The sequence below is a fragment of the Python bivittatus genome, unplaced genomic scaffold (assembly GCF_059951505.1).
Source record: "Python bivittatus isolate LINGU-HERP-01145 unplaced genomic scaffold, Pbiv_v1 ctg000480_np1212, whole genome shotgun sequence".
Taxonomy (NCBI): domain Eukaryota; kingdom Metazoa; phylum Chordata; class Lepidosauria; order Squamata; family Pythonidae; genus Python; species Python bivittatus.
Window position 1 is genome coordinate 82,476,676 of NW_028277075.1, and position 984,295 is coordinate 83,460,970.

The 984,295-nt window shown below is 38.6% G+C and overlaps 5 protein-coding genes and 2 long non-coding RNA genes across 22 annotated transcripts; 4 read left to right on the plus strand and 3 right to left on the minus strand.

Annotated features, from left to right (window-relative positions):
• Positions 1 to 34,471: 34,471 nt before the first annotated feature.
• HSPBAP1 (HSPB1 associated protein 1) lies at positions 34,472 to 96,827 on the minus strand. 6 transcript variants are annotated; one of them, XM_007437185.4, is made up of 9 exons: positions 96,116 to 96,815; positions 71,420 to 71,490; positions 68,692 to 68,871; positions 59,944 to 60,128; positions 52,826 to 52,962; positions 49,121 to 49,292; positions 42,927 to 43,010; positions 37,976 to 38,086; positions 34,596 to 35,369 (listed from the first exon to the last, which is right to left on the minus strand). In XM_007437185.4, exons 3-9 carry the CDS (start codon positions 68,822 to 68,824, stop codon positions 34,839 to 34,841), a joined length of 1,353 nt encoding a protein of 450 aa, XP_007437247.2. In that variant the 5' UTR covers positions 68,825 to 68,871; positions 71,420 to 71,490; positions 96,116 to 96,815; the 3' UTR covers positions 34,596 to 34,838. The 6 variants fall into 6 exon arrangements, with proteins under 6 accessions (XP_025028286.2, XP_007437245.2, XP_007437247.2 ...); XM_025172516.2 differs by having other exon boundaries at positions 96,112 to 96,148; XM_007437183.4 differs by lacking the exon at positions 71,420 to 71,490 and having other exon boundaries at positions 34,594 to 35,369; positions 96,116 to 96,818.
• Positions 96,828 to 96,963: 136 nt separating this feature from the next.
• On the plus strand, positions 96,964 to 189,798 carry SLC49A4 (solute carrier family 49 member 4). Its single transcript, XM_088146430.1, has 9 exons — positions 96,964 to 97,464; positions 121,304 to 121,397; positions 133,674 to 133,942; positions 137,173 to 137,302; positions 150,953 to 151,061; positions 156,211 to 156,278; positions 165,786 to 165,913; positions 183,669 to 183,851; positions 185,781 to 189,798. The coding sequence occupies exons 1-9, from the start codon at positions 97,071 to 97,073 to the stop codon at positions 185,894 to 185,896; spliced, it is 1,491 nt and encodes a 496-aa protein (XP_088002556.1). The 5' UTR covers positions 96,964 to 97,070; the 3' UTR covers positions 185,897 to 189,798.
• Positions 189,799 to 206,028: 16,230 nt separating this feature from the next.
• On the minus strand, positions 206,029 to 682,680 carry SEMA5B (semaphorin 5B). 10 transcript variants are annotated; one of them, XM_088146432.1, is made up of 25 exons: positions 681,944 to 682,169; positions 567,870 to 567,982; positions 563,606 to 563,649; positions 510,702 to 510,765; positions 394,956 to 395,158; positions 373,905 to 374,004; positions 358,454 to 358,499; positions 321,689 to 321,751; positions 316,582 to 316,680; positions 314,907 to 315,120; positions 308,086 to 308,371; positions 300,589 to 300,724; positions 298,637 to 298,844; positions 293,091 to 293,298; positions 257,975 to 258,092; positions 245,819 to 246,000; positions 240,880 to 241,023; positions 237,617 to 237,764; positions 233,425 to 233,650; positions 231,065 to 231,283; positions 229,898 to 230,068; positions 229,024 to 229,173; positions 227,874 to 227,918; positions 222,255 to 222,460; positions 206,029 to 210,806 (listed from the first exon to the last, which is right to left on the minus strand). In XM_088146432.1, the coding sequence occupies exons 5-25, from the start codon at positions 395,104 to 395,106 to the stop codon at positions 210,651 to 210,653; spliced, it is 3,276 nt and encodes a 1,091-aa protein (XP_088002558.1). In that variant the 5' UTR covers positions 395,107 to 395,158; positions 510,702 to 510,765; positions 563,606 to 563,649; positions 567,870 to 567,982; positions 681,944 to 682,169; the 3' UTR covers positions 206,029 to 210,650. The 10 variants fall into 10 exon arrangements, with proteins under 10 accessions (XP_088002558.1, XP_088002561.1, XP_088002566.1 ...); XM_088146435.1 differs by lacking the exons at positions 567,870 to 567,982; positions 681,944 to 682,169 and adding an exon at positions 682,543 to 682,678; XM_088146440.1 differs by lacking the exon at positions 567,870 to 567,982 and having other exon boundaries at positions 300,589 to 300,718.
• Positions 682,681 to 682,876: 196 nt separating this feature from the next.
• Positions 682,877 to 721,950, plus strand: LOC148215060 (uncharacterized). The gene is made up of 7 exons (XR_015797176.1): positions 682,877 to 683,016; positions 688,037 to 688,514; positions 705,231 to 705,313; positions 706,969 to 707,090; positions 711,517 to 711,630; positions 714,396 to 714,489; positions 715,079 to 721,950. It is a non-coding gene; the product is annotated as an uncharacterized LOC148215060 (long non-coding RNA).
• Positions 721,951 to 744,429: 22,479 nt separating this feature from the next.
• On the plus strand, positions 744,430 to 935,712 carry PDIA5 (protein disulfide isomerase family A member 5). The gene is made up of 17 exons (XM_088146442.1): positions 744,430 to 744,592; positions 783,370 to 783,496; positions 792,983 to 793,070; positions 820,504 to 820,587; positions 822,653 to 822,698; positions 832,803 to 832,895; positions 838,338 to 838,398; positions 844,577 to 844,644; positions 851,982 to 852,073; positions 852,172 to 852,243; positions 860,563 to 860,699; positions 890,439 to 890,509; positions 891,780 to 891,943; positions 897,189 to 897,319; positions 912,679 to 912,749; positions 928,425 to 928,559; positions 934,152 to 935,712. The coding sequence occupies exons 1-17, from the start codon at positions 744,521 to 744,523 to the stop codon at positions 934,230 to 934,232; spliced, it is 1,593 nt and encodes a 530-aa protein (XP_088002568.1). The 5' UTR covers positions 744,430 to 744,520; the 3' UTR covers positions 934,233 to 935,712.
• On the minus strand, positions 906,115 to 911,669 carry LOC148215061 (uncharacterized). The gene is made up of 3 exons (XR_015796910.1): positions 911,575 to 911,669; positions 909,289 to 909,460; positions 906,115 to 908,100 (listed from the first exon to the last, which is right to left on the minus strand). It is a non-coding gene; the product is annotated as an uncharacterized LOC148215061 (long non-coding RNA).
• Positions 935,713 to 961,988: 26,276 nt separating the features above from the next.
• Positions 961,989 to 981,172, plus strand: SEC22A (SEC22 homolog A, vesicle trafficking protein). 2 transcript variants are annotated; one of them, XM_025170942.2, is made up of 8 exons: positions 962,026 to 962,112; positions 962,722 to 962,820; positions 967,551 to 967,754; positions 969,719 to 969,882; positions 975,171 to 975,365; positions 977,453 to 977,571; positions 979,649 to 979,714; positions 980,477 to 981,172. In XM_025170942.2, exons 3-8 carry the CDS (start codon positions 967,573 to 967,575, stop codon positions 980,675 to 980,677), a joined length of 927 nt encoding a protein of 308 aa, XP_025026710.1. In that variant the 5' UTR covers positions 962,026 to 962,112; positions 962,722 to 962,820; positions 967,551 to 967,572; the 3' UTR covers positions 980,678 to 981,172. The 2 variants fall into 2 exon arrangements, with proteins under 2 accessions (XP_007419997.1, XP_025026710.1); XM_007419935.4 differs by lacking the exon at positions 962,722 to 962,820 and having other exon boundaries at positions 961,989 to 962,112.
• The last annotated feature ends 3,123 nt before the right edge of the window (positions 981,173 to 984,295 follow it).

The following is a 984,295-nucleotide window of genomic DNA, read 5'->3' on the forward strand; positions in this document are numbered from 1 at the left end:
CAGACACAAGTAACCCTTGTCCAAAGAATCAGGAGTAGGGTTTGCCATTGTCACTGTGACTTCCTTTTTAGTATTTTCAGTACTTTTCAATACTTGCTTTTCAGTACTTTACCCTCACAGTTAAAAACGATGACAATCAGATTTGCAAATGCAGTCACTACAACAGAAAAAGGCATACTGCATTGAAAGCCCTGGATGACCAAAAAGAAAAGTAGGACCTGGATTTCCCAAACATGATTTTGTACATAGCCAGGACCATTCAGATGCAGAATGTAATTCTGTACTGACTTCGTGATATTTGATCCCATCTCCACAGAGATGTTAATCTGTAGAACCATTAGCATTCTTGCACGGTTGCACGGGGTCAGCTTTGATGATCAATCAGCAATCTGATTTTCACCAAGGTAGGCTGCAATTAAGATCTATTACTCTCTATTACATACATTTATGTATATAGATTTAAAAATCACTGGTGCTGGATGCACTAAAGTAAATGTTTGGAAACTTAATTCAGGAACCATCTACTTGGATGTTAAAACAAAATAAATTTATTTGTCATCCTGAGAAGACTTTTCCTGAATGTCACTAAGATGCCAAGTGTGATTGTAAATTGAAGGCTTTAATGGGCTAGTCTGCACTTATGGAGCTCTGAGAATCGAGGCAAAATAAATTTATGGGAGACATAAATTACAATCATTCATGTCACTTGGGATGCCCTATTTCCTGGGATGGGACAGTAAAAAATGTAAAAGACAACTCTCGAAGATTAAGAACTGAATTCATTTTGTACTGCCACCTTTCTACAGCATGACAAATTCCCTCTGCTGCTTCCTCCATTTTTCCCAGTCCTATCATAGCAACTCCAGGACTCATCATTTTCAGCCTTATTTGATGCTGTCAAAAGCGAGCATGATTGTATCCAGGTAGCACCAGGAAGCCTGAAAAGTGTAAATTGTATGCTTCCCAATAGTAAAGGATCTTCATGTCTGGAGCTGGAACATTTGGGAAACCTTGCATTTCTCATGGTTCCAAAACTCATTCTGCTGTACTTCATAGACTGACAGTGATAACCAGACCTGGTCTGAACTCCACCGTGTCCCAGTCTTCCTCTTCCTTGTTCTCCTTCAATAAGGTGTAATTTCCCAATGGCCAAGGAATGGTGATAGGAGAGTTCTATACGACCCTAGTCCAGTTTTCAGAGGTGTTCAGAAACAGGACTGTTCTTCTGAGCCCCCCCTTTTAGTTCAGGAGTTGGCACCCATTATCAGTTATGATCTACATTTGCTACATCATCCTAATCTAATGTAAGTTTTTCTGTACATTCGGAATTCATTTGGAATTTGTTCAATAGGTACAAGAGTCTGATTTGCCCCCAAACTACCTTCATCTCAATGTTCTTTTATTTTGAAAAAGAAATTATATAAATCAAGAACTTGGCTGCCAAGTCTTATTTGCAGCATAAAGAAAATTTTTATGAGTAGGTAATAAAATGTTGGAAAGCCAGATCTGCAGTTGGATTGCTGACATCACAGGAATATCTTGCAAAAACATTCTCTCTCTTTTTTTTTGCTGTATATATCTATTGCAAATATAATGTGGCATTTCAAAACCACTATAAATCAATAGTTCCCTTTGCTCAATCAAAGATAGACTGAGAGTGATTGGATGGTCAGATTTAATGGCTATATTATTTCACTTGCTAGATTATGAGTGAGCATTTCTCAGTGACATTTTACTAGCATTCAAATGGGAATCGTGACAGTATACTGATCAGAGAAAACATCCATCTAAAACACTGAAGATTAAGGGAGCAAAAAGAACAAAAATGTCCACTGTGTAATGAAATGTGGTCCTAATCAATGACCTGGAAGAAAAGGAGCAAACACCATATATGGTGAGGAAGAACTCAAGAGAGAACAAAGCAGGAGTTAGCTGTGGAGTGCAACCTTCTATTGAAAAAAGCAGACTAAAAACAATAATTCAATAAATAAATAAATAAATAAATAAATAAATAAATAAATAAATAAATCCGTTCCTACATTTCAGCTATTGTAAATATGTCAGGCAGACAAGCAGCAAGCTGGATGGGCTCAATTATGGCAGCAATGAATGTACCTTGAAGAGACCTAAGCAGCCAGACTGATGATCCTGGACAGAATCTATCTGTGTGGTTGCTAAGATCAGACAATTGTTTACTGGCACTGAATCCATCCATCCATCCATCCATCCATCCATCCATCCATCCATCCATCCATCCAGTTCAGCTAATGTAGTTTAGCAAAAACTCTTGGACCATTTAAACAAAGAGACACTTGGGACTCAGATTTCAGAAGAAAAGGAATATGCATTTTTGGGATCTGGCGATTCTTGCAAGAATTCAAGCTGAGCATTTACAGACTGCCATCTATTGTATGACATATAGCCCTTCCTAAAATACATTCATATAACCTCTTCATTGCTTTTCTTCCTTTTGGGACTGATATCCTGCCTCTCTGCTCAAAAAGATGTCCAAAGTCTCTAACAACAATAAAAATAAATACAGAACCATAATTAAAGCATCATTGAAACTACCATTGAAACACTTCAATTGAAAGTTACAACAGCCCTCAACCAAGAGTGTTGATAGAGGAGGGTGCTCACATTATTGGCCATGTTTCCTCAGTGCTCTTGTACATACAGATGATACCTTTGTCAACTGCATATTGAACTGGCAGATGGTTGCACACAGAGATGCACTCTTTATTATACTCATGAAAAATGTAGCAATGATGGGTCAGATTCATCATTGCTACATTACATCATGGGAATTGTAATTCTCTGGGCTGAATTTCATAGCAGCCCCTCAGGCAGAAGGTTGTGTGGATAAGTTATTTGACCGGGAAATAGTAAAGCAAGCTGATTCTTGCTTGAGATCATTTGGGATTCCATTTGGTTTTTTTAAAGATCACATTTTGTTAGAAAAATATGTGATTGTGGAGTTTCATCCTATATCTGCAGCATGACTGGTGGAATTGTCCACTACATTTTAAGATGCACTGCTGCTTGGTGGAATTGGAGGGAAGATAAGGGCCAAGCCCTGGAATAGGAAAAAAAGAACATAAATATCATTATGGAGCTATAGTAGTCTATGATATAAGTAGTAATAGTGTAGGTAGGTATACACTATTCCATTTGTATAAGGGCTGTAAACAATAGTTTTGATTAGTGGCATCACAAAGTAAACAAACCCCATGTGGTGCTGATGTTACCAAGCAATGAACCCAACCAGAAATGACATGATTAGCCATCATCTTCTCAGGAAGCCTGAAGTTAATTACTAAGAACTCTAATCTCATCTGTACTGACTGTGGGTACCCCATGGTTTTTGGTAATCCTATTACATATTTTTTCAGGTTTTTAAATTCAGTCTCTTAAATCAACATAGTAAGCAAGTCCTGGTTTTGAGAGTTTTTGAAGCAAATAAATTCAGTTCCCAATTTCAGGTGAATCCTTTTCTTCTTTTCATCCCAGTACCATTTACCAGACTGAAATGGGACCTTGTTTGTTTAGCTTTTCAGCTGACTCCCAGGCAAACTTTAGAGCAGAATTTCTATAACATGTTGACGTTGCTTCACCTCAGTCTTGTAGTATGGTTGCCAAACAAATAATTTTATAATCAAACTGATGTTTCTCTACTGTAAAGCAGATTCAGATCATTGGTTAGATATGGGTAGCCAGAGAGGAAATAGTGGCAGTCCATGTGCAAACTCCTCTCCAAGGAGCAAGCTCTTTCATCATTTACAAGTCAAAGCCTGCAATAACATCAGCACACTGGATCTGTCTCAAACAGGTGTGCTGTGTTTTTCTTGAACTGGATGTACATAGGACCAATGTTCAACCTGATTGTTGGGGTAAATAAGGAACGCAGGTTGTATGATTTTTAATAGAATAGCCTTACCCATTCTAGTGCCCTCCAGATGGAGGAATCTAAAATGACTATGAATATATTGGCTTGGAATTCTGGGACATGTAGTCCCCAACATCTCTGGGAGGGACTTGGTTGGGGATACTTACATTATAATAGCTTAGAGAACTTGAGCAGCAAATCCTACCATTTTACAGTTCAGGACCCACCAATCTACACTTGCAAGCCATTTCTAGCAATTCACATATTCAAACAGTCTCTGTCCTATGCTTTCCCAGCACATTTGAGGTAAATGCCATTTAAAAGATGGTACTCAAACAGACTTGCTTTTCCAATCAACTCACATTGCTGCCATTCATGGGCAGGTGATAATCTAACCAGGATCTTAAGGAAAAAGACTTCCAAATGATTAACCTGCCCCTTTGCAATGCCTTATAATTAATTTGGAAACAAAGTTGACTTTTTCACAGAACAAATGAGTTTTTGCTACAGAATCCTTGCACCAATCACTGTTATAGATTTTAGTTTATTCTACAGAAATGCTAACAGATATTGATATTAGGCTCTGATGACCTGGAAGGATGTGCAAAGGGTTTGGCTCAAAGCATTTTTTTTCAACACTTTTTTCAACATTATTAATAAGCACATGTCTAAAGGAGAACTGAAAACTTATATACCTAGGAATTTTGGGGATATCTTTTGAGATTTTTAATTTAAAAAAAAATCTCTTGCATTTATTTGTTGCTCCGAAATAAATGTTAAAGGCTTAGTACTTATTTACATAGTGATATAATTTATTAATCTCCTTTCACCCCTTCTTTGAAATCTACAGTGTAAGTTATTTATAATTTAAACCAGTAAGGATGAGAATCAGATGAGATTTGATGCTTTTAAATTCCTCTCCTCCATCCAGATGATAAATTTACTTCTGCAAGACTAGACAGAATGAAAACAGCAGCATGATCCTAAGACATAATGATAGTTACTTAGATTATATTGAGGTCTTTAATGGTCTCCATGTCATCTCCTCCTCTTCCTTATTCAGTTTGACAGAGATTCTTCTTCCTCTTCCTATAAATATTTACTTTATAAATTGTCACTTATTACAAGTGGTAGCACCTAGCTTAGCTTGCCTGACCTTCAAAAAAGCTAAGCAGAGCTGGATTTGGATGGAAGACAACCAAGAACTCTCAGGATTCTGCTAAACTGGGAAATTGAAAAAATATCCCGAATAAAGCTACTATACTGTTGCAAAGAAAATTACATGTGACCACATAGTTAAGGAGTGAGCATAGTTTGAGGGAGACTTTAAAAAAAAAATATTATTGAGAAGAAGAAAGAAACACATAGAAAGCACTTTAACAAAAAAGTGAAAGAAATACAACAAAGAAAAAAAGTATGTTAATATGTCATTATAACAGTAAACAATTACAATGCTATATATATTTATCTAATGCAAATATTATTCAAGTACATATATATTTCTAATACATTTATATGACTACCATTTTTTTAATTTACCGTATTTTGTATAAATAAGTCCCATATTTCATTGAACTTGTCCATACAAAGTCTACGTCTATAGGCAATCCACTCATAAGGAGCAAGTGCAATCAGGTCTTCCATCCACTGAGTGAAGGGGCCATATATTTATCTTTCCAGTGCTGCAATATCAGTCTTTTGGCCATAGTAAGGGCACAGAGAATCCATTTGTGTTGTCCATTTGTCAAGTTTCATGTACTAGCTATATAGTTCAAAAGAATATTATCCTCTGAACATTTTAGCTTTTGCTGCACAATCATATTTATATAGTCCACTACTTTCTCCTGAAACTTGCTAAGTATAGGACATTGTAGAAAGATAGCTTGAGGGAGACTTGAGTTGACTTTCACTATAACAGGAGTTTAGTCTAGAGAATTTGTCTTTTAGATCCTAACTGCCCAGAAATATTTGAGGAAGAAAATGGTTCTAGTAACCCCTGTCACCCTGCTTGTTACCACAGAATATGTTACTGTTAATATTTCAAATAAGAAACTTCGGTTGAAAAAAAACACCCTCTAACAGATCTGTCATATAAGACATGCAAGCTTCTATGTACATACAAACTATATGGATGTTCCATGTCAGGAATGCCAAGCTTAAGGCCTCATAGTCTCATGCAGTCACCCTGAAGGCTGGAATACGTGCCCAAGAACTTCTCACAGAGTTGCTCCCATATTACATTAATTAACTTATATTTTAATTTAATCAAAACTATATAAACTTAATTTGAGTTTTCTTCTTCTTGTACCTACTTCCTTGACCTGGTTCTGCTTAGTTTTTGAAATGCAGTCTCTGGTGAGCTGTTAATGGCCAAATGCAGCCTTCAACTCTAAACATATTAAATATTCAAAAGTGTAGAGCATGAAGCACAGGAACAGAGCTTATACAGACGTAACTTGAAAATGTATAGCAATATTCATAAGGTAATATATGAAGGGATTTCATAAATCTCCAGACCTAGATGGACTATATCTTGGAATGTTGAGGGAATTTGATGATGGTCTCTCTGAATCTTTATATTCTAGAAATGTTGGCAAGCTGATGAAGTGTCAGAGGACTGGAAGAAAACAAGTGTTGACCTGTCGTGTTGACAATAGGGAAAAGGAGACTCCATGGAACTAGAGTGGATCACAAAGAGATCTATCAGTGATCTGCTTGAAAACAATTTAATTACTAAGTCACAGATGGATTTGTCAAGAACAAGTCTTGCCAGACTAAAAGTTCATTTTTGATTGGGCAACTTCCTTAATATGTTGGGGATGCTGCAGATAACTATGTGTTTTGATCTCAGCAAAGCATTTGACGAAGCACCTCATGACATTACGATTAGCAGGATCTGGAAGATAGTGCTGATGGGCTGACAGAATAATCCATTTGCTCCGCATTCCATTTTATTCCATTTGATTTATTATATTCATATTTTATTTTACTTTGCTAGTCAGTTTGAACTATCTTTACTGTTCCCTAAAGGTATTTAAGTAGTCATAACATCCTGAGCATCTTGGAATTTAATCCAACCCCTCAAGAAAAGAAGACCGAATGGGGAAAAGAAGAAAATAACAGAACAACTCCAAACTCTCAGACTTTACCTAAATCTTCAAAGCAGCCAAAAATCGACAATTATATGCCAGACAAGAAATGTGTAAGTAAAACTAACAATAAAAAAATTCTACCTATACCTCAAATAGATATGACACCGTGAATTGGGATTTGGAAACTGAACTAGAAAAACAGTAACTTTAAAATTCTCTCTTTATTAGGAATTAAGCCATCTGAAAAAAATCTGTCTTTATTAGCTTCCCCCTCTTAAATAGCTGTTGTTTCCCCAACAAATTTATCCCCTGTGCAAAATGAACAAGTCATACAACCTTCAAAGGAATTTACAATGGACATTATTGCCAGAGAGCGTTTACTGACTGCACAAACAATCATTTTTCTCCCTGAATATTTAACATCTATTCTGATTAGCAAAGAGTTTAACTGTCATGCATAATGGCATGGCAATTAGTGGATACGTAGCTGCCTTGAAAATTGTATTCAAAAATGTTTATTCACTGTTCCTTATCAGACTGGATGAGGAAACAAGTAGGATGCCATAAGATGAGGTCCTGGGCCCTGACAACATGGAATGGATGTTTATAAATTGGCAGATGATACAAACTGGGTAGAATAGCTAATAGCTTAGAAGGCAGAAGAAAAAAATGAAAATGGTCTCAATATGTTTGAGGAATAGTCTGAAAAGAATAAAATGAAGTTTAACAGAGACAAATGAAACTCAGAAATAGAACTCAAATGCAGATATATGGAATGGGGGTTTACCTGGCTAGGCAATAAAACTTCTAAAAAAAAGATCTTGGGAAAGCAGTTGAGAATGTAATGTGGCTGCAGAAATGCACAGAAATATAGCTTCCAAATGATGGGAAGTAATAGTTCCACTTTATTCTGCATTGGTCAGATCCCAATGCAAGCATTGTGTCCATTTCTGACACCAAACCTTAAGAATGATTTGGAGAAACTGATTTAGAGAAGGTCAAGGAAGATGGTCAGAAGCTAGAAACTAACTATTATGAACAGAGATTGAAGGAACCGGAATACTTAGTCTTGAGAAAAGAAAACTGAGGAAGAGTTTGATCAAATGGTTCAAACACATGAAGAAATATTACACAGAAGAAGATTAAGATCTAGAAGGCAGGATACAGGATAATGGATTCAAGTACAAGAAGGCAGATTTTGAATGATTTTTTAAAAAGCTTCCTAATAATAAAAAGAGTGTGACAATAGAACCAATTTCCCAGAGAGGTAGTGGGCTCTCCTTTATTGGATGTGTTCAAGCAGGGGCTAGATAGCCATCAGACTCCAGGGTGATCTTGCTGCATTGAGGACCCAGAGTACAGAAAATAACTTTTGTTGCTAGCACAAATGTCTTCTCTCTGCTGCAGAGAGACAGAGATGGTAGAGTGTTGTGCTGGAGGAAGAAGTACACATGAGATACAACAGGCAGGCAAAGAAGAGGGATGAAGAAATAATAGAAAGTAGCAGGGACTGCTGGGAGAAAAAGGAGGAGGAGTTTCTTTTTTGCCCATCTAGCACCCCCTGGAGCCTGGGGTGATGAACTTCAGCTTTGCAGGGAGTTTTCAATTTCCTGCTGCTTTCCTGAACCCAGTTGAGGAGAACAGGCAGTCTGCTTCTCAGAGAGAGAGGAGGAACTACAAGTAGGAGCCATTGGCTTCAACCATTAGTTTTATGGACAGGAATGTATCCTCATTGCTCATCATCACCTCCTGCTATCAATCTTCAGTCCACAAAAATGGATTCTCTTTAGTATTTAACTGTAGCATCATATGTTATTCCTTGGAGGACACAAATTCAAAATAGAATTAAAATGTGTACAGACTGTCCTTTACATCTATAGGATAAGCTATCTAAAAACCCCACATCAGATGGGGATTCCTTTATTTTATTCCTTTATTCATCAATTTACTTATTTATTAGTATTTGTAACCTGCCCCAAGACTCTGGGCTGTGCAGAATAAAGAAAGATATAAAGACATAAGAACAGAATTCAGAAAAATCACATCGTCAGCTTAAATGGCCATGCTCCAAACTAATTAGGGCTAAATGCCTGGTGCAACAATGTTTAATGGAATGCCAAAAAGTAGGGGCTAAATACACCTCCCAAGTGAGTTCCAAAGCACAAGAGCCACAACAGAAAATACCTGCCATTTGGGTCACTTCCCAAGTACCTCTTGTGGTGGTGGAGGGGGGAGGTGTTACCTTACATTAAAGTTTGGACTTCTTCAAACTTAATTTAAGAAGTGTTCATGGCAAAGAGCTGAAACAAGTTGGGCAGTCCTCTCACGCTGAGACACAATGCTTCTCCATTGGACAAATTGTATCTCTTTCCTATATTGTAGAGATTATTCCTGATGACATAATTGTTAAGTAGAAAAGAACCAACATCCTCAAGTCTAATGTTCTAGCCACATTGGATTCTACATGGACAAAGGAAAAGCTGGCTAGAAATCTGACATACCATACGGAGGCAGCAAAGCACCAGAAAGTATTCCATTGGTGGAAAGAGCATGAGATAAGACAAAGGTTAAGGGCCACCACAGATGATCAGCTTCAAGAGAGGACTGCACTATTTCTCTAGTATACTGGAATGCACACCTAAATCAGCCATATGGAACAAATGGCTTTAATGGTGCATTTTGTAACAACAACAGAACCTAGAGAAAATGTGACTGTCAGAGAGCACACTACAGGAGCGGGTATGACAAATGGGCTTCTTAAAAAGCTGAAAGAGGTCAGGACTATAATAATGGTGCCAATACAAAAAGAAAGCACAGATGAGAACAGATACAGTTCCAAGAATTAAATTCTTGGTTTTTTGCCCCATGCATTTCTCATTCATTGAATCTGGTGCTCAGTGATGCTCCTGCATCAGTTTCTAGCGAGGCTGATGAATTTTTTAATGTAAGTCAAAACACGGAAGTGTTTCTTTTTCTGCATTGACTCATCAGTGGCAAATGTTGAAGCATCCTATCTGACAATAAAACCATTGAATGCCACACAATGAAAAGATCAAGCAGAGGTGATAAAACCTATCCAATTGGGAAGATTGATGATGGCATGGTTGCTATTAGGGAGGCTAATGCTTTGACTAGAACTGTTCATTTTTGTAAATGTATACAGTGGTGCTTAAAAGTTTGTGAATCCTTCTGAATTTTCAATATTTCTGCATAAATATGACCTAAAACATGATCTGTTCTCCATACAAATCCTAAAACTAGATAAAGAGAACCCAGTTAAACAAATGAGTCAAAAACATTGTACATGTTCATTTATTTATTGAGGAAAATGATCCAAGGCTACATATTGATGAACTGAAAGCCCTTTTGGGATATATTCAACAAGGTCAAGTCCAAAAAAGCTGTTTTAGAATGCATGTCCACATATAGGATGACCATCCTGTTTCTAAATGCTTTTGTTGGTCTGGGCATACCGTTAACACTTTGTGGTAAAAGCATAACTTCTCCAAGTTGAAGTTGCACATCTCAAAAGAACATGAGCTGGCCTAAGACTGTGGACCTTTAGGAAGCAATTCAAATCTTTGCAACCAAGAAGGCATGGAAAGTACCACTTTGCTATTCCAAAAGATTAACATGCCAATCTTTACTAAGCAGACAAGAAAAATTATGTTTCTAAATTCTTCTCCATGCACTGACTTTGGTCGTGTGATCGGTGCTACTGTTTCAAACTTCTTTTATTTTATGAAGCATAATTATGAACAAGATTCTGTGAAGACCCAAATCCCCATGAATTCAGAAACATTTGAAGTGATTATGATGATAGACATAAGCTGGAAGGGTCACTTGTACATATGTCTTCCAGTATTCTATACCTCATCTCTTTTCTGCTCCAGGTGGCTATCTCCCCTTCCAGCTTACCTAATGCTCACAACATCCCTTGTATTTTCCCTTTCCTCTTGTCAAACAATACAGCTCTGTAATTTGATGGGCTGTGTCTATATTAGACAAAAGAACCATGTGAATTAACTGGGTGTTCAGCCATAGTGCTACTAAAATGATTGCAGCTATTCCAGTGTAGGTTCTTCAGGCCTACTGATCTTTAAATGATGGAGTGGACTTTTAAATAAACACGAATAACTCCAATGCCTAACATTATGCTGGAGAAAGGAAAACCAGGGTTTGGCACATAGAAGAGAAATTGAAGATGTAAAACTGAGCACACTGACAAATCTGTCAGGGGGTTACCTGGCCCAAGGGCACTTTTAATGATGATCAATTTCAACAGCTGTTGAAACAAATGTTGAATATATTGGCATTGTTTATGTTCATTTGTAGCAAGCAATTGCATTACAGTTGCTGATTTTCATTTAGGTTGCTTAATTCCTCTAATAATTATAGATAAAATTATTTATAAGATTGTGTTGAGGAATTCAGCTGACAACAATAGTTCTTTATTTGCTAAAGATCCAGGCAGATGGCAAAGAGATGCACAATGAAGAATACAGTGGGCTAGTTAAGCTTTCTTCAGCTTCCAGGCAAACAGATGTGTTGGGCTTGCATCTCCCAGAATCCTGCCTGGGAGTTGCAGTCCTAGCACTGCTGGAGAACCACACCCATGAGGAAAGCTATTCTATTTGAACCCTAAATTGCAGTCCATGAATGAGAACATAAAAAGGAAGGAAGCTGGCTTAAACTGAAGGCAGCATCTAGCTGACCTTGGCTAATCTCAGAAGTGTTAGGCCTGGTTAGCACATTGATGGGAGATGTCCAAGGAATTCCTGAGCTGGAGGTTAGGCTAGAAATTGGGGGAAAAAACATAGTGGAAAAAAGCAATGGCCAAGGACTTCTGCACTGTTGCCAAGAAAACTACATGTATGTGTCCATTCATAATTAAACTTGATTTAAAGAGACGTTACTATTTCAGTCGCCTTCTACTCCCATATTGGCCACTAAGGTGCCTCTGAGAAGTCCACAAGCAGGGCATGAGCACAATTGTAGCTTCATGTTTGTGAACGTATTCAGTGTCAGTATCAGCAGTATTCAGAATCATTTACCTCTGAAGTTGAGGGCTGCATAAAGTCATCATGATTAGTACCTATTGAAAAAGGTTCTTGGTCATTCTAGAACAGTTCACTTAAAGTAAGTGGGATAGATCCAGAACAAGTGCCTTTTGGATCAGTCAAAATGACTGTTATTCTTACAGTTGTGATTACAATTAACTTCCCATCTTCAGCCTGTTGGCATCCAGAGCAGGAAGTAGCTAAACTGTTTCTGAGATTTCCTAAACTGTGTAGCTTGACTAATTTCCTTGATTCATAATACTGCTAAAAAATCATTTTTTTAAAAAAGGTGTACTTTACATATATTACCTCCGTTGTTGTTGGAACATCCCTTGAAAAGAAGATCAGTAATGTTGTACTGGGCAATGGAATAGATGGAGGTAGACAGATAGATTACTATCTTCTGATTGCGTCAAGTTTTGAACTAGTGATTTTAGTTCAACACCTAGTTTCTAGAATTACAGTCCAGCAATGCCACCATAGCCAATTCCATGCTTTTTTTTTTTTGTAAAATATCAGTAAAATATTTGATGAAAATATTTATTCATTCCTTTGATATGATACCCAAACTTAACTTGTGTTGTTGCAGATAAGCTTTCTTGTTTTCATTTGCATGATTTATACAGGTCACATTTTTCTTTTTTTAATTTTCTTTTTCTTCTTACACTGTGAACTAGCAATCTTTGCAGCAAGCGTGGACAGACACATACTATATCCCCCGCCACCCCGGTGACAAGAATTCTTGTTGATTTGCTGCTTCCAACCAATGATTTTTCTTTCCAGCCGCTGATCTCCTGCTCATAGTGGCAGCTGGAAAACAATCACTTTAAACAGAGTTTCTGGGAAGAAAAGGAAAGCACGTACATGATGACATTATAAGTGGCCTAAACAGCATCACGTCATTTGCTGGGTAATAAATTCCATTTTCCTAGCAATATCATACATGGCCATAAGTATATAGTGGCTAACAAATTGTGACACGATAACCTGGGTATTGAATCAGTTTGGTGAAGTGCTTAAGGCATCAGGCTAGAAACCAGGAAACCGTGAATTCTAGTCTTGCCTTAGGCACAAAGCTAACTGGGTGACCTTGGGCCACTCACTCTCTCAGCCCTAGGAAGCAGGCAAGGGCAAACCACTTCCGAAACCTTGCCAAGAAAACTGCAGGGACTAGTCCAGGCAGTTGTCAGGAGTCAACACTGACTCAAAGACACAAAATTAAAGCAAGTGCCAATACAAATCCTCTGAATGTGTGTGTTGGCCTCTGCCCTTGCAAGAGAGATCAATGGCCATTTCTCTTTCAACAAAGGAACCTTGTCTTTACCTGCCTGTGTCTTCATTATTAGAGAAAGGAATATTTTCCACAACAGCATGCAACCCTGCTTAACATTGCTACTGCTTAAGCAAAAATGGGAGCTGCCAGGTCTTGAGAAAGCAGGTATCCTTAGTTTGAACTGTGCACACAAATCACTCCAATCAGTCCTAGGCAGGCAATCCATCAGATCCCAGCCACTCCTGATTTTCCCTGTAATTCCATGCTCACAGCTGTTTTTCTTCTGGCATCACCATTGGGAAGCAGCGGGTTTTAGGCAAAAAGCCTGTTTCTTTGCTTCAGAAGGATCAGTCTTCAGCAGGATCATGTGCAGATGTCAGGCTTTCACCCAGACCACTGCAATAAATTTCTCTTTGAATTCCAACTCCCCCCCCCCAAGATTTCACAGGAACCCCAAGATAAGGCAAGGATAGAACAGTAAGATTTATAATTCATACAATTAGCCTTAGTCATTACAGTGTTCACCTTGTACAAAGTCTAAGGACCTTGCTAGGGCAAATGGCCTCAAGTGCATCATGACATCATTACACTGGTGATGCAAATGACATATGTTTTTGTGTCATGATGTCATACTCATATTCAGGATAGGAATGAAAAGCATTAAAGCAATTTCAGAGTTGTTTGATCCGAGTACCCAGCTATATTGCCAGTTTTCAAGGCAGTGATCAGGTGCCTTAGCAATTGGTTTTTTTAGTTTTTTTAGATCCAGAGACAACGAACATACCTGCAGGTGAGGAAGTTTTAAGCTTTTTTGCTAACTCTAGCAAACAGATTTAAACAGGAATATAAAAATATAAGATAGCAGGTAGAATTAAACAGAAATACAAAAGCATAGTATAAAAGCATAACATACCAAGCAAGATGATAAAACTCTTCCCCTACTGTCGGGAGCTACCACAAGGTGACAGTGGAGAGACCCCAGGATGGCTTAGATAACACAGCTCCTGGTACCAAGGCCCGTGTCCACCCTCCAAGACTCGAGGGGCAATGCCAGGGTTTTTGTCAAAGTCCGGGACTGCAATCTCATGACTCTGTTTCGATGGCATCGGGGCTGTGGGGCCCAACCTTGACCAGATACTTCCCAGGGTCTGAGCATTATACAGATAAGCTAGTGCTTAACCTAAACAATCCTGAGGGTTTCCCTCCCCCACCCCGCCCACACTTCTAAGTAGAAGTGAAAAACAAGCCAGCTAAACATTATTATGACTCAGAGTGAACTTTCTTAACATGTGCAGGAGAAATCAAAACATGTCACCTAAACTCCTCGAAATAACAATGGTCTTCTACATTGTCCCTCCACCATCAGAGGCAATGACTGGATTTGTGAAATCTCTTGACCTACAGCTGACTTTCTCAGTTTCTGTTTTGCTAGATTCACATGCTGAAAACAGAAAGAAGTTTCCCAGCCCTGATGTCTTCGAATACAACATTCTGGACTACTGAGTGCCTGGCCAATCGCCATGTATTGGCAGTCCAGACAGGGAGAATAGCTGATAAATTTCAGGGGAGCTTCCATAATGCTAGAAGACTGCATTTGCAGCTCACAGATTGCATAACTCAAGAAACAAGGAGCCAAGAGGCCTTCGGAGATGAGAGCATTTTGAATGTTAATATTAATCCTCTCACTATCCCAAGCTTTTGCATTATTTTACTCCAAAAGCAGGTTAACTTTTAATTGCCTACCTCAATTCTCTGAAGAATTTTTGACCACCTTGCAGCAGGAAACTGGAAGAAAATAAAGAGCATGCAGAAATCCTGAGGATTTCACAAAGTGTTTTGCCTATGTGAAAAACACTGGACTATGCTTAAGGGCTGAAAATAGGGTTTTTTCCCCCCAGGGATGATTACAATCTCTCCTTAGAATATGTGCCTAGATGTTCTTCCTATTGTGAGAAGGCAGGGAGAAGTGAGGGCCTCAAACGAACCATGTTTGCTAGGGGAGAGCGCTGTGCACCATGGGGCAGCCTTGGGGGGACGGCAGGAGGGAGGATGGGCAGAAGGCACACTCGCACCAGAGTGGAGAGGGACGGCAGGAGGGAGGAAAGACTGCAGGCAAGAGGCACGTTCGCACCAGAGTGAAGAGAAACGGCAGGGGGCGGCTGTCGGGTCAAGTGGGGATTGGAATGTGTATTGCGCTGATTGGATTCGGAAAGTGGAATGTCTGCGGTTTTGCGGTTAATTAGCGGCGCTCCGGGGCGGTAAAAAGGTGAGATTGTGAGCCAAGCCCTCGTAGGAGGGGGAGGACAGATAGGGGGTATAAAAACCTGTCAGACCTTGCTTCGGGGTTCCTCCATTGCTGCGGGAGGGACCCACCTTTGCAAACGTGCCCAATAAAAACTTCTGTCTACTGGATAACCGAACCCGTGTCTGTCGTTTTCTGACAAAATTGGCGAGCCAGCCAGGAGTCCTCGACGTGGACCGGACTGTGGGGAACCGGTGAGTAATCGGCCGTAACACCCCGTTGAGGTGTCTCCCGTTTTCCCCGGAGTCGGGTCCAGGACGGGACTCCAATCGCCAGTCAGACAGAAGTAAAGAGGAAGTCGGCCGACGAGGGGACCTCCGGGAGGTCTGGTGAGTACAGCCTACCCATAATCTCGGGGAGATTAGCGTGGTTACGAGGCGTTGGACGCCGCAAGGGGACAGAAGAGTCCGGGACCTTCTGTAAGGTGGGAAACGTAGTCAGGAAGGATGGGTAAGGTGCAGAGTAAGAGTGTAAGGCCAGGGGCCAGTGGGAAAAACGCAGTAGGGGGAATCCCCACGGATTCTCCATTAGGACAATTGTTGCAACAATGGGAGACACCCTGGTTGTGTCCATTCACCAGGGGTCTGGAAAAACCGACCATGATAACTTTGTGCACTAAAGAATGGCCAAAATATCCACTAGTGGACCCCGAATTCCCCTACCATTGGGATACTCTTGGAATCCCCAGTAATTACTGGGTGACCCAACTAAAAAAAAAAAAACTACATTGTGGAGCATAAAATGTTAACACAGGAACCCTATGTGGAAGTCTGGTTCCATGTTCATTGGGAGGGGCCTCGACCCAAGTTAGCCAAAATTTTTGTCCAAAAAGAACAGGAAGATGAGGAGGACCTCTGGCTGACTGGACCTCAATGGGGGCCGCCACCTCCTCCTCCTCCTCCTCTTCCTACCGCTCCCCCTCCGGCGCCCCCACCCTATCCCGGGCTGCGGAAAGAGCTGGACCAGCTGAACCAAGACATTCAGAACTTGCCCTTTATTCTAAGGTCGGCCAGTGCCTTCCCCGTCCGGGAAGTCCCGAACGGAACGAACGCACAGGGGGTGACCGTCACCAGTTACGTAACGGTTCCCATCAAACCCAGTGAGTTGAGGGAATTAAAAAAAAAAAAAAGACCCTCCCTCGTATGCAAGAGAACGCCCATACCGCCGCCGAACAATTGGAACTTTTTCTCGGCCCGGTGGAATACTCCTGGGGGAACTGAATTACATTTTAGCCCACCTCTATACGCCAGAAGAGAGGGGCCAGATTTGGCGAGCTGCGCTCGGGGCTTGGGAGCAAAGGAATGCAAATGTCCCAAATGCCCCGGCCGCAGATACTAAATTCCCTCTGGCAGACCCAAATTGGGATCCCAATAATGCTGAACATCGGGAGAACATGAGAGGAGTTTCCCCCTGTACGACTAGGGGGTCATGGTTCCCCAACCGGGACCCACGGGGAACCCTTGGTAAACATCACGGTGGGTCCCACTGGCGAGGAACAGCAGTTCCTCGTGGACACCGGAGCCTCTCGAACATCGCTGTGCCAACCGATCCCAGGGATTGCGAAATCCCGGGGCACGTCGGTATCGGTGATGGGGGTGGGAGGCTCTCCGGTCAAGGCAGACGTACTGGAGGGAGTGAGACTGGAGTGGAATGGGAAGGAGGTAACTGCAGATGTGTTACTGATCCCACAGGCGAGAGTGAACTTGCTGGGAAGGGATCTAATGGGTAGTCTAGTAGTGGAGCTGTGGAATGTGGAACAGGCAGAAAGGATGTGTTTGTTGCGAGAGGCGGACGTGGAGGTTGTGAACCCTGAGGTATGGGCAGGGGAGGGGGGGGCGGGTCGGTTTCGCATCGCCCCAATTAGCATCCCCTTGAAACCAGGGGTGACGGGTTTGCGGCAAGCCCAATACCCGCTGTCCCGGGATGGGAGGCGTGGGCTGAAGCAACAACTGAGATGGACGGTGCTGCCCCAGAGGTACACCGAGAGCCCCTCTTGTTTGGACAGGCATTGGAAGAGAAACTCCAGGGGTTCCGGGCCCCTGGGGGTTCTCGGGTGCTGCAGTATGTGGATGATTTGTTGGTGTCTGGAGAGAAGGAAGTAAAGGTGAGAGAAGACTCAGTGGCTTTATTGAACTGGTTGGCTGAGGAAGGATTGAAGGTGTCAAAAGGGAAGGTCCAATTTGTGGAAAGGGAGGTCAAGTATTTAGAACATGTACTCCGGAAGGGCGAGAAGTTGATTGATCCTTCTCGGATACAGGGGATAATGCAGTTGAAGCCCCTCATACTAAAACGGAGGTGCGGCGGTTTCTGGGTCTAGTAGGATATTGCCGGCTATGGATAGATGAGTACATGAGCAAGGCTCAGTTTCTGTATGAGAAGTTGAAAGGATCATCTGACAGGGTAGAATGGACAGACGGGGACACAGAGAAGTGGGGAGAATTACGAAGGAGCCTGGTGACGGCCCCGGCTCTGGCTCTACCGAACTTGGCCCCCCCTTTCACCTATACGTTACAGCCCATGGGGGAACTGCCATTGGAGTGCTGACTCAGAGACGGGCTGGGAAATATCAACCAGTGGCCTTCCTGAGCAAAGCCCTAGAACCAGTGGTGAGGGGATGGCCGACTTGTGTGCAGGCAGTGGCTGCCGCTGCTGTGCTAGTGACAGAAGGGAAAAACTCACTTTTGGGAGCCCCGTGATTGTCCATTCAACCCATCAGATCTTAAGTGTGCTTAGTCAGCAGGCGGCTGCTTGGATGACAGAAGGAAGGATGTTGAAATATGAGACAGTTCTCCGGATAAGTCCTGATGTGGTGGTAGGAACAGACAGGAATTTGAACCCAGCGGAGTTTCTTGCGGGGGAGCGGAAAGAATGGGAGCCGGCGGAGCACGAGTGCTCCACCCTGTTGCAGCTGCAAACAAAGACCCGGGAGGACCTGCAGGAGGTCCCGCTGGAGGAGGGTGAGGTCTGGTTTGTGGATGGGTCTAGCCGAGTAGAGCAGGGACAAAGGAAGTCAGGATATGCGATAGTGACGGCGGAGGGAGAGACAATAGAGAAGGGGGCACTACCAGCGGACTGGTCGGCTCAGCTGTGTGAAGTGCACGCTTTGAAACGGGCACTAGAGTTGGGAAAGGGAGTGTCCCTCACCGTCTACACAGACTCGCGATACGCCTGGGGAGTAGTGCACACTTTTGGGAAAATTTGGCTGGAACGGGGTTTACTCACAGCTGCTGGAAAGGGAAGGTTGCAGGGAGGAAGCAGGTCATTGGGTTACAATTGAGGGGACCCCAGTAGTGAGCCGTGCTGACATGAGGGGGATGGTGGAGAAACTGCACGAAGGGTCTCACTGGGGGGTGCAGGCTTTGATAGACACTGTAAAGCCGTGGTACTGGAGCCTGGGGGTTCGATGGGAACTCCACACCCCTTGGCATCCTGACTCCAGTGGGAAAGTGGGAAGGGCCAACGGGGTGTTGAAGCAACATCTCACCAAACTGGGATTGGAAACAGGGCTACCTTGGACAAAGACACTTCCGGTTGCCCTGCTTCGAATGCGGACAGCCCCTCGCAAGGATGTGGGGGTCTCCCCATTCGAGCTGATGATGGGAAGACCTTTCCTGGCTCCAATGGGAGAGCCTATCCCCGAGCTAAAGGATGCCTTCCTGAGAAAGTATCTCTTGGTACTGTCACAATCTCTCTTGTCTCTAAGAAAACAGGGACTCCTCGTTCAACGGCCCCCCTTGCTGAAAGACCAACACCCCCACAAGCCAGAGGATTGGGTCCTGATAAAGACGTGGAAGGATGGGAAGCTGAAGCCGTCTTGGGAGGGACCATACCAAGTTCTCCTGACAACTGAATCAGCGGTTCGGACCTGACAGGGGGGTTGGACCCACTACCATCGGGTTAAGCGAGCTCCCGACCCCCGACCATGGACTGCCCAACCGGGAGACGGACTCAAAGTAAAACTTAAAAGGAACTGAACTAAGGCAGGGGAGGAGATGACCAACATAAAGGCGTAGAATTGGCACAGACAGCTTTGATCACTGGGGATGATCCCCGTGGGAGGGGGGGGATGTTCTATCATTTTGGGTCTTCTCCCATACCAAGACCCTGGACTAATCAAAGGCAAATGGCTCTAAATCTCTTGGGGATAACCAATGCAACTCAATGTGTATATTTCAACAATACCCAGAACCGTACCCCCATTGCCCTCAAAAGGTCCTGCTTTCACTTGTGGAGGGGTCTATAATATCCCTTACGCCTCAACCCCTCTATACCTACCTAAAGGTTTCTTTTTGTTATGTGGACATGAAGCTTACACCTATGTTCCAGCCTATAGTTCAGGGGGCCCTTGTGCCATAGGGCGCCTGACCTCTCTATATGCCCTGCCTCCAATGCAAGCGCACCCATCAAAAGAAAAAAGAAAAAGGGAGCTGCCATCTGATTGTGAGAGTGATGTGACACTCTTGTCCAAAACAGAAGCCATGGCTCTGGCCCTCTCCTTAGTAGGGGTTCCTGCACTAAGCGGAAGAACTTATCTGGACCTAAGGAAGGTGGCCTGCCTCCTGGCTAAAAGTGTCAACCTTACATCCTCTCTCATTGCAGCCCTCACTGAAGAAGTCACTGAGATCAGGAGGGTGGTCATTCAAAATCGGATAGCTATAGACTATCTCCTATTAAGGGCAGGACAAGGCTGTGAATCTTTTCAAGGTCTTTGTTGCTTTAACCTAACCAACAATGAGAATTATATTGAAGCAAAACTAGCCAAGTTGAAGACCTTAGCCTCTCGCATATCCGAGGATCCAGAGGGATGGAATTGGTCGTGGCTCACTAGTTGGTTACCTAACTTTGCTTGGTTAAAACAACTTTCTGTACTAGCCATTGGCTTCATTGCCTTACTGGTCCTAGTATGTTGCTTAATGCAATGCCTCCCTGCTTGTGGGAATTACCTGTCCCAGTGTGTGAAGCCCCGGGTCCGGGACGAGGGAGCAATCCTGTTAGCCAGGTTTGAGGCCCAACAGAGGCGTGAAAAGAAAAAGGGGGGATTGTGAGAAGGCAGGGAGAAGTGAGGGCCTCAAACGAACCTTGTTTGCTTGGGGCGTGCGCTGTGCCCCTTGGGGCTGCCTTGGGGGGCCGGCTGGTGGGAGGATGGGCAGAAGGCACACTCGCACCAGAGTGGAGAGGGACGGCAGGAGGGAGGAAAGACTGCAGGCAAGAGGCACGTTCGCACCAGAGTGAAGAGAAACGGCAGGGGGCGGCTGTCGGGTCAAGTGGGGATTGGAATGTGTATTGCGCTGATTGGATTCGGAAAGTGGAATGTCTGCGGTTTTGCGGTTAATTAGCGGCGCTCCGGGGCGGTAAAAAAGGTGAGATTGTGAGCCAAGCCCTCGTAGGAGGGGGAGGACAGATAGGGGGTATAAAAACCTGTCAGACCTTGCTTCAGGGTTCCTCCATTGCTGCGGGAGGGACCCACCTTTGCAAACGTGCCCAATAAAAACTTCTGTCTACTGGATAACCGAACCCGTGTCTGTCGTTTTCTGACACTATCTTTTCAACTCCATCCTCTTCTATGACTCCAGTGGCTTTAGCAGTTTTTAATGCTTCTTTTTTAACATAGTAAGGAGGAATAAACCTTATTCATTGCTTCGTTTTTCAGAGGAATATACTGTTTTAGGAATTATACAGCTGGCAAAGAGTTTTTATTTATCTTTAAACATGAGGGGGCTGATTTAAGAGATTACAAAGGACAAACTGGCCATTTTAACTGAAAAGTAATATATTTGCTTTGGAAAAAACGACTTGCTACTGTTTGTGGGAAGCATGGAATAATAGTTTATGTTGCCCTGAACTTTTTCAGAATTGGAACTGACCATAAATTTAACATTATAAATCAGAAATGTTTATTGTAAGTGTTGCTTTTTAATTGATTATTATCTAACTTCAATAACTCAAAATTTACATAGTATTTCAGATTTTATGTAAAAAACCAAAAGCAAATGATAAACTAGGAGAAAAAAAGATAAAGGGGTTTCAACTTATCCAAACTCAGTGAGTCCAGAATCACTTACTGCAAACATATCTCCTAACCGTTGTTCATAAAAATGGACACATCTGCAGTTGAACTATCAAATGTGTTAAGCTTATTTTGCTCAAGCATTCCTTAAACTTTAACAGTTCAGCCAGATACTGCTGGAATGGATTCTTTCTGATGTCCATGACCTAATTCAGCCAAACTGAATTGAGCCTGTTTGGCTTGAGATTGGCTGAAGCAATTTTGCCTCCCAGAAGCAATCAAAAGCAGAACAATTGCAAAGAGCCTATAGTGATGTACAATGCCTAAGATGGATGACTGTACTATGACTTTGGGGTTTTATGATTTGAATTGATGTAATTTTAATGTTTACTATGGAAGGGTTTTTTAATGGTTTATTACTGTAGACACCTGAGTGTTTTTTGGGTGTAGAGGGTAATAATAAATAAAATGTGATACGTTTGAGCACTTGAGCCAAGAAACCATGGTTTATTTTGGTAAAAAACTAATGTAAACCAACATTTGGTTTTTTATAATACTGGCTTTTTTTATAATACTGGCTTATTTTAATCATAGTTTTTTTTGTAAAGTCTGAAGGAATTCCAGCTTATTCCTATTTTCTGTTTGTATCCCATGCAAACTTGGTTTGTTCTTGCTGTTTTCTTCCCCAATATAACAATATATTTTTGCAGGGGTGGTGGTGGTTTTACTACTACTTTTCAGTTTGAAAAACAGTTTGGTATGGTGGTTAAGGCACCAGGCTAGAAACGAAGAGACTGGGAGTTCTAGTCCCACCTTAGGCATGAAGCCAGCTGGGTGACCTTGGCCAGTCCCCCTCTCTCAACCCTAGGAAGGAGGAGACAAGGGCAAACCACTTCTGAAAACTTGCCAAGGAAACTGCAGGGACTAGTCCAGGTGGTGACCAAGTCTCAACACTGATTTGAAGGGACACCCCCCTCCCCACTTTTTACCCGTTTTACTATTTTACTCTATTGTATGTTACCTACAGTTGGACAATTGAGGCAGCTTATAAACTGAACAAATAAAAATAAACGAACTTATTAATCAGGTGACATACAAGGCAAAAAGCTTGTTTCTTTGCTTCAGAAGGATCAGCCTTCAGCAAGTGAAGTTAAAAAAAAAAAAAGGGAACTGCTTCTCAGAATAAATTGTCCTCATCTGAGTTCTCCCTGAACTTTTCATAACTCCTCATTCTTCTTAGCAACAGTTCTTGTTTCATACTCAAGTTTTGCTTTAGGTAGAATTCTGATTTCCGTAATGTTGAAGATTTCTGAGAATTCCAGATATTATTAACACAGACCAGCTGACCGATAGCAAGACGTCTGAAGACTTGGGAAATTCCGTGCCAGTCCTTTCCTGTTTGGAGCAGTTGGAAAACCACCCTGGCAATGGTGGAAAAGGCAGAGGGCAAAAAAAGGGAAAAAATGGCTGAAAAGAAATTATTCTTTTGCTTGTCTGTGAGGCTGATTTGGACTTTCTCAGCAAGCCATGGTCAAACCCACATGCATATGAGCTGACCTAGCTGTTCATATTTTAGCAGTTGTTCATCAGGGAAACACTTCCATTTGTGACCTATTTTCCCACTCCTCCAAGACAGAGCTGATATATATACATATATGCATGCATACACACATATGTATGTATACACACATACATACATACATATACATATACATACACATACATACACACACATATACATACATACACACACATACATATACATACATACATACACACACATACATATACATACATACATACATACATATAAATACACATACACACATATAGCACTACTGAATGCTTTTCTTCTAACTTCAAAAAATTCCTTCTAAAAATGTATAGGGTAATACATTTCAGTATTATTATATATACAACACCTCCTACCCACATTTCTATGCGTGTTTCAAACAAAGAAACAAAAATCCAAGGTATGTTGTATTCTTTTGGAAGATTAATGATGACCAAGAATAAATTCAGGTTTTGGAGTATGGACGATGTTCTTCTCCTATTCCTTCTAAAGAGCTGCAGATGGCTCCGGGTATATTACATGAGCACATGCACACTCATAGGCATCTTGAGGGAGAGGAGGTGAGTGACAGCAGTGCAAACTCTGCCCCTTATATACTTCTGTGTAACATCATGATGCAGGTATGAAAGGGCAAAGCTTGCACTGTGATTTTTTCATCGCAGCTCATTCTGGGGTCAGGGTGGTTAGCAATGGGTGCCTCTATAAATGTTCTACATGTAGAAATAATGGATTCACTCTATTATTTTCTTCCAACCATTTTTGGCTTCTGTCTGCCCCACCTTAGTGCTCCATATTGGTAAAAATGGTAGACAGTAATTTACAACAGTTCAGTTCTACACTGAGTAGAAAAAAAGGGTATGTTAGTAACTGTATGTATAATATGCACAAGCTGGGTACGTGTTGGATTATGATTCAAAACATAAAGGGAACACCTGCTTCTATGGTTGAAAATAGCAAAAGAAAAACAGCCATGATCAATAATTATCAGGATCACAAGAGCTTAACTTCATGTTCCTATTTAGCCACGAAGCTGGCTAAGTCACCTCAGCCCAGCTGATCTCTTTCCGAGTCTCATGTATCTTACATGCTTACTCACTGTGAGGAAAACATGGCAGAAAAACCAAGTTTGGGCTCAAGCTTTGGATCAGTTGGATCAGTTGGGGAAGAACAACGCATATTCTCTGACAAAAAGCTGAGGTGAAAAAAGAGGCCATAAACACAGAGCCGACACATAAATAAGGGTGGAGCCTGCTAGAAGGTTTCGATGCAAGGAATTGATTTGTTAAAATCAATCATTTCACTATCTCTCAAGACCACAATGACATTCTGTCAAGTGATAAAACGCAGTGTGGAAAATTCATCAATGTTTCTATAAAGGTATAAACATTGATTCCGTGTCTTTTTGTTCTCGGTATAGATTTAAGCTACATATCTTTAAATTCCTTTAAGTGGAAAGGACCATTTACAAGGAGAACTGCAGCAGATGTCTTAGGAACCACGTTCATAGACAAACATATGTTACGCTTATCACAGAAAAAAATTTGAGCAACAGCACTTGATGTCAAATCCATCTAGCTTTTTCCATGGTTCCTTTGTTGCTTCCGCATTCAGCTTTGTTGTTGCTTTCATGGCTACATTATTTATCTAGCTGTGGAAATCAAGTTATTTTCTGGTTCACTAAACTAATGCTGGGAAACAGGCATATGTTTCCCTCTCTTGATAGCTGCTTGCTAGCACAAGGAGGTTTTTGTTTTTTTTTAAAATAGGTTTCTAAACATCTAGTGGTAACAAAATTGTTAACATCCCAAACTGTTGTAGAAATAAATAAGATTTTTAAAGTCCCTGAGTTGATGGTTTGTCAGGTTTATTTATTTTTGATTACATTGTTTGAAGAAGGCTATTTTAATCGGTGTGACTCATATTACAGATCCGTTCTATCTTAAGGTGAGTCTACAGGCAGTCCACACAGGTTTCTTGCTGCAGTGTGATGGTGCCAGGACAGTCCACTAAACATTCCCAGAAGACCTGTCTGCTTGCCACTGTGTCATTGTCTAGTTCAAAGGTACTCCACTCTGGAAGTAATGTTTTCCCCCTTATCCCAATCCAGCCACTGTGTGCGGGCAGCATAGAGCACATTGAAGCAAACGGGTGATGTAACGTGAAATGATTGCTTTGTGTCAGCAAACTGGTGGCTCCAACTGGTTCCGCTGGTTTCCTGGAAGACCGCCCCCTTCTGTACTTTTGGGTTGCTTTTCTTACAGCTACAGGAACTGTAGGGGAGGAAGGGGGTGGGGAGGACAAAACAACCTTTACTGTAGCCAAGATCCCTGCAGAAACCTTCAAAGTTCAGAGCAAGAGGAGGCGAGGTAAGCAGGACATTGTGATGGAAAAATAATAAAATAAAGCTGGACAGTCTCCCCCTCCTCCTTGCCTCTCTTTCTGCCCCCCCCCCCGCCTCTCCTGCAATCTCTTTTCTCCACTTCCTTCTGCCATTCTTTGCTCATGCAAAACAGGATCAGCTCCAGGCTATTGCATGACCCAAGAGTGACCATGTTCCACTGCCAGAATTAGTCCTCTTAACACTATCATGCTGAAACAATGGAAGGGCCATCACCTGTCTGCTTAAGGGTTTGCCTTGGTTCATATCTCACAATAGAAAAACCATTTATCCCCCATTTAACACCTATCCAAACCTATCCTCGAATCAGATCCCTCAGATTTCCCACCTCTCAACCTCAAAAGTGTCTAATTCTGTGCTTTTCCATTGCTCAGGGTCCCTCTTTCTTGAAAGCAGGCACCCAATGATCATTGCAATAAACACGGTTCTTCTCCTCAGCGTTGTGCTCCTGTCTGGCAAAAATTCCAGGACAACACAAATAAGATGGGCAAGGGAGAAACCAAGTACCAAGACAGAATCACCACATGAGGAAGTGGGAGGGGCAGGAGACAGACAATGTTGGAAAATATGGGGTTTCAACCAAGCCTGTCTCACACCAGCACAAAGGGAGGGGTGGCTTCACTATAGCCTAGCTTTGCTGCTTTGTGTGGGAGGGGCTTGAAGCCCGCCTTTTTTCCTGTTTCCTTCATTTTTCTCTCTCTTCTCCTCATGGCTCTCCATGAGGTAAGAATGAATCCTCTCTCTTCCTCATGGTTTTTGTACTAACATTTCACAGCCCCAACAGACAAGACAGGGTGGGAAGAACGATTGTTCAGAGCCCACTGGAGGAAAGAGTTAAGTGGGGGCCAACGTGGGGTTAGTAGCACTCAGTAGCAGCTAGTAACACCGAATCGAGCTATCCCACCTCCTGCCTCTCTTCTTCTTAGCAGGACTTCCATTTGCTCCCCAAAATCAAATGTATTTATTTGTTTGCTTGTTTATTTATGGGATTTATAGGCCACCCAAATCTGTTACAACTCTTGGGGGCTTACAGAATACAACAATAAAAAATAAGTGTTCAAACAAGGAATTACATCCTTAAAATGAGAAAGTCCAGGGGGGAAAAAACATTAAAGAAACCCACAACATCATAAAAGGTATCCCTCTATCCCACTCTGACGCAGAACCTGGGGTTAGATCCAGGGTTAATTAAATAGGGCCAAGGTGGGAGCCACATGAATTTGGGGGGGGGGAGGATGGGGTTCCAGAAAGGAAGTATCATGACAGAGAAGGCCCACTTCTTGGGTCCCTCCAGGTGACACTGTTTAATTGATGGGACCCAAAGTATGCTGACTGTGTCAGATCATGTAGGATGAACAGAAACCATAGGAGATAGGTGCTCCCTCAAATAATGTGTGAAGTCAGCTGCTTCAGTATAGGGCTTATATTGCTTGTGGCAACATTTGAACTTTATTAAGCATGCAGCCTTATTGTGCTCATATGTGCAGATATGCAAGAAAGGTCATAATACTTTCTGCCCCAATCCCGATTGCATTACTTTCAGAGCAGGCAGCAACTTTACCCAGCTCATTGCAAAGATATGGTAAAAGGAATGCTGTGAGTACAGTAATTTGATAAACTGTGCCTTATTGTTTTGTCTCAGAGACAGGAGGAAACCACATTACTGTTGCTTTGTGGCTAAAACCTATGCTTCACATTATATTCAGCCAAGGGAGTGATAAAACACATGGTATGCCCCAAAATACATATATGCACACAATGGGAGCATCTGATTTAGTTCATTTTTCTGTTAGGAATATGGAAGTATCAGTGCATATACTTGCTTATGGTTCATTCATTTCAGTAGTTATAGCCAAACCCAGATCTCAGATCAGTACAGAGAGATTTGAAATGAATGAAAATTCTCCTGTACATACATGCGCTCCTGATCTCTGAATTTCATATCTATATATGTAAGGACCATTATCTGAAGTTTTTATTTTAACCTAGGACATGATAGAGCAGGATGAGTTTTTATAATTCGTCTGTTAACGACTCACTCGCAGAGCTGTACCCATTGATTCCATAAATATAATTCAGCTTCTCTCATTAAGCAGCCACACCTGCCCATCTAAACATTTCTTCCAGTCAAGGAAGAAAGTAGAAATGCATCACTAAAGATGTCCCATCTTACAGACTACCTCAGTGCTCTAAATCACAAGCAGTGACTAACAGAGTCTCTCAAATATCTTTTATGTGTTGTATTGTATAAATATTATTATTAATAATAATAATCAGTTATTACCGAGTTTGAAAGCAAAACCTTCTGGGCTTGTGGAAATAGACTTCTGCTAGGGATTAAAAAAAAGTAAGCCAGGTTAATAATCATGTTACATGGAACATTTGCCTCACATTATTAGAGAAATTACATCTTCATTAATTTGTCTTGATTGCTTTGCATAGCTTGGGTTGTATTCTTAACTTTGGCATCTCAGATAGCAATGGAGTGCAGCTGATGAGCAAATCCTCAGCAGTCTGACTAATTAATTCCCCCAGGAACTGAGGAGAGGCCAGTGTGGCTACAGCCATCTTCCCTTTTTCTCCTTCTAGCATGCCCAGCTAGAGACATTCTGTCATCTGACAAGCTTGATTACCATCAGTATCTGATTTTTTGAAACCGGGAGGATAGATTCCTCCAGTAGCACTCAATGGGAAATCTGCATTGCCAGCATGTATGAATATTTCCAGATTCTCATATTTGATTTTCAGTGTCTGGATGCTCCCAGATGGATGCTTCCTCATGTTACTAATCAAGAGGCATCTGGCAGATGTTCTATACTTTCTACCTTAACTAAGGCAATCTGTCTCCTTTGTCTCGCTTTAAAAATTGTAAACCATGTGTACCACTAGGAAAACAGGGAGAGCTACAGATGGAAGTCTGTGATATTTGGCCCTTCTTTAAAACTCCATGAATGAGAGGACTGCATGATAAATACCTTGTCTTGCTAGGACTCTTTGGCTTCATTCATACACAACACTAAGGCATACTATGGACTGTTTGGTTTTTGTTTAGCGTGTTGTATGAACCCATCTAATTGTGACTTATTCAATAAACCACAGATAATCCATGGTTTAACACAACGTATGGACTTTGTCTTTAAAAGACTGTCCTTCCTCTGGAAATTCCAGCTGGTTGGAGTACATGAAACAGTACTGAAGTGTTTAGACTAGGTTATTTCATGAACAACTGGAACAGACATTTAAAAAGTAAATATAACTGTTACAGGCCACATATTATTAGTTTTGAGGAACGCTTCCATTTCTGGTTTTTTTATGTGTATCTTAGTAGATAGTAGGAGAGAATTTGAAATACAGTAGTACCTCGGGATACAAACTTAATCCGTTCCGTGACTCTGGGCGTATCCTGAGTTGGTTGTAACCCGACGCAAATTTCCCCATAGGGTTCAATGTAAATCCGGTTAATCTGTTCCGCCCTCCGAATTTGGTCGCACCCCGAAGCAAATTTTCCCATAAGGTTCAATGTAATTACCGTTAATCCATTCTGGCGTCCGTGGACCACGCGTCAGGGGCGGGAAAACGGCCGGGCGCCGCGCAGCAGGGCGGGAAAACGGCCACGGACGTGTCAGGGGCAGAAAAATTACCGTACCCCGAGGTGGAGTTCGGACATCGAGGTAAATTTTTGCGGCTGGAGCTGGTCGTAACCCGAAAAGTTCGTTAGTAGAGGCGTTTGTATCCCGAGGTACTACTGTATTACAGATAATGAGAAGGTTCCAAAGAAAAGATTGTACCTTCATGAACATAACCTGAAATATGAACAAAGTCTGAACCCAATTCCACAACTTAGCCCAATATAGAAAACTAAAATAAAAAATTTAACCTAACCCCCTGGCTACAAACATTTACTTAGTTCTACAGAAATAGAATGGTCCGTGAAATGAATGGTCTTATGCCTCAATTTCCTGGCTTCTCCCTCTTTTTGGAGATTCCCAGTGTTAACTGGAGTGGGAATGATGGAAGCCCTATTTTTACCCAGCCTTTCCCCATGAATTTCTCTTTGTCTGTGTATGTGCCACAGAGCCATCTCTCACCTGTGGGGATGTGGACTGGGAATCTTAGTCTGCAGTTTGGCATACAGGCTATATTACAACATGTTTATGCACTGTTTGCAGTCCTCCGAGGAGCTCCCAATGACATCCACAGTAACTGTCTCATTTTATTCATTGAACAACTTGTGATTTCAGGCTATGAAAGACTGGCTGTCCAGTGTCAAATAGCAGAGCAAAGATTTGAGCTCAGGACACTCTGGGCCAAATCTAGGTCTTTAACCATGAAACCATCCTGGCTGGCTGCTCATGTCTGCAGATCAAGCAGCTATTAAAGATATGGGAGCAAGGGCTGGTTAAAGAAAATAAACAAATTGGCAATCCAAAGCATGAGAAAGAAGCAGAAAAAGTTGGCAAGCCTGTGCATGAGAAGGAAAAGGAATTACATGAGTGGCGTTCTCTATTGAGACAAGTGATAGAAAAAATGGTAAGGGAAAAGGAAATTCCCTTGTCTTCAACCATGGCAAAGCAATTATGAGTTCAAGGAACTTGTGAGAATGTGGTGGAAAACTCCAATTTTAAGTCGAGTTAGGAATCAATTGCCTTTTGCCAAAAGCAAAGGCTGGTGACATGAAATGTAACTTAGGGCAAAGCATAATATAATTTCCACAGCAAATACCTTAAATCTAACTGATATAGATGGTTTTTCTCAGAGAACTGTTTGTGTTTGTATGTTGCAAGGTTGCAGTTAGATAAGCACCATTTTTCTACCCATAGCGATCTTTCCAGGTGGCTCAGGAAAGGCTTTTTCGTTAATTGGAATACATCCTATTGTTAGAGGCAAAATAAATTGCGTTCTTGGTACAAGAGAGAAGCATTTTTCAGTGTCAGGTGAAACTTGGAATATTTGAAGGGGTTGTCAAGAGTAAGAGGAACCAAAAGAACACTGTAGAGGGTTAGGGGAAAATGATTGCACAATTTTTGTAGAAATAACTCTATCTAGATTCAGGTATCCTCAGAGGGATGTGCAAACAGCTGTTTCAAGTGTTCTGAGCAAAAAGAAAACAAGCACGTTTTGAAAGTGTTAATGTTCTGCCTTCAGAACAAAATCTGGCCATTCTGAGCAGTATTGTTTTGAGTGTTCTGCCTGTTCCAAGTCCTGTGATTGGGCTGTTATTTTATGAGTAGTCATGCGTCTGCTGTTCTTGGTTTAAATTGGATGGAATCATGTGGGAGGGAAGTGCTGGGAGGAAGGCAGCAGTTGAGCACATGGCTAGAGTACTATTGCTTTGTATGCTTGATTTGTAACTCATTGTTCTTATGCTGTGCCCAGCGTTCTTATTGTATATTTAGATATAAAATATCTAAACAACACTATTCTTGGGGGTTTCTCTCCCTTTCCACTTACTATTCTAAATAAGCAATCAGCTTAAACCTTTGCCTTTGCTACTGCTAATAACCATTTCATTGCTTGCATTTGAAATGTTTCAGATAATCTTTTGTGGTTGAAAATTCATAACAATCCACAAAGAGATGTGAAGACATATCATTATCTATCAAATTGGAAGATAGTTTACTATTAAAGGACAACATTTTAGAATCCATTCAATTCCCAGACTGTACAAAATCCATTAAACCCAAAATATCGATCAAAATAGCCATTTTGAAGCTAAATAGTGTGCTAGTAGAATTTGTCAATCTACTTGAAACAAAAGGCAAACAATTTTCTAAGAGTTCGTGTGAACATGCTACCATGAGAAAATGGTTGAAGGAGATGCATCCACTTATCCTGGAGAAAAGATGATTAAGATGTGATAACACAGCCCCCTTCAGAAATATAGAAGGTGTCACAGATGTAAGAGAGCGAATTTGTGCTTTGCTGCTTCAGCACGTAGGGTTCACATGAATGAGTTCAGCTGCAAGTTCCGTTATTGTCCCTATGTGGAATTTGGTTGGAAAGGCATCATTTTTCCCTTTGCATTAGGCAGCAAAATTTTTGAATCAATCCTGCATTTGTTGGATGAGATGGAGAAAATGGACAAATGATTAAGCAGCACTTTAAACAGAATCTTAGCTTTCAAATCTAACTGGGATGGCTTCTTTAAAAAATGTCAAAAGGATGCTTTATGGAAGGGTATTGTCAAAATCCTCATCTGAAATAATTCCAAGTTTCACATTAGGAGCATAATGACTTATTTCAGAATTAGAGTACTGGGAAGAGGCTTTTTTTTTTTTAATGCAAGGTAAGGCATATTAGGATTATTATTGCTTTTATCACATACAGTAATTGCCATAACTGTGGTGCTTATGGTTGTGCAAGTTTGGAACTAATTTATAGTGAAAGAATGCAAAATCCTAATAAACTTTGGTTAGGCTGGAGAACTTGTGGTGTTCCAGATGTTGCTAAACAACAGCTCCCAGCATACCTCACCATTGGCTGTGCTGGCTGGAGCTGCTGAGAATCATAGCACAGATCATCTGGAAGGGGACAGGGTTTGGGGCATGGGTCAATCAATTGTGGATAAATCAAATAAATGCAATGAGCAGAATGCCATAGGACAATATAGTTGGAGCAAAAATTAAACTAGAGGAGTATTCAAGAATTAATAAAGAAGAAAAAGAAGAAGTGAGGCAGAAGCAGCAGCAATAGTTGCTACTGAGATTTGTGGAGAAAAATCCATAAGAAAATATTTTCTTCCCTTCCTCCAAGAAGAAGAAAAAATTATAATAGATGTATTGGAATATTCAATAAGTCTATAGAACATTTTGTGTGTTGGGTACTAATGAGAGCGTTTGCTATCCTCCAAGAGAAAAATCCAAATTTATAGCACAAACCTATTCAAGTTCATTCAGAAATAAGTTCTGCTATGTTCAGTGCAACTTATTACCAGGTACTACATAGGACTGTAGCCTTACATGGTAATTACTACTGAGTAATAAAAGACCCACATCGGGCATTGTAATGACTAAAGCCCAATTTAGCAGAAACAAAGGCATCATATAATTTCAAGCTAGGTTGTCTCACATAGGTTTCTTATCTCTTTTAAATTATTCCATACTGTTGAAATTCCTTTTCCTTCCATGACATACACGTTATTCCATACTGTTGGTATGGAAACCCTTTTCCTTCCATGACATACATGCAGTAATCTGACCATAAATATATCCCTAGTCATCCTAAACAGTCATTCAATAGTCTGATTGTCTATAATACCAAAAAACATTAATAGCCTATTTGATAGCTGAAAAAGTTGCTGACCCCTGGGTCAGCCTTAGAAGACAGCTTCACAGTCCATTGGTGAAAGTTGGCTTGTTAAGATTGTCAGAATTTGTTTTAAATTGTGACCTTAGTTCAAACGTAGCACCAAACCGCATCACTTGTTTAAAACGGGAACAAAACTTGGCTGAAATCTTTTTTAACTACATGAAGGGCATTCTTTCCTGGGATATGTTTTGAGGTGTTCCAATAATGCCAAGCCATGATAGATCGATTTGGAAGTCTAATTATATATTGGACTGTAATCAGGTGCTCTGAAGGGCTTTTATGAACCAAACTAAACAGGATCAGTGCCGAAGCCTAAAGCACTACAAAGAAAGGACTTCAGCCATTTTCAAACAGCCCTGCTTGGCAATGCTACTGAAAACACTATACAGTGAGTTAAGTACCCAAAGGAGAACAGCTCATAACAACTCTGTGGGCATTAATCTTCATATTTTAGGACAATCAATGTGGTTTGGGAACAAATCTTTGCTGGAGGCACAGGCAATAAAAATACGTCTTGATCTCTTCTGCCTATTGATTTTCACCTCCCTTCTCTGGCAACGCATGGGCGTCACAAATCAATGAGTTTAATCCACAGACTTGGGAAGAAGTTTCAGATTTTCAGTGCTCAAGGCAGTATCCAAAAGAGGAAAGCCTGGAGTATATAGAAGGTAAACCTAAGCTTGTGTTTACATCTTAAGCAGATGCTTTGTGCGTTTATTAACTGGAAGCTGTTTTACAAAGATGCCAGCCAAGCAGATACTAGTGGTGAAGCAAACGTTTTGAAAAGATAATACATTTTGTGTATATGTGCATACCTATTAAAGTACTGTTGATTTAGGGGGAGATTTTAGTGATTTTGTTGATATTATCCTTGCCTTTTTTGACTTTGCATTTTATTGGTTCTTGATTTTATGTTTTAAATTATTATTTTTATTATTAGCTGTTGGATTAAAAGGCAAGATAGAAATCTGTCAAGTATATGCTTGTGTGAAGCTGTACTCCATTGACAATAGTTTCAGCAGAAGGAAAACAACATAATCAGGAAATAGCACAATGGTATGCTGAAGTTAATTTTTGTAGGTATAGAAGATGTAGCATGCAGCATATTACCGCAGCCTTACACAAAGGGGTAAGTCCAAAATATCTGGATGGCACTGAATGGAGAAAGGTTGGAGTGCCCGTCTTTAATAAGAAAGGGCAACTTTGTTTAGGGAATTTAATTAACAAGCAGCATGCTTGGGAGATGTCTTCCATGGAAAACCATAATACCGTAATCAAGATCCTTGATCTAACAGCGCATCCTTGTTTGTGCTACTTCGTAACTAATGTTTGCCTATCCAAGTCCATTTCTTTTTTACTTAGGAAAGTAGTGGACAATATATATGGCAAAGATTAAATGCATTTATTATAGCACAGGTTTTGGGAGACTAGAGTCCACTTGCTATGTGGGAATTAGATGTCTGGAGGGAAAATATTTAGTCCCTGAAAAATAGATGCAACTGTCTCCTACATCCTTTGAGTTAATTCTATAAGAACATGAGCTATCGGTTGGAAGTTCTTTTTCAATATCACCTATTGGATTACTGGCTTTAGATAAACTAATCTCTCTCTTTGATTCAGGAGCCACATCTATAGTATAGGAACAATAATGCCAGTTAGCCTGACAGATCTATTCAAAAGTTCCTAAGACGATACAGTACTGCAAAAGCCTATGAGCATTTAGGATAAATGTTTATTATGATTACTGGTTCTTTATACAATACTGTATACTGCTACTGAATTGTCTGCCCCCTATTAACTTTGACAAGCTTAACCATTACACTATCTGGAAATCTACATTTGTACTTTTAAAATGTGTTTTGGTTCCTATTTGCTAGTTATCCAGAGTTCAGGACTTTCCAGAGTATATTTTGTCATGGCTTTTTTATTTCAATAGATTTTAAACATTCACTTTCTCCAATAAAAGACGAGCTATTAAACCCACAACTTGTGGGTTCAATGCACAATCTAGCAAGTCATTTGTAGAAATGAGAGTTTGTGGAGAGGTGGCCATGCATTCTAGATCCTCTCCAAGGGCTCCAGAATCACTGGTCATCACAGATGTCTTCCCAGCAGGGTATAAGTTTCCAAAATGTCTCTCACTTCCACTGAAAAGGTCTTCATAGTCATGTCCAGCTACTCCAGTTGGATACGTTTCCTGGGGTTGCGGTAAAACCTGAAAAAGGCTCTGTCCAAAGGGGATTGTTGTCAAGCTTTCTGTTTCAATTACTGTTATGTTAGAGTCACAGGGTTTAGATTTTACGCACTCAGATTCTATATTGATCTGTACTTTCCTCCTCTTGTGTGACTCTTGAAGAATTCCATCAGTACTGTGGACTTGGTGTTTAATTGTACTTTTCTGATGTTCTAAATAGGCGGACACTGCTTTGTTTAAATACTCAAGGTTGGTATCATGGGATGTTACCTCAACCTGGAAAAAAAGAAAACAGAATTCAAGCTAATATCTACATGACTGTTAGAATTTCTTGAAGCAGTTCCTCTTAAGAAGCTATTCTCATTACTTTTGTTTGTTCTTTATCTTTTGAGAGTTTAAATACATGCACACGCACATACAAACACACATGGATACATACATATATTCTATTTATTTATCTCTGCTTCTTTTTCAGCTTTAATATTTTTACTTTTACAGTCCTTGAATTTGAAAAGCTGTAGTAGTTTAACATCCATTCTATTTAATCTGTTTCTTTTGGGAAAAAAAGCATTCCTGTATTTTTTGTAAACTCCACAGTTAAGCAATGTCTCTATTGGGACTAATAAAAATATCAGAAAATAGTGTATCCGCTTTTGAGTTTTTCCAAACTCTTCATCAAGGTGGGGTGCAGAAAAAGTGAAGGATGGGAAAAATACGTTTTTTAAAATTAAAATCAATGGGCTAGTTGTTGAGACCACAAGGTCTGCCTTTTAAAGCAAGTCTCAAGCAGCTGGAAAAAATTCTGCTAGATGCTACAGATACCATTGAAGACACTGGAACAAAGAAGCAAAGGTTAACCCCTATTTCTGAAAACATACAGACTGGATGCTATCTAACTCTGTCTCTTGTCCTAAAAGGGGTACTCTATTTACTTTTAGAACTTTTCTACAGTGCCTCATTAAGATGACATTATAAAAATATTTTGGAAGTGCAGCTGAAGAACAGTGAGTGTAAATTCTTGTTCAAGAGTTCACACAGTATTACTTTCAGGGGAGGAAACAAGATGGCGACGAGGCTGCAGCTTTAACAACGAGCTCCCGCAAAAAGGTTTTCTACTTCTAAATCCACATATCCTTTAAAACTTTAAGATCTACTTACAATATAAGACGCTACAACCCTCCCTTCTGGAGTATTTTTGGATAACAGCTAAAGCTGCAACTAACTCCTTGCGTTATGGGGAAAAGGAAGAAGCGACAAAGAATACCCTCCGCAACGCAACCTTCAGCAAAGCCGCTGAAGCAACAGAAGGTAGATAAATTTATAACCAATAAACGTATCTCTTTGGCAAGTAATTCCTCCCTACTTCACTTATCGGACAGATATGATCCATTAGAGTGGGACTTACAAGTATTACTTTCATTTAAAATATTTTGTGCTACATCCCATGTCATGAGGTTGAATTCCTCCTGTCCACTCAAGTATATCTGGGGTCATGGGAGAGGAGAACCCAATCTGCCACTTGGGTTCAGCTGAATATACCCTTTATTTTTAAAATTCATATCTCACTTTTTTTATTATGAACTCAAAGTGGTTCACAAAATGAAGAGTTTAAAAAGAGAACCTTCATAGAGCCCCAAATTAAACAGCACAGAAAATAAAGGTATCAAAACATAAGAACCAGCATGCAAAAGCACTTGGAACAAACTGAAATGATGTAGTCGAAGACTCCCAGAATCCCCCATGCTTCAAGCAGGCACTTGAAGGAACTATACAACTCTGGAGCCTTTACTCAGGAAGTAAATTTAATAAGTAAGTTTAAAAGTAAAAGTAAATTAAAAAAGTATAAAGAAAACTCAGGAAGCATAAGTTAGTGCACATTATTTTCCCCTCAAAAAGCAATTTCTCCATGCTATGGTTGAGGCATAAACATAAACCCTTTTATTCAACTATTACATGCAGCTGTGGGAGCACTAAAGAACATGTGGAGGGCTTCCCAAAGGCATTTCCATTCCCATTAACTGAGATGGGATGATAGCAGCACCCAAGGAAATGCATACCCATGGCAAACCACTCCAGTGAAGGAAAAGAGAGAGCTAGCTAAATACCAGCCCCATGTTCATGTTTGATTTTGCATGCGGTTGCCTGTAAGAAGGGAATGGTGCGTAATTCAAGGCTCTCCCTGGCCAAGTGCTCCTTTCCCACAAAATGCTGTACTCTCCATAATAATATATGACATTATTAAGGTGCAACTACATTTAAAATAATTGCATCCCCAAACATACAAAATACATTTACTGTTGGAGGAGGAGAGGCTAATGGCTGAAATTGTTATCAGATAACTAATATTTTGATGTGAATTGCAGTGGTTCTTTATGTTATATTCAACTTTGGATGAAAAGTTAAATAATCTTATGCTTGTAACACTGACATCCTAAACGGCAATTAATATTGATAGAATTTGTGCTGTTCTCTTTTTTTTCAATACTTTAAGCTTTCTAAACAATAGATGGTTAATAATTTTAATAACCATATCATATAAACATTGTTGCATTGAAATCTGCACTGAAATAATACAATGTATCAAGTTTTATAACTACAAAAAACCTCAAAACATTTACTGTTCTCAGAGTGCTGAATCCTCTGATTGCATATAATATACAAAAAGAGATAACAGCAAAATCCATATCTTGGAATAGAATGTCATACTGAGTCTGCGTCAGTACTACATTTTAGGCTTAGTACCAAACCTAAGATCAAATGGAGCAGCCAGATATTCATACTTAGTCACACTGGAGATGCTAATCATTGCTGTGTACAACTGGGGCAGGGAGTAGTAGCCTTGCATTAAAATTTACAATAATATCTAAAATGAAGAGGAAAACCTCTGTGGGGTTGAGCCAAGAATCTGTGGCGCTGGGATCTTCTGCAGATTTGACTGCACATATCATCATTCGAGTTATTGCCTCTTCTACACGGGCTTCATGATCTGCATCCTATTAAAAAAGAAAAGACGGGATATTTCGAATATATGGAAAGGACAGTGGTTAGCAGGATAGGGAACATTTGGATATGCTGAGCCAATGTGTTTTGAAGCAGTGACTATTCCTTTGTATTTTGATCTAAATCACTGGTTCTCAACAGGGGCGGTACCGCCCCCCGGGGGGGTGGGAGGATGCTGAGGGGGGGTGAACTTGTTTTGGGCGGTAGGGGGGCGGTGGGCATGTTTTGGGCGGTAGAGGGGCGATGAGCATGTTTTGGCATTCGAACTTAATTTTAAAACTCCCCAAAAATCAATTATCCGGTTTACACCATTTGTACCAGCAATAAAATGAACTTACGCGACAGCTGCCCTCACACACTTCTAAGAATGGTGAGACGAATTTGTATTCTATGTAGGCTGACCTTGAAGAACTCGACACTACGATTCTTCTCTGATCCCAACCAGCACAGCGCATGCATCAGCTGTTTTCCCGCATGATTAATCGCAGCGCGTGCGTCAGCTGTCTTCCCGCGCGATTAATCGCAGTGCGTGCGTTGAGCGTCCTTTCAATATGAATGTTTGATTTGACCCGTGTTTCTTGAGTTGCTTTTCGTTCGCTTCATTTCTGTTTTTTCCCCTCAGTTTCGATTTACTTTCATTGTTTATTTGGCCAGTCGGCTAAGTAAGTGCGCTTATTAGTTCTTTATCTTTATTTTTTTGCATTAGTCATTTTAATTTTAATAAAAGGAATGCAATTACCTTCCAGGGCAAAAGTATCGAGTTAAATCGAACAAATTTGGTGTGTAAGTCTACTGAAAAAAATTACTTAAAATTTTTGCCTTTTATAATTCAGTAACTCCCCCCCCATACCCTAAATTACAGGATTTTCACAAAGGGTGGCGTTGAAAAATTTTCCGCTCCTTAGCGGGGCGGCAGCTTCAAAAAGGTTGAGAATCACTGATCTAAATGGTGGGGTGTGCGGGTGGGAAGGAGTCTATGATTCATTTTATAACAGTGCTATGAAGGATCTCTGATACTCTGAAGAATCAAAACTTATCTGGCAGTTCTAGAGGCTTCATGATGCTTCCTTGTATTAGACAAATCGCAGCACTCATGCTAAAGGGATCTGTCATTTCCAAAATAGGCAGAGAGGGTAATTAACATCCCTTATTATTTTATCTGGGATTTCAGAATTTCATAAAATGCCCATAAAAGCCACCCGATCAAACAATTATATAATTTTTCCTAATTGGCAGTCGTTCGATTGCATTAGTGTCTTGTTAATTGAGACTTATGAATCTTAATTTATACCACAGGGATATCCTCTAACATATAGAATCTTTCATTTAGGAGGATCAAAAAGGCACATCCCAAACTGTATGTCTCAATGATTTAAGCTCTTAAATACAAACACTCTCTCTCTCACACATACACACAAATTACTATGAGAACGCAAATGCCTTGCAAGCTATTACTAAATTATTTTAAATTCTAGGGAGCCTGCTGTCATCTGACAGTATCACCAGCCCACTAATGTATTATTGCAGTCTTAAACAGCAACAGAAGGGGGGAAAAGCCAATGTTGTCTTTAATGAAGGATACCAGCACACAGTATTTAAAGATGAAACAAGAATCCCGTAATTGATTCTTACATGCTACAAGCTGTCATGTCTTTCTTGGGTGCCTTTAGGCGGTGAAATACAAAGACTAATTTAGGATTTCATCAAGATGAGCTGCCTAGGAAAGCAAAGCCTGAATTGCTTTGGAGCTGGAGACAGTTCCAGGGGCAACAAGAAACAAAATCACTGCATAAAATGGTACTTCTGCCCCACAGTGCTGGAGATAGAATGAAGAAGTGGGGCTTTTTGGCTTGAATTTGCCTATGAAAACAGGGAGGTAGCAAAAATATAGCAAGATGCGACCTTTGCTCTTGACCAGCAACTTGCAGTTTCCCCACAGAAACTCTTCAGAAAATCCCCTTTTCTCTCTTCCTGTTTTCTCTGCCCTTCCTCCTATCATTTATATCTATCGTGGCACAAACTTAATAGACCATTTGCATTTCTGATGATGCCATGTCACATTTATATCAGATAAATCATATCTGACTGAAAGTATTCAAAGATATAATTTGCAGATTAACAGAGCTTTCTGGTTCAACTCCATCCAGACTTCAGCCTCCTGCATTTGAGGCTGAGGACTGTATCATGTGGTAGGATTGCCTGAAAGCATTCAAAGGAAGCACCTGTACTTTGTTTCCTACTAAAAGCGCATTGTGATCTGTACTGGCAACATGGCCTGTTCAGACCATATATCATATCATCCCTTTCACTCATGGATCATAGCTCAAGCTAAAGCAGTGCAAGAAAGTGCAAACCTCCCTTATATTAGTACCATATAGTGCACTACAGAGAGCCGGTTTGGTGTAGTGGTAAAGGCGCCAGGCTAGAAAGCGGGAGACTGGGAGTTCTAGCCCCGCCTGAGGCACGAAGCCAGCTGGGTGACCTTGGGCTTCTCCCTCTCTCTCAGCCCTAGGAAGCAGGCAAGGGCAAACCACTTCTGAAAAACCTTGCCAAGGAAACTGCAGGGACTTGACTAGGCAATCGCCAGAAGTCAACAGTGACTGGGAGGGAGGGAGGGAGGGAGGGAGGGAGAGAAGAGGGTGCACTATACTGCAATATTAGAGGTGTGATGCAATGAACTACCCTATTTTGCTAAGTCTCTTTCATTAATAAATTGGATAATTCTAGCTCTGGAGGGCTCAGAAGAAACTCTTGTAGAATTTAGAATTGCAATAAGTCTTATCAATTTTATTTCAAATGTTATTGTTGCTGCATAAATAGTTAGGGAAGCTCTTATTACTGTTTCATTTTTCTCATGACCCTAAGGTAAGTCATGCAGTCAGGAATATATAGAATTACTGTACAGAATCTTAAAATAAGCTCAGAGTAAATGGACATTCCACAAAAATTGGTACCATTCAGGGACAAGAGACTTCCTCTTGCAGGCTTTTAATATAGTTCCCCACAGACTCTTTATCACAACACAGTTTCATTAGACTAAAACATTCAGCCTCACCTTTTAGCATCTGAAATAATGCATATTTAGAGCAGCTTATCTTAACCATATGAAAACTGACACGCATTTCAGGGTACTGCAACCCTGGGAAGTTCATTCTGCCTGATGAAGTCCATGAATAATATTAATCACTTATCTTAGAATGCAAGGTTTGACGTGGTCTCAATGTGTCAGAAGCAAACTAAACCCTTCTCCTCTTATTGTAAAGCCTGAGTAGAATAATTAATTGTATCAGTAGGGCGGTTGAAACTGGCATGGCACACACTTATCATATCAATATGATAGCAGCTGGTTATTGCCATAAGCCAGAGTACTGCTTGAGTGAATAATGGAAATGTTCTTGATATTACTTTTTAACATCTATGTCATGCATTTTTTCCCCAAGATGGATAACCCTACATCTAGAAAGGAATGTTACCATCATCTCTTGTGATAATAGGATGTAGTCAGCTGTCATCACAAAGAGTAGCATTAGCATTCCTCAAGTTAAACAATCTCCATGCGCAACTTATATTGTTTGTGAGGTTTTTAATTTGGAAAGAGAGGTTATGTTGAGCAAAACTGGAATGTATGGAGCTTTCTTAAGTATATAGGCTCTATATACTTCCTATATTTCTTAAGTATATAGGCTCTATTGAGAGGAGGAAAACAGTATAGAAGGCATCCTGTATAATAGGGATGGGGGAGTTCTGGCCCTCCAGATATTGCTGTACCACACTTCCCAGCATCCCTGCCTACTGCTCATGCTGGCTGGAACTGCTAGGAGATGTCATCCAACACCACTGGAGAGCCCCCAGTGTCCCACCCTATTGTACCCAGTATTATCATGTCTGATTTCTTAATATACCAACTCAGCTCCAACCTATAATTAGGAGATCATATTAATCTGCTCTCTCAACTAAGTAAAAAAGCACCCTCTTTATCTAATAGCAGTATTTCAAGTTTCCTCCTCCTTATCCTCTGCAAATGATCTGTCTCCTGATCAAAGAATGTAAATTTATTGGCTCTATGCTAAAAAAGAACTGCTCTGAGATCTTTCAAAGATGCTGAAATACATTTGTATAGATTTTTAACCACACAAGAAACAGAGCCTAGAATGATTTCTAATGCCATCAAGCTTCAATAATACTTCCTTCCAGTATCCTCTCCACATATTTGCAATCGCATGGATGAAGAGAGTGGGTCTACGTCTGCTACAAATCATCTTTTCAGGTCTCATCGCTACCTACATAACTTTTTCTATGATTTAAAATATATGCAATCAAGATGTTGAATTATACAGCGTAATTTATGCGTATGGTATGTTATAGATTATAACTGGATGGGCCTCTTGTGGGACTTCCATCTATGATTCAGTGCTAGGGAAACAAAAAGGAATGGGAGGGGAATGGAAGAAAGGGTAATTCTAATAACTACTCTGCAATTATTGTACCTACATATGCATAATACTAATTAACAATAGGGTAGACAGATGTCATGGCCAAGAGTATAGCTCTATAGTAGCATACATGCTTTCCATACTGAAAGTTCTTCATTTAATCTCCAAGATCATTATGTGGAAAAATTCCAGCAAGAAATTGTGGGAAAGTTGTGGCTATTGAGAATTGGCAATAAAACATCCTTTCTATTATCAATCTTTGTTATAAACTAACCCAATATAATTTATGCTATTGGTGGATTGTTTGTGAATATACAGGTTATGATACTCCATATGGTTTGCAGCTGGCAGTTTTAACAGGTAAAACAATGATTTTAAGAAATGGAGAGAAAAAATGTACCAGTTCAATCCAAGAATTAACACTAACGGTGATGGGGTCAATGGATTCGACATAATGCCACCAGTGTCTAGGAACCAATAAGACCTGAAGCAAAAAGAAATGGGAATTGATAAGTTGTAACATTCTATTCTTACAAACATGTATGTTGCATGAGAGCATTACATTGTGAATATAAAGGGTTGAAAATAATACTTTTTAATACTAGTTTTGAATCTTTTATAACTGATCTCCACTTGCATTTGATACATCTAAGGAATGATGACTTTTATTATTAAAATATTCTGCAATACTTCTACCCCACTCTTTTATTCAAATGAATACTCAGGACCTTACAAAAAGTGAAAGAAATAAAATACGTCCTATTAAAATCACAGACTTTATTAAAAGCAGCAATCATGAAATCAAACAATGAGCTAAGTGAAACAGAGATTAAAGAAATGAAATTGTAGTACTATCTGTCAAATTACAAATTAACAGATCAGTAGGACTGGATAGTATAAGCTGAGAGTTCACAGACTATCACCACATACTGATTGCTGGCCTAATATAAGCATGCAGTTTGTTGTTAAAATGATCTTTTTCACAATTAAAAAGCCATAGGTTTTATAAAATAGACAGATCTAAGTTAGGCATAAGTAATTTGACATCAGGCTTGAATGGAAAGCTGGACCCATTTCTTCCATGCTGAGCAACTAAATGCCAATGGGAAGTCTGTAAACAGGGCATGAGGTCACTAAGCCCTCTTTTGTACTTTTCTTCTAGCAAACAGTGTTGTGGAATTTCTGGCCCTGGAAGCAATCTGGTAATCTTGAATTTGGGAGTCCTGAAAGTTTTGATGACATGCAAATTCAAGCAAGCAAGCAATCTATCAGCAACCTTACTGCTGAATAACATAGCAGGCAAGGAAAGGTGCTTGAAGGCCTCAGTGTTTCACTTTCTCTTACTTTTTTAAAAACAGCCTTATCTCAAGCCAAAACAAAAACCTTTCATTGTCTTGTTCAACCAATATTTACTATCGAGGGGAAACAGCCACTGATAAGAACATTTGGGATGAGAGGTTATCTCCAACAGGGTTTTTAAGTCTGAACTCTTGCACATATAAGCAAGAGTTAGAATTTTCTTTTAATTCACTGGGTTTAGAAAGGCAGAGGCAAAATTTAGCCGAGTAATCTTTCAAGAGCTTTTTTAATCCAGTCACTTCAAGCTGCAAAGAGCGCATGGATTCCAACACAATATTTTCTCCTCTATAAATACTTCTGAAGAAGACACATACAAGACATTCCTTTAGACATGAAAATCCACAAAGTTTTTGCAGAAGATGTTCATCAATGATATGCCTAATCCAACCAATGTAACTATTAAAAAAATACTTATAAATCTGGTGTATGATTTTCTGCACTATTCCACTGAACAGAGAATATCACGTTGGGGAAAGCTGATTTATCTAGAGTCCTTTTCAATGTGATTATCCCATGGTTTATCAAAAATCATGTCTAAACATTCATTTCCCCACACACCACCCCTAACATATAGGGTAATCACATGAGAATGACATAAATATACTATTGGCTTATGATAAGGATGCCATCAATTATTTAGAAACAGATGTTCATCTTTCAAGACATGTAAAAATCATTCCTGTAAATAAAAATTTTTAGAAGCAGTAGGAGAAACATTAGAAAAGACATCTGGGAACTTCAACAAAATGCTGCAGAGTGGGATGTCGTTGCTGAGGAATCCAACCACCAATTCCAATTCAATCTTCTAATGTCTTATTTTGTAAAATAAGATTTAGTTTGTACACTGCATACCTTGGGAAATAATCACATGAGATATATATCTTCCCAAAACATTTGCAAATCAGCTGGAACACTGGCTGAGTAAGAACCTACTCTACTGTTTGCAGAAGTAAATAAACAGTAAAATAATATATTTTTGGATCTAGCAAAGGCCTAGCAACAACTGTTCCTATACAGTTTCATGCTGAGCTGCTTAAGAATTGTGAAAACAAGTGAAATATCATAAATAAAAAGCCAAGAGATCATAAAATGTACATAGAAGTACACTGATATTAACATCAGAAGTTATATTGGGAAGGAATGCAAAGTTATCAAAGGTGACTTAGCAAACATCGCTGGAGGATTAAGATGCAAATTTGGTACCTAATAATCACCAGGGTGCCTAAATGTATTTAGATTCATTTAGATACTCAGATAAGAACTGGACTGAAACATCAGGAGAAATGCAGAGTCCACTGGCCTGCGAAATTCCAATCTATACTTCAATTTGCGGAACACAGATCAGATCAGTTCAAAATATTAGAAAAGCCACACTGTATCAGAACAATGGCCTATTTAATCCACCATCCTGTTTCGCACGATGGCCATAAGCTTAGGAAGCTGCTGTAGAGCAATGGAAAGAAGAATTGCCTCTGGATCCCCACCCCCAGAGTAACGGAATTGTCCTGGAGGAAACAAGGACCCAATCCATGATTGATTGGATTCACACAACATGCTAAACCATAAACCATGGTGTACAAACTCTTGGTACAAGTAACATGGAAAGTTAGATTCAAACCATCCACACTCTGGCTTAGGGAATTCTACATATCCATATTTCCTGAATTCGGCAAAGAAATCTGTACTTACATAGGTCCTTTTATTCCTTTTCTCCTCCTTGTATTTGTTTATTATATAGATCTACTGATCTATATTTTTGATCAGCTGATCTTGTTTATTATATAGATTTACTGATTTGGCATGAGAAAAGGGTTTGGGTGTGTGTGTGTGTGTGTGCACATACATGTATGTGTTTAAATCTTCAAAGAAGGCATGGTTCTTTCTAGATTATGATATTGCCACCTGAATGAGCTCCTTTTACCCTGACTATTGTGACTGAACCTGTAACAGTAGCAAATATGAAAGGAGAAGAACAGAATAATATGTTGAATATTATAATGTACTCCTGAAGCTAAAAAAAAAAAAAAGCCAATGCAGTGGCTGAGTAAGTTTTGTACAACTGCACACAACAAAACTGTAAGTCGGCTGTCTTCACCCTTCCCGGTGAGTCCTGAGTCCAGCTCCCACAATTTCCCATAAACTGGTTGCCCAAAGCCAGTGCCTCTTGTCATGTCTTTTCACTGAAGAAGTAGGTTGTTACACCATATTAAATCTGCCCACAGCTTTTCCATGTTTATTCAGAGGGAGGGTGTGATTTTTCTGAGGTGAAAAAGTCACCTCTGAGCTGCAAATGTAATCGCAGCATGAGAGAGATGGAGATTACAGTCCCCTTTAATGCCCTATCAAATCATTTCTCCATCCTGGATGACAGCTTTTGATCTACACTTTACATTTGTGCTCCACAAATGGAAAAAGAAGAGCTACGAATGTGTGAAACTGAGGCCACTCTACTGGTAGCTGTCTGTATCTCTCGCTGCTGCTTCTGGGGGCCTGTGGTTTTTCTCAATACTCTTTTTGGAGTCAGTCAGGTAGCTAGCCGAGGCTAATTTGCTACAACAAAAACAAAAAACCCTCAGAGGCTCACAAAGGAAACTTTCAAATTGCTCTCCTGTCATTTTGAGGAAGCAATTATAAACCCACAGGCTGAAATTATCATCTGCAGGTGCAAGAGTGAGACAGAAGGAACCCTGCCAGAACTTGGCTGTCAGTGGGAATCACACAGATACTTTAAAGATAGGGGGACATGTCAAACATTTAGGTGTGGGGCAGGATTTAGGAAGCCACCTTATAATTTTCCCCAAATTTAGCCTACATAACTGACTAGATGAATCCTCTAAAATGGATGAAATTATTTTCTGTTGGCTTCTGTTCATCCAAAAGTAAGACCAAGATTGCATTAAGAAATATATATGGAAGCCAAGATTCCTCCATACCATCAATATAAGAATAAGTAGTGAAATGAGACACAGTGGCCAGAAGATGGCATTAGGTACATTAAGTTTCTTTTAATATTCACACCCAGTGCCCAATTACACACAGCTGCTATGCTGAATACCAAAACACACCTTTATTTTAGTTTTCCAATTCTGCATTGTTGCAATATTTTAATCCATGGCATTACAGTTCTTGGCCAAACAAGAATAGAGAATAGTGTAAAATTACCACAAAGTAATGCTGACAGGAACCCTTCAAGTAACTGTATTTGCAGACATAATATTTTGTATTCTGTTTGAACAGTATCTATTAAAATAATGTCTTCCTTTACTGCCAAATGATTTATTTTCATCAAACTGGATCATCAGATCTCTTCCAACACTAAACAGACTAGGTTTTATCCTCTAGTATGACAGATCTACCTTAATAAGGCTTAGATACTTTAAAGATAATTCTTTGCCTTACTTTATCCAGAAGGTTAGGGAAATCTGACTCCTCCTCAGATTGTAATCCTTCAGAAGACAGAGAAAAAATGGTGGCCACATGCTTAAATATGCCACAACTCCTTAATCTTCCTGGGTCACGTAGATATAAGTATATTGAGGAAAAGATTAGGTCACAACTCCTTGTTACGTATGTTTCCATGATTGGTTAGGGGCTGAATTTATTCAATCATACATTTCTGAAGTGACATCCTTGAAGAACCTTAGCATAAAATTCTTTTGAAGGGATAGCTTGGTTTGAAACCATTGCTTTCTATGGTTGCAAGCAATAAAGATGTATCTCAGCTTCTGCTTTGTTTGGTAGAATTTTGGGAACACTGCTACAAGTCTTCTATTCTGAACAACATTTGACTTCTAATTAGTTTAAACTTAATTAAAAATTGTGATACTCCAGCTTCATTACCATTTGCAATCACTGAAATAGACAGTCTGCATCGAATTTCCAACCTTAATGCAAGGCAATATCCTACTGTCATTAAGAAAGAACAGAAACATAGAAAAAAACAACAAAATGAAATGTAAAGGACAAGAGAAAACTCAGAAGTCAATTCATTCAGGTTTTGGCATCTGTAAGGTATTTTATTGGGGTGTGCAAAACATTTCAAATCTGAACTGCTTCAAATTCTAAATACCCTGTTTTGAGTGTGAAGCAATAGTTGTGAGTCTGAGACAGGCCATTAGAAGCATTTTGGAAGTATTCTGAGTTCAGTACAGCTGTGTTTCAAAGACAAAACACTGTTTCAAGTTTAACATGCTAGAAGAATACTCAAAATAAGCCATTTTGCAATTGAAATAGCTGTTTCACACTCAAAGGATTTCAAGTTAAAAAATGGGGTGCTTCAAATTTGAAATGGTTTTAATGTGGAATGTTTTGCATATCATAGCCATTTTTCACGCCATACAGAATGCAACATAATGTAATGACAAGTGTTTGGAAGGACATCAGTGCAATTCCAGACATGACTACTCTGTAGTACATCCAAGAAAATACCAAAAGCAAATAGAGGTGGGTGAATATAGCAGGGATAAGAACCTTCTTTGGTCTGAGGGTCATACCGCCTCAAAGGACATGTTCCAGGGACTAAGTGACATCAGAGACTATAGGGCTACAGCCTAAATCTAAGAAAAAGTAGTTCATTATGTAATACAAGCTATACTTAGAACAAAGAAGTGAGTAATTAATTTGGAAGGCATCAAGCTGATGGTGCTAAGATCCTAGAATTCTGGCAAGTAGAAAAATCCTTCACAAGGCTGCTGTTCACTTATTGTAGCCATCTCCTCCAGTAAAGAATGATTAATCAACTTTCACATGACTTTGTTAAAAGTACTTTGAAAGCTTCCATTCGAATGCTAATGCACACTGTAAACACAAATGAGATAGCTGCTGGGCAAGTGTTTCCATTATGGAATTATCCATCATGATGAAAATGTAAAAGTTTTTGGCTGGTTCTGCATAATCATTTCTGAAGTCCAAACTGGGCGAGTTATTAGTCTCAAAACAGAGGTAGCTTCTTCTGTATCCTTAGAAACTTACTAAGCAGAAGATTCAAAGAGGCTCACATACCAAGAAACACACCCAAGATCTTTTATTTCTTTCAAAATGTGCAATTTTCACTTGAAAGACATGAAACTACATAAACCGGGAGGATTTTACTACCCCCCACCCCAACAAGCACTATATAGCAAACAAATAAGAAATTAAATCAGACGTCCCAGTTCACATTCATTCACATTCAGTTCATTACTTCTGTTTCATATTTAGTGAAATAGCAGACTAAAGTAAGGGTAGAAAAAATACCTGGCCAGGGTCAAGTGTAATCACATGGGCTCGGGCTTTTTTGAAGAGTGGATATTTCCCCAGATTTGGATTAAGCACGTTGACTTTGCTGAATACACTAGATTCTTCATAGGGAATTCTGGTAGGATAAAGTAGCCTGGAGTCTTCAGGTGGGTACAGATGCCACCTTTTCCTGGAAACAGAAAATGGAAACTTGCATCTTGAAGTTTTATATGGTACAAGTGCAAATAGACAAGACTGTGCCTAAAAGTTCACACATCATGTTAAGCCATGGATTGCATACCCGTGCTCTACTGACAAAAATCACGATAGGTTGTGTCCACACAGCATGCTACACCAAGCCAAACACACTATAGCTTAGTATGATGTGTAAACCCACTGCCTTTTTCGTTAAGATTTGAACCCAAATCCAGAAAGAAGCACATATAGCATAAATGCTGTAAATCCATTCTTTCTAGCTTGTCCTCCCCAGATGTGTTGGCTGGCCATAATACCCAGCTAGCATGACAAATGGTCATGGTGACTTAAATCCAACACTTCTGGGGGACCCTAGATTGGGGAAGTCTGCAGTAAGTAGTTAAGGAACACTCTAAAGAGATTGAAATGTTTCAGTTCAGATTATAAATTTGGACTAGATATGCTTGGATAATATTGCAAAGAAGAACAAACAGTACAACAAATTTCAGTCAGTTGTTGCTGAGGTTTACTTTTGATAAATCAGTTTTGTATAGAATAGAATACTACTCCTCAAACTGGTAGCGTTCTCTGTGTATTATTACTTATTCTGCAATTTATGCCACAGAAATAGTTGGGTCACTATGGAAGATTTCTTATTATTGTTGTATTTATATATCTGTCCTAGTTTGAATGACTTTATTTAACACTAGAATATTTTGTGTAATGTTTTGCATCTCTTGTAATTTGGGATGGGAGAAAAGATCTATCTATTTTTCCTGAGGGTTATGCTGCAGGAAGCAGCTACCATATCTCAGCTAAAAGAGACAAGGCACCCAAAATTGTAATTGTCAGATCAGGTCTTTCCTGTAAATGGCTAAGATACCTAGCCCTGTTCCTCAGATTGTTAAGAGTTTAATGGGATATTTGAAAAGCCCAGCTTTGTTTCTGTTCTGATGGACAAGCACATGCTGCTTCTCTTTGGGGAAGAAAATCTGTCTCCAAAATATTGCACTGTCAACTCAGCACTCTGGGGTAGCAGGATCCTAAAGGCTGCAGAGACCACATATATTTGCATTTACTGTGCTCAAGCCCTGGGACTCCTAGTTAAAAGCTTCAGGATGCAAAACTGTAAAAGGCTTCTGTCTGACAGACCTTGAAGATTATCCCTTATCAGAGCTAGGCTCAAGAGACAAACTGTCTAACCTTGTAAAAATGAACTTCCTACATTCCCATCTATGTTTAGCTGAAAGCAAGTCTCTCTACATCCAATGGGGCTTCAACCCAGGTAAACATACTCAAGTAAAACATCCAACCTGATTTCTGAGATCTTGGGATACTGGCTGCAATTCTGTCATCAAGCCGAAGTGCTATAGCAGAAGAGGATTACATGGGCAAGGAAGTTTGAGTGGTGTAGTCCTTCTCTGTGCTTTCCAGTATAAAAATACTTTTTTTTGGGGGGGGGGGGTGCCAGGGCATAGAATGGCTTAGATTTCTAAAAACAAGCCTCTGCACCCCTCCAGTTGCTTCCTATAATTGACTGTTCTCTCATGCAGCCTAGCTCAAAAATATTCACTTTTCTTTAACTCCAGGGCCAACTATCTGCGGATGACCTGGCACTGTTTCACACAAGCTTTGGATAACTACTACCCAAGAAGCAGAAACAATATATGTCCTAAATTAGAAGTATGAACGAGTGCAATCACATACTATATAAGCTGAGAAACCTACCCGTGGACTAGCTTGAGCCTAGCCCTGAGCCCGAGAGTGATGCTGTGCATTCACTGGAATAATCTGGAAAATGCCCACTGCTGCCTTTGACAAGGATGAAGCACTTCCAGAAGCTAAAGCTAAAGGGCTGTGAGAATCTGTCCTATATTTATATTCCTATATTCAATGTTGCCTTGGCTGTAAATATTTCCTGTCTATATTATACTTTGCAGTTAAAATTACTCTTTTGGTTTACTTTGCTCAATAAATCCTTTCAGCTTCCTCCTCATTGTGGATTCACCGCATTCAAACCCACGAACCTTCTGCCCACATTTTAATGTGGCAAAACACAAGCTTTCTAAATTGTTTGTGGGGAAGTCAGTTTATGCCGTAATGCTGTATTTTCAACTTGCAAGCCAAAGCAAAACAAGCACATAAAGGAGCTTTATAAATTATAACACAGAGAGCAAATTTATAAGAGAAGACACAAGGGAGGGATGTTCCCAAATATTTATTAAATCCAAAACATTTTGTGGAATGGGCAGTAAGATGGCAAACAACATCCAATGCATTAAGAGTAAAGTTGTGCACTCTGGATGAAATCTCAACTTTACAGATCATTGGCGGGGTCTCAATAAGCAATGATGAACTGGGAAAGAAATCTTAAGTTATAAGTAGAAATCTCAACTGAAAGTCTGTGAGCATCAATAAAGAAAAAGGCAATTTCCAAGCTATTTAAAATGTGATTTCTAATATTACTGTGGAATGCTGTGTTATAGTTTTGGTCACCTCATTAAAAAAAATTCAAACTGGAAAATGCACAGGAAAAGGGAAACCTGAATAACCAAAAATTAGAATATCTTCCCCACAAGAAAATAATAAAATGATGCAGGCTTCCATGTTCCTATTGGTCAAGTGGAAACCATCTGGATTCACCAACCCTTTATGTTGCCAATATTCACATCACTCCTCACAGTTCTTGATTGAAAGAGGGGGAAATATAGCGGCTTACATTTACTCCAGGTAGATACATTGGGGGTCACAGGCCACATTTAACTTCTGAATAAAGTGCTGACGGCAACAGTCCAAAAAAGTGGCACGATTAGGGCAAAAATGGAATGTAATTTAAAGAAAATACTTGAAATAGGATTGCTACCCGTGTGTTTAATATGCTTCTCTTTCTCAGTTTATAAATGACAAGTCAGCAGCAACTTTTGGAGGGGCTTCTGGGGAGTGCTGGAGTCTCAGGTTGTGTAACCCCTGAGACGAAAAGAAGCCAAGGAAAAAGGAATGATCACAACGAAAAAAGAAAGTTTGTTAGGTTGTGTCCCAATTTTAAATATTCAACTCTGCTTGTTACTGGCTGGTAGCCTATTTACACAGTCAGTGTTAACTTTTAATGCATGGAGCCCCTGTGAATGGAGCACTCATGCCAAGATTCGGTGTGACCTAGACAGGAGGGAAGAATAGAAAAACGCAGTAGCATTATTCCCATTCGTTAGTATATACTTAATGTGTAAGTTGTTCTTCAGAAAAGGAGCATCTCTATATATGTGTGAAAACAAGGGACTGTACACACAATAAGCATAACTACTTGTTCCAGAATTAGTAAGAATGTATATGAATATTAACTATCGAGATTTAATTAACACTGATACCAATTTTCTCATTTAAAAATATTTCTCTTTCTTAATGATGAGGCTAGGCCCTTTGCAACATTAAAAAGCCCTGAAAATTAGAACAGTTTAAAAGTAAAAACAAAAAAATCAGGGACCCCTCCAGCAGAGTGATAAATAGGGCAACCGTCTTATTTCTTCTTACCTGCCTTGCACTTGCAACACTAAGTTGCATCCGTAGGAGTCCAAATGACACGGTGTGTTTGCTCCTGTGGAGCCAATCCACAGAGTGCTCTCCCTTCCATTTCTTCCAGGAAATCCAAAGTCAGACCATCTAACGTCCTATTGCAAAAATAATACAGTAAAACCTTGATTTTACAGATTCCCATTTAGCAGACTTCAGATGCAATGGACAAAATTTTGACTTGGACATCACCCAATGCACATCCTAAGGCAATCCAGACAATTGACATAATTAACATCATTTGTGGTGCTTCTGTTGAAACATTATAATGCATGTTTGACTATTCTAATGTCATTGTTCTTGGGCATCTGTGGGGGGGGGTGTCAAAATGTGCAAGATGGTAGGTGTGCTGGCACAATCTAAGTCCTCATCCTTTTTGTACATATGTGATGTCAACATCCCTATAAAAGGAGTGGGATTTGGGTCATGATGTCACATATGCCATCCTGCTGTTTTTACCTCCTCCCTCTTCAGGTGCTGCTGACTGTGGTTCATTTGGAAAAGTTCTTAGAAGATGGACTAAGAACTCCCCAGGCAGATACCGTGTGACAGGAGCGGGTGCTTGCAGCCCACTGTAATTGGGTACCCTTGGAGGAAAGGTTCTGCCACTGGGTTTTTAAAATTCTCTCTTCTTCCACTTTGTAACATATCAGCATACATCTATTGATAAATATACAGCAAATCTGAGAAATATTATTCTACAATGCTGTTTGTTTGGGAGAATGAATAGTGGCATATGTCCAGAGTCTCCTGAAATTAATTTTGAAAAATGAAAGGAAACCAATAAGCAAAATGTCATTCCAATTTAATGAGTGTATCAACACCAATTTCTTTGATGATGAGAACAACATTAATGCCATTTATTCTAGTTAGCTCCCTGGTTGTGGTTTACTTTTAGCTGTATACAAATCAACAACATCTTCCTAACTTTCTCTTGATTTCTCTTTGGAGGGTTGTCAAGTATGATGGCTTGGACATGGCATAAGCATGAGGACAGGCCCAGAAATGCAAAGGAACCAGCAAACCAAAGCCACCTGATGACCCTGGAGAGAGAGAGGAGACAGATAACAGAAACCTGGCTGCTGCCTTTCCTTTGGTGTGAAGGGAGGCAGCGTATGGGCACAAGAAGCGCTACTGTTGATGGTACATGGTGTTCAGATCTGTAATTAGGACAGTTAGAGTCCCATTAGTAGAGAAGAATGTAGAAGTGCTGGGATAACTATAGTAAGGTCATCCTATAGTATTATCAGATGTTACATTCCAGCTGCAAAGGTCACAGTATGGTTTCCATTGCTCTCTTTATTATTCCTATGTTACATTTTGGTTAGTTTGGTGCTCTTTTACATTCTTTTGACTGGGAGCCCAGTGGTCACTGTACTTGTGCATGGCAATAAAAGTGACTTTGTTGCATCTATCTCCAAATGCTTTGGTTCCTTACTTAAGTGGGCAACACTTTCTTGAAAGAAATTATTTTCTATGCAATAATACAGAATATATCAGCTTTCTTCACCCTAGTGCCTTCCAAAAAGGTAGAACAAAAACACCCAGAATTCTCAAGTGACATGACTAAAGGCTAAATTCTGGGAATTGTGATCTAGCTTCTCAGGAGATAGAAGCTATGGAATACAAATGAGGTGAACAATGTCAAGATCCTGTATTTTTGTTTATGTATATATATATATATGTAGGTATTTTTACACCACCTGAGCTTCTGCTGAGCAGAGCTCCACTCACAGATACTCCCACCAGTGAAGGAGAGAAGCAACTTTTAATGTTACATCTTTCCCCTTCCAGTCTCATGTCCCATGAAATCTGTTTTGGAGGTCTGAAAAATCTTGAAATGCAGGAAGTTTAAGGTCATCTTGATTCTTCTTCTCCTATTAGTTATGCCACTGAGCAAAAGACCTCTTTCTGCTCCTGGACACCCAGTTAGAATCAAAGCCAATAAAAACAAATATAAAAAAGGCAACCATAAAATAATTACATATACTTTTGCAAATTGAACTGGAATAATTTGGAAGTGCTGTCAAATAACCTTCAACTTGGTTATTTACCTTGGGTAAATAATTATTGATGAATTTGAATTCAAAATATAATAGGATTGGGAGTAAGTTGGCTGTAAACCAGTGTCACTATAGGAGTCATTCAATTACAATGGAAAAAACTATAAATGTGAGCCAACCCTGTGGCTTTTGAAAGGGACCTGTTTGAAGTGTCATCCATCACCGTATTCCACATTTATTTAGGATGAGTTTGTATATATCTATTTGTTTTAGTGGATCTTGCCACATTTTTACTTCTCTCTTGCAGCTGCTATAATTAATCTATAGGGCAGGAGAGTCAAGGCCAAATTGCCTAAAACAAGAATTTACAATTTGTTTTAAAAGACTGCTGATGAACTGCCCATTTGTTGAAACAGAACAACTGGGTCACTTGTGTGTTACACATTTATATATAAAATATATTTAAAACATTTTTAAAAACAATTAATATTGTCCCCTTCTCCCCAGGACCATGCACACAAATATGTCCATACAGTTGTCTTAAATAAAATCAGACTGGACTGCTGGACCCATCCCAGTACTATCAACATCACCTGGTAGCTGGTCTCTGAGCATGTTTTTCCAAATCTACTGGCTGAACAGTTAAATTAGATGTACCCAATTGCCTTGGAGCCAACACATTTTTTCCCCTCTACTGAGTTCTTTTGTGCAGGACCCAATGATATACATCTACACTTTTGGGTCAGGATATTTCTATTGGATGCTGCCAATCAAGAAAGAAATGTGCATATAGTTCCCTCTACAACTTCTTGTTGTTTGGGGGAAAAGGGACGGCATATACAGTATATTTCCATCTTCTACTATGTTCATTTTATATGGTCTCCACAACGTCTGCCAATTGAACAATTAATTGTATTCATTTGATAGATTTATAGCCTGCCTTTCTTCAGGAGCTCAAGATAACATACATGGCACTCCCTTCTGTAATTTTCCACACAATAACAACTCTGTGAGGTAGGTTGACCTGACAGAGAGAAAGTGATTGACCCAAAGGCACTCAATGAATTTCATGGTTGAGGTGAACCTGAACCTGGGTGTCCCATCGTAGTCCTGCATCTTAACCACCAGATTACACTAGCTCTTTCAATACACCGCAACTCTCAGGAAGTGTGCAGCAGATATAACAATAGATAATACCGGGACTTTGATGTATTCTGCTTTTTGCAGAGTTGCCAGAGCATTTTGATCTGTTCAAGACCTCATTTACTTCTCCCCCTCCCCCTCCCCAAAAGAATGAATTGAAGGTGGAAGAAGGAAGACTGTTCTTTCATGAAATGGTGAGACTTTGCAGCAGGGTACACTTGTGGTCTTTGGTTTCCTGTCTGGAGAACAAAATGGCCTCTGAAAATAAGACTTGTTTCTTCAGAGAATGGTCCAGAATCCACAAATACTTTTCCCTCCACAGCTTGACCTTTTAATACTGCCTCAGGCTTCATTGTAAATTTGATGAAATCTAGAGAGCTTCTCCTATATGAAGCACTATATCAACATATGCATGGCATATGACATATAAAACCCCACTGTTCCTCCTAAATTCATTCTTTTAGCTTTCTTCCTCCAGCTTCAGGGATAAACATTTGCAACATTTAATGTATCCCAATTCTCTATAAGGCAGTTTTAACTTCTTGTAAGGGTTTTTCTATTTTTCTGAGACTCCATACTGGAGAATCATGCAGGTGAACGTTAAGCTGCCCACTAATGAGGTAACAGCAGGGTATTACTTGATCTACAAGAAAGAAATACAAAAGCCTAATGCAAACATTTGTCAGAAGTTTCAAGAAATCTCAAAGGAAAAATTGCTCTTCCAGCTTTCTACAGCCATAAAATTTTAAATCCAATACAACTATTTCAGTGATAAAGTTAAGGGTAATAACCATCTCCACACTTTAATCTCACACCTAACTGGTTTCTGCATTCTGTTGAAACTTAAGAAGAAGGAGAGAGAACATAATCAATATTAGATTAAAAAAGAGCCCCCTTAAAATGCTGCAGCCTCAATAAATATCTGACAGATTATGGGCAAAATAGTTTTTACCCAATGAACTGAAAAGGAATTGGTGAGTATTGAAATCCTGACACAATGAGCTGCATTCTCTTTTCTTTTCTTTTCTTACAATAAAAAAGATCCACAGCTGAAACAAATGCAGTTTGTAAGTATCCCAACCATAACAGATGGCACATTACTTCTGAATTACATTTATTTTGCTTGCTACTTACAACAAAGCTAATATACCCATATGTCACTTTAAGAGCTCTCATTTCTATTTAAGCTGTATATATTTATCTTGCCTTTGATTTATCGGTCAGAAGTCTGTAATGTAATATCAAGTTAACAACAAAAACAACAGCAAAAATTCTGGATGACATGAGATATTGTTTGCCCATTAAAATAATAGAATCATTACCTTAAGCCACACAACTGTAAATGATAAACAATGCAATCTAAGTTTCAAACAACTTCTAAATGGCTTAATTAATCATGATGAATAAAAAAAGGTAACTGGCCTTCTTGTACCCTTCAAGTCACCTTAGAAAAATACATAAATAAAAGCTGGATGAAAAGCAGCAGATCACCATGGAAATTTAGAAAATACAAATTATCAATGGAAGCAAGTTTCTTGGCTACTGAAACAACATTGATAATGCTCAGTATCAGATTTTTAAAAAGACATCTTCATGCTGTGACCAAATCAGATTACAATAGACAGTCAGGCATTTTTAAAGCATGTATTTGCTACATGTGAGAAAAGGGAAGGGGGGTGTCTCCATTGGTTTCACTCCTGTTGCCATTCTGTCTGTCTCACATTTGTGCCATTAATATCTAGCTACGTTATCTTCCATTGCCCTCTTTCTGGTTGCCTTTGAATTTCCCAAGCATCAGAGTCTTCTCCAGTGACTCTTGCCTTCTCATTATACATTCAAAATAAACTTCAGTTTCATTAGTGCTTCCAGTGAGAAGTCTAGGTTTACTTCATCTATTTTTTCTTGCAGATTAAGGCAGGGTTCCTCAACCTTAACAACTTTAAGATGAGTGGACTTCAACTCCCAGAATTCCCCAGCCAGCATGGCTGGCTGGGGATTTCTGGGAGTTGAAGTCCACCTATCTTAAAGTTGCTGAGGTTGAGGAACCTTGGTCTAAAGTATTCTCAACTATTTTCTCCAGCCACCCAACAAAGGCTCATAATTTTTCTTCATCCTTTTTGATGATTCAGCTTTCACAGTCATATGTTACAAGTGGAAAACCACAGCCTTGTTTGTTGCCAGTGTGATGTCTCTTCACTTTTAATATTTTGCCTAGATCTGTCATAGCCTTTCTCCCAAGCAGCAGAAGTTGTCTTTATTTCATGGCTATAGTCACCATTCCTGTGCATTTTTGAGCTTAGAAGACAATGTCTGTTACTATTTCAACTTCTTTTCTGCATATCTGCATTGGGTTGGTATTGCCTGTTGACAAAATTTGTCATTTTTAAAAAAATAATGAGCAGCATGGGGAGCTCATCTTCCAGAACCATGCTGACATGAAACTCTTTGTTATTGTCCATTTGGTTTCCTTGGTGGAATACTGAAGTGGATTGCCGTTTTCGTCTCCAGTAGATTGTATTTATACTGGTTCCTCTTCTATGACTGACTGCTTATTTTGGGTGACTTTTGGGTAGTGTACACTCCTGATAGTATATATCACTAGCATGCATAAGCTCCTTCATCACTAACGGATAATGAGATATCTGTCTCTGTCTGTTCCTCTGGTTGAGTATCCGTTGAGCATAGTCTGATTTTTCAGTTCTTTAAATGTATTTATTGAAAGCCTTTCCATCTCACCTTCCTATAAGCTATAATGCTTCTTACCACTTACTCAGGGATAGGTAACATGTAGTCCAGCAGCTACTCTTGGATTACAGTTCCCATTACAGCTCCCCACAGTTCTGTTGACTATGGCCCAAAAGAGATTGAGGGCCATGTGTTGTGTATTCTTTATTCACACAGTGTTTCATTGAACATATAGTGTTCAACATATATAATGTTTCATTTATAGGTATAATGTTTAATTGAATAGCTAAGGTGTTTCATATTAAATGGATCAGTAATCTTTATAATAGCCCAATAAGATAAGCCAGTGTTGTTACCCTATAGCTTGGATGAGGGAGAACAAAGTATGAAAACAAAGCTATACCATAAGTCTATTTAGCATATATTTGTGAGATTTAAACAATACAGTGCTTAACTCATAGCTAGTATGGAAGAGTAGGCTGAAATCTGATAAAGCTGGACATTCATTGAGTGACCTTGACTTAATTATTGCCTTTCAGCCTAATAATCCTCACAGGGCTGTTCTGATACTGCATACAATTTTGTAAGCAATATTGTAAGAAGAGGCCATTATAGCTAACTGAATTGGACTCAGAAGAAGGGAATAATTACTACTGATTAGGGAAGATAAGTGCTACAAGGAATGTGTGAAGGAAGTGAGTGTGTCTAGCCTGGAGAAGACTAGTCGGATGTGATAGTCCTCTTCAAGTGTACTTGAAGGGCTTTATACAGAAGGTGGCAGAAGGTAGACTAGATCTAATGAGATTGAGTTACAGAAGGATACCTTCTGGAATTCCAGAAAACTGGATACCAGGAGGAATTCTTGATGGTAAGAATAGTTTGACAATAAAATACATTATTTAGAATGATGGGAGCCTCTTCCTCAATGAAGACCTCCAGGCCAAGACTAGATAGCCATTTGCTGGGAAAGCTTTGTCCTCAGATTTCCATATTTGAGCAGAAGGTTGGACTGTGGCCTATATGGATCCTTCCAACCCTGTGATTCTATGAAAATAGAATGATAAAGCTCATATATACTGTGCTTGAGTCCTTGGAAAGAAAACTAGCAATGAAATTAAATATTAAAAAAACCTTCCACACCACACTAATTTTCAGTATACCAGAAAAATATTCTATAATAATCAGGATTTCCTGAATCACCCCATCATTTTGATGAGAAAAATGAAGGACAAAGGAAGATAAATGTACCTGAAAATGCTCTGGCTTGTCTTCAAATAGCCTAGCAATGTACTTATAGTCAGCATACATCCAGTATTTACACAAATCATAACTACTGAATGGTCCAGAAGGGCAAGGTTGTTGTCTTCCACTCCAGGCCAGAAAATCATCAAGCGTAGCCTCTGCGTACATACAGTCAGTTTCAAAGAGAGGAGCTGTAGCAATATCAGAAGAGACAACATTACATGCACATTAAACACAACACCAATAATAAAAGACAGATATGAAGCAAAGCACTTTAGGAGAGAAAGCAATAACTTCTCTCTCAGCTCAGGATGCTGGTTAAATGCAATATAAAATCAGAAATGAAATTACAGCAGTTTAGATGTCTCAGCTGAAAATGCAGCACATATGACAACGCTCATGCGTAACTCTTTACTGCTGGGAGCCTTTCTTGTACCTAAGTCCTTTGACGAGGATTTGCATTTGCCTGTACATTACATCTAGCTCTTTCTATAAGTGTTTACCCCCTTTTGGAGTTTCTGAATTTTTCATAACGTTGCCACTGAATCTCATCAGGGCTTCATGTGGATCCTGCTGATATATAAAGGGAAACTAGATGAACAAACAACACCAAAACCTGCTGCTTGTTTTATGTATTTCATAAACAGTCACTGAAAATGCGGAGTGCCAGTGTGGAAAGGGACCTGTCCTCTTAGATTTACTAACTGGTTACACCACCTGTAGCTGTGAGAATAGGAACCCAATCTTCCAGTAATTGCACATTTGTTTCCAGGTTCCAGACAAATTTGGGTTTAGATTTTTGTGCATGATCAATGAATGTGTCCCGGGCCACCATCATTTAAGTCTACTGCTCCTAATGTATAGGACTGGTGGCACTTCAGAAACACAGTGCTTTTTCAACTCTCTTGAAAACCTCTGGGCAAGATTCAAAGAAGTGCTTAGGCATGCCTAGTGAGGACCTTCTCCTTTTAACCCTAGATCCCATGACTTGTTCTCAGCTGCTTTTCTCTTCATTTGCCATACTGAGATGCTGATTTCCTAGTTGTGAGGATCTTTGGATATGGGCCTCTGTTAAAATCCCTTAAATGTCTCCTTCCCAGCCAAGTAGCTTAGGTTTTAGTCCATAGAAACACAAGGATGCTGCCTTCTACTAAGTCAGCCTCTGATCCATCTTGGCCAGTATTGTTGGCATGGATTAGCAGCAGCCTTCCAGGATTTCAGGCCAGAGTTTTTTGAGCCTTACTTGCATATCAGAGGGACTGAATTATGTTTTTATTTCTTGCATTTATATAATGCCTGAATTAGAGATCTTTTGCACTCAAACTGCCTGTTCTATTTTCCTGAGAAAGGAAAATGAAATAAAAAGCTGGAGGATCAGCAGGACCGTGATTTAACCTCATATGAATGAGATAATGCATCTATTTTATACAATGACATTTTTTAAACCAAGGGTCTAGAGTTCAGTTTGGATTACAAGCAGCAGGTTCCTCATTCCCCAGAAATATTTCTCTTTCCTCCTGCTGTAGTCATCAGCAAAAAAATATATTGTTCAGCTCACAAGTGGGGATATTTACTACGTCAGGATTTTAACAGGTGTTGAATCTGTATGTTGTCGAACCAGTCAGTATCCCAGCATTTGGGGACTTAACTACGTACTGTAAATAAATAGCTAGATATTCTTCTGCCTCTTCTCCTAGACAATGTTGAACAGCTATACATATATAGTCTGGGACTCAGCCTATGTTGTTCCAAATAAATATTTTAAATGCCTTTTCCTAGACTGTTTAGATGAAAATTCAGTGGGTTATTGCCACAACTAAACAAGCAATCATTCCCCCGATAAATGTATAAGTACCGCTACATTTTTTTTTTTACCATTTTATCCGATAAAAATAGATTTAATTGTTCATCTGGGAAAGAGCTTTACTCTCAGAAATATATTTTTAAAGAAAAGTAAGGCCAAACAGATGTAGATGATACTACAGTGTATTTAATTCTCTGAGAACCTGAGATGTTAACAACACCTTATTTGATAACTTATAGTATGTCTATTCCCCCAAGTCCTGCTGTGCTGGCTCATCATGGTGGTGATGGGGGTGTTCCTGGGAGGGATGAGCAAAGAATGCTGGAGCAAACCAAGAGTATGTAATCCCAGCAGGGTCACCCAAGGCATGAAGGTCTTCCCAGCTGCCCAGCTAAAGCAAGCAGGCACCTACAGTATACTGGGCAGCAGGTTATAGGAAGATGCCAGAGGCAGGTGATTACTTTAGTGACAATGGCAAAGGCATCATTTTATAGTGTGTGGGAGAAGGCAATGGTAAACCACTCCTGTATTTTTACCAAGAAAACCACATGGATAGAAAATATAAAATGATTGACGATATAGTGTCGGATGATGGGCCCCTCAGGTGGGATGGCACTCAACATGCTAATGAGGAAGAGCTGAGGGTCTTTTGAAGTACTAATGGTGTTTATGACATGGCTAGATTAAAGCCTTGGGACATCTAGTTGCTGATGTTGCCATATAGGAAAAGAAAATCCAAAGCTGCAAAGATAGAATTACAGTAGGAATGTGGAACATAAGAAGCATGAACACGGGAAAGCTCAACACAGTGAAAGATGAAATGATACAACTACAAATTGACATCTTAGGCATCAACGAATTGAGATGGACTGGGATCAGACACTTTCAGTCAGAAGATCACACCATTTATTACTCAGGACATGGAAAAATAAAGAAGAAATGGTGTTGCTTTTATAGTTAGGAAGAGTATAGAAAAAACAGTACTTAGCTACAATACAATCAATGATCAAATAATATTGATTAGACTTTGTAGACAAACCTTTAATATGGCAATCATTCAAGTTTATGCTCCAACTACCGATGCAGAAGAAAAGGAGGTTGATGACTTCTTTGATCAAGTTCAATTTGAAATTGAAAGAGCACGCGAGCAAAATATGCTGCTTGTGATTGGAGATTGGAATGTCAAAGTTGGAAGCATGAAAGAGGAAAATGTAGGTGGATTGTATGGCTTAGGAAACTGAAATGAAGCAGAAGACTGACTTATCAATTTCTGCCACTCCAATGATTTCTTCATAGCTAACACTTTCTTCAAACAACCAAAATGACACCTCTATTCATGGACATCACTAGATGGAGTATATAGAATCAAATTGACTATATTATTGCTAAAAGGAGGTGGAGGAGCTCAATTATAGCATCAAACACATGGCCAGGTACCAATAGAAGAGAATATATGTAGCTCAGGGTTGAAATGTCCTTGGAGTTCTTGGGGTTATCTGAGCTTGGTTGTTTTCTTTCAGCTGTTTTGTTACCCATCTAGGTAACATCTTCAGTGCTAGAAGGGAGTGGGGTTTGCTCTCTGTTTATATACAGTAACTTGTCCTGTCAGTGGTTGGTCGGAGTTGTTTTTTCCTTGGCAGTTCCCAGATCAGGCTGTTGTTTACTGCTTGTTTGTCTGAGTTGGTAGTTTCTTGATTAAGGTATTGACTGCATGGACACCAACTAGCAGTCAGAAGACATGATGAAAACTCCTTAATCTCACAACACATGGACAGATTTAACCATAATTTCAACTGGGAAACTGTCAGCATCTTAGACCGATCTAAATCCAAAAACTCAAGGGAATTCCTGAAAGCTTGGTATTCAGACAAGTCAGTCATCAACAGGCACACAGAGATAAACAACATTTACACACTATTCAAAAGAGACAATAAAAAGGAAACAAAAAGACCAGAACACCTCCTTGCCAGCAATCAACACCCAGATAAGCAGGGATTAACACCGAGATTAACACAGTTAATCAAGCAGTAAGCAATATCCTAATCAAGGAACTACCAACTCAGAGCATAGTGAAAAAATGGGACTAAAATTAAATATAAAGAAGACCAAACTAATGACAACAGGTAGAACAACTAGCCTTAGAATTGACAATGAAGATATTGAAGTGGTGGATAGCTTTTGCCTTTTAGGATCAACCATCAACAGTAAAGGAACAAGCAGTCCAGAAATATGCCACAGACTAGCACTTGACAGAGCAGCCATGAAGGCTTTGGAAAGGATATTGAAATGCCTTGATGTGTCTATACCTACAAAGATCAGAATCGTGCAAGCCATGGTATTCCCTATGACGCTCTATGGAAGCAAATGTTGGACTTTGAAGAAGCAGGATAGGAAGAGCGATGACTCCTTTGACTGTCGGTGTTGAAAAGATTCCTGAGAATACTATGGACAGCCAAGGAAACAAACCAATGGATCATCGAACAAATCAACTCAGAGTTCTCACTTGAGGCACAAATGACCAGGCTCAAGTTATCCTACTTCAGACACATTATGTGAACACCCAGCTCTCTGGAGAAGGTGCTACTTTTTACTGCTGGGAAAGGTGGAAGGAAAGAGAAGAAGAAGAAGATGACCAGCAGCAAGATGGATGGACTTAATTACAGTGGTGATGAGTGCACTATTGGGAGACTTGAAAGAACAGGTTAGGGATTGATTGTCATGGAGAAAATCTATCTATGTGGTCGCTAGGAGTCAAAAATAATTTGATGGCACATAATCAATCAATTAATAGTAAATCATTAAAAAAAACTAACTATAGATTTCTATGGGATGGTTTTCTGAGATCAGCCAAAATATTGTTGTAAAGATAACGGGATGAATCCTTTCCCATGAGAAAGAAAATCCTGACAATTCCACCAGGGCATGAACAGCATATTTGAGTCCACTAGCATCCATCTTTCTGTGAACAAAAATCTGTACAAAACTAGATGGGCTTTTGGTCTCCTCCGGGAAGATTTCCTTTCTGTTCTTATTTCCTTTGAAGCTTAAAGACAAAACATATTTTAAAAGCTGGCAAGACATTTTTCAACATTTCTGCATATAATAAAGGTGAGTATTAACATCTGTTTGCTATTTTTCAAAATCCCTTTTCTTACAATTACTCTCAACCTACTGGCATTCTTTCATCTCATATGATTACCTTTAATTCCTGCCATAGAAAATCAGTTAATAGAACCAAGGTGACAAGGATCTTTCTATACAAAATGTCATCAATGCCAAGGGCAGTTTCAATGATGGGGCACAAAACTCTTTCAAAAATATTAGTCGCCTATATTAGAGCTGGTGGATTGGATTCAGTATGTCTCTTCTTTGAACTATAAAGAATACTGAGGGCCACTGAAGATTCCTGATGGACAGAGAAGGTGAGCAATTTGAGTCAATTCCTCCTACTTCCTACAGCCCCCAATGCAATCAGCCATATTGCTCTGGAGTCTCCCCCAATTCTTGAGCTGATTTCAAGGAAATATAGTGAGTGACAGTGATTTAGAAAAATGGACAAGAATTGTTTCCCCCACTTCATAAAGTGGGAATGTATATAAGTACATAGAACTGTACTTATTGGAACAATAGTCTGAATCTTTAGTGCCTTATTAGAAAGGTCAAGGAACAGAGAAAGCAGGTGGCTTGATTGTTATTGTTGACTTCCCACCAATCTCAAAAAGCTAAGCAGGGTCAGACCTGATTAATACTTGGCAGGGAAACTACTAAGAAAATTAGGATTGTAGCCTAGCTTGGAAATTAAAAAAATATCTTGGAAGAAGGCAATGGCTAATCACTTCAATGCTGTTGGCAATATAATATAGGGATGTGTCTGTAAGACATCAAGCTTGACTTGAAGGAGACTCTACTGCTTTACTTTATTTTTATTGTATAGTAAAGCTTATAACAGAACTCTTCCTATATGCAATGGAATGTCTAACAGACCTTGGGAACACAGAGAATGAAACAGGACTGTTATAGGAGGGAGGAAGACCATTACAGAAAAATTTCCTTAATCCATGGGAATGGGAAAGCATGAGAAAAAGACCTAGTAACTCCACCTTAATTCTGCTAGGTATAAGTTGATCTGGAGACTTGCTTTGGCAGGCTTTCAAGATTTTGTTATGCTACCCTACTTGCAATAAAGAGCATCCCAGAAATCTGAGTACTTCGTATTTCCTGAGTGTGCCAATCTCTGCAGAATTGACAATATTGTAAGTGGAATGCAAATCTATTATTATACAAACAATTAAGACTCTAGATAAAATTGCCTAATTTTATGCACAGTGGATACCAAAGGGGTTGGATGAGCTAATCTTATTTTTGGCTTTGCACAATTATACACAGTTCTGCATTATCTGAAATGCAGAAATGTGAAGAGAGTTAGGAAGTATACTAGCAACTCAATATTTGTATAAACTGAACCTCTTCCTCACCCCCAAAATTCCCCATATAAGGAAAAAATGGATGCAGTATTTTTGTTTCCATGATACTGCATTGATCCTTGTGGCTAATCAGAGACTTCCATTTCTCATTAGATCTAGTCCTTCAACCAAAAAACATAATGCACAGTATTATACACTGGCCAAAACCATTGTTGCTGGGGAAACCAAATTGCAGGAGAATGCATGAATGGCAGAATAATTATTAACTCTTCATTTGACTCATCATGTACAGCTGCTTAAATATAGATGCCTTTCATTCTTACAAGCAAGGCAATGCTCAGAGTGTATTTATTTCTTATTGCTCTGACTGCATGGGAATTGCTGCTATGACATTCTCAACCATTTGTTCTGATTTCCTTCAGGCAAAAGAACAAAACCCCTAAATCATATTTATTTTAAAAGTATGCACTTACAATTTCCCCTGAACTTTGGGCTCCTTTCCAAATGCAAAATGTAATAGATATTTTTTTTAAAAAAAATGCAGTTAATCTGCAGTTTCTGGTAGAGTACAGAAATGAGACCAACCATGTGCTGCTTCTGATATGAGAGCAGATTATATGAGAAATAATAAACAAACAAACAAACAAAGCATTGTTTGCCTTATCCATCTGCTCCGAAACAGTGGCGGCAAAATCTGAGCCAAGCAAGATCCAAAGTTCACTCCAGTGCCTCTCAAAAAATATACACCAAAGACAGACAATTTGGTGCTGTCTAGATGTTTTGGGATTCATATCTTATCAGCTTAGCCAGCATAGCCAATGGTAAGGAACTGTATGTGTAGGTTCAAAACATTTCTAGTACACTTGATTGCCTGAATTTGGTATACAATCTGCACATCTGGGCTATCCTCAATTTCCTGCAAATTCCTGAAAGAACTATTAAATCTCTTACTTGTATATTTTATGTGTATAATTCTGGTTATTACTGATGTAGTCAAAAGATTGTATAGCTTGTTCTGTGACCCTCTGAACAGAGAGTTTGAGAGAATTTATCTCTGACTCAGCAAGAAATACAAAATTATTCATTCATTGTGAATTATCCATGATAAATAATTAAGTTATCAATTAAGTATGGTTGCCCAGTGATAATGGAATAAGTAAAATAAAAAGAAGTAATCCTGAAAACCTCCACTCGTTAAAAAAAAAATCTGAATGATAAAAAGCAATAGTTTAGTCATAACTTTCATGCTTTGCATCAGGTCATGCATTTGTCTAGGATAACTCTCTCAGTTACTTGTTCCTTTTAAATGTCAAAAGATGGGGAGTAGTCTACAAAAAGACCTTAATGTATTTTACCATAACATAATATCTTACCTCTGGAATTGAGTGTTCCATATCCTAATGCTGCCTTTCAACTAATGTTGCTACCAATTTTACTGTAGATAGACAACTACAAAGCTGAAAGTGTGGTATTTAGAAAAACAAGCAAATAAGAGAAGAATAAAACCATCTGCCATCTATGATATTTCAGAGCGAACCTACAGTATAAGTGATCACTTTTATTTTTCTTAGTAGAACATTTTGCTCAGCATCTTTCATCAAAGGCTTCTAGAGACCTTTACATTAATAAATTTCACATAAATACTGGAAAACAACATTTTCATTGGAATATGAGAATCAGTATTGGTGCTTAATCACAGCTCCTTGGATCCCAAACATTTCTGAAATTCAAGATAAAATTGCTTAAGCAAGATTGGCCGTTGTGTGTTCTCCCAATACCAATTGTACTTGTGTATCAACACACAGCTCAGAACAGTACACACAGTACAGAAGTTTCTGAGAATGTGAATATGATCCCTTCTTAATATATATTCTATTTACTATGGACAATAATTTACAACTAAAGCACTAATGGGAGTTTTCAACAACAAAAGTTATATTCTTTACTCAAAGGTACTTCCTTTCACTCCTTTATGTTCAATATATTTATACATAGTTATTTTACAGTATGTTCTACTGAATCCACAATATTTTGTAGTGTACTTTGTTCACTGTAAACAAATATGCTGTACAGTACTATCAATTGTAGTATAGTGTGAGCAGTATCAAACATTATGTCAGTGGGCTTCCATTCATGCAAGTAAACTTCCTCCCATCCCCTACTCCAGAATCTGATTGTTAGGATTCCTCCAGACATTTGGAGTAGATATGGAGGTGGAAGGCTCAAGGAGAATTTGTTATTTCAGGAATGCTGGCTGGTGGATGGATATCAGTGGATATTCAATTTAATTTAATTTAATTTAATTTAATTTAATTTAATTTAATTTAATTTAATTTAATTTAATTTAATTTAATTTTACACTTGGAGGGCACTTAGTTGCTAATCCTTCTCACAACGGACATGTTCTTTGTTATTTTAGAATGGATAATAGTACCATGAGCTATCTTGTAGCATTTTCCATGTATTTTAAGACAATATAACTGAAATACCTGTATGGGGAGAAATGAGAAAGAAGGTTGTACTTGCCTGTGTCCTTTCTTCCTATTCTAAAAAGTATTTTCTTTCCAGCCAATAGACCAGCCAGATGTGTAACATTCCAATGAAGTACCGGCCAATCGAAAGTCATGTTGTGGAAGACTGCTGGTTTTTGAAGAGTCATCACAATTCCTTTAGCTTCTTCTGGTGTAAACGGTTTGACCTGTTCACCTGCAAATGAAAAGAGATTCATATCAATGAGTTATCATATGAGAACAGTTGCAGCATCAAAATATAAATGACCAAAGACATCTTTTCCCTACCCCATGTACTTCAAATGTTTTGCTTCATCAAATTTTGATGCCATCCTAACGGGATCATTTTTAATGCTAAATAAGAATTCAACAATTATTTTCTAATGTGTAGCATGGCATCGTAATTTAGAATTAATCTAAAATTAATATCAAATCCCTAACTGACAAATGTTTAAAGGAAATGTAGTGGGGAAAAAACAGCTTTTTCCAAATGCTGATACACACACACGCACACACACACACACATAAATAAATAAATAAATGGCAATCTTCCCCAATCTGATTATGGTGGACAATAATTCCCCCTAACTATTGGGCATTCACTGGGGACTGTGGGATTTGTAGTCCGATATTCTTGGAGGCCAACTTGGAAAAAGCTGATATAAAGTGTTGCCATGAGATGGCTGAGTATGCTGATGCAATCAATTTTATGTAATTAAATATTTTCCGCAGTGCAAAGAAGTGTCAAGGCTTTTTAAAAAAAACACTTCAGTTTAAAAAAAAAAGACTAAACAAGAAGTGTGCCTCCCCAAGGACTATGCTAATCCTAGATTTCAGTTTATTCCTGAGATTTATATGCCTCATTGAAACTGTCATCCTGAAATGTTTGGGAGCCTTGAATAAACCCTGCACTTTTATAAAAATTGCCCTAAAGGGACATGTTAAATGAAGGATATTTTTTCACACAAATGTAACAGTCCTACAGAATAAAAGAAAGCAGGTTATATCTAGAAATTATAAAAAGCCTTCCCAATATTGAATCATTATCTCAACAGCTATATAATTAAAAGAGTTTTTGAAAAGATGAAGAAAATTTATTTGGTTCATTCAAAGTTACTTAAAATCACAGAACTCTCAGAAAGTTGGATCAAGGAATACAGTCTCCTCTCTTATCCTGCTTTCATAATGCTATAACCTGTAAACGATTCGCTGAAGATACTTCTATCCCACTTTTCAGTTTAAAAAAATTGAGTGGTTCTCAGATTTTGAAAATCAGTAGCAATAATAAGCAGCAAAACTTAGTGAACAGTAGAACAGTTTAAAATAACCAGAACACTGATGATTGCTTAAAAACAGTTATATGCTATGCAGATGGAACCATCTTTTGCTGATACTTCATTAAATGGCAATTCAAACAGGAAATCATTTATTTATGTACTTACTTACAATAAGCAAGATTCCCCTAGCAACTTAGAGAAGCAATTTAAAACCATAAAAAGAAGTAAAGCACAAAACAATAACTTTAAATAGAATAAAGCCATCTCCAACATAAAAACAAAGGCAGCAAGAACAATACTGGGATTGGGAAAAGATAACCATAAGTCTTATAAAAAGTTGGTACTGTGCCATCTATTATTTTATCAAAATTTTGTTAAGCACAATATTCCATAAAGTAGCTTCCTCTAAGCTGATTTCCTTCAGATGTGCTAGACATCATCTTTGTAATTTCCAGCCATGCTGTCTGGGAATTATGGTAATTGGTGCAACACAGTTTGGAAGGTCTGGCATAGTTTACTGGACAATCTATGTTAAGTTTTCATGAAATCACCTGTCCATTCAAATTAGATTTCAGTGCTTCTGCTGAAGAATTTCATAAACCCTCAGTATTCTTCTGAAGAAGTTTTTAAAAGTATTGAAACTATTGTCTTTACCAGAGCAAGGAGGAAATCATCAGAACCAGGGATCTACACTCTTAAACGAGCACATGATTAACCTGTGGAATTCATTGCCACAATATGTTGCAATGGTGATTCCACTGGACAACTTTAAAGGCGGATTAAATAAATTCATGGGACACCTGTCTGTCAAAGGCTATTGGTCTTAAAGACTCAATGCACCTCCTAACTGGGAGCAACATGCCTCCAAACACCATCTGTAAAAGAACAATGGTGGAACCATGTCTCTGTCACCTGCTAACAAGTACCTCAAAGACATCTGGTTGACCACGCTGAGAAACAAAATGCTGGATCATGACCTCATCCAGCAGAAATGTTCATACGCCGTATACTGCTGAAGGAATGCTACAAACTCTTCTGCGAACTAACAGTTGTGCCTTGTGCTTTGTGAATGATTGAGAGCCAGTTTGGTCTAGTAGTTAAAGTGCTGGGCTAGAAACCAGGAGACTGTGAGTTTTAGTCCTGGCTTAGGCATGAAAGCCGGCTGGGTGACTTTGGGCCAGTCCCTCCCTCTCAGCCCAACCCACCTCACAGGGTAGTTGTGGGGAAAGTAGGAGGGAGTATTAGGTATATTCCCTGCCTTTTTTAAAAAAAAGATGGGATAAAAAACTAATAATAACAATAACAACAACGATAACAACAACCCACAAGGATTTCTTGCATTGTCATCTTTTACTTTGGTTTTGCACATCAACTTTCATTTCTGTGATGGTTCGCAAGCAGCAAACTTGATGGTTTGATATTCATAAAACTGAAAAGGTATGAATGAGACTTAGCTCTTAACCTCACCCTCTGCTCCATGTCCAAAGCAGTGAGGGCTTCACAGGAGCTGTATTCTCTGCCACATGTTGTTTTTCATCCTTGCAAAAGGAGATTTGTCAGTTAGTAAGCAATAAGCTGAATGCATAGAAAGCAAGATTAAACAGAGGAACATGTCCAGTGGTGAGCAACAACTGCAGACGCAGCTACAACTCCTGTCAGGCTGGCTTTCTGAATAGATTAACTGGCTGCTATTGGGCATACCATTGTGGTGACCCTCAACCTGAGATTAAGAGAAAGATGTCTGTGTGTGTGTGCGCGTGCGCGAGCGTGTGTGTGTGTGTTTAAATATTTCATGATAATGAAAGAGAACAAGTTTCTAGGACATTTTTAAAAATGACAAAGTCTGGCATTTTGTTTCTGACATATTAGATTCTAAGTCCCATTTTACTTATTAGAATTCTAACATGCTTCCTGACACCCAATTATTTTATGGTAATAAAGCACAGAGGTAGCCTTCCATGATCCGGCAGCTGTTCTAGCACTCTCTCCCAGTGAAATACAATAATTCCTAGTTAAACTGTGCTTAATCGCTGCACAGCTGTCCTTTCGCTCATTTTGGTTTTGTAGACTTTTCTACAAAGGTTTGTCATGTGCAATACATCTGGACTGAAATTCTAGGTCTCTGGAAAGGGGTCCTAGGGACCATAAAACAGCATGGATCTTCTGCCACAGAAAGAGATGTCCATGAGCAGAAAGCCTCTTTCTTGCTGGCACAAAAAAAATCAACAATACTCTGCTTGCTGTTCACATCACTACTGGTAGAAAGGAGGCACACCAGAAACCAGGTCTTCTTTTTGGCAGATGCCAAGCCCTCCCCATTCCTCCAGTGCACTACCAGAATGGGAGATAAAAGTGGGAATGCTGATTGTCAAGCAGGAATAGATATTTCAATCAGAATGACACCAGATTTATTCTATAATGCAACCCCTAGTGCAATTATCCTCAAAGCTGTTATCAGCCACTATAAATGCAGCCCACTGCAGCAGATAATAACAAACCACGGTGCCTCTTCCTGCTCTAATACCCCTCCAGGAAGTGAAGATAGCCAGTCTTCTGATTTTGAGGTGGAAACAGAACCTAGTCAGTGTCTAGTGGACATGGAGAACCCATAACCACTCCTGGCAGCTGCCATAGTGGGTCCTTATAGAAGTCTGGGATGCCACATTACTCTGAATTGGATTCAATATTGGATTATTCTTTTTCCTTTTAAAACTTTGAGCATCCCCTCTCCTTTTTTTCTTCCCAAATTAACAATTAAACTGATAAATGCTAATTTTGTATTATTTTGAGAGGTTCGTGGGATACTGCCCAGGCAACAAGTCTTCTCATTGGTGGCCTCCAGTTTATGGTACACACTTTCCCTAGAAATGTGGCTTGCCCCTACTCTTACTCCACTACACGTATTACAAAAAGAACACAAAGTAGCACTGTTCCAGTGGACATTTGAGTTTTAGGTTAAGTGATTGGCACTTCTGGTATACTTGTTTTTTTAACTGTTGATTCCTATCATTTATATATGCCCTTAACCCCCCCGCCCCTTTTTAACTTTGTTCGCCAAAACAGGTCATAAATACAAGAATTGGTCACAAAGTTACTTTTTCATCACTGATGTAACTGTGAATGGTCACTAAATGAGGCAGTCACTAAAGGAGGACTACCTGTATTGTGAAAATAAAGAAATAATAAGCAAAATGCGCTATTTATTACATGGTATCCAGAAAGAATGATTGCAATCTAACTGTCAATGTCAACCTCTGCCTAAAAAGCAGAATTCTCCTGATTGCCCAGAACCAAAGTCATTGCAGCACTTCACCAACTGAATGGGATCCCAACTGATCTGGGATTAAGCTTTTCTTTTTGCCCTCTTCCCTTTAGATTTCTTTGAAGCTTAGCCTGGCAACCCGATACGGTACTGTAAGTACAAGCTAATTTCATCCTGTCAGCATGATCAGGGAAGCATTTTCAAGGGCAGGTCATTCAACTATGGTACATTACTCATCCTTTTCAGGGAGCTGCAAGCATAAGCAAAGCATTTCATGCACATTCATCAGATCAAGAGCTTTCATCTTTCTGAGCTACTGCTTTGTTAGTCCAGGAAAATCTTCAAAAGTACACTAGGCTGGCAGCTGGAATACTTTTCTTTCTGTCCAGATGCCATCCTACACCTGCCCTGCCAGAATGAATGAATCCAGCAGGATTTGGGATCTGCTGGATCTTTACCACCGATCTTGCTTTCTCCCCTTTGTATTGCTCCGTGGCCATATTGGTAAGTAAATTTAAACCTTTCTTAGCCAAATAATTTGTAAAACAAATGGATATAAAGATACTGAATCAGTTGCTTCCGTTAGCCACCCTACTTTCCCTTTATGAAGGAGCCAGGTGTAACAATCTGAAGTCAGTATGGACAGTTGCTAACGTGGATCATCCCATTATTAGAATGGGACTTAAACATATACAGCTGCAGTTATCTTTCAAGAAACAGTCTGGGAAGATGGGAAATTTTACAACATTGTTAGGTGATTAGAAGGAAAAAAAGCTTTGTCACCTGCAAACTTTCCCATCTGTTTTCACTTTGCTTTGATGATGTTAAATAATTTTAGTTAGAAATATTTGAACAGGACGTTTGTGGTACAGTGTACATCATAGTAAATGAGAAAATTAATTTATCTGTTCTTCTCCAAATGTTAGGCAGTTTATTGTCTCTTTGCTCTTAACATATTTCTTTGTTCTTAGTTATCTGCATTTATTTAGGCCAATTTATTATTTAATGACAAAATAATGGTTGGGGGGAGGGGGGACAGGTGGCCAAAGGGGGTATCAGATTGAGGAAAGAAGCAAGATTGTGTGGACACCCCTGAAATACAGATATAAGAAAAGAAACACTAAAATAAGTTAAATATATTTCATGTTTCTATTGTCTTCCATCCATGGAATTGAAATAAAATCAGACATAACCATTTTCTTGGTGTGTTATACATATTTTTAAGACAGAGGGCTATATTTGCTGGATCATATGAAGAAAAACAATGACTGTGAGCTTTTCCTCACCAACTGACAACTGCTAAGACAGTAGGAGAGGAAATCTGTGTTCCTTACAAAATAATCTGTCTAGAAAAAAAGGATTATATCTCAGCTCTAGAAAAGACAACATCTTGTTTGCACAATCAGGAAACAGGCCAATTGCCAAGGTAATTATTCTGGAGTTACTCTTAGCCATTTTACCTCCATCTTCAATAAGGGATGGAAAGGGAAACAGAGAAGAAAGAAAGATGGGATGGAAGAAAGAAATAAAGTTCAGGACTAGCCAGGGGAACATCACCTGGTGTTTTAAGAAAAAAACATACAAACAGGCATGGAGAAAACAAGGAAGCTGAGCATAACTGGGTCACTGGCTGAACAGGTTTTTTGTTGGCTTGTTTTGTTTCATTTGGAGAGCACCTTTGGTCCACACTGTTCTCTCCATGCCTCTTTTCTTTAGCCCTGCCTTCAAACAAACAATATTTCACTTCCATTTCTTATCTTTCATTCAGTTGTGTCATTTCTCTCTCTCTTCTTTTCTCTCTCTCTGTCAAAAGTGGTGGAAGTGATAGAGTTATGGAGTTTGCCATCTGCTTTTTTCTCAAGCTGCTGCCACACGACAACAAAAACGCTGAATGAGAGCAGCTACTTGAACTGGCTTGATTGGGATGACACTCAAGTTCTTCCACCAGTTCTGGCTGTGGTCGTTAAGCAAATCCTGTGCAGTTGTTAAGCTCAATGTCACGTGACCACCACCTGTGGCTTCCTGCTGGCTTCCCCATTGACTTTGCCTGTTGGAAGCCAGCTATGAAGGTCACAAGTGGCAATCACGTAATCGCAGGATGCTGAGATGCTGCAACAGGACGCAAGTTTGAGGACTGGTCATAAATCTCCTTTCTCAGCACGACTGTAACTTCGAATGGTCACTGAACGAGCAGTCGGTAAGCGAGGATCACCTGTATTAAGCTCTAGTTTAATTTTTTTTTAACAAAAAGAAATTAATTCAAAACAAAAAAAAATAAAGTAGCAGTGGCAATCACTTCTGGCTCCTACCAAGAAAAATGCATGGATTGACCCATGAAGTCACCAGGAATTGAGCTTGACTCAAAGGAGAGTTTAGTATAGATAATCCCCATTTAGAGACCACAACTGGGACTGGCAAGTCGGTCATCAAGTGAAGGCGTCGGTAAGTGATATCGCAACTATGCTTATGCTCTTACTTCAGCTTTCCCTTTGGTTTACAGATCTGCAAAGGTCGTAAATGCAAGGACTACTTGCAAAGTTACTTTTTCATCACTGTCATATGTAAATGAGGCAGTTGCTGAACGAGGGCTACTTGCAGTTACCTCATTTGCTAATAAGTCTCCTGTTTGGTCTGAATGCTCCTGATTGTGTTATTTCAACATACCCAGCTTCAGGAAAGAAAGAAGCGGGGGTGGGGGTGGGGATAGGAACACAGGCAGCAGTGTTCATAGGGATATCCAAAGTTTCAAGATGGTAGTCACAGCATTGTCAACAAAGCCCTGCCTCCTTTCTTTGGGTGGTAGTTTGATCACAATGCCATGACCACCATCTGGCCTTTTTTGAAACCCCCTGAGGAGGTGGCAGAAGAGAACTCTCCAGCAATTATTATAACATCACAGCATTTGGCTTGCTGTGACAACATTGCACACCCTGTATAAGTATACAGTTTTTTCAACTCTGAAGTTTCCCAGTAAGAAAACTGAATCCCACTGCTTTCTCCTGATCAGTGTTGAGGGCTTGATAAACAAGGTTCTCCATTCCAACCGCTGGGCACCCATCTCCACGAAGCAGATGTACCCAGACAATGGAATTCAATTTGGAACCCGGTTTGGCAGTTCAAAAAACAGGTTGGTTTAGCTTGACTTGATTGGAAGCCACCAAACCAGCTAGGGGCCTGAATCTGAATCTTCCATTTACTGTCACTGAAAATGAACAGGAAATAGACAGAGAGCCAGTTTGGTGCAGTGGTTAAGGTACTGGACTAAAAATTGGGATACTCTGAGTTCTAGTCCTCCCTTAGACGTAAAAGTCAGCTGGGTGACTTTGGGCTGGGTGACTTTCTCTCTCAGCCAACCTACCTCACAGGGTTATTGTTGTGGGAAAAACAGGAGGCAGGAGCATTACAAATGTTGCCTTAAGCTTCACAAAATAAAGGCAAGATATAAAACTAATACTAATAGTTTCATGCAGAAAGGTGCATAGAACTTTTTAAAAATTAAAGAGAGGTGTTGATAACATTTTTTAAAAAACTAATTAGAATTCAGTGAAATTTGCTGGCAAAGCTTGCTCACACAGAGAGGATAGAGCACAACGTTCTGATTTCATTTTATTGCAAAAACCAGTGTTTATATTTTGGAGTTCTTTAAAAGGTTATGCATATTTCTCTCATTGTTTTTAAATATCAGGCCCTAGCTGAGACTTTTTCCAGAAGTTTGGAAAAATGGGAGTTATTTGTTTTTCCTTTCTCCCCTACATAGACTGGGGGGCAATGCAGGATCTGCATATATCATAGCCATTTCTCTAGGCAAGCATCTTGCAAAATGTGTGGTTTGGTGCTGGAGTAGGGAGTTATGATGAATGAAAAATAGCAAAGGTGGTTTTGTTTTCCACATAATTGGCACCAACGGCACAAAATGAGATAGGATGGGGTGGATGATGGATTGGAACAAACAGTGGCAGGAGGACATGAACACTCAGTATTTTCTAAGCTTACACCTTCACAGTCCCACAGCTTTTCACAAGACTCCTTTAATATTCTTGCTCCTGGGTATGAAGACTAACAAAGAACAATGAGCTCCAGGCTAGTCCTATGATCTATCATTTTAACTTCCCTTCCCTGAAGAGCTATGATTGGAAAGCCTCACTAAAATAATTCATTGTGACTGGAAGGGAGAACCCCTCCTCCTCCCTCCTCCTTTCCCCACTCTATTAGGATCTTAGGGGAATACACATATTGTATAGAAACTCAAAGAGATGCCAAGTGTTACAAAGCCAGAACCTGCCACCTACGTAGCTCTAGCTATGTTGGTCTCTTTTGTAGGAAGAGCTGGTGTGCACTTAGGGTTTCCTCACGCAGACATTTAAGCTAAACTCATGAATGCTCTGCTGCAGGGAAGCCAAAATCAGTTGAGTGATGTTGGTAGGGGAAAGGGAATAGAAGTGCTTTGGTTCAGATGAGTGTCTCTTATGCTTTTCTCTCTCAGGACCCCTTTCTTACTTTTAATAATTATGGAAGACCCCAAAAGAGCTTTTGTTGGGGTCATCAATATTTACCACATCAAAAATTAAAATTGACGCATTTGCTGCTGCTACCGCTTCTCAAGATTGTTTGATGGGATTTTAATATTGTATTATTTTTCAACATAGGCTGGCAAATAATTTTGATTTTGCAGACCCTGAAAGGGTCTTGGGGGACCCCCAGGGGTCCTAGGATCACACTTTAAGAAACACTGATTTAGATAATGTCTAACAGAGTGACTGCCCCTGAGATTCTCTGAAGCAGTGTTTCTCAACCTTGGCAACTTGAAGATGCATAGACTTCAACTCCCAGAATTCCCCAGCCAGCATGTTGACTGGGGAATTCCGGGAGTTGAAGTTCATGCATCTTCAAGTTGCCAAGGTTGAGAAACACTGCTCTGAAGGATTTGTCTTGCTTTGACCTCTGCCAGATCTGGCCATCATATCAATTTGAGTCAAGAGTCACCCAAATCCAGAGCACATCCTTAATCTCTACAAGTAGGGAGACTTTTTAGCAGTTTCTGCAATCTTTGCTCAAGTCTTCAAGAAACTATTGTATCTGACATTTACCAAAAGGTTTCCAAAAATGTGGCTGATTGCACTGACAAAACTATTTCATTAACAGAGCAACCAATCTATCTTTTGAAAACTAGTTTTATATGTAGGTTTGCCTCTGATCAATTGATTTTAAAAAAAGGAACATCTTTACAGTGGCAAATTCAAATTGGTGGAATGCAAGTCTTCTAACTGTGATATCTCCTCTGTGGCCTATTTAATATTCATAAATAGCCCTTCCTCTCCTGCTGAGTTTTAAAAATTTAAGGGGAAAGGCAACATCATTTTTTTCTGTTAGTCCTCCCAACTTTTAGTGAAAGTACCAGTCTACCAGAGAAGAATAGTTGCAAGCATCAACTATGTCACTTGCACAGGGTGAATGTCCCTTGCTCCTGATGAGAAAACTGCTTGAACGCAGTCATTTAGATAAGCACAGAAACAGCAGGGGCTTCTCCTAGCTATTTCTACCCTTATCAAAGCTTCTGAAAAACCAAAGCAAGGCCACATTTCTTCCTCCAGCTCTCTGTGCTTAACAGGGGTCTGAGGGAAGAAACTTGGCAGAAGGACAGAAACAGCAGGCATGGTTTTATTCATTTTTATCCCTGTCCTTCTGCATAGTTTGTTGCAAATCATAAAAGCGTTTGCTTTTTCTCATGTTCTCCAGCAATCATAGAACACTTGGGATTTTCTTGTTTTTTTTTAACTAGTACATCTATTTCAAGGTTTCCGTGATAGTTTTCATCTGCGCCCTGCCCCAAGATAGAGGGAAACTGTGCCTTTCATTTTCAGCAATCAAAGGAGACTCAGGGGCTGCCCCTATCTACCTAACCTATCTAATCACCTTCAGATTCACTGGAAAATTGTCAAGGACTACTTTGGATGCAGGAAATATTTACTAGTGATGTCAATGCAATATAGAAATCATTTAACATGCAGCATTTAAAGAAAATGGTTTTCTTTGTTCATGAAATCTCACCTCCATGCATGAAACATCAGGGCTAATGAACCTGTGGAGCTCCAGATATTGTAGAACCACTGTCCCAGAAGTCTCAGTAAACATGGCTAATTGGGGTGCACTGGGGGTAGAGTTATAGTTAACCATTGTAGGCCTCTTTTATGGAATATATAACACACATATTCCTAAGTAGTTCTTAGGAAATCTGGCTGCTACTGATCTAAAATTAAGCAGATATGTCTGAAGAAATGTGGCTCTTGTACAAGGCTGCCTATGTCTGAAAAGCTTCCTTCTAACATCTGGAGCATCTCTGGTGAAAATTTAAGAGAAGAACTTCTTGATAGCTTTCCTCAGGCTCAGGAACTCCCCCTGGTCCAGTCTGATGTCCACCAACATGCAAAAGTGTTTTTGTTCAGCCAAACCCTTGACCTTAGAAGCAGTTTTGATTGACATTTAAATATTATTTTGCATTTTATTGCTGTTAGCTGTCTTGTACATCATTTGATGGAAAACAACAGCTTTAACAAACAAAATGCTGTATTGTATTTTTATTTGCATGCATATGCATTTTGTGGTCCTAATTATGAAATACTCCTCTTCAGAAGTTCTGCTTGGGACATCTTCCAGATACCCTGCTTACAATGGCTAAAATGGTTTTCTGGTCCCTAGCAAAGTCTTCATCTCTACAATGGCCAATAGTATAACTTTCTCCCACAATTACTCTCCTTGCTTTCCTGATTTGGATGCATTATTCATTTCATGGGTTCTTGGTACTTTCTGAGCTTAGTTATTTTCTTGAAGATATTTCATTCCCGCAATTTATGATGTCACTGAGCCTCATAATGAAACATCTGCAAGAAAACAGCCAAGCTCGAAGAGTACCAAGAACCCAACAGTTCAACCTTGAGCTACATATATTTTCTTCTACTGTACTGGATTCATTTCATGGATTTGTATCCTGATAAGCAGTCTATAATACCAACAAAGTGTCATTTGTACCATCATACAATAAAGGGCACACATGGAATAAGTCTATTTGGAGCAAGGATGACTTCTACATCTGCCCCCCTCTCTCCTAGATGATGCTGGGCTATCCCTGTGTTAAGGAGATTATTTCTTCAGTACTCCTACTGATGATATTCTGATTTCCCTGGAAGCTAGAGGGGTATAAGAAGAGAAATCAGAGTATCATCAAGGAGCACAGTGAAAAAAATGGGACTAGAATTAACTATAAAGAAGACCAAACTAATGAGAACAGATAGAACAATTCTAACAACCCTTAGAATTGAAAATGAAGGTATCAAAGTGGTGGATAGCTTTTGTCTTTTGGGATCAACCACTTAAATCTCCTATTTAACATCTACATGAGGCTGCTGGGTGAGCTCATCCGTTGCCATGGGGTGAGGTATCATCAGTATGCTGATGATACCCAATTATACATCTCTGCCCCTGGTGAATTAAGCAATGATTTAATCTTTAAAGCCCTTCATGGCATGGGGCTGGGTTATCTGAGGGATTGCCTCTCCCCAATTACATCTGCCCACCCCATCAGGTCTGGCAGAGATGGCATGCTGTGGGTCCTGTCTGCCAGGGAGTTACATTTGGTGGGTCTCAGGAGGTGGGCCTTCTCTGCTGTGGTCTGCCTTGTAGAATCTTCTCCCCCCAGAAGTGAGATTAGCTTCATCCCTGTCTACATTCCACAAGTCCCTCAAGACCTGGCTATGTTATCAGGAATGGGGGTCCCAGGGGACTGGGGAGATTTTGTGATGGCTCCCTTACTAATATCATCCCCTTCTTTTATAGTTATTTTTAATTGTGACTTTTTATGTATTTATTGTTTTTAATTATTGTACACCGCCCAGAGTCACTTTTATGTGAGATGGGAGGCTATATAAATACGATAAAAAAATAAATTGATTAATTAAAAAAAAACAAGGTCAAGAAATATGCTTCAGGCAAGCACCTGATAGAGCAGCCATGAAGCCCTTGGAAAAGATATTTAAATGCCATGATGTGTCTATACCCTACAAAGATCAGAATCATGCAAACCATGGTATGCGTGACACTCTATGGAAGCAAAAGTTGGACTTTGATGAAGAAAGATAGGAAGAGTATTGGTGCTTTTGAACTTTGGTGTTGGAGAAGATTTCTGAGAATACCATGGACAGCCACGAAAACAAACCAACGGATCATTGAACAAATCAATCGAGAGTTCTCACTCAAGGCACAAACGACAAGGCTCAAATCATCCTACTTCGGACACATTATGCAAAGACCTATCTGGAGTCTGGAGAAGGCTCTAATGCTGGGAAAGGTGGAAGGAAAGAGAAAAAGAGGACGACCAGCAGCAAGGTGGATGGACTCAGTTACAGTAACAATGGGGACACTGTTAGAAGAGATGAAGGACCAGATTAGGGACAGATCATCATGGAGAAAATCTGTGTATGTGATTGCTAAGAGCTGACAATGACTTGATGGCATGTTATCAATCAATCAATCAATCAATCAATCAGATCCAGATGTTTTGCTAGCAGTGGTTCTCAAATGAAGTTCAAATGGTTCTTCCTGGATGCTTCCTGTGCTCTTAAGATCTGATGCGGCCTATGATTCAGTAGATATTCCTTTACTTTCAGTGGCTGGATTCTTTTCATTTAGCATTTTCATACAATGCTAAGTTATAAAATGGTTCATCTGGCATTTTGGTTCATGATGTGTGAACTCAGCCATTGTAACTCATAAACCATGACTAAGCTTGTGGTGTAAACCTAGCCAACTGTGATATATTCATGACAATTCATGGCTTAGTGATATATTAGCCTAGCTCTTTCTTCCCTCATCCATATAACATACCCCTCAACATAAAGCAACAATTTAATCCAACTCACTATTTGACCTTAATGAATATTCAGCATACTACTCTAGTGAAAACTTTCTTCTATCTTCATTATTAGTATTATCCATGAACAATGTTAAATCAAGAGAGTAGGAAGAGGCACATCATTTTGATCTCCGTGTTTTCACCTTTTCATTGTCTTGTACTTTCTCTGGGAAATTAATTCTGATTCGGAAATGGGGTGGGGGGCATAAATCATCCTGAGTATACAGAAGAAAACTATTCATAATTCTCAATTAAGTGTTGAGAATTGTGCAGAACTTGGAAAAATAAAGATTTTGGCACAGCAGGATTTTTGTAGAAAAGTGGTCTCAAAGTTGTTAAGTAGTTAAATGTACTGTCAATTATTTTGAATAATTTAGCAAATTAGAAGGATTCATTTCATACCAGGAGTTGTCTTCTTCCAACATAGCCTGCTGATTAAATATAGGGTTTAACTGAGAGGTTTTAGAATTATTTTCCAAAGAAAGAATCGGTCTTCCTAAAATAACAACCTATTTTTAGAGTAAGTGATATCCAGCTGTTTTTCTAACAAGCATATAATAATTTATCAGGCTAACATCTTGAAGACTAGGGAATCAACTGTGAGATTAAAAAAAGAATCCATGCATTACTGTAAGTTGTAAAAAGAAAGAATGAAATCTTGCATACGTCTGCTTCGTTAAGCTCCACTGAACTCAAATGAAACATATTTCCTGCTTGTAGGATTACCAAGGGCTGTCAATGCTCCCTTTCCTAGAAATAGGTTGCATTTACCTCAATGAGATTACTTTTAGAAAGACATATAACAGAACTGCACTACAAAAGAATTACTGATAATATGGTTAGGTAAAAGGCAAGTCCAGTTCAGTTGGTTAAATAATATATTTACAGAAAGGATCATATAATATTAACAGCTCTTTCTAGATCTCACTCCTGCAAATTCTATTCAACTGAACTTTTCCCCTTTTCTCTTTTGCCACTCCTGACAAATATGTATAACTTACAATAACTTTGGTGACTATAACTAGCATTCATCCTTTGGTTTGCCAAACCAATCAAGATTTTAAAAAGCCTAACAAAAACTTTTTAAAAGTTTCTGGAAGATTCAGCATTATTTTTAGAAAAGTAAATACTATTTTACAGTTTACATCTAAACTAGGCAAACCCCAGTAGTTTTATAAATCAGGACTGCAACACACACACATACATACAATTTGAACTGTGTAATGTTCATAGACAAAAAATATATAACTACAAAGTATGTCATTAAAGACAGCAAAGAATAATTAAGATTAAGAACAATTTCAATAGAAAGGGCTAAACAAGGACCCTTAGAAGAATGAATGGATTGAAGAATAAAAATGGTGACATTATTTAGGATGAAAGGGAAATGTGGGATTACTAGAATGTTTCAGAGATTTGTATGCGGATGACAGTGGTTTGTGAAAAAGTAAAATTGAAATGGATACTATAAATGTTAGTATCCAGGAAAAGAATTTATGAAAAGAAAGTTGTAAATGCTGTGATAATGTTGAAAAATAGTAAGGCTACAAGTATAGACAGTGAAACTGGATAAACGTTAAAATACCAACATGGTTTGTTTATGGAATGGCTGTGGAACTTGTTTCTCTTATGTGTGAAAACTGTATCCCTTGCCTTACCACTGTGTAAGGGAAGAAAAATGTTATTTTTCCAAAGAGGAAAAAATAACTTATTAAATAGTGAACATAAAAATGACAAAATAATTAGTTTGTTAATCTCCTTAGAAAAGTGTTTTGGTTGAATTCTGACTGAAAGGGAATGAGAGGTGACAATGAACAAACTTTGGGAAGTACAATAAAACTTTGTCTGATTTTTGCTCTTTAGCAGGAGAAATGTAGAAATATGAGAAAGCCGACTGTGTGTCTCCTAATTCAGACCAAATATGCAGTAAAGTTAACAAGCTAGACTCATGGAACATTTTGTGTGAATGTGGAGGTTGACTGCTGAATATAATAAGAGCCACATACGATGGAAATAAAGCCTGCTTGAGAATAAATGGAGTGCTTAGTGAATGGTTCAACACTGAGTGAGGAAGGATGTCCCCTTGATCATTTAATATATTTATGGATAAATGTATAAAGAATTCTTATGGTGAGGTTAAAGATGTGTTGATTAGCAGTGTGAATGTCTATTTTTGCATGCAGGCAATGCTGTGTTGCTGCCTGAGAACCCAATTGTTCTCCAGTAAATGTTCAACTGTACGATGCAACAGGGTGTATGGATCGGAAAATTAATATAACAAAGACCAAGGTAGTTGTAACCGACAGGGAAAATGAAGTGAATGAATGATTGCACTTTGGAACTAAATAGCAAAATTTAGAGCAAGGAGATGAATTTGTATATCTTGGTAAAATGTTTATTGGTGTGTGAGAAAGGATGGACACATTTTAAGACTTGCAAATGTTGCTAGAAAGTTGGTTCCTAGTACATGGTCTGTTGCAAGAAATGAATAAATGTTGGAAGAAACAAAAATGGCTGTGTATAAGTGTGTGTTTCTGCCTGTTTTGTTATATGTGAGAGTTAGGTCTATGAGGAGTAACTTAACAGCTGAATGCAGTGGGGATGCGTTAATTAGGAAGTGCATAGAGATAGGGTAATGAATGAATGTGGACTGAACATGAAACTGAATGACCAGTATGAAAGAAATATACTAAGGTAGTTTGGTGATATAAGGAGAAAAAATGGGAATCAAGTTGCAAAAGAAATATATGAAAAAAGAGTGGATGGACTGAGAAGCTTTGTCCATCAACAACAACAGGTATATAGTTTTGCCAATATCTTTTCTCCAGTTAAGGAGAATCTTATTGCTTTCTGCTTGACATGTAAATTACATAACATCAGGAAAAAAAATGCAAGCTTTGCCTTTTTTAGCAGAAGGGAAGCATATAAGATCATATTTCCATTGATATCAGCATAAATATTTAGAACTTCCAATTCTTTCTACAATCTTTTCCATGTGAGATCCACAGTCTGCATTATTTAACAAATCTTTTGGTTATGGCAAAACTGATTAGATGTTCTAAAACATCTCATGCCAAATCTGTATAGGTTTATATACTGTATATATATATATGAAAACTGACAGATGGCAGAAATAAACCTAGAAAGAAATAACTGCACAATTTAATCTGTATGAAGTATCTATCTACTAGCAGTTATTTACTGCCAACAGCTATTTACACAAGAGGCACATGTGCACCTTAATTGTATGCTGATTTTGGCACACCTGGCTCTTAATAGAATTGAAGCATCATCATCATCATCATCATCATCATCATCATCATCATCATCATCATTATTATTATTATTATTTACATGAAGACTACTCCAAAGCAAAGCATAGTGACAGCAATTTGCACTTTTCTGCATCTAAGGATATATCCTATTGTACATTAAGTTGTAGGTTTTAAAAGCACTCTGTGATCACTTAGATTTGATTCATTATTTATTATTATTACATTTTTATCCTGCCTTTTTTAATATATATTTTTGGTCAACTCAAGGTGGCGAACATACCTGATACTCTTGCCTCCTATTTTCCCCACAACAACCACCCCTGTGAGGTAGGTTGGGCTGAGAGAGAGGGACTGTCCCAAAGTCACCCAGCCGGCTTTCATGCCTAAAAGAGGCCTAGAATTCATGGTCTCCTGGTTTCTAGGCCAGCACCTTCACTACTACATCAGACTGGCTCTCAAATGTTTGACTATTGTCAAACAGAAAACCAGCCACGTGGGGCTCAATCATCTAAATATGCAATATTCTGCACATTATGACTAAGTCACATTCAATTTAGCAGAACTTTCTTCTAAAGAAGTATGCTTAAAAGTAGAACTCATGTTGATAGGTCTAATGAAATAGCCATGTGGCAGTTCCCTGTTAATTTAAATTATACATACTTATCCATTTATTGTCTTCAGGAATGTGATTAATCTAATTTTTACCATGATTTTCAAATAGCAGGTGAAGCCTTTTAAGATGTACCTTGTTTATAATTGTCAAATCATTTCTCCCCCACCGACTTTATTTATATTTACAAAATTCATTACCCACTTTTCAATAATGGGTTACACAAGATAGAAACAATCATATAGAATTGAAAAAAAAAAAGAATTACAATGGATTAAACATTATTTGCATGGCAACAAATATATAACTGCTAAAAGATAGGGCATTCTCCTTAATGCTGAGTTCAGTTTCTTTTGTCTTCATAGGTATGTACACATAGCTTTTTCAGCAATAATTTGGGAGTGGATTGCAGTTGCATTCTTCTGTTGTTGTTTTTTTCAACGTCTCAGTCTAGTCTACAGCCCTGGTATTTCCTGATAGTCTCCTATCCAAATACAAACCAGACCTACCCCATCCCCCTTACTTTATTTTATTTATTTATCTACAGGGCTTATATGATGCTCCAGTCAAAACTGATTCTGAGTGGCTTATAGAACCTATTTACGTACAGGGGCTAAAACACAAATCACAATGCAATATAAAACACAGCACCAAAGATAAATAAAACTCCATTAAACTCCGGATTAAAGGAGGAAGCAGCCCACAACATTCTCCCCCATCCCCAAGTCCTGTTGAAAAGCCAAATTCTGATGGCCTTGCTGAAACACATCTGGAGTAAGGGCCATCTGGATCATGATGGGAATGCTATTCCAAACATGATGGACAGGAATTGAAAAGAACCACCTTCAAAGCTCCTAAAGATGGCAGTCTCTAAGTGAAGGGACCTGAAATGGGCCCCTTCCATCTGATAAGAAAAACCAGTTAAGAGAAGACAGTCCCCAAAATTTCCAGGTCATTTGCCATGAAGGGCCTTAAAAGAGACAGCCAACACCTGGAATTGCATCTGGAAGCCAACTGGTAACCAAAGCAGCTGTCAAAGTAAATGTCACATGAGCAGATTGTGAAGTGTCCCCTACTACATTTTAGACTAGCTGTGGCTTCTGAATGGTCTTCAAGACCAGCCCCATATAAAACACTTTCTAATAGTCTGAACATTAGGTGACTAAGGCATGAGTGACTGAGAGAAGTACCTCCTATTTCAGGATATGTTGTACATTTCACAGCAAATGGAGTTGTGAAAAGGCCCTCCTTGCCAATGCTCCCCCCTGCTTCTTGAGCAGGACCTGAGAGCCAGGAAGGACCCCCAGATCACAAATCAGTTTGGCACAGGAAAGCACAACTCCATCCAGTACTAAAAATGGAAATCTCGGGAATAGCATGGGTTAACTTTTTCTTCCCCATCCAAACCCTAACAGCTTCCAGGCACTGAGACACCACCTTGACTGCATTACCAGTTGGCCTGGAGTTTAGACGTAAAGCTGGGTATCCTCCGCATACTGAAGATATCTTATGTCAGCCCCATCAGGTAGACCAGACTAAGAAACAGACATTGTGTGCACCTAAGGCTACTTTTATTAGAACAGCTTTAGTAACAGAATCTTGCAAGTCTGAATGTGCTTCCTTTCCTCCTCCTTTTAATTCCATGAAGGTGCAGGAGGGGGGCGTACCTGAGACATTTTCACAAACTACTTTCTTGGCTTGGGCTCAAGTTTCATTTATCTGATCATTGTCTTGGTAATGGATCTTCTCTCTGTCCTTCAAGGTCATCCTCTTTATTCACTACATTTAATTCTGTATTGGCAGATGATCTGCCCAAGCAGTTTCATTAGATGTTGAAGAAGAGTGAAGAGAATGCTGAACCCTGGGGCACTCCATATTCAAGGGGCCTCGGACCTAACCTTTACCTCCTGACTATCACTGATTAGAACCCTTCAGGAAGGAGGAGTACCACTCTAGTAGGGTGGCTTCACTCCCAGACCATCTTTTGTGATCAATGAAGTTTGACTAGGTACTAGCACCTAGCTGGGCAGCAGAAGACACAAAGAACAGCAGCACAAATTCAAGAGGAAAAAAAAAGGTTTTGGTGCCAACTATGAACAGTGAAGGTTCTGAAAACGGTCTCTCTTTAATTGCTATATAGTGAATTCCTAACAGACACAGCACTCTCAAGAGGACATTCCAACTCAATCTTAATGACCAAGCTGATACATAAAGGAAAAAAAAATAATCAGGTATTCTATCCAACTCCAGCTCTGAAGGGCCAAAAGTTGGTTCGTTAAGATAATGGCAGTCACTGCAGCTTATTTAGAAGAGGTGTGACTAAAACTCCCATGTCTGTAACCTTCAACTGGGTGAAACAGTACATCATAGGGCAACAATTTTTGAACCTAGGTACCTCAAATGGGCTAACTTACAGAATGTGTCTAAAATCTGGGACCCATTACTCCTATGGGATTGAAATTTGGGAAATTTGTGGCAGCTTCAGTACTGCTGTGCAGCTGCACCATTGCAGCCAGCCCAGGTCACTTGATCATCATGGGTGTATCCCTGACTTCTCTCCCACCTCCTTCTGTCCCCTGTGCCCAACTGGCTGGCGGCAAGGCCAAATGGGCAAGTGATGATGGCTGCTTTAGAAACAAGGCAGAAATTTGAAATCTCTTAACGGGGTGGGTATTGAGGGAAGGAGAAGGGAGCTACTTGGATGCCTGCTGGCAAGGTAGGGCTGGCAGGGGGGCGCTGGTGGTAAACAAGTGAGCCCTTTTTCTCCCTCGAGGGTGGGGGCCCTTGGGGACATGCCAGAATGGGGAGCAGAAGTACAGTTTTCCTCAGGGTCCACAGCCCCCTTTGTGCCATCTCCCCCCAGCAGCCCCCCCAGTAGCAGACAGTTCCATGGGTCAGCCAAGGAGGAAGAGGAGGCTTCACCAGGGCTCTCCTGAGAGTTGTGAGGGGAGGGTAAATGGTGCAAGGCTATATTATATATGGAAAGGGAGGGAGGGAGGGAGGGAAGGAAGAGGAAGAGGAGAAGGAGAAGAGGGAGAGGGAGGGAGAGAGGGAGGAAGGAAGGAAGAAGATTTCTGATGCTCCCTGCCAGCTTCCCACAAGCAAAGTCAATGGGGAAGCCGGCAGCAAGTTGTAAGTCACTCACACTCCCGCTGTTTTTTTGCCCTTGGTCATTCTGTTTCTCTGTTTAGGTAAGGAAATATCTCTGAAACGATGACCCAATAGGTCATGGGTTGTCTAGTATCCATTACAGACTACCTTTTTAACAACCCTGCTATGGCATTCTGTATCAGTTGCAGCTTCTGGTCAAATTCAGAGGCAAATTCATATAAAGCATATTTACAATAACCCCAACGAGGTTATCAATTGTGTAGAGCAATATGTGTATCCTTATCTAAAGTTATTTGAGCCAGCCAGACCAGGACAAAAGTACTCCTTATCATAGAAAACACTTTGGCTTCCACTGAGAGCAATAGATTCAGGAAGATCTCCAAATGACATACAGTACTTGGTCCAGAGCAGGCAACCTCCCTAACTCCCAGAAAGAGTAAGTCTTATTCATAGTTTCAGCCTCACCTACTCCACCATTGCACCTAGATATTGATTCTGACCCTGCACAGCTTCTCTCGATTCTGAAAATCTGGTTATTATGAGCGTATTGACATCTAAGCTTCCCCACCCTACCTGCTATATATCGACTTTATATAGACTAGAATCCCTCACTATCCCACAGCTTAACTGCCATGGGGCTAAAGTATAATCAGCCAATGTTATTATTTTAAAATGCTACTGAACCTGTATTTTGCTCATATTTTTTGTTGTTGTTGTTCAGTCATTAAGTCGTGTCTGACTCTTCGTGACCCCATGAACCATATCGCGCCAGGCCTTCCTGTCCTGTGCTCATATTTTACCGCCCTATTTATAGGGAGGCCTAAAGATAGATTGCAAGGCAGGCTACAGAAACAGACCTACTTCCATGAACACAATGGAGTGAAAAATTGAAAGGGTTACAATGCTACCACCAAGCACAAGTGAAATTAGCATGTTTACAAATGCATTTGTCCTCTGAGTGAAATAAAGCTATCAACCGGCCGCAAGATAAAACTAATTTGGCTTTTATCAATTTATCAACAATGTGCCATTCTTTCACATTAATTAATTTTTATGGCATTATAGCCTACAAAATCCCATGGAATGCTACACTCTGCTAAATTAATTGGGGAGGAAAGGTCAGATCACTACAGACATATCCGAATACAGGCCGTGGCACTACAAAGCAAAGCAATTTAAAATGTTCTAATTACAATGCATTATTTCAGTTATGATTTTAATTACAGATAAATGAGAATAAAATTAAATATCTATCCTGAAATATAAATTCTATCTTAAGAGATTTAAATCCAGGCTTTATTTTAAAAGAAGTGGCTTCGTCAAATGACTAGTTAGGGATGGAGTAAATTAATATTATTTATATTCTTAACAATTCTGCATTCCTGTTTAGTAGGTATGAAAGATGCACTGCATTTATCAGTGTCCTTCCATTTATTTCCTGCCTTCATTCAGAAAATCCCTTGTATCCCCTATTTTTTCCTACAATAACACATATGAGTAGGCTGGGCAACATCATGCTGAGAGGGACTAAAGCATGATATGCCAAAGACCAGAGAACATCAAAGTATGTCTGATGGATAAAATACCAAGAGTCAGGACATGAACTTCCAGGAACAAAAACTGTCCAAGAACAACTAGAACCATCTCTAAATTGTCTTCTAAACTGCAACAACATTCCATGACAAGATTGATGAAAACCAGGTGGTCAGAGTCCAATACCTTTAGATTATAAAACAGGAGAGGAAAAGGAGCTCATTAAAAAATGTGTAAAGTGTGAAAAATTCTATGGCTTGCTAATTTATTTGCTGGTTTTTCTGCTTGCTTCTTCTCTCACTGTCTTTTTCACATTGGGAAACCTTTCTGGAATCAAGGAGCTACAAGACACCTTTTGATAATTATCTGATTACTGTACTAACTTCTCTGCTAACCTTAGTTGGGAAAATCATGTTCCACAATGTGTACCTCTGATTAGTTGTGCTAGAACTGAGAAATGTATTTAAGCAACCACGGTATGCAAGCTTTGATTCAACAAATCTAGCAATTGTTGTACAGATAGTCCCCGGGTTAAGAACGCCCTGGTTACAGATGACCCACAGTTAAGAACGGAGCCAACTGTAGCAAAATTTGAGTTAAATACACAATGGTTCGAGTTAATTGCACAATACTACTTGTACAGTATTACACAATAATACTATTCTAGCTTACGTACAAATTTGACTTAAGGACAGACCTTGGGAACAGAATTCGTTCTTAAACTGGGGACTACCTGTACTGTGTTCGGTTGCCTTCTATGGTGATTATACCCACCAGGGGCAAAGATCTTAAGAGGTGAAGAAATAAGTTCTCTGTTTTCCCCCTTTGAAGGGGGTTCCTTAAAAAAAGCTAAAAATACTAGTCCATCTCAAATTTTTAAAAGTAATTTCACAGCCAAATCCTATCCATGTTTACTTAAAAGCAAGCCTCATGGATGTCAATTACACTTATTCTTTAGCACAACTTTCCCCACCATGTTGCTTTGTAGATGCGTTGAGATTCTTCTTCCCTGGGACTAGGTCTTTAAATAATTGTCTCCAGTTAACCAGGGTGATCAGGTTGAAATTGTTTTGGGAAGTATAGTGGTAATACAGCACTGAAGTAACAATAAACATAAGATTCCCCCCTCCCCAATAAATGCTTGATGAGTGGCTATTTGTGAAGTAAGATAACTGAACAAAGTTACAGGCAGCCTAAATCTGCAGAGAAAATCTAGTAGACATTAATTAGCAAACAGATGATTTCCAGGGAAGATAGTGGACTGAAAATGGCTCCGCGAAAAGCTGAGCTGATGTTTGTTGCCACAAACAGGGAGCTGACAAGTAGTTTGGCTCCTTTGACCCTCTCTGGACAAAGAGAGGATACAAGATCACAAGCTGTTTTCTTTATGGTTACTCCTTGCGAGGACACTGCAAGACACTGGTTTCCAGAGGGTGGGAGAAATCAAGAGATGAGGGAATTTGCCATAATTGCTCTAGCCACAAATGGAGCCTTTCCAAAGAACGCTGTGTTCGCACTTCCCTTACTAACCACTTTCGGAAATTGCCTATTAACTGCTTCAAAGAAGTTTGACACCTTCAAAGTGACAAGACTGAGGACACCAGGTGAGTACCTTCAAACCTTCAAATAAGAAAATGAAGGTATATCTTTATAATCTTTAAGAATTTAAAATAAACAGCAAAAAGCAAGACAAGGTTTTGGCTAGAAAGTTTTAAACAGATTAAGGACTCAGGAAATGTTGGAATATTGGATTTTGAATAGTAAGACTTTGAAAGTAATCTTAAATGCATTTTGTGGGAAAGAAAAACTGTTTTTGATATTGGAGACATAATAAGACAAGTAACTTATTATGGCGTTCAGAGATATCTTTGAACTGTACAGGGATTTTAGGTTCAGCCCAAGAAACTCAGCGGGACAATTCTGGAACAGTTCGGTTACTTTATTAGCTTACACCTACTAGACAGAATCTTGCCAAACTAACACTAATCCCCAAAGACTGCAACTAAACACTCCGAATTCCTTAGGGTGGTGCCAGTCTCATCCTCTTGGCTTTCCCACGCTCAGCCTGCGGGCTGAGGGGATGCTTGAGATTCTTCTCACTCTCCCCATGACCTTGGACCTCCTCACTCAAGTCTTCCATCATAAGGGACTTTGAATTAATTATGTCAGCTATGCTGTGGGTTTTTTTGGGGAACAGCCTGTTCCCAGAAGAAGATCCTACACAGAAAAAGATATGCAAGTCTACCCAAGAACATGAATGAGAATTTGAATAAGAATTTGTCATCAGATATAAAGAAGAAATTGGATGAGGCTTTAAAAATTAAGAAGGAATAAAAATGACCATCTTGGAGAGCAGTTGGAACAATTTCTTTTTGCCGGACTTACAAGAGAGGCTGTATAAAATACTGAAGGAATTAGAAACAAGGTTCAACAACCATCTGAATGGATTAAAGAGCAAGATTGCTTTGTGCAAAAAGAAGGAACACAAAGTTGGCTTATTTCACCAGGGCTAAAATGGGACATTGCTATTTTGGGTGGTACTTTTTGGATTTGCTGATATCTGGACTGGAAAAATTAGGTGTATTGGATTTGCTTACATTTAACACGGTGTTTAAGCTTTTTCCCTTACAGTTACTTTATCCGTCCTACTTTGACAGCATTTAAACTGGCTCTGTATTTAACTGTCTTTTTAAGTTTTGTGAACTTGTTCTTTTTAAAAGAGAAATTATCCCTCTTTGTTATGTTAAATTTTAGCCTTTTGTTTGTATTAGGATACTGGGATTACTTTATATTTGCTAAATGGGGGGTTGTTTATAGTTAATGGTTGAGACATAGAATGGGATATATTGCTATTTGGGTGATTCTCTTTGGAACTGTTGGCATCTGGAATGGAAAAATGTTGTGTATTAGGTTTGCTTACAGTTAATATAGTGTTTAAGCTTTTTTCCCTACAATTACTCTAGAAGAAGGGGTATTGGTGAGCTTGCTTTTTAAAAGGAGAAATGGTCCCTCTGTCATGCTAAACTTTTTTTGTTTATATTAGGATATTGGGACCACTTTATGCCTTTTAAATGTGGTTTTAGTGCATAGCCAAGAATTGAGATGTGGAATGCGGAGTTTTATATATGTTAATTAATGTTATTATTTTAGGGCTCTGTTTGGACTTTTTGCTGACACCTGGATTGGAGAAGACATTACTGATTGGATTTGCCTAGGTTAGAGATGAGTTATGGGATTTGTATCTGTTAATTAAGAGGAGGTGAAGAGATTATGAAATTGTTTATACTTGTGGTGATGAAGGTGAGAAATTGCTTTCTTAGGGATTTTTTTTCTTCTTTGCATCTTTTTTTTCTTTTTTCTTTTGTATTATTTTTCACTGTTGTAACTAAATCTTTTAATAAAAATTATTATAAAAAATTAATTAGCAAAATGAGAAGTGAACAAACAAGAAAGAGACAATATGAGTAAAAATGAGTAAATAAATATTATTTCAGCATTGCCAGATCACTAGACTATCATTGGTATTTCACACACAAAATAAAAATAACCAAACGATTTTGAACGACTGAGTTAAAAATGGAATTAGCAACATAAAGGGTATATTCAAGTTTCCATTCTGCTTGACTGAAACCTCTGTTCAACACCACATCTCTTTTGAAGAGCAGAAAACATGAAAAATACAATAAAGTGCATATTGTGGAAGTGAAATGTACATGTTTATAAAACTGTGTTTCAAATATAAAAATAGCTTGACAGCTACACCAATTTTTAGGGAAAGGGGTACAAGAACGCAGAAGCAACTGATATCCAAAGCAAGACCTAACAGTTTCCTTTATTCTTAATCGATTGCTAGGTTGGCAATGGATGAATTACAGTAATGCAATTGATAAACATGAATTGACTGGAGAATGTGCATATGGCCAATCACTATCTTGGTTCAAGCCATCATCATCATTTAGTAAACTTCTATGCCACCTGATTCCCAGTGACCCTGGGTGGCTCACAACAATCAAAGAAAGAAATTACAATAAAACCAATAAAAGATGGCAAGTGCAACAGACCAGACGGAAGGAAGTGAGAGGTTTCACTCTCCCTCACCAAAGGCCTGGGTGAAGGTGAACCAAAGTGGGTTGGTTTAAATTGGTGGGTGAATCCAGCTATCTGCATGTTCAAACAAGGTACATATATGAATGCAACCTTATGTATGTTTACCTGATTTCATAGACAATATGGCCAATGAATAGCATCTGTAGGTGGACTTTGAATAATATTTTAGAATCCAAACAATACCTGGTGACATCGACTAACAGAAATGATGTTTAAGGGATTGTCCATTCTTCACCTGGAGCTACCACATATTAACTGACCAATGTGCACAATATCCTCATTGTGCAATATGACTTGAACATTATGTGTATTGAGCAGAATTGAAATCTGTTTTCTTGATATTCATTGTGCTTGCTGTATGTTACTACAGATTTTTATTTGTTCCAGCCAGCAGTTTTTAAGTTTTAAGATGTGGGAATTTTCTAGAGGTTTTATTGTCAGTTGTTTAAATTTGTCATATCCCCACTTTGAGACTGCTTTAGCAATAAAGAGCAGCTTGGATGGATGGATAAACAAATAAATCCAGGGTACCCGAAGGACCGTCTCATCCCTGTTACATCAACCCGTCCCACCCGGTCTTGCAGAGAGGGCATGCTGCGGACCCCGTCTGCAAGAGAATTTCATCTGATGGGGTCTAGGAGGCGAGCCTTCTCTGCAGCAGCCCCTGCCCTTTGGAACACCCTTCCCCCAGAGTGAGGTTGGCCCCCTCCCTCTTAGAATGCAGAAAAAAACTGAAGACCTGGTTTTGTTATTATGCATGGAGTGGGGATGGGAATAGCCAGTTTTGGGGATGGCTGGTTCACTAGTCCTACCTGACCAATATTATCTGGTCACAGGCTGCAACAATACCACCATCGCTTGGATTTTATCAAATTTATAAAATACAATTTAATAATTGTATTTTATGCTGTGCTATTTATGTTTTTATTGGTTTAACTGTTTGGTTGTGAACCGTCCAGAGTCCCTCCTCGTGGGGGAGTTGGGCGGTGATATAAATTTGATTTATATCAAATAAATAAATAAAATAAATAAATAAATGCTGAGCATATTGGCCGCAGCTGTGATCTACTTCCGCTTCAATGCAAAACGGTGCGTGGGTGAACGTAGCGCTTGTTGACAACTCCTTAAAGCAGCGAATCGTTCTGCATTTCCCTCACGTCAAATGCAACATCCGAAGAGGCGCAAAGAAGTGGCTGAAGTAGCGAGCCTGAGGTGGGAAAGGACAGGAAAAGCCGGTTCGATAAAACGGATATCATCACCTAATGACTCCTCCTTAGGTTTACGTCTCTCTGCGAAGTTCTACAAACAAGACACGCGTAGCGTAACGCGGCAGGGAAGGAAGGCAGGCAGGCGTACCTACCCGGCTGCAATGGCTCCAAAGCGGCCACCGCTTCGCTCTGCATCCCTAGTCCAAGAGGAGACCGCTCCTAGTTCCTCCTCCTCGGCTCACCCTTTTACCGTCACCAGCCCTTCCGCTACCCGCGATCATGTGAGGGATCATTTGAGCCGGATCATGTGGCTTTGGTTTCGAGTTCGCGTCCAGGTGGGGCGCGGGACCGGGCGCGCGGAGCTGGCTCTTCTCGTGGTCCGGCGGGGCTTGTTTCTCCAAAGGGCTGCGGTCCGTTGCCTCCGCCTCAGTTCGACCACAAAAACGCTCCAAGCAACTTTTTCTGTTTTTCCCTCGTTATGTCGCCGAAGAGTGTTCTCTTTTAAGGCTTCGCGGGTGTTTTACACCCGGGACGGGTCCTGGAACCAACCCAGGGTTAAGCGCGCATCACCTGGCAGGGCTGAAGTAAATGTTCTTCCTCCCAACATCGGGAGAAGGAACTGCCTAAAACACTACCTTTCCCCCAGTCCCAGCCAAGCTGGCAGTCCCGGCCCTTGTCACTGACATTTTGCTACAACTGGGCTAATATCCAGCTTTTTGTTTGCAATTAGCCGGTTTTCGGGGACTAGCTCCCACTTATCCGGAGAGAGGCTAAACTACTGTGCTCCGACTTGGTGGGACGACACCATCTCCTGTCCCTGGGCACTCTGACTAGGAAAAGGGGGAGCTGTAATCCCACACATCTGGAGGGCACCAAGCCGGGCCTCGCAGTCAGGCGGCCCCTTTTTCGCTCTTCCCGTTGCGGCTTCGGCGGCGAAGCGCCTTGGCGAGGCCCGCCTGCCTCGCGCATGCGGCTGGGAAGGTGCCTCCTAGCCCAGGCGGGCGGGGTTTGCTTACATCGCCGCCGCCGCTGCCGCCGCGACTGGGTTACGTTAGGACACCAGCCGGCCACCAGGCAGGTGGGACTGCCTTCGCCGCCTCCCCGGCGATGGGCTTAGCCTGGAGCAGCTCCGAGGAGCGGGAGCCCCTGGTGCCCCCAACGCCGCCCGCCGGGCCGCTGCCGTTTGCTCAGCATGGCCAGTCCTGTGCGGCGGCGGCGGCGGCGGCGGCGGAGTCGCGGGGCAGGGGGATGCCTCCGGCGGGGCCCCTGCCTCGCCTCCCGCCGGTGCCGGGCCGCGTGTACGGCCGGCGCTGGCTGGTGCTGCTGCTCTTCTCGCTGCTGGGCTTCGTGCAGGGCCTGGTGTGGAATACGTGGGGCCCCATTCAGAACTCGGCCCGCCAGGCCTTCGACTTCTCCAGCTTGGATATCGCCCTGCTTGTCTTCTGGGGGCCCATCGGCTTCGTGCCCTGCTTCGCCTTCATGTGGCTCATGGACAAGAAGGGTGAGGAAGGAGGGAAGGGCGAGGGCGGCTGTGCCGGGAGCCACCCTTTCCCACCGTCTCCGGAGTGGGGAAAGACTCCTTCGATGAAAGCAGACTAGCCCAATTCGGTGCCTTTCGGGTGTGTTGAGTGGCAGCGCCTGGCACCCTTAGCCAGCCTGGCTCCGGGCGGTGGGAGATACTGCCCGAAACGTCCGGAGGGTTGGGTTGTTCCCCCCACAGAGGGTGGGCCACCCAGTTATAAAGGTCTGGAGAAAAGGGAGCTTGGTAGTCTTAATTAACTGACTCCCACTCCTTGGGGTGGGTAGACATTCATGGATCTAAAACCTGTTACTCTTACCCAGGCATCCCTTCAGTTTCCCTTGTGATGTGTTACATCTGAAAAAGAATTTGTATGTGGATGAATATATTGTTTTAAATGTTCGTTAAATTTAAGTCTCTCTGTGTGGACTATACCCAAGGTGGCTTGCAGCATCCAAAAATACAAATTATATCACATAACAATAAAAACAGTACAATTAAGATCAGAGGTAAATTTATAATTAGTATCATCAAAATCAGTTCAGGTCACAGTAAAAGCTTGATGGAAGAGGCTGCTTTTGTCATCTTCCTAGGAGAGTAAAGGCCAGAGATACTACTTTGGTGAGGGCAGTTCATAGTCTGGAGAAGGCCCTCTCTGCTCAACCAGATAGCTGAGCTTTTGACAATGGGAAAATCTTTGAAAGGACCTTTCCAGCTGATCTGAGTCACATGGCAGGTTCATAGTAGAAGAGCTAGTTCTTCAGGTAGATAAACCATATGCTTTTTAGGGCTTTACATTATTCCTGATTACCATTCAGCAACCACTGCATATCTTTTGGGACAGGCATCAAATAATTCCTGATTTTCTTGCTGGAATTTTTTTGAGTAGGCACAAGGGGGCATGTTAGTGCTTCACCCACCCACCCACCCACCCACTGTGCTGTAAAGGAAAAGGACAAATAGGCTGAGACAAATATTACTCTTTACAGCTACCTCTGCCACTTGCTTATCCAAGGGGAGAACAGGGTAGCAATGGAGTTGGAAAGGGCAGCTGCCACTGTCTTTGCTGGCTGAACATTATAAAAGTTGTCATGTGAACATGATGCTATGGACCTGGTATCCTCTGCTGCCTTGCCCATAACGAACCCAAATCCTGTATGGATCTTAAGAAGACAGTGAGGGAAAGAAGGGAGTCATGCTATTATTGTCATTCACATGTTTGAGGAGCATGACCTCCGGTTATCTGTTTTCTTGGAGCCTGGGCTGAACCTAATTTGATTACCTGCTGAAAGGAGAAAGAAGGGAAGTGAATGGAAGTGGTCACTCTTGGTTATTGAGAATTAAAATGTTGGGCTGATCTTTCTGACCAAGCCAAGCTCTGAAGTCACTAGCCCCTTCCTCTTTCGGCAGCCTTCCCTTAACCTGGCAATTTTGGCAGTAGCCTGGTTGCCTTCCAGTTGCCAGGTGAGCATCACTGAAGGAAAGTAGGGAAGGAACCCGATTGGTTGCTGACCTCTATGGTCAAATATTATTGTAGTACTGATTATACAGAGGAATATTTATAAACTAAAATACTTTTCCATCCACAATAAGATTATTGGACAGAGACAATGAAAGAGGAAAGTAATAATGTACGCTCACCAGTGACAAATATTTTGCCTGCAGAGATGTTTAAAAATGCATTGTATATGGGCTTCTCTCTAACAATCAAAACTGAAATAAAATGAAACAAAACTATATTAAGAGCCTAGCTATTCAGATTATTGTTTTTTTTCTCTAATTGTGATATTTCAATGTTATATCAAAGTGAAATGTTAAAACTGGGTTCTATGAGCTATTTTCTTGTAGCTAAGTGGCACAAAAGGATCATACTTAAGAGATCCAGTGTGATATTTGTGAGGACCTAGTCCTGTGGTTACCTCTTGCTCTTTGCTGAATAAAATTTTTGTGTAGGTATTGTGATGCCCACACATTTTATAAGTGAGCAGTATTTGGGACTGATAGTTCCCTCTAAAATCAGATATGGAGAATGTGAAGGTAGCTATCTGTTGAAATGTCAAAATTGTATCTCCACCTGTGCTCAACCTCAGCATGGATATTTGTAGATACTGTAAGCTCAGATACCTGTAAATAAATCTCTGGTAACTTTTTAAAAAGAATCCAGACTTCATTAAGGATTGCACCTCAGAGCTTAGGAACATTTATATTGATTAGTCTTAATATTTACCTTAGCAGCACAATTTAATTAGGCAGGACAGACATTCACACCCAGATTTTTCTGTGACCCTTTTCCCTAGAAAATAACAGTAAAGCATTGAAAATTCTTTAGATTTTACCTAATTATTAGATGTATATCCCATCTTTCCTTCAGAAACTCAGAATGGAATAAATAGCACTCCCATCTCCCAGTTTTATCCCCACAGCAACACTCCTTTGAGATATAGTAGGCTAGCTAAAGTCTTCCAATGAGTTTCCTTGGCTGAGGGTGGACTTAAACCTGGTATTCACAGTCCTAGTTCAACACCTTAACCATTACAGCATGTTTTTTTTCCCCTACTCTCCCCTAATATATTTGGAATACATTTGTTTTCAAATGATTGATTTTGCTTTTAAATATGGAAGTAGATTCTAGGTTTAATATAGAAGCATATGCAGGATCAGCCAGGTTTACAAGAATTAGTGCATGTGAATGTTAAACATTTTGATAAATACAATAAACATTGCCTTTCTGGAACAATTTTAGCATTCTATTTCTCAATAGTAGTCAGATGTAAGCTGTCAAGTGTTTACAGGCAGGGTATGATGCAATAATGATATCCTGTTAGTTACCCAGTACTTGAGAGTGATATTGCTTATAGTCATAGAGACTTCATCTCTTTGTCAAGTCTGTCATGGATGTTGCCCATGTTTTTGGCTTCTTTTTTCTTTAAATAGCTTTGAAAGTTGAAAACTCAGTACCACATGTTGTAGTCATGAAATTCAATTTGATTTTTTTGTGTTTGATGAAAAGGTACTTCTTGACTGTTCTGAATCATTCTATCCTCAGCATTATTAAGTGGCCTAATCCCTCAATGTTATTAGAGTTTATTCTCCTAATGTTCCCCTTTACACAGTTCATACCATTAATGATCATGTAAGCCTTTCAGTAATCTTAATCTACTATTTTTGGTGATTAGAAAGAAGATTAACTGGCTTGGAAAAAGCCTGTATCTTTGTAGAATCAAATTGAATATATAAATTAATACCATTATACCTACAACATTCTTAGGGTATAGAATGCAATAAAAATGCATTATTGTATTTTTACATGTGAATTTTCTATTGAAAGGTTAACATAAACTGGAAATTAAGCTTCCACTCATAGCCTAGACATATGCTTATGTTGTTGTATGAGAGCAAGAAGAATTTAAGGTGGAAGGGATATTTTATTTATTTTACTGAGGTTATAAGAAACAAAGATGGTTGTATTGACTAAGGTACATGCTAATTACCATTTGGAAGATCAATAACTACTAAATTGAGCAGGTGAAGGCTTTCAATACTTTAACATCTATTTCCAGTCATCATCTTAGAAGCTTCACTCTTCAAATCTTTCTTTGTGAGCCCAAACAGCCTCTAATGCAATCATTAGATATTCAACCTGTAAGGGTAACAATTACATGCCCACATCAATTAAACTTTTTAAAGTCATAAGTACTAAGTGTTTTGCTGTATGATGCACAGTGTTGCCCTTACAAAGACCTCAGTGCATTAGAAGCTGTACAATCTAAATTTCTAAGATCCTGACTTTGAGTTCCCCACTCTATCACTAATGTAATTCTCTGGCTAGAACTTGGCTGTATTTCAGCTGAGGATCAATTATGACTCTGCCAGTTAAAGTATTGGTTAAACAGAACTGGGGGGGGGGGGCAAACATTAGCCCAAACCCCTTTGACAGACAGGTACCAGCCTTCTTGGAAGAAACAAGTAATGGAATACTTGGTTTGTTGTGGGCTCACCCCCCACTCTGTATCTATGCTAGACTTAGATGATCCTGGAGAGAGCTCAAGCAAAGGATTTTAGATCTTGATTTACAAAGAGATAGAACCAACACTTCTGATCTCTGCTATAATAAGCTCACACATTCTTCTTTTATAATTCCCCAATATCTGTATCATTTATTAGTCCCAGCTCACAGGAGGACTTTCAGATTGGCGCATCTAGATGTTGTCCCCTCAGTGATACAATTGGGTAGATACAATGGCATTCTTTACCAATAGCATTCATATAGTTGTTCAGACCTTGAAATTGAGAAGTAGCACACATACTTTTGAAATGCCCTGTCTACCACTTTTGGAGAACTGTATTAATCTCCCCTTTAATTACAGACTATTCAGATTGTTCTTACATGATAATTGTGCACTGCTAAATGACCAGGATCAGGAAGTCTCTGGAATTGTAGCCAGATTTTGTAGCATCGCTATGACAATTAGAAGTTTCTGGGCCTAGGTGTATCTAGTTCAGGCATGAATAGGCCTTTATTGGATAGCTGTGCAATATATTGTTAACCTCTGTGTGTTTGGTCTATGACTGTATATTTTAATAAACCTGTAAACTTGAGCTTCTAAGTCACTCCATTTGTAGTTGACTGAATGGTATATATCCCAATCTTCATAAAATTGGGTTAAAATATACAGTATATATTACAATATTTGTAATACAGGTAATCCCTGGGATAAGAACGCCCGGTTTATGGATGACCCATAGTTAAGAACGGAGCCTATTGTAAAAGAATTCGAGTTAAATATACAATGATTCACAATGATTCGAGTTAAATACACAGTGGTTTGAGTTCATTACACAATACTACTTTTACAGTAATTATACAATGTATACAATATATACAATTATATAATAATATTCTTCCGGCTTTCATATAAATTCGACTTAAGGGCAGACCTTAGGAACAGAACTTGTTCTTAAACTTGGAACTACCTGTATTGTAAAATCTTTCATTATCTGTGGTAGGCTTGGAATAAGGAGTATATTCACCTTAGCCCTCCTTGACCTTTTGGCAATATTGAATACTGTCAACCATGGTATCCTTCTGGACCAGTTCCAGGAGTTGGAAGTGGGAAGCAGTGGTTCTCTTCTTTTGGGTCAGTTTCAGTTGGTATTAGTGGAAGGGGAGTGGTCTAGCCCAAAGCCCCTGCTCTGTAGGGTACCTTGGTACTTTAATCTCTCCCAACTTTTGTTTAACATCTAGATGAAACTGCTCGGGGAGATCATCTGTCAGTATGAGGTGAAGTATCAACAGTATGTCCAGTTTTACATCTCTGCCCTGGGTCAACCAAGTGATGCTGTCAAGGTGCTGTCCCAGTGTCTGGAGGATGTGGGGGTCTAAATGGGGAGGAACAGGCTTTGACTCAATCCCAGCAAGACTGATTGGCTGTGATGTTTGAGCACCTCAGATTTTGGAACTGAACATTTTCCAATGTTGGTTCTGGGGTGTGGGAGGGAGGTTGCATTCCTCCCCCCCACCCCAGAACTGGTGCAGAATGTTATTTATTTATTTACATGATTTAAGTCCATCTAACTCTGGGCGATTTGCACTTTAAGAAGAAAGAACAATAAAAGAACAGACCTGCAGAACAGAAACCATACACTATACATAACAAGAAATCTTTTGGGCTCAACAACCACCTTATCCCAAGGCCTCAGAAAACAGCCAAGGACTTTCTGAATATCATCAGGGTAGGAGCCATATTTATCTCTGGGGGGATGCTGCTCCAAAGGGCAGGTGCTACAGCAGAGAAGGTATGCTTCCGAGGCCCAAATAGAAGACTGTTTTGATCAAGGGGAGCTGGAGTGCACCTATTCTGCAAGATCTTAGTGGTCATGCAGTAGCTATTGGAGATAGATTGTCCCTCAGATAACCAGGCTCTGGGGCTTAATAGATGGTACTTCCATCTTAAATTGTGCCCAGAAGCCTCTTGGAATCATAATTCATGCTTGAGGAACGGGCAGCTGTGGCCAGAAGGGCCTTTGCACAACTTCAGCTGGTGCACCAATTGTACCTGTTGCTGGACCAGAGGTTCTGCTCATGGTCACTCATGCCTTAGTTACCTCCTGGTTGGAATATTGCAATGTGGTCTGCATGGGACTTTCCCTTACTAGATCTTACTGGATGTGCAGAAACTATTGGGAGAAGGTAGTCCTGTAGATACTCAGCCCCTGAACCATGCAAGGTTCGCTTACAAGAGAGAAATGACAAGATGAGGACAGAGAACATTGGGAAATGATCAGAGAACATCAGAGCATGACAATAAAACTGCTGAAGGGTTCTTAATAAGATAAAATTTAATAAGATAAAATTAAGAACAGCATGATTCTGTTTTTTCAGAAAGTCTTTGGCAAAATGAAACTCTTGGGATTTAACTGAAGGCTGAAGGTGAAAGTTGATGTTAAAATACAATTGTTTGTTCCTTTTCTAACTTGTTAATATTTTTCTTCTTGCAAAACAAATTGGTTTAAAAGAAAAATAACCCAAAACAAAATCAAGGGCAAATAAATAATAAAGGTATATTAATTGGGAGCATACATGCCTATATCTTAGGCCTGTGCAAATGATTCAGTTGAATGAAGTGTCTCTCTGGACCCTTTTACAGAGCAGCCTTGGTTAGCATCTACTAACTGAGATGGCAGAAGTGGGAGGGTGTCAGAGTCACCGTCTGAACCTTCAGGTTGCTTCATAGCTTTGAAGAACGGATGCAGGTAGGGAAGTGAAACACCTCAAACTGTTCACACTAGCTTAGTTATATAAATCGACATGTGAGTTTGAGAAAAGATTCTTTAAAAGCACTGTTTCATGTAGAAAATGTATTGAGCTTCAACTCCCATAATTCCCCAGCCAGTTTTGCCTTTGGCACCCAAGACTAAATGTTCTTAGTTCAGTTGAAAGTGCAAGGACAGCAGTTAGGCTTTTGAATGTAACTTTTTAAACAAGAAATTCTTGCTTATTCCCATAGAAATAGTCATCCACATGTGTGCCTTTTCATTTATGTTTATATTATTTCAGTGGTTTATCTTTTCATGTCCCCAAGGCTCTGAATTAATTGCAGTATTTTAAAATTAAATGTTTACAAAGCAATTCCAAATATGCCTAATCAAAAGTAAGTCCACTGAGTTCAGTGGGAGTTGCTACCAGAAGTCTTGATAAGAAAGTGAAATAGCTGTACAGATTTGAAGATGGTCCAGGATGGATTTTATTAAATTATGTGGAAGTTGTTAATTTGCTTAATTTAGCAAATCTTGAAGACAGTAAATTGAGAGTGCCTTATGAAGTGATTAAAGCAGTTAAAAGATACAGTGGGGCAAAAAAGTATTTAGTCAGCCACCAATTGTGCAAGTTCTCCCACTTAAAAAGATGAGAGAGGCCTGTAATTTTCATCATAGGTATACCTCAACTATGAGAGACAAAATGGGGGAAAAAATCCAGAAAATCACATTGTCTGATTTTTAAAGAATGTATTTGCAAATCATGGTGGAAAATAAGTATTTGGTCAATATCAAAAGTTCATCTCAATACTTTGTTATATATCCTTTGTTGGCAATGACAGAGGTCAAACGTTTTCTGTAAGTCTTCACAAGGTTTTCACACCCTGTTGCTGGTATTTTGGCCCATTCCTCCATGCAGATCTCCTCTAGAGCAGGGATGTTTTGGGGCTGTCGCTGGGCAACACGGACTTTCAACTCCCTCCAAAGGTTTTCCATGGGGTTGAGATCTGGAGACTGGCTAGGCCACTCCAGGACCTTGAAATGCTTCTTACGAAGCCACTCCTTCGTTGCCCGGGTGGTGTGTTTGGGATCACTGTCATGCTGAAAGACCCAGCCACGTTTCATCTTCAATGCCCTTGCTGATGGAAGGAGGTGTTCACTCCAAATCTCACAATACATGGCCCCATTCATTCTTTCCTTTACATGGATCAGTCGTCCTGGTCCCTTTGCAGAAAAACAGCCCCAAAGCATGATGTTTCCACCCCCATGCTTCACAGTAGGTATGGTGTTCTTAGGATGCAACTCAGCATTCTCTCTCCTCCAAACACAACAAGTTGAGTTTAGACCAAAACGTTCTACTTTGGTTTCATCTGACCATATGACATTCTCCCAAGCCTCTTCTGGATCATCCAAATGCTCTCTAGCAAACATCAGACGGGCCCAGACATGTACTGGCTTAAACAGGGGGACACATCTGGCACTGCAGGATTTGAGTCCCTGGCAGCATAGTGTGTTACTGATGGGAGCTTTTGTTACTTTGGTCCCAGCTCTCTGCAGGTCATTCACTAGGTCCCCCATGTGGTTCTGGGATTTTTGCTCACCATTCTTGTGATCATTTTGACCCCATGGGGTGAGATCTTGCGTGGAGCCCCAGATCGAGGGAGATTATCAGTGGTCTTGTATGTCTTCCATTTTCTAATTATTGCTCCCACAGTTGATTTCTTCACACCAAGCTGCTTGCCTATTGCAGATTCAGTCTTCCCAGCCTGGTGCAGGTCTACAATTTTGTTTCTGGTGTCCTTCAACAGCTCTTTGGTCTTGGCCATAGTGGAGTTTGGACTGTGACTGTTTGAGGTTGTGGACAGGTGTCTTTTATACTGCTAACAAGGTCAAACAGGTGCCATTACTACAGGTAACAAGTGGAGGACAGAGGAGCCTCTTAAAGAAGTAGTTACAGGTCTGTGAGAGCCAGACATCTTGCTTGTTTGTAGGTGACCAAATACTTATTTTCCACCATGATTTGCAAATAAATTCTTTAAAAATCAGACAATGTGATTTTCTGGATTTTTTCCCCCATTTTGTCTCTCATAGTTGAGGTATACCTATGATGAAAATTACAGACCTCTCTCATCTTTTTAAGTGGGAGAACTTGCACAATTGGTGGCTGACTAAATACTTTTTTGCCCCACTGTAAATATCAGGGTCTCTTCAGTGCTGAAGCAGGTGTAATATCTTCATTTTGTAGTTTTACTGTATTAGAAAGGACTTTTCCTCCGAACGTGGAAAACTGGAAGGGCATTTTATATTTGGGCAATAAAGTCTTAGTGAAAGTGAGGACTCTAGAAAAATATGTGAAATCATTGTTGGAGTACCTTCATGGATTTCCCCCCTTTTTTTAAAGAATTCTTGTTATCAGTCAGAAATGATGTGGCAAATGATCTTCCCATTTTTCTACCTCATTTCATATATTCATTCTCTTTACATGGAGGGCAGTGAGGGGGTGGGACAAGGCTAGTGTGCTCATATCCCGCTCCCCATTGAATAGGAGTAAAGAGCTGTAGGATTTGAGGATTTCATAATGATTGAATAGGACTTGGGGTAGAAATGATTGAAGTAGCACTTACATCGGAATTCAGTTCAATTTAGTTCAAGTGTCTTTTCTTCTCAGGGGATTGATGATCATGAATCTCCATTGAGTCCACCTCTGCCATTCTTGCACATTCTTCATTATTGAGATGAGTCCACTTTGCATATTGCTACTCCAAATGTCTCTGTGTAGTTCTTTTTCCTTCCACTGTTTTTTTCTAACAGGATCCTTTGTACTGTATAGAGTTGCATCTGAGTATATGATTCAAATATCTCAGGGTTGTTTTTTGGTTGGGGTTTTTTTTTTGGTCTTGATGAGGTTTTTTTTTCCTTCCTTGTGCCATCTCTAGGATTTCAAGATTTGATCTTTTGTGACTAAGGGATTCTCAGTGTTTTTCCTTAAAAGCCACATTTCAAAGGCTTTCAGTCTGCTCTCAGCCTCTTTGGACATGGTTTATATTTTGCAGTTATAAAGGAGAGTTGATGAAAGGCAATCATTCCTTGGCTCTATGAGATTCCTTTTTATTATTTTATTCCAAGATTTGGATACAGGTTTGTTTGTTTTTTACTTTTTTCCTCTCTTGCATCATCGCTAAATAGTTTTTAAATAGTTTTATATTTAGTTTCCTTGAGGTCAGAGTATTCTTAACTAAAAAGGTTTTCCTATTTGCCTCTTTTTTGTCTTCTGTGATTGTGTAAAATAAATAAAATTCTTGTCTTGCTAAACAGGGGCATCACTGTCCATTGTTTTTTATTTGTGAGGGATCTTTGTTCTTTGATATTACCTTTACTCCCTCTTTTTTATATTGAAAAGCTAATGGTATTTGTTGTTTTTGTTTTCCTTATTAGAAGTTTCAGATCCTCTTTTTCTTCCAGGAACACAGTATCATCTTCATATCTTAAACTGTTTACAGTGGTACCTCGGGTCACGAACTTAATTTGTTCCACGACTCTGGTCGCGACCCGAATTGGTCACGACCCGAATCATATTTTCCCATAAGGTTCAATGTAAATATGGTTAATCCATTCTGACCCCTACGAATTTGGTCGCCAACCGATTTTGGTCGTGACCTGAATCAAATTTTCCCATAAGGTTCAATGTAAATACGGTTAATCCATTCTGAACCATATGTATTTTTTTTTTTAAATCACAAAAATATGACACAAAGTACAGTACAGTACAGTATGAAAAGAGAGAACACTAATCTTGCTTGAGGCGTGGAGGACAGGAAGGCGGGTGGGGAGGCGGTTATTGTTTGGAGGGAGAGTCTCCCTCCCTACAGGAAGCCATGACCACGTGTGTCAGCAGGGAAAATGGCCGCGTCACCCGATGCGGAGTTCGCGAACGGAAGCAAAATTTTGCAAACGGTGCTGTTCGTGACCCGAATTGGTCGTGAACAGAAGCGTTCGTGACCTGAGGTACCACTGTATTTTCATACCATCAATTGAGAGTCCCAGTGAAGTGCTTAGTTCATCAAACATTTCTTCAGTATATGTGCTTCTCCATAAAGGCCCCTATGTATGGAGCAGCCTTCCCCAAGAAGCTAGATTAGTTCCAACATTGTTGTACTTTTGGAAGCAAGTTAAAAAGGAGTTTTCCCAGAGGGCCTTTTTAATTAGTTAAGATAATGCCATAGGAAGGTTTATGTTGCTCTGATTAAGTTATTGGTTTTAATTTATACATATTGTAATTACTGAATACCTAGGATGTTTTATGACTAATTATTCTTGTATGCCACTGAGACCCCATTGTGACACTTTATACATACATACATACATACATACATACATACATACATAAAATGCACAATGCAGAGCTCTTCCATGCAAAGGAGGATCCTAATTGGCCCCAGAATTCCATTGGCATGAAGGATCTGTTTGGACGTATGCCAATGCATAGTTAGAGCTAGTATGATGCAGAATGTGTTATGGTATTTCCTGAACATAGAAGGTCACAGAATCACTGGGTCAGTCACTGTTTGTCAACTCAGACTAACACAGAGTTCTGAGAAAAAAATTATGGAGGAAGTACTATGTAAACCTTGAGTTTTTGAATGAAGGAGAGTGGATATAAATCTTATCAGCAATAATGAGTAGGACTTCTTAATTAAGCTCTTGAGCATGCAGTTTTCTCAATATAATCTGTAAAATGGAATACGTTCTCTAATGTTTCTGAGACCTAACAGGTTGCATATCAAAAACTCTTCTTCAGTATTCTTCCTGTCTATTCTGAATACATAGACAGAAAGGGTCCTTTAAATATATACTAGGAAGTTACGTATTTAAAAAAAAAAAAAAAGCAAAAGCAAAAAAAAAAAGGCAATTGAAGCTGTTCACCAAACTTTGGATATTCACTTCTCAAGATCCCTATGCCACAGTCCTACCTCATTCAGGAAGATTTCTTAATTATTGGAGGGTTTGGGGAAAGGTTGCGGCCATATAAGGCAGGAAAAAAATTGCTTTGCAACCCTGTCAGTGAGCACTTTGTTTCAACAGAAAGCAATGGTTTAAAATAAGATGATATTTTCAGCATTACCTCCTATTCTATTTGATTCTTTAAAATACATGCCCCCATGTCACACCATGAGCTAAAAACATCACTCAGAGAGTTAGGTAAGAGCAAACAAACAGCTTGTTTTTGTTACTTAAAATAACTGTTATGAGTAATACAGGGTGTGATCTGGAGTTTATAACTTGTAGTGTGTTGTTGTATGAGAATAATACGTATGTCTTAATTTTGTAAAAATAACAAGTAGGAAGGGTAAAAGATTTAAAGTGAGTCATGTCTTTGTTAGCTGGTATGACATATTTCAATATTTGCTCATGCATGGCCTTTGTAGGTAGAATTCCTTCAGTAATAACAGTACGGAATTGATTTTATTCAAGTTTTTCTCCCTCTCTCAAAACACTAGTACCAGGGGCCACCCAATGAATCTTTTTGGAAGGACATAAAAGAGACAAGGGAAGCACTAATTCACACAGGAAATAACTAATTTGCAGAATTCATTCCTACTTCAAGATGTGGTTACAGCCACTAACGTGGATGGTTTTAAAAGGCGATTGGGTTTTAAAATTCATGTAGGACATGTCTGTGAAGAGCTATTGATTTTGAAGACTCATTGTTGTCTTTCGATTGTGGGCTATGTGCATTCAATTACCAGTTGCAGTGCGCCAGAGGAGGGAGAGGGCTATGGTCCATCTGTGTTTGCAAGCACCTGGAACATTTGGTTGGCCTAAGAAACAGAATACTGGATTCATCCAGAAGGGCTGTTCTTATGTTCCAGTATAATTTTCCTTCAGTTGAAATGCTACATTGTTTTTTGTAATACTCAAAAGTGAAAATATTTCCCTTTCGAATAAAATACTCTTTTCTATTCTTTTCTGAAATATTCTGTAGAAAAATAGGGTTCTTCTGTTTTTAATACTATTCCAGTTAACTATAATGCTTTGTAATGTCTTAATGATGCTTAGAAGTTCAGGAGCACTCAGAGTTTTTCACTCTCCATCTGTGTTCTCTTTCACATGGACCCCTATCACATTTATTTGCAAAACCTGCTTTTAAAAATTGTTGCAAATTGTGATTTCAGATTAACTTTGATTATTACATGGATTTGCAGGCTGCTGTGTTGTATAAGAAGTACTAAAGTATTAGGCCCAAAGAGGTCCAAACTCAACATTTATGAACAATCCACCAAAACAATAAGAGGTGTTGTACCAACTTAAAGGCTAACAGATGTATGATAAGATTAACTTTTATGGTTTATGATATACTTTATCAGACACATGGAATATAGTCCTGAAAATGTGTATTAATATGTGACTATATGGACAAACACCCAGGGCTATTGAGAAGGGGAGAATGGCAAATGGAGAAATGAGAGACAGAATTATCTATAGATGGTAACGATAAAAAAAGTGGTTATGTGTAACACGGACATTCTTGTATTAATGAGCTTGTTAACTCACATAATGTGGTAACAAACCTTGGTCTTAAATCTGTAAGAAATCATCTTAAGTTCCCTAATGAATTCTAGTTTAGTTGTTTTATAATGAAATTGATCTGTGTAATTCCTTTTCTCAAGGATGGTCATCTTGTGTTCAAAGGCAGAGTATCTTGGGGAATTGATTTGCGTCCATTTTATTATATGTAGAATTTGGATTAACTGTGCAGTGAGCATGTGCTGACAGAGTATGTCATATTGCAGAATAACGTATATATTCCATGGCTATTGTGGGTGATATCGTATGTTATTGGCCTTATAATGTGATTTGTTTTTGCTGGTAAATAGTTTTAAGTTAAATGGCTATCTCTAAGCAGGTATAGAATTATCACCCATTGCCCATAAAGCAGCAGTACCATTTCCAGGATGGGCTGTAGATTGCAGATATGGTTGAGTGGTTTTATCCAGGAAGTGTTGCAATATGTATTATTTTTTCTTCTGGTATTTTGTACAGTAGGTTATTTAAGGAACCTAGAATCATTTGATTGGTTTTTAAACATCATGAGTGGACTTTGCAGAAATGTTGAATTTATATAATTTAGGTACTATGAAAAAATGATATCTATCTGGGATATAGATTATGAAGTTTGCCTTGGAAACCAACTAAAATGTTGCTGAATATTGGATCAGCCAATTTATGGTCGAGGTCATGATCTATGTCTCCAGTGAACACACCAGTTTCAAAGGTCAACAGGATGTGGTTGGAAGTTATTACTTAATTCTATTGATTCCAGGTCATAATATAGTTTTACTGTACAATATACTCACATTTATACCTGCTACAAACAAAAGAAACCCTGTGGTTTACGGTAGTTAAATGGAACAAAAAACAACTTCTATGGTGAAAACTAATAACAAACCAACTCCTCACCTTAATAATTCGTAACTACGTAACATTAGACAAGCTTAGGCACCCTATTATTCACAATATGCCCTCCAGAATAATTGAAAAGTTTCCAAAAGGCAAAAAGTGGGGCCAACCTGATTTCTAATGGAAGGCTGTTCCATAATGTAGATGCTGTCACCTAAAAGCTTCCACTCCGTATATGTTACAGAAGTGGGGGATCACCAGCAATTTCTTTTGGGACACACAAGTCAGGCAGGCAGATTCTAGATGGAGAAGATGGTCCTACAGGTACCTTATTGCCAAGCCATGCAGGGCTTTAATGATAACAACCAGCACAGAAACTAATAGGAAGCCATTGCAGGGACCAGAGCACAGCTGTAATGTACACATAGTAGCAAGTGCCAGCAAATAACTGGGCTGCTGCATCCTGGACTAATGGAAGCTTCTGAGTGGTCTTTAAAGGCAGTCCATATAAATTGCATTGCAGTAGACCAGAGCCATAGTAATGAAGTTGTGAGTTACTGTTGTAAAGTCCTCCCACTCCAGGTAGGGCTGCAATTAGCTACCAACTGAAGTTGGGCAAAGTTGCCCACCCCCACCTGTCCTCTGTCTGCTCACACAGCAATAGTCATTAGTCCAAGAGGATCCCCATGTTACAGGCCTGCTTCTTCAGGGTCAGTACCACCCACTGGAGCAGACAGAGTACTTCACTGAACAAACAGCAGCTCCATTTTGCTGAGATTCAGTGTCAGCCTGTTTCATCCCATCCAAACCCTAACAGCCTCGGTACACCGGGACAAGACATTTTGTTTTTGGTCTCGGGTGGTGATGTGCAACTGAGCAATGTAGAGTACTGATGACACTCCACTCCAAATTGACATATGACCTCTCCTATTGGTTTCATGTAGATGTTAAAAAATGGGAGAGAAGATTGAACTCCATAAGGGAATGGCTGTCTGGGCAATCTCTACCCTCACCCCCCACTGATTGGAACCACCCACTTAGGAAGGAGCAGAAACACTGCAGAATGGTGTCCTAAATCCCTAGCACATAAATGCAGTCCAGAAGGATACCATGATTACTTGCCCCTTTCACACATTCCCCAATTCCCACACAAACTGCTTAAGGATATCAACAGCTTATTAACACTACTTTCTCACCAGGTAAACAGGGAGCTCTCTAGTTCCTAATTACAGCTACTGAAAGAAAAATTTGTTCTTAATGAGATTGAATGGTTAGATTAGTGTGGGTTGATATAGGAGAGGAAGGGATTGAAGGAACAGAAGACAGCAACTCAGAACAATAAATGGAGCCAAGTTATCTGACCTAATTTACCAATTCACTTAGGTCAGAGAAGAAGTCAGTTTCACTGGTGTGGTTACCACATGGGCATCAAACCTTTATTCTCATTTCTTCTATGCCACATATTGTTTCTCTTCCCCATGGTGCTTGGGGAAGCAGCCAACACTCATATTTGAGCAGAATGCAATTGAGCTTTCTGCATGAAGCGTATCTTGTCCAACCTTACTCAGCTTGTTCTCAATCATTTTTTGGAAACTGATGTCCAGAGCTTATGTATTACTCTGGTTCATTCATCTTTATGGAGATTATGATTAATTTTCCACTCTAATTTTCATTCATACATACAGTTCCTCTTCATCTGGACAGTGACAAGACTACCTACATGGTGAAAATACCCACAAAAATTAAAACTCTTTAAATCCAATATACTTGGTGATGGTCTGTTACAGATTGCAAGATGAGGTAAAGTCACACTTATAGCACTAGATTCCCTGCCTAGAATGGCTAAGAATGGAAGAGTACACACCAAGTAGCAAGCAAACTAATGGACTATAAAATATTTTATCCTACGTGCAGGCCTAAGAAAAGCTGATGTCCAACCAGGCTTCTCACACATTGAGATGAGAGTTGGTTGGAAGATAGTAGAAACCAGGGTACATTGTTGGAGAGCACAAGAGGGAAGTTGAATTCTGAAAAGAAGATGATTTCTTACCAGGACTCTGCTTCCTGGCAAATATATCATGGATCTTTTTATTTTCTTGAAATCTTTGGAAATGTTTTTGCAAAGATTCCTACTTCCTAGGCTCTGACTGGTTCTAGTCTTTTTCCTTTTACTCTGATCAGGGTTGGATTTTTCAATGCAGTTGTCTGACATCCGGCCATCAGAATTGATTTGAAAGAGGTTTACTTGTTGACAGTGCTGCTTGCCAGGGCAATTGCCCCATAACAGTTCATGCCATTCCTTGGCTTTCAGTTATGATTTGTTCATATTCTCCAAATCTCTGGCATTATGTTTTCCCTTCCTTGAACAGCATTTATCAAAGTTTATGGTACAGAGAAAATAAGCAGAACATTTAGTGAAACCATGACTATGATCATATAGCATGCAATACCAGGAAAAAGAGGTTTTAGCATTAAAACTGTGAAAGGACTGATTATGTATCATCAAATCCAAGTCAGTTTCCAGCTGTCAGAATCCTCACAATCAATTAACCACCTTACTTGCCAGCTTGCTTGCTTGAGTTCTGCCATTAGGAGACGTGGGGGGGGGAGGATGCTGGAAGGATCTGGAAGGATGGGTGAATGAAATGACCATTAGAGGCAGATGGACTGTTATCAAAGACTGAGGAATGCTCAAGGTCATACCAACAAGCGAGTATGAGTAGACTGGGATGTTAGGGGGGTGCAAGGGGGAAAGAGAAAAAAGGTAAAAGCAACTTTTGGCCCACACGGGCTCAGTCTTAGCAATGCTTTGGAACTGTACACTTGTTCTCAATAAATGAACTTTCTTTTGAACCATTACTGGTTGCAAGGAGAGTTACTGAAGTTGTGAGTTGTGAGTGGCAGATAGTTACACTAGCGACTCACAGAGTGAAATAAGTATTGATAAACAAATATGTATGTCTGTTGTTCAGTTAAATATCTTAAGATCTCCGTACAGGTACCTTCCCAATCTGGAACTCAACACAATTAACCCTTTAAAAGGCTTAGAGAGGTATTTCATCACTTCTGAAACTCGGTGTGCCTCTATGAGATTTCTTTTTCTTTGACTTAGCCTGGAGAAGGGTGAGGGAATAGGAAAAAGACAGTGCTGCTTTCTGCTCCATTTGTATCATTTTGAGTTGTTAGAAATCCATAAACCATCCCCCCATGTGGGAAAAGAATGTGTGGGAGGGAGAAATAGGAAATTACCAATAGCAAACTGATAATAACATTTGTGGATATTTTCTCTTCTAATACAGTGGGGCAAAAAAGTATTTAGTCAGCCACCAATTGTGCAAGTTCTCCCACTTAAAAAGATGAGAGAGGCCTGTAATTTTCATCATAGGTATACCTCAACGATGAGAGACAAAATGAGGAAAAAAATCCAGAAAATCACATTGTCTGATTTTTAAAGAATTTATTTGCAAATCATGGTGGAAAATAAGTATTTGGTCACCTACGAACAAGCAAGATGTCTGGCTCTCACAGACCTGTAACTACTTCTTTAAGCGGCTCCTCTGTCCTCCACTTGTTACCTGTAGTAATGGCACCTGTTTGACCTTGTTATCCGTATAAAAGACACCTGTCCACAACCTCAAACAGTCACCCTCCAAACTCCACTATGGCCAAGACCAAAGAGCTGTTGAAGGACACCAGAAACAAAATTGTAGACCTGCACCAGGCTGGGAAGGCTGAATCTGCAATAGGCAAGCAGCTTGGTGTGAAGAAATCAACTGTGGGAGCAATAATTAGAAAATGGAAGACATACAAGACCACTGATAATCTCCCTCGATCTGGGGCTCCATGCAAGATCTCACCCCATGGGGTCAAAATGATCACAAGAATGGTGAGCAAAAATCCCAGAACCACACGGGGGGACCTAGTGAATGACCTGCAGAGAGCTGGGACCAAAGTAACAAAAGCTCCCATCAGTAACACACTACGCCGCCAGGGACTCAAATCCTGCAGTGCCAGATGTGTCCCCCTGCTTAAGCCAGTACATGTCCGGGCCCGTCTGATGTTTGCTAGAGAGCATTTGGATGATCCAGAAGAGGCTTGGGAGAATGTCATATGGTCAGATGAAACCAAAGTAGAACGTTTTGGTCTAAACTCAACTTGTCGTGTTTGGAGGAGAGAGAATGCTGAGTTGCATCCTAAGAACACCATACCTACTGTGAAGCACGGGGGTGGAAACATCATGCTTTGGGGCTGTTTTTCTGCAAAGGGACCAGGACGACTGATCCATGTAAAGGAAAGAATGAATGGGGCCATGTATCGTGAGATTTGGAGTGAACACCTCCTTCCATCAGCAAGGGCATTGAAGATGAAACGTGGCTGGGTCTTTCAGCATGACAGTGATCCCAAACACACCACCCGGGCAACGAAGGAGTGGCTTCGTAAGAAGCATTTCAAGGTCCTGGAGTGGCCTAGCCAGTCTCCAGATCTCAACCCCATGGAAAACCTTTGGAGGGAGTTGAAAGTCCGTGTTGCCCAGCGACAGCCCCAAAACATCCCTGCTCTAGAGGAGATCTGCATGGAGGAATGGGCCAAAATACCAGCAACAGGGTGTGAAAACCTTGTGAAGACTTACAGAAAACGTTTGACCTCTGTCATTGCCAACAAAGGATATATAACAAAGTATTGAGATGAACTTTTGATATTGACCAAATACTTATTTTCCACCATGATTTGCAAATACATTCTTTAAAAATCAGACAATGTGATTTTCTGGATTTTTTCCCCCATTTTGTCTCTCATAGTTGAGGTATACCTATGATGAAAATTACAGGCCTCTCTCATCTTTTTAAGTGGGAGAACTTGCACAATTGGTGGCTGACTAAATACTTTTTTGCCCCACTGTATATTTAGCGTGTGAAATCAATATTATATATCAGGAATACAGTCATCAAGTAAAAATGTCCATAGAATTAATTTTTAGTATTCCAGAGCATTACAATGTAACCAAGAAACACAACTCATGGTGAAGCTAAAGACACAAAAGCATTGATTTTCCAAGATGGAAGAGCACAAGGGGAAGGAGCAGATTAAGCCTCTACCCACTTCCATTTGATCCATATCTTTCATATAACTGAACATCGAAGTGCTGCATTTGGAGGTCTGTAGCAGTAAGAGATCAATCTGCCTTCTTTCCCTTATAGAAGGACGTAGGACTTTTGTAATAATGCTGGAAGTGTAGTTGATACTGCTGGAAGGAATGCTATTATGTTAAACATGCATGCAAATAGGAAACCACCTGCAGGGTCCAACACAGTCACATTTGACTACAAAAGTGGAAACTATATAGTGAATAGCTCACTGAAGGTATTAACTCAGTGGCAGCTATGAAAAAAGTCAAATTCCATGCTAGGGATCATTAAGAAAGGGATTGAAAGGAAAACTGCCAACTTTATATTGTACAGTAATACATTTATACAAATCTATAGAACATCAGCATTTAGAATACTTGTACAGTTCTGGTCACTGAATTTGAAAAATGATAGGTCTGGAATACCACAGAAGAAGGCAAGTAAAATGATCAAGGTATATAAAAATTTGCTGACAACTTTCTTCTTTAGTAAGTGGAGAAAAGCACAAAAGAATCAGCTGTCCTTTACTTGATACCGACCAATAAGAAAGACTTAATTGAAGAAGTGGAAGTAACAGGAAATTGAGTGTAAAAGATAAACTCAGAGCAATGATAAATAGGATCCCACAGCAGAAGAAGCTATTGAGAAAAGGAGATCAAGGTGGGTGGAAATTCCTAAATAAGAAATTCTTAAAGTACAAATCCAAACAATTGCAGTACATTTTTAAAAATTGAGGGTAGTAGAGAAAGCCAACCTTCTCACAGAAGATCATAGGACCTCTGAGTACTACTGGAGATATAGTTGGTACTGCTGGAACAAATACTGTTATTTTTTTTTTTTTTATCTGCGCTCAGTTGTTACCGAGTGACTGCTTGGACGAGTCCTTGCAGTTTTCAAGGCAATTGTTTCGGAAGTGGTTTGCCAGAGCCTCCTTCCTAGAGCAGAGCCCAGCTGGCATGCGCAGGAGGCGGGGTTTCCGTTGCTTCATGCCCTTTTCGGGCGCGCACGGTTTTTCGCGCATACCGGCAACTGCTCCCGACTCCTTTTTGCAAGGCGCCGCCAGCATTTTTCCTCCCACCGGAGTGAGAGTACCCATTTACCTACTCACGTGAGTTTTTGAACTGTTGGGTTGACAGGAACTGGGGAGGAAACAGGAGCTCACCCTGTTAACGCGAAGGCTGGACTCGAACCGCTGAAGCGTCGACCATTTCTGGCCAGCAACTTTCAGCGTCATTAAGCCGCTGCGCCACCGCGTCCCCTATACTGTTATTTTACCATACATGAAAATTGCCTGCAGGTCCAGTACAGCCACATTTGATTACAAAAATAGAAATTTCTGAAAAATGAGGGAACTAATTAAAAAAGACTGAAAGGAAAGGCAGCCAGCATAGTGGATGCCATTAGATAACAAAAGAGTAAAAATACTGAATCAAGAAAAATACTGAAATTGCAGGAAAACTGAATGACTCCCCCCCCCCCCCATCTTTCTTTACTACAGAAGAATAGGACAGATAACCTGAGCTGGGTTTGATTTTTGAGGGTGGGGGGTGAGTGAGAGAGATAAAACAGCTAAAGCAAATTGAGTTCACAATGCAGGATATTCTAGAGGATGGCAACAAATCACCAGGTCCTGATGCTATATGAAAGTGCCTATTTCCAAACAAAATAATGGCCCTCAAATCAGAATCAGTGCCAGAGGACCGGAAAGCAGACAACATGACACTAATTTTAGAAAGGGTTTTGGGGAGATCTACAAAAATCCCGGACTAGTTAGCTTAATGTCTGTTCCAGGCAAATTAGTAGACATGATAATCAAAGAAACAAGTCACTAAGCACATACAGGAACATGAGTGTCAGGAGGCATGTGTATGGAGGTGACTTGGTCATCACTATATACTTGTATTTTCTAAAAGCCTTTGACAGAGTTCCTAATCAAAAGCTCCTCTTTTAGATTATTTGTCCTTTTATAGATTGCTAACTGTTAAAAGAGAAAACAGAGTAGAAATAAACAGGGATTTTCCTCAGTGGAGGGAAGTATTGAGGACTGGTTGTCCTCAAGGATTTGTGTTGGGACCAGTACTTTTCAACTTGTATACATGATCTTGGCTTAGGGATAAGCAATGAGTTGGCCAGGTTTGTACACACTACCAATTTATTCCAGGTGGTAAGCCAAAAATGATTGCTAAGAGCTCTCAAAAGTTGATGAATAAAGTTGGTCAAGCAAATAATGATTGTGGTTAGCTGAAGTAAGTGTAAATAGATGCACATTAGGTTAACATCCCCAACATCTGGAATAGTGTGTATAGTTCTGGTTGCTACTTTTGAAAAAGTAGCTGGGGCTGGGAAAAGTGCAGATGAGGGCAAGAAAAATGATTCGAACACCTTCCCTGTGAGAAAATGCTAGAATTTTGAGGACCATTTAGCATAGAAAAAAGGAAAATAAGAGAGGACATATTTGAGTATAAAATCATACATAGTTTGGAGAAAATGAAGACAAATTCCCCTCCCTCCCTTTTCAAAACGCTAGGACTAGGGATCATCCAATAAAACTGATTGGGAGGAGATATAGAAGAGATAAAAGCAATACTTCTTCATATAGCACATAATTAACTAATAAAATTCATTGCCACAGGATGCGGTGATGATCACTGAGTTGAATGGGTTTCAAAGGGCATTTATCTAATCCACAAGAATATAGAAGGGTCTCTTAAGGGCTGTTATTGGACTCAATGATACCACCAAGTAGGGGGTGGCATTCCTTCAACTACCAGTAGCAAGGGAACAATGGCTGATGGTTGGAGAGAGGTATGCCTTCATGTTCTGCTTGCATGCTTTCCAGAGGCATCTGGTTCGTCATTGTGGGAAACCAAATGCTGGTTTAAAATGGATGTTGACATAATCCAGCAGGGCTCTCCTTATGTTCTTTTGGAGTGCAGTGTGGGTCTGCACTCAATGCCAGTAGTTCCACTATGTATCTTCTAGAGTTCCTGCTATATGCGTGCCTTTCCAGCATTATTTGGGCAGAACATAATTTTGTCATGGAATTCAGTAATACATGCTTGTGTCATGATCACCAATTTTCACTCCTTTAAAAGGAAAGTAGACAAAATACATAGAGGATGAGGCTCAATGTGGCTACTAACCATGTTGATAATATCTTATCTTCAGAACTGGAGACAATAAGTCTAACCACCAGTTGCTGGAGATAACACAGGTGTAGGATATTTCCCACATGCCCTCTTGCTTGGCAAAAGTGTGAAAGGTCTAGCACTATTTTGGCCTTAATTATGATGAAAGGCTCTCTTTTTGCTATCTTAGTCACAGGGAATTTATTAATAGTATTATATTTAACTAATTTGAACTTTCTGGTTCCCGAATTGAATCAAATTTGGGGATGCTGAAGTTTATTTTTATTTAATGCATTGAAAGCAGTTATTATGGACAGAAAGAAAATGAAGCGACAATGTTCAATCATATATTGATTCAAGAATCTGTTGAAATTAGAGAAAAAAATTGAGTTAAGGCTGTACATAGCAGATTTCAAGATCAGCAAAAATATATTTATTAAAATAAAATATCAGTCTTAAGGAAAGTGTTTACAGTATTGTATTGGATCATTTTTCAGTCTTATATATGCAGAAAAAACATTAAGTAATATAAAATTTTTAAAATGGTAGGTATAACATCTGGCAAATGGATTCAAACATAACAATCGTTGCTTTGTAGGACTGGAAAATAAGCAATTTAACTGAATAAATTATAATTGTTATTTTGGATTTAGAGTTAAAGCTTCGCTTTGAAAACAAGAAAGTACAAAAATTTAACTCTTTCAGGAAATGAAACAAATGTATTCATGTGTCCTCTTTGGAAATTAATTCTGAAAAATATTATAATTTAGGTTAGACAATTGAATATACCTCTCCTGATCTCTCCCTCAAAGTTAATTATGAGAGCTTAAATATACACTTGGATTTTGCTTTTCTCACTATGGCTTTCTATCTGGCCATAGCTATTAGTTATTTATATAGAAAACGCCTATGTAGTGCAGCTGCTTCCTTCAAAGTGAGGCAAAGTCCTTTTATAAAGGGCAGCTCTGAATTAGGACATTAGCTAATAGTTCAGATGCAGTAAAACATCTTTCAGTATATGCTACAGATTGTCCTCTCAAATTGCTTATAATTGAATTTTGAACTAACAAAGATAAATAGCCCAGTATTAACACTAGGTAGTATTCCTAACATCTATCTGCTTCTGGGTTGGACTTTTAACCTACAAACTTCTCTGTTTGCTGCAGATCTTCTCCTGAGGCTAAGGATTTTCTAAAGCAGATTTGGAGCAGGATGAAAACATTCCAGTTGTACAAGTGGAGATATGCTCCTGTGACTACATGACACCATGTAGTCCAGTGCTGAAATAATTGTTTGTGCTGTTTAATATAGATTTTGAATTAGGTACTAATCTAAGTACTTTACCAAAAGGAATGATATTTCCAAGGTTGCCATGTTTTGCTAAAACAGTGTCTACTTTTCTTTTCCCTACAGGCCTCAGGGAAACTGTGTTGCTAACATCCTTTCTCATGGTGGCAGGGGCTGGCCTGAGATGCATACCTGTATCCAACCAAGAAACAAGGAAATGGTAAGGGACTCAGTCATGCGTGTGTTCTTTGAAGAAAAATAATAATTCATCTTATCACTAGGAAACTACCAGAAAGAATACATGATAAAGATCCCAAATTGTTAAGTGGCAGAATGAAAGTTTTAAGTAGAGAAAAAGTTAATTAAAAGTGTTAATCATTGCATGTAGTCACACCAACAATTCTGTTACTATCTCTAATATATAAAAAGGTGAATCCAATGAAAGTGCATAAATTCATCCCTGTCAATCTAATCCAAATAAATATATAGAAAGAAAAATGTAAAAATACAATACATGTATATTTGCCAATTGTAATTGATACAGCAGTGATGTCCTCAGTATGGTGTATTGGCTTCATCTCTGAGAGTTCAGAAGTTCACATTGAAAAGAGCATCTCCTTAATGTATATTTGGTCTAGTCTGTTCATTAATGCTAGTATATTCTATCAGACATTGGAGTACCAAGCATATAGAAAATGAAAGTAAATGAAAAGCTTAACATTACCTTTTGGAAAACTCGAACTTTAATTTGGATGTTAATCCATGGCTACTGTTATATCGTGTTTTGATTACCTGTCTGAATTGAGCCAGGCTTGCTGAACCTTTCTTACATTACTTTGGGAGATGGTTAGACCTCTGAAGGAATGCATAAATGTTAGATGGAGTTATAAATATAATGGAATGGGAAAAATAGAACCTTGCAGGAATACATTGCAGTGGTTTTGCTAGGATAAAGGAAAAGTATGAATTAAGTCATTCTGAGTCAGGATGATGGTATACTAGATGCCATAAGCAAAACACAGATTCCTTCAGAAGCAGGGCTTACAAATTTGCATATTTCAGTCATTGGAGAAAAGGAGCTATTAATCATTGAACACGAATCTTGAGGTAGTCTTAGTAAGGGCTTAAAGAAAGAAGGGACTGATTCAGGAAAGGAGAGGTGTGTGTTCAGCATGTATTCCTAACTTGAATTATTATAGCTCAGATGCTTTGTAGTAAGCAATCTTGATCTTTTTATATTCTTACCTACTAAGTGGTAGTATAACCATATAATTTTTCTCTTTGTTGAAGAAAATAGTTCAAGTTATTGTCTTGGCTTTTTAAAGCACAGGATGTCTTCCTGGTTCTCCTTCCTTCTTTAAAGAAAACATCTGACACTGATATTTCAGGAGAGATGTAGACCAGTGAGGTCTCAAATTTATACTGACTCAGATCACTGCCATACTGAAAGAACCTGCTTTTATCAAGAGATAGTGTTCACACACACAAAAAGATAAGTGTTTTCTCCCCCAGAATATATAAAATGAAGGTATGTGTTTGTTTATGACATGACATTTGGTTCCCCACCACCTCTTTTTTCTTCTTTGAGACTTTTGTTTATGAGCCTATTTTATCAGTTAATTTTGTTTATTGTAAAATGTGTACACTCTGCTTCTCAGTTAAAAAAGCCTTAAGGCAGTTTATCAAATGATTAAAACATTTGAGAGAAATAATTAAATGAAGGAATATAAAAAGTCAAAAGTAGAAGATGACAGAAGAAAAATCAGAAGCTGCTAACTCTACAGGAAGAACCATCAACAACTCAGCAGCTGAAGTGCAGCTGGAGTACAGAAATAAGTCTTCAATTATGAACTTTTGAAGCTATCAGAAAAGACAAGATGAAGAGGGGGAAAGGAGTGGCAAAATCTGGGCAAGTCAGAAAAAACATGTGTAGTCTTAGCTTAGATATTTACAGAGAGCAGTTCCAAAGGAACTTAATAAAAGGGGCAGGCAAGAGTACAGTCCTTTAAGTTTCCCATCCCAAAATACTTTAAAATCAAAACCAACCTGTTCAATAATAATTGAAAGTTCATTCATGTCACATTAAAAAAAAATTTAGCATGATATCCTAGAGGTTCTAACAAAATGGTATTCACTGACCATAAGATTCAGTTTTAGCCCTTCAATTAGCAACTTATAAAACAGCCCAGTATAGCTTGGACCAATTTAGACCCTTACTATTGAGATATGTAAATGGAATTCAAGGCAAAGTTTGGAAACCAAAACATTTTTTTTGCCTTCATCAAAAGAGTTTTTGGTTTCCGAACTTTGCCTTGGATTCAGTTTATATATTTAAATAGTCAGTATTTTGTGAGATGGGCAACCATATGGATTTGATTAGTAAATAAATAAATAAATAATAAATATAGGTATATGAATAGATTTACAGAAAGTCCTCACTTAATTACCATTTGTCAACCTATTCGTCCTAACGTTTTTCAGAATGAACTTGATATTAAGTGGTTAAAAAACAAATGGCTTATTAGAAGAGATTTGTAGTATGTATGTATCTTATATTTTTCTGTTGCTTTGTCTTTTGGAAATCTACTTAATTTTAAAAATTGATATTTTGGAGTGAGTTTTGTGATTTTAATAACTTTAAAGAATAGTGCATATAGTCTGGTTCCCCATATGTAGCTACCTATGAGAACATAAAAAAATTGTCTGAAGGGTGAGATTTATCATTCCCTTCAATAAAATAAGTAGCTTTGTATAATACCATATCTTTATAACCTAGTGATTAATGTTAAGTTCGTCTGGCTATGAGTTTAATTCATTTGTTTTTTAAAGAGCTTGGATTTTTGAAGGTCCAGTGAACTTCAGAGAATTAGTCAGTTTATTCATTAAAAAGTAGTATTCAGGGCACTGGATTACTTTCCTTCATAAAAAATCAATAAAGCATTTGGTAGAAAAAACTGTAGATATGTCTCATTCCTGTACAGAATATAGGGGAGAAAACCACTGATTGGTGGCATGCACATGGACGCATACACATAGACACACTTTGAGTAATACATCACTGAAAAGAGCTGTTTTGTAATGGAATTTGTAAATGGAGCCATTATACAAAGATACTTCATGGATTAGCCAAAAATTAAGTTGACTGGTGCATCTTGTGAAGATTTTATGAACTGCTGACTCTTACAGGACAGCTATGTACTGTATCATTAATGCACAATTTACAATACACAACAGTAAAAACAATAAAGATGCAGGATATATAATCCAAAAGGAACTTGGAGAAAATCAACAATCAAACAACCAAAATGCCCTACGAGGGGTTTACCAACAATTCTAACTCATGACCTGGGAATAGAGCCAGATTTTAAGGGCTCATTTAAACAGGGCCAAGGTAGGGGTCATATGTATCTCAGGTGGGATAGTGTTCCAGCAACGCCATGACAGAGAAAGCCCCCTTGTTGGGTCCCACCAGGCAACATTGCTTAATTGATGAAAATGCCAACTCTGTCAGACGTTATGGGATGGGCAGGGACTACAGGAGATAGGTGTTCCCTCAAATAACCAGGCCCTATACCTGGAAGACTTAAAAGGTGGTAACTAGAAAAGGGGCAACCAACCCTGGGGGTGGCCAGCACCTTAAAGATACTCCCATATGTTAATATCTTTTCGATCACCAGAATCTTGGAAGATATTATTATTTATGTATGTATTTGGTTTTATTGTATTTTTATACTATTTTTATTCTATTTTAACTGATATTTATTTGTTGTTTTTACTGTAAACTGCCCAGAGTCACTTCCTCGTGAGATGGGCGGTGTATAAATTTGAAATACACATAATAAATAAATAAATAAATAAAACTGGCACCTTGAATTTTACTGGAAGCCTACCAATAATCAATACAGCTCTGTGACCTGCCCATAACTGCCCATTCCACAAAAGAGAAGTAGTTAAGAGGGGAGAAGAAAACAGAGAGGAGCTATAGATATTGAGACATAAATATCAGTGAAACAGAAGTCTGTGTGAGGAAGAAGCCATATTTGCCTATTACAAGCTTTAGGAACATTTGTTAGCTACAAAAAGTTGTGCCATTAGCATACTAGAGAGTATTGATTTTCAAATGTCTTCTGTTTGATCTTAACAAGGAGGAAAACGTCAGAATTAGACCTTTGAAAATCTATAAATATATGTGGCACAGAGTAAGAATAATGAAAAATAGATTATAGCATTGGTTAGCACATTGAACTAGCTGAGAGAGAGAGAGAGATGCTTCTTTAAAGATTTAATAATAATTTTAAGCATGGGTTAAATACACTGATTTTGCTATCAAGTGTAGCTGTAGCAACCAAACTAGCAGATTCCTACCTTAACCTTGTTACGTTGGTACAAATTGGCCAAGCTTATTGACTGTCATCCAGTATTAGGTGTTTGTCTGAAAGAGGAATGGAAAATTTTCAGGCACTGTTCAGCAGTGGCAATCAGCTAAAATATTCCTCCCTTTGTTTTCTTATAAATAAGCGATGTACTTTTTCTGGTTTTCTTGGCACAGCATTTCAGGAGGTCTCAAATTGTGCCAAGATGTCTGCAAAACTCTGAGGCAAAATCCATGGACCCCCAAATCATGTATTAAAATGGCTAAAATCTCACAATTTTTAAAAGTGCTCTCAGATTGTATGCATTTTGTAGCTACAATCTGAAGAAGTTGCTCCAGAATCTTCCTGTTAAGTAGTAGCTGAAATTGACAGAGGGAAGAAGTCTTTAGGTTACTGCTGCCGTTGCTAAGTTGAAGAACTTGAAATTCCATTATAAAACATCAGTGGAAGTCAAAATTAGTGGTGTGCAAAGGACAAACAATTTGAAATACTACTTTGAGTTTTCTGGAAGCATATCAATGCTGTATTGCCAGTTCTGGAAGTGTTCTGAGTTTGAAATAGCTCCAAAATGGTTGCGGGGGGGCGGGGGGGATCTCAGAAAGTTTTGCACTTCAAAATGTTTTGCACATCTGTAGACATAACGTTTCTCAGCATATACTTCCATCATTGGGGGAGAAGAGATCACAGTTTTTGGCTGGTTAGGAAAAAGAGCTAGAAGGGATTGGATATTTAGGAATTTGATATTTACCACAAAGACAGTAAAACCAGTCAACCCCCCTCAAATCATTACTTGTAATTTGGGGGGGGGTGATACTTGTCATCCGTTACATTAAAAGTAGCTGTCAAAAATGAAGGAATGAGCAAGGGGTGCAAATGGCTGCAGATACTAAGGGCAGTTCCACACGACAGCCTTCAGCTGCTTGTCTCCCATGTTGATACCCACTGGAAATGAGGCTGGATTAAGAAGTTGCTGTCTGGGTTTCAGGCTTTGGCAGTGATGCCAGCTCCTGTTGATGGATTTCCCGATGCATTACCCATCCCATCTATGCTTGGAAAGTAATGCCAATTGCTTTCCTTTCTGTGGGTGGTTCCTTGGGAGCCCCTGGTTTCCATTGGGATGAGCAAAGAACACCCCGTGTCATGGAGTTGTACCTTAGAGCTACTCTAGCCCAACCCTCTGTTCATTGCAGGCGTGGTTTGCTCCCAATGAGCATTTCAATGGTCCATCAGTGGACCAGTGGCATGGGCGTAGAACCATGCCACCATTTTACTGGTGCACTATTCTTGCTGTCATTTGAACTAACTGGAACAGGAAGTTGGCAAACCTTTGTTGATTTTGCCCTGGACCTTGTGGTTCTGCCCAAAGAGATGTTTTCTTCCTGCCCTTGGCTTTTCAGGCCCTATTAAGAGAGCTTCCACAAGCCAAACATGTTACTGTAGTCTAGTATAGGGAAGCTGGGAGGCAATCTGTGACGGGAGAGAAGAGAACATTGTTGTTTCTCCATTGTCTTTACAATTGTCAGGAAAAGGTTTGGGGTTTGCTTACTTCCTTGCTATACTTGCCTGCATAAGTGCACCCACACACATGCATGCACAGAGGATCCTTGCCTCTCACGATTTCTCTTTCTTGCAGCCGTTCCTTCCCCCTCTGTTGGCCACTCCCAGCCTCCTGCCCCTTCTCTGTTTTCAGGCTTTTAAGTAATCTTCATGGGAGTGACGTAAAAAGAGAAGAAAAAGGGGAAATCCATCCATGTCACTGGCTCATCAGTGGACTGGTTCAAAAGCAAAACAAAGGTTCCCTGTTTCGCTAGTCTAGCAGCCCAGGATGAAACGGCAGTGCAGGGAAGCAACCAGTGACTGGAGGGGAAGGGCTGTGCCTGGCATAGCACCCACTAGCCAACTGAAGTGGAGTATTGCCTGCAAGAAGTGAAGCCCAGCAGCCAGATGGCACAGTGCCATTTGTGCCTGGAGAGATTAGAAACACTACTTTTGATTGTGCAACAAAAGAAGATCGGCAGAGGTTGCCTTCACCCTTCGCAGTAGGCAAGAGGCAGGTTGAGAACTACAGCATGTATTCACGTCCTCAAGAACTGATAAGTGGGCTGTTCACGTACTGGGGCAAGTAGGATATGCAGATGAACCCTAGAGCTATGTGATACATTTAGATTTGATTCCAGAAATGTGCTTCAGAGCCCATAGGGCACAAATGTAGCGTCTGTCTTTAAAGCAGCAATACCTCCTCCCTGGATCCCTGCTGCAAAGAGGCAGTCATGCAATCCTGGGAAAATGCTGGAAGTGTATTAAAGAGTTCTGGACAGTTGCTGTGTTCATGCTCCTGCACGCTCTGAAGCACCATTTTGGAATCAAATGTGAAACACTGCACATCCCTAGCAGACATTACTACTGTAAAGTGGGGGTGTCTTTGAGGATTGGCCTGAATGTTAGCTACTGCAACAGAGAGGCTGTGTTGCTGGTGAATTTCATCCTGTTCGTAACACCTAAATGGGGCTTCTCTCTTTTTTCTTTCCTCATCTGTATAGTTACATTTTCCCCATCTCACGTCTGTCCTTTTTTTTTTTTTTTTTCCTTTTCCTTTTCTTCCCCTGTTTCCCTTAGAAGGAGGTAGGGATATCTGTATATATTTGTATGTTGTTATGTATGAGAGGGAATGCTTGGCATATGCATGTAGGGGTCAATTATGTTTGTATATCCCTATATACAAACATAATTGACCCCTATATGCATATGTGAATTAGTAGTTAATTCACGGGCGAGCCAGTCTGGCCTAGTGGTTAAGGCATTAGAATAGAAACTGGAAGACTGTGAGTGCTAGTCCTGCCTCAGGCATGAAGCCAGCTGGGCAACCTTGGGCCAGTCACTCTCTCTCAGCCCTAAGAAGCAGGCAATGGCAAACCACTTCTGAAATCTTGCCAAGAAAACTTCAGGGACTTGGCCAGGCAGGTGCCAGGAATCGACACTGACTTGAAGGCATAGACACACAAAAGAAGTTAATTCAATTAATAAATTTTCATTTTTTCTCCTGGCCCTGCCCTTTTTGGGAATATGTGCTTGGTCTATGCATGTATCAGTTTATAAACACACAAGGATACACAAATATCCCATGCACACATTTATTGGGTAGGAACAGGGAATCTCTAAGGTTGTTTTGAGCTGGAGTTGGCAAGGTGGGAAAATGGCATTATGCAGTATTTTTGTCAGGATCATCTGCCTACTCTTCCTTTTGGGGGAGTCCCTTAAATTCAGGGTTGTTTTTCTTTCAGGTAAATGCAGTAGATATTGGCAATTAAAGAAAGAGCTCCCTCTCTTCCAACATCTAGCAGTTTCTTGCCTAATTGTCTGGTGACCAGATAAGTGGCTATTTACCAAACGCTTCTTGATTGGCACAATTATATTTATTGTTGGTTCATATTAAAGAAAAATTGCCTAGTAAGTCATTTAAAAACTCTTTTGGGTATCATGCATGTTTATTATATGGACTTATTTGTGTTGTATTGGGGAGGAAAACCAAAATATTTGGGTGGCCTTTTTTTCTCTTATGTCAATGTTGCTTGCTAGCTCTGATTCCCTATGCCAGTGTCTTTTGAACTTAGATGCAACTTGGACCAAAGAAACATTTCTAGGAGGTTGACAGCTATGGTAGCTCTGCAGTAACACAGTATTATGATGCAGAAGTCTGAGAAAATTTGTCATTGTGCTGCCAGAGGTCTTGCTGTATCATTATGTTGTTCCCTTTTCACTGTCAGAACGTTGACAGAGATGGCATGGAATTGGCCTGGTATTGCAGAATTTGCTTTATTGCACATCTTTGGCTTTTGCTTGACAAGTTGTCAGTCAAACAGTTTCTAAATAACAAGATTTATTATGGCTCCCACCCAGATGGCCTTCCAGAGGGCGTTCCAGAGGGCGCCAGAAGACCTGGCTTTTCTCCCCAGCTAGGGTGGTTAGAGCCCCTTGCTGGTTGTGTGATATGTTTTGGTGTGGTTGACCAGATTTGCCATCTTTTTTAATATTTTCTATTTGATTGTGTGTTTGTTATTTTTGTTTTTGTATATATACCTGCTATTACAAGTTGTTAACATTCTAAGTATGACTATGCTTGTTTTATAAACCTATGTCTTTGTATTGGTCTATGACTGCAATAAAGAACTGAACTGAACTGTATTATATTGTGAACTGCCCAGAGTTCAACTGAGACAGGCAGTGCCTAAATCAAATAAATAACAACAGCAGCTGAATTTAATGTGGTGCCAAGCCAGCATTTTTAAATCATAGTTTGTTAATCATGCAATGAAAAACAATTCCACTGTGGATCCTCTGCAGGGCACATTTGGGAATTTTGTTCCCAAGTGATCCACAGTGAAACAGAGGGTGACAAGGAATAAACTCCAGCTAGGATTTGTCCTTCTCTAGGGGGAAAAAATGCAATGGACACTGATGGTAGTTTCATTTATTTTCTGAAACACGTAAGAAAGTTCAGTTCAAAGGCCTCTTCTGTATTCTTTCACTTCTGAAAAACTCAAAGAGCTTACAATAGTTTCTGGAATTACCACATGGCTACTGTGAGCAAGCAAGCTGTTTATGTGTGTACGTATGTGTGTGCCTGTGTATGTTACAGTTAAAACAAAGATGGCAATGATTTTTCAGCCACACTTTAGAAAGCAAATATAATCCTAGTCTACTTATCCTGGCCAATCTGGTATACCATTTTTATTAGATTTTTAAATAAAAAAGTGCTGACCCAGCCATTTTTCTTCTCCTTCTGCCTCAAAGACAAATAAATGGACGTTTCATCTTGCCTTTAAGAGGCCAGCAGTTAAAAATTCTGCATTGCTAACAGGTAAATATTAGCACAAACCATGTGTAATTATTACACAGCCTCTGTCCCACGCCACGTTACAAAATCAGTTTTGGACTTGATGAAATAAAGTGTTTATTTATGTAGCTCAAAGGATGTGGTGCATTCAGACATAGCTACACTTCAGATCCTGAGGCTAAGCTTGCTTTCCCATTTTAATAGATAAAAGTAAACTTAATGCAAAATGGATGCTAAATACAGGCCTTTGATATGGATGCCAAACTCACTAAAATAAAATAAACAGCTTCAGTCTCAAGGAAAAGGTTAAATAATTGATTATTTCATAACCCTGTTGAAATGCCTCGTATTTTCTTCCATGATTTTACCCTCAACCATATTATGAAAACTCTGGACTTGAATTCTCACTACTCACCACATTGCTTGAGATCTAAAATAATGAAAATTGGAAAAATCTTGTACAAACCTGAGAGCAGAGTGCAAGATACAGAAATTGATCAAAATATTACTCTTAGTTTAACCATATTTAAAAATGCTTTTCTCCTTTGCAGCTATAGAACAAAATTGTCTTTATCCTCATCTTTTGTACAAAAGGCATTTTACATTACCAGATTAAACTTAAATTGCAGCATGAGACAGTGAAGAAAAATGCAGTTGCTCTTTGATCCTTCCGGATAACAAAAACAAGGAAAAAAGGGGGAAACAACAGTAACAAATGCTTCTAATCTCAAACCACTCTTTAGAGTGCGAAATGATCTATATGAAGAAGTTCTGATAGTCTTTTCAGGCTGAAATCAGCTACAGTGATCATAAGGCACAGCTGGCAGAACATGTACAGGTCCTGATGGATTCATATTTCTGTCAGCTATATTAGCAGCGGCAAATTTGGCTCCCCCATTAGTAGGAGATTACTATGTATGTAAAACCATATTTGGAGTATCTTCTTTCATTCTGTCTCTAAGAAGATAAGGTAGTGATCTTTCCCCCAGGCAAAAAGCAGCTTAATTCAGAGTTCACAAATCAGTGAATTAATTCAAATATGTGGCAGAGAGATTTCATCTAGACAGTATTTCACAGTGTCTGTCCCACAAATATAAAACATTTGGAATGCATAAAAAGTAGTAAAAATAGGAAATGAAGATTTCTAATGGTAGGTGTAATCCAGAATCCTCTGTTTGTGGAAAGAACCTGGAAGAGGAATAGCTGTAAATTGTATCTCTTCTGTTCTGTGTTCAGCTTATCCATTCCCCAGCATTATTTCTTCCTCTGCTTGAGGCTACTGGGATAAATGTACTCCATCTTCAGCTGATAAATGAATAAAGGGCAAACAGATAAGAGTTGAATGAGATACTGCAGATTGAAGTATCAAGAGTACCTTGTTCTGTATACATTACTTAGAAAAAAAGTAACATCAGAAAACCAAGGTATAAAGTGCTGAAAAACAGGTAATTGTAAAGTTTAGTATCAATAAAGTGCCAGATAATAAAATGCAAATTTCATGCAACAGGATTGTCAAGAACTGACACAAAAAACTAACACTGGCATATAGTGACAGTAAGAACTTATTACCGTTACATCCTATCTCTCAAAGAAGTAAAACAGTGCAAATCAGTTCCCATTTAAAAATCACATAATGTTCTGCCTTTTTGCATATTTGATATAACTGCATGCAACAATAGTTTATGTATTTATTTATTGTCTCCTTTTAATACCACCTGACGTAGGGTCTCTTATGATGCAACTTCTAGGTATAGTTCAAACTAAAAAGTGAAGGCCAAGAGACTTTTCTCAATAGCGCTCAGCAGTCCCAGAGCAGTCCAAGATTTTACTGGAGAGTAACTGACAATCACATCATTCAAAACCCCCAGCTAGTTATTTGAACAATTTGATAGGAATTCATGTTTCTATGTACTTGGCCTGATCCTGCAATCAGAGTTGCTTAGTTTTCCCACATTTCACAATGACCGACTGAAATTGTAAGCCTTCTTGCATTGAACTCCTACTTTTTAGAATCAACTTCTGCTCAAACTACTTTGGAGTCTGATCACATGAGATTTTTTTTTAACTTGTTTCAGTAAATTTAGGAAGTTGGAAGAACCATTGTTTTAGCCTGCAGTATACAATACTGGTTTAAATTATAGTAGTGCTGGGGTTGCTTGTATATCTGTGTCTGTGTATGTATGCACAGCAAGAATACTTAGAGATGTGAAGAGAGCTGCATGTCAGAAGCAACAAAATCCCCACTTTAGAGACTCCAGTTGTTGTTTTTCCTGTCCCCTTAGTGTTCTGCTTCAGGCAACAGAATATCTTCAACCAGCCAAGAGAGAGGGTACACTTCTGCATTCAGGGCCCCCAACTTGATGATTATGAGACTAGGCAGTTACATAGCTTAGTCCATTTCATTGGTTTGGGGCTTCTCGGTCTGGAAAAGCAGCAAATTTCTTTAATGCTTTTGTTCTTTATTGATCTCTTCTGTTTTTTATTTTTGATAACGAGTGTGATGCATTCTTTTTTCCCCCTTGCTAAGGTTCCTTTTGTGTATGTTACAAAAATGTGATATATAACATTATTACTAATATTGCAATAATAGTGAAAACTGATGTTCTTCAATGTTCTGTGCTAGTATTTGCTGATAGTTATGTTTTCATCAAAGGCTTTGGAACTCAATATACATGCTTTTTCCTTTACATAATCCAATTCTCATCTGTTTAATGCATGGTGTAAGTGAAAATTAAAATTGAGACATGCATAAAACATGAATGAGCCTCACATATTCATGAGATGTAGATATTCTTATTCAAATATATTATATAGTACAAATCTTCTTTGTGTTGTCCCAGTGTGAATGGCAGTATTTAAGACTATTTCTTAGTAACAGGTTTCTCTGGTATATAATTACTGAATACTAGTCTGAACTTGGGGGCAAGTAATATGACTCATTTGACAGTAAATATTGAAAACTCTGTGTCCTCACATGAAGTCCTAACAAGATTAAGAATAAGAATAGGAATAAGAAGAAATGGGAGTGGCAGCTTTATTTTAATTGTTAGTACCTACAACATCAGCAAAATGATGTCATGTACTTCCTGAAAAGGTTGCTGACTTTAGTCCTTGTCTTCATGCCAATTTTTGGAAGCACTCTGAAGCTCATGTGTCAAATCTTCATAGTTTTAAAAGCCCAGCCTAAAGAGAGAAATTGAATTGTTTCCCCATAAATGTTGATAGCACTCTCAGGAGTTTGTATATGGCTATTCAATCTGTATGTGTCTCTCTTTTGCTTTCTCTCCAGGCTAATACATGGAGGACAGCTGTTAAATGGATTGGCAGGTCCAACTGTAACAAGTGCTTCTCCACTTCTTTCTACTACATGGTTTTCACCAGATGAACGTGCTACTGCCACAGCTATTGCATCATTGATTAGTTACCTTGGCGGAGCATGTGCATTTTTAGTAGGACCTTTAGTAGTTCCAGGGCCAAATAGCACATCAGCAGTTCCACTTGTGTTTGAAAGTAGTCCTGAGTACATAAAGGACCGAATTGAGGCTGTATTGTTTGCAGGTATCTAAGAAATAATTTTATACTTTACTGCATTATGTACATCTGTTATGAATTTGCTACTGCCCTCTAGTGATTGTTCATCTGGGGGAAAAAAACTATTGCTACAAGAATAGAGTTATTAGAATTATTTGCTCTTTATGTTAAAATGCGAAACCCTAGTTGTGTGTATTAGCTATACATTTTTTTTTCTTCTTGAATGTAACCAATCGTATCTATGCAATTCACTTGGCAAACATTTTTCCACTAGGATGCGGCTATGTTAAAATAGAACTGACCCTCCTATTCTTTTTTTAGTGTTTCACTGCCAGTTCTGTTTTTCAGACATCAATAAAATACAGACCTCATGTCTAATTCTGTGAGTGTCTTTATATTGTAAATCAATTTAAGGTTATTAATAAAATAATTTCAATTTGATGTAGATTTTGTCTCACATAATTCTATAGATCCGTAGTAGATAATTCCTTTAAAACAAAAGCTAATAGAATATGAAAGCATTTTAAAATTATGTACCTTAACATTACTCCATACTGGTTTAGCTAGACATATTGATTGCACAAAGCAAAATTCAGTAGACTGATTTGATCAAATTTGAAGTATCAGTTCAGAATAAATGCTGCTTATTTTAGAAGTGATCTCATACTCTAATAGAAGTATACACCTAACAAGTGATTTTGTTCAGTGTGCCAGCCAGCTGATCATATTCTTCTCTAGAATATCCCATTCTGTTTTCCTCTCACCCTTCCTTAGTCTTCCCCACCATTATATGCTGTACCATTGAACATCATCAGTTATCACTGAGGTTATTTGAGGGCCCATTTTTTATATTATAGAAGACTTCATATATTTTATAAAGTGCTGATACCTCTATCTAATCTCTCAATAGCCCTGTTTCAGCCACCATCCTTTGGCACTTACCAACTGAATTTGCTCTAAGTATAAATTATATTGTCTGATGCCACTATCAGTTAAGTTGCTCTGAAGGGCAGAACTATGCATAGTACAAATGCAGTATGGCTACAACTTATGGCATTGCTTTGCAAATTATTTGTTGCAATGAATACATTCTGTATGGGTTTACTTTTACAGTCTTAACAATTTAATTGAATTTAGCATATTTGCTACATTTTTATTCTTCCCTTAATAGTCATTAACATTATATTTGAAAACAAAAGAAATTAAGCCAAAGGCTGACACAGTGAGAAGCTAAATGTTTTTATAGGAAACTGATTGAGATAAATTTATCTACTGGTAGGCATCTTGAGATAATGGATCTGTTGTTTGCTTAGGCCTGTTTGCTGGTTATTTCTTCATAACATTCATACTGGAATACTATTTCTCCTGAATCTGGTTTCATATATTTATAGGTTATTTCCCACAATTTTGAGCAAAAAAGCCACAAATAGTACCCGGAAAGAAAGTAGGTCCCCGTAGAGAATATGAGGTCACAGCTATCAATGTACCATAACCTAGATTTGAACAAACATAAATTGTAACTAGAAATATGTGCAGAACAAGCCCATGATTTCATTCACAGGCTACACAATATAATCTAATTTAAAATATATCTTTATAAAATGAAATGTTAAATTTCTAAATACTGGGGTTTTTTTACGTATCACACAAAAAACTTAAATCTGAGATTTCAGTTGATAATAACTAGACAGACTAAGTCCACAATTTAAAATCTTGGACAATCACTCTCTTAGCCCTAGGAAGAAATCAGTGGCAAATCACTTCCAAAAATCTTGCCATGAAAACTGCAGGGACTAGTCTAGGCAGTTGCCACGAGTCAACGTTGACTCAAAGACACACCCACACCCACACACAAAAATCCTCTTATGTCACTTGGTTCCAGTAGCAAAGCCATATTCACAGGTATCTGAGATGGAATGCTGGTTAGAGATATACTTGTGGTCTCAGTTGTCCAAAATTTTCCTGCTTAAGGAAGGTTCAAAGCAGTAGAGATTGTCCATATTGTAGATATTCCACCTAGACATTCTTCAAGTATAAAGGTCCAGTTGCTGATTTGCATTGTAAATGCTTCTGATGGGTGTAAACACAGATGATGGCAAGTGCTGAGGTTTGGATCAGAGTTTTGGGCTTACGCATTTCTCTGAAGCATCCAGATGATTTGCATTTTTATATGTAGGAAATCAAATTATGTGCACACTGATGTATTCCAGTAGATTCATAATCTGTTTGAATTCTACATGGATTTTTCTTTTATTATTTACTCTTGTGTTTATCTTTCAAAAGTTCTTTCTCTGTATTTAATCCAATAAATTCTCAATTTAACAGACCTAATGATGAGGAAGGAGTGTTTGTTATGGCAGAATGTCTGTTAAATCAGAATGGGTTTTTATGCATTTTATAAATCCTGTGCATTCATAAAACAGGAATAGGATTTTAAGAATGCATATTTTACTTATGTATAACACATATAGCAGATTTTGTCTTTTGCACTTGAAGTATGCTAAATCAAGAATTTGTTCAATCAAAGATTTACTGTGCTGTTTTATTTCTGCTGGCTGGTATATCTTTCTCACCTCTTTCTTCCATTTGATATTAGGGTGTGATAGCCTCATTGCAGCTTACATTTCCTTATAATTAAAACCACGACTAGAATATATCTCAGTTGATTTCGTAACTGCATTGTTTTTTGAGGAAAAACTCAGGGAACTCTCTTCTTGTATTTCCTTTCGCCTGAAATGTTTTTTTCTCCATGTTCATTTCAGTCCCATAAAAAATGCCTGTTGCTTTTTTCAGTGATGCAATTAACTTATAATTAATTTTCTGCTATTTGAATTTGTGGCTTTTGTTTGCTATTAATCACTCTTATTAGTCACTTCCTCATGAGATGGGTGGTGATGAAATTTGAAATATAAATAAATAAATACATATATTGTCCCATTAAAGCTACAACTTATGTATTTGACTCCAATATATACCTTTGCTATTTTACTGCATTTCTGAGATGAATGCCAGTTACTGCTATTGTTTATTGAAAGGAGGAATAGGTGATGAGACTGATAGTGATAGTCAGGGAATGGGGACTGCGATCAGACAATATTTATATGCTCATTTCATGAATCTAGTAAGCCACTTTCCGGGTCATATTCTCTTTTGTTCCCATTGCACTTTAAAGCACATTGAGAACATTTTGGGATAATATACGTATATTTTATTATAATCCATTTCTTTCTCTGGTTTCTTTAATTGTGTCCTCATAGAATTTGGCATTGTGGCCCTGATATTCTCTGCAGCGCTAGCTTACTTCCCATCGCGTCCTCCATTTCCACCCAGTGTGGCTGCAGCTAGCCAGAGACTCAGCTACGGAAGAAGTTTTTGTAGGCTGCTAAGGTATGTATACAGTGGCTAAGTTAGTATAGGAAGTCAGCATAGTTTCTGCCTCTTTTTATTTATTTGTTTGTTTATAGCCTTTGTTTGTTCTAAAGCAGTTTATTGCATTTTGAAATTGTGGAATCTCATTTAACTAGTATGGTACAACAAAACATGTAATATGATATTTATTATGTTGAGTGTTAAGTTGAACTAGTTATAGACAAGTGTATCTTATAAGACGTTAAGGACAGAAAAAGGGAAATTCACGTCAATACCCAACTGTGCCTAAAAAATAAAATATGCACTATATTTACTATGTTTCCAAAAAGTAGGAAGTGGACCTGTCTATTGAGAGTGGCATGCATGGAATAATTTTCTGTAAACCAAATTCTTAGCAAGATTAATTTATTACCCAGTCCTCTTTCTGGTGGTAGTTTCCTCGTTGTTTGCATTCTTGCAGTAACAGTTCCCCAGTTCTGTTTTTTCCATCATCTCCTTGCATGTCTTGGGAGTTCAAAGATGACTTCTAAATAAATTCATTGCAGAGAACTTTTGTACTGCAGGTACAGAGACTGCAGGAATTGAATATTTTGGTTGATTAAGGAGCACCCTATTTGCCACTTGCTTTTTGGGGATCAAAAACAGAATGAGATAATTGATACAAATTGTGTCCTATCCAAGATGCTAAACAAGAAAGTGGCAATTCCATTTAGGACATTTGGCAATCCTACTCATACTGTCATCTAAGAGCCAGCTTTCTGTCTGCCACCAAGCTGTGTTGTAAAAATGTTACTGTCAAGTAAAGACTTGAATAACAACTAGATCTGCAGGTGGAATATAAAATATCTACTGGCACGGCTTCATCTGAGAACTATGAAAATAAAAAGGACTTTTGATTCATGACACTGAATCTGAGATTCCTATAAAGTTAAATAGTGAATTATAAAAATTTTAATGTACTATCCTTTTAATAATAATGAAATAACAGAGATTTAAATAGTAAACATGTTTCTGGTTTTTGAGGCTTTGCTAAAGCTGATTAATTATATGAAAAGCAGTCTAACTCATTGTTAACTACTTATAGTGGCACTCTAATCTACTTTATTTCCATTTCTTCATTCACCTTATCTTTCGGATTCCTTTCATTAATATTTTTCTCCCAAGCAGTTTTTTAGAAGTAATCCACTCATAGGAGAATTGCTTTTACCTGACCAGATAATGTATCATATGTACTCAGTGCAGTATAAAATAGTGCAGATTTCATAATCTTAAAGGCAGAGATATTTTACCTATTATCTTTAGGGGTAATTATTGTGTGAATATATTCATATGCAGTAATATTTGTTTGGTTACTTTCCGATCACTTAAAACTTAATGAAGGCTTAAGGCATTATTGGTCAGACCAGTAGGGTTACAAAGGAGCTCTTTTTTTAATTAATCATACCATGTAAACTAATTTTAGCCAGAAAACATAGATGTCTGGATAAACAGTATACCTGTTTCACATATAACAAGTGAAATTGCTTTGAATTCTGGCTTATTATTTGCAAACAGCACTTGTTGCTTCCATTGACTCTTTGTGGCACTGGGAGCAATTACAATAATCTAGGAACTCTGCAGGTTTGTTTTCTTTACAGTGATGTCTGAACTGAGATTCTCAACTAATAAATCAGAATGTGATGCCAAAGTTGTTTTTGGCTTCTTTTTCTTGGCTTGTTTGGAAGCATATAGCCAGGAACCCCAGTTTGGACATAATGATAAATAAATCTAGTATTTATTTTTAGCCACAGTTTTCCCACATAATTTCAATTTACATGTGAACCAGCCTTAGTTCCATTCCAGGGTGTTAGCAACAATTATTGCACCAGGAGATGCTATTACTGTGCTGAAGATTATGTGCATCTTTGTCTTGTACGCAACTTGCTCACTGTTCTGTTCTTCCTACTGGTCATTAAATTTCCTCCAGGTGATCAAGGTGATGTACATGATTCTATACTTTTTTCTTTCTTTTTAATCTTCACAGTAACTCTGTGAAGTAAGCTAGATTGGGTTTAGTGAGTGACCCAAAATAAGGTTCATACCTAATGGGGATTTAAACCTGGATCTTCCAATTTTAGTGCAGTATTCTAACCATTTCATAGCAGTTCATCGAATTTGAATCAGTATCAGCATTGATGGCGGCTTTGCATGATCAATCTGAGAAACAGTATTTTTATTGCTTTGTCAGCCCACAACTAGCTACTATAGGATATGCATACTATTCTTTTGATAAATCTCATAAAGTAATTTACACAAAAGTATTAAATTATTAAACATTAATAAAATATTTAATAAAACATTAAAAATAGGCTGAGGGAGAAAAATGCCAAAATTTCCCTGGGGCAAGATTAAAAAAAAATATTATGAGCCTTTTTTTTTTTAGTAAGTCAGTAGAAGGTCTTAAACTTGTTGATGTGCATTATAGCTATTATATAATGCACATCATGTATTATAGATTCATACTGTTTGTCTACACTAACTCTCTGCTCATTTCCTTGTTTCATAAACATTTTATTGAACATAGCGATGTACCATCAATGCACCAGGCATTGTACTTAATGCCACCTAGAATGGACAATAGATACAGATGGGTATAACCACCAAAGTGCAATGGGAATGTATTTTTATTAGTAGGAAGAACATTTACCCCAAGGTCCCAGTTATGCCTCAGAAAAATCTAGTTGTCATAGTGGTCTTAGTAGCTGTAGCCTGAAGACCTTGAAATGAAGCATGTTCAAAGGGCCCATCACCATTCACTAGCAATGTCCCAGAACAAGGCCCCTTGTTCTAGGCTCAGGTTGACATGAGTATCTCGCATTAATGTCAGTAAATCAAGAAAACCAAAAGAATCTGAATCTACTATAACATTTTCCCCTTGTTTTACGGGGGGGGAGGGGGGAGCCAGCCACTGGTTTGCTTCACCTTCTTTCATGTTGCAATCACAGCAAGAAAGTTAGGTGACAAGGAAGTAACCTACAGTATCTAGCCTAAAACTCCTATTGTTTAATGCCAGGTCAGATATTTATCTCTAATCCAGCAGTTAATTTTGGATGAAAACGTTGCTGCCAGATATTCCATTTTATTTCAGTGCATGCTTCTGCTAAGACCATGCAGGGATTCTGTTGGTGAACTGTCCATCCCACTGCTTAACAGTATCTTTTCCTGAGTTAGCTTGACCTGTCTTGGGGAAGGTATTCATCTGGCCTTGATTTCTCATCGTCAGGATTTCAAGATTCATGCTGAGGCTGCTCATATTGTAATTTATAATTTATCCCACACATAGAGCAGGGCATATCTAGATCTAATATTTTGTTTTGTTTGAATGGAATTGATGACCTGAGAGTGGAGGAACCTTGTGTAGCCCTGTTGTCATGGTTGCATTGCTCTCCGATCATCTCTAGGCTGGGTGTTAATATGAATCTCTGCAAGGCTGGTGAGTTTCCTAAAATGTCTGGTGTTCTAGTGGATTCAGATTCTTTTATTTTTCCTGATTTATTGGCTTCAATGGGAGATACTCATTTTAATAAGGATTTATGGATTTGAATAGTTTTCTAAATGTACTTGGTGATTTTCCTGTCTCCTTAGTCACTTACTCTCTTGAAGTCCTGACTAATTTGTGGAATACTGAAATGGCCTACATAATAATACAGTGGAACCTCGGTTTACGAACTTAATTCGCTCCGTGACTCTGGCCGCAACCCGAATTGGTCGCAACCCGAAGGAAATTTCCCCATAAAGTTCAATGTAATTACCGTTAATCTGTTCTGGCGTGGAGGACAGGGAGGCGGCTATTGCTTGGAGGGAGAGTCCCCCTCCCTACGACCACGTGTCAGGGGCGGAAAATGGCCGCGGACCACGTGTCAGGGTCGGAAAATGGCCATGGACCACGTGTCAGGGGCGGAAAAATGGCCGCGGACCACGTGTCAGGGGCGGAAAAATGGCCGCAGACCTTGTCATGGGAGGGAAAATGCCCGCATATATCCTGCTCGTACCCCGAGGCGGAGTTCGCAAACCGAGGTAAATTTTTGCGTCCGGAGCTGGTCGTAACCCAAAAAGTTCGTTAACAGAGGCGTTCGTAACCGGAGGTACCACTGTATTCTGAACCATTTTTAGTTCTTTAGTAATAACTAGAACTTTAAGAACTAAGAACTTTAGTAATAAGTTTTTTAGTAATAATACTCTGAACCATATTAAGTCAGGCTCCTGTTTAATGAGGAGCTGAGGGCAATGAAATTGAAGTAATATATTTAGGTCTCTGTGTTCCACATGTGTCCAGCCCCAAAACAAAGCTTGGAACACCGCTTCCAGAAAAGAAGGATCAGTTTCTTGAAAACAGCTTGACCACTTAGAGAATGGCCATATTGGGATAGCCCAAGGAAGGAACAGAATGATTTCAAACAGTCAGATCTGCATGTCCCTAATACAGTCACATGCAGGTGTGTGTTTTATTTATTTGTTTGTTTTGTTGATACCTATTTACTTTTCTGAGAGATTATCTCAGTGGTTCTCATTTGTCTTCTTGTTCCATTATTAGAATATATTATTAAATGAATATTGTGAAGTGTTAGTGATGATTTTTATTGTCTTAGAAAATTATTTTATAATAGGCATTATTTATATCACATGAAACATCTGGGAAATTTTTTTCAATGAGGTGCCACTAGAATGCTGACAAGCCTCAGCAATATTGTTGTCATCTAACTCCAGGAAGGGTCAGTAATGGGTAAATAAAGGTGAACAAACTGAGATTAAATACAGGTAAGATTGAGGTATAGTTGATTTGCAGAAAATTTGTTTCAGGGATTGAGATTCAACCTACTCTGAAAAGGCTTCCTCTGTTTGAAAGATCAAGTTCATAGGTTGAAAGTACTTTTTTTTTTTATTGTGCCTGTATAATTAGTGATAGTAAAGAGAGTATTTGCATAGTTTCAGTTAGTGCCAATTATAACTTTTTCCTGAGAATATCTGATTTGACCAGTTACCCACACTATTGTTGCATCTTGTTCAAACTACTACAATACAGTCTAAAGAAGAGCCTCAGGAAGCTTCATTTGATGAAATGAATTTGAATTATGTTGCTGACTTTAATACTGTGATCTTATCACTGCAAGATCTGTAGAGATTACCAGTCCTTTCCAGATTCAACTCAAAATGTTGGTTTTAATCTTTAACGTCTTTAACAATTTAGAGCCTGGATAACTTTTGTGCTTCTGTTTTGTTCTGACTCTATATGAACATCTGCAAGTTATATATTTAACGTAAGTATAATTAATTCTATGTGGGCTACTCCTGAAGATAGCCTGGAACCCCCAATACAGCTTCCTGATTGTTAAGAGGATGTCTAAATGATACAACATAATACCCACTGAGCATGCTGCCCAGGCTACCCTCTGAGCTGCTGGGCTCAATTTAAGAGATAAGCAATAGTCGGTAAAACAAACTGCTTAGGACTCAACATGAACTATTACCAATAATATCCAATATGTCCACAAAAATCAGATGAGGATATCCTGCTTGAGGTCTCAAAGGTGGTTTGGCTTACAATACGAGCAGTGTTTTCTCAGTGACAATGCACCAGTTGTAGGATTTTCTCTTGAGGGAAGTATGCTTAATTCACTTCATTAGAAAATATGAAGGTGTAGCCCTGGATATATCAAAAAATATTTCCACATTTATATATGAGAAAAATAATGAGTAATGAATGCTTTAAAACTCTTTCTCCTAGCTTTATTCATTCTTGGGTTTGAACCAGCTTAGAATCTGTATTCTTTTTTTATATTTTGGTTTAGATATCTATTTATGTACTTTTCCCTGACAAAAGAATTAAGGATCCTGAAAAGTGGATATTCTAGTGGTAACTAATATATTAATCCGTATAAACATGATTGCTGTGAGGGATTGTGTACAGCAGAGGGAACAGACAAGCTGAAAGCGCCTGATGACCCTGGAGGGAAGGAGATAAATAACAAAAACCAGGTTGTTGTCTTTTCCCTGGTGTCAATATATGGGCACAGTAAAAGGCATTGTTTATGTTAGAGAGTGCTAGGATCAGTAGAAAGGGCAAGCTTGGGGTCTCTTTAGAAAAGTAGAATTTAGAAGTGCCAGGTCAGTCTGTACTAAGGTCACCACATTGTTCTTATCTGCTGCATTCCAGCTGTAAAGGTCATGTTATAATTTACATTGCTTTTGTATTCCTTATGTATCATTTTGAAGGATATATAAACTGTAACCTTTTGGGCTTCAGGACTCTTGTGTTTCTTTGGCGAGGCAGTCAGTGAACACTGTAGCTGTGCATGCCAGTAAAATATACTTTATTGCATCTAGCTCCAAACTCTTTGGATCCTCATTTAGTAGGCAGTTTTCCTACAACATCCGTAAAATTCTTCAAAGGAACCCAAGGGTTATTTAGAAATCTTTCCAGGAAATATCTGAAGTAGGAACTATATAGTACCTTTAACTATAGGGAGGATCATTTACAGATCAATCATGAATCTTTTGTTCTTCCAAGTTCAACATTGTTTTATAAGTGGATTTAGTATATCAGATCTTCCTCTATGATGGGACAAGTTTTTTTTTACATTCATCATTCACAGAATATGTGGTTTGGAATTTAACGTAATTATTTCCTTTGCCAACAGGTAAACTACAAAACTACTGGTTAGGAAACATGAACTTGCCATAATACCAAAACTTCCCCAGGCATTCAGTGTTGATACCCACGGAATGATGTTATTATATCCACAATAAAGAGCAAAGTCCTAAACTCTGAACATAGTGCCAGTTTACTGGAAGTGCCATCAAGACATCTTATTTAGAAATTTTATATATATATATATATATATATATATATATACACACACACACACACACACACACACACACATATACATACACACACACATACATATACATACACACATACACACATACATACACACACATACACGCATGCGCACACGCACGCACACATTGTGTGTGTATATATGTATATATATATGTGCTAAAGCTATCTGTATACATATCTATATATACATGTATGTTAAAGCTATGTGTGAGTGTGTGTGTGTGTGTGTGTAAGTAAGCTAAAGCCTTATGTTGTCCTGCAGTTCTCAAATGAAAGCAGTTAAGCAATATTGTAACCTTTCTAAGCAGATAGCAGCTTTTTGCTTCTTTCATTTACACAAAAGCCGATTCTTTGGGGCTTTTCTGTCAGCTGATGTTTATTTGATGGAATGAGGTTGATGAAACAATTTTCCCAGCTTCCCTTTAGTGAACATTGAAGGTGAATTGTTATTAGAAGAAAAATTTACATCCCTCTATGTGATTTCTTGGATCTTGTTTGGCATTTCAGCATTTTACATTAGTTAGTATTTTTTTATAAGTATGAAATAGTACTGTCTTACATCAAACCTTCCTTTAAGGGTACACTATAAATATAACACTACCCTATTAAAAAGTTTGTGTGAAAATATCTGACTTAGATGAAACTATGATTCTTTCTTTCTCATGTATTTTGTAGGTCAGAGTCATTATTTATTTCAATAAGGTTAAAGAATTTTTAGTAAACGGCATTTTTACAGATAATTTGCTACCTAAGTCGCATCTAAATTATTGGTACCTAATTCACTGTATTTGTTTCTTGGAGCTGATTTTGTTGAATGTTTAAGAAACAGTCATATCTTGGTTGATGGAAATTACTTGCCAAAAACTGTATTTTCTCTATTTCTTCCATGGAATAAATCAATGTAAATAAATGATTGAACACTTTTATATATACTACTGTACCTATTATTGGTTGTTCTTAACAAGCTTACCTTCCAATGCAGTTGGAAGATATTTCTGTAAAGGCAGAGATAAGGCAGGCAAGGAATGGCTTTCATTACAAAAGTGATTCCCATAATTTTGTGCTTTATACTGAAGCTTGTTCCAGAAGATGTGTCACTCAAGAGCAACATTTGGAGATCTGCTCATCACTATACTGTATGTAATCATCTGGAAAAAATCCAGCTGTTTCACAAGACCATTGGCATCCATTTTTGCAGCTTGTACCAGCCACTCACGCTGCATTTGGTTGTTGACAAAGGGATGATCATAGAACTGTAGAGAGAAATGGCATGCAGAAATTGCATGACAAAGAAAATAGAAAATTATAATTGTAACAAACATTATTATCCATTGTTAATTTAGTGATTGGATAAAAGTAACACTGGTTTCTGCAGTTCACTCTCACATCAAGCTTCCTTAATTAATTTTAGACAGTAATTTAGCTCATATGTACAGAACGATATGAGAAAGCATCAGACCTAAGTAAATATACTGGCATTCTTACAGGTATCCTAGCTTTTCAGGATTTAGCAGAGCGGTGTCTAATTCATCTAGTGAGTAATGAACACTAGTCTCTGGAGGTTGTCCTAGTTTTGACTAAGGTATGTGGTATGAAGTATTTAGATATAATCTCTGTATGCCCCCCTCAGGTTCTGCTGTACTACCTCATCATGGTAGTGGGATGTACCTGGGAGGAATGAGCAAAGATGCTGGAGTGTACACCAAGAGTATGTAATCCCAGTGGTGGCACCCAGGGTGTGAAAGTCATCCCACTGTCCAGCTAAAGGAAGCAGGGACCTATATTGGGCAGCTGCAGTATAAGAATATACCAGTGGAGGATGATCAGTGTAATAATAGTGGCCAGTATATCATTTCATACTGTGTAGGAGAATGCAGTGGTAAACCACTCCTATATTTTACCAAGAAAACCACAAGGATAGACAATATAAAGTGATTGATGATATAGTGCCGGATGATAGGGCACTCTGGCTGGATGGCTCTTAATATGCTATTGATGAAGAGCTGAGAATCCTTTGGAGTATTAATGGTGTTTATAATGTGGCCAGGTTAAAGGCTTTGGGACAACTAATGTTGTCATGCAGGAAAAGAAAGTCTGAAGTTGCAACAACTGAATTACAATAGGAACATGGAATGTGAGAAGTATGAGCATGGGAAAGCTCAGCACAGTGAAAGATGAAATGAATCCACTAGACATTGACATATTAGACATCAGTGAATTGAAATGGTCTGGAAATGGACACTTTCAGTCAGAAGATCATATTGTTTACTACTCAGGACACACACACACACACAAAAATGAGTGGCATTTCTTTCATAAGGAGTATGTAACAAATACAGTAATTGGGTACAATGTAATCAATGGTCAAATAATTTTAGTTATACTTCATTATCCAAGTTTATGCTCCAACCACTGATGTAGAAGAAAAGAAGTTTGACAAGTTTTGTGATCAAGTTCAGTTTGAAATAGGCAGAACATGCAAGCAGTTGGTTAGAGACTGGAATGCGAGAGTGGGAAATATTAAGGAGAAAAACGTATTTGGACTGTTTGGCTTAGGAAACCAAAATGAGGCAGAAAAAGGACTTATCAATTTCTGCCAATCCAATTATCTTTTCATTGCTAACATAGTCTTCCAACAACCAAAACAACGTCTGTATACATGAATATTGCCAGATGGAATAGATAGAAATCAAATTTGCAATATTATTAGATAAGGAGGTAGAAGAGCTCAGTTGAAACAGTAAAGACGTGGCCAGGGGCTGACTGTGCAACAAACTGCTCATGTGCAAGATTCAAGTCAAGCTAAAGGTGAAGAAAAAAGCCAGCCAGTTCCCACAATATCATCTTGACCATATATACACAATTTTCAAGCAGAACATCAGGAATCGCTTTGAAGTCCTGAACCTCATTGATAGAGAACCAGAGGAACTATTGAATGAATTTAAAGAACTTGGTAAGGGTGAATATGAAAAGAACTGAGGCCAAGAAACAGAAGGAAACAAACTGGGTATCAGAACTAACAGTGGAAATTGCCAAGAAGAGAAGAGAAACTAAAGCCAAAGATCTCAGGAAAGAACTTAACAAAGACTTTCAGAGAGCTGTTAGAAGACACAAGAAGCAGTATTAACAACCACATCTGTCAAGGCATTGAAGATGAAAACAGACATGTAAAAACAAGGATAGTCTTCCAAAAAATCTCCAAACTCAGAAGCAGTTTCCAACCTTGAATTGGTATGCTAAAATGTGCCAATAGTCAGATAATAACTTATTCAAAGAAGATTAAAGAAGATGGAAAGAGTATACTGAGATTCTGTATAGTACAGAGGTTAACATCCAAGATATCTTAGAAGATATTCCCTACCTACAAGAACCTCTACTACTAGAAGATGAAGTTAGATTAGCACTCCAATTATTATCAAGTTGGAAGGCTACAGGAATTGATGGAATATCTACAGAAATATGGCAAACAGAAGAAGAAACAGTGAAGAACATAAGCAAGCTATGCTAGCAAATCTGAAGAGCAATATATGCCATATGGGTTTTAGTGGCCTGGCATGGCTGCAGTTATGCTGGTATAAGTCAGCAAATAGAGAAAGGGGAGAAGAAGCTCAGTTCTAGCCTTGCAGCTGTACTGTCATGAGGGCTGATGAGCTCACCTGGCTGCTAGCCAGGGCTGTTGTGTAGAGATGTAGATACAGCAGTCCCATTGGTCCAGCCTTGTATATAGGTGTTGGGGACTAGAGCCCTGGAGGGACACTCAGTTGCTGGGCAATATGCTGCCAGACTGACCCAAAATTGGAGAGAGACAGAAGGAGAGAAAAGACTGTGTAAAATGGTGTGGCTGGAGAGAAAAGTTGGAGAGTAAAGTTGTGTGAGTGTGAAGAACAGTTGTTGGTTCCTGGTGAAATGGGAGAAGAAGAGCATGGGTAGCTTCCCTGTAAGAAGAGAAGTCCCAGAGAGACAGCATGTATACCTAAGACCCAAGATGGGAAGGAAGGAATCAGCTGTTATGTTCAGCCACTTCACACAAGACCCAAGATGGGAAGGAGGGAGACGGCTGTCACTGGCAAAGCTCTGGTCTCTGGGGAAGGACTGAGCAAAAGACCCTAAGAGAGGTTCTTCTCCCAACAAAGGAGATGGCTGAGCAGATCTAAGAAAGAAAGGGGACAAGCGGTGCTGAGCACACTAGCCGTAAATCCAGCACATTTTTTTTTTCACTCTCCTGATAAGCCCAGAAATGGGGGACAGTGGAAGTGAAGCAGTTAGCAGGAGAGCTACAGCAGTCTCTGGGAGAGAGATTTAAGGGGAAACCTGACACCAGGTAAAAGTTGGGATCATGTTGTATATACCCGTTGTAAATAGTTTTCCTTGCATATAGTAAAAAAACATGAAATCCTCCACTGTCTTAGTTTCTCTGTGTCAATTGCCATCCTTGCAAATCAAAATGAACCTCCAGTTCTAAAAGAACCCACTTACACTGTGGGCAACAAATTAGAAGAGGTCAGTCTATATACATACAGGTCAGGAAGCCACAGTCCAGACAGAATATGGTGAAAAGGACTGTCTCTAGGTCAGCAAAGGAGCGAGACAAGGCTGTGTATTTTCTTCATATTTATTTAACCAATATGCTGAATATATATTGAGGAAATTGTATTGGAAGAAGTTGAGAATGGTTTTAAAATTAGAGGAAGAAACATCAATAATCTGCACTATGTTAATGACACAACTGTATTCTGATACATGAAAATGCAAATGATCTTCAAGCTCTAGTAATGAAAGTGAAAAAAGAAGACTAAGATTCAATATAAAGAAGACTAACCTAATGACAACAGGTACAGCAACCACCTCTAAAACTGAGAATAGTTATTGAAATGCTGGATAGCTTCTGCTTTTTAGAACTGACTATCAACAGTAAAGGAACCAGCTGTCAAGAAATAAACCATGGATTAGCACTTGGTAGAATAGCCACGAAAGCATTGGGAAAGATATTCAGATGCCATGGTGTGTCTATACGTACAGATCATGCAGAATCATGCAAGCATTGGTTTTCCTTGTGATACTCTATGGAAGCAAAAGTTGGACTTTGAAGAAGCAGGATAGAAAGAGCATTGACACTTTTGAATGTTGGTGTTGGAGAAGACTCATGAGGATACCATGGATAGCCAAGAAAATGAATCCAATGTTCTCACTTGAGGCATAAATACCCAGGCTTAAACTATCATACTTCGGACACATTATGTGAAGACAGTTCTCTTGAGTAGCTTATAGTGCTGGGAAAGATGGAAGAGAAAAAGAGGATGATTACCAGCAAAGTGGATAGACTCAATTACAACAGTGATGGCTGTACTGTTGGAAGACTCAAAGGGCTAGGTTGGAGAAGGTCTGTCTATGTAGTTGCTAAGAATTAACAATAACATGATGACTCGTCATCATCATCATTAATCTCTGTATGCACCAAATATAAAATATTTGAATCTGGGTGGAAGTACATATTATGTTTGTACTCCTGAAACATTGCACATTTTTCCTTCACTTCCTTGTAGCATGATGAATTCTGAGCTCAGTTTATATATATATATATCAAATGGATGAAATATTTGTGGCTTATGTGTGTCTAGTGTAAGGCTGATTTTTAAATTTTGCACCATATCCAAATACAGGGAACAACAAGGGGAGGGGTTATGTTGTACAACCATTAAAATTACATGTTGAGATCAGATTACTGGAGGGGAAGCATAGTTTATCTGTGTGCAGTCTCTTTAAATTTGTTCCCTCCATGTGGATGCCTTTTCCAGACATTTAATAAGTTGTGGCATATTGTATCCTTGCTCTGCCTGAAAGGCCACAGATTTACACACAAATAATTACTTTGGAACCCCAACTCGGATATTCAACCAGTTTGCCTTTTAGAGCAAGCACCCTCCTGACAGTGTGCCTTGCAAGCTATGAATCTACAGGAGGGTGAAGTAAAGAAGGAGAGCAAAATGCTACCTGATACCATCGCCCAACTATATCACAGTCCATATTTCATGGGTGATTGTAAGGAAGAGCCTCTCAGAGAGGGAATACAAATGGAACAGCAGGCAGGAGTTTATTCTTCATTTTCTGTTCCGGCTGACGTACAATTAAAGTACTGAGATGTGTGTGTCACATAAACAGTAAATGAAATTGAAAAATGTTGTTTGAATGCACAGCTTTTATCAGTTACTGGACTGGTTCTCACTGTTTCTACATGTGGTAGTACTCAGATATTTCAGTAAAAAGCTGATGTAAATTCTGTCGACCATAAAACAAAACAGAAGCTGAACTTAAAGTTTGAAGGAGAAACATATTTTACAGTTCATATCTCTGAAATGTGGTCAATCCTTCTCAAATATTATAACTGAAAAGAGCCTGACAATAGCAACATTAAGTAAAACAACAAAATATTGTATTAATTGGTTTTGCCTCAGCAGATATCCTTTAATTGTTCACAGTCATGTTCCTGAAGCGAGCCAAAGATCATTTAGACTAAATTGCCTGTTAGAATGCTGTACTATCCACTTGTAGCCTCCAGGAAAATCTACATATATCACTCAGTGTTGCCAGAAAGAGAACGTTATTTAAATATGAATACTGCATCGTAGCTCCAGATAAATAAAGCAAAGTTTCACCAACTAACTTTATGCTGCCTAATTTAGTGCCTGTTGTGTCCTTGAGGATTCATAGGAGGAGGAAAGTATTGCACTGAAATTTGATTTCTTACTGTTGGCAAACCTGTTTCTATTCTTTCTTTTACTTTCTAGTAACCCCCGGTTTCTGATGATTGCTCTGGCCTATGCAATACCAGTGGGTGTTTTCTCAGGATGGTCTGGTGTTCTCGATTGGATATTAACTCCAGTTCACATAAGCCAAGTATGTGTATATATGTATTTTGTTTTATTTATGGAATGCTGATGAAAGATTGGTTTTGTGATTTAGAACTAAAATAACAAGCAGAATGAATGGTATCCTGTAAAAGTTAAAAATGGTCTTGTAGAACTTGTTCAAGGTCTATCTGAGCTGCTTCATATCTGAATATTCAACTTTGGAAAAAGCCTGAACCTTATTTTGTTGGCCTCAAGAAGAGAGACAGTAATTTTAAATTTTATTGCTAGTTCACAAGTGTGAATTTGAAAAACCAGAGCTTAACAATAGAAGAGAATATACAGTATGTAGCTCAGGGTTCAACTGTGGAGTCCTTGGGGTTCCCTGAGCTTGGTTGTTTTCTTGCAAACGTTTCATTACCTGGCTAGGTAGCATCTTCAGTGCTAGAATGGAATGGGGTTTGCTTTCTGTTTATATACAGTGGCTTGCCCTGCCAGTGTTAGGTAGGGGGTTCTTCTCCTAGTAGTTCCTTGATTAGAGTATTGTTTACTGCTTGATTGTCTGGTATGATTGCTGGTGAGGAGGCATTCTGGTCTTTTGTTTCCTTTTATTGCCTCTTTTGAATAGTATGTAGATGTTGTTTAACTCTACGTGCCTGTTGATGGCTGACTTGTCTGAATAATAATAATAAATAATAATAATAATAATAATAATAATAATAATAATAATAATAATAATAGGATTTCTCCCCCGCCCATCTCCCCCACAATAGGGGACTCTGGGCGACTTACAGAAAACATTAAAACTATAAATATATCTAAAACACATAATACATCCAAAATTTAAAACAATACTAAAAAAAAGGAAGATCCAAGAAGATGGAAAATCAGGCTGTGGAGAGCTGGCCACTATGGGGCTAGCCATCCTCCTGCTTGAAGTATTCCCTCCCTGTCCCAGGCCAAGTGGCAGAACCAGGTCTTCAAGGCCCTTCGGAAGGCCAGGAGCGAGGGGGCCAATCGCACCTCCGGGGGCAGAATGTTCCAAAGAGTGGGGGCTACCGCAGAGAAGGCCCGCCTTCTGGACCCCGCTAGATGGAGTTCTTTTACTGAGGGGGTCAGAAGCATGCCCTCTCTGTTCGATTGGGTGGGATGGGGTGAAGACATAGGGGAGAGGCGGTCCCTTAGGTAACCTGGCCCCATGCCATGTAGGGCTTTAAAGGTAATAACCAACACTTTGAATTGGACCCAGAAGCAAACCGGTACCCAATGCAGCTCGCGGAGCAACGGTGTTACATGGGCCCTTCTTGGGGCTCCAAAAATAGCCCGCGCGGCCACATTCTGGACCAGCTGTAGCTTCCGGATACTCTTCAAGGGTAGCCCCACGTAGAGCGCATTGCAGTAGTCTATCTGGGAGATAACAAGGGCATGAGTGACTGTTCGAAGGGCATCCTGATCCAGGAAAGGGCATAACTGATGCACAACCCGAAGCTGTGCAAAGGCCCTCCCTGCCACGGCTGCCGCCTGCTCTTCAAGCAGGAGCCGTGAGTCTAGGAAGACCCCCAGATTACGCACTGGGTCTGTCTGGGATAGTGCCACCCCATCGAGCACCAAAGATGACAAAGTCCCGGATACAGAGGAGCCATTAACCCACAGCCACTCCGTCTTACCAGGGTTCAGCCGAAGCCTGTTGTTTCCAGTCCAGACCCTTACAGCCTCCAGACACCGAGAAAGGGCAGTCACGGCATCACTTACTTCACCTGGGATGGAGATGTATAATTGTGTATCATCAGCATATTGATAATACGTCATCCCATGATGGCAAATGATCTCACCCAGCAGTTTCATGTAGATGTTGGAAAGGACCAGAGAGAGAACCGAACCCTGCGGCACCCCACAAAGGAGGGGCCAAGGATGGGACCTCTCGCTCCCTATCAACACTGATTGGGATTGGCCCTGAAGAAAGGAGGTGAACCAGCACAAGACTGTGCTGCCCACCCCCAAGTCCTTGAGCCATCCCAATAGGATACTGTGGTCGACGGTATCGAAAGCCACTGAGAGATCAAGGAGAGCAAGGATGGTCGCACTTCCACCATCCCGCTCCCGCCAGAGATCATCCATAAGCGCGACCAATGCTGTTTCCGTCCCATAACCGGGCCTGAAACCTGACTGGAAAGGGTCCAGGTAATCTGTTTCCTCCAGAACCCTTTGGAGCTGTGAAGCCACCACTTTCTCAACCACCTTCCCCAAAAAGGGGAGGTGGGAGACTGGACGAAAATTGTCCAGTATGGTAGGATCCAGGGAGGGTTTCTTGAGGAGGGGGTGCACCAACGCCTCCTTGAATGCAGCCGGAAACACTCCCTCCTGCAAGGATGTAGTAACTATCGCCTGGATCCAACCACATGTCACCTCCCGAGCTGCTTTCACCAGCCAGGAGGGGCATGGGTCAAGATGGCAAGTGGTGGCCTTCACAGTCCCTAGGACCCTGTCCACTTCCTCAGGAGCAACAGGATCAAACTGTTCCCAGATAACTGGGCAAGAACGGTCCCCCGGTATCTCCCCAGACCCTGCCCTACGCTCGGAGTCCAACTTGGAATGAATCCGAGCGACTTTGTCCTGAAGATGCTCTGAAAATTCCTCCGCACAGCCCTGCAAATGAACCCCCACATCCCCCTTGCCAAGGAGGGACCTAGTGATCCTAAACAGGGCCGCCGGGTGGCATTCTGCGGACACGATAAGGGCAGAGCAGTATTGGCGCTTCGTCACCCTTATTGCCACAATGTAGGCCTTAACAGTGGCTCTAACCTGTGTTCGGTTGGATTCAGTCTTTGTTTTCCTCCAGCGGCGCTCTAGACGTCTCTTAACCCTCTTCAGCACCCTCAACTCCTCCGTAAACCACGGGGAGTGTCAGGGCTGATGTGGCAAGAGAGGTCACATAGGTGCGATCCTGTCCAAGGCCCCAGCCGCCTTCCTATTTCAAGCAGCAGCCAAGGCCTCCGCTGGACCGTACAGCAGGTCCACAGGAATATCCCCCAGCTCCCTCTGAAGCCCTGACGGGTCCATCAGGCGCCGGGGGCAGACCAGTCACATGGGTCCTGCCTCCCTGCGAATACCAAGCTTCCAGGAATTTCCTCGCATTTTTGGATTTAGTTTGGTGTAAGCTGCTGACAGTTTCCCAGTTGGAATTATGATTAAGTCTGTCCATGTGTTGTGAGATTAAGGAGTTTTCATTGTGTCTTCTGTCTGTTAGTTGATGTTCATGAGTGTGTTCTGCTAGCCTTCTGCCTGTCTGCCCTACATAGTAGTTATTACAGTCCTTACATTGTACATTGTAGATGACTCCTGTTTTTTCTTCTTGGGCTACTGTGAGGGAATTCCTGGAAGCTTGGTATTTAGACAAGACAGCCATCAACAGGCACATAGAGTTAAACAACATCTGCATACTATTCAAAAGAAGCAATAAAAAGGAAACAAAAGACCACAATGCCTCCTCACCAGCAATCATCACCAGATAAGTAGAGATTAACACCAAGATTATCACCAGACAATCAAGCAGTAAACATTATCCTAACCAAGGAACTACAAGGAGAAGAAGAAAAAAAAAAAAAACCCTCCCCCCAACACTGGCAGGGCAAGCCATTGTATATAAACAGAGAGCAAACCCCACTCTATTCTAGCACTGAAGATGTTACCTAGCTGGGTAACAAAACATTTGCAAGAAAACAACGAAGCTCAGAGAACCCCAAGGACTCCACAAACCAAAGCTTTTATATTAGCATGAAGGGGAAAAAAAGAATAATTAGAGTGCCATAATTTATTTCCTTAGAGGAATTCCATATAAGAAAGTTTAGCCCAAGACTTTTTTGCAAGCTATCCTCATACACAACCGAGCAGGCCTATTTGCTTCAAGTTTCTAGAGGGATACGGACAGGGAAAGATTATATATTTCTCCAAAGTTCCAGCTGGATGCTCTCCCACCCCCTTTCAATGACTAGGACCTCATTATTTTTCAAACTTTATCTAAGGCCTAGTTTAACTCTGTCATGATTGAGCATCTTTTTTTCATCCTGAATATTTGCTTCTGACCTTAGTAATCACTTGATCAGACTAGTGACAGTGTTCTAAAAGCTCCCAGAGAACTTCAGTGAGCTTAGTTTTAATAAAACCCATCCCTGCCCTGCCTAACCTCAGTTTCTCTGATATGTTTATAAGCAAAAGCAGCTCCATGTTTCTCTCCCATGTATCTCTCACTCATCCATAAAATTGTAATTGGGATGTCAGAAGAGGTTCTAATTGTAAGGTAACCTTTATTTAAAGACAACCCTGTCTATTCCAATACTATGCCTTCCCACCAAGGTATTTTACATGAGCAAATACTGAAAGTTTCTGAGGGCTGCCATGTCAACACTGGACCTTTTGAAATCAAGAACCTTCCAAAATACATATTAGAGGTAGAGCTTTGTAGAGGACTTTTAATCAAGAACAGGGTGAGGTCGAGGTGTCCATCTAACTGGAACTGATCTAGAAATCACCCTGAATTGCTCCAAACCATGCTGTGTTTGTGCTTTGCCTCAAGTTGGTGCCAGTAGTATTTTCACTATATTGAAAATGAGTAGATGGATATCATGGGATAAGAAAAAGAGGGAAAAAATTGGTATCTATTGAAATGAGTGTTGTTTTTAGAAAGTTAAAGGAGAAAAGTGGCGGAAAGATTAAAACAACTATCTACAGATCATATTTCTAATATTTAATAATGAAATTGATGCAGTAGATTCAGGGGCAACTGCAGGATCTCATGCTTTCATCAAATTGATGAAAACAGTGTCACACCCTTGCAATGTAAGCTCTGTCTCTTTCGTACATGCACACAATGTCACAATGCACATATGAAAGGGAAAGACTCTTCCTTCACCCTGTGGATGCCTCTGAATAGGCTAAAATCAAACTAAAGAGAATATTTCTCCATACACTAAGTGCGTTAACTTGCATTTGCTTTCTGAAGAGGGGAAGATGCCTGCTTCCTTGGATGGTTTAAAAAGAGATTAGACAAATTAATTGATAATAAGTCAGTCAATAGCTAAATAGAAACTGTTTTTTTTTCACAGCTGTACTCCAAAATAGTTACATACAAATAGCAAATATCAACCAATTACCTTCTGTATTGCTAAAAACAACATTGTATTTATCTTGGCTTTTTCCAGGTGGATGCAGGTTGGATTGGATTTTGGTCCATTGTAGGAGGCTGTGTTGTTGGCATAGCACTAGCAAGGTAGGCGTTCCTTTTTTCTCTTTTATTTTTCTTCACTGAAATTGTGTTTTAGTTATACTAAAATGATACCCCTTGAAATCATTTCCTCTCATCCATGACAATTGTAAAAAGAACAAATCATTTTCTATAGGTAAGAAATATGCTCATCTTCTATCTAGAGTAGTAATTTGTGTGGTTCATCATTTTTTAAAGTCCGTGAATGCTGAAAATTCCATTTGTTCAGTTGTCAAACTAAGCAGGGCGTATTATTGTGTTTGACAAGTACTCTCTGTCCACTCCATCCAGAGGTGGAGGAACACCTAGATAAAGTAATGAAGGAACCATTGGTATTTTACTCCAGTTTGCTTTCATCTCTTCCATTACAGTTGTGATTGTTTTTTCGGGAGAATTGGCTATTTTGGGGCTGGTTTGAATATTACAGTGAATTATTTAAAGATTTTGTAAGAGTCTTGCTAGTACTTCCATTAATGTAAGCAACTGGCTGTGGGTGAGTTGTGAACTTCTGAACATAAACTGCAAAGTGCTTAATACAAAAGATGTTTAGAAATAGAGGATGTTATAATGACTTGTGACAGCTATCATTTTGCTCCCAAATTATATTAGTCATATAAATTGATAAGCTTAATGAATTCCCATGCAAAAAGGAATTAATACACTTAACAGTCTAAATAATGTAACAATTATGATCAAATAGTGAAATCATGGCTAAATAAACCACATATCCACAAGATGTCTATGCCCACATGGAACCTTTTTCTGCATTTCACAAGAGTAAGCCAGCTAGAAATGTTCATTTAACCATACCTTCTCCTTCCTTCCAAATCAGATACTATCATTAATTTTTCCAAGCTGACTAGGATCATAGGCCAGCTTGAAACTATGATTTAAATTTAGCTTGAGAATCTTATTTTATTTGGAACCTTCTGACTGTAGTTCCTGATGTGGATATAATGGGAAGTAGTGACTAAATGTGGTTTTACTGGCTCTTTTCCTTACCCAAAGAGAGGAATGAAATGATAGGAAAGAGTTTATATATCTGAGTCAGTACCACTCATGTAAATGTATAGCTTAACTTAAGAGTGGCCAACTGCAGCCTGCTTTTTGCTACTTAGTGCCCTCTACGGACATAAGAGCTGGAAGCTGCCACCATAGTTTCCCATCACACTTTAAAACTTAGTGTAAGCCTGAAAATAGGTATATCGCAATGAAAAAATTAAAAAAAAAACCCCTCCCCAAAATCACATGATAAAAACAAGCCCTGCCTACTAGTCAATGTGCCCCTTCCCATTTTATGGCCCTCAGCTTCCCCTCTAACTTTAAGTCCATGGCCACAAAAGGATGTTAATCCCTAGCTTAGCAGTTCATTGTGTTAGAACTGAATGTGATGAAACCCACATTCAAATAACTGAGAGCTGTGAAACTTTCCACATCAACATTTTGCAGCGTAGTGTATTTGTTGTATATTTGATGTTACAAAGAACAAATTTTAAACTATAAATCTCTTTGTGGGTTTTTTGTATGTGTCTGTCTCCTTTTCTGAATGTGTCTGTCTTTTGAGATTATTTTCAGATGTCTACCCAGGAGCTATCCTTAGAAATCCACTGTGTGCCCCAAAAGGCCTACTGTTTAAGCATCAAAAATAAAATTAAAAAATAAAATAAAAATAGGTGGGAGCATTAGGTATATACGCTGCCTTGAGTTGACAAAAAAATAAAGGCAGGATAAATCAAATTAATTAATTAAGCATTTCATTTTCCTGTGCTTTTAATGACTAGCTGCTGCTTTACATTTTTCTTTCTTTCTTTCTGATTGTTGCTTCTTTATCCTTTTTCATCAAACTTTGGTCAGATTTTTTTTTCCAGATTGTTAAACTTTCAAAACAATGATTCATTATGTATTTTGTTTTTGCTTGTTTTAGTTTATGGTTTTAAGCCCCTTATACATTCTTTTGTATTGGAACATGAAATAGGAATGCTGTAAATAAATTAAGTGTAAACATGTGGTTCAAAAGAATTGATTCAAATTAATTGATTTGACTTGATTTATTGGACTTGATGGCTATGATAATGTTTACACTGAGATAATTTTAAAGTGCCTCATTATATCTCATGGATAACATAACATTTCTTAGGCTATGATTCTTGTTATACTGCATAATTACTAGTTCTGTAGTTGTCAAGGTTTTTTTCTATCTCTGTGTCAACAGAATTCCTTTAAGAACGACAATCTGAGAAACTTGTGCAGCCCTCAGTTTAATTTCATGTGACTCTCAACCTACGTAATTTTAAAAGTCTTCTGAAAGTTCACACCTGTTTCAAGAGCTATTTGTCCATTCCCTGGTCTCTTGCTGTTTGATAGAAAGTGAAGAGCTTGATGGAAGAGAAAGAACTTTAAGAGTGAAAATGAGAAGTTAAAGAAAACCAGTTAGGGAAATCATGCAGATCATGATTTCTAGAATCCTTTCCAGCCCTGTTATCAGCACTGGCCATAGGAAGCCTCTGTATTTTCTGCTGTGTAACAGAGTGAAAAGGGTTTTTTGTGTGTATGTGTATGAGAGAGAGATTCTGCTTTCCCTTGTGGAGCACTTCTGTGTGCTTCTGTATATCTGTGCCTTGAGACGCACAGGGTGAGTCCTTATGCTCCGCTTTGGGTCAGATGACGAGGAAGAGGAAGGGAGGGGAACATCGCTTGGAGCAGTCAGCAGTATTCTAGGATACTCCCAAACAGCTGTCCCATAGAGACGCCTGGGAGCAACTTTATTCTGGGTCTTTTTTCTCCACAGCCCCAAGCTGAATATGGGTGCTTTTCAAACTCAGTCTTTCTTTTGCTAGCTTTTCCCAGCCACACCATGTTGGATCCTGTTGTGTTGTGTTCTGAGAGTTATCTTGCTGATGGATGGACAGACGGAGTTCTGAACTCCTTTATATAATTCCTTTCAGGATTCCTTTGGGCTTGAATGAATAATAATGGCATTTTAGAAAAAGGGGCACTGCTTGCTTCAGTTGCAGCCTCTGTTGGCCTGAAGCCTTGAATAAATTAGCCATGAGGAAATGCACACTTCACCTGAAAAACAGTTGCTTTCAGCATGTTTTTAAGATCTGTTTAAATGCTTTTGCCTATATTAAAATTTAAAATATTAACTTGTTAATTCCTGATGCTATACAGCAATAATTCTGGTAAAGGATTTTTTAAAATTATTAAGGCCTGATATGTTTTATGTTGATTGGGAGTAGCTAGACTTAGTTTACAGATTAGTAATTAGTAATTTAGTAGTTTACTGAAATAATGTAAATACAGTACACTTAAGTAGAAAAACATAAACACCATATCAGATTTGGTGGTGAAGTATAAGGGTTTACCATAGCCCCACAGATGTGCAGAAAAGCTACACTGTTGCCTAATTTCAGATATCACAAGACAAATTCTGTTTTTTTCTTTAGGAGGGCCTTAGTACAGCAGCCCTCTGTTGTATGTACATATGTGTGCATTTAATATAAAAATTAAGTAGGGAAGGAGATGTAAGATTGCTAGGAATAGTTGTAACCACCCAGTTTCTTTCTTTGTTGAAATAAGGTGGTTCTGACAAAATGATAGCTAACTAGTTGAAGATTTCCATTTTAGAGGCTGTCTCACTCATTGGTCTGAACAGATTGTAATCAGTTTACATGAACAGTCAATGAGTTTGGTAACCAAAATATATACACTCAATCCTCGTTATCCACACATTCTGTTTCCGCAGATTTGTTTATATGCTTGTATAAAAGTGTAACCCATTTTTCTTCAAACGCCATCTCAACATGGCTATACCCGGCCATGTACAGTAGGGAGAAGTCTGAGAGCCTTATGGTACAGTGCTGACACAAGCTACACTAAGGGAAACCAGGTTCTTCTTGTTGTGGTATTTGTTGTATTAACAAGTTTCAAAGTCATTCCGATGATAAATCACGTGATCTCACTAGGAACAATGCTTCCATAACAACAGTTTCCATTTTTGTGGAGTTTTTCAAGAACGTAACCCTTGCGGATAACGAAGATTGAGAGTGTACTGAGTCTCAGCCCCTCGTACTTTTCCTCCTTCACACCCAATGACTATTGGAATTTTAAAGCTTCTGGTCATGGTTTTAACAACCTGCAGATATCTTTAACTGCAGGCTCAAGATAATGCTATACTTAAATTCTTAACTACAGAAAGTGTTGGGTTGTTCTTATATCAAAATGTGGCAAATATAGTTGGCTGCAGATTTCATATACTTTTTTTTTTAAAGATCAATTTTCTTGTTTTAGAAAATTACATCTTTCATTGTTAATGTTGCAGTGCCATACTTGAAAGTATAAACGTCTAAAACATTAGAGTTGCTTATTTAGAGTTGTTAAATGAGTTGTCTGGTGGTTAGAGAGCAGAGCTCTTTGATAAAACACTCTCAAGGAAATGGAAGTAAGGGCACAGAATTACAGCTATAAATATGTGGAGCCCCCTTATTGCTTTAAGTCAGCAATGTCTTGTATCACATTGATTTTTCTTCTACTCGGTTATGGGATCTTTTATACATAAGATAGTGCTTTCTCTTGCTTGTATATTATATTGTGCTTTTCAACTGAAGAATCTTGTAAAGGGTGGCCATTCTTTTTTTGCTTTATGATGACTCTACTACAGGTTTGTGAATGGAGTTTTATGTAAATCTTGACCTTCTGAGGGAAAATAATTACTTAAATATGTAGCTCAATTTTAGTCTCAGAGCATCCTTTTAATGTCTTTTGTATCTGCTAAAAATGGTTTCCAGTTCCATAGCAATGCATACATTTTTGTTGACTCCAGCACTTCAAACTCTTTGTGGTTTTAATAAAAAGCTAATAGCCTCTTGCCAAATCCCTCTTTCTGACTGAAAAATTACAAAACTTCAAGCATAGAATTTTGAGTGCAAAAAGAGTGGCGATTTATCTCTTTTGATGGATGACTCCCCTTCCTTAGGCCTATTCAGCAGTTTATCTATATAAAATTAAATCACTGTCTTTGCTGACTATAATCTGCTGAAAGTTGTAATTAGGAAAATTAGGTAATGATTCTTGTCAAGTCTGACAGGCTCATGGATTTCAGGGTTGGTCCTGTGACTTGCAGGCAGCTTAGTATATATTTTAATAACGCAAGTGTGGAAGCTACTTTTTGATTGTACCAGCTGCTAATTTAGTTAGTAGTTCAAGGGTTTCTACTTACGAATCTAGTGGGGATTTACTCCTTCCTCCTCTCTGACTCCAGTCCCAGTCCTTCCACCACCCACCGCCATAAAATTGCAATATAATTTCACTCAACTTGTGAGCATTATTTACTGGCTAAATGCAATCTATAAAGGACACTACATTTAAACCACTTTCCAGTTGGATGGTGCTGAAGCTATCATTTGGATGTCAAGCAATCGTTGCACCTAATAGAAATGTTTGTGGCTGTGGTACAAAATTATGCCTGTCAAAGGAAGGCACAGTTGGAAAATAAGCTCTCAAATTTCATTATTTTGTTACCAGTGGTATATGGTGCCTTCTTTCACATGAGATTTATGCCACTCTCCTAACTCCAGACCAGGAATTTGAGACAATTTATATGGCATGTTTATGACTGAAGAGTCTTAGATATTTTAGGTGACTGGTGGGCACTGTATCCTTTTGTTAACCTCTATAGAATGAAGCTAATTTGGGTTGGGGAGAGAAAAAAGAAACTTTGGACAGTGACACTCATTTTTTTAACGTAAATTGCACAGCATTGCAAATCAACCTGAATCTCTTTTTTTTCCCCCTCCATGGCATTTTTCTTGTCATATTTCATAATGGTCAGAGTTATTTTTCAAGTTTTGTCCTTCACAGCTCAACATTTCCTTCAGCATTAAACTACAGCAAAGTCAAAATGCAGCAACTTTGTCACATGGGGTAATTTCTATAGCAATAAGGAAAGAGGTTTACAGATTTCATTAAATTATGAACTAAAGGATGCATATAAAGTGATATTTTTAGATCATGAAATACTGATCCAAATTTAAGGAGTGACAGCATTATGTTCCTTGGTGTCCTGTGGTAGGAATTCAACTGCATTCTCAGTGGAAACTCAAGGTCAAAGGCTATATTGCAATTTGTTGGAGAGAAAAAGGGAGGGGAAAAAAGAACAGCAAAAGTGATAAAGTGTGTGAGTGGAGAATAAATTAGAACTAGACCAATTCTTCTGAATGTTAGATGCTAGACAGAAAAAATAGTAGAATGCTATTTCTTGAGGCATATTATTGGCCTCAGTTGGAATGCAGGGCTTGGTTTGAAATGGCAATTATTAGGGTCAATGTGGCCTAAAAATATTAAGGAAGTATTTCTATGTGTGTAATGTTAACAAGAAGAGAAGACATCGATTTCACACATACAAATAGGAATTCTTATGATGTGTACAATAATAGAAGAAGCCACAGAATAAAAAATGAAGGATCATATCAAAAATAATGTGAAAGACAGATGGGCAGGGATGGAACAATTGAGGACAAATGAATGTACAGTCTTGAACAGATTGTGATAATTTAAATGGGCTTTCTTCAACTTTGTGTGCTTAAGAAGCTGAGACTATAATTTCCAGAATTCTCAACCAGAATGGCCTATAGCCAGGCCACCAGCAAATTCTGGAAGTTGTATAATTTCAGCACAGCTGAAAAACACCAAGTTAGGGATGTGGATTTATAGCCACCTGGCCCCTGCATGTGCTACAGTTGTTGGTGCTAATGTAAATAGTTTACATATAGCTCTTATCTTTTCCCCCTTTATTTAAGGGAATGGAACAGATAGGAAAAAAATGCAGTTACAAGATACATTATATATATAAGGGCTTCTCATACATATATAGTTATATGTGTGTGTGTGTGTGATATTTTTACATAACTGTTTCAATAAAAGATAACTGTTTCACTGTTATTGTTCATCCATACTTTATTTCTATAAGGAACATAAGGTCTTCAACCCACTGGGTAATTAGGGCCATAAATTTGTCTTTCCATTATTGAAGAACTAATCTCTTGACAATATTAAGGGCATGGAGAATCCATTTCCATTGTCCAGTTGTCAGTTTCCATGAAATAGGTATATCGTTCAAAAGAATGTATGCATCCAAAAATATTAAACTTTATCTAATTACTTCTTCCTAGAACATAGTAGCTTTAGGACATTGCAAAACATGTTTTATTTTAGTTGCATCTCCAACAATGATGATTTACTCATTCTGTTTTCTGTTGTGTTTTCAAATACAACAAGGTCCAATAAGTTGAAATATTATTTTTTCTTGTACAAGCTAAAATGTAAGATCTAATGAGGTTCGGGGTATGGAGGCTAAAACATGTTCCTGATGTTTAAGCTAAATGAGGGTCTCCATATCTCCATCATGAGCTTCAGTTTCTTTCCAGAATATTCCAACTGAGAGGTACAAAGAGTCTTCATACAAAGAGTCTCATGTCAATATATTCTTTATTTGTTTCCAGATAGTTTATTTAATTTATATCCCACTTTTCATGGGACTTAAAGTGTACTTAAACTACAACAGCAGATAAGGATGAGAGAAACTCACTGGCTGAAGTCACCCAGTATATACTGCTTGGTCATATGACTCTGGGAGACTTACAATATGTAAAATTAAAATGTCCCTTAAAAAATCAATAAAAACAATTTATTATAATGCAAGCTGGTAAATTAATGCAAGCTAATAAATTTTCTTCTGTCATTCAGCTCCCAAATTCAAAGATCCTATGCCCTCCAAGTGGGCACAAAGTCAGAAGGCTTTCCCTTTCTGCTCAGGAAATGTTAGTTTTATGAGTCTAGCCACTTTCTGAAACTGTATGAACAAGGAACCTAATAAAATTTGGAACAAAGAAAGCCTGAGCCACACTTATGCTTTAAGGGTGTTGTGAACAAGGGTTCAGGTCTCTTTGGAAGACAAAATCTGAGCCAAATGAAGGCCGGTTTGGGCTACCTTTGAGCTAGAGAGGATTACTTGGCGCCATGGCTTGAACTAATATGTATATCTTTAAAGGGATCTGACCATCTTTGCTTAAGTACCCGTGCCCTGAACTTGCTTTAAAGAATCCATATTGGGCTTCTCTCTATTCAGCTGCAGTATAAAGTTGGAATGTGCTTTACGTTCATGGAACAATCTGATGAACAATAAATCACAGAGATATACTTGAGGAGAAATAATTAGAGAAGGCAGTGTATCTGCATTTTTTAGATAGATAAACATAATTAAAAAGAGGAATTAAAACCATTCAGTTTACTGTTTCAATATGATTATTGACTGCAAAGTCCAGAGGCAAAAAAGAAGTAAGACTCAAGAAATTAGTAATGCTTTCATCTAACCATTTATGAATATAATATCCGTTTTTGTAGGTAGGCCATAGCACATAAACAATAGCCAATAAGAGTGCTAAGGATAAGTAATAAATGAGATTCAGGGATGACATCAGAAACTTAGTGGCTAACTAGATCATGAGATGGCATGCCTCTTTCATTAAAAGATACACTTGTTTATAAAAATGCTAACGTTAAACAGGGGGCAGCTGTTTCTTCTTGATGTTACCAGATGTAATGCTGAATTCTTTTTAACCCTAGCTTTTAATCTCTCACTTAAGATGGAAAGGTCATTCTGGTTAAAAGAAATGGAGTTAGCAAAAGTTTGATTTTAACATGCTTTTTTTCTGATTTGCATTAATATTCATTATGCCTTGAGTAGTTTCTGATTCACCATTTATTATGACCTAACTGGTTTAGTAAATTTTGTTGCAATTGTTTGATTAATAATTTTATTCTGTTGTGATTCATTAAGCAATTCATTATAATGTGATTCATTCATTCTGATAATTTTATATTATGTTTCCACTGTTTTTCTCTGATGTATCACCAGTTTGCATGTTATTCCAATAAATTTTAAATTGGTTATCCTTTTTTGGTGCAATCCTAAAAGTCACTCTTCATCAGCTCATTAGAGCAATTCAGTATAAATGGCTGAAAGAACCCAGCTTTCTACAAAAGTGGATGAAATATGGAAATGGGTATGCCAGCTCATTTGAGATCAAACTTTATATCCAGCCCATTGAATTTAACAGAAATTCTGTGAGAAAGAAGTTTCAGCTCAAGGTGATGTTGAGCTAAGAAAGATAATATTAAGCCATTTATAATGCTTCAGTATTTGGGGGAGAGAGCCTTAATTTTCATTATTCAGCAAAATGTTTTAAGTTCTAAGATACTTTTTCTAAGGCAAGGATAAAATAAAAATAAAACAAAATCTAATTATAGATTTAGCTATATACAGTCTCAACTTAGAAACTCAAAATTATCACCTCTGTTGTAATACATCTTGGTGTCTATTGATGCCTTCCTAGAACAAAATACCACATCAGAAACCACTATTTTAATAATTGTATCCTAGCACTTTAGCTAATGTATAATTTTTTTTCCTTACAGATTGTGTGAATGATTTTAGAATTATGATTTATGTTTCAGGTTTGCTGATTTTATCAGAGGAATGCTGAAACTTATCCTACTTCTTTTACTGTCAGGAGCAACTCTGTCATCCTTTTGGTATACTTTGACATGTTTAAAAACTGTCATTCACCTTCCTTTAACTACAGGTATGTTAATCCCAGTTTCCACCTTAGGCAAATATTTGTTTCAGTGATGGCTTTCCAGTATGCAGAATGCTAGGAAAATGTGGTAATGTAGTTCACTATAAAACTAAATATAAATTAAACTCAGAATCATCATTCTGCCCCCAAGAGGAAATTGGGAAATTACTTTTTTCCTACTTTTTTTTCCTACATACTTTTCAAGATGTATTATAAAACTCTTACATTTCCAAAGCTGATTGCAGGATAACGAAGAAGACTGCTATCAGAAATGAACTTCAGAATTCAGCTGTACATGTGAAATCCAACTGTAGGAACTCCTTGAGTGGTGCCTTTCCTTTAAATTTCTTACACTAAATGAGCTTTGTAGCCTGTAATTTTACTTAGTGGTTTAAAGCAAGAAAGGGGGAATTTTTAAGTTCATTAAACGGAAGTGTCTTTGACAAGGCTTTTAAGACTGCTGTTAGTTAATTGCAAACATTGGTTAAAGAAAGTGATTAATGATAATCCTTAAACCCAGCTGGCTTGGAACTCCGGTAGATAATTATGTGCTATGTTGTGTTTTGTGATGGTATAGTATATGGTGCTTACGTAGAATCCGGAAACAGAAGCATGTGCTGAAATAACAAGCTGTTATGAGCTGTTTGTAATATGGTGAATGAATGAACCTTGCAATTTTCCTTTGCTTGTTCAATTACAAGAGCTTTATATCTAACACAAGCCTTATATCTAGAGTACAGTTTGTTTATAGTAATACTAAATTTTATATAAAACGTATATGCTTTGTTGATTTGGAGTTCAATTTACCAACATTTCTGAATTTTCTTTGCATTATGCGTTAATACCAAGTCTTCTTTCCTGCTTCTCTCCCAGTTAGATTTGTTGATTGTGCAACTTGCTTGAATTTGTTAAACTGGCCTCTTATCTATATCTCTGTTTGTACAGATAGTCTTTACTTAACGACAGTTATTGGGACCAGCAATCCCATTGCTAAGCAACGCGGTCATAAAGCGCAACATCACGTGACCATGCCCACTTGCGGCAGTTCTGGTTGCCATCATTAAGCAAAACCTATACGATTCTTAGGTGTGACATCATGCATCGCCATTTGCAACTTCCTGCCAGCTTCCCCATTGGGTTTGCTTGTTGGAAGCCAGCAGTGAAGGTCACAAATGGCGATCATGTGACCGCAGGTAGCTGCAACTGTTGTAATTGTGAGCCAATTGCCAAGTGCCTGAATCACGATCATGTGATTGCAGGGATGCTGCAACAGCTGCAACTACAAGGAACTGTCACAAGTCCCCTTGTTCAAATGCTGTTGTAACTTCAAACAGTCGCTGAATGAATGGTTGTTAAACGAGGACTACCTGTATCTGTTCTTCTGTAGGATTGTGCAGCGCTTCAGACTTGATTTCCAAAAGATGCTTTGGAGCTTGTGAGAGAGTGAATAGTGTCTTTTTAGAACACCAAAAGCATTGATGTTTTTTCCATAAACTGTGTGGTAGCTATGGAGGATCACTACACAGTCTCAAGAGAAAAGGTAGTTGCTTTAAGATGTTGCAGAGGTGCTACATTTTTGCTTCTACATGCCCCAAAAGCATTTTGGAGATTAATTCTGAAGCTTTGCTTCAAAGGGAAGAATTTTATAATGGTGTATGATAGTAAATTTTACACTATTTATTTACTCAGTAAGGTAATTACACTTTTTATATGTTAGTAAGAAAATTGGTGCTATGTTATATCAGTGCTTTTTTAACTTGTCTGTTGTTTTGGCTTACCTGTTGCTCTTTTCCACCAAAAATCATCATTTTCTCTGTACCAGAGTTCTGTGCTCTGGCCAGAAGGGGAATAGTATTTATGCAATGTCCTGCTTTCAAAACTAACCCCCCTTATTACAAATAACACTCCTAGAGATTCTTGTGTAATTATAAGACTCTGACATTTGTGTACATATTACTCTATAGCCGCAGAGTGGCTTCCCTTCCCTAGCTTTGTTGAACATCGTTTTAAATTAATAAAAAATATTTCAGTGATTATTCCCTGTCTCTGTAAATGAGCCTATCTTATTTAAATTAATTTTACATCTCCAAAATTGTCCTTGGTGCATAGTAATAAAGCACAAATGAGAGCAGCATAATAAGAGATTTTTGGGAGAGAGGAAACTTTATCTGACATACCAATATTATGCATTTCTACCAGTATATTCTGTGGTCATTTTTTCATGTTTTAAAGGCATCAGCACTGCAATTTAGTTCTTTATTGTTACGGCTAACATACCAAGCTTTGCAGAAGCTGCTTTGGGTTGGCATATATTTGCAACATTCAGAAATTGTCAGCTGTCCTAGGTAGACCAGACAGGAAACATGACCAGATGAGCTAACTGTAATTTATTGTAAGGCTACATTAACAGAATCTTGCAAGTCTGAAAGTACCGTTCTTCCTCTGTCTCCCTTACAGCCCAACAAACTGGAAAGGGTCTCTTCTGAGCCTCTTGCCTCGCCCACTGTCCAGCTGCGGGCTATGTTGTCTCTTATCTTACCATTTGCTAGGCAGTGCCTCTTGGCCCAGACTCCCAAGTTCTTCCCCACATACCATTACAGAAATAAAGCTTTCCCACTTGACTACACCACCATCAAATGAAACTGGATCTTCTCTGAATTGATGCAACAAAATAAATTGATTCTTCAAATTAGTTCTTAGTTACTAAAGCAAAAACAGACTGGCTTTGCCAGCTGAAAATTATCTTTCCCCCTCTGTGTCTGATGCAGAATCCAAAACAAAGCATGCAGCTTGATTTTTGCTTTTGTTAGCATCAAAACACTGTTTTAGAACATTGAGCACATGGGCAGTTAAATCCATTTTGCATACAAAAGATATGGTATCCACTACTGTTATATCCCTTGTTCCTTGTATGAAACTCATATACTGAAAAGCTTCCTACTTCTTCCTCCCAGTTCTTATTTCTTTCCTACTGAATAGTGAATGTTTTGACTATCATTCTGTTCCTCCATTTTAGAGTTCAGTACAGGTAGTCCTTGGGTTACTTCCATTCGTTCAGCAACCATTCAAAGTTATGATGGCACTGAATGATGGGGACTTACAACCTGTTCTCGGAGTCCCAGCCCTTGTAGCATCCCTGCAGTCACATGATTGCAATTTCCAACATTTCCTGCCAGCTTCCCATGAGCAAAGTCAATGGGGAAGCCGGCAGGAAGTCAGAAATTGAGGTCATATGAGGTCCTTGCTTAATGGCTGTGGAGTCCTTCCTTAACAACAGCAATGGGGACTGCTGGAACTGCTGTTGCTAAGCAACATGCTCCTGTGATGTTGCACTTTACTGCCACGTTGCATAGCAGTGGCAATTCCAGTCCCAATTGCCATCATAAGCTGAGGACCAGCTGTATAAGGTTTACATGTGTGTGATCAAAATGTTGATAAAATTCAGGCATATGGCTTTCATCTGCCAAAACAGATGGTTTTCCCCACAGACAATAAACATCTGTGTCTGTAAGAGTAAGTGTTTATGTCGTTATAGAAGACTTCAACTCTAAGTCCTTTAGTTCAATCATGGCTAGATTCCCATTGTCCCAGCAAAGGTTGTTCTTATTTCTTGAGCTATATACATACAGTGGGGCAAAAAAGTATTTAGTCAGCCACCAATTGTGCAAGTTCTCCCACTTAAAAAGATGAGAGAGGCCTGTAATTTTCATCATAGGTATACCTCAACTATGAGAGACAAAATGGGGGAAAAAATCCAGAAAATCACATTGTCTGATTTTTAAAGAATGTATTTGCAAATCATGGTGGAAAATAAGTATTTGGTCACCTACAAACAAGCAAGATGACTGGCTCTCACAGATCTGTAACTACTTCTTTAAGGGGCTCCTCTGCCCTCCACTCGTTACCTGTAGTAATGGCACCTGTTTGACCTTGTTATCCGTATAAAAGACACCTGTCCACAACCTCAAACAGTCACACTCCAAACTTCACTATGGCCAAGACCAAAGAGCTGTTGAAGGACACCAGAAACAAAATTGTAGACCTGCACCAGGCTGGGAAGGCTGAATCTGCAATAGGCAAGCAGCTTGGTGTGAAGAAATCAACTGTGGGAGCAATAATTAGAAAATGGAAGACATACAAGACCACTGATAATCTCCCTCGATCTGGGGCCCCATGCAAGATCTCACCCTGTGGGGTCAAAATGATCACAAGAACGGTGAGCAAAAATCCCAGAACCACACGGGGGGACCTAGTGAATGACCTGCAGAGAGCTGGGACCAAAGTAACAAAGGCTACCATCAGTAACACACTACGCTGCCAGGGACTCAAATCCTGCAGTGCCAGACGTGTCCCCCTGCTTAAGCCAGTACATGTCTGGGCCCGTCTGATGTTTGCTAGAGAACATTTGGATGATCCAGAAGAGGCTTGGGAAAATGTCATATGGTCAGATGAAACCAAAGTAGAACGTTTTGGTCTAAACTCAACTCGTCGTGTTTGGAGGAGAGAGAATGCTGAGTTGCATCCTAAGGACACCATACCTACTGTGAAGCATGGGGGTGGAAACATCATGCTTTGGGACCAGGACGACTGATCCATGTAAAGGAAAGAATGAATGGGGCCATGTATCGTGAGATTTGGAGTGAACACCTCCTTCCATCAGCAAGGGCATTGAAGATGAAACGTGGCTGGGTCTTTCAGCATGACAATGATCCCAAACACACCACCCGGGCAACGAAGGAGTGGCTTCGTAAGAAGCATTTCAAGGTCCTGGAGTGGCCTAGCCAGTCTCCAGATCTCAACCCCATGGAAAACCTTTGGAGGGAGTTGAAAGTCCGTGTTGCCCAGCGACAGCCCCAAAACATCCCTGCTCTAGAGGAGATCTGCATGGAGGAATGGGCCAAAATACCAGCAACAGTGTGCGAAAACCTTATGAAGACTTACAGAAAACGTTTGACCTCTGTCATTGCCAACAAAGGATATATAACAAAGTATTGAGATGAACTTTTGATATTGACCAAATACTTATTTTCCACCATGATTTGCAAATAAATTCTTTAAAAATCAGACAATGTGATTTTCTGGATTTTTTTCCCCATTTTGTCTCTCATAGTTGAGGTATACCTATGATGAAAATTACAGGCCTCTCTCATCTTTTTAAGTGGGAGAACTTGCACAATTGGTGGCTGACTAAATACTTTTTTGCCCCACTGTATGTACATTCATTGAATTGTTGACCATAAACCTGAAGGAAAACAGAGTAAGAAACCTTCCAAATTTGTTATAGCAAGTGGCATTTGTTTCTTAATTGTTCCTGGAGTTTTCTGTTAAAGTAATTTTGGTATATTGGAAGAATCCATTAGAGTTCATCTTATGAAAATCAGTGAAATTCCCCTTATTCGTTTTTTTACTTACTGAATACTGTTGTTATTTTTGGAGGAAATAGTTTTTTTTTAATGTACAGATATGCTCATCATGCTTATTTTATTTATGTATTTATCATATTTATCTAGCTGCCCATCTCACATAAAAGTTCGTCATGCTTTCTGGTGTTATAGAGGGAGGGAGAAATACTACGCAAAAGAAATTAAAGGGAGGAGATCAGAGAAAAGAAAAGGAAATCCAACTAAATCTTGTTTAAATCTACACCACTTGCTATACCTTTCCATATCATTCTGTCCTTGCAAACCCATACAGTACCACTTGTTTTTTAAGTGTCTTCCTCTCTTTTTGAGGATCTGATCAGTTCTTATAACTATGGGTTTCTTGGTCTTTCCCTTCCATTCAGCCATCCATTCTTCTTTTATATATTTGCTTTGCAATTTTAGCTTCATTATTTCTTTCTATTGGACCAAACTGCCCAAACTACTTCTTTCACATTGGCCACTCATTTTTGTTTGCAGTCCACATTCATTTATCACACATAGATTCAATCTCCACTTCTGTTACCACACACTTCTTCAGTAAACCACTTACCCTTCATTCAGCTTCCTTTTATGTTTCTCGTGACAAATTTAACTTTCACTTCCATATAACTAAGGGGGCAGAAAAACATTCTTATACTCAACAATATTTGCTTTTTTGACAAACTTTTATTCCTCACAATTCCTCTATTGATCACAGGTTATATACATTTTACCAGTAATTGAGCTCTTAAATTTTCTTCATTCATTTTCACATCCTTAGTAAACATTCTACCAAGATATACAAATTCATTTATGTACTCTATTTTTTTGCCAATTACATATAGCTTCCAATCATTCACGCTGTTTTTCTTGCCAAACACAACTTCCTTGATCTTCAGTATTTTATTTGCGATTCTCCTATTTTCCAAGGTGGTGTTAGGCATTAGGTTCTCCTTTAGTTAGTTTTGGCCATGGTTGTTTTTTGGCTATCAGCAGGTTGGCCTGTTAGGGGAGGACATCTGACAGTTTGGGGTGCAGTGTCATATGTATGCTGATGATACCCAATTATACATCACTATTCCTGGATGCTGTCAATGATCTATCCCAGTGCCTGGTGGCTGTAAGGGTCTGGATGAGAGAGAACAGACTAAAGTTTAATTTAAGCAAGATGGAGTTGCTGTTTATACATTAGGGTTCTCCACCGGCAACACTGTTATCTCTGGACAGGCAAGCACGAGATGTGAAAGAGCAGATTTGTGTTGGGGGACTGGGGGGCTTTTGACTCAAGGCTCCTACTTGAATAGCAGGTGGAAGCTGTGACTGGAGGGGCCTTTGTCCAGCTTCAGCTGTTGTGCCAGTTGCAGCCTTACCTGGTGCAGGAGGATCTGCCTACAGTAACTCACACCCTCATTACTGTGCAGATACGCTACCATAATGTGCTTTACGTGGGGCTGTCTTTCAGGAATATTCAAAAATTACAACTGGTCCAGAATCCAGTATCCTGTGTGTTAACTGGTACCCAAAGCTGGGAGCATCTAACACACATAGTGCAGACCCTGATGGGTGCTGAATCTGTTCTGGGTACAATTTAAAGTGTTGCTTTTAATCTATAAAGACCTTTTATTGCTTGGTACCTGCAGGACTGCCTTCTCCAACTCATATCAGCCTGACTTACTAGATCACAGAGGGAGAAACTCCTCACAATCTCACACTTTCAGGAAGTGAGAAGGCCAAAGCTAGTAGGTACTGATTCTCTGTGGCAGCGCTGGTGCTGTGAAATGGACTCCTTATGGCTAGTCTCCTCCTTCATGGCTTTCAGAAGGTTGTTAAGCTTTTCCAGAGAAAAGTGTTCCAGTGATTGTTAGCCTATTGCACCATGTTTTCCTTTTTCTATTTTTGTTATTTTTAACAACATGGTCATTAATTTGGTTGTTAATTTCTTGATGCAGTTTATTTTCATTGTTTTAACCATACCGTGGGTATTTTAACCTTTTGCATATTATATAAACTACTGAGAGCTGCAAGATTGAGGTGGGATGTAAATGAAATAAATAAAAGTTCAGATCCATACTGTTTCACAATACAGTTGAACATTCACTGCAAATTATTTGGGCCTTAAGCAACAACATAACATTGTCTGCATAGAAAAGTATATACATATTCATGTCCCAGCCGAAAGGTCTCTACCATCATCACAAGCATTCCTTATACATTTAACAGCTAAGGGAACATAACAGATCTTTGCTTTATCCCCTCCTCATTGTTGAACCATTTGCTAAGCATACCATTGATTCTTATGCTTTATTTCTTATACACCATTCTTATTACATTGAACACCCAACCTTCAGCTCCATATTGGTGCAAAAGTTCTGTAAGTCAAGCATATCCACTTTGTTCTGCACCTGCTCTAAATTAACAAACATGCTGTAAGCTTACTTTGGCACATTCATATATTTCTCAGTTGTCTCCTGAAGAGTAAATCTGGTCTGCATACCTCCTTCCCAGCACAGAACTGCAGCACTTCACAAATTTTACTCACTGTCACCTCTACGACCTTACAATCAAAAATCTGCCAAACGCTTTCCCAAGTACATTTCACACACTAACCCCCTATCTCCTCATCATTTCTGTATTTTTTTTTAAGGGGAACAGTAGTGGCATTCTTTCCATCATCAGGCATGAATACAGTCTTCACAGACATTAAACAAGTTGCAGAAACATTTCATAAGCAAATCAAATATATAATCACACCTTTATTTGAACATTTTTTCTAGTTACAGCATCAACACTTGCAGTTTTAGCATTTTTCAACATCCTTAACAGCTTTTATGACTTTTCATCATTTTTTCCTAGGGCACAAATGTTTATAGTATTCATTTAAATTCCACTCTTCAAACTGTCATTGTCATTTCCATAATATCTCTGAAGTACTCCTTCCAGCATTTCTTCATTTAGATTTCATCTCAAATCATTTCATCACTTTTATTCTTAATCTCACTCCGGAGGTTTCTTGTTTAGCCCTTCTTGCCCACTTCCAAAACAATTCTTTATTTTCATAAAAGTTGCTCTGAGTTCTTCCTGCCTCTTATAATCTTAACTGTTCTTTGTTTTCCTTGACTTCATTATTGTATGCTGACTGTACTATCTTTCTCTCAACCTCTTTCTAGCAATCACTCTGTTATATGCCTTTTTCTCATCTATTGTCTCTTTCACATCATTTCAGCCAGCATCTTCTTCATACTTTCTATTAGCATAATTCTACATACTTTTGTGGCCCTTTGCAAGATAAACTTTTCACCCTGTTCCATTCAGTTTCAACATCATCTTTCCTTTTGTCTTCTTTCCATTCATTCATTTGGGAAGTTTAATATGTCTTTTGATATGTTTTCAAACAGGATTCATATTTTCTTTGTCTGGTCATCTTCAGACAGGCCTATCAATGCTGATCTCTGCTGTGTCTTTTAGTAAGGGAAGAAAAGAACAGAATAAGTCACCAACTTTAGTTGCGCCTGGGCCACATGTAGCATTCCCTGCTAGCAATATGGACAATACCTGTCAGTTTCACAGATTTTGCTTAGTGTGCCCCAAGTGCAACCACATGGTCAGAGTTAGGGTTGTGCTTTATCCAAAGCTTATTTATGCTATTATGAGACACATTTGAATTATGGTTGATTTTTTTTTAACATAATTATGAAGTTTCAGGAGGTCATTTTTCTTTCAATTAAAGTATTGGGAGTTTGAAATCAGGCAGCACTCAATGACACTAGGACTCTGGGGTAGGAATGTGCAATTCTTTTTGAAGATACCAAAGCTGATGTAGCATTAAAATAAAAGCAAGAATCAAGAACAATTCATTTATGCGTACAGAAGTACATTGTGTATTTTTAGTCAACAAACTCTAATGAATGATGCTGCTATTTACAGAATGTGTGAAGTCAGGTCAAATCAGTAATAAGTAAGCTGGCTTTTAGCTGGTACTAAGGGCTGACTATCCAAAGTGATTAAGGATAAAGGCACCACTGAGATGAACTCTGTTACTGGTAACTGCATCCTTGCAGGTTTTTCAGGCAGCGTTCCAAGTGTTTTGCCATTTTCTTCATCTGCATTTTTTTTTAACTTTCTAGTCTATTGAACAGCCTCATAACTTGGTGTCCCTCCAAATATTAACCAGGGTCTACCGTACTTACCAAAAGTTAGCTAAGTGCTGCTACCTGCTGAGGCATCCCACAGTGTTTAAATAGAGCAAAATTGCCTATTGTAGATATAGTCCTACAATGTTGATCTCCCCTGTACTTTCTAATGTTCCTCTGAACATTCTCTTTCTAGCATAATATTTTACTTTCGCCATTCCACATATTGTGTGGAACTATTTCAAGTATTGTTATAAGCACAGCTATGCTAATTATACATGTTTCCCAGGGGCATGTTTCTCAGATTAATATACTGGTTTCTTCTAAGAAGCCAGGAGGAATTTTCTAAAAGAACATGTTGATGATGAAACTGAAAATCATGGCTCTAATCAAGTCTGCCACTTAGCCATGATCAGTCAAACTAAGAGCATTTCTAGGACTGCATTCCAGCTTTTAGAACTCCTGCTGTTCTTCCTATAATTGTGAAAATGTTTGCCTTATTTGATCCTGCTTCTGCTGCTGTTCTTCTCTCCTCCTCTTTTCCTTCTTCCAGGCTTCTCACAAAAGTATGGGAAGACATTTTGACCAAGACAATACATTAGATTTCTTTTCCACTGCTGCCATTCCACACCCATCTGAACCATCTATCTGACCTCTCTACTTCCACATACCTCTTTCTCCACTGCCATCCCACCCCTTCTGAGCCCCCACCCTGTCTTTCAGCTGCTGCATGCGCGCCTTTCAGAAGTGCCAGATTGGTGCACATCCCTAATCACAGTAGTGGGCTGAAGGTAGTCAGTTCAGAGAGATACTTCTTTGTTTACTCAGGTAATTCTAGCCAAGTGGAGCATCAGAATGACATAACAACTTTATGTAGTTAATCTTATATCGCATAGGGCAAATAAATCTCATTCAGAGTCAGGATAGTGCTCCCTGAATGATTCTGTGTTCTTTTAAAGCAATCACTGGGAGTTACTGAAAGGGGGAAGAAGGCTTTCTATGTTCATAAATATTGACACAAATCTTGCTTAGTTTCTGCTCATCCTTGTTGCATAAACTGGATTACATTCATACAAAGAAAGATGAGGGAGTGCAATAATAAGACTACTGAACAAAGGCAGAAGCTATGGATGCTTTACATTCCATTTATTTTAGTTGGATACATGTAAATAATTGCTGTCCTTATTTAGATATATTAGGGGGGAAAACTTCCTTGTATTCCAAGATATATTTACTGGTAGCTAGAAAAACTTTTGAATGGATTGTGCTCTGTTATGCATCCCTAATGTCTGTCATTTAAAATTTACATTGACTATAAAATCATCTTAGTTTTCTGAGTTCTGTTCAGAATTTTGAAGGATTATCCTGTTTCCCTTAAGCTCATTGATTCAGTTGTTATGGAGGCAGATCCCCTTCTTCAGTTCTGCCTCCATCTTCCTTCCCTCAGCCCATTAAAAAAGCAGTAATAAATTCTGTACCAGGTGGCAGTCAGCTGGCCATAGACAGAAGGCAAATACTCACAGCAATTTCAAGCAGCAGCCATACTTCAGGAGAGTAACTCGTGAATCATCTCTTGGCTATTACCGATACAGCAAAACTGAAATTATGCTGAGTTCTAAGGAGGCGAAATTTCATAACTTGGAATTTCCTGTTGGTCTGCCTCTCCAGAATAACTTTTCTTAAACCTCTTGAATGAGAAACAACAGCTTTCCCCAACTTGGCTTCCAAATTACTGACCAACACCCAGACTTCACCAGGCAGCATGGCCTTTGCTATGAATTTTGGGAGTTGAAGTTCACATTTCTGGAAGTTGCTGTGGTTGGGGAAGGCTGTGATACCCTGTCCTCACTCAGGCATGCCTGGCCTTTGTTGATGTGTGAGAAAGATGTATACGTTTAGATCTATTTGCATCCCCAAGATTAATACCATTACTTGAACTGCGCAAACTCACATTATCCCCCCAATAGGTCCTTATTTAAATAACTACATTTTTTCTGAGTCTTTAGCCCTGAGAGAAACTTCTTAGGAAACAGAAGGTTGTATAAGATAGCAACTGGTGTAGTTGCAGTGTGTGTTTAGAAGTTTAGGCTCTGCTTTTCAATAAACATTTTCAAAGCAGCCCAAAGCTCAGAAATATACAATATAGTAGCCTTCCCCACTATGGTACCATTGGTTGTGTTGCTTGGGGATGATGGCAGTTGCAGTCCAACATATTTAGGGGGTGCAAGGCTAAGCACTAGAAAATACAGCATAGAGGACAGGATTTTCCTCTCCTCTGGGCATTAATGAAATAAAGGTAAAGGTCAGCATTTGTAGTTTTCTTAAATCACATCTGTACCCATATGCCAGTATATTCAATTCTTTTTTACCTATAGATAACAGATACTTCAAGGAAAGTACTGCAATATATGTTGGAACTAATTTGCTGCTATCGTTGCTCTTAATAGAATGCTTCCATAAATTGATTACTGAAAAGTCTATTAGCTCCATTAATGATTTCACAGTTAAAAAACCTTAGACTTGGTGACAAAAGACAAAAAAGATAAACCCACAGTGCATAAAAAAGAGCCTGTTTTATCCAAGTCCATGCCATTTATTTTCCAGTTTTTTTTTTCTCATCACATCCTCTTTTAAAAAAAAAGTTTTCTGCCTGGAAAAAGAATCAAACACATGATAAGAAGGAAAGTTGTTGTGCCTTATCTCCTAAGCTTCTGCTTTCTGTTTTTCATAAACCATCATATATTAGTGAATGGGGATCTTTTTCAACGCTCCACTTCTGAAGATAGATATTAGACAATATTAGTTTATTTAAGATTTCATGAGGGTAAAGATATTGCCAGAATGCGTGTGTGTGTGTGGAGGGGGGGGGGGTTGTAATCACATGATTTTTTGTAACTACATAAAAGAATTAGAAATGGACTGGAGAGGGAGGATTGGACCAGACAATTGAACTCTTTTTTCCCTAACCCACCGAATTTAACAATGGCAAAATATTCTACTTGCACCCATCTTGACATGCCATTTAAGACTTGTTATTAATTAGGACTTGAAACTGAGGGGAAGGATGCTAGCCTTCAATTATAAAACTCTTCTGCCTTAACTGTCTAATTATTTTTAGGACAATACTAGACACCAAGTTTCTGCGATGAAAATGAGATGTTAAACATTTGTTTTCTGGCTTATATTTGCCATGATAGAAACATAATTGTAAATTGGCAGTTTAGCCTTCCCCCATCTCAAAACAGCACTTGATTTTAATCTTTCTCTTCTCTTAGCCTCTTGAGAGTCCACTGGAACCCATATATTGTCTTTGAAGGCCAGATTGTTTATTAGAAACCAAAGATTTTGTTTTTCCTCTTCGGCTCTTCTACAAAATGCATCATCCAGCAACTCAAGAAATTTTATTTTTAAAATAAAAATAAGAGAGTCAACTTAAAGAAGATGGCAGATGAATTAAACTTTGTGGTAGTTGTATTTGTTAATGGCCAAGTTCACTCCCAGGTCAAGCACTATATTCCATGCAATCCAGTGGTCACTTTACAAATGACAATATTTTGGGGAAGTGAGCTACTACAAGCATAACCTAATTTATGGTCTACTTGACTTGAGCACTTTCAAATAACATTCTGCATCCTTGAATGCCTTTTTTAGTTGTTTGGGATTGTATTAAAGAAAAATCTGAACACTCCCCCCTCCCGTCTCATCAAACCAGATACATAGTAATACCTTGCAGTATTTTTTTTTTGTTTGTTTTTTTTTAGATGCTAGGACCTATGAACTTGGTTAGTAATTAGGATTTTGTTTTCCAATAATGCCCAAGCTGGAACTAATTCTTATCTTTGGTATTAAAAGCATGAAAGATTAATAATTGGCTGTTTGTGGAATGGTAGGTTCTATTTGTTTTGGAGTTAAATACATATAGATGTTTACATTTAAGAAATAAGCTACACTTTTTATAATAACTAGACAACCCATGACCCCTTGGGTCATCGTTTCAGAGATATTTCCTTACCTAAACAGAGCAATAGAATAACCAAGGGCCAAAAAACAGTGGGAGTGTGTACCACTTGCTGCTGGCTTCCCCATTGACTTTGCTTGTGGGAAGCTGGCAGGGAGCATCAGAAATCTCCCTCCCTCCCTCGTATAATATAGGCTTGCGCCATTTGTCCTCCCCTTACCACTCTCAGGGAAGCCTTGGTGAAGCCGCCACCTCCTCCTCCTCCTCCTCCTCCTCCTCCTCCTCCTCCTCCTCCTCCTCCTCCTCCAGTGGAACTGCATGCCACTTTGGTGGGGGGAGGTGGAACAAAGGGAGACACAGACCATGAGGAAAACTGCACCTATTCCCCATTCTGGCACATTCCCAAGGGCCCCCTCCCTCAAGGGAGGAAGAAGACTCACCCATCAACCAGTGGCACCTCCCCAGCCAGCCCTACCTCACCAGCAGGGATCCATCCTTCCCTCAATGCCTACAGCTGTTAAGAGATTTCAAATTTCTGCCTCATTTTCAAAGCAGCCAATCGCCATTCACCCCTTGGGCCTTGCTGCCAGTTGATTGGGCGCAGGGGACAGAGGGATGTGGGAAAGAGGTTGGGATATGCCCATGAGGATCACGTGGCCTGGGCTGACCACAGCTGTGCAGCAGCTCAGGAGTGCTAAAGCAACCACAAAATTTCCCTAATTTCAATCCCATGGGAATAATGGGTCCCAGATTTTGGATGCATTCAGTAAATTAGCCCATTTGAGATAGCTTGGTTCAAAAATTGTTGCCCTATAATGCACCATTTCATCCAGTTGAAGATTACAGACACAAGAGTTTTAGTAGTATATAGATAGCTGCAGCTTAAGGACCTGCAATCCAGACATTCTGACCTAATTCTCTAAACAGTGAAACCTTTCTGTATACAAATGAGCCTGCACATTAGCTATGTGTAAAGTAGACACATGTTACTTTGGAGTAGGATAATATTATTGTTTTTACCACCCAATAAAATTAGTAGGCAGAGAAAGAGAATAACCATCCTTCTTAATAACATATAAAGCCCAGGACAGGAACTAAAACTTCTACTTTGGACTATCGAGAAATTTATTTTGCTCCATATATGGCCATGTTTGTTGTTTAGATGTTTGCTTCGTTTTGGATGATCTAGCTTTATCTCACCAGAGCCATTGCTGCAGTGGAAATGAGAAAAGCACTGAACTCATTGAGAGCTGTGCTCTGCTATTTATACATTATTCTGGTACAAGAAGAGCTTGTGGAAAAATATTAAATTGGGCTCTTTCAATTAAACACTACTAGAATGTTCATTCATGTGAAAACATGAGGCCTCTTGAGGTTTAGAGACATGACAATGAATTATGTTACAGAATTTGGAAATTATTTTTATAAGATGGTATTCATGTAGCTTTCTACTGTTCTGAACAAGGAGCTTAAGCTAGCCAATGCATATCAGAGACATATTTATTCAAGAGAGCAAAAACATCTGCAGGCCTGTCCGTGTAGCAACTCATTTATTGTTGTAATATGTTTGCAATAATTGAGTTCCAAAGGATGTCAGAATAACTCTGAGAATATGTACACATCTGTATGCATGGGTGAATTTATACAGCTGCATACAGATATTTTCAATTGGGTTTACTTGTTAGATAAAACTTTAGTAAGTTCTCTGCTTATTGAGTAAGCATATGCAAACAGTGGGATGACATCTGCCCATTATAAAGAAAAATAAAAATGATGTCCTAATCCTTATGCTCAATTATTGAAGATAGATTCAGAAACTCCAGGTATTTTCTACACAGCTGGATACATTTATTTGAACAAAGTAATGTGCCCTTTATCCTTGAGTTCCATAGAAAAATAATGAAGTGGTAGAAACTTCCACTGGCAATGCATTTTTCAGCTAAACTATATAGGAATTCCTTTCAGATAGCTATGATTGCATATCAGTGCACATTTTGGAACAATTGTAGGTTATACATATTCAATATACTTTAGATAACCCACATATATACATATGCGTCATGCTATTTCCTTTTGACATAAGCAGTATTATACAAAGGACAGGAACACTAATAGGTAGTGGGAAAACAAAATTAATGGTATGATGTAAGAAAACAGGAAAAGAAAATATAGATAAATCTGGTTTACACCATTCAGTATACTTCTCCATACCTTTCTATCCTTATGAAACATCTTTGCTTCCACCACATAGAACTGCTGACTTAGGTATTGCCTTTTGATCTTTAAGGTTCTGTTCTCTCTTTTTGACAATCTTGTAACTTACAAAAAGAAAGCCAAAATGGAGAAGCCATGTGTGAAAAACTAAGTACATCTTATGATTCAATAGCTTGTAGAACCACCTTTAGCAGCAATAATTTGAAGTAATCGTTTTCTGTATGACTTTTATCAGTTTCTCATATCATTGTGGAGGAATTTTGGCCCACTCTTCTTTACAACATTGCTTCAGTTCATTGAGGTTTGCGGGTTTATGCACAGCTCTCTTGAGGTCCCGCCACAGTATTTCAGTCAGGTTGAGGTCTGGACTTTGACTGGGCCATTGCAACACCTTGATTCTTTTCTTTTTCAGCCATTCTGTTGTAGATCTGCTGGTGTGCTTGGGATCATTGTCCTGTTGCATAACCCAATGTCGGCCAAGCTTTAACTGTTGGAGCCTCACATTTTATTCTAGAATGCTTTGGTATACAGAGGAGTTCATGGTCAACTCAATGACTGCAAGGTGCCCAGGTCCTGTGGCTGCAAAACAAGCCCAAATCATCACCCCTCCACCACCGTGCTTGATGGTTGGTATGAGATGTTTTTGCTAATATGCTGTGCTTGGTTTTCACCAAATGTGGCGCTGTGCATTATGGCCAAACATCTCCACTTTGGTCTCGTCTGTCCAAGGGATAGTGTTCCAGAAGTCTTGTGATTTGTTCAGATGCAACTTTGCAAACCTAAGCCATGCTGCCATGTTCTTTTTAGAGAGCAGAGGCTTTCTCCTGGCAACCTTCCAAACAAACCATATTTGTTCAGTCTTTTTCTAATTGCTCTGTCATGAACTTTAACATTTCACATGCTAACTGAAGCCTGTAGAGTCTGAGATGTAACTCTTGGATTTTTGCAATTTCTCTGAGCATTTCACAGTCTGACCTTGGGCTGCATTTGCTGGGACATCCACTCCTGGGAAGATTGGCAACTGTCTTGAATGTTTTCTACTTCTGAATAATCTTCCTCACTGTAGAATGATGGACTTTCAATTATTTGGAAATGGCCTTATAACCCTTCCCAGATTGATGGGCAGCAACAATTGCTTCTCTAAGATCATTGCTAATGTCTTTACTCTTTGGCATTTTGTTAACACACACCTCAATGCTCAAGAACAGCAGACTCCTAAAACTTCAGGTTTTATAGAGGTAGTCACACTTGCTGATGATCAATTGATCAAGGGCATTTGATTAGCAGCATCTGGCTGCTACTTAGCCTTTCATACCTATGGGAGCAGTAAGGGTGTACTTAGTTTTTCACACATGGCTTCTCCATTTTGGCTTTTTTTTTTTGTAAAATAAATGATGACATGGTGTAATACGTCATGTATTGTTGTTCATCTGAGGTTGTATTTACCTATTTTTGAGAACTGCTAAGGACCAGATGATTTTTATTATGTCCTGATACCTAAAACCATAGAACTCAAAGAGGGTGTACTTTCTTTTTCATATGACTGTATGATCAAATCACATATATTTATTGCTTTTGCACTGGTCACACACATTTGTTTTCAGTCTGCATTTGTTTAGCACCTATTTATTCTTGATTCTATACTTGTTTTTCCTGTGTCAATATGTCCCTTATGATAGAGAAAATTGTATGTTGGCTTGCAAGGTAATCTCAAAATTAGAGTTCCTTGACTTGCATAGAATAGTGCATACATGCTTGGTGTAAAACTAGGCTTAGATTGCATTTGTGGCATACTGGCTCAGATGTACCAAAACCTGGTTATTATTGTGTCACTGCTAACAGGAAATCTGCATATGTCGGTGGGTACAATTATGGTTGGTAAACTAGTCTTCTCTCTTCTTATCCTACTAAAACTCATTATGTGAAAGCCCCATTTGTGTGTCATATTTAAAGTTATAAAAATCTGATCAAAAAGATGCAAATCATTTTATTATTGTTATAAAACTGACTGCAGCAGTAGTGTTGCGCAGAATCACTGAATTTTGCTTTCATTGCAGCCACACTTTATACTTCCTGCATTTTGCTGGGTGTCTTCTTGAACAGCAGTGTCCCTATCTTCTTTGAACTTTTTGTGGAAACAGTCTACCCTGTTCCTGAAGGGATTACCTGCGGTGTGGTCACCTTCCTAAGCAACATGTTCATGGGAGTTCTTTTATTTTTTTTTAGTTTCTACCACAAAGGTAAGAAGTGTTTTGAATGCTTGCTCATATAAATTTACCAGTGTGATATAGTTCATCCAGAGTTTCATTCACCAAGAAGATAGACTGCGTACAACTCTTCTGTTAATGCTAATGATATTGAGACTAGGCCATCTAAGTGTTTGTCTAAGTGTGGGTCAAAGAACGACATCTTTGTAGAAGCATTCCTTTGAAATGGGAATAGCAGGGTATCTTTAAAATAAACATTGTGGAGATTATTTTATATGTATGTATTTTAACAAAGACCAGTGGAATATTATGGCCATGAATCACATTTGTAGCTGGCAAGCTAAACCTCTGATAAAACTAATCCAGTCTCATGCTTCAGGGTTTGATCTGATTCCCTATACTGCAAAGGGAAGAAACAGTGCAATCATTTCTTTCCTGCAAACTGTTTGTTTAATCAGTTTCCCAATATAGCAATAAGTGCTTCACAACTTGTGTTTTTGTTAGCTTCATGCATATATGCAAAACAGTTTGATAAAGAAAGGCCAAAGTATATTCATGTTTGTGTGTATTCTTCAACAAATTACGTCTGTTAAATTCCAGATATCCAAACTTCCCATTAGCAAGTTTTTAATAATAAGTTTTAAAAGGTTTTTATGAATCCTGTGAAGATTGGAGCTCTTAAGTCTCATTGGTTTTGTTGTTGGAATGAGAAAAAAGATGGCTCTCTTGCATTCAAATTATTTATTGGCTCAAATAAGAGCAGGAAAGTCGTTCATTCTTTTGTTAACTTTAAAGGAATAAAGAGTTTGGAAAATCTCATCATGAGCTTCCACTAGGCTGTCTTTACTGTGGCAATGATTATTTGGTGTATTTTAGAGATGTGTGTATCTTAATTGTATCTCGTGGTAATGAAAAAAAATTTGAACAATTTATTTGGATGTATGTTTGAGAGCATAGCAGATGCTTAGCAGATATAATTACCTTCAGCCACGATATTGCTGTGACTACCTGGTGGGATGGGCTGTTAGCGGCAGAGTTTTGTAGTGGTTTTGCTACTTCCTGTCAGAATGTGTCCAGGAGTATTCTCTCTTGTTGTCAGTGTTGTTTAAACCTCTGCATGAAACTGCTGGGAGAAACCATTGGTAGCTTTTCAGCAGCTCCCCAGTTCTCTGCCATTGCATCCCAGACTTAATGATCCTGGTGTAAAGTTTGGTTCTGAGTTTAGCTGTATTAATGTTTATGGCTATGCTTTCTGTTTCATATTTTGTTTTATTGCTATATATTCCTTGAGTGGACTTTTTTTTAATAAAAGCAATAATACAATTATTAGTCATGCATTAAGATATATAATTGTCTACGGTAGCAATGGTTTTGTTACATACCCCCTCTTTAATGTGGAGGTTTTAGAGAAAATATATTGTGTTTTATATTTAGCCTGTGGATACAGGATTAACCTAAGCCATTATAGTTGAAGGGTTTTTAGATTTAATGGTGTGTGGAGAGATTTAGAGAAATAGAGAACCAAGTGGGTATTTCTTCACTTTGCATTGTTGCATTGCCCTTAGCTCAATTATAGAATTTTTTTTTATTTATTATTTTAAATTTGGGACCTGATTTGCAATTTTGTTTTTCTTGAGACAGTTTTGTACGCTTAATTTTCTTTTATGTGTTTCAATTATGATAGCTAATAGAAAACTCTCCCAGTTCTGCTTTCAGAAGTCGCTAATGACATGATTTCTCACAGTACCCATTTTTGATGAGACCAGCTCCTTCTGGTGAAAGTATTCATTTTGAGATTTTTTATTTTTACCTGAAGAAAGCCTTGAGGCTAAAAGCATTCCCCCCCCTCCCCACTCCAAAAGTATTGTCAAGTCTAAACTGTGAGCCTGTTTTAAAATTACTGCTTTATTAAAGTGAGTACAGTGTTACACAAATAACTAAGACTACTTTTCCCCCCTCTAGAATTCTCTTGGTTTAACTGGTGCCTCCCAGGATCCTGCTTACTAAGCCTTCTGCTCATCTTATGCTTCAGGGAATCCTATGACAGACTTTATCTCGATGTGATTGTCTCTGTTTGAAAACATAAAACAAGGAAGTTGAAGAGGAGGATGGAAAATAGTACTGGGTTTGACCTGTTTCTTTGGAAACCATATAGACTAAAGATTACAGTACACATTCAAAAATTCACCTGGACTTTTTGATTGAATTTACAAACAAAAAGGTTTTTTTTAATTCCTATTATGGCATTTTATCATTTAGATTATTATGAGGAGTCTTGTACTTGAATGGAATTAGAATATTTTTTAAAAAATACATATTCAGAAGAATGCGTGCTAGGAAGAAACAAGTTTATGAACTGTGATATTTTATTTAATAAGCTGTCTAACTGCAAAAATTTGTGCCAACTAAAACTACTTATAACAAAAGTAAAATAGCAATATCATCTCATTTAGGAATTAATGATGGAATCTTTATGTCTAAAAGCTTCTTTCTTTCTCTCTTTTTCTTTTTTTACTGTCTGGTGTTTAATGAGAATTCTGATAATCCCAGATTTGTCTTGTTTTGTAATAACACGTTGTTCTTCATTGTGGCATATTCATAGTCGTGCTTCTGTGATGACAAAGATTTTCAACATAGTTGTCAGGACTGAACAAATTGTTGATCTCTCACTGTGAATCATCTTCTGTTTAAAATGGAATAGGCATAAAATTACACTAGGATTTAAAAATAATTATGGTTAAATACAAGATCTAAATCTAAATATACCATTCTTTTACTTCCCACTCCAAACACATAAACGCACACATGCAGACTTCCTACTAAAGGGCTCTTGGCAATTGGTGCTATAAATTATCTGAAATTATTTAAATATAATTGCCTTATAGCCTAATCCTGCTCCTACACAGACGTTAAGGTAAGTGGATGTAGGATTGCAGTCATAGTAGCGGAAATTGTTTCTGTTGTTAAGGAGTGATTATGTCTTGTAAATATGGGTTGTTACTGAACACTTTTACATGCTTTCCTGAGAAATTTCTTGGTTTGTGAGCTCTACACAAAGAAGGAAGGCCCTCTTCTCAAAGTCTTTGAAAGCCAATGAAACAAAGATGATGTTTTTTCTATTATAGATTAGGCTTCTCATCAGATTAGTTTACAACTTAAAGGCTCTGCTTTTGTTTTTTAATAACTGTTTAATTATGAGACTTATTGATGGTCTCAGTGGCCAAAAAAATTACAAAACAGATCAAAATGTCAGAATGTCCAGCTTCTGAAGTTTAGCATGAGCTGGAAAACTCAGTGCTTGCAGTACTGCTCGTGCACCCTGTATAAAGAGGGACAATTTTTGTCCGACTTTTTTTCAAATGCTGTTTCATCTTCTTTGATTGGTTTTTCAAAGTCTCCTGTACAACAAATCTGAAACAAGTCACACATTGCTGAAGGCAGCTTTTATCAGTGTGATTTGAGAGATTGTCTGCCTATATTTACTAAATGATGGCTAGTGAGGTTCTCTTTCAACAGAAATATCTCCTGTCACTGTGCTGTACTCCAGTTCCCCCCTCCCTTGTCTAGAATGTCATCGCCCATATGAATGTTTTTGGAAATGGAGTTTTCTCTGTAACCAGAGTATTCATGAGGGAGTAGAACCATTGTCTATTAATACTACAGTTTCTTTAGGAAATGAAAGTTGAACTACAGTATAGAATCAATGCAATTATTAAGGTTTGGGTGGTGGGGTATTGAAGCATAACACAACTGTTATGGCCAGTGGCTTTTTTGCTTCAGCAAAAACCTTGATTTAGATCTACTCCACCATTTTGAGGAGTTTCATTTATCCTCCTTATACATTTGGGGAGGGGCAAAATGTCAAGATGGAGGCCACGACTACAAATTGAGTTCCTGGCCTTTCGTATATTCATTGTGACACATAAAAAGGGAAGGGGCTTAAATTGAGCTGCTGCAACTGCCATCTTGAATTTTTAATCCCCCCACCCCTGGATGGCCATCATTTGATCATTATGATTCAGAAATAGCACTTTTTGGTTTGTCATTTTTCCTATAAGTAAGTGAACTATTTCTTTAGATTACTTTCAGGAACTTCAGTTGCGTTTTTGATGTTGTTTTATAGAATGAGGCTACAGTACTTGATGGGCTAGAAGGAAAGGGCTGTTGCATGCATTAATATTCCCTTGGCCTGGCTCTTGGTGACATGGGCTACCCATGGAAACTGTCAAGAGCCATATTAAAGCATGGGCTGTGCTGATTGGATGAACTGAATCTTGGCAGCTCATGAAAGATGAAAGGCATCTTCACAACAAAAAATAAGCCATTATTTATCTTCATTTAAATAATTTTGGCCTACTATTTAAGTAGGATGCTTAGTAGTTCTTAGTGTATATCCACCTGTTTGGGAAACAAGAAGAATAAAATCAGGCTGCCAACAATGAATAAATGTTACCACTTAAGGACCTTTCAGACAATTCCTGCTTCACTGTTGCGCAATAATAAGGGGCTGTCCAGAATTTGCCTGATAAAGCAATGCCAAGTATCCCCAGTTGGATCATGACTGGAGTAAAGTTGTATACATTGAATGTACGATAGAAGTAGCCCATGTTTTCTTCCACAAATAATCTTTCTGTCATTTGTTATGTCTTATTTTGCTTTGCTTTGTTCTGCTTCTGCTCAACTTGCTCCCTCGTATCAGATTAGAACTCCTGGATTAAATGTGTTAAATGTTCTCTCATCAGCATTCTTTGCCATTTCTGTCAGTGGGGCTTCAGGGAAAGACACTTTAGCACTACAGTAGGGGGTCTCTCTGCAGGAGGCCAGAGAAATTTAAACAGAAATATTTCACATTATTAAGCAGTAGCTGGCAGTTTGTGATAGCTTTATGCCTGTGTTCCACAGTTTTTGACTAGCTTCCCTGTAATGGTTACTGAATAACCGTAGCTGTCTATCCTGTCTAATTTCAGCTTCAGAATAGTATAGATGCTGAACATCTGCAAGCGGAGCAACTTTAAGCACAATTATAAATGATTCTGTAAAATTAGTTTTAAAAAACCTGCTTGTTAGACAAGTTAGCCCTGAAATTTCCAGGACTGGCCCATTATTAACTCTTACCCCAAACTTATAATGTGCATAGATCAATGACAATATGGAAAATTGAGTAAAATTACTCTAGCTTTTATGCATATGTACTGCCTGCATAAATGTCATGGTCCTGCATAATAGCTTTGTTATTAATAAGGCTGGAAACTTACTAACTCAGTATAATTTATTTGTAAATGAGCATAAGATTGTGCTGCAAGATAAGTAAGATTACATTTGCATTGGGTAGTGCCATGGTACATCAGTCTAGGACCAGGTTTGTCCATATATAATGATTCCATATATAACTAATTAAGGAACCTGTAGCCTTTCATGTATTGTTGAATTCCATCTGCATTAGTGATGATCAGGGTTAGTAGGAGTTCCACCCTTTATATTGAACTAGTATTAAAATAAATTAATAAAGGATAGGCAACTTTTTAAGATGAAGGGGTCTTGTCATTAAGATTATTTTGGTTTGTTGCAGAAGGCTCATCAAAGGGCAACTTGGATATTTAAAGGATGAGCTAATCATAGTGAAGAATTTGAAAAAAAAAAAACCTTATTGATTTCAGTTCACAACTCAACAGTGTGAACTGTTTCACACTGTTTCACAGTGCAGTCTGTTTGCTGAGAGGTAAATCCCATTGAGCTTTACTAATTCTTAATTTATTATTGCAGCCTTAATGAAATTAGTGGGATTTGAAAAATGCATAATTTTTATTGGAATCTGTGCAAGCTTGCAATGAGAATTCCATCATAGATACGTGTGATTCCTAACTCTTCTTCTTTCTGTAAAAAGGTATTAGGACCACAGAACATTTTATACTGACTTCCATGTAAGCTACCCTTATACAGAGAAATCCTGGACTTTAAAAAAAAAAAAAAAAAAGTAAAATAGTCACCAGAGGCAGGGGAAGGGATGCTAAATATTTTCCATTCTTTTATTTTCTCTGTTAAGTTGTGCTATTTTCCTCCATGACTTCTAAGAAGAAAAAATGAATAGTGAACAAAGAATTAAGCATTTTTAGTCTTTCTTTGTTTTTCGTATTTGGATTTCTTTTCTTTTCTTTTTTTAAGAAAAAGTTACATGGAAGACCGTGGTATCGTGCAGCCTGGCCTGGTTTATATAATACATTACTTAGAAAGTGTGTTAAAGCTTCTGTCTTTTTCATCTTGAACACTATTTAAAAATGAACTTAAGAATTAGACTTATGAAGCACAATAGAATGGATGTCCTGTGCATAAAAGTGCTGTGATGGACAGCAAGTGTGATAGTACCCTTGTTCTGGATTTTCTATTATTTGTTCCTGAAAAAGAATCTTCAATTTAGTGAAGGGAAGCCAACAGTCTGTCCTTAGGACTCAGCTTGGCATTATCTGATGATGTTTGTAAGTTATATTGTACAGCTTTTTGATGTATCGGAAACATCACTTTGTCTAGGATAAAGCGATAATCTTTTGTTGATCTGTTATATAGTGCAAATATCTTCTTCTCAACAAATTGGCCAGCCTCCTATCCAAAGAATGTATATTGTGAAGAGGCATAGTCTGCATACAGATCTCAACCACCTGGATTTGTTGGTGTGTCCTACTGAAATGGGAACCAGATAAGTATTAGGCAAAATTAAGTCATATCTTAACCAGTTGCTCAAAGTAGTCTGTAAAGAATCTGATAGTCGCAATTTTGATTTAGTCATTAGCCTGCTTGATAAGGACATGGAGAACTATTTTTAACTTCTAATTTGCTGGCATGGCAGAAATTGATTGTGTGTGATATGGTTGCATTTATAATGTACTTGTCATAGTTATTTTCCAACACTGGCGTGAAAATGTTTCATATACAGTAAATGGTAGAAGAATCACTCTATAAGTTATTAACTAGACATAGAATTTTTTTCTCATGCAGATCCAACTGAAAAAAATAGAAGCAGCCAAGTCCCCCCGATCTTGGCATAATACCATTCATTTCCGTATAACTTCTAAAGTGGAGTGTCCCAGAGGGCTGTATCTTGCCTCTGCCTTTGCAATAGAGACATCGCAATTGTAAACTTCTGTATGTGAGATTTCATTCTCTGCTGCATTTATTTGGTCCCATTCAAATAAGTAGAAAATTTGCTCTTGTCTTCAATTATACAAGAATATTGACTCTCTCAGCATAATTCTGTCTAGATTCCTTGACTGCATGCATAATCAGCCAGTAGACATTTATTTTCTGATTACTCTAATATTTAAGATATCGATTAGTTTGATATCAGAGTAAATAAAATGACTTAATTCCAAGCAAGTATATGTAGGATTGGGATGACAGAAGTCTCAGGAATATATTTTAACAGATTATATGTAGCTTTGATGTAAAGAGTGTTTTGACCTAAAGAAACCTGTTTTCTGTCAATGCCCAGTGATTTCCATCCTGCATTTTAAGTTGACAAAATAAATAAGCAGCAAAGTATTTTTACACACAAGATAAAAATTCTAGTCATGTGACTTCACTATATACAAACATACAAAGAAATAAATGTGAAAAATTAGGACTTAAAATATTTATGAATGCTAAAGATGGGGAGCTTTATATTAGAACAATCCTTTCATATGTGTGAGAGAATAAGCTTCTTCTAGGATGAATACTAAAGGGAGTCCTTGCTTACTGTCTGTTTGCAGTTATGACGGTGATGAAAAAGTAACTTTACAACCTTTGCAGGTCTGTAAAGCAAAGGAAAGCTGAAGTAAGATTGTAAGCACGGTCACAGTTTCATTTAGTGACCACTTCACTTAACAACCAAGCTGCTGGTCTCAATTGTGGTTGCTAAACGAGGACTGCCTGTACTACACATTTTAAAATATGCATTTTTTTTTTTCCTGTGGCAGTCATTTTCTGGTGTGCATTTATTCAGCTACCCAATAGCCTTAATAAGAGATGTATTGTACATAAGTCCCAATTCATATTTTCATATTATGAACAAATTATGCCCATTATTTCATCTATACAATGAATTTGATTTGTTGGCATGTTTTTAAAGCAGCGGTATCTGGTGTGTGGGGGGGTGAAATCTGTGAATGGTGGGTGCTGTGTCACAGACAAAGCCCTGCCCCTTTTGTACATGTGTCTGTCCATGGATACAGAAGGGAAGGGTATGGATCACGATGCTGTGTCCTCAGTCTTGCAGATTTTAGCTCACACACAGCGAGGCCCCTCTTTGAGCCTGTAAGTAATGTGCAGAGCCTGTGGTAAATGGAAAGGAAAGGAAGGTGGCACGATCCATAACCGGATTAGGAAAACGAGAAATCTGGCCCGCCACCAGCTGTCCAGAACAGAGTTGTGAAGGAAGCCATGTTGCCTGACCTGGAAACATGGTCAAATGTGTGATCTCTGCATAACAAATAAATAAAAAATAATCTGCTACAGCAGATGCCCAATTCAGCAATTTACCTAATTTGGTACACTTCCATTCTGCACAATCTATTCCATAACTTTGACCATTTTGCATGTTTTTTTAATCTACCCTCTACAAAGCAAGAGAAAGTATAAAGAGGTACCAAGGGCCTCCTTTCCAATTTTTGGAAATATTATTTTGCTATTCTTCTGACATTGAAAATATTGTACTTTTTGTCGTTTATATATTCTCCAGCATATCTTCATAAAGATAGAACTGTCTTTCATGTCAGTGCCGGATTTGGTAGCTTTGCGTTACAGAATACCTTTGGGAGTCTTAATTCTCCACACTTTTGGATATCCTTCTGACATCTTAAGTTTAATTTTTGTTCTCCATTGAATGTGTACTGCTTGCTTGATCTGAAATACCTACCCTCCATTAAAGAATAGAAAGGTTTTCATAAATAGTGTCATTTTTTTAAATAAATGCTTACAGCTCTGAGCTATGGTGGAATGTCAAAAACGTTACATCTTTTTCTTTTAACCAGATACCTGCAAAATGCTTTGATCTATACCTAGGTTAATTCTAATACATTTAAGGCTAATTTCAAAGCTTTATTCTTAATATTTAACACAGTCCTTTTTGCAATTACTGTTCACTTATTTCTGCCATTTTCTTTTCTTTTAATACTTTATATACAAGTGTATAAGTCCACTTGTTGGAATTCTGCATGTTCTTCTATGTGCAATATTTCTAACTCTGTTTCTGAGAAATGTTTTATATGTTATAATTGTGTTAATTACTTTACACAGTTTTTTTTTAACTAAGTCTGGTGGTGTGAATATGTAAAGTATAAAACGCCAATTCCTTTTTGCTTATAGGGTTTTGGGGGTGGGGGTGGGGGTAAATTAAGCCTGAAATTGTTAAAGGAAGTGGGAGGGAACTATTAAATTAGGATTTGTAATAATTTACTTTTTGTAATTTTGTAAAAAAATAAATAAATGATACTTTTATTTTAAGGTTCTACTTTTATAAGTAATATACTGACATGGGGCACAATCTGTCAGAAGCACATCCTGCTTTTATCTCATTGAAATTTGGGAAAGAACCCTACCTCCTTATTTTTCAAACTTTAGCAGGATAGATTTCTCATATGTTGTGCCTGTGATATCTATTATTTTATAAGGAGAAGTTACTTAAAACCACTGTCTAATATATTGTAAAATTCAAACTTCCTGTATCACTTTAGAGCTATCTTGATGCCAGAATCTTGTTGTTAAATGTTGTGTTTTAACATGTGTAATACTTGATATGCATTAAAAAGATGTTAATTATGGACTATGAATCATTTTTCCTGTCAAGTACAAGATAATATCCTAGTATGTGGAATATTGTAGCTGGTAGTTTTATTTGAGTTGGATATGCCTGGTTTTAGTCATCCAACAGTCTGATGACATTTTTTTCTAGAAACCTATGTGTAACAGATGTAAATTCAGAAACAGTCTAAAACAGGGAACATCCTCCAGGTCACCATGTAAACTGGCAACTGTCACAACAATTAAATATTTGGGGGGGGGGTTCTCCATGAATGAATTTCATAAATCACTTTTTTTACAAGTTGAGTTCCTCCATCATGGAAGTTTCCATATTGCTATTATTGTAAACTTAAACTTTCACTAATAATATATATAGCTAATTACAGCTGAAAGTATTTTTCAACAAGTGAGACTTCTTTAATTTATAAAAATGACAGTGATCAAGTAATGAACATGATGAAGACTTTGTCAAGCTGTAAATCTAATCACAAACTTGCACATGCACACAAATAAAAAATGAAAAACAACAAATTATCAAACACTCCCCCAAACTTGTATGATTCTGGGCAGCTCACAGCGATCAAATGATCCCACAACATACTTTTGGCAGCAGCTGAATCAAGACTTTTCCACACCAGTAAAAAGATATTTAAAAAGATCATGGGAGGAGCAGGGGGAAGGACTTGATCCCTTTTTTGTTCATTCATCAGACAATCTTTACTGAACTGTCTGGAAAGGATGATCTGGAAAAATTAGTTGCAAAAAGCTTTTCATGAGCGTTGCTGGTTGCAAACTGTGGCACATACTATAGTACTCAGAAATAACAATGGGATTAAGGTTTTGAACTGAATAAGAGCAGAAACCAACACAATAAACAGCTTAAATTTCAAGGCCGTGCTCTGTTTGCAGTAATAAACACCCCCACCCACCCGCCCCCCAATGAAAGCTGCCATAGTCTGGTCTTGTTCAGCATTGCAAGGAATGTTTAGAAAACAAATTATTTTTGCAATAAAGTCTTTGTAAGCAGATCACTTCATCCTGAGGGTCTTTGTTTTCTTTCAAAACGGTTGTCATTATATATTCCAAGCTGTTTATCAAAGTTTTGTTAAAATGTGTTGTTTCATGTGAATCAGTCATTAGGCATCTCAGCTTTTGGTTTAAAGCATGAAATCTGCGAGTCAAATCCTGGCATTTCTAATTCCAATTGTTCAGCAAGCTTTTTATCTACATAAATTCACTTTGAAATTTTGTGTATCCTTGGTGGCCTTAAGGGCAGGAGAAGTTATGTTTGTTTTTCTGTTGCTTTTTCTTTGGATCGTGAGATGGGACTTCTTTGCTGTCTCCATGTCAGGCCCATAATAAATCAGATAAGAGACACTGCTAGTCTTTTCCTATAATTTAGACAAGGAAACGTTTTCTGTCTAAAGCAATCAAAAGATGAAGAGATTTGAAGTCATGAATTCACATGTCACCACATCAAATTCTGGTGCCTATATACAGAGATTAGCATTCTTTCTCAGGGCTGGGCACATTTGTTTTCAAAATGGCTAAATATCTCATGTGTGATTTTTGTGACCTCATTCCTATGATCTTGTGTAAAACTCCTGTGAGATTTTACACTTCTTGCTTACGATCTTGTGAAAAATCTTACAAGCTTTGGCAACTTCACAAGAATTCTGCCGTTTTTGTATTTAATTTCTTTGGGCTTGCACAGACATCATCTGGGATTTTTTGGTAAGTATATTGGTGCTAGCAAGATTAGTTGTTACCTCCTGTGCTAAGAGGAGATGATTTGCTAATTCCCTGAATCCACTTTAGAGAGTGTCCAATCTTCTAGACCTGCCATGTATGTTGCAGGAGGGGGGCATGATCTGCAAGAATTTCACTGGACTTTGCTAAGACAAACACTAGAAATTCAACTGGCCCAATAGGTGTAATTGCAAAATTTGCTGATTTTCTGCTTCAGTGTAAAAGGAATCTCTCTCTCACACACACACAGAGTAGAGGAGTAGAGAACGTCATGAAATGATGCTGCTTTAAGGTACCTGCCCCTAGAATTCACAAACCAGATTGGAGGTGATAAATCAATAGAATGTTCCACTACATTATTTTAGGGAAGAGAAATGGCTACCAATGTGTGTGCTGACATTGCCATTTCCAACGTTTTCTTCTGATCTGTTCTAATCTGTAGGTCTCTCAAAAATCCATCAAAGGTCGGGCTTATACCATGATGTATGTAACCAGTCTTGTTCACTATTTAGGCAAGAAAGTATAATTGATACTTGGAATAGTAGAAAATTAGACATATGTGCATATATTAGAGGAAATGTTCTTGAATTTCAAGAGATATTGCCATATTGGCCCAAAGGTACCAATATTAAAATTAATAAAAAGGTCATACAATTCAATTTATTATAGCAACAATTACAGATTGAATGAAAGAGAACAGTTGCCCAGGATTTACCTGAAGGCAGGACTATTAGGGGACTCCTGTCCAGGAAATATTGTTGCAATAGAGGAAAAAGTCAGAGAATGGTCTCTCATTCAGCTTGTAAAAGCATTTGTCTGCATTGCATTAATTGTGATTTTAAGAGTTTTAAAACCCAGTTGTATTCTTATATTCTCTCTTGAATATATTTCAAACTACAAAATGCAATTCCAAAATTCCGTACAAGGGATCTGTCTATAGTGAGTCAGGTCTGACTTGAGACAAAGTTAGTTTCTGAGGTATTTTTCCTAGCCCTATTATTTGATTTTTATAAATGTCTTGGACTGGGGACTAAATTTAGAGGAGCCTGTTGCACTCTTAAAGATAAGCTGTTTTGATACTCATGTAGTACCTTCATCCTTGAGCATAATTCATGTTGTTCTATAGACAAAGTCCTTCAGAAGCGCAGAATGTTTTAAATGTGTGCTATGTAATATGTTTTTCAATGGAGTATAAAGAAGAGATTTGTGCTTCGGAAGGTTATAGTGAAATAAAATACAAATTAGTGCACTTCACATCATAGGCAAGATATCACTGGGTTCATGACTGGGTGCACAATAGTACATTAGTACATCTTGATTGAAAATCAAGTTCTTGGAAACCTGGCAGGAAAGGGTTAAGAAATCCAGTGAGAAAATCTTCAGTCTGTTTTTCCTGAGTTGATGCCTCTCAATTAACTTTGGAATGGGCTGCATTTTAAAAAAGAAATGCTTCTCAATACACTTGCAAATATGGAATCTCAAAATTATACCTTATAATGGACCATATTATGTATGCAAGTGTAGCTGACTTTAGGTTATTAGAAAGCCAATCTATTTTTTATTATATTATGGTGTAATTTTTAGTACAAGGCCATGATATAAATTACCAGTTGTGTTGGGACATAAACTAATGTGTCCCTGAGCTTTGTCATTTTCCATGGTCTTTAGTTTTATTAATAAATGAAAGTTACAAAATTTTGCCAGTAAGAATACGCAATCACCCCTCAGTGAAAATGGGCCTATTTTCTAGTAATACGAAGGAATGATGAAAAGTCAGAGCCAAGGGGACTCATCTTTCAGCCTGTAAATTTGGGTCATATGGTTTTGGTTTTTGGAAACAAAACTTTTTGGGGCATTAATGGCCAACATCCTTCAAAATCAAGTCCTTTTGAGTTTTGCAAGAGTGAAGATTGCCAAGTTGAGATGAATAAGCTGGAAAATCAGCCCTTCTAATTCACCAAAATTCAAGATGCCTGTCATAGCTCTAATATTCTATAGGTTAAGGTGGTGTATCCAATAAATAGTTTCTTAATTTACTGAGTTTTCAATTCAAACCTAACCAATGGTCTGATAATATTGAATGACATCATTTTTAGGTGGTTTCAAAACAGCTTAACGTTCATTTTATTATTTGTATTCATTTATTTAAATTTCTTAGGCTGCCCACTCCAGTAGACTCTGGATAGCTTAACAAATCCGAATAAGCAGCTAAAACAGTTAAAAACATAAAACAAAATGGACAGGCTGGACTAAAAACAGCCATAACAATAACAATAAAACATGGCAGGGCCCCAGAAGCACATTAAGCCCAGGCCGGGGAACTGAGCCAGGTCTTAGAGGCTTTCTGGAACCCCAGAAGAGCAGGCGCCATCCGTATCTCGGGGGGGATATTGTTCCAGAGGGCAGGGGCAGCAAGAGAGAAGGCACACTTCCTCGGTCCCAGCAGATGATAATGTTTAATTGAGGGGACCTGGAGTGCATCCACTCTGCCTCGGGCAGGCAGAAACAGTCGGAGATAGGTGGTCCCTCCAGTATCCAGGCTAGATGTCATGAAGGACTTTATAGGTGACACCTATAAAGCCCTTCATTTATTATTTAGATATAATATAGCTGGCACCTTGAATTACACCCAGAAGGCAACTGACAACCAATGCAGCTTGCAAAGCAGCAGTGACACATGGGTATAATGAAATGTGACTGTTACTGCTTGAGCTGCTGAATTTTGAACCAGCTTCCAGATGGTCTTCAAGGGCAGCCCAGTGGTCCGATTGTGAGGTGTGCAGGGTGTGAGTGACTGTCTAAAGGGCCTCCCAGCTGATGAAAGGGCACAACTGACCTCAAACGCTTCCTGTTGGATATTGAGAGACACCAACTGTAATGGTACAGTTGTTACAGGTGATAGAAATTCTGTGCACGATGTTAAATTCATTTCAGTTTTTATATTTCTGTTGTCAGTATTTAGAACTCAGGATTTAAGGAAGTGAGAAGATATCAAAATTTAACATCACAATAGATGGATGCTGAGATAATGAATAAGCCTTGATATTTTATTTACTTGCGCAACCAATTTATTTTATAGAAGTACATCTTGTCAGCAAGGGAACAGTGAAATAAATCTGTTGCTTTAGTTTAAATGTGGCAGTTAGGAATTGGAGGAATCCAGGTGTGTATGTTGAAACTGAGTAAATGCATTTCAAGGTATATAACTAAAAGTTATTGGCCCAGCATGCTAACTTATCTGTGAATGGAGATTCACAACGCCATAAATGGAAAAAAAAATCCATGTTTACAAGGCCTGGCATATTGGGCATGGTCTGGTCAGCAATGAAGATCATAAAGTTGCGTATGGAGGCTAAATTTTGGTGGAAGACTAGGCCAGAACCTAGACTTTCCCCCATCCTGTTCCCACTGCTACACTTTGGCAAGCTCTAATCTTGAATGATGAAGGCAGCAGCCCTGGGACTTGGTTTCCACTTAGATTCACTGAAGTAGATGATGAGCTCTTATAATGAGCTGCAGGACGATTTTTTTATGGGAGAGTTTCTCCTATTTTCTGGCTGGAAGAATCTATTTTCTGGGAACAAGTCTGTGGTTGTAGAACTCTGCTGTGAGAATCCATTACTCCCTGCAAATCCACTGTCTTTGCATCCTGGATATTACTGACTATTGTTTCTCTTTAATAAGCAGAGTCAGTTAAAAAGTCAGTCTAAAAAATGTGGTGGTTTTCAGTCAATTGTTAGATGAAAGGCATGCTTGGGCTGCTTGTGTCAAGAAACCTCCATTAGTACAATTAAACATTAGGATGCCTAGAAAAATGTGAATTACTTGGGAGGGGAGGGAAAGCTAAAATAATAGGCCAGTTAATTTATTAACTTGTTTAGGAGATTGCAGTTTCATAGTTATGATTACCAGACCATCCTATTTAAATAATGATTGAGATGATGTGTCTCTAGTTCACACTGAAATGTGAAATAGTTAATAGCTAGGTTTTAAAAGAATTATTTCAACTGATGATTAATTTGTTGGAAATGATTAAGCAATCATACAAATCTACCTCCGCTTACCTGGATATAATTCCGCTGAAAGGGTTTCTTCTGAGTAAGCATATAGGAATGCATTGAGGACTTTAAAAAATAGTATCTGTGAATCCATCAAGAGACTGCGATCGAAGAATGTACAGTGTGTGATAAGGAATAACCCTCTGGAAAGTGTACATAATAATTTTGCTTGGCAGCATATGAAATAAAAACATTTGGGGGGAATTTTATAGCTCTAAACAGAAGATAGTGTTTGGAAGAAAAAGGTATAAATGTGGTAACTTTTCTTTTTTTAAAGCAGATGAGAAAAATACATTAAACTGTATTCAAATTTAATGGTAATATAATAAATCAGTTGCAACTAGTACACAAGGTTGCTCAGCATCTACATTTATTCAGAATTACATTATAGCTATTGTGAATTCATCAGTCTTATTGGTATAGTTTTAATAATCACTGTTACCCAGTTCAGATTTCCGTCTCCCCCAGCTCTATCGTGTATCAGTTGGTCAACTGCATCCTTTGTCTTGCTATTTACTTTCCGTTTCTTTTGAAAAGAGGAATCTTGCCCAAGGCATCACTGATCTCGTGGTCTCTGTCCAGTCTGCTTGGAGAAAAATACATTATTTTCAGCTATGCCTGCAGGGCTGGAAAGAGACTGAAGCGTACTCTCGCCACAGTTATGTATTTACTGGCCTTGTGTTCTGGATAATTCATCATTTTTGTTTGCAAATCTAGAATTTGTCACTTGGGAGTCAAAAGGCATAATGTACATCTTAAAGAGCTCCCTCATGCACCTTTTTTTAATAGTGTTTCCTACTACAATATAGCCTGGGCAGGGTTTTTCAGCATTCAGGGTTGGAATCCAATAACAAAATTATAGAGGGCCATTCCAGCCATTAAGTCCATCCCTCTGTCAGCAAAGGAATCCAATTTAAAGTGTCCCTGACAGTAATGTCCAATCTTTGCTTATATACTATAGTCACTGAGAGCTCACCTCTTCTTTAGGCAATTGGTTCCATTCTGTGAATTGTTCTCAGCATTAGAAAGTTGCCCTCAGGGTCAAATGAAACTACAAGTCATTCTTTCATATCCTGCACTCTGGGATGGTAGAGGACCTTCTTCTGCATGTCAGCTCGCTACCTTTTTAAGAAGTGTTATCGCATCTCTCCTCTGTCACGCTTTTGGAGAAGACTTTCCAGTTCTTGGATGGTTTCCATTGCTCTTCTTTGACCCCCTTTCCAGTGCATTAGAATTCTTACAACGTGACCGGAGCTGGGCCCAGTATGCAGAGAGGGTCTCATATGACTTTCTATAGCCTAGAAACAATGTTTTTATTGCTGGATTTGCCTTATTTGGAGCTACATCATCTCACAGTCTGTGATACTGTGTACCATCAAAATAAGTTATCGTCGTACAACTAGGTATGCCCATGCATTTCATTCCTTATCATGTTTCTCAAACAATACCTTTCACAGTTAGCTCTTTTAAACATCACTGTTCTGTGCTCAACTTCCTAACTTACTAGGATAATTTTGCATTTCATTTCTGTCTGCTACTTGGTTAATATTCTGAGAATTATAGTATTTGGAAACTTTGTTTCCAAGTATCCGTTTTTAAATTTTATTTATCACATTTGTATAGCTGCCCATCTCACATAGTGATTCTGGGCGGTGTACATAATAAAACAAAATACAGACAGAATGGAGGCAAAGCATACAGAGTATATCCAGTTAACTATCATACAGCTATCTAACAGGTTCCGCTCTATCATGGGATCCCCAAGCTCGTTGGCCAAGCCATGTTTTGAGGGCCTTCTGGAAGGCCATCAGGGCTGGGGCCAGCCTCACCTTGGGTGAAAGGATGATCCACAGGATGGGAGCCATGGCAATTCTGTGGTAGCCCAAGGTGTGCCACTCTATTAGTCAAATGTACTGTCAGAGATCAAAGCATTCTGGCCTTACCCTTCCTTTGTACCCATTTACTCTTCTTTCATATATTTTTGTGTGGTTTAATCCTCCTTCATTCTGTGTGATCAAACCATTTCGGTGTACATTTTTTTTTACTGATCACTCATTTTTGTATTCATTCATTTTTTGTCCATAAGAAAGGCTGCATTGCCACTGTGAGCTAAATGGAATCCCTGACTTCCAGCTGCTCAACTCAGAAGCTGATCGCAAAAACTTCTGTTCTTGCAATCTACTCATGAGGAGCATCTGTATGGAGTACACATGAGTTACCTTACGCTCTCTCCTTGCTCTGGAAAGACTTCACCAGTCCGGATCCTGCATCCAGCTGCGATCTCCGCCGTAAATGCTGTCCCATTCAAACAAGGACGTCTAGCTCGTCATGAATCCTCACCAGAAATGTTTGTATTCATTCATGACCCATTCATTCTTCACCCCATCTTTTCTTGTTTTGTGTGTCAGCACACTGCCCATACCTCCTAGTTGGTAGATGTGGATTATAAGAAGTTGGCTTGCTGGTTGATTGGATCTCCTGGCTTTTGTTGTGCTTGTGGCATACTGGCCAAAATGTGCCAGTCCTTATAGTTCACAGGGAATGCTGCATGTGGCAGGGGTATGATGGAGGCAGGCAATCTTGTTGACTCCTTCTCTATCTTACTAAAAAGGATGACGTGAAAGTGTTCTGTTGTAAACAACTGTCAGTGTCTTTGGCTGCTGCCCAAATTGAAAGGGGTTCTTTTCTAAGCCCAATTTTCACAAAATTCAATTTAGCAAGGTTTATTGAGATGGATGAGATGGGGATTACAAGAATCCCAGCAACTGAACTACATTCAATTTAGAACTAATATATACCCATATGCATTAAGGGGGAGATTTTTTTTCTTGAATCTCTAGCAGTCCGGGAACCAATTCTTGCAAACCGAAATTTACTTCCGTATTAAGTAATAGAACCCATGGGATTTATTTATTTATTTATTTAATTTCTATAGCTGCCCATCTCAGCCAACTGACTCTGGGCAGCAAACAATTCTAAAACAACAAAAGCAGTTAAAAACAATACAAAAAATAATGCACAAAATCTACCAATATTTATGATATTCTGCCCTTTTTATTCACCAAAGCAACACTAAATTCAGCCTACATTTAAACTGCACCAGAACAGAATGACTGTAGGAGACATTATTAAAACTGGGTGGCTGCTACAGAACAAAGTCCTGTGTCCAGATGACCTTAGCCTCCAAAGATGTGGGCACATAGAGTAGGGCCTCTTCAACCCACCATGCGTGAGAAGTGGTGCAAAGATAATTCTTTAGGTATGTTGGATCAAAGTCGTTTAATACAAATGCATCTCGGACAAAAGAAAACAGATTCTGAGTACACCTCTGCTTAACTCAGATTCTAAAAAACTTGGTCTGCTTATAGCCAAAGAAATCAGGAGTTTGGTAGGTTGGCTGGATTTTCTGTTTGAAGTATTCTTGACATCATAAAATGAACTAGAGGGATATAGCCCCAGCTCAGCCTCCGAACTCAGTGTCTAAAGCAGTGGTTACGCCACCGTCACCTTAGACTAACGGGGCTGTTACAAATCCTGCAATGCTCCCACATCAGTCTGGTCGTACTTTTTTCAGTCTGCTTCACAAGACAGAATCTACTTTTGTCTGTATTTATGTAATTCAACAGACAGTCATTCCTATCTGCTTTGCTGTGGTTACAAAGTCAAACAGTAGTATCTTCGTTTTGAGTGATCGTATTTCTTCTTCTGAAAATGGATTGGATCACATTTCAGACACTGTATGCATCCATTTAAATACCGAGTGTGAAAGCTCACTGATTTCAATAGTGTTTTCATTTTTCTACGTGCAAAACATTTTTTATTTTGGTTACTCATGGAGTATTTTTCCTGGTCTCCCTGTAACCTTGAAACATATTCCCCATCAACTCTTCGTTGATACTTTCAAGAATCGTCCTTTAATAAATATTGTACATTTATCAATTTGTCTAGACAGAGAATCTCCACATTGTTTCCATATTGCTAGAACATATAGTAAATTCATTTAATAGTAGCAAAGGCAAAGATAATACTTTAGACTTGGTTGTAGATTTTAAAAATAAGTATACAATAGCTCAAATGAGAGCCACCATCCTCTTTTCTGCTCTTGTCCATAGTCAGCATATATGGGAGCTGGGCTATCATTGGGCTAAGCAGTGGCTAAAAGCTTTTTCTCAGATTTTCCAAGGCCGAACTATTGCAGCAAAAACTATTTCTGAGATAAAACCTCTTGCAATTGATGCAGATGGACTTTAGTCACGAGATATGTTTTTGCAAGTTTAACATACCTATCTTTTGGAAACTATTATTACTTAAAAAATACTAATCTATAAAAATAGTATTATCTTCCAGATCTACAGGACTCTTCTATGTGAATTCAAATGAGATAAGAAAGTGGAGCTACAATGGTTTAGATGCACAGAGCCTGCTGATTCCATTGGAATTAACAGGCAAGCTTGCAAGAATTGTCCTCCATATGTTCTATTCCAGGCAAACATACAGAGGATGTAAATCTTTAAATAGAAACGTTCTTGTTTTCTAATGAGGATCGACAATACTAAAGCATATCTTAGATGCATTCCTTTGTATTTCTGGCCCCAGACATTTGGTAGAAACCACAATTATGTCAAAAGGTTGTGTGCATCATGTTATCATCGTGCAAATAATGCAAGTAGGTAATTCATGTTATTTGCATGATGATATCGATGCACACAATGTCACTCCATCCTCCCCAGACACCTGTTTCTAGCCTAAATTTCCAAAACCAACTCACACTGCCATTTTTGGATGTTCAGGAGGGCTGAAATTCCATTCAGATATCACACCACACTATCATAGTTCAAAATGAAGGGCATTATTTTAATATATGATTTTATATTCTACATATATATATATCACGTAGTGTGTGGGCATGCATGTGACAGTGCACTCTATCTTACTTATAAAGGGTTAACTTGCTTTTTCCTTCCAAGAGAGCACAGCATTCCCCCACCCCATTTCCTTTAGAAGCAATTAGCCAGATGCCTGACTGAACAAGTAAGCTATAAATTAGATTTGTACTGGGTAGGCAGAGACACCAAATTCCAAAGAAGTTACAAAGAAAGCCAGAGAGAGATAAGGATGTAGGCATTTCCTTGGTAACAGGAGAAGAGAGTTGAGCTCACTTTCTCCTTCTGGAATCCACCTTTTTTTCCCCCTTAGACCATCCCTGCATTTCCTTATATGGACATGAGGGGATCTATGATCTGATTACATTTGTAAATGCCTATAAAATCTTTGTTGTTTGCTTTGCAAGGTGTGGTTCTCCTCAACACCTTGCCATGGTGTTGAATCATCCAGAATGTTTCTTGGCCAATAAAACTTCTGTTAGCTAAAAGCCTCATCTCAAGTTTTATTTGGTTCTTTGAACTTGGGTAAACAAATAAACAAAGGCTAGTGCCTAAAAATAATACAAGCCATTATTTCATAGAGTTTATGATACAAGTCATTATTTCCAAGGCATAGTAACTCAGCTCAAATTGCTAAACCTGAAACATCACTTTATAGCCCAGTGTGTTGTGTGAATTGTGTCACTGTGTCATTTAGTTTCACCTCACCCTGGGTTGCCGTAGATTAGCGTTTCTCAACCTCAGCAACTTTAAGATGCGTGGACTTCAACTCCCACAATTACCCAGCCAGAATTCTGGGCGTTGAAGTCCACACATCTTAAAGTTGCAGAGGTTGAGAAACACTGCTATAGATGAAGAGTTAACTAGACTGGGCCTGAATGAGTGAGTTTTTAAAACTGTTACTATTACTACCATCGTGACTGAAAGTTCCTCTTTCAGTGGAGAGAAGAAGATGAGTCTCCCCTTTGGTTTTATTTCCAATTGCAGAGGAGGAGTATATTAGCTGTCAGCATAGGAATAAATAGGTCTGTATTAAAGACAACCAGCTTTATTGTTGCATAAGCTTTTGTGACCGAGACCTCACTTTGCCAGCGGTATGCAGTATAACTAAAACTGCTACAACTGCCTTCCCCTACCACATTTGTCTCCTTGTTATTCACAGCGCTAGTGTGTGGACACCTTTTTTTTTCCCCTTGTGCCTTCAAGTCAGTCTTGACTCCTGGTGGCTGCCTGGACCAGTCCCTGCAGTTTTCTCAGGAATGTTTTTGGAAGTGGTTTGCCCTTGCCTGCTTTCTGGGGCTGAGAGAGAGGGACTGGCCCAAGGTCACCCAGCTGGCTTCATGCCTAAGGCAGGACTAGAACTCACCATCTCCCAGTTTCCAGCCTGGTGCCCGAACCACTACACCACACTGGCTCTCGCTGCACCAACATACCCCAGCCATTTTCAAATATAAATCAAACCACATAACAAGGAAACATCTCCTAACAGGCAGGATTCAATGGCTGCATCTGGGTAGTTCTGAACAGCAAACCTAAAGTGCCTCCAAAGAAACTACAGCGGTCACCCAACTAATGTCACGTTGTAATGACTTGACTCTTCTGTGTCATCTTTGCATGCAAAGTGAGAGTGCAAAGCTTCATAGCTGTCTGCAACAACAAAAACAAAATTGAAAATAAGCTTGAACGGTTTACTTTTTAGTTCTTGCTTCACATCTATTTACTGATAATTAAGACAATAGCAACAATGTACTAAGTCAATTTGGGCTGTTTATTCATAAAGTATGAGCAAATACAAACATTGTTTACTTTGCCATTCTGAACAGGAATGGATTTTTTGTGGGTTGGGGAAGATGAACATTTCTAGTTAAAAAGTCAACTTCTCAATTTCCATTAAACAATGAAAAAAATCATTGATCTGTGAAAAATCAAGTTCTTGTTAAAATCTGCTGCTCTCTTTGGGAAGGGTTTTCCTTTAACTCTATCAGGAAAGCCTAGTGCTGCCATTTTCTGTTTTTTCTTTTTTGTTTTATTCTAAATTTATTTTTAGACATTCAGCAGTAAATATATAACATTTCTGTTATAAATATATAACAATATATTTACCAGTGTTTGAATAAGAGGATTTCATGGCGTTTATAGTTTGCATGGGTAAGAAAATTTCACATTCAGTGTGAGTAATGATTACACAGATTAAACTCTGAATGATCTTTTTGTCACAATAGATTTCATAATGCTAGGAAATTACAGTCCTAAATTATGCTTTGAAAAGGACTCAAATCATTCCCGCTTCTTATATAGATCTTAATTTAATGCATCATTCTCTAAAAAAAATAATAAGGCAATAGGTATACATGTGTATCTCAGATGTGGGTGAGTCATGGAAATACATGTTCTCCCTTGGAATGACATGTCCTTCTCCGAGTTTTTTTTCAAATCACGTGAGAGTAGGCATCTTACTTAAGAACAATATGCTTCGAATGAACTCCCCGCAGTCAGTTCAGGATCTACCTCTGAAACATGCAGTCTCTAGACCAGTGGGCAGTTCAGAGTGGTGCAGCAACAGTTCAGCAAAGGAGACCGTACTTCCTTGAGTTAGAGAAGACACAGCACAAATGACCCACATTGCATTTTGGTTCCCTGGCAGAGACAGACAGCAGAGTAGTACATGGTTGGCATAAAACTGTGATGAAGCTTTGTTGCTTTATCAGTGTAAACATGCTCTGTATTCCTATCATGATGGAAGAAGACAACACTGAAGAAAACCACAGGAACACAGAGAGACTGTTGAAGGACAATCGTGTAATAGGCTGACCAGCTCTTCCTTCTCTGACCCACTGGACCCGTTGGCTCTAATTCAGAACCTGGAATGTTTTCCAAGATGTGCACTCACAGCCTCCTGTAAATATGGCTTCCTTGAAAGAATGGCAGCATCAGGAGCTGTTAATTCCATTTAAATGAATTAGCTCTTCTGGGAAGAAAGTTTCTATAGCTGCCTGTAAGGAATTGCTGAACCAGAGTGGGTAATAGCAAATTGCCAAATCTCTGAAACCTTACCTTACCTATTAAAAGCTAATGTAATAAGATAATGATCCATAATGAAACACATATAGCAATAATTTCTCACACCCGAAAGATCACAGAAGTTAATTATGAAAATACAAAGGTGTTAATAGACTGTCCTATCCAAATATGAAAATTCACTCCCTCTTCCAATCCTCTCTAAAGATAATGAAGGAAACAAACTATTAAGTAAAGATCAGAATTACTGAAAACTTTCAAATCTCACTTCTAAAAATCTGAAATGGCTGCGGTGCTCCCTTCAGCCTATCACTAGGACTCAGTACAACTCTTTGAAATAACTTCTAGTTATAACATGTTTTAATAACTAGTTTTCACAGCTGCTTGGTTAGATTTTGCAGATGTTACTTAAAGTCACAGAAATAGATGGCTGAAATAACAAGTGTAAGAAATGGGAAGGCATTGATTTATTTGGCTTATATTCTAGTGTTTTTTAATAGACTTTGTGAACATCTCCTTTATGCTTGACCATAAGAAAATTAAGATCCAATTCCCAGAAGCTTGCATTTAATTAAATTAAATTAAATAATTAATTTAATTTAATTTAATTTAATTTCCCTTCACATCGTTCCCTGGTGTTGCATAAACTTGATTAAGGACTTGCCTGAGATTCCAAAGCAGCTTCCTGGGCAGTACCGAAGAATGATCGGGGAGGCATGGGAAGGTTCTGGGTGATTTTTCTTCCCATGTGGCAAGAGATGCATCACATGTTGAAGTACACCTCAAAACCCGTGGAACTGTTGCCACATCAAAAGTTGTTAGTCAGAGGAACTGGAGCTTTGTTCCTTTCAGGGAGAACCTTGCTGGCAAAATGCTTGAAATGCCCTCTGTCCCGGTATTACAGTCAGCACCTAGGAAAGCAAGTATTTAGACAATCCCCCCACAATGGAATGGGCTGATCCCAAGAACACCAGCAGCCTGTGTCTAAAGCACAACGGAATCAGAGATAGGAGAGTATTAGTGTCAATAAGGAGCATTACTGTGGATTAGAAACAAGGGTGCTGCATGGTAATAACTCTGATTACCGTTCAGCCCCTGCTTCCCTCCATTTTCCTTTTTTCAGGAGCATATGCAACTGATTTAAGAACAGTTGTTCCTACTTTTGAAAGAGTACCATTCTTCACTTTTGGGTCCCTGGAAAGAAAGAATTGCAATAGAGTATCTAAAAATATCCCTGCCCTGAAACATGCCATGATTTCTGGTATCTGAAGAAAACATATGTCAGAAGAACGAAGGTCTACTCTTTAAAGTAGTTGAAAAATCCACTTGGATTACATCATGGCAAAAAGTAAAAATAAAGCAAAATAACAGGAAAAGGAATACTTAATTCCCTGCAAAATGAATTACACTTTGCAAAAAATGGAACTCTGAAACAATGCTTTACTCTGGTCTTGATCCAACAATTACTTACAGACCTCAAGGGTTAATTAGTTAATAGCAAGTGTCCCAATTATTACAGATCTGCACAAGCAGCAGCTTCTGCTGGTGAAATTTACAAAGTCTGCTCTCACAGGAATTTGACATACCTTCCTACAAGGGCCTAGTTTGGGTTAGAAGCCTGTAGCAGTTTGACTGCCCAATCTCTCCATCATGAGCAAATGGAGGGATCCATAGCAGACATCCTATCTAAATCACTAGAATCTGCCCCATGCACTCAGCCAGGGTTTTTCACAGTTTAGGCACTGATGCTTGTTTTATGACTTCTGATTCGGTAAGGTAGTATGAGATGCTGGTATCAGCACTGGACCATTTTCTCACTTAAAACAGCCTCCTGAGTCATTTTAGAGCCACTGACCAGTCTGTGTTTCTTGCTTGGATGAAGGGCCTGGACTGTGCCACCTCTCAGACAATTCTTCCAATAGCTATTATAAAGGTACTACCAGCAGCTGCCCGTAATGTGTTGAATACTAGTCAACCTGAATTGGAAACCAATGGCTTAAAGCATAGTCAACCCAGCAACAGCAGACAGATAAGAGTTCATGTAGGAACTGGCTTATATTCTTATCGCATGCTCTATATTGCGGCCATCTCCACTGCTTAGCACCAAGAGTTTATACATTAGATGATGAGAAAGTATCAGTAACAAAAGACTCATCTAGCCCAAGATGACGTGGCTTCTGCATCGGTCTAACTCAGCATACAAGATAACCTTTCAAGGCTGGACTGGATTGTTTCAGAATGCTACAGACCCCAGTTTACTTTAATTGGAGCAGAATTATTTTCTGTCTTGCTCCATCACTGGTGAACAATGGCAGCTACTGATGTACATTGTATTTCTTTCTTTTTTTAAAGTAGTACTGACTGGAAGACACTAAAGGACTTTGCCATAGGCTTTCTGGGTTAGGCTACACTATGGAGACATTCTTTAGAGACAAACTGAAATCAATACTCTTTTCTTTGTTCAAGTGAATAAAAAATTATAAAAAATAAAATCAGCATTAGCACAAAGCTTGGTAATTTCAACAAGGGCAGAGGGCCATCAGTCCAACAGTGTCTTAAGAACCTCCTGGAATCAAAGCTAGAAGTAGTTCTATCAGAATCTTCCATGGCTCTTGCTTCACTCTCTTCATGTTCTCCAGAAGAATAAATCATCTTTTGTGTATCCAAAGCCCATGCTTCATGTATCCAAACTTAAAGTCTTACTACATTGCTTAGAAATGTTTCAAAACATTTCTCTTGTGTGAAGTTATCTCATATTTGTTTTATAAATCTGACAGGACTTTTTCCATTAAAGGTTGCATATATTTCACCATGTCACAGAAAATGCTGATGATACTGATTGATCCTGAAGCTTAAAAGCCAAACTCTTGAATATGGTGTTCCACAAGTCTCTCTGATGGATGATGTTCCTAATACTATTAACCTGTAGGCATATGAAGAATAAGTCTCAGCGCTTTGCTAGAATTTCTCTTCCAATGTCCACAGAACTTCTGAAACTGTACTGGGTAGTCATATCATTCCACACAAATTTAGCACATTAGGGTTGGTTCCAGGATTATCTTGGTATCAGACACAAAGGAACAACTCACACTGTGATATCCATACCAGTATCTGCTATCTCTAGCTGAAGACTCCTCAAATATCCTAGACCAGATTACCCATTATCCATAAGCAGAAGGTCCACTTAAGGAGATGTGCTACTTGAAAGTAAGACCACCAATAAGAGAGAAAATAAAAGGCCCACTTATAATATTTACATCTATAGACTGGGCCAATATTTGGTCCATAAACTCAATTTTAAAAATAAAAATCATATAGGAAGTAATCCAGTTCTTGGGCAAATCTGTCCATCATCAGCTATTAGTAAAGGTCCTTCCAGGAGAGGCCTCAGGCCTGTAATCATATTTATTCAGTGTGCTGGGATAATAGGTTGTTGTGTACACATTTGTTTGTTGCAAAGGATAGAAGTTGGTCCTGTCATCTGGTATTAAATTGTTCTTGTTCAGTGTCTGTGAAAGAAGAACAAAATAATTTTAGATAATAGTCTCATCCTACCTTTCTCAGTGTTAGAATTCTTGTCTCTTCTGTTCTCTAGTACCACTTTCAGCTGTAAACTTGCTTCTAGCTAAGCTGTGTCTACAGTTATTCTGGGTTTCTCTGTACAAACTTTAAGTTGGTTGGGATACGATGCCTCTGCCTCTGGAGAAATTGAGCCCTGCCACTACTATAAAACCAAGACCCACAGATGTTTTCATATTTGGGGGCTGATTCTCTGCCATTACTTTGTAAACCGTTGAAGATGATAAATAGAGAAATTGGGGAATTCCAATCCAATACCTAAATCTGGCTCTGAATAAGTATCTGTTTCTCACCTGCCCCCTCCTTAAAACTTAATATACATTGCTACCCTCTTTCCCTCAGAAAAACACACGAGCAATTAATTTTTCATCCTGAACAGTACTTGATCATAAGAACAGCACAATCAAGGACAAAATTTAAATTCAAGATTCAAAAATACAATTTTTAAATTACTAAATACAAAACAAGTAGAAATGAAAAAGTTTAAATGATGTTGAATTACATTTACATAGAAACATTATGGGTGGGGTAAAGGGAGTTAGGATTAGTTGGAAATAGGCCAAACCTTATCTAAGCTATGGACCAGAGTACTCTCCCGAGTTTAGAGAGTTTTCCACAAAATTCTAGCGCAAAAGCCAAATTATAATCTTCTATTTACAATCCCACTGTGGCAGGAGCACACCTGTCCTCAAACCATCCAGTGGTGACTGCCAAATTCTTCAAGCTAGTATATTTTACTCCTTCCTGGTTGCTGGCATTTGTGCTTCACTCCACCTCTCTTCAGATAATACAGCAGAGATCCAGATCAGGGTGTAAGACCCATTTCAGTGTTGTAGAGGGATTGGAAAACTTTTTGGGTACTCAGGCATATTTAGAATTTGGAGGTCACCGGGTGGGCAATCTTACAAAATGGCTGCAAAACTAGGCATGGAAAGCTACAAAGCACTCATTTATCACAACCAGTTAACCTTTTCCTTTTTTCTCTGCTGCTTGCATCCCCCCTGCAACCCAAAGTGGCTACAAGCCCACACTTCATAGCAGACATCCTATCAATCAATAAAGTGGCTGAACCAGTGAAGGGCTGCTCTGCATGATAATATTCTGCATGAGCGCGACAAAGCCAAACACTCAAGCCTTTAAGTAGCAGCATCCACGGATCTTAAAAATGTGACAAGTCTACCTGGCTTGCTGCAGCTGCCATAAGGGTAATGACATCTCTGCAATATGTATCACCGCTCTGCCAGAGTAATTTTGCTGCATGCAAACCACACCTTCCTAGCATGGCTGACTGCTCAGTGAATTAAAGGGAGTCGGGGGAAGGCACTAATCACATCCACTAAGCTGTACTGCTAAATCCTTGCTTTCCCTCCCTAGCCGACATGATACAACCCCAAAGCCCATGGAAGGGATACTTAGCGTTGCAAGATGACAGCATAGAAAGAACGCAGCTTCCCTCCCCCAGGGATTTTTCCACCCTCTACCAAACCTTTTCCTTTTCAGATCAGCCTCTGCCCCTTGACAACATGTGCTTTGCCACTTCATCTGTCAATGCTTTCTAAATGGGGGAAAGCCTTTGCTCCAAATACAACTCATGAGTAACGAAACTGTAGGTTTCAGTCTGGGTTGCTTAGAGGGCAGTGCAAAGATAGTGCCAAATCCCAAATGGCTACAATTCGTCAGCTTTTGACTAGTGGCCCAACAGGGCACAGACTCCCTCTTGATGCCTGTGTAGGTCATCCAGGCAGAAGGGGAGCCTACCAAAGAGAGACCACTGCTTCTGTTACCCCACACACAGGCATAAAGAAAGGAGAAAGAAAAAAGCCAGTGAGAATGGGAAGAGCAAGCTAAAAGATAGGAGTGTCATCCTATACATTCTAAGAAATGGAAGGACAAAACAAATATCTACAAATATGTGCCAAGCTCATTCACATAGTTCTGGAAATGGAAAGCCTGCTTTGCTATCTCAACCATGCAAAATGAAAGGGAGAAAATGTTATTTTCAGGAGCAGCCAAAATGACTATCTGCAAGGAAACAAGACATTGTCAGGCAATGTTTGAAACATCGCATCCTCTCTCTACTTTCATTTCTCATTTCACAGCTGAAAGATGCACTGATTTTCTTCCTCCTAAGATTTCAACTTCCCCCCAAAGGTCTTCTTATTGGAAGAAATATACAAACAAAAAACAGAGGATGTTTTCCAGTCCATGGCACTTATGCTTGGCTACAGCAAAATCTCTCTCAAGAGTGAATGAAGTGCCAGGGTTCATACTGTGCTAACCTGATGAAAACAGGTCTCATCTTGTTAATGACGGGCAGGCTACCTTACAGAGATGTCAACATTCTTCCTATGCCTAAGGACTGCATTTCCATGAAAGTCATAAGCCTGGATTTCACAGACAACCCTTTTTCTGCCTTCATCTTGCTTGATTCAGAATCGCTGACATTTCCTTTGCTTAAATCTTCATCGATTGCATTCATTCATTACATAGCCCAGCTCTTTTTTTCTAAATATGTGGCTGGCACCAGGGGCATTCGTAAACCATGGAAATGACTAGTGTCTTCCTTGAGTTGCTTCTTAATTGAATTGTCTGGCTATCTGGCCAATCTCCTTAAAGTCCTAGAGAATGATTAATTTTTTCTTTACAAATTCTGTGCAATTCCAAGAATGTTCCATATATGGCCAGCACTAATGTGTGTGATTTTCTTTTTAACAGTGATGTATCCATTGCATGACCCCTTTTTTATATCCTCTATAAACTAGCAACCATGCCTAAATTATATGGTGTGTAAAAAATTACTTGCATTGAATATTTCAAATTTAGCTAATACACATTTAACTGCCTTGAGAGTACGTTAGAGTTGTGCTTCACACAGAAAGCCAACCTTTTCCTGCATCCTAGACTGTGGAAAGTCAACATTTTGGATGTGAGCAAACTGTACCCTCCCCTTAATTTTTTCCAGCAACTGATACTCAAACTGAGGTTGCCTCTGACACTAAATATAAGATCTAAGCACAGTGACTCAGGTTTAAGATTCATTCATTGTTCTGATCTCTTTTCAATCGTTTATTTCAGTTTAAGTTATGCTGCATAGCCATTTTATGTAGAGAAAACAGAGACAGGCAAAATGTTTCAAATCATAAATGCCCCTTCCTTGGCACAACATACCTATTTTGAGTGTGAAACATGCTGCTTCAAAACACTTCTAACATGATCAAAGTAGTCCATCTCTCCCATGAAATAGCTGCTTCGCACTCCAAATGGGGAGCTTTGAATTGACAGTGGGGTGTTTTGAAAGGAGATTACCTGCTTGAGTCTTCTTGGAAGCGTATGACTAACCCTTCTTAGATAGACATTATGGATTAGATGGATCCTAGGCTTGGGGAAGCACTGCTCATTCCTATTTTTATAGAAGTATCTTGTACTCTCAGTAGAAGTCACTCTAACTTACTACAGCCTACTTTAAGTGAGTAAATAAGTTTATCGTTGTAACCACAGGTCATAGCATAAGAACGCCATAAAATAAAATAAAATAAAATAAAATAAAATAAAATAGTGAAATTATAAAATAGAGTAGAAGCATTAGATGTAAAAAGGCTACAACAGAAGAAAGCCAAAGCTGCAACTAAGAGCTTAAGTATTTCTTTCTAAGTTTAAATGACAGAGGAGCAAAAGTAGTAGCTTGATTGCTGACAGCTGGGAACATATCTGCAAGAAGACAGTTCAATTTTTCAAGGTCAGAGCCCCTGAGTTCATCTGCCAGTAGTAATTTGGCCCTGACCTCATTGTAAATGGGGTAGTGGAGGACATAATGGATAACGTCCTCCACTTGACTAACGCCACAAGGACAGAAGCGTTGTTTGACAGGGAACTTACAAAATTTCCCTTTGAGACAGGTGGAGAGTATGGTCTACAGGCAAAAGGACGCTAAAGCCCTTCTCAGTGAAGCACTGGTTATGTTAACCAGGTACTGGGAGAGGCTTCCATATTTTTATAGTGATGATACCAAGATGAAAATTTGGATGACTGCATTACAGCGGCATCTTTATTTAGCATCCCTTTCAAAAAGCCAATCTCTAATATTTCCCCTATTCCAAGATCTAAGTTCTCCCAAAGGTGGTAGGGAATACATTTGTAGAATGAGCGACAAAAGTTTAGTCCATTGATTCCCAGCTGTGTAATGGAGAAAACAGTTTGGCAAGATGGGATTCTTGAAGGCTTTCTCGTTTCTTACAGTGCCCCAGCAATGCAAGATGTATTCTAACAGTGACGGAAGACAGCCCTACCTTCATCCTTAAACAGGCAGTGGGGGTACCCTGGGGGAGGCCCAGGATCTTCCTTGTGAAGTTGTTTTGGACTACTTCCAATTGGACGATGATCTTCTCATCCCACCCCCAAATCTCAGCCTCATACAGCATCTGGGCTATCACCTTGGTTTGGAATATTTTAAGTGCAGGGGCTACCATTTCCCCTCCTTTAGAATTTAAAAAAAAAAGTCAGAATAGCACCTACTGTATGCTGGGCAATTGTCAAGCCAGTAGATAAGTGTGCTTTCCATAAAAGGGACTTATGAAAGGTGATGCTCAGGTACTTAAAAGAGGGACATTGCTCTATTTGTTGGGCATTAATTGTCCATCTGTGTTTAATATTACTTTGCCAAAAACTACTGCTTTTATTATAATTTATCTTAAGTTTTTCCCCTTTCACAGTAAGCAGCTAGTCTGGCCAGTAATCTAAAGCCAGTCTCAGTTCAGGAAATAAGAGCCATGTCATCTGCATACATTAACACTTAAATTTTCGGTCCATGAGAGCAAGGGAAGAGTGAGGGGAGAGGAAACTTTGTGACTTCATGGCCACTACAATATCATGAATACAGAAGTTAAATAAGAAGGGAGCAAGTAAACAGCCCCATTTACTGTTACTCCTCTCTCCAATAAGATAAGGTCTGGCTATTTTGTTTGACCTGTTTTCCAATGTTTCAGACTGATGTTTTTTCTAAACCTGCACCTATGAAAGCTTTTAACTGTGGATGTCAGGGCTTAAGCCGGAGACATCTGCACACAAAGTATATAGTGTATCATGGAGCTATCAGGACACACCCTGCTGAAGCTACTAGGGTTTCACCATTTTGGACATTGTTAATGGAGACTCAGATTCTGGTAAGGGATTCACACAACCATTTGGTACTTTTTAATACTAAAATCAGTCAGCCATCATGGATTATTATAGTCATGATTAAAAGAGGGGTTATAACATAAATTATGTACATGGGCCTTTTAGAACTTGCTCTTTTAAGAGCAGCCTTGCTGGTTACGAATTGTGAAAGTTGTATATGTTCACAGTTCCTAGCCAGCTGTTGTACACACGAAGAGGGCATCAGGTGGGGAAGACCATTTAAAAGCAAAGGCTAGAAGTGCAGTGCTTTTTTTTTTTTTAATAGCTTGAGTTATTACAATCCAAACAACCTGGTTGAGCTGATGATGGCGTAAGGAATTCTATTATAATGCATGATGTAAACAACTTGTATTACAATATGCATTCATGCTGAACATAATACGATACTGTCAAAGTGCTGTAGAAATTGTAGCTAATTTAATGAACACAAATGGCCGAGGAGATGACTTGAAAAATGCTCTCCTTACCTTCCTAAAAGATCCAACAACAGAACCTAGGATATTATTAAAAAAAAAATGAGAAAGTGGTGGGGAGAAGGAAAGCTAGGGTGAGACTTTTTTAAAACCTTGCAATAGTAAATGCCCAGACCTCTTATCATCCTAGAAAACACTGATAGGCTACTGTCATCCACAGTAGTTCTATCTCTGCTGAATTAATATTCATGGAAACTTAATGCCCAGGCAGGTAACCCCTCCTTGAAATTAAATCTAATGTTGTGGTTAAAGCATAAACAATGCTATCAACTTCTTGATTGACTGGTGAACAGGAAAGATTAATGATTGAAAAATATGCAATAAAATTATCTTTGGAATCCTTGTATTCTTATATACTATGGCTCTAATATAAGTGCTTGCTGCTTTTCCTTTTTTCCATGTTCTACATGCACATGGACACATCCATGTGCAAACACAGAGTGTCAAAAGATGCCTTTGCTCCTTTAATGGTGGAACTAGTTTGTTTGAAGCTGAAAAGATCTATGTTTGTATACTGAGTTCAATATCTGATCCTCTGGATCAAAACACAGATCACATAAGACGTGTGCTGTTTGCAACCCTTCTATATATCCTCCCACAAAATGAAAAAGTTTAAAAATCTTTAACATGGTATGAAAAAATATATTTTCAGAATGTAATACACATTATATTGCAAGAGACAGTAAACAGAGAAGAAGGAATTTGCATTTTGAAAACACTGCTGAACAGGTTAAATGCTTTATTTTAGCAAATGGCCAGTTTATTTTTTTCTTTGTTTCATATCCACCTGTATTATCCTTCTTTAAATCTATATATGTATATGCCTGAATAATCACTGTCCTTTATGTCACTACTTTAGCACACTATGTATCAGCTCCATGTTCTCATTATTTCTTTATTCATATTCTGTCCTTCCTTAATTCTGGTTACTCTCCTTATGTCTTTTGTTCTTAAATTAAGGGTTACAGAAACAGCAGGAAAATGTAGGGTGGGAGAGCCTATAGCACTCGTTGTGGTTGTGACTTATTGGGATGACAGCTTTTTCTCCCCAACATTTAAAACAAAGGCTGTAGTCACAAATAATTCAGTCATACTTTTCTACCGTGTCCTTTAAATAATGCCCAAATTGACTATGTCTCCTAATAAACTGAATGTCCTCCACTTCATTAATTAGATCAGATGCCCTACTTTGCAGGATCTCAAATTCATTTGTGCCTTTGGAAAGCTCAAGGGACCTAAACTGGACATCTCAGATGTGGTGGAATTAATGCATTACCCATTCATATCACGGAGAAGGTTACTGTGAAAAATCCAGTTCCAAAGAAAGGTTTTCAGCACTGCTTATGACATTAAGATTACAATCACATTCCCATAAATAGTTCTGCTAATTTCAAAAGTATTTATTCACCTTACCCCTCCATTATTTAAGTAGAATAGGCCAGGAATTTGGGGCCCTCTAGATTTTGCTGAAGTACAACCCGCCCCCCCCCCCAAAAGAATTGCAGTTAGCAGTATCTGGAGGACCAGGTGATTCTTCACCTGTGCAGAGAAATAAACTGAAGAAACAGAATCTATTTCCTGTCTTTCTTTCATCTCACATTTCCTCCATTCACCAATTCTGAACAGATGCTTAACCTCCCCTTACAGATGTGATGCCCAGCATCTTCTGGCTACCATTTTCTGATCTACATTTCTATTAAACTTTCCTACTATATTCTTCCAATAAACCCTGGGGATTGCAGTTCTGTGGTTATTTCATCACTAATAACAGAGTTACTAAACAATAGTTCTTAAGATAGGAGAAGCTATGATAGGAGACAACCAATTCACATGTATATCGCCAGTGAGTTTCTAAGTATCGTCTTCAGTCTTTTGTGTGGAGCTTCATCTACTAGTGGCCCAGCATGACTCCTCTACAGTTTTCTCCTTTAAGGACCGGCTTCCTAACAATTCATTTGCTAAACTCAGCCTAACTCCACCCCTATTTCCTGTTGGAATCTCCCCTCCCCATCCCTATTAACCATGATCTTTTACTCTCAGCTTATTTTTCTATGGTAGGAGGCAAAATTCAGGGGATCATGTTTATTAATGATACTGATACTTCAGGGTAGCCTTGAGCACCAGCCTGGCATTAAATAAATGTTTAGTGGTGTCTAAGGACTCCTTCTGATTATGGAACACAAAGAAGCAAATGTTTTCAGGACAGTGGAGACATCTTAGTTAATGAAGCTGTACCTGAAACAAACAGGATGTGGCCTTTCTGTGTCAATCAACATGCATTTAATTAGATGAAAGAGATGGGAGAAAGCAGGAAGGGTGGGGGAGATTTTTGTTTGTCTGACATAATTTACATTCTCCAAATTCCTGCTGACTCATGCTTAACAAAAATGTTTTCTTATTAACTTGCAAACAACTTTTTGCCACTGTAACCTGAAAAAAACACTGTAGAATAATTTTTGGAGGAAGTTCAGTAAAGAGGAAAGGACAGTACGGTGCCCTTCTTCTGTAGTCATTTAACTGCAGCTGCACCCACAAATAGTAATGGAATTTGCTAATGTGCAAAGCTCATTGATATATTCATGATCCTGGAAACCTGAATGACAATCTTTGAGCCTTGCTTATTGAGATAGTCATGATCAGGAAAAATCCTACATTCAAGATAAGTTCAAGCAGGATAAACTTCCTTAGCACTGGCTTTTCTCCACCTATGACCCTTTGCAAATTCCTGCCTTCCTGTCTTGGATAATCTGACATATAGTCAAGGACTAAGAGAGAAAAGAAGGATGTGGAAGGGTTTTGTTCCTCTTAAGGCAGATTGAAAACACAGAGCTATTATCTCTCCCACAAATCACAGTATCTCACAGAAAGCTCACAGGCATACAAGGATTGCCCCAAAGACCAAATGACATTCAGCTCTGCTCATTCTCAGTGATGCATATGCATTACTTCTAGATACCTAATGCAGAATTACGGACTGCCGAACTATTCAAATTGCCTTATAAAATGAGCATGAACTAGCATTAGAATTTAGGGGATGGGGGTTCTGGCAGTTTTCACTTTGTTCTGGCTTTACCACTTTTGAGAATACAGCTCTTGTTCTAAAAAAAAGTTTTGTTTCCTCACCCTAAAAAAAAAAATCTATATAGATATAAAAGCAGGCTCAAATTATCTTACTTCAGATACATTATGTGAAGACCCAGCTCTCTGGAGAAGGCTCTAATGCTGGGAAAGTTGAAAGGAAAGAGAAGAAGAGGACGACCAGCAGCAACGTGAACAGACTCAGTTACGGTAACAACGAGTGTACTGTTGGAAGAGCTGAAGGACCAGGTTAGGGACAGATCACCATGGAGAAAATCTATCTATGTGGTCAGTAGGAGTCAGCAAGGACTTCATGGCACGTAATCAATCAATAAACATAAAAGTGACCTCTCCGAAGAAAGTAGCTTAGCTGTTTTCCTACATGCGGGGGGTTCGTGTGCTTATTGGTAGCAACAAAGAATTGAATGAAAGATGCTATTTATATATTCAAACTATTTTAACAATATTTTCTAATGAAAACTGCCCAAAGGTTCTTCCAATAAAAAAGTATAGTTAAGACACATTTTAAAAACCAACAAAAGAAAATCCAGAGGTGGTAGCAACAACTGGAAGAGGGGTGCATAGTCACAGTATCGCCCATATTATATATGATTTTCTGCATTAAGAAGGTAACCTATCAGGGAGAAAAGCTCCAGGTTATCTTAGAGCTTAGCCAATTGAGACAGAGTGTGTCTGACATGGAAAAGTGTCCAGTCCTGCAATTTCCATCTGCATTTGGAAGGTTCAGGGAGGATGCAGCAAATTATTTATCTAAATGTGCTGTTAAATTTAAGGATCCCAAGCTAGGTATACCATAAGACTTCAAATATTTAGCTCTGCTTCATCATCTGAGAAAGCAAAGTAAAGCAATACAGTATACTTCCTTCTATGGTCCATCAAGATCCCCATAAACCAAACAGTGTACTCATAGTTTCTAAGGTAGGTTTTAATCTTTTGCGGGGGCGGGGGGCAGTAGGGATATGTAATCTTCCTCTTGCAATGCCTTTTCCCTATAGGAACCAGTAAGGCATTCTATATGGAGGAAAAATATGCAATTCCTTAAGTCACAGAAAGGAACTGAAACACGGACGAAAGAGCTGATGCTCCACTTTCAGCCGGGATATAATGAGGCTCTGCTGGGGGATAGTTTTCCTGGGATCGCTTCGGTATAAAGATACTTAAATCTAGATTCAAAAATTATTATTGGTGCACCCAGCCTGCATACCAGCTGATCATGCATGCATCAATAAAATTATGTATCAGTAGAACTGACTGTTTCCTTCCAGTTTGTTTGCTGGCGGTGATAGACTTTCCAGGTGCAATCTGGCCCCTATAGGGCAGGGGAAGCCTGAATAAGGATTCGCAGGCTTCAAAACACAAGCAAACAGGACCGGTAGGTTGAAGGATTGCTACCATATGTCAAAATCTATTTTCTAGCTCTGAACATTATTTTAAAATGGTTTTCATGCAATGGTACCCACTTGAAAATCTGTGGAAATGCTTTGCTCTATCATCAGCACTCTTTGGAAGCATGATTTTCCAAGGAGGCCCTCAACTGGGATCCTGCTTTCTGTACCTGCTCCCTATTTACTTGTTTGTTTTTTAAATATAGGCCAAAGAATAGTAATCTTTGCCATCATCTCTGCAAGTTAATCAATTGTTTTTAAGGAGTATTTTCCCTTGTCTCCAAGTTACTTTGTTGATTACAGTTGCTGGATGCTTTATTATGTGTTAATTGCTACTGTGGTATCTGTTAGCTTGCCAGGATCATTTCTTGATGGGGAAACTCCAGCTAAAAACAAAAAAGAGGTTACCAAGACAATTCATGCAAAGTAGAGAATACTTTCTTGTGAATAAGCCTACCAAACAAACAACCCATTTGGTTACATCAATATAATGTTTCCCATACCCATCAAATGTATTATATGTGCACCTATGAACAAAATAAACTGTTTTCTGTCCTCTTCTGATATTGATTAAAATTTGGATGAAGAGAGGACAGAATTTACATGAAATGAAAAACACGTATAGATAAATAGGGAAAAGGAAGAAAGTATAGACCAGGTTTCAAACCTTAATATTCAGCTTTTGATAGGATGCTACACTTATCTTCCAAAAGTATGCATCTATTGCTCTTCCCTTCAGAAACATGTCTCAGTTAAATTATCAAGTCTATGTTTATAACCAGGGTAATGGGCAAAGCCAAGGCACCTTCTGTAGGAAAACAGCCCTTTTAAGCCACAACAGATCTCTCTGACCCAAAACAGGCCATGCCTGAAAAGGAGGCACAAATTGAACAACAGAATCAGAAGAATCATGTGGTAGGTTCTGGCTGGACAAAGCCATATCAGGTGATTTAGTGGTTAGGATAGTTCTGCCACACGATTTTACTGATCATAAAATTCAGCTCAAAGTGTACTGTAAAAAGAAAACAAGGAAATTGCATGAAAAGTTAGGAACCATTGAGCACAGTAGGAACACTGGGCCCTCAGTTGTGGAACTTCAACTCTCAATAGCTCTAACCAGCATAATCCATGGTAAAAACCCTGAAAATTGTAGTTTAGTAATGTCTGGAAGGCCATAGATTATCTATTTCTACTGCAAATGTATAGTATGCTCAACATAGATCAATTCATGGATACGGTCTTTTACCTTGAATTCCATAGGTGTGTATTTTTCGTTCTTGGGCGTTGTGTTGCCTTTGTAATGAAGATGATTGGGAGTAGTGGGATGGATAACAGTTGACTCCTGAGATTGCCTCTGGCACCGTTGACAGTAAACGTAGATCACAAAGGTTAAGAGGCTAGAGCCAAAGAAGCAGGAGATTCCTGTGGCAATAAGGTGGATGAGGCTAAAACCTGGGAGAGATGGTATAAGAGATGCTAAGATCAGTGACACAAAAATGACAAAACAGTGACACTTTTCTCAGCTATAAGGTGAACATTCTTACTCCAATTTGGAAACAAAATATTATAAGGTTTCATACACTGCTACCACGCTGGCACTGCTTCCGCAAAATGCTCGCCCACAACTAGCTCTCCCATCTGCACTACCATATTCACTGCTGCACTGGATGCCAGCTGGGTCCTGGGCACAATTCAAGGTGCTGGTTGCCACCTTTAAAGCGTTTTCTGGCATAAGGCCTAGTTATCCGAGGAACCACCTCTCTCTGACAGTTGCTGCCTTCCTGTAAGATTTGGCAGAGTAGATATGCTCCAGGTCCCCTTGGTTAAATAATGCCATCTACTGGGACCTAGGAAGCAGGCCTTCTCTGGAACAGTATCCCTCCTGAGATCCATATGGCTCCCACCCTCTTGATGTTCACAATGTCACTGAAAACCTGGCTGTTCTCCCAGGCCTTGGGATAGGTAGGTGGCCAAGCTTTTATTGTTTCCTGCTTTTAAACACTGTAAGCTACACAGAATGACACCGAGTTGGGTGGCCTCTAAATCTTATGTATGTATGCATGAGTGAATTGTCTATATGGCTCAATATATCCCTCCTACCCTTCCCCTAAAGTCAGTTTTATATGGAGAAGTGACCTGTATGACAAAAACATACTAAACAAAGCTTGTGCTTCTCAGTAGCTCCAGAGGATACCTCAGTTCTTTTTCTAGGGTTTTATCTGCAAATCCTTGGATAAGAAGTATGCCCTTGATGATAAAAAACACTCATACATTATAACCGTAAGAAAAGGGTATTGGGATGACTACGGAATGAATGAAGACCTAAGAATAATTTTCTGCTCCCTTGGTACAAGCAAAACGCAATTGGAGGACGCTGCATCCACTTTCCTCCCTTCCTATTAGTTTGCTCACCGTAATTCTGTGTTAATGGGATCATATCTTGCTTTCTTTAAAAGCCTTTCTTTCTCCTTTGATTGAAACTGAAACTAAACATTAAAGCTGACAGTTTGAAAAAAATGAGGCATACAAACAATACACATCAATGGGTTCTAAAGAATGTGCCTGTCATAGAAAGAACATTTCACTAATCGGATGGGAAAATAGCCTTCAGGGTTGCTTAAAATGCTCAGGAAGAACTAAAATAGACTAGATGATAAAGAGGGGCTGACTCCTGATATTTTAGTTGGAGGGCTACCCTAATGGCTTCTGGAGAATCATTTATTTATTTAATCAATTTGTATGGCTGCCCATCTTAACAAGTGTCTCCGGGTGGCAAACAGTATAAATCAGAATTCCTACTGATCTAGCAGGGTTAGGAACAACCCAAGGAGTAAGTAGTGCCATTTTCACCATGATGCCAAAGTCCCAAAATCTGAACCATGGCTTGTTCCTTGCCTATGCACTATATGGTTTTTGTGGATTTATGGATATTTGACCCTAGATCAGCCTTGGATTATCCTTGCCGCTTTGATCTACTAGAGAACCAATTTGGTGAGTGGTTAAGGCACCAGGCTAGAAACTGGGAGACCAGGAGTTCTGTGTCAGGCACAAAGCCAGCTGGGTGACCTTGGGCCAGTCTCTCTCTCTCAGTCCAAGGAAGCGGGCAAGGGCAAACCACTTCTGAAATCTTGCCAAGAAAACTGCAGGGACTTGGCCAGGCAGGCGCTAGGCATCAACGTTGACTTGAAGATACATATACACACACACTGCCTCTACTATAAGGGCCTGTCTCCTGACCTTGGCTCATTTGATTATTTTCTATTGCTTGGACCCTTCATACATTTAAATGTATGTTTTTAATTTCTAAATAATCAGGGAGGGCAAAAATCTCAGCTGGAAACTCACATTATCTGGCAAATACCCCAAACAGATTTCAAAGGGAAAATTGCTACATTTCCCAACACAAATCAGTAGGTAAACAGATTTCAAGTACTTTCAATGCAGTGAGTTACCTCTATACAGGAAATGCTACACAACTGTAGAAATGCAACTGGATAGTAGGTAACCAAAGCAAGTTGGAAAAAAAAAAAGAACGAAAAGAGGAGATCAAGAATTTTTAAGCAATGAGACCTTACAGCATTATGAAATTAAAAGAATGCCTGAAGACTGTTTTATCTTAGGACAGAATTTCCTACCCATTGTCTACGAGAACAAAATATGTTCATTTTATACCACTTGCTCAAAGTCTCCAGGGTATTATAATTGGTGAAGCACTAAGAATGATATAATATGCTTTTAGAAACTGTGCCCATTTTCCATTTCACACACACTACAAAGTATAATATTCAAGTGTGCTTCTGTCTCACTTTTCAAGGAAGTGGACAACATAGTCATTGGTTGAATCTGAAGATCCAGGGTTCCTGTAGGGAGTCCTTCTGGTTTACTGCTTTTGGTATGATGTTTTTCCCTGATCCTACTTGTGACAGGGAGCAATATGAATTTATAATTATTATATTTTTTTAAAAAATTGAGGGATATTAAGAGGTATTGACCACAGTCAATGAAGAATAGAACAAATAAAGCACCATGGTAAAAGTGGGCAGCAGAAATATCAGAAACAATGCATAATGATGAAAACAAGGGAAATAAAGGGACTTTGTGCTCATGACCATCTATGGGAGGAGAAATTAAGATAAGCTATTAGCTTCTATACAGCCACAGCCAAGGCACAACAGTAATGCAAAGATTGCTCTTTGATATCATTGCTAAGTGTTTTCAGGACCCAGACTGAAGGAACATGATGAACAGGCAAATGCTCTTCCGCAAGGCCCTGAAGACCTGGAGCCCATCAAATGGCTAGTGTAAATGTATTGTTGTCACCAGGAGTGGGGGGGGGGGTTGGAGTGGGTTTTGTATTGGGATTGTTATTCTTGTAAGCTGCCTGGAGTCACCGTGAGTGAGTTGGGCGGCTATAAAAATTGAATAAACAAACAAACAAACAAATAAATAAATAAAGGTGTCTAAGGGACTTGCTAGGAACAGTGACTGTGGTGGACAAGAGCTGGGATCTAAGGTGCTTTTTGATGTCCCCAAAATTGCTCCTGCCAATTATAGTCCTGATACATTTGGTACCCATCACAGTCAGTTTCATGAAAGTGAAAATAAAAATATACTTTTGTTAAATGGCAAGACTGTCCTTGGGTGATCAGTTGAATAAAACATGGGATTACAGAACACCAAGCATTCTGAGCAACAGAATACCCCCCGCCCCACACACACACACATTCAGTTCTCTCACAGCAGTTTCTTGCTCATGTGGGGAGCAAGCTAAATCAATTTTAAAATCTGCAGTAAAACTCCCAAAACGAAAGACACTTTTTCATGTGGAAATCTCTGCAGCATATGAAGTTCTTTTTTTTTTCTATGCTTCATTGTCAGATTCTACCCTACATTAGGGCTTCAGCAAAGGAGCACACAATATTATAAATATTTTCAAGGGCATCGTAACTACAAAAATACAATAGTTTTATGCCCCTGTACTTGTCATGGATATTACAATCTGGTGAGATAAATGAGAATTTCCAGCCCCAATTCCAGATCTACAATTTAAAGATTCTTCTGGGGAGAGAAATTGCTTATTAAACTGATCTGAAAGGGTTGGGCAAATAGATCTTATGACTCTAACAATGGGCAGAACTTTAAAAGGGCCAAATAAAGTTTGTTGTTTGTTGGTAAGCAGGATTTTTTTTTCTGCTACCAATTGTGAAATACCACATGCGTTAAAAAGCAACTTCCACCTAAAATAAAAGCAGAGGGGAAGGAGCCATCACTATTTGCAGCTGATTATGCTGGGAGACATAAAAAGCCAATTTTTCTTCTGCCCTTTTCAAAGTCTTTGGTCATAACTTACAAGGTAACTAACAGAGCAATGACTCTGCACAAGGAAAATGCCTTTCCCTGAACTTTGAAGATAAAAAGTAGTGACATGGCAACTTTTTAAGGCAACCCAGATCTTACATGGGCTGCCTTGTTCTGGTTCTACTGGGATCTATAGGAAGATTTCTAATGATGTATCTCACCTTGGTGAAGAAGGGCCCATCACTACAGGCAGCTGAAAAATTTACTGCATTCTGATTATCTCAGCTATCCTGACGCCCCCAGCTTCTTGCATCTTAGAAGCTAGTATTTTTACTGTTGTCAGCAACAGGTTTAATACTGTGCTAAGCAACGTAAGTAGATCAAAGGCAAATGTAAAAATAATATTTAAAACGTGAGGCACATTTAAAAATCCTATAGAAGGAACATCAGAAGTAAAAAAACTTAAATCTTGCAGGCCAGAGAAGACTCCCTGCCATTCCCATTCCTCAAGCATCATATATATTGACTCCAATTACTCCTCCTCTGCTTTGCCTGTTTACCAACATAAGGGGTGACCCAAGGCTTTCTCCCCCTTGGGGCTTTTGAAAAGGAACACAGGACTGCTCCCAGCTGGCCACGCTTCTAGTATCCCAGGAAGAGGAGCTGATGACATTGCATTGGTAATCCTTGGTGCCTGATTTCCCAGCAGACCATTTTTTTTATCTGCTAAACACCTTGTCATCAGCTGTATTTGGGCTTTCTCCAATGGAGGGTGGAAAAAATGTCTGAGGAAGCTTTCTTAAAATCAATTTATTTCTTCAGAAAACATGGGGATTTCTTAGAAGGAAGTACCAATGTGGGGAACCACAATTTTCAGGAAGTATTTGGCATGATCGCTAGTTAATGCTAGTTTTGGGGACACAGAGAAAAGTGAATGAAATTACAGGATCTAGGATAGATAACTAGAAAGAGAATGAGGGGTGTATGTGGGAAAGAGAGAGACGCATGGGAGGGCATATGAATGGTTGAATGTAACCATGTATTTGGACTTGCTTACTTTGGGCACTGGCTGTGCCCACTAATGGGATACACCACCATTTATAACTAAGGAAATGTGGATTTCTAATTAAAGCATGCCCTGTTTTATAGAAATAACAAGCATTACAGAATCAACCTAAAATTTGCCAGTCAGAAGAATATATATACATATTTTAATGCTGCTCCTAAAACTTGAAGTTTTACCTGAACTGGAGCAACAATTTGCTTATAATGACACCCAGTGACAACTCTACAATTAATAGAGTACTTAGGAAAACAAGGTATCTCGTTCTAGTTCAGTGAAAAAGGAGTTACATCAGAAAGGGCTCTGATTTCCCTGGTAATTAATTATTCTGAGAATCTCACTCCCGTATCAAAAACTTCCCCTCCCCAAATCTGACAAGACTCCAATGGAATTAGGGATATCAATGGGATGTGAATCATGCAGATTAATGGTTTGGTTGATGCATCCCAGAAAAGAGTAGTCACGTTAAGACAAAAGTAAGATCTATAGTTAGCTGTACGGTACCTCCACAGTTCGTGCTCTCATCAATGCTTGATGCTGGCAGGATTACTAAACAAAAAGAAAAGGGACGAGGAGAAATGTCATTTTTGTCATCTGAGACACTGTACAGGCAATTAAAATGATTTTGCTCACTATGTGGCAAGTAAATTTCTGCTGCAAACAAGAGGCTCTTTCAGAGATCTGGTGAAAAATACAGAATGAAATATAGCACGATGGGGGAAAAAACCCTCTTGAAAAGAACATGCTCCCTATCACTCTAGAAACATGGATCAGATTGAAAACTATTCAAATACAACAGTATTCTGTTGTGGAAAGAACTGTGGACAAATCATAGATACATATATATATATATATATATATATATATATATATATATATATATAAATAAAACTCAAAGAAATGAGTAGTGCAATTCAAGTTGCATTCACAAAACATCTGAATGCCACATAGTATGTTTCAGGTGCATAATATAACACACATATTGCCTCCCCACTCCAAGCTTAGAGCTCATATGACGTAATTTATTTCACATCTTTTTCTTGGAATTTGCTGCCACCAGATAAAGCAATGAAATAGTTCTGGAGAAAAGATACATCAGTATTTCAACAAACCATTTATTTTCATGTTACCTGTCATTTGCCTATCCTCTGTTAGTCACTGATCTGACTTATCCAAGTTCATCTTACCATAATACAAGCTTAATTTTGGTTTGCTGTGCAGAATATCTTGAATCTATGAATCACAGGATTCCCCCCCACTCCACTCATAGAATTTAGCTGTAATTCTATAGGAGACATGTAACTTCTTGAAGATAGTTTAATCAACTATAGCTAAAACTCATCATAACCACTTGCAAAATTATTATACTCATGCAAAATACAGATTATTCCTGCATTAGTCTATTTCTTTTGTACCTACCCTCTGTAATAATTTATTAATTTGTATATTATTCACTCTGCCAAATGGCTTCTTCCTGTGGATCCAAACTTATGATACACACACACACCACTCAGTAAACCTACCAGTAGTGTACACATCATCCTCTTGATATTAAAAGTAGCAACCACTTTTTTCATATGGGAAGTTCACCCTAACATCTCATCAACTGATCACATTCTTGCCTCTCTACTGAACCATGTGCAACTGTACCTACCAGGGATCTCATTGTACAGACATTCTTGGTACTGTGTGCTATTCCCAGCACACTGAACAGATCCTGGGCTGTGGATTTCACAGAAACGGCTACGATACTGGATGCTATCTTCATTACATAAACTCCATTCAGACCATTCAGACCAGCCTCCTTAAAATTATGTATGTCAGAAATAAGATAAATTAGGCAGGATGATCAGTGTCAAGCTAGGAAAAAGTATAAGAGATAAACACAGAACTAAAGGTTTGAACGCAGTTGTTCAGCTGAACATTTAGGTCAGGAGTTGTAGTTCAAAAACATATTGATGGTATAAGATCATCAATATATCTTTTCAGACGTATGCCTAACACATATTGTACAGAACGTCCACACTTAGCAAAGTAAGCTAAAAACCCTTACCCAACCTGCTCTCAGTTTCAGCAAGACCTCCTCCTTTAGTTTGTAACTTGGCATAAAATAATCCTGCTACAGTTGTGTTAGTAAACATTTGGGAATGAACAACATCTAAAATCATCCTTTTGGAACTAACTCTTTCAACATCACTTTCAGGGCCATCAACAGAATTACATTCATCCTGGAATACTGAATACTTTTTAAAAGTTTTAATTTCAATAAAAACTCTAAAGATGGCCTGACAGAACACTGTCAGCTATGTTCCGTCAATGGGCTTTTAAAGCATCAGATCTCATACAGCAGAATAGGTGACAATCAGCAGCTAAGAAGACAGCCTATGAGGCTGTGCTATGTTCCTCCAGCTGACTGAGATTCTGTAGTTCCAACCTAATTGAAGGATGTCAATAGGAAAGATTGAGAGCAGTAGTCTTGGGAAGCACTATACTATCAGGCCCACAGGAGCAAATTAAGTGCTTGCTACCTTCACATGGGTGTGTGTTGCACAGTGCTTCCTCTGTGTGTAGCCCAATGCAGATATCCTCCCCATTAGTTGGTGCCGGGTTGGTGCAGGTCCGGGTGCGCTGGTAGTGCCCACCTCCACATGTTGCTGAGCACTGAGACCATGGAGTCCAGCAGGACCATGAGCCCTTCACTGTAGAAGATGGAGAACACAACAAATAGGCCTCTCTTCACCTATGTGTTCAATCTACTTCAACCCAAATAACGGCATTATTGCAATAACAACAGACCAAAGGCTATGGTGAAATGACTTTTTATATAAACAGCACTATTCTTAAGATTTTAGCCTTACTTTTTATATTGTATGCAGCTGCCAATTAACACAAATTCGCTAGGTGAGATAAAGAAGAAATATAATATTAAGACAATATAAAACATTATAAATGATTGAAACTAAAACAATAATTAGAACACTGAAGATGTTCAGATGAAGAGACTGCAAGATATGCATTTAAAAATACTTGAGTGAATAAAAGTATTTTCATTGAAAGTACCAAACAAGATGCCATCATGCAAGGCTTTCTGGAAGATTTTTCAATGATACTACTACCAAAAATACTTTAATGCATATATGAGGAACCTGGGCACTGTAGATGTTGCTGCATTACAACTTTTAGCACTTATCATTAATCATGCTAGCTGGGATTGCTGAAAATGATAGTTCAGCAACAACTGAACACATTTCCCAACTCTGCCTAAGACATTACTTCTCTTATTTCACTGGATCAATGCATTCAGAGAAGATCCACAAAAGATCTTGACAGTTCAAGTAAGTAAATACATGAGAAAGCAGACTTTAAGAAAATCTGGCCCTAAGCAATTTAGAGTTTTAAGGGTTAAAATCAACATTTTAATGTGTGAGCCATTGCAATTGACAACGCACGGTGTTGTATGTGAAAATCTCAATCCCAGTGAAGAAAGGATTGATCTTAGTCTGGCCACCAGTGGCAATTTTAACATTGTTTTTAAGTGCAGGCAGTATACTGTTATAGTGGTCTAAATATTTTGGACCAGCCTGGCAAGCTAGGATGATACAGTGAAATAGCAGCAAGTCATTTTGTAGAGAACTGGTCCAATGCTTGGAATACCACTGGCCTTGGTTAAATGCTAAATCAGAAAAAGGGCTTACCTGGGCAAGGATGTGGGTTACAGTCCTGATATTCCATTGCAGACCCTATGCAAGGAAGACCACCGTTCTTGGGTTCTGGATTGGTGCACATTCGCTTCCTGGTTCTGAAGCCCAGTTCACAATCCCGGGTGCAGGATGACCATCCCCCCCAAAAGGACCAGCCACCATTGATAATCCGGATAGAGGTCTTGCCACTTTTCAGAAGGTCATCGACTAGAGCTTGTTGGGGAGAGAAATAAAAGGTGGGGAATTAAATACACAAGTAGGACAATCATATACATACAGAAAATTCAGGTAAACCTGACAGAATGAGCATGTAACCTCCTTCTGGTGACTGGACAAACTACAACGTTCTCTTGCACTTTAAACTTGCAGGAGTAGATGGGAATTGTTTGAGCCATTACACAATGAACCACATCTCTCCATTTCCAGCTGGCAGAGCATTGTGGATCATCTCTTGCTAAGGCACCCTAAAACCCAGCCATACAGAAAACAAAGTATACTCTCTCCACCTCTCTTCCCTGAAAACAGGGGAAGGTCTCCTATCCAGGCAGCATAAATTACTGGCCAGGTTTATAGTCTGATCTTACACAAATGTGCAGAATGAAGTCAGTGACAAGAGGGAAGATTGGTGTCTACAGTTTTTAGAAACTGGCCTACAAAGGCAGCCAGAAATTATGAGTTGCTAACCATTATAATAAATTCAAATAAATAAAATCATAGTAGTCTTATTAGATATTGATATATCAGTTACCCTAATTTTAAATCAGAGTTTCCATTTCCTCTTCCTGAAGTGTGTTGCTCGTATATCAAATTCTATTTGCTCTTAACTAAGATGTGTCCACCTTCCTTAGTATTACACTCACAAGGCAAGGAGAGTTTTATTTCTGATTTTCTGACAATGGATGGTGCTGAATAAGCACCAGGGAAAGGATCTCCATCTGCATTTTTCTGCTTTGATAGCACAAAATGATAATAAAAGAATTCTACTCTTCATATTAATGAAGACATCATAAGAAGATGGAATGATTACCTCTGGGGAAAGCTAGGCCAAAATCTAAGAGTGTTGCTGGGAAAGATACATGACTATCTCATCTACCATTTTGATCCCAAGATACTCAGTCAGCAGAAATGAAGGGAACAAACAGGAAGTAGAAGCAATTGTCCTTCATTCATATGTTGGACTCCCTTTTAAAGCCAACCATTGCTACATTTTGTGGCAGCATCATTACACATGTCTTAATTATGCAATATTTGAAGCAATTATCTTTATCCTTCAAACAGGTTTTAGTATTATGTAATTATCAACCTCTATCATACTTCTTCCGTTGTTGCTTCTTTCCTAAACTAAAAGCCACAAATCATTATCTTTCCTTGTAATGGAGTTGTCTTAGCCCCCCAGCTGTTTTGGATGCCTTTCTGGTTCTTTCAGCTCTGTAATATCTTTCTGAAATGCAGCAACTAAAACTGTGCAAAATGTACCATACCAAGTAGATAAGATATTGATAATCTTATTTTTACATCCCTCCCTTCTGAGTCCTAGCATGAAAATTGCCTTCTTCACAACCAAGTTGACTGCTTAATTGAGTTTTTCATCATGAGCCTGAAATGTCTTTCTTGGTCAGTTATTGACAACAAAGTCTACCTAGTTGAAAATGGCTAAATCAATAAATAGGAGATTCCAAGGATGCAGTTTACCAGCCCATCTGAACCAGAGAGAGAATGCTTCTCCAAAGTATATTAGGACAGTTAATAGAAGTTTTGCTGACTAAGTAACAAAGAAATCCAAATAAGATATAGAACTGTTTTTCATGGCTGATTCTCACAAAGTGAAACCTCACCCTTTTAAAAATACAAGTCTGCAAATTTGCACATTACAGCAAATATAGGCCACGCTCATCAAATAATGAGCAAAAAGAACGGAAGTTTGGTAAGCAGATAAACAAAAAGATTCAGTCTACTCATGTCATACGGTAGATGGTTCTGATAAATTTTTGCATAGAATCAGGGTGCCATGGTTTCTTCTGGGATACCCTGATGTAGCACTACCATGTACCCCTTCAGTGAGTGATTCCCCTTAGTAAAAGAAATTCTGATGCTTCTGGGGAATTTTGGGAGGGGCACCTTTATAAACCCAGAAATTAAGAGAATATAACAAAGCTGCCACTAAATCCCACGACTTCCATCCATTCGAGTCTCACAGAATCCATCATCTCCACCAGCTGGCTTCAAACTGCTCTGCTGCTAGCAGCACAGATTGGTGTTTATCCAACCCTGTGTTTCATCTACCCAAACCTCCACTATCTGAAACAAGAAGCTTAACGCAGCCCTCAAGCTGCCTGCCTTCGGGCAAGACATACAATCTGTGTCGCAAACTGCAGAGCCATCATTGGGGCAAAAACGACTCTCTGTCTTCTTTCTGCCAAACTGTAGGTCATGGGGGTCAGCCAGCTGAGCACGACAGGTGTAACGGAAGCGCTGCTCTTGGCGGGCCCCACTTTGAGTAATATTGGTAGGTGTCCAAGGTGTCCATGGTGTGCTTCTCCGCACTTCTGGGCAGGCCTCTGGGCTGCAGGTTTTGTATTCCTATAAAAAGCAAGAGAAGGGAAAAGGGAAAACCAAACCAGAATCCTTAACATTTGCTTGGGGAAATGCAACTTTACCACTACCCTGGGGTACTCTGCAATTTAAGGAGTCATAAAATAAACCTTGAATATTTGATTAAAAATACAGAAATCGTTGAGGCAGAAACAAAGCTCAGAAGGGATATAAAGCAGGTTCTCTTATTGCTCCCAGTGCTTTAATTAATAGAATATAATACTGAGGTGGCAGACCATGGTAGCTCACGCATATGCACACACATTTTATAGGCAAAGTTCTAGTTTTCACTAAGGTGGTAAAACATTGGGGGGTGTCACTTCAGAAACAGATTTTCATGATTGAATGCTATACTTTGTTAATGCTTTTTTAAAAAAATACTCTTCAGATGAAAATATTGATGCCACGATGGTTTCTAACCCAGCTTTCCATCTAAACACAGAGTCTTAGAGAGACACAGGAGAAGCATCCATGTTGTTTATTCCTGACAGTTGCTACCCACAGGATAAAAACAAATAAATTAGAAAATGCAGCAGGCTAATATTATTCCTCATCGAACACCTTCAAGAGGGTTCCTATGTTAGCTTCTTACAGCAAAAATAACTTTTATATCACCTTGAGGGCAGATGATATTTATTTTGACCCTCAATAAAACCAGAGTTTCAAATTAATTATAAGTAACACAGAAACACAGTTGAATCTCAGACTTGTTAAAAACTAGCAAAAGATTCCTCACTATTCTAGACATTGCTTGTGGATGTGAAACATCCTGGGGGGTACTCGAAAGAAGTGCTAAATTAACTTTCTGCTTGGGGAAGAAGTTCTTCTCAACTGTCTCCTACAAGAAAAAATCACTGAGAACTGAAACAGCCCCAATATCTTAGTCCCAGTACCTCATTTATATAGCTCCACCTAAAATTGTCACAGTCCAACCCATAACTGTCTTAGCCCCAAGGTCTCATTATCAACACAGCTCTACTGAAAGCGGCAGAGCATGGATGTAATGCTAGAGCACCTTTTCCAGCTTCACTAATTGCCATACTTAATAGGCCAAATATTAGCTCAAAAACACAACATGTTTTGGAATTACACAGAGATTCCCAAGTGAAGGAAGGAAGGGATTTATTACTATGAGTTTATTTATTTATTATTTTGATTTATAAAACTACCCCAACTCAAAGCTGACTCTGGGCCATGTGCTATTAAAACCAGTTTAATTCTTAATTGGGCAGGAGCTGTGAGTCCAGGAGGACCCCAAACTGTGCACCAGCTCTAAATGGGCACTAAATTTGCAAACCTCACTTTCTAATCACTTTTGGAAATTGCTTATTAACTACTTCTAAGCTATTAGAGATCTTTGAAATAGCAAGTTTGAATACACTAGGTAACTCTCCCGTCAATCCTGAACAAAAGAAAATTTTAATCATAAACTTAAGGATTTAAAGAATCTGAAATAAATAAAAAAAAGCTTTTGATCTTAGAAAGTTATAAATAGACTAAAGGTCCAGATAAAATTTGAATACTGAAACTTTTACAATAATATTTTGGAATTAATTATAAAATACAAACAGCTTCTCATGGGAAACAGATCCTATTTTGGTTTTTACAAGACATAACATAGATAAAGGAGTTCATGATTTCAAAAACTGGGCATTAGAGGGACTAAAGACTTTAGGTAGAGGAAAGATACATAGGCCTGCAAGATGGTGCAAAATGTTATGATAATAAAAGTGCTGAAGGAGACTTTTGAATAATGGAACCAGAAAACAGTAGCCATGATATCAACAATGTCATTAATGATGTCTGCTTCTATGGACAGACTATATCCAAAAGATGTTATTGAAGAAATGACAGATATAGAACAAATTTTAGATAGAGATGGTATTGAAAGTGGATTTACAACTGACACGCCAAGAGAATGACTTAGAAAAGGATGTTTCACTGGATCTACAAAAGTAACTGGGTGAGGTTTTGAAATTTAAAAGGGAAATACAAATGAGAAACCAAGAGAGTGACCTGGATAATTTTTTCCTATTGGATTTACAAAAGAGGCTTGTTAAAGCCTTGAAGAACTCTGCAATGGGACAAAGAAGAAATGAAGAGAAATCAAACCCAGGACAATATTTGAATGAACTAAAGATTAAGAATGTTAAAAGTAAAAGGAAGGAATATAAAGTTGGTTTATTTGGTCAAGGTTACAAGAAAATATGTTGTTATTTCTTGCTACCCTTTGTGGACTTTCTGCTAACATCAGGACTGAAAAGATGATGTTTTATGGATTTGTTTATAGTAAGAGATGGGATATGGGATGAAGAGATAAATGTTTGTAACTTTAGAGAGGGTGAAGAGTTACTAAACTTGTTTATACTTGTGATGAAGGATGGAAGCCACTTCTTTATATACTTCTCTTCTTTTTCTTTATTATATTCTTACTTTTCTCTCATTTTTTCCTTTTTGTCTTGCACTTTTTACTCCTCTTTATTCTCTTTTTTTCTTTAAGTTTAGTTTGTATAAGATTTTACTAATATAATCAAAATGTGGTGAAAATTCACCACCTTGAGTTATTTATAAAAATAATACAGGTGGGATAAAAAAGTCTAAATAAATAAATTTTTAAAAAATCTAATACGAACATACATACATACATACATAACAATCATATACCCATAGCCACTCAATCTTGTCAGGTTTAAGTCTGAGCCTTTTCCTCCCCATCCAGATCCAATAACCTCTAGACACTAAAACAGGGCCTTGATGGCATTACTTGGTCAACCAGGAATCACAGCTGATTATACTTAACCCCATATCACCAGATGACCTCATTCCATGTTTTCATATAGATATTAAACAGGAGAGGCAAGAGTGTCAAGTCCTGAAGCACCCTGAATACCAGAAGCTTCAGAATGGACCTCTCCCCACCTTACATAATACTGACTGGAAAAGGCCAAGGAGATAGGAGGAGAACCACTGCAACACCAACCCTCCCATTCCTAGATCCCCTAGCTGGTCTAGAAGGATACCACTATCAATGTTATCAAAAGCTGCTGAGAGATCAAGAAGAATCAGGACAGTTGCATCACTTCCATCCTGGCTCTGCAGAGGTCATCAACAAGTGTGATCAATGCTGTCTCTGTATTTTGCCCTGGCCTGAAACCCAGTCATGACGGGTCCAGATAATCTGTTTCCTCTAGGGCACTTGGAACTATAGTCTGACCAACTTCTCAACAACCTTACTGAGAAAGGGAAAGTTGGAGACTGGATGAAAATTGTCTAGAACCATTGAGGAGAGGGCATACCACTGTTTCCTTCAAGGCACCAGAACCACTCTGTGTCTCAAGGATCAATTTACTGCTGTGTGGACCCAATCACATACCATTTCCTAGGAGAGTCCCTTGTTCTTTAAGTCACCTTTCTAATTTGGGATGGCATCTTATCCTGGAAGATGTAGGCAGGCTTGAATTGTCTCTCCATGAGAAACAGCCATTTGAGCAAGTCAGCCCATCAATCTTCCATTATTTTCACTATAGCTAATAATAGAATATTCTGGACTACAATAACTATAACTATATCAGCAACAATCAATCTGAGTGACTGTTTGCAGGACAGTCAGGATAACAAGACATATCCAGGAAATTTTGCTTATCATCTCTACAGTGTGATAAGACATAAGACTTTGTTGTGATTAATTTTAAAATTCAAAATTAATTCAAGCTAATGTCAATTTTAGAAGATGAGAAAAGCTAAATGCTCTCCAAGAATGGAAATTGGTAGCCAGCAGTGTTTATTTTCTTTTTCTCCTGGGTCTTACAGGACTTGTCCTCTACCTTGAGATGGTTATTTTTTTCTTTTCCTCCTGTAAGTGGGTCTCAGATGAAGCTGTTACAGAAATCTTGAAGAAGTGAGGCAAATTAATCCAACAAAGCAACATCAAACCTTTTTAAATAGAAAACATACCACAGCACAGCCTGGACAAGAGTTTCCATTTTCACAGGACCTCTGCCTGGAGTGCATTCCTCCACCACAGTTTGCACTACATTTATTCCAAGGGCCCCACGAAGACCAGAAGATTGGTAATGGGCATGGACTGTTCTCATTGCAGAATCTGAATGCAAATAAAAATAGAAAGGAAGATGGAAGAAGAAACGGTCAGCGTTCTAGGTCTCCCCACGCACAAGGAAAAGTTGGAAATGATTCCTCAGATCTATTTATACCATCAAGAAGACACAATCTTTCCTGAAGCTTATGATAGTCTGAGTAGAAACACAATAGCATGAAAATGAAAAGCCATGGGATACATAGGTTAGCCGTTTTTAGGCTACTGGAATCAGTAAAACTTAAACTAAGTTTGGCTAACCTGTCTCATTGATTGCATTGGGACTTCCTGAATCAAAATGCAACCCTCTTTAGACAATGTCAAGTTTAAAACAGGTGAAGGACTGGGTATCTTTCAGTAGTAGGGGGATAAGTTAGGGCGTATCAGTTTGTACTGGATTAGACCACTTTGGGTTTTCTTTGATTCTACTTTAATATTAAAATTATTATTATTTAATTGTGAGTTGACACAACAATGATATCACATGCTAGGATCCAACGTTATTGGGTTGCCTTGACAGAAGTTTTCATATGTTTCCTTCAGGCTTTCCAGATATTAGAAATTAGATGTACATATACATAATAAAAAATGTAAAGCATATTTTACTACTATGCCATCTTTCTTCAGTTACTGCCTGGATATAGAATAGACTGTATTTCAGAAACAGGCAACTTTACAAATGTTTATTGCCAAAGCTGCAAATTAGCTTAATATTAAAGCCTTAAGAAATTTGTACAGAATGTAGAATGCCAGCTTTTTGGAATTAAATTGGCCTAAATAGCTGCAATGCTAGAGGAAAGCTATCTTTTAATATTGCTTAGAAAGCAATATATTGGGCATAACTGAGCTCAGTCAGTCATTACCTTTTGAACCTGCTATGAAAGAGCACTGTGCAGTCTCAGCAAACACATTTTTGTTCGGAGATAAATTCCACTTTGTTAACTAAGATTTATTTCCAAGGAAGTTTTTATTTTTTAATTCAGTATACCTGCCTCTACATGAACAGGGATTATTTTCAGAGGACCACAACTTTATCCTGCCTTCCTATGTATCCAAAAAATAACCTGGAACCACTTTTATATTTCCCCAATCTCTCAATTCTTTTGTTTCTTTTAGTTATACAAATAACACTTTTATACAAGCTATTAATTAAAAAAAAAACTATTGGCAAAGTTACTTTTCCCTCTAAAACCGAAAAAAAAGCATGGTATTCAACTGGGCCAGACAACAGTATCTATTTATTATTACCCCAATATTTTTGCTTGTTTCAAAATAATACGCTCTAGTTCCATTTAATCATTTAGTTCTTTGATAGAAACAGACCACTAAGTTCAGGGAAACTAGTGAAGCAAACAGGAAAAGCATTTTCAGTGGTCACAAGTTCACTCATAAACAAGTCCAGAATGATGGAGCAAACGGCATTTACATTCTCAATTCCTGAAGAGGCTTCTGCTGACTAACTTTAGGCCAAGAAAATAATGCATGGGTCTTATAAACGTATCTGTGCTTTCAGGAATTTCTCACAATTTTTTTAAAATCTTGGGACTACACCAATGTACTAAGGTAGCAAAAACCAAAATAACATGTCATGGTCTTAACCAAAATGCCAGTATGGGCTCTTGGCAGGTGTTCCACATTCTCCTTATTCTTTTAACTTGGACTAGACCACTCCCAGACCCAAGTCATATACAAACTTCTTTAACATCATCTTCACGATTCATCGTATCTATAAAAGAAATGGTTTGCCATCTGTATGATTACTCTCCACAATTGGTGACAGCCTGCATTTAAAAACAGCTTCATGAGCATGCAGTGCAAGCTCTGTGTAGCTTTCTTGAAAAGCAGCGGCTATTTTTATGGCAGCTCCCAGATGTTATCTTTTTGAGTAATTATTACCAGAGGCCTATAGACCATGGATATGCAACAAAATATTACATTATATTACTATACTATAATATCATTTTCTCGTAAGAATTCTCTTGGCCAGACTTTTGGTCAGCCGGGCCTACCTCCAATGAGCTATTCCATTCCTAGGCTCCATTCCTCCTTTCCAGATTTCCTTTTCCACCTGACATTCAACATCCTATAATGCAGTGTTTCTCAACCTTGGCGACTTTAAGATGCCTGGACTTCAACTCCCAGAATTCCCCAGCCAGCATGCTGCCTGAAGAATTCTGGGAGTTGAAGTCCAGGCATCTTAAAGTTGCCATGTTTGAGAAACACTGTTATAATGCCTGAGCGTGTTGAGTCCTTAATAGGCTGTTTTTTGGGAGGTGGGGATTCTGGAGGATTTGGGGAGGGGGTTAGCTTTTAGGAAGTACTCCAGTACCTCCCTGTGGTTTTCCTTTCCCAATGCCCCTACTTACAATATTTAGATGCCATTTAAATTTGCTGCACATTTCTTTTTGGACCTGCCACCTTAGTTTGTTACTGGAGAGAAAATATCCCTCTTCCTTCAGCATAAAGGAGCCTCAGGATAGCTACCGGGCCCTGTTCTAAGGTGTATTATGCCGCAGAGGAATCAGCTGTAGACTTTGCCCTCCAGAATCAGCAATGTCGACAACGTAACACTGATGCATATGTTTCCATTACGAGTCTGATTTTAATTGTCATTTGTGTCTTCTGAGTATGTGCTATAGTGACAACTTTAAAGTTTTGCATATGTCTAGCCCTCATTTCGACCCTGAGTTCTGCAAGACAGATTACAATCTAGAAACAAAATAATAAAGACATTAATTAAAAATACAATAAAAATGAACTTAAATCACATAAAACAAATTAAATGACCAAAGGCAATAACAACAGTAAAAGACAATCGTAAAACCATTCAGAAAAAGCTTGGAAAAACAACATAATTTTTATTAGTATTTAAAAAAGTAAAAATAAAAGAATGGGTGCGAAATAAGTTGTGAATGTTTCTGAGAAGAGGGTGCTGATAGAGTCCTATCTACAGGTGCCAGCGCCCCAGCCTCCTTGGTGGGGGCCACCACGAATGGGCAGGTTTAGAGTGGAAAAAGCAACTGTGAAGGGGGCTACGCCATGCGGTGTCCACCTCTTTTCAAAGAAAACACAGAGCTCTGGTTCAGAGTTTGACAGATGTTTAGGGATGGGGAACATCTCTCACCGCTCCTCTCTGCTTTGTCCGACACAGACCCTGCCTCCGTATCGCGGAGCAGGGTTGCTGCATGACCTCTGACGGACCTGAAAGCCAATCCCACAGGAAGTGCTGCAGGGGGCCCAGGACGACCATGGGGTCCAAGCTCCATTCCTGACAGAGGGGAGGGGAAAGGAGGAGAGATAAAACATGGCATCTGGGTTAATGTTTCTGTTCAGTCTTATGGTAAGTTCAACCCCACTGGCTATGCGGTACCAGCAGGTATGCAGAGCTGACTATGTTTATTAAAAACATATTAGTAGAATTAAATACCCCCCCACTAGGAAATTTAGAATTAGAAGGATAATTCAAAAATAGTAATTTCATTGTGAGCAGATTTATGCCTGTGTAAATTATAACACAAGTTTAGATTTTATAAACCCAATCCCTCACATATTCCCCATTATTCATAAATTTGCAATCATACTATAATTTCTTATGTTTATGAACTTTGTGACAAAATTTTATGGTATTACAGAAAAATAAGAGGGAGAACAAGGTTGAAAGGGGAAGATTAAAGTTAGCCAGGCCTTTGGAAGTTTGATTTCTAAACTATTATTTGTTTTATGTAACAAAGTTTCATAACCACTGAATCTATAATCATATAATACTGTATACCCATTTGAAAGACTCAAAATAGGTTATGAATTTTTTAAAAAGCTAATGATAAAAGCTAAAATCTAGAAATTGCTACATATAAATCAGAACATTGTTATTTCAGAATCTTAACACTCCCTATGGATGAACAGTGGACATTTGTTTACACATATTTTAATGGATATTTTAAAGTTTCAGGTAACATCTCTAGGATTAGCATTGGTTAAAACAGCAAACCACTGTTAAACATATATTGTAGGTTCTGTTGTCCTTTTTTTCCCTCTACCATTGCTTTTATTTATCTTATTGATGTTTCTATTAATGTTTCACTTTAGGTAATTTTTACATTTGGGGGTATGTTATGAATGGTAGGCTAAAAATTGAAAGTGTGATTTTTCAATAATGTTTTAAAAGAGCAATAGATCCCGCACAGTGTGTGTTAATATTAAGGCCCAGCCAACAAAGTGAAGAATCACTCCAATACCACCAATTGCCACCAATTTCTCTGAGAAAGATTCAGGTTGTAATTCCTGTTCTTCAAACAGACATGTACTTTTATTAATCCCAGCAGGAAATACATTTCAGGAACAAACTTCTATTCTACTGAAGAAGATACCACCTTACAAAATGGAACCAGATACAGTTCTTCTATCATCCCAACATTCCTGCTTTCTCTACCTTGGAAAATGATGTCAACATTTTTTAAAGTTTGCTCTCATGTCCTTATCTCAAGCTATGTTTTTTCTTGGGTTCCTGAATGTTTAGGTGGAAAACAGATGTAACTGAAGAGCCTGGCAACTAAAAGGTATCTGGTAGTTCATCTGTTGTAGCAGGAATATTAGAATTAAAACTTGACCTTCATCTACACTTTCCAAGTTTGTTTTCTCATTCTCTTGGTAGCATGACTTTAGATCAGCAGTATTTTATTTCTCTTTCACTGGAGGACAACTAATTTTTGAAAATTACTTTTTCCCCTTGTGAGTCCTGTTTTCTTAGCAAGTAGGAAAAACGGGGTATCAAAAATATTTAAATAAAATTAAATAAAATAAAAAATGGGTGAATGCCTACTGTGTCCAGAATGATATAGGAAAAACACAAACAACAAAGCCACCAGTATCCAAATCCAAATCATACACAGTACTTTTAAAACCATTAGCTAGTTGTGTGTCTTCATGTCAATATAATCATATGTAAATAATTCACCCATTTAGTCAAACATATGTTTAGACAAATGTTTGGGATAGCAGCCAGAATATGAAGTTTTTGTATGTTCATACTTTATTTTTGAAGATTCAGATCTTAAAAGACGAAGGCTTGATTTACATTCAATTCTCAATAAGGTTTTTATTAGCATGGTGACATTCCAATAGAAATCTTAGTTCTTGCTTGTTACTAAAAACTCTCCTTTAAACATTCTAATGAAAGAATTGCATGGCATATGAAGCCAGTTAAAATGGGAAACTGTAGACCTATGAAGAATGTAAGATGCTCATATGACTGTATTTCCTAACAGTCATTAAATGTTAACACTAAATGCATTTTTCATCTACTTCCTACAGACTAATCTTGTGGTATTCTACATTTAACCAATCAACATTGCTGGCAATAATTAAATTATTACACCAACTGCCTTATGTCTCTTGCAGAGAAAATGATGCTCCACATGGTGGAGTTGTAACAGCTGTATAAACCGTTGTTCAAAAAAACAGGGAGAATCTAGAAGATCTAATCAAATTTTATTTTTTAATCATATGTCATCCTGGAGCGAGAGAAGACAGATATTCATATCCCAGATGAGTCACAAACTCTGGGAGATTTTGAGAAATCTTTCAGCACCAGGTTCTGTTCTGAAAATCAGAATAATTATCCACCACACCGTTTTCATAAGCACAAAATGCGTCTTTGCATATTAAGAGTCTAAGTAACTAGTAAGTTCTATTGCCTCAGTTAATACTCTTATTTCAAATGCTAATACTCTCTAGCAAAGAGATGGAAAGCCATTCCTTCCCACCGAGACTCAGATCGAGTCTGCCTGTTACATCAGTCAAGCGAAAACTGGCTGAACAGATTCTGCAGAGGAACTAATCTAGGTTGAAATATGTAGAAACATTCTGCACAAGAACCATCTATATAGTGAAGGAATTTTCCATGTCTCTGCTAGCCAATTATGTCACAGATATGTATAGCAGCCTAAAGAAAGATGAATTAAACTCCTTCAAGCATGACAGTTTAGACTGCCAAAGCGCACAAGGCAACTTATGGAGTGTATTTGTCTTACTATAATGATACCAAATGTATTACCAGTAACTACCTGAAGGGTACACAGGCATTGGAAGAGATGTGTAGGTGCACACATGTGAATGTATGTGTGTATGTGTTTGTTTATACATATTTACACCCTCATCTCTAAAATGTACAATTTGATCAGCTGATAACATACACGTGACAGGGACTCATAATGCTAGGAGAATAGCTTGGGTGCACCCACTAGCCATTGGACAGTTTCAGGTAACATCACAGAGTTAAATCTGAGTCTCCACGATCCAGGCAAACAAAAAGGAGACGTATAAACTGCTGGTTCAGTGCTAAAACACCATATCAGTGACGTTAAGAAAAATCTGACTAATCTTCCTTTTTCATTAATAACTTCACACCATTCTTCAGTATAATAATACCCATATCCTTCATTAGCTTAAGGTAGTCCTAGATTTTAAAAAGTTTATGTTCCAAGCTTCAAATTTCATGTCTTTCATGTTTCTATTTTTTTAAAAAATAACTCATTAAGGTGTCTTTGTTTTAATAGACACATTAATGACACCTGTCACCTTGAGGCAGTGCTAGAACTCACATAGTTAATGGAGCTAATATCATGTTCTTCATCAAACATGTTGGAACTAGTTCAAGTCTTGAAGTGAGAAGGATGAGTGGGCAAAGACCCGGAGACTGCTATTTAAATATATGGAGCTTTTAAACATGATAGCTTAAGTGTGTTGTGATTCAAACAGTAAACTTTCAATTTAACAGACTTCAGTTTAGTAGAGTTTGGATTTAATGGACAAAGTCTGCGGAACAAGATAACTGTACTGGGGCATCGGTGATGGAGACTGAGGGAAGCACAGGAGGAATCGCAGGAAGATGGGGGTGGGCTAACTGGTGGGCTAATGTCATGCTCAGAGATGCTGAGGGGAAGAAGGAGAGAGGGGGAGACAAGCACCAGCCTTGTCCTACTTGTTCTAGTTGTGAGTAAATCAATATAAAGTAATTAATCAAATGCAATTGCAGGCTAAACTTGACATAACCACAATGCCTCTCAACAAAATATCTTGTAGTCCTTGTCAAGATCAAAATACCTCTTTGAGTTGGAATAATAATGGTTTAATTTGGGATGGGACTACTGCCCTAAGGGAGGCCATTAACCTTTTCCCCTGCCATTATTTTCCCTACAGAAAATGTCCCTGCCTCAGATGATGATGGTTCCAAATAGTATAGACAATAACTCTGCAGCTGAGCACAACTGGGAAGCCAGAGTTTGGTGCATGGGTCCCATTGCCAGCATCTCACATAGCAGAGCTTGAAAAACAGTCTTTCTAGAGTGCTAGAAAGCTACTGCCACTTAATGGTATGCTTTCATATAAGGCAGCTTCATTTATTTACACGAAACCGTTTGGAGGCATCAATGGCACAATGGCCAAGCTATCCAATGTTAACAAGTCAGGAGTAAAGTGTAAATCGCCCTCACTCTATGACTATCCTAAGTGGTCTGGAGCAGCCTTTAAAGCCATCTTTTTCCTTCCAAATTCTCCACCCACTAAGAACACTGCCTTTAAGTAAAGGTTGGTGATTCTGATCAGAGGAGTGATGGAGAACACAGTCAGGTGTGGCATTTATTCCCGAGTAAGTATTTCATCTTAACTGTGTGGACTTAGAAAACATTTTAGCTATTACAAAGACACTGGGATAAATTCACATGACATGGGAAAAATCCATTCGGTAACAAGATGCAATATTACATCAGGAAAACAGATATGGCTCTCTTTTCACCCTCAAAATTTCCATGAGAGGCAGATTTAGTTGAGAGGCAGTGTTTCAATGTAACACTGAAAAGGGTTCAGATTCCCAATATTCTACCAACTCTACTGCATTGCTATAATAAATATTTAATGGCCTTGCTTTTTTTCTGGTAGCCTGCCTTTCTCAGTTTTAAAGTCTATAGCATGTTGGACCAAGATGTAATGTAGTGGCAATTCATAATCTGATGAAAGGAACAGTTCCATCCTTCTGGTACACGCGAGACACAAACATTTTGAAGTACCTTGAGCAATTTGCAATCTCTATCCTGGCTCCTTCACAGTCACGTCCACCACACCGAGGCTGAGGGTTGTTACATGACCGTGATCTGCACATGCAGGAACCTGTACTATCTCCATCTGAGTGTTCACATGGTTGCCATGGAGACCAAGTCCCCAACTGCCCATGCACCATCAGATTTTTCACCTAATTAAAAGAAAGAAAAGTCAGCATGGTAAGTTTACATAGTGCACAAGCTGCTACAACAGCAAATGCTGTAAAGCCAGGGAGCCTTGAATCTTTCCTCTATCTCTTCAGACAATGCCATGCTTCGGTGGATTCTTGGCTCATGCAAACAATCAGACATAATCAGAAAACAAATCAAGAACATCCATTATTCTTCACACTGCACAATACAGTCAATGTATCTTATAAATACTGAAGATGGAACCAAAATGAATATCTAATATTGTAGCTTATGGTGGATTAAAGAACCTGTACGAATTTTGATGGCTAGTTCTGAACTCTCATGCCAGTTGAAGTTAAAAATACAGTGACAACGATCTTCATTTTTGACATATTTACAGCTTGGGCCCTGTATGTCTGCTATATCAAACTGACCATTACGTCTATTACTCCCAAAATGCACCCCTCTGGGATACTGATTTCATCCTTCTCCAGCACAAAGGAAGACAGGGAAATTCTCCATGGGTTCCTTTCTCTTCCTATCCATTTATCTTCTCACTATATACAACAGTGATTTCCCCAGAAAGGACAGATGGTGTTCTGGACAAACAGTTTGTTGCACTCCTAATCAAATTCCCTGGGTAACTTCCTGTCTTTTTCTTCTTTACAGACTTCTGGTGTAAGAAAAAAAGACGGGAATAGCAATAAAGAAAACACAGCTTACAAATGAAAACAAGAAGCTCTAGACTCCTCCCTGAAAAAACTGGTGATTGAGGCAGACTATTTGTACAAGAAAAGTCATGTCTGGAAGTCATAACTGTGGCAAAGAGATGCCTTTCAGCAAAAATAACAACTTTTATTGGAAACAAGAGGGATGTTGCCCTACACAGCTTCTACTGACTTTTGTCAAGGCCAGAGAGAAACTTTCCCCACCTCATGAAAGCATCAAACCACTGAATCTCTTTCTGAGGCATACAGTTACAAAACAAGGATTGCAAATCATAACTTGTTCTCCCCTACTTCCCCACAGCAAAGCCCTCCCCTGGCACTTCCTCTGAGCCTCCATCTTCCATCTCAAGACTACAAGACATTGCACAGAAATAATTTAGGTCTGTCGTTACGCTTGTCACACTGTAGTTAGAAGGACTTTAAACATCTGTTCCAAAGCTTTGTTTTTACCACACTGTAATTCAGCAGCTTGCAAACAATAAGCAAGGAGAATACTGCACAGTCTTCCCTTCTCTGCTCTAGATACTGCTCAGCTGGACTACTTGGCTTAGTTAGAAATATCACATATTCATGCAAGATAAAAAAAAATCTGTATAAGATTAACACCCATGAACACCAACTAGCAGTCAGAAGATATGATGAAAACTCCTTAATCTCACAACACATGGACTGACTTAACTATAGTTTCAACTGGGAAACTGTTAGCATCTTAGTCCAAGCTAAATCCAAAGTTGTGAGGGCATTCCTGGAAGCTTGGTATTCAGACAAGGCAGCCATCAACAGGCACATAGAGATAAACAACATCTTCACACTATTCAAAAGAGACAATAAAAAGGAAAACGAAAGACCAGAACATCTCCTCACCAGCAATCATCACCCAGATAAGCAGAGATTAACACCAAGATTATCACCAGACATACAATCAGCAGTAAACAATACCGTAATCAAGGCACTACCAGAGGGAAAAAACAAAACAAAACCCACACCCCCACCAACACTGGAAGGACATGCCACTGTATATAAACAGAAAGCAAACCCCATTCCATTCTAGCACTGAAGATGTTACCTAGCCAGGTAACTAAACGTTTGCAAGAAAACAACCAAGCTCAGAGAACTCCAAGGACTCCACAGACAAACACACATTCTTTTCAGCTTATACACCTCAAGGATGTGGACAATGTATGCTCAACTTTTGTCACTTCTAGCTAATTAAATTGGCCAGGCTGGGATTGGCCCTGTGGTGATAGGAGTCAATTAATATCTCTTTAAGTGAGGGATCTGTTATACAACCTTTATTGAAAAGTCTCCCTGAATTTAGAATATGTTCATAATTATAGGCATCATAGTCACTCATGCCTTAATCATCTCCCATTTGGATTACTGCAACACACTGTACATGGGGCTGCCCTTGAAGACCATCTGGAAGCTGCAACTGGTCCAGAATGCAGCAGCACAGTTTTGGGTGCCATGTGATTCACCCAAGCTACACCACCGCTTCATGAGCTGCATTGGCTCCCAGATGCTTTCTGGATTCAATTCAAGGTGCTGGTTATCACCTCTAAAGCCTTACATGGCACAGGGCCTGGTTATTTATGAGACCATCTCTCCCTGAGGGTATCTGCCTATCTTACTAGGTTAGATAGGCTGGGTGTGCTCCAGGTCCCCTCCCTTAAATGTTGTCACCTGATGGGACCTCAGAAGCTCGTCTTCTTAGTGGCCACCCTAGCTCTTTGGAATAGCCTCTGACCTGAAATCTGAGGGATCCCTACCCTTTAGTCTTCTGGAAGACCGTGAAGACCTGGATCCTCCCTCAAGCATTGGGCTAGGATGGAGGTTGAGCTGGAAAGCTGTTGGTCTGGCATCTGGGGGGAAGGGTGGTTTTGTTTTTATTGCTTGTTGTGTGCTGCCTAGAATCATTGTATGAGATGGGCAGCCATATAAGTTCTATACATAAATACATCTCTAATTTTCCATTATGGGGTAAGGTGATTGAAAAGGTGGTAGATACATCTGGGTTAAATTGACTGTATAAATGCATTTCAATCAGGGTTTCACCTAGGATATGGTACTGAGACTATACTGGTTGTGGATGACTCATGCTAGAAGTTAGATGCAGGGAGTGCAGCCTTGTTAGTTCTCCTGGATCTCTCAATGTTTTCAACACCACCAATCATATTACCCTTCTGAAGTGTCTGGTGAGCTTGGGCCTTGAGAATACTGTTTGACAGTCATTCTGGTCTTTCTTGTGGAATGCATCTAGAAGGTGATGCTGGAGCACTGATTTTAAACGGTTCATTGACCAATGGGGTTCCTCAGGGCTGAATCTTGTCCACTAAGCTGTTTAACACCTGCATGAAACTACTGGGAGGGGTAGTTTCGAGCTCTGGAATGGGATATCATCTGTATGCCAATGATATCCAGCTGTACTGTTTCCTCCCATCTAATTCCAAAGAATGTTGAATATTCCCTAAACTCAGTAATGTGCTGGATCTAAAACTGGTCCCAGACTGACTGACTGACTGACTGACTGACTGACTGACTGACTGACTGACTGACTGTCTGTCTGTCTGTCTGTCTATCTATCTATCTATCTATCTATCTATCTATCTATCTATCTATCTATCTATCTATCTATCTATTATCTAATTTGTATAATGCCCAACTCCCAACGGCTCTGGATGAATCACAAGTAAAAAAGATATATGTGCTGTTGGTAAGGAGAAAGCTGGACTTGGGGATTCAGGTAAAGCCTGTGGATGGGGTTAACTCCCCCCAAAACAGCAGATTTGCAGTTGGGAGTGTTCCCTAATTCCCAGCTGTTACTAAAATTGCACGTGATGACTGTTGGCTTGTGTGCCAATTCTGATCCTTTTTGAGTTTATCAGACTTAGCAACAATTAAGAATTACTTGCTTGCATTCCATCTTGGTGACTGCACCAAGCTTTATGTGAGGGCTGTTTTTGAAAGGTGTCTAGAAATTGTAATTGGTGCAAATGCAGTGGTTAAACTGCTGACCTGTAGAAGATTCATATGATGCTTGAACTGAAAGATCTGTACTGATTGGTTATTCCCAACAGACACAAGTTAAGGTACTGATTTGACTTCTACGGGCCTAAATGGCTTACAACATATGCATCCTTCTTGTCCCACTATGAACTAGCCTGGTTCCTTACACCAGGAGGAGCACTCCTGTGGAAAACTGCACTGTTGCCAAATGCTCATCTATCTGGGACACGGCACAGGGCCTTTTCCTGGATAGTCTGCAGGCTATGAAACATACCCCCTACGCCCTCACTCCCCTAGTATTTAGGAATCTGGCAAAAAACTCATATCTTTCATCACCAAGCTCTTAACTGTCAATTGAACTGAATTTTTATTTTAATGATTCTGGAATGAAATTTGTTTATTTTAATTGTACTGCTAAACAGTAAATTATGCTTTATAATTTGTATTTTAATTGTAAGCTGCCTTATGTGTTGGAAAATCATAAAGCCAAGCTATAAATCAATGCATCATAGATTTTGTATATAACCAGCTGGCTTACCAAATTACTAATTAACTTAATTGTTCTGAATTAGCCATTCTTAGAAGGTTAACACAAGAGTTGGAAAACAGTTTTATATATGTTGCTGAACTACAGTTCCCAGCAGCCCCTGCCAACATGGTCAAAGGTAGGAATAGTAGTTACAGCAGCATCTAAGGGACAAAGATTTCCTATGTCTGGTCCAACATTTATCCAGGTACTCGCAGACTCACCTCCACCCCTATAAAGGATTCTGTTCTAGAATGAAGTGGTTTTTGAATTCTCTCCATATGCAGTGAACCTGGATTGCATACTGCATCGGTGAGCAAAAAAGAATGTGCAATAGGGAAATTATAACCTGAATAAAGCTTATCCTTGGTATCTAAGCTATTTTGAATTTGTTTATGCTTTTAAGTAAGCCACAAGATGTAAAGACTCAAAGTTGAATCAAGAGGTTTTATTTTTAACACCTTTGTTTGTCTGCTTTTACAAATTCCAAACCAAGATTCAAACATTAAAAACCTGTTTTTAATGGCAGGTTTTACTTTCTGCTGGTCATGCTAGAAACAGAAGGTTGTGACTTCTGTGACCCAGCAGTGTCTTTCTTACGTAGTTGTTCAAAAATCGAAGTTATAACTGGGCTTACAGCTCTAATTAATAAAAAGGGAATGGGGCAGACTACAAAATCTGAGAAACAATGTATTGGCCCATAAGCTGGCATTGGGGAAGCAACCAAATTTTACTGAAATTAAACAGAGCAGCTTTCCAAATAAACTGACTGCAAATGTGGTTTTTTAAAAAAGAAAATTACACCTGGTTTATCATTCTAGATTTGCATCAATTCCTTCAGAATAAAGTGATTGTTTAGGGTTCTAATTTAGAAAATACACATTGAACTACTCAGAGAACAGCCTTTCTTTAGGGGTTCCTTTTAAGCTAATACAATGCCAACCACATTGACAAAAGAGAAAGAATGACACAGATTAAACAACATCTTTAACAAAATTAATCTTTGAAATCTTGATCCATGTAACAGAATAATCCCAGCAGGGTATATTTTATATGCTAAGTCAGGGCCAAATTTTGCCTGCTTTTCATGAGATAAATTCCTAATAGATTTCAGTTATTCACCTCTGGAAAAGATTGAAAGCAATCATGAAAAACCTGGCTTCTACCTCGATTTTTTTCTTTTAAATTATACTAAAGCAGCAGCACCACAGAAAAATGAATGGCTTTATACAGATGATGAATAACTAGACCAAGTTTATGAATTTGTATACCTTGGAAGAAGGTTCAGTAACAATGGGAAAATGTAGAGAGAAATTTTAAAACATGAACATAAAGTTAGAAAGGTAGTAGACAGAATATGGTTTCTTGCAAGGAATGAACGTTTGTTGAAAGAAGCATAAAAGGCTGTGTTTAAAAATGTGCTTCTGTCCACTTTGTCATATAGAACTGAGAAGTGGGGAAGTGAGTTAAGTAAATCAGGAGAAACATACAAAGATTTTGAATGCAGCAAAAACGGATTGCTTAAGAAGTGTGTACAACAAAACAAGAAAGTGTGATAGGCTCAGTAGTGAATGGATGCTGAATGACTAAGAACTGGATACAGAAGTGAATGATCAGTAAAAAAAGTAATACATTGAGGTGGTCTGGTTGTACTGAGAGAATGAATGAGAATCAAATACCCAAAACAAATACTGTATGTGAAAAAAGAGTGAACTTGCCAAGAGGAAGGAAGAAACCAAGAAAGTTGTGGTTGGATAGAGTTGATGAACTCCTCAAAAAGAAAAGGTGAGACGTTTAAAGAAGAGATGGAAGTGTATGAAGGGGTATATGAGTGGGGTAGAAACAAAGATAGCTTGGAATAATAGAAAAATAAGCAAAAATAGGGTGAAAGGGGCTGCTGTAAAGTAGTTTTAGCTATATTTCCCTTTCTTTTTCCATATGTCTTTAATTTTTTTATTTAAAAAAATTTAACTCCTTGTTTGAACTTTGCATGATGTTGCTTACCCTGAAAGGGAACAGCTTGATGGATAAGTAGGCATGTATCTTTATGCAGATGATTTGTAAAATTATGTGTTGCTTGACCTAGAAATACAACTCTCCAAGAAACGTAACCTCATTCCTTACTGTTACAACTTTGGACATTCAAAGCCTCACTATCACATTTTTCTGTATTGCCCTGTACTCCCAGGAACGTCCTTCCTATCCTTCTGGACATAGCAGTACAAGAACCGAGGATGTTACAATAATTTGCACAATTTCCTTCTCACACCCCCAGTAACATCTTGTATTATCTCTATTCTTCTCAAAGGGGTAGCAGCGTAAAATAAATGAGTTGAGCAATTCCTCCATTTGTAAAATCAAAGCAAAATACTTTCTTCTTTTTCTGACTCTGATGAAACTGATAGTCTTGACATAATTCACCTCCAGCTAAGATCAAGTCATATTAGAGCAAACCACCCCAAATTTTGCCCCATCTGTTCTTCAGTTTAACAATGACAGTAGATGAGAGGTGACCTTTTAACAAAGTAAGGTTCAAGTTATAGTCTTTAGGACAGAAAGAAGGGGAGAAATGCAGATTATCCGTTGAGTATAAGAAGTCTCACGATTAATTCAGACAACTCTTTAGCTTTGAGATCTGAATATCTTCAAAGGCATCTTTTCCCCCTACATTTTGGTCCTCAAAAAAGAACCTATTTTATATTCCACCTTCAGTTAAGACAGAGAGGGCAACCTTTTGGTGGACAGGGCCACATTTAACATTTATAAGGGAGGGCAAGAATCACACTTGAGTAGACATTTATGCAAATAGGAAGGACTAAGGCACACATGTTGGAAGATTAATTTTGTGTTTCCTTCTTGGCTTTGGAAAAAGTAAGTTTGAGCATTTTCTTTGTTTTAGGTTAAACAGCATTAAATTATTTCTCATTTTCTCTCCCTCCCTTCATGTGTAGGAATACTACATTTTGCCATTGTTGAGTTGCCTAATGATAAAGAGGGAATTTTATCATAGTGAATCAGTCTAGGTAAGGAAAAAAACTGCATATCTTCTCAATATCTTAATTTCTCAATATCTTAATCTTCTCAATCCGAAGGCAAGCTTTTCACAAAAGAAAATATATCCAGAACAACTTCAATTGCAATGTATCATTCTTGCAAAAATACTGGTTGCAATACCCACCCCACTCCTTTCAACCCATTTATACCAATTTTTAATACAGTGATAGTCTATGGGATTTTCTGGTATTACACAGACAAGGGATTAGCATAATTTATGATGCATGCTTGCCTAACACACATAGTCAAAAAATACACTACGTAGTAGATCACAAAAGAGCAATTTTTTTTTTTTGCATGCAACATGGTCTTACAATGAGAGAATGGTATCTAACGTGTAGTTTGATCCTAGAGAGAAGAAAACTAGTATAAGAAAACTGCCCTTTTCCTGTCACCTGAACTTACCAGGAAGGCCTTCAAATAACCAGAGAACATTGACCCAACCTTAGAAGTAAGTAAATAAGCAGCCAGCAGTTTCCTGATTATGGCAGACTTCTCTCCTCCATTTTTTTAGGGAACATCCAAGCCAATGCCCCCAAAATGTCTGAAGGCACATTTCAGTAATTCTCCTGGGGATGCAAATTAGGTTTGGCTATGTCAACTGTCCTTGAGGGAGACTGTAAGATGCTTTGGGCAAAGAGCAGGGATTTAACTGTAATAAATAAGCAACAAGCCCCTACTTGAAAGATTACCTACTGTTAGCTTAAAGATTGATTGATTAAATTTATCTCCATCCATCTCCCTCTGATGGGGGACTCTGGGCGGGTCACATAACCCATTAAAATAATAAATATATATACAATCACATAAAAGAAAAAAGAGAAAATCCAAGAGGCTGATGGTTTCCAGAGCTGCAGACAACAGCCTCTAAGGTGCTAGCCATCCCCATGCTTGATGTCTCCCCTCCCGACCCCAGACCCAGTGGCAAAGCTAGGTCTTCAATCCCTCCGGAAGGCCAGGAGTGAGGGGGCCAATCTCACCTCCAGGGGCAAGATATTCCAAAGGGTGGGGGCTTCAGCAGAGAAGGCCCACCTTCTGGACCCCAGTAGCCAGAGCTCTTTTACCGAGGGGGTCCAGAGCATGCCCTCTCTGAGTGATCAGGTGGGACAGGTTGAAGTCATGGGGAAGAGGCGGCCCCTCAGGTAACCTGGTCCCATGCCATGTAGGGCTTTAAAGGTGATAACCAACACCTTGAATTGGACCTGGAAGCAAAGTGGTACCCAATGCAGCTTGCGGAGCAACGGTGTTACGTGGGCCCTTCCAAAAATAGCCTGCGTGGCTGCATTCTGGACCAGCTGTAGCTTCCGGATACTCTTCAAGGGTAGCCCCGTGTAGAGTGCATTGCAGTAGCCTATATGGGAGATAACAAGGGCATGAGTGACCGTTCGAAGGGCATCCCGATCCAGGAAAGGGCGTAACTGATGCACAACCCAAAGTTGTGCAAAAGCCAGGAGATTATTTTATCTTTTATTATTATCAATAAATTAGGTTTACTGATGTTTTAAAGTCTGTACTGATGGGCATATGCTTCAGCTGGGAGTCTTTTGCCTTTCTTCACCAGCCAGTCTCTATCAGATCTGCTATGTATTCTGCATATAGCTCCAATCACATCTTAGCAAAAGGAGTAACTGTACAGCAAACTGGGGAATTAGATTACCATAGCATCTAGTTTTCCCTTTCTTCTGACCACAGTCTTCCTTACAGCAATGTTAAGTAATTTCCCACCTGCTGATGGTTAAAGAGATAGCCACATACAGCGCACATCAGTGCTGTTCAATTAAGTCTTAATGCACTTTGAAATAATCCATGACGACTGTCAGTTGATGTGTTAATGGCTGCTCAAGGTGCCTTTCCAATTGCTGCCCTGGGTATGGAATGCAGAGGAGAAGCGAGGGGAGTTACATTAAGAAAGCTCTAATTGGAACGAGCACTCCATCTTGGATTGCTGCATTCCTCCTTCCCATGATTACCGCTACACAGCTTTCCCTAACCTTTCCACTGGAAGAAAGGCTACAGCTTTCTCATTCATTCTCCACATTGTAAGTGAGAAGAGTAAAAGAGCACCTGCAACTTTATTTGGTACTCAAGGGGTGGCAATGCACTGATTCATTAGGACTTAGAACTGGGAACACCTCACAGTCATATTTCCAACTCATATCTTGTCTGTGTGGCATCAGAAGCACTGCCTTTATATTGTCCTAAGCATTCTGGTAAACAAATAGCTTCTGTACTCTACATCACTGCAGGCAGTTGTAGGTTAGGTTCACACTTTGCCTCAAGTGCAGCAGCCTCTTGCTGCTTTCGTTAGCATGATGAAAGCAGCATTAGGGCGCAAGCTCTGTCCTTTTAGGGTGTGTGCGCAATGTCATGATGCATGTAGAAAAGAGGTGAGGCCATGACGCTGTTTGCATTACAGGTAGTCCCTGGGTTAAGAACGCCCGGTTTAAGGATGGCCCATAGTTAAGAACAGAACCTACTGTAGCAAAATTTGAGTTAAATACACAATGATTCAAGTTAAATACACAATGGTTCAAGTTCATTACACAATACTACTAGTACAGTATTATACAGTAATACTGTTCCGGCTTACATACAGATTTGACTTAAAGATAGACTTTGGAAACGGATCTCATTCTTAAACTGGGGACTACCTGTACTTTGCCCACTACTGCTTAAGCCATAAAAGTGGCTTGGTTTTACAGTAGTTTCACGTATTGTCTGTGTCCAGCCAGTCACCATTCACTGTGGCAAAGCAGAATGACTTGAATCAGACCTTTTGAATATGCTTCTTAGGGATTCCTATCTCTAAGGATAGGATGCAGCTGTTATCGGTTGCGTCTTAAAACCCAAACATTACCCTTCCCATCCCTTGTGTCATTTCTGAAACCCAAATGATTCAGAACAGGCTATTTTCAGCTGTTTTCAGAGACCTTGGAAGACTGATAAGAAAGGAGGGGGCTTCCTACCAGGCTAGGGCAGACATCATGTTTCAAGGAAAGGATTAACACCTCACATACCTAGCAACAGACAGAGGCGGCATTAAGCTGAACAAGATAACAACACCTGGCAGTCAAGAAACACTATATCCGGGGAACAGCAGGAGAAAGCTATAAGCAGACAATCCTTTAAAACCAGAGTTCAAAAAAATGAAGCAGCAAGAAGGAATAACTAATGCTTTATATGGGGAGAAGGGGGGTGGGGAGGAGTGACCAAGGTTACTAAGGACAGGAAAAATCCCAGCACTGCAACTTTAAATCCAAGTTGGCAAGCTACACAAAATAACCCTCTGCAACTTAGCTATCAATCACTCCTGCGTAATGGAAAAGCAACAACAATAACAATAATCATTCATTACATCCATGTTATTAAGAATATGCTTAGGCAAGCCTACATGCCCTCCCCTTTACTGGGAGGGGCTGATTCAGGATGAAGAGATACATCTGCAGCCTAGAGCTTGGTCTGGCCATCCTAACCTTGAGAAAAGAGAAGGAAAGCTGGAATGGAGAACGAGAATGGATTCGTCAGCTTTTGTTAAAAAATGAGGAAGAAACTGACTTGTCCATACTAGTCAGTTCCTCTCAAAGATTGCATTTCCCTCTCAAATATGCATCCATCTTCTCCATGAGAGAAATTCAAGGGAGTGGCTGGCAAATTCCTGATCACAGTTGGAGGAATTATTGTTCACAGGCCCCATGCAAATATATCACTTTACTGCTACTCTGCCATTTCAGCACTTTGTCTGAAACCAATTATTAGTCCAAATGATTAAGCTATCTTACAAAATGTCTAATAAATTTACAAGCCTGGAACTACCCTTGTTTCTTCTCTAGGAGACAAGAAGGCCACAATAAATTACACCAGAGGCCCCTGGGCCAGAGGCAGGTCCTGAAAACCTCGGATGCAATCTCAAGCCCCCCCCCGCCCCGCCCCGCCAATTGCCAGAAGTTCAATTGCTAATGATAAAAAAGCTATTCAATGCACAGGAAGTAATTATATTAACAAATGAATTCATTTCTGTAACTTTAATCAAATTTAAACAGCTAGTTATTTTTTATGTTGAGGAAAAGGTTTTGCAAACCAGAGTGGTGAGGTTTGCCATCATGTTGTTGTTGTAAACTTTATTGTCATTTTACCTCATACAACGAAATTAAATGGTACCCCCAGTGCACCTTGTAAATATAAAAACCACAGAATAAAAAACACGCATCCTTCACATTCTATTCACCATTGCACAACCCCTGATGTTACATTAATATTGCACTATACAGTAGAGCTCAATATAGTTGCAGCTCTGAGATAGAAGCTATTCTTCAGCCTATTTGTCCTTGTTTTTATTATCCTGTGCCGTCTGCCAGATGGTAATAGTTCAAAAAAAGAATGTCCCAAATGGGAGGCATCCACTTAGGTTTTCCCACATCAGTCCCACATGCAGATGAATGGAAAATATTGGAGTACTAGCAGTCACCTAACCCAGAGTTCCTCAATCTTGGCAACGTGGAGATGGGTGGACTTCAACTTCTGGGAGTTGAAGTGAACCCGTCTTCACGTTGCCAAGGTTGAGGAACCCTGACCTAACCCCCAGGTCATGGATGCAGCAAAGTTGCAGCAAATTCATGAAGACTGGTCCAAAGCAAAATGGGTCATACATTCTTATATTCCTGATTTTAGGTTTTCACTTACAGGACACTCAGTAATATTTTGAGTCCAGAGGCTCATATTGGAGCTGTCCTCAATGGTTGTGCATCGCTTTTGCTTCTTATCCCAGCCACAATAGGGATCCCGTGCGCCCAGGCACTCCCTGGTGGGGAAAGAGAAAGAGATTGGTGTTCCTTCACTGACCGCAAGTCCTAAAACAAGTCATTAACATACACACCTTCTTATGCAACAGCTGTCAAGTACTGTATGCCAAACTGCAGCGGCAGAAACACATTTAGTTTATAACAAAGTCTCACCTGCAAGGAAGGTTTCAAGATGGCCAAATTAGCAAGATAATGAAAACTACTACTTCTCCCCAATAAAAACAAACACAAACCCCTATCCTAGTCACTCTCACCCAAAACCCAAGGATATCAAAGAGCTGCTTTGAAACTCTAATCGAAGAACACATTGTTGTAAGTAATGATACATGAATCCAATTTCCTATGAAATAAATATATTATAATAATAATATTTTGGGGAAACAACTTATAAGGGTTAGAGAAACAGAAGGAGCAGGAATAAACCAATTATTAAAGTTATCAGTGTTGGCTTTTTAAAAAATATGATAGTAGCATTTATAACATAAGGTTATGTAAGCAGTATGAAAAGAAGTAGAGTTAATCTCTTTTTTTCAATGAAAACAGTAGTGCTCCATAGTGTATTCATTCATTTATGTGACTTGTGAGGTCCATTTTAGCCATCTTTTTTGTTAAAGAAAATAACTGGTTAATACTTTCAAAATACAGTAAAGGTCACAGGTCAAATTAGATCTTATTTAGGTGAGCAATGCCAGCAACACTTTTAGTCTGGAATGTATCACTTCTGACTATGGTTAATGCATTGTAGAAATTTTTAAATTGAACCCACATGTTGCTAAAAATGGCTTTCCATCCACCTTAACTGCAGGAAATTCGAAGATCATATTTAGAACTACTTGTAAATATACCTTTGGCTAATATCAGTTTACGCTTTCTTTAATCATTTATATAAGTAACCGACAGCAGTCAAAGAGGATCATATTAGAACAGAAATGGGACTATGCAGTAAAGCCCCTGGCTTTTTTTATTAAGCGTTCTATTGCCTCTCTATTATTTAACAAGCAAATCTGGAAGGGATTTAACAAATATGCATCAGAGAAGGAAGAGACGCAGGTTTTTCCCCTCTATCTTTAGTTCTGTTGGTGGAAGGTAATCTTCCTCATCCTGTTCCTCCTCAAGTACTTGGGAATAACAGCCCAGGGAGGAAAAGCCCACCAAAAATAAACCACAAACTGAGATTTCTTTATTCTTAGGGACAACGAACTTCCACATTTCTGAACAGGCAGAAGTAATTTTCACACTTATAGCTCAGGTAACAATAAAATATAGACAATTAAAAAGTTCTGTTTCTATGTTTTTTTGTTTAATCTACAATAATTCAATCAGCAAGTTCAGTCCTAATCCAAAGACCCAGAAAGATTTTTCAGTTAGCTATCAATACTGTGGAATGGAGTGGGGGAAGAATAATCAAGATACCACTCAGGTGAAAAAAGAATAAATTATTTATTTATTTGTTGGATTTCTCCCCTGCCCATCTCCCCCACAATAGGGGACTCTGGGCGACTTACAAAAAACATTAAAAACTATAAATATATCTAAAACACAAATATATCCAGCATTAAAACAATACTAAAAAAGGAAAATCCAAGAAGATGGAAAATCAAGCTGCGGACAGCTGGCCACTATGGGGCTAGGCATCTCCCTGCTTAAAGTATTCCCTCCCTGCCCCAGGCCAAGTGGCAGAACCAGGTCTTCAAGGCCCTTCGGAAGGCCAGGAGTGAGGGGGCCAATCACACCTCCGGGGGCAGAATGTTCCAAAGAGCGGGGGCTACTGCAGAGAAGGCCCGCCTTCTGGACCCCACTAATCGGAGTTCTTTTACTGAGGGGGTCTGAAGCATGCCCTCTCTGTGCGATCGGGTGGGATGGGTTGAAGACATAGGGGAGAGGAGGTCCCTTAGGTAACCTGGCCCCACGCCATGTAGGACTTTAAAAGTAATAACCAACACCTTGGATTGGACCTGGAAGCAAACTGGTACCCAATGCAGCTCGTGGTGCTACATGGGCCCTTCTTGGGGCTCCAAAAATAGCCTGCGCGGCCACATTCTGGACCAGCTGTAGCTTCCGGATACTCTTCAAGGGTAGCCCCACGTAGAGCGCATTGCAGTAGTCTATCTGGGAGATAACAAGGGCATGAGTGACTGTTCGAAGGGCATCCTGATCCAGGAAAGGGTGTAACTGATGCACAACCCGAAGCTGTGCAAAGGCCCTCCTTGCCACGGCTGCCACCTGCTCTTCAAGCAGGAGCCGTGAGTCTAGGAGGGCCCCCAGATTACACACTGGGTCTGTCTGGTGTAGTGCCACCCCATCGAGCACCAAAGATGACAAAGTTCCGGATACAGAGGAGCCATTAACCCTCAGCCACTCCGTCTTACCAGGGTTCAGCTGAAGCCTGTTGTTCCCCATCCAGACTCTTACAGCCTCCAGGCACCGAGAAAGGGCAGTCACAGCATCATTTACTTCACCTGGGATGGAGATGTATAGTTGTGTATCATCAGAGTACTGATGATACCTCATCCCATGGTGGCGGATGATCTCACCCAGGGGTTTCATGTAGATGTTGAAAAGGAGCGGGGAGAGAAACGAACCCTGCGGCACCCCACAAAGGAGGGGCCAAGGATGGGACCTCTCGCTCCCTATCAACACCGACTGGGATCGGCCCTGAAGAAAGGAGGTGAACCAGCACAAGACTGTGCCGCCCACCCCCAACTCCCTGAGCTGTCCCAATAGTATACTGTGGTCGACGGTATCGAAAGTCGTTGAGAGGTCAAGGAGAGCAAGGATGGTCCCACTTCCACCATCCCACTCCCACCAGAGATCATCCATAAGTGCGCCCAATGCCGTTTCCGTTCCATAACTGGGCCTGAAACCTGCCTGGAAAGGGTCCAGATAATCCGTTTCCTCCAGAACACTTTGGAGCTGTGAAGCTCCCACTTTCTCAACCACCTTCCCCAAAAAGGGGAGGTGGGAGACTGGACGAAAGTTGTCCAGTATGGTAGGATCCAGGGAGGGTTTCTTGAGGAGGGGGTGCACCAACGCCTCCTTGAAGGCGACCAGAAACACTCCCTCCTGCAAGGATGTAGTAACCATCGCCTGGATCCAACCACGTTACTTCCCAAGCTGCTTTCACCAGCCAGGAGGGACATGGGTCAAGATGGCAAGTGGTGGCCTTCACAGTCCCTAGGACCCTGTCCACTTCCTCAGGAGCAACAGGATCAAACTGTTCCCAGATAACTGGGTAAGAATGGTCCTCTGGTATCTCCCCAGACCCTGCCCCACGCTCGGAGTCTAACTTGGAATGAATCCAAGCGACTTTGTCCTGCAGATGCTCTGAAAATTGCTCTGCACAGCCCTGCAAATGAACCCCCACATCCCCCTTGCCAAGGAGGGACCTAGTGATCCTAAACAGGGCCGCCGGGCGGCATTCTGCGGACGCGATAAGGGCGGAGAAGTATTGGCGCTTCACCGCTCTTATCGCCACAATGTAGGCCTTAACAGCGGCTCTAACCTGTGTTCAGTTGGATTCAGTCTTTGTTTTCCTCCAGCGGCGCTCTAGACATCTCTTGGCCCTCTTCAGCACCCTCAACTCCTCCGTAAACCACGGGGAGTGTCGGGGCTGATGGGAATTCTTCGAAGTCTAGACATTGGTATGATAAGTTAAGCATTCACATACACCCTCACGCACATTCAGGAATCTTTGACAACCCATGAGTTGGTACTCAGCTTAGAAATGACACAGCTTGTCTCTACAGCACCGTGCAACCTATTAGAATGCAGCACCACCAATGCATACCTATTACAAAATGGTGTACAGTATCTGAAAGCAAATATCAAATTCCTTTCAGTTGCTAGATTAAGGATTTTTTTAATGAGTCTCCAATTTATTCTTCGTATTCGAAAGGATCCCTGCCTTGTAATTTAGACACAATCTCTTGGCTGTTTTAAATGGACGACTGAGAGCAAAAAGAAGCAATACTCTACTCCGGTGTTTCTCAACCTTGGCAACTTTCAGATGTGTGGACTTCAATTCCCAGAATTCCCCAGCCAGCTTTGAGGAGGAACAGGATGAGGAAGATTACCTTCCACCAACAGAACTAAAGATAGAGGGGAAAAACCTGCGTCTCTTCCTTCTCTGATGCATATTTGTTAAATCCCTTCCAGATTTGCTTGTTAAATGATAGGGAGGCAATAGAACGCTTAATAAAAAAAAGCCAGGTTGTTTACTTGCTGGCTGGGGAATTCTGGGAGTTGAAGTCCATACATCTGAAAGTTGCCAAGGTTGAGAAATACTGCTCTGCTCTGTTGCCCTTGAACAGCTCTGCAGCAAAACAAAAACACAGCAATGGAAGAGGTAAGGAGAAAAGCCCATACCTACCAAGAATAAATAACAGGGTAAGAAAAGCTCTGGGCTTCTCAATACAAGGCCTCTGAAGGAGATGTGTGCAGTGGTTTTTTTTGGCTGTAGACTAATATGGCCCACTAGGTCAGCCCATGTTGTGCTAATCCACAGAACAGAGCAGGCCTCCATTTCTAGCCAAGGTAAATTGACAGCTGTTGTTTGGCACAGAATGAGGGGAAAAATAGTTGCCTGGAGCCGCTGACCAGACAGATTAGACAAAGGGAAGAAGCACAACCAAATGGCCTTGAAGCATGAAGCAACCTAGACGTTCCAGGACAGAATTACTTGGCTCCCGAAGATAAGAAGGGGAGGAAAAAAGCAGTGGAGAAATAAATGAATTCCACTCACAAACCTGAGTTTCCCTTCTGACCTTCTGGATTTTGCAATAAAACTTATTTCGGAATACTTCCATTTAACAAGAGCTGAGCAGGCTGAATATGGAATAGAAGACACACATCGAAGTCGCTTTATACAATCCATTAAACAGACATACACATTGAGCATCCAAGGGACTGCAATACATTTTTAAAAAATGAGTTGGTAGTAATTAGAATATAGGAAAGAGGATGGAACCCATCTCAGCAATTTCAAATCTCAAAGCAAAACCAAGGATTCCCAAGCATACCATTTCATACTCCTCATTTCTCCTTGGAAGTTGCAAGAGAGAGGAGATCAGAATAACTCTTTATACTTTTTTATGGGGTCAGCAGCTGTATCTTAAAAAACATAATTGTCTTAATGGGGAGAAGCAGACTAAATGGTGAAGCACAAATATACCACAAAAGTGTCTGAAAATCAAAATGCTTAGATTGTCAGTTTATAATTTATCCTTTAAAACCCATATTTTTTTAAAAAAATAGAAGGTACACTTAAGCAAACATCATAGAAGAGACATTCTGCATCCTTTTCACACAGAAAGAGCACACTGCCCATAATTAAATAATATTTCTTTGAAATGTGTTTTTAAGTGAATTGATCCCTTCATTGTGGGCAGTGTTGGAATCAGTGAAAATGTTATAAAACAATGAATCTAAACAACTCAGTCCTGCTCTCTAAGAACAGAAAAATCACAAGAATTACACCAAGACTTTATTTATTTAAAGTACTGCCGCCCATCTTAGAGCACAACTCTGGGTGGCTCACAACAACAACACACCCTCAAAAAAACCAATAAAAACCCATAAAACAAAAACCTCGGCACCTCAGCCATCCTCCTGGGATGCCCCCAATAACCAACCCCAAACACCCTCACTCTACTCCAGCGCCTGGGGGAAGACCCAGCTCTTCATGGCCTTCCAGAAGGCTAAATGAGTGGGGTTGTGCCGGACTGCCAGACGAAGAGTCTTCCACACAGTAGACGCTGTTATGGAAAAGCAGGCTTCCTAGGCCCCCTAGATGGCATCATTTAAGGGAAGGGATCTAAAGCATGCCCATTCTGTCAGCCCTCTCTGTTCTGGTCCTGTGCCATGTAGGGCTTTAAAGGTAATAACCAGCACCTTGAAGTGCATCTGAAAAGAAACTGGGAGTCAGCGCAAACCCCTCATCTAAAATTAAATCACAGCACAGCATCGGAAACAATGGTTTTTGGGACATCTCAATATTCTAGCAAACACTAAATTTATACAAGCTGTATACCAATTATCTTAATTTGGGGGTCATAAAAGATTTAGTTAAAGTTCCAGCCTTTCAGCTGAATGATACATTTTCTTTCCAAAGTGACCCTTAAAACTGGTCAGACTTCATGTTCCTTATTTGAAACTCCTCAGGAAGTAACATGGGTTGGGGTATTCTTTTGTTACACCAAAGCAATTTAGAAATGCATTTTTATACAGGAAATTACAAGATGTGTGCATGTGTGCAATAATTTCTAGTCGATCCCTAGAAGATTCTAAAGAATGAGATATCAGCTTCTCAGATGCAGTGACTACTCAGCTGCTGACATGAACCATGTAAGTCTACTATACTTTGGAAATCTGCCCTCAAACCTCCCTGGGTTTTTAAGACTGCAGAACTGAAAAAGACAAGACAGAAAGAGGATCATCCTTTGCCACACAGTCCTGAGAATAGATTCAAACAGTTGCCTTTCCTCAGATTGTGGGCATCAAACCAGAAATAACATTAATTACAAGAATGCAACTAATGAACATTTTGGTTGTTCTGTTATTGTTGCTTGGGCTCCTTTTTATATTTATATATTGTTGACGTTTAATGTTATATGGGTTGGGGTGTGTGTGATTTGTTTGTTTTTATGCTGGGTGCTGCCCAGAGTCACACTGTTTGAGTTGGGCAGCCTTGTAAATCTTATAAATAAATAAGGAATTTATACACACACACACGCACAGAGCTGCAAGAGGGATAAGCAGTAAGTAGAGGGGAAATGTTTATCACCCCCTTTAGACGCATACACTCTGGGATCCTGAATTATCACTCATCTGAAGAAGCTATAAACTACAGGAGGGAGGCCTGGGATTGGCAACTTGTGAACCATAACTCCCTCCAACTACAACTGCTGAAGAATTATAATATAGCTTCCCACTGTTTTGAGGAGAAAACAAATCAAAATGGTATTGAAAGCCTTAAAATAGGTTTAACCATTTAAAATTGTTTTAGAAGGAGGAGGGAAAGTCTCAATCCTCTTTGCCCCACTCATATGGGTAACTTACCTTGCTTCCTTGCTCCAATCCCTGCATCTCCTTAAAATGTACAGTATGGCCACCTGCACCTTTGATCACCCATTGCCCCAACAACTTCTCTTGTGATACTAAATAGCAGCTTCAGGGAGGCAATCTTCAAAGGATAATGTGCAGGAATGAAAAAGTTAGTCTCTCTCTTTCCAATCCCTAAAGTCTTAGTGCTTCTCGATCTCCTTGTAGGTAATTACATTTATTTATTTATTTAACAAATTTATATGGCTGTCCAACTCACACACGGTGACTCTGGGTGGCTTACAGAACTACTGAATTAAGTAATAATTAATTACATATTTAATAATTGATACTAATTATTCATTGTAATTGTAATTAATAATTACAGAATTACAGAAACCCTACGAAGTTACTGCATTCACACAACCTCTGATGTTGACACATGCCTTAATTATGACTTGCTCAGATGATTATAATGCACCGCAAAAGCCACCTTTTAAGATGTTCCAAAACTTCCATTGATTCCAAACAATACAAACAGATTTACAACATGAAACTCCCTTTCCTTTTTTTCTGGCACAGTTCAATGAGCTAGTTGTGGTACACAAAGATCTGTGTGATTTGTCACCAGATTATCTGGAAGATTCCTTTCTTCCACACATGCCTGTTTTGATGGAAGCCTTTTTCACAGCCTACCAACATTTGAAGCACACTTGGTATGAGCACGAAAGAAGAGCTTTGAAGGTGGGGCTCCTCAAACATTCTGGAAATCCTTGCCAACAAAGGCCCAGCTAGCTCAATCTCTGAAATAAGGAGCTCTGCTGGATCAGACCAATGGTTCATCTCATCTAGCCCCCCGGCATCACGAGAGATTCATGACAACCATCCATGAGCAGGCAGATGAACACATTTTATTTAGACACGATTTTGACCTTTTAAGCTGACCTGTCAATATGCTTTTTCCTTTTATTGATATTTTCTCCAGTGTGCTGTTGTTTTACTGTATATTTGTCACCATTAATATAATGTGATAAAAAATAAAGGAAGTGGTGAATGACTAGTTTTCAATATTCAAGCAATTTTTAACATGTAGAAAATATACATATATGCAGTTCCTCAGCTGGAGTCTGAAAACAGAATTTGACACTAAAATAGAATATCATAAAATATATTTTCCCCTTCTTAGTTTTTGTCCTCTGATCTACTGTACTTGCACATGCAGCCCCATGTACTGTATATCATAATCCCTGAAGATGTTGATCTTTTAGGACAGATTTTCTACAAAATGCAGCATAAATTGACACAGACTGCCCAAGAATATGCTATGAACATTAAAACAGGTTTAACAAGGAACTGGCCTACTCTAGCTTCTCTTCTCAAAAAAGAAGTCTTAGATGTAAAAATGAAGAACCAGGGCAAAATTCATAACCTGTATAAGCTTTTTGGTGGGATAGCTGAAAATATTTGAGAACTGTTTAGGTCACCAAGAGATACATTAAATTAGCCTTCCCCAACCTGACATCTCTAGACACATTGGGGACATTCTGGAAGTTACAGTACCAATTTATTTATTTAGAAAACGCCAGGATGTGGAAGCCTATGTTAGATATTAGAAAAGAAGTGCTTCTTAACTGGAAAAGAAACTTACTAAAGGAAAGCACCTTGGGATGTTAAGTTTGGAGTGAAATCATGGAGACTAAAATATTGAGCCTTAAGGCTTGTGTCTGTAACCAAATGATCCTATAGCATTCATTACTCACTGAACAAAAATTGCCTTTGGTGGTATAAGTAATCCTTAAGCTACAAGTTCATAAAATACAGCAGATATTCAGGGTGCCATCAGTGAAGCAACTGTTTCCTTTTCAAAATTCAACTTAGTTTGAGCTCATCCTACCTGAGATCATGCCCAATGTAGTAGCCTTCAGGCCAATAATCTCTCTGAATGAGGAATAAATACCCTTTGCTGGATCAGTAGAAATCTGCTGCTGAAGGCATCCAGTCAGGCTGGAGTTGGTTTTAGCTACCTAATAAGGGGAGGAGGCAGCATACAAACCAAGCAAGAGTACATATAATAATTGGATGTGAAATCTGGATGTGGAATAGGTTACTGCATGGAGTGGTTTCTGTCCCTTCACTGGAGGTTTTCAAACAGAGGCTGGATAGACATCTATCAGGGACGGTGTCAGGAATCTTAGAGTGTGCAGGGGGCTGGACCTGATAGGTTGGGAAGGTCCCTTCCAACTCCATTTTATGATTTACAGAGATGTATTGTGGCTGATTATGACCTAAAACTCAATTATGAAAAATGTCTGTTTCTTGACCTGGCCTACCTCCAAGGGCTGACAATAGCAGATCAGATAACCATTCCTTGACTGCATTGAAGACTGCTTCAACATCTTTGTGAAGGCAAAGAGCCACTCTGATTCTGAGCAAAAACCCAATGAATCCAGCATTTTGTTCCCATCCGGACTGGTCAGGTATCAATGGGAAGCCACAAGCAGGAGAGGAGCACGTGTTCTAACTCGGTCATAAATTTTGCTGGGGAACTTACACATATATAAAGCAAACCTCTTCCCCCTCCTTCTAACCAAGGTTAATGGAGAAGGAAAGGGAAAAAGAAAATACATGAGAGAGAGAGACTAAACAGAAGCTGCAGTTTGACAGACAAGGGACACTTTCACACAGGACTCTGCACTGGTTCAAAAGCAGCCCTGGAACCTCTTTATTCAAAAACTGAGCCAATTTCATTCTAATTCAGCTGCAGTGCAGCTGAACTACAGCTTTGTGGATGACCCACTAATCCATTCATAGCAATGACTGTCTCACCCTGGCTTTAGTAAATCTCCCAAGGGTAGAAGTGACAGTGATTTTCCAGCTCTCCTCGTATGGGCATGGATGGAGCTAGCATTCGGCTGCCACGGCTCTGTCTGAATGTCTATGATGAAAAGATACAAATGTTTGATTACATTTATGTGTTTTAATATTTTTAATTGTTTTTCTGGGAAGCTGCTGAAAGCTGCACTGCAATGTGGCAGTATACAAAAATGGTAAAATAAATAATTGTACTGTATTACCATCTGATTGGATGCAAATACCATTGAACTCATTAAGACCTATTTCACAGTAAATACCGGTAAAACAGTGCAGAAAAGGGGAAACTGATGTTAATTTTAGTAAGTTGCCTAGAGCTACCAATGGCAGTGGATGGCATATAATTTCTTAAAATAAAATGAGTGCATAACTTGTAACTAAACTTGCAGGGCCCGAGCATTGCATGTGTGCTCATTAACTCATGCCTCTCACCCACAGTGAGCCTTTTGCACTTCTTGTCACGGGCAGGCTTCAGCTACTGCAGAGGAGCGCAAAGGTGGCCCCGGCGAAGGTATGCAAGAGCCATTAAGAGAAAGTAAATGAAAAAATTCTTGGGCTGGCTTGGGGAACATTGAAAGCTTGGTTTCCCCTTTGAAAGACTTAAAAAATCAGGTGAGCTTGGAATATATTTGTAATTATGATTTTTTGCCTTTTTAAATGTTTTTATTTGTTCTGTTATTTTTTCCTTTTTTCTCTGTGTATGGTGAACTGTTTATATGTTTGTTTGGAAATGGATTGTTATTATTATTATTATTAATAATAATAAAATTGTTTATAACAGAGAAAGTAAATGACCACTCAGTCCTGGGAAAGGAAGGAATGTGAGGAGGAGACTCAAAATATCCCTGCCTTGATTCTCTTTGGTATAAGATGGGACAGAGAGAAATTCTGACAGGTTTTCGAGATTCTGTTATTGTACCCAACAATAACATAGCATTCTTGTGGTCCTTGTGGGATCTGTTTCTAATCTGGCCTATCCTGAAAGGGCTGACAGCTGCTTCACTGATTTATCAAAAATCTGATTGATTAAAATGGGGCACGTACATTTTTAAAAAGCATTAGGTACATCCCATCTATCAAGAATAATTTTTCCTCTTCTTAGATGAAACACAATATAAAATGTTTTGTCTTCTTTGGTGTGGTTTATAATAATCATGAACAAATTAATCTAAAATTAACTAACTGGCAGTACAGTTCTAAATAAAATCATATACAAGTATATTCCAGTGAGCTCAACAGGACTAAGAAGCATGTTTAGAATTGGAAAAGGAATCTCATCCGTTAGTCAATTAGGATGTTATTGATCAGGTGGCAAGCCTCATTGCCCTTCTTTTTTTGCATGTACCCACTGGATGTCACCGTTATCCAAATCATTCCAGAATGTCCAGGCCTCCCTTCCATAAATATTTGATTATTTAAATGCTGTCAGAAACTATTTAGTGAAAGGTATCATAGTAAATTTATAAGAAGTGTGAGATCTGGAGATCATAAAATTATAGAGCTGAAAGGGACTTGGGGATCATCTAGTCTGGCCTCCTATTCGAGAGAGAGAGAGAGAGAGAGAAAGAGAGGGAGGGAGAGAGAAGCACCAGCAGCCTTTCATAGCAAGCTTGGAGATACTGCAGATTTTAAGCTACAGTAGGTCCTCTTGTGCTTCCAATTAACTGTTAACCATGTTAATACTCATTGGGGATTCAAGAAAATTCTCTGAAAACATTTAGCAGATGGGATTTATTCTGACAGAATATTAACATCATCAGACATTCACTTCCATGTTCATTATTTTGCAATAAATGACTTATCTGATGCCTAATAGAATATATCCCAAACACAGTGTTTATAAACAATTGAATCGGTCTCTTTAATATAAGAGTGATTTTGCCTCCTGCTCCTTATTTTTAGCCACCAAAGCCATTTGCATGAAAATAGGACTTTGGCTCCTCGGGAGTTTTCTTGCCATCTGCTGCTGTGACTCTTCTTGCTGATTATCTTAGCTTCCAAAGTCGTGCAAGGGAACGGAAGCAGAAGGTACAGTTTGAGATTAATGCAGGAAAAAGAAGACAGGGCGCGAATGTCAACTTGGTGAAAGTTAATTTAACAAAGAATTCTTAAACATACGGCTATGCACAATTATATCCAAAATTATTTTCATTTTGAAAGCCATGAACAACTTTTAGCCCTTGTTAAAAATTACGGTCATATATTCAACCAACGTGTGAGTGGATCTGAGGCAACTGGACCCTCTCCTTTGCATATGCAGATATGGTGCTAGAATCAGCTCCATTTTCTATTCAACTAATGATTGAACATATTGATATAATTTCTGAAGAGAACACGTTGCTCTAAAGTTACTTAATCTGTGCAGTCCCCTCAGGCCAACAAGGCTATCTGAGTTACACAGGCTGTAGGTTGTTCATTTTTGGGGTGGAGTATGTCTTTGCCCTGGCAAATGCCTGGGCAAGTCCCTGCAGATTTTGAAGGCAAGATTTCGGAATTGGTTTGCCCTTGCCTTCTTTCTAGGACTGAGAAAAAGTGACTGGCCCAAGATCACCCAGCTGGCTTTGTGCCTAAGGTGGGACTAGAACTCAGAGTCTCCCAGTTTCTAGCCTGGTGCCTTCACCACTACACTAAACTGACTCTCCCAGGCTGCTCATATTATTAGAAAAATGTCCTGGAGGTGGGGGGGAAACACTGGCTTCCCACAGAATCTTAGCCCAGTCTATAGAAATGAGTTAGAATCATGGGAAATTCCCACACGATGACTGAGCATGATTGTTAACAAAATTCTTGGGCACTCTGAAGAACCCAAGATAATTCCAGACAAACTATTATGCCCCCTTCAAAGAACTGTATAAGGTTCCATTACATAATTTTGTCTTTGTAATTCTCACCTATTTTCCTACTATTTATCCTCCTCTCCTACCAGTGGCCCTGGGATTTGAGAGCAGAAAGATAACCCATTCTAGCCTCTTCCATTGGACTGAGAACCAAAAATCATGTGGAAGCTGAACCCTTTGCTTTGCCAGAGAACATTATGGCAAGGAAAGCAGACCATATTGGCCTCTGATACCAGCCAGAGAAGTGGCTGGAGGAAGCTCATTTTTCCCCTTGTTGCTACTTATCTACAAAAGCTCAATCATTCCCTCCTGAGAGATGCCCGGAAGGCCCTTATCCTTTAGCAAAAGCCATAAGACTGAGCAAGCAAGAAGTCCCAGAAGAGAAATCAGCCAGGCCCTCCTGGAATTACATATAAATGTCAACTCAATTCTTCTCTCTGGCCTTGAAGAATTGATTGCCCTCCACTGTCTTCTCCCTTCATTCTCCATCTGTGGCATGTCTTGTCTTTTTGGACTGTGAGTCTATATTTTTTAATTGCTGTGAGCTTTTTGGGAAGATAAAGGCTGAAAAGCAGCATAAAAATGCAGCAAATAAATAAAATAAATTGAAACATCCATTCAGGAATAAAAGAAAAAATAGGTGCACAGGGTCTTTGATAGGGAGTTGTAGAAAATATTCCTGTGGAAGGATTATAGTTATGTAAAAGAGATTTTAAATCCTCATTAGTACAGAGGAAAGCTTTGAAACAGGGAGTTCGTTTTTGGTGAAACCACAGAAATCTGAGTGTGTCTAGTCAAGGTTTAGGTGCCAAATTTCAGCTACATTCATCACATATTGTGTGTTTAACTATGTCATTTTAAATTTAAAAGAAAAGCTGCTGCAACAGGGGCTGCCTTTTATTTTTCATTAAAATTCCTTCTTGAAGATTAGTTGGGTCATCAATAAGCAACATCACTGGATAGAAGTAATAGCTGGGGCAATGTTATTTAAAAATCATCATCATCATCATCATCATCATCATCATCATCATCGGACCCAGACTGACTAAGGCCTCCTAGCTGCTCTTATTCACATTTATCATTATGCTTTAAATGTGTGATTAATCTAACATATTTGAAACTTAGCTAATAGAGGATAAAAAAATTAGTACAGTATTCTGTAACTACATTATTCCATGTAGTTATTTTTCCCTATATTGCGCTCCTGACTTAAAAACATGGCATTGTGGTGTGGTGTGGTGTTAAAGTGTTGGTCTAGGAGAAGGAAACTCCAAGTTCTAGTCCATAGGGAGCCATGGAAGTTCACTGGACAATTTTGGGCCCCTGCATGGCAGGGTTGTTGTTGTAGGGAAAATAGGAGGAAGTACTTAGGGAAGGAAGGAAGGAAGGAAGGAAGGAAGGAAGGAAGGAAGGAAGGAAGGAAGGAAGGAAGGAAGGAAGGAAGGAAGGAAGGAAGGAAGGAAGGAAATTGAATAACTTCATGAAATAAAACACTCATCCTCGTTCTTTCTCTACACCAGTAGAATTCCTACACAATCCTTAAGCTTTTGAAAATCTGAATCACGTATATACAAAATACACGCAGTGTGAATAAACTGAAGTTTTATAAGTACATAATTCAGATGTTTTCATTCATTTTTTATTCATTTTATTTGATGCAGAATTGTTACATACTGTAACACCGTATGTTACAATGGACTTTATACAAGTAAAAAAGAAAGAAGAAAATCTGGTTGCATCATTCATTTACAAAGCAGTATGGCTACTACCAAAGAAATGGCATTTTACAACTAACAGAGAACTGTTAGATTTCTGTCTAAGCAGCTGTGAGCAAGAGATTGTGCTTGGCAAAATGGTACTACTTACAAGATTAGTTTATTGTGTCATTAACATCAACCTGCAAGGGAGGATGAGCTAAACAACCAACCTTATTAGTTTTCAGCCAGCTAAATCCTAATTACTGACAGCCTCAATGACCGACATGTAGGACTGAGAGCTTCTGTCATGCCTCAAACCAGATGGTGCAAAGACAGCAGACAATAAATCCAAGGATGTTGAAATGTTATGAAAAATAAAAATTTAAAAATCTCAATCTCAATATCCTAAACAAAAACAAGCCAAACCAAAACATAAAGTGCAGAGATAAATCTAAACCATAGGGCAAACTGTTTTTAAAAAACCACATGCCTCATGCCCATAGAAAAGCCAAGTGAAGCAGAAATTAGAAACTTTATCCAGACACCAGTTGAGTGGAAAAAAGTTTACTTTCCAAAGTACACAATATGTTTCTGGCCGTTAACACCAAGAGTCAATTCTGCTAAATAGCAACTGATTCTATTTCAACAATGGGATTGGCATAATGAAGTCAATTCTGAATTCTGGGTAGATCAAATATTTTGGAATAGATTCAACCCTAATATATTAATTGTGTGGTTAATGGAGCCCTATATGGAATGCCCCCATACCTCAAATTGCAATTAGAACATGATGTAGGCTCCTGACATACTTCAGTTCCCCACTTAAGAGGAGTCTAGGGTAGTAGTAAGGGTTCCCCACTGCAAAGGTTACCCTTCTAACATGTGGTATATTACAAGGATGCGGTGAAGTGAGCATGGTCAGTGGGCTCATTACCCCTCTTCCCCTAAATTTTTATGCTCATCATGTGGATTTGTGGGGGGAGATCACAGAGTTTCTGGTAGTCCAACCTCCCATTCCTGTAGAATTAAAAACCAAGAGTTGAACATCTTGTGAAAATTGTATGCAAGTCAACCCACAGCACTGACAATGGTTGATTCATTGCAGCATTAGTACTCTAGTCAATATTTATACATCTGCTAGTAGATTGCTGCTCCCTTATTATAAGACATTGGAGTTCTAGGAACTGGACTGGTCACTTATACCATTAGCAACGGGTAGCTGTTTATGCATGCCAATTCTAGAAGAAAATAAACAATAAAATGGAAATTCAAGCGATTTTAAACAAACGTTTCTCTTTGCAACTGAAAATTTCCATCCTATGAAAACTTGTAAAATTATAAAATATTTGGTTACAGCAAATAAGGAACAGCTGTTTGCTTTTTTGCATAATGTAAGAATTACGGATGCATATGATAATTACACAGCATGTTTATAAAGAAATAAACACAAACTGCTACAAAGGCAACTTGACTAAGTAAGTCAAAATATATAATAGCAGAACTGTTATGTCTCTGGGAAAGGAGGCACTTACTCAAAATATATGTGTAATAACTTCCATCTCATTTTTGTAAATGAGGAAATGTAAGTTTACATATACTATAATGAATGGTATGGATCAATCTATTTGTATGGATATATCTTCAACAGAGCTTACCACTGGGCCAGGGAGATGAAGGAGGCCTTGAATTAAAGCACAGAAAACCATACCCTCCTTTAGAAAACTTAATGAAAGAAAAATGAAATAGTTGCAAGCTTGACGAAAGAAAGAAAGAAAGAAAGAAAGAAAGAAAGAAAGAAAGAAAGAAAGAAAGAAAGAAAGAAAGGAGAAAATCAAATTGAAATCTTTTAAGTCCCTAACGTTTTTGTCTATAAGAACTATATTGTTTTCTGTCAATTTAAGTATGCCTTTCATTGCCTCAAAAACTTGTCTAGTAACAGTCTAGTCTAGTAACAATCAAGCTAGCTGTTGTAGGTAAGAAAGTGTTAAACAGAGAAGAGAGTATGCAGAGCTATCCCAGTGTTGGCCATGCCTGAGTGCTGTGTGTTAATAGTGTGTTTAAGCATAGTATAACGTTCATAAGGAGTTCCATCTCTGTATGTGCATAAATGAGTAAGTGGATGCAGGGATAAAGGAGAATGGATAGTGAAGAGTGAATCACTGCAATCCGGAAAACAAAACAAAACAGCTTGGCAAATGGATAGAGACTTTGTTTTTTCTAGAATATTTTTATTCTAGAGTTACTTTTGAAGAGTGAAAAGTCTAGAGACAGGCCCTGAAACTTTTTGATAGATGCAATTAAAGCATCAGTTAATTGTACATAATTAATTTGATTTCCATTTCCTTTGAACCTCTCTGAATCTTTCAGGATTTCAGAATATGCTACCCAAGAGTTATATGATATTTATCAGTGTAATTATTCAGTTATATCCCCCATACTATGGGAATGAAATGTATTTTTGAATATGTGCGTGCGTGTGTGTGTGCGCGCCTTCAAGTCAGTCTTTGACTCCTGGCAACTGGCTGGACCAGTCCCTGCAGTTTTCTTGGCAAGATTTGCAGAGGCGGCTGCCCTTCCCTCCTTCCCAGGGCTGAGAGAGAATGACTAGACCAAGGTCACCCAGTTGGCTTCATGCCCAAGGCAGGACTGGAACTCACAGTTTCCCAGTTTCTAGCCAGGTGCCTTAACCACTAGACCAAATTGCCTGTCTTAAATTTATATGCACAAATGGAAAGAAAATAAATAAAAAAGCACTGACTGTTTATGAAAAGTATCGAGAGAATTATTGATGAGAGGTTCCTGACATCGGACAAACCATTATTTGGTAATGTCATGAGTAGATTTAGAGGGGAAATAGACACGGAAGAAAAGGAAAGAAACTAGATGAAAAAATAATGACTGCAAAAAGATAAAGTATGCATCCTATACAAAAAGCACTAGAACAGAGGTTAATATTCAACAGATTGAAGGGAAAGTGGTTGAATACTCATATACAATGCATCAAAGCCTATTTCAACCTCTGAAATTCTGCAGTTCTTCAGCTGCTGGAAAGTTGGTAACAACTACAAAAAACCAAGGTACCTGTAGGCCAGAATATTTCACTTCTTTAGCCATATCCATAGTTCTGACCTGTGCCTTCTATTGTGAGCAGCTCCTTCCGACAGCCTTCGCATTTTTGGTATCTTCATCACTGAGGGCAGCTTCTCAGATCATGCCCTCAGACAATGGACAGAGCAAATTATTCCAGTTCTTATCCCATGATGGACCTTTCCATCATTTCATTGTGACAACAGGTTCTTCACAGGGTTATTTATTTATTTATTAAAAAGAGGAACACAAGCACCCAAAGAGTATTTGCTTGGATATGAGGATGGATGGTTATGTTGAGGAAATTCTGATTAAATCTGGATTTACATCTATACCACTAAAGAGAGTTATTAAAAATATATGAATAAATGCAGCTTCATAAACACTATAAAAAAATTCCTGTTGCATTGCCAAGCACAAGCAACCCTTAATAAAACAGAGATGTTGTGAGCTTCCTTCAACCAGCTACATGGGCAGTCATCCAAATGGAAATTCAGGTGCCATAAAAGCACTAATGAAAGAAAACATAAATCAGTCTGAGTAGTGAAGTAAACTCCCACTCCTGACCATAACAACCTTAAAACTTAATGTAATATTGCTTATCAGCAAACATCTTTGACAGGGGAACAGGAATTCAGGGGTGAAGCTGTGACGTTTAAAAAAAAAGTGAGCTGTCCCAACCTGGTCTATTTAAATGGATAAAACTTTGTTCAAATGCAATTACCATCACAACTCAATTCTGATTTCCTCTGGTAAGCGAAAGAGAATTAAAAGAGATGAAAACAAAATCATTATAGGCATTATATTTCCAGAATATTTCAGGCTGTTGGAAATAATATCAGGGGTGTCAAAAATTCTTTTAATTTATAACTCATTTTTCTATATTCCTAAAATATAGACTTGACAGATGAGTCATAACTAATTTTAAATCAAGCCCACATCTATCCACTCACCCACTCATATTTCTCCCTCCCTTCACATTCCCTCCATTCATCCGTATTAATTTTTCCTATCCATCTCTCCTCCCTATACAAGCTCCTCAGCTTTTTTTTCCCTTTTCCAACAGCCATTCTTGCTTCAGATCCTTTTTTTCTTTCATTTTGTTTGCCAATGCCTTCCTTTTCAGCTGTACGGTTCATCTTCTATCTTCCTTTTCAGCCCTCCTCCTCTGAGCCTGTCTTTGCCAGGGGTCACCTCAGTTACCTGAAGTGAGCCTTGCACATGATTTCTCCCTGCTGAAAGGGAAGATCGGCAAAGCTACCGAGCACACTTGCAAGCAGAGCCAGTGCTGGGGAGGGGCTCACTTGAATGCATTCAAACACGAAAACAACCACACATGGTGGGAACATTCCTGCTGCTCTGGAAGGAATAGCAGAGCATCAGATTAGATGGAGTAGTAGGCCCTGGGGATACCACGGGACTTAAAAGAGGGGGTAACATTTTAAAAGATAAGTTATGGGCCCAGCGGAATGGTCTAAGAAGCCAGACTTGGTTGTGGGCCTCTGGCTCCTCCCTCTATTTTACGGGATACTTCTTTTCAGCAGACCAGAAAAAGAATATATCTACCAACTCTCAGAGGACTTGTGGGAAAACCTGACAGATGGAAAAGTAAATATATTTTGGATATATCTGGGATGTCTTGCAAAGTTCACTAGAGTGAGACACTACAGTAGCTCATTCAAGACGTTGAATTCCACAGAGGAAAATCATAAGAGAGAATATTTACAAAGCAATGTTGAGACCTAAATGGCCTAGTTAACAGAACATCTAAATTTTCCACATAATCATGTCCAGTTGAAATGTGCAACAAAGATTACTCAACATAAACCTTATGATGTCAAGTAGTTTGTAATTAGAGCAGAGCGAGGCAGGAGAGTTGTGCCCCGTTAAAAGTTCTAGAGGATGAATAAACCTATCAGAAGAGATAAAGACATTCTATTCCATCAAGCAACCATAGGAGCATCTCTAAGCTTGGTGATTTTTAATCTTGGTGATTAGTGCTCAGTTCTCTTTATTTTTTGTTGTTGAAAAAAAATCCACAGGATATACTGCCCCTCAGCTTGCTTACATAAGCACGTCTGCTCCCAATTGGATTATTTTCAGCACTGATGACAAGTCATAGACCACATATGCTAATCAAACATTTGTAAGCTAGACAAATATTGTAAGCAAGACAAATATTAAGAACATGTATACGAATGTTCTATTGAAATTTATAATTATACTGGGCTATTCTTTTTTAGTGCAGCATTTACAACAATCTTCATCAACCAGGTTTCCTTTCAATACTACAATTCACAAACTATCCAAGCAATTGTTTTAACTATGATCCACTAAATGAGCCACAATGGCCTGGTCCACACTTAACATTAAGCGCTAAACCCTGGTTTTGTGATGGAATGGTTTGATGAAGGCTGCGCTCGGGGAGATTTCCTTAGGCCCCAGCAGGAGCGTGGGAAGGTTAAGAAGATGAGACTGGCACCGCCCTAAGGAATTCACGGTATTTTGGCTGGCTGGCTTGGGAAGTGTAGGTTCAGTCTGGAGAGATTTCTGTCTGAGAGGCTGAAGCTAATAAATGCAACAGAACTGTATCTTTACTGTCTCGTGGAGTTCTTTGGGCTGAACCTGACAGGTTTATACACAAAATGGCCTGGTTCACACATTGTTATAAGCAAAAAACAAACCACATTGGTTGGTAGTCCTTCCATCCCTGAAGGAATGCTCTTCCTTTTCTTCAGGAGCGTAAGGAAGCATGCACAGCACTCCCTCCTCCGATTTCCCCCCCAACAACAAACCTGTGAAGTAGGTTAGGCTGAAAGACAAGGTGTGATTAAAAACATTAAGGAATATATATGGCTTTCACAAAATGGTTTCATAGGAACTGCAACTTCTTGTCCCTCTCCTTGGCCAACCTTGTCAAGTCAGGATAAGCTGTTCTATCTGACTGACATGCAGCCAATCAAGACAGTACCAAAGTAAGAAAGCCTGAGAAAGATTATGTCTGAGCCCCATTAAGCCTTTCATTGTGTCTTTGAGGGAGCTATTTCTCATGACTGCCAGCCCCACAAAAGTAATGGGGTCTATTTTTGATGGTTAACTAATTGGCCTCTTCCTTCCTATGTGCAATACAAGCGATAAACTAAAAACATAAGAAAACATACATTTGGGCATAGTCTTTGAAGATTATACCAATCAGCAGTATTAAACTTTCAACTTTGTATGTCTGGAAAAAGAGTACCCCATGATCAGGATTGGCAGATGAGTCTTGTTCAGTAAAGACTGGCTCATACTGCTTTTCTAAACATGATTATATGGACGCACAAATATCTTATAAAGGAAATTAACACTATGAAACTATTTCCAACATATTGGAGGATCACAATACTGAGAATATGCAATAGCAATTTTATCCAAGCAGATTATTCTTACTGATGATTGGAGTTATAAATAGAGATGTCCAAAAACTGGAATATTTTCCTGTGTAAATGAGTATGATTCCAGTTAGCACAGCCATCTCAATATCCATAATTTTCCACAAATATCTGGACTACATTATTTGATGTGAAGAAGGGAAGGAATCCCTCCTTCTCAATTTTTAGAACTATCACCTGAAAAACAAACTCCATATAATTTTGAAATTGGCAAGTTGTTTTATGTAGACAAACTAATGAGATTATACAAACTAATGGGATCAGAGCTAGCAATAGCTGACAAGGAAAGAGTTCTTGGAGTAACAGTAAACAGTTCAATGAAGATGTCAACCCAGTGTGCATCCACTGTAAAAAAGACCTAAGAGCATGTTAGGGATAATAAGAAACAATATTGAAAAAAGAGATACCAATATCATAATGTGCTTATATAAATCAATGGTATGATTGCATTTGGAATATTGTATGCAATTCTGGTCACCACACCACAAAGAGGATGTAGTGGAGCTGGAGAAGGTTCAGAGGAGAGCCACTAAGATGAGCAAGGGCCTATGGGGAAAGGTTGCAACATTTGGGGCTTTTTACTCTAGAAAAGAGGCAAATGAGAGGGGACATGACTGAAGTGTTCAAAAGTATGCATGGTGTATATAAAGCAGACAAAGAGAAGCTATTTTACCCTTCCCCAAATACTAGAACTAGAGATCCCCAAATGAAACTGAATTCTGAAAGAATCAGGACAAAAGGAATCTTTTTTTTTTTTTTTTTTACACAATGTGCAATTCCGCTTTGGAATTCACTACCATGAGATGTGGTGCTGCCTACCAGCTTGGCTGGCTTCAAAAAAGGATTGGACCAATTCATGGAATTCATAGGGATCAATGGCTATGAGCCTTGATAGGAGTGTGACTGTCTCTGAAGGCCATCTGCTGGAGACCAGCGGGCTTTCCTGGGCAGATGGTTGACCACTGTGAGAACAGACTGTTGGACTAGATGGGCCAGCGGTCTGATTCAGCAGAGCACTGCTTATATTCTCATGTAGAAATTTCTCCATGGAAAATTTTGATCCTGGAAAATTTTCTGGCCCACATGTCTGTTTATAAACCTGACTCCTATTCTAGTGACATTCTCCTCCGAAAGTGCAGCTTTAGGAGGCTGTGAAAGATATTCCACAGCCATAGCCCAGTAGCAAATGCCCTATGGTCAAATCAAGCCACATAAATACTCTGAAAGCAAAGCCAGAAGAGACACATCATTGTACACTACAGTGCAAGAAATGAAGCAGTACTGTTGGAGTAGTTCTGTGCAGAGGAAATAAGAGCAAACCATTTGAGGAGAAAATGTCAACAGTGCAGTGACGTTTGCCTATCCTGCTCTTGTTCACAGTATACCTCTGAGAGCTCCCAACATATCCTGGAGCCTAACATCTGCTGAGAACACTAGAGCGCCTAAGTTTAATCAACATTAAGATCAATTTGTCTCCTGGGTTTGATCGGCTTCCCTCTCCCCCCTCCCCGCCCTTTACCCTCTGTAGTCAGATTGAGAGGATTCCAAAAATCCTGAATAATCAAGACTTCTAATCAGCCTTGAGGGTGTAAGCCAGTCACTGCTATCCTGAAAGCAAGATGAAGCCCAAAAAAAATAAACAGGGTTATGGTATTCCTGCCTTAAGGGCACAAAGTCCTCTGCTGTACAAAAGCTTCCCCAAAGCCTTGATTTCTTAAAAAAAAAAAAAAGAATCATCAAAAGTTAATGTGCTGAGGATGGAGTTTCTGTAAAAAGCCAGTTCTCTCTCTCTTACACACACACACACACACACACACTCACACAATGAAGTAGGTGTGAAAAAGAGGGAGAGAATATCCTGCCTCCCTTCTGCAGCTATTTATTGGCATGTATTAAATGTAGGCTCAACAACAATAGGCTATAAATCACTACCCAGGAGAAATGCCAGGTGGAAAGCAACGGATGAAATTAAAACATCTTTCTTGATACAACCAAGTGATGAAACCAATACAAAGTTAGTTGGAAAATTTGTTGCCTTTATGCCTAAGCAACAGGGGTGGGGATAGGGGGAATCTTTCAAAGTCCAGAATTTGAATAAAATATCCTTACCAAGCAGGTTTTTTTCATTACCCCAACTACAAAATAGGGCAGGCCTACCTTTGTTTTCTTAAAGATTCTGCGCAAACGGCAAATTTTACTTCATTTTCGCAAAGTACATTTCCCATTATTCACAACCATACAATGAACTTATAAATGTTAACACTGCTGCTCTATTACCTCCCTGATCACAAAGAAGGGATCAAATTGATTTCAAGGAACTTTTAGGTCTGACCAGTTCAGCAAGAGAAATTAATATAACTCACAACCACACCACTACATCTGAAAAGGATTTCTAAACATGAGAACTGAGAAAGCTACATCATTCTGTCCCTACTTCACTGAATAGCTCCAAGCTTTCCTAATGGACCAAAATCAGAGCAGGGTTGTGCGAGCACTGAAAATTTAGTCTTAGCCGGTATCCATGAGCATCTTATGCTGGGCACTGTCAATACGATACCACTCCTTTAGAACTGATGAGTGAAACAAGGGATAGGAATAATGCTCAAAGTAGACTCCTTTGAGAAGCTTGACTCCTGGTGACTTCATGGGGATATCCATATACTTTTCTTAGCAACTGTACCAAAGAGGTTTTCTACTGCTTTCTTTTGGATTTTTTTTTTCATCTTCCCAGTCTAGCCTACAGCCCTTCCTGGTGGTCTCCTGTGTACCTGTCCAATGGTCCTTGGACTAGCTATACATGGCAAGCCTCTTGTAAGACTACATATGTTGGCTTGTATCTTTCATTCTCTTCTAGACATGCTCTTTTTGCCTTGTTATATTTTTCTGTGCTGTTTTTAGCTGCCCAGGGTAGCTATAGTGTCGGGTAGCCATGTATAATTTTGATAAAGAAATAAATCCCAGTATTTCTGTTTGGAATATTATACCTTTCCTATTTTAAGATTATAGGAGTCATAGACACTCTTTCCATTCCACTACCAGAGAAAATGGATGATTTCAAAAATGGCATGGTGAAACCAGGATGTATGTATGCATTTGTGAGAGATACAACAGGAGTGTGCTCAGCTCCAAAGATTCACACAAGATTTCATATAATCATAAAGTTGGAAGGGGCCTTTCAGACCAAAAACTCCAACCTCCTATTCAGTCCAAGAATCCAAACTCAAGCACATTAGACAAATGGTTGTCTGGTCTTCACTTTAATACTTCTAATGGTTCCACAAATATTGTTTTTTAAAAAAAACATTCAGTTGGAATCTACATTCCTGGAGCTTCAATCCATTATTTCATGTCCTGTAGTCTGGAATGAGAGAGAACTATGTAACATCCTCTCAGGTATTTTCAAGTCTATTTTCAGAATGGTATATGGTGTCTCCTTAAGCTCTCAGGAGAGATACAGATGTTACATGGCGTCATGTCCTTACATACAAAGTTGCACATCACTTCCACTTGGGGCAGAGAATTTCTCTGTTTTTACGCATTGCATATCCTGTGTTCAATTTTTATTTAGATTGTGTAAAAAAGTTCTGCATTTCCCCTTAATTGACTTTTCTCAAGGCTAAATGTACCCAGCTTCTTCAATCCTTCTTCATACCCAGCTCCTTTAATTCTTCTTCATAAGCCTTCGTTTCTGGTCCCTTGATCACCCTAACTGCCCTTCTCTGAGCCTGTTCCAACTTCTCTGAATCCTCCATAAAAGTGTGGCACTCAAAACTGAACATAATAGTCAGAACGGGTTCTGACTGAACCAGAATACAGTGGAATAACTACTTCTCATGGTTTGGCATAGATACCTCTGTTGATGCAGTCTAAAATTGCATTTGCTTTTTTTTTTTTTGCAACCACATCAGACTGCTGGTTCAACATTCCATCCCAACCTGCTGCACTATTGCAGTCCCTCACATATCTCTCTTCAATTTAATGCAGACCATTGATGGTCATTATTTGAGTATGATTTTCAGACTAGATCTATCTAATTGTCATGCCATCTAACTCACATTTAATTTGTTTCCTAATCTGCTCATCATACTTTACTATCTCAAATTCTTTCCTGAAGGCAAGATATATTATATCTACTGTGTTCCCACAATCTATTAAGAAAGATACCTCATTAAAAAATGAACTTAGTTCAGGAAAACTGGTTTCTAACAAATCCATGCTGGCCCCTCATAATCATTGCATGGTTTTCAAGGTACTTAGAAACTGATATTTTTATATTCTGCTCTATACTCTTTCTAGATATCAGTGTCAAACTGACTGATTTGTTATTTGCTGGATCTTTCCTTTTATTTTTTATGAAGACAGGGACATTTGTTTTCCTCCAGCCCTCTGGCACTTTAGCAGTTCTTCTGATATCTTACAATTAATTCATAAGGGTTTCCCAGATCATCAGTTTGTTCCTTCAGTAGCTTAGGCTACAATTAATCTGATCCTAAAAATTTAAACTCATTCAAAGTAAAGAGACATTCCCTGATCATATTTCTATCAATCTCAAGTTTCAATCATGTTCCCTCATCAGAATGTGGATGAACACACTGGAATACATACTTCTTGGTTGGAGACTACTAAACTAAAATAGGTACTGAGTAGTTCCACCTTTTCTTTGTTACCTACTTGTATTATGCTGTCTTCATTAAGCAGCTGGTAAACTGATTTATTTCCTTTCCCTTTGAAGATATTTACATATGCCATTTTTGGTAAACTTAGTATCCTTTGGTAAACTCAGCATATTCTGAGCATTCACTTTTCTGATACCAGCTCTACAGTATTGAGTTTCCTTTCTTTTGTGACTTGGTCCTTCCTTCCTTCCTTCCTTCCTTCCTTCCTTCCTTCCTTCCTTCCTTCCTTCCTTCCTTCCTTCCTTCCTTCCTTCCTTCCTTCCATCCATCCATCCATCCATCTTAATTAAGCTTTTTATATAACCATGTTTGTCTCTTCTGCTATATTTTTTAAAACCCTCATTGGAATTGCTTGTTTTTATATCTCCTCCTTTAATAACTCCCACCCATCTTGAGATCCTTTTCCCATTAGCTTGACCTGCAATGGGATCTTACTTATAATTGCTGTGCGTTTATTTAAAACCCACTTTTTTGAAGTTTAAGATCCATATTTGATTACTTGAGCCTGACTTCTGGTGACTTCATGGACACATCCATGTAGTTTTCTTGGTAGTTTCTTTTCATTTTAAAATGATTATTGATGGTTTTTATATGTTTGTATATTGATCTTATTTTAATTGGACTGTTGTTTTTACCTGTTGTGAGCTGCTCAGTGTCGCTTAGGTAAGATGGGCAGCATACAAATCAAATAAATAATAATAGCGATAGGAAACTTGTTTTCCACTGCATTCTTCTGGGATACTTTTCAATTTCCACAGCCTCAGATTTCCTGATGGTCTCCCATTTTAGTAGTAACCAGATCCGACTCTGCTTAGCTTTTTGAGACCAGCCAAGGCTGGCTAGTTGCTTTAAACTGCTTGAAAAAACATCTAACATTTCCATCTCTAGAAGCCTGGTGAAAATTCAAAGCCTGTCAGCTTTTTTCACAAGGGCTTGAAAGCAAGGTCACCAAAGGTATACAAATCAATTGTCCATGGGGCTCCTGAGCTGTAGGAGCAAACCCAAGAATGAAAATTGGAAACTAACAAATAATAAAGAATCATTTTCCTTTCCATCTCTGAGCTGACAATATAAACATGTCACTTTTCCAAGTGTCACCTTTCCCTGAAATGAGTGATTGGTTTCAAAAAAGTATTTTTTGTGTTTTTAAAAACATTAGACATCCAAACTGGCCTGGCTATTTTGACCTGAAAAACTCTATCCCATGGAAATGCTGGCAGGGAAACATTCAGGCAGCTCAGAGAATGTTCACTATGATGTCATATTATGGATAGTTTAAACAGCAAGACTGAAAGGCAGCTACTGTGTTGGGCAGCTAAAAGATTCTGATGGAGTCCCAGTTAGTGCTGGTAGCTATTCCTTTCTGTCTCACCCAGAACAGCCGTCTACTAAATGCTATTTCACACCAATACAATCCATATTGTTAAATGTTCATCTAGGAGAGGATGTTTTACAGTGGGGCAAAAAAGTATTTAGTCAGCCACCAATTGTGCAAGTTCTCCCACTTAAAAAGATGAGAGAGGCCTGTAATTTTCATCATAGGTATACCTCAACTATGAGAGACAAAATGGGGAAAAAAATCCAGAAAATCACATTGTCTGATTTTTAAAGAATTTATTTGCAAATCATGGTGGAAAATAAGTATTTGGTCAATATCAAAAGTTCATCTCAATACTTTGTTATATATCCTTTGTTGGCAATGACGGAGGTCAAACGTTTTCTGTAAGTCTTCACAAGGTTTTCACACCCTGTTGCTGGTATTTTGGCCCATTCCTCCATGCAGATCTCCTCTAGAGCAGTGATGTTTTGGGGCTGTCGCTGGGCAACACGGACTTTCAACTCCCTCCAAAGCTTTTCCATGGGGTTGAGATCTGGAGACTGGCTAGACCACTCCAGGACCTTGAAATGCTTCTTACGAAGCCACTCCTTCGTTGCCCGGGCAGTGTGCTTGGGATCATTGTCATGCTGAAAGACCCAGCCACGTTTCATCTTCAATGCCCTTGCTGATGGAAGGAGGTGTTCACTCAAAATCTCACGATACATGGCCCCATTCATTCTTTCCTTTACATGGATCAGTAGTCCTGGTCCCTTTGCAGAAAAACAGCCCCAAAGCATGATGTTTCCACCCCCATGCTTCACAGTAGGTATGGTGTTCTTTGGATGCAACTCAGCATTCTCTCTCCTCCAAACATGACGAGTTGAGTTTAGACCAAAACATTCTACTTTGGTTTCATCTGACCATATGACATTCTCCCAATCCTCTTCTGGATCATCCAAATGCTCTCTAGCAAGCTTCAGATGGGCCCGGACATGTACTGGCTTAAGCAGGGGGACACATCTGGTGCTGCAGGATTTGAGTCTCTGGCAGCATAATGTGTTACTGATGGTAGCCTTTGTTACTTTGGTCCCAGCTCTCTGCAGGTCATTCACTAGGTCCCCCCGTGTGGTTCTGAGATTTTTGCTCACCGTTCTTGTGATCATTTTGACCCCACAGGGTGAGATCTTGCGTGGAGCCCCAGATCAAGGGAGATTATCAGTGGTCTTGTATGTCTTCCATTTTCTAATTATTGCTCCCACAGTTGATGTCTTCACACCAAGCTGCTTGCCTATTGCAGATTCAGTCTTCCCAGCCTGGTGCAGGTCTACAATTTTGTTTCTGGTGTCCTTCAACAGCTCTTTGGTCTTGGCCATAGTGGAGTTTAGAGTGTGACTGTTTGAGGTTGTGGACAGGTGTCTTTTATACTGATAACAAGGTCAAACAGGTGCCATTACTACAGGTAATGAGTGGAGGACAGAGGAGCCTCTTAAAGAAGTAGTTACAGGTCTGTGAGAGCCAGACATCTTGCTTGTTTGTAGGTGACCAAATACTTATTTTCCACCATGATTTGCAAATAAATTCTTTAAAAATCAGACAATGTGATTTTCTGGATTTTTTTTCTCATTTTGTCTCTCATAGTTGAGATATACCTATGATGAAAATTACGGGCCTCTCTCATCTTTTTAAGTGGGAGAACTTGCACAATTGGTGGCTGACTAAATACTTTTTTGCCCCACTGTATGTGTTCAGATAAAAATGTCATCTGCATAAGCAATACGTTTATTGCAGTGCATATTACATCACATACACACTACAGTCATGTGTGAATTGCTGTGATTCTAACATTGAAAAGCATGAAGGATGGACACAGCAGATTATTTTGACTATTTGGAAGGAAAAGAATTAAGTTCCTGTCTCTGCACAGAAAGAATAATTTATTTTCTTGTACAAATTGTGCATGCCGCCTACCAAAACCAGGATGGGTTTGCCAGGATGAGTAACAGCATTACTTGTCTTCTACTTAATATTCCAGTCTTCTGATTCTACACTGACCTAATGTAACAATTCAGCAGGGGGCATCGGGGGGGGGATTAAATGGATAAAAATCAAAGATGCAGAATAACAATTCATTCAAACTGATCTCACCCCACAGACAAAAATAAAAATAAAACCCTGTGATTTGTTCGGGTTCAATTTGTACATATGTAATATTCTATAACTGTACAGCATATAGCTATGTATGTGTACAACTACATATTATATAGCATATATACTGTACAGTAATGTGTTCTCTCAATATATATTATGAGGTATGTGAGTAACTATATGTAATACATGGATGTTTTGATATCCTTTTAAATTTTATCCTTGCAAAGGAAGATGCACTGTATTAAGCCCAGGATAAGGACCACCTTGTTGCAATTCCAGAAGCCAGAACTGGATCAGTGTCCAGTTCAATTTGTACATATGTAATATTGAGAACTGCACTCAGGGAAGAATCCCACTTGATCAGTTTGTGGTGGAATGATGGTGGTGTTTCTGGAGAGATGAGCCAAGAATGCCAGGGGTGTATGCCAAGAATATATAATCCCAGCAGGATTACCCAAGGCGTGAAGGTAATCCCAGCTCCCAGCTAAAGCAAGCAGGCACCTATATTGGGTAGCAGCATTATAGGAAGATGCTGGAAGTAGATGCAAAGACATCGTTTCATATTGTGCAGGAGAAAGCTATGAACAACCATCCTGTATTTTACCAAGAAAACAATGTCAATAGAAAATATAAAATGATGGATGATATAGTGCCAGATAACGGGCTCCTCAGGTGAGGTGGCCCTCAACATGCTGCTAAAGAAGAGCTGAGGGTCTTGTGGATGTTTGTGACATGGCTAGATTAAAGCTTTTGGAATGTCTAGTTGCTGATGTTGCCATGCAGGGAAAGAAAATCTGAAGCTGCAAAGACCTAATTTAGTGGGAAAATGGAGATGTGGTGCTGGCTTCAAAAAAGGGTTGGACCACTTTACGAAGATCAGTGGCTATTAGCCTTGATAGCAGTGTGACTGCCTTTGAAGTCCATTTGCTGGGAGACTGATGGCTTTCCTTGTGCAGTTGGTTGATCATTGTGAAGACAGAGTGCTGGACTAGATAGACCAGAGGTCTGAGCCAGCAATGCACTGTTTATGTTCTTACGTTCTTAAGAAGCATGAACATGGGAAAGCTTAACACAGTGAAAGGTTAAATAAATAAATCAACTACACATTGACATTTTAGTCATCAATGAATTGGAATGGAATGGAACTGGAGACTTTGAGTCAGAAGATCATGCACCATTCAAGACATGAAACATAACGAAGGAACAATGTTGCTTTCCTTGTCAGGAATAATACTGGAAAGAGTCAATGTTTAACTTATGCACAGCTGCTGGGAAAAATTAAATTGGATAAGAAAAGTTATGATTTTACCTGTGAGAAAATTAACTTTGAATATGCTTTATGTACTAACGATGAACATGTTATTGCCAAGATGTAATAACTTTTGTTGGAGATGAATATGGAAAATGAATATGTTAAGGATTGTATGCTTAAGTGGACAAAAAACTTTGGATATAATATAATATTGGATCAATGGGAAAATGTGTGGAACAAAGGTTTGAAGTTTATTTCAATTACAACTTAAAAGAACATTTTTATAAAATGATGTACTGTTGGCATTTGAAACCGGATAAATTATCTAAGATGTACGAAGGAATTTCAAATATATGTTGGAAATGTAACCAGTGTGAAGGTACTTTTTATCATCTCTGGTGGACTTGTGAGAAAGCTAAGAAATATTGGGATATGAAATGTATTTTGATTCAAAAAATTTTAAAAATGGATGTACAAATGAAATCAAAGATTTTCCTTTTAGGTATGATGGATAAACAGATGGAAAGAAAACATGGGAATTTATTTCTCTGTATGGTAACAGTAGCAAGACTTTTATATGTGCAAAACTGGAAATATTTACAAATACCTACAGCTGAAGAATGGATAGTGAAACTAATGGAATTGGCGGAGATGGCGAAATTGACTACTTTGATTAAACAAAAGACATTGTCTAGCTTTGTTTCTATTTGGAAACCACTCTTGGACTTTTTACTTGAGACTCAAAAAAAATAAATTTTGATTTTGGGATTTGATGATAGTACAAATCAATTCAGAGTTCTCATTTGAGGCACAAATGGTCAGGCTCCAATTATCATATTTTGGACTTTATGCAAAGGCCTAGCTCTCTGGAGAAGTCTATAATGGGACTTCTGGAACAAGAAATGGCAGACTGAGGATGGCTGCATGAAAAGAGGAGCTGACGACTGTGGCGAAGAACGAAGAGTCGGTGAGTAGCAAGATAGCGGTCTCCAGTGGGTTTAGAACTTTGGGAGACAAGGGAATAGCTATCTTGCTCAAACCGCGATTGCCGCCTTTGAAAAGACACTGGGTTTGCATACTTCCTTTTCTAATCACTTTTGGAAATTGCTTGTTAACTGCTTTTTTGCTATTATAAACCTTTGTATTGACAAGTTTGACAGTACTGGTGAGTTTCCCTTCAATCCTTAGCGAAAGGAAGTTTTAACTACAAGTTTAAGAACTTTTTTTTTTTTGAATAAACAGCAAAAGGGTAATTAAAACTTTGATTTTAGAAAGTTTCAAACAGTCTGAGGGTCCAGATAAATTTGAAATAAGATTTTGGAATTAATTATGAAGAATCCTTCCCATGGGAAAATGCTTTTGTTTTTATTTTTTTAACTAATAAGATAAGATTTTAAAGATTAGACACCAGAGGGAACTAAAGATTACAATAAAAAAAAAAAGAACTTGACTTACAATCACATTTGGAGCAAAATATTCTAACATTGGACATACTGAAGGATATTTTTGAAAAATGGACTCAGAAGTTAATATTAATAGTGTCAACAAAGACAGTTGCCTCTATGGGGAGACTGTGTCTAAAAGAAGTTATGGAAGAGGAACAACTTTTACCTGACAAGATCGAGACTGAGTTGAAAGTGGATGTACAAATGACAGGCTACAAAAATGACATGGAAAAAGATGTTACACTGGACATAGAAAAGAAACTGTCCGATGTTTTAATAATGAAAAGGGATGTACAAACAATAAACCAAGAGAGTGTCCTGGATAATTTTCCTATATTGGATTTACAAAAGAGGCTTGTTAAAGTTTTGAAGAATCTCATGAGAAGGGATAAAGAAAAACATTAAAGAAATCAAATTCTGCAACGTTATTTGAATGGACTAAAGATTAAAACTGTTAGAAGTAAAAGGAAGGAATATAAAGTTGGTTTATTTGATCAAGGTTAACATAGTTATGTTGCTATTTCTGGTAACCCTTAATGGGCATTTCCTGACACCAGGACTGAATGGATTTGTTTATAGATGGATTTATTTATAGATAAGATAAGGAATTTGGGAAGAAGAGATCATTTGTTGTAATTTAAGAGGAGGTAAAAAGTTACTAAAATTGTTTATACTTGTGATAAGGGCTGGAAGTCACTTCTTTATATATTTCTTTTTTTTAGTATATTCTTACTTTTCTTTCTTCTCTATTTTTCTTTCTATTTTTTCCCTTTTTTTCTTTTTTGGACCTCCTTCTCTTTCCATTCTTCCACCTTCATTTTAGTTTCTATTAGTTTTTACTATTGTAATTACAATTTTAATAAAATTATTATATATATATATATAAAAGAGAAAAGTCTATGATGCTGGGAAAAGTGGAAGAAAAAAGAAAAAGAAGATGACCAGCAGCAAGGCCAGTGGGCTCAATTACAGCAGTGATGAGTGCAGCACTGAAAGGCATGAAGGACCAGATTGGGGACAGATCATCCAGGAGGATATCTATTTATGTGGTCACTAAGAGTCAATATGAATTTGATGGGACATTATTATCATCATTAATTTTCAATCAGCAGAAAAATTGGCAGAGTCAAACAGAGTCCTCCACCACAGATCCAACGAGTTTGGACTCTGAGCCTGAAAAAAAAATTATGTATGCCCCAAGTGGTGAATCAAAAGGCAGAGAGATGCAGGAGAATCAGACTTCAGGGCAGAGCTCTATAGAAATAATGGTCTACAAAGAAGTTGGCTCCTATTCCTGAGAAACTCTACACTTTGACCTTAGTTAACCAATGGTAGCTGGGCTTGGTTAGATCCTTGGTAATTTCATCTACAAAAGGCCAGTCCAGAGCTAATACAACATTTATTACTGGTGTGGATCCAGAGCCTTGGACTTGAAGTGAATCTTCCTAATAGCCTAATCTTTGTTATTGCCCTGATCCCATTTATAGTTGAATGCTTATAACTAGCCCTAGGCTTTGTTCTCCCTGCTTAAAAAATGTCCTGATAATTTTAACATGAGTGAAACTACTGTTATTCAGAATTTTATTTTTGGACTGTTGTGAACTACAATTATGAAAATGTAATATTGGGGCTTGATGCCAATTCAGCTCCACATCTCATTTGCTTTGGTTCCCTTTGGACTAGTTGGAAACCCTAGGTTGCCCATTATATCTAAAACCAGCAAGGCTTACATAATTCACTGTGTATTTGTGAATTGCAAATTCTCACTGGAACATACATAAAGCTCAGAGGTGAATAAACTTTGAACCAACCCACAGCAAGCCCTGCCACCAAGCTACATCCTAATTACTAATAGTTTCCTAACTTTTTTTCTTTGTGCCTTTGAGTCAGTCCAAGTCCCTGCAATTTTCCTGGCAATATTTTTGCAAGTGGTTTGCCATTTCTTTCTTCCTAGGGCTGAGAGAGTGTGATTGACTCAAAGTCACCCAGACGTCTTTTGTGCTTAAGACGGGACTAGAACTCAGGTCTCTCTGCTTCTAGTCCTGTGCCTTAACCACTAGACCAAACTAGACCAATGTATTTACAAACAATGAAATAACACTAGGGAAGAGATAGGTCATTTCATATTTTATAGGAAGAAAAAGACATCTGAAATATTAACTCCTCAGTGTGGATAAAGCTCTTTTTAGAAAGATGCAAGTTCAGATATTGTGCTACATTTGAACATCATAATCATAGCTGACTGGGATGTGGTTGAACCAAAGTGAGCTAGGAGCTAAAATGCTGTCCTCAAGACTTCTTCCTTAGATTTTTTAGATTTAGATTTTTTTTATCCTGCCTTTATTATTTTTATAAATAACTCAAGGCAGGGAACATGCCTAATACTCCTTCCTCCTCCTATTTTCCCCACAACAACCACCCTGTGAGGTGAGTTGGGCTGAGAGGGAGGGATTGGTCCAAAGTCACCGAGCCGGCTTTCATGCCTAAGGCGGGACTAGAACTCACAGGCTCCTGGATTCTAGCCTGGTGCCTTCGCCATGAGACCAAACTGGCTTCTCCAACAGAGAAGGCACTGAGGAGGAGTTTGTAAGTTTGTAAGTTTCTGATTTGCCTTTTGCTTCTCTAGAGTTTTGTCTTTCATCCAAAGCAACAAACTGTGGATAATGTTAGCTATGATTCATTTGAAACAAGAGAAATATTCTGGATAACTTTCATAGCTCCAGGGAAGAAGGAGAGAGGTAGCCCATGACTCCACCCACTGCTGCAGCTTCTTCATATTTCACTAAATATGGCAAGTCCGGTGATATCCATACTGGACCCATTGGTCATGTAACTGGGGCTGCAGAGTAACAACTGTGAGGACATCATCACCAAACTTTCTGGTCAGATCTATCTGCAAAATACTGGAGAGGATAATAAAATTGGTGGTGATTCAACAATGCACAAGAAAAAGAAGGAGTAACCATATACCTCTGTACATTGCATTGATTTCCAATTGGGACTAATGAGGATGCACTAAAAACAGAGGTGCTTCCAAATGATTCTCTTTGCTTCCGTCTACCTGGACTGCCCCACGTCTTATGCTTCTCTTTCAGTGATGACGAAAGGTATTCTAAAATGAATCAGCAGCAACATGTTTCCCTAGTGCTTTTTTTCGAGGACAGTGTGAAATATATCCGACCCATAAATTTTCTTACCCTTCTGCTCTGTACATCGAGCATCTCTCCAGAGGAATCTTTAGCACTCCGTTATTCAAACCAACAAACAACGATCTGCCACTGTGCAATATTTGGAGACTTTGGATTGGCTCCTTTCGGCTGGCGGGAAGAATCTGCATTTCCTCTAAATAACAACTCCTCAGGCTCTTATTAGTAGTAGAAAGTGCCTTCAGAATGGTGCCATGTTCTAGCAAAATAAGAAACAAAAGGCAAGTAAATCAAGGTGTTACTTTAGTTTATCATTCAGTGCAGAGAGATTTAGTTATATACCATTTACATACCTGCTTTTCAACCTGATTCATTCTAATTTCTTGCCCCTCTTTTTAAATGTACAAATAAAAATACATGTTAAAAACGTGATTTTATTTTTTTGAAAATAAAATACCATAACTGAATTGGCTACCAAATTATATCCTTTACAAGCATAATATGGCCCAAGCGCATACCTTCTGTACCTATGTGAAGTATTTTCAACAAATCAGAGTATCAAAAAAGTTGTAGCTCCCTGAAGAGGATGAGGATAAGACCAGCAACTTCCGGACATATCTATATTTATCAGCATTTCCTTACTGCAAGCTAGCATAAATGCATCCTACAGAATTCACACAAAGTTGTATTTGTATGTTCTTGATTATTATATGAGTCTGAAACCCAAATATACTGACACTGGAAATACAACTACAAATTCAAAAGGAATACTGTACATGACTTCCATCTGAAAATTGGGACAGACTAAACACAACTGCTTTTTTACATGACCCAGTGGTCAACCATATGTTATGACTGGTGGAAAGCCTATATATAGGCTTAAATTATAGCAGACATCTGTGCAGACTCTTAATGTGGCTATGACATTAGTCTTGAACGGACAATTAGGACTCAGCAGATTTGAGCATTACATATTAAATAAAATTTGTAATATGTTACAGCTACTCTTCTATGCACATTTACTGAACTCAACTCAGTAGACTCAGACCAACAACATCTGGTGTAGAAGAGTTTCTTTGCCAATGCTAAAAGTCTCAGTCAAAACAGAGATAGGGCTTTGCAATGTTTCTGATTTGATCTAGAGAAGGTACGTCAGAGCTCAGGGAAGCATGAACATAGCACCTGTCTGCAGCACCTCAAACCAGCCAACCTTTTCCTGGGAAAGCACAGCACTATGGATGGAGCAGCCATGTTGATGCTGTATAAGTGGCATTTCAGAAACCCTCTGACTAAGTTCCTCATCAAATGAGTAAACCTGGTGGTCATGGGATAAGAGGATTTATCCTATTGTATTGGGGCTCAGAGATTGGAAGAGGGTTGGTCCTTTGAGGGGAAAATGAGGTTAAACTATGGATCACGCTCAAAGATATTTATGGAAACTTATTTCTCTGCATCTTTGCCCTGTTGCCTAGATCTAATTAGAAGTTAAATTGGAATGGAACAAGCCACATTCTAAACAGCAAATTGCTAGGCACAACTTCCCTAGAAGAAACAGAGTGGATAGATGCAATTAAATTAAGAGACACAACTTGAAAGACAGGGAGATTTGTTTATCTTTATGTGGCATGTTCTCTCAAGAACTTCCACCATCGAGAATCTTATGCATTGCCAGAAGGAAGGAACAACTGGTGAGTGCACAAAGTACCATTTCTGTCTGTCTGTCTATCTCTGGAAAAGTATCCTTGCAGAAATCAGGCTGGCCCCCTCCCTGATTGCATTCGCAAAGATGCTGAAGACAGAACTGTTCCAGAGAGCATTCTAATTAGATTGGGCCATTCCTGTTTATTTATTTTTAGTTGTTTTACTCATGAGTTGTTTTGCTTTATTTTGAGTTGTTCTTTTAATAATTACTGAGTTTTGATTTTATATTGATGTTACAATTACCATAGATATTTTAAATTGTTTTTCTATATCATGTTAATTGAGAGTTGTTTTGATTGTGGTGGGATACAAATATGATAGATAGATAGACAGACAGACAGACATTTTGTATTGTCAACTTGACTCTTTCTCATGCTGAATATTATAGTGAGTAAACCAATGAAAAAGAGCACTGTGTTTGGGATTCCACGGTTTAAAAAAAAAGCTCCAGAGCAGGCTACCTGTAGTTTCATGTGTTTAGAAAATGTTCTTTTATCAGAAGGACATAGGATGGCTTTCAATTAAGTTTTTTCAACCTAGGCAGCCTCAGATGTGTGGATTTCAATTCTCAGAAGATAGTTGAAAATTCTGATAGTCTACACTAATATTGCTCAACAATTTAGAAACTTGTTTAACTCAAGGCTGGGATAAAACTGCTGTAAGTTTTTTTTTTTTCATTTGATCTAAGTCTTAATGGATGGAATAAGAACATACAAATGCAATTTCAATGTGATAATTGTTTTAATTTGTATTTTATGTGTAGGTTTTATTGGACATTTTAGTTTAAAATGCTATTGCGGGTAGTCTCTGTAGTGGCAATGTGGAAGACTACTGTTATTTTGAGGTGACATATTTTGATTTCTCCTGCACATGTTAAAAAAGTTCATTCTGAGTCACAATGTTTAACAGGCTCGTTTTTCACTTTTACTTAGAAGGGAGGCAGTGGGGAGAAGAGAAAACTTTCAGAATTGTTTAGATTAAGCACTAGCTTATCTATACAGTTCCCAGGCTCTTAATTCACGTGATGAGCAGATGCAATATCTAGTCAAGGTCAGGTCTTCTCAGTACCAGGGAAACAGTCATGAGATTGCAGTCCCGGACTTTGACAAAAACCCTGGCATTGCCCCTTGAGTCTTGGAGGGTGGACACGGGCCTTGGTACCAGGAGCTGTGTTATCTAAGCCATCCTGGGGTCTCTCCACTGTCACCTTGTGGTAGCTCCCGACGGTAAGGGAAGAGTTTTATCATCTTGCTTGGTATGTTATGCTTTTATACTATTTTTTTAAATATTCCTGTTTAAATCTGTTTGCTAGAGTTAACAATAAAGCTTAAAATCTCCTCACCTGCTACTGTTCATTGTCTCTGGATCTGAAAGAACTAAAAAAAACTACTTGTCTTGCACCTGGCCAGTGCTTTGACAATTGGCAATACAGTCTCCAGTTTAAGAATGAGTTCCATTCCCAAGGTCTGTCTTTAAGTCGAATTTGTATATACGCTGGAACAGTATTATTGTTTAATACTGTATAAGTAGAATTGTGTAATGAACTTGAATCATTGTGTACTTAACTTGAATGTTGCTACAATAAGGTCTGTTCTTAACTATGGGTCGTCCTTAAACCGGGCTTTCTTAACCCAGGGACTACCCGAACCTACTCTAAATCTTAACTTTGAATAGCACAGATACTGAAATGTACTAAGGCGTAGTGGGAAAAGGAATGAGGTAACATTCTTCCAGTTAGATCAATTCTTAACCTGTCTAATGAGGGAACAAAATAACATTTTAATTTTGGAGTTATTGTAGTTAGGTTTTACCATTGATCTCTGCAGCTTCAGAGGCTTCACTTGTTCAAAGAATTCCCCTTTTTTGTATATTTTTTTTGTGACTGGAAATACATCAAAGCTAATCACATTCAAAGTAGGCGATGGTAAAAGGTAGATAAGTTATTACTTTGTGTGGTGGATGAGAACTCAAGAAAGTGATTCTGTAGTCATGGAGTAAATTATAGTAGCACTTAGAGGGCCCATATATTTTAACATAAAATCAACTGTCTCTTAATATATCATCATTTTTTAAAATGGAGCCACAACATACATTCTAATTAGCCAAAATGTTTATCTTAAATTCCATCACAAAAGTAAATCATATTTATAATACTTCAGGGACTTCTCCAGATTTTTCTACCTAAAAAAAAAGCCAAAACTGAAGATCAACCTAGTACTTAAAGCTTGGTAACAAGCTACACGTGACTAAGGCACTTTTACTGAATACATCAGAAGTAGGTGAACTACAGCATCTGCAAACCATCCAGCAACCTAAATTAGCAAATATTAAGGACACTGAAGTATTTCTACTAAATACTACATTACAATAACTTTAAATTCAGAGAACTTGAAAATGGCTGTGTGGTTTTCAAGTATTAATTTAGGTATATGTATGCAGATGATTATGTAAACGTTTATCTATAGGATAGGCATGTTTTAGTCAAAGCAGACTCAGAAGATATGCCTGCACTTTTGGATCATGGCAGAATGCATGCTTTGCAGGGTCCAAGATCCCAAGTTCGGTTTCTGGTGAAACAAAGAGGCAGTGATGGAAAAGATCTTTACCTAATACACTGGAGGGCTGTTGCCAGATAGAATAGATAAGTTAAATCAAGCAGGATTATGTTAAAGTTAGGCAATTTAGTGCTCCATACATGTTTTGAATTAAAATTCCCAAAGCCTCAGCCAGCATGACTAACGAATTAAGATTCTATGAACTGTTGAATACTGAAAAATCACCAAAACATTATCTTGGTTCTTATATTCCTAATAGCACAAATGTGCTTCCTACAATCTACTTGCTATCTATGCTTTTACCTAAAATGCTATCTAAATGCAAAGAAATTTAATTTTCGTTACCTGAGAGCCCAAGTGTATGTACAAGAAAGCTGACAACACAGAGATATTTAGACCGCCCGTATGTCCACCCATGTACCTTGCTATTTATTTGCTATTTCTTTTTGAACTGAATCCTTATTCAGGAAACATTTGCCATTCATAAAAATCCCATTTGGGAAAATGTTAGCTGATTCTGTTTTGCTTATAGTAAGTCTCTTCTTCATCAGCCTTTGGTAGATGGTGCACTCACTTTTGGGGAGGTGTATTTCTTACAAAACAGATGCTAGAAATGAAAGAATGGGACAAGCTATGCTGCAGGAATGCAACAATGATTTTGGTGGAAATGAATCACAGATTCATAGAATTGGGGGGAACCTCGGATGTCATCTAGTTCAATCTGTGCTCAGTGCAGGATGTGCTATAACTTTTGGACTGAAAGCCATCCAGCCTCTGTCTGAAGACCTCCAGTGAAGGGGAGGTCTTCATACCACTTCATGAGGCAACTGAATACAACTTTCAGTCAAGTGTGTAACCGCTTGCTACTACTAGCTATTATTAATCCATCAGGCATGTTCCTGCCATATACTCAGTTTCACTCTCATATTTTAACTCCTTAACTACCACCACCACAACCACCACCAGTGAAATGAGCTGGAAGAAACAATAATAACTTAAAAATAAGATCCCTAGAATCCAGGATAACCATTTTACTTAGTTTGTTTGTTTGTTTGTTTGTTTATTTATTAGACTTGTCCCCGCCCATCTCCCCACAATGGGGGACTCTGGGCGGCTTACAACAAATTAAAATCAGAAGTACATGATTAAAAGTTATATGTTGTATTCAGGTTTGTTTCTTAAAATAATCTCTTATTCTTGCTTGGCTTATGCCCTACTAATAAGGAAAGGCCAATTTTCATATCGTTTTCATTCTGAAAACCTTCAGTGTAGAATTCAGATCACCATCTGAAGAAATGGAAGATAAGAAAAGAAAAGCCCCCTGGTGTAAAGAGCACTCACCTGTCCCAATGTACATCACATGATAAAGAGTATCCTTGCCCTGAACAATGTCAACCACCAGTTTAGAAAAACGGATGTTGTCCTGAGTAACGTATGGATCCACAGAGACTGGTTGTACCACATCATTCATTAGGAACAAGCGCTGAGCATCCTGCAGGATCCTTTCTGTCAGATTTTCATTGGGGCTATCGTCATTCAATATTCCACACTGAAGAACAAGAAGAAAGCAAGAGGTATTTAGTCTTGTATTATTTAATTCGACTGCTGTATTTTAAAGTTTATCTAAAATATTCTTGAATTAATTGCCCTGTTATTCATTTGCAAGTGCCTTTGGTTTAGACAGGCTATCTCAGTGTTATCCCTAGTCTCCTTGGCCTAGATATCTCATCTCTGAAGAAGACATCTTTTTGGTTGGGGATGTCTTTAATTGCTGGATTGTATTTAAGTTCTTAAGCCTTAATTCCATTGGTTGTGTGTACCAAAAAAAAGTGTTGGTGCATTTTTCAACTGCTCAAATTTCCATATAAAATGTCCTGCTCAAAAGGAAGTGAGGAATTAATTTTCCCCCCAATAATTTTCTTCCAGCCATTACATTAGCCTTGCCATCTCCTGAAGGCCCTTCGTTGACCTTCTGTTCCTTCTGCACTTGAAATGGTATCTAATCTTTTTTTCAATCTTCCTGTTGCCCACCACTAGTACATTCCTTTTTATAAAATCCTCATCTTGGCTTTGTAATCCTCTCATACTGTTTTTGCAGTGCAGGTTTTATACTTTTAAAAGGACTACAGATTGTCCAAAATATCCCTCACTGCTACATATCTGAAAGATATGTAATATAAAGAACAGGGATGGGATCAACAAGCCAATATCTGCATCACTCCCTCCGAAGGCAGGCAGCAACAACCAGGGATAGAGCAGCAGGTGCAGAGTTCACAACAGGTCAGTTGTGGGTCTTCTGCAGAAACACAGCCTTGGCAAATAACTGTCAATGAGGACTTAACCTGTTATATGCAGTGTGACCTGATATATGCAATATGGGGGTACAAGTGGGCAGAGTGGGTACGCTCCAGGTCTCTTCAATTAAATGTTGTCACCTCACAGGGCTGAATAAGCCCTCTGGAACAGCACCTCCTGGAGATATGCATGGTTCCCACTCTTCAAGTCTCTTAAGACCTGGCTTTGTTCCCAGCCTGGGGTTAGGGTGTTTGTGGAACAAAATTGTTGTGGCACTTTTTTTTCCTGGATGTTATTTATGTGTTTTTGTCCAGGTGGTCATGTTCCTTTTCAATTATGTAGTCTTTTAAATACGGTAAGTCGCTCAAAGTTTTTTGGGAGTCGGGCAGCCTCAAAATCCAATAAATTGAATTGTATTGTACTGAATTTAATTGAACTGTAAACATAATCTTGGGGTGAAGAATGTGAATACAGGAAAATAATCTATATCTTTCCATACTGGCAAAGTGTTTAGGATACTACAGTAGGATCTGGGACTGCAAAACTGAAGTCTACACTCAACTATCAAAGCTCACTGGATTACTTTTGGCCAGCCACTACCTTTCAGTCTAATCTATTTCAAAGTATTATTGTTATGGAAATGAAAACAGAACTGGGAATCCTATTTATGTCACCTCAAACTCCTAAAGGAAAAGGGAGATATCAACCTAATAGATAAATGAACACATAAGTGAATATTACCTCCCACAATCCTTTCTCTTAGCTATATTAAGCTAAGAAGTGACACAAATAGTATCACTCTATTACCCTTTTATATACACAGATCAAGGTTTCTATTCCTACCCACTAATTCACACATGCCAGCTACCTATATGAACTTAAATTTCTCATGTCTAAACTTGATATACTAGTCAACACACAACACTGCTTAATTCCAACTGTTCCACTGCAGAGGAAACAGAACAGCTTCTGAGTGAGTTGAGATTGTACTAAAATACCTGAAAGTTTGGAATAGGGTTGATTGTTGGCAGCCATGCAGATCTTGGATTTTCCTGGTATCGGAAAGGTCCATTAAAGGCTTGCGTAATAGCACTGAGATTGAAGGCACACACTGCTGAAGCAGCAATACTGTTTCTAGACACAAGGACAGAGGCGAAGAGAAAGAAAGAAAATCAATTTAATCTTTGGAACATTGACACTTTCATCATAACAGACATCAAATCTCAGGAAAATAAATGGCACATATATTGCCAAGAAGCAGCACCCAAGGCTACAGGCCTCAGAAGGGAAGAAAAGAATCTACATGGATGAGATGACAATTAGGAGATGTTGAAAAGCCCCTCCTGAGCACCTCATGTGATTTAAGACTGGGAAAAGCAATTTTGACATGGAAAGTCACACACAGTTTAATTCACAAGGAACATTAATACTGATAACCCATCAATCCTGATTGGTGGTAAGTGGGCTTAATTTTTAAACCTCTAGTTTATTTTTCAAGGTGAGATTTAATTTTAAGCTCCACAGGTTCCATTGCAAGACATTAATTCACCCTCTGACAAAGTCCAACCACGTCTATTAAAGGAGCCGTTCTATTTGCATAAGAGGCTCAAGACATGCCAGGAATAAGGAAATCAGAACTTGTCTAATCTTTTGCCTAATAGTTATCTAATAGGGCTTCAGGATATGTAACTTCTGTGAAGAAACAGCTGAACACACTCCAAAATCCTAGGATATGATCTGATGAAACAGCACTCTGAAGCAAACCAAATCTGAGCAACAGTTGGATACCAAGGATCCTAAAAACATTGTTTTGATTTTTCCCAGCTTGTCCCATTATTCACTAAAAGTTTCTGTATTTTTGTGTACATTCCAAAAGCTTCTGGTATAGATTTCTGAATATCCGAATGACTTACAAAACAAAATCTCTACAGAGCCTCACTTCTTCCTCTTAAGACCAGCAGCCCTGTTAGCCTTACTAGGTAGACCAGACAGGAAACACAACCAAGTAAGCTAATTCTACTTTATTGTAAAGCTACATTAATAAAATCTTGCAAGTCTGAAAGTACAATTCTCCAGCCATCTCCTTTACAGCTCAAGAAACTAGGGAGAGTCCTTTTTGGGCCTTTTGCCCCACCCAGTATCCAGCTGCAGGCTATGCTGTCTCTCACCTGACTGTTCCCTTGGCAGCATCTCTTTGCCGTGTCTCCCAAGATCTTTCCCACATACCATTACAAGCCCTTTAGAGAGATGATGCTTTTTACAATATATTTGTATCTCTAGGAGTATACATTCAGTTTCCCTAAATGTAGATCAGTTACCAGTGAAAGCAAGAACTGCAATCACTTAATTGCGGTCTTTGTTTAATGCACATGACAATCATTATCAGATTAATAGTTCAGGTGAAAAGGAAACTACTCAGCCATTAAAACATATTATACAAGTGCATTTTCGAGGTATAGAAATAGAATGGAACTAACAGCAGTAATACAAAAGTAGATGAGGAAACCAAGCAAAATATTTGAAACAAGTCTTCAGCAGTGCTGGGTCTAGTTTACTTCTCTATATAATCTTCTCTTCCTTCTCTCTCTTCAACCTATCCAAGATAGGCTATGGTTATTCAAATGTAATATACAAAAAACTGAAGCTGAGATTTTATAATTTGGAGAGTGTCCATTTAAGACAAAGTACTTCTAGAGCCGAACTGAGGATTCAAAACATTTCAGTGTTATTTTAAGTGGTGGGGAGAAAGAGGACAAGCTTCAAAGAGGAATCAGGGAGTTCAAAATAGTTTTAAAAAGTGTCTAAAAACACAGAAGTCCCTTTCAAAACAGCATGAAAGACACTGTCATCATGCTGTGTAAATATCTGAATGATTGTTTTTCATATTGTGTCACTACTAGAAATAATTTGGACTTCTATGAAAAGAATGAATTTTTACTAAACTGGTAATGTCTTAACCATATGTATTCCAAGTTGTGAGATTTTATGCAGGAAACAAGTATTTAGGCAAAGTATTTAAAAAGGACCCCCTGATCCTGCCAAAAGGAAGGAGAAAGAGATCCTACTACATGGAGAAACAATTTAAACATCCATTTCTATTATTCTTACTCCATGATAAGAAGCATGAATGCTGTATGTGCGATACTTGTATTGAATTACTATCCTAGCAATTTCCACTATGTGCTGCAGAACCTTCTTATGAGTCTAACATTCTTCTCAAAGGGGTTAGACCACACTTCTGTGAAAATTCCACCAGGATCATCAAAATCATCTTAAGAACTTTCTTGAGCTGAACCTGAGCAGAAGATTCTTTCTTCCTCTTGCCAGAGCAAAAACAGTCCTTAAAAGAGTAAGCGTGCCTGTTTGCTTTCTCCTCCAGCCATCCTCCCATTCTACTGAGCAATGCAGCAGTTGGCTCTGAATTTGTCAAAGCACCACATGATGAACCTTTCCTCGCAGCTGCCTAAGTGTTACTGACATGTTGCATGTTCACAGAAGGCAGTTCTTTAGACAATGCTAATGACAAATGACAACCTAATGCCTTCAGGCAAAAGAGGAGAAGCAAAATAATAGTCTAAACAAAACTGTGCATGGATAGAGGGTGGAGTGGGGTTCCTAAAGCAAGCCATTGAATGTTTCACAGCAAATTTCATAGCAGAAGTTCATCTTTGGATTATTCAATAGTTTTATGCCTTTGGATCTGGCATATTGGGCCAAATAAAAACCCTGTCAGCACGCGCAGCAGTTGTGCACTGAAAAATGTGGAACCGAAGCTTGCAAGGGTGCCTACTCTTAAAATAACTGTCTCAGAAACAGATATTCAGCTGATTCAAGCATTCTAAAATTTCAAGTGAAAAAGACATGCAGATGTATAAATGTAGTGTTATAGTATGCAAAGCATTCCAAAACATTTTACTGTGTAGCTCCATATTATGATGATTAAAACATTTGTTTTTTTCAATACTAAACGTTTATCATTCCAATAAGGTTTCCAAGGTCAAATAAATGCTTATATCAGCTGTCTTATGGAACTATAGGAAGTGAAAGTACTTGGAGTGAGAAAGAATCTGTTTTCAGGATTCTCGACATTGTTATGAAACTACACTTCTTGAGCAAATCACCTGAAATGTGATGTCTCCATATAATTTAGTTTTCCAGACCACAAGGAACCTATTTTCTCAGATATACTAATAAGAATATGAAGAGCAAGGCTGGCAGTAGCTGCTATATCAACCTATGATAGCTAAACTTTTATCCTCTAAAATCAACTTCGGCAGCACGTTGCCTCCAAAAACCGCACAGCCTTTAGAGCAGGGTTTCTCAACCTCAGCAACTTTACAATGTATGAACTTCAACTCCCAGAATTCCCTGCCAGCATGCAGGGGGAATTAAATACATAAAGAGTTGTCATACAAGCTTTATCTAATTTTATTTAATATTCCAATTCAAATATGAAGGAAATCAACAGTGGTTTTTATCCTAGCCCTACTACTACTATTTGAGGAGAACAGTTTTGGAGATACTTTTTGGAAATCAGCATGCCTTTCGAAAGCGAAATGCCAAGTAAAGTTGCATTCCCTGACCCTATGTAATGGCTCTAAATCATTACCCCTTCAGTAGAAGAATTCTCCTAGCATTCTCTTCATTGAGATGAAATTGTCAATTGGCCAATGTAAATACAAAGCTACATAGGCAATACCATTGCACCAAATTAATTTATTTTGCAATACATTTTGCAATAATGTATTGTAAAGAAAAGCTCTGAGAATGAAGTCAGAAGTGAGAAAGCTCTAAACGTATAGAAAGAAGTTCAAAAAGAAAAATTTCTGATATACTTCTCTTAGGTTTTGTCCACTGTGTAATCACATTTATACCATATAAAATTTTTATTTTATACAAATAAAATACCATATAGATCTCTGAAGAACTGGCACACTAAATGAGAGTGACAGGTTGTTGGGAAAGCAACGGACACGCCGAAACCACAGTATGTCCCTCCTCAACATTTATGGGTATATTTGATCACTGCTTCATTTAAAAGGCAGACTGACAATGTATTTTCAGGCCCACCAATGGTTTAGAGGCTGATGAGAAAACACATCATATCCAGAAGCTTTTAAATAGGTTTCAGTGACCATTCTGGAAACTTTAATAACAACCGTTTAAATATTTCATAAGCTGGTTCCCTATATACCTATTTTTTCCTGCTGACTTAGCTCTAGATTATGCAACAGTGAACAATAAATCAGAATATAACACGTTTTTCCACAATGAAGTGCACCAAACTGGCTGATGCCTGTTTTGTTTTTGGATTTTTGGGAAATTGCTACTGACCTCATTAAGTGAGAGCTTCAAGATTTGGAAGTATAGATCTATTTTCCTCATCCTTGAAAAGCAAGTATGTTTTAAGATACAAATAAGGCACCTTTAATGTATCAATCATACTACTGGAGTGAACGTAAGGCTTATTTATATGCAGAAAGCATACAGCACGACACAAGTCCTGATAGAAGTTAAAAGAATAATTACCATTATTTGTCTAGATGGCTGACAAATTGGAACCTTTTTCCCTTCTTTGAATATTTGAAAGAACATTTGTCACAGCACAAAGTCCTTATTTGATCTAACTTCAGCTATTATCAATAATAATTTGAAGGTGCTCTATAATGCTTTCTTCTTCCCAGGTTAAAGAAAAAAATAAGTAATTGCATATATGCTCCTTTTTTCCTACTAGCAAGAGTGTAGTCTAAACAATTAAGGGCGAGAGGGAGAAAAATACATTAGCTTCTACGTATACACTGAACAATGAAAGAAACACACTGTTCCCTGATTCATTAGAGATATTAACCCCAGATAGTTACAAAATTAGAACCCTCTCCAGCTAATCATACCTCAATTTAATACATCAAGATATGAACAAGCTTTGTGTTTTTCCATATTAGCCAGAGCTTTTTTTGGGGAGTAATTCACAGATAAATCAGACTATAATTTCCAATTTCATTCATTCTAGAAAACCATAGTTCATGACTTTGGAACTAGCCGTAACAAGGGCCTTGTGTCAAACCTTGACTTTATTTATTAGCTTTTCTGAAACCAACAAGTTTCCCAGTTTCCCATTTGAACAAAGCAGGAAAATGTTAACTGAAGACTTCCTGCCTTGTCCACTCATTCCAGCAAACAGCATAGTGGATATGCCAGAAAACATAAGAATCATTCATATCTCAGCTTTATATATGTATGTTCTCATTAGGCATTTTACCAACTTCCTCCTCTGAATTTATTTTTAAATTACCTGCTGCAATTGCAGCCAACCCATTCACTCCAAAACCCCTGATTATTTTCTCCACAGCAAGTCTTTAAAGCAGCTGAAGGAGTGAGAAAAATTGCAGATTTTTTGGCATACTTTGGTCTGTTTTTTCAGTCAGTCAGTTCTATAAAAGTGCAGTTAAAACATGTGCATGCATGGAGACCTTTTCCATGAGCACGACAATGTAGAAACCACGAAAGAACATGGGAGCTGCAAACTTGCATAAGTGTATTTCTTATACACAATTACCTACGTGAGCAGGTGTATCCGCATAAGCAAGCCTTGGCACAGGAAGGCCAACTCTATGGTGACAATCTTTAATAGTGTCAGAGATTATTAAAAAGGTACAAAAAACAGGCAACTAAAGAAAAAGGTTACAAAGCCTGCTTTATGAAAAATGGTGTCCCCTGCACATAATTACATTTCTAAGAAGTCATATTCTCCAAAAGAAACGAATTCAGATGATTACAGTAGGAAGACATCCATCAATTGATGTCTAGACAGCATTATTCTGCTAACCATATGATAATTCTTCTATTTTTATGCAAAAGAAAGATGACCATAAATCTAAGCAACTTCTCTCAAGGTAAAGTAGAATGAATGAATTTATGAATGAACTAGAGAACCTGTGACCTGCTGGGTCATTGTTTCAGATATATTTCTTTACCTAAACAGAGAAACAGAATGACCAAGGGCAAAAAAGCAGTGGGAGTGGGAGGGACTTGCGACTTGCTGCTGGCTTCCCCATCGACTTTGCTTGTGGGAAGCTGGCAGGGAGCATCAGAAATATTCCTTCCTTCCTTCCTTCCTTCCTTCCTTCCTTCCTTCCTTCCTTCCTTCCTTCCTTCCTTCCTTCCTTCCTTCCTTCCTTCCTTCCTCCCTCCCTCCCTCCCTCATATAATATTGGCTTGCGCCATTTGCCCTCCCCTCACAACCCTCAGGAGAGCCCCAGGAAAGCCTCCTCCTCCTCCTTGACTGACCCATGGAACTGCCTGCCACTTTGCTGGGGGGAGGTGGAACAAAGGGAGCCACAGACCAGGAGGAAAGCTGCACCCCCACTCCCCATTCTGGTATTCCTCCTTGAAGGAGGAAGAAGGCTCGTTCACTGAGCACTGGTGCCCCCCATCCAGCCCTACCTCGCCAGCAGGCATCCAAGTCACTCCCTCATCCTTCCCTCAATGCCCACAGCCATTAAGAGATTTCAAATTTCTGCCTCATTTCCAAAGCAGCCAATCACCACTCTCCCATTGGGCCTTGCTGCCAGCCAATTGGGCACAGGGGACAGAAGGAGGTGGGAAAGAAGTCAGGGACACACCCATAATGATCACGTGACCTGGGCTGACCACAGCAGTGCAGCATGATGAAGCAGCCACAAATTTCCAAAATTTCAATCCCACAGGAGTAATGGGCCTTGGATTTTGGACACATTCTGTAAGTTAGCCCAATTGAGGTATCTTGTTTCAAAAATTGTTGCCCTATGATGCACTGTTTTGTCTAGTTGAAGGTTGCAGACACAAGAGTTTTAGTAGTATATGGATGGATGGATGGATGGATGGATGGATGGATGGATGGATGGATGAATCAACCCAGATCAACATATGTATAATGCCCAGCTTTCCCGTGTTGTGGCTGAGGATTGTCCACTCCAGCTAAACCAATTCTGGATATTTGTCTTCTCCCTATAAATATGAGCATCTGGCATATCTGTAGGGCTAGGACAAAAACCAACCAACTACTCTCAAGTCATTTTTCTTTCTTCTTCTAATATATTCAGCATGAAAGGAGAAGATGTGGTTGCACCAGAAAGGGAAAGAAAGGGACAAGACAGGGCAGAAGACGACTGGATGGCAATGAGGTAAGGGGGAGAGGCAACTAAACACAGAAACCTTGTTTAGATATTACAGAAAGGACTACATTCACCAAGCAAGGAGCCCCTCTTAAGCAGCAGCTTATCTTCAAGCTAATCTGCAGAGGCACCTATACATTTCAGCAAAGGATATTTGCAGTTATTTGCACAGCAAATGTAAGACAATCACTCCCTCCTACCCCTGTATCTCTCACACACAGGCAATTTGCAGGTAATTGTTTAGAAAAAAAATCCTTGACTTTCTAAAATAAATATAGTGTTACAGAAAAACAAAGTATTAGAAAGAACTGAATGGGAAGACAAAAGAAATACCAAACTCACACGTTGGTTGTGAATACTCCATAGATCAAATCTTGTTCAGGAAGATAAAATGTGCTTTGCAGTTCATTGTAGTAAAAAGGGATCTCTCCAGAGCGGGAACAGTTCAGCCGAGCTTTCATGAAAGTCGTCCACGTATCTTCCAACAAAAATCTCCCCCCAATGTCATTTTTACAAACTCTGGCCACACGAGAATAGACTGTTTTTCCACAGTCATGCTCTACAGCGTTCTCACGGAAAAAGAAGTAAGTGAACAAACCAATGTCATAGGCAGCAATGAAGTTGGGCTCTGGAGAAAAATTAAACCATAAAACACAGTGAGAAATACATTAAAAAGTTGGGCTTTACATATGGAGTATGGACAGAGGCTCACAAGAGACATGAAGGAGGAAAACAAACCTTTTCCCAAACATCTAAGAAACACAGCAGGTTATGGTCTGATTCTTAAAAGCACATTATTATTTGACTCCTCAGCATCAAGGGATGACTTACATGTTATAAATAAGCCATCAGTATCAAACCATAACGGCACAACATACACAATCTCACTGTTATTTTTGCTACAGTATTTGTTTTTTTCCCCAGTGGAGTTGACTTGTGCATTCATTTTTAAACCATCATGTTGAAAATGCATGAGTGATATGGTAGATGGATGAAATTATGCCTTTTAAAATTGCGCTTGCCAAAAATTATTTATGCATCACCTAAGGAAATGAATGAAAAATAATGAAAATATTTATGCATAACCAAATGATTCTGCTTGCTTCAGAAATTTCTTTTTTATTTACAAGATTTAATTCATTAATTGATTATTCAAGTGTTAACCCTAGTTAAAACTCTTGATATACCTTGTCTTTCATAAGTAATGGGATGTTTATTTATTTATTTTTTCTTTTCTTTTTTCATGGGCAAGTAATACTCAGTAGTGTGATTTCTCACCTACAATCTAAATGACTGTACATCCTCATCTGACCTGTGGGAAGATCAGTCTAACTTTAATGAGCTGTTATAATGGGAAAGTACATAAATACTTTCAAGCAACCAAAGGGGAAAGAAAGCTGAAGGAACATTAACTTCTACGGGCTAAAATGAACAAGATGCACATCCAAATATGGTCACAGTATCCCAAACAATAAGCTAACTGTGATTCAACTACTGGGAAGAGCATTGTCCTTTTCTTACGGTTTTTGCCATTTCCTCCACTTTATCTCATATAGGTCACTCTCAAGCTCAAAACCTTGGAACTGCTTTTGCAACACAATACATTTGCTCTTCTATTCCTAGCTCTGAAAAAAAAAATCCTGAATTTTCCATTTGGCTAGAACTGGATTTGAGCCAGTTTGGTATAGTGGTTAAGGTACTAGGCTAGAAAGTAAGAGACCCTGAGTTCTAGCTCCACCTTAGGCACAAAGCCAGCTGGGTGACCTTGGGCCAATCACTCTCTCTCAGCGCTAGGAAGGAGGCAAGAGCAAACCACTTCTGAAAACATTGCCAAGAAAACTGCAGGGACTGTCCAGGCAGTTGCCAGGAGTCAAAAACTGACTCAAAGGTGTGTGCGCGCGCACACACACACACACACACACACACAGAACTGGGTTTATCTGAACACGCTCCAGGTTTGTCATTTGGCAATACTGACTACGGACTCAATTTCAATTGAAGTGAACAGATGTCAACTTTTATTCATTCCCACAAGAATGAACTGCCAGCCCAATTCTTTTCTCACAACAAAGGAACAGAACTTGAGGCCTAGTATCAGCCCTTTGAGGTAGACCAGGTCAAGAAACAGACTCCAGAAGTTTGACTGGAACTCTACTGTACTTTATTAATGTAGGCTGTACTAACAGCATCTCCAGAGCCTGACTGTGTTTTCTCCTCCTTTCCTCTTGTACCCCTGGAAGTTAAGGTGGAGCCAAGTTGAGTTTCTTTTGTATGCATTCCTTGTTTTCTGGGCGTAAAGGATGTTTTTGTTTCTGTAACCATTTTGGCATATTTCCTCCAAGGTCACCTCTGTGGCTCCTCTACACCTAGTCATGTAACCAGCCCACACTTATGAAGTGATAATTTAAGAGACACCTTTGTGAAATTAATCCTGAGTTATACTTCTTGTCTGGGACTAACTCATCCAGTGCCTGTTTCTTCCTGCACCATCATTCTCTTATGTGCCGGGTGAGCTTCCTGAGTACATCTGCTGGAGACTCCAGTCCCAACCACACAGACAGCCACTCAGGGCCAAAAGAAAGGCCAAAGGGTACAGAGACAGCAAACCCAAGGAGCATTACTTGCTTGCCTGTTGGGCTTGTAGTGAATGATGACAGACAGAAATTTCCTGGAGGTACGAAGAGCTACGTTACACTGTTCGCAGCGGCATCTGCCAGAGTGGAAGGAGACTTTCACCCAGAGAAAGCTTCCCACAGTGCAAGCCTCAGAGGAAGGGCCATCAGACTGAGTGTTTCAATTTTGCTTTTCAGTCAGCTAATTGATTAAATGAATAGCATTCAGCTAAACAGCCCTGTTAATCACAACGAGCAAGCGTTTTAAGACCCTTTGCAAGATTCCTTCAGCTAACACATACGTGAGACATACCTCCTCCCCAAATGTGAATATACGCTGATGGCACTGCAGCAAAGTGCATCGTCACCCCAGTGCTATTTTACTATTTTGCTTGCGTTCAACCACCTCCAATAAGCCCCCAACATCTGGCTTTCACCATTCAATCTATCTGCATTTACTCTCTCCCCCAATATCCCAGGGATCTGTACAATGGTCCAGTTTTCCCTAGCTGCCGAAAAAGCGGTCTCAAAGGTGCTTTGACTACCAAATAATTTGGGCAGCAGAAACCAATACACTGCTGATAGCCACAGATCTGTAGTCTTTTGGGGGACCCCACATATAGAGGGGGTTGAAAAAGTAATTGTTTAATATTGGAAGTGATCAGATGGCTTGATACTTTTCCTTCAAGACAGCAAAAATGGACTGTTAAAATATAATCTCCATACCCTGGGCCAAAAAGCAATTGGAAAAGATGGAGGAAAATGACATTGAGTGAAGTGGTGTGAAAGGAAAGCAGAAGGGGAGGGCTCAGTTTTTAACATCTCGGTCTTAAAAAGGCCCCAGCCCGGGGGGATTTTGTTAATTGAGTGAACGAGTGAGCCAAAGAATAGACCAAGCTCAGTTCTTCCATTTCCCACTGGAATGGTTTCTAAACATTCTGGAAATGTTCTTTATAAAAATACTCAGTTAACTCAGATGAAGTTGCCCGCGTCAGAGTTGCCACTCTGAAACCACCATTACGAATTGTCTCCCATGGTACAGCACAATCTTTAAGATTCAGTATGGAGACCGTGCTTTCACAAGGAAGACATGATGGCAATCTTAACAACCACCTACACCTATGGAACAGCCATCCCCTAGAGACTTTATTAAAGTCTAACTCTGAGAGGTCCTATAAAACTTTTTTGCCTGAGTCAATTTTTAATGGAATAGTTAAGTAAGAATGGGATAAAAATTCTGAATTTGTATCTGTGAGTTGGCTGGTGTATGCATATAACAAGTGCCACAGCAATGGAAACTAGGTACCCACTTACAATTTTAGCAAGAATGACCTTTGCTCAGATTTCTCATCTGTATTTGAAGTACAATATTCCCCAATGCAAAGAGAAACATATTATAACTTTATTAAACAAAGAGCACATAAAAGTTAACCAATCATGCATGCACATTAACAATGCTTGAAAAATGTTGCATATTTACATCACGTAAAAATAAAGGAACTCCTTTGATATTATATAAACTTCATATTAAACACAAAAAGCTCTGCTGAAAGTCTTCATGAAAAGAGGGCTAAAATTTAAACAAGGTGAGTCAGTATGGAACCTTTAGAGCAGTCTTGTCCAAACTTGGCCACTTTAAGATGAGTGGACTTCCACTCCCAGAATTCCCCAGCCAGCCATGCTGGCTGGGGAATTCTGGGAGTGGAAGTCCACTCATCTTAAAGTGGCCAAATATGGACAAGACTGCTTTAGAGTATAAACATTATTTTAGATTAAAGATACATGACAAAAGCTTATGCCATGCAGAGGAGCCAACTGTGGCGCTATGAGGAATAGCCATCCTTATTTCTAAAGGGGTGGAGAGAGGGGGTGACATGTACTAGCCTTGCCATATAACCACTTCAGGGAGTTGCTTCCACTAAAATCTGGAACCTACCAGATCAAATAGACAGGGCATGCTCCAGGTCCCTTGTATTAAACAATGCCATCTTCGTGGATCCCAGAGTTGTGCCTTCTCAGTGGCAGGACATGCCCTGTGGAACAGCATCACCCCAGGAGATTCAGATGGCCCCAACCCCATTACCTTTCGCAGGGCATTGAAAACTTTGCTGTTTCTCCAGGCATTTCCATCAGGTGGGTAGATGTGCTCTGTTGTTATTGATATGCTTTTGTTGAATGGGGTTTTGGCTTATCCTTGGGAGCCAGAGGGGATATATGAGGCAGTTTTCTGTGTTTAAATCTTTGTAAGCCCTCCAAGTCACTTGTTTGAGATGGGTGGTTATATAAATGATTAAAAATAAAATAAAATGTTTCAGGTTTTTTTTCCCCTAGTGAATCATTACCAATGAGAAACAGTTCAACAAAATTTTTGGAATGCCATGTTCCCATTAAATCTATTTTGTTAAATCACCAAGAATTAACTGTGAAAATAATTCAGACACTACAGCACAGCTCAACACCACATTATATTCATCAAGGTCTCAACAGAAGAGAATATATGTAGCTCAGGGTTGAACTGTGGAGTCCTTGGGGTTCTCTGAGCTTGGTTGTTTTCTTGCAAATGTTTTGTTACCCAGCTAAGTAACATCTTCAGTGCTAGAATGGAATGAGGTTTGCTCTCTGTTTATATACAGTAGTCTGCCCTGCCAATGTTGGTGTGGGTGTGGGTTTTGTTTTGTTTTATTTTTCCCCCCTCTGGTAGTTCCTTGATTAGTGTATTATTTACTGCTTGATTGTACGTCTGGTGATCATCTTGGTGTTAAACTCCATAATCTCACAACACATGGACAGACTTAACTGTAGTGTCAACTGGGAAACTGTCAGCATCTTAGACCAAGCTAAATCCAAAAACGTGAGGGAATTCTTGGAAGCTTGGTATTCAGACAAGGCAGCCATCAACAGGCACATAGAGATAAACAACATCTACACTATTCAAAAGATACAATAGAAAGGAAAACCAAAGACCAGAACATCTCCTCACCAGTAATCATCACCCAGATAAGCAGAGGTTAAGTTTTTCAGGGAATAATAATTAATAATTAATTCTAGTGTAGTTTCATTGTTTACTTTTCCCAGCACATATGAAATGGTGCAGTATAAGAAATAATTCAATTGTTGTTGTTAACTGTCAGATTTACTATAGCAAAATGCCAGAAAACTAAAGTACATCTTTCTTTCGATCAATGATATTCAAAAACATGAGAAACAACACTGGCTCAAATATTAATACAATAGCAAAGACATTTGAAAAATCCTTCAATCAAGCATTCTTTCATTTACTTGTAGTCTCCATTTTAGCTATAACAACAAAATAATTCCAAATAGATTATCTGCATCTACGCAGAGGCTTTTTTGGATAATAATATTTTGGACACATTATGGGAAAACCTAGCTCTCTTGAGTAGTCAATAATGCTGAGAAAGGTGGAGGGAAGGAGAAGAGGATGACTACTAACAAGGTGGATGGACTTGGTTACAGCAGCAATGGGTGAAGGGCCAGATTGGGAACAGATTATTCTGGAGAAGGTCTACGTATGTAAGCAATAACTAAGAGTTTTGGGGAAACAATAGTTATACTGCAGACATTCACATAAAGACCCCACATCTGAGAAAGTATTGGAAAAATGAAAGTACTAAGCTGTCCAGCAGAGGAGCTTCATTTGTGAGATTTACTGTAGCAAAATTATAGCAAACCTAGTGCTTTGTGGCTTCAGTATATAAGCCATAAAGATGCACTGAACCTCCCCAACCCTTGGGTGTAACCCCAGAGAATTTCAAATATTACTGTATAACCAAATTGTAATGTTTAATGTGAAGAAGGTAAACATTCTTAAATATATGACTGGAGATTAATTATAGTAAATAAATAAGTAAAATAAAAGGAGATCTGTTTTCATGCTTCACTAGTCTGACCCACTGTTATTTGGCATGTGGCCTCAGCATATTTCTCAAAGGCTAAATGTGGTCCCCAGAGAAGAGAAAATGGTGCACCTCTGCTTGAATAGCTCTACAACCAGGGAATCCTGGATTCCTACAAGTCACAGTACTCCAATAGGTTGGAAGTGGCCAGGGTGAAAACGTTTGCCTTCTGAAGTAGTTCGTCTCTGTATAATAGAAGGGGAAACTGGGGGTGGGGGAAAACATTTGCTGAATGTTGTGACATTCTGGTATGAGAAACATGGATTTCATGGGCCATCAAGCTTTTAAAGATACATGATTTGTTTTAAGAGATAGTGGCATATAAGCAATACAGTAGAGATGTTTATGCAGTTGCAGGAAATAATAGCATAAATGGAATATCTGGCAGAATCTGCCCTATGCGTCTTCCAAAAAAGAAAAGATAAAGGCTTGCGCTCTATCGGTCTCTTTTCCGCACTTTTATCGGTCCTATTTCTGTTTCATTTTACCAGCTCTAGTGCTTTGAAGTTCAATCTGGGAGCAAGCTCCTTCCTACTGTATTCAGCCTGGATTTTTATGAGATAAGAGAAATAATACAGTTTCCTAAGACTGCCCAGCTGGTCTAAATACTCTTAACTTCACCAAGAGTTCTTACCGTTAAGCCATTTAGAGTTGTACTGTGCTGTTCTAAGAGGTGGGATGTTTCCAAGGCTGCGGTAAATGGCTGGATCCCGTCCAGAAAAATCAATGACAGTTGCAGCATACAGTTCTCCCTGGGATGTGATCACAGCTGTCGAGTTGTGCCGGGGGTCGTAAGGGCAGCGAGCTACCCCATTTATTTTTTCAATTATTTTGCTAAGATTTCCTACCTGCGTTTTAAAAAAGGAGCGGGAAGATAAAACAATGAGAACAATAACAGAAAACACAGCTGGCCAAGCAAAACCTGTGTAAAACCTGTGTAAAATCTCACATTACTGTAACTCTGGAAAATGCTATATGCAATCAGGGCAAGAACTATGATAAAAGGGTTTGTAATGATCTGCCATGGGGTGGCACACCACATATATGCTCTTGTACACAGTTAATTATATTTTTATTTTTAAAACATGCACAACTAGGACCTAAGTCCTAAGGAGCAGGGCAGGGAAAATGGCCCTCCAGATGTTACTGAACAACTTCCAGCATCATTCATTATTAGACAACCTGGCTGAAGTAACAGAAAGTTGTAGTTCAGTAGTATCTGGGAAGTCCAAGGTTCCCCATCTCTTCTGCATGAGGATTTCTAAAACAAGGTATTGTTGTCCTAACAAACATCTGTTCCATTGCTATCTATGGATCCCAACTGATGAACTTTCCATGCCAGCCATTGGATCTGTCTCACTTCCAGCATCCTGTCTTCAACTTCTCAAAATTGCTTAGTGCAGTCTTTTCATCTAACTTCTCACCTAAAAGACTACTGTTCACCCATTTCAGATCCTCTTTCACATGATTTAAGCTGAAGCTTGTATTTAATGTGGAAGATTTTAGCTACCCCCCTGAAAATCCATTAAAGCAGGGAAAGGATGAGTGTCCTCAGGCACGCTCTGAAGAAAGTCCTAGTCCTGGAGATGCACCCAATGATTCCAAGTATGCAAGACTGCTTATGGGGACACTGGGACACACAGGAGCCTCTGCTGAAGATAGTAGGAATAAGCCAGTTCACATGGCAAAAAGTGGCCCTTTAGCTAAGACAGTCCAAAACTGAAGGGCTTTAGTGACTATTGCAAAGTTCTGAATTTAACCCAGAAACAACTGGAAGCAAGTTCCAGCAATGGAATCACATGTTCCCTTTATGAAGTCCCACATTTTGAAGTTAGTTTTTTAATTTACTTTAAATGGTTGGCTGGCATATTTTGGACCAAGAGTAGTTTCCAGGCATTTTCCAGAGCACCTCACATACAGCTCAATACAACAGTACAGGCATGATAAACTAATGAATGCAGATATAATTTTTAGTAGCAGGTAGAACTGGCACACCTGCCTATATTGCAAAAAAGGTACACCACAGAATGCTGACACTTGGATACTCCAACTACCAACCTGCACTGTTAACAACTTTTTAATGTTAATAATTGTAACTAGCCATCTTTGTATTCTAATGTATGCTGCCCTTTCTTGTTACTACTTTTTTCTTCCTTCTCTCTTACAGTTACACCTATCAGAATTCAATTAGTACAATGCTAATGTTTGTATCTCATCCCTAGAGTGATTTATAAGAAACAGGGCATCCTCTGATCATACTTCCACTCTAATTCTTTGGCTTCTCCTGAAAAAGGAAGGGCACAATTTACCTGTCTGCTGGAACATACTGGTGAGAAAGCATTTGTGCCACAAGTGAAAACCTTCTTGCCATAAACAATAAGAACACGAACATAGTTCTGGCATTCTTCCTAAAGCAAAGACAAGAAAAGACACTTTACAGAAAGATGGCCAATCTAAGTGTAATGTAAGCTGACACTTGTTGGAGTTTAGCTCCAGATGAAGGTTGAGAAAAATCTGCTGATCTGGGAACAGAACATTCTGAAGAACTAATTAGTACTTAGTAGTTTCTAGAGGTGGTCTGGCTCTGAAAAAAGCTTGTTTTATTCAGAATATCATGTCCAGAACATCTCAAACTGTTTTTGGTTTGGAGGACTTAATTCCAGCAACCACTTCCATGCTGTTGGGTAGCATGCTCTGGAGAAAAATGGAATGCTCCAGAGTTGTCTGGAATGTTCTGTTGCTGCATTCAAGAATTCCGCATATCCCCCATTTCAGACTCTGCTGTAAGTACCATGCTACAGAAACACAGATGAGCATGCCTCTAAGATTATAGCAATTGTCTATCACTTGCTAAGTGTGACTGGAGAAATATAACCATAAATTATAGAGCATAACTTTTAGAAACACTTGTGCCATAGTATCTTTAATTTTAAACACCAAAAATGATACTAAGCGTGTAAGTGATCAAGGTACACTTTATTCAAGGAGGATACATCCAAAATTATGTAATGGACTTCCCCAAATGGAGAAAAGTTCTTTGGAAAAGATCAAGGATATCATTGATTTTTTTAGCGTTTGGGTGTCTGCCTTTCATAAAAAATTTACTTTAAGCCTAGTAATCTCAAAAAAGTTTACTTTAAACCTAGTAATCCCAAAAGTATTTAGAACACACAGCAAGTGTAAAAGAACTACAGATATTAAATACTGTTCAAATCTTCCTTTATTTAGAAGATTTTTTAAAAAGACACATAATATAGCAGGATAAATTCAATTTGGTAGATTCAAATTGCCCTCTTTATCAAGAGTTGCAATTTACCAGTTGAAGGAAAAGTTATCAAGAATAAAAATACACAATAAACATTGAATTAGAGCTGAGAAAAATCAGATTGCTACGTACGTAAAGGTAAGATTAAATATAAAATAAATCTTTGTTGTAGCATTTGTTAAAATTCAGTATTGAGCAAGCCCTGATAATTCATTTTCATAAAACTAAGAATCCACTTGTAATATATTCTGTAAAACAGAACTGGGTTATTGGCAAACTGAGACAACATATGATCCAATCACCAGGAAAAAAGAAATCACCATATTTCATTCAGTATCAGTCTCTTTGCTCAATAGTCCATTTTAGAGGAATTTAATAAATCTCCAAAATATATGAATTGTGAACAGTGATGCAACACTCTGGTGATACTGCATAATCAGAAACACTCTGATTACTATGTACAGAGACTTCCTATCCATAAATAATAGCAGCTTTTGTATGCATTTTATTCTCTTCCATTTTAGAGAAATTAGTTGGTTGATTAAAAGTATACTTTACTGTTTTTCCCTCTAGGCTATTCTATAAAGAAATGTCAACAACTTTGACTGCAGCCATTTTTTATGGGTCAGAGGTTTGGTTTTGTTTAAATACCTATAGCTTGAAATAGCTGTGTTCTATGCACTTCTGTTTAAACAGCTTCTGGGGAAAGGAGTAAGTTTCAGATATATTCAGGAAACATAACTTGCTCAAATTATCGTGTGCTCAATTTCGTTCTCATTCGCTGGAGACTGTAAATGGTCACCAAACAGAGGCTGTAGCTGAATAACCAGCTATTCCAGAAGGTCAAAAACACTGTTTCCAGTTTCCCACTATAGAAGTGTGCATGATGCCAAACATTTCCTGAAAAAAATTATTTGGGTGTTTTGTTAATACACAACCACTCCAAAACACCCTGCAGGCAAAGAAAGATTCTTCCATAATTACAGACATCACAACTTCCTTTCATTTATGAAATGGAAATCATGTCACTGAAACATTATCCATAATAAGTGCTACAAGTGTGGCCTACAAACAAAGTGCCAGATGTCCTTGTTGTTTGGGGATGTATGTTATAAAGGAAGCTAAGATATTCATTTGAACAGATAGCAGAATGTGAACTGCCAGAGTTGGCCTGGGGAGTACACAGAATGAGTGTGTCAAGATCACAGCGTTCCTTGGAGAGGTTCGCATGGTTTACCTTTCATTTCCATTATGTCTTGATCAGACATACAGGGATCAGATCTGAAATTGCTCTCAGCCTGGAAGCAAAACTTCAACACATTATCTTTCAGAAATAGATAAGCTGTGGTTTATTCTACATAGGACTATCAATTGAAGTCATGACAAACAAAAGTATATATGCTTGGAGCTGAGTTTTGTGATCTCATCCGTTTAATTCTCCTCCAATCACACTGCGAGTGGAATAACTCATCAGAATCAGGAAAGTTTCAGTTTGGTCTTCTCCCTGATGTATTGATATGCTACCTGCAAACTGTCTTTTACATAGTAGGAAAATAAAAATGCAACTCTCTTTTAGTAATCAGAAGTAACCCATTTTACAATCCCAGTGTTCTGCATGTTATGTTTGTCCTGATTAAATAGCAACGAGTAATGTATAAATGATAGTTTATTAATGTATAAATGATAATGAAGCTCAAGCTCAGATACTTTGGTCACCTAATGCGAAGAGAGGAGTCTTTGGAAAAGACCCTGATGCTGGGAAAGATTGAAGGCAAAAGGAGAAGAGGACGGCAGAGGATGAGATGGTTAAATAGCATCACTGAAGCAATGAGCATGAAACTGAGCAAACTCAGGGAGACAGTGAAGGACAGGAAGGCCTGGCGCAATATGGTTCATGGGGTCACGAAGAGTCAGACACGACAACGACTGAACAACAACTGTCTGATGGCTCGCCAGGGTTTTAGAAAGAAGGATTAAGAAGCAGTTACTGGGAATTTTGTTTTTCACTTTGTTCCCTCCAAAGCAGAGTAAAATAAGCTGCTCCTCCCATCTTCCTCCAGTCTAGAGACAGCCAGTTAGGGAAAGCGGTCTTTTAAGAATGAGCCACCTCATAGCTCTCTAGCACCCTAAACCAAGTAATTCCTAGAAGCAGAATAAGGTCACTGAGCTGGGGCTTGGATTGGGTTTCCACTTCCAGTATTTTCTAGTCTGCATAAGGGTGCCTAAATAAGGATCCTATCTTTGGGCCCAATCCTATTATCTTCTCTGTTCTATAGGTTCCTTGATAGCATTCAAGAGCACAACAGAATATAGATGCCAAATGGATAGCAGCGCATCAGTTGAGGAAGAAATTAAACTTAGCGTCATTACCCTCACACAGGCTGTAGAGAAGTGCCACCTTATTAACTCAGCTACTGGTACCACATTCTTAGACGAGGTGTTTTAAGTTCTCACAGCTTACCCAAGCAAACTTCTTATTCTCATAGGACATATCATTGCTGCAAGTGTATATAAGGGTGAAAAACTGAAAGCAGAGATTATGTTTCTTGAGAAAAGAGATAGTTGTGCTTCCCATGCTGGAGTTGCAGAGTTTGGATGATGGCACTTTCAGTGGGATCTTGGGGCTGGCCTGTTGTTACAGATCAGATACCATTAAGGGTTTTCTACTAGCATCTCAAAAAACAGCAGCAGCAGCAGCATACATGTCAAAACAGGCAAGATGGCAGTTGCAACATTATGAATGATGCCGTGTTCCTTTGTATGTGCATGCAGTGCCAAGCCACATACAAAAGAGGTTGGGCTTGGGTTGCAATGCCATGATCACCATCTTGTCTGTTTTGATCTCCATACTACATACATCACTGAGCACAGTCTCCAGAGCTAGTTAGACTCTATCTGGGAATCTAAGAACAGAGGAAACAGACTACATTCCACTGTCTTTTCAAAGAAAATTCATTCAGGAATAGAGAGACAATTTTAATACATTTGCTGCTGTCTGTCCTAATTTTCTTTGAGTACCTTGCAGGCTGGAAAATACTGTTACTAACACATTCTCAGATATTTTTATTTATTTCTTCAGGCAAACAATTTTATTAATCAGTTTTGTGCAGCTTGCAGGAGATACCGGAAGGATTTACCACTAATTTTCTTCTTCTAGTTTCTTTTTCATGTCTGCGAGACTCTTTATTACTAAAGCTTACAAGCAGCTTTTAGGGAAGACAGAGAATATGGGCTGTATTCCACCTTGAAAAAATAAGGACAGAAACGTAATCATTTGGAAAACTAAGAGGATAAGAACTGACTTGTTAGGGCAGAGGGATTTTGTTGTTGTTGTTCTTGCTGTTGTTCAAATTCTGCCTTGAAAGAGTTCAGTCCTTTACACAGAGTTTTTTTGGGATGGTAAAGTGGTTTCTAACTGTAGGATTTGGGGTGGATTTGCTGAACATTTTCCCATGCACGTTAACCTACAGTATAAACCAGGCATCTGACCTTTTACCTCTGAAAGATCCAAGAGTCTTGGATATGGAAGCATTTGTAGCATGGCCAGCAGAGGAACCTGCAGAGGATCTGTTCAAGTGCCAAGTAGGAGGAGAGGCTATGCCATGCAACTTCAAATGGCTTATCTCAAGGAAACAAAGGCATAGGTCACAGATTTCATTCAAACCAAGGAACTGTATTCTGTGAACCTGTAACTTTTCTGAATCAGAAGTGGAACACTAAAGAAGGAGTTAGCTGGATGAAAGCTGTGGTGATTTAAATCAAAAAGCATGTTGCCCTGAAATTATGGTAAAACAAAATCTACTCTTAATCAAGACCCAGAAATATGAGCTAAATACTGCAAGCAAATCTCACTAGCACCCATCTGTCCCTCAGTAATCCATTGCTCCTAGTCCGTTCTTTGATTTGCAAAAAATTGGAGAAGCAGGTTAACTTTAATTCCCATGAAAAAGAGGCCTAAAAACTACAATACAGAATTTGAAAATGTATCACTAGAAAGCAACACATATTTTACCTTTTCGTTATAGCATCATCCTTTTAAGCATTTCACATTGCATGTTTTCAGGTGAAAATTCCCCAGAAACAATTACATAAAATCATAAAGGTTAACGACGGGGTCTTCGTACGTATGGAGAAGTAGACAGGAGACTTACCTCAGTTTTTCCTTTACTTTGACAAGACCTCCTGGTATCTTCATCTGAACCCCATTCTGTTGCCTAGGGAACCAAAACAGCACCATGAACTTTGGGGGCAATCCTTCTTTGGAATCACAGGGTAACATTTAAAAGGGAGCCATGCAGGACAGTTTGCAGCAGACACTGTGATAGATCTCTTGCTTTTTTATATTCTCTTGTGAAGTACAAAGGAAAGATGAGAGACCAACTCTCTAGGACCAAGGTAGCAAATGTAGGAACACAGGAGAAATAGTTATTAGATTTTCATATAAATACAATACCATACAGGTAGTCCTCGGTTAATGATGGTAATTGGGACCAAAATGTCTGTCACTAAGTGATGAAGTCATAAAACATGATGTCACACGATTGCATCGCTTAGTCATAGCAACATCGGCAATCCCTGTTGCTGTCGTTAAGTGAGTCATTAAGCAAGGACCTCCTTGCAACTTCCTGCTAGCTTCCAACAACCAAAGTAAGTGGGGAAGCCAGTAGGAAGTTGCAAATCCCAGGTGGGTCACAAGCAGGCCAACAGGTGGGTAAGCGGCTGCTGCCAGGTGGGGGATGTGTACGGGGGTGCACGAGAGGCTGGTGCAGCATAGCGGGGCTTGGGGTGGCAGCTGACAGGTGGGGGAGGACGTGCAAGATGCCGGTGCAGTGTGGTGCAAGCACGGCAGAGCTTGGAGTGGCTGCTGCAGGGTGCAGGTGGGTGAGTAGTTTTAATCACAGAACTGATGCAGGAGGATCTGATTGACATTCTCCAGGTCAGTTCTTCCTAAACAGAGAGTATCTGTAGATTAATCTTGGTCTATCATTGTAATGTCATTGTGGCAAATAACTGTTGGTGATGTGTGTGTGTCTGTGTGTGTTTAGGGCAAATAATTTGGGAAGAAAGAATTAGAGCTCTCTCATTCAATCCCAACCTAACAAGTGGTCCCAATGATTGCCATTTGCTCTTATTTTAAAAAATGAGAATCCTGGTGATAACTCTCTTCCACATCACATCTATTTCAACTCTCAACCAAGTTCAGTGTTGACTCATATTCAGTTAGTACTACCTAACCATCAGTAAGACTAAGAACAAGGGAGTTGTTTTTGGGAAGAGGTGGACTAGGTATAACTGGAGCCTGGATAGGAAACATATAGATCAGATTAAGTCCTATTTATACCTAGGACTTGTTTTTACAGAAACAGGTTCCTGGCTCCCACACTTTAAGAGGCGTTCTTTAAGGGCTACAGCCAGTGCCAAGCTATAAGGCAGTTCACCAATCACAGCTACTCAGGTTCTCTAATCCCAATCATAAAGGTATATAACAGCAAAATAATCCCAATGATTACATAGAGCGCAGAACTATGGGGATATACAATATAAAAGTACTCTTATTGGAACAGATACAGTCCACTTTCTTGAAATGCATCTTGGGGGTGGACAAATCTACTCCAACTCCAGCAATAAGAGCAGAGCAGGGTATACCCCCTATACAAAGTCATTTAGTAATTAAAGTATTCAACTATTGGCTGAAGATCTTATCTATGGACCCAGATAGACTACCCAAGCTCTGTTTTGAAGAGCGGTTGTATAATATGCCTTCTCACACTTGGGTTGTCCAATTCTCAAATGCCATATCACAATATGGATTCTCCATCCAATTCCCAGTCCAATCAGATCTGAAGGCCAAGAAAAGTTTCGAACAAAGGGTCATAGAAGTGGCTGCCCAAGAGGATATTGCATCCCTTAAACATGTTAAGTCCCTGAAGTGGCTGGCTCAGCACAAATCAGCCTCCCAGATAGAAAAGTATTTAACAGCTTATATGCCCCAACATCTCAGAAGAGCTTTTTCAAGAGCTTGTTTTGAACAACTAGACTCCATAGTAAGATATGGGAGATTCCATGGAGTTCCATTTAAGGAAAGACTGTGTATCTGTGGTACACCAGCTATTGAAGACTTTGCACATATCCTCTTTGATTGCAAACTATAATCAACAGAAAGGACTGTTTATTTAGATTGCTACTTAAAAACTAAAAAATACTGGGGTACTCAGGATAAATTGTCCTACTTTTTGCAGGGGATGAACCTGCATATCACTAGTAAGACTGCACTATTCATATCAAAGGCGATTTTGAAGAGGACAGACTATTTAAATCAGACTGGGGTTAACTGCAGGGGTGATGACTTATTATGATTTGTTCTATTTTTTAAATATTATTTACTTGTATATTTGTATTGGTTTTATACTTTTGATATGGTCAGATGACTAAATCAATAAAGTTTCTGTTCTGTTCTGCTTCTGGCATATTCAGTTAACAAAAATAACTGCAGCTGAATTTTATGAAGTTATGCATCAATTAATTTCAATAATTTTAGATTAAAAAACCCTAACAACTGACTGATGTATACACATTACCCAATGCAGATTATATAATGTAGACAGAACATGGTAAAACAAACCCAGTTGTTAGAATCACTATATTCTTCAGCCATTTTGGGAAGTCCTCTACTCATCTTCTGAATGCTGCAGCTTACAGCAACCATTAGATTTTTCTCCTCAGTACACTCACTTTGGTTCCAATTTTACAGGATTGATGTAAAAAGAAAACAACAACAACAAAAAACTCATGGCTGCATTCATTTCAAATTTTCCAAATATCTCAGGAGCTCATCCCATTTTGACCTAAAACCACCACATAAAGTATTCCAAGCTAACAGGAAGTGACAGATCAAAGCCACTCAATTAAATTTAAATTATTGTCAAGGGATGCTATCTTCTTGAGACTTGTGATGGTGACTTGTTGGGCTAAAGCAACTTCTTGACCCATCCAACACAATACTAGCTGTTTATATCGCAGAAGTGACTATTAGTTCAACAAAGCTGTTTAGAAATTATGGAGCTGGTATGTAGGAAAAAAATTAGCCGAGTAATCATAATTTGTTTCATAGTTATAATGTAAAATATAATATAAAATAAAATATAAGCACATAAAAATCTCAAAGGAAGGCCAAAAAAATTAAAAGGAAAAAAAGTGCTGATTGAAAACAGATATTCTAAAATTGTGTGTGTGTGTGCGCGCGTGCTTATGTGTGTATATTTCCCCCACCCCACCAAAAGCCAACTGGGCACCTTTGGGCCAGTCACCTTCTTAGCCCTAGGAAGAAGGCAATGGCAAACCATTTCCAAAAATGTGACCAAGAAAACTGCATGGATTGTCCAGGCAGTTGCCAGGACTCAAGGTTTACTTGCAAGACACAAACACATATACACATTTATTGCACATTATGAACTTTCTTTACACATCTGTCTCTCCATTTATTATTTGCCACATAGAGCGGTACATTGAAAACTGCTCTAATGATCACCAAGCAGCAATACTTATTATTGGAGGAGACTTAAATGCCCAGCTAGGCATAGATGATTGAACTATGAACTATGAATTATATGTCACCCTCTAGGGAAGATGGGCGGCATATAAACTTAATAAACAAACAAACAAACTCTCTACCAGTACTTTAAATATCATTGTCAGCCAGAAGAATTCCAGGACCACATCTCCCAAGAGATCCAAAAGATAAAATCTGCAACTTTGAGGAATTCTGAATAAGGCAGATGATCAACCATCTGGATTCACCTCTATCTGATCTGGAGGTAGAACCACAAATGAACAGCAATCACCACCAGTACAGGTAGTCCTTGGTTAATGACCATTTGTCCAGCAACCATTCAAAGTTCCAACAGCGCTGAACGAGGAGACTTATGGCCAGTACTTGAAGTTGCGGCCAGCGCAGCGTCCCGCAGTCACATGATCACCATCTGTAACCTTGACTGCCAGCTTCCGACAAGCAAAGTCAATGGGGAGGCCAACAGGAGGTCACAAATGGTGATCATGTGACATTGCATCTAACAATCATATGGGATTTGCCTAATGATCACAACTAGAACTGCCAGAACTGCCATCGTAAGTCAGCATGGTTACATGACATCACGCTTTACAACTGCATTGCTTAGTGACAAAGTTCCCAGTCCCAATTACCGTCATTAACCAAGGACTACCTGTAATATTAAGAGTGTCACTTGTTAATGAGATGGAACGAACATGTGAAAATTTGTCTGAGTCTTATAAAATCAGAACTCTATCATCCATGTCAGAGGAACTGAAATAAGTACAAGAACATCAGCTGCATCGCTCTCCTCTACATTCACCATAGGGATTCAGATGCAATTAATGGAGCTTCATAATGACTGTGTAGAGCTTTATGAGCAACACATTAATGAATGAAATCATTATATAGACCTGGCGAGAGGAACTTCCCCAGTCATTCTGATCCTAGTAAAAGGTACCAACAGTGAGCATGAACATCTCAAGAGGAAGTTCAGAACAGCATACCAAGTGTTTAGATTAAATCATTCTGTGGAACATCTTCAACTGTTAATTAATTATAAAAAACAATGTAAATCCCTCCTGAGAGACAAGTAGATCAAAGCCACAAAGAAGGAGTGGGAATTGCTGATTCAGTCAATTACTGAAAGAAACTCCCTCCTCTTCTGGTGAATCACTGCTCAGATTTTAGGGAAATCTCCAACAAATCCCGTTTATCAAGTCCCAGGACAAGTTTGGAAGAACTGTGTGCTGAATCAGCTCAGGAGATCACCCACAATGAGCTTGTTCCTGACACTCTAAACAGATGGCCACCAATTTCTTCTGAAGGGGCCAAATTGATTAAAACCTGAAAGCACACAAAGGCTCCAGCCACCAAGTCTCTCCTACCTGAACTGCTTCAAACCAACTGTGTACTGTGGGCACTCTTTCTTGCATATTTTTACTTTTTACCTTTTTACTGACACTGACAAGATAGGACATATGCCCAAGGACTGGGGGATGGTCATAGTAATCCCAATATACAAGAAAGGGAACAGAGAAGACCCAACTAACTACAGACCCATCAGTCTACTGAGTGTAGTAAGTAACCTAAATCTTTCCTCTGTGTGACATTTCTTGACTTTAAAGCCACATTCAATTCCATTTCATGAATAATCCTGTGGGAAAGGCTTAAAAATACAAATATTGACGAATGTCTACTTTTCTTAATAGGAAAACTGCATTGGGACACCATTCTTTAAGTGAGGTGTGGCCCACATGGGCCACTCTCTAGACCCATATGAATAAACAAAGGAGGACAGGAGGACTGTATATTTGCTTCAGCCCAGTTCAATTTTTATATTAGTTCTATGCCTGACTTACATGCCCTTAAGATGTGCAGATGTGGAATCCCTCTCCTCCTCTTTGCAGATGATACAGCAGCTATCTCACACATTCCCAATGGACTAAAAAGGGCTATGGAATCTATAATCCAATACAAGAAAGTGAATAAACTGACTATAAATTACCAAAAATCAAAAGTATTGGTAATCCCAAGAAAACCAAAGCAATGCAGATGGATGAATAAATAGAAGTAAAATTAAATACAGGTAGACCTCACTTAATGACTGCCCTGTTTAGTGACTGTTCAGAGCCACGACACTGCTGAAAATGTAACTTTACGACCAGTCCTCGCATTTATGACTATTGGAGCTTCACAACTAGTGGACATTTATGACTGTTGCAGTGTCCTCTGGTCACGTGATTGCCATTTGCGTGTTTCACAACTGGCTTCCAACAAGCAGAGTCAATGGAGAAGCTGGCAGCAAAACCTCAAGTCGCGGTCACACGATGTCTCGCTTAATGACCCACAGTTACTCACTTAATGACCAAATGGGAAGTGATGTCATAAGTCTATCACAGCCACATGATGTTTTGCTTCGTGACCATGGTGCTTAGCAATGGAGTTTCCAGGCCCAATTGTGGTTGCTAAGTGAGGACTACCTGTATGTGTGTACTTTTAAATATTGGGGTGTGGTCTTTCATGCACAGGGGACTTGGAAAGCCCTCTAAAACAACATTACCCAAATAGCTTCAAAATCCTCAGTGGCTATCAAGAGATTCTTTTATACCAAAGGGAGGGAACTAATGCAAGGCTAAAGCCCATACTGAAATTTTATACAGAGCTCAATTAGGATTTTATATGAAAGAAAACATATTTGAGCCCATACAAACAAAACTGATAATGTCCACAAGGAGCGTCCCCAACACAGAGGGGAATGCCTAATAGAAATAAGGGCACGGAGGCCAGTCGTGAGACACTGGATGAAGATTACATTCTTCCCCAGTGGCCTGGTACCGTTAATTCTGACAGATGACCACCCCTCACCATGGTTATCAGCAGTAATTAGAGGCTGGGGCTGTCTTGCCATAGATTTGCTACTACTCTCCAGTTCTGACCAGGCCAAAAAGGCAGCCCTCCAAAGGCTGCATGATATTGAATGCCATCCTGAGGTCCAGACCTTCTCCCAAAGAGCTCGATAGCTGACAATCCACAACTACTTATGTACACTGATCATAAGGTTTAGGAAGGAGTTCAGGGCCAGGCACAATTGGCTATCATCGGCATTCTTACAAGGCAGATTTACCAAAATTCCACTGATAGAATGCACCTGCTCATGTGAGTCTGGGGAAATAGAAACTGTCCAAGATGTACTATTTCACTGTGATTTCTACAAAGGTCTGTGCAAGAATTAAGTATTTTCCTTGCTGCAATGCCTCCCAGGAATGACAGAAGCATATTATGTCAATTTTCTTCCCTCAGAGTCCAACCACGCTATCACCAACACAGTAACCAAATTTTGCATGGCTGCAGTGAAAACATGCAAATACAAAAGTGATAAAAGCTTTCCCTCAAGACACATTTTATTAACTTTATTTTTCTTGTTTTATTCTTTTTTTGGTATTGCTGATCTTTGTATTGTAACAAATTTGAATTTGATTCTGTTTATCATTCATCTCATTCTAGGACATCTAACTTACTCGTGAAGCTCTCCCTGGCACAAGGATTTGCAGCTCCATCATTATCACACTGACACACATACAGTGGGGCAAAAAAGTATTTAGTCAGCCACCAATTGTGCAAGTTCTCCCACTTAAAAAGATGAGAGAAGCCTGTAATTTTCATCATAGGTATACCTCAACTATGAGAGACAAAATGGGGAAAAAAATCCAGAAAATCACATTGTCTGATTTTTAAAGAATGTATTTGCAAATCATGGTGGAAAATAAGTATTTGGTCAATATCAAAAGTTCATCCCAATACTTTGTTATATATCCTTTGTTGGCAATGACAGAGGTCAAACGTTTTCTGTAAGTCTTCATAAGGTTTTCGCACACGGTTGCTGGTATTTTGGCCCATTCCTCCATGCAGATCTCCTCTAGAGCAGGGATGTTTTGGGGCTGTTGCTGGGCAACACGGACTTTCAACTCCCTCCAAAGGTTTTCCATGGGGTTGAGATCTGGAGACTGGCTAGGCCACTCCAGGACCTTGAAATGCTTCTTACGAAGCCACTCCTTCGTTGCCCGGGTGGTGTGTTTGGGATCATTGTCATGCTGAAAGACCCAGCCACGTTTCATCTTCAATGCCCTTGCTGATGGAAGGAGGTGTTCACTCAAAATCTCACAATACATGGCCCCATTCATTCTTTCCTTTACACGGATCAGTCGTCCTGGTCCCTTTGCAGAAAAACAGCCCCAAAGCATGATGTTTCCACCCCCATGCTTCACAGTAGGTATGGTGTTCTTTGGATGCAACTCAGCATTCTCTCTCCTCCAAACACGACGAGTTGAGTTTAGACCAAAACGTTCTACTTTGGTTTCATCTGACCATATGACATTCTCCCAATCCTCTTCTGGATCATCCAAATGCTCTCTAGCAAACTTCAGATGGGCCCGGACATGTACTGGCTTAAGCAGGGGGACACGTCTGGCACTGCAGGATTTGAGTCCCTGGTGGCGTAGTGTGTTACTGATGGTAGCCTTTGTTACTTTGGTCCCAGCTCTCTGCAGGTCATTCACTAGGTCCCCCCATGTGGTTCTGGGATTTTTGCTCACTGTTCTTGTGATCATTTTGACCCCACAGGGTGAGATCTTGCATGGAGCCCCAGATCGAGGGAGATTATCAGTGGTCTTGTATGTCTTCCATTTTCTAATTATTGCTCCCACAGTTGATTTCTTCACACCAAGCTGCTTGCCTATTGCAGATTCAGTCTTCCCAGCCTAGTGCAGGTCTACAATTTTGTTTCTGGTGTCCTTCAACAGCTCTTTAGTCTTGGCCATAGTGAAGTTTGGAGTGTGACTGTTTGAGGTTGTGGACAGGTGTCTTTTATACTGATAACAAGGTCAAACAGGTGCCATTACTACAGGTAACGAGTGGAGGACAGAGGAGCCCCTTAAAGAAGTAGTTACAGGTCTGTGAGAGCCAGACATCTTGCTTGTTTGTAGGTGACCAAATACTTATTTTCCACCATGATTTGCAAATAAATTCTTTAAAAATCAGACAATGTGATTTTCTGGATTTTTTCCCCCATTTTGTCTCTCATAGTTGAGGTGTACCTATGCTGAAAATTACAGGCCTCTCTCATCTTTTTAAGTGGGAGAACTTGCACAATTGGTGGCTGACTAAATACTTTTTTGCCCCACTGTACACCCCTTAATGATATATTCTGGGAAGCACACATTGTCTATAAAACTGTGCAAAAGTTCCATGAAGAAAAACAAAACATTTCCAAAGTAGATGGATCTTTGGAATTTTTACACTTGTATTCTAAGTATGAGCATCCAGAAAATTTGAATGCATGCATCTCATAATTAACCAAATGCTTATAGCAGCAATAATAAAAATATGGCAGTAATTGTTAGCAATCACAGGCTTCCTTAAGCCTGTGCAATGTAATATGCATTGTACTGCCCACCTAAACACAAGAAAATAAGAAACATGATGGGTCTCCTCAAGACAGTCATTTCATAATTTTGCTGTCTACTAACAAAATTCTTACCTCTTACATTTGTCCACATGTGTTCTAATGATGTTAAGATTCAGGGGCAGGGTTTTCAATCTTAGAGCATCAGTAGATATACAAGGTGGGCATCCCAGCCCTAGATCACTAGAAACCTAAAGCCTTTAAACCTTTAAATTAAAGGCTAATACAAGCATTTAATTACTAATAAAGGTCATGTCTACTGCACAAACTGTGCCTAGATCCCATTTTTTCCCTAGAAAAGGGAAGATTTGATGAACCACCCAAGATTGGTTAAAAAGTATTGATACCTGATTATCTGAGGAATATTGCAGGATCCAAGAGCACCTCCTAACCCAGCATGAGGGAATGTAACTCCACTAAGAACAAGTTCTATACCAGTACTCCAATCAGCAGAATACCCAAGGCAACTTAAAGTCCTCCTTGTTTTGATAATGCTCTTTAGATTGCCCGATCCTTGCTACTTCATTTTGAACATGAATGCACCTGCCTTGCCTTGATTTACTCCAGAGAGTTAGCTTCTTGTTCAGTGAGAGTTGGGTGGATGCTCAGAAAACTTGACCATAATGATCCTCTCCAACTGGGCACTAGACAATATCGAAGCACTGACTTTTTCAAAAAGATTTTATGACTGAAATATCCTGCAGAGAGAAGTCCACTGACACTATATTCTAGAAATAAATTTTCCCCAAATTTAAATAGGGTAACGGCCATCTCCTGTCATACTGAAGAGATCAAAATTCCAATTTATTTCTCATTCACGGGCACAGAAGGAAAAGAAGGGGAAATATTAGAGGTCCCTAAGAGTCATGTCCATTGCCAGAAAACTGTGATACTCTAACTTTGGATCAATTTTTGACAAGCTAAAAGGAAAAAACAAAACTGATACTAACAACTTCTAGACATGAGATGGTTTCTCTTCCCATTCAAGAAACACCCAGGAGCTACACTTTCCATTACTAACCTATTTTAGTTTGACAGGATTTGACAGAGCAAAATGAAACAAGGAAAAAAAAAATACTTTGAACAATCAATACAACTCAGAAGACAAATACTTTTGCCCCTCTGGGAAGTGCACCAATGAAAGTGGGAGGACTTCTATAGGGGGAAAAATAATTTTCCACATCCCTCAATTCATGTCAGGGAACAGTATTCCCACAACTGTGTCTGAGCAACACTGCCGTTCAGTTCCTCTAGCCTAACAAATAACCCAGTGTGAATCTGATGATAATAGAAACCCCTGACAACAGGGAAAATTATGGGAACATGTTGCTGGTGACTGCTCCGTTACTCAGTTCAACTTTAATTACAGTCAAGGGGACAATTACGTCAAAAAGAAGGGCAAGCTATGTTTTAGTACGCCTCAGAACATGCCTGGAGTATGTTGTAAGGGAAACAGCCAAAGACTAAGGAACTCTGGGACTCAATAAGAATATTAATGCTCTTGGGAAAAAAGGCCCAATGAGCACTGACCATAACAATGACCTAGCAAACACGGGCACAATTGCCCAAATCTTTTTCTATGCACAACACTGACATACTGTCAGCTCTTATCTAGATTTTTCTCACGGAAGTATAAGCTTCCTGCATTTACCTTATTTCCTTGGCTGCCTTGTTTCTTCTCTCCATTTTAGCATCTTTAAGTTCCTCCAAAAGGCTATTTTAAAACTAGTATATATCTTTTATAGATTTCACAATATATACTGAAGCTCAACAACCCATTATGTAATAAAACTTTTGATACTCTCGTTTTCACATATTCAATGAACTGAAAGATCCTGTTACACCCCTGAGAATTTCAGCCTGAAGTATATATGTTTTCAGTTGCTATGTCTACGGAAATATTTTTTAAAAGTGACATTGATCCTATTACCACTATAACCACTGAATGTCTGCTTATTTAATACCAACAAGATATCTTGCTTATTTAATGGTAACACTGTGATACTTGAACAAGATACTCAACATTCACCTCACTGCATTCCAAGTAGGACGAGAGGGCCCAACTGAAGAAAAGGCCTTGAGGAATGAGAATCTGTGCTTTCCAAGAACACAGAAAAATAAAATGGGACTGCAGAGATAATCATGGGTCAGAACAATTTAAATACTAAAAGGCAAGAAAATTCAGAATGGTGCAATTCTTGCCCAGATGTGTCAGCCTTAACCGTATTGAAACAAGAGACAAAACCCCCCAATCAAGCCATGTACAATTTAATGTGCTTGTACTTGAAATATATACACCCCATTAATATTTATATTAATAGATCTTTTCAAGGTGATTCATGATATATTTAAAATAAAAGAGACTATTAGGATCTTCAGTTCTTCACTTCCTCACCACAATTTACAGATGCTTTTTTTTCTTTGCAGCTTCTTGTAACAGACATAAGCAGCACTAGGGGTGGGAGAGGGTAAGATAATTACAAGTTATGTCAGATGATTCAGTGTATATATTTTAGCTAAAATCATATAATTAATATCTTATGTAGGAAATTAAATTGCAAAACCATGATTCATGCTTTAAAACCAGAGATTATATAGTAATTTGTGAAACTTTGGACTCTATCAATGTAAAGGTCAGCTGCCAGAATCTTGATCAGTTTTAGATTTCTCCATCTTTGACAGAGAACTGAAATGGCTTGATCTCAACCTTTGTCACATATCTTCAAGGTTCTCCTTCCACCAAAATGCCAGTAATACTTTGGGTTATTTTGTCTTACATAGTGTTGTCAACAAGCTGTCATTCAACATGGCTTTTATAAGAATGTAATAGTAAAGACAGAAGCCTTGATTGAAATGTCACAGACACCAAACAGGCTACCAAAACACTCCTCTAGGCTAGAATTAAATCCTGTTTGCTAAAAGTTATGTTGAAAATGTAAGGAAAAATGTCACTGTTCATGGATAGCTTTTTGTTTGCTTCATTAATAGTTTGTTTCACATAGGGAGTGCAAGGATTGAAGGATAAAACTTAATTAAAAGGAATAGTGAAGACATAAGGAAATGAGGTGGCATTATCTGTGAATGAGGTAAACAGTGTGTAGAAATCTAGGAATTTTGAGCACAAGGGCGTCCAGTCTAGAGCATATGGGTAAGAAGAGGTAAGGAGAGGTTTTTAATTAATATTTGTTGTTTTTATTGTAAACCACCCAGAGTCACTTCCTTGTGAGATGGGTGGTGTCCAAATTTGAAATATAAATATGTACATACTTACATACATACAGGGAAGTGATATTACTGTGAGGGCATGCTATAGGCCCCAAGCTAAGCAGAAGTTCTTGATGATCCTTCCAGGACCAGACTACTAAAGTTTCAGGGAGAAGAGACATACTAATCATTGGAGATTTCAGTTACTTGGACATCCCGTAGAAAACCAACTCAAGCTAAAATTGAGATGTCCCAAAAATTCCACAGCGGCCTTGCTGTTTTATTTTCCAGAAGGTGAATAAGAGACAAGGGAATGAGCCAACCAATTAATGAGGAAAGAACTCATTCAAGAGTTTAAAATAATAGTAACCTGGGGGGAAGTGACAATGTCATCTTTTAAGATATTACAGAAGGAGCATAGTCTCCTGAATGCTAAATTTCAGAAGAGCTACTTTCGGTAAACTTAGAGAAGTACTACGTAGGAACCCACGGACAAGAATCCCATGGATAAATAAATAAATAAATAAATCCTCAGGTCAAAGAAAGTACAGGAGGGCTAGAAACTTCTCAAGAAACAATTACTGGAAATTCAATTGCACACAATTCCAATGAGAAGAAAAAAATGGAGGGACAGCTTAGGAAACCATTCTCAATGCATACAGAGTTTTCAACAGAGCTAACAGTTAACAGAGACATGTGCAGGAAATGAAAAGTTGGGTTTAATCATCAAAGAAGAATATCAGCAAGTAGCTAAAAGCAGAAATGCTAAAGCACAAAAGAAACTTAGGCTCAAAAGGAAAGCTAAAAGCAACAAAGAGGACTTCTTTGGATTTATCAATAGTAAGAGGAAGAAAAAAAGGAAGAGACTCACTTTTTGGAAAAGATAGCAGTGTGGTAATAGGTGGTAGATAATGGGTGGTAATAGGTAAGGGTAGAAATCTTCATGTGCTACTTCGTTTCATTCTTCTCCTCAAAGGGAAAACTGACCTAAACAGAATATCTGACATAAAGAGCATGGCAACCCAAGGCAAGTAAGGGTTTAACTATGCGACACCAGGATGCCATGAGAAAGCTTAAGCCTCCAAAACTAGATATTTGAGAGAGTTTGTGGAGGTCACCTGAGAACCCCTTTCTTTGAGAAATCACGGAGAATGGAAGTACTGCCAAAGGAAAGGAGAGGGATGTAAAGGAATGTAGAGATAACCCTAATGAAGGAAGAAACCTGTTATGAGAGGAAAAATAACTTCTCAGTCTTGGGAAAGTGGAAAACATGAGAAAGAAACTCAGAGTAAGATGGGGCTGAGTGAAACTTTGACAGGCTCTCAAGATTGTTATTATACCCAACAACAATAAAGTAGCATTCCTGGAATCTTTGCAGTATCTGTTTTGTGCCCTGGACTATCCAAAGCAGGGTAACATACTTGAGTTACTAATCCTCGTCTGTTGGTTTGGGTTTTTAAATCCTGGATTTATAAGACCCTAAAAACCTTTCAGGAACCAAATTAAAATTCAGACAGAGCTGATTACTAGAAATGGGTAGAGCACAACTTTTTAAATTAGAAAAGTATTTATACCCTTATTAAAAGTACAAAACTGCTTTCTATTTTGGTCCTCTCAAATCCAAACATTCACAATTAAGTTTTTTGTGTTTCTTTTGTTTTGTACAAGTCAGAATAAGCAACAAAACCCATCTGCTGATCCCAACTTGGTCTGATTTTGATCATCATTAAGAGTCCCTTAATTTTCAAAAAAGGAGAGAGGGAGGACACACACACAGTTTATGCCAGAACAACTTACAGTTCTGAGCTAAAAGCCTAGTTTCAGTTCCTGATTTTTTTTAATTACAAGGTTACCCATTCTTGCTGTTAAATATGTATTTCCACACAAGCTGTTAGTAGGCTTTAATAAAGTTTGGAAGAAGATTCTTCTCTCTTCTCTTAAGAATCTGAATGGGTGGATAAATGTATTGATGCTTCTGCCTAATCCTGCGTGTTTTCTGTAAGATGCTCAGCCAAATGGGAGGAATAAAACATATTGTATGAATTTCAGAACACTCCTACAGCGGGCTTCTTAGGTCATGTATTCTTCTTTTCAGTCAATCCACAGTAAATGCATACAAAAAGCTTAAGCTTAACAGGGCATGTTAATTCTATGCTTGTCTGAGTTAGGAAATTCAGAATACTGGTTGCCAGCATCATCAGCTTGTAATGAGTTATGTATGTGTGAGGGAGGACAGGAGGTGGAGTAATATGACAGCAACTGAACACTGGAGACTGGCAAAGTATCTGCTCTTCTTTATGGCTTCCTTTCCAACAAATTGCGCTATAAACATAAATGGGGGGGGGGAGAGAGAAATCTCATCTCTATCACTGAGCTACAACAAAGCATAGTCTCCAATATTTGATTCATAACATAAATAATCATCTTCCATTAGATTAGTCCTTTCAAAGGTATTTTTTCCCCACTTCTAATTCATTTTAGAGGTTGAGCTGACTATTTCTTACACATCTCTTACAACAAGCCTCTGCTATGTGGACTGAATTTCTGGAAATCCACATAGATAGGATCCACATGAATACAGTTCCACCAGTTGGCAGGTTTCCATGATATTAATCATATTAATTCAAAATATTCAGAGACAAAATCCCTGTTGCTCTAAATTGGTTCCCCCAAAAAGGGCATAGATAAGAGAGCTGGGGGCTGCCAAAATCCCTAGTAACCAGAGGTCAGCAAGAGATTTGAGAATTTACAGCAGAACTCTGAAACCTTTGTCTGACACAAAGCAGACCTGTGCCTCGTGAAGGATTGTTTATTATTATGTATAATTTTTATATGTAAAACACAATATTTTCAAGGTTTTCTAAAACATTTCTAAAGACCTTTACTCAACAGGGTAACTAAAAAGAACAGGAATAATGAAAATTAAATTACTCAGGATTTAATTGCTGCAATCTTCTGTTATATAGAACAGAAAACTTTATCTTCACCCGTGGGTATGGTAGATCTTGCTGCAGACACTAGAAGATGACTCTTGGAAAACTGTGGTCTATAATATTTTGTCCAAAATCACATGGAAACTAAAATTGAATTAAAATTCCTATCTGTATGTGTGGAGGAAATGAAGATTTTGCACATCCCTACAGAGATACAGCCATCAAAGTTTTGGAACTAATTTTGCCTTATTGGCTATGCTTTCTGAACCTACAATACATGAGTATCATGCATATGTAAAATATATTATCTTCTCTGGTGCTATTGACTCTACTAAATCTAGGATTCAGTACATAGAAGGGACATGTAACATTATCTAACTGTAAGAAAAACTTTCAAATTCAAGTTTTAATTTTTACTTAATGTAAATTAAAAGTATGTGTCCTCAAAGATCCAGGCTTTCAATAGCACAACTGAAATTGCCTTCTGAAACACCCTTAATAGGTGCAAGTTTAGATTTCATTTCAGGTACAATGTCCAATTCTGAATATTTTAAAGATGACTCAAACAAACTGAAATAAGTGCACAGAAGAGGCAAAAGGGATAGACAAGAACCAAATGCTACGAAGAAAGAGAGATATGTTTAGCTTTGAAAAGAAAAGACCAGGGCAGGACAAGTAGTAATGGTCTTCTGGTACAGAATGGTCAATTATTCTTCAAAGTTGAAGAAAACTTCCAAACAGAGCAGTTCAACAAAGCTTCTCCATCTTTTGCCACAGTTTGAGAACTTAGGGCAAAAGTTCTCAAACTGTGAGTTGTAACCTTCCAGGAAGGTCAAATGCAACTGTGGGGAGGGAAGCCCAATTCTTGTCTAAAGCTGATAAGGTTTGTGCAGACAAAACTCACTCTTGGTTTGCTTTGGCAAGGTCCACGAGTGCTTGTGCAAGCCAAGCAATAAGGCCCAGAGTGAGTCTGAAGAGAGAGCTAACTGGGTCTAGCCATATAACAAGCCTATCTGAGAATAGTTGTCCATAGGCTGGCGACTTCTGATGTGATATGTAGTACTATATCTGAAATCTTTGGAGTATCTGTAGAGATGTTATGTGTTGGCGAAAAACAGTATTTTTAATATGTCATTTTAAATGTTTAGCCTTTCAAAATGGAAAAGTTTTTTGGGGGGGCGGAAGAGAAAAGCTCAGGTACTGCAGATAAAACTAAGTCTAGAAAGTAGGATGAATCGTACATACTATTGTTTAGGCAGTATTTATTTCTTGCTCAATCCTAACCATAATAAACATTTTAGTTGTGTTCATGAAGGCAATCATAGAAATCCATTTATCATTTTAGGAGGTTACAATATTGCAAAGATTGAGAAGCCTGATTTAGGTAATAGCTGGAGTATCCTGCACCAAGAAAGAAGTTGGACTCCATGATCTAAATAGTCCCTTTCAATTCTGCATTACAAACCTGTGAAGCAAATAAATTAAAATTGACATAATACATCTGAAATGAAACAAAATGTTCTTCTAATATCTATCATCTAATATCTCTTACACCTTACAGCTCTTCAAAAATAATTTAGAAAATCAAAGCTGTCTGATAATCAAAACAGCTATGCTCGAGGAAAGAAAAACCTAATGCAAGTTCTCAATACATTAAAAAATTGAATACTTATTATACTGGACAAATAATAAATCACTGCTACATTCAGTGACTTCCTTGAGGGGTAGCAAAGAAATTGTTCAAAAATTAGTTTTTGATCGTAACTGAAGAGGTGTGAATTACAATTCAGTTTACAACTTCCTTCTAAACAACCCAAGGTATAGATCTCCTGGAATATTAACATGCATGAAAGTCATTATGGATTGTTGGGCCAGTTCAGCCTCCCTTATTCTAGATTCATGATTTCATGCACTGTTCATGTAATTTTCATTGGTACAGAATTACACAGTCACCTTCTTCAGATTATGCAGAAAATTACTATGTTTTAGCTTTCCTGGCAATATCTGTCAGTTCTTAAGAGCAGAGATTTTCTATCCTATAATGCAAGTAGAACTCACTAAAGGGGATGCAATTATGGTGATCATTACATGATTTGAAAATCAAATTAAACCTTTTCTTCCTTTCAATAACATAAGATCTTAATTAAATGATATGTCTATAGCAAAACTGTTGTAGTTAAAAACAGTGTGCTCAAAACATGTTGTTTTGTTAAGTCCAAAAATATCTCAAGAAATCCAGCAAAAGTAAAAGAGCAAAAATAAAACAAAATAGCACTCAGCTATTCAGTAATTTAAAAATATGGTGTGGTTTAGTTTTAAAACTGATGTGTAAATCAGAACAGTTGCATTTTTCTAAAACCACTGTTGATGAATCAGAAATGAAACATTTATGTACCCAGGCCAGGTTGCCAATTCAACATACCTTGCTCCAGGTGTCACAATTATATATAGTTAGTCAAAAAGTTAAAGGAATAAAGCAAGAGCTACATTTCCATGTGATAAGAAACAATGAGTAAAATCTGGGTCAGTTAAGAGTGATTATATGGCTTTTAGATGATTGTTGCTGAAATCCCAAACAGACGATCTCTTGCTGTTCTAAGTAAGTCTGTTTAGAAGCTGCTCTGCAAAGTAAACAGGATGGCTGATGCTAAAGCTATCCAGGAGCACCTGCTCCACATTTCTCTTCGCTCTACCGCAGATCCCAGTAGCTCTGGAATGGGGGAACCTGTGGTCTTCCAGGTGTGGCTGTTGAACTACAACCAATGATCACAAATGCTGGGAGCTACATATCAGCAACATTATGAGGGCCCTTGTTCCCCACATGAAATAACTACATTGCACTGCAGGCTCAGCAATGAGAAGATACATGTAAGTCTGTTCCACTTAACCTGCTGCTTTCAACTAATCTTTAAAAAAAAGCTATAATTTTGCTTGTCATGGAATCATGTACTGTATTGCATGGATATGACTGAATTCTGTCCAACTGTTTTTTAAAATCAGAAATCTGTTTAGAAATTTAGTTCTGCAATCTTACTTTTTACTCTGTTGTGACTGTGTATGAGTATATCCTAAACTAGAATTTTGATTTTTTTTTCCTGGGCATAAAAATGAACATACTTAATGCCTGTAGCATTTAAAATAGAAACTGGTTTGGTGCCAGTGAAAGTTCGGCTTGGAGTTGAGATTCTTGGAGGACATTTCTGATTGATTATGTGAAGTGTGAAGATGCTTATAGAAGTGACAGGAAGGGCTTTCTGGAAAATATAATGTTCTCTGTTACAATTTGGAGTTCTATGATTTCATAAGAGGGCAGTGTAATTACTTGATATCATTATTAGTCCCAAAATACAGAAACGCATTTCTACTAAACTTGCTTTAACATCAACCCCAAGCTCTTTTGAACAGAAAACTTAATGGTATTCCCCTGCAAACCTGGTTAACTGACAGAAATGAAAGAAGCAAACAATTACTTTTTTCACTGTTCCCTTGAGATTGGCATAAGATCTTCAGAATGGCACCAAGTCTTCCTCGTCATGGATGCAAGCATTTTACGTAACTCAATCATGTGCAAAATTCATATTTCACACGTATGATGCTGCTACATAGAGTAAGTATCCCTTCACAATTGTTGAGAATCCTGGCTGTTTTATCCTTGCTTAAGTGCTTAATATATAATCCATTCTTCAAGATGTATTTCTGATCCCCTTCCCCTATATTGCTGAATGAAATCAAATATTAATAAGCTTCATACTAGTATTTTTTAATCTTGATTAGAAAATTACTTTTTTGAAAATAAAATTGAAAATAATGTAAATGCTGTACTAAAATTCCAGTCAGCATGACATTTTGTGTTCATACCCACAATTCATTTGTGGCATAGCTGATCCTATTGTTTTATCCTGCTCATGTTTTTAAACTTCTGACTTCCATTTACAAGCCCACATTTAGAAGTAGCTTAATTTCTGGGTTCCCAAGTAGTGGAATAGGTAAAGAAACAAAGGGCATTAGGTGATCCAACACTGCAAGTTGATGTGGTTTCTCAGGGGCAAAAATAATTTCTGGAACAAACCAAATCCCCTGAATCTATAAAAAAAAGAAAAAGAATACTTGTGGAGTATTTTCTCATATAACTTAAAAGGTTAAGGAATTTGACATTCAAAACTTTCTGCTGCTTTGAAAGGACTGATTAGGACATGCCACCCTTCCTTGGTTGTGCTTCTGGGAATCAAATTTACTGCAATCATGGCCTGATGCATCTCCATATGACACATACAGTAGCAGTACATTCTTACTGAAAGAACATCTGAGACTTTATACAAGTTTAGTCTGCACCCTGTTAAATATAGGTTAGGGTGAGTGAAATAGCCAATTTATAATCCCCTTCTCTTTCAAAACATGGACAAATACCAAACTTCATAGAATTGGTGTTGGAAGGATGATCATCTAGTCCAACCTCTTCTCAGCTCATGTTCAAGATCCGCGAGAAAACTCACAAGCTTTCTGTAGGCATTAGAGTCAACATTTGAGGTAGGCCAGGTCAGGAAACAGACAGAGCAAGTATTTAAAAAATGTTCCTTTACTGTGCTAGGCAGGGCCAGCTTTAAGTGAAGGCCAAGTAGGCACTGGCCTAGGACACCAAAGCTTAGGGGGCGCCAATGCTGCCCTTCCTTCCAAAAACAAAAGCTATTCTAAATATAAAAATCCTCACATTGGCAGGAGGTGGCACTATCAGTAAATGTGGCCTAGCAGTGCAGACTTCATTTATTTGGGCTCCAAGATCACCGCAGACGGAGACTGCAGCCATGAAATTAAAAGACGCTTGCTCCTTGGGAGGAAAGCTATGGCAAACCTAGATAGCATATTAAAAAGCAGAGACGTCACCTTGCCGACAAAGATCCGCATAGTCAAAGCTATGGTTTTTCCAGTAGTAATGTATGGCTGTGAGAGCTGGACCATAAAGAAGGCTGAGCGCCGAAGAATTGATGCCTTTGAACTGTGGTGCTGGAGAAGACTCTTGAGAGTCCCCTGGACTGCTAGGAGGTCAAACCAGTCAATCTTAAAGGAAATCAACCCTGATTGCTCATTGGAAGGATCAATAAACCAGACAATCTTAAAGGAAATCAACCCTGATTGCTCATTGGAAGGATCGATAATGAAGCTCAAGCTCAGATACTTTGGTCACCTAATGCGAAGAGAGATCTCTTTGGAGAAGACCCTGATGCTGGGAGATTGAAGGCAAAAGGAGAAGAGGACGGCAGAGGATGAGATGGTTAGATAGCATCACTGAAGCAATGAGCATGAAACTGAGCAAACTCAGGGAGGCAGTGAAGGACAGGAAGCCTGGCGCGATATGGTTCATGGGGTCATGAAGAGTCGGACACGACTTAACGACTGAACAACAAGAGTATCCCTCTACCCACCCACCCCCACCCCCCCAATACCAAACAGAATCAAGGCAGGGTAATTTTGGTTTCCCATGCCTTCTCCTTTCCCAAGACTGAGTTGACATTTACTTTCTCTTAACAGTTCTTACAGAGAGGGATTTTCAGGTCCTGAAATGCTGCTTGCTCTTGAGACTTGCATCCTACCCTTAGAATTTGGGAAAGTGATTTCATGCAAATTTAGGGATGAACATTCTGGAGAAACTGGCAAAGCCCACAAAACTTTGGGCATCCTTCACATTTCTAAACATCTGCCATGAGAGAATGAATTGTTTGTATTCTGTCTATACAGTTCCAGTAACCCAAATAATCCAACTGTGGGAGATTAAACACACATTTTTGTAACTTGGCAAAAAGGTTGTGTTTGTGAAGTCAGTCTGAGACATTCTGAAGTCGGTCTCATGCAAAAATGGGTTTTCTGAAAAAAATAGTATGTCATCAAAGTACACCACTACATGGTCCAAAATATCAAAAAACATTTCATTTGTGAATCTGGAGAACACTGCACCACAACTGACCAATCCAAGCAGCATTACTGTATATTCAAATTTGCCACACCTGGTATCAAATGCTGTATTCATGGCCTTCTTTCATTCTGATCAAATGAGCACCTCCCTAGTACAATTTAGTGAAAATGTATGACTGCTGAAGATGAGGAGCCTGCCAAATGTGTCCTCAGTTTTTGTGCAATTAGCCTGCCTCTTGCCGGAAGTCCTTTATGCAGCAAGCACAGTCCAGAGTTGAAGAATCCAAACCTTCTTGGTGGCACCATCTACATAACCAGTTGTTCACTTCCAGGATTCTGTTCTTTGTTCTTATTTTGCAGCCCACAATGGGAAGGACTGACAAAAACGCTATGTTCAGCCCCAGTTCCTTCTATTTTCTAACCCATAGCCTCTGGAGATCTGTTTAAGGTCTTTTTTTTTGGTAGTGTTGTTCATCCATATGTGATTCAGTAAGAATGAATAGTTATCAGTGGATTGAAACTTCACTTTTCTCTTCTAATTATACATACTGATAGCCATTGCATTCCCATTAGGACGGTTACCTATCTCGGTTTATGTTCTTCTTGTCAACCAAATACATTGCGTTGCAATCCTCAGATGGAGTAGCAGCAAAGCAAAGGATTCTCCACAACTCCCAGTGCAGTGAGTTTAGGAGGGGGCAGCCTGTTCTCACATTTCTTCCCATCTATAGTTGTTTCCCCCCAGCTACTTAAACCAAACAGCAGAATTAACTATGTAACACCAGGTTGACAGAAATAGGGGCTCAATGTTGTACAACGTGCTCCATTTCAATTTCAAAGAAGAAATGGGCTAACATCAACTGCACTATGTGGAACTTGACTAATTCTGAAAATAACATCTTTCTAGTTTCCAGTTTTTAGAGAATGCTTTTATCCCTTTCCAAGATCCATTTTGTACTTTCCAAGATTCAAGGGCATCTTTCCTTCTGCCAACACCTGAAATCTTTCCAAGCATCCCTTAACTTTTATTCTAAACTGGAATAACTTTTATTCTAAATTCTTCCTGGAAAGATTTGTTCACAGTGCTTACTTTCTCTATCTGCATACCTTGCCTCGCATCACAACCTTCCTCTTCACTGCCAGACTCCAGCACCTGATTCTGTAGCCATCTGTGCCTCGTTCCCAATAAAGAATTTATTTACTTCTTATCCTGATAAGAAACTCTAATGTCAAGGCTGTTTCATAAGTCTTTGCCAAATATTTTGGTCTTCTCTCCCTCAGTGGTCTTATGTCATGTTACAATTTCTCTTATAATCTGCTTCATTCCCACTTTCATCTTTCTCTCTCACTTGCAAGTATATATTATTAAAATGATAATGAAGGACAAAGGCCAGAAAATCAAATACAAATTTAGATGTTAGGATGAGAGAAATTCAAATATAAGAGCAAAATCTAATTTAATATGGTTTTAGCCTGGTCTACTTTGTTGGTCAACTCTATTAGTTTCATATTATATTGTTCTTTTTTTTAATCCAATCTAGATCTCCTCAGACATGATGTACCACTTCTTCCATAATCCCCAGCCAGCATGGCCAACATCAGGTGGTGTCTGCGGATGAAACAAGCTAATATGGAGGTCATTTGACTGGAGAAGACTGATTTACATGCTCACAGAAACATATCTGTAAAAATGTATATTAAAAAGGCCCTAAACCAAAAACTATACTGTAGCTGCAGCGCCTAGGAATCCACAACAAATATAGTCCCTTGCCAACAGTTGGACAAACGTGACAGAGTTCAAATAAAGAGGAAAATGATTTGGATCAGTGTGTATATGTGTGAATAGGAATAAGCCTATTGCCAAAATATTTAAGATGCAAGGATAAAGCAGCTTTTGACGATTGGGCATCATGTTGGAAAAGGTAGGCCTTGATGCCAAGCAAAAAAGCAAATTAAAACTGATACATTTATTGTTTCATTTCAATTAACGCAAACTGTATTAGAGTCTGAAATATATAACTGGGTGCCAAATATGTAACAGCCTACCAGATCAGGCTGAAAAGTCATTTAGGAGGGCACCTTGGTTTTCACCACAGCCAATCAGAATTCAGCTAGGCTACAGATACTGAATAATTGATACTGAAACACAAAATACTCACTCATTAAACAATAATGTTTTATTCAGGAACCAGAAAAATATTAATTATGTGCAAAACATCATGGTTTGTTTCCAGAACATTTCATTTGCTACCTAGAATGGACAGATCTGAACATTCCAGAGACGGTCCAGCTATTTCCGAAAATGAATGCCAGAACAGGAAGTAGGTCACATTATTTTGGATGTGATCAACCCCACCTCCCCAAAAACTTCTAGAAATTGATAAACCCACACTGGAACACCTAGATTGGCCTGTTTTAGGACTGGACCATTCTGCTTTGCACATTCTGAATAATGCTCCTATCATCTGCAATAATTACAGTACAGTAATACCTTGGTTCGTGAACGCTTCTGTTCACGAACAATTCGGTTCGTGAACAGCAGCGTTCGCAAATTTTTGCTTCCATTTGCGAACTCCGCATGGAGTGACGAACACGACCAGCGGCCATCTTCCCTGCTCTGACACGTGGTTGTGGCTTCCTCTAGGTGAGATCTCAGTCGCAGACCGACACTTGCTGTGAAGCTTTTTGGAGTCGCCTCAAGCAAGGTTAGTGTTCTCTCTCTTCGTACTGTACTGTACTGTACTTTGTTTCATATTTTTGTGGTTAAAAAAAAATACATATGGTTCAGAATGGATTAACCGTATTTACATTGAACCTTATGGGGAAATTTGATTCGGTTCGCGACCAATTCAGTTCGCGACCAGAATCGTGGAACGAATTACGTTCCTGAACCGAGGTACCACTGTACATAGAACTTTCACATAGAGAAGCAGAGTACTTAGGAGGTTCAAATTCTGGGCAGAACTTGTTGCTATTATTCACTGCGTACTTCCCAGGGACATTTTGTTACACATAACTGGAAACAAATATATATGGGTAGGGGATAGTTTCCTATACTATAGCTTATTAATCAACAGAAGTAGTGCCAAACTTATTTGTTGATTTGTTGACTTGAAAATCATGGATTCAAACAAATATATTTTATAAAAATAATTTGATTAGTGTTTATTATAGCTGCCCACTCCAAAAAACATTAATAGAAAGCTATTAATGGTTTTACAGAAAAAGAGGATAAGCCAGAGAAGTATTCATCCCTCTGAAGCAAATCCATGCCTCTTTATTTACACAGATAAGGTGTCCTAACTGGTACATCTATGAAACACTGCAATTCCTTTCATGGAGCAAATTCCTATTAGAATAACACAATTTTAACAAATTTCAAAAAAGTTTCTAGTTCTTCTAGCCGGCCTCCATTTCTTTACTGTTCTGCTAGCACTTCATTCAAGCAGGTGTCTCCTAAAATATGTACCTCTGACACATAAACCATAGTTATATTCAGTCATAGTTATATTCATATGAATGACGTTTCTTCTCTGAGCCACTGCAACCACAGCTGGATACTGGGAGATCCACATTTTCCTCATCCTTCATACACTGCAAATACAGTGGGGCAAAAAAGTATTTAGTCAGCCACCAATTGTGCAAGTTCTCCCACTTAAAAAGATGAGAGAGGCCTGTAATTTTCAGCATAGGTATACCTCAACTATGGGAGACAAAATGGGAAAAAAAATCCAGAAAATCACATTGTCTGATTTTTAAAGAATTTATTTGCAAATCATGGTGGAAAATAAGTATTTGGTCACCTACAAACAAGCAAGATGTCTGGCTCTCACAGACCTGTAACTACTTCTTTAAGAGGCTCCTCTGTCCTCCACTCGTTACCTGTAGTAATGGCACCTGTTTGACCTTGTTATCAGTATAAAAGACACCTGTCCACAACCTCAAACAGTCACACTCCAAACTCCACTATGGCCAAGACCAAAGAGCTGTCGAAGGACACCAGAAACAAAATTGTAGACCTGCACCAGGCTGGGAAGACTGAATCTGCAATAGGCAAGTAGCTTAGTGTGAAGAAATCTACTGTGGGAGCAATAATTAGAAAATGGAAGACATACAAGACCACTGATAATCTCCCTCGATCTGGGGCTCCACGCAAGATCTCACCCCGCGGGGTCAAAATGATCACAAGAACGGTGAGCAAAAATCCCAGAACCACATGGGGGGACCTAGTGAATGACCTGCAGAGAGCTGGGACCAAAGTAACAAAGGCTACCATCAGTAACACACTATGCTGCCAGGGACTCAAATCCTGCAGTGCCAGGCGTGTCCCCCTGCTTAAGCCAGTACATGTCCGGGCCCGTCTGAAGTTTGCTAGAGAGCATTTGGATGATCCAGAAGAGGATTGGGAGAATGTCATATGGTCAGATGAAACCAAAGTAGAACGTTTTGGTCTAAACTCAACTCGTCGTGTTTGGAGGAGAGAGAATGCTGAGATGCATCCAAAGAACACCATACCTACTGTGAAGCATGGGGGTGGAAACATCATGCTTTGGGGCTGTTTTTCTGCAAAGGGACCAGGACGACTGATCCGTGTAAAGGAAAGAATGAATGGGGCCATGTATCGTGAGATTTGGAGTGAACACCTCCTTCCATCAGCAAGGGCATTGAAGATGAAACGTGGCTGGGTCTTTCAGCATGACAATGATCCCAAACACACCACCCGGGCAACGAAGGAGTGGCTTCGTAAGAAGCATTTCAAGGTCCTGGAGTGGCCTAGCCAGTCTCCAGATCTCAACCCCATGGAAAACCTTTGGAGGGAGTTGAAAGTCCGTGTTGCCCAGCAACAGCCCCAAAACATCCCTGCTCTAGAGGAGATCTGCATGGAGGAATGGGCCAAAATACCAGCAACAGTGTGTGAAAACCTTGTGAAGACTTACAGAAAACGTTTGACCTCTGTCATTGCCAACAAAGGATATATAACAAAGTATTGGGATGAACTTTTGATATTGACCAAATACTTATTTTCCACCATGATTTGCAAATAAATTCTTTAAAAATCAGACAATGTGATTTTCTGGATTTTTCCCCCCATTTTGTCTCTCATAGTTGAGGTATACCTATGATGAAAATTACAGGCCTCTCTCATCTTTTTAAGTGGGAGAACTTGCACAATTGGTGGCTGACTAAATACTTTTTTGCCCCACTGTATTTTCTCCATTGTGTAGTTCTTTGGATTTATAAAGTTCCTCTGAATCCAATGGAATATATGCCAATTTTTGTGTTTTTGAATCACTACATTTTCAAAAAGGAAAGCACGTACTGCAGCAAAAATTCCTTTACCAACTCAGCGCAAATAAACTCCAACCTGGCAGAGTGAGCTCCCAGCTGAGAAGCCCTCCATAATCTAGTGCCTTCCATACATGTTGAACTACACGGGCCAGAATCATCAACTGACACACTCAGTGGTACAGAAGGCAACTGATGGGGAAGGCTGATCTAAGGAGATGCTCCGGTTTATAACTCTACTCAGCCATGAAGTTCATATGAAAATCTTGGACCAGTTCCTACATTTCTCATCTTAAATTGCCTCACAGAGTACTGTGAGAACATAAAGCACACTACCCATTAATCTCTCGGAAAAAGAGTTGGATTTAAAATATTATAAATCAACTGTATCCACAATGTCAATATATTCTACATGGAACCTGTACTACCCTTCCAAGGGACAGGAAACCTACATCAAATCATTGCAACAGACTACCTTTTTATTCAACACGTTTAAGTCTCATCACTTGTTTCTTTGTATTTGCTTGTTTAGTTTATCCACTCTTACAGCCAGCTATTTAGAAAAGGAAGGATGCTTCTGTATTCAGTCCATCAGAACCCAAGGCAATGACTGAAGTAGCCCAGTCATATAGAGAAATGGCCCATCAGACCTTGAAGTCATTATATCCAGGATTTTACTTTCTTTATATTGGCTTGCTGATACCCCCTCCCCAAAAGATCTCAAATAATATCTGTCCTTTTCATTTTTGCCTTTCAAAATGTGTAGAGAAGCCAAGAACTAAGCTCTTCCCACCTGCCAAAAGAACTCTAATGTTCCCACTGACTTTCCATTTGGAAAAAGGTGGCATGTTCATGTTTTCCCAAATCACGGCTTGCTCACAGACCCAATGAAAAGAGGAGAGAAACAGAGACCTATTATGCTTAGGATCAATCCAAATTGCCTTGAGCCATAATCCGTTTTAGCTATAGTTTGTTGAATAACCACAAGAGTGGATTCAGGCAACCAGTTAAGGCAAAACCAAATTAATTATGTCTCGGAGAAATAGGTGAACCCAGCATTAATTTTCAGCATGAATTATACCTTGCTGTTTCTTTTTATGAAAAAATGAAAATATTGAATCTCTCTGTCTTTCTCTCCATCTCTCTCTCTTTCTCTCTCTCTCTTACAGACTTCAGACTGTAAAATATCATTTAAATACTATGAGCAACGATAGGAAAGCTGAGGTAGAAGAACCTGAGTTTCAAAAACACAGAGGCCCTTAAAGTAATCTTGAAGTGATTTCCCTCTTGGCATTTTAATCAAACCTTCAGACCAAGATTTGTGACAGAGGCTTCCCTAGTGAACAATATCCACCTACAGATTGACAGGAAGAGCATGACCCTGCTTGTTGTAATGGGGACATGATTTGCCATCCTTTTCTCTACCTTCTAGGTGGGTAGCAGAGTGTGAATGCATTGTAGGATCCAGGCTATATGAGTGACTTGAAGACTATATGGTATTAGGTGGAAATGTCTATTCCTCTGTGGCCAGTATGGCTAGCCAAGTTATGAAGAGAAATGGGATTGGGAGTATGTCACATTTATTTGGTCTTCTGTATTAAAAATCTTCTTGCCTGCCAAATTCCTTACATCTTCACTGACTCCTAATTAAAGAATAAGCACGGTGAAGACTCACAAATAACACTGGATAATAACAATGTCAACTTTGCACTGTCCCATGTAGAAAGAAAGAGGGCAAACAGCTCCATCTGGGTGCAAATTACCTAAGGGATACAAATTTGGCATTAGAAAGGGCAAATTTCAGAATCTCTAAGAGGAACATTTCTCATATCTCCTAATAAGGAATTTCAAGCACAATAACAGCATGAATCTGTGGAACTAAAGTGCCCTGGGAAGTCTGAATCTATTAATTAAGGGGATGAACAAGGAGATGGTTTTCTCTTCCACTGGTAACAGTCTCAGTAATGCTAAGATGACTGTTTTATAACAAATACTATCTCTTATAGATATACTTGAACATTATCTACTTCTCCCTCCTCTCTTCATGTATTTATAAGGATAAATACCCAGCACCACGAGAAATCATGCACTACAGTCCACAAAAGCTTATGCCACATGACATTTGTTAGTTATTAAGTTTATATGTAATTTTTTTTCAACTTAGAAAGTACAACCTAACATGCCTTACTTTAATATATCACCAGTGAAAACACAACACTAATTGTTAAAATTAATTATATAATATTCAGCAGTCACTTGATCATTTGATCGGCAGAGAACCTCCATGCATTTTTGAGTCCATGCTTGCAAAGTGAGGAAGTAACTTGAAAATAATTATTAGATGAGAGAGATTAATGGTATTTACTGTCAACAAAGTTGGGACCTTGTATTTTTTTTCCCAACTTCCAGAGATTGGAGACACTTTGAATCAAAAGGTTTGAGGGAGATTTTGTGTCTAGATCTATAAAAATGGATTCAGTGCTAGTAACAAATGGACTGAGCCTCCCATTTCTCTCTCCATTCTAACTTGGCTACAAAGTTAGCTAAACCAACAGTCCACGGTGAAAGTACACCTGTAAATATATGCAGGTCCTCTTCCTCTTTTTTTTTTTAATTATTATTTTTAACTTGCGGGAACTGAACCCTTTGAGAGACTAGAAGGGCTCAAGAGATAAACATTTGAAAACCACTGGTTTACTACATGCTATGACAACAATCCTAAAAGTCCCCTTGTAGTAAGCCCCAGTGATTTCAAGGAGGCTTCTGCATCATGTACTATGAAAAGCCTTTATGCTAAGGTACACTGAATCAGCCAGTTTGTGTGCATAAACAGCTTCACTTATAAAAGTCACACAAATTATACTATGCAGCACTGCGGTAATATTACACAAGTTAGTGCAACTAATAAACAGAAGATCTGGATGTTAAAAAAGCAAGTTTATTATTATATCTCTGTTAGATGATTTGGGGGTAAGCCCTTTACCCGATCAATTGCCAAACAACAAAACACACATTATTTAGAATACATGACTGGAACTTTAATCTGTCCTTGTTTTATTTAGTTTCTGTTTTTCTATTGAAAAGTTTCATCTTCTTGTATATGACGGGAATGAAAAGTTTTGTAATCAGAACAGTGTGGAGGATATTTTACAAAAGCAGTTATTATTCTGCATTCTATGGCAAAGTTTGTTATTTATGTAAAACTTGTTTCATTTTATTATTTTTTTCAGTGCAACTAAAATAAGAATTTTGCCAAGTTAGAGTCAATTTTGAGAAAACATTAATGAATATGGGTGTGTGTACACACAAACACACAGAGTAGACATTGAGCTGTAAGATTCTGAAAAACTAAGGATTTGTTTAGCTTTTGTTTTGAAATGTTTGTTTTTGCAAAAAGGCAAGGTTAGATTGCTATAATTTCACAGTGTATTTCCAACATAGACACATATAACCCGTAGCCTTAAAGGTCATGCTAAAATGTAATGTAGCAAAGATGGAATGCTGATTCTTTGAAACTATACTGAGGGGTTTTAGCTCAATTCTGGCTTACATTTCTAGGTTACTATTTAGCACAGAATTTACTATTACTGAACGCTCACAACAAACCTCTTCCTAAGGCGTAAGGCCAACTTTACCAAATCCGTCTGTATACTAGAGAAGCACTAAAGGCCAAGTCTCATGTTAGCTTAATTTAACAAATGAATAATGCCTTTAAAACCACAACTGGGGTAGAAAGTAAATGATCCAGAATGGTATCATTTTAGATTCTCAGGTTTAGCTGAATGAGTTTTCTTGATACATGCAGCTTTCTCCCATCTAATAAGTTGTAGAACCTTGTATAGCTAGCATTTGACATTGGATGGATACCTCTTAGCACAATTAAAAAACACTGAGCACAAATCTCCAGGGAACAAAATAGGCTTTGGGTGAATAAGGACAGTCTATGACATTTTCAGTGTTACATAAATGAAATTAACAGTAGACATAACTATTTCAAGTCAGCAAATGGTGAGGCCCTAGACAGAAGAAAATGTCTAATAATGATAAGTAATGGATTTATGTGGCCACGCTGCTGGCATTTCAGATGTGCATTTGTTATAGAAGCAAGTTCAGGTCCCACAAGAATAAGATAAATGAGGCTTACTGACGCCACAAAGCTCTGAGGATCCAAAACCATGTATCTCATAATTGCTTTTTAGCACTGATTCAAACAAATCCTTTTGACAAAGTAGAGCTAATCCTTTTGCTCACCACATAAAAATAGTCTGCAAAATGCAGAAGGAATGAGACCAAGCCCTTTAAATGATTTAGCCCCTTAGCATCAGGAAAAAAGAACAAGAGAAAGTTGTGGTGTCTAGCTAGGCCTATGAAGTTCATCATCACTCTCATTTGTAATTCACAAGTAAGTACTGTATGCATTTGGCTGATTTCAAATGCGAAACAGGGCGAGTCCGGTAGGAAATCCCAGGGAAGTCAAAGAAACATCCTGGAAGAACGAAAAGACAAACAACTTCTGTATCCCTGCCAAGAAAACTAGGTAGACATGTCCATGAGCCCCCAAGAGTCAAAGGAGGTTTTATATACTTTTCACTCATGAGGAAACAGAATAAATCACGTTTTCTGACTTTTGTCATTTCTGCCTGATTCTCAAGCTAAGCCCAGAGGACCATTTGGAGTCTCCTTCCCCTGCCAAATATACTATGGAGTGGGTGGGGCAATGGCCATGGACAGCAGAGGGTACCAAAAATGGTTCAGAAAGCAGCGCAACTCAAAATCATGTATGTTTTGTCAGAAGGACCAGAGAAAATGATATCATCATTCATGAAGGACATCCACTAAGTATGTGATCTTCAGCATTAACCAGTTAAAATATGCCTCATGCTGATAATACAAGAGCGCATATATTTATTTGCCTAGTTAGTTAAATGTATATGAAAACATGGGGTAATTCTGATACAATCCTTTTAGCTATAATGGAATTGTGATTTCGTGTCAAGATTTGCTCCTACAAAATTCAAGGTACAATGAGAAAATACAATGAAGCAGAGAAGAAACTAAAATAAATAATTGCTGAAGGGGAAAAACAGAAATATGTACTCTAGATAAGGAATTATGCATCATCATTCACCGTGACATATAAAGCAGGGAGGCTATGTCTAAGGTAATTGCTTATGTTCTGAATATCACTCTTTTCTAGATAAATATCACAAGATAGGGCTATTTTTTTTTTCTTAAAACAGCTTGTGACCTGTCTCCACACAAATATGTAGAAGAAGTCAAATTAGTTGTGCCATTAATCACTCTTTGGCTTTTGATAACAAAAGCTTTGAAACACACATACTGTTTTCTACTGACTGATCTTCCTCCTCACCACCACCACCACCCTCCCCGCCAGCAGCTGAGTTCCACTCTCTTTCCCTAGGCAATATGACATTTTGCTTGTCCACCTGATATTAGGGCTGTCAGCTTTGCTGGGGGAACTGTAAAATGCACCCTGAAGATTACAAGAAAAGCAGCTGGAGACAAGAATTCTGGGTGACATTCAGTGTCGTTTTCTGATCATATTTTAACAAATACACACACTGAATTAAACCAAACCAGATTTAAAATCAAACCAAACCAAACAGTAACAACAGTGAATGCTCCTAAACCAGGATAGGCCGCCCTATTATTTGGAAGGAGAAGTCAGTGGCCACAGTTGGCAAAGAAGTGATGCAAACGTGGTGGGACACATCATGATCAAGGAGGGAGACCAGACATTTTTTTTAAGACGATGGGGACTGCAGGTTTTTTTCCCCCCCTTCATAAAGCCTATTTTTAGTCTGTATTACAGCTTTCATATGCCCCTAACTCAGAATGATATGAAATCAACATTCAGGAGGAATTCTGTGGGCTACAGAAAAGAAAACTGGGTTCCACCAGCCGCCTACCATGAATATATCTGCTTTTGGAGCCTTACTGAATACCCCGTTCTGTTGTCAAGAGTAACTTTTATTGCAAGGTTTCCATACTAAGAAACTTTGCCTTAGTATACTTAGATCAGCCTTGCAAAGTTAAGATGGTACTCCTGCGTGGGGCTGGGCAGTGCTTCAGATTCAATCCCCAAAGGGTCTCCAAAAGTGCATTTTATTGTGGCAATTGTTGTCTATTGAGTTTTGGTCCATGCATATAGGTATCTTTGTTTTTAATTGTTTTTAATCATTATTAAGTTTATTGTATTTATTGCTAGGCACGCAGAGTCGCACATTGATTGGGCACCTATATAAATTGATCAAATGAAAGAATGAATAAGGGAACATGCACAGGCTGAATGTAGTATTTGTCTGCAGCGCTTTCAAGCAGCTCATTTTTTCCACAATCATGTGGCTGGTGTAACCAGAGCACATTTACAAGAGACTGAACCTTTCTGAAATCAATCAGACTTACTATTTCTCAGCCTAATTTCAAAATCCTTTTGCAAGGGACCTTGGCAGGAGTGATGGGTCCTTCCCTCAGCATGTATGGGGATGAGAGAGAGAAAAAAAGAGAAGAGGATGTCAGAAAGAAAAAAAGAAAGGTGTCAGAGAGAGAGAGAACAGATTGCACCCATTGCATGCTTCGGCCCCTCCCGTCAACAGATGACCATCAAGAACCAAGAGGATGCGGGCTGATGTGCAGAAGGAAAGAGCACCACTGTGCACCAGACAACATTTCTTTGTAAGCATCACTCTGGACTACCAACTGAGCTCTCACCAGCCCAGTTTTATACACATTAAAAATGCACTTTACTCAGTCAGTTTCAACTAAATTTTATCATTTAAAATGTGCTTTGAGGATGTTGTTTTTAAAGCAGTTTTTCCACTAATCTTTTAATTGTGGAGCCTACTGTAAAAAGCTCTTTTTGTATGAATGCAAAGGATTAGGTTTAACCCTTTTAAAAGCATAACACACTGAACAAGGTGTGTAGGATATGTTCACTATTCCCATTAGACAGGGTTTTGAGGGATGTATCCCATCAATATGGAAGAAAAGGGGAGAATCCCAAAGTCAGAGATTAGCCCTACTGAGCACAACATTAAGATTAATTTCGCTGGATGTCTTATGGAGGAAGAAATGCAAATATGTTTTGTAGTGACACTTCATGGGAAAAAAAGTTAACACCCACATCACAAAATGTAACTGCAGCACTGTAATACCGTCCACAGCAGCCAACATCCTGACTGCTGTCTAGAAGAAAAAAGGAACATTCTGTGGCAAATAACACTACTTCTTTGTTCAAAGGTATGAGGTTCCCCCCCCACCCCTTGTGACAGGGAGGATAAATAAATACAGCAAGTATGATGAATGGCTATCATATGCTAAATAGCAGAAAACGTTAGTTTTCTGATTAAGGGAGAAAAAACAGAATTTCTCAGGCCTAGCTTTAACACCATTTCTGATAGATAGCAGCTATATTTCAAAATACTCACTTTGACAGCTGTGTACTTTAGACTGCTTTATTTCTCTTTAAGTTTTTTTTTTTCCAGAAGAGGGAGAAAACAAACAAAACCTCGACTTACAGCGGTGGAAGTGCACTGAAAGCAAGGCCTTTTCAAACACCCAAGAAAAACTAGGATATTCCAGCAGAAAAAATAGAAGTCTCAATCAAACTGTAATTTAAATCCTATTTATATTAAATGCAATTAGATTTAATGAGAACCTTTAATAAAACAAGGTTCTTTATTTTTTAAGAGTGAAGTCCATCTGCTTTCTTTTAATACCCTTTTCTAGTTCTAGACAAAATATTATTTCATGCAGTGTTATAAGACTTCAATGACGTACCTGGGGCCCAAATCAACCTCAACACATACAATGATCAGCGGCATCAGGGTGGAGGAGATGGTTTAAATTAAAAAAAAAAAAAAAGATTCTAGCCACAACTGCATGATTAAAGCTCCAACCCTTTCACATGTGCAATTTGTGGTTGTGGTTACCATCTTGATTTTTTCTTTTTTTATTACCCCTGGAAACACCCTATCAGGGTTCAGATTGATGGGCATGATATTCCTTCAACAACTGGATATCCACAGATCTCTTCCCTGAAGAGTTAGAAAATGGATGCTGAATCACAGATGCTCTTGTTATGCTGAATGTATGTTTTTTTTTTTTTTCAAAGCAGAGGTAGAAGAACATAAGATTTTTCTGGCCAAGAGCCCCCTTTGACCTCGGCATACCATGCTGGAGGCTGTATGCAGCACGAAAACATAAGCAGCACAGAACAAAAACGGATTTGATTTAATATATTAAATTAAGTACAGTGTGTTGTAGTGTTGAAAGGTTAGAATGAAAACTGGGAAGGCTCAGACTGAAGCCCACCTTCAGCCATGGAAGCTCCTTGGATGACTTTGGCCCTATTATTATCTCTAATAATTGAAACGGGTCCTGTGGTACCTCCTGGTGGTCAATGTAAATGAAAACTGCACAGGATATACACTGTATAATTATAGAGAAATTCTCCTCCCCTCCAAGAGGGGTGTGTGGAAGTCATGAAAACCCCCATACATGGGGGTATAACAATGTAACACCTGTCTCTCTTTTTTCTGAGAGCTTAAAGCAGCGGTTCTTCAACTGGGAGTAATTTAGGCATATCCTGGGGTAATGCAATTTGTTATTGCTTGTTTGTGAGTCAAGAATCCATTCTGGGACAATCATTGCCAAGACCCTTGTATAAAACAACAGAATCGGGGGGGGGGGGTAATGACATTATTCAAGACCGAGAAAAGGAGAATTGGGTCAAACAGTTTAAGCATCGCTGGCTTAAAGGAAGATGGACTATTTATACTATTTTGATAGTGCTATCCCACAAAGTAGTTATGGGGAAAATAAACTGAGGAAGGAAATAAGATGTATACTGCTCAGAGATTCTGGAGACAAGTCAGGATAAAAATGTAATGAATAAAAATAAATAAAATACAGTTACTAAGATTGTTCCTCATATATTTAAAACCCTTCCATTCTCTCTTATTAGAAACTGGAAGCTTCACAGAAAATGTTGGAGGACCACATGCAAAGCCTTGAGGCCTCAATTATGCTACGAGAAATCCCAAATCTCCAGGACTCAAGTTTATAGTTAGAAAACAGCAACTGCTATTTTTCTTTGAATGAGCTATGAGAAAGACATGCTAGTAATATATCAAACTTTCATGAAACGCGCATGCAAATATCTCTACTGTTGATAATTGTAATGAAGAGAAATTTAAGAACTATGTCAATGACTAGCTAAAGGTAAATATAATTTTTCCTGTATTAAGAATTGTCACACCTGAATTACTTGATGAATGACTTTATATAAACTAAATTTTCAGATGAGCAATAGATCTTTAATTCCTTTGAAGTGAGCAGCTAAAGAAACTCTAGTACATTTATGTATGTGAACACACAGCACATTATTCCTCTTTCTCAACACACTCACTAAGTGTGACAGCAAATTCTTAACTAACGTTGCTGGAATCAGTGTCTTTAAGAAATCAGTTTAAGTAAGCAAAAAACAAGGCTAAAAATGTCAATTTCTACATCACCATTGCATTGTTCTGGTACCCGTAGAGTAGCTTTGCCTTCAACTGTATCCTGCTACAATGTTCTGCTGACCATCAGAGACCATCTCTCATTCTGTTCCAATCTAGGCTCCTTTTCCTCTTTATTAGAGCAAGATAGTGCAACCAAACCTGATACTGATTTTTGGCAACAGCTATCCAACAAGTTCACTTGGATATGAGCTGTGGCTATATGCTTGAAGCACATCACCTCAACAATTCATTCAGTAGAAGTATTTCACATGCACAGCTCTAACTTACACACAGTTTCATGGCTTTAACAATGTAAAAGATGACCCAGCAATATTCATATAACTGAAGTTGTTATATCTATAATTTTAACAAACTCAGAACAAGCTCTACTAAAGTTTCAGAGCACTAATTCTTGCTACATTTTGTTAGGACCCTGCTGGCAGAACAAGAATGACACATACTGCAAACAGCAGTTCCTTCTGAAAGGTTTACCAAGTTGAGAACTAAGGAACTTAGCAAAACTCACTCCTTAGCATTTTGTGTTCATAGTAGGGCCAACAAAAGCTCAGAGCAATGATGGACGAGAATAGAGAAGGCCTCCTTTGGAAGCTGCTGATGTTGCATTAAGGAAAGCTAAGGATTTACAGTATTTACATTGTTTTAGTTAAGCTTGCACTAGCTATCCATCACAAAACTGTGCATGCTTTTAACACAATGCCCTTTCTTGTCATCTGTCCATCCCTCCTTGAGTCAACAGACCAAAGCTAAAGTGTTGAGCTAGAAAAGAGCAAGAGCATTTTCCTTACCCCAGCTCTACCTTCTCGGTGAGTAAAATACACATAGCTGTAAATGAGGAGTATCTAACATTTAAAATGCATTACAAAACAAATCAACAAGGCTAATTTTTCCAGAACAGGGGTCATATGAGTTTACCAATTCACATTCATAATAGCCATTAGTATATTCCTGTTTATTGATTTATATAAAAGCATTCTATGTAGCTTTTTAATTCTGTAATTGGAACAAGTAGATGACAGAAAGGCTGAACATACCTGAATAAGAGAAACGTTGTGTAGACTAAGTCTGAAGAGGTAGTTCCTGTGTGAGCAAGCAGATGAAATCAGAGAAGGTTTAGTTATATTAAAAAAATTATCTGAGTAAACAAACAGAAACATTGTACTACCATAAAGCATGAACAGCAATTTTCTATAGGCACTGAACCAAACGTGAAGGATCAAACAATTCCAAACTAACAAATTTCTTGGTTTTTAAATGAACTCTGTAACACAAACAAAACTCTGAAAGCCTCTATCCTATTGCTGTACAAAGTAAAATCCTGTCAGTAAACTAAAGGTTATCACTATGTACAGAGAATGAGTTTTGCTCCCTCCAAATACAGCAAACCTGGAAGCTCTGATTCCTTAAGAAACACCCCAATTCCATACTTCAGTAAGGAACTGTGAACCCAAGAAACACTGTAGATCTAACTCAGGGTTCCCCAAAGTGGTCAATAACAACCCCCAAGGGCCAATGGGACTATTCATTATTATTATTAATAGTAGTAATAGTAATATTTATTAATTTTTTTCATATAATATTGTTCGGGGGTCTGAAACTTCATGAAGGGGGTCAATGAGTTGAAGAGTTTGAGGATCCCTGATCTAACCAGTCTACTATGAAACACAAAATATAGTATCTCCGTATCACATCATAAAGACAGTACTCAACTATCAGAAAAATTAGGCGGGCGAGAAACAGAAGACACGCAGTATCCTTTATGTCAAGTACACACAGATGGTCAACATATGAAGTCCGCTCTATTCACTAATAAAGTGAATACTAATGACTTGTCATATAGAGACAGCTGCTACAGGATGTGATTTAAAATGGCTCCAAATATTAAACATCTTCCATCCAGGCAAACCACACTATATGTGTGATGTGGAGGATCATGTTTTTTGTTTTTGTTCTTCTTTTTTTTAAACTAGAACAGACAAGGATGGGAAAAAGGGACATCTAATTTGAATCAGGACTGCAATGCTGGAGAAGAGAGTTAACCTTTTCAACACCATCCGTTACTTCACCACCCAGAGGGTGCTCTTAATCCCAGGGCTGCATTTTCTCCCTTCATACTGTGGGAAGGAAATCTTCCTCCCACCATCCAGTCTTCCTCCCTCCTCCCCACCATGCAGCCTTCCTGCTGTAATCAAAGCAAAAGATGAGAAACTACAATTAGAATGGGCCCAATACATAGATTAAAATGCAGCGAGAGACACCAATTTCATAACATTCCTTCCTGGCTGAAGTTTAACCAGAGGTCTCTTTGATCAAATGAGAAAAGATCCTTTCCCCGAAGAGATTACCATTTCAATCAACAAATGCTAAACAAGCGGAAAACTGCAACTCAGCGGGGCGCCTAACTACAGAGGAACGCCTAACTTCCTGGAACGCCGGCTCAGTGCATTTTCTTGGAATTCCTGAAGGGCGCGCTTTTGAGGAACAATAGCAAGCTTTCCTTATATAAAGGGCTTATGGGGAGGACTCACTGTGACCGCCCCAACAGCTGGCTTTGAACGTTTGCTCTCAGAAATAAACTTTGCCTCTGATTCAAGCAACTGCCTGCACATTTTATTCCCGGCTCGGAAACAAACCTGGTAAGATTTCTTTCCAACAATACCAAGTATCAGCTTTTGGAGACAGCATTTAAAGGAAAGCCATAGCACAGGAGGACAGGGTTAAAATGTCTCTACTGCAGATCTGAACCCAATCATTATTGTTACTAAGCCCAAGATGATAGGAAATCCTATCACAAACTGCTTGTTCTACACATTGCTTAATTCTGAGATAATTAACATTTTCTCTGTCTCAGTCTTCCTGATCTTCTTTTCCCGTTTTGTCTTGCAGTGAGCCAAGAAAGCTCTACTTAAGCAAGTGCTGGATACTGATTTACAAAAGAGCATGGCTTTGATTTATGAATCCAACTTTCCCCCTTTGGATTTCAAGTTCTGAACACATTACTTGCATTTAAATTGTATCTGGGCATGCAGTCAACCCGTCCTGCAAACCTCTCTCCAATTGCTGCATCACATAATTAATACACCTCTTTTGCGCACTGCATATTTAAAATATCACATTTGTCTGCTTTCATCAGTTTGAAGGTCTAAAGGACTTGGCTTCTTCTGAATGTACCATACAGAGCCAGTCTAGGTTAACGATTGAAGTGTTGATCCCGGATTTAAATCCATACTCACTGATGAAGCCTATTGGCTGACTTCAGCCACTGACCTACTGAAGTGGAATTTTCAGAAAGCATTTTAAAAATGCTAAAACTGCGTTGGTTTGGGCTGGCTCATTCAATTTTGTTATGTTTGCGTTCTGCGAACGGACATGTGTCCTGCTGATACTGTTTACAGTATAATTTCTGGACAAAACCTGATTTTTTTTCTATTGAGTTTTTTCCTTCTGTGCTGTTAGAGCTTCAGAAAGTAAAAAGACTGAGCTAAGGGAATGTGCATGTATGACTGCTCTCTTTTTTTTTTCTTCCTTTTTTTAGTTTGAATATAAATTGAGGATTTATTTTCTAACTTAGTTTGGGGTAGCAGTGCTTTCTTGTTTCATTTGCTTTTTGAAGTAATCTATTTATTCCTGTGAGGGTCGATCAACAGCTGATCTCAGCCCTTTTTTCCTGTTGTAACACAATGAAACCGGAATGTATCAAGTGGAACCATTTTATTCCAAGCTCAAAACAACTCTTTGTTTTCTCAGAGTTAAACCACGGCTTACCATGCTGTATGAACGTAACGAGCGAGTAGTTGGTTACCTTTAGTTGCTTTTAAAAAAAGAATCATTTCGGCATATTTTATACAACAAAAACTGAATGACTGCTCTGTCTGAGATTAGCCAAGGCCCCAAGTTACATATGTGAACCACGTAGTTACATGTGTGCACTCATGCAAATGTGTATAGGCGTATACTCTGATTAACCACTGTGGTATCAGTGTCCTTTCAGCATTTCTAAGGCATTTGGTTAAATGGGTGGACATTTTTGCCATTACTATCTAAGTTATATTTTCATTATTATTCAGCATATAATCTCCTCTTTTTATGTGAAATATAGGAGTCTATTTTGGTTAACTTACTATACCTTTAGCTTTGAGCTTTAATTCCAATTCATCCATGCATTTTTCATGCACCCATGTCTTGCTAGTGCAAAAATACTTCCCTGCATAATGTATCAAACAAATAATATACCTTCCTTGGGAAATGTGACCATTTATAAGCCTCAGGTCCCAGTTCACTCTAAGAAGGGCAACAAGGGGTTTAGCAGTTTTGCCTTGCTCTTCTCTTGTTAAGAATGCTATTTAAATGCATTGGTTTCAGATAACTCATAAGAAGAATTTGGCACTAGCAACAGCCAGCCTCCTAGAAACATCGTATATTTTGACTGAATAAACAATTTTAATATTTAAGCTAATTCTTCCATTGCTATGGGATGGAAATAGGCAGCAGAACTAATAAAAAAAATCAATATGGAATAGCATATTAACTATAGGAAATAAATGCAGCCAGCTTCTCTGAAAGAAACTGAGATCGCATTGGCATCAACATAGTATGTATCTTCAGATCTAGACACTGTAGTGATCCTTCACTCAATTTGTATTGTAGGGAAATGTGTGTTCATGTTTTCATGGGACTGATGCAAAACCTATGCAAAAAACACACACGCCATGCCATCCAACACTATCTCAAAATCCAGACACAAGTTAAAGGAAACCATGTGTAATGCTTCTTAGTGTATGCAGAAACTATCTATATTTATAGGGTTACTGCTGGAATTCTACCTTTTTAAAATTGGAAATGAAAACTGTATCAACCTATGATAACTTATCCAGAATGTCATTTTGTGTATTAATTGTAGGGTTGCCATTACATTTCATAACTGACTCATTTGGGACCTTTCATACATATGGGAAACCTGCAATATTTTATTTATTTTAAAATACAGTTATTTATATGTTCCTTCATCAGATTATTCTTAGTGGCTCAGATCTGTAAAACGTTCAATAAAACCATAAACTGATACATAAGATCATAGCAGCCAGAAGAATCAATCCCCAAACGATTGGCCTCCAACAGCTTTGCATCCTCCCTACTGTAGGCTGTATGGAAAAGCCTAGCTGTGAAACCTCAGGTATACACTCACAGAACAGATACTACCCAACTGCATATCTGACAAAGCTGTAATTCTGAATGTATTATCAACTGTATTATAATCATAAGACTTGTGTCAACATTAATACAATGAAGTTATGCTCCCGAACACAAAAATCCCTGCTGTAGTTTATTGATTCTGAGAGGAGGCAGTAGTCTGATTCACATCAAGCTAAAACTTTCAGGGAATTAAATCAGATTATCCTACTCTGATATATCCAGTTCTAACATCTGCTCTATAGACTCACTGTACTTCCTTCAAAATTCTGTTTCTATCAAGCAATCCATCTCACCCTACCAAATGCTATACTCAATTTTCTGCCAGTGCCCAAACACTTTTAAACTGTGTTTTGGCATCCATATAGCTCACCAGAGCTGGATAAAGCAGAAAATATACCATATTTTATTCCTCAAAAAGAACGTATCTTAAAAATTTTAAGCAAATATTCCTGAATATTCTGGGGTCTCTGGAAGAAGTCAAGGAGAACTATGAATATGACTGGTCCATTCTTATGGGTGGGAATTGTAGGTAAATAGTTGAATCAAAATTAACTTTGACACCAAGTAACAAACCTGCAAACGCTTCCAGATGATGATTACTCATTCTTCCAGAAGCTCAATTTATCATGAGGCTTCTCCGAATTAAAGAACAGTGCAAATCTCATAGACGAATATAACTCCTTTTTCATTCAGTTTTGGCTATCTCATAAAAGACTAAGTGCTTGCTGTGCCTAACACCATAAAGAAGCAGGACCTGAGATATTAACATCTATGCATGGTTTTAAAAGAAGCTGGGAAGAATTCCTCCTCTTAATTTATTTGCTCTAAATAGGTCCACCTAAAAGCTGATTCTGAAATTTGGCCTACAGAGGTCTTTGGGAGGGAGGTGTCCGGGGGGGGGGGGCAAATGATGACAGCAGTGTCATGCAAGCCTTTTGTATGTCTGTCATGCATGTACAGGAAGGCCTGGCGCAATATGGTTCATGGGGTCACAAAGAGTCGGACACGACTTAACGACTGAACAACAACATGCATGTACATGTAAAAGGGGCAGGGCCTGAATCACGATGGTGTGATGGGGCTTTCATCATTTTGACACTACCATACCTACCTACTTTGCCATGTTAATGCAAAAACAAAAATAACGAAGAAAAGTATGGCAATATTAAAAATTGATATTTATCCTGGTTTACAGTGGAAGCATAGAATTTTGTACAAACTATTCATTACACCGTAAAGAATTCAAAACCAATCTGCACCTTGTCTTTCTTGCAAGGCTGCCCTATTCCCACAATATATGCTCATCTGCAATGAGGGAGTTGTTTTAAGGCAATCTCCTTGCTAATAAAAAAAAAAAAAGAGCTCTGCCATCCTTTCAGGCTGAGCCAGTTACAAGAGCATTTGATCTGGAAAGAAACATCTTATCAATCGGCAACTGGAAAGAAAGCCAATTAATTTACCTTTGATCTTTTCCCACAATACCTGTTTTTTTTCCCCCTCTAGGAAAATTAATGCCTTCTCCCAAACTTCAGCATAATGCACACTGTCAGCCCCAAGCAGGGCACACAGCGGTTTTCTAAGAGAGGTCCTAGTCCCTGAAGAAGGAAATACATAATTTGGAGTGCTCTTGTATCTCAGGTTCCTCAAAACGAAACAGTGAGCACTTTGTATGGGTTCCAACAAATGCTTTAATTATGTCTACTTCTAAAAGAAAACAGATCTCACATTAAGGATGTAAAATGATGTCACTAGATTCTATTCCATGCAAATGTTGGCATTTCACTCTGAAAGCAACCCATGCAAAGAGTGGCTAAAAGTGATGTATCTGGCTACTGCTGTTGTGCCTATAAGAAATTTGGAAACCCACTAGGGGTAAAGGTATATGTTTGTAATTTGCTTCAATTGTCTTCACTTTTCTCTTTGCTTTTAAAATACTTCATGGCAGCCCCAGGCTCTTCACAGTAATGCCTACAGAAGAGAATATCTGTAGCTCAGTGTTGAACTGTAGAGCCCTTGCTGCTCTCTGAGCTTGGTTGTTTGCTCGCAGACATTTCATTACCTGACTAGGTAACATCAGTGCTAGTGAGTGTGGGGTTTGCTCTCTGTATATATACAATAGCTTGCACTGTCAGTGTTGGTGGGGGTGTGGTTTTCTCCTTGATAGTTCCTTGGTTAGAATGTTGTTTGCTGCTTGATTGTTTGTCTGGTGTTAATCTCTGCTTATCTGGGTGATGACTGCTGGCGAGGAGGTGTTCTGGTCTTTCGTTTTCCTTTTTATTGTCTCTCTTGAATAGTGTGCAGATGTTGCTTATCTCTATGTGCCTGTTGATGGCTACCTTGTCCCATACCAAACTTCCAGGAATTCCTTGCGTTTTTGGATTTAGCTTGATCTTAGTTGCTGACAGGTTCCCAGTTGAAACTATGGTTAAGTCTGTCCATGTGTTGTGAGATTAAGGAGCTTTCATCGTGTCTTCTGACTGCTAGTTGTGTTCATGGATGCGCTCCACTAGCCTTCTGCCTGCCTGTCCTACATAGTGGTTGTTACAGTAATGCCTGTTCCACCCAGCACTTCCTGGAAGCCATGCCTGAAGAACAAGTTTGTATTGTGGAGCTCCATACTGTGACAAGAACAAAAAGCCTTATCTTTCTTGCAGCAGTGTGGGGCTCTCCCAACAGAAGTTTCTCTTTTGGGCAGCGTTTCCTGAAATGCCAATATGGAGACATTGCTGTGAAGTGCCCAGCATTGCTATAGTGTAATGCATTTTAAAAGGAAGAAAATGATGAAAAACCCTGTCTGGTCATTCCTTTAATCAACTAATTGAAAAAACACCCTACTGCAGCTATCTAGAAAATCTACTTTGATTTTTAGAGAGCCACATATTTTTAGCACACACCCTAGTAAATAACTACAGATTATGGCTGGTGTGGGTCTTCCGGGCTGTGTGGCCGTGTTCTGGAAGTTTTGTTTCCTAACGTTTCACCAGCATCTGTGACCGGCATCTTCAGAGAGCACAGACAGGAGAACTGCTCCTGTCTGTGCTCCTGCTCTCTGAAGATGCTTGTCACAGATGCTGGCGAAACGTTAGGAAACAAAACTTCCAGAACACGGCCACACAGCCTGGAAGACCCACACCAGCCATCGTATGCTGGCCGTGGAAGCCTTTGACAATACAACTACAGATTATCTTTGCAAAATGGGGCCATATTTATACACATTTCAAAAATTTCAGCTTATGGAGAATTGAGGAATGAATCTGATCTTCAGAGTAGCTCAGAAGGATCATTCCTAACTGTGCAACATGGGCTGTTTGGTGCTGAGTGTATTTAGGAACATTGTGGGATGATGAGCCATATTTGTTAATTTAGACATTTCTAAACTATCTCAAAAGCAGATGTAACTCATTGCATGGGCCACCAATTCGTTTCCAACAACATTTGAAGACCTATAAAAATTTAGTTCTATATGATATGCATTGCTTATTCATTAAAGTTGGCCTTTAGCTAACATCAGCTTCATCGGATAAAACTTTGGGGTGATCCTTCTCATAAGCTGTTGAGCCCTCAAATGGCTTACCTCCTTAAATATGGGAATTAACCATTTTGTTGACTTTTAAGAAGGCCTTCCAAACATAGTTCCACTCAAGATTTTAAATATAGGATAATTGCTTTTAATTTATTTCTACGTCTTGTAAACTGCTTTTGAGATAGCTTAGAGCTTTCTAAACAAACAAACAAACAAACAAACAAAGAAGATACCGTCATCCCACAATGTTCCTAAATACATTCGGCATCAAACAGTACTTAGATTGCATCCTTCTGGAAAATTTCAAACAAATCTCTGTACAATACTGTTTGTGTCATGGTATCACACACAACAAATTTCATATGGTTTGTTATAGACCCCGCTGCTAGCATTATAAATAAAATGCACTCTGTAACCACTTATTTTCCTCTTTAACATAATTATTGTTGTAATTTCACATTGATAAACTGGTGGGAAATATTGAGAGGGTTCCAAATGAAAGATGATACCTTGACCCTTTGTTATATCCTTGGAATAAGGCAGAAGGATTATATAATGAATAAAAGCCTTAACTGGAAGTATCAGTGTACAGTGAAGAACTGCTGCTACTAAGCTACTGTCTGGTTTATTTATTTTAATGCTCTTTTTTAACCCTTATGGATTTTTTGTTGTAATAAAGATTAATTATTTGATTGATTGATAATCTACTTCTGCTCCAGTAAGCACTCAAGATTATATATAAAATTTAAATCAATTAAAATGGAAAACAACCTTAAAGTAACCTTCTGACACTATCTTTAAGAGAAGAAAAACATATACATTCAGTAGTATTGATGATTTATTCTTAATCTATCATTTGGGGAAAAAATCCTCACAGTTTAGTTGTCTTTTAACTGTAGCATAGCACAAAATGGAACTAAGATATGTTTTTGCTATTTTAAATGTTAACACTCTGACAAATATGAAGATGTGATCATTCAACATCCTCTGTAGGAAAACACTCAATGAAAAACAGCAGGCACTAAGGTACTATACCTACCAGGGGACTATTGGCAAACAATAGAGAATAACCCAGTTTTCTGTTTATTTTTAGGTTGGGATGTTGGTGGTAAGGAAGTAGATTAAATTACAAAGCAGTGCATTTGGACAGTTCAGACAGACAGACTATGGTGAACAAACACACACAGAGAGTTCTCTCAGCATCTGATATTTAGACACAAGGTAGTATGCTAGAGAGAGAAATGACAACAGTATTCTACCAAGACAGCCAAATGGACATTCACAACCAAGATGATCTTTGGTTTGATGGGGAATATATCTTAATTTTTAAGGATTATAATACATAAAGGTTCCCCCAGGAAAAATGTAACACTTTAGATCTGTCAGTTAATAAATAAATTATGATCAAGAACGTGTTGTTTATCTCAGAGACAGGTTAAATGGGCCCCTTATTAGCACTTGAGTAGTGAGTCCACAACAGGAAAGATAATTAGCTATAACTTTCTTCCACAAAAAGTTAAATCTATCTGCAAGGGGAAGTTGGGCCAATGAGTTGCTCCCAGAATTTAATTTCATCCACTAGGATGGATATGGCATGAGATCCTAATTCAAGTCCTAGTTAAGCTAGGGACAACATCAACATGATACCAAAAAATGAGTTGCCCCCAGGTTGGAAGATATCCAGATATATGCTCGTAAAGAGAACGTTTATGATGTACATGGATTAAAGATGAAAGGGTATCCAGAGGTCAAAAGAAAGTTCAATGTTGCAAAGATATGCATAGCATTGATACATGGAATGTCAGAACAATGAAACTTCATATGGTCAGAGCAAAAATGGCAAAACTGCCATTTTGGGAAACAGCAAACTGTAATGGACTGTAATGAGTCACTTCACATCAGAGGAGCATCAGATCTACTGCAGGCAAGAAAATCACAGAAGAAATGTAGTGGGCATCATTATTAGAAAAAGGATGTCAAAAGCTAGTGCTCAAATGCAATCTAAAAACTTAGAGAGTGATCTCAATTCAAGACTAAGGCAAGCCAATCAATATTAGGGTGATCCAGGTCTATGCTCCAGCCACAGAGCAAAAGGAAGCAGAAACTGAACAGATCTGTGATTGTATTGTCGAAGGCTTTCACGGCCGGCATACGATGGCTGGTGTGGGTCTTCCGGGCTGTGTGGCCGTGGTCTTGAAGTCTTGTTTCCTAACGTTTCGCCAGCACCTGTGACCGGCATCTTCAGAGTGCGGGAGCACAGACAGGAGCAGTTCTCTCTGTGCCCAGGGTGAAGTGACCCTTCTGTGGGTATTTATAGAGATCTGGGGGTGGGGGTTGGGTTACTGAGTGGCTGCTTGTTTTGGAGTCAGCATCTGTGTGTATTTTCCTGGGGATTAGACAGGGTTTTTTCTTCTACTGAATTGTTAACGAGGGGCTGCTGGGGGTGATTAGCAAGTTCATTGTGTGAACTGTTCACATGTCCTGGTGGTTGAGCTGAGTTCGTTGACCTTTTGCAGGCTGTATTTTTCAGGATTGGTAGCCAGGTTTTGTTGATTTTTAGACTCTCCTCTTTTTTATTGAAACTGTGCTGGTGTTTGTGAATCTCAATGGCTTCCCGGTATAGCCTGGTATAGTGGCTGTTGGTGTTGTCCAGTATCTCTGTGTTTTCAAATAGGATTTTGTGTCCAGTGTGCTTGAGAGCATGTTCAGCTACTGCAGATTTTTCTGGTTACTGTAGTCTGCAGTGTCTTTCGTGTTCTTTTATCCTGGTATGGATGCTGCGTTTTGTGGTCCCGATGTATACTTGTCCGCAACTGCATGGTATGCGGTATACTCCTGCAGCGGTGAGGGGATCCCTTTTGTCTTTTGCTGATTTTAGCACTTCTTGTACTTGTCTGGTGGGTCTGAAGATCGTTTGGAAATTGTGTTTTTCCATCAGTTTTCCCATGCGGTCTGTGACCCCTTTGATATAGGGCAGAAATACTTTATTGGTGGGTGGCTGTTTTTCTTCTTCAGTCGCATGTTGCTTTCTTGGTTTGATGGCTCTTTTTATTTCATTCTTGGAGTAGCCATTCGCTTGTAGGACCCAATCTGTGATTATTTGTAACACCTTGCCACAACACCAACAAGATATCATAGCAATTATAGAAAACTGGAATACTGAAGCTGGAAGTAAACAGAATAATGGAAAAATAATGGCCAGAGTGTACGGAATTAAGCAAGAGTCAGAGTAAGGAATTCTGCCATGAATATGCTATTGCTATTCTCATTTTCTTTCCATTGCTTATTTAGATGCAACTTCTTGTCACTTCTTGCTCTTCTAGGGAATTCAGCATTTACTTTGACAAATGTTCATCTATCTATTACACTTTGCCTTCCACTTTTCTTCAGCTATTTTCAGTGTGTCAACAAAAAGGCATTTCACCTTCTTTTGCTTTTTGCATTTCAGGGTATTTTTATTTCCTTCATCTCTAATGTTGTCATGAAATTCAATACAGAATTCCTCAGATACTCTATTTATCAAATATAATCCATTAACACTATTACTGACCTTTACCACATAATAAAGAATAATGCAGAAGGCATATCTTGTTCATCTGATCATTTTGTTTTCTTTCATTTACTTGGTAATTTTATAAGAAAGAGATCATGATCTGAAATACAGTCAGCACCAGACCTGGCTTTGGCTGACTGAACAGAATTTCTACACTTTGGTTGCTGAGGATATTTCAGTTTGATTTTGATGTTGCCCATCCCGTGATATCCATATAGAGAATTGTCATTTAGATTTAGAAAGAAGACATTTGCTCTAAATATTGAATTAATCTATTTGTCTTTCTGATGCTCTATGTCTCCTTCTTGCTTTGTTTCACACACCAAGACCAAATTTTCGGCTTTTTTCCAAATGTTATTTTAGTTTTAATAGAATGGAGCCATTCTACTCTCCTGTAATTAGTATGACCCCTTTTGGGATATTGTGTCAAGGTACTGCAAATTATCACAGAACTGCACAATTTCTGTTTCCTCTGCATCTGTGACTGGAGTGTATACTGGCTTGCCTTGAATTTGAATTAAGATTATTCTATCAATTTGGGGGTGTCTGTATCCAAGCACTGACCTTTGACATATTTTTGTTAATAATGATTGCTACTTTACTACTTCTATAATTTTATAGTATTTTATAGTATTCTTCATAGTATTTCCAAAGTGTGGACAGAATATCTAGCAATTATTTTATTGTATCTGTTACATTTTTCTCAGTAATACATATGAATATGATAATCACTGTTGCATTTCTATTCTGTTGTTGCTGAAAGAACTATACCGAAGTTACAAGAGTCAGCTGTCTCTCCTTTTATCCTCACAACAAACTCTACAGTAGGTTAGACTAATAACAACTGCACCCAGCAACTTTATAGCAGTATGAGTGAGGCTTTGGACATGAGTTTATTTGGTTCTTGGGCAACACAAAGAGTCATTTAAGTTCTGTAACACTACTTACTAAAATTTAAAATCCAGAGAGCTTAAAGCTCTGTCTGAGAAAAGCAAGGCCAAATTTTGGTCTAACATAATAATACTTTTTTAAAAAATCAAGTGTAACTAGTAGTGGGCTTTTCTGGAACAGGAGATCAATGTTCATACTCTATCTTCAGTCATGAGATAACTAAAAATCCAGGGATTTACCATTACCTTTTGATCCTGAAATAGCCTTATTACTGTCATATAATCAGTGCAAATGTGCAAGCCCAGTCCATCTGAGTAGCTAATGATTCAATGTATTATGCCAACCCAGATGAGTTAATTCATTAACTAGGTTAACATGTTCTGTGAACACAGCCAGCGGGTGGAATCCAACGGCCCTTCTAGTGAAAAATACTACCCTACCCTACACACACACACACACACACACTATAGCCCCTTGTATGTCCTCAAATCTGCTCCCAATTATTAGAACTTTCTCATGACTGGAGCTGTGGAGCAGGGAACAGATGTGGGTGGCTCTCAAAAACACTACAAGACTGCCAAATCCCTTGCTGGGGTTGCCATTCTCATTTCCCTTTACCCTGAGTTCAGTACTGTGGCTATTCTCCCAGGGGAAGGGGCAGTACCAAGGCTGGAATTCTTTTTCTATAATGGGGAGGTGCACCCTTCACCTGGAGTCTAGATGGGTTAGAAGAAGAAATTCCCTTACCCCAAGAATAAGCTTTTAAATAAATGACTCCAGTTCCAGTTTCCCTCCTTTTAACATGATTACCAGACCCAAAGTAGTTTTGGATTGTGTGATATTAGGACAAAGAACAAAGATTTTTATTTTAAGAATGGTAACTCAAGAAAAACTTCAGAAATGGTTATCTGAAGTTGAGATCTGCATATCAGAGCTAGCAATCTTTAATAATCTTGAGCAAACAGAGATGGAGGGACAAGGAACGGCAATACAAATTAAGGCTATATTGCTGAACACTAACAGCACTGAAAAAAAATTAAAAAATAATTTACCTGTTTGACTTTACTTTCCCTGACAACTTTACTTTATTGATTCCAGTTCTCCCAAGGCTTTTTGGAGGGTGAGCCAGAATTCCTAGGCCCAGTCTTGTGCTTAAGGACTTGCTTCTCTGAGAACTCAGCCAAGACTGCCTAGAAACAAAGAAATGTCTAACTTCCTTTCCACCTGAATCCTACCACTTAAAAAGCCATTGGGGAACTGAAAAATTATACTGGAGGAAGGAGTACTATATACCTGAATTCCTGGAAGAAAGGAGGGATATAAATTTGAGATTATTCCCTTGATCCAGTTTGCTTTTGTTGACAATCTTGAGACATAAACTAGCACCACAGACATTTAACCCCTTGGACCACCTTCCAAAAGACTTTATAAGGGTTGTATCTATTCTTCTGGCCACCAGAATTCTTCAAAAACAGCTTCCATTTATTATAATTCACCAAAAATACATCAAGAAGGACATATTTTGAAAATCCTTTTAAGTTAGCAGTGATTTTGGCAGAATTTTTCCTGACATCTCTTCTGGCTGTCCTCTTACCCATTGTTCTTGAACCATCTAACATCACAGCTGACACCTTCTGCTACTCTTCCCAAAGAAATGAGTAATCTTTTCTCTTAGACTTAGATTTTCATACCATCTTTTGTTTCAGCCACTTGTTAGTATTTCATTCAGTGGTATAAGACATTACATGCACACAATTTCTTACAAATATCTCCACTTCTTAAACATTTTACGTTTCTAACCATCCAGTCTGAAGACGTTCAGTAAAGCTACCATCTCTTTTATCTGTTCGTCACTCAGATGAGGTTCCAATGACTCACAAGCATTTTATGACAAATGTTCAGGAAACTGCCTCTATAAAGCTATGTGGTTGGGTCATAAATTCCTTACAGTGTTTTTTTCCCAAGCTAATCTTGTCTGAACAAGATCTAGCACATTCAGCACAATTCATAAAGATCAGAAATAAAGGAAAAACAGCATAGTATGTGTGATCCTTATCATACATTCTTTATCAAAAGGCATCTATGTGATTTATGTTTATCTCTCCACCAGATACCTACTGCACACCATTATCTCATCTCTGAACAAAGTGGTAACATCACATTGCTACTCTTTAACTGCCATTTCCTTGCTCTTTGGAAATGCTGCCCTTTCAGACAAACAGGGAGTTACTTGCTGTATCTAAACTCTCAAAGTTGGCCAAAAAAAGTCTATCTGGTCACTATTCAGAGTGAGAAATAGCCTCAAAGGAACCTGAAAATAATGAAGCAAACTCCAAAAGTTAAAAGCTTAAAATCAGGATGGAGCATTTATAGATACTGAATTTCTTGAGTGGTACAGTGGCATTCTACAGCTCTCTGAATTCACAAATAAGTTTTGACAAGACAAAAAAAAAAAAAAAAAAGCCAGCAATAAACCAAAATGTGAAGAATGGATATTCAACCTTTTCTGTGGACAACATTTTTGCAAGAGGGTGACTGCATAATATAATAGGCATGGAACAGACATGGAACAGCCAAGAAATAACCTGTTCATATCTTAAATGACTCTAACATATCCTTGGATTTTCTCACCTATAACATGAAGATTGGGCTATTTCAGAGAGCTGTTTTAAGTGTTACTATGATAATATCTCAGGCACTTTGAGTTACAAAAATACTAAGAATTTATGTATGTGTAATTTAAGTCTTAAATTCTGTCAGCATATAAATGCCATTTATGAATAAACTAGGGACTACTAATTTTATTATGGCATTATTAGTAATTGTAGGTTATGGAGAGGGGGACATAATACTTTCCTGCAAAGTGTCCCAGCAATAGCGCAGATGATCATTCAGGTTCATTCAAACTGAAGGTTCCCCAAGACAAATTGCCTGACATACTAGGGATATACTGCTTAACTGTGTGAGCATATTCTCCATTAATGCACTGAGTTCTTTCTGTCAGCTAGTTCTGTTTCCATACATGTGGACACCACCTCACTGAGAAAAAATTTTATAGCCTTTATGATCCGTAGGAAATGACAGCTTTTTGCTTCATTAATTCCTCATTTTTCTTACATTTTCCCCCCCAAGAATGACTGGTAATTTTCTCCTCTTCAATATCATGACTGCATTTCTAAAACCTTTCTACATAAATTAAGGCTTTGCTTTAAAAGCAACATGGAGTGTGCTTGCAAGCTGAAAAAGCAATCTCTTTTGCAGAGAGTAACATTCAGGGAATGAGCTAGAGAAGCAATCTTGCTCCAATTAAAAGGCTCTGATTTACCTGGCTCCAACAATGAGTTGATTCCTATTGGCATCGAGAGCAAGCTGAGAGAAGTCTCGTACACCAGAGTATGTAAAATTTGAAACCCAAGGCTTCAGATCTGCAAAGAAAAATGAAAAAGATAGAGGAACAATGACATCACTGGTGAGCAAGATTTTCTACATGGCATTCAACTAATGGATTTCCAACGGAGCATCATTCAATATGTGGATAATTAACGATCTACAAAATTCCCCATTGATATAATTGAGAGCCCACCAATGTAGGAGCTACTGTAGCAAGGGTGGTCAGTTTTCTAATCAATTCAATTCAGTTTTCTAACCAACTCTAATATAGTCAATTCAGTAGTTTTCTAATCTATATAGTAGGTAACAGAAAAAAGTGACAGAAGCTTCATGTCTGCACAACTTTATCACAAGTTGTGCAAAGGCTATTTAATGGCTTAAGTTTTTATGGCAGTCACTATTATTCCTGTGTAAAACTGTTTTTTTTTTTTATTCTCACTAATGAGAATGGGGGATGTTCATTAGAATCTATAGGAAGACGCTGGAAATCTAGGGGCACAACTAGACCTCCTGTAATGCAAGAGTGCTGGAAGGAGAGACTCTGGCTTCCTTGGATTGAAAAACATTGAAAGGTTTGGACCTTCATCCTCCACCGTCTCTGAATGGCAACTTTTCTCTAAAATTAGATACTGACATATAGCTGGTTATTCTACTAAACTGACAAATGGGACATTATGCTTAAGAGTTAATCACAAGGAATTTTGGCAGATAAGGCTTTCTGTGCACTCCAAGATAAAAAAATTGCACTACCATAAATAAACTTATTAGATATACAGCTCTATTAAAAGGCCTCAAGTGGTGCTTCTATTAGCATTTGGTGCATAAAGGATCTGACCAACATGGAACAATAAGGAGGCAAAAGGAAAACAACAATAATCCAACGCATTAATGGAAAAGATAAGAGTTTCAAGATCATAGAAGCTCTGAAAATTAATATAAAAGTTTATAGTCATTTCCGATGTTCCAGTTAGAGACAGATTTATATAAGGAGAAGAAAAAAACAGTAGAATATAATATTTCTAAAACAGAAAAGCTTCCTCCCAAATCACTTTAAGATGAAGCCTTAATTTTTATCCAGCTTGTTTTCTATTCCTTGAAAAAACAAGCAGTGTATGTGTAAAAAATCCAACCCTATCCAGCAACCTTAAATACATGGATCATAAAAAACACTTGTTTATTCAGTTTATATCTTGCCTTTCTGCTCAAATCAGCACTTAAGGCAACTAATATAATTAAAACATACATGCATGCACAACATCAAAGATTAAAACTAAATGCTACCAATACTAAAACAATTAACAACCAAAAGCCTGATAAAAAAGATGGGTTGTTACCATTTTTTAAAATGCTGAGTGAATGGGGACTAAGCACAAATTTCAAGGGAGTTACAGAAGATGACAATGGGTGTGTGGGTGTGGGTGTGTGTTCTTCAAAAGGGCCTCTCCTGCAGATCTTAATATTGGTTCTTGGTGGTAGAAGTGGTACATTGGATAGTCAGGTCTTAAGCCCTTTAGGGCTTCACATTCAACATCTGAAATGGGTGACCAGTCCAGATCTTTCAGAGTATCACATGGTACCTGGATCTTGCAGTGTTTAGCAGCCTTGCATTTTACACCAGCTACAACTATTAGATATTTTTCAAGATTAGCCCCACAGAGAATTCATGACAATAGTCAAGACAGGGCACATCCAAGACACAGATCAATATTATCACAACTGCTGGGGTACAAACCTTAACTGTGTGAAAGAACTCTGTGTTACAACTGCCTCCTGTGAATCCAGTGACAGTTGAAGATCACATCCATTTGTTCAAAAGGAGAACTTTCTTCCCCAACATTGTTTATTTATCAACAGTACTTCCAGTTTGTTTGGACATAAATTGTTCCAGCCCAATATCAAATTTAGGCCATATTTTAGGGTTCTGTCTGTTTCCTTGGGTTGGATGGTGAGGAGCAGTAGAGATGACTATTATTGGCATTCTAATGGCACTTCACTCCAAAGCTCCAAGTGACTGGCTGCACTACAGATTCACATGAAAGCATGACTTAGCAAAGTTTTATTATTATGTTACACTTATTTCTTGCCAATAAAAGCTTCTGTAATCACTGTGATGCAGTCCAGGCAGGAACTGAAAAATGGTGCTAGAGAATTTTAAAATGTATAACGAGGGAATGTTGCAGAAGTTTCAAATCCCATTTGCACTAGCCAGAAGACCATCAACTGTTAAAACAAGAGAGCCATGAATTCACCAGTGTGTGTGTCACATATACTAAATCAGGGATGGACAACCTGTGACCCCCCCGACACATACAGCTCCACCCCACACACCAAAACCATACTGCTAAAATTTGACAAAATGTTCTATTAGTGCAACTTCCTTGGTTTTTTGTTTTGTCTGTTTTGCAAACCTAAGGATAAGACTGGAAGAAGGGACCACTGGGAGGCCAACTGCTTCAGTGCCCAATTGTTATCCACGGTCCCCCCAGCTGTGATCTTCCAGGACCTCCCTACTCCCATTCCCACCCCTAAAGCCCCTTCCTGTGATGTTATCACAGTCTCCTGTGATTCTCTGGAAGGCTGAGAAGCCAGGTTCCAGATGTGACCCCAATGCTGACCACCCCTGCAAAAAATAGTGTTGCAAATTATCACAGGAATCCTTCGGCTATTTTAAATACAGTACAGCATACAGATAATGAACAACAATCACTAGAGGAGATTCCAAAAGAAGGTTATTAGAGAGTCTTTTTGCAATCAATGTTGTTTCACTCTCAAAAATTTCATTTTTCTACATTAATCCAACATTTTTTTAAAAATCCACCTAAATATATATATTTATATAAATCCATATACACACACACACGTGTGCGTGTATGTGTATGTGTATAATATATATACATACAGTACTGTGCAAAAGTTTTAGGCAGGTGTGAAAAATGCTGTAAAGAACGCTTTCAAAAATATATATTGTAATTGTTTATGTTTATCAATTTACAAAATGCAAAGTGAGCGATCAGAAGAGAAATCTAAATCAAATCAATATTTGGTGTGATTACCCTTTGGCTTCAAACCAGCATCAATTCTTACACTTGCACACTTTGTACACTTGCACAAAGTCAGGGATCTTGTAGGATAAGAGTCAGATGTATGATTAACCAATTATACCAAGCAGGTGCTAATGATCATCAATTTCATATGTAGGTTGAAACACAATCATTAACTGAAACAGAAACAGCTGTGTAGGCGGCTTAAAACTGGGTGAGGAACAGCCAAACTCTGCTACTAAGCTGAGGAAGACAGTTTTATGTCACAGGTCACACACCATGGCAAGACTGAGCACAGCAACAAGACATGAGGTAGTTATAGAACTCTCCCAGGCAAACATTTCAAAGCAGACTGGGGTTTCAAGATGGGCTGTTCAAGCTCTTCTGAAGAAGCACAAAGAAATGGGCAATGTTGAGGACCGTAGACACAGTGGTCAGCCAAGGAAACTTAATGCAGCCGATGAAAGACACATCATGCTTCCCTTTGACATTGGAAGATCCCCAGCAGTGCCATCAGCACAGAACTGGCAGAAACCAGTGGGACCCAGGCACACCCATCTACTGTCCAGAGATGTCTGGCCAGAAGTAGTCTTCATGGAAGAATTGCAGCCAAAAAGCCATACCTCCAATGTGGAAACAAGGCTGATTCAACTATGCACGAAAACATAGGAACTGGGGTGCAGAAAAATGGCAGCAGGCGCTCTGGACTGGAGTCCAAATTTGAAATATTTGGCTGTAGCAGGAGGCAGTTTGTTCGCCAAAGGGCCGGAGAGTGGTACAATAATGAGTGTCTGGAGGCATCAGTGAAGCACGGTGGAGGTTCCTTGCAAATTTGGGGCTGCATTTCTGCAAATGGAGTTGGAGATTTGGTCAGGATCAATGGTGTCCTCAATGCTGAGAAATACAGGAAGATACTTATCCCTCATGCCATACCATCAGGGAGGTGTGTGATTGGCCCCAAATTTATTCTGCAGCAGGACAATGACCCCACACATACAGCCAATGTCATTAAGAACTATCTTCAGCGTAAAGAAGAACAAGGAGTCCTGGAAGTGATGGTTTGGCCCCCACAGAACCCTGATCTCAACATCATCGAGTCTGTCTGGGATTACATAAAGAGACAGAAGGATTTGAGGCAGCCTACATCCACAGGAGATCTGTGGTTAGTTCTCCAAGATGTTTGGAACAACCTCCCTGCCGAGTTCCTTCAAAAACTGTGTGCAAGTGTACTTAGAAGAATTGATGCTGTTTTGAAGGTAAAGAGTGGTCACACCAAATATTGATTTGATTTGGGTTTTTCTTCTGTTGGCTCACTTTGCATTTTGTAAATTGATAAAATAAACAATTACAATATATATTTTTGAAAGCATTCTTACTTTATAGCATTTTTTTCACACCTGCCTAAAACTTTTGCACAGTACTGTGTATATATAGCGTTATGATTATCTTTTTTTATATTAGAAATGCAAAACTAGAAGCTCCTTCTAAGTAGGGCTCTACTTAAAAAAATAAGTCCTTACTCCCAAAGAGACCTTTTCTAGACGCACAATGTCTTTTGGCCTACAAATTCCTTCCTTTAGATTGCAATGTGAATCTCTCCGCTTCAGAGTTCTCCATCCATGGACATGAATTTTTCAAGCCCCCGCAGTCATAACTGAAACAAGGAATGCAGACTAACTCATCAAGGCTGACCTGAAACCATGCTTCACCAATGCATCGGGATTTGCCAGGACATTTAGGAATGTGAAAACCCCACAATAGGTGCCAAAATGTCACCAAGGCATTCTCTTTGCTTATTAACTTTAATATACATTTCTTTCAATCATGGATCTGTCTGAGATTAACATTCAAAACCTGCATGCATTAGACAGGAGAACAGGATAATACGTGCATTCTCCAGAAGCTTGGGCATTTTTGCTCTCTGGTCATTTCACAACAATGAAACATCTTATGGATCCTGTTCTGATGCTCTAATTTCTCTTGTCATTTCCAATGGACTTGCGTTCTTCTTTTCCCTGACAAACCCATTCTGAAAAGGTAGCAGAAAACGTAATGTCTGTTCCCACCTCCCTTTTCTTTTTCATTTCACACACTACTTTAAGAGGTCTGCCATCATCTCTATCTTTAAATAGCAAACAGAATTAAAAAGTTACAGGTAAAGAATTATGGGGTGAAAAATATATGCACTGTAGGCAGCTCAATCCTCCCTAGGATAGTTTTAAATGATAGTGAAGCCAGAGAAGTAACAGGTAACTGTCCTGAATTCTATTTATGACCATGGGTGGCAAAGCATATAAAGAATCCCTTTCTGATTGCTAAAATTAAAGTCTGCAAGACATGTAACTTCATAGATTTAAACCTTTATAGACATAGAGTTAGGAGATGATTAAACACAGCATGGCTCTCCCAGATAGACAGACCAAACTACCAGTTACCTGAACTCATGCTGAATGCCCTCACCAGTCTTTCCGCACTTATGCTATTCTCTGAGGGGAAAGAGGATCAGATGGACACATCAGCTATGAACCAAGCACTCAGGGGGGAGGGGGTTCTGCCCCATATTAAATGTCATTACCTGAGGTCAGAGACATCTTGGGGGTAAACACACAACTTTTATCTGGAAAAACAAACCTCACATCCATCAGAAGACTATACCTCTCTGCACTAGATGAAGTTTACATATATGCGCCCAATGAACTCTCACATCTTTCTTGGACAGCCAGCTTCCCTTGCCCCCAAGTCTTTATTTTTATTATAAGCAGTGCCTTAATTTTGGCTAAAAGCCCTCAAAAACCAGACCATGTTTACCTCTGTAAATCTAATTCCTTATGACCACTATACAAATTAAAACTAAAATGATCCCTTTTCTGGAATAAAGCAGGAAACCCAGAAATGAATAACCCAGGACCAATCCACTTGGTTTTCTTTGTGTTTGTCTTTGTAATCTGCCCCAAGGGGAAAGAGCCATCTTCTCCATCCCACTCCTGTACTCAATATTGCTTAAGTGCAACAGATTTAAGCAACAAAGTTGATGACATGATCCAGGTTTACCAAACCCATTATAACACACAAGATTTGTCTGTTCACAGAACAACTACAGTGTCAAAGTTGTCGGTTGTATGCACACCACTCAGAAAGTAAACATATGAGATGTCCCCATCGCATTCCTAATGCCACAGAGGTCATGAAATATATTATGTAAGCAGATTTCCTTTTGTCTTTTATTGGCCAATCTAAATCTTGCACCTCTATGAGTTGAAGGAACAAATGTATATATGCTCAAAGTACAGCACCAGAAATTACATGGAAAATTTCAGCTGATAAAATCCATGCCCTTCCCTCACTTTAAACAAAAGAGTTTTTAACTTTCTCTGTCAACCATAAGAATTGATTGCCAAGTCACTTATCATACCACATCCCCTCCAAAGGTTATGTGTAAACTCCCTAGTAACCTTGCCACAGAACAAAATATGAAGTGGCCAAATGATTTTATGTCCTCAGATTAATTGCCTGATTACTTTGAGGTCACTGAAGTTCTGACATAAAAGTTCTATCATACAAATTATTCCAAAATTATCTTGAAGGCTTTTACACATCATCAGCACTAGCTAGTTATTTCTCATTCTCAATGAAAAAATAACAAAATTAAGGAAGCTATTGATTCCAGCCTTTGGGTCTTTTAAGCAGACAAAACTGTAGGTCAGATATACTCAAACTGCCAAAACCAAAATACTGTGCTTCAAAATACTGAAGACCCAAGAGAGAAGTCATCAGAAACCTTACGCTCACCTTGGAGTAATTTCCTAGCATATTCTGTCCTGCTCTGAAAAAGGTAAAATTTCTTTGGACAAGAGCCAGAGTTCCATCTATGCCATGATATTCAGTTGCAGAACTCAATTTTAACACTCACATTTGACACGTAATTTATATCTTCCAGTGTTATAAAAAGCAGCAAGATTTGCATTCAGGGAGCAGCCTGAATGCACTATTTGCACTCCTTCACTCTGCCTTTAACATGTAGTGGGCCGTGGCTTGTATTACAGAGTTTTTCTATCAATGGGATCTTTTGGAATGAGACAAGACCCTGCAAAACCAGGGATCTGAATCACATGGAGAAACTTCATGGATAGAGGAAGCTCTCTGTAATGCTTTTGCCTTCTCCATAAAAACAGGTACATGGCTGGCATGCTCATCCTTGTTCCCCTGGAATATGAGTAGAAATTCAGCACATTTCATTGCATCTGAGGAAGGCTAATGTAATAACCTGGAGTGCCACTGACCACAAATATAATGTACTTCCCCAGAAATTCATACCTCTCTCCAAAACCATGTATCAAATATTAGTTTATGTATTAATTTATTTATTTACGTTCTCTCACTCTGTCTCTCTCTTTCACACACTGCATGCAGCAAGCTGAACATGCCCAGCCACTCAAGACGTATCTGGAGAACTTAATGATAAAGAAAGTCCTAATGGTATATACCATTGCAGTCTCAGTCTACAATAAAGTGGAGGTAGTTCATGTGACAGCACAGAAACCCATTCACACATTCCAGCTGGGAATCTTCCTTGTCCCTTGCTTCAGAACACAAAGGGAGAGAGGTTTGGAAAAGAACATTCCCAGGAGTGGGAAAAAGAATATTGCACAAAGCCCCCTGGTTTTCAGTTTGTGGGATGTAAGGCATCCATTAACCAATGTCTGATATTGATTTATAAGGATGGGAAAGTAAGATGAAGACAGGTCATGTCTTACGTCCATGGGCAAGGTACTGTACCTCAAATGAATGCATTTTTGATATGTCATATCTGACCAGTAATATGTGTAAGTTGTATTTTGTCTAGATTACTATAGCATACATTACACAAGACTGCCTTTAAAGTGTCTTTAAGTTTTCAGCTGGCTAATAGTTACTAGACAACCCTGTAACCCATTGGATCATCCTTAGAGAGAAACGTAGTGCACTCTGATGTGACCAGAATGAACATTAAATTTTAGACTGGCCATATTTTTTTTACCCCAGTGCTGGACGGTCCTGTGATCATCTAAGAAAATGTATATCATAAATGGAAAAACAATAGTGGCAAACGAACTTCAATAATAATTACCTAAACAAATAAACAGAATGACTATGGGCAGGCAAAAAAGTAGTGGGAGAAGGAGCGACTTCCGACTTCCTGTCGGTTTCCCCATTGAGTTTGCTTGTGGGAAGCTGGGCAGGGAGTGTTAGAAATTACAATCAGCGGGGATGCTGCAACGGCCACAACTTTGCAAATAAAACTGGTCTGAACATCATGGAAATTTCAATTGCACAGGAGTAATGGGTCCTGGATTTTTTACTCATTCTTTAAGTTAGTGGATTTTAGGTACCTGGATTCACAAATTGTTGCAAAACAGGATACAAAGAGACAAACAGATAAACACAATAAGAGTTTTAGTAGTATATAGATAGGGAGCAGCATATGCTCCCATGCTCACAATACCTACATTAGATGCTCGTTCATATCCATTCAAAATGCTGGTAATGACTCAAAATCTAACACAGTTTGAGCCCAGGTCATCAAAAGCTCCATATTCTCCATATAAACATATCCAGGATTTAAGATCCTTGGGTGAAGCCCTTCTATCTGTCCTGTCAATATCTGAAACACTTCCAGCGAAAAATCAAGAGGAGGCCTTCTAACAGGCTATTCCCTGCTCCTGGAATGCCTTCCCAAGGGAAAGCCTATCATATGCCATAGAAAGACATTTTTATTTACCCAATTTTAGTATTAGCTACCCAAGATATAGTTAGGTATATAAAGTATGAAGAGAGGTTTTGAACAACTTTGCATCTGGGTAAACATGTACAGAATCTAAATGAAAATTTGTTGTATTGTAACTGCTTTCAATTGTTTGTACAATTTTGTACAACTGAGAAGAGGAAACTTTTTATTTCCAACTCAAAGTGTTCAAGTACCTTTCAAATCTGTCTTAAACTGAACCCATGAAGCTGCTTTATTGCTGGAAGTATGTGATTTATGAACTGTCAACACAGACTGTGATCCCTTCTTCTGAAGAGGGGGGATCCAATGCTGAAAGGAATAATGAAAGCAATAAGAACACCTTGAAAGACATACCTTAAGAAATCAAAAAGCTGGAAATCCCTAAAGACTGAAATCTAGAGAACTGACGGTACCTTCAGCAACTCCTTTAATTAGCCTTCAAACTATAGATTTATATTTCAGGGAACACTGTTATGAAATAAGGTTGATTCGACAATAAACACTTTGGTAATAAAACAAAGCATATTATATATACTACCAGATGCCTGCCAGATCCAGTGGCTATAAAAAAAGCCTTCAACTGCAAATCTTTGGCCACTACCAGAAACTTACTAGTCACAAGTTACCCGTAACTGAGTATATGTGCACCTACTGGGGAGAACCATTCAGCAGCTTAAAAAGTTATGTATATTCTCTTCCTGAAGACCCATGTTCAAAGAACTGTAAGAAATAGTTTATTTTTCCTTGAAACCACTTTATTTGAACAAAAGACACCCACTTACTCATAGACTGAAGATAATCAATATAAGCCAATCACTAGAAGTCAGATACTTAGAGAGTTCATACTGCCATCTGTAAATAATTCCAAGGAAATGTATAAGATATTAAAACAAAAGCATGAAACCCACAGCCTAAAAGATACATCAAAAAGTAGAGACAAAGGGCCAGCTCATTCACTCACTTCCCCCACTTCCACAAACAGGCCATAGGGTAGCATCATTACATCACTGGGACACGCCCTTGCTACCCTCAAAGACAGACAGACAGACAGACCAATGGGAGGGGGGCACGTAGCACTGTGGATTCAAAGGGAGAAAGGAACTTTGAAGTACATATGGATACCTGTTGGCTATTTTTTAAATTAAACATGTCTTTTCCCAAGATTGTCCAGCAACTGCATGCAGCAGATACACAATTCTGGGAAAAGGTGCAGTTGCTTTAAAGAATTACTAACCGATGCCATGTCAGCATGTCTGCACACTTCAGCATCTTTTCCCTTTCAAATCCAAAGTGTTGCCCAGCCCTAATTTTTTTGTAAAAGTCAAAGTATGCCAGCCTGTATTGAAACAATTATTCAAAGTAACAATAACATAACACTTAAAGGAGGAAGGAAAGGAACTTAAAGAATTACTGAAATGTCTGGGGAACAGGTTCCATCCACTCTTCATCTTTATATGTGGGTGTAAGCATTATATTTAACAACCTTTACATTTAGTAGGTGAATGAATCCAAGTACAAGCATTATACATGCAGTTCACAATTAATGTCTTCTGAAAAGCTAGCATCTTAGTTCAGAAGTTCATTTTTTCAAAGTACATAACATCATATTGAGATTCCAAAATAATGTTCAGTCTCAATTAGAGTCATTAAGTGAACTTTGAAAAAGTAAGGACATATCCCAAAGCCTTTACAAAAATGGCACAATGGGAATCAAAGCAAGATTGCAAATAGCTTTCATCTGAAATTACTCTGATACTTTTAAGAGCACTTGCGGTAGACAAAAATCCTAAGCTTAAAAGCTAAAACCTGAAATTCCTATATGGCCAAGGCTACAAGGGGGAGTTGGATCACTCTTAGCCATTTTCATTCTACTATTCTATCCAACCAAGCCCTACCAGGGTTTTACCATTAGAGAGGGATTTCCTATCTAATAAGTGTCTGGGTGGTTGTTTTTTTAATCCACAGAATACATGGACAAATTGCTCCTTCAGTCCTGTTTCTGAAGTCTTGCTTATATGTCCTACATGACATTGGCCTGGTTACTGAGGGACCGCCTGTCTCCCATAGCATCTGCCTAGCCAATTCAATCCTGCAGGGTTGGTACACTTCACGTTCCTTTAATTAAACAATACCATCTAGCAATACTCCGGAATGCAGCTTCTCTGTAGCAGTGCCTGCCCAAGATTCCCACAAGATCCAGGAGTGGTCCCCACTCTGTTGTTGTTTAGGGGAGCTGTGAAGACCTGCCTCTTCACACAGGCCTTTGGCAAGAGAGAGTGAGACCCCTCGCTTCATCGTGCTTGCCATCTTCTATCTTTTATTGATTTTATTTTATTTATTTTATTTAGTAGACTTATCCCCGCCCATCTCCCTCCAATGGGGGACTCTGGGCGGTTTACATCAAATTAAAACAAATAAATACATAATTAAAATTTATAAAAAGAAAAACACATTTACACAAAATGGAAGGAAGAGAAAAAATCCAAGAGGCCGATGGAAGCAACACCAGGTCTCTAGGGGGCTAGCCAACCCCATTTCTGATTACTTCCCTCTCTGCCTCAGGCCAGATGGCAGAGCCAGGTCTTCAAATCCCTCCGAAAGGCCAGGAGTGAGGGGGCCTGTCTCACCTCCGGGGGCAAGATGTTCCAAAGGGCGGGGGCTACAGCAGAGAAGGCCCATCTTCTGGACCCCGCTAGTTGGAGTTCTTTTGCCGAGGGGGTCTGGAGCATGCCCTCTCTGTGAGATCAGGTGGGATGGGTTGAAATTGTGGGGGCGAGGTGGTCCCTCAGGTAGCCTGGCCCCATGCCATGTAGGGCTTTAAAGGTGATAACCAACACCTTGAATTGGACCCGGAAGCAAACCGGTACCCAATGCAGCTCATGGAGCAAAGGTGTTATATGGGTCCTTCTTCGGACCCCAAAAATAGCTCACGTGGCTGCATTCTGGACCAGATTTTATTATAATATCTTTGTTGTGAGCTGCCCAGAGTCATTGAAAGTCGGGCGGCATACAAGTTTAATAATAATAATGTTAAACAATATATAATAATATTAGATGGAGGCTGTGAACAAGATATTATTATTACTATATATTATTATAAGTGTATTATTATTATTATTATTATTATTATTATATGTTCACAGCTATCTAATACTGCATTCTGAATCAGTATGTACTTTTCTCTTATGTTTCCAATGATGAAATTTACATACTATAAGGAAGCACTAAACTTTTAATCTCAATACTCCCTAAGCAAAGTTCACAATATCTTAAAGCACTTGGTGGTCACCCTCCTTTAGTAGTCTTTACTGACGCAGTCCTACAATGTCTACCTTAGAAGTAAATAAGGTACAAGTAGTAACCTTAGTAGAAGAAATAACTACTAAGTAGTATTTACTCCCAGATAAGTGAGTACATAGTAACAGTCATCCTTTTTTAAATTTGTCAATCAAGTAGATGTACATAAACACCCAAGAAATGCTAAAAAGCTTACTTTTCCACTTTTTTCCTGCAGCCAAGATTGATTTGCATAAGGATGCAGAGGATTATATGCCAATAAAATCCTATTCATATTTTTCTCAGTCCCATTAAGTCTGATGAGCTAACTTATTTATTTATTTATTATCCTCAGTTTACAGCCTGAATCAAATCACATCATTGATCATCCTGGATTTTTTCCATATTTGATGAGAGGGATTCATCTTGAATATTAAACATATAAAACATTGATAGGTATTGCCTTGATCTATACAAGATCAAAGCAATAGAGAAAATAATCTTCCATTCATTGGAACTGTGGTCTGCTAACATCATTTTTTTTAGAGTTCTTTTCACTACAGGCAAGTTAGTGAGCAGTAACAAAGATGGTGCACAAAGATAAGGCTATTTTAAACATTCCAAATCTAGACCCAGGTTTAACTATTTACTACATTTCTAATACAGCAAATAATTGAAGTTACATCCATTATACAAACCATATTTCATGAAAACTATTACAGCTTGCAACATAAACATAAGATCATTGTATATTGTAATTTTAATTGATTTTGTTTCGTAAACCACCCAGAGTCATTTCAACGAGATGGGCGGTGACAAATTTATTAAATAAATAAATAAATAAATAAAAATTTGTGCTAGATATAGACTGTATCTATAGAGGATTACCATTCAGTTATCTTCTATGACTTCCAGCTTTATTCTGTTTTTTCTCTCTTTTTCAGTTACATTCTCCTTTCTTTAACATTACATTCATTCTTCTCCATGTGTGGCTGCTTTTCTGTTTGGCCTCCCTGTGATTCCCACCCCCCCTCCCCACACACACCATCCTGGCTTGGAGTTTGCTGCCTCTGCTCTTTGAAATGATTTCTTTCACAGAAGCATTTGCTTTCTTAAAAATGCTCACCCTAAAATCTCTAGCATGTGGTTAATTCTCTGCATGAGAAGCATTTTGTGAATGAAGGACAGTTTCCCCAAATATGTCTCTTATTCTAGAGTTCTTCCTGGCTCAGCATGCCAAATTATTTCTATCAGCTCACATCATGGTTTATGCTAATAGTCTCAGAAATAGGCACTGAAAAATACTATTACATATTGGCATGTTAATGAGTTTTTATTCTAACTTATTGACCTTTTTCTGCCAAAAAATAATAATAATAATAATCCCCCAACTTTCCAAAGCAACGTAGAATGGTTTCAGTTGTGGTTCTTTCCAACCATGGAAGGATTACCAGCATCCTTTCATTTTATTTTCATATTAACAACATTCCGTATGGTTTTGTTAATGGCTAGAAAATCTGTAATGAAATGTCTCTGGGTTTATTTCTGTCTGCCACATGGTAAAGCATATCCCTACTGTGGTTGTTGATTCTCAGTCATTTATTTGTCACCGAGTTCCTTTTCACTTTGTGGAGTTCCCAGAGCATCAAAGGCAAAGGTTCTGATCTATCATTCAAGGCAGGCCCAGAAAGGATTAAGGCTCACACCACGGAGCTCACAGACATTTTTTTCCCTGCTTCTCCCCTGGATTCTTGAGGAAAAGAACCTATGCTTATTGGATGAGAACTGTTCCAGCCTACTCTGCCTCTCCAAACCACGACTTACAGTAAGATGGTAGGAACTGAGAACTGAAGTATTTTTCTGACTGATGAAAGGAACCACCAGGTTTTGACCCTCGAGTTTATGAGACTGGCTGTATTTGAGGGAAATCTCATCTCTCTTTTAGGCTGACTTTACGATTGTGTTAAAAGCCAATAGGGATGGAAATAGGGCAAATCAATTCTGTAAGCAATGAACCAGCCTATTCTTACACTGCCCAATAGACTTCCTCCATTGGAGGAAAATGGTGCCTGATCTTTAAAGCAAGCCTATCACAAACCAGGCAAGGTTGGTAAATCACTACTCTGCCCTACTTGTGCCCTACACAAGCTTATTGCAGTTCCCTTCCCAAAGCCTAGACTTTGCTGTACTACCATATCTCAGTTCAGGTGATATTCCCAGAGAAGAACCTAGACTTAGGAAAATCATAATGCAGCTATTTACAATATCACGGGCAATGCCGACATCTTTTAACCAAGAACAGCCCCTATTTAAAGATAATCTCTTCATTTTAAATCACCGTCTGATCGTATTTATTCATTACATTTGTATTGCACCTTTTTTTCAGGAGCTCAAGGTGGCAACTCTGTGGGTTCTTCCTTTCATTTTTCCTCTGTGTGGTAGGCTGGACTGAGACAGGCTGGCTCAGTCACCCAGTGAGCTTCTATGGTGGAGGGCAAATGTGAACCTGGGTCTCTCCAGAACTTATTACATACTTTAACCATTATACCATACTGGTTCTACTATTAGCCTTATTTATTTATATTTATATAGCCACCCATCTCACATACGTGACTCTTATCAATTGTAAAAGACTCTTCACAGTTACAGTCATAGGTTTTATTACTGTGATTGATTTTTTTTGTCTAAAATGTTGAATCTAAAACTTGATTAAATATTTATTTGCAAACTTTTCTACTTTTCTGACTATAAGAATCAAGATCAGTTTGGATGCATTAAACCATTCTATGAGAATGAAAAATTAGCAACCAGTTTATTATATTTCAAGGCCTCTCCAGTCCTTTTTGTGTTTGGTAAGTTGTGCTATGAACATGAGCATCTTGCCTGCTGTTGGCATTCAAGCAGTCTCCACTTGTGTTAATGATATTTAGGGTCAGATCCTAAATACTACTCTACGTTGAGCTTCCTCAGCACTGCCTGTCCCTATATATTCCAACAATATTACTTCAATGACAGAATCAGAGGGGCTGGATGTAGCTCAGAACAGAGCTCAATCTATGTTTCCTTTAAGTTTGAGACAAATCACTTGTTTAGTTATATGCAGCAAAACTCTCTTCTCTTACCACAGCATCTAAAACAAAGAACGGGGTTCATTTCCCTTAAACTACACCTTTTTTTTTTCTCCTTCAGTTCCTCCAAATTAAAACAGCTTTTTCATAGAAAACAGTAATTGAAGTTTTGCCACCTTTTGTAAAAATGGAGGAAAGGTAACTTAGCTATATAGCAATGCAAATTAATCATATATTAGAAGAGTTACAATGGTTGCAAAAAGTTGGGTGCAGATTCCTGTGAAAGTTTTATTGCATGTGGATTTATTTCTAGAACAAAATATGAATGTATTGTTTATACTATCATCATTTCCTGCATAGTATATTACAGGCTTCTAAGTCAACCAGTTTGGTGTAGTGGTTAAGGCATGTCCCACCTTTGGGACAAAGCCAGCTGGGTAAACCTGGGCCAATCACTCTCTCCCAGCCCTAGAAAGAAGGCAAAGGGAAACCACTTCTGAAATCTTGCCTACTGCAGGGACATGTCCAGGCAGTTGTCATGAGTCACGGCTGACTCAAAGGCACCAAAAAAAAAAAAGTAGTCACTCATCTGGTTGCCAATAAAATTATATCCTGAAGGCCACAGAAGATACACTATGGGTTCCCCCCAATTCCTTTGTACTAATAATCTTATTTATGTTTGCCTCAGAACTAAGATCGTTGATTTCAGTCGAGCTTTTTTACTAGTAAGCATGCACAGAAGTGTAACAGTAGTCCAGTAATAGCTAACAGAGAACATTTTTATAAAAAAAAAACCACAGACCTATAACCTATTTAAAAGGCTGCCTTTTCACATTGATCAGTTACCTCCTTCTAAACAAGCCCTGCTCAGAAAATACACTAGTTATGTTTCTGCTGCCTGCCTTAAATAGAAGAATTCTCTTCACCCTTTCAAACAACAATGGTAACAAAAAGTGAAATTCCCAAATAAAATTCAATTAACAAATTTTAAATAAAATGAACAGTCTCTTCAAGAACCTGACACTCTAGCAAGTTAATTGTTGCTAGGTGCAGTTATTGACATATAGGAATGCCCACAGCACTTTTAAGCAGTTTAAGTAGTTTTTAGATTTTTTTTAAAGACAAGCTCTAAAAGCAAATGATTAATCAGCAGAGAGAAAAAGACAGATTGCTCATGCTTTTCATAGCAAACTGCACTCATGTACATTTTGAACAACTGACTATGAAAAGTACTAATGATGGAGAAGTATGGAAAACTCTAATTTAATCAATCAATCAAATTAATTAATTTTATTTATTTATTTTATACTCCCCCACAAACCTTGTGATTCTGGTTGTTGAACAGTAGTTAAAAACATAAATAACATCACAATAAATACAAATCAGCAGCTAGGGTGAAAACAATTAATAATTACCCTGACCTTTGTTCCAACACAAAATTCCAGAAGATTGAATTTTGCAATTTTATTAATGAGTATCTTATAGACACAGATTATTTATGGATAATTACAATGAAAAATGGTAGTTCTTTATTAAGTTGCATAAAACTTTACACACACACACCCATGATGAGAAGCCCTTGCTGTTGTTTGGCTGGCTGTCTCCCTCCCTCCCTCCCTTTTTGTTTAAATAAGTAAAGGCCAAAAACAATCAATCAAAATTTTGCCCAGCACGATACTTTCAGGAAGTTAATGACTTGTCTTGCTAAAAACCTTCTCCTTCAGAGAATGAAGGAAAGCTGTAGCAAAAGAAGGGAGGAAGGAAGCTGGAGACAGGGGCATCTATCAGCAACATGCACATCGCTCTGCCAGATCCCTCCACGGGGTCATTATCCTCATGCCTGATCTACTTGGCCTCTGGAATGTCCAGGGGGGCTCTCCCTCAGTGAAAACCCTCCACCCCGGCAGGAAGCTACATTGCCACCATCTCTTTTCAAATGGGAAGATGCTTCCGTCACTTGGAATCTGGACGGGGCAGTACAGGAAATCCCTCTTCCCCAAGAATCAGCTTTTAAATGAATGGCTTCAATTTTCTCCTTTCAACCAGGGCAACCTAGCCCAAATGATTTTGGAGCATGCAGTGCTAGATTACAAACCCACTGCTAGAGAAATCAAGAAAAGAATTTTTATTTTTAATAAAAGAAATGAAATAGTGACATGACAGTAAAATTTAACTGCAACCAGTTAATGAGGTTGAGATCTGCATTTCAGACCTAGCTCTCAATAATGTATAAGCCCTCTGACAAACAAAGAGATAGAGAGACAGAGAATTAGATAAGACAGAATATCATCCAACTGAGCATGCTGTACTGAACACAAATTTCAAAAACCCTCACATGACTAAATTGGATATTCTCTGCCAGCTTTACTCACTGGTTCCTCCTCTTCCAGAGTTTTCTAGGCAATGGGCCAAGTCAGGCCCAGTCACATGGAATTTCTTCAAGTATCTGCTTCTCCAGGAGGCCCTCAGCCAAAAGCCCTGAGGACAAACAATTCCTAACTTCTCCTACCCTTGAATCCCCCCCTGAATCAATTACAGCTAGCCAGGAGACCACTCAGAACTGTCCTCTTAATCCATGGCAAAGGCATGAAAGGATTAACAATACTCATAGCCATGCACAGCAACTGAGATTACATCATAATGATGACACGTGCATGACAACCTTATGGCACTATTCTCTACAAAGGCAGAGTTATCTATTTAGTGGATGGATTTTTTAAAAAAAGAGAATAAATCTTGCAATGGTTTTGTATGCCCATTCAAGGGAGTTAACTGTCCCCTATAACTCTGAAGGCAATATTTGACATAAACGAGGCAATGACAACTATGTACCTTCTGAACAGTATAAAAAATATAGGGAAAACTTGGCTCTGATATTGTTAGAGATATAAAAAGGACCCCAATCTTATGGTATTATGAGGCTTATTCTGATTCTTATTCTTACAATTATTCTGATATAGGAAGGAGCCCCACAAATTACAGAAGATTTCATCGAATATTTTTGTTAGATACAGATACTAAGGTTTGAAGGCTACTTTGACATGAAGTTTACAGAAGGTATTACTATCCATAATCCATCCAGCACAAGCTGGATTTATAAAAGGATGTGAAACACCTGATAATATTATATTATTGATAGATATCTTACCATTATATTCTAATTAACACTGAAATAGCCATAAAGGCTTTCTCAGATGCAGAGAAAACCTTTGATGTGGTGCAAATTAAGTTTTTTGAACAAGTTATAAAAAAAAGATTTCTATCAAATTTTATTACTTGGATAAATGTATTATTCTAATCCTTCCACTCAGATAACTATCAGTGGAATTATTTCCGCAGTTAATTTTTTTAGCAGAGTCCAACTGCAATTCTTCCCACAAATTTCTAGGATAGTGGGAAAAAAATCACATCTGCATCACATATATTCTAGGATGAAAATGGAGCAAAGAGCATGTAACTACGAAAGCTACAGATAGGTAGAACTTAACTGTGCCTGTCCGGCTCATCATTTAAATAGATCTTCTAACGACCAATTTTAGAACTGTATGTACTGCTTGCAGAGGTTCGTTTATGCATTTGTTTTAAAGAAATTATCTACTTCTACTGGTGCTCCAGACACCTAAGAAGCTATTTACAAAACATGCACAATCCAACCATCAATAAATACAAAGCAGAGCAATGTTCACTCAAGGCATAAAACTAATGCAAATGTAAGGAGTATCTGTTCTAAACTAATCCTTTTAAGCCACAACTGTTAATGGTCTTAGGATAACTCAAAGCCGACAAGGCTTGCCTCTTGTTTCAACAAATGTATGGGTACATTTTCTGTCTAAAGAACCAAGCCTGTTTTTTCCGACAATTAATCCTACAAAAAGTTTTGCTTCTTACTCTTCCCCAATAAAGCATATGGTTTGACTTATCAAGCAGTTCTAAAAATCAAGTTTTCCTGGTTCCAGAAAATTAAAGTTAGGAACAAAATGTTATTATGCAGATGTAAATGTGTCACTAATTTAATTTAATCCATTTAAGAACAGTTAACAGAATAAAAGAACAAGAAAAAAAGAAAAAAGAAAAAGCTGCTGACATTTGTGAAATGCAAGCAACAGTTCACATGCCAATAGGTAAGACCAGGTGCTACATCAAGATGTAACTTTTCATTCTCAAAAGGCCAAAGCAAAATAACTTACCTGTTCTCAATAGAGAATCAAATGGTGGCAGATATATTCCCACACGTCAAGGAGAAAGCAAAATTAGCAATTCACTATTTCAGAAATTCACTGGAAAATGTATTTGCGGAAGTTACAATATCAGCATACTAAGCAGATGAACACCACTAAAGGACAGGCTGCAACATTTTATGAAGTGAAGGCCATGTTCAGCATGACTCTAGGTCATAAATTCACCTGTCACATAGCAGGTCCAAGAGAAAACGTCCTCTCTTATAAAATGCAAAGTGATCTATAAGATTTTTTGCACCCTGACATAACAACAGCCAAGAGTTGTAGCTTGCCATTTAAGTAAAACCGACTGGCATTGATGTAGCAGCCTGAAAATTTGGTCGGTCAGTCTCTCTCTCTCTCTCTCTCTCTCTCTCTCTCTTTGCAAGAAAGAAACAGCAATTTAGTTTTTTCTGGTTGGGGAGGAAACGTTTAAAATACATTTACGGCTGGTGAAACTTAGGAAAGATTATTTTTATGATGCCTTAAACAGTACTCTGCTATTCTCCAGTTGTAATTATTTCTTGACTCTATAATCCATTTTACCAAACAGCACCATAACTTCTCTACTCATCCTAATTCTCTATCAGTATTCTTAGCCACCACACTGGCTGATAAAATACACCAGCCAAAGCAAGGTTGACCTCTGGTAATTATATGGATAGGGCCTAATAGGTGTTCAGTGTTCACTATAGAAATGGTTTACCATTACCTACTTTTAGGGCATTTTTCCAACGTTAAAGTACAGCTTACAGCCCTGATGCTCTTCCTTTCAAGCACTAACCAAGTTTGTGCCTGCTTAACTTCATTTGGTAGGCCAGATGACTAGATGCTCCTAGATGCTCTGCCACATATATACACCCGTGTTTTAACTATGTTTTACACCTTGGCACCAAGTTACCTTCAGGCCCATGTTCGTTCACTAGAATCGGCCCAACCAGTTTGATTTTCTTGGGAAAAGCAGTTGCTGGTTTCTCACGTTTGGAAAGTGTGAGAGACTGAGGCTGGGAGGCCTTGCCCTCTGCAATGGCCTTTCTCTGGAGCTTAGGGTAGTTCTGACCTTAGCTGCCTTCTGGAGGACGTTTGGGATGTGACACCTCGTTTTGTGATGGAGGGGAGGGGGGAATCACATGTTTTTAAGATTTTTATTATTTTTAAGTGGATTATTATGCTTCAGTGGCTTCAGTACTCCTGCAAAACCACTGAGAGTCCTGTAAGACTGGCAGGATATAAATGTAATAAACAAACAAACAGGTTTCCGTGCAAGAATCATCTTAGCTCATTATCCTCTGTAGCAAAGACGGAAAGCGATACAGATTAGGAATGAGGAATAGGCCTTATTTCATCAAAGAAGCAGGGAAGCTAACTTTCTACAGCAAAATACTGATCCGAATGCCGACCTATCGTCTAATTTTTGAAAGAGCAGGCTTTGCCCTTTTAGAACTGAAGTAGAAAATGTGTGTAATAAAACAAGACAGAACATGCCGCTCTTGCACTTCATTAGAAAATTGAATTGTAATTGAAATAACAGGAGAGGCTACTGAAGGTTGCAATCCAAAATGACCTAAAACTGCTGCTTCTCAAACCAGGACAGAAGAATTAAAAAGAAAGATCTTTCACCTTCGAAATAAATCACAGGGTGCTCTCTTCTTGAACACTGCTTCTCGTCTTCAGCGTAATCAAGAATCGTGTGTGCTGCAGAGAGGTGAAATGTGAGAAGGAAAAGGCTTGGGAATGACAGTAGAACAGCCTTCGGTCCTGAAACAACCATGATTGAAGATGTGCTGCAGATACAGCATCCAAGCTAGGCCTCTTGAAGATACCTGAAACATTTTAAAAAAAAAAATTAGGGCCTCTTACAAAAATGATACAAATTAAACCTGCTTTACGTCCTGCATGGCCAATTGTCAGGAACATTAACAGTTTGCAGAAATATTCAAACTATCAGCAGAGTAAACATTTAAAAAGGGGCTCAGGATGGGGTAGAAACATTGTGAGCCATCCCTATCTGGAATTTAATGAACAAACAGTTTATTTATCATAGGCACTGCGTTTTGTATTACATTGTTATTTGTGTTTTAGACTCTCTACTTTTTAACCTTATTTACATAAATAGAGTATGTAAGCCACTCAGCATCAGTTCAGATTGGAGCAGCATCCAAGCTGTGCTAACAAATAAATAAAACACAATTAATTTGGGGATGGGGGTGAAATACATTCACTTGTTTCCTGGGCTCACATTCCAAATGTTTACTCATTCTGTCAAAAGTGTGATATTGCTGATAGAATATTCTATTTCCTCCATTTCAAAACTCAGCATTTTGTATCCAGAGAAATACAACACCCTACCCAACGATAGTACATCCATTACTATAACCAGCGCAGTGTAGAATATTTGTAAGATATAGTAATTTCAATTCCAGAAGCACTATCAAATGTGGTTTTCCAGTAAGTGATGAGCAAAACAATTCCCTATTTTAAACCCATTCACTCATCATTTTAAAACAAAAGTGAAGAACTGAAAAACTACCTTGATCAGCAATATCTGCTACTTACAACACTATATTAATGAAAGCTGTTTTTGCAGGAGCAGGCAGAAGAGCGTTGACTTCCACCATTTTTCCCCTCTAGGGCATCTCCTTATGTCATTTTTAGAGGGTACCTAGACGCTTTTCACACAGTATTCAAGATTGCAGAAAAGAGACGAGAATGTTCACTTGATAACTAGAATCCCAGGTTTTTTAGGACACTGCTTTCCATGAAGACCCACTCTAGGGATTAGTGCAATTTACCTCACAAAGTTTACAGAGTTTGTGGGACTAATGCACACAATCAAAGGCCTATGTACAATTATATTTGCTCCGTGCTGTTGAATATTCTGCCCTCACAATAGGGACCCTGCAAGAAGACACCTATGATGGCATTGGCAATTTTAGGAAAGAGAACAAACTCCAGATGACGAGATGCTCCACAGCTGGCTTTGTTCACCAGGGCAATGCACCGTCAGCAGGGAAACTACAGTAAGACTCCCCAGTTTCAAATGAAGGTTGCTAAAACAGCAATGGGTTCTATGAGGAACAAGTTGGCAAACAGGTTTAAAACACGCACCCAAATACCAAAGATGCTAGATAACACTCCAGAAAAAAATAGTCATACAGCAATCAACACCATTCAACCCTCTCACCAGTAATGCCTCAGGCACTACCCAGTGGTCTTTGTGACACATGTACAAGTCTTTGGCATCCAACTCCCACTGCATGAATAGGATGGCTAACTGCAGAAGGCAAAACTGCAGGACAGGAGAAGGAACTCATAGCAGTGTTGCTAATAAACAACGGTGAGAACTGGAAAACATCATCTCTTCTAATGACACCTTGTTCATTACAGAGACAGATCACTCAATCCAGCATCAGCGTCTCACTTATTGTGCCAAACAGAAATGATCTGGAAAGGCATTAAAACTTTTGTTAATGCATACAGACCAGGTTTATACATCAACTAATTAGAATAGGGCTTGTTTTGGTGTTGTAGGAACTATGCCCCATAAATCATAGTTTATAGCTTATCATATTGAGTGAACTCAGTCAACTGTGATTTACTCAAACTATGGTTAAGCAACCCTAGTTTTCCTTAACATGTGATCCCAACCATTATCCAACTTAACAGACTTGCCCTTAGTTAGTTGGGGCCTACGACATTATCTACTGAGCCAGAATGACCAGCAAAACTGATAAATGTGTGTACTATTCAGCTGAATATGGGTTAGTGACAAGGACAAATAGGTTTCTTTGTAAAAGGCAACAAGAAGCGATATTTAGGTGCAACAACCTGTTTCATAGTATATGTTGCAGTTTTACCATGTAGTCCAAACTGCTATTGATTTGTCATTAAAAAAAAAAGAACAAACTGACCCCGGAGAACCTTCATACCACTGTTATAATAATCATCAGTTTGCTTTAAATAGATTTCAAATGAGGGTGGGGAGCAACTCGTGTTGTTCGAATACATTTTGATAAATGAGAGGAAATTCTCCTTGTGAAGGTGTACCGACTCTGAAAGTGGTATCAAAGAAAAAGCCACCAAACAAGGCACCAAAGGAACTCAGTCTGACACTACAGACTACTAAAATTAAGGAAAGGAATCCCTGTGGTTCGAAGTGGGTTGTAAATCAAGGGAAAGCATCTGTAAAATAATGGTGGCATAAAGTAATAACCTATGATCATAAACCACCTTCCTGAAGTTATTCTACTTCTGAACAGTCTAAAAACAAAGCATTTCTCATCAGATCAGGTTCAGCTCTTCTAGTTATGCATTTATGTAGCTTTTCCAGTTACTCTGATCAATATAAAGAAGGAGAAAAGTCAGAAGAAGGGCCAGATAGCCAGATATAAAGGTATATCTATTGCTAATGACCTGAGTTTTTTTTTTCTGTATCAACTATGATCACTTTCTGGTGAGTCACGAGCCAAGCCTACCCTACAAAACCATCACACTCATTTGCAAAGTAGATAAAACATTCCTCTGCCTTATTTTCAAGCATTATTCTCTATCTTTGCAATGCTTGGTCTTCTAGTATTAGAACAGCACCATGAATTTTGGCTTTCAAACACTATTTTGAAGACATATTTCTTCACCCTATTTTTTTAGTCACATGTGCGCTCTTCTTTATTTCCTTTCTTATAATATTCTTCTTGTTTACCTACCCTTCTATTTTTAGAATATCTCTATGGAGAGTAGTCTACTTAATGTTTATTGTATGTGCAAGATTTTCATAACTGCTTTAAGAGGAATAACAGACATCTGAGAGGCAAACACTGTTGAAAGAACTGAAATTAAATGCAGAAGATGTGCCTCTCCTTTGGGGCATTTTGGACAATTTTTAAACATTTTTTAAAGTTGCAATAGGAAAAGTAATCTAGAACCTATCACAAAAACTGGGGCCACATATCATGCTAAGACATAATTGGGTTTGAGCTTAGTATTGTATGAATCCAACTGTGACTTGTTCAACATACCATGATTATAACAAATCTGGCTTAGTGGAATATACCAACCCAGTGACTGTGCAAATTGTATAAAAATTCCCAGAACAATACTCACACTGATTATTCACTTTTAACATGCTTATAATGTTTACTAATAAATAAATGTCCAATTATATCCAAAATTTCAAGTCAGGGAAAACATAAAAGTATGACTCCATTATTATTAAGTACATTTCATATTTTTAAAGCACTAATTATTGCCTTAATTTTCCTTCTTAATCAACAATAGCACTTACATGAATATTATTTCATTAATTTAATTAAGGATTTATTGTTCCTTCTGAAGCAACTTTTAATACTAATTCTTTTAATTATTTATTTTATCTCAGACACAGAATATGTGTATCTCATTTTTTTTAATGTTAGGTTTTATAATCTGCGGCTGTCAAATTTTCTTTATAATTTGTGGTCTTGTACAGTAGTATTCTATACTCTATATAATTTTCCCATTCTCTCTGAAGAGAGTCATTTTCTTTTCCATTTCGTTAACAATATCCAAACTATGTATTAATTAGTACTATCCATCTTAAAAATATAATTACAATAATCTTTAAATGCTACTCATCTATTCAGTCTTTCTAATAAAAGAGCCATACAGTAATGTTCATGGCCAATATATGCCAAATAATTCTTTTCTATAATCACAGTTAGATTAATCTGAAACTGTTTGAATATATCTTTGCAACCCTAACCAAAAATGCTTGGATGCCTAAAGTGTGAACAGCCAGGATCAAATATCCAACCACTTACATTAATTTAATGAGAAAGCGTAGCTTATTTATTTAATACTCACACCATTTTTCAGGCAAACTTCCCAAAACTATTTATATGAAAAGATTAAAAAATAAATATCAGCAAAAGTATATAATAAAACAGACACCATCTGAATCATTAACATTTTTTTTTTAAAGTCTTCTATAAAAAAGTCAAATCTCTTCTCCCTTTAAACCAAGGGCACTCTTAAATCTTTTCCTGAAAAAAAGATTTATAGAAGAGAAAAGCTGTTCCCAGTCTGAACAACAGAAGTTGTTACTTCTCCTCTTCTCTGATTGTCACACCTACCCCAACCAGGACTTCTGTGCTATCATGAGGGCAGGCTAAAAAGAAATATATTGTAAAGGCATACACACATTGGATTCACCTGGGTTACATAAGATATTTGTCCCATGGGGGAACAGGACACATATTTAGCCCCAAGACCGAACTAGTTCTCTAACCCCTGGAGAGTGAGAATTGATCCTTCTTTTCTTATACATACCATGGAAATGTTGCAGAAGTTAACACCTCTGTAAAAGATGGTTGGTTTGCTATCAATATACTTATATGTATTCACTAATCCTACACCAAAATTACACCTTTAGTCATTCTCTCCTATCATGATTTTGAATTGCATCAGGAGACTACTTTTTCTACTTTAATTGGGAAGATTTTTTTTCAGCCAACAAATGCCACTAGGTCCGGTATCTTCAGTATTCTCAAGATTCAAGGACAGCAAACAGCATATCCTAAAGTATCAACTTCAGAAGAACTGGGGACAGTTATAGGAACAATGAGACACTGCTGTTCTGCAGGGCTCCCTGCCAGGACTCTATAGCCCATGTGCTCATTAATAATACAAAAAAGCTAAATAAGTAATATGTTTCTGCTAACCACAATGTTCCCTTCAGGAAGCATTCTTTTAATGAGAAAGAATTCTGCATTCAAAATTAAGTTCGTATTTCCAGATTCAAAACATGAAGATAGGACTGTTTAATTGACTGGTTCAACAGAGCAGTTTCTGAATATGGCAGTAATTCTTTCAGAGAAGCAATCAGGTCCAAACTTCAGTTATAAACTCTGCTGTATTTTACAAAATGAATTAATAAGGCTGCAGAACTAGTTGTCAAGCAAATTCAGGTGGGGCTACTTACACAAACGAAACTGATCCCTGACACAATTACGTTATGAAAAGAATTGTTCCTCTCCACCACTCAGGGCAAGTTGAATTTTCTGGAGATTGTCAAGAATTCATAGCTAGAGATTGTAATCATGCCCTTTCAGGTTGCTTTTTAAAAAAAATACTCAAGTTTCCCCTAAGTTGAAAGAGGAACATATTCAAAAACTTCTGTGCTGCACGTAAACTATATAAACATAGAATCAGAAGGGGCCATTTGGACCATCAAGACTAACCCTGTACTGATGTGTGCCATCTGTAGCCTTCAGCCAAAGTTCTCAGTATTTCTGTACCTACTTAGTAATCCAGTGAAGCAGTGAGCAATGCTTTGTCACTGCAAGGCTCGAGACAATGAAATTCTAAAATGCAAAAAATGAATCCTGTATAGCTACAAACCAAATAAACTAGATAAATATGGACATTCTGTAGGGGTTTTTTTGGGAGGGAGCGTGGCTAAAACACAATGCTTTTTCATTTAAATCTTCCTCAAAATACAAGACATTTTAAATGTGGAAAATCAACCAAAAAACCTAGAGATGATTAAGCAAATAGTTTTGACAACCGTGTCTGTTACTCAAGGCCTTCAGTCTCCCATTTCAACATTCAAGAACAAGGAGGTTCTCAACTTGCACTAGCAGTACTCTATTTGATGAGCTGTTTGAGGGCTATTTTCCATCTGAAGATGCACTTTGTAGAAGAGGAGCTAGTCCAAACCCAGTTTAATAATATGAATGACAAAAAAGAGGAAAAAACCTTGAAGTACCCAACAGCAGCCTGAGAAAATAGGCCCATAGTTACTCTGTTAGTCTCCTACATCACATTTCTATTTCAGTTATATTAATCATGTCTAAATTCTCTTCAATACACATAAATTAGAATGTACAAATTTCATGCCAATTGCTTTTCTATTTCGTGTGTGTGTGTGTGTGTGTTTGTACACACACTAAACTGGGCTATTCTGCATGGCAGCCTGAAGCTTCTTGCCTCCTATGCTGATCCCAGCTGGAAATAAAGATGGTTTGAAAAATCACTGTCCCTATTTCAAGCTTTGGTAACAATGCTGACCATCTGTTTTGTCTAGACAGGGGTTACCACAGCCCCCAGTAGGTGGACTGCCCTGCTTCTTTATCCAGCCCACCCATGTCAGGAAAAGAAGCACCAGTCAATTTCCTTTCTATGGGTAGGTCCATGAGGACATGCTATTTCCATTTATGTGAGCAAGCAGCATCCAGTGGTCATAGAATTATACAATCACTGAACCTTATAAGGCATCTACTCCAATCTTCTGCTCAGTGCAGGAGTTGTTTGCTTATGATGAGCATTTCACTGACAGACCGAAGAGGGGAAAATATACACCATCATGTCAGCATTCTTGCTGTCACTCGAACTACTAGGCGAAACTGGCAAACTCCTATTTTTCAGGCCTACAAGGCTGTCCATTTCATCAGGGGCTCTCTCAACATATACAGATCTGATTCCTGTACTGAAATGGAGCTAACTTAACAAATTAGAATTTTGTCTATAAAAAGGATTGTAGAAGATTTCTTTAAAGGAAGAACAAAGAAAAAAAAAAGAAAGAGAGAATATTTGGCATCCACAGAGAAGTGATTAGAAGAAAAAAGTAAAGTGTTTCAGCTGAGTCTTATAAGCTTTGAACTAAGAAGATTTCAAATGCAGAACAAGTATTCTCCTGTCCTTTTCCAATATACCTATCAGTTCTCTTTTAATGAATTCTGCTTAACAATGATGGTGAGAATAAAACAATAGGAAAGAAACACTTTTTTTACCATAATTGGAAAGTGTGTGTTCCATTTTGAAATAAAGAGAGAAGGAGAGAAGAAAAAGAAGGATAAAGACAAGGAAAGGAGGAGATGTTATTGAAGCCAGACATTAAAGCAAAAAAAAATTTTAAAAATTAAAAAAATTGGAAGAATGGATAGGATGAAATGAAGGAAATATTTCTTTAAAAAAAAACTTCATTGCCTGAATAAATATGAAGAAATATAAATGTTATAAAACCTGACAGATTTGCCATGCTGTAGTGACAGACTAGCCCAGAAAACTGAACAGGATTTTTAAAAAAATTCTCCTAATAAAAAAGACAATGGGTTTTGTCTTTTTTTTTCTTTCTTTCTTGCCTGTGTCCATTTGTCACCAATCGAGATGTTCTTCAGTTCCTCCTATCAGATCAGCAGGCAAGCTGGTGCATTGGCCATGCACAGGAGGAGAGAGAAAGGCAAGGCGCACCAGCCTTCCTCACTTGCCCCCTAAGACCCCACTGGATTTTGTCTTGGCTAAAACCTGGAAGAATCAAAATGTTCCAAGTTCCAGTTCTGTCAAATCAAGTGGGAGAGCTGGTTTGGTGTAGTGGTGAAGGTGCTGGCCCAGAAACCAGGAGACTCTGCGTTCTAGGCTGTTCTTAGGCATGAAAGCCGGCTGGGTGACTTTGGGCCAGTCCCTCTTTCTCAGACCAACCTACCTCACAGGTTTGTTGTTGTGGGGAAAATGGGAGGCAGCAGTATTAGGTATATTCACTGCCTATATAAAGGTGGGATAAGAATCTAACAGCAGCAGCAGCAGCAACAGGCCAGCAAAGCTTCCAAAATACAAAGTATTTGTTTCAGATTCAAAACAAAACACATCTACATTTTTTGCACACTCCTACATCAAATACATCAATTGTATTTATAGCACCAAAACCTCTAGCCTTTTGGAGCATGAATGTGAGTGGATGACTGTATCTTTAAGCCAGTTACTAGGATTGTCAGATATACCACCAGAATCTGGATTATGGTGATGAATATGGTGTTTGGCACATGATTCATGAGTTCAAAACAAAAAGCAACACACTGGGAGTACAAATCATGAATGTGATTCAGCCACAATCTAACTCATAACTCTTTGCTGAGGAGAGGGATAAAAATACCTCCAGCCCTCCATTAAGTTTTAAAACACTCTGCAGTATGTTGAACATGTGAGACTAAACACAGGTCAGATATCACCTTATCCATAACACAGATCCAATCTTTACATTCTGTAGTGCAGAAACCACAATAGCGTAACAATTTCATATACCCCTGGAGTAATGTATGATGCCCCAAATCACGCTGAGCCTCCTCTGATGTTTGGAGTTGCTCCTCGGGACTTCTTTCTGACATATGGTCTCATTACTCTGTGAGACGGGCTTTGCAAGGCCCTTGGATACATCTTCTTATTTTTCAAGTCTCAAACAAAGAACAATCTTCCCTTTGTAGGGCCCAAAATATAGCACTCCTTCTTGGGTGAAGTTTGGCCATTTCTCACTTTACTGATCACTGTTCCTGGGGAGCTTTTCATTTACCATACATGCTGTGCAGGAACTTTTTTTTATTATAGCCTTGACCCTATCTTGTGTGAGCTGAATGTTAAACTGATGCAGGTATATGTTTTACTATGGGTTATGTTTTAATATGCTGTTTTAGTTGTTTTAATGTAAGACGCCTTCAGCATATTTACATCTGATGGGTAAATGCAAAATGTTATTATTTATGACCACTAGGACAGTAGTATCTGTAGCAAACCATGATGACATCAAAATGAAAACACTCGTGTGATGAAGCAATCACACAAATACCGTTTGTGCATTAGGACATCAGTTGAAAGTAGATTGCAGCATTTGCACAATGTTATCATCAAGGATAGTTTTGTCATTTGACCACTCTTTCCCTTAGTGGATGCTCTTCAACCAGGAATTCCTTTCTAGTTATGCCAAACTTCATCCTCCATCCCATCCCGCACATTTCCATTTTTGCAATCCAATCCTGAGTGCAAGGTGGAAAAAATAGTCACCCAGCATTAACTATGAGTTTTTAAACCAGGTCTATCATGCACAAATAAAAGTTTAATATTTTATTCTGCACAGAATCTGATTAAAGGATGTTTATCAAAATCAAGAATTCAAGGCTTCTGGTTTCCCCTTAAACAACTTGTACATTGTATCTAAATACTGACTTTTGCTAGCAGAATGCTACAAATAAACAAGATGCATAGAAAATTTAATGCAAGAACACACCAAAGAGGCAATAAGTCTAATAGTGTTAAATCCACTTCAATATTAGGTTTTAGTTATAAGGGTGACATGTTATGAACTATCATTTATCATATTACCCCACTAAAATGTAACATTCATTATGAATAAGGATAGATTTATTTCCCATTGCAGATTTCTAGTAAAATTCATCTAGCACCATGAAGTTATTTTTCTGAATTATTACATTATATTTAATCAGGAGCTATGAGCCATTTTTTATCAAATGTTGTGGGATAAACAGATATTCAATCAGAGGCAAGGTCTTGCTTACTTGCTGGGCTAGGTGAAAGGTCTTGTTTTTACTTTGTTTCTGAGGACTCCAGAACCCATTCACATATTGCCAAAAGAGGGCACACATCTGCATAAAACATACACATGGTAACTTACAAGCATAGATGTAATCTATGAAATCATTACAGGTGATCCTTGGTTAACGACCACTCATTCAGTGACTGTTCAAACTTGCGACAGCGTTGAACAAGTGGTACTTATGACCAGTCCTTGGAGTTCCAGCTCTCACAGCATCCCCACAGTCACATGATCGTGATCCAAGTGCTTGCATCTGGTTTGTGATTACAATAACACAGCATCCCATGGTCGCCATTTGCGACCTTCTTTGCCAGCTTCTGACAAGCAAAATTAATGTGAAAGCTGGCAGGAGGTCACAAATGGCATGATTCGCTTAACAATGGCAACCGGGAGTGCCATAATTGCTATCGCTAAGTGGTGCAGTCACGTGACATCACGCTTTATGACCACATTGTGTAGCGATGGCAATTCCGGTCCCAATTGCCATAGTTAACTCAAGACTACCTGTATCTGCAGTTTTACATACATACAATATTTCTCATTGTGGTAGGGAAGCCTGTGATCAAGTAACCTATATGCTAGTCTCTTCTTTTATGGACCAGAAACTTTTCCAAATATAAAATGTCTTCAGGCAGAAGACAACCCAATAAATAATCAGAGTATGACCATTTTAAATCCAATACTGTAAGTGTTAAAATAAAATACATACATATAGGCTGAGTTCAAACACTGTGGAAATCAACATGTGGTTTGCCTGTGATTTAGTAACCAAGCCACTGTGGTTTTCAAACTACAGTTTATGGCTTATTATTAACCAAACCAATTGTGATTTACTAAACAAACTAAGGTTTTAAGTAAACCGCAGCTTAGGATGGTGTCATAATGCTATACCCAACCATGTCACTCCACTGGCAGTCAGAGCTCCTACTTACATAAGGCAGCCCCAGCCAATTTTCAAGAGCCGTCCTTTTTGCCCCCAAGGAGCCTCGTTAATAATTGGAAAACCCCAGGCGTGCTCCGGAGACAGGCAGCAGAAGGGGAAGATAGAATGGAAAGAGCCAGTGTGGACATGTCACTTGATGGAACCCACGTAGGCATAGATAGCATCCAGTCCCTAATTAGCAGGGAAGAGATTTCTCATATTCTGGATAATATGTATATTATCTTTCGGTTCGAAAGGTCACAAGTGAAAGATTGCCCAACACTGCGGAATTCCTTTCTTTGTTTCATAGTACAGTATTAGGGTAGGAGTTTCTGCCAGTCACGTTCCTCTTTGAACTATTCTGAATACTCAAGAATTCACCAAATGAATAATATATTTTCTGCGTCATCCTGCAACACAGAATCACTGCAACTGAAAAGATTTGACAAGGTAATCTACACTTTTTTCCAGCAACAAACCTGAGATACAATTTCTCCATGAGATCAGTACAACACTATAATCAAGCCTTTCTGCATTATCAGCATGAATGGATCTATTACAATGGTTCTGCGAGAAGTTCACAAAAGAACATTAATGTTCCTTGAGGGCTGGAAGCTTCTCTCCCCAGCCTTTGGAAAGTAATTCTTATTAGCTAATAGGAAAGATTAACTAACAATTTGCAGCAAGTCTGACTTTGGGCAGGAAGAATCCAGGTGGACACAGCTAACTAAGTCACCCCTGAAATGCAGCTGCTCTCACTGCAACAGGGTTGGACATGGGTCATTCTTCAATAGAAGACCATCCCAGCTAACCTGAGATGCTGAAAAAACACCCTGGAAAAAGGCAATGTCAAACCAGTACTGTTGCCAAGGAAACTGCATGACAAGTCTGTGAAGTCACCAGAAGTACAGCTTGAAGTGAAGGAGACATTACTGCCTGTTTTAGGCACTAGTCTGCTCCAAATTGCGTTGTACAGGTAGTCCTCAACTTACAACCACAATTGGGACTGGAATTTCTATTGCTAAGCAATGCGGTCATCAAGTGCAATGTCACATGACTGTCCCAATTGCCATCATGACCCCAAGACATGTGGGTCCTTAAGTGGGAAGAGGTGTGAGTCCCAGGTAAGGAGCACAGGGATGCTGCGGGGAGATGGGGGAGGCTTGGGAGAGCCAGTGTAGACCACACACAAATTGGGGGAGGGGAGTGCTGCAGTGCAGCATGAACTCAGGAAGGTCGGGGAAAGAATATGCTATGGTTCAGGGGCTTCCTGGTACACCGTGGCTCTGGGGCTGCAAAAAGCCCCAGAACCATGGCATGCCAAGAAGCCCCTTTGCAGTGAACTGCTGGGCTAGGCTGGGGCTGGGCTTCGTGCTGCGGCTCAGGGGCTTTTTGGTCAGAGTCTTTTTAGGAACCTGGTGTGCTGCGGCTCTGGGGCTGCAAAAAGCCCCTGAGCCCCAGCACAAAGTCCAGTCCCAGCCTGGCCCAGCACCGCACCGCAAAGGGGCTTCCAGGCACACCACGGCTCTGGGAATGCAAAAAGCTGCTGAGCCGTGGTGCAAAGCTCAACCCCAGCCTGGCCCAGCAGTGTAGCGCAAAGGGGCCTCCCAATGCACCGTGGCTCTGGGGTTGCAGAAAGCCTGAGCTGCAGTGCAGCGCAAAGCCCTTTGTAGTCGCCCCTGGAGCACAGCGCAAAACCACCACATCACAGGAAGCCCAGATACCCCAGTCCAGTCCCAACAGCAGTCACCCTCACCACCCTGCACTCTGCCACTCCAGCTGACCTTTGCCATCTTCTTGCTTCTGCTGCTGATGAAGCGTGCCCGCCCTGCCCTTCGCGAGGCAGCTGCTGACGACATGAAGCCATCTTCCCCAGGTCTCATGAGGAAACCACTGTGTGTGACCTTGGGAAGAAAGCCTGCGTGGCCAGCAGCTACCTCGTGAAGGGCCAGGCCTGGCATACTTGGTCAGCAGCGGGAGCAAGAAGACAGCGAAGGTCAACTAGGGCAACAGAATGCAGGGGGCCAAAAGGGCATAGATGGGGGGAGATAGGTGGGGGGAGCTGAAGTGTCCCTGAGGTCCTAAGTGCGGGTGGGCTACCAAGCACCCAAATTTTGGTCACATGACTGTGGGGGTGCTGCAACAGCCGTAACTTCAGGCACCAGTCATAAGTCCCTGTGTTCAAATGGTTACTAAACGAATGGTCATTGAGGACTACCTGTATATACATATATATATAAATTAACAGAAATTAGAACCTCATTCTCTTATTCTCTCTCATGCAAATGAAATGAAATTTTGTAATTCTGCTTTAACCCATGATGCCCTGGTTAACACAGCAACCCTCAAAACAAAAAGCCACATCACCAGCTCACCTAACTTCCTGGCCCAAATGTCTGGGGGAATAGCCAGATGTTCAGAGCCTTAGAAAAAGCTACCAAGATCAAGGGGGAGGGATGGGGTTCCACAGGTCTGCCACCATAAGGCACAACTCTGGGGTCCAAAAAGATGGCACGGTTTGATTGAAAGGACCCAGAGTATGCCCTACCTGCTAGGCTGGGGGGTGTTGGGGGTACCCACACATTGTGTCCCCCCCAACACCTCAGCTCAAGGATTCTCAGAATTTCACTTAATTTCCTAACAGAACTTGCTGAAATATGCTAGCCAATTCAGCTTTTCAGAAGTTTACAGAACTACAGAATCCAAAGATGAGTGTCTTTTTTTGGGGGGGGGGAGGGAAGAACCCAGGAAGAATGTAGCAAAAACAACTAGGCAATGAGGCCTAAATGTCAGAGACACACACAAAAAATCCATCTCTAGTTTAATTTGCAAACCACAATTCGCTTTAGCTTTTACACAATTAAACTGCTTACCATAAAACCTCAGTGACATTGTTTCAATACTGAACTGTAAATCAATTGGGCTGGAGATGCAGGAAGGCTTCTATTGTAAAACATTTTACAAGGTATTGGGTACAATGAAGAGGCACTAAAATACTGCCAAACTGATCCAGCCTCCTAATTTATCTCTTGCAAAACAATTTGGCTCTCAGTCCAGTTGCTTATTTATCCCTGCCTAATATTCTATATGTTTATGAACTCACTCTATCAGTAGAGGAGGAGGAGGAGGAGGAGGAGGAGGAGGCAGCGGCGGCACAGCAGCTATATACTTAATAAAAGATTAATACTCTTGGCTTGATGGTATTTTTCCAATGGTGAAACACACTATTTCATTATTGTCACATATTTTTATGTGAATGTTAACCATACATATGCATTTATATTTATGTTTAATGATGGAACCATCAGACAAATTTACCATGAAAGATGCCTCAACATTTCTACAGACCTCAAAAAGTTATCCCAGAAAATAGTTCCCAACAAACACAACATATGTATACCAGACTCAAGGGAACAGAGAACCAAAGATCCTCATCTCTGTTGCAAATAAGATCTCACCTAGGATAGCACAAAACAACCCCCTCTTTCCATTCAGAAACATGTAAGTTGGATACAGGGTACCCCCTTCTCCAATTTTCCCCACAACCACCCTGTGAATTGGGTGGAGAGGGGGACTTTCCAAAGGCCACCTAGTCAGCTTTGAAACTGGGTCTCTCCAGTATCAGTCCAGCACCCGAACTCCTCTGCATGTTGTGTATCTACTACAGCTGCCAAGTACATATGTATATATATATGCATCCTGCTATCACAAAAGGTATACAAAGCTGCCTGCAACAATTGGCAGGCTTCATCTTTTCTGCTTCAAAGCACGAACATGTTCAGATAATGGTTGGCCACAGTTCATGCCCCCTCTACTTACCCATTCTTTCCTTGAGAAACACCAGGGATATAAATCTAAAAAAATTGGCTTAGCAATTTTTGTAGCAGGGTCTCATGAAATGTAGCAACCTTCACCATGTGAGCTGCTAGAATCCACTCTACTCTCCTGTACATGGTGCACATGGTGTCAGTTAAAAGCAGGTGTGCCTGTGTACAGGACCAATGCCTGCACTGTAGAAGTGCCTAGCTGGAACACGGCTTCTGCCTTGACTGCAAAGCCAGAGCTAAAATATCACACAGAGTATGCTATGTGAAAAATGCTTTTTTTTTCATACCCATTTAAAAGCAATCTGTTTAAGAAAAAAACCCAAATCCATTCTAGGGTATTATTTTTATTCATCCAATTCAAAGGGCACAAACCAGTGGGCACACTTGTGAGTTTTCCATAACTTTTTGTCAAAACAAAAATGGAGTGGGAGAAAAATACTGACTAATGCTGAAGCTTGGACTATGCATATATTCACTTTCTTCAGATGAAATGGGGAAGGAGGTTGCAAATGTTCAGATTAGGCTCTACCAGATGTTCTGATGATTTCAAATTCTCCCCAGCGTTGCTGAGATGAACAAACTATAATTTATCTCCTATTTTGGAAATACAAAATTCAATTTTCACTTCTTTCATAGGCAATGCACTATCCATGGTGTTTAGACAATGGAAACTGAGAGAAATTTGACAGTTTTTAGAGTAACAAAATTGGAGATAATTTTTCTGGTATTTAAAAAAATTAATAAAAACTAAATTGGATTGTTTCATTAGGGGGATAGGATACATTTTTCAAAGAATAAAATTCTAATTTCAGGAGGTAAGACTTCTCTTGTGAGATTTAATAAACTAAAACCTGGGCCACAAAGGGAAACAAATTTAGTTAAGCTGTATCAGATCCTAAAAAAATCAGTCCAGCTAATTAGACTGAGTGAGAAAGCTGGATAATCAACTTCTTTTTCATCTGTAGCACCTCACCCTGCAGAAATGATCACAAGTAATATGCCCCTCCAAACTAAGATGCACACATGAGCGAAAGCCAAATTTACAAGCTTAATACTTGTCAAACCGCTACCTCATAATAAACATTGCGTCACACGGCCTAAGGTCTTAGTATTAAAAACACACTCCAATCAGACAGGCCTTCATAATGTGAGCTGGAGTAGCTCTCTGTAGCCTGTCAAGATTTCACAGCATCCCCTTCTAAAAATGTACTCCGAGCCACAACATTTAAAAACAAGTAAATGAACAAAACAAACCGATTTCTTCCCTTATTCTCCTCTCCCCAACACTCCAGTTTAACTATGTAGATTCTTCAGCAGCAGGTGACCACCGCGCTACATTAACTTTCTGCACTGACAAGCCAATGGGGCTACTTTCCATAGCACTCGCTATTGCACACAGGACGGATATTATTTTAGCAGGGAACGTGTTCCTTGGAAATGCACAGAGTTGCACAATGGCTCTGCGGAAAAATAAACAGCTAGTAAATGTGCTAATCAAAATTGCTTCCCCTTGCCACCAAAGTGCACGCCGCCTTGCTGGTAAATATGTCACAAAGACCCAAAGCTTAGTAAAATAACAATACCAAGAAATAAAAATCAATGGAATCAACCATTATATTTACAATTTCTCCACATTCCTATGATTCTTATGTCCCTGAAATCCTTGTGTGTAAATATGCACAGACGGCATCCCTGGAGCAGAATCGGAGATGTGGCACCATGCAACTGAGTCTTCTCATGTGTGCTGTATCTCACATGAGATGCTTGCAGATAAATAGATGATGCTGGAGAAACTCACAGAAAGGACTGTGAAATCTGACTCTGGACTAGCTCTTCCCTTAGATGGCCAGATGTGGTCTTCACTCCTGGGCTGGATTGTATCATCAAATGTACATCTTAAACTTATATCTTAATCATCACATATTAATTAATTAATTATATGTTAATGCTTGTTAATTAATTATTAAATGTTATTTTAACCCCCAGTGAGTAACTCTCCGTTCCTGTTCCCCTAACCCCTCAGCTGGGTTAATTGTAGCTTGAAAGTAATTTCTGAAAGTTCACAGAACAGATTTAAAAACCAGGACAATCTAATATTTCATTCAGCATGAAAGTTTATGGCCCTCAAGGTCAAGAGAAGTGTTTTAAAATACAGTAGCAAAATAAGCTTGGAAATGAGACAGCAAGTAAAATTAAATTTAAAAGTCACATGTTCAAATATTTCATTACGTCTTGAGAGTGTTAAGGGCTGTCTTTTTACAACCATCAAATTAACCATTCCAAAATAGAAATAATTAAAGAAGCTGTACGATATGCCCATCGAGTGTGTTTGTGTCCACCGTAACAGAAATTGGGATTAACAGGACCATTAATTTTATTTTTCTCTCAAATGAAACAAAACAAATAGCATCCTAGCTAGCCATGTCCTCTTGGGACCTGTTTGTAAAATGCCATTTGATGAAATAATCTACCAAACCCTCGTGAGATTCCAATTTACCACAGCTATCCTTAATTTTATTTTCAAGTTACCATTGGTAGTATCTATCTATCTATCTATCTATCTATCTATCTATCTATCTATCTATCTATCTACCTATCTACCTACCTACCTACCTACATCCCTGTTAAGGGTTGACCTTCTGTCTATCAAAAGTCTCAAGTAGCAATGTCTACATTCTACCTGGGTTAAAGACAATAACACATGCTACTTGTTTTGTTCAACAGTATTAAGCCAGAATTCCAAAAAAAACATGGCTTACTGTAGAAATGCATTATTTCCAGAAATTTTGAAACAACAAAAAAAAGGTGTATTATTTTCTTAGAAGACAAGGGAAAAGCTTAGCTATATGCAATATTATTTTAGTATATTTTACAATTCTCAATAAACAAATGCTACTGCCAAAGTCTAGTTTGTCCTAATGCTTTGAATCCTGTTCAAAAACTAGAAAAGATCAATCTAACCTCTAAATTAAAAGACCTCTAGAAGAAACAAGCACGTGTGCAAAGGAGAGCTTCTCTCATGAAAGTAACTGCTTTCTTGCCCTTGCATTTCAGAAATGTATTATCTAGCTTGCCTTTTCTACCTGGGTAGAATCAGCAGCAGCCAGTCACAAACTATATGGAATAATGTAATGATGTCATAAAGTCAATGCATTTACTTCATTAACACTTCTTAGAAATTGTGTTAGAGCTGTAAAAACTGGTTAGGAATGTATGAGCCTCATTCATTCATTCATTCATTCATTCATTCATTCATTCATTCATTCATTGTATTTATATAGCTGCCCATCCCACATAAAAGTGACTGTGGGCAGATAATTTAGAGAAAAACAGGAAGTATTTCATGGTTCTCCTCCCCCAGCTTTTTTTTTTTTTTAAACAAAGGAATACCTTTGGTAGGAAAAGATGAAAAAGTGTAATATTTTGCAAACTGCCACCCTTTTTCCAGAGTTCTATGAAATTACAATAGGTTTAGTGACTATGAAATTACAATAGGTTTAGTGAGCATATCATCTCTGATTTGCCAACTAGAATCCAAGGTATCTGGGATGGTGCATTTTATTTATTAATTATTTTATTTCACTGGGCAAACCAAGTAAGTTTGATTTTCACTTATTTTCTGTATTGGATGGATGGATGTCAGGCCTCTTAACAGCCAAGCAGGAAGCCCAGATGATCTCTCTCCAACTATATTCTTTGCAATTAACTCTAAACATGTACTGAAACTTATAGCTTATAGTCAACCTATATTTCTTGATAAATAGAGCTTGCATTTAATACACAGCTGTTGCTAGAATTATTTTGTAATGGCTTCATTAGCTTTCTGTTTACTTATCAGAGATTTGTGTTCTTAAATGCCTGCTTGGTCCTGCTTCCAATTTTTATGTTGTTGAGAGTGGCATGACACACTAAGGAGTTCTGCTTTCATATAATACTATGCTGCTTCTTCTTGGTAAATGCCTGGTTATAGAAATAATTCCTATTGGTAACAGGATCCAATCAGAAATGAGTGGGTAACACTCAATGCTCATTAAGCATAAGACTCTCAAAACCTAGCTTATGGTTTTGTGACTCGAGCACAGTACAGCATCATCCCAGAGCCCTTTTGGTTCCCACATTCTCCACTGCTGCTATTAAATGCACTCCTGCAATTTCTAAGATGGAAGCATTAGGAATTTTGGCAGCTTCTGACCATGAAATGCTCAACACAGCAGAGAAGCAGCATCAAAGAATATATGCCAATGAACTACTTATTGCTTTAAACATGTAGTAACCAGAAATGTAACACATACAGTTGATATGACAATTAACCTGTAATCAATCCTGGGGGTGGCTGGTGCCCTGATGACCCTCCCAGAGCTGTTCGCCAATTTTATCATTCCCTGAAATTTATATATTATTTAAGATTGTTTTTATATTGTACTTTAATTAATGTTATCTCTTCTGTAAACCACTCAGAGTAACCACCCATCTTTTCAACACGATGGGTGGTGACAAATTTGATATATAAATAAAAATTTTTTAAAAACCCTGCAACTTGAAACTCTAAGAAATGTAGACTGAATCCTCACGCCTTGTATACGTATGTCCACCATGAGGTTGATTCTGCATATATACAGCATGCTTGTTCCCCCTATTGTGGCTTTTTACTTTACTTTTAGATTTGTACAATATTGCATTGGGTTGTTTTTTAATTTTCCCAAGTCACCCAGAGCTGGTGATGTTGGGCAGCCCTAGAAAACTAAATAATAAATAAATTTGAAAAGCATTACAAATGCAGTAACTAAAAATCACTACTTTCCAATGGTCTTAATATTTAAAAGACTAACAGTTTTGTTATACCATAAGATTTCATAAATTCTGAATCCACTTCCTCAGACAGAATTATCTTGATATAATAGGTAGATGGGTGAGAACAATCAACAGTGTTAATTACTTTCTATGTTCACAAAAGAGTTGTGACACAGATATTCTTGCACGGGTAAGCTGATTAACACATCCAGTATGACAAGAACCTTTGTTTCTGTTCAACCCACAATAAACTGTTGAATAGCTCAGCTGCTCCATTCTGCAATTTTTTAAAATTCTTCTCACGAATAGCCAATATGAGGTCAGTGATACAACTAAAGTCTTCCCTCATCACTTCAGTACCTCCACTGGTTTTGGAGTAAATACTTACAATGAATTACTCCTAGCAAAGTAGCAATATACAATCAGGATTTCAATGTTTTCATTCACTGGGCTTTTAAAGGCCTTCAATATATCAAGATTAAATTATATAGTTGCTCCAGAAAATGAGCCCTCTAGTTCATGAAATGTCTTCAAAGTGGCAACTGGCTCACCGCCAAGAACTTTTCATACATGCACACAGATGGGGCACTCTAAAAGCAGCCCCCAGGCAGGCAAGTCAAGAAAATAAGAACCACCGTATTCATTACACTGAATTAGCATGGAATCCCAGCTCTAATTCAAATAACTTCAGCAGAGCACTTTTCAGCTTTGTACTTCTGCACAAAAAAGTGTCTATCAATTTGGCTACACCAACTTACATGTTTACACACTCATCATGATGCACTTATGGAGCTGTTATGCATAAAGGCATTTTAGGGCAGATAATTCTGCCCATCATGGGCACATGAACAGATTCTACATGTCTAAAGCGGGAAGAAGTGTCATACAAGGCCAGCTACTATGGCTGCAGACAGGAAGGATGAACACATAGAACTGCAGATGTGAACCTGGTCTTAGATGGAGGGCTGCACAGTCAGAACTCCAAGAGAACATATGTAATGATAACGTTTCCTTCCTCTTCTCTAGCCATCAGTGAAGGCTGCCAGCTGCCCCTCACTCCTCACAAAGACAGGTTTTCATCCTCAAATCTGGACTGTTTTCTCTCCCACCTGTATATAGAGCCAAATTGATTTCAAAGTTGTAAGTTATTCAGGAGATGAGCTGTTCAGCTGGGCCTTGGAGGATTTGCTCTCATAATGGCTTTGATGCAAATTCTGTCCTTCAAATCTCTCTTGAATCAATTATTACAAGATTAATTTAAACATGTCCACCTGGGGTGCCTTTGTAACATGAGCCCCATATTAAAAGGGGGGAAAAATCAAAAATTGAGGAAATAACTTGAGCAATTTCCACTTTTGTGGAAATGTGAGATTTTAGTATAATATTGCAAGGAAAAAGTTACCCCAAGAAACCAAACAGAGAAGACCATAACTCTGATCAGGTGAACTTTCAATTGCTCTTTGAAAATTAGCATGAGAGAATAAATTGTTAATAAGTCAGCAATAAGACCAAACAATGTAAGTGTTCCAGACCAAACCAAATCCCCTATAATCTTAATGGCCATCTGAGTTCAAATGAGTCTGAGGGTCAGAAGAAAACATGCAACATATTTCAAAGCTATGAAGCACATGGAGTCAGACATAATAGTGGGTTAGCCATATCTGAGCATGATATAAAATACAAGAAAGAGCTGTAAAGTTAAAGAACAATTTTCTTTACTCCTTACAACAGGAGGGAATAATTACTCTTTGATCCTTCAGAAAAACAGATTTAAAAGATTTTCAGTAGAGCCAGGAAAGTGTTTTTAATATTATATTAATTATTATTTTATACATCAACTATTCTATCAAAGGCACATTGGTATTAATACATATAAACTTAAAATTAATGATTAAAATTGTAATTAAAAAGAAAAGAACACAGGGGAAAAGTGGGGAATGGGAAAAAAGGCCTGGAAAATTATGTTACAAACAGAACAACTCCAAAAATGTTGATCCTTTGCTTGAAATTCTTCCTTAATCATTTGTCAAGAATAAAATAATTCAAACATTGACAAAAACACACATAATGTTCCACTGCTGTAATTCAGGTATAGGTTTCCCTTTCTAATATTATATAGTAATTCTTCTAGCAGGCTTCCATTCTTGAAAAGTCCACATTGCTTGATTATCTTGAGAGATTCCAAATATTGGGGCTATAACTAAAAAAAACACATGCCAGGGGTTCAAAGTCATATGAAGAATCCAGTTGACTTCAGCCAAAAATACAGCAATAAGAGGACAAGTCTGAACCATACAGGCTAATGATACAACTCCTGAATTGCATCGCCAATTCTGGAATCACAGTTAACCCTATTGAACAGTCTCAAAACTATCCAATACACACAATGTTTGTGTGTGTGTGTGCATGAACCTCATTTTAAAATCACAGGAAACCATTTTTTTGTTATTCAAAGCAAGCTTCCACTAATTTACCAGAGTAGAGGGTCTCACCTCATTATTCTAGAGTTTGCCAAATTAACTAATGTCAGTTTCATCAACTGTCTTCAGCTCCTGGTAAAAACAAATCACAGGCTTAGGAGCCACCAATACTTCACCCCAAACCTCTGACCAATGTGGAACTTCAAAAGCAGCGAACAGTCCAAGCAACAAATGCTTCCATTAAATAAACTGCTAAGAAGCTCTCTGAGATAAACTAAGCTTTTTAAAAAAATCACCACAACTTTTACAAATAGCTTCCTCAGAGAGCCACCAGGACAAGAGTAATACTGCTGTTAGGTTTCAACTGGCAGGCAGCGGGACTGGAACCACTTAGGCAAGCTCACAAGAATTCAAAAACTCTTGATCAGTAGTTTTTATTAAGGAAAGTTTAGGATTCCATCATGAAAGAATTCCATGAATGGTTGTGCTTCAAATGGCACTTGAACCTTTTTGGCCTTCTCCTCTTACCTGCCCTGCGTAAAGATTGCCTGGGCCCCTCCTTTTTTTGGAGGGAGTCCCAGTTTTCCACCTGTCCCTTGTTTTGGCGGTGGTCAGATCTGCTATTGCCTGGTTTTCTTGCTGATGGTGGAAGAATTAACTCTCACAATTGCTCCAAGAAGACATCCGCTTCCCATGGAGCGCAAATTGGCTACGGCCACTCTAGCCACTGTAGGCTTTTAACTGAAATGCAACGCTTCATTTAAGCATCAGAATTTAATGAACAGTAAAATAAATATTAACCAACAAACATTCATATTATAGATGATAACATCTTAGACTTTACACACACTCTCTGTAACAGCAGAGAAATCCAAATAATCTCTTTTGCAGGTGAAATTCTATATAGGGAGGGTATGGAGAAAAAGGTTGCATGTCTCATGACTAGGGCTGTTTATCTCAGCGACCTGATTGTAAGGGTCCATGATTTCAATTTTCTTTTCTTAAAACTAGGGACATTGCTAGACCCCAAACAACATAATCAGATTCCTTTTCATTGTTTTCTTTCACTTTTTCCAAAAATGGAAAATTCAACTCTTACCCTCTAAAAGATCTGATGACTAGCCCATTTTGGCCAGCAACTCAAATTAACTGGTAGACTATGCCAGGGATAGCTAACATATTTTTTTCCTTCTTTATTTTTCTTTACTATTCCAGTAAACAGTTGTCCAAGAAACACCCTCTTACCTGGCTTTCATTACTGATGGGAATTTTGTTACTATTATACAGCTATTTAACTTGATTTTATACTGCTTTATATGTATTGTTCTCTTCTTTGGACATAAGCTGCCTCAGGGGTCTCTTTCTTAAGGCAAAAACATGGAGAATGTGTTTTGAAATAGATAAAATTAAAAAACTGAGCACAAGCAGCTTGAAAAGGCTATGTTGCAGAAAACATAGCTGAGTTTAAGAGAACATCAGACAGTAAACGAACATGGCTGTCACACAGCAATGAATCTATCTGTTATCTTAGTCCAAATTTGTGGCAAAAGGGTATAAAAGTTTGTCTGGGCAGGCAAGTCATTTCAGTAGATCAACATGTAGAAATCTGCCAAGAAATACACTAAGAGGAGGCATTTAAACACAGTTACCAAGTTTCAGTCAAGAAAGTTTATGAAGTTTTCAAGTGTTAACCTCTCTTTAAGAAAAAAGTCTCTAAACACAAAGGATTTGTTAAAACCAAGTCTCTATTTGCATTCAGTTCAAAAGGTTTGTTATTTCAGGTTTTTAAAAATGCATTGGAGTATTTCTTTAGCAAAGAATACAAAGCTAAAATCTAGCAAGTGCTAAAGCAAATAGATTAAAACTGGGGTTTCTTTGTTTTCTTCCAGGACATGGATTACTGATCCTCCCTATCTATGTTTGCAAGAAAAGGCACATATCAGTTTTTAGTCAGATTGAAGTGCTGCTTATGGCTAACAGCTTGCTTCAGAAAATGCCAAATATTTGGTGAAAGCCAACCTAATTCTTTTTAAGGTATGAAATGTCATTGAGCAATTATTCATCACCTCAGCAGATCAAGCATCTTCACACTCTTCACTACATCATATGTTGGTGCATAACTGATACGCAGGTTCTATGGTTTCCTACATCTTATTATTAGTGGTTTTCACACCAATTCAGTTATTCTTGCTCAACAATGCTAAGGATACTCATAAACTATCATGGAAAACCAATCCACTAAGTTCACTCTAATTTTTGCTTCCACATGCTTCACTCCACAACTCGGTAGGAAAAAAAAAAATGATTAAAGCAAGGTCAGAGTGAAGTAACCAAGTCTAACATCATTTAAAAACTGTCAGGCGATCATACAAAGACTGCTCCACCAACAGATCACAGCAGTAGCTGATCAGCGAGGGGAGAGGAAATGGGTCCTATACTGAAACTTACCCATTAAAGAACCTGAGAAAACCAAGAGGGGAGGCGATACTTGTCTTCACAAAGCCGCAATTCCCTCCACTTTTAATGGATACAACATTGTCGCTAGATACAATGTTTCTGTTGTTGCATGATTAATTGAAAGCCATACACAATGACATATTACTGGCAGAATAAAGCTGTCACCGGCGAATCATTACTCACAGCAATCCCTGCCAGTCTCTGCTATCTGAATTGGTGTAAGCGCCATTGCAGACAAGCTCTCAAGCACAAAATACATTACGTATCTTTATATAAATAACAGTGACTAACAGCAGCCACCTAGAGTAATCTCTGTGGGACAGAGAAAGAGCCAGCAGGAAGATAGGGAGAGGTAGAAGCTGTCCCAGATATTAGAAAATTGGTGCATGCTACTCTTAATCAAAGCAGCCATTTTTATTTCCCACATTTGACCCATGACGTATATTATATAAATAAGTGGGCACTAGGGAGCATCTCCAACAAGGATGATTCTTCTTAAAAGGGCCTTTGTTCCCAATCTCAAAAATGGAATACAGATCAATACTAATTATCCTTCAAGTCAGCAGTTCCATCAGCAACTGGTCAAGCATACTTTCAAAAGACCCTTAGATCAAAGATTCCTCTTTGTTTTGCTCTCACCAGCAGCCTTGGAAAGACAAAGTCACCAATTCCCCCAACTCCTCCACACAATTTGCATCATTTCAAAACAGACAGACCTATAACCCTGGCTAGTCTTTAAAACAAGGCTTGCATTGTTGCAGAAGATGATAGATATTAGGACACATGATTTCCAGGAAGCAATGCATAACAAATAAGAATGTTGTGCAACCAACTTGCCTATTTTTGGACGGGGTTCTCTGGGTTCCCTTTGATAGCCAGGGGAGGGGAAAAGGGTATCCATACTTAGGTTTGAAACAATGCACATAGAACAATAGAGAAAACATTTTCATGTCCCAAACAAGCTTTTTTAGTGATTTGTTACCGATTATACTAAGGAAGTTGTTATGGCCAACATTTTGAGGAAAAAAGGAATCCCCCATATCAAAGCCAGTATGGTGCAGTGGTTAAGGTTAACGTGTTGTACTAGGATTGGGGAGAGTTGAGTTCAAGTTCACCAACAACCAAAGAAACTCCAATAATACTCTCAACCCAGTTTACTAAGTGTTACTGCTGTGGAAAGAAAAGAAACAGGAGGAAGGATTGTAATGTATGAAGCTGTATGTTCCTGGAAGAAAGGCAGGCTATAAATCAAATAAATTGATAAATGTAAATAAACTGAATAGATTTGATAACATTACTTGATATTTTGCCTACAGATCCCATCCCAGATAGGTTCAGCATCAACAGACCAATCTGCTTTCAGTGTGGTGAAGTCTATATTGTAGAACCAACTGATACTGCAGGTAAGTCTTTCTAGTTTAGGAAAGGATTCTAAATATATACATTTTTACTCAGGGTGATAAAAGTTTAAAAGTTCTTATAATCTTTGAGAAATCTTGCACCCTTGAAAATGTTCCACTTTGCAATTTATACTTTGCATGTAGCTGATTGTGAAGGGTAGAAGCGGTAGGAAGACAGAGCTAGAGAAGAGGAATTTTACCTGGATTGAAGATGGTTCTATGATCCTCAGCCTCTTGTAAATCTACCAATTACAGAAAGGAACCAGAGGAAGCTGGTTAAAACAAACACAATATGGCTAGATTATCCAATGGCCTATAGGCATCCCCCCCCCCGACACTTCCATTTCTACCTCGTCCATCCAGAACCTCGGAAGCGAGAGAATCTGTGTCCATAGGTTCTTTTAAATAGTCACTTAATAACTGTTAATTTTTTTTCAGCCAGCCATTGATTCTAACGGCATATGCATTCATAGACAAATAATACCTCAGACCGCCTTCATTAATTGACCATGCATAATTTCTCTGAATGCTTTCCCCAAAAAGAATACAGCCCCCTTCCACACTGATTGACTAGTAAAGATAAAGCACTTTCTGTGCGAGACTATTTAGGCGGATGCAAGGCTTTCCCTTCACGTTAAGTTAAAAAGTATGCATTGTCCAGAGTTTGCCACCTCCACCAAAGCAGCAAAAGCTACAAAGCTTGCACGTTTGCAAACTGCTGCCTGAATAGCCAATCATACAATGAAGATGTAAGATGGCCTCCCTGGGTGATGGGAAGGGGAAGAACCCTGCAAGGTTCCCAAAACATCTAACAATCTTTAAAACAAACAGTAGGAAATCCTAAATTTAGATGATCAAGGAGAAATTTTCATACACAGATTTCCCACAAATCTTTTCCATTCATGTGGAAACCTAGGATGCAGTGATTTAAATGTCAATGGATAAGAATAGGAAGAAGATTCACTTAGTGAAAAGGAATATGTCTAGTTTGAACAAATTAATAGAGAATAAACAATGCCAATTTTAGTGAAACAGCTGAGTAGAGGTAATGCCACTTGGCCAACCTTGTCTGGGCTCAGAAACTAAGCAAAACTATGCTGTTGCCAAGAAAATTATATTAATATATCCATGTAGTCACCAGAAGTCAACCCAGTTCAAGGGCATCTTTGCCTTTAAACAAGGCTATGATACCAAACACCTTTCAGGGAGTAAGAAAATCATCTGGGCTTTTGGGGGACTAATATGCATAGGATGAAACCTTTCCTCCCCCCCCCCCCAATATATACACAATTTTTAAAGTCATTTTTTTAAATGGAAGGAAATGCACAGAAGACCTATTTCCCAATTATACCAATAGTAGGAGGTTACCAACCATCCTAACCCTAACTCTTCTTTTCTCTTGTTGCTGCCTTTGTTATAAAGTTACTACAGTTCAAACCACACAGGGCTATAAGATTCACGTGCAAGGCTTTTGAAACATACACGGTGTTTGATCCTGGAAGCAAATCCTCTGCCGATAGAACACTGGAACACGCCCTAAAGTTCACAAATAACCAGACCATGTAAACACCACTGAATGAAACTGCCCTTTCATCTTAGTGCCACATCATGCTATGTTTCTTCTGAATGTCCGAAGATGTTTCTCCTGAAACAAAGAAAATTTTAAGGGCATATGCATTTCCTTATAAGAACCACCGCTGAACAATATGCATAAATCCCAAACATTATTTTTTTAGAAATCCTGCTCATACCAACCACTTATCCAGTATAATTAACTTCCCATATATGTGATATAGTTTAACCTTTTGGTCGTGAACATATAACATATCAATTGTGAAAGAGGACAGCTTAAGGATATCATTTTATTTATTTATTTATTTCTTCTGCAAGGTAAGTCAGCTCGGGAAACAGATACAAAAGAAATGCTAGAACTCTCCCTTGTTGATATAGGATGCATCAACAGAATCTTAAAAGACCAATCATTTCCCCTTCTTTCCCTCTTATACCAAAAAAAGTCAAGGCTGGGCAACTTTAAGTTTCTTTCTCAAACAGTCTTGTTTTTCAGACTGAGCTCATGTTTTGATACTAATCTCTGTGTATCTTCTCCAAGGTCATCTCTGTATTCCTCTACATCTTCAAAAACATGTTAGGTAATCACGTCTCTCTGAAGGAAACGTGTTTTGCCTTTTCCACATAAATAAATAAATATGAATGAATGAATGAATGAATGAATGAATGAATGAATGAATGAATGGATTGGAAAAGGCAAAACACATAATTACATAAATGCACATGCATTTCTTTAAAAAGTACTGTAGTGCCTAAAGAGGCTCAGGAACTGCACGCGCACCACTGGCTGGAAACTTTGCTGGGTTTGTAACCATACCCTGATTTTACCAATCGTGACCATTTTCCCTACACGTGCAAAATACTTGTGTAAATTCAGCAGCGGTTCATGCAAAGGCACATCTTGCCCGCTGACCTTGTGTGTTTCCATCTCCTTGATCTTCTATTCATGCAGAATAGTGCCCATTTATTTTTCTACGTATGTATCTGAGTCCCTCTGCGGTTTCTCAGCCTGCTTTGCCAAATGCTGTGATTGCCCCAGCCCTTGCTCCACGTTGCACTAGGAGGTGTCACAGGCTGTACCATGCCTCTAAAAAAATAGCCTGCCCATGGCTGCCTGGAAAGCCAGGGATATATGGGCCAAATAGACATAGGTAGCAAAGTGATTGCCTCGAGGAAGTACATAAAGCATCACGGAGGAGTTCACAATTCCCCCAGCAATGCTGCCTGCCTGTCTCGAAAACTAAACCTTCTCCTTATTGGATCTAGAGGGCAAGAGGAGGAGGACAGACTGTCATTTTCAGGTTTATCCGCTAATTGGCCATTACTCAGATAAAAATATCATTCCAGATACAATAACAGGGGGGAAGGGGGTGGGGGTGGAAATCCCCAGCCTCCATTTTAATAGCAGCTTCGAAGAATGAATCCAATCAGCACTTCTGAAACTCAAATTCCCAATCAGAGTCCTAGCAACGGGTGTGATTAATATTGATTACATTTCTACTGAAACAAATCCCAAACAATAAACCACTTGCCCTTGAACTAATCCCTTGAGAAAAGTTCCTCACTAGTCCTCTACAGATCCAAAACCGATTCAGGAAGGACTACTTATAATAAGCCAAGTTCAGAGAACTCTTCACTGAACACTCTATTTTTCAGTCTTTCCTTCTTACGTGTCCAAAATTTCTATAGATTTCTAGAGACCATGAACTATTCTCCAGTCTGATTTTTTCCTTTCCTTGGTCTTGAAAGGCCAGCAATTTTCAGTCTCTTTTTATCTCCTCTAATTCCCTTTGGGTGCTCCAAGGAGTAGGAAAGTATTTTGAAAAGAGGGGTGGAGGGCAGGGAGAGATGGAGGGCAAAGGCTGAGGCTCAAAAAGTCTTCTCACCCACCAAACCAGCAAAGCAAACAAGAAGCCATCTTTCCATCAGCAACCACCTAAACGCACGTTCCTCACACAGCTCTTACTGAAACTGTCCATTTCTGATGCTTTTTAGAGTGGGTTGGGCTACACTGGCCTTCATGGAATCTGTTGGGATCAAACAGGCCTGAGATTGCGAGGTGGGAGGGAGTTACTTGCCCACTGCTTACTGAATTAAAACCTCTTTCCTTCCAAGAGATCCTGGCTTGATAGATTGGAAGCTGGAAGATCAGAGACAATTTTTAGCTATAGTACCCACATATACCTCCCATACTCTCTTAATAAAATGGCATTCTTCTCAAAAATCCTTTTGGGCACAGCATCACACTCCTAGCAGCCTCCTAAAGAGATTAATGGATGCACCCAGTGTCATTCCAGCAACTCCACTGCCACATATCTGTGATAGCAAAGGCATGGCAGACAGAGGAAAAGCACCATGGGAGGCTACTTCAGGGGCCCAGTGGTACATATACATATCAAGGGAGCCCAGAAAGTCAAGTCTGAAGATATAGACCACTCATAAATGCCTCTGTCTTATCAATGTGTGTCAGAGAAGAAAAAGATCATGAGAATGCCAAATTAGATGCATTCTTGAACCGATCCCTTTTTTTTTTTTTGACTCCTCAAGGCTATCTGCCTCTTATTTTGGATGTAGTATCATCTTTATCTAATTAAGTGGCAGCACCTAGCTGACTCAGGCTGATCTTTAAAACTAAGCAGGGCTGGAATTTGTTAGTATTTGGATGGGATACCACAAGGAAATTTCAGATGTGTAGACTAGAGTGCAAAGTAAAACAAAAAAAACAAAAAACCACACATACATTAAGAGAAGACAAGAACAAACCAGTTCTGTATTGCTCCCAAAAAAACTACAGGACATGTCCAGGCAGCCACCAGGAATTGAGTCTGACTTGAAGGGACCAAAATGTTTGTGTGTGTGTCCATCACTGACCCTGCTGAACTAGTTTAATTTTTCTTTCAGCTGTTAACTGCACATTCCAGACTGCCTGTTCTTAAGCTATTAATCCTGACCTGGCCCTCAGAATTAATATATGTGGCTTTGTGGTTATTCACAAAGGACAGCAACATGGTCCACCATCTGCCTTCTTCGTGTTAATTTAAATTGTTAAATAAAAATACCCATCATCTACTGAGAAAAAAATGAAAAAAAAAGAATACTTTTGGTAGGGCTCTGAAAATGAGTTCAGCATTATCTCTAATTAACTGCAGACCTGCTTGTTGGTTTCCAATAAGGTCACTCTTAGACAAAAATGTTCTCAAGAGACAGTGCATAAATATCCTATGCTAAAGCCCAAAATAACATTAACTTTGAACTTCCCACATTATGTACTGAAAATATTTATAGGCACGCACAATTCAGAGGTTCCTTTTAGTGAAATCAAAATTAAAAAATAAAATTGTGGAACTCATGACTTTGTTTCTATTTTCTGGCATCAATGCAGTGCAAATGAAGGTCCATATTCAGCAACGTTTCTTCTTTTTTCTTCAATACTGTACGGTAATTAAGTTTAGTTACCACAATTGGGACTGACAACTTGGTCATTAAGCAAAGCGGTCACTAAGTGAAACAGTGACTGTGCTTATTATCTTACTTCAGCTTTCGTTTGCTTTTTAGACCTGTGAAGGTCGTAAATGTGAGGATTGGTCATAAAGTTACTTTTTCATCACTGTCATAACTGCGAATGGTTGCTAAATGAGGCAGTTGCTAAATGAGGATTACCTATATAGCAATACCAAGGAAGCAAACAGCTTTCTTCCAAACTCAGTAAAAACACTGCCCAGGCTAACTCAATGCTAATTTACATTTTATGTTGTATGGAGAGGTCAGCTCCAGTTATTTTTGCCTTTGTCTCTTCTGCTCAGCACCTGAGTAGCAATGAAATCAGGGTTCAACCTACAGCATATCACTCTTGAAGAGTTTGGGCTGCAATGAACTGCATTATTTGTTTTATTCTTTTACTGTTGATGCAATTAATGAACTAAGCAACCGAGTCCCTCAATCCATTAAAAGGTCATCCTTTGTTTCCTTGCCTAGATGAGCACCAAGGTGTGGACCCAGCCAAGACTCTCTGCTCCTCAGGAGGAGCATTATCGAAGAGCAGCCCAAGTTCCTGTTGACTTTATGCAAGAGAAAAATGGAGTCTACATCTAAATGAAATTGTCCTACTTAGCAGTGCCTCTCATCCATTCACTAGACAAGAGTGTTATTCCAGAAGTCCGACCTACTTCATCCAATCATACCATCTCAGTATTACTCAGCAGCAAGCATTTTGTCATTTCCATCTGGCCAGGGTCTAACTTAAAGGGATTTTGTTTTATTGGCTAATTTGATCTGAAATGTCTTCAGAAATCAAAAGCATGAATAACAATAAGGATTCAATAGTTGCAATTGCTCAATTACCTACAATACTTCTGCCAAACTTTATTGTTTCTGAACAAATTGATATTACCGTAACACATGTGTATATATATATGTGCATTCTGTTTATGCACACTTTGCATTTTACACCTTCTCTGGTACAAGGTGACAATTCATCCCTGCACGCTACCAGTCCATGAATTTTAGCATTCAATGAAATGCTACATCTTGGAAAGCATTTAAACATTAAATAGATTAGCATTTAAACCAAACCAACCTGCCTTTCATCTTCAGTTTCATGATTTGGGCATCACTCAATGATAACTTCTAATAAACAGATTTATTTTAATAATAAGGAGCTAGATTTATAACCCATCCAAATATGTATCGGGTCCAGGTATGAATTTTCCCACATGTGAAAAATTAGGTGTGTGGCATAAACTGGAACTATATAGTGATTCAAAGGGTAAATCACACTGGTAAGCAGGTCATACCTGTTGGCATCCTCTGAAACCAAATCAGGATTACTTAGCTGATATGACACAAACACCCCCACGTGCTCCAAATTATCTCCTTTTTGAATCTGGATCATTGCACATTTCTAGTATGAATACAGCAATTTTCTTCTTAATCCAATGGCGAGCGGTTTTGTTGAGGACAGTTGAAAGTTAGTGGCAAAATGCATGTGGTATGTGAGAAATCCTTCAATCAAGCCTCACTGGGGTATAAGCTTATAGGAGAAGATTGCCTAGAGAACTTCCATTAAGTGCTTTGAATGCTTGCTGGACAATGCAAAGTATCAGGGTATACTAAACACAGGGTATTTAACCAATTAGTTAAAATCAACAACAATTAGCATTTTCTAAAAGCATCTGCATGCTCAAATTTGTCTCAAGTTTTTCTCTTGAGCATAAACATGAGAAAATCTCAGCTCTACCTGATTTTTAACTCATCTATTTGCATTAATGTTAAAGACCAGCATTTTAAAGGAAATCAAACGTTCATTAGCTCATCTCCCTTGGAGAAATCTACCTCGCATTAGCCCTTCCAGGATCCATTCAAGGTGAATGGTGGGAGCGAAGAGAGAACAAGGCTGAGTAACTTTTCCAACCACACACAAGCGTGGCCTCACATTCAATCCTTGCTGAACACTGAAGTCATTTCTCAGGCCTCCTACAAATCTTGGCACAGTCAACAATTCCCGGTCAAAGGGATGATCAAAACAATGCAAAAGACGGAGAGCTGCAATTCAGGAATTGTTTATATCGATCTTCTCTGCCATCTAAACCTGGAATTATTCCACCAAAATCACTGGAAGAATTCCCAATTTGCACGGATGAAATGAAGATAATAATCCATTTTATGGCCTCATTTTGAACAACAGCCAAGTGACTAATGCTCTTCTTTCATGAGTGCTAAGGACACCTCAAATATTAAGAAAGGAGTAGGTTGGAAAAGACAGCCTTTAGTGTCTCTCACAGAAAAGAATTTGCAAAGCTTGTCACTCGTTTTGTTCTTTAAAATTTCAGGTCATTCATGTAAGTCTCATTCTCTCCACCTCAGCTTGGCTTCCTGCCTGGGAGAACAAAGGAAAAGGAAATGAACATCAAAAAAGGGAGAAAGCAAGCAAGCAGGAGAAAGACAGGCAGACAGTGTGTGTGTGACCAAATATATATCATCTTCCATTTTCTGAATCAGTCAGAATGCAGACAGAGAGAAGTCATGGGGGATTTTCTAGGTTTAATAGATTTTCTCTTCCCAGGGAGTATTGTGTAACTGGGTACCCCAAACACAGCAAAGCAGCACAGTGGTTTATATTCTCTCCAGGCCCAGAAATGCATTCCTCATGCCCCCCTTTCCATGCATTATTCACATCTTGTGATAATCATTCTGCAAAGTTGGTTCAATTCCTTTAAACGCAACAGCAAGGATGAGATGCAGAGAGTTGTGCTTTAGTTTGATTGGATTTTACACAAACCGGATGCAGATTTCTTTGCTTTCTATATTGATATACTGATTCTATTCTTGCTTTGGCAACAACTGAATGTTGGCAGATATCACCTGTTAGAGTCTGTAATGTGGCTTGCCTCATTTTTCTTTTCACTCAGGCCAACGGTAGTATGTCAGTCATCTCTCACAAATGCAACACACCGGTGGGAATTCCAACACATCTAAAAAAAGTGGTGTACATTTCTTGAGGGTAGATGGTCACACTCCAAAAACTGGGCACAGCCAAGACAAAACATAATCTAAAACAGTGAATGTGAAAACGTCTCATGTATTTAATAATTTCTATCATATCAAAATTTCCAATTCAGTGGCATCTTTTGCAGGAGCTATGGAGACCACATTCAAGGTTTGGGGAAGCATGCAAAGCACTGGGACCAGTGGGGTGGGGTCAGCAAAGTCAAGATGGCAGTTGCAATGATGTGATCTAACCGAACTCCTTTTGTGTATGTGTCAATATTGCATGCACATACAAAAGGATAGAGTTTCAATGATGCTACAACTGCCATTTTGGCTTTAATGACACTCCCATTCACCTATGGATACCACTTACTGGGACCTCAGGTTGTTCACAAGCTGAATTTGGATCGCACATCTTGATTCTTCCAATTTTGATTTAAAAAAATAGAAATGCTTTCTTATCTGCTATGTCATAGATCCCACTCAAGTTAATAAAATACTTTCTATCCAGTTTACCATGATGTCCAAACCAGCAAGCTATAGTTGAAAGCTTGGCTGAAACCATAGTCTGCCATCCTGATTAGCATTCTTCAAGCTACAGTTTAGTCATTGCAGCAAATTAGACTTTGAAGCCCAGAAAAGATTCCATTAAGCCATCTGAAAGATTCTCTTTTTAGCAATGATAATTTTTCACAAACAATGTTACCATTGTTACTGGAGCATCTTCTTCCAGCAAACTTTGAGGTATTAATTTAATATTAATTTTACAATATACATATACATATATATAACATAGTGAGCGTGTGTGTGTGTATGTATATATATGTATGTGTATGGCTGTATGGGTGTGTGTATACACACACACACACACACACAAACATACAGTACAGTTTGCAGGTTAATTTGGCTATTGTAAGAGTTCACATATCATTGTTATCTCAGGCACAGGATTCATTGGAAATTCTGGACTTTGGAAGATTGCAACAAAACGTTTGCCTATAGTTTGCAGAGATACGCTCCCTTAACATATGAGACAGTCATAATCAAGGAGAATAACATCATCATGAAGAATATTACAGAGCTGTGAACAGCTCTGAGAAGCTCTCAAGGGACTAGTTACTTGATCCAGTGAAATAACTATGTTAGCCTCTTGCAGCAATACCAGTGATTCCCAGGCATACCAATCTTCAGATTTCTTTATTGCTTTATGGGCCTGACAGCTTGTGGGACCTTAGAAACTAGTCAATTTATTATAAATTATATCCCTTCCAACTGATGAAGTATGCTATCAGCAGTACAATATTATACCATAATAGATTTATTAATATTAAAGGTGCCACAAAAATCTCTATTTTAGCAGCCATCAAAAATATGAAAAATGAAGTTCAGAATGTAATATTTAAATCTATGGATTAGCTATATCCTATATGTTTTTGGCCACCCATTTGACACCATATTGAACTGATGTCAAATTACTTTCTAGAACTGTCTACAATTAGCAGTTACAATTGGATATAAAGTTGGCAGACTCACAAATGATAAAATATTTTCATAATACAAACTGAGACTCCTTTAATATTTCACATCTAGGTTCAAAAAATAGGGAGAAGAATGAGATAACTGATTTTTATACTAAGCTGAAAAAGTACTGTCACTATCTGTCTATTTCAGAAAAACATCAAAATGATCAGTCTATCTCCCCCAAACCCAAAAACTCTATTTTGTGCAATTTAATCCTGATGGTAAAATGACAGAAAGAAGAGTTTTAGTGCCTTATAGCATTATATTACGTTATTCTGGTCAGTATCAATGCATCTGTATAGAAATTCAAACAGTAGTGATGATGATGATGATATAATAGCAGAGGCTCCAGTGCTTGTATGATGAGCACTTTCCATATTTTTTCCAATTAAATATTTTTGAATAATTTTAAATCCATACAGAGCCAGTTTGGTGTAGCACTTAAGGCACTAGACTAGAAACCAGGAGACTGAATTCTAGTCCCACCTTAGGCACAAAGCTAGCTGGGTGACCTTGGGCCAGTCTGATCCTAGGAAGGAAGCAAGGGGAAACCAATTCCAAAAAACCTTGCCAAGAAAATTGCAGGGACTTGTCCAGACAGTTGCCAGGAGTCAACAATGACTCAAAGGTGCGCACGCACACACAAACAAATCGATTCAAGGATTCCGATTACTCTGACTCTGTGTATTAAAAGATAATAAAAATTTGTATTGTCGAAGGCTTTCACGGCCGGCATACGATGGCTGGTGTGGGTCTTCTGGGCTGTGTGGCCGTGTTCTTGAAGTTCTGTTTCCTAACGTTTCGCCAGCACCTGTGACTGGCATCTTCAGAGTGCAGGAGCACAGACAGGAGCACAGACAGGAGCTGGGCACAGAGAGAAACAGAACTTCAAGAACATGGCCACATAGCCCAGAAGACCCACACCAGACATAATAAAAATTGTTAGTAACAAAAATACAGAGACCTAATACAAGGTGGCATCCAGAGTTCAACTGTGGCACCCCTTGCTCACTGAAGCTAAAATGTTCCCTTCAGCACCAGCGCTATAGAAGTTCAGCTTCACTGCTAGTCCCCAGGCTGGCATCCTATCACGTTTCATCTTCTTGGGTACCCCAACAGCTGCATGTTTAGCTACCGTTCTACGGAATGGGAGGGGAGGCATCCAATAGTAAGCCACCAAAAACGTGGCTGTTCATGGCAATCCTGATTTCCCATAATTGGTGCTCTTTACCCCAAAGCTACCAGGATGCAGCTGGCTCTTGTGAACTGTGGTAGTACCTAATCTTCCTTCTTCAGATGGTTATTTATCTCAGGCAATATGTGCCCCCCTCACACACTGGATGCCGGGGGAGGCTTTGTTTGCCTTTCTGTGCTACTTTGTGTTTGAACTGATAATGTTTCCTTGTCAGCTGGGAAAGCACAGGGACTTTGACTACCCTGTGCCAACATTGTTTGTGATTACTGCAAAAGCCAAATGATTGTGCGTTGCATGCTGCGTACAACATATATTAATATATTTGTTTAATGTAGCTCAGTTTTACACCTTCTGATTTCACATATAAAGCAACTTGCTACAGCTGCTCACTACTCATATCAATTGCTCCCATGAGGGACAAAAATGCTAATCCCAAACAGGTACAATAAATGATATGTGCTATCTGCTAAAACAGAGTATCTTGAATTTAACTCTCTTCTTTCCCTTCCCTGTCCTCCTCTCTCTCTCTCTCTCTCTCTCTCACACACACACACACACACACACAAATAAAAGTCAGTTGTGGCCTTTTCCAGTACATCTCTGCCTAGATAATCCATCATATTTCAGCCCTGTGCAGGAAGAAGATAGGCATTTATTAGACCCAGTGAATCCTTGCATGTTAACAATGATTGCACACAAAGAAGAAAGAAAAATGCACTCTTACTTAGGCAAAGTAATTGCAGATTTCATTACAAAGCTTGTGACTTGCATTTCACTTGAGGTACAGTGAGTATTTCAGCTGTTCAGTTTTGAAATTCATTCTCTTTACAAAACTTGCCTTACAGACATGTGAATTCATCTACCTAACTCCTACACTTACCTACAACTTGCCTTGCCTTAACTATTCACTCATTTCTGGACTTCTAGGGAAGAAATTGCGAACTGAAGACGACCGCAGTGGAATGAAGAGCTGGAGTGAAAAGCCGACTCTTCCCAATTTTGAAACTAATTATAAGAATTCCTCCCTGTGGGAAAATACTGATTTTTGAATACTTAAAAAAAAATGATAAGATGGGATTTTGAAGGTTGGACACTAGAGGGAACCAGAAGGAATTAAGATTACAATTAAAGGAGAACAGCATTTAAATTTACTAATACAGAATAGAGCAAAATACTTCAATATTGGATGTATTGAAGGATATTTGTGAACAATGGACCCAGAAGTTAATTTTAAAAATATCTGACATTATAGACAGACTGTGTTTGGAAGATGATAAGGAAAAGGAACAAGCTTTACTGGATAAGACTGAGTCTGATTTGAATGTGGATCTAAAAATGATGGGCTATGGAAATAATCTGGGAGGAGATGCTGCACTGTACATACAAATGAAACCAACTGATGTTTTACCAAACCAAAAGAGTGATCTGGATAACTTTCTTATACTGGATTTACAAAAGAGACTTGTTAAAGTTGTGAAGAATTTTGTGAGAAGGGACAAAGAAAAAATGAGAAGAAATCAAGTTCCAGGACTATATTTGAGGGGATTAAGGATTAAGATAGTTAAAAGTAATGGGAAGGAATATAAGAAGATCAAGATTGTTAAAAATAAAAGGAAGGAATGGTTTATCTGATCATGGCTAAAATAGATATATTGTTATCGCTGTTAACTCTTAATAGACTTTTGCTGACCAAGACTGAATGACGAGGTTTTAAAGATTTATTTATAGATAAGAGATGAGATATGGGAATAAGAGATCATTTGATGTATTTTAAGAGAAGGTGATAAGTTACTAAAATTGTTTATACTTGTTGTTACAAAGGAAGAAGTAGTAATTTACTTATATATCTTTTATCTTTCTCTCTTTTCTGCACTATTTTTTCTTTTTATTCTTTTAGTTAGTATTAGTTCTTATCTTTTTAATTGTAATGCTTAATAAAATTACTATAACAAATTATTCACTCATTCCATCCCCATTCCCAGGCCCATGTCTACTTTCCTTCACTTATGTAAGTTTAAATTCCTAGAAAAGCATCTTGTCTCAGAGCAAACTCAGAAGCCCCTGAAGAAGGTCCCACTACAAGTCCCAGTAAAGCACCCTGTGGTGATACTCATGCTGACACACACCATTAATGATGCAGGAGAGATTAATAATTTCTTATTAATTGATAGCTTGAAATTCCCTAGAACAATATGACACTAAAGCAGGTAGGTATCTACGAAGGCCCACTTGGGTTATGGATATAATGGCCGCATCATCTGCATACAAGAGGACTAAAATAAGATGGTGGCAAGTATTGGGAATGAAATTCTGGTTTAGAAAGAGCCACAAAGATGTCATTTATATAGAATTTGAACAATAAGAGGCAAGGATATTGCCCTGTTTGATCTGGGAACATAAATAAATAAAACAAAATGAAATGATAATCTCTTTTTTTGGGCACTGTCCTATTACCGTAGAAATAGAAAAACTGTGATCAAACTCCCAGAAGGCCCTAATGCATGACTCTGTGGGCTATATTTAGTTTTGAGCCAAAGTCTTCAAACAAATCTGAAGTGTCATTACCGGAAGACCATTGTACATGAAATCCCTAAGGATCTTACAATTTATATCCTGCCAAGTCTGAGCAGTGGTGAGGCAGTCAGATTGACATACGGCTCAAACTCTGATACTCATCAGTAATTACGACTGACACTAGCCAATAGGTGTTCATGATATCTGTATATGCACATTCCAAACAGAACTCCAAACTAGTGAATATCCAGCTAAGGAAAGGATTGAGTTTTGCAGGAACTATATGTTGTAGGCTGAAGCATCTAAGACATCCACAAGAAGCAACAACTACAGCTTTGTTGCACAGTAAAATATCTGCTTAGAAAAGCTCTAAATTGCTCTTTGCAACAGCAGCCAAAACTCATCAAGCAATGTTTATTGGCATTACATATATTTGGAGCAATTTTACATTGCAATAACCATTAGGCTGGTACCTATTATTCATACAGTCAAGTTAAAATTAAGTGCCATCCCTAAAAAAAACTTCTGTCATGTCAAATGAAAAGAACTTCTTTTCTTCCTTCATTTTATCCTTTTCCTCCTCCATATATTCAAAACAAACTGTTAAGAGAGCAATTTTACAGATCCTACAACCTAAAGCATTGAACAGCTGTTTGGCACCTATGATCATCAAACTCCAACCCAAACAGTCTGTTCCTCACTTGTGTAGAAGAAATCAGAAGCGTTAACACCAACTCAGTAAAGATCCATCTATAAGTCTCTGGCTGCTAATTACAAGGACCATTATAATTAGTAACAGTGGACGTAGCCAAGTCTCCTTGCAACAACTTTGGAGAATGTTCACCCTCAGCCTTATAAACCAAGAGCCATCTGTCTAGCTGGAGAGCAGAACTAAAACACCTACTTGCCAAATACATCTATTAAGTGTGTTATTTGCCACTAGCTCAGCTGTAAAATATGTCACAGTGGTTTCAAATAGGAGCCTATTATGATTTTTAAAAGGAAAATGGTTTTACCTCATTAATCTTATGGGAAAAAACATCTCTGAACCTTAGAAAAACTTGCATTCCCAGCTCACTCCCCATTGATAATTATACAATGATCCGATTGTGATATATTCATTTATACTGAATTCATAATTTTGACCAGTATTAGACATTAAATTCATTAGTTCTTTCCAAGCTTCTTATGAAAACATCCACTTACTGTTCACTACCACAAAGGTAGTCTTAACATGCCAAATACCTCACATTCCATTTTTGGCATCTCTAAGGTTGGCTAAAGCTTCTCTCCTAAAATCTGCAGCCCTGCTGTTGGACCATATAGACAATTCTGGACTTTACAGACCAACTAAGATTAATGTAAGGCAGCTTTCAATGTTTCTGCGCTTGAGAAGTTGAGTTCAGAAGTGAAAGAAAAGCATCAAATATAGCTTAAGCAAGCATAAAGGCAAACATTCTTTTCAATACCATTATCTCTATCTATTTACAATCTTACATCTCACAGAAGCCAATATCCAAAGAGATGTAGGCAGCTGAAGGACAATATATGAATCCAAGCATCTCATACAGTCTCAGCCAATGTATTGCTGCCATATTCAAGATTCATTAAACAGACTATTGCTGAATCCCAACACAGAGGAAGTACTATTGGTCCAGGAACCTTCCGATACTACAGATGCTCCATCTACAGTTTCTGGTGGGGTAGCACTTCCTTTGAAAGAGCTGGGATACTCTTGGATTCATGGCTTCTGCCACAACAGAAGCTTCAGCAGGTCCCCCATTTGTGCTTTTTCTTGGATCTGGACCTGAAGGACTCATGCCCTTGTTAACTCTCAGCTAGACTGTTGCATTTTGCTTTATGTGGGGCTCCCTTTGAAGATGATATGGCAGCTTGTCAGCCTTGTGAGGTAGACCAGACAGGAAACACGGCCAAATGAGATTGTAAGATTACATTAACAGAATCTTGAAAGTCTGAAAGTATATCTCTTCCCCCATCCCCTTTTCAGCCGAAGAAACTAGGGAGGGTCTCTTCTGAGCCACTTGCCCTGCCCACATTCCTGCTGTGGGCTAAGTTGCCTGTTATCTGACCATTCCCTTGGCTGCGTCTCTTTGCCCTATCTCCCAAGGTCATTCCCACATAACTTTACACAGCTTCAGCTGACCCAGAATGCTTGCAAGATCAGTACTAAGACAGTTGAGCAGAGTAACACCTGTTCTATGAGAGCTGCATTGGTTGCTAGTAGGCACCCAGGGCCAATTCAAGGTGCTGGTGATTACCTATAGCATAAAGCCATTTATGGCTTGGGCCCTTGTTATGTTCAGGATCATCTTCTACACATACAACCTGCCTGCTCTACACCATTTAGCACGCAGAGGATGCTTAGAGAATTATATTCTCAGCCGCAGCCCCTCTTTGAAGAGCCTGTCCCTTGAGGTCACCTGTGTTTCCACCCTGATTTCTTTTGCAAAAAGGATGAAGATCTTCCTAGTGGTAGCAGTAGTTTGTATTAATATTTAATAGTTGTAATGGCTTATGGTTTTTTATAAAGATGTTATAGAAGCTTGTAGTTTCATGTATTGTAAGCCAATTAGAGTTGTTAGAACAGGCAACATACAAATAGTGGCAGGATAGTCATCTATGAGGGACAGTGTAGTGAATCTTGCAATATGCAGGGGTTGGGACTTGATGACCTCTTAGGTCCCTTCCAACTCTACGATTCTATGGTTGCAAATAAATAAATATAGATCAGATCTTGGTCAGCTCCTTTGTCTCTATTATTTTTATTCATAAAACAAATTATATGGCTACCCATCTAAGCAGTGGAACTTTGGGTGGCAAGCAAAGATAAAAACATTATACATAATCCCAATCAATTGTTAAAAACCCAGTCAAGGTCCCTATAAAAAAAATCTTATTGCCAACAGGTCACCCAAACACATGCCAGAGCTCCCTTAGCATCCTGGCCCTAGTGGAAGGACAATCCTATGTATGGGGCAATTGCAATAGTGCAATCGAGAGGTGACTAGAGTGTGAATGATTATGGGCAGTGTGAGACTAGGCTGAAGCTGCCATAACCAAAAGATGAAGCAGGCACATAAGCAGAGAGGACAAAAGGCCAGGACTCTTGTCTATGAGATCCCTTCAGGGAGGTAGATAAGAAGGAAGCAAGTCCTTGAGGAAACAAAGGACCTGAACCAGACAAAAGAAGTTGGGCCTGAGCACATGGAAACCCCAACTCCAATCCCATCAACAGCTGCCAGAGTTTTGGGGATAAAAGGGGTCCCAAAGCCCACCGAGTCTGAACTGAGTCATCTGAGTCATATTTGGATCCAGACTTGGCTGCTTCGGTCCCTCTAGCTAGCCTAGTTGGGAAGGACATGGGTAAGTGTGGATGAGCGCGCGTGTGTATGTATGAGGAAGAGCAAATGTACCTTGCAACCAGTAAAGTTTTGCTGTTACTTTAAATTCACTGGGTCTCCGTGTATTACAAAGAACCTCTTGTGCCTCAGAGTTCGGTTGGAAGTGATTTGTGTGTACCCCTAATTATTTCCCGGCTGTTGACCAGGGCTGTGTGTCTTGTCTGCTCTAGCAGCACCTATTTGGAAAACCCAGGTAGAAAGCAAGGGGGGGCTGACAAGATCTGTGTGCCTCAACAGGCTGTGAGTGTGTGAGTGAGTGACCATAAGCCAAACCTGGGAGCAGCGTGTGTAACAGCAGTGCCTTCCAATCTAGGAAGGGGTGCAACTGGTGCATAAAACATGTTGTGCACTGATGAAAAGGCCCTCCTGGCCATGGTTTCTACCTGCTCCTTGAGCAGGAGCTTCAAGTCCAGGAGGACCCCCAGACAGTGTACCAAATCTGCCTAGGAGAGCGTTATCCAGAGTTAACAATGGTAGATCACCAGATACAGGGGGCTGTAAAGTCCACAGTCAGTTGGTCTTGTCAGGATTGAGCTGAAGCCTGTTCTTCCCCATCCAGCTCTGTACAGCCTCCCAGCACTAGGAAAGCACCTTGACAGCAATACTTGGACAGCCCAAGGCGAAGATGTATAACTGAGTTTCCTTAGCATACTGCTAATACATAACCCTGTGCCAATGGACAACCTTGGTCCAAATCCCTGTGGTGGCTTCTGAAATGCACTGCAGCAAAAGGCTGATGTAATCAGTTTGGACATGGCACATGACCCAAGTTAGCATGTAGACTAGCTGAACACACTGAGGATGAATCTCCACCATGCCCTCATTCAATACAAAAAAGTCAAAGGAAATATGAAGCTAGCCTTTTTCTAGCAAAGTCAGAAAACTGAATTCCATAAACATCCCCAGGCAGCAATCCACCTTTTTCTTACTAGCATCTTAAGCCATTTCTTAGAATTGTTTGGAGAAAATACATTTTCATGTGACTGTAACCAACCTCTAGAGTAATGTGCTTCATACTCTGCTGATCGCTACACAGCTTTGTTACTGTCAGTAATGGTTTTACTCTGAATGCTGTTTTCTAGGAAAGCATAGGGAAAAAAATAGCCTTTTTGAATAAGCATCTCCCTGTGATTATTTGAATGCACTTATGAGAAGACATGCAGCATTAAAACTGGAAGTGCTTTAAAAAAAAGCTTTTTTTCTGTAAATAAGCAAGCATATTTTACACCAACTGTTATTAATCCCACCTTTCCTGTCAAATAATCTCATTAGAAATGCATCAGCACAATGTCACTGCTGTGTCCCTCTGGAGATCTATGTAATTGAAACTTCAAAGTTGGTTTAAATTTTTTATTTTATTCTGCTAAAATGTTCAGTTTTGAACAAGCATTAAAAGCTATCACAGCACTGTATAGTGCCACTAATACAGAATCTTGAAAATGTAGGTTTACATTCTCTAGTTCTTCTTCTTGTTGTTTTTTTAAAAAAAACTGTTTCCAGCCTTTACAGTTTCTGGGTAAAAATGAAAACACCAGTGCTAAAGTGAAAAACATTTTTTTCTATGTGTTAAAATTATTTCCAGTTAATTTAAGTATAAATTAGTTTAACTTAACAATTTAAGAATATCTTGATGTAATATTGTATGACTGGCTTCTTAGATGTTGCAACATATACCCTGGAACCTATATTTTAACTGCAACTCTATGTACGCTTCTGTAAGATTACAACCACTTGAAACATGGAGATTCTTAGACTTCCTCGACTGGATATCATCTGCATGTCAACAACACAAAAAAACAAGTGAATATTACAAAAAGACAGCATATTAGATGACTGAACTCCTACTTATACTGAAACTGATTGCAAGGGTCTTCCTTAAAAGAAAACAAATTGTACATATGAACCATTAAGACACCTCCTTCCTCTCTTACAAGATGTCTATAAAATACCTTCTAGAGAGATTTGCCATCAGCTTTTTGTATTTAAGCATTTTTGTTTTTGCATAGGCAATTATTATTCTAAGGCAATGGAGACAACTTGTAACAACCGATGTTGCCTTCATTCCTCCCCAATCTCACTCCTGCCCTACCAATATTTTTTGGCTCTCAGTAAGCCTTCTTTCCATGTCGACATTTGGAAGCAGGAGGAAGAACCATACGATAAACCCTAAAACAAGGTTAATACAGTTTGAGAAAGACAAGACAAGCCTCAACCCCCTAAGTTAAACAGAAAAAAATGAAAAGAAAATCCCATAAAATGTCCATGATGAGGCCTTCAAAACATCACCTATGCCCACTGAACCTCACGGACATTCAAAAGCATTAAGTGCAGTCTCCAACCACCAAGAGCTGTTCTAAAGGATAAATATCCCTAGGCTGAACAACAGCTCTCTTTCATCAATGGACAAGGAATATACTTACAGAGATAGTCTTAGAGACACTTCTTGTCTGTTCAGGAACTAAATGCAGGTGAACAGAATGATCTATGAGTTTAGTTAAGCATGGGGAAGAGTCACAGGCTTGCAACAGAGGAGAAACAGGCACTTTCAGTGCTGAAGGCCCATGTGGTACACCCCTCAGTAACTCCAGCTAAGGGTAACAAAACTAAACAGCTAACAAGGGAAAGTTTAGATAGGAACTTTCAGTCCTAATAGGTCATTCTTGACTAGATAAATATATAGTCTGATCTGGAATAGTAGCAGCTTTATTGAGGAAACCAACAGGACCTAAGTACTGTATTCAGTTAGGATTACAAGTCTAGTTTCATCAGCAAGTAAGATAGGTCCATTGGGGGAAGGATGTTTTCATAGCTTCCTTTTCCTCCCAAATGTTCCTTATATAATCACAGAGGGGGACAAATATTAAACCTGGGAAAAACCTAGAGATGAGCCAGTTCCATGAACCTATGCAAAACATCCTTGTTCACATAATTCATCCTAACTTCCCATTTGGTTTCTGGTTCTGGCCTACAATAGACAAATGAGATGCCCAAAAAGTTAGTTCTTCATTGAAAGAGCTTCTTATTTTACATTTCCAAATGTTTTTATTAACTTTGGTTGACTGGTTTAATAGAGTCAAGGGAGATGTCATATCTTCAACTGGAAAAGATGAACAGCTAAGTGATAATTTAACATCTGGTGCCTTCCTAACTATATCCTGGCTTCACTTTTTAGCTTATCTTGAACTAGTGTGGCTTCCTCCCTTTTTAATGCTCTATCTTCTCTCCATCACTGCCATTTAGCCAAGTAAGAAGAAGGCTAAGTATAATTATGGTCTATGGACTACAGAGGGAAGAAGCTTTTATCCGTAACATTAGCAACCTAGCAGGAACACTGTAATGGGAAGAAGGACTAACCTTGAGGAATAAGAGGAAGAGCCACTACCAAGACAATGGTCAGATAAAAGAAATCTGAGCCTGGGGCAGAACTGTAATCTGACTCAGCATCTCAGACAAGATCCCCCTCCCCCAGTTCTCACAAAGATAAGGGAGGGAGGGGGAAGTGCATTCAGACTTTCAAGATTCTGTTACTGTAGCCTTATCATAAAAGTCATACTATATTAGCATTCATGACTTTGGTTTCCTAATCTGGTCTGCCTTGGAAGGCTGACAGTCAGCAGAAAAAATGAGCAAGAGGCCAGGATTCCATGTAAACTCCTCCCCTCTCAAGCCAGAGTGGAAAGAGCCCTTCTCAGCAAGATCATTTGCACTTCACCTTCCATCACTTTTCAGCAATGTTTTTCTCCCTTTCTTCCTTCTTTTTCTTGGAAATATTCACAACAGTGTTCTTTTTTATATATCAACATTGGAAGGATACAGACTTAGCAATGATTTAAAGATGTAATTCATTTATTTTTGGTGGCTTTTTAGAAGCCCTGTTACTTGGCAGAAGTAAAGTTGGTGGGCTGGTAGCTAATTATTTTCAACTATACATCAATATTCCTTGGTACTACTACTGGACACACCATTTAGTCTGATAAGATTATAGATAACATGTGTGACACAAAGTTAAAAAAACTGAGTGATATCAAAGCTGAGCAGGGGTGAAGATTTAAGACGCAACAAAAATATGCCACTCCCAAACTATCTGCATTTCAAAGGGAACCTCTACTAATATTAGTCATAAATTTCCTTAATATGCAAACACTAGTGTTAAAAAAAATTGTAGCACTTGCAGACAGGGCAAAAAGCAATAATATTTTATTTTAAATTCTGAAACTGGGAGAAGCTCAGCACAAACTTTTCTTCCTTTACCTTGCTATACCCTCCTCCTCTTACAGCATTTCGATACAGCCTTTTATACATTTCTTATAACTAGATAAACCTCAAAATCGATAGGACAATATAAACAAAGGAAATAATAGAAATAATGACAGAGGGAACATCATGATGAACATTGGTCAGGAGATTGTGCAATTAACAACGATTAAGAAAAGTGCTAGACTAATCACTCTATAAACTAACCTTGGTCCCATCATGATAAAACAAAAACCCTACTTTTTCCAAGGAGAACGTTTATATATTTACAGGTGTTTGATCATTATATTTATTTATGGTAAGTTTTAAAAGCTTCCTTAAAATTTCAATGACTTATTCAATGTCCAACCTAGCCTACTTTTGACTTTCACCCTTGATACCCATTAAAAACCAATGTTTTTGGTTTGTGCAAACCCTAACAAAGAAAGGGTCCTGGTTGCTCAGAGGCTTTACTTACATTTAGGCAATGCAAGCAGAAACCTACGGCAGATCTTGTGGTAGGCTGAGCTGCCAATACCATATTATCTTTTCTTTTCTTTTTTTTTCCTGCTCAGATGTATGATTTCAACTTGTTACATTTGGTAAGATCTTGGCTGTCCTGGAAAACCTGTGAAGTGATACTGAAGAACAGAAAAGATGTCAACAGAAAAGGACCAACAGAATCACCTGGAAATTTGTGACAGCAGCAACAGACTGAACCCAGCAGTGGCAAAAGAGGTCCAGAGACAGCTGAATGTAGCAGCATGAGTGATTAACAGATGGCAACAGGGATTGACTAGCAACCATTGAGGCTCTAGCTCCTGATGCAAATGGGCAATGTAGAAGAGGCAGTCCTGGTCCCTGGGCAGAAGAACGGTAGAAGGTGTCCCAGGTGCTGGCTTTTCAGAAGGAGATCAAGATAGCTAATGCAGGAGGAAATCTGAGAATGGATAATACTTAGTAAAGTAAGTTACTGGTTTGTCCTACCTTTGAACTAAAAAAAAAAAAAGCCTTTGAACTAGGAAAAATAGTTCCTAGAGAAAGGACTGGTAGTGTGGGAACAGGAAAGGGTAAGACTTAATTTATCAGGGAAAGCTCAAGAAAGTAAAACCATTTATTGCTGACTGGAAACCCCTTATAGACTTTCTGCATGAAACAGGGAAAAAAACCAAACAAACTTATGATTTACGGTTTTGATAATTAGAAAGAATAGATTATAGAAAAAAGAGAGTTATGTTGTAACCACAGAGCAAAAGGTAAATTTATAGTTGTACTTATAACTGCTGTAAAGAAGATTGGAAGCTACTTCTTTGTATCTTTTCTCTTTCCTTGCTTTTGCACTTTTAGCTTTCTTTGATTTCTTTTTTCTTTTTCTTACTCTATATTAATTTCTATTAGTTTTTAATCTTTCTTAAAAATTTTTTAATAAACTTATGTGTATAAAAAAAAAAAGTCAAGCCTGAAATCAAATAATGGAGGAAGAGATAAGTACTGGAATAAATTATAGAAATAAACTGAAGGAAGATTTCTATAATTTCTATAATCTTATTTCTATTACTATAGAAATAAGAAATAAGAATAAAGAAATAACTGAATGAATGAATGAATGAATGAATAATTTTATTATGGGTCATAGACCCACTGAGCATGCCAAAATAAAAACAAATACAGTAAAATGAGATAAGAACAATATAGCACTGATATTACTGTAGGGATAGGAATGAGAAATAAGAATATGATATAAAGTATAAAATAAGTAAAAATGTAAGGAATTTAGGAAATAAGTAATCACTTGCAATAGAAACACACAGCACCATATCACTAGAGATTCTTTTTTCACCATTTTCTGATAGAATTTATTCACTGCATAGTAGGTGTTGCAAAAATAAATCATTTTCTTAAGTAAAAGTGACACAGAAGTCCTGTCTACATCTGTGCCTTCTCTGAACCCTTGACAGATTTGGCTGGTAAACATAAAGTAGCTGTGACATATCACCAAGTCCAGAATGATCTACATTTCAAATGATGATTCAACTTGTGGATTCAATTATTTTAAAATCAAAGGGAAAATTCTGGGAAGGTACAAGTTTTCCGTGGATAATTTATTATGTGTTGCAATCATTTTAACAATAAAGGGATTTTTAACTGATTTCTATACTTGCAACTGTAGTGCTACAACTTGCTGTAAAGTGTTGCTTGATTTTGATTGAACTTGACAAATTGATAAACAGCAGCATTTTAAGTACCAGCATCTCAAATCAGTAACTGAAGATACTCATACCAAATTCATATAACCTGTATGTTTAATGCCATTATCACCAATTGCTCAGAAACTAAATATTCTGGTTATGCTACAATCAAACATTACAAAAAAAAAAAGTCCTACTGGTTTTAATGAATTTTAAGTATGCAATTAACCCTCTACCATTTAGAGAAACAGAACTTAAAATGCGCTTATTTTTGGTCAGTTCAGTAAGAATACAGGAGCACCTTTTAAATAACTGTGATAACATCTGAAAGCTGAACACATGGTATAGGTCCTTCCCAACTAACTGCCTCCTAGTCAGAAAAAGCTTAGGAACCATGCAGTTGACCCAAATACATGGATCTGGATCATTGTGCCCAGAGACAATCATGGTGGAATGAAAAAGAAGCCATGAGGGAAACTACTTCTATATTAGCCTACTTACATAGGAAGGAATCACCTGCATCTTTCATGATCTACAGTACATCACTTACACAAATATGCTGTACCATACAGCACACACCCGCAGACACAAAATAGGAGACAATGAATAACAGAATATGTACACTGGCTTCAAGACAAGTGATGCAACCACAATCCCCTTGTCCCACACTAAATTTCCTAGGATGCAGTAGATCAGGTATTCAGCTCCCTGAACACCTCTCCTTCATGCATATAGGAGATCCAGTCTGAATTCTCAGTATTTTTCATTAGCCAGACAAACAGGACTGTACATACTGGCCTGAATGAAAATGGTTTAATAAGATTATTCTGTGCTATATTAAGCTTTTGCCCTTGGAGTACCACAAGTCTGAATAATTGGCATAGTGATAAAGGCTGCAGAGATTTCACGCAGTTGGTAAGGGGTTTTTTTGCAACAATTTTCAATAGAATATTTTGCAATAGTAGAAGTTCAATGTATTTGAAATGTCCTGGTAAGCTAATTAATATTACTTTTCTATAATCAAATTCACAGAGCCAGCATGGCAATTAAGGGAGACCCAGGTTCTTATCCACTTTCAGCCACAGAAGCTATTTGATGGCCTTGGGCTAGTCCCTCATTCTTACCCTATCAGAGAGGGCTGTTGTGGGGGGAAAAGGAGGGGGAAGCACTTGAGCTCCAGAATGAAAGGCAAGTTATACATCTAATAAATAAAAATCATGATTTTTTAAAAGAAATTTTCTTTTCACAATTTACAGACAGAATAAGAATAAAGCTATGTCTCCGATTTTTATCAAGCCCCACAAATTCAGAAAAATCCAGTTGCGAAAGTTTAACAAGTCATTTCTAGGAACTGTTCTGTGTAAGACCCAAGTCCTAATTAGATGGTACCAAGTTCAAATCCTGGAAGAGCAAGGAATGCAAGTTCTGCTCTTTCTGTGGTAATGTGGGCTGTTCACTAAACCAATTACATTATTTGGTGTGAGCAAGACCTCTGTAATTAGGATTCTTGATTATGCACAGAAATCTAGCTCTATTCAAAATTACAAAGCCACAGTTTCTTTTCAGACCATCCTTGTCAAACAGGGTTTGGGAAGAATCAAGTATACCTTTCTGCCTTCCTTGCATGTTTAATATTTCATACAGTAGTTCCAAAGAGGGCTCCAATCTGGACATTAAAATCCAGGACTGAATCATATATTTATGCCATTCTTGCTTTCCCTTTCAACTGCCCAACCTGATTTGTTAAATTGCCGTTTTCTGGCACGCGGTCTGCTCTCCCGGTTTACTCCAAGTCCTTAAGCTAGTTTGAATGTTACAGGAAACTGATTTCAAAAAGAATACCAGTCATGTGAAGTGAACAGGCCAAAGGAGGAGAAGGGCAGGCATATATCATTTGTAGTTTAGTGAACAATGATTAATTAGAGAGGAATGCATTCATATGAACCATACCTCAGTTCTTTGGGAGACATTAAAAAAACATTGTTTTTAGAAGTGTATTCTAATAATCATTTGTCCACAACACTGTAGGAATCTACAGGGAGGGAACAAGTGACAAAATGCCCACTGCAATACAAACGGCGCTCCTAATGTACCTGCGTGTGACATTGTAATGTAAGTACAGAAGGGAGAGGCATGTGTTGTGACACTACAATGCATATTTCATCATTTTACCACCACCGTGGTTAGGAACTGAAGCCTCTGCATACTACCTCTGTCACTCTACACTTCTATAAAGCTAAAGCTACAGCTAACCACAATGTAAAACAGCAGGATCCTAGAATTCTAGAATGGATAATACCACAATCCTTGTAATAATGCTAAATGCATCATTTTCAGACACTGACCGACCCATTACCACAATTAATCAAAAAGCCATTATTCTTCGTCACCTGATTTAGTTCTAGACACTCCCAAAAGATCTGATTGACATCTTCCATCTACTCTAAGCTTCCACTGTGCCTTTTCCAAGTGTCTACCTAATTCTATTTATGCAAAGCACAATACATGAAACATCTTTTTGCAGTATGAATCCACTTCTAAATTCTTTAATGTGAGATAGACTGACATACAAAGGTTGAATGAGAAGTAATGCCTTTGCCTCCATAACTTTAGTTTAAATAAGGATACTTTAATAAACAAAACAGGAAAATAATCCTTGAAATGAGCTCTTGCTTTAACTGCATTTACTTCTCCACATAGTGACCACCATTCCCTACACACTTCTGCCAACAATGGACAAGCTTCTTAAAGTTAACCACATTTTGTCTCGTCAACCAGTTCCTGACAGTCCTTTCCAACTCTTCATATGAGACAGGCAGATCACCACAAGATATCCCTTCAATTTTGGGACATGGTGCCAAGTCTGGACTATTTGGTGGATGGGGGTGAGATCCAGCTTTACAAGTGCCTCTTGGATGACTTGTAAAGTATGAGGCCTAGCACTGTCATGTTGCAGCAAAATTTCCTTCTTGTGCTTCTGAACTCTACTTAACTGAGTTTCAATTATTTTTGCATGCGTAGTGCAAGGTTCAAGGGAATCCAATGAATAACACCATCTATGTCCCAAAAAACCTGTAACTATGAGTTTTCCTGCCAAAGCCTGGGTTTTGATTTTTTTTTTCTTTTTTGCAGATGAAGCTTTAGATGCTATTCCATGGACTGCTGCTTCATTTCTGGGATATGCCAATGAGCAATGTTTCATTGGCTATCAAGATGCTGTGAAGAAATTCCTCACCTTCATTCTCATAGCGTGACAATAGCTGCTGACAAATTTCAGCTCCTGAAGCTTTCATCTCTGCTGTCAGCATGTGAAGAATCCATCTTGCACAAACCTTCCAATATTGACGAACATCAATATGACCCACGCATTCCTGTGAAATGCCAAGCTTGACAGCAATTTCCCTGTGAGTGATCAGCCAATTGTCCTTAATCAGTTCATCAACCTTTTTCATGTGAAACTCACTGGTTGCTGTCACAGGTCATCCACCTTGTTCTTGATCATACAAATCAGCTCTTCCTGCTTCTCCATCTTTAACATTTTTGCCCAGCAACACACAGTAGTCACAGCAACACAGTGATTGCCATAAACAACTTGCGTTCAGTGGTGACTTTCAATTGGGGGACTTCTTTAGCAGTCAAAAATTCAATCATGGCACATGGCTTACAGTGGACTGATAAGTACTTATTGCAGATTTCCATTTCCAGAACAATGGCAACTTTCCATCAAGTGAAGTGAAAGAACAATTGCTAAAGAACACGTCAGAACTTCTAGTGTGTGAGTATTGCCATCTGTTGGTGACATATAACACTGGAGGCAGTACTTTCACTCAACCCCTATAGCTATATAGATACCAATATCATATGAATTACCAGAAGTATAAGAAATTATAATCTTATTGCACATTAACCACAACTCAACAAGTTACCTCAGAGGACTGAAGAATTAACCTATTAGATTAAACCTTTAGGTCAGGGCTGCTTTTGCTCTCTGTGTGGTACACTGGGCAAACACTCCAGAAAATACCCACACACACACAAAATAGCTCCAGGCCAAAGAAAAAAAGTGAACTTAATTAAAAGGAATTCAATTAAATAGATTAATGTAATCACTCCATGCATTATTTTAATTTAGCTTTCTTACGTTAGCTTGATACAACCAAGTTTACCACTGAATTATGAACTCCAGTCTTGCCCTTTTGGTAACCAGGAAATCTGTCTCTAATTGGAACGCCTGAGCCTAGCAAATATTATGTCAGCTACAGGACCAACTGAACAATTAATAGATGAACTAAAATGATATTTGTCTTGGATTTCAAATCATTGGTCAACATTTATCAGGTAATTTGATTTCTCTGGACCAGTTTCAAAAAGGTGTTTTCTTCCAAAGAAAATGGATAGCTGTACCACATCAATAGAAAGGAGGTGACAAGAACTCAAATCCTTTAAATTGGAAAATAGATTACCATTGTTGTTCAGATTACAGAGAATACTTGCAAAGAGTTACAACCATAAGAAACAATGCTGTACTTCGTAATAAAAAGTTAATCCCCCCCCAGTAAAATATGTATTTCCTAGGTCCCACTTTTCCTAAATGTTTTTATTTATTTGAGGTGAAGGAAAACATACCCCATGCCCACTTTCTCTTTCCTTGCCAGAAGCACAGGGACAGATCATAGCAATGGAAAATCATCCACAATGCTTCCTTGTTAAGCCACATTTAAGCCACTGCCCCTAAGGATGTGAAGTCCTTTGCAAATAAATATAGATTATCATCCTGAAAATAGTATGTCAGTTAATTTATCACCTTGCTTCAAGCACCAAGAAAGCTGTAAGTGAAAGGTTGCCAGTCTGTTTTTCAGATAAAACATAATATGTTGTTTATTATATTTAAAGTTCCACGTCCTGCCTATAGACAGAATTCTACAAATCTACTTTAGTTAAGGAGGACTTCTATATATCTCTCCCATCTGAGTGCAGCTGGCAAGAATGCATAAAAAGTTTCTGTCTTGGGACATACAAGCTGCAGCTTAATTTGGCCAGAAACTGGTATTCTGGTGCCAGCTAAAACATTTTTCATTCCAGCGGTCAGAATTTGGATGTATTTTGCCTGACTTTCCTATTGTTTTTGCTTGCAATTCCCATATTCAGATTTGTTTGTTTTTTAATGGGATTATATTTGAGGTTGTTGTCATTATCTGATTTGGCATTTTGCAAAAATTGGAAAAGCATCCAGCATTTTAGTTACTGAGGAAGTAAACTGTCTTGAAGTCCAACCAAAGGCAGGCCCAACTCTTCAGAGACCTTTACTAGGGAAATATTTATTGGAGAGAGGAAAGATTTGTTTTTATTACTAAGAGGTGGATAGACCTGAATTACTCAAGAAATTGGAAGGGTAGTCTTTGCTGTTGATGGAAGAAAAAAACCTAACTTAGGAGCATTTTGGCATTTCTCATTTTAAAATATTTGTACTGTACCTCTCTTTTCCAGTCTAATCTGGTTTCAGACAGTCAAGAAGGTTGTAAGTTATCATTCTGCTTCTCTCAGTCACTAGAAAGATGTACCTATGAAGTTTGTACACACAATATAGCAGCAACTGGATTTTACTCTTGTCTGTCCAGCACCTATTGTCTTTGAACATGGACATCCCGTTTATCTACAGCAGATAATAGCCACCAACAGCTATATAATCCGTGGATTATTTTCAAACCAAATGATATATAAAGTATGGGTACTGCTGCCATTTTCCTTAAAATCCTATGTCCATTTACCAGCACACTTTCAGTGTTGATGCATCCCTATCTTTTGTTTAAACATCTCCAGAGTTCACTACCTCCCAAGGAATTCTGTTAATTGCATGAATTCCTCACAATTAGCCCCAGTGTCTTTCTTCCTCCTGGGGAGATGTCAAATCTGATGCAAGATCATTCAAAATATTTTTCCAGCTACTTTATCTTCAGGACTTCCTTTTAGAAACCTGTACAAGTTATGGAGATGGAGGAAATACATCAAATAGTCCCTTTAATTATTGATAAAAATTCTAGGAAGGAAAAGTTAGAGATGCAAGAAACTAATTTAGATGCACCCTTTTCTAGAAGTTAAGCAGAGAGAGATCTTCAGCTTAGGTCCTGAATCATAAAGTACATCTTTTGTTATGTCTTTTCAATCATATAATGACTATTCCTTAATTTTCCATTTTACAGCCGCTGCAGAGTGGCTATTTCAAATTACTTCACACAGCCAATAAAACAAAGACTTGATACGTTACACTAATCTTGGTCCAGATCACATGCTGAGCCACATGGAGAAAACTGTTTGTTGTTCAACAGTCACATTGAACCGTATAATGAGTACTCCAGAGCAGTGGGGATGTAATGTGTAAATTGTTAGCCAATTACACATGCATGTAATACAAAAGAAGAGGAAATAAATTCCATTCAGCTGCAACACATTAAGCTGCAACAACTAAATATTCTAATTACTGAAGCCACTACTTGAATTTTGCGTGACCGTCCTCCATCCTTCTGAAATGTCTATCCCTTGAATCTGCACCCCTGTTTCCTCCTAGACTTAAGAAAGGAGGTCTTGTATATTGGAATGTTTCAGTCTATCTTTAGTTGATGTTGAGCGCTGCTCTGCTTCAAGGGTTTGGCAAACTGTCCTTGTCAAATCGTCAAAAGATTCATGTCCAACAATTTCAGTAGTTCTTGTGAAATCCCCCCTCCCCAACCTTGCATCATTTCAACTGAAGAGGCTAGTGCACAGTGCTACCCAATAATGGAAATGGTTGCCAACCTCTAGTCTGCATTTACATGTAACAGTTTTGGCATTTTTTGTTATTTTTGATAGATAATGAAATGGTACTTTATTGCTGGTGTCACACAGAAACCAACTCTTACCATGCTTTTATTTTGGTAACAAACATTGAGAAGATGTTTAGATTTAAAGTTAATACTCCTTAAATAACATATAGTTTTAAAACTTCAAATTAAATAACTCCCAGGTAAATTACCAGGACTGAACATTGCCTTACATTTCCATGTAAATGTTCTTTGTTCACCAATACTCAGCTCCAGATAGTCCACAAATGCCTGGTTCCTATGTCTACTGAAAAGCTTGTATAAGAATCTGATCTGAGGTTCAGGAGACCATTAAGTAAGCAACTAATTGAAAGCTTTTCTGTTATCAGCCAAGAGCCCTGCCTTCTCACTGGACCCTAGGAAGACTGTTGGGGGGGGGGCAGCCTTAATGTACACAGGAATATACTGATTCTTAATTGAAAACTTTTCAGTTGCTGGAATTCTAGTAGCCCCATCCCATTCATCTCCACAAATCTTCTTTATGGAGAATCTTGTTTGGGAAAGAATCACTTTTGGCTCCAGGTAACTGCCAAAGAATCTGACAGTTCGTTGCTGGCTTCACATCCCTCATGCTAACAGATAAGATGGGGAAGAAGCCACAATGATGTCATGTACATTAGGATATAATTACCCAAATCATATAGGTTAAATGGATCAGAAAATATACATGTCTTATCATTTGCACAAGAATGTCCTAACACATGTGATATTACTTGCCTCCCTTTACCCCTGCCTCCCATTATACAGCAGTGATGTTACTTCAACTTCAGCTTCTGCCATTGTCTTGCTTCTCACTAACCTTGGACTCCTCCTCTTCCTTTTCCATTATAAAATAAAAAGAGATCAATACTTGAGAAAAAATCATTACATACTCTTCCTCACAACCCAGAGGAATTTGTACCAGGCGAGATAATTTCTACATATGCTCTATCTTGCTTCTACCAGTCTTGAACCATTTCATTTTATTATTTTCATTTTAAATTTTTCTACACTGCCCTTCATAAGATAGAGCTTTTATGTCTAGCCTTGTTCCACCATGGCTTTGGTCCAAACCATATATTTTTTTTTCTTCTTTTTTTCTGAGTAGGAGAAAGAGGTGGAAAGATACATCCTGCAACTTCTGGTCTAGATTTCAGACTGAATTCCAACATTTTGATTCTAGGGTTCTGGCACAAAGTTCACTCTTGGAATATAATACTCAGTTGAAGGCCAACCGGACTTCTGATTCCACAGCCTGGGAGCACTGTCCTCCAGGACAGCTTTCTCCTAGGGTGACCCTAAGAGGCTATTAATATGTCCAGTCCAGATGGAGCTAGCAGTAGAACCCTATCCTTCCTCCAAAGAAATCTTATGTAGTTCTGGCATGGTTGGTTCTACACATGCACGCACAGCATGGTCCTGCTTTCAAATTATACATGTTGGACAAGATGGGTAGCATTCCTCTGTTTTTGTTGGCAACAACAGTATTAAGCTAGCAGGAGAAAGAGATATCAGCATTGTGATGTCATGTGATCAGCAAGACACCAATATGGAAGGAAGTAGTCTGCAGTTCTGAATGTAACTGAATATGCAGATGTACTGCTTCTTCTATTTACTTGTGCTATGGTCATTTTTTGATGTTCCGCATTAATTGTTGTCCTCTTATCATTCTTTTCTTCCCATTTGAAAAATATGGGATCTACTATAAAGCCCAGATAACAGAGTTTTCCTTCCCTTATTGTATAATAGTGGTTTTAAATATATATCTTTTTTCTATTCTCCTTTTTCCCCGTTTTCTCAGTTAGCAAACATTAAACTGACATTTTATAAATATAGCACCATTCCTTTGTATCTTCTCATTCAATTAATTATGCATTCTACATTTCTTACTTTTAAAGTAAATTTAGATTGAATAAAGAAAGTATGACATAAATTAGATTTTTTGAAAATATTTTACCTCAGAGAAGCTGAAAGAATTTCAGAGATAATATATGACAAATACTGACAATCTTAAATTAGCCACATATCACTGAATGACATTATTAAGCAAAACCATAAAAGCTTTACAAATGAAATGTAACTGAAATGTTGTTATATATTAAATTAATCAAATCACAGTGTTAAAGGATAAGTCTTCTCCATTCTTTTGGCATCTGCTCAGATATGAAATGATAATTCCAAACCATGCACAAATGCAGGTCAATAGTAGAAGATCTGAATTTGTGGGATTGTACACATGCAAGCTTTCCAAATGATCTATCATTAAGGAGATTCTTGCTCAATAAGCCAGGCCTCCTAAAGACAGGATTTCAATTAAATGTTCCTGCTGGAATCCCTTTATTCAGACACATGTGCTCTACTAGACAGCAACAAGATCTCTGGATAGTATTTCTATTTAATAATGGAAACCTTAGAGATTCACTTGCACAGAATGGGTTGAAGTGATTTTTTTTTCTTCAAAAAAAAGTTAAAGTAATAATGTACTTGTCCAATCTTTACACCTATGAGTTAGCGCTCCTCACGCCTCATCCCCCCAGATACACCACATACTCTGACATACTCTGCCTACCTTTTAAAAAGCCATTAAGATCTACAGATAGTTTTTCTCCCACGCATTTGACTCCAGTTGAGTGGAGGCCCCATTTGGTTATCTAATTATCCCATCCGGTCACCACTTTATACATTACATTTTATATATTAGGTTGTGCTTTTTAATGTTATATGGTTATCTTTCTTGGTTATTGTTTGTTTCTTTTGTATGCCACCCAGAGTCACATTGTTTGAGTTGGGCGGCCCTATAAATTCTTAAAAACACACACACATTTTCTATACTAAAAAAATGGACATTCTTGAGTCTCCTGCTCTTAGCCATTGTCACAGAAATCCACATGCCTCATACATTTTGTCAGGATATTTCAATTACTAGTAGTAGAATAAGACTATACTGGATTAAGACACCTCTTATACTTCCAATTAATTGCTTTCTTTCAGGCAGTAATGAAGAAATGTTCTAAACATTTCACCTGTTTCCAGTCAGTGTTTTAAATTCTGAAATGACACATCCCTGGACTCCAGCTGGGCCTGCGAATCCTCACCATCCCAGCCTAGAACTCTTCTTCCTCTAATCCCATATGTGTGGGTGTGATTACTCAAAGGCTTTGTTCACACTTTACAGTAAGCCAGAATTTCCAGGAACAGGCAGTATACAATCACTCCTGCTGGCTCTTCCTGCCAGCATGCTCAGCTAAAAAAAAAGTGGACGATTCTGCCTGTGGTTTGTTTTCTCTGATGCCCAAATCAATGTCTCTGGTTTGCTCCTCTTGGGAAAAAAAACTTATGTCAGAATCAGAAACACAGAGTGCCTTTTAGCTCTGATTTGCTCCCAAGAATAACAAAGATTTGTGTCTTTGATTTTGGCAACCCAAGGATCAACCCATGGATGAAACTATTCACCTTTTCTTAGTCATGCTTGCTGTTCTCAAGAACTTGGGAACAGCTGGAGAAGCATGTGCTAGCATGTTGTTTGTTCCCCAATAAGTAGAATTCTGATGAATTCTAGCTTACTCTGATGAACCAATGTAGCCAGTAGTAGTCCTGTTGAGAAGTCTATTAGTTCTGGGAACAGAAATTATTTTCACAATTTATATCTTGCTTTTTTCCAGCAAAAAAAGTCAAAGTGTCTTATGAAATATGTAAGCAATAATCTAGTGTATTTGCAACACCCTAGAAGCACCAAACAAGACAATAACACTAGGAATGCTAAAAATAAATAAATAAAATAATTCCATAGCCAGAATGCAACCTTAAGAAAGCTAATAGCTATTCTCAAAAGAAACCTAGCAGGAAATGCAGGAGGGTTGCACAATTTTATTTTAAAGAAGAAGAATATTCACATAGAAGGCAACAGCCTTCAGATAATCAGATACTAAGCTGCTTAGAGCTTTCAAAGTAATTGAATTGCACCTAGAACAAGCAGGATACCATGACCAGTACCTTTAATATGAAATAAAGAGACTACCCTAGCTGCAAGTTCTGAAAGGTATTGAGAGAACCAGCAGTGTTGCACTTTTCCCATCCAAATTATTGCAAAATTAATTTGGTAAACTGATTAAGGCCATTCTACCTCAAAGGCTGGTTAAAACAAACAGAATTGAATCCTGATCACAAATTACTTCCTGGAACCCTTACATATAACATTTCTACACACTCAAGCACCTCACCCAAACATGGGAATGTTAGACACTCATCCACAATTATTCAGCTCTTTAAGAGAGGATGAATTGTTATGTCAGGCAGAACAGAACAAAACTCAGATAAAAATAAAAAGTATCCTTTTCCCTAAACCAGCCAACTCAACTTTGGTTACCTTTGCAAGCCCAGAGGGCATGGTTCAAATTCACCTGTGGAACGACCTCTCTGATCCAAGAATCTGGTCCTCATTCTCAAGTTACACAGTCTCTAATGTTTGGACAAGGACTTGCTGATCGTAGATTTTTTTCTTAGTATTCCATACACCGCTCTGCAGAACACTGATATCTCCCAGCCCTTGGGGAACTTAATAAGAATGATAATTAGCTTTGAAGAAGTCTACTGATCAACCCTGTGAAAATACAACGGTGATTTCTTCACTGCCATGATAATCTTCCAATGTAATCCTAAAAATGGACTTCAACCTATGTTCAATCAAATTTGTTATCTCCAATGTTACATACAAAGTCACTCATCTTTTTTCAGTCCCTGCAGATATTCAGAAAACCAAAGCAATGCATTAATTCTATCAGTGATTCTATTAATTTGAGTCTCATCACACAAGGCAAACATTATAATCTCATATTTTAATCTGAAATGGATTCTATCCTCCATGTGCCGACCAAGTGGACTCCTTCCCCTATCTTCCAGTTCCCCCCCCCACTTCCTGGACTGGTGCTCCAATTAACATCAACCACAGCAAACAAGAGGAAAGGATGGAAAGAGGGCCATTTTCCTATCCAGTAGCATTACACAGATTATTAGGAAGCCATTAGTCAGTACTGGCATCATTCCCCACATTCTCAGATACTGCAATACTTCTTAATAGACTGATTTTTTTTTTACCTGCATGCAATGTATGTCTGTGTGCCCTTTAAAAACACTACTCCTTTCCTGCAGTTCAAAGCTTTCACCCAATTTCTCTCAGTAGACTTCACAGAATCCCAGACTAGCCATACTAGAAAGTGTTATACTTTTACTGACCACACCAATCACAGGAAAATACAGTCTATCTAACACTGTAAGAGAACATGCTATTTCAAAAAGTATGCAATGATCCAGCAAACATACAGTGGGGCAAAAAAGTATTTAGTCAGCCACCAATTGTGCAAGTTCTCCCACTTAAAAAGATGAGAGAGGCCTGTAATTTTCAGCATAGGTATACCTCAACTATGAGAGACAAAATGGGGGAAAAAATCCAGAAAATCACATTGTCTGATTTTTAAAGAATTTATTTGCAAATCACGGTGGAAAATAAGTATTTGGTCACCTACAAACAAGCAAGATGTCTGGCTCTCACAGACCTGTAACTACTTCTTTAAGAGGCTCCTCTGTCCTCCACTCGTTACCTGTAGTAATGGCACCTGTTTGACCTTGTTATCAGTATAAAAGACACCTGTCCACAACCTCAAACAGTCACACTCCAAACTCCACTATGGCCAAGACCAAAGAGTTGTTGAAGGACACCAGAAACAAAATTGTAGACCTGCACCAGGCTGGGAAGAATGAATCTGCAATAGGCAAGCAGCTTGGTGTGAAGAAATCAACTGTAGGAGCAATAATTAGAAAATGGAAGACATACAAGACCACTGATAATCTCCCTCGATCTGGGGCTCCACGCAAGATCTCACCCTGTGGGGTCAAAATGATCACAAGAACAGTGAGCAAAAATCCCAGAACCACATGGGGGGACCTAGTGAATGACCTGCAGAGAGCTGGGACCAAAGTAACAAAGGCTACCATCAGTAACACACTACGCCGCCAGGGACTCAAATCCTGCAGTGCCAGACGTGTCCCCCTGCTTAAGCCAGTACATGTCCGGGCCCATCTGAAGTTTGCTAGAGAGCATCTGGATGATCCAGAAGAGGATTGGGAGAATGTCATATGGTCAGATGAAACCAAAGTAGAACGTTTTGGTCTAAACTCAACTCGTTGTGTTTGGAGGAGAGAGAATGCTGAGTTGCATCCTAAGAACACCATACCTACTGTGAAGCATGGGGGTGGAAACATCATGCTTTGGGGCTGTTTTTCTGCAAAGGGACCAGGACGACTGATCCGTGTAAAGGAAAGAATGAATGGGGCCATGTATCGTGAGATTTGGAGTGAACACCTCCTTCCATCAGCAAGGGCATTGAAGATGAAACGTGGCTGGGTCTTTCAGCATGACAATGATCCCAAACACACTGCCTGGGCAACGAAGGAGTGGCTTCGTAAGAAGCATTTCAAGGTCCTGGAGTGGCCTAGCCAGTCTCCAGATCTCAACCCCATGGAAAACCTTTGGAGGGAGTTGAAAGTCCGTGTTGCCCAGCGACAGCCCCAAAACATCACTGCTCTAGAGGAGATCTGCATGGAGGAATGGGCCAAAATACCAGCAACAGTGTGTGAAAACCTTGTGAAGACTTACAGAAAACGTTTGACCTCTGTCATTGCCAACAAAGGATATATAACAAACTATTGAGATGAACTTTTGATATTGACCAAATACTTATTTTCCACCATGATTTGCAAATAAATTCTTTAAAAATCAGACAATGTGATTTTCTGGATTTTCCCCCCCATTTTGTCTCTCATAGTTGAGGTATACCTATGATGAAAATTACAGGCCTCTCTCATCTTTTTAAATGGGAGAACCTGCACAATTGGTGGCTGACTAAATACTTTTTTGCCCCACTATATATCTTAAAATTTTGAATGAAAAGGAGCACCTTATAGTCGATCAGCAAATTTAGCTTCCAAGAAATGTCTCAAGCTCTGGAACCCAAACTGTTTGTTCTTTAAACTTTTAAAAACAAAAGCCTCCAGGATAGTAACATCTTGATTTAACAGCACACACCACTGATAGCACTCTTTAAGTCATCTTTGATCAACCCTTCAGTCTTTCACTCCACTGTTCTTGTAAATTCAACTTTTATCAAAATAATTGTAATGATTTCTCTAACCCCTCTGTAGAATGATGACACTATTTTCTATTTCACTATTTCACACTTTCCATAAAATGACTATAAAATTAGGTAACTCATCAACTCTGCCACACCTGGAAAGGCCTAACTTTAAAAACATTAAAAATCATTAACACAGGATCTCTGTCTTGCTTTACTTCTTGTCCATTCAATCCAGTATCTGACTGTAACTTCTTCCATGATCAGATCTCCAAACTTTGCCATAGTTTATTTGACCTTCAATTTCTTTAAAACTATGCTATCTGCCTCTGGCAATTTGGAACTCATTACTGTATTAGAATCAGCAGTTATCAGCACTAGGAATGTGCCAAGAAAAGCATATGAAGAGAATGGGTAGGTTTAGACATCATACTAAGCTTTTATGTGGCTAAGTTCTGCTGTTTTTGGCTAAGCATATTGTGTGAACCCAGATAATTGTGGCTTGTCTAACAAATCATAGATTAAACAACCTACAGTTTAGTGCAATGTGTGATTCTTATCAATGTCTATATCACAGACAGTTTTTAGGAGCTGGTTTATAATATATATTATAGCAGAACAAGATGATTAGTGGGATGGAAAGCAAGCAGACAAAGTAAGCTACAGAAGTAAAGAAGCAACTAGTATCTTTAAAATGTCATATAAATAGATAGTCAGAAAAGCTTGGGAGACATGAGATGAGTGACAGATGAAGAAATCCACACATCCAGCTTTGTACCCTGAAAATATCACCAATCTGCATCTGGAAACAAAAAGAATGCCACAAAATACAAAGCACTGTGACTGTATGCTTTGTATTCTTCTCGATATCCATAAAACCCAGTAGTGAGTTTCCTAACCAAATCACTAGAAACCAATCTTGCTCTAAGAATCTTATCCCAGAAAAAAAGAATTAATTAAACGTACCCAAAAATAGAAGTCTAGGAAGGAAGTTATTTCAGTTTTCATTCCAGCTTTTCTACAGTTACACAATAGTAATTACAGATAAGATTAAAGAAAAGCAGTTATATGAGGAAGTAATGAGCTCATCAATTACTAGAGATCTGGAGAAACCCAGTCCATATTTTATTAATGTTTTAAGGGAGTTGAATGGCTCTGGTGATTGGCACAGAGTTCTTCGAAGTCATTTGTCCAAATAGTCTGAAAAATCACTTCTGTGAAGATGGAAATTTTGCTACAGACGTAAAATAAAAAATAAGAAACTTCAGTATAATTCTGAAATCTGAATTACAGCATTTAGAAACATATTTTCTGACAAGAGGAGGTAGAAGCAGCAGTCAGTGAAGAAATGGCTGATTATGGAGCCGGACAGAAAAATGGGGACACAGCAAGATCATGTCCTCATTTCCTCCTTTGGGGAAAAATAATGGGACCCACGTTTCCAATTTGGACCTGGTAATATTGGATAATGTAAGTATATATTGTACCTTTGGGGCATCTTGAATTAATTTCTAGTTTTGAGGGTATACTGAATAGCAAGCCCCTTAGGCTTTCAACCCCTCTTTTGTTCAAAGCATTTTTTTCAATATGTAACAAAAGTAGAAAATTTTGCAGGAACACCAGAAAACATCTTGATCAGCTCAGGACACCAGAAAACATCTTGATCAGCTCAGGAAATGATCACATATGGCTTAAGACTTTGAAGCTAATGTGTTTTGCGTACAGTTTCAGTGGTTTCATAGCAAGGCTTACAAATGCCCATATCCCGGAAAAGCAACATGAATAACTTGTACTGAAAATCAAACATACCACTGTAGGAGTATCTGACATCAAAATCTGCCTTCAGTGGGCTCCAAGGATGATACTGAAAAATGAAATCTGCCTCTCTGTTTTATACAACACTGACTCAGGAGCTCTGGAGAACATCTGAGAACATCTGAGCAAACTCAGACATTTACAGCAACCCCATGATGCCACTATGTCAAAGAAAGGAAGTAGAGCTAGCCTGCTTGATAAGGGATCAAAAACGATGAAACGCATTGTTTTCAGTCCACTCCTAATGATAAAGTCATCAACCACAGATTAATAAAAAGGAGCAGAAAAGCATCTTTACCACACTCACATTTTAAATCAGAAAGATGGCAGGGACATTTTCCCCACTACCCTGCCTTTAGCATCACGCTGTCACAGCCATGTTCTTGTTGTGGCCAAGTACAATTAAGGCCTCTAATGAGGAAACTAAACTTACATCTAGTCCCTACAGGTCAATGAGAATTGACAAAAGTGATTAGAACAGCAAGTTACTGAAATTCAGAGTTAACTTGACCTTTGTCTTGTTAGTCTTTAAATGGATTTCCCCTACAGGCTTCACCATAAACTTTAACATAAAGGAGTTCTCTAAGAAAGTGGCTTTCCCTGTGGTTTGTAATGGCCATTTTTGTAAACCTTGGCCTTTGTGTAATCACTGTTACCCTGTTAAATCCCAGCAAGTAGCAGCACCTGGATAATCTTGTCTGGACTGAGAAGCTAAGCAGAGTCAGGTCTGATTAATACTTGGATGGAGACCCACGAGGGAATACCAGGGTTAGAGACTAGACTGGCAAGCAAATAACAATAATTCATTCCAAAAGAAGGTAACAGCAAACCACTTCTATTCTGCTGCTTAGAAATTACATGGGTATGTTCACAAAGTCACCAGGAGATGAAACCAACTTGAAGGAGACAGTTGTCTTTATTTGTTAGATTTATATCCTACTTTTCTCCAGGAGTCCAAGGCAGCATACCTAGCACTGCTCCCCTAATGCTTCCATGAATTAGGGGCCTTTCTTTCGTTCTTTCTTTCACACGTTATCACCCTACTCAGTTTTATCTAAATCTTCCAGAGGAACTCACAGGTTTCTTTATGTACTTATTTAATTGATACATATCAGAAACAAGACAGTGATGGGGCCTACACATTACACTAAGCCTGAGTCTGTTTAACTAGTGTAATAAATATGCCATAATTGGCTGAATTTACACAATATGCTATGTCATAAACTCTCATTAATGGTTCAGTTCATGTAGCATGCTAAGTTAACCCCAAACACAGCACATTATGGTTTAGCATATTGTGTGTGAATCAGACCAGAACCTGCCTGCAGGCTCATGATATTCCTTGTAAGCTTTATTAGTGCTCAGACTGGTTCAAACAAGCCCCAGATGTAAAGACACACTCTGTGAGAATACACATATGATTTACAGAGGCTTTGGCACTGTATCTATAGCTGCTTTCCAGATATCCAAAGGTGAATATTATCAAGCCATTGTCAGCAATCCCATTAATTTTTAATATCTATGTTAATTGTTCAGTACTAGCAATAACAGAATCTCCAGTTGAAAAGATCTTAGATATTTTTGAATTACAACATCCTTGAGAATATCTGTTTGACCAGGTATGATAACAAGCTATAAGAACTAAGCATCTGTTATCATGGACTGTCTCTTTTCCCCTTATGTTCAATTCTCTTACTAAAGTCAAGCTCCTTGAAGTAGAGGCTGTAATTTTTGCTGATATTATTCTGCATAACATGATGAGCATTAGAGTGGAATAACAATAATTAAAGTGAATACCTGTCATGCCAACTACAGGATGCAGGGAGTAGCAAAAGTTTCCTACAAAATAAATGGGATTTCTGAGGAGAAAGAGGAAGGCAACTGTTAAACTCACCAAGAATTTATCCAGATAAACTAAGAGAGGCAGAAGTTTCAGAATTACTATAAAGCACAGTACTATTCTAACCATTTTATCTCCCTCAATAAAATAAATTCTCTTCCAAGAGGGGGCTATATCATTAATAATCTATGTCATATAACCCACACTTGCTGAGATCTCCAGGCAAAATTTTATTCCATCAATACACTGGGCTGCTTTTTCACATAGACCAGCTATCAAGATAGGATAAAAATATATAAAGAATGGGGAGAGAGGGTTATATATGTCAGATTCAGTCAAAATTTCCTCCATTTTCTACAATATACTTATATATTATTACTCAATTATTAAACACCTCTACTTTATTAACAACTCCAAAGCCTACTTTAATAATCAGGAAATAGAGATCTGTATGGCTCCCATTTCAATGACATTTCAAAAATCCTTCAAGACCTGTAAGCCAGCCAGTACCCCCGGGGGCCTTTGAATTTACATAAATAAATAAAATTTACACTGAATCACAAATTCTTCTTTTATTACTATTTATCCTTGTTAAAAAAAGTCATCTCAGGGCTTTATATTATTATTTAAATTATCTTTTTCATACTGTTTTTGAAGCCAGTGTGATGCAAGTACCATTTCTCATCCTGACCAGCAAGCATAGAGTAATCCCCAAACAATCTTTAGTCCTTTTAGTGCAACAACAAAGTAAACTTCATAAAAGACACAATACTGGGTCTCCTAGAGTTTATTTCATTTAAAATAGCAAATATATGTCAATTCAGTGAATAAACAAGAGGCCAAACAAATATTAAATTCTTTCTTCTTAGCAGGAAAGAAACACTGTAAGAAGGGCACTCAGTCTAAAAAATTACTTTCATAATAGGGAATCTTTAAATAAATAAAACAGAATTGATCAGACAAGTTAAACAAAAATTGCAAATGAACATCCTTAGGGAAAGGAAGAAAATCCATTCAAGATATAGAAAGAGAAAAATAAAAAAATGAATAAAAAGGAAAACTGACCTCATCCTAATTTATAATTTGTTTACTGAGTTATGAGATATTGATATATCCTGGGCTTTTTGCCCATATAATATTCATGAGTAAAACGATGTGTGGTGAGTGTAATGTGGTGGGGTTTTTTTCTATTCTGTAAATATTATTAAACACATAGTAACATGGTAGACATTGGCTGCTTATTAATTCCAAACATGATACAAAGGCAGAAAACATACATTAATTTCTAATAAATCTTGAACTAAATTTTAACAACACTACAGTTCACTGGATCAAAATGAGAGCTCTCTATATTTTAAGCATTACAAACATCCAAGATTTAATGTCCAAATCTACTAATGTTGAGTTTCAGTGGCATCAATAATTACAAATGAAGTCAGCACACTGTGCTCATAAAACTCAGTCTGAGCTGGAGCAGATTTCCCTTCACCTTCATGATTCTGGGGGATTATCCCTCAGTGTTATTTCAGTGAGTGTTATTTCAATGTTATTTCAGTGAACTGGGAGACTGTGTTTCATGATGCCCCTTGATCCAGCCAATCATAACTCTGTCAACTTGAGAGAACTTGGATTGTCAAGAAAGCTACCTGTGACAAAAACATTGTTTTCAAAAGGAATCTATGTCCTGTTTTAAGTAATTCTCCCCAAAATGAGAGAGGAAATAATCAGAAAGAATAAACAGTACAAACTGATGGGATCATCACCCCAGCCTCAGTTTCTAGCCAAGATGGAAGGTCTTACCCAGTGTTAAGGAAGGCAAGACTTGGCCTGTCTCCTTTCCTTCTAGGTACATTTGTCATATCATACTAGTAAATACACATTTTGCATTCCTGTGACATTTCAGTGAATCTCCAACACAGAATATGGCTAACCTTAAAATAAACTCAGCTATATTTAAACAATATGACTTCATAGATAAAGTGTAATGAATTAAGAATTCATATATATCAAAGCACACATTTCTACCTAAAGGCCAGAACTGCTTATATCCAGAAACTTGAGTGTTTAAAAATAAACTGACATGCATTGGAAGTCACCAATTCTCAGGATTTCATGAATAATATGAAATGCATTATTACTGCCCTTGTGCTAGGGGGAACAAAACAAAACAAAACAAAACAAAACAAGAAACAGCTACAGGGCAAACTGCCTTCATAGGAAAGCAAATGCTGTGCTCAGAGAAATTAATGCCTTATGCAAGAGACAACAGGGTTGTGAATGCACTGCTTTCTACATTTGGCAACATTTCCACAGGTTGGAAATAGAACAGACTGATCATCGTGTGCCCCAATTAATGCTTAAGTGGCTCCTAAGAACTGCATTCAATTTTAACATTATTATTAATCAGGTCAAAAATTCAGAGTTGTAGCTCTATGGCTAAAATGTTCACATAAGCATCAAGATAATTCTGAGAAATGTACAATTATGGCATGATTTCTGGTTACTCAATGTTTCAAGAAAGAGATTAACTTCAATATCTTTGAGGACACTGAAACATCTTCCCCTAACTGAGCTATTTCTTATTATTCTTTCTTTTGTAAATCCTAAATCATCTCCTTATTGGCCCACAGTGGCCCCAAGCATAAACCTGCCTCTTCCACTAATGACTCACACTGCAAAATAGAAAATGTACTAGCCATTAATGTGGGATATCTCTATTTAGCTCCTGACCAACAGTAATGCTCTTTTCTTGAAAACTATAGGCGAATTTCCATTCATATAAACATGGCACATCTGAAGCATAGACAGACAGACAGGCAGACTGATGCATTTCTGCATGCTGCACAGATATACAAGCCAGCTGTACTTAACAGCCTTAAAAATTTTATCTCTCCTCAAACATAATCAAATATACTTCTCAAGCTGTAGCTAGAAAAGAATCTGTTGTCACATGCTAGTAATTGCAATTCACTGGCTGAAGGATTTAGCAACCAGTACATCAAATTGCTTTCTCCTTAAAATGTATAGTAAACCATCTTTTAAACACAGCAAAGAATACTGTCATATGCTGAGCAGGTTCACTGTAAGAAATATCCTAAAGATACCCAATGATATTTAAATACCTAAATGTAAGTGAAAACATGGATCAGCAGTGCAATACCAACACCATGGTATTCAAGCAGACCCTCATAGCAAGACCTCAAATTAAAATGCAACTTTTTTAAATGAACAAAATCTCATGTAATGCCGAGAACATCAAGGGCTCATGAATTTTAGGATGTTTATTAAAATATATATGTTAAGAGATGCTACCCATCTTTGTCTAGAATTCTGTTATCTTTGGGAGTTGTTTGATGGAAGTAGAAAGCGCCAGAGTCACAGAATATGGCTTGGCATCTAACTGAACCTTAAACATCTGAATAAGATGTTTAAATGTTTAGAATTATCTGTTTCGTTTCTAATCTACTCAGTAACCGAAGCTCTCTGGGCTGATCACAAACGTAGTTTAAACATTCAAAACAGTAAAACGGTACAGCAATAAAAATAAAATACTGTACATTAATAAGTAGCACATAAAGCTACTGACAATATTGGCCTAAGTAGATTATATATTAGAATACTGACTTTGTTTGAATGTGTAGTAATTTCCAAGAGAAAAAGAATGTACATATTCAGAGAGATATAATCTTTAGAATGTATTTACAAAGAATGGGGTAGAATGGGATGGATACAGAAAGAAGGCAAACAAAGTTACTCTTTATCCATTTGGGAAGTGATTAACTATTCTAAAACAGAAAAGAGGAAACTCTTCCACTTTTCAACATTATGGTTCTGGCCAGACCCAGTTTACTAGGCTTCCCCCCTACACACACTGTTATTTTTGATATACAAAATAGACTAAGGGACATTGACCCCATCAGTTTCCTGGAAGGGGGAAAGAAGCATCGCAGTTTATTCAACATTTACCAAGCAAGTGCTAGCAATGAGATAATACCTCCAAAAAAGTTGTGTTACTAGATGGGCTGAGAGAAGGGAGCTGGTCAACCACCAAGATGTTCTCAGTGCTGAATATACACATTCTGCAATATATCACCTTTTCTGTTTGCTTCTTAGGTGCCAAGACAAAACAGAAACATTACAAGAATAGTAGCACGTTTCTCCCCTGTAGTTCTGGCTCCAAATTTGGCTACTACTGGAAAAAAAAAAAGCGGGGAGCGAGAAGGAAATGACTGCAAAAGAAACCGCAGCTTCAACTTTTTATATTCACAAAAAATGAAACAGAGGTGGAGGCCGCTTAAAAAAAATAAAACAAGAGTTGATAAGTCAGCATTCCAAGTATGCTTTAAAATGCTCAGATACACATTGCACAGTGTCATCTTAAAGTGCAACTACATTAAATTATTTTTAAAAAGCTTCATTCACTAATGAACTATGAAGTACATTTTTCCAAATCTCAAATATTCCTCTCGTAAGGAATGTAGCTTGCAATCATAGCGATGCCCATGAAGCCAATCTGGCTTGAGGAGAGAGAGGGAAAAAAAGAATTTAGTATTGTTTTTACTGCTTAGCTTTTAGTAATTTTTTCTCCTATTATAAGATCATATGCATTTATTTTAGATAATGAAAAATAGTGGTGATGTCAATATAAATATCACTGTTTAGAGTTTTGCAGTGATTTACAAATATTTTGCAAAATGATACAAAGATTTTAGTTTTATATATTCATTTAATTATTTAATCAATGAAATAATGAATTCTAAATTTTATGACAATTGTAAATCCTTTGTTTATTTACTGATATTTCATCTTCTGGCCACTATGTTTTTTCTCCCTTTTTCTTTTATGTAATCATTTATTTTACTCTTTAAATAAAGAGTAACATAAATTATTTTAAAATAAAGAAAAAAGATCTGGCAAAATGTGCTAATGATAAAAATACCTTTGACTCTTACTGAAAATGGCCAAGGGCTACTTCCTTTTACCATGTACATTCTACTGTAATAGCTGCAAGTGGTTCAGAAGATCTATTTGAGTACTGGGCTGGGAAGACTTTCTGAAAATATACCTGTGGTTAACCTCTGTTACAGAAATAACACAGAGCAACTTCTTGGGGAATGCCAAGATGTACATTCAATATACAGACACTTGCAGATGGAACCCTAAAGGCAATTTGGCATACGGGACATGTTCTTTTAACTCTTAAACATTCAACACTTGTCTTGTTACATCAAACTAGGACCAACAAGTCCAGCTGTCTGCCTCTTTCAGCAACAGGCAATATGCTTCAGGAACATTAAAGTGATAGCACCCTCCTCTGAGTTCCCAAACAGCTAGTATTTCAAGATATACTAGCGTCTGTGCACAAAGGGTTTCATTTAGCTGGTCTGGTTAACCTATAAACCTGTCCTCTGTACAACGATCCAATTTTATAACACCATCACAATATTATAAACACTCGTGGCCATCTGACACATTTTTCTTGGGAAAATTTCATCAAACTTTTTACCTCCAGAAAACCTCTTTATCTCATCTTCAATGCCAAGAAAAAGAGAGAAAGAGACGAATGGCTGCCTTTCATGGAACCACCAAGATTTCCTACTGTGCAGTAATATGATTACATGCTGTAAAAATTAATTGTCTCTACGGAGGCACAAATTCACACAGTGGTTTTCCCCTGAGCATTCTTTTCTTTTTCCTTGAAGAAAGAAACTAATCCTATTTTCAGTTTCAGGATTCCTGCACAATCAGTCAACGAAAAGGCCGATTTGTATTATCTGAAGGAATGCAACGCCGTGTATCTTTTCATTTGCATTACTGAATGAAATTTTCCTAGATCCCAGAGAATTTGATGACTTTAAATAATCTCCAGTAATGCTTGACAGAATGTCATATATCTCCATATATTCTGAAACAAAGAACAGTTCATTTCCCTTTTAATGAATAGAGACTTGTTTATAGATTTTAGTCACAGATGTGCTGTTAGTTTTACTCTAATGGCTGACCTTGTCATTTCTATTGTTTTTATTGTTGCCTGTTTTTCTCATTCTGTGATTTTTGTTAATTGTCTTGAAACAGGAAACATATCTCCTAATCATACAAATAAATACAATCTCCATACAGTACACAAAGAATTTTAAGACAGACAGCTTAATTGGGCAAAGAGCACACTTGCAACTTACTCATCTACAAACATTTTTCTAATTAGTTTTAAGAGGAAGATACATTTAAAAGATATGCTAGTTATTTTCTTAAAGTTTGTTTCCTTGCAGATATTATACAACTCTAATTCCCTCAACTACAACATAAATTAACACCACTAGTTGAAGATACTACAATATGTTTTATGTTATTTTATTGTTGTGAACTGCCCAGAGTTAGTCAAAGTTGGGCAGCATCCAAACTGAATAAAATAAAATAAAATAAAATAAACATATTTATAAGGGAAATGCTATTTTAGCACTACTGGAAAAGTAGCAACATGAAAGAATAACTACAGATGTCAATCAAAAACAAGCAATGCATTTTCCTCCTTCAAATAAAGTGCCCAATTTTTTGCTTGCCAAGCAGATATCATTCCACTCCAAAATGGAAGGGGATGAGGAGGAAAATAGCATGCACCACACAGTGGTGCTCCAGTACTTTCAGCTTTGAGTAGCTCTTTGAGAGTCTGTATAGGGCAATGTTTCTCAACCTTGGCACTTGAAGATGTGTGGACCTCAACCTCCAGAATTCCCCAGCCAGCAAGGCTGGCTGGGGAATTTTGGGAGTTGAAGTCCACACATCTTCAAGTTGCCAAGGTTGAGAAACATTGGCATAGGATACTGATTCCAACCCCCATTTTTCTGCCACATAAAATGATTTGCATCAATAGTTTTTACTGTATTGTCCATCTATTCTGCCAGGCATTTCCTTAATAAAGACCAGCTTTCCTGTCGTCTATTCTTATGCCTAAGCACTAAACTTAAGCCTATGGAATAAGTCATCAGCGTTGCTATCCAAAGAACCTTATGCATACATACGCACCCATCATGCTATTCCTTGTCAGGAAAAGCAGTGTTATGGAAACCACTGAAAAAGAGCAAGAAACAGTAGAGGAAAGAAGTTAAGGAACAAGATACGGAGAAGAGAAGAAACCACAGCTAAGTTTAGTTGGCGTTGACATTATTCACTCCATATCCTTATACTGCTCTCTTTTGCAAACAATCCTTCTTTATAACCACATCTGCATACTGATTATTACCTTTATTTCTTTAAACTTCTCAACTCTCTGTCTCTGATAATCAGATATTCTATGTCATTTTGTCCATCTTGCTCTATTCATTCTTCCTTCCTTGGTTTGTTGTGTGTGTCAATCCTCATTGATTCTATATGGCCAAACTACCTCACCTTACTTCTCTTGTATTGCTATTTCACTTCTGTTTTCAATCCACATTCATTCATTGGACATTCATTCTTGATCCTACCTATTTTTTTTAAAAAAACTAGGCATACTTCTTAAGTACGTCATTCCCACTGCATTCAACTTTTATGTTTCTCCTGAGGTACAGGGTGTTACTTCCATGTTATGAAGAGGGCAGAAGTATTCACAGTCATTTTAACTTATGTGCACAAATATTCTTTCCTTGCATCAGATCACATACTATCCACTACACTTCTACCAACATTTCCATGACTTAAAATTTCTTCATCCATTTCTCAATCTTTAGTAGACGTTCTACCAAGATATGGAAATTCATCTACGTAATCCAGTTTTCACCTTGCGATCATTCACCCCATTTTTCTTCTCAAACCCAACTACCTTGGCCTTAGATATAGCCATTTTCAGATCCCTATTCCTCACTGCATCATACAAACCACTACAAATCATTTGGGTTCTCAGTTTAAGCATAGCACTGTCTTCATGCAAATAAAAGTACATGCACATTCACAACTCTAACCAACAAACCTCTAATGTCATCACAAGCATTCCTTAAACATTTATCCAAACGTATACAGTGGTACCTCGGGTTACGAACACCTCTGTTAATGAACTTTTCGGGTTACGACCAGCTCCGGCCGCAAAAATTTACCTCAATTTGCGAACTCTGCCTCGGGTTACGAGCAGGATACGCGGCCATTTTCTCTCCCGTGACACGGTCCGCGGCCATTTTCCCGCCCCTGACATGTGGTCTGCGGCCATTTTTCCGCCCCTGACACGTGGTCCGCGGCCATTTTTCCGCCCCTGACACGTGGTCCGCGGCCATTTTTCCGCCCGACACGTGGTCCGCGGCCATTTTCCGCCCCTGACACATGGTCGTAGGGAGGGGGACTCTCCCTCCACGCAATAGCCGCCTCCCTATCCTCCACGCCAGAATGGATTAACGGTAATTACATTGAACCTTATGGGGAAATTTCCTTCGGGTTGCGACCAATTCGGGGTGCAACCAGAGTCACAGAACGAATTAAATTCGTAACCCAAGGTTCCACTGTACTATGTTTGGATAAATGTTATTATCCAAACATATATCCAAACAACCCAAGAGCACCCTTGTTTTACTCCCTGCTTAATACTGAACCAGTCCCTAAGCATTCCATTTATTCTCACACATGCTTTACTTCCATCAGATAGCCTAATCACACAGAGCAACCAACCATAAATTCAATATTCATGGAAAACATTCCATAATTCAAGCCTATTTGCTTGAATTATGGAATGTTTATTATGTATTTATTTTATTGAATTTGGATGCCACCCAACTCCAACTGACTCTTATCATACACTTTCCCTAAATCAACAACCATACAATAAACTTTGTTCTCACATCCATACATTTCTATCTGACTTGCTAAAGAGCATATCCCCTGCTTGATAGAAACCTGAATTGCACTTTTCAAATTTTGCTATCTTGCGCTCTTTTGATCAGACTTCTGCCAAATACTTTTCCACACATAGCTAACCAAGAAACTCCCCTATAGTCTTTACATTCACTCTTGTTACTGTATGCTTTGGTATAGGGGAATAATGACAACATTGTTTCAATCACCAGACGCAGACACAACCTTCACGTAAATGTTAAACAAGCTGCATACAGTAGCCCCTCCATAAGCAAGCCTCATCCATATTTGAACTTTTCACAGTTACACCATCTATACCTGCAGCCTTACAATTTTTCAACATTCTCCCAGCATATATTACTACCTTTTCATCCTTTTCTCCCCTTGAACATTAACATCTATAGGATTTGTTTTATTTTTTGCAACAGTCGTTCTCTCATATGCAGTTTTTCTCATGTACAGACTTCATCATTCTACGAAACCCCTTTTTGATAACTCCCCATTAGAATAGCTCCACACACTTCTATGGCCCTCTATAACAAAATTGTTTTCACTCTCTTTCAAGCAGCTTCTATGTCCTCCCTCCTTTCATCCACTTTTCTTTCATCTGACTGGGTATTATTTTCTAACATTTTTTCCTACATGACTTATCATTTCCCTTCCTGCAATTATTCTACTTTCACTCTACTTTCTTTCCTTTTCTTGTGACCATTTTTTCACAAGAGCCACGCTTGACACTATCAAATAATAGTCTGTCCTTCACTTAGAACTTCTCATTATCCTTATAGCCCTTATTAATTCTCTATTTCATCATAAAACATCAAATCAATCATGCTTTTTAATTCATTCTTTTGCCATCTCTATGCATGAACAGACTTGGGATTATATTACATATTTGAATCAGACTTTTTCTTAGCAGATGCTCACCAAAAGGTCACCATTCTCATTCATTCTTGGGTCTGTGAATGACCTAATCACTTTTTCTGTACTCTCTTGTCTAATTCCCACTATCTATTCGTGTCAACTAATTGAATAGTTTTTCCCCTGTATCACAAACATTCTTTTCCAAACTCATTTCTGATTCTTCCATTATCACAATTTAATGGAGCAAAACACACTACTAACATCCACCTATGGATTCCTACCTTCATCCTCACACCCTCAACAATCTAGCTAATCCATACTTTCTGACATACATTTAGCCCTTTTATTTCATAATTAAACATTTGTATTCTTTGCATGTATTCATTAACACTACTACTCCTCTTACATTCCATATCACAATTTTCCATATACCAATTTTTGTTTTATTTTTCTACTGTTTGACTAAAGTTCCCGATCTAGAAATAAATCCTTTGTTAGGATAGCAGGGTAATATATAAAATAGTAATCTCTGTTAAAAGAACAGAGAAGAAACTGATAAAGCTAGACATAAAGCTAGAGATCACAGCAGACTGGAGCACTAGCTGACCTTGGCCATTGTCATAAAAGCTGAGCAGGATTGGACTTGGTCAACACTGGAATAAGACAGCATCAGGAAATCCCATGACAGGGCAGTTAATAAGGAAGAAGGCAGTGGGAAAATGTTTCCATACGTGGAGTGGGAGATCTGCCCCATCCCCTAGTTTTACGAACAGATAAATTTAACACTGATATTTCATACTGTAATAGAGAGCAACTAATGTGGGGAAAACTTCCCCTTTTAGTGTCCCTCCCTGGCATTTACTGTTTAGAATTAACACTTCTAAACAGTAAACGCTTAAGAAATTTATAGCTGGTTTGATGTAGTGGTTAAGGCACCAGGCTAGAAACTGGGAGACAGTGAGTTCTAGTCCCACCTTAGGCACAAAGCCAGCTGGGTGACCTTGGGCCAGTCACTCCCTCTCAGCCCTAGGAAGGAGGGAAAGGCAAACCACTTCTGAAAAACCTTGCCAAGAAAACTGCAGGGACTAGTCCAGGCAGTCTCCAAGAATCGGACACGACTGAATGGATAATAAAAAAAGGTGGGAAAACTGCTTCGCCTAACCTTTAGTGCCCCTCCCCACCATTTACTGTAGCTGCAGGATGGGCTGCATTTCATTTTTTTTAAGTTGTTTTTTTTAAAAAAGAAAAAGGTTAACAGTTAAAACATTAAACAGTTGATATTAGAAGTTAGCAGCTGAAAAATTAACTAGCTGGTTTCTGAAACTGCCTGATCAACACATGTGGTTATGGAAACACATTTTCTCTATACTGTCAGCCCTTTGAGGTAATCCAGACAAGAAATCAAAACCACAAGTACTAGTACTACCTTTATTGTAAGGTTACAGTAACAGAATCTTGCAGGTTGGAAAGCTCTTCTCTCTCCCCTTGTTTTTACTTTCCAAGGAAATTGGGAGGGTCCCTTCTGAGATGCTTTCCACACCCCCATTCCTTCTGTGGGCTGAGATGTCTCTTATCTGACTGTTGTCCTGGCTGCAGCTCTTCCTCCTCCTGTCTCTCAAGGATATTCCCACAGATCATCACAATATTTAAACACTTAAGAAATGTTTTCCATGTAACTACATAATATATTTTACTTCCTGCTTCAAAAATGTAAAGTGCCCTTAAACAAATATAAAGCAAAATGTAAGAAATTTTTAAAAACACACACTTTTGTTAGGGGATCATTCAAATCCATGTTTTTAAATCTTCACCCATTAATAGTAAGCAAGTTTTTGTAGAGGCCTAAACTGTGGGGCTCTGAGCAGTTACATCCCCCCACAAAACCCTTCCATACTGTGTTGACCCTTCCCTCATCAGGATGATGGTGAAGGGCACCAGAAGAGCCAGCATTTTGCTGCAAACAATTTGCATTATTCTTTCTGTATCATGTCAAAAGGGTCTGTCAAGTTAATAAAACTTTGACAACCATTTGCTATTATGAATTACTTTCAGTTTCTAGAATGTAGGCAAGGTATCTAGAAAGGTGAGATCTGCCACCTATTTACTCAATTCTGTTCATCCTGCCTGATCAAAGCAGCCAGGAGAAGATTGGTCAAGCTGTGTAGTCCAGGGAAGTGATTAATATCTTTTTGCAAGAAAAAATATGTATCTTCCTGCTTAAAGGAGACAGTTACCAGATGTTCATTAAAGAAATTTTCCCTTCACCAGAATGAAGTAGGTGAGTATACTCATTTTCAGATATATCTTTTTTGGCTAAGATTATGACCCTACAATTCCAAAAACATTTGGAGCATCCTGATTTTTTCAGACCACTTTCAAACTGGCTTCCAGAAAAAAGATAGGCCTAAGCCCGCTGTGGTAGACTTGATGGATGACTTACACTGGAACCTGGATGGAGGTACTATGGCCTTATTAATTCTCATTAACCTTGTGGCAAATTACAATATTATCAGCAATGGCATCCTCCTGAATCTCTTGGCAGGTTTAGGTTTTGGGTGACTGATTTCCACACTTTCAGAGATCATGCCCAGAAGGTGGTGCTGGGGAACATCTCTGACACCAGACATCAGTCTATGATGCTCCCTGGAGCTGCGTCATGCACGTATGCCCATTCATTAATGGGCTGGGTGAGAAAGTGAAATTAAATTAAGCTAATATGGAAGTGCTGTTTAGCTAGTAGGAAGCCATACAGAATTGGGATTGAGACAGTTCTGCATGGCTTTATGCTTCTCCATAAAACAAAATTTCTTATTTTGAGAACTCTCCTAACTGCTTCTAGATCTTCATGGGTGATTGATTCATTATGTGCCATCAAGTCATTTTCAACTCCTAGCGACCACATAGATTTTCTCCATGATGACCTATCCCTAACCTATTCTTTCAAGTCTTCTAATGGTACACTCATCACACTGTAACTGAGGCCATCCACCTCGCTGCTGGTCCTTCCCCCTTTCCCAGCATTAGAGCCTTTTCCAGAGAGCTGGGTCTTTGCATAATGTGCCTGAAGTAGGATAACTTGAGCCTGGTCATTTGTGCCTTAAGTGAGAACTTTGGGTTGATTTGTTCAATGATCCACCAGTTTGTTTTCTTGGTTGTCCACGGTATTCTCAGGAGTCTTCAACACCAACATTCAAAGGTGTCAATACTCTTCTTATCTTGCTTCTTTAAAGTCAAACTTTCACTTCTATAGAGTGTCACAGGGAATATCCTGGCTTGCATGATTTTGATCTTTGTAGGTATAGACACAACACAGCATTTGAATATCTTTTCCAAGGCCTTTATGGATGCTCTACCAAGTGCTAGTCTGCAGCATATTTCTGGACTTCTTGTTGATGGTTGATCCTAAAAGGCAGAAGCTATCCACCACTTCAATATCTTCGTTGTCAATTCTAAGGCTGGTTGTTCTACCTGTTGTCATTGGTTTGGTTTTCTTGATATTTACTTTTAGTCCCATTTTTTCACTGTGCTCTTTGACTTTCAGTACTAGGGCTTGCAGGTCCTTTGCATTTTCAGCTATAGTGTCATCAGCATAGTGCAGGTTATTAATGTTTCTTCCTCCAATTTTCAGGGGTAGCTGAGATGAAAAACGTATCTCTACTGTTAAGGTTAATGTGTTGGCTACAACTGAGAGCCTATGTGATGTAGTGATGAAGGGGCTGGGCTAAGAATAGGGAGACCCTGGTTCCAGTCTACCCTGAGCCATGAAAGCTCAATGGGTAACTCTGGACCAATCACTCCCTCAGCCCAGTCTATGTCACAGGGTTATTGTGGGGGAAAATAAGAGGAGAGAGCACTATGTATACTGCCCTGAGCTCCTGAATGAAAGGCAGGATGTAAATCTAATAAACAAACAAATAAACTGTTCCTGATCTTCTCAAACTAGCAACCATCATCCATATCTGTTTGCATCACAGTTAAACTACTCTAAACATGCTCTACGTGGAGCTATCCTTGAAGCGTGTTCAGAAACATCAACTGTGACAACAAGCAACACCTAAACTATTAGCGCACTGTGCCTGGGCTGAAAGATTTGAACTGTTTGCCAATCATTTTCTCAGCACAACTTTAAACATTAGTTTCAACATTTAGAGCTCTAAACCATTTAGGACCTGATTTTTTGAGGGATCATCCCTCTCACTAAGAATGCTAAGGAGGGAAGCCCTTTTAAAGATGTCATGCACTGGTTTGATTTCCATGCCTCCTATGTCAGTCACAAACTATGGAAGTCTCTTCCTCAGAAAATATCATTTACAACTACAGTAAATTTTAGAGATTCATTATATCTACTACTATCCAAAATAGTACTTGATTAAAAGCCTGTTGCTAATGTTCCCACTTTTCAGATGAGATGCCACCATTAAGCGACAGTAATTTTTTTTTAAATCATTTATGTATGCTAGAATTTGAAGTCAAGAATTTCCCAGTGGCCAAGACCAGTATTCTCGGCAACTCATTCAGTCATTCTTAGTATTATTAAGCTACAATGCTGGGGATCAGCTTTCTAAGCATAGACAAGGTGACAAATCTTCTCAGTTATGCATCACAAACAAGGCTTCCAGGGATAACATGAATTGGAACACTTGAGTACTGCATAATGTTTTTTCTTTCTTAAATTAAATTAAATAAAGGGTACTATCCTATGGTCCTTGGCACAGCATCACAAGGTCTTGTACTATTTTTCATACCTTCCCTTCCAAGGGCAAAAAGAGAGGTTCACAACAAAGAGCAAGAACTGTGTCAGCCCTGGAACTGGTGTAATTTATTTCCCTGACACTGGGAGCAATGAGGTGGAAAGTTATTTCACAGCTGTAAAAGGCCAAAGAGAAAAGGGGGGAAAGCCAAGTGAGTCAACATGGCATAAAAAGCCATTCCTTTGGGGGAGTTTCCCTCTCTCTTGTTCCCCCTCCCCCCAAAGGATTACACTGGCCAAGGCAAACAACAGGTTCAGTAATGGCAATAGGTAATATACAAATCTCATTACATTACTGAAATTAAATGTTGCCACTGCTATCTTCATTTTGTTAAATGTTCTGGCAAAATCCTAATTACCTTTTATACAAAATGCTGTTAAATAAATACTAAAAATGGTCTATTTAGAAGTTCTGTTTCATCTTGTGCATGACTTTGTAGAAAGTGCTTGGAACTAACCTCTAAATTGAGCTAACCTGGAAAAATTTATTTGGTCTGTGTGTGTGTGTGTGCGCGTGCGTGTAAACACATCTCCATTCTGAATGCTAAGCTTAGATGGGCTTCTTTGTTGCCAAACAGTGACCATCAATGAAGACACTTTCAATCTAAAAGTGTGCATAAGCAAACAATGCTGCTTAGTACCCAGGAATTGAAAAATGGACTAGAAATACTTCACAAATTGGAATCCATTCCCTGGGGGATCTGATGAAGTTTGCAGTTCTGGAAATCTCTATATCAAGTTAGGTCATCTTTCTAAATGTTACTTGGTAGTCTAAGCAAAAATGCAACATATCCCTCCTCTTGTGGAATTTTATGTCAACACCACTTAGCTTATAACAAAAAGCAAGCTGACAAGAGTTATTGGAGTTTAACTAATAAATCATTTTAATTAAAAAAAGTAGTTTGCTAAATGGCAAACAAAACATCCATGCATAAAAAACACAACAGTCTAACTGATGTAGACCACCTTTGCTGTTGCAGAAGCTACAAAGAAACCAGGCCCTCACAATAGCTTTAAATTTCCACCAGCCTAGCATCTTCTCAAAATTCGGTAACAAGAATGTATGTCATCTTCTCAACGCTTAATAGAGAAGGACAAATCAGAATAGACAAATCAGTCTTCTTCTGGTCTTTTTCAGTTTCATACATATTCACTCACAAGTCAATGACATCCAATTTGCATAGCAATCTGTAATTTTAAAAAAGATTGCAAAGACATTCAATTCTTTTTCATATGGAATTTGCCCTATAGAGTATTATAAACAGCTTCACTTGCTATATGCCATTTTATACACAATCATTCCTAATTTACACACAGGTTAATTATCTTTTACAAATATCATCATGAATATACAATAATTTTTTCCAGTTAACATGGGGGTGTTATCCAATAGGACTTCTATAATACAACTCCTATAATGTAGAGCAGCTTGTATTTTATTTTATTTTATTTTTTTTTGATTCATCAACAAATATCCTTCCAGAATGACATTTGATTATGAGGAATAATTTATATTTTTAGGGTATGCAGTTTTTTGAGAACTGTGTTACACAATCCAAAAAAATATAACTCTATTTGGATCAACATATTAGCTGAAGAAGTATGAATTAGGTATGTTCTAATGCCCTGCATATACTATTCTCCTTCATACCTATCATTTATCTACAAATTTAGAACACATTTTCCAGGAATTCAGGACTTGCAACAGATATGAGACCTGAGTCCCTATAGATATGTGATTATAACTGTGGGAAAGATAAGCCACAGAGGAAGTGTAACTAGGGAGATAAATTCAAGGAATCCAAAATTCCCAAGTTATTTCAACCAAAAGACTAAGACAGCATTATGAAAGGACAAAAAAGTACTTAAGACTTAGAAAAAATGTGGATTTTCAAAGGTGAGTTATTTTCTTCACTGATACAGGCCATACATTAAGTAAGAGTCTCTAAAACTTCCATGGTTCTGAGAACAACTTAATCCCAGTTCTTTTTACATGGTATCAGACAGAGTCAACTATAAACTCCCTGAACTGGAGCAGCTCCAGGACACATGTATTTCATCTCAATATAACAAAAATAGTCAGATCAGATAAGGAAAATTTATTTGCAAGACCACTTAAAACCTGGTCTTTCTTTTATAAAGAATCATCCATTAACAGCAAAGGGTGCTCACTTGATAAGCTTGGATACTGTTTGGCATCAATGTTCAAAGCTGCAGAAGATGATAGCATGAAAATAAATCAGGAACAGACATGGATGAGCTCTTGTTTACCATGAAAGAACTTCAAGTCAATATGTTTAAAAGTAATACTTTAAATCAGCACTTCCAGTGTTTGGAAATTCAGACTCTGTAATGCACATACTGCATTTTACTCAAACAATAAGCTCAACCCTGGATGACAAGCATTACATCTTGCCACTAAAAATTTTATTTGCCAATACAAAGTACCATCCATCTGCAATACAGCAAGGGTCCCCCTCCGAGAATCTCAAATGGTAATTGCTTTAATCATATAATCAGAATAATTGCTTTAATAATAAAATCAGAGATAGGCTATTCCAGAGCATTAGGATCATGGCTGAAAATGCTTCCTGGTCTCTGAACCCCTCACCTCACAAAAGTGGAGCACTACTAACACTTTCTTCCAGGAGAAATACCTTAGATACATCAATTCTTGCTGGAGGATTTGGTGCATATATTATAACTACCGGGGGGGGGGGGGAAGAGAACTCCTTGTAGAAAAACATAGTTAAAATCTTTAAGAAAATGAAAAAGAAGAATATTTATTGCATGCACTGCTTGCTATTCATCCTGTGATTGCAGAGTCATTACAATAAAAATATCAAAAATCAAAAATCATAAGAACATAAGCAATGCCTTCTGGATCAGACCCCTGGCCCATCTAGTTCAGCAGTCTGTTCTCACAGTGGCCAACCAACTGCACAAGGAAGACCACTAGCCTCCCAGGAGATGGCTTTCAGAGGTAGTCACATGACCATCAAGGCTAATAGCCATTGATCTCTATGACTTCCATGAAAATCAATAGCCATTACAGCAGACAGACGCACTGGCATCAGGGTGAGCCAATGGCCAATGTATTAAGCTGAATATTAAGCAGTTTATTACTTAATTGCATTATTTAAGGTGCCTGACACTTCTCTAAAAGCAGAGAAAGTATGACTAAAGAGACTTTTGATTGGGTAACTACCCCCGGCACTGCCCATTGGTGGCACCATGAGCAAGACCACTTCCAACTATGGGTTGGTCAATACAAACTGGGCGAAGTGTTCCAAATACTTAGAGCCCAAACTAGTTGTTTTCTTATAGGTCAACACCAATGTCTTGGAAGTAAAATACAGACAATATAGATCACTGAGATTAAATACAGTGTGACTCTGAGCATGTGCATCAGTGAATAGCTACATCATGGCTTTCTGTAACTAAGGCATTCTTTGGAGTCATAGAACATATTTACAATTACGTTGTGCACAGTATCAAAGATGGCATTTACTCTATGTATAAAGTATCAGTCCAACATGATTATGTGCAACAAAATCCAAGAGGTTCTCAAGCTCATTGATTTTTGCTTCAGAGATATCCACAAGGTGCTAAATGAGATAATTCATCTGGGAAAGAAAGATGAGATAACAGAAGCTATAGCTCTGAAATCTCAATTGCAAAAGTTCCAGTTTGCCTTTCTGACTAGGCTGCTCTCAAATATTTGGGAATCTATCTATTGTAGTCACTACAGACTGACTTAACCTATGCTGCAGAGTTTTTCCAGACCTCTTTAATAATTTGCAAGGTACCAGAAATCAGAACATCATTCATGATACTGCTGTTGCAAAGGCCTACTCTTGGGTTACATCTCAGGAATGTCAAGACTGAAGTGTGCTATGAGTGAAGAAATTTCATGATGACCTTTGTGACAATTGGCCAACATCAGAAGAGGCCCAATTCAGAATAACTGTGTTCTTCACAATGGTGGGCACAGTAATCATTGAGATAAAGCATAGATTTACAGAGCTAAATAAAGTAATTTAGACATGTTCTGCACTGTAGCTATCAACTCTGATGTCAACAACTGATGAGAAGTTGTATGTGGCTGGAAAACGTTTAGTCAAGAAATATGAGACTGATTTATCAGACACACTTCTTGAGAAACTGCTCTCATTCAGATGATTACTGAACTCTGATACTGCTAAATATCAGTAAGAAAGATGTCTTTATGATAGTAAAGCACACCCTGCCACCAAGTTTAACTGCATTCCTACTCCTCCCTGCCCCTTGCAAATATCTCTGAAAAAAGAAGCTGCAGGGAGGTTATTCTACAACTTACCCCCCCCCCAAAAAAAACCCACCTGCAAATCTGCAAACAACATTTCACAAGAGCATCTAAGTGGTCTCTTGGTGTTTTTAACTAAAAAGGAGAATGCAGAAAACTGGGTATTCCAAAAATAATCAGCATATTTCAGATTAAAAGGCAAAGCAAAACATTTGAGCAACCTTTTGCAACCCTGCTCCCAAGGCCCCACCTGGCCAAGTATGTTGATGGGTTCCAATCACCAGGCTGTCAGGATTGTACAGGGTATACAGGTAATCCTTGTTTAATGACCACTCATTCACCGACCATTTGAACTTACAACAATGCTGAACAAATGGTACTTATGACAGGTCCTCATAGTTGCAGCTGTTGCAGCATCCCTGCAGTCACGTGATCATGATCCAGACGCTCAGCATCCAGCTCTCAATTACAACGTCACAGCATCCCACAGTCACATGATCACCATTTGCAACCTTCATTGCCAGTTTCCAACAAGCAAAGTTAATGGGGAAGGTGGCAGGAGGTCACAAATGGTGAGAACGTGACATTGTGCTTAATGATGATGCAGGATTCACTTAACAACAGCAACCGGAAGTGCCGGAACTGCCATCGCTAAGTGACACGCTTTATGACTGTGTCGCTTAGCGACAAAAATTCCAGTCCCAATTGCCATCATTAAATGAGGACTACTAGCTTTGAGGCTGCTTCACATCTCCAGGCAACATGGATGCTCCTCTCAGCATACTACACAGCCCAGCAGGAAGAAGAGGGAGAGAGAAATTATATCAATGCCTCTTTGCCTACCTGCATAGAATGTAAGCTAATTCTATTGTTTTAATTTTTTTAAATTTTGGTTTAGCTTTTTGACTTAATGTGTTGTTCATTGTTACTATACTCCCTTTATGGTCTTGATCTCAGTCTGCCGGGTATGAAGGTCCTATCATATTTTCTTTACCAGGGGCCCATTCCATCCCAATTAATCCCTGCATGCAGGATCTATAGGACCATCATTGCTACTGGAATTCTCATATTTGAACAACAAAAAGCATTATGGAAGCTTAATGCAGTTAAACAAAACAGGCAAATATTCCTTCTACCATTCTTTTACTAATGCATATACACTAAACAAGCAGCAGGTACACTAACTGCATTGATTTCTTCTGTTTAAGTGCAACCATTTGAAGATAGTTGTCCACCTCCACCATTTTCAAGGTCATTATCAATGTTTACCATTTCATTCATCATATAGCAGTGTTTCAGCTGCATTACATATGTTGGAAAAACCTAGCCTATCACCCACAGTGGAAGGAAGGGGCACAGATAACTTTGTAATGAAAACAGATTACACAGTAAAAGGCAATTGCTAAAAAAAAATTTCCCAAGTATTTATTCCACAAATTCCTCTTTTTTCATGGTTGAAAATATGCACCTTATTGACATGGTTCAATTAGCTTAACCAGGGTACAGACCACTCAAAAGATGAACTATAGCAGCAAAATTGTTATACAAAGTGTGTAAGGAAGAAGTATGCAAATAATCTAGAGGAGAAAATTGATTTCTGATTGGTACAACAATATCCTCAATGACTCTATCATATATGATCATTCATCTGCCTTACTGAAGCAATGGATGCATAGGAAATGCACATCCTGCTAAATCCATATGGACAAGAAGCAGCAGTTAAAGCTACAGCAGATTGTCAACAGAACTGTAAGTACCTAGTATACAGTTTTGTCACAGATCATCTGCAAATGTATTCAATCTGAAAATAAATTTAGAATAAAGAAAGATTAGCAAGATTATTAGTCCAATTTTAAAGCTGGTGATGGTTGTTCTACCATATTGCGACAACAGTATCCTTCAAACAGCCACAACAATTAATTGAACTGGAGTTGGTTCAGTTGCTAATAATTTCACAGGAATAGATTTGGTACTAAATTATCATTTAATTTTTTGATGAAAATTAATCAGAAAAACATTGATCAGTAACTAGCATTTAAAAGATTGATCTTGAAGGCTATGTATAGAAATAAAAACTAGTAGCCACTGATACCTGCCTCCATCATGAATTAACCCTATCCTTTTTTGAAACAATCAAGGTATCACTAGAACTTGAAATAGCAAACTGCATAGTTTACCTATGCTCTGTAAAAATATTATGAATTAGTACATAAAGCAGAGACTTTATGACCCAAAGTCTCTGCTGTATGTACTAATTCATACTTCTTGTGCAGAGTTACATACAAGGATCTTTATTACCCAAAGATTGCACAGCCAACCATTTCATTTGGGAAATACTCTTTTCTACACTTTTTCCCTACTGCATTACCATGCTACTTTATGTGTGTTGCACAACGTAAATTGCTCCAATGCTGTTTTCAGGTTAGATTAATTTTTTTTATGCCTAGTACCTAACAAGATGGGTTGTGATGCAACTCTCAGAATTCTATCCAGCATGACCTGGCCTGGGTTAGACAAACTTGCACATTTCCTCCATGAAATAAGCCCATGTCTCATGCTACCAACAGCATAGGGATTATGTGATTCTTAAAAAGAAAGTTCATTTGTTACAGCAACTGTCAAGTAATTCATAATACTTTCCACCTCAGTAATTTGCTTTAATAAATCCTGCTAGGACTAGAACCTTCTGATACATGCAACAGCAAAGATCTGCTACGAGACATTATTAAGTTGGTTTGCAATTTATTTCTCTGGAAAGCACATTCTATGAACTAAAGTCATCAGCTTGCATAGATGTCATTTCACCAGGTAATGGAGAACCATAGGGCCCAGCTTCTGTTTATGTTTTATATGTAGCAGTAAAAATAATCTAAATTGGCTGTTTGACTGGCAGTATATAAGGGTCTTTTCTAAAAGAAAATGATGGCTCCTTTTAGAAAGATAAAACAGTGTATGATATACAAAGTTGACTATGAAAGTACATGGTATTCCAATAAACCTATTTATTTGATAAGCAGATGGAAACCGTCAGCCGTTTTATCTTTAAAAAACAACAACACCAGTATGAGTTCCTTCTGCTTGTTCCTGATTCCATGCTTTCCCACACTTTCTCTTCATATTAGCATCTAATCATTTAAGCCAAAGGCAACAAATTTGTTCCCATACCACGTCAGCTCAGCAGAACTCCTTCACTATCATGTTCACATACAGAATATGATGGATGGCAGCAAATTTAGCTCCACTGCATACTACAAATTTACTAGTCTCTCAATAGCCTGACTGCATTAGAGCAAAGAGGCCACTGCCATAGGACTTTCTTGTCTTCTAATCAGTTTGGGGCTCATGATTTATATCCACTTTTCTCCCCAGAGGGCATTCACACAGCACCCAGTTTTCACACAACATCTTTTTATTTTGCCATGGGACTGTAACTGCACTAATCTCCAGAGGTAAGTACATTTATCAATCTACTGAAGAGTCTGCCTCTCCCTATCGACTTCTTTATCCTTAAAAAGTTCACCTGCTTGGGGAGGAAAAAGACCACCAGAAAGTATACAGAGAAATAACATGTCATTGTCAGGGTTGAATTCAGGGTGACTTGTTTCTATGAAAGAAAGAAAAATCCTCAAATGCCTCTAACCTGGAGTAACTACAGAAATATTATTCAGGCCTCAGTATTACTTTATGCATTTTGAACATTTTTAGGATGCCTTTAAGGAGAAAGGTATCTTAAAATAAAAGCGAATTCAATAAATTTCCAAAGAAATAACATCAATAAAAGGGTACAATAAAAAAACGAACAGCCAATCTGGAAAATAATAAAAGTATCTTAAAACAGCTAAAAGAACATCAGTTATCCCATGTGTCATAAGTACATGTCAAAGCCAAAACAAACAATTGTATCTACAGGATCCTCCTAAAGGGCTCGAGAACCTCAAACTCTCATACCTTTGAAAGATTGAATAGTTCTCTCCTTTCCTCTCCTTAATTTCATTTTCCTCCAAGGTAGACAGTGGAGCCTACACTGGTAAACGCTCTCTGGTTCACCAACATCCACCACTGGAGGATCCTCACACGAAATGGCACATTTATTCTTTGGGAAAGTGCAACCATATCAAAAAATAGTTGTAAGTATATAGAAAAAGTAGTCAATTAATCGTGCTTATTCTGTTATCTTATTTTACCTAGTCCCTCTAAACTCTTTACAGACTGAAAAAAGCAACCATTACACCAAAATATGTCTTCTCACCTGCTTCTTCCTTATAAAATATTTAATTTATTTACCTAACACATTTGTAGCCTGTGTACTATCCAGAAGATCTCACAGCAACTCAATAATCACCTCTATTATTAGAATCAAAATACAGTTATCAATCCCAAAGGCGTGCTGACCTTGGCATTGCATAATAAGCTGAAGAGGTCAGTAGATGTTCTTTCACTGCTCAGAGGAGATCTTCCCCTGCCACAAGAAGCTTACTGATCTATAAGACAATATAACGCCTAGGCTTAAAACAAACAAACAGTGTAGCAACACTGGACAAAGTTCAGGGAAAAAGTGGAACCCTGGTAAGACACTAAGGGATCCTACTCCTTTCCTTCCACCTCTAATATCTTGGGATTCACATTCAAGGTTAAGCCAGAGAAGAAATCCATTCTTTCAGTCTTGAACTTTAGCTTTCCTCTACAAACACATGAACAGTAGGTCCTAAGGACAATATCAGAGAGGATATTTTTCACATTCAAAATTTCTATCTGGCTTATGACCACGGTTAGAACATATTCACCTCTGCTACCAAAACAGCAATAAGCCAAGAAAACTGGGATTTTGGGGGAGGGGGGGAGAGGGAGAGAAATGTAGTGATGGAGCATCAACATATCACTATATACCTAAAGGGGTTTCCCACCCCAAAATGTAATTGTTTTCTTCAAAAACTCTAACAATACAAGTCTTATAGGAGTTTGTAAGATTCATTAGGCCTCCCACTATCTCCCAGCCCAACCTATCACACAGGGTTGTTGTGGAGGAAAAGTGGAAGAGGGAATACTAGCATGCCTCCTCCTGCTCTTGGAGGAAAACCAGGATCTAAATCTAACAAATAAATAATAATTTTAAAAAATACACATTTCCCTCTAGACTTTGTGAAAGGAAACTGAATTTAGGTATTTTGTACTTCTGCTTGGTTTGCCACTACTTAAACAAAAGCATTTGGGGAACTGCTAATCCTTATATTAACATAATTCTTAACTGAACTCCCATGATTTAGACTGCTTTTCACCTCTGATCTTCCCAATCCCCCTTTTTTATTACAAGTGGATGAGATTATTATTTGTTTAGCTGGAAATAAGGGCTCCAACTTACAGCCTTTTATGTAGCTTAATGACTCAATTTCCGTTTCTTCCATCAATTCTCCTGTGTCAGCCAACTGTGTTCCAGAATATACCTGGCAGAGTGCTGATCTAACTTGGGCTAAAGCAGGTAGCTTCCTGTAAGAGACTAAATGTCAGATACAATTCCACAACATGGGTGAAAGCCATGATCCACTCTCAATCCCTTCAGATTCCTGAGGAATTATTTCTTGATTTGCAAATTTCAGCAAGCAGATTTGTTCAGAGCCTTTTGAAGAGAACCCAGAACATTGCTACAAGATGACATGTACGTTAAACATATTCCCAAGTTTACAAGACTCCCAACAGTTCAATGAAATCTGCATTACATGCTACAGATGATATGCTTGCTATTTTAGCTGAAAACTGGAGAAACCATTTGCAAATTTTTGAAAATAACTCTCTCCAACCTCTGAGATGGGAAAAGATCTTAAAAGCTAGCAGATAGTTTCTCTGGTTTTCAGACATGATGGTCAGCATATGCAACTGCACCGTCTGTTCAATACACTGGGGTATGTCTAGACTACAACTACAAAAGGTCATTTTCACACTATTTGCTCTCTCCAATTCATGCATGCAGATGAGGTCTACATTTTGGACCCTGTGGAGAAAGGAGAAGCTGGAGGTACAAGGAGTGACCCAGCACTTTTGAGATTCTTCCAGCAGCTGTTGGATATAACTGTTGGCTCAAGGCATATATAGTTTATATTCAACTGGTAGAGAGCCAGATAGCATGCATATGGAAAGTAAGTCAGATTTGGATTACTAACAACACTTGGGCTGAAATCTTGACTCTGTCAGGAATCTTACTACAGGTAGTCCTTGACTTAGGACCACAACAGGGAGAGGAAAATCAGTCATTAAGTGGTGTAGTCGTTAAGGGAGGCATCACGTGACCGCATCCAATTTTACAACATTTTTTGCCACAGTTGTTAAGCAAATCATGCAACCAAGGTTGTGTTGTATCAATACTCAACTGTGCTAATGTCCTGGATGGGGATGAATCAATTCAGATTAAATTCAAACAGAACAAAAAAGTGGTTGAATGATGTGGAGGATGAGGAAGGCCTTGTGGCTTCTCTTTTCTTCCCCCAAATTCAGTGATCTTTAATCGGATTGTCAGCAACAAAGAAAGAGATAAGTTCCGTTCCTTCTCAACAATTCTCAATGGGCAAAGTCTGATAAGGATGTGGGAACAGGAATGGGGGAATGACAGTGTGTGGAATGGAGGGGATGTGCCCAATCACCAGTAAGCAAACTATAGAGTCCTCAGGGCAAGAAAGATTGCTCAGTGGGGTTGTACTTTTCCTTAAAAAATCAGAGTTACAGTCTGGAGATATTAATTGCTGAACACTATTATTCACAAGACCTCTCTTATGTAAAGTTGTCTTTTATTATCTTTGGCTGATGTGCCTAACCTGGGTGGGTTTGGTGTACCAATGAAAAATGCCAAGCAAAGTCAAGGTCAGTTTCTGAAGGAAACGTTTTGGAAATGCTAAAAGTAGTTTATTTGTGATTCAGCGTGTATACATGAGATACCCCATTCCTTTATTCTGAGCATAATGAGCTCACTTTGGCAATATTTTGTACCTGAACTTGGATTTGTACATCTTGCTCTCCTAGGATGAACTACAGAATTTGCCTTCCCATCTTACAGGTGCACACCTTTAGCCTGTCAATCATGAGACCTAGAATATAACTGGAAAAACTTTATCTTGAGTCCCTCTCTCTCTGTTAACCTTTTTTGGAAGAGATCTTTCCAGCAAGCTGCAGGTCACTATTTCTTTCACTTGAAAGAAAGGCCTCTATGTGGATGTACCTAGCATATTGAGCATTCTCTATTTCTCCTGACTGTGCCTCTTCAAGAAGGCAACCAGGGTGAGTACAAGGAACATGCCATATTAGCACGTTCCCTTTTCACTATGGAAAAAACACCCCAACAAGGTGGGTCACATTGCCTCAGCCTGCCTGTGAAGATTTCTATATATCTTTCCAAGCCTTTGCCTAAGAAAATGCAATCTCCACTGAGCCTGTCACTGAAGCTTTTGAGCAAGGAATAATTGTGTCCACCCAGATCCTATGTTGTACCTCAATACTGATGGCTCGTTTGAAAGGCTCCAAGGGCAAACTTTAAAGTGTTTATGTTGTCAGCTCCTCTTTTGAAGTCCTAGATTCTCTTCCTCCTTCCTGGATGCTCCCCTTGTTAAAAACCTTTTAGATGTTCTCTTTCTGCCTGATGCTATTTCACACACTGTTTATCAAACCATTTGTAATTCTCACTGGAAATGCTTTGGCATGTTCTGCCACTACAAGGCAGTCCTTTCTGGACCATTTTGTGCTGACCTCTATGCTCTACAATCAAAATCTGTCTCTTGTCTCATGGAAAAACTGATTTCCCTGCAATGTGTCAGCCCAAGGAGCCAGAGCAGCCCTCCCACAACCCACACCAGAGGAGTAGTTATATAAAAGTCTTATCCGGGAAGAATCTTCTCCAGCCAAAAGAGAAGGGACCTGCTTACCCCCAATACCACTGCGTGCTGCAAAGATCTTCCCTCCTGGATCCATGCCTCACATTACAAAGAGATGGTCCCACCAGAGAACAAGTCTCAGGACTAAAGCGGCAACGTTTGGGTCTTGGACCAGAGGGAGGGTAGATGACGTCTTTTTTATATTATTACTGTTGCTTTGATCTTATCATATTTTGGGGTAGTCAGATTGTAAATAGTTAGTTTTCATCAAACCTGAGGACAGAATCAAGACATTCCACTTCAATAAAATGCTACACCCAGCAGTCAACCAAAGGTACCCAGTCAAAGTCTGCTCAGGGCTATCTTAGCATTGCTACTGGGGCTTAGCTTATGGTTGCTGCTTGCTCTGCTAAGCAAAAATATATGAGAGCCAAGTTACTGCATGCTGTTCTTTTTTAAAAAGCCCTTATTAGTACACTGTGGTCTGCCTATTGTTCAATCATTCTTCTATTTGCAGCATACGGCCATCCATCTCCCTTACCTCCCAATACATTAGACGACCTGGGTGTGGCTATGATTTCCCTGCAGCTAGTCCTGATTAGCAGCGGAAAATAACTGCAAGGCATACGTACATACTCTCTCTCAATCAGCAGAGACAAAACAAGAGTTAGTATTCTTGCCCCTTCCTTGACTCCATATTCTGTTGTTTCAAATACACTTACAGTGGGGCAAAAAAGTATTTAGTCAGCCACCAATTGTGCAAGTTCTCCCACTTAAAAAGATGAGAGAGGCCTGTAATTTTCAGCATAGGTATACCTCAACTATGAGAGACAAAATGGGGGAAAAAATCCAGAAAATCACATTGTCTGATTTTTAAAGAATTTATTTGCAAATCACGGTGGAAAATAAGTATTTGGTCACCTACAAACAAGCAAGATGTCTGGCTCTCACAGACCTGTAACTACTTCTTTAAGAGGCTCCTCTGTCCTCCACTCGTTACCTGTAGTAATGGCACCTGTTTGACCTTGTTATCAGTATAAAAGACACCTGTCCACAACCTCAAACAGTCACACTCCAAACTCCACTATGGCCAAGACCAAAGAGTTGTTGAAGGACACCAGAAACAAAATTGTAGACCTGCACCAGGCTGGGAAGAATGAATCTGCAATAGGCAAGCAGCTTGGTGTGAAGAAATCAACTGTAGGAGCAATAATTAGAAAATGGAAGACATACAAGACCACTGATAATCTCCCTCGATCTGGGGCTCCACGCAAGATCTCACCCTGTGGGGTCAAAATGATCACAAGAACAGTGAGCAAAAATCCCAGAACCACATGGGGGGACCTAGTGAATGACCTGCAGAGAGCTGGGACCAAAGTAACAAAGGCTACCATCAGTAACACACTACGCCGCCAGGGACTCAAATCCTGCAGTGCCAGACGTGTCCCCCTGCTTAAGCCAGTACATGTCCGGGCCCATCTGAAGTTTGCTAGAGAGCATCTGGATGATCCAGAAGAGGATTGGGAGAATGTCATATGGTCAGATGAAACCAAAGTAGAACGTTTTGGTCTAAACTCAACTCGTTGTGTTTGGAGGAGAGAGAATGCTGAGTTGCATCCTAAGAACACCATACCTACTGTGAAGCATGGGGGTGGAAACATCATGCTTTGGGGCTGTTTTTCTGCAAAGGGACCAGGACGACTGATCCGTGTAAAGGAAAGAATGAATGGGGCCATGTATCGTGAGATTTGGAGTGAACACCTCCTTCCATCAGCAAGGGCATTGAAGATGAAACGTGGCTGGGTCTTTCAGCATGACAATGATCCCAAACACACTGCCTGGGCAACGAAGGAGTGGCTTCGTAAGAAGCATTTCAAGGTCCTGGAGTGGCCTAGCCAGTCTCCAGATCTCAACCCCATGGAAAACCTTTGGAGGGAGTTGAAAGTCCGTGTTGCCCAGCGACAGCCCCAAAACATCCCTGCTCTAGAGGAGATCTGCATGGAGGAATGGGCCAAAATACCAGCAACAGTGTGTGAAAACCTTGTGAAGACTTACAGAAAACGTTTGACCTCTGTCATTGCCAACAAAGGATATATAACAAACTATTGAGATGAACTTTTGATATTGACCAAATACTTATTTTCCACCATGATTTGCAAATAAATTCTTTAAAAATCAGACAATGTGATTTTCTGGATTTTCCCCCCCATTTTGTCTCTCATAGGTGAGGTATACCTATGATGAAAATTACAGGCCTCTCTCATCTTTTTAAGGAGAACTTGCACAATTGGTGGCTGACTAAATACTTTTTTGCCCCACTATACCTCCAATGGTCAATGGAGAAAATTGGGCGCGTCTTAACACCTGGCAATACTGACATTAATGCCAATATTTCCAAAACTTCTGCCCAGCCTCCCCCTTTTTTTCTTTAGTGGACTCACAGTCACTGCAAGGTTTCCCCAATAACACTGCTCACACACTCAGAGCTTGTGCCCAAAATCAAAATTTAACACCACTCAGACACTTGGAGTTGGTGTTGTGAAACTCACAAACTCAACTATTATGTCCAAAAGAAAGAAAGAGAGGGGGAAAAAAACTTTCTCCCGTCAACAAATTTGGATAGGAGAGCCCCAGGTCAAGCAGAGACCCTCTTGGGGCCCTGTCCACAGGGTATCCTCCTGAAACTAGGCACTACTGTCTTCTTGACTCCAGAAACATGGTGGAAAAACTCACCCAAGAAACAACTACAACTGTAGAGGATCCAGACGAGTATTTCATTAGTTCCAAAATTAGCAAGTTACAGTAAGTTACTGGTCTCTTGGATCAAGATATGGCAAAAACAAGAGCCACGAAGTTACATGGAACATTGATCAAAAACAGAGTGGGTATATATATATTCTAGCAGAACATCCAGATACAGCTGATAAGGAAACAGGATAACCACGAAGGGAGACACAGAAATCCTTCATGGTGTGAAATCATTACAGAGACATTCCTAAAAAAAAACATAATAATTTGATATATGAGTTGAGCCAAGGTTCTGACTGTTATTCTAACAGGCTGATCCTGTGTTTACAGCAAGTACAGATAAGGAAGCCTGGCAGCATATAATCTTGAGTGCTTTCAAAGTATGAATTCCATAATCAATTAGTCATTACTGGGCACAGATTGGCACTGTAATAAAAATTCCATCCCTAAGGGGCTTCAGAGAAGATACAGTAAAGATCATACACACACACCATATTTATATACAGTAAGTAAGCATAAATATAAATATATAATCATAAATATGATTATACAATTGATTCAACTTGTGTTCCTATTTCAACTCACCCCAGCCAGCATCCGCAAAAAGGGCTTCACAACCTTGATGGGTTATTATTTTTGTTTATGGCTGGTGGGCACAAGCACTTCCCCAGGATATAGGCTGGCCCTGGGTACCAGTGGCCAGAGGAAGGTGCACACAAAACTGAGAGAGGATGTGACCTTTTGCCACTGACAAGAAGAAATTTATTCTGCCTTCACAAATGTCCAGGAGGTATCTAACGAATGCACATAATGAAGATTTGGACATCCTGGGGGTTATTTAGTTGGGTAGGTATGTGGAGATACCCAATCCTACAAGGGTTATTCCATTCTCTTATTGCCCATGCTATAATCTACTTGGTTTTCCTTTTTATTAAATATGAAGTGAAAGACTATTGTAAAACCAAAAGAGTAGACTATGAAATTCCCAGTGATTCCCATAAATCAACTAGGCTGTGTAGTTTGCGAGGCACATAGGATTTATGCCTTTATTCATCCAAATTATAAGGATAATACCCATAGAGTATTAGATTTGTTTATATTGATTTATTGGGGGGAGGGACTGTATAGAGATTTTTTAAATGAATCTTTTCTCTTTTCCTAAAATGCCTCATTTCTCCTCACTTTTCTTCCTTTTACCTGAAACCTGGCTTGATATTTTTCTGACTGCAACAATGCTTCCACTATTCCTATTAGCACCTCCATTACTGAAGGATCCTAATACAGGTAATCCTTGCTTAATGGTAATTGGGACCGGAAACTTCATCCTTAAGTAACACAATTTTAAGTTAAAAAATCATGTGACCACAGCACTTAGCGACAGCAGTTCTGATAGTCCCAATTGCTGTTGTTAAGCAAGGACCTCACATGACTGTGACTTGCGACTTCCTGACAGCTTCCCCGTTGACTTTGCTTGTCAGAAGCCATCAGGGAAGGGAGCAAACCACAATCATGTAACCACAGGAAGCTGTGAATCTGTAATTGCGAGCTGGGCACCAGGATTGTGATCACATGACTGCAGGGATGCTGCGACAGCCATAAATTATGAGGACTGGTCGTAACTACCACTCACGCAGCGCTGTTATAAGTTTGAACAGTCACTGAACGAATGGTTGTTAAATGAGGACCACCTGTACTGTCAAGCTTCCTTTGTTTTCTGCTTGGAAATATACTCATGACTTACTCCTCTTGCTTTTGCTTGTCTCACTCTTTTTGTAATTGTGATTCAATTACATATGTCTGTCAAATAAATTTTATACACACACACACACTTTTATTGAACTGTGGTTAACAAATATTGTCAAGTGACTGAATGACATATACCCACGGTGCAGAGAGAAAAAAGATATATAAACTTTTAAAAAATGATCTGCTAAAAAGTAGATAGACATTTGCAAGTGACTCCACAAATGCAAATGCATCTTTATCCCAAGGCATCAAACCTTGCCTTTGTTTGTTTGTTCTCATATACGCAGCCCCATCAAAATGCCTTTCATGGTTTCAGAAAACAGCTTCCATCCCAGGAAAGGGTCACCTGCTGCTGCTAGCATGGTTTCACTCTGGCCTTGAAAGTGACCCCTACTTCTGCTCCTTTGCTCTTTATCACCTGGGGAATTAGGTACAGGTAAAAATGCCTTTGAAAAACTCAAAACCAGAGAACAAAGTTGGCTCGCATGGTGTGGAATCAAGTCATACTGCATCTCGTTCTTATGCACACAAATATACACCCTCTCCCACCATCACTCACACGCACTGCATCCAGCAGCTGCATTTAACTCAGAGTTAGGAAACAGACCCAGCTCATTCTTTGCAAAAACAAAACAAAACACTAACTAAGAGGACTGAACCTCTGCAGGGAATGCGCTCTATGTAGATGGGAAGTGTGCCTCCTATTGAATAACAGCAGGGGATAACTTGCTTTTTGTTGCAAAGTTTCCACCCTTCTACTATGTATTGATTCATTTTCCTCAGGCAGTCCTCTAGGCCACCCCATCCCCACCACCCCGGGAAGTCAAACAATATAAAAGAACATTCAGGAAACTCTACTCGGAGTCGCACAAAATTACATAACACCTCATTCTCTATAAACGATCAGTGTGTGGCCTGCGTTTCATTTGCAACTGTAAATGAAACAGACCTGCCACTGTGTTTATAATCCCCCTTAATTGAATTTCTGTGACAAAACCCAGACACAGCATTATTACCCCTCAAGTTACTAGCAGCCCTGGGTCTTGGGCAGTCTTTAAAAAAATTAACAGGCATAACCGTAAGTGGTATTTTTGAATCAAAACAGGGAACTTCTCCTCCATACACAAAGGGAAAACAGTTTAAAAGGTCAGTATGAAATAGATTAATACATTATTCCATCCCACCCCACCTTACCCCATTCATATTATTTTTTTTGAATTACAGTTCCATAGTAAAGTCACATTGCAGGATGTATGTGTGCATGTTCTGTGCTACATATTGTGAATTCTCTCACCTGTTTCTCATTTAAATACTCCAGAAATCTTTACATTTAAGCTGAACACGGTCCTAAGACATGAACTTGAAATAAGCTAAAAACTCTCCAGACCAGCCTCCCCAATCCCCAAACCAAGCTATAGTGGGATGGCTTCAGTAAAATGTTAAGTCCTGACTTCATATGGGATAACTCCCCTTATGAAAATATAGTGAAAATACAGTGGGAAAGCAAAAGAGAAATATTCCCTAACAGGGGAGCTGCTAGAAATAAGCATCAGAACCCACTGCAAAAACAGAGATTAATACAAGGTCATTTCTGAACTGTAGGGTTATATTAATAGTCCATCGTATGTGAAAGGATATCGCTATCAGCTTTGCCCCCAGAGAAACTTATTTGCTGCAATTTAATAACACAGTACACAAAAAGCATAATGGTTTGGCAGAACCAATCAAAAACATGGCACTCTTGGGCAGACTTCTAGTGTGACTTTTAGAAATAAAGCCGGTGGCATCCGGCAGGGTGACAGTGGAATATTCTAAATCAGAGTTAATGTAGAATATTCCACATTTAAAGGAACATCAGCTGAAGATGTGCATAGCTGTTCTTAATTTACAGTTGCAAACCATGAAAGAGTCTCCCCACAAAATCTGACTCTCTTGTCTGGAAGAAGAACTGGAATACATTTAAAAACTACTTGAAGCTGACTCACAATGCAGCAGTCTTTTAATGTTAAACATGGTGCTGCAGCTCAAAATAGCATCCTTTCAATTGTCTAAGTGAGCCTCATTCATATTGTTTTATTAGTCTTAACTAAGCTTCTTAGGATTTGGAGTAATATATGAAAAACGGAATGCTGAAAACAAATCCCCCTGCATTATCAAACCAAATCAAATCTTTATTATGGTAATAGACCAGCATATTCCTGCATTTTGGAAATCTCCAGTGTGTTCCTGCAAGCTGGTGAAAACATGTTCATGGAGCTATTAGAGAGCAGACCCTTAGGTGCATTTGGGATGCATTTGAAGCCTCCAGTGGCTCTGGTGGGAACAGCCTCCTGGGCCATGCAGGAATCACCAGCTGAGGCTTAGAAGCTGTAAGCTTTGAAAGCAAAAACACGTTTCCACCAAAACCTCTACTAGTTTTACTCAAGCCAGAGCATGCATTTTGCCACTTTCTTTTGAGAAAGTGAAACTGCTTCTGGCTTGGGACACTCACTAGCTTATTTTACATGTACCCAAGTGATGTGACCTTTTGCCTGGATTTAATACCAGTAACATTAAATGAGGCTTTTGCATTGAATATCAGTTCTTCCGTATTGGGTGTACAACATTCATTTAGCTATGGACACCCCTGCCAGTTTCACACAACATTACATGCCACAGCAACTGGTTACCTCCTTGATACGAAAGGCAAGCTTGCATCATACACTGAGTAGCATGGAAAGTGAGAACAAAAATATAGCCCACTGTATCCTTAAACAGACTGCTTTCTTGGAGAGCATCATCTTACTCTATATAATTCATTTTTCTATCCATGCAGTTTTCTTGGTAAAAATACAGGATAGAAAAATCAAAGTGGTGGATAGCTTCTTTTAGGATCAACCATCAACTGTAAAGGAACAAGCAGTCAAGAAATATGCCGCAGACTAGCACTTGGTGGAGTAGCCATGAAGGCCTTGGAAAAGATATTCCAATGTGATGTGTTTATACCTACAAAGATCAGAATCATGCAAGCCATGGTATTCCCTGTGACACTGTATGGAAGCAAAAGTTGGACTTGAAGAAACAGGATAAGAAGAGTATTGACACCTTTGAAGTTTGGTGTTGGAGAAGACTCCTGAGGATACCATGGGAAGCCAAGAAAACAAACGGATGGATCAACCTAGAGGTCTCACTTGAGCCACAAATGACCAGGCTCAAATTATCCTACTTCAGACATACTTGAAGACCTAGCTCTCTGGAGAAGGCTTTAATGCTAGGAAAGGTGGAAGGAAAGAGAAGAGGAAAATGACCAGCCAGAAGGTGAGCGGACTCAGTTACAGTGGCAATGAGTTCACAGTTACAAGACCCGAAAGACCAAATCAGGGACAGATTGTCAAGGAGAAAATCAATCTATGTATTTGCTAGGAGTCAACAATGACTTGATGGTACATAATCAATCAGTATAATTTATTTTCACCAGAAATAAGAGCAGAGTTTTTAATAAGGTGTCTTGTGGACAGGGAAGACTGTCAAAGAAATTATCCTTCAATTCCATGGTTTAATTCCAAGGTACATATCAGACAGTCACATAGGTTTACACAGCTAGAAATTCATCAAAAATTGAGCAGGGTTGAGAAGTTCCCCTTTCCTTTTTTTAATATATATTTTTATTAAGAATTTTGATTATAAAAGAAAAATCTAATACAAACTAAACTTAAAGAAAGGGAAGAGAATAGAAAGAAAGAATAAAAAGCGCAAGAAAAAAGGAAAAAGAGAAAAGAAATACGTAAAGAAGTGACTTTCAACCTTCATCACAACCAGTATATATAAATTTAGTAACTCTTCACCCCCTCTAAGGTTACAAACAATTACCTCTTCATCCCATATCCCATCCCTTATCTACAGGCAAATCCATAAAACATCATCATTTCAGTCCTGGTGTCAGCAGAAAGTCTATAAAGGGTGGCCCAAAGTAACAACATATCTTGCTTTAAACCTTGATCAAATAAACCAACTTTATATTCCTTCCTTTTACTTCCAGCAGTCTTACTCTTTAGTTCATTCAAATATTGTCATAGGATTTGATTTCTCCTCATTTCTTCTTATCCCATTGAACAGAGTTCTTTAGGTCTTTAACAAGCCCCTTTTGTAAATCCAATAAGAAAAAAAATTATCCAGGTCACTTTCTTGGTTTATCATTTGAATTTCCTTTTGATTTTTAAAACTTTAGCCAGTTCTTCTATATCCAATGAGACATCCTTTTCCAAGTCATTCTTTTGGCCTGTCAGTTGTAAATCCACTCTTGGTACCATCTCTATCTTGTCAGATAAAATTTGCTCTACATCTGTCATTTCTTCAATAACATCTTTTGGACACAGTCTATCCATAGAGGCAGACACCATGATTGACACTGTTGATACTGTGGCTACTAATTTCTGGCTCCATTCTTCAAAAGACTCCTTTAATATTTTAAATGTTATAACATTTTGTATCATTTTGTATGTCCCAATTAATTAACTAACACAAAAGGTAGGCTTGTTCCCCCCCCCACCTAGAATGTTTAGTCCCCTCTAATGTCCAGTTTTTAAAATCATAAAATTACTTATCTTTGTTATGTCTTGCAAAAACCAAAACAGATCTAATTCCCATGAGAAGCTGTTTATTCTTTATAATTAATTCCAAAATCCTATTGTAAAAATTTCTATATTCCAAATTTATCTGGACCTTAATCCATTTATAACTTTCTAAGATCAAAATCTTATTTAGCTTTTTGCTGTTCATTTCAAATTCTTTAAATTCTTAAGCTTATGATTAAAATTTTCTTTCATTCAGAATTGAAGGTAAACTTACCCAGCATTTTCAAACTTGTCGTTCCAAAGATCTCTAATAGCTTAAAAGTAGTTAATAAGCAATTTCAGAAAGTGATTAGAAAGTGAGGTCGGTGAACCTAATGTCCTTTAAAAGCCGCCAATCATGGTTATGAGCAATCTCCCATCCTCTTATCTGGAGAGGTTCCAAGGAACTGGTCTAACTGGGTCCTTGGTCTTTGCCACAGTCTTCGGCTCCGCTTTCACGGAGACATCTTCAGTCTACAAGTCCTCCCCAGAAATCTGAGAAGTTTCCCTTTCGATGTCCTGGAGGTCTCTGTTCTGAAAGTGTTTTGTCTACATACTTTCATAATGCCTTCATTCTCAATGGGCTTCATTTGCTTTCACTAAATTGAAAACTTAGGCAAACATCACAACTGGATGGAGAGTATCAGGATGTCATTGGTTGAGTGACTAGAAGCATTCTTATATATAAAACTGAGGTAGAACATAAAGTAATTAGAATAAAAGACAGGCCCTGAAGCAAGAGCAAGTAAATGTAAAGCTAGCAGGCAAGAGAAGAAAGAAATGACCACTCCCAGAATTACAAACTCCATTAAGAAGAGTCTGATACTCCTATCCAAACAAAATGAGAAACTAAGCATTCTTTTCAAGTTGAAATTCTACCTGCCACCAGGTTAACCTAGAGGAAGAAGTGTAAATGCCCATGTGACAACCATGGATGTCCATGGGGAAAGCCAAAGAGAGCAGGTGTCAAATGGCATGAGTTACAAACTATACACCATTTATGTCATGACACAACTGATGCAAATTACATCATTTCCATCATCTGTGCAATGGCATCAGGAGGCACATGATGGTATTGTGATTCTACCAGACCTCTTCCAAATAGCCAATCAGTAGTTTTCTGCTTTTACCATTGTACGGTGGGGTTAGACAATTTATCACAAGAAACTGTCAACCATCTAGCTTTGGGACCCATAAACAGAACCTTGTCTTCATGTACATGGCTCACTGATGGATAAGGAGTCAGCTTTTCCCCAGACTACAGACCCTGAGAAGCATTTTTAGCTATTTCTAAACAAGGCAGTTTCTTTTCTGCTTTCTGCAGTGACTGCTAGCTTGCACCTGTGTGTGACACTGTTGATTAATTCCAAAAGCCACCTCTTGCCAATTGCTCAGTGAAATCATTTTGGGCTCACAGGTGATATGATGAGTTATCCCTTTGCACCCAACCATTCTCCCAACATCTGCTGCTAAGTATAATGAGGGAGGGAGGAGTATGTGCCTTGTAACTCAGAGATGGAGGGCAACATCCTACAAAAAATCATCAGTGGAGATTAACCTGGTTCTTGTATAGTGTCCATGTGGCAGCAGCAGACAAAATAGGGAAAATGAGGAAGAGTGATGACATGGCACAAACAGAAGAAGTATCTATTTTTATGTATCTGAAACAGTCAACTGGCAACAAGGTTCCTAGGTAACTGGTTTCACCTTACTAAACCTGCTTTGCAAAAACCAGAGTTTTTCTAGCACTGGCCCAGCTCCTGATTACTAGCCTGAGTTACAGGGCTAAGCTATATTAAATTGCTTTAAAAATAAAGGACTTACTACAAATGGGAAATAAGCAATCTAGAAAATGAAAGATGTTTGGATTTTATGCAGCATTTTCAGAGATAGCCTTGTGAATCCTTTAATTGTTTGAAACTGAAGTGGTTCCCATCAGGAAAATAAATCCCATCAGGGACACATGTGCACACTCACATACACACATTTACGTATGTCTCACTCAACTTCATGGCATTACTAGGGAATTCAGTCATCAATCCTCTGATATCTTCCTTTGCACTTGTCACATTTAATTTCTTTTCCCACATTAAGACTCTCCCTTTCATTAAATAGTTTCTCTGTTTAACTTGCCAAAGAACTGCCAATGGGCCCCTCATTTTACAGAAGAATAGGCCAATTTTACCATTGGGAGAAGACTTTTAATGTACCATGGTGAATGTACAATGAAGTGCAGCAATTTCCCTGTGTTAATGATGCCACTATACACATACTGGGGAAAACAAATTTGTGAGCAATTTTAATGTTGCAAAGATTTTCTATAGCCTAGTGTATTTGCAATCAATAACAGAAAAAAATGCTGCATCCTTCAAGGGAGTGGTCATTAATGAAGATATGGTAAGAATTTATTTTCACAGAAAACTTTGAGCTCAATCACTAGACAAATAAATCTGATTCACATATGCATGTACAGTATTCAACTTTCATTTCATCAAACTGTGAGTTTCCCAATAAAAAAGATTCGTGTTTCTGAGGTGACATCAGAGGATATAAACGCTCTGGCTAGAATCTTAGATCTGAAATGCTTGTTAATCATACACCAATCAATGCTTTCTACAGGCGCCATTAGAAGATTGAATGGCGCCTGCAGAAATATTTAGTATAAGTCTAAATCACCAGGAACATATCATCATTTAATGTAGACTTACACAAAAACAATTGTCTCTTTAAAGAAAAGAAATAATTTTGCCCATTTGCATTCTTCTTCTTCCAAAAAAACTGCTGAAATGAGGAAGAAAACTTAAAAATACTTTTTAAAAAAGCAGTGAAATGTTTCATGAAATAAATTGTCCCAAACTCACATTTGTGTCTAGACTACCCTGGCAGACATACCTATGCTGTTTCAGTGAACCCAAGATGAAACAAAGAGATGTATATCTATACTTTTATTAGGACTTAAAGAAGTTATCTTAATACTACTCTCTTCATGGGAAGCAACACTGCCCCTTTCAATTACAAGTCTTCTCAAATAAGACCTCTGACTTTTGGATCCTTATTTCAGTCAACTACCCTTTCTTCCCATGGATTCCAGTTTATGTTTTTCTTCTGGAAATTTGGAATCTAATCCTACCATCCTAGATCTCAATCAATGCTAATATTTATTTCATTAAATTTATTATAGCCACCAAACAAACTCTGGGCAGGTGTGGGTCTTCCGGGCTGTGTGGCCGTGTTCTGGAAGTTTTGTTTCCTAACGTTTCTCCAGCACCTGTGACCGGCATCTTCAGAGTGCAGGAGCACAGACAGGAGCAATTCTCTCTGTGCCCTGCTCTTGTCTGTGCTCCTGCACTCTGAAGATGCCGGTCACAAGTGCTGGCAAAACGTTAGGAAACAAAACTTCCAGAACACGGCCACACAGCCCAGAAGACCCACACCAGCCATCGTATGCTGGCCATGAAAGCCTTCGACAATTCTTCAAACTCTGGGCAGCTTACAAAATCTAATATAAAGTGATTGTACAAGAGTATGGTTCTGATTTGCTCATAGAAGTTAAAAAAAAAAACCACCTCTTTAATATGAGTAAATTGACAGAAATTATTGGCTCTCCCAAATTTCCACTGTGAAGAAGAAAAAGTCATTCTCCTGGAAATTGGTAAATATGACATACAATATTATATCAGGGCCTATCTGAAGCATATGGACTTTAAAGAAGCAGGATAGGAAGAGTATTGACACTTTTGAACTTTGGTGTTGGAGAAGACTCCTGAGAATACCATGGACAGCCAAGAAAACAAACCAATCGATCATTGGACAAATCAACCTAGAATTCCCACTCGAGGTACAAATGACCAGGCTCAAATTACCTTACTTCAGACACATTATGTGAAGACCCAGCTCTCTGGAGAAGGCTCTAATGCTAGATAAGATGGAACGAAAGAGAAGAGGAGGACGACTAGCAGCAAGATGGATAGTTTCTGTTACATGGCAATGCGTACTCCATTAAAAGACTTGAAAAACCAGATTTGGGACAGATTGTCATAGAGAAAATCTGTCTATGTGGTCACTACGCCCCTGCCTTGTGCAGATATCTACAGAGGAAGTCTGTATCTTCCTTGAGGATTTCAGGGATTTTACAATTTTTGCCCCACCTATACAAGTTCTGTTATCCAAGCTTATAGAAATAGCACACCCTCTACTTCTCTCTCTTAGCCTTGTCTTCTCTAAAGCTCTACTCTAAACTGTCCTCCTTTGGCTCAGTCTTGTATGTTCTACTGTCTACCCCAAGCTTTTACAATTACCCTCTCTGCTTCCACCTTTACCCCACATACACACGCAATTCTTTCTGCTCTGCCTCTCATGTTTTTCTCTTTTGCACAATTCCCTTTTCAGTGTTTCATAGTAGTTATTCTTATCCTCTTGGGTCTCCATCCTTCCCCCTTTCCAACATACAGCTATAAGAGATCCCCCTCCTCTGGCCAGCTTGACAGTGAGTGCCTTTCTGCTATGACATTATTACCCAACATTCATTCACAGCCATCCTTCAATACTGGTAATAAAGTCAATCAAACAAGTTGAATCCCGTATCCTCACAGTGCAATATAAAATATGCAGCTGCTTAGTTTGGGGGGGGGGGAGAGAAATACTTGCCAACATCCACTTCCAGATTTAGTTAAAGAACCCATTATTGACTTTTGTCCTCAATAACCAGCAATGGATTTTAGCCAGATCTCTAGTACAGATTACTTCATTTACCTCATACAATTGACTGTGCAGAATGTCTGGTTGGTAGATCAGCCAATTCTTCTGTAACAACAAATGGTAATGTCTGCCCAGTTCTGATTCATCAGGGCCTAAAGTGAATGGCTGCTGTTCAGCTTGACCAATTCTTTCCCTTAAAAAAAAATCTATCTCAAAATTATATGTTTTACCCATTGTAACTGCATCTTTTTTCTAACCAGCACATTTTGGACTGCTTTTCTAATTTTTCAAGTCATCCATCAGATTCCATCATCTATAGCTATTGTCAGGAATAATTGTAAGTTCATAATGTTACACTTAGGCCGATTCTGGCCATATTAAATCCTGATGTAGATTTATCATCTGCCTCAGATCAATGCAGAAATGTAGAAACATAAAATCCAAAGACATGCTTAAGTTCAAGTAGCCCCCGCATTAAGAACACCCGGTTTAAGGATGACCCATAGTTAAGAATTGGGCTGTAGCAAAATCTGAGTTAAATACACAGTGGTTGAATGTTAAATATATAATGATCTGAGTTAGTTACACAATACTACTTATACAGTATTATATAATAATAGTGTTCTGGCTTACATACAAATTTGACTTAAGGACAGACCTTGGAAACTGAACTCATTCTTAAACTGAGGACTACTTGTACAAGCCTAAGATTATGCTTAGTTCTTGCTTCAAAGTACAATGTGGAAAATAGTAAATGCCCCTAATCCCTTCTAATCTTCAGAATCTCATTTTAAACATTTATCTTGCATGCCTTTCTACTAGTGATGGATATGGACTTGATCTTCCAAATTAAGTACATTCTAATTCTTACCATTAGAATCAACACTTTTCAAATGTATCACTATTACAATTAATGGTCCTGTTCACATGTTCAGGTTGTAGGAAGGGTGCAGATAAATGTTTCCATTTTCCCTAACTGATCTTCCCTTATTTCACCATACACTCTTCAAATAGCAAATTGACATTATTTGTGTAAAATCATTCCCACAGTACCTTTAATTTCATCCATGCCAGTATAGTCTTGGCCCCTAAAATTATTGTTCCTAAGGAATTTATCCTGGGGCTCATAGCAGAAGTTTGCCTAACAAGAAAAAAAGCCTCCCTAGAAGGGGGGGGGGGAAACTGCCACCCATTTCTATCTTCTATCATGCATATGTGTAAAATAAATCCATTCACATACCTTTTCAATCATATATTTTGGTACAGAAGTTTTGAAATGGTCTCATGCATGTGAAAAATCCATAAAGTTTAGAGAAGCTTTGATTTTGCACTGCAAGGAATTGCATGGCTTTTAACTTATCTTTAAGATACATCTTTAAAATATCTTGTCAGTGAAATGTATTTAATGAATTTAATTTAGAAGCCAGTATTTTTTTAAAATCACCACATGTACAGATTTAAAAGACAAGAGATCAAGCAATAAGCATCCAAAGAAGGAATTTCAGACTTGTCTTAATTACTGTATATGCTCTTATTCTGAAGAATTTATAAAAGAGGTGTGAGAGAATGAATCTGTATCCAATTCCACACACAAATGATTTTCTTACTCTCTTTTGCTATTCTTATATGGAATCTAGCTTTCTATATCTAAACGTTCGGTGAAACCTTTAGAGCACTTAGATTACATTTGTTTACAATTAAGGTAAGAATTTTACTTGGCCAGTATCTGGGGACAAAACAGATAGTCTTCAACTTACAACCACAATTGGGACCAGTATTTCTGTCGCTAAGCAATGCGGCCATAAAGCGAGATGTCACGTGACCATATTGCTCAGCGACAGCTGTCGTTAAGTGAATTTCACTGATCATTAGCTGAGGACCCACCCCAATCCAAGCCATTCTGGGCTTCAGCCCTCCCAGCCCTGAGCCTCAATAAGGTAAGAGACTGTCTCCAACTCTCCCCACCCACATATCTTCTCCCCGTCTCTGCTCATTTGGTTTGGCTCTGTGAGTCCCATGTAGGAAACATTCGCTGGAGAAGCTGGACTGCCCAGGGTAGCATGCCTTCCTGAGCCAACCTTTGGCACCTGCCCATTGGGTGAAACCGCTTCCTGCCTTCCCCATTGGCTGGCAATCTTATTTGCGCTGTGCCGCTGGGCCGGGCTGGGAAGCTATATGTAGGAAGCGTTCACTGGAGAAGCTGGAGCCTCTGAGGTAAAATGGCAGCTGTAGGTCCGAAAAGGAGACAACCAAGGCAGCAAGGCGCTTCTCCTTCGGCAGCTGAGTGCAAAAGGGGAAAGGTCAGTGCAGGGAACTGGGAGAGAAAGCAGCTGGATGAACAATTGCTTGCTAAAGCTTGCTTGGGCTTCCCGGGCGCTGTAGCTTGCTGGTGTTTTTTTTTTTTTTTTTTGCAGCATGAATGGCAAGTCCAAGCCCAGCCTAGCAGCCAGGCCAGGCACGCCTCAGCCGTGGGAGCAAGAACACAGCGAAGGTCAGCTGGGGCGGCAGAGCGCAGGGTGGCAGGGTTCTCAGAGTGCAGAGTAGCAAGGGCAACTGTGGCTGGGACTGGGCTGGCTGCAGTTTCCCAGGGCACAGCAAGCAGCCCCAGAGCCATGCGGTTCTGGGGCTTGCTTGCTGCCCCAGAAGGCAGGGTGCAGGGCAGCCAAAAAGGCAGAGATGGGGGGGAGATAGGCAGGTGGGTGAAATTGAAGTGCCTCTGTGGTCATAAATGTGGGTGGGCTGCCAAGCACCCAAATTTTGATCAAGTAACCGTGAGGGCGCTGCAACAACCATAACTTGGGGACTAGTCATAAGTCCATTTTTTTCAGCCTCAAAGCTTCAAACAGTTGCTGAACAACTGGTCATAAGTCGAGGACTGCCTGTAAAGAAAATAAGGTTAATCGAGGTTTTAAAACCAGGATGTATACTTTGCACACATCAATAAAGTAACATCCTTGGGGGGGTTTTTTGCATTCAGAATATAAACAAGCTCGTGGGGATTACTTTATCTGAAAATGTTAGATTAAGCTCTTTCTTGCTCTTTCATTTTTATCATATCCAGGTGAGGCAGGGGACATTCTGAAGCAGTGTTTAAATAAATGTGGATACAAAAGCAAACAAGAAAATGAAATTCAATTCAGAGAAAGTAGGGAGAGTGGAGAGAAAGTGTATAGCTCCTGTCTAAACTGAAGAGGGATCAACTTGCTTGGAATGGGGGCTGTTTCCCTGAAGGATCAGATGGCAGGCATCCCCAATGTTTTAAAAACATTATGAGAGCTTGGGACATACCTCTCTATCCTGATTCCTCCCAGCAAAGCATCCCCTATTATACAGTACCTAGTTTTGTCCTTTTCCTGGCAAGGTAGGCACATTTCCAAACAAGGCCCTGGGCCACAGCCATCTAAGAAAACCTATGGGACCCATCTGAGGCCTACAGGCATTCTTAAAAATAAAAACAGAGGTGATTCTTTGCAGGATGTCGGTCTCATTTTTAAAAAATTAATTCTCCTTTGAATCACTTTCATTTTTTAATGATAACCAATGTTATTTTTAATTATTTTTCAGAGAAATGGCATGAGGAGCAGGGAACCTAGTGGGTATGAAGAGAAGTGTCTGAGGGTACACTGGTACCCTCAGAAATTATACTTAGTCATGGGGGACTTGAAGCACTGTTTTTACCTTATAGCAGCTACAACCTGATCAGGGCAAAAACTAGGATTATCAACCTTCTGATAACCTCTCTTTTGGATTACAACAATGATGGTATATGTACTTTCTTTGGAAAAAATCTGGAAAAATCTGTTTCAAGTCAGGACAGTAAGATGGTTAAGCAGCAGTTTTCAAGCTAGTTCTAGACATGATTCCACATGCCAGTATTAGACTTTAAAAGGCCTAAAGATAGGATATTTTAAGGATCCTCTCCTCCATATAATTATCCGGACCCTCAATTCATCTTCTACTCTAGGTGCCCTAATAAAAGTAGTAAGGTAGACGGTTCCTGTCGAGATAAAGATTCTGACAAAGAAAAGGTACGCATACAAGTCCTGGTCCTCTATTCCAAATTTTACACACAGAAGGTAGTGTTCTCTAGCGAGCTTCTCCTTACATTCATGCAGAATCTACTAGGAATGGGGCAGGCTATACCTATTGTGAAGTAAGTAATAGCATATACTTGACTATAAGCAAAACCCTCTATGCAATCAAGAAGCCTAATAAGGTATTTGTTGATGGTTAGTATAAAAATGATGTATATAAATAAAACAAGGCAAAGCAGGTAAAAACTTCTGCTTGTTCTTCATTGGTGACTGATTACCATGTAGATTTAGCTGTACAATTCAAATATTTAGAATTCTGAGTTAATCTTCATGTATTAGGAAAGTTTCCTAGAATTAATAATTTAATATCTGCAATGAAGTGTCTCTCTTCAACAAATGGAGGAAACTAAGATAAATGCCAACTATGTCCCTCAACATGTTCCATATCATTACAAATAGGAAACTCTGACATATGGAGATGCAGTCCATCCATTCATACAGCAGCAGCTTGATTTCTGTGAAACAAGAATAACAACACGAGCCCCAACTCTTCCCAGGCATAAGCCTATCAATCTAAATTAATCTACTAAATTGTCTTTTTTGTTACAAACAACACACACTCTATAATAGCGCATCTGCAGAGCATGGGTGCCTAGGAAGAAAGGGAGGCAAAGGATAAAATGTGCATGGTGACATCATTACACAAATGACATGACTTTCATATTTGCATCAGATGTTGGGACACAAATTAGGGTAGCATTTGCATGATGATGTCACCACAGGTGTCACCCTTCTGGTGTCATTGCAGTTTCCTGTGGATGCTGCTATTGCTGCAGAATATCTTCATAACTATAATTTATTAAACGGTTGAGCAACTGATTTGCTTTGGGGAAAAATGGTAAAAGCTGGCAGAGGTTCCCAATTACTCGCAAAAAGGTCCAACCATGATGTGTTTTTTGAATTTTCAATTAACTCCCTAGTCTGTTATTTTTCTCAAATAAACTTTCCCTCAAGGAAAATGTTCCCATCCATTGATTAAAACACAGTTTTCAACAGCCACTGATTAAGTTATTTGATAGTGTCTGAGAAAAGTCATCAATTGCTCCTGAAATAAAAAGGTGAAATCAATGATTTTTTCATTATAGGCTACTGACTGACCAAACAAAATAGAGATCCAATAAGTACATTAAGTACGCAGCATAATAAAGTATACCAGGAGGTCAACTGGGCACAATATATAATCAGCTACACACATAAAATTAGATAGGTATTTATTCGTCAGTAGTCCCAAAATTAAGGATAAACATCAATTAAAAACAAAGAAATGATCCAAAATTTTCAAAAAGCTGAACAATTCAAACTTTGCCCTTCAAAATCTAATACAGATAACAAGAAGTTATAGAGCTAAGGAAAGTTATTAAAACTTTGCTGAGAGACTTTAACAGTGGGTCCATAGGACCAGGCAACTTGTGAAATATCCCCCATCTGGAGCCTGATCTTCCTCCCCAAATCATGCATGTTAACATCAAATGCAGGCAGCAGTAAGCCGTTTCAGTCCATTTATATGGAAGTGATAAAGCTAGCAGAGAGAGATGCATTCCTTAGCAGCAGCACTGAGAATGAGTTGATTTTACAACACATAGTAAGAGAACCTAGAAATGAATACCGTACTTCAAAAAATAAGGAAATACCTAACAAGATATTGGGGGGGGGGAATTGAGAAATGGAAACTATGAGTGGATTCAGCAATAAGAATGGAGTGACACTGAGCTCTTAAAAGTTAGATGATAGCTAGGTGATGGCAGCTGTGGGTGGAATGGAAACTGGAAGAGAAAAGAAGCAGTAGGAAGAGAAGAGAAACATGCACGGTTGAATCCTAGCCACTATTTATTGGACTTATTGTTTTGGTTCTATCATCATCTTCATTAAGACAATTAGAAAGTTATTCTATTGGGAACACACAGTCATCTTAAAGTACTATTACTTACTGCAAAAACAGCCCTTAATTTGCATACACTGGGCCCTCCAATACATCTCTCATACCTCCTCCAGAAAAGGAAAGCAGATTAGTGGAAACACATTGAAATAAGCTATTTAACTCTCAAAAACGATATAGAAATTATATATGCTAATCTTCCAGGTTCACACAAAGCTGGTCAGCCCTTTAAGGTAGGCAAGGTCAAGAGACAGAAGCAGCAGGGATTCCAAGAACATTCTTTATTTTTGTGGGGTAGGTAACAGAATTGTGACAGTCTTTCAGAGTTTCTCTCTGTCCCACCTTATGCCAAGCAAAATCAAGGCACAGTGCAGTTTCTCACACTTTCCATTTTCTCAGGACTGAGTCACCATTTCTCCTCCCTTAACCATTCACTGTTCTCTTCCCCTTCCTCAAGACCAAATCTACATTCTTTCACAGGGGCTTACAGTCTAGTACACAAGCTCCACCTGATATCTTTTAGAATATTGTAACTGTCTTAAATAAGTGAGAAGTTGGCACACTGAGAAACAAAGCACCACCTTCTAGGACTGGATGGGGTACTTTGTTTAGAAATGTGCTCACTTGCCCAGAAAAGAGGTGAAAATAGGCAGGAGTAGAGGGAAGCATACCAAGCTGCTTGGAAGCCAGTCTGCCTTCTGGTAACCATTTTGTGAATAAGCAACCTTCTTCCATAGCAAGGCATTTTGTCAAAGTGACTACAAATAGCAGCCAAATCTACCGACCAGCCAAAAAAAAATTGTCCATCTTTGCTGTAGAAGGACAATGCGTAGCATCTGGGGGCATGATATAGAACTACAAAAAGCTCTTGCCCCCACCAATCCTGAAGGACAAAGATATTATCTTGCACTCACTCAGTACCTGCCTAATATCATTCAGATCAATCACAGAATAGCCTTTATTTCATCCTGTTTTAATGTCCAACCAACAGTGAGAGGAGGGAAGGAGAAAGACAGATTAGGAGAGCTCAGCATGGAGCTAAAGATGAGGCAGAGCCACTACTCTCATTTTTACCAGCAAGCAGGTCCTTGCTTAGCAACCACAATTGGGACTAGCAACTCCGTCGCTAAGCACCGCAGTCGCTAAGCAAATCAGCACATGACTATGATGGACTTATGACGTCACTTCGCATTTGCTGGTTAAGCGAGTCACTGCGGGTCATTAAGCAAAACATCACATGACCACAACTTGCGATTTTACTGCCAGTTCTCCATTGACTCTCTCTGTTGGAAGCTGGTTGTGAAGTGCACAAATGGCGATCATGTAACTATGGGATGCTGAGACGGTCATAAATGCCTGGCAGTGGTGAAGTATCCAAATGTCAATCACATGACCGCAGGGATGCTGCAACAGTCATAAATGCAAGGATTGGTCAATTTTTCAGCACCAATGTAACTTCAAATGGACGCTAAACAGGGCAATCATTAAGCAAGGTCTACCTGTATCCAAGCTCAAACATCTGCTGTGTGGCTTGGCAGAGGAGCCCGCCCTCAAAATGTGACAGGCCTGTCCCAAGTTGTGGAGCCTCAAACTTAGCCATCTCAGACAGCTTTGTGGTGCTTGAGACTGCCAAAGAATTAGAGGGTGGAATCACCAAATCACAGATTGTCATATCCCTCAAAAGACGGGTGATGTTCTCCCCAGAACATTGGACACCCAAATTAACACAGCTCAGCCATGAACACCTCTCCTCCGCAAAAGTACTGTACAAAGTACTTTCTCCAAGATGTCAGGAGAGCATAGTCCAACATTCAGACACCCCAAAAAAGTTTCAGTCCCATCCTTGGGCTGATGTAATCAAGTCAGGGCCTGAGCCCTTCTCCTTCTACAAAATACTTATCTAGTATGCCAGGAGTGATAGTGTAGAATCTCTAGCTGTTCAAAGGTTTGTGGTACTTCCTGCTTAATAAAAGACCACACTTAGATCTGCACAATGGGCCAGGGCAAATAACCTGAGCAGAAATCCCAGAAGTCTAAATGTAGGAGCTAGAGGAAGCACTGGAGGTTTGGCAAGTTGGAGACAGACCAATATTTAGAGCTTGTAAGGAGCAGCTGAATTGGTAGAAAAGGCAAACAGCAGGCATCTGGTGTCTGAGGTCAGTTGCAGGATCTGCAGCAGAGCCAAGCAGCCACAGCCATCTGAATTAGACCAACAGCAGGTGTCAACCAGTTGTCAAGTCCAGCCCGGGTCCCCAATGAACTTGGAGGAAGAGTGCAAGTAAGCAGAATCTCTGGACAAGTGGCAGATGGCTCCTAACTCTGAAAGGTCTGCACTAAGGCCAAAGGTCATAACAACTGGCCAACTGCTGGAAATAGCAGAAATGACATGAAGACCAAACCTAGCAGACATTCAGTCACCAAGAGGTTCTAACCGAACTTCTCACAGACTGAACTGTAAAAAATGGGGGAGAACACAGGAAAAAATAACTGTAACCTCTTAAAGAAAATCTTCAACCAGAGATTAGACCCTTTTGCTTGCACGTGTGCTTATAATCAAAAGCTATCCAAGGAATATGCTAGCATCAGGAAAATACCGTAGGCCTTTCATTCATGTCCAGGTGTGTCTCTGTGGCACTGAAGTAATATCATGAGCTGGGTCGAAAAAAAAATAACTTAAAAAAAAAAAATCAACTGATATGTTGTGTACCTCCTGTAGGACAAATCTAACATTCTCGCTGATTCAGTTTGAATGTTCTGAGTTACTGTATGGCCAAGTTAATGCACCACTGTGACTTTAAGGAGCTTTAGCATTATGCCCAGGATTAACTCAATTCTTATTTTTGGAATATGTCTGTACTACTGCTTCTGCTTTTTGTTGTGTCCTAGCTGGTCATAGACATGAACAATACATCTGTAATTTCAGCTCAAACCAGCCTTTTCTCCTTCTTTCCCCCACCTCCTGAAAATGCTGTTTTAAATTTCATACTACTGTTCTAAATAACCTGTGGGAAAAGCTGCCATCCAGATGCAGCTAAAGCCAAAGGATCTGGAAATACAAGATGCTAAAAAGGGTGTTATCACAGGTTTAAAAATAAAGAAGTGGAGAGCTGGTCTGAAAATACTCACTGCCACTGCATCACCAGTGTCTCATGCTGAAGTCCATAGTCTGTTGTTGTAATTCTGATGCTGCCTGCAAGAAAAGCAAGCCCCATAAGCGTATGCTGGGAATTAATCAATATATCAAACATCAGTAGAACTGGATCTTGATTTCTTTACATTTCAATATTTAAACCTAATCCTCATACCGAACATAGATATATCATAAAATCAGACTGACACTGATAGCTGAAATTCTTACATTAAAGGTTCCTTCCTTAAGTTGTGCTTTACATGAGTCCTTGTTATTCATACATTACCTTCACATATGCATACACAACAAATTACAGCTAAGATACCTTCATCTCCCACTTACAATCACAATTGGGACCACAATTTCTGTTACTAAATGATGCAGTCGTAAAGCGAGACGTCATGTGACTGTATCGCTTAGTGACCATAATCCCAGAAGTCCTGGTTGCTGTCGTTAACTGAGAATTGTGGATTGTTAAGCAAGTACCCACCCCAATCCTAGCCATTCCGGGCTTGGTCCCTCCCAGCCCTGAGCCTCATTAAGGTAAGGGGCTGCCTCCAACTCACTCTACCCACTTATCCTCCCAACATCTATGCCCTTTTGGCTGCACTGTACCCTGCCTTGCAGGGCGGCAAGGAACCCCAGACCTGCGTAGCTCTGGGGCTGTTTGCCACATACTGGGAAGCCACAGTCGCCTCAGCCCAGTCCCAGCTGCAGTCGCCACCCTGCACTCCGAGAGCCCGCCACCCAGTGTTCTGCCGCCCCAGCTGACCATTGGCATCTTCTTGCTCCTGTTGCTGACACAGTGTGCCCAGCCTGACTGCTGGGCCAGGCTAGAGCTGGGCTTCGCACTGCGGGGGGGCGGGGTGTATGCAGAAAACAGCCCCTGAGCTGGGGCATGCCAAAAAGCCCCTTTGCACCATACTCCCGGGCGTGCCTCAGCAGCAGTGGGAGCAAGAAGATGGTGAAGGGCAGCAGAGCACAGGGTGGCAGGGGGCCAAAAGAGCATAGATGGGGGGGGAGATAGGCGGGTGGGGGGGAGTTGCAATGCCCCTGCAGTCATAAATGTGGGAGGGCTGCTGAACACCCGAATTTTGATCATGTGACCACAGTAATGCTGCAACAGCCGTAACTTCAAGCATGGGCCATAAGTCCCTTCATTCAGTGCTGCCATAACTTTGAATGGTTGCTGAATGAATGGTTGTAAGTCAAGGACTACCTGTATCCTGTTTTGCTACAGACTTTTTCATACTAAGATCTGATGAGAACATTAGTATGTTTGATTCAACCCGCAAATCAAGGGATACCAACAGAAGGGAGATTTGCAATCACATTCAGTCACATACACGCTCCTCTTCAATCCTTAGGACTCAGTGCATGAATGTTTCTTCATAAGCTTCTGTGGCTGGAGATAATGGGAAAGGCTTATGTGAATCACCCTAACAGCTTTCACTCCACATAAGTGGGCAACTATCTGCACAGGGATAAGAAAAGGAAACAAAAACCCCACAGATATCTGGGCTTTCTAGAAAACATCCCTTGCCCCTAGTTATGTATGTATGTATTCGTTTATTTCTTATTTTTTCATTTAAATTATTTATATGGCCACTCATCTCACAACAGTGACTCTGGGCAGCAAATACAACAGCTACGACCAATGACCCATGATGCCCAAGGTAAAAATAATAAACCCCAATCACAAAAACCATATCATCAGCAGAGCTTACCTAACCCACTGGGCCAAATGCTTGAGGATACAGCCAGGTCTTCAGAGCCTTGAGAAAGACTAACAGGGTTGGGACCATCCGAATCTCTGGGGAGATACTGTTCCACAGAGCAGGCACTGCCACAAAGAAGGCACTTAAACCTAGACACTCATTTTCAAAGCTGGATCTATCTCTATCTCAGGCAATTTACCTAGAATACAGAAACTTCTTCAGCATTTTCTTTATTCAACATTTTTCAATCTCCACCATTATGAAGATTCAGAGACAGCCCAGCACAAAATGACACTCCCTGCCTGAAGAAACTACCTTTGCTGATTTGATATCTTTATTTTTCCATGAAACTGTGAATTTCTCAAGAGACCAGATTGAAGTCTTTCGTTTCCTTTGGCCTATTGCTTCACTAACTGAACATTTAACTAGGGATGGGCAACCAGAACTTTTTTGGGGGAAGGGGCTGCCTCTCCCCATCACCCTCTGGCCACAACTGCTCAAACCTGAAGGCATAGTTCCTCACCAATCTGAGATAGGAAATGCACAGAAACTGTAACACAAGCCTTAAATAAGGCTTAACATTTTAAAACAACAACAACCACCCTTAAACCCCAGAAGGGAAAAAAGACATCTAGGTCCTGCTCAAATAGGTTTTATAGTCCCACCCACTTTGTATCATCATATACACACTGGAGCCTTACCAAAGATGTTAAGCGCAATCACTGGCCACAAAAAGGTTGTTCACATCAAATGCAAATAAAAAGAGGACAGGATAAATTCAGGCTTATTAAGGCAAGTGGTTTGTGTAGAATAAGCCCAAAGAAACTAGTTCCATTCATTTGGGAGCCTACTACTCTAACTTACAGCAAACAAATTATTTAATACACACCAAATGGCAATTATACAGTGTGGCTTGCTTTGCAAGAAAAATAGGAATTGGTTAATATGCACATTCATTCCCAACACTAAATTCTTAGAGAGCTATCTTCCTCCACTCAGGAAATCGAAACATATGTGACCTTTGTATTCAATCCAACTCAACCAAACACAGCTCATTCTGAATTTCATTGTGTTCTCAATGTGATTCAAAGCACTTGGCAAATCATTTTAAGAAATAAACAAATCTGAGAAAATTCTGAAACTCTCTAATGACCACTAAAGAAACAAATATAGCCTGCATTACAGCTCGACATAGCATCTCATTTTTTCCCAAGTATTACCATGCTTAAATAAATGGGGGAGGCGGAATTCATTTGAATTCTACTCCATATCCAAAGCTTCCTCTCCCATAGAAAGTATGCATGGTAGAAGGAAATGTTTTAGTCCAATTAGGTCACTAATGCAGTATTTTTCTACCCACACAAATATACATCTATGTTTACATTAGAAAATCTTCAAACATTAGCAATTTCCAGCTATATATTTAAGCAGTCTATGGCAGAAGAATTCCATCAGTGGAACTTGATTCTGAAGCACCAAAACTGGAAGAGCACTAGTGAAAATGTGTTTAATTTCTCTGCTCCTCTGTCTACTCTAAAGTGCTCAAAACACTCCACTGCAACGTCACAGTGATAACCACCTTGAAAAGGAATGACAAATTGAGGAGATGACACAAATTAATGTGTAAAGGATAAAACTGAATGTAAAACATTGTCGCTCTAAAATTATCTTGATTGGGGCCCAAGGCAAGATTCAATAGCATAACAGCTATTGAGACCCAGGTTCAAGCACCCCCTGGGAATTTGGGTCAATCCTTCTCTTTCAGCCCACCCTACTTCTCAAGTTGTTGTGGCTGTATAAATGCAGCCATGCACTCTAAGGCAGAGGCAGAATATTAATAAATATTTTTTTAAAAGCAACCACTATCAGAAATCTGGGTTGTGAACCGCCCAGAGTTTTGTACAAGCTGGTCAGCTATATAAATGTATACAACAAATCAAATCAAATCAAATCTAAGTCAATCAAGGCTTCCTCCCATGGGGCTGCTCTTCCTGCTACTTTGGGGCCAGACTTACTGACCTGCCTCAACTCTTTGACTTACACCTGTAAGCAAATGGAAAGTCCATGTTGATTAATAAGCTGCTCAGCTCCTCAAAAGATGCCGACTGATTTCTGTACTACATTAAGCTTCCCCTACTGTTTTAAAGGAAAGCTCCAGGTTAAGTACCTGATAGTAATAAATCATAGAGCAAATTACCTTCAACCTTAGCAGTCTCAAGGCCTTCTTTTAAAATAACCATTTACAATTTGTGACCCACTCTTAATCTCAGGAACATCCATCCATTTATATATTTCTACAACAACTTCATGAAAGGGAAATATTCTGTATGCTTAATGATTGAATAAAGAGGGAATTTCACCAGGTCCTACTAGTCATGCAGGGCTGAGAAAAGCTGTACCTGTTGAAATTCTTTCTTGCATGCCTGAGCATCAAGAATCTTCTTTAGGACCTAGCATAAATAGATATCAGCTGTTCAAGCACTTAGCCAGATCACAAGGTTACTCCATTTGCAATTTCATGAAAGAAAGACAGCTCTGTTGGTACAGGTGATTAAGTACTACACTCAGCTGCAGGAAGGACCAGATCAAGAAATGGATAGCCATCTGAATGCCTTAGACAAGCCTTCACTCTTTACTTCTAAAAGATCCTTGCAAAGTATGAGCAGATCTTTAATAAAAATTAAAACAACTGGGACTCAGATGCATCGTTACTGAACATTTAAAATACAAAAATAACCAGGACAATAGTGTACATTATGCCTACTCTTCCCAATGCCAATAAAGTAAATTATTCTACTCACACATTATTTTGGGGTCAACAAAACATGAAATACACTATATAATCCTCAACGCACATTATCATCAGAATCACAAAAATACAATGCTGCAATGAGAAAGGAGGATATCAGGAGCCAATTATTACAGAGAAAGGGATTATAATCCTGATCAGTCTCCTTTAAGCAGAGGGCCCCTCTGACTTCTGCATCAGGTAGTCCTCGGCTTACAATGGCAATTGGGATCTGTGGTGGAATGTGAAGGTGACCTTGGAAGATTGGGGGGGGAAGAGATGCAACCTGGGGAATGAGCAGATAAAAGAGAAAGGAGTCCGCAACAGGCCAGAGAAAGAAACTTAGGAAAGACCCACTCTAACTACTCAAGTGGTAAATAGTGAGGGTAGGAGATTTGTGCTGTCAGACTTGCAAGATTCTGTTAATATAGCCTTACAATAAAGTAGAATTAGCTCATCTAGTTGTGTTTCCTGTCTGATTTACCTGGGAGGGCTGACATCAATCTTGCAAGTCTGAAAGTACAAATCTCCCGACCTCCCTATTTATTGCCTGAGTAATTAGGGCAGGTCCTTCCTAAGTTTCTTTCTCAGGCTGTTACTCTGTTGTGGACTCCTTTCTCTTTTATCTGATTGTTTCCTAGGCAGCATCACTTTCCCCTGTCTTCCAAGGTCACCTTCACATTCCATCACAGGACCAGAATTGCTATTGTTAACGACATGGTCGTAAAGTGTGACATCATGTTGTGCCATATTGAGAATATGGAACAGATATAAATCTAGGTTGTCTCTGAAGGTTCCTTTATGGTTGTCACCACAAGAAGCTTTTTATAGAAGAGAAATGATAACTAAACATAAATGGTTAACTTATGTTGATGTATTAGAATTTTCTCAAAGGGACTTTAAACTGAAGACAAGAGAGGAATTGTCTTCAATGTATATCAGAAGGATACATGTACCAATGGTTTTCCTATGCACAATTACAAGATAGATTTAAAAGGGCTTATGGTTTTGAATATGGTAAGTCTGAATTTGAAGCAGGATTACATACTAATGATGAACATGTTCTTGCAAAGTTATATAAACTTTTATTGAAACTAAAGACAGAAGATGAACAAGTTAAAGACTGTATGATAAAATGGGCTAAAAACTTTGGCTACAACATACAGATGGAACAATGGGAAAACATTTGACAGAAAGGACTGAAATTTACATTGTGCTATAATCTTAAAGAGAACTTTTATAAAATGATATATTATTGGCACGTGTCGCCAGAAAAATTATCTAAAATGTATAAAGGTACTTTGAATGTACGTTCAAAATATGAACAAGAAGGGACATTTTATCATCTCTGGTGGACTTCTAAAAAATAAAAAAAAATTGGAATGAGATACATATTTGCATACAGAATGTTTTAAAAATTAATATTCAATCAAAACCAGAGACTTTCCTTTTGGGCTTGATGGGTAAACAATTGGAAAAAACTCATGGAACTTTGTTTTTATATGTGATAACAGCAGCATATGCACAGAGGTGGAAAGATATTACCTACAATGAAAGAATGGATGGTGAAGCCAAAGAGTTGGCTGAGATGGCAAAATTGACAGCTTTGATTCAAGATAAGACATTGTGTAATTTTAACGCTAACTGGAAACCTTTTTTTGGACTTTTTGCAGGAAACAAAAAAAATGAAATTATGTTGTATGGATTTGATGATTAGAAATAATATTAGTTAATAGAAATAATGGAAGTTACGTTGTCAATTTACAGCAAGAGTTTGATGTATACTGTTACTTATATCTGCTGCAAGGAGGGTTGGGCGTCAATTCTTTTTTTTCCCTTTGTATTCTCCCTTTTCTTTTTTGCCTGCACTTTTGATTTTGCTATTCTCTTTCTTCTAATCTCTTCTTCTTCGTATTCTTTTTCTTAATATTAACTCTTCTTAGTTTTTACTGTTCTTTTTTTTTAAAAAAATTAATAAAGTTATTGTAAAGCGTGATGTCATATGACCACATAGCTTAGCAATGGCAATTCTGACAGTCCCTGTTGCCATTGTTAAACGAGGACTGTGTGGGTCACTAAGCGAGGACCTCATGTGACCACACCTTCTGACTTCCTGCCAGCTTCCTCATTTACTTTGCTTGTGGGAAGCCAGCAGGGAACATCAGAAATTGCGATCTCATGATGGTGGCTCGCTGTGACATCGTAATTGCGAACCAGGCGCCAAGTGCCCAGATCGCAATCACATGACTGCAGGGATGCTGTGACAGCCAGAACTACAAGGACCTATCGTAAGTGCCATTTGTTCAGCGCTATTGTAACTTTGAACGGTTGTTGAATGAATGGCTGTAACCCGAGGGCTACATGTACTAGGGGCCAAAGTGAACAGGGCCAGAACAAAAATTAAAATTGAATTCCCCTTGAGTTGAAATTAAACATAGTTCATATGATTAGTCCTTCCACATTTAATAATTTCCCCTTTTTGTGATTTGTTACAGTTAATCTGAGAGGTTCTGTTTCCAAGGCTTGGGGGGGGCAAGATGGCAGATGATGCTGCCAAGTTGAAGAGAAGCAGTCTTCATGCAAAAACATAGTAATAAAAACAATTTTAATAAATAACACCACCACCACAATGGCTCTAGCAGAATTTACAGAAAGAATCTTGACCATGAATGTTGTTACATCCTGAAAAATTGGGGGGGAAAGGAGGCTTTACTTTCCACAAAACAAGTTTAACGGGGGGGAGGGGAAGTTATATGTCTATTTTCATACTTATCGTGGAGAGAGAACATATAAGGAGAGGAAACTTGTGGATATTTTACTATCTCAATTATATTTAAAGTACTTTTTATTAGTATGCTTATATAGTATGATTATGTCTCCATAATCTACTTTAGAATGTATTATGGTTCCATTTCTATAGCTAGTTTCATACTTCATTTCTGTAGAGAACCACAGAAGTGACCTTGGAGAAACTAGGAAAAGTAGCAGTTAGAAAAACATGACTTAAGCCCAGGACAGGAAAAGAGCATTACAAAGAAACTTAAATTGACTCTGCCTTAACTCTCTTGGATATAAGAGGGAGGGAGAGAAAATGCTGTCAGGCTTTTAAGACTCTGTCACTATAGTCTATCTCAATAAAGCTACAGCAGTATGGGCAGTAATGGGCATTCCTCATTGTGCCCATTGTGATACCACTGTTCCATGGGTTGTACTGGTTGCCAGTAGGTTCTGGGTTTAATTCAAGGTGCTGAATTAAATCACCTACAAGGTTCTTTCTGGCATAGGGCCTGGTTATCTGAGGGACCTCCTATCTCTGAGAGCTATTGCTCATCCTATAAGATTGAGCAGAGTGGGTGCGCTCCAGGTCCATTTGACTGAACAAGGCCATCTATCAGGAGCTAGGAAGCATGCCTTCTCTGGAGCAGCATTCTCCCAGAGATCCACAGAACTTCTACCTGATGATGTTCAAAAAGTTGTTAAAAACCTGCCCGTTCTTCCCAGGCCTTGAGGTAGGGTGAGCCCCTGTACAGTTTTACTCAATTAAGTATATTTTCTTCTGGCTGCACATTATCTTTGTTCTTATTGTTCTACTGTTTTCCTGCTTTTAATGTTGTGAGCCACTCATAGACTTGAGAAGTTGGGTGGATACAAAAATGAATGAATAAATGAACTAATGAATTAAAAGGTCCAGGAGTTCTTAGAAATCCATGCTAACCCAAGAAATATCTGGCATTGAAATTTTATTGGTTCTATTGTGCTGTATTGGTGGGTTTTTTTTAGAACAGAACGATTTCTCAAAAAATATTTGTATATGTTTTTCTGATAAGTTTAATAGCACGAGCTTTTAAATTAATCTAAATTAGTATCTTTTAAGTCATTTTTGGAGCAATGTAGTATAGCAGATATACCCAGAGGAACAAAAATAACAATGTGCAAATTAGCCAAGCCTACCCATCCCCTTCCCACCAAAAAACCAACATGTCACTTTGTTACAGGGAGCCCAGTCACCTTCCTTATTAACTCTGTGGACTTCTCATGAATTGGGTGGGCATCTTTGAATAAAACATAAGTTGACAAAAGCCCTTGTTTTCTAGCCTGCGTAACTGAAAGGGTTCCTTAGATACCAATGAAAGCCCCAAGACAGGTCTTGGCTTCCCAAACCCCTTTCTTTTGTAACACTTTCCACAAAGAGAAAGACGCTTATTGCAACAGAAGTGATGAGAAATGGAAAGATATTGTCATCATGTTGGATAACGTGCCAAACCATCTGGAGAAAAAATAATCTCAGAAGAGGGAGGAGGAAGCTAGAACAACACTCTCGCCGGCTGCTTATTAGACAGCTAGATTAAAACTGATGATGGGATTGAATGAGATCCAAAGTTGTTTTCTTCACATAAATCACACTCAAGTTATACTTGGCTAGAACGGATGCAGTAAGCTTGGGGAGAGCCTTTTTTTTTTTTTTTAAGGCAAATTTGATTACTTGAACAATTACAATGCCATTGAGACATACCATTTTGTAGCTGAAGGAAAATCTTCCAATCATTCCCAAATAAATAAAAGCCACAGAAATAGGAGATATCCAGTTATAAATGACAATTCCTTTCTTTTTTCAAATACGTCCTTGGTGAAATGAGAAATTGTTTGTGAGTGTCTCATGTTTGGAGAACTAAAACTCCATAGATGACTATGTGCAAATTAACTAGTTGGACATGCCAAAAGATGATCCGATGAGATGGTTGGTGTTCTTATACTGCATTGCATATATATTATGAACAACAATAATAAGAGAAAAATATCCTGTCAAATCAGGTATAGCATTAATAATGAGCTAGCATATATGACAGTAAAACTGTCATTTCCATAGCTATTAATGAAAATTCAACATTAGTAACAGATACTGGCAAAGGAGATAAATCACACTTCATCATATTTCAAAATAAAGTGTCAAATAACTTCCTTACACCCTGCATTTTTTTTTCTCGTTAAGAACCAGCCCCCTGTTAAACAACTCCACTTGGATTCTGTCATTTTGCTACAGAAACTCCCCAATGAACTGATAAATGACAGTTTCATACCATTAAACACACCTGATTTAAAAAAACAAAACAAAACAAAAAAACAACAGTGAGAAATTGGAGTCATAGAACCAAAAGTTTTCCTATTTATTTAAAGCAGGTTTCAAAGACCTGGATTTGGCCAAATTAGAGAAACCATTATTACACAAAGAAAAATATACATCCCACATCTTTTCATATGAAACACAGTTTCTTTCCCCTGAGAGTTACATTTGGTTTCCACAAACCTTTCTTATATTTGTTGATTTAACACTTGTATACAGTGTTAAATGCACTGTATACAATTATACAGAGAAATATACATACAATTCAGAGAAAAGTTAGGGTAGCTAATCAAAAGCCAACCTTACGAAGGCTCTCCAGAAATGCCTGGAAGGATGGCTGATAGCACTTTCCTATGCCTTTTCCCCAAAGTGAAACTTGTGGGATGTCCAAAAGGAGAATCCATTTTGACTCCCTGCACTTTCTCTCACTGGACCTTCTTCACGAATACTGTAACTGAGCCACAACTGCAGGCACACCAAATGCAGTCCTTGCAAGCATAGCCCTCTCCATAAATGATGGGGAGAGGAAAGGGACAGGTCATGATCAGGATCTTTCACAGCCTTGGTGAGCTGGCTTGCGAAGCCAAATTATGTCTGGAAGCCATAGCTTCCCCATCTTTGATGTAGCACTTGTGGCTGAGTTATGATTTCTACCTGAAATACGACCTCACACAATTCCAACCCTTCCACGTGAAATGTGAAGCAGGAAACTAAAGAATTGCAGCAAACACATACAGAATGTTAGGATTGTCCATATAACCTCCATGGGTCACCTCTAAAGCTACTGTTTCACATCTTGAATATTGCCACGTTTTCTGTTTTGCATTCAAGGCTGAACTTTACCATGCTCCTTCCTCCATGGAAAATTCATCCTCAGGGATGAAGAGGAGAGAGAGTGATTGTTCCAAAGTCACACAGAAAGCTCCATATTCATATAGAACTTCAATTCCCCCCAGTTCAAGTTTAACACCTTAATCACTAGTTGCATTGCTTCTTTTCTTTAGTTTAAAGAGTTTACAGGCTCTTTAGACTTTTCACTAAATAATCTGGTAGAAATCTAAAGAACAGAAAGTGAAAATATCATCCTCTTGAAAAAAAAGACAGGCTTCACCAATAATTCTCATAGCCAACCTTTCAAAGGAATGTAACTTTCAGAAGCAGCAGCTCAGTTGATTTGCTTAAAACTAAGCTCCCAATCAGGAATCAAAAAGTAAGTTCCTCAGAGAGCAGAGGATTTTAGATCTGAGCCACAGGACCCATTGAAAAGAAAAATTGCTTCTGTGCATTGGGGCAATGCTTTCCCTTCTGAAAACTTTTAAAAAAGAATGAAGATAATCGTTTTCCAAGACGCCTCCATATGGATATTCATTACTAGGGTATTCATTACAGTGGATTTTTTTTTTTTTATTGTTCCTTCAAGATCGTTCTGAAAGTGAGAATAGTCATCAAGGAAAACAAACCATGAAAAATGGATTTTGACATACTAAAATCAGAGTACTGCAAGAGTAAAAAAACACAGGATAGTTATTACAAACTTAAACATACCTAACAACAAAGTGTAGATTCAAAACAACATGCAAACATATTTTCAAGTATTTACAGCATATTTTAACTACTGTAGTTTTCATCTGCAGCAACAATTAACATCCAGTTGCAGCTCTTCATATTGCATGCATTCCTGCTACCAAACCTGCATGTGGAAACATCCCCTAGGAGTAACAGATTTTTTTAAAAAAACATGTTTTAAACTGAGTTAGGCAATGGGTCCATCTAGCCAGGTATTATTACCATTCTATTATTCCAGGGTTGGGGAATGGGGAATCTGTGAACTTTCACGTGTTCTTCAACTGCAATACTCCTGGCCATGTGGGCTGTAGCTGATGGGAGTTATACTTCAGCAATATCTGGACAGCTGCTGCTGTCCCACCCTACCGCTTCATATTCACACAGTATTTTCTACTAAAGTTTCTTTTACATTACTATGAGATAAATTGATTTTTTCATACAAGTTAAGGCACTAAGATTAAAATAAAAAAGCTAGTTCAGGTTCACTTTATACACAAAGTATTTTATAGGGCCTCCGAACAGAATCCAGTTTAAACACATGGGAAAAGTGCATTTCAGCTGTCTAACATTTTGCTATAAGCTATATTTGCTCAAGTCTTTCAAGGGTGAAATAGCAATAAAAATTGAACCAACTAGAAAATTATCTCTCTCAAACAAGACATGATCATATCTGGAGAAATACTGGTTTCCTGCTTTATGTTAAACAAAGTCAGAGCTTGTTTTCAAAGATGGCACAAAGGAGAAGTTAATCTTCCAGACATCAGGTTGGAGAATTCAAAATGTGAAAAAATTTCAGTGGGCCTATTAAGTCAAGATTTAGGATTTGCTGCAGTCATACTACAGTTTGTGCTCTTGAAAGACTTCCTTTTCATAACTTCAAGCTTAGCACTGTGCAGAGATAATTGTTCTAGGTTCATAACACACTGGTTAGATTCATCTGAAATAGGGGTATAAACATGCTGCTGCCAAGATCAGGAGTTATAAGAAGCCCTCTCCCTTGTAGCTTGAATGTTTTCATTTCCTTTCTTAAAACAATCAAAGTTGGACTATATTGCAAGATAGAACTTGATTGAGATAGATGGAAGAATACAGGGAAGACAGGAAATTGGCTGCCCTTTGAATAGCATTCCTCTTCTACCCATTTCTACCTTTTTATTTATTCATTTTGCCACAAGCCTTTACAGATTTGCATTCTCTCTTTTAAGTGCAGTGTTGGTACTTCTGAAAATCATGGCACTTCTTTGCCATAGCTGTGACCACAAGAGAGAAAGGGAACAAGACCTGAGATCCCACAGAAGAGCAAGGAACTGCGCAGAGTGGAGATTTGGCTTAATCAGGCCTGGAAATCAAATGTTTTGTCCAAAGAAAACGTGCAGCTATTGGGAGCACCTGAGGTTTCCCTACCATTGCAATAAAATATCAGCAGTGGGTCAGTCAATATGAGGGGGATCTTTTTATAAACACCAGCTAAACAATCAACAAATAGCAGCCTTTGTCCAAGCAAAATTCACTTTCCTTGAGCTCAGTTATTTGGAATCCACTTTCTGCTTAAAAAAAACCACCACTCATTCATACAGTGAACTCCATTGTGGAGCAAAAAGCATTTTCTGTGGCTGAGAGGCATTCTCCTTGTGGCTCACAGAAGACGAACATTTTAATGCTAATGAGGAATGTGGATGCATCCTGAGAAATGAATATATGGTACATGTTCCCTTAAGAGGCTTTTGTTTGGAAGTAGGCTGAAAATAATGTGATTTTTCTTTACTATGACCCATATTAGTGTCTTTAGCCAGAGTCCAGCTGATGTGCCAAATAGCAGATATTGATTTCTGCTTTTGACAAAGTACACATCTAAATACCCATCTGACTATCGAATGTGCACAAGCTCACTTTTTATTGCTGCACTTTTTTCTGTGAGCCATCATGAAGATTATGCAGTATTCTCAGGTGCCCAAATAAAATGTAATCAAGTTGAGCAGAGGGATGAATGACAGCTAAAATGGAAAACAATTTCCAAACAGCTGGTGGAGTAATTTAGAAGTTTAGAATGAAAACTCTGATCCCTGGAGTAAAAATAAGGAAGAAAGAGTTACTTTGCTTTGACATCAGTACAGCTGAAAGTGAACATTATTCCTTCATGTTATTTTTAGGGCAAATCACTTTCTATCATTCTCTTATTGATATCTCTATTTTAGGATTACAGATCCATAGTCATAACCTTAGAAGACATCTGTGATCTTTCAATGAAACTTCTACTCCCCCCAAAAGACAATCTCTTTTCAAAACACAGGCAACTAAGAGCTCTGAGGTTTGCTCCTGGTTTTGACATTGAAACTCTGATTGTTTTTAATTTCTCAAAGAGTGCCAGTTTTCATTCAGATGTGGCTTTCTTAACCATACATCAGGCCTATAGAGTGACACATAAGTGAACCAGGAAAAACACAGAAATTCATAATATGTGGAAGACTTTGTACTTAAGTAAGGCCACAGCCCACACAGAAAATCTTGTATACTCCTCCTTTTCCAGGGGGACTCAATGGGCATCTTGGTCGGGCGGGACAAGAGCAGAGTTTGGGAGTATTCACAGGAGAAAACTCCACACTACGCTTCTGGTACCTTGCTGGGCAGGACAGCTGCACGGATACAGTGCTGAAGGTCTGCTGTTCTCCAGCCCTTACAATATCCAACCTATGCCTCTACTTTTGTTCCTACCCCAGGAAAACTCTGCCAGGACAGTGTCTTAATGTGGCTGCAATCCTTCCTGAAGGGTGGGTGGTTCCAAGTAGTTTTGCTTCGGAAGGAGAGGTCACGCTCTTAGGCACTCCAATCAAAGAGGTCATCTATCAGTTTGGGTTAACCATCTTGAGTATGCTGATGAAATCAAGCTTTACATCTTAATCCCAAGATAAACAGAAGATGCACTGGAAGTCCAATCCAGTGCCTTGAAGCTGTAATGGATTGGATAGAGTGGAATGATTACAACTGAATTCCAGGAAGATAGAGTTCTGCTGGTTCAAAAACCTTCCTGCATCATGGCTGTCCCATGCATAGTTCTTGATGAGGTAGCGCTTTTCCTGAAATAACGAGTGAGCAATCTGGGGGTTCTCCTGGACTCAATAGCTCCTAATGAAGCAGCAGGTTGAAGTCATGGCCAGAAGAGACTTCAACCAGCTTTGATGGGCATGCCCCATTGTGCCCTTTCCTGAATCAGGAGGTGCTCAGTACATTACATCAAATGCTTGTCATCTCTCAGCTAGACTAATGCAATTCACTTTATATTGGGCTGCCCTTGAAAATTACTCAAAACCTGAAACTAGCACAGAATGTAGTGTCATACTTGCTGATCAGTGTTAGTTCAGCAGAATAACATCTATTTTGCAGGTCTATACTGGCTGTCAGTAAAAGGTCTTGGTAATTACATCTAAAGCCTTTTACAGGTTGGCCCCTTGTCACTATAAAAACCAACTTCTTCAGCTACAAAATGCCAACTCGATATGATGTAGCAGGAGAAGCACACTCCAGATACCCACCCAAAAGAAATCAAGTAGTCTGGGACCCAGGGAATGACATTCTCAGCAGTAGTCCCTCTCTTTGGAACAGCTTGTCCCCTGAAGTTAAATGTGCCCCTATCCTGATGTCTTTTCATAAAATGGTGAAGACAACCCTCTTCAGGAGGGCATTTGAACAGAAAGATCTACCTAACTGGTAGCATCGATTTTTATTAACAGTATTGGACAGTTTCAACTGTTTATTGACTTTATAACTGCTTTGTTGTACTTATACCTACGTCGTGAGAATAGGTGGCATACAAATAATTGTAAGTAAATGAATAAATAATTGTCCTGACATATAAGACCATAGCCTAAATTATTATGCTTTTTTTAAGGTGGACAATTAGAGTTTATTATCCTGACTGTTACCATGACACCAGTTCTACACTATATGCTTCAGAACTCAGCATAGCAGCTCTAATTTCTAATAAAGCTGACGCTGCATTTAAAACTTGCAAGCCAAACAAAAGCAATTATTTATTTAAACTTTTATATCCTGCCATTCCTCTGACTCACTTGTTTGCAAGGCTAAAATGGCTCTGTAAAAACTGAGCGATAAAGCTTATAAAACTACAGCCACATTAGAGACAAAAGTCAGTAGCAATGCCAGATAGTAAATGCTTTTCTTAACAACTTAACATCATGAGCAATTCAGTCTCTTTGGGAAAGCCCTAGACTCAGGGTTTCTCCGTAACAAAAGTAGCTCTGATTTCATCCAATGGTGATAGATAAATTAAGACCCATAAGAGGATCTTAACTGGCATGGGTGTAAGAGACAATCTCAGAAGTCGATAGGTACCAGGAAGGAAAAGCTTTTAAACATCTAGAAACAGATCAGAAAGCTCGTTTTCTGTTTTTGTAACAATGAAATAGACTTCACATAGACTACTGTAGTTTGTTATTCCGTGCTATAGCTTGTACAAAGCACTTTGAAAACACATTACAGATTATTTTCGATAATAGGAAAGTACAGGAAACTAAATTTTATTACAAGCTACTACCAGGATAATTCTGAAAAGAAGCACAAGCATTCTTAATTGAATCACCACAATATATTTCTTTTAGGCACCAGCATGGGGGCGGGATGTTAAAAGAAATGTACAATCTGAAGTGTTGTCATGGTACATAATAATGCTAAATTGCCTGAACATACCTATAAATACCACGCCAGCCTCCTCTTCCTTTTTCCTGTACATTCTGGCTCTCTAGATCTGCATCTTTACCAGTTATAATCACTGAGGATTTTCTGAATCCTTTGATTATCAGGCATTGTTCAATTTTATAGCAAAGTCTCTAATCATCTAGAAGTTACTTAAGAATATCATAGCATTACATAATATTGCTCCAATAATCACAGTCGACACAACTGTTTAATTTTATGTCTTTGTCATCATATTTGTGTGTCTTAACAACTAAAATGCATTAACTCTACAGTGATAAAGAATGTTTAGGAGCCCCTGCAATCTAATTTGCATCTCCATGAAGTCTTGCTAATTAGGTGTTTGGGGAAAATCCTGCTGTTCAAAACACGGAAGTACTATAAACTAGATAATTATACCACAAAGGGATCCATATATTTTGTTCTGATTATAATTTTTGTTACCTTGAAAAAATTATTGATCCATATCTTTCCCTTACATCATCAGTAGCTTTGATATTTAAATAATAAAGTAACTGAAATATACACTTGGGATCAAATTCATCTCAGAAAGCATACCCAAACACAGTAAGGGAAACAAACCTGTTTACTCTGATCAATGAGGAAGTGATATTAAAATGCACTGAAGTGCTGTAGTACATGTTTCTGGAAAACATGCTGTTTGATATACCCAAAGCTGTAGAAAACTCAATTATTCACTTCCAGGTGAGGATTTATGGCGAACCAGACATCCGTGAAGGAGCAGGGACAGCACTGCAGCGGAGATCAGTGGTCGATGCAATCTTCCCAGATAAAGGAAAGATTGCGATATTGCCCACTTGCACTCTGGACAGCTGTTCCTCAGGAACTGAGGTTTTTGCAGTCGGCTCATGAGTTGAGCGGCTGGGAGTCGAGGGATTTCAATCAAGCTCACAGCCGTAATGCAGCCTATATGGACACAAGTTTCACACAAGCCTCACTTTCTTACAACACTTTTGGATGTAATTAATTTACAGCTGAAGAGAGATTTTCTGAACGGCAGGATAAGAGAATTCCACTTGGTGAGTCAACATTCTTTCTGAATTAAAAAGGAAAAAAAAAGGGGGTTTAAAGATTTAAATTTTTTTGGCAAAAAAGCTTAACAAGGAGTGGATGTAAGAAGTTTAAAACAGATAAAGGAGATAGTTATTTTGGAAGATGACTTTTTGGTGAAAGTTCTTTTGAACAAATTGGAATTAGAATAGATGAACGAACCAGACATTCCTGGGAATGTTTTTGTTTACTATTAAAGAGTACAGACAATTGGTGGATTTTACAAAACAAAAGATAAAGGTAACATGAGCCAGACTGTGATGCTGACTATAACTATGGAGTGCCATTTGAGATGAAAGTATTAAGGGCACAGGAAGACAAAACGGGGGGGGGGAGGGGAGAAGCAGCACCTTGCCTTTTACTCTTTTCCCTTGCAAGTGAGACACCTTCACTTTTGGATTACAGTATTACAATGGCAACCACCAGAAAAGCAGCAAAAACAGCAGGGGGGGGGGGGAGAGGACTGCTAGAGCAACCTGCAGAGAGAGGAATTACACCAGATTTACTTCAGAAAATGATTGAGAAATTGGACAATAAGTTGTTAGCTGAATCACTTGATACTAAATTTACTAAATCACTTGATACTAAATCGACAGCTTTAGAAAAAAGAATGAACCAAAGATTTGTAAATATGAAAGAGGAGATGAACTGATTTGAAAATTGTATTTGATCTTTTGCACAGAGTATTTCAGAACCAACCTGAATAACTTGTTGTAATGTATTTTCAGAACCAAGACCTGCATTTTACAATCCTAATTTCCTGGTTTAGAACAGAATTTGCACTATTGCATGGAAGCTGAACTGAAAACAATTTCTCTCAACATTCTTCTGCACCTCAAATTCCAAAACAAAATTTTGTTTGCACCACAGGAGTGATTTTTATGCAGTTTTTACCACAAGCCATAAACATTGATTCCTGCTCTAATAATTGGTGAACTATTTCTGGACTATAGTGAAAGGAATTAATCCATCACTATGAGCCCACATCTTTTTGGGGGGGAGGGGATCTTGAATCAACTTCTATAACTGTAGCCATGAGAAAATACATTAGCTCAAAAGTCAGCCCTCCTGAATGCACAAAGAATTTGTTCTATAAGCAATTTCAACCACAGTCCAGACACACACAACATATACTGTATGCGTATGTACATGTTGCAAACATGTTTAAGAAACTGGAAATCTTTTAAAAATTAGTCTTTCTCCTGGGCATTTTGTCCAATTCACAATCAAAACTTTCAAACCTCAACCTAAAAAAAAAATAAAAAATACTGGATTAATGAGAAGGAAGGCATGAGAACTTAACTACTGAATATAACACAATACCATAAATATAATACATTTATATTTTCCAAGCAGGAAGTATTTTGTTCAGATCAACAGTGTTTTTTTTTTTGCTTGTTCATGTATTCATTTGTCATTTTTAATGCAAATCCTCACAAGGCAGTTTACTTCTCCATTCAAAAAACACATATTGAAAAAATCTAAATATATGTAACATAAAAAAATAAACTTATCAATTAAAATTTCTCCGTTCCCTATTATGTTGGTTCTATAATTTATTTGATTGGTTGAATATATCTTAATTAAAAGTATAAGTTGCTTTGTCATCTTTGATTAAAAATACTCTATACATTACTATAAATTTTCTAAATCCTATATAAATCTACATTCAAATTATATTTGGCTAGAATGGTCAAATCAAGATAACATTATACATTCCTGATTCTGACTGATTTATCTAAAACTCTTTTCTCTATTCCCCTTGGCTTCATTACCCATTTTGCATACTTTTATATAATGTTAGACCATACTGTGGTCTATATAATGTTAGACCATACTGTGCATTCCCTGTCCAATAGAAACACTCCAGATCATGGTTGAGGATCTCTTTAAAATGCAGTTCCTGGCAAAATGTAGCTCATATCACATATTTGCTCTCCAGCCTTCTGAAACTCACTCCCACAGTAGTTGGGACTAAGTGTTTAATATTTGGGGGAGGGAAGGTGAGCATAATGTTGGGAGAATTGTGACTTCTTAATTCACAGCGTCCACTTTCTCCTTCAAGTTAATTATAAAAGATAAACCTTCCTTTCCCTCCTCCAGGCTGACATTTTCAAGTTATCATGGTTTGCACTCCACAGCTGCAGATTTAAATAGCTTAACGTATCCCAACCTACCTGATTTCTAATTCCTTTGGACCTAGGTTGGTGTGACAGCTGTTCTTCACAACACATCCTATTCTGGCCCCAAGGAGTTTACAAGGCAGCAATCTAGAAAAGTCAACAGTTGCAGCACCATGGAGAGCTCCAAATGAACAATATGCTCCCTGAACAGCTAAAACTAGATTGAAGCCTTACACTTGCCAATAATTAGAGATCCTTCCTGGGCTCCACCTCTTTCTTCCAACTTTCAAGGAACATAACATTTCACCTGCCCTGGAGTTCATGTGTGCTGTACTACCTGCACTGGTAACCAACTCATGAAGATGGAGGCACTGTCTCATTTCTCCACCTGGTGTTCTAATTCCCGTCCAAGAGTCTCCAGTGTTTGAAGCTCAGGATCTCTGGTTCTTCAATAGTGCTACATCAAGTTGATTCCTCAGTCTTTATCTCCAAGTCATGGCGAGCTCAGGAAATAACATTGTGAAGAAAATCCAAGTGTTTCTCCGAGCTTGGCTTAGGTAGCCAAATATGCCATCTCACATTCCAAGATAAAGACAGAAGATGCTGTATCTGACACTACATGAAGCTACGTGATGCTTCTTCAATGGGACTGATTCAGTAATATTCTTATCTCCATATTTCAGCATTCCATAGTTCAGAGAAGCTCTAAATATGTTTTTTTTTAAGCTTTTTCAATCTATAGATATATATACTTGTTCTTACCTAGGAAGCTTTTCAAATATATAGAAACTACTATCTTTTCTTCTGTGGTCAAAGGTGGCCAACCTGGACTAGGAGGGAATCTTTCCCTCTGGCACTCCCATCTTTTCTTTTCTTTTTTTTCCTCTCTCCATAGACTGAGATTACTGGAGAAGCTAACTCGATCTCTTGAACCCCTTGTACAAAAGGTCCAGGTGGCAGAAGATTTTAAGAGCTTTCCCTGCATTCAAAGCACAAATGGAGACCATATACTGCTTGTAGAAAGATGCTGAACAAGTCTACATCACTGACTCTCATATCTGTCTCCTTGCTACAGCATCTTCTGACAATCATAACTCAGCTGTTATGTCTTCTCAAGAAAACTATCCCCTGATCTGCAGGCAGAGAATGAAAACTTTCCCACAACCCCTGTTCTAGCTCTGAAACTAAACTGTTTTACTGTTGTTTATTTAATCTTCTCAGAGCTGCCTTCAGAATAACCACTGCCAGCAACCACTAACTTCCCAATGGTTGCTTCTTAACAATTTCTGAAATACTGTAGGTTTTAACAAAGCAAAGCAGTTGCAGTGTTCAAGGCCAATGAAAGAGCTGCTATTTCTTTTAAAACAATTTGTTGGAATTGCAATGTTGCAGTATCTAGGCTGCCATAGGCATCTAGGCTGCCATAGACAGCAAAAGTCTGGGGTGCTGGCCATTCACTCCTAACTCACTTCTCTGTTTTAATGTTCCTCCTTCTCCAGACCTTGCATCTTGTAGTCATTAAAATGGATTGCTAACTGATGGAATAAATACAACACTCTCCAAAGACTGTATTTTAACTCATACTTAAGCAATAGTTTCATCCCAAGAATTTAATAGTTTTGACTTTCACATGCAGATTTTACGTGCTACATTTTACAATACAAATTGGCATGCACAAGTCGCTGAAACAGTGGTTATTGACTGACTGCTACAGAATAGAGTTGCTAAAAATTAATTATTCTGAGACAAAGTTTGTTGTTTTGGCTAAAAAGCCAAAAAAACAAAAACAAAAACAAGTGGCTTCTTTGGTTACTTAACAGAGCAAGTTAAGGTATTTTAATATTAAGGTATTTACTTTTCTTGAAAATTATACAAATATATCAGCACCAAACATAAAACATCCATAGTAAGATATTAAAGCATCCATATTAAAAGTAATAAATATTAACAAAACAACTTATGGTATAAAAACCAGGGCAAAATACATTTTCAATTGACCAATGGTGCCTTTCCCTATAAAAACTACAAAGCCCTCTGTAAAGGCTCCATTTTGACCAGCTTCTGAAAGGCCATGAATGGCTAAGAAAGTCTAATGTCTAAGGGGAGACTGAGAAACACTTCTTCCTAACCTACAGAGTACTGAAATAACAGAAAGAATGCAAGAATGTTTATGTAAATATCAACTTAGCCCTGAAAGAGAGGAGGGGATGAGAAAGAAACTCGGGATTGCCCTGCCTTGATTCCCTTTGGTATAAGAGTGTAGGGGAAGAGAAACAGTGTCATGTATTACAGGTAGTCCTTGACTTATAACAATTCATTTAACAACTGTTCAGTTATGACAACACTGAAGAAAATGACTTATGACCGGTCCTCGCACTTATGGCCATTGTAGTGTCCCCGCAGTCACTTGATCAAAATTCAGGCGCTTGGCAACCAGCACGTATTTACGATGGTTGCAGTGTCCCAGGATCATATGATTGCCATTTGCAACCTTCCCAGGGGGCTTCCAACAAGCAAAGTCAATGGGGGAAGCCAGATTCGCTTAATGACTGCATGAGTCGCTTAACAACTGTGACAAAAAGGTTGTAAAATTGGGTGCAACTCACTTAATGACCACATCACTTAGCGATGGACATTCCTGTCCTAACTGCAGTCGTAAGTCAAGGACTACCTGTATACTGTATAACAATAGACTTCTAATGGTTCTTGTGGTGTCTGATTCTGACTTGGCTTACCTAAAGGGCTGACACAGACTCAGCCCACACCATCTCACAGAACTGGGATACCATCAACTTTTTTCCCAGGATGTACGTATATGCTAAGCTGACAGTACTGAAGTCTATGAAATCATCCTGTTCCTTTTCCTTTTCTAAAAGGGAACAACTGGTCCATTAAAAATATTTAAAGCACAGGAAATTTCCCATACAATGTGGAATATGAGTGGGTAAGTTGGACAATCTCGAAGTGATCCAGAATAAATTCCTAAGAACATACCTTGTTCTTCCTCCAAGCATCCACGCTGCTCTACTTAGAATGGATGTAGGCTTCCTTTCATTCATTGTTAGGATGACTAAGGCAATCCTTCAGTCTTTTTGAAAGGCTGGCTAATAAGCCAGATTTGGCAAAACAGTGCTTGAGGGAACAACTCGAAAAGGGTGGTTGGGCTCAGTCTCTTTACAGAATTTCAAAAGTTGCTTCCTCCCTGAGGAACAAGTACACATACCAAGGTTTATGAATAGACTGAGGAACTAATTGTCTCAATGGATTCTCCAGGACTGCTGCATAAGTTGTAATATGAGGCTGTCTAAATATTTTCAGGTTGTTAAACTGTATAGTGGAATGTCTGTGTATCTTCAAGGTGTCAACAAGTCCTGACTTGAGACAAGTTTTTACAGAATGTTGACTTCAACAGCATCTTCAGTGCATCTGGATGGAAGTCACAAGGACATACCAGGAACAAAACTCTTGTCTATCAGTGGTGTTCCACATGATGAAGATTTAATTAATTATGGCATTAGGAATATGGTTTATTCACCCATTGTTACACCAATGTAGCCGTAGCACATATAGTGTAACTATCTACTTTTTGTTGGCAGATATGGATCCATGTATAACCAGCACCCAACACTGTATAGAGTAACAACAATGAAGATTAAAGCAACAGCAGTGACAATTACAACAATTAACTCTAAAAGGAGTGAAATAATTTAATAGTGTGTTAATTTTTTTCCTCTTACTCATAATCGTACCTGCTGTTTATGGCAAAGTTTTACAAATATTATTTATATATTGGGAATCTGATTTTAATCAATGAAGGAGCAGGTCTCCTTATTTCTCTCATGGTCTATGTATCTTTGTCTTGCTAAACCCATATATTTTGCAATATAGTATAAAGTAACAAGTCATATTTTGGACTTCAGTAGAAGTTTAACTGAAACAAGAGAGTTGGGGGTGCTTGGTCTTAAAAATGAAAATTTAATATTCCTTTGTTGAAAAGTTTAAGAAAAATGATTCAACAAATCTGTGTTTCCCTCAAGAATCATTTTGAAAGTTACCATGAAAACATCAGTATGGTTTTCAGACAAGTCCAACAATTGATTCTCAGTCCATTTTGGGACAAGTTGCAAAACCTATCATATTCTTTGCAAACACAAAGGAAAACAAAACAAAGCCAAGCACCACACATACTCAAATGCTGGGCAAACACAAGCAGTATTTATATTTTAACTACAATATTATTGCACAAGAATACGCACAAAACTACGAAGAACCAGCCTTGAATTAATACAGTATTATAGCCCAATGGAACATCAGTGGCAAAGGACAGGATACTGCTGAAACAAACTGTCATTTCTAAGAAGTTATATGAAGAGGCTAAATAGGAATATTTAATAAATTAAGCAATTAGCCCCAGGTTTTGAAGGCATTCTTTCTCAATACAGACAAAACAAGCAGTGTCATTTTTTTCTAGCCCCTTGAGTGGTATCCTAGGGCCACATCACTGAAAGTAAAAAGACAGAACCAAGATGAAAATTAATTTCGATAGCATTGAAATATACAATTTAATAAAAATTAAAACAAAATTACAATTCAATTACATCATTTAGAAGGACTACATTGGTTACATTCAAGTTTTCAGGGGCCACAAGTGGCCCTGGGGCTTCAAGTTTTGTTTCCCTTGTCTGTACTATGAGAACTAGAAAAATGATAAAATAATATTAAGCCAAAAAGATCTGTCTTAACCAGATCAACCTCCTAATATTGAGGGTGCTATACACAAAAGATTTGCATGCAAAAGAACCTGTATTCCCTTTATACTAAAGTCAAACAACAGTAGATATTACAGCATCTAAAATATCTGCTGTATTTCACCATTTCAGCTCCCAATCTGATATCAAGCTTTTTCCTTTGTTTCCCATCACGATTTTTGAAAATTATGTGCAGCTCCATATTAATATGCACAACATTTTTTATTTTCTGTCTGTATACCTGAAAGCAACAGGAAGAGAATGTGAACTTTTAGTTCCCTATAATTAGCTGATGCTCAGTAAAATAGGGGGTTAAAGACCAACTATTTAAATTATTATTTCATTTATCACCTTGCTTTTGCTCTAGAAACTCATTTTAAATCCCATGTCAACAATTTCAAGTTGGTTAAGTGCCTGATCCAAAACCATACAATCAGCATGAATCCACTCCAATTTTGATCCAATTCTCTCAGCAGTTCAGAGTACTGACTTACCTCATCTCCTAACCATGTTTTTCAACATATTTAAAGAACAATATTTAAAGCTCCATGTGTCAAAACAATAAAATGGGGGGGGGGGGGAAGCAGAGATAAAACAAATCTAACAAGCTTCTTATGATTTAGATCTCTGGGTGAACAGTCTTTGTTTTCATTTGGCACCTAAAATCATTTAGAATAGCAACAGGCAATTGGAAAAGGAGTTCCATAAATAACAACCACTACAAATTATGCACTGCCTTTTGCATCATTCTTAGTCAATCTTTTCCCTCATTTCATAAAAACAGACAGCTCACAAATCTGTCCTCCAACCAATATCTTAATAAATAGGATGACCAATATGGGATCAAGTGGTCATTCACATACATGCAAAGACTTGTTATGGTTTTAAATAGCAAAGATAATGTTTAGAAATTGACTCAGAACAAACGTAATCAAGGAAGCTCTTTCACCACTCTGAATCAGTGAATATTTCCAAACAGTCTTCAGAAGCAACTTATATACTGTATGTGTAATGGTATGTGAGAAAGATCTTGGGGCGAAGAGATGCTGCCTAGGGAATGGTCAGATAAGAGAGGGCATAGCCCGCAGCTGCATAATGGGTAGAAAAAGAGGCTCAGAAGGGACCCTCCCTAGCTTCTCAGGCTGTAAAGGAGATGGCAGGAGATCTGTACTTTCAGATTTGCAAGATTCTATTAATGCAGCCATACAATAAAGTAGAATCAGTTCATCTGGTCGTGTTTCCTGTCTAGTCTACTTGGGAAGGCTGACAATATGTCTGCAGCACTGATGTTATAGGCCCATTCTCCTCCCCTCACCAGTCCACCACAAGCAGAGTTTAACAAGCCAGATTAAATGAGGATTGAAGAAGGGAAACCTGAACTACTCTATCGAAAGCGGAAAGCCTTATAAGAATGGTTGATATGAGCTCATGGAAAGCTAGAGACAGCCCTAAAAAAAACAGTAATACTTTACTGTGATAAGTTATGCAGTACAAATATAACACTGTATTTCAAACTGATGCATTTTGTGCTCTTTCTATTTATGATGTGGTTCTTCTACTTATGATGTGCAGAAAAGCCTATTTCTCCAAATACATCTGTTTTATGATAGAGGCAGGTATTAGAACAAAGAAGTAAAAGCAGAAAAACGGCAGCATACCTACATCTACACACACACACTAACAGGCATACACATCAAGCAGAAGGTAGGACTCTAGTACCAATCTACCTGAACATCAGCTCTGGCCAGATGGTCACAAACCTGTCTACAGTCACAACAGTGCAGAGCCAGTCTGACTCTAGAGAAATATCTGGATTTGTCTATACTGTAGTATGTTTCTATCTGTTAAGCTCTTTGCTAAACTCCTTAGGTGGATAAACACAGGAGAAAATAGCTTGGAAGCCCAGCACTTAATGCTACAGGGATATTATGTTGAGGTTATTAATATTATACTTGGTGTAAGAGCACCAGTGCAGAATGATAATTAGGTCTAATATCCAAATCTCCTAATTCTCAGTGAGGTGACAAACATGAGTGCTAGGCCACTATTCCCCAATTCTGGCAAATTCTATATGTGTGACCTTCAACTCCCTGAATTCTCAGCAATGGCCATGCTGGCTAGAGAATTATGTGAGTTGAAGTCCACACATCTGGAAGTTGATATGGTTGGAAACACTGCCAGAGACTATTCCATTATATAGTGCTGATTAACTGATTCCAGGTAGTCCTCGACAATTGGGACCAGAATTTCTGTCGCTAAGCGATGCAATCATTAAGTGAGTCGAACCCAATTTTACAATCTTTTGTGCGGCTGTCATTAACCGAATCCAGCTTAATTGACCTTGCTTGTCAGTAGTACCCTAGGAAGGTTGCAAATGGCAATCACGTGACCCTGGGATGGTGCAACCGTTGTAAATACATGCCGGTTGCCAAGCGCCCAAATTTTGATCACGTGACCGTGGAGATGCTGCAACAGTTGTAAGTGTGAGGACCAGTCGTAGGTCACTTTTTTCAGCACCAGCGTAACTTCAAATGGTTGTTAAATGAATGGTCATAAGTTGAGGACTACCTGTATTTATTATATTCAACCTGGAAACCAACCAACTCCAATCTACTTTGGGTGGCTCACAGCATAAAAAAACAGCCATATGCAATCCAGATAACAAAGAACAAGGTGGAGAATCCAGCCAACAACAACGTATGTATACTCTAGGAGGGGTGGCTCCAACCACCCTAGCCTTAGCCTGGGAGAAGGGGCAGATCTTTAAGGCCCTCCAGAACAACAACAGAGTGGGAGCTACCCAGAACTCCTGAGAAACCTCATTCCAGAGGGCAGGCACTGCAACAGAAAAGGCACACTTCTGAGGTCCCAACAGATGGCACTGCTCAACTGAAGGAACCCCATGCCAACCCTATCAGATTGAACTAGCTGGGCTAACACCACAGGAGATAGGCAATCCCTCAAGTAAACAGGCCCTATACCATGTAAGGCTTTATAGGTCATAACCAGCACCTTGAATCACACCCACTAGCAAACCAGCAAACAATGCAGCTTGCTGAGCAGGAGTGTCACATGGGCATACTGAGGCATGCCCATTACTGCCCATGCCACTGCATTCTACACCAGTTGAAACTTCTAGGTGGTCTTCAAGAGAAGCCCTATGTCGAGTGTGTTGTGGCAGTTGAACTGTGCGCTGACTAGTATGTGAGCGAACACTTCTTTATGTCTCCTAAAATGTCCTGCACCATGTCATGGAAAAGGCTAGACTCTAGCCTTTATAGCAATGGAATCTGTACGGATGATCAAGCAAACAAGTCTTCCCACTGCACTCTGAAATGTCTCAATCCACACTGAATTTTATTGCTATTACTACCATTATTGTTTATAGCTTAGGTGTGTTTTGGTGCATGTGTGCCTTCAAATCAGTGTTGATTACTGATGACTCCCTGAACAAGTCCTTGCAGTTTTCTTGGCAACGTTTTCAGAAGTGGTTTGCCACTGCCTCCTTCCTAGGGCTGAGAGAGAGTGACTGGCCTAAGGTCATCTGGTTGGCTCTGTAACTAAGGTGGAACTAGAACTCACAGTCTCCCGGTTTCTAGCCTGGTGCCTTAACCACTGCACCAAACTGGCTCTTTTTAACTTAGTTACAGACTTTGAAATTTCATTATGTAAACCCATAATCTTATACTCAACATGATAAATTAGAATGCAGTGGAGGAGGAAATCAATACTGAAAGAACAACACCTTCCCTGAGTAATGGACAAATCCAGGTCAGTTTTTCCTTAACTTGAATTCCTTCCTGGGATGCAGAGGGAATAGCCTCCTAATGGCCTGCATCTCCTGACTCATGGGAAGGACATTCTAACTATCAAAATTAAGGTGAAGCTTACTTCAGACTTTTACAACCTGGCTAGAATTTAGGGGGGCTATCATCCAACTACATCTGAAGGAAACCAGGAAAAGGAAGGCTGGCCTATAGCTATTTAAGCTTATAGGTAGCTTTCATGAGCGTATGCCTTTTGATAACATTTGTTAGTCACAAAAGGTGCTACTAGAGTCCTCCTGATTTTCTGCCACCAGAAACTTAACATGGCTCTCCTAGCTTGGGATTAACTAAACATGGATGCATCAGGCCACCTCATCTGCCTACTGAAGAACTTGTTTGATGATTAAGATGCAACTGTCCAAACAGAGAAGGTCTATCTATGTGGTCACTATGAGTCAATGGAAACTTGATGGCACATAATCAAATAGTTCAAAACTGGGAAAGGATGGTACTAAGGTTGCTGTTACTTAATTAACTTAAATGCAGAATATATTGTAAGAAATGCTGGACTAGAAGAAATACAAATTGGAATTAAAATTGCTGGGAGAAATATCAACCCTTAGATATGCTGATGGCTGGAAGCAAAGAGTATTTTCAAAATCTCTTCCTGAAGGAGAAAATATACAGCGCAAAACCATTCTGCTGCTCAATATAAAGAAAAAAACAAACCCTAAGATTATGTCAACAGGCAATGCCAGTTTAATGCAAGCTTACTTTCTTGCAAGTAAAGTAATTCAGAGAGACAGAGACTATAGCAATGAAGTAAAGAGATATCTGATGCTTGGAAGAAAGACTACAATAAGGCTAGACAAATTATTATAATGCAGAGACACCCCATCTTCAAAGGAACATATTACCAATATCATGGTGTTCTCATTTTTAACATATGTCTATGAAAGCTAGACCATCAAAAATTGATGTCTTTTCATTGTGGTGCTAGCAAAAATTGTTAATAATATCCTGGACCACAAATCATTCAATACTAAATGAATTAAAATCAGCCTACTCACAGGAAGCCCTAATAATCAAGTACATATTTTGGACACATAATGCTAAGGCAAGAATCACTGGAGAAGACCCCAATGCTTGAAGAAAACAAAGATGCCAAAAAAAAAAAAAAAAACTATCAGTGATGATGCAAGACATAAGCTTACAAGAACTCAAGCAGTTACTGACAACAATCCTGGCAAAATAATGTCTATCCGACCACAGTGTCAGAAGAGACAAAGCAACTGAACAGTAATTCCTAGTTTAAAATCTTCTTTAAGCCACATGAGGACTCACATGTATCTAAGAAATTTTTCAGCTCTCTAATTCCCTGTGAATTTAAGAATCTCATGCATCTCTATTAAGAAGACGTTCTTGGAAATCAGAACCGTTTCATGCAGGCTTTTATTGTGTTGGTTGCTCCAGGGGCAGAAAATTCATTCAGCCAATGCATTTCAATAAATCAGAAGATTCTAAGTCTTATCAGTTCAATGGTCTGCATTAAAATATCTCCCCAAACACTTGTTTAGATCAGCACTGTCATAAAGCCTTTTAAAATCCATTGCAGTAAGCTCTATTATTTCCAGGAGAAATTATTTAAAACAAAAACCTCTAATATATAGTATCCTGGACAGTTTTAAAAGGGGCTTTTTTTTTGCAAAGTCCAAAAGTGATTATTAACCAGATTGCTAATTCTTACTATAAAAGCATCTTCTCTGCTCCCTCTTCCCTTTTCACAATATGGTAACAATAGAAATATAATCAGGAGAGAAGTTCACACGTTGCATCACCCTAACCTACTAAATAAGCTCACAAGTTACTAACCTACTATTTTTTCCCGAGCCTAACAAGAGGCTAGTAAAAACACCAACGTTTATCACAAACAAAGGAACCTCCATCCTTTGGAGTTTAGGATACTCACATCTTAGCAGACAGCCAAAGAACTTCTTCAACCAAACTGGCAAGCTCAGTTGAAGAAATCCAACTCTTCTGCACTAGTTCTTCACTCAGCTGCATTACTTTTTTCACTACCCAGTCAAGTAGTTAAACTAAGGCTGATTTAAACTTCACGTAGTATGAACATGCACCAAAGGGAAAAGCTACTGCCAGTTCACTAGATCAAATTATCAAGAAGACAATGCTCAAAATAGAATTAGATATGATGTGTTGTACTGTGCGGTAAAGAATTCGGGCACGTTCAAGGTCACCACACATCTTGCTGAGGCAATTTTCAAAGCTGTCACTTACCAACAGCAAATCCTGACAGTGTAGCATTAGCACTACATTTCATTGATTAAATGTTTGTGTTTCTCACTTAGGATAATTCTGGGATTTCTGACGCATACACACCAACATACATACAGACAGAGCTTTCTCCCCAGACAGAAAAGTAGCAAACAGGGAATAGAAACTGCCAGGTTTATCTTAAAAACAAAAAAGACAAAATTAGAACCAACAGGCACAAAGTCAGCTTATGCCATATCCACTTTCCCCTCCTGTTCCAAAGCACATTGATTATTTATGTAAAGTATTTATGTCGTACTTTTTCTTGAAGAACACCCAGAAGTAATTTACAATAATTATGAACGTGTTAAGATGAACCCAAAAGAAAAACAGAATTAAAGTAACAATTAAAACAGAATAAAGCCAACCCATTAAAAGACAAATTTATTACTTGGATTTTGCATTTAACCACCCTCTTCAGATGTGACTACAGTTCCCATCATTTCCAACCTGGTTTCATCTTTTTGATTCTAATTGATTCTTTCATTTAATCTTTGTGGATTTTTTTTCTTCTCTGTTATTCAGGCATTATTTTATGATGAGACTGTTAGCCACCTACAGCATTTTGGGGATTGGGTGGCATACAAATGAATTAAATAATACAGTAGTAAAGACCACATTAAAATAGCCAAGACTGCTTTGTACACCTTGTCAGAATTATTACAAGAATTAAAATTACATTGTAACTTCTGAAGTTCTCTACTGTATTGTGAATTGTTCCTTTTCTTCAAAACACTAAATTAGGCTGGCTAATGCCAGTAAGAGGTGACTCTAAATTGTTATTTCATCTATTATAAACAACCTTGTACTTTAAAAAAAATAAGATAAGATGTAGAATAACAAACCTTTTCAATTTGTTCCCCATCTTCCTATGGTCAGAATAAGTTTCTACCTTACAGAAGATCATACTCTATAAAATACCAACCTGAGTGTGCTAGAAAAAAATCTGAAAACTCAGAGACCATGTGATGGAATAAATATTTGCTATTGTTTTAAACTCACACATCCACACTTTTAAAGTTGGGTGGGTTAGTGTGTTGAAAATTATTTAAGAGAAATTTCCAGTTCCATGCTAATTTAATTTGGCCCACTGTTGTTCTGGGCAAACTTCTAAAACTGAAGCTAGATTTTTCTAAAATTCTGCAGAACAGTGATTAAATAGGGTAATCATACATACAGCATCTTCCCCAGCCCTCCAAATATCTTGGATACAATTCCCAGAATTCCCTGTCAAAGGTTTGTGCTGGCTAGGAATCCTAGGAATTGTATTCCAACACATCTGGAGGGCATCAGGTCACGGAAATCCTTCTTTCAAGATTCCTCTTCTTTGAAGCAATTATAACTGTTTCCTCATGATTCAGCTGAAATCGGTAAATATGGCCCCACGCTATTTACAACCAGCTCTTAATTTCACTCATCCACGGTAGCAAGAAAGATATCAATTACAATATTCAAATCATGAATTGGCAGCAACATACAGCAAACCTGTCTGTATCAAGCATGAAGTAGTAGCTCAGGATATGATATATCATTCAAAATGGCTTTGTACCATTGAAATGTACTGGACAAAATTTGGTCACTATGAGTCTATTTATACTGGTTTGGGGCGGGGGAGAGAGAGAGAGAGAGAGATTAGGTTCTCTTGTCTCATGACATCCTAGTAAACAAAGACCAGAAGTCAGCAGTGGTGATAGATGTAGAGGTGCCAAGTGACAGCAACATCAGGAAGAAGGAGTATGAGAAACTGGAGAAGTACCAGAGCCTGAAGGAAGAATTACAGAGGATGTGGAAAGTAAAGGCCAAAGTGGTCCCAGTGGTGGTAGGAGCACTCAGGGCTGTGACTCCTAAGCTGGGAGAGTGGCTCCGACAGAACCCAGGAAAAACATCGGAGTCCTCTCTCCAGAAGAGTGCAGTGTTAGGAACAGCCAAGAGACTGCGCAGAAGCCTCAAACTCCTAGGCCTCTGGTAGAGGACCCGAGACTGAGGAAGACACATCCCACCCATAAGGGTGAGAGGGGATTTTATAAACACACACAGACACTCACACAGAACATTTAAACCACACGTATCCCATTTGTTTCTAAGCTATGAACATTGTATGTTTCATTAATTGGTAAAATGTTGCTCTCTGCAATATATGACCCAGATTGAAGTGTATGCTCCTACAAAAGAAAGCAAAACTTGCTGCATAATGTATTCCTTGCTGAGGCAGAAGCCCACAAAAGCACAGGACTTGCACAATCCCACCTCCACTCCGTCAAGATGATTGTGACAGTTGCCCTATAAATAACAGCAGAGTCACAGAAACAGCTCAAACTGCAAGCAGAGATTCTAAGCGGCAAAGACATTTTCACTGCAACTTAATGTGCATTGTCAACAAAAAATCTTCTGCTTTGTTACTAACAAGATGCAACAAGTGGGTGCAGTTGTTTATGACAGAAAGAAGTGAAAGGATAGTTTCTTAGTTAAATGAGAGGCAATATAAAACTGAGGCATTTGTCAACTCCAGTACTTTAACCATTTTCTAATTTACATAACCTAATTCTATTCTCATTGTCTGATTCTATTTTAGCCAATTTTATCTCCAAGAGCTTAAAACATGATATATGGCTTCCTCCATGTCTCTTCATAACTAACTTGTAAGTATGTGAGGCCTAAGAAATACACCTACTCCTCATTTAGTGACCGAGTTCTGTTCCAATGACTGGGTCATTAAGTAAAATGGTCACTAAGTGAACATGTGACTGAGAGAGATACTGCAAAGATCATTGGTTGCTGCTGTCTCATTCAGATAAAGTTCTCTCATACAGCTACACTGGCGTGCATTGTTGTCAGGCACACAAGATTTGGTCTAAGTGCATACATTGGCCAGAAAATGAATTTTTTATTACTGTCATATTCGCAAATGATCAGTAACCAAGGTAGTCACTAAATGCAGAGTGGGGGTAGTGATTGACTCCTAGGTTATTTGGTGTACTCTGCGGCAGAACAGGTATTCAAACTCAGGTATTCTTAGTTTAAACTTCATACCTCATACCAGCGTTCAAGGAATCTGAAAGCTGGAGATCTGAAAATGCCATCAGGGCCTTCATGTGCCTGTTCCTTCACACAAGGACCCACTAAGAAGAACTAGGTCTTAACTACTCAATAGAACTTATACTTCCACTCCATTAAGCCACAGTTCAATGTAATTGAAGTAATACATCCATTTAGATTAGTGTTTTGGATGTTCTGTGGAAACTATTCATTTATATTTAAAGTCTAAATCACCTGAGAATCACCACTCAAAAACAATCAAGTAACTGGTTTATACCAGATCACTGAGTTTCTCCTATGCCACCCCCCTCGGCAGGGAGGCAGGACCCATGCGATTGGTCTGCCCCCAGCGCCTGATGGACCCATCAGGGTTCCAAAGGGAGCTCGGGAGCATTCCCGTGGATCTGCTGCACAGTCCAGCAGAAGCCTTGGCTGCTGCTTGGAATAGGGAGGCAGCCGGGGCCTTGGACAGGATTGCGGCTATGTGACCTCTCTTGCCACATCGGCCCCAACACTCCCCGTGGTTTACGAAGGAGTTGAGGGTGCTGAAGAGGGCCAAGAGACGTCTAGAGCGCTGGTGGAGGAAGACACGGACCGAATCTGACCGAACACGTTAGAACCGCCATTAAGGCCTACATTGTGGTGATAAGAGCGGCAAAGTGCCAATACTTCTCCGCCCTTATCGTGTCCGCAGAGTGCCGCCTGGCCACCCTGTTTGGGATCACTAGATCCCTCCTCGGTAAGGGGGACCTGGAGATTCATTTGCAGGGCCGCATGGAGGAATTCTTGGAGCACCTGCAGGATAAAATCGCTCAGATTCGTTCCAAGTTGGACTCCGAGCATGGCACAGGGTCTGGGGAGATACCAGGGGATTGTTCTCACCCAGTTATCTGGGAACGGTTTGATCCTGTTGTTCCTGAGGAAGTGGACAGGATCCTCCAGACTGTGAGGGCCACCACTTGTCATCTGGTGTCCCTCCTGGCTGGTGAAAGCAGCTTGGGAGGTAACATGCGGTTGGATCCAGGCGATAGTTAATACATCTTTGCAGGAGGGAGTGTTTCCAGCACCCTTTAAAGAGGCATTGGTGCACCCGCTCCTCAAGAAGCCCTCCCTAGATCCTACCATACTGGACAATTTCCGTCCAGTCTCCCACCTCCCCTTTTTGGGAAAGGTGGTTGAGAAAGTGGTGGCATCACACCTCCAAAGGGTTCTGGAGGAAACAGATTATCTGGACCCTTTTCAGTCAGGTTTCACGCCTGGTTATGGAATGGAAATGGCATTGGTCGCACTTATGGATGATCTCTGGCAGGATGATACTCAATTATATATCTCCATCCCTGGTGAGGTAAGTGATGCCGTGACCGCCCTCTCGCGGTGCCTGGAGGCTGTGAGGGTCTGGATGGGGAACCACCGGCTCCAGCTGAACCCTGGTAAGACGGAGTGGCTGTGGGTTAATGGCTCCTCTGTATCCGGGACGCTGCCATCGTTGGTGCTGGATGGGGTAGCACTGCCCCAGACAGACCCAGTGCGTAATTTGGGGTTCCTCCTGGACTCACGGCTCCTGCTCAAAGAGCAGGTGGCAGCCAGGGCCAGGACAACTTTTGCACAGCTCCAGATTTTGCACCAGTTACACCCTTTCCTGGATCGGGATGCCCTTCAAACAGTCACTCATGCCCTTGTTATCTCCCAGATAGACTACTGCAATGCGCTCTACATGTGGCTACCCTTGAAGAGTATCCGGAAGCTTCAGCTGGTCCAGAATGCAGCCGCGTGAGCTATTTTTGGGGTCCGAAGGACCCATATAACACCATTGCTCCGTGAACTGCATTGGATACCGGTTTGTTTCTGGGTCCAATTCAAGGTGTTGGTTATCACCTTTAAAGCCCTACATGGCATGGAGCCAGGCTACCTGAAGGACCACCTCTCCCCCATGATTTCAACCCGTCCCACCTGATCAGAGAGGGCACGCTCCGGGGCGGGCCTTCTCTGCTGTAGCCCCCGCCCTTGGGAACATCTTGCCCCCAGAGGTGAGACAGGCCCCCTCACTCCCGGCCTTTCGGAGGGACTTGAAGACCTGGCTCTGCCATCTGGCCTGGGGCCAGGGAGGAGGGAGGGAGGTCATCAGATATGGAGTTGGCTAGCCCCCTAGAGGCCTGGCGTTGCTTCCATCGGCCTCCTGAATTTTTCCTCTTCCTTTTATTCTGTGTAAATGTTCTTTTAAAATATAAATTTTAACTATGTATTTATTTATTGTTTTAATCTGTTATAAGCTGCCCAGAGTCCCCTACTGGGGGGAGATGGGTGGGGATAAGTTTGATTGATAAATAAACAAACAAACAAACCTTCCTGGCCACAACTCTCTAGAATGCCAGGCAGATACTTTCCGAACTCTTGACACCTAAACCTTTTACCTGGACATCCCATGGAGTGCTACAGGGAACATCTGCAAGCTATTAAAGCCAACAAAGCTCAACCCAGCCTACTAGGCAGACTTCGAAAAGGCAGAGGGTAGTGCCTGTTTTTACTCCCTATAGAAACAAAAGGCTTCAGCATGAGCAGCACGCAACCAACCTTGGCTGATTTCAAAAAGCTAACTAGTTTTGACCTAGTTAATATATGGACGAGAGATCCAGAGCTGTAGGCTAAAATGCAAAGTAAAAAAAAAAATCCTAGAAATAAGAAACAGCAATCCAGATTCATATTGCTGCCAAAGCAAGCTATACAAACCTGTTCACGTATTTACCAGGAGTTGAGCTTGATTTGTGGGTGTCTATACATTTAAAAATAAGAGGGTTGCAAAACATCTGGTAAATAGCCAACATGTGTGATTTGTTGTGGCCCTAGGAGGCTGCAAAGCCCTGTTGGTGGGCTGCATTTGGTTTGATGGTTGCATATAATGTGGGCCTGGCAGAGACCGTATCATCATAGCAACCTCATAGAGAAAGGAATAGCAAAAGCCATGAACCAACAATAACTCTTTAATTGCTATGTAAGAAAGAAACTAGTTAGATGAGGCAGCAGCTGCAGCAGATAGCCTCCTAACCCTTGTGGCATCTTTAGCTTTATGACAAATAGGGGATGATGCTCAACAGCTATTTGATGAGCTATGTAACAGCTGCCCAAGACCAAGTACTGCTGCTGCACAGCTGGAAGCAGACACCATTGTATCATTAAAAGGCCAATAATTCCAATCTCACCATACAGTGAATATGTTGATGAGTTATTTGTAGCCCCAATCAGCTGTGACAACTGTTTAGGAAAGACACAGTTTCTATAGAGGAGAATTTCACTGAAAAGGAACTGCAAAGTTATTAAAACTCAAAATCCTAACAGACAAAAGCACAAATTTATGTCAAGTCCACAAATCATTTCAACTCTGATGTTTAAAGAGACTGGCTGTAAATCAATGTACTGTCATAGTCAATATTGCATGGAGGTAGTCAGGCTACAATCAGGCATCTCTAATATCCTCCTTCCCGAAATTTATCTACAGAAGAACATCTTACATTATTGTAGGCAAGGCAGGATTGGGCCAAGGACAAAAGCAAAACCCCATCTGTAATGGAAGATAGCTTTGGCTCTTTCTAGGCTAACCTGGTTAATGGGTTGCAGCAAAAGAAATTAAATGAGGACAGGGAAGTAGCAAAAAAGGGGGAAAGAAAAAAAGGGCAACATCGTAATGCTGAAATAGTCAAAATTTGCCATTAGCTCTTACAAATGAAACATTTTTCTAAGACCATAAAGGGCCATTCATTTCATGCTATGGTCCCTGCCAGCCTTTCCCACAATTTATAAAAGCACTCTGGCTGTTCTCATTTGCATGCAAGAAATGGAACAAAAATGCCATGCAAGGAAAATTGGTTAATCAGCATTCATGGCAATTTAATAAAGACAAATTAAAAATAAATAAATCTGGGCATATCCCTGTAACTCTTGCCAGGACTTAATGCTATATTTTTAAATAGCTGCAAAAACAGAAGTGAAAATATTATAAGAACGTACAACAGGCTGAAAGCGTTTCAATAAAAAGGAAGTGAAGAGTATGTTCTCAGATTTTATTGCCCAGACTGATACTGTAAATCAGCTCAACCTCACCCTTCCAAAGGTTGTCCGTAAGAGGGAAGAATAGGTTGCCAATGTTTTTGCCCTAAAAGCCCTGTTTTTAAAAAGGTACTGACACACCTTGTTTAAAGTTGTTCTTATGAAGGGTTTTCATGCTGGCTCTGGATGACCACAACCTTTTTTTCCTTTCACAATGGATTCAACAGCCAATTCTAAAAGCAGTGAGGAGTTTCAAATATCCCAGTCCTTGATTATTGTGGAACATGTCTACAAGGAACTTTTGCAATATTTGCTTTTCATTTATGAAGCTACAATTAGGAGTATACTTTACAACTTCCAAAGCTCATTCCTTCCTCCAGAAGATTTCTAAGGATCGGCCAACACCCTCACTTTCCCAGATCCATTGGAATCTCACATTCAGAAACTAGTGGTTGCAATGACAGAGGCATCAACAGATGATGGCTTCCTTGGAGGAGAGGCTAAGATCCCAGACACGCTCTTTCCTGAATGGTTATTAGCCATTGTTAAAAGACAACTACTGTAGTCTTCTTCAAAAATGGAAGCATCTGACCATTCTGGTAGGATCATTAAAATCACTCCCAGCAATTTCACTGGTTCCACCTACCCCTTTCCTCCTAAAACCCCAACCTGATCATCATGATTCCCAAGGCTAGAAGGGATTCTGAGAAGATGGGAGCCCAGCCGTCATCTGATAACAATGCAGTTTCATGTCCCTACCTCAAACTCTAACAAATCTATGTACATACCATCATTTACTAGAAGCAGGCATGTACATAAAGTGCAGTACACAGAAGCACACATACAGAAAAGAGAGACTACAACTCCATGCACTTTTACATGAGCACAGAAGGGCTTACTTCTTGTAGATAACCCATCTCAAGAATTATTATATGCAATTTCTACAATTTTTTGTACAAATTTCACTGCAGGTTTCTGATACTATCCAGCCACCTTTAAAAAAAGAAAAGAAAAGCAGATTAACCCAGAGAAGAGTAGATTCAGCAGTGGGAATTATCAGAGAAATGAAGCAAAACCCTAAAAGCACTCTCAGAACCTGGTCTGGTAATCATAAGTAAGACAGCTATTGTGCTATTTCTTCTGCTCTTCACTCAACACTGAGGTGTGTATGTTGTTTTTTGTCATCCTGTACATCCAGTCTTCTGCTCAGAGATTTGAAAGCAGAACTGGGGTGGAATTGCAATGCTAAGAATAGCTCTTGTCAGAGGTGTATGTGACACATCCCCCTCAACCAGTACAGATCCGTGGAGGATGTGCAATGCAGCAATAAAAGCTTAAACATGATGCTGCTTCCTTGTTTCCAGCACTCCGCAAGGGAGGGCTTTTGCACATTAAAACTGGTAGCATTTCTGTGGGTAGATGGATAACGGAGGGAGGGAAGTAGCCACACAGATAGAAAACTATAAGTAACCCCATTTAGACATATATGGTTACTTTATGCTAATTACTGACAACACCACCCCACAAGGTTTCTACACTATAGTAGATTGCTATAATAAACCTAAGATTGCCTCTAAAGAGAAGTCAAACATCTCCTTGACATAACTCTCAACTCAAAGTAACTTTTAGGGTTCTTGAAATTACTTCTTTTAAAACCAAAACAAACGGGACCCAATGAAAAGACTCAATTTCCAGCAATAGAATTTTAAAGGTTTTTCTGGCATCTGATGAATGCTGGGATCCAGATGAAACTCACATCCACCAGGCCTTCTGACATTCTTCCTCCTATTCCACATTTAACACTATTTTGTACTGAAAACAAATCATCAATCAATTTGGGATCCTGCTATTGTGGAGCAGGGTCTAAACTCCCACTGAACCAATCTTTACATTTTTGCCAATAGATTTAAGATAGCCTATCCCTAAAGGATTTAAACATTCAGAAATCATCATCTGTGATAGAGGCAATGGGAGTTCAGAATGCTAAAGAATTTCAAAAGGAAATCTGAAATTGGTCCTCTCCCTTTTGCTAAAGGTCCATTTAGACCTGCACACATCACTTGCAGGTGCTGAAGAGAAAATCTTTGATCTTGGGAAGCAAGAACATTCAGGAACATAATGTACATTATTGCAAACTTAGAGTAGAATTTAGTGGATTACCTGCCTTAGTTCCAATGGCAGCTGTGAGGGCCTTTGCCCTTCCATTTTTGGAATTATTGCAGGTCTGGTTGATATGCTGGGAGGAAAAGATGTTGCCTCTCCGATGTTGCCCTTTAAACTGTTTTAGTTGCTCTATTTTTCCACTTGCAAAGCTGCCCCTGCTTGCAATCTCTTTTGCTTTTTCCTTGCGTGTGGCTGAAGCCATGGCTTTACACTTCTATATCCTCCCGGTCAATATGCTCCTATCGATTCATTCCAACTGTAAATAGATTTTTTAAAAATCTAGAAAGCTTAATCATGTTGTGCTTGCTTCTTTCCCTTTACCTCTTTATCAGCATAAGCCGTCTCTATTTTCTATACTATCAATCTACTCTGCATATATTTAGAAGTACTTTCAACATATTCATATTTCCAGCAAATTCCAATTATAAGTTGAGTGTTCCTTGTGGTAACCTTCTTTTGGTTTATTGTAAAGTCTTACTGTTAAGCTTGCTGTTGTTTTAAATTCCCTGAGAGAGACAACTTCATGAGCTGTCTTTTGTTATATATCAAGTTTGGTTTGGAGAGGTTTGGTTCAAATATCATCATGGCAAAGATACTGTTAAGGGCAGAATAAACTCCCTGAAAAACTCTGTAAAAAATCTCTCAAGTTCTGAGATTTGAAAATCTGTTGTTTCAGTCAAAGGGCCAATAATGTGTCTGGAGTAAAAGCTAATTAAAATAGCTGCAACCCAAACTTGTGCCACAATCAGAACTCATTGGAGGAAAACTGAATCAAAAAGAAATAGCAGGTATGGGAGAAATTACTAGCTGACCACCAAGAGCAGATCAGCAGGACACTGGAAGTCAGAAAAAGCTGAAACATAGAAAAAGCCACTCAGACTGGGGGTGGAGAGATATTAACTCATTTTCACTATCAAGAAGTCAGGAGAAGCTCTTGTGCAGATTTTTAAAAAATGTTTTTCTAAAACCTAGTGTCCACAGGAACAAAAATGAGATGGCCAAGACATTAGAAGACAGCCTTCTTCCTGAGCAGAATTCGATGGGAAACTCCATAGAGAGTCAAGGAGAGGAATCTGGCTTATATTTTAAAAAAGAATGAGCACATATCTAGCCAGCTCATTCTCTCCTTTTCAGCCCTAACAATAGCTAAATATGCATAACCAACACCTGAAATAACTTCTTTATTACTATCTGTGTTGTCTTTTGCTATATACCAAGTTATTTCTAGAATTTCTAAAATTTTATCCCATGTCCAGTAATGGATAGTCAGGCTCTGCTACATTTCAGAGCAAAATAGGAGCCTTCTGCAGTGGCTATGCAATCTTTGAAAAAACACCATAAAGCACCTTTTGCCTTTGAATCCATGCTGCAGTGCTAGGATACATATTATCCAGGGTAAACAGGATAGTTTCTCACTATTGAGAGGAAAAGTGGTGGAAAGCACTGGAATTTTAAAGTTAGCCCTTTCTGGGACCGGTTCACATTAGAGTGGGAATACCACCCACTGCAAATTCCCGTATTTTCAACGTAATTCTCTCTCCTCCTTTTATAATAACTGCCAAACATACCATGAATTGTCCATGGATTCTCTGCCGCCGCCACCCCCCCCCCCAAAAAAAACCCCAAGCTGGTTAAATAGTTGTCCAAGCTGGTTAAGGCAAGGAAAAAGATTTGTGAAGGGGAGCTACTGCAGGTGAAGAAGAAAAATCTGGAGTGGATTTCTTTGGAGATCTGAGAAAGAGCATGCCACTTAGCATTTCCAATCCTGATTTTGAGAACCAGTCTTTTCTGTGCTGCACTGGGGCTTCCAGGGAAATGAGTGTTTATTTTTCAAAAGATTCAGCAACACTTTCAAGTAAATGGGGGTCAATTTGATATGAAACAGAACTTTTACATAATTCTCCCTGGGGTTTAGAGACCTGATACATCCAGGTGTTTTAGTCAACGTGCGAGTTTGTTAATTGTCAAGAAAACAGAAATGAGGAATATCACTGTAATAAAGCCTTTAGAAACAGAAATTAGATACTAAACAGAAAATAAAAACTAAACCAAGAAAGCGAGAACCAGCAATATCATTCCAGTGATTTTTAAAGCGAGTTTCACCATTTTGGTGTCTCACTTCATAAACACTGAGTTGATGAAGACAGTATTTGCTTGGAACATCTGGAACTGGAATGTATAGGGAGCATTTTTTACAGATAAAATGTTAGCTCTAGCATACCTATGCTCTGGGGAGCTGCAATATATCAAGGACATATTGGCTCATGATACATCAGAAATATTCTGTCAAGGCTTTAAAACAGTCTGGTTTAATTTCTTCCCAAGGGTGTATGAGCAGCATGAAGAAAGTTTACAAACCTCAAAATTGTCTCTAGGGCACAGTTGCAGAACAAAATTCTCTTTTACCAAAGACTTGGTTCACATATGGGAATTTCAAGCCTGTTGTTTCCCAGTCTACAATTAGGCAACTGCTAGTAAAGCAGGTTTAAAGGGCATTCTTTGTCAAAGAAATAAAAAGCACTTCTGCTTAACTAGGAAGAACAGGATACTTTCACTCACTCTTGAATTTGAAAATAGCAATACCAATTTTATGCACCTCCATTGTACAGAGTACAAACAAAAGCTGCCATTGTCAAGAGCCTGCAGAAAAGTTACTTGAAGGCCAAGTGGACAAAGAAACAGGCTGTTATCAAAGTCTCTAACGGCAGTATGATCTATTTATCTATCTGTCATGCCACTGTATTTCAAAAACGACTCATAGTGGTTAACCCCATACTACTACTATACAAATACAGTAAAATGTACATGGTAAACCAAAATGTCAATTCAACCATGTAATTAATTTAACACATCCAGGATGAACTAATAGTAAATACTAAAACCATACTTAAAACTGGAGCATCACCATACCAACCAGTGTCATCATCCACCATCAAAGGATAAAACTCCGTCTTAACTTGCTTCCAGAACACAAAACCCTAATGGGACCAATCTAATTTCCAGGAAAGTAAATTCCACAATACCAGGGTCATAACAAATAACCACCTCCTAGTCTCAAGCCTCTAACTGCGTCAAAATGATGAATCACAAAACGTTTTCCTCACAATGAACATACTGGATGAGTCAAATCCACCTATATGAAGCAGACAAAACTGGTAGTAACTGTGAGCAGGAATTTTTAGTTTGTATTCATTTTTGTCAAGTTCAGAATTGGAAAATGATTCTAAATTAATTAGTCTGGCTATTATTCTGAGTTTAGAGCTAGTTCTGCAACCATGCACAGATCTCAACTCTGTGTCTAATTAAGTCTGGTTATTTAAACAATCCTTAACATAAAGAAGCAAACTATACTAGCACTGCCTGATGAATCTGTTCAATACATAATCGCTCTTTGAGTGAGATGGGCAGTGACTAAATTTGAAATCTAAATAAATAATTAAATATATAATGTGTCACAATGTTGTATTTACTGAATCTTGTGTGCACTGAATATACCTTCAATTTAGTAGGACGTGGGCAGCCAAGCAATCCTATCTTGCATAGAATACTGTGAGCATGGCTAAATAAAACTGGACTTTGGCATACCAGCCAAAATATGCCACTGTCCTTACCATCTACAGGGAATGCTGTAGGGATACAGGTACAGCTAAGCCTTTAACATAGACCACGCCTTCTCTTATTAAAAAGTGTTATGTGAGAGCCTTGATTGATCAAGGCTGTGATGGGTGACAGAAGTCAATACTTAAAGTATATGGAAGACTGCAACTTGGAATATAAAAGGAGTAAATAGTGAAGAACAAGAATAACAAATGAAATGAAAAAAGAAAAATAGATATGCTGTGCGCCTATGACTCTAAGAGAAAGATGTAATAGATCTGAATGAAAGTACACTAACTATTAGAATCTCACTGATGAATATGCACAGGGTGCCAATTTAAGTATGAATGAATGGACTTCCATTGGTAGTTAAACTTTCTAGAAAAACCTAGGAGAAGGCTGGACTCCAGCTGAAGCCAGGTCTTAGCCCAGTAGCTCATATCTTGCCCACCACTTAGTATTCCAAGCAAGGAGGTGATTTTCAGGACAGGTAGCAATTTAATCCTCATTGCTCACATCTGGATCCTTACATTTGGATTGAGAGCTAGCCACTTCCCTAACTCTTCAGACTATTGGCAATAGCCTGCACACTGCCCAGTTATGACCAATGGTGTGGGATAGGTGGTGTCTCTAAGACACCAATTTACCTCATTCACACTCACAAGTCTTACTAGGATTAGTCCATGGTTTATCCAAGAGATACACACTACATGATTTCCACATGACTCATCTGGCTGGTTCTTGCACTGTATGAACATGTATGGATTTCATAAGGAAGAAACTGAAAGGCCACAGGTAACATCAAAGTAGTGTTTTCATGCATGAGCATACACTACTCTATTTAACTGCACACACAACTAATGTAAACACAAAAATGTTACTCTCCTACTTAGGTGTTTGGGTAGTGCGTGTGCACACTATACACACTCTTGATTCTTTTTACTGATGTTGAGTTTCAGAATGCTTTTCTGCATGCAGTCAGTGACTGGCTTCTTCAAGGGCATTCTGAGAGCTTCACAATGAACAGAACAAAAGAGCATTCAACAGAGGGCATGGGCAGAACTGAACTCAGCAAGCAATCATCAATTTAACTTAGTCTCCCCCGCCCCCCGCCTCCAAATGTTCTATGCAGATGGTTTGCTTTGGTTTGGTTGACTCTCTGGAGTTGTTTTTGAGTGCCTCTGTAAAGCAGATAGTAGCTCAGGTTGGTTGGCTGTTTGGAGTTTTTGACTTTGGTGTCTGCCACTATTTGTCTTTGCACTCTGGGCATTGTTATATTCTCTTGTGCTCTTTTCTTTATGAACTTAGAAACTTCAGTATGCTTTTAAAAAGCAAAAGACTACCGTGGTTACTCTGCTCAGCTTGTATGCCTGTGTGTGTGGCACTCTGTTCATGCTCTTACATGCTGGTGCTTCAATAGAGGTGTCTAAGGAACAGTGGCAGCCCAATGTGTACTTTTATGCATGTGCAAAAGAGCAGATGGATTTAAAGGAATGAATGGGTGCTGTGTGAGGGAGTGAAGTTGGGATTGCTGTCTGCACTTGGGAAAAGTAGCTGCAGCCAGGCAGAAACGCTTCTCACCCCATTTCCCTCACACATTCATTCATTCACTCACAACTTCACTCACAGGCATCCAAGCCAGTGTTCCAGCTGGCTGTAATAACTGAGCCATACCCTGGCATTTTCAAGGATCTGCTGACTTCCAGAGGCAGTCTCACCCTACCCAGGCTCTTAGCTTACAAAAGCAAATGCTAAAGATAGAGTGGGGAAGGGTGTAGGAGAAAAGGAGATAAGCAAACGGCACGCAGACGGGGAAGCAGAGGCAACGTCTGGAGATTGGCAGCTATTATAAGTGGGCAAGAGGACTATTAGTCAACTGCCAGGACCACAAGGTTACAGTAAGCAAGCATATCCTAGTGGGAGTCCTGCTTGGAGCTTTGCCGGGAGCTCAGTAGCAACTAGAAAACCACACTGAGACAGCACCTCATCCCGACTAGTCTAAGAACATTTGGAATGAGGTGACGGTTGTATGCCACTTTACAGACTAAGAGACTTTTGCTTGAACTAAGTAGGACTGAGTATTAAAGACATATTTACATGGCAACATCACCTTGCAAGTCCTAGAAGAGTGGAGAACAATCGTCTATTGTTGGGGAAGTGGTGTGCTGCAATAAAGCATTGTGTACAGATTTGCTACGTTGTGGTGGGTCCAGTCCTTGTAAAGCAAAGAACCCTCACAAGTGGTGGCAGAAGTGGGATCCAAGACTGCAGAGAGTGACCAAGACATGCCAAGCGGTGTGTGAGAAGGAGGCTAAGCAGGAACAGTAAGTGTTTGACACCTACTTACTAATACTCTGGCATCACAAGCTCATCCTCAAACTCGAGCTTACACCAAGCACCAGCAGATGGAGCAAGAAAAGGCAAAGATGGCTGTTGAGGAGCAAATGGAAGGATATGAAGCAGAAGATGAAAACAAAGCAAGTCTGGCCCAGTTGAACCATGGTCCAGTATTATGGAGGAAATGCTTCAATGACAATAGGAAGAGCGTGCACATCTCTTAAGAAGAGAAGAAAAAGAAAGGAAACAACATGAGTTTTATGACATTGAAGCAGACATGGAGAATTCAGAAACTTTTTTTCCAGGACTGATCAGAACAAACATACGTACATACATACAATTGTTTATTCGGTCAATGGCCAGCCAAAACTTTTTTTAAAAAAAGAAATACAATACCAAGTAAAATCAAATAGATGAGATAAAATACTAGTGCAACGAAGATAAAATAACACATAAAAATGTGACATACACTGCTATATTGGTGCATTAATTACCTGTGCAAGTGTAAATCTAAAATATTACAAACTATAAAGATGTGTATCATATAAAAACAAGATAGCTAGTATGGGTTAAATCTAAAGTGATAAATAAAACAGAAGTAATTATTTCTGTACCCAGTTATGCCTTATTTTCATCGCAGCAACACAGAATTTGGCTACTGCACAGGTGATAAATGGTTTCAAATCTTCTAGAAGATGGTTCACACGGAAATTGTTTGGCCTTCCTGGAAAATCACATATCAAGGGCAGAGGATAAGCAGAGCTGGTATCCCTTTGGGGTTTACAACGTAGACTCAACACAGTAATACATGCAAAATGGTTTCAATCTCCCCGTCGCCACATGCGCAGGTACACATGGTTAATGGGGTTTTGGAGTATCTGCCTTGCAGCAGTGCAGATGGTAAGATGTTACCTCAGCTTGGGGAAAATTGGATTTTGTAGATATCTTGCTGGTTCCCAAGTGCCCTTATTTATCCAATTTCTGCCATGTTGGGGGAACCTTTTAAGTTCAGTCTGAAACTCCATATCCCTTATTCTTTGTGTGAGCAAGCCATTGGTCATATCCTAAAGAAATTAGGAATGGTACAAAAAGCCCCATATAATGCCAACTTCCCCTCTACGGACTGTTTCCAGGGAGAAGGAAAATTGTCTATTAAAACTAAAGGAGTTAGTCCAACTGGGAAGAATTGGATTTTCAGCCAGTAGTTTATCCTCCTCCTCCAGGCCCTTACCTGGATTGCAGGCGTTCCTGTCTCTAGCTTTAACTGAGCGTCTGCTGTTCCATTAGGTGCAGTGAGGATTGATCTCAAAAATTTTGTTTCTACTGTTTCCAATGCATCCTTCTTGGCATACATTCCTACTCGCACCCTATAAAGGATTTGGGTCAGTGGTTTGGTCTCAAAAAGTTTTAATGCCACAGGGATTAATTGTCCCCTGCTTGTATAAAAGAAACCCTTAATAGCACTTGTAGACCTAAGACCTAGCTGCACTGTGTGATTCTAGTGCGTGTTCCAGGTGCCTTTAGAGTGGAAATGCAGTAACCTGCTCTAACTTGTGTCCAGGATTGTTGGGTGGCTCTCTTAGCAAAGACCAGAATTTTTGATTTTTCAAATGTAAGAATCAGGTGATTTTGTCTGCAGTACCAAAATATTGCTGCTATTGCTTTTATCAGCCCTACAGGGGTTTGTGAAATTATGGTGGCATCATCAGCATAGAGGAGTATAGGGATTTTGCGCCCTGCTAGTTTAGGTGCGTGGAAATCCAGATTATGAAGAAGCTCCACCATTGAATTGACATACAAGTTGAAAAGAGAGGGGGCAAGACTACATCCCTGCCGCACTCCTTTCTGAACACTTACTGTGCCAGAGAGCGGCCCTTAGGGATTGCGCCTCACTCTTAAGATGGTGTTGGAGTATAACTTCTGTATCAGAAAGAGGAGGCCCCTGTCAATAGTTATGTTTTTTAATTTATCCCAAAGAGCATTCCTGGAAATTAAGTGAAAGGCATGTTTAAAATCTAGAAAGGCCATGAAGAGGGAGGATTAATTTTTATGAGTCTATTTTTGTGCAAGATGGTGGAGCACCAGAATGTGGTCTGCTGTTGACCTCCCTTCTCTGCGTCCTGCCTGCTCATCTTGGATTATGCTCTCTGCCTTGCGATTTAGAAATTTAGCATGTAATTTGCTAACAATGCTCAAAAGGCTGATAGGCCTGTAATTGCATGGGTTGTTCTTATTGCCTTTTTTTTTTATAAATTGGGACTATTATTGCCAGCACCCAATCTTTTGGAACATAACCAGTCTGATCTATGAATGTAAACAGGGATGCTAGCAGAAGTGCCCATCAGTTGGGATTCTTTTTAATTATTTCAGGCAAAACACAATCAACACCTGGAGCCTTGTTCACCTTAAGGGATTCAATCAATCCAGTTACCGCCTGCACAGAGACAGGGGGCCAATTTTGAACTTGGTCCATGTCAATCTCACTCTCATTTATTTCACTAGCAGAGTCCATGTGCAACCCTCTAAAATACTCCTCCTAGGCTTGAATTGGTACTTGATTTGGGGGGGGGGGGGGTAGCGGTAGTTTGCCAGAAGAAGGAAGTATCCCTCTTTGTGACTGACTGAATTAGTTTCCGCCAGTCTCCTTCATTGCCAATCTTTTCTTTTCTTTTTGGAGAGCCTTGTATCAAGCCTTTAAATTCAGTAGTGAAAGTAGTTGGTTCTCAGAAGGAAAACGTTTACTCCTTCTATACAATGTATGATTTGACCTTTTCATCTGTGCACAGTCCTGATCAAATCATTTTTTATGTTTTACACCCCAGTTACTGGAGCGTTGCTTTATTTCTTCGGCAAAAGCAGATTTCAGATTAAAAATTAATAGATCATACAAGCCTAAGTATGGTTTTTGAGACTTGTTGTCTAACAGGCGTGCACAAATTTCTAAGGTTTCTGGGGCTACCAGCCATTTGGCGACTGCTTTTGCTCTACTTTCATTCCATTTAATTTGTACCCTTGCTTCTGTTTTTACTGATTCCAAGAGGGGTGTCATAGTTAGTATTAAGGGGTAGTGATTGCTTTCTAATCATGAATCTACCTCCATCCATTGTAGGGCATTTAGGAGAGTACACAATGTGATCCAGTAATCAACTGTTGATCTCCTCCCTGTCCCCCAGTATGTTCTGCTGGATGATCCCCATCTAGGGAGCCACTGAGTATGCATAGCTCCAAACGTGTAGTCATCTACCTAACACATAATCCTACCTAATTAGTTTTAGATCCTTAAATTCTCTAATGTATAGGGGTCCCTCTAGTGTGTCCTCCCCATGAAAAGTCTTAAATTGATGGAGTAGGGGGTCCACCCTGGCATTTAAATCCTCACCAATTATTACTGATGCTGCAGAGTGTTATCTAAGCAAGCGAGGACAGAATTTTCTATATGCCCCCCGGTTATGTTAGTCTGGGCATGTGTTTTAGAAGGGGGGATGTAAATGCTAAAATATATGATTTCAGCCTGTTTGAGGGACAGCAGGGAGGCTGATACCCATGAGTTTAAAGAAGGCAGAGGAATACATTTCAGTTGTAAAGCTGTACTAACTAGGGTTGGGATACCACCCTTGGGTCTCCCTCCTACCTTACTTGGGGTAGCCAAGATTGAATTGACCCAGTAACTGTCTAACTCCACCTCCGATATGGCCCAGGTTTCCTATAAAAAAAGAATATCAAATCACGATAGGTAATCAAAAAAAGATTGGTCTTTTGATGGTCCTCACCAACCTGCAATATTCCAAGTTAATAGGGAGATTATGTGACCATCTGGTGTGAGTCTTATGAGCTGATTTTGGCTAGCCAATGTTGTGATGGTGAACCAGAGGAGGGCAGCAGGGCCTCTGCCAAGGGCTGGCTTGCCTCAAGCAAATCCTGTGGCTGCTCATAGGAATCTCTGGTAACAAAGCTGGCACCATCCAATGGTATCTGTGCTATGACAGCTTCATTTGGTGTCACTGGGTGCAGGATTAATGGATCATGAGGATTCTGCATGCGATCTACTAAGGTGGGGGTTATTTGTAATCTTTGAGGAACATGTTGCTAACTTTCCATATGGGTCTTGTTGTGGTATGATATGGAAATGCTTTTAGGGGTAAACATGTGGCTTTCTTCATCACCTAGGGCATCAGGAGTTAAGCTGACCTGCACGGGTGATTTTGCAGGAGATCCTCCTCCTGCCCCATGATTTGCAGTTATGGACCCTGTAGGGGATCTCAATATAGAGAATATCTCCTCCTCAATAGTTAGTATGGCCTAGCACTCTCCCACAGGCTCCCCAAGTGACCCATAAGGGCCGGAACAATTATTATTTGAAGGGCGATATCCAGCCATTCCATTGTCAAGGGAGAGCAATTAATGTTGATGTTTGGAGATACAAGGTGAACAAGTAGCTCAGCTATAGCAATTGTAACCAGTAAGGTTTTCTTAAGGTTTTCCAGCTTATGTATATTATCTTGTTCATTCCTAGGCAGAAAACCAAAAGCGCGGATAAAGCCAACTTCAGCTGGGTCTGACACATCTTGTCAATTTAGTGAGACTGGCTGACTCGCACAGTTTGCTTTTTCAAGGCCAGGTGTGGGCAACACGTGAACTTGATGGCATCTGGTAAAGTTTTGAAACAGTTATGGAATCTAGGTGAGACAGAACCTAATAGGGAATTTACTTTTACTTCATGAAAGACTGGTGGGAAAGATTTGAAATGATGCTAAGTATAATCTCATCTTGAACAGCATCAGTGGGATAGTAGGCTGATTAAAAGACAACAGAATCCATTTTTGGTTTGAGCACTTGGAAGCTATTCAACAGAACGTAAATCTATCTGTCTGTGTTGACAGTGAAGAAGTTGTCCTAGGGAAGTTACAACTGCTCTCCTGGAATCCCAGTGTCCAATATTGAAACTGTTTAGGGAGATAGGGAGAGCAATCTCTGGTATCTGAAGTGAACAATTTAACTTGCAGGGAATTGCTTCTTTAGTATCCAAAGAGGCTTTACTATGTACGAAGCCCCCACTCTTTGGCTTATCAGAGAGTACCAATTTATTAATACAGACATTTGAGTGTTGCGTGGTTTTGTCAGATTGTTTTACTTTAACTTGTCCATTATCAGAGCACATGTCCATAATATGTGGCTTAGCCTTAACGGAAGTGGTAGGTCCAGCTTTGTATTTTTGAGCGAAAGCCTCAAAGTCTTTTTTCAGCAATTCCAAGTCATATTTTATATTCGGTTGAATTTTCCCATGGGATCCTCTGATTCTGACCAGGAGAGAATCCAGATTCTCATTTAGCTCTTTCCTGACAAATAGTGAAAGATCTAGCGGTTGTTTTTCCAGTTCTGTTTGAAGGTGCCATTCAAGTGATTCAAATTTGTTAAAGATGGGAAGGAAATATGTTTTACTTACAGATTTCTCTCCTATAAAATGTTCTTCTATCTTTGATTGTTTAGTGGACTTTGATGAAGAAAGGGAGCCTGGACTGATACACGACCTTTCTTTATTTTTCCCACCACTCAGAATCTTTTGCCTGTGCCTTTTGCCTCCGTAGTCATCTTCCCCAAAGAAGTTATGATTAAATTTAAAAAGAACTAATAAGTCTAATAAAAATCTAACACATCTACTGTAACCTAGTATATTCATTTTAACTAAAAATTAGCTAAAAAGAAGCCAAATTAATTAAAATATACTATTGTGAAGTAACATGGAATTGAAAGGGCGGAAGCTCAGAAAAACCCGTGTTGCTGGGCTGATGCCATGGCTCTTCCCCATCAGAACTAATTATGTATTAATAGGTAGAAGTTAAATCCACCATTGATACGTTCTCTGTAGTCTCTAACCACTCATATTTCGAACAAACAGTAGGACTAGTCACAGATGTATGGAAAATAATATTATTCATGGCTAATGGCCAAGATGGAGAAGACTTAAATCCCCATATTTGATTTATTGCTTCAGCCAAAATTGTTGGAAGGTCAAAAAGTACAAGTATTTCCAGTGAATGATCTAGTAAACTCTTGCATGAGAACATGTTCACAGTACAAACCATTGATGGGAACAGTACACTGAATGTTCTGAATGTGAAAGCCTCATTTTTTTAATTGATGAACCCAATTTGGGGAGATCAACCCTAAATGTAAACAGCCATTGGCAGGCATTTGATATTTTACCAATCCCTGTCTGTTTCACTGTTCAGCTGAGACAGCTGCAGGCTCTAGAAATTAATGGGTACATTTACATTAGGAAAACAACACTGTACCAACATCCTGACGGCTGGCAGGAAAAGTCAGCTTAGCAACAGTTCAGAGCAATGCCAGGCAAACCAAATGATGCTATTCAGCAACTATGCTTCCCACAGAAACAAAGTCCATGATAATGTCAACAACTACTAAAAATATTACAGCTATCAACCCACACCACATAAGTTTTCATCCATCACATTACCGGCAAATTAACTTACCAAACATGAATACCAAGATGTTACACTTGACTGCTTTTTTTAAAAATGCAAGGGTATATTTGAAGCAATTGGCTCAAAAATAAAAGTTCAAATCTGTTATTATGCAGTTAAGATCAGGAAGAAAACTGCATGCTAATTCTTGTTATTGTAGATTTATAGTTCTCAATATTCACTGTACCAAATTCCATAAGAAATCCCTGTAATCTTTCCACATAGCTGGTATCATCAAACTAAGAGTAATCACTCTTAGAACCTACTAATTTCAACAACTGAATGTTAAGTATGTGTTTAAGCCTCTTGTTAGCAGATAGCAATGTTCAGCTTTAGTTGGGTGACATCTTGTACTATCTTGCTTAATTTGCAAAGTTGGACCTGTGATTTAAAAAAAATGGTCTGACATGTTGGTGTTGAGCATTATGAAGAAAAGAAAAGAAAAGAAAAGAAAAGAAAAGAAAAGAAAAGAAAAGAAAAGAAAAGAAAAGAAAAGAAAAGAAAAGAAAAGAGATGGACTGATAATTCCACTTCAGGGAAAGAGATTGCTAGAAATCTCTTTCCCTGCAACCTTGTTTAAATCAGCATAAACAAGCACACATAAACAAATACAGCCAACAGAACTGATCCTTCAGTAAGAACAATCTCCAATCCCCTGTTACAATATTAAATGGCATCTACAGATTCTGCTGTTCTATTTTAACACTGCAGGTATAAAATAATATTGCTATTTGCATAGGAAATACACATGGAAGCATGCATAGATGCTAAAGATCCATATTCTTTCCATTTGCATATAACATTAGCATATAACACTTCACATTATGCCAACAGTGGCAATACGTGAATCAGCCTATAGAAGTATCTGAGTTTAGGGAATCCTAGGTATAGCAGTCTTTTTATAATAAATGGAATTCAATTCATTCAAGACTTCCAAGTATCTGCTTAAAACAATCTTATATTCCATTCATGTTTTTATCTTTGAGAAAACGGTGGCATTTGATTCTATCAGACAAGATTCTAGGACCAGTAATGAAATTGGCAGAATCTAACACTGCCATCACAAACCTAGCATAAGGTCCTGTATTTTTGCAAATTCAGAACAGGAGAAAAGACAGGGAAGTGGAAAAGAACAGGTTAAAAAAGAGATGCAAATCTTTTCACTTAGCTATAGCCACCAAGGTAAAGAAGTTCAGAAGTTGTGATCATTTTTTTCCACATTTCCTATAACACATTAGCATTCCAAAAAGTCATCATTGTCTCTTGAGTACAATTACTTGTCTTTTTACAACCTCACCTTATTCAGCATTCCATTATGGTCCAGGAATCTCAAGGCAATTCCTGCATTTAAAAAAAAAAATCAACATTAATTTGGGTCCCATTTTACTTACAGGGACTAATGTCAGCTCAAAACTGAGGCACTGAAGACGCTTGAGATAAATCTATCTGCCTGCAAGGTTCCTGAGTAAGTAGATGCAAACGGCAATTAACATTTCTGGTTCAATAATTTGTAATACTTAGTAATCACTTATTACTGCTTTCATTATTGCCAATATCAAAGAGAACTGATAAATGCATAAGCACAATTTTTAAAAACAGAGAAGGAAGAAATATTACATAGTCCTAGAAAATTTTAAACTTTAGAATCCAGGATCTACTAGCTTCTTTGAATAAAATCTATGGATATGGAAGGTAAACCCCAAGTTATATAAACATAAAACAATGCTAGGATTTTCAGAGCACTGCTTTTAACATTTACTTCCTCAAGAAAGCAGAGTCACTTTTTAAACATCTGTCTGATGGACAAGAAAAAGGGAGAAAAGAGATGATATATATAAGACCAAAGTGCACTCATTTAATGTGGTAAACTGTTAGAAATAACAATATCCTCACACTGTAGGAGGAGAGCTGTATTAGTCTATGGTAGCCAAAAATCATGAATTTGATAGCACCTTTTCAGATAAAAAAATAGATTAAAAGGCATAAGCTTCTACAAACTACAGCTCACTTCATCAGATGCATCAAAAGGATACTCAGAAACACAGGAAAATGAGTAAAATGCTCATGCTTTCAGAAACCTGATTTGCAAAGCACCCTAAGGGTAGATTCTATACTCAGACTTCGATATCAGAGAAAGCCTAGTTCAAAAGCACCTTAACAACTGATAGATTATTAAGCCTTTATGTCTTAGAATCCATCATCATAAGGCAGACTGGAGTCCACAAAAATGTTTACACTCATGAATCTTTTAGGTGAAATAAAGACTCTCTGCTGTTCTTCTGAAAATCAGCGTTAACAGTTTCTGTTTTCCTTGAAAAATCTCCATGGATCTAGTTTTCGCTCATATTTAATTATGTCAGTTTGCACGACCTACTCTAAAGACGCACACACATTTCTTTAGTTCTGTTAATAATGCAACTGGGGAAACTGATTCAAAACATGTTAACTACGTGACTAAAGCATCGTCTCAAAACCACACCTAAATCTTTTGCCTAAAAGTCTCAGGGAATAGGCAAGGAGTACTATTATCATAGCTTTAAATGCATTATCTTATTTCTGAATACACTTTTGGAGCCGTTCATGCTTTTAAATTTCAAAAGTTGTTAAGTAGATTATTTTGTGCCTGGATTTCATTTTCTCTGCTGCAATGTTTTTAATACTGTAATTCTTAAAACCTTCAAGGCAAAGCACCAGAGGCTTGGGAAATCAACTGGGAATAACCAAAGAAGTTGTGCACAGAATACACAAACTCCAGTAGTCCTGATCCTGTTTCCCCTATCAAAATCGATATAAAGCAATCGGTTCCTGAAGTTGTGGCTCCTGGAAAACTGCTCCTATGTGCTTAAAACAAAGGATTATCAGTCTGAAATTCTTGAGATACATTGGCTATGGCAGCTGTTGCCCACTGGGATTGGTCAGGAAAAGGAAAGTGTGGTCAAAGAGAGGTGAAACTAAATTCTTGCCCTCATCCCCATCCGCTGCAAAAAACTAGCGAGAAACAACAACACAACAAAACCCACCTCTTAACATTTAAGCACCGCAGCACAACAATAAAGGATTTAACACACAACTACGCTTTAGAATAATCTCATATGATGGTTCAGTTGGTTTACAGATTACTTTTCTTTCTTTTTTTGAGACTCCTTGCTTCCTACTTTTTATTGAGCACATTCTGTTAGCTTTACTACTTCTTAATAAAACAAGGGCTTCCAGGGCAGACTGTGAGGCTTTCTTTCTCATCATTGGTGCACTCGTCTTTTTTAGAAATACCGATTTCTGCATAAATTGAGGCAAACCCCCGCTGATCTTTGTACTGAAAAAGCCTGCTTCTCCTATAGCAGGAGCAGGTAACCTGAGGCCAGGGCAAGCAGGTAGCCCCCAAGCCCTATTTTTATAACCCTCAGAGTCACATTTCATCACAGTTGATGGAAACTGATGGCACAGCTTCTTGCCACTTTAAAACAGGATGCTATCAGTTGTAAATAGGTTTCACCTAATTGTACAAAATGGAGGAAATGGCCAAACTACCCTCCAACCCATGAAATCTTGGTTCTAGCCATTCTACATAAGCATCATGCCCACTCCAACCCCCAACCACCCCAAAATTGTTAAATGCCACCCCCAGACATGGAAAAATCCCCTATTCCTGTCCTGTAGGAGTCAAACCAAAAAGCATCACCCAGCCTTCAGCTTAAACCATATCATTCTATCAGTACAGTACCCAACAGCACATAATTGATGGATGAACTGATTCAGTGAGAAACTATTGGCTAGACTGGTGATCAATGCTTTCCCAGTGTTTCACCTCCTCCATAATTTCTTCTTAGAGAGAAATGAGCTTTGCCATCCTGCTGAACCTTTAAAAGGGAACTGGGGGGAAACTCTATACCCCATTAGTCATTGTAGGGAGACTCTTCCTTGATGAACTCTGTGAAAACAAGACTAAAAAAACTGACTAGGAAAGACGCCGAAAGTCCATACCATTATTAGGACTGGACAGAAGGACAAGGCAGACAAGAGAGTAGCTGCAGACAGATGAGCTTAGTAGGGTAGCACCCTAGTGTCCACTCTAATGGACTACATGCCCCAGAAGACATAGCCAGCATGCCCTAGGTGGTAACAAAGAAAGCCTCTCCCCCAGAAATAGCTTGAGCCTCCCTTTTGCACTCTGAGACCAACTTCTACTTGACACTAAGATCAGGTTGCAAATATAATTTGAGCAATGTGGAAAATAAAGGCATACATGCTCCCTTTAACACACTGATTAACTAACATTATTTTGTTTTAAAGAAATTGAGTAAAATCCAATACTCTGGATTCTCATACCTCTTCCAGCATCAGAGCAAATTTCAGGAACCCACATTTGGCAAAGAAGTGGAAATCCTGTTGCACAAACTACTGTTTCACTGAAGACTGTTTCTTCTTCTTAGTCTTTCTTACACTGTCAGATTTTCCATTTAGCAATTTTCAGCTCTGGGTACAGTCACAACAAATGGTTTTTCAAACAGAAATAAAAAATAGCTTTGTTTCAAAAAGAGACCTGTTGATCCAAATACTCATTAAAAATTATAGATGTGACCTTTTAATTATAGGTATCCAGAATTCATATTGTTCACATAGCTTTGTGGTTCGTGATTCTTATTTCTCCTGGCTTAAACATAATTCATATAACTCATTAGGTCACTTGAAATTTATCCCTGAAATAGAGAAGCCAAAATGAATATGGGATGGACCATATAGAATGATTGCTTCTAAATACTGAAATAAAAGAATTACTAAAACAATCATTAGAAAAACGTTGCTGTTACTTAGAGATAAAAAAAAGTTAACTTTGAATGCTTTTCTGACTGCAAGATCAAATTGTTTCAATTCATCAGAAAGCATCAGTACAAACACATCAATATGAGTCTTGATAAGAAGTGAGAGAAATTCATCTGATCCTCATTTTCATGAAAATTTACCCAAGTTGCATTTCCAAAGCCTACATAGAGGCCAGAATATAGTTAGATTGCCAACACCCACACTTTTCTTAATGTTATAGTGCAGCAGTTTGCAAATCTGTAAACATGCAGAAATGTGCATTTTAATTAATGTATCATAAAGGCACAGAAATGCATTTGAATTTTGCTTTTTTTTTTTTTTTTAATTGCAAACTAACACAGCAGTAGGATGGCACAGATTGTTGTCTACCAGGAAAAACACAAATGCCTGATGCATGAGGGGGGGCACATACTGTCACTCATTTCCACAGACAGGCTGAGCAAATTCAAAAGGTCTGTCCCAGACCTCTAATAGACCAATAGGTTCTCAGAACGCCCTAGGAGAATTTCCAAGCAAGTTCTGTTGGGAGCCTTATTGACCTCTGGAATATGGAGGTGACAAAGGCTCTTGACAGGATTGCTCCTGAGCAGTCTCTCCCTGTGGACCAACCCTAGTGAGCTCCTTGGTTTTCTGAGGAACTCCAGAAGATGAGGTGCCACAAGAGACATGTAGAGTGATGCTGACAGAAAACAAGGAGCAAATTCAACTAGACAGGAGTATAAGTCCAAGTTTGGACCTACCTTGTGGTGTACAGGTGGCGAAGTGGAATTCCTTCTCCACCCTTACTGCATCCAATGGAATGCTATCCAGCAACTCTTTTTAAAGTGACAGGAGCCTTTTAGGGAAGGATCGGCTGGAAAAAATGGTAATACGTCACTGTGATATGCTGCCTAAGTACTTTATAGATATAATTACCTGTATTCACTTGGAGTTAGAAGCTAGTTAGACAGAGTTGGAAAAGTTTCCAAGAGTGATACTTAAGGTTTTCTCTGAGAACTTGGACTATTGATCCTGAAGAAATGGACAGAGTTGTTTGTAAGATGAGCTGTACCACTTATGGGCTAGACTCCTGCCCTACCTGGCTAATATTGACAGGGAAGAGACAGTGCTGGATTCAGGCCATTAATGTTCACTTTGTGAGTGGGAGGTACCAGCATCATGGAAAGGAGGACTGGGGTACCCACTTTTAAGGGGCTGATCTTGGACCCAACTATAACAGATAATTTATTACCTTGTCAACATTCTTCCCTTTTTACAGAAGGTTGTTGAGAAGGTGGTGGTACTGCAGTTGCAGAGGACTCTGGAAGAAACAGATTATCTGAACCCTTTCCAGTCAGGGCGTGGGATGGAAACAGCATGTGTTACTCTAACTGATGGTTATAGCAGGTTCTGAAGGAGAAACATGAGCCTACTGATCCCAATAGATCTTTCAATAGCCTTCGGTACTATTGACCATGGTAGTCCACTGGATCATTGTGAGGGTTAAGAGCTGGGGACACTGTTGTGTAGTGGTTCTGCTCCTTCCTACCTATATGGTTCCAGTTGGTATATAAGGGGGACAAAGGCTGAGTCTTTAAAAAAAAAATGAGGTGGGGCATGAGATCTGGCAAAAGCCAAGGGAAGTGCCTGGGGGTACCATGTTTGAGACAAAGAAAATAGGTAAGGAATAAATCATTGTAATTGGATCAAGATTTAGGTAGCAATTTCCAAATGTTCTAAAATCCTTGTTTGACTGCAACAACTGCAAAAACTAGAAAGACAGAAAAGCTGGTCATATCCATCTTATCTATAGAACCAGGTTCTGGACTCAAATGAAGCATTACCCCAGAGTAAACCTTATTCTCTGGGAGAGAAACCAAGTTTTGAAACTAACTTACTTTTAATGAGATTGCTAAAGTTATTTCTGATTTCAGAGTTCCCAGTTGTGAAGGAGGAAGTCTACTCATTCCCCAGTCATGTTGCAAATGTATTAATGCTTATAAAACCCTTCAAAGGTGAAAAGAAATGTCAGAGTTCCTTCTCTCCACACAGTCAATTCAGATATGCAGGTGGGAAGAAATCTCTCTAGCATTTAAGAGGTGAAACAGAGTCAAACCTATCTAGCTGAAATTATGCCTCCCAATATTCTAAACACCTACAGATTAAGATAGCTTTGAAAAATCATCCTATTTAATTCTACAATTATGTTTCATTCATATTTCCTAATGGGTGGGGAGCGGGAAGAAATATATTCGGAATTACGCTTTTTTCCCTCCCTAAACTTTTATAAGCTGATAGTGGAACCCGGTCTGAAAAAGGAACAAATGAGCAGAGAGATGACAAAACCTTGGCAGTGGGAGACATGACTTTAAAGGCACAGCATATAAATGAAATGCAAAGTGTATTACGCCCGACAGCTGAAAGAAGCGGTGGGGGACGCGGATGGGGAAATATTCCTCTGACAAAGACTCAAAAGAAAGCAGAAAAATAATAAATTTTTCATATATTGATGTGTGCAACAACTCCTCAGGGGAGAGGTTTGGAAAAAATGAAGTAGATATTACAAGGAGGTTGAAATGAAGAATGGTAGCGGAAGAGCTAATGCAATGTGTCTTACAAGTTCAATACATATATATTTTGGCAGGGAAAGGTCAACAATACTATTTTAATAATCTGTGATTGGGCTTCTGCTATCACAAATTGATTTTTGCACATCTCACATGCTGCACAGTAACCAGTATCTCCAAAGCTATTCAAGGGGCTTACCTAGGCATTATTTTCTTATGTATTTGCTATAACTTCAATCCAATCAACTCAAAATGGCATACAAAATCAAGTAAAATTCTCCAATACATCATGCCTCAAAGACTCTTTGAAACAGCTAGGTTTAAACTTCTTCAACATCACCAGGGAAGCAGCCAATCTGATCTTGGGGACAGAGGGGGGAGACTATTTCACAAGAGGAGAGCCCACACCCAAAGTGCTAATGACAAATCTTCTATGGACCCAGTAAGTAGGGACTCTCAGCATGCATCAACTTGCTTATGGGTTCTTACAGACAGGATCTATTTGCAACAGGCAGTCTTGTGGCTACCCAGGACTCAAGTCATACAGGGCTTCACCTGCACCTTGAATTGTACCCAGAAACAGGCCAATCACCAGGGCAGCTCCCACAGTAAAGTTGTCATATGGCAACAACAGGTTTAACCTGTTAATAAACAGGTAGCCAAATTTCACATCAGCTGAAATTTCCAAATGGCCTGCAAGAGCAGCTGCACGTAGAATGAGTTGTGGTAATCCAGTCAAGAGGTGACAACAGTATGAGTAACTGTCTCCAGTGCCCCCCATTCCAGGAAAGTCCATTTGCTGGAGTTCACCAAATGCCTTCTTGGCTCTAGCTGAAGCTGTGAGTCCAGGATTGTCTTCAAAATGTGAGCTTGCTTTTTCAGTGAGCCCAACTCCATCAAGAATATAAGCTGAAACCACCTTGGAATTAGCTGATTTCTGGAACAGCAGTCACTTGGCGGGGGGGGGGGGTTGTTGTTGATGTTTTTCCCATTCAGATCCTGACAACTTCCAAGCACTAAGACTGCATCTCCCATCTCCAAGGGTGCTGGTATAAAAGTGGGTATAATCTACATTCTGATTCCTCAGCCCATGCTCACAGGTGACCTCTATGCAACTTCACATAGATGTTAAATAGAGGGCCGAGATTCAGGGTGTCCCATACTGAGGTGTCCAAAAGCCCAGCTTATTAGGAAAGACAAAGAATATAAGGAATATCATACTAGAGCCCAGAATAGTATATACAAAAAATGTAGTGTGGCTTTCATACAACCCCATAATTTATATGGCAGTCAGAACCCTGTATATGAAAGTGTTATCAAATCATTCAATCTTGCAATATTTCATATTTCTTACAACTTGTAGTAGCCTCACTCTGTAGACTTTACTTGGCTGACATTACAACATAAAAATACTATAAAATTAAAATTACAAAATCCACTGAATATAAGTGTAACCAACTGCAGCACAATGTAGCATTTATGCTGGGAAGACTCTATAGAAAAAAAGCATTTCACTGCCTTCCTGGATATAAGGAAGCAGGAAACCATCCAGATTTCCAGAGGTAAAAAGTTCTAGGAGGTGGTGGCTGTAGTATGGAAGCTTGTTTCTGGGGCCCACCCCTATCTCCTTTAGGGCATGTACCCACAACATACCCTCTCTGCCTGTCCACACTGTGTGGGCAGATTCTACTCCAAGTAGATGGTCTTTGAGATATACAGATTCATACCTGATGAGGAAAGACTAGAAACATTTGAGGAATTTCATTCGGGATCAAAGGCTTAATAATAATAGGATTATAAAAGGTGTGCAAGATCTGGAGGGAGGGTATTCTGGTATTACACGGAAGACAGAAAGTAAACTACCATATATACTTGTGGATACGTCAACCCTCAAAATTTTAACCAAAATACCATGAAAACTGTGCCATCTGCAGATAAACCAACACTTGAAATTTTTGTATGTTTTTGTTTTTACAATTGGCTTATCCGCCAGTGGCACAGTTTTCATGGTATTTTGGTTAAAAATTTGAGAGACTGCTTATCCACAGACAGGTTTATCCACTGGTATATATGGATACTTTAAAAAAGTATTACCTTATATACTTGCAAATAAGCCGAACCCCATTTTTTGGGTGTATTTTGGAGCCTAAAATTCTCGGCTTATTCGCGAGTATATACAATATCACTCATTTAAATTAATTCATATTAGAATCAGTACAAATACATGAAATTCCCTGCCATCATCACTGAATAGGTGAAATATCCCAAAGAAGGGGTCTAAGCAGAACCAACCCAAGACAATTCTCTACTTAACAAGAATTGCCATCATAGCCGCCACCCCCTTCACACAAAGAATCCAGTTGGCAGTCCAACTGGTTTCTTTGTGTGAAGGTGGGGGTGGCTATGATAGCAACTTTTAATAGTGGTCAGGTTTTAATGGTGGTGATGCATAAAATGCAGCCAATAAGAGCTGATCCCTTAGCAGAACATACTGTAGGTCAGGCAGTATGATATTCATACTTCAACCCCTAGCTACCCCTCTCAGCCACCAACAATTGCAGCTCTGCCTGGTGGAAGCCTTTTTCCACAGGCAATACAAAAAGATTCCTATTCAAGGAAGTAAAGGTTCATTACATCAAAACAAAGTTTGCATTCATCAAGTAGAGATATTTATTTCCAGAATGCTTCCTGGAAGTACCTCCTCATAGCCAGATACAAATACTGTCAAAAACAAAATACTTCTGAAGATCACATACATAGGGAAATGGGAAATAAGGTAGTTTGAATTCTAAAGAGTGTAAACCCAACTGTGTGGCAAGAGACAAAGATGAATTTTATGTCCATGTGCTTCTTCCAGGCCCAGAACCTCTCTGAGAACATATTCAAAGCAATGGTATTTAACCTCTTCACCCCTCCCTTCCCCTAACAGAGAACTTGAAAATTACTGCACGTTATGGTTTCTTCTTTACTGAAACTCCCGCAAAGGAATATTTTTGAGGGCTCAGGAAAAAGGAATATTTCACACTCAGAAAAATATTTTCCTATTCTATATAGCAGACTCCCACAGACCTATTGCTAGAAGACCCTCTGGCAATCAACTTTTTTCAGAACTTTTCTTGATATAAAAAGACCCACCCCCTCTCTGTCTTAAAACAGGGAATTTAACATACCCAGGCAAGTCCGGGCGACACCTCCTTCAAAGTCCATTAGAAGGTTAGTGAAGCATTCAGGTTCAGGCGGTCATAAGAGGGGGCCCCAAGGAAAGTCATCAAGAAACTAAAAAGCTGCTTAGTACAATGTGGGCCAGTATCAGGAAATAAATATTGTTTCAAGCTGATATTAATGGACCTTGCTTTGTAAGCATTTCACCTATGAGATTTCAAAAATGAAACTTAGCTAACCTAGCCTTTCAGAGATACAACATTCACTGGGACTTCATCCAGCAAAGACAGTAAATTATGATATATGGCATGCATTAATCTGAGTCATGGATATTTGTATCAATTCTTTGGTTAATTGCTTATACCAGACTGCAGTATAAAAAGAACTATATTTGTACAAAATATTATTTATGTTGAATAGACCAAAGTGCTTACATTTTGTGTTTTCTAGCACTTTTTACAATAAATTGTGTGTGTGTGTGCATGAGTACCACCTTCGAGTCAATTTTTGACTCCTGGTGACTGCTTGGATTAGACCCTGCAGTTTTGTCAAGGTTTTTCAGAAGTGGCTTGCCCCTGCCTCCTTCCTAGAGCTGAGAGAAAGAGACTGGCTCAAGGTCACCTGGCTGGCTTCATGCCTAAGGCAGGACTAGAATTCATGGACTTCTGGTTTCTAGACTGATGCCTTAACCACTGCACCAAACTGGCTCTCTTTACAAAAAATACCACAGCCTAAAAAGGAGTAAGAAGAGACCTAATCAACAATCAATATACAATTTGCATCAGTACTATCAGAAATTGCAATTAAATACTTCTAATTCCCGAAAACAGTAAGTTAAATTCATTCGGCATATTTTTTTCTTAGAGTTCTGTTCCTCTCATATGCCCTCAGATAACCTCATGTAGATGAAAGACTTTGGTTCCCTTCCTTTCAGCGGGACATATGTTGGTTATCAAATATATAACTTTTGTTGAAATTATGTCTTTTGCAGTTAATAACAGCCCAATAAATCTACCAACTGCACACCTCAGGCATAAATTGAGACAAACAAAGTAACAATCATCATCATCATCATCATCATCATCATCATCATCATCATCATCTAAACTTGTATGCCACCTGACTCTCAATGACTCTGGGGGGCTCACAACAATCAAACAAAGAAATTACAGTAAAATCAATAAAACATACAAGATAAAGGTAAAAGATGGCAAGTGTGATGAAGCAATGAAGTGAAAAGTTAGGTGTCTATCCCACAACAGTATTAGAAAAGTCATAATTAAATTATTGTTCACTGAATACAGATTGAAACTGTAGTGTTTTCCCTAATAAATGCATACTAAACTTGTAACAAAAAAAAAAAGGAAAGGAAAGGAAAGGAAAGGAAAGGAAAGGAAAGGAAAGGAAAGGAAAGGAAAGGAAAGGAAAGGAAAGGAAAGGAAAGGAAAGGAAAGGAAAGGAAAGGAAAGGAAAGGAAACAAAGACCTACAATAAATAATAGTGCCTATATTTTATCCATTCTAAAGACATTAATATAGAGATAAATTTGTACTTCAGATCATGATTCACTATATGGCAGCACTGTTATTATATGCAATATGGGCTAAATTATTATTCATGTTTTTTACTACTTTTAAGCTAATCAGAGATTGAAATCCAGGAAAGTGTAACCCATTCATATACTTCATGTAGGTCAGCATTTTCATTGCTCTATTTTGGCTATTTCAGATAATCATTCTTCCTATACTTTAAGAAATGGGTCCCTACAAAAAACATCACAAGGAAGAACAATAAGGGCAGTAAAAAAAGATTCCCCTTCTTTTCTGCACCCTCTCCAACAACCAACCATCCAATCTTCCCAACTCAGCTAGAACCAATTCTGCAAATATTGATGGGCTGTGTCATTTCGTGTTTTGAGCCAGAAAATGCAAATTTCAGGGAAAATGAAAGCAAATAAAAGTTTTCCCGCAGTCTTAGGCACTGACATCATTGCAGGGGCTTAACTGTGACTTGGGATGCTTTTGTTGTTATTTGTGCATTGTCTTGTAAATCAATACAACATGAAGCAAGGATGTAGAAGGATGGGGATTTTGTCACGCAGAACCCTCAGCAATTCAGAACAGGCACAGATTTTTTCTTGTTTTCAGCATTTCAAAGATGTTGGATATTAAGTAACTGTGGATCTTCTGCAAATGGCTTTTGCAATCTTGAACAGCAGACATGATTGAGATGTCCTAGTGCTGTGAGAAGGCAAAAGATGGAGTGAGAAGACTTACTCCCTCTCAAGATATTGCTTAGGTGCTGAACGATCCAACTGGGTTCCAGTCTGCACCACAGAACTGCCAGTCTTATTTGCAGTTTACAGGAAAAGTATTAGGAGGGGAATACAGGGCTTAACTGTGGCCTGCTTGACAGAGTATCTCCCCACTCCCCATGACAAATCCTTCTTTTACTTTCAGGACTCACATTACGGAGGAGCAATAGGCAACCTTTGTTCTTAATATCCATCTAGTATCTGAGAGTTCATGCTGGCATCTTACACTATGCTGCTAAGGAGCTTCCTCTTTGGACAACTCTACATATTTTCCTAGGAAAGCAAGTCCTACAAATGAAGGTCAGTAAATGAACACTGGGGGCAGCCAGAGTTGTCATGGAAGTTTTCAGTTTTATGCTTTGCTTCCCCTTGTGTTGAGCAACTGAATTGTTCAGTAGGTTATAATGACTTCTGGGCTGCAGAGTGACTTCACCCAGCCAGACAATCTATTGGCTAAGTTTCCAGACCAGTCTTTGGTGACTATTCAGTCTGGGTCATGCCTGACTCATTGCTACACCTGGCTCTTATGCGCATACTTGTTAAATATCCCTAAGGTTGGTGATAGACCATCTGGAGTCTTCTAGATGTTGCTGCACTATAATTTGCAACAGGCCTAGTAGTACAGCTAATGGTGAAGAATGCTGGGAACTGCAGTTTAACAACATCTGTGTTAGGTCCTGGGAACACATGACTTTTGCTGTCCAGCCTGCCAACTCTTTAAGCTACCTGCAGCTACACATAAAGCCAAGCTTTAGTGTCATCTATTCAAAAGCTGTGTTTACTCACAATACACTAGATTCTAAAACATTTGCTAATAGTTAGAAATAAAACTGCCTTCATTTCCTCTATAGGGCTTGCCCCAAGCAGTGGTCGCTGACTTCTTCACTACTTATGCAATGTTGGGGACTAATGAAAGCTCATCATGCTTCTTTGCTATTAATCTCCATGCTGAGTCTGAGCCTGCTACACAATTATCTAATTATAGCTCTCCCCACATTTAATTGCATTGTACCTCTATATTGTTTCCCCTGTATTTCCTTCATTTGAAGAGCCCTCATTTAGATTCAAAAGCTTAACTGCATGGACTTAACCATTAAACTGATTTATGTTGCATAAAAGATCAAAATGGATCATACCTTGTGACCAAATAACCATTAAAAGGTTTTGGTAAAGATCATTAATTCACCTCCCTAGACAGTTAGTTTAGTAGTTAATATGACGGAGATGACTTTATCCAGTTAACCTTAATCAATTTGTTATTATGATTAGTCACTTTACCCTAAGCAACATGAGCGTGAAAAAGAAAGATGAAACACTAAGCTTTAAAATGCTGTTAATAAACAACTCAACTGTGTTATGACCTTGAGTGACCTTATGCCTACCAAAGTCAATGGAGAGATTAAATGAACTCAGCCCTTGGGTCATGCGCCAAGTTAATTGCCCTGAAAATTTTACATTTTCACAGCACAGTGATCTTTCAGCTGAAAGGTAGAAAACATTACCAGAGGACTAGATCAGATCAACTAAGAAACAATATAAAAGTGGCCTTCTGCAAGGATAGGATGTTTTTTATTATAAGCAAATTCACAAAATTAATCCTCATTGAAAATCAGTGGCATTTATTTCTGAATAAACGTTGAATAATGCTGTGTTGTCAGTCACTAGTTATGCAATACCAGTAGTTCCCAGGTAAAGAACGCCCAGTTTACAGACGACCCATGGTTAAGAACGGAGCCTATTTTAGCAAAATTCGAGTTAAATACACAATGGTTCAAGTTAATTACACAATACTACTTATACAGTATTATACAAGAATACTGTTCTGGCTTCCATAGAAATTCAAATTAAGGACAGACCTTGGGAATGGAACTCATTCTTAAACTGGGGACTACCTGTAACAGGAGACTTATTCTAATATCATCCAATCTGAATTTGTTCATGCTAGTATAACAAAAATCAGAGTTCCATCTTCTAACAAACAGCCTGTAAGTTTTCAGCAAATTCACCTATCTCTACATGCAGCATGCCAAGACACCAATCTTAGGTGCAACTTCAAGCTTAGTGAGGCAGCAGTAATGGCAGAAAACCAGATGATCTGAAAACTAAATCTGGACTGCATGGAAGCAAAACTTAAAACCCAGACTAGCAAATATTTCACTTTCCCCAAGTCTGCTGTAGACAGGCCACCATCACAGTAAAATGGCCAAGAACAACAGGCATTGTTCACTGCTATATAAATTATGACAATCGATGCCAGGAGGTATTATCATTATGCATTAAGTCCTTAGAAAAGTCTCTATTAGCCTCACACTTTTGATTGTGATTGGGACTTGTAGTATCGGCTTTTCCAGAGAGCATCAGGTTGGGGAATACCATCTTGGTGTAAAAGATGATAAAAATGTCCAATACCACTAGTTCACTGTCATAAATAACACGTGCACTGTGTGTGGCCTTGTCTGACACCAGCAGAAAATCAATTCTTTTCTTTAAAAGGCACATGAGGCATCATTTTCCATGTAAAACATTCTCAACTTTCTCTTTCATTGTTTTTCAGAATTTTTCAACTGCACAGGCAACCTTTTACCCACAGTACAATTTATCTGAATGGCTGATAAAGCCTCTCTGTTCTGCGTTATTCCCCATATCGCTGAAGTAATGGCAATATTTGAAAAATTAAAATAAGCAGATACATATTTTCAGTATTTCTCCTTCCTGCCCTTTACATCTTTTGGTCTCATCTGAAACTATAGAAGCCAGTGAATGTCAGTGGAGTTTCAATGGTGTGAATGAAATAAGATTCTGCCTCAAAAGGCCTGAATTATTGCTTCCTTCCCAGATCAGTTTCGCTACTATTCCCACTGGAACAAAGCCTTCCTATCACACAGTTGCATTTGGTATTCAGGCGGTGAATCAGTAAATCATCACTTCCCGCATGAAAGGGTTCATTCTGTCTGGGTGCATTTAACTGTCTTGTGTGTTCATTTTGTCCAGGGTGGAAAAGAGAGACACTTGATCCTTAATTTCTATGCTCAACCACAGATCCTTCAGCCTTTCCATATTTGCATGAAACTTTAAAGGGAAGGAATGGAACATTAGTCCTATGAAAGTTACCTTGCTTCATCCAGAAAACAAAATTCACATAGCTACATGCTACAATTTGCAATTAAAGCAAATCGTAAAAATACACTAGGAGGTAAAGAAAAAGACATTGTGGGTTCAGAGTACAGTGACCATATGTCCTTTATTATGAAGGACAATCCTTTACTTCAGAAAGCTGTCCTTTAGATTTATTTATTTTTCAACAACTCACTTTTGTCCTTTATTTTGGTCATTTAACTTTTACCGTACAAATGGCACCACTTAATGCACAGTCTTTCACGTTAATGCAAAAAAAAAAAAAAAGAGAGATTGAATTGTCTTTTTAAAATATTTACATATACTGTTTGATTTTAGATATTTTATTAGATATCTAATAAAAACCAAGTTTTTCTTGGTTTTGCTCTTGACTTTCCTTTGTAAAGCCAAGTTATAAACATAAACAATTAAAATGTTTTATTTTTATGAACCTCTTTTAGATTTGCCCCTTTTCAGTTTTGTCCTTTTTTTTCCCCAAGAAAATATGGTCACCATAGTTTAGAGGCCCTGCATTTTGTCGTGCCAATGAGGGTAATAATAACAATGTTATTAATAGCACCTAGTCATAATCCAGGATTCTGTTAAATTCTCAAAACTGGAGGGTCAACAAAAGAACAGAAAAAGCAAGCTACCAAGGATGATGTTGCCAAAAGTTCACAGACCATATTGTTTTACTTGTTTACTTCATATTCCTTTTCTTTGGAATCTTTTTCTAGTGGAAGGGTTTCCCTTAAACTGGTGCCCCCTTTCCTATTTTATTTTTCCAAACATTGAGATAGGTTTTCAAGATAACATTGCCAAAGCTTCATGTTTTTGCCTTTTCAGTTTGCCTGTGAACACTACAGGGAAATTGAAAGGCCAAAATTAAATACAGTGGCACAAATGTCAACTTTGACCAACGAAGCTCAGAACATCTGGATGCTTGAAAAGAATAAAAATTGGGGCTGCTCTCTTAATCATCGTATTTTGAGTCTTTTTATACATCTGCTCCAGTTGGCATTTGTTACAGCTTATTCAAGCAGAGCTAAAGCTAACAAGATCATTTAAAATAAAATTAAAAGAGTAGGCAGCTTGGCACATATATAGGAATTGCACTGATCATGAACTCTTTATTGAGCCAAGCCTAAAACGTTGATTCATTTTAATAGCCTATTCTGTTACTCAGACAAACAATTAACATTTGTAAAAATTTAAAGGATATGAAATCCATGTCCCACTGGACTTTTAACTGAACCAAAACAGATTGTTGATGGTTTTTATGCCAAGCGTCTGGAAAATGTGACACATTTCACTTTGTAGAAAATCAGAACCCTCAAGGAGATGCCAATTACAAAGAACCTATCTGAAATCAATAATTACAATGCCAAATTGACATTAATTTTTTGCAGTCTTTTTTACAGGCTTTGCAAAAACAACAGTTTATCAGAGAAAGAGATATATCCTCAAGCAAGTGAACTGTGACTCTGTATCTTTACCAAAAATGAGGGGGGTCTTTCTGCACAGAAAAACATTACCCTCTGAATGAATACCTGTAAAGTCATCAATAAAATCCCCATCTTGATAATAAAATAAAAATGTTATTTAAACCTTATTTAAAGCAACAGCCAAGTCCTAGGCTTAAGATTATCCAACAGTACAAATTCCTGAAGTGCAACACACTGAAATCATGGTCACAATCCCCACCCACTGCCTATTGGCATTTTTATGTCATTTACCACTGTTGTGGCTTGTCTAGATGTTCAGCAGAAGCAGGTTATAGTATGAGCATTTATTGATGGTTCTATATTCTACCAGATGAAATTAGGGAAAATAAAGTGGAGCTTGAGCAAGTTAAGGTCAGAAGACAACAAGCTGTCAGGACTTCGGACAGCACACTTGGTAATGGTAGCTGGAGTATTTTCTCACAAGGGAGAACTGCTGAATCAGCAGTGGATCCAAGGTCTAGCAAAGCCTGGTCTTCTCTTGGCTTCACCCATACTGGATAACATTTGGTGATGTCTGTCTCTATCATCTCATGCTCCAATGTGGTTGAGCAAAAAGTGAAATTGTGGAGTTTCAGAGTCTCAGAATTACAACTCAGGAGAGAGTGCCAAGAGTTCTTCCCAAAGTAAGGCAACTTGTGACTCACTGGACGTTGAATCCTTCTCAAATTTCACTCCTCCTAGATTCAGGTTTGTAATTGAGGAGAAATGATAACATCCCTCTCGTTATCCCATGCAACTATATCTGGATAGGACCAATTTGAATGTTGAGCTGAATTTTTAAAAGTTCCATCATAGCAGGAGGATATCTAACAAGGCTATGCTAAAACCATTCCCTGTTATAGTTAGCTGTGTAAAGGGCTGTTGTTAGTTTTTATATAAGATTTAATCCTATAAACTATTTATTATTTTAAAGTAAATTTGCAGCAATACATATCAGAAAAAAGCATGAGAACTTGAATCAAGGACCACCTCATAGTCTCTGAAGTGTATCATTCAAGCTGTATAGTGTGTCCTACCCATTGCAAGAAACTGATGGTTCCATATGATCTTTGGTTTTCTTTTGTCTAGGCAAGTATTTGTCAAGGCAAAAGTTAGAATTTGGCTTTGCTTCCTGTAAAACCCATATACTTTAAGTCCTCACTTTCCTTCCTGCCCAGCCACCATTCTGAAAGAGTGGTGATATCCACAGGAGTCTGTCCAAACCTAAAGATTTCCTCTGCAAGACTTCTGCTCTGGTCCACTGGTAAGATCCATCAAGACCGCAGGTAATGAATACAGGTTCTTTGTGGTGAACTTGCTATGTCCTATGCCCTGCTCTTTACAAGACACTTGTCTTTGTTTTTTATTGATATGAAACATGCTAACGGCTGTTTAACTACCTTTGTTTTTAAATGGACTATTGGGATTTTTGCCTTCAGGAAAAAGAACCAGAAGTATTGGAAAACTGAAATACTTGCAATACTTAAACACTCTTCACAGACACAAAGTCATATTTACTTTACAAAATGTATTGTGCATAATTTGGTTTGTTTACAAAAGAATGCTTAATAAATTAAGCGCAGTTCATTGAGGCCATATTTATACATTTATTAGTTGAATTTACTTTATTTTCGTTTTTTGTCATGAAAAGATTTATAGACATCTACATTCTAAGGAAAACAGCATTTTATCAGTATTGCCTCTTTAGGAAATAAGCAGGCTGAATTAATGGAAACAGAAGAAATCAACAATATAGCAAAGCAAAGCAAAGCAAATTATGTACTCTGGACTTTGTGCTCCATTTTATCAAACAGACATAGACAGCAGTAGGTTAAAAAAAAGCTGAAAGTTCTCAAAATCTACATTTTGGTACATGAAACACTGTCTAATCAGTATCTTTTTCTGAGGTTGAAGTACTATCACTATCAGAAGTTTGTACTTCTTGGTCTTTATTTTTGTCATTTCATCATTTTCATGGACTTCTAAAACCTATCTTGAGACAAACTTCTCTTCCCTTTCACATATTCATTATTTGATTAGGTGAATTTCCAAACAGAAAACTTTTTCACATCTTAATCATATTATACTGTATATAATTTAAAAAGAAATAATTAGGAAATGCCATTTTTCTCATTTTTTGATCAAATGGAAACAAAAGAAAAAAATGGGAAAATATATTTTTCCTCAATATTCTCCTCCTCCCCCCATACATTTTCCACATTTCTACAAGGCTGAAACTGATAACCTCAAGAAGAAATAAAGGCTTAACTTCAGTTCCCTGCCTCTCACCCCCAAACATCATCAGAAGAAACAACCATATGCAAAATAACTCTAAGGCAGGGTTGGGCAACCTGAAATGCCAGGTCCATATGCAATATTTCATCTATTTTTTTTAAAGTCCTCTGCTTAGTCTCAAAAACTCTTTGCTGGTGAGAATTTTCTACTTTTCTCTTGAAAGCCTGTTTAAGAACAATGGGGTTATAAAATGAAAGTGAAATGGAAAATGAAGAGAGAATGAGAAAAAAGCAAGTTACAAATGACAGAATAAATGGGTTTATCATTGGGCTCTGGCCTCCCACTTGTCTTAACATACTTTTTTGCATAAGTTGCAACTGCTGAGTTCATCCAAAATGGTAAATTATCATACTTCATAAATCAAGTTGGCTGAGTTCACACAATATGCTAAGTCAAAATCGAATAAGCCCTGTTAGTCCAGTGTAATGTGTAAACCTACTCATATGTGCTCCTTTCCCCAGAGTGATGTGAAGAGCATGTGGTCCTTAACACCACCAAACTTTACCCTAAGAGGTCATTGCTCAGTGGTAAAGCACCTTCTTGGCATGCATTAAGTCATAGGCTCTGTCTGAAGCTACTTCAATTTGGATTGGAAAAATGTGAAGAGCTAATGCCAATCATTTTATCAAAATGCGCCAATAGTCTGATTTAGAGCAAAATGATTTTTTATGCTCTTTAGAAAACGCAGATGCCATATACAAAAAGAAAAAGTGGAGATTATCATGAGAGAGACAAAAAGGGCCCAAATTCATCTGCCCAACTTAAATGCATCAGGTTTCCTATGGTTGCTTCACTCCACGCTTGAGAAGGCAGGCACAGGTGCAGAGAACTGGAACAACAGGCTACTGAGTAGCACTTTCAGGGCATTCATAACCCATTTGCACAATTCCATCAATGTGGTGATTGAGTAGCAATGAAGAGATTGCTTCTTCCCAAATTAAATAATTATCTTGGTGTCAAACAAAATCAAGAACATTGAAGAGTCTATTGCTCAGGATAAGTAAGCTTGCCAATAAAAATATTGTCCCCCCAAAAGGGAAGCATTCTCCAGGGCCATGTGTGCATTTCTGTTCTGCATTATCAGTCTCCTACAAAAGGCAATAGGTTTTATTGGCTTAATAAATACCAAGGGAATTTGAAATTCAACTTGTGTTAGATGTTAGTAATACTTGCATGTGTGGGGTCATTTTGTGGGCACTACTGTACAGATAAAAATTTCTGCAAAGATTTGCTGTTTGTTCCAAGGGTATCTATCCTGTTTAAACAGCAATTGCTATTCTGCATTTCATCCACTTTATCGTTTGCATTTGTTGTGGCAGAAAACCAAGGTGATTTATTTATTTAAATATGTTATATTTTTGCTTGGTAGAAGAAATCCCATGCTATGTATTATCAGTTCTGTATGTTGCATGTTTCTCAATTCTCTGCCATTTCTTCTCTGGACCTGAAGAACCCATTGTATAAAAATGCATTTGTAGACCAAACTATCTTCATTGAGAAAACACCCCCCAAAGCTCCTGTCATCTGCAGCAGAAGTAGCTAAACCACTTCAACTCCCAGAATTCCCTAGCCAGCATGCTGGCTGGAGGATTCTGGGAGTTGGTCCACCTATCTTAAAGTTGATAAGGTTGAGAAACACTGAGCTAAACAGTTGTTAAGCATTAAGGGCATTTCATCACCAATTTCCCATTCAGTGAATGAAACAGAATTGTGTAGTTAGAATGGAATGAACTGCAAAAGGCCTCCAAAATAAGCACTTGACCAGAGAAAGTACAAGAGGTGGGAATCATGGGCCTTATGCGCGGTTCAAGGTCCATTCTGAAAGAGAAAGATATGATGGGGTTTAGGTGGTAAGAACTGGAGTGATTCAGGCTTCATTTCCCACTAAGCAATACAGGTGACTGGCATTGGTTCAATCACCCTATCTTTCTTCAAAGCTTTAAGGCTGACTGGTGAAATTGTTTTTCAGTGAGCAGCTTGGTGGAAAGGTGAGACCTATGTGTATTAAATAAAGGATTCTGATAACTGTATCGTCGAAGGCTTTCACGGCCAGAATACGATGGCTGGTGTGGGTCTTCCGGGCTGTGTGGCTGTGTTCTGGAAGTTTTGTTTCCTAACGTTTCGCCAGCATCTGTGACCGGCATCTTCAGAGAGCAGGAGCACAGACAGGAGGAGTTCTCTCTGTGCTCTCTGAAGATGCCGGTCACAGATGCTGGCGAAACGTTAGGAAACAAAACTTCCAGAACACGGCCACACAGCCCGGAAGATTCTGATAACTGTTTGTTAAAAGCATGTCTAATTCTTCTGACTGCTAAGACATATTTTAAAATACAGCAGCAGTTTTTCACATAGTCATCTGTGTCCATTCAATCAATTCATTTTCACCTTTTTTTTTGTTCTTTTTTAAAAAAGAATGTGTCATGGTTGACCAAGAATCAGACTGAAAAAGGTCTTATAATTGTATACACATGTATGCAAGAGTAAAGCCATGGAAAGTAGCCTGCCCATAGGATCCAGCAGAGCCTCAAGAAGGAGCTCCTGGACAGCAGAGGTCGCTAGGATTGGGAGCTGAGGCCTAGATAGTTGTATTGGCACCATGGAACGTCCTCCAGTAGGTTACCAAAAGCTTACAGAGGCTTGCAGAAATGTGCAAAAGTTATAAACAATTCCAGAAAATCACCTGATTAATAAAGTTGTAAGCAATTCCAAAAAATCCCAGAAAGATCCAGAAGAAGAAGAGCAATATATTGGACTTGTGAGCTACAGCCTGTAAGAGGCAAATCTGGAAGACATAACAGACAGTGTAAAAGAAGACAGTGAAGTGTAGGAGTTTGGGAGGAAGCTCCACTCATCAGAATGGTTCAGGTCAGCATGTGCCCAACTTCCTGGCCTACCCTTGACAGGACTGGCAGGGATATCACTGGTCATTCAGGCCTACTTGTTGTCTGAAGGGTCAGCACATTGTAAGCCCACACTGAAATCCTTGTTAAAATAACTGGTGCTAGTAAGAGACATGGAGCTAGGGTTTGGTTGTTTTCTCCTCTTCTTGTTAATCTTACATTGGCTTATAGTGGGAGCATTTACTTAGATCAATACATGAAACTGACCAAAGTAGGTATCAAGTGTGTATGCTTGCTATGTGTGTAATCAAGACGTCTAAAATTTCCAAGTCAATCCTATCTCAATAATCCATTCTTGGACCCAGTACACAAATCCTAGAAAAAGCATAAAAAGTAGGAAGAACAGACTTACCATCTTAGATTTATCTTTTGATTATAAAACCACAATTAAGAAAAAGTAATTCTAATGTTACAACAAAATCCATCTAACTGCATCTTTGAACTCCAACCCTTATATCTTTTTCCAAAGTTACTTTTTAAACACTGAAAACCTGCAAACTCTTCTGCCTTTTAAGTAAGCAAAACTGTTTTATGCCTCTTCAACACAGTTTTGCTATTTTTTTCCTTACTGTTTACATATGCCTGTGATTTTCCAATCTTTCCTTGCATTCAGTTTCAAACTAAGAAATCTTTTTTTTTAATCTATGTTTCTTTTTCCATGTAAATATACTTGTTTTGAATGCGCAACATCCATCTTCAGAGGAGTGCCATAATGACTTAGGTTCTTTATTATGATTCTTAGAATTCCTAGTCCTGAATCATTGCTTCAGTCTACTGCAGTGTTACAAGCAGAGACCTCGCAGGGCAAAACAAAAATATGTCTAGTTTATTTCAAATACTGCAAAAAACTTGAATCAAACAACATCTTAACACTTAGGCAAGGTCACCTGGCAGGACATTTCAATCAGGTTTCAGGCCAGGAGACAGCATTGTTTGTGATTGTTTATGACCCGTGGCAGAGTCAGAATGGGGGTGGTGTGTAAAGCCTTGCGCCGCTTGATTCTCATGAACAGTCTGCAGGGTCTGGGAGCTGGAGGCAGAGTATTACGGTAGAATACAGAATATTCTCTTGCTTTCTTCCTGGCTGGTTCCGGGGGGGGCAGAAGTCACATCCTCAGACCCTCACCTGTAGGATGCCTCAGGATTTGACATTCTCTCCCCTCCTGTTTAACAACTATGTGAAACCTCTACGGGAGATCATCAGTCAGTTCATGGTGTGGTATCATCAATATGCAGATGATACCCAGTTATACATCTTGACCTCAGGGAGTCAAGTGTTGCTCTCAATGTCCTGCCCCAGTATCTGGGGACTGTGTGGTCTGGATAGGGAGACTCAGACCAAGTGCTTGTGGATACTGGGCCCCCTAGATCTGGAGACTTTCCATCTTTAGTTTTGGATGGGATTGTATCTCCCATTCATGAGTGATGCATACTTTGGGGGTCATCTTGGACTCACAGCTCCTGCTTGAGCAGATAGCAGCTGTGGCCAAGAAGGCTTCTGCACCGATCTAGTGCATCCCCATACCTGGATTGCGAAGCCCTCCAGATGGTCACTTATGCCCTAGTCTCCTCAATGGTCTCTGCATAGAGCTGCCTTGAAGACCACTCAGAAGCTGGTGCAGAATACAGCTCAGTGAGAACTAATGGGCATGCTGCAGTATGCTCCTGTGACACCACCACACTCACAACCCTGTGAGCTGCCCTAATTGCCAGTAAGCTTCCCAGAGCAATTCAAAGTGCTGGTTATCACCTATAAAGCCCTTCATTTGAGGGACCACTTATCTTCCATAGGTTATGCCCACCCAGTGAGATCACACACAGTGGGCACAGTTCAGGTCCCCTAGATTAAAAAATGCCATCTATTGGGACCAAGGAAGTGTGCCTTCTCTGTCACAGCACCTGCCCTCTGGAAGAGTATCCCCACAGAGATCTGTGTGGGTCCCACCCTAATGGTGTTCCAGAAGTTCTTAAAAACTTGGCTGTTCTCCCAGGCCTTGTAGTAGGATGGTTGTGGAGCCCGTTGGTTGTTCTTTTTGTAGAATATGTAGTGTGTTTTGTCTGTCTTTTTTTTCTTATTGTTTGTTTTGTTATTTCTTTTGTTATTCTTTCTTCTTTTGTTTTTTATGCTGTTTTAAAGCATAAGCCACCCAGAGCCCTTCTGGTATTGGGCAGCCTTTAAATTTAATAAATAAACTGCCTTTTTTTGCTGTTCTCACTTTTTGGAACAACATTCTTCCTGAGTTCTATCTGCGCCTGAGCCAGCCTCCCTTTTAAAAGGTATTAAAGACCTGTTTTTGGCCTTAGGCATTGGGTCTGGGAACAGTGTCACCAGTTCGATGAGTTTTTTCCCAGAAATTTATGTGTCTATATGTCTGTGTTTTGGTTTATCTTTTTAAATCTTTGTTTTTATTACATAGCTTTATTGAATTTATTATTGTTCTTTAAAGCCCTGAGTCATGTGCTGAGTGGCTGACTATATAAATCAATTGAAAAATAAAATAAAATAAATAAAATAAAATATAAATTTACTTTTTGCCCACACCCTATCCCAACTCTTCTGCCTACAAGGCATTCAGAGCATTCCTATCTCCAAGTCGTCTGACAAAGATGTCTGGACTCAGAGAGTGCAATAATTATGCTAATACTACCCCTAATGTATCCCTGCTCAGTGGGAAAATGAATTTGAAAATCCCACATCTAAATTCAATAATCTTGCATTAATCTTATATAGATCTTAGGGACATGGAATAAAAGAAAGAAAAATTGAACAGTGGTTAGACTACAGAAAGGGTTGAGAAATATGGTCCTCTGTTTTGAACTACAACTTCCATCGATCCCAACCATAAGTGGTGTATGGGTCTGGCAATTGCCGTAGATTCCTAAAGCATGGAATAGAGAATGGACCACAGCCCTGAGAAATGGAAGGAATCTAACAGGAAGAAGCAAATTAAGAGAGCATAGGGAAGAGAGAGACAAAGTGTAAGCAAGTAAGAGTTGGAGAGACATCCCCCAAAAATCCAAAGTAATTCTAGAGATCAGCTGTGCAAAAAAACAAACAAACAAACAAACAAAAACCTAACAGTGTAAGATACAGTTCCTTGTATTTGGAGATCATTACTACTCAATGTAGTTTAGTCCTCCAAGTGAATTGGATCAGAATCCTTGATTGACTGATGAATAATTTCAACTTCTAAAACATCTCTCAGTAGCTTACAGAAATAAAAAGCAATCTATTTATTTATTTGTTCCATTTAGATGTCCACCCACTCCCCAAGCAACTTTGGGCAGCTAACAAGAGTTAAAAATATCACATAGTATATGAACTAAATGATGAAATAATAAAACTATGCCAGGGGCCAGACACACAACTTATATACTTACAACAGGCTCATATACCATCCTGGGCCAGTGTCTAGGGGAATTAATAACAATAAAATAACAGTGAGAAAAAAAAAAACAATACTGTCCAGGGAAAATAAACTTTTTTGTTGTTCAGTCGTTAAGTCATGTCCAACTCTTCGTGATCCCATGAACCATATCGCGCCAGGCCTTCCTGTCCTTCACTGCCTCTAACTTCCTCTAAACCAACAGATTCACACTTCTTCCTGGGCTACACCTAAGGGAACAGACAGGTCTTTAAGGATTTCTTAAAGGAGAGCAGGGTTGGGCCATATGAACTTCCGGGAGAATTTAAAGGGGAGGCAAGGCAACAGAGAAGGCCTCCTAATTCAATATATTGCCCACCAGCCTTACGCAGCTTGGTATTATCAGGACATGTTGATCCGCCTCTGGAAATATGGAAGCTAATTATCCAACACAGCATACAACACACACCCTTACTTTTAGCCTCTTACATTTCTTAAGGCAATATCCATATGAAGATCTATTTTTTTATTTTAAAGAGAAACTTTCAAGTCCTTTTCCACCACCATGAAAATACCAGAGACCTGCTATCATAAGCATTTGCTAAGGAACTATTCAAAACACATTGGATATCTATTACCTGAATCTATTTCATAATTTTTTTCATCATTTGAGAAACTCTCAAAAATTCAGTATTTATTATTTCTTTTAAGAAAAATATTTGGGAGAGTTTTTGGCTATTTGAAAACTTGATAGAAGAATTATGGTGCAACTGGACTTTTTTAGAAGATGAAAAAGATATCCATACACAGCAGATAAATCACTGGACATTCCCAAAGAACATCCAGTGGATGCTTCTACGGGGGTGGGATGAAAAAACAAGAAAGAACCTTATATTTAAGAAAAAAGTATTTATTTCATAACTTGTTATCTATAAAGTGCATTCCTCATCTCCTTAGTGGTATCTTTCTTCAAATAAATATTTAGACAGGTATCCAATCATATCTCTCCATTCTCTGATGGCTCTTTTGTTTACCTTCAAAAGATTGAAAGGAAGAGCAAAGAAGTGCTTGAAAACTCCTGCTTCCATTTCAGTCAGGCACAGTTTCAAACTTTTACACTAGTGGATTTCAGGATAGTATGGGAACTGGCACGGGGGATGACAATAGAATTTGTGAAAATTGCCTCTCTCTCTCCTGTCCACAGAAACTTTTTCTGAATCAGTATTTTCCAAGACAAAAGAGAAAATATTAATTTCACTCCAGTGACTGAGTTCACAAATTGTAATATATGTTTGTTAATTTAAACCCATAATTGATGGCTACGTTCATACAACATGTGATGACAAAACCAAATACACAACTTTAGGGGAAAAAAACAGATTTTTTTCTAATTTAGAAAATTAGAAATTTAGGTTTAGAAAAATGTATGGGCGAGGTCTATGTTTGCTGAGCAATAAAACTGTAGCAACTCAGGTATGTTATTCACTATATGATATGCTACCAGTGTCATAAAAATAATATTATTTGTATTTTTAAAAAGAATTGAGGCCCATTCCCAAATCTGACATCCATATCTTTCAATACACAAAATGAAAGGTCACATGTTAACAGAATAGAAGTTTGCAACAAGCACAGAGCGTAACATCACAAATTCCCTGTTCCCCAGGTCTCATTCCTCCCAGAGTTGTTTCTTTCCTCTGACTGTACATGCAACAAGCATGTATATATGTGTTCATTACGCTCTGGTGGAATCCACTGTGATAAAATAAAAGGTAAATACCACCATACATTCAGCCTGATTAAAGAGGAGCTGCTATTGGCAGAGAGATTTATTCTCAGATTTCAAAATCTGCTCAGACACTTCCACAAAAATTAACATCAGATATCTAATCTTGCTGAATGGATAATGCAAATACATTGTATGCAATAATCCAAATCTTATCTGCATTCCAGCTGCCAACTCATGCAGGATAGCTATACACCTGGTGTAATTTTAATAACCTAAGCTACAATGAACAAACAAAGCACATAACTGCAACACACAAGGGAACACGGAAATGCTGCCTACCCCGAACGTGCAAACCTGAGACTCCATCCTGTCGTAGTATCTAATATCAGGTACCTGGTCTACAAAATAAGTAGAGTTGAGTGGAAAGGAAAGGGGAGGGAGAAAGCTCACAGAAAATGCTTTTAGGGAAACAAGTTGAACTCTGCTTGATATATTCTTCTCATTACCTGCTTCAAATAAAGCCTGCAGCCATCACCCCAAAGCCCCTTGTTCAAATAAATATCAGCTTCCAAGAATCAATACTTCCTTAGAGGTTTTTAGTAACAACAGCTGTACTTAATTTGCATAGTTTAGTTATATGTCATTTGCTCCATCAACATATTTTTCAAACAAGACTTATAAATGCCAAGCCTTCTCTGTACAATGTCTTGTATATTGGAATTGTTCACCCAGTGTGAAAAATCTTCACTGAGTCCTACCCAAAATGGGCTGAGAAAGATAAACAACTGGAATCTTAAACCCATGGCATAATGGGTCAAACTTTTCAGTTTAGCAATTTCCATCATGTTTTGCTACACTCAATGGAGACATAAAAGCTAGAAATCTAGAGTTGGATTAGACATACGAAAATGCAGCGCTTGATGTATGTCCTTTTTTATTTGAAAAAGTAGCTTTGGATGCGTGCAATTTGAACAACAGCTATGCTTCAGGGACAAAAGTTTAAGTTCTGCATCATCAGTAGAATCCATTAGCAGCTCCCCTTTGGGGGAGCTTCAAAAATGGGAAATCCCAAATCATCTATAATTTTCCTGTTGGTGTTTCATAAGGTAACACAACAAGTACATCACTGAATTCATGCAAAAGGAGGAGGCACATTTTGTTCCTTGACCACTTCATGTCCATGTGATAAACAGTTAACAGATGAATCTACTTTACACAATTTAGAAACATTCCTAGCCTCTTTTACATTAACAGTACAGGTAGTCCTCAGGTTAAGAATGCCCAGTTTAAGGACAATCCATATTTAAAAATGGAGCCTATTGCAGCAAAATTTGAGTTAAATACACAATGAGTCAAGTTAAATACACCACGGTTAGAATTTATTACACAAGACTACTGATACAGTATTATACAATAATACTGTTCTGGCTTACATACAGATTTGTCTTTTAAGAAATTCTTACCCCATTAACTTATTTGCCAAGGAATCTATGCTAGTAACTTTGTCCTCGAGGATATCATCATTTAACCTCAGAAACTAGTCAGGTCTATTGACATCACTATTGCCCTGGCTGGGCTGATAGAGGTGAGCAAGCTAAACGTGCAAATCATTACTCATTCTCTAATTAAAGAACTCCGTAATGTCCTTCTAAGGAACCCTTAAGGCCTAACTGATGGGAAAACAAACCATTAAAACTACTCAGTATTACTAAGACAGAACAGGACTACACAAATATGGAAGACTTTAAAAAACATCTGAAAGAATATAATGAAAGTACCTGGAAAATATAATTTGTCAGTCTTTTTCCCAATGTAAATGCCACATCAAAAAGGGCTTTTCCTAACAGTTATCTGATGAACATTAAACAGAAGTTCCCAGAGGGAACATTCACACAAGAACCTTATTGGTGCCTCAATTTCTTGATGGGCAGGCACTCTGCTTGTTAAAAATCCTAACAGAAGAATAAAGCTAAGGATACACAAACCATTCTGCATTCATACATTGCATTACACCATGGTGTGTTTTAATCCGAATAACTGAAAAAGTCTCAGTTGTCTGGTTCACGTATACATTACACCAACCATGGTTTACAAGCACAATGTCAGATCCGCTCAGCACACTAAGCCAAAATCAAATAAACCAAAATGGGCTTAACAAGTGATCCCAATTAAAAACTTGTAAATAGTTTTGTGACTTTGGGATGATCTATTAAAAGTATTGTCATAATCTGTATTTTGGAGTTGAAGACACAATGAAAATAGTCAGGAGGGGGAAAATAACTTTATGAGATTCTGAACTTCAGCAACGTTAGCCTTTATGAAAATATTTATATAGAAAAAGCTACTAACTTTTGTTTTATGTTCTCCCCTGAAGGAAACTCGAAAGATTACCTGCAGAGAGAGGGCTGGAAAAGAAATAGTGTTTGCCAAGAAATCTTAAAGAGTCTGATTTAGCTTATTGAAAAAGTGGTTAAGACGGTCTGCTTTCTCTAAAAACAAGCTGGCTTCATTACAGAGTTTATCAGACTGAGGGCAATGGAGTGGCAGATTAAAGTATGCCCATGAATTAAAAGTATTTTATGCCTTAATTGAACCAACCAATACATACTCCCCCCACCCCCCGACAAAGCAAAAACAATGAAAATTAAAACTAGGCCAATGGAGGGTGGGAGGGAAAGGAAGAATATAGAATATTCTTTTTAGCAGTGAAAACTACTAGCTCAGTGTTTCTCAGCTGGGGAATTCTGGGAGTTGAAGTCCACACATCTTAAAGTGGCCAAGGTTGAGAAACACTGTTAGTCATCTGTGCTTTTGAAAAGCAACATTTCATTTTCTGAAATTATTGACAATAATTTAGTTGACCACTAACTTTACCTGAAGAAATGTGAAAGAATGCAATGAAGAGGCAAGCAAAGACAGGTTTTAATTTATAATAGCCAAACAACAAAACTAGGGGTTGCTATTTACAGTTAAATGCCAGAAAGGTGTATCTGGGTAGGCATGCGTTGTCTTAAAAGATGACCTATTTTAATGTTTTGTTGTTCCTTCTTGTATTTTGTTTTTAACTCAGAGGCGTGGAAGGAGTCTGGGATACAAGAATTAGCCTGAAACTAGGGCATTCAACTCAACTTTTGGATTTATCTTAAATGAATATATTATTAGTCAGCCTTTCCAGCCTTCTACTCCCAAAATTCCCAACCAGCTAAAGAAATTGATTTGCTACCTAGAAATTCTGGGACTTGTAATCTAGCACATTGACTGGGCACCAGGTTGGGGAAGGCTGCAATAGGACTACTAGCTTATGAGCCTTTTATGTTTACTATCAGTTCGACAAAACTGGCTCCATTAAAACTATTAATATGAACGATATGGGATTCTTTTAAACTAATGTGTATTACACATAGAAACTAAAGGGTTATTTTAAACCATATCAATAATTTCATCTCTTATTTTCAAATTGGACTTATCCTTCAGTAATTCTTCATTTGAACTCATTGTATTATCTTAGCATCTATTTACATTAGACCTAATCATAATCTGTTTCAGCTGAAGGATAAACCTGAACAAAATTAAAATTAAATCCAAATGCTTCAAGCCCTTTCACTTGTTTCCAATGTCATCTGAGGGTAACAGTAAATAAAATAGCATTGCAGGTAATAGCCAAAATAGACAGGAAGCTGGAGGAGGTATCAATTCTGCACTGGGAGAAATTTGATGCAAAGCTGCCCACCTTTAGGGAATGAGGAACAGTTTCAATTACACGCAAGTAAGCCAGAGGGGAAATAGCTGGTTCAGAATGAAAAGATCACATTTAAAAATCTCTGGTCCTTTTACGTTGAGTGTAAAAGGACTTTTAGTAGGTTTTCAGCAAAGAAAAATTGTATATGGACACTTTGCAGGACACTGAAGATATATATGCCTGTGTTATTAAATGTTTGACATAAAATGTCCACAGCAAAACAGAATGGGAAGAGAGATAGCACATCAAAATATGAGAGTAGAACAGAATTCCTATCAGAAGCTGGGAGCAAGCAACTTGTGTGCCTTGGTAGAATGTCTACTAAATGTGAAGAAATGGCTGGAGAAGTGTTAAGATGTGTGTGTCTGCTGGCAGAAAGGTCATGGAAGTCCACAGACTGCTGTGAAGAATGCTTCTTGAAAGAAGCTAACATGGTTGCATATAAGAATATGCTTTTGCCACTGCGTTATATGTAAGTAAGGCTGGTTATGTCAGGAGAAGCATAAAAACAATTTGGATGCGGTAGGAATGGGGTACTTAAGAAACGTGTGTGGTAAAACAAGAATAGAAGGATCAGAAATGAATGGCTTCTGAATGAATATGCACTGACTACGAAAGTGACTGACCCATATGAAAGCAGTACATGGAGGTGGTTTGGTTATATAAAGAGAATGAAGGTGGACTGAATCACAAAAGTAGAAAATGAAGGAAAAGTGAATGGGTTGAATGAAAGGAGAAGACTGAGAAAGTTATGAGTGGATGGACTCGATAAGATCCTGAAAACAAGAGACATAAGAAGAATCAGAGGCAATGAATGAAGCAGGATACTGGCATGGTGGAAGCAAGAATGTTTGCAAGGAAAGGCACAGGGAATAGTATTGTATAATCTAAATTTAGCTATACTATATTCGCTTCTCCCCACCCATTTCATGTCATATTTTATTTCACTTAGTCCAGCTTACTCCTTTTCTTCAATTTGCATTATGTTGCACCAGATACAGATCTTATTTGAAACTATCAGAATAACCAAGTTTGTAAATATTGTCTTGTTAACAAGTAGGAAATCCAGTATCTGTTTACTTTGCTGCCCTACCTAATATAAAAGAGTAGAACTCAGTTTAATTGTTGGTGACCCTGGGGGGGTTCTTTTCTTTTAAAACTCCATGACATAGCTATACGTTCCCAGACTTTGATGATTGCTTGACATTGTTCCTTCTCAGCCATTTTAAAGACAGACAGCATACACACACGCCATTACTCTACAGAATGCTTCCCTGTTCTGAATTTGAATATGTCCTTCTAGTTCCATTCTTTGAGCCAACAATGGGGATACTGTTTAAACTCTCAAAAGATAAATCATTTGTGGGTGAATGAATTTTGATGTTATATTCCTTTCCATTAAAAAGAAATTACCAAGAGGAGAGAAGTAAAGATGGAACAAGGATGCATGAGTGGCAAAAATTTATTAGCAAATACAATAGCTTCCACCAACCCAGTGAATTCATGGATGCTTGAACATATTCCTTTGGTGAGGACATCAAGGACTTATTAAATTTGTTTACAAAATGCTATGCATCTCTCATTAAGTAAAGTAAGATTGCAGAAAGCTATGTTTCTTTCCCATTCCTGAATTACAAGTGAAATATTTGAGGAGCCAGCTGAAAGGTAGCTGAATATTCTGTACACTGCCAAAGTTTCCCTTGATCTATGTAATCCATTTCTCCCACAGAGATCTTACAAAAATATAAAATGAGTTATCTCCATCTTGAGTGCAAAGCAGAAACACCACATTTCTTGCTGTGAGTTCACAGAACTTAGTGTGCTGAGAACCCAAATTTACAATCCACATAACCTCTATATTTGCATCAAGCTAAAACATCATTTGAGATCTATGCACTGGCCTGTGAATAGGAAGCCTCCAATATTAGCAAGCTTCCTTGCAATCCAAGGGCATACCTCTTTAACCTGGAATTCAAGAGACTGTCTTCATATGAATGAATTAGATGCATGCTCACACATGCATCCCATTTGCTCCACCTTATTCTCTCCCAGTAATGAGATGGATTAACAACAGAAACAGCTGCTTTGTTTAGCATGTCCTATGAAAAGGGGATCTACTGAAAACAAGCTACAGACATGGGCTAATATTCATGATGCTGTATTGTGCAGGATTTAGGGTTAGCCTGTTCACTGTCTCCAGGGAACTCCCAAACTCCCCTGCTGTCTGCCAGTGATTACAATCAGAAGTGCTTCCCTACTGTTGTCTGCAGAAGTGGGGCAGTACATTCTCTCTTATTTAAGGTTTCCTGTTCACATCTCTCTCTCCACTATTATTTAAAAAGTACAAAAGGAAGATATTAAAATGTTACAGTTGGATCCCAGATTGTTCTTTCTTTCCCAAGGCATCATAAGGCAGCTTTTTCTAGATTTACAATTCCTGGCTTATGGAAAAAAACAATTCATACAATTTATGGAATATATGATTCCTGCAGTATTTAGCAACTGCAATAGTAGGGAAGAGCAGGAAAAATCATTTTTACTAGCTGTATCATAAAAACCATCCATTGACAATAAAGCTTTTTTCTAAAAGATGGGAAGCCAAGATTACAAAAGGCCACGATTTTCTTATAGATAGATAGAGCGCAAACATCTCTCTCTCATATAACAGGCCACAATGACAATGCATACAAGGTTATCTCAGGACACATCACAAAATCTGACACAAGTACTTAGTTATGGTATTTGGCTGATGATGTCATCACACTTATTCTTATTTGCTCCCCCTTATATACTGCTTAGCCTACCCTAACATATATATTCATTTCTGAAAAGATGGTACTTTCTTGGTGAGGCGTTGTAGTATTTTGGTTTATGCAGGATTCTCTGTGGAGTTTTTGTGGGTTTGTGGGCTGCACCAATGCCTAGTAGCTGGAGTAAGCCTCCAGCATGTTCTGATACATTTCTTATGTATGGGAGCATTGTTGTGGTAATCCTCACTTCTGTCCACTGCAGTCCATTCCCATTGTTATAGGGACATGTAGAGGGAAGCTATACAGAGCTGCAGAAATTTCCCTTCTACATGTCCCTATGGCACTGTAAATGGACTGGCTTCAGATCCATAATGCACATATCCACTGAAATTAAAAAGAAATCACATTTGATTCTCACAAATCCCACTCTCTGCTTACAGAATCTGAAACTCTCACCAGCTCCTCATAGGTCAGCATGGTATTTCAACATTCTTACCTGTCAACTACCCTGATTATGCTGATTTTCTGGGGAAAGAAGATACATGAACCTTGCCTCCAATTCCATGACTGTACTAAAACTCTGATTCTAGAAATTCAGGTCCCTGTAAAGCATCAATATCCTATGACAGGAAATGAACTAACTTGTCTAAAATAATTTCTGGATGATAACTCGCAAAAAGGATTTATTCACCCCTTGTCATCCTTCGCGAATGCCTCACATATTTTCTCAAAAAGTGTAATTTCCTACATATTGTTCATGATTTTATACTTCTAAACTCTAACTATTAGGAATCATTATCTCCTCCCTCACTTCTAAACTCAGAGAAACATATAAACTGATATGCATAAAAGACAGCTTTGCCTTTCAGTGCATTATAGTAAGTCTTAATACACAGAAATGCTATTTATCTTCCAGCCTATCAGTATTCATAAGATTTATGAACACTTTTATGACATGATAGACAAGAGTTTGATAGTTTATTTGGATGACCTGTTAATTAATTCTGATGATCCAACTGTTCATACTGAGCAGGTTTGAGCTGTTTGTGACTAGCTCCATCAATACAACTTCTATTCTAAGAAATAAAAATGTTCCTTGTCCTGTCTTGAATTATCTGGATGACTGCATTTCTCCTAGGGACATCAAGACATATCATGCAAAAGTCAGCTTTATTCTCTCCTGGCACTACTCCCCAGAATGTCAAGCAGGTTTAGCTTTGGGGGGACTTGCTAATTTTTACTAACCATTCTAATTTATTCAACAACTCACACAAAAATTGTAATGCGGCATTCTAAGAAAAGGTCCCCATTTAAGTAGGATTCTGACACTAGACAGATTTTTCTCTTACTCAGTCTTTTATCACTCCTGCACCATCCATATCCTACTCCAACCCGCTTTTCCAGAAACCTGAAGAGCTTGGAAAAACAATTTTGCCATGCATCTTTTAATTCCAGATAGCTACTACCATCAGAATCTACTTTTTTTTTTTAACGTGGAACTCTTAATAACCAAAGAAGCCTTTCAACATTGGTGCTATCAATTGGAAGGAGTTTTACACCCTGTTGAAGTCCAAACAAACCATAAGAACCTGGAGCATTTACAACTTTGCACAATCTCACACATTGCCAAATTAGAAGAATACAATTTTTCTCCCATTTAAACTTGTGCATCACCTATATTCCTAGCACATAGAACAAGCAGGTTGACAATTTATTGTGCAAGTTTGAATACTTTGTTCCCTGGGATCACCCTCTGGCCTCCATACTGCAAACTGAGAATGGTGCTCCCCTCCTGTTGCTGGCATCAGCCTCTATCAGACTTGTCCTCTCATCTGATTTTGGAGAGACATTCAAATCACAGCCTGATTTTGGAGTCTTTTATTTCAATTCTTGAACGTTAAAATGCTTTTTCTTCCACCCATCATCCCCAGTTCAATGGGAAAACAAATGCTACTTTGGATCAACAACTTCATTGCTACATAAACTATCAGCAAGATAACTGGCCTGATCTTTTGTTCATGGTGGAGTCTGCATGTAATAAATCAGTTCATTCTTCTACTTACATGTCTTCATTTCAGCCCTCAGACAGCTATCACCTCTTGCCCAATATCGTCCAGTGTCCAATGTGCTGAAGACCTATATTCAGCAGGAATTTCAAGTAGCTCAACAACTTCTCAAAACAGATGCATATTATCAAGGCTTCCTACAAGTGAGGTACTATCTGCCATTACCAGAAAAGCCCATGTTAACCAAACCATATTTGGTTCTCTACCAGATTCCTCCATCCACACACCCATCTAAAAAACTTTGGTTGGAAAATGATTTTTTTACTACTGTTTACTACCTTTTATTACAGTTGTATTTGCAAATGATTGCTATCTAAGGCAGTTGTTAAACGAGGACTACCTGTATATAATTAGCCTACTTTGAACACTATGCAAAGACGTAGTTTTCTGGAGAAGGCTCTAATACTGGGAAAGGTGGAAGGAAAGAGAAGAGGATGACCAGCAGCAAGGTGGATGGACTCAAGTTACAGTGGTGATGGAAGCGCCACTGTGAAAGCTGAAGGACCAGGTTAGGGACAGACTGTCATGGAGAAAATCTATGTAAGTGGTCCTAAAGAGTCAACACTGACTTGATGGCACATAATCAATTTTTTAAAATATATATTGACTGCATCCCTTGTTGTGTAGGCTTACTGTTGTTTTATGTGTATCAGTTGCTGTGTGTACTTGTCTTTCTTCCTGTGAATAAAAAGACTGCTTGCCATCTGCAGTGACTGACTGTGGACCTCAGGCCTAAGGTAGAGCCACAGGGTGGTGCTGGGTTGGCAAATGCTACATGATGTCAGAAGGGAATGAACTATAAATGGTCTTATTTCCAACCTCTATGAAACACTGGGAAGAATTGGTGTAAATGACTTCAGGCATTTCAATTGTAGCTGATTTAATGAGCCCGAGCAGAAAGCGTGGCTTCAGTGTGCTCTGTTTTGCATTTTGCTAGCAAGAAGGCATGGGAGATTTACAGTACATTTTGGTTTACACAGGAAACAGATAAACAAAAACTGCAAATAATAGCAGAGACGTTTGCTGCATATTTTGTCCCTAAAAGGAACACTCTTTTGAGAGAGGTGCTTTTTTTTTTAACCAAAACTCAAGGAGTAGAAGAGTGCTGACTTGCATGTACAAAGTTAAAAAGACTCCTTCAAATGTGTGAATTCAGAGAATTTTCTGAGTTGCGTATAAAGGACAGGATTCTCTACGGTATACATTCTACCATAAAAGAGAGATTTTTGAGAGCATGTGACTTCACTCTGGATAAAGCAATGGATATAGCCAGAGCAGAAGAAGTGTGTCAAATGCAGGATTTTGTATGCCTCCATGAGAGAGAAATATGCTTTGCAAGTTAACTCAGCTTTGGAGCAGACACCTTATGGCAAGCTTTTAGTTGTAGAAGCCAGTAGAAGTTCTAACTAAGATTCCAGTAGCAGTGATGGTAGTAAGTTTACATGCAGGCATTGTAGAAAGCTTACTCCCCAAGAAATTCCCGAGTGTTTGGCACTATGCATTACAAATGCTGTGGCAAAAATTATTTTGCAAAAAACGGGCACAATAAAGCAGGTCTCAGTTGGCAGACAAAAAGAGATGAATATGCTGTTTGTGTGGGCGTTACATTCAAAACATCAGGCATATCATGTAAATGGAAACAGTCTCTGGCATACTACTATAGCTGTGACTGAAGTATGAGTGCTAATTAAGTTAGATGCAGGAGCTGAAGCTAATGTTCTTTTTCAGCTGTTAGCAAAATCACTACCAGGTTCACTTGATGAACCTGGTACCATTTGGTAGAGCATGTATTAAACTAGAAACTGTTGTTACAGCACACTGCAAAGTAGTTATGCAAGAAGCTGATTTGGATTTTTATTTTATTAAAACAGGAGGTGTAACTATGTTGGGTAGTGCAGCATGTACAACTTTAAATCTAGTTCAAAGAATGAGTGATCATACCATGCTTCTGCTGTAGGGGGCAAACAGGGTATACCATTAGATGAAAGGGTTGTTTATAGTTTAAATCTTACTGATACAATACCAGAACATCTGTTAAAGCGACTGCAGCAATGCACTAATGATAACCCAGCTTTGCAAATCATTAAAACTTATCATCTTACAGGCTGACCTACATGGAGGAAGTCAGTTAAACCTCAGTTTTGACTATAATGGCTGCTTAAAGATCAACTGTGTATCAGTAATGAGCTGGTGTTTAGGGGGCCCAAAATATTAGTCCCTTGAGGTACCAGGAAGGAAATGTTGCAGTTTCTCTACCTGGAATATTAAGAATTCAATAGTCAAAGGCACATATCAGATCTGTTATGTACTGACCAGACATGAACAAGCAGATTGAGCAATTCATAGCAAGACTCCACAGTATCAGCTGCTTTACCACAGCAACATGAGAGAACCTATGCTTTCTCATGAGATTCCTGAGTTATGTTGGATGGAAGTAGCTGCAGATATCCTTGAGATAAGAGAATGTTTGTTTTTACTTGCAACTGTTTATTATTCTAAGTACCCAGAAATACTGAACTTAGATGATAAGTCTGCTGTGACGATTGCCAAGTTAAAATATCTGTGTAGCATAGCATTCCAGTTGAGCTTGCTTGTGACCCTGTCTCTTCTGCAAGCCAAGCAAGGTAGAAATCAATACATAAGTGGGGCATAAATGTCATCCATTCTAGCTCTACTTATCCATAGTCCAAGAGGATGGTTCAAACAGTGAAACTGATTCTGAAAAAAAAGTCTTCTAGATGGCACTGATCCACACCATGCATTACTTGAGGAAAACACAATTTTGCTCCCTCAGAGTGGCTAATGGGAAGGTTGTTGAGAACTACCCTCCACAACAACTTGTTTGGCTCCTGAGATTCCAAAGGGAGTACATTCTTGTTTAGTCTTGGCACAATACTTCTAAAAGCAGCAATATGACAAAGGTACAATTCCTATCTCACCAATAAAGGTAGATGAATCCAGATAGACAACAGACAGATTCCAGTTACTGTGGTGTAAAAGAGAAAGGAGCCCCAGTTTTATGTAGTGGACACTCAGCAAGACAGAAGAGATTGAAGGAATCAAGGAGATCTTTAGGCAAGACAGTATGACAGCAGCTCAGATTACAGAGGCTGTTAGATCTCCCGAAATCAGCACAGATTGCCTAGAGAATCTAGACACACCGCATGCAGAAATTCACTTTGAGTGCAGACAGCTCATCTAGTTCCTATATTGTCACAAAGTGGGTGACCAGTGCAGCCACCTGTATCAGGAATGTAAAAAGGGCAGCGTATAATAAATAAAGAGAACTTAATACCTATATATATTTTAAAATTCAATGCAAAAAGGTAAATTAGTCCTACTGATATACTTCCCCAAAAGGGATATGGTAAAAGGATATTATGTCTTTAAGGAGAGTTGTTAGTCAGTAGATGCCTGTTAGATACTTGTCCTTAATAAGCCTATTTTATGTTATCCTCTTCTGTGTGGGCTTACTGCTATTTTATTGGTATCAGTTGCTTGTGTGCTTGGCTGTCTTCCTGTGAATTAAAAGACTTGTTTACCATCTAAAGTGACTTGATAGTTCGTGGTGGGTGAGTTACTACTAAAAAGGAACTTGAAACACACATACACCATTCAAAGCAATCATATAGACATCTGGTTGGGGGAGGGTTAACAGGAGAAGCTGTCATGGAGTTGAACAGTCTTCCCTTGCTGGCCATTAATCTTCAGGATGGGATGAACACTCTCCTACTTCTGTCAGGTCTGGGGAATGAGTGCTGAACTGGAAAGTTCTGAGTGACCCTGAGTGTAGAAAATAAGGAAGATGACCTTGACAGAGATATGCAGGTGCTGTTGCCTAGACAAAAGGGGCTAAAGCAGTTTTCAGAATGTCCTGATAACATTCAGAAGTGGCTCAGACAGACATCTCCCTAATTCATTAAACTATAAGGAGGAGGAAATACAACACAATCAGACTTGCAAGATTCTGTTATTATAGCCAATCTCAATAAAAATAGTTTTAGCCATCCTGTGGAGTTCCTTTCATGGCCTAGTCTACCTAGTGGGGCTGATTGTGGGGTCACCAGCTGATCCCACAATAAGCTGTTGGTTCTCAAGATGTTTAGAACATTTCCACTCATCCTACTACATCATCCATCCAGAGGGAAGAGAGTAACTAAACAGGAGGTCACAGTGCTGGATACCCCACCTACTGTCTCCACTCTGGACAATATGGAGATTCCTCCCTCCCTTTCCCTGGGCTGGAATGAAGGAGATGGGAATTCCTCTTCCTCCCAATTCCTCTGGATGAGGGGAGAATGGAATTTTTTTTTTTCAGCATCACCAGAAACAGGTAGAAAAACAGAAGAATTCAGATCTTTCCAAGGCTGTATGTTCAGGTGGAAGAGAAGGAAGAAAAGCTCACCCATGAATAAGAGAGTGGCAAAGGAGGACTTGAAGGGCAAAATGGTGGAACTGCTAGTTCTGATAAAGTCAAAAGCAAGCAGCCTGAAACCTAATGAATCTATTATACGAATATGGACAGGTGGCGGCTCCTACCCAAAATCAGGAGGCCTAAGTCCCCACTGCACTGCATCAGACGCAGGAAGAATTAAACCATGAATTCCCTATAAACAGCACTTGAATTTTATATTTTGGAGTTCCTGGAATTCTTTCTTTAAAGGCTTTCCTAGTTCTTGCAATAAATTTATCAAAAAACTGTGTTCTTGAATCACTGCCTGTGCAACTTTCACTTCTAGCATCAGCCAGGAGAAACCTGACAAAACCTTTGCCACAGACATATTCATGCAAAACCTGCCCTTGCAAAAAGTAATTGATTTAATTCATGTAAGTGCTCTGTAATTCCTCATAGAAACCTAGACACTGCAAGTAGCAAATACAGTGGTACCTCTAGTTACGAACTTAATCCGTTCCGTGACTCTGGTTGCAACTCAAGTTGGTCTCAAGTCGAGGTAAAGTTTCCCATAAGGTTCAGTGTAAATACGGCTAATCCGTTCCGCCCTCCGAATTTGGTCGCACCACAAGGCAAATTTCCCCATAAGGTTCAATGTAAATACGGCTAATCCGGCCTCCGAATTTGGTCGCACCCCGAGGTAAATTTCCCCCATAAGGTTCAATGTAAATATGGCTAAACAGTTCTGAAACATATGCATTTTATTTTTAAACCTCAAAAACCTTCCAAACGCCACAAAACACACCACAAGCCTCACCAAACGTCTCCTTGCTACCGCGATCTCGCCAACAGGAAGCCGCGACCGCGTGGCAGCAGGGAAAATGGCCACGGATCCAGTTCGTAAGTAGAGGCGGAGTTCGCAAGTAGAGGTAAATTTTTGGGGCCGGAGCTGGTCGTATCTTGAAAAATTCGTAAGGAGGGGCGTTCGTAACTAGAGGTACCACTGTACAAGCAATATTACCTAATATTCTACTTAATTTTTCTTCATGAGATGTTATTCCCTTTTTTCTATGTGCAACATAACATTTTTTTCATTTTTCATTTTTTTTTTTCATTTCGTCCTTTAATATATATTTCACATTTCCCACTGTGGAGTCCTCGGGGTTCTCTGAGCTTGGTTGTTTTCTTGCAAACATTTTGTTACCCAGTTGGATAACATCTTTGGTACTACAACGGAATGGGGTTTGCTCTCTGTTTATATACTGTGGCATGCCCTTCCAGTGTTGGTGGGGGGTGTAGGTTTTGTTTTATTTTTTCCTCTGGTAGTTTCTTGATTAAGTTATTGTTTACTGCTTGATTCACCAGAGAGGAAGTAAACAACAACAAGCTACCCTTCCTGGATATCCTCATCAGCAGAGGAAACAACAGCAAATCAGAAACCCAAGTCTATCGGAAGACAACCCACGCCAATCAAGTACTCCATTACCAAAGTAACAACCCAACCTCCCACAAGAGGAGCTGTGTAAGGACATTATTCAAGCGAGCACAAACGCATTGCAGCAACCCAGAACAGCAGAAAAAGGAAACAGACCACCTATACAACATCTTCCAACAAAATGGATATCCATGCAACTTTATCAAAAAGTGCCTGGCCACTTTTACAACACAACCAATACAAGCTATGAAAAAGGTAACACTGCCATACATGAGAAACATCTCAGAAACTACCAACAGACTATTATAGCCACATGGCATCTCCGTAGCACACAAACCAACTAAAGCCCTCCAAAACATCTTAAGCAAACCAAAAGACCCAATAGCCCAAGAAGAAAAAACAGGAGTCATCTACAACATACAGTGTAAGGATTGTACCAACCACTATGTAGGACAGACAGGCAGAAGGCTTGCAGAGCGCATCCATGGACACCAACTAGCAGTCAGAAGACGTGATGAAAACTCCTTAATCTCACAACACATGGACAGACTTAACCATAGTTTCAATTGGGAAACTGTCAGCATCTTAGACCAAGCTAAATTGTGAGGGCATTCCTGGAAGCTTGGTATTCAGACAAGGCAGCCATCAACTAGCACATAGAGATAAACAACATCTACACACTATTCAGAAGAGACAATAGAAAGGAAAACCAAAGACCAGAACATCTCCTCGCCAGCAATCATCACCCAGATAAGCAGAGATTAACACCCAGATTAACACCAGACAAACAATCAAACAGCAAACAACAGCCTAATCAAGGAACTACCAATCAATCTCCACCAACACTGATAGGGCAAACTACTGAATATAAACAGAAATCAAACCCCACTCACTTATAGCACTGAAGATGTTACCTAGCCGGGTAACGAAACGTTTGCAAGGAAACACCCAAGCTCAGAGAACCCCGAGGACTCCACAGTTCAACCCTGAGCTACACACATTCTCTTCTGTTGGCACATTTCCCACTCAATAATTCAAAAATGTGCTGAAGCCTCATGGGTATTAATTTATTTTTGAAGCTTGACAGCCATTTGCTTTTTTAAAAAATTATCATTTAACCAGGAAGCTTCTACAGAATTCCAGTTACAAACAAACATCAGATATTACAATTATGTTTATACAATAAGCTGTTACAGTCCAAAGCAAAAGATGAAAAATATCCCAAATTGAAGCAATTTCATTGCACATATGAAAGATGTAATCTCTTTCAGCTGAGTGTATGAGATATCACGCATCAACTAAACTTGTCTCATGCATATAAGCCCTTAATACAATCATTTTTGGTTTCTACCACCCAGAATCTTTCACACATTTAGCCAACTCATCATTTATGAATAAATTAACAAGTACTGAGCTCAAAACTGACTCTTGAGTAATAACTTCTTACTTCTCTCCACTGTCAAAATTTTATATTTTATGTGTTTCAAGTTCTTTCAGGTTAGCTAGTTAGCAAGTCATAACAAGACAGGTCCTCTTATCTCATATCTGTTAAATCTAATCAAGGGTCTTTGATGAGGAACCTGGTTAAAGGATTTTTGAAATCCAAGCATACACTGTTGACAGGATCACCTCCATCCATGTGCCTATTGATACTCTCAAAAAATTGTCAATTGGTGAAGCAGGATTTATCATTCCAGAATCTCATGTTGACTTTCTTGCAGCAAGCTTTGTTCCTCTATATGCTTAGTTGTTTTTTTCTTTCATTACCATTAACACCAATTTGCCCTGAGCAGACATTAAGCTGACTGGCCTCTAATTTCTCAGATCTCCTGGGTCAATTTTTATGAATGTGGAATTGGAATTTAATGGCAGGGAAAAAATAGTAATAAAAATAGCACAGATTATAATGTGCTGCCAAAGTGAGCACATACCTATAAAATATATAAAGATTCTTTTCCTCATCACTTTTCTGGAATTAAGATATACAGGCACACATCTGCTCATATTTGTCTCTTCGAGCAAGCTTCCCTCAAGGACAAGATGAACAAATGCATGTATAAAAAGAGGTAACTTATCTAAAGACAACAGTACTTTGTACATTTGGGTAGCTTGAACCACCAAGGCAGACGTAAAATAGCAGGCTATCAAAGAAAGCTTAGAGAATTATTTTATCCACCTTTTATCCATCTTGGCCACCACTGCTGAAATGGGCAAGGATAAACTTATTGTGCACTGAAGGAATAATTTTAAAACTCCATTATCACTACTAAATTCACCAAAGTACAATTCTGGAATAAATAAAAGTTCATAGGTTCTTCTGCAAACTTTTATTCTCTATAAGCATTTATATTATTTGTACTTATATTATTTTAAGGGTGCTTTTTTTAAAACATTTATAAACAATAATATAATGGAGATTTTAGCACTAAACTCAAACATTTATAATTTTGATATCATAAAAATAACTTAATAAACTCTGCTTGGAACCTTTACTAATTGCATAACCTCAGTAATTATCTGTTTATTCATAGATATAATATACCTGTGTTTTAAATAAAAATAAAAGAATTATTAAACAACATAAATACAGAGCTAATTTCTCCACATTAAGCACTGGAACAGCATTTCTCTTATTGGACTGCCAGATACCTTATCTCAACTTTTATACTGTAAATCATTATCATTTGAATTTTTACAATAATTTATATTAAGAGTGCGACCTCACTAAAGTGCCTGGCTTATGAGCCAACTGAGGTTTTAATACATGTCTTTACCACTAAAGCAAGTATTTTATTAGGGGTTTTTTTTGTAATTGTGTTGGCCTTAGGCTATAATAAAAATTGTTCTGATTTAATTTGGTCAGGATGCACACGCTTTTTATTCTTAAAAAGCAATTATCACAAAAGAAAACTATGATATCCTGTAGTTTCACAAACCTCTAAATTATAAGTTGTCCATTCAGACACACATCTCAAATCTTAAACAAAACTGAGGACATTGTTTCTGATTTCTCACATACAGAAGAATAAACACACAAACACATCAAACAACTTATGCACATGTTTTTCATTTATCGATTTGTAACATTAACCGAAGTCACTGAGGATATCTAAAATACTACTGACATTTATCCCTGCCTTTTTAAAGAACTCTGAAATGCCAACTGTGAAGGCTGAGGCAGAAAGCAGTAGTTCTCAGCCCAGGAATGGCTGATACGTAAACATATAACCTCTCAGCTTCAAGGCCACTAAGCACCACAAAGAATATCTGTTAATTTGAAAAGAATGGAGGAAGAAGCCATGAAGCTAAAAAACTCATTCATATCTTCTCACTGGCAGTGGGCAGTCAATCGTTGGGCATAGCTTCATTTTTGTTTACAATCAAGACTCTAACTAAGCTGTGTCTGTGATCTTCTGCCAGGTCTCACAGGCAAACTACCTGATACCATATCCATCCATTACTAAAACAAGAAAGAGAGAAAAACTGTTGCCCGCCCGCCCCACCAAAAGAAAATGGCTTCTAGCCCATTACATTGTATGGGTGGGATAAAGGGATACAAAAATCTGGACCTAGATTTCACTGCAAAGAGCACTGGAATTCTTTCATAATGGCTGCATAGCTTTTCTACACAAATCTTCATATCTGGTTTTTGTATCCTATATATATATATATATATATATATATATATATATATGTGTGTGTGTGTGTGTGTGTGTGTGTGTGTGTGTACACACACACACACACAGATAGCCTATGTATCTGTTCTCAGTCAACTTAAGAGAACCGCTGTCTGATATACTGAGACTTGATCAGGGAGCCCAACCCAAATTCTGAAGTCTGAGAAGGATCTGCAGTCACAGCAGATCTTATACCCAAAGCAAATAGGATAATATATAAAAGCTTTAATGGATCTGAAAATGGAACCCACTGCAAAATTATTCTATTAATCTAAGATGTGCAACCAGGGTAAAGCTCTTTTCATTTGTTATGAAATCTGGAGCCCACTATGAAATAACTTCCCCCTCCTTCCAACATAGCTGAAATCAAGTTTCTCTTGGGAACATTAATGCTTTGAGCACAAATGTTCGCAAGAGAAAATTCTTTGCGTGCTTAAACAAGACCCATGTCCTGCTCACATGAAAACCAAAACAGGTTCAGCTGTACACATGAAGACCTACACATGTTTCTCTTCCAAGTAGAAAGATTTGTAGGAGACTGACAACACTTCAGTGAAATCAGTGGGAGGTTACAAAGACTACTCTTATTTTTTAACTAGGCTGGAAAAAGAGATGATCATCCTACAATTTGAAAGCAGGGGAATGGTCCTGAAATTAGGAATATACCAGTCAATCAGAGTGTCACTACTGATAAAATTTAGTGTATTAGTTAAGTAGTGCAGTACCAAATCCAAAAGGGTGGGGAGAAGGGCATGTTTTAGATGAAGGCTAGATAATCCAGGCAAACAAAACTGATGTTGATGTTTCTATATACTAGACCCAAAGCAGGCTGCCAAAATCGTTTTTGGCAACGTAACTAGCCAAAAAGGGAGTCTTACGCTTCAGGATGCTTAGTTCTTCCCAAACCCAATTGGTGCTTCTAACCAACCCTTTAAGAAGATACCACTTCTATGAAGCCTGGCCTCATAATCCAACTCTTTGCTCATCTGCAACGGCCGTGGCACCCTGAGAAGTCTGTGGCCGAGGTATGCTTCCTCTCCTTTTTAGTAGTATTTTCTCCCATCATTTACTGACATAACTACCTACACCTGCTTAAAACTGTCTCAAAATATACAAGGAGGTATATTATAAGGTAAATTATATAAAGACTACTGCAAAAATCTTCATGTTAATAAAATCAAAGAGGGCCTCCTGTAGGGGGAGAAACTCCCCTTGAATGAAGAAACATGGTAGAAATCAGATTTCCATTTCCCTATATAATTCATGTCTTCTACATCATAATGCTTACTCTCTTCTTCCTCCCCAACCATTCTTCAGTTAACCACTTCCTAATTCACCTGTTACAAGTACAGCCATAACTGGCAAATACATAAATCACTTCCTTTTCCTACTGCCTTCAAGAACATAGACCTTAAATAGTATCTTTGTCCTATTATTGTCTCAATTTTTTTAGAAAGTTTACTTCAAATTTCCCTTAAGCCCAGCCATTCCTACTTGCCCTTTCTTACAGAATTTGCGGAAGCAAGATCTGACATGCAAAAAGCTTACAATTGATATTTTTAGTCCAGAAACACAATGTGTTACAGACCAAAAAAAAAAATAATCTTCATTTGCCTTCAAAAGAAAGAGAATATACCTAGGAGGAATCTCATCACTTGGTCTTTATTTATTTATTTAAATTTATTGGCTACCCAACTCCAATGGACTCTGGGCAGCATACAAAATTAGAAAAACAAAATGAGGGGAAAAAACCATAAAAACAGCTAAAAACATTAAATCAGACAGACAGCTCAGACCAAGAATCAACAGAATCAACAAAATGAAATGGGCCTTAGACAAATAATAAACATCAGCCCCAGGCCTGGGACCAGAGCCAGGTTTTCAAAGCTTTTCAGAACCCCAAGAGAGAGGTTGGCAACCTCATCTCCAGGGGGATGCTGTTCCAGAGGGTGGGGGCTGCAACAGAGAAGGCATGCTTCCTTAGTCCCACAAGAAGATATTTATTAGAGAGGACATGGAGTGCACCCCCTCTGCTGGAATGCACCGGGCAGGCAGAAATGATTGGAGACAAGCAGTCTCTCAGATATCCAGGCCCTACACCATACAGAGCTTTACACCAATAACCAGCACCTGGAATTGTACTTGTTTTGTTTTTTAATATTTTCAACACTATTGACAGATGCAATAAGGGCAGAGAAATAATAACATTTTGCTGCCTTTATCACCACAATGTAGGTCTGAATATGGGCTTTTACTCCTGTTGGGTCAAATTCGCTCCCTGTCTTTCTCCAACAGCACTCAGGCATCACTTCTGGGATTTCATCTCCCAGAGCTCTTCAGAGAACCAAGAAGCACCCCAGGATCGGTGTACAGAGACAGGCTGCATAGGAGCAATGTAGTCCAGGGCTTCTGACACATGCCTATTACAGGCTTCAGCCAAGGCCTCAGCCAAACTTCCTGACAGGTCCTCAGGAAAATCCCCAAGCTCCCTCTGGAACCCAACAGGGTCTATTATATCCCTTGTGAACAGCCACTAGGAATGCATTTCCAGCAATCATAATTAGTTTTCCTGCACATTGCAGAGGGTTAGACTAGATGACTCTTGTGGTATCTTCTAACTCCACAAATCATCCTCTCTATGATTCTAGGCTTCATACACCATTCCAGCTAGCACATCTCTCTTTGATGGCTAGCAGCAGCAGGAGGATGACTCCAGTGTGTAGGTCTGCAGTATAAGTGAATCAATCTGCCTGTGGCAAAGTTTGTTGTCTTGTTCAACATAAAAACATTGTAAGTAGTTTACAGAAATAAGATCTTGTTAGAATTTGACAGATGTTTACAAGTCAAATGGTCAAAACTACTTAATATAAACAGATCCTATTTCATTTTACCTAAGCCAGCTAACAGGAAGACTGTCTGGTGTCAGCTGGCTCACAGAAATACTAATAAACTAATGTTAATACATACTCTAATTATATTTTTAACCACAAGCCCTTGATTAAAAATATAATAGATGATTATATTTTTATAATATAACTGACTCTTTCCCTCCTTGTGATTACAAAAGTCCTCCGATAGCAGTCTTTCCCTATACTCCATCCCTTGGCTGAACCAATGGGCCAACTGATATTTTACAACCAGTAATCACAAGAGTAACTTGATTACACAATTTCCAAAGCTTTCTTTACAAAATTGCAATAATAAAATATGCTATAATAGTAGCAATCTCTACCCAAACAGTGGAATATAATAGAATATTCAAGAATTTTGTGATTATAGGACTTCACTTAGTAAATTATATTCTGTAAGCTGTAGGGTTTGGAATGCTATATATATACAATTTTCCCCTTTTTATATGTCATGGCTACTTTGCTCCAGATATAATTTCTAACTGTTTTGTTGAATACAGTTGTCACAAAAAGGATGCTTTGGCAAAATACAGCCCAGGATTGATAAAACATCAGTGGTTCTACTATTCTTATATTCTAATGCTGGGTCATTTCTGAAATTGAAGAAAATTAATTATCACGTCAGTAATGAAACTTACCCTCTCTTGGCATTCAGCAACAAGAAACCAATAAACTGACACTCCATTCCATTCCATAGGAAGTGCTGAAGCTCACTTGTTGAATATAAGTACATTTACCATCAGTGGGTGCCAAACACAGGTAAGTACTTGTCTCATGTTGGTCTTCATGTGCTCCACCAATTGGGAACACACTATTCTGTGTTACTACTGGGTGCAGCCCATCCAATACCAACATGTGGTATTGTTCAAGTCTATCCACTGATCTTTGTATTTAAATAACTGCAGCTGATTCCCTATCAATTGTGGTCAGAAAGTAAACTTGCATCCAATTTCAGACAGATTTAAAGAATGAACTATTAACAGCACAGGCAAATATTTTGTTTCTTGGAAGTAAATGACTGCAGGTCAAGTCAATCAATGATATCAAATCACTGTTTTCATATAGAGGCCTGTAAATGCCCCTGTTTCATATTTATCACTTGTTGGTATAAAGCTATCTACCAGATTCTGCACCACATAGCCTTTCTCTACTGGGCACCTTCCTCAGTGATCTTTACTTGTGTCCCTAAGGATATTTTAACAAAGATCGAGGCTTATCACAATAGAGCACTGCTTTTTCATCAGAATCCACTAAGTCAGGCCCGCAGTTATCCATTAAGTTGTTAATGCCTGCAAGTCCCTAACTGACCCACGGTACCTAAAATACTGCATAAGGCCTCAGTGCCATAGGCACTCAGTGCTGTGTCAAATCCTCCTAATGCCAAACAGGCAGCATCACACTGGGAACTGCAAACAGGCCAGATGGAAAACATGTACGGCTGGGACTTTGGAAACTCTTTGCTTATACTGGCATTACTTAAATGCATGATCATATTTAAATATACAATCATGGGCTCTTGCATCACTGGCTGACAGGTATCCCATCTGTTGTACCAGATGTGCATATCATGGGCCCATGGGTTGACTGTGAAATTGCCAAGAAAGGATTTATATAATTTGCAAAATGTGCTGCTTTTGTACTGATGGTTTGCCCTATGGTTAATTAAGCTACCCAATGCAATCCATAGACAAATGGATAATATATTCAAGCATTCCTTGCTCCATAGTTTCAAGGGCACCCCATCTTTACCCTCTGTTATATTATTTCTCCTACAACAATGTTGTTCATAAATGTTATACACTTATGACTCTGGGCTATATGGGCTATAATGTTTTCAGGCTCTTTGCAATATGCAGAGTGTCCCAGAAACAGTCACTGAAATAAATATCAGTCACTGCAATGTTATTATTTATAATATGCTATCATCATTATTATCTCCCGCACATACATCACTATTAATTTTTTAAAATAAAATTGAAAAAAAAATCCTGATTTACTGCCAAATTTTGATTGCCTTATTACTTCTGGGACACCTATGTATTTACAAAATCATTATATAAAAAGCAAGAATTGCAATCTCCAGTAATACAAATTATGAGACTATCTTGCTAAGGTAGAACTGGACATGCTGTTACCCTGCTGCTGTATGTATGGCTTCCCAGATAAACTGTCCATAAGGTACCTTTGCTACTTGCAGTCTTGAAGGCATCCTCAGAAACAGCACAAGATGCTGGGGCTACCTTCAACTGCGTGGAGGACAAACCATATATTCCAAAAGGAGGATTACTCTTTGATTTTGCTTGCATCAGAACAAATGGCAGAATTTAATAATTAATTAATTAACAACATTTGTATAGCCACGCATCTTAAAGCTAAACTCTGGGCAGCTTACAACCCAAACATTAAACAATATGTGCAACAACAAAAACAAAAGAAACAGGAAAACCAAAACAAGAATTACTTGTAAAAACCCAGTAGATTTTCCCTGGTACAGGAGCTAATAACTCTCCTTTCTGGATTGGTGTATCTGTTTGCAGTATCCAACTTTCAGGCTCCAATTCTGCTCATTTGTTTTGCAGATCTTGTAAAGGCAAGGATCTCTGCAGACAAAGCCATCAAGTTTAAGTTTGAGATCTGAAAAATCCCTGAAACTACCTCCAAAATCTCCAACCTTATCACTCAGTTAAAAAATAGCAAGGTTGCCAGAGGTGTGTGGGTGTGATCAAATTCCTCCTGAACTTCTGAAACTAAATGCTGAATGGTGGACTCCCATTTTAGCATCCTTATTTACACATACAGACCAACTGATGGAACTGGTTGCAAGTTTGGAGCTACTTCATAACTATAATCATCTTTTTAAAAAGCTTTAAGTCTAACCCATCCAACTACTACCCAAAAGGCTTACTAAGAATAGTTAGTAAACTATATCCCTGGACTTGCATAACTATCAGCCTCTTGGGCTTTTTCTTTTTTTGGTAATGCTTTATAGAGTTTTTATGTCTTCTGTAATTTTATATATATTTATTGTTTTAATGGATCATGTGAGCCGCCCAGAGTCCCCCATTAGGACTCCCCCATTATTAGATAAATCTAATAAATAAATAAATAAAACTAACTCTTTGATTGCATGATGTAAGAGAAGATCCTAGCTGTCCTGTTCCAGGTCAATCATGCACACATATCCACAAAATTAGGTTGCTGTGTACAGAGTTACTTGCAAGGACAGACAATGGAAGGCAGAGTGTGACCAAATGTACACATGCCTTAGCAAAGTCCCAATCACAAATGAGCTTGCCTGCAAACAATTTCCAAACAGCAAGCGTTCAAAGCAGCAGCCAGCAGCATTATCAGGTCACGATCCAAAGATCTTGGGATGATGGATAGGTCATCAGCCAATCTGGGTTTAGAGCGACAGAGTTGTCAGGAGGCAAGAGATTCACAGCTTCAGACACATGGAATTCAGGTAGAATGGAGTCTTGTGAGCTAAGGTGGCTCTGAAGCACAGCCTCCACCAGGTGGGACCCACCAAAGGCTGGGAATACCCCTGGTGTGTGATGAGACACAAAAGGTGCCTTTGCTCTGGTTGGAATAGAGTATGGCGCGCTCAAGGGCTGGGCAGTCACCTGGGATCCTGGTCCTCATCATCTGACCACAGGCACAGCTGCTCTTATTGACTGCTGGTGGGGTCAGCCTCAGGTGCTAAATTGCTTACTGCCTCCTGAAGCTGATACTCCCCAGAACATCCAGAGCATCAGAGCATTGGCATCAGAGCCCTCTGAATCAGAGCTGGCCTAGACACTAGTGGTGGAACAAGCTGAGGTTAGACCAGGCCACTGCAGCAGTTAAACTATTCAGAAGTAAGATTTCACTTCATAGAACTAAGGTAACACTTTTGTTATATGGTGCACAATTTTACCCTTATAAAAATGTAAAGCCTTTAGAAGCAGTGCATTCCAAATTTATGAGAATCATTCGCCCTGCCACTTGATTGATTCCCAATGCCCTACTGTGAGTTGAATTAGGATTGCCTTCTATAGTAGCCCAGTTGAGAATAAAATGTTTAAGATACTGACTGCAACTAAACTATAGAAATGATTCATTGGCCCAATTTATTCTTATAAATTTAATTCCTCATGGAAAAACCATAAACAATGATTTCTCCCTCTATAGTCTCTCAATGCAAGCACTACTAAATATGGGTCTGGAGAAAGTCAGACAATGTATCCTTGATCTCAACTTACAAACAGATAAGCCTAAAATTCCAAACAATGCTTCAGAAAACTTTTATCAAAATTTCTGCACTATTCCAAACTACCTTTTCAAGGTATTTTCCACCCCAAACAAAAGAGATTTTCCATTAACTAGGTTTAAGGCCCTACCCCTAAAACTGGTGAAGGGTGGCTCAATCACATCCTCTATTACATTTGTCACTGCATATGCTCAAATGCAGCCCGCAGCCCACATCCTGTTGCACTGCTGATCATACCAGGACTGGTCATGTGCATTACTGTATCTATTCCTTGCTAGGCACATGGGCTAGACTGAGTCAGAGCATATATTCCATAGAAATGTCTAAGAAGACTGCTATTCTGCTCCACTGCAAGTACCATTAGAAGTCAATGCAATTAAATGCACCCCAGTTTGGACTGGCTGGCCACCATTCAGGGAACTAAAATGGTGTTCCTCAATAATTATTGCTTATTACAGGTAGTCCTTGGGTTACGACCAATCATTCAGGGACCATTCAAAGTTATGACAGCGCTGAATGAGGGGGACTTATGAACAGTCCTCAAAGTTGCAGCCATTGCAGCATCCCATGGTCGGTCATGTGATCATGATTCAGGTGCTTGGCAATCAGCTCGCAATTATGATGGTTGCAGCATCCCACAGTCACAATTGCCATTTGCAAACTTCCCTGCTGGCTTGTGAATGGGGAGGCTGGTAGGAGTTTGCAAGTGACACCCACCACTTTTTTCCTGAGGAGCCCCCAGACAGCATGGGGATCTTGTACTCCATAACACCCACTCGCACCTGCCCAAATTCCATAGCGCCCACCTGAGGCACCCACCTGCCCACATTCTGTAGCACCTGCCCATGGCACCCGCCCGCACACTGTAGTGCCCACCTATGGCACCTCCTGGCCTGTTGCACTCTGTAGCACCTGCTCGCCCACACTCCATAGTGCCCACTGGCCCATCCGCTGCACTATATAGCGCCCACCCAACCACACTCTGTAGCACCTGCCTACAGCACCTGCCTGCCTGCCTGCACTCTGTGGTATCCACCCACGGCACCCACCCACATTCTGCAGCACCCGCCTTGGCACCCACCAGCAGATCTCACCCATCACCCTGCTTGCCTGGGACACAGTTTCAGCACCTCTTCCAATGTTGCGGTCACATGTGTCAGGATTTTCTCATGGGAAAGAAGTTCATCCCGTTATCTGTACAACAATATTATGGCTATATGAGTCATGTGACAAATTTGTTATTGTTAGTGTAACTTGTGACTTGTGTGTTGTGCAAGTATACTGCTATTTACTGCCACCTATTGGCGTGTGTATGCTAGTTACCCAGTGGGTGGGTATAGAGTGACAATATAACTGGAGCATGTATGCCCAGCTTTGGCAGTTGTAGTTGTAGTTGCAGTTGCAGTTGCAGTAGCAGTTGGAGTAGAGTGTTAGCCACTATGTAGGTATGGGTTATGTGGTTGTAACTAATAACCAAGTAGTGTACCTCTTCTCTAAGAGTTTTTGGCTAGAGACTTTATGTTTGTGGATAAGTCTTGGATGCTGAATATATGAGAAGAAGTGTTTTTTCCTATATTTTGTATACAACTTGTATTTTATGGAGTTTTGTATTTTTATCAATAAACAACCAGATAGTATATATTTTCTGGCTGCGTTTCTTTGGAGAACAAGATATGGACATTGCAGTTTGTAAACCTATCATGCTGGTGTGTATTTTTTTTTCCTGGGCAAAAGGTTTCTGGGAGTACTCCTGTACCCTGCTCAACAACATGAGGTCCTCACTTGACCTACACAGTCCTTGTTCAACAACAGCCAGGATTGCCATCACTAAGCAATGGGGTCATGTGATGTCACACTTTATGACTTTATCACTTAGCAATGGAAATATCGGTCCCCATTGCTGTCATAACCCGAGGACTACCTGTACTATTTTACCAGTTTACTATTTGACTATTTACTATGCACATATCTTATTCGATTCTACAGTATGTGTTCTTAATTTTTTTTACTTGTTCTATATGCTTTTTCAGTTTGATCTCTGACCATAAATAAATAAATAAATAACTCTTAGATGGCAATGTTTCAACACTAAGGATTAACAGATACAATCATGTGCAGCATGGGTACATACATACACACATCTACTGAACTTGACAAAGCTGGTGTATTTAATGGGATAAAATGGTCATGAAAAGCAATAGTTCAAATTAACACATCATTACCAGTGTAGGGAAATAATTCTAATGTACAACAGGAACATTTTCTCCTAGATCTGCTTATGTATGGCTATCTCCTAGAGATAATTTTTAGATTGAGTTCCAAAAACATGCTCTGGAGTACCCTGAACTACAAACATAGCACTTGTCTGCAACATCCTTTCCTGAGATTTTACAACTGCCTTCTGTAATGGCTACATGGTCTCAGGAAAAGATGTGGCTGCTTTAAAGAGTTGTAGCCAAATGCAGCATTTGTACAGCTAGCACTTTTTAGTAATCAAATCTGAAACACTGCACAGCTCTGCCATCTTTGTCTGGTTTTTACAAGGCTTGTATTACATTTATCTTGTCTTTGAAGCAAAACTATATACAAGCTGAGATACATAACAAGTTGGATAAGCTATTTAAAAGCAGTGTAGATTTTCTAAAATATAGATTTCTTAGTATTACACAACCCAAGGCATGGAAAGAATATAAATATAAAACAGCCAGCCAGCCAGAAGAAAGTCAGTTATTCTATTCTGGTCCATAGACAGCTATAAGCAACCCTAAAACAAGATGCCATTGCACTTATCAAGACTCTGCTTAGTAAAACCGGAAGCTTTTCAGGCAGCAATTCAAGGACATACTCTTGATATAAGTTCATTTTACTGCAGGTGCTAGAAAAGTCATTGGGTGAAGAAATCCAGCAACTGCAGAGAATAATATATAAACCACAGCTAGAGCAGAATCAAAGTTCAAATCTTATACCTTTTTCTTCCTCCTGTGCAATGTAATAGGCTAAGAGTTTCTCAGTTTTGGGCTGGAGGTGAGATTGACACCTGCGTATTGTTATTATAACACATCAGTCTGGTCTTTATTTCTGACTTTGCCTGAACAAGCTCTCATAGTGTAAACCAGCAACTTTGTTTATGGTGTTAGCTTCCCTTTTCTCTGCATGCATGTCTGAAGTTTCAATTTACATTTACAGTAGCAAAATATATATGAACATGCTGTTTTGAGAAAGTGCCTTATTTGTTTCCCTCTCAAAAGATAATTATGTTGTGTGATTTCTTTAGTTTTTCTATCTTACTTGCTGTATGGAAATCATACCTCTACAGTTACTCAGAAAAAGACTTCTCTGTAGGTGGTTTTTTAAAAAAATGTAGGTGATGCAAAATACACGACATTCCAAGAACATGTAAATGGTTACATAATACACACTTTGTCCTCTTACTTTCACAACATATGGCAATAAACTTACAAGCACAAATAATGAAATACAACAAATTGGGATTCTGATTATTTTCTAGGCCATGGGAAAGCAACCTGAAGTATTCCAGGTGCTTTAGCTAGTATGGGTAATGGGAAGGATTTCTGATAGAACTGAGGGAAGAGGAATAATTTTATCCGCTGACAGATCCCTTTCTTCCCTGGGTTCCCCCTGCTAAAAAATAAGAGCAGGTTGTAACCAGTTGGCTGAACTTCCCTAACTAACCCTACTTTATTCAGCTGGGATTTCCTTCTACAGCCCAATCCTAGGAAAAAATGAGAAGGAAGATGCTCTGAATTTTCATGCCCAAAGCTTAGATATATGGAAGTCGACAATCCCGATGAACATCCTCAGAACACAACGGACAGCTATGCAACCCCACAATCTAGCAGATGAACATTCTGTGCACAATTCTCTTTTAAAATAATAGTCACATCTCTAAGTATAAAAGTGTTATTATTTGGGCTGGAAAGCTACATGTGGTCCATAACTCTACACTGGTCCAACTATAAATGAGCATTCTAAGTATGCTTGAGCATACCAACATAATATCCTGCCATCAGAGCATGATGGGAGTTTTAGTGAATACATCCATTAGACACCAGACTGTGAAAGACTTAACAAGCTAGTAACTGCTCAACTGGATTCCCCCCCCCCCCCCCGGATCTCTGTTCTGAACTTACACCAGATGTAGAATGCTAGCTTCCTGGGTAAGAGAACAGTTACTTTATGGAAAAAGAACAGAAAGTTTTTTCATCACAGAGTTTGTCATAGCTGAATCTCTATGAGATAGGATGGGGAGGAGACACAGTGAAATTAGAAACTGGGTCTATAATAAATGCCCAAAATAACTTCCAAAGAATTAGATTACTGAATAACTTATCTTCTGCTTCTTAACAGTAATCCATATAGGAGAGTGGATGAATCTATTTTCAGCTACAGATATACAAAATAACATTTAACACACACCATTTGAATACATGACATTTCCCCATATTAAAAATAGCATTGTTTTTGTTCAATGTAAACCAAGCATTCTTAACCCGGGAACTACCTGTAACATAAAACAGTTCCTTTTCTATGAAAAGCTAAGCCATAACTAATTGTTTTGTCCCTCATGTGGTTAAATAACTCCCTCTGACACTGCACACTTGCTGATAATACAAAGCTAAGAGGAGCGGCTAATAATTGGGGGGAGAAGGAAAAATTCAAAAAGGCTTAGGCTAGAACAGTGAATGGAAACAGAATGAAATTTAACAGGAAAAAGTGTAAAATCATGCATCTAGGTAAGGAAAGAAACATGTACTGTATGGGGGAAATCTGTCTAAAGAGCAACACATGTGAGAAGGCTTAGGTGTACTAGTGGATCACAAGCTCAACCTGTCCCAACAGTGTAATGCAGCTGCAAAGAAGGCTAATAATATCTTGAAGAGCATCAAGAATCCAGATCACAGGAAGTAATTATCCTGTTCTACTCTTCCTTAGTCAGACCTCACTTGGAGTATTGCATTCAGTTCTGCACAATCCACTTTAAAAAGGGCACCGATAAACTGGAGCAAGTCCAGAAAAGGGTTACCAGGATGGTAAAAAAACTGGGAACCAAGACCTGTGAGGAATAGTTAACAGACCTAGCTATGTTTAGCTTGTGGAAGAAAAGGTTAAGAGGGGACATGATAGTTGTCTTCAAATATCTGAAGGGTGTCATACTGTAGAGAATTTGGACTTATTCTCACTTGCTCCAGAGGATAAGACTAGAATTAATGGGATAAAACTTCAAGTGTGTAGATACAGATTAGACATGAGGAAGAACTTCCTGATAGTAAGAGCTGTCAGTCAGCAGAACAGGTTACCACATGGAGTGGTTTCTTCCCTTTCATTGGAGGTTTTCAAACAGAGGCTGGATAGTCACCTATCGGGATGATATAGTGAATCCTGCAGTGCACAGGGGTTGGACTTGATGACCATCTGGTCCTTTCCAATTCTATGATTTCATACAGCCTCACCTGTTATGAACACACATATGATGCAAATTTCTGCAGTGACAGGGACATACCTGGGAAGGTCTCTATTTGAACTGAACTCTGAATGCTAATGGGGTTCCAAAAATATTTTTAGGACTCTATCATACAAATTAGACTTTGAAGAAGCAGGATAGGAAGAGCATTGATGCTTTTGAACTTTGGTGTTGGAGAAGACCCTGAAAATAACGTGGACAGCCAAGAAAAGAAACAAATGGATCATCAAACAAATCAACCCAGAGTTCTCACTCAAGGCACAAATGATCAGGCTCAAATTATCCTACTTCGGACACATTATGCAAAGACCCAGCTCTCTGGAGAAGCCTCTAATGCTGGAAAAGGTAGAAGGAAAGAGAAGAGGATGACCAGCAGCAAGGAGGTTACAGTTACAGTGGCGAGGAGTGTAACCTTGGAAGTCCTGAAAGACCAGGTTAGGGAGAGATCATCATGAAGAAAATCTATCTATGTGGTTGTTAAAAGTTTGATGGCATAACATTAATCAGTCAATCATACAAATGGGTATTTTAACATCTCACACTGTGCAGGCACAAAAACATTAGGGAGAGACTATAATATGTGCATAACACTGGAAAAACGGGTGCATATACCACACCCACATCAGTGGTCTAAGTCTTCCAAATCAACAACCTTAAGGTAAATTAGATTGTGAGAACCAGTGAACATCCCCCACCCAATCCAAAACACACTGGTAATGTCAGTGAAAACCAGCCTCCACAAGTGTAGCATTGCCTTCACTTACATGCAGAAACTTCCATGTGAGCCTGAATACAGGGGTCCATGGGCCTCTTCAGTGAGGTCACAGAATGACTTAGTGATCACAGAGGCTATTGCTCACCACTCCTCACAAATTATTGCTGCTGCTGCTGGTGGTGCTGCTGTTGTTATTATTATTATTATTAGCTCCCAATGACCCTGGGCAGCTTACAACAATCAAAGAAATTACAATCAAATCAATCAATCAAAGAAATTACAATCAAATCAATCAAACATAAAAGATAAAGATAAAAGATGGCAAGTACAATGAATTGAGGGGTCTCACGTATCATCCAAACAGGGTTAGAAAAAATAACATTTTAGGGATCTAATGGAAGAACCCTTACTTTATGTTATATTATATAAAAGGTTGACCTTAGTCTGGTCATAAACTGATCATACTGAATTTATAAGCCTAGAAGTAAATGCATTACAACAGAGGTTCTCAAACTTGGTGGTTCTGCAACCCCCTCAAATGATGGATGAACCTGCATGATCCATATGAATAAAACTCATTATTTAATTGGGCTCAGAGCTGAGCAAGAAGAAATACATACTTAACAATTACATTTTAATTTATATATCACAGGACTTCTCAAACATGGCAGTTCAGCAATTATCCAGTGGTGTTTGCACAGAGCAAGTTTTGAGAGTATACTCCCACTCTGCGTGTGCAAGAGTGATCAAGTTTAAAAAAAAAAAAGTAACCCGCCTCAAGTTGTTCATGAGGTCCCAATCCACAGTTTGAAAACTCATGTTACAATGTTACATGTCTCGTCTTTTTAGGGCTGGTCCTAGGCCAGTGATGGCAAATTTATGACATGTGTGTCAAAGGTGACACACCACGTTTTGGGTGACACACCAGCATTCGTCAACATCCGACAACTATACTCCCTATTTGAGTTAGCAAAGAAACTGAGTTTGTTTTACTCATATTTCATTCTTGTAATTATTTGACATTTTTATATAATACATAGCACCACACATGATTGGACTGTATTTTTTTTTAATAAATGAATATGTAAAGAATTGTTTCTCCGTTGTTTGGGGGGGGGGCGACATGCCAACAGAGTCAAGTTAGGCATTTTCCAAATTTTTGACTCACTGAGCCCAAAAGATTCACCAACACTGTTCTAGGCTAGGCAACCTAGGCGGTCACCTAAGGCACCAAATTTTAAGGGGCACCAAAATTGAAAAGACTTCCGAAACACAAAATATGAGTATAATATCTGATCCTCTTTCCTCGATACTTTAGAACTTTTTCTACGCTTTTCAAAAACACTTACCCACAAAGTCAGCTGAGTGGAAATGAACAGCATGCCAACCAGACACTGGAAGTCATGAACAAGAAATTATCATTACAGCTACCAACCTCAGGAAGCTGGCAGTATTACTGAAGCAAGTTCTGATGGGAAGGTACTGAGTGAGCAAGTTGCATGACTATCAGCTTATTGAACTTATACCAGGAAAAGCAGTAACAGCACATTCTGTGCACCAGCGCATCAACTGGTTAAATATTTAACTCAAGGGTTAAATATAATCATCGGGGGTGCCAGAATATGTCTTTGCCTAGAGTCAGCCCTGCCTAGAGTCATCCTTTAAAAGTATGCACCTATTAAGCTATCACTACACACTCAATTCTGTCAAGATTATCTTAATATAGCAAGCCAAAAGCTATTAACTACTTATAGCGATATACCAAAACCTGGTGCAGTTGATGCAGCTTGGTGGAAAATCAAAACCAGGTATCTGAGCCTGTTAAAAGTAGTTAGAGTCAATATGGTTTGGTTCTTCACCCTTCCACTTCCATTGCTATATCATATCAACAGGGTACTGAACATAAGCTTTTACTCTCAAATAAATACATTCTGGGTCAGGATGCAAGCTTGCAAAACTGAGCTTTTCATTACTGAAGCTGAAGGACTATGCATACTAACCTAATAGTATGCCTCATTATACTCAGTGGGCCTAGCTTCTGAAGACATCTATCAGACTATGCAGTGAGGCAATGTTTTTTGCTTTAATGCAACATTTCTGCTGTGGCTTCTAACAAGAAACTTAATTATAAAATGTAGCTCCTTTGGTAGAGTTTGCTTCTTCAGATCTGTCATTTGGTGTGAAATGTGCCTACAAGACAAATACAGAAGCATTTCTTACTGAAAATTTATGGTGCATGGATTTCTTTTTCAATAAATTTGTACCATATGGGAGCCCCCCCCCTCCCCCAACGTTTCATTAGTTCTCTGTTTCTAGGGCTTTCATGTTTGAGTCTAGATAGGACAAAAATCAATTGGCTAAAAAACCTCTCTGTTAAAGTGTCACTTAATGTATGTTGGGCAAGATTCATTGTATTGGATTGTTTTTAGCGCAGTACTGCACTTGAAGCCAGAAAACTGCTGTTTGTCTTCACATTTTCACCATATTTGAGAGACAAGTACACATTGCAAACCAGCAATAAATGTCAGCAATGTACGGTGTGCCTCCCTGAAATTTTCTTAACAGCAAGCTGGGTAACCTGAAACCCCACAAGCTCCTGAATTTGGAGAAATAAGTAAACTTACCCAGTACACAGGCTCAAATCTTGTACAAGCAAAAGGCACAGCCCCTTTGGCAAAATGTCCTTCAAATCCTGCCAACTTTAGCCTCGCTAAAGAAGGGATCGTTCCCATTCTACCAAAAAGAGTCAAGTATGCAGGGCAGCAAGCAAGAGACAAAGTCAAACAACAAGCAGCTTTATTGTGGTTGTGAGGCAGGCCAAGGGTCAGTATCCAGAGAGGCCAGGCATTGGGTGAATTCTTTCAATAGAGAGAGAGCGAGCCCAGGAGCCCAAACAGGCACATGGAGGACCAAGACCCGGAGTTTGTTAGCAGCTCACAATGGTATTGCTGGACAATCAGAGATGCTGTATAGGTGCAGATTTGGTCTTAAAGCAGAGTTTTTAATGCTTTTGTCTTCAGAATCTCCACCAGATTCAGCGGCTGCTCATCTTTGTCCAACCAGTCAAAAGGATTACTCAGGAACAAGAACTGGTATCACTAAAAAAGCATTCCTCTTGAGGAGCCTTCTCCTCCAGAGAACTGGGTATTTTTACACTTCCTGACCTTCCAGATCTGGATCCTACACTATTTGCTTTCATGAGGGACAAATACAACCTCTGAATTTAAGTCAAACTCAGCTGTCCTCTGCATAAAGAACAGCCCTGACACACCTTTCCCAGCAGCCCCCAGATCCAAAGTTTCTTGAAGTTCTGCCTCATTCACATATACGTACAAGGTAGTGCAATGAAGCATTTAGTAGCCCAATATTTCTGCCCTACTTTTCAGGAAGAAGTAAAAGCATTTCCACCAGGAGGTTTTGAAAATTAGAGGGAAATGGGGAATGGAGGGAGGAGACATAATAGGAAGCAAAAGCATCCTAAAATTGTTATTTTTCCTATATGCACCATTTAAATACACAAGGTACAATATGGGAAGAGTCTGTCTACTTCACAATGGAGTGAGGCAAGTACGGCTCATCCTTCCCGCATTATCCCCATAACCCCTCCTTATATAATGCTACTTCAAAAACATCATCTCTTATTCAGAGGTAAGCAGATTCAGATTGTCCACAATCATTAGAAAAAGTCTTAAGAGTTTTCTTCTTTGCACTGTAGAAGTAAAAATTCATAAGGCCACTATTCAATTGTCCTTAACCCAGTTAAGCAGTTAACTGAGGTGGCAATTAATGAGGGTGGGGGTGCAAATAAGGTGATAGAATTCTCAAATGGGAGAATGGAAATTGCATGTAAGAGAGAACTTTATTTTTTCAAAATGTTTTAAGCATTTTAAAATATTTTAAATATTTTCAAAACATTCCAGGCAAGTAGAAAATTAGCACAGCAGAGGAGAAAATGTTGTTACATTTTTATTCCACAAACCATAGTTTTCTTCTTTTTCTTTACTCAGGAGCAGATTAAGTTTTTACATATGGGGAGATGTACCAAAATATATAGCCTAAGCTTCTACTGCATGACCCTAACTCCATCTTATTCCATAATAAACTAGGCTTTACCGTTCTTGCAGGACCACAACTGTGTCCAAAAGTAGCCTTCCATTATTAGGGGATTCTCCCTCCACCTTCAGCTACAGTTGCCAGAGGCACAGCTCACCAGTCAGAATGAATCAAGTGCCAGTGGCAATACAGCAGGACTTTAAACTTTCATATGCCAACCTTGCATTTGCTGGAGGCAAGTGGTCTCTTACTAGACAGAACCAAAAGCATCAGTTTGATGTGGAGCAGATGCCAGAAGCTATCCTATGAGAGTGTCAACCAAATTTCTAAATCCAAGATATTCTGGAATGTTTAATGAAAAACAGAATTCAATAAGGCTTTATCCTAGTGAGATGTTTGATGAGCTACACCAGGATAGATCAATTTTATTTATCAGCTCCTAAACTGTTGAATTATGATTAAAATAAGGTTCCTAGCTGAAATATTGTCAGAAATCTTGCTTCCCTCAGTGAAGTTAATATGAAAGCTAATTTCAGACAAGTCATAGACAGGTGCAAGTTTTACCCTGGGTCTCAGTTTGGACCTCAGCCTCAAGCTAGCATTGCTCTATTCTGCAAACCTAATGCAGCAGCACAGGAAAGAGGCAGGCTTCCTGGGGTCATGGTTCTCACCTGCTGGATGGTACAATAGAGTTCATGAATTAGCACCTCCTACCCAGCCCATGAATGAACTCTGTGGAAATCTTGTGACACTTTGACCACAATAAGGTAGTTCTGCATTATATTTCTGTTAATAATTTCCAAGGCTCCAGGAAACCTACATACAGAAGGGTTATCATTTGTTTGGGAAGTATTTCCGCCAGTAGCCTTTCATGTTCCATAAATATTGCTGGGATTTTAAAGAAAATGAGGCCAAATTGTCTGTTTTTTTAATGTCCCACCAATAAATCATTCTCACTGGTTAGTAACCAGTGGGAATCTATGATAAGGCTTTTTCAGCATGATGATAAACAGAACTTACCAAAAATGAAATACTGAAGGCATAGGTTCTGGGTCATTCAAACCAAATCATCTTTGTCGTTGAGCAAAAGTAAATTTCTTCTAGGATTTTCAAATGATTGTCAAACAAATATCCATGTGGAGTTTTTTCTAAACTTCTAAGTGATCACCTAGAGCTTGCCTTTCCATATCTACAAAGTTGTGTATCATGTGGAAAGCACAGGTATACACCAACCTCATTTAATGAAAGACCTTCATTGCTGCTATTGGATTTCTGGATTCACTAATCAGATTTCCCAGCTGATTACTGACTACAAATCCAAGAATGGATTAAAGATGTTTAAAATGTCTCTATGTAAACTAAGCATCCATGCTAAAGCTGCACAATACTAGAAGTAGCTTCTTATTATTACTATGGTACTAGTTGTGATTTAGGATCAGTGTCTTTAATTATTCAAATGTAATGGAGAGTGAAGGTGCTTTACTGCAGGGGGAAATCCCATTTGTATCATTTCACTAATTGCAACAGCTTCTCTATTTCCCGAATGAGTAAATGAAGAGTGAGAAACTAACTAGACAAGATAATTCTGAAACTGGATATAAACTGAACAGCAAATCTTTAGGAGCCTCACATATTCAATCTGATTTATACACATCCTCACATATTTTCAGATATGAAGAAATAACTAAAAATAAGTGCAATATTGCCCTGAGAAAGTAGATCAGTTCTACATATACAATTAGAAAGTTATACCAGTGTGTAGAGCAGGTTTTCAAACCAGACAAAATACTTCTCCAAGCAACTCAGGGGTTCTCCAATGGCACCAAAGCACATTCCATCTCATTTCCTGATCACTACTAACCTTCCCTTGTCATGCCTCTGCTGAGCTGACTTTTTGATCAAGCAGAGCAACTGGGAGGACCAAGGCTTGGCTGTGGTCCTGGCCTTTACATGTGACCCAGAATTATTTGAAGTGTATTGGAATTATGGCTTACACACCCACACAGAGTAATGGGCAGAGACCAATTGTATATAACAGATATGCTTCTGCAAGCCCCCAGCCTTCTTCCTAATCTTGGAGCAACAAGGGGGATAGGATCATCCGAATATTTATATCTGAACCTTCACTGGCTCCAAGCTTGAAACAGCAATTGAGCTTTCAGTAGCACCATGATTCACATACTAATTTCTTTAGACAGCGCTGGACCAAAACATCCACCCTATCCTTTCATTTTCTGCAACAGAGCCAGCTAGAGGATCCAATGATTGCATGAGATAGAGACAAGAAGTAGACAGGTTCTTATATCTAATCTGATAATCAACCAAGATGATAATAATATATAAGATTCTCTTTTATTGGTTTTTCATAAAGTAATTAAAAAAAGAGGTTGAACAGAGCTTTGACAGACATTATTTACACCTCAGAATTGTGTAATCCCAGTCAGTGTATAAAAGGATCCTTGAAAACAAAAGTATGACCAAAAAAATCACATTTAAACCTGCAAAGCAATACTCAGAGACATCTGTTATGCAGCAATGTGTATGGAGAGCCAAGAGTTAACCAGCTGAGAGACAGTGAGTATATTAAGCAAAGTGCAAGTACAAGCCAAGAAGTCACCTTCTGATCAATGATCCAAGGAGGACAAAGAGGAGCATCAATTAGAAGTCTGCCAAGGTAAGGGCAGATGAGAATGCTGGGCAAAAACAAACAGCAAGCAGAAGTCTCAATGTAAGTGGCAAATACCCACAGGATAGTTTACAACCATAAATCCAGTAACTGGAAAAAAATAAATCAAAAAGTGGTTTGTATTTGCCACATAATATACTTTTATTTCCACATTATGAGTTTTACAATGCTAGGCTGAAGTCTGTGCAGAGAGGCTCTGTGTTTAAAAAAAAAAAAAAGCACATCTCTTATAGTGCTTGTGTACCACAAACTACTAATATACCCACAAACAAACAAAAAGACAACAAAAGTACTTACTGCTCAGCGTATCTGCACTCTACTACTAAGGAACCTGGCCTGCAAAATTGATTATTTAATATCCCACTAGCATAACTGTGAGTAGGACAACAGCTGCCCAGTGCCATCTTATCCATATTTACTCAGATTGTCATGAGTTAAATGGGTCACACTTCCCAGGGACAATGTGTCCAGAATTACCATTGAAGGTTGAAAGCCTGCAGTTGGAAGAAATATCCAAAGACAGTCACATTCAATGGGATTTCTGCCCTTGTTGCTCAAAGATCATAGCATTAACTAATATTTCATCCTGCTCAGCATTTTGTATAAGTAAAATGGCTTGTAAACTAAAATCTTTTGAAGTTGAAAATCCCTGTGCTTAGGGAGACATAAAACATATCATGATAGTACCATTACCCTGTATTCTTACGTATATAGCAATGTCCTTCAAAGGACACCTTGAAAATGAGATTCAAATTAATTTTTCATAAATGGATTTCATGAAGCTGTTTATGCTTTCAGCTCTTTTTATGGCATGCTGCTGACATGGTGTAACACAACATGGTGTGACGTTTTAGGTACTGGGCTAGGATTGGGAGGTCCAGGTTAAAGTCCACCGTCTAACCTGAAGTTCAGTGGGGTGATTCTCTTGCAGGGTTGTATCCGTGGGGAAAAATGGGAGGAAGGAGTATTATGTATGCTGTCTTGAGCTCCTGGAATCAAGGCAGGATATGCATCAAATAATATTGTTTTTTTAAACTGCTGGGTTAAATTTAATTGAAATATCATTTTGTATCTGATTACATTTTATGTTTGTTTATGCAGCAGGTACAAAACAAAAAATGTTGTTTTGAGCACAAAACTAACACTTTGTGACTCAGAGGTCTGGCTGGACCCTTTTAGATAGGTCACAGTCTATCCAAGCTAAAACCTGGAAGATTTTAATTGTTCCGGTTTCAGCTGAGACAGAATTCAGATAAGTCTTAGTGGGTGAGTAGGACAAAGTTGATGTACTTCTCTCCTCTCTCTACACCTCCTCCACATGGCTTGTGCCCCAGCCCGCTGGTTGATGCATTCCCAGTGCCATCCTTCCCCTTACCTGTTGTTGTGCTTCAATTCAAGCACAGCATATCCTGTGGACCTTCTCCTTGATCTTCCCAGCATTTTTCTTTTAATTACCACAGCCGCACTCAAATTTAAGTTCCCTTTCCTTAGCTCCCCTTTAGCCACCTTCCCTTTTCTCAGATGTCTCCCATTCTGCAACATCCTTGCTCAGAACGTGCCTATCCTGGATCCACGTGTGTTCCAGGTCTATGTCTGAACAACACAGATTTTCACCTGTCCACTCAAAATCAGCTAGTCAGCTAGTCTGTGTATGAAATGCTTTCCACATCCTTATTTGTTTATATAGAGTACCTTGACAAATCTTTCAGCCTAAAATAAATGCAGCCTAAAAAATAAGAAAGTAATCATCTTCCTTCTATAAATTAACCCCATATTTGCAGTGAAAGTATATATTCCTGTCCAGCCAGGAATTCTTCCTTGACATTCTTTCTCAAGTTTTAAAGCTGTACTATGTTCAATAAAAGCTACATTCAGTTCCCTAACATGAAAATGCATGTTTTAGAAGAGTTCCAAAAAGTATTACATAAATGGCTGAGCCAGATTTGTGTGTGACACTGCATGCACCAGTAAGCCAGTAATGCACACAGCTACAAAACCACCCTTCTGACTTGGACTCTAGTGAGAAAAAATGGATTGGACAGAATATGGTAGGCATATTTCCAGAGGGTTAAAGAATGTTATTATATTCTGTACCCTAGTAGTGCTTCTTAGCATCATTCAGCATCTGTGAATTTTCACAGACTGTCAAACCGCTTGACATATTTCAAAAACCCCTAATTAGTTTAAAGATCTCTACTTTCAAAGTACCAACTGGCATTTAGATTTCAACCACCAGCTGGCATTTACAGTTCTAGCAGGGCAAAATCCCTAACTTTGTGAATCAAAGAGGAATCTGAGTGCAGTAATTGCGGCTTCGTATCTGCATATACTTCATTCAGTTCAATTACATTGTAACGTTTAACAAAAATAGCTAAAGAGCTATTTCAGGAAGTTGTGTTGAATTCTATACAAATTAAAAAGAGAAAATAGAAAGCTACTGTTTAAACAAAGTTAAGGCATACTTATTTGCTAGGAGATGAAGAATTTGCATTACTATTTCCACAGCACCATCGTATTTTACTTACTACTTTCTTTAAACGTCATCATGTGTTTGCTCAAACACAGCTGCTTCTGGGGTGAAACAGAGTTATTACAACTACAATCCTAGCCTAACTTTAACACTAACAAATCATTAAATTAAATCCACTGGGTGCATTTCAGATCAAAATTAACTACCTACCTGTAATGTTGACATCATGTTACAAAATATCAAAGAAAGACAGTACCATTTCCCAACTCGCCAGCCAGGATGCTGAAAACCAGGAGTCAATCAGAGCAAGCAACCCCTAGATCAAGATATGGAGCTTCATCACTGGCCCTCATGTCTAGCTCATCTAGCAAACTGTGAATGCAAGTTTTAAGTTTGTGCACATTGTACAGAAAAGGGTTTCTTTGAGCAAAAGGCTATCTGAAATTGTAGAATAGAAAGACATATTGTTTCCTTACATATACTGCACGTCAGTTCACATTGGAATGTTCACTTATTTTATGCTCCCATTTAGAACAAAGCTTTCCCTGAACAATTTCCAGTTCTCAAAAAAAGCCAAAGTAAAATCTCTTAAATTAAAATAGTTAAAAATGCAAACAAAAGCAGAGACAACTGAAATAAATGAACAACTGGCTCAACTGGAACACTACAGCATAATAACAGACTTGAGAGAATAAACATTTGCTTCCTTCCAGAAAAATGGTAAAGCAGATACCTTACTAGGGAAGGTGTTCCAGATCTGGAGACCACCACAGAGAAGGTCTTCTCCCAGGCAGACACCTACCACAACTCAGCAAGAGACTCCACCTGGCTGGAACAGTTAAGGGCCTTGTAAATTAATATCAGCACCCTGAATTACAACCCAGAACTGACAGTCAATAACAATTATATAAAACTGGGATTTTATGGTTCTTAACATGTAGTTCCAGTCAGTACTCTTGTATTTCTTTTACAAACTGAAGTTTCTTCAAGGGCAAACCCATGTAACATATATTACAGCAACCGAGGCAACAGCTTGACACAGATTAACTGAAGTGAAGCTATTTCTATCCAAGTTGACTAAGTTCCATAGAGGATACTTGAGGCTGTGATAGAAATGGATCTAAAGCATCCCCTAAGCTCCAAATTCAAACCTTTAGGGAGAGTGTGACCTTTTCCAGAACAGGATGAATGCTACTGTACTGCTGCAAGGATATTGATCCCCAGAAAGCTAACCAAGAAGAGTAGGAAAATGAAAAAGATTATGTCTCAGAGCAAAACACCAGCATCTTCTCCACTGAAGGAAAAAATGGGTACAAAGAATCCTCAAATCTTTTCCATTACTTAATAGACTGAAGAACTATTATACGGGGCCACAAGCAGCTCCCCCAATACTCCTGGAACTGGAGAGCCAACTTGATATGATGTTGTGAACGCACCTACTAATTCACAATTTACCTAACAGTTACACCTGTAGCAGCCAGTAGTTACACCTGTTTCTCTGGTGGAGAGTTTTACACAGTTTAAAAGGAAAGGTACATCTCCAAGCATTCATCACACAGCCCCAATTATTCAATGGATTGAAGACCTGATGTTATTTACAACTTATGAAGTGCCTACAGATATAGAATATGTATGGACAATAACTATGAAATATGGTCATTCTTCACTGAAATTGTTATGTGTAGCTTTATACACAGACATACATATTTTGTTGTTGTTGCATTGCTTTCTTTTTCTCTTTTCCATTTCTCTTTTTGTTAATTTTTGTTCTTTGTTCTCTCTTATTTTTTTAAAAAAGGACTCACTACACGGGAAGCCAGCCTCCAAAGGACACCAACTGGCTACATTCTGTTGTATGTGTGGCATAGGCACTCATACATATTTTACATTTTAAAGAGTTCGCCACAGTGTAACATTAGTGTGCAGAAGACAAAATTTAAGGATAAATTTTATGTACATCGCAATATACCAGCATTGCTTGAAGCACTGTTTTTCAGTTGTTTGGTAGGGAGTGGCATTCCTATACAATTTGCACAGAGAAGCAAACGCCTTAAGAGACAAGGAGTTCCACTGAGATCAATATGGTTCCATAAAACTTAACCTCAGAAACATACATACAAGGACTTGCTTCCAGGTTTTCCAGGCTTCGGGAGATTAATACCAAGATACTAATCAGGTTTTCTGCAGATGTTTCACCCTGTGCCTCCGTGAAGCTTTCTCAGGGCAACCGAGTCCTCCTCCTGAACCATGGGGACCAAGATAGATAGAAGTATCTTTTGCACATGCCCTGCCTTGGGAAAGCCCTGAAGCAGCTGGACTTTTGAGCTGCTACTGTGCAGCTTCAAGGAGCAGATCCAGATAAGTACTTCATTCTCACTGAATTATTCTCACAGGCCTGCTACAAATCTTCAATCAAAAGGCACAGTATAAATCCAAATAGAAGGGTTTTATTTCAGCTTCATCATGTCCTATTTCAAATTTACTTACACAAAATAATTAAAATTAAAAATCAAAAAGTTGAACATGAAAAGTAGTAGATCTAAATCACAGTTCTTCCAATTAACACTAACATCCCCTGGTATTACACAAATCACAAAGTGGTTAAACTATAATTTTGCATGGTTTCTGGACCAGTCCTGTTAAACAACTAAGCATCAGCATAATCCTACACAGAACTGATCCTCAGCAGACTAACCAATAGACACTAATTTTTATTTTGTATGGTTCAAATGACTTCCTTTCCCACCCTCCAAATTCATTCTTAAAGTTTTCATCCTCTTACAATTGCAAAATAGCTCATTTCTTCAACCTCCATTCCATCCAAGCCAACAACAGCTTAAAAGTCATTAACAAATTCCCAAAGCACTGCTAGAGTTAGTGGTAACTGGAGCTCTGAACTGTGGTTCTCAAATGATTCTATTACCCATCAATTGGGCAAGTTTCATCTCTCTTGCTAAGTGAGGAGGTTTATGCTTATGGGCACTGTCAAGATGTACATAAATGACAGCTAGCAATTTCAGCCCAGCAGAGGATATTTCAATGTTATACTGAGGTCATAAACAGCCTTCCCAGCCTGTTACCTTCCAGATGTGCTGGGACTGCAACTTCCAAAATCCAGCCCAGACTTTTCCTGGAATGAACCCTTTACCGGATGGGAAACTGATAAGAGTCCCAAAATTTTCCATTGACACTTGGCATCCCCAAAAATGAGCATACCTAAATAGCCTGGGGAAAATAACAGCTATTGTACGGCTTCCAAATAACAAGCTACGCCCTGGTTTTGCAATCAAGAGTACTAATGATCTGCAAAATCAACTCAAAACCACTTCAGTAATTTCTTCCTACTGAAGGCTGACAAAAGTAGCCAGTTACTTTTCAACCCACACAAAGAATGTGACAAAACCCTTTACTCACCCATCTCACCTTGATACACGAGCCACATAAAACAAAAAAGAAGTGATGAGTGAAGCTGTACTGCCAAAGGTAGGGGCTGACAGTCACAACTACAGTGTTATTGTAGGTGGCATAGTCAATTTCTTCAGCAGATAGATGTTTGATCAGAAATCTTAGTTGGGAGGAAGAAGGATGGATTCCCTTTTCAGCTGGACTCCATTTATATCCCTAAGAAAATTACCCTCAGATAAATTATTCGCTGAATTATACTCTATTGAAATGATTCTGTCTCAACTAGCAATGTGTGTTTATCCAACCAGTTTAAAGTCAGCAAAACAAAGAGCCACTGTTCTTTTAATACACAATAGCTTCCTTCATAGTCAACATGTTGGTGCAAATTGCATTTACACATTTACAAAAGCTGGTCTGTACTGAGCTCTAGCCTAAAGGCTTCTTGAGAGACTAATATTTTTATTTGAGCTGCTCCTACTATAAAACTAATTTAGGAAAGATTGATGCAAGTATCCCTTCCTACATTAGTGCCCATTCCTGTATTCGCAAAGAAACATTTTAAAATTGTCTTTACAAACGTCAGAGAGTACCATTTATTATTTAGTTGAGTTATTTATTCAACAGATTTCTGGAACCTTTACCAATGCACCATTCAGCAATCTTCAAATATGTTTAAAAGTGGGGTTTATAATACAGGTATGATAAAGTGGAGAGACAGTTTGGTGGAGTGGTGAAGGCACCAGCCTACAAACCAGGAGACTGTGAGTTCTTGTCCCACCTTAGGCATGAAGTCAGCTGGATGACCTTGAGCTAGTCCCTGTCTCTCAGCCCCAGGGAGCAGGCAAAGGCAAACCACTTCTGAAAAACCTTGCCAAGAAAACCACAGGGACGTGTCCCGACAGTCACCAGGAGTCAAAAACTGACGTGAAGGCAAAGAGAGAGAGAGAGAGAGAGAGGGAGGGAGGGAGGGAGGGAGGGAGGGAGGGAGAGAGAGAGAGAGATGGAAAGTAACCAAACTAAATGTAAGTATAAGCTTAGCCAAACCATGCCAGAGAACTAAGTATTAAAAACCTTACGTGGTAGATATTCGAATGAAACACCAATGAGAGGAAATCACTACTAATAAAGGAAAATGTGCTCTACATGGGGCTACCTTTGAAGAGTATCCGGAAGCTACAGCTGGTCCAAAATGTGACCATGTGGATAATTTTGAGTGCCCCAAGAACGGCATATATAACACCTTTACTACGTGAGCTGGATTGGGTCCCAGTCTGCTTCTGAGTCCAATTCAAAGTGTTGGTTACCACCTTTAAAACCCTATATGGCATGGGTCCAGGTTACCTGAGGGACTGTCTTACCCCCGTCACATCAACCCATCCCACCTGGTCAGGCAGAGAGGGCATGTTGTGGGTCCCGTCAGCGAGAGAATGTTGACTGGCAGGGCCCAGGAGGAGAGCCTTCTCTGCCATTGCTCCCACCCTTTGGAGCATTCTCCCCCCAGAGATGCAGCAGGCCCCTACCCTACTGGCCTTCCAGAAAAAATTGAAGACCTGGCTCTGCCAGTTTGCATGGGGGGACACCTCTACCCAATCCTGGGGGTGGCTAGCGCCTTGACAACACTCCCTGAGTGATCGCCAATTACTTTGGATCTTTTTATTTTGTATTTATTGTAATATTGTAATTTTAATTGATTTGAATTGTTTTGTAAACCGCCCAGAGTCATTTAACAAGATGGGTGGTGACAAATTTGATAAATAAATAAATAAATAAATAAATAAATAAATAAATAAAACAAATAAAACAAATAAAACAAAAATGAGAAACTAGTACTTCAAAAAGTGATATTCTGGGCTAAGCTGTTCAGTTGAATATTAGCCTGAAAATGGTATATTAAACATAACAAGGGTGATACTACCTTTGTTGCTTTAAAAAAAAGAGACAAAAGCTATTAATTCTCCTTTGAAAAGATCTCCTATTTAGAGCTTCATCTACCTCCTAAGAGGTGACAACTACAGCAGCAGGATTCTTTTAATGCCCTTAGTAATCCTAGAGAAGAGATGAAGCTAACATAATCTAAGTGGGCAAGGTCACTCTGAATCATAGAAACCGGCAACCAATAGATAGATATTGATATCTGTGTTACTTGGAGGCTGCCCTTTCCTGCAGGCTCTAAGTGGCTAATAATATAAACATATAAATATTAAAAGAAACCTCATATTCATATAAACATAAACATTAAAAAAAATAAGCACCAACAAATACAAATACAGGTAGTCCTCAAATTACAACAGCAATTGGGACTGGAATTTCCATTGCTAAGTGATGTGGTCATAAAGTGCGACATCACATGACCGCATCACTTAGTGATGGCAATCCCTGCAATCCCCATTGCCATCATTAAGCGAGGATTGTGGGTTGTTAAGCAAGCACCTCCTCACAATTTCCTGCTGGCTTCCAACAAGCAAAGTCAGTGGGGAAGCCAGCAGGAAGTTGCAAGTCTCAGGTGGCTCACAAGTAGGCTGGCAGGACGTGGCTGCTGCCAGGTGGGAAAGGGAACGAGGGGTGTGTGTGAGTGGCAGGGAAGGCACAGTGCAAGGGTGGCAGGACTTAAGTTGGCTGCTACCAGGGGGGAGAGAGTGCATGAGGGTGTACAAGTAGCCGGGGAGGCACGGCATGAGCTCAGCGAGGCTCATGGAGGGTGTACAGGTGGGGGATTCTTACCTGAGCAACTTGTGTCCTTCCCTGCCAGCTTCCCTATTGACTTTGCTTATGGGAAGCTGGCAGAAAAGGTTACAAATCATGATCACATGACTGCGGGAAGCTGCAACGACTGTAAGTGTGAGTCAGTTGCCAAGTGCCCAGATCGCAACCACATGACTACAGGGGTGCTGGGATGGCCAGAACTTCAAGGACTAGTCATAACCACCACTTGTTCAGCACCATCGTAACTCCAAATGGTTGCTCAACGAAAGGTCATTAATAGAGGACTACCTGTATCAGCAATCCCACCATCTATTCAAAGAGCACTCTCCTCTGTGCAAGATGGAACAGGCAGGTCTTCATTGCTTTCCTGAAGGCTAGGAGGGATGAGGCTGATCAAAGGGAGAAGGAGTTCCAAAAGTGGAGACTGCCACCAAGAATGCCTGCTGAGGCCCCCACAGGTGACCCCAAAGCTGTGGGGACAGGACCTGCAGAATGTTGACCTCATTTTATCTAGGTGCAGGGAGATGAATACAGAAGAAGACAATCCTCAGACTACTATACTGTGCCATATGAGGCCTTAAAGGTGACAACGCCCCCTGGAAGCTGACTGGTAACCCATACAGACACCAAAGCAGAAGAGTCACCTGAGTATATTGATATACTTCCATCACTGCCCAGGCTAGCATATTCTGCACTAGCTGTAGTTTCTAGATGTTCTTCAAGAGCAGACCCATGTATAGCATGTTACAGTCATCCAAATGAGAGCTAAGTAGGGCATGAGTGACTCTAAATCCGAATTCAGGAAAAGTCGCAATTAGCATACAAGATGTTACTGTGCAAAAGCATTCCTAGCCACAGGTGCCACTTCCTCAAACAGAAGCAGTGAGTCTAGTACACCCAAACTGTGAACCAGTACAACCCCATTCAGAGTCAACAATGGAATTTCCTTGGAATCATTTGAGCCACCAACTCCGCTACTCTGGAGGGATCACAATCTGAATACCTTGTTTGAATACCACTTTTTGAAGTTCTAGTTTCTCATTTTTGTTTTATTTATTTATTTGTTTATTTAGTGGTATTCAATCTGTTCTTCTCTATCAAGATCCTGACAGCCTCCAGGCACTGGATCAGCACATCCACCCCGCCACCTGTTTGGCCTGGGGAAGGGAAGTATAACTGGAAATCATCAGCATATTGATGATACTGATCCCTGTGCCAGAGGAAGACCTCTCCTAGCAGCTTCAGAGAGTTCTTAAAAATGAGCGGAGACAGGAGAGATCCCTGAGGCACTCAACAAAGTTGAGGTTTCTGAGTAAATCTCTCCTTTCCTACCATGCCAAATGGAGCAAGAAGGGAGAGAATCATGTCAAAACAATGCCCCCCACTCCAATCCTTCAGTGTCACTCCAGAAGAATCAGTGATGTCAAAGCCACTGAAGGAGCAGGGAAGACCAAGAGGGTTACACTCCCCCAATAAAGGTCTCTCCAGAGGTCATCCAGAAGTATGACCAATGCAGTTTCTAAGCTGCATCCCAGCCTCAACCCCAACTACCAAAGATCTAAATAATCTGTTTCCTTTAGGATCCTTTGCAGTTGTAGGACCACCACTTTCCAAGAAAAAGAAAGCTGGAAACAGATCTATAATTGCCCAAGATTGAGCAAAAGCTTCTTCAGCAAGGGGCAAACCACTCCCTCCTTCAGAAGTGATGGAAATTCTCCCTCACTCAGAGAAGTCTTGATTACTGCTAAGCTCCTGCCACCTCGCAGGAGGCCTTAATCAACCATGAGGGTCAAGAATTGAATTGAGAAGTGGCAGAACTAATGCTACAGAGGGCTTATTCACTTCCTTGGGACTCACAGACTCAAAATGGTTCCAGATCACTTATACAAGATGAGGCCCCAGTCACCTCCACTAGCAGTATCCAGTTGGAATTTGGCTTATCTCAAATCTGAGCAGGTTTGTCCATCAAATGCTGTGAAATTTCTTCACAGCTATGGACCTGAAGACAATTACTGCATGTTCTCATGAACCAAGAGTAAAAACCTCTGAATTTAAAATTCAGATATATTCAAAGGATGCTGATCAGTATAAAAGAGATCTGATAAAAATACATGGAGATTTATTCCATAAGCATCTGAACAGAATTGGGTTACCTGTTGATATTGAAGGTGCACGTCCATTGCCTGATTATTTGGAACACTGCTTACAGGAACATTTTTCTTTTCCTTCTGGTTCTGATTTGGAGGTTCAAGATGCTTATCATTTAAGCGCTAGAGTTAATCCTAAAAGTGCATCTCCCATTATTATTATGTTTATGAGAACTGCAGTCCAGGACCTGGTATTAAGAAAGGCATGAGAGATTTCAACTGTGAAACTGTACGGCATTCAAATTTCTCCAGATATACTGTCTTCTGAGGTTTCTTTAAGAAAACAGTTTGATCCAGCACATACCTTGGCTTAATTTTTTTTCTTTGTATTCCCTTAATTTCTTCTTCTTTTCTTTTTTTCTTTTTTTGCCCTTCAATTTCTAGCCAGGTCACTTTATAATCCTGGTAAAGCCCTTGAAATTCTTGCTGAGCAGTAGTCCTTGCCATTTTTTTTTACTTTTTTTTTTTGGTGTGTCTTCTTTTCCAGAGAGGTTGTTTTCCTTCCCTTTTCCTGTTTTCTTTGTATATCAGCTATGATGCAATCTTATTTCTTTTTAAGTTTCTTGCGACTGATGAAGAGATACTGGGTGCTATGCCTAATTTAAAAAAAAAAAACCCTTTTCTGTTCTCTTTGCATAGCAATTGTCAAGTACCTTTCTTTCCTTCCTTTATTTGATTAGTGGATAGATACTGAATATTGTATCTAGTAAATTCTTCTGACTCAGGGTTCTTTTTAATCCCTTTTATTGTTTTTGGGTTTTTGTGTGTGTATGGTGTATGGTGCATGGTAAACCATGGTGTAATTTTCCTTTTTCCTGATTTTTTATGTCTAACTGGCACGTTTATTTTTTTTCTTTTGTTTTATTTTAGCATATATAATTGGCATTCTAATTTCATGGGTTTTTTTTTATTTAGAAAGATACAGGACTATGATGGCTACAGCTAAACGCTTTTGGGAAGTATTTTGTGGTGTTGTTAAGATGGCTTTTTAATAAATGTTTAAATGCTGTTGCTTTATGGTTTATATAGAATCATTCCCATTTTTATTCTTTCTTATTTTTACTCTGACTGTAATAATAATTTTGGCATTTGTTTGTCTTATGAAATTAGGGAAGGAGGAAGATAGGCTGGGTGGTGAATAAGTTGCCTATGGAAGTCATTTATTCTGCTTTGCTTCTTACTTTGTTTATATGTTATCCTTTGTGTTTTTTATATTTAGTATGTCGTTATTCACCTAAGTAGATAGAATAATTAGAACAATTAAAATTTGAATCTCTATGGCTGTTCTATACAGTGCCATTAAAAGATGCCATTTAGTATGGTATATATTTCTTAGATGTATTTTTATTACATTTCAACACTTAGGTTATTGTTGAAATGTTAAAGGTATGTGTATTCTTAAGTATAGAAATTTGTTTAAATGTTATATAGGGATAAAGCTGATGTCATATGGTTACACGAAACCTGTGTTTTACATAATGAAAATTTTCTTTTGTCGGAAATTGGCTGGATGGATTTATCGTATATTAGCAGTAATGCTACTACGGTGGATAGAGTATGATTTTATCCAATAAATTCATATAGTTTTGATTCAAGAATATTTGGACAATGAAGGATATTTTATTATCCTTTGTTTGAAAATATTTGATTTTCATATTGTTATGGTAAATTTTTATGCTCCCACAAAAATAATCCTCATGCATTTCATGCTTCTTAAAATTGTTGACTATTTCTTTTGCTCATTTAATCTTATGGATTTCAACTGGACAGAAATATAATCAAAATTGGAAAGTGATGCAAACTTATACGCAAGAATTTAATTTGAAAGATATTTAGATTTATAACACTCCACAAAAACAAGTATACTTTTATTACTTATACTCATAGAATTTGTTTTAGAATTCCTTGTTCTTTACTTGATAATGTTGTAAATTCAAGTATTAACCCTATCATGATCTCAGATCATGTTTCAATTATATTACCATTTTATTTCAAAGATGTTCAGTCAGTTAATGGTAGGTGGAATTTAATACTTCTTTGGCACAAGATAATCATTTTTCCAATTATATTAAACAATAAACTTGACATTTTTGAAATAATCTAATTAAGATTCTATCAGTCTACAGATCGTATGGGATACATGTAACACTTATATAGATTGCTGTGTTATGGCTTGCGCCTCTGAGAAAAGCAAAAATAGAAATGTTAGTTACAAACACATGGAAAAATTGTTTACTGGCATATGCAAGGAATCCCACAGAGCAGACATAAAATGCATTCATGGCAGTCAAGTTGCAGAAGGGTAAGTTTAATGCTGATCAAACAGAATTTTTTAAAAGATATTAAAATATTGGGAATCTGATGAAAAAACTGATAAATTATTAGTTATCAAAACACCATCTCTGAAATTTTAACAAACCATGGGCTGAGAGTCACAACATTGAATCTACTAATTTTTTCAGTCCTTTAAGCAATTAAAAAAACTTGAAGATATTGTGGATCAACAGCAAATGGGTAATTTTTTCAGTGAGACTATGTTCAACCATCTTCACAGGAATGTGTGGGTATTTTGGAGAGGGTTAGGGAAACTTCTCTTGGAAACATCAAGAGATATTAGAGTTAATTCAATTGATAAAAAAGGTAAAGCCTATGGCCTGGACAGCTTTCCTGTTGAATAGTATAAATCCTTTATAGATCTGTTGGCCTCATATTAGTAAAGGTTTATAATGAATCCTTTAAATTGAGTATCTTGCCATTATCTTTTTATGAGGCATATATAACACTGATTTTAAAACTGGGTAAATTCTGCATAAGCTATAGACCCATAACATTAATTAATGTAGATATTAAGATATTAATTAATACATCACATTTATTTAGCTGCCCATCTTATATCAACCGCTTTATTGGCTAACCAACTGCAGAAAGTTTTGCCATACATAATTCGTCTATCTCAGTCCAGATTTATCAAAATTGGACAAGTATCTGATAATTTACATTTATTAATAGATCTTTTGGATATAGCTTAAACTAGATTAGATCCTGCTGTATCAATATCTTTAAATGCTGAAAAAAGTTTAGATGCGATTCGGATTGATTTTCTAAAGCAAGTTATGTGTAAATAAGAATTCCCACCTTCTTTTATTAAATAGATTGCAATTTGCTATTTGCATCCAAAGCAAGGATAACAACAAATTGGTTAATTTTTGGACCAAATGAGTTACAGCATGGCACCTATCAGGGTTGTTCACTTTCTCTATTGTTTTTTGACTTCATGCATGAACCATTACAATTGGTGTTAGGCAATTTCATGATATTATTGATATTGCATTTGTGAATTCTGATTATGAATTATTTTTATATGCTGATGACATTTTGTCAATATTGGATAATTACTTCACTGCCGAACTTGATACAATGATTCAACAATTTGATAAATAATCAGGCATAAACTTAATTGGAAAAAGTCTAATTTACTTCCTTTGGGATCTAATATATTCATCAATCTACGGAAGAAGTAGGGTTTTAGAATCTGTGCAAAACATATTTAGGATTATATATACAACAAAACCATTTCAAAATATGGTGGGAATTTATATGTAAAATGCCATATGCTAAGAATATAATTAGATGGATTAAAATCCCATTAAATTAGTAGGGTTAAGTTTAATATTAAAATGAATATTGTCCTGTCCCAATTTATTTATATTTTAAGAGGCATTCCATTGTTAATTCCAAATGTATATTCTATTCAGATAAATAGACTATTTATTTGGAAAGATAGGCCATCAAAAATTCCACTGGCTAAACTGAGACTATCCTTTGATGAAGGTGGTTTTAATTTACCAGACTTTCAAAAATATCATTCAGCATTTATTTTATCATCCATATTCATGTGGAATATTCAACTGAATACCAACCTTTATGGGCTTTATTAGAAAATTATCATTTATCTCCATTAAGATATTGGCAATTACATGGATCAACATAGAGCAAAAAAGGTATTTAATTTCCTGGTTTGAGAGCAGTTAGAAATACTTGGGCCCTGCTGGAATGTAGACTGGATTCTGATGCTGAGTTTTATTAATGTTTAACTTTGTAGAATAATTTTACTTTAAAAACAGTTGGTAAGACATTCTGTTAGAAAGTTTGGACAGAGTCTGGAATAGTAACTTTAAATCAACTACTTTGTACTTATTGTTTTAAATAATTTCACCAACCAAATAATTTGTTTTCGTAACACACAACAGGGGCAATATAATCAACTAGAACATGTTTTGATTGCTCAACATGGATTAATAAAAAAATGACACAATATGTTTCCCCTTGGCATAGATTATATAATATTTTACAAGAATAGACAAATTTTAATGTGTAATTTAGTATTTTGTTATTAAATAAGCATGTGATACATTTAGGTGATTTATATTCATTTACAAGTTAATTTTTGATGCTTTGTTCTTTTATTTTTCATTTATTTAGATAATATAATTTAACAATTAAAATTATTTGATGAACAGGTGCATAATACTTTTTCATTTGTTTTTGTTAACTTATAAAAAAAGCTTTCTATTTTTTTTTTTAATTGCAGTATATATATTTTTTTTAAAAAAAGGTTCTGGAGCAGTATCTTAGGTGCTTTGTGAACTTTTAGCAGGACAATTGTGTTGAACCCCTATTACTTGCAACATCACCCAGCATGCATCCAGCTAGATGACACTTTTTCTAGCCAATTATGGCTACCATCCATGCTTTTTCTCATTGTAGCAACTGGCTTCCTTCATCCCTGGCATAGCTACTGTGGGAATTACAGGCCATTCACCAGATCGTCCAGGCCAGCTCTGGAAAACCAAGGAAGTCTGTAACAGAAAGCTTTGGTGACTGTTATTGGCAACTTGGGGCTTCCTTGGCACTGGAGAAATTGGGTATATCAATGCAACATCTGGCAACTTAATGGCTATCAAGAAAGTTGGACCATCTCTTCCTGGGACTGCTCCCCGTAGAAGCCACTACCACACCATGGTTTGTTGGGTCAAGCTTCCAACAACCCTCAAAATATACCTCATCTTTCATCACTCCTTACTGGTCCTCATTACTCTTGCAAGCTTGCACTATCATGCTGTACCTCCACCACTACCCATCATAGTCCAAAACAAGTCAGAATATGAAGTGATGCACTTTCATTATGTTTGTCTCTAATACTTGATGGAGAGGTCAAGAACCAAAAGAATGATCATGGGAGGACATGGAACACATTCATGCTCTGCAGCTGATTCAACATTTCCATCATCAGTACCTCCAGAAGCCAAGCCTCCAGCCCTGGAAGATGGGAGCTCTGTGGCCACCTCTAACTCCAACAATTCTGATAGAGTGCCTGCTCAGAATGCACCAGATGAAGGTCAACCTCAGGAATCAGGAAGCAATCAGCACCTGAGGCAGACTTATTGGTACTCATCTGAAGTAGCTAAACCTGGATGATGACAGTCCCAAGCAGGTGCCCAGTCCTAAAATGTACTATGAACTTCTTAGAGAAGAATAGCAGCATTTAGTGTACCTTCTCACTAGGCAAAAGCAGTGGCATCTTTAGTTGCTTCCCACCCAGCAGTCACCCTATATTAGGGCAACTGCTGGCTAGCACCTCTCTTTTGGGAACTAATCAAGCCTGAATGCTATGTCCCTGAAGTTTTAAAACTTATATATCTGGAAATCTATGTTACTCTGACCCAAACCAACTTTCTGTGATTGCCATGAACCTCATACCATGACCTGCCTGCACATCCATTAATTTGGATATGGACTCATTTGTAGGACTCATTCCTGTAAACTTTGCTGGAGTATGCATACAACTGCATACACTTTCATGCTGCTTGTAAGCTCCTTGCAACATGAAGTAAACTGCTGAAACCATAATTCTGTGCATGTGTGCCTGGCCTGAACAGGACAGATGCCTTAATTTCTCAAAATAAACTACTGGAAGCCAACTTAACATTTTGCTGGAAGCATGGTGAAAACTTTGGGCCAAAAACTGCATCATAAAATGCAAAGATGTGCATAGACAGAATAATAATCAAAGAACTAGATGATACTTCAATAAGTAATATTTTGTGTGGATAAGAGAAAATCAGAATGATCTGTATGTAGTAAGATTGTGGCAGCAGTAAGGATCAAACATTACAAGGTTCTAATTACATAGCGTATGCATTGTTTTACAGCAAATAAAAATCAGTCATATAATAGACACTATATAATAGACAGTGAAATGGTTTGTTATGGTAATTTTTTTTGTTGAATAGCTTTTTCTTATCTAGAAATTCTATCTGTTCAACATTTGGGCAACTCTGAAATATTATTTCATACATTAATCTTAAGGATAAGTAAGAATTTTGCCTGATCTACCTTTTTAAGCACACTGACCAACTTAGTACCTCCCAGACTAATATACAGTAGGTATAGGTAATATACCATTCTGGTGCATATTTCTCCCCACTTTGTGATGCAGTTCCTGACTGAAATGTCATACCAAAATAGCCACATTATAGAAAGCTCCATATGGACAGGAGGGTAACCTTTCACATATTTATTTATTTAGCATACGGCATCTCGTACATGGACTTACATTAAATACTAACTTTTCACATGGTTAGCAGATACAGAAATTCAACAATACAAATTTATGGCAAAATACATGTGAAATTATCATGGGCCAGACATAGATTGACTGATCTATCTGGAGTTAACCTAAAATGAAATTAAGAGCTCTTATCTGTTGATCTGAATCCTATAAAATCTTTTTGGGACTGTTATGATAATTATTTTGTTTTAGTAGCTCATTCCAATGGATGCCATATTTTTGACAAGTGTTGGCAAGTTATTATGCCACTAATTCATAGCTTCATATTCATTTCTAAAACAATTTCTAAGGCTTAGCCCATTTCCTTTGAACTTTTTTTATACTCTGAACTACAGCTTCCAAAAATCAAAGTTGGTAAATAAAATATTACTCTATTAATCAATAAAATGATTAATATTAGTGCTAACCATTTTTAAGGGAGCAGGCAGATCATTTTATAATGATGAAAAATCATCTCAAATGCCAAGCCTTTTAATCTAAATTGCTTAACGCAATTGATTTAATACTGAACCATCTACCACAGCAGACAGCTTTGTTTTAAAATTAGATTTAGAAACACCTATTCAGTCCGTGACTATTTGAATCATCTCCTGGACTATAATCTGAATGTTTTTATACCCACAGTTCCCAAGTCTGTCTTCCAAAAATAGAGCAGTAGACAGACTTGACACAATGCCTAGCAGGGTTTTGTTTTTTTAATTATTTTTCCTGTTATTCTGGGAATCCTATCACATGGACTCTGACAGTTGACAGTCAAAACTGACTTGCTGATGAACAATTCTTTTGAAAGCATATCTAAGTAGTTTGCCTGAATGGCATCACTGAAACTTGCAGAAGATATTGCTTTACATTTTATCCACTGGAAGACAGTCTCCGTGCCACATATAATTTTTATGTGAGCTAATAAAGAGATATATGAATTGCACTTCTGAATACATACAGTATTGCAAACAGCTCATACCTAACACAATCAAAGCTAAGAAAACCTTAAAGGCAGAACTGGGAGGAATGAGATCACATGCAGGTGATGATGTCAGAAGTGATTTATGTGATTTATTTTCTGTATGTTTTAAACCATCTTCTTGACCATATTTCAGTTGCTAGAGTATTATACCACTCTTAACTCAATACAAAGCTTCATAAATATAGCCAAATTCTGGCCTGTATGTTTATTCAGTTTAGTCCCTTACTTTCTAACAGCAAAATAAGGCTAGGTTTATCTCATGGGCAGGTTCAAGCCTAATTAGTTAAAAAAAAACAAGACTGCACTGGGAAAGAAACATTGCCTATTGAATTTTAGTAATGTCATGTATTACTGCAGCATTATCATACATATGTCTACTCAGAGGCACACGTCACGGGGTTAAATGAGAATAGGATAAATTTGTGGTGGGGAGTTTAATCCAAAATTTAACGCTGCACAATACAAAGCTTACTTTGGATGGGGAATGTGTATTTCACCATATAGTGGGAAGTCTGTCTCTTTTAAGAAGCTAAGGGATCATAAAGAAGGTAAGAAAACTAAAAGCTCTTGGAGATAATTAACACACACAGTTTTACAAGTCCTGAAAACATTTCTTCAAAGCCAAATTCCTACTTTTTCAACACATGAGCCTAGTGGCATGTTAGCACCAACTTGAAAGTTTTTTGAGTTGGCAAGAAGATGGCCTTTTGCATTCCTTCAGTGTGATAAATCCTGCCAAATGTGGATCTCATAAGCTCATTAGTTTCTCCAGTATCTGGCAGTAAAATCTTACTGTACTTATTTTTTGCTCTGTTCCTGTTTTTTGATCACAGATACCTGATGCTTTTATTTTTTTAAAATGCAGTTTACCTGTGGCTTTCATGCAATAATGCATTAATGGTAATGCAGTGAACTCAAATAGTTAAGTAACACAATGCACATTTTAAATTGTAAATGCTAAAGGACACAAGATGAAGGGGATGGGTTTATGGAGGAACAAGAAGGAGAATAACAAGCATCTGAACATAATTATCCTATAAAGCTTTTTGTTTTATGCCTGTTCATTTTCCTAAGAGTATCCTAACTCAACAAGGAAGCTGAGTATTCTCAATTAGAATACTATGGTTCTTTTGGGGTGGGCAAAGACATTACGATGAATACGTGGTCACAATCAAATAATTATGAGAATGTCTACAAGCTATGTACATTCATTCAGTGTAGTAAGGACTAGAATCTAACTTAATGTAGGGTACAGAACATTCAAGGCAGCTAAAAAGGAAATATTTAAAATACATGATTAACATAGTCAACAAATTAATAAAGCAAATAACATCTACCTAGCGAGTCAATTTTTGCATCAAAGAACTGGAGAAAAATATTTTTACTTGCCAGAAGAAGAGTGAGCTAACATGACTTCATTTGTCAGAGACTACTTCAAAAAACAGACACCCAAAGGTCCCCCCTATATTTCCAGCCCCTGTACTCTGATGGTGCCATATCTTAAAGCAGGAAGCCTTAAGGAACAATACTGTTTTTCAAATTGTCTTGTCTCCAAGTCAAATAGAGTTTTAAAATTCATTAACAGCATACTGAGTTGGGTCTAGAAACAGACTGGTAGTCAGTGGAGCTCCTTTAATTAACAGGTCTACTTCCTACAACTGCTTCTGGTCAACCATATGGTTACATCATTTGGGACCAGTTAGAGCCCAGAACAACAATACCACATCAAATGCTTTTGGGGTGCAATTGAGGCTAATGTTACAATGGTCCAAATCTGATTATCTCCTTGAAGAGGATGCAGTGCTATACAAGTAAGCTACACCACCCTGCAATTTGTTTGACTAAATACTTACCACCTCATTAAGAAAGTTAGAGCAAACAATTACAGATAAAATGTACTGTTGCATTCCATCTTGAGAACCATTTGATTGAGGGACAAGAAAACCAATGTAAAATCACAAGCTTACACAACGATCACATAGAGTCCACCAAGAAGTAAAGGGATGCACTTCAGAACAGGCCATGAATAGCACAGATCTGTCTCTTGCTGTAGGCTTGAAAGACGCTTCTTCTAATGCAGACAAATGTATTACACATTTGCATTAGCAATTTGCATTATCCTGAGTCCAACAAGAACCCACAGAAATATCCCACTGAATTCATTTAACACACTCTATGGTAAATAAGAATATCATTTTTTAAAAGGTACATTTTTCCTTAGCCATGGGGGTCAGAAAGTTTGTTCTTCTTAAAGGATATGTCTGCACATTTTTGGATCATGAACCTGGCCTGCTTGAAACAGCTCCGAAAGGACAACCCAAGACCACTTCGGCACTTCATTAACTGCCTCAAAACAAAAAGAGTGCAGAATAGGAGCAGTACATATGCTTTTGCTTTTCAAAATTTATTTATTTATTTATTTATTTATTACATTTGTATGCCGCCCATCTCCCCCAGATACTAAGCAGCCATGTGTAATCCACAGAAGTCTGTATTTTTTAAATTGCATTTATCAATAGCAACATAAAGCCTCAGGCAATCATATCAACACTGATACTTTTGCATTGGTCTGCTTGCAATGTCAACAAAAAAAGAAAAAAGAGCCATACACAGAGAGGAGAACAACACAATACTGACTGGTCTCTACTCCTCATTAAAGTATTCAAAAAGAGCAGTAAGCTCGACTACCAGACAAGCAATAATACTTTTCCTATGTCCCAGATATTACGAGACGCTCAGAGACTGGAATCACCACCCCTCCTCCCCACACCTAGCTGAAAACAATACAGTAAATTGAGTTGATGCCCACTCTTGTACTTGTTAATGAAGTTGGGTTTTTTTAAAAAAAGCTAAACATGATTTAGGGAACAAGCTAATCTCAGCTCAGAAAAATATACTTCAAGGTACCATATTTTCCCCCAAGATTGCCAGAAAACCAGTGCCTTCTCTAAGATAGGACAAAACCTTGCAACAGTAGGTTTGAATACTTCTGTTCTGAGCTCCAAACACCTGATATGTCTATTTTAATGCTGAAAGATTTCAAACTCAGAATATTTTGCACACCTCAACTGAATATCCATTTCTGTTATTTTCCTGCAAGTTATCAGTGAATGTCCAGAGATCACACTCTCAGATTTGAACAGCGCCCAGTGTGAAATAAGCATATGTATATCCAACAGAAGAGAATATTTGTAGCACAGGGTTCAACTGTGGAGTCCATGCCGAGTTTGGTTGTTTGCTTGCAGATGTTTCATTACCCAACTAGGTAACATCATCAGAGTGTGGGGTTTGCTCCCTGTTTATATACAGTAGCTTGCCCTGCCAGTGTTGGTGGAGGTGTGGTTTTCTCCTTGGTAGTTACTTGATTAGGGTATTATTTTCTGCTTGTTTGTCTACTGTTAATCCCTGCTTATCTGGGTGTAGGTTGCTGGAAAGGATGTGTTCAGGTCTTTTTGTTTCCTTCTTAGCTTTTTTATTGTGTCTTATGAATGGTATGTAAATGAGGTTTATCTCTATGTGTCTACAGATGGCTGATTTGTCTAAATGCCAAGCTTCCAAGAATTCCTAAGTGTTTTTGGATTTAGCTTGGTCTAGGATGCTCAGTTTCCCGGTTGAAACTATTGTTGAGTCTGTTCATGTGTTGTGAGATTAAAGAGATTTCAACATGTCTTCTGACTGCTAGTTGGTGTTCACAGATGTGCTCTTCTAGTCTTCTGCCTGTCTGTCCTACATAGTGGCTGTTACAGTCCTTACACTTACGCTGTAGATGACTCCTGTCTTTTCTTCTTGGGCTACTGGGTCTTTTGGTTTACTTAACAGAGGACATGCTGTAGACCCCGTCAGCAAGAGAATGTTGGCTGGTGGGGCCCAGGAGGACAGCCTTCTCTGCCGTTGCCCCCACCCTTTGGAATATTCTCCCCCAAGAGGTGCAGCAGGCCCCTACTCTCCTGGCTTTCCAGAAAGGATTAAAGACATGGCTCTGCCAGCTTGCATGGGGAGATAAGAGTTCTAATCAATCCTGGGGGTGGCTGGTGCCCTGATGATACTCCCTGAGCTACTCGCCAATTCCATCAATTCTTGGAATTTATTTACTCCTTATTTAAGACTGCTTTTATATTATATTTTAATTGATTTTATCTTCTCTGTAAACCACCCAGAGTCGCTTTTTAACAAGATGGGTGGGGACAAATTTGATAAATAAATAAGTAAGTAAGTAAATACATTTTAGAAGGCTTTAGTTGGTTTGTGTGCTATGGTGATGCCGCATGGTCATAATAGCCTGTTGGTTGTTTCTGAGATGTTTTTGATGAATGGCAGTGTTATTCTTTTCATAGCTTGTGTTGGTTGTGTTGTAGTGGGCTGAGTGGTCAGATGCTTTTGATCGAATTGTATGTGTATCCATTTTGTTGGAAGATGTTGTATAGGCAGCCTGTTTCCTTTTCCTGTTTTCTTTTCCTGTTTCCTTTTTCTGGTGTTCTGGGTTGCTGCAGTGTGTTTGTGCTCATCTAAATAATGTTCTTACACACCTCCTCTTGTGGGAGGTTGGGTTGTTATTTTGGTAATGGAGCACTTGGTTAGTGTGGGTTGTTTTTCGATAGACTTGCATTTCTAATTTGCCATCATTTCCTCTGCTGATGAGGATATCCAGGAAGGGTAGCGTGTTGTTGTTTACTTCTTCCCTTGTGAATTTTATTCCTTTATTACATGTTGATGGTTTCATGTGTCTTCTCTAGTTGTTTCTTTTTTATTATGACAAAAGTGTTGTCTACATACCGGATTCATACTTTTGGTTGTATGTGTTGGAGTGCTATAGTTTCTATTTTTTAGATGCTGCATTACAGTCTCTGCTGTAAGTCCTGAGAGTGGTGATCTCATGGATGTTCCTCTGATTTGTTGGTATATTTGTCCATCAAACTAAAAGTAGGTAGTGAGGCAGAGGTTGATGAGGCCCATGATTCTGGGTATTTTGATCTTAGCGTATTTGGCTAGGTCAGGTATGTTGTGTAGTATTATTACCATGGATGCTTTTGCTAGTTCTGGATCTATGGACGTAAAGAGTGCTGTGACATCAAATGAAACCATAATTTCATCTTCTTCTATTTTTAGGCCTTCAATTTTCTGGAGGCACTGTAGTGGAGAGTTGATAGAATATTCAACCCCCTCTACGAGATGTCCAAGCTTTTTCGTAAATTCTTTGGCTATGTTGAAAAGATAGCAATATAATTGGCTTGTGAAGATGGCTTTTAAATATGAGTAACATATTACACATGCTACAAAACTGTGTGTTTAACAATGCACTAGAAAAAATACAGTAACAACATCCCAAACAGTAGAAGAGATTTTGAAAGAAATTCTAAACTAGCAAAGCAGAGCATCTCACCTACCACAGGTGACATCGTAAGAAATCATGTCATTTTCTAAGTACTGAAACAGAAATATTAACTGGCTTTGTTAGCCACCTATTCTGCATGGTCATCACTGGTCCTACTCTCAACCCATCCTCTAGCATCAACTGGCAAAACTCCTACATTTTGGTTAAACCAAGTCAATCCCATTATGTTTTGGAGCTTCTGAGATGCAAGGTGAAGTCAGAAATGAGTAAGATGCTTTCTATGAGGGAAGGGAAGTCTCTATGGTAACTGAATTTCAGGGCCCTTGACAACAACCCAATATGCATTATTTCATTTGTAAGTGAAGTTGAGAACAATCAGCCCAAAAGCTCATTTACAGATGGAATCATACCAAAAGCCTCCCACCCATCCCCAGGGGAGTAATAGAGACATCCTTCCCTTAACTGAGTGTGGTCCAGCTGCATCACAGCAGATGTATGAATCCCAGTAAGTTTAAAAACAGGACCACGTTGTTGGAATTATATATTTAGAGCTAAATCAAGCTATGAACTCCATATTTAAATTGTACAATTTCTATAATACAGACCACCTACTATTGCAAAACAATGTTAATAGTTGAAGATTTTGAAGTCCCCTGATAAATGCCAACATACTGCTTATATACCACACACAATCCTTAAAATAAATCCAACAAATGCCTGTGATGCTAGAAGAAAAATATAACTAATGATCTTAAGACAAACAAAGAAACTTGGTTAAAAAAATAATGGAGTAAAATGACCAAATTCACAAACTGAATTTAAATGTGTGTTTTGAGGAGAATGACTTCATATTTTACTTTTTCTTATTATATACCTACCATCAATGTTATTAGATGTTAAAAGAACCAATATTGACTGTGACCATCTTTTCCCTCAGAGAATCAACAATATTTCTATGCTGTGTTAATAGATACAGTATGCTAACATAGGCAAAATTCAAACTATAAATAAAATATAGTTTTATTTAAACAAATGAAAGTTGCGTACATCTGCTTAGTAAGCACTGCAAAATCTATACTTGGATTTGGGAGAATTGAGGTTGGTTGGAAATATATCTCACCCTACTTAAATTTTCTCTACTTTTTATGAAAGTTTCTATCAAATTTACCTCAAGAAGCTTTTCAGAGGGCTTTTCTCACTACCTGAGGGAAGGCAGAATCACTAATCCCTCCCAGGAAATGGTTACCTTTTACTTACCCCCAAATCAACTCTCAGCCCAACTTTGGAATGAATTACTTATTGGCCCTTAGAATGGCATTTCATTGGCTTTTTACACTAAGCCCAGGGTTTCTGGAGATATGCTGTGATTGAATGAAAGCTTGTTTGGTTTTCAGCTTCCTAAATTCACATTTTAGGTTTCTGCAAAACAGATCAGTGGGTACATTCTGTTCTAAGAACTTTCTCTTTCTCCATCAGATAGATAGTTTATCACAGAGGCAACGCCTCACACAGAACTGGCAGAGATAGTATTACTTTTATGCAACCATTCACCCTATAATTGCCAGTCAGAAGTAAAATCTTCATAGGAGATGCTGCAAGTAGGAATGCCAAACCAAAAGTAGCTTTGCTACCAATGAAAAGACACTACAGAGCTTGCATCACCATGATCTTCTTCGGTAGCATTTTATCTGGCCCTCTGCATTACTTCTACCCTCATAAATAATATATTGAAGCCAAACTACAGGCACGCTTCCTGCAAGGAAATTTCACTGAAATCAAGAAGACCAGCTTGTTTTATAAGCTGCTCCATTTTTAAAGAAAAAGCAGGCTGCTCAGTTAAGCCTAAAGCACATCAAAGTGTAACCTGACTCCAATGAACACACACATTTACAGTTATATCAGGATGCATGGAGGTCGTAAGGATCTGGTAAAGAACAGGCTGAAGTGAAATCACAGCAAGTTACTGTTTGTCCATAAACCACCTGCACGCTAACTGCTCCAGTGAGTACAATGAATGGGGCAGCACACCCTCAGAGGGGCAAGTCTACAACTTGAGAATCTTCTAGACTCACAGCTCCTGAGATAGGCAGATCAAGGCTATGGTTAGGGGAGTCTTTGTCCAGCTTCGCATAGGGCATTAGCTGCCACCCTCTCTGAAGAAGGCCTTAGCTACAGTGTCCCACATCCTTGTCACCTCCCAGTTAGATTGCTACAAGGTGCTCTGAAGATTACTTGTGTTACCTACCATGTGTTAGCCACTATTCACATCGAACACCTGTGCTATAGACATTGCATTTGCTGCCAAGAAACTTTTGAGTACAATTCAGAGTGGTTTACTTCAAACAGATCCTAGCTGTCTGATTCACTTGGCCTGGACAGAGAAACTATGGGTTTCTCCCCCCATGATATATTCAGGGAAGAGCAAGAAATGAATGTTTTTCTATAATAGAGCCCATCCTTTGGAACAGCCATCATCCAGAGATTCAGATGCACCTTCATTCCTGAGATTCAGGAAGTCTTTGAAAAAGCAGCTATTCAGAATGGTATTTAGGAGTTGACATCAGGCCACTAAACACCTATTTCTACTAGTTTTAATTTTATCACTAATGTATAATTTTATATAATTTACAAGATAATTTATTTTGTTGATTTATTGAATTATGTATTGAGTTCTGATTTTTCCCCTTTATTTAATAAAGCAGAATGAAAAAAAAATTAAAAATCAAAAGGGAAAAAAGGAAAGGAAAAAAGGAAGCAACAGCACAAAAATTATTTATCTTAAAGGTTTCTCATATTTGAGTTCCAATTTTAACTGAACGCCGCTATGTGTGTCCCTGGGAAATGTGATAGTACAACATAAACAAATAAGCAATTTTTTAAAAAGGCTTTCCACATTCAATTGCTGTTCTTCCCAAAGCCAAAAGAGAAAAGTCGGTACTGTTCCTAGACTCAGGGTTCCAACAAGCCAAATAGGAAGGGATTTAAATGCCTGTGTGAGCCCAGATGATCAAATCCTTTACCAACACTTTAAATGCTTACATCAGCTGGAGGAACCAGAGGGAGACATGTCTACCAAGAGAAGCAAAAGATAAAACATGCAATTTTGCTGGACTCCTCAAAACAGATGGCTTGCAGTTTAGAACTAACCATCCTTAATGGTGTCTTGATTGGTGACAGACAGGGGGAGCAGGAAGAAAATTCACTGTAGATTTTTAGCTAATATCTCACAGTGCAGATCTACTGCAGTCAAGTCTGAAGGTGGAACCATGGATGGAGTGATCACTATCCCATCTTGCTAAAATTACAGCTTAACTGTGAGACTAGAAAACAGAGGGGAAGACTCCCTCCAACCTTGGAGAACACAAATGCTACCATCAGAGTCAGATGGAATGAAAAATATGTGGGTATGGTAGCTGAATGTCTTAACTCTGCCCCCACGGTAATTGTGTCATATTGTATGAACTGCTCACTAATGATTTGGAACTACTTCATAAATAAATTCAAAGGAAAGCTCAGACCTTTACTGTCTGTGCCACCAAACGCCAACCATGATTTGATTGGGAATACATACAATTTAAGAGAGACTTTATGGAAACTTATAAATTATGCAGACAATCCCCCATGCTGGAACAGTCTCAACTTGTAGGCAACCTTAAAGAACAATATAAGGCCCTATTGAAGAGCAAAAAGAATAAAGTCATCAGAGATAACTGGCAATCCTTAATTGCTACAATTAAGACAAAGAACTCTTCACTTTTCTGGGAAGTTACAGCTGGGGGCCTTGGGAAGTCTCCTAGAAACCCTGCTAACCAAGTCACTTTACAAATATGGGAGGAGCACTTCAGAATTTGTACTCAGAGACTAACCAACCAAACATCACTGAACCCTTAAGGTTTGCCATACTACAAGCTTAGCCACCAGTCTCTCCCTCTGAAGCTGCCAAGCTGTTCAAATCCCTTAAAGTGAGAAAAGCCTCTGGTAGCAATTGCATTCTCCCTGAACTGCTCAAACAGAATTGCACATAGTGGGCACCTCTTCTTGCTTCACTCTTCATGCATATTGACTGCACAAGACATATCTCTGAAGACTAGGGACTGGCAATAACAGTCCCAATCTATAAGAAAGGCAACAATGGGATCCAGCTAACTACAGACCCATCAACTTTTGAGCATGATAAGCAAATTATATACAGAACACCTACACCAAAAACTATCTGAATGGATTGAAACTGAAGGCCTGCTCACAGAAGAACAGGCAGGGTTTCAAACTGGGTGGTCTATGGTGGACCATGTCCTTATGCTACATCACCTAATTGAGAAGCACATCCAGAAATTGAAGTCTCCACTTTATGGAGCTTTTCTTGACTTTAAAGCAGCATTTGATTCCATCTCCCGGATATTACTATGGGAGAAGCTGCAAAAAACTAATACTGATAGGTAATTACGCCTCCTGATCTGGGAGCTATATTCAAACACCTCAGAGTGAGATGTAACGCTCAAGGAATGCTTTCTAACATCATACATACAGAGAGAGGGGTTCAACGAGGCTGCATTCTGGCTCCCATTTATTTTTATATTGGTCTCTTCATTCCCCATACTATCACATGCCAAAGACTGCAGGTCACAAGGCACCTATATTACTTTACACAGATGACACTGCAATTATCTCTTCCAAACCCATCAAGCTCAAACAAGTGGTGGGAACCATTGTTCGCTGCTGAACTCAAAATAGACTGGCTATAAATTACCAGAAACCTAAAATCATGGTTTTTGCCAAGAAACCAAAGCAGCAAGCCTAGATAATTGAGCAGAATAAAATTGAGCAGGTACACCCCTTTAAGTGTTTGGTGATAATCTTCCATGACATAGGATCCTGGAAAGCACACTGTGAGCATATATGCAGTTAGCATCAAAATCTACAATGTCCATCAAAAGATTTTTCTACTCCCAAGAGGTGAACTGATATCAGCAGCACTGAAACCTTTTGAAGCTAAATCCTTAGCCCAAGTATTTTATGTGGCACAGGTTGGACTGTACTTGAAGAATACTTTAGAGATAATGCAAACTAAATATCTAAAGGTCCTTCCTTGCTGTGCCCCAGGGTATCCCAAATGCAGCATTCAGGCTTCAGTCTGGGATGCCTAAAATTGAATTTAGGGCATGGAAATTAGTTGTGTCATATTGGTTAAGGATTTGGTGCTTTCTCACTGGGTTGCTTCCACTAGTCCTATCTGATCATTTACCTTTCTGTATGGACACTGGCAGTAGAGCAAAAACTATGAAGTGCTGGATTACCTGCAGACTCCTTGATTGCTCTGAACTATGCTCAAGCCAAAAAGCTAGTACTGCAAAGATTGAGTGACAATGAGTATCAACCTGAAGACAACTCATTCTCTCAGAGCTCTAGAGTACTACTAGATACAGAAGTGCAAATTTCTTGTACACTTTCACTTGCTCTAAGTTGAGGAAAGGATTTTTGAAGTATAGGCAAAATGCGTTCCCACCTTCACTTCTATATGGTAGGTATGACAACATCCCCGTACCCCAGCATAGGCATCTTGTGACTCTGGGGAAATCAAAACTATCTAACATGTCCTCCTTTACTGCAACTTCTACAAAAACCTTCAAAACAACACTGTAACTCCCCTTTTCCTGTAAGTGCCAGGGAGAACGGATGATTTCTATACCTACTACCTCCTTTCAGATTCAAATTGTGACATTACCTACATGGTAGTTAAATTTGTCACTGCAGCAATTAAAACTAGGCAAAAATTAACTTCAGACTCAACCTGATAACTCAAAGTCCTTGGACCATTTTATTTGTGTTTCCTTTCTCTCTCTCTCTCCTCTTAAATAATCCTATTTTTTAAATTATAATAAACAAGTAGGTACTAAATAAGCACCATCAATTATACTTAAAGTATTCTAGGCAGATTTTTATTATTTTAGTCTATACATTTTAATACTTTACTAGATTGTAATTCAGCAATATAGCACTGTACTTACTTAACAGTTAAGCATTTCCTGCAATTGCCGCTGTCTTTCTTACTTTAAATAGGATCCAGTACTCCAGCTCTTACCTGCTGGTTTTGCTTTTCCTCCTCTTTCTCCTCTCTTTTGTGTAAATTGGTCACCTTCCTGTATTCCACTCTCCCCCACCCGCGTAATATTGTTGCTAAATTGTACCAACATCTGGTCATTGACCATAATAAAGGATTTGATTTGATTTGAGTGATTTTGTCCAAAACATCTGAGAAATGCAGATTCCCAATCTGTGCCATGTTCAGTATAAACAGGATTTTAGCCCTAAAACAATAGTGAGAAACATCCTTATCTTTGGAAGAAACAAAAACTACATCGTTCAATACTTTATTTTATTTTTTTAATGTAACACTCCAAAACCAGTATATTTAGCAAGGAATCAAGATTATATAGTAACAAGTTTCCTTGGGAAATAATTTTCTATTCTTCATGTTTGCAAAATAAGCTAAGAGGTCAGAAAAAGCAAAGCTGTAGGTATGTTTTTTCTCTTATCTACAGAATCTTGCCTTTCGAAGCATTCACAACTTTTGCTAAGCTTTAAACATGACCTTTTTCTTCTGACAAATCCCCAAAATGCCATCCAGACAACACCATCAGTTTTGTAAGTAAACTCAGACCATTTGTACGTCATCTACTCTGATCACATCCTTGGGGGACAGAAGTGGCACAAGGACTTCTAGAGTTCCTGAGCACAGCTTGTCTCCTAATTTATGACAACTATGGTGCTTTGCTGTCCACATCAAAGCAAAACCACAAGTAGCAAGGGCACAGAGTAATGCCAGTTGAAACTTTTGCAGCAAGCACTTGTAAAGCAGTAAATGAACTACATCACTATGGCAAGGAACTTCAAAGCCAAATTAGATTGGAGTATCATGGTAACATGAAGTCATTGAAAAGAAAAGGCTTGGCAAGGCTTTTATAATCTCTTGCGTCTGGAACGCAGTGCAGAGAGGAAGAACAAACTTAATGCACTGAGCTCACACGCTTCCATTTCAATGGCCAACAGCTTAAGGACTGCAGCCAGCAACAGCCACAAAAGTCAGCAGTTTGTTTCTAGCTCATAGAGGAACATAAGCAAGCCAGATCACTATCTCAGGAGGAGTATTATTCATATTTTCTTGCTTTCAACCTTCTACCCTCCTTCTCTCTTTTTCTCTGGAATTCAAGACTATACATTCAAAGTTCACAGTTGATCAGCTATTCAGGCACAGACCAGCACACCTGCGTTACACTACACCCAGGCATTTAAAATCTAAGTTATGTGCTTAGGTCTTAAACCCCAGAGAATCATTTACTAATTTAGTAATCAGCTGGAGTCGGGCAGCATCAACATTGAATAAACAACAACTGTTGGTCGCATAGTCAGCCAGATGTTTAGACTGGATTTGGCATTTTTATCCACCTATCGAGCCCTTCCCAAGGACCTGGGATAGGCAGATGTTGTTTGATGGTATTAAAGGTATCGTTGCAGGATATAAGCTATTCCAAGCAAAGCTGCTTTTTGCAATTGACTGGTGGTGATTTTGTCAATGCCGGTGGTCTCCAGATGTTTTGGGATTGCATCTAAGGCGCCTATTACTATTGGTACTATCTTTGCTTTCTTTTTCCACAGTCATTCTATTTCTATTTGCAGGTCTTTGTATTTTGTGATTTTCTCCAGTTCTTTCTCCTATTCTACTGTCTCCAGGTATTGCAATGTCCACTATCCAGACTTTTTTGCCTTTCTTATCAACAATTGTTAAGTCTGGGGTATGGTGTGGCAGGTGCTTGTCTGTTTGAATTCTGAAGTCCCAGAGAACTTTAGCTTCTTCATTTTCCATTACTTTGTCTGTTTTGTGGTCCCACCAGTTCTTGCTTGCAGGCAAATGGTATCTCTTGCAGATATTCCAGTGCACCATTGTTGCTACTTTGTCATGCTGTTGTTTGTAGTCAGTCTGTGTAATCTTCTTGTGGCAGCTAACTAAGTGGTCTGCTGTCTCTTCAGCTTCTTTGCAGAGGCAGCATTTGCTGTCTGTTCCTGTCTTCTCAATTCTGGCTTTGTATGCATTTGCTCTTAAGGCTTGGTCTTGTGCAGCCAGAATTAGCTCCTCTGCCTCTTTCTTCAATTTTCCTGCTCTTAGTCATTGCCAGGTCTAGTTGTTATCTGCTTTGTCTGCTAGTTTGTGTGTGTGTGTGTACTGGCCATGTAACATTTTGCCTTGCCATATCTCTTTTCTATTCTTCATTTGGTCTTTCTTGTATTATTATTATTACTATTACTATTTCACCCATCAACTTATCATTACAAAAGCCAGGAAGTTAAAAAGGATGCAATTAAGGTGATTAAAAGCCACTATCTAACAGCCTGGTTTGTTTTGTCATAGGATGATCTGTCACCTTATCAATTCTGGTTTAGAATTATGCACAAATCAGCAGTACACCTTGTTCAACTAACCACAGGTTAAAAACAATGGCTTAGTATACAAATATAGCCTGAAACTGAAGGCTTCTTTAATGGTTCAAAAGATGTAAACAAGTTCCAGCACCAAAGCAGGACCCTTTGCAACTCCTTCCTTAGCCTCAAAACATAATGGGATGGATTTGGTTTCATGGTAGGAAATCTTGCTGGCCACCATAACAAACATGTCTTACTACATATAAATGAAATTGCCAAATGCTACATGTTCCAGTCTCAAGTGGAAATATTGATGTCAATAATAAAATTATCATTAACAATTACAGCCACACACAAAATAGGCAGGAATATTAGAATGACTGCATATGTTCAACCATTGCCTCTTTATCCTGCCATCCTTGATCTTACTTACTTACTTATTTATTTATTATTAGAACTATACCTTACCTTTTCTCTAGGACCTCAAGGCAGCCTACATGGGAATCCTCTTTCGTTATAGACCGGCAGTAATAATGCTTATAAGACAGGTTGGGCTAAGAAAAGTATGACTGGCTCAAAGTCATCCATGAGTTTCCATTGCTAAGGTGAACTTGAACTTGGGTGTCCCCAGTCCTGGCCCAAGCTTTTAACCACTACAAGGTAACATCTCAGAAGGGCCATCATATAAAATAGAAATTGGAAGATTTCCCAACATGGCTTGTCCCTGAAAGGAAAGCATACAAAGTTGTGCACAGTGGGTCCCAGGACTGAATAGGACCACCAGAACCTAGCAACCCATACACAAAATGTGCATCATTAAGCTGTACCTCTTTTCCAAACAATATCAGGAATAGCTTCTCTGTTCTGTCATTTGCTGCTCTTTTTCTACAGTTGCACAGCACACTCCTAGTAGAATCATCTGGATCACAGAAGATAAGAAAGAGAGCAACCAGAGGCAGCACAGGAGTAATGGGAGTTTTACTGCAGAGGCTTTTGTAAGTCACTCAGAGCAGTAAGGAAAGCCTAGGAGATAAATAAATAAACTGAAAAATCAATTCTACCAGCCTCCTAGTCGTCATGGTTAGTTCTGCCAACGTTCACATGATCTGCTATTTTTTACCTTGATCTAATCTCCTACAAACATACACATACTACTTTTTCTGCAGATTTTTGGTGGGTGGGGGGATGAGGTTAAATATTCACATCTATTTTATACAGGAAAGAAGTCTGTGTATGTTCTGCGAATTTCTCCACAAAGGCTTTACTGAAAGATTAGCTTCTCGGACTTTAGAGTCTGATAGATAGGAAAGAGCTCTACTTGAGATCAGCCTGGTTGCTATCCAGGGGATCTGTATTTTGACAGATGGGAAGCAATTAATGCATACATCTGCCTGTCATGGTTAAACTTGCCTCCTAATGGTACAAAATTAGATGCTAATGAGGCTGAAGAACAGGTACCCTAATGACCCTGGTCTCTTGCTTACAGCCCTGGCATTTGCTTACAATGGGTGAAGTCAAACAAAGGGAAACCACTGTTGCTATAGTTTGAACAAAGTGCCCCAACTGGCAAGTGGGCCAGGTCACACTGTGTCTTTTGTTTAAGGATATTTTTAAAACAGAGGTTTATTCCTGTAACCTTGCGGTTCTCACAGAGATGGCTTCTTCACCAAACCGTAGAGGTCAAGGATCGATTTTCCCTAGTTAAAAGCTTTTTTGGGGGGGGGGGGGCTAAGAAGAGCTTCTCTTGCACATGTATTGTTTTGTCAATTTGAGGGGACAAGGTGAATATGCCAGCCATTGCTTCTGCTAAATTGCCGTTATGATACTGTAACGTTCACAGATCAGGAAGGCTTCCTGAAAATACCGTGTAGTCAATCTAGAGAGTGAGGGTAACGTCATGCTTTATTTTCACTGAGGCTTCGGTCACTGCTGTGTCACAGAACATGATCCAACTGGGAACTGGAAATGTTGCCAATCCAGTCTCATCACATGGCCCCCTTTTGTTCTAGCAGCAGCAAAGTTAGAAATCAGCACTGTCAAATAAAACTAGACAGGGTGATTGAGGTTCTTGTGACATCAAGAATTTTCAGGGAGCCTTGGAATGCCTACTTCCAATTCTTCCAATTTAAACCATGTTTTGTTAACAGCTAGATTTTCACTGCAATCCACTGTGATGACAGCTGCAAACCCCATGCATGACTGTTGCTGCCTATCTTTTTTTTTTCCTTATTGAGAAATACTTAGTGATATATCAAGTTATTCTTGAAGGCACTGGGGTTTTTCTATGTAAATTTGAATTATGCCAATGTAATTGACATCTATGCATTCAACAGATTAATCCACATTCACTGAAGACTACAACTAAATCTGCTACTTTAAAAAAAGCATTAATAAGACCTTGGAAATTCTTGCTTTGTTTTTTATCCTGGCAAAGTAGGGCAAGAGTTACAATGGAAAGCTGCTATTTTGATTAGGGAAACTGCTGAGCAAGGAGGAGGGATAAAATCAAGCAAGCATTTGTTTTTCTGTAGGAAGGTGCTTCCATGCAAGGAGTGAAAGAGCCCCCACCTTAACTCAAGTACAATCCAATCTCACACTCCAGAAAACACAAACCACATTCTGGCTTAGCAAAATGTGTGAATACAGTCAAGATGTAAAACAAGCATGAAAACAGTCAACATGTAATTGATCTGTAATTTAAACTATGAAGTTTAATAGCTGTGGCTTCCCTCAGAAATAGAGAACTCTCAATATTTGAATTCCAGCTGCTCTGAGTGACTCCTGTTTTCTACTCCAAAATACAATTGCTAGAGTTCCTGGGGACTAAACTTACAATTAAGCTATCTTGCATCTGTAAGAGCAGAATGATATGCTTCAACTGTTTTGAAAACAAGTGGCTATGGTACTATTAACTGCAGCAAAATTAATCAACCTCTACGGTTCTCCCAGTTGGACAGAGCAGACCTGCAGAGCCCAGTTGTTTTTGATGAGCAAAGCAAGGCTAAAGGAACTTGAACCTAACAGAAGCAGGCATGCTAAGGATTTGATAAGAAAATACTTGAAAATTTAACTTCACAGCATAAGATCTCACATGTTTCCTAGAGCAATGGTGACGTGAAGAAAACTAACTTTTAAAAAGGGAAATCAAACTACAGTGGGGCAAAAAAGTATTTAGTCAGCCACCAATTGTGCAAGTTCTCCCACTTAAAAAGATGAGAGAGGCCTGTAATTTTCATCATAGGTATACCTCAACTATGAGAGACAAAATGGGGAAAAAAATCCAGAAAATCACATTGTCTGATTTTTAAAGAATGTATTTGCAAATCATGGTGGAAAATAAGTATTTGGTCAATATCAAAAGTTCATCTCAATACTTTGTTATATATCCTTTGTTGGCAATGACAGAGGTCAAACGTTTTCTGTAAGTCTTCACAAGGTTTTCACACACAGTTGGTGGTATTTTGGCCCATTCCTCCATGCAGATCTCCTCTACAGCAGTGATGTTTTGGGGCTGTCGCTGGGCAACACGGACTTCCAACTCCCTCCAAAGCCTTTCCATGGGGTTGAGATCTGGAGATGGCTAGGCCACTCCAGGACCTTGAAATGCTTCTTACGAAGCCACTCCTTCATTGCCCGGGCAGTGTGTTTGGGATCATTGTCATGCTGAAAGACCCAGCCACGTTTCATCTTCAATGCCCTTGCTGATGGAAGGAGGTGTTCACTCCAAATCTCACGATACATGGCCCCATTCATTCTTTCCTTTACAAGGATCAGTCGTCCTGGTCCCTTTGCAGAAAAACAGCCCCATGATGTTTCCACCCCCATGCTTCACAGTAGGTATGGTGTTCTTTGGACGCAACTCAGCATTCTCTCTCCTCCAAATACGATGAGTTGAGTTGAGACCAAAACGTTCTACTTTGGTTTCATCTGACCATATGACATTCTCCCAATCCTCTTCTGGATCATCCAAATGCTCTCTAGCAAACTTCAGATGGGCCCGGACATGTACTGGCTTAAGCAGGGGGACACGTCTGGCACTGCAGGATTTGAGTCCCTGGCGGCGTAGTGTGTTACTGATGGTAGCCTTTGTTACTTTGGTCCCAGCTCTCTGCAGGTCATTCACTAGGTCCCCCCATGTGGTTCTGGGATTTTTGCTCACCGTTCTTGTGATCATTTTGACCCCACAGGGTGAGATCTTGCGTGGAGCCCCAGATCGAGGGAGATTATCAGTGGTCTTGTATGTCTTCAATTTTCTAATTATTGCTCCCACAGTTGATTTCTTCACACCAAGCTGCTTGCCTATTGCAGATTCAGTCTTCCCAGCCTGGTGCAAGTCTACAAGTTTGTTTCTGGTGTCCTTCAACAGCTCTTTGGTCTTGGCCATAGTGGAGTTTGGAGTGTGACTGTTTGAGGTTGTGGACAGGTGTCTTTTATACTGATAACAAGGTCAAACAGGTGCCATTACTACAGGTAGCGAGTGGAGGACAGAGGAGCCTCTTAAAGGTTACAGGTCTGTGAGAGCCAGACATCTTGCTTGTTTGTAGGTGACCAAATACTTATTTTCCACCATGATTTGCAAATACATTCTTTAAAAATCAGATAATGTGATTTTCTGGATTTTTTTTCTCATTTTGTCTCTCATAGTTGAGGTATACCTATGATGAAAATTACAGGCCTCTCTCATTTTTTAAGTGGGAGAACTTGCACAATTGGTGGCTGATTAAATACTTTTTTGCCCCACTGTACTTATTCATGTATAAAAGTAATGTGAGCATTATGGTGCCCATCAATCCAGGTACATTATCAATCTACTTCATAGGCATCAGTTGCTATGCTTTGTGTTGTGTATGAAAGTCCCTGAAGCAACCTGCTGCAACCCACAATGAGCAAAACACCATAATTCATCTTACCAGAAACGCTGCTCCAGTGTTCCATCAAACCAAGAGGGCTAGATTACTTTTCATAGTTGACTGGAAATGAGCCTTCTCTATTCCTCTGCCCCCAAGCCATGGGTCGCCTTGAGCAAATCCCTTAGGCGACTGCTTCCACTTCCCCACCTGTAAATATTAGTCTTAAGACACAGAGCTAAGGTCAGCACACAGCTTCAGCATAACATCCCAAAGCATGTTTCATTTAGGCACATGAGGCAAGACAGCACCACGGAAAAGTCTGTATGTAAAATTTCCATCCTCCTCCTCACTTAGAACGGAGTACGTTTGGGATGGAGGATGAAGCGGGGAAATGTCTCTGAAAGGTACAAGTATGTTTTTTCTTTTCATTTGCCTTCATTTCTTAACAAATGCTGCAGCAGCCAACCTTACCATTCTTCACCAGCTGGCTTCACATCGTTACCTGGTTTTCACTCAAAACAGCAAGGCCCCGTTTTCTTTTTAAGCTGAGATTCAATTATGCGGATTTACCAATACGTAAAACAGAAAGTGAACTTCTGTGCCTTTGAGCTGGCCTCCTGTTTTTCAATGATGCCACAATAACAGATCAAAAAGAAAAAGAGGGGTTCTAATCAGGCCTTCTCCCTGACAAGTTCTTTTTCTACATGCAGGGATTTACTTCATATAGTGCATGCAGCCAAGTGAACCATGCCTCCAGTGGAAAATGTGCATGAAGTCACTGCCTCAATGATCACTACACTGCCCATTAAGGAAAGGAGAATACCTTCCAAAGGTAACCAAGCACAGCAAGGAATTTTAGTTCAATGAAAGAACACGGATTTTGCATGTATAATGCTCCATTCTTATTTACTCTACTCCTAACCAGTCAGGTGACAGAAATTGCCCAGGGAGATAAAGGCCCACGAAATTATAGTTTGTAATGTGATAAAAGGGAAGAATTTGTACATAACAAGAGGCAATCATATTCATCATACTTCATTTTAATTAAAATTAAATGTAAAGAAAGGAAATCAAACTTGGTTCTCACCTAGCCCACTACTGTGGCCTCTCCTGTCACTCAATGGCCAAGTGTAACCATGTATTTTCTATGTAACTAACTGATAATGTTAAGTTTACATTTTGCATAATGAAAATCTGCATTATTTCTCTCCCCCCCCACACACACTTTTTAAAGTTACTGCTAAACCCATACGGAGTGCAAATAGATCCAGAGCTTCCGTTCTGCAGAAGCAGATGGAGTCTTGAATAAAATATCTTAACCACATCAATCTGCTTTTAACTGCCTCCTACAATCGTGATAATCTGTTCCAGAATTTGGTCATGAGGAATGCACCATTTCAAAGCAGCTTATGAAGCACACTTCCAAATATCCTTTCTACTATACCTCAATGGCAAATATGCCATGGCTCCAGTTACTTTAATCTGGCTAGGATGGCAACAGTAGCTGTGCAATTTTCATGATCTATGGGCTTTTAATTACACTTACCAGCATAGTAAAACCAGGAGGTGTGCTAGCTTTCCACAGAAAATAAATAAAAGAGGGCTAAATTATTTCATTGCGTTTTTAAAAGGATATTGTCAAAGATAAGGTTTTCTTCCAAATTTTAATGGTCCACTTCATCAAATAGCTGAACTTCAAGATCGCAGTGTGTATTCTTTTTTAAAATCATCATACTGCTATGATTTGTGTGTTGGTTCACAAGGAAAAACAAACAAACAAACCTGGATCCAAAACAGCTGAAATGGAGATGTAAAGTATTTTTTCAGAAAACTGAAAGACAATAATATAAGAGGGCCACCAGCAAAATCTGAATGATTAAATGCTATCTGGGGTCAAAGAACTGAATGCTGACATCATGGCAGCAAAAGCTACTTACAGTCCTTCAAAAAATATTCTACTTTCGTCTGTATCCAATCAAGGCAAGAATACAAAAATTTGCGGGGTGGGGTGGAATAAGGGCCATATTCTGCCTCTGAATGGCAAGCCAGGATCTACACTACAAAAAGTAAACAGAGCCAGCATAAACACTAAATTCAATTAACTTAATTAAATACAAATATGAATGTAATCTTATGGGTTTAGTCCTCAGGTAATTTCTTCCATTTATCACATTAAAAATTACAATTTGGTAATACGTTTGAGGGGTTTGATGGCTGTTTCCAAAGCTTTTGATGGTTAAATATAGGCATTTAGCCTCATTTGCACACTTGACTAATGAGCTGAGCATTTTAGACAGCAAAGAACTTATTTCAAAATACGAATTTCTGATATAGAAAAATTCAAATTCTTTCATAAAAGCTTTTTTGCAAAACAATTCATATTTCCCCCCATGTGATCAAAATAACCTTCTCAACAAGAGTTTGGAATATCATATACCATAAAACAAAACCCAGAATTATGCACAACCTGGTTGCATGGCTTCTAACAAAGATCCTTAATTTATTATTGGGAAGTATGATACCTAGCAGTCAGACAAAAGTCAGTTTTCTTCCTTAACTGATGGCTGTTATTAAGAGCGGCAGGTACTTACGACCATATGTGGTTCTCTGCTGGATCAGACCCCTGGTCCATCTAATGTAGCACTCTGTTCTCACAGTGGCCAACCAACTGCACAAGGAAGCCTACTGGTCTCCCAGCAGATGGCCTTCAGAGGAAGCCACACTGTCATCAAGGCTAATAGCCATTGATCGCCATGACTTCCATGAATTGGTCCATCCCTTTTTTGAATCCAGCCAAGCTTGTAGCCAGCACATTTCATGGTACAGAATTCCAAAGCTGAATTACACATTGTGAAAAAAAAAATCCTTTTGTTCTGTCCTGATTCTTCCAGGTTTTAATTCCATTGGGCGACCTCTGATTCTAGTATTTGGGAAAGGGGAAAACAGCTTCTCCTTGTCCACTTTATCCACACTATGCATAATTTTGTACACCTCAATCACATCCCCCTCATTCATTTTCTTTCTAAACTAAAAAGCCCCAAATGTGACAATCTTTCCTCATAGTGAAGCCGCTCCAGCCCCTTGATCATTTTAGTTGCCCTCCACTGAACCTTCTCTAGCTCCACTATATCCTTTTTGAGGTGTGATGACCAGAATTGCACACAATGTTCCAGATGCAGTCACATCATTGATTTATGTAAGAGCATTATGATATTGGCATCTCTATTTAATGATGTGTCAACATCTTCATTGAACTGTTTACCATTACTCCAAGATCCCTTTCCTCATCAGTTACTGCTAGCTCTGATCCCATTAGTTGGTATGAGTAGTCAGGATTGTGGGGACTAATGTACATCACTTTACACTTGCTCAATGTGAAGAGATCTCTTTGGAGCTCTTTGAGGAGATTCCTTTGTTTTTACCACTCTGAACAATTTAGTGTCATCAGCAAATTTAGCTATTCTACTAGTCATGACCAATTCCAGATAATTTATAAATATGTTAAAAAGCACTGGTCCTAGAACAGAACCCTCAGGGATCCTACTAGTTATATGCCTCCATTGTACTCTTGCTTTCTATTCTTTAGCCAGTTGCTTATCCACAAGAGGTCCTGCTCTTTTATTCCATGGCAGTTCAGTTTACTGAGAAGTCTTTGATGAGGGACTTTATCAAAGACTTTTTGAAAATCTAAGTAGATGATGTTGCCACATGTTTATTAACACCCTCAAAAAACTCTGGTACATTACTTAGACAGGATCTTCCCTTAGTGAATCCATGTTAGGTATCCTTGAGCAAGGCCTATGCCTCCAAATCTTTATCTTTAATAGCAGTTTCCATTATCTTCCCTGAAACAGATGTTAAGCTGACAGGCCTATAATTTCCTGGATCTCCCTGTGAGCCCTTCTTAAAAATTGGAGTTACATTGGCTACCTTCCAGTCCTCAACTCCAGAGGCCAATAGTAGAGAGAGGTTGCATATTTTAGTTAAAAGGTCCACAATCTCAGCTTTAAGCTCCTTAATAACCCTTGGGTGGATGCCACTAGGACTTGGTGATTTGTTCATGTTCAATTTGTCAATAAGACCTAGCAGTTCTTCTCTTTTCGCCACTATGGCTGAGTCTGAGACATTTTCTCAAATTACATTTCTGCTTTGGACTCAACTTTCTTTTATCTGACTGTTGTCTTGGCTGTGGCTCTTCCTCCTGCTTGAGGTTATTCTTACAGCCCATTACATTAAGACAGGTCTTCTTCCACTTTCTAAATGATACTTTTCTGACCCTAATAGCTTCTTTCACAAGGTTAGTCAACCATGCAGCCTCTTCTTAGACTTTGGGTCCATTTTCCTAATTTTAGGAATACACTGTGCCTGAACCTCTCATTACTGTGGTTTTAAACAACAGCCAAGCTTTCGAGAGGGACTCTTGCCTTTCTACCTTCCCTTTGAGTTTCCTTTTCACTAGTCTTCTCAATTTTGAGAAGTCCCCTTTTTTGAAATCAAACATGACTGTGTGGAATTTGCTACGTAAGTTATCACGTCTCTGCTTTGATGCACAGATCTTCTTGTTCTGATGCAAACAGTATAAACCTGGCAGAGACTGCATGACATATGGCAACTTTATGAATAAACATTGTATTTAATTTTAGGATCTTTCTCATCAGCAAGGCTACTGCTATGGGTCCCTCCAGAGAAAAAGACTACTTGATTGGAAACACTTCTTTACTGTACAGGATACAGCAGCCTTATCTGACAATCTCCGAGTAGGTAGGAGGGAGGTTACAGGATTTATAAACCCTAACCCTAACCCAGTCATACTTCAAATCCTATGAGCCCTTTTACAGCACCACCCATAAGAGGAGACGTCTTGGGGTTCCTTTCCTCATTCACCCCTGTCCCATATGTTGAAGATGGAAATATACTTAGAATCTCTGTATTGCTGTCAAGGGCAGAAAGATCCCAGCCTAGCAGAATCCTGACAGTTATAAGCATGTCAAACCTTTTTGTGCAACAACAGGTCAAATGGTTCTATTTCAGCAATGAAAAACTTTAAAAGACAAGCGTAGTTTATGGAAACTAGTTCTGTTATTTAAGGGCCAGATCAATGCCTCACTGTTTACGGCACGTGAGCTGTTACCTAACAGAATATTTGAGCTCCTTCTATCAAGCAGTATAAAATCTCTGTGTTGTGCTACTTCAAAATATGTAAGAACAAATCCAATTTAATTCCTTCTCCATATCAAGAATGTGGAGAAAACTATCATGTCAATCATTTCTAACTCAACATTTTCCACAATATGGTCATTCCTTTGTTCATGAGGTTTCAACAGAGTAAGTCTTGTAAAGTCTTTAAAATTTATCACCTATCCCTCTCCTCCAAAATGGAACAATCCCTCCAGGAATACATAATCAATGTATATTTACTGATTGAACAGACTGATAAACAGGAGCATAATGATTATCATTAGACTCTAACTACCTTAAGCTAGTCAAATATCTTTAAATACAAGTAGGAGCATTGGTGTAGGCAAAGCATTTTTTATCAAAGCCTTCAAAACAGAACAGATATTCCCACCCAAAAAAGTATTACTCTTCATTTTATCGGCACAGAAAAGTACTGTGAGTTTTCAGAACTGGATTCCAATTTGCTGCAAAGAACCAAATAATACAAACAGAGAAATGTTGTCTTATTGTTGTTTCAAGTCTCACTGTTATAGGAACCCTTAGGTTCAAACTCTACCAATGAAATTTTCCTTGACCAGAAATTAAAGCAGCACACTATTGCTAAAACTCTGCAAATTAGCTTGCTCCAGTTTTCTCAGTAGCACCATTATTATCAGGGAAATTGTGTCCAAATGAAGAATCAATAAATATATCTATGAAGAAGAAGTTTAAAGAAAACAAATGCCATTAGCATTATGATAGTATAATGAAACCATAATTCTCAAAGGCAACACAGCGCAGCCTAGCTCACAAGTCAACTCAAAGATATATAGATGTGAAGAGCTCGTTCCAAATAGAAGATGCTTCAGTATAGGTATAAACAACATTTCAATGCAATGTTTTATTTTCCCACTGCCAAACTATACACAAACTACAATGTAAAGCTAGTAAACTAGACTCCAAGGAAAAAATACTGCATTTGTTACAAGTCAAAATGCTTAAAAATTGCATCATGCTGCTCACTTTTATAGATAGCAAGAACTACCTAAGCCATTTGTAAAAACAACTTCAGCGTGGTTTTCTGGTATCTGGGGAAAATGAAATCACACAATAAAATTACTCCATATCCATCTGCTTGACAAATAACTAAATCCTCGTCTTTTATTTAAGGATACAAGCAGAAAAATCACATTGTTGCATTCCAACCCTTTAATTGTTCATTTTACCAAGTACCTAAATCAATGTTAAGTTCTGAGCTTGCCAGCAGACTCAAGCATGCATATATATATATATATATATATATATATATATATATATATATGAATGAGATAAGGCATTCATTCATATATATAATGCCTTATCTCATTCATAATGATAATGCCTTATCTCATTCATATATATATGAATGAATTAGATAAGGCATTATCCCATCAATGCTGCAGATACATGGGGAGATGTTTCGTATTCTGTATTTGACTATATAAGAAAAGCAGAATATGAGGGAGAAAAAACCTAATACATTCACAGGCAGATGATTATACAATTCAATAATCCTCCTACTACTTATAAAAATTTTAATCCTTGAGCAAAGAAAATTAAGCATCAAGCAAAAGTTTATCAGCATAAGCACAATGGTGACCTGCTTTGTGCCCAGATTGGGCCTATGAGTGTAAGGAAGCAATCATAACCGTTCACATTGCTATCTGTGATTTACTTATGTCCTCATAGTTCATTTTAAAGAGAGAAGAAAAATGAAATATAATAGGCCCCCTGCACTTTCTCTATAAAAGCATATGCAAATCTTCCAAAGAAAACCCATATGTCATAGGCTTATTTTCCATCCCTAAAAAGAATGAGATGCTAAGTTTAGTTTTCAGGAGAACACTGACAGAAGGTCTCAGCAGGTGGTAGCACTTGAGTGACCTTGTCTCAGCTCAGAAGCTAAGTAGAGTCAAGTCTGGTTAATTCTTGAGAATTCCAAGGCTGGTCAAAAACACATCCTGGAAGAATGCAAACGACTTCCATATTGTTGCCAAGAAAAAATGCCTTCATGTAGCTACCAGAAGACAAGTTTGACTCAACAGCATCTTTATCTTATAATCAAAAGACTCAAGTCATCTCACCTTTCTCTAATTACGGCCAAATGCCATAGTAGATGGAAGGAAAGTAATTTATCCAAGTAGTAAGTTTCTGAACTTGCATATCTCTGTAAGTTCATTTGAGACTTCCAATATGCTGTTACAAACAGCTTTACTAGAATAGACTGCAGAACATTAAAAAAACACAGAGAATTGTTTTAACATTCCATTTTCTCCTAAAATTCAAGAAAATGAATATATGAAAAGATATACAAATAAATAAGAGCGCAAACTACATCACAGTTACAGTTATTAGAATAAAAATACTGCTTGTAGCATTATGAACTTAGGAACCTCATGCTTTCTCTAGTTTTCTTGAGAAAGCTTCAGCCTTCTGCACATGAACAGTGCCCCCCACCTTCTGTCCCTGACATCACACATTAAGGATTGAATTTGATTCTAAATGTATCAAATCAAAGCAGACTCATGCCAGATTTTAACAATTAGCAAAGATGAATTTATTCCAGATCAGCAAGAACTCGGTGAAGATGTGATTCAAACAAGAACATATAATACAGTGCATTTAGTGACACTGAACCATTTTCAGGAAGAAAGTTTTTGTGCTTTTAGCTATTACATAGCTTTTTTGAGGTCCTATCAATACATATTTTGAAGGATGATTGCTGTATTCTATAAGAATACATTCATAAGAGAACATTATTCAAAAATCTAAAATCTAAATATATTTTAATCCATTCCAACTCTATACTTACTGTTGTATCTACCAGCTGCCTTTGTTGATTCCACTGGTAGAAATGATTGTGTATCTTCCATCTGTTATATGCTTCATATAATTCACCCCTCTCTTAACAGTTCTGTCTCAAAACCTTTGCAAATAAAAATGAGACTGCACATTTCTTATGTGAAGGAGGAGAGGGTCCTAGGTAATCAAAAGGGACAAAGGAAGAATGATTGGCAAACAATGTTTTCAATATGATTCAATATCATATATATTATATATATATATTCATCACTCATTGCTTACCATCACAGGTGGTATCTCCAGCATCTATTAAACACTTTAAAATTATCAACATTTAAGCAACAAAGTGATAACAGAAAAAGCAATAGGTATGAATGTTGCTGTACACTTGACTGCTTGTATTGGCATCACTATATACCAGGACAAGGAGTAGAAGTAGGAGTAGAAGATGATGATGATGAGTATTGCTGATTTGTAACTCAGAGGTGAGAGGTGTAGTTTAACCGCATCTGAAGGGCCCCAAGCCCCAGTCTTTCCTCTCTCAGCAATCCACAAGCACCACATATAAATCAGAAAATTCTGCAGTTCATCTAGCTGCTTATGAGGACTGTCCAAAAGCCAAGTGAAGCAATGAATGCACCTGAGGTAGAAAAACATAATTACCCTTGAATGCAGTAAGCCAACAGTCAATTGCAGAGAAAAAGGAGACAGCAGGGAACCAAGCTGGAATACATTTATAGGATATTACCGTCAACCTTGGAGGAGGAAGTAATGTTGCCATTTGTCATAAACCAGTGGTAAAGCTTACAATGACTCCGATGGTATAGTATCCGCAGCTTTTAACAGAGTTAGGAAATTTCTTCCTGCTTAGATGTATTGGGAATAAATTCACAACAGAAGTGATGTTTGAAATTCTAACTAGATGCTGTGGACCCAAGTGCAACATGCATATATTTGATATACGATAACCTGCAAGGACAGCAGTACCACACTGCAATATCTCCAGAGAGGCACTCAAGTAGTAAATTAGGATAATGAAAATTAGAAAGCGGCAGCTTTTGAAACATAAATAGGACCTGTAGGAACTTACGGGCTGCTATGCCCTTTTTTCCCCATCACAAGCTATTGTGGACTAATTCTAAGCATGAATTCCAGTTATTCGGTGAAACACAGATTTAAATGACCAGGTAATCACTCAACATATCGTTATGCTCTAATAAAATCTTAAGATCTACAGGATGAGAGGGGAAGCCTGAATTCAAATCCCAATGGGCTCATTAATGTTGCTTCTTTCCATATTAGGGCTCTGCAGCACTTCAGACAAAAAGGTGATTTGGAACATGAAGATACCACCTAGTAGCAACTTCCTAAAAGCATCTGTACCTTTTCCCAGGGTCAGACAATGGCAAAAGATATATTTGGTTTACAGGGTTGCAGACAAGTGCTACATCTGTGCACTTGGAAGTACTTTTTTGCCTTCAAATCTGAAGTAGTACACACCCTAATGTTCATACAACTGAAAGAGATTACACATTTGTTCATTCAGCAAAAGTGTATGAGAAACTACGATAACAATGAGATAGAGCTACCATTTCTTCACATCCCAAGAAAGCAACTGCAACAGTTGTGTGAATTACACAAACGTTTTGTTCCCAAATCTCTAGAGGAATCCAGATCCAAAGAGGAAAAAAAATCACACATCTCTGCAAAAGAAGCATATCTGCATTAGGAGGATTCTGGTGAGAACACTAAATGAAAACACATTGGGAAGTATACTAGCATGACAAAATAGAACATGAATTGGCAAGAAAGCTATCTACAGTCAGCAGTCATGAGAATACAAACCAGTGTGAGAACTATTTCCTGTATATTGCCTTGGGTCTTACAGGGTCATAACTGTGAAAAATGAATGCATGAATTAATAAATGCATACAAGCTCAGAGCAACTTTAGATGTTCTGTTGCTTTGCAAAAGCAGGATCTGAGGTTCTCCACTTGTTCCTGTGCCAAAGAGGGCTGCTCCCTTTTCATCTTCTTCCTGGGCTTCCCATGGCAGCAAAGAGATCGGTATAAAATCCAAACCATTTTCTTGCCTCAGTTAGTAGAGTAGCATTCCAGTTTTTAAAAGGCGCATTTGAAAATGTTAATCTGATTTAGTCGAAACTGCCACAATATATAGAACTTTTCTATGTAAATTTCTCTACTGTATGAAAATTGTATAATCAATTCCCAAAGCTACATTTCATAGAAATTCTAACTACATTTCCTAGTGCCAGTTTATAAAATCCAAAGTTCTGTGAAGTTTTTTAAAAAATCTACAGAAAACTCAGAAATATATTTTTGAGAAACAAACATTCCATTTTCATATGAAAGTATCCTCAAACTTAAACAAGTGGCACACTTTTTAGATAATTGTTGCCATACATGAAACTTTAGTGTACAGATTCAGAAACAGGTTTCAGCAGAATTGCAGTTACTAGCACAAATAGCATTAACAGATGTGGTAACTGAGAACACACCTGATAACTGGGAAGAAAAACTCCCTCAAGGAATTAACACTCTTATTCTTAAGAAAAAAAAAATACAAAGTAAGATTGTCTACAGCTGTCACCTTACTCAGTCTATATCTATCAAATTATTTAAGAATAGAATCTGTTAAAGCACCTGCATTTGGAAGATATTTCATTCAATTGTGTACCCAATTTAAGCTGGATCCAATTCTGGACTCTCACTGCATCTGGAATTAAATTAAATTAAATCTTGCAGCATCCCCATAAGCTAACTAGCATCCACAGTATCCATTAAAACTTGCAGGCACATAGATAGAACTGCAACTCCTAGAATTTCCCAAACAATATTACCATGACGATTGGGAATTTTTGAAGATGCAGCCCCAAATCATTTGGAGCGGGAAAGGATTGGGAAAGGCTAGCCTAGCAGACTAAAGAGAAATTTAAAACAAACTAGACAATTAGGAGATGCCAAATCCCCAAATAATCCGGGTAAATACAGCTATAACCCAAACAGAAACAAGAGTTTGCACTACTTAATATCTGCCATACTAAGGACTAGTTAAGTCCAACACATTTTAAAATACAGGTAGTCCTCACTTACCAACCCCAATTGGGACCGGCAACCCTGTCGCTAAGCAGCGGTCATACAGTGACACATCACGTGACTGGGCCTGACTTATGACATCAGTTCTGGCTGCAATTGTTAAGTAAATCACATGCAGTCATTAAGCATATCACGTGACCGCAACTTGGAACTTCCTGACAGGTTTCCCGTTAACTTTGCTTGTCGGAAACCGGCTGCAAAGGACACTGCGACCATTGTAATTGTGACCCAGTTGTCAAGCGCCCCAATCATGACCACGTGACTGTGGGGACACTGTGACAGCCGCAAGAGGACCGGTTGTAAATCATCTTTTTCAGTGCCATCATTACTTTGAATGGTCATTGAATGAGCAGCTGGTAAGGACCATCTGTAGTATAATTTCAGTGAAGTTGTTCTAAAGGATACTGCACTTGATCTTAGCCAAATCTAACCCTAAAGAAAAAACACTGCTTTTTAAACTTAACACAAAGAGATGGCCCTCCAACTCCCTGAGAAAAGTTTACTGGCAGCCTAACACATCATAGGTAAAAGTTTTTTTAATCAACACTACTATGAAATTTACATTTTAGCTATTTCAACTTACTTATTCTGTGCATTTAATCTGATTAAGAACAAATTCAAGTATCAAGTACAATTTTTCCAGCGCTCTTCACAAAGGATTCTATCAAAACCTTACTGAGCCAGCAATAAACTTTTTAAGGCACATGAGGATTCATTCTGATTTGCATTTAATTGTGCCTGTTCTTCTTAAATATATGTTAGAATTCATTGACAATAATATGATGTGGTTCTATCCAAAAAAGCCTGGTCCTTAAGTGGTAGATGGAATAAATAAGAAATAAGATCTATGTAAAGCTTCCCACATTATTGCCAGTACATAAGAGTTAAAGGTACATTATTATTTAAAACATTAACACTGAAGCCCCATTTTTTTGGTGGGGGAGGACTCTTTTGGTACAAGATGATGAATATAAGAAGTTAGATGAAATTACTGGACCCTTGCCTGAAAAAAAAAGTTCAGAATTTTGCAAAAGTTTAGCTGCGCATTCCAAAGCCCTCAAGTTGCTGATATATTCATTCTATCTACCCTTTTGTTTTTTCTAGCTGCCATAAGAAATGTGTTGCTTGCATAATTTAAAAGATGTTTTTCCCCTTATTATTTTAATTTTATTGGTAAAGAGGGAATTAAACGCTGTAATACATTTCCAGTGGGGCACACAAAATCTCTGTGCCTGATTACTAACATCTCAATAGACTGAAATGAGTTCAGGAAAAAAGCTATAAAGAGCAAAACTGTCATTGCTTTTTCAAATTTGAAAAGGAACAGTGAGAATTACATGGAAGACATGTTATGAATAGACCAAGCCAAGGACTTTGTTTTGGATACTCTTAATATAATCCACCAAGCATTTCAGCCACAGCAATTTCTAACATGACCCTCCACTTGCTTCTACTGAAAGTCCAATGGTGCTTACTCCTAGGTGAATAGGCACAGAAGTAGAAAGTACTTTCACTGGAAAGTACTCTGACTTGACTGGATTGTAGTTCAGGCCATCCTAAACCACAATGAATGAAACAGAGTCTACACTACACCTCCCTTACCTTACTATATTAAACGATAAGGGACTAATTTTTAATTTTAAAATTGGGTTAGGAACCAAATGATATTAATTTTAATCCAGAATGTATCCATGACAAATCTGAACTTGCTGCAAAATTATTTAGCAGAAGAAAAACACTCTATTATTAGCTATATTTTTCTTTAAAAAAATGTCTTTACCAGACAACTTTGCATCAGACAATGTTATTTAAAAAAAAAAATCCTCAAATTGGATCATCTCAAAATCATAAACTGAGGATAAAAATTACATATCCCTCAATATTTAAAAGAAAATGCATATATTCGACAAGTACAGATTGCCAAGGCACTGTTTGATACTGCCCCCTTTTGCCAAGCAAAGCCAACAGCCGAGGCTTCCATTCAAACTTTTCATAGTTTTGCAAATCTTTTCACAGAAATGTGTTTGGACAAAATGTGCAGCCATGACAAAACTGCAGAAAAGGATAATAAACCACAGTTCTGAGAATCTAGGCTCACAGTTAAACCTGGATATGAAAGATGTTTATCCTTTGTCACTGTAGTTCAAAGTCATTCTCTTTCTCCACTGTGGCCAAAGATCCCACTTTAATTTAGAACATTCTGCAACGGTTTCATTATTGCATTTAGCCGACCCTATCCACTGAAGCACTGAACAAGGGAACCTTATTTTTTCAGATATTTCACTGCAGCCTGGATGTAGCAATCAATGCATGTATGCCTGGAATGAAGTCCCACTGACTATAATGGTATTTACTTCTGTACAAGGTGGTGCTTTCACTCTGAGCTTCTTCCATTTCAGTGTCTTGAGCAGGATTAGAATTCACTCAAACCACTATTTCTTCCATCAGTCATATACGTTTACGGTCACCACTGCCCAAACGAATGCATTTTCTCCAGGCTCAAACAGGTTACATCAGGAGCAGAGAACCTGTGGCCAACCAGACAGTGCTGAATTTTAGTTCTCCGCATTTGTCAATATGAGCCAATGTGGTTGAGGCCACAGGTCCTCAACTCATACTTATTTTTGAAGAAAGCAATGAATACCAAGTACAAACCTATAGAGAGCAATCCCTTTAGCACTTGCTATGTGTTAAAGCACTTTTGCCATACTATGAGTCTGCAGCACTCATTTCTTGTTAGTTGCAAAGACTGAGCAAAAGTAGATTTACTGAATGCCCTGAAAACTACAGGAGTTTACTGATAGGCTACAGTCATCTGAACAGGTTAACATTCAACTGATCAACCTTATACCTCATATAGAACTGTCTGTAGGTACAGTATGTTCTGAATATAAGTCCAAAAGTTACCCTAAGACACAAAGAATCCTCATCTCCTAGTAGAATATTTGCAAGCTTAAGAAACACTGCTCTAGTAGCATGGAACTTGGATGCTAAAATAATCCCAGCAACTCTAAGAAGTGTGGACTTCAACTCCCAGAATTCCCCAGCCAGAAAAATAATACTTCCAGTAGGTAGATTCAGAGTTTGAGTCCCTCAGGAACCACACCCTGTTCCAAAAAGCAAAATTCTCTTCCTTCAAAATCAAAAACAAGATTGAGGAAAAAATATCTTCAGATAGTGTCTAGAGTTGTAACTGTTTAAGTACAGATGCAAAGATGCATATACACTCATGTTGAAAGATGCCATCACTCCCAAATTATGTTTGCAGTGAATATTACACCACCATCAGAAAATAAACTCTACGCTCACACAACTTTTACATTATTTTAAGTGATAGGGACAGAGATAATGCAACTAAAAAACCCACAAAAGACTAAAGAAAACATTATGATTTGAGAAAAAAATGTAAGAAAAAAGCTTTCAAATCAAGCTGTATGTTAGTCAGCCATTCATCTTGCTTCATGAATGTATAAACTCATAATGCTGTGGTGATATACACAAGACAACAGATGGCTGTTGGCTACAAAAATTAAATTAAATTAAAAAATCAAGGTTACAGAATTGTCAGAAGCTACAGCATTTATTCCATGTAAGTACCTTGAGGCAGAGTAGCACTGCCATGAGGGGTATTTTATGTTTGGGGTTAAAGAGGTCTCTCTTTATTAAAAAGCAGCATTCTTTAAAACAACTCTTAAACGCAAAACGTCTATACCAGAAGACTTCATCTTCCAATCAGTTTCCTACCTCTTATTCAAAGCCTTGTTTTAGAATTCCTCAAGATACAGCCAAGTATCCTAGCAGGAATGTAAGATCAACAACAGCCAAGATAGCTGGGATACTTTAACGCAGGCTCTGCTGCTCCAACACACTGCAAGGCTAAACACACACTCTCTGCCCTGAAGTATTTTATTCTTCAGAGACTATTAATCATAAAATCCAATCTGAAAGAGGAGGGAAAAGTTATCACCAGAGGAGTCAGAAAGAAAAAAAAAAAAAAACTCAAATGATTCAAATAGAAGCTGCATCTATTTTAAAACTCTGAGTAATTTGTTTAAACATTAGCAGAATTCACTTCCCACCCCACGCTTTCAGTGTGTAACTGCAATACTTCTCCTTGGTTGCCTTATTGATCTGACATAGGCAGCAAGTTAACTCTTCCATGAACAGTGTGGATGAACACAGACTCATCAGTTCGCCCTCTACGACCATCAGGAGCCCTTTCTTTCCAAGACCTCTCCTCATGCAACAACCAGGGGTTAGAAAGAGATGGGGAACAGAGCAGCCAGGTTACCCCCTTGCTCAAACTTCCAGCAGGCTTTTCCAGTGTTGTCTTTCCTGCCCATCTATTTCATGAGAACTGGGGGATAGTGTGTGTGTGTGGGGGGGGTTACCTTCCAATCAGAAACAGAACTTAAAGTTGCTGTTGTTTTAAAACAAGGTTAATTTGGAACAGAGATTCAGTTTCACCACTCCTGGTCAGAAAAAAAAAAAAAAAAGTAAAATGAAAAGGGCTGGGACTGAAGGAGACAAAAGCAGCAAAATTTTAAGAAGAATTTTAAAAGGCCGTGTTGCATGTTACCTCAACTTCCCACTTTCTCTCCCACCGCTCACTACCACCACCCCAACCAACCAAGCCTTAAGAAAAGCAATTTATTTTTCTGCAAGACTGGAACCTCTTAACTGTTTGCCCACCACCAGGCATGGTGTGACATACCAATGCAGAAGTGGAACAGTTCAGGAATCAAGACCAACAGTTTTTTTTTGGTGGGGAGTTCATGGAAATAAAAGGCACCTAGAGTTTTGGAGGGGGATATTATGTGTGTGTGGAGGGGGAGAGGAGGGTGGCACATGTCTTAAATGTATTAGGCTCTATTTGGGACTGGGGTATTTTCTTCTCCCTCTCCCCTCCCCAATTCTCCTTCCTCTTATTTCCAACAATGCATGAAACCAGAGAACCTTGCAAGCTTCTCTGCTTCCCTCTTGCTTTTGATCTTCATCAGGACGTGAGCAGAAAGTTAATGGGCCAGCCCTACCACAAAGGCAAATTACCATCCGAACCAAAAAAAAAAAAAAAAAAGCAAAGAAATATTATCTTTTGCTTCTGAGCCGACTTTTCCCCCAAAGGCATTCCACTCTGCTCAGCATCCCCCAAGCTCAGCTTTGTTACTGCTTGCAGCCCCCATCCATAGACGGGGGGAGAGAAAGAGTGCAATTTAAATGGAATTAGGCAGCGCTAACCAAGCTGTCGGTTATTTCGGAGTCTTAGCCGCTGCAGGATCACCATCCCTACCTTTTTCTAAACCCGAAGGGGAATTTGCCAAGGGCCATATTGCTCAGATGCGCTGCACCCCCGGAGCACAACACATCCCAGGAGCCATTCAACGAAAAAGAGAAAAGAAAACCCCATACATTCGTCTCTCCTTCCTCCGATGCCTTTGTTCCCAACGATCCAAACGGAGAAGAGGCGCTGCAACACCCAGCGCAAAGAACAAAAACAACAGCCACCTTTCTCTCCCAACTCGCGCTTCAGACGAAAACGCTTTGCGCCTCCATCCTTTCCAACGCCAGACGACAGACTACGCCTCCCTTCCTCCTCCTCCCCAAACTCAAGTTCCTAAACTTTACAACTTCCTCCTCCACTTTGAGTGGGGGGGGGAGAAGACGATGAAGAGAGCCTCCCCCTACCCCCTTGCAGGCAGAGCGGATGGGATTCAACTCACCCTTTGTGATGTCTCCCGGGCGACGGCGCAACTGCTCACCCGCACATCTTTGCACGGAAGGCTCCCGCCAGAGCGGGAGCCGAGAAGAAGCGAAGAAACGGAAGAAAGTCCCGGCAAAGCGGCTGCAACCGAGCGCTCCTAAAAGCCACCTTGACGTTCTTCCGAAGCAGAAACCCGGAGCGAGCGGGCAATATCCCACCGCAAACTGCAGTCGCCCGGGAGTCGTCGCCGCCGCCGCCGTCCTCCTCCTCCTCGCGCTCGCTCCCTCGCTCTCTCCCTCCTTTCCAGCCAGGAGCAGTGCACTCTCCTATCAGAATCGCTTCAACCTTCTCCATCAGGAGGGGAGGAGACGGGGAAGGAAGGAGGGAGCAGCGAGCGAGCCAGTTAAGGGGCTGGCAGCCCCACACGGCGCTGATGTCAACTATCCTATTTAGAGTTAACAGGGCACTTAGTTGCACGCAGCTCCCTTCCAGCTAAGCCGAACCTGGGCGACAGGCGCAATGTTGTGATTCCCGCTGCTGGCCTAGAGAGAACCAAGAAGCTCCTGCTTCGGAGACGTATCTATAAAGAGATGCGTGAATATGAACTCTTGAGCTTACCTCACCGCTTTACACCCACAGAGACTCTCCTGTCGGTTGCTCGATCTGCCTCTCCCTGCTTCTCCGCCCTAGAACGGCCGCTTCATCGATGGAATTACTGTTGCCAGCTGCGGGGGCTGCTCCCCTGTTTTTGTTCTTTTCCACCCAAGTCCGATCAGCGCTGGGCGATTTATCGAGGGGCGCATGACTGAGGGCAGACATGCACAAGGAAAGCGAGGAAGGCGCCACGGGGGTGTCTCATTTAACTCCTTGGGCGGGCGTGCAGCGCGGATGGCGAAGGACAAAGCTTGAATACAGTTAACTGCCGAAGCAAGAAGGTGCTTAAACCGCCTCTTCCCGATTACATCGACCCGTCCCGTCAAGAGGGGCGTGCTGCGGGTCCCGCCTGCGCAGGAGTTCCGTCCGACGGGACCCGGGAGGCGAGCCTCTTCTGTTGCGGCACCCGCCCTCTGGAACATCATCATCCCTCCCGAGGTGAGGCTAGCCCCAACCCTTAGGGCCTTCCAGAAAGCCCTCAAAACATTTTTTTTCGGCAAGCCTGGGGAGCCCCTGGTAACAGACAGCCCGCGCATAGGTTACATTTTATGTAATATTTCCCCCCTCGCGGTCTTGCTTTATCAGTGTTTACTGTTTAAATTTTTTTTAACTGGTTTTGCAGAACGTTTTTAACTGTTGGTTTTATTGTACGCTGCCCAGAGTCCCTTCGTGTGAGATGGGCGGCCATATAAATTTGACAAACAAATAAATTAATAAATGCCTAAAAGCCGATGTCCTCAAGTTCCAGGGAGTGCAAATGTGAGCCCTGCCAAAGGAAGAAAAAAAAATGAGGCTCCTCTGGTGCCCTAAGAGAACAAGCGCTTGCAGAAAGTTATGCAAACTCCCTTTTGTTTCTTCTTCGGTGCACGCGCAGGTGGGCACTGTTGCAATCCGTTTGCAAAGGAAAAAGCCAAAGACTTCAGGCTGCAGGAGAAAGCTGAACCGTAGAGGGCGGTAAGGGATTGAGAGACGTCTGCTTTCAGGTCAGGCTTGGAAATGGAATACAGAGAGGGATCGGCCACTTTAAAGAAACTTAGGAGGAAATCCTTACCAAGAAGTACAAATCAAGCGAAAGGGCTTGCAGTTGAAAAACATATTTGCAGCAGACGGGCCTTCAAACTGGATTTTGCTCTTGGCATTGGGCCAGGAGGCATTTGGCAAGCGGCATACAGACTATCTGGTCCCTAGAACTACTGTACTCCATATTGCCAAACATCCAAGCCCAACTGGGTCTACTCACATGCAAATCCTATTGTGTTCAACAGAGCTTACTTTCAGGGAAGTGGCTATAGCTTCATACCTGCATTGTTCTGACTTGGAGATAAGTTTTCCTAATTTCGGATCGCCTTACTAAATCAGGTATGAAAAGGTAATTCAAACAGATAAAGTCCCGCAGATTTGCAGGCCGAGGGCTAGCCATCAGCATGAAGATGTCTGGGAAATGAAAAATGTGTTTTGCTCCATGCATGAAGCAAACACATTGTACTTCCAAAGTTTGATATGATCACTGAAGTGCGTCATGATCCAGCTGAAGTGAAACTGGATGATTTAGGTTGATCTGGGGTTCCACTCAGGCAAATCCAAAGGCATTTTAAAGAGCAAATAGGGCTCAAAGTTGCTGCATTTCACCCCTCGTCTTGCACCCACCCAATAAACTTGCTGTACCTCTCTACACCAAGTACCTGATTCCCCTGCCACCTTGCAGTTGCCCCATGGAGCCCCCACCCCACCCCTCTGCTGCCATTTGCAACTGGCCTTTTTCCCCCTACTGTTTGTCAATCTAAAATACCTTTCCCAGAATACACTGCTTCTAGTCTTTACACAGACCAAACACAGGTGCTCCAGAACCAATACTGCCTGATCTCTGCGTAGAACATTTTGCACCTCCCTGAATTGCTGGGCAGGTAGTTTGTATCGAAAGGTATTCCATGCTCAGAAAAAACAAAAATCAACTATAGAAGTACAGGTAGTCTTCAGTTAATGACAGTAATTGGGACCGTCAACTCCATCGCTAAGCAACGTGGTCAAAAAGCACAATGTCACATGACCATACCAACTTATGCTGGCAGTTCTGGCAGTTCCAGTTGCCATCATGAAGCAAATCCCATGCGGTCATTAAGCATGACATCATGTGATTGCCAATTGCAACCTCCTGCCAGCTTCCCCATTGACTTTGCTTGTTGGAAGCAGGCAGTGAAGGTCACAGATGACAATCACGCAATTGTGGGACACTGCAACAGCCACAACTTCAAGGACCAGCCGTAAGTCTCCCCGTTCAGCACCATCATAACTTCAGACAGTCACTGAATGAATAGTTGTTAACTGAAGACTACCTGTACAAGGTTTACAAATGGAAGACCTGAAGGTGTGGAGCTTTCCCCTCCCTCTAAAAGAACAAAACACCCATAAACAAGAACTGGGCCAATATCTCAGGCACACAATCCCATCCGCAGACTATACCATGGCAATGTGTACCTGATGCCAAGCCAGAAGTTCTGGCTGATAAACCAAACTGGCTGATTCATCCATCACACTAAGTCAAAGCCACACAAATCATATTTTGGCATGTTATATTGTACGAACCCAGCCTACAGTTTTTAGACCAGAAAGAATTTTCTTAATTTTGCTTCACCTAATATGAGGGAGATTGCAAAAGGAAAGCCCAGATTCCAAGATTTCAAAGCAGAGGGAACAATAGCTTTACTTTTTTTTTCTTCTTTTGGAAAAATAGGAATATAAAATATTTAGGTGATAAGGAAGATAGTTAAAAGAAAATATTGGATGGTATTTCATAAGTCATTCCTTGCCAAGTTTTCCAGAGAAAATAGAAGGCCTCAGAACAAACCAAAACCTTGCCCCAGTTTTTTTTTTCCTGTGCCTTCACTTATCTCAATCCAACTAAAGTTAGAAACACTGAAGAGCTGTAACCCAGGAGATAAGTAAGTATTGTTTCTCATCTTCAGTTGTATGCCAGTAATGGTTTATGTGGCCACTTGGGGACAGCAAAGCAAAACATCAATTCCATTTGTTCTTATCAGAATAAAACGCTTACCTATTTTACACATGCTAGGGTTCACATAACATATTTAACGAAAACGATTAAACACCTGGGGGCAACATTTATAGAATACAGGTAGTCCTCGACTTATGATCATACATTCAATGAGTTAAGTTATGGCGGCACTGAACAAAGGGATTTCTGACCAGTCCCCGAAGTAACAGCTGTTGCAGTGCCCCTGCAGTCACATGATCAAAATTCGGGCGGTTGGCAGCCCCCCTGCAATTACGACCATAGTGGCACTTCAACTCCCCCCACCCACCTATGTTCCCTCCATCTATGCCCTTTTGGCCCCCTGCCGCCCTGCTCTCTGCCACCCCAGATGACCTTTGCTGTCTTCTTGCTCCCACTGCTGACGAGGCATGCTGTCTTCTCCAGGTTGCGCACAGCGGTTTCCTCACAAGAGCTGGGGAAGATGGCCTCACGTGGCCAGCACCGTGTCTGCAGCGGGAACAAGAAGACAGAGGAGGTTAGCTTGGGCAGCAGAGCAACAGGCAGCAGGGGCCTCGGAGTGCAGGGTGGTAAGGGACTGGGCTCGGAGTGCAGGGTGTAGCTGGGACTGGGCTGGGGCAGTTGTGGCTTTGCGCCATGCTGCTGGGCCAGGGTGGGCTTCACACTGTGTTGTGGCTCTGGAGCTGCTTTTTTTGTAGCCCCAGAGCCACAGCATGCCAAAAAGACCCTTTGCGCCATGCTCCTGGGCTGGGGCTGAGCTTCATGCAAAGGGGCTTTTTGGTGCACTGTGGCTCTGGGACTGCAAAAAGCAGCCCCTGAGCCGCAGCACAGCGTGAAGCCCAGCCCCAGTCCAGCAGCCAGGCCGGGCATGCCTCATCAACTGTGGGAGCACAAAGACCATAAAGGTGAAGCACAGGGTGGCAGGGGTCTCAGAGTGCAGGGTGGCGAGGGCGGCTGGGACTAGGCTGGGGTGGCTGCAGCTTCCTGGGGCGTGGCAAGCAGCCCCAGAGCCGCACAGTTCTGGGGCTGCTTGCTGCCCCTCAAGGCAGGATGCAGAGTGGCCAAAAGGGCAGAGATGGGGGGGTGATAGGCAGGGAGTTGGAGGTAGTCCCTTACCTTACTGAGGCTCGGGGCTGGGAGGGACCAAGCCCAGAACGGCTTGGATTAGGGTGGGTGCTTGGCTAACGACCGGCAGAATTCGTTTAACAACTGCAATGGGGTGTGCCGGGATTGCTGTCGCTAAGCGATATGGTTACTTATGTCTTGCTTTATGATTGCATCAGTTAGCAACAGAAATTCCAGTCCCAATTGTGGTCAAGGACTACCTGTATGCAAACTTTGATTAGTTTTAAACGTTTTGTATGTAGCTCAATATATAAAAAAGCCAATTTCATTAGTTTATGGGTCAGTACGTTAGGTGAACCCCAAAAATGGATTAATTACGTACAATGATACCTCAGCACAACTTTGCATACAGTGGACCAAATTTCCATGGTAATCTGTGTCATTTGCATAATGATGGCATTGTAAAAATGATGTAAATTGGCATCACTGCAATTACGTACATTCACATTTCCTGGGTATTTAATATTAATTAATACCCGCTTCCCCCAGTCAGTCCATCAAAACAAGGTTTCACTATAACCTAACTAACAGTTGTGGGGACTCTGATAATGAATACATTTTGCAGCTGTTTCTTTTGTTTTCTCCAGAAGGCTGGGGAGTAACATGACTCCCCCATCATGCTATGCTCATAACATTAAACTAAGGTCCCTGATCCCAGTCCTGCAACAGATAATTCTTAAGCTACAGTACTATACAATCTTATTAAGAGTTAAACCTAATTGGATATCATTGAGCCTACTTCAGAGTAAACATGTTCTCACAGTTGAGCTGTAATGACATCATCCCAGATGACCCCAGAGCATTCTTGATCATGACTGAAGCAAGAGCTCAGTGGTCTATGATACACGTTTGTATGAAGCCCATGCAGAGATAGCAGAAGTACCCGGAGAGTTGTCCTTCCATTGACAGCAGGAGCACAGAATTCATCATAGAGTCTTGTTTTGTTTTGGGTGCCTTCGAGTCAGTCTTGACTCCTGGTGAGTGCCTGGACTAGTCCCTGCAGTTTTCTTGGCAAGATTTCAGAAGTGACTTGTCCTTGCCTGCTTCCTAGGGCTGAGAGAAAGGCACTGGCCCAAGTTCACCCAGCTGGCTTTGTGCCTAAAAAGGGCAGGACTAGAACTCTCAGTCTCTCCGTTTCTAGCCTGATGCCTTACCCACTATACCAACCTGGCTCTCTCATCATAGAGTAACAATCTAAATGACTGCCTCCTTTATCTCCAGGTCTCAGAACATATGGAAAGGCATCTTGTCCTGAAGCACCTGGTAGCACAGCTGTGCATGGTTAATACTTCCTAATGGCTTTTCTCATCTTTCTCCTCATAGCTGCCACGAGGTCTGAAGTCATGCTGCTTCCTCCCTGCTAATGGAAAAATGACACTGCCTGCCATGCAACTGCTTTAAAAGGTTACCCAAAGCCTTCCTTGGGACAAAGTACTGGATTTCCCTGATCTTTTACTCACTTCCAGTTCAGTGTTTTCAACTGGGGGAAAAAGAGCTATTCCGAGCACTCCACTTCATCATTTGCTGCACATGAGCCATGTCAGAGAAAATTTAAAACTTTACAAATTCAAAAGTGCAATGGTGCTTTTTGATATTTTTGAACTCTGGTGTTGGAGAAGACTCCTGAGAATACCTTGGCTAGCCAGGAAAACTAACAAATCAACTCAGAATTCTTACTTGAAGCACAAGTGATCGGACTCAAATTATATTTTGCACACAACGTGCGAAGACCTAGCTCATTCAAGGAATCTATAATGCTGCGAAAGGTAGAAGGAAAGAGAAGATGATGGCCAGACGGAAGGTGACTAGAATCAATTATATTGATGATGGGTGCACCATTGGAAAATCTGAAGGACCAGGCTGGGGAGAAATCAACCTGGAGATTTATCTGTGGTCACTAAGTCAACATTGACTTGATGGCACATAATCAATAATGGCGCTTTAGGAAGTATATGAGCTACCTCAGGCTGTTAAATTACAGAGTATGATACTCAGCTGTTGAAAATGTATATATTGTCCTTTAAATAATGAATGTGACCTGAAATGGCATGCAAGCCAATAGAAACAAAGCACGTTTGCAGGAATAGGAACAGTTTTCTCGCTATGCATTTCCTACATGCTGAGGCTGTTGTATGAATGCAATAGCATATACTTACAAGCAGTATGGCTCCACTATTACAAATGTAGGTTTTGTCTCTCGGAAACAGATTTTGATGATAAATGTTTGATTCCTATTTCATTAATTTCTCCTTTTTTACTTCATGGCTTCTTCATTATGCATACTGAAATTTGCTTTATGTCTTATGTTATATCATTATTTCCAGGCACCAAAACATTAATTTGCCTAGACCAATAATCACGAACCATTTATGCAAAGAACACATATATAAATAAATATTAGATTTAGTTTTTCATCCACTAGATGGAGTTAGTGTGTCCTTTTGCTATTTTCCAGGGCAGGAATTTGGCTATAAACATATACCCATTGTTTGAAAGTTTTATTGGCATACTATGCTTGCATTTTGTGGAGCAGAGGGAACATACTGTCATTAAATCTATGACAGATTCTTCACCTCTAATCTCTAAGAAAATCTACAATCCTGGATTCCAAAGGAAAAAGCTTCAGTCTATGGATAATGTAACATGTTGGGGGAAAAAATTAAGATTTCAGGTACAGTAGAATTTAAATTCTTAATTTCATCATCAGAAGGTAAACACATAGGTTTGAGATTCCCATGTCCCCTTTAAGAAATAGCACTTTCAATTCAAATTTTAGGAACCAGAGACTTCAGTAGGTGTTCAACCACAAATGCTTATTTTGTGGTTGAACCACAGTTAGAATAATAGATCAAGTAATCACTGAAGGCACTGGTACAAGACATTTCTCATTTGTACATTTTTTTTCTGCTGTACAACAATAGGACATTCTGACTACTGGTCCAGCACAACCCTTGAAGCTGTAAGATAGAACGTATTATGAGATGTCTTACTGGTCCAAACAGCAGACTCACTGCCAGACTTAGAATAAAGAGGCATCAGGCAAGGGCTAGAGAACAGCTTTTTATTCTGTTGTCTGCAAATTAATAGGAAAAGCTAGTTATCTTGGGATTTTGATATGATGAATCTTCCCATGTCTGTACTGATTCCTCACAGAGAACTCAAAGAATCACCTGAACAACCCAACACCCTGTGTCTCCTGGTCAAAGTAGCATCTTTAATGAGCAATATAAGGCCTGGCACATAGATCAAGCCCCAGGGATGGCCAATTAGTCACTTAAAAGGCAGTAAACCCAACTCAGTCTATGCCATTTCCAAATAAATGCATGCCAGCTCATCCTGTACAGGGTGAAACAAGGAATTACCAGCTAAATCTTTTCTTTGCATGGCAATACATTGCACAGGAAAGCTAGGTTTTGCCTGTCATGGACCAAGATGCTTTATAATAAGAGAGAAATACCACTGTAGCACAAAAGAAGGGGTAAGCAACTTTTCATGGCCAAAGAGTACATGTAAAGTTGCGGGATGGGGCATGAAGCAATAATGGAAAATGTAATCGTGTTACCCGTATGTAAGGAATAAGGTGTTTTTTTCTTCTTGGATTTTCCTATATGAAGGGTTTGGGAGGTTCTCTCTGCATTTTTGTATCTTAAGTTTATTTAAGATATATAATATCCTTTTTGTGTGATTCCACGTCCAAATTTCCAAAAATAAGTGGTATAGTTTCCTGTCACAGGTTTCTGGCAGTTTGCTACTAAAATTCAGCAGCATAATCTGCAGGGAGCCATTAAAGAAGAGGGAAAGATGCATTGCTGCTCTACAGCATGGGACCAGCCCCACACGGGAGCACCTATGCAGTCACACCCTTCTATTTATTCTTGCTTGGATGGCTGCAGTCAGGTCAGCTCTTTCAGTACATCTGGTTGCCAGCTGTGGTCACACAATTGGTCTATGCATTTGAATAACACTATGTATATATGTAGAGAGAAAGAGAGTAATTATTTTTGAAAACGCAGCAAACCCTCTGAATGGCACAAGCAATACATGGCTATCACATTTTATATAAAATCAGTTGGCAGGAAACAACCCTGTCATAAGCAACATCTCTTTATACTTGAGGCTTGTTACTTGAATTCTGAGCACATACTGAGTATATGCTTCTCCCCGATCACATCAGCCTGTTCCATTAGATCTGGCAGGGAAGATATGCTACGCATTCCATCGGCCAGGGACTTGCTTTTGGTGGGTCCAGGAGGCGGGTCTTCTCTGCCGTGGCTCCCTCCCTGTGGAACATTCTCCCTCCCTGAAGTTAGGCTTCCCCCTTCCCTGCTGTCAGTTAGAAAGTCCCTCAAGACCTGGTTGAGTTATCAGGCCTGGATGTAATGGAAGACTTGAGTGAGGAGGTCCAAGGTCATGGGGAGAGTGAGAAGAATCTCAAGCATCTCCTCAGCCTACAGCCTGAGCGTGTGAAAGCTAAGAGGATGAGACTGGCATCACCCTAAGGAATTCGGAGCGTTTAGTTGCAATCTTTGGGGGTTAGAGTTAGTCTGGCAAGATCCTGTCTAGTAGGTGTAAGCTAATCAAGTAACCGAACTGATCCAGAATCATTCTGCTGAGTTTCTTGGGCTGAACCTGACACTGGGGGTCTTTAGAAACCGGAGACATTCTTAGATGGCTCCACTGTAATTGATATTCTGCTCTCTCCATGGAGTTTGTATATTTTAAAATCTATTTTTTTAAATGTTGCTGGGAGTCGGGTGGCATATAAATTTAATAACTTATCTGTAAATTTAGTGCTCTAAAATTACACAAATGCTTATGAATGGGGAATTACAGATTGGGTGCAGGTTAAAAGTATTGCTTTTAACAATAACCTAATACATATTAGAATAAAAACATATGTTTTTATTCTAATAATAACTTTTTAACTTTTATAATGCCTATTTTTATTCACTTATTTTAATAATTGTACACTGCCCAGAGTTGCTTTGGGTGAGATGGGTGGCTATATAAATGTGATGTATAAATATTATATTATATTATATTATATTATATTATATTATATTATATTATACAGAAGCATAGGAGTATGCAATACAGCTCTGTGCATAGCAATCTAGCTGCAAGTCATCACAATTTTTATCACCAGCCAAAGTTTACAAGGCATCAAATACTAAGTAATTTTATGAGTGTTTATAGCCTTCTAAATACATGGTTGCTCTAATCCCTCAGGCAAACTCTAAGATGATTCTAATATTCCTGCTCATAGAAGACAGGATTTCAGAAGGTGTGGATTTGTTGCCCTTATATGAGAATTTCAAAACTATCTAATCTATGTAAGGTGACTTCTCTCCTTTAAGACATAAGAGACCTTCAGAGCACTCAATATACATATTAGGTTATTAATAAAAGCAATGTTTTTAACCTGCACCCAATCTGTAATTCCCCATTCATAAGCATTTGTGTAATTTTAGAGTACTAAATTTACACAGATGAGTTATTAAATTTATATGCCACCCAACTCCCAGCAACTCTGGGTGGTTTACAAATTGTTAAAACTGTCTAAAAACAAGGAAAAAACCAAAAACCAAAAAAGATTAAGGATGGCAGAAATGGGGAAAAAAACAAACAGATGGGAACAAAGAAAAAACATTTTTCTATATCCCTTTACATAGACTTGATGAATGAAGAGGAAAGGAAAGCATTCTCTTAATGGTTGCCCCTAAATTTAGATACAATGCCATGTTTAACAAAACAACTCATCTCTTCAGATATAGAGTTCTATGTTTAAAAGCAGTGTTTCTAGTTTTTTTTTTTTTCCCATACCATTGCTGGAAGAATATATGCCTAGGTAGCATTCATCATTCAGTGCTTGATGCTACTATAGCAGGAGAGTGGTTAAAAGTGATTAAAAGACTATTGATTGCCGCAGGTAAAAAATTGAATAAATAAATAAAAAATTAATTCTCTGGTTGCTCAATACATTTCCATTCAAGCACCAAACACTTTTTGACAATCACTATACAAGTAGTCCTCAGTTAATGACCACTTGTTCAGCGACCATTCGAAGTTACAGTGGCACTAAACGAATAGTACTTACAACTGGTCCTCAAAGTTCCAGCCATCCCCTGCAGTCACCTGATCACAATCTGGGCACTTGGCAACCGCCTCACACTTATGATAACCCTTTCTCTCCATCAGTGACACAACTATTGTTCAGTCAAAGCACAGGTGAATAATAATAATACCCTTTAACAGTGATGACTTTCTTTCTCTCTCTGCTTATTTTTCTTCTCCAAAAATGCATCTATAAATTCATTTTAGGTCATTGTCAAATGCAGGTGTGAAAGGAATAAATGAAGACTGAACCCCCACCCCACACCTAGTGCCATCCAGATAGGCTGGATTCCAATTTTTTTCATACCCAGTTAGGAATAACACAACAGTCACAGCATCCCTGGGAAAGCCAGCAGAAAAGGTCACAAGTTGCTCTGATAAGTCTCAAGCCCCACCATACTCGTGCCACCCCACACCAGCCCCTCCCGTGCCCCCCTACCTAGCAGCACAGCCACCCCATACCCCACCCACTCACCCCACACCAGTGCCCTATGCACCCTTCTGTCACAGGTTCTTTTTTAAACTGTACCCAATTTGATCGACCCAGACTCAAGAAAGGCACAAAAGCACGGAACCCTGGACAGGTGGTTTATATCTCTTTATATGTAAAAAACAAAGAAACAGATGGTTTCTTTATATGTAAAAACAAACAAATAAAAGTGATATGTGAGGGCTTCCTATATTCTATTCTATTGCTTTGTTGTTGTTGTTTAGTCGTTAAGTCGTGTCCGACTCTTCGTGACCCCATGAACCATATTGCGCCAGGCCTTCCTGTCCTTCACTGCCTCCCTGAGTATGCTCAGTTTCATGCTCATTGCTTCAGTGATGCTATCTAACCATCTCATCCTCTGCCGTCCTCTTCTCCTTTTGCCTTCGATCTTTCCCAGCATCAGGGTCTTCTCCAAAGAGATCTCTCTTCGCATTAGGTGACCAAAATATCTGAGCTTGAGCTTCATTATCGATCCTTCTAATGAGCAATCAGGGTTGATTTCCTTTAAGATTGACTGGTTTGACCTCCTAGCAGTCCAGGGGACTCTCAAGAGTCTTCTCCAGCACCAGTTCAAAGGCATCAATTCTTCGGCGCTCGGCCTTTTTTATGGTCCAGCTCTCACAGCCATACATTACTACTGGAAAAACCATAGCTTTGACAATGCGGATCTTTGTCGGCAAGGTGACGTCTCTGCTTTTTAATATGCTATCTAGGCTTGCCATAGCTTTCCTCCCAAGGAGCAAGCATCTTTTAATTTCATGGCTGCAGTCTCCGTCTGCGGTGATCTTGGAGCCCAAATAAATGAAGTCTGTTACTGCTTCCATTTCTACCCCTTCTATTTGCCAGGAATTGATGGGTCCAGATGCCATGATCTTAGTTTTTTTAATGTTGAGTTTCAAGCCAGCTTTTGCACTCTCCTCTTTCACCCTCATCAAGAGGCTCTTTAGTTCTTCTTCACTTTCTGCCATTAGGGTGGTATCGTCCGCATATCTGAGGTTGTTGATGATTCTCCCTGCAATCTTAATTCCGGCTTGTGATTCTTCCAGCCTGGCATTTCTCATGATGTACTCTGCATATAGGTTAAATAAGCAGGGTGACAGTATACAGCCTTGTCGTACACCTTTCCCTATTTTGAACCAATCGGTTGTTCCATGACCGGTTCTAACTGTTGCTTCTTGGCCCGCGTACAGATTTCTCAGGAGACAGGTAAGGTGGTCTGGTACTCCCATCTCTTCAAGAATTTGCCACAGTTTGTTGTGATCCACACAATCAAAGGCTTTTGCATAGTCAATGAAGCAGAAGTAGATATTTTTCTGGAACTCTCGTGCTTTCTCCATGATCCAGCGAATGTTGGCGATTTGATCTCTGCCTCTTCGAAACCCAGCTTGTACATCCGGTAGTTCTCGGTTCATGTATTGCTGAAGCCTAGCTTGTAGGATTTTGAGCATAACCTTGCTAGTATGTGAAATGAGCGCAATTGTGTGATAGTTTGAGCATTCTTTGGCGTTGCCCTTCTTTGGAATTGGAACATAAACTGACCTTTTCCAATCCCGTGGCCACTGTTGCGTTTTCCAAACTTGCTGTCATATTGAGTGCAGCACTTTAACACCATCATCTTTTAGTATTTTAAATAACTCAGCTGGAATACTGTCATCTCCACTAGCTTTGTTGTTAGCAATGCTTCCTAAGGCCCACTTGACTTCACTCTCTAGGATGTCTGGCTCAAGGTCAGTGATCACACCAGCGTGGACATCAGGGACATTAAGATCTTTCTTGTATAGTTCTTCTGTGTATTCTTGCCACCTCTTCTTAATCTCTTCTGCTTCTGTTAGGTCCCTGCCTTTTTTGTCCTTTATCATGCCCATCTTGGCACTAAACGTTCCTTTCATATCTCCAATTTTCTTGTAGAGATCTCTAGTCTTCCCCATTCTATTGTTTTCCTCAATTTCTTTGCATTGTTCATTTAAGAAGGCCTTCTTATCTCTCCTTGCTATTCTCTGGAAATCTGCATTCAGTTGCTTATATCTTTCCCTTTCACCCTTGCATTTCGCATTCCTTCTTTCCACAGCTATTTGTAAAGCCTCATCAAACAGCCATTTTGCTTTCTTGCATTTCTTTTTCTTTGGGATGGTTTTAGTTGCTGCCTCCTGTACAATGTTACGGACCTCCGTCCATAGTTCTTCAGGCACTCTGTCTACCAAATCTAATCCTCTAAATCTATTCATCACCTTCACTGTGTACTCACAAGGAATATGATCTAAGTCATACCTGAATGGTCTAGTGGTTTTCCCTACATTCTTCAATTTAAGCCTAAATTTTGCAGTAAGAAGCTCATGATCTGAGCCACAGTCAGCTCCTGGTCTTGTTTTTGCTGTCTGTATAGAGCTTCTCCATCTTTGGCTGCAAAGTATATAATCAATCTGGTTTCGGTATTGACCATCTGGTGATGTCCATGTGTAGAGTCGTCTCTTGTGTTGTTGGAAAAGAGTGTTTGCTATGACTAACTTGTTCTCTTGACAGAACTCTATTAGCCTTTGCCCTGCTTCATTTTGTACTCTAAGGCCAAACTTGCCTGTTATTCTGATTACTCCTTGACTTCCTACTTTAGCATTCCAATCCCCTATGATGAAAAGGACATCTTTTTTTGGTGCTAGTTCTAGAAGGTGTTGTAGGTCTTCATAGAAGCGGTCAACTTCAGCTTCTTCAGCATCAGTGGTTGGGGCATAGACTTGGATGACTGTGATATTGAATGGTTTGCCTTGGATACGCACTGAGATCATTCTGTCGTTTTTGAGGTTGTACCCCATTACTGCCTTTCCCACTCTCTTATTGACTATGAGTGCAACTCCATTTCTTCTAAGGGTTTCTTGCCCACAGTAGTAGATATAATGGTCACCCGAATTAAATTCACCCATTCCCGTCCATTTCAGTTCGCTGATTCCCAAGATGTCAATGTTCAATCTTGTCATCTCATGTTTGACCACATCCAGCTTGCCTTGGTTCATAGATCTTACATTCCAGGTACCTATACAATATTGTTCTTTACAGCATCGGACCTTCTTTTCGCTTCCAGATACATCCACAGCTGAACGTCCTTTCGGCTTTGGCCCAGCCGCTTCACTCTTTCTGGAGCTACTTGGAATTGCCCTCCGCTCTTCCCCAGTAGCATATTGGACACCTTCCGACCTGAGGGGCTCATCTTCCGGCGTCATATCTTTTAGCCTTTTAACATTGTCCATGGGGTTTTCTTGGCAAGGATACTGGAGTGGGTTGCCATTTCCTTCTCCAGTGGACCACATTTTGTCAGAACTCTCTGTCATGACCTGTCCATCTTGGGTGGCCCTGCACGGTATAGCTCATGGCTTCACTGAGTTACGCAAGCCCCTTCGCCACGACAAGGCAGTGATCCATGAAGGGGATTCTATTGCTATCTCTATACTATTACTATGATAATTACTATTACAATATACTATTATTCTTCAATTACTATGACAATGATTATACTATATACTATTACTATTCAATATACTTTGTACTATTACTATTCAATTGCTATTACCATTATCCTATTACCTATTACTCTGTTACAATTACCTATATACTATGGTCTACACTATTACTACTGTGCATCAACATTTCTTTCTTAAGCCTGTTTTGTCTGAAGTCCCTTCTCTCTCTGAGATTTCTTCTTCTTTTTCTGTTAGTGGCCAGCATGTAGAGCTCTTGCACCTTTTTTATGTTGTTTGCCTTGCTGGGCTGCTATACTTCTTCTCCTCTCTGTTGGATAATCCACTTCTTCTGAAGGAAAAATGCCTTGGCTGCTGTACTCTGTTTGCTGGTGGCTGCAGAGCTCCAAAACACGCATCTCGTCCATTCTCCTCTCATCTTTCCCCCACGCCTGTGTCAAGGTTGCAACTTTATTGGCAACTCTGCAGTGCTGACACTGGGGAAAGGCTCAGATAGGAGGGAAACAAGGCAGCACAGGGGCCTGCAATTTTGTTCCTGCTGCTTGCTCTTCCACACCTCCCCACCCAGCAGCAGCCACTTACCTTAACAACGCCCAAAACTCGCTTAACGACAGCAACAGGGACTGCCAGGATTGCCATTGCTAAGTGAAGCAGTCACGTGATGTTGTGCTTTACAACCATATTGCTTAGCAACAGAAATTCCAGTCCCAATCACCTTCGTTAACCAAGGACTACCTATATTATATATGTATACCCCATAAAGTTCAAGAGTAGGTTTGACACCCCACCCTAGTAATTTCTCGCCATTGATGCCTAGCCACAATATGTAAGCCTAGGACTAAGGTATATTTTCCATATCCGATGCTCTTGATGAACATAAGTGTGCCATGGTATGCTATCTCTATAACATGGGACCCAGGAAGCAGGCCTTCTCTATTGCAATGCCTGTCCTCTGAAATAACACCATCCCAGAGGCCTCCATGGCCCCGTCCTATCTTTAAAAAGCCTCTGAAACCTGGCTTTCCCTCCAGGCCTTGTGTTGGGCTGGATGGAGAACCATTTCATAAATGTATGACGTTATATGTTACTGAATGTTTTCTTCTATGACACTCATGGTTCTTTTATCTTTTTGGTTTCCATTGTTTTTAATGTTGTACAATTCCCAGAGTCATCTGCAGTTGGGTGGCTTTCTAAATTTAATAATAAAAATAAAGGACTGTGTTCTCCTCTAGACAATGCTTTATAAGTGAATGGGTACCCTACAAATGGCTTGATTATGATCATCAATGAGGCACTAAACATGTATCATAAAATAATATTCTTTGGGGATGTGTAATTTGGTAAACATTTCATCAAGTTGTGTATTTAGAGCTATTCTGTTGATTATGGAACAAAGCAGTACTGCCTGCCAATGTGTCTCTAGGCAGTGAATAAAGCTAATAGAAACTAGATGCAGAACAGTAATTTGATAAACTAGCAGCACTGCGATATTAGTAGGATTCTGCTGAAATTAAAGGGACAGCCAGCCTCCCATGCAATTACAGCACATCTTAGAAAACTTGTAGTACAACAAACTGGAACCCATGACTTCAGCAGAAAAAGATGAGATGAATAGGAAATTAGGGTGTTATCTGAATACCCTAGTCCTCGCTTAACAACTGCCCTGTTTAGCGACCATTCAAAGTTACAACGGCACTGAAAAAGTAACTTTACAGCTGGTCCTCACACTTATGACTGTCACAGCGTCCCTGCGGTCACATGATTGAGATTCAGGCACTTCACAACTGGTGGGCATTTATGACCATCACAGCACCCCACAGTCACGTGATCACCATTTGCATGCTTCACAGCTGGCTTCTGATAAGCCTTCTAATTGAAGAAGCCAGCAGTAAAATCACAAATGGCAGTCATGTGATGTCTTGCTTAACAGCCATGGGTGATTCATTTAACAACTGTAGTGGGAGTAAGGCTGTAAGTCTCTTGTGGTCAAGTGATGTCTCGTTTAACGGCCATGGATGATTCATTTAACAACCATGGTGGAAGTAAGGTTGTAAATCTGTCATGGTTAAGTGATGTCTCACTTAACAACCTCGTTGCTTAGTGATGGAGTTGCTGGTCCCAGTTGTGATCATTAAGTGAGGGCTACCTGTAAGAAAAAACAAGGTCTAATCAGTTAACACACAACAGGTTACAGCTTCAGTCAAAGCAGTTGAACTGCACCTTTAAGTCTCTGCATGTCACTTCCTGCAGCAACTAAAACCATCCCAAAGAAAAAGAAATGCAAGAAAGCAAAATGGCTGTCTGATGAGGCTTTACAAATAGCTGTGGAAAGAAGGAATGCGAAAAGCAAGGGTGAAAGGGAAAGATATAAGCAACTGAATGCAGATTTCCAGAGAATAGCAAGGAGAGATAAGAAGGCCTTCTTAAATGAACAATGCAAAGAAATTGAGGAAAACAATAGAATGGGGAAGACTAGAGATCTCTACAAGAAAATTGGAGATATGAAAGGAACGTTTAGTGCCAAGATGGGCATGATAAAGGACAAAAAAGGCAGGGACCTAACAGAAGCAGAAGAGATTAAGAAGAGGTGGCAAGAATACACAGAAGAACTATACAAGAAAGATCTTAATGTCCCTGATGTCCACGCTGGTGTGATCACTGACCTTGAGCCAGACATCCTAGAGAGTGAAGTCAAGTGGGCCTTAGGAAGCATTGCTAACAACAAAGCTAGTGGAGATGACAGTATTCCAGCTGAGTTATTTAAAATACTAAAAGATGATGGTGTTAAAGTGCTGCACTCAATATGACAGCAAGTTTGGAAAACGCAACAGTGGCCACGGGATTGGAAAAGGTCAGTTTATGTTCCAATTCCAAAGAAGGGCAACGCCAAAGAATGCTCAAACTATCACACAATTGCGCTCATTTCACATACTAGCAAGGTTATGCTCAAAATCCTACAAGCTAGGCTTCAGCAATACATGAACCGAGAACTACCGGATGTACAAGCTGGGTTTCGAAGAGGCAGAGGAACTAGAGATCAAATCGCCAACATTCGCTGGATCATGGAGAAAGCATGAGAGTTCCAGAAAAATATCTACTTCTGCTTCATTAACTATGCAAAAGCCTTTGATTGTGTGGATCACAACAAACTGTGGCAAATTCTTGAAGAGATGGGAGTACCAGACCACCTTACCTGTCTCCTGAGAAATCTGTACGCGGGCCAAGAAGCAACAGTTAGAACCGGTCATGGAACAACCGATTGGTTCAAAATAGGGAAAGGTGTACGACAAGGCTGTATACTGTCACCCTGCTTATTTAACCTATATGCAGAGTACATCATGAGAAATGCCAGGCTGGAAGAATCACAAGCCGGAATTAAGATTGCAGGGAGAATCATCAACAACCTCAGATATGCGGACGATACCACCCTAATGGCAGAAAGTGAAGAAGAACTAAAGAGCCTCTTGATGAGGGTGAAAGAGGAGAGTGCAAAAGCTGGCTTGAAACTCAACATTAAAAAAACTAAGATCATGGCATCTGGACCCATCAATTCCTGGCAAATAGAAGGGGTAGAAATGGAAGCAGTAACAGACTTCATTTATTTGGGCTCCAAGATCACCGCAGACGGAGACTGCAGCCATGAAATTAAAAGACGCTTGCTCCTTGGGAGGAAAGCTATGGCAAGCCTAAATAGCATATTAAAAAGCAGAGACGTCACCTTGCCGACAAAGATCCGCATAGTCAAAGCTATGGTTTTTCCAGTAGTAATGTATGGCTGTGAGAGCTGGACCATAAAAAAGGCTGAGCGCCGAACAATTGATGCCTTTGAACTGGTGCTGGAGAAGACTCTTGAGAAGACTCTTGAGAGTCCCCTGGACTGCTAGGAGGTCAAACCAGTCAATCTTAAAGGAAATCAACCCTGATTGCTCATTGGAAGGATCGATAATGAAGCTCAAGCTCAGATACTTTGGTCACCTAATGCGAAGAGAGATCTCTTTGGAGAAGACCCTGATGCTGGGAAAGATCGAAGGCAAAAGGAGAAGAGGACGGCAGAGGATGAGATGGTTAGATAGCATCACTGAAGCAATGAGCATGAAACTGAGCATACTCAGGGAGGCAGTGAAGGACAGGAAGGCCTGGCGCAATATGGTTCATGGGGTCACGAAGAGTCGGACATGACTTAACGACTAAACAAAATGTCACTTCCTAATTCAACACACTGTGGTACAATAGCCCCCCAAAAGAAAATGTGGCAACTGTGCCACAGAGACTGCCAGGCCCACTACAGGAGTCTAATTTTCCACCTTTCTTCAGAAATCGAAGCATTACATTCTCTTTGTCACTGTTCAGATTCCTATTGACTCTCCTTCCAACAAATGGCACCAAAGTTCCTATTTGGATCACCTGCACACCTAGACAAGATAAAAATGTAGAAGTCCTCATAAGAGAAGCTAGTATATCCCAGAGACACCTTTCAATGCCATATTATACATTTTTCGCATACAGCTTGTATGTTTGCTTTTCTGTCCAAATGCAAGCCAGGAGTTACCAGTTGGGTCACTATTTCTATTTCATATTCAGTTTCACAGAATAGATATCTGCCTTACAGGTCTGTGGCAGATTGTGATCTTGAAATTGAAATGCTGGTAACATAATTTCAGGATACAAGCCCTATGGGCTCTATTTCATAATAAAACAACCATTAGTATGCTGAGAATTGTTTTGGACCACAGAACAGTTATAATGAATTATAATTTTGCCAGAGAGGAAGAGAACTGGTGCTTGAAAATGAGAACTAAACCATTTTCTTGGGAGACAAACAACTTGAAGCTCATGTTCTCCAGGGACACATGACCCAGATTTTGCTTTTTGTCATTTATTCTGAAGCTGGGAATTATTGTTGATCTGGCAAAAGGGCAACTAAAGTAAATTTAGGGGCACTATTTATACAATAATACTGGTTTTCAAGGCAACCAGTGAGTAACTGTCCTTGTGTGGCTCAAATTAGAAGTAGCGTTAGGATTATACACCACAGGCACAAGCTTTATCAGGAAATACTGCAGAGCAAATGAAACTTCTGACTAGCAGACCTTTAAATAGATTAGGCTACCAGAAAGGCTGAAAACAACAATTGAACTTCTGGATGTAAATATATTTTTCTTCAAGTTCTGAGTAGAAAAGCAGCAGATAAGAATAGCTTTGCTGGCAGCTAACATGTCATGTATCATCACTGTGGCATGTATTAGCCCACAACTCACAGATGAATTGTCAGAAAAGAATTAAACAAAAACACTGAGGTAAAGTGAAATGATATTTTAAAAATATCTATTCCACCCTTCAAGAAAAAAACTTCTCAGGGCATGGAGCCATGTAGAACAGCAAGCAAAATAAAGCAAACTGGAGTTACAATATTTATGAAGTGGGATAAAGAATATGTATCAAGGAGCAAGATAAAATCTGAGGCCATCAAAGGCTTGAGAGAAAATGTCTAGGGCCCAAATGCAGAGAGTATTGGCCAAGTACGACTCTTAGGCTGCGTCTCTGCAGCAGAAGGAATCTTCTTACACCCACTTCATTTATTCATTGGATTTTTAGACCACCACAATTACGGGACTCTCAGCAACATACAAAAAATAAAACATCCACAGTACAAATAGTATAATAATTAATATAAATCACAAAACATTCATTGTCATTTTAAAACCAAATGAATAAATCCAAGCTCATTGAAAAGTCCTCTGGAAAAGTTCATTTCTAACCTGCTTCTGGAAAGTCAACAAGCAAATCTAACCTCCAGGGAAAAACTATTCCACAATGAAGAAGATAAACAAGAGATGCATCAACTCAAGGCCTCAGCCCCCCGATTTCATAATAGTGGTGAACTACCAACAATTTTTCCCAAGCTGCTCATATCAGGTTTGAAAAAGTAGAGTATCCCAAGATGGGAGTCAGGCAATTATCTCAGTGCATAGAAAGTACATGGGAGGGGGAAATACTTAAAGTCATTGACACAAACATTTGACGTTGACTTATTTATTTATATAGCCGCCCGTCTAATGGCAATGCCTCTGGATGGTGTACAAGAACTAAAACCAACAAAAAAAGCAACAATCCAAATAATAAATAAGGTCACAGAAGTCATTCCACTTACAAAAAAGAACAATAAAAACCACTTAATCAGCAATGTTCATTCTACCTCCTGGCCCAAATGCCTGGGGGAACAGCCAAGTTTGTAAAGCCATACAGAAGGCTAACAAGGTCAGGGCCATTTGGATCTCCAGAGGAACCCTGTTCCGCAGGGCAGGTGTTGCAACAGAGAAGGCGCAACTCCTGGGTCCAACAAAATGTCATTGCTTGATGGAAGGGACGCAGAGTTTGTTCTTCATGTTAGTTCTGGTGGGGCAGGCAAACACAATTGGAAATAGGTGTCCCACAAATAGCCTGGCCCTATGCCACGCAAAACTTTATAGATGATAACCAGCCCCAGTTAGCCATAATTTATCAGACAATTGGCTGAGTTTGTATAACACGCTAAGCCGGTAACGATGACTTATAAAACACAATCGCTAGGTTCATATTAAGCCAAATCCAAACTATTCACATTACAATTTAGCATGATACATCAAGCCAGTTCTCAAGTAAAAAAGCATGCAGTTGTGAAGATAGATCCAGATATTCAGAACCCATCCAACAGTAAATATTTCACAGGTTATGACTGATGAGAGCACACCAGAACATAACAGTGCTCCAGTTCCTAACATCCCTCCTTAGCTTCTGTCATTCAAAATGTATGTGAAGGCAATTAAGGAAAGGCCATATGGAAAACTGACCTTTAACCATGCAACCATGGTTAAACCACTCACACAGTTTTCTCTCATTTCTTCACACACACACACATACAAAAATACACACACTTTATAAGCAACTGACAAGTACAACCATTGAGGGAGGGGATTGTGGAATAATGTAAAGAAGAAACTTCAGTCATAGTCCTATAGGTTTCTTTTTTTTAATGTTTAAAAAACTGATTATGTACCATCAAGTCACTGGTGACTCTTAGTGACCATATAGCGAGATTTTCTCCATGACAATCTGTCCCTAACCTGGTCTTTCAGGTCTTTCAATGGTGCACTCATCACCACTGTAAACTGAGCCCACCCATCTTGCAGTTAGTCATCCTCTTCTTCTCTTTCCTTCCCTCTTTCCCAACATTAAAGTTGTATGGTTGCATGGAATGGGAACAACCCCTGGCCAGCCTAGTAAGAGCAGTTGGTGGGGAGATCAGTATTGGTAGGTCATGGAAGGAGTCCCCCATGGCACTGAGAGCTCAAGCTAGACTGCCTGGAGGACTCAGCTTCCTCCTCTTTTAGGATGAATGGGTATAAAGGGGTGATGTGGGAATCCCCTTTGGGGAGCCAGAGGGCATGGTATTTGGGAGTCTCGGGGGGGGTTGGGGGGCAGAGCAGAACCTCATGGCGGTGATGGGTAAGGGAAAGTATGGTGGGAGACTGGAGTGGGCCGCTCTCAGGAAACAAGGGCCTGATGTCTCGTACCGGCTCCTAGTTCCAGCCCACGGATCTCAACCCCAATTCCTGGTCAGGCCGGCTGCTGCTACTAAATGCCAGGTCAGTCTGTAATAAGGCCTCTCTGTAAGAGACAACTGACCCGACATGTATAACTGAGACCTGGTTGTGTCCAGAGGGAGGTGTTCCCCTTTCAGAAATGTGCCCAGCTGGGTTTTGGGTGTGTGCATCAGCCAAGATTCCAGGGCAGGGGTGGAGGAGTGGCAGTTGTCATCTGGGAGTCTCTTACAGCTTTCAGGAGCGCTGCTCCACAGGTTGCTGGATGTGAGACCCTGTTCCTTAAGTTGGACTCTAGGAATCAGCTGAGATTGTTGGTACTGTACCAGCCTCCCTGCTGCGTAGCAACCTCCCTGCCTGAACGCCTTGATTTTGTCTTAGAGTTGACAGTGGAATTCCCCAGGTGTATAGTCCTGGGAACTTTAATCTGCCTTCCTTGGGAGCAGGGTCTGATGTACCTCAGGAGTTCAAGGCCTCCATGACAGCCATGGGCCTATCCCAGGTCATCCAGAGCCAACACAGGACAGTGGTCATATGCCTGATTTGGTTTTCCTGTCAGAACAGTGGCAAAGTGATCTGAAATTGGGGGAGTTCTCTGTGACTCCCTTGTCAAGGTCAGATCATGCCCTGGTAACCATGAGATTCTTTGGCACTGCCGCAGGGAGACAGGACCTATTAGATTGGTCTGCCCCAGATGACTGATGGACCCTCAAGGGTTCCAGAGGGAGCTGGAGATTGTTTCTGAGGGTCTGCTGCATGGTCCAATAGAGGCCTTAGTCACTGTTTGGAATGAGAGGGCAGCTATGGCCTTGAATCAGATTGCGCTCTCCCTCCTTATGGATCTTGTTGCTCTCCATGGTTTACAGAGGAGCTGAGGGAAATGAAACAGGAGAAGAGACATCTAGAGCACCACTGGAGGTCAACGAAAGATGAAGTTGACCAAACACAGGTAAGAGCCACTGTTAAGGCCTATCTTGTGGCAGTAAGGGCAGCGAAGTAACAATACTTTTCTACCCTTATTGTGTCTGAGGATTGACATCCAGCAGCCTTGCTTCTGGTGACCTGTGCCCTTTTGGGCAAGAGGAACCCAGAGATTCATCTGCAAGGCCAGGTGGAAGAATTTTTGGAGCATCTGTCAGACAAAATTGCTCAAATTCATTCCCAGTTAGATGCCAGCTTTGGTACAAGTCCAGTGGAGATGCCTGTGGCACAGTCTTGCCCTATTATCTGGGAACAGTTTGAACCTGTTGGGCCTGAGGAAGTGGGCAGGGTCCTTATGACTATGAGCTCAGCCACCTGCTCCTAGATCCATGCCCCTCCTGGCTGGCTAAAGCTGCCAAGGAGGGGACATGTGGCTGGGTTCTGGTAGTGGTTGATTCATCCTTGGGAGAGGGGGTGGTTGCTTTGTCTCTTAAGAAGCCATTGGTTCGTCCCCTTCTCAAGAAGCCATCGCTGGATCCCACTATACTGGACAGTTTTTGTCCAGTGTCCAGCCTTCCTTTTTGGGGGAAGGTTGTGGAGAAGGTGGTTGCATAGCAGTTTCAGCGGACCCGGGATAAAGCAGATTATTTGGACCCCTTTCAGTCAGAATTCAGGCCTGGACATGGGAAGGAAATGGCATTTGTTGCACTTTTGGATGATCTGTGGCGGGAGCAGGATGGGGCAATACATCCATCCTGGTTTTACTTGACCTCTCGGCAGCTTTCAACACCATCAACCCTGGTATCCTTTTGGATCAGCTCCAGGGATTGGGAGTGGATGGCACAGTATTGTGCTGGTTCTCTTCCTTTCTCAGGGGCCGATACCAGTCAGTGTTGATCAGGAGTGAGAAAGCCCACCCTCAGCCCCCACTATGTGGGGTGCCACAGGCTTCAGTGCTCTTTCCGCTCCTGTTTAACATCTATATGAAACTACTGGGGTAAATCATCCATCACCATGGGGAGAGGTATCATCAGTATACTGCTGATACTCAATTATATCTTTCTGCCCCTGGCAAATTAAGCAATGCTGTGGATGTCCTGTTCCAGTGCTTGGAGGCTCTAGGGGTCTGGATGGAGAACAACAGTCTTCAACTGAACCCTGGCAAGACTGAGTGGCTTTGGGTTTTAGGGTCTTCCAGATCTGGGAATTTACCATCTTTGGTACTGGATGGGGTGGCACTGCCCCAGACAGACCCGGCTCACAATCTGGGATCCTGCTGGACTCATGACTGCTCCTTAAGGAGCAGGTGGCAGTTGTGGCCAGGAGGGCCTTTGCACAACTTTGTATTGTCCGCCAATTGCACCATTCCTGGATCATGAGGCCCTGCTCAGAGTTACTCATGCCCTAGTCACCTCCCATACAGACTATTGTAATGCACTCTACACAGAGCTACCCTTGAAGAGTCTTCAGAAGCTTCAACTGATACAAGATGCAGAGGCACAGGCAGTTATGTATGCCCCTAAAAGGACACGTTACATCTCTGCTTCGTGAGCTGCATTGGTTGCCAGTTTGCTTCTGGGTCCAATTCAGGGTTCTGTTTTTGACCTTTAAAGCCCTACATGGCATGGGGCCAGGTTATCTGAGGGACCACCTCCTTCCGATTACTTCTACCTGTTCCAGCAGGGCCAGCAGGAGAGGCATTCTGCGGGTCCTGCCTATAAAGAGTTCCATCCGATGGGACCTAGAAGGTGAACCTTTTCTGCCATGGCACCTGCCCTCTGGAACATCATCCCACTCGAAGTGAGGTTAGCTCCAATCTTTATTGCCTTCTGGAAAGCCCTTAAAACGTGTTTTTTTCAACAGGCCTGGGGATCCCCTGGTAGTAGGAAGCCCATATATTGGTTGTATTATGTGTGATATTCTCCCACTTGTGGTTTTGTTTTTATCTATGTTTACTGTTTTAATTGTTTTTAATTGGTTTTGTAGTATGTTTGAATAGTAGGTTTTATCGTACACTGCCCAGAGTCACTTTATATAGCCAAGATGGGCGGCTATATAAATTTGACAAATAAATAAATAAAGCCTTTTTCATAGAGTTAGTCTTTGCATAATGTGTCCAAATTAAAAAAGAGGGGGTCTGATTACTATTCAGTTCACAATAACTCTCCAAAACATCTACATGACACTAGAACCTATTACTTTACCTGAAAAGTATGAGTAATAGGTTCGGGGCAGAATGGCGTATATTATACATAATCTTAACAAGGTATATCCAGTGATCACAGTTTCTGATAAAGAAAAATGATTGCAGCAAAGTGTGGAATTCATGCAGGAACAGAGGTCTCCTGCTGTAACATTCAGTGATTAATAACATGCAAACCTTCCCTGCACAGCATTATGCCCTCTATTCAACACAGAGATCACACCACATGATTTTTTTTTTTTAAATTACATCCTGCCTTTTGGACATGCTACAAAAAAGAGAACCCAGCAGTGTTCTTATGCCTTCACCGCTTTTTTTAAGGTATAGTTCGAAAGTGCTACCTTTTAAGAGAATGGCATTATGTGTTAGCACATCATCCAGCAACATCAATTGAACAATAGAACCCTTTGAGTGGATTACAGGAATGTTGAGCAGGGAATACTTTGAACAATGAAACCAAGATTATTGCACTGTTGAACTCAATTAAATGGGAAGGTGTTTCTTAGATACAATTAAGCTGCAATACAAGACACTTGCAATTTGTCTTCAGGACAGACCCATCCCTCCCAAGATTTGAACTGAGACATCTGCTTCAGGTGGAAGTTCAAGAGGGGTGCATATTGTGTCCATGCAATCCATCTGTCACAAATGCCTGCTTCCACTGTCACCACCACAGGTGCTTTAACTCAATTGTGTATCTGCCTCTACTGTGTGAAATATAGGCCAACCAGCTAGGTCATCTCCTTCGTTTCTGATGTACCTTACAAAATAATTAAAAAAAAATACTGGACAATGACAATTCCCTCTGCTGTTGTCAGGCTCATCCATGCTAAATTGCTATGGTTCACTTTCTATCTGGATTCCAACATGCTATACAACTGTTGAACCAGTCTAATATCATTCCCTTGGGAGAGCACCTACCTATTCCATTACTGCTCTTGCTAACTACAGCTGTCTCATGAATGCAGTTGGCTATGACTTCCTCTGAATACAAAGACACTATTCACTTTTAGCCCTAAAAAGCCAGCTGCTTCCCGATCACCCCATGGCCAAACCCAGCAGGAACATAAGTATGCTTGATTTATATATGCTTGGAGTTCCAGCCACCATGTTCTCTTCCTTCACTATCGTTCTAAACATTGATCAAAGCATGACTTTTACAGGCACAGCTTCAGAGCAGGTCCGCACTTCCAGATCCATTAATGGAACAGTGCAAAGATGGATGTTTTTTTTAACTTTTGTTTTACCTTTATGAAATGGACAAGAATTCTGCTACCCTCTCATTTTAGCTCAAGTGACAGAAAAAAATAGCAAACCCTAGCTGTTTTCTTTTTTATTAGTTTAGAAGGGGTAAAGCAGCAGCAGCAGCACTCATCAATTAGGGTTGTGGTAAATAAACACAGTTGGGACAGAATATCAAGCCATTGCTGTGGTCAAAGCAGAGAAAGGGCTGAAATCCAGAAAGGGATTCCTTGAGACAGCTTCATTTCCAGCAGTTTATGCATGGGAAATAATTAGCTGAAGGCTGCAGCTCCCCTAACCTGGGGACTTAGAAAGGGAGATGAAGAAGAAACCCTTATTTCCCGCCTTGTTGCCTGGAAAAGAAACTCACCTTAGCTAACCTACACCAGATTTATTCTGTTTCACACATGGTAATTTGATTTGAATCCACCTTTTTTTCTAGCAAACATGCAAAGCATCCATCTGTAAGTGAATTAGATTCTTAAAATGCCTAAGTATTCTCAGGTTACTTTATAAATATCCAGGGTTTAGGGGTTAAAAAAACCAAAACCAAAACCAAACCACCACACTCATCCTTAGTAACCAATAAGGGTAGCTGAAAACCTTTTCCGGTATTCCTACAGCATCCAGAATCACTGGAGAGCTTATAAATAATCAGTGGGACTAGGAGATGTCTGATTTATATACATTTACTCAAGAATAAAAAAGAAAGAGACATTACCAGCAAATTAAAATAGATCAATGCACATTGTAACCACCACTTATTATGACTGAGCCTGCCTTCAACAGATTTGCATAGGATTACCATCTCAATACCAAAATATTTAACAGACAGTAACTCATTTGAACAACAAAAGTTCCCTTCCTGTCTAGACCATACCCAAATTATTCCACAAAATGCCAGTATCACACAGCAGAATTCAAGCAGAAATATATACAATTCAAGCAGTAAGTAAAATATCAAAGATATAGCTCAGAAGGAGAGTTTAAATGTAGCTCAAAAGCCAGGGATTCGGCCATCAAAATAACTCTTGAAGCCTATAAAACAATGCAATATTGCTTCCAGCAGGGAGAGGCTTAGAACGGAATCTTGTACTGCCTGACCTCTCTGTGCTCTGCCCAAATCTCAGTTGCTGGCCATTGGCCTTGCAGAAACTCTACTCATGAGCAGGCCCTTTACTCAAAGCAAGACTGTGTTTATATATTGCACTGGTTGTTTAACCATAGTTTGCTGAATTAACTCAGCTGATTGGATTCAGACAACTTCCTGAAATATAAATTAAGGTTCTATCTCCAACAAGATAGAAAATCCTGTTAAGATGAAGGGAGAAGAAAGTAACAATGGGGTGTATTGATCTTCAAAATGAATAAAAGGCTCCAGAAACTCTCTGTGCAGCCCTCCATTTTCAAAGCACAAGAGGTTTGAAGGGCACTGGAAAATGGGATTGATCCAGCTACAAAAAAAGGGGGGGGTTCTCCCTCTTTTCTGTTGCTTGGGTACATTTGGATGATATGGAGCTAGAAAAAGGGTAGAAAGAAGCTAAAGAGAAGTCAATGTTCTCCTCTAGTCTGTGTTGTTAGGACCACACCTAGGATATTGCATGAAGTTCTGGGCATCACATTTTAGGATGGATATCGGCAAAGTAGAATGGATCTGGAAAAGAACAGTCAAAATTATTAAAGGCCTGGAAGGAAAAAATTAGGAGGAGTGGTTGGAGGCACTGAATTTTAGCCTGGAGAAGATAAGACTGAAGGGGGACATGATAGCTGCCTTCTGAAGGGCTGTCATGTAGAAGTCAGGGCAGAGTTGTGCAGAGTTGTTCCAGGAGACAGAATAAAAAGTTTAAATTACAAGGAAGTAGGTTTTGCTTGGACATCAGGAAAAAAATCCATAAGCATAAGAGCTGTTTGACAATAAAGCACACAGCCTTGACAGGTGGTAAAGTCTAAAGTTGTTTAGAGTTAAGATGGTCAGATGTCAGGGACACTGTAGTAGTAGATTTTTGCACTGGCAGGGGGATCGACTAGATGATCCAAGGCCCCTTCCACCCTTACATTTTTAGGATTCTATACTATATTCTTCCCCATTCCAGCCCCAGTGGCTCCTCTCCCAATCAGGCCACTATAGATTGATATTTTTTTTTAATAGGAAGAAAAAGAACCCAGGAAGTGACAGAGTACCAGTTAATCTCTTCAAAGGTGACTGGAATGCTGTGCAAGATTACTACCTATTTCTTAGATTATCTGGCACTGGATCAGTACCTTACCCGTGACTCAGGCCAGACTGTCTGTATATGACATGCTTATTATTCATTTAATCATGGTTTACAAATATAACCCAATGTTCTGCCTCTGTATTCAATATTTAGATCACGTTGCAGAGAAATCCATTTTCATAGGGCTACCAGAGCTGGGCTACAAAACGTTGGATGATAAGTGTAAGAAAAACCACCAGGATAAAGTTATCCAATTCAGAGACGTTGTTCATATGGCTTTCTTCAATAAGCTAGGTTACCAGACTTGGGTACAAAAATCTGGAAGTTCACTCAATTGCAGCAAAGAGATAGAGTTCTTCATATTTCTAGTGATCATCTCAGTTTTTGCTGCCAATGTATGATAGCTCTAATTATGGACCTCTTAACATTTGATAAATCCCTGAAACACTAGTCTTACCATTAGTCAAAGTGAAGTCTTTATCTCAGACAGAAGGGGGGGGGGGTCATCTAACTTTCTCCAGGATCTCAAGAGGGTTTACATAGGAATCTCTCTTCCTTTTCTTCTCACAGCAACTCTGAGAGTGACTAGCCCAAAGTCACCAGGGAGTTTTGGTCTGAGGCTAGACTTGATCCTGGATTTTCCCAGTTCCTAGTCCAATACCTCCACCTCTACCACTGCACTAGGTAAGACTGTACTGTATGTCATGAAATAGCGATAAAATGTTAGTTACTATTGTCATATTTTTACTAACAGAGAAGGGAAGAAGCATTTGTGACTTTTTTGCTTTGAGTGCAATATAACTCAGGTATGATACAACCTGATTTGTGTAGAGCAAAGGTGGGGGGGGGATCCATTTACTGCTTTGCCTCAGGCAGCAAAATATCTTCAGCCAACTCCAACCCCAGGACCCCATTAAAACGGCAATGTAATGTGAAGTTGCTTTGGTTTAGATGGATAAGTATTTATTAATGGTCCAGGGCAGTAAATATAGGCAGTGGAATTATTCCCTGAACTTTAATTTCACACCATGTACTAAGGGCTAATTCTTAATCTCTAAAAGAAGAGATTCTGAGGCTTAAATCAGCTCTTTATTGATCTGTCCTGACTTTCACATAGAGAACTCAGAGTGACACCTATAAGGGATTATTAATTTTTCTTTCATAACCCTGTGAAGTAGATTAAACTCAGCTACCCGAGGAGCTTTATAGCTGTGTATATCTACCAGTTCCATGTCTGAAAGTCTAGTCCCTTTACCATAGCAGTTCTTAGCTTGGTTTATACCACATACTAGATTAAAATACAGTTGTCTAGCTGTCACTCAGTGTATTGTGTGAATGCAGTCAGGATGGTTAGTTTACGGTTCAGTCTCTTTTGTAAACAATGATGTCTGAGGGGTGGGGAGCTGTGACCATGTGATTAACCCCTTTTCAGGCACATTGAGTTTGATACATAAAAAGCAGTAGAGCTTCAATCGTATGGTTGTGGCCATGCTCTTGACTGTTCTGAACCACCCTTACAGATGCTGCATTTGTAGACATGTGTTTATTCAGGATACCATGGTTCAGTTAATTATGGGTAAGTATATTGTGGGATCACAGTCTTGTAGTCACACTTCTGGCTGCCTGCAAGGTTTTACTGTCAAATATGTGCAACTTGGTTGTTTTTTTTTTTTTTAACTATAACTGATAATTCAGTGCTGAAAAACTTGCCACATGTACCACTTTACATGATGCACCTCAGTTTAACTCTTATCCCCAGGCTACATTTGGTGAGACTGACACAAAATTAAAGTGTGCCAAATACATTCACTGACATCTCAGGTAAGCTAACTACATTCATTTCTGAGGCTGTACTTCCCACCATCCAAAACTAGTAATCTTTCTCTGTAGAGATATTTGTAGGTCTCCAAAGTCACCTTCTTCAAGATGCAGTACATTTTCCTTTATTGCTTGACATTAATAAATTTCAGGTATATGCCAAGGCTTCAGAATGCTCTCCCCTCCCAGAGAGAACAATCTGAACTTGCCGATCTTTGTCTAGGGTACCTACACAAGCTCTGTGACCTACACAAGCTCGAGCAAAGAGGTCCCTTGTTCACCGAAACAGGAAGGACGCAAGAGCATTGGGGCATGATGCCCTCTGCAGGTACTAGACTGTAACTCCATTAAGTCTTAGCCAATGTTGCCAGTAGTCAGGAACTGTGAGAGTTTTCCAAAACAGCTAGACAGGACAAGGCTGCCTACCCCAAATGTAAAGGATCCTAGTACAAAATTCACTCAGGGAAATGGGTTTAACAACATACCAGTACAAGTCACATGGCATCCTTCCACACCTTTCTGACGAGAGCAAAGGTGGTGCAATGGCCAATGGAAAGGTTAGCTGTTCCCTAGTCTGTAACTAGCAAGGTGGAGAATCATCTAAGCCGATTCCTGGATATGCTCAGCTATAACTGGAAAAAGAGACTCTTTAATATTGTCTTCAGGGCTGCTGTTTTCCTACAGCTCTTCATGAGAACCCTACTCTTAGGTCAACATGGCTCTGAAAAAAGGAAGATACTTCATATATTCAAAGAAATGTAGATAACTCTTCATAACAAGATATCAGGGCAAAATGAAAGACACAACAGGCATATACTCATAACCAACATACAGATACTCTGCCCCTAGGGGAATCAGTGTCGTCTGATGGGGCCTCGAAAGCATGCCTCCTCTATCATGGCACCCACCTTATGGAATAGCCTCCCCCAGAGATACAGATGACCCCAATCCTGCTGCCTTTCAGGGGTGGTGGTTGATAGAGCTGGCCCAGGGTGGTTAGTTGATGGATGGAAGTTTTTATTGAGGTCTCAGTGCAGTTTATTGTTTTAAATGGTTGCTTTTACTATATTGTGTTTTTATTTTGTTTGCCATCCAGAGTTCCTTTTTGGTAGATGGGTGGCTATTTTGTTTCATAAATGAAATAATCAGATTAGTTTGCCTAATCAGTTAAAATGCCTGGGGAAAACATGGAACATCCATTGATGACAAAAAGTCAATTTTGTTCAGCATTGCTTCCTTTCTCTTTACTATCCTCAGTTTCTGTGGCTATGGGGGTAAAATAGGGACTGGGAGTATGTGAAGCTTTAACTGTTTTCTCTCCTCTGTAATTTCACTTTAAAACTGTTTCTTACATTGCTGAGAAAGATACTGTACTTCACCCTATTACATTTGCTGATTCTTTACAGCTTGGTTGTGAGAGGCCAGTAATTCATTTTTGGATAGTATTAAAGACATAATACAACATTATGTACTACACAAACACTTCAATGCATAGGTTTTCAAACTTTTTCAGGCTGTGGAACCTGTTAGTAAAAAAAAAAATACTATAACTCCCAGACCCCCTGGTCAAGAGGCAAAGCTCTAGCAACACAAAATAGGTTGTGTTCAGCTGGACTTTTTTTTTCTCTTAGTGTCTGATGAAATCCCATCACGTTCTTCAGCAGAGTTTGAAAAACCTCCTTTAGTGGATGGAAACTCCTGGATGATTTTCTCTGGACTCCAAATGTAAGTAAGGTCAGACCTGGTTAATCTGGATTGGAAAGCACCAGGGAAGAGCAAGGCAGTAAACTAGATTGGGAAATCGAAAAACTTCCTGGAGGAAATCAGTGGCAAACAACTTCCATACCGTGGCCAACAAAATTAATGAACTTATCCATGAAGTCACCAGAAATCAAGCTCAGCTTGAAGGAGACTTTATCTATTAGATAGGTTATATCATTCATATCTAAACACTATTCTCCTGATCCTCATGCATTCTGTTATAGAAATTGTAATTTTCTTCAACTTCATATTCTATTCCATATCCAAATTAAGCATTTATGCTTAAGCTAATAAAAAGATCAAGATGATAAATGAAAGTCCCCAGGTTAAGATGATGGTAGAAGTTCCCAGCCCAACAGCAATATAACCTAATGGGGCTTATGAAACTACAGCGATCTTTTCAGGTGTCTTCTCTAATATGTTCAGAAGACTAAAATGTGTTGAACTCTAGAAATTAATAGGGACAGTAACATGGTAGTGGGTAGCAACAGCTAGTTAGCAATGCTGCATTATCTGATCATTTATTCACAAGGTGATTTCTGCTATTTTTCAGACTTAATCTATTGCTCTCCATTAGTACATCCTCCTATTACGACCTTCTGAGACCAAAAGCAAGCATTTTCTTGAGGACCTAATACATCTGCATCTTGAATTGTATGTTTGGCATTGAAGCTTTCCCAGGCTCTGGACTGGTCCCATATGAGAACTGGCTCTGGCCTACAGGAGTCTGAAATGGTTTATAAGCCTTCCTAGCTGAGCAGAACCTTTGTCAGAGCAAGCAAGTCATGTTGACTCTGATGTGTTTCTGGAAGTATCTTTGTTTTGGAAACATATCAGTTTGGTCTTGATATCTTTGCCACATATCTGAGATCATCTATACACTACTAAAACTCACATTGTATTTATCTGTCTGTTTTACCCTCAAGTTAGTTGGTGCATTATACCACAACAATTTTTGAATCAAAGTACCTAAAATCTGCTAACTCAAAGAATGCGTAAAAAATCCAGGACTCATTACTCCTGTGGAATTGAAATTTCCATGATGTTCAGACCAGTTGTACTCGCAAAGTTGTGGCCATTGCAGTGTCCCCGTGGTCACGTGATTGTGATTTCTGATGCTCCCTGCCAGCTTCTCACAAGCAAAGTCAAAGTCCCACTGCTTTTTTGCTAGCCCGTGGTCATTCTGTTTATCTGTTTAGGTAAGTAAATATTGACTTATTATTGAAGTTCATTTGCCACTACAATTACTTTTCTATTTATGATATATACTCTTCTTAGATGATCACGGGACTGTCCAGCATTGGGGTAAAAAAAAATATGGTCAGCCTAAAATTTAATGTTCATTCTGGTCACATCAGACTGCACTGCCTCCCTTTCAAAGGATGACCTAACGGGTCACAGGGTTGTCTAGTATTACATCATTGTAGCTCACAGATATGCAAATTTCATCAGCTTGGGGGCTGCAGTTTGCATAGCATGTTTACCCCTAGTTAGCCTAATCATAGTTTTTCCTAGGAATATATTCTAGATATATCCTTTAGATGAAAAAGGTGCGGCCTTCAAAATAGATGAGCTTCAAATATTTGGCCCCCCCCCATTTTAAAGAGGCAAAATATTTGCTTTAAGCATTAAAAAAGCTTAAAATCTCAATTCACACCCTGACTGAGATCTAGCTCACTTTTGGAGTGCAGTCTTCAATAGGCTATGCAAAGCCTCTATACCCTTGATGCAGTAGAAGCTGTACATTCCTGGCTTACCCAGTGAGCCCAATTTTTGGGATTTATACTACATATCCAGCCATTTATTGAACACATGATGTGCCTTCCCATAATATACTGGGCAAAACTGTGGTTGGATAGTTTGAGGTACACTGTACCAAGCAAACATAGTCTGTATACTTCTGCAAGCTCCTTGCTATGGAGCAACTAGCAGAAGTATTTGCACACAAGGCATAACACGGTAGCATCCATCTCAGAGGCACGCACAAGCATTATTTCTTCCATTATTCTTTGGATCCTGCCTGTTAGTATCTTAAAAAAAGAAAATAAACAGAGGACAAAAGGGCAAGAAACAGAACAAGAGTCGGGAAACCCACATTAATTTGTGGAAGCAATAATAATTTTGCTAGTCATCTGTGTTTCCTGAGGGGTGTAACTGCATTGATTCAAAGTCACTAAGGTTACATTTGCTTTTGCTTGTCATCAGTTAAGCTTGTTCAACTCTTCTCAAAAGCTTCAAAATCACCTGACCTTTGCATCCATCCATCATTCCTTTACATGACAGCATTCAGCCTAGGGATTTCTCAGCCCCAGATTCCAACATTAAGCTATGTTTTTATTTCCTTTACTCAATAATCTCCAAATGTTTTCCACAAAGGTTAAGAGTCTTCGGGGCACCTTAAAGACCAACAAATTTATAACCCTAATATAATACTAACTTGAATATATGCATTGTTCCCTAAGTTTTTGTGGACCATAACATACTTTATCAAATGTATTAAAATGTTATTATAAATTTCAATTTTTTAAAAAAACCTAGAATTTATGGGAATGGGGCTAAATAGAACTGGGAAAGCTAGAGAGAAATGAAATGTAAGAAGTATAGTCAGTGATAATTGGATTATTAACAGTGGCCAGTCATGTGATTTACTTGCTCAGGGACCTAAGTGGTGAGAAAGGTGGGTGCAAATACAAACACCTCCCAATGTACCTTATTAGCTTTCCCAGTTGGATACAGGTTTGTAAGTCTGTTGAATGGGTCACACTTGACAGCTGCTTTGCCAATCTTCTGGCTAAAAAGACACAAGCATCTCTTCAAGAATCTAGACCCAGAGGAATGTAAGAGCAGGACTTGTATGCATATTCAAGCCCTCATTTTAGCTTTCTGCATAAGGAAACACATACAATTATTTTGGTGTTGGTGGTCTGACTGACACATGTAATAAGATTTAAAAATCCATACAAGTACAGTAATAGAAAATAGAGGTGAATCTCTCTTGATGTTAATGAAGTAATTATCACTATCTATACTTTAAGCATTTCTTGTCCCACTGACCTCACTATTTATTAACCCAAATGTATATTAGATATTTGAACATCAGGGTAGCATTTCACACATCTAATGACTGGGGTACTGTTCTCAGAAGTTGATGGCGCAAAAATCATTAAAGTGGACAGAATAACTGGTGTTGTGTTTGCTACAACAGAATAGACCAAAGTAAATATCTTTCTGGAAATTGTTATAAAAGTTAACTCACTATCTCCATAGAGTTTAGTGAATTTTCTGTTTCAGATATAAATATAGGGTAATTTGCCCAGAATGTGATGCCTGATTAGCAGCAAAGCAGAGCTAACTTGTTATCCAGCATTATTTGCATTCCACATCACTTTCCAAGTCACTTCATGTCTTGTTCTAGTGCTGTTCTTTCATAAAGTTGTCTTAACTCAGTCAATCTTCTGCCTTGCAGTTCTTGCCAGCTAGTAATAATTTTAATTCTGAACATTTCAGCCTTTTAAATCCCGGAGAGATTATCATCAGTCTTTGAAAAAAATCATCCTTTTCCCCATCTGTCTTCCTTGACTGTTATTCATTCTATAACTGGATTGTTGGATTAAAAATTGGCATGTGTTTACATGAAAAATGGGATCAGGCCTCTGACACACCTTTCATTTCATTCATGGAGATTGTTTTCATATGTTGCACCTTCATGTGAGTATGTGAGATCTATACACAAGGCCTCCCTTGGCCTTAAACTGAAAGAATTGTACTTTGCCTACAAAGATAACAGCAGAGGTGATAAAGATCCACACATTCCTGGAAGCTACTTATATTGTTCAACTCACAAGCATATTTGATGTATATCAAATGAATGAGGATCACTGATAAAAGAGAATGTCAATACTGTTGCACTGTTAGGAAGTTTTCCACAGTTCAGTCTTGTACACACTTATGTGGGAATAAATAAACAGAGGGATTAATGGCTCAATGAACATACATAAGAGTGTACCATCACACTCTGTGAGCTTGTTCACAAATCTAAATAAGAGTGTGTTCACACCTTCACAATTCTGATGACCCATGTTAATTTGCCACTCTTTCCTCCTCAATTGTATCTGTTGTTTCCTTTTCTCCAAGACTGTTCCCTGAGCTTCTCATCTCTCTCCCTGCCAACTTTTGTTCCTTGTTTGATATTCTTCCTCAAGCCCTGCATCTTCTCTGGGTTTGCCCAACACATTTTTCCGGATGGAACAACAAATGATATTTCTCTCCTTCTACAGATCAGTAAGCATAATATTCAAGGCTGGCCAAGATAAATTTGTACCACAGACAACAAATCCAGAATTACTTCTCCTTGGGAGTAAAAATACAATTTTAAAACATTCAGCTCTTTCTTGATGCTCAAAAGCAGCTGCCTGGAGTGGTTCTCTCACTTTGTTTAACATCAGGGCTGATCCTGGTGAAGTGTCCTATCTTTGTTCTTTGTTCTGCCTATCTGCCAGCTTGTCATATCAGACTGATGTCAAGGCTCAAAGCAGGCCACCTTGTCACATCCCTATTATGCGCAGCCCCTTGGGAATAGCAGAGCTGTGTGAATCCTCCCTGATAGACAGTAGCTATTAAAAACTCCTGGAATCTATCACATTCACCTGCCTGTGCAGATGTAGAGACAATCAATTTGTGCTGTTTAAATTTGTCCAGATAAAAAAACAACTCAGTCCATTTTTTCCTACCTAATGGAATATTGGAAATAAATTACATAAAGGGGCTTGGGCCTCTGTCCATCAGTAGGATAATTCTCTGAAAACGGAACAGAATGGAACCAAATTTGGTATGGTGGGAGAAGCCAGCAAAAAGAAAATGGGAGTTAAAAATGGGCTCAATTGGGTGGGAGTTGCAGAGAAAAATAATCCAGAAATAACGCACTAATGCACCCCTATGGGAGAGGCTATAATCAGAATGTTGGTAACTGCTCCATTTTAAGTCTCCCTCCCTCTCCCTTCTCAGTCATGTGACCCCGAATGGAGATCTTATTATGGGTTGAAAAGAATTCCAAAAAATATCATCAGACTCTCATGCTTTATCAGTTGAAAAAAATTGATTGGAGAATTGACCTGGAATTCCCCAGGGATCAAGGAAGCTGAAATGTAAAATTTCTGAGCTGACATCAGGAGTTGAAATCCACACATGTGGGGGGCATCAAGTTGGGGAAGGCTAAATATAAAACAACAGAGAGAGTAAACATGCTTTCAGAATGTTGGCACTCATGTGGCCAATGCACTAATATATGTAATATAACTTTCTTGTGGGCATTCTTCTCTCACAGGGAATTCCTCACTGCAATCAGCAGAAATGTAACTCTTTTCAGTTATTATTTTACCAAAATGCACTCGAAATTGTTGTTATTTGGAGATGATTCAATTCATCTAAATTAATTCATCCTTGACCACTTTTATGATTGTGGAATTGTCTAGTTCCTGGACTTGTTCCACTATAAAGATCAGGGTATGATCCACAACTATAACATTTTTTATTGTCATTCTCTACTTCAGAAGTTACATTTGCTGCGCATTTCATGCATTTGTAAAGACTGCCAATAATGTTTTATCCTCCAATAAATCCCTATATCCCCTATATATCCCTCTATATATGACAGGCCCCAACTCTGTTTGCCTTTAGAAAAGCCATTAAGATCTAGCTTTTTCCCCAGGCATTTGGGTCCAGTTGAATGGTGTCCCCTTTTTGAGTGGTTGTCTAATTATCCCATTTGGTCACCATTTTATGTTTTATGACATAAAGTTGAGTTATTTTTTAACATTGTATGGTTGTCTTTATTTCTTTTTTTTCTTTTGTACACTACCCAGAGTTATTTTGTTTAAGTTGGATGACCCTATAAATCCTTGAAATAAATACATAAATAAATCCATACAAACTTCAGTATATAATTTAGGGCTTTTTTCTCATTCTGTGTATATTTATAAAGTGCAACTTCCAATCTGAAAGATTCTTTTTTCTACAAGTATCTTGTTTTATCTCAGTCACACATGGAGCCATTGAATTCATTCCAACAATCCATTTGGATCCATCTGCACTCCATTCTATTGTTCTATAAGATTTCAGCTGGCCTGTATTTTATTACTATCTCAAGGTTATTTTTGGTTTATATTTCATAGGATGTGATACTTGCACATACTGTACTACCATGACTGACTTTATGACTTAGCTAACTTCTCTTTTTAAATCATCTCAGAGAAGCCATGCATCAATGGCAGACACATATTGTACATTTCTAGTGTCACCTCAGAAAAATTCTCACAAACCATGTAAAGTACACTTACATTCCTACAACTAGAATGAAGTTGGAGAACACTTTCTTTCAACACATTTTCTTTGCAGAAAAGTCAAGTAGCTTTAAGTCACTTGGCAGTTGAGTGAGAGATCTTTTGATCAACTGTTTATGGATTTTGATGTCAGAAGAGCACTGGTATGTCCTCTAAAATCCTTTATTACTCAGTCATTCATTCAAATATTTCCAGATAGATTAAAGTTCAGCTTCTCATGGAAGCAATCCAAAATTACCAACTCCCACTTTGGCCAGTTTCATATCTTAATCATAGCAAATGACTAAGAACAAGGTGTAGATCTAACTGAAGAGATAGCACATATCTGGAACGGAAAGATAACAAACAGAAATGAGATATTTGAATAACAAGGCAGACAGAAGAACTGTCACCTGGAAATATAGGTTTTATGGTTTCTTGGAATAGCAAATCATGTTAAAGTATCCAGAAAGGAGGAAGAACAGCATTGTCCCTACACCGAGGGTGACTGATATAAGTAGGCATGGTGCATGGGGAATTGAGGAGGTCAGTCTCAAACCAATTGCAGCTTAGTTAATTGCTTTCTGTTTTTTACTCAGGAATGTATGCATAGTGTACTAAAATATGTATGGGATACACATTTTGCAGAGTTTTTGTTGTTGTTGTTGCTTGGTTTTTTTCTTTTAACCTTCAGCAACATAAACTTAGGAACATACACTGATCTGATTCTTAGTTGGTCCATTCACTATATTTTTCTGCACCTAGGTTCAACAGCTTATAGCATGTTTTAACAAGGATTATCTGGTGTGTCACTTTTACAAAATAACTACTATGGCAGGTTTGTCTGTTCACAAAATGGATGCTGTGCTGGGTTGGCCAGTCATGAAACATGCATTTCTCAGAGGGCAAAGTAGTGATATAGCTTCCTGCTACTTCCTATAGTCCCCCTGGCTACTCTCCTCCATTCAGCTTATCTTTCTAATTTTTGTGAGAAGCTTGGCATGCTTCCAAGGCAAACACTAGGTTGCAATAAGCCACCCTTTTTATTTTCCAGGAATTCTTAGGGGAAGGGGCGGAGGACATTCTTGAATGATGCCAAAGGCTGTTATTTGCCTTGCAGCCCACTTTTTATGTAATATTTGTTAATTAAAAGCATCTCTTAAAAAATTAAATCAGGTAAGGCAGAGAGACTGACAGGTGCCAAGGGAAATGATTGTAAGCATCCTGATGCCTACGTGCTTCAAACTGCCTACTCCTGTTTTATAGCAGTACTTCCAAGTTGGAAATAAAGTATGGAAGAGGGATATCTGTATTTTGTAGATTAATTATTTAATGATTAATTAAATGTAGGTTCTTCATCATATGATGAACTTTGAGGTTTAGATTTGTCATTTGTAACAAAAACTGTATAAAAATGATTATATTTAGAAATAAAGGCAGTGAGGGAATTGATGATGTGAGTAAAAAGAGATGATGTAATATACATGTAAAAGTCAGTCAGTGTATACATTCTGATTGTAGAAAAATGTGGTGCAACCAAAAATATATAGCTATAATAAATTAAAAATCATACATCTAAAATCTCAACTGAAGTCCCCAACTAAAAACTTCTAGTTTAAAACACTTTATCTCATCTGTGGTCAAGGAGTCATGCACAAGGGAAATGAAGAAAAGAATGTAATTAAATGTAATTACTTACTTTTTTATATAAGAAACATAGAAAAGATTTCCAACATTAGAATAAAGTCTGAGAGCAGGAAATACAGTAATAGTTTTCACAGAATGTTTCCCACAAGCAGTGCTTCATGATCTGAAAGTAATTTTGCATTGTTCCAGGGTTGATGTTGAAATCTCAGATAAATGTAATTTTTATTACAGTTGCATTATTAATCATAATCATATTAATAATTATGATTATGATTAATAACAATAATAATCACAATATTATTACAAGGGATTGATCATAACACAGAGAAAAAAATAATTAGGTGTGATGAAATGCTTTGAAGATGTAGATAGTTATAATTTGTGCAGTGTCTACCATCAGATTGAACTGGTTTTATACATATCAATTTTTTTGTTTGGTTTTTTGCCTATAGTAAGTATGTGTCCTGCTAATACCACATGCATATATTCAACTCTCACTTTGATTTACTGAATGAAGAACAGAGCCAGATTTAATGTCACACACTGCTGGAACCCAATCGGACTGCAATTGCTAAAAATTGCTATATTATTTTCTGGCATTTCAAGCTGGGAAATGCATGAAAGGTATCGTGCAACACCCAAATACATGTGGCATGGTTTAAAACACAAAGGATAAACACAAACTTCTCCCTAGGGAGCAAAACACAAAACAAAAATCTTGGCCCTACTCATGTGCATAACCCAGTTCCACATGCTTTGCATTATTGACGAAATTTTAAGTATGGACCCTAGTTGTCCAAAAGTTGCTTATCCCTCTGTTTTCTAAAGCATGGTGGCCTACACCTAGAAACAGAGTTACATTGGTCACCTGAGGGAAAATTGTGCTTTAAAGGGAATACTGGAAGTTATATTTCCTGCTAGTAGAGCATGGCATTTGCTTAGTGGCTAGGAAAAAACACATCCTTGCTTAATGCTGTCATAAACATTCTATTGATTGTTAATATTATCTCTGTCACTGCAGCCTAGCAGAAGAGCCTGCCAACCACAAAATAATACTCAGCCAAGTCAAGGAACCAATACAACATTAGCAATGCTAATCTCCCCAAAAGAGAGTAGCAACCACATTGCTCATATTAAGCAGATGTATCACAAAGTTATGGATGACCAATCATGTAATACTTTGCTGGAATAGGAGAATCAAACAGACCAACCAAAAATAACAATACAATCAAGAAAGAATGTCTCTGCATGGATTCAGTATGGGAAGATGGTGGGCACATTGAAACATATCTTTAAGAGCACAGAGAAAAGGTGACGGAGATCTGCATTGCAGTAATAATTTATAGAATATTTAGAGCTTAGGTGAACTTGAACAAGCTAAGCAAGGACAGGCCTATATACCACTGGATAAGAAACTACCAGTAAATCCTTGGGTTGTCAACTAGACTAGGAAGTAAAAAAGAAATCCAAAAGGCAGTAATGGCAACCACTTTTCTGGTGCAGTAAAAAACAAAACAAAACAAAAACTACAAGGATGTCTCCATCTGGTCACCAAGATGTCTCAACTGGAGGTAGGATTTGCCTTTTTCACCCTCACCTGATCAGGTACTGAGCAATACTCTGATTGAGTTCTATCGTTGGTTATCCATAATAAACTGTACAGTGCTATGTAAGAATTCAACAGTATCATGTACCACACAAATGAGTAGCATAAATAATTTGCACAGGCAGTATAAATGGAAGATTTCTTTGATAATGAACAAGTACTGTGGTTCCATCTTAACTTCTTAGTAATGATAGTTTTATATAGCATCACACCAGGAGTGATTATTTTTTTAAGCAGCCAGTGTGGACAGTACTGAAGTTGATACTCAGATACTTTATTGTATCTAAGATTGAACAAAATGGGAGAAAAATCAGGAACACTTTTTTTATATAATTTTATTAAAAGTTTTTAAAAAGAAGATAAAAACTAGTACAAACTAATATAAAGTAAGGAAGAAAAAAGAAAAAGAAGGAAATCAAAAAGAAAACTAAAAGTGCAAGAAGGAAAAAAAGTAATAGAAAAATAGAAAAAAGAAAAAAATACAAAGAAGTGGCTTCTGATCTTCTTTATAGCAGTTATAAGTATAATTATAAATTTACCGTTCTCTAAATTTACAACATGATTCTCTTCTTTCTATAATCTACAGTATATCCTGTCTGATCATCAAAACCATAAATCATAAGTTCATTTTTTTCTGTTTTATGCAAAAATTCCAGAAGGGTTTTCTAGTCAGCAATAAATGTAGATATTGTCTTTTCTCTGATCAAAGAAGTCAGTCTGGCCATCTCAGCAAGTTCCATCATCTTCACCAACCCTTCCTCTATTGTAGGTATTCCCAAATCTTTCTATCTTTGTGCATACAATCATCTCACTGCAATTATCATGCATAAAAACAAAGTTCCATGACTTTTTTCCCAATTGTTTGTCCATCAGGCCCAAAAGAAAACCTCTGTCTCAATTGTATATTAATCTTTAAAATCCTCTGAATCAGTGTACAGTGGGGCAAAAAAGTATCTAGTCAGCCACCAATTGTGCAAGTTCTCCCACTTAAAAAGATGAGAGAGGCCTGTAATTTTCATCATAGGTATACCTCAACTATGAGAGACAAAATGAGAAAAAAAAATCCAGAAAATCACACTGTCTGATTTTTAAAGAATTTATTTGCAAATCATGGTGGAAAATAAGTATTTGGTCACCTACAAACAAGCAAGATGTCTGGCTCTCACAGACCTGTAACTACTTCTTTAAGAGGCTCCTCTGTCCTCCACTTGTTACCTGTAGTAATGGCACCTGTTTGACCTTGTTATCAGTATAAAAGACGCCTGTCCACAACCTCAAACAGTCACACTCCAAACTCCACTATGAAAAGCTGTTGAAGGACACCAGAAACAAAATTGTAGACCTGCACCAGGCTGGGAAGAATGAATCTGCAATAGGCAAGCAGCTTGGTGTGAAGAAATCAACTGTAGGAGCAATAATTAGAAAATGGAAGACATACAAGACCACTGATAATCTCCCTCGATCTGGGGCTCCACGCAAGATCTCACCCCGTGGGGTCAAAATGATCACAAGAACGGTGAGCAAAAATCCCAGAACCACATGGGGGACCTAGTGAATGACCTGCAGAGAGCTGGGACCAAAGTAACAAAGGCTACCATCAGTAACACACTATGCCGCCAGGGACTCAAATCCTGCAGTGCCAGACGTGTCCCCCTGCTTAAGCCAGTACATGTCCGGGCCCATCTGAAGTTTGCTAGAGAGCATTTGGATGATCCAGAAGAGGATTGGGAGAATGTCATATGGTCAGATGAAACCAAAGTAGAACGTTTTGGTCTAAACTCAACTCGTTGTGTTTGGAGGAGAGAGAATGCTGAGTTGCATCCAAAGAACACCATACCTACTGTGAAGCATGGGGGTGGAAACATCATGCTTTGGGGCTGTTTTTCTGCAAAGGGACCAGGACGACTGATGTAAAGGAAAGAATGAATGGGGCCATGTATTGTGAGATTTTGAGTGAACACCTCCTTCCATCAGCAAGGGCATTGAAGATGAAACATGGCTGGGTCTTTCAGCATGACAATGATCCCAAACACACTGCCCGGGCAATGAAGGAGTGGCTTTGTAAGAAGCATTTCAAGGTCCTGGAGTGGCCTAGCCAGTCTCCAGATCTCAACCCTTTGGAAGGCTTTGGAGGGAGTTGAAAGTCCATGTTGCCCAGCGACAGCCCCAAAACATCACTGCTCTAGAGGAGATCTGCATGGAGGAATGGGCCAAAATACCACCAACAGTGTGTGAAAACCTTGTGAAGACTTACAGAAAACGTTTGACCTCTGTCATTGCCAACAAAGGATATATAACAAAGTATTGAGATGAACTTTTGATATTGACCAAATACTTTTCCACCATGATTTGCAAATAAATTCTTTAAAAATCAGACAATGTGATTTTCTGGATTTTTTTCCCCATTTTGTCTCTCATAGTTGAGGTATACCTATGATGAAAATTACAGGCCTCTCTCATCTTTTTAAGTGGGAGAACTTGCACAATTGGTGGCTGACTGAATACTTTTTTGCCCCACTGTATGTATCCAAAATTTTCTAGCTTTTTTACATGTCCAAGCATGATAAAATGTTCCTTCTTGTTGTTCATATTTCCAACATAAATTTGGAGTGCCTTTATACTTTCTAGACAATTTCTCTGGTGTCATATACCAATGATACATCATTTTATAACATTTCTCTTTAAGATTATAACACAGTGGAAATTTCAATCCTTTCAACCACATATTGTTCCATCTGTATATTATAACCAAAATTTTAGCCCACTTTATCATATATTCTTTCACTTGTTTTTTCTTTTGTTTCAATGTTATATGTTACATGTTCATCATTTGTACACAATTCTATTTCAAATTTGGTCTTACAATATTCAGTACCATAAGCTCTTTCATCTACTTTAAGTCTTTCTGCTAACTGTAAATAAGAAAACCACTGGCAACTATATCCCTCTGCCACCAGTTCTTCTCTTGATTTTATATTCCCCTTGACAAAATTCTAGTATCATGATAAGTTAGCCATTTGTGTTTGCCTATTATTTCTCATCTATAAAATGCTTCTTGTGCTAAGAGCCATAAAGGTGTTTTGGGGCACAACCTGGGTTTGTATCTATTCCATATTCTCACTTTGGCACTTCCAACATAATTATTTTTTAAATCCACTTTGACCTTGACTTTGTTGTACCACAGATATCCATGCCACCCAAATCTCAGGTCATGTTCTTCTAACTCCAAAAGCCTTTTATTTCTCAGTGTCGCCCACTTTCATCCCTATCAAATAGCAAGCTGCAAAATACAATTTTAAATAAGGTAAACCCAATCCTCCTCTTCCCTTTCCATCTTGTAACACCTTATATTTAACTCGTGGTTTTTTCCCCTGCCACACAAACATATACACACACACACACACCTTTTTGCCACTGTTTAAATGGTGCATCGGTTGTCAAAACAGGTATTGTCGGAAACAAACACATCATTCTAGCCAAGACATTCATTTTTATCCCAGAAATTCTCCCCAGTAATGACAGTTGTAGTTTCTCCCATCTTAATGTGTCTTTTTTAACTTCATTCCATGTCTTAACATAGTTATTTTGAAATAACATATAATTCATATTTGTCATAGTGATACCCAGATATTTTACTTTCTTCTCAATCTTAAAACCCATTTTATTCATCAGTTCTGTTTGATCCTCTATTTTCATGTTTTTTGTTGACATCTTCATCTTCTGTTTGTTGATCTTAAAACCTGGTAATGTATACCAAATTCTTTTAGTTTTCCCATTAATGTTTCAATTCCCTTTAAAGGATCTTCCAAAACCAACACCAAGTCATCTGCAAAAGCCCTTAACTTACAAGTTTCTTTTTAAATCTTTACTCCCACAGTCTTCTCATCTTGTCTTATATCTCTATTCAAAGAGTGGGCATCTCTGTCTTGCTCCTTTTTGTACCTCACAAGGTTTTGTTAGATCTCCATTAACAATTACTTGTGCTTTCTGTGAAGTATAAATCAATGTTACCCATTTTATAAAGTTGTCTCTAAAGTTTGTATCTTCCAAAACTTTGAACAAGAAAGTCCAATTCAAATTGTCAAAGGCCTTCTCTGCATCTAAGAAAATCAATGCACTTGTTTTTCATTATGTTGTTCCAAATATTCCAAAATGTCCAACACATTTCTAATATTATCCTTTAACTATCTTTTAGGTACTGTAAGAACCCACATTGATCCTCATGAATAAATTCTTGCGAAATTATTTTCAGTCTATCAGCCAGAATTGTTGTAAACAATTTTTAGTCATTATTCAATAATGATATTGGTTTATAGTTTTTTTTGTTAAAGTCAGTTCTTGTCCTTGTTTAGGTATTAGTGCCATATTGGCCTCCTTCCAACTCTCTGGCATCTTTTCTCCCTGTAAAATAGAGTTCATCATATTTTGTAAAGGTTGTAAAAGTTCATCCACAAAACATTTATAATAAGAACCTGGTAATCCATCTTGTCCAGGCACCTTTACTGGTTTAATCTTTTTTATAGCTTCACAAATTTCTCTTATTGTTATAAGTCATAATCTGTTTCTGTTCCTCTGTAATCCTCAGTAAATTTTGTTTCTTTAGGTATTCATCTATTTTCTCCAGAAAGATGTCACTTCGTTTATACAAGCTGGAATAATACTGATGAAATGCTTTTTGCACAGCCACATTATCCGTTAATTCAGTATTTCCCTCTTGAAGTTTCAATATCATTTTTTTCCCCATAATTTATATGCCAACCACTTCTCTGGTGTGTTGCAAACTCAAAGGTTTTTTTGCTTTACATACAGTAGTTATTTTTATTTTCATTTCTCTTACTGTTAACATAGATAACTGTCATGTAAAAGGTTAATTTGTTGAGAAATACTTACCTTTTCTGGAAATTTCTTTAATTTGATTTTTTTAATTCTTTTCTCTTTATCTCATCCAAAATAGCTTGTGTTTTCTCTTGCCTCTTCTTTTTGAGTTCACTGTTATGTTGTATAAAGTAACCTCTGATAAAAGCTTTACTTGCATCCCAAACCATTCTTAAATCAGTACTTTATCTAATATTCTCTAAATTATTTTCAAAAAATTATTTTAATTTATTTTTATAATCCTCCACTATTGCTCCTTTTTGTAGCAACATTTCATTTAGTCTCCATCTAAAAGAACTGGATTTCCTTTTATAAACCAAACTCACAGGATTATGATCAGAAAGAGTCTTTGGTAATATCTTTACTTTGGAAAACTTAGTTGCCAAATTCTTCAAAATCCAAATTGTATCTATTCTTGAAAAGGATCTATGTCTTTAGCTGTAAATTAATTACATCCAAAAGTATTTAAGAAAGCAAGGCTTTTTCAAACCTTGTGGCCAGATAGGCTGCATTATGGCTGTGAGTTTGATTGAAATCCCTCGACTCTCAGCTGCTGAACTCACGAGTTGACTGCAAAAACTTCAGTTCCTGCAGTTCCTAATAAGGAACAGCTGTCCAGAGTGCAAGTGGGCAATCTCACAAATTTGCCTTGTCTGGAAAGATTGTGCTGGCCAGAATTTGCTGTCTAGCTGCCAATCTCCACTGCAATGCCATCCCCGCTCCTTCAGGGAAGTCTAGTCCGCCATAGATCCTCACCCAGAAGCCAAAAAGGGGTTAGGAGTTGTATACACTCCGTTCTGAACAGGCAGTTCACGTCAACCCTAGTAGATGAGGATTGTTCAAATCCAATGAAGGGTATCACAGGGCTCAGGGCTCTCTCCCATGTTATTCAATATTTGTTTGGTACTGCTGGGAGAAGTCATCTATTGGCTTGGCATAAAGTATCAGTTCACAGATAATAGTTGGTTGTACATTACCATCCAACCAGGTAAGAAATACAGTGGAGGTTCTGTTCCAAATGTCTGGAGGCTGTCAGGATTTGGATGGGATGAAATAAGATGAAGCTGAATCCTAGCAAGAGTTGAGTTGTTTCTTTAGTAACCTCCAGTATCTTTCATGGCTACTTCTCTTGCTCTGAAGGGGGATCACGCTCCCTCTGAAGAACCCATCCCTGATTTGGGGTTCCTCCTAGACTTATTGCTACTGCTAGGATTGTAGGTGGAGTCCATAGCCAGGAGAGGCTTCATCCAACAACAGCAGTGCACCAGTTGTAGCCCCACCTAGAGTAGGAGGCCTTAGTGACAGTAACTCATATCCTCATTAATTCTTGACCAGATTACTGCTATGCATTTTACTTGGCATTGTCCCTGAAGATTATCCAGAAACTTCAGCTGGTGCAAAAAAAAAAAAAATGCTGACAGGTGAAAGCTGCCTTAGCAAAGTAACATGCATACTGCAGGTATTGCATTGACTATCAGTGTGTTTCCATGTACAATTCAAGGTGCTGCTTATTATCTACAAAGTCTCATATAACTAGGCTCAGGGTTCCCAAGTGTGAGGGCTAGTTATGTCAAGGTCAGAGGCAAACCAGCCCGATCTGTTAAAGGCACAAGTGCCCACTGTTCTTCTCACACAAAACTGCAAAGTTTGGAGTCCATTGAACTACATGGTGAGAGAAAAAGGTATAAAAACTAAACTTGGTTTTATTGTAAATAAGTCTTGCATTTTACACTTGATACTTGTTGAATTTCTCCCTTAATGGCTTTCTTGATTCTTGCAATAAACCTGTTTATCCAAAGAGCTATGTCTTTGCTTTGCTGCCTTCAAGGCTTCTAGTTTAGGATTGGCTAAGAGAGGCTGCCACTGAAGGACTGTCTCACCTGTTTGACCCAGCCTGATGTTCTGGTTCCCTCCCCCAGAAGGAGATTAAGAAGGCTGGCCCCAGAAGCAAACATTTCAGCCACAACCCTGGCCCTATTGAATATGCTACCCTCTGAAATCTGCAGAGCTCCTGCACTTCTCTCATTTTGGGGGACCGGGCTTTTTTAGCAGGACACTGAAGCATAAATCATTTAATTCCTTAAGTGTTTTAATGATGTTCCAGTAATGTCTCATGATTTGTTATGTTTTTATTATCTCTTTTTATGTAAGCTGCCACAAGTCCTGACAGCAAAGCATGGCCACCAAATTTTAGCTAGTAAGCAAGCACGTAAGCACATCAACAAATAAAAAGGATGCTAATAATGAAAAAGGATCTTTTTCTGTGACAAAATTAACAGGCAAGAAATGTTACATCTGCTGAGCGATACAGTGGAATAACCTAGATGTCAAAGGGGGATGTTACAGAGATAACAACTCAGCCAGGATTAACAAAAAAGATGTTGGTGTTCCGGTAATGTATCATGATTTATGTAAAGGACTCTGATAATCCTATTACACTGCATTTCCATGTGTAGTTACAAAATCAACAATGACTGTGAAAAGCAAAACAAAACTGTGATACAAGTGAAACTAAAATCTAACTGTACAAGCTCTGTAGTTAATGGCTTTGGACTGCAGTCATAACATGCTCATCGTTTAGGACTTTCTAGGATGTAACACTAATTCTCAGTTATTTGGCACAAAAGTCTCAAGAATATTTAAAAAGATTTGTTTATCCTTCTATATGCTGACTTAGTCAACAACTCTACATCTGTCATACAAGCCAATATAATTTCTGGGAAGGTGATAATACACCTGTAGGTTAAGATAGACTATATACACTAAGAATAGTACTTTAAACAATTAAAATATCAAATCAGTTACATAAAGGACCACATGTATGAAAACATAGGCAATACAAAAACATAACACTGGTAAAGTATCTATAAAAAAAACTATAGGACTTTGTGTCACCAATGAAGCAGTAGGACATATGAGTTTCAACTCAAAATAGCCTTCCACACTGGCTCTTATCTGTGTTTCAACTGTTTTTGAGACACCTTCCAAATGACCAAAACTAAATTCCAAATTTATAAAATTAGCTACACATTTCACCATAAAATGGTTGCCTACAAACCAGTGTACTGAAATATATGAATCAGGAAGTGAGAAAGGGTAAGAGATAAAGGAAAAAACAAAGCTGTGAGCCAGTTCAATGTGTCTAGCATTCTTACTTTTATGTGCCATGTAAATTCTGAATTCCTAACATAAACTGAATTCTCTCTTTTTAATTTCAGACAACCCTGAAGGGCTTTCAGACACTGACTACCCATGTCACACACTGTCTATGTTTCCTGGTTTGCTTCCTGGATAGTATTTTTTTCATTAGTAGATTTTAATGATGAGTTCTCTAGATGTCTGAGAATCATCCAGATGCAAGTGTATGATAGGTGGCATATACTGTATACAGAATCATTAACCAAGAGCAAACCAGGAGTTTAGGATAGTAATAATAAGATCCTTGATATAATTGTGTCTGTTCCAGTGATATGGTCATCAAGGTGACCTTTTGGTTCCAAATAAAGAATAGATGACAAAAGCCAGAAGAGAAAATAAGATGTTGCTAGTTTGGTGTAGTGGTTAAGGCATCAGGCTAGAAACTGGGACACCAGGAGTTCTAGTCCTGCCTTAAGCATGAAGCCAGCTGGGTGATCTCAAGCCAGTCACTCTCTCTCAGCCCTAGGAAGCAGGCAAAGGCAAACCACTTCCAAAAAACCTCGTCAAGTAAACTTCAGGGACAAGTCCAGGCAGTCACCAGGAATCAAAAACTGACTCCAAGGCCCAAACACACACAAAAAACCCCATTGCCTAAATAGGCATGGCACTTCAAGCTCTTACTGCAGTGTTGTCCAAACTTGGCCACTAAGATGAGTGGACTTCAACTCCCAGAATTCCCCAGCCAGCATCTTAAAGTGGCCAAGTTTGGACAACACTGTCTTACTGTATTGCAACCAAGAGAACTGTTGGAAAATCACTGTGGGTAATTTTCAGTTCACTTTGCACCCAGCACACTCCAGTCAATTCCCACCTCCAGATCCGATCAGGTATACACATCATTCAGTAGAGCTAGCAGAAAATATAACTGGATGCTTATTTATTAATTATCAGGAAACATCAACAGCTGACTGGCAAAGTGGGACATAAAGCAGGCAAAAGCAGGGAAGAGAAAGACATGAACAACAGGCAAGAATTTTCATTAGGTTTATATCTTACTATATCAAAAGCAATGAACTTTCCAGAGCCACTGGAACCAATACTGTGGGTATGGAGAGTTCCAAAGGGAGGGACCTTTGGTTATTCCAGCTTTAACCCTTTATGCACATAACAGCAGCAGAATAGAGGTGGAAAGTTAGGACACAAGGTGATCCCTCCTTTATGCTGAACCACAAAACAAACAATTTGGTGAACAAGCTAATTCATATTTTCTCCAAAAGAACCATCGAAAAGTAACTTGCTCATGCACTGACCACATGATAGAATGATCTTGTAAGGATCTTTATATGTAAGCTGCCTTTCTCATGACACCATTATAAGAGTTTTGCTACCCCATTACAACTTCAGAAGTTTAAAAGGATTCCTGGCATTATACTTCGTGAAATATTCTGCAGGAATGCAACATTGTGCAATGTGATAGAAACAATAAGTAAAAGACTGGTTATTTTAGGTTCACTTTAACCAGACTGCATATGTTTTGAATAAAGATTCCAAGGATATATTAAATTCCTACAGAACTGTAGATCCTACTAATGTTGCATGTCTCCCTTGGGTCCCCTTTGACAAACAGGCAAAGCAAAATATAAGATGATATATAACAGGTTACCACCAAGCTAGAAATCAACAATAAAAGCAAGAGAATACAGAATGTTTGTGATAATAGTTGACAACATTCCAAAATACCAAAAACACCTAGGCAGAGACTGACTACATGGCAATAATTATTGTACAACTCTGGTACAATAACATGACTATGCTATGAGGCAAACATTCAATGTGGATACTTGCACAATATCTATTAACCATTAGACACACCAGTATTTAATATGAAATGAATTATTCTCCTTGTGAAAGAGCAATTCTGTCTCACACAAAAAATTGCTCCCCCCCCCCAATACTATCTAACTATCTATCTGCTATCTATCTATCTGTGGTTGAAACCCTTTGGTGATTAGTTCATTTAAATTCTGCTTTTCCTGTTATCAGCGAAAGAAAACGCATTTCCTCAAATATAAGACTTTAGTTTCATGCTTAGCCTGATGTTACAAGCTATGTCACTGAGGCTCTAATGGTGACAACCCCAGATGTAACACATCTCTCCCAGTCTGCTAAGTACAGCTGCGATAATATTCAAAATAGTCCAGCCTCGACTAGGTAGAGCAATCAGAGTGGCATAGGAAATTGCCTTTCCCATTTCATAAATATTCATTTGAAGTAAAAAGATTCAACCTCTTTCCCCGTGTTGGACAGGGATGGTAGATGTACAAACAACCCTTTCCTTGTCTTAAAAATCAAAGGCCCCAGCGCCTCCAAAAGCCTTGTGCATGGCCCTTCAATGTGACTGAATACAAAGAAATATATATGGGGTTATAACTATCCAAATTAGATATGGATATAACCAATCATATTCGTAGTATTCAACTAACTTAAATTAAATGAAATTGAATTTTCCTCCTAGCCACGCACACTTTATTGCTCTGATCCTGCCTATTATTTGGTGTGTGGCTTCCAGCCCCTGGTTCAGAGTAGCCCCTGTGGCCTGAATAAAATTGCACGCTCAAGTTCCAGAATAAATGTTATGCCATTTCCTTACAAACCAACTTTTGTAAATTAAGCACCAGCTTTGAGATCATTTATTCATTCTCTCTCTATGATGAATTCCCTTCTCCTTACTTTTGTCAGCCTTCACCTACACAAAAGATCATTGTAACATAAGCCTCTTCATTCCTTGACTAATTAGAAAGATTGCAGAGCACAGAAAAGCCACTACTTGAGCTTTGGCAAGCTGATACCAATTAAGGGAAAACATTGGACTTAGAATGGTCATTTCCTTATTGGAAAAAGGGAAATGTATTTTCCGAAAACAGGCTATGCATGTGAAAAACTGAGGACAAAAGGGAGCATAGTTCACATACATATTCATTTGCTAATATTAGTATAGAAGCAGAGTTACAATTTCTATAAGTTGAATAAAAATTCAACACATCTCATTACTGCGTGCAAAACCACATGCAACGATTATCTTCATGTTTGCCTACTTGCTCCATTGTTTGGTGTAAAAGCTAGTTCTTACGTGGCCAAAGCAAGCAGATCCGGCCATTCCCAAAACAAGGAACAGATGGAAACTGTCCCTCCCGCTCCAAAAAAGTCACTTCTACCCTTTTAGATACAGCAGACAGGAGAAAGAGATGCAAGAATGTGAACGCTGATTGCAGCCTAAACAGAACTGGGATTTGATGCCTATCAGTTGCTAGAACTCTTTTGTAATGGCTTCTTAGCCGTCATAAAATAAATCAGTTCTTGTATCCTTGTCTATCTGCTTTCTCTTCCAGTCCACCTCATCTGGGAGAAGCCTGACCTTTGGGTCCTAACTGTTGTTCAGTTCATTTTCTAAGGCCTAACTACTGATGCTGGAAAACACATTTAGAAAAGTAGTGAGAAGCCCTGATCTGAATACAGAATCCCTTGAAGTTCTAAAAGTTTAACTAGTGCTGTTCTTACACTCGGAAAGTGAAGTAGCCTGATTCAGATGGCGGACACTGGGCAACTTTCAGGGACAGGATTTTCTCAGCCTCCACTTTTGTGCATCACTGCAGCCCAAATGTTGACGACAGCACCAGATACCTGAAATGTGCAACAACACACAAAATGGTGGCGATATTATCTAGTTGGGGTAGTACCATTCTGTATTCCACTTCAAGCAGCAAAATACCTTGGGTTGGCACCGCCTTCAAGCTCTCAGGATGTATGAACAGCGTCTTCTATAATCACCCACACCTCAATAAGTCTATCTGTCTGCTTTCTCCTTCTGAACTATATTCCTGGAATAAAATGAAGCTGCATGGGAGAGAAAGATAATAAATGATGACTGAGTTTGCACATCATATTAAGGTTTATTTGGTTCTGGCTCTGCATTTGGTGTGAATCCAGCCATGAAAGTTTGCTGAAGCCATAAACCATGACTGTGACCCCAGATTATGTTTGCATGTTCTGCAGCAAACTAGGAAATTGCCCTTCTGACCCTCCCCCACTCACATAGGACAACAGCTCTGCCTTTCTGAGTAGAAGAAAGGGGTCCGTTCTTTTGTGATTTCAAGTACTACCCCTTCACCTCATTTTCAGATCCATTTGCAAGTCTAGCGACGGCAATGTTTAAACAAACAAACAATTTTTTTTATTTATTTACTTAAAATAAATAAATTTAAATATATATATATTTAATATATATATATATATATATATTAAAATAGATCATGTTTAAGTAAATAAATACTTAAGAGGCTTGAGACCTTTTTCCATTTGCTCCTAATCATGGGACAAAAATGCCCTAGCATGACCAACTTTTTTTCCTGACACATTGCCCTGATGTGCTTTATCTCATCCTCAGCCTACCAATGAGAGAGGCTTAAGCTGTCCTGATGTTAAAGTAGTGTTTCCCCTCCTATTGCAATACTGTCCAAGGGCAGCAAGGGACGCACTGTTGCTTTTACCATCATCCCTTATGTTTGAGGTGGTCACCTGAGCAATGGGGGATATAAATATAGGGATGTTCATCAGGTATTTAATTCTGTTGCAATCTCATCTGTCTGTCAGCCTTTTCTGTGACCCCTTTGCTGCTGTCTCCCTGAAAGCTGGACACAGCAGCAGGTGAAATGGCAATAAAAATATCTCCTGGCTAGTTACTACTTAGTCTCCTGGACTGGCTATTGCATAGCACTAAAGCAAAGAAATTTTGTCTCTGAGAAAAATAATAATAAAGTTGAGACTGTTGCTCCCTATCTACCTCAAAAGAAAGAGAGCACGCTTATTGGGGCTTTCTTTTTAGCTGGCAGCAATTGAAGGAAGCTGAATAGTTTACATTCACTCCTTTTGCTTTAAGCACCAAGAAAATAAGTTTGGTCAGAAGAGAAGAACATGTTTTAAAGACATGTTTGGCTTACCCCCTCCTTTTTTTTTTTTCACTTTTTAATTTTTTTCCCTCACTTTTTAATTCCCAAACAGTTTGGCAGAGGATGAAGGAAAGAGAATGGGTGGTTCAGTTAGTTCTCTTCCTGGCCCAATGTTCTGATTAGAGAAACTCTCTTTTTCCTGTCCTAGGTCTCCCTCTACTTCGAACTTACACATTTGTCAGACTTTTCCCAAACCCCTTTCTCTCAGGCTATGAGAAGTTTTATGAACTTTTGAATTGTTGTGCTTGATTATAACTTCCATCCTTAAAAAAGAATTTTGAATCAGAACTTCTGTTATTTTCCTCTCCCTCCACCTCCCTTACTCCCACAATACATTATTCCTGCAATTTATCAAAACTCCCTGCAATTCTTGTCATTTTTGGAACAATTGCTTCCTAAATGGAACATATTGGTGGGAAACTGAATGAGACCTTTTCTTTTAGGGCAGTAACAAACATAGAACTTGTCCAAGATTAATCTCACATGGTTCCAAAGCTAATGTAAGAAATAAGGGCTTGGGGAAAGAGAGACTAAAAAATAATTTTTTTTCTACCACCATCAGCCAAAGTAGAATAAAAGATGAAGGAGGGAGCCAGGGTCTCTGTTGTGCTCAGTGGACTTGCAGACATACTGTATGCTCAGAAGGAGAGGATAGGGTCTAGCAGTCTCTCTTAATACATAACTGTACATACATACCCATCATGCTATTCTCTTTTGGTATAAGCAACTTTAAGCAGTGCTTAGAAAAGGAAATAACAAGCCAGAGAAATTAAATTAATGAGATAAGAATAGGAAAGATAGCTAAAATCAGTTTACTGCAACACCATGTATTATACCTCTCCATGCCTTTGGTCTTCTAACCGTCCTTCCTTCCACCACTGCTTCATAAACTGCCTTTTGTTCTTTAAATGACTCATCTTTCTCTTACTGGGAATCTTGTGAATTCCATCCAAATTTTATTTTCTCGGCCGTCCTCTCCCTCTTGGGCCATTTACCCTTCCTTCAAATATTTATTTTACAATTTGATCTGCATGCATTCTTTCTACATGACTAAACTACCTCAATACACTTTCATGCTGGTCACTCACTTTTGTATTCGAATCACATTAATTCAGCCTCCATTTGTATCTGATTCTCTCCTCCTATTTTACAATGCAACTTCTTAAGTACAGTACCGCTAACCTGCTGCATTCAACTTATTTTTATGTTACTCCTGACATAATCAACTCTCTCACTTCCATCTAACAAAGAATCTAGAAGCATACTGTTATACACAGCAAGTTTTGATTCTTTCAACAAACATTAAACTCACCACAAGCATTTGTCCATAAATACACTAAATAACCAAAGGGATATCAGTCATCCTTGTCTTACTCCCTTCTCAATGCTGAACTGTTTGTGAAGCATTTTATTTATTTCTCATTCATGCTTTATTCCCCTTGTATATTACTCCTATTACATTCAGCAACCATCCATATTCATGAAAAAGATTATTTCATCCTATTCATAGTATCATCCACTTTCTATATATCAACAAACGTGCAATGAACTTTCTTTCTCACATTCATTTCTCAGTGACTTGGTGAAGAGCAAAATTCTGGCCTGCAAATCCCCACTTGAAATAAAGCCATGCTGCACTTCCCAAATTTCTCTCACCTACCTGCAATCACAGCATCTGTACCTGCAACCTTCCATTTTTCAACATTCTCACAGCATGTATGGTATTTATCCAACATTTTTAGATGTTAATTTTATAGCAGTTTTTTGGTTAAAATCCCATTCTTCAATATATTGCTATCATTCATATACAGATCTCTAACAATACTGCTTCCAGCATTCCCTCACTTTGGTTTCATCCCAAATAATTTCATCACTTTTATTCTTAATTCCATGCTCTGCTGTGGGCTGTTTGTCTAGCCATCTGCACTCACCTTCAAAGTGATTTTTTTTTATTATCCTATCAAAATCATTCTACATTTTCTCTGCCTCTTTTAATTCTTTAATTCTTTAATTCTTTACAACTATCTTTCTCTCATCCTTATTTTTTGCAGCATTTTTGTATATGCATTTTTTCTTATTCATAGCCTCCTTCATTTCACCATTTTACCAAATGTTCCTTTTCATACTTCCTATTAAGGTAACGCTACACAGAACTCTGCAGCTTCACAAATCCTCTGGGCACATCACCTCTGCACCTCCACAGACTATTAGTAAATCATTTATCCAGCAAAAAACTTTCTCCTCTGCATTAGAAAACAGGCTAAAAAATGGTGGGGCAAGAGCTTGTGGATTTGATTCAGCTTTGTCTATTTTTTACTACACCAAAAAGAGTGGGAGAAGGGAATCCAATTTAGCCAAGCCAGGATTACAAACCATTCTAATATTAGAAGGTCTGGAATAAAATGTGCAGTTTAGAAGGAATGGCATGTCTTCTCCTCCTTCTCCCAATCATTTTACTCAGTGTGCCTTGCACACATAAAATCAGGACACCCTCATCTAGTAGTAAATCAGGGCAGAGGGCAGTTAGAATCAGAAATGGAAACAGCAAAATTAATGTTGGTTTATTTTTCTCCCCAATCAAGAAAGGGTAGAGAGAACTTTAACTCAGTAGTATGGAAAACCTTGGAAGTAGAATCAGAACAAAGGTATGGAAAGGGGAGAAACACACAAAAATTCTAGCGATGGATAATGTGGAGAACAAGAATACATTTTCCATGTGTAGCTATAGCCTGATCCTGCACATTTGTTCAAAAACCTTGCTAAATTCAATGACTCTTACTTCTGCAAAAATGCATGATGGACTGCAGTAATTAGTAAGCCTTTTGCTATCATGGCCAGAGGAATGGGCTTCAGTTGAACAGGACTGAGGTGAAATAGGCAGCTGAGGAAAAAAAAAATCAGGTTTGGCTGCAAATTAAGGCCAATGTCACAAAGGAAGAAGAAAAAAGTGAATGATAGTCAGAAATCCTTACCTGTCCACTTGATGGACAGCCTTACTTTATGAGTGTATTTCCAAATAGATCCCAACTATTTGCTAGGCCTCTAATTTGCCATAAAGCTTTCAGTCAAGATTTCAGTCCATAGAAATCTGACAGAGCCTGGAAGAGAACTTCAGTGATAACGAATCTCTCATGCTTGATATGAGAAAAAAAGTGAAGTCCAACAATGAAAGCAGGAAAAACAGGCTAAGTTACTATGAGAAGAAACTCAGAAGGCTGGCCATCAAAAATGCATCTGTATGGATTGATCTGGGCTGTAACTCAACAAAAGTGGCTTTTTCATTGATTTGCTGAGTTGTTTAGGGGGAACTGTTGGAACTCTACTTAATCTTACAGAAGGATTAAAATACGAATTATATCTTCTCTAAATCGTTTTTCAAAATCTCTGGATGAAAATTACTGTGTAAAAGCTATAATACTATAGTAGGAAAATTCCAAAATGTGATGTGATTTTGTTCCCTGTCGCAGATGCGGTTTTAAATTTAAATAAAAGTAAGTCTATCGTGTGCTGAAAGATGCTTTTGCTCTCTCTGCCTTTTGCCTATTTCAGGGCACATTTCTCCTCCACTCTGATGAAAGCTTTTCTGCCAACCTTTTTTGGCAAAATTTTCACAGTGAGGTTGCATTTCCATTCTTTAAGAGCAGCGGCTGTACTATAGAAATGTCTGGAGATGTAAGCAGTTTGACACAAAGGAATCACATAAGGGTTCTGATCTTCACCGAAGGTTTTGAAATTCAAGAGAAACTATACCAGCATACACAGGCTGGGATAATTGCCTGTATAATTTGCATGGAAACCTATTTAACAATGGCAGGGAGTTACCAGGTGGTTCTATTGGCTAGTCTGATTAAAATCACATCTGCAACTGGGGAGATATTTCTGTACTTGCATTTCCAGTATACTTTCCTCAAATCCATGCCCAATATATTTTAAATGATATTTATTAATAGAGTGCCATTTTTATTACTGGCTAGTCTGAAATCCAAACAAGGATTATACAGGTAAGATTGAATATTCTTCAGATTCAAGCAGCAATTTTAAAGAATCACAGAGTGGATTATATCTGTTTCTTTTGGACTGTTTCACATACTGTTTGCCAGTTCTTCTTTAGGCCAATTCACAGGATCCGCTATGGTTTACACCCAAATGAATTGCAGGACTGTCTGCTCTCACACTGTTTATAGTACTGTTAACATCTCCTTTTTCTATGGCAAGGTTTACACTAGAATGATTCTGATTTGGACTTGAGATTGCTTCCCTCTTTTACAGTTGAGGAAGAGGCTTAAAACATACCTTTTTAACCAGGCCATTTACAGTCCTGGAGAGGTGTGAGGTAATTTTAACTGATTTTTTTTTAACAGTATCTTAGCAAGCTGCCTAGAGTCATTGGGACTGAGCACGACATACATTTGCTAAATAAATAATATTTTGAGTTGATGACTGTGGTATGGTAGAATATACCATTGGAAAACATGTAGACCTGTGCTTGCTTTATTTATTTATTTTATTTCCAGGTTGCCCACTCATCAAGTGACTCTGGATGGCTTACAAAGAATTAAAAGCATCCATGTTACACACAGCAAAATACAAAAAATGTAACACATCCATTAAACACCATGCTGGGGACAAACAAACTCCAAATACAGATTATTAGGTGGGTCTGCATCCTGGCCCAGTGCCTGAAAGAAGAACCAGGCCATCAGGATTGCAACTATTTCGGGCAGGCCCAGTGTCAAAGAAGGCACAATTCCTGGGTCCCATGAGAAGACATTGTTTTATTGACAGGACCTGGATAATGCCAGCTCTGTCAGGTCTAGTAGGGTGGGCAGAGACTATAGTAACTGGGATTATTGGAATGGTTCAAAAGTGCTACAGTAGATGGAGTTTCTTAGCTCATGTACATCGATGCTCACAGAAACAGTTTCTGATAAATATTATAAGATGGGCACTCTCCTATGAAACCTTTAAGCAACCCAAAGTAATGCGTGATTGATTAACAAACCTTTATGATGTCCTTGAAAGTAAGCTAGATTTCCAGGAACCATGTTGACATCTTGCAGAAGTTTCCTGATTATGCAGTGACCAATTTGGATGCATTATCAATTACCTCCCTGCCATTAGCATTCCAGCAGGGGTTACTGGCCAACTTGCCCTTTGCATGCATATGCTTTGGAGAATGTAGTAATTAATTAATCATTCAGCTATAATTATCAACATGAAGGTTACACAGATTGATTCTGGAAAGCCTGAGCTTCATTTGTTTATCTGAAATTTTGGATAGTTCCCAGTTCAGTCAAAGCTGAAGAAATTGAGCTCTCTATAAACATGTCAGCCCCAGGGTTTAAACCCAAAGCATTTTCCTTCCACCTTTACTAGTTGATTGTAGATTCTTCTCTCAACCTTGAATGTGCCCGCTCAGTGTTTATCTAATGGCTTCCTCTGGTTGGAGTGACACTGATTCCTAGCTTCTGTAAGCTTCAAAATTTACAGGAGCTCAAGGTGGCTTCCATGGAGACCTTCCTTACTTTTCCTGTCACAACAAAATCTAGGTAGACTGGGCTGAGAAGGAATGTTCGCCCAAAGTCTCTCAGGGAGTTTCTATGGCTAGGGGTGAATTTGGACTAGTCATCATCCAACACCTTAACTATTCCTAGTTCTTCTATATCATTTTTCCTCAGAGTAAGCTTATATAGATTTAATTCTGAGCAGACATGTATAGGATTCTGCACATGTATCTGTAGTGAATTCCATGCATTGCTATTGATTACAGAAGGGGTTTAGATGAAGAAATTCTTAAGAAATACACTGGGCAAGTCCTTTCCCTCTGTTGACCCATGCTGTCTATTTTACAGTGGTGATGTCAACTATTTGTCTGTGCAGTTCTGTGGCACTAATCATTTTTGGCTGTTTATAGATAGAACTAGAAAACTGGAGCATTGCCTTAAATAGAACACACTGATTGAGAGCAACATTTCTAATCAGCCATCATGTTTTAAAATACCTGAAGGCCAGAATATTATGTTTAGTGGTAGAGTCTGGATTTGGTTTAATGAAACAATGATGTAATAGAATACTTATTATTAAGAGAGTTGCCCAGAGCACATTTTGTAGCATATGCTTTACTTATTAAAAGGATCACAGGTAGCAAGGTTCAAGAGCTCTGCTAATTGCCCATCACAATAGACAGTGTTGTCTAACGAGTTATATAGTTGTTTGTTAAAACACTTGGAATGATTTTAGGCATATATGTATGATAGGAAATATGGAAGGGGAAACTTCATAGATCTAATAGAATACATGGAATTATGTGATACTATAATTTTTTTTTAAGTTCTCAGATGGCTATCTTAATTCAAACAGAGCAGTGGGAATTGACTTCATAATATCCATTCAGAGGCCATATGATAGTTAGAATTACTCTTACAGTTCTGTGTATGTTTGAAAAACAGAGCCACTGGGGAGACAGATAGTCTCTTGTCACCCATGGAAGCCTAGTGGATGAATTTGGGCCAGTTGTTCTCTCTCAGCTCAATCTACTTCACAGGGTTGTTGCCGTGGAGAAGAATGGGAGGAGAAAACCCTGTATGCTGTCCTGAGCTCCTGACTGAGAAGCAAGATATCAGTCACACTTAAAAAACATGCATTAACGGGATAATTTAGAATTTTAATTTACTAACAGAATAGGTATGCAAGTCAGTGCATGTGAAGATGATTATGTGAGTGCAATACTATGGACACGCTATCAAAAACTACTGTAGAAATATTTTTGAAAAACTAAAGATTGGAATAGAAACCTGGGTATTTTTATCATCTCTTTGCAGGGCCACTGACACCCCTACAGAAGATTAATCCAAGAAGCAGTGTACATTGTGAGCCAAGACATCTTTCTTACAGATCATAAAAGGGAGAAAGGGGGTAATAGCCACAGCATTATTAACAAGACCATCCCTAAAGGGAAAAAACCCACTCACCCACCCATAAAACAGTTGATTAGAAGAACTCCCGCGTGAGGCGAGATTTGAACTCGGGCTTTCCCGGTTGATACAGTTCCCACGTTGCTCTCAACCTGCTAGGAGGGAGACATTTTTGCTCCAGCCGACTCTCCTCCCCCCCACCCCCGCTTTCCCCGGTGAATGAGCGGCTCCCATTCGACGGCGCACAGGCGTTCTGATTCTTTCTGCCACCTGTTTCCTCGCCCAACCCGAGCCGCTCACTCGGGAGAGACTACAGCCCCCAGCATGCACCTCACCGCTCACTCTGAGGCTCCAGTATAGTATAGCAGCTTTTTTTTCCCCCATGGATTGCGCATGCCTAACCAGACGTGGCAGCAGCCGCTCGTTCTTCCAGCGCGAGCGGGAGCCGGAGCCGGAGCCGGAGTCGGAGCCGGAGCCGGAGCGAGCTGGGTTATGGTTCAGCCGGGGCGCAGCTTCAGGGGGGCTCCGTTCTGCGGAGGGAGAATGCTGCTGCTCGCTCTCTTGGTAAGCGCTGCTTCGGCGGGGAGGGCTTCTCCGTTTGGAGGGCGATTCTTGAAGGATGCAGTGGGGAGCGGGCGGGCTTTTCTGGGGGCGCTTGGCTTGGGACCGTGGGGTAGCTGGTTCTGGGACAGTCTGGGGGCGCGGCTGTCGCCCGAGTGTCCTCAGGAAGCAGCAGGCGCAAGTTGGGAGGGAGCTCTGGCAGTAACAGAAGTTAAACTTCTTTGGCCTCGGGAGGCAGGGGCGGGGGAGGGTAGCTCACTGGAGGCGCTGCGGTCAGAGCCTGCGAGGATCCCTCGGACGGGAGAGTTGGCGGGTGGTTGCCTCTCGGCTTAAACCCCGGGTCTAATAAACGCCCTTCCCGCTGAACGGCTGCAGACGCTTTGCCTATTTCCCTCCCGAGGATTGTTCGTTAACGCACTTTCTTTCTTGCGGTTTTTTAATTGGTAACTGATGGAAGTCATCACCTATTCTCTGTGAGGTGGGAAGCTTGTGGCAGGTCCAGTTGCTGGCTCTAAATTACATCTAGGGGAGAATCTCATGCGTGTATTTGCTCCTCTTCAAAACAAGACCCTTAAAAATGAAAGCAGAGATCTGCTCGCTTCATAGCAAAAGCTAGTTGTGTGCAATAGTGTAATCGTCTGAATGTCTGCTTGAAAGTATGTTCTGTGGTGTCCAGGGGGATTTCCCTGGGTAAATGTGCATATAGCTTAAAGGTTAATTGTTGGAGATAGTGCTTCAAACCTGCTTCCGAAAAACAAAACAAAAAACCCCACCAGGCTCTGTCTGCTTACACCCTATCCTGATGTGGGATTACTCAGCAGTAAATCCCACCTGGATGAACTCTCAGACCCATAGAATTGCTTTTTGCTTCATCCTAAACATGTTTACTCAGAATTCTCAGTTTAGTTAAGATGTGGACTTGGTTTTTCATTTTGTGTAAAGGTCAGTCCTAAAAATTCTGGTTAAAAATAGCTAGTGCTGTGTATAAGAACTACAGATATTTCCTTCAAAGGGATGAGGTAGGGAGGATAGAAGACTGACAGCTGAAATGTACATGGGTGCTTAGATTTGTGACCTTGCCTGCAATGCAACACAGTCCTCAATATTTGTTTTCTACTTCCTTTGATTCTCTGGACTTTTTTCCTACCTCAGTCTCAAAACAGGAACACTTGGTGAGTGTGTTTTTCCATTTCCTCTGCCATTTGTAGACTTTTTTTTAATGTCTTCTTTTTACGTTTGCTATTAATGTTTACTGTTATTACAGCGAAGAACCAGTATTGTTCTTCAGCTAGGAGGAAGAAAACTCTCCATACCTAATGTTTGAATGACACTACTATATTCAGTCATATATCTGCTGTACTTTTTTTCCCCCATTCAGTTGTTAAACTCTGGTTCCATAGTTGATAAAAATGTACTTGACAATTTTATATACTAGCTCTGGGAGGCACTAAAATCAGAAGCAATTCTGGGGATATGTCTGTCCTCTCCCTTCTGTAAGATCACTCTGTGCATTGTTACATTTCATGTAGGAGCTTTCTCACTGAAGGTTTTGGGATAATTGAGTTAGCTTTGAAGTTCTGAACATTGAGTACAAAAGCTTTATGACTCCACATTGAGAGTTATCTAGGTAAAGTATGCATACTTTAAATGCGGAGAGTACCACAAACTGTTTAATAATGCTAACTTGTTAAAATGGAGCTCTTTTTGTGGTGGAGGAAAAAGCTTTTAAAACTCTCTTAATAGATTCTGTAAAAATCTTAACATGAATAACTAAGAAAATCGTTTAATATGAATGCTTCTGTGAATTCTTCCATTAAAGTTAAACTGAATAGAATTAAACTTCCTTTAATCCCTTGACAGATAATACTAGAATAAGTAACCTTTGAATTTTCTGACTTCTGTTAAGTCAATCAGAAGTATAGTTTCAACACACAATGATGGAGTGATAATCCACTATTCTGAATACAGCAAACAAAATATTTCTGTTTTGCTTTCTTTCTCCCTCTCCATTTAATGTGTTTATTTCCTTCCCCTCTCACCATGGGAGATTCACGATTCTGGACTGGCCATCTTTGGAAAACTGGAATTGGTTGGTTGATCTTCATTGACCCTTGTGTCAAGCATGAGCCTTACCTGTTAACATGGAAGGAAGAACAGAAATCCAAGTGAAAACCGATAATACAGTCTATTAATAAGCAGCTATATGGTACTAAAAGGTAGCCAATACTCACACTAGTGTTTCATTCCTTGGTAAAAATACATTCCTCATGCAGCCTCTAAGAATTTTGCCAGAAGTCTTTATTGAAAGAAGACTTATTTTGTGAAACATTTCTTTCTGATATGTTACTGCTACTCTGGAGGAGCATGGCAACTAGTTTTGTAGAGATTAGAGGTACTTTTGCTAGGTGCTTGGATGCAAATAGTTCTTAGACCACAGATGGAAAGTTCTTCTAAGATGAGCAGGTGTGGATATAATTTCAGTTTCATTATCAACATCTTTCCTGAGAATTCCCCAATGATGTTCTTGTACTTGGATCCCATTTTTCAGCTTGTCCATTGCTGTCTGACTCCTCTTCCCTACTGTGTTGTTTGGTTTGCATATTGTATCAAGCTATGGTTTGATTAATTTTAGCTGAATAAGCCACAAAGTCCTCCCCTTTCTGTTGGCCACATATTTGGTAATCCTACTTTGCTAAACCCTCATCCAAATCAATTATAAATATAGAGCAGGTGGCAGCTGTGGCCAGGAGGGCCTCTGCACAAGTTTATTTTATGTACCAGTTGCACCCTTTTCTTGACTGGAAGGCTCTTCAGACAGTCACTCATGCCCTCGTTACCTCACAATTGGACTACTGGAATGTATTCTACATGGGGCTGCCCTTGAAGACCATTCAGAAGCTATAGCTGGGTCAAAATGCAGCAGCATGAGCAGTAATGAGCACTTCTCATTATACCCATGTGCATTTGCTGCTACACAAGCTGCATTGGTTACCAGTATGCTTGTGGGTGCAATTCAAGGTGCAGGACATTACTTATTCTTCATGGCACCGGGTTTGTGCCAGTTGTTTCTGACCATCCAGGGCATCCAGGCAGAGTGGGTATGCTTCAGGTCCCCTCAGTTAAGTGTTCCCATCCTGTGGAACAGAGGAAGCATGCCTTCTCTATTGCAGCCCCTGGAGATATCCATGGCTTCCACTCTCCAAGGGTTCCAGAGGTCCCTTAAGACCTGGTTCTGTTCCCAGACCTGGAGCTAGGGTGTCTGTGGAGCCCCGGTCAAGTCTCAATGTGGGGACTGCTGTTTTGGTTCAGGAAGTCATGTTGTTTTAGTTGTATTTTTTTAAACTCCTGTATTATTAGATATGCTATAAGCTGCTCAGAGTCCTTTTGGAATTGGGTGGCCTTAACAAATCTAATAAATGTTGAACAATACAGGGCTTAAGAAAGCAGGCCTACAAAACCCCAGTTTACATTTCCTTCCAGTTTGTTAGAGACACTGATGTACACACTTTGGTATAATAGTTCAACTTCTCAATCCATCTAATGGTAGTGTAGTCTAGCCTGCACTTTGCTATATTCTCAACTATAATCTCATCAGATACTTTGTCAGATGCTTTGCTGAAGTCAAAGTACACCATGTCCATCCCCTTCCTGTGGTCAGCTAAACTGGTCACTCTATCAAAGAAAAGATATCAAGTTGGTAAATCATAATTTATTCTTGATAAACCCATGCTGGCTCCTGCCAAGCAATGCATTCTTTTCTAAATGCTCACAAACCAACTGCTTAATAATCTGTTCTCAGAGTTTTAACAATACTGTTGTTACCTAGGTCTTCTGTCTTCCCCTTTTTGAAGATAGGAATGTTTGTCCCTCTCTGGCCTTCTGGCATTAGGCTTATCCTCCGTGATTTCTCAAAGATCATAGAAAGGGGATCTGAGATATGTCCAAAAGCTCCTCCAAGATTGTCAAATAATAACATTGGTGTGGTCTTGGAGACTTAAACTCAATCATGGTAGCTTGGTGCTCCCTACCCATCTCTACTTACGATGCATTGCTACTCCCTCTTTGTGTCAGGTGTTCTGCTTAGTTCCCTTGGAACACAGATCCCATTTGGGAGAAGACAAAGCCAGGTTGGGGTTGAGGAGCTCTGTCCTCCCCCATCTTGTTACCATCCTACCATCGTTGTCTAATAATAATCCCAACCCTCATATCGCTGACAGCCAAAAAAATCCTTTTTGTCGCTTGTGGGGAGCTTAAGTTCGTTTTGTGTTTTAGCCTTTCTAACTTTATTTCTGAAGATATTAGCTATTTGCTGTTAAGCTTCCTTGATGATTATATCTATCTTCCATTTCCCATACATCTTTCTTAATTATTAGTTCAGTTGAAACCTCCCTATAAATCCACAATGGTTTCCCAAACTGTGGGGTTTTGTTTTGTTTTTTTTCTCATGAGAACGGGATTGAGTATTTTATTTTTGAAAGGTCCTTGACCTCCTGGGACTCCTTCAGAAATCTGAAAATTTCTGTCCATGGGCTCCCATTCAATATTTTTCTGTGCTTACCTGAAATTCAGTGTATAGGCATGACTGTGTTCCAGTGTTTCTTTCTGGGCTTAGGTCTTTTTATGGTACATTCTTCCATCTTTCCATCCTCTCTGCCTGACTTTCTTCTGGACAAAAAGTTGTTATATTTCTTGTTGTCATCCTTATGGTTCTATATTTCTGAATATCTTAAATGACAGCCAGGTTCTACATAACCGTTTAAAATTTTGTACTAGAACCTGAATTATATTGTAATCTGAAAGAAGACCTCATAATAGTACTGAATAATGAATCCTCCTCCTTGAAAAAAGAGGTAGTTTCTTGCTTTTAGGTCTTTAAAAGATAATTCTCAAGCATGCAGTTTCTATTTCCCTTAGAACCTCTTGTTCAGATTTGCACTTTCTGAAATCACGTGAATATGATACCTGAAGGATAAATATTTGTTCCATATTTGATACAGAATTTACATTGATTCAAAGTTTTTTTCTACATAGGGGCTTTGTTTCTGTATTATTCAGAAACTTGAAAATCTATATTAGTCTGGCACTATTTAGTCAACTATGTAATGAATTATGAAGCTGGTTTTGTCAGTTTTCCTTGAGGTAATACAGTGATGCAAGTCCCATTTTTAACCATAAATCAGTTGATTTTACAGGAGCAAAAAAGTTTGAATATCATAGGTCAAAGATCTCAGGACAGAAATATGTTCTAGCTTGGCATTTGCATTGAAAATATGTTCATTGTGTGTTGTGTTTGAAATGTATGAATGTATCTTTGCAAAAAGTTTTTAAAAATTGGGAAAGAAAATCACTGGTTATAAACATATGTAATATATAATTATTATATATAATCTACATCAAGGCAAGCACTCTATAATCTGTGGAGCAATCCTGTGTATGTTTACTCAGGCTTACTGTGTTAATTAATTTTTATATGCATGCTAGAATATTTCTTCTTTATTTCTTCAGGCTTATCTTTTGATCATGTGGAGCTATCCATTGTGAGTTTGCATATGACCGATTGGAGAAGATATATAGTTGCACTAAAAGAACATTATCATAGTGTTCCTGGCTTGAAGTGAGTTAATTGGAGTAGTTAATGAAATGGTAGCTTAATACCTTCTTTTTTTCTTCTGGCAAAATATTTAACTTTCAAACCGAAGGTGCTAAGCTTCTAACTTTCTTCAGTCTTAGCTCTCAGAAGCTTACTATGTATTCACACCATTGCTTGGAGTCAGACTATGAAGTTGTTTCATGCTTATCATGCAAAACTGGAAGCTGCTTTCAGCCAATTAAACAGTTATTTATGCAATCTAGCAAGAAAAGCCAAGAGTTGACTGGTTTTTAAAGAAGCATCTTTCTGATTCTTCACTCTATTTTTCACAAATATAATGTGCCAAAGAACTTCACTTACAGGGTTTTTTGGGGGAAGAAATGTTGTTTTGAAATCTTTATTCAAAGGTTTTTAACTTCTTTCTGATGGCAAAACATCATAGGTCCTACATGTGGCAGGGCAGGTTTTTGTGTACAGTCCTTGGCAATTTGAAAACAGATAGAGTGATAACATGTTCCCCCCCCACCAAAAAAACCAAAAACAAACAAACAAAAAAGCCCAGACACTGGACATTAGAACAGATATCTGGCAGGATGATTCATGTCTAGAGACTTTCTTCCAATATGTAAGAGTTGTCAAAATGGCTTGGAGAGAAGAATCTTTCAATTGTAGAATATTCTCTTCCTATTATAGCACTTACTTGTCCAACATAACCCATATATAACAATCTATAGCCAACCAGCTCTAGAGCATCTTGTTTTTCATTCTGAGACCTTGATCTAGTAGTAAAGCTATAAAGGAAATTAAATGCTTTTTTTAGCTTCTCACTCTGGATATTGTATTGTGCTCTTCCAAAATGGTTTCAATATAGTTGCTTTCTCTCCAGGAGAGGGGGTCCTGTAGAGACTACACCAAAGATAAACCAAGTAGGAAAACTCCATAGGGAGCATAGAAGGTAGATGAGAGAGAATGAGAATGAATTTAAGGGATCAGAGGAAAAATGGTGTGACATGATCTCAAGAAAGAAGCTGAAGTTCATTATTTAAAGTTATTTCTCCTAAAGTATTTCTAGCTACAGTTCCCTTATTTTTTCTTTGTATGAGATCATATTCATACCACAGTTGGAAGTTGGTGCTTCTCCACTGAAGCTGTTAGGTATGAATCTTCACAGGTTATGGGGGGCAATCAGTTGCCTGTCCTCATTATATATTTCAAAGATTTTATGACCAATCTAATTTTGATATATTAAAAATATGTCAGAATTGTTTTATATAGTGGCCTCGCTATATCAGTGGCACTCTGCAAAATGGACTTGGAAAACTTAATATTCTGAAAACTGATAAAGTAACTTAGGCCCTAATATTAGGAAAGAACGTAATACCTCCAAAAGCTCAAGATGGAAACCAGTATTATAGGGAGGGGATTAAGGTAGAAACTCTGTACTTAAATTTTAATTATCATTGGAAGACTTTTGAGCCTAATTAATTTTCAAATGGATTTGAAGCTTATTTCTATCTGGAGCATCAGGATTAATTTTTTGTGTTGTATAATTCTGCTACATAAATATGTCATGTATACATCTGTAATGGTATGTGGGAAAGACCTTGGGAGATGGGGTGAAAGATGCTGCCTAGGGAACAGTCAGATTAGAGACAGCATAGCCTGCAGCTGAATAGTGGGCAGGGCAAGAGGCTCAGAAGGGGCCCTCCCTAGTTTCTTGGGCTATAAAGGAGACGGTGGGAGAATTGTACTTTCAGACTTGCAAGACTCTGTTAATGCAGCTTTACAATAAAGTAGAATTAGCTTATCTGATCCTGTTTCCTGTCTGGTCTACTTGTAAGGCTGACAACATCTTCATGCATAAGTTGTATGGAGATCTTACTTTCCCTTTAATTCAGAGAAAAAGAGATGAAGTTAGCAAGAGCCATCTCAGTACATTTGGAGAATGCCAGTGCATTTGGATAAACTAACCCATTTGGAGGACATGAAACTGGAGAATCCAGGTTTACAATAATATGAACCTTTAATGACCATGTACAGAGATGTTCCTATTAATAACATGGTTTTAAACCCCAGTTTTAATCATTGTAACTGTTAAATATATTAAGTAATTAGTGTCTCAGTACTAATTATTAGTAGCTAGATAAACCAAAGGCTTTTTTGGCAAATATTACACTAATCTAATTAAAATCTTTCATTTCAGATTTAGTTTATTGTGTTGGTGCTAATAAAGTTCTGGTTTAACATGCTTTATTTTTCTTAGTGTGCGTAGTAAAGTAGGTAGGTTTTGTAAGGTTCTGTAAAGGTCAGATTGATTTAGCAGAAACTGCGTGTAATTTGGAGAAATAATTTCTCTGGAAGGAGGTTTTGATATGACAGTAAACATGACCACTACGTTACATTAATACAATGTTGTATTAATATATGAAGGATTTTCACAGCAGTGAGTGTTATAAATAGATCATATAAACATTTTGTCTAGATTATAAAAGCAATTCAAGCTAGAAAGAGAATTAAACAAGGATACACCTTCACCCACTATTGTTCAATCTATACTTCAACCCAGCATGGAAATTTTAACCGGAGAGGAGCATCATCTCCCAAAGTTAGCCAGCAAATATATATGCAGCAGAAGGAGTAGTTTTAATCTCAAGTAGCAAAAGAGACCAATGAAAGCTGAGTCCCATTTCTGCAGGAATCCCTTACTACAGATCAACTTTAAGGAAACCAAGATTATGAATTTTGCAAAAAAATAAAAAATAAAACAAAACCAAAAATCCTATCTGTAGCCCTGAGCATCACAATATTAAGATGATATGGTTGTCTCTTCCTTTCTTGATCACTTCTGAAAATGGCTTGTAAATTGCTTTTTGGATACTAAGAATCTTCAGAAAGATAAGTTTTATTTCACTGGGTGATTTTCCCTCAATCCTCAACAAAAGAAGTTTCATGTAAATTTAAGAACTTAAAGAAGAATCCTTCCTGTGGTTTGTTTAAAATTCTATTAAAATATATGAGAATCTTGAAGTTAAGTGTAAGAAATCTTTCCATGGGAAAATGGTGCGGATTACAGAAAAATATGATAAAAGGAGACCTTGAAGGCTGGTTACTAGAGGCAATCAGAAGTAAAGATTACAAGTGAAGGAGAAGACCCACTAATACAGAATGGAGAAAAGTATTTTAATTTTGGAAGATTTCAAGGATATTTGGCAACAGTGTAGTCAGAGCTTTTTCTTAAGGTTATCTGATACTATAAAAATTAGTTTTAAAGAGGAGATAGAAGAGGATACAACTGAAAATCAGGCTGTTTTGGATATGGATTTAAAAATGATAGAATACAAGAATGATATTGACAAAGATGCTACACAGGACTTACAAATGAAACTGGGTGATGTTTTAATAGCTAAAAGGGACATATGAATAATAAATCAGAAGAGTGGCTTGGATGTGTGGATTTCAATGCAGAAGAGTGACTTGGACAACTTTCTTATTTTGGACATACAAAAGAGATGTGTTATACTGTACTTATGAAGGAGTTTCAGAGAAAAGATAGAGAATGAAAAGAAATAAGTTTTTGGGACATTACTTAAAAGGATTAAACATCAAGGTTTTTAAAACTAAAAAGAAGGATTATAAAGTCGGTTTGTTCGATCAATGTTAAAATATATGATTTTTTTTTCTTCTAGTAGTTTTTAATAGATTTTTCTTGACCAGGACTGAATGACAAGGCCTTAAAGATTTGCTATTAGGTAAGATATGGGGAGAAGAGATTTTTGTTGTATGATTAGAGAAAGTGATGGGTTATGATGTTAAAATTGAAAGAAAGTGTTAAATTTGTGAAGAAATTTCTGAGAGGAGACAAAGAGAAAATGATAAGAAATCAATTTGTAGGATATTATTTGAAGGGTTTAAATTAAGATTTTCTGGTAGCTCTTAATGGAATTTTTTAAAATTAAGTTTGAACAATGAGCTTTTATAGGTTTGCTTATAGATATATGATAAAATATGGGAAGAAGAGATTTTTGTTGAATTTTTAGAGAAAATGATAAGTTACTGTGTAAAAGAAAGGAAATTGATTTGCTTGTTTAATGTTTTATATAGTTGCTTCTGGTAACTCTTAATGGACTTTTGTTGATTAAGATTAAATGATGAGGTTTTATTATTTACTAATAGATAAAATATGAGATATGGGATGAAGAGATCTTTGGTTGAAATGTTAGAGAAGGTGATAAGTTACTGAAATTGTTTGTACTCGTCTTGATGAAGAGGGAAGTCACTTCTTTATATTTTCTTTTTTCTTTATATATATATATATTTTCTTTTTCCTCCCTCCTTTTTTTACTTTTTTCTCTTTGCACTTTTTATTCTTTCTTTTTTTCTTTTTATATTTTTCTTAGTTTGTATTAGTTTTTTATCTCTGTATTTTTAAACTTTAATAAAAATTATTAAAAAGATATGGTTCAAATATTTAGTGTTTGTTTCAATTTGCAGGAAACCAGAATGTTTGTATTATTCATGTTTCATTAAATTCTTAAGGGAATTCATTAATTACCACTTTCTCTACTTGAAACATATAGGATACTTTTCAACAGCTTTAAAATTATTTGAGGTTGAGACACTGGTGCAGCTCCTTTGTGGTCCCAGTTAAACCAATGGATCAGTTTTGTTAAGCTTGAAGCAATTCAAACCAAATTTGAAAGGAAGCTATTCTAGGTTACTTAGTACATTCCTAATGCATCAACACACTGAGCAAGAAATGGAGATTAATAAAGTAGAGACCAGACTATTATTGGCTAAAGCTAAATTTTCTGCCTCAAAGCCTAGTCTTGCTAACTCTGATGGATAGTGATCAGTCTTTCTGAAATGGGACATTGTTGACAGACTGTGACACTGGATATTCTTCTGCTATCTTACTGGTTTTTGATTATGAGTAGGTTGTATGACCAAGTATAAAATATATACAAGGCATTTGTCTTCGGTGACGAACAGCAAGATCAACAGTGCGTTTGGATAGCAACAGAAAAATAATAAACAATAACACTACACAGTAAAATAACTTTTTCAAAGGAAGAAGCCACTGTCCAGCACATATCGAGTCATGTAGTGTTTAACAAAGCAATAGCACAAGGGAAAAAACTATTCTGATATCTAGATGTTTTAACATATAGTGCTCTGTAGCACCATCCTGAAGGAAGAAGTTGGAACAGTTTATATCCAGGATGGGAAGAGTCTGCAGATATCCCCGCTGCCCTCCTTTTGACCCTCACAGTATACAGTTCTTCTATAGAAGGCAGGTGGGTTGCAATTATCCTTTCTGCAGACTTAACTATCCGTTGGAGTCTGAGTCTGTCCTGTTTGGTTGCAGAATCAAACCAGACAGTTATAGAGGAACAGATAACAGACTCAATGATTCCCCTGTAAAACTGTACCAAGAGCTCCTGGGATAATTTAAACTTCCTAAGTTGCCGCAGGAAGAACATCCTTTGCTGTGCCTTTTTAATGATGGCTGTAATGTTAAGTGTCCATTTCAGGTCTTGGGAAAGTATAGAACCCAGGAACTTGAAGGACTCTACCACTGATACTGGGCTGTCGAGTATGGTAAGTATTAGAAGGATTCTTCCTAAAGTCCACAATCATCTCCACGGTTTTAAGTGTATTCAATTCCAAGTTGTTATGACCGCACCACAAGACCAGTTGTTGAACCTCCCATCTATATGCTGACTCATTTCCATTCCGAATTAGACCAATAACAGTTGTATCATCTGCATATTTCAAGATTTTAAAAATGATAGTTTAGATGCAGTTTAAAGAATAAATACTTTATACAAAGTGAGTTACCTAAAATTATAACAGTTTGTCACCTAAATAGAATTATTCTTGTAAGTCTATTATTATTCAACCAACCTGCTGTATTTTTTTCCCAGAGGTTCAAAATGAGCTATATATTAGTGCAGATTGATGACATTCAAAAAGACTTGCCTGCTGTTGAAATCAATGCAGCAAACTGGAAAATCATGCATGAAATACTCGCCAGCAAAATAAAGGAAAGGTTATGATTCTAATCTTAAAGCTGTAAGAATTAATGCCGTCAATTTTATTACCTTCTGTGTTTTTTTACCTCCAATTGAATATTTACTTATTTATTTATATATCAAATTTGTCATAGTAACATATGAACATTTTCATCTGTATATAGAAACAGAATTAATTTTAAAATGAGACACGGTTACTTGGACATTAAGTACAGTGGTTCAGAATACTTAAGCTTGAATTGATTGAATTAAAATTTATCTGGAGGTTTAGTTGTGTTCATTTGGAACTTAATCAAGACATTTGACTTGGTGGGTGCACATATCACTGAGCTATTATATAGTGGTTTATTTGATTTTGTGATACTATCCAGTATGGTTTGTAAACAGTGGTTAGAATTAGCCATGTATTGAACATTCTCTTCAATAACTGTATCCCATAAGAAATGCATGTTTGTGTGTGATGACTTTTCTTGCTTGGAACATTATTACTGTATGATGTATTTTTCAATTATATGGTTCTTGTAATATACATCTTTTCAGCACTATGATACTTCTGTTTTTTCATGCATTTTGTTCTTCGATATTCCCCATCTTCGATATTCCCCATCTATTTCTGGTCCATAGAACTTCCCTCTTTTTAGGAATGTGGAATGTTGCTTGGGGCTTATACACACTTTCAGTTCTATTGCCAAGAACATGTTGGAGTATATTAAGGAAGGAAGGGGACCTGAAGAATTGCAGTTCCTTGGTGACTGCTAAGTCAGCCCATACATGCTTATCTTGTGAAGTCTTTTACATGTCCACTCAGAAGTAAGCTCTATAAGCCCAATAAGGATTCCTCCCAGATAAGTGGCCATAAGTTTCCTGCCTTGGTCTGCCTTCCCCAGTAGTGTCTATCTGCTTCTAGGCTCCTGAAACTTTTCCTACTCAGCCATCCTAGGCTGATTCCTGCCAAGAAGCCAGAATTACCCAGGTCCAGTCTACTTACACTGTGGTCTGAGTTCTGACAGCCAGATAGACAAGCAGCAACCTTTTGCATTGGTGAGTGTCAAATGAACCTAAGTAGGTTTGTAGAGACAAAACACTGTAGAAGCAAACAAGATTTTAGTATTATTTCAGTTGGGTGTTAAGTACCATATTAGGAAACCTAAGGTAGGTTCCTGAAAAGAAGCACAAAATATGCTAACATGCTGTTTTCAGGGCCAGGTTGAGCATAATGAGCTGGTGTAAAAATGCCTTTAGTTAACCAGACAAAAGGTTGGCAATTGTTGATGATAGTAACCTTCTGGCACAGATATGTAGCTAGGCTGCCAGCAAGATAATGCATATTATAAATCTGCCTAAAATCAGAGGCCTTATTTAACATCTTGGATTCGTATTATCCTGGATATTAAATATAGGTAATTCTCATCAACCTTGAAGGGAAGTGCTTCTGGATAATTAGTTAATATTGGGCTATAGCTGAAGGCATTACATTCTATATATGTGCTAAGTATTATTAAGAATAATTTGTTCCTGTTCCTGATTCTCATTTAATGTGTTGATACACTTAGTGAATCTCTCTAGCCTTTCTTCTAGCAGGTAATGACATGGCATGCTTTTTTTGATTAATTTTTACAATGCATTCTTTTCACAAATGGTATCTGGAACAAATATGTTAATGAAATAATATTGGCGTATGCTTTATGAAGAACTGAATTCAGCATTCATAGTGAAAAGAAAAAGACATAACAGTCTTTGAAAGTGCTGCTAATTGACCACAGTACAATCACTGGCTAATTAGTAAATAGTAGTGGAGGCTTTCTTCAGGAATCATTTTAAAATTTGCAGGATGCAACATTGCTAGCTGGCTGCACAGAGGTTTAAGAAGAATTGCAGCAGAATTATTAGAACTAAATTCTGTTTCCTAAAACCGAGCATTTAACTATACAGGTAGTCCTTGCTTAATGATCACAATAGGGACCAGAAAACTGATTGTTAAGCGGGGTGGTTGTTAAGTGAATCACCACATGACTGAACCCAATTTTATGACCATTTTTACGACAGTTATTAAGTGAATCACCATGGTCGTTAAGTTAATCATGTGGTCGTTAAGTGAATCACATCATTAAGTGAATCCAACTTCCCTAATTGAGGTTTTTGCTGGAATTTTCTTAACAACCACATGATTTGCTTAATGACCATGTTAACTACCATCGTAAAAAGTCGCAAATCATGATCATATGACTGTGGGGGTGGTGCGACGGTTTGTGATGGTCATAAGTGCAAGTACAAGTTGTAAAGCACTTTTTTCAAGGCCATTGTAACTTCAAACCATTGTTAAATGAACAGTCATTAAGTGAGAACTACCTGTAGTGTTCTCATTGCATGTTGCATCATTATCTTTGTAGCTCTGTAATTGCATTATTTGTTATTTTGAAAATGGATAACAACTAGAAAAAACAGTTTAAATGAATGTCCTCTCTATACTGGTGTAGGCTTTCATGGCCAGTATCTGTTGGGCAGTGTTGGGCTTCAGATTTCAGTGACAGAGGCCTAGACAACAGATTTCCTGATGTTTCACCAGCAACTCTGGGTGGCACCTTTAGAGGCAAGGTGGTCTGCTATGCAAACTACAGGCAACTGAGTAGGGAGTGAGTGGTCTTTAGTGGAGACCAGCTTGGCTAAAGACCAATCAGCAGTCAGGACACCTGGCTATAAAGAGAGGAGCCCAGTCAGTTCCTGGATTATGTGTCCCACTGAAAGCAAAAACGTGTGAGTATTGTCGTGTGATGTGAGAATAACTGGATTGCTATAGAAAAGTACAGAAAAATTATTCAAATATTTAGCTAAAGATCTGATTGATTTGTAGAGAAATGGGAGAGACAAAGATGACTATGATGATTTCTGCTTCTGATCTAACATGCTACTAATATATGAATGCCTACTTTGTATCAGATTATTCTAAGATTCGTATATCTATAATTAAGATGTAAAAGTTAAGCTTTTGATGTTAATATAGGAAAGTTGAAAATAAAATACCAAATAGATAGGACATTGTAATGAGCTATGTTAGTCTATTGTGGCAAAAAAATCAGGAGTCCAGTAGCATCTTCTCCAACTAAGAAAATTTATTAAAAGGCATAAGTTTTTGTGAACTGCAGCTCACTTCACCAGGTTCATAGAGTGGCTAGACTGATGTAGGATTAAATTGGGGTGAGTTGGGGCAAAAGGGAGAGAAAGATAGCTTGGTTATGCAGATACAGGTTATATGTGAGATGGATTACAAGTAGCTTGTCAATTAACAATTGTAATGTATTAAAAAACAGATTGTTTTTGAGACTTTCTGAGATTGCCTGAAACCTTTTGATGTATGTGAGTTCAACAATTTCTCACTCATTGGCGCTGTTAAAATCCTGCTTTTCTAAAATAGTCACTATGGAGTGTCCTGGGAGGTTGAAATGCTCTGATATTACCTTGTCTTCATTTTGAGTCCTGATGTCAAATTTGTACCCATTCATTCTTTTGCGCAAAGTCTGTCCTGTTTATCCTATGTAGAATCAGGAAGGTCATTGCTGGCAAATGATGGCATATTTCATGTAAAGGTGCCTCTAATCTTGGGTGTGTACTTGTTGGTGTAGATGTGAGGGCCAAGTAGATATCTGGGTTTATTGCAGGGTCTGTGTGATGGAATGGAATTATGAAGACCAGGCTCAGGGAGATAAACATTTTGGGAAGATTGATGTCAGGCCTAGCCCAAGGAACTCCAAGAGACAATGCAGATTCAGTTCAGCTATGTTTATTAGCTACAACCTCTAGCAAGAATCTTCCCAGACTGAAACCCCAGTTCCCAAGTCAGCCAGCCACAACATTGTGAATTCCTCAGGGAGGTGCCAGTCTCATCCTCTTGTATCTCCCACGCTCCTCCGGTGAGCTAAGAAAATGTTTATCTCCCTGAGCCTGGCCTTCATAATTCCATTCCATCACAGTCTGGTTCCCATCATTGTCCTATTGTTTCTTGTTGCTTGTGAGAAGCAGGTTGGTGGTTGCCTATATGCAAGTATGGGCCTGACACCCAGCGTCTGAGAAAATGCAACATCTTTGTCCAGTATGGGCTGTGGCTTATTAATAATGGATATGAGTGGCTTGAGCTGTGAGCTGCAGGAGACAACCAGAGGTGTTCTGTTTCTGTGGTCTGTCTTTTAATAGGCCTTCTTGGGAATTGATCTGCCTCTATAGATTTGTCTATTGATCTCAGATATCTGTATCTATAGTATATCTATAGATATACTGTAGATATATGAGATCAGTAGACAAATCAACCTATATCTGTAGTTAAGATGGTTAAGTTTTTGATGTTGATATAGGAAAGTTAAAAATAAAAAAACTAAGTGCTTAAACATGTTGTATTGTTTTTAGTATAGTTGCTTGCTCTGTACATTATGAACCAAATAATGCAGCCCTACTCAGTTCATCCCACAATACTGAATAAGTAAGACTTCTTGCCAAAGAACATCTGTTTTTAAATATATAGTAGATAACCCACAGACCTGCAGACTCCAAAGTCCCCTAGGACCATATACCAAAAAATTGGGCAGTCAACTGTCAAGTTATGGTTTTTGTTATCTTTAAAAAAAAACAGATGTATTTAACTAGAACAAAAAATTAATATCTTTATTTTACTTTTCTTTTAAAAAAAAAAATCTGAAATCTCCCTCCCATCTCTTGCAAGGACAGTAGCATAATGATGTTTACAACCTCTGGAGTCTAAAAAAAAATGAAAAAAATGAAAAAGTGTTCCCTCTGAAAAAAGTTACTAGCTCTAAACATTAAAACTATTTCTTTAGCTTATCATCTGTGCACTCAGTTTCATAAGTTGGCTGTGGTTATTATAGCTCAGTTGCCTCTTGTGGCAGAACAATGATAATTATGGTTCATGCATTTGGACATAAGAGCAAATTGCTTTCAACTGTAAAATTGCAAACCAAATTGTGTTTTGATAATTGATTAGTGAACTGTCCATAGGTTGCATGTTATGCTCCACTGAATCGTTACAATAGAAGAATCAGAGATTAGTTTGTGGAGGAAAACAGGCAACATTCTGAATGAATGCAATCTGTGTGAAAAAATTACTCTGCCAGACAACATGAATGGATGGGTGGGAAGGATATGAGAAAATACCGAAAAAGTAATTGGACTGCTCAGAGATGCAAGAATAAATGAGAAAGGTAACCATTCAGTGAATATCTACTTAGAAGAGGGCCTGTTTCTATAACCTTGTATATTCATACATACACATGGCAAAGGAAGAAATATGAATTTAAACATGATTGATACGATTGTTTATGATGAAAAACTGGAAAATTAGTGAAAGATACAAGGATCTTAAGAATGGGCAGACAGTTTTGGTAGCATCAAAAGTTGATCTTGGGGGAAACGAACATGGAAAAAGACAAATAAAAAAGTTAGACTGAAAGTAGAATAATTGCAGAAGTATAAATACAAGTCATGTATGAAAAATTGTTAGAAGATAGATTAATCTCCCAAGAGAATGAATGGAAGGTGGAAAAGATGCTTGATGCCCCTTGATTGTTTAATGTATTTATGGATAAATGTATAAGAAATGTTTCTGGTGATGTTAAAGATATGTTGCTTGGGGGCATCAATATGTGTGTATTTTTGAATGCAGCTGAGGTCACTTTTTGGGCTGAAACCTGAAATGATTTGCAGCATCTTATCCTTTAAACTTCATGACTGTGAAGTGCCCCAAATGAATTGTTAGAAGATTCCTTGTTTTCAGCTTAGGCTAAAGAACTCATTCTGCTTCAGTAACAAAAGTAAATGGATAAAAAGCCTCACTGTATCCTTGAAGACTTTCAGAGGAATTCTTTTCAATCAGATGCATAGAATGGAGCTACAAGACCATGGATGTGGCTGATTAATGACAATTCTATTATCCCTGGTATCCTGTAGAAATTAAGAAGCATGTCATGTATTTGATGAAGTGTTTTCCTAATAACTAATAACAGGCCAGAATGAGGAATTTTGTCCTTTCCTAGTAGGAGGATGAAATTGATAAGCTATTTGTACATCCTCTAGTGATGACAAACAATGCAGAATGGACAGGATTAGTGTGCAGACAAGAAAAGGTCATTCTGTAATCAGTTATGTTGGTATAGTTGCAGACATAGTTACGATTATCTAAAAGCAGCTTCATATTCTCTGTACTTTATAAACATAGAACTCTTCTTTTATCAAGCAGACAATACAGAATAAATAATAAGACTCCAGCAGGCAAAGTTGTGGAATATACATCTCAATAAGCTGCATGCATGAACATCTTTGTCTTTTAGCCCAGCAAACAGCATATTTTTGCTTCAGCAGGATTATCTGATGCATTGGCTGCTTTTCTATGTAGTAGTTTTAATTCAACCTGGCATTTTGTTGTTATTTTATACTGTGCATTTTAATCATTAAATGAGTATCCTTGAGTTTTTTAGATGAGAGCATGTGAATCTTCTAAATAATAAATGAAAGGGCTTATTTTAGAGATGGGTATTGAGTCCTTGCATGAAATAATTTTTAACTTTTCAGAGGGCTCTGCAGTAGAACTTGCTGAAAAGAGTTATTTCAAACCTACACGTCACTTCACTAGATTAAAATCTGAAACATTTCTTTGTAATATTCCTTTTGATATCACCGATCTGTTGAATGTAGAAACTTGGGAAACCCAGAAATCTACATAGCTTTGATGACAGTTAACAACATGGAATAGGCACCTTGTTTAAAGAAAATCCTGAGGATCTCTACATTGTTTTAAAAAGGTAGAAGCTAAATTAGATTTCATGAAAATCTGATTCTTTGCTTGGAAAAAGTTGGAGAAAAAGGCTTTTAGATCATTTAGGCATTCGCTTTCGTTCCTTGGTCTTTTGCTCTAAGCTATGTTCATATTTTAGTGTAAGCGCTTACTTGCTCTCCATGTCCATCATTATCTGATTTGGGAAAGGAAACTGTGAGGAAAAAGTAACTTGCTGCTAAAAGATTAAACAGTAGGGATGGATAGAATAGTAGACTTACAAGGTTTGCAAGTTCATCTCACAGTCAACCATGAACCTTATTGAGTGACCTTGGGTCATTGACAGAGGCTCAAGCCAGACAATTCTCAGATCATAATATGAAGAACTATAGAAGAATCCTTCATTGTTCTTGGCGTCTTTTTCCCTGTTCAGTACAAACCACTGTTCACTGTGACTTCCATGTCAGCAAACTCTAATTAGTGCTTTCTTAAACATATAACAGATTCCGTCCCCGCCCCCAACACACATGCGCTTTGCTAGGAAACTGATTTGAAACATTTGCAGTTTCTTAAACCAGAACTTGGGGAACTTCTAGCCCTCTAGGTGTGGTTCCACTGCAATGCAAATGGGCCTTGTTCACAAGCTATGTGGTTAGGGATGATGGAAATTGATATTCCACCAGGATTGTCTGAATAGAATAGCTTTCTGCTTCACCTTCCACATAGAGCAGTTGTGAAGATAAGAAAAGAAAAATCTGTGATGATCCTGAGCTTAAAGAAAAGGCAAAATTTGGCTTTGATTAAGAAACAAACATAATTAGAAAAATGCATAATTTTTACAAATGTGGACTTTTTGGTACTCTCTGAGCTTGGTTGTTTGCTTGCAGATGTTTCATTACCCAACTAGGTAACATCATTGGTGCAAGTGAGTGTGCGATTTCCTGCCTGTTTATATGCAATAGCTTGCCCTGCCAGTTTTGATGGGGGTGTGTGGTTTCCTTCTTGATGGTTCCTTGTTTTCTGCCTGGTTGTCTGGTTCTGATCTTTGCTTATTTGTATGTAGGCTGCTGGAGGGGATGCTCTGTAGCCTTTTTGTTTCCTTCCTAGGTTTTTTGTTGTCTCTTGTGCACGCGCTCTCTCTCTCTCTTAACAAAAGTTTCTTGTATTGCAGTGAGGGGATTTTAAACTGTAGGTTCCATACCACATAGGCCGATTCTTGTTCTGAATGTATATGGTGTTTGAGGGTCATGATGAAATCCCTTCTCTCTGTGTGTGATTCATCTGGAAAATTTCTCAGAGAGTGTTGGTTATTAACCATGAACACAAACTGTGAATTGTTCTAATCACTGTGTCTCGGGAAATATTTCTTACCAATCGTTGAGAGATTAAAGTGATTACAGTAGAGAATGTGAATAGCAATGGAAAGAAGCAATTTGTGATGGGAAAGGAAGAAATTACAGCTGGTCCCCAGTTTAAGAACGAGTTCAATTCCCAAGGTCTATCCTTAAGTCAAATTTGTATTAAACCAGAACAGTAGTACAGGTAGTCCTTGCTTAATGACCACAATAGGGACTGGAAAATGTGTCATTAAGCGGGGCAGTTGTTAAGCGAGTCACCATGTGAACGTACCTGATTTTTATGATGGTTATTAAGCGAATCATTGCAGTTGTTAAGTGAATCATGTGGTTATTAAGTTAATTGTGGTTGTTAAGCAAATCCAGCTTCCCCAATGAACTTTTTTGCCAGAATTCAAATGACAGGTTGTAAATCACTTTTTCCGAGGCCATTGTAACTTTGAACCATCGTTAAATGAGCAGTCATTAAGCGAGGACTACCTGTATTGTATAATACTGTATAAGTAGTATTGTGTAATGAACTTGAACCATTGTGTATTTATTTATTTAAATCAAATTTATACACCACCTATCTCACTGTATAAGTGACTCTAGGTGGCTTACAAGTAAAAACAATAAAAAATGATAGAAATCTTTACAAAAATATACAAAGTTAAAAGATGGAGAGAGCATCCTCAAGCCACCAACCACGCCCAGTGCTGCGAGCCCCCATTGGATCCCCATGCTAGTTGACAAAGCCAGGTCTTAATATTCTTCCGGAAGGCCAGAAGAGTGGGTGCCAGTCTCACCTCAGGGGGCAAGATGTTCCACAGGGTGGGGCAACAGCAGAAAAGGCTCTCCTCCTAGACCCCGTCAGTCAAAATTCTTTAACTGACAGGGTCGGTAACATGCCCTTCCTGCCGGACCAGGTGGGACAGGGTGATGTAACTGGGATGAGATAGTTCCTCAGGTAACCTGGGCCCATGCCATGAAGGGCTTTAAAAATCATAAGCAACACCTTGAATTGGACCTGAAAGCAAACCGGCACCCAATGCAACTCACACAGCAGAGGTGTTACATGTGCAGCCCTAGAGGCACTCATAACTCGCCGTGCTGGCACATTCTGCACCAGCTGCAGCTTCTGGATACTTTTCAAGGGTAGCCCCATGTAGAGCATGTTGCAGTAGTCCATATGGGAGATGACCAGGGCATAAGTGACTGAAAGAAGGGCCACCCAATCCAGGAACAGATGCAACTGGCACACAACATGGAGTTGAGCAAAGGCCCTCCTAGCCATGACTGCCACCTGCTCCTTGAGCCAGAGTCATGAGTCTAGGAGGACCTCCAGATTATGTACTGGCTCCATCTGGGGCAGTGCAACCCCATCCAGACCAAAGATGGTAAGGCCCCAGATACGGAAGAACCCTGAACCCACAGCCACTCCTTCTTTTCAGGGTTCAATTGAAGCCTGTTGTTCTCCATCCAGACCCCCATAGCCTCCAAGTGCTGCAAAAGAACATCCACAGCATCATTTAACTCGAATTTTGCTACAGTAGGGTCTGTTCTTAACCACGGGTTGTCCTTAAACTGGGCGTTCTTAACCTGGGGACTACCTGTACTGCACAAGATCAGCAATATGGTATTTTGCGTGATGAACAAACGAGAAAAGCGTGCCTTCAAATCCTTGTCTGCTGTCTGTCGTTCTCTGTTATTTGAGGAGTAATACATTTTGAGCAGTCCTATTTAGGACAGCAAAACTATAGATATGGATTCCAAGACAAGACTTTATGTGTATGTTTAAATGAAAGGATTTGATTTAAACAACTTGCTACTCTGTTAACTCTCTCTTAGATTTTGGTGTTGACAGTGCATGGTATCTAAAGAACTTGAGTATCAATCAAGATGGCTTCCACAATATGTTACTTTTTCTTCTTACATGATTAATGGTGAAAGATGTATGTTTTTTCAATCAAAAATATACTTTCTCTTGAGAGATGTTGAATCATTATTAAAATCAAGGAAATTTGGGCAGCTGATCATATACTGTTTGTTACGTTTCTACCATTCTTATTTCCACAGCTTTAATAAACTTTTTATCAAGATACAGACATTTATTTACTTGCTTGAATTTTATTATTTGTATTTATCTTTTTTTTTTTTATCATAACTTGCAGTCATTCTCTCAGTTTCCCCTGTCAAGCACAGCTGCCTTGGCCTTTAATATATTTATTTTGCTTGTTGTTCTTAGATCTGAATTCTACCAAATACTTTCCCAGGTATGCTTAAGAAGAAAATCTCCTGGTAGTTTTTGCATTAATGCTTGTTGCATTTTTTCTCATCCACATCCTCTTTCCCTTCATCATTTCACTAAACATCTTTTTCCATACATCCTATTAGGGTCCAGACATTTCAGTAGCATTCCATAACATAATTCTTTTCACTGTGTTCCCAGCAATTTCCACTTCATTTTTCCTTATGTCCACTTTCATTCTCTTAGGAGATTAACCTATTTTTTAGCAATTTTTCATATAGGACTTGTATTTATATATTTCCTGCAATCATTCTACTTTCACTCTAACTTCTTTCACTTCTTTCCTTTGTTTCCATGTTCAGTTTTTTTCCAAGATTTGTTCCTGACATTGCCAGAAAAGATAATGTCCCATTTAGATCTGTTGATCACCCTTGTATCCTTCACTGATTTTCTTAGTGTTTCATCATAAACAATCATATCAACCATGCTTTTAGATACAGTATATATTCATTTTTTTGCCATATGACTACAAGAATGGAATGGGTCATACTGACCTTTTAATAAGCAGATTCTTATTCATTATTGAGCCTCTGAATAGTTAGTCACTCTTTCTATATTTTCTGTCTTGTTTCCATCTATCCATTCATAACACCTAACAGAATTATTTTTTTTTCCTTGGATCATATTCATCCAGAATGTTGCACAGTTTTTCCAAAACTCATCCCTCATTCTTCTATTATCACCATTCACTGGAGTATAACGTGCTTTCAGATATTGCACCAGGCACAGCAGTAAATCTCAACACTCCAGACACTCAAGTCTATGATCATGAACTAGTTAATAGCAGAAACTATGTATATATAACACTGCTTTATTGTAGATAAGAAAGAAAGAAAAGTATGTGTAGAAGATCTTCATGATGCAGAACAGAGTAATCAAGTCCTATACTGTATATATGTCTACTTGAAGGTTTGTATTACAGTATAAGCCTTTTCCTTCCAACTTTTTAAGTAAATATAATTTTTGCCATCCTTTACCAGACTTAAGAATCTGAGTCATCTCAATATTTCCGTAATGGTTCTGTTTGGGCTGAGAATTGCTGGTTCCAACTTTGACAGCTTTAGCCTGTACAAGTCACGCCACCCTATGGATTCCTACTTTCATATGTACTCTCAGTAATTTAGATGGTAGCATTTCATGCTTTCTGACATACATTTTAGCCCCTTTGTTCATAATTAAAACTATACCTTCAGTTTTCTGCATATATACCTCACAAGATCAGACCATGTTCATTCACAATCTATTGCATCCTTCCCCTTTTTCTCAGATGCCTAGCATATCTACCTTTCTTTCACTTCATTTATTCATTTGTATTGGTATACAAAGATGACTTGGAGAGAGTGGCCAGTTTCTATGAAACTGTAGTTATGAAGAGGTGTTATGAAGTTGGATGGGGGAGGGGGGTTTGGAGGTTGTTCCATGTTTGTTGTTGTTTGGTTAGGGGGCAGTTTAGCAGGCTTAGGTTTGAGGGGAAGGTTAGGATCACCAGCACTGAAAGGCCTACTACATTGCTGGTAGAGACTGGGCTGTGCTGCCATGGAGGCTTTTCAGGCAACCCAGCTGCTAGAGATAGGTAGCAGACAACCATCTGTTGCTGGTTAATGCCAGGTATGTCTGTAATAAAACCATTTCCAACTGTGATCTGGTAGTGGACAAGCAGGTAGATCTGATACGTGTTACTGAAACCTATCTGAGGGAGGGCAGGGGTGCTGCTTTCTCAGAAATCTGCCCAGCCAGATTTTAGGTCTTGTACCAATTTCAGTACCAGGGTGGCATTGACCTATCGTGATACGCTGTCCAGGTCACTGTTCCTAAGATGGCAGGGTATGACTGCCTATGTGTTAGACTGGGCCATAGGGACAAGTGAGGACTCCTTTTAGTGTACTGACTGCTCTGCTGTTCTCTAGGATTTCTCCCTGGGCTCCTTGATCTGGGCACTGGCTTGGTAGTGGAAAACTCCTGCCTGCTGGTATTGGGGGACTTCAAATTCCATGTAGGGGAAACCAATTCTGGTAGAGCCCAGGAATTCATGGCCTCCATGAAAACCATGGGCTTGTCCAGTAATATTGAAAAGTAGAATCAAGATTGTGTAGCTATTTCTGAGTTTGTACAGAATTTTGTCTTAGATATTTTTCACTGGCCAATGATTGCATTTTCAAAGCATGAGTATTAACAGGAAAAAATGTGTAGGAGGAGGAAGAAAAACAAGTAAACTTGTGACAACCATTTTGCCAATAATGAGTAGGTTATAGAGGACAGCCTCTTTATCTTTTGGCAGTATTATGAAAGCTGGATTTGAGTTAATTATATCTTATCACAATTGTATGATACGTTAAGCATACTTTAGCATTAAATGTGCTCATGCACTCGGACAAAAAATGCAATCCAGATGACATTAAAATTGTGCCAACCCTTTTAGTCCCCATTCTTTCTGGTTGATATTCTAGACCACCTTTTTGTTGGCCAACACTTGTAAAAAATTGCAGCGACCTTTTCCCTCATGGCCTGATCAGAATCAGAACCCCTGTGTAGGGTGGAGGAAGAATACTCCTTTCCCCAGCTCCTTTGTTTTTAAAATGAAATTCTTGTGTACCCACAGAAGTTTAAAACAAACAAAGCAAAACACATGAGATGGTTCCATGCTGTAAATTCTCTAGCACCCATTATCATTTTCCTGGAGGACTAATGACTGCTTAACCATTGGTTGAAGTTCAGATGACATGTTGGATTTTGGTTATAGTAAGCTACCCTTTAGTGAGCCATGATTACAGACTGTGGTAAAACATTCCTTGGTCCTATTCCTCCAACATGCTTAACCCAGTAAGCCAATAACTTCTTACTCATAGTTTTGGCAGCACTATTTGGGGAACAGAGAGTCCCAACCCATACAATCAAAAGCCTAGGAAGGAAACATAGAACACATCCTTTCCATCAGCCAACACCCAGATAAGCAGGAAGCAGCACCAGATAAACAGAGAAGAAACAGCCTAATGAAGGAAACATCAAAGAGGAAGCCACACCCCCACCAAGACTGGCAGGATAAGCTGCTGTATGTCCAGCAGACCCCACTCTCCCTAATGCTGATGATGTTACCTAGACTGGTAATGAAATGTCTGCAAGAAAATAACCAAGCTCAGAGAGCACTGAGAACTCCTGAGCTACGTATATTCAATGGATCATGAGACTGTATTGCTGTAATGTTAGTACAGTATATTGGATTGTCTTTGTAGAAAGTTAGGAAATTAAAGTTAAGTTCAAAATATATGTTTATGTTTGGTAGCGGAGACTAACCTCATGTTTCACTTGTATTGGTACTCTTCTGAAGGTCAGCTCAATGGGCTGGTATTCTTTTCTTTAAGCTTTGCTTAGGTTAGAGTTCAGGGACTATTTAAACGCACATACTAGTCCTCAAGTAATAGAGGTCAACATTAGAGTCTCTAATCTGTGATCACAGATGAGATTCCATGATCACAACCATTTGAAACACAGTGACTTCCCAATAATTGAACTTTCTGCCTCTGTCATTTGCTAAGTCTGATTTTTGCTGTGTTCAGCTTGTGCAGAAAGCTTGTGTGACCTGAAAGGAGGAGAAAGCAAAATGGCTTTTAAGGAGTTCTTAAATTGCTTTAACCCTTATTCAAAGGGAACCTAGCAATCTGCTTTTGCATCTCTGCCAAGTATTTTGTTAGAGAACCTGAGTTCTACTAAACAAAAATTCTCTCCTTGAAAATAATTGTTGTGCCAATCTCCTTTAGAAATAATATATAATGCATTCAGTAAATGAAATTACACAGTTCTTTTGCCTCTGTATTCTGCCTTTCTCTTTAAGATTCAGGGTATGCAATATTAATTTCATGTTCTTTTAACAGTTTTTCAGTTCATTTATGTTGACAAAAATCAATCTGTTCAGTTTCTTGTCTGGGTACAGGAATTTGTGTCCAGGTTTCTTAGATAACTTCCAACATGCTAGACCACTCTTGGACTGGGATCACTGAGTGCATGGGATTTATCTGGTTTTGGCTTAGTGTATTGTGTGAATCTAGCCACTGTTGTTTATAAACCATGGTTTATGGTTTAGCATGCATTACCCTAATTGGGGCTTATTCAGCAAACTTCAATTAAGCTAATTGTGGCTCCATGTGATGTATGAACCCCATTTACATTTTGTGATATAAATTGGCTTTTTAGCTGATACACATAGACAGGGAAGGTGAAATTGATGTCTCAAAGCAAGATGTGCGAATTACTTCTATTATGAGCAAAGTTATTTATCTATTTGTTTTAGCTTTTGTAACCTGCCTGAAAATTCTGGGTGTATAACAGAGCAAGAAATAACATATTGAAATTAATCAACCCACCCACAAAATGAATACCCATAAACAAGTAAGCAGGGTTACAAGCATGGTGGAATCATTTTTGTCCTCTGCCTTCAGTAACCAAAGGACTTGCCACTGGTTTCAGGTTGGTTCTGCACCATAGGTGACATCTTCATCTACCTGAGGAGGAAACTGTCTCATTTGGAGAGAAGCAGTCTGTTTTCAGACTTGATATCTGTATGTGCATGTTACAGACGTGTGCAATGTATTTACTCCCAAAGGAGTAAGAGGATGGTGAAGAACAGTAAAAGGAGCAACCTTCTGAAGTATAGTTACAATATGAAGGCTATGCTGAGTTTGTGAATTGATGAGAATCCGATTGAATTTGGAACCTGAATAAAATAAGATGTATTAGTCAGGTAGTTTGTGGTAGCAGTGTGGTGGTACTTGCTGGAACAATATTGAGTTTGCTACTTGTAAACCAGCATTTTGTCCTTGCAGAGTTTGAGAAATGTACACAATTATTTAGCATCCTTGCACAGATACCATATGTATCTAGACTGTAGGCAAGTATCTACATTTATTTCTCAATTATTACACGGGCAATAATTTTATAGCTTGGGAGGATCATTAAGAAAATGTAGTGGTCCTTAAGTTCTTTGAAATGTTGCTTTGAAAGAATGAAATAACCTGTTCCCCCTACCCAACTGTACAATTCTCAAAATTAACAAGTCATTAAAAAATATGCTGCCTCTTAGTTTGTTCTGGATGATTCAACAAGTTTATCTAATGCAGTAAATATCTGCTAACAGTAATTAGAGCTCTCTAAGCAGCCAAAATAATAATAGCATTTCAAAATTCTGCATGAAATGTGGTATATAACTTAGAAAAAAGAGAGACAAGAAGGCTGTTTAAGAAAGCAGGCCTTTCATTTTTTTCAAAATTTCCCTCTTGATTCTTAGAATAAGAAACAGATATCAAAAGTGCTAGAGTAGTGCTGGTCCCCAAACTTATGTGGTGAAATTGGTAGTCCAGCCAGTTATATCACTCTAGGTCAATGGTCAGGAAGAAGCTGTTGGAAACACGGTGATAATCAGGAGTAAACAGGCTCAAAAAGAGCCTGATTGCTGTTTCCTTTAGAGATGGCAGCTGCTTTTTTCTTACTCCTCAAGGGCATCCTTAAAATTCCCTACATCAGAAGACCAATTCTTCTTGTTCAGGTTAGAGACCGCCATAATGGGCAAGCATCCAAAATATATACAACTGCATACATTTCCTCAACCCCCCTGTTGGCAGCTGTGAAGGAAATGGACTGAAATTGATCCAAGCAGACATAGCAATAGAGTGCCAATGACACCTTGGCTTCCTCTTTCTTTCAACAATAATAGCCAAATTGCACCGGATGTGAGCAGTTTTATACACAAAATGTCCAGCGATTGTTTCACAAAGGGGTTACAGAAATGTGGAGATGAGAAAAATCCTTATCATCCAGAACTTCTCTTCTGTCAGTAATATGACAGGACTTCTAATGGAGAGAGGAAATCAGTTACTGTCCTGGATTCCAATAATGAGCTGTTCCTTGCAGGAACAGTGTAGTTAGCAATTAGAGTAGTATCTGTGCTAGATAATTTCTGTCCTGATAAAACTTAGCGTTTCTAAAGCATGAACAATTACAGTTATGCTTGCGAACTTCTCAAGATTTTCCAAAGGATTTCCAGACTGCAAATGGATTATCTTTTTTAAAGTGATTATCACTGTCAAATGATAAGCTTTTCAAAATTGTTTGTGATACAGATTTCCTGTAGTAAGTGGTGTGTGATGGAGGGGGAGGATTTTGGGGAGAAACATCTTTCTTTTCCAGAAGTGTGTGTATTTTCCTATCATCTCAAGATATAATCTTAGGTTTAAACAAATGAATAGAAATAGAGAGGCTAGTATCATCTTTCTGAAGTCTTTTACAAAGGATATACAGTAGTGGGCATATTTTTTGAGCCAAATCCCAGACATTGACAAACTTTGCTGGTTTGGTAGTCAGTTAACTGAGCACTGTAATTAGTTATCTTTCCAAAGTTATTTTTCTTATTTATTATGTTATTATTTTTGAAGGAATTTTTAAGAAAGAACACAAAGTATGCTTTTCAGTTAATATCAGAATAGCATCTATCAATTTTTGGAAAATCCTGAATTTTACGTTAATAACTTTCCCAGGACAAAGAGCAAAATGTTTCTGCAAAACACATATTCCAGCAGCAGTTTAGTGTTTTGAGTGCCAGGCTTAGCGACTGGTTATTTATTTATTTTTTTATACACCTTCCTTTGTGTTTTACAATAAAAACAGCAGTAAAATACATAATAAATAATGCATTAAAACAATATTGAACAAAAACATAATATGTTCATTAAAAAGTTCGTAATGGGGAACATTCTTCCACCATTCACACTAGGAAGGTTTGAGTGAAGAGATTAGTTTACCACAGTGTCTGAAACGTGGTAGAGTAGGCATCTCCCAAATTTCAGGAAGGACAGCATTCCAGAGCGTGGATACTACCATAGAGAAGGTCTACCAGGTAGCATGTAGCAGCTCTTGTATTGGTAGTAGGACCTTTCTTCATAATCTTAGTGATTGGTGGGAAAAGCCGCATCATGGTCTCAAGTTTTTTAGGGCTTTGTAAGATGCTGACTTAAATCTCCCACCCCCTAATTACGTTCTTGTTCTTTCTGAGGAAGTGCAACCCCATTTGGAAGAAACTGCCCAGTTCCCAAACCTGGGAACCAGCAGTTCACAAAGTTGCTGCTTGTTTGGATTCAGTCTCAATGTTGGTCTTAATCCACTCCATCACTGCATCCAGGCACTGGTTCAGAATGTGCACAGCTTTCTCTGATTCAGAAGTTATAGAGAGGTAGAGCTGAAGGTTATGTGCATATGGTGTCCCCTATTGCAAACCACCTGATGACCATATCCAGTGGTTTTATCTTGATATGAAATAGCATTGGGGAAACAATAGTGCCTGGTGGCACCCTATAATTTAATTGCTAGGTTACAGAAGCATAGTCACACAGTGAAACAGTAACTGATACTTCCCTTGCAAGTGGGACCAGAGCCACTTTTATAAGGACACCCAACCTCAGACCCACTGAGATATCCCAAGAGAGTTATGTGGCCAGTGGTATCAAAAGCTGCTGATAAATCAAGGAGGTTGAACAGAGTTCTGTTTCTTGCAGGAGGTTCACTATCAAAGTGACCGTGACTGATTTTCTCCCCAAATCAACCTGAACTCAGACTGAATAATATTAAAATAATTGATGTTCTCTAAGAATGTCTGCAGGTGCTTTTGATTTTATACACATACACATATTCTCAAACATTTTCCCCACAAAGGGGTGTTTTTGGCTAGATAGTATTTATCCAAATCCTCTGGATTGATGGAGCGTTTCTTCAGGATTGGATGGACCGCTGTCTCTTTCAAGGCTGCTGACATTACTTCAGTATGCAAAGATGTGTTTACCATTCCCAGAATCCACCCAGAAAGCTTCCTTTGGTTAGCTGGAAAAAGACAAGATGGGCAAAGGTCAAGAGGTCCACATCCTTGTGCCTCATAAATTAAGAGTGATCCCATATGGTTTCAACCAGTTGGAGTGTGTATGTGTATAAAATCAAAAGCACCATTTAAGTGAGCATAGATATGAGCAATTTTATCCTCAAAGTGCTTTATAAATCTGTTGTAGCAAGTAATGATAACTTAATCAGTTAGCCATGTTGAAAAAGAAAATTGCAGTCTTTGCCCTGTGCCCAACTTTGGTTAATCAGTCTCAAAACTTTATTATGGTCATAGACATAAAGTAGAAAAGATAAAAGAATCACTTATATCCACACAATTTATCATCACTACTATCGGAGCTTAGTCCTCCCAGTATCATAGACCTAACTTCAATACCGCACACCCTTATTGCTAAAGAACAAAATTTTGTTATGAGATAGGTAACTTCACGATGTCTGCCTACTAAAAGATAATTTACGTAAAATTCATTTCTCTGACTGGATAGATTTTTAAAGAAAGGCTGAAATATCCTGAAACACAATTCTAAATAAAATTCACATCATAGGAAGGCAGGCTGTAAAGACTTGATGTCTCCCAATGCTCATAAACGTAATCTCTGAGAGACTGGGACTTTATTTACTGATTTGATTTTTTTTAACTTGCTGCACATGAGAGATTATTTAACTTGCCCTCTAAAAGTGCTGAGGGAAAAGTATTGAAATGGGCTCTGGAGAAGACTCACTAGTACATAGAAAAACTGAAAGAATATAAATATTTCTCTGGGAGCAGTCTCTGAACTCTAAAACAGGCAGTAAATTCTTGTGGTTTGAGTTAGCTCATTTTGGATTTCTACAGATGGCAAGGATGCAAGGTCTGGAGTCCACCAGTCAAAGCCTGACTTAATTCAGCTGGAATAAAACCATGACCCAGGGCTTTACCTTCCTTAAATTGATCAATTAACTACTTAGGTTTTGTGCCCATTTGGCAGACAAATCAAGGGAAGAGGTATCCAAGTCTGGCTTTCTATGTGGCAAGTGAACTGTCTCTAGGTACCTTTCAAAACAAATAATATTTGGTTGTTTTGTAAACTAGACTTCTACTATTTTTCTATTCTTTTAAAAAATATTTAAGCCAGAGCAAAATTTTAACTATTGCTGCATGTATTTAGAGTTCTCTGGTCACACTCACACTCTCTCTCTCTCTCCCCCCCATCCAACACACAAAGAGGATATTTGCCCTTATTTCTCCTTACAATCCAGTCCCTCTGTAGTAACTTGGGGCAGGGTTTTCTTTCTATTCCCCGCTCCAGGGTGATGGGTCCAGGGTCCAGGGTCCAAGCTTTTGGAGACCTGGCCCCACCCACAGCTTTGGAATCCATTCTCTCCTTTCCTTTCTCTGTCTGATGGCTTTTTAAAGGAAATTAAAATGCTTTTGTGTTTGATTAGTGGGTTAGTGCAGGGGCTCTCTATCCAACTTTATTCTTGTTTTTGTGGGTAATTTATAAGTTAGTATTTGTTTTATATGAATTACAACTGCATACACATTTTGCTGTATCAGATGATATTGTTCAATATATATAGCTGTGGCTGGATGGTTAGGTTTGATTGTTAATTTGTGCACTATTGACGTTGGACAAATTTTAATTACTGTGTTTTTTATTTGTGTCGTGCCTTGGTAAAGGAGAGCTGTTATTGTTATTATTTACCAATAAAGGCTATACATGGAAATATATACAAATATATGTTGATCTCAAAATCCCAAGTATTTGGTAAACCTAAACATGCATATATCCTCTGGTATACATACAGAGAGTTGATTTTCAACATTTTGAATTCATTGTTAGTTTTTAACAAAATAAAGTAAATGCAGCTCTTCCATAATTTGTTTTTGTGCAGCTCAATTTGTGGTTCCAATGTGATAGTTATGCTCTGTTAGGCACCTCTCAAACTTTGTCATGCATAAGACTGTTACTGATCTATTACTATGAGTTTATTACCCTTTCACACCATAATTTATTCACTTGGCACTTCTGTGATATTGAGATGTTATTCTATTCATTTTCCCACTCAAAGTAAATTAGAGCTTGAAACCTATCCTTACTTGCTTGGGAATAAGCTATATTTGAACACTGAATAAACATGCATAGGATGCACAGCATGTTAAAGGAAGTGGAAAAATACATAGAGATATCTGAGTCTCATAATAATATATTTATGCCCCTTTTATTATAGAGTTTTTATATTAAATTGCATAGAAAATGTATATAACTAGCTTTCCAATACAAAGTTTATCAAGTATCTGAGAGATTGACTGTAATGTAACTCAAAAGAAATAAAGCAACCTAACCAGCTGAAGAAGGAATACCTGTTGCTTAACATATATACACCACAGGCTTATTGCTTACTACATGGGGTTTAGGTTTAGATATTTCATGTCATCCATCCAGAAAAAATGTGTAGATAATTGTTCTGTGGAGTCCTTGGTGTTCTCTGAGCTTGGTTGTTTTCTTGCAAATGTTTCGTTACCCGGCTAGGTAACATCTTCAGTGCTAAAAGGGAGTGGGGTTCCCTGTTCCATTCTAGCACTGAAGATGTTACCTAGCCAGGTAATGAAACATTTGCAAGAAAACAACCAAGCTCAGAGAACACCAAGGACTCCACAGTTCAACCGTGAGCTACACATATTCTCTTCTGTTGATAATTGTTCTTCCTGATTTTCATGAGAGAAAAATCAGCTGTATGATCTCCTAGAGGAATTTATGATGACTCTTAGCACCTCTTTACTGATAATACTTGGTTTTTAGTTACAGGGTTGTGTCAGTTCAGATGACTAATTTATGCATTAATGCACAAAACTATTCTAAAATGGAATTTCTTGATTTAACTTTAACTATTACCAGTTTATGAAAATCATGTCATTTGTAGGACATATCTCAAGGTGATGACTTCCTGAGAAGACCTAGATCACCTGTCAAATATCTGATGCACAGTCCTAAATATCCAGATTTCCTTATCCAACCTGCCATCTTACCACTTTCACAATGAACACTCAGATTGTGGTAGCCTCAACAGTGTAAAGCAGTAAGCAAACCTAATGATGAAAAAAGTGGTGATTTATTCATGAACTTGGTGTGCCATGGATAGGAAATGACATGGCATCTGTGCCTATGAGTTTAGAGGATGAAACAAGGGAGTTCTTGGGTATAGCAATGTGTTTGAGGTACTACATGCAACAGCATATAAAACCACAAACTAATAGCCCAGAACTAAACTTTCTTTCCAAGTAGACTTTTGATTCAAGACAAAAATCCACTGTATCTGTGGAGGATGGTGGGTGGAAACTTTCCAGAAGTTGCATTTTCCCATATTCATTTTTGAAAGAAATTAGTGAAAAAAAAGTCATATATAGTTTGAGATGTGCTTATTTTAAGTAAAAAAGTAAATAAAGCCACCTGATTTTGTTACAGAATCTGGTAATTGAGATTTAGTTCAAATATTTTTGCATTAAAGACTAAGTTGCACGCTTGACTACCCCTCTTAAAAAGAATTGCCTGTTAAAAAATTTAGGAGAGTTGATATGGATGACCATTGTACTGTACTATAAATCATGTAATGTCACTTGTCTGCATAAATTGGGCTTCAGTCTCTATAGGCAGAAAGCTATGCTGATTTGTTCATTCTAGCTAAGAAGAGAATAGGGTTTAATTGGTCACATGTCGTGGTAATGTTCACAGCACTTTAAAAAAAATCCTTTCAGCTATTTCTTGTCTTTGAAGAGATACTGAAATAACTTAAGAATTGGCATTTGTCCAAGAAGACATGAATAATAGAGGGCTTGCAGTTCGTATTTTCTTTCTAAGCTGGTCATAGGTATCCAAAGGGGGAAAAAAGTTGCATCTGCAAAATTAAAAAGCGACCAGCTAAATGAGTTCACAAGATGCATTAACCTATGATGTAATTTGGTTAGGGTTTAGCCTGTGTGAATTATTACCATTTTTGGTTAAATCAGCAATCATGTTTACCATTAAGGTGAATTCAGAATCAAGTATTATAAAAATATACATAGAATCAATAATGATTTGTTTCATATATCATGCAAATATGAAACAGATCATTTCTGACTCCACCCTATGCATAATAGAGCAGATGATCAAAATAAAGTATATTACCATAATTTCTTATTAAGGTATAATCTTCAATATAGCTTATATAGGAGTTTATAGCTCCAAACTGATGTTAGTTGATGTAGGACAAACAAGTCAAATCTAATATACTATGGACCTAAAATGTGTGTCTCATATTACTATTAGATAATGCTGCCAGACAATCAATGTATAAATTATATATCCCTATAGCTTCTAACAGGAACATTATTTGTCTTGAAAATAGATTTTTAATATTCATAAAGTCTCATAGGCATCACTTTCCCATTCTTGCCATCCTATCTCATTTTTCCCAAAAAAAAAAGGCTTATCATGGGGATAAGAAGTAATACTAGGTTTTGGTCAGAATAAGACCTTTATCAGTTCCTGTGTTCTCCATTGTACTCCTTAGTGCTTAGCTGGAATTTCAGTATGGGCATTGTTTATCCAATGTATAAATATAGAATACATTTTCACCTTCTGTGTTTTTATGGAAACTAGTATAACTACTTAATGTTGGGATAAAGAATTCCTAGGCCTCTATCATGGCTACTCCTAGTTCCCCCACAATCTTATCAGTAACAAGTAAGTACTTATTAGTAATCTGCCATAGGACCTACCTTCTGGAGCACCACACCACCTGAAATTAGGTTAGCCTTGATTTTGTGGGCCTTTTGGAAAGCCATGAAGACCTAGCTATTTTCCCAGGCACAAGGGTCAGGAAGTTAGTTGAGACTAGGTGGTTTCCCCAGTTGCCATAGTGGGTTTTTGTCTTTGTCTTTCGTTTTTCTTCTTTTTCTGGTTGCTCAGCTGTTAGCTGCCCAAAGTTGCACTTGAAATAAATAACCAAACAAATATTGTGGTTCACAGTTTGGGCACCTGTTCCCTTCTCCAACTCTCTGCTTTGTGGGTCTTCTACTTGCCTATGTTTTGGATACAATGATTGCTAGTATGCTATTTATTGATTAATCACATTTGTGTCCTGCCAAATCATTCTGATTACTGGTAGGTTGCTACAAAATAAAATACAATAAAAATATCCACTGTAAGAAAAACAAAAACAACTATCCTCCACAATAAGAAAAATGGAAGAAAAAAAAAGCCGTAACCCCCAAAGTACCAGAATCCAGAGCATTATATTATTATTATTATTATTATTAATAATAATAATAATAATAATAATAATAATAATAATGAACAAATGATGAGGGTGAAGGATCACAAACACCATTCAGAAAGGTTGACCCTTTGCTGGCCTCTAGAAGGCCGTTAGCAAAGGGGCCAGGATCCTAACATGAAGAAGGAAGCTGTTCCAAAGAATAGGCACCATTGATGAAAAGTCACGCTTTCTAGTCTGAACCCCCTTCACTTCACAAAACTGGGGCACTATGAACAGCAGTTCTTTGGAGGATCTCTTTGGGTGGATACATGTGAGGTTCCACATGGGACTGAGATGTTTTCTCAGAATTTTGCCTGTTTCTCTTTTCATATTACTGTTTCATATTGTTATAGCTAAATATATGTGCCTTTGTATTCGCAGGCTATGCTTTGAGGCCTGAGGTGGTATAACTATTGGTACCAAATAGGCCTGGATAAATGATAGCCTATATTCCAGCCTGCTGTGTGAGCACAATATAATGATTAACAATCTGGTGCTGAATTTGTGCAGGAAAACATTACCCATCCTATCCTGCTTATCAATTCATTGATTAATTTTCTGGTAAATTTGTTTTCATGTATATTGAGTAAAATTAAATTACAAATATATTGGGATAAATATAGTTTAATTTTACAAGCAATATTTATAATGCATATTACAAGGTACTGAGCCATATACTGACACCTTTATGGAGTCTAAAAACACTGTTTTATGTTCTTTGGTCTATATCAACTATTGGCTAAAACAAAGCATACAATTTCACTGAATAATATACGCTTAGCATTGGAGCTGAAAGTATTTTTCTTTTTCTGTGTAGTATGGAATATGCATTTTCTCTTTATGGGTGTATGTATGTATATATTGGAGAGTATGTTAAAATAGTGGCTGCATTTTGACCATGAAATGACATTAAGATATAAAATGCAAAGTACATAACCTATATAATAACAATCAGAATATATAACCAATATATCAGGAAATTGCATTAAAAGGCACACTGAGCAGAGAATACAAGACTTTGCAAAATAAAAAGGGTTAAACAGTACACTAAATATAGTCAAAGAGGGGGCACCTTTGGCCCCTATAAAAAGGATTTCTGTAGTTTTGGGGTAACAGCCAATAATGCCTGCTCCTGCCTCTGACTCAGGATGTTCAGTAACAACAGCAGACAAAAGAGAAATAAATGGAAGGATAAAGGATAGGAAGAGGCAGGTATATGCACCCAGTGCTTGAATTATGGAGAAAGGATAGAGCAGTCCAACCTCTTTACTGTACTTTGATAGCATTTTGTAGCTATTGTGGTCCAAAGGAGATGTGACATTCAGTGGTTAACACAAAGGTGTTTTTGTTATAAAAAAGGAAATAGCATCTCCCGGATTGCCAGTACGGGACTTTTGTGTGAATAATTCCACAGGAACAGGTTTGTTTGTTTTTTTAATCAGGATGGCTGCTGGAGAGGAAACGTTTCAAAACTTCCTGCCTGCTTGCAGCTATATGAAGCCTGATAAACAAGTTCAGCACAAACAAGTCTGATCTCTTTTAGAGTCTTATCAGATGAGTAAGTGGGGCTTCATTTATGGCACTAGAGTCTCACTAAAAAGATACAGTTCATGGCTAGGGGTGCTTTTAGGCCTGATTTTCCTATAGGGAATCTCTGGTAACTTCTGTGTTTGGAAGCGCTTCTGTCATAGTAGGTTGGTATGTTAGCTGCAGTCTTCTTGAATAGGAATGATCTTGCCATGGTATCCACATTCTAGCAGGTGAACAATATACTTGCTATGAGTAGCTCAGTTGTAATCCATGAGATTGTTAACTAGAGATCTTTATGAAGGTTGGAAAAAAGCTATGGAGGATATTTTGTTAATAATTCAGATATTTAATACCAGAAACAGGAACAGCATATATGAAATACATATACATATATATCCCTTAATACACTGTTCTAAGTCAGGCTTCCCCAATAAGGGCATCTCCCCCAGATGTGTGGACTTCAGTTTCCAGAATGCCCAGCCAATATGGCCATTGCGAAAAATTCTAGGAGCTGAGATCCATAATCTAGATCAGTGTTTCTCAACCTTGGAAACATTAAGTTATATGCAGTTCAACTCTCAGAATTCCCTAGCCAGCATGTTGTCAAGTTATGGAAACACTGATCTATAAGATGCCAAGATTGAGGAAGGCTGTTCTAATCATAGCCTGAGTAAGTAAAAGAAAAGTAGGTAATGTTTTTGGCCAAGAGAGCCAGGTGACTGCTGGATCTGGGGCTGTGCATACATGTATGTTCAATTTGTGGGAGGGGACCTTTAATTTAACAAGTGATCCTTGTTATCAGGATCACTCTGTGTGCATGAGAGAGAAAATGCCTGTGTCTGTATGGAGTTGGTGGCATATACATTCAATAAAGGTAAATTTGGAGTGTGTGTGTGTATATATGTGTCATCTATCTATCTATCTATCTATCTATCTATCTATCTATCTATCTATCTATCTATCTATCTATCTATTCCATCCATCCATCCATCCATCCATCCATCCATTAACAAAATCTGTTCCCCCCTCCTCATATTCCTTGGTAGTGGTAAGAACTCAGACTCTTAGAGCATTGGGAGTCCCTTAATCAGCTATAGATCTCTGAAAAGCTACTGATTACAGCAGAGAAAGAGTATCGTAGTAGCTACTTTGGCAGCTGAACTGAGAGAGCTCTGTGATCAACCATAAACTTGTTTCATTGCACTGACAGAGCAGCTGTTAACACATATAAGAGTTGAACAGCCCTGTTAACACTCATGTTTTCATTAACAGTAACAGCAGTGGGAGAGAAAAGAGAATCTTAAACCTTTGCACCTAAGAATCGGCAATGGGCAATCTTCCAGATGCTGATAAATCCCAGTTCCCAACTGCCCTAGTCAAAATGGATAGTGGTGAGGAATGATGGAAGTTGCATCCAATACTTATAGAGGACTATATGTTGCAAATATCTGGTGTAGATTGAGAATAGCAATTGGCATCACCTGTGAAAATGGTGAATAATAATTCTGATCAGCCCATTCCCTAGTGAAGTGAACACCAGTAGTTCTTGATTTGTTTAAGAATCTGTCTCTTAAGCAGACTGATAGATATCTGATATCTCTTGTATCAGGAACTTAAATTGCAGCAGTGAGAAATGAGAATAGAAATTCAAGCCTCTTGTGTAGGTGTAATGTGTTTTTGTAGAGTTTATCACTTCTTATTTTTCCATTCTTTTGAAGTAACAGTTCAGATTTATGGATGAGAGGGCCAAAAACAACTTATTGGCTCGGTTCACATTAAGCCGTAACAACATTTATTTGTTTGGGCATAGCATTGTGTGAATGCTGGAATTGTGTTTGGCTAAACTGGATTTCTCATTTAATGGGAACTCAGCCAACAGAGAGAACTGGATTTTTGCTGTACTGTAGAATTTTCCTCAGGATTTCATTTACAAAGGAATCCAAAACGGATGCCTATGCCCTTTTCTGAGGCTAAGGTTAAAGAATTTATGTCACAATAATAAGACCTCCATTTGAAATTTGCTTGTACTTTTCTGTTTATCTTGCCACTGCAGACCATCTTTCCAGCATGTGTGTTACCAACAAAGATGTCGCCTCTGATAGAAAAAATTAGTGATCAGAAGGACTTCAAGAAGCTCCTGAGAACACGGAATAATGTGTTGGTGCTATATTCCAAATCTTGTGAGTATTCTTCATTTTAAAAACATTTTAAAGATAACTGGTATTTAAACAAAAATGTTAAGTGTTTGCCTAGGTGAGAAGATAGGAAAAGCAGGATAGTGTTTCAAAATCAAGATTGCATACAGCATATGGACAGGAACTGTTTTAGAAACTAAAACTTGCAGATAAAATTTAGAGTGAATTCATATAAATAATCAATTCTTTTCTTGTTATTTCATCCTGCCCCATAACATTATGAAAGTACTTTTTATTTTATTACTGTTATATCATAGTATAGCACTCCTCTTTAAGAAACTTGCACAAATACACAACCAAGAACCATAGAGGCAGTTTTTAGTGTATTTGCAGCTATTTTGTGTTGAGGCACTTTTCCTATCATTCTACTTCTTGGTTTTCCCAGAAACAGATATTTGTTTTTAAATGTTCCTTTATTTGTGCCTGCATTTCCACCATCTAGGTTTATGGAATCAACCTATACAACAGATATCTGCTTGCTTTTCTCCTTAGTTTTTATTTATATATTTAAAACCAAATTTCTAGGTCACCTAATTCCAGTGACTCCGGGCAGCTTAACATACACAAACAATAAAATAAAAATTGAACCCAAAAGATACTGTCATCTGCTCCCCCCCAACAGAAACAAAAACACACAAAAAGGCCCCCCAAGCACAGCACCCCACGGCCTGGGGGAAAAGCCATGTTTTTAAGGCTCTCTTAGAGGCTGGTAAGGTGGGGGTCATGCAGATTTCCGGGGGGATGCTGTTCCAGACAGCAGGTGTGGCAATAGACAAGGCCTGCTTCCTGGGTCTTGGTAGATGAAATTGCTTAATCAACAAGTCCAGACTCTCAGTTCTTACAAGACAGGCAGAAACCACAATAGATATAAAGTCCCTCAAAATAATTACCCCCCCCCCCGGCAGTAGTAGCACTTGTTTTAACCCTAAAACCAGTTGTGGTTAAGTTGTGGTTACGTTGCTTTCCTATTTATGCCTTTTTATTATCATATGCTTTGCATCATTTGATGCTTCACCAATTCTTGGAACACTCATATTAACCTCTTGCCTGCTAGCCATGCACTTGCTGTCTCATTCTGTTATTATGAACTTGTTTAAGTCATCATTGCTTCTGCTGCTGCTTGTTTTCTTCTTCCACCTCTATCCCCTTTTCTGCAGTGCAGCTTTCCTTCCACTTTTTTTTTATTGCCTACAACAGATTGTGAGCTGCTATTGGTGAGATTGTTTGCAAGAGCTTGGCCCATTTAGAACGCTATGTGCGGACAGGTTAATTACACTTACGTAGCATCGTTATGATATATACTAGGCCAGAAGATGCATGTTCTGCACATTAGCTCAAAAATTAGATCAAATTTAATGCCCTCTGTGCTTTCTCCTTAACGTTCTATTTTTTCAGTCAAGGAATAAGGAACCAGCCAAAATATGTTTGCTTTTAACAAATGTGTTACGCACTTAGGCTTCCAACTCCAAATCACTCATTCTGAAGGAACCTCCTTCAAATCAAGAAGGAGGGAGAGAAGAAATGACTGTATCTGAGTAACTGATTTGAGGATATTTTCCTTTGACAATTTAGCTTGTCTGATTTTAATACTTGTCTGATATTAGAATAAATCAGTTAGTGTAGCAGCATTTGATTCAAGGGCAGAATTTTGTGGAATCCCTGGTAACTGAAAATAATTTTTCCCACTGTTTCAGTGAAGACAAGTTTTGCCTTTTTTTTTTTTGCAAATTTGTCTTTATTAATTAAAAATAGAAAAATAGAAATGCTTGATTCAAAGGTCCCTCCAAACCATAATTACAGAAGTTGAACTGTAATTAATGTAATATTTTAATTGGCAAAACCATTGTATGTGGTAGACTTGATGGTCATGGATTATGGTAACATGTAGCTGGTTGGTCTGATATCTGACCTGACAAATCATAGTTATATCCACTCTCCTCAAGACAGCAGGTTGCTGAATTTTGGAATAGGGAAAAAATGAGCGATGAGTAGCTATAAAACATGATTTACACTGAGCTTGCAAGCTCAAATCAAAGTTGGATTTCTGTGCTGGTATACAGGCACATGTAAATAGGCCAACAAACAAACAGATATAATAGGTTTGGGTTTGAACCAATGATTAAAAAAAACAGCTAAACTAGAGATACGCAAAATGTACCATGAATAGATCATTCCATGAATAGAACACCAACTTCAGGAGGTCTTGCTCAGACTAAACATGCATGTTCTGGTGTATTTAGTCTGGATATAGACCCATATCACATGTGTTCCTGTCACATGTCTTCCAAAGTAGGAGACAGTGGGGAAAAAGAAAACTGTAGTCAGCAGCAATGAGAAAGTAAGGGGAAGAAAAACCCTAGGAAGTTCAGTGGGGTGGACAGTGGGCTGGTGGGGATGCCACACTTGAATTCAAGTGTAGTAACAGCAGCTAAGGGAAGGGAAGTCCTGGAAGATTGGGGGAAGGGATATATGGACTGGTTGGGTGATGCTGTGCTTGAATTCAAGTGTGGTGACCAAGAAGAAGGCAGGCTCTGGCAAGGTTGGTGGGTGATTAGTGGGCAGAGGAGAGAGAGGCAAGCTCGCCCTACTTGCTGCACAAGAGTCTCTCTGGAGTTTATTTTGACCAAAACATGCAACAATGAAGATGTTCCAGGTTTGTTTGACTGAACTGCAGTCTGTCCAGAGGGACTCAGCTAAAGTGCTACACCATAATATGCTTGTTTGGTTTGTGGAACAAATACACTTTGTTTCATTTGCATGCCTAAGCAAAACCTAGTCATACAATGTACTAAATTGCACCAAATTGTTTGTGCAAATAGAAAAACATTTGAACGTTTATTAGGGAAGGACGTAACCTAGAAATGGCTTCTGGCCCGCTAAGATCTTGCTATAATTCCTCAAGGAACTATAAACAATTATATTGGGGCTGTGAAATAATCAACAACAAGACTGATGCAGGAAAAAAAGCAACAGAAAACCATTGACATCTACAATATCTAGAAAACACATTCAAACATATTCTGAAAAATCTGTGTTTTTTTTATCATATTATCTCTTTTTTATGGCTCTTAAGTGGTAGGCAAAAAGGCTGCAGTTGCAAGGAAATGGGCAGATTTTTTTTCCTTTTCCTTCTGTTGTGAACATATCTGAAGAAGCCCTATTAATCAAGCATGGTAATACTGATTTTTGGTGTATAGTCTCCCCAGTCATGTTGGTCATGCCTCATTTCTGGATGCCTGAGACTGACAGGTATAGAATGTTGTTCTGCTGCAGTAATTATGCATCTTTGATGTATGCTGCTTTTTGGAGTTTTTTTTGTTTTAATATGTCACCTTAGACTCTTTTACGAAAAGTATGTGATAGCACAGTTGTATGCATGCTTATGCTGACATTAGATCCACCATGTCCAGTCAAGCTTACTTTCTAATATATATATTGGTTGGAAAAGAATAATACATAACTTCCAGTTTCCCATATATTATAGGTAGATACTTTATTTTTTGTCCATTCATTTGTGAATAAAATTTAAAATTCCTTGAATGCTAAGAACTAGAAAGTCACAAAAAATGACTTGAAAAATAAACTGATTCATTTAACCAGTTTAAAAGATGAAAGAGTCAGTAATACTCTTTGATACATTAAGAATTTTTATAAAGCCAATATATTATTCCCAATGAGTGTAAAAATGGAAATTCTTTCACACAAGGGATATTTCAGTAAACCTATCAGTTTGTGTAAGGGAAATTACATTAGCTGAGATCATTGCTTTTTTCTTTACGTGGTATAAAACCAAGCTACCTTATACTGAAACTGATTGAAATTTCCTCAAATGATTTATTGTTTGAGGAAAATATGCAGCAAATAGATGGTGATTAACATTCTTCTGCCAATCTGCCAACCCACTGTGCCCTTTAAAAAGGTAGCTTCAATTTTTCCCTCATGTGACGTGCCATCTTTGTGTCACAGTAGTCTATGTAACAACACCTGAGGTGTCCTCCCATTTCTTCTTGGGAAGTACTCTGGATTTCCGCCCCCCCACACCCATAGGACTGTGACTTTAGAACTGAGTAGGTCTGTTGTCACATTTGTAAAAAGTGGGCTTGGCAGTGACTGTAGGTGGAGTCAGACAAAATGTGTTGCATTCCCCTACACTTTAATTTTCATTTCAGATAAGGCATTTTTAACATCTATGAACTACAGTGGGGCAAAAAAGTATTTAGTCAGCCACCAATGGTGCAACTTCTCCCACTTAAAAAGATGAGAGAGGCCTGTAATTTTCCTCATAGGTATACCTCAACTATGAGAGACAAAATGGGGGAAAAAATCCAGAAAATCACATTGTCTGATTTTTAAAGAATTTATTTGCAAATCATGGTGGAAAATAAGTATTTGGTCACCTACAAACAAGCAAGATGTCTGGCTCTCACAGACCTGTAACTACTTCTTTAAGAGGCTCCTCTGTCCTCCACTCGTTACCTGTAGTAATGGCACCTGTTTGACCTTGTTATCAGTATAAAAGACACCTGTCCACAACCTCAAACAGTCACACTCTAAACTCTACTATGGCCAAGACCAAAGAGCTGTCGAAGGACACTAGAAACAAAATTGTAGACCTGCACCAGGCTGGGAAGACTGAATCTGCAATAGGCAAGCAGCTTGGTGTGAAGAAATCAACTGTGGGAGCAATAATTAGAAAATGGAAGACATACAAGACCACTGATAATCTCCCTCGATCTGGGGCTCCACGCAAGATCTCACCCCGTGGGGTCAAAATGATCACAAGAACGGTGAGCAAAAATCCCAGAACCACATGGGGGGACCTAGTGAATGACCTGCAGAGAGCTGGGACCAAAGTAACAAAGGCTACCATCAGTAACACACTACGCCGCCAGGGACTCAAATCCTGCAGTGCCAGACGTGTCCCCCTGCTTAAGCCAGTACATGTCCGGGCCCGTCTGAAGTTTGCTAGAGAGCATTTGGATGATCCAGAAGAGGATTGGGAGAATGTCATATGGTCAGATGAAACCAAAGTAGAACGTTTTGGTCTAAACTCAACTCGTTGTGTTTGGAGGAGAGAGAATGCTGAGTTGCATCCAAAGAACACCATACCTACTGTGAAGCATGGGGGTGGAAACATCACGCTTTGGGGCTGTTTTTCTGCAAAGGGACCAGGACGACTGGTCCGTGTAAAGGAAAGAATGAATGGGGCCATGTATCGTGAGATTTGGAGTGAACACCTCCTTCCATCAGCAAGGGCATTGAAGATGAAACGTGGCTGGGTCTTTCAGCATGACAATGATCCCAAACACACCGCCCGGGCAATGAAGGAGTGGCTTCGTAAGAAGCATTTCAAGGTCCTGGAGTGGCCTAGCCAGTCTCCAGATCTCAACCCCATGGAAAGGCTTTGGAGGGAGTTGAAAGTCCGTGTTGCCCAGCGACAGCCCCAAAACATCCCTGCTCTAGAGGAGATCTGCATGGAGGAATGGGCCAAAATACCAGCAACAGTGTGTGAAAACCTTGTGAAGACTTACAGAAAACGTTTGACCTCTGTCATTGCCAACAAAGGATATATAACAAAGTATTGAGATGAACTTTTGATATTGACCAAATATTTATTTTCCACCATGATTTGCAAATAAATTCTTTAAAAATCAGACAATGTGATTTTCTGGATTTTTTTTCCCATTTTGTCTCTCATAGTTGAGGTATACCTATGATGAAAATTACAGGCCTCTCTCATCTTTTTAAGTGGGAGAACTTGCACAATTGGTGGCTGACTAAATACTTTTTTGCCCCACTGTATATCGTTTGTTTTTTTGCTCACCTTTAGTTATTATTCAACGTGACTTTAGGAAACATTACAGAAGAAGATAATTTAAACCATGTGATTACACTTAACTTTCTGGAGTGCTATTTTCCTTCCATAGAAATTTTTAATGTTTGAAGTTATTGTTTGCTTAGTTTCCGTTTCTCATCACCATGCTATGTGGCTCAGATTTCTACATGACTGTTAAGTTTGCGGAGCTGTCCAACAGGTCAGGGATAAGGTTAGAATAGCATGTGAGCTGTCCAGCTCAAGTGTTGTGAACTGGGGAGATGAGAAGGGCAAGGTATGGCATCAAGTAAGTAACGTCATAGTGCTAGTGTGTGTTCTGAGACACACATTCCTCAACCAGAGTAGTTATTGGTTTGCACATTTTCCTCACAAGGACAGTTCAAAGGGGAGAAACCCTACCTTGCCAAAAAATTATGGAGATTTCTGATCTGAGCCTTGGCTCAGACAATCTACTGTCTCTGAATTGGGGGCAGTACAAAGCAACTAACTCTTATTTTCCAAAGTAGGTCACTTGTCAAGTGTGAAACCTGTATGTAACCAAGCAAATGAAAGAAGAGACCAATGAGACCAGGATCATGTTTGCATATTCACATAAATATGTGAAAAAGCACAAATTTTAAATATTTCCACAGTTTGTGGTGATAACTAGATTGCTTTAAAGAGGATTACAGAAAAAATAATGATAATGATAATTTGTTATGGCCACCCTTTCCAGAAAACTCTGGGTGGCTTACAGATTCCAAATACATAGTTAAAACAATTAAAAACATAAAACAAAACAGACAGTCCAGAGTAAAAGCAGCCATAACAATAAAAACACAATGTGAGGCCCCACAAACACATTAACCCCAGGCCTGGGAAAAGAGCCAGGTCTTAAGGGCTTTCTGGAACCCCAGGAGAAGTGTTTGACAGTGTTTAATTGAGGAGACCTGGAACAGACCAACTTTGCCTGATTATACCAGGAGGCAGAAACAACTGGAGTTAGGCAGTCCTTCAGATAACCAGGCCCTATGCCATGAAGGGCTTTATAGGTAACAGTCAGCACCTTGAATTGCACCCAGAAGCACCCTGGCAAACCAATGCAGCTTGCATAGCAGGGACAACACATGATATAAAGAGAAGCACGTGTTACTGCTTGTGCTGCTGCATTTTGAACCAGCTCTAGTTTCCAGATAGTAACCATCTGAAGAGCTTCCTGGTTGAGGAAAGGGTGCAACTGCTGTACAACATGAACCTGTGCAAAGGCCCTCCTGGCCACAATTGCCATCCACTCTTTGAACAGTAGCTGTGAATCCAGGAGGACCCCCAAATTGTGCACCAGTCTTGAATGGGGAAGTGCAACTCCATCCAAGATCAATATGAAAATGTCCCTGATCCAGGAGGACCAAGCAGCCAGAGTCATTCAGTCTTGTGGTGATTGAGCCAAAGTCTATTCCTACCCGTCCAGATTGAAACAGCCTCCAGACACTGTTGCATCAACAGCTTCACCTGCTCAGGCTGGATTGAGATGTAAAGCTGAGTATAACCAGCAGAGTGATGATACCAAACCCCAACTGACAGACAACCTCACTCATTGACAAAAGTGACCAACATTGTCTTCTCCATATTATACCCAGATAATCCATTTTGTCCAAAATCCTCTGTAGCTGCCATCCAACTACCTTTTCCACAGCCTTCCCCACAAAGGGAAGATTGGAAAATGGGCAATAATTGTCCAAAATGGAGGGGTCCAGCGATGACCTTTTGAGGAGGAGCCATACCATCATCTCCTTCAAGACCTGAAGGACTACCCCCTCCCTCAAAGAGGATGATAGCATTGCATGAATCCATCCTTTGATCACCTACTGGACTGCCTTAACAACCCAGGAGGGGCCAGGATCTAATAGACAGTTCACTGAACTGATGGTTTGGAGGATGTTGTCCACTTTCTTGGGAGTCACAGATTCAAACTTTGTCCAGATATCCTCACAAGATTGTGCCCCGGGCAGCTCATGTGCCCAAAGATGACTTTATCCACCAAATAGCATGAGTACTACTCATCATAGCCCTACAGGTGATCCTGTGGCCCAACCTCCGCTAACAGGAAGCGGATCACTCTGAACAGGGCTGCTGGGCAGCTACTAGCAGATGTAATGATGGAGAAAGAATGTTGTTTTGCCACCCTTATTGCCACAATGTAGGCCCAAATATGGGGTCTCACTCATGTTTGGTCAGATTCATTCTTTGTCTTTCTCCAGTGGTTCTCCAGGTGTTGCTCCTGGAGTTTCTTGGAAAACCTCAGGACTGGCACACATAGAAAGGCCACACAGGAACAGTTTTGGCCAGGGCCTCAGTCAGCCACCTGTTCCATGCTCGAGCCAAGGCTTTGGCCATACTGCTCACCAGATCCTCAGGGAAAACCCCAAGCTCCCCCTGGAACTCAACAAGGTCCTTCTGTCATCTGGAGTGGGCTGATCTAACAGGCCCTGTCATCCTGTCAGGGTGGGTACCACCAGTGAGCTGGAGGACAACCAAAGGGTGATCTGTCCATGGCAATGGGCTGATGGTTATGTCCTCCAATGCCAGATCATACTGCAACTGCCCCTAGACAAAAACCAGAACTAATGTGACCCTTGGTATGTGTTGGGCCCTCAATTATTTGGGGCAAGTCCATTGCTGCCATGGAGCTCATGAACTCTAGAGCCATCCTGGACTCAATATCACCAGGTGGCAGGTTAAAGTACCCGAGGACCATCAACTTTGGGGATTCCACCACCAGCCCAGCAACATAATCCAGCAGCTCAAGAAGGGATGATGCTGTGCAACAGGGTGGGCAATACACCAGCAGCAATCCCAACTATTCCTTAAGGCCCCACTTCAGCCAGAGGGTCTTACATCTGGTTATCTGTGGAGCAGAGCCTCTAAGAGCCCTCAGCGACTCATGGATGGCAGTAGCCACCTCTCCACTGAGATCTCAGCTGATGTAAGACCTGAAACCCAAATGGCATATTTCTAAGAGGGGAAAATCTCATTATCTTGGAGAATACAGCTATCAATGGTTAACAATGGTTACGGATATTGCCACCAGTATCAGAGACAATAGGCTTTTCAGTGCTAGTTATGAAAAAGTTATATCTAACTAGTGGTGTTATAATAAATATCACATTGGGTCATTGTGGGAACAGAATGCTGAGTGGCATAGACCTTTTGGTATGATATAGTGCAGCTATTTTTACATCTTTACAGACAAAGCAGCAAAATGAATCAAAATATATAGGAAGGATAGAAAGAGCCATGCAATTAATTCCATGCACTAAAAGATGCTTGGGGCTTGTAGTTTATCCACAGAAACTTTCTGTCAAGTGCAAGGTACTTTTGAAACTGAGATGAATTCAGGAATAATTTGTGATATGAAACAGCCTTCTGTTCAGAAATGCAGGAAAAATGTCTCACTGAGCATGTTCAGATGTTTCAGATCCAAGCTGTAGCAAAAGGTTATGGGTAAAGTTCATACTATATTTGGCAAATATTTATTAGCTTCTGGTGCTCTCTAAAACTCCCAGTTAAAAGACAAAATGTTTTAAGGAAGAATTCTGCCAAGTTGTGTCTAGGTGCTTATGATTTTTAAAGTAAATGTATTCCTTTCTTTCTCCCAGTGGTAGCTGCTGACAGTTCGCTCAGGTTATTATCTGATGTAGCCCAAGCTGTGAAAGGCCGTGGTACTATAACATGGATAGATTGCGGGTACGTAATATAATGCCTTTCATTTTCCCACCTGTTGAAAACAGTTATGTCTAAACTAAAGTTTTGATATTGTTATGTGAATTCTCCATATTTACCCACTAGTCTTTGTCAATTGTATTCAGCATCATCTGCAGGGATATCAAAAAATCTGTATTGTGGATGTCAAAAAAGACAAGGTGACATCACAATACAAGAGGGGCTTGTATCAGAATGCCATATCCACCATCTTACCTTTTTAACCTCTATACAACCCCTGCCCCCATGCCGCTGATTATATTTACATGTGGATTGTTAACATGGAAGAATTTAAGAGCCATTTGGATCAGATCAAGTGGCCAATCAGATATCTATGAGAAGAAATTCAGTGCAGATTCAAGTTGCAATAAAGATTACTATCATCCATGTTTTGTGTCTGAGATACTTTAGCTGGTCTGAACCTAGCAATCTAATTAGCCATCTGAAATTGTAGGATTGGGATTTACTGCTAAATGCTTGTCTGGGGAGCTTGACTACCTTCTGCTATTAAATATCTGCATGTAATTGCTGACTGAGGAGTTTTGAGACTTTGAAGTGTGCTATCATCATTAAGTGGAGATGTATTTCTATTTCCTTCACCTGGAATCCTGCAAGGCTGTGGTGATAGAAGACCAGTGCTTGGCCACTGTAATGAAGTGGCTTAGATCACCAAAGTTAAGGCTCAATCCAGAGGAGGACAGTTCTTTACATCACATGAAGTTCTTTACATCACATGAACAGATTTAATCTGTCCAGAGAGAGTTGAACTTTCTCTGAAGGATCAGCTATATAGCCTGGATGTTCTTAAAGCAGAGGTACAATTTTGGGAGGCCAGGGGCCATACTTAGCCTTTGAATGGCATGCTGGGGGCTACAGTGAAAATGTTGACAGCCAACACCAAAATTCAGTTTGATTTAATTTAAAGTTAAATAAAATAAAATTGTATGTTAATATTTTTCTTTGTCTCTATTATTTGGCAGCAACTTTGGGTTGCATGAAAGTCTTAAGAGGTTCTGGGGATTAAGATTCTGTCTGTCTGTCTGTCTTTCAATCCCTTAAATTCATCTGTGGAAACTCTTCATGAATCAATTGTTCCCTAATTTCTGAATCTAGTAGTATAGCAATCAGAAGATTTTTGGGAAGGGAGGAAGTTTCCAATCTCTCAAAAGCTCTCTGTCTCTGGAATGTTCTCCCATATTGCTAATTTTTCAGTGCCATCTGAAAACTATTCTGGTCTCCCAGGCAATATTGTGATTTTAGTACTGCTAAGGCTTTTCAACTCTTATCCCTGATGGTGCTTTTAGTCTTGATATTTGTATTCTTTTCAGTTGACATGTTAGCTTTTTTATATTTTATTACTCCCTGTGTTAAATTTGTTGCTAGGTACTATAGAAAATCATTTATTTTAGGAGGGAATAAATAAATAAAAATTAACCTTTGTCCAAATGACATTAAATGGGGAGCATTTGGCAGGTTCTGTGTGATCCCTGCTCATTGCAGCATTTGATGGTTGGTGCCATTAATCAAATGTCATTGCATGCCTTTGAACAAAATCACTGTCTTATATTTCTACTTGTAACTTGAGAATCAAACCTTCAGAGGAGATGTAGATGGACCTCAGAAACTAATACTCTCCCAAAATAAAGTGGATTGAGTTCATTTCTGCTATTGCTGCTTCGTGTCCTAGTAAATAAAAACAACATCCAAATGGAATAGGAGGAACCCTGTGTGTGTGTGTGTGTAAAAATATAAAAACATTTGGGCTAGAATTGGATTTTGTAGTTTCTTATTTTAAGCTATTTCCCAGAACACTGTTGGATAGAAAGCTCTGTGCTCAAATTTATTCTTTATTTTTATTCTTTTTTTGTGCATAATTTTCCACAAGTTGCATCTCTTCATTCTGCCCAAGTTTATCAAGCCTGTTGCAAACTATAGAAACTTCCAGACTGGCTTCCCCCCCTCTCTCCCTCCCTCCCTCCCTCCCTCCCTCCCTCTCCCCCCCCTCTCTTCCTCTCTCTCTCCCCCCCTCCCTCTCTCTCCCTCTTTCTCTCTCTCTCTCTTTTTGCAAAATTGCTTCAGAGAGATTTCTTCCATTGCAAGCTCACCCTGTAACTCCATAGTAGATTACACAGATGTTTGGGGGAAGGGTATTTTTGTGCAAGCTTGACTTGTTTGACAAATGTTGACAAGAAACAGTTTGCTTGGCAGCTGCGTTCTCTGTAGCTCATAATTTTTTTGGTCTTACTTTTCATATTATAGTATTGAAAAGATTTCCAAAAGGGAGAAAAGCCCTTTTGGAATGTGGGTGTTAGTAAGGCTGGCAGGCAGGCTGTGTTGTGGCTTCTGCTTTCTGCTCTTCCTGCAGCGATGACAGCTTTGCCTTTTATGGGATGGGCCATATTTTGTTTCTTACAGTTAATATTCTACTTCTGTCTTGAGAGGAAACCAATATTGTCCCTGCTATTGTCAGATTTCCTTATTCCATTCCCTCTCTGTTGATCCTAGCCATGATCTTTCGTTATATTCCTACTGCTTAGTATTGTTAATAAATAACAATAAGCAGTAATTAATTTTGCTTCTACTTTTATACCGTGTGTTTTTCAGATTTTTTTTGTAAATTTCTCATTCTGCTTTTCCCATAGTAGGTCAATCCATTCCTTTCTTAAATTATTTAAGTGTAGCCAGTACAGGGCTGCTCAGCTAGGTGGCAACACTCAGCTGACTTTGACTAATCTCAAAAAGTGAAGTGGGGTTAGACCTGGATGGGAGAAAATTAGGAAGCCAGCCTGTAAGCTACATTGGGAAGTTTAAAAAAATTTTTTTTCAGAAGATGGCAATGGCAAACCTTTTCTGTACAGGTAGTTCCCGGGTTAAGAACGCCCAGGTTACAGACGACCCATAGTTAAGAACGGAGCCTGTTGTAGCAAAATTCAAGGTAAATGCACAATGATTCGAGTTAAATACACAATGGTTCAAGTTAATTACACAATACTACTTATGCAGTATTATACAAGAATACTGTTCCGTCTTACATACAAATTTGTCTTAAGGACAGACCTTGGGAACAGAACTTATTCTTAAACTGGGGACTACTTATATTGCCAAAAAAACTACAGCGGGATGGCCCTGAAGTCACTAGAAGTCTACTTCAGTTCGACAGAGTCTTTAATGCATGACCAGCAACCTGAGTCTTATCCACACAGGCCATTTTTCCTTCATTGTTTCCTTCAGAATGTTTTTAGTTGTGGCAACAAAAGAACTGGAACAAAAAGTTTTGGTGGACTATACTCCAGTTATATATTAGCTGCAACACACAGACACACATGTTCAAGAAGTAATAGAAACAATAGCTATAAGCAGATTTTTATCCCCCTTTCCATTTTCAGCAAAAGTATTTTATGGCAAATGCTATGTTATTTCTGCTAAAGCCTTTTTCCCAAATAAACAATTGGAAAGTTAAAGGCTTCCTATAATATGCTTGACCTGGAGAAAGTGTCACAGGCAAAAACAAAGCACTGTAAACTTCACTGCTGAAGCAATAATCAGCTTCTTCTGTCACAAAGAAAATGAGGTTATCTTATTCCCACGGTCACATGGTTGTGATCCAGGCAACCAACCCACAATTATGATGTCGCAGTGTTCCAGTCATGTGATCACCATTTGTGATCTTCACTCCCAGCCTCCAATAAGTGAAGTCAGTGGGGAAGCCAGCAGGAGGTCACAAATGGTGACCACATGTTGTTGTGCTTAATGACAGCATGGGATTTACATAACTGGAAGTGCCAGAACTGCACATTGAGCTTTACAACCACATTGCTTAGCAACAGAAATTCCAGTCCCAATTATGTTGTTAAGTGAGGACTACCTGTAGCAAAATTTCACTTTGAAACCCTTCTATATTTCTGGGTTGATTGATTAATTGATTAATTATGTGCCATCAAGTCAGTGTCTGCTCTTAGTGATCAGATAAATAGATTTCCTCCATGACAATTCATCCCTATTCTGGTTCTTCACTTCCAATGGAGCATCCATCATCACTGTTACTGAGTCTATCCATCTTGCTTCTGGTTGTCCTTTTCTTCTCTTTCCTTCCACCTTTCCCAACATTAGACCATTCTCTGTAATGCTAGGCCTTTGCATAACCTGTCCGAAGTAGGATAAGTTGAGCCTCATCATTTGTGCCTCAAGTGAGAATTCTGGGTTGATTTGTTCAATAATTCATTGGTTTGTTTTCTTTGCTGTCCATGGTATTCTCAGGAGTTTTTTCCAACACCAAATTTCAAGTGTGTCAATACTCCTGCTTCTCCAATTTTTGCTTCCATAGAGTCACAGGGAATACCTTTGCCCTTTCTGGGTTACACATCTGAAAAATAATGCTGGAAAAAGTAAAGAGAAGAGCAACCAAACTTATGGGCTGAAGGACTTGCAAGGACAGCATGGCAGACTGAAGACAGCTCTGCTTTTGTGGAGCTGATGACAGTGGTGAAAAGAAGAGCCAGTGAAGAGACACTGGGTTCACCTACTTCCTCTCTTAATTACTTTAGACAGCTGCTTTTTACTGATTTCTTAGAAGTTAAAAACCTTCTGAAGGACAAGTTTTATTACACTGGGAGAATCTTCTTCAACCCTGGATGAAAGACAGTTTATGTAAGTGTAAGGATTAAAAAGAAAATATTTACTTTTTGGAAACAGCAAAAGGGAGATGAGAATGTGGATTTTGGACAGTTAAGGGACTAAATGGATTTGAAAGAATATTTCCTGTGGGGTGTTTAAAAAATTTATGAAAGAATATATGAGGTTTTGAAATTAATTGTAAGAAATCCTCGCGTGGGAAAATTTTGTTGACTGGAAAATAGATAATAAGAGGGAACTTGAAAGTTGTCTAGAGGGAACCAGAGAGAACAAACGATTACAATTAAAGGAGAAGAGATCAATATAATGGAGCAATATTATTTGACTATAAAAGAAATTAAGGCTGTTTGGGAACAATGTACTCAGAAATTGCTTACAAGATTGTCTGATACTATAACAGAAGATATAAAAGAACAACAGATTTTACTGGACAAAACAGAGATTAAGGCTGATTTGAATGTGGATTTGGAGTTTTAAAAAATGCTGGATTATAAAAGTGATATGGAAAAAGATGCTGTGGATTTGAAAATGGATTTTAAAATGCCAGAGTATAACATTGATATGGAAAAAAATGCCAAAATGGATTTACAAATGAAACCAGCTGATGTTATAATAATTAAAGGGGATATGCAAGTAATAAATCAGAAGAGAGACTTGGAAAGTCTTATTTTGGATTTACAAAAGGAATGTGTTAAACCAATGAAACTGTTTCTGAGAGGAGACTAAGAGAAACTACTGAAGTTGTACCTGAAAGGAGACAAAGAGAAAATGATAAAAAAAAATGATCCTGTGGGACACTATTTGATAGGATTAAGATCCAGCTTTTTAAAAATAAACAGAAGGTTTACAAAGTGAACTTGTAAACTGACTGTGGTTAAAATATATGTTGTGGTTTCTGACAGCTATCAAAGGGACTTCTTGCTGACCAGGATTGAATTACAAGGTTTTGTTTATAAGTGGGGAGAGATTTTGTTTGCTTTACCTTTTTAGAAAAAGTAATAGATTTGATTACAAAATGGATTTTTTTTATTAAGGTTAAGATACATATGATATTATTTTTGGTAGCTCTTAATAGTCTTTTGATGATTAGGATTGAATTATGATTTTTATACTTTATTGATAAGGGATGAGTTATGGAAAGAAGATATCTCTTTAAAAAAAAATACTAGAGAAGCTGTTAAGTTACTGACATTGTTTGTACTTGTCCGGAGGGAGGGGGAGTCATATTTTATATATTCTCTTTTTCTTTTTTTCTTTTTTTTTTCTCTTTTCCTTTTCTTTTTTTTCCCCCGATTTCTTTGCACTTCTTTTTTTCTTTTCTTTACTTTTTATATTTTCTTTAGTTTGTATTAGTCTTTTAACTTTAAATTTGTAAACTCTAATAAAATTATTATATGTATAATATATAGACAGACAAAAAATTGGAATAACTCTCCTATGTGTGGAATTATTTTATTTTACAAAAAAATGAATAAGCCTGTACAGGTTTCTGAAATTGTGCACAATGTGGAGAAAATAGGAAGAAAATTTTCTTTCAAACTAGTAAACTCAACCATGGGTAGGCATGCTCCAGGTCTCTTCCCTTACACATTGCCATCTTGTGGGTCCTCGGAAGCGTGCCTTTTCTGTTTCTTTTTCTTTTTCTGTTTCCTGACTTTTCTGTTTCCTGACCTATGAAACACTCTCCCCGCTGAGATCCAACAGGCCCCCATCCTTTTATCCTTCAGGAGAGCACTCAAGACCTGGCTGTTCCCCCAGGCGCTGGGTAGGATGAGATGAGATGAGATGAGATGAGATGAGATGAGATGAGATGAGATGAGATGAGAATGTGGGTTGTGTCAGGAAAGTGTGGCTGTGGCACCAGGTTTTTCTGTTTTTAATTTATCATTGCTGATTTTATATTGTTTTATTGGTTGTAAGCTGCCCAGGGTTAGTTTTAAGATGGGCAGCTATACAAATGTTTTAAATAAATAAAATAAATAAGCCACAGTCAACCATATAATAAAATTGTATAACAACCAAAAGGAACTGTTCTACAAAGTCCATTGAGGTTGGGCTTATAAATTCAAGATGATGATGATGATGATGGGATCTGATATGAATCAATGGCATGTGTTACCAAAAGATGTAATTGTGGTCAGATTAAAAGGGACATAGACCACTTCATAGAAGATAAAGTTATCAGTGGCTTCTAATCGCTAACCCTGATCTATACCCATGAACATCTTTTCTGACCCTGTTGCAAACTACTCTCAGTAGCAGTATGCCTTTGATTGCCAGCTGTCAAAATAAAAGGCTTCTGAGCTTAAAGAATTACAATGCTTGTATCCTCCTTTTGAAATTCTTGTAAGCATCTGGTTGGCAACTTTGGGAAATAGGAAGTTGGGCCATATGCATCCTTTATTCTGTTACTGTTCTTATGGTTTTTTGAAAGATGACCTATAATGTCAGTAGGCTAGAGTTATAGCTTATTTGGGAAGCTACTTTTCTATCCCTAAGGAAAGAGAAGACCATTGGGAAAAAAAATCCAAACTAACAATTCATGAGCTTGTTTGTACTGCCTGGAGAAAAATGTTGAATGTTATGGATGGCAGACTGTCCAGGTTCCAAAACCCCATGTGTGCAAGACTTTTAATGTCAAGTGCCCAAGGGCACTTAGTGTTGGCTGAGCAATGTGCTCTCATGCATAAAAGAAAAGTCAGTGGCAGTGCAGTGAAGTGGGTTTTTTCTTTCAACAGTGGTGCCTATCCTTTCCTTCCATTATGGAGAGATCAGAAGCGTTGTTGCTTCCTCCAGGTTTTGCCATCTGCTTTTGATTTCAAGAAGGCTTTTATGCTTGATAATGGACTTGATCACTCTTTCTTGGAGATGTTTCAATTGTTTCATAGCAAGTGGTTGACAGCACTTCTAGAACTGCAGCTAAGAAAAAGCAATAAAATACAAGCCTCATAAAGCGTAACCAAAGTTACTGGACAGTGATCTGCCTTCTCATCCCTTCCCAAGTTTGGAATATTGGGATTTTAGTTGGGGATATTGGAGTAGCATGGCATTGTTAAGTTTATTTGAGGTAAAAGTACCTTTTTTTTTTTCCAGAGAAATGACAAAGCAATGCATTTATTAAAAATGACCTGTTTTCTCCTTTCCGCTCTCCACAATACCAGAGGGAAAATTTTGCATAATTGAGACAAAGTAGGTTCCATTAAGAAAGAAAGACCCACAACTGATGTGACAGATACACTTTCATTTTACTGCAGTTTCCTCATACTTTAATTAGAGAACTCTTGTCAAGGGATCTGACATAGAATGATTAGCAGAACAGATGTTGGAATTTTAATAATTTCTGATGAGGTTCAGGATATCTCCTGTTTGTTGTTTGTCAGTTTTGAGCGAGATGGGTACATTTTTCTCAAAATTGACAAGATCTTATGCATCAGATTAATATTATGAGCCAAAGGCTAAATATTAGGGCTGGCAATACAATTACTGTAATCATTGCAGTTCCATAAATTTTCATGCATTTTACTCTGCATGCCAGGGCATGCATAATAAAGGACAAACATGACCCAGATGTAGTGTTGTAATTACTCAAAACTTTTCTTGTATTTTGTATGTTGGAGTAACCCTTTTTAAGCCTTTTACTGTTGAACAAAAAATATTTGCTCTTAGTATAGCCCAAAACTAACAATTCCTAAATTTGGAATTGGTTATGCAATGTGTAGAAGAGGGTTTTTTAAAAAATCCGTTAGCAGACATTTTGGTAAATGGTGGTTTGTCTGAAAGACCTCTAGGAAAAGGAGTAAAGAGGACAACATTGATACTTTGGAAAAGTTTGTTAGAAGAGTTTAGTATTTCCATTGGAACTGATGAAAATAAGTGTAATGGACAGAAGGAATAACCTTGATGAACAGGAGGAAGAGACGTGACCAAGACAACAGTCAGATAAAAGAAATATGAGTCTGGGCCAGAATTGTAACCTGAAAAAGTGTATCAGATGAAACCCTCCCTAGTTCTCATGAGGATAAAGGGAGGGAGGGGGGAAGCGCATTCAGACTTGGAAGATTCTGTTACTATATCCTTAAAATAAAAATAGCATTAGCATTCATGACTTTGGTTTCCTAGGCTGGTCTACCTTGAAGAGCTAACAATAAATTGTGTCATAAAGACCCAAAGAAGAATAGAAATCTGAGTGCTAGCAAAGAATTGTTTTAGGATTAAAGTTGGCATTTCTGATTTTGTGGCAAATGTAGCAACTGAGTTCAATATATGAAAGGAAGCCACTTTCATATACAAATCTCTGTCTTGAATATCAGACTCTTTGTGTTTAATGAAAAGTTTAAGTGATTTGGTGAATAGAATGCTCTGTTTGTAATTACTATATTTCTGTTTCCTGCTATCTAGCAGACAAGTTGCCCTACCTTCTATTATGCATATTCCTAAGGAATATGTCATTATTATTATGTATTATACATGCTATGCATATTCCTAAGCAATTTGTCATTAATATTTTTTTCAATGATGTAATAATTTGCATTATTTAGATAACAAAATTTGCATTTTATCTTAGTCATGCTTTACCACCTCATGCAGAATTCTACTGTCCATTTGTAATGATGTAGTCACTTCCTTGTGAGATGGGTGGTGTCCAAATTTGAAATATAAATAAATAAGTGAATAAAATAACAGATATAGAGTCTATCTTGCAATTTATTACATAAGCTTGCTAAATTAATCACGGCTGTCTTCATTTTAAGAAGGGACCATCTTCAACCTTAGATCAACTGTACAAATCCATAAAATCAAGCAAGAAAAGCTGTTAAATCCATTCAAATCAATCTGTTCTTATCTCCAGTTTATTACTGTAAAGTTGGATTCCTTTCCAATTTATGGAAAGTTTTTATTTCTTATGTTTTGGTATTATTGTAATGCTTTTGTTTTGGGGGACTTGTTTCAGTGAGACCTCCACTATAATGTAGGTTATATATGACATATTTTCCAAATGAACTGAAAAGTTTTTTAAACCATCTGCTGTTACAATGTGTGTTCTGCTCTCCAGCTGTTGAAAATGGCAAAGTTCATTTTATCTGCATGAATTCCTTCTTTTTGATTAATTTGAAACTTGATTTGTGTGTTGATTATATAAGTTGAATTAATAAAATAAATATTTTCTTAATATTTTATAGAAATACATTATAGGAGAAGACCCATATTAGTCTATGGTGACAAACTATCAGAAGGAGCCTGGTAGCACCTTTTCTGACTAACAAAGTTTATTATAAGACAACATTTATTGCTTGGAAAAGGAACTACCAGATTGTTCTATATAGAAACACAGATAGCTTCTGAAGTCTGTTTTTGTTTGCATTCTGTATAGAACAACATTTACCTGTCCTTCTGGAGGTTTCTAGGGACAAGTCTGCTGACAGAAATAGTACATTCTTTTTTGATCTACCAGCACAGTTAGATAGCAAAATCATTATTAAATCTGTTCACCAAACCAGGTAAAACAAACAGCACAATAAAATGTAACTGATTTGATTTCCCCAACCAGGTAGGGCATAGACAGTTTTGCAGCTGGGAAGTTATTGTATTTCCTTTCTATAAATATACATGGTAAAGCATTGGAATTTAGCCACAGAGAAGACTGTATGATGATGCCTCCATGATGTTTTTCTGAATGGCTGTCTAACTACAGCCCTTGGATTTCCTGCATGTCTTCCACATAAGTACTAATGAGGCCCAACCATTCTGAGCTTCAAAGCCCAACAAGGATCAGCCAGATGCTGCTCTCTGTGAATTATAATTAACCCACTTTCAGATTCATACAAAATTGAACTGGTAAGTTGTAACTTGTACTAGTTATGCATAGGAATATTTTAAAAAGCAAAAAAGTATTTGCTCCTCTTTGTACTACTTACTTGAAACTGTGGGAGACATGTTTTAGGACCAATGAAGAAATCAGTGATTTTTTCTTAAGGTTCCGTTTGCAGAAAAAAATTCTTTCCAAAAACATTACTTAGTTAAGGAAATGTTGGCTTAGTAATGTTAAAAAAGATTATAATTAATGGGGAAGAATACTTAAACTCAATCTGATAATATAGAATGGAGTAAAATCTTTTAACAATGGATGCATTGAGAGCTATTTGTAAACAATGGACTCAGAAGTTAGTTTTAAAGATCTTAGCCATTATTGATAAACTAAATGATGTTATGGAAGAGGAACAAGTTTTAATGGACAAGAAGTTGATTCAGATTTGGACTTAAAAATGACAGGGTACAAGAAAGATATGGAAAAAAGATGAAATATTGAATATATAAACGAAACCGGCTGATGTTTTGATAACTAAAAAGGACATACAAATAATAGATCAGAAGAGTGTCTTGGATAACCTTTCTATGTTGGATTTAGAAAAGGGATTTGTTAATGTCAGCGATTTTGTCAGAAGAGACAAAGAGAAAATGAAAAAAACCCAAGTGTTTGGACATTATTTGAAGGGACTAAAGATCAAGATTGTTGGGAGTAAGGGGAAGGAATATAAAGTTGGTTTATTTGATCAAGGTTAAAATATATAGGTTGCTATTTCTGTACATTTTTAATGGATTTTTTCTGACCAGGACTGGATGATGATGTTTTAAGGTTTTGTTTATAGATTTATAGATAAGAGTTATATGGGAAAGAGTTTATTTGCTGTATTTTAAATTTATTTGATTAAGGTTAAAACAGTTATGTTGTTATCTCTGGTAACCTTTATTGGATTTTTACTGACTAGATTTGAATGATGAGGTTTGGGGGATTTTTTAAATGATAGAAAATGAGATATAAATGTAAAAGGAAGGAATTCAAATGGGTTTATTAGATGAAGTTTGTAGCAGGTTGTTATTTCTGGTAACCTTTAATGGACTTTTACTGATTAGGATGGATGATGGAGTTTTAAAGATTTGTTTATAGAAAATTAGGTGAAATATGGGATGAAGAGATTATTTGTTGTAAGAGAGAGTGATAAGTTGTTAAAGTTGTTTATACTGTACTTGCTGGAATGAAGGAAAAAGTTTCTCTTTTTAATTTTTTCTTTCTTTTTCTTTTCTCTTTGCACTTATTTTTTCTTTTTCTTTTTTCTTTTTTATATTTTGTGTTAGTTTTATCTGTACAATGTAATCTTTAATAAAATTATTATAAAAATATCCTTGGATTCTATTATCCCTATTGTTATACATCTGGAGTTTTTTCCTATTACATTTGGCCATCCAACAAACCTGCTAATAGTTAGAGATTATGGGAGTTGTAGTATAAAATATTCTCAAAGCATAGATTCTGTAAATGTGCAGTGTTACTAAATTGCACTATTTAACTGGTAAAGTACTGAGATACAGAAGAAAACAGAATAAGGAGGGGAAATATCTTCTTGCTTTGTTTCATAAATTGTATTAGGTATACAGAATATCTTATATTTTTGTGTTAATATTTTAAAAGTTTATCAAGGATTCAATTTTTCTCCCTGCAATTTATTTTTACATGGATCTAAAATTGTACCTCTGTTTTTAAATATCAACATTGTTGATCCTTTTTCCTTAAACACTGAAACTGATGGGATAATTTTTCAGTCATAATTATGATCTTTATCTTAATATGCTAGAATCTGGGAAAGGAAAGTTGAGATTTTTTCAACTTGGTACATCATTAATCTAAAATTGGGCAGCATTTTCTTCTGAAAAGGCATCCATCTTTAAAAAGAGATGGCCATTTAGAATTATAGAATAGAAGGATGGAATTAGACTGTGCCATTGTTTCTAATCTCCTGCTCAGTGTAGGATTCCAAATTAAAGTACCCAGATAGATTGCTGAATAGCCTTCACCTGAACAACCTCATAAAAGGGGGGGGGCACTGCCTCTCTGGGGGTAATTGGTTTCATGGTCATACAGGTAGTCCTCACTTACCAACTGTCTGTTTAGCCACCGTTCAAGGTTACAATGGTGTAAAAAAACAGCTTTGTGACCAGTCCTCACATTTATGACTGTCGTAGCATCCCATAGTCACATGATCGCCATTTGTGACCTTCACCGCCAGGTTCCGACAAGCAGATTTAATGGAGAATGCGAAAGTAAAATCGCGGTCAGGTGATGTCTCGCTTAACGACACTGGTGATTTGCTTAATGACCAAATGGGAAGTGACATCATAAGCCTGTCACGGTCATGTGATTTTCTGCTTAGTGGCTGTGGTGCTTACCAATGGAGTTGCCAGTCTCAATTGTGGTCACTAAGTGAGGACTGCCTGTATTGCTCTTACCATTAGGCCATTTTTTTTCTGTCAGTCAGAATTGGCCTTCCTGTATTTTAAATCCATCATTCCATGTCCTTCCCTCTGGAATGAGAGCAACAGTGAGAAGGGAGCAGGTCTTTTAGGTGCTACCATATTCCCCCCCTCTGGGTTTTTTCAAGGCTAAATATATCCAGTTTGTTGGATCTCTTCATAGGACTTAGTTTCTAGTCCCCTGAGAATCTTTGTTCCCTTTCTCCAATTCCTCTGAATCATTTTAAAAATATTTCACCCAAAACTGGCCACGGTACTCAAGGTGGGGTCTGACCAAGGCCAAATAGAGTAGAACAATGATTTCCCATGGGTTAGAAATTATACTTCTGTTCATGCAGCCTTAAATTAAATTTGCCATTTTGCAGCCATATAACACTGTAGATTCATATTCAGTTTATAGTCAATACTATTCCAAGATCTTTTTCACCAGTATGAATACCAGCTAGTATTAGTACCAAGTCAGGTATCATCCATTTTCATTTTACTTTTGTTTTCTTAATGAAGGACTTATATCTGTCTTTGTTAAATTCCATTTTGTGACTTTCAGCCTGTTTCTCCAATCTATCAAGATTACTCCACCCAAACTGGCAGGGCAATTACTGCATACAAACAGGCAGCAAACCTCACACTCACACTGATGATGTTACTTAGTTGGGTAATGAAATGTCTGAAGCAAACAGCCAAGCTCAGAGAGCACCAAGAACTCCATAGTTCAACCCTGAGCTTACATACATTCTCTTCTATTGAAACCATCAAGATTGTTTTGAATTTTATTTCTTGTAGGATATTGACTATCTTACCTAATTTTATATCATCTGCAAATTTGATAAACATTCCACCACCTCTTCATTCAAGACATTAATGAAAATATCAAAGAGTAAAAGACCCAAGACTGATACCGCACCCTCTTGACACTTTGTCCAATTTGTTGCACACTTTGAGAATGGTTTTCAAGCCTGTTATGATGCTATTCAGCCCACACTTAACTAGCTTGTTAATCAGTATGTGATCAGGTACAAAGGCTTTGCTGAAATCAAAGTAGATTATGGCTATAGCATTTCCACAATCTATTAAAAAATAAGATATGATTAGTCTGGCAAGATTTGTTCTTGACAAATCCATTCTGATGTCTGGTAATTACCTCATCTTTTCCCAAGGTGCTTAGAGAATGATCTTTATGATCTGTTCTAGAAAATTCCAAAATATTGATGTCAGACTGACAGGTCTACTGTTTGATGAATCGTCTGTTTTTCCTTTTCTGTTTGTCAGTCATGTGGTATTTCATCATGTCTTGAACATCTCTCAGAGGTAGTACATAAGGGTTCAGGTAGACCATCAGTAAGGCCCTGTTAATAGCTTCCCTCATTAACTTCAGCTCATTCTGACCTTTTGCTTTCCTGACACCAGCTCTGCAATTCTGGATTACCTGTCTACTTTTCCATTGTGACTTCTTGTTCTTTTTTCAGCCTTGAAAATTGGAGTGCCTTAACTCTCAAAAAGCAATCAACTATTTGAAATGGTTTCAGTCTTGGAGTACAACAAACATTCTTTACTAGCCACGGTCCTTTGAGTTTCTTGGAATCTTGTACTCTCAATTCCTTACTACACCCATTGAAGTACACTTACCTGGCATTTTACTTGATAATTTACTGCCTTTTTGGTTAAGCCAGATTTCAGTGTTGGAATTTGCTAGGGTTCATACTGATGGTTTTAATGTTGAATTTATAGATGACAAAAACAGGATTAAAAAAAAAAATTCAGTAGCTTGTATTGAAAAAAGCGTCACTCTGATGGTATGAGCATAAAGTGTTTCAGAGAAGGCGTTTATGGTTATTTTCTTAAGAGAAGCTGATGTGTCTGAGGGGCCTGCTTGAGTTTAATTTTTACCAACAAAATTATTCCAATTGTTTGTTCCTACCCTGCCCCCATTCCTTTGTTGTCTAAAAATAAAGTACAAATATATCTTATGAGTTCAATATACTGAGGTATTTAGATTTAGTTACTTGATTTCACTGTGATTCACTGTGATTTCACTGTGATTCACCCTGCTCTTCACTTGTTCCTGTTTCTGAGGAACAGGAATGTAAGACAACACAATTTCATAAATATATGAATCCAGGAAAGAGAAGAAAAGTTGGAAAGCAAATGTAGTTATTTCTTTTGTGTGTGCTTAGGCTTTATTATAGATTAAAGCAAAGGGGAAAAAAGTCACATCTCCATAGTATTTCTTGCTTTTCTTCCTTCTCCCCTCACCCATATAATCTTTTTTGTCTATCAATATGTCTTCTTCACATCATTTTTAGATGTGCTTCATGCCACCATATTGAGATCCAAAGCTTGGAAGCATGGAAATGAGTCATGGATTTGAGGCCGGCTTTTCTTCATATTTCTTCATATTTACTGGTTGGGTCTTGTTATATTAAGAATCAAGTCTAGGTTTTATCTACATGTGTTAAGGGCAAAAGCTGGTGAGATGAGAATCCACAATTTTCAGGCCAGACAGAACATATGTCTCCAGCTTTCAAGCTGAGAAAAGAACAGCAAAGGGTCCATTGACTCAAAAGAGTGCGAGGAAAAGGGTTAGAATTTAAACTCTGAGGTTCTCTCTCTCACACACAAATATATGCATGCATGTGTGCACTCACACAAACGGGGTATATATAGGGCTTGATTTCTGTGTTCTACAGTAGACAGATCATATATATGACTTCTTTTTTGTCTGCAGTAAAGCAACTAATCTAGCAAGTGTCAAGCCTGTTAGGTTTCTGCTGCTACTGAATGTGGAGTTGAGTTTCTGGATACTGTACTTTATTGCCAAGCTGGGTGAAATCTGACAACATGGAAGCAAGAGGCCATTATTATATAGAGGATGCTTATTGCTCTTTGGTGAGGAAAAGTCTCGCGAGTTGTCCTGGCAGCTCCTGAGCATCGTTCCCTCTCTCACCCCCCTATTTCAAATTAAGGTTGTCTCAGGGGATTGCAATAGTCCTGGAATCATTCGTCTATAAGACTCCATATAAATATGATTTATTACCACTTCCATTAGTGGCAGCTGCCATTGCACAATTAGGAAGCAATCATAAGCACACCAAAGGCGTCTCTGCAGTTAGAGCAGGAACTGATATATTTTTTACATTGCTAGCACAATTCTGTAGCTTCTGTTTTATACATGTGCTGCTACTACAGCAGTTGTAAGAATGTAGAAAATAATAATGTCAGTCTTTTCAAAGAACTTGTTCTGGCAGATTATTTTAAGTTTAAGAGAGAAAAGTACAGTCTCTTATTTAAGGCAATGGTTTCTAAATGTGCTTCCAGGCATCACAGAACCAGCCTGAGCTAGCTTATTAAACAGGTATTGAACTGCAGAGCTTTGTTCAGGAAAGGGTTGTGCTTGAATGAGCTATGTAGTGTGCTTGTACTCCCTTTTGCAGAGCAAAATAAGTGGGTTTAATCAACAAAAGCAGCTACTTAAATTCCTGGTGAAATTGCCAGTTTACTGGATAGTGGAATAATAAATGTTGAGCTAACTGCTGTTGATCTCCTCCTCCTCCTCCTCCTCCTCCAAGCTGCAAAACAATTGCTTTGAAGGCTTGGTGTGGCTGCTTCAAGGACTTCCCAAGGCTTTCTGGGCATACTCAGTAGCTACTTCTGCCAGGATAGCTGGCAAGGCTCTTCAAGATATGTGACGAGCTTGAGAAGTCCTCAGAGCAGCTGCAGTATGCTGAACCTTGCTCTAGCTGCTTTATGAGGAAGTGCCTTGTCAAATAATGTACATAGGCATAGTAACTATTACTTCAAGAATATAGAATGAGAGTATCAAGCCCCACTCAGATCAAGGAAACAAGAACTCCACCAACTCCAGTAAGGGATCTTTAATGACTTTAAGGTATATACAAAGTTTTGGAAATTGCAAAGAGAATTTCTTAACCTCACTTGTAGTGAGGTAATTAAAGACAGAACCTCTTTGAATGACTTGAATGTTTTTTCTTGGGTTCCTTCCACTTCATTGGGCTGAGTTGCCATTTATAAGATGAGCTGCAACAGACTCAGCTTCTCTCTCTTGATTGGTTATGTCTTCCTCTCCCTTCCATTATTTTCCCAGCCTCCCACAGTCTCTCGCATCAAGTTTTTTTGGCATTTTCCTTCCACCTGTGGTCTTGGCTTGGAAAATGTTTTTTCTTGGGATCGTCCAGTATTTTTGTTGTTGTTGTTATCTTAGTGATGGGTGGGCTCCGTTCCCCCGATGTCCTTTCCCACTTAGCTGGTCTGGCATTAAGAACAGTGATAGAATCCTTTTGGTTTATCACACTGGAACACTTGTATAGTTTTCCTTCCTTATACTGAATTCTTGGGACCAGAACCCCCTTGGGAGTTTCATTCACTCCCTATTACTATTTTTACGGTTAAGGTGGATGTGGGACTCCAAGACATTTGTATAAATAAAGATGAACTAGAGCCTGGTGCTTTGCTTTAAAGCATGTCAGCTGCTATTTTTAACTTAAATAATATTTTTCTAAAAAAGGACATAGAGTCAGACAGGCATCAAAGGTATGTCTGTGCTTTCATTTATCCTGTCTTACTCTTTTAAAACTGTTATTATTTATAGCCATAATAATGAATGGAGGTTGCCTTCCCATTTTCTCTGTACACACTGAAGTGAACATGAGAAAGAAAGGAAGAAAGAAGTAAAACCCACATCATTTCAGTCAGTTATTTGGCCTCATTTTTAGACCTGCACTGCTTTGATGTCTCTGTTAACCCTTTCTAAAAGCTACCTGCATTTTTCTAATGCAGCTAAGCAGAAAAGCTGTATTTGAGATGAAAGAGTTTTTATAGACTCTGTAAAGGGCTACCTCCTCTCTCCTGCATGGATGTTCTCTTCTAGCCAAAGAGCTGTCATCCTCATCATCCTTTCCACAGGAGGGGGGAGGAGCTTGTTGTGAAGAGGAAGCTGGCTGAAGGCCAGAAGCATTCTTCTCAGAGCAGGAAACAGAACCTGTGCTTGTATTTCAACACAATTCAGAATAAAGGAGAGCATTCACCAAATATTCCCTGGAAGAATGGCTTGGTAAGGTAACTTATCTTCTAGCATAGAGGTAAAAGGAAGGAAAGAATGCCAGAATAATTATTGTTATTTATCATGTTTCTTTCTTCCCTTTCATTTCAACCCCACTTCTTTATCCTGCTAAAATAGTCCCCCAGTGGGCCTGGGGACAGAACTTTTATGAAATTAGATGATACATGCAGCAGTGTGTAGTTTCTTCTTTTCCCTCTGTCAAATACAGCTCTCTTAGTCCTTGATACATTAATTTTTAAATCCCTACCCATTGTAATATATTTAACATTTTCTGCAAATCATTCAGGTTCTAAGCCAACAGTGCATCATTGTCTGAACACAAAAGTACATGCATGTTCATGTTTCTTGAACACCTCTAACATCACCACAAACATTTCTTATATAGTCTTTGAGTTACAACGGCAGTTGGGACCAGAATTTCCGTTGCTAAGTGATACCGTTGTAAAGCGCAACCGCATGGTTTAGCGACGGCAATCCCTGCAGTCCCAGTTGCCATAGTTAACTGAATCACAGTGGTTGTTAGCTGAGGACCTCCTTTTAACTTCCTGCCAGCTTCCCACAACCAAAGTCAGTGGGGAAGCAGGCAGGAAGTTGTAAGTCCCAGGTGGCTCGCAAGCAGGCCAGCAGGCAGGTAAGTGGCTGCTGCCAGGTGGGGGAGGGTGTGCATGGGTGCGGGTGGTTAGTGTGGCGCAAGCACAGCAAGGCTTGGTGAGGGTGTGCAGTGATGCAAGGAAAGCTTGGGGAGGGTGTGCAGGGTGCGTGAGTGGCAAGGAGGCACAGTAAGGCTTGGTGTGTATGTGCAAGGGAGACATAGTGAGGCTTGGGGAGGGTCACAGGGGTGCACAAGTGGCTGGTGTGGCACAAGTACAGAGGGGCTGGGGGTGGGTGCACAGGTGGGGGAGACTTACCCAGCAACTTGCGATCTTCCCTGCTGGCTTCCCCATTGGCTTTCTGGGAAAACTGGCAGGGAAGGTCACAAATGGTGATCACGTGACACTGGGACATTGCAACCTGTTGTAAGTGCAAGCTGGTTTCTAAGTGCCCAGATTGCAATCCCATGAGTGCGGGGTGGTGGGACAGCCGGAACTCTGAGCACCAAATAACCACCATTCGTTCAGCGCTGTCATAACTTTGAACGGTCACTGAATGAATGGTTGTAAGCCAAGGACTACGTATACCTATATCTGTAAATATATTAAACATCACACATTCTGCCTTACTCTGTCCTTCATATCAAACCATTCACTAACATTTATTCTCACACATGCCTTACTGTCATCATATATTGCTATTATTACATTTGGCAACCAACAGTCAACACAATATTTCCACACAATATTCCATTTCCTCTGAATCAACAAATATATAGGATGCTTTCTTTCTCCCATTCATGCATTTCTTGGTGACCTGCCAAAGAACAAAAAGTTGGTCTGTGCATCTCCTATTACACAGAAAAACACACTGCATTCCCAAATTTTGGTCATTGTCACCTGTTATACCCTTTGGAACGTAATTCTGTCAAACACCTTCACATACACACTTAACAAACTTCTCTGTAAGTTTTGCATTTACTCTTGCTACCTTTCTCTCTGAATAGGGAACGATAATAACATTCCAATTGTCAGGCACAGATGCAGTCTTCTCAGACATGTTAAGCAAATTGCAAAGCCCCTTCATAAACCAACCACTTCTATATTTTAACTTTTCTGCAATTATATCAGCTATACTTGCAGCTCTACTAATTTTTAACATTCTCACAGCATCTTTGACTTCCCTTTCATCATTGTTAACAAATATGTTAAATACTCCAGATTCCCTTATTTTATTTTCATTCCAAATCAGTTCATCACTTTTACTGATAATTCCATTTACTCCACCAGAGGCTTCTTGTTTAGCCCTTTTTCAAAACAATGTTTCACGTATGTTTCCTAGATTAGTTATAGAAAAATTTGATGACTCTGCAAACCTCTGTTTTATAATGAAATAATTCTGAACTTATTTTAAATGTATTGTATTTAAATTGAAAAATTGCTTTTATGTCTTATAAATTGCTGTAAGGGCAATGTTGGGTAGAAATATAATAATAATAATAATAATAATAATAATAATAATAATAATAATAATAATATGATGATGAAGAAGAAGAAGAAGAAGAAGAGGAGGAGGAGGAGGAGGAGGAGGAGGAGGAGGAGGAGGAGGAAGTACAATGCTTATGCATGCCAATCAAAATTCCCTGGAATGACATGGCTCAGTAGATTTGTATGGTTATATTGCACAATGTTTCTTAAGCAGAGAAGACTTAAGCATAGTTGTTGAAATGCAGATGAAGAATCTGAAAGGGAAAAAAGGTATAGATCTGTTTTATGCCCCCTAAATTTCCATATATTCTCTCTTTTAAGTTACTTTGGTTGTGATTTCAGCTCAAAATAGTAGGATCCAAGCATCCATGAACAATAGGACAAGAATTATTGGAGTGTTGAATAAACATGTGTGCAGGTGCTAAAGGAATAATTGTGTGGATGAAAAGGTCCTTTTGAATACAAAAGGATACATTTTGGAACTGATCCAGTAAATGGAAACACTTTTGCCATTTTTGTCTTTAACTAAAATAGAAAATTGGTTTTTGGCCAATAAGCATGTATGATTCTTGATCTTCACTGCATGTTCAGATACAGGGTATTTGTTAGACTCTTATATTTTTGAGATATAGGATAAAATGACTTTTGCAACTCTCCACTGTTTTACTTCACTTTCTTGAAATAGTACCCTAGTGGACCTGGGAACAAAAATTGTTTGAACTTAGATGGTACTTGCAACTGTGTGTAGTTTTTTTCTCTTTCCATTTTTTTTAAACAGTAGTTTCAGGCAGGTGGAAACAGAAAAGGCCTATATTCTTGTTCTGCAAGCAGAAATCTAGTTTTGGATAGGGATGTTTTTGATTAAGAAAAGTAGCCAAAGGAGGAAATGTTTCTGTACTTCATTTCATGCACAGGCTCTCAATTTACTTATAGATTTCCAAAATGGATATCCATCGCTGTTTTTAATTATTTTGTGGACAAATTAAGATGTGCATATGTTTTAATTTGGAGTCCTTAAAAACACAATCACATAAAAAATTGTACTTTCCCTTCCTTGTTATTTTCAGCTTTAGTATCATGCTGTTCACTCTAAATAAGGAGAGCAACATAATTCGGATTCAGGTCTATATCACATCCCCTCGTTCTGGCTAGGGCTTGGAAATGGAAAGGCCTTCCCCATGACAGTTTTGATCCATTAGAGCCATCTCTTTTTCTGTGATGGAGGAAGAACTTGTACAAACACACAAGTTTTGACATAAATTATTTATTTATTTATTTAAGAGATTTGTGTAACTGCCCATCTCATGTAACATAACCCTGGATGTCTCACATATATGTGACTTTCATTTGGCAAGGCACATTATTTGCAAATCTTGGTGGTCAGGTAGGGAGGTAGGTTCTGTATGCTGGAGATTCCGTATGTTAGTGCTATAATATTAGTGGTGGCAGCAGATGCTCCTCAAGAGATGACCTTACATTCGGAATAAATGGTTTTCATTGCTTTGCAGCTCTGTAAAATTCCAAAGACTTTCCAGTAAATCAGTGTGGCAGTTTTGTGTGGTGCATTTGGATTTTAGAAGTGAGTCCGACCTGTTGTATAAAATCTATATGGACCATATAGTGTTATGTGCAACTTTGCAGAATCCAGACTTCCGGCAGATTCCTAATGTATGCTTACTCTTCTGACAACCATACAATCTGTTAGGCAAAGCATCTATTACGATCTGTTAGGCAAGACTGAAAGTTTAAGTTTAATTGGTGAAAGCATTTATCTTTAAGTAAAGAAATGCATCTTAGCATTTCACTTGTTAGTAAAATGCTAATGACTGTGCTTGCGAGGGAGCTGATTATTATGCATAGCTGTATATTACATTTTTCCCAGAGTAACTATCATTTGCAGGGTATACATTGAACTTTCTTCTTATCCTAGCTTTCCTATCTTATCAGTAGCATAGTGTTAATTTATTGTTGTTCATTCTTCACATTTGCAAGGAGACAGCTTGAAAATGTCAAGAGAATTAACAGGAATGCCAGCAGCAGCAAAAGCTGCTTAGGAAAGTCACCCAGGGTTTTTTTTTTTTTTTAAGGGATCCAATCAATTTCACATTTCTCAAGTGTGGATGCATGCTCAGCACTTTCAGCACTTTCTTTTCTTTTATTCTTTTTGCTGGGCAGTTACATGTTGCCTGGGGCTTTTTAAATCAGACTCTGTCCAAAAATGTTTGGAGATAAGTTGCTGAAATAGTCTTGGCCCTGCTGTTAATCCTCTTTATCTTGCCACCTTGTATTGTTTCCGGTCTGGACCACAGAATTACACCTGTCTCTGGTCGAAGTAGCTCATCATTTCCTTACTGGCCTTATGTCATCACCAACCTTAACAAGGATTTGGTATCAACTAGGATTTATTTATAAACAGCTGTTGTTTATCTATAAAGTCAGTGCATATAAACATTTTTGGCACAAAACAACTTTTTAATCTTATCTATATGTAAAATAATGCATTTTCATAATGTGTTTTTCTTCCTCATAACTATAAATATAGCGTCCGTTGCTAATCTGTTTCAGATTCATTTGAAGGGTTGGAGTTCAGGTGATATTAATAATGCAAATAATAGGACAAGGAACCATGAAATCAGTTTTTCAACATTAAAAATATAGATAGCATCTCTTAATAACATCAACATAGAATTTAGTAATATTCTGTAGTAATGCTATATTTTTTTTACATTTTCTCTAATTTCCAGAATTAGATCTTATTTACATCTACTCTAAAATGTTGCTTCAACTGTTAGCTTTAATTAAGTGTTCCATACATTTGGGACTGGGCTGGCAGCTCAGTGGACTCTGGGCCTTGATAGTACTTGGAGTTCTACCAGAGAATACTAGAGATGTAGGCTAAGCAGGGAAGTCAGAGAAACATCCCAGAATAAGTCAGTGGTGAACCTGTTCTGTACTCTGTTAAGAAAACTGCACAAATATGTCCAAGTACGGTAGTCACCAGGACCTCAGCTCAGCTCAAGGTCATCTTTAATTTCTTTTAATATTTTGCCTGCCTCTGCTTAATTTTTTTCCCATTTCTCTATATGTTAGTGCTAGAGGTCATGCTGCTTTAATTTTTTCTTCTCAAATAGGCATTCTTATACAAACAGGATTATATGATTTTTTTAAAAAAAATTCCCAAGCAAGTACAGGGGGCCTCACAATAAATGTGTGATGTATGCCTCTAACAACAACTTTCCTTTGTAACCCATCTCTTCTTGCCACCTTGTATAACCAGTGCACCTCATTAATATATTTGTGATGTGAGATATTATACACACAAACACACACATACACATACATAGTATCTGGCTGTTTTGTTGAAATAAAAGTCTCTTTATAATCAGTTTTTGCTGAGCAGTTCTTATTTCTCTTCCCTTGTGTGATCTAAGGAGTTGTGGTTTAGAATTGCTGTTGGCTGAACTCTTAGCAATTGGATCGCTAAGTATTCAGTTTGTCAACTAGTTTTCCTAAGGGCCAAACTGAGTATGTGTTACGATATACTATACTTGCCTATTTCTTATCCAGAACTAAGTTTGCTCTGGACCCAATCTTCAACATTTTATTTCATTTTTGCTACATCCTCCTATGTATTGGGTGGCTAAGTCCTTTAATTTAACTTAGGAGGAAGAAATCTTTTTAACATGCATATTGCATGTACTGGAACCTCTAATCTAGATTAAAACATAAGAGATTACTACCTCCAACATTTGTGTTTAGTAAATAAAACGTGTAGAATGGTTATGATAGAACTTTCCTATAAATATTTACTTTCTGACAAATGTGAATGTTTATGGGTAGGTTTGCTTCAGAGTCACTGAAATTTAGGATCTATAGAACTTTACCTATAGAACTAGAAAAAGTAGAGGGACTTCTGGTGAAGAAATGGGAGACTGAAGACTGCTCTGTGAAAAGCAGAGTCAATGACCGTGGCGGAATGAAGGGCTGGTGAGTAGACCGGCTTTTCAATAATTCCTCTCTGGACAAGGAGAGGACTTGATATCACCCACAAGTGCTCCAAACAGTTGCTCCTTGCGAGGAGACCACAAGAGAGTGGTCACCAGAGGGCTTAGAGCTCTGGGAAATGAGGGAATAACCATCTTGCTCAAACCGTGGTTGACACCTTTGAAAGGACACTACGTTCACATACTTCCTTTCCTAATCACTTTTGGAAGTTACTTTTTAACTGTTTTCAGCTATTAGGAACCTTTAGATTGACAGGTTTTACAGCACCGGGTGAGTTTCCTTCAATCCTCAGCAAAAGAAATTTTTAACTACAAGTTTAAGAACTTAAAAAAAAATTTTTTTTGGAAGAAACAGCAAAAGGCAGATTTTAGAAAGTTACAAATGGACTAAGGGTCCAGATAAATTTGAAATAAGATTTTGGAATTAATTATAAAGAACCTGTCCCATGGGAAAATGCTTTTTTAAACTTTTTTTTTAAAAAAAGCAACATAGTAAGATAAGATTTTAAAAATTGACACTAGAGGGAACTAGAAGGAACTAAAGATTACAATTAAAGGAGAAGAACACTTAAACTCAACTTACAATTACAGAATGAAGTAAAGTATTTTAACGTTGCACATATTGAAGGATGTCTTTGAGTAATGGACCCAGAAGTTAATTTTAAAAGTGCCTGCTTCTATAGATAGACTGTGTTTAAAACATGTCACAGAAGAGGAGCAAGTTCTACCTGACAAGACTGAGACGGAGTTGAAAATGGATTTCTACAAGAATGACTTGGAAAAAGATGTTACACTGATGTCTTAATAATTAAAAGAGATATACAAACACAAACCAAGAGAGTGGCCTGGATAATTTTCCTATATTGGATGTAAAAGAGGCTTGTTAAAGTTTTGAAGAATTTTATGAGAAGGGACAAAGAAAAAATGACAGGTAATCAAGTTCTATGACAAATAATTGAAGGGACTAAAGATTAAGATTGTTAGAAGTAAAAGGAAGGAATATAAAGTTGGCTTATTTGATGAAGGTTAAAATAGATACGTTGTTAAGGTAACCCTTAATGGACTTTCTGTGACATCAGAACTGAAATGTTGATGCTTTATGGATTTATTTATAGATAAGAGATGGGATATGGGAAGATGTCATTTGTTGTATTTTAAGAGAAGGTAATAAGTTACTAAAATTGTTTATACTCGTAATGAAGGGGGAAGTCATATCTCTATCTATCTATCTATCTGTCTGTCTGTCTGTCTGTCTGTCTATCTATCTATCTATCTATCTATCTATCTATCTATCTATCTATCTATCTTTACTATATTCTTATTTTTTCCTTTTCTTTTTCTCTTTCTTTTCTCTTCTTTTTTCTTTTCTACACCTTCTACTCTTTATTCTTTTATTTTTTTCAGTTTGTATTAGTTTCTATTGTTGTAATTGTAATCTTTAATAAAATTACTGTAAAAAAAACTAGAAAAAGTGGAGAACCTCTGCCTAAGATTTGGAAGTGCTGCTGCTAGTTAAAATAGTTCCGGTTGTATTTGATTTGCATATATATTCTTGTGTATTTGCATATGTTCTTCTTATTTGTCTTTGTCCAAGTGTGCCTGTGGCAGGGCTTTCTCAGTAGTGGTGTTTTCATGCTAAAATGCTTCCTGGAAGGCTTATCTAGGAGTAAATCACAGAAAAACATGGACAAATATTCTAGGTAATGTCCAGCTTCTCCACCTTGCCAACTTCAGCTAAAACTAATCCTAGAATTTCCCCTTTCCCAGTGAATGTGAGACATATTTGTGTGTGTGTGTGTGTAAGTATATTTGCCAGAAATCACATCCCAAAACATATATATTAATTGAAGTAATCACTAACATTTAAAATTAATTCTCAGTACAAGGAGGTCCCCCATTTGTAAAACTGATTGATCCTCATTGCATATACAGTGGTACCTCTACTTACGAACTTAATCTGTTCCGTGACTCTGATCGCAAGTCGAGTTGGTCGCAAGTCGAAGTAAATTTTCCATAAGGTTCAATGTAATTACCGTTAATCCATTCCGGCGTCCGCGGACCACGCATCAGGGGCGGAAAAACGGCCGCTGACCACGCGGCAGGGCGGAAAAATGGCTGTGGACCACGTGTCAGAGGCGGAAAAATGGCCGCAGACCATGTGGAACAGGCGGAAAATGGCCGCGGACCACATGGCACAGGCATAAAAATGGCCGCAGACCACGTGGAACGGGTGGAAAATGGCCGCGGACCACGTGGCATGGGCGGGAAAATGGCCGTGGACCACGTGGAACGGACGGAAAATGGCTCGTAAGTCGAGGCGAGTTCGTAAGTAGAGGTAAATTTTGGGGGCCGGAGCTGATCGTATCTCGAAAATTTCATAAGTAGGGGCGTTCGTAAGTAGAGGTACCACTGTACCAACTGTTCTCTCTCGCACACAAATCATTTGCATTAAATGCACACACATGTATTATAGATACCTTTCACCTGTCTACCAGCAGAAATAGCAAAAATACGGAGAGAAAAAAAAATCCAGGCAGAGATGGGGTGAAGGAAAGAGACAGCTGCAGTAAAATTAGGGAGAAACAAAACTAGATCATGATGCTGTAAGGAAAGGGACAAGGAAAACGTTAATACCTTGTTGAACTGATTCTACATATGCAGATACATTATCTAATAATAGTCGAATATCTGTCTGAAGCATGGAACATTAATGGTTTTATGTTCATATTTTATCATTCTATTGTTAATATCAGTTTATGTTTCCCTTGAGAACTGGTATGGTAGAAATAGCAGGTTCAGAAAAATACTGTAAGAAGAAACTATTGCTTCTTTTTGAATGTTGTTTTCTCAGATACAAGTAGGTTCTGCCAGATGCTGTGTTTTGTTTAGGCTCTAACGTGATTTCAAATTCACAAATTGAATTTCCTGCCTGGCAGGTAACCAAGTTGATGTACAACAAAACAATGAAAAATTAATTTAAAACTTTTACATCAGAAAATTAGAATCAGAAAACATTAAACCATGTTGAAACATTCACAACTGCTGTCCTTAAAGTGCATAGAAAGGGAAAGGCTCTAACTTCTCTATGAAGGAAATATTATAATCAAAACACTCAAAAAGCCTGTTTGTATTATCTACCAGCTGCAGTGCCTCAAGTGGTGGAATATACAACAGAAGCTTTGATATTTAATATGCATTTTATTTCAGCTAAAGTATTAGGCACTTGAAATAATGGCAGTAAACTAGAACAATATGCACGTAGTTGTAATATGATACTCACACTTTATTAAAAATAAAATATTTTCATTTATCTTTTGCAGTGATTCAGAAAGCCGAAAACTATGCAAGAAGATGAAGGTTGATCCTGGTTTGAAAGAGAAAGGGATAGAACTGCTACACTACAAGTATGTGCGTGAGTGGGTTAATAGTTATTTTTAAATGTTGAACATGCTATGATGCTCCATGGCTTTGAGAATGAACACTGTTGCACAGTACAATCCTGTACAGGGTTATTCACAGTTAAGTCCCTTTAAGTCTAGACTTGCAGTCTTTCTAAAGCAGTGATTATTTCATTGAATATTTGTATTCTAGTTTCTACTTTCTCCACAGTTTGGCTACTGGTGGACATTTCATTGTGAAGGATAAAATCCCATGCAGGCAAGATGTCCATGATTGCCTGCAATGAGTTGGTAGTCCCCAGTTAAATTCTGATTGAAATTGAGTCAATGTCTCTTACTGCTTTCCATGTGAACTCAGAATCCTTGCTTAACTGCCTTGTTCAAATCAATATGACTTTAAAATGCTTAATCTTGGTTACTGTATATAATCCATACAGATCTGATCTGCACATTGAATGGTTTATAATTTTGATCATCCTGGTCAGCCCAAAATCTGCTGGAATTATTCCCAAGGTTGAGTTTTGATCCCTGATTGTGAACCCCCCACCCCCAATCTTCTCCAGCTCAGACTTAGGTGCAGAAATGGGAGCTTGATTTATCTGTGCATTTGCTAGAGCTTGGAGTCCTTCGAAATACAGGCATTAGTCTCCACTTCAGGTGCGTAATGCGTAAAACTTTGCTTCAATGCTCTTTCAGTAAACTTGCCAAGCTAAGATAAAATTTCATATTTCATGTACCTCCCCTTTAGCTTGCTTTACATTGTTCTTGGAACTCCAGATATCACTGCTCTTGAACAGGGGTCAGTCCTCTAGCACAGAAAGGTTACAGCTGTGATTCCTCTAAGCTAGACTTCCTTGAATAGGAACTCCAAGAGATAGTTTCCTTGAGCCTGATTCGGTCTCCCTTTAAAGTGGTTACTGAGATGGGACTCAATGGTTGGCTCCAGGGCAGAGGCTCACCATTCCTTAGACATTTCCCTGCCAAGTGTTACTTTTTTATTGCCCAATTAAAGAGGGATGGAAAGTTTTAGCTCACTTTCAGATTTCTTGGAGCAGGTTGCAGGCTGGCAATTTTGATATATCTACTCATCGACCACAGCTATCTCTCACGGCCCATGAACTCACTTTCATGGTCAGGACAAAACTCTCAGCAGAGCAAGAACAAGCAGATGACCAGGCTTTGTTCAGACTGTGGAGCTGATCAGCTAGCCCAAGACCAACCCTTTCACTCTAACAACTGCAGGCATCAAAAGTAGGCAGGGACTTATCATCTTGACCAGGTGTCATCTCTTTCTTTTCCATAGTGAGATGGTAAGCAGAATTATAAATAGCTGGCTCCATGTATATGCATATTTATATAGATTATATTTTTGTTAAGATAAGTGTGTTGCACCTTCAGAGAACTGCCTCAATAAAAATGTGTTAGAGATCAATAATACATATATTTTTATTCCAATGCTAGCAGCAATAGTAGAAGGCCAAAGTGGTTTCTGGAAATTAGCTCCTCTTTCAAGCCCGGTGTGAAAGAAATAGGAAAAATCACCAGAATATGATCTTGAGTTGGTTAGGATTTTAAAAAGCTGATATGTTTGAAGAACAATTTGTCCATTTCTAAAAGTAATACTACCACTTTGAGTTAGCTTGAGCTACCTGTAAATGCTCCTTGATTCATTTCCACAAGGCAGTCTCTACCGATGCTTCCTGAATTAGCTGAAAGTATTTTATCAGTTCATTGATTTCAGAAGACTTGAGCACATATCTGTTTTTGTTCTACTGTATAGGGATTAAGCTGCACAAATAGAGCAATGCACTGTTGCAAATGGAAGTTCCCCTGGGTATCTGCCACTCCCCAAACCTGGCCTATGGTAAATGCTCTCATTAAGGTTTGTGGAAGTGATTGCCCATTAGAGACCTGTTTGTTTCAAGAACTTGTTTTTGATTATTCTGTTTTGCACAGGCCTACAAACTGAGGAAAAGTTCATTTAGTCTGACCAGAATAAAAAGCTGCATGATTTTCCAATGGCACTTCTAAAATTAATTGCTGTTTTTTTTCATACTTCATTTCTTGACAGGGATGGTGCATTTCACACTGAATATAACAGAGCACTTACACTGAAGGTAAATTTACAGCTGTTCCAGATCTTTTGGAAAAGAAAGCCGAGTTTGGATGTAGAACAGATGTTAATATATGCAGCTTTATTTTTGGATGGGGGAGAGGTGATACATTTTGTAAACAGCTGTTTGGGTGACCTAAAGGTCTCATATCTCCTGCACATATGCCTGCCAAACATCCTGTGAATCTGTGTGTGATTAACTAGATTGAGTTAATGCTAAATTGCAGCTTCATTGCAATCTGCTAACAAAGGGGGAGGGCGGTTATTGTGATTGTTTTTTAATGAGAAGATCTTTGCTTTGCTGTAAGTTCTCTTTTATGGCAGCCTATATCTAATAGCATGAAACTGAGAGTGATTGGGAAAATACTTCTCTTTTTATTTTTTCATCTGCTGTGAAACAAGATTAAAAGAGAGATGAAATGGCCTTTTCCCAGATCTCATTAGAGACACAGATTAAACTCACAGAGAAGTTGCCTTCAACCTAGAATGGGTGAAGTAGTCTTCCTCTCAAACCATTGTTTTCCTTCTCTTTCCTGCCTGACCGTAATAGGATTTTCACAAAGAAAGAATTTCAAAAGAAAATGGCATTAGAGAACACCAGAAAATAGACTCAGTTAAAGAAGCTCCTTCTCTGAGATTAGGGCCATTGTCAGAAGCAAGTGTGTTGACCATTTGCTGAGGGTTTTGCCTAGTCGGTGGCTCCATTGCCAAAACCTGGAGACTTTTGGCTTTGCTCTTACTTGAGCTTATTGTTCCCATTTCAACTGACCTTGCCAAGTAGACAAGAACAGTAACTTAGCAGACATTGTCCTCTTTCCTCTAAAAGGAGATATGGGTTGGATCCAGAAAGGAAAAGGAGGTGTGAGTGGTGATGTTAAGGAAATGGGTTCAGTGCCTTTGGTTGAATGTCTCCCACATTTAGACCTAATACAATTTGCAGTGGCTTAAGAAAATAATTCACAAAGAATCTCCTGAGGTACAGTCAGGACCAGAAATATTGGAACAAGGATAACTGTTTTGGCATTTGGTCTCTGTACACCACCACATTGAAGTTGAAAGGAAACACACCCAGATGGGAGCGAAGTCAGGACTTTCAGCTGTAATTCAAGGGGTTTGACAAAAGTGGGGGACTACCCATTCAGGAAGTACATCCAGTGGCATACACACACATCCATTGTTGGTGGCTCGTAAGTAATGGAACGAATGGCTGACAAGCAGCTACATGGCCAGGTGTGGCCTGTTTCCTGGGTACCCCATGACCAATCAAGCAGATAAAAGGCCTGGAGGTGGTTCTGAGTGTTACATTTGCATTTGGTAGCTGTGCACTGGAACTCTCAACATGAGGTCCAAAGAAGTCTCCATGCAAGTGAAGGAGGCCATCATTAGGCTGAGAAAACAAAATAAACCCACGAGAGAGAACGCTCTTGAGGAGATAGACATGTCCTCGTCAACATCTACAGTCAAGTGATGGCTTTATGAATGTAAATACAGAGGCTTCACAACAAGGTACAAACCATTGGTAATGCTCAAGAACAGAAAAGCCATATTAGACTTTGCCAGCAAACACCTAAAAAAGCCTGCCCAGTTCTGGAATACAATTCTTTGGACTGATGAAACCAAGATTAACTTGCACCAGAATGATGGGAAGAGAAAAGTATAGAGAAGAAAGGAGCAGCTCATGATCCAAAGCATACCACATCATCTGTCAAACATGGTGGAGGCAGTGTTATGACATGGGCATGTATGGCTGCCAGTGGAACTGGGTCACTGGTGTTTATTGATGACCTGACTGCTGATAAAAGCAGCAGGATGAATTCTGAAGTGTATAGGACTATGCTTTCTGCTCAGATTCAGCCAAATGCTGCCCAACTGATAGGGCGCCGCTTCATATTGCAGATGGGTAATGACCCAAAACATATAGCAAAAGCTACCCAAGAGTTTCTCAAGGCAAAGAAGTGGGATGTTCTTCAATGGCCAAGTCAGTCACCTGATCTCAACCCAATAGGGCATGCTTTTCACTTACTGAAGACAAGACTGAAGGCAGAAAGACCCACAAACAAGCAGCAACTGAAGGCAGCTGCAGTAAAGGCCTGGCAAAGCATCTCGAGGGAGGAAACTCAGCATTTGGTCATGTCCATGGGTTCCAGACTTCAGGTAGTCATTGACTGCAAAGGATTTTCATCCAGGTATTAAAGGCGATCCTTATGTTTGTCATGATGTTGGTTTGTTCCATTACTTATGAGCCACCAACGATGGGTGTGTGTGTATGCTGTAAGGAATGCCCCGTTCGTCGAGACAAACTCCCGTGACACGTGTGGTTCACAAAAGAGGTTTACTCAAGCATAACGCAACAGTTACAAACAAAGCCAGGACTGGCTTGGCACATTTCGTTGTACAATTTATAACTCTCCCCTTCCCGCGTTTCGCCCCGTCGTCATGTTACATGTTGTGGCTTGTTGGTGCCCCAGTAATCCCCCTTAATGGTCCAGATGGCAGGTTCAGCCAGTGTCCCATTGTCCCTTGATTAACTACCCCTCCGGCGTGGGCTTGTTTCCTTGGGGTCCTTTCAGTTGCATGCAAAACCGGGGTTTGCTTGATCGCGCGGTGATCTCCTTTCCGTGGCTCGCGGCTTCATTCTTTGTCTCGGTGTGCGCCGCTTATCAGGGTGGATACAAAACTTCCATTCTGCGGTTTCCTGTTAAGCGGGCGCAGGTGGCCCATTAATCAGCCACGGCTCTCACTTCCTCTTTTTCCCTGGCTTGCAAGCGGGTGGTAGAATTGGCTCAGCACGGCTGGCCAGTTTTCCTAGCAGTGCTGTGCCGGCTGAACCTGACATATGCCACTGGCTGTACTTCCTGAATGGTTAGTGCCCCACTTTTGTTAAACCCCTTGAATTATAGCTGAAAGTCCTGACTTCGGTCCCATCTGGATGTGTTTCCTTTCAACTTCAATGTGGTGGTGTACAGAGGCCAAATGCCAAAGCAGTTATCCTTGTTCCAGTATTTCTGGTCCTGACTGTATATGAATTTCAGTTAACTGTGCCTCTGCAATTATTGCAAGAGACATGCAGATAGTCCTCATTTAGCATTCACAGTTATGACGGTGATGAAAAAGCTCAGTTGAATTTACCTTGTGAGAAAATGTAACCACAGATTTTACCTTAACCTCCAGAAGCTCTCCAAATGTCCCAGGACAACTTCAGGCTATAATGCTTATATGAATTTATTTAGCATGGGAAATAGGAGTCCAGAGTATCAGCATGGGAAATGGGAATGAAAGGTTCCATGTTTGAATATGTTAGGAAAAGACCATGGCCTCTGTGATATAGCTATCTTTGGAATGTTGTACCCGAGTCTTGTTCTTTCAAACATTTCATCAAGCTGGAGAAGGTACAGAAAAGACCATACAGAGGCTAGAGAAGCAGCTTTGTGAGGGACAACCAAAGTATTTACTCTCCTTTATGCTGAGCAAAAAAATTAACCAAGTGGGAACATTAAAGCATCTTACAAAATTACAAAGCGTATAAAGAGGACAGAGCGGGTATTTGCTCTTGCACAACGTTTGTTGGATTCAGGGGAGACAAAATAAATTACTTCATACATGTAAACTTCAGATAGCTTTAAAGGGGGAGTTGATAAATTCCTGGAAGGAGAGAGTTATCAGTAGGTAATTACAGTAACAGAATACTATTTAACCGTGGTCAGTAGCACATGCAGAAAAGACCTGGGTGTCTTGGTGGATCACAAGCTGAACGTGAGGCAACAGTTTGATGCAGCTGCAGAAAAGCCAATGCCACTTAGGCTGCATCTGTAGAGGAATAGTCTCAGGGTCAAGAAAAGTCACTGTTCTATTTTATTCTGTACTTGTCGGACCATACTTGGAATACTGCATCCTGTTTGGGGTATTGCATTTTAGGAAGGACACTGATAAACTGGAGTATGTCCAAAGGAGACTAAACAAGATTAAAGGGCCCTGGAGGGAAAAACTTGTCAGGAACATTTAGAAATGTAGTATCTTCCAAATCTGCAGAAATGAAGACTGTGGAGAGGCATGATAGCTACCTTCATATATCTGAAGGACTAGAAGATGGAGCAGAATTGTTCAGAGTTGTTCCAGAAAACAGGACAAAAATTACAATAAAGTGGTTTTTAGTTGGACTCAGAAGTTTCCTAACAGTAAGAGGTGCAGAGCAATGAAACAGATTGCCATTAATATGTAACATAATGGGAAGAAATTGCCATTTGGGTACGTCTCAAATCTCTGTGGGTTCTATTTTATTCTCTCAAGCAAGAACTAAAGCTGTTACTCTCTGAACTTTTTAATTGTTTTGAAATAATTACATTGAGATATTCTACTGCATTATTTTTTTAACATTCTGGATTGCATCATTGAATAAATTCAGTAAAAGATGACATATGGACCTAAAAAATAAATATATGGATTTCCAGCATGACTTTTGATGTATCTGAAAACAGTAGGGGTTCACAATGTGATCTCCAAATTCTGTTACATTTTTTGGGATTTACATTACATACTCTTATGTGCTTATTTTGAAGGCACCCTCCTATTAATATACTTGCCACGTCATTTTCTTTTTTACTCTCCCTATGGGGAGAAGAGAATAAATAGTTTTCAGAAAGAGCTTCTAATTTGCACCAGGGAGCAGTTCTAAACTTTTTGTCTGGCAGTAGACCTGCTCACTGAATGATCTGCTGCTGTCTGTTGCTGTCATTAATTGAATCCCACCAGTTGTTAGACAAGGACCCACCCCAATCCAAGCCATTCCTGGCTTGGTCCCTCCTAGTCCTGAGCCTCGGTAAGGTAAGGGACTGTCTCCTCTGCCTCCTTTTCAACTGCCCCCCACCTATCTCCCCCCCATCTCTGCCCTTTTGGCCACCCTGCACAGCAGCACTCCTCCGTGGTGGCAGTACTGGGGCTGAAGTAGAGCCCCGGGACCTTCAGCAATCTCAGCTGGCTGCCACCACCCCCAGGCCTCTACTCAGCCCCAGTGCCGCTGCCACCGTGGAAAGTTGCCTGAAGCCCCACACCACAGCCAGCCACTCCAGTGCAAGAGCATAAAGCCCTAGCCATTCCCTCTACCCTGTGCTCTTCAGGCCCTGCCACACCCAGCTGACCTTCACCATCTTTCACTGCTTCCCAAAGGCTTTCCAAAGCATCGGGAGAACAGCACATGCTATTTAGAGAATGGCATGAGTGGCTTCCGGAAGAAGGCCTGGTGCGGCTGGCAGCTACCTCACATAGGGCCAGGTCGGGTGTGCCTCATTAGCTGTGGGAGGAAGATGGTAAAGGTCAGCTTGGCATGGCAGGGCCTGAAGAGCACAGGGTAGCAGAGGCAGCTGGAGTTTTGCGCTGTGGTAGCTGGCCATGGCATGGAGCTTGAGGCAGCATTCTGTGGCAGTGGCGGCGCTAGGACTGAAGTAGAGGACTGAGGTGGTGGCAGCCAGCTGAGACTGCTGAAGGCCCCAGGCCTCTACTTCAACCCCAGTGTTGCCACCACCGCTGAGGAGTGCCGCTGTGCAGGGTGGCCAAAAGGGCAGAGATGGGAGGGGAGGTAAGCAGGTGGGGGGAGTTGAAGTGCCCCTGCAGTCATAAGTGCGGGTGGGCTTCCAAGTGCCCAAATTTTGATCATGTGACTGCAGAGGCAATGCAACGGCTGTAATTTTGGGGACTGGGCTTAAGTACCATTCATTCAGCACTGCCATAACTTTGAATAGTCGCTGAATGAATGGTTGTTAAGTGTGGACTACCTGTATTCTAATGCCAGGAACTGAACGCATGCTAAGGCTGAACCATGCAACTCTAGAGGAGAAATACCCAACTCAAGTTACCAAAAATAACTTCTTTTCAGAAAGAGAAGGGAACCATTTTCTTACCAATCGCTTATTAGCTTGGCAAAAGCCAGCTAGAGACTACAGTTAGCGCTTAGACATAGCTTTCTCCCCAACTAACACAGCTATCATTCAGCTCCAGAACAAAGTCCAAAAGAATTGTTGCCAAGTCTTTTTTTTTTAAAAAGCAAACCCAAAACTTATCTTTTGCTGGAACTGATGGCAGCTGCCACAGTAGTGTTTTGCCTAAACCAGGGTGATGAAAAAATCTAGCTGAAAAAAATGCAGGGAATTTATCTGGCACTGAAAAGAGGCTTCCAACGTTTGACCTGCTATAAGTAGTGTGCAGAATGTTTCTAACGATTGCTCAGCAGAAATAAGAACAAGCCTTCCTGAAATAATTATGTAGACTCCATAACAACCTTTTAATCATGTTGATGACCATATCTGCAACATTATATGACAGTTATGCCTACGAGGGAGCATTTCTTTTTATATGTCACCCGTGGTGAAATCTGGCCACTGCTGTTTGAATAGAACAATTCCTTGAATCTTAAAGCTGCCTCATCCTGCTAATGCTAAGCAACCAGAAGCTGTGTTGTTAACTATAGAATTTAAAATTCTATTCACAGAGAGGAAGAGATTCTTCAGATTAAGTCAAACTTATTCAATTTGCATAATGTTCTAGTCAGAAAATTTGTTGAATTTTGAACAGAAAAAAGGTTTTGTCCTGCATTAAGCAACTATACTAAAGTATCTCTCTTTTTTATTCTGTGCATGTGGATAAAAACAAAAAATAGCTCAGCAATCACCTTTTCTGACTTCAGTGCATTCTGTTTTTCTTATAACCTTTTATGTCAGCTCTCTCCAACTTGCTGTTCTTCAAGATGACTGGAATTCTGAGTATTGCAGTCCACATATATCTGGACATTACGGAAAACTATTCAGTGATAATGGGTTCTAATGTCATAAAGACAGTTTTGAAGAGTTTCCAAATTAGTCCACAGAGAAGATATTGTCTTGCTTATTTATAAAAGACACTAAAACTACCATTGGAGTCTTCAGTTGTACTTATTATTAAGTACTACCCGGTAACAATTTTAAAGCAACGATTCCCTGCCCCTAGGTTCACAATTTGTATATTGATCAATAACAGAAGGACAAAAAAATTATTTCAATAACTCAACAGAGAATACCTAGAAAATGTAATTTGTTTTCTATGACTTATTCTAGGATTAAACAGAGTAACTTTGATTTATTTTACTTTGAAATGTATATACATCTCAGTGGGAAGAGAATCCTCTCAAATCATCCTGCTGTTTGCGCTCTTGCCTTTAATTTGTGTATGCTGTTTTTAAACTGTTAACAGATTCAACACTTCATTTTGTGTCAAATCAGCAAGAACAAACAAAGCTCTCCACATATGCTCTTTTGTATTTTAAGAACATGTGCAAATGCTCTTGCCAATGAAGGTGGTGATTTGGGTAGGGCTTCAGCATATTTTCTTTCTTGGGCTGCAGCCCAGGGAGGCTTTTTATACGCACACAAGATCCTGCCTAAGAGGAGTAGAGATTCAGGTTTTCCTCTCAAATGTTCAGCAGTTTCCTCTGCTGTGCCATGGACTGATATAGAAGTTTTCTTCCAGGTTTTGAAAACAATTTCTTAGGCAGCATTCTGTTTTCTTAAGCCATCCAAAAGAGAACTAGAAATTGTGATACACCTAGATAGATCGTTAGATTGCAGAACCAATTTGATGTAAAGTGTAAGAGATGTTACCTTAGCCTTATTAAATTCAGTAAGACGGGCACTGAATGCTTTGACTCCCATTAGCAAGGTGAGGGCTGGGAGGAACCCACCCACAGAGTTGTGTGAATCTGTGTTGAGCTTTTATTGTCTTCTACGCATAGAAAGGTTGGCAATCTGATAGAGAAAAGTGAGTGCTGTTAAATGCTTGGTTACCTTATGAATTTAATGTTTCAGTTGAAACTGAATATGTGCTAATGAATTTCAGTGGCCTAATTATCAACAACAGAATATGTGTTCTATAAGTATCCTTAGTTTATGGAACATGCTGGTCTTTGACCATAATGAAGATTTGATTTGATTTGATTTGATTTGATTTAATCTATGGAAAAAAAACTTATATAGTCTGAGTTTCTTTTCACGCTTGAGGAAGCACTGGTGAAATGGATACAGCTGTGAGAATAAATATCCGTAGGTATTAGCAAGTGGGAGACAGGGAAAGGAATAAAGGGGAGAAATCACAAAGTATGAATGCTGCAAATGCTTGTCCATCCTCATCACATCTCTTAGATGGGAAAGTTGTATATGGAAGGTTAGGAATTGTACAGTTTTTTCCCCTCAGCTTTTAGTTTCCCTTATAAACCTTGGACTGAAGAAACTTCCTTGGCTTTAGGATCTCCCATTGCTTTTAAAATGATTTTAAGTTTCAGAAAATAGCAACCTGAACAAACAGCAACATGCTTCTTCTTCTCCTGTAACTGCAGGAATGAAATCTTTTTCAGTTCTGTTTATACTGAACACAAGGGATTTTGCAACATGCTAGGTGTCCAGTTATTTTTACATTAAAGTAGAATTGATTTAATATAATCGGGAGGGGTGGAGACCTGGTAAGCCCCGAGAGAAATGTCTGTGGGACTATGTTAGAGATCCCAGATTGGCACATATGTGGGAATTTTTGAAGCTAAATGATGTAGCAAGTTTCTTTAGCACTTGAAAGGTTAGTGCCTCCCTGTCCCTCTGGACTGCCCTGAGGGAAATTTATGCTGAGGAAAAAGCTGAGGTCAAGCAGAGGAAGCCAAAGGGTGTGTGTAGTGCTTCTAAATAAGTGGATGGGATTCCCTGCATTCCCATGAATGATACTCAGAACATACTTTGAGAAAGAGAAAGGAAGAAAGACATTATAACTTGTCATACCTTTTCAGCGGAAAGACAATGTATGTATATATTGGACTGAAACAGCACCATGCCTCCCCCTACACACACACACCCTTTTGGGGCAGTGGGTAACATTTGGAACGTTGAACCTGTATTGTGGACAGGCTCACAGAATGGTGTGGCCAGTTGCAAAACATGCATTTCCATCAAGGCAAACCAACGAGTCTCAGCATGTACAGGTAAACTATCCACCTACCATGTATCAGTCACCCATTGCTAGAAAATAAAAACAGGCAACCTAGATTGCACACACCATACATAGAATAGGCACATTGGCCATAACATAGACATAAATCAAATATCACACCCTAACTTCAAGCAAAAAATATAGACAAAATATGCCATACACCAAAACAAACAAAACAGGAAAAGCGCCAAACCACACCTTATTCTGAAAAAGACAATCCCTGATGCAGTATAAGCAAAACACAACCTTCCTATTCTATCACTTTCTATAATTGCTAGCCCCCATCCATCTGTTTTCACAATTTTTGGGACCGCCGAACAGACACAGAGAGAGTACTTGGCCATGGCATCTGTGTTTGTTTTCAGAAAAGGTTTTTGTGACTCTCTTATGTCCTAGAGATACTCTTGTTAATTACCCTATTGCATAGTGTTGTGGGGAGAAAAGGAGGAGAGAGTGCTCTGTACATCACCTTGAGATCCTAAATGGAAGTTGGAACATAGATCTAATAAATAAATGAAGGAACATTTAATAAAAAAACATAGACACCCAACTATATAGTATAGAGAGAAAGATGTAGCTGCTAACTCTGCAGTCTAACTTGTACATTGATTGTAGCATGTAGGTTAGTGAGACTGAAGTCCTACATAATGTTCAGCTAGTAAGAAATACTCAAGTTCCATTCTAGTACATTGGACAATTTGTAGCCTTGTAGTAAACCATATATTTCTATTGTACAACATTTGATTTTTATCTTAGCTTTCCACCATGGAACTGTAGAAGTTTTCTTTCCTTCGTCCCTTTCCTCACAACAGTCTTGCAAGGTAGAGTTGGTGATGGCCTGTAGTCATACAGTAGCTTTTCTAATGAAGGGGGGATGTTCAGCATGGCTTTCCCCCAATTCTAGTCTGTTCTTCTAAAAATTCTATTGAAAATGCCATGGTTGGGTTCAGTACCTTGAATCTTTTTTAAAAACAAACATATCAGGGACAAAGTTTCTTAAAACTCTAAGGGGAAAAGCAGACCAAATATTTCTGTTTCTAGAGTCTAAAAGACCAAGACAGCATTTGATAAGTCAACTGTAGCTATGGTTAAAGGACTGTGTCTTCCTTTCCAGTCACTGGTTGCCTTTCTAAAGGATCCTGAAGGAGCTCCATTGTGGGAGGAAGATCCTGAAGCCAAAGATGTTGTCCATATTGATAATGAAAAGGTAAGCTCCCTTGAATTTTAAGTAATGTTACAGGGCATTTTAATGAAACATATAAATAAATATCAGAAATGGAAATTTTTATTCTGGCATATTTAGAGAGCCTGGTTGGCAAACTGAATGCATGGCAAGCTAAAATACATTGAGAGTATTTATTCAGTAGAATGGGGAAGGAGACCATGATTTGGCACCGCCTCATGCGATGTATGGATTTATTTCAGGATCTACTAAGATAATAGCATGAATCTTACCTATAGCATATTTCATCTTGAGCTGTCACTATGAGTGACTAAATTTATGTTGGTCTCTTAGGCTGAAGGGTCCTTGAAAACGGCAGCTTCTAATTGTCTTGGCATAAAATGCAAGGATGCCTTTAGCATGGGATTATGGAGCTTCATGGTTTGCTAGCAAATGATACTGCCTGGACACAGGCTTCTGCTTCCTGTTACTTCAGTAACTGGTTCGTGCTTAGCACATAATCCCAACTTCAGAAAATTAATACAACTGTCCTCTAATTTGATATCATTGCAAATCTTTTCAATGGAAATCCTTATGTGACTTATTCTATTTGTTCTTATAGCTGATTATAACTGTAAAAGTAGTATAATATCACTTAGTTGAAGGAGCATATGATCAGTGAAGAGTATATTGTCAGATAGATTCTGACTGAGATGAAAAGAGAGGTTTTGAGAATGTATGAAAGTGCAGAATTGTGTGCAGAATGTTTCACAGTCAATCCCTGGCATCTCCAAATAAGGTTGGGAGAGACTACTATATGTCTGAAACCCTGGAGAGTTGTTGACATTTAGTGCGGGCAAGACCATTGTTCAATCAACTAACTATCTGACAGTATAAGGCAGCTTCCTGTGTTCATATGAAATGTTGCACTGTTATGCTGACACTCAACCTCTTTCTCCTAGAACTGATCGATCAGACTGTTAATTGTTTGGGAATCCAGGTATACTCTGAATGCTTTTATATAGATTGCAAAAAAAAAAAAGATGATTTGCTGTAGATGCTTGAAATAGGTCATGCCATGGAGTGAAATTAATTGTCCATATAGTCCCCAGAAGTTGACTATGTGTCTTAATTGCTCTTAAATAACTAAGCATTAATATATTCTGTGTTTGGGGATATCCTTTGAGAAAAACACACTGAGGCATCAGATCTGGAGTTTAATATGTTAAGATGGAATGTGGAAGCTACAGAAATCATTCTGATGAAAGACTTTTTACAAAATAGATTGAATGACAGAATAAGATGTTAATGGTTCTCAGAGTGCTCAAATAGCACTGTTTTTCAAAGCCCTGATACAAACCAAAGCAGAAGTAGAGAATACAAAAGAAGAGAAACATCAGTGGCCCCTAGGTTTAAAGGACTAGTAGATACTTAAGAGTCATCAGAAAGCTCTTTGACTTTAGAGGAAACAGTTGTTGGTATTTAATATGGACAAATATGGCAAGGGCATTGAACATTTTTTAGATTAACTCATACAGTCTTAGTATTGTTCTAAACTGTGTTATTGTGAAACCTCACTTTGCTGTACTTGCTGCCCTTTCTCTAGTGTCTATTTTTCTTTCCATTCTAATCAATTTTAAATTTTAATTGATTACTCTCTTGCTGGTATTCATAATCATTTCAGTTCCTTAGCTTTCATTCCAGTATTAGCAACAGTTACTTTGGCATTCACGTTTGTCAGAAGATTAATTTTTAATGTTCACCTTTCTGTTCTCAGTTGCAGGCTCTCTAGGGCTTATTTTCAATTTAAAATGTTGCCTTTCTCATCATAGTAGCTTTAAAGAACTCTTCTGGTGTCGTCTTATTGCCTTGGATTGGTTTCTGTTTAAAGGAAACAAATTATTTTTTCCTGTTCAATCGCATTCTTAAGAATAATTAAAAACATCCTGAATACACGATCATCAACCAGAGATTCTTAATCTTATTTTATAATAGTGTTTGTTGTAGTATGGCAACCCTTGAATAGTATGTATATTATGGTCTGTACATCAACACTTTTATCTTAGCGTAGTTTCCTGGGCATCTATATTCCTCCTTCTCGTGTCCATGGATAAGACCAGAACTTTCTGCTTTTGGCATCGTACAAACCATGGTTCTTGAATGTGTTTGAATTCTGAACGGCATGGTATTCCAACAATGGTAGCAAAAACAAGCCAGCGTTAAACATTCTTCACCTATATCTGAACACATTGTTTACTAAGTCATGATGTCATAGAAAAACAGATTAGTTTAGAATCAGAAGTAAAAGTTTCTGATGTCAGGTTTTTGTGCACTTAAGGATGCACAGCGTAGAAGCTCCCAAATTATTGTAGTTTATTTACATATAGGGCTTGATGGTTTCCCACTATGTGTGAATTGCACATTAACAATTTAAATTAGCTGTTGTGATTTTGTTGAACAACAAGATGAAAAACAAAATAAAGTAGAACGCTACTTATTTCAATTAAATTACAGTCCCATAAAGTCTTCGCTCATGGAACAACCGATTGGTTCAAAATAGGGAAAGGTGTACGACAAGGCTGTATACTGTCACCCTGCTTATTTAACCTATATGCAGAGTACATCATGAGAAATGCCAGGCTGGAAGAATCACAAGCCGGAATTAAGATTGCAGGGAGAATCATCAACAACCTCAGATATGCAGACGATACCACCCTAATGGCAGAAAGTGAAGAAGAACTAAAGAGCCTCTTGATGAGGGTGAAAGAGGAGAGTGCGAAAGCTGGCTTGAAACTCAACATTAAAAAAACTAAGATCATGGCATCTGGACCCATCAATTCCTGGCAAATAGAAGGGGTAGAAATGGAAGCAGTAACAGACTTCATTTATTTGGGCTCCAAGATCACCGCAGACGGAGACTGCAGCCATGAAATTAAAAGACGCTTGCTCCTTGGGAGGAAAGCTATGGCAAACCTAGATAGCATATTAAAAAGCAGAGACGTCACCTTGCCGACAAAGATCCGCATAGTCAAAGCTATGGTTTTTCCAGTAGTAATGTATGGCTGTGAGAGCTGGACCATAAGGAAGGCTGAGCGCCGAAGAATTGATGCCTTTGAACTGTGGTGCTGGAGAAGACTCTTGAGAGTCCCCTGGACTGCTAGGAGGTCAAACCAGTCAATGTTAAAGGAAATCAACCCTGATTGCTCATTGGAAGGATCGATAATGAAGCTCAAGCTCAGATACTTTGGTCACCTAATGCGAAGAGAGATCTCTTTGGAGAAGACCCTGATGCTGGGAAAGATTGAAGGCAAAAGGAGAAGAGGACGGCAGAGGATGAGATGGTTAGATAGCATCACTGAAGCAATGAGCATGAAACTGAGCAAACTCAGGGAGGCAGTGAAGGACCAGAAGGCCTGGCGCAATATGGTTCATGGGGTCACGAAGAGTCGGACACGACTTAACGACTAAACAACAACAACAACAAAGTCTTCGCTATAAAGCTGAGAAAACAAAGAACCAACAAAACAAAACCACAGAGGGAAGAAATTTGGTACTAAACAATATACTAGGAAGTTGTCAATTTACAGGTAGTCCTTGCTTAATGAACCTAATTGGGACCAGCAACTCCATTGCTAAGCAAAGCAGTCATTAAGTGAAACATGTGACCACACCAACTTATGACATCAGTTCCAGCAGTCCTGGTTGCAGTTGTTAAACAAATTACCCAAGGTTGTTAAGCGAGATATCACATGACTGCGACTTGCAACCTCCTGCCAGCTTCCCCATTGACTTTGCTTGTTGGAAGCTAGCCAGGGAGGTCACAAATGGCAATCACGTGACTGTGGGATGCTCAACCATCGTAAATGTACAAAGGTTGCCAAGCACCCGAATCGCAATCACATGACCGTGGGGATGCTGCAAGAGTTGTAAGTGTGAGGACCAGTCATAAGTAACTTTTTTCAGTGCCATTGTAACTTCAAACAGTTGTTAAATCAATGGTTGTTAAGCAAGGAGTATGTGTATGGCAAAATAAAGTTTTACTGTAATCTCACAATTATGAGGAAATAAATATTAATAAAATGTGAAGCATATTGCAAAAGACAAATATTCAAATAATACATGCAGCAACTAATAAGCTCTATCAAGGCTTATAATCTAAGAAGTATACAGTATAGGTCTACTGGCAAGTCCTAAGGACTTATATATATCTGTGACCTTTAATTAAATTAGGACTCAATTGTGGAGGCACTACCTGGGTAGCCAATTTAAATGTTGAATTGTTTTTAACTTTATTACAGTGATTTGATGTTTCATAGTTTTAATCTTCATTGTTGTGTTTTAAAAAGCTAATTCTAAAAGAGCTTAAATAACTGATAAGCTCTCTTTTAGAATTAGCTTTTTAAAATACAACAATGAAGATTAAAACTATGAAACATTAAACAACCAACTGTGATAAACTCTGGCTATAGCACAAACTAATTCTAATGTTTTATTGATGGATAATCCAAAACGTATCAAAGAGTCAACTTTGCACCTGGATTTAAGACACTAAGTATTAAATCCAGGTGCAAAGTTGACTTTTTGATACGTTTTGGATTATCCATCAATAAAACATTAGAATTAGTTTGTGCTATAGCCAGAGACATCTATATGGGTGGGATCAGTAGCAGGCAAATGATGAAAACAGCATCATGGTGTCTTGAGGCACGCTCTACACCTTGTGTACATGCATTATGATGTTGCATGATGTATAAAAGAGGCAGAGCTGCATTGCAATCAACATCAGATCCTACTGATGTCTCTGGCTGTACCTTAGGGAATTTTTAAGTATAAGTTTCAAATGCTAGAAATATAATACCTGGATACAAATGATTGACCAAGCTTTGTAAACCATGCTCATAAGCCTTACATGTTTACTCAGACATGGCCAATGCATTCAGTCCTTATATCTCTAGGCTGCTAGATTGGCATAGTAATGGATAATTCAAGCCCACATCTTTTCATCACCAATATAAAAATCTGTAATCCAGACACAGGTGGTACAAGCAGACTGGAATCATATTGAAGTGGCACTAAGCTTAGTTGATTCAGCCAACTAGTCTGATTTTATGGAGACCTCAAGGATGGTCTTAGGATACCCTTAAGGTTTTATTAACTGTTATTAACAGTACTGTGAAACCAAGCATCAGCAGTGGCCATAATGAAATTTCTATTTCTGGAGTTGGTTGCACTTCTTGGTTGCACTTCAATCAATTTTAAATGTAGGAAGCTTCAGTATGTGAGAAGTATTTGAGCCCTAGCTGATAACAAACCCTCAATTCCTTTGTAGCTTTTTTATTGAGGTTTTAGTGATAAACAGTAACAGCCAGATTACAAGCTGTTTGGCAGTAATACGAAATAACTCCAATAGTTATTGGAATTTTACCTAAAATTTGTGGGGTAAAGTTTCCTAATTTCATATTTTTTATTTTCTCTGTGGGTTTTAAGGAACTGAAAAGACTTCTGAAGAAAGAAGATAAACCCGTTCTGCTGATGTTCTATGCCCCTTGTAAGTAATACAGTATTTTTAAACATTTGATAATCCCCTTTACTGATAAAACAGTATTTGTGTACCTCTGTTAAATCATTCCATTTGTTTATGGGGAATTGACAGCATGCATTCACTAATCTGTTCATTACTCTGCACTTTATATTCTTCATTCCTCAGTTCTTATTCCAGATTTCACCACAAACAATAGCAGTGTAGCATAAAAATATTTCAAATGATTTTCTTTTACTTTTTTCTCTGCAAAAATTATGCAAAAATGAACACTCAGGTTCAGTCAGACCTTGCAAATTTATTTCAAGTTTACAATGTTTTTAGACTGTTCTTAGATATACAAGACTTTCTTGGAATACCCCATTCACTCCTGCTGTAATTCAAGGATCTGCAGTTACATTGTTCCACCATCATTCTCAAAATGGCTTGGCCTCATCAAGAGAATTAGTATCCTGTCCCAACCAGCAATCTTCTTAAAGGAGAATGGGTCAAAAATAAATATTGTGGTACCTTGGAGAGCTCCCTGTAACAGCAGTAACTAGTCAATAGATTTTTTCTAATCTCTGTCACCAAGCTTGAAGTAATGCTTGCCACAGCCCTGTTCCTCCAGTAAACATACACAAAAACAGGACTCCTGATAAAGTTTATCAGGTGATAGCACTTAGCCATGAATTGGAGACCATCTGGGAATTTCAGAGTTGTTGGCTAGATGAGGAAGTTGAAAAAAAAAAACATTCTGGAAAAAAACAGTGGTGAATCACAGCTGTAATGCTGCCAAAAATACTTGGATGCTGTCACCAGGAGACAAGTTCAACTGGTGGGCATGTTTATCTTTTTACTCTAGGTACAGTTGTGCCTGGTGGCATGTTGAATAACCTACTTTTCTATTGCTGGCCATATGGACATCTTTTCTTCTGTTAGCTGATGTCCTCTGTGAGGAATATAAGCTTTTCATTGTCAGTGATTAGGATCTAGACTGCATGCATGTCAAAAACGTATCAGTGAATTCATTTCCTTAACTCTGATCCTAATGACACTAAGCATCCTATCTGTTGTAGTGTCTCATGATGTAGCAAGAGGCCAGAAAAATCTAGGCTTTATTAAGCTCTTAACAGGGAGGAAAAAACTTACAAATCTTCATTCCCAGTTATAATTGAGATGAACCAATGGAAATCACAATAATCTCCAATTATCTGTTTGAAATAGGCCTGAAGGCTAAAGCCCGAGCTTTACCTTCCCCAAGAAAATGATTGAACATATGTGTTTCATGGTTCTATCAACCCATTTAAAAAAAACAACAACTGGCAATGTGTTTCACAGTGTTCTTTAACCAAAGTAACTCACATCCTTCAATTACAAATAGTCAGAGAAGTGTATTCTTTCTACATCTACTTTTCTTAAAGCTATACAGTATTGACAGGAAGCCTGTGGCTTCAAATGTACTGAAATGATAATCTCACTTGAGTTTCCTTTGTACTCATAATTGTGTAAAGTCACAGCAAATAACAATAGTGTTGGCTGTGACTACATGGGTATTACCTTACAGTGAAAACACACACTGTGTAATAAGTACATGTCCCTAAGAACATGTTTCTCCAGATTTCTGACTCCAGTCTTGTAATACAGTTCTGTCCTGTGTTTAGGAAACATATCAGAGGTTAATGCTTTACATCAAAATTCCTAACATGGGCAGTCATTATATCCCACAGTGCTGTGCTGAGAATTATAGGAGTTGCAGTCTGCACACATCTGGAGAATATCAGCTTGGCAAAAGCTGCTTTACATTCCAATAATGAAAAATACTGACCCTAGGATCTCTCTGTTTTATCAGTGCATGTCATTTATGTTCTGCTAGCAAGGGATGAATTACCAAATATTGCTGAATAGAAGTAGTTTCATTAAGTTCCAGAAATGAATTTGTAGCAAAGAAAAAAAAAAAGAAAGTATGGAATCAGGTTGTAAGAAACCCGAAGGTGAATGCATAACTGTATTATACTGTATGTGGTGTTCCTCAGCAGAAATACTTTGCATTGCTACGAAGATACTACATAATACATTTACATTGCTCTTCTAGAAGCTATTTAGCTGCAAGGGCTGATTTCACCTTGTCAAGGCTGAATACGGCAGCATTCTAGCCATTATTTATCAAGAGGGTCAAGGAATAGTGGAATGAAAATTAATTCATGCTTGTTGGATATATGTGGAATGGTGTTGGATATGTGTGGAATGGTGTTGTGTTGCAATGCATATTCTGTGCAAAAAGCAAAAAGCCCACAATTTTTCTTCAAGGTGTTGAGCTCTTAAATAATCCCTTCTGCATAGTTTAGTTCTAGGAAATAGCATATTTTTTTCTATGCAGATTTACTCTTCGACACTGTTCTCTGAAACTTCTGCAGGCTGTTTGGAAATTTTAGATTTATCTCAGAAAAGCCTTGCAGTTTCCTGGTTCTCAGCATGTGTTACAATTGACTGCTGTTTTTAAATTGGTTGAAGTTCTAATGTTTGCTTTAGTCCTATAAATAATTCCTTCAGGCTATATATTGAAAAGCCTTTTTTTTTTTTTTTTAACTCACTAGCAAATAACTTATTTTCTATAATGAATTATTTTTTTTACAAAGTGTATCTCAGCCATTGATTTGGACATTCCCCTAAGCAGGCTTCCCCAGCATGGTACCATGGCTCATTTTTACAATGTTCTTTTGGATATGCTCAAGACCCCCATTTTTTCTGGGAATGCTTAGTAAAATCTCTCTTCCTAAATATGTTTTCAGATTCTGGTATTTCTGATTCTGCAATAGTGGGTTGGATCCATTGTTAAGTGAAATAGATCTCCATGAAACAGATGCTTCCATGGACAGAATGGGGAGGTGGATTTTTCCTCCTCCCCTTACAGCAAGCCGCAAACTGGAAATACAGTATTGAGAAACAGGACTGGAAGTGATGCTAGGTGCTGGAGAAAGATTATCAGGGAAAATCACTTCTCCCCCTTTTGCTTGCGTTAGTGTCCAGCTTGTAAGGGGTCTGCTAAGCTGACTTCTTTGAACTAAATAATTGTTTTTCATTCGCAGAATAGGAAGTCTGGATCCAACCCAATAAAGTGATTATTTCACATGAAATGCTGGTGAAATTCTATTGTGTTGATCTAAATGTGGGCCAATTTAGATCTTAAGCACCGTGCTATGTGTTTCTTCATCTCCAAATGTTGAATTTAATTCACCCAACATTTAAAGTTTTTTTTAGAAAACTTAATGTGATATTCCTAGATTTCAGGAGTTTATTTTCTTCTCCTTCAAACTATCTAACATAATGCAGCCAGTTTCTAGCAAAGTGCAGCCAGATGGCTTGGCTGTGCCCTATCTTTTACTGAAAAGTCTGTCTTCAGAGTCTATCATCAAATGCTTTTAGATACTAATGGAGGATCTTCTTTGAATGGTTGCTACTCCTTAATAATCAAACTAACACTGCCACTGCACTGAGATTTATGTGGTTAATATGATGAAAAATGCTTCAGCTAAATTCCTAAAACTGGTTTAATCCAAATAAGTTTTGAGAACTCATGAGTAGACTCTAAGTTGCTTTGGCATGGAGTCAGCAGATTGAAACAGAAGCAAGCGCATATGTGTGCACATATACTCACAAATAGATATAGAGAGAGGAAGTTGCAATTACACAGCAAAGATTAACAAGATGAATAGACTGGAGCAAAGAGATCAATAGTGTATTAAAAACAGTATAAATATGGCTAATACAAATAATGGTTATGAAAATAAAAGTCTGTGCATCGATGACTCCAAGTACCTAATTGACTTTGGGCTACAGGGTTTTTTGTTTGTTTGTTTGTTTTTTAAGGTCTTGTAAATATTGCTATTCTTCCAGAAATTTTATGAACCAATTCCGTGTCACTGGGTACATGGAGTTCACTGAATCAATCTGACACTAATCTTGAGTTTTTGTACCAGTGGATGCTGGGAAAGATAGATGAAATAAACAGACTCTCTGGTCTGACTTTCCTGCTTTATAAAAAGTTCCAGTAGTTCCTCCTCCAGTATATAAAGCTTCCATAGCTGTGTGTATGTAAATTTCATATTTAGATTGAGAATCTTCTCCCACAAGTAGCACTTTCTGACCTAGGCTAGTTTGAGAATGCCCATATCAGCATAGGACAGTTTCCAGGCAAAACGTCTTAAACTATTATCAGTAGAAGGTAGATCCCATGCTGCAGCCTTGTCTAGTTTCCTCTTCTAAATTACTTTAACATTATCTTATATATAAAGTTATATCTGGGAGGAAGTCTGGCTTTTGCTCGCTAGAGGTTATATCTTTTCTAGGAGTGACTTCATTGCAACTCCAAATACTTCATTCAGTAAACTAATCATAACACATTTCTGTAGCTGAAGAACCTGTCCAAAACTCCTCTCATCTTCTAATTCCTCACTGGAAGGAAAAATTAGAAATACTGCAAGGGATTTCTGTACACATTTTTTTTAAATGCAATTAAAAATTGACCATGAATATACTCTATAGGTGGCACTATATTCTACTAAATTATACTATATAAATATCCACCTTTCTAGATTGTGTTAGCAGAATTGAGAACAAATTGGTACATATTACCATCTTTGGTGGCAACGCCCAATTACTCGGTTCTTTGATCAAATGTTCTTGAAGAACTTGGGGAAGATAACCCAACAGTTTTTCACAATTACTCCTATTGGTTTATTGATCATTATTTCTATACATTGATGCAACAATGAAATTGAATCAGTTCCTGTTTCTAGCTGCTAAGCTTGCTATTGTAATATTCTAGGAAGCTAATTGAAACAGTAGTAATTAAAATTTTGGGAAATAGCTCTGGCTGAAAAACTAGCACAGTAGTTAAAAGCTTTGAAAATTGATACAATTAAGGATAAATGTATTCAAATATGGTCACCCAGTTACTAGCTACATTAACAATGTTTTTCTTAATAGGTTACTTTCATCTTTGCAAATGTTATTTTGGATAGAAACACTGAACATGGGTGGTTAAAATGTTCATGTTTCTCTGTAAGATCACATATTTATTTATCCATCCATGTGTGTGTTAGGACTGTGCAATACTTTGAATTCCTTTCTAAAAAGGTTCTTCAGAATGTCCAGGATACAAACTAAGTATCTGTTTGCATCTCTTTAAAGTTGCTGTGGCAGCTGCAGAGGCCAGCCAGGTAAGCTGCAGAAAAGATACAGCTACTTTAAAAAGTTGCAGAAAGATGCTACATTAACACCCCATGCACTCTAATGTGCTTTTTGTTTAACACGTTCATCCAGTGTATTGCATAGCCCTGGTGCACATTCATTCACAAGTTTCTATTCTGTCTTTTCACTTCACAGTTGGAATTAATCTAACAAAGGTAATATTATAAAATAGGTTTTTGATTGCTGAACATCTCAGTATATAAGGGTCAGGAAAAATGCTTAACTCAGGAATAATTTTGGCAAGTCATGAATAATTTTGTGCATTTTAAAACGTACACAAACAATATGAGAGCCAGTATGGTGTACTAGCTAAGGTACAAGACTAGGAGCAGAGAGAACCAGGTTCTAGTCCCCTGTTAAACTGGGAGGTTGAAAAACATCCACCTTCCAACCTGCACTGGACTAGCATGATATATTATGATTATGGTGACCATATTTTCATGGAAAAAAATAAAGGACAAATCTGAAAAAGGGCAAATCTGAAAGAGGCTCATACTTTTTAAAAATTTGTTCATGTTTATAACTTTGCTTTAAAAGAAAAATTCAAGAGCAAAACCAAGAGAAACTTTACAAAAATGCATATTCTAATAAAAAACATCTAAAATCAAACAGTATATGTAAATTTATTTTTAAAAGACAATTCAATTTCCATAATTTTCACACGAATGTGAAAGACTGTGCATTAAGTGGTACCATTTGTAGGATAAAAGTTAAATGACCAAAATAAAGGACAAAAGTGAGTTTTTGAAAAATAAATAAATCTAAAGGACAGCTTTCTAAAATAAAGGACAAATAAAAGATGTATGGTCACTGTAATTATGAACAATAACCTTTAATGAAGAGCCCTTCATCCTGCAGTTACACACATGCATATGTATGCAGGGACTTTGTTCATTCGATTTGCTGTTGTAGAAAATTTAAGAGTAATCATTCATCCCCTTATATCTTGTATCAGGGTGCGGAGTTTGCAAAAGAATGATGCCAGCATTCCAGCAAGCATCCACAGAACTGAAGGGCGTGTATGTAAGTGAGGAGACTTGTAAGACATTTTGGGGTTTTTTAGTACAACTTTATTACTGTGTTTTACGAATGTAATTGTTACAGCATGCAAAAACATACTTAAATTAAACAGCCAACACCAGTATTACTGTATTTATATTAATCCTCTGGGAACATTTACTTCAAAGTATCAATTTCGAACAGGGTTCCACAGGTCCTCTTTATACCTGAAAATCAAGTCAAAATTAGATTTCCCATCTGGCTATTTTACATACCGGGGAAGCTTACTTTGAATTGAATATAATGTAGTACTATGAAATCAAGTGTTTCTAATTCTCCCTCCTGTTATATTTTATTACATTTATATTCCCCCTTTCTTCCAGGAAGTAGAGAGTTCTTCACAAATAACACACTGGGAAAGTTTAAGCTGAGTGGGAATGACTGGGCCATCCTTTGGGGAATTAGTGTCAGATTGATATTTGCAGCGAAAGTCTTGGACTGGCTTGTCTATTTCTGTTGCCTGTATAGTTAGATGATTGCATCTGTAACTCTGGCTGAGTCTGTCTGTCTGACCTGCCTGCATGTCTTTCAGGGAGTTTGCATACATTTATTTCTCTTGTGCCAGTGCACCATATCTGGTAAAAAGTGCAATAAGACTTGATGCTTGTATATGTGTTTTTTGTCATGAGCAATATATTAATCTTTTGCTTCTGAGAATGCACTAAAATGTATGGATAAAAATATATAGTGTCTTGTGGTATAAGAAATAGCTTTCTTTGAGTATGCATGTTTGAAGTACAGGACCCACTGCAGTTTATTGTTTCATGGCTTACAAAATTAAATGTATATTTTTTTAAAAAAGAGGGAATATTGAATATTGCAGGAAGACTGGTAATGCAAAAGCTTCCTCCAATGTAAAATGCTGCTATTAAAGACTAGATCCTATACTAGGCAAGTCACACAAGCAAAGTTAGCCATATCAGCCAGAAAATTCCAGAGTTCATACTGAGTTCATCTTTGTTAGGGCAATGATAATAGAATTGTCAATAACATGAGTCAAAATAAAAGGCGGATAATTTTATATAACCTTAATCTGGAGTTTCATTCTGTGATCTGGCCACCCAGATTGATTTCTTTAACTATTGGAAATTATCTCTAGCTTTCTTAATTAAAAAACCAAACCAAACCAAAATCCTTTCTAGTGTCCTGTTTTCATTTACAAAAGAATTTACCCTGATGAATAATTCTGAAGACTTCAAAAGCTTTTCCAATTAGCTTTAAAATATTGAATTAATATGGATTTTGGTTGCTTTTAATATGTTCAGCATGGCAACATTTGCTCTTCATGTGACACAGAATATGAAGTGGTTTAGGTTAATTAAAGAAGTTTTACAAATAATTCAAACAGCAGCTCTATCCTCATTAAATAGGAGGGTTAAAAAAAATCCCACTTTCTTTTCCAAGTGGCTAAAAATAATAATGTTGAAAAGCAGTTTTTAAAAACAAATATTGAAAAACAATGATTAGAGAAAAATACAGGGAGCAAATTAGAAAAGATGCTAGCAGAACCTGGCATAATCCTTCAGGAGCAAAAGACAGTAAAACCAATCGTGACCAGCCTAAACTTCTCTGACAGCAGAAAAGCCCTTTGTTGGCCATTGATGGAGATGCAGAAAAGTACAGTTTTTCACAGATACCTTGCAAAGGACATTTCTAAGTGATAATTCCAAAACCTTAAAAGTCCTGCCTCTTAAGGCTGTCTGATGTCAGAAACAGAGGATGTGACCTTGAATGTGGTGGAATAGTGTTCATGATGGAGAAATCAATTGACTGCATGGGCCAGAGCCCTCCAGGTGTTACTAAATTCCAATTCCAATTCTCTCTAACTAGTATGGTCTATTATGAGGTAATGTAGGAGTCCAGTAATATGTCCTGGTGTATGCATTGGTAGTTGCATTGTTAGTACTGATTATTGCAGTCATTTATCATTTTCTTCCATTGTAATTAAACCGATTAATATCTGTATATCACTTCATTGCACTTTTGAAACTTCAGCTTTTATGGAGGTTCTGGATATGCGGTAAAGGGAAAACCTCAGCTTCCTTGTGAGAAAGCCACATCAGCAGGGCATGAGTGTTTGCCGACTCAGTGCCTGCTGAGCATAAAGGCTACTCTGAAGAAGAAGAGGAGGAAGAAGAAGAAGAGGGGTGGGGGTAAAGAAAAAGATGAGAGAACCCAGAAGCTACTGATCGGCAAAAAGAAAAGTAGGCAGGAAAACTGCTGGATTATCCTTATCGGGCTTGTACAAACAAACTCCCCCACCCTTGTACACTGGCTGACCTTGAATCAAGGTACTGCCCAGGCAGAGAAGAGAGCAGGTTGCTCAAGATGGACAGTTAGAAGGGAAGGAAGAAAGTAGGGACTACACAAGAACGGAGCTGCTGATGCATCCATAGCTGAGGCTGGAGAGCCTATTACTGATGAGAGAACAGGAGAATAAGCCTCAAATTGCTGCTGCTGGAGCAATTTACCTCCTTGGTTGGGGTTTTTTTTCCCCAACAATTTGAGTTCTTAGTTTGGACTGCTGTGGCTCCAAAGAGTCTGTTTTTTGCTTTCAAACCTTGTCCCTGAGTACTTAACAGATGGAGCAATTCACCAAGTTCTCTACACCTTTGGAAGATCAGTCAGCTCCATACCTCTCTGTCTACAAAGGTTTCCACCACAGGATACATTTCTTTAATCAGATCTTGTTTTGAGATGCAGTGTAAATCTGTATTCTTTAACATGTTGCCCTTCAGATATGTTGGACAACACCCATAATTTTTTAGCCATGCTAGAGTTGAATTCCAAGTCTTTCAGAGCATCAGTTTGTAAGAGGCTGGTTTAACTATCATGATTTTCAGTTATTTTGCAGAATTATCAGGAGCTTTATCTTATAAAGTGTGGTGATTAAAGGTCTGGGGAGACCCACTTTCAAGTCCACGCTCAGCCATGGAAGTTTACTGGATGACTTTGAGCAAGTCACTTCCTTTCAGCCCAACCTATTTCACAGGGTTGTTACTGTGGGGGAAAATAGGAAGAGAAAGTTCTATGCATGCCAGTTGGAGCTCCTTGAGGAAAGGCAGTATATAAACCAACCAACCAAATGAACAAAACAAGTAAATAAAGGAAACTCAGATGCTGCAAAGCAGGAACTATAGATCAGGAGAGGTAGAATCATCAGGTTCCTCTGTGTGAAATTGTGCCCTGACTCATTCAGTGGAACTTTAAGTTAAAGTAGTATTTTTACTAATAGCAGTCTCTTAGTATCAACTGCAGAGTTTATTAATATACTTATGCTTTTATATCAATCACTGTTTTTCTAATCTGAGACATGGATTTTTTTTCCCACAGTGGAAAGTACTTGGTGATTCTCCTTGGAATAAATGATGCTTCTGGAAGGTGTACATTAAGCTTTGTCAGATGCTTAGAGATGATTTTCATGTATTTGTGTGGCTAGCACAATAATTCCTAATCTATTGTAAAAATAATAGTATCGCTTCAGTTTTATTGTACTGTCTAATTGAAACCAGTACTTGAAGCAGAACATCACTGTCTGAAAAAAAAAGTGAATCTGGCAGTTCACTAAAGACAAAAAAGCTTGCGTTTTCTAAAGAAAGTAATAACATCTAAATCTTGAAAGACTAGTGAAGCATTGGACTGAAGACAGTTAGGAACATAGGTAAGACCAGGCAAGTGGAGTAAATGCAGATACTGTATATGTGTACATATCTAATTTTTATTTCAAATATAGAGAAAGATTCAAGGACAGAGGAAAAGACCCAATATGTGCAAAATTTTAACTGAGATTCATCCTATTTTAAGAGATGATAACTAGAAAATGTACAGATAATGAATATAATGGCATATATATGGGTACAAAACTGATAATTATATCTCTGCTAAGTTTATTTCTTCTCAGTCAGAGCTCTTTCATAGGGAATGTGATTTCGATTGCAGCCTTGACACCTACTGGATCTTTTGTTGCTTTTATAGATAATAAGTTTTATGGATCAGCCCAAAAGGTTTTATAGGGTTTAAGCCTATAATTGTTATGCTATCTTAAATTTACCAGTTATTCATTTACCTATAAGATCATGGATATTTTGCTGTTTTTTCTCTTTTTTTTCTTTGCATTAGTCGCAGATATTATAAAGTTTGTTTTGTTCAGCTTCTCCTTTCCTATTTTTGGAAATGCCATAACATTTCACCAAAAGATAATTAGCACCTGGGAAGAAATTGAATCAGGTTTCTTCAAATTAGTTTTCTGAGGAAGCCTTTTTTGATGTGTAATATTTCATTAAACATGGATAACTGGACAGATCCACAGCAGACTAGAGGTTGCACTAATTTTATATAAGCCAAGGATTTGCAAAATACAGGTTTTTCCAGTCATTGGCATATAAATGTCTGGCTGAAAATTTAACACTTCCTCATAAAACCATTAACTCCCCTCTGAGAAAAGTTCATAAAAACAGAACTAAGCAAAGATATTTTGGAAGCAATCTTTTGCTATCCCTAAGAGTGGAATTAGCTACATCAAACATAACATTGCCCAGTGACTTGCTATACCATACTTTTCCCTGCCCTTAATCCATAGACCAGCCTATTTCTGGTGGAAATAGCATTCTGAAGAATGGCAAAATACAAGAATGGGGAGACAAGTTGGCAAGGTGTTGCTTTTTAAAACAGCAGCAGCAGCAGGTCTATTAATAAACATACTTTTTCTAGTCTTCAGGACTGAGAAGAATAACTGCGAGACTATAGCTGGTTGTGAGGCCTGTAGAATTCAGTCTAAAAGGTTGGAGAGTTACCTTTCCTCCCAGGGTAACTTGACATACTACTGTTTTCTGAACTGAAAAACTGAATGAAGATCTCGAGAGATAGCCTTGCAGCTGGGATAGATGAGAAGAGAGAAAGGGTCTTCCCCACTTCTCATTTCTTTGACTGGTTAAGAAGAGTGCAAGCAAGAAAAAAAAAGAAAGCAAAATCTTGAAAACAACTTCCCAGGTCTATAATACTGAGATGGTGGGTGTAGGAGCTTCACTATTAATCTATCTGGCATTGTTCAAAGTAGGTGTTGAGCATCCAGAATAGTCGATAAGGAAAAGACTTATGTGCACTCTTAAACATTTGTCAGGGTTCCTGGGCAACAGCTGACCTTCTTATTTGGATGATCTACTTTAACATTTCATACCAGCTCTGAGCACATTTGGCCTCAGCAGTTCCTTCATTTGGGAAACTGGCATTAAATTCTGCTGTGGCATTTTATGTAGAAAGAGAAAATCCTGTTCTTGGATGAGGGACAAGTAGGGGAGATAGATTAATTCCATGCTGCTAAAGGGATTTAAGCCTTCACTGGTATTAATCAGAAGTTAATCTTTCAGTTGTATCTTCAGCAACTTGCTACTGTGGGATAAAGCAGCAAGACTACTTGGATCAGAGAGAAACAGTCCTGTCCTCAGAACAGTTTCATTTAAAAGTGCTTGGGGCTTTTGAGGAGCAGAATGATATATTATTTCACACAGAGGATCTCAAGTTACAAATTCTGGATCTAAATGCCTCTTTTTAGTTTTGCTTGTGCCAAGGAGTGAAGGGAAAACTCTGAATCTACTCCCTTTTTTATTAAATAAGGGCCTTGTACCTCAACTGCTACTAGTGTACCATGAGTGAAGCTCCAAACATATCTTAGTGGTACAATTTCCAACAGATATGAATGCTAAGTCTGAAAGACTCTGTTAATTTCCCTTGCTTGAGATGTTTTTAAGTTTTTTGTCTAGAAATGTAACTTCATATGCCTGGAGTCTATACTGAGATTTCATCTATATTTCCTGAGCTTATGTCATATCTACAAAATTAGTAGAATTGTGTGCAAATAATATGCTTTTCCAGGATTTGATAGAAGCTGCTTTTTTTCACCTGTGAAGTTAAAAATAAAACTGTTTCCACTCCCATTGGTTTATTCAGCCTTGCAAATTAACCTACAAAAGTATTACATAGTCTGGCCACACTATCTTGTCCTAGATTGTGTGCAGCCAATTTACCCTGTCTAAAATCCTTACTTGCTACAGGAGGCACAACAAGCAAGTGACTCTTTAGAAACCTAATAGAAAGAAAATTATTAGGTCTAAAAGAGAAATTGCAAATTTGACTTACTGCAAAAGCTTTTTTTCCAGGGTCACGGTCATCTCATATGCTTTGAGAAATATTCAGAAGATTAAGAGTTCTTCATAGTCCATATGTGGTCAAGATTATATATATATATATATATATTTTACTATTCATGCTACTAATTTAATCCAGGATGATATGCATGGAATTCTCCCCCAATTATCTTTGTAACCGTCTTGTAAAATATCTTAGGCAAAGTGGTTGTGATTTGTTGTACAAAGCTATCAGAATGTTATGATTTCAATTCTCTCTGGTCTTCTCCAACCATCAATCACTATAAACCATACAGGTTCTCAGAAGCTTTTGACACCCTTATAGAATCTGAATTTGTTACTCATGATGGCAGATGTGAGTAACATACTTGTATCATGAGGAAATTGCTACCAAATAAGGCTTTTGATGTACAATATGCAAAATAGCTCTTAACATTTCCTCAATTGGACTTATTTAAGCTTCCTCTGTTATGTCTTTAAACTTAAGACTTATTTACATGACCATGATTGATAGAAAGGAATCTATTAACAGAATAACATTTAATAGACTCTTAAAATAATTATTTGCCCAGGAATTATTTGTTGGTTAGTTGCTAGCACTGACACTATGGCAAGCATAAAAGAGGGGAACTGAAAAACTAATTGTAATTTGTAATTTGTAGACTAAATGTCTGCTTTAAATTGATCCCTTGGCCTCGGCTTCTAAGTCATGTATGCAGTAGTTTACTTTAGACAGTTCTCCCACATCACTGCATATGCTTGTTACCATATTAGGTGGTGGGGTGGGGGATGATCTCTAGATGTTGCTGAACTACAACTCCCAGCTTCCTTCATGACAACTCTGTTTGGGTCTGCTGAGAATTGTAACTTTTGGGGACCACAGATTCTACAATTACGTTCTATGAGGACACAATTAATTTTTCTTCATAAATAACAGCAGCAAGTCCCAGCATGTAAAATGGCTTAAATTTTATTGTACAACTATAAGCCCATTAAGGAATAAATCAGAAGATGTGTAAGTAGTATGATTACCTTGGTTTTTAGTGGGAGTTGCTAGCAACCACAAGTTATTTTCAAATATTTCTTGCAATTAATGTTGGGTTATCATGTTTTGGAATAGCTGATTGGAGTAAGAATCTTTTGGTTCTATCATTGCAGGTACTTGCAGGGATGAATGTCTACTCGTCTGAATTTGAAAAAATAAAAGAAGAATATAATGTCCGGGGATATCCAACGATATGCTACTTTGAGTCAGTCTCTACTTACTCTGTATATAAGTATTGCTTATAATTGCGTATCTATATCTATCCTTGTCTCCCAACTCCTCTCTGTTTTATTGCTTTTACAGAAAGGGGAAATTCCTGTTTAATTTTGAAAACTATGGTGCTACAGCAAAGGACATAGCAGAATGGCTGCAAAAGTGAGTTTTTATACATCCACATCTTTGAAAATGCCATTTTTTATAAGCATTGGGGGGGGAAAATCCAAAGTATACATAAAAGCATAATATTGAGTTAAAGGTAAACTTGAGCTATCACTTACTTTCATTCATCATGCTTTCTATTTTGCATGTGTCAATTACAACTCTCTATTATCTTTTCCTGAGCCTTGAACTGGTGTCATTGATCTATGTTAAGCCTTACTTGTAAAAAACTTTTTTCGCACTTTCTCCTTTGCACCTCAGTTAGGATATATTGCCCAATAGTTCTGACACGCTCTGCATGTTTCCTTTCTCTTGGGCTGGTGGGGGCAGCAGTGGGCAAACTTAATGATGTACTGTACATGCCATAATCATCACAGAGAAACTGTGGCATTTAATATTCTAATGTCAGATCTGTAGAACAATCTAGATTTCATGTAACTCATTCCTTCTCTTCAGAGCCAGTAATGCAACTTAGGAACAGGAATAGTAATATGACAAGGAACAAAATGAAGCAAATGTGAATGTATATTTACTAAACTAACAACTTTATTAGCCCAAGCATAATTCATTGCCAGAAGCACCTTGGGGGAAGTTCTGTAATTTAGCATGGATTGAAAAATGACAAAGAGGAGATACAGGAAACAGGCCAGAGTCTTACGGTTCGCTGATACCAATTTTTTGCATGTGTTAATAGTGTTGGTACCTCTGTGCCATTATATTGCTAAGAAAAGTTGTTTTGCTATATGGTATTTGAGCCACGTGAGGTCCAGAAATGATTCAGATATCTTAATGTATTTGATCTTTTGTTAGACTTGCTTGCCCATTATTTGTTCTGAAAGCAGATTGAGACAGTGTGCTGTTTTAAGGGCTTAGATTGATATGATGTGTTAGGATAACGTGAGTCAGTGATGATGTACCACTGAAGGAAAGTTTTTTGTTTTTTTTAAAGCTGAGTGCTTAAAGCTTTTTTTGCATCTGTTATATGAGTTACCCTAATAATAGCTGTCAAAAGATGATAAATGTCATCCCCAAATTAGATATTTGGAAATATGGGCTGAATTTGAAAAGGCAGTAAGTGTCACCTTAAGTACTGTATCTCTGCTAATTCACAGCTGGGCTGAAATATGCTTGAACACATCCAATTCAAATTGGACTATAATGCCATTATAGATTGGTAGTTTGTATTGCTTTTTATTCTTCCCATACCTAATGCTTATATACCCAGTGTTCCCTTTTGGATAATACAACATTATGCAGAGCACAGAAAAGGAGTAAGAAATATAAAGTCAAAGACACTGAAGGTGTGAAATAAGAAAAAGGAAAGGAAGCATCAGTAAAACCAGTTTACATGAACACCATTTGTTACACCTCTTCATGCCTTTTTATTTCTGCATACTATCCTTGTTTCTACTGTGTCTGTCCATCACTCCATACATTGCCCTTCATTCTTTAAACTTCTCTCTTTTTCAGCATCTCATCAACTCCATCCAAACATGACTTTTTCAGTCTTTTTTGACTCATTCACTTTTCCATCATTTATTTGTTTTGCAGTTTGACCCTTGTTCATCCTCTCTATATTTCTGTCAACATTTGCACATCTTAATATGCCTTCAATCCATTTTCCCCATCATTATTAAACATTCTACCAAGGTATAGAAATCCATCTACTTCCTCTGCTTTTTTGCCTTTTATGTAACAATTGTTCTCTCAAATTTCAGATATGCAATCCTTGTAGCCTCTTCCATCCTAACAGTCACTGCAAATCATTTGGATTCTCAGCAAACAACACAACACCATCAGCATACAAAAGCACCCGTACATTCATATCCTTAACGAATATCCCTCTAACCTCACCACAAATATTCCTTATGCACTTGTTCACAAGTAAAGAACCAAGGGGACATCACACATCTTTTCCTTACCCCCTGCTCATGTTCAATCACCCCATTTATTTTTATGCATACTACTTTCATCATATACTACAGTCCTGCTAGAATGGAGGCAACAGATAAATCACACAAATAAACAAACCACTCTTATCACATTCACATTCACAATCAACATTCAACTCCATATTCACCCAAAATATTCCATAATTCAAGTTTGTTCTCTTTATCATACACAAATAATTCTTTCTCACATGTATATATTTCTTAGTGATCTGCTAAAGAGCAATAATTTGATCTTGCCATAGCTTCATAGACATGTTTAACAAACTCTCCCTGTAGTTTTTGCATTCATCCTTGCTACCTTTCTCTTTGAAAAGGGGAACAATAATGGCATTCTTCCAGTTGCTAGGCACATGTGCAGTTTTCACATGCATGTTAAACAAGTCACACAGCCGGTCCATAAATGAGTCACATCTGTATTTTAATATTTCTGTAGTCATACTATTTACACTGAAAGCCTTTCAACATTCCAATTCCATTTATGGCTTCTTTTTCATCAGTTTTTTTTCTTGGACACTAATTTTAATAGCATTAATTTCAGTACTACTATTCACACCGCTATCATTCACATTTGGATCTATAACATACTCCTTCCAACATTTCCTCACTTTAGTTTGATCCCAAATTATTTCATCACTTTTACTGTTAATTCCTTTCACTGTTCAGCAGGGCTCCTTATTTAGACATTTTTGCCTACATCCAAAACATTTTTTTAAAAAAATTCTATCAAAACTGCTTTGTGTTTCTCTATCACTTTAATCTTAACAATCCATTGCTCTCTTTAGCTATATTTTTATAACTTTTTCTCTTACACACTGTCTTTCAGATTCATTTTATGTTTCAGTCATTCTTATATGCAGTTTTTCTTCATTCACAACCTCTTGCTTTTCATCAATCCACCAACTATCCTTTTTCATATTTCCCATTAAATGTAATATACTATGCAACATAATTCTTTTCATTTTCTTCCAAGCAGCTCCATATCCTCCTTCCTTAGGTCCACTTTCCATGCATTCTGTTATGAATTTATCTCCTTTTTCATGCAGAGCTCATATTTTCTCTTCGTTCAGTCATTCTACTTTAACCCTCATTCCTTTAATTTCTTTCTATTTCTTTTATGTCCATTTTTCTCAAGATCTACTCTTGATTCTACTCACAAATGGCCTGTCCCATTCAGAACTTCTCATCACCTTGTTACCTTCTTCACTCATTTTCTTGATCTTTCATCAGAAATAATTAAATCAATCATGATTTTAGATTTATATTAGTTCCTTTGCCATGTGTATATATGAATAGAATTATGTTTAAACAACATATTTGAAGCAGAACTTTTTCTAACTAGATGCTCACAAAACATGCACATTCTCATGTCACTTGGATTGCACTCCGTCAGAATGTTGTAAATTTTTGCCAAAATTAATCCCTGGTTCTTTCAGTATTACCATTCACTGGACAGTAACATGCAATTATCATCAACCAAGGGATTCCTACTTTCATATGCACTACAACAATCTATGTGATACCAATTCATACTTTCTGAAATACTCCTTAACCTTTTCACTTATAATTAAATCTACACCTTCATTTCTATGCAGATATTCATCAACTCAACTCAACTCCATTCTACAAGATCTGATGACTTTGGTTCAAATTTATTACACTGTTCCCCTTTTTCTTAGTTTCACAAGAAATGTAGATTTTTCTTCAGTTTCATTTCATTTGTTAATTTGTGCTCTTTGTTCTTTTTCTTGTCTTGCATTCCAGAACACAATCTTTCATATGCCATGGTTATTGTCAGATGGGCCCATAAATATTCATCACCATGCCTACAGTGGCTGGAGGGGGTAAAAAAATTGACCACATATCTGAAGCCCTGCTGCTTTGTATAGAAGGCAGGACCTGATCACATGGCCATAGCCACCATATTGACTTTTTTGACTCCCTTTCCCTCTGCTGACAACCTCAACTGCCTATTATGGCTCTCATGAATCAAGCTTTTCACATTACACTTTTTAGTAAGATAGAGAATGTATATGCTAGGCTACCAATTATTTGTACCTTTGTCACACGTAACTGACTTTAAGGACAGCATTAGTCAGTTTTGGCTCATTTTGGTTAGTATGTTTGAAATGTATCCAATGTGTAGTTTTACAACAAACATGTTAACGTTATTCTGTGCAAGGTTATACAGGTAGTCCACATTTAGTGACCTCATTCGCAGTTGTGATAGTAATGAAAAAGTAACTTGGTGACCAGTCCTCACATTTATAATCTTTTCAGGTCTGTAAAGCAAAAGAAAGCTGAAGAAAGATCATAAGCACAGTCACAGTTTCACTTAACGATCTTTTCGCTTAACAACCAAGTTGCTGGTCCCAATTTTCGTTCCCAAACAGGAACTACCTGTATCTTTAATCTAGAGAGTACTTTGCTAGCCATCAAATTATTGCCTTCATGTCTGTAGTCTGTAGGCATAGCCATTAAAGAACACAGCTGTGTTTCTCTTAATTCCATGTAATACATTTAAAAGGAAATATTAATAATTGCAAATGTGGAAGCTATTTAAATATGCTAGGCTTCTTTGGGAATTCAGTGTTCCAAGGTCCCTGGTTTGCTCTCAGTACTTTCTGATTATGCTGGAGAGTGGGGTGTTTCTGGTAAAGATGGAAGAGACATCACAGAACATTTAGGGTGCTGCTTCTTACAGTGTTGAACATTAAGTACATTCAGCACATGCATGGGCAGATCAAAGAGGGAAAAATGTCCTTAGTGTTAAAGCCTCATTGGTCTTTTAAGGAAGCAAGACCAATGAATGCAGACAGGTTTTCTTTCCCTACCCTGAACAATGGTGCAAGCCTTCATCACCTACAGCACCTCCTTTTGCCTTCTGGCTCAGCAAGGAGGTCCTTATCTCTTAGCAACCACATGTGAACCATTTGAAGAAACATCTAGAGGTATTTTTTTTCCTTCATTTCAGATTGCCCATGTTATAGTCTGCTAATCCCAGTACTATGCAATGCTTTTATATCAGTGCTGTGACAGCGACTGGATGCAGCTACTGAAAGCAAAGCAAAACAGCTGCAGACTGTTTCCAGGGATAATGTCTGCTAACAAGCCACTCTGGGCTTTGGCTGACATTTCAGCCATCTAGAGTTAAAGACAGCTGTTTGTTCTCAATTAATTTCCAATGCATGTTTAATAGTTTCCCACAAGGAAAAATGATACTGCAGCTTTTTTTCCTCTTTCTGAAGGGAATCAATAATGAAGAAAAAAATCATACTGAGAAATCATGCTTTAGTTGGGAACTAACAATAATTACGTTTGCCATTATAAAATGTTTATAGTGTAAGCCCAGCACATATGCACAATAATAATAAGTAATAACTCAAAGATGTTTTTAGTATGAATGGTCCAATATTCTGCAACAGTCATTCAAAAATTCTGGAAAAGTATAATTGAACATTTTGATGTATGTTCGCCCTATATGGAAAATAATAAACCATATTAAATAGAGTAACAAGAATAAATAACCTGGTCAATGAATTCAGTGTGTCATCATTGGTGTCCTGTTTCAGACTGAGCGCATACATGCTTACAAGGGGCTTTCTGGCCAGTAACAAGCAGTCAAATAGAAAGACAGCAAAAAATCAGCTATGTAAGTGCCCCCTCCCCTCCCCACACCACAAACTCCCAGCAAAGATACAGGAGGGTGAGGCCTTATCTGTACATTCGGATCATACATGGGACCAGAGAAGCAAACATAGCCCATGACAGTCCAAGAGTCAAACACCGAAGAGATTAGTCAGCCAATTCAAGTCAAAAAGCAGAGATTCGGGAAGCAAAGACGTGGGAATACAGATCCAATACTGAGTTGTTCCCAACAAACATCTGATCGCTGGAGGCTGCTCTTAAACCGGCCAGATACAGGTGTGGCTGAATTATGGGCATTGGCACCCTTACTTCTGAGGAACCAAGCACAGTGCCTCTTCTTGGGCCTCTGAAGCTGCCAGTGGCTCCTGGGAGTGAGTGCTCTGCCAGGATCAGGCCCTTGCCACCTGACCACCCCTGCACCTGCTCCTGTTGATTTTCTACAAAGTCAGCCCCAGTTGGCTGATTGTCTATTGACTCCTGAGACTGGCAACGTGATGGATCAGGCCTCTGAGGCTCAGTTTCTGACTTGGAGTTGACGAGAACTGAGTCCATAACAACTGCGGATAGGGTTTTATTGTTGTCATTTTAAATCATGTCTCTTTTAGCCCTAATTCTCAAAAAGCTTACAAATGCAGGATCTCCATTTTTCCATTTCCCCCCTTTTGTTCCTATTACTACAGATGAGTAAGAAATCAAGAAACAGTATTTTGGGGACTTTTTATAGGGCATATATTCAAGATTTCCTAACCCTAACCCGTATGCAGGAAAGGCAAAGGAATTAATTACACAGAATCAAAGAATTTACAGAAACTAGATTTATGTAAGCCAGGTACAGCCTTTTCAGTTCCAGATGAAGTTTTAAATATTTTAAATGAAAAATGTGCAAACGAAGAGATGGAAAGATAGTTTTAATACTGTTACCTCATAGAAACTTAGAGAAAGTGGCACTTGAAAACTGGTTATTTTCCAGCTTCTTCCATCAAGGCTTGCATTAAAGTCTCCTAAATGGCACCCAAAAGATCTTATTGGCTCCAGTAGCTCCCATTCTTTATGTGTGAAAACTTCTTGCTTTGGTTAGTTCTGCTATTATGTTGGGACAGAACTGGGCATTACAGGGTCCTTTTAAGAAAGGACAAAAAAACCTTGGATTCAGTGCATAGTGTGTTGGAGCACAAGTTTTGAGCTAGAAGTCTGTTTCAAATCTGAGCCTAGTTGTACAGTCACTGATTCCCTCAAGGTCCCTATTGGTAATAACATGATAACATTGTTAGGAGTTATGACTATTGCCAGGATGATTAAGATAATGCACATGAAATGCTTTGAGCACTTAGCAATGGGAAAGGGATGTACGAACCATTTTGTATACGGAAGAATTGGTTGTAGGGGGTCCATCCCTAAACCAAAACATGCATGTTTCAGGTATTTGGGTCTGTACACAGAGCAAAATGGGCTTTTTTTATAATGAGCAGAAGTAGCTGCAGAGCAAAGCTAAGGATGCTGATGGCTGAGTGGGGAGGAAGAAGAGTAGGAAAAGCATGGGAGGTTCAGAGGGTGGGCAGGCTGGTGGGATATGCTTAGCTGGGACTGTGGCAGCAGAGACAGCTGAGGGAAGGTGCTGGAAAGATGGACAGACAAGCAGGTGGGATGTCCTATACTGGAGTATTGGCAGCAGGAGCTAGGGGAGGAATAGGAGGTCCTGGGAAGATGGGGCAGGTGGGTGAGATATGCTGCACTAGAAGCTGTAGAGGTGAGAGAGTGGTTGATGTGTACCAGTCTTGCTCCTTGCTTCTTAATGTCCTGATTTCTCTCTTATCTGAAAAAGTAACTGGATGCTTGGCATAAGATCAGATAGTCTTCAAAGTAATTGATGGAAAATGACAGACTCTTGTCTTAATTAATTTCCCCAAATATGGATACCCACTTAAGGAATTGGGTAGAAAGAGTTATGATATGTTCTAAGTCACTTTGCTTTATATTTGAAAACTCTGATAAACAATTTGACCTGGTTCTGAAAGACAATTTTATGAGCAGTTAACTTTAGTGGCAAATGAAAAGCTGCTAAATAAAACAGGCATAAACAGGAACTACTTGATTCTACTAAGCAACCAGGTTTTGGATTGCATTGCTCTATAAAACTATCATTACTGGTTGCCTGGCAGTGCTTGCTCAAGTCTTTCTTTCTCTTGCTGCATTTCTAGTTATATGCCTGTGTACTTTCCCACCTCCCACCTTGTTAAGTGACTGTTGTTTTTCTTCTGTAAAAATGACTGTTTTGAGCAATGTTGGGTATAAAAGAATTATACAGTTTATAGTGTTAGCACACTTTATGGTTTACATTCATTTGCAACTTTTTATTGGATGGTATTTTTGTATTATACTGCATTGTCAGATCACAACAGATTAATTATAGAACTTAAGGAGGAAATTAATAAGGCATGTCTCTTGTTCTATCATAAAACCCTTTGTATGTAGCCCATAATTACCTTTGTTATTCCTACAAAATTTCTGTGCCAGATGCCTTCCTACCCCATTCATTCTTTATTTTTATTTGTATTTTAGTGATTACTATATCCTCCTTGAATAAAAACTTATATTTACTTATATCAAGTTAGTGCATTGCATGTTAGCATCTACATAATCAGGTGAATTATGGCCCAGGCAGCTGCTCTTTACCTTCTAGTACCTTCTGAACATGGCCTACAGTATTTGTTCTTTATAGTCCTCAGCCACCTAAGCCACAGACTCCTGAGACTCCTTGGTCAGAAGAGGAAAATGCTGTTTATCACCTAACAGATGATGATTTTGACAAGTTTGTCAAGGAACATTCTTCTGTATTAGTGATGTTCTACGCACCATGTGAGTATGCTTTAATTCATACCCAGATTTGAATCATCTGCAGAATGAAATGGGTGGGTTGTACATAGCAACTTGTATTTGTGTAACACAGCTTGTATTTTGAAGCATGCAACGACAGAGCAGACAAGTTGTCTAGAGCATCTTGGAAAGGTAATTGGTTTGTGGTGATTCAGAAGTGACAAACAGGTTAAAAATTAAGGGGCCATAATTGCTCTGAAAGAACATTTAATTGGAATCACTTGTTATGTAAAAATTGTTGAATCACCTGAGAAGTTAACACTGTCATCTTAGGGGGCAATGAATCCCCTCTGCTGGCATGCTCAAAACCTATCCAGACCTTTGTCTATTAATAATTCTATGATGTTTATGAAATTGCCACAGCTATCTATTATTGACTTTGAAATGTAAGTTCATGCAGCTTGCTGTTGTATTAGCTGCTGATCTTAGTTTCAGTCCATGTACATTCACCCCTTATGACCATTGCTGGACATATTCTGCTTCACTGAGGGATGTTTCCTATGCCATTTTCATGCTTTCTTGTCTCAGATTTAATTGTTTTAGTGCCAGCATTTATATTATACTACAACACATATTTCTTCAAAGCCTCTTTTGTTATATGAATGTCTGACATGATATGTTACTTCACACCATAATCTTTACAAATACGTAGAATGGGTGCCTCTAGAAGCAACTGTTGGTCAAATTGAATTGGAAACAATGAACTTCATTTTTTATTAGGGAATAAAGTCCAAGGTCAAATTTTGTCAGTTGTGTACAAAATCCACTGAATGGAAATCCCTAAAATTGAGAAATTATTGTATCAATAGACATAGAGTTCTCAGAGGCGGGATTAGGAGAATTCCATCTTAATTCCACATCCCTTTTATAAATAATGTATTTCTTGAGGGGTTCAGGACCTACCACCAACATACCCACACTCAGTGAAGAATTACAGAGAATGTTGTACTTTGAGGAACTCATCTGGACTATACCATGGTTTCATGATATCTTATGTAATTCTTTGATTAATCTTCACCTCCTCCTATAAAAGAATCACTGTCAATTTGAATCATATTTGTTTCAAAGAAACCTAAACTCTTTCCATCCTCTCTTTCTCTCTCCCTAAAATTCTTACCTTTTAGGAGGATTGCTTTCAAAAAAATAGAAGGCTCAGTTAATGCGTTAAACTCTTCCTTTCACATTAAAAAATAGAATGGATAGTTTAAAAATAAATTATCATATCAGACATGAGATTTTATGAGACTTTAAAGCTGATTATAAATAAATTCATTTTACTTATTCCTCCTCCAGTCCTTCCTTTCTTTTTCTTGAAATTACACCAGTATGGACAATGCTGTGGAGAGAACCTAGCTTTCTGTTATGGTGGAAACTCCAGATTTTAGTTCTAGGTAATTCCACTGGAAACTGTTAAGAACATTTTATAAGTTGGAATGTTCTTAGATGATATGGCAGTATCCAGGAGAGCCAGGAACTACTTTACAGATATGAAAATGTTAGTAGAATATTTTTCGCCTGATTGAGTTTCTACATTGAAACCCTCCCCACAAACTTTCTTCCAAATACCAAGGCTTTTGAAATAAATTCCCTGGGACCCTATTTAAAAACTCCAGATCATTTTGTAATAGAGTAAACATTGGACAGCCTTTCCCAGAATATTGCTGATGCAGATTTAGAGGCAGAGTTAAATCTTTATTATTTACATTTTTTTAATTTCAATTTGCCTGAAAAGCCTATTGAGTGCAGCAGGATTCCAAGACTGAAAGGTTTTTTTTTCTTTTTTCCTGCATAAGCTCATGGGCTGCTGAATTGTTTTGTGTAATGATGCTTCCTTCTCCTCCCCCAGGAGTTGAACTTTAGAACCCTCAAAAGTTTATTGTGAAGCTTGTAATGATTTTTTGTGAATAAAATCTCTTGTATTCAACCCAGACCAAATACTGCTATTGATGCAGAGTCAATTATGGGGGTGTCTGGTAACTGGATCAATGTCAATTTATGACACTTGATGACATGGCAGGCTGTTTAGAGTAGTACATTCTGTCACTTGTCCTCTGGATCCTTGCCCAATTTGGCTTGTAATGTCTAGCTGAAAGTTACCGGGAGAAGGCTTAGCAGAAAAACTTACAGTGTTGAGGTAGGATGTCTCCTGTTTAAAGAAAGTATAGAGAGTAAGGAAGATGACCTTGACAGAGATAAACCAGATCTGTTACCATAGCAACGAGGAGAAAAACATGGCTTAAATCCAGAACAAACCAATCTCAATAAAAGTAGTCATAGCCTTCCTGTGGGGCTGACAGGAGGCCATTATTAGACTACTTTTAAAGAAGCCTGCACTGGATCTTTTGGAGATGGGTAATATAGTTGAGTAAGAGAGTGGTGATTTCTTAACTACAGGTAGTCCTGGATGAAGCAAATTATCTTGAGCTGCTGTATTTCAAATAGGCTTCAGAGCAGGTAACAAGGTTGAGACTGACTTGTTCAGTCTGATGGATGATATTTGGGGATTGACATGGAATGTGACTCTGATGATGATTCTCAACCCCCCTGCTACTTTTGATACGATGGATCATGATATCCTTCTGAGAATAGGAGACACTTTTTCTTTCCATGTAGATTTCAGGCAATGTTACTTGGAAATAGTTGCTCCTTGAAATAGGCGCTAACACGTGTCGTCCTTTGGGGTTCTGTTTTGTCTCCAACGCTTTTCAATATTTCCATGAAAGTCTTCAGAGAGCAGCAGATGATGTGGAGCTGGGTGTCGTCATTATGTTGATGACACACAAATCTGTTTCTCTGTACCATCTTCAAGTAATGGTACGTTTCTCCTGAATGTCTGCCTGCCATTGGTAAATTGAAAATAAACCCAGACAAGACTGATTTACTTACTGTAACGAGTTAGAATTCCAGAAAGATAGTAGATCTCTGGGTGGGGCCACACTGTCTCAGAAGGAGCAGCTATTCGGTTTGGGGGGTGCTTCTGGCTCCATCTCTGTCTGATTTCTCAGCTAGAAGCAGTGTCATGTGTCAACTATGTCCCTGAAGAAAATGATCTTAACGTTCTGGGGAGTGCACTGGTTACCTCCAGTCTTGATACTTCTAAACCGAGCTATTCTTTGTCTAGTCCAAATGCTGCAGAACTCAGAAGCTAAGATAGCCTCTGGAAGAATTTAAAGAAGCCCCCATTTTATTTGTACTAAAAACATTGCAATTTCTTCCAAGTGAAATATGATGTGCTTTTTGGTACTTTTAAAGCCCAATTTGGCCTGGGTGTAGGCTACTTGAGGAATTACTTTTTTCAATATGATCCCTCCTCAGCTTATTGATATTACCTAAGGAGATTTGCATACAAGGGGAAGGCTCATCTTGCATTAACTCTGAGCTGTGCTTTCCTGTAGCCACCCTATCTTTTTTTGAAATGCATTCTCTGCTGTTTTTAGGGTCCTAGTCTTCTAATTTCCTTTTTAAAATATCACTTAAAATATGTCCTTTTGAATATGCATTTATCTGTTTTTATTTGTTCTTAATGCCTCTGATTTAATTTTGATTTTATGTTTTGTCGTAAGCTACCAAGAGATCTCAATAGATGATGCTATAATAAGTCTAATAAACAAGGGTAGGGCAGCCTTCTTCAATTGCAGTAAATCAAATCAAATTTTTATTACAGTCACAGTCCAGCATAACATTTGTAGTAATGTTTATGGGAGTCAATCCAGTGCACTTAGAGAATATCAAATTGGCCAAGACCGGTATAGAGTATTTTTATTATTATTTAGGAGGATTCAGATATGCGGTTGCCATCTATAGCCAATGTGTACAGATAATCTGGGTAAGAATAATTACTTGATCTTATTAAATGTGTAAACTGTCCTTTAAAATCTTCAATCTCCTTTCCATTCTACAGTTCACAGGGGGTCTAAAGTTAAGGTTGGGGAACCTGTGGCCCTTCAAATGTTGGGGCTAATGTTTCATATGGTATTATGTTTCCATATGAAACATAATAGAACAAAATTAGAAATGTTGTCCAATATCTGTAGGTACTAGACAACCATAGGTTTCCTAATCCCAGTCTAATCACTTCGGTCCCTCTGAGTTACATTGGTAATACTCTTTTTTGGAATAAAAACATATTTATTTTCTTATTGCTCACAGCACATTTGAAAAGCATTGGCATCATCCTTATGATCATTCATAATATGATGATATTTAATATTCATTCCATTGTGTAGATGAGGATTAGGGATTTCACATAGCATGACTTGGCCAAAGCTGCTTACTATTTTGTTGGATGAATTCAATTCAGGTTGCCTGTTTCCAAGCCTGCCACTTCAGTTTATGAGTACACACACACACAAATGCATATACATTTTTTTTTTTTTTTGTCTGCGCTCAGTCATTGCTGACCCTGCAGTGACTGCTTGGACGAGTCCTTGCAGTTTTCAAGGCAACTGTTTTTCGGAAGTGGTTTGCCAGAGCCTCCTTCCTAGGGCAGAGCCCAGCTGGTGAGCGCAGGAGGTGGGGTTTCCGTTGCTTCGCGCCCTTTTCGGGTGCGCGCGGTTTTTCGCGCTTACCGGCAACTGCTCCCAACTCCTTTTTTGCAAGGCGCCGCCAGCATTTTTCCTCTCACCGGAGTGAGAGTCCCCATTTATCTACTCACGTAAGTTTTCGAACTGTTGGGTTGACAGGAACTGGGGAGGAAACAGGAGCTCACCCTGTTTAACGCGAAGGCTGGACTCGAACCGCTGAAGCGTCGACCATTTCTGGCCGGCAACTTTCAGCATCATTAAGCCGCTGCGCCACTGCGTCCCGCATATACATTTTACCATGCTCCAAATATACAGTGGGGCAAAAAAGTATTTAGTCAGCCACCAATTGTGCAAGTTCTCCCACTTAAAAAGATGAGAGAGGCCTGTAATTTTCATCATAGCTATACCTCAACTATGAGAGACAAAATGGGGGAAAAAATCCAGAAAATCACATTGTCTGATTTTTAAAGAATTTATTTGCAAATCATGGTGGAAAATAAGTATTTGGTCACCTACAAACAAGCAAGATGTCTGGCTCTCACAGACCTGTAACTACTTCTTTAAGAGGCTCCTCTGTCCTCCACTCGTTACCTGTAGTAATGGCACCTGTTTGACCTTGTTATCAGTATAAAAGACACCTGTCCACAACCTCAAACAGTCACACTCCAAACTCCACTATGAGAAGCTGTTGAAGTACACCAGAAACAAAATTGTAGACCTGCACCAGGCTGGGAAGACTGAATCTGCAATAGGCAAGCAGCTTGGTGTGAAGAAATCAACTGTGGGAGCAATAATTAGAAAATGGAAGACATACAAGACCACTGATAATCTCCCTCGATCTGGGGCTCCACGCAAGATCTCACCCCGTGGGGTCAAAATGATCACAAGAACGGTGAGCAAAAATCCCAGAACCACATGGGGGGACCTAGTGAATGACCTGCAGAGAGCTGGGACCAAAGTAACAAAGGCTACCATCAGTAACACACTATGCCGCCAGGGACTCAAATCCTGCAGTGCCAGACGTGTCCCCCTGCTTAAGCCAGTACATGTCCGGGCCCGTCTGAAGTTTGCTAGAGACCATTTGGATGATCCAGAAGAGGATTGGGAGAATGTCATATGGTCAGATGAAACCAAAGTAGAACGTTTTGGTCTAAACTCAACTGGTCGTGTTTGGAGGAGAGAGAATGCTGAGTTGCATCCAAAGAACACCATACCTACTGTGAAGAATGGGGATGGAAACATCATGCTTTGGGGCTGTTTTTCTGCAAAGGGACCAGGACGACTGATCCGTGTAAAGGAAAGAATGAATGGGGCCATGTATCGTGAGATTTGGAGTGAACACCTCCTTCCATCAGCAAGGGCATTGAAGATGAAACGTGGCTGGGTCTTTCAGCATGACAATGATCCCAAACACACTGCCCGGGCAACGAAGGAGTGGCTTCGTAAGAAGCATTTCAAGGTCCTGGAGTGGCCTAGCCAGTCTCCAGATCTCAACCTCATGGAAAACCTTTGGAGGGAGTTGAAAGTCCGTGTTGCCCAGCGACAGCCCCAAAATATCACTGCTCTAGAGGAGATCTGCATGGAGGAACGGGCCAAAATACCAGCAACAGTGTGTGAGAACCTTGTGAAGACTTACAGAAAACGTTTGACCTCTGTCATTGCCAACAAAGGATATATAACAAAGTATTGAGATTAACTTTTGATATTGACCAAGTACTTATTTTCCACCATGATTTGCAAATAAATTCTTTAAAAATCAGACAATGTGATTTTCTGGATTTTTTCCCCCATTTTGTCTCTCATAGTTGAGGTATACCTATGATGAAAATTACAGGCCTCTCTCATCTTTTTAAGTGGGAGAACTTGCACAATTGGTGGCTGACTAAATACTTCTTTGCCCCACTGTATATCTGCTTTCAGGGCTAAGCAACATTATGCTGAGTGCAGAAAAAAGTAAGAATTAGTGAGCTGAAGAAATTAAAAGCACAAAATAAGAAAAAGAAAAAGACGCATAGCTAAATCTAGTTTACACTATCACCATTCACTGTACTTCCCTCTATTTGCAATCCTTGAAAATCATCCATGCTTCCTTTTTTAACATTGTTTTCACCTGTCTCTTTTTCAGGATCTCATCTCCACCTAAAAAATACTTTCCTCTTCCTCTTGACCCACTCACTTTTCCTTCAGATATCTGTTTTGCAGCTGACCCTCATTCATACTGTCTAGCACATCTTTTCCCTATCTGTTAATTTCACAAGCACACAACATGTTTATTTTATTTCATTTGTTAATTTGTGTTCTTTATCATATTCTCCTCTTATATTCCAAGTCACAGTCTTTCATATGCCATGGTTTGCCCATTATAGTTTTGGTTAACTAAGGCTTTCATATAATATTTTGGTAATATAGATTAGGTGTAGATTAGCTCACCAGCCTTAGTTATACCCATGCCAGGTACAGCTAACACTAAGGACAGTACCATGTCAGTTTCGGCACATTTTAGTCAGTATGTCACAAGTGCAATAAAAGTGTAATTTTATTCAGGCATACTTACATTCTACCTTGCAAGCCAACACACTGTTGCCCACATCCCACCAAATAGAAGGTATGTGCAGTATGCTCACACTTACTCAAGATCTGTCTAGATTAAGTATACACTCAAGATTATAAAATCTTTCTAAAAAACACATTTAGAACACTTTTACTGGTGAAGAAGATGAGAGCTAATGAACAGTAATGAATAGCATGTTTCTACTGGAAATCCCTTTAGATGACATTAAGTGATAGTAAATATATTACAAAATAATTAACAGAAGCTGAATATCATAAACCATTTTCTTTATGATTAAAAAAAATCTCCAGATACTTTTTATAGGCTAATGGAGTCACATTATAAAAGTTACAAGATTATTTCATCAAAGTAACGCATTAAACACAAGGATTTTGTTTTTTATTATTATAATTATTTCAGTCTTGCACAAGTTAAAGGTTATAAATGTATTAGTACAAAAACAACAACTATCAAACAAAGACCAAAAATGATGTATACTAGGCTATGAACCTAATCTCTTTTAAATTGGATTTTTTGGTGAGATTTGCAGCACTGATTCATTTACTAATATGCAGCTGGGTGGTTAATGTCCTACAAATCATTATTTTTGGAGAGCAGATAGATATGGGGAAGTCTTCTGATTACAGTGTCATAGAATATTAACAGATCACAAATGGAATGCAATTCAGTTCAGACACACTTTGGGTTATGCTGTTCTTTGAATTGGATCAATCGATACACTGTAGTAGTTGAGATAGACAATTCGAAATAGCTGCATCAGTAGTAAAAGTATGGTATTACATACAATTTGTTACATGCTGCCCTTCATAAAATCCCCAAATCTGTTCCTTATTTCACATTGTCTAACAGTAGGGTCCCTGCTGCTGAATAAGGTGCACTGTAGCATTGACAATGTGAATAAGCTAAGGCAGCTTACACAGAAGGACTATTTCTGGGAGATGTTTCTGCCTCATTATCATGGATTCACTAATTCTCCCAAGTCCCATTACATTCAGCGGAGCACCCAGTTCTCTAGAGGTATTTTTAGGGGTGCTCTTGAGAAAATAGGATGGAGCAGTCAGTCTTGGCTGGCCTCCTTCAGTGGAGTTTTCTTTATACCAGAACAGAATAAAGATAAATTATTTGATGCACATGGTTGTCAGCATATACACGAGTGGATATGTGTGGAATTTTCCATCTCACATAAGTGATTACAGCAACCAATCAATCAATCTTGGCATGGGACTATAACACTCAAGCAATGTGTTTGTGGACTTTCCAAGACAGTGTTAGCAGCTTCTCAGTCTAACACTTATGAAAGAGCTAGAGATTCTTAAGGCAGGGATGTTAGTTGTGTTAATAACCAACAACCACACAGTTTAAAGACTCATAAGCACAGGACAAAGAGTCTTTACAAAGATGGAACAGACAGGAAGAAGAAGCAAGAGGTTTAAATTGCTGTGGGTTTAATAATGAATTGCACCCTCATGCAGTCAGGGAGAACAACTGGGTGTTTAATATGGCTATTAGCCTGCAGTAGGAAATCTTATCTATTCATGCTATATTAAGCGTTTGAGAGACTTCTGCTAAGTTTGAACCTAATAGCCTAGTTACACCATGTAAAGTCAGGGGATGTGAGATTTATTGCTGAGTCCTTGTCCAGGGAGCCTGACATCATTTGAGAGCCTGTACATTGTAAAGCATTTCTTATAGACAGTAAATTACTGTATTAAAAGAGAATTGGATGATTCAGTTGAAAATAGACAAAGATACATTAGGCTGGTGGGAGTTCGATAAAGTAACCTGAAAATTGGTGAAATCTGAGACAGACTTCTTTAATGAAGCACTGTCTGAAAAGAAATGATTCTTTTTCTCTAACCATCCTATGGGAAAAACCATCATATATTGCACGAGTTCCTAAATTTGGAATCTTGCATTGCTGATAAAAAGTGATGTGGGGTAGAAGAGCAGAATTAGAAGACAAACAATATGCCCCAATTTTCCTTTTTCCTGCTGATCATTGATTTGGGGCAATGGGAGGAAGTGTGCGTGTATATCTTCCCTTAAGCTCACTCCATTTCTCCCAAAAGCATTTCAGAGGGAGAAGAACTTGGAATCTTGCTTCAGAAATGGAATCATGTTTAGTTGTGTGTGTGTATGTGTGTGCCTGTGCACATTTGTGGGGGGAGGGGGATTCAGATTGTGGCAGCACATATGCAAAAATGTACATATAAATGACTGCAAATTCTTGAACTGTCCTTCATTCTGAAAGCAGTGGATTTGGGAAGAGGAGCATTGCAATTCACCTAAGGACACAACTGGTGTAGCAATGATTCATAACACTAGTCACACTTTTCTCCTTCCTTTCCCCCCCCCCCATTTTCAGTTAATTAGTTTGACAAAAAGTTATAATAAACTCAAATGCTTGCAACTATTTTTAAAAAGTGGTTAGCTTACTGAAAATACCACTTCTGTCCATTTTTTATTTATTATTATTATCCAAAGCAGTGGAGGCTAAGGAAACTAAATTTCTGGGCCCCTTGCTTTGTATTACTGAGTAAATATGGTGGTCAGTAGGGCTGATAGAAGTAAAACAGATTGATGAGGATGGTGAGATTATATGATACATGTGTCCTCCTGTAGTAGATAATTATCTTCTGATAGTTTATTCTCTTTTGACGTGTAGTAAAGGCAGAACTACCCAAGTGCTGCTATTGTAGTATGCTAAAGTCATTGCTTATCAGCCAGTAAAATTTGTTGTACTGTGACTAACAGCTATGTTATGAGTCCTCTGTGTACTGGAAATCAAAGCAGGCTTATGGTTCACATAATCAATAATAGGAACTGCTCAAATAGGTCTCAAGTTGTTCCATTTTGTAAAAAAAAAAAAAAAAACCTATTAAAAAAGAAGATGCTTTGATTGCGCTCTTCCAGCGACCTTAATTCTACCCAACTAACTCTGCATAAAACTATAGTACTCCGAACTTTGTCTAAGGTTGGTTGAAAATTAAGCACGTAACCTTAGAACCAGAAACGTTGTCCACTCCTTTCTTTATGCACATGACATAAACTTCTCTCTAAATAGTACTTGGGAGCACTTTCCCACTCTAGCCAGAAAAACACATATGATTTAAATTGTTCTGTGAGTCTTGAAATAACAGTAACATGTTCAAACACACATACCCATATCCGATCTTATACAACTTGGGTATGTCTTTGATAGGGAACTCCTAAAATGTGTTAGATGGTATCTGGAGGAGAAAAAAGATGGAAAGTTATGTCAGTAGAGTAAACTATAGATAAATATGTGAAGCTATTAACACTTGTCAGCTAGATTTTTCCAAGTGCATTTATATTTACAGAAATCATTTTTTGCTTAGATCTGGTTATGTAAAAATGCAGTCCACCTTTCAAGCAACCAGTGGGACATTTCAGTCCTTGAAATTCCTGAATAGCAATGATTGTGTAACATAATGGGACTTATTCTATTTACAATAGCAGCATTGCCACTGAGATCTGCTGCTCCCCCTGCCAAACAATGCTAGTATGACACCAACATGGAGGGGGCAGGCCAAATCGAAGAGGTTTTTGGGGCCATGACAAGAACTAAATTAGATTTAATTTAATGATTTCATTTTAATTCATTGAATTGTGGTAATATAATCTGTCATGGATTTTGTCTTCTGCCACCTTAAAAATTGCTGTTCTGAAAGAATGTTTCAGAATGACATCAGAACTGCCTTCCCCTTCCTCCTTGCATGTGCAAAACTAACTCATTCTGTGTTTTTACTACATGGCAAATTCTAGGGCTGTGTCACAATGCTGAAGATTCATTCCAGCTCCTGTCTGTCTGTCTGTCTCCCTTTGTCTTGCAGTCTTTGTCTTTCATTATTGTTATGGTTTGCTTATTTATATTTCATTTGATCTGATCTGAAAGGAAGGCAAATCAGCACAAACTTATGTTTAAATATGTTGTGCAATCCCCATTTTCAGCCTCAGCATATTCTTTTTTCTTTTTTAAGTAATCCTTGCTGGAATTTCAAAAGAGCAGCCTGTAAATCTCTGTTAAAGCAGAATCATCCAGAAACACATTTATGATGGCATAAGCTTTAATGGATTGCAGTCCACTAAATCATATGCATGGAGGGCATATGAATGTATGGATTCTAGATGACAAAAGTTTACGTCACCATAAATTGGCTTGACTTTAAAGAACTGCAAGGATATTTCCTTGATAGGATTGCTAATGTAATTCTTGAACTATACCTAGAAAGTAACTGGAACAGTGAGTAGAACTAAAGTTTTGACTTCTTTGGAGGTAGACTATGGAGTTTTAGCATGTCAGAGCTGGAACTTCATGTATTTTGGTTTGGTAAGTGGTGGGGATAGACTCATGAGCTTTGCATCCATGGGGCATAGCCTTATTTGAAATATGATACTAACTCAAGGCAAAATGTATTTCTATAATACACATACCAACAACCGCAGAACCGTTCGAAGATAGAGAAAGGACATGCAAAGGGGACCTGTGGAATTTAACTCCTGACAGTAACAAAGGTGCTCAGAGAGACACCAAGACTTCTTAGAACAAAACAGTTCTTGTCATTTCTGTACTGCCCTAGACAAGCCACTCATCCAGAGAAGGGCTAAGCACCATCCCGTGAGTGGTGCACTTCACATCTTCTCTATTGGTCCTGACTCCAGTAAGTAGCATGAAGAGGATGGGTGACAGACAAAGAGTCCTTTATTTGAAGGGAGGGATAAAAGGGGGATTTTAGGCCCTGGTTACATGTAGTTATGACATCAGATGTCATAAAATAGGAATGTGGCCCAATCTCAAAATCACGGTTTTGAATATCCAGTCTGAAAGAAAACAGTTTTGTTCCAAATATGAAACAAAACATGGAATGGGACCAGGTTGCTTACAGGACTCTCTCTCTCCTGTTCTATCTACCTGTCCTGGGAGATCCAACAGGAGAGGCATGCTCCGGGTCCTGTCTGTTAGTGAGTGTCATCTGACAGGTCCCCAGAGGACAGCCTTTTCTGTTGTAGTGCCCACTCCCTGGAACATCATTTCCCCAAAGATTAGAGTTGCCCCAACCCTACTGGCTTTCAGTAGGCCTTGAAAAACTGGCTTTGTGGCTGAGTTTGGAACCGGTTTGTGTGGTTGAGCCCATATCTTGGTTATACTGATGTTGTTGATTGGTTTTATCTCATATCTCAAATATTTATAACAAATATTTGTTATTCATTTTTTATGATGTTTTTGTCTTGTTTTTATTTTCTGTTAGCTGCCCAGAGTCACATGTTGGGAATGGGTGACTGTATAAATTTAATAAATAAATGTTTCAAGAGGCATTGATCTGAGTATTCCAAGTGTTCCAAATGATACAGTTGAGCTGTTGTTTAGTGCCTCATAAGCTGACTGCTTTTTTCATCATTTTTACAATTACAGCAGCAAAATAATCAGCTTGTAGCAGCTGATACTGATGTAGACTATGATGTGGGCATGGACTGTTCAGAGAAAAGTAGTACATAGTCAGACTATTCACAATTCCAAGCCTGCATAGAGCACCATGGCTGGACTGAAAAATCTGGACTCTTCCTAGATGGTAGCGAAGAGTTGATGCTTTTTGAAAGTCCATGTTGTCATTTAGTAGTTGTCTGGATTTTTCTAGCCTTAGGTCTATCAATTATCCTGGAAAGCTAATATGCTTATTTTTAAAAAATATTGCTATGGGGCAGTTCAAATTATGTAGGCGGAGGGGGTGCATTCCATATACATTGAGCAGGGAGAGTTTTGTCCTGTAGGCAAAGGGACCCAGATGCATATTTAAAGAAATTGAAGAGACTCCTGTCTGGTTTTTTTTTCCCCTGTTGAGAAATATTCTACTCTAAACAGATTTTCCAGTTGGTGAGAGTGGAGCTGTATACCTGCAGTTTCATAGAGTAATTTATTTTAATATTTTAAATAATATTTTTAACCATCTTCGCTAATTTTTTGCAGTTTGGATGATAGCTAGCACTCAGCATGGATTACCACCCAATCTAGTCTTGTGGACCTGAGATGAAAAACTAGAGAGCAATAGCTGGTCCTGAGTTCCCATGATGTCCTATGGCTGAAAAATCCAAATTATTTTGAATTTTGTTCCAGTGGAGTGTTTCAAACTTGAAACAAAACACATATTAGAAAGGGGTAAGCAACACTGTCGGCACCCGCATGTCTTCAAACAAACCCAGTTATTTCTCCAGGCAATACCTGACTGCTTAAATATTCTTTTAATTAAAACAAATAACAAGCAGGCCTGCTATAAAACACCAGGCTTTAGTATCATGCTTGTATGCAAGAATGCCTTTGGGCCCACAAAGGTCTTATTGAGATGGTAGAGAATATCCTGGGGAGCTAGTTAATGGATGCTTTGTGACTGATGATGCCTTTCATGACAGCCATTTTGTGAATAGGCAGATGTCCCATAGCAGCATTTTGTGAGGGTGCCTATTACATGCTCTCAAAATTTCAAATGTGAGTCTGCCCCAAAGTTGGCCTGTCCTAGGCTAGGACATGTAAAATATGTTTTGGAGTGGGTAACTTTTTTTTGGTTTTGTTTTGGTGCCTTCAAATCAGTGTTGACTCGAAGTGTTCACTAGTCCCTGCAGTTTCTTGACAAGACTTTTGGAAGTGGTTTGCCCTTGTCTCCTTCCTAGGGCTGAGAGAGAGAGACTGGCCCAAGACATCCAGCTGGCTTTGTGTCTAAGGCGGGACTAGAACTCACCATTTCCTGGTTTCTAGCCTAGCACCTTTAATTACGCCAAAGTGGCTCTTAATTCATTATCTGAATTAAAATAAAAACTATCAATTTTATGTCTGTTTCCATTCTTTACTAAAATAATACTTTTCAAATTAAGGAAATAAAGTGTGCTTTCACACTTTTTTCACCAGGAGGAATATTTAGGGACCTGGATGGGCTGTCATCTGGCACAATGAAAAGGCCATGAGCCATGATATTATTAGGTAGTGCTGAACTGTATACAGGTAGTCCTCAGTTAATGACGGTAATTGGGACTGGGAGCTCTGTCACTAAGCAACATAGTTGCAAAGCACAACGTCATGTGACCATGCTGACATATGACAGCAGTTCCAGTTGCAGTTATTAAGTGAATCATGCACAGTTGTTAAGCACAATATTACGTGACTGTGACTTGTGACTTCCTGCTGGCTTCCTCATTGACTTTGCTTGTTGGAAGCCAGCAGTGAAGGTCACAAATGGTGATCACATGGCCGCAGGATGCTCGATGTTGTAATTGCAAACCAGTTGCCAAGTGCCTGAATTGCGATCATGTGACTGTGGGGATCTGCAATGGCCACAACTATAAGGAACAGTCATAAATCTCCTCATTCAGTGCTGTTGTAACTTCAAATGGTTGTTAACCAAGGACTACCTGTACTTCTCTGAATAAAGTACTGCTTTCTCTTATGTCTAACAGTATAGAGCTAGAAGCACTTTGGTGTTTATGAGCAAAGTAGTAATCAGATTCTATTGTTTCTGCATGTCCCATGTGATCTGACAGAGTAGGCATGCTCTGGGTCCTTCTATCAAATAATGTCATCTGAAAGGACCCAAGAAGCATGCCTTCTCTGTCTCAGTGCCTGCCCTATGGAACAGCATACCCTCCAAGATCCAAGTGGCCTCAACCCTGCCAGCCCTTCATAAGGCATTGGAGAACTGGTTCTTCCCTTGGACAATGGGCATGATGCTGGGTGAGCCCATCTTTGGGGAAGTGATTGTGTGATTTTGAGTCGCCCCAAGCATTATGAGTTGTTTCAGTTGTTTTTTAATATTATTATTATTTGTGGTTGCTTTTAATGGATTTTTAGCCATCTAGAGTTGCAGGGCAAGTGGATGTCCATCTCAATTGAACAAACAAACAAATCATAAGGTGGCCTAAAAGCAAAGCATGTGCTCTACAATGGAGCTACGGCAGTCTCCCTGTTTCCTAGAAATGGCTTTCATTTCTGCTCTAGGGGTAAGGACTATTTTATTTCTTAAAAAATGATGATGTATCTGTAAATTGACCATCTTTGAAAGCAAACCATCTTGAACTGAAGTCTCGAACATCAGTTGGAATTTGAGGAGGAAAAATGAAGGCAAGAAGATTGAAAAAATTGGTTTGCTCATGCACCAAATTAATTATTGTAAGTAATTTTTTGGATGGGGAGGAAATGAGGCTCTAGTCTTGGTGACCTGAGATATATTATTCTTAGTGAGTGGACAGGCTATAATGTTTGTTGCAGATTTAATGTGTTCAGGTATAGATTTTTTTAATATTTATAGTAGACTTATTCCTAAATAGAAGCTAGAAACCTCATCTTACATATCCTAGTGGTATGTGACATGCCCTGAGCTTACTTAAGGCTTCCAATATTTCTACAAGTTGCATGACAGAAGCAGTAGACTAAAAGAAAAATCAAGCAAGAAAAAAAAATCAAGTAATCTCTTCCGATACTGGAAAGCAATTTAAATGAAACATAATTGTATACATGAAGCATGAAATGTGTTTGGATAAAGAATGTGAAACCTATATGAATAAATTTAGCTTCTAGTCTTGGAAAAACTGGATGGTTTTAGTACCAGTTGCATAGTATCATCCTTTCTCATGGATCAGATAATGATAAGGTCTTTGGCATTACGAAGGATAATTCTTACTTTTAAGTGTAAATTAGAAAATAACTACTCTCTTAGTGAGATTCTGCAGTTTCCCCAGAATAAAGTAATATGACTTGTTATTTTTAATTCATAAGAAAGATGGGTCCAGCACTATTTTTTAGCACTAGACATTCCATTTGTAAGATCTTATAAAAGAGAGCTCCGAGGCTGCTAAGTGAAATACTCAAAAGTGAAGAAATGCCACAGCTTAATTAAATACTGAATCACAGAACAAAGGCATTATTTTGCAATAGAAACAGTATAGATACATATGGCTAGGTACCATGGGGGGGGGGCGGTTGGAATATCTGCTTTGAGAAATCACTTCCTCTTTGTTCATCATAATTGCTAATGTAGAATAGGCTTTGTTTATTGCAAATAGTACACCAGAATTCAGCTGCTGTGAAACATCTTTTTGCAGAATTCTAACCATTAAAGCAAGATTAATATATAGCGTAATATTATAAATGCTTTGATATTATAATGTAAATAATCCCTCTGTAATTCATTCTTGCTTGATCCAAAGTCATTATGATCATATGCTTAAAATAATTTCAATGAGTCCTTGAATCCCAATAACTTGACTCACTTTTTGTCTGGCATTGAACAAATAACCATGTACTTTTAACCATCCTGAAATAGGAATGCAGAAGAAATAAATTTAGTCTCCCTGAAAAGCAATTATCATTTGTTTTTGCATTTCTGCAAAATATACAAGCTGAGAAGCATTGCATATGAAAAGGTAATATTTGGGAGTATTTATCAGGGAAAAGATTACAAATACGGATACAAGTTTTGTGAAATTGCTTAAAAATGTTTTGACTGTACATATTTAATTGTTCTGCCTCAGTGAAAAAATAGTAGATTCAGATAGATGGAAACAGACTTTTTTCTGAAATTTAGCCCATCAGAAAAAAAAAATGTAAAAGCCTAGAATTGTTTTCATAGAACATTTGAGACAATGCTATTTAAATCAGTTTCATTACACATTAAAAAAAATTGCAAGACTTGTTTTATTTAAAACACTAATTTATTGTTGTTGGTCACACAGTCAGCCAGATGTTTAGACTGGATTTGGCATTTTTATCCACCTATCGAGTCCTTCCCAAGGACCTGGGATAGGCAGATGTTGTTTGATGGTGTTGAAAGTATCATCGCAGGATGGAAGCTGTTCCAAATAAAACTGCCTTTTGCAATTGACTGGTGGTGATTTTGTCAGTGCCGATGGTGTTCAAGTGGTGCTCCAGATGTTTTGGGATTGCAGCCAAGGCGCCTGTAACTATTGGTACTATCTTTGCTTTCTTTTGCCTCAGTCATTGTATTTCTATTTGCAGGTCTTTGTATTTTGTGATTTTCTCCAGTTCTTTCTCTTCTATTCTGCAGTCTCTAGGGATTGCATTGTCCACTATCCAGACTTTTTTGTCTGTCTTATCAACAATTGTTCAGTCTGGGGTAATATGTGACATCATTGTTGTTATTATTACTATTATTATTATATTTTTATCCGGCCTTTTCAGTAGTTGGAGGCACAATCCTCAAATATAGCAATATTAATTTGAAAGATAAACACAGACTCTGAGAGACTTATATGAGAATTGTTGCTGAGGGGTGGGAAAATCAATACATGTTTATGACAAAAAATCATGTGAAGACCAGACTATAATCATAATAATAATTAAAAAAAACTGAACAACTGAGTTAGGCAGTAAAACTTGATGGGCTACCTAATCAAATGGATGTTGGCAGTAAAGATGGTTTATTATCTCTCTTAATCCATAACTTATAAGGGTCATGTAATCAAACACATTTCGGCCTAGATAGAGTGCTCCAAGTCTGGGTTATTATGAAGTTGCAGAAAGACAGCATCACTGCCACTGGTTTTATTAATTATAGTGTTATGAAGATTTAATTCTGAGCAGTGCTAATGTCATAACATATTTTATATTTCCATATCTGTCCCTACACTGTAACTGATTGCATGATGTACAGTTTTGTGTGAAATATTATGGATGCTTAATTTTTCTTTTGGGCAATCTGCCACGTTTACTATGTTAAAAGTTTTTGAAGCAGCTTCATGCAAATGCTGAGTTGGCATCTCACTGTTGCAGCTCTCTGGTGTACAAACCTGTAGCTATGTTTAGTATTACTGAGCTGTGGTTACGATTTCATGCTCTCGGACCTGTCTGAGAATTAAACCTTTTTGGATCAGTATATTTTTGACGCTCATTATTAATGTTAAAAGAAATATACAGTCACCAAATATGCCAAGTTCCAAGGTTCAGTGGATAGTACAACTGGGGAAGTCCTTTCAGGAAGACCTAGTGAAATAGCTGAGTCTGCAAAAGTTGTGCCACCAGCAAACTGAGAATTAGTTTAGAGAAAAAAATGAATAAAAGGAAGTATCAGCTGAGGGGATGGATCAGACCATCAGAGTGCAGCCCCTAGGGATGAGAGGAAGGAAGGAAGGAAGGAAGGAAGGAAGGAAGGAAGGAAGGAAGGAAGGAAGGGAGGGAGGGAGGGAGGGAGGGAGGGAGGGAGTGGGAAAGCAAAAAGAACAAGTATAGGAGGAAAAAAAGAGCTAAAATCACAGTGGTATCAGGAGGCTAGTGTAGAGAACTGTAATTTGAGCCCAAGCAGGACTCAGGACCACATTGAGCTGGGTGAGTCCTGAGGAGACAGAACAGAGGAATCTCTGATCTATATTTCTGAGAAGGAGGAAAAAGAAGAAAGAAATCTCAGGGACTTGCAGTAATGCTCCTATAAGGAAGAAATATGCTCCACTAAATCTTTCTAATTGACTTTGGCCCAGTCACTCTCTCTCAGCCCTAGGAAGCAGGCAAGGGCAAACCACTTCTGAAATCTTGCTAAGAAAACTTCAGGGATATGCCAGGAGTCAAAAACTGACCCAAAGACACAAAACAAACAAAACAAAAACAAAACCCTTTCTGAATCTGGTCTTCCCTTGATATGTGAGTGTAAACCAGGATGGAAAGAAGGATGCAATTTGAAGTAAAATCTGTTGGAAAATAACCCTAGGGAGTCAGAGAGAGGAATGTAGCCAGAGTTAGTGTCTGACACATTTCTAACCAGTTTCTGTTTATCGGTATGTAACACTATGAAAGTATACATAAACACTGTTCCCAGTTATTTCTCTACCTTTCTCTGTGTTTTGTTTGTTGTCAATAAAAGGTCAGTGTTTTGTTTGTTGTCAATAAATTCAGTAAGGACTGTATGACCCTTATTCTCATGGCTGTCATGATAAACAATATAACATCATCATCATCATCATGGTTGGTTGCACAGTCAGCCACATCATCATCATCATCATCATGAACATCATCATGGTTGAGTGCACAGTCAGCCAGATGTTTAGACTGGACTTGGCATTTTTATCCACCTATCGAGTCCTTCCCAAGGACCTGGGATAGGCAGATGTTGTTTGATGGTATTAAAGATATCATCACAGGATATAAGCTGTTCCAAGTAAAGCTGCCTTTTGCAAATTGTTGTTGTTATTGGATAAACTGCTAGCCACAGATATTTATTTAAGAAGAATATTTTGTTATTTTTTGGGGGAAAAAATTAGGAGGATGGGTGGATTCCCTCCTGCTAGCAATGGTGAGATTCTTCCCTTGCCTCCTGCACATTCCATAGCATCTTCCTCCTATCCCGGAATGGCAGCGACAGTTAACAAATATTGTAAAATTCATTCCTTAATTATCTGGATCAGATGAAGAGATGAATGCTCTCTTTCCTTTAGACATGCTCTGGGATAGGTTTGTTAAAGTAACACAGTATCTTATTTACTTATTTACTAATGTAGTAAGCTCTTTAATTTCACTTATTATAAGTGGGTCTTTCCAATGTAGACCACAATGAAAAAACCTTATCCAATGTAGTGCTTTCCAAATGTGCTGGATTTCAATAATTTGCAGCATTTGGCTCTATAGGATTGCAGTCTAACATGGCTGGGGGGACATCAGGTTGGAAAAGTTTGTCCTTGATGCTCTTAGACAACCATTCTAGAAGGAAATAAAAGAAGGAAAGCAAAATTAATCACAAATGTAGTCTTGGTTTTGGAAACTGGAAATAGGATCTCATTTGTGGAACTTAGTTCTATACATTACAGATCTACAAGAGACTTACCTTTACTCTGGGGTTTCTAATGACCTATGCCCCAGTAAAATTGTATTATAGCATTAAAATAGCTATATGTTCATGGCTTTTAAAAATAAATTTCCTCTGTTGCCTGGTGCATAATACCAATTAGTCTGAAATATGCCTACAGTTACTTCCATTCAAAAAATCCTGTATTGTATAGTCTCTTAATATACATGATGTTGAGCTGGTTCTTATTGTGCCAGAATAGCTTGGGTTAGATTCTGTAACATCATGCGATATACAAAGTGATGCTCTTACAACAGTACACATTGTTTCAAAATATTTCAAAGTTATTTTGAAACAACTTCAGTAAAAAGAAAAACACATTGTTTCTTAACTTTTGGATGGTTTCTTTATACATTCAAATTCTTAACATTTCTGGTTGTTTCAGAATACTTTATTTTCTTCCCAGTGGAGCATATTGTATAATTATTTCTAGGCAGTTTATCTGAATTACAGAAAGTTAAATGCAACAGAAGCAAACTCTCTGTGATAGATGATGTTTTGCAAGTGTGAAAAAAATGACTATTTTCCCCAGCTATTTGTTATTACAGAGCAAAATGATATTTTAACCAGATCCATTCATATAATGTAGTGAGCATAGCACAAGACCAGAAAGTTAAGAAATGTTTTTGACATAAAAAAGAATGCATCAGCAAAAACACCAGCCTATATAAAACTTTTGTAGAAATAAACTCAAATGGAAATGGACAATGTGTGAAAGATTTTATTTCAATTAGCAATCTTGAGATCAAGTTAAAAATATTAAAGTTTGGAAACAAGATGCTAACTAGTTGGGAACAATGCCTAAAAATAGCAGGCTCAGCTCTTTCTACTTGTTCATATTGCTAATGTGCTAAATTTTAGTGTTGAAAAATTTGATATCATAGAATAGAAACAAGACTGTAAATTAAAAGTTGATCAGAGTGCTTTCAGATTCCTAGTAGCACCAGTCAAAAGACACTGTAAAGTTATTCCATTTTTCTAGACCAAGAAAAGCAATAATAAAATATTTAAAAAGTAACAAATGAAAATCAATGTCTGATAGTCCATGGAATTTGCTAAATAGAGTAGAATGGTAACACAATAAAAGCTTAATATGGAAGTATTTTGATTCACTTTTCTAATAGACACTTTAAATGTCTTGGGCAGCCCATCTGTAAAATAGGGTCACAAGAATATATTGGCGATTACTACAAGCTATAAAATAAGTATCTATAGAGCAAACAAAAATAATTTTTTAAGGATCTGCACTTTCTGTACAGCATCTAATTGATTTGTGATCAGTTTGCTGCAAATCTCTTTTATAGGTTATATGTTGTTGATTTTGTACAGCTGTTGTTCCTGTTCCCAATTTAACCCTGTTCAGAAAATATGAACAATCTGATTAAGTCTGCTGACAGCCCCCCCCCCCCAATGATTTAGCTGAAGTGATGTTTTTCTCCTGAAGTATTTTATTTCTCAAATGTATAAGACTGTCCGACTCCATAGCGACTCTGGGTGACAAACAACACTAAAAACAATATGAGAACAATATTACAAAGAAGAATGAAGGATGACATGCAGGCAGAGCAATAAAACATACAACCTAATGTACATATTCCCATAAATTTTGCTGTTGTGATCACTCTTGTTTTTCAGGATTAATTCTATTTGGAAAATTTGTAGAATGCCTGAACAGGCATAGTCTAGATTATATGTTACTGAGTAGATGGACATGAACTAATGCTTGAATTATAGAGGATCCTATTTAAGGAGATGCCCACGTCTTCTGCCCAAACAAATCTAATCCAGAACTCCTATATACAGACGGTTATTACTGTGTTTCAGATTTTAAGATTATGACAATGTTATTTGCGGACACCTTTGATGCTGAATCCTAGAGGTGCCTTTTCTTTGATGCCTCATTTATACAATACTGACTATTCTTTCATCTCAATTTAAGCAGTAGTGAGCTGGGTTTTAACAGCACCAGGTAGCTTATCTTGTCAGCATTTCCCCATCTAAATATGTCAGCCTTAAATGAGTTTCTAGTGCAGCCTATACTTAATTTCTTCCCCTTTCCTTTTTTTCCAGTTTAGCCTTAGTTTCCATGTTGCCTTTTTTAATATATAATTTTATTGAAGTTTTTAATAAGGATAGTAAAAGCTAAGAGAAACTAAAGGAGAAGAAAAAAGAAAAAAGATAAATAAAAGTTTAGAAGGTGCAGAAAAAAGAAAAAGAAAAGAAAAAAGTAGGAGAGGAAAGAAAAAGAAAAAGGCAACAAAGAAGAAGTGGCTTCCAAACTTTATCACTTTAGCATAAGCTAATATAACTTTTTACCCTTTTTTAAAGTTACAAATTAAAAAAAAAAAACTCTTCTCCCCATAGCCTAACTTTTATCTGTATACAATCCAGAAAGCATCACATTTTTGGTTCTGCAAAAAGTCCATTAGGAGTTGCCAGAAATATCAAATAATTTATCCCTGTAATGGTATATGGGAATGACCTTGGGAGACTGGGCCGAGAGATGCTGCCTAGGGAACAGTCAGATAAGAGACAGCTCATGTACTCTCAAATTTTCCTTAAGATCTGTTTTGAGGTTCAAGGTGTGTGTGAACACCTCAGCCACCTGTGTTGTGGACCCATGCCCCTTCCAGTTGCTCAAGCCCTCCTGGGAGGTGCCATGTGGTTGGGTCCAAGTGGTGTTACTGCCTCTTTGTGGGATGGGGTGATTCTTCCAGCCTTGAAGGAGGCGGTGGTGCACCCCCTTCTAAGAGGCCATCCTTGGACCCAACAGTATTGGATAACTTTTGTCCAGTCTTGAAACTATGTCAATACTCACTTTAATGCAAAATGACACCTTTCTGAAAAATGTGCACTGTTTACAGGAAAAAAATCACAATCAAGCTGTAAGCCTTCTTGGTTAATCAAGCATATTGGAAAGCATTAGTTTAACGTGCTGTTGGAGAGTTTTCTTTGAAAACCAAGAGGTTTAGCAGCAAGGAATCTGAAACTGTCTAGGGAGTCATAATGCGGCAGTTGGCAGGGATGTAAACAGCTCTGAGACTGGTCTTATATATTTAACCATTAAATCCTCCTAGCATATTTGAGAGCACCAAAAACAAACAAACAAATAGGGGTAGGAAAGCAAAGGAAGGTGGATTGATTTGTATTCGTGTTTTTCTGGGAATATAATTTCTATGCAGTAATAAAGGAATGGAAGATTCCAGTAAATATTCATAAAATATCCAAGGAGAGAACAGCTTTGTTTCAAAGCTTTTTTTCCCCGTCCACTATGGCAATGGGAAGAAAAGAGTTAATGAAAATAATCTAGTTCATATTCACTTATTATATTTTACCACCAGGACCAATGTTGTTTATATCATCTCAGTTGAAAAAGGAGAAGAAAAAGCTCTTACATTTCATAATCTAATCATGTCTAGTTAGAACTCTGTGTGTGTGTGTGTGTGTGTGTGTGTGTGTTTTCATAGGCTGTAAACAGAATAATAAATTTATTGATGTAAGTAGAATTATGGAAGTGTAAAACCCAGAGGAGATTGGAATCCAGCCTTTAGTCTTACCTGCTAGCTTAAGTACAGGAGAAACTTTGGCTGTACTTCAGAAGAAGAAGTTGTTATTGAACCCCAAGTTGGTATGTAATTAGACTCTTCTCATCCATGATCTGATTGTGGATGAGGCAGCTGACCTGGCCTGATCTGGTCTCTCACCCCTCCTGTTTAACATCTACATGAGGCTACTGAGTGAGGTCATCCGTTAGTTTAGGGTCAAGGATCATCAATAGCTGATATTACCCAGTTGTACATTTCAACCATGGGCCAGCCAGGTGATGTTGTCAAGGTCTTGCCCCAGGGTCTGGAGGCTGTGTGGGTCTGAATGGGGAGGCACAGGCTTAAGCTCAACCCTGACAAGACTACATAGCTGTGGGTATTGGGATCCCCATAGTCTGGACGTGTTCTACCATTAGTCCTAAATGGGATTGCACTTCCCCCTTCAGGACTGGTATGTAATTTGGAATCCCACCTTCTGCTCAAGAAGTAGCTGCCAGCTATGCCCAGGTAGGGCTTTACACAAAATCATCTAGTGTGCCTGTACTTGGACTGTTTTCTATAGTCAGAGTTGACATGCTTTGGGTCCCACCAATGTAGTTTTACCAGATGGGACCCAAGAACTCTGGTCTTCTCTGTTGCCTTGCCTGTCCTCTGGAACAATATCCCACCAGAGAGTCTTATGGCCTTCACACTGACCCTATTTAAATGGGGTCTTAAAACCTGGCTTTTCCCCCATGCCTTGGAGTAGTGTAGTTGGTGGACCCCATGTAGGATGTTTGTTTTTGGTGGTATTTACACTCTTCTTCCAATTGCTTGTTTCATATGGGATCTGTATTGTTTTATTATTATTGTTTCATGCTGTAAGGCACCCAGAGTTGGGATGGAATCAGGCAGCCTGTAAATTTAATAAATAAATAATTCAGGTGGGTACTTGATGACGCAATCTGTTCTTTATTTTTTTTTATTTTTTCCTACTCTGACATACAAACACTAGAGTAACATCTGGCTACATATTTCCTAAAATTATAAAATGGCTGTTTGTTTCATTCTGTTGCCTAACAGCCTGCTTATAGTTATAAGAAAGATGGTGATACTCATGAAGATATCCTCCTTTTCCAAAATACAATAATTATCAGTAAAAACAGATGAGTATTTTTATCCACAAGGCACCTGGAAAGAGCATAGCTTTGGAAGATGGCTTCCTTGAAAGATTGGCTTCATTAAACAAATTCTCTCAAATCTTGATAGATGCTCAGGGTTTTATAAGACCTTGGTGTCACTTTTCCAAAAAAACATTCTGTGATCAAATATATTAGGAATAAACATGGAATAAACACCTCCTAGAACCAGTGACTTTGGACATGAAGAAAGAACCAGGTCTTTGCACTTTTCATCTGTATGAAGGATGCATGAATCATCCTGCCAGGCTGCGATGATTGGGTAGTGGAATGGCCAATCAAAGGATGGCAACACTGAGCTCCTCCCAGGTTATGTTCCAGCAGGAGGCGGAACTAAGAGAGGGATTTGGGAGGCTCAGATCGAAGGACAGGTCTGAGAGAGTTTCAGAGTCCCAGCCTGGAAAAATCTGCCCCTGTAAGGGACACAAGGTTAGGAATAATATTTAGGGTTTGGCTAGGTTACTCTTGACAGAATGTAAATAATTTGTAGAAACAAGTGTTTTAATATTTAGTTATTTAATAAAAATCTGTCGGTTCCTAAATTAGCCAAATGTCTCTGCTGTCCTATATCTTTTTTACGTTCCACCCAGTTATGTTACCTTAAAGACAAAGAATTTCTAAACTCTGAAAGGGGTCTAGTGATGGCCGCGTAACAGAAGGAGAATAAAGGAAAAGACCCCCATAACAAGGAGGATGTGTGGCACCAATATGTCCCCTAAGTTCTGAAACATGTGGCAGAAGCAGTAGCCAATATAGCTATGCAGCATTTTGGATTCCATTCCAAAAAAGTACTTCAGAGTACATGCCAGTGCAGCTACAGCATCTGTCTGCAGTTCCTTAAGGCAGCTGTGTCTTGCCCAGGTTCACACAGCTGACATGGTACAGATGTGATGGCAATTAATTTGCTCGCTCTTGAGGGGATAAACTTCCTGTCACTTTAAATAAGATAGGCTTATTTTTGGGGGGTATGTCCACGGAGAAAAATCTGGCACTTGGCTCATTCAAAAGCGTACCTTTCCTGACCTTGAGAGGGCAAGTAAAGGGAAGAGTGGTGATATCAAGTAGCACTTTCTGTTTCATTTTTTGGCTAAAGAATGTATTTCCGTTTGGAAATACTGTAAAGGAAAGACCTAGGAAATAAAAAAGTTTCTCTCTTCCTACACCTCGATACTAACTCCCTTCCTGGGAAGTTGAGCAGGGCTTTGCCTTGGCAGGTATCCTAGCAACTTAAGTCTGCTTTTATCTCAGAGCCAGTGCTTTTCCAGAGAGAAGGACGGCCTCTTCAGAAGTGCTTTATAAAACTAACCTGAGATAGTTTCCAGGGATCTTTTTCTCAAATATGAGCCAAAGCCCAATATGGTCCCAACTGCTCCTTCCAGTTACAAGGGAAGGAGGAGAAAAATGGAGCTGAAAATACTGATATAACACATCCTTAACTTTTGGTGAAATAAGCTTGTTTACTCCCCCAGGCCACTAATGTTAGCTTATATTCATTTTTATTACAAGTTCCAAAGGATGATTTCTGTTGGTGGTGCCTTGCCAGATGGTCAATATACTGCTTTTGTCTCTCAGCCAGAAGTAATCATACCATTCCCCTCTCAAAGTCAGGTTACTTGCTAAGCCCATTTTATAAAGATATGCATAACCAAGTAATACTTACAAACAAACTCAGAAGTAAATTGCAGTCTAAAGAAACACAGACCTGTTGCAAGTAGCCATGTAAATCAGTTGCGATGTAAAAAAATTAATCTTTGTTGCATTTTTCCTTTGGCTGTGTGATTAAATTGAATTCAGATATGTGTGTTTTGGGGTATTTTACCTTCCCCATAAAGTATGTGTTCTCAAAGACAGCTGCAGTTTCCTATGCATTGAAGGGAGCCAATATGGCATAGTGGTTAAGATGTTGAGCTGTGACTGGGGAGACCCAGGTTCATGTCCACCCTTAACTATGAAAACTCTCTGAGTGGTTTTGGGCTGCTCTCTCAGCCCAACTCGTCTGCCTCACAGGGTTACTATTGTGGGATTAGGTTAGAGAGAGATACTCATGTAAGCCTGGAGCTCTTGGAGAAAAGTCAGGGAATAAAACTAACAAGTAAATTAAACAAATAGGAAAATACACTGATAAGAAGAGCAATACATTCAAATAATCAAGACCAAGAGAACTTATGCTGAGGTAAGGTTTAGAGAACCAAAATATTATAGTTTAAAAGAATCATATCCTATTATCTCTGATGCTTTGTCAGAAGAAACATTGTCAAACATTGTGCAATTTCATCTGTGCATTACAGTACTGAATATATTTACAGTATTTTTGAAAGGGATATTGAACTGGAGCATTTAAAAAAATATTCTGGGGAAAAGATGAAATTGCCCGATTATGTGGCTGAAAAATGTAGGATGGGTAGAGAGCTTTACTTTGTACTACATTTGACTGTTTTAACTTTCTGTTTTAGTTACTTAATAAAATTCTATTCCTTTGGAAAACTCTGTTGGAAGAAGCTGAGAGGATGCAGTAGTGGAGGATAAAAAAATATTTCTTCACTTCCATAACTGCTATAGAATAGGTTTGATACACTGTAGAAATCATTACTGAGATATAATCAGATTCAAGAGGAGTTTTTCTCCACCTGTTTTCTAATCATCTCCTGACATGCTTCACTGCCTTTAACTGAGGTATATTACAAGGAGCCGGATGGGTTCTGCACAATTTATTTATTTACTGAAATTTGTATGTTTTCCCAATCAAGGGCTCTGGGCAGCTCATAGTTACATAAATTCCAAGATCAACAATCAGTAAGAACAATTCCATAATAAAACCGTACATTCACAAAGCTAAAACCAAACTAGATGTGAGCATTAACAGCCCCAGTATAGCACTCCCTACACAGAAGAACAGTGTCTTTACCACCTCTTAGAAGATTAAAAAAGAGAGGGCCAACTTGGCTTCAGGAGGCAAGCTGTTCCATAAGGCTGGGTCAGCCACTGAGAAAGTGTTCAGGAGTGGTCAAATCAACTGCCTGGGACATTTCCTCATTTCACCAAGTGACATAGGACCAAAGTTTTTAGGAATCCATTGGCACCTATTAGTCTCCATTAAACCTGCTGGTCTCTGGTTTAAACAAATTATTGGGGAAATTTGTGAGGGAGATTTTTCCTACAAGTCCACATTCACTATTTTTAAAAGAAATTGTTTAACATTCAGCTTGAAGAAGACATTTACAAATGGTGCAAATGTCTTCTTCAAGCTGAATGTTCCATTAAACAATTTCTTTTAAAAATAGTGAATGTGGACTTGTAGGAAAAATCTCCCTCACAAATTTCCCCAGTAATTTGTTTAAACCAAAGACCAGCACACAACTAGGTAGAAGCAGAGATTGCTTATTATGGTACCTGAAGCAACCAAAGCAAACATAAAAAGCGGGGGGGGGGGCGGAGGAGAGTCAGAGTTCTGCAAATTCAGATGTACATTTGGTTGGATACAGGAACTCATCATGTGTAGTGAGGTCAGTGAGGTAGTTAGGGGAATACTGTGGGGTAATGAAGGCAGTACTTCAAAGACTTCGGTATATTTGAAAGAACAGAGAGGCAGTATTTCATGAATATAGTTTCTTTCTAAGGAGTTACTTTTATGGGTTTATCTTATAGTGGCCTTGCTTCTCAGAGCCTTTGCTCACTTCTTAGTATCTCCTCCTAGCTCTATCAACATTCCTTGCCCTTCTCAGTTTTATGGCTGAGCAAATTTATTGTTCCCCAATCCCTGAAAATGTAATTTTAGGGAGGGTGGTGTTTTACTTGTCCTAACCAATGCCATTTTTCTACTATAGGCCACAATGCAGTATCAGAGATGTAGGTGATAGAATTACACAGTTAAAATAGAAATATTTATTTTGTGTCTCATGAAAGTCATGGGATGAAATCATGCTATATTAAAATTTATGCTGGAAACAAAAATAATATCTGGGCCTGCCTTTTAAAATTAATATTCTTAAATGTTTTCTGATGTCACTGAAGTGAATTGAGAAGAATTACTTAGGATAATACAGTTCCCTTTCTACTCTCTTTTCATGTATTCCTCAAGGCTCTTGAAATGCATTTGATGGGTAAATATGTGTACAAAAATGCCCTGTAGAATTTATCAGGACCAAAAGGCTGTGCACCATTTCTCTATGAAGTGAGGGGAGATTACACTGAAAGGACAAAGAAGGTATTGGAAACTAGCAGAGGGTGTGTAAAGATCAAGGAGCATTAACTAGAGCCAACAACTTCCTACTTTTCACTGAGTCACAGCACTGATGTACAGTTCCCTGGACTGAAAGGTAGCCATTTCATGTTCATCCAAGTGAGTCTCAAAGGAATAAGCTCTCTGATGTAAAGATATATCTTAATCAAGATGCCTGCTCTAGCATCAGTCCTTGGGTTCTAACTCTCAAGCCTAGTATAATGTAGGGTTTTATAGATTCAGCTGGGAACCGGGAGCTCCAGTTACAAATTTCATGGCAGCCATGAACTCAGTGACTATCCCAAGATAGGTGTTCTTTCTGTTTTAGCCTCTACTGTCCTGTCTTCAAATGATATGGCCTATCGTGGATAGAATGCCTTGAAGACAGAATGCAAAAATCCATTACCAATTTTCAACCAATAATAGAAATAAAACATTACAGTATTTTATTGTAACGTAGTCTGCCTTTATTTGAAATACAATTTTCCGATACTTGTGATTTGGAGGATTGTGTTGCTGCTAGTCAGACATCCGTTCTCAGAGGGGCATGGTTAACTTCATTTTTAAACAAAACACAACCCTTTCAGTTAAATAGAAAAGCTTTTATTGGAATTACAATATTAATCTAAAAGTTTCAGTATAGAGGACAAATAAAACAAATCCATAAAATAGTATGTTTACAAAGGTCTGACACATACTTCTTAAAATATGTTGGCAATTTTTAATTCCATAGATGAACAAGTTGCTTGCTTTGGAAACTCTGATTTTGATGAAGCATGTAGCAGGCCAATACTTTTTGCCAAAAATAAAACTTCTAAACTTTTCTTTGTCAGGGTGTGGACATTGTAAGAAAATGAAGCCTGAATATGAGAAAGCCGCAGAGATGCTCCATACAGATGGTGATGTAAGCTAATATTCTTTCCTTTCCATTTTCAAATGATCCTTAATAAGTAACTGAAATAATAAAAAAGTTCTTGTTGCAATTATTTCATCTTCCCAAGGGGTGGCAAAAAAGATAGTTTCAAAGAATAATCTTATTGGTAATGCATGAGCTCTGCCAAAATTATTAGTAAGAACATTGTGTCTTTAAACACAAACCAAAAAAAAAAGTGATATTCAGCGATTGAATCTTGTGTTGTACGTAATATGATAAAGCCCAAATTCTGCACCCAACTGCTTTGTTTCCTCTATTAATTACAAATTTCATGTTTAATGTAAAAAAATTAAGAAAATACTGGTTTGCATTTATGCTATGTACTGATATATTAATAAGAGCCTTTTTTTTTTAAGCAGGTGGCATAAGTTTTCATTTGAATGTGTGTGTACCTAGAAGATCAGTTATGCAGATTGATCATGCCATAAATAGGAGCAGATCTTAACTTAGGCACTTAATACCTTTTTCTTGTTATCTTAAATCTCTCTTTTTCTAATGGCTCAAGGGTCAAAAGTGAGACAAAAAGTGGTAGAATTTGGGATCTCAGTATTTGAGGCAGCACCCCTCTGCATTTGTCTATCCAAGCATTTATGTTGCTTATCCCACATTATACATGATGTGTTGGTTCTTATTGAGTGCTGTTTATATTTTGTATATTTTAAGCTATTTTATTATGGTTAAGTTGGATTATTTTATTATTTTGTACAGCTGCTCTTGACTTGATCAATTGATTTTAGTGCATCATAAGATCTGTGATAAATCTTGCCATTCCAGTAAAGGCCATCAAGAAGGATCACTCTTCAAATGGGATTTATATAAGAGCAAGTTTGTAGAAATACTTTAGCTAAAGCCCAAGGATCCATCATCACGCAAATTCTGCAGGGTTTGATCACTACTATTAGCTGTGAAGCTATTCACTGGCTTAATGCTTATTTCTCAGTGCTAATTTTTTTTTCCTTCCCTTTACGGCATTAAATTAAATACTGTAATTAAACAAATGTTTGGTTAATTGGTTGGACACTTTTCAGAAGGATTATCCCTGAATGGATAACATGTTTGTCATAACAAAACTTGTAAAACTCTCCAGTAGTTGGTGATGATGAAAGGTTACAAAGCATTTGCATTTCCTTTCTAAACCCACTGTGAACTGTAGATAACTACTCTGTAAATTCAGAGTTTCCATTTAAGTATATTGTTCACAACTTAGGATATCTGTTATAGGCAATGCTTTATATTGCAGAAGCCAGGTGTTTTGGCAGCAGTAGATGCAACTGTCAACAAAGCAGTGGCAGAAAAATTTCACATATCAGGATTTCCAACACTCAAGTTCTTTGAGGATGGAGAAGAAAAATACACCTTGCCTCACCTCCGCACAAAGAGTAAAATTGTTGAATGGCTCCTAAAGTAAGTGATATGTACCAGGGATTTTATTTATAAACATTAAGTTAATTTATAAACTTAAATAAATTCACAGAGACTTCAGATTTATCCTAAGCATGCCAATGGAATGCTGGAGAAGATCCTTTTGATTTGTGGATATATCCAACTCTGTTCAGATTTATGTATATGGAATGAAATGCTCCTTCGTTTTCATTTTATTTTAGTTAAGTGCTCTCTCTTCTCTTCCCTGTCTGCAACAACTGGAAATTCCAAGCCACAGAAGGGTTTTTACTTTAACTTGGTGCTATGCCCTCCCCACAGCTGTTCTTGAAAGCAGATATTAAAAAAACTCCATTTGGCGGAGAGACCGTGCCTATGTGCCCTGGGCAGGTCGAAAGTATAGCGCATGTCCTCCTTTTCTGCCCATTTTATTGAGATGCTTGGGATGATACTATTACTCTGTTCCTGCACAAGTACCCTGGCTGCACAAGCCATTTCTACAGTCTTGGCTACTTTCAGATGAGAACCCTGCCATTACGTACAGCATTGCAAAATTCTGTGCAGCAGCATATAGAACATGGCAGACCATGATAGACTCTAAGTCTGGCCTAAGAAGACCATTATTTTCATCCATGCAGCCAATAGTTAATTCTGTGCCAACTTCAGGATGTTGATAGAGTCCCAACTTCATAGCACTACGTATTTATCCAGGGCCTAGAATGGAATTATGTAAACATGTACGCATGCATGACCACCTCACGGGTGTTGGACTAGCGTGTCTGTGCCCAGGCTCATAAACATGTTAAGTAGTGTAATTTGAAACAGCCATTTTTATCCCACAACCGTTTAATTCTAATTTTTAATCTCAGAATGTTAATCTCTATTTTCAAATTAGATAGCTATTAGTGTTCATTTTTTTTAATTAACTTAAAATACAAACTACAAAACACAGAACCAATAATAACAAAAACATAAAATAATTCAATCAAACAACCAAAATAGAACACATATAAACTTAACCTCTATGTGCACCCATTACCCATGGGACTTATAACCTTCCTTGTCTTTTTACTTTTTATTATCATAAATTTTTATTATTACTAATTCTTAATAAACCCTCCTCTCCAAAAGGATGATATGTATTGATCTGGTTTGACTCTCTTCCCTTTAACAAAAACATATTCCAGAAATTCACCCCATATAACATCAAAATCATTTCTTTTCGCCAGACCCTTTTTATATTTTAGTTCACATGTCAATTTATCATTAATAGCAATATTCCATATTTCTTTAAACCAATCTTCAAGCTCATATTCAAAATCCACTTTCCATTTTTTAGCTATTATTAATCTTAAGGCACAAAAGTAACAAAAATTATTATCTCTTTCTTTTGCCATTCTAGTTTCATATTTCCAAAATTTAACAGTAATGCAATTTTTGGACTTATTTGCAAATTAATAGATAATATTTCATTAATCTCAACAAAAACCTTTTCCCATATTTTTTTTACCTTTTCACATTCCCACCATAAATGCAAATAAGTCCCATTTTCTTTTTTACACCTTCAACAATTTTTTAAATTACTTCTATTATAATAGCTTAAAGTTACTGGGGTCATATACCATTTCCAAATTGTCTTATAACAATTCTCTTTAATTCTAACAGACATATTTTTCATAATTCTTTGCATCCAAATCTTTGATCATTCCTCTTCTGTAATATTAATACCTAAATCATTCTCCCAACTAAATTTCATTCCTTGTTATGCTTGATTACCTTCTGTCAATATTTTATATATTTTACCTGTTAACCCTTTTGTTACTTTGTTTGTAACATTCTGTTTCATTTGTATTATTAATTCCTCAAATTTTGTTAACTGTCTGCATTTCCCATATTGTTTTATCCAATCCTTAGTCCATGCCTTCAATTGCAGTACATTATACCAAGATATTTGAACAAAGTAAAATAAATAAATATACCTTTATATCATCTTTACAAGAAACCTTACTTAACCAATCTTTCAATCTTAATACTCCAGCTTGCCCCATAAATATACCTTTATATCATCTTTACAAGAAACCTTACTTAACCAATCTTTCAATCTTAATACTCCAGCTTGCCCCATATCTTTTATTAATCCTGCCTGAAGATTCTCTGGAAATTTTTCTAAGTCTACAATTAGGGTCAATGGTGATATTCCTGGACTAAATATTTTTTTATAAATATGCCAAGTCTGTAAGATAACATTACTTATTGGGTTTTTATTTCTATAAAACATTTTTTATTTTGTGTAATAAGAAAATAATCTTTATCCCTTATCTCCCCCAACTCCATTTCTCCCCAAATCAATTTTTCTATTCCATATATCATATTAGGGTCATATCTCATTTGATTAGCTATATAAGCTCTTAGTGTTTATTAGTTACCGCCTCCCCTAGATTTAGGGGTAATTTCAGCTATTTTAATGCAGACTATTGTAACACACTGTACATGGGGCTGCCCTTGAAGAGTATTCAGAAGCTTCAGTTGGTTCAAAATGCAGCAGCCAGCATAGTTTTGCACAAGTCCAGATTTGTGCATGTGTCACTTCTTTTGCGGGAGCTGTGTTGGTTGATAGTTTGCTTCTGGGTCCAATTCAAGGTGCTGGTTATCACCTTGAAAGCCATGCATGGCTTGGGGCCTGGTTATTTGAAGGACCACCTCACCCCAGTTACATCTACCCAGCCCACCAGAGCGGGGAGGCTGGGTATGTTGCAGGTTCCATTGTTGAGGGAAGTACATCTGATAAGACCATGAAGAAGGGCCTTTTCTGTGGTGGCCCCCTCCCTGTGGAATGTTATTCCCTCTGAGACAAGATTGGCCCCCACCTTGATGTTGTTCTGGAAAGCCCTGAAGACGTGGTTTTGCCAGTGGACCTGGAGACCCCAAGCTGAAAAGAAGCCAATCAAGTGGTGTTGATTGGGTTTTTGGGCCACAGGGGATAGGAGTTGATGGTTTTTTTGTATTGGGGATTTTACTTTGCAAGCCACCCAGAGTCACATCTACTGTGTGTCAGTAGGGTGGCCATATAAATTTGTTAAATAAACATTTTATGGCTCAGACCTTTATGTTCTTAGTTATTGTTTTTAGATGTTTTGAATTTTTTCTGTTTTGTATAGTGATACATTGTTCGCTTTAGCACACTCTGCACTGGTCTTCACCTACAGTATTGAAGTTTAAGTTTAGTCTTATTTGTGTTTGTGTACTAGTCTTGGACCTCAACAGTAAAAGATCTGAAAATAACCAAATGCTTCATAGTTACTAGTTTGAAGGCTGGGAACACAACATAGGCTTGCATGTTCTTCCATTGTATGAGCAAACCACAATTTTGGCCCATTTGGACCAAATGACTCACAGTTTGCACAAATCAGTGTAGTGCTCTGAAACTTGAAATCAGTCCTCACTTCAGACTATTGATCTGCTGATGGCTTGAATGCAAAACTATGGATGGTGCAAATAAGCAGGGAATGAGTGACCACCCAACTCCAGTATGCATATGTGATGCTCCAGACTGATCTGGAAGATTCATGTGTGAAGCAAATCATTTCATCTGCATATGTTCCCAAATAAACACATATTACAAATGCACATTGTCAGGGATTAGGGCCCCCAGGAGGGAAAACTGAAACTATTGAGCAGGAAACATAAAAGCTACAATATATCTATGAATAGTACTCATACTGGATGGTACTACCAAAACCTGGCATCAATAGGTCTGTAATGCTGTTACTCAGAACAGCAAGACACCTATCTCACATTCACTGTTTTTTGAATGGCCATACCTCCAAGGCAGCTCTACAGTATTACCCATGATATTTTCTCAGAATTGAAGGTATGTTTATGACTTCAAAAAAGTTGCCTACCAGTGTCTTTGGTCATAAAAGCCACATGCTCCTAGATTGGATTAATGGGCTATCAGTGCAACTATTCTGAAATAGTTAAAGATGCAATTCAAGAAGATGGTATTTATAGTAGCATTCTTGTTGATAGTTGGTACAATAGTGGCGTTCTAGTTGAGTTTATTCATCAACCTGGAGCAAATTGTACCCTTTTAAGCAAATGGTAAATTCATTAATTAAAATTTTGTGTTATACAACTGTGTCATTTACATGCAAGCAAAGAGTATACACATTCCATTTTGGAAGAAGTTATTAATTCTTAATCTCTAGTTCAAAAGTTTAATTATGCCAGATTGACATTATGAGTGAGTGAAAAGGTACTTTTTGTGTTTTTCGAAAACTATTTTGCAGGACTAAATTTTTAACCATTTAATTGGGATGCATGCCTTAAGGTATATTTCTTCTTTTGAATATCTGAGTTTTAATTAATAGTATTTGGCGGTTTTATTAGTTGTGCCTCTTGAAAGCTAGTTTAATTAATTTGGCATCATACTGGCTTTATGCAAGGGCTCAGAGCACAAAATGTCAATACTAATACATTGAATGATGAAAGATTGTTCAACTAGACTTGGTTTCCACAGAAAGTTTGTTTGTCATAGAACAGGTAATCAAAGAGCTGTCATTGGATTGCTCACAGGACTTGTGAATGGGATGGAAAGTTTGTTATATTTAGACCATTAACATTCAAATACTATCAAGAATAAATTGGTATCTCAACCTGATTATTTATATAAACTTACTGGCAAATTTATCCGTCCTAATGTAGCAAAGGTAGAATTGTAATGTAGCAGAAGGAGATATTGGAATTATAAACCTAAAAGAAAAGACTGACTAAATCTTTTTCTTTTTTTTTTGTAAACATTATCTTAACTTAACTAGGTTAATCTTTGCTTTTAAAATCCCTTGTTATGCACTGCAGTTCCACTGTAGTTAGGATATCAAGATAAACCAGAGTTCATCATGATGGGAGCTAGCCTTAGCAAGTCTCAGTTCGATGCTGGATTTGTACCCAAAACAGTACAATTAGTCCTATTTCTGGGTTGCTTGAAATGATTCTCAGTCATAACCTAAGGCTTGTTTCAAACAAAACACGGTTAGGGTTGAGCTTCATTTGTTACTGTAGTCAGTCCAAAAAAAACAAAAAAAACCCTTCTAGGCTCTTTATGCCCATGTTGGAGGAAAGTGAGATGTACAAGCTTGTCTCCTGGTAATAATCCATATTTTGCTTTGAGATCTGAACCAATTGTGTATCCAGAAATAGAATATAATAGAAAACATACTATATGCACTTCCTTATAAAAATGTTGCAACGTGTTTTTTTTCCTCTCCAGTCCTCAGGCACCACCTCCCCCTGAACCAACTTGGGAAGAAAAGCAAACAAGTGTTACCCATCTTGCAGGTGAAGACTTCAGAGAATTTTTAAAGAAAAAGAAGCACGCTCTCGTAATGTTTTATGCTCCATGTAAGTGGATGTTGTCCTATAAAATGTTGAATATTCCTCTAAACTGAAGATCAGCAGAAAGAGAAATGGCTTTCCAGTGCTTTTGAATCAAACTAAACATAGTATATTTTGTTAAGTTGGGGACCACAGCTAGGTGGCAGAGCACATCTCTTACATCAGGTTTACTCTTTCATCTCTGAGAATGCAGCAGCAAAGAGGCAAAACTAACAACATCATGTCTTTGGATCAAGGATGCTTTGCACTGCATTAGTGGTACACCAAATCATGAACAGAAAGCACTTGCACCCAATCTCAACAATGTGGCTGAATCCAGTTAGCACAGAGCTTTTGTCAGTGTTAATGCTAACCAGCTAACCAAACCAGCATAGAGAACTTCCCCACCCCCCAGAAAGGTCATCACATGTGGTTCTGCAGGGAGCCATGGAGATGATCTTGGAGAAACTATTTAGAGATGGCTCAACGACATATTCAAAAACACATGTTGAGCCCAAAAAACAGGGAAAGCATTAGGAGACTCAGACTGGCTCCTCCCTGGTGTATAAGAGGGAGGGAAGGGAAAACCCAGTCAGATGTCCAAGATTCTGTTAACAATAGGGAGGGGAGGCTTTTTCCTTTCTTTTACTTTCCCCCCCCCCTTTCTTACACTTTTAGCTTTTCCTTTGATTTCTTTCTTTTTTCTTTCTTACTTTATATTACTTTGTATTAATTTTTATCTCATTTTTTAAAACTTTTAATAAAATTATTTTAAAAAGAACAATAGGCAGGGGAGATAAAGCACAGTGAGGCTTGCAAGATTAATGCCAGCCCTTTGAGGTAGACCAGCTCAAGAAACAGATTCCATAGGAAGACAAGAAATATAATTTATTGAGATAGGCTACAATACAGTATCTTGCTGGCCTGTTGTGCTTTACCTCCCCTCCCTCTTATACCCCACTGAATCAGGGAGGAGCCTGCCTGAATCTCTTCCAAACACTATCTTGTTTCTCAGGACTTAAGGAACATTTCATCCCTCTTTGCTTATATAATGGTTCTTGCTCATTTCCCTCAAGGTCATCTCCCTGATTCTCTACAGGTTGTATGTCTTCCCCAACTCAAGAAGCAGTGAATTGAGCAACATGGGTATATAGTGTTTTAAAATTGAAACTAAAAAACCCCCAAAAAACAAAAACCCACAACTGAACTAAAATGGGATTGGATATGTGTGGTTGCTTAGCAGCAGCAGCAATGGTAAAAACATTGCATTAGCAGCAGTAAGCCACAATCCTAGTCTTGCTTAGGGTACCTTTCATCAGCAGCAACCAAATGACTAGGATGATGGTCTCAAGGCCTGCTGCTTCATTCCAAGAGCGCCTCAGATCACCTCACCCAGGTTAAGCCGACAGCAGCAGGAATACAACTGGTAACTAATGCATGTATTCATTTTGGATAGAACATATGAAGCTGAAGATTAAATATTTGTTCTGTACCACAAGAAAGGACTCATATTTCAAGAATAGGACTTCTGAGTATTTTAGAATAGGTGCAGTGGTTTTGACAGAGATGCCCACTTAACTTCTGTACTCTTTTGGGGATATACTTATAATGCTGCCTCCTGGAAACAATGGATAGCTTAATCCTCAGTCAAAGCTAAATGCTTGTTTAAGCTCTATCATTTCATTGATTTCTGAAGGTTAGATTGGCTATACTCCACAGACTCAAGTTTATGGTTCTCACTCTGATATATTTGATATAAGCATAATAATGCTCTGCATTTCCTTAATGGCAGTAGGACTGTTTTAAGAAAGAGGAAGGCTTATTAGTAGTCTTGCCCTATATATTGAGATAGGTTACAATTATTAACTACCAAAAGGGAGTTGTTATTAGCTAAGCAAGTTTCTAAATGCACGTGGGATTTGACTTCTGATCCACATTTAGTGACATCTATACTTTTAATTAAACACCATGAAGTATTTAATACTTGTTTCTGTAATAATTTCCTGCATTCAAAGGGCACTGTTTCTTCAATTTTATTTTAGGAGAGTGTGTGCACATGTGCTGTATCTTTGATATATAATGCACTTATACACTAGCTTCTTCTTAATCAAACACTGTAGGAATGAAATCTCAGCTTGCAGCGAGATAATTATGAAAGAAAACAGAAGTACAAATCATTGTGTACTGAAATTGTTCCCTTTGTGTACCAGTAGTGTGCCTTCTGTTAAAATATGATTATCTTTATTTAACACTTGTTCAGTCATGAAACCTCTCTGAGTTTTTATACCTACCAATTATTACTAATTTGGTTATTTTAGTAGAGAAGAACCACTAACATGTCCATGCTACTTTGGTTTAAATAATTGTCTTTCTCAATTCTGAACCACGTCCCACATCAGTGAAGCTTGTCAGCTGAAGCTTTCTTACTGTGTTCACTAAAGAGCTACACACATCTTGTATGATTACAGTTTCTTTTTGGATTGGAACAGTTCGGTTCAACTCAGTGCTTTTTAAAGATTGCATCTGATTAAGCAAAGCATCTTTGCAGTATTGCTTTACCTGCTATATTTTAATAAATCACTGCTGAGAAGCTTGAAAACTTGTAAAAGACTATTTCATAAAACTGCTTTCTGCTGTTTTTCAGATTGCAGAAGTAATGCCTGCAAACTTATAAGAGAAGTTTTGCAACAAAATGTTGCTACATAGAATTCAGGATTTTAGCTAATCCATTCTCTACCCCATCCCTGCTTGAGAGTATCCCTCCTTCTAAAGTTGACTGCTGTTTTGTATCAGCTGACTCTATTCTTCGATTGTATGGGGAACTTTGCTCCTGAGTTTGGAGATGTTGAGCCTATTTTGATTTGTTTTTGAGAGGATAGGAGATTGGATAAGATACACTGATACAGTTATATTAGAATCTTGTGTTCTGTCATTGGTTTCTGGGAACGTTTAAAAATAGCTCCTTGGTATGAACTACTACTGTATATCAAATGGTCTATTCATATAATGAGTTCTCTCTTCTTCCTCTCTCTTCCTTTTTCTAGTCAACACTCTTAATCACTGTATCATATCCCTCTCAAACAACTAGATATGGATCGTTTATGGTATAGGAAGTAGCCCTGTGGAAGATATGAAGTCTGAAGAGCAGGACTTAAAAATCTGAGGGTAAATGAGCTCTCTTTTTTTTTTTCAAGTTCCCAGTCTACTTCCAATCCTGGGATTTCCTGTTGGTCCCCAGAGCAGGTCCAAACCCACTTAGTTCTTTGAGATCACCTAGCTGAGCCTTCAATAGATAAGCAGTAAGTTTAAAAAGTCACAGTTGATTAATTTGCCTTTAATCAAAATGCTTCTTCTCACTACTGAAGAACAAATTCCACTAGTATATATATCATTATCCATATTGCAAGGCGCTACAGAAATATTAAATTGGATTCCAAATGATTGCCACATGTTGGCCCAACCAAAGGATGGGTGTTATGCTCCTCCTGTTGCCACATTGTCAGATGGCCAGGCAGGATATCAAGAAGGTATACAAGAGGCCACCAGCAACATTGGTGGATATAGATTTTGAAGTTTTCATTGCTCTAGTTTACTGTTCAGGCATTTGAAAGAACTTCCTTGTGCTCCAGGGTTAATTGAGAGGGCAAATTAGTTGAAAGACTAAGGAGGATTTTTACTGACAAGGACAATTGGTTCCATGTATGGGGGGGGGGGTGAGGGGTTGCCTTTCTCATAGAAAAATACTTATCTTTCAGCAAAGAATAGATTGCTTTTTCATTTTATTACATTGTTAGTAAAAGTGTCAAATTTGTGCTGGTTCCATTTTGAGAGAAGTGGATTTGAGGACCTTTCACTTCCCAAAAGGAGGTATTCCCATAAAAGCTCCTTGGGTTGTGACTGCGGCAAATTCCAAAACTTTATTCAAATTACTTAATTATAAGTACCCAGATACTTTGACCCCCACATTAAAGGCTTACAAGGCAAAAATAGTTCCTGTGTTAACCTGTGGTGCAGAATTGTGGGGCCTATCAAAGTCCCCTATACTTGAACAAAACCAGACTCATTTTAAGAAGTATTCTGGGAACTGACAAGACTATGCCAGCCCCCACAGTTCGAGCCAAAACAGGTATTTACCCTGTACATACTTATTCAAGAATTAAAGTATGCAATTACTGGCAAAAGACTCTCCTAATGGACTGTTAGGCTATCCAAAATGTCCCTAGAAGAATGGATAGCAATAGTTCAGCCAATCATGTGTTTAAACCAATTGACTAAAGTTATCTTGCAGCATGGGCTATCAGCCTAATATCTATTCTTGGCTGGACAGCAGACCAAGGAAATCTTCATAAAGAGAACCTTGGATATTAGTGCCCAAACTGATACAGACTCATTTGCCAGCTCCAGTTCTTTAAAATGGTTGGCCAGAAACAAAATATCACTCCAAATAGAAAAATATCTAACAGTGGGCTTGGCTAGGTATCAAAGAACAGCCCTTATTAGAGTAAGATTTGAGTTGTTGGACTCCATGATAAAGTATGGACCATACAATGAGAGGAAGTATATATGTGGAGCCCCAGACAGAGAAGACAATGCCAATTATATGCCCCAACCAGGGCCCAGTATTTAGAGCCTTTATTGACAAAACTACTATTGGGACCTCAACAACAGATAGCCCTACCTCCTTCAGGGACTAATAAATATATAGCCAGCAGAACTGCCAAGTTTATAGTTAAAGCTGTTTAGCTGAGAGCTTCTTACATAGAACAAATCAATGTCATGTGTAAAGATGATGCATTTATCTGAATGCATTTTGTTCTGTACTTTGGTATATTTACACCTATTTTATCCTTTTGTCAGTTGACATTGTGTTGTGCTTTGATGCAGTCAGTTGATTAATCATTAACTACTCTCTGCCTGGTTCAATACTATTACACCATCTCTGACATATTGCCATCCAGCACTGTTTTGATTAAGTATTAAATCAGAGATTTGAAAGAGAATATACCAATTTCAGAGACAATCTGTTTGATGGTTCAAACCTATTATCATTAGGAATTTCATCCTGATGTTCACTTAACACCTGTTTCACTGCAATTTAAATCCATTGTTTCTTGTCTTGCAATCTGGGATAACACTAAGCAAGTCTACCCTATCTTCTATTTCAGAGCCCTTCAGATACTAGAAGGTAGCTAACATGTTTCCCCACAGTTTTCTTTTCTCTAGGCTAATCATACCCATACTTTTTTCCCCCAGGCACCCTATAATCTCTGTTGCTGTCCTCTAGGCATGGTCCAATTTGTCAATGGTCTTCCTAAAATACAATGCACAGAACTAGACAAATATTCTTTGTGTGGTCTAGCCAAGCAGAATAGAGAGGAATGATGACTTCTCTTGATCTTGATGCTGTACTTCTGTTGATGGAGTATCACTTTGAGAAAGAACTATTTTATAACACACAACCATGGGGCGGGGGGGGGGGGGAGGAAAGGAAAGGGGGTTCCAAATTGTAAAAGGAGAAATAAGACAGTAAGAATTACCTATAGTAATTATAAGTAAGGCAATGATGCAGACATTCTTTCAAGGATGATCAAAGTAACATACAAGAAGAAATCTTAGTTCTCTGTCTTGTTCTAATCCATGATAAATAATATTAAGTCTTCTAATGAATTCTAATTGGCTGTTTTACCAAGGAAATTGGTCTTTACTTGGTGTTGATACCAGGCAAAATCTAACACAGATTATTAGGCTACTGGTTCATGAGCTCTTAGAAAAAAATGCATGCTTGTTGAAACCCAGTATGGATTTATAAAGAACAAGTCATGCCAAACCAACCTGATTCCTTTTTGATAGAAGGACCAGACTGGCTACCATGGGAATGCAGCAGACATACTGTACCTTGAGTTCAGCAAAGCATTAGTCAAAGTCTTCCATGAAAAGATGGCAAAATATGTGGTGGACTATGCTAATCCATGAAAGCTTATCTAAGAATACTTCCAAGCATTATCTGGATGTTCTGAACTTTAAAAAATGCTTTAGTCCTTGTTGTCTTGACAACAGAGTCTGCATTTCTCCATCAGGGTCATCTTTCTTACTCTTTACACTGTTAATCAGAGTCAGTGAATTGAAAATGAAGGATATACTAGTTCTTTAATTCAAGTGTGTTATAGTATGTAATGAAAAATAATATTGAAGTCTGATGCTTTTGCTCTTTTGTTCTAAAGAGCACTGGCTTATATTACTTTGCATTTTAAATATTCCAAAGGTATATATAGTCAGGTTTTGGTGATATACAAATGTATTAAGTTGATTTGATTTAATTTGAAAGCAAGATGGCTACCTAAAATCTCATTAATTATCAACCAGGCTAAAAATAAATAGAGCTTTGCAACATGTCAGATTTCCCAGAGGTGATCCATGAGTCCTTATCCTCTACCAGGCAGATAACTCACCCGGCTGGTGTGAAATGGATTTTTTACATGGGGCCCATATCTAATTATCTCATGCACTCCCTGATACTTTTTAATAATTATTAAGTATACAATGGTCTGCTTTGGCTAGTTTCTTCTGATTCTGGGGCAAAACTCACATTTCCAGAGAGTAAATACTGTTGGGAACAACAGACGTCATGGAATCTGTGAAGTGATTTCCTTCTTGTTTGTCATTATTCATTTCTCATTCTTCTTGTCCAAATGTATTTATTAGTACTGAGGGAGCTGCCTTGTTTAAACATTAGTCTTACTCTGAGTTATGAGTCAGCTGAATGAGCTTCAAAAGTAGCAAAGCAGGCAATGTGGATAGAAAAATGTGTTTTTGAACTGTGACAATAAAATCTAAAGAGACATTGGTCACAGGTTGCACTTTAAAGTTTCTAAGTGCTATATAACAGGATTTCTCTTATAAATGTTTACTAACATTTTGAATGGGTTTTAATTACTAAAAAGATTGCCTTTCATATATGATCACATGAATGTCTCTCTTTGGCAGCCAATTTAATAATTAGCCATGGAGGGATATCATTTTCCATTGAATAAGATGCTTCTATATTAGCATATTCTGCCTAATTATAAGGCCACCAAGTTTAATACCACTGAGCTTTAACATATTGCTTTAAATTCTGTCAGACCGCAGGCTAGTCATAGCTCTAAATATTTATGTTTCCAGAAGTTCTCTGCATTCAGAAGCTAATTAACAGTAGAAACTTCAAGAACTCAAGATTGTTAGAGAAGCTGCTTTATTGCAGAGAAGAAAGAAGTCAAATACACTGTACAGAGACGTTCGTATCTGTCTGTCTGCCTGTCTGAGCTTTTGGATTTAATTCATAAGCCTCCCCCCTCCCCCTCACCGTTTCAGGTCAATGGACTCCTGGTCATGCTTTTCTCAGTCTTGAGACTGGAATGCACCTATTCTATGTTTACATTATACTTCTGTCAAGCATAAGCTCCACTGATTATCTTCTTGCCAGTTTCAGATTACTGATTTTGAATCTTGGTGGCTCTCTCCTAAAACCTAGTTTGTCTTCACTCTTAAATTATGTAGAATTTGACTCCTGTTCATGAAGATATCATTTTCATAGCAGTAACTGCCTTCAGTCCAGCCATTGTGGAGCAGAATCTAGATTTAGAATCTTGGTTTTGCCATCATTTCATAAAGTATGAAAATAATAGTTTTCAAGTAGCAAGTGTGTGGGCAGAGCTATTAATATAGTTCCCTCTGTGCCCTTTCTGAGTTTGGGGAGAGCTTTGAACAAGCATACTTCAGGGTTTGATAGATCCTGTAACAGAATCTGTTTCTAAGCAAAGTAAGAAGATGGAAAAATTCTTGGTAGTTGCTATACCATGTTTGTTCCTTTTACAACGGATAACAGTCTAATAGCTTTTCTTCCATAGCACATGCTACGAAAGGGATTTGAGAAAAGGAAGTGCCTGACTTAGATGGGATTTAGAAAATTGCATCTTTGTGAACTACTTTTTTTATAATAGAAAACAAGTGGCTTGGGGAACAGAAAAGCCTAAGATTTTCTGAGTAATGATATTGTGCATTTATATAGGCATATAAATAAATTATACATATTGTTTCATACACATACAGGCCTTGACACATACATACCCACACTATTGAAGGCTTTCATATATGTTCTTGTGTCATACATCTACTGCTTCTTGTAAATACTTGGCTTGCAGGGTAAACACTCAATGATTTATTGTCTGTGAATTGCTTAGATTTTTTTCCTGTTTTCTCATGTTTTGGTTTTTCCAGGAAGCATCTTTCAGATTAAAATGTTGGCACTATTTTTTTTAATATGAGGTACAACCTCACTTGTTAAAATAGCCAGATTGGCCTTATAAATTACTGGATGATGCTGGAGTTCAACTGGCCAGAACTTATAACAATAAATATATTGCATAACTGTGCAGAAATGTCCCAGTTGTAGATTTGACATGTCACAAGGCTCACTTGGAATTCATGGGGAGTCTTTGCTGTGTTAGCATTTTGCTTTCTGAAGTGAATCTAACTTATTTACTCATCTATCTATAGGATTACATAGAGTATCTGAAACTAAGGATGGGCTTTTATAAACAAGCAGTTTATCATCACTCCTGTAATCAGGATTACACTGCTTCTGAAATGTACAGTATGTACAGAATCCATATTTTGCTGTTTATGTTACTGTTTGAAAATAATATTGTTACCTGGCATTCTCTGTTCTCATGCATAAGATCAAAGAATCTTTTCACAGAAATATAATTTGTATTTGTCCAATTTATCTCCTGATGCATCACTAAATTAAAAGGATAGTTATTTTTGTCTTCTAATTTGAGGATTTATTAACCCAAATCATTCACTCCAACACAGAAATGATGTGAAATTGTTGGCCCATATTAAGCAGTGGGGAATGATGAACTTGGAAAACTATTAAAGTTCCAAGAGCTTTACACATTTATTTTACATAATCATAACCCCCCCCATGAGAAATACAATTTACTGTAGTTTAATATACACAGGGACTACCACATTGATTTTAAATATTCAAATCTAAAGATATAAAAGATGGAAAAAGGGAGAAATGGTGTTGACCAAATATGGAGGGGAAAGACAGTATGGCACTGTTAGGGCTGGATAGTTCAGCTATTAATTTTGCACTTTTGGGTGGGGGGAATAGAGAAAATAGAACTACAAGTCTTCATATTTTGGTAGTTTGTCAGAAGTAAGAAAAAATGTAAGAAAAAAAAATATTTATTATACCAAATGTCCCAAATGTTACAATCTCTAAGATGACATTTGTTTTGTTCTGTTTTGTTTCTGGTAAAATATGGTCTTAATATGAGATCCTGAGTGTTTTACCAAAAATTGTCAGAAGTTAGATGCTACTTGACAGGCTACCCTCTCAAGCCTCCAAGATGATATTCCAGTTGTGGTGAGGACAAACACATCATACCTGTTCAAACACAACCCAAAGCCCTGTGAGCGAAACAATGACAAGAAAAAACGATAACAATTTAGGTGACATTTTGGATAACAGCACCTTGCAGGTTCTGAGCTCTAGAACCATTGGTTTCAGCCAGGGGGCAAGAAAAGAGTGCAAAAAGCCAGCAGCCAAAGTCACACCAGATAGGGAGTGGATGGCTTTCTTTTCTTCCCAGCTGCTTCCTGTTCAAAGATTCCTCTTGGATTTAAAAGGCTTATTTGTCTCACTTTAAACTCTAGTACTTCTAACAATATATTTGCAATACCTGTGCCCTAAACGGTCTACCATTCAGCTTTTAGTTCTTAAATTTGTTGCTCAGACTGTAATTAACCCTCTTCCCAGTAACTTTAAGACTCCTTGGTTCAAAGAGGAATATCCGCCAGCTATATGAAATTCAATTGTTTTTTGTAAATCACCCATAAAGATACTATATTTCACATGGAGAACTGAAACTATTATAGTAATTTTCATAATATCTAGTCTCCCATTGTGCCAGTTTTTACCTCCAGGCATAAGAGTCACTTACATTTGGAAGAGAATACTGCCATTTGTGTTGAAATATTGTATACGGCAAAATGGCCCCCTCCATGTGTGTGTGTGTTTATATTTTGGATCATTTTACACAGCTGTAAAGTCACAGGAATTTCATGCAACCATAAAAACAAACTGCTGTGCCTGATTATGTAAGAATTGAGTTCACATGTTGCCTTGCTCAATACTTGTACATGTTTAAGTACTTTCCATGGGTAATTTGCTTCCATGACTATTTAGTCCTAGAAGATCAGAAATCAACCTCCATAAATGGCAGCAGATATTCTGTCTTTGGGCAGGAGATTCTTTCTTCTATTGTAGTTTCAGATCTTGCACTCTTAAAAGATATTGAAATGGTGTCCATTCTTCTACATATCAAATTGAGGAAGAGGCTTAAGAGCGTTACTTCTTTGAAATTTATGGAGGGGGGGAGAGTAAATACATTAATAGCTTAAAAATGTGATATTGGATGGAAGGTTACTGTGAAAATGGAATCTGCTGTTGAAGGAATGGATATCGCATCTGTAATGGATTCTGAGCTTGCCTGAACTTTAAAAAAAGTAAATGATTAAATTGGGTTTCTTCCCATTTCCTGCACTGGGTAATCATTCTAAACTGTAACAGATGAAATTCTGCTATTTCAGTGACGTGCTTCTTCCCAGTTATTTTGTGATGACTTCTTGTTCCTTGAGAGTTCAGCACAGGATTCACATCTTTCCTGTTTGGAAGGACATCCAAAGCTCAATAAATGCCCACTAGCTTTTAAAGCTGTGGGCAGGTGGTCTTGTATGTTAAAATTTTGGTTTTTCACCTAAAACATAGAAGAAAATTTCTGGGTTAAATATACCGATATGTTCTAAAGATACTGATACTCTTGAATCAATGAGCACAATTGAATGCATAAAAGAAAGAAAGAAAATGTGTAGCAGATAGGCCACAACAGAAATGACAGCAAGACTGTGTGTGTGCGTGCGTGCGTGTGTGTGTGAGAGAGAGAGAAAAATGCAATTTTAAAGTTCCAGACAAGTTTTTTTTTCCCTTCTGAAAATAGAAGGTAGAATCATGATAGAGATATACACTGACTCTGTTATTATTGCAATTAAATAAAGTTGCATTTCAAAAATCTTCATTACTTCTTAAATGTATAGGGTAAGAAAAGTTTATAGGAATAATGTGAGTAAATGTACATGGCAACCTGCCATTGTGAATGTTCCCCACACTTCATGGAAACAGTGCACATATTCTGTACACGAGAAGACAATTGTGCACTCCAGTTAAAGCTTAGATATTTTGGCCCGTAATGTGAAGGCAAGGTCCCAGTGTTTGGAAAGAGCAAAGGCAATCATGAAGGTGCTGACAGATGGCTAGATACTATTGCTGGTGCTACAAGCATGAGCTTACAAGAACTCAAAGAAGCAGTTACTGATAGACAATCTTGGTGAAATGATGTTCTTTGGGTCATGAAGATTCAGAATCAGCTGAACAACCGAACAAAAAAATGTGTTTTCTTTAAAAGACCTTGGAAGATGTGCTCCTATCACTTGCATTTTGTACTTTTGCTGAGCAATATATAAATTCTCCAGTTGGTAGATGTATATTCCAGGCAACATGCAATTTAGTTTATCTGTGGCTCAGAGATGGACCACCTGGTACCATTAGGCTGTTTCATGAAGTCTCCACTTGTAAGTTAAAACCATGAGAGAGAAGGAGAATTGCATCAACCCATTTTCCTTCCTTTTTGGTTCCCTGCTAATTAGCTAAGCAGTTTGGGTTGGTTGTTGGAAGATGGAGTGTAACCTTCCTCTCCTCCCTCAATTCTTGATGATAGAGTTAGACTATAAATGAAAGGTATGTATCAGTTGCTAGCAAGCGAAGAGTACAATTTGCACAGTGAACTGTATAATGTAAGTCTTAAAGGAACAGTATGATGTGAATTATCAGGTAAAGTACTAGATATAATATGCACATCTATTCAAAGCAAAATGAGGAATAATTTCACCTGGTCCAGCAGAGAAGTCATGTTGTGGATCCCGTCGGTGAGAGAATGTTGACTGGTGGGTCCTAGGAGGACAGGCTTCTCTGCCGCTGCCCCCGCCCTATGGAATACTCTCACCCCAGAGGTGAGGCGGGCTCCTACCCTCCCAATTTTTTGGAGGGAATTGCCAACCTGCCTGGGGCGAGGAAAGATATTCAAGGTGTTGGTTATCACCTTTAAAGGCCTACATGGCACGGGGCCAGGCTACCTGAGGGACCGCCTCTCCCCCACAATTTCGACCCGTCCCACCCGATCACACAGGGCATGCTCCAGACCCCCTCGGCAAAAGGACTCTGACTAGCAGGGTCCCGAAGGCGGGCCTTCTCTGCTGTAGCCCCCGCCCTTTGGAACATCTTGCCCCCAGAGGTGAGACAGGCCCCCTCACTCCCCGCCTTTCAGAGGGACTTGAAGACCTGGCTCTGCCATCTGGCCTGGGGTGAGGAGGGAGGTCATCAGATGTGGGGTTGGCTAGCCCCCTAGAGGCCTGGTGTTGCTTCCATCGGCCTGGATTTTTCCTTTTCCTTTTATTCTTTGTAAATGTGTCCTGTTATAAATTTTAACTGTATATTTATTTATTGTTTTAATATGTTATAAGCTGCCCAGAGTCCCCCATTGGGGGGAGATGGGTGGGGACAAGTTTAATAAATAAAATAAATAAATACAGTTGACCCTGGGGATGGTTGGCACCTTGACGATGCTCCCTGAGTTTATTAACATCTAATTAACATCTGCCTCTTGGAGGAATTATAAAGGAAGTGTGTTTTTGACATATTTTAATTAATTGATTAATATTTATCTATTTTAATATTTATTCTATTTTACTGTAAACCGCCCAGAGTCACCCCACAGTGAAATAGGCAGTGATAAATTTGAAATATAAATAAATAAATATTTCCCCCCATTATTATTTACTCTAGTTCAACTTTAAAGTTCTACCAATTCAATTAATGAAATAAAGAAATACAACTGTTCACTGATTTCAGTTTATATAACAATGCAGCCTAAACAAATAAAAAGAGAACTGAGGGACAGGCTCTTATGCACTGGGCTGAACGTTGGAAAGGACTAATCCAAAAACTTTATTGAGGTCCCAGCAGGAGGAAAATGAGAAAAATATTTAACAATTAGAATAATATAGTCTGAATTTCATCAAGGAGAAGTACAATAAAATAACGAAAGGGAGAAAGAGGATAATTTAGGAAATTAGAAGGGAGAAAGAAAAGTTGAAAGACTATTCTGTGTTGAATTGCATTTGCTTTCTAATCTGCTGATACTCCTAAAATCTCCTGTCTTCTGATTGATTTTCTTCCATCTCTCCACTGGTTTCATTAGAAATTTGTTTGTGGATTGGTTAGGCAAGACTTGCAAAACCAGTTTTCCACTGATTTTCTTCAAGGATACATGGTGGACTGAATTGTAAAAGTCAGCTAAAGCAGTGGCTGAATGGAGGGAAAACTATTCTTGAACGGTGCCTCGATCCAGATTTGAGAGAATCCTACCGTGCTGCAAGCCAGTGTTGTCCAAACTTGGTCACTTTAAGATGAGTGGACTTCAACTCCCAGAATTCCCCAGCCAGCATGGGAATTCAGGGAGTTGAAATCCACTCATCTTAAAGTAGCCAAGTTTGGACAACACTGCTGCAAGCAATCTCCCTGAGCTGAGTTCTCTGATCCTCTGCTGCTGAGTGGTAGGGCAGGAAGTCTGCTTCTGGAGCCCAGTGGTACTTCTTAAGGTCATCAGTCAGGTTCTTACTTGCAAGCTCACACAACCTCAAAATAATAGTAATGTGAAATATATATTTTCCCAGAATACATTAATAAATATATCCTGAAAGAGAATAGCGAGGTGAGTGTCTGTATGTAGACATGTGTAGAAAAGAGAAATTTTTATCCTGCCTTTTGTGCAGGAGCTCCAGAAGCATACATTGCGCCACCTCCTCCTATTTTTCCCCACAGCAACCCTGTGAGGTAAATTGGGCTGAGTCACCCAGTGAGCTTCGGAGGCCAAAGGTGAAACTAGAATCTGGGTTTCCCTGCTCCTAGTCCAATGCCTTAACCACTACAGTACCCTGCAATGGCTCTCTAGGATGTATGTATGAATGAATAATTTGAAATATTAATTAAACTCAATCTAATTTAATCATTCATTTTATCAAACCAAGGATAGCTAACCACTGAGTTACTTTGTTTTGGGGCCTTAATATTAAATTTGTTGCATGTTGATTTACTGTAAAGAAAAATGTGCACTCACCTTAGCGGAAAGATGTTTGGGCTCCATTTCGTGCCGTAGGTGTTACAGTCACATCTTCTCCCACATCAGTTGGAGAACTGCTCTGTTGCTTTTGCATCTATATTTTGCTCACATAAGTCTTTTGTGCGAAAGAGAATTAATTATTCCCTGGCTAAGTGTCGATTACACCCATTATATTAATAGAACTCTTCTTTGTCTGTAGTCCAAAAAATTAGAAAGGGATACAGCTTTCTACTTCTCAGTATATCAGTGCACAGACAGAGGCTTACTTGACAATAAAAACATGGTTACCATATTGAAGATAGTTACTTTGCATTCAGAAGTTATTCAAAACAAAATCACACGAGATGAAAATAACAGAAGACTTTACTGCAGATAGTGGGTGCATTGAAGATTAGTTTGAATATTAAGCTTTGGAGGGGGGAATGTTTATCTGATGAACAACTTCAAAACAGGGTTTTTCACTCTTCTTTTTTTTCCTTTCCCCTGTCCAGTTGCTTCATCCTTTTGCCTGATCTACACCCTGGTTTGTTCTTCCCTTTGTCTTTTACTTTCCTCCTCTTCATGCTGTTTTTCACTCTTTCTTACAATAGACAAAATTAATCTCAGATGATACAGCTATGGGTAATAGATAAAACATATCTATATAAATTTGATAATAAATAATATAAATAAAAATAAAAAACTCTTCATGTTCTGCCCTGTTTTGTTGTACGCTGATTTAAGACAGGACCAGTATGTAGGTAGGGGTTGGCAAGTGGTACTGCTGAAGTCAAATTAGAATCTTTTCACAGTTTTTGTGATCTGTAAAATGGATCACTGTTTGGTTTGTATTGGGGAAAGAGGCCTGAATTTTGAGAATGTACATGCTATGTAGATGTAGAGGGTATTTCTTTTACAGACATTTGCTGCTATCAGTGATATTACCATTGTTTCTAAATAGTGTAAGAAGTGTTCATGAACATCTGACTCATTTACAGGAAGATAAGTGTGCTATCTCTCCATTCCTCAGCTTGTGAAATTGTTGTGAGTATCTGATGGTGCTTTTTGTTGCCAAACACTCAAGTGCAGTTTATAAATAATGCTTCTTTCTTTATCCCACAGGGTGTCCACATTGTAAAAACTCCATTCCACATTTTACAACAGCAGCAGATCTCTTTAAAGAAGATCGAAAGGTAATTCTACAGTCATCTTTTTCTGCAGTTTCAGCTTGTTTGGTGTAATGTGGAAGGCTGGGATTGTACTGATTAATGTTTACTTTCTTTGCTTTCAGAAATATGTGAATAATTTCCTCTTCTTAATTTCTTCCACAGTTAAATGTGGTTAGTGGAGAGAGGGTATTTTGTTTTGGGTCAATCTTAACTTGAAGCAAAGTGCACTTTAATCTCTTTGCATAGGATTCAAAGAAAAGAAACACAAACACATAAGAAAACCTTGAGAGCAGCTTGAGCTTTACTTGCTATGAGTGTTACAGCTGGTTCTATTACTAAAAGAGACCTACTGCTCTTAAATTTTAAGATGAGACTTGTCGTTAGGCTGAAAATACTGCTTGGTCGGATTCAGAATGTGGAAAAATCACAAGTATTTTCTGAGAGTGGTCTTCTAATACATAATGTAGATTGCATTATAATCTCTAATAGTCTCATGATGCACTAATCAAAGTTCAGACAAATAAATGCAAAATAACAGATTTAGCTGTAGGGTTCAAACTGTAAAGTCTATGAGTATTGCCGTATGAGATGTTGAAGGAAGTTACTGAGTCTTGAGGAAAGTGAACCAATGAGTTCCTGATCTGGGTCTAACCAAGCACGTGGAAATTTCCCTTGCCTAATGAGCTGCACTTTAGTGTGTCTGTGTCTGTGTATACATATGGATATCTCTTCCCCATTATATCAGTCTATCCCACCTGGTCGAGCGGAGAGGGTATGCTGCGGATCCCGTCGACAAAAGAATGTTGACTGGCAGGGCCCAGAAGGAGAGCCTTCTGCGCCATGGCCCCCACCCTATGGAATACCCTCCCCACAGAGGTGAGACAGGCCCCTACTCTCTCAGCCTTCCAGAAAGGGGACAAGACCTGGCTCTGCCAACTTGCGTGGGGTGAGAAAAGAGGCAGCCAACTCTGAGGTGACTAGCACCTTGAAGAGGCTCCTGAATGTTAATATCTTTTCTACCAGCAGCACCTTGGAAGATATTATTTTTGGTTTTGAAATATGCTTTTTATTGTATTTTTATTGCATTTTAATTAATATTTATTTTTTGTTTTTACCGTAAACTGCCCAGAGTCACTTCCTACTGAGATGAGCGGTGACCAAATTTGAAATATAAGTTAATAAATAAATAAATAAATAAATATAAATATAGATGTATACGTGCAAGCACAAACTTATTTATATATATATTTGTATATATACAGTGTGTGTGTGTGTGTGTGTGTGTATTTGTGTTAATCATTTTTATGGAGATGCTAGTGATATAATTTTTCACAGAATTGGAAGATATAATTTTGTCACAAATGTTCTCCCCAAGATTATTGTAAGCAAGCATTGTACTATGCTTTGTTGTTCCAGAGTGCAGGACATAGAAGAATGAACTTAATTAAAGGAAGGCAGATTCAAGCAACCTAAGAGTAAGAGCAGTTTGATAGTGGAACCAATTACCCAGAGAGATAGTGGGTTTGCCTTCATTGTGGGTCTTCAGGTGGAGGTGAGAGTCCCATCTATCGAGAATGCTTTAATCTGGATTCCTTCACTGAGTGGGGAGTTGGTCTTAATGGCCTAAATGGGCTTTTCAAACTCTGACTCTGAACAAGAGCTAGAAGTTGAATTAGGAAAGGCATGGAGACAGCAGTAGATCCCTCCTCAGCAGCAGGAATTGCTGTGGCAAGCATATCAAGGAGATGTATATAGTCTTTTGCACATGTGTTTTTAAGATCTTGATTATTGAACATCAGCTCCTCCTTTGCCATACCATCAATACTAAGCAGACTTGTTTGTTTTCAAAGCTCTTTGTAGTTTTATTCCATCTGACAAATCATCCCAGGCACACATGCAACCCCACACATATTCCTTCCCCCTCCATAACTACAGTATACATGAATATCACAACTTTGTGGATAGGCTGTTACGTGAATCTTTCTCAACTAATTTCCCTGATGCCGGGATCTTTGTGTGTATACTGTTAAATAACTTTGCCAAAGTTATGGATGAATTCAGAATTTGTATTGCTTCCATTGATTAATACGTTTGTCCAGAACCTGTCAAAAGTTGAGAGAGGTCCTTTTTAGCCCTCAAGATGGTGATTGATGGATGCAGCTCTTATTTCAGCCAATAGTAGAAATAAGAAATGGTTCAGCCAACTAAAATGTAGAAATATAAAGTTTAATGAGGTGGAACCTAAGTTCCAATTGAGGATATTGAGTTTAGGAGTAGTTCCTCAAGGCCAGGCATACAGGAAAAAGAGCTATGTTTTTATTTCCCTTGCTTGACTTTTCAAGGTGGTGGAGATTGATAATTCTATACTCTTTCTTCAATCATATGCAATCCGATTCTGCTGAAATGTTCTTGGATTTGCTAATGACCTTTATGGATATTCTATATAGACTGTAGTGCTACTCAGGGATGCAAGTGCTTCAGCATTATCTTAAAGCTCTTTTTTAACAATTCCTTTCTAAAATTTGCATGTATCTTTGTTTTGGTCTGGCTGCTGCTACCCAGCTCAGTAGACAACAGGTAAACAGATTTCTAAAACAAATTGAACTTAAAAAATCCAGTGAACTTTTAATTTTCAAAGGAAAATATTTTCTTTGCATGGGCTACATAGCCTTCTGCAAGCTTGTATTTGCATCCAACATTGCAATTCTCAATTTTTCCCCTTCTTAAGTCAGTCAATATAATACTGTAATGAAAGGGCATATTGTATAACCCAGATATGAGAATTAAGATGTAGAGTTATATCTCTATGCCTTTTGCTAGCTACTTATTGAAAATACTACATCCTTGAACTATGTCCTTGTTTTCAGAAGCTATTTTCCTGTTTGAGAAAATGCAGTGCATATTTTAGGACCATAATCCCAGTAATTTCAGCTAATGCAAATATTTGGCTTCTCCCCCTTGAGCTGTTTCCATTAAAGCTGGCCATCATGAGAAGAATTATTTAACTTTGAAAAGACAGAGTATCTGTTGTTGACACCATTTTACCTCTGACATCCCTTTAGAGTTGTATTTTTCACATAGTTCTTGCCCACCTGCCTATTTTGTACTCAGTCTGTGTAAATGTAATGTTGGTGATTAATATTTAGATTTGTGATGAAACAAATTATCTAGTCATCATAAAAATATTAGAGGCCTAACACCAAATAAAATTTTGTTCTTAAATGCTGAAATAGTTTTAACTGTTTCAAACTGACCATGTGGACTTTCTGTGCTTTTAAATTCTTTTCACACTTACATTTTTAAGAATGTATTTATAAAATGTATGCTGTTTACACACATGCAGTATAAACTATCAGTATAGAACACGAAGAGTCTTAGGATATCTTAAAATCTAACAAATGTATTCTCTTATAAATTGTTGTAAATGTGAGACTGTAGAATAACAAAGCTGCACCTTTGGAAAATTCAAGGTTCTGAAATTGGTAGCAAGTTGTAAGCAACCATGGCTTTGTTGTCACCTCATAATGTATTTGACAGACATTGATTGATTATACGCCATCATATTGGTGTTGACTCTTTGCAACAACATAGATAGACCTTCTCCAGCATGATCTGTCCCCAACCTGGCCCTTCTAGACTTCCAATAGTGCACCCATCCCTGCGGTAATCAAGTCCAACATCCTTGCTGCTGCTCGTCCACTTCTCTTTCCTTCTACTTTTCACAGCACAATAGGCTTCTTAAGAGAGCTAGATATTCAAATAATATGTCCAGAATTTGATAATTTGAGCCTGATAATTTGTGCCTCAAGTGAGAACTATGGATTGATTTATTCCAAGATCCATTGGTTTGTTTTCTTGGCTATCTTTGGTATTTTCAAGATTCTTCTCCAACACCAAAGGTTAAAAGTGTCAGTATTCTTTCTATCTTGCTTCTTCAAAGTCCAACTTTTATTTTCATTGAGCATCATAAGAAAAACATTACCTTATTCTTCTGCTTTAGTTTAACTTGGAACTTGCACATGAGCAGTTTGTGATCTGTTCTGCAGTGAGCCCCTAGACATCTTTGCTGTTATAACCATGTTTTTCTACCTCCTTATACCATATATTGATGTGTATAGGCATTGTTTTGGTTGTTTGAAAACTGTGTTAGCAATGTAGAAATAATGTTATCAGCAGAAATGTATAAGTCATTCTCTTGTTTCATTTCTGTTTCCTAGGCCATATAGTTCAACACATTTTCCTCCTTACCCCTTCCAACCTAGGCATTCCACTCTGCAGTCACAAACAGCATGTCTCACTTGCATGTTCTGTCAATTTCAGATTGAATTTGACCATAAAACTTGTCAGCCTTCTCTTCTACATTACAGTTGGAGCATAAACTTGGATTATTGTCATATTAAAAGGTTGTCTGTGAAGTCTAATTGATATTTTAGGTCATTTACTGCATTGTACCCAAGTACTGTCTTTGCTCTATCCTTCCTGACAATGAAAGAAATGCCATTCCTTCTTTGTTTTTCATCTCCTGAGTAATAAACAGTATGATCTTCTGACCAAAAGTATCCAATTCCAGTCCATTTCAGTTCACTGATGCCTAAGATGTCACTGTGTAGCTGATCCAGTTCATCTTTCACTGTGTTGAGCTTTCCTGTGTTCATGCTGCTTATATTCCGTGCTCCCACTGTAATTTTGTCTTTATAGCTTCAGATTTTCTTTTCCTGCATGGCAACATCAGGAACTACATATCCCAAAAGTTTTAATGTATCCACATCACAAACACCATTAGTACTCCAAAACATCCTCAGCTCTTCTTCAGTAACCATCCAACCTGAGCAGCTCATATTCCAGCATCATATTGTCAGTCACTTTATCTCATCTATCCATGAGGTTTTCTTGGTAAAATACAGGAGTGGTTTGCCATTGGTTTCTCCCACACAGTATGTAATGATGTCTTTGCCATTGTCACTAAAGTGATTGTCTGCCCCCAGCAACTTCATATATTGCTACTGCCCTATACAGATTCCTGCTTGCTTTAGCTGGGCAGCTGAGCTGACCTTCACACTATGGGTGACCCTGCTGGGATTATATACTCTTGGGGTACACTCCCAGCATTCTTCCTTCATCCTTCCGCCATCATGTGGAGGCAGAAGAGCAGGATTTGAGGGGATTCACAGACATTATTCCCAGCATATATACACAGTCCAAACATAGGCTGATGTCCTGGAAATCACCATGTGATTTCATTGAGATGGTCAGAGAACACTACATTTATATGACATAATAGTTAATAAAAACAAAGCATCTTGCACAGCCCCTTTTTAAGGAACAAAAGATCTGTAATATTCACAAGCAGAATCAGAGCTGAAGTCACTTAGCGACAGCACCCTTTTCTGTATAAAGAGGTTTGTCAACTTTAGTTCACTACTTTCTAAACTGTTATTTTTAAAAAGGATAACATTTCAGTGTTAAAGAACATGGGGGGATTAAAAACTTGCCCTTTTTCATTCTTCTGTACAATCAATGTTCAGTAAGTTATTCACTTCCATTTTCATAACAAAAGTCAATATTTGCTCCTGTGGAGATTTATTTCCTTGAATCAATAACCTGATGAGTGGCAGTACATATTTTAACAGCAAAAAAGCCAACTGTTCCTGCAGGAGACTTTTATTATTGCAGCCACATGTAAGACCTTGAAGAACAGCCTTTGAAAAGACAAAGAAAGGGAAAAGCTTGAAAATTTAAAATGCCCTTTTCTTCTATTTTTAGTAAAACAAAACTGAACATGGAGTTAATACTTTGCTGTTCATTTGTTTGAGTACAAATAAATAATAGCAGTTATATGCTTGAATTGCTGTTCATTTAACTAAAAAATAACTAGATTTGTAGGATGATAAATCTAAAATGAAGTACCTTATACAGTGTTTCTCTGTTTTACTACATTATTTGAAAGTGCTGGTAGTGCTTCTCATGAGGTATTGGGTGCCACTCATCTATAGGTATCATGTGTTTGTGGATAGGAACCCCAGATTTTCTGTTAATTTAGGATTTTCTTCCCTTTTATGCATTTTAATATCACAATGACAAGTAAGTTTTCAGAACATTCCTTAGCTGTTTCTTCTTCATAATTTGACTATGATTGTGTAGCATGACTAGCTTATCGCTCTGTGCAGATAAAGATGTCTTTTCCAGTAGAATAGACAGAAGGCCATCCACTCCAGGATCCCTTTTTAAATAAAACCATCTACCTATGTGAATTGCTGCCACAGTGAGTTCAGTGACCACATAGTCCATGTCTGGGCCCTTTGGTTAGTCTCTTCTGAAAGTATGCAATGTGTGAAGTGGTAGTTTCTTTTGTCTGATTTGAAAGTTCTGTTGTTTCATTAACCAGTCCAAATCCTAACACCATGCAAATTACACCCTAAACACGTTTCTCCTTCCATACCTTAATTTCCCTGTTCTGTACAGCTCCTTTGCTCTCCGGTATAATTTCTGAGATAGAGCAGTGATGAGAACTGTATACCTTGTAATTCAAATGTGACAGTTAAAGACAGTCACCCCCATTTTATTACTTACCCTATTGAAGATAACACATTCTGTGTCATTTCAATAAATCATTAATTAGAGCAACCTTTTACTAAAAAGAAAATCCAACTGTTTCATGGAAAAAATGTTTTAAAAAATAAGTTAGCATCAGTATACTGCTACTTCAGTAGAAGAATTAAAAGCCTGACTCTTAGATAAAGGAACCTGAGAAAATATTTTAAAAGCAAGATTTTAAAAGGCTTTTTGAGTATTTCCAACTGCTAAAAGAAATATGCAAATGTGCAATTGAATATCTGGAAAGGGTCTCCTCAAGTTAAAGTGCAAACAACTGGCCAAAAACTAGGCTATTTTTAATTGCTGACATCCAGCAAAGCTAGCTTTTTCAACATTTATTTGGGTTTTGTCTTGGGTTATTTCTGAAATTATTTTCCATAAAAATGAATTCCTATACTACTTGCATTTACTTTGATAAACTATCAGATAAGGATGAATCTCAAAAGCTGGAAAGGAATTGACATGTCAGGTTTCTGTAAACATTATATATTTAACAATATATTAATATGTATTGTTGGGGGGGAAGAAGGAGGAGGAAGGAGTATTAGGTATGTTCACCACCTTGAGTTATTTATAAAAAGAATAAAGGCAGTATAAAAATCTAAAAACAATGAGAGTGAATTACTAAAATTTGAATAAATAATCCTTCACTTAACAGACAATGTAATTTGAAAAAAACATATACCTAACTTATTCTTTTACTTTATTAGTTGTTTTGTACAAATTAAATTAAAACTTATATTTCCTGTCCAGGACTTGGATAAGTCAACTTGTACACAGTAGTATGAGCTATTTGCTGTATATTGGAGGAGAAACCCCTTAATGTAAATGCATCTAGATTTTTGAAGTATGCTATCAAATTTTCCTGAGACTTCTCTCTTTGGGATACACTATTCCATTTTCAAATAAATCAGGATAGCTGTTTACCAGTCTACCTGAGGGTTCAAGACTGGGTTAATATGCATTCCTTCCATCCTTGTGTCAACAACAAATCCTTGTTCCTCAGCAACAAGGCCAACAGATGGTTCTTTCCTTACAGATCTAATATGGGACAATTTCAGGGCGGCCACTCATGGATTCCCCAGCTTCCTTTCCTCTCCCACCCTAAATCATCTGCTGACAGGGAAACCAGTTACTCTCTACCACAAGTGACGGGTGGGTTGGTAGACTCAAGACATGTGCTTGAGGTGGAGAGTTTAGCTATTTTTCAAGTTGCACAAATGAACATGGGGTTTATTGGCCTTGTGGAGGGCAATTTATTTTGATGTCAATAAAAAAAAAAAATCCCAACTGCCAGAGCGGTATTGAGTGGGAGTATATGGAGTGGTATAGCAGAAATCTTGCAGGGACATCAGCAGGGGCATCCCACATTATCTTGTGCTTCTCCTGCACCCCAACAACCAGTCAGTCAGCATTTTAGGTTGTCATTTTTATCCACAAATATCAGTCTTCTGAAAGATGGATTTCATTATATCAAGATTGATATCCCCATATTAAAAAAATGATTGAAAAAATCAAGCTGTCATACAAGTCCATTCCAGAAGATTGATATTTCCATATAAATAAATAAGCATTGCTCTTTCAGAAGTGTGACAATCATATTTAAAGATGGAGCTGGCAGAACCTGGAAGGAGCCCACAGAGTATGCAAAATTGTGTTGGAGTAGCCCAAGTGGTAGTACCCCCCTCCAACTAATAAATAATAAAGCTGACAGGAAAAGGCCAGGTAAACCTGGCTCAGTAAAAATCCTGTTATGCATTTGTTTGGGACTACCACTTCCCTAGTTTAAATCAGCTGATCATCTTCTTTTTGGGGGGTGGGAGGCTCATAAATGCATTGGCCTTTTGAAGGGTATGTTTAGAAGCAGGTCCAATCAGTCTTCCAGAAGGTTGGTAGGTGTACAAATGGAACCCATATCATGTCTAACAGTTTCCCAAAGAACTGATTAGGCTTTACATAAGCAGATGTCATTGCATAAGCCAGGTATCTGTTCTTACTTGCAGCCCAAGCCAAAATGGTCAGGGACCAGCTGGAAAGGGGCATACCCACAGCAGACTTAAGTAGCCAGTAGGAGCTGGACAAATTCCACCCTTTGACCATGCCAGCATTACCACTGAGGTATTGTAGTTTGTCCATACTGCAAGATTTGTGTCAGGAAAAGAGGTATGGTTATGGTTAACTTATGGTTTTGATGATTTGAAAGAATTTTTTTTTTTTTATCCTCACTCAGTCGTTACCAACTCTACGGTGACTGCTTGGACGAGTCCTTGCAGTTTTCAAGGCAAGGTGTTTCGGAAGTGGTTTGCCAATGCCTTTGAAAGAATAGGTTATAGAAAGAAGAGAATTATGATGTAATCTTAGAGAGGGAGGTTTGATTAGAATTGTATGTATAACTGTCAAGAGGAATATTGGAAGCCACTTCTTTATTTTTTTTTCATGTTTTTTGTTTTTATTTTTTTTATTTTTTCTATCTCCTTTTTTCTTTGCCTCTTCTTTTCCTTTCTTTTTTTCTTTTATACATTTACTATATTTTTTCTTTGAATGTATTTCTTATTATATATGTAAAATCTTTTAATAAAACTATTTTTAAAAAAGAGATTTATCACAGTTCTTCAAAGCCTTTTATGAAGTATAAATCCTTTAAAATAATTCATTTTAATAAATAGGATAGACTGAGTCAACTTACTTTACATTATATATTCAAAAGTTTATGCAATGTCTCAAATTCTATTTGCTTTTGAAAACTAAAGACAAAAGTTAAAATTAATTTCAGCATAATTTTATAGAAGGAGAAGACAAACAAAGAGACTCAAAAGAACGGAAAACAAAATAATAAGATATTAGGTTCCAATACAAGACAAAGTAAATTTTGCTTCTAGGATGGGAACTTCCAGAACCTTTATGAGAGCAGGGCCTTTGATGTTACAGGAAACCATAGTCATTTAGGGACATAGAGGTGAACAGTAACTTTAGTTGTGCTTAGAAATAAACTGAAAATTGCTGAAGCTTCAAAACTATATGGGAGCTGTGTACAGGGAAAAAATATTCCTGGCCTATGTTACTTTTCCAGCAAGTTGCCCAAGGAGAGACTACCACACGCTTTTCAGAGAGTTTCTTTTTCAGAGGCATTGAGATAGACTGCTGCACTGATGTGACCAAGCCATATCTAATAACCAGACCCACCTTTTCCATGAAAGAGCACAATTGGTACAGAAAAACTGTATAGAAACATTTTTGGACATAGCTGCTAAGTATCTAGGAAAAATGTTGGATACAGGAACATGCTCAAATGCTTACAGACAAGACAGATAAATGAGGACTGTACTCCATCCAAAGAATTTGTAGCTGGTAGAATAAACACACTTAAAGGGTACTCATAAATAATGCATCATGCTGGAGGAAAATACCAAGTGAACTCCAGCCCCCAGAGCTCTATCCTTGGCTCTATGCTAGTCAGAATTGTTATAAATGATCTAGAGGATGGAATATAAGGAATGCTTATCACAATTGCAGGTGACATCAGACTAGTGAGATTAGCTAATTAGAAAACAAAATTACAATTTCAAACATCCACCACAGGCGGAGTCCAAACCAACAGGATGGCAAGTACTGTATAAGATCCTGCATCTTAGGTAAGAAAAATCAAATGCATACTGAAGAATAATTTTCTCAGAGATTTATTTGAACCAGAGGCCAGGACACAATTACACTGAAGCACAAATTGGCTTATTACAGGATCAGTACTGTAGGCAGAAGTAAAAAAAACCCTAAAGATGGGTAAGGTTACAAGCACTTTTTATAGACTTATGCAAATCGTCTTTTATTTGATCGGTTAGAATTACAGATATTCATTGGTATGTGATAGGACATAGCAGTCAATGTGACTGATAAGGTTAACCTTACTGATTGGGTTAATTCATGTGTGTGTTTGAATTCATAATGAGAGGTGGAAAGGATGAGATCATACCTCTCCTATACTATGAATCCTTTGGATTAAACTAGGGGCCTGTGATTTAGTGTCTAAAGTTACTATTTTAGCTTAGCCACTATTTTAAAAGCTTGAATTCCCCGTGTTAATTGCTAATCTTTTGTGGTCAGTCAACCTTTTTACTTTTCTTGTTAGTTCTTGTTACCTTTGGTGCAGCTGAGAATTCCAAACACAGGAATGCTTTTTACCTGAGTTTGTGTATTGTTTATTTCAAGAGTATGTGTTGGGCCCTTCAAATTTTCTCCTACAATAGGATATGAAAACCTAATTTGGTAATGCCTATCAGAAGGATCTAGGAGTACTGGTGAGCACAGCTGTACATGAGCAAGGTATGTGATGCAGCAACTAGAACAGCCAGTGCAATCTGGAGCAGTACTAATAGAAGCCATTTTCATTGTACTCTGTTCTGGCGAGACCACACTTAAAGTACTAAGGCCAGATCTAAGGGCACCACGTTTTAAAAGGGACACAGAATAGATACAGAGGAAAGCTACCAGGATAACAGATCTGGAAACCAAAACCCTATGAGGTTCAGTTAGAGGAGCTGGACATGTTTAATTTGCAAAAAATAATACTAAGGGGGCTACAAATATGTCAAAATCTGTCTCATACAAGATGAGTGAACCTGGTCTGTGTCAGAACTAAATGGAGGAAAATGACAAGTGAGTCAAATTTAAAAGATGGGCAATTCAGGCTAAGTGTTAAAAGGATTTTCTAGGTGGTGAGAGCTGTTAACCAGTGGAACAATTTGCCTAGAAGACTATGACTACCCCTTGCTGGAGGTTTTCAAATCAGGCCAGGTAGCTTCCTAAATTTTTGCACTGAGCACAAGGTTGGACTAGATAATATGGAAGGTCACTTCCACTGTTACATTCTGTGATGTAAAGAAATTTGGAGATACTCTATGCAGCAAATTCAGGTTTTAGTAATTATCTCACTTTATACTCAGATGCCTTAGACTGTTTTTGTCACTTTGTCTTGTCATGATAGCCAAGATGAATTGAGGACACTTCTTTAACTATATTATTATATCATTTCAAGAGCAGATGTTTCCCTCCATGATTTGTTGAAGACTAAAACATCGGTAAAATCTTTTCCTTTGGCTGGTCAGTTAATGGTCAGGGTTGAAAACCTCTGATATTATGTAATTTAGTATTTTCAAGTGTGTTTTTAGTTACTTCAAGGAACAATTGAAAATGGAAGGAAATGGCTGATTTTTAACTCTTCAATAAAAGAGGACATAATACTGAAAATTAACCTGTAGAATCAATTAAGGAATTGTTGAGAAAATTATTTCAATCAGGAGCAGACAACTTTTTTCTTCTGAGGGCCATCAAAGATGATAGGTTGGAGGCTGCATGATGGATTGGCCTGATACCAAAAGTGAGCATGTAACTGTTCTCTTTGTAACACTCCTCATTCCCGTTCTCTCTCTCTCTCTCTCTCTCATTCTCTCTCTCATATATGGCAGGCTATGGTTGAAGAGAGCAATAGCTCATACAGGAGTCTGAACTGATCTCCTGCAGAGGCCTTTGAAATTAGCATGGGAGATTGTCTTCAGGTGCTCAAAATTGCAGGCACCACTGTGTCTATGATGTGTTGTGTCCATTCCTGTTCTTTGTTTGTTTGCTTTCTCCCTCAAGGGACCAGAAGTGTTTCACTGTGAAACGCTGGCCTCCAATTGCCTGTCAAATTTGCTCCTCAGATGCTTTCAAACTCTAGTTGGAGGCAAGAGATTACTGCCTCCATTGTGGAAAGATGTTTGATAAAAGTGTCTGGACCTTATTCTAAGTTTCATTATAAAACTTTTTTTTTCAATCTATAATTCTTAGGCAGACCTCTGCACCTCTGAAATGCATACTTACAAATAGGATAATGTAGAATTTGTTTTTTTTTTTAAATAAAACCTGACAAATAGGATATGCATGATAGTAAATTTGAATGGCCTCATCAATTTAAAAATAGGAAAAAAAAAACAAGCAAACACGTACATTGTTCAAATCAACAAGAGATCAGGCAGGACTTCAGTATACCCTAGCTATTCCTCCTGTATCTTATTCCTACTGTGTTAATTAAATTTGCAGCTGCCTTCCCTGTAGTGTTTCCAATGAGAGAGGCAGTCCAGAAAGATGGTAATTGCTAGTTTCTTTTGAGTTCAGGACCACATGTTTCTGAAAACTTGGTTTGAGTGATAACAACTTATCTTTCCTGTATAAATAACTCTTCTTAAATCTTGGGACTTACCATGTGTTAGTGTGATTAAATCCGCAGTGATGTCTAGTTCTTGAAAGGCTTTGGATAGTGGCATTTTATTGCCAGTTGATGTAGCTACAGCAGCCACCTTGTAATTCCCATTGGATTGGTTCTGAAATAAATCAGGCCACTCTGTTTTCATCTCCATTGGAAAATGCTCCTCTAGGAAACCACTTCCAAAAACACTTCACAAACTGCCCTAACCAATGGTTAAGCTAGAAATCATAATCTTGAGATGCTAGTATTTTCTACTGAGTTATTTCATTTCATTTTGTATGGCATGCCACACTGCAAAGCCACATATATATTGTGAAGTAGTACAAGTCAAGCAATATCGGAGAGAACTAGACTTTGAGAGTCTCCACAGCCACCTGTGCTGCTGCTACTTCTCCAGAGGAAGTAGGCTAGAGAAAAACAACACAAGGAGATCATCACAGAACAGATCAAGACTGGGAATATCTGTAGAAGACTGTAAGTGAGTCTATAACTAAAATGACTCCATTGTTGTTAGAAGTTCGGAGACCCAATGGTACAACCCAATCCAAATGTAAATGGTCAAATGGTGTGTTTAGAAAACAGGAAGAAGGAAATATATTACCTAGAGAAGAATACAGGATATGAAGTCAAAGACTGGATGAAAAGATGTGTCATCAGGAAGATTATAAAATTAGTTCTGGAGGGTTTACAGGAGGAACATAACATTAAAGTCTTGCTTGGTTGGATTCTATGAATTTTGCAGTTGCTCACTGATTCAAGGATTGCACAGCTTCATCATGGAGAAGGAGCTTGTGTTAGTTAAGTATGCAGGATCTAATGGTTAAGTTGCCCGACACCACTGGACATCCATGCAGAATTTTTATGACAGCCTACAAGTGGAATAACTTAACTATCCTGTGCCAGTTGGATGAATTAGATTTGCTCAAGCAGTAAAAATCCTTCATTAACACAAGTCAACCTGTATAATCTGAGAGAGAGATTTGTGTTGACAGGTAAGCAGCCAGCACTCGCTAACAGCCAGCACAAGGAGGTTCTGAAATAAGAGAAACCTATATTTCTCCGAAGAGGTTGTAGGAGGCAGCAGCAGTTGGAGCAAGGAAATAATTAGAGGGAGTATTAAGTAAATCAATAGAACTGTAAGAAACGGCATGCCCATTCCTAATGATAATTGATAAGACTTGTGTTATAGGTGTATATTTAACATTTACTGCATATTACCAGGAAGTTAGAAGAATATTAAAATGCATTTAACTATCATAACTCTGTGATAGCCTGTGAAAGGCAAGACGAGGTTATAATAAGCAGATTATTTAAACAAAGTAGTGTCATGGAAATTTAAACTGAATTGTATTAACATTTCCATTCAATAGTCTAGCCAGCAGTAACATTAAAATTAAAATAGAAAGTATTTGTCTGCATTTAAGTAAGGTTAAAACTATACAGGAACATTCTAGGAATGTTCTTGTAGGTTTATTATGCATGAATAATATTGGGAAATACTGTTCTGAATGTGTATTTAGGATGAAAGTTCAAGGGAATCATAGAGAAAAAAAACTTGTAAGCAAATTTGTAATACATCTACCTTGCAAGCCTGTTTTGAATCAGAAAGTCATGACTTGTGAGATTTGTGGAGGAAGCATATGTTTTTGTAAATTACACATCCAGTTTCAAATAAATATGTAAAATGTATGCATACAGACATATGTAAATACATACACAGTAACTCTGAAGAATAGGTTATTTATGCCCCTGTTTTAGAGAATAGGCTGAGGTGACAGAACAGTGACCAGTCCAACACCAAGTTACATTAATGGCTGAGATGGTATTTTGCCATATTGTTAGCTACAATCTTCTACTAATATAATAATATGCATCTATTGGGAGGCCCTTCAGTCAGTCAGTCAGTCACACACTGGTCACCTCATGGCTTGACTACTGCTACATGCTCTACATGGGGCTGCTTTTGAAGACCACCCAGAAGCTTCCACTCATCCAGAATACAGAAGTGTAGACAGTGATGGCATGCCTTGGTACACCCATGTAACATCTCTGCTTCTCAAGCTGCACTGGGTTACCTGTTTGCTTCCAGGTGTAATTCAAGATGCTGGTCCTTACCTATAAAGCCCTTCATGGTATAGGGCCTGGTTACTTGAGGGACTGCCTATCTCCCTTAATATCTGCACAGCTGATTCGATTTGGCAGGATTGGTATGCTCTGGATTCCTTTGATTAAACAATGCCATCTATTGGGACCCTGGAAGCACACCTCTGTAATAGTGCCTGCCCTCTGGAAGAAGGTTCCCCCTGAGATCTGGATGGCCTCCACCTTACTGTTGTTTTGATGAGCCTTGAAGACCTGGCTCTTTGCCCTGGCCTTTGAACCCCCCTTGGATTGTGTGGGTTTATAAATAATACATAAAGGAATAAACCAGAAAAGATGGAGACACAGAAGACTGATAGGCACATATTTCCCATTTAGAATTTGTGGAACCTGATCAAGGAGATTGATTAGACAGACAGACAGACAGTAACCAGCTATCGTTACCTAGCTGATTTATCAGAAGTGCTGCTGGTATTGCTTTCCATGTGTTTATACAGTTCTAACTAAAATTTCAAGCAATCTGTACCAGCGTAAGTGGGAGAGGGAAAGATCTTGTTAGATTTTGCCCAAAGTACTTATGTCCAAGAATGTCATAAATTTGATCAACCCTATTCAAATTTGGAGCTTAACATTTTGAAGCTAAGTGGTGCTTAATTACTAGAAATGCTTTCCAGCTCGTAGCTTTTCGGATAATATAGCTGTTCAGGATTTAAAGCACCTGAGCTCCATTTAACTGACCTGGTCTTGTTTTTTATCTCTCTCTCTAGATTGCCTATGCTGCAGTGGATTGTGCCAAAGAACAGAACCATGACTTGTGTAAGCAGGAAGGTGTGGATGGATATCCAACCTTTAACTACTACAATTATGGAAAATTTATAGAAAAATATAATGGAGACAGAGGGGTAAGTATATGCTGGAAAACAAATGTCAGCTATTTAAGTAGTTTCTTCTACAAACAATAAGCATTTATGGGGCAGGATAGCATTTAACAAATGGGATTTAATGCTTCCATAAAGAAACCCATATGAGTTTATTATGTTATCTCCTTGTATATATTTGGAACTAAGTCATTTTGGAGCCTTTTATTGTGAGTCTTGTTTGTTAAAATATCTGAATGAATTTAGTACTAGTGAAAATTAGTCTCAATTTTTTAAATCTAATCCTAGCTAATATAGCAAATAAACTCATCCAGAGGATGGTTGAAAACTCATTTTGAATGTAGGTTTTCAGTTCTTTGAGTATACTGAAATTAAGAGAGGGGACTCCAAAAGATCCTAAAGGACTTCCTTTAACATGATTGCAGTTAAGTCATGTGGAAATTCTACAGAAATAGTGCCTTAACAATTTAATCCTCAGTGAATAATAATGTGTTATAAATTTTTCATGTGTTTTATTTTGCTTTTAGAATGAGATTTTATCAGCCAAAAAGACAGACACCTCCTTCTTAGCAATTAGGAATTGAAACAGTTAATCCAGACAAGTGTCTCAGAGCTCTGATTAGAATATTTATTAGAAGGAAGTTTAAGGTTACAGCACAAAAATTCCAGCAACTATTTACTTTCAAATAGAAAACCTATATATAAGCAGTCTAAGGCAGCAATACTGTGGACCGTGTCCTTGTGGTTTTGGGTGTAAAGGGGAAGATGCTTTTCTTATTTGTTTCTCATTTTGGTAACTGCTGTTAGTGTTCTTGTAAGTGTGAGTTATCTTCATATATCTTCACTATAAAGAACACCAATTTGTTTTTAAGCCACAACATTGCTGACTTTATCAATTCAGTTACAAAAATTAAATGGCTCATGAAAATAACACATGTTTAGATGATGATTTATCATGTGTATGTTCTTTCAAAATCATACTTTGAAAAAAAACTAGTTGTTACAATGTTCAACTTTTTTTCTTCAGTGACTGACGTAGGTTTGCCTCCTTACAACTAGAATGTGTGTGCTATAAGAAACTATTATTGCCAAGCATTTGCTGTATTAAATGACTCGCCTGTGTGCCTTTGCTAAAAGCAACTTGCGTACCTACCTCTTCCTTGCAGCTTGTTTTAAACAGTGTTAGCTTGTTGACAAGAACTTTGGAAATATCTCTTTAACATTATATTGCAATTTAATTTAATTGAAGGAGTTCTCAAACTTTGCAATACTGTTACCTCTAAAGTTATAAATATGTTTGTGTAACCCCCCCTCCCCATAAATAAAACTAATGATTGCATTGAATTAGCTCTGGGCACCCCCCCCCACTTCTTATAATTAAATTTTAATCTTTATATCAAATAAAACAATATTGGAACCGTGAGATTTTAAAAATAAAACTGTTTTCACTAGAAATAACTACAAATATCATCAGATTTAAAATCACCCTTTTACTGGGTGAAAATCACCCTTTTACTCTTGCTTATTTTGCACAATTCCTGAAATCTTGATTTCATTTTCATGACAGCTATTTTCATTCCACATTTACTTTTTAATAATATTTGCTTTTAATAGCACCAAGTATAGAAAATTCCAACTCACATAAATAGAATATTACAAACTTTGATCCTCATTATGGGTAGATTGGTCATCTTCACCTTTTTACTACTGAACAAAACTGTTTCTATTGTGAAAGGAGAAGAATTTAAAATAATAAAAATACTGAACTTCAGTAATACATGCACTTACAGACACTCCAAAGACTATAGTTATATAATACACACCACACCAGCAAAGATACCAGAGACAGAAGAATATTGCAAGAGAAATCAAACAAAATAATGTTTTATATTATAAATAATTTAGGAATACCATTTCATAGAATTCTTGTAGCTCTGTTAAGGAAAGGAAACAGGTAGGAAAGTGATTTGTAAGCTTACTAATACTGAAAACTGAACTTGATTACTGTACTATGCTTGAGGCAAACCTTTAAAGAATTTGCAACCCCCCCCCCACCACCCATAGTTTGAGGGCCCCTGTTTTATTATAACACCAAGTTTCATTTATGTATTTCTAGGTACCCAACTCCATCATGATTGGACAGCATACCATGTGAGACAATTTAAAGCAATACAAAACAAAAGTCTGGAAAAAAAAATCACAAACTCTAACAGACCACTAATCACACGATGGGTCTACCACCCACTCTAGCTCAAGGCCTGGGGGAAGAGGCTTTAAGGCCTCATTTAAATAAGGTCAGGTTAGGGACCATGCAAATTTCTGGAGGGATGTTTTAGCGGGCAGGAATTGTAATAGCATTTTGTTCCTGGGTCCCACCAGATAATATTGTCTAATTGATGTGACACAAAGCGCATTAACTGCCCCATTGTACAGGAAGGCAAAAGCCGCAGAAGACAGATGGTCCCTCAGGGAACCAGGCTTGGTGCCACAAAGGGCTTTGTATGTGATAGCTAGCGCCTTGAATTGCACCCGGAAGCCCACAGGTAACAGTGCAGTTCAAGAAGCAGAGGTGTTACATGGGCATTGTGAGGGAGGGTTTTTTTTGAGAAATGGTACAGACCACCAAAGAAACTGTTAATATCTTCCCTGTATTTCCAAAAAGGGTTTTATTATATAAAAACTTAAACATATTTTCCTATTTAACACTTATCACTAAGCCTATGCTATATTATATTACACTTATACTAGTATCTAGGCCTATGCCAATGTGTGTATCTATGTTCTGAAGAGTCCTGTGAGCATTTCTGTTCTGCTTTGCTGTCTGAGCTTAGAACAAAGTCTTTAACCACCTTCAAGTTAGTGGGCTTCTGTTGCTCCCAGCTGCTGTTCCAAATGGCTGCTGAAGCATTGGGACTGCAGGTTTTCAGTCTGGGCTGGGCAAAGGAGGGTACTTTACCAGTTACTAGCCAGCTATAGGCTCTCAGCATCTCTGCCAGAGTGGTGAGGCTGCTGGGCTCAGCTTCCCCTTTCAGCTAGACTGCTGTGGGCTTACTGAAGTCCAAGCCTGCTCTTCTTTCACCCTCAGCTGCCCACTGAGCTGATGCCTGCTCCACTGCCTCAGCTGCAAATTCATATATTCTCATTCATTCCCTCCCTCCAAAACACACCCACAAGAGGCGCTGCTAGCATTTTCCTTTTATAATTGGAAACCAGGTGTGGTCCAGTGCTCTTCAGGCTGCCTTAAAGCCCCAGGGGAGAAAACAAAGGAAAGAAAATGCTCATATTGGCCACTGCAAGGCTTTCCTTCCACAGGCAGACTGTGGCACATATCCCAGTGCTGCTGTGTTCTGGACCAGCAGCTTCTGAATGGTCTTTGATGGCAATTCATGTAGCGTACATTATAATAGCCCAGATGTGAGGTGACCAAAACATGAGTGACTGTTCTAAGGGCCTTCCAGTCCAACTGTGGGCAGAATTGGCACACTATATGAATTTGTGTGAAGGCCTTTCTTGCTCTTGCCACTCACTCCTCAAGCAGAAGCTGTGACACCCAAATTGTGTACCAATCCCAAAGGGGGATGTGCAATTCCATTCTGGACTAAAGATGGAACATACCTCCAGTTACTTGGTCTTGTCAGGGTGAAGCCTAAGCTTGTTCCTCCCCATCCAGACCCACACAGCTTCCAGACACTGGAACACAAACTTGAGAGCATGACTTGGTTGACTTGGGGTTGAGATGTACAGCTGGGAATCATCAGTGTACTGATGATACCTGACCCCAAACTGATGGATGGCCTTAGTGGATGGTGAGGAGCAAGAGGAAGGGCAAGAGCATCAAGTTGTTGGATTTATTATTTTACTATATACATTCGGCTTCCACCTTTTACCAGGTATTTATAACATGTAACTGGATTTTTGAAGTTCTGAAAGTAAGATCTTTGGACAGTCTCATTACTTGGTGGGTTCACACATAGCAGTAGAACATAATGTGGTTTCTTTAGTGGAGTTTGTTTTCTGTAAACCCAAGAGCTTCAATTTGTAAATTATGATTTACAACTAGTGTTATATGTGAAATAGGCTAATATGGCTAGTGTAAGAAATCATGATTAGAATCAATCATGGTTTATTGTGATGTGTAAACTTGGAAAGCGGATTCTGCTTTTAGACATCTCCAAGGATTATTTAATTTGTATCTTAGAATATTTGGGAAATCCCCTGAGCTTCAAATGTGATTTACGATGTTATTGGCAGCTTCAAACCCCAAACACCATACCTAACTTCTGTGCACTGTACAATTCTTTAGATCTTGATTTCTAGCTACTCTGCAGGGAGTATGGAAAAAAGTATGTGAAGAGTATTAATTGCTGTGAAGAAAGACAGGGCTCAGCATCTTAAAGGAGTAGGCTTTTATCTGAAAGTTTATTTAATTTGTAGATGTATTCTTTTCAGTGGTTGCATAAGTAAAATATTAGCTGTTTTGCTAAAGAGGTGAAGGAAACATCATAAGCAGCTTCACTGGGCCAGATAATACATTCTGGATAACACTTGTAATAGCAGGTACAGTTCTAATCAAAAGGTAGATATTCAGGGTGTTTACAAGAGTCTCAAATTTTACATCTAGTGATGTGTAACATTCTGAATTAAGATTGACAGATGCAGTAAAGTAACAGTGGCTCACTTCCTACTGCATCATATGTCCAAGCACTTTGGATGAGTTGTCAGCTCTCAGAAATTAATAAAAACATGTATAGGCATCTGTGGTTTAACCCTCACTGTTTGTGGCAAAAGATCTAAGGATGCTAATAATTTGCAGTGAGCCAATATCCTGTTGATTGTAGGCATCATTCTTTGCTGCTGGGTTGCCACAGAGAAAGCAAAAATCATTCATTCCTTCCTTCCTTCATTCATTCATATCACCAACTCCCAAAGACTTGTGGGGATTTTCAGTTAAACATAGTATCAAACATCTTGGAAATGTCATATTTCTTTCTAGAAATTACTTGTTTTGTGTCATGCTCATCTATAGCCTTATCACGCAGAAGAACATTCATAAGGTCAGTTTGACAATAGAGAAGCTTATCTTAATAATAATCCTTTCTAGACTGGGTCAATTAGATTTTTATTTAAGAGACTTTTTGGATAAAGAATTGCTTTTTTAAAATCAAGTTCATAAACCACAGCCCCAATAACTTTACATCACTAAATATAAAGAAAGGTACATAGTGGTAGTTTCTGTTTTTTCTAATAATTAAGACTTCATGTATTGTAATACATAAAATGTTATACGTGGAAGGATTCAACTGATAGTGGAGGAAGAATTTCACATGGGGAGTTGGGAACTGAGATCAGTGACCCTTAATAACAGAGCATAATTAGAGGGAGGTTATGTGGGTGAGAGTGGGAAGGGACTCCATCCTGTTCCTATGGTGAATGGGATATTTACTTAAGGAGAGAGGTCCTCTTATAGCCAAATTGTCACATGCTGACTAGGAACAAGAGTCCTCGCCTCCTGCTCCTTTTAGCTCTTCCTATACTGTTGCCCTGTATATGGAGCAAAGACTTCTATGCTTGTGTTTCAGTATGCAACTAATTGTTTGTTTTTGTCTGACATTCTAGGAATCTGGATTTTCGGTTTACATGCGAACTCTCAGAGAGAGAGATCATGAGAAGATAGGGAAGAAGAAAGATGAGTTTTAATTTCTGCCTCAAAAAGAAACAAAAAACAAAAAAATAATTCCACTGCACTGTGAAGGGTCTCAGGGTCACTGGTACAATGCCTGAGATTACACAACTTTTAAAGAACAGAGACTTTGTTTTTATAGACCGCCATTACCATTTTCTACAACTTTGAAAATAAATTGAAATCATGTTTTTTTTTTAAAGAAAAATGCTGTCATTGTTGCCATATTCTGTTATGGAGAAGAACAAAAGAAGAGCATTTTCTTGCTGTTCAGTGCACCTATGCCCATTGATATTCCTATGCAATCTTTTTGTAATCTGTAGGTTTGATAGTGATTTCCTCTGACAAAGTAACCTTTGTGTTTTTAATTTTGAAAAGATGTTATGAGAAATGGCTTTTAAAAATGGGAGGGGGAAAATAAAAGAAGATGCAAAAGTATTCATCAGGTCCAAGTTCAGTTAGAGGAATTAGGGGAAGTAGAGCATTCTGGTCCCAGTGGCCTTTGCCCAGAGATTCTTCAAAGGCCGTTTTATAGGGTACGTGTGCATAGCACTTACTTCAGGAACCAGTCGGGATAAAGGGCACTTTCAGTCCATGTAGTCCAGTTCTGCATAGCCCCACTTTGTGTGGCTGATGGGACATCAGCAAGAATAAGGCACGTGGGAGAATTGCTACAACTTGGGGGTTGGGGGAGGGAGAACAACTTTTCCCAGAATCAGTGGAGGCATTTCTAGCCATGTTAAATTTTGCCAAACGTATAGCATAGCTAGTTATGATTACATGCTCCTACCAACTTTCAAAGATTATGCTTGTTCCCCCCCTAGATTAATGTGGGAGAGTCATTTTTAAGATGCTCAGGGATAATAGGGAAATAATGAAGCAGCATTGGCCATTTCAGATCTTAATTGACTGTAGTGGTATTCCTTTTCCTCCTCCTCTTCTTTTTGTAATATGCCGTACCTGAATTGTTTACATATCTTTATAGAATGTATGATTGATTAAAATCAGTGTCTCTGCAGCAAGTATGAAAATGACTCTCAGTGTATGTGTTGACATTCATGTTGTCAAATGCTCCCATAGGTGTAGTGCAGGTATAAGGTTCTATTTAATTTATGATAACAACTATGTATTTGCTAAGCATTCCATCTGACTGTGTGTTTGACAGAGGCATTGATATTTTTGATAGGAAGAACTATCATGCAACTATATGTGTTTATGTTCCAAAGGCTTGTCTGTTTGTGAATATTAAAATAAGTATAACTTTTTAAGAGCTCTATAGAAACAGGCCATACTTTAAAAAAAAAAACACTTGTTTGGCCCTGTCAGCAGTGTAAGAAAATACAGCATTAGAACCAGCTTTTACAAGTCCATAATTGTGTGCTGATTCTGTGAAGGTGATCTGGACACTGTGTCTTCATGGGTTTATAATTATGATTATGATTATTATTATTGTGATTTTGAATTGGATCCAAAAATAAAAAAATAAAAAGGCTGAAATATGCAATATTGATTCCCTTTATTTTACAACATATAAACTACCTTGCCTGAAGTTGTGCGAGTGGGTAGAAAGTCCTATCACTTCAATAAGCCATTGGTGCCATACTGGAAACATTCAGCTTTTTCATTTTCTTCTTCTCTCTCCCAAAGGTCTCTGTGGGAAAGAAGAAAAACCTCTTAGCATCTTTTATTCCTTCATTAGGAGACCCCTCTGCTCCATCTGGTGGAAGATTCAGAGAAATCATAAAAGTTGATCAACAACATCTGGAATATCTCCACTATAAACATAGGGAGCTACAGAAGGGAGTGTGCATATATGTGAGAGATGATAGGGTAAGTGAAATTTGGGACTCAACGTAACCTTGCAGAAGTTCTTGAGTTTAAGCAGAGCCCAAACACAGTACCTGGAGAGGTTGCATATATGGAATTACCTTGGAGACCTGCTGCAATATCAAGAGTTGTAAAGAATTTCCTTTTACAAGGCCCTGCCTCTGTCAAACAAAATCAGTGCTCCTTCACCCCACAGATCTGGAATCTCCTTGGTCTGTGGAATGTATACCTGAGTAAGCTGATGTCCCACGGATGGTAGTCTGCCTTAGATATCATAAGGGTGGAAGCTCATGCATGATGTCCTGGCATCTTTTTATAGAGAATCCATCCTTATCACCTATCACATTTATCTTAATTCTATGTTAATTGTTATGGTGTTTCTCTCTCTCTCTCTCTCTCTTTTTTTAGTAAACTATAATTGATGCAGTTTTCATTTAGATACTGGTTAGCAGCGGAGCCTAAAATGGTGAATTGTGAAAAACAAGAGTTTTCAGATTATCATTACCACCTCATAAAAGAGGGGAAGAATTGTTTGTCTCTCCTCTTCCTCCTCCCTTTCCTCCTCCTCCTCACATGGGCATGATCCAAAATACTGACCTGTTCTTGACTTTAATTGAAGTATTAAAATGCAGACTTGATTTTTCCCATAAAATTCAGTGAGACAAATATTTAATTTAATCTGAATTGTGCACACATGTATCTTGTATTTTCCCAGTGTTATTGGTTTTATAAACCAAAGTTGCTGAGTTTATTACTTCCTTGAAATGTGATCCTAAAAATCCCCTTCATTCTTTTCATAGCATGGATGGTTAAACAGGATTATACTATAAATCTTAAGATGTTGGAGCATTATTCCTAGATTGTTGAATCCTTCACAAGTCCAAATTACCAACTTTGATTTACAGTTCCAGGTTTGTTTGGAAATAGGCCAGGAGCATGATAAACTTTGTATTTCTGGTTAGCTTAGCCACTTCAGTTTGATTCTTTGCACTGGTATTATGCTCTTGGTAACCAATGATTTTGCCAATAAGTCAAGATCTCTTATTTCTTTCTGGTAAGCCAAGATTCACAATTCTGTGTGAATGCAGCCACATTTTACATGATGCTTTCTTCTGACCCTTGCTCCATTAGCAAAGTTACTTTGCAAAGGGGACTGTGAGAGGAAACCTCATAGGGGTTCCCACTCCATTTTTTATTCTCAGTGCACTTCCTGCTTTTTTTCTGGCCCAATTAATGCTTGTATTTGTTTGGCACTCATTAATCAGTTGGAGCCCCTACTATGAATTCAGTGAATGATGATAGGCTGATTTGCCTTGTGTAGTAGTAAGCTTGTTAACCATAACATAAATCTAAGCAATGGTACCATGCCAGGCGAGATCTTTTATTAAACTCTGCATGATCTTTTCTATTAGACAGTTAGCTGTCTGGAAAATTAATGCTGTTTTCTCTCTCTCTGAATACAATCTAGCCCTTACCACTATCTTTATTTTTTCCTGTCTTTTATTCTGAGATGGTTATAGTTATGGAATTTTTTCCTGGAGATTTTTAGTAATCTAAAAGTGATTGTTAGTGTATTACTGCATTAATGTATTGTTTTGTGGACTCAGCACAAAAATAATGGAATTAAGCTTTGTACAGATAACTCTTCATTTTGAGCAAGAAGGCCAGCTGCTTTCCTTTCTCCTCCCTAATGCTACTCTGGCATATTCTGAGTTGGGGACTGTTAGCATACTAATTATGTTGTAGATACTCACTGAAGGCAGAGAAGACGGCACTCTTTACTCCTCTCTTAAATTCAGCAACTACAATAGCATTCAAATGAGACAGGAAATTGAACACAACTTCTGGCTTCATAAGATCTAGTTTGGTAGATCTTGGGAACATCATAGACCTGGTATATCTTCTTTTCAGCAAAATGTTTTTACAATGTATTTTATTATATTCATGTTAAAATGGATTAGACAATAGTATTGTGAATTGGATCAATACAAGTATATTAACGTCTGCATCAGACTAGAAGGAGGTCTTGAGTAGAATGCCACAAGTCTCTGTCTTAAGCCCTGTACTGTTTAGTATTTCATAAATGACATCAGTGTGGTCACAGAAGGGATGCTTAGGAAATTCATAGATAACACAAAACCAGGGGTGATAGCTAACACCATGGAAGACAAAATCAGATCTTGATAGGCTCAAACATTAAGTTGAACCAAGATGAAATTTGAAAGATATGTAAAATCTTGTTTTAGTATTACAAAAATTAAAAGCAAGAGGAAGAACCCTCTTGAAAATGTGGGGAAAAAACTGAGGTGTAAAGCAACATGAGCCTGTAATGCAGTGTGATGATTTTAAAAGCTACTGCAGATAAATCACAAGAATAATAGCTCCAGAGCTGATCAAGTTGCATCCATCATCATTTTAAGGGCAGGTGTAAGAAGGACCATATCCAGAGGAAGAAAAGCATGATTATGAGAGCTCTGGAAATCAGAAAATGTGAGGGCCAACATTTTTTTAAAATATAAAACAACCCATATTCTAATCTTGAGATCTGTGTTCCCTTATCTCTGATCTTCTATAGTTTTCATTGCCATTAAAGAAACATCCTATTACATAAGAATGGTAAATTGCCTGAATTTAATTTTTTTTAGTCATTTCAATTTAGTTGTGCAGAACAAACAATAGATGCACTTCAAACTCTATAAAACCTATAGAAAACAGGGTTTGAGCATTAGTGATGTCATAAGCTTTATAAGCAATAGGGGAGTTTCCTTCTCTACCAGAGAATTTGAATCTTTAATTAGGCTTGTAGAATGCAAAATCTAACATAGGTTTAAAAAAATACAATGCCAGTTAATGATATGTTTGTCACCTACAGCCTATGGTCTAGAAGCCAGATACAAATTTTGTAAATTAAATACAGAAATTAAAAAGTTGCTTAATGGACTGATGCAACAAACCATTCTGTATCAGCCTTTGAAGAATTCCCTTGATACCCTGGTGGTCAGCACTTTGGGAGAGAAGGGTCATACAGTAGGGCTGCTGGCTGACAAACATTTCACTTGCTCAGTTATAATTTCATCTTCCTTGTCAGTAGCCAGAAAATTGCCCCCCCCCCCTTTTCTTTTCTTGTGGTTTTTTTTTTTTTTTTTCCGGCCAGAAATGTTAATCCCCACCCTCTCCATGGAAAAGCTACTCTGCATATGACGCATGCAGCTTGAGCTATTAGAATTAAAAAAAAAAACAACTGATGTTGTAAAAGATATAACTTGTGTGAAAAAAAGACATATATTAATTTGTATTATACTTCTTTCTAAAGATAGAGGTTTATATTGTTAAAAAATAACAGAGAATAAAAGAGGTTAAAACTTTGCAGGCCAAACTTTCTTCAATTATTTTTTCCCCAACTCAGTGGATTTTATATCAGATTTTGGCCCAGACTTTCCTAATTAAGCAGCTATGGAGCTCAAATTGATACATGCTGGTTTGTAGTGTCTAAAACTTTTGTAGGCTATTAAAGTTTAATTGTTTATTTCATTCAAAATAATCTAACTCCAGTGACATCTTGGCTGAAAATGAAATGAGCTATGAAAGTATAAATAGGTGGTAAATTATATTTGCATGTTAAATGGGTGAGGGAAAGGAAGAGAAATCTTCCAAGGCCAAAGACTACATGACAATATACCAATGGGAAAACTGGATTCTTTAATGTTCAAGTCATTGTGGAGTAACCAGTGAAAAGAACTGCTTAAAGCACAGTGAGTAATTGTACTGAACATGCACCAAAGCCAGTGATTCAGAGTGATCCCAAAGGATGAAGTCACTGTTGGCAAGTTTCAGCTTAATTTTTAGTTAATAAAAGTCTGCCCTTCTCTGCAATTAATACAGATAGGGACGCAGCCAACAGCTTTGGAACTCACAGACAATTTTGTTTGTGGTAGACAAAACAGGACTTGATGGAGGTGGGAAAAGCTACAGCCATTGCCTCTAGTCTAGGGCTAATTGTACTTTTGTCCTTCCTGCAAAGATCAGAAATGAAAGGCCTTCCTTTTTCAAATATAAACACTGGTGGTGAATGGATTTCTTAAAAGCTTAGATCTGGGAACTATTATATTGCCAGTGCTACATAAAAAAAAACAGGCCAGTGGTACAGATAGTATTTGTTTGATTAAAGAAAATTTGTTTGTGAGTGGTCAGTATGGTTCTAGCTAAACTTTTCCATAATTGCACTATGTAAGACTGCATAGTTACTCTCGGGCCTTAATTTTGCTTTTTCCCCACTTTATATCTATACTCACTAGATGAGGTAACGCTACCTACCTCTCATGAAGTGGATAGTAATTAACAAATGCTTCTGCCATAATAAATTTGATAGTGTTAACATGCTACAAATTTCAATTTAGGAGTATTTCAGCATTATCTTTCCTCCCCCCTCCTCTTATGAGGCCTCTCTAAGTTCCTGGTATGTATCCTATAAAAAAGAACTCTGCAATTTGTTCAGACTGAGAGCTATTATTGGTCTTTAAGTGATGTGCTAGGGGCCACAATCCAGAATGTGGATGAGAACATAGCATGCCATTATGAGAAGAAGTCTGCTGAGTCAGGTCAATAGTCCATTTAGTATAGCACTGTGAGCTTCTGGAGGATATCTAGTGGTCAACCAGATGCATTGAGAGTCAAGTCTTCCAGGGATTTGTCCAGTTGCCTTTTTAAAAAATTGGTGATTACAACCAATGGCAGCTATCCCAGTTATCCCAGTTATCTGTGCATTGGGTACAGATGAGGCCAGAACAAAAACTGAATTTGAATTGACCTAGATTTCAGTTGAATTTAAATCAGCCTGAGGGACCGTCTCATCCCCATTACATCGACCCATCCCTCCCAGTCAGGCAGAGGAGATATATTATGGACCCTGTCAACGAAAGAATGTCGACTGGCGGAGCCCAGGAGAGCCTTCTCTGCTGTTGCCCCCGCCCTATGGAATACTGTCCCCTAAGAGGTGAGGCAGCCTCCTACTCTCCCAACCTTCCAGAAAGGGGTGAAGTCCAACTCGCGTGGGATGAGAAGAGGGGCAACCAACCCTGGGGGTGGCTGGCACCTTGAAGATGCTCCCGTAACCTTTATTTACCATTAGTATCTTGAAAACCATTATTTATGTATGAACATGGTTTTTATTGTATTTTTATTGTATTTTAATTAATATTTATTCTTGTTTTACTGTAAATCGCCCAGAGTTGCTCTTGAGTGAGATGGGTGATGACTAAATTTGAAATATAAATAAATAAATAAATAAAAATAAATGTTAGTATGATGGCTTCCTATGCATTTAATAATTCCCTTTTAATTAAAATTTAAACCCAAAATGCAATCTAGTGGTGACTTTGGGAGAATGCTGGCTCAGGGCCTTTCAGAGGAATGTGGCCAGGTCAATGGGCCGTCTATCTCAGCTGAAAAAGGAGAAAAGCTGTTTCTGAGCTGGAGTTGACATTTAGGTTTTGTTCCATGAACAAAGTATTGATCAAGAAAATCATGAAATATCTTACTTTAAAAAGTGCATAAAGTAGCTTTTTCGAGTGTATGTTCAGTGTTGGAGGCAGAGTGAGGAACTTATTGGTGCCTCTATCTCATTATGCCTTTTAGCTAAAAAAGCAGATGGACATATTTATGTGCACACATTCCAAGGCATGGAATTGTAAACCAGATTTATTTTAATGGTTTTGCAACGTATAAAATGAGCATAGCTTTCTTTGTGTTAATGGCTTTTACAAGTTTGGAACTTGACTGCTGATCTATAGAAAATATTGATCACGCTATGACTTAGACATCTACAGATGTTATATAAGGAGACAGAGAAAGAATTCACTCATAAAATTCTTTTATTCTTTAAAGTACCAGAAGAACACACTAGGATGCCACAATGTGCACAAATGTATTCAATATATACAACTGGCAGCAATGATTCTATAGTGCAATAATCCATGAAGTAATGATTAAGAATCCTAATTAAATAATGTAATTTAAACATTCCTAATTGATTAGCTCATATGGTAATACATAATCTATGATAGCCTGCTATAAGAATGCCATAAAGAAAGACTTAAATAAGAAAGGTTTACTTTGTCGGAGAAATCACGAAGATCAATTTAGTGGAATAATATGATGAAGGTAATTTTTCATATTACTCATTATATGAATTTCTGCATGGGACAAATGTATTGCAACTATTTAGTCCTATCACAAATATGAAATATTGAATGACTCCCAGTATTAACTTCCTATAAATTTAATACAGTGTTAGGGGTATCATATAACAGATACAGTCACTATGAGCTCCCAGAGTCACTTTGAGTGAGATGGGTGGCCATATACATTTGATAAATAACTAAAACATCTGGCCATTACTTTTAAATTGTTCGAGTATTTATTTACAATGGATTGGATCCAAAGTTTCCTGTTCAGCTTGTGGAGAGAAGTTAAAAGCCAGCAGAGGCTCCCATCAGTGCCAACCAGCATGACCAGTAGAAAGGGACTGGAGGAACTGTAGCCCCCCAACCTGGAGGACAGCAGGTTAGCTAACGTAGCCTTCAAGTCACAAGTGGAACTCAATGAAAATTGCTACCCATGTTCTCTGGTGATTACTCTATGTTGCTTGTAAAAATGCCCTATATGCATTTGCAGTCAACTTGCAAATTTTACATATTTGTACAATAGATAAAGACATAAGCACTTGATATATTCCTCATTGGCAGAGCTAAACAAGTATGGCAAGAGAATATTGTGAGGAAGAATATATGGTTTAAGGGTTAGACTTTTTCAAGTTGCTTTGATGTTATTCCTTCTGAGGTGGTTTCCTTAAATAATCTTCTGAATCTACCTTTACTGATCCTCCTGATGTATTCAACTTCAATTTCTGTAATTCCCAGACTTTGGCCAGGTGTTTGGAGATGATGGAAGTTGAAATCCAATACATCAGGAAGATAAAGTTGGGGTAGATTGTCCTACTGTAAAATGTGCTCAGAATCTTGAATATGCCTGTCACCAAAGGAAAGAGTTTGCTTCTGAAACTGCTGGGCATTCTCCTTTCCTCTCTCCCTTACAGATGGCTTTCAAGAAGTTACTTATATTGAGCTGTCCTCTGCAAAAAAGCTCCACAAATACCAAGCTTAAATATTTAGATGAAAGCAAGAAAGCAAAGGTCTAATAGACACTCACATTATTTGACCCCCAGTTATGTGTATTTTCAGCTGACACATGTGACGTACACACGTTTCCAAAGGAACTGTTAGTTTATTAGGCTAGAAACTGGGAGGCCGTGAGTTCTTGTCCTGTCTTAGGCATGAAGCCAACTGGGTAACCTTGGGCCTGTCATGCTCTCTTAGCTCTAGGAAGCAGGCAATGGCAAACCACTTCTGAAATCTCGCCAAGAAAACTGCAGGGAGTTGGCCACAGTCACCAGGAGTCAAGACTGACTCAAAGGCATAAAAAAAAAAAAAAAAAACCACTCACACCACCCTGTATGAAATAGAGCATAGGTATCCATCAATTCAAGATGTTTTGCTGACCTAGCACTATTGTTCTCTGACCCCTCTCCACCCTGAAATTATCAGCCTTAGGCAATTCCAGTACATCCATGCTAGGGATGGCCTATATACAAAAGCCAGCAGAGAGGCTAAAAAAGAAAAGCAAACAGATTTTAGTCATAGGAACTTTTTCTGATATCTCTATTGATTAATTATGCTGATAGTGGTTCAAGTATCTGAATGATTCCATGCAGGACTTGCTTGTTGTCACAGGTGAGCCAGGAATGATAGTTCGTTCTTTGCATATTGTTTGCTGCTTGTAAAGAGAAGAGCAAGTTATGCTGTTGCGTTGTAAGCTGTGCAAATAGATACCCAAATTATGAAAATCAAGCCATTGTCAGAGCTTTTCAGATTTCTCAAGCTATTGGTGCTGGGAGAAAAGATGGCAGCAATGAACAGCGATCACCAATGCACAGGTCATTTTCAAGAAAGCCAGAATGCTGAGGAATTCTTTCTTGCCCTTGCATGTAAAAAAAAGCCAGTGAGTAAACACAGGCAATTTACTGAATGATAATATGTGATAAGAAGGTAGCAGAACAGTCCTGGCAGATAGCTGTGAGCATTTTACCATTACCTTATTTACTTTTCTGGACTTCACCAGAAAGAAGAGCCCAAATTCTTCTCACAGGAGAAGTCAGGAAAATAACTGGATTACCAGCAAGTGATATGCAGCCTGTGTGGAATATATCACTTGATAAAATAGTTGTCACTATTCTTCTAATTATTATTTTAAGCTAGGATGGATCAATACATGCCACCTCAAAGTGGAACTCATTTCATAACATCTGGTACTGGAAATGTGTAAACGTCAAGGATGAAATGGGGGCTACTCTTGTGTTCCAGAACTTCCATTTGCTGAAATAACATGAATTTAGAATGGGGAATACTTGTAGCAATGACGCCTAAGCAGATTTTTTTCCCCATAATCTTGGATTCTTCCGTGCAATTATCTCTTTTGCCCCCAAATTATTAATTTTTAGTTAAGAACAAAATGGGAGAGGGAGGGGTTGAAACAACTGGTACAGGGCAGTTTCAGCAGAGATTCAATCAGAAGAAAAATATAATGTGACTCTTCTCCGTAATTGCTCCCCTGCACTTAATCTTACAAGCTAAATGTATGATTGATATTTCTGTGTTTCATTTGTAATATCTCTTTCCACTAGTGAGTATGGAATGTTAGCTGTGCTACCTTTGCAATGTAAGTAGTATCCCTTACAATAGAAAAGACCCATTCTACTGTAAGAGAAACCCAATTTATCACAGAAAGTATTCAGAGATACCTCACTGTGAAACAAATTGCTTGGAATTATAAATTCTGTTAAGCATAGAGATTTTATAAAATTTGGAATGTCTATTTGGAAAGACATTTGACTATCACATTTTCTATTGCTCCTCTTTAATTTAACTGTGTACATATTTGGTATGTGGAATGTGATGCCTTTATATATTTACCGCTAAATGATCTGTAAAAGCTAATCAGATCATCATGCATAATTGCACAAGTTAATGAAGTTGGGGCTCTCAGTTGAATAGCCATTAAAGGTGAAGTCTAACATTAGAACTCCTTGTTCTGTTGTAGAAGATGTAATATTCAAATTGATACCTAGATATGTAGAGGAAATGATGCCTAACCTAACTTAACTTAAATTATTGCAGGCTTATTTTGGACCTTGTTGATCAAGCTATGGCAATAAACCATTTTAGAAAAAAAGGAAGATACTGTTCAGCAGCTATAGGAAGAAATAGGATAGTAAAAATGTCCTAATACATCTTCAGATTATAAATCATGTTCATCAACACTCCAGAAAATCTAGAATAGCCTTGAAGACAGACGTTAGACTAGCCATGGATGTTTTATTGGAAGCTGGGTGATGTGGACAAGAGGTAAATATGAATCTAGTAAAGTAATGAATAGTAAGATAAATAGTGGGGAGCTCAAGAGATATGGCATCAATCATAAACTTATATTTGGACAGTCCTGTGAGTGAAATAAAAGATGTAACATTCTCAGCAGTGGCCGTGCTGGCTAGGAAATTCTAAGGGCTGAAATCTATAAACCCTGAGTGCATCTAGGTTAAGGAAAGCTAAGATACAGCCTTGCAGAAGGGCCCTCTTCAAAACACAACTTGTTCTCCATAGATTATGGCTTAGCTTTTAATCAGAACGTTACTTCCATTTGCTCAAGATGGTACCAGGTCTTGGATAGCATGTTAAGATCTACGCTCCAAAAGTGGGTATGGGAGGGGGTTTAAGAGGCCTGTAGGCTTCAGCCATCTATTTAGCTTCTTAATTTTCACTCCAATTCTCAAAAATGTGAGAAAGTCAAAAGCTGCAGCCCTATGTACTTGGGCTGGAGGAGATCAAGGACTGGTTGACCAATGGAGTCCCTGGGCAACTTTTTTTTTGTCTTTTTTTATAATAATTTTTATTGAAGTTTACAGATACAAACATAAAAAACTAATACAAACTAAGGAAAATCTAGAAGTAAAAAGAAAAAAATAAGTGTAGAGAAAAAAAATTTAAAAAGGAAAGAAAAAAGTAAATAGTAAAGAAAAAAAAAAGAAATATATAAAATTACTTCCCCCTTCATCAAGACAAGTACAAACAATTTCAGTAACTTATCACCTTCTCTAATATTACAAAAGATCTCTTCTTCCCATATCTCTTATCTATAAACAAATTTTAAAGCCTCATTGTTCAGTCCTAATCAGCAAAAATCTATTAAGAGTTACTAGAAATAACAAGATATATATTTTAACCTTAATCAGATAAACCAACTTTGTATTCCTTTCCTTTCCTTTTAACACCATAACATCACTTTCTCCAAAAATACAACAAAAAATCTCTTCTTCCCATATCTTATCCCTTATCTGTAAACAAATTTTTAAAGCCTCATCATTTGGCCCTAGTCAAGAAAAATTCATTAGGAGCTACCAGAAACAGCAACATATACATTTTAACCTTGATCAAATAAGCCAACTTTATATTCCTTCCCTTTGCTTTTAAAAATCTTGATCTTTATTCCCTGCAAATAGTGTCCCCAAAGTTGATTTCTTTTCATTTTCTCTTTGTCTTTTCTCTGGAACTCCTTCATAAGTTTAACATGTCTCTTTTGTAAGTCTAAGATAAAAAAGTTGTCCAAATGACTCTTCTGGTCTATTATTTGTGTATCCCTTTTAGTTATTAAGACATCAGTCAGTTTCATTTGTAAATCCAGTGTAATATCTTTTTCCATATCATTCTTGTAACTTGTCATTTTTAAATCCAAAACATTCCAAACAGTCTCAGTCTTATCCTCTTCTATCACTACTTTTAGACCCATTTTTATGGTAGCAATCTTAAGAGTAACTTCTGAGTGCATTGTTCCCAAATATCCTTAAATTCTTTAAAAAGTTAAAGTTTTTGCTCCATTCTGTATTAATGGGTCTGTTCTCCTTTAATTATAATCTTTAGTTTTTTTCATTCTCTCTAGTGTCCAACCTTCAAAGTCCCATCTTATCATGTTTTTCTCTAATCCACAACATTTTCCCATGGGAAGGTTTCTTACATTTAGTTTCAAAATCTTAATATACATTTTAATAGAATTTTAAACAACCCACAGGAAGGATTCTTATAATTAATTTCAAAATCTTATTTCAAATCCATCTGGCCCCTTAGTCCATTTATAACTTTCCAAAAACAATGTTCTAATCACCCTTTTGCTGTTTATTCCAAAATATTTTTTTTTATGTGCTTAAACTTGCAGAAAGCTTATTTCGCCAAGGACTGAAGGAAACTCACCCTTGTCTTTCTGAAGGTTCTTAATATTCAAAAAGCCATTAACAAGCAATTTCCAGAGGTGATTAAGAAAGGATGTGAACCCAGTGTCCTTTTGAAGGTGCTGAACCACAGCTTGGCCAAAGATGACAATCCCTTAGCTCCCAGAGCTCTAAAACCTGCCGGAGACCACTGGCTTACAATCTTCTTGCGGGAAGCCACTGTATAGAGTGCTTGTGGGCAATCCCAGGTCCTCTCCTTTGTCTGGAGAGGAATTCTGAGGTGCCAATCTCTTTGCTAGCTCCTCGTTCTGCTGCAGTCGTTGGCTCTGCTCTCAGCAGAGCCGTCTTCAGTCCGCCATTGCTTCCCTGGAAGTGCTTGGGCCACTCTTTAGATCCTTGCTTTTAATATTTGTTCTCAGTGGTGACAAAAATTTACTTCCCTTTTTCTCAGTGAAACTGAATAGAAGATGCTGCACAAATAAAGGAACATTATCTTAGAACAATTAGAATTAGGTACCAATTTGGCCAGCAAACACATAACTGTAAAAAAGAACCAGTGTTATCTTCTGTGTTCTCTATCAGTGGCTTCTAGTTGTGATGGCCATATAAAAATTAATTCCATGTTTATTTAATTTTTCATTTTGTTATAATTGATTAGATGAAATTGCTCACTTTACATTAATTGTCAAGGGTTACAGAAAATTTCCTGCCAGAGAAGGTACTTTGCTTTTCTTATTCTGTTTCACCTATATGCCATAGGAGTTAGAAGTTGTAATATACCAAGTCAGATGGTTTGTTCACCATCTGGCAAATTTGAACCACCAATAGGTTTCAGGATTTGAAGGTAAGCAAGATTTTTCTCATCTGCTGCTTGGACCTGGTGTGGGCTGAATTTGAGAGCTACTAAATTAATACAGATTTTTAAAATACTTAGAAAGGAACTATTGAAATAAGTGGAAAGAAGTTAAACAAAGATACCTTGATTTCAGTAAATCATCTTTCTTCAGTCCAATTCAAATAATTCAAACTTCTCCACAAAGGTCTTCTAATTGGATAAGACCACTGTAGTTAAATATGACTGTGTCTGGACTCAATTTTCACAGGCAAAGCATTTTGCTCTTCCACTGGTCGGTCTATCCTTAGGAATACATTTATATACTTTCTATGAAATTACTATAACTCTTTATAAATCACTCTGAGATTACAGTGTTTCTTTAAAATATAACCATTAAGGCATTTGAAAGACTTTGCCATTGGCCTTCTTGCCACTTATATGAGCCACCCATATGCAACTTGGATATTTTCAAGATGGACAATCTATTCCTTGCTGTGGCCTAGTTTGCTTTTTTTTGCATGGAACCAAGAGTAACTCCCCAAAATAGTCCCTTTCTCTTTGTCACATTGTTTAGCCTGAAAGAAAAACCTATCCAGTACTTTATCTGCTTGAGTTCCTACAACATATAACTGAATACCTCCAGGAAAGTGACCAGCACAACAGCTGATATTTCCAGCAACTTATAATCACAGGCATAATGTCTCCCTTATGGAAGATACATTGCCATCATGATTGCTGGTTTTATGTGCCCAACACATCAATCCATAAACAGGCTAATTACATTTTAGCCTAATGTGTTGTGTGAACCTGGGCCATGAGATTAGTTTATGATTCAGTGAGTCGTGAAGTCAGAAAAGTGAGTTGACTGAATCAGTCATGTTTCAGATAACCGTGGGCAAATGTGTCATGTGAACCTAGCCAAAGTCACTAACCAGTAATCATATTTATGACTCATAGCCAGACCATATGGCAAGAGAACCACAAAGTAGATTTGTTATGTGTTAAATCAGCCATGAATTTCTAAGAATGTTTATGTTTTATTTGGTAAAGAATTATGGAGATACACTTGCTGAGAAATAAGCAAGCTAGCAGCATTTCTCTAAGCAACAGCAGAGAAAGAAATGGTAAAAGACAACAGGCTGCCAGACAGCGTTCTGTCTCAAAGAGCACAGCTCATCATTGGTGCCTTTGTTGTTGCTGTTTATGGAGTGTGTGAATGGAGGGATGGCAAAATATATCGTATCCTCTCAATGCTTGCACAAAGCCTTGAAAGAAGCTTTGTTGGTATGGTTAAAAGGTAGCTCAAGAATCCTTATAGTAAACAACCATGCACAATTTAATTCCTTTGTGGTTTCTTCCTTTCTGATACAAAAATAAATAACTCACTAATTAAATAAAGCAACATATTTCTGAATTATTAATTATCAGCAGCCTTTAGAAGTCACACTTCAAAATCACCCACCCATGGAAATAGTACAGGCTTTCAATGGAGTGATTTAGTTGCCTTTAATCTGCTGCAGAGAAGAGGTATCAATACACTGCTAAAATATAGGCCAATATGCACGTTAGCCTGTCTATGTAATTCTATATTATCCAATATAGAAGCCAATACAGAATTAATGAAGGAATGTATTTTTTCCTTACATTTCTTTGCTGTGATTGATGTGGATGTGAAGTGACTCCAAACATTTTAAAAAATGTGTGTTGTTTTATTCTTTTATTGGTTGAAAGAATAAAAGGTATGCAGTTGTGCTCTTGTCTTTCAAACAAACAGAAATACAGGAGCATTGGCAGATGGAAAAAGTCTGGGGTTCATAGAGGAATGAGACACAGCTATGCAGTGGATATTCTGTCACTAGAAAGTAGTATTTTCTGCTAAAATGTCCACAAGACTTGTTTTTGAAATCAGCATGTTTAAATACAATTTTAACTCTGGATTTCTAAGGTATTACACTTTTTTTTCCTCTTAGATGTGCACTCCTTGGTATAGATGGTATTTTTACTGCCGATTTCCTTATTGATATGAAGATGCTTGAATATAAATTCAGAGTACTCAGGAATGAATCAGTTGAAATGAGTTTTTCTCTCTTCAAAAATATTGGAGTGTAAACAAAATCTGAATACATGTCCTACTACAGCAACAGAAAACCCAACAAGATTGCATAGTAACTATAGCAGCATGGCTGGTACACAGAAATAAAAGTTGGAGTGAAATGCATTAGCACATCCTGGCTCTGCCTCCTGGCTCCTGCCATCACCTCTCTTCTGGGAGGTGCCTTACCTAATGTCCACCCCCAACCCATTCTGTGAGAGAAGGGGGCTTCCACCACCTATAGTGCTCTTCTGGCAAATTAAAGATAGAAAATAGAAACTATGAGATTATTTCTATAGTGCACCCTCCTGACCCTGTAACATAAAAGCATGACTAGAGGTTTCATCCACCCCTCCCTCTAATTTGAGATAAATCAATTTCATAAAATGTAAACAGAATTCAACTTTATTTTTAAGAAGTTCAGATGCATTCCCCCAATTTACAAATAAATAAATAAGGCAAGCTTGCGATGTTTTCAGCAGACCATCTGAAATTAACACACATGTCCTGCTTACCCAGAGAAACAGAAATAAGGGAATAGGTCTTGTAACACACACATACAAAAGAAACTTAACACATCTCACTAGAATAGTTACCTATTTCTTAGTGATAACCTGAACCCAAAGCACTCTGCTTCTTCATCCCTGGACTTTTCCCAGTTCAGGCACAGAAACTGTTTGTGTTGTGTCCCCAAAGTTGTGCTTTTGTCTTCTTAAAAAAACAAACCTTTTCTCTCTCTGAGAAGCAAACGGTTGAAATAATTTGCTCGATGTATGCTAAAGCCCATACCTGAGTGAAGGTGTATATTCAAATTTAAACGCTGACTACTGTTTAGATTAGCAGGAAGGCTGCAGTTTTGTGAATATCGGCTGGCTATTTGCAACAGGTATGAATTGTATTAATATGGTCTGAGGTTCAGTTGCTTTCACAGGGAAAAAAGCAAATAGTAGAGAAAAGCATAATTGCAACAGCTCTGTTAAGTGTGATATGAGAGACTGTGGAAGGGCTGGGAAAGCAGGGAGCAAATAAGTTGTTAAATTATCTCATAAACAGAAAATCAGCCCAAGTGGGAAGACATCTAGGAAAGAGCATTTCAAAGAGACTCCACCTTCATTAACTGACTATAAATTGGAAATTCCTGTTAGTTTCCAGGATTTTGCATTTACTCAGGCTAGTATTAAAAAATACCTTACTGAAACCCGTCTTGTTCTTCCTTCCTTGGTTTTGCCAGCTATGCAGGGCTTGACATCTGCTCATCACTACAAGACAGATTTGCTTTACTTGGCTAAAAGCCAAAGTGGCCATGACACCAATAATGAAACGGTGCCACTAGTACATCAATCTGACAGAGGCATAAGTCAGTTGCTTAGAAGCAAATAGCATTTCTGTCCACAGCACAGTTCAGCCACAAAGTAGTAAGAGGCTTTTATGGGCAGAGATTTTGTCTCTGGATCCTCTGAATATCAGTCTTCTAATTTCAACAGGTTTGGGAAATAAGTTGGGATCATGGCCTCCTATCCTTCCTAGCAATGGGGTCCTCAAATGTCCACCCATGGTAAATCTTTCTCCAAAAGCAATAGGAGAAAGGGGGAAGAAGCAACGTTTACAGTTTACCACTGGAGGGGTTTATATTGTGTGTTCTCTTAACTCCATTCCACAGACAAGGTTTATATCAAGTGCCCCTGTCCTACCCCACATGTAGGGGAGCTTATGGGGATGGTCCAAATCTTTTTGCTGGCTTGAAACAAAGAATAAAGTGACGCCTTTCCATGAAAAAATTCATTTTTTTCCAAAATAGTGGTGGGATAACATCCACCTAGATGACAATGGCAGTATGTGGCCTACAACATTCTGTCCACCTCTCGCACAGTCCCTACACTATCTGCATTATTTGTAAGCTGGCTGCCTCATTCTGCCAAATGGTTGAGACAGTGATAGTGGTACATTTTGGCAGATAGGGCATGATCTGAAAGGACATGAATTACCAATCTTCCTGAAGCTTAGCAGGTCCAGCTTTGGTCAATCCTTGCTTGAAAAGAATGCTGACACTTAGGAAAACTATGGTGATAACTGCTGAGTTTCATCATGGAAAACAGGAGATGCAAAAGTAAAAAATAAAACTATATCAACAAGCCTCTTAGGTTCTCCTGAGATCTAACTTTCATTCTTACCACCAACCTCCACAGAGGTATAACTGGTTAACTAATTGCCAGATACTTTAAGTGCACTTTCCTCAACAGGTACTAAAAAGCCAGTTTGGTCTAGCAGTAAAGGTGCTGGACTAGGATTGGGGAGACCTGAGTTTTAGTCCTGCTTTAGGCAGAGAAGCCAATTGGGTGACTTTGGACTGGCCACTCTCCTTAGCTGTAGGTAGGAGGTAATGGAACCATTTCTGAAAATGTTGCAAAGAAACTGCATGGGCTTATCAGTGTACTCACCAGGAGTCAAGACTGATTTGACATACACACAAAATGTGCTGGATACCAACACCTAGAGAATTATTTTGAGCTGTAACCCATAATATTTAGAAAGCACCAAGTTGGGAAGGGCTGAACTAAGCTGACCATTATCACTTCCACTTCACCATAAGGGAATCCTCTATGTAACTGCGCTCATGATTTCCCTGAACTTGCTCTCTGTTCCAACTAGATGACACCACATAGTCATCCTTGGGTGATTTCAAAAAGCTAAGCAGCATCAGACGAGCTTAGTAGAGTGGAATACTAGATGAACAGAAGACTACCAGGAAATCGAAGGTGTAGGTAGACTAGAAACTAAATATAACCTTCTGGAAGAAGGCAACAGTAAAGTATTCTCCATTGTTGCTTAAAAAAAGGAAAGAAACCCTATATAGACATCCCCATGAAATCACCAGAGACCAAACATGACTTGAAGACTTTATCCTTATCCTCTTTAAACCTATAGATTATTAGGCCTCCATCCAATGACCAACCTATCTGGAATAAAGTTTAATATCAGTTGATTCATTTGTTTCTTGTGTATGAATATTTTTCCTCAACTGCCAAAACTCAAGATTTGCATTTTTAAAAGTCACATTTGCATAATGCCCCTGGGGTGTATGTGATTTGTTTTCAACTTGGAAATGTGTGACCAGATTGATTGCTCCAATCAAGAGGGCTCAGCGGACAGAATATTGTTCTAAGAAACTATATATCCATTTCAATGACTTCATGTCAATTTCAGCAATCTACAAGTAATTGCCAATCCAGGAGCAGCCTTCTGAGTGCTTTAGCTGTGAAACTGAAACCACCATCAGTACATAATATTCTACTTTCAAGTTAAGAGCGAAAGACCATTATAAGAGACCTTTCTCAGTCATGCTTTATGTTGGGTAATATCGACATCACTAAGTAGACTTGCTGTTTTTCCACATTCAGAAAGTAGTATCTGATTGTAGTCCTCCAGTCTGTTGCTCTCCATTTTCTTCCTGATCCCAATTCACACATACACAAGCAGTTAATGTAATCAATGTAAGCTTTTTTAAAAAACATTTTTAAATGTTCTTGTTCGAATCTACAAATGCTAAAACCAAGTGTTTAGGGAACATTATGTGTTGAATTATCTTCAAGCACTTTGTGCATAACATCTTACATTGACTGAGAAGATAAAACAGAGACTCATAGTGTTACTAGCTGTTCTACAATGCTTATGGTGTCCTTGATGTGGAAAACCGTTTTCTTCAAAATGATCATAAGGATTGCTATTTTTAATGGCTCTAAGTAATCTAGAAAAAGATAATGAAGACATCAGAATTCAAAACATTAGTAGCGGGCAACCCTATCTGTAACAATTTTGGATTTTACATACAAACAAAACAAAACAAAGCTTTGCAGTTTTGAAAAATACTCAGGCTCAAAATACAATTACAAAACAGTTGATTGGGGTAAAAACACTGGGTAGGGCTCTTCAATTATGTGAAGCTAAGCAGAATATTTACCTTTTACCCTTTTTGTACAGTGTAATAAGATGCTACTGCTGTTTAGCAATGCACTTGTGAAGTGCAGACATTGTTCTTCATAACTTCACTGCATTTGTTTTGTAAGAGATTGTGATTCCCCCGTCCCTAATCATAGTAGGAAATGTGTTCATATCACAGGTAGTCCTCACTTAATGATCAAAGTTACAGTGGTGCTCAATGAATGGTAGTTACGACTGGTGCTCAAAGTTCCAGCCCTTGCAGCACCCCCGCATTCACATGATCAAAATTCAGATGCTTGGCCGCCCGCCTGTATTAACCATCGCACGGTGCGCTTCAACTCTCTCCACCCACCTATCTCCCCACATCTCTATCCCTTTGGATGCCCCCCGCCACCCACAGCCGACCTTAGCTGTCTTCTTCCTCCCGCTGCTGACAAGGCATGGCCACCCAAAGCAGCTGCTGACCCTTTGCAAGGCCTCATCTTCCTCCCACTGCTGATGAGGAAGAAGACAGCAAAGGTCAGCTGGGTGTGGCAGGTGTGATGGTGGCAGCGGAGTTCAGGATGGCCAAAAGGGCAGAGATGCAGGGGAGACAGGCAGAGGCAAGTGTGGCAGGGCAGAAGCGTAAGGTCCTCACCTAACAACCACAACCGGGACTACCAGAACTGCCGTTGCTAAATGATGCAGTCACATGATGTTTTGCCTAATGACCACTTTGCTTAGCAATGGAAATTCTGGTCCCAATTAGAATCGCTAAGCGAGGACTACCTGCATATGATACTTGTATTGAGTAATGGTTATCTAAGATACTGAATACAAGTTCTTTCAGTTTCAAGTTGAAGTGTAACTTAGAAAAATGTAGTATTTAGATATTTAATGCTCCCTCCTACCATGGAAGATTATTCTGCAGCAGCCTTAGTCTGTCAGGGTTTCACAGAACCCTAGGGTTCTGAGAGATACTGTGACTGAAAAAAAATCAGGCACCGCACAGTACTAGTGCTTGCAGTGGTGGGAATTTTTGCATGCCACTACTTACCCACTGGGCTGCTGCTTTGTTGTTGTTGTTGCAAACATTGTAAAATGTGGATTGCATAAGTTAGAAGTGAATTGCACTGTGAACTTTTTGTATTTTTTTGCAATTTTTATGCAGGGTCTCCCTGAGATCTGAAAATTATTTCAAGGATTCTTCCAATGTAAAAAGGTTGAGAAAGACTGCTCTACAGTAAGATTCACTAAAAATGCATAATTCCAAAATGCAATTGGGCTACACTATACATAACTTGTTAATAAGGAAATCACTCTAGCACACATGCTATATACTATAACCAATATTGAAACATCTGGATGTTTCATCTTTATTTTGCATTGTGTCAAGAGATGCATATTTACAAAAACACAGATTGTCAACACTGAATTTAAGTCAGGTAGTCTAATGAGTTCCAGAAGAGTTAATTTATGTCACTATTTCAAAATATTGGTATATATTATGATACAGTATGGCTAGTTATTTTGAATTATATCTTAGGTTGCCTAAGGGTAAAGGATGGAGTAGTCCAGACTATCTAAAAAGCACCACTTTGCAGATGCCAGGCATGGTATTATACCACTAGCTTCCCAGGAACTGATAAGATATGTTGGCCCATCATTGTTATCAACCAAGCAAATAATAGTATGTGTGAGTAAATGAAAAAAAAATCCAGAAGAATTAAACTTTTGCATATGATCCAATAAAACCAAAAGACATCTACAGATTATATTGTGTAAATGGGAAGGTACAATAATGTGTTTAATGTGTAAGGACTGCAGAAGTCAGTATTTTTTAACTGCAGAATTTGGCTTATTCTACAGTTTAACTGTTTTAGTGTGGCAAACACACAATTCATTTCTTAATTCTACCTTAGAATTTTTCTTCTTTTTTTCTCAATATATCTTCATGTGCATTGAAAAAGGGAAGCCATAACCCAGTGAACGTCCTTATTTGTCCCCGTGTCAATCCTCTGTTCTGTGGCCTTTGAGTTTATTTGTCCAAGACTCTGTTTCTCCACAGCTGCTCCAAAATACTTTCCTATCAGCTGTTCTCTAATCTGCAGTGGCCACTTCTCCATCTTATCAACTTTCTATCTCATTTCTAGTATCATGTGAAAAGTATTTTTCTCCCTTGCCAGCATTTCTTATGTTCTCCCTCAGTGTTATTATTTTACTATATGTAATCTCATAGCAAGTTCTGAAATGCATTACAAAGGAAAACCCCTGTGGGGGAGATATCACTGACTCAGCCAAATGGTTCTTGAGAAAGGATCAGAAGTGAGAAATTTAGGATGTACTGCTGTGAAATGGGCAGCTCTAAAAATTATTTAAATAAATACATTTTGGATTCTTCCCTAGTTCATTTATCCAGTTTGTTTATTTATTCATTTTTCCCTGTCTCATATAACAACATGCTCACTTTGTGTGAATAAATAATGTTGCTTTTGTTTATGCTTGTGAATGAGTAATAACATATAGCCACCCTATTACAGATTGTTTTCTTTGTGCTTTTAAATCAAAAGTTTAAGAGTATATTTATCACAGATTTTCTATATAAAATGCAATTTTATTTAGTTATTACTTCATGAACCTGGTTTGGGAAAAAGAAAACAGGAGGTCATTGAGAATGTCAGAAAGTTGGTTTATTGGGTCATCTTTCTCACCTCTATGAACAGGTGGCAACCCTTTATTGAAATTCAACTTTGCATGCACTGGCTTTCCACACCTGTAAACTGCTAGGGGCAATAGATGTAGAGATCGTTAGCAGTGGGATTCTACATGATTATCTCCTTTCCTTGTCCAAAAGACTTAACTTTGTGCGTCTCAGGGTAACACATCTCCTATTGGTTAGACTATATTCCTGGGTTATTGTTTTTTTACTTCCTCTCTCAGTTCAGTCTTCAGTCTGACCTGTGCAGCAGTTCAGATATTTATTTCACTTGACTCTCTCTCTCCCTCCCCCCTCTCCCCCCAGAATGGAGGAAAGCACACTGCAAGCTCTTACCTGAAGACAGACTTATGCAATTAACTCAGGCTTTCCTGTGACCATGTTATTTTCTAAATTTTATATGTATTTTATTTCACAAAGCACAAGCCTCAAGAATACTTTCTTACAAAAGTTATGTTCCTAACTCTAGTGTTTTCTCTCCACAAACTCTTTCCCCTGTATAAAGCTATCTACTGTCCTCTCCTCACATTTCTGCTGCCAACACTCTAAAGAGAAAAAACAGCAACTGCTAAGTTTTTCCCACTCTCCCTCTCAGGCCACCACTGCTGTTGATACCCATTCCAGTCCTTAATCCTAGCACTCAGCCTAGCTATACGAGTGACGGTAGCTTTCAGGCCTTTAATATAATCACGAACTACCCACACTTCATCCTCCATTTAAATAAATTCAATTATATGGTCAAAACAGTAATTTAGACAGAAGGAGAAATTAAGCTAGCTGTGGGAGAAAGACTAGAAACAAGATGAGTAATGGATGAAAGTTTATTTGATATAATGCAGCACAGGTAAGTGGCAAACCAAATGAAAATGGGAGGGGAAAATCCTCTCATCACACTTCAGAAAGCAGAGCTTTTGGATAAACATGAAACTCATCAGGGAACTAGGTAATTGGATATGGAGAATCCTTCTTCAAAGTTGTCAGTTCAAATCAAGTGTACTTAAGTTATGATGGAGAGTTACTAAGATCTGAAAATTGTTTGTTGGCCTTGTGAGATTTATTAGGTGGTCAAACTCCACTATCTGGGGACAGCTGTCTATATGAGAAAAAACATTTTCACAGCTATTACTGATTTCCAGGCTTGTTTTTCAAAAATGATTATATAAAAATTTAGGTAATGTTTAAAGATGAATTATTCTAGGCATTTACAAACAAGCAAATAGCTCCACACATCCAACATTTATATCAGAGATCAAAGATGCACAACACTTTTCTTTAATGGGGTTAGTTGCATCCCAATCAGATTTACTGTATAATGCCTGGTGCAGAGTTCCTTGATTTTTGGAATATTCCATATCCAAAATGTCATGGGGTTTTTGAAAGACATCATTGCAGGTAGGATAGATGCGAAATACCATGGCTAAACTACATAAACAGAAAGCTAATCCAATGTTTGGTGAACTAGAAAGAATGTGATTATGATGGGGAAGGTGGCACATGGGGAGAATCAACCTGTGTCTTTAAAATTGCACGTCCTGCAGTTTGACATTCTCCCCATGAAGGCCTATATGTGTGAGACAGACTGGCTGTTTGTGTTGGCAAAAGTAGAAAGTTTTACTTGTGTTAAGTAGAGTATGGACATTATAGGACACTGGTTCTAGCTTCAAGCATTAAAGCCAAGAGCCTGCTGACCAATTCCAAACATGTCCCCAGCCTATAGCTGCCAACCAAATGGGGCCTTGGGGGCCACAAAGTTGTGTTGCAAACAACTCATTTGGTAATTCCACAGGTTACTATAATCCACCTTCCATTGATACAATGGAATTGGCAAACTTTAGCAAACTTTCTCACTTCATTTTGCTGTTTGTTTTTAGCCAACAATGTAGCTTTCCTACTTTCTATTACTTTTCTCCAGAGAGTGGGAAACTGCATGCCTTATGAATGGACCACTTTCCTTTTCTGCTTATAATTAGAAAGTAGTATTGTACCTAGGCATTCATCATTTATCCAAGATAATTTCTGTCAGATTTCACACTTGGGCTTGGCAGTAAATCACAGCTTTCCAACACTTCACTCTTATTCAGCTCTTGGGTTGACTTGGCAGAAGACTCTAAGATATTCCTTGGCCAGATCAGAATATTCTTGACAGGAGTGAAGTTTTAACATAGTAAAGAATTCAGTGTCTTTATAAATATATGCTCCAGAGTTTAAACTCTCAGCTCTTTCTTCCTGTCTTTTCAAGTTAATGGATACTTGGTGGTTCATTTGGACTGCTGATATAGGTTTATGTATCAAGTCTCTCTAGTCTGGGAACCACTGATTCCTACTTCACCAGCTTCAGCTCTTACAATATCCACTTTTCATTGGAATCATATATTCTGGAACTTCTTTCCAAGCCTGCTACTGAGATAGAAAATGTGTTATATAGCCTGGTTGTTCAATGGGCACTAGTATTTCAATTAAAATCTTTTTGTAAAGATAAGCATTTATGTTTATGTTACAAAGACTCAAATTGTAAATTGGTCTGTCATCAATGTTTATCAAGTATATACTTGACTAACGGCACATTTAAATGCTTTGAATTTATCTAGAAGTAGACACTAGTATGTTCATTTGATGCTTATTTTCTGCAAAATATGTTTAGAATTGTCAGACATATATAATGGAGGAGTGAAATAACCTTGGATATATATTTTAGCAGTTCTTATTCAAAAGTCCATTTAATCTTTTATAAATACATTTTCTTGTTTCCAACTGAAACAGCTGTCATGTTACTGTGAGGCTAATTCTTCCTTCTTCTAAAGCAGCTTGTCAATTGGAAAAAAAATGCACTGGAGGATGGTAAAAAAAAAAAAAAGGAAAAAACCAACTGTGAATGTACTTTAGATTATTTATGTATGTCACTGGCATTCCAACACAAAATAAAACCAGCTCACTCCAAGGGAGCAATTATCAGGTGAGTCTAATTTTTCAGTTATATGTTCACATCTCTGAATAATCTGTTAATAGTGTGAAGATAAGTCTTTCTAGAAAAGAGAGAGATTTCAGCTCTTCTGTTTAAGAATCAAATAAGTGCGTATCTAAGGTTTATTATATCTGATATAGCAAGCAAGCAGAAGGCTATCTCTGCCAACTCTCTATCCATCTGCGATAAAGATTTTTTAATTTGAAAAAAAAACTAGCATGCAACCAAGGGCTAGCTTTTACTATAACTTTCTTTCCAACAATGGCTCAAGTACTACATAGATCCGAAAGTCATTCTTAGAAAATAAGCAGGGTGAATCAGAGCATATCTGTCCAGAAAAAATTGTTTTAAAATATGCATATCTGTCCAGAAAAAAAGACAAAGTTGCATACCTGAAGCTCCCCAAGAGTTAGATGGGTTGGCAAGAAGCAACTTCAACAATTTCCCTTAAAATGGGTGTTTATTGAGACGTCATATTCTCCATAGTGGCCATTTTATTAATGAGCAAACCTAGGGCTATCATATCTGGGCTATTAAAATATGGACAGTTACTGGATGGCAGGAGAAAGTTATCTTTTTAGTCATCTGGATTTCTGCAACCAAATAACTCACGTACCTCCTTCCATATAGCAGTCATTTTCCTATTACATGCTTTAAAATTACAAAATTTTAAAGTATGCTCCAAAAAGATTACCTATTCATTATCTCATGCCTTAAAGGAAGAATAGTTAAAGTATGGCCTCTGACACCTGCTTGACTAAAGCTATCCTCCCATTATGGGGAGTCTGGGCTTAATATCTAGGTTTAATATCTAAATTGTTCTTTTCTACTCAATGCTAAGAAATCATATAACTCTAGTAATAACTATCAAACAATACTTATTGATAGATTCAGTCCTTTTGCATTAAGAAGCACTCTTTCATCTGAAGCCATCCCACTCTTAAAAAGCACCAAATATTACAATGATTATTCCAGCACTATTGAGAATGCCTTACCTTCTTCAGAGATTTCAAGATGGAAGACATGCTTTCTTTAAAATACCTTTCCCCTCATTTCCACCTAAGAGAACTCTGAAAACACAGTGGGGCTCACCTATTTATTTATTCACTGTGAATTCAAAATGGCTGACTGCACAGTGTCAATGAACAAGTCAAAGGATGTATTTATATCATTCAGTTAGAGAGCAAATATATGCTTTAATTTTACTCCCATTATACGTCTTCTTAACCAAGCTTTGTGGGTTACGGTATTTGAAATGACTGTTGTACTGACTTCCTGGAAATTGGGACTTGTACCCTATAAAAAATTTTGGATAGAATTTTAGTTTTCGGAAACCCCAAAGAGATTGCTTTGGGTTTAGATAACAAGGTAAGCCTACAAACCTAGTTAATGAGCTGTGGGGGTAAAATGATGGCATGCACATGCTCCTTAACTGAGTTTTTAGCCGAGTGTGTTGTGCAACTATACCCAGTTTCTAATATATGGGGAGAGAGGCTGATACCCAGCAACCCTAATGCCACATTCCTGAATCCACTTTGTTTACTCACTTTCATTCCAGTGAATGCCTCAAAAGTAACATGAATTGAAGGACTTAACCCAGGGTTTAAAGACCTTCCTAAATAAACACTGATTATATTTTATTCCATTTTTTTATTATTCTGGGACAAGACCAACAAACTTGAGCATATACAGTCCCCCAGCAGCCAAGTTATTCCTGCTTTCTTTGCTATTTCAGTATAAAAATTCCTAACTAAAGCCCAAATAAGCTCACGTCTGCAACGTCAGCTCCCCGCCATCCTAGACATATCTACTCAATAGGAGGTCGCGGGGAGTTTAAGGTCTAGGTGGCAGCTGCTCGTCAACCTGGGCTGGGCCTGAAAACCAACCAAAGGCCCTTCGACGTTGTTCAAAACAGAACTCACCCCAAGATGGACTCGAAAGTATCTATATGGATTAGGATCTCCGTACATTGACGGTTTAAAATCCATCTGTTCCCCTCAGAGACCAATTAGCCTGAAAAACTAGCGACTATTCTTGTCGTCGGAACAACGGCAATTTCTCCCGCAAAGATTAGCAGCAGCCATTACGCATGTCACGTGACGTCGCCTTCGACTGCCCAGCGCGAGGAGTGTGACGTGTCAGGCACCCAGAACTCCGCGCGGGAGGCTTTCGAGCAGTGGTCCGGCGGCCGATGGTGCCGCGTCGACTAACCCAGGTAATTCCGCCTCCCCCTCCGTCTCCCGTCCAGCCCTTTCTGGTTGCCTAGCAACCGAGGCAGCCACGAGGGGACGCGCGGGCCCTTTTTTAAGGGTCTGGGCAAAGGTGTAGTGTGAACGCGGTTGCACGCTTGGGTGGATGTCGCCTTCCTGGGTTACAGTCAACCGTGGTGGTGCCCTTTTCTGCACGCCTCGGAAGCCGGGAAGCAGCAGTGCTCGCCTGCGAGGATCGGAGATCTCAGAAGTCATGCCAGGAAGCCTTGCTGCCGTTTGTGTCTTGGTGGGGTTTCTGTGCTTCAGAAATTCTTCCGACAAGGTGCAAGAGGAGAAGTTTCCTCGTCCGCTTATACCTTTCGAATAGTGGCGTGTCACGCAGAAATTACCCGAGGAAAAGGGCCTGATTCTCTTCCTAAGTAGACCAGTGTGTAGGGGTGAACGCATGGTTGGTTAACCTTCAAGAGAGAGCTATAGGAAGGATCTGAAAAATAAATAGCTTCATTTTACAAACAGTCGGATAGGCCTGCCTCTCAACTCGGTGCTTGTAAACTGTAAGAGGCCTGTTAATAGCTGTGCGGGAGAAGAACTCACTTCTGTTTCTTTCCTAATAGGATATTGAGAGAGAAGGGACGAGACCGATTGTGGGAATCGTAGTAGAGCTGCCCAATTTGGGCTGCAACCGTCTGGACAACCATTAGATGATGGCAGAGGTGGGGTCTGCATCTTTTTGCTCCCATCTGATGATTCAGTGGATTTTTGTAGCCCCGATATGGTAGTTCGGTTTTCTTCCAAGAAAGACATGGTTTCCATGTTCCATGAAATTCCATGAAATGCAACTTCCAGCAGCCAGTATGTCCAATGGAGAGTGAGAGCTGGGAGTATAATTCAACATATGGAAACCCCCAGCGGCTAACTTTCTCCTATTCAGGGCAGTCGTTCAAGCATTGCAACTGAAATTTATTTAAGAGATTAGTAAAGATAGTGGTATATGTAAGGCTGCCTTCCCCATGTCTTCCAGATGTGTTGACTACAATTCCCATCATCCTGAAACAATACTCAATAGGACTTTTGTAATCCAATACACTTGAAGGGTGTCAAGTTGTAGAAGAGCATAACCACTTAAGCTTTCAACTGATGTTTAATGAATATTATAGTATTCATGAGTTCTTTGTATATCATCCAATATTGGAAGTTTTCTAAATAGCTACGAAGCACAGATAAAAACCAGTGTACATCTACTCAGAAGTGCTATTGAGCATATAAGAAATTGTATATGATTGCTGCTTTTAAAGCTTTCAGAGGAATCATGTAACAAAACTACTGCTTTGTTTGTATTTTTTGAACAATATGTTAGTTTCAATAAGCAGAACAAGGTGAATAATAAAATATTAGAATATGCTTCCCTTTAATTGAGTCAGTTACAATATTACTTTACAGAACATTTGGAATATATCTCTGTGAATGTGTATATAATGATTGGCTCATATCTTTTTCCAAGAAAATGTAGCAGTTTTTTTTTTTTAAAGACCCTTTGTATTTGTTTAGTTTAAAGTCAGGGCTTCACATTTTCAACAGTTTTATCAGTACAGCATTACTTGCCCATCATGTTTTGTAATGGTAGCTGTTTGGTGACCCTGCATAGCAGCCTTTACCCTACGTCATTAGTGTGTCAGTTGTGCCTGTACCTAGAGTGGGAGGATCTAGCCAAAGTTACTCTTGCCCTCATCACCACCTGGTTGGATTTCCACAATGTGTTCTATATGAGGCTACCTTTCAGGACCACCCAGAAGCTATATTTGGTTCAGAATATATGTCTGCTTGTTAGCTGGCATACATCACCAGGAGCACAAAACTATGTTCTGGGCTTCCAGTACATTTCTGAGTGCAATTTAAAGTGCTGGTTTTGACCTACAAAGCCCTATTTTGCTTGACACCCAGAGACATGATTTTTTGTTTTCTTGATCTTTCATGTTCACTTATTAGTACATTACTTATATTTACTATAGACATATATGTTGTTGTTCAGTTGTTAAGTCATGTCTGACTCTTCGTGACCCCATGAACCATATCGCGCCAGGCTTCCTGTCCTTCACTGCCTCCCTGAGTTTGCTCAGTTTCATGCTCATTGCTTCAGTGATGCTATCTAACCATCTCATCCTCTGCCGTCCTCTTCTCCTTTTGCCTTCAATCTTTCCCAGCATCAGGGTCTTTTCCAAAGAGCCCTGTCTTCGCATTAGGTGACCAAAGTATCTGAGCTTGAGCTTCAGTATCAATCCTTCCAATGAGCAATCAGGGTTGATTTCCTTTAAGATTGACTGGTTTGACCTCCTAGCAGTCCAGGGGACTCTCAAGAGTCTTCTCCAGCACCACAGTTCAAAGGCATCAATTCTTCAGCGCTCAGCCTTCTTTATGGTCCAGCTCTCACAGCCATACATAACTACTGGAAAAACCATAGCTTTGACTATGCGGATCTTTGTCGGCAAGGTGACGTCTCTGCTTTTTAATATGCTATCTAGGTTTGCCATAGCTTTTCTCCCAAGGAGCAAGCGTCTTTTAATTTCATGGCTGCACTCTCCATCTGTGGTGATCTTGGAGCCCAAATAAATGAAGTCTGTTACTACTTCCATTTCTACCCCTTCTATTTGCCAGGAATTGATGGGTCCAGATGCCATGATCTTAGTTTTTTTAATGTTGAGTTTCAAGTCAGCTTTCTCACTCTCCTCTTTCACCCTCATCAAGAGGCTCTTTAGTTCTTCTTCACTTTCTGTCATTAGGGTGGTATCATCTGCATATCTGAGGTTGTTGATGTCTCTCCCTGCCATCTTAATTCTGGGTTGTGATTCTTCCAGCCTGGCATTTCTCATGATGTACTCTGCATATAGGTTAAATAAGCAGGGTGACAGTATATTCATTCATTCATTCATTCACTCACTCACTCACTCACTCACTCACTCACTGCTGGGAATCCTAGCAGATTACAGGTGGTCCTCATTTAATGACCACTCATTCAGCAACCGTTGAAACTTACAACAGGCCTGGATGACTGGTAGCTACAACCGGACCTTGTACTTATGGCTGTCGCAGCATATGTATTTGCTTTGATATGAATTCCTTAGTTGGAACAGATCCAGATGATATGCCTGTGGTGTGTACTTGTTCCTTTCTTATGGATAAATTTCAGTTGATAGAGCCTACAATTGGTGAATGATCTTACTAGATGGAGGAATACATTTCTGTTGCTTCTCCCCGACCTTGCAGTTGTGTCCAATGTCATCAACCCTCCTGGACTACATGACAGGAGTGGCTATAAAATACCCTCCTGGACTACATGACAGGAGTGGCTATAAAAGGGAAGTCTCCTATCTAAAGAGCAAGTTGATAAAAGGACAGGTGTTTCTTCAAATGTCTGGCTCTAAGTTATTAAGGTCTTGAGACAACTGTAGCACCTTGAAATAGATCCAGAAGCAAATAACCAGTATAGTGCTTTTAGAATAGGCATAATATGATTCCATTTGGTTGCTAGAATTCTAGTAACCGTATTCTACTGTATGTTCTGAGGTTTTTTTTTTAATTTTTTAATAAAAAAATCTTCATTGTCATCTTTAGCAGTACTGTAAAATCTGAGACAAATAGGAGCAACAAAGCTAGAAACGCAGACTTGAAAATCACTGGATAGAATTTATTTACAAAATAGTGAACTCAGTGTAGACCTCAACAGGGGAAGAGTTGACAAAGGAAGAAAGTGTTTTGGCTAATAAATTAGGTCATTTGGGATGTACTCTATATACATCATGCAAGATTAGGTAACATGGGATTGAGTAGCTATAGCTCAGTGTTTAGTGCAAACTAAGCACTTACATGATGCCATAATATGATTTTTTGGGGTGTACTGTATTATATTACTCAGCATGCTCATGTTGTTTATCTGAATGAAACTGTCAGCAGGCTGACAAATCTCTGTCTGAAGTGATTGGGTAAATATCATATGCCCAGGAGGCTATAATGGTTGAATGGTCAATAGCCTAAACCAGTTGTGTAATGTGATCCTGCTTGTCCAGTCCTTCTCAGTGGGAAAAAGATCCTAATTTGGTGCCATTTCTTAAAGGTGTCCCAAACACTTTCAGGTAGCAGCATCTGATCTTCTTCAGGGCTACTTTTCTTCCTTGGAGAAGGAAAGTTGCATTGTCATGGAAACATGCAACACTGGCACAGTAAGGCCAGGATCTGTGGTGTACCAGTAAATAAACTTCAGGCTTCCTCCCAACTTTGGAATTGAAAAGAATTGTGTAGCTGCTAAGATGTTCCTGGCCTAAACATTGGAGTTTTAAAATAAAGAGGAAACTTAGCCACTTGTCAGATGGGAGCTCTGACTTGGTGTGACAACTGGAATTGTTTGAAATAATACATATGGACTGTACCCAGAGAGATAATTTGTTTGTTTGTTTGTTAGAATTAGTTCCATACTGCCACATTCCAAAATGATTCCTGGTGGTTTATAGTAGTGCTAAAAAAATCATAAAAAGAAAGTCATTAAAATTCAGTTAAAATATTGGATTAACAGCAGCACCTCTCACCTTGACATCCAGTCTCAATCATCTCATTTTATAAATACTGTAAAGTGAAACTTGAGTGTTTCTTAATTACATTTTGTGTATTTTACAAAATGCTGCCTAGAATGCAGTTTAAATTCCTGTAATGAATTATTACTAGCAATATCTTTTGCATTATGAATGTTTTAATAAACTCTGTTTTCAGCATTATAAAGTATAATATATTTAATGACTAGGAACAATATCTACAACTAAATCATCTAATACACTGCATAGTGCTGATCATCATATAGAGAAAACCGGATGGGGGGCACTCAAGTACATTTGTGCAAAGTCCCCCCTCTCCCACTGAAACCCCTGAAGTGAGGCAAAAGCCCCAAACAGCCCAGTGGGAGACTATGAAATCTTGGCTGGCAGAGAGAGGACGGAAAATAGAAAAGATGATAACAGTGGAATGCAGTACCTTGGAAAGGAATATTACTCGCTAGAATCCTAAACAGGAACACTCCTGGTACCATTCATATATTTTAGTGGTTACACAGTTTTCTCTTTGTGTTTGCTTCCAGTTGGGACTGCTCGGTGGAAATATTCTAGCAAATATATGCTGTTTCTAATTTAATCCAGTACCTGTACGCTGCCACTTATGTAGCCATCCTGGGGAGTAAGAATAAGCTCCAGGCAACCGGTTTTTGAAAGCCAGAGGAGAACTGATGTGGTACAAATGGTTTTCATAGCTATATGAAAGGGAGTGGATTAGTAGGTATTTTTGTGGCTTACTAATGTTGGGTACTGTGAAACTGTCTCTCAGTCACCAGATAATGATAATTCCAAATGGCATTATGAATGAAGGGAAAAAATAAATATAATGCTACTTCTGTGCTCTATTCTAGATTTTATTTTTTATTGCTGGCAATGTCCATTATCTTGTCTGCATCAGTGGTCCGTGTGAGAGATGGACTCCCTCTATCTGCCTCTACTGATTACGAGCAAAGCACAGGTGTACAAGAATGCCAAAAGTACTTTAAAACTCTTGCAAAGAGACTCACTCACCTTCCAGACCGATGCACCCTGCAAGCAGGACAGTATAACATAAAGTAAGTTTTCTCTGGCATGTGTATCTTTCTGCAGTATTGTTCTTTAGTGTTTCATATAATTTAGCTGCTCTGATAATGGTGAAGTAGGCATCTTTTTGCTACAGTGACATTTAGAAATTACAGCCTTATTAAGAAGCATCTCCCCCTCAAATCTGCATATCAGTTGTGCTTACCTGCAGAGGCCCTGCTCTTGAACCACAGGCAGAGGAAGGAGCTAAGGAGGCAGGGGAGCCCTTTTGAGTAGTGGCACCTACCAGAGGTTGGATTGCCCTGCTGATTTCCATAGGATTATCTTAAGCAAGATTCATCTGGGTCCATCACTTTGTGTCTCAAATATTGAATCTTTTGGCAGTGCAAGACCTGGCATAAAAAAACTGCTTTATTACACACTTTCTTTGTTAACTGCAACATTATTTATGGCAGCACTTATACTGTAGCTATAGACTCAGTTGTATAATTATCTTCTGTATTATTTAAGGAAAATAAATCTCTTATGCATCTTAACCTTTCATTTTTATTGTACCAATACTATGTTTTGAAATGGATTATTTATAAAGAGGAACCAGGGAAATTTTATAAAACCTTCTTTATGTTCTTAAAAATGCATCTTCTTTATTATTTAAGAAGGAAAAAACTTGATGTTCTAACCTCTCTGTTTTTCTGTACTGTTATATTTTTGTAATTCTTTAAAAATGGGGGGCAGATAGTATATTTGTATAAAATGTATTACAGATTTTTAAGATGAAGTGTCCCTAGATTAGATTTTACAAAGAAAACAAATGGGAAATTCATTCTGTGTAAAGGAATGTAAATTGTCTATATGCACAATGCAAAGATAGAATTTTTATCTCATCTACATTTATACCCTATGCCTTTGATTAACTCAATCTTAATATATAAAATTCCCTAGATATTTCTGATAAATTCTTGATGATTCAAAAATAAAATATTCTTAAGAAAAATAAGCTAATATATCAGCCTAATTCTTTTTAGCAATGTTGGGTGTATGGCATATACATCAAATTGTCCTAGAATTGCTGTTTTGAATTGCATAAGAAAATAATGGGCTAATGGATTATTTTAATGGAATGTTTAATAAATGAAGAGCATAAGCATCTGCTAGAGTTTAGATTAGAAGGGTGAATTTTTACATTTTATGATGAGTTTATTTAATGTCTTTGCTGGATTCTGATGGAAGAAGCATCCTTGCTAGAAAAGTATTTTATTCTCTCACTCAAAGATAATTCTATTGAACTTTTTTGTTGTAGAATGAAGTAGATGTATTATTAGGAATAACTGATAAATAAAACATTCTGAAGGCTGTATGCTTTCATTTACTTATTTTCTCCTTTCCTGTTTGAAGAGGAAAACCCCATCTTCCATTCTTCTGCCTGTGTTTATGTATGTTTGAATATAAGAGAACAAGAGAGATGCATATCATATTACACTCACACACACATATTCTTTTTTAGGAGAGCTGGGTTACTATTAATAGTTAATAGCAAAACATTAAATCCAAGTAAACCTTCATTTTCCCATGAAAATAGCATTATACTTAGAGATGTGGAACATTATATTCCCCTTATGGGAACATGGAACCTTGCCATTCTGGAGGGAGCTCAACGACTTCTGGAGGTAAATTCTCTGAACCAGAAATAGTCTGGATCCAGTACTGGGTCCAGGATACTCCAAACTGCTTCTGGTTCAAAGGATTTACTTCTGGGAATCACTCCCAGAACAGCATGATCCAAGAGGAGGTTCAGCAAGATCAGAGAGAAACATTCTGTTTCTGATTCAGCGAGTTTTGTATATCCCTAATTTATTTTCTCATGAATAGTAATACCTTAGACTCATCATTATTTCTCTTGTAGTAATGTGTAAAGCCTGCCTAAACTAATCTATGAATACATGATTTTAATTTTGAAATGTTAAAGACACACTTTTCCTCCCCCACCAAAATACAGTTTTATTAGTTCCCTGGGAGTGAGTTACATGATGCTCTGCACTGAAAATTACCCCAACGTCCTTGCCTTCTGCTTCCTGGATGAGCTTCAAAAGGAGTTCATTACCACATACAACATGATGAAGACAAATACGGCAGTCAGACCTTACTGTTTCATTGAATTTGGTAAGAAAGGTCATCACTTTCTTCAATAACCATTCTGATTTTGGGCTTCTGAATGTGTGTGATATATCTTTCTACTTCAGCATGGTTTACAAACAGTAGTATTTTGCATTCTTTTTATTCATGAGGAAAAAGAACACAATTTGCAGTTAAAATCTACATTCAATCATTGTTTGATTCACAAACATGTACAGTGATCTAAAAATCACCTTCAGAAACCAGACAAAAATATTATAGTTCTATCTATTTCATAGGGATTTGGTGCAATCCAAATGGATCTGTTTTATTCAAGAGTAGTTCTCCTGCAGAAATGGAATCTGGATCTTCTGCACTTAGCAACAAGGAGGAAAAGGTGCTTTAGAAGAACTAGCAAGTTTAGATTTTTGCTGCCTCTTACAACTTATCATGAATATATAATGAATTGTATTACTAATAATTGGTGTATTTGGATCTGTCAGTTTCATTAGAGTGTTACTTTCTGCCTAATATTTAAATAATTTTTGTTAAATATCTTCCCTGTACACATGTGTCCATGTTCTCTCTTTCCTGCACTCTGTCATCAACTCTGGCTGTTTATTTTTTTCTTGAAATAGCAGTTTAAGATGCCAGTGGTTTATTGTTGATTGATTGCATGGCTTTGCAAATGTCCTGCCTTTTGCATGGGTTCTCAAGGCAATGTTTGTGGGAGTCTCCTACAATTTTACCTTCAAAACAAAAAGCCTGTGAAATAGGTAAAAACTTGTGATTGGTGGGGGCAATTTTACATATCTTTATTAAGTAATAAACAACATTGGAAATGTATATAATTACAGTATTTGTGTTAGCGTTAATCTAGAGAACATGATTTTGTAGATGCTTAGAAGTCCTAAAAATCCTTCCAATTACATAGAATAATCCAAAAATCAGCCCTGCTTTAAAAAAAAATCCTAATCTAACAGAATTAGAGAGAAAACCATATTTTCTATTTTTCAGAGATCCAAGACTTGCTTTCATTGAATTTGTAATGTCAGAAAGATCATGTCATAAGAGTACATACACACTTGGAAACCAGAATAGTGCTTCAAAATTGTAGTAAAGCTTAACAAGGAAAATGTTTGATAGTGACATGGAGTACTGGTACTCGTTTGTATTAAAAAGCCTTGAAAAAATGGCATACTTTATGGACAGTCCACAGTCTTCAGAAACCAGAGGAATGTAGGATAAAAAATGGAAGACATGGAATGACTATATTTCACACAGCTTGATGTCTCTTTATGGCCCTGTGCTCTCCTTATTTTATGGCCATTTCATTTAATGCTTACTGTTTCCTTGGGGATGCAGTGAAATTTATTTATTCATTTATTTCTGTCATATACCACAGTATTCTGCATGGATTCCTGGTGGTTTACAACAATAAAACAATATTAAAACCAAGACAACAATACAGTAATAATGCATTACAGTAATACAGATGGCATGCATTCATCATTTCCCAAATGCTGTCTGGAAAAGCTCTGATTTTAATAGCTTCTGGAAGGCTATTAGGATGGGTGCTGATCTGAACTCAGTGGGAAGACTGCTCCATAAAATAAGGACTGCAGCAGAAAAACATTGTTTGTGATCCCCTCTCCCTTAACCACTAGGTAATAGGAAACTGTTAACAAATTTTTGGAGGGAACCATGTACCAGTTGCCCCCTCAAATCCTGTTGTGCTGCCTCATTCTGGCAAAGGATGCGTGCTCCTGGGATGGATGAGCAAAGAGCACCTGGAGTGTGTGCCAAGAGTATAATACTCCCAGCAAGGCCTAAAGGTCATCCCATCTGCCTAGCTAAAGCAAGGAGGTGTCTATCCAGGGTAGTAGCAATATAGGCAGAAGCTGGAAGTGGATAATTTCATTAGAAACAATGGCAAAGGCATAATTTCATACTATGTGGAAGAAGGCAATGGTAAGCCATGCCCATATGTTATTAAGAAAACATATGGATAGACCATACAAAGTATGCGATGATAAAATGCCAGATAATGGGCACATCAGGCCAAATGGCACTCAGCAAGCTACTGAGGAAGGGCTGAAAATCTTTTGGAGTTATAATGGTATTTATGATATTGCTAGATTAAAGCTTTTGGAATGTCTAGTTGCTGATGTTGCCATCCAACAGAATTACAGTGGGAACAGGAAACATAAGCATGAATATGGGAAAGCTCAACACAATGAAAGATGAAATGAATCGACTACACATTTACAGGCATCAGTGAATGGAAATGGACTGGAATTGGACACTTTTAGTTGGGAAATCATACTGTTTATTACTCAGGAGACAAAAAAGAAAGGATAAAGTCTGTATGTGGGCACAGTGCAATCAGAGCCCAAATAACGTCAATTAGACTTCAGGGACAACCCTTTAATATGATGGTTATCCAAGTTAAAGCCCCAACCACTGATGCAGAAGAAGAGGTTGATGAGTTTTCTGGTCAGGTTAAATCTGAAATCAACAGAATATGCAGACATATGGTTGGAGACTGGAATGCCAATGTTGGAAACTGTCAGTCCTGCAAAGTAGGCCAGATCATGAAACTGACTCCACAAGAAAACTAGAACTGTACTTTATTGAAATAAGCTATAGTAACAGAATCTTTCAAATATACTTGTGTGTTATCCTTCCCTCCCCATTAGACTCCATTGAGTCAGGGAGGAGCCAGCCTTAGTCTTTTCCTAACACTACCTTTCACAGAGCTTAAGGAATGCTTCTGCCATTGTTGCTTATGTAACAGTTTCTGAATATTCCCATCAAGGCCATCTCCATGGCTCTCAACAGAAACAGTAAGAAGGAAAATAGTTGGAATGTATGGCCAAGGAAACAAAAATGAGGCAAGAGAGTTGATTTCTGCCGATCTAATGATTTCTTCATTGCTAACACAATGCTTTGAAGTCCTGAACTTCATTGATGGGGAACCAGAAGAACTGTGGAATGAAATCAGAACAGTTGTTAAGAATGAATGTGAAAAGAGACTACCAAAGACCAATAAACAGAAGAAAGCAAATTGGATATCAGAACTAACAATGGAAATTGTCAAAAGGAGAAGAGAAGCTAAAGCTAAGAAAGACAAAGATCTCAGGAAGGAACTCAACAAAGACTTTCAAAGAGCTGTTAGAAGAGACAAGAAGCAGTATTACAACAACATCTGTAAAGACATTGAAGATGGAAGCAGACAAGGAAAATCTTCAAAAAGATCCCTGAAGTCAGATTTCAACCTCAAATGTTTATGCTAAAGGATGCCAATAGATAGATAATAACTGATTCAAAGAAGATCAAAGATGAAAGGAGTATACTGAAACTGTACACTAGAGATGTCAACAACCAAAGTACTTTAAAAAAATATTCCCTGCTTACAAGAACTTCTAGTACTAGGAGATGAAGTGGCCAATGGATTGGAAGAGATCAGTCTACGTACTATCAAAGAAAGGAGACTTATAGGGTGTGAAAACTCTTGTACAATTTTCTTAATTTCACATGCTAGCAAAATAATGCTTAGGATCATCCAAAGCAGATTAAAACCCTACATGGAAAGGGAGATATGAGATGTTTAATCTGGCTTTAGAAAAGGCAGAGGAACAAGAGAACATTGCTGTTGATGTACAGTATGCTGGATAATTCAAAAGGCCAGAGAGCGCCAAAAAGAAGTCAATATGTGCTTCATTGATTATAGAAAGGCCTTGGATTTTTTTAGACCATCTCAAGCTGTAGAATGTGTTCTCATTGTCCCTCATGTGAAACCTTTACACAGAAGATGGCTAAACAACATGACTCCAGTCTGACAAAGACAAGGCTGTATGCTTTGCCTTTATTTATTCAGCCCACATACTGAATATATATTTAGGAAAGCTAGATTAGAAGAAGATACAAGTGGTTTTAAAATTGTAGAAAGAAACATCAATAATCTGTGCTATGCTGATGACAGCACTCTGATAGCTGAAAATGCAATAATTTGGAAGCTCTAGTAATGAAAATCAAGGAGCACAGTGAAAAAATGAGACCAAGATTAAATACAAAGAAGAACAAGCTAATGCCAAGAGGTACAGCAGCCAATCACAGAATTGATAAGTTATTGAAGCGGTAGATAGGACTTTAAGAAAGCAGGATAGAAAGAGTATTGACACTTTGAACTTTGGTGTTGGAGAAGACTCCTGAGAATACTATGGATAGCCAAAAAAACAAGCAAATGGATCATAGAACAAATCAATCTAGAGTTTTCACTTGAGGCACAAAGGACCAGGCTCAAAATATTTTGGACACATTATGTGAAGACCTAGCTTCTTGAAAAGTCTATAATTGTGGGAAAGGTGGAAGGACAAAGAAGAATAGGACAACCAGCAGCAAGGTGGATGAACTCAGTTACACTGGTGATGGATGCACTGTTAGGAGACTTGAAGGACCAGGTTGGGTACAGATAATCTTGGAGAAAATCCATTTGTGCAGTTGCTAAGAGGTGACACCGGCTTGATGGCACATAATTATTCAATCAGGGTACTTATTCTGAAGGTACCTGAGAGCCAAGCTATGTAGGACTTAATAGGCTAAAGCCAGCGCTTTGAATTGCACTTGGAAATCTATGAGCAGCCAATGCAGGGCCCAAAGCACACTGTTATAGTGACTTGTTTTTCTAGCAGGTAAGCTGCTGCATTTGCAGTAATACAGTCATGTGGGGATAAATGCATGAACCACATCAGTTTTGATAAGCACAGTGATATTTAGCATGAAATTATAAATAGGCCCAAAATACGTAGAAATAAACTATTTTACCTCCCCTGCACTCACTGTACTGTGTATCTTGCTAACTGTTAATTTGTGGTTGTGATTGTATGCTTCTGTTGCATAGGGAAGAATTTCATGCTGTGGGAGATCACATTCTAAATATTATGAATATAATGTTATAATTCAGGAAAGTGCCTTGAGCTCAGAACAAATGCTTATTTTTCCTAAGAAAGTATTCTGAATTACAAGAAAAACTAAACCAAATGTAGTTAATTAATTATATTAGTTGCACTTTCAGGCTTGCCAGTGCATGAGACATTAGTTTATTCATTTATTATTAAATTTTTAGCATTTAATCTTCTGGTGCTGCAAAATTAATTAGCCCATGATATACTAGGTAGAAAGCAGCATCAACATTAAAATTTTCCACAATGGATGTAAGAATTTTAAATAATGAATTTAAATATGTGTATCTGAGATGTATGTTGCCCATAAAGCTATGAGATCTCCATTTTATCATCAAAAATCTAAAGGGTGGTTGTTTTAATTTTACACAGATAACTTTATTCAGAGGACCAAACAAAGATACAACAATCCACGGTCTCTTTCAACAAAGATAAATCTTGCTGATATGCAGACAGAAATTAGGCTGAGACCACCTTATCAGATTTCCTTGTCAGAACTGTGTTCAGCCAACGGATATCCGTACAGAACTCTACCAGAAAACAAAGATACAAGAAAAATATCTCCAGGTGAGATGATGGATTTAAGTTTACTTATGTTGGGATAAAGGCAGAAATTGATCTGCTTGCTGCATTGTTTTTGTAAATCTCATGGCCAACTGCAACACAAGAGCTCTGGTAATGTTGGGTCTTGAATGACTGGCTCAAGCTCAGATGAGGGAAGGATCCTGAGCTAGTTTATCAGTGCAGTGTGGACAGAAGAACTCTTTTCCCTTGGTGCCCCAGTGAAAACCTGCTGTTCATGATGGCCAGTTTCATCACATTGTAAATAGTATGTGTGGGAGGGGATTAAGGACCTTGACCCAGAAAAAAGATAAAAATGCTGCCTCCCAGGAAACCATAGATCTGATCAGGCTTTACTCTCCCTAGAATCAGGCCAGCAAGATTGAATGATATGAAGTATGTCATCTTTTACCAGTCCCTTGCCAATTGTTTTAGTGAAATCATAGAACTCTAGATAAGAAAAAAAAAATTACAGAACTTGATCACCTTATAGTGGTCATCTATAAGAACTCAGTATGCCAATGGAAAATGAGAACTAATTTTAAAGCCTATCTTATTCTGGTGATTTTAACACGTTGAGTTTAAAGTAGATATATGCTTGAAGGAGTAACTGTATTTAAAACTATGTCCCCTATCCCAGCAGCTTCTCCCCAATTACACGTTAAGCTGTGCTCAGCTTAGTTCTTGGCAAAACAAAAAGTGTCTGCCTTATAAAGTTTGGAAAAAACAGTGCTTGGACAGAAGCAGTCCTGTTTTCTAGAGAACTTCCCTTTGTCATTCCTGAGCATTTTCTGACTTTATGAACTACTTTGGAGAGCTTTTTCTGCTGCAGCTGTTCAGTGCACGCAAGGTAGAATGACACTCCTCTTTCTATCAATGTTCCAGCTCATTAACTTCATTGTTGGCACCTTTACACTTCACTGCTTTAGACAGAATGATTTAAATATGGTTCATTCACCTTATTGTCCCTCTCTCTATGTTGCCTAGACTACTGGGGGCTTTGCCTTGTTTTTTTTCACATTCAGTTTCTGTCACTTGTAGAACCTCACAGTAGCACTTGTACACACATTCAGTATGAATTGGCAGCCATTTGTGCATATAGTTGTCTTTTCGTGGAAGAGATGAAGATCAGCAAAGGTGCTTATAGTCTGTATTCTCCTTGCCCTTTATTTTTGCCTCTTCATCGCCACTGTGATCGCTGAGAGAATGGCAGGTTTAGTGCTCTTTTGTATCCAAGGATAAATAAATGCATATTCGACTTTCAGAAGTTGTCATACATCTTTTAGCTTTCCTCTGATTCTGTCTCACAATGTTCTGTTTAGCAGAGGTCCTAAAACTAGACCTGTCTTGCAGAACCCCTTTAGGATCAGCATGGCCTGTCTTTTGATAGATATCCGTATAGTTGATAAAGGAGTGATTGACTAGATGTGCATAGTTAACTCATGGGAAAAAGTAGCAAATGAGTCTGGAATATTTTTGTTAGTATTCCATATCTTTGGAAATAATTAAAAATGTATGCATATGGTAAGTTTGTAATCCTCTGCACCCTCTTTTAGAAGCAACTTTCATTGATATCTCTATGCCTTCTGAGTAAGCATGTTTAGCATGGGCTTCAAATCAGTCTTTAGGCCTGTAACGTGCTTTGACAAAGAACAAAACCTAATTGTGAGAAAGCACAATTTTGAAAGCCTGATTTACTACTCATTGGCTAATTGTGACAGTAATTTTATGTCTGTGTTCTTTATTTTGTTAATTTAAGTCTTATATTGGAAGGCTTAGGTACATTAGTCTGATATGTTACTACATCTCATAGAAATCAAGTTTCTACTCAAGCAAAAAACACATTTTACTATGGGGGGGGGACTGCACTTAGGTTGCACAATAATACAGCCCAGCAATTTCTGTTATGCATTTCAAAGTAAATGAAAAGTTGCAAATTTGACCACTCATGCCCTCAGTTAAGCTGTTTCCTCAGTTAAGATACAGTATCTAGAGCAAGAAGAAAACACTGAAAAATAGAATTAGCAGGTTTTGTTCCAACTTTAAAGAAAGATTTTAAAATATTTATAGTGTTTTCTTCTCTCTGCTACCAGCCCCTCACCAGCGACTGGAACCTGTGACGTTATCGGGAATTGTTTCCTTTCTTCTTAGCCTTTTATGTGGTGCTTTGAATTTAATTCGTGGGTTTCATGCTATAGAGAGTCTTCTGCAGGTACCGTAGTTACATTCATAACTTTGAAACAGGAAAAAAATGTTTTGAAGATTTTTGGAGGGGAATTTTATTTTTCAAATAATCTAGCAGTGACTAGCAGAGTAAAATCACTCGTGGAATAGTAATTGGATAAGGACATTGTCTTTCCCTATCATGTGGGGTTACAGGCTGAGTTTGCATTCCTGAACTGAACTGTTTGCCATCTCAGTTTCCTAGTTTCACGAAAGAGCAAGAGAAATTTCTGATGCAGACATGTTTCAGACATCATTGGGAAGTGGGAACCAGGGTTTTTCTATGTTTCTCACATAATAAAATAGATTGAAGCTGATAAGTTGTAAGTTTTGTTCTAGTACACGCTAATATTTATTGCTGATTATAAGGGAATTCAGGATTGATGTGATGTTTCAGACAATTCCTTACAATAAGGAATTGTCTGAAACATCATCTCAATGGTGATGATTGTGGTGAGAGTGGTGGCTAGATTGGGAAAGTCTCTTGCACTGAGGGAAATAGCCCATTTGCGTTCTCTCTCTCGCTCTCTCTGCTGATCTCTTTTAGAATGCAGGGATGCTGCAAAAGCTCACTGAACTTTGAAGAAGAGAATGTGCACATATTGTCCATCTTTTAATGAGGGAGATACCTTGGTTGCCTTACTATTTCCTTGTCCTACTGTATTGTGCATATTAAAAAGTTGAAAAGTTTGATTTCAAAATTGTATTTGTCAGTTGAGTTAAATTTCTACCTTCCTTATTACCATTAATAAACCATTTGTGCACTGTTCTGTTCTTCCCTCGGCACTTTTCTTCCCTCCCCCGTAACTTGTCCTAAAAGCCTTTTCATATTCCCTTTTTTCCCTCTCTCCTATGGAAGAACTCCTTTTTCTGGGAAGAGGGCCAACTGTAAACAATTATATATAATCCATTTGTATTGTGTCCCCATATAAAACACATATGGTGGGAAGGCACGATTTTGTTCTGGGTTAAACGGTCAAGTCCATTGCAGAACAAATGGAACTTGGATCTTCTGGGCCCAAGGCCCCTGCCCAGGATTATTAGATATTCCAATTGACAGGAAATTACCATATTATACTTAGCTCTCTTGCCAAAATAATTGAATTTACTTTCTGGGTCCTGTGGCTTTTGTTTTCCTTTTAATTTAAAATTTTACTTTGTGAGAGCACAGCACCATCTACTGGTTATATTCTATTTTACATTATTCTCATCAAACAACACAGCTCTGGGTTAAGGCCAAACTAAATATGGTAACAATTGATCAGCTTGTTTAAAGCCAATATGCAGAAGTTACTTAAAGTGGGAGCAGGGCTTGTGTCCAGTTCTAAGATTAAAGGGTAAAGTTCAGGGAGACTGCTAAGTTTCTCATCTCAACCTCATTCAGGCTTCCCACTGCACAATCTATCATGGAAACTTTGCTTTTTTCCCATCCTGTTGAGGGAACAGCTTTCAGGGAGATTAGCCATGGACAGGAGATCAGTTGACCCTCTTCACCCAAGTGCTTAATGTAGATCTGGCTGTTGCTGAAGAATATTTATAAAGAAGGGTCTACCATATTTTATTTTGTCCCTTGGACGTACTTTTTATTGGCCCACCAATAAATCCCAGGGGGTAGTCAGTAAATAGTAAGAGAACACAGGCCACTCCTAACTATTTGCCCAACCTGGTAATGTTGCTTTCTTTGCTTTGCAGTCTTTTAGATATCATATGATCAGCTGGACTGATATCAGGGCCATTTTAATTTCAGTTTCTAAATATAAGGATCCTCGTGTGTTTGGTAGAATGCAGATGGGTGACATCCAATTCATGCTTGTGGTTCCCGATTAGAGAAGGAAACTGCTGTGTGGAAGATGGATGCTGATGCTGATGATTTTCTACCTGGAGGAATGTGCAAGGATATTGATACAACAGACCCTAGAAAAATGCCAACTGCCAATCTCGGTATTGGAAAAACTTGATTGATTTCTGGAAGAGGTTCCTAAACAGTATTTCAGATAGTAGTCTGTCTTGTTTGCATACTATAAAATATGTTGATTTGAGGATGCCTATTTTGCCATTTTTTTCAGAAGGAAGAAGATGACTTCAGTTACGTTATTGCCTTTTTTCTCGGCACGGCAGCTTGTTTGTATCAGGTATGTTCCTATGTGTTTTTAGATGATAATAGATTTGTCATTGCCACAATCCAAAACAAGCTTTAGGTCATAAGTATTCTCAGGACTTCACTGGATTTGATAATTCTGCCTGGATGGCTGACTAATGAAAAATGAACCACATTGAATGTATTAACTTTTCTAAAAAAAAAAAAAGAAGTAAATAAGTATTGTAAAAGTTATTTTGGTGGGCTTGCATTATCGCTGTAAAATTTTGTTGCTTTTATAAGATTAATTTAAACTGTTGCAATGTGTGAGATGAATTATTTTCTGTTGCTGCTTCTCAAAGTAGTCCCTTTGAGTGCTGAAAGAGCATTTTATCTTCGGAGAGTAACTCACCTTCTTTTGTATTATGCATGATGTTTGCTAGAATTGCAGTTCAAGAAAGAATTTAAAATTCCAATCAGTATAAATCAAATCACTTAATTCTCTAGTTGCCCAGAACATCCAGATTCTAATATGCAACCGAGAGCAGTATTATCATCTCTATATGGTTTCACAAGGCAGAATTGAGTGACAGATTTTAGTTTTCTATTGTGTCTCATTCAATTTCTGAAAACTGTTCAAAATTGTAGGAAAGCATATAGGACCTCCACCCCCAAAAGAACAGCAGTAGTATTGAAAGTTATTTTTTCTTTATGTTGGATAGAGAACTTTTTTCCTTTCATTTCTGTGTGTTCTTGCTACAGTATCGGATAAAGTCCTACAAGCTATCCTTTAATCATAATTATTTTTTCTTTGCAGTGCTATCTATTTGCGTATTGCACGAGCTGGCGGAACATTAAATCTTTCCTAACGTTCGGCTTAATCTGCCTGTGTAATATGTACCTTTATGAATTGCGCAACCTCTGGCAGATCTTTTTTCATGTGACTGTCGGTGCTTTTTTAACGTTGCAAATCCGGCTAAGGCAGCCACAAGGGAAAGCTCCTGATTACAATGTGTGACGGATGTCCTCTGATAGTTTCACAGCAAACTTCATCCGAACAGTATTCTTCTCAGGAATGAAAAGCTTTGCTGTACGAAGAGAAGTTCCCTGTACTCTAAGGCACTAATAAGTTGACAGCAAAATTCTTCCTCAAAGAATAACTTTTTTAAAAAAGGTTCAGGAACTAATTGGGGTACAAATGCAGTCCAGTGCTGGAGAATATACCCCAAGGATAAATGAGAATTTGGAGGGCAGCATGAAAAGCTCCATATTCAGAACTCTGACAACGACAAGAATCTGTATTGGACCTGCTCTGCATATTAAGTGATTTCTCCAGTCCCAAACCAGTTTTGCCTTTGTGAGGCAAGAGAAAAGGCTGAAATAAAGGGATGGTATTGCATATTAACAAACAGTTCAGTATGAATGAATTCCTAAATGCCAGATTATTGGATTGCACATAAATTTAATGGTGTGTGTCTGCATTTTCCTTAATTAAAACCTAACCCGGAAACCATCTGTTCGTGGGGATTAGTTCTTGGCCCCAAAGGCCTGCCATCTAGTGCTGAGTTAATTATGAACTGCATTAGTACTTCTTTTCCTTCTTCCTTAGTTTAATGTGCTTTGAAAGAGAGTTAGAAAATGACCTTATCTGCTCCAATGCATAAATAACACTACATTTTCTTTTTAGTTCCTTATCTAATGTTTGACAGATGAAAAAAAAATCAGTTTGGAACAAGGATGGGAGGAGATAGATGTTAACTTTTCTCTGTATAATATAAAATCAAAAAATGATCTAAACAGTTGACTAAATTTTTTTAAAAAGCTAATTTTTAGCCATTTCCATTTCTTATGAAAATAATTGGAGCAGAAGAGACTGAGAGTTTTGGATCATTGCAATTTATTTATTTGTTAGTGTTCTAGCCTGACTTTATTTCAGAGCTCTAGGCAGTGCACATATTCCTTCCACCTTTCCCCTCACTACCCCAAGAATCCCATGAAGTAGCTTGGGCTGAGATGGAATGATTAGCCCACTCAGTTGCTATGGCTGAAGATGGACTAAAAGCCGGTCTTCCTGCTAGATGATGCTGGCTGTCATTGTAAATGTATAATCTGCAGGATGAACCGCCTCTGTAAATTAGCTTCTATATCCATTGCAGGTAGGATACAAGTAGCCTGGCAAGATTGAGGCTACAGCTATTCCCCCCCCACCCCCGAATAGGGAGATTCACAGTGTGTATTAAGCTTGTTTAGGCAAAAAGTAGAAGTTAGCATTTAAAAAGATGACTACTATGAGCTGAATTCCAGATCGAAGTAGGAACCGTTAAAGCCCACTGAAATCAGTACAGTAGGACCTTTAAGTTAACTTCTGATATTGTCTCCGACATATTGGAATGCAAGAACTGTTCAGAATTTTGCTGGATACTGTCCAGCAATTTCTTAGTAGGAAGGCAGGCAGGCAGGCTGTGTGAAGATCCTAGTAGTTGGAGGCCAGGAGACCAGCACTGTTTCCAGGCACAGTATAAATTATGTCACTTATATAAGTTAGTTTCTCTGGGTGAATTCAACTGCAGAATAGAGTAAGACCATAGTATCTACAGTGAAAATGCTGAGCAAAATTTGGTTCAAGGAAAGACTACTCTTAAAAGCTCCTCTTTGCATTAATAAATTATAATTTCTTAAAATATTTGATTTTAAGGAAGAATTATATTGAAGCAGGTGTGCTAAATGATAGTTGCAAAACTTTCTGAAAAGATTGCAGAAGAGGTAGATTTGTTTTGGAGTGCTGCAATCGTACATAACCCCCACAAATAACTTAATATTTTTCTCTTGGCTTGAATTGTATGTCACCTGCAAGTTGTGATAATTGTAAACTGATTCAGTGGAGGAAAAAGGTCTTTGCTTGGGCTCATATAGCACATTAAGCCATGATTTGCTTAATCACAATTTGAATAAGCCATAATTGGCTGGGTTCACACAGTACTAAGCCAAAAAATAAATCTCATTGTGGCTTGGATTTATACAAGCCCAACCTCTGTATTTTTGCCTGTAATAGAATTTCAGTGTTTCACATACTAGATTCTTTTCTACAGTAATATAATTATGGTACTTTACAGAACTGCGTTAAGCCAGCAATGAAAAGCCAGTGCTTTATGCCTTAATTAAATATATGCTAGACACTTATGTTCTACAGGAAAGAGAAAGTGTAAAATAGCTCACAATAGATACTTCATAGAGAACCAAATGATAACAGTGATCTCAGAAATGGGTGCCTGTTCCCGACACATTAGATATACAAGGGATTTATATGTTTATAAACTATGTTCTTTTTTTAAAAGATGCTTCGAATGTTTATACAAGGAAGTGCTTGACACATCCTCTCTTACTCCTACATTGCTAATTTTCCGTGGTACTAGAAGGATACGTCATAGAAAACACCTTCCACTTTTTGTGGTATAAATTTGCCTGCAGCTCTTGCTTTGAGTTGAACAGATTCAGGTAGGCTCCCAAGAGTTATTTTTATATTCAGCTAAATAACAACTTTGGTGAGTTTTAATTCCTATTACACCTCCCTCCAAGTAGGAATGCCCAATTCAAAACTAGTTTAACGTGTACTTGTGGTCAAAGATGAATGCCACTATTGAACTATATGCACACACATTTTCACAAAGCTTTATGGTAGATTTTTCTCTTGGACTTCAAAACTGTAGCTAGAAATGCTATTGACATAAGTATGCTTACAGCTGGGACTCTTTTATGGCTAAGAGATCACTATAAACAATAGTTAAAAGTTGGCAGCATTGTTTAATCATACAATACAATAACTTATACAGATAACCATCATTAAATCAAGCAATTGTCTAAGTGTGCTGAACTGTAGTCCAATTTAGTAAAAAACATTTGCTCATGTATCCAGGGTTAAAACTTACCTTCTATTGCTGATGTCAAGCCTATATAATACAGAAAGATTTTGTCATACTTTGTGATGGCAATACATCTAAAATTATGTGTTGTATAATTATCATTGTAGTTGTCCAATTAGTGATCATTGGTCTTAGCTATTTGACTTTCGCTACCAGTCCAAGTCTAACCTCATGGCCGCTATTTCCAACCAGCTATCCTCTGGAAGTTTTGGAAACCTAGTTTATGGCATTTACTGTGGAACAGAATGGACATTACTGCTTGCACACAGACCTGATGTAAAGTGGCACATCTGAGCCTAAGTTTATTCTCTTCGAGCTGCTTAGAATGTTCTCAGTATATGTGGTTTGGGTTTTTGCACTGTAAGTAAGAGCAGGAGAACAACTTAACAAGAAAAAGCTTTCTCTGTTGGCTTCCACAACTCCTTTTACCACCCTCCCACATGCCCCTTCCTCAAGAGGTCATTGCTTGACCACCACCCCTCCATTCTGGACAATTACCATCCAGTCTCCAATGTTCTCTTTGTGGAGAAGGTTGTAGAAAAGGTGGCTGGAGAGCAGCTACATAGGATTTTGAAAGAAATGGATTATCTAGACCTGTTTCAATTGGGTTTCAGACTGAGATACAGTATTGGGACAACATTGGTCGCTTGTTGATTACCTTTGGAGGAGCTGGGATGGAGGTTATGCATCCATTCTTGTGCATCTTGACTTCTCAG

Bases quoted from the DNA above. Each gene is read 5' to 3' on its own strand.
- SEC22A (XM_007419935.4), top strand. From the start codon at position 967,573: ATGTCCATTATCTTGTCTGCATCAGTGGTCCGTGTGAGAGATGGACTC. The intron at 969,883-975,170 runs GTAAGAAAGGTC...AATTTTACACAG, and splicing joins TTACTGTTTCATTGAATTTG to ATAACTTTATTCAGAGGACC. The intron at 979,715-980,476 runs GTATGTTCCTAT...TTTTCTTTGCAG, and splicing joins CGGCAGCTTGTTTGTATCAG to TGCTATCTATTTGCGTATTG.
- PDIA5 (XM_088146442.1), top strand. From the start codon at position 744,521: ATGGTTCAGCCGGGGCGCAGCTTCAGGGGGGCTCCGTTCTGCGGAGGG. The intron at 897,320-912,678 runs GTAAGTGGATGT...TTTATCCCACAG, and splicing joins CGTAATGTTTTATGCTCCAT to GGTGTCCACATTGTAAAAAC. The intron at 928,560-934,151 runs GTAAGTATATGC...CTGACATTCTAG, and splicing joins AATATAATGGAGACAGAGGG to GAATCTGGATTTTCGGTTTA.
- SLC49A4 (XM_088146430.1), top strand. From the start codon at position 97,071: ATGGGCTTAGCCTGGAGCAGCTCCGAGGAGCGGGAGCCCCTGGTGCCC. The intron at 121,398-133,673 runs GTAAGGGACTCA...CTTTCTCTCCAG, and splicing joins AACCAAGAAACAAGGAAATG to GCTAATACATGGAGGACAGC. The intron at 151,062-156,210 runs GTATGTGTATAT...GGCTTTTTCCAG, and splicing joins CTCCAGTTCACATAAGCCAA to GTGGATGCAGGTTGGATTGG.
- SEMA5B (XM_088146436.1), bottom strand. From the start codon at position 395,106: ATGGTTGTTTCAGGACCGAAGGCTGTTCTACTGTCATTCCCAAGCCTT. The intron at 316,681-321,688 runs GTAAGTCTCCTG...TCTTTGCTTTAG, and splicing joins AAAGTAAAGGAAAAACTGAG to GAAGAATGCCAGAACTATGT. The intron at 229,174-229,897 runs GTAGCAAGCACT...CATAATTTTAAG, and splicing joins CAACACACACCCATGTGAAG to GAGGCTGGTCTGAATGGTCT.
- HSPBAP1 (XM_007437183.4), bottom strand. From the start codon at position 96,158: ATGCAGAGCGAAGCGGTGGCCGCTTTGGAGCCATTGCAGCCGG. The intron at 60,129-68,691 runs GCAAGTACAACC...ATATTGCTACAG, and splicing joins AATAGGAAGAAAGGACACAG to CTCCTCTCTTTGAAACTGAC. The intron at 52,963-59,943 runs GTACATTTATCT...TTTTTGCAATAG, and splicing joins ACAAGCCAGAGCATTTTCAG to GACGTTAGATGGTCTGACTT.